Genomic DNA, 1,108,934 nt, shown 5'->3' with positions numbered 1-1,108,934 from the left:
ATATCTTGGCTATCTCTGCTCTGAAAACCAATGTATACAGAATAGCAAATGACCCAAAGAATGTGATTCACTACTGCACACGTGCAGATAAATCTCTGGAGTACCACATCCCCAGCTCTACTAGCAATTTAAACAAAAGCTGGCTGCCTCCCAAACCCTACAATCTATTCAACATGAGTATCTACTCTGTGTAAGAACAAGTAACAAAACTTTGAGGCAGGGATGCAGGAATAAAACATCATTTCTGTCCTCAGTAAATTTATAATCTTGTTAGGAGAAAAAAAAATAAACACAGGTATAAATTAGTCATACAAAGAAACATGTGTTAAATTACATTTGAGTAATATAGTAGTTATTTTGTGTTACAGGTTTTCAAAAGAGCAGGTGATGCCTTTGAGGACCAGAGAAGAGAGGAAAGACTGTCTAGGAGCTGAGACTGCCTGAGTCATGAGTCATGAGTCAGATTCAGATGAGCAGAAGTTGGAGGAAGTCGTCAGTGAGGACGACTGAGTCCTCACTGGCCACATTACTGGTATCCTCCTCAGAGAAGACATTGGAAAGAGTTTCAGTTGCTAATGATAGTTACATGTCAGGCACTGGGCCAAGAATTTGACATTTCTCAGGGAGTCCTCTCAACAATTTCCAAGATTGTGTTGCAGATAGGCTGGGGTCTCTCCTTCTTGCTTCCTCACAGGACTTTAGTTATGTTTGAGGCAACAATGTGTCCAGTTAAAATACTTGATATCCCAGACTCCTTTGTAGGTAGGGTTGGTCATCCCAGCATGCTGCTGCTGCTAAGTCGCTTCAGTGGTGTCCGACTCTGTGTGACCCCAGAGATGGCAGCCCACCAGGCTCCCCTGTCCCTTGCCATTGCCTTCTCCACATCCCAGCATAGCTGTGGCCAATGAAGGATCAGATAGAATAACTAAGTATGGCTCTCCAGAAAGCTCTTCAAAGCTGACCTCTTGCCATTTTGCCTGAAACTGGAATAGCCCCCTTGTGGTCCTGGATGCTGGGGCAGCAAGACCCTGCATCCTTGATGGGTCCCTTGAACAACTGTACCAATTCCAAATTGCCTACCCCTGAGCTGCTCGTTCCATGAGAAAAATATACTTTTATTTGGTGAAGCCACTGCCATCTGACTTCTGTTATTTGCCACAGAAAGCAATCTTAGCACATACAGAGAGGTGATGTTACTATCCTGTTACAGACTAGGAAATTAACCTCAGAGTGTCACTACTTTTAAGCAGTGAATCCCACAATCAAATCCAGATGGCAGAACAAGGCTGGTTAACTCCAAAACTACTACACAGAATCACATATAAAATAAGTTAAAGAGCGCAACCTTTAGCAACTTTTTAACCTCTCACATAGCCCTTATCACCGTCTACCTTTTATCAGATCCTGGTAAGCATTCTCTCTCTCTACCCCCTACTCCAGCACATCACCATGAGATCTCCTGGAAGGCAGGACCAGGACATGACCATGCTGATGGCACCCCCTCTCTCCTGCTCCCTCAACACTTGGTTCAGGCTAACAAGACACTGCCAAAGGGCTGGCTGGGTTGAGTTTTTTAAAAATCACTCAGAGTAACTGTCTGAGAAAGTCCACTCCTTTGTTTACATACGTGTATGGTCGTGCTGGTGTGTGCTTGAGGAACACATGTCTGAGTGTCTGAGAGGGAGGGCCAGAGGAGGAATTTTTTTATTGCTGTCAAATCCCATTCTCCCCCCTCCTGAATCCTACAGCCCTGCAGTGACAGCACAGATGATTATATTAGCGATAACTAAACTTTTGTGCAGGACCTGAAAATTTAATTTCCTTGTGGGAAGCTATAGAGAACTAAGCTTATTTAGAGCCAAGAACCCATGAACTTTGCAGAAAGAGAAGAGTGAATACCAGATACAGCCACTGGCCTCTAGATTTTCTTGAAAAATTAAAAAGGCACTAGCTCATTTTTAATGCTTCCTTTAGAAATAGTTCTCAATCCTTTTTTCTCTATACTTACCCTATAGCAGAGTGGGTGGGAAGATACAAATAACCTTTGAGAAATGTCTTATTCATTCCAATTTATTCCATGATTGTTACTTTCATTTACCCACTGCTTAAAAAAATATAACTGCATCAATTATCTTTTCGCAAGTTGCTTAAGTGGTCAAGACCCGGATAAAATTTACTGAGTGCTTACCATGTGCCAGGCACATGCTTTTACATGCTTTAACTCATTGAATCCTTGACTGAGGCACAGAGAAGACAAGTAACTTGCCTAATGTTACACAGCTAAGAATTGGCAGAGCTGGAAGTGAAATCAAGCAGTGTAGCTGCAAAGCCCAAGACTGTAAACACATCAGCTTATGACCTGATAAGTCTGGTATCTGAGTGTATCAGTTTTTTAATGCATGGAACAAGCACTACCTCTGATCAATTTGAGGGCAAAAAGGTAGAGGGCAAGGAAAGGGGTACATTCTCCATCATCGGTGGATTTGAGAGGCTGATTCCCAGGGAGAGACTGATGGTCTCAGCCTTGATCATGGTTCACTCCTCCACTAGGGCTGAGGTGACCATCCCTAGTCTGCTTCTGAGGAAATAGAGTGGATACTACCAGACCAAGGTGGTATAGATAAAGGGTGGGAGAAGATGACTCATGTATAAGCTCCCGGGCCTCTCAGGAAGGAACAGGTTCTGCTAAATTTAACGAATTTGGGAGTGAATCTTGACATAAACTTGGTACCATGAAGTTTTCTGGGTTCCCTATCCTCAGGATTCATCCATTCACTTAACTGTACAGATATTTATTCACCAGAAGTTTCCCTTTATGTGCAAGCATTGTGCTGGGAGATTCACTGTTCTCAAAGACATTTATGGCCTTCAAACATATCCACCCCCTCATTTCCCAAGCACTATTCCCCACCATTGCAAAGCAGGCACAGTGGTAGGCACTGGGAATAGAGCAATGAACAAGTCAGACAAAATCCTTACCATATGCTTAATCTCCCAAAGGTGGTGGTTTAGTCGTTAAGCCACATCTGACTCTTTGTGACCCCTTGGACTGTAGCCCACCAGGTTCCTCTGTCCATGGGATTTCCCAGGCAAGAATACTAGAGTGGGTTGCCATTTCCTTCTCCATAAGATCTTCCCAACCCAGAGATCGAACCTGCATCTCCTGCTTGGCAGGCAGAATCTTTACCACTGAGCCACCTTGGAAGGCTTAATCTCCCTATAGAAACAATAAATTAGAAAGAGCATTATGATGAGGACATGCAGTCCTCTGGAGCGGCAAATAGGAGAGGGACCTAGTTTGGGATGTGCTGGATATTTTCCATTTGCCTCTCCCTGATCCACTTCCCATCTATCTCCATCCTTTGTACCCTCAGGAAGCTAACATATATGGACTGTTTCAACAGCATCCCTTGTCTCCTGGCTTCCAGTTAGATTCAGACAATCAAGGCACTGGCAGGAGCCTGGAGAGGAGGAGAGAGTGAGGTCGAGATGTTTACTTTCCCAGCAGCTTCCCTAGTGAGTTGGCTGCCTCCCTGCACCTGAGGCAACAGGTCCTGCCAGGCACCCTCTATGCAATCCCTACAACTCTGACCATTTTCTCGACCCCAAAAGCTGCTCCTACTCCTACTTATTCAAGTATAGCAGAGGTAAGGCCGCCGGCTTTTGCTAGCTCCAGCAATATACTGTTGGGTTCCCTTAACTCTGCCCTCACCTTTGAGAAAGCGCCCTTCCATACACACTGAGGAAACCAGATCTGAAAGAGACACGTGCAGCCCAATGTTCATCGCAGCACTGTTTATAATAGCCAGGACATGGGAGCAACCTAGATGCCCGTCAGCAAACGAATGGATGAGGAAGCTGTGGTACATATACACCATGGAATATTACTCAGCCATTAAAAAGAATTCATTTGAATCAGTTCTAATGAGATGGATGAAACTGGAGCCCATTATACAGAGCGAAGTAAGCCAGAAAGATAAAGACCATTACAGTATACTAACACATATATATGGAATTTAGAAAGATGGTAACGATAACCCTATATGCAAAACAGAAAAAGAGACTCAGATGTATAGAACAGACTTGTGGACTCTGTGGGAGAAGGCGAGGGTGGGATGTTTCGAGAGAACAGCATCAAAACATGTATATTATCTAGGGTGAAACAGATCACCAGCCCAGGTTGGATGCATGAGACAAGTGCTCGGGCCTGGTGCACTGGGAAGACCCAGAGGGATCGGGTGGAGAGGGAGGTGGGAGGGGGGACTGGGATGGGGAATACATGTAAATCCATGGCTAATTCATTTCAATGTATGACAAAAACCACTGCAATGTTGTAAAGTAATTAGCCTCCAACTAATAAAAATAAATGGAAAAAATTAAAAAATTAAATAAATAAATAAAATTGGCATGACACAATAAAAAAAAGAAAGAAAGAAAGCGCCCTTCATTGACCTTGCTTGAGTGAAGGAAATGCTGTTTCCTCAAGGGATCAAGTACGGTTTACTGAGGAACTGACATTTGGGCTGATCATCCCATTTTAAGCAACAACACTAGACAACAATGCATCAGGTGACCTGTATAGAGGTTGGTCCCAAAAGAAACTACCCTGTTGGTCCTGCTAAAGAACATTTATCTTGAGATTTATCGATTCAGTATTTTAAAGGGTGTGTTAAATTTGGGGGCTTTGACAAAGAACTACCCTAACATGCATGTGATAAATCCCTGTACATGTGCATTTTGGGGTGGTCTGCCCAACCTTCACAGCTACTTGTCTGAAGACACCTTTGTACCGGCCAGCCGGCCCCCTGCGACTGCTGACTGAAGCACAGGCAGGTGGACACCTGGCCCAGGCTGGACCAGAGTTTCTCTAGGGTTCAGACTCAAGAATGTTGTTTCTTCTCTGTGGCTGCTTCTGAGAATAACTGGAGGCACCCTTGCAGTCACAGCACACAACACTATAAGCTGTTCATTAAACAACTCTGGAGTGGATATTTACATTTGCAATCCTCCCTTATTTATGTATTTTTAATACAGTATTCAGCAGATGGTGGTAAAGTGTTTCTGTGAAAGGGCAGCTTTTCGAATTGGTACAAAGGCACCATCTGAGCTACAGGCAGGGCTGGGGGTCCATATGTCATATGCCCACCACGGCCACGTGAAAGCCAGTCTCGAGAGAGAGGAGCCCAGTAGACATCCAAGGAGGGCAGGGATGAGAGATAGCTGAAACCATACAGTGACAACAGTGAGCGTGCCTTCTTCCAGCTTCTCACGCTGCCTGGCTCCTGAACCCCATCGTTAGTGACAGGCAGATGTTTCTCCCCATGCCTTGCCTAAACCTCACTCTTATCATAAACTGCTCTAACTTACTTAGGCTAGGTTGAACAAGTTTCTATAATTTGTGCAGTGGGATAACATTTCTAAAATACGCACCAATATGCTTTTTCATTCTGGCATTTCCTTATAGCCCTGTGTCTCTCTTCTTTTTTTATTTAGCCCAGCAGTCTGCATTCCTCCCTTTAAGGAAGTGATGGCATAAAATAAAGTGGAGGAAAAGAAAAAAGAAGTTAATGACTAACTTTGAGCTTCAAAAACCAAGGCACAGGCAAATTAGAAGGGCTTATGCATAGACAATATATTTGAGAGAATATAAGTAAGGGTGAACTTACATCTCCCCAGAATAGAAAGGTGTCCCTAGACTGGGGCCCGAGGTGGGGAGAGAATGGGGGTCAATTAGGGCACAACTTGCAGGATTCAAAGACAAAGCAGAAAAGCATCAAGGGTGGCTCAGCCTCTACTTGAGTCAGCATTGTCCTCCAATACTGCCTAGGAGCTACACAAAGAGCCGTAGACATAACAGAGTCCATTTGCCATGTGCCATATATCACCTGAGCAAAGACACATGATGGAAATGCACTCACAGGAGTTAACATCCCACCACTGACTGCAAAAGGGATGCCCAGTGGGCTCTGGGCTTGGGTTCCATCCACTCTGATGCACCCACCCACTGTGGGGCCCAGAGACGACCACCCAGTGACCATCTGAGCCAGTACCACACATAGTTTTGCTAGATGAGTAGGATCAAGCAGTGTGGCCACTTAGAGAATTTGTAGTTCAGCAAGAAATACATGACAAAAATATCATTTCATCCTTGTGAGCAAGCTAGAAAAATGTGAGTTAGATAGCAGTACATTAAGGGAGCTAGGAAGCCATCTGAACAACCAAAATGCTAGAAGCCTGATTAATTACACCAGTGTCCTCTTAGAACATGGTCTCTTCACATTCAGGGACAGCTGATCAAAGCTAGTCACATCCAGACTCAGCAGGAAAGACTCATGATCACCCATAACACCAGCCACAGGCTTGGACGTGACACATGGCACAAGCTCCCAGCGCTTGCCTTCTCTACATTCTGCCATGCAAGATATCCACGCTACACCTCCTCCCTTCCTACATGTGGACCACCCAGAAGTCAGTCCATCACTTACTTTTTTGGTTGCAAGTAACAGGAAGCCACTCCTACTAACTTGAGAAAAAAAGGAGGATGAATTAGAACCAGCATAGGGGTATTTCCAAGTACCCAGGGAGGAAGAACTCATCTGGGTTCTTCTGCAAGTAGCTGATGTCAACAAAGCAAAATCTTTCATAACAAATTAATGATGCCCTAGTCAGTTTTGTTACATCTCCACCTGCGTCAATCCTAGATGGGTAGGAACTCAGCTTGATGTGAGTACCTGTGGTGAGGACGCTTCAGATCTTACTGCCAACTCAGGATGTCAAAGGTATGCTCTAACTGCAAAAAAAAAAAAAACACACACACACACACAAAAAAAAACAGTGAAATCTTGGACTGCACTAAAAAAAGAGGCGGTGATGGTGCTGCCTTCAATTCAGGCATCATGTAATCAAGGCACAGTGGCCAAGGTGGACTCAAAGTTAGGCTCTCCAGGGAATAGTGGGAGTGCCTGGGATATTGCTGTTTGACCTCCTTTTGGAGGATTGGTAGGAATTTCCAGGACTTGGGCCCACCAGTGTGGAGTCAGGAGTTAGACTACCTGATTTGAAACCCCCCATTCAGCCATTTCCCAGCTTTTCCATACTGTCTAGTAAAGCACTTCTCATGAAGTATCTAAATTAATATTCACCACAGCCCTATAAAGGAGTACCATTTCAATCCCTATTTTATAGATGAGAAAACTGAGGCACAGAAAAGTTAAGTAACTTGCCTAAGGTCACACAGCTAGCAAGTTGAAGAGCTAGGCTTTGAAGGCAAGGATAGCACACTTTCTTTGCTCTGCCCCTAACAAATTATGTGTCCCTGAATTTTGTCCCCTCCCTTCATTGTACCTCAGTTTGCTCAGCTGGAGTATGGAGTAAATAGCCCTTGTCCTACTCCAACCTGGAGGCATATGGTGTAGCTGAAATGAGATTACTAATATGGAAGTGTTGAGGGAAGTGTAAAATGATGCACCAAAGGATGTCTTATTACCTTAGCTTACAGAGGCCTCTCAGGGAAGAGATAAGGGAGAATGCCCCTCCCTCTGCTGCCATATACAGGGCTCTCATCCTGACTGCCCTCATTTGCACAGTCCAAACCTTCTGCTATCAGGCAATCTAATTAGCCTTTATGATTGCTCATAAACTCTCAGTGAGTAGGAACTGACACACTTTTTGCACACACTCAAAGGTCTGGGGGCTGGAATCTCTGGGCTCTATCTCTGCTCCCCACATGCACGTTCCAGGACAGCGGCCACAGGATAACCAGACAGCTTACATATTGGTTCATGGCTCCCTCGGCACGTGTCTCAAGATACACTGAGGGAGCCAGGCAGACACTTTTATAACCTAGTCTCAGAAGTCACCTAGCGTCACTTCCATCCTAGCCTGTTGGCTAAGGTGATTACAAAGGTACCTCCTGGTTCAAGAGGACGGGATCTAAACCCAATGGTCAGTGAAGAAGTGTCACCATGGGATGTAAAAGAGCCTATGGGATGGGATAGATACTGTCATGGCCATCTCTGAGTGGAACCATCTGCCACAGGCACTTACTCTGTTCCAAGCATGGAGCCAAGTGCTTCACAATCATTACGCCTCATTATCACTAAACTCACTCTGAAGTCCCATTCTAGTGGGCATAATGGTCTCATTTTACCAAAAAAAGGCAGACTGAGATACAGAGAGGGTAAACAACTGACCCAAGTCACATGCCAGCCCATGGGGTGAGCTAGAAACAAGCCCCAGATGTGTGTCTGACTGTGAGGCCAGGGAAACAGGGAAGGTGTCCCTTCCATGAAGGAATACACCAGGCATCAGCCAAGTGACAACATGGGAGGCTTCACATCAGCCTGCTGGGGTTCACGTACAGGCCCCTCCACTGCAAACTGCACAGTCTCACCCAAGCTGCTTCCCTCTCTGAGCTTTTGCGTTCATTAGTGAGATGGGCACAACTACCCGTGAGGATGGAGTGAGCCAGCACAGGAAAAATGCTTCACACATCATCTGGACTTGTGAGGACTCTATACATGTCAGCTGGTATTACTTTAAAAGCAGTCCAAGAAAGACATCTTAAAAAAGACGAACCTGCTATGACTACCAAAATTATGTGTCATGCATCCTCAAAGTTCAGCAAACACTTTTCCTTCACTGGTGTCATTTGGCATCATTAGTGATGCTATGTAGACCAGCCACTGGATCTTGCTGGCCTGGGCAGTCATACCCCCATCCTCCTGCCTGATAAAGCAGGTGGTTCTGTCTTGGAGGGCCACTCACAGCCCATCCCAGGAGAGGGCCCTGGGCTGACTCAGCTGGAAGGGCGTCCAGTAACTCATTAAATCTCAAAAGTTGGTTAAACACCCTGCGGGCTTGGGAAGAGAGCTAACACCCAGGAGACCAGAGAATCTCTCCGCACCCCCAGTCTCCAGTGACTCCTCAGACAGAACATGGGCATAATAATTAGCGGGGTTTCCATATCAGCAGAGCATTTGTCATTCTGGGCACACACATCTCCAGCTTTAACAAGAGTTTTCAGCTCACTTCTGAATCTTCAGACTCATGGCCAGTACCCCTCCCTCCTCCATTCCCATGGCTTCAATTACCACCCAAACTAATGAGTCCCAAATCCATGTCTCTATTTAGATTTCTTTCCAGAGCTGAAGATCAGCCTCCACTCATGTCCCACTGGTGCCTCAAACTCAGCATGTCCCCCCACCATCTTGGACCCATCTCCACCCCTTTGCCTGGGCCACACTCTCCTCCAGGACTCTCCCCCAGGACTCCAGGACTTCTCCAGGACTCTTTATAACTCTTGGTTATAAATTCCACAGTGCACCCAGTAGTCCAAACCAGAAATCTAACTCACTCTGTCCAGCACCCTTGCAAATGACCCATCACAAGTCATTGCTTCTGCCCCCTGCATTTCCCCTCTGCCAGGTTCTCTCAGAGAGAACCCCCAGCACCTTCAAACCCATCTCCACCCTCCTTCAAGTCTTTCCCTTCACTGCTTCTATTAGAACTCTGTAAAATATAAACATGAGCATTGTTGCTCTGTGTGAGACTTCAGATGAAATCCACGTTCCTTCACACAGCTCCCAGGCCTTTCTTCATCTAGCCACTGCCCATCTGCTATGGGCTGAATTGGGTACCCTGCAAAATGCACATGTTGGAGCCCAGCCCCTAGTACCTCAGAATGGAACTATGTGGCCAAGAGAAAGCCATTCTCTCATAAATCTGTGTTTCTTGGGCCTCCCTGTGGACTGTGAAAATAGAAGATGCTCGTGGGCCCTAAGTAGAAGGTGACTAATGCTGATTTGGTTCAGGTACCAGAGCCCCATTTAACATGTAACAACATGGTGGGCTTATAGCCACATTTTTTGTTTATAGTCTCACGTTAGGGAAGCTCAAGCCCCAGAATGCCCAGCCACGTTAGCTGCCTGGCCACCTCTCTAGGGCCCAGGACATGTATGCGTTCTGGCCTTGAGCACTGAGATCCACTGATAGAAGTGTTCCCACTCCCCACCCCGGGTTCCTGGGCACCTCCCCTGCACCCGGGCAGCGCAGCTCCGTGTGCTGGGCCCCGTCTGGAACAGACAGTAGCTTTACTGTTAAGTCCTCTCTTTAACTCTGGATGCCAGATAGTGAACTTGCCTGCATTTTACCTAAATGGAGTAAATCTGAATCTGGCATCTCTGAATAATGCCCAGGTTGATTAGAACAAAAAGAATCTGATTCTAGCTCCATCTGGAACTACAAGGAAGATCCATATATAGACAGATTCCACCTCACCAGCCTTCCATGCCCCCTTCCCCGGTTTGCTTTCCGCCATGTCACTTGTCCCTGTCATCTAATTTACTAGGTACTTGCTTTATTTGCTCACCCCTGCCCCCACCATCCTCTCCAGGAGAATGGGGTGAGGGCACCTTGAGGGCAAGAATTTTACCTGTTTTCTTCCCTGCTTCAACACTGCTTGGTACAGAATAGGTACTCAACGCGTACATGTTGGGGCTTCCCAGGTGGCTCAGTGGTAAGAATCCACCTGCCAATCCAGGAGACACAAGAGACACGAGTTCAATCCCTGGGTCAGGAAGATCCCCTCGAGGAGGAAACGGCAACCCACTGCAGTATTCTTACCTAGACAACCCCATGGACAGAGGAGCCTGATGGGCTACAGTCCATGGGGTCACAAAGAGTTAGACAAGACTAAGCGACTAAGCATGCACGTGTACATGCTGAGTGAATGGATGAATAACTGAATGACAGAATGAATGCACACGTGTTCTTCCTCCCTTTGCCAGGAAGACATGGAGGTGAGTCTCCACTCTTCCCACTACTTGGAAACTCCCCTCAGTCCACAGTTGGAATTCCCTCCAGTGCCCCTCACACCTCGCCTCCCTCTAAATGAGATTTCTGTTTGTGTCTTGTCCATCTGTGGATACACCCCTGTCCTACAAATGTCCCTCCAGGGCCAAGGCAGTTTCTGGTCACAGATGTAAAACAAGTTAGGATTCCATGGATCAGAAAACTCACATAAACTGATCCACCAGTGGCCTGGGGTTCCTGGCCCCTGTAGGCTGAGTTCTCAGGGGACAAGAACCTGAGGCTGAGATCTGTGGTGGTGTTGGGGACACTCACAGTCCATGGGCAACTGCTGACTGCGGACAGGCAGAAGGAAGCAGTAGAGGCCCTGAGGGCTGGAGGGTAGGGGGAGCAGAGACAGCACTGGGCCAGGAAGCAGGATCCAGTCTCCCAGGCCAGTTCCACAGTCTCCAGCCCAGCGAGACAGACTCCGTGAACTGCAGAGACATTTCTGGAGCTGTTGTGAGACCAGGACGAGAACCACCAGGAAGGGGAGCAAGAGAGTGGTCGGCGGCACTGGCCACTCTTGAACCTTCCATCCACTTCCTAGCTGTAACACCCGACCTCCACCTGTCTTCATTATCTCAGGGTTGACAGGTGGTTAATGAGTTATTATTATTATTCAATGTAAAAGAATGCAAGATCGTAACTGGATGCCAAGGCAGGGGGAAAGAAAAGCATGTGTGGTGCAAAGGTACAGTCTTATTATAATCCTCCTGCTCCCTAGTATTCTCCCCTATCCTGGCTCCCACACACTTCTAGGTGGGGGCACATGGTATGTGGCTTGGGTGTGTCTGGGCTGCTGAGCCTGGAATCCTCCCTGAAGCCACAATCTCTTAATGACTGAGTTAAGATCCATAGGTGATCTCCACCTTAAAAATGTTCTAAGAGACATGGGGCAGTTCAAATGCCAACTCTACCACTTAGCTGTGTGACCTTTGCCAAGTTAGTCACCTTCTCTGTGCTTCATTTTCCTCCTCCATAATGACAGGTAGCACCAATGTCATATGGTGATGCATTACTGAACATATCCATGTCCCCAGAACAAACCCATGCTTGCAGCCTCTCTGCCTTTGCCTTCACCAGTAAAGTCCTCTTCCTACCTCACCTCTGCCTGCTGGAACCCTCCATAAGGCATCACCTCCACCAAGTTTTTCTGAGTCTGTCTGTTACATGTGCCTCTCCTTCCTTTCAACCTCCCAACATACTACATCTTTCTATGATGTTGGCATAGTAGAGTGCATGAGTGATGCACATATTTTTATTTCCAGTTTCCTTCTCAACAGCAAGCTTTGGAGTCGACCTGAGTTTGACTCCAGCTTTGCCCACTTAATAGCTGTGTGATCTCAGCCCAAGTTCCTTAAACTCTCTGATCCTCCATTTCCCCATCTGTAAAAAGAACATGATAAAACACCTACCCCACAGAGTTTGTAGTGAGAATTAAAGAAGATAATGCATATAAAACATTTAACACAGTGCAGACCATATTATATGTGCCAGGAAATATTCTTATACTTATCATCATTATTAGCACTACGTAGGATTTGATTCTGAAAGGCCACTGTTCTTTCCCTCTCCAATTCAGACCAATGCAAATCTTGGGGTGAGTTAATTGTAACACCAGGGAGGAGCAACTGGTTAATTCCCACTGAAGATCTGGCTGTGCTTTTGACAATAAGACTTTCTGTGCCCCATGCAAAAGGAGGGGAGAGAAGAGCAAAGAGCTGAAGCCAGGGGGAGTTCCCAAGGTGACTTGTGCCTACTTCTTGGTCTTGACCATGCTCCCAAGCAAATGGGAGCATAACGTGAAAGATGGCTCCCACGAGCCCAGGGCTTTGCCTGGGCTGGAAACTTTCCACGTGTTCTTTTTGGACTTCATAACAAACTTGCAATATAATTCCTCTCCCTCTTTAGGAGAAGATTGTCACTCTTCAGGTGACAATTCTGACCTCCAAGAACATAAGTGACTTTCCCGAGGTCACACACAAGCTGTGGCAACATGGCCCAGATCCAAAGCCAGGTCTCTCTTACTCCAGGGCTCATGGAAGGAGGAGCAGGGCAGGTGGAAGAAGGGGAGAGAATGTTCATCCACCAAGAGTACACACCCCCATGATAGGGCAGGAAAAGCAATCTGTAGAAATGTATGGTTTTATTTACGGAAAATTAATTCAGCATACAACTTCATCATAATACCATTTCTCGAAACATTAACTCCCATCAATGTTGTAAAAGTCTGGGAAACTGCAAAATGTATTTTCTTTAAAACTGCTTATTATCTATAAACATCCACTTTTCAGGCCAACCAAGATGTCCCCCCTCCCCTTGATCTGTTGATTTTAAATCTAGAAAGGTCAGGGGTGGCCCACGTGTTCCTGTGGTTTGAAAAAGGTTCTCAGCAGCCTTCAAGCCCAGGGGAAAGCAATACTCACTTTAATTGCTCTGTGAATTAGAGCCTCCCCTTTTGGTTTAAATCCACACCACAATTGTATTTTTAATATTTTCTCCAGTCCTAGAAACAGTAGCAAAGCATCTTCTTTCCTTTCTCTTGACCGACATCGCCCTCTAGTGGTTACAGCTCTGAAGAATGGAGACTAACCCCACCGGAGACACCAGGGTGCTACCCAGACCCCTTCACTCCCTCACCCACCCACCCAGCCAGCTATCCCTATGGCTACTCATTTGGGCATCATTGCTTGAGAACCTACTCTGCACCAGGTGCAAGCAACAAAGATTCTAGCTGCTTAGTGATTTGTTTGCTAATGTGGAACTTGAAGGTCTTGAAGAAACGGGCCAGATCTAGGATCCAGAAACCAGGGTTGCAATGCCAGCTCTGCCCCTTAAAGCCTGACTGACCTTACGGGTGGAGATCAGTTCCCTGCTGGACTTATTTCTTCCCCATGCGGGTAGTAGTACCAACCTGCCCATCCTCAGAACAGCATTACATGCATGCACCTCGTTATCTTTAATTTTCATGACCACCATACCCTCTGCTCCTGCAGCAAACAGGTTTTCACTACAAATGAAAGGCGAGGGAGCTAATGGGTAAGCCCAGACCATAGCTTCAGAAGCCCTGGGTTCAAATCCTAGTTCTGCCAGTTACTTACCTTGTTACTTTAGATAAACTTTTAGATAAGCTTTAGATAAAACCTTTCTCAGTGCCCATTTCTCTTGTCTGTAAAGTGGGCATAAGCATAGGGTTCAAAAAGATAATTTACATTTTTAAACTTTAGCATGAGCAAAATCCCCTGGGAATTTTGTTATCAGAACAACCGTTTCTCAAACTTATTGGCTTCTGGATTTCTGAAAATGGCCCAGGCATTTGCGCAGTAACCAAGCCACCCAGGTGACTCCAGTGTACAACAGTCTTTGACAACATACAGATTACAGCTGGACCCCTGGTTGTCAAGCTTTGCCTCACACTGGAATCTTTAAAAATACCTCCCTGTCTAGATTCTGATAGGATGGATGCAAGGGAGAGCCTGGCACCTAGATCAGTAGGAATTCCTAGAGGGATTCTCATTTGTAGCCAAGGCTGAAAACCACTGTCTGAGCCCCGTGCCTGAAACAGCTGCAGCTGCTATATAGTTGCTAATTCGTGTCCAACTCTTTTGCAACTGCATAGACTGCAGCCCACCAGGCTCCTCTGTCCAAGAGATTTCCAAGGCAAGAATACTGGAATTGGTTGCCATTTCTTTCTCCAGGGGATCTTCCCGACCCACGGATCGAACCTACATCTCCTGCTTGGAAGGCAGATTCTTTACCACTGAGCCACCTGGCTTCCCATCTGTTACAGAGAAAGTCCTAACACACGTTAAAAGAAGCCCTGACACATCCATATCACGACTTAAACACAGCCTTTATTCAACAACAACATATCATGAGCCTCTACCAGGCACCAGGCACTGGCAAAAGAACGGCCATCCAACCAAAACAGAGACAAAACTCTGCCCTCAGGGAGGTCACAATAATGCTGGGGCCGACTTGTCATTCTGTACAGGGCCCCCAAGATTATAGAGCCCACCCAGGGCGTGGAGGTTGCATATCACACAATGCCTTGTGGGTCAAAGTAACTTTTTCTCTTTAAGGTGGAACTATTCAGACATCCCACAGTTGTCTCTCTCGGTAAAGAAGAGATTTCAAGATGCCATTTTACCTTTGTAAAAGTGTCAGCCGCTCAGTCATGTCTGACTCTTTGCAACCCCATGAATTGTAGCTTGCCAGGCTCCTCTGTCCATGGAATTCTCCAGGCAAGGATACTGAAGTGGGTAGCCATTCCCTTCTCCAAGGGATCTTCCCGACCCAGGGATCAAACCTGGGTCTCCTACAATGCAGGCAGATTCTTCACAGTCTGAGCCACCAGGGAAGCCCCAGAGAAGAGATTTCAAGATGCCATTTCACCTTCAAAAACAGGACCATCCAATGGCAAGATATCCATCTGGGGACCTGGGTGGGGGAGACACATTTGGTGCAGTGAGGCCCGCTCTGACTCACCGTGCCCATGTGTGTCTGTTCCCCTTTGAGAAGGGCTGAGAAGGAGATGCATGACTACCGGTTGGAGTGGCCTCTGCCACTGCTGCTCGCAGTCCGGCAGCCAACACCACCTTCCTCCCAGCAGACTCAGCCAGTCAGATGTTTCCAGCTGTCCAGGCAAATGGGAATACTTACTCTTAATTAGGATTTCAGCTTTGCACCTGCTCCCCTTGGCAGAGGCTGAGCCTACTTCAGAGGCCAAGGGTGGAGGGAAAACCCTCTTTCAATCACTGTAGTTAGCCACTCAGCCAACCCCCAGCTGCTCGTTAGCACCCATGAGTGAGGCCAGGGAAGCCCCGTGAAATCTTGTTAAATCACTGAGAGCGTGGGGGAGGGACTGTGGAGAGGCCTCTCTCAGCCTTCCTACTAAAATAACTGCCTCCCTGGCTCTCCTCTCTCTGCCTTATTTTTATTCACAGTGCCTATCATAAGCTGACACTTTATGTTTGTTTATCTCTAGTAGTCTGCCCCTCCCACTAGAATGTAAATTCTGTGTTTATCACCAGTGTTGTCCACAGCACCAAATGGTGTATAACACCTAGAAGTAGATTTGTTGAATAATTGTTGAATGAATGAATGGGTCAATGAATGACTTGTTTTTAGTTGACTCCAGTTAATACCAACCTGGTTGTTATTAAATGCTCCAGCAAGGAGAATAGGAGGCTGGCGGAGAACTGACAACAGCAGGTCTGGGTAAACAAGACAGGAAAGTATGTTTCCCTTGTGAAGAGGGAGGATTCATTCCTTAAGTTTGCAGGGTTTTTTCACTGGAAAGAGGAGGGGGAAGAGATGGGATCACAAACAGGAAGCCCAAGTACAGCCATCAGACATGTCCTGTTGGACGTGCAGCTTTTTTGTTTTGCCGGTTGGTTTTTGCTTTTCTGCAAAGAGCATGTTTCCACATCAAAAACCCAGCCTTCCTGGAAAAGCCTCCTGGCAGCGAAGGAGCCCTATTCCTGCAGGGGAACAGCAGCCTGTTGCTGCGGGGCCACTGCCTCTTTACCCAAGCAGGACTCTCCAGGACCCCCCTCTTGTGGGCTGCCTCCTCCTCACATTCCCTCCTTAGCCCGGGCTCTGCATGACTGGCCTTTCCTGCCTCTGCCCTGCTGCTTTGCTCTTGGTCTGAGCTAGGGACTTCCATGCCCACTCCCAGTGACTGGTCCCAGAACGTACTGGGCAGCGGACTCCACCTGACTCTCTGCCCTCTCGTGGCTGCCAAGCACTCCCGTGGCTGCCAAGCACTGTGCAGTCTCCCAAACCTGTCCACAGAGCCACAATCCTGAGCGGCCAAGGTCACCTGAGGGACACTCAGCATCACTCCTGTGTAACCACAGGGCCAACCAAGGTGGGTTTAGTCTTTCTCCTTCCCTCATGTGGGAATTCGGCCACCAGGATGATTTCATTCAGGTCACCTTCCCCAGCTCAGAAAAATCAGTTCCCTCCTTTTTGCTTAGTCTGGTAGACATGAACCCCTGCCTTCATGATCTCTGGTCCTCCTTGCCCTTTTATCCCCTACTTAAGTATTTCTCATCCAATCTCATTCCTTTTCATTTCTCTCTGCACCCTCAATCATCCAGCTCTGCAAATCAACTCAGCTATCTCTGGCACACAGCCTGTTCCTCCTTGTTATTAACAAGGTTGAGAAGAGTGGATAATAAATGAGACCTTGCTTTCAAAGAGCTTTCACACCACCAACTCAGAGCCTCCCAAGAACCATACAGGTAGATACTGACAAGTTTAACTTTGTCTACCACCAGCAGCTAGATATCAGTGGAGTCAAGTCGGGAAACTATTTTAAGTGCCATTATTTATGTCCTATCAGGAAATTACCATTTTAAAAAATAAGTGAGAGGAAGAGACAGTCCAGATTTTAAAATATGACTTTATTACATGTCAAGGGCAAGATTTATTCCCCCTCCTTAGTATTGTAATTAAAGTAGATGGAATAAGATTTGGTATTATATTTGCCTTTCAAACAACCTTTCAGAAACACCTGCATTGCTCTGCAAAAGGAAAACCATTTGCTTATTTATTCACTGCATTAAACAACCACTCATCCACTCAATCAACAATTGTGTTGTACTCTTACTATGTGCCAGGTCCTGGGCTCGACACAAGACAAACATTGGTGAGCAAAACAGGCTGGCCCTGCCCTCAGCATTTAGAGTCTGGTGGTAAAGTGACGCATTAAACCAAGATCACACCAAGAATGTATAATCAGAAAGAACCACCATATGACTCAGCAATTCCACTACTAGGTATATATTTGAAGAAAATGAAAACACTGATTCAAAAATGTATGTGCACCTCACTGGTCATAGCAGCACTATTTACAATAGCCAAGACATGGAAGCAATCTGTGTCCATCCACAGGTGAATGGATAAAGAAAATGTGGTATATATACATATATATATATGCACATACATACAATAGACTGTTGCTCATCCGTAAAAAAAGAATGAAACTCTACCACTTGGAACAACATGGATGAACCTGGAGAGTTAAATGCTTAGTGAAGTAAATCTAACAAATACAGTATGATATCACTTATGTGTGGAATCTAAAAAACAAAACATGACTATAATAAAACAAAGACAGACTCATAGCTACAGAAAACAAACTGAAGGTTACCAGTGAGGAGGGATTGGGGGGAGGAGCAAGATAGGGGAACGGGATTAAGAGGGCCAAACTACTAGATATAAAATAAGATACAAGAATGCAATGTACAATTTAAAATGGATAACCAACAAGGACAGCACATGGAACTCTGCTCAATATTATGTGGCAGCCAGGATGGGAGAGGAGTTTGGGGGAGAATGGATACATGTATATGTCTGAGTCCATTCAATGTTCACCTGAAACTATCACAACGTTGTTAATAGGCTATACCACAATACAAAATAAAAGCTTTTAAAAAAAGAATGCCATGTACAGCAAAGGGACTATAAGCAATATTTTACAATAACTTTAAATGGAGTATAATCTATAAAAATATCAAATCACTAAGTTGTACACCTGAAACTAATAAGACACCATAAGTCAACTATACTTCTCCAACACTGTTAGTCTGAGCATCCCTTTGCCTCTCCTAGACTATTGTAGTCACTTTCTAATTGGTCTTTGGGCTCTACCCTTGCCCTTCCACACAGCAATCAAGCAGCAAGTGTTCAGTTTGTGCACATAGAGTCTGACCTGGGTGCAGATCTAACTCAACCATGGGACAAGTCACTTAAACTTTGTTTCCCCATATCTCAACCAGGAGTGATAAAACTGATGTCAAGTCTGACTGAGCATTCAGTAGATGGTGTGTGTATCACAATTAGCTTGACTCCTGGTTCAAACGAGTGCTCCATCTCTATTTAGTTGATCAGTCATTTCCGACCCTGGAACCCCAGGCTTCCCTGTCCATCACCAACTCTCAGAGCTTGCTCAAACTTACATCCATAGAGTCAGTGATGCCATCCAACCATCTCATCCTCTGTTGTCCCCTTCTCCTCCTGCCTTCAATCTTTCCCAGCATCAGGGTCTTTTCAAATGAGTCAGTTCTTCACACCAGGTGGCCAAAGTATTGGAGCTTCAGCTTCAGCATCGGTCCTACCAATGAATATTCAGGGCTGATTTCCTTTAGGATGAACTGGTTGGATCTCCTTGCAGTCCAAGGGACTCTCAAGAGTCTTCTCCAAGCCACTGAAGATGCTTCCCCTTCAAAACCATCAATTCTTCGGCACTCAGCTTTCTTTATAGTCCAACTCTCACATCCATACATGACTACTGGAAAAACCATAGCTTTGACTAAATGGAACTTTGTTGGCAAAGTAATGTCCCTGCTTTTTAATATACTGTATAGGTTGATCATACCTTTCTTCCAAGGAGAAAGCGTCTTTTAATTTCATGGCTGCAATCACCATCTGCAGTGATTTTGCAGCCAAAAAAAATAAATTCTGACACTGTTTCCGTTGTTTCCCCATCTATTTGCCATGAAAGGATGGGACCAGATGCCATGACCTTAGTTTTCTGAATGTTGAGTTTTAAGCTAACATTTTAGCTCTCCTCTTTCACTTTCATCAAGAGGCTCTTGAGTTCTTCTTCACTTTCTGCCATAAGGGTGGTGTAAAGAGCAATATTGCATAGGAACACGGAATGTTAGGTCCATGAATCAAGACAAATTGGAAGTGGTCAAACAGGAGATGGCAAGCGTGACCGTTGACATTTTAGGAATCTGGGAACTAAAATGGACTGGAATGGGTGAATTTAACTCAGATGACCATTATATCTACTACTGTGAGCAAGAATCCCTTAGAAGAAATGGAGTAGCCATCATAGTCAACAATAAGTCTGAAATGCAGTACTTGGATGCAATCTCAAAAAGGACAGAATGATCTCCATTCATCTCCAAGGCAAACCATTCAATATCACAGTAATCTAGGTCTATGCCCCAACCAGTAATGCTAAAGAAGTTGAACGGTACTATGAAGACCTACAAGACCTTCTAGAACTAACACCCAAAAAAGATGTCCTTTTCATTATAGGGGACTGGAATGCAAAAGTAGGAAGTCAAGAAACACCTGGAGTAACAGGCAAATTTGGCCTTGGAGTACAGAATGAAGCAGGGCAAAGGCTAATAGAGTTATGCCAAGAGAATGCACTGGTCATAACAAACACCATCTTCCAACAACACAAGAGAAGACTCTACACATGTACATCACCAAGTGGTCAATACAGAAATCAGATTGATTATATTATTTGCAGCCAAAGATGGAGAAGCTCTAGACAGTCAGCAAAAACAAGACCAAGAGCTGACTATGGCTCAGATCATGAACTCCTTACCGCCAAATTCAGACTTAAATTGAAAAAAGCAGGGAAAACCATTAGACCATTCAGGTATGACCTAAATCCAAGGAGCAAGCGTCTTTTAATTTCATGGTTGCAGCCACCATCTGCAGTGATTTTGGAGCCCAAGAAAATAAAGTCTCTCACTGTTTCCATTGTTTCTCCATCTATTTGCCATGAAATGATGGGACCATATGCCATGATCTTAGTCTTCTGAATGTTGAGTTTTAAGCCAACTTTTTCACTGCCCTCTTTCACTTTCATCAAGAGGCACTTTAGTTCTTCTTTGCTTTCTGCCATAAGGGTGGTGTCATCTGCATATCTGAGGTTATTGATATTTCTCCCAGCAATCTTGATTCCAGCTTGTGTTTCACCTAGCCTGGCATTTAGCATAATGTATTCTGCATATAAGTTAAATAAGCAGGGTGATAATATACAACCTTGATGTACTTTCCCAATTTGGAACCAGTCTGTTGTTCCATGTCCAGTTCTAATTCTTGCTTCCTGACGTGCATACAGATTTCTCAGGAGGCAGGTCAGGTGGTCTGGTATTCCCATCTCTTTCAGAATTTCCCATAGTTTATTGTGATCCACACAGTCAAAGGCTTTGGCATAGTCAATAAAGCAGAAATAGATGTTTTTCTGGAGCTCTCTTGCTTTTTTGATGACCCAAGCGATGTTGGCAATTTGATCTCTGGTTCCTCTGCCTTTTCTAAATCCAGTTTGAACATCTGGAAGTTCACATACTGTTAAAGCCTGGCTTGGAGAATTTTGAGCATTACTTTGTTAGTGTGTGAGATGAGTGCAATTGTGCAGTACTTTAAATATTCTTTGGCATTGCCTTTTTTGGGGATTGGAATGAAAGCTGACCTTTTCCATCCTGTGGCCACTGCTGAGTTTTCCAAATTTGCTGTCATATTGAATGCAGCACTTTCACATCATTATCTTTTAGGATTCAAAATAGCTCTACTGGAATTTCCATCACCTCCACTAGCTTTGTTCATAGTGATGTTTCTTAAGGTCCACTTGACTTTTCATTCCAGGATGTCTGGCTCTAGGTGAGTGATCATACCATTGTGGTTATCTGCGTCATGAAGATCTTTTTTGTACAGTTCTTCTGTGGATTCTTGCCACCTCTTCTTAATATCTTCTGCTTCTGTTAGGTACATACCATTTCTGCCCTTTATTGTGCCCATCTTGCATGAAATGTTCTCTTGGTATCTCTAATTTTCTTGAACAGATCTCTAGTCTTTCCCATTCTATTGTTTTCCTCTATTTCTTTGCATTGATGACCAAGGAAGGCTTTCTTTTTTTTTTCAAGGAAGGCTTTCTTATCTCTCCTTGCTATTCTTTGGAACTCTACATTTAAATGGGTATACATTTCTTTTCTCCTTTGCCTTTTGCTTCTCTGCTTTCCTCAGCTAGTTGTAAGGCCTCCTCAGACAACCACTTTGCCTTTTTGCATTTCTTTTTCTTGGAGATGGTCTTGAGCCCTGCTTCCTGTGCAGTGTCACAAACCTCCATTCATAGTTCTTCAGGCAGTCTGTCTATCAGATCTAATCCCTTGAATCTGTTTGTCACTTCCACTGTATAATCATAAGGGATTTGATTTAGGTCATATCTGGATGGTTTAGTGGTTTTCCCTACTTTCTTCAATTTCAGTCTGAATTTGGCAGTAAGGAGTTCATGATCTGAGCCACAGTCAGCTTCCGGTCTTGTTTTTGCTGACTGTCTAGAGCTTCTCCATCTTTGGCTGCAAAGAATATAATCAATCTGATTTCTGTATTGACCATCTGGTGATGTACACATGTGGAGTCTTCTCTTGTGTTGTTGGAAGAGGATGTTTGCTATGACCAGTGCATTCTCTTGGCAAAACTCTGTTAGCCTTTGCCCATAATTGTGAGCTATTGTCACAATGATACTCATATTCCCTCAAGGCCAGCTCTGCAAATTGGGCATCAGTTGTTGCTGATGCTGGTCAGGAAACCAGGCAATGCCTAATTCATTATATGCCAGTCCCTTGTTTCTTCCCCAGCCTATGGTGACCACTGAGCAACAATCCAGCTCCATCATTGATGTCTGTCACCCATCAGGGATGGCACCCATACTGTCACCTTGGAGCAAAATTTTGAAACGTGATGTGAGATAGTGTTTGGACAGCTGTTTTCTACACTCACAATGAAACCACTTCTTGAAACACCTATTCCCCAGACCCAGAGGGGAGCCCTGACTTTTGCAGACTCCAACTCTGAAGCAAGATTTTGCTGTAACATCCTAGAAGCAGTCTTGGCCAAGAGAGAAGGTGGGTGTGGCTGGGGCAGAGCCGTTGCTCATGGTGTTTATGTCCTACTGTGGGATTTCCAAACTATGAAAATGAAACTCATCCCTTTGTAAAAACTAAAACCAAACATCACAGGCTGGGGAACACAGGCCCTCTGGTGAGGGATCCCCAACCAGGCCTCTATACTTACCTTATATCATCTTTTCTCACTCCATCTCCTTCCTGGGAGGCTGAAGGTTCAGACTGCAGAGCCTGAAAGATGTGAGTTCAAGTTTCAGCTCTGCCACTCACTGGCTGTTTGACCTGGGGCAACTCTGAACCCTCTTTGAACCTCGGTTTCTTCATCTATGAAATGAGAAATAATAGTAGGAGCTGTGTTGCAAAAATAATAAACATAATACTGAAAATGGGGAAGCAGCAGAGGACAGCAGTTAGGATGGGCTCTGGAGTTTGAATCCCGCTTCTTCTGCTCACTGACTGACCTTTGAACAAGTTACTTAATCTCTCTGTTTGTCTCACCTGCAAAGGGGGGAATAGTTGTTCTTCCCTCAGTGACACACTGTTGGAACTAAAGGTGTTAACACAGGTAAAGAGTCTTGCACACACAAAAAAAAGAGTCTTGGACAGAGGCTGCCACTTAGAAAGTGCCCGCCCTTGCCTTTATTTCCACCCACTTTCTGTAGCCCTCAGGGAACTGACTAGTGAGGAGCCTGGGTGGAAGGGAGGTCCCAAGATAGGTATAACCCATCATTCCTTCCATAACAAAGAGAATTCATTGCAGTCTTCCTTGTTTTTCAGAATGCTTTACAACCAGTCGTGAACTGACTCCTGAAAGAGAAGCAGCTGGGACCTGCCTAGGACAAGTCTTCCTGCAGAACTGCCAGGGAAGACAGACAGGCAGTCACAATTTCTGAAGGGACAATGAACTAACACAGACATATGGAAGTCTCCCACAATGGTGCCAGAATGTGTGATTCAGGGCCTTTCTGTGAGTTCCTGCTCTCCAGGACTCTTTTGAAGACAAAGTCCAGCAGGACAGAAAGGGATGTCTCATCAGATGGCATGCTGAAGGTGGTTCCCTGCCCAAAATGGTCACTGCCACATTGCAGGCACAAAGGTGAGCCAGTCAATGGGTCGCTGTCATCTGATACAGAAGATGTATGGACAGGACATGGGAGGATGCACAGACAGTACATGCCAGATGGTTTGTGGTACTGTACAAAGATGATAGGTTCTCCAGAACCCTAAGTCCTGGGACACTTGCTCTCTGGGGTTGCTCTGGGGCCTCAGAACAGAAGGGACCTGGGGCAGGATCACTCTTGTTTGGGTTAGGGTGACGCCAGTCCCCTCCTCCCTATGCTGTATGTTATTATCAGTGTCTTATCATTCAGACCTGGGTATAAATATGGCTGAGTAATCCTGAGGGCCAGGAGTATCCTGTGTAAGGTTTAATTTCCCCCATCTGTTGAATGGAGTTGATGGTGGGACGATGTCATAGGATTGTTAGAATTAAATGACTCACTCAATATACGTGCTAAGAACGATGCCAGGCACGCTTTTTTGCATTCAATAATTTGCTTTCAGTAAGTGGTTATTGCCATTGTGGTTGGAAATACTCTGTTTTTATTCTCCAAATTCCAGTGCACATCCAGCCTCTCAATTTCCTGACACAAAGCAGCATCCAACTCTCTACAAGTCTCACAAAAATTGAGGGACTGTCCAGAGAGACAAAGCAAGCTAAAAGTGAGTTCCAAGGAAATAATAACAAATGAAACAACTGACAAAGGATTAATTTCCAAAATATCCAAGCAGCTCATACAACTCAATGTCAGAAAAACAAACAGTCCAATCAAAAAGTGGGAAAAAGACCTAAACAGACATTTCTCCAAAGAAGACATACAGATGGCTAACAAGCACATGAAAAGATGCTCAACATCGCTCATGATTAGAGAAATGAAAATCAAAACCACAATGAGATATCACCTCACACCAGTCAGAACGGTCATCATCAAAAAGTCTACAAACAATAAATGCTGGAGAGAGCGTGGAGAAAAGGGAAAGCTCTTGCACCATTTGTGGGAATGTAAGTTGATACGGCCACTATGAAAAACGGTTTGGAGATTCCTTAAAAAAACTAGGAATAAAACCACTATATGACCCAGCAATCCCACTCCTAGGTATATACCCTGAGGAAACCAAAATTGAAAAAGACACGTGTATCCCATTGTCCACTGCAGCACTATTACAATAGCTAGCAATGGAAGCAACCTAGATGTCCATCAACAGATGAATGGATGAAGAATTTGTGTTACATATACACAATGGAATATTACTCGGCCATAAAAAGGAATACATTTGAGTCAGTTCTGATGAGCTGGATGAACCTAGAACCTACTATAGAGTGAAGTGAGTCAGAAAGAGAAAGATAAATATCATATTCTAATGCACATATACAGTACCTAGAAAAATGGTACTGAAGAATTTATTTACAGGGCAGTGATGGAGAAACAGACATAGAGAATAGACTTACAGACATGGGGAGAGGGGAGGAGAGGGTGATATGTATAGAAAGAATAACATGTAAACGTACATTACCATATGTGAAATAGATAGCCATTGGGAATTTGCTGTATGGCTCAGAAAACTCAAACAGGGGTTCTGTATCAACCTAGAGGGGTGGGATGGGGAGGGAGGTGGGAGCAACGTTCAAAAGGGAGGGGATATATGTATACCTATGGCTGATTCACATTGAGATTTGACAGAAAACAACAAAATTCTGTAAAGCAATTATCCTTCAATAAAAAAATAAGTTTAAAAAAAAGTGCAATGATGTAATTAGCCTCCAACTAATAAAAATAAATGGAAAAATTAAAAAAAATAAAATTAAAAAAAGTGAGGTCCAATCTATGTTTACAGGGAATAGATGAACAGATGCAGGGGAGGATTGGATTTGGTTATTCATGTATTCATTGATTCATTCATTCAATTATCCAACAACTATGTCCTGAGAGACTACTGTATGTCAGGCCCTGTTCTGGCTCCTGGGACCTGAAGAAAGGGTAAGAGGGTAATTTAACTCCCTCAAGTTAGTTCTATCAGTCTGCTGTGGTGCCCCCAAACTCCTCCATATACAGAGTCTGTAAGGCAGTAAAGGAAAGCAGCCTAGAAGCCAGAAGACCTGGTTCTTTCAGCAGTGTTTCTTCTGCCTGCTAGCCGTAGGATCTTGGGCAAAGCCCTTACCTTGTCAATTCCTTTAAATAGAAAATTAAGATGAAGACAATGATTGGCCTCTGGTTTTCTACAGGGCTATTGGAAAAATCAAATAAGTAACACATGAGAACCTGCTTTTCAATATGGGAGCAATTTACATATGTGAGGAACTTATTATTTTTAGATTTGTAATAAAGACCTTCTTGACAAAAGGACCATATTTTGCAGAAACCTAGAGCTCTCGGGGGAAAATCAAGAGGGAAAAATTCAATGTCTGTGCGATTCTCAGTCACCCACCCTGGTCAATGTCACCCTGCCTTTAGGCCTAGGGGACCAAGAGTCCATTGGCCTCTTAAGCTCAGGGGAGCTACCATCGGCCCAGGTGCACCCTCACTCACACTCCCATCCCCTCTGAGCCCCCAGAGGAGGATCTGGCCTGTGGGCCTTTCTCCTGGAGGCACTGGCTCTTCACTAAGAACTAAAACCCCACCTGAGTTGGAATGTATGAAGCACCCAGGTCTAATCTCAGGTTTAATCCAAGGGGTATTAGCTGGCTATGTTTTTTCCTTTTGTTGGGAAGTTTAAATAATGAAACTTGATAAATGAAAAGAACTACAAAATGAAATCAGAAAAAAAAAATACTGTAGTATCTCCTCCCAGGATGTTTCTGTTCTCTCTAGGAAATACCCCAAAATGTAGACTTTTCCTTTCTAACTCTGTATTCATCCTTACACACTGTCATTTCTGCCAAGTTAAGTTAGTCAAGATAGTCACCAAAGTCTGCCTGGGTTTGAAGGGAGAAAATACTGACCCTCCCCCCATCCCAACCCAACTTCAATGGAGATGTGTCACATTACAAAAATATTCCATCAAAGAGCTGCATGTACAGTGGGATATACATCGCTATGGCTATCTGGAAAATTCTACCTGCTGCACTAGCTTTTTAATGAAAGCAGAAAAGCTCTCACTAAAAACTAATGAATCAGGCTGAAAAATAAAATGCAAAGCGATGAATTATTTTTTTTTTCATTTATTTTTATTAGTTGGAGGCTAATTACTTTACAATATTGTAGTGGGTTTTGGCATACGTTGACATGAATCAGCCATGGAGTTACATGTATTCCCCATCCCGATCCCCCCTCCCACCTCCCTCTCCACCCGATTCCTCTGGGTCTTCCCAGTGCACCAGGCCCAAGCACTTGTCTCATGCATCCAACCTGGGCTGGTGATCTGTTTCACTCTAGATAATATACATGTTTCAATGCTGTTCTCTCAAAACATCCCACCCTCGCCTTCTCCCACAGAGTCCAAAAGTCTGTTCTGTACATCTGTGTCTCTTTTTCTGTTTTGCATATAGGGTTATCATTACCATCTTTCTAAATTCCATATATATGTGTTAGTAAAAGCAATGAATTATTACAGGCATTACTATTGCAAGAAAACAGCATGCTTACCAAAGCATCCCCCTGGAACATATTTTGACAATAATGACACCAGTGATGTTTCTCAACCGGTAAAGTGTCTCCGTACCATGACCTCCTTTAATTCAGCAATGCTGCCAAGCAGGGGCATCCACTTTCCAGCGGGGGAAACTGAGGTTCCCAGCAGTAGGTGCCCTGCCCTGTGTCACACACTGGTTACTGACAGTATTAGTTTGAACCCAGGGCTTCTGACTTCAACTGGGGTGTCCTTTCCACATCTGACCAGCAACTAGATTGAGTGATATTTAGCTCCCATTTGAGAGAGCACAAAAGCCCTCTGAAATTTTCAGTCTAGTAATCAAGTTCTAGATGTGACTTTGCCACAGTTTGAATTGGAGCAAATCACTTTTCTCTCTGAGATTCAGTCTCTGCATCTACATATAAAGAGGATTCCACTGGAGGAGTTTAAACTTAAAAAATTTTTTTAAGCAACCACACCCTTTCCCCAAGTGAAACCTTACCAAGATTCCCATTCCATGAAACATCTATTCAAAAACAAAGCTGCTTTACCCAACAGAGCTAAGCATGCAGCCACACTATGCTTCATTCATGAATATACACTCGACACGATTGCATTCATCTGTCCACCACAAAGATCAAACCAGTCAATCCTAAAGGAAATCAACCCTGAATATTCATTGGAAGGACTGATGCTGAAGCTGAAGCTCCACTACTTTGGCCACCTGAAGTGAAGAGCTGGTTCATTGGAAAGACCCTGATGTTGGGAAAGACTGAGGGCAAGAGGAGAAGGGGACAACAGAGGATGAGATGACTGGATGGCATCATCAACTCAATGGACATGAGTCTGAGCAAAGTCTGGGAGACAGTGAAGGACAGGAAAGCCTGGCATGCTGCAGTCCATGGGGTCACAAAGAGCTGGACACAACTGAACAACCAGAGTCCATCACAAGACTTGTGCTGAATGTTCATGGCAGCTATGTTCATAATACCAAAACCTGAAAACAACCCAAAGGTTCATGAAGAATGAAAAAGATCAATAAATTGTGGTGTAGCCACACAACAGAATTCCACCTAGCCATGAAAAAGGACCGGCTACTGCTGCCTGCAAACATATGGATAAATCTCTCAGATATAATTTTGAGGGAAAGAGCCAGACATGAAAGAGTATAAACTTTGTAATTTCATTTGTATAAAGGCTCAAAATGGGCAAAATCAGAATGGTGGTTACCTGTGAGGAGGATGTTGTTGCTCTGACTAGGAAGGACAGCATAAAGCCTATCCAGGGGTACAAAAAGTGTTCTTTACCTTGATCTGAGGAGTGGCTACACAGATGTATACATATTTAAAAACTCATCAAGCTTTATCATTGAAATTCCTATACCTTATGTCATGTAAGTTGTACCTCAAAAAAAAAGGTGAAAAAGTGGAGTTCCTATGGCTGAAGTAAGAAAGAGGGTTTTGAAGATCCATTAGCTAAGGCTAAAGCCCCATTACCCCATTACTTCCATCCACCCACCCCCTGGGGGGCCCTAAGGGACCACAGGGCACAGTGTTAAAGACCACCGGACTCGACCATCTCTAAGGAACGAGCAGATCCAACATATTCACTTTGAGAATTCAGCTTTAGTTACTTTACCTCAACATCACCTTACAGGTAACAGCTGCTTCAAACACCCAACTTTTCATTTGATGTTCTCACCCTTGTTCTCACCACCTTCTTCCCCATCCTGCAATGCCCAAAGTCCATGTGCTGCTCCCAGGACCAAAGCTCCCTGTTCACCCTCCCTAAGCATCACTACTTCCTTCCAACTTCCCAAGAAGGTCCATGCAAGCTTTCCTCCTGGTGGTGAGCATAAGCTCTCAGGTCCATCCACTGAGGCTCAAGTCAGGCTCCTCAACTTGCAGCTGGATATGCTGCTTCTTTGTGCACTGAGGTTGTCAATCATACAGACTTCACTGAATTGTTAGGAAAATGAATGAATGAAGATAATACATGGAGAAGACATAGTACAGTGTCTAATCCATCCTGGGTGCTCAGTAAGTGTTAGCTATTGTTCTGATCATCATCTGTTTTTCAGTTCTGTCTGTGGTTGCTCATGGCCAGAGAATATATAGCTTTTAAAAACCAAAATAATCTTGTAAAATGCTTACCACATGCTTTGTTGAACTTCATCCTCACATCCTAGCCTTCTTCTGAGCAGACTGAGGTTAAGTTTCCAGAGTCACACAGCTGATCAATCAGTGATGGAATCAAGACTCTAGCCCAAACTCTCCTGACCCCAAAGCCCATCACAGTATGAGCTCTTGGCTACTTCTTTAGTGCTCCACATAACAGAATTGACAGAGAAGGTACCCAGTCCTAAGAGAGTGTATACTGGAGCCACCAGTGTGATAGAGTTTGGAATCAAACAAATCCAGATTCTAATCCTGGGTTGTGTGGTTTACTAGTTGTGCAAACTTGCACTAATTATTTAGTTTCTCCCAGCCTCAATGAGCTCATCTGTAAACTGAGACACAATAGTGAAATGCATTAAAGGAGCTTCCTAATTGTAGCCAAAAGGAAAGAAAAGTTAACCCCGGGGATTTCCAGCATCATGGGATGCTGAGGAGTGATTTGGGGAAGGGACCTTATACTTTACCCATGTTTGTTCACTTCAGAACAGAACCCCTTATCCAGGGACAGCCCCCTCTAAGATTAGGGAGTTTTTTAAAGATCAAATGATACTGAAGTACAAAATGTTAAATTTGTCTGTGGTTCTGGTCTCTCTTCCCTTGTTGTCAGTTTTAAAAAACAGTTGCTAAAAACTAACCTCCCTTCTCAGCCTATCTTCCTCTTCTTGTTTCTAACTCAAAGACTATATTAGAATTCAAGGCGGTTTTAGTTTTCAAATAGCCCATCTTTCAAATTCTCTGTTTCTTATCAGTCATGATATTACTTTCTCTCCCTACCTCATTCTGGACAGCTATGCCTTAAGTGAGAAGAATTACGGTTATATCCTAGACCTCGTAAATTTGGACTCCCAGGTTGCTCTGAGAAGCAAGTGGTTGGAACAGTGACTCAAAGTCAGAAGGGAAGGATTTGGCAATAAATGTGGGTTTAAAAGGTCTGATATCCATACACACTCACTTCATAAACTTTCACCACCCCCAAGAGGACATTGGGTCAGTCATGCTCTCTATCTCACCTCCACACACATTACTGAGGCTGCAATTCCTTCTGTTGACAGGCCCCTCTTCTTTCCCCTACAGCATTGCCTCTGATGCCAATAAATCAAGATTGAACCTCTCCAGGCCTGAAAGAACATCATCATGTGAAGTGAGCATATTCAAGCAACTGGGGACAGTCCAGTCTACCTGGAAGGGCAATTTGGCCATCAGAATTGAGTCTTTAAAAAGTTGATACTCAGTGTCTCAAATTACACTCGGTTTATTAAGAAGTCCCAGTTTGCAGGGTATCAAACACAAATTTATCTCCAATTGTGTACTCTCAAATCCTCTTTAACAATGCTTAACATCATTTTGGTCCAATTTTATTTAATTCTAGTTATCATAGATTATTCAGTCCCATTCTGCTTCCACAGAACTCTGTAGAATTGGATGTTTTTGCTGATCACAGAGTTATAACGATCAAATGTCAGTGAGAAGTAAACCTCCCAAAGGATCTAGAAACCTGGAAAAAGAAAACAGGAAGGTTAGAATGGGAGGCTAAGAAGTGACAAGGATTTCCAAAAGGAGTTCAGTTAGTGTTATCATCCTGGTGAGAAGCAGTCCTGACAGCAGAAGGTAGGCAGGCACTGGTTAGGGACACTCTTCCTGACCTGGGGTATGAATCCCAACTATGCCATTTGGATAAGTTAGTTTCCCTTGGACGCAGTTTCCACATTTGGGATGCTGTGGGAATTATAGAGGCATCACAACTGCAGTGTCTGGTACACTGAGGGCTTTCAACACATATTAGCCACCATTACTATTTGTGCCCTAAAATTTCTGAATAATTAATTGTGACTGTGAACTCCTGAATGAATCTGTATATTGCAATTTACACAGATAGAGTGCTTTATGGTCTAAAAGCACATCTTTGCAATACAAACTGAAATGTGTCACCACCTATCTCATGTCAAATTGGAAAATAATACTGCCCAGTGTTAGTGACAGTGTGGGGAAATAGACATGGCTTTGCTGTTGATGGGAATGTAACTGAGAAGAGCTATTTGACAATATGTATCAGCTCCCTTGAACATCCACACTGGGACCAAGCAGGATGAGGAGAAAAGTAATTTGGTGGCAAAGAGTTGAGCAGAGATGGGAGTAGGATGTCTGCTAGAGGCAAAATGCAGATTCTAGGATGAATCCATGGAATTCACAGATCTTTAAAGAGTCCCAGACATTCCAAGGAGGAGATGTAAAATGTGTGGTCCAGCAAATCAAGTCTCACAGGATTGTTGCTTGGATGTTAGGAAAAATGCTAATCTCTTAAGACTGTAAACATACAAAAAATACATCTCTAGCTGCCAATTGCATGTCCCCACCCAGAGATCTCACAGTCATCTTTGCTTCAGCACACCCAGGTTGAACCAACTGACTGACCACACTCCCCACCCAAAACTATTTGTCTTCCAGCAGTCCAGTCTCAACAAGCAACATAAAAGCTACCACAACTTGCTGGTTGTTCCAGCCCCAATCTGAGGGGTCATCCCTGATTTCCATTTTCCCTTCACCAATAAAGCACCTCCCCAAGCCCTTACATCCAATCATTCAACGGATCCTGTTTCTTCTTCTTCCAAAATATATCCCAAATCCAGTGACTTCTCTCAATCTCCTCTGCTACCATTTGATCTAGACCACCATTATTTCCCACCTGGACAAGCCTTGTTGATTATCTTACTTCTACTCTTAATCCCTCTAAGTCATTCTCCAGTCTGAATGTTCTTTTAAAAAGATAAACCAGATTGAGCCACTGAATCAACCAGATGAAAACTCATCAATTTCATGTGTCAATCTCTTCATCTTTGTCTACCATCCATCCCTTCACCCACTACCCTGCAGACACACAGACCTACTTTCTGTTCCGTGAACCCCACACACTCATGACCTTTCCCCTTTGCTCTTCCCTTGGCTTAGAAGACTCCATTGTTAGCTCTTCTCAACCTTCAGATCTTTCCTCAAAGAAGTCTTCCCTTGATAGACCACCCAAAAGAGCCCCTCTAGTCACTATCACAATACCTGTTCAATTTCATTCACAGCAGTAATCTCCAGCTGAAATTCTTTTATTTGTTGACTTGTACACTGCTTGTGTTCCCTACCACCTCATACCTCTAGAATGTGAGCTCCGCGAAGGTAGAAGCCTGCTTATCTCATTCACTGTTTATCCTCAGCATCCAGGGCATGGAACATACTCAATAATTAGTGGGAACAAATTAGTGAATAAATATAAAATCTGGGTCAAAAAAGGTCGTGGTGCCTCCCCCTCCAGGGTCCTCTGGCCATTGATGACTTAAAGGTTGGTGGCAGGAGAAGAGGGCAGAGAAGTGGGAGAAGAACAGGCCACCAGTTCTGATGGAGAGACAAAGATGAATGCTTCTTGTTTAACCAAGGGGGAAGCCACCAGAGAGCTCAAGGTTTGGTCCAGGCTTGCACAGCAAGTTGACGGCAGGAGGAGAAGCTAGTTTCTGCACCCTGGCACTTGTCCAGGTGATTGCTCCAGATGTGTCTTGTCACTATCTCTGCTGGGCTATTTCACAATGGTGTAAAGTGGATGAGAAGTAACTCCATCCCAGAGGAAATTCTCTTGGGACATTTGGTCATGAGGTATGTAGGAAGCTGATTAATGAATAAGCATTCAGATGATGAAATGCTAAAACATCGCTGCCTGGTATGCAGCACAACAGAGATCCCTTAACTTAGTATTGGAGCCACACCACTCTTTAGCCTCTTTCCAGATCTGAAGGCTCTTTTGACCTCAATTTCTGCAAAAATGGGAAATACAGTGAGAAGCAAATAATAATCAGCAAAGTCCCTTTCAGCCCTGATATATCTATATCTATAGATAGAGATAGAGATAGAGATAGAGATAGACAGATAGATATAGATATAGATAGGCTGTGCTGGGCCTTTGTTGCTACATGAGGGCTTTCTCTGGTTACAGAGAGCAGGGGCTACTCTCTAGCTGCAACACATGGGCTTCTCACTGTAGTGGCTTCTCTCGTTGTGCAGCACAGGCTCTAGAGCATGCTGGCTACAGTAGCCTTGGCACGTGGGCTCCATAGCTGTGATGCATGGGCTTAGTTGCTCTGCAGCATGTGAGATCTTCCTGGACCCACATCCCCTGCATTGGCAGGCATATTCTTAACCTCTGGACCACCAGAGAACCCCAAACCCTGATATTTTAGAATGCTTCTCTTAGATATGAGTTCCTTCCCTAAGCCAAATCTATGTACTTATCCTTCCTATCCCCTACTTACATACATGTGCATGCTAAGTCCCTTCAGTCATATCCAACTCTTTGTGATCCGATGGACTGTAACCTGTCAGGCTCTTCTGTCCATGGGATTCTTCTGGTAAGAATACTGGAGTGGGTTGCCATGCCCTCCTCCAGGGGATCTTCCCAACCCAGGGATCAAACCGATGTCTCTTATACCTCCTGCATTGGCAGGTAGGTTCTTTACCACGAGCGCCATCTGGGAAGCCCCACCTACACATAAACCTAAAAATACTTGTTTTTGTTTGCACTGCCCCTCTATTAATAATTCTGTCATGTCCTCTCTGCTCTCTGAAATACTGCGTAAGCCTCAATGATCAATGGAATTTCTATTCCCACTCTTCTTCCTTATTTGTCTCAACTGAAAATATTATCCTTTTACAAACAAGTCGGCATTTATTTGCTAATCCAGGAGTTGGTAAACAGCAGCCTGCAGACCAAATCAAGGTCAAATCTGTTTGTTTTATAAATAAAGTTTTATTGGAACACAGCCATGCAATTCATTTGCATGTTGTTTATGGCTGCTCCTGCTACACTATAAGATTGAGTAGTTGTAACAGAAATAGTTACAACTGGATTTAGAAAAAGCAGAGGAACAAGAGATCATATTGCCAACATTGGTTCGATCATAGAAAAAGCAAGAGAATTCCAGAAAAACATCTACTTCTGCTTTATTAACTATGCTATAGCCTTTGACTGTGTGAATCACAACAAACTGGAAAATTCTTAAAGAGATGGGAATACCAGACCACCTTACCTTTCTCCTGAGAAACCTGTATGCAGGTAAGAAGCAACAGTTAGAAGCAATAGTTAAAACCAGACATGGAACAACAGACTGGTTCCAAATTGGGAAAGGAGTATGTCAAGGCCATGTATTGTTACTTTGCTCATTTAATTTCTATGCAAAGTACATTATGGATGAAGCACAATCTGGAATCAAAATTGCTGGGACAAATATCAATAATCTCAGATATGAAGATGACATCACCCTTATGACAGAAAGTGAGGAGGAACTAAAGAACCTCTTGATGAAAGTGAAAGAGGAGAGTGAAAAAGCTGGCTTAAAACTCAACATTCAACAAACTAAAATTATGACATCCAGTCCCGTCACTTCATGGCAGATAGATGGGGAAACAATGGAAACAGTGACTGACTTTATTTTCTTAGGCTCTAAGATCATTGCAGATGTTAACTGCAGCCAGGAAATTAAAAGACGCTTACTCCTTGGAAGAAAAGCTATGACCAACCTAGACAGCATATTAAAAAGCAGAGACATTACTTTGCCAACAAAGTCCCATCTAGTCAAAGCTACGGTTTTTCCAGTAGTCATGTATGGATGTGAAATTTGGACCATAAAGAAAGCTGAGTGCTGAAGAATTGATTCTTTTGAACTGCAATGTTGGAGAAGACTCTTGAGAGTCCCTTGGACTGCAAGGAGATTAAACCAGTCCATCCTAAAGGTAATCAGTCCTGAATATTCATTGGAAGGACTGATGCTGAAGCTCAAGCTCAAACTCTAACACTTTGGTCACATGATGCAAAGAACTGACTCATTGGAAAAGACCCTGATGCTGGGAAAAATTGAAAGCAGAAGGGGGACAACAGAGGATGAAATGGTTGGATGCCATCACCGACTCGATGGACATAACTTTGAACAAGCTCCAGGAGCTGGTAATGGACAGGGAAGCCTGGCAAGCTTGAGTCCATGGGGTCGCAAAGAGTTGGACATGACTGAGTGACTGAACTGAACGGTACTGGAGTGGGTAGCCTATCCCTTCTCCAGCAGATCTTCCCAACCCAGGAATCGAACTGGGGTCTCCTGCATTGCAGGCAGATTCTTTACCAGGGAAGCCCTGAACTGAACGGAAACAGTATGGCCCACAAAGCCTGAATGTTTGCTTCCTGGCCCTTTACAAAGACAAGTTTGCCAACTCCCGGCTAATCTGTGCTTCTCAAACTTGAGTACACAAAGATCCAGGATGGGCTCTACACATAAAACATCCAACAAAGTCACTGGGTCAGCACAGGGTGTCTTCTTGAAGCACAGATTTTACTGGAAGACTGGGGAGAAAAAATGGGTAGTAGAATGTAAATGTAGACATTAAAGCAAAACATATTTATATTGAGAAGTGGATTCCAGCATATGCATGAAATATTATGTAAAATCCCCAATGTGACCAAAGCTTGGGAAGGGCTGCTTCACATTGTTGCTGCTCCTCCACTGTTACAAATATTTTGCTCTAAAATTTTGGGAAATACCTATCCATGCCATTTAATTTGAAGTGAAAATACATAAATCTTATAGGGTTTTGTATTCTTACCACTCTGACACAGTGCGTGACTATAAGAACTCCAGAAGGTCTAGGGTCATCTATCAAGATAAATTCTAAAAGGTCGTCACCTGTCAGGATGGTTAATGGGTCCTGCCTAATGGCAGAGGAAGGAACCAGAGAACTTAACCAGCAGTGGTCTCTTTCACTGTGGAGGAGCAGGGCAAGGGGCTTATTAGTGCTGTGACTGTCTCTCTGGCAACAAAATGTCTGACAGCATTCTGTTACCTTAACAATACCTGCAACAATACCAATATCAGTGCTTCCCAGGTGGCTCAGTGGTAAAGAATCCTCCCTCCTGCCGATGCAGGTGATACGGGGTTCCATCCCTGGACTGGGAAGATCCCACATGCCAGGAAACAAATAAGCCCATGTGCCACAACTACTGTGCTCTAAAGGCCAGAAGCCACAACTACTGAAGCCTGTGCACCCTAGAGCCAGTGCTCCGCAACAAGAGAAGCCACCACAAGAAGCCTCCACACCACAACTAGAGAGTACCCCTACTTACCACCACCAGAGAAAAGCCCACACAGCAGTGAAGCACAGCCAAAAATAAATAAATAAATAAATAATACCATCACCAACTCAAACCACTAATTAGTTCCTTCCTGAACTGAAGGTAGAACCTATCTTCTAAGTGAGGGAGTGATGACCTGGTTGCTTTTTATTTATATCTGCCTTTTCTTTTCCTATTTATTTATTTTGGAAGAGAAAAAGGGAGAGGAGATACTAGAAAGTTTACTCCATCCCTGGCGGCCAACACCATCACGTTGGCGTTCCCACCAACCATTCCCCTCACCTCAAAGCATCTTCCTCTGACTTCTGAGATCAGAATGACCCCTACTGGATAAAGACACTCTCCATGCTAATATGGGAATTTTTTTTGAAAACAAAAAAAGGGCAGAAGAATGTGTGAGTATACTACATTTTGTGCAGCAGAGGGGAAAATGAGCCTAGTTATCCATTGTTTTCTATAGGTACATAAAGAAACTCTGAAAGTTTACATACAGAAACTAATAACAGTTAGTTGCTGAATGTTGTTGCTTATGTTCCTTTTGTTTTTTGAAGACAGATGTTCCTAGGAAAGGGTAACACATAAAGTTACTAAATTCCTGGTAACAATCGGGAGATGGTTTTGGCTCTGGGTGTTGGGATAGAAAGCAGTCCCAAACTCCTGTTAAGGTGGGAAGATCTAAGGCCAACCCCAATTCTGCTATTGACCTGCCGGATAAATTACTTTCCGTTTCTGCACCTTCAGTTATCTTTCTTGTAATGTGAAAGTTGAGAGCTGGGTAATCCCCAGGAGTGTTTCCAGTTGTAAGATTCTGCAGTTTAAGGCAGCATAACTAATGGAAAGATTAAGGTCATGACCACGTGGATAGACCTCAAAAACATAAACCAAACTGGAAAAGATTAGTTGCAGAATGACATGGACTGTATGACACCACTCTAACTTTCTAATTTAATTTTTTCAAGTAAGTAACATAGTCCATCCACTTTGCTCAAAAATCTTTAAGGAATACTTTTAATATCTTCCTTCCCATCTCCCACCCCTCTTTCCTTCCACATGCAAAACTGTTATTAGTTTTTGTATGTAAACTTTCAGAGTCTCTTTATGCACATTTTATCTCTTTTAAAAGACAATATGAAGCAAGCTGTGCTGTGATTAGTCACTCAGTCGTGTCCCACTCTTTGTGACCCCATGGACTGTATGTAGCCTGCCAGTCTCCTCTGTCCATGGGGATTCTCCAGACAAGAATACTGGAGCGGACTACCATGCCCTCCTCCAGAGGATCTTTCCAACCCAGGGATCGAACCCAGGTCTCCCGCATTGCGGGCAGATTCTTTACCATCTAAGCCACCAGGGAAGCCCAAGAATATTGGACTGGGTAGCCTATCCCTTCTCCAGGGGAACTTCCTGACCCAGGAATTGAACTGGGATCTCCTGCATTGCAGGTAAATTCTTTACCAGCTGGCCACCCGGGAAGCCCATGAAGCAAGCATGGCAAAGAGGAAATAAAAGAGGAAGGAAGGAAAAGAAAAGAAACTTTAAAATCAATGAACCTGAACTTGAATCTCAACCCCGCCATACAAGCTCTCTCTTTCTCAACTTCAACATCTGTATGATACAGATAATGCCTACCTGACAGAGTGAAAATTAATGTAATAACTAAAGATAAACCATGTGAAACCACAATTCGCACATAACTGTGGCTCAACAACCTGAAGGAAGGCATGGCAAGCCACGCCAGTATTCTTGCCTGGAGAATCCCATGGACGGAGGAGCCTGGCAGGTTACAGGCCATAGACTTGCAAAGAGTTGGACACAACTTAAGCAACTTAGCATGTATGGGTGACTCAACAGTCATATTGTAATTCTTAACATTAATTTGGTTATTATTATTCAAATATAAACAATACTTCAAGCCAAAGAAAACTCTAGTAGCTTTTGTCAGCTCCACTACCTTTTTTTCCCTTGGGTTTCCCAAGGAGTCTTCTTGATGACACCACAGCAACAGTTTCAACCCCTGTAACACCTTTACCAAATGTCCTGCTCAGAGTTGCCTCTGTCTGCACGAAGGACTTGTGTGACTGTGTGAAAGAAGCTAGGGTGTGGTCAGGGGCAGAGGGGGTAGTTTCCTCTCTGTCACAACCTCTGTTCCCAAGAGTTCTGACCTCTACTAACACCCAGTGAGACTCTGGCTTCCCACTGTGTAGCAACTAGAAAGTCCAAGTCCGACACATACCTTCTCTGGGAGCAAACCATGGGCAAGGATCTCCACCCCGACTCTGCCCATCCCTCTGCAGGATGACATGTGGGAGAATTACAACCATGCTTTACCTGAAACCTATAACCACTGTGGCCTCAGAAGTGGCCATTTCATCCCTTGGGCCTGAGTCTGTGTTACATCAACAGGCAGCAAAATGCACACACTCCCCAAGACAGCACTGCTTCAGCCTCTTACCACCTCACTCTCCCAAAGAGAACCAGGAAATATTTGCCTTTGCTGTAAATTTCTTTTATCAGAACAGAGGAGATTAGTCTATTTTTGTTTTGTTGGGGGCAAATTATGCTCAGAGATTGAGACTGTCAATATTTAACACAAGTTCACTGCAGGAATTATAATAATTTCACAAGCAAATAGCATAGGATAATGTCTCTCAATAAACTGGTAAAGAAATAACGTAGCTCAGCTGGTAAAAGAATCTGCCTGCAATGTGGGAGACCCTGGTTTGATCCCTGGGTTGGGAAGACCCCCTGGAGGAGGGCATGGCAACCCACTCCAGTATTCTTGCCTGGAGAATTCCCAAGGACAGAGGATCCTGGCAGGCCACATACAGTCCATGGGATCATGAAGAATCAGATACAATTGAGCGACTAAGCACACACAAGCCAATAATGTATTAATCACACTTTTATTCCAGGTAAGATGAGATGAAAGGAATAAAGTCCCAATTTAGTTGAGGTGTGCCTTTCTTCATGAGTTGGTTCCTGGGAAAGTCAGATTAACCAACCGAGAGTCCGACACCCAGCTACCAGCAACTCAAGTCCCCTGTTGCTAGAGCAGGTTGCTAGGGAATCAAGATGCCGATGTTGACAGGCAAGATGATCTCCCACAGGGGAGCTGCACTGCTTTTCCCCTGTCCTTACCCCATTACCCACACAGGACCTAACGCCCCAAGATCTAGCTGCTGCCTAGGTCAGTGAAGGGTTGTCTTGCCCAGACCAAAACTGTCAGATTGTCCTCACAAACTCTGAGTGTTTATAGTCTACATGTCCCCTCACCAAAGATGCTTCTTCATGCAGCTGAGCTGCTGAGGGCTTATGGGCGACCATAGATGTCAAGGGGTGTCTTGATGCAGCTTCTTCATATCAAAATGACTTTCTTATAAAGACAATTTCATTCTTTAACCAAAACAACTTCACACTTAAAAACAATTTCATTTTTGTCATAAGCAAGCGGATTTGATATCATATCAAACCACCACATAACAACTGAGCACATTCCTTCTTACATCTCTGGATTGTTTCCAGAGTTGAATTGGTTTCTATTCTTTTTCATTATTTTGACCCTAAAACATCACAAAACTAGAAAGAGAAGAGAAGAGGAAAAGGAGTATTGCAAAGATACAGAAATAAAAAGGCTCAAAACAGACAGCATCTTAGCAACATAACTTACTGGACTCTTTAGGGAGGAAGATCCAGAAATGAAATCAAGGTCTGTGTCACCAGGTCCCTGATTCATGGTTGAACCCACTGTGGAAGCCAATGAGAGAATGCAGAGCCAATGCTACTAGCTGGATGAGCTGAAGTCATGCCTGCTCTAATAACATCTGGAAGCTTCACCAAGCCAGCAAAGAAAACATCCTTCAAATATTGGTAGCAACGAACCAATAACAACCCATCAATCAACTAATTAAAATCATGGGGAAACATATTATGATTACTCATGGCAGGTGAAGATAACTTTCTCCTTGGCAGAACAGATCAGAACCAGAAAGGAAACTGCAAGACACATAAATTTAACTTTCTGGAACTTCTAAGTATTTCTTTCTTCTTTTAGGGACCTGGATTCCATGAAGCCAAAATTCTCTTCCTGTCGCATCCCTCGCAGGCCTGCCAACACATTTACTGCCAATGCTTCAAGTCTCTTCCCTTTATCCAAAATTCTTTTTCACTGGCCTCATTTCCCATAGCTCTTCACTGAGAGACAACTACCTGCTCTGAGAAGTCAATCCTTCCAAAATGATAATGGTTGCAGTGGTAGACAGAAAAATAACCTTCCAAATATATTCACGACTCAGTCCCCAGAATCTTTCAGACTTTCAAGGGGATTTCATAAATAGCATTAAAGTTAAGGACCCTGAGATGGGAGGAGTATCCTGCATTTTCTGGGTGAACCTAATAATCTAATTACTTGGGTCCTTAAAGTGGGAGGGGCTCCCCTGATGGCTCAGACAGTAAAAATCTGCCTGCAATGCAGAAGACCCAGGTTTGATCCTGGGTCAGGAAGATCCCCTGGAGAAGGGAATGGCAACCCACTCCAGTATTACCTGGAGAATCCCACAGACAGAGGAGCCTGGCGGGCTACAGAGTCTGACACACAAAGAGTCAGACATGACTGAGTGACTAACACTCAGAGGTGGAGAACCTTTCTCTGCTGGGTCAGAGAGATGAGAGGGAAGAAGAAGAGTTGCTAACTTTGAAGACAGAAGAAGTGGACACAAGTCAAGGAAAGTAAGTGGCCTCTAGAAGCTGAGAATGGCCCTCAGCGACAACGAACAAAGAAACAGCATCTCAGTCCTATAACCACAAGGAATTGAATTTTGCAAACAACTTAAGTGTGCAAGGAAACAGATCCTTCCCTAGAACCTCCAGTAATGAACACAGCCCTGCTGATACCTTGATTTTACCCTGCTGAGACACACATCAGAAGTTTTACCTACAAAACTGGAAGATAATAAATCGATGTTTAAACCATTATATTTGTGGAAGTTTGCTATTCTAGCAATAGAAAACTAATACAGATGCTAATATGAGACCCTGTTGGTAAGGCTTTCAGTTAGTTTGCTTGCTGAAGCAACTATTATGGTACCAGATTAAAAAAATCTCACATATATTTTAGAACAGGCAGATTGCTTTACGACTCGTAGCTACATGTGTCATCCACTTTGTTCATTCACCTGTTCCATTACAGAATGCCAACTATGTACCAGGTTCACAGTTCCCTATACATATGGCTCCTTCAAGATTATATCTGCTATACAAGCATTTTTTGTTTGTTTGTTTTTGGCTTATTGCACTTAGCATAATGTCCTTAAGGTTCACTCATATTGTAACAAGTATAAGAATTCCCTGCCTTTCCAAGTTTGAATAATATTCCATTGTATTTATATACCACGTTTTATTTATCCATTCATCCATTTGGGTTGCTTCCATTTCACGGCTATTGTGAATAATGCTGCTATGAACATGGATATAGAAATATCTTTTCAAGACCCCACTTTCACTTCCTTTGGTTATAGACCAAAGGAGCTAGAATTGGAACACAATTAACTCTGACTCTGATGTTTATTTTCTTCCCAGGGTGCCACACAGCCTAGGGTGAAGTTATGACTTTCTGTGCTGTAACTAACCAGATATGTGACGTTTTATGCTCTCAGTCCATTCTACACAGAGCTAGTTTTATTTTATGATTTTTCAGTGATTCAAATACAACCAGATATTCTGCACTTAGAAGAAAACTCAGGCTGGATGCATGAGACAAGTGCTCGGGCCTGGTGCACTGGGAAGACCCAGAGGAATCGGATGGAGAGGGAGGTGGGAGGGGGGATTGGGACGGGGAATACATGTAAATCCATGGCTGATTCATATCAATGTACGACGAAAACCACTAAAATATTGCAAAGTAATTAGCCTCCAACTAATAAAAATAAATGGAAAAAAAAAAACAAAAAAAACCTCTAACTCCTTGGCCCTATATGATCCGGCCCTTATCTTCACTCTAACCTGATTTCCAACCACTTGCTACTCTTTAGCCATGCTGGCTCTGTTTCTGTTCTTCAAACATAAACACTTCCTACCTCAGGGCCTTTGCATTTGCTGCACATTCTCCTTGGGATTTTGTATAACTGGCTCCTTCCTATCATTCAGGTCTCAGCTCTAATGTGACCTCTTCAAAGAGTCCTCCCCTCACCACACTTTACAAAGTAGCACCCCCTAGCACCATCTGGCACATTGTTCTCATTTGCTTTCTTCAAAATGATCTAAAATTTGTTTTGTTGTTGTTGTTTTCTAGTTTATTATCTATCTCCCTCACAAGAATGTATTTTCCATACAGATATCTTATCTGTCTTATTCTTCCAGTATCCCCAGAGCATAAAGCCATACCTGGCATATAATAGATGCTTATCAAATATTTGTTGAATAAAGGAAGTACCAAATACTTGTTGAATAGAGGAACTTCGTTGCAGTACTATTTATCATATCCAAAAAAATGGAAACAGTGACCTGAATCAAACAGATCTGATAATCTATCACCTAGTACAGCTCACTTGGGGCTTCCCTGGTAGCCCATACAGTAAGGAATCTGCATGCAATGCAGGAGACCCAGGTTCAATTCCTGGGTTGGGAAGATCACCTGGAGAAGAAAACAGCAACCCACTCCAGTATTCTTGCCTGGAAAATTCCATGAACAGAGGAGCCTGGAGGGTTACAGTCCATGGGGTCACAAAGAGTCGGACAGGACTGAGCCACTAATGTCATCAGGTCACAGCTCACTTAGAGAATGAAAGGGGTTATTGTTGATAACTACACTACATCTGTAGGCAAAACCAGGACTGCATGCCCAATCTACCTCAATTATTTATTCCAATCCTCTCAATTTGCAGATGAGGACACTTATGAGACCCAGAGAGGGAAAGTGACCCAATGAAGGTTGCACAGCAAATTAGGGGAAGAGGTGGAAAAGTCTCAACTGCTGACACTCAGACTGGGGCCCTTTATTCCTCACCACTTGGTTGCTCTGAGGCTCAGCAAAACATGCCCAAGTCTGTCACTGTGCCCTCACATGACTCTGGGAAAAAAGAGAGCTCATTTTTCTGTCCCAAGAAGCATGTGGTTTGGAGCTCTTTTTTTTCTCTTATTTTTTCTTCCCCCTTTTTGTGGTCATATATGGGCTGGCTAGAGGGGAAGCACTTAGGTATCGTGGGGTTTCACTGCTGTTCCATTACATAAGTGAAAGCCTACCAAGGGGAGAATGAAATGCAAAGCAGGGCCATCTGACCAGCTCCTTGGCTGGTCCCAGGACTGCCTGGGTCACCCCATGGCTTGGTTCCAGGAAATGCTCATTTCAGTACATTCCTCATCCAACTATTTCTGGAGCATCTTCTGGGTTCCAGGCACTGAGCTATCCGTGTGGTATATAAGAATGGATAAGAAAGACATGATCACTGCCCTCATGGAGAGCCCATTATGGAAAAAAATGAGGGTTGGATAATAAACATACATACAGATAAATTAATTATAGACATGGTTAGTTCTCAAAAGGAAATATAGTGCTCTGATGAACAGTAATAATAGTTGACATCTCTTGAAGTCATCTTTGTCTGTACCACTTTGTGAGATAAATATTAATATGATCTTCATCTCATAGATGTGGAAACAGAAACACCGGGTCACACAGCTGGTACATGTCAGAACTGAACTTGAACCCTAGAGACTTGCTTCAGAGCCTGGGTCCTTAACCATGAGCTATCTTGGGCAGCAGTGGCTCAGAGCGGGGTACATGCTTTCAGTAGGTCAGGGAAGGCCTTTCTGAGGAAGTGGCATATAAGCTTAGATGAACTATAGAAAGAACTGGCAGAATAGTGTTCTAGGCAGAAAAAGGAGCACACAGACAAAAGTGGGAAAGAGGCCAGTGTGTTCTATAATCCATCAGAAGGCCTGGGAGACTGGAGTGGAGGTTGGATTCTTATTAAGGTGCCCCACACAAAGAGCCTTTGCAGACATATATTTTCTCATTTGATCAAACAGCCTAGTTAGGCCAGTCAAGCAAGTGTTATCATCTATGTTTTACAGAACACTGTACATCGTTTCTGGGAACTTGGGGCTGGAGATGAGACTGGCCCCAAGACTTTGAACTTGGGTCAAATGCTCTTTCTCCTTGGCCTCCCTGCAGCTGCCCTTTGCTGCCCCATGGTCCCTTAACTACAATGGACCCCTGTGTCTCTAGCACCTCCTCCTCCTTTCAGCTCAGAACTTACCTCTTCAGCTGCCCTAACACCTTAGTTTCCAGGGGAACCTGATAAACCAAACTGTTCTCATCGACTAATGGGGAATGGAGCCCTATAGAAACCTAGAAGGAACTTGCTCTTCTATCTCTGTGCAAACCTACAACAGCCTTCCCTTCTTCCAGTCATAAAATCAGCCTCCAGCTAACTAGCATTCCCTTCTGTGCCAAAATGGCCATCACTGTATGGTTCATGGCCTCTTCCCAGACGAGCCTGGCAGAGTTTGAGCCTTGGGCCTTTGGTTAACAGGTAGCAGTTGACAGATGCCAATAATCCATGCATCATTAATATCAGTTAATTCCTGGTCTGAGAATGTGATTGCATCCACCCTCTGAAACCAGCCCCATCAGACGGGGCTCTGGGCTGTCGTCTCCTCATCGTGGCACACAGGCCCTCCAAGTCCCAGACACCGCCTTCCTCTCCACCTCAGCCTGTCCTCTTTCCTACCTTGACCTTGGGGACCAGACTCACCAGAAGCTTCTCACCATGGGCTCTGAACACACACCATGAGCTTCCATACCTGCATGTGCTCTGCTTATGACACCCTCCCCACCTTCTTCACTGGCCCCCCACTTTAAACCCACGAACACAACCCAGATACCATTGGCCCAGGAGGCCTTCCCTAACTGCACCTCACTGTCTTACGCTTGCCTTCTCCATGCTTCCAATCACAATGAGTAATGTTCTTGAAGTACCTGCAATATACTCAGCACCCACAGCTGAGCAGAAAGTACTGCAAGTAGGTTATAAGCCAAGCAGTCTGAGTTCTGGGTCTGGATCATCACCATCTGCTGTGTTTGCCATTATAACTAACATTTATGGGGCACTTACAGTATACCTCCCATAGCTCTAAGACACTGACATACATACTCATCGAACTTTCATAAGTCCTATAAAATTTATTCACTACCAGATAAGTGTTATTATGTCCATTTTGAAGGTGAGAAAACTAGGGCCCAGAGTGTTTTAATTATTTAGCTAAACCACACATTAAGGAGAATGCATGGACTGTACTATCATGCATTGAAATTGCCCAGATGAGTTGAGGCCACTAGTGATATATCCAGCACGCCTTCTCCTCCTTTTTCATAATATCAAAGAGTGTATTGGCAGAAATAAAAATTGTTCAATTTAAGTTAAAAAAATAAAATAAATAAAACCTCTCCCAGTCACCTCTGCAGATGGTGTAGCCAAAGATACATAAGTCAATACCTTGGTGTATCACTTCTGGGAAACTGATTCAAAGAGGGTATACCCTACTATTACATATCTATTTGCATTTGGCCCTTTCTTCTTCTTCCTGTTTGAGACATGAAGACTGGATCTCCAACAGCCATCTTTTGGCCATGAAGCAATCCTACAGGGAAAAAATAAATCAGAAGAAAAGAAGGAATCTGTGATCCTGGTGCCACCACAAAGCAACCAGACCAGCCTTGGGTTGCCCAGCTCCCAACTTCAAGGAAGTTGGGAAGAAAACATAAGTCTTGTTTAAATCACTGTTGCCTTGATTCTTTGTTACTTGAAGCCAAATGCAATTCCTAACTCACTTATTTTGCTATGTATATGACCAACCATCCCACTGAGCTGTGTGGTCCTCAAGGGTGAATTCAAAGTCCCTTTTGCCTGCACACCATCTGTATTGACTTCAAACAATTCTAACTTTCTCGCCATCTTATTCACCCTCCCTGCAGGCAAAGGATGGGAAGCTGGGAAACAAACATTTCCAATTTCATGGCACAGAATTAAGGGAAGGGTTAAGAAACGTGTGGAGAGAAGTTGGCTCTAATGTGTGAAGTACCAACACTGGGAAGAATTGACCCAGCCTGCTCAGATGTGGGAGGGCAAGGCTGGCTGAGTACCAAGCGCTCCACCTGCTCCTCTGCTTCTAGCAGTGGTGGTGCCATTTCCACACCTGGGAAAGCCAGAGCCAGGAGCCAATTTAAACCTGGAAAGTGAAGTCAGCAGAGTACCTGAACCAGAGCTGGCTGTCAGCCTATGCAAAATAGCCAGCCTCTCCAAGTATTGCAAATTGAGGAATTATCTTACATCTCCACCCTCTGCTCACCACATCTGAAATCCAACCACAAGACAGTTGATGCCAGTGACATATAAGGCTTGCTATGCCATGCCTCTGAGACAATGAGTGCACTGGGTGTTGGGAAAGTCAACCTCTGGGAACCTTGGTTTCCTCATCTGTACAGTGGAAATAATACTGTCTACCTCTGCTTCTATATGGGGAGTTGGTAAGAAGGTCAAAAATAATGATGAACAGGAAAGTCCTTTTGTAGACAGTAAAGCATTATAAAAACCTGAGATAGTGCGTGTATTCATTTTTCTAGGGCTTCTGCTTTCACAATTACGGAAAATTCCTTCTAGGTCCCTCATTCTATATTCATTACACTGTTTTCTACACTCAAGTGTATACAGTATTAAAAAGTTGTTAAGAGATAAATCCTAATTTCATCATAAGAATAATTTTTTTCCTTCACTCTTTTCTTATTTTCATTTTTTTTGTATCTATATGAGAAGATAGATGTTAGCTGAACCTACTATGGTAATCATTTTACAATTATGTAAATTGAACCATCATGCTGGTTACCTTAAACTTACACAAAGATGTATGTCAATTATTTCTCAATAAAACCAGGAGAAAATGACTTTAACATAGTTTCCCCACCCCTGCCATCTCCCACCTCCTGTGGGGCCACCACATAATACAGAAACCAAAGTTTTTAGTCCAGTCATTAGACTCTGGCCATCTTATTGATGCCACAATTGCAGGGAAACAAGTCCAGGTCACATGTTAGTTCCTGCCCAGCCCTAAGCTGGGTGCTGTCCCCAGGGTGTAATTGCAGGGACACTGGGTACGGAAGTGTGAATCCCCATCATTTGTCAATCCCCCAGGTCAAGATCAGAAGGAATGTACTTTAATCCAACTACAGCATTAAGTCATGGGAGGAGTTGCCCATTAGCTAATCTGCCCAGAGTAGAGGTTAGCTTATCTGATTAGCTCACTGCCACTACCATGGGGAATACACGTAAATCCATGGCTGATTCATGTCAATGTATAACAAAAACCACTACAATATTGTAAAGTAATTAGCCTACAACTAATAAAAATAAATGAAAAAAAAAAAATAACAAAGGCCAAAAAAAAGAAAGTAGAGATTGAAGAGAATACAAAAAGGATATGTTAGTTTTGATCAGAGGCAAAAAGTAAATAAATAAATATAAATTGGAACCCAAAAGGACCTAAGAGATTATCTAATTAGGACACCATAAACCCAAAGGCTCTAGCTTTATTCTGTTCGCCAGTGTCATGGGGTGTTTTCCTCACATCTGAAGGCCTTTATAAGTACTTTTCATTTATAGCTCTCCTCTCCCTGTTATCCTTTTCCTGACTGCCTGCCATTGCCATGTTATCTGCTTGGCCCAAAGAGTGGCCCTGCCAGGACTCAGTCAGTTTGATTCAGTTGCTCAGTCATGTTTGACTCTGCGACCCCACGGACTGCAGCACACCAGGCTTCACTGTCCATCACCAGCTCTCAGAGCTTGCTCAAACTCATGTCCATCGAGTCGGTGATGCCATCCAACCATCTCATCCTATGTCATCCCCTTCTCTACCCACCTTCAATCTTTCCCAGCATCAGGGTCTTTTCCAATGAATCAGTTCTTTACATCAGGTGGCCAAAGTATTGGAGTTTCAGCTTCAGCATCAGTCCTTCCAATGAATATTCAGGACTGATTTCCTTTAGGATTGATTGGTTTGATCTCCTTGCAGTCCAAGGGACTCTCAAGAGTCTTCACTAACACCACAGTTCAAAAGCATCCGTTCTTCCGTGCTCAGCTTTCTTTATAGTCCAACTCTCACATTCATACATGACTACTGGAAAAACCATAGCTTTGACTAGACGGACCTTTGTTGGCAAAGTAATGTCTCTGCTTTTTAATATGCTGTCTAGGTTGGTCATAGCTTTTCTTCTAAGAAGCAAGCATCTTAATTTCATGGCTGCAGTCACCATCTGCAGTGATTTTGGAGCCCCAAAAAACAAAGTCTCTCACTGTTTCCATTGTTTCCCCATCTATTTGTCATGAAGTGATGGGACTGAATCCAGCTCTTTGGGCCCTATCCTGAGGCCCTCTGGTTAGAGCTAAGCATCTATAAGGATATAGGCACCTAAAGGAGAAGGGGATAGATAAAGGAGTGAAAGAACTGGACAAACAACATTATCTCTTCAAATCTCAGAAACCTGAATATTTCTTATAAAATGGAGCTAATACTGCCTAATGTAGCTGAAGCTCCAATACTTTGGCCACTTGATACAAAGAACTGACTCATTGGAAAAGACCCTGATGCTGTGAAAGACTGAAGATAGGAGGAGAAGGGGACAACAGAGGATGAGATGGCTGGATGACACCACCGACTCAATGGACATGAGTTTGAGCAAGGTCCGGGAGCTGGTGATGGACAGGGAAGCCTGGCGTGCTGCAGTCCATGGGGTCGCAAAGAGTCAGACACTACTGAGCAACTGAACTGAATACTGCCTATCCTTAAAAGTCTAATCAGAGAAGTCAGGTGAGTTGCCTGGGATACAGCATGTCCTCATTGAATGTTTCTTTCCTTTCCTTCCCAGAAGCCGCAAGATGCTTTCCAACACTCCTGGTGTGTGACTCCACATCACAAGTATGATCAGGGTGCTTCAGAGGGGTGAACGGAGGCAAAAAATCAGGAAGTGATCTGCCCCTTACCACTCAAGCAGCCACTTCCACTACATCTGTCACCCAGTTACCCGGACACATCCTAACAATGGTTGGAGTTATGCTGCCAACTCTACCCAAAATCTGGGTGCTGTATGTTGTCAATACAACTGGTATGGTGTCAATACAACTATATGGTGTCAATACAACTAGTGTCAATACAACTGGAATACAACACTGATTCTACACAAGTAAACCAGCCAAAGGCAGAGACCAGTCACAACAAACAAGTCAAGAGGTTTCTCACTGGTTTCTTTCCCTTGCTTTATTCTTTTGAAGAACAATACATCTCACAGATTCCTGTCTTTTAAGTTGTCCCCTGGGTCAGCTCACTATTGGCACATGGAGCCCAACCTAGCCAGTCATCTCAGCAACCCAGCCAAACCTCAGTCAACAGGGGCAAAATGACTGACATCATGGAAAGCCACGACCTAGGGGCTGGGCACTATTTGGCCTAATGAGTTGGGTGCCCAAAAAGACTGTCCAGCTCCAGTTGGCTGATCCATTGGAGAGATTCCTGTGCCCTGGGCCAGTCTCCTGATCTGCTGGTGAACATTATCCCCACTTTCAATGACTAAGTCAGTCTGATCACAATAGAAACCAAGGGGGTCTGGCCCTGGCTGAAATCTTGGCATTTCTGCCACTAGTAAGCAGTGAACTTACAGCTGAAACCCACCTCTTCTTTCTCTCTCTCCTCCTAGTATTATCTTTCTTTGGATTTTCCATAGAGTTTCATTTCTTAGCAGCTGTTTCCCTGGGTTTTTATCATTTTACACTAATTTCCTCTTTGTCACTAGTCTTAAGTCCTACTCTCCCTCTGCCTCTGCCTCCTCCACATTTCTCTTTCTTCCTCCTTCTCCTCCCTGTCTCCTTTCTGTAAACATTCCTTGAAATGCTTGAGTTCCGATGAGAATTGAAGAAATCTGTCAAAGAGGGTGAACTAGGAGAATTTGCTGGTTAAAAGCAGAAGCCTTGGTGCCAGCTTTGAATTTGAAGCCAAGATTTGCCACTTAGTAATTATGTAAACTTTGGGCACATGATCTAGCCACCCTGAGCCTCAGTTTCCTCAACTTGACAACAGGTGTAACAAGACTCATTTCATGGGATCAAGGGGAACACTGTGTATATATAAACTGTTTTCTCAGCAACATGCCTAGTATATGGTATACTGTAAATAAAATTTAACTTGGCAGGGGGGGAAAATTTAACTTAGGAGGGGATAAAGGTATTAACACAATCTTTGTTCTCTTTCACAAAGTAAATCAGCAAGGTTCCAGCTGGGTTTGTGGAAGGTCTGAGGCTCTAAGACTTGCCAGGGATTGGGAGACATGTGGTCGGTAGCCAAAGGCTGAGTCCCATTACTCTCCCACATGCAAAACAGATCCTATTTTCTCTCTTTTTCATGTTGGGTCTCTGAAAAATATTCTGAAAAAAGGATTCCATAGCCATGAAAAAAATTTTGGAACTGGCTTAAACTGATTTTTCACCTGTCCTTTTCCTGGTATTTTCCCCTTCGTATTCATTCCAAAGAGTAAGTCCCTGACATGCAGAACCTACTAAATCATTGTTCCAGTCCCTGTCATTTCCTTGAGCTTAAACCTTCCTCTCTCCATGAAAAGTTGTAACTGACATTTCTATTTTGCAAAGAAGATGTTGAGGAGTTTAACCCATCGAGCAGACTCTCTTGGGAGTTCATTTTCACAGGCCCGACTATCAGACAGTGAAAGACAGTTATTAGGTGCTCAGTTTCATTTGAAAAGAGTCAATTGCCCATTTTCTTTACCATTTGAGAAATGTGGTTATACTCAGAATTTCACATGAGAGCCTGTGGTTGCGAATTGAATTTGAAAAAGTGATCTCCATCCTAGGCAATGCTGTTTCACTACTCTAAAAAAAATTCTCTTAAAAAAAACAAGCATGACCTTATTGAAAACAGACCAGAAACAAAGGTCATCTTTATGATCTGTAATTCCCTCAATGAATCCCCTGGAGGTAGAGGCCCTGTCACTCCGTGTTCACCAATGTATTCAGGCTTCCACAGCTTCTAGGCTTCTGGCAGGCAAGTTCAGAGGCCTCTTTCTCCCCCCAACCCCCACCCCGACGCCATATCCATTTTGCATCCCCACATTTATTTGCATCCTTGTGTTTTGCAGAGGGAAGTAGGACACTGCAAGTGCCTAGGGAGGAAAGAATCCTATGGGGTTACTCATCCCAGTAGTGAGCCCACATGAAGGTGCATGTGGTTCAGGCAAACCACTGTAGGATTAATGTTCATGAAAGATGATGTGTACAGACAGAACTATTTGAAGATCTAGGAAACCAAGAGGGACATTTGACTGAAAATTCAATGGTAGCAAAGCTCAGGCCAAATCATATATCACTGTAGTCTAAGGGCCTAACACATTGCTGGCATACAACAGACACTCAAGAGAGAGCCACTGAATGATGAATGAATGAATGAAAGAAAAAGGAAAAAGAGCTTAGGAAAAAGTCATTCTCCCTTACCTCCCCCACCCATTCCACAATAGTTCATAGTGGGGCTAATGGCCTTTCTGCTTCCCCTCATGTTACTCTCCAATTTATCCTTCTATGCTGCAGCAAGAGTGAGCCATTTGAAACTTAAATCAAGTCTGCTAGGCCTATGGCAGGTATGGTCCCTGGCTAGCTCAGTGGCCTCATCCACTTTCTTCCTATCCCTTTAATTTCTACTCCAGCCACTCTGACCTACTGTCCATTCCCAGGATAAGCGAAGCTCATTCCTACCTCAGGGCCCTTGCACTTACTGTTTCATTAGCCTAAAACACTATTTCTATAGATTTTTAAATGAAAAAATACTTTCTTATCATTCAAACCTCATGTCAAATGATACCTCCTCAGAGTGTCCTTTCTTGAGCACTCAATCTAAAGTAGCCTCCTGTTCATTCTCTATCATGTCATCATTTTCTTTTTCCTCACAACAGTAAGCACTTGGGAAATTATTTAGCTCATTTCTTTGTTTTCACGATTATTGTCAGTCTTGGGCTCTAGAATGCAAGCTCCTTCAATTGTATTCACTGTCTAATCCTCCAATGCCTGGAACAGAATGGCACATGCAGGCCTCTATAAATATTTTGTGTTGTTTTTTTTTTCCATTTATTTTTATTAGTTGGAGGCTAATTACTTTACAACATTGCAGTGGTTTTTGTCATACATTGAAATGAATTAGCCATGGATTTACATGTATTCCCCATCCCGGTCCCCCCTCCCACCTCCCTCTCCACCCCATCCCTCTGTGTCTTCCCAGTGCACCAGGCCTGAGCAGTTGTCTCATGCATCCAACCTGGGCTGGTGATCTGCTTCACCCTAGATATACATGTTTCGATGCTGTTCTCTTGAAACATCCCACCCTCGCCTTCTCCCACAGAGTCCACAAGTCTGTTCTATCCATCTGAGTCTCTTTTTCTTTTTTTTTGCATATAGGGTTATCGTTACCATCTTTCTAAATTCCATATATATGTGTTAGTATACAAATACTTTGAATGAATTAATAAAAGCAGCCTTGTCATCCTAAGGGCTCTGGGAAACAAGTGAATTCTCCCAGGAGGCTAATGCATCAGAAGCAGAAAATAGATGCCTCAAACAGAAGTGCCAAGAAGGAAGAAATATGAATGATAATAGCTAACATTTGTAGAGTACTTACTATATGCCAGATATTTTTCCAAGCCCTCAATATTTATCATCTATAATTCTCACAGTCATCCTTGGAGGTAGGTCATATTATTCCTATTTTTTAGATAAGTTGATGTTTTTGAACTGTGGTGTTGGAGAAGACTCTTGAGAGTCCCTTGGACTGAAAGGAGAACAAACCAGTCAATCCTAAAGGAAATCAGTCCTGAATATTCATTGGAAGGACTGACGCTGAAGTTCCAGTACTTTGGCTACCTGATACAAAGAACTGACTCCTTGGAAAAGACCCTGATTCTGGTAAAGACTGAAGGCAGGAGGAGAAGGTGATGACAGAAGATGAGATGGTTGGATGGCATCACCAACTTGATGGACATGAGTTTGAGCAAGCTCCAGGAGTTGGTGATGGACAGGGAAGCCTGGCGTGCTGCAGTCCATGGGGTCACAAAGGGTCGCACACAACTGAGCGGCTGAACTGAACTGAAGTGATACAAAGAGAGTAAACAACATATCCTCTAATTAAAGTGGAAAATAGAAAAGCAAAAAAACAAACCAGACTATGAACCACTACACTACAGTGCTTTCTTCACACTGTCTTACTCAAAGCATACATGGGCTAACAGCCACTCCTGGGGAGAGACTATAGGAGGCAGGTAGAAATATGAAGCAAGTCATAACATCACTAAGTATTAGAGGAATGCAATCAATGGTCAGAATGAAATATCACCTCACAATGGTCAGAATGGCCATCGTCAAAAAGTCTACAAATCTGATTATGCTAGAGAGGGTGCAGAGAAAAGCAAATCCTCCTACACTGTTGGTAGGAATGTAAATTGGTATAGCCACTATGGAAAACAGTATGCAGATTCTTCAAAAACCTAAAACTACAGTTACCATATGATCCAGCAATCCTATTCCTGGACATATATCCAGAAAAGATGAAAACTCAAATTCAAAAAGACTCATACACCCCAGTGTTCATTGCAGCATTATTTACAATAGTCAAAACATGGAAGCAACCCAAGTCCATTAAAAGATGAATGGATAAAGAAGATGTGGTATATATATATGTGTGTGTGTATATGTGCGTGTGTGTATATATATATATATATATTACAAATACATGCATGTATATATATATACACACACACACACAATGGAATACTACTCAGCAATAAAAAAGAATGAAACAATGCTATTTGCAGCAACAAGGATGAATCTAGAGATTATCATACTAAGTGAAGTAAATTAGACAAAAAATAACAAATACCAAATGGTATCACTTATATGTGGAATCTAAAAATATGATACAAATTAACTTATCTACAAAACAGAAACAGATTCGTACACATAGAAAACAAACATATGGTTACCAAAGGGGAAAGGTGGGGGAGGGATAAATTTGGAGTTTGGGATTAATAGATATACACTATTACATATAAAATACATAACCAACAAGGACCCACTGCATATAGCATAGGGAACTATACTCAATATCTTATAATAACCTATAGTGGAAGAGAATCTGAAGAAAAAAAAAGAATATAAATGTATAATTGAATGGTCTCAGGTTAATAGAAAATGCCCTGGAGTCTGCCATTTAGCCTTTTGGCCAAAAACATTTCTGGTAAAACTCCATACCCACAGCTGCAGCAGTACCTGATGGCAGTCCCTCTGCCACCATCCAGGTCTGTGTGATCTATAGCCTGAGAGCCTAAAGACATGTTTTGCTGAATCTTTACAGTATAGCCTACATAAACATTCTTTAAAATTATACCTGTGGCCAACCCTTAAAATTAGGATACTGCACATTTAAGTTCAGATTTCTGGCTTCCATCAGAACACAAGAACTTATAATACTCATCTTGGTTTAACACCTAGCACAGTCAGTCAGAACTGAGCCACAGAAGTCCTCCTGGAAAGGAGCATGTGCAACTAGTTCATCATGGTCTCCATCACTCCCTAGTTTGTGTTTAATACTGAGCCTTATACTTCTGTCTGTGTGTATTCACTTACATGGGCTGTTTATGTTTTGAGTGTTAAGTTAATGATCAATGGTGGGCATTTACCACCGTACCCTGCACTGCTGGGACAGCTCTAACTGGCCTCTCAGCCTCCAGTCTTAATCAACCCACAGCCATTATTCCCAGTGCTACCAGATCCCAAATAACGGCCAGGGAAGAGATCAGGCACATAGCCAGGATTCAAACGTGAATTCATCCCTGGCACTACCACCTGCTGTGCTGCTGTCCTCCCCTCCCTACACTTTCCTCATCTTTAAAATGGGAAAATAATAATACTCACTTTGGATGGCCAAAGAACATTTTTTAAATATGAACAAATTCCAAGGCACATATGCCATTCTGGGCATCATATACTATTTATATCTGTCTCGATTGTTCTTTTACCCAGAATCTTCATCATTTGATTGAAAATAATAAGATACACAAAGAAGCAAGGAAAAAATACCCTTCTGCCAAGAGAGAAAATATACAACAGAACTAGACCCACAAAAAACCTAGATTTAGAAGTATCAGACAGGGACATTATAACTACTATAATGAATAAGTTAAAGGACTTAGTATTAAAAAGGTGGACAAAATATATGAATGATGGGGAGTTTCAGCTATTAAAAAAGGGTCAGATGAAAATTCTAAACATGAAAACACAACATCAGAGATAAAGAATTACCCAGACAGACTTGTTCAACAAATGGGACAAGCAGAAGAAAGGATAAGTGAATTTGAAGATAGAAAATTTTTATACAAAAATGAAAAAAGAACAATCAGTGAAAAAAAAACCCAAGAGCTATGAGACAATACCAAATTGCCTGACATAAATGAGACTGAGTGCCAGAAGGAGAAGAGACAGAATAGGGCAGATGAAGTATGTGAACAAATCACAGTCAATGAGAGAAACAGACAAAGCAACAATTATAGTTAGAGATTTCAACTTTTTTCTTGCCAATAATTGGTAGAAAACTTAAAACAATAGCAACTCGACCTAATGCATAGAATACTGCATCTCAGAGAATTAACTTTCTTTTCAAATGTTCATGAAATATCCAAAAGTAGACCATATTCTACGCCACAAAAACTAATCTTAAAAAATTTAACAATAAATCGGGTAGAGAGGGAGGTGGGAGGGGGGATCGGGATGGGGAATACATGTAACTCCATGGCTGATTTATGTCAATTTATGACAAAACCCACTTCAATACTGTAAAGTAATTAGCCTGCAACTAATAAAATAAATGGAAAAAAAACATTAAAAAAATTTAACAATAAAGAAAGATATATTTTCTGATGACAATGATGTTCAATTATAAATCATCAATAGAATGACACTGAGAAAATTCTCAAATATGTGGGTAATAAATAGAACACTTCTAAATAATCTACAGGTCAAAGAAATAACAAGGAGGATTAGAACATAGTTTTTAACTAAATTGAAATGATAGGAAGTCTTAAAAATTTGTAGGATTCAGAGATTTCTCTGGTGGTCCATTTCCCAGTGCAGGAGGTTCAGGTTCAATCCCTGGTCAGGGAACTAGATCCCACATGCCATAGCTAAGAATTCATATGTGACAACTGAAAGATCCCATGTGCCACAACTAAGACCTGGCAGAGCCAAATAAATAATTTTTTAAATGTGTAGGATGCAGTTAAAGCAGAGCTTAAAGAGAAACAAATAGCATTAAGTTTTCATATTAAAAAAGAAGAAAGGTGCTAAAATCAATTACCAAAGTTTCCACTTTACGAAACTAAAAACAAGAGCAAATTAAAACCAAAGCAAGGAAATATAAAGATAAGAGCAGAAAACATTGAAATAGAAAACAAATATAGTAAGCAAAACAGAAATATAGAAAGTTGATGCTTTGGAAAGATCAATAAAATTGATAAACTGATCAAGAAAAAAGGACAGAGACCTAAATTACCAATATTGTGAATGAAAGAAGGACTGTCATAGAAGATCAGATATTAGAAATGATAATGTAATATTATGAACAAGTTCCTGACAATTAATTTGACAACTTAGATGAAATAAACAAATCCCTGACCAAAACTCATTCAAGAAGAGAAAACTTGGGTGGCCTTATATCTACTAAAGAGATTGTATTCATAGTTAAAGTCCTTCCCACAAAATAAAATTTGTTTTACTAGGGAATTCTACCTAAAGAAGACGCAATATCAATTCTACATGAACTCTTTCCAAAAATAAAAGAGGAAAAGAATACTTTCTGGGGACTTCTCTGGTGGTCCAGTGGTTAGGGCTTCAAGTTTCCAGTGTAAGGGACATAGGTTCGATCCCTGGTCAGGGAATTAAGATCCTGCATGCCACATGGCTTGCCCAAAATAAAAATAAAAACACTTTCCAACTTGTTTTACCAGTTTTCCATTATACTGACATTAACCACACAACCCAGTGATTCTATTCCAAGGAATTTACCTGAGAGAAATGAAAACATATGTCCTCCCAAAGATTTATACAGGAATGTTTATTGTATATTTACTGCTAATAGCCCAAAACTGGAAACAACACAAATGTCCATCAATTGGTGAGTGGATAAACAAATTATGGCATATAGTGGAGTACTACTCAATAATAAAAAGGGACAAACTAGTCAGAAACATGGATGAATCTCAAAAGCAATATGCTAAGTGAATAAAAAGACACAAAAGACCACATATTGTATGATTCCATTCAAAAGACAGCCTGCTGCTGCTGCTGCTAAGTCACTTCAGTCATGTCCAACTCTGTTCGACCCCATAGACAGCAGCCCACCAGGTTCCTCTGTCTCTGGGATTCTCCAGGCAAGAATACTGGAGCGGGTTGCCATTTCCTTCTCCAATGCATGCATGCCTGCTAAGTTGCTTCAGTCGTATCTGACTCTGTGCAACCCTATGGACAGCAGCCCACCAGGCTCCTCTGTCCACGGGATTCTCTAGGCAAGAATACTGGAATGGGTTGCCATATCCTTCTCCAAAAGACGGTCTAGAAAAGGCAAAAGTATAGGGACAGGAAACAGGTAAGTGGTTTCTAGGGACTAGGAATGGGGAGAGGGGGTTAATAGCAAAGAGGCATGAAGGAACTTCTGGGGATGATGAAAATGTTCTATATTTTGATTATGATAGCATTTATACATTTATACATTCCTGTATAAATTTATATATTCCTGTTGTTGGAGAAGACTCTTAGGAGTCCCTTGGACAGCAAGAAGATCCAACCAATCCATCCTAAAGGAGATCAGTCCTGAATATTCATTAGAAGGACTGATGCTAAAGATGAAACTTTGGCCACCTGATGCGAAGAATTGACTCATTTGAAAAGATCCTCATGCTGGGAAAGATTGAAGGCAGGAGGAGAAGGGGGCAACAGAGGATGAGATGGTTGGATGGCATCACCAACTCAATGGACATGAGTTTGAGTAAACTCCGGGAGTTGGTGGTGGACAGGGAGGCCTGGCGTGCTGCAGTCCATGGGGTCGCAAAGACTCGGACACAACTGAGTGACTGAACTGACTGATAGCTGATCCACTTTGTTGTACATAAGAAACTAACACAACTTTATAAAGCAATTATATTACAATAAAAAAGTGATTTTATCATACCTAAATTATATCTCAGCAAATTTTAAATCTTTTTAAGAATGTCACCATTGTGGGAGATTGGGTAGAAACTACACAGGATTTTTCTGTAGCATTTCATACAGATGAATGTGAATCTACAATTATATCAAAATTTAAAACTTTTAAATAATAAAAAAAAATTTATTTTAAGACACTTTAAAATCTCTTTAAGAGATAGAGCAGAAAATGTTACTTCTATTTACTAAAAAAAGGAAGAAAAAGGTTTATCCTATAAATCAAAGCTCAGAAATAATGTAGATCACACCCCTAGGTAGAAGTTCAAGGTAATTTACCCAGTGTTGTATTCATGTGAGACAAAGTGATGACTTCTCCTCTGAGTTTGCTCAAGATGCCATCAGAAAGCCACTGCCAATTATGATTCAAAACGGTTCCAAAGTTTAGAAGGAATTCTGCAATCATCTTCAGCAACAAACTTCAGCTTGAGATCTTACCAAAAAGGCTCATAGTGACAGCTGTGCTAAGAATCAAAGTCAAACAGCAACTATTCCAAATCTCCCAGCCGTACTTTCCACTAGTAGAAAAGGACAACCCAGGACAAGTGGCCCTTGCCTAACAAGAGACTGGTGAGCCACAAAAATACTTCCCCAAAAGTCCACGGGGACATAAAGGGCTAGAACTGTCCACAGCAGTTGGTGAAGTTCCTCTTTTAGGCTCCACATCTGCCTGGCAGACTTCCTCCCTTTGATCTGGCAGACCGGGTTCCAATAACCACAGACTGGCATCACTATGGACTAAGCAGGGGCTGAGGCATTCTGGGAGGAAGCGAAGGGGCAAACGGTTAAACAGGGCCTGAACTCTGATCTGAGCAAAAGGCTCTCCATGCATTCATCTAGAAGCTAGAACCTAACTTTCATCAGAAGACTTGAGGTTCATCCTGGATCAGTTATTGTGGGACCTTGTGCAAATTCTGTGACCTCAGTTTTCTCAACACTGGTAGTCATAATACATCATGAGAAAGATATTAAAACATAATGAGGTCATGGTTATTCAAACGGTGGATTTCTCTTTTTCCCTAAGTCAGTGTTTTCCACAGTGTAGCACCAAGAAGGTACATTAAAAATTTTAGGTTAGACTTTTTTAAAACTTATAAACTAATTTAAAGAGCATTAGAAGAACAGAACTAGTTCATCTACCTTGCTAAGATGAAATATAGTTTAAAATGGAATCCAAGTGAAACCTATGTTAAAAATATATTAGGTTAATAATTTTTAAACATACTAAGAAGACATGGCAAAATAATAAAGATGATTAAAATTTGAGATATAATACTGCCAGCTATGAGAACCAGGGCTGTGAATTTCATCACTGGGTCTCCTGGAAGGAGCACTTGAGGCCTTTTACATTATATAACACAATACTCTGTAAGAACCCAGGGACACATTATTTTTGGTCAAAGATCAGATACAGCTGTACTTCTCTTAAGTATTTGGTTTATCTAATGGACACTGCAAACTGTATAATTGATTGTTTCCTTGTTTGCACTGAGAAGAAAGCTTAAAGCATAAACTGAGGACCAATTACCACATGTGTATAAGACTGTGTTATATTCGTTGTTTATGAGCCTCACTACTAAGTTAGTATCATTTTTAAAAATTTCTCTTCTATATTTAACTTGTCTTCTTATATTTTATATCCTTTTAAAACGCCTTAAGTCTTATTTGAAATTAAAAACGAGATAAACTGTTAAATGTTCTAAGTTTTCTTTTCTTTTTTTAAAGACAGCATAGGCAAAATGTGTCAGACTCCAGGGATTGTTCTTTCTGAACCTTTTGGTGTCCCTAGGTTAATACAGGTTCAAGCAGGCTTTGATTAGAGTGAGACAATCAAATCAGCTTCATTTTAAAATTAGTCCTTGTCGAAAGTCATTCTTTTCAGTATTACATCACTGAGGTACAGAGTTTTGACTGATATCATACCTGGGTAACCCCATGGACCTTAAGAAAAATGGGAAGTGGGTGCTGTGGCGGAATTGGGCTTCCTCCTTTTTCCTCAAAAGCCAAACTTGCTGACAAAAAAGAAAAAAAGGAAAAAAAAAAACCAAGTTAAAATGATACCAAAATCTGGCATCAGAGCACTCAGAATACCCGCAACAATGGGAAGCTATTTTATTCACAGTTTATACACTGAGTCTTCTAAACTAGCACACTTTTGCTGACTGTATCTCCCTGCATCTTTTCCAGCGTGAGAAGGGTGGGTATTTGTTTTGTATCTACCACCCATATTTTTCAATATTTTGGTTACATTCAAAAATTCAACTAGAACTAGCTAAGGGTAAAAGATAGATTGGGGTGGGGTGGGGGAGGGAATTATTACAAATTATTCATGTGAAGATTGAACAACCAAATCATTGCATAAAGTAGATCTCAAAGACCTCTGGAATCAGAAACTTAAATGCCACCAAGACCCTCTCTGGGCCTCTCATCTGTTTCATTCTGTAAGGTCAACTTTATTCTTCTTTGAATTATCCAGGAACATGGCTACTCAAAGCTTCAGTATCTCAAATCTCACAATGCACAAACCCACAGAGGAACTCAGACTTACTTTCACTAGTCTCAATCTCAAAAATGCTACAAATGGATCCAACTGGCTAATTCTGGGTCAGCTACCCATTACTGAACTCATCAATGGTAGCTGTAAGTTTAGGTATTAGGACTGGTCTAAATTAGATCAGGTGCTGACCTGCAAGCCATTAAATACTATACATGAGAGAAATCTTTAAGAAGATAAAGCCCTCACTCAAGTCACATTTGTTAAAATTAGAGAAAGATGACAGATGGAGAAGATAGACTGTTATGGGCAGAAAAAAAATTACTATCGAGTGTTTTAGGAAATCAGAATTATTAGACAAACATACAGTTTTCATGTCAAGCAGGATTTCAAGACTCATAACAAGTGCCACCTACCCCAAAAAAACTTTCCTGCTAATTATTGCCAATTATTAAACCCTTCCCTCACTGGCCTACCCATTATGTTTATGCGAACTATAGAAAAGGAAAGTGAAAGTGGTAGTCACTCAGTCATGCCTGACTCTTTGCAACCCCATGGACTGTAACCTGCCAGGCTCCTTTGACCATGGAATTCTACAAGTAAGAACACTGGAATGGGTGGCCATTCCCTTCTCCAGGGCATCTTTCCAACCCAGGGATCAAAGTTGGGTCTCTTGTACTGCAGGCAGATTCTTTACCATCTGAGCCACCAGGGAAACCCAGGTAGCTACCAGGGAAGCTACCAGGGAAGTGAACTATACCTTTCACTAATTATATTTAATTTCTCATTTGAGTATACACTACATTAAATTGTCTTCTAGCATATTATTTCAAATTTTTTCTTCTCTACTTGATTAGAGTAGATCATTACTTGCCTAGTGATAAAAACTGGCCATTTCTTGCTTACGTAGTCACAATGATTGGCATTAATTTATTATTGCTCCCAAGAAAGATACTGCATTTAAACTGGGGTCTGCTACACACAAAGTCTGAACCCAAGGGAGTAATTATAATTTTGGAACATCTTTGGTAGTCTAATCTACAACCCAAATACTGTCAAATCAAACATAACCTCCACCATAGTACTCCAATATTATCATCACTGCTATCATCATCAGCTTGGGTTAAACTCAGAGCAATTATCCATCCGGGGGTACCATCTGGAGCTAGAGAGGGGAGAACAGCATCACATTATGGTTAAGATCGTGGCCAAGCAGACCTGAATTTGGTCTAAGTTCTGCCACTTAGTTGTGTGACTAAAGTCAAATTACTTCATACTTCTGAACATCAGTTCCCTCACTATAAAGTGGGTGCAACAAGAATACCTACTTCAGGGAGCTGTTTTCAGGATTAAATGAAATAAAATGTCTGAAGCCTCTGGTACCTGGGAGTGTACCTCGTACACAGGAAGTGTTACTGAAACACAAGTCCATGTGCCTGACACCATGGCCAGTGAAGCCAAACAATATCAAACTGTCAGTGTGTGGAACAGAGTAAGGTTTATTGAAGGTCATGCAAGGAGATGGTTGCCTCATGCCTTAAAAACCCCAAACTCCCTGAAAACTTTCAGCAAAGCTCTTCTCTAGGAAAGCTGACGAAGGGGCATAGTTAGTTGTTGTAAACTTACTGGTGTCAGATCCTTTGTTCTTGAGGTCAGGTCATGGTCAGGTAACCATGTTCCTGTAAATCACTACCAAATGAATATTATTCTCTGCCCTGACAAGAAAGGGTGAGGTCCTGGGTACAACTTTCACCCTCTGAGGTCCAGGTCTTGGCTGAGAGGAGGCACAGCTCAGTTGGCGGCTCCCTCAGGGCCAGGTCCCCAGACACTGCCCGGCTGTCATCACTGAGGGAGCCAGCACCTGGGACCCAACTGGCCCTCACATGTCTAAGGCCATCTGTATGGCGGAGGCAGGTCCCACAAACTGTGCCCCAGGCAGACGGCTATTGCTCTTAGTTCGCAGAGACAGGGACTGGGGAGAGGTTCACCACCTCCTCAAGTGTTGGGCTTGGCCAGTGGGTGACCTTGGCAAGGTCTCTGGAGGCCTGCAAGACACAGTCCCCAGCCTGTTCTCTGGAACCCCCAGCTCACCCACTGATCCAAGGCTGGGTGAAGCCTGGTGAAGCCTGGATCTGCCTCTTACCTCACTCTCTGGCTGACAACCACCACTCCTCTGACCGCTGGCTGAATGGGCCACTAACGGTCGCTTACTGATAGTTGGCTGCTTGTGGGAGGGGCCGACTGCACCGCCAACCAATGGCTGAGCAGCACCACTAACGGTCACTCATTGACAGTTGGAAGCTTGGGGGAGGGGCCCACTGTGGCATTAACCAACGGCTGAACAGGACCGATACCGGTCCCAGGTAACCGTTCCTTGCCTGCCCGACAGGGTAGGGGGCAATGGCACAGCAACTAAGTGCACAGTGCTAAGGGCTGCACTCCACCGAACTCTATTACGTAAGTGCTCAAAAAATGAGAGCATTTTATTAAAGTTGTAATTCAAATAATGTGTCCCATTCCCCCATAAACATATACATTCATCAAGATACATGACACACATGCACACAAAAGATATGTGACACAACTTTTAGTTGGAGAATACAATAATTATGTCTAAACTCTATGTGGAAGGGGCTAAAAAAATCACAATAGTATATTCAAGTGAGAGCATGCTAAGTTGCTTCAGCTGTGTCTGACTCTGCAAACCAATGGACCACAGCTCACCAGGCTCCTCTGTCCATGGGATTTTCCAGGCAAGAATACTGGAGTGGGTTGCCATGCCCTCCTCCTGGGGATCTTCCTGACCCAGAGATCAAACCCGCATCTCTTACATCTTCTGCATTGGCAGGCAGGTTCTTTACCAGTTGCACTACCTGGGAAGCCCTGGAGACCTTATACAAAAGACTTAAACTCTCTGTGCCTCAATTTCCTCATTCATGATGAGGCAGTTATAATAGAATTGACCTCATAGGGCTGTGGCAAGGATTAAATGAGATAACGGCTTTAGAGACTTAGGCATATGAACCTGAGCTCTTACTATAAATGTTAGGTCTTATTATCAAGGAATACCCTGGGTATTACTGAATAGTCATCATCTCAAAAACCTCTAACAGAAACTTTCAAAATACTTTACTATCATAAACTTATTTTTAGAACTAAAAGGGATCTTAGAAACTACCACATCTAAGAACTGCCAACTGTCATCTTGCAGAATTATTGTTTAGACCACACTATGATTTTTAGAAATTGAATCTGAATATCTTTATTGTGAGACTGTGCTCTCCACTTGACCACAGGCTTGCCCACTTCCAATTCCCTTGGCAGAGCCTCACATTTGGGTTACCTCTTTGATGTGGAAGGCATTTGGGTTTGGACTTCATCTGAAACTGGTCCAAGCCCTTCATTTTCCTGCTGAAGAAACAGGGGCCCATGGAAGCAGACACTCAACTGGTAGGTGCAGAATGAGGACTATGATTCAGTCTGCAGCCAGCCAGGCCAGCACTTCCTCCATGCACACCAGCATCTAGAAAATCCTGGCTGAGAGGGTGGGAACACAAGATGTTCAGCTACTGTTAGAACATGTAACCCTTGGAGGCCTTGGTAGGACTTTGAGTTGCTCTTTATTTTACCATATCAATCATTACTGGAGGCTATGATAACTTTAATGAAGACCAGTGGGTCACCCTGGCAGGGAGAGAAAGAAGCTAATACCTGGAAATCAGTATTTCCAAAGAACCTGGTCTAAGATGCCCCAAGGCTTCCCTGGTGTCTCAGCGGTAAATAATCTGCCTGCCAGTGCAGGAAATGTGGGTTCTATCCCTAGGTCTGGAAGATTCCCTAGAGAAGGAAATGACAACCCACTCCAGTGTTCTTGCCTGGAAAATCCCATGGACAGAGACTGGTGGACTATAGCTCATGGGGTCGAAGAGAGTCAGACACAACTTCGTGCCTAAACAAGATACCGCAAATCCAGTCCTGAGTAAATCTGCCAGCTAGCCCTCCCTGCAACCTTATTTCCTTCCTCACATTTGTTCAGCAAACCAAACTTAACAAAGCTCAATCATTTGATTCCCAGCATAAACCCACTAAGAAGAAGGTGACATGGGGTAATTATTTCCATTTTATTTTTGAGGAGACTGGACCAACAAGAGGTCAGAAATTAAAGTTTGCTCAATGCACATTTTGCTTTTGCCATATTTAAATGCTACCTGCACTATTTGTTTTTTTTTTATGGGTGCTTACCAATTTTCTTAAGTCAATTGATATTTAGAAGAAACTTTACTTCACTACCTGAAACAGAAAACCAGCATCCCTTGCCATAAATAGATTAATAAATACAATGTAAAATTCTAATTAGAAACGGCTTCTTGGAGAGCTTTTAAAAGTCCCAATGTTCAGGCCATACCCCAGACCTATTAAAAGAGAATTCCAGCAGGGGAAGCGGGGAGGAGGAGACCAGAAAAAAGTAATTTTTAAAGCTCTCTTCAGGAAATAGTAGTGTGAGCCAAGGATGAGATCCTCTAGAATTGATATGCCTGCCTTGTAAAACCTCTGCACCTGAGGTCCATTCTCTGTTGAAAAGAGAAATCAACAAGTAGTGGAGGGACTTCCCTGGTGGTCCAGGGGCAAAGACCCTAAAGTCCCAATGCAAGGGCCCAGGTTCAACCCCAGGTCAGGGAACTAGATCCCACATGCCACAAAGAAGATCCTACAAGCTGCAGTGAAGATTAAAGATCCTGAGTTCACAACCAAGACCCCGTGCAGTCAAACAAATAAGTAAATAAAGGTATTTTTTTTTAAAAAAGGAAAAACAACAAGTGTGGAGAAATATTAAAGACACACTAGCCCCAAACTGAGACCTCCTCTTTAACTGCAAAGAAAAACTTTGCAATAGAAAAAAGTTCTCATTTGAGATCTGTAACTGTTTAATAGGTTGTTCCCTTATAGTCTAAAATCACCTCACCTTGCACTTGCCCTTTGGAAAACACGGGACCAGAAGACCCTAGGTGGCCTGGTTTCTATTTCTGTGCCCTTTCCACTCCCACTTCCCAGCCAAAGACTCCACCAAGGTGATTCTGGAGAACCCCTACTCACCTCTGTGTGTTCGTCAGGAGGGACTCCAAACGCCTGCATCACACTTTCAGGCCTATCTTTCTATTTCAAAATGAAAGGCCCATTTTTCAATTTCAAAAAATCCAGCTGTTCACATCAGAAAACCTTAAGGCAAAACCACATCTCTGTCTTCTTTCATTTCCTCTCAAGAAGCCCCTCTTTTTCACCCAGGAATATCTGGCCCTAGAGATGGTTAAAGTCAGTGATGCCCTTTTGGATCTTAGAAGGAAGTATCAGCAGAAAAGAGAGAACCAGGAGAGATGGTGCAGAAAGTCACGTTACTGGCAGAGGGGTTTCTGCTATTCAGTTTCTCTCTCCCCTCACCTCTGAGTACACACAAGCACACAGTGACAGCCCATCCCGATCTAAGGACAAGTCTAGAATAAAAGCTGGATTTCTGAGTGGAGACTCCTGACTGCCAAGACATCATTCCCTCTCTGGCCTGGACTGGGTCCCTCTAGAGCTGGATCTCTGCACAGACTCAGGTTTGCAGACCTTCCCCCTGGAAAACAGTATGGCCTCAAATGTAGGCAGCTTGGCTCACTAAACAGAAAGTTGAGCAAAGCTCTGATCTCACTTCCTGTATTTATAACCTCAAATGCTGACACTGGCTACCACCAGAAATCCAGGCCATTTTACTGCCTTGTCAGCTGAACCCTTATCTCCTGCTTCCCTTCTACTTTATTGACTATGCCAAAGCCTTTGATTGTGTAGACACAACAAACTGTGGAAAATTCTTAAAGAGATGAGCATACCAGACCACCTTACCTGCCTCCTGAGAAATCTGTATGCAGGTCAAGAAGCAATAGTTAGAACTGGACATGGAAAAACAGACTGGTTCCAATTCGGGAAAGGAGTACGTCAAGGCTATATATTGTCACCCTGCTTATTTAACTTATATACAGAGTACTTCATATGAAATGCTGGGCTGAATGAAGCACAAGCTGGAATCAAGATTGTTGGGACAATATCAGTAACCTCAGATATGCAAATGAGGTGTCATCTGCCACCCTTACGGCAGAAAGTGAAGAGGAACTAAAGAGCCTCTTGATTAAAGTGAAAGAGGAGAGTGAAAGCCTGGCCTAAAACTTAACATTCAAGAAACTAAGATCATGGCATCTCGTCCATGGCAAATAGATGGAGAAACAATGGAAACAGTGACAGACTTTATTTTCTCGGGCTCCAAGATCACTACAGGTGGTGACTGCAGCCATGAAATTAAAAGACGCTTGCTCCTTGGAAGAAAAGCTCTGACCAAACTTGACAGCATATTAATAAGCAGAGACATTACTTTGCCAACAAAGGTCCATCTAGTCAAAGTTATGGTTTTTCCAGTAGTCAGTATGAATGTGAGAGCTGGACCATAAAGAAGGCTGAGCGCCTTCTTATGCTTTTGAACTGTGGTGTTGGAGAAGACTCTTGAGAGTCCCTTGGATGGCAAGGAGATCCAACCAGTTCATCCTAAAGGTAATCAGTCCTGAATATTCATTGGAAGGACTAATGCTTAAGCTGAAACTCCAATACTTTGGCCACCTGATGTGAAGAACTGACTCATTGGAAAAGAGTCATTGGAAAAGAACTGACTTGCTGGGAAAGATTGAAGGCCAGAGGAGAAGGGGACCACAGAGGATGAGATGATTGGATGGCATCACTGACTCGATGGACGTGAGTTTGAGAAAGCTCCCGGAGTTGGTGATAGACAGGGAACCCTGGCGTGCTGAAGTCCATGCGGTCGCAAAGAGCTGGAAACAACTGAGTGACTGAACTGAACTGAACTGAATTGAACTGAACTGGTCCTAATTGGGCTTTGCTCAACGTGCTCAACAGTTCTTATCAATTATTTGTACATCTGCCTGCTGTTATCTTTCTAGCTACATTTTTCCACTTTTTCTTTTGTGAACACTAGACTCCAGGGTAGAAGAAACTGGTGTCTTCTGGACACTCAGCCCCTGCATTGTCCTAGCTCAATCCCCCCTCCCTGACTGTCATTCTCTTCCTTGTAACAGTTCAGCCGCCCCTTCAAATCTGCTGTGACAACGCCTCCTTCACGTATTCTACCTTCAACCTCCCAAGTAGGCATGGTCTCTACATGGCCTTACCTTCCCCTAGCAGTTCTTTTGAACTTTGAGCCCTTCTCTCATCCTGTCTTGTTTAATAGCCATCTGAGCACTTGGTTTATTTCTGCTAGACTGTAAACTTCTTATGAAAAGGAATTTGCTCTCAATCAAACAATACACTAGGCATTCAATAAAAGTGTGATGGATGAAGGAATGGCTAAATAAATAAAACGTGTTTGTTTCGATGCTTCCTTGGAGAGGATCCCTGGCTTCCTGGGTGTGTTTTGTATCTGCATTGCACTGAAAGCACTTTTGTCCTGAGCATTTTGAAGGGGAGATAACTGTTCATTCATCATATTTATCTAGTCCTGGATGACAGGAGTCTCCAAAAAAAAAATCTGTGCACAATATTTCCTTCAATTTTCACAACAGCCCTTTGTGGCAGGTACTAGAAAAACCATTTCCATTTTAACTTAAGGAAAGTACAGCACAGAAAGACTAAGTATCTGTTCCAGTGCCATATAAACAATAAGTGGTAGAGTCAGTGTTTAAGCATCTGGGCTCATAGAGACCATTACATTTAACTATGCGCCATATTCCATCTCAAAAGATAGCAGGAGCTTACTCTAATGTAATATGTAGTGAAGTATGGATGTATCCTTTCATCCATATATGAAAGGATATAGCACTGTTTTCCATCCCCACTCTCAGTGCCCAATAAAGCCATGCTTTTTCTGCATAAATTAATCACTGGAACCACTCTCCATATGCAAACCATGACAAGTCACTAGATCCAGGAGGGAACTCAAATGACTACACCTTGCGAGAAGAACATGGACCCTTCAATATGACAATTACAAGTGCAAATTTTCCAAGGCAAGGATTTTGCCTGGGTAAGTATTTCTCTCTGATCATCTACCAGATAGGAGATAACCTAAGATAGCTTCTTCATCCAGAGTAGATTTTTCTCATGTCTGAAGTGTGGACCAATGAGGACACATTTCGCCTCCGAGTGATACTGTGGATTGTCTGGCTGTTTTCCTGGGTACAGCCATCACAAGGATGATGTAAGGTTATCTCCCTGTTGCCACAGGAACTGGTTTCATCAATGTCTCAACCTGCCTGGAAAATTTGCATACATGATGTCATGCAGAAAGAGAAAGTTAAACTGCCTTAAAGTCAACAGGTTCTACTGGCTACTGTTGATTGAAACAAGACAGTACTCATATTGCATCAACGTTATGGGGGCATTCCCAAAGCAGAGCTGCTCTTCTGCTCACTAATCCTCACACTTTCTCTCAGTCACCAGAATGGCATCCAACTAAAGAAACAGATGAGAGCGACCAGAGGAGTGTGTTGCTGGAGCCGGGTGTTGAATTCCTTTTCTGCACGTTCCATAACTGCCTTCTGGCGGGATGGTCCTGTTTAGAAGGGACTATGCTTAGCCAGCTTAACTGCAGGTTCTGACAACAACCAACCCTTCGGAATCTTGGCATCCATTGCTTCATCAGGGACCCCCAAATCACTACTACACATCGCATACTCACTTATACTCAGCACATGCTTTCATGCGATTGCTGAAGTTCTATATGCACTTCTCACCTTTTCTCTCTTCTCCTTTATCCAAAGTAGCCAGACTGGGTTAGCATTCTGGGGCCACCCCTATTCTTTTATGTGCAAATAGGACACAATTTCCAGAAGAGTGGTGATTTTCCTTCCTAGAATCCTCACGCATCATGTTACTATGTGCTCAAATATGGCTTTGAGAAAGGATTTAGTGACAAAGGAATAGCTTTATTCCATAGTCTGAAAGTAATATGTCTATTTCTGTGGTCCCCCAACTGTATACCAAGTCACCCCAGGACACCGTATAAATTTACAGAAGTGCTGGAAGAGACTTGAAATTCCCCAAGGGAAATGGGACATACTGAGCTCTGCTTCCCTAACTCAGGGTTATTCAGTGTCAACATGAGATCAGGCTGCATTCCTTTCAATGATGGCGTATCTTCGCAAAGTCATGTTTTCTGCAATAACTGTGATTAAAAGCAAGTCCCAAAAGGAAATCTGTGGAACAGGAAATGAAGGTGGCAATGTCCAATCTGATTCCAAAGTCTGAGTAGTTGTGCAGTACCCAACAGGCACACGCATCCCATTAGTAACTGGGTGATTTAAGAATGCAATAAAAATACTATCTTTTTCTTTCAATGTGTGGGTATCATCTTCTTTTAAATGACTGTTAAAAAGTTGCTAGGACACAAAGATATTACAGAACTTCCCAGGTGGCACCAGTGGCAAAGAACCCACCTGCCAACGCAGGAGACATGAAACGCAGTTTTGCCCCTGAAGAAGGAAATGGTAACCCACTCCGATATTCTCGCTTGGATATTACATTGTTTGGAACTAACTATTTAACAAATGGAAATATTATGTATTTCTTTTGGTCTAAGGGCACCATAAAAAAAAAAAAATCACTGGGGTACTGAAGGTTCCATGAATCTCTGGTCCAGTCAGTGATGCTTTGCAGTTCCCAGAGACCTCATTTGTACTTGATCATGGTTTGGATGTTGGGGCTGCTTCAGCTCAGTGAATTTTCCACCTTTTGGTGCTCAAGGTACACAAGGTCTTTCTGATACAGCATCTAGCCCAGGGCAGTGTCTCAGCCTCACCAGGGCACCTCTCCTGTCTGTCCTCCATGCTCAGTTCACACTGCCCTCCTCCCAGTTCCAAGCCCTTTCCCATGATGGGAATTTTGTACTGACTCTTATCCTGCTTTACTCTCAGGTCCCATCTTAACAGCCACCTTATTAGAAAAGCCTCCCCTGGGGACTTCCCTGGTGGTCCAGTGGCTAGGACTCATGCGCCCAATGCAAGCTGCCCAGGTTCGATCCCTGATCAGGGAACTAAGATCCTGCATGCTGCAACAAAGACCCAGTGCAACCAAATAAATATTTAAAAAAATAAGACTTTCTCAACTTAAAAAAAAAGACCTTCCCTGACCTATTATAGCAAGGTCTCCCCATTATCCTGTCTCACACACAGCTCATTTTCTTCACAGGATTCTGTCCTCTGTACATACATGTTCACCTTCATCAGGACAGTGTGCTTGTCTATCTGCTAACAGCTTTGTCCACTGAACTTAGCACAGTGACTTAGCATATAATTGTCATTCAATAAATCACTGTGAAATAAACAAATGCCAGGACTGTGACTATGGCCTTATCAAGTCCAAAGCATTCAGAGGTTTTTCTGGCAAATAGTCTTTCAAATAAAAATGAGGGCCAATTATATCACCAGCCCTAGGCAGAGGTGGTCCAGGGTCAGGTTTAAGGTCACAAATCCCAGCTCTGCTACCTCTATGCTGGCAGACACTGGGCAAGTTGCTCATTCTGTCTCTCTACCTACAGCCACTTTGCCTGTATAAAGGCTGTTAGCAGGACTAACTGCAAAGCTCTTAATTGGTGTCTGGCAAGTAGCTACTGTTCAAGTTCCCTGCCATTATGAGGACAGCATTCAAGGATTTCCCCACCAAGGCCCACATATTCTTAGGGGAAGTTTCTGCCTCCCAAACTGATGGGTTCAAATGACTCTTGCTCATTTTAGAATACACAGTTCACTGCAAAAAGTGATACCTGACCAATTAAATCCCAGACCCATTGGTGTTCCTGGCTCAACTCACAATTGGAACCAAAATGAATTTGTATGGAACTTTGATTATCCAGTTGGATGACAGAAATGGAAAGTCTCAGCTGGGTTATTGCTAATTTGTCTAGACTTGGCCTGCACTGTGGCCCCATGTATTGAGTAGTGTTGGCTTTTATTTTTAAAATTAATTTTTATTGGAGTATAGTTTCTTTACAATGTTGCGTTAGTTTCTACTATACAGCAAAGTGAATCAGCTATACGTATACATATAGCCACTCTTTATTGGATTTCCTTTCCATTTAGGTTACCTAAGAGTACTGAGTAGACTTCCCTCTTGCAGTACTACCGAATACAGTAGGTTGTCACTGAGTGTGTTTGCGTGATCCTCCCAACCCTTTGCTTGCTCCCTCTTAACCAGCTCTCTTCATGTTCTTAAAAGTAAGCCCAGTGCACCCCAGTATCTGCCCAGTAGTACCTGGGGAGCCCGCATTCCCAGAGCCGATGTGCCACGTGGCTCCCCTCCATGCAGGGAGAGGAAGGATAGCGCTGTCTGCATCCACTCACATCACACCAATTTACTGTGGACCCTTCTTTCTGGGCCTTCTGTCCCAGCCTCTCCCCACGGGATCCTCGTATCTGGATGCATCATTCTCAGAAACCACTGGAATCATATCATGATCCTCCTCAAAAGCTATCCACACCTCCTATTTCACGTGTACCCACCTCTCAGAAAACCATTTATCCCTTTAGCCTTCTCTGTATGTATGACTGAGGTGAGGATGGGCTTCCCAGGAGGTGCTTGTGGTAAAGAATTCACCTGCCAATGCAGGAGATGTAAGAGAAGAGGGTTCGATCCCTGGATAGGAAGGATCTCCTGGAGGAGGGTATAGCAATACACTCCAGTATTCTTGCTTGGAGAATCCCATGGACAGAGAAGCCTGGCAGGTTACCATACACAGAGTCGCAAAGCATCAAACATGACTGCAGTGACTTAGCACACACAAGGAGAGGATGATGTCTTTCCTGCTAATCTGAGTTGCCCTCACTGTATACACTTAGTGGAGGCCTTACATGATGATACCAATAAACTCAAACATGTGATATGTTTCCATCCCAGTTTCTCCATTTACTAGCTACATTTTCTAGGGCAAGTAAACTACATCTACGAGCCTCCGTTTCCTCATCTGTAAAGAGGGCAGGATGGTACCTACCTCATAGTTTTGTTGATAAGAAAACACATGTGGAACACCGAGGCCAGTACTCAGTAGACAGGAGCATGCTCAAAAAGTTAGCTATTATTGTTTCTCTTAAAAACTCCTCATTCTCAAGGTCTCAGCTTAGACATTACCTCTCCTGGGAAGCCTTTTCTGACCACCACTTCAAAAATGTGTGTGCCTCTAAAGCACCTGTCCCTGATCACCATAGTAAGATGTGTCACACTGCTGTGTCCCTGCCTCTCGATTTTTTAGCTGCCCCCTACGGTCCTATGAAACATCACTGGTGAGGATAGTGTTCCTCCTACACTAACATAGCACCTGGCACAAAGTAGGTGCCCAGTAAAAGTGTGGCCAAATAAAAAGTAATGAATTAAATAAATAAACAAAGACAAAATAATTGTTAAACCTGTGCTATGTCATCTAACCTAACAATCTCTCCATTGTAAGACCAGATGCTTGTTTGGCAACCAACCACATCCCTCTTTCATAGTGTTTAATTGTAATAAGAATTATCATCAACTGATCCCTTTTCCATGCAAAATGTAATTTGATCCTGATAATTCCTCTGAGGTAGGTACTGTGAGCAGTGCCACCTTCCTCAGAGGAGGACACCCAGGCTCAGAGAATTGAAGGAATTTGCCCAAAATCATCCAGCTAGTGGAACGTAGCTGAAGCCAAAATCCAAGACTGTTCAACTGCAGGATCTGTTTGTTGTTCTGCTTCTTGCTATACTTGAAGATGCTGCTCTTCCTTTTTGCTAAATTTCTCTGGCATCCCAAATCCTACAGAGTGGTGTTTCATCACCACTGATGCTTACACCATAAACATGATAATGCCTCAGGCATAAATTCATTTGGTTACTAATCACCCACTCTGTGCCTTGCCACATTTTTTTCTTAGCATCATTTAACTTTCATGCCTTATCAAGTCTCCCCAGAGTAAGCACAACCTGTTGATGGCAGTGCCCAAGTCTGACAGTTTTAGCCGCCAAAGCCTACAGGAATATCTTCACCTGGTAAAAACATAAGTAAAATTAAGTTCCATATATTTGGTGGTTACATATTCAAATACAATGACTAAAAGATTATCACCAAATGTGAACAGTAAGTTTAGGACAGCCTGACTTGGCTATGGTAAAAAACAATTTCACAATGGGGAGTCCAGGAGCTACTTCAAGAAGGCAAACACATTTAATAACCTTAATACTGTTTGATTTTAAGCCAGAATCATGAGTTATTTTTTAAAGCACCATCAAACATAAAGATAGATAAACAGACAGGAGTTTTTAAACCCCCAAATTGGAATGAAAATGACAGGGCAAGAGACTAGGGTCAATAGTTATCTTCCTGAGCAGACTTCCAGAGCGAGATATAATAAAAGCCCAGAAGAACACAAACTCCTATGAACAAAGAAATGAATGTAGCCTCAAATGTGAGTTCCAAATCATCAGTTACAATGGAAGATGCACCAAATCACAGACGCTGTTTTTTGTCTAAATAAGTTACTTCTTATTTAGAGGATTCTATGTGTGCCAGGATGAGTAGCAGCAATATTCTTTACTAAATGGTAGTTTAACAATTCATCCTGCAAATGCAGGGTGGCCAGTTGATAGGCAATAATCATCTTTTTGGTTTGAGTTAATGTAGAAAGGGACCATCAGACAGCAGATGGTAGGACTTCGCCCCAGATGCCTCCCCTCTCACCTGTGTCCCACTTTGCCTTGTTCTGTCTCTGCTAGTTGCAAAACCAGACCAACTGCTTCCACACCTTTCCAACATAAGCATTTAAACACCTCGGCAAGTCCACAGTCCAGGACACACCCACTTCCTTCCGGCTGTCCACACACACCCATTCCTTTCACTGAGATTAACATAAAATTGCATTTAGAGGGGAAGAGAAAAATATTTCCATATGCAAATTGAAAAATCCATTTCCGACTGGAATATCTGACTTACTCTGCAGTCAGTCCAGTAGAGCAGGTCAAAGATGCCCACTTGGTTGATGAACTTCAGAAGTAACTACATCCAATACCTGCTGCCTACATAGCAGAGGCCCAGGAGAGAAGGATGACATAGAAATATAATCAGAGCCATGGCTGAAGGGGAGGAGGCTGGTGAAGACATCTTAGTTTCTGTAAAAATGAAGCTGACTTTAGGGATCTTTTACAAAGTACTAAGACAAAAAATAGGCATCTGAAGGACACTTGAAGTAATTGAATGAGATCATTTCAGACAGTCTTCTGCCTCAAGGAAACATCATAGCTAAGGCAGACGCCTCTCCATCACTATCCATAAAATACAGCACTTCACAGCGACTTGGCAACTTTCATCCCCGGAGAAGTTTATAATCCAAGAACATATTCAGTTATATCTGACATATAGATCATGTTCAAACACAGGACTGTCTGGTTACAGAACGCAAATTCCTAACCACTAAACATTCTGCCCTTTTTGTATATTTCATTTATCCCTTTTTCAATGACATTTTCTGATTAGGAAAGCAATACAAGTTCATTTTAGACATACTGAAATATTTAGGAAATCACAAAAAAGACAAGAATAATCTACTATTGTACCACTCTGATACACACTGTTAAATTTTTGTCTATAGAATTCCAGCGACTTCCCTGGCGATCCAATGTTTAAGACTTTGCTTTCCAATGCAGGGGGTGTGGGTTCCATCCCGGGTTGGATCCCACATGCCTAGTAGACAAAAAGTCAAAACATAAAACAGAAGCAATATTGTAACAAATTCAATAAAGACTTTAAAAATGATCCTCTTAAAAAAAAAAAACTTCCAATATTTTTTTCTGCAAGACCACAGTTCTGAAAGGGCAGGTGGAAATTACTGCCAATGCCTTTAAACTACAAGTGTTCCTTCAAAAGCAGCTGACCAGTCTGGGGAAGAAGCCTTGGTCCTCACGAGCCACAAAACTGCCATATTGCTTCACTCTGTCGGCAGTACTAACCAATCAGGCTCATCTAAAAGGTACATCCTTGGGGACCTGCCGTTTCCATCTGGTTGGAGTATCCACTCCTATGGGATCCTGATCCTCTAGTAGTTCAGGGACAAACCTAACTTGGCTAACACTTTCATTGTAAAGATAGGTGGAGGCTGCTGGACACAAAACAGACTATCACAAGGAAAGAGCAATTTGCAGAAAAGTATGTACACTATGATTCCATTCTGATTGATAGATATAAATACATAGAAAAGGGCCAAGAGTAGTCTCTGGAGCAACACACATCATAATGTCGGCACTGGTGACCTCTGGGAGCCACATGAATCAGCACCTCAACTTTTTATTCTATCTTTATTTTTATGGTTTGAAGTTTTTACAATAGCATGCATACATGCATTGCTTGGGTAATTTTTTTTTAATATTTCAATTTCACAGAGTACACATGGCTTCCTCTTTATTTGAAACTTGTATTAGAAATTCAGAGTGTTCTTCTAGAAAAAAAAAAAGTTTGTGGTCAAAAATTCTTCAAGTTATTTTCAGTTTCTAGGGGAATCCTCTCTATCTTACAGTTCAGCATGCCTGCTGTCTGTCAGCAGAACTGCCTTTTCCCAGAGGAAACGCCACAGGGACATCACGAGCTCTGGTTCAGTTTGCCGGGGGCTAGGCTCGGTCTGAAAGGTGAAGTGGACAGGGTGATAAACCTCTTCTTTGAAATCAGAACATGGGCTGACATCACCAGATGCTGGCCGGCCTTGTGGGGTGTCCAGAGATGAGTAAGGAGTGGATGTTATCTCCAGGAGGTAGAGCACAGGGGATGGGTAGCATGTATCAAAGTGTGGGCAACAGTCCCCACGTCAGAAACACCTGCAAACTGGCTAAAAAGGAAATTCCTGAGCCCCACTTCAGATCTTGTGAGTCACAAGCTCTGAGGCTTGGGCCCAAAAACCTGAATTTTTTTTCTTATCTGTGGATAAAGTATGAGAACTACTTTCCTCAGTGGGTGAAGCGGCCTCATCAAAATAGGTAGTCAGTCCTCTGGGCAGAGGTCGGACAAGTACAGGTTCTTCTTTCTCATCTTGGCTACCTGAATGGTCAGAGCCAAATTAATGGCCCAGCTGCAGTCACGTGGTTTCACGGCATGAGGACAACGAGGAGTCCTCTTCTTGGTTCCTCACATTAATTCTCCGACTTCTTTCATTCCTCTTGCCATCTTCAATGTCCCCATTTGAGCTAACAAGTCTTCCTGGGATAAGCAGGACAAAATGAAGAAATGAGTAAAAGCAGCCATTTATTAAGCACTTAGCTGGATACTGTACTAAATGCATTACATCATATCTCATTTAATCTTCACAACAAACCTCAAACCAGGTACTATTGTTAATCCCATTTCATAGATGTGGGAACTGAGGCTTAGAGACGTTAATAATTTTCAGAGCAGGTGCTTGAATCCAGGTCTCTACTTTCAGAGCCTATGTTCTTAAACACATACTATCTGCCCTTGGCATAGGTGAACAGTAGTGGCCCCACACTTTCCATATAAGACTTGCCTTGACGCTGCAATCTGAGTGGAAAAGGGGATGGTGATGGAAAAGGCTTACCTTGAAGCTTTTATTTTTTGCATAACAAGCACACTATTTTTAAAGATTTTATGCTTCAGATCGATTTTTAAAAATTTTGAAGAAGATTCTATGAACATTTTTAAATGTTTTGTCTTATTTTATGTATGTATATATTTACAGAGGGTCACAAAAGGTCTCATCTGTTTTGGTGCAGTCATGTAAATGAATTAGTAAAACTCATGTCAAATTCATTTTCAATTTTCTGTTCAGTAGCCAGTGATGACTTACTGGGGGAAATGAATGTCTTTCTACAGGAAAGGACTCCTCGACTTGGTACATATTTTAATACATATTTAATGCATGTGTATATTATATAAAAACAACAAAAAAGTCAAACTGTGAAAAGGCCCCATCACTGCCTAGCTATACTCAAGGGATGCCCACTGTAAAAAGCGCATGCGCACACACGCTCACACACACACACACACACACACACACACACACACACTCACACAATCAAATCACCAACATACAATACAACCTACTTTGCTCACATAACCATATATCTCAAACATACGACGTTTTCCTTTGTTGTTTAACCTGAGAGCTCCGTTCACCTTCAAGCCTGGAGGGCAGAGAAGCCCAGAGATGCCCCTCTGCGTTGGAGGTACCATCTCCGCCCAAGGCAGAGAACAAGGCCGGATAACCAGTGGGACTGCCTGCTAAACGCCCCCGCCCCCCCGCGGCCGGGACAGCGGCGGGAGGGAGGAAGTGCGGCTGGGAAGCTCCGCCGCTCTCGCCCGGGTTCCCCGTTTTCCCTGACTGAGACTGCGAGGAAACTTAGTGCGGAAATCTGCACCCACCTTAAACCCGGCCGGCCCCAGGAACTTCCCTCGAGGCTGGGACCTGAGGATTGGATGGAGAAGTCACTACAGCGTGCGCGGACCCGGGACGCCGCGCGGGGACCGTTTCGCAGCAGCGCCCTCTGTCGGCGGTATACGTATTTGAGCACGGCCTGAACTTGCTCCCTGTAGTACTTGGTGTAGGTGTTTTTAATGTTTCTGTTCGTGTGCAGATGGGGGTCGGGGTGTCTAAAACCGATGTACACCTTTGCACCTCTCTTAGTTAAGCTCTGCTGGAAATCTCCAGATAGTTATGCTAACTCTGTGCATCTGTGTAGAGCTCCTAGGGTCATAGATTTGTGTAAAAATGAGTGTGAAGTCTGGGTGCCCAAAGGAGTGTACCTTGAGTGTGGCATTAGATGCCTGTGGATATTTCACTTTCTGCTCACATCCTTCTATCAGTAAGTACCTATGAGCATAGACAATATTCCTACATATTTTGAGTGTTGTTAGTAATACACATGTTTATCATCTTCCCAGGGCTGTGTCTTTATGAATGTGCACAGTGTGTTGGAGGGTGGGGAGGGACAGAGGGGTAGTAAGAGTACGTTTCTGAAATCCACACATTAAAGGCATAATATGGGGAAGGGCGTTCAGGACATACTAAACCTTTGCCCTCATCTCATCCTCTTTGGCTTCAGGAGGACCGTAGATTTTTGCTTTCCAACCCTCTAGCATACAATTGCTGGATCCTGACCTGAACTTATCCTCCTGCTCGACGTCTCCTTGTTCTTCCTTCTTCTCTTGTCTGCGGAGTCCAGGGAGGTTGCCTCTTACTGTCTCTTACTGTCTCTGATCTCTTCGGCCATGATGTCAACTCAAAGTAGTGAGCATCCCATCTCCTTCCTTTTTCTCCACCCAAAAGTCATTTCCTCTTAGTTCACTACCTGGGATTTTGATGCCTGTGTTCTCTCAGTGTTATTGATACACATAGAGAGAGAGAAAAAAGGAACTACTTGAAATTCCCCAGAAGGTTGTGAGAGTTGTTTTCAGTGTTGCAATTTGGAACAAGTCAGTTTCTAGTTTAAGTTTCCATCAGAAAGCTTGTTAGGAGTAGGGTATATAAGCTCCAATAGTAGCAACAGGAGCAGCAGCAGAAGAAACAACTGTTTCAGACCCAGCGGACTCTGCAGCCTGAACAGAAGCAAGGTAAGCATTTCCCTAGCCCCTGCCGCCCCTTCCACAGCCCCACAAGCTGTCCAGGGGGATAAAGTGTTCATTTTAAAAGTCAACTAATAATAATTATTTACTAAGGTCTGTGAAGGAATGCATATTTTTTAGAAAGGTTGTCTTGTTTTAAAGTAGTATGTGTATAAAAATGTTTTCTTCAATATTAACATTCATCAGTTAAAGGATTGTATAGAATTAAAGTGAGTGGTGCTTTCCTTGTTATTGTAAACTTACTAAAAGCCTTTCATTCAATAAGTAATAATAAATTCAATAAATAATTGAATTCATGCTTATACCTCATAACTGTATATTGTTAGCATAGTTAGTCCCATATTTGTGGTGGGCTTGTGATAATCAACTAGATTAATAGTTGAGTTAACTAGATCTTTTGGATTAACTAATCACTTAAACAATGGAAAGCAACTCCAATGTTTAAAATTACTTTGTGAAGTTTTAAAATCTGTAAGAAGAGGGAAAAATGATCATCTTTACTATACTGGTGTCTGATAGTTGCCCAGGTAAATCATGAGCAATAATTTTCAGGTTAAAAAAATAATCATTAGTTTAAAATATCATTTTTAAAAAGAGATTACTAAGCCTGAGCTGATGGCCCACTTTTTTTTTCAAATGAAGTATTTCAAGGTATTAGAAAGAATTTGGGCAGCCTCTGAGACTTCATTTTATTGGAGTCTGAAATGTTATGGTTTCTGTCCATTCATTCATTCTTCTAATAATGAAATCCCTCTAAGATAGAGCCTCTCTGCTAGACTCTGGGGACAAAGTATAGAATAAGACAGACATGGTTGCTTCCATCAGAGAGCTCAGTGTGGTGGGGAAGACAAACATGAAAGAAGTAGCAATATGACTGCAATTGTCTTAAGTAAGTGCTGTCCAAGGAGGACTGGAGCTCTGAGAGGAGACAGCCGGGAGTCCTGCCTTCATCAGGGCGCCGTGCTGAATACTTTATGTGAATTATTTCATTAGCATTTCATCACAACAGGGTGGCCATTTTACAGATTAGGAGTGTGAGGCTCAAAGAGAGCAAATGACTTGACCAGAGTCACACACCTAACAAGTGGTGGAGCTGGGATGCCAACACAGAGCTGCCTATCTCAAGAACTAGGACCATTTGCATTAGCTACACATGCCTTCTGTGACGATGTCTTTTTATCTTTAAATGATAATTCTCTTTTCTGATTAAAAAGTAATGAACAAAATAAAACTTGAAAGAGAGATGCTCAGCCAAATGTCACTGGCATGCCCATGTTAACACCAGAGTTAGGGAGCCTTAACACACCACAGGATCTGGGGATCCTACATCCCTCATATGAAGGTTTCAAGGGTTTAGAAAACCTGTGAAATTACATTTTCAAACATTTAATCCTTAAAACTCTCAAATTGAGCATGCTGAGAAAATGTGGTCTGTGGGGATACAACCCAACAACCGTTTGAGATGGGTATTACATTCATTTTACAGCTGAGGAAAATGAGGCTTAGAGAGTAATTTGGCCCATGGCATATGACTAGTGAGTGGTGGAACCAGAATTCAAGCCCATGGTATCAGGTGATCTAGAGAACAACCGGGTAACTGCAAGCAGCCTCTTTGTGGTTTCCCCTGGGTTTGATTAAGAGAGTAGCCCGGCACCATCTCCACCTTCCGCCACTGTCCAGTGATTTAAAATGTAGATGATACAAAAATGGGCATTGCTTCTTAGAACCATCACCAAGTCTCTCTTGACCATGAAGTACGGTTCACCTGATATTCTCAGATGCATCTGAGGCCCAGAGAGGAAGTGCTGGGCACCTAGCTAAAGGGAAAATCCCAATGTTAAAAGAGCATAAAGGACTCACCAGAAGGTGCCAGGAATCTCTGTTTTTTCATTCCCAGAGTGCTGACATCTGGGTTTTATAGGCCTGTATAATTGCAGTGCCTCTATGGGCATTTCCCTACAGCCAGGCATGACTTTTTTTCACTTTTATTTTATTCTATTATTGGAGGATAGTTGCTTTACACTGGTGTGTCAGTTTCTGCTGTATAGCAAAGTGAATCAGCCATATGTATACATATATCCCTTCTTTTTTGGATTTCCTTCCCTTTTAGGTCACCACAGAGCCCAAGCAGAGTTCCCTGTGCTGTACAATAGATTTTCATTAGTTATCTATTTTATACACAGTAGTATATATATATACAGGCAGAACTTCTTAATTTGTCCATCATGGACAACAGAGAAATTAAACTCTTACTTTATTTCTTCCTCTGGGTACAAGCTAATATGTTTGAGTGGCTTCTATAATATGTCATCTCATTGCATTCTCTCAACAATGCTTTGAAATGGGTATTATACCCATTTTATAGATGAGGAGACTGAGGCTCAGAGAGTAATTTGGCCAATATAAAACAAGTAGTGAGTGCTCAAGCCAGAGTTCAAGTCCATGCTGCTGAACTGCATGCCTACAAATGTCATAACTGGTCCTCTGTGGCAACTAGAACTTCACTAGAGTCACAACTTGAACTAAACTGATAAGTGTGCCCCTGAAAGTTCCATGCTGCAGTGACAAGAGTGCTGATGGTGCTTGGGAAAGGCTGACTTCTAGTCCTGACTCTGCCACTCATAACCTTTATAATATAAGGGAATAAAGTAGGTGGCAAAGTGCCCCTAGAATTAGCACCATTCTGACAGCCATGATTTGTCAATATTTAGTCACCCTGACCAAGGCGTGCTCATTTTTAAGGTATTTTGCCAAAAACTTTTTGACTCTGGTCTTCGTATAGCCCAGTGGTTTTTGAAACTATATTCCTACAGAACATTGGAGAGCCAAGATGGATAGAGGTGTGTCAGATTGAAAATAAATAATAATCTCCATCTAATTTTCAGTCTGAAAACTTTCATAAACCCTGGATATCTTGACTGAGTTTCACTGTAACATGGTGAATTCACTATAATATGGCTGATTTAGCACAAAAGTGTGCATTTAATTACTCTGTGGTGAATATTCAGTATTTTATGGTCTTCTCCCAAGGAACATCTTGATTTTCAGGGGCTGTGGACCCTGGACATGGATTAAATCAATGGACCTTGAAGAGTAGTCCTCAGACCAGCAATATCAGCCTCCCCTGGAAGCTTATAGGAATGCAGATTCCCACACCCAGACTGCTGAATCAGTTATTTTAGGGTCAGGGTAGGGGATGCGGTCACCAGTCTGTGCTTTAGCAAGGATTCCAGGTTATTCTGACATACACTCAAGTTTGAGAACCACTGGTTACTTTACATGGGAGGAAATAATCTTTGTGTTTGGAACAATTACAGCCTAAACAGGAGAGAAAGGAAACTTCTTTAACAAGGGCTGAACTCATTGCCAGAACTTGAAAGATCACTTCAAATATGACCCCCCTACCCCACAATGTAAATCCTATAGTCCTGAGTGTCACTGCACATACTGCCCTGTGCTACAATAATACAGGATATGTAGCTTATTTCCCCAACCAGAGGATAGGGATTTAACAAAGTGACTTAATAAATACTTGTTGGATGAAAGTATTTGCTCCTGGATGTCAGGATCCAGATGAAAATCCTTTTCCGTTTCAGCTGTTCTAGCTCAGTACCATCTACATAGGGAGTAAGTAATGACTGAATGTCAATCCAGACAAGTCACTCTCCTTCTCTGAGCCTTAGGTTTCTCATCTTAAAAATAAGAGGATTGTATCAGATGGCTGGCCTTAGGTCTCTTTCAGCTCCAGATCAACTGTGGTTCTCTGTTTGGAGATGTTCTTACCCAGAGACTAGCAGAGGGCTCCTGGAATTCATTGCAAATTAACCTGAAAGCACAGAGAAGGAAGCGGAAGATAAAGATTAAAGACAAATGGAATACATAGAATGTGAATATGGTTTCCAAATGTGACTGTGTAACTGCTGACATTTTCTCTTCTCCTATCCCTCCTCTTCTTTTCTCTTTTCTTCCTTCTCCTCCTCTGTTTCTGCCCCTCATGCAGATGCACCCTCAGCAGTTGGTCGTTTCCTGGTTTTCCCTGCTTTTGCTGGCATCTCCCATTGTGGCCATATGGGAACTGGAGAAAAATGGTAACCAGCCTTTCCTGATTCTCTTCAAAGGTCCCAGGGCCTAAGCCAGGACTGTCAGGCAGTCCTGTTGAGAAATTAGACTGAAATGGGCAGGCACTGGGGCTTCATTCTGGGATAACAGTGGCCCTCTGTCCTTGTTCCACCTTTGAGGATATCTGTATTGTATGGCTTGAGGGTATCTATATTGTTTGGCTCTCACATTAAATGTCAGAGAAGGAGCTTTTGGTGGACTATGGTAGGAAAAGAGATACAGACTTTACCAGTATTACTAAAAATCAGCTGTATCATATGATAAAGATTCCAACGTGAGGGATTTGAAAAGTATAAGAACTGTCTTCCACTCCACCCTGCAATATCAGACCCTCAGTTAGCACTGAGATGACTTACCTCTGACCAAGCACTTTGGGGAAATCATGGGATTTTAGACCTACATTGACTTCCATTCAGGGCTGATTTCTGCCGCTTATTAGTTATGTGGCCTTGAGCTGGGTCACCTCCAAGCCTGAGTTCCCTCAAGTAAACTGAAGACTATGAAGTTATATCTGCTACAAAGATTATTGAGTATACTAGTGAATACAGAAGACAACTCAACAGATGATGAAGTGACAGTGAACATTAGCTAGTATTATTGTTTTGGTTGTTTAAAATAATGTGTCTGGTGATTCAAGGCCATTTATTTAATATCCCAGTGATCAATAAAAATTATTAGTAGAATAATAGTTACTTATTATTAGAATAAGGGATTTCCTCTATCCTTCTACTATTTCACACACAACAAATATGTATTAACAGATTGTTAGCTGTTCCTGAAAAGCCCTCAGATATTTCTCCTTGATGTCAATGTAATAACATAGACAATTACTGTCTTTAATTGTATAATAATAATGTTTATTGAGAACAGCATCTCATTTAATTCTCACAACAACCATAAGAGATAGGAAGTGTTTATACCCCATTTTACAGATGTTAAAAGTAGAGGCTGTAGAGATTAAGTAACTTGCCAAATTTCACCCGGTAAGGGTGGAACAGGAACTTGACCCCAATTCTGTCTCACTTCATTGCTTATGCACTGAAGTATTTGAAGAAGGCTTTACCAGAAGGACATGAAGCAATTGTTTCCTCTGTCCTCAGACAGCTGAGCAAGAGGAAATAGGCATGCACTTAAAATGAAGACATTGCAGCTGATCATGAGAAATCATCTTTCAGTAGTGAGAATACACTACAATGGATCCCTGAAAGAAACCTGGGGCTCTTCCGCCGTTCTTCAGAATTTATGGAAGACAAGGATCCAACCATCCCTACTTTGCCTCAGGAGAGTCTGAGAGTTTTAGACCCTCCCCTGAATAAAGAGAAAGGTCTGAGCCAGATGATTGTTCCAAACCCTTCCAGCTCTGGGAGTCTGAGCAAGCTCAGGAGCTATGGCCCTTTTGCATAGCCTGCCCTTAGTTACCTCTGATTTGGTAAACCACAGAAATTCCACAAAGTCAAAGTGAGAAACAGTGAGAGGGCATGCGACTCTGGCAATGAGACGAGATGCTGCCGGGCGCTAGGTTCTAGACACATCTCCTCATGCAGCTGTTTCCGCTGCCCTTGGACAGGTGTCTTCGGCTTCTGAGTCTTACTTGTGAAATAGCCCTGCTGGTCGGTCACCAGTGTGACAGAGAAAGTCAAAAGTGCCGTGTGGTTTTATATTGGCACAGCTGACCATTTTCAGAGCTGGGCCCCAGGTACTTTTTACACTGGGTCTGTGTTACCCATTCAGTAATTGATGTCAAGTGGGAACTTTATATTCCAAAACGATTCACATTGGGATGCCCATCACAAGAGCCAGCAGTGACAGAGCATTTAAGGGCACTGTGTCAAGCTCTTAGATGAATTAGCTCTTATAGTCCACATCTCCACCTTCTGGAACAAGTTCTAATAGGTTGCTTATTTTAAAGATGATGACACTCGAAGTTTAGAGTAATTGAATTTGACCAAGGCCACAGGCCAGTGTAAAAGATAGAGCTGAGTCCTCACCCAGACCTGTGTTGACTCCAATATCCAGGCTTTTAACTACCATGGCTCTCTAGAGTGGGTTTCAGAATCATCTGCAGAGATTACAAACAGGTCACTGGACCCAGCTCGAAGTTCTTGATTCAGTAACTAAGAATTTGTAGTTTTAACAGAGTCCAATGTGCTGCTGCTGCTGATAGTAGTTGGATGATCATGCATTGAGAACCACTACATTAAATAATTCTATTTAATTAATAATTGATGCATGAATGAATGAAGGTTTGATATGAAATACTCTTCAAAATACAATATTAGGCCATTCCTCAAGTGCCAGTTTAGATGCTGGTATTAAAGCTTCAGTGCAAAGGCCTGAGACATAACTCTTGTGGTTCTAACTTGATGTGACATTGCTTAACCTCTTGGTCTCAGTACCCTTCTCTATAAAATGGGAAGACTAAGATCTACTGAACTGCCTTATAAGAGTGTAAAGTAGCTTTCAAAAACAAAGAGAGAATGAAAATCTCCATTGGTGAGTTTCATGCAATAGGAAATAAATCCTTCAATCCCCATGGAAAATTGGAAAGCAGTTTCTGGCACAGTTGTCTAAACTTTGGTCTGTGAATAACAATAACAGCTAATTCTGAGTGACAGATTCTGTACTGTTTTGCATGCTTTTTTCATTTAATCCTCACAGCCAAACCTACAAGGCAGATACTATTATTATTATTGTCATTTTACAGACAAGGAAACTGAGGCACATGGTGATTAAGTATCTTTCTCAAAATTCCCCAGCCAGCTAGTGGAGACAGGATCTCAGTCCTCATCAGTCCTTTTCAGCACTTATTCTCTATGAACGTGAATTGTGCTAGAAGTTTCCTATGTCCACCAAGACTTTGAGAAAGAATATTGTGCTGTTTGCATTTTTTTGGTGTATCAAGGTCTTCCTCATCTGCCAGCTAATCAGAAGTTAACTATTAATGGCAGCCTAACAATCAGTCAGTGGCAGCTATTACATTCAGCTTCTCTCTTTCACAATTTTGAACCCAAGTGAAGCCTGATAACCTGAGGTCATCTTCAGCAAGCATTTGCTGTTATTAGCAAGGTTGTGCTTCAGCCATTCAGATGCCCAAGTGATACAGAATACACAGTCCAGTTCTCCAATCCCTGTGCTCTCCAGTTTATGTTGTAGAATTGGATTGGTATCCTGATGCTCCTGGAGAAATGGTGGTCCTCACGTGTGACACTCCTGAAGAAGACGGTATCACCTGGACCTCAGACCAGAGCAGTGAGGTCTTGGGCTCTGGCAAAACCTTGACTGTCCAAGTCAAAGAGTTTGGAGATGCTGGGCAGTACACCTGTCACAAAGGAGGCGAGATTCTGAGTCGTTCACTCCTCCTGCTGCACAAAAAGGAAGATGGAATTTGGTCCACTGATATTTTAAAGGATCAGAAAGGTAATCCCATCCCCTTGGATGGTGTCAGTTTTCTCTTTGGCTCCATAAGAGATAAAAAAAATTTAGAATTTAAAAGGCAAGACATGCTTAATATGGTTAATTAAGTCATACCAAGTCCCTTACTGAAACCACCCAAAACCTAAATTTTCCTTTGCTTTGTTTTTCCTTTGCTGGACACTTTGGATTGTTGACCATCAAAATCTCCTGTTGAGAGAGTTTCAGAGGGAATCTAGATGCTTTTCCTGAGGTTCTTTTCAAATAGCAGTAATGTGATTGGACGACTAACGGAAGTTAACATGCAGTGTGTGTAACTCAACTCTGGGCTGATAGCCTTGAAAGGAATTAATACCTCCCTCTGATATATTAGGTGTGTAGTATAATCTATAGGATCAACATCCTCCTGGGACCTTTGCAGTCCTCACTGAACTGCCTGCCAGGGAACAGCAGTATTTTTCAAGGACATAAATGGAAAATCTTCACTCTTATACCATATGTGGTCTGTAATTTATGGCAATAAAAATCTGTGCAATTTTAAAAGAAAGAAAATCCCTAAATATTGAATTTTTGTTCTTTTCAAATACAGAACCCAAAGCTAAGAGATTTTTAAAATGTGAGGCAAAGGATTATTCTGGACACTTCACCTGCTGGTGGCTGACAGCAATCAGTACTGATTTGAAATTCAGTGTCAAAAGCAGCAGAGGGTAAGTGAAATCGCTGGGGTTTCTCAACACTTCTCTTGAACTTTCTCATTAAGAAAATAAGGGTAACCTAGCAATTGCCTATTGGTTAATGAGAAGGGAGAAAATAAGATCAATCCTATGTTTTTAACCACCCCCCTCCACATATACACACCCTTCCCTAAATTGGGGAAAGAACATGAAGCTTTACACTAACTGTCTGAATAAATGTAAGCATTAGAACAGGATATTATTGGGGCTTGGAATAGCCTCTGCTATGTATGAACCCACACAACCAAATTGCCTGGCAATGCTTCATTAAGGCTCATAGCACCACAGGGAGAGAATAAAAGGAGAAATCAAAGCTATGAAGGACTTGCCAAAATTGCACCTTGAGTCAAAAATAGAAACAAGAGCCCTAGGGCATGGATCTTGTAAGCCCTGAGACCAACTCCAAAAACTCTGTGAAGCTTCTAGAAATTTCCCCAGGGCCACTTCAACTCCTTTTTCTTCTGCTGACACTACTAATCTGAAGGTCACTGTCCAATGCACTTGGACTTACCCCAAGAAACCAATTCCCTTGGTACGGAACCTACGTTAGCCCTCTATGTGACTTCCTTCCCTCTCATCTAAGTTCCCAAACAATGTAGGCTAACAGAACAAACCCTAAGTGATCACCCTGGCCTGGCCACTATTTAACTGAGTAAACCATTGGAGTCTTACTATTCCATCTTTAAAATGAAAGTGCTTATTAAAGAAATGCTCATACAAGTTCACAGAGACATAGATGCAAGGGTTCATCATGATGTTCTTGGTAATCTGCAGGGAAAGGTTAAACAGTGAGGTACATTATACCCCCTCTTATTGTGCAGTCTTCAAAATGAATAATAACCTAATCCATGTGGTGTGTCATGGGGTACTCCATATGTTCAGAAGGGGGAAAGATGGTTGCAGAATTATATATATACATACATATATATGTAAATATGGGTGTCCCTGGTGGCTCAGTGGTAAAGAATCTGCCTCCCAAACAGGAGATGCGCGTTTGATCCCTGGGTCAGGAAGATTCCCTAGAGAAGGAAATGGCAACCCACTCAAGCATTCTGGCCTGGAAAATTCCATGAACAGAGGAGCCTGGCAGGCTACAGTCCATGGGGTCACGAAAGAGTTGAGCACAACTTAGCAACTAAACAACAACATATATAATATAATAATAGGTTAGAATTTTAAAACTTATAAAATACATATTTTATATGTATATATAATTTGATCCTTTTTCATAAAAATAAAACCGATGTATGTGTATATAGACAAATACGTGTATGTGTGCTAAGTCACTTCAGTAGTGTCCAACTCTTTGCAACCCCATGAACTGTAGCCCACCAGTATCCTCTATCCATGTGATTCTCCAGGCAAGAATACTGGAGTGGGTTGCCATGCCTTTCTCCAGGGGATCTTCCCAACCCAGGGATTGAACCTGCATCTCTTACATCTCCTGCATTGGCAGACAGGTTCCTTACCACTAGCACCACCTGGAAAGTCCTTATGTATGCATACACGTGGATAAATGATTGCTTTGAATACTCATAGAATAATGTCTGGAGGGATACAAGAAGCCAGGAAAAGTATTTGTATTTATATCTAGGGCATGAGATTATGGCTAAAAGGGGGAATAGAGTTAAAAGAGGCATACACATTTCATTTATTTTAATCTTCTTAATAATAGGTATGTGTTGATTTTTGTTCAGGAAAATGAATTAAAATGTTTAATAAGGAGATTTAACCAGGAGCGTTGGATCCAAAAATTTTCAGATTCATTTAGTCCAGAGGCATATAAGTGCAGAGTTGTTTCTAATCATTTGTACTACTTTTCAAAGCAACACTTGGTCTCATGGGGAGAGTAGTTGCTATCCCCTTGAGAGAAGTCAAACCAATTGGAGAAATTGCCTCCTTGGACAGATGTCTGGCTACAATGGCTAGCGACTCGCCTACAGTCGTGTGACACAGGATAACTTGTCTTTGATTTCAGCTCCTCTGACCCCCGAGGGGTGACGTGCGGAGCAGTGTCGCTCTCAACAGAGAAGGTCATTGTGGACCACAGGGAGTATAAGAAGTACACAGTGGAGTGTCAAGAGGGCAGCGCCTGCCCGGCCGCCGAGGAGAGCCTGCCCATTGAAGTCGTGGTGGAAGCTGTGCACAAGCTCAAGTATGAAAACTACACCAGCAGCTTCTTCATCAGGGACATCAGTGAGTCTGCCTGATTGTGTGTGTTGCTTAATCAGGATGATGCCATTCATCACATGTTCACAGTACCCCATGCAGTGGGGCGAGGGTTTATACATGCATTATCTCTTACTCTTCACCTCCACCCCAAAATAATTACAATGTAGATACAATTACTGCTTTTAAGGAAGAGGAAATTGAGTCCTGGCTAGGTTAAACATCTTGCCCCAGATCTCACAGCTAGCAATTCAGACCTAGACTGCCTCAGAAAAAGAGCAGGCTCCTGGTTACTCTTCTGTTCTGCTACGCAAGCACCTTCCATGATGAATCCAAGCGCAGTCCCTCAAGCATAATATTCATATGCAGAACCAGAGCTTCCCCTCCTAATGGCAATAATTCCCAACAACATGTGGGAATGTAGCATTTGAAAGAGACTTTTTTATAAATTGGCAGACGGAGATTTTGCCATTTGTCATATCTTTCACCGTTTATCCAGTGAACATGCATCGTGACATAAACTGTGATAGAATCAGAGAACCTACTTTAGCATTTGTGGAGGGACTGCCTTTGGCGGGAAGGAGAGGGTGGGGTCTTGTTCATGTGAGGTGGCCGGGGAAGGTCTCTGTGAGGAGGTGGCGTTATCTGAGTCCTAAAGGAAACAAGATGTCATTGTGTTAAGAAAGAGGAAAGAGTATTTGTGGAACATCTAGGAGCCTTTTGTCTTTGTGTGGAGAGGTGCTGGGTCCAGATAGTTCAAGCCCATTCTATGGACTCTGTCTCCCTACACCCTTCTAGAAGAAGGCATATTATCTGAGGACAGAGTGTTTCTGACTTTCTGAGTCTTTCTGTGCCTTCTGCGCACAGTCCGGTGGCTGGCGCATAACGAGGGCTTTTTATTGAATGAATGTGTGACTGAGCATAGAGACAAACTGGCTTCACTGCCACAGGACGAGTCAGTGTCAGACTCCATGGGAAGGCGAAAGAGAAAGTACTAAGTGGGGATCTGTCATCTGGTCCCCAGCAAGAGGCTCTGCCCTTTCTGAGTTTGCTGCCGAGAGGAATGATTGCAGAGAGGGTGGTCTGGTCCTTCACTGCCAGCCCAGATGTAAGTCTTGTTGTCTCTGAGATCTCTCCTCTGAGCGCCACACAGAGGTTGTTCCACCCCCCAGGCCTGTATGACTGCACAGTGATGAGACGGATTCTGAGTCTCTCTTAGGTTCAGCCAAAGCAGCGGTTGGTGAGGACTGCCTCCCACAGGCATCAGCATGAGCATCACCTGCGGGGGTGACTCATGTCCCTCAACCAGGAGATCACAGAAGTTCAGTAACTATTATATGGACCGAGGCTCAGAGCTGGTCAACAGCAAAAGTGGGATCAGAAGCCAAAACTACCTTACCCCAAAGCCCCATTAGGAAAATAACTGTTTCTCTGTCTTCTGCAGTCAAACCAGACCCACCCAAGAACCTGCAACTGAGACCATTAAAGAATTCTCGGCAGGTGGAAGTCAGCTGGGAGTACCCTGACACGTGGAGCACCCCACATTCCTACTTCTCCCTGACGTTTTGTGTTCAGGTCCAGGGAAAGAACAAGAGAGAAAAGGTAAGATGTGATTCAGGTGCCATCTGTTCTGTAGTCAGGTTTACGTAGGCCCACATCGAGGAGAAGATTAATAATGCTAGTAACAGCTAATGTTTAGTTGGTACTTTCTTTTTTTTTTTTCATTTATTTTTATTAGTTGGAGGCTAATTACTTTACAGTATTGTAGTGGTTTTTGTCATACATTGACATGAATCAACCATGTAGTTGGTACTTTCTATGTGCCTGAAACTCTGCTCAGGGTTTTCTCTGCATATCTCACTTAATTCTCACAGTAACCCTGGAAAGGCAGGCAGTGTTACGTGTAACACTAGTCTTCACTAGTGAAGACTTTGAAGCTCAGAGAGGTGGAGTGACATGCCCAAGGTCACCCAATTAGGAAGTGGCAGAACCTGGACACAAACTCAGTCTCCAGGACACAAAAGCCATGCACTTAAGACCCTACTGCCATCAGTATGGTTGATCATTAATTTTTGCTCTCAGAATTGGCCTCAATATAGAAAATCTGGGCTCTAGGAGCCTAAAATAATTGTTTCTAATGAATGACTATAATGGATGATAGAACATTCATGCTATGTTTCATCTAAAGTGTTAGATAATTCCCAGCTTGTGAAATTATCTTATTGAACAGAATGTTGTCTCAGACCTTGGCTTTCAAACTTCCTTGCTTGAGCATCATAATCTCAAGTTCCTAGCGTCCTTGGACGCCAGCTGTAGAAATCACTAGATAAAGGCCTTATTCAGCATAGTGTTTATATGTGATAGAAATTTGATGATTCAGGAACTCCCTGAGAATTTTTTTCTGGAAACGAAGGGCTATTCAGGAGTAGATTTTACCTAGATCTTATTTAAAATCTTGCTATGTGCTTCTCAATATATTATTAATATATAGTATTAATAGGTAGTAGTATTTACAGAGAATTTTCTACATGATTAAATACTTTGCTACTTTAACTTTTATAAAATTCTATAATGGAGTGATTATTATGATTATCTCTCTTTCATAAATAAGGAACTGAGACACAGAGAGACTAAGACATTTTCCTGTGACCATATAGCTAATAAACAGTAATGCCTGAGTTTGAACAAAGATATTTCTGATAAAAGGATCAGACTACAGAATTTCAGAATATCCAAGGGACAGCTAGAGGAAATCTGTCTCAGCCTGCCACTGGCCTAGTACTAGAGTGAGTGCACATGGGGCCTTCAAGCAAGGCAACTGTGCTGAAAAAATGAAGCCTAGACCAATTTCTTCCTCCAGGCTTTGCGCTTAGAAAATAGAAAAATCGTGTCTATGCTGAGAGCTTCTCTCAGTAGGTGGCGCAAGTTCTACATACGCCCTGTGAATTCCGAGCATAGCGCCCTGAGACTAAGGTGTGGATGTTTTGGGAGACTGTATTTGCCAAAATATGCCCAGCCCACTTTGTGACTGCGTTGTCAAAAAGTTCCCTGTCCTTTGCAGAAACTCTTCATGGACCAAACCTCAGCCAAAGTCACGTGCCACAAGGATGCCAGCATCCGCGTGCAAGCCCGGGACCGCTACTACAGCTCATTCTGGAGTGAATGGGCATCTGTGTCCTGCAGCTAGGTGAGCAAGCCAGCAAGCCCAGCCCACACTTGTGCACTCGATGTACCCACGGTCAGGACAGTGGCGGGGATGGTGTGGGGCAGGAGGGGGGGACGGTGCCCAAAATGCAGTCGCCAGAGATAGAAACATACGTTTGTTCATTGATGGGTGTTTATTTGATGCCCATGGCATTCCAAGCACAATGCTGGGCACAGGGACACTACAGTAAAGAAAGCAGGCACAGGTCCCGCCCTTCCCGAAGGGAAGGCACAGAGAGAGAAGTAGCCGAAAGTCAGAGCACAGGTGGCCTGCAAGCTGTTCCCAGGAATTACAATCTTATCTGGAGACCCCTGGGGCCACTGAAGGGCTTTAAGCAAGGAAATGACATGATCAGATAGATGGTCTTTTAAGAAAACTCCCAAGAGAACCTCTGGCAAGTATAGTACCAGCAAAATCTTAGGCCACATAAGGAAGGGGAGCACCCTTCTGACATGGAATCCCCAAAACCCAACTGCCCAAATAATGTGTTGTGTGAAATAGGGTTTGCTGCTGAATTTCGAATCCACATAGATGCTCGGCGTTCTTTTCCAGGTTCTAACCTCAGGATGAAACCTTGGAGGAAAAGTGGAAGACATTATGCTAAATTTTTAAAAGACATGTCGAACAGACCTCCCTGAAGATATTTTCTACCAATTTGCTTTTTATTTTTAGGATTATAAAGATATCTTTGCTGTATTTTTATATTTAAGTGCTAAATGCTCACTGAAACAATCAGCTAATTTATTTATAGTGTTTCCAGCTAGCAGGTCACAACTGACTTTTATGTTATTTAAATATTTAAGTAATTTATGTATTTATTAATTTATTACTGTTATTTAACATTTGTGTGCCAAGATATGTTTCATACACTCATGACCTGATGTAAGGAATGGGCCTTATTATGCAAAATGTGAATTTATGTGTTATTTATACTGACAACTTTTCAATTGAGGCTGCAAGTGCGTCAGTTTTATGACAACCAGTAAGAACACAATGTTCTGATGCCAGCAGTATAATATATTTGTGATGGATGGGAACGCAAGAGATAGTTAAACAGAGACATGAACACCCAAACTGAGAAGGTCCTAGACAGCAGATATTAGTTCTCATGTCCATGAAGACTTCCTTGAAGTGGTGGTGATAACTCAGGGCTTTTTGCACCTCTAAGCAAGTTTAGTCTTTGGATGCCTGAACTTAGAATTTAAAAAGATGATTGAAATCGAAATTCAGCTTCAGCCTTTCTGGCAGCCCCCACCCCCTTCTATCTGTAAGACATAGGAGAGTGATATGGAGAAATTGTTAGTGTCTGGAAAATACAAAGAACTTATAATTCAAGAGAGAAGACAAGTGTAGTTATGGCTAAGGACATAAAATTGTCAGAATTGCCAGTTGTCTCTTAATAGCCACACAAAGAAGCAGACAGATGCAGAGAAAACAGCCAACAATCTCTTATTTGTCAGCATGAGGGACTATGACAAGCGGATATAACCAGAAAGTGCCAAGCCATTAAAATGCTACTTTTAAGTAATGAATGTGCTTTCTGTAAAATGACTTCGTTTGTTTTCTGTTCACTTATTTATTTTTATATTCTGATGTGAACTAATAAAAATATAATTCTTCTTTGCAATAATATTTTGGACTTTCTCAGTTGACTGGGTATGCCATTCCCACGTTGATCAGGGCTGCATTATTTTTCCCCTGTCGTTAAAAATCACCCCACTTTGGAGCAATTTCATTTCTGGTTTTGCAGAATGGACCCTTTCCCCTTATAGGAAAGTCAGTGTCTTGCTGAGCTCAGGAAGTGTCCCTGTGGTCTGACCACGGGGGACTCTGTGAGGGCACTCAACTGCATCATGCCCCTTCAGGGATGGGATATTCTTGCTTCACCTTCTAACCTGGAATTGATCCTACTGGTTTCCAAAGCATCATGAAAAAAATTTCCCAACTGGTAGAGCCACAGGCAGCCCATCCCATAAGTCCAGCTTCGATGTTTATTGAGGGTTTATAGTGTGTCTGGCCAGCTGCCTGGGCCCTGGGGTTGAGCAGTTCCAAAAATCCTTGTGTTGCTGCCCCCAAACAGTGCCCACTCCTGGCAAAGCTTGTAAGACTAAGATGAAAAGTTAACCTCAACACCACTAAGTGCTATATGTTCACTGTATATGACGCCCTGGGGTGAGAATGAAGATGAATCGGTATAATCTGGAGTCACCCAAGAAGGCTTGATAGAAAAGGGGATGTGCTTACTCTGGACTCAAAGAATGGCCAGGGCCTGCCAGTTCCTATTTGGTGCCTCTTGTTTAGAAAGAACAAGTGGTGGAGTAAAAGAGAATGGTGTCCATTCTCTATCTTCAAAAGCCACATGTACACATCTGGCTCCCTTGCAATGGCAAGGTAATTATAATAGGGGTGTTTATTTACATTCCTTATTTTAAGTGTCCCCTGAACCCCCAACTTCACTACTGTCCTGGTCTGGACAGATGTTGTGAAGTTTCTGTCATCCTAATCCAACATTTGAAACATATCATCTTGTGTGATAAGCCCACTCTTGACAGCACATGATTGGTTAATAATAACTATATGTATCCTCTTGAGTACCTTTCATCTAGAGATACCAAAACACTTACTGGGCACTTAATGAACAACACTAACCAAGAAAAATATAATTACACCTCATCAGCACAGAGACATGGGGACCTTTCCCAAAACTTCCGGCCAGCCTGAGGCCACTGCTCAACTGTCCCGGCTCCACCAGTGCCCAGTGCTTTCCTAACGCAACCTCTTAGCAGTTGATTAATTTCAGTTACATATAAGCTATGGAGAGTTTTCCTCTTTGAAAGATACTCTCCAGGACAGTCCTTTTTATTGGGAAAATAGCCACTACAAATTCATCAAATGTCCCAGCAAAAGAGCTCAGGATGGGGAAGCCAGAGCCTGGGTCCTGGGCCTGCCAGCCCTGCTGTGTGACCAAGTGACCTTCGGCAGAGCACCAGACACAATCAGTTCTCACTCCCAGAGGCCTTCTCCCCTCATGCACCCCCTCAGCTCAAAGGTTGGGAAGCTAAGTAATCACTTTTCCAGTTGCCCCTGCTTCTGAGCAAGGCCATGAGACCCAGTTCTGGCCCATGAAGTAGAAGAAAACCCTTCTGGGGGTTTACCTGATTTAAAAAACCAGAGCTATGGCTAATATCTCCCTTCCCCTCCTTCTTCCTCTCTTGAGCAGATGAAATTTAAGACGTTTCAGAGGATACCTTGAACTCAGGATAGAAACCATCATGCTAAGACAGTAAAGAGAAAAACTCTGAGACCCTAGCTTCATCAAGGAGCTGAACCAACCCAGACGTACTGTTGTGTTAGAAAAGCAGACCCATATGTGTGGTTTTTTAATTCTGGTAAAATACATACAACATAAAATTTACCATTTTAACCATTTTTAGGTGCAGAGTTCAATAATATTAACTACAGTCACGCTGTCTTGCAACCATCACCACCATTCAGCTCCAGAACTCACTCTTCTTCCGAGGCTCTGTACCCATTAAACAGCTCTGTTTTTAAAATAGAAAATGAATAAACTGAAAATTAAATAAAGACATCCTCCTAAACATTCAGATCCCCATCTACCGGAGGCTGTTGGCCAAGTCAGATAAAGGAGCCAGGTCAGCACAGGAAGGAACTGGCATCAGAAAATCTGGTTCTACTCCTTACAGTTGGCACAACCCTGGGGAGGCCCTGGAAGACTTGATCCTAGTGATGCCAGGTGGGGTCCTGGTAATACCCTACCTAACCTGGTAGGGTTGCCATGGTCAAGAACCCTGCTTCAAGGGCAGCCTGAGTGTCAGCAGGATTCACATGGTGGGGTACAAGAGGAGGAGATGAGGGGTTACCTCTTGAGGGTTAAGAGGACTATAAAATGAGGTCATCAGTTTACTGTGATCAGTACAGTACCTGGTCTACCATAAGCACCCAGAAAATGGAAGTTATTTCCACTGACTAGCTCTGTGATCTTGAGCAAGTTACTGAAGCACCTCAAGCCTCAGTAAAATGAGATAATAACAGTTACTATCTCACAGGGAAGTTGTGAGGATTAAATGGAGTAACACCCAGAAAATGCTTAGAAAAATACCTGATCCATAGAAGTACTCAATAAAAGCTTATTGTTAATATTCTTACCATATTACTTATCACCTGAAAGAAGCATAATTTATCACCCGTGCTTTTGGGAGGTGGTGAGATTTTGGGAGGAGTCATTGTTAGGAGGCCCTGATGTCTCTAAGAACTAGGTTGGGATGAAGAAAGTATTACTCAGCCAGTGGGGAAGAAAGAAGCAGTTCACCCCCTTGAGACTGAAAACAGTCTTCTGTGTAGAATCCCTTTCTTATAAATAAGGTTGCAAAAACATCCCCATGGGGGATACCAAGATGCAATGAAAGCAGTTGCTGCCCTCAGGGATTGTAGTCTAGTGAGAGAGAAATGGGCCAAATACAGCGACTATATTAAAATACAGGCTAGCTAGCACAAGAGCACATGCACCCTAAAAATTTCTTTTTATAAAGGTTTACAGCTTCTAGGAAGAGCCTGTCATTCCTTTTCACCTTCCTGGATGCAATAATTTGGCGTAAACCTACCAATTCACCTTACCTATAAATCAGACTGTAATCATTTCTTTCCATTTCATTTCAGTACAGCCCATCTTCCAGGACAGAACCTGTGAGCAAAATGTATTTGGACAAGACTTTCTCCAGAGGGTCATATTATACCAAGGAAATGAATTCCCTCTCTCAAGCTCATAAAATGCAAAAATAAAATCAGCTTTCGGGCTGAAGGCGGAAGAGACCAGGCATGCATACTGAAAAGCCTCCTTCTGTGGGAAGCAGAATTGATTCACATTTTCCTTCATGCAGGCCTGGGTGCCAGGACAATGGTTGTGCCCAGGCTCTCACCAGGGGGATGCCCATGTGTGATGGGCTGCAAGGCTCAGCAGCTGCTCACTAGTCTCCCGTTTCCTTTTATATAACTTTTTAAAATTGGAGTTTAGTTGCTTTACAACATCGGGTTCGTTTCCGCTGGACAGCAAAGTAAGTCAGCTATACATATACATACACACATATACTCCCTCTTTGTCACCGCAGAGCATTGAATAGAGTTGCCTGTGCTATACAGTAGGTTCTCATTAGTTACCCATTTTATCCATAGTAGTGTATACATGTCATTCCCAAGCTTGCAATTCATCCCACCCCTTCTGAACGTCAAGTTTCCTCACCTATAACTAGAGGTTCTCACACGGTGCCCTGCAGAGTTTAGGGGTGTTGAGGTGACACGCTGCGCTATCAGTGGTGAGTAGGGAGGTGAGACTGCGTGGGTGGGAAGCTTCAGCCAGAAGTTCTGCTTTTGTCTACTTTACATGTAGGACTTTATAAAAAATTAATTTTTTAATTTTACAGGAAATCTACTAATATATCCTTCTTGTAAGGAATTAGAATACTGAAGACACAATTAAGGCCCCTTTGGTACCCATTCTCCCCCGTCCCTGTATATGTTGGAAATTCATTTAAGATTTCCTTTTGACCATAGAGATCCTGGCTCAAACAAGCTAGGGGACCATTGGTCTGATTAGCCTCCGAGGACCTCAAAAACACAAAAAAGAGGGATTTCAGAGAAAGCGGCAAGCCACCACTGGTTCCACAAGGTTGAATGGAAACCCACACAATGGCTTACTGAAATGGAGCATTGCTCTGGGTGCTGTAATTTGGGGGTGGTGTCACTGCTGTGAGCTGGCAATGTACCCAGAAGACAGCTCATGGGCAGGAGGACATACATTTGCAAATTAGAATGGGAAGGCTTGTGTACATGTCCCGAACCCGCCCTCATTGCCATAGGGAAGATGAGGTGGCATTAGTGTTGCTTCTTTTTGGCCTGACTTTAGAAAAACAGCATACCTAACACTTGTTGTGTACTTGCTGAGTGTTGGGTGCTCTGAGCCTGGTCTTGGGCAACCCTCATAATAACCCTGGGAGGTGATGGCCCTGCCAGCATGCTTGTTTACAGGTGAGGACGCTGAGGCCAAAAGAGATTAAGGAAATGCCTAGAAGCACATCGCTGGTAAGCAAGGTGTGGTGAGCCCTGGGTCAGATGTGCACACCCCATTGGTAAGCCTCCCACACACTCCCTGCCACCACTTTAACTCCCTCCCACCTGTATGAATGTTGGCTGGTGGGTGTGGGGAGGATAAAGCTGGCTGGACACTGTAGTTTGTCTAAGATTTGTCCCCCAACTTTTCTACTCCCTCAAATTCCAGGACCACAGGGAGAATGCTCACTTCCCTAGAGCCCCCCTTGCTCAAGTTAGCAAGCATTCAGGGAAGATGCCAGGTAGACTGGGATAGAGGGCAGGGGAGAGTCAGTTTGTGCTCCTTATGAAAGGGGATAGGAGTCTCAAGCTAGGCATATACCCAGAGAAAACCATAAGTCAAGATACCTGCACCCCAGTGTTCATTGCAACACTACTTAACAATAGTCAAGACATGGAAGCAGCCTAATTGTCCATCAACAGAGGACTGGATAGAGAAGATGTGGCACATGTATACAATGGAATATTACTCATCCCTAAAAAAGAATGAAATCGTGCCCCTTGCAGAGAAGTGGATGGACCTAGAGACTATCACACAGAGCAAAGTAAGAGAAAAACAAGTACTGTATACTAACACAGATATGTGGAATCTAGAAAAATGATACAGATGAACTCCCTCCTCCACTAGTTCGAGTGTGCTAGCTTTTGTCCTCACATGTGTCCCTCATGATGGTTGCTGCAGACCCCAACATCATGTCCTCACACTGCCATGCCCAAAGATCAGAAAGGCAGTTCTTCTCTAAATTTTTGTTTTTTTTTTTAATCAGAGAAGACAGTCTTTCCCAGAGTCCTCCAGCAGAAACACCCATACCCTACCTACTTGAGAGGCTGGGGAAGCAAAAATCTAGCATTTTCACCCTCCAAAGTAGGAGTCAGTCTCTGACAGCAGGCAAGTACTATAGCTGAGAATGGGAAATGATTATTGGTGAAGCAACCAGCATTGCCTGCCACTGGAGCACAAGGGAGGAACACAGACCCTAGATTTGAAGGGCAGCTGTGATAGGCAAAATAACCTGCCCTCCCTGCCCCAAATATGTCCACATTATATTCCTCAGAACCTGTGACTGTGATGAGATTATCCCAAACTCTCCAGGTGGAACAAGTGTAATCACACGAGCCCTTAAAAGTCAAAGAGTTGGAGAAATGTCTATTTAGATCTCCCACACATTTTTTGGATTGTATTATTTGTTATTTTGATATTGAATTGTATGAGCTGTCTGTGTATTTTGGAGATTAATTCCTGGTCAGTTCCTTCATTTGCAAATGTTTTCTCTCATTCCGAGGGCTGTCTTTTTATCTTGTTTATGTTTTCCTTTGCTGTGCAGAAGCTTTGAAGTTTAATTAGGTCCCAATTGTTTATTTTTGTGTTTATTTTCATTATTCTAGCAGATGTGTCCAGATGAAACTATTTGCAGGGTAGGAACGGAGACACAGATGTAGAAAAAAGATATATGGACAGAGGCGGGGAAGGGGAGCGTGGGACACACTGGGAGATTGGGACCGACGTATATACAGTACCCTGTGTGAAATAGGGAGCTGGTGGGAACCTGCTTTAGAGCACAAGGAGCTCAGCTCAGCGCTCTGTGATAACCTAGAGGGGTGTGCTGGCGGGAGGAGGTGGCAGGGGTTCCGAGATGGAGGGGATATGTGCATACACATGACCGATTCACTTCCGTCGTATAGCAGAAACTAACGCAACACGGTAAAGCAATTATACTCCAACCTTTAAAAAAGTCAAAAGACGGCAGTGGAAGGAGATGTTGAAGACTTCTGAAGCATGAGAAGGGTTTGCCCTGCCATCACTGGCTCAAATATAGAGGGGCCACAGTTCAGGAAATGGGGATTTCACTTCCACAACCACAAGGAACTAAATTCCACCAAAATCCTGAATGAGTTTGGAAGCATACTGCTCCTCAGAACTTGCACAAAGGAATGTAGCCCTGACTTGTGAGACACTAAGCAGAGAACCCAGCCAAGACCGCCTAGACCTATGACTTCCGAAATCTGTAAGATAATAAATGGGTATTACTGCAAGCAGCTAAATATAGGCAATTTGTTGCAGAAGCAATAGAAACTAATACAAGATCCCAAATGAGAATGCACACTTGCTGTCACTTTATGAATTAAGAATTGCCAGGTGAAAGGGCTAACATGAGCACAAGTCTAGAAGAGGGAAAGACATGTTTGGAAACCGGCAGAAAACTCATTTCAACTGAAGCATAGGAGCTTCAGTTGCACAGAATCATGGAAGCACAGGGGCTAAGAGGAGAAGGGGAGGAGAAGGATGAAAAATAAAGATAGGCAGATATGTAGGAACTAAACCAGGTAGGCCCTCAAATATCAAGAGTGGGCTGCATGATGATGACAACAGAAAGTCACTGAAGGGTTTTAAGCAGACAAGTGATGAGGTCCGATTTCTGTATTTACCAGTTCATTCAAGTTGCTACAGGGAGAACAGATTGGGAGATGGCATGAGAGAAGGCAAGTGAACCAGGTAAATGTCACAGCTGTCATCTGGGTGAGAGAGTATGACAATTTGGACTGGGAAATGAGAAGAGAGGACCACTCTGAAAAAAATGATGGAGAGAACTGACAGGGCTTATTGCTCGGAGAGGTGAGAAGCAAAGAACAGAAGGATGAAAGGATGAAGCCATTCGTTCATCCACTCATCAGGTCATTATTTGCACTTTTCACAGTGAATGGTCCAAGACTGAGCTAGAGACAGAATGTTGGCTCAGCATAAACAATCCTTCTTTACATGGAACTGAGAGGTTTCTGATTTGATCAATTGGGTCACTGTTGATACCATTCGCTGAGAAGGGAGGAGAAGGATTGAGTTGAGAAGGAACCAAGAGGAGGGAATAAAAATGATGAGCTCCACTTTATATCTGAGAACATATATAAGGGACAAGTAATTGGAGCATCCAATAAACTTTGGATATATGGATCTGGGGACTTCCCAGTTGGCTCAGTGGTAAAGAATCTGCCCGCCAGTGAAGGAGACATGGATTCGATCCCTGGTCTGAGAAGACCTGCTGGAGAAGAAAATGGCAACCTACTGCAGTATTCTTGCCTGTAGAACCCCATAGACAAAGTAGGCTGGTGGGCTATAGTCTATGGCGTCACAAAGTATCAAACACGACTTAGCTACTGAACATGTGAGTCCGGAACCTGTAAGTGAAATTTGGGCTGGAGATAGGGAGCTGGGGTTCACCAGCATATACAAGAAAATTACCTTCAGTTGCTCAAAAGACAATGCCTATGAGGAGAAGGGTTAAGAATTAGGAAATGGGGATTTGTTTCCAAAAGCTATCGTCTCCACCTTTTTTTTTTTGCCTTGGGACCAACCCTGAATGAGAGACTAACTGAAACCTGGGACTATCTTCTTCATCAATTTATACTGACTAAGCCTGGCAACAAAAACCCCAGGGGTGCTCAATAAAGTTTAACTGAATGAAGGAATGACTCAAGAAGGCAAACAAATGAAACCCAGTGGACTATTCTCTCTCAGGTCCTTTGCTCTAAAATAGACAAAACATTTGCTCTCCATTTTTTAAAGTAGCTCCATTGCCTTAGAATGCAGTCTCTCATGTATTTGAATAACTGAAGTTAATTCCAAATATTCCCTTAAATTAGTTGCTCACTTTTAAAATGAAATATCTCCTTGAAGACTAACACTTCTTTCTTGGGAGACTAAGACACAGGAAATACAGTGTTTCCAAGGAGGCAGCTATTTGATTTCACCAGGCCGGGGTGGTTGTGGGGGAATGGGCAGTAAGGAAACAGGATGGGGCATCCAGCTGTGCACTTGACTATTCCTCACCCTTGGAATTTATATATAATATATAGAGAGAAATTGGACTTCCCTGGTGGCTCAGTGGTAAATAATCTGCTTGCAGGGCAAGAGATGTGGCAGCAGCCGCAGGTTCAATTCCTGGGTCAGGAAGATCTTGTGGAGAAGGAAACGGCACCCCACTCCAGTATTCTTGCCTAGAAAATCCCAACAACAGAGGGGCCTGGTGGGCTACAGTCCATGGGGTTGCAAAGAGTTGGACACAACTGAGCAACTAAACAACAAATAGAGAGAAATTGATCAAAGGTAACCATTTCACATCCTGTAAGAAATATTTGGCATTGACATCCAGAAGGGTGTATAGTGGAGGAATACGGTGGTATCAGAATATAGAGGTTTTAACCCACCCAGCATATATTAGCTGTGTAAGCCAGGGCAAGCTACTTATCTACTCTGTTCACCAATTCTCTCAGCTATAAACTAGAAGCAATAATAACACCCCCTGCAAAGTGATGGGGTGAAGATAAAATGAGATAATGCATACGAAGAGCTCAATGTTCTAGTGTATGGGTTTGTTGGGACAGATGTAACAAAGTACCACAATCCAAGTGGCTACAACAACAGAAACTTACTGTCTCACCATTCTAGAGGCTGGAAGTCCAAGCAGGAAGCTGTCGGCAGGGTTGATTTCTTCTGGGGGCTGCCAGGGAGGATCTGCTCCATTTCTCTCCCCTGGCTTCTGCTGCGTTGCTGGAAATCTCTGGAGTTCCCTGACTTCTGCTACCTCACCCCCATCTCTGCCTTCATCATCACATGGGGTTGTTCTCCCTGTGTGCCGTGTCCAATTCTCCCTTTTTGTAAGGACAAGCTGGATTAGGGGGATACCCAACTCCAGAATGGTGTCATCTTGACTTAACTACACCTGCAGGGACCCTGTTTCTAAAAAAGGTGACATTCCTGAGGGTATTAGAACTTTAACATGTAAATCGGGGTGGGGGGCAAATCTAACCAATAACAGCTAGTATTATTACTGTTAACTTTAATACTATGCTCAGTTCAGTTACCAAATAAATATACCTATCTTTCAAGTTTTTATTCTGAATTCATTTCAGACAGAAAAGAACTTTAAAAATAGTATGTTGCCTTATAACTATTACCCAGCTTCTCCTAATGTTAACATCATCCATAATCTTAGAACAAGTACCTGAATCAGGAAATTAATGCTGATATAGTACTATTAACTAATCCATAGACCTATTAAAATTTTTCTAATTGTCCCACTAGTGTCTTTTCTCTGTCCAAGAATCTAATCCAGGATCCAATACTGCATGTAATTTCATATCCCCATAATCCAATCTAAACTCTTTGGTCTTCCCTATTTCAAATCCTGAAAGATGATGCTGTGAAAGTGCTGCACTCAATATGCCAGCAAATTTGGAAAACTCAGCAGTGGCTACAGGACTGGAAAAGGTCAGTTTTCATTCCAATCCCAAAGAAAGACAATGCCAAAGAATGCTCAAACTACCACACAATTGCACTCATCTTACACACTAGTAAAGTAATGCTCAAAATTCTCCAAGCCAGACTTCAGCAATACGTGAACCGAGAACTTCCAGATGTTCAAGCTGGTTTTAGAAAAGGCAGAGGAACCAGAGATCAAATTGCCAACATCCACTGGACCATCAAAAAGGCAAGAGAGTTCCAGAAAAACATCTATTTCTGCTTTATTGACTATGCCAAAACCTTTGATTGTGTGGATCACAATAAACTGTGGAAAGTTCTGAAAGACATGGGAATACCAGACCACCTGACCTGACTCTTGAGAAACCTATATGCAGGTCAGGAAGCAACAGTTAGAACTGGACATGGAACAACAGACTGGTTCCAAATAGGAAAAGGAGTACATCAAGGCTGTATATTGTCACCTTGCTTATTTAACTTATATGCAGAGTACATCATGAGAAAAGCTGGGCTAGAAGAAGCACAAGCTGGAATCAAGATTGCCAGGAGAAAGATCAATAACCTCAGATATGTAGATGACATCACCCTTATGGCAGAAAGTGAAGAGGAACTAAAATGCCTCTTAATGATAGTGAAAGAGGAAAGTGAAAAAGTTGGCTTAAAGCTCAACATTCAGAAAACTGAGATCATGGCATCCGGTCCCATCACTTCATGGGAAATAGATGGGGAAACAGTGGAAATAGTACCACACTTTATTTTTGGGGGGGGGGGGCTCCAAAATCATTGCAGATGGTGATTGCAGCCATGAAATTAAAAGACACTTACTCCTTGGAAGGAAAGTTATGACTAACCTAGACAGCATATTAAAAAGCAGAGACATTACTTTGCCAGCAAATGTCCGTCTAGTCAAGGCTATGGTTTTTCCAGTGGTCATGTATGGATGTGAGAGTTGGACTGTGAAGAAGGCTGAGCACCGAAGAATTGATGCTTTTGAACTGTGGTGTTGGAGAAGACTCTTGAGAGTCCCTTGGACTGCAAGGAGATCCAACCAGTCCATCCTAAAGGAGATCAGTCCTGGGTGTTCATTGTAAGGACTGATGCTGAAGCTGAAACTCCAGTACTTTGGCTGCCTGATGCGAAGAGCCGACTCATTGGAAAAGACCCTGATGCTGGGAGGGATTGGGGGCAGGAGGAGAAGGGGACGACAGAGGATGAGATGGCTGGATGGCATCACCTACTCGATGGGCATGAGTTTGAGTAAACTCCGGGAGTTGGTGATGGACAGGGAGGCCTGGTATACTGCGATTCATGGGGTCGCAAAGAGTTGGACACGACTGAGCGACTGAACTGAACTGAACTGAATGGAATCGTTTGCTATTGCTACAATTTGAAGAGCAGTGACCAGTTATTTTGTAAAACGTCTCTCAATTGGGGTTTACCTGATATTTCCTTGTGACTAAATGTGGATTCTGCATTTTTGCCAAGGATCCCACACGATCGATATTGTGCCTGCTCAGTGATCTTGTCAGGTGGTTCATCATCACTCAGAGTTGATGCACTAGAGCCTTAGGATGCTCAATATTAGTGTCAGTGGTGTCCGCCAGGCTTCTCCACTGCGGAGGTTCTATTGTTCTCTTGAGAATTAATATAGCTATCTTGTGGAGAAATATTGGGAGGCTATGTTAATATCCTCTTTGTCATCATACTTTCACCCACTAATTTTAGAATATAGTGATGATACTTGCCTGCAGCAATAGTTTTGCTAATAGTGATTATCTATTTCCACCATTCTTTCTACATTTATTGATTATAATTCTACCATAAAGGAGGCTTTCCCTTCTTCCTATATTCTTTTTAATAAAACATTCCTACGTTTGAGGTTATCAGAGGCCACCAAGTTAGTTTCTTAGGGTTCCTTAGTATCTTATTCTTGGGTCTGCTCATTACTGAGGTATTCGCTTATATGCTAGAACAAAGAAAAAAAAATCTTCTTTGTTTTACATTTAAACCTCATGGTTTCAGTTCCCATTAATAGAATCTTTGAGGGAAGACTATGCTAAATGCTCTTCAGGGTGAAGAGGATGTTTAAATTATTCAAGAGAACGGCTTTTAAACAATTTGGATGTACCCATTTCCACATAAAAATTAATGCTAACTAGATATAATTTTCGTCTACTCATTAAAAGAAATCCAGAAGCATTCCAGAAATCCTTAGTTAGCCTAGTGTTATTCTAGGTACTTGAAAACAAAATCACTTTTCTTAAAAAAAGAAAAATCATGACTTTGCCTTTTATGAAAACATTTATAAGCACTAACAGTGAAGCTACTGGCTCCTCTTTCCAAGCACCCACTTCTTTTGCTTTTCCTAACCTACCAGGCATTCATTCAACAATCACTTACTGAGAACTTACTGTATGCCAACCTCTCCTCTAAGTGCTGAGACCAAAGACCTGCCCTGAATACCTGCCCTGTGGAGCTTCCAGTTTCACGAGGAGATAAACTACAAACAAACTAACAAATCCCATAAGTGGTAGCTGCTTTGAAGAAAAATGATGTGAGCTCAAGTAAGGGAACAGAGAATAGGGCAAGAAATCCTCTATTCAGGAAGGGTCAACCAATGGGATGGCCCCTCAGGCAAGGTAAGACGTGACAGAGACTGAAAAGAAGTGAGGGAGAAGCCCAGGGACGGGGGTGGGGGGCAGAGAGGATTCCAGCAAGTGCCCAGGTTTCAGCTCTGTCTTAGGAGCAGTGATTGGGCTGCGTTTGCCAGCAGGAGTGGCTGTTGTGTGTCCTTCTCAAACTGGTCCATTTATGCTCTATTAATAGACAGCCTTCGCCTGTTAAGTCTTCAGCTTTTTGTGCCTTCCAATTTCCCTCCCCTCCCCTGCTTAATTTTTTTAATATACAGTTTTGAAAATTTTTCCTCAACTGGAAGAATACTTCATGTAACTAGATAGATAACTAAGACAGATAAATAGGGTTTTGGTTTATTTTGGCTTCACTGTGTATCAGGCAGACAAATTTGCATTTAGTAACAAAACTTCACTGGATAAGAGAAACACTGAGTACTGACCCCCAAAAGACTAATACACAGAAATAACGAATTTGTGAGTTTACACTCAGCCCTAGATCCACAAAAAGAGAACCATTTCACTTTAAATAATGAAAAAGTTATTTAAATATATAGAAACAAACTCTCATATGAGGCTTCACTTTTCTAACTTCATAAACTGAAGCTACCAAAACTTAAATATCAAAATTTTTTAATAGCTATAATGAGTATAATCCACACAACTGTGCAACTGACTACTTAAAGCATAAATTCAATGGCTGTAGCATATTCACAGAGTTGTGCATCTATTACCATAATCAATTTTAGAATATTTTCAATACTCCATAAAGAAACCCAGCACCCCTTAGCTAGCAGCCCCAATCCCACCATCTCGCTCCTCCCCCTGGCAGTCCCAGGCAACCACTAATCTACTTTCTGCCTCTGTGGGTTTGTTTATTCCATTTCACATAAATTAAATTATATGATACACAGTTTTCCAATTTCCTTCTTTTCCTGAGCATGTTGTCAAACTTCAAACATGTTATAGCATGCATCAGTACTTCATTCTTTTTATCACATTGTGTTGATATGCCACATTTTATTTACATATTCATCAGTTGATGGACAGTTGGGCTGTTTCCACTTTGAGGCTATTTATGAATAATACTGCTTTGAATATTCATGTACCTAATTTTAAACTTAAGTAATTCTGCTTTAGGGCTCAGATGCATCCAAGGAAAGTGGATGCAAGGAAACTTTATCAGTGATTGCCACTCATAAATCATGTTTTCCCAAGGAAAACATTCCCTAACAGCCTGATTTGAAAACATTAAGTCTCTCTGAAAAAACTGTTTGATCCTTTCACACAAATATATTTATTGTATGGCTACCTGATGCAACATACTGTTTATGCTGGATTGATAAATTTGAACTATTAAACAATGTTTTTTCCCTGTATTTCTTTGCACCTCTTATTCTGCCCCCGCTTTGGGCCATTCACTAAGAAATGTGTGGGGAACGGATACCTCAGAGAAGAGCAAAGTAATCAGCTTTGCGCTTTTGAATCTCAAAAGCCAGGCAATAAATTTGGGAACACAGGTGATGAATTAGATCAAAGCTTCCTCCCACAAAGATTAGGTTCTTCTGGAATTGAGGGAGTGTAGTAGGAAAATGACCCGCTCTAGTGTTCTTGCCTGGAGAATCCCAGGCACGGGGGAGCCTGGTGAGCTGCCGTCTATGGGGTCGCACAGAGTCGGACACGACTGAAGTGACTTAGCAGCAGCAGCAGTAGGAAAATGAGCCCAGGAGGGGGACAAGGAGAATTCCATGAAGGTTCATGAGATCAGAGTGCAAAGCAAATGTAGGCCTCTCTTCTCAGCTGGTGTCCACGAGGGCTACCATGATCTCAGAGAAGAAATGACTGCGTGGTGCGCCTTAGGCAGAGAGAACCTAGACAGCGCCCCAGAGTGCTCCCCGGCTCAGCTTCCTCTTCGGTGAAGGGAGAAGGCTGACCTGATGAAGGCTCCCGAGTAGCTCTGAGGTACCACAGGGTTTTGGCTCCACAGAGTGACTCAAGGCTGAGGGAAGCACAGGAATTCTGTACATTCAGCAGAAGTTCAGACATAACAAGGAGCATCCCTGGATCTGACGTGGAATGGGGGTTAAATGTGCCAACGACCCATGTGGACCAGTGACCAAGGTCCAGAGCAGATTTTGGAGACTTTAGCAAATACAAGTGTGGCTAATTGACAGCCTACAGTAGAGCTCTCCCCATCTCAATCCCATGCCCCAGGAATGTTGTCAAAATTCTCATTACCTGGATTATAAGATTTTATCCCCTTTCTGGAGATGGCTTATCTGTTTTCACTGGCCCCCACACCCCAAATTTGCTACCTTCCCGTCTTTGAGTCTAACCTCACCTTGAAAGGGGAAGGAAGGGAGCAAGGCACAATCATTAAAAGAATGACAGAGCCAGGATACAACAAAAACTGGTCAGAACCAACTAGGCCCAATGGGGCAAAAGATTTGACTTCTAGCAGATTCTTCCCCAATATAGCCTGAAAGATAGCTTGTTGCAGCCTCGTGAGACCCTCAACAGAGGATCCAACTGAGCAGTACCCAGACTCCTAACATCATGAGGGACTAAACAGGTGTTGTCTTAAGCCAGTAAGTTTGCAGTAACTTGTTATGTAGCAATAGGAAACAGAGAGGTTATGTTTCTTGCCTTAGACCCTCATATAAGTTGTAGGACTGGAGATCCAACCTGGGTCTGTTGACTCCCATGTTATTCAGGGCCACCTGTTGCATCTATGTGGTACTTTCAAAACTGTTTCAGATCTAAGCCTGCACTCCAACACGGCACTCAGTTAAATTCCTCTAATTACTCAAACCAAAGGACCTTCCCTGATTTGGGTCACCCACAGGACCTCGCTTCCTTCTCAAGTAGGCTGCAGCTTCCTGATGGAGTAATGATAATACGGGCCCATCTTGGGCGCTAGCATTTGAGAAGGATTGATGGTCAGTGGTCCTAGCAAGACTTCCTATAGGCAGGGGCGCCCATGCACATTCCCTGTGCCCCACAGTGGGGCTGGATGTGAGGATGCTTAGTTAGTTGCTCAGTAAACTGGATGGTGGCAGGCAAATGGCAGCACTTTGTTTTTGATGATTTGCTGCTCAGGGGCATCTACATGATACCTATCAGGGTCCTCTTAATCAAAAGAATCATCTAGGCTTGAGCTCCCAGAATTCCCCAAGAATATCAGTTTATGAGAAATGATTATGGAGTTTAGATATGGTGCTATGCACTTTTATTATTATTTGGTAAAGACATTTGTAAAGTATATGAATCAATTTACTACTAAAGAAGGTACTAAGAAATAGATGATAATCTCTCTTGTCCCTCATGAGACATGAATGTATAACAGAGAAGCCAGCCAACATTACATCAGTAACTAGAACTTACAAATTTCATCTTTACAATAAGCTTTCATGAAAATATTTTCCTTATTTCAATATATACTCCTCAAAGGTAGATGGAAAAAATCAACATGCAGGGATGCAAAAAGGGAAATACATATATTATAGTCCTGAGTCTCATTATGGTTGGAAGCAATTAAAGCAAATGTTTCAAATAATGACATTACATAAGTGTATATTTTATGGCTTGTTTATATATTCATTAGTTAACTCACATTTGTCTTGTATCCACCTAGTTCAGAGGCCTACTATGTACCTGGAAAGAATTCAAAAGGAAAAGAAATACAGTTTCTTACAGGGACTTTCCAGCTATCAGTCCAGTTCAGTTCAGTCGCTCAGTCATGTCCGACTCTTTGCAACCCCATGAACCTCAGCATGCCAGGCCTCCCTGTCCATCACCAACTCCCAGAGTTTACCCAAACTCATGTCCATTGAGTCCGTGATGCCATCCAACCATCTCATCCTCTGTCGTTCCCTTCTCCTCCTGCCTTCAATCTTTCCCAACATCAGGGTCTTTTCAAATGAGTCAGCTCTTCGCATCAGGTGGCCAAAATATTGGAGTTTCAGCTTCAACATCATTCCAACTATATGGATCTGAAAATAACCATATGGGCTAATTCAAGCACGCAGAGCCCCTAGGACATATTTTGACATTCTTGTACATGAATTCCACCAGCACACATGAACATTGACAAAAACCTGGAAGTATATAACAGTGTTAATCGTGGCTACCTTGAGGTGGTGAGATTTTATGCAATCTTTAAAAATTATATGTATTTCTTAAATAAAATAGCCCTTGAAATGAAAATAATCATGCATTGCTATTAAAGAGCTTTTAAACCACTAGGTAGGAAATTCCCTGCTGGTCTAGTGGTTAGGGCTTGGCACTTTCACTGCAGTGACCTGGGTTCAATCCCTGGTCAGGGAACTAAGGTTCTGCAAGCCTCATGGCCTAAAAAAAAAAAAAATTAACAACTAGGTCTAATGTTAACTAAACAAACCCACCAAATGATGCACATCTATTCCTCCTGAGCAGAGAGCCATTTAAGTAAAAATAAAGAATATTAACAGTCCCACATTCTTTTTTTTTTTTTTTTAATGTCTTGGGAATTCCCTGGCAGTCCAGTGGTTAGGACTCTGTACTCTCACTGCCGAGGGTAAATACAAAACAAAACAAACAAGAACATCTTCTTAAAGTTGAGTGATATATACAATAGTGTTTAAGTGTTCCTTCATCCTCCCCCACTAGTAGAGGGGAGTAAGTTCAGGCTTATTTTTTGTTTTTGATTTAACTAAAATTTCAAAAACTTCACAGCCGTGCCTGTTCTTAAAGATCTGATTGTAATGCAGTACATTTGAATCCATTTGCAGATGAGACTCCGGAAGGCTATAAGAGGGGGTTTCAAGAATTTGGAGTTGAAGAAACACATGGCAGAATTTAGCCACAGGCTTATGGCACACACTGTAACCCCATTAGATGGTGGGGAAGAAGTGACAGTATATTGAGCATAAGTGCAAAATACTCTGTAAATGGCATTCTTGGCTGTTCATGTATGAAATGGTTAGAAGGGAATGTTCTCGCTGCAACTCCACAGAAAAAGAGGAGGCAGCCTTTGATCCATCTTCCTGAGTACTCTCTTGCCACAGGCCAAGCATGCTCATGCAGGACACTCCATCCTAGGTCTAATTCTGGACAGCACTGAGGCCTTTTTCACTGTGGGTAGTGGGTAAAGTGAGAAAGGCTCTTTATAGGTTGACTTTAATATGTTGAGTTCTCTATTCTTCAAATGAAATTTCTTACCAAGTGGTAAAGCCCAGAAGGCTGAGTTTGCTATAGGTTATCTTATGTTGAATCTGCATAACCACCTGTGAAGTAGGTTATTTTTATACCAACTTTACAGATTAGGCTCAGGGACTGTGGCTGAGAGGCCATAAAATAACTCAATGATTCCCCACCCCCAGCCCCACCCCCTCCCAGTGTTCACACATTTGTTTAATCTCCTGAGTGTGGGAGGGATCTGTTGCTTGACTAACAGAGCGGGGCAAGAGTGATGGGCTGTCACTGCCATGATAACTCCATATCACAGAGACAAGGCTGTTTTAGCAGGTGTAGTCAGAGACTCTCCCTGCAGGTTTGATGAAAGAAGCATCCTCGTCAAAACTGCGAGGAGACGCACAGTCCGTGTGCTGTATGTTCACACGGATCACGTCTAATATCGTCTCCATCACTGGAGACCTTGCTCCTGGCACAGAGCCTAGCATAGAGCACAGGCTCAACAGGTAGTTGGCAAGTGATGCAATGAAAGAGTGAAAAAATGCCAATTTTCCTTTGGTCACTTTGAAAATCTCTCACTTGGGTAACATCACTAGCCTGCTAACTGATACTATCCTTTTACCCTGTTCCCCCTCTATAATCCATTCTCCACACAAGAGCCATGATAATCTTTTAAACAAATCAGATTCTAAAATTAGATCATGGTGATGGTTGTACAACTCTATAAATATGCTAGAAAACATTGAATTGCTCATTGAATTCAAATGGGTGAATCTTAAGAGTATGTAAATATCTCAATAAAGTTGTTTAAAAATTGTCATTCCCTTGCTGTATGACTCAGGCAACTCAAATCGGGGCTGGGTAACAACCTAGAAGGGTGGGATGGGGAGGGAAGTGGGAGGAAGGTTCCAGTGGGAGGGGACATGGGTAAGCCTACGACTGACTCAAGATGATGTTTGGTAAAAATGAACACAATACTGTAAAGCAATCACCCTTCAATTAAAAATAAATAAATTTTAAAAAATTGTCATTTCCTTAAAATCTTTCCCTTATTCCCATTTCACTATGAATTGTCACTGGGAATTCACCAGGTTGCTTATAGTGACCTACACAATCCAACCTATCCCATGGGCTCTGCCTCCCTCTCCATCCTCAGCTCTCCTCAGCCACCACTTGCCTCCCACTAGTCCCCGAACCTGCCCAACTAACTCCTGCTGTAAGGTCTCTCGCTTGCTCCTAGCTTTGCCCACAGTACTCTTCTTTGTGATATTCTGAGTAATGCCTCTTATCATTCAGGTGATCCCACATTAGCCCCTACTCTGTCACTACTCTACAGCACCTCCACCCCACACACTTCTTATCACATTACTATATTTTTACAGCACTTCTTACTCTTTGAGAAATAAAAAAAGTTTTAAATTGTTTTCCTTACTGGAATATAAACTTTGGGAGCAGAGAATCTTGTTGTTTACCTTTGAAAAACACATCTGAAACACACAATAGGTACTAACAAATCCATGTTAAATGTTATTTTCTGGTCCCTGCACAGTTTATTCTGCCAAAACTGTTGAAAAAACATGTACCTTAGTATCCTTGTGTAAGGAAAAAAAAAAGGTTTTAAAAAATTCAGTGCTTTGGAATGATATCTTATTTTTTACATGGCATGGCAAAATTAGCACGCTTCTATCTGGGAACAGCTGGATTCAGTGAAAAGATAAAATAATGTTAATATTCCACTATACAAGATGTATTATAACACTGTGAAAGTTTCAAACATATCCAGCAGACCATCCATTCACACCATTATTAAGTGACATTTGCAGACTAAAAGCACTTCAATATCTACAAAAACATCTGGATCATAAGAAGAGTTTCCTCATTCTACTTTCCTTGATTATTTAGAACTCTCAGAAAGCCAAGGTAATATTGTAAAAAATAAACTTGAGCAAAGTTTCCCTTTTAATAAAACTACATTCTTGTTAATTATAATTTCAAGAATGAGATAGTTCAGTCACAGCCACATGTTCTGAACTACTTTTAATAATATCTAATTCACACAAGCCTTTGCTACTTGAAAGTACTTACACATTGTCTCATTTGACCTTTGCAACAGCCTATGGGGTCACATCATTAAAACTTTTGTGAAGAAGGGAAAGCTCAAGGAATTAGAGACACTTGCCCAAGATATAGTAAGGAAAGATTCTTTTCTGACATATCCCTTGCCCTTTCTTCTTAAGGTTTGGGAAACCATCACTGTTCTCCTTACAAACTATGCAACAAGAAGTGATAGCTATCAAAAGTGCTCCAGGAAATCAAGAACTGGAAATAGTAAATAACACTGCTATGAATATTGGGCTGCATGTACCTTTTCAAAGGAATCTAAGTATCCATCAACAGATGAATGGATAAAGACTATACAATGAATGATGAATGAATATACAATGGAATACTACTCTGTCACTAAAAAAGGAAATTTTTCCATTTGCAACAAAACAGATGGGCTTGGAGGGCACTATGCTAAATGCAATATGCCAGACAAAGACAATACTTTATGATACCACTTACATGTGTAATCTAAAAAATACAACAAACTAATGAATAAAACAAAAACAAACAAAAAAATTCAGATTCACAGATATAGAGAACAAACTAGTAGTTAATAGCAGAGAGAATGGGTGGGGGGGGTCAACATAAGTGCAGGGGAGACAGAGGTACAAACAATTAGGTATAAAATAAGCTCTTATACAAGGGTATATTGTACAACATGGGGAAGACAGCCAATATTTTATAACTATAAATGGAGTATAACCCTTAAAAATTGTGAATCACTTTATTATATACCTGTAACTCATAAAATACTGTACAGCAACTATACTGCAATTTAAAAAACTCTCAAAGGCATCATAATGAGTAAAGGAAAAACAAGACCTGTGAACACAATCGAGAGAATTGCATTCAGTCAAAAATTGCTATTTTAATAACCTATGTGTTCATCAGTTTGGTCTTTAGCATCACAGATTAGACACATACACAATCTAATTTGTTTCTTGTGGCTATATTGACTTATAAAATATTGCTAGTTTTGGTATTTTTAAAGACTGCTTTCCCACAGTTCATACAAACTGTAAGTTCAACTTTTAAAGCTTTTCAAAAGGAAATCAGTGCTTTAAGAAGTAACACTGTGTATCAGGAAATATCCTTAAACTAGCATTTAAGAAGTACTTACTTACATCCAGTTTTGGGAATTCCCTCTTGGTCCAGTGGTTAGGACTCCATGATGTTACTGCCAAGGGTGTGAGTTCAATTCCTGCTTGGGGAACTAATATCCCACAGGCCATGTGGCATGGCCAAAACTCACCAAAAAAAAAGAAACATCCAGTTTTAAAAGATCACTAGAGTGGGAGGTTTTAAAGATCTTATGTTCTACATGGAACCTCACTGACCTTAAGTAATTGACATCCTTTTGTAAACCTACAGGATACCTGATACTGATTTCTGTTCCAATTCTTAAAATGCATTAGTTTCTCAGTCTTTAATAAATCTACCCAACTAATCATCAAGGATTTCTCCTTAAGTGCTGTATACTTAGCATTCCCACAAGACCCACACAGCTTTTTCCAAAATTAAGTATAAAAACTAATATATCCTTACATAAATACCTAAGACGCTTACTCCTTGTAAGGAAAGTTATGACCAACCTAGACAACATATTAAAAAGCAGAGACATTACTTTGGCAGCTATGGTTTTTCCAGTAGTTACGTATGGATGTGAGAGTTGGACTATAAAGAAAGCTGAGCCCTAAAGAATTGATGCTTTTGAACTGTGGTATTGGAGGACTCTTGAGAGTCCCTTGAACTGCAAGGAGATCCAACAGTCCATCCTGAAGGAATCAGTCCTGGGTGAAGCCAAAACTCCAATATTTTGGCCACCTGATGCGAAGAGCTGACTCATTTGAAAAGACCCTGATACTGGGAAAGATTGAGGCAGAAGGAGAAGGGGACGATAGAGGATGAGATGGTTGGATGGCATCACCGACTCAATGACATGAGGTTGGGTAAACTCCAGGAGTTGGTGATGGACAGGGAGGCCTGGTGTACTGCGGTTCACGGGGTGGCAGAGTTGGACACGACTGAGCGGCTGAACTAAACTGAAGCATTTAATCTCTAGAGACGCCACTTGGGCTGCTACTCCAGCTAAAAACATTAATAAATTTTGATGTACCACTACTTTAGGGGAAATTAACAATCTGTCCCTCTGAGAGAGTTCTGTTGATTATTTGGGATGAGAAAAATCCTCAACCAGTTCATTTACTTTTTAGGTTTTACTACTATTCTTGGCAATTGTCACTTAAAAACCAAGCCACACCCTAAATGATCTGCCTTTTCCCATGTTGTTGTTTTGCATATTCTTCTTTCCCAGTCCCTATTCCCGTACAGCTTCACCTCCTCCCCACAAGACAACCATCTTCCTTTCTATGAATGAAGAACAAGATGCGGTTCCTTAGTATTATGACTTGCTTATCTATTGTCTTTATACAACTGAGTAACTTCTACAGATATCATTAACCCAATAACTTGATTTTCATAAAGGGCCTGAGGGGCCACCAGGTCTCAAACAGCCCTATAAACCAAATTTAATGATGTTCTGCAGTTTTTAGATTAAATATACTTTGTTAGGCACTAATGTCTGAAAGTTTGGAACATTTGCATATATAAAACTAATTTGCTATTTCACTAGAATATGCATGTGAATTAAGTCATCTCTTGGTTCTGTTGTGTACACCACATACACAGATATATATAGATACATCTGTTCAATAAATCATGAGATGCTGAAGACAAACTAAAATTCTCACACTATGAATGCAGTAACCACACAAGCACATGTGATTCCAATAAGCTGACAATGACAAGGTTCACTAGGGACTGCTTAATTTAGCATATCCACTAATAAACTTTGGTTTAGGGCACCACCTAATGGCAGAAAAAAAATTTTCTTGAATCCTATTCTGCTTTGCTTCCTGAAGATTGTTAAGTTTTTTATTTTAGTTTACAGTGATTTAGAAAATGTTTGCTCTTTATCAACCTGTAAGAAGTTTTCAACTTTCTTAAAAAATCAAGCCCTTTCTACCCCCAACTTAGAATAAGAAGCTGCTTTTCATAGTGGGGAAATGTGCCAAGGAAATACTGTAAAGGCTCTGTTCTATCTTTAAATATTTAAATTTAGCCTCATAGTTAAAATGCTCTCACTGAATCATTTTAATTAAGGGTTCTCAAACGCTTCTACACTCTATACCTTTATAATAACCACACAAAACAGTTTATCTTTCTGAAAACAAGGTGCCTATTAGAAATAAGTAAGCTAACATATCTAATTAGTTGCTAAAATCAACTCCAAATGCATGAATAGTGATATAGACACTTGTAAAACTATACACATTTAATTTTTTTCAATAAGTGCCTACCTGAACCTAGTGTGTGTTTCATGATTCAACAAAGAGGCAAAATTATCTGGGATAACATAGAACAGATAACCAATGTCTTAAGAAAAGAGATTTATTATTTACACCACTGAAATAGTCCCCCATAAGAACAATATATACCATGTTTATTTGAAAGAATCAGATTCCTTTCAAGTAGAACTGTATAAAGCAATACTGTCAACACAAAACAGTGGTCACATTACATCTGCAGGCACAAGCATTGCAAATAAATTTTTTTTCATCTTATGGCTAGGTATTTTCACTGAAACACAGTGTCTGCACTTCTACAAGACAGAGCTGGAACAGAACAAAAACTTTTGTTCATGCTTTTCAGGGCTGAACCAGTGATATGTCCCATTTGAAAATGTACTGCTTTTAACTGCTTTTAAGACAATGGTTTGAGGCAGGAGTGCTTCTACTTGGCCACCACAAAGAAACACACTCTAGTTCTGTACTTTCATTCCTCAGTCTTATGTTTACTATTTGTCATATTATGACATATGTGTATCACAGCAGACGCTTTCCAGTTTTACTCAAAGAACACTGACACACATACAGACCAAACTGAGACAGGTCAGAATTTAGAAATGTAAGTAGTGGAGTAAGAAGAGAAACTGTTTATGACAAAGGAATAAAAAAAAATCTTGGTGATTTTAAGCAAAACAAATTAGGTTCCTTACTAAAAACATTTCTTTTTTTGGTTTTAAAGAGAAAAACGGTAGTTTCAAGATGGGTTTGGGCTTAGACAACACATTGAGACAAAAATACAACACATACTTGTTTCCAAAGTCACAAAATGACATTGTTAAGTATACATTTCTGCCACTTTGTGTGTGTGTGGGGGGGGGGGGGGGGGGGGGAGGGGGGGGGGGGGGGGGGCAAAAAACTCTATGCTGGAGAAAATATTTTTTAAGAGTTATAGTATATTCATATGGAGGGGAGCTTTTTTCTTCTTTTTTTGGCATATTGCTATGATCTTCAAAAAATATAAAATTAAATTTACAAAAAAACTGGAAGACCAAGTATAAGCAGTCGGTATATGCTGCAGTGTCCAGCACTATCATAATGATCTTTAGCATAAAAGCGAGAAGTTGTTCCTGGATATCAAGTATCTTCAATAACTGCCAGTACAGTTTGTAACTACTGTCCTTGCTTCTTTGAGAGATACCTGCAAGAAATCAAAATAAAGATGTCTAAGCTGTATTATACTGAATTCAAGTTAACAATCTAACACTCCTCCCCAAAGAAAGTTGATTATTTTAATAACAAACCTTTTCAAGATAAGTAATAACTGTTAATAATCCCTAACATGCATTGATTATGTACCAAGTACTGTTCTAAATACATGCACTAATTCATTTAGTCTTCACAATGTTCTATGAGGAGTTTTCAGTGAGAATTTATTTCTATTTTACAGTCACAAGAGGTTAAGCAATTTGTCCAAGTTCATACAGCAAGAAAGTGGTGGAGCTCAGATTGAAAACAAGACTCTGGAGGCTGCACACTGTCACTACATACTGTCTTACTTTCAAATGTGAAACCAATGTATTAGCTAATATTATAAATTTCCCCCAAAACTCGAAGTCCATTTAATGATCTTCGTACATGAAGGTAGTGAGCCAAAGCTGCTAAAGAACTCTGATCAAGAGTGTAAAGATGTTAATTCACTAAACAGACAAATTTTTTTTCATATTATTTTATAGGAATTTGCAAACAAACTAAAATTTTTACATCTCTATTTCTCCCATTTATGAATTACTATACTCAGAGCTATGGGGGTGGAGAAAGAGTTCTTAAAATCAGGAGATCTAGATAAGTCTTGATGGTAAAACTTGCTCATACTGGCATCTATTATTCCTATGACTTAGTTATTATACCATTTACAGGAACTGGGTATAAAAATGACAGTCCTAATATTATGAGACTCTAGTAAGAAGCATATTACAAGTTTATGTAAGTATATAAGTATATCTAAGTACAAAAGTGTACCAGTGATCTGAAAGGCCAAAAGTGTGATTCAGCCAGAGTGTTGTATCACATGAAGTTTCTTTTGTTGCTGTTTATCAGTGAAATCCAATCTTTAAAGATCTACTTTGAAAAGAATACCTGCAGTACATAATCCTGTCCACTCCTCCAGAGGTTTTTCCTGCAGAATCTTGATGTTTACATGCAATCTATGTGTAGATTTGTATTTAAATTTGTGCTCAGAAAAAAAGACTAGAAGACAAGACACCAAGCTGGTATCTTTCATAATCACAACTGTTTGCCTAAAGGAATTAATTTTCTAATTTTTCTGCTACATACAGAGGTTACTTGTAATTTTTAACAGAAAACATTTTAACCTATTTTATTTTATCCTGACATTATTTTACAGTATGAGAACAGCGATGACATTCTCATATGATTCATAAAAGAGTGACCCACTTAATGTTACAAAATAATTAACAGGTGTCATTAAAAACATGTACTAGCCTCTCAGATCCTCTCTACTCAAGAAGTATTAAAGGTCTTAAGAGATGTGGGTTTATGAACAAGTTAGAGGTTAAGACGAAAGGGAAAAACACCTCCAGGGGAGATGTCACTAGATTACAGAACAGCTTTAGAATTTATCCATTTTAAATAAAAAATAAGAGTTATGTGTATACCAGAGTTACCAGACAATTTTTTCATTCATTAACGTACAGATGAAATAAATGAATAAGCAAATGACACTTACCTTTCCCAATATTTGTGATTCAGGTCCAAAAAATCATCTAGTTTTGCTATTTCCTTGAGGTACTGGGTTAATTTTAAAAGTTCTTTGTCTTTATCTCGATTTAGGTGTGCTTTCATAAAAGGTCTTATCTATTAGAAAATAGACATTATCCAACAATTCACATTGCAGTAAGAAAAATAGTACAAACTTGGATATTTAAGTTACAGTCAATGAAATTAATATCACCAAGGATGTTAATACTAAGAATTACTTTTATATTATCTCACTGACAGTCATGGTGTGTTTATAATAGAAGACCCCTTCCCTTCCACCTAACTTGCCTTCTATTAGCCTTTGAGTCTGAACTTGACAACACCAGCTATCTTACAGCTCTTCAACCCTACATGGCTTCTCTACTTTGCAGAACTACTTAAGACCTTCCCCCTTCTATCTAGTTGCTTCTTACTAATTAAATAATCTCATTCATGTTACTTAATTCATTAAAAAGGTACACAATACAAGCTTGATTTATAGTAGAGTGAGATAAACATTTTTAAACCATAAATTTATTATTACAAATAATTTCAAAGATCAAAAATTGATAAAAAATTCTCGGATAATAAAATGCAATATTACATAAGCATTTAACCCCAGAAGTCCTCCACAGAGTTGTTATTTAAAAAAAAAGAAAGAAAAGAGAAAACATTTAAATAAATTTAAAAAATCAACTTTGTATTATAATACTAGAGAATAAAACATCATTATCACATATTAGTATGGAAGAACTAATGATGAAAAATAAATGTCTGATTATTTTCACATCAGTATTTTTCTATGAAATTTTTATATAACTAAGATATTATGCATTGGTATAACCTGTTTCCACTCACATTGTATCATAAGTATTTTTCTTTATTATTAAAGTTTCCATTAAAATATTTTTAATTATATGAGTTTTCCCATAAAAAGTGGTCATAGTTTCTGAATTAAGTTCAGTATATTTTATTATGATAAAAAGTTCATTTCAAAAGCATGAAAGTCAAGATGATGGACAGGGTTGAAGACTATAATTAGTAAGGAATTTTATATCTTGACTTGAATGGTAGTTATACAAGTTCCCTGTAAAACAATGTTAAACTATACATTTTATGTACTTTTATGTTACAGTTCCAATAAGGAGTTTTACTTTTTTAAAGAACCTGCTCATCTATATATCACTCAAGATAGCATTTCATAAACCTTAGATGAAATAATGTCTAGGATTTGCTGTAAAATATCAAAGAGAGGAAAACAGTTAAGGTATAGAGCAAACATTCATGAATTAACAAGTTGTTTAAACAGGATGATGCATACATGGAGGCTAATTTATACAATTCCAAGCAGTTCTATTGTATGCTTGAACTTTTTCACTATAAAAAAATATTAAAAAAACAAAACATACTCCTGTAAGAACTGAATAAATCATTTTAGTAAAGTATTAATGTATCCTTATTGTGACTGAGAGAAAATGCAAACTGGTCAATTTTACACAGGGACATTTAAAAACATGACATTTGATCATTGTTACATATTGAGAACAATGAGGCCACGGGACTCGTTACCGTGTCAGTCAAGAGTAGAGGTTTAACAAGAATTTTTATATACTTCTGTGTCACTGGAAAAACACAACAACAGCTTGAAACCAACAGAAGAAAATATTCCCATACATCCCAGGTTCTAATTGCATCAAAAGAGCTTAGGGCCAAGGACCTCCACAGCTGTGAGTCAGCGGGTAGCGGACTGGCTCCAGTCAGCGCTGTCAGTCTGCACAGATGCAAGCTCTTGCAGGAGACCCTGCTTCCAAACAGGGAGAGCTGCCTCACAGCAGCCGCAGTGGCTGCAGGAGATCAAGGAGACTCTGCAGGGGCCCGCCTAAGCTCTGCAGCTAGGTATGAACAGGCATGGTAATCAGAATGTGGTGACATGAGTTTTTGCACAATCCTGGGCAATACTGTAATATTTTAAAGTATTCCCTCATGTAACTGAAGATTGTAAAAGCAACATATTAACTTCTAAACTATTAATATACAATGTACCAAAGTGATTTCCAGTAGATTTAGACTGAAAGTACAGAGTCAGTGCCTAGTAAATAAGATTTTCAACCCAAAGCCCTGCTAAGCTACTTTCACTTTCTAAACAATTGGTCTTAAGCCCGATTTACAGAACTAAAATAACCCAAAGATTCTAGATCTAAAAGTTAAACCAGTTAAGCGGAAAAAATTGACCTAATTGACTTCAACTGTTTCGGTATAATCACTGTTCCATTCTCAAGAATAATCAAGGTGATCAACATATATTACCCCTATTGCTGCATAACCAAAAAAACATTTTTAGGAACTTAAGAATATTTAGATGATCTGCATTCTCTTATATTTCCACTTCCTTATATAGATAATAAAAGTGAAGTTCAGAGTAACTACTGTTTGTGCATGACCAAAACTCAAGTTCCTTATAATTTTAGTACTAGATTTAGAACTGACAAAGCCTCTTATGTTGTATTTCAAACCTTAAGATTAACAAGCTTTTATTATGAGAAGTTAACTACTTCAAAAATAAGCAATCTTTAAGATATCTGTGAAATCATTGAGATTTCTGCCAGAAGTATTATGAAACAGTGGTAACAAACACAGAGTTTAAGAGTACTTCTCAATTTCAAAACCACTTCTGTGTCAATGTGGGCAGAACATTAATTACTACCTTCTTAAAAGGGGTTTTCAAAAGGAGGCATGAGAGAGATTACCTGTAGAATGCTTAAAAATACCTCTCCTGAATTAGAATTTTTGGAGGTGGAAACTAACATATTTTTAGGAACTCCTTCAGTGATTCCACTGAGTACTCTGGTTTAAAAAAAAAATCTTGCTCTAAAGTACTAGACATTTGTATCATCATCTTGCTATATCAGAGATGCTGCTGCTGCTAAGTCACTTCAGTTGTGTCCGACTCTGTGCGACCCCATAGACGGCAGCCCACCAGGCTCCGCTGTCCCTGGGATTCTCCAGGCAAGAACACTGGAGTGGGTTGCCATTTCCTTCTCCAATGCATGAAAGTGAAAAGTGCAAGTGAAGTCGCTCAGTCGTGTCCGACTCTTAGCGACCCCATGGACTACAGCCCACCAGGCTCCTCCGTCCTCCGGCGAGAGTACCGGAGTGGAGTGCGATTGCCTTCTCCAATCCAGAGATGAGGAGGGCCCAAATGCTGGCTGGGAAAATGTTTCTTCTAAAAACACAAATGAAAGTAATATATATATATATATATATTTTTTTAATTTAAGCTCTTCTCAAAAGTCATTCCCTGTCTTACTTATATGCAGAATCTAAAAAAAACAAAAACAAAACACACACACACAAAACCAAGCTCATACACAACAGAGAACAGAAAGAAGAGATTGGTGGTTGCCAGAAATGGGTAGGTGGGAGAAATGAAGAAAGTCAAAAGGTACAAACCTCTAGGTATAAAATAAGTCATGGGGATATAAGGTAGAGCATAATAACTATAGTTAATAATACCGTATTGCATATTTGAAAGCTGCTAAGAGAGTAGATCTTAAATGCTCTCATGACAAGAAAAAAACTAACTGTATGGTGACAGATGTAACTAGACTTACTGTGATCATTCCACAATATATACAAATATCAAATCATAAATTATACTGTATACCTGAAACTAATATTATACCTCAACCAAAAAGAAATTTTAATCATTCCCTGAATACCATGACTTTACCTCCTTTCCAGTACAGATACCATTGGTTTCATAAAAGATTCAGCTTAGATCAACTGAATCTTTGCTCAAGACTGAAGAATGTACTTTTGTGTCTTATACGTGGTAAACCACACAGGGGAAAAGCACTTCTCCTAAAGCCTCAAACAGAAATCATTTTTAAAGGGGAACATAACCACCAATCTACCCCTAGTACTTTTCTTCCAAGTCAACAGTCTTTATATTCGTGACAATTCACTACCTAGATTAAAATTTCCCTCAACTATCCTCCTTGTACACCAAAGGCCACATCAACAGTCTGCAAGGATAGCTTCAAAAATGTATCTACTTCAAGTTTTTCTCTTGTCTTTTAAATTCATCAAGAATTCAGCTTGTGGAAAAGTTTAGGACTGAGATTAAAAAATATCTTAGTGTCAGGATTTACACTTCAAATGGAGATTTCATTTGCATTAGTACCACAATATAGAGCTATCTTTTCCATTTTCATATTGTACTGACACATAGGCAGCCACAGGTACCAAAAATCTTAAGTTTCAATTTCTCTCTTACCAATTTTACACTGCTCAGACAGTAAAGAATCTGCCTGCAATGAGGGAGACCTGGTTCAATCCCTGGGTTGGAAAGATCCCCTGGAGGAGGGCATGGCAACCCACTCCAGTATTCTTTCCTGGAGAATCATCATGGACAGAGGAGCCTGGGAGGTTACAGTCCATAGGATCACATAGAGTAAGACATGACTTAAAGACTTAACAACAACAACAATCCCTAATCCTTAATCCAACAATGTCTGATACTTTCACTTTTGAAGCTCAAAGTCAATGTCAGTAAGTTCATGTTGTTTCTCAGAGATAACTGAAAACAAAACATCTAGATGAGTTGGTTAACTAAGGAGGTACCGTGCGAAAGAGAAAACGTTCAATTTTATATGAATTTTTCTAAACATATAAGCTTTTCTTGCCAGCACACTACATTACCTGAAAAAATCTTTGAAATTCAATAGTGCTTTAAAATTCTACTGCATATACCAGCATATATGAGAATAGCAAGTAAATTATGTCTTACCTTTAGTCCATTCTGTGGGTTCATTAGAAAATTTCTTCCTATGTCATCAAACATGATGGTGTTTTTCTTGCTGTAAAACTCCGAAAACTTTCCCCATATAACACCAAGAGGCTTTACCTTAGAATAAAAGCTTAGATTTAACTCAAATTTCATAAGTACTTCATCCTTTCTTAGAAGCAAAAATACTGCAAAATGCCTACATAACTATGCCAGGGTGTTCCTTTACCACAAGACAGTGATGGCTGGCTCTGTGAACAGACCAGAACTGAGAGGAAACACACTTCACGGGATAATGTATCTCCCAGTGTGAACTTCTGAAAGGTCTGTTCATGTCTAATGGAACTAAGCCCATTATAACACTTCCAATAATTTTAACACGAAGGTTTGGGATTAAAATAAGAGTATTTAATTTAAAAAGTAAGAATCTAGTAATTGTTTAGATATCTGCTGAGCAATCATATGTCCCCAGAACCTGAGGTTTCACTTAGAGTCTATTTTCAAAGCTAGCAAACCTTAACAACAATGTATCTGGCTCTTTTACTACAATATTCAAATATTTTGTAAAGCAAAAATTGGCTTTTTCTCTTTAGTTCAGTAGTACAGGTGCACGATTTCTAGAGCATTTGACTGCTTAACTTCAAAAATACCATAATTTGTAAATTCTTGCTTGTATTTCTGAATTCTTAAAATAAGCCTTCAAAAAGATAACTCCTCAGATATTCGTATCTGTTGATTATAAATTCTCTGTAAGACCACATGGGAAGTAACAGTGATTGCCTATAAGAAGGAGAGTTAAGTGGCTTGAAGGTTCAAGATGGAGGAAGACTTTTCACTACATACTTTATTTGTGAATCATGTGAACATATTTTATACATTCAAAAAAAATTTTTAATACACTAACTTTCAGAAGAAAAAGTACTTTTTGCTGAATGCAGGAGTCTCATTTGTGATATGAGACTACATGCTATTCATAATAACTATATGAAATTAAATGGTAGTAAATAAATGGTGATGAGACTTGTCATTTAAAAATGTTTTCTTTTTTCCCTTCTATAATTTATTTTAATATGGAGAAAGTCTCTTTTCCTATCTTAGTGTTCTTGCTACTATAAAAAATGTTATTGAAGTATTTTAATTTCACTAAAATTTTATTTGCTGTATGTGTTTGCACTATCTGTTTACTACTGAAACAAATCCCCCAAATACTTGAAGACAAATATATTGGAACTGAAACAATAAATCAGATTTTTGGTTTTCTTAGCCAACATAAAAGTCTCAAGAAATAAGGCAAGAGCTTTATGATAGCCAGGGTTAGAAATCTTACATCCTCTTAAATAGAGCTGTCATTTTGTAATTAGGTCAAGCACCATATGTTCCCCAAAACATGCGCTACTTTGTTCTCAATTAGAGAAGTAACATTGCTGACTATAGGGAAAAAAATTGTGAAAACACAAAAAGGGACAAAGGAAAAATTTTAAATATCTATAATCCAGTTAGTACCAAAGATCACAACTAGATATTCTGGTATATTTACCTCCAGTCTTTCTGATAAACAGCGGCAGCCTCAAAGAGTTCACAGATCTTTTGTTAAGTTAAGGGAAACCCTGAACCAAACAAAGGTTAAAAAAACTATTTTCTAACAGTTTGCAAATACTGCTAAAATACTTCTTTCACTTTAATAATGTATCATGAAAAAATTTTAAAGCACTAAATACTACATCAAAGTTAGCTGCATTCCATTAAACGTGCGAACAAAAATTTATACAATCAACTCTCTACTATGGTGGGGATTTGTTTATTGAGAATTTCCTTTTATTCCTTTTTCATTATTAGAAACATTCCTATGTTTAACATTTGCTACACTTCTTTTCCCTGTTTAGATTTTGTAAATGTACCACTTCAGCGGATAATAAATTACATTTTCTCCTGATGTATATTTAATTTCCTTTACTGAAAAATCCCCATGCACATAATATGACTTATGATGGACAATTTTAATACTGTCTCTTCTAAATTTTCCTAGTTTGCTAAGTTCTCCCCAATTCCTATTAGTCTGTGTTTCCAAAAGGCATGGACCATGTGTTCTCATTTCTTTATTCCCAACAGTGCCCATTGCAGGGCTTTGCAGATACTAGGAGTTCATAATATAACTAGTTACTTGATGAGTAAACAAAGTGAAGAATCCTAATCTTTTAGGGCACAAATATTTTTTGATGGTTCTTCTTATTTTCTTTAGGCCTTCACATATGTCACCCCAGACATGCATCATGATGTATCTGCTTTTATTTATCAGTTTCATACAGGCCAAGACAAGTATGCTCTTGCCTGTTTCTACTATCCTCCCTGAAGATATCCAGTATTTTTTTCTCATCTACTCTGTCTTTAGCAACACTGTGCTGCTATCATCATGGGACAATTAACCATGACTTTTCCTGACAGCCCTTCCATAAGCTTCTTAATTTTGTCACTAAAATTCAAATCTATTAACCTGAAATACAGCTTCCTCTGTCAAAACTCAATTGATACTCTATTATCCACTCGGATGTCTAACCTCTTTGTATAGTTTATTCCATCAATATAAATGCAAATAGTATATCAGAAAACAAGCAAGTTTTTAAATAAAAGAAAAATGACTTCTTACATCTATTAATCCTCTCCTTGGAGTATGCACTGTTATCATAGCAGCACTGTCCAACATGAAGGTAATCTTGTAATTTGCATTTGTACTCACTCCCAGCTCCTATAAATATAAATGTTCACATAGTTAAAATATAATAATGTGGACAATCCCAGGCTTTATGAATAGTCCAGCATAATTTCCCATTACACCATCTTTCTAATCCCCTGGCTACTATATCTTGAACAACAACTGGCAAGCATTTAAGTTTCACTAAGCAGATTCAGTAAATGGTAGTCCAAAGAACCCCAGTCTATTTAGCTTCCAAATGAGGGGCCCTTTTCAATATACTACCAGAAACAGGTTACTTCCTAATTCACTATTTTAGAAGAGCATCACTCCTTTAAGCATCACACACCAGACAAAAGGAGGAAAATAAAGTGTTAGCATAAAATGAGGGCAAGAGGAACAGGAGCTTTGCTGTACTTTATCTTGAAAAAGACATAGGTAATCAAAGCAAATCACCACTAAGCAGACTTGAAAAACACCTCTAACTCCTGATACTGACATTTGTTTTGCTACTAAATGTCCTCCAATGACAATGAAATTAATTTAATTCAGGACTTTCTAAGAAGACAAATGCAGTTTCAAAATGTTCTTAAATGGATTGTTTTCTAACACTTACTTTCATTTTAGCTTCAATCCACTTCATATTTGTTGCAGCTAAAACATGAGGAATGATAACACAATATATATGAAAAGTTTGAATTTAATTTAAAAAAATCTTTCTTCTGTATAAATTAGTTTCTAAGCAATACTAAAAGTTCAAATACATCACAAATAATCCCTAGCAAAATTTATGGTTAATTTTCTTTTAATTATTTATAAAAATAAACTTATTTTACTGTGTCTTCAAGACAACAATTTTTAACTCTTCTCTAAAAGATACTGGTCACCAATGCTCAAAGGAACTCTGAACCTAGGAAATTCATAACTCAAGACCTAATCACCCTTTTAAAAACAGCCCTGCTACTATTCTCCATCAGTTCTAAACTTGAATTTAGGGTGCCTGGATCTCCATTTTCTTCTATGTTCCCCCTGCCAGGTAACACACAGGTGGTGGGGGTGGGGGGGGAGTTGTGTGGGCATGGGCATATGTATGTATGTCAATATAAGCAGATGAATATGTATGTATGTCAATATAAGCTAATGAAAATTAGAATTTTTCCAGGCCCAGCAAACTTAGTGATCACTGAGTCCAGCAGCTTTTAACAAGTCTGAGACAACTAAATTAATAAACTGCATCTATGTCATGTACCTGCTCACTGTCAGTTCCCAACCACTTCTGAGATCATTGACATTAAAATTTAACCTTCAGCTTCATGTGCATTACTCATCTCAAGTTACTGGACTAAACTACATAGGTATTACAAAGCAAAACGTTTCAAAAGGGAAAAAGGAGTTCAATTATTTAAAGTGTGTATACACACGCATGTATGTTATTTTTTAAAGGCAAATGAGGTACCTAAGTTCTCAGAATAAAAATCTTTAGCACACATAAAAGAACCAAAATCACCTTACATGCAAAATTGGTCAGCTGAATTATAATTTTAGAGAATGATGTGTCTACAATGACAACAAATCATGTGATAGGGAAAAATAATTTTTTAATTCAGTATATATTTTGAATCTGTAATTCCCAGATGAAAAACAGAAAGATTCTCAGCTAATAAAAAGGATTTCTAACTATTAAGCAATTATTACACGTCAGACACATTACTAGTTCCTATATTGATATTTTATTCTTATAACTACCCTGTAATATAGGTTTCCTTATCTTCATTTCTCAGATAAGGAAGCTAAGGCTCAGAGTGATGAACTGATCTGCCCAGTATCAATAAGGTCAGAGCCAGAACTAAAACCTTAGTCTACTTAGCTACAAAATGAGATGCTACTACTATGAAATTTATGAAAATAACCTATTTTAAATATATGATTGTAAAACGTTCTCAAAATCCCTAAGTCTACTCTAATAACATTTAGAGGATAAACGTTTTTCTCAAATGTCATCTCAGAAATCAGAACTGCTGAACACAAAACTGTTTTTCAGGAAGCTTTCTCCTCTGTATCTTAAAAATCAGAAAATTATATATTTAACTATGTATTTAGTTATAATGGACATGCACTCATATTAATATTAAACTATTGAAATACTCTGATTTAAGAGAAAATACAAAGGAAATTTACAGACTGCAGAAGTATGTAGCCTCTATAATCAGTAACCTAGTACAGTTAAATGTACCATCTTTAGCTGATGGGAGTTTATTTAATTCACAATTAGGATAGCTCTTTTCTGCTTATGACATTGCCAAAACTTAAAATGTTTGTGGGAAGGTGACATGTAAATCAATACACCACTCCCCTTTCCTTTTCAGAAAATCATGCCACAAAAAAACAATGTCACCTGAACTAAACAGTGTGCTTAGTAATGCAATAAATTTACTTTTCTGGAGCAAACTCACTCTTATCATAGACCTATAAGTTCCTGGAATGGCAGACCACAACTTGAGTCACACTGCTTTAACCCACTTATTAATTTTCCCTAAGTAAATTCACATTGCCTTAATTTCTGAACTATATCACTGTAAATTTGTTTTAATACATATGTTTCTCCAATGTTCTAAGACTAGAATAATGAAGAGAGGAGAAAGCAACAGTATACTAAAACATCAAAGATTCTACAGTAAATATCAGAAAGAAAAGATCCTTATCAAGGTGGGGTCTTGTGAAAACAGGCCATTTTATTTCACACTATATACTACTCTCTTCCTATATTTAAGTATTTCAGTGGTATTGGCAAATACATGTATAAGTTTATACTGTGATGAATGAAAATATCAAACATGCTTCATCAGAAATTTGCAAAATAAAATTTAAGTCAAGTTTTATAAAGCAAAGTAATATAAGCAACAACCTTATTTTCATGAAAATCTAAAGAAGAAATACAGCTTACACCAAATAACAATGTCATAATCCTCATATGCAGATGTCAGGAATTCATGAAGATATGGCCGCATTAATTCTACCCCAGTCTCTGCACAAGACCTATGGTCTAAAAAAAATCAGTTAGAGATGATGATTAGTTTATTATCATGGACAAGTATCTAATATTGATTAAACTTCTGAAATATAACAGAAACACTCAAAATACTAACTACTTCAGACTAACTTCTATCAGCTGACAGAGGGACATCTTCAAAGCACACAATTCAGTATTCTTGCAATCCAATTTTAACTGATCTATTCTGTCCAATTTGCAAAGAGCCAATACCCAGAATTCAGGCTTATATAATAAACAGTAAGTTTTCTTCTCATCTATTCTCTAAAACATAGATCTTATTTTAGGATATGAAAAACAGACTAGGGCCAGATATACTCACTTTTTAGCCATTCACCTTCCAAATATAATAACATTTCACCAAAATGACAGATTCAATTAATTTACTAATCAAATTTTAAAATAAATGTACACTAACTTATGACATGTACTTGAAGGTTAGGATTAGAGGTAAATATGCTCATTTTAATGTCAGGAGTTAACTAATTATTTCTGGCAATATTAAAGGATGAAATGAACATCTTTTTTTGTTGACATGAAATACCAAATGTCAAATTCTTAAATTCAAGAATCTGTCTTGAACATAATAGAAAACCAGGAATAAACTATCAAAAATGATTTTTAAATAATCCCTATGTTAATAAATAGGGAATGGCTTGATTATCACATATTCATAAACTAGTAAATCACCAGACCAAAAAATAATATATTTAACTCACAATGAATACAAAATGACTGAAATGTTGAACATATCATTAAGTAAACATGAAAAGGATATACATATAAACATCCAGGAAATTAACAGATAAAAAAAGATATTTGGATCCTGGGATTACATATGACTTCTTTTTTTGCTTACAATAAACGATTTACTTTTAAAATAAAATAATGCTTTCAAGTAATTCATAGTGCAAGGAAAAAAACAAATAAAAGGGGAAAATGCTGTTACTGGTAACAGACGATGAAACACAGTTTCAGCTGACTTACCAAATAAAGTATAATCAACATCTAGTACCAAAAGTTTTTTCCCTTCCCTGGGAGGATTCAAAATTTCCACTTTGTACTCTTTTACTCTGCGGGAAATTTTCAGTAGGTTTTCCTCCCTAACGAAAAATAAAATCAGATGAAAGATTCACTTTTTCTTGTATTACAACCAATTCCCTTTGATGATGAAAAGCACTCACCTATTTTCTACTTCAACTACTTCATCTTCAATATCAAAGTCGTTAACAACATCATCATTGTCAGGAGGTGGACCTAAGACATCTTCCTATTAAGACGAAAAATGGTTTTGCTTTACCATATTATCTTTGACATAACAAATAGATGCATAGCATAAAAAATTAAGAGGTACAAATTCAGTCCAAGAGTCTTGCAAGCACACGCTATGGGAAGACTTTCACATTTTATGTATGTTCACTGGGCAGATTTACCACGTTAAATTTGACCATTATCACTACTACTATACTAAAAGCTGCCTGTGTACACTGACAAGTTCCCCAGTGTTTGCTTTCTGCTAAGTTAATACCACATTCATTGTGCACTTTTTACTTTCTATTGACTATTAAACTGACAATTTTACCACAATTAAAACTATGATGTAACAATGTGACATAAAACATAACATCTTCAAAGGGAGAGGTTCCTCGGTGGCTCAGTGGTAAAGAATGGTAAAGAATCCACCTGTAATGAAGGAGACATGGGTTTGATCCCTGAGCTGGGAAGATCCCCTGGAGGAGGAGCTGGCAACCCACTCCGGTATTCTTGCCAGAAAAATCCCATGGACAGAGGAGTCTGCAGGGCTATAGTCATAGGGTCGCAAAGAGTCGGACATGACTGAGCGACTAAGCATGCACACATCTTCAATGGGACAAATGTAACAAAAGTAAACATTTACCAAGCTCTCCTCACGAGTTCCCATCATCATGATTTTAGTATTTGGTTTCAGTTTGAGAGCTCCAAGCTTAACATCATTTTCTGCAGGTTTGCCTACAATACAAGCAAATGACTGTTTTCTCACTAAAGTTCAGGTGCTGGTTTCACTATCCCATTATACAAAACCCTAACATTAAAAGATCCCGCAGCAGGTTCTTTTCCCTTAAATTAATAAACTATTACTGCTGAATTAGTAGTTTCTAACACACTATGAAGAGCAATTAACACAAGGTTGGGTTTTTTCCCCCAACTCCATCTTAGAGGAATATCTTTAATTCAACTAACTAACTAAATTCATGTTTTATTCTTATTCTGTTGTTCAAGATGAAGATAAGTGTTTTCCAGAAAGTCCTAAAAATTGAGTGTCTGGGATAACTGTAGATTTACTGCTGCTACTCAGAACTCATTCTTCAATGATAAAACAAACACAAACACCTTAAAAGTGCCTTTTAACTTTTGATAATTTCTAAATTGTTATTACTTTCAAAAGAGAAAAGGTAATTTGGAGAGAGTAAAAGGCCCAAGTTGTAATGAAAAGACTGTACCAGAAGACAGATATTACAAATTACACTCTTTACCTGGGACTTCCATGTCCAAGGTTTAACAAGCAAACATCAACTGTCAGAGGAAATCAAAAGTAATCTTAATAGTGGTGTTATTTCCAAGTATCCTTAAATATTCTTACTTGTATCACTAAAATAGTTCCAGGGATAGCCCTATCAAAGAAACCTCCAGGGGGAAAGACTTATTAAGGTGAACTATAATAGCTAATATAAAGTTTTATAAATATATCAATGCAATAAATTTGAAGAAGGGAGAAAATTACCTTTAACTTTCAGCCCAAGTAACTTCTGGCGTTCTGGTAGCACTCCTGTAAGGGTCTTGAGAAACTGTTTGAGATCCAGCACAGTATCATCTTCCGAAAGTGTGGTCACTGAATATTCCTGTCCACCCCATTTTACAATGATAGGAAGAGCCATCCTTGAAACATATGATAAGGCAGTGTTCGTTCTGAAAAAGATACCTAGAAAGAAAGCCATATACATGTTGAAACAGACATACCAAAGATGTCACGGTCATACAGCTGAAACTAACACAACATTGCAAAGCAACTGTATTCATAAAACATTTTTAAAAAGATGTGTCGAAACTCTAAGTTTTATAACTGCATCCTTTGAGTCCTGTTTTAAAACTTGATGGTAGAGAAACAGGATTTTCTACTTATAGAAATGTTATCAGAACACCAAAAGTTATTAGGAGTCAAAGTTAAAATTCCTTCTCCACTTTTAGCTTAGTTACAACCCTCTAATATTCTATCAGATTATTCCTGTTCAATTGGAAAGCTGCAATACTGAGCTACATATTTCTCCCTCTCTGATCAGGTTTATGCTATAGGCAAGTTCCTCCATGATGGACCATCCATGTTCATTTACCATTTGCAAGGTAGGACAGTGAGTTGTTAAGAGCACAAACTCTTGAGTCAGATTACCTGGGTTTGGGGTTCAGGAATCCCACTTATTAGCTATTTAACCTTAGAAAGTTAATTGACTCTTAGTGCCTAGGTTTCCTCATCAGTAAAATAGGGATGCTAATACTACCTACTTCTTAAGGTTCATGAGGAGTAAGTTAATTTTTGTAAGTCACATACTACCTGGCACACAGGTAGCACTATACAAGTAAGTATTGGTTAAATAGTTTCAAAAACTAGAACAGAAGTGTTTTAGGCACAGCATTAAATAAATGGTAACTGGCCATTATTTATTTCAGATTTAATACACAGGGCTTCCCTAATAGCTCATTTGGTAAAGAATCCGCCTGCAATGCAGGAGACCCCAGTTCAATTCCTGGGTTGGGAAGATCTACTGGAGAAGGGATAGGCTACCCACTCCAGTATTCTTGGGCTTCCCTTGTGGCTCAGCTGGTAAAGAAACTGCCTGCAATACAGGAGACCTGGATTCAATCCCTGGGTTGGGAAGATCCCTGGAGAAAGGAAAGGCTACCCACTCCAGTATTCTGGCCTGAAGAATTCCATGTACTGTATAGTCGGACACAACTGAGCGATTTTCACTTTCACTTTTTCACAGGGGATGAGATGGTTGGATGGCATCACCTACTGGATGGATATGAGTTTGAGCAAGCTCTGGGAGCTGGTGATGGACAGGGAAGCCTAGCATGCTGCAGTTCATGGGGTCACAAAGAGTCGGATACAACTGAGTGATTGAACTGAACTGAATACACAGAACAGTTTTTACACAATCTCATTTAACAAGGCTGTTTGGTAAGAACTGTCTCTTTTTCACTGTGAAGGAAACAGGAGTTTAGAAGTGAAGTGAAAGTCACTCAGTCATGTCTGACTCTTTGCAACCCCATGGACTATACAGTCCATGGAATTCTCTAGGAGTTCAGAGAGGTTATGTAATTGGCTCATGGTCAAACAGCTGATAACTGAACAGGTCTTCTGACTAAATCTCAAGTTTCTTCCCCTTGTGTCTCTCTTGAATTGAACCTAAGGTACCAAAGATCAGTAAATACAAAACCCACAGGCACAGATAAATTCACAAAGATTATACAGCAGCTGCCACTCATCAATGATAGCAGGTAGGTCTTCCCCACCATAAAGCTTTCTACCAGTTTTCATGTTTGTTCCCCCAACAAGTCAGAGAACTAGACTGTTTTCATCTAAAAGTAGTGATATTTCCAAATGCTGTCATAATATATTTAACACAACATTTGACTGCACTCTTCAAGTATTACAACCAACAACAAGAAATAAGGCAAATTCTGAATCTTAACATGCCAGTGTAATTTGGAAACTCAAGATGTCTTCAGCATGCCCATTAGAAAAGAGCACCATAAATTCACTTACATTCATTCTATCTTTATAACCTGCTCTACTAAAACTTTAAAGAAGATACGCTACTTTAGAGCAATGTATTTTATTTGGTGAGAACGTGCTCTAACAAATGCTATACTCCTCAAAACAAAAAGCCAAATAGGCCTTTCGTGTCACACTGAAATACCATTTAAATATTATTTTTCTTTGAGAAGTGGAAATAAAAAATGAAAGCTTACAAGAGCTAGGAATGCAAACAGCGCTAACACAGCACATTGTATTGGGCAGGGCATAACATCTGAAGTGAGATCACCTACACTCTAGGTTCAGTTCAGTCGCTCAGTCATGTCCGACTCTTTGCAACCCCAGGCCGCAGCACGCCAGGCCTCCCTGTCCATCACCAGCTCCCGGAGTCCACATTGTGCCTCTAGATAAGTGTTCTCAAAGTGTGGTCCCCAGACCATTCAACAGTACTGGCCCCACTTGGTAACTTGTTAGAAATGTAACTGGGCCTGGAGAGAAAAGACCTAGCAATTTGTGTTTTAACAATCCCTGTTCCCACTGCCCCCCCACCCCCATCTTTGAGGAATGCTTAAGTTAGAGAGGCTCTTCAATTTTCTTAGCCTTAAAGTAAAGCAGTATACAGATGTTACATATCACCCCTGCCACAAGTGGATTTCCAAACTGACAACTGCTCTAAAGGACTAGGCACAACAAAACAAATAACCATAAAAAAGTTCAATGCAAAAGCCCTTAAACCTGTTTTTCAAAGTTATACTAAACTTTACTCCTTGAATATTTAGATCATTCACATGAATGGAGCAATGCAATGCAAATACACGAGTCATTTTCTGTTTTCACACTTGGCCTTTTCTTACACAGTTCTAATGTTTTGTGTCATTCCAGACCTTTTCAGATTTATAAAGTGAAAAACGATTTTAGGGGTAGGGATGGCGATCAAACCCAAACAAGTTAGCAAGGAACATACTCTTTATGGTGGTGAAACTACGGTCAGAAAAGGCTGTCTGGATAAATTCTTCCACCTAAGGTACAGCGGTGACTTGTCTAGCCAAGGTAGTAATGTTTACCATGACAACAGCGTTAAGCTGTGCAATAACTGCCGTGACAGCATTTATAAGCAATACAAATTGTGGTGAAGACAGAAAAATTATAACATGTTCGACAACTTTATTGAATAACCTCATTTAATCTTCACAATCCTAAACTGACTACTATCTTCACTATACAGACTAGAAATTTGAAAAAGAAGAAAAACAAGCTGCTCCAGACCACACAACTAAAAAGTAGGAAAGGCGGTCAATTTGAAAGGACCATCAGCCTAAGTTAACACCTTAGGAATTGAGGGGAATTAACTTTTCAACCTGCCTAGTAAACGGTAACTACTGAAGTAATGTCAACTCATTCTCTGGAGAGCACGGCTGCAGCAAATGCGAGCGAGTGCAGAGGAGAGCGCTGTGGGCTTCCAAGAGGCAGCTATGGGACAGCACAGAAGGCAGGCAGAAACACCAAAACCCAAAAGAGCCGGGATATACGTTCAACAGGGAGGGGGAAGAAATGGACAAGCCCCAGAAGAGGGAGGAATGAGACGGGAGGACGCAAAACCCACAGAGGCGCGGGAAGCCCTCCACCCAGGCGAGGAGGCTGGATGCGAGGGTGGCGGCCCCTGTGATAAGCGGGCCGGGGCCGGGGCCTGAGGCCCGGGCAGCGCACGGACCAGGGTAGCCGCGGGCGGGACACCCTAATGCAGCCCCAGGTGGTCTGCCAGGCTACAGTGAAGGTCGCGCAGCGAGGACAGCAAAGCTGCGGTCCTCCAGCCCAACGGTGTTTCCGCGGGCAGTGGGCAGGGATGCCCAGCGTCCCCTCACCTGGAACACAGCGGAACCGACAACAGCGGATGCAGGAACCGACCGCAGAGGAACCCAAGGCGACCGGAAGTGAGAGGTGGGGTCCGGAACCGGCCAACGAACCGGAAGTTGGGGTTTGAAACGGAAGCGCGCCAGAGACAGGACAATCTCTTCCTTTGTTTCTCTTCAGGGTAGTGATACTACATGGTCGCCGCCAGGAACTGTCTCACCGCGACGAGGGAAGCAGGCCTTTCTGAGAATGGGACCGCTATACACACGCCTGCGACCCCTGGCTGGCTGCGGGCCCTCGCCAGTTCTGCGCATGCGTCCGCTGGAAGGCTCTTGAGTTGGGCGGGAGCTGCGGGAGTATGACGTCTGTGGTATTATTTCGACAAAGTCGATGCTGGTTCGGCGGCAGTGCGCTGGCCTACTCAGGCGAACGGAGATCCTCGTGGGAGACGGGCCTACGACTCGTGTGGCTTTGTCATGTTCCGAATGAGGCCGAGAGGTGATGTTTGAAGACTGAGGACTTGAGAACTCTACCTGTCACCAGGGGCCACCAACACTAGGAATTTCAGGAGTTTAGAATTCTACCCGTTTTACCCAATCCCAGAATAAACAGGATCGTCAGGAAAGGGGAAACCCAAGTCTCAGAGAACCATGCAAGGAGATGTCATTATAAGAACTGCCATCGAGATTACTGTAGTCTTGTATCGAATTATGTCTACCTGCCCATTGCCACCTCTATTACGTCTTCCCTCATTATGCTAAGAAAGCCAGTTACAAACCCTAACAAAAGAATTAAAGACTTTAATGAAAATTTGGAGCACCCGCTATCTGGTACAGTGAACTCCCAACATACATCCCTTTTATGTTAAGCAGGAAAATAATGATAATTGCCCACTAGATTGTTGTCTGGGGCGGCAAATACATTCGGCTTTGAAAAGGAAGGGGAAAGGTGAAAATAATATTGGCCTCTAAGTATGCACTAGTCAGGGCTTCCCTTGTGGCTCGGCTGATTAAAAGAATCTGCCCGCAATGCGGGAGACCTGGGTTCCATCCCTGGGTTGAAAAGATTACCCTGGAGAAGGGAAAGATTACTCACTCCAGTAGTCTGGCCTGGAGAATCCCATGGGACTATACAGTTGTAAAGAGTCGGACAAGACTGAGCGACTTGCACTCACGTAAACTAGTCAAATGACTTGTATTTTTCTTTCTTCTTGATAGCATGTAACTGATCCATGTTTCCCTTTTGGCTGTTGGAAAGGGGGCAAAGAGCCCGGTTTTGTGTCTTAACAATTTTTAGTTAAGACACACAAACTCTGTTTTCCTTCCCTTTTTGGTAATTCTTATTGCACTAGTAATGATGAGTATTTACTCTTTTTTTTAAAATGAAATGTATTTTCAATAAGAAGTATTCCCTCTATTTTTCAAAAAATAGGAAAGGGGAAACCCAAAATTATAAGAATTTGTACAAAAGTCAGGTATTAACAATGTAGCTAAAGAGATGGTCAAAAGACAAAGGACTAGGCAATGAATTACAATTTCTTTCACCCCAGTGTTTTTTGCTTTATTCAGGTCTAAACAGCTTCTTGGCGACTTCATATTTTTGCCATTGCGGTTAGAGAAGATTGTTTCTGTTAACATCAGTTAAAAACATTTATAAGGTTCACTATTTCTAAGCAACAAAATTTGCAAGGAGGTTCTTTTTAATCACGGAATAGCCATTGTACAAAGGGTCTGATAAGTCTCTTATTACTAAATATAAATAATAATTACAAATTATCTAACCAAGTATTGAACAGTAGTATTTCTCAGAGAATAATGGTTGTGGAGTATTTTACAAGTGGTTCATGTAACAGATGATTTTTAATTATGCCCATACCTCAGTTCCTCCAGGTCTGTTTATGTGTAGCTAAACATTAATTAAATCAAAAATAATGTTTTCTTAACACTTGAGGTTGATTGAAAAATATCGTTTGAGTAAAAGAACTGGACTCGGTAACTAGGAAAGAATATAATAAAAGGGACCTAAAAAAGGACTCACAGCAACTCACAGTTGCCAATAAGAAGAGAAAAATTAAATGTCAGCCTGCTGCTGCTCACTAGAGTCGCTCTTCTATATGTGGAGGATGATACACTCATGCCTCACTCATCCCTGCAGCCACTGAAGGTGCCTGGGAATTCCCCCATACGGTTTGATAAGATTATCAGGTCTAAGAGACTAAAAAGAAATGTGGAACAGTTTCACAAAATCTGATATCACAGTGAAGATTTCACAGTGAAGATAAACTGATATCACAGTGACCATGCTGGGATTGGAGGACAAAAGGGCATTCCTGACCCCCAGCTGGAAAGCTGTCACCCTGTTTGCATCTCCATCTTTCTCTTCACTTCCTTCCGTTTCTCAGGCCATTTTCTTCCTCTCTTTCCAGTTGAAAAACATCCTCTTTCTAATTTCTTTAAAAATATAGAGCACTGTAGCAATTTGTTTTTCTCTTTGAATGTTTGTATACTTGTTTTCCCCCTGACTTCAGTCAGTTTGCTGAAAACAGTTAGAATCTGCCTCATAGAACTGACTCTGCAGGTCCTTAACTCACCCTGGCAAGGGTACTCTATTGCTTATCTCTACTCATCTTGCTTTCCCAAATGACTACTTAAAATCTCAACTCTCTTCCAACCTCAGATCTTCTGATTTATATCCTTACTTTTGGTAGATGACATTATCTTGTATTTTTCAAGGAAATAAGCAGTCTCAAAGAGGAATTGCCTGAACTTCAGACCTCTAAATCTACAAACAAATTATAGCTGCCCTTGTCCTCACTTCCTATGCTTGTTTCAATGTGGCATTTTCCTTTTACCTGAAACCAACTCATATTTGTGCTGTGGCTCCTTCTGTTTCAGGAAGCTTTCATAGAAAATTAGTTATCCCTCTCTCTTGCTGTTGTATTTTTAACCTCTTTTCTCTCTGCAGGCTCATTTCTACTAATGATAACCATGCATGGTATCTTGCCATAACTACTATCCTCTCTTCACAGTTGGGCATTTCAAAGCATTGTTTGCATTTGTCTAAACTTGACATTATAATTGTGTATTTCTTTCCGTTTGTTTGGTGACAGTGTTTACTATCCTGTAAACTTTGTGAGGAAATGGATGTCTGCTCTATTTGCTACTATATTCTCAGAGCCTCGCATGATGGTGGCTAAAGCAGGTACTCAAATAAATACTTGAAAATGAATGACTAATAAATGAAAAGAATGTCAAGTAATGAGACAGATATATATAAATACATATATATTGTATACATATTTTACATACAGTAGTACACATTGGTGATTATAGTTATTATAATTTGTAAATGACTTTGGATGCACAGGAAAGTTCTGAAATACACACTAAATGTTAACCATTCATGGCACCATAGGATACCCTCAGTATTTGTTAAGTGAATGAAAGAAATCACGTGATAGCATCATAGAGCAAGTGAGTTTCACCTTATTTGTATTTTTCTGTATTTGAATTTTTTTATAATAATTTTACATTCTTTTTCTCTCTTATTAAAAACAGTACAGGGGCTTCCCTGGCAGTCCAGTGGTTAAAACTACGCACTTCTACTGCGGGGAGCACAGGTTCAATCCCTGTTAGGGGAACTAAGATCCCACGTGCCTTGTGGCATGTTCCAAAACAAAACAACAGCAAAAATAATACAGGTGTGTTCTTACCACTATTTTTATGCCTATCTTTGAAAATATTTTCTGTGCTTTAGGTGAGGGTATACAGTTTATACATGATATTTTAAAATAATTGTAGATTTATAGGAGGTTTCAAAAAGAGATCATGTGTACCCTTTACCCGGTTTTTTTTCTAATGATCACATCTTAGGTTATTATAGTATAATATCAAAACCAGGACATTGACATTGCTACAATGCGTGTGCATGTAATTCTATGCCATTTTAACATATAGATTCAAAAGCCACTACTGCAGTCGATACAGAACTCTTCCATCACCACAAAGATACCCCGTGTGTTGCATCCTTATACTCACAGAAACCCCCATTTCTTTCACCATTTCTAACCCTCAATCACTAATGTTTTTCTGTCTCTAATTTTCTCATTTCCAGATGTTATGTAAGTGGAGTTATGCAAGTATATGCCTTTTGAGATTGGCCTTTTTCACTCAGAATAAGGCCTGTGAGATCTTCTCAAGCAGTTGTGTGTATCTGTAGTCCATTTCCTTTTTTGACTGAGGACTTCCTGGTATGGATTTAACACAGTTTGTCTAATCATTCACCTATTGGACATTGTGGTTCTTTCCACCTTTTGGCTTTTACAAATGAAATAGACCACTTGTATGTAATACAATTATTGATATTTTGAAGCTTCAGTCTACTACTTTATTGTTTCCTGGTTTGGGTGGTTTTTCTATGTTGTCTGTCTTTCTGTTGGTTACTCGAGCATGATTTAAGAACTCCATTTTGATTTATCTGTATTATTTTAAAGTGTATCTCTTTATATAAATTTTTATAGTGATTGCTCTAAGTATTATATATACATAACTTATCAGTCTATCCAATTCAGTTCGGTCGCTCAGTCGTATCGCACTCTTTGCGACCCTATGGACTGCAACACGCCAGGCTTCCCTGTCCATCACCAACTCCCGGACCTTGCTCAAATTCATGCCCATTAAGTCAGTGATGCCATCCAACCATCTGATCCTCTTTCGTCCCCTTTTCCTCCTGCCTTCAATCTTTCCCAGCATCAGGATCTTTTCCAAATCTTTTCCTGTTTGCATCAGGTGGCCAAAGTATTGGAGTTTCAGCTTCAGCATCAGTCCTTCCAATGAATATTCAGGACTGATTTCCTTTAGGATGGACTGGTTGGATCTCCTTGCTGTCCAAGTGACTCCCAAGAGTCTTCCCCAGCACCACAGTTCAAAAGCATCAGTTCTTCAGCACTCAGCTTTCTTTATGGTCCAACTCTCACATCCATACATGGCTACTGGAAAAACCATAGTCGACTAGATGGACCCTTGTTGGAGAAGTAATGTCTCTGCTTTTTAATATGCTTTCTAGGTTGGTCATAGCTTTTCTTCCAAGGAGCAGGTGTCTTTTAATTTCATGGCTGCAGTCACCATCTGCATTGATTTTGGAGCCCCCAAAAATAAAGTCTCTCACTGTTTCCATTATTTCCCCATCTATTTGCCATGGAGTGATGGGACTGGATGCCATGATCTCCATTTTTTGAATGTTGAGCTTGAAACCAGCTTTTTCACTTTTATATACATAACTTATCTTTATAAGTTTATTAGTATAAGTTATGTATAAGTTTATATACATAACTTACATGCATTAATTTATCTCTCCTCTTTCACTTTTATCAAGAGGCTCTTTAGTTCCTCTTCACTTTCTGCCCTAAGGGTGGTATCATCTGCATATCTGAGGTTTTTGATATTTCTCCTGGCAATCTTAATTCCAGCTTGTGCTTCATCCAGCCTGGCATTTTGCATGATGTGCTCTGCATATAAGTTAAATAAGCAGGGTGACAATATACAGCCTTGACGTACTCCTTTCCCAATTTGGAACTGGTTGTTCCATGTCTGGTTCTAACTGTTGCTTCTTGACCTGCCTTACAGATTTCTCAGGAGGCAGGTAAGGTGGCCTGATATTCCCATCTCTTGAAGAATTTTCCACAGTTTGTTGTGATCTACATAGTGAAAGGCTTTGGCGTAGTCAATGAGTCAGATGTTTTTCTGGAACTCTCTTGGTTTTTCTATGATCCAGTGGATGTTGACAATTTGATATGCTTCCTCTGGCTTTTCTAAATCCAGCTTGAACATCTGCAAGTTCGCGGTTCACGTACTGTTGAAGCCTGGCTTGGAGAATTTTGGGCATTGCTTTGCTAGCATGTGAGATGAGTGCAATTGTGTGGTAGTTTGAACATTCTTTGGCATTGCCATTCTTGGGGATTGGAATGAAAACTGACCTTTTCCAGCCCTGTGGCCACTGCTGAGTTTTCCAAATTTGCTGGCATATTGAGTGCAGCACTTTCACAGCATCATCTTTTAGGGTTTGAAATAGCTCAACTGGAATTTCATCACCTCCTCTAGCTTTATTCATAGCGATGCTTCCTAAGGCCACTTGACTTTGCATTCCAGGATGTCTGGCTTTAGGTGAGTGATCACACCATCATGGTTATCTGGGTTGTGAAGATCTTTTTTGTATAGTTCTTCTGTGTATTCGTGCCACCTCTTCTTAATATCAGTTATTTGGTGATAGTATTTTACTAGTTCCAGTGAAGTATAAAACCTTAACTTTTACTCTCTCTAGTTCATATGTGTTTTAATTATTTCCTCTACTTACATTGAGAGCCATATCAAGCAGTGTTATAATTTCTGTTTCAATCATCAAATATAAATCAGAAATTTCAAGCAGAAGGAAGGTCTGTTGTCATTACCCATGTGTTTATTCTTTGCATTGTTTTTCCTTCCTGGTGTTCCAAGATTCCTTTTTGTTTAAAGAACTTGTTGTTCTAAGTTGTTCTCTTAGGATAGGTCTGCTGGGAACAGATTCTTTTAGGCTTCCTTCATTTGAGAATGTTTTGACTTATCCTTTGTTACTAAAGCATATTTTCACTGGTTATAGAATCTGAATTGACAGTTCTTTTCTTTGGGCACTTTAAAAATGTGTGACTTTCTTCTGCCCTCCATAGTTTCAGAGGAGAAATCTGTCATTTGAATTGTTTTTCCTGCTATTTATAAGCTGTTGTTTCTTGATGACTATGCTGTGTCTTGGTGGAGATTAATTTAGGTATATTCTGTTTGAAATTCACTCAGCCTTTTTATTCTATAGGTCTATTTTTTTTAAAGTTTGGAATATTTTCTGACATTATTTCCTCATATACTTTCCCTGGTTGTGGTAGACGTCCAGCTTCCTCATTATGCTCCTTTGACACCCCAGATAGGCAGGAAAGGGCACCCCATTTCTCTTGTACAGGAGTGAGGGTGAGGGTTCTTTACCAGCCTCTACTGATACCACCTGAGTTGGGAGGCAGAAGGGTGCTTCATCATTACTCCACGCAGCCTTCCCTGGAAGAAAGTCAGAGTTCTGGCTTCCTGCTCAGTCTTCTCTTACACCATCCTGGAAGAGGGTTGGAGTACCTCTTTATAACCTGGCATGGGTGAAGGCCTAGACTTCCTACTGGGCTATTGCTGACAGAGGTGATAGAACCACCACTTTCCCTGTGATGTTTGGCTGGAGTGTGTCAATTTGTCATCAGTCTCCAAGAACACTGCTTTGTTCAGTGATTCACCAGGAGGACTCACAGACTCAGTTTGTTGTATTCACCGTTGAGATTTACAGCAGCAGGTTACAAAGCAAAATCAGCAAAGGGAAAACCTTCATGGAATGAAGTTCAGAGGAAATGAGGCACAACATTCTAAGAGTTCTGTCTCAGTGGAATGGCACAGGCTGTGCACAGTTTTTCAGTCATGAATTGTGACAACAGGATGATGTGTTTTTGTCCTGGGAAACTAGAAACTCAGTACCCAAGGTTTTTTTGAGGGCTGGCCATGTAGTTACTCACTTCCTAATACCAATTTCAGACTCCCAGAAGGAACACAGGGGAGCGTAATAAACCACATGGTTTCCATGAACAATCTAGGCACAATGAGACACTCTACTCATTTAGGGAAGGTTTAATATCTGTGTAGGGAACTATCAGTGCAGTTCCCAAATGTCAGCCCAGGGCCAACCTTGCAAATAGGACTTTCTGCAGACAACAGGCTCAGGCTTTCAGTGTTGACTCTTCTGCACAGGTGGTTATTAACTAAATGTTTTCTCCCTTGCTAGGCTGTGGCTTTCCTGGTTCTTTGTCTAAAGAACACAGGCTTTTTTGTCTGAGACCACTGGCATTTCTGGGTTGCCTGTATCTCTAGCACTCCATCTGAGAAATATGAAGTAGAAAGAAAACTCATAGAACTCACTGCCTTGTCTTTCCAGGTATCTAGCCAATCTGCCTTCGCTCCACCTTTCAGTTTTCTTATATTTGTTTTATACTGTTCAGGGTTTTTAGCTGTACTTGGCAGAAGGAACGGGGAGAAATGCAACTACTCTCATCTCGAAGTAGTAAGTCTCCATTACTTCTATAATTAAGAAAAAGTGATTTAAAAATTTTTTCATTTCGAAAACAAGTTATATATGTATACAAAATACACATGTATGTATACATGCATATATATATATTAAAAATAGGTTTAATTTTTTAAGTTGAATTAAGAACACTTAACATGGGGATGTATCCTCTTAGAAAAATTCTAGGTCCACAGTACAGTATCCTTGCAGGCAATTACCCATGCAGAGTGTTAACTGTAAAACCTTTGCTTCTGGTTTATAACCAAAGTCACGTGCATAGGAGACCATGTCATCTCAGTCACAGGAGAAATAATTATAAATGTCCCTAACCAAAAAATTCTAGACTAATGAACTATTTCTGAGATGAAAAATTTTGTAAGATATATTGCTACCTAATTAACATTCAATTTGAAGTCTTAAACAAGAACATCAAATTGTTAATCTGTTGCAGTATTTCAAGTTTTGAGGGCAGTTTGATTTGTTTTTTATATCCACAGTGACTCATAAGTAGATAAATTAATATTTCTGAAACTTGCAGTAAGTATTAATGAAATGTCTAGACTGTTCCAATCTAAACATTTACAATCAAGCTTTGATTACCAGTAAGTTGTAATGAATAGGTTACCATTGTTTTTATCATTATACTTCTAATTGTCAGGAAACATTTCTTTAACAATGTATTTGTGCCCAAACAGCATTAGTCAGGGTTCTGGAAGCAAGCTTAAAATTATCCTCCTGACTTTGAGGTAATCAATTTCTACTACTTCAATCCCTGTTTATAAAAATGAGCTAATTGAATAACCAAAATATGATTTTAAATTCTATATTTTTAATCTTTAGGTTTTAATTCAGTAGTTCTCAAACAGCCGCCCTATGTGTGTCATGTGGACCTATGTGTGTCATGATTTCCATCATCTTTAACTTTCAAAATTAGAATTATAAGGATCACCTACTGCATTATCATAAAGCTAAATGGAAAAATCATGTTCTTTTTTATTGATAGCTTTTATTACTTCTCTCATGTCTATGTTTATCTTTCCTGGAATTTCCAGAACTTCATTATTCATATTGAAGTAAACATCATGGAGTATTTACATTTAGTATTTAAAATCTCATTGATGACATGAAAGTGGAACATTTTTTTCTTAATGCTATATAAATATTACCTCAAGTGATTTGTTTTGAAATATTATTTATGGTTTTACCTAATAGAAGCCTAGTCAGGCTAGCCTGTGCTAAAAAAGTGGGGACTGGTGTGGGGAAGAAGCAAAATATTACAAGGGCGTATTACCTGACAGAGGGTATTAATTGAATGTTGCTGAACCAGGTACCAAGGCAAGTTTAAGATCTTATGCAATAAATTCATGGGCCTTTATCCTTAGAGTGCTACTATTATATAATTTTCAGTTTCTATATCACTTAGCTGCAAATTCCAAAATCCTGGGTTCGGATCTTGATGGCATAACTTAGGTCACATATCTATCTCTGGACCAGTCACCTCCTTCAGGGTCATCAATTTCTGCCTAAGCCTGCCCCTGGTTACTGGGGCGGGTTCTTAAGGAAGCTAGCCTCCCTGTAGGTCAAACAGCCACTCCTGGAGTATCTTCTACACTGATTGTTAAGGCTGTCAATTCACTTCCTGACAGGTCTCAATATTATTCTTTTTCTCTTCTTCACATTCTGGTTAATTCAGTATTCACTTATCTACTCTATTCTTCAGTAATAGTCACATTTTATCAGCAAGCAAATCATTCATTTCCATCCTATCAGCTCTTTGAATTTACACTAATTTTATTTTCTTTGCATATTTACATTTTTTAGCACCATAAAATTCACCATTTAAAATTAAACAATTCAGTGGATTTTAGTATATTCACAACCATCACCACTATCTAATCTGAAAAATTTCCATCACCCTGAGAAGTAATCTAACATTTGTTGGGTTGTTCTATTTCCCCCTGCCTCTAGCCCTTTACAGCCACTAATTTGGTTTCTGTCTCAATGGGTTTGCCTGTGATGGACATTTAATATAAATGGAATTATGCACTGTATGGGCATTTATGTCTGGCTTCTTTCACTTAACAGTGTTTTAAAGGTTTATCCATATACTCATGTATATTAGTATTTTGTTCCTTTTCATGATTCCATTGTGTGGCTATGTCACTTTTTGTTTTTTCATCAATTGATGGACATTTGTGTTGTTTCCATGTATTGACCACTTAGATAATGCTGCTATAGACATTTGTGTACAAGTTGTTGTGTGGACATACTTATTTTCAATTCACTGGGGTAGATGCCCAGAAATGGAATTTTCTGGGTCATATGGTAACTCTTATGTTTAACTTTTTGAGGACCTGCCAAACAGGATTTACACAAATTTTAAATTCTACCACCTGCAAATGTATTTTATGCTATCACTGTTACTAACATAGAAAAAAATATTAAACAGTTCCAAATTAGTTCATAGCTCTCAAATATGGATATATTTTAAATTAACATGAATCTCTCCATTATTTTTTTTCTTAAAATTGCCCCTCAGAATTTGATTTCATGTGAATAGCTCCAGTTCTGAAGTGAGTCACATTACTATTCTCTTTTTGGTGTAGTGAATCTATAACTCTTCTTTCTCTTCATTACTTTCCCATAATAATATTCCTAATTAGCAATAACAGTGATAACAGCTATTATTTACTCATGTAAGCACCTTAGGTATATTATTTCATTTAATCCTCATAACTTTACGGTTGTCAGATTGGGTTTTTTTGTCCCAAAACAACAAAGAGCAGAATGTGTATTCTGCATCTTGCTCATTGTTTGAGAAAATCACTGGCAGCAGTCTGTTTAAAACCACAATTCATTACTTGATGTTCTACATTTAACCTCAGTTTAACTCAATTTTTGCGTCATCAGCAAGGCTGGAGAATGAAACCTTGGTACTCTAATAAACGTCTCAGACGTATCATTAGCATTGCTTTTCAGTCATATTGATTTTTATTTCTAATCAATGGTCAGCACATCTGACATCTGGTACTATTCCTTCCAGATGTCTTCTGTATCCACTGACTTGAACATGATGCTTTCATGACCATGAGAAAATCTTCAAATATTGCTTAATTAGGTGCCTGCTTTGCTCTTTGTTTTTGTTTGCTTTAATAAGCTGCTCCAATGATCCTTCCACTTCTCAGTTATATCCCATTTCCGAGTCTGTTCTCTGAAGTGCTCACTCTTTGATCATTCTGCTGGTTCCCTTAGTTACTCATCACTGGCACATGCCCATATCAATATGTCTAAGAAATGCCTAAAAAAAAAAAAAGAAAAGAAATGCCTTTAACCCAGGTTAAGTATTATCATTACCCCTGTTGTGCAGATAAGGAAACTGAGACATAATGATGACACACCAAGGGATTAGTAGAAGATTTGCACACAAGCAGTTTGACTCTAGAGCAGCATTATCTAATAGAAACATACATATTTTGAGCCACATATGTATAATTTTTAATTTTCCAGTAGTCACATAGAACCAGTAAAAATACGAAATATCCATTTTAATAGGATTTTTATTCAACCCAGGGTATCCAAAATATTATCATCTCAAATGTAATTAATATAAAAAATTAATGAGATATTTCTTTTCTTCATACCAAGTCTTCATACCATACATGCTTTTCTTCACACCAAGTCTTTGAAATTCATTGTGTCTTTTATACTCAGGGCACATCTCAGTTCACATTAACCACATTCAAGTGCACAGTAGCCACATGTAGCTCATGGCTACTGAACTGGACAGCAGAGCTTTGGCGTAACCTTTTATTCTGCCTCCCCCCAGTATTCTTCTATACTGTTATATCTTCATTATGAATTTTTAAAGTTTCTTTGTATTTCGTCAAATTTTATCATATAGGAATTGAAATAATCCATAACTTGGGCATGGAAATTTTTTTAATCACACCATTCAGAAGGAAAATTTTAAGTACCCCTTCCAAACACTTAGAATGCTATTATTGCATTTATAATTCATTTGTGGGGGAAAATGTAGTTTTTGGTATTTTTTTAGTCTTTAAAACATCATAAAAAATTAATTAGTATCTATGGATTCAAATTTAGTATCTGTGGCTTCCCTGCTGGCTCAATGGTAAAGAATCCGCCTGCAGTGCAGGAGCCACAGGAGACATAGGTTCGATCCTTGGGTCAGAAAGGTTCCCTGGAGGAGGAAATGGCAACCCACTCCAGTAATCTTGCCTGTAAAATTCCATGGACAGAGCAGTTTGGCAAGCTGTGGTCCATGGGGTCGCAAAGAGTTGGACGTGACTGAAGCAACTGAGCGTGCATGGGTTCAGACTGGAGTTTAACTCAACATCTGTTGGACACCTGCAGTGACACAAACTACCAGTTGGCAGAAGGAAGACAAAGATTCCTTTGAAGGAGGAATGCATATGGGAGAGATAGAAAAGAACCTGAGTGTAAGCACATCTGTTGCCTGCTTCTCCCAAGTCTCCTGCAGAGGGAAATTCCAATCTTAATTGTCTGTGCACGGTAAGTCTTTAAAGTACATTGCAGGCAGACATTTTCCCCTTCATTTTAAAGGTATACTGTGTCTTTAATCAGAACGTAAAAGAAAACCCAAATCCCCAAGAATCTATATAGCATAACTGACATAAGAAAATTAAGAATGTAGTTGTTTCCTAGATTGCCTCTTGTAAGTCATACAGAAGAGGAAATTATTTTAACACAGCTTGTTTTTAGCCAGAATTTGTTTTGATAAGTGTATTAGTTTTTCACTAGAGTAAATTCAGCCACTGGTATGGAAAACTAGAGTTTGAATTTCAAATGTCTCTATGTGTTGTAATTGCTTATGTATAACTCAGTTGTATACATAAGCAATTACAACTACAGTTCATGTTATCAGGGACTTTAATAAACACATACAATGGAAATATCTTCATGCTGTCTAGAGATAGAAAAAAATGACATTCACTTATACATAAATTATAAACACTAATTTTAAAATTATAGTTCTGTTGAACTTCCATTTGAGCAATTGTGTTATCACATAACTATAGCAGAAAAACTAAAGAGAACACTGAAGAATACTTTAGGGGACAAAATTATTGTGTTTTCCAGTATCAATAGAAAAGACTTGTTAAAGAGCAGCATCAAAAAATAGCATACTTTATGAAGAAATTGAAAAAAAAGGAAGCAATTTACTAATAAAACTCCCATTCATATATATTTCTAAAACATCCTGAGAATTATATAATGCTTCCACCTGAACACTTCTATATCACTTAACTAATAGCAATGAAACTAAAAGAGAAAATAGTCAAATTATTAATATACTAGGTTGAGAGCAAATCACTGTAAACACAAGAACCAGTGGCCAATGATAAACGCATGGAAATATCCAGCTCTTTACTTGGGGCTAAAAGAGATACTCTGAGGAGAGAGCTAAGCATTAGGAACAAGTTTGACATTACAAGAGAGACTTGATCTTTGAAAAAATGCATCAGAACATATTCAGTTGCAAGTAGCTGCAACCAAAACAGCCTTAAAATATACATTGGCTAATGCATAATTCAAGGCGGCAATAAAAGATGGTTTGGATCAAGATGCCAATCCTTAGGAAAGCATACCATGCTTTCATGGGAAGCTAAAGAATGAAAAGAAAGAATAAATGAACTGAATAAACAGGAAAAGTTAGAGAAGATGAGAGAATGGGCTGCTGTTATTGAAAAGGAAAACGTGGACAGGCTATTGGGACAGGCTATTGGGACTGAATATACTGAATGCTTCAGACAATGAGATTTCATAGTATATTGACAATTTTTTTATTGAGGTGAAGTTCAAATAACAAAATTCATTGTAAATATAATTCAGTGTCTTTTATACTAATTCTTAAGGTATTATTTTATAACTGTAGATTATTTAAATATGAAAATAAAGTGTTTGCTTTTTAAATTTTACAAATTAAAATTTGTAATTTATAAATTAAAAGCTAATTGATTCCATTTCATTCTTTTTGTAGGTAGGATAATTACAGTATTTTTGTTGTTGGCAAGTTCACTAAAATAATCCAGAAACACAGAATTTTACCTTCTAAAATATTGCTATTAATACATTAAAGAAGATTGAAAGCCTCCAAATTCTATCTGAATGAGACTAAGCTTGTAAAAGTATTGATCTTTCTTTTAGGGGTGAAAATTTCCAATGATCAATCCTTTGTTTTTATTTGCATGAAGTTGTATTCTTAATTATTAAAAAATCTATGACTGCAGTTACTGTTGTATCTCATAGCGATTGATGGGGATCTGTGCTCCCGTATGAGAAGCATTGTTGCAGTTAACTTCATTCTTCAGCAAGCCACTAGGCGCCCTTACCTCAGGTAGGCTTTTGTGAATTCACTTAACTCAGGTCCTTGATTATAAATTCCAGAGAAGCACAGTCCTTTCCTTCAGAGTCTCACTATAGTTTGTAATCACCTGCCTATTTCCAACCAGAGGTAGCCATCATCCTGAATTTTGTTAAGAACCCCTGCTTTACTTTAGAACTCACCGTATTTTTGTGTACTTCTGATACAGACGTAATCAGGAAAGGACCGGGAAGGGATCTAAGCACTAAACATTCTCAACATCCTTTAAATATTGGGGTTCCTAGGATTCTGCCCTTGGTCCTCTTTCTATCTCATGTTTCTGGGTGACTTTAGTGGGTGATTTCATCCATCTTCATGAGTTTCAACTTCCATTTTAGCAGTGATGATTCACAAATTTATGTCTTTCCTAAACTCCAGACCCACACATATAGCTACTGACTAGACATTTCCACTTGTTGGTTCCATGATGCTTCAGACTCAGTTTCTCTAAAGCGTAACCACCAAGCAAGCTCCCTCTCATGGTATAGTTTTCCTGTATTTTACTCAGTTGCTCATGGTCAATATTCAGAAATCACCCAACACTACCCCTTTCTTCTGATCCCTTTCCTGATTATAATCGGTCACCCCAAATCCTGGCAATGCTACCTCATTTACATCTCTCAAAGATGCACTCTAAAAATTTATTAAACATATATTAAAAGTATTAAAGATATGGTGTGGGTTGAATTGTGTCCTCTTAAATTTGTATGTTGGTTTTCACATCTGTTATCTAAATGTCACCTTATTAGGAAACAGAGCCATTATAGATGAGGTCGTACTGGAGTAGGGTGGCAATATGACTTGTGACCTTATAAAAGAGAAATTTGGACATGAACAGGCATGCAGGGAGAGTGCCACTTGGAGATTAATGCCAAGATTGGGGTGATGGAGGAGAAGCCAAGGAACACCAACGATTGTCAGCAAACTAGCAGAAGCTAGGAGAGAGGCATGGAATAGGTTCTCCCCATGGTCCCCAGAAGAAATCAAGCCTGCAGACACCTTCATCTTGGACTTCAGGCCTCCAGAACTGTGAGACAGTACATTTCTCTTATTTAAACCATTCATGTTGTGATACTTTGTTTCAGCAACCCTAGAAAATGAATGTAGTATGTGTACCTTTGACCAGAATTTTCACATCTGGTAGTTGATCGTATACAAGTTATTTCACAAGTGAACAAAGGAAAACAATAATGTTTATAACTGGGTAACAGGGGAAACTGAAGAAGGAACTGGCAACCCACTCCAGTACTCTTGCCTGGAGAGTTCCATGGATGGAGGAGCCTGGTAGGCTACAGTCCATGGCATCGCAAAGAGTCGGACACGACTGAGCGACTTCACTTTCTTTCTTTCTATAGTTTCTTTTGGAGAAGGAAATGGCAACCCACTCCAGTGTTCTTTCCTGGAGAATCCCATGGATGGAGGGGCCTGTTGTGCTGTGGTCTATGGGGTTTCAAAGAGTCAGACACGACTAAGCAACTAACACACACACACACACACACACACACACACAACAAGGGAAACAACCTAAGTGTCTTATAATGGAAATAACATTCATAAATTATAGCATATACAAACAGTGGAATATCATGTAGCTCCTAAAAATGCTGATGTGCATATAAAGCCTAAGAGAGAAAGACATTCATAATATAGTTAAGGTACTTGAATGGTGAGGGGCTCCAAAACTGTATATAATTTTATGAGGCCATTTTTTGTCATTTATATGTTGTGTGTTAAAATGGGGAAAAGTCTGAAAGTATATGAACATGTTTACAGGAGTGGAATTTCAGGTAATTCACATCTTCCTCTTTTTGCTTATTCATATTTTTTTGAGATGTGGTTAAGAAAGTATTTTTATTTGTTAATATGTGTATATTTGGCTGCACTGGGTCTTTGGCCCTGGGGTCTTTGTGGCCGCATGTGGGATCTTTAGTTGTGCCACATGAATCCTTAGTGCAGCTTTTGTGATCTAGTTCCCTGAGCAGAGATCAAACCCGGGCCTCCTGCGCTGGCAGCAGAGTCTTAGCTATTGAACCACCACAGAGGCTCCAAGAAATTAACCTTTAGTTTTCTATTTCCCAACTACCCTCTCATAAAGAGGTTGCTCTCTTTGCCTGCGTAGATTCAACAGTCCTTCTCTACCTTGGGAGGGAGGAAGAAAGAAAAAGGAGGAGGAGATAAAGAAGGAAAGGGAAGTTAAACAGATCTATTAAAGAACTAAGTTAGAAAGATTAGGGAATTTAGAAAGCGAAGCATCAGTGCAAACTGTAGGGAAAAAGTTTTGGGTAGGTAGACTTATAAACGAGAGGATCCAAAGTACTCTGGGGTGTGAGGAGAATGTAGAAGAGAGAAGAGGGCAGAGGAAGTGTGTTCCTGGGGGGTTAGAAATGGATCCTCTGAAAGTTTTTGAGCAGTGCAACTTAAAGCTCAGAATTTTGTTTGCATTCTTTTTAGCTGTTTGCATTGTACTTCTTTAAATGAAATATAGAGAAAAGACCCAGTGAGTCTCAGATTTACAAAATTTATGTTGTTATTTTTCTATAATAATAAACATACAAACTCCAGTTTACAGAGTGAAGTATGTAAGAAATGTGACTTTGTTTTTCTATACCTGAAACTTATTTTTTATTTTTTGTTATTATTCTACCTGGTGACAAAAGCTTAGATAATGTGAGTTTTTCTGAGGTTTAAGTGGAGGCAAGGATCGGGAGCACAGTCTTAAGTAATGTTGAGTCACATGTGAGGCACATCTGGGCCTCAGCCCTTGGAATAATAGTGTCTTTGAGATGTGCCTCATCTCACCTGGTCTTTGGTCATTTTCCAGGACCCTGTCTTTACTGGTCTGGTGAGTCTCTTCGCTGGGCACATGCTGTTTTTAAGTCAAGGGGACCTCTCACTGGGTCCTTGAACCAAACTGGGCCATGTCCACTTTCCTCTCTTATACACTGGGCTGCGGGTAAACGCTGAGATCTTGTCACCTCCCTGGCTCAGTGTGGGACTTGGGGAGCAAAACCACAGGTCCACTTAAGCCATACTATGAGAGTCTGTAATTCCCAAGTCCTTCGGGGTTTTGCTGTTGAATTCCAACAGTCTAGCTATCTCATCTCCCTAACACAGGTACAATGAGTTTGACTTCTTTCCTTAAGGACACTTGCTAATATTTAACTCTTTGGAATTATCTCAAAATCTCTTTCTCCCCTTGGTCCTGGAAAGTCTTGCCACAATTTTGTGCCATCCAGATTCTTCTTAGGCCTCTGAGTATCCCTTCACCGTCTCTTTCTTGAACTGTTGTTCCATCTTTTGCCTATGAAATTGTCAGCTTCCCAGTGTTCCATCTTCAGCCCACTGTCTTTCTCAGTTTTCCCAGGTTAACTCTTCTACTCCCAAAGATTCGACTACTATCTCTAAGCAACTGACTTCCAAATCTTCAGTTCCAGTCCAAAATCAATGTCCAGTTGCTATATATCTTCTCTAGATCTCTCACAAGCTAATAATAACTTAAAGAAAGAAAGTGAAGTTGCTCAGTCATGTCCAACTCTTTGTGACCCCATGGACTTTAGCCTACCATGATCCTGTGTCCATGGGATTTTCCAGGCAAGAGTACTGGAGTAGGTTGCCATCTCCTTCTCCAGAGAATCTTCCCAACCCAGGGATCGAACCTGGGTCTCCCACATTGTAGGCAGACGCTTTACCATCTGAGCCACCAGGGAAGTGGTAATAACAACTTAGCTAGTCCCAAACTCTGTGTATATCTTCTGGAAGCCTTTCTCCTGCATTTTTGTTTCTCTGTCCCTCTCTCATTCATTTGGTAGACATGATTATAAACTGCTGAAGTTATCAAGGAAAAGTGCTTAATGCTCTGAGAATGTTTACTGGATGGGATGGCGAGTGAAGATATAACAAAAGATCCTCTCACTGAGCTATTTTTGCCACCAGCATCTCGGTATCTGCACAGGTCAGGAAGATGACTATGTCACTTCCTGGCCCCAGATTTTCAGGAAAAACATGCAGAATGCATTCAGTGGGGGTGCCCACCTTGACAGAGGGGAGTGTTTTATTACTGTTTAGAATTGTTGGCAATTTAGTCATTATTGCTTTCAAATACCCCACAGAAAGTACACTCCCTTTTTGCCTGCATCTGGGGCAAAACACTCCAGTTGCCCTCTCCTTAGTATTCCATTGAACATTTGGAGGTCTCCAACTTCCTCGCCTTATTCCCATCTATAATACCTTTCAGGTAAGGACCTGAAGCTGAGTTAGGAGCTACCTTGGTGGTCCAATGGTTAAGACTGTGCACTCCCAGTGCTGGGGACACAGGTTCCATCCCTGATGGAGAGTCCCTGCGTGGTGCAAGGTGCAGCTAAATAAAAAATAAAGCTGAATCACTGTGCCACTTCTCACTTATGTGTCTTTTGTCATGCTCTCCCTTCTGGCTGAAATTCCCTCACTCCATGCACACACTTCATCTGGTTTCCCCCTATCCATTAAGCTTCAGATTAATATCATTCCCCCAGTAGCTGCCTCTGTTCCTCCAATACTGAGTTGTGTGCCCTCCTTGAATTTCCATAGCATCTTCTAAATACTACTGAATTTCTGCATTGTCCAGTTTGACCCCTAATCTGTTTTTGACTTTATCTGCCCCATCTGGTCTTCCCCAGTGGCTCAGAGGTAAAGAATCCACCTTCATTGCAAGAGACACCATAGACGTGGGTTTGATCTCTGGGTTGAGAAGGTTCCCCGGAAGAGGAAATGGTAACCAGCTTCAGTATTCTTGCCAGAGGAGCCTGGCGAGCTATAATTTGTGAGCTTGCAAAGAGTTGGACGTGACTGAGCACACACGTTACCCCAGTGACTCTGCCCAAATTATCCATTTTATCTCCAGAATCTAGGGGACTACTTGTCACATAGAATGCCTTCAACAAAGGTTTGCTGAAAGAGTGAAAAATAATGAAATCATTATTTTATTATTTTCTTTTTTTCCCAGTTCTTTTGAGATATAGTTGACCCATGTACTGTGTAAGTTTAAGGTGTACAGCATGATGATTTGACTTAAATAATCATGAAATGATGACCACAACAAGTTCAGTGAGCATCCATCATCTCACATAGATGCAAAAGAAAAGAAGAAAAATTCATTGTGATGAAAACTCTTAGAATTTATTCTCTTAGCAACTTTAATGTGATGAGCAGTGCTCATCATATTAATCACCTTGTACATTATATCCCTAGTACTTAGCTCATAACTGGAAGTTTGTACCTTTTGACCACCTTCATCCAGTATCCCTTTTCTCCCTGCCTCTTGTAATTGCAAACTTGATCTCTTTTTCTGTGAGTTTCTTTATGTTTAAAGTATACTTGATCTACCGCACTATGTTAGTTTCTGATGTACAACATAGTAATTCAACATTTCTGTACATTACAAAATGATAACCCTGATAAGTCTAGTTACCACCTGTCACCATACAAAGATAATACATTATTATTGACTATATTCCCCATGCTAACATTTCATCCCAATGACTCATTTATTTTATAACTGTAAATTTGTCTCTTAATTTCACTCACCTATTTCACTAACCCCCCTCACACCCATCTCCTCTGGCTACTACCTGTGTGTTCTCTGTATCTATGACTCTGTTTTGTTTTGTTATGTCTGTTCATTGTCTTCTAGATTCCATATGGAAGTGAAATATTATATTTGTCTTTTTCTGTCTTATTTTACTTAGGATAATACCCTATGAGATTTATCCATGTTTTTCCAAATGGCCAAGTTTTGTTTACTTTTATAGCTAAGTAATATTCCATTATATATATATGTACATACATATATATATATAAAATAGATAAAGGAAATGTGCTATATATCCATTCATCTACTGGTGGACACTTAGTTTACTTTCATATCTTTGCTGTTGTGAATAATGGTGCAATGAACACAGGGATGCATATCTTTTAGAATTAGTATTTTTGTTTTCTCTGGATAAATACCCAGCAGTCGAATTGATGGATTGTATGGTGCTTCCATTTTTAATTTTTTGAGGAACCTCCAAGTATTTTCTATACTGACTGTGTCAACTTGTATCCCACGAACAGTGTACAAGGATTCCCTTTTCTCCTCATCCTAGCCAACACTTGTCTGTTGTCTTTTTGATAATAGCCATTCTGACAGATGTGAGGTAATATTTCATCATGATTTTGATTTGCATTTTTCTGATGATTAAGTGATGTCGAGCATTTGGTGGTCACCTGTGTGTCTTCTTTGGAAAAAATGTCCGTTCAGGTCCTCTGCCCATTTTTTAATTGAGCTTTTCGGTTGTTTTAGTATGTTGTATGAGTTCTTTATACATTAACCCCTTATCAGATATATCATTTGCAAATACCTACTCCCATACAGTAGACTGCCTTTTCAGTTTTTTCTTTTTTGTGTGTGTTTTTTTTTTAATATTAATTTTTATTTATTTGTTTGGCTGCAGTGGGTCTTAATTGTAGCATGCAGGACCTTCAATCTTCATTGCAGCCTGTGGGATTTTTTAGTTGCAGCATGCAAATTTAGTTGTGACATGTGGGATCTAGTTCCCTGACCAGGAGTTGAACCAGGGTCTCTTGCATTTAGAGTGTGAGTCTTAGCCAGTGGATGCTCAGGGAAGTCCCTGCCTTTTCTTTTTGTGGATAGCTCCCCTCACTGTGTAAAATCTTTCTAATGTGATGTAGTGTCATATGTTTATTGTTTTTTTCACCCTTGTCTGAGGAGACATCTAAAAAAGTATAGCTGAGGCTGCTGTCAAAGAATGTATTGCCTATATTTTCTTTTAGTTTTATGGCTTCAGGTTTTACATCTAAGTCTTCAATCCATTTTGAGTTTGTTTTTTAATTTTTTATATATTTATGCTTTTATATAATTATCTTTTTAATATTGATTAAGTATTAAGACATTTAGTACTTCTGAAATGCTAACTGTATGAGCTTATAATAAAGGATATTCAGTATTATTCTTGGGACATAAGTTTTCAACCCTACAGACTACTTATTTTCATGTAAAAGAAATGTTTGGAGCAGTTCCTCAGTATCTCCTTCTACTTTCTTTCCTGATGCCCTTTAGAAACCCTTCTGTGAACTTACCACACGTCTGTTGAGAGCCAGGGTTGGTCTCCACCCAGGCTGCCTTGATTCTGCAATGTTCACAAAGCAGAAGATGTTTTTTAGTTTCAAAGAGTGTCCTTCAGATCTCTGCAGAGCTTTTGTTTTGGCAAGACAGTTACACTCAGTGACTGAGAGTTTGGGATTCAATAATAATTCCATTTATTTAATTCCACCAATAAATAGTGATAGAATTCAGAGCTACAGTAATGTGGAATTTTAAAAATGTACTTGAAATCCTTGACAACTGAAGCAGGAACGTTTAAAATACATATGACAGGGAACCAAATTGTGAAATGTTCTCTCTGTTATCTTCTCCAAAGAGATGTGCTCCGGAGATGATTCCTTATTCCCGCAGAGAAAATACAATCTGCTCCTCTCTTCCCATTGCTGCCATTTATAAACCATCAGGTCCTACAGAGTTTTTTCTTCCCTGTCTGTCTCATAACTATCTCTTTCATTTTAACTATAGCAGCCTAGTGAATGTTCCATAACTTCATACCATATAATTTGCAGTGATTCTTTAAATAGTATTCTAGAGTTGAAATGTCAAAAAGGGCCAGTACTCTGGTAAATGTATCACAACCAACTCTCTGGAGAAAGAAGCTTTCTTTGTAGCACTTGCCAGTTTTCATGGTTTAAATACTCCTACCAAGGCAGATTTCAGACCATTAACTTGGTGTCACGGAATGATGAATTAGGGAGAGGTGCACACAATCAGCTTTTATGAGCCTGAGCGTGGTGCTGCAGGTTAGCTCTAGCTCGCTGCTGGCTGAAAGACTGATTTTGCTCGAGCACCATTTAAATCAAGCTGCTCTCAGATTTAGGAATCTACCTGAGACTCTGCTGCTTATCATGGAAACAGCAAGCATGATCTGTCCACAAATATTATGCTAAGCCACTTGATTGAAGACTGGATTAGCCGTTTAAATGATCTCCCTGCTTCCACTCTGGCTATAATTCTTCTCCATGCAGCACCCAGAATCTTCTTTTAAAAATCTACTTTGGGGACTTCCCGGATGGTCCAGTGGCTAGGGCTTCTCATTCCCAATGCAAGGGGCCCTGGTTTGATCCCTGATCAGGGAACTAGATCTTGCATGACCTGCCACAGCCAAATAAATAAATATTTTAAAAAATCCTTAATTTGATCGTGTCACCTGCAGGGAGGCAATGTTATGCCACACTAGGAACTTTGTCAGCAGTGTCTCATGGAGCAATGCAGTGCCCATACTCAGGACTTATGATCTTTCTTTAAATTCCTCAGTGGTTTTCTGTAACACTTGAGAACTTGTGTCATATTTGTATTTCTATAATAGGTGACATAATATGACCTCTGGGGGTTGTATGATCAGACCCAAGCTTCCTCTCCATCCAACCCTATCTGTGCTACTCTCCCTTGATTCCTTTTGTTCCAGGTATACACTGGACTCCTTCAGTTCCTCTACCGTATCAGCTCTTTCCAGGATCTTACCTGGAACTCCTCTTCTCTCCCTTGTTCTTCCCTTGGTAATTCCTTTTTCTGAACTCTCTGCTCACCAGACACTTTCTTAGAAAAACTTTCTTAAACCCCTAATCGAAATTAAGTCCCTTCGGTTAGTCTCTTTCATGGCATCATATTCTTTGCCTTCAAGGTACTACAGTGGGTACTGTCAATAGGAGTTTTTGGTGGTAGTTTTATGTCTGGAAAAGTTTAGCAATGATTAGTTTGGTTTTAAAATTTAGTACTCCGCCAAAGGTTATAATATCAAGAATCTATTCATTCTTAAGTCTGTTGACTTAAAAAAAATGCACAACCTAAAAGCTGAGAGTTATGTTTTATTTGGGGACCTTCCTGAGAACTACAGCCTGGGTTGACAGCCTCTCAGGTAATTCTGAGGAACTATTCAGAAGACATAAGCGAGGAGCCAGGGTATATAGGAGTTTTGACTGGAAAAAAAAGAAATAGTTGTCAAACATCAAAAAATTGCTGCTAATCTTAAAAAACCTCTAGACATTTAAAAAGTTAGTGATGTATGGGAAGATGCAAGAGTCTGAGCTCAGTGAAATCATTCCTTAGATACTTAGATATGCATTTTAACTATCTCGGGCTGGTATCCTGTTTATTCCATTCTGAATTCCCCTCAGGGCATATCAGAGGCAACTACAGTGACTGATGGCTTGATGAGTTTTCCAAAGCTCAGCATGGTGCAAGAGCTGCAGTATGGATTGCCCCCGCCCTAATTATAAAAATTAGGATTATAAAAATATAACTCACCTTAATTAATTAACTACAAACATTTGTAGCTTACTGAAATGGCAGACAATATTTTTTATCCACAAGCCTCTGAATCCAAAATAAAAATTACATTGTTCTCTTTAAAGAGATAACACATTTCACTTAAGGAAACCTTCCTCATTTCATTTAAGGAAAGCTTCATTAATGCATGAGACTATTTACAACCTTAATTTTAATTTCTCAAACATTTAAAATTGCACTTATAAATCTAATGTAATTGTCTTTAAGTCATTCAATTGTCTAACAAAAATAATTTAAGTAACTGTAATATATTAAACACATAAGTATGGTGAATATTAGATTCTCTTAAATATGTCAATAATATCTTTAACTTCAGTAAAATATTCTTATTAATTGGACTTAAAATCAGAAATCAAGTGATTGCTCAATTTATAGTATAAATTGAAATCACAAGGCAATTCTGTTTGATTCTCCAAAACAAGCACTCCAAACAGCAAGCATACCTCTATTATTCCTCTACTTAAAGATCCGCTGGAGAAGGAAATGGCAACCCATTCCAATATTCTTGCCTGAAAAATCCCATGGACAGGGGAGTCTGGCAGGCTACCAGTCCATAGGGTCTCAAGAGTTGGGCACGACTTAGCGACTAACCCACCACCACAAATATATCAATATTATAAGTTTGAATTAGTTATCATCATTTACTCTATTATCTGTAATCTCAATTGTAAATCTTCTTGGAGTTAAAATGGACAGATGAAGCAGACAGTGATACTAAACCAAACAACTTGGGGTTATCTCTCAGGCAGGATGGCAATGAGGATACACATTGACACATAATTTGGCTGACCCTTAGTATTTTGTGTTTTCTCAACACACTAAGGCCTGTTTATTCATTATAACAGGAATTCCATAGCCAGAAAGGGTCCCATATTTACTTCCCTAATTCTACTCAAATTCACATCTATGATCCCTTACCTAGGTTGTTTACCTTTATAACTGGCTTTATTTAATCTCTTAAATTATTTTCTAAGTTAAATTATTTCTAAGTTAGCTTATTCTTCCAAGCTGGTCCAGCTCATCTCATATTGATATTTAAATAGCATACAGTTGAATTTTCACATATCTCTTAGTTTCTATAGCCCTGTTTAATGACAGAGATGGATCTGAAGCTACAAACTCAGTTCTGCAAAAACTGTTACTTTTAAAAAATATAACTCACATTAATTAATAATTTGAGCCTCCATTCAACCAGAAATTAAAAACGATATTAGAATTGGTACTTGCTCTTTTTTCTTCCTGGGGTCGCAGGATACTTGGTACCATGCCATTAGGGGAAAGAGGGAGTATGGTTCTTGATTGTCATTCGTTCAAGCTGATGTCTGCTGTGAAGTCCCTTTGTCCCCTCAGTTTCCCAGTGACAGCCTACACTGGCCTCCTCTGTCACATTCTGGCTCTCGTCTGTAGGACCCTCCAGGTACAGGTCTGCCTTCCTGCTTTCATTTATCTCTTAGGCCGGGGGCAATCCATACTGCTGCTCTTGCACCATGCTGAGCTTTGGAAAATGCTATGTGCTTTATAATACAAAATATATATATATTTGGTTTTTGTTCCTGGTTCCTGGCACAGAATTCCTAAAACCCTGGGAATTTCCGATAGGAATGCCTTTTAAAAAAAACCAAAACATTATTTATTTGTACTTACTGGCTGCCCCTGGTCTTGGTTGCTGCTCTCTGGTCTTCTCTAATTGCGGCTGGGGGAAGGAGGGGGTGCTATTCTTTGTTGCAGTGTGAGAACTTCTCATTGTGGTGGCTTCTCTTGTTGTGGAGCATGAACTGTAGAGCATGGGCTCCAGTAACTGTGGAGCTCCAGCTTCTTGTCTCACAGCGTATGGGATCCTCCCAGGTTTGAACTGTGTCCCCTGCATTGGCAGGCAGACTCCCAATCACTGGACCACCAGGGGAGTCTAATAATGTCTTTTGTTATTCATTACAAGCCCCTTTTATTCAAACCTGAATTTATGCTAATGAGGTGGTTCTTCAGTTCTCAGACAGCTTCAGGACGGGGGCTGGTCACTAGAGGTACCAACCAGAATTGCTTAGTTGCTCAGTCATGTCTGACTCTTGCGACCCCATAGACTGGAGCCTGCCAGGCTTCTCTGTCCATGGGATTCTCTAGGCAAGAATACTGGAATGGGTTGCCCTTTGCTTCTCTGGGGAATCTTCCCAACCCAGGGATCTAACTCAGTTCTCCTGCATTGCAGTCAGACTCTTTACCGACTGAGCTGTGAGGGAAGCCCAGCAACATGATTAGAAGGTTGGAACTTCCAGCCACACCTCCACCTTGGGAAGGGGAGAGGGGCTGTAGATTGAGTTCATTCACCAATGGCCAGTGATTTTACCAATCACGGCTATTGATAAAGCTTTAATAAAATCTTCAGAACAGTGAAGTTTGAGGCTCTTCCAGGTTGGTGAGCAAATACATCAATCTGCTAGGAGGATGGTGTACCCATGGACGATATGGAAACTATCTATGCTCCTTACCCACTTGCCTTGTGTATCTCTTTAATTTGGCTATTTCAGAGTTGTATCGTCATAATAAAACTGTAATGCTAGATTTAGCACTTTACTGAGTTCCATGAGTTGTTCTTGTGAGTTATTGAACCTAAGGGAGGGCGAATTGTGGGAACTCCCAAATGTGTAGTCAGCGAGGCAGATGCGAGCAGCTTGGGGATCCTGCTTGTGACTGACATGCGAAGTAGAGGCATTTTTGTGGGACTGAGCCACAAACTCTCCTGTGTGTTGGCACTACTTCCATGTAATAGGATCAGAATTGATTGAATTGTTGAACACCCTGTTGGTATCTGAGAATTAGAGAATTGGTTGTTGTTGGAAAATGATAGACTTGCCGTCAGCAAAACAATACCAAGCTTTTTTGGAATTTTACTCCTCTGTACCCTTGGATCACTTTACACTTTCTTTACCAAAGAGAAGCACTGGTGACTCTGTGAGGCTTCAAAAGTCAAATGCCTAGACCTATCACAAATCCATTTTTACTCTGAGGCTGGTCAGCTTGCTGGGCTGCATGTGAGAAGTGAGCTTCATTCTCTGCTTTCATGCACCACAGGCCTACCTTGGATGTCTGGAGCATGGCCTGGCAGTGAAAGAGGATAGAGGCTCCTTTGCCCAGAGATTGAGCAGCACCTAAGCTCTAATTACCTCCCTTCCAACACTCCTCTTCTCCAACCTGGAAATGTGCTAGTCTCTGGGCCAGGAAGATTTGCTCTGACTCATCGGGTATTTTCCAAAAGTACTCTTCATGCCAGAGTTACATTCTGTACCTCCTGAAGACTGGGATTTTAAAGTCAAGAGCTGGGGCAAGATTCCTATTAGTTATTTATTGGGTTCTGCTGTGTTGTACTTTTCTGAGTCATTACATACAGAATACTAAGCTGAGTGAATGAGTAACGGCCAGAGAGGGACTGCAAATACTGGAAGCAGAAACCACATCAATTCATGTTATGAGAATATTAACCCAGTACACACTTTGGTTGGAGAAGGAAATGGCAACCCACTCCAGTATTCTTGCCTGAAGAATCCCATGGACAAAGGAGCCTGGTGGGATATAGTCCATGGGGTTGCAAAGAGTCGGACACGACTGAGCGACTAACACACACACACACTTTGGTAGTTTGCTTGGCAATTGCAGATGTTTATGGAATATTTTTATTTGATGTCCTTCTTCCACTAGACTGTAAACACCAGGGGGGCAGAGATTATACCTCTCTTGCTCATATTGTATAAAAAGCACCTAGATTGTACTTAGCACCTAGTAGAAACTTGATAAATATCTGTTGACGGTATAAATGAATTTAAACTTCTTAAGTTGACATTCAATATGTTTAACCAAATAATGATGACTCCCTGCTCTGATAAACTAATTTTACTCTGGTATTGACCGAGTTTCCACATCACCTGAATTAGTATAGTTACTGGCCTCTGTCCCTTATTCAAGACTGGATCACTTTGTTGAATATATTCTTTGCTAAGTGTCTTTTCTCCTCTCTAATAATTTATCATCTTCTCTACTTTCAGACTGTGTCTTAAAACTGACCTCCGAACAGCCTTCCATGATTGACTTTACTTGTGTGTTCACTCATTTTCATTCATTCATCTAATAAAAATATATATAGAACAATTGCTATGTATTGGATACTCTAGGCATATAACAGAAGTTATATAGGAAATAACAGAAGTCTCTGCTCAAATAAATGAATACATAAATAAGGTGTTTTCAAACAGTGACAAATGCTATTAAAACACAAACAGGGCAGTGTGGTAGAAAGTAGTTGGGGAACAACATTAAGTAAGGGTTCAGAAAAGGACTCTGAGCTGAGACGGGCATAATAAGAAGATGTGAGGGTGGAGCATTTATGACAGCATTTCTAGCTTGAAGATGAACAGGTACAAAGGACAGTACAGGCCCAAGGTTAGGGTATTCTGGGAAGAGCAGAAGTGAGGGCATGTCCAGAGCTATGTGAGCAAAAAAGAGAGTGGTTGGAGTGAAGGCAGAGAGGTAAGCAGAGCCAGATCAAGCAGGGACTTGTAGACTAAGAACGGGAGTATGCATTTTATTCTGAATGTAAGCAGGTACTCTGAAGGCTTTGAAACTGGGTGTGTCATTCTGATTAATGTTTCAAAAAACTCATTTAACTGTTGGGTTACAAAAGAGAAAGCAGAAAGACCAGGTGGAAGGTAGTTGCAGTAACTTGAGAGATGATTATAATTCAATGTGAACTAGGATGGTAGTGAAAATGGAGAGAAATGGGCAGATTGGAGATTTATTGATTTATTAATTGGTTCACTGATGAATTTGTTGGGGGTGGGAATGGAAGCAAGGATGGATGAAGGAAGAGCAGAATCAAATTTTATTTCTACACATTTTAGTTTGAGCAACTGGGTGTTGGTGGTACCATATACAATACTAAGGTGTGGAAACAGGGAAGGAAAGATTAAGGTGGTAGTTTAAGATTAAGGGGCATTCTGTTTAGTCTGTGTCCAAATGTTTACTGACATCTAGTTGTAGATGTGAAGTATGTAGCTGAATATGTGACCCTGGAGCCCTGTAAAAAGCCAGAGTATAGAGTGGTCAAGAGAGTAGGCTTTGGACCCAGTTTACCCAGTTTCAAATCCTGGCTCCTCTTCGCTATGAGAGATTGAACAATTCACTTAACTTCTTTTTGCTTCAGTTTCTTCATCTGTAAATTAGGGATATTAACAGTGCTCAGCCTGTAAGCTTGTTGTAAGAATTAGATGAGTTAATACATATAAAGCAGTCTCTATGTGGCCTGGCACATTGTAAGTATTCACTGAGTGTTAATTACCATTATCAGTGTGTGGCTAGGATTTGAGTGTAGGTGAGGACTGGAGCATAAATTTTGGGAGTCATCAGTGAAATTTCAAAAGCATGATATTATGAGATGGTATTCCCTCAGGAGATAGTGGGTTTAGAGAAGGCCTGAGGACCCTGAGCCAAACCTTGGGTGGTTGCGACATTAGAGGGAAGGCAGGGAAAACAAAGGAGCTACCAAAGAAGAGAGAGAAGGAGCCAGCCAGGAAGCAGGAAGAAAGCCACAACAGACACTGTACTGTGTTGAATAATGTATTTCCCACTCCTTGCCCCCTACCCCCTGCATTCATGTCTACCTGGAATCTCAGATGTGATTATACTTGGAAATAAGATTTTTGCACATATAATTCGTTAAATTCAGATGACATCATTACTGGGTTTTGGTGTACCCTGGGTCTAAAGACTGATATTCTCTATGGATGCCATGTGATGATGGATGAATCATCTATAAACCAGGGGACACCAAGGATTTCTGGGAACTGCCAGAAGCTAGAAAGAAGCAGGGTATGAGGCTTCCCTAGAGCCTTCAGAGGGAGCGTAGCCCTGTTAGTACCTTGATTTTGGACTCTTAGCCTCCTAAACTGTTAGAAATAAATTTTTGTTGTTTCAGTTCAGTCGCTCAGTTATGTCTGACTCTTTGCGACTCCATGGACCACACCACGCCAGGCCTGCCTGTCCACACCAACTCCCGGAATCCACCCAAACCCATGTCCATTGAGTTGGTGATGCCATCCAACCATCTCATCTTCTGTCATCCCCTTCTCTTCTGGCCCTCAATCTTTCCCAGCATCAGGGTCTTTTCCAATGCATAAGCTCTTTGCATCAGGTGGCCAAGGTATTGGAGTTTCAGCTTCAACATCAGTCCTTCCAATGAATATTCAGGACTGATTTCCTTTAGGATGGACTGGTTGGATCTCCTTGCAGTCCAGGGGACTCTCAAAAGTCTTCTCCAACACCACAGTTCAAAAGCATCAATTCTTCTGCACTCAGCTTTCTTTATAGTTCAACTCTCACATCCATACATGACCAGTGGAAAAATCATAGCCTTGACTAGATGGACCTTTGTTGACAAAGTAATGTCTCTGCTTTTTAATATGCTGTCTCGGTTGGTCATAACTTTCCTTCCAAGGAGTAGGCATCTTTTAGTTTCATGGCTTCAATCACCATCTGCAGTGATTTTGGAGCCCCCCCAAAATAAAGTCTGATATTGTTTCCAGTTTCCCCATCTATTTCCCATGAAGTGATGGGACCGGATGCCATGATCTTAGTTTTCTGAATATTGAGCTTTGAGATAACTTTTTCACTCTCCTTTTTCACTTTCATCAAGAGGCTCTTTAGTTCTTCTTCACTTTTTGCCATAAGGGTGGTGTCATCTGCATATCTGAGGTTATTGATATTTCTCCCAGCAATCTTGATTCCAGCTTGTGATTCTTCCAGCCAAATGTTTCTCATGATGTACTCTGCATATAAGTTAAACAAGCAAGGTGACAATATACAGCCTTGACATACTCCTTTTCCTATTTGGAACCAGTCTGTTGTTCCATGTCCAGTTCTAACTGTTGCTTCCTGACCTACATACAGATTTCTCAAGAGGCAGGTCAGGTGGTCTGATATTCCCATCTCTTTCAGAATTTTCCACAGTTTATTGTGATCCATACAGTCAAAGGCTTTGGCACAGTCAACAAAGCAGAGATAGATGTTTTTCTGGAACTCTCTTGATTTTTCGATGATCCAGTGGATGTTGGCAATTTGATCTCTGGTTCTCTGCCTTTTCTAAAACCAGCTTGAACATCTGGAAGTTCCTGGTTCACGTATTGCTGAAGCCTGGCTTGGAGAATTTTAAGCATCACTTTACTAGCGTGTGAGATGAGTGCAATTGAGTGGTAGTTTGAGCATTCTTTGGCATTACCTTTCTTTGGGATTGGAATGAAAACTGACCTTTTCCAGTCCTGTGGCCACTTCTGAGTTTTCCAAATTTGCTGGCATACTAAGCGCAGCACTTTCATAGCATCATATTTTAGGATTTGAAATAGCTCAACTGGAATTCCATCACCTCCACTAGCTTTGTTCATAGAGATGCTTCCTAAGGCCCACTTGACTTCACATTCCAGGTTGTTGTTTAAGCCAACCAATTTGTGGTAATTTGTTACAATAGGCCTAAGAATTCAATGCAGAAAACAAGAAATGGAAGTGTTTTATGAAGGAGGTTTAATGGACCCATGGTATGCTGGCTGAGAAGGAGACTAAGGTGAGGACTGGCAAGGGACCATTGGATATGACAGTGAGGAAGACTTTGATGACCTTTCTGGGAACAGTTTCAGCTGAATATTCACGATGGATTTCTTATTAGAGTGTATCAGGGGAGAATGGGAAGGAAGGAAGTGGAGGCAGTGGCTATAGACAACTCTTAAGAACATGTTCAGAATGTGGATGATGGTTGTGGGTACGAAGTCAGGGGAAGATTTTTTTTTAAACGATTACCATCCTGAGTATGTTTATATGCTAGTGACAGTCATCCAGTAGGGAGAAAAGTTGATGGTACAAGGGAGAAAGGGAATTACTACAGATTCAGGTCTTTGAGAAAGCCAGAGAGGTTGAAATTCAGATCACCCAGTGGAGGATCTGGTCTTTGATAGAAGAAGGGAACTTTCTCCTACTGTACAAGAAGGAAGCCCCAGAATATTATTCTAAATTCTAGTAGATTCCTGGTAGAAGGATGAGGAACTTGACAGACTGCTTCTATTTTCTCAGCTACTCACTCAGCTAAAAGTGAGTGGAGGAGAGAGAGGATGGGTGGTATAGAAGGTTGGAGTAGAAAGTAGAGTGAACCACTCTTGGGAATGGACAAGAAACTCATCAGGACAATGCAGTGGGTTTGTGGAGCAGTGCTGAGGGCTAAGCTCTGAAATTTGTGATCAGTTGTGTGGTTTATCCAGCCATATCAGCCTTGCAGGTGCAGGGCAGATAGAGGGGAAAGAAAGTTAAGGACATTTACAAGCAAGACATTTAAATGGTAGACTATAGAATCTGTGGGCTTCCCAGGTGGCTCAGTGGTAAAGAATCTGCTGGCAAGCAGGAGACATGGGTTTGGTCCATCGGTCAGGAAGATTCCCTAGAAAAGGAAATGGCAACCCATTCTAGCATTCTTGGCTGGGAAATCCCATGGACAGAGAAGCCTGGCAGGCTATAGTCTATGAGATTGCAAAAGAATTGTACACGACTTAGAGACTACACAACAACAATAGAATCTATGGTGGGTAAAGAGAGATGTAAAGACCTAAGAGGGATATGTAAAGAATTGGTAGGTGAGTTGGAAGCTTGGTGCTGAGAAGAACATGAGTGTGGGCACTATAAAAAACAGAATCAGCATGTTTGTAGGAGAGACCAAAGAGAAAGATGCTTAAAGTAGAACTTTTAGAAGTTGATGTTAAAAGACAGTTTGAGAGGTAACTATGGACATAGGTGGGTTGGAGGAAAAGATTGTTTAAGTGAGAGGGTTGAACTAGGGGATTGGGGAGGGAAGAATGGGAAACAATTGCTTAATTGGTACAGGATTTCCTTTGGGGTGATGAAAATGTTCTGGAACTAGGGAGAGATTAGTTGTACAACATGGTGAATGTACTACATGTTACTGAATTTTTCACTTTAAGGTAATTGATTTTACTGTATGTAAATTTCACCTCAATAATAATAAAGAATAAAAAACACATGGATTTTCTATGTGGTTGCTGAAGTCACCAAGAATGAAGACACAAGCAGAGACAGAGAACCCAGTGAGCCAGGCAGAAGATTATCATTGAGCTGGGGAGAGTGACTAAGCATGAGGTCACACCATGCATACTGTTGCAGCAGTGTGTCATCCTGTAAATTTGTTTATGGCTTGCTCCATGTTCACTCAACCAGATTTTAAAAGACAACTATATACAGTATGCTAAACAGAAGGGAATGAAGGTGAGAGGGTAAAAGAAAAAGAAACACTGACTCATACCATGAAAGCATTTATAATTAGCAAAGGAGAAGATACACACAAAGCAACTTTAAAACAAGGCAGTATAAGTAGTCTATCCATCTAACATCAGTAAGAGGTTTGAAGGCAGGAATTATCTGTTTCATTTATATCATATTTAACATCTTCAGAAACTATGTGCTCTGATTCATTTAGCATCTAACATCTATCTAGCATCTAACAAATGCTAAGAATGTGCTTTATAAATATTGACTGACATTTAGTCTCTTTAGTATCCTTGAATAGTGAAGTTATAAGCATGGTAAGCCAAAGTAAAAACAGCAATAATAACAATAGGTAATGTTGCTTTTCTTGTGCCCAGAATTGTTCAAAGCAATATATGTATATGTGTGTGTATGTGTGTAAAATGTAATTTATGGTAAGGTGTTATTACATGGGAAATTAGGCACAGGAAGGTTGAGAAACTTGCTCAAACCCACACAGCTAGGAAGTAGCAGGACCAGATTGTGAACCCAGACAGAGTAACTCCTGGTTCCACTCTTTTAGCTACCATCTCCCTCTTTAAGAAAAGGAATTTTTCCACACTGTACTCTGAAGTCTGTGTCGCAAAGCAAACTTTCTCATTTTGTGCAGTCTTGTACAGACATCAAAGCATGCTCACAGGAAATATTTCTGAAGAATTACTCTCCTTCTTGTTTGTATAGGTAGTTCAGGGAAAAATAATGACAATGTATTCATTACCAAAGGGAGACCAGTGGAGTTTGAGTTCTAGACTCTGAGAGGTGGCTCTTGGTACAAACTCATTACCTCTCTGGAATGGTCAGTCTGACAGAGGGCAGAGTACAGTAGTCAGGGACACAATGCAACCAACCCAGATGTGTCTGCATTTAATCTGAGCTCTGCTCTTGACTAGTTAGTTGTGTGACTTCTGGTAAGTTACTTAACCTCTCTCTACCTCAGTTTCCTCATTTTAAAGATGGAGATAATTATTCTACCTACTTCCTAGGTTTTTTGTGAGATTAAGTGTGATGATTCATGTAAACCACCTCATACAGAACCTAGAGCAGAGTGAAGGCCCAATACAAACTACTCTCCTGCACACACTCTTCAGTGCTGCTCCATTTCTTGTTAAAGTCTGAACTCCTTAGCATGGTCTGGAAGGTCTTTCCTTAACTCCTGAACTGACTCCAGCTTACCTCATCACTATCCACTTTCCCTCTGTAAATCTGTGTGTATGTGCGTGTGCATGTGTGTGTGTGTGTGTGTGTGTGTGTGTGGCTCAGTCATGTCCAATTTTTTGCGACCCCATGGACTGTAGCTGCTCAGGCTCCTCTGGAGTGGGTTGCCATTCCCTTCTCCAGGGGACTGTAAACCTGAGATCCTATCATAATTGTATGCTTGTCATTCTTGCATGTACTTCATACTCTGGGGGTACCTAGCAATATTCCTAATGAAGTCAAAACACAATCCAATTCTGTCACCCACTAGCCCTTAGCATTTTTATTCAGAACAGGTAATTTTGCCCTGCCCTCCAATGTAAGCATGGGCAGATCCCAAGACTTCTTAATTAGTGTGGAGTGCTACTCATTTTATAAGTGACAAATAACAGTCTTGGTTTGTAGTTAGAATGTGTCCAGTTAAGGAATTAGTTGAACGCCTTCATCTCTGTTCAAAAAGTGAGAGTTCCTCCATGTGTGAAGGCCTGTGGTCACCTTCTGTCCTCTCCTCACTCACTTCCTTCCTCCCTGTGCAGGAGCAGTTGCATCAGACTCCACCTGGGTGGAAGCCTCCTGAAGCAGGACAGGTCAGGGAGAGGCTATTCTTACTTGTTAACATGTCTTCAGTTTCTCTGGATCTGGCAGGTGGCTCAACCTGAATCTTTCTTTTCTAGTGCCTCATGCACATCCTTTTTGTAAATTATAATTTATTCTTTGCTTTTTAAATAGCAGCTTATTAAAAAGGATATTTTCAGGGGTCCTCAACCTCTGGGATCTAACGACTGATGATCTGAGGTGGAGCTGATGTGATAATAATAGGAATAGAGTACCCAATAAATGTAATGCACTTGAATTGTTCCAAAACCATCTCTCTACCCCAAGTCCGTGGAACAGTTGTCTTCCACAAATTTTTCTGTCTTCCACAACCAAAAAGGTAGGTGACCACTGGATATATAGCAGAAAGTAATATAATTGATAGAAGAGGACCCACAATATCTAATTACTCTAATTGCTCTGAAAACTACTCCATACAGTGACTAGAATAGGGCCCTCATTGGATAGTGCTCCTTACACTATCCTTCCTATATCCTTTCTATAGCTCCTTCCACAAGCTCCTTCCACACTGGTGACTAGTTATTTTGTAGAATCTGAACAATCAGCACCCTACTACTACTACTACTTCAAGTAGTGGAAGTTAGCTGGCTTTTTTGTTTTGTTTTTTAATTGAAGTATAGTTGATTTACAATGTGTTAATTTCAGGTGAACTCTGCCAAGTCGCTCAGTCATGTCCAAATCTTTGCAACCCCATGGACTGTAGCCCACCAGGCTCCTCTGTCCATGGCATTCTCCAGGCAAGAATGCTAGAGTGGGTTGCCATTTCCTACTCCAGAGGATCTTCCCTACCCAGGGATCAAACCCAGGTCTCCCGCATTGCAGGCAGATTCTTTACCAACTGAGCCACCAGGGAAGCCAAATAATACAGCAAAGTGACTCAATTATACACACACACACACACACACACACACACACATATTCAATTCTTTTCACTCAGCAGTGGCCAAAGGACTGGAAAAGGTCAGTTTTCATTCCAATCCCAAAGAAGGGCAATGCCAAAGAATGTTCAAACTACCGCACAGTTGCACTCATCTCATACGCTGGCAAAGTAAATCTCAAAATTCTCCAAGCCAGGCTTCAACAGTACATGAACCATGAACTGCCAGATGTTCAAGCTAGATATAAAAAAGCCAGAAGAACCAGAGATCCAATTGCCAATATCTGCTGGATCATACAAAAAACAAGAGAATTCCAAAAATACATATACTTCTGCTTTATTGATTATGCCTAATCTTTGACTGTGTGGATCACAGCAAACTGGAAAATTCTTCAAGAGATGGGAATATCAGACCACCTGACCTGCCTCCTGAGAAATCTGTATGCAGGTCAAGAGGCAGCAGTTAGAACCAGACATGGAAACAACAACTGGTTCCAAATTGGGAAAGGAGTATGTCAAAGCTTTATTTTGTCACTGTGCTTATTTAACTTACATGCAGAGTACATCATGCAAAATGCAGGGCTGGATGAAGCACAAGCTGGAATCAAGATTGCCAGAAGAAATATCAATACCCTCAGATATGCAGATGACACCACCCTTACGGCAGAAAGAGAAGAGGAACTGAAGAGCTCTTGAGGAAAGAAAAGAGGAGAGTGAAAAAGCTGGCTTAAAACTCAACATTCAGAAAACAAAGATCATGGCATCCGGTTCCATTACTTCATGGCAAATAGATGGGGAAACAATGGAAACAGTGACAGACTTTATTTTCTTGGGCTCCAAAATGACTGCAGATGGTGACTGCAGCCTTGAAATTAAAACACACTTGCTCCTTTGAAGAAAAGCTATGACCAACCTAGACAGCAAAAGCAGAGATAAAACTTTCCTAACAAAGGTCCGTCTAGTCAAAGCTATGGTTTTTCCAGGCATCATGTATGGATGTGAGAGTTGGATTACAAAGAAAGCTGAGTGTGGAAGAATTGATGCTTTTGATCTGTGATGTTGGAGAAGACTTGAGAGTCCCTTGGACTGCAAGGAGATCCAACCAGTCCATCCTAAAGGAAATCAGTCCTGAATATTCACTGGAAGGACTAATGCTGAAGCTGAAACTGCAATACTTTGGCCACTTGATGTGAAGAACTGACTTCTTGGAAAAGATCCTGATGTTGGGAAAGATTGAAGACAAGAGGAGAAGGGGGTGACCGAGGATGAGATGGCTGGATGACATCACTGACTCAATGGACATGAATTTGAGCAAGCTCTGAAAGTTGGTGATGGACAGGGGGGCCTGGCGTGCTGCAGTCCATGGGGTCACAAAGAGTCGGACACGACTGAGTGACTGAACTGAACTGAGTGTGGATGTGTTCTAGTTTATCCCTCCCCTGCCTTCCCCTTTGGTAACCATAAGTTTTCTATGTCTATGGGTCTATTTCCCTAAAAAGCTAGCTGACTTTTTATTACTGGTCAACTATGGTAAGACGCTGGTGGACCTCCATGTGTTGTTTGAGAATTCTTAATTCTAGTATCAATGACCCGGGTGGGTATATCTCTGTTCTAGGTGATCACATGTGACCCTTTGAATTGGATTTTTACCTCCAGCTTCTCACTACTGGGTCCTTCTTTCCTTGTGATTAGTCCTATGGTATAGGACCCTGGACAAGCAGAACCAGCCCTGTTTCTCATGTGGCATACATCAGGTCCCTGGGAAATACACACACTGACAAACTCTGGCAATGCTCATGCATCCCAAAGCAGCCACTTTTCTTCTGTCACCATGGGTAGCTTTCACTTTCACAGGGGGGCACCAGGCAGCAGCCGTATGCAGGGAATACATTTTAGCCTCTGTGAATGGTCCCTTGAAAGATCACGTCATCCCTAGACTAGAACAGGAAGTATTATCTCCCCCTCCCCCGCCAGAAGCCTGGTTCCCTCGGAAGTACTGACAGCAACAGCTCCCTCCAAAGAAACCTTTCCAAAATTCTATTCCCGCTCACCCTTTTACACCATTTGATAACCTTATCTAGCTAAAGGGGCCCACAAATCTTGGAACTAGTTTGCTCACATTCCTTTTATAAATTATGGCCACTGGGGAGCTTGCCTCATACTTTTACTGGTCTCTGAATCTGATTCTTTGGCACTTCATTTGACACTGAGATTCCATCTTACCATCTGAAATGTGTGTGTCACATGTGTTCTCTCTTCCCCTCTATTTGCTTTCTCTTGACTCACCTAACTGACCCTTGTCTATTTTCAACACTTAGAATGTCTCTCCCTTCCTCCCACCCCATAACCCCACAAAATGGGTTGATCTCTTCTGTTTGTATTTCCATGGTAACCTTTGCCCACCTTTATCATAAACAGTCCAGTTCATTCTGTATTAAAACTATTTCTATGTTTGTCCCTAGCCTCATGAGACTGGAAGACAAGAGATTCTTGAAGTTTACTGTTATATCCTCAAAGGCTAACAAAATACAATTTAAATTCCCTTTAGCAATAGCATAAAAATCCTCAAATATCTTAGGAATTTATGTAATAAAAAAGATATGCAAGACTACTATGTCAAAAACTAAAAATCTCACTGGAGTCTTGGAAAACTCAACAAGCCAAAATTCCAAATCTGATTCCATAATCGATAAGAAAGTGCAAAGAGCCAGGATCCTCTTGAAGAAAACAAAACAAAAGAGAGAAAACCAGGAGGGGAGACTTGCTCTACCATATGTTAAGACTTCTTATTTAGTCAGAGTAACTGAAGTTGTTGTTATTGGCACAAATAAAGACAAACACATCAGTGGTTTGAAATAGAAAGTTCAGGAACAGATCTCCTCAGACACATTGATTTATGACAGTGAAGGCAGCACAGAGCAGTAGGGAAAAACAGGCTGCAAACAACCATTAAACATAAAAATATGAAATTTAAATTAAGAAATAATGTTCATAAAAAAAAAAGACTATTTAGAGAATGAAAAGGGAAGCTGTAGAACAAAAGACTTTGGCAGCATATATAATTTAAGAGGGGTTTGCATTCAGGATATGTTGGATTGGCCAAACAGGTCATTCAGGTGTTTTGGAAACAGGCGTTATGAAAAACCCAGATGACCTTTTTTGGCCAGCCCGATACTAAGGATTACAAAACAAAAAGCAAAAGGTAAATAAGACAAGAGAAAATTGGGTAACAGGCTAGAGCGATTCACAGAAGAGGAAGTACAAAAGGCCACCAAACATGAAGACGTATTTGACCTTGTCAGCAATTACGGAAATGTCAAGTTAAAAACTCCACTAGAATGGCTAAAATTAAAAGGACTGACAATCTTAATTGCAGGCCAGAATATAGAGCAGTAAGAACTCATAGATTGCTAATGGGTGTATAAATTGGTATAAACATCTTGGAAGACATTTTGGAGTTATCTGAGAAAGGTGAATATAGGTAGACCCTTAGGCCAGCAGTTCTCTTCAAGAGAAATATGTGCACATGTACACCAAGAGACACGTGCAGAAGTGTTGATACTAGCATTCATAGTAGCCTCAAACTGGAATTTAGTTTGAACCAAAATTGGAACCAAAACTGGAGTTTGTTCATGAACCCAAAGGTTCATAAATAGACTGAATAAAGATTGAATTCTAGACTGCAGTGAAAATGAACTGCAGTTTCACACAAGAATATAATTTAATCTCAAACACAATATTAAGCAGAAAAAGCTCATCACAAAAGGATAGTTACCATATGATTTCATTTATATAAAATTATATAAAATTCAACAGGCGAAAGAAAATATAGTATTTAGGGATTCATACTTCAGTGGTCAAACAAAAAGTCACTATATTAAATCAGAAAAATGGTTACCACTGTGGTTAATGAGACAGTTGTGAATAGGAAAGAGTATGTGGGAAACTTCTGAGAGTATTATCAAACTTCTATTTCTGGATAGTAGTTAAATCAGGGGTCCCTAACCTCTAGAATCTAATACCTAATGATCTGAGGTAGAGCTAATATAATGATAATAGAATAGATAGAAATAAATGCAATGTGCTTGAATCATTGCAAAACCATCTCCCCACCCTGCCTGCCCTGGTCCATGGAAAAATTGTCTTCCATAAAACCTGTCCCTGGTGCCAAAAAGGGTGAGGACTGCTGAGTTAAATGGTTGTGTTTTATAATAACTTGTTCAGTTGAACAGTTATGTTTCTTTGTGCTTATCATTATAATTTTTTTTGTAATTACTTCCTCATCTTCATAACAGCATATTTTACTGACTAGCAAATTGAAAGGATTGAAGGCCTTGGGACTCTCTTAACTGCTGATGACAGAAAACACAACCCCAACTGGCTTAAGCACAAAAGATGATTTTATTGCCTAATGTAATTAGATAGAGTATGGACATGCTGGCTTCAGATGAGGCCTAGGTTGGGGCTCATACATGGTGACCAGCCCTGGTTTCTTTTTACATCTCAGGTTCTTTTACTTCCTTTGGCAAATTTTCAAATTGGCTCTTCCCTTTTGGATCTAGGATGGCCTCCTGTAGTCCATGAAATTACAGGAAATAATTAATATATATGACAATCAATAACCATTTGTTGGGATGGCCAAAAAGTTTGTCTGGGTTTTTCTGTAAGATGGTATGGAATAGCTCAAATGAACTTTTTGGCTGATCCAGTATTTAGTTGGATATCATCATGCTTGAAAAGCAACACAGTTTTATTTTACTAACCATCTCAGACTTACTTAGAATCAAGACAAAGAAAGTGACTGGGCAGGACAGAGGGACACCAGTGGACCTTAAATCTGAAGACAACAAAACATTTTTTTCCTTTGCTGATGTGAGAAATTCAAAATAGTCACAGGCACTCAGACTGATTAAAAACAAAGCTGGCTTGTAAGACATGACAGTAACATAATGAGTGAAACTTGATTGTATCTTGGTTAGAAAAAATTTGTCTGTAAAAGATATTTTAAGGAGAATTGGGAAAAATGGAGTATTGGCTGGACGATAAAAAGATTTAGGGAATTACACTTTGTTTTCTTCAGTGTAGTAATAGCATTTGGTAATACTGGAAAAAGCTCTTATTTTTAGAAGAGGCAGGCTAGAGCATTTAGGGGTGCAACATGTTGATGTCTGCAACTTACTCTCAAATAGCTCAACAAAAGACACACACATATAGATAAAGCAAATATTCAAAACTTTAACAAATGTTGACTGTTGACTGAATCTAGATGGTGAGGATATGAGTGATGATTCTAATGTTCTTTTAATTCTTGTATATATTTGAAGCTCTTCAAAATAAAAAGTTGGTGAAATAAACAATTGGGGGGGGGGGAGTTTAAAAATGCTGACCAAGCAAAAAGCTGACATATTTCTATGTTTTTTCTTCCTGCAGCCTAGGCATTACTTGCACAAGAGGCAGAAAAGGATAAATTTATTTTGGTATTCAAGCAGTATACAAGATCTATTGCTTTTCCAATTATCCATGAAAACATTTATTTAGCATCAACTATGTGTATGCATCTCATTGTTAATAGGGAGTTATAATTTTATCTCTGTCTGACTTTATTACAGATTAACTGTTGCCAACCAAATACCAAAGATGGGAGGAAGGAAACTAATAACATTTACTAAGGGCTTACTTTGAAACATAAATATTAGCCTACATCATTTATTTATTTTTTGTTATAATCCTGTGAAGTAAATATTGTCATTATCCCTGTTTACAGATGGTAGATGGAGTCATTTGTATACTTGGCACAAATAGGATCCCACATCTAACAAGTGGGGGACATCTGAACCTAAGAGTAAATCTCTTATCATACATTGCTGGTGGGAATATAAAATGGAGCAGCCACTTTGGAAAACAGTCTAGCAGTTTCTCAAAAAATTAAATATTGAGTTACCATGTGCATGCATGCTAAGTCACTTCAGTTGTCGCTTCATAGATCCTATGAACTGTAGCCTTCCAGGCCCCTCTGTCCATGGAATTCTCTAGGCAAGAATACTGGAGTGGGTTGCCATACCCTCCTCCAGGGGATCTTCCCCACTCAGGGATCAAACCTGCATCTCCTGTGGCTCCTGCACTGCAGGTGGATTCTTTACTGCTGGGCCACTGGAAAAGGTGATGCATAACTGGCTACCAGTTATCTGCCGATTCGAAACAAAGGACTATTTCTATGTGATCATTCAGTTCAGTTCAGTTTGGTCACTCAGTCCTGTCTGACTCTCTGCGACCCCATGGACTGCAGCAAGCCAGGCCTCCCTGTCCATCACCAACTCTTGGAGTTTACTCAAACCCATGCCTATTGAGTTGGTGATGCCATTCAACCATCTCATCCTCTGTCATCCCCTTCTCCCGCCTTCAATCTTTCCCAGCATCAGGGTCTTTCAAATGAGTCAGCTCTTTGAATCAAGTGGCCAAAGTACTGGAGTTTCAGCTTCCGCATTAGTCCTTCTAATGAATATTCAGGACTGATTTCCTTTAGGATGGACTGGTTGGATCTCCTTGCAGTCCAAGGGACTCTCAAGAGTCTTCTCCAACACCACAGTTCAAAAGCATCAATTCTGCAGTCAGCTTTTTTATAGTCCAACTCTCACATCCATACATGACTCCTGGAAAAACCATAGCTTTGACTAGACACACCTTTGTTGACAAAGTAATGTCTCTGCTTTTCAATATGCTGTCTAGGTTCGTCATAACGTTTCTTCCAAGGAGTAAGCGTCTTTTAATTTCAAGGCTGCACTCACCATCTGCAGTGATTTTGGAGCCCCCCAAAATAAAGTCTGACACTGTTTTCACTGTTTCTCCATCTATTTGCCATGAAGTGATGGGACCGGATACCATGATCTTAGTTTTCTGAATGTTGAGTTTTAAGCCAGCTTTTTCACTGTCCTCTTTCATTTTCATCAAGAGGCTCTTTAGTTCTTCTTCACTTTCTGCCATAAGGGTGGTTTCATCTGCATATCTGAGGTTATTGATATTTCTCCCAGCAATCTTGATTCTAGTTTGTGCTTCATCCAGCCTAGTGTTTCTCATGATGTACTCTGCATAGAAGTTAAATAAGCAGGGTGACAATATACAGCCTTGACATACTCTTTTTCCTATTTGGAACCAGTCTGTTGTTCCATGTCCAGTTCTAACTGTTGCTTCCTGACCTGCATACAGGTTTCTCAAGAGGCAGGTCAGGTGGTCTGGTATTCCCATTTCTTTCAGAATTTTCCACAGTTTATTGTGATCCACACAGTCAAAGGCTTTGGCATAGTCAAAGCAGAGATAGATGTTTTTCTGGAACTCTCTTGCTTTTTTGATGATCCAGCGGATGTTGGCAATTTGATCTCTGATTCCTCTGCCTTTTCTAAAACCAGCTTGAACATCTGGAAGTTCCTGGTTCACGTATTGCTGAAGCCTGGCTTGGAGAATTTTAAGCATCACTTTACTAGCGTGTGAGATAAGTGCAATTGTGTGGTAGTTTGAGCATTCTTTGGGATTGCCTTTCTTTGGGATTGGAATGAAAACTGACCTTTTCCAGTCCTGTGGCCACTGCTGAGTTTTCCAAATTTGCTGGCATACTGAGTGCAGCATTTTCACAGCATCATCTTTTGGTATCATTAGCAAGAGTTAATGCTATAAGGAACTCAGAAACTAGCCTTTTGGAATGGCAGGAACTGTAACGAACATACACTCTTGCAAACTCTGAGCTGACTTCTTCCTCAGTGTTGAATACGGTTAGTGGACAGTAAGATAACCTTAGGGCTTCCCTGATGGCTCAGTAGATAAAGAATCCTCTTGAAATGCAGGGGTCTGCCTGCAAGGCAGGAGACCCAGGTTTGATCCCTGGGTGGGGAACATCCCCTGGAGAAGGAAATGACAACACACTTCAGGATTCTTGCTTGGTAAATCCCATGGACAGAGGAGCCTGGTGGGTTACAATCCATGCAGTCCCAAAAGAGTCAGACAGGACTGAGTCACTAAACTGCTACCAAGATAACCTTTAGAATCCTGAACTGCCTGCCATTCCAAAAACATAAACACTCCACTTATTTCCTTCTAGCACATTAAGTTAATTCCTTTTATGACCAAGATATGGCATTTGGGTATATCCTTAAGCTTGGTTCCAGGTACTTACCATGTTTTTCTCCTGACCTTCCCTGATTTGTGTGCTTTGGGGTGTCTCCACTCTGGAAAGTACTTGCTCTTTTTTATTTGAGATTGTAAAAACAGGAAAAAAAAGTCACATGAGATTGCCTCATTTATTTGAGCAGTCCTCTCTAATACCCCACCCCCTACCCCCTGCTTTTTATCCCACTGCTTTTCTTTTTTTTTTTGCTTTTCTTTTTTTGCTTGCTTTTCTCTTTAGTGTGATTTAGTTACCTGTTTCTGGCTCTTTAGAGCTTTTTCAAAACTGGATTAGCAGCAGTGTAATAGCAGTAACCCTTTAATTACGGGAGTAATTTTCTTTGCTTGTTTTGAACCCCAGCATTTATAGGCAGCTGCTATAAAAACCAAATGTGACTTTTTTCCTGCTTTTACAAGTTCGGGGAACTTACAGCAAAGCTTATAGGACTTTGAACCCAATTTTTACCTTTAAAAAAGGAAAGGTCAGAGCTGAGGTAGACTTTGCTTCCATTTAAACAAAACACAGAAATCCAGGATCAGTGCTAAAGTAATCCTTTCAAGATTCTATCATTCACCTGGGAAGAATAAATAAATCCAGTTAGAATCTGTTTATGTAGTTTTGACTTCATGGTAATCTAGTTTCTGGCCTTACATTTTCTTGACTGAGTCAGTAGTAAAATTGTGAAAACAGGAAGGAAATCAAAGGAAAGGCCTTGCTGTCCTGGGCAGTTTCCTATTCCAATCATTTGTCATGTGGCCTCTGTAATTCTCTGTGTGTGTAATTTCTCATTTACCAGTATTGAGAGACTCATAAAACTGCCTCTTTGCCATGTAGCAGGCTTAATGATTATTTGTAAGTAGTTTAAGGCACAAGGATGAACGGTGGCCAATCCCCAGAAATTGTAAAAACTTAAATTTCTTTAGGGATATCAAACTGGTGGAAGGGAAGTTACTCTGAATTTGATTGATTGATGCCTCCAGAAATTACATTTTCTAAATGCAGAGCTTGTGATTACAGTTTAAGCTAGATACAGAAGTGGGCTTTCCAGGTGGTGCTAGTGGTAAAGAACCCACCTGCCAATGCAGGAAACATGAGAGATGCGACTTCAATCCCTGGGTCAGGAAGATAGCCTGGAGGAGGGCATGGCAACCCACTCCAGTATTCTTGCCTGGAGAATCCCATGGACAGAGAAGCCTGGTAGGCCATACAGTCCACAGGGTCACAAAGAGTCAGAGGGGACTGAAGTGACTTAGCATGCAAAGGTGTCTCAGAATTGGGGTTTTACCATTTAGCATACTAATGCCAAAGGCTTGAATTTCCAAGGAGGGCCTCCAACACAAATCTAGGTGGAAGGACCTTAATTTCTTTTCTAACAGGCAGATGTTGAGACTTTACAATTTTAAGATGATTCAATTTAGTGGCAACATTTTATCCACTACTGAGTGTGTGATCTTCTGTGTGTGTAGGCATTGCCAACCTCAAAGTGACTGTCTAGGAACTAACCAAAGACAAAGGAAGGAACAATGTAGGGCTTTGTTTTTTTTTTTTGGAAGGGGCTGAGGGTGAGGGAATTTGTTGAGGGTCACTGAGGCGAGGAAGTAGATAAAGCCCAGAAGACCAGCAACATTCTTGATTCATTCTTGGTACAAACAGTGTGTTTCAGGTTTTTTACTGTGGGTAAATGGGGAACAGTTCCTGCCCCACAAGGTATGTTGACATTTGTCAGTTCTAGTGATTTGGACAGAATAAATGGATTTCCTAATCTTGGGAAGTGTGATGGTATATTAATCTGTTTGTAACCTTAGACTAAAAGACAGGACACACACATACCATTTAATTACATACTACAGTAAAATTCCTTGAACAAGTTCTTTAAACCAAAGAGTTGGAATTCTTAAAGATACTCAATGCATGGTTCCAATTCACTTATTCATATATCCACTCACTTATTCAACAAGTTTTATTGGACGCCTGTTCTGTGCTAGGCAGTACTGAGCAATCTCAGTACATCACACCAACATCTCTTACGCCAAGGAGCTGACAATCTAGACCAGTCAGTAGGGAGTTAAAAAAAAAAATCTGGCCTCTTTGCTACTGCGGTTGCATCGGGTTAAGGATCAGTCTCTCCAATTCGCCCACGTGGTCCTGGCAGGTAAGTGTGGGTGTGAGCGCGTGTGGCTGTGGCTCCTGGTGTTTGGGGAGTGTGAGAGCGCACGTGTGTCAGAATGGTGCGTGTCACAGTGCGCGTGCAGCTGTCGGCGTGGCACGCGTCTCCATAGCGGAGGGAGCCTGGCAGTGTAGGCTGCGGGAGGCGTGTGTCTCCCACCCGTGTACCGGAGGCGGCGCGGGAACCACCCGGCGGCGCGATTGTGAGTGAGCGCGAGGGCGCGCACACGCGCGCCCGTACGGGGGAGGGGCGCGCCGCGCTGGCAGCGCCGCGCGCAGGCGCAGAGCACTGAAGCCGGGCTGCTGCCGCCGCAGAGCGCCGGGGGCGGGAGGAGTGAACGAAGAAGGCCATGGCTGCCGCCGGCTGCTAAAGAGCTCGGCCCGCGAGCGCCTGCCGCCGCGGACGATGGTGACCGCACGGGTCGGGCTGCTGCCGCCTCCGCTGCCGCCGCCTCCCCAGACGCAGCATCCAAGGCCCGGCGCGGAGAAGCCGCCGCTGTGAGCCGCGCCGTCCCGGCCCCTGCTGCCGCCGCCCGAGAAGAGCGGGAGGGCAGGCGAGTGAGAGAGCCGGGGAGTTGCGGAGCCCTTCTGTCCACCGGCGGCGCCTCCCCGTGGGGAGGGAGGCCGCAGCCTGAGGTGAACGAGCCGTCCGTCCGGGTCGGCCCCTTCTCCCGGCGCCCTCGCCCCCATCCTGCATCCTCTCTTCTCCACCTCCCCCGTCCCTCCTCACTCCCTCCTCCATCCCGTCGCCAGCTCGGTCCTCCTCTCCCCCTTCGCCCCTTTCCCCGTTCGCCTTCTTCCTCTCTCCCATCCTCGTCCCCACTTCACCCGCAGCGCCCCCTCCTTCCCAGCCGCCAGCCCCTCCCTCGGCCCTCCTGGCCCCCGCTTCTGCTCTCTCCGGCTCTGTCCTCCCCTTCCGGGGCCCCGGTCAGAGCGCCCTTTCCCAGCTCCGGGGCCTTCCCCGGCTCCTCTCCAACCTCCACCCTCCTGGAGAGAGCCCTCGTCTCCCCAGCATTCCTAAGATGCCCTTGCTCTGAGCGCTGCCCCATCGCCTCCCAGGACCCCATTTAGGGCCTTTTCCAAGCCCCTCTGAGCTGCCCCTTTTCCAGCTGCTCCTTTCCAGCTCTTTTCCTCCAGTTCCCACTTCCAACTTTCGGTCTTTTGCGTCTTTGTCCACTTGGCTCACGAGGTTCCCTCCATCTCTTATTTCACCCTACTCTTCTTTGCTTTACGCAGCCCCAAACTCAGCTGCCCCACCTTTCATTCGGTTTGAGGTGGTTTTGGGGTGCAGAAAGGCCTGCCAAGTCATTCTTCAAATGGGGACCCATTTGCACTATATCATGTCTGTCAGCCCTTTTTTACAGTATGAGCGGTCCTCATCCTTTCCTTTTTGTTCCCTTCGCTGCTACTCTCGTTCGCCAGGCCTTCTGCAACCCTCTCCACTTGCTTTTCTCAACCAAGGATCCCAAGACCCTTGCCCGCCCTTTGGGAATAGATCCCCTTTCTGTTCAGGGATGAAGAACTTCGCCCGCGTCTTCCTTCAGAATCTTTTTGGTGCGTGGCGCGGCGGAGCCAGCATCCTTGGCCAGAGGGGAGGGGAGCTCCCTGGCAAGGGCCTCTTTACTGGCAGAGTTTTTGTGGACGTAATCCCCTAGCCCCGCGGCGGCAGCGGCCTCGGTGCCGCTGCTGCGCTGCTGGCTTTGCAGCGAGCTGGGCTGGGGTTACTATAGTTCAAACGCGGCTGAGATCAGCAGGCGTGGGGGGCGGGGGAGGCGGTGCGGGGAGAGAGGAAGGGGGCTCTGCTGTGAGAAGGCATCAAAGATTAATGGATGGCTTTGCATCGCAGTCTGCAGTAAACAGGAAACTAGTTTGAAAGGAAACGAGAGGGACTGTGTCTTTTTATTTTTTAAAATACGGACTGTGCAGTTCTGGTGAATCTTGAATCTTGCCCAAAGGATGAGCTGTTGGTGCTGCAGTCGTGACCCAGGCTGAGCGCCCAATGGCAGAGATAGCAGTTTTTTATTTCCTCTGTCTGCCTGCTTAAGTTGAAAGATGGCCCTTGTATGCAGAGTGATTTCCCAGAGTGGATGTTTGCTGATTTGGGGATGACCAGAAACCACAGAATCGCTAGTACTTTACTTGGAAATCAGGTACATACACAGTTAGCTAGCAATGACTGGGAGTGGGAAGGATCAGCTATATTTAAAACGTGTTGCCAATGCTTATGTAAGAAGTGCGTTCTTCTCCCCGGTATCTGAGTTTTTGGCTGAGTTTACTTATGATTTTAGGCTTTAGCTCTGCTCTCTAGCATTTTCAGAACTTACCATCCTAACATCCGGACAGCCAGAAAATGTCTTTCTTATTAAGATTGGCTTTAGCTGATGGTAGAATCCCGCCCCCCCCCCCCCCCCCCCAATTGGACTGGACAGAGAAAGGAGACTAATGGTGAATGATAGTTTTTTGTTTTTCTCCTTATGCTGAGGAGGAAAGGTGTAAAAACTTTCTGAGTTATCTAATATTGTACTGAATAATTTAAAATCGGGTTATAAGGCGTTCTTATTTTTGTTTTTTCTAGGAGATGTGAATTCTGTTCCCTTTTTGGGTAAGAACATTTTCATTTCTTATTTTTTAGCATAATTCTTCAGCTGATGAGAAGAGCTCTGACGTTAAAAACTTATATTTCTCATATTGTTGATGATTTGTTTGATTTCTTCATATTCAAAGCTAAAATGTATTTTCTGAAAGTGTAGAATGAGGTCCCCAGTGTATCCTAAACCACAAAAGTGAACGATGAATTGTGTAGCGTTATGCTGGTACAGGACATTCTTGTGTTCCTAGGTAGCAGTTTGCTGCTTCCAAGCCTAGGAATGTAATTTAATGAAATCCTGTGGTCCTGTTTTTGGTTAGCTTTTGTTGAGCTTTTCTTTTTCTGTTACTGGAAAGGGATGGATTTTTTTTTTTTAAAGCTGTTTTACTGTGTAAAGCATCTTTGAGCCACATTTAGTTTTCATTACTTTCAGAGACAATTTGTTGGAGTGTTACTTTCTCAGTTCTTTCCACATTTCAAGGAGGAAATTTAAAAATGCACAGAAGGCAAAATGTACATAACTGAACAAGGCAGGGAGTATCTTATATATTTGGCTTTAGAGAGTGTCAAGCCTTTGAATTTTCTTTGCCTTCAGCTCTTCTGTTTATTTTTGACGGTTAGTTGATCTTGTTTGGTTTTAGGAGAATTTTGAGCTTCCTCTGACTTAGAATATGCTCCCTAGCTCTGTTTAACAAGTCTTAGAAAAAGATAAATTAGGCTTGAACCAAACATCTTAGAGAAGGCTCCATTTTTACTTACTTCATGTTTTTAATTTAGTCTTTTGGCAGATGTGAGTGATTTGGCACATGTGAGCAATTTCAGGTTTCAACAAATAAAATATATTTCAACATTTTGTTTAGCTGTTAGTTTAGTGTGTGGAGCTCGAATGTAGTGTATGGTATTTATTTGTAATGGTCACACCCTGTCATGTGGCATTTCTATGAAGAATGGTCCACAATGGTTCCCCCCACCCCACCTTTTTCTTTCCATAGCTCTTGTGGGTTGCATTTTAGATTCAGCTTTCTATGTATTAAATTTGTTTCCTCCACGTCCCTATACATGCCCAGCTTGCCAATGACTTACTGAAATGTCCCTCACATACAGAAATAAATGAAACATTTCGTAAGCAATGTATTTGTTGTTAAAGAGGATATTTTGTTCCATCCAGGCAGTAGAGTTTAGGTGTCTGTCTTGGATGTTCTTCTGTTAACAGTAGGTTTAGGGACCCAAGATTTTCTTTTTATTCTTGTTCCGTTTGTGTTCTGTTCTTGTCCTATTTGTGTTCTGTTCTTGTCTGTTTGTGAAGTAGTGGTAATATAAGGGGAAGCATATATCATTCTGCTAATGGCCTTCTTTTGTAATAGAAATATGGTCCTTTGTAAGAATTAGGGAGTTTTTTTTCCCCTTAGCATTTCAGATCTTGATTTCTAATGCAGGATTGGTATTTTGTTTAGTTTTTTTTTCTTTACCCCTTTAAGAACTATGATAAATAGTGAAACTGGGCACTTTTAAAAACAAGAAAACATTAAAAACATACGAAGGCCCTAAGTCAGATGAATATGGACCACAAATATTAACTCATTAATTGTCCCCTTTTTTGTTACTTACAAAAGCAGTATTGATTCATACTGGAATATAAAATATGGAAAGATAGTTACTTTTCCATTAATGAATAAAGCCTGTCAGTGATATTTTATTTTGGTACATGGTAATTTTCACACGTGACTGGTGGTTTGTGAGAAAAAAAAAATGTTATCATTTATGTACTTTGAAATGAACTCCCAAGAGTGCACTGAGTTATCAGGTTGACCACCAGAGTAAGTAGTTACTTCCTGTGTATTTCCTTAAGTTATCTAGATAGCTTAGGCACATTATATTACACTTTTCCTAATAATATATGGGTATAGTGAAACATTTGTCAAACAGAAAAAGATAGAGGGGAATAAAAATCACCCCAGGGCCACTGGTGAAAGGATGTTAATGTGAATATTTCGTAGAATTTTTTTTCTTAATAATATCATGAGCTTTGAGAAATTTAGGCTCCTAAATGGTATAATTTGTAATAAATGTTGATCCAAGATTTTATTTTTCAGTGCTTTTTTTTTCTCCTTAGGACACAGCTATTTGGTTCTGATTCTCTGACAATATTCTGTTAAAAAAATTTTTTTTCTTGAAGTTGAGTTGATTTATAATGTGCTAGCTTCAGGTATACGGCACAGTGAATCAGTTATACATGTATGTAAATTCATTCTTTTTTTAGATTTTTTTCCCCGTATAGACTGTTAGAGAATTTTGAGAATATAGAGTTCCCTGTGCTGTGCAGTAAGTCCACATTAGTTATCTGTTTTATATGTAGCAATGTGTCGGTCCCAATCTCCCAGTTTATCCCTCCCCTCCATTTCTTATGGACGAAAATTACTAAAGCAGTCTTGTTTATTTAAAGTAATCAGAATTACAGTATTTATTTATAAAAATGTTAATTTTGCATTATTGGTAGAACATACATAACATTTGAGTAGTGGGAATGATATATAATAAAGCAGTTTAGTGATGGAAAAACTTATATTAATGGTGTGCTAAACTGAGCAGCATTTTCCCCCCAACTATCTGAGCTAGGAAGCTATGAAAATTAGAGGGTGAAATGGAAATACTGACAAATATTTAACCATAGCATAGCAATCTGTCACTATAATTTTCTTTGGAAATAAATGTTTTCATTTGTCCTGTAATGTCTGAAATTACTGCCAAAGCTAGAAGTGTATTTTGCTTTCTCAGCAAAGTTCTTAAAAGGATATTGTCAGAGCCAACAATCTAGAATTATCGTTACTCCTAAAATTATCCTTTACCACTTCTATCTTCTGTAATTCCTTGGATTAATTTGCAGCTCTATCATATAAAGCAGTATTACACTAAGTTGTCCTTTATATAGTAGATTGTCTGGCAGATCTTTCGTTTCCTTCCTTCCTGTTTGTTTTTTTTTAAGCCCCCCATTCACCACTGCTCATGAGCTGAGCAAAGACAGAGGCTGCAGACTCACAATGCCTGACTTCTTCCATGTGCCAGCATGTCTGTGTGTCACAGGGAAGAATTTGATGAGCTTTTTCCTACTTTGAAAGCAGATGGTGGGAATTTCAGACTAAGAGGTTTTTTTTTTTCCTTTCCTTCAAGATGTATGTACTTATTTATTTATTGGGCTCTGGTGGGTCTTTGTTGCTGTGTGCAGGATTTCTCTCGTTGCAGTGCATAGGCTTCTCTTGTTGCAGAGCACAGGCTCTAGAGCGCGTGGGCTTAGTTCCTGGACCAGGGATCGAACTGGTGTCCCCTGCATTGCAAGCTGGACTCTTAACCACTGGACCACCAGGGAAGCCCTGGAAGTTTAATGATACAAGGAGATAGTATTGCAAATCATGTTGCCTTTGCCTATATCTTGAGTTCTCTGCATTGTATCTGTATCATGTAAATTGAGTACTTCAGTTTTGAATTTAAGTAATAAGAAACAGGATAGATGGTTAGATGCTATATACTCAATGTGCAATTATTAAACTTTTATTAAATAGCTTGTGCTTTTTCATGTAATAACTTTAAAATTTGCTGTCTTTTAAAAAAGCTGCATAAATCTCAAGGAATTTTATAGGAGTGAATTTTCCTTCTCAAGATAATTGGACAAAGGCTACAGTATAGACTGTTTTGTTAAGTGCCTAGATTTGGAGTTAGAAGCTTTTTAAAAAACAAATTTTGAGGCCTGAACATTTCCTCAGAGCCTTAAAGTTGAGCAGACCCAAGAGAGTCCATGTGAAAACATAATAGAAAGCTTATTTCCTAAATATCTGGAAGTAGTAGATGTGTCTAAGGAGCTTTTTACATTATAACATAGTTTTTGTAGTATGTGATCCATTAGACTCATAAAAGGATATCTAAAAGCTGTTTGAGGTGACTCACTCTTTTATATTATATCTCCTGAATTTTAGGTCTGCTCCAAGAAAAAACATGGCTGCCAAGGAGAAACTGGAGGCAGTGCTGAACGTGGCCCTGCGGGTGCCGAGCATCATGCTGCTGGATGTCCTCTACCGGTGGGATGTCAGCTCCTTCTTCCAGCAGATTCAAAGAAGTAGCCTCAATAACAACCCTCTTTTCCAGTACAAGTATTTGGCTCTCAATATGCATTACGTAGGTAAGTGTCTCCATCCTGTTTCCTAAGCTTTTAGTGAGTGTTCTGATTTATGTCTTTGTATACTCTTTCATTTGGGTAAAATCATGTCCTTTTACATTGAAGTGACAAGGATATAGTCGTTGATAAATGTTTATGAATCATGTTTATAGTCTTATTTGTTTCACAATTGCATATGAATTATTAGGGGTAGAGGAAAATAGAGTTGGATTTATTTTGCTGTGAAATAAATTTTGATGAAGCTGGAAAGCAGAAGAAAACATTTTTTTTTTTTTTTAAATTTATTTTTTGCTTCTGGTTGATTAGATGTAATTGACATGTGTAAAAGAAAACATGTATTAGATTTTAATAGAGTTAAATAATGGGAAATAACCTTTCCAGACATTTGCTGTGCTGTGCTCATTCATGTCCAACTCATTTGGTGACCCCGTGGACTATAGCCTGCCACGCTTCTCTGTCCATGGAATTTTCCAGGCAGGAATATTGGACTGGGTTGCCATGTCCTACTCCAGGGGATGTTCCTGACTCAGGGATCAAGCCTGTGTCTCTTGCGTCTCCTGCATTGGCAGTGGATTCTTTACCACTGCGCCACCTGGGAAGCCCTCTCCAGACATTTGGCCTGTTAAAACTTGTCATTAATTTGGGTAGTAAGTTTGGTAGTAATTCAGAATGTAAGCTTTTTTTTTTTTTTTTTTTAGATTATTTATTTATTTATTTTTGGTTACTCTGGGTCTTCATTGCTGCATTCAGACTTTCTCTAGTTGCACGGAGCAGTGGCTTCTCTTGTTGCGGGCCGCAGGCTGTAGGTGCATAGGCTTCAGTAGTTGTGGCTTATAGGCTTTAGAGCTTGGGCTCAGTAGTCGTGGCTCATGAGCTTAGTTGCTCCTTGGTATGTGGAATATTCCCAGACCAGGGATCAAACCTGTGTCTCCTGGTTTGGCAGGTAAATTCTTATCCATTGTAGTACCAGGGAAGTCCAGAAAGTAAGCAATATTCTTTATTCTTCCAAAACATTAATATCATTTGAAGGTAAAGTATTCATTTCAGTTAAATGAAATGTGGAAAATTATATCATAATACTTTTTTAAAAGTGCTTGAAATATATAATTGATATGATTTTTTTTGAATCAGTGGTAGAAGTAGTGTGAAGAGGTTTAAGAAATTAAAGTCAAGATATATAGGCAGGGGACTTCCCTGGAGGTCCAGTTTTTAAGATACTGAGCTTCCACTGCAGAGGGCATGGGTTTGATCCCTGGTCAGGGAAAATCCCACATGCTATGGAGTATGGCCAAAAATAAAAAATTAGGAAGCAGATAAAGTCCATCTAGAATAAAAGTCATGATTCTTAATTTTTAGGTTAATTTTTGTTTTATATGTAATAATAGCGATAGTGTATTTTCCTTAACATCGGTAACTCAAGATGCAGCTTGAATGATGTGCTGCAGTGGTTTTATTAATATTTTTGTCATTAGAATTGCCTATCAACAGGTATATCCTTTTTAAAATTTGAAGGGTATCTTTTATAAAATGGTTAAGAGTTGTCCTGTCTCTGAGATTTATTTTTTATCTATTAAAGAACTTTCTAGGTTTCAAAGCTTAGCCCTGAGAACCCCTTATAGCTCTGAGAGATTACCAAGTTAGTCATTGTGGGAAGGAGTCTGGTACAGTAGGAAAGACTGCACTGGAGATAGAACATCTGAGCACTCTCAGTTTTGCTCTGAGTACTCTCAACTCTCTCAGTTGGCACTGCCTTGGAAAGCCTCTGAAATGAGAAGGTTCTTTTATGCTGCAAAATACTAGTTCTCAGCCCTTTGTTAAAGGTTCGTATATTAGTCAGTTTATGGAAAATAATTCCAGTCTGTTGTAGAAGAACAATTGGGTACTTGGGTTTAGATATTTTTTCGCTTAATCCAGCAAAAGTAGTTCGTTCTGTGGTCTTAAAAATGTACTTATCACATACATTATTTTTTAATATATTGAAGTATTTATTATAAAAACAGCTACCTAATAACAGACACATTCATTTTAGAAGTTGTATGGGTCCTCGTATAGTTGCAGTTCATACTCTTTGGCTTTGGGAACTCAACTGAGCCTTCTTAAATACACTTATTATGTGCTATGGTAGGGTAAGCTCAGTGATTGCACAAGTAGATATTTTCAGCTTGAACAGATTTTTGGTTACAGTAACCTCTGTGTCAGAGCATTATGTAGTGTTTATGTAATGTCCCAATTTACAGAATTTCACTCAAATGGATTTTAGAAATTGTAATTTATGTTCAGAAACCAAAAAGCATAAAAAGTATATAGTGAAAAGTGCCTTCCTCCTGTCTCTGTTCCTCATCTACTGAGTTCTCACTTTGAGTCCCAACGAGTAGCTGTTTTTATTTTCTTGTGCATAATTCTGGAGATATTTTATGCATGTGTAAGTAAATATAAAGATAAATTGATATATAAATGATAAAAATATAAATATCTTTCCTCTTTTTTAGTACAGATGATAACATAGTACATTACTCTTTTGAACCTTTTGTTTGTTTTAACTTAATGATGTATCATAGAGCCATGTTATTTTAGATATTCACTGTTTTTTCATGCTGACACATTCCGATCTGCCAGATCTTAAGATTCTGATGAACTGTTGAGGCCTGACTTTGTTCCCCAGCCCTCCAGTTCTGTTTCATAGGGGCATAGTACTCTTGTATGACTGTACCATAATTTATTGCATGAATTACTTCAGTGGAGGACATTTTGGATAGCTTCGGTCTTCTACTGTTTCATTCAGTGTTGACTAAATAGTTTTGTATAGCTATCATTTCAACAGGTGCAGAAATAGCCATGGGATGAGCTATTAGAAGTGATTCTGCTGGGTTAAGGAGTATATATACATTGGGACTATTGATTGATACTGCTCTGTATAGAGACTATTTTTTTACCTACATTTGTTGACGGTTCCTAAAATCCTACATCCTTATCAAAACAGTATTATCAAACTTTAATATTCGGCTGTTCAGTGGGCTTCTCTGATGGCTCAGCAGGTAAAGAGTCCTCCTGCAATGCAGGAGACACAGGAGACATCCCTGAGTTGGGAAGAGATCCCGTGGGTGAGGAAAATGGCAACCCACCCCAGTATTCTTGCTTGAAAAGTCCCATGGACAGAGGAGCCTGGCGGGCTACAATCCAAAGGGTTGCAGAGTCGGACATGACTGAACTAGTATATATGATATGGCATGTAGGTGAAAAATGGTTATTTTTAAATTAGTTTTAATTTGTGTTTCTCTTATGAATGAGATTGAATTTATTCATGTGTTTAAAAAATTTGTAATTTCCTCCTTTGAGAGTTGTCGGTACCTGTCCCTTGCTCACTTTTCTATGGGACTGTTAGCCTGTCCTTACTAGTTGGTGGGGTTTGATATATGTTAGGGAAATAAGCCCTGTGTGATGAGTTGGAATTTTTTCCAATTTCAGTTCTCTTGATTTTGCTAAAGATATTCTTGACATGCAAGATTTGTTTTTAATGTAATTTATCATTTTTTCTTTCATATAGCTTTAGGATTTTTAATCAATTAAAAAAGCCTCTGTTCTTAAGTGTATAAAGATGTATGTCATGTTTTATTGCATTCTTTTTCTTGTTTGATTTTTGCATTTAAATCTTTGCTGCATTTAGAATTTATCTGCATTTACAGGGTGTCTTATTCCATTTCTGAACTTTTTTCCTGTTCATTTCTTATTATTGAGGGTTTAGATTTTATTTTACTGTCTGACAGAGTTAGTCTCGTTTTCTTTATTTCCCTCTCTGAGTTTTTTTTGGTTGTTGTTGTTAGTTTTCTATATGAACTTCACAATTATTTAATCTTCCAAACACAGCCCTGTTGACCTGTTTGCTGAGATTGCTTATTAAAAGTTAAGTTAGCATGAAGAGAGAGCTTAAGGGTGCTAACTCTTCTTTAGGAAAGAAAACAAGAGACTTAGTATGTTCACGATTTCTTTTGCATTCTGTTGGAGTGTTTTAAAGTTTTCTTTATATAGACCTTAGACTTTTATGTTTCAGTTCATTCCTAAGTTTTTTGGGTTTTTTTTACTATTGTGAGTTTTTTTCCTCCTTATATCCTGTAATTGTTATTAAGAGCTTAAAAATCAAGGTGGGGAGTGTTAATAATTGTGTTAATGGAGTATAATTGTATCTTTGAAATTAGAAGCTTTCCAGTGTGGGTCCTGTCTGAGGACAGCAGAGAGAGTAACTATCCAGATGTTAATTATAGAACTGCTTGCAGGGTGTAGGATATATAAAGGAGAATAGAAATAATATTGAAAAGGAAGAATAGGGCCATTTGTGAAAAGCCCTGAATGCAAATGTTAGATATTGTGCTTAACTTAATAGATAGTGGTGGGTCAGTAAGGGATTTAGAGCAGGTGAGCTGCATCTTAAGATTGGTTAGGCAGTGTTGAATAGGATAGGATAGTGGATTGGGGAGGGGAGAAACTGGAGGATAGGAGGCCATTTAGGATTTTTGGCAACTGGTAATGAGATCCAGAGCTAGCATGGTAGCAGTTGCAAAGAAAAGAGTGGATATGAGAATAGTTCTGTTGTAACTACGATCACTAAAATCATTAATGACCTGAAAGGTAAAACTCAAACTTCATTTGTATCCCTGTTTTGCATACCTTTCCATGTTTGTGAAACTCTTAACCACGATCTCCTTCTTAAAAATCTTTCTGAATTCTTCTAGATTTTTAATCATTCCTTCTGAGTCTTTTGCTGTATCTTTGGAACCCTTCTTTAGTGTTGATATTCCTAGGATTTGTGTTTAATTTTCATATTTTGCTGTTGGGGTGGTTTCACATAGTTTTGGCTACAAATCTTTTTTTTTTTTAATTATTTATTTATTTATTTATTTTGCTACAAACCTCTATCTCCAGTTTTCACTGCTTTTGACCACTGTAGTCTCCATTATTGTTCCTCCTCTTTGATCGCATGGTATCCAGTTCATAGCTCCACCGTGGTACTCACTGCATTCTGAGGGTCCATAAGCCTAGCTATCTCCCCAACTAGATAGTTAGCTCCCTTAAGGTAGGAATGGTGTCGTCTCTTATCTCAGTATTACCAGTACCTAACTAGTGCCTGGTGATGAATAAATGATTTCTAACTATCATTAGCTCTCTCAGCCTAAATATTTCACAAGCACCTCAACTTATCACTTACCTCATCACCTGTACTTAACCTCAAGCCGCCTTATGTATTTCCTGTCTTAGTAGCAAAGCCGTCTTCTCAGTTACCCATGATGGAAACATCAGAACCATTTTCACTTCCTTTTTCTCAACCATTCACCAGTAGATCACCATTAAGACCTATTTAAGTATACATCTCATAAGTGACCCTGCCAACTTCATATCCAAAGCTACTGTTTTATTCCATGTCCTCATTCTTTTTTCTCCACTACTAAAATAACCCTTTAAATAGCAGAAATTCTTGTATTTCATTAGGAAGGTTCACTAATGTTATTTTAAGCAGATCATTATTTTTAAATGCTGCTAGTCTTGCTTTTTTAAATTACAAATTACTGTTGAGTTAGTTTTATCATGGGGGTGGCAGAGGATGAGATGGTTGGATGGCATCACTGACTCAATGGACACGAGTTTGAGCAAACTCCTAGAGATAGTGAAGGACAGGGAAGCCTGGTGTACTGCAGTTCATAGGATTGCAAAGAGACACAACTTAGCAACTGAACAACAACAAAGCTTCATCATTATCAATTTAGTTTGTTTTGGTTGGTTCAGTTAATCCTATAGTCTGAATAATGATGCATATTTGCATCAACAGTAGTTTTGTGTTTTTCAAATAATTAGATGATGTATACAGTTGACCCTTGAACTCTGTAGGAACCACAGGTTCGGAAGGCTGACTGTAAAGTTATACTCAGGTTTTATACCATGAGGAGGGATTGGTGCTCCTGATCCCTGCATTGTTTGAGGATCAACTGTTTATTGTAGTTCAGATGATTTAGTCATAGAGCTCTTAATACATCAGCTAAGTATTCATAATCTCTCAGAAATCTTCTTGTGCATTATATTTTATCAGTTATTTTTTCACTGGAATGTGAAAATGGGGATATAGGTGAACCATAGGGTTTTTGTTACTGTTTTGTTTTTTGTTTTCTTACCTCACCTATGTTTTTCATTTTCTTACCTCACCTATATGGTATTAAAAGGGTCTGAGAACATAAGCCCAGGCTAAACTCCTAAACTGTTGTTCAGTCACCCAGTCATGTCCGACTCTGTGCGACCCCATGGACTGCAGCACACCAGGCCTCCCTGTCCCTCACCATCTCCTGGAGTTTGCCCAAGTTCACGTTCATTGCATCGTGATGCTGTCCAGCGATCTCATCCTAAGTTAGTTAGCGTTAGTCACTCGGTCCTGTCCCACTCTTTGTGGCCCCATGGGGTGTAGCCTGCCAGGTTCCTCTATCCATGGAATTCTACAGGCAAGAATACTGGAGTGGGTAGTCATGCCCTTCTCCAGGGGAATCTTCCCGACCCAGAAACCGAACCCGGGTCTCCTGCACTGTAGGTGGTTTCATTGCTGTCTGAGCCACCAGCTCTACCAGCAGCATCTCCCAGTACCTTCCTAATACTCTATCTACTTACACCAAAATCTAGTCTGGTCTACAGTTTCCTGTGTCCTGAAAATTTCCTTTGTACTTTGGTTTTCAGACCTGCTGTTGCTGTTCTCTTAGAGTGTTTCCCCTTCCTCTTAGCCTGGTAAAGATTCATTTACCCTTTGAGGTCCAGGTCAAACAATCACCTAACCATAGCCCTTTTAAGTTTTGTTTATGAAACTACCAAGGATCTATCACACTTTTATCCTTGTTTGTTTTTTCACGAGACTGTGATTTCTTTTTCTTCTTGAATTTTCCATGCCTACGAGTGCATCTGGATCATACTTGACACATACTAATGTTGATTGATTGAATGACTGAATAATTGAAAGAATGAAATGAATATGTTCAGTCTAGAGAATTTGGCAGCTGATTTTATGAGATACACAGGAGAAGGGAAAGATAAGAATATCTGGAAAGGAAAATGATAGTTTATTAAATGTCAGAAAATCTAAGGAAATGTTTCATGCAATAAGTAGACTGATTAGACAATCCTTCAGCCACAAACAGTAAAAATGCTCGCTAAATACAATAAACATCCTTTTAAATACTTGTTAAGTCCTATGAGAAAGAGATTAACAAAATTAATTGGAGGAAATTATTTTACAAAATGAAAAGCAAATAGAAATATGTATCTCTTGTCTTCCCTTGGATGGTTCTTGAAGTTAGGATGTGTGGAAAATGTGTAGTGCCTAGCACAGCTCCTGTTTCTTAAACTTTAAGCATGATCGATTCAGCATGAGGGACACATTAGGTGCTAAGAAGGGATGTCTGTGCCCTAATGAAGACTCATTCATAAGAGGATAGTAAGCCAGGGCCAGATTTTTGCAAGATGTTTAATGTTACACTGAGAGGTTAAAGTGTTATTCACTCCATTGTGTCTAACTCTTTGTGATCCTATGGACTATAGTTCATCAGGCTCCTCTGTCCATGGAATTCTCCAGGCAAGAATACTGGAGTGGGTAGCTAGTCCCTTCTCCAGGGGATCTTCCTGACCCAGGGATTGAACCTGGTCTCCTGCATTGCAGGCAGATTCTTTAAAACATTTGAAAGTTTTAGAGCAGGAGTTGTCTAAATGAAAGCGATGGTTTTGGGAATATTACCCTGGTAACAAAGCATAGGATGGTTGAGAAGCACAAGAGACTGAAAGATAAATAGCAGTCAGCATATATTATTGTATTACAGAAAGGGTTAGGTAGGGGCATATGGACTAGAAAGGAAGGGTAACATATGAGAGACTTAGTGGGACTGGGTGATCACAGGTGACTCAAGTTTGATGGAGGGGGAGGTGAGTCAGCCTGTTGAGGGAGGAGGATGGGAACTCAGTTTGTACTTCTCTATGGGAACATTTAAGTGGACTTCATCTCAGACATCATGAGCTATAATTGTCTACTTAGAATAGGCAATGATTAAGGTTTTTATGCTTATGTAGTAGGTTCTCAGAACTACTGTTGTATCATCTAGAATGGTATATTTGAAGCAGGAAAATAGATTCTTTGAGTTAGATACTTCCATAAAGAGTAGAAGTTATTCAGAAACTAAATTTCCTATGTTCACTTGAGAAGGGTGAAAAGAAAATAGAGGGGAGAATTATTTAGAGGGTAAATGGAAATCCATGTCACAGAGCTAAAGAATAATAGATTTGAGGGTAGTTGTTGCTTCAGGTGCTGGGGCAAGGATTTAAATAGGAGTCTTAGATTTGACTTAAATTTGAGTCTTCGATTTGACTCCTATTTAGTAGGTAATTGTTGACTTCCAGGTTTCTTTAGAGAAAGCAAACAGGGGTTTGTAGAGGATCTAAGATTGTAAAGGGTAAAGAGGGAATAATAGACAGTTAGAAATTAGAGGCTTCGGTACAGATAGTTTATAACATTTGTCATTGGAATGAAAGAAAGGTAATAGGAAAAGGAGAAATGAGTGTGGTGAGGAGTTTTTCTTTATGACTAGGGAAAAGAGCCCTGCACATTCTTTGAGAGATGAGGATGGTGTCAGAGGAATGATTGAAGACAGAAGATAGAGGGTCTTTCGGAGTTGGAGAAGTAAGGTCTGAGTCACACCGGAGGTGCCGTGGCAGAGGGCCAGGAAGACCCCCCGTTCCTCCTCCGGACTCGAGAATGAGACAGTTGGTGTAGAGGAAACATGGAGACAAGGAAAGGTAGTTGATGAGGGGAATCTTATTGCACTTTTGTGTGATATATTCAATTTTAAAGTAGAAAAACCTACAAAGGAAGTGAAAAATGCTTTATATTTTCCATAGAAAAATCCATAGTGGGTTTACTATGCTAAGCTTGCTTTGGTAGTGAAGTAAAAAACCTCAAAGTTGTTGAAACCTAATTGGAAAGTAATTTACTTCAAGCTCTTTTTATTAGTGTAATTAACTGGAAGACTAAATTAGAATCAAATTTTATTTATATCTCTCTTCACTTCTACTACAGGTTATATCTTGAGTGTTGTGCTACTAACCTTACCCAGGCAGCATCTGGTTCAGCTTTATCTATATTTTTTGACGGCCCTGCTCCTCTATGCTGGACATCAAATCTCCAGGTAAGAAAGTTGACCCATTTTTGAAATGTATGCCTGAATTTAAAGTTTTCCTTTACCAGTAAAATACTTTTCATGAACACTGTTAGGAAGCTGAGGCTTTGATAGGTATCCCAAACATTTTTTTTTTAATTGATACTTGTTTTCTAAATAAATATCTTACAGGATTAGTAGCTGAGGTTGTGTCTTAAATTTTATTTCTGCTTTTACAAATGGTCTTACTGTGGACCATAAGGGTATGTTTACAAAAATAACCATGAGCTTTTCTGTATAACCTGAGAAAGAAATTTCCAAAGACAGGCTGCAGGCACTATAGCAATTATGGATTTCATTGCTTTCATTATTTTAGGAAGTTACTTTATGATGCCTGAGAATCAGTGTAAGGTGCGACCTTGTATATAGTTGATGATTGATATAAATTATTTCATGAGGTTAATTGTATAGGTCAGAACATCTGTTTGTCTTGGTGTGCTTATCCTAAATTTGAAGACTGGTCTGCCAAAAGAATATGAGCTTCCAATCTTGAAACAATAAATTACAAGTGTACCAAAAGCCCATACCGTAAATGTAGTGGGGTATAATAAATTTTGTGGGTGTGGGTATAATATTTCTTTTGTTTTGATTGAAATGTATAACTGTAACAAAATGTACTCCCAGTTATTAGAGGAGTGGCACTTACTTTACGTATATAACAGGATGTAATTTTTCTAGAGGTTCGAAACCTAGATTTTGGTGTAGGCTTGAAATTTAATCTTAGAAATAGCATTTTTATATTACTGGAATTGATTGGTTGACTTTTTAAAAACGTTTTCCCCCCATGATTATAAAATTATACTCATCGCTGTAGGCAGTTTATACAGAAAATTTAAAGGTGGTAGCAATCACCTAAAATTATACCACCATGTGACAAACCTGTTAGAATTCTGTTATTTCCTTCCAGTTTCTTAATAACTTCCAGTTTTCACCACTTCAGCGGATACAAAAGAGTGAAAATTACTAACAGTCACTGACTCTTGGTCCGTTTTGTTGAAGCAGGACCTCCATCTTCTTTATTTCATTACATCTCGAAGGCCCCAAAGTATTTCCCAGAAGCTCAGTCTTCTTACCTCCTTCCCCTATTCCTATCTGGTTGACTCCCTGCTCAAAATGGTACTTGGAGCTGGGAAGGTCTGCTGCTATCCTTGCCCAGGGAATGTCCTTGGATGTCAGAATTTCAAAATATGGAGCTGCAAGAGTGGTGCTGCATTTCTGTAATTGCCTCAGTGTTTCAGATCCAACTCTTCACTCTAAAGTGGAGACTGACTTTTCTGATTTTGTATCACACAAATATTGTCCCTGTGCACTTAGCCTCCTTCACAGGAACAACTTAAGCCTTTTCCCTTAGCATCTTTCTCCACTGAACCTAGACTAGGAGTCCAAGAGCCAGTATTAACTCACACAAGAGGGTCCTTCCCATTGCAGGACCACCAGCCCCAAACCCTGACAGAATTTATTCCTATGGTCTTACCTAGACACTTCTGAATCTCAGCTCAAGCTTAAGGTGAAGACACTTCCCTATCTTCATTTATACATTTTTAAAGAAAAATGATATGTATGGGGTATAATGCAGTAGTTGGAGTGTAGGCTCCTGAGTCACCACTTTAGTGTGTAAATAAGTTCCTGGGCACCTACAAATGCCATTGGGAAAAGTGGATGGGAATTAGATAGATTCAAATCCTGTGTTTCTTATTTACTGCTCTGAAACCTTAGTGTCATTTATCAGAAAGATACGTCTCAGTTTCTTCACCTGTAAAATGCTAATAGTATTTTAAGGAGCCTGTTATAAGGATTTATTATGATTAAGCATGTTAAACTTTTAGCACAATTTCTGACATGTCATAAGGGCTCAGTAGATTTTAACTTATTCTATTATGTCTCGTTTTTATTATGCAGCAATGTTTTGTGAGCATTTTCCTGTGTTGTTAATCTTTATTTTTAAAAAATTTTTTTATTTTTCCTGTGTTGTTAACCTTTAAAAAATGCTTTTTTCATGGCAGAGTATTCCATGTTATAGCTGTGTTAATGATAGCTTTTTTAGAGTTGATAGGATTTTGATGATTAAAGAAATCTCAAAGTTGAAGGCAGAGCTATTAAAATTATTTTTATTTCTTACTATAATTCTGGGTGAAAAAGCAATGAACCTGCTCTTTTCCTCTATAGTTTTTTGGTTTCTGTGTGGTTCAGTGATGGCCAAAACCATGTAGCTGTATTATCATCCAGGCTTTTCTAGAGAGGTCAAAATTTGATCATGTAGGAATAAAGGGGACCCTGCAGTGTCAGACATAAAGAAAAGCCTTTTTCTAACCATTTTTCTTTAGCAATTTTGACTTACACTTTTAGTTTATGGGAATATTTTTACCAGTATTTAAAGTTTATTTTCATTATCAGAAAGTTTGTATCTATTTTAAACAGTAAAAATAATTGTGACAAAATTTTATAGTGTACAAAAACATTTCTTATTTTTTATGTTATTTTGATCCTTACTATAATCCTTTGAGATTTATAGGTGAAAGAACTGAAACGTGCAAACAGCTAGGAGCGGATGATGATCCCAGACTTTAACTTGTATCCAAGTTTTCTGATTTTTAGTTCAATTTTCGGCAGAGAGCATGGCTAATGGAAAGAAAATTAGTTTTAGAATTAGTAGGGTATGAAATAGTTTCCCTACTTAGGAAATATGTAACTATATGAAAGTATAAAGTAAGATAGTGCTTATCTGATGGAGTTGGTTTTGATATTAAACTAACAAATTTCAAGTTGTGGCATATTTTAGTGTTTCTCTTTTTAGTGTAATTTACACTATATGGTGCTATCTCAAAAAGGTTGGCAAAGATGTGTTAATTCTTGAATCATTAATAGAATGTCAATGTTTAATAAATATTCAGTCTTGGCCAATCTCATAAAATCTTAAGGTTGAATTTTTTAGTTTTAAAAAGCTTAATAGTTCATATTTCATGTGGCAGCTTCATCAACAAGTATCTTTAAAGAAAACGACTTTATTAAGATATAATTCACATACCTATTTAAAGTATACAGCTCAGTGGTTTTGAATACATTCACAGAACTGTGTAAAGCATCACCACAATTGGTTTTAGAACTTTTTCCTGACTCCAGAAAGAAGCTCTGTACCCATCAGCAGTCACTCCCAATTTCCTACCAGCCCTTCTCCGCAGCCATAGGCACGGCAATCTGTTTTCTGTCTTTACTGGTTGGCTCATTCTGGGCATTTCATGTACATTGAATTGTATAGTATGTGGTCCTTTATGCCTAACTTCTTTCACTTAGCATGTTTTCAAGGCTCATCCATGCTGTAGCGTGTATCAGGACTTCATTTTTCTGTCCAAATCATATTTTGTTGTATGACGTTTTGTTTATCCATTCATCCACTGATGGACATTTGAGTTGTTTCTGCCTCGTTGCCTATTCGAATAACACTGTGAACATTCATGGTTTTGTGTGGACATACTTATAGGAGGGAGCGCTGCTTATACATTGGATTGGGATTGCTGCATCATATAATATGTTTAAACTTTTGAGGAACTACTAGACTGCTTTCTAAAGCGGCTGCACTATTATATTTCTACCAGCAGGGTGTGAGGGTTCCAGTTTCTCCACATACTTGCTAATACTTGTTGATCTCTGTCATTTTCAGTATAGACATCACAGTAAGTGTGGAGTGGGGTTTCATTGTGGTTTTGATTTGCATTTCACTGATGGCTAATGATGTTGGGCATGTTTCATATGTTCATTAACCCTTTGTGAATTTTCCTTGGAGAGATGTTTATTCAGGTTCTTTACCCATTATTTAATTGGTTGTCTTTTAAAAAAGAGTTGTAGGAATTCTTTATGTATTCTAGATAGAAGTCCCTTATCACTTACATGATTTACAGATATTTTCCATATCACTCTAGTCTAGATATATCAAAGCAGAGTATGGTATGGTCCTGAAAAGGAAAGTCAATACTTGGATATTTTAAATAATTCATTTGATACTTCAAAAATTGGCTATAGAAAAAGACATTTGCAAATATTAATTCCTTAAACAGAAAATTTCATACTCTTGAAAAGCTGGGTCTCTCTTTTCTTTAATTCATGTACAGGCATACCTTGTTTTGTTAGGCTTCCCTTTGTTGTGATTTGCAGATACTGCATTTTTTACAAATTGAAGGTTTGTGGCACCCTTGTATCAACCAAATCCATCCTGTCATGTTTCTAACAGGGCTTGCTCACTTCCTGTCCTGGTCACGTTTTGGAAATTCTTGCAATATTTCAAACTTTTTTCATTATTATTGTATTTGTTATGGTAATCTGCAGTGATCTTTGATGTTACTATTGTCATTGTTTTGGGGGCATCACAAACTGCACCTATATAACATGGCAAACTTAATAAAGGCTGTGTGTGTACTAACTGCTCCACTGACTGGCTGTCCCACATCTCTCTCCTGCTCCTTGGATCTCCCTATTCCCTGAGACACACTAATATTGAAATTAGACCAATTAATAACTGTACAATGGCCTCTTTAAGTGTTCAAGTGAAGGGTCATGTCTCTCGTTTTGAATCAAAAGCTAGAAATGATTTAACTTAATGAAGAAGGCATGTTGAAAGCTGAGATTGGCTGAGTCTTAGGCCACTCGTGCCAAATACTTAGCCCAGTTGTGAATATGATGGATAAGTTCTTGCAGGAAGTTAAAGTCTACTTCAGTGAACACAAGAATGATAAAGCTGAACAGCTTTATTGCTAATGTGGAGAAAGTTTTAGTGATCTGGATAGAAGATCAAACCAGCTACAACATTCCCTTAAACCAGGGCCAGAGCAAGGCCCTAATTCTTTTTAATTCCATGAAGGCTGAGAGAGGTGAGGAAGCTGCCTAAGAGACGTTTGAAGCTAGCAGAGGTTGTTTCATGAGCTTTAAGGAGAGAAGCCGTCTTCATCACAAAAAAGTATAAGGTACAGCAGAGCATGATGATGTAGAACCTGCAGCAAGTTATCTAGATGATCTCGCTAAGATCATTAATGAAGGTGGCTACACTAAAGATCTGATGCTTTTGAACTGTGGTGTTGGAGAAGACTTGAGAGTCCTTTGGACAGCAGGGAGATCCAATCAGTCCATCCTAAAGGAAATCATTCCTGAATATTCATTGGAAGGACTGATGCTAAAGCTGAAACTCCAATACTTTAGCCACCTGATGGGAGGAAATTACTCATTTGAAAAGACCCCAATGCTGGGAGGAGAAGGGGACAACAGAGGATGAGATGGTTGGACGGCATCACCGACTCAATGGACGTGAGCTTGAGTAAGCTCCAGGAGTTGGTAATGGACAGGGAAGCCTGATGTGCTGCAGTCCTTGGGGTCACAAAGAGTCGGACATGACTAGCCACTGAACTGAACACTAAAGAACAGATTTTCACTATAGACAAAACAGTGTTCTGTTAGCAGAAGATGGACTTAGCACCTAGAGAGGAGAAGTCAGTGCCGGGCTTCAAAGGACAGGCTGATTCTGTTTAGGGCTAATGCACCTGGTGACTTGTTGAAGCCAATGCTCTAACCATTATGAAAATCCTAAGACCTTAAGAATTATGCTAAGATCTACCCTACCTGTGTGCTTTAAATGGAACAAGAAAACCTGGATGACACCATAACTGTTTACAACGTGGTTTGTTGAATATTTTAAGCTCACTGTTGAGACCTACTTCTCAGGAAAAATGATTTCTTTCAAAATATCACTGCTCACTGACAGTGCATTTGGTTGCCCAAGAGCTCTGTCAGATGTATAACAAATATGAATGTTTTCATGCCTGCTGATATAATATAATTTCTGCAACCCATAGATCAAGGAGTAATTTTGATTTTGATTTTCAAGTCTTATCATTTAAAAAATATATCTCATAAGGCTATAGCTGCTGTAGATAGTGAGTCCTCTGATGGATCTGGGCAAAGTCAATTGAAAACCTTTTGGAAAGGATTCACCATTCTAGATACCATTAAGAACATCTGTGATTCATGGGAAGAAGTCAAAATAGCAATACTGACAAGAGCTTGGAGGATGATTCTAACCCTCATGGATGAGTTTGAGGGGTTCAAGTCTTCTGTGGAGGGAGTCACTGCAAATGTGGTGGAAACAGCAAGAGAACTAGAAGTGGAGCCTGAAGATGTGACTGAATTGCTGCAATATCACAACAGAAACTTTCTAACAGATGAGAAGCTGCTTCCTGTGGATGAGCAAAGAAAGTGGTTTTTTTGAGATAGAATCTACTGTTGGTGAAGATGCTGTGAAAAGTGTTGAAATGACAACAAAGGATTTAGAATATTATATCTTACATAAACTTATAAAGCTCTGACAGAGTTTGAAAGAATTGACTGTAATTTTGAAAGAAGTTCTACTATCAGTAAAATGCTTTCAAACAGCATTGCATGCTGTGGAGAAACCCTTCGGGAAAGGAAGACTCACTCAGTGTGGCACACTTCTTTGTCATCTTAAGACATTGCCAGTCACCCCAGCCTTGGGCAGCCACCAGTGTGACCAGTTAGCAGCTGTCAACATTGACTCACAACCCTCTATCGGCAAAAAGATTTCTTTTCTGGCCATGCACTGTGTCATGTTGAATCCTGATTCTCTGCCAGGGATCCAGCCCATGCACCCTGCTGTGGAAGTGCAGAGTCTTAACTACTGGACTGCCAGGGAAGTCCCAGCAAAAAGATTATGCCTTTTTGAAGGCTCATATGATGGTAAGCATTTTTTAAATTAAAATATGCACATACATTTTAGACATAAGGCTGTTGCACTCTTAGACTACAGTGTAGTGTAACATAACTTTTATATGCACCAAGAAACCCCAAAATTCATGTGATTCACTTTGTTGCAGTATCCACTTTATTGTGGTGGCCTGGAACTGAATGCACAGTATCTACAAGGTATACCTTTAATTCACACAATGAAGCTGATTCTTCTTAAGTGTTTAGTCTGTGTCTATAAAATGCTTATAACCTGTATAATACTGATTATATGGGGAATCTAAAAAATTGTACGAATAAACTTATTTGCAAAGGAAATACAGTCACAGATGTAGAAAACCAACGTGATTACCAAGGGGGGAAGGTGTGTGTGGGATAGAATTGGGAGATTGGGACTCACATCTGTACACTACCTTATATAAAATGGATAATTTGTGGAAACCTACTGAACAGCCCAGGGAATGCTACTCAGAGCTCTGTGGTTACCTAAATGGGACGGGACTCTGAGAGTGTGTATGTGTATACATGTATAACTCATTCACTTTGCTGTAGAGCAGAAACTAACATAACATTGTAAAATAACTACAGTCTAATAAAAATTAATAAAAGACAAAATGGATGTAACTTTCACTTCACAAAAATTAAACTTTAGAAAATCCCATGGGCTCAGTTAGTGTAAAATTTAATATTACTATTCAAATTGAACTCATTAGAATTTGATAAATGTCAGGTTCTTTAATTCTTAAAATTCTAAGCTATGCTTTTCATTTTGAGTGGTCTAAGGCAGGGGTCCCCAACTTCCGGGCTATGGACCAGTACCTCCTGTCAGATCCGCAGCAGTGTTAGATTAGAAATACAGTGCACAGTAGGTGTAATGTGCTTGAATCATCCTGAAATCATCACCCTAATCCTGGTCCGTGGAAAAATTGTCTGCCATGAAATCAGTCCCTGGTGTCAAAAAGGTTGGGGACCGCTGTTCTAAGGAGTACGTTTCCAAGTACCAGTCCTACTTTAAAATTGAGATTCTCCAGCACTACTGTGGAAAAAAGAGAAACTTTCCAAACTGATATGACGATTCCTGTGAGGATGTTTTGATGGTTAACCTCCACAGTTAAGTGTTTTTCTCTAAAACTGTTAAACTTCATTATTTTTAAATTCCTTGTTTTATTGTTAGGTTTATGAACCAGTGCATCAGTTTTGTATGTGTGTGGCTTTAAGAGCCTCTTGGATTCAAACAATAAAAGTTTACTCTCTTTCATCCTTGTCTTCAGTGGGTAACTGATTTCAAATGTAAGACTTTCCCAGAAGTTACTTATATGTCTCATACAGATAACTGGCCCTCCATTTTAGGAAATCCTGTGTCATTCAAAGCTTCAGATGAGGGTTTCTTTGTATTGGAACTGTTAGCATGTTGGGCTGGGTTATTTGTTGTGAGGCAGTCGTGTGCATTACAGGATGTTATCAATACTGTGTCTCTACTCACAGATTGCAGAGCACCCCTTCCCCACAATTGTAAAACCAGAAACTATCCATAATTGCCAAATGTTTTGACCTGGGGAATAAAATTTTTCCAGCTGACAACTACTGCTGTTAGATAACGGAACTAAAAAGTGAAGTTTTTCACTATATATTTAACTTTTAATTTTGAAAGGAATGAAATTGACCCATTTCAATGTGTGATATGTTTTCTTCTTTTGGACATTATCAGACCCAGGCACTAAATATTTAGCATGTAGTCAGAAGCTGAAGAAAAAAAGCAGGGTGGCCTTGTAGCAGACAAGATTGAAATACTAAAGCCCTGGGGAAATGAGCTCTTAAATTGCCACTCAGTACTTAGGGTGTGATAGGTACTCAGAGTTTGAACATTTCAGGGTAATTCCTTGGCCATCTAGTGATTAAGTGAGCAGTGTGTTTTGTTTGCACACATTGCAAAAGGTAACTTGGAGGGCTCACCATTTTGTTCTTGTACAAATAGATTAGGTTTCTTTGGAATTAATATAGTTTGGAAGCTGTAAGTGGCCAGAATGTACAGATTGTTCTCAGTTGTCCAGCGACCCAGCCAGGTTGCTTAAGAGACTTAGAAAGAAAGGTCTTTGATCTGCTGATGAAGTGATAGGCTCCTAGGTTTTGTTGTTATTATTTGTTTTTTATAACAAATAATTTTTTATGCTTCTGTTTATAGCAGAAACTTTTCCAGTTGTAAGCCATCCTTGGGGCTTTTGATATACATCTTACACATTCCTTATTCCCCAAAGCAGTTGTAACCATAAGAAAGAAGGCTACCATGGAGAATGTAGAGAAGTGAGTTTTCAAACTCTTCAGTTTATTGGTGCTCTGTGTTAATTGTCAGCATTGCATAAGTTGTATAAGTGAAAAAAGTGGTTTAAGAAGGGGAAGATACTATTCAGTTACAAGTAGAAAATAGTACTTCTTGCTTCTGACCAACTTAATTTTTTTAATGTTTAAATTGGAAAATTCTAATTCTACTTTTGAACTTCTCTTTTGATTCAGTCTTAAATTTTTAGGTATAAAATTCTGTTAAAAATCTGAATTGCATGACTCTTGCCTCAGACTAAATTTTGGCCTAAAATGATTCATGGAATTTTGGATAATTCCTTCTCTGAATCCTTCTTCTTTAGGCTTACCGTTGTGTTTTTTAATGTTGTAAGTGACCCACTCTGTTAAGACTTGGTAATAACCAAGAGTTTTCATTGCCAGCATGAGATGTCCTGAAGTTGTATATAACTTAGATGTAGAGATCTTTATTAATGTTTTTTTTTTAATTTTTGTTTTATTTCTTCTTCCAGTTTTTCTGTAATAATAGTTTGGGAGACAGTGCCCAGATTCTTCTCTCAGAAGAGACAGCTCAGTAGTGGCTGCTTGGCAAGACCAGTTTAGTCCCCACCAAAGTCACAGCCCTGGCTCTGGCAAGCCAAGTTCAGCTGGCCCCAAGAGGGACTATGGGCTTTCTGGTCCTGGCTGTCTTTGTTGAAGCGGGGTTTATTGATGAGTCAGCCAAACAGAGATTCTGAAGGCTGTCTTAGAGAGGTGGGCTGAGCAAAGGAGAGAGGGTCTAAGGTGCCCACGGAAGATGTTAATTTCTGGGGTAGGACGATTGCTCTCCTGACAGGTCCAGCAGTCCTTGAGGGAGATTGAAGCATTGAGAGAGCTATTCAAGAGGGTAAAGTGGGAGAGCTAGTAGGGAGGAAACTGCTTAACGTCAGGGCGTTGTCACTGTGGCCTAAAAGTGGTGATCGTTCTGAGATACAGACATCCCTCGTAGTGCTTCTGTGGTAGCTCAGCGGTAGGGAACTCGCCTGCCAACACAGGAGACAGATTCGATCCCTGGGTTGGGAAGATCCCCTGAAGAAGGATGTGGCAACCCACCTCAGTATTGTTGCCTGGGAAATCCCGTGGACAGAGGAGCCTGGTGGCCTCCAGTCCATGGGGTCACAAAAGAGTCAGACACAGTTTAGTGACTGAGCGCAAGCATGAGACGTTCCCTAGGGCCCTGTAATCTCAACAGATCACAGAGTAGTGCAACATGGAAAAAGAGAAAGAACCAAAAAGAAAATCATGAAAAGAATTAGAAACTTGAGAGGAGACTTAAAAAACCCCAAATCAACCAAAGGAATATCGAGTAGGTTAAAAGAAAAGGAAACTGTTGCATTGAACCTGTTTAATAACCTTATGAAATAGAATGAGAGATGAAAAGCAAGCTAAATAGAAAGTATAAATCTAGAAGTGAAGATAATAAAAGATAATTTTGAAATAAACAGGGCTATGAATATAAAAATTAAATTTAAAAAAACCATGACAGCATTCTATATTTTTTCTTCCAGCATTTGTCACAATTGTAATTAAATAATTGTTAGGATAAATGTTTAATGTATATCTTCTTCCCTGGCTTGTGAGCTTCATCCTCACAACAACTGTGTTTTTCTTGTCTACTGCAGCATTTTCAAGGCCTACCAGTGTGCTAACAACACAGGTATACAGCAAATTCCTTTTGAGTTAAAATAAAAAAGTGTAAAAAATGTTAATTTGCCTTAGAAGTTTTGTTATGTGAAATTAGAATTTTGGATAAGGGACTAAGGAAAAACAAAGAGGCTTTTAAAAAGAGGATAAACTGAAGTAGGCTTGGAAATGATATAAAAAACAATTAGCAAATGTCTCAGCAGTAGGAAATTCTTGATAATGTTGAGTTTGCTGAGTTTTATTATGAAACACCAATAATATGATGACAGAAGCAAACGTGGGAGAAAACATGATAGGGAATCCAACTCTGCCGTCTCCTTCCCTTGCCCTCGCCCTCGCCAGGAGAGAGCTCCTGGGACTGAGGTCCTCTTGGGGGATCTTGTGGTTTTTCTCCTGCTTGAAGTTGCTGCTCCCACAGGCTCCCCTTTTTTGTAGAGGTGAAATTCATGTAACAGATTTAACCTTTTAAAGTGAACAGTTTTGTGGCATGTAGTGTGATCCTAATGTTGTGCAACTGTCACCATGATCTAATTTCAAAACAGTTCGTCCCCCTAGAATAAAACCTGCAACTCTTGAGTACTGTTTTCAATTCACCCTCCCCGCTTCCCCTCCATCAGACACCAGTCTACTTTCTCTATGGATTGTCACTGGTTCTTTTTTTAAACTGGATCTATTTGAGAGAGAGATGCTTTGGCCAAAAAGAAATTACTTGACTTTAAAGGCCCAGATCCTACTGGGACTCAAAAGTTGTGTGCCTCGTGCTAAGTCACTTCAGTCGTGTCTGACTCTTTGCGGCCCTATGGACTGTAGCCCACCGGTCTCCTCTGTCCATGGTGTTCTCCAGGCAAGAATACTGGAGTGGGTTGCCATGCCTTCCTCCAGGGGATCTTCCTGACCCAGAGATCGAACCCATGTCTGTTATATCTCCTTTTATGGTAGGCACATTCTTTACTACTGGCGCCACCATTGGGACTCAAAGTTAGATCTCTTTTAAATATAAATTTATTTCTTTTAATAGCATTTTCAAAGACTTCCTAAATGTAAATGGTACTTATATGTGTATTTTATTTAAAACCTATGAATTAACTTATCATTCTTTAGCTTTCTATCCTAAAACTATATTAAAAATACTAATTACATTGATCTCATGATCAGATATTTATATGTAATTTGCACGTGTAGCGTTTGTGTCTCTCTACATTAAAACAGGGCTTCAACCACTGACCTTCTGGAGTGGGCAGTTCTTTGTTGTGGGGGCTGTCTTGTGTGCTGTGGGATGTTTTGGAGGCATCTTGACTTAGGGCCCTGGAGCACTCCTTCTCCCTTGGAAGCTGTGACAACTAAAAATGTTTTCAGACATTGCAGAATATCCCCTCAGAGGCAAACTCACACCTGGTTGACAACCGCTGCGTGAGAAGCATGCCTCTTAAGGATTTGGTTTTCTCTATCAGTAGAAAGACTGTTAATACATTATTTGTTAGAAATAATCCTCAAAGAGAGAAAGAGGAGAATTGCTAAATTACCCAAGAAGCCTAGTCATTCATTGATTTTTATAATTGTTCCCAAAACTGCTTTAAAATTTTTATTTTAGTTTTTAGTTTTGATTTTTGGCAGTACTCACTTGCTGATTATGTAAGGATCATTTCTTGGTTAGCTGTGTTATGCTAAAGGAATTCCGCTTGATTGCCTAATAGGAAGTAATTTCATGGAAAAAGTAAATACAGCCATATGAGTTTTTCAGAAATACTTGAAGTATTTAACCTGTTTTAAAGTACAGTGAATAAAGTATTCAGCAATTGAAGGAAAGGAGAATTTTGTAACACAAATTTTCCTACTTTGATGTCAGAAGAATTTAAGACAACTATGTTCTATTACTGCTGAACTTAACTGATAATAAATTCTTCCTTTCTGCCTCTACCCTAAAAGTTCTGTTTTCTCAGAGTGTGAAGTCTCTTTGACCACTAATTAAATCTTGTTATTTCTCAGTGATCAATGTTAAATGAACTATGTTTTATAAGAAATAATTTGATTTGATTTAATGTTTATCTCAAAATAAATTTGTAGCCTACTTAAATATTATAATTCTAATTATAAATTTCCTGTAAACTTGAAAATGACATCTTTTAAGGATTGTCGTGCTACAAGCCAGTTTTCTAACTAGTTTGTGTATTTACCTATAACTAATTAAGTATAACTGGAGAAAAAACTTTGGGGAAAATAAGATGGGAGGGATAATGGAAGCTAATGAAAAAAGGGGAAATTAATGTAATAGTGTTATGTGTTATCAGTTAAGTAGTAGGGTTGAGGGGTGGCATCTCAATTGGCTTTTTCCTGGGCATAAATTATTTAATGAGACCATGGGAAGAAAGAGAATCCAGCAAAGTGAAGTTTTGGCTGCTTCTCTGCAAGTAAAATTCAGTTTCAGTGAATTCTATTTTCATCACATGGACGAAGGAGATGAAGGTCATCCCTCTATAATTTTTTGTACCTAAAATTTTCCTTCGTATAGATGTGAAGTGTTATTAACATATTTTTTATAGAAATACTGTGCTTTAGCTGCTGTTCTCTCTTGTATGTGCTTAGAATGTATCTAATACATTCTTACCATTTTACTTATTTAGGGACTATGTTAGGAGTGAACTGGAGTCCGCCTATGAAGGACCAATGTATTTAGAACCTCTCTCCATGAATCGATTTACCACAGCCTTAATAGGTAAGTATTATAAAAGAATCAAAAGTGTAGGTAGGAGCCAACCAAGTATTAATTACTATCTTATAAAATTAGTTCATACTTAATACAAAAAAGTTAGAAAACTTGAAAGTTATTCTTGATGACTCTTTCAAAACACAGTTATTGTTAAATGTTACCATTTTCTTATTAGTCTTTTTCTCTCTAAATAAGGTATTTCTAATTTTACATGTTTATAATTATATATAGCTGTAGTTACTTGTATTTTTTTAAGGATAATTTAAGTGTTTGGGAAGGTTAGTTTTTAAATAAAGCTAATAATTAATTTCTAAGATTAAAATAAAATATGTAATGTCTTAATATTGGTTACTGTTGTTGAAAGCCATTATCCTCTAGTCTATAATAAATTACCAGAAACATCAAGAACTTGAGATGTGATTGAAACATTCAGATAGCAGAATGTTTATAATAGAATGATTGTGTAGGACCCCAGAACAACATAGATGCAGCCCAAAGTGAAGTACCAGATCTTACCATTCCAAAATTGCAAAAAGAAAGTGAGAGGAATCTTGTATGTGTTTGTTAAACTCACCCATGTAGAAAGTGTTAAGAGGTTTAATGTTGGAATTTGTAGGAGAATTTCTTTAGATAGCTATTTTCTCTGAAATACCTTCCCAGCCCTTCTCATGTAGACAATTCAGTGGCAGACCATTTGGAGACTCACAGTTTTTTTGTGTGTGTCTTAGGAGGGATCCTGCAGATTGGTGTCTTAGCTGGGTGTGCAAAATCTAAAGCTGCACCATCCAAAACAAGCCACAAGTGCCTTATGAGCCCTTAAAATGTGACTAGTCCAAATCAAACTTAGTACAAAAAGGATGCAAAATGTCTTGTTCATTTTTTGGTATAGATTGAATGTCTATATGATAATATTTAGGATCGTTGTTATTGTTCAGTCACTAAGTCGTGTCAGACTCTTTTGCAACCCCGTGGACTGTAGCCCACCAGGCTCCTCTGTCCATGGAATTCTCCAGGCAAGAATACTGGAGTGGGTTGCCACTTCTTCTCCTGGGGATTTTCCCAACCCAGGGATCGAACCTGAGTCTCCTGCATTGCAGGTTGATTCTTCACCACTGAGCCACCAGGGAAGCCCTAATATTTGTGATGCATTAGGTTAAATAAAATATATTGTTAATCAGTTTTACCTGTTTTTAAATTCATAAAATGATGCTGCTGCTGCTGCTTAGTCGCTTCAGTCATGTCTGACTCTGTGCAACCCCATAGATGGCAGCCCACCAGGCTCCCCCATCCCTGGGAGTCTCCAGGCAAGAACACTGGAGTGGGTTGCCATTTCCTTCTCCAATAAAATGATGCTACCAGAATATTAAACATTACATATATGGCTCATATTATAATTCTAATCTGGTATAAAGGCCACTAGTGGGCTGGCTGGCTATTGAGTTTCTGACTGTGGAGTGAAAATGTCTTATGGGATTCTCCTGTATCATCTAATCTCTGCAGGCAAAGAATGTTAGTTTCCTGTGGACTAGATGAGGGTCCCAAGAGTCAATGGAGTTTTCTTAGGTCCTTCCAAGAGGGCCCTTAAAAAGATGAGAAGACTTCAACAGGCATTGTACTTCCAGATTCCTGGGAGCTAAGGAAAGAACCAAAAGCAGCCAGAGGAGGGTATATAACAAGCATGAAAGGTCATGCAGATTAGAAAATCCATGATAATGGGAACAATCAGGAAAACACTTAAAAATGTCCATGAGGAAGGAGATCCATTTTAAATATCTCAACTGCAGAGAGTACCAGTACCATAGCATTGTAAGAAAATAGTCCAGAAAGAATGTTCTACTTCTCTCCCTCTCCTTGCCTGCCTGCCTCAACTGTGGGCAAGTCAGGAAGAATGCCGCTGTGCTGGCAGAGAAAGAGGAAGAAGCTTGCCATAAGCTCTCTCCTCCCTCTCACAATTGCTGGTTTTCTGTGACCCCAAAGGAGGCCTCTTGCCCACAGTAGTAGATGTAATGGTCATCTGAATTTAAATTCACCCATTCCCATTCTTTTTAGTTCACTGATTCCTAAAATATTGATTTTCACTTTTTACATCACCTGCTTGACCAGGTCTAATTTTACCTTGATTCACGGACCAAATAGTCCAGGTTCCTATCCAGTATTCTTTACAGCATCAGACTTGACTTTCACAACCAGACATACTCACAACTTAGCATCATTTCTGCTTTGGCCCAGCCTCTTCATTCTTTCTGGAGCTATTTCTCTGCTCTTCTGCAGTAGCATATTGGACACTTACAGACCTAAGGGACTCATCTTCCAGTTATATCTTTTTGCCTTTTCATATTCTTGGGTTCTTGAGGCAAGAATACTGAAGTGGTTTGCCATTCCCTTCTCCAGTAGACCATGTTTTGTCAGAGCTTTCCATCATGACTCTTTTTCTTGGGTGGCCCTGCATGGTGGGCTCATAGCTTCATTGAGTTACATAGGTCTGGTTCCATCATTTCATGGCAAATAGAAGGGGAAAAAGTGGAAGCAGTGGTAGATTTCATTTTCTTGGGCTCCAAAATTACTGTGGTAATTTTGAAGTCACCAGACTTCAGCCATGAAATTAAAAGATACTTTCCTCTTGGAAAAAAGCTGTGACAAACCTAGATAGCCTATTAAAAAGCAGAGACATCACTTTGCCGACAGAGGTCCGTCTAGTCAAAGCTATAGTTTTTCCAGTAGTCATGTATGGATTTGAGAGTTGAACCATAAAGAAGGCTGAGCACCAAAGAATTGATGCTTTGGAACTGTGATGCTTGGAGAAGACACTCGAGAGTCGCTTGGACAGCAAAGAGATCAAAGCAATCCTGAACGAAATCAACCCTGAATATTCACTGGAAGGACTGATGCTGAAGCTGAAGCTCCAATACTTTGGCCACATGATGTGAAGAGCAGACTCATTGGAAAAGACCCTGATGCTGGGAAGAATTGAGGACGAGGAGAAGGGGGCGACAGAGAATGAGATGGTTGGATGGCATCATCAACACAATGGACATGAGTTTGAGCAAATTCCTGGAGATAGTAAAGCTCAGGGAAGCCAGGCGTGCTGCAGTCCACGGGGTCACAGAGTCGGACACCCTGAGCAACTGAACGACAATAGGATCCTCAGCTGGAGTCAAGGCAATCCTTCAACTCTAAAGCAGAGCTTTGTTTGAGTCGACTGAGATTAGATTAGATCAGATTGTGCAAACTGTACTAGTTTAGAAAAGTTATGAAACTTGCCTTATAGGGGCAGGAGAACACTCAGCTTCAACGAGTGGCTTTTTAGGAGAGTAGAACACAAAAACAATGTTGCTTTATGACCATATCCCATGGCTGTATTCAATAGTGGTAACATCCAAATATTACCACATATTCAATAGTGGTAATATTTGCATCAAGTATGAAAATATTTGCCTGATTCGAAAACTCGAAGTGTTTTCTTTGATTCTGTGATGGTTTTGATTTAGTGTAAATCTGTATATTTCCCTAAATTTTTCCCATCAGTGCTTATGATAGCGTGTTCACCCAGCCAAGATTCAATTAACTGGAAATCCATAAATTATTAAGTAGCATTTTTTTCTTTAGACTTTGATTTTAAAGTAGCTTTCTATTCCTTTTCTTCCATTTCACTGATAAACTTTTAATGAAAAACTAAGTAATATGACTATGCCATTCTTTCTTAGGGTTATGAACTTCTTGGAGATAGTTCTTAAGGAATCCTGAAATCCAGAGTACATTGTGATTTTGTTTTATTCAGAATTGTCAGTTGGAATAGGCATATCAAGTTGAACAACTTCTGGAGCTATCGGAAAGATTTCCACTAACAGTATGACTCCTTTCTTCTTTCACCTAAGTAAGAGAAGTGGTCTTCCCTTCAAGAGAATCATAGCATATGAGTCATACTCTTCTGTCAAAGAGGATAAATGAAGCCTCTAACTTCAGAGCTGAGAACTGAATGTGCTGGCCTAGACTTGTGGCAACTTTCAGAGCTTAGAGGAAGTTTGCATCATGCGGAACAAGGAACTTTAAATATCATAGCTATGAGTACAGTGAAAGTAAGATGCCAAAATGAAAATTCATAAGTATTCCTAGTATTAAAGCACTTTCTCTTAAGTATTTTTTCAGAGTTTCAGCTAATTTTTTAATCAAAGAAAATACTTACTTTTAAAAGTCAAGAAATAAACACAATTTTAAAAACTTATTGGGGATGATGCCACAATATTATGATGAAAATCTCCTCTTTCCTGTACTCCTCTCCTGTCCAGCTTCTCTCCATTCAACTCACTGTAATTTCTTCCCTGCTGTTTTCTCTTTTGTCCCTTTCTGGAAATCCTTTTAATTGGATAAGCTTTCTTCCACATCGAACCCCTAACTTTCTTACTGTTCTATTTTCCTTTTTCTCTCTCTGTTTTTTGTTTTACTTTCTGAGATTTCCCAACTTTTTTTGTCATTTTTTAAAAAAAAATATTCTGGAGTTTGTTTTCTTTCTATTGTGACAGTCTTCTTAATTTCTTAGATTATTTACTTTGAAGCTCTCTTTTGTTCCTTGCATTCTTTCCATTTTGTCTGAGATTCTTTTTGTCTTTGTTTTGGTCTTTGCCTTATATGGGACAGCAGTAGTTCTTAAGCCTGAATTAGAATCACCTGGTTATTACCTAAATATCCTTCTATTGTCATTTGTATTAAAGTGAATTATTAAGTTGCCAGTTGTAATCTCTTTAAGGCATACCAACTGGTGTTTTTCACAGTTGGTGTTCAGGTGGGACTGACCCTTATTGGGGGGACCCGGTAAGTGTGCATATTTGTAGTCTTTTCCCTGGACTTGGGTCAGTTTCCCGAAGAAGAATCTGTCTCCTGTAGGGGGGACTGTGGCCAGGGACAAGAGCTGAATGGCAGCAAGTGTGGCAGCAGTGTTTGGAGACCTAGAGAGCTGTCATCTTTGTGGGTGCAGACTTTTAATCTGTTTTCATTTGGGTGCTGCACCTCAGCTCGGCTCTGGGTGGCACAGTGTCCAGGAGCCTGTTCAGCCTTTTCAAAGAGCAAACTTCAGTCTTCCCGGGGTGGGGAAGGACTAGTGGCCTAATCGCTGTTTTCTATCCCTTAAAATTGTGTTGACTTATTAAGTGGCCTCTCTTCTCAGTTTTTTTTCATTTTTATGGGTTTTTCTTTTTTCATACCTTTATGAATGTTTTTCTTGTGATTTGAGTATCAGTTCTTTAAAGACTAAAATTAATACTTTGTGGGAGAAAAATACCACATATGTTACATACAGTATAGTAGATTGTTAAGAAATTTTCAGCTTTATATAAAAATGGTTGCCAATTTTGTATTCTTCTAACAATAATATGAATAGAACACAAATTAAAATACAAAAATGTTGATTTGAAATCAGCATATTCCAGTAAAAAATTTAAAAATGGAATAAAGGATTAGTAAGGACTTCACTGGTGGTCCAGTAGTTAAGATTCTGTGCTTCCAGTGCAGGGGGTGTGGGTTCAGTCCCTGCTCAGGGAAGTACCACATGCTCTGCAGTGCGCCCCCCCCCCCCAAAAAAAAGCATGAATAAGATGGTAAAAAACATATATTTTGTTTTGCTTTTCATTGGCAAGAAGGAAGAGAATTTGACTAATTCTTAATTTGGAAGAAAACGTGTTCAAGAGTTTCTGAGAAATTCTGAGAGGAGTAATGAGAGGAGACTTGTCCAGTCAATGAAATGGAATAGTGTGTACTGTAATCAGAGAAGATCACTGAAAAAAAAAAAAAAAAAAAAAAGCAAGTTCCAACACAGACACAAATACACTGATGATTTTGCAGTATACCAAAATGGCATTTCAAATTAATGAGAAAAGAATTGGTTGATTCCAGTAGCTAGTTTTGAGACCGCTAACTACACATCTGAAAAAGCAAACTTAAGCTTTGCTTTTTATCTTATTGTAAAACAATTGCCAAATATGTTAATTTTTTAATTAAAGAAAAAAGAAAAAATAGGTGGTTACTTGTATAACCTTGAGTATGGGGGAGCCATGTAATTAACCATGGCACCAAAAGTAGAAACTGTTAAAAAGGTGGATAGATTTGACTCTTTATAATAAAAACTTCTATATTATAAGAGAAAAAAGTTACTAATATATTCCAATGACAGATAGGGAAAATACAATTATATGATAAAGGAGGTTAATATTTTGTTTAAACAATAGAAGTCTACATATCCTAGTAGAATAAGCAAAGAATGTGAACAAACATTTTGTCAAAAATTGCAATTGCTTTATATACTTACTGGTAATGTTTAGTGCTACTGGTGATGGACAGAAGAGAAATTTAAAAAAATATTAGGAAATATTTCTGCCCTTCCTTTTCTTAAATTATTTTCACTGTTGGCAGATAGGTGGAAAAAGGGGCGCCCTGTACACTGGGTGTTTTGTTTCTGTAGAGCAGTTGACATATATTTCAAAAGCTTTAAACAAATGTTTCCTCTGACTCAGTAATCCCGCTTATAGGAATTTAGACTAGAAAACATTAGGAAATGTCCTCCAAGTAGTTTATACAAGGATGTCATAAATATACAAGCTTATTCATAACAAAGCATTTTATAATTGTCAAATATTTGAAAGTAGTCAAGTGCTAATATTGTCATATGTGTTCAGTTTTTTTAACTAAAAAAAAAAGCCCATATATATTTATATATACACACACACATACATATATTTATTAGTTAGGTATATGCATAATATATTTTAAATGAAAAAAGCTGATTATATGTACATTATAATCTTCTTTATATAAAACATTTGTGTATAATCATGCATAGAATAAACTGAAAAGGTAATAAATAATATGGATAACTCTTTTTGAGCACTGCCTAGGTTTCAGATAAAATACTACAGCTTTGCATGCAGTGTTTTATGTAATAAACCCAAGACCTGAACAGTCCTAACTTAGGTGACAGGATTGTAGGAGATGGATTGTTTTTTTCCTTTTTACTTCTCTGTACTTCCTAACTTTCTATAATCATACACAGTCCTCTGTAAGAATTTGTTGTTTAAACTTTTTGAGTTTCAATTTTTCACTATTGAGCCATACGGGAAGGCTTGCATGGTCCTATAAGAGCAGTTAAAGATTGAAAACCTCAGAATAAGTCTTGTCACAGCATGATTTCAGACAAGTTATTGTATCTCTTGGGTTTTATACTTTCACCTCTAGACTAGAACAGTTAAATATTGAGGGCCTTTATAAAAGGGGCTAAATGTATTTAGTTGTAACTGAATTATTGTAATATTGAATTAGAAATTTTAAAAAATTTCCATGTTATATATGCCATCTGGAGTGAGATACAGACCAGTGGATATTTGTGCTGCTTTTCTCAGATCAGCCCTAGGGAACTGGTGCTCAAAATTCACAGGATATGTGAACATTTAATTATGGTCAAGTGACATTAAAATTTGATTTAAAATATTATCTAAGAGATCCTAATTAGACTCCTTCAAAAGCTGTGTCATCATCATTATCGACAGTGTTTTTATTTTGTGGATACCAAATCTAAAATGCCTTCTACCCCCCTCATTTTAGGTCAGCTGGTGGTGTGTACGTTATGCTCCTGTGTCATGAAAACGAAGCAGATTTGGCTCTTTTCAGCTCACATGCTTCCTCTGCTAGCACGCCTCTGCCTTGTTCCTCTGGAGACAATTGTTATCATCAACAAATTTGCTATGATTTTTACTGGTTTGGAAGTTCTCTACTTTCTTGGGTCTAACCTTCTAGTACCTTATAACCTTGCCAAGTCTGCATACAGAGAGTTGGTTCAGGTAAGACTGTAGATAAAATTCTACATAAATATTAAGTATATTAAAGATTTAGTTCACTTGTATTTCACAGTCATGGTTGTGGTAACATTATGTTTGACACTTGGAAAATAGTAACTGTTTTCAACACAATTAGGAGCATCTGAGATTCTTAAGTTCTGTTGAGAAGGAGTAAAGTGAAGTAAGTTCATCTGGATGTAGTCAGTCTGAGTTTTCACTCTGCTGCTGCTGTTTACTAGCTGTGTAACCTAGGGTTAATCACTTACGTTCACTTATCTGAAAGATAGAACTAAAATAACTGTTGGAGCTAGCATGTAGGGTAGCCATTAGATTTGAATGAGTTCAGTGCCAGGCAGATGACGTTTGGTGGTAACTACTATGACAAAGACAGGAGTGATATAGAATTGAATATGTAGAGGTCAGTTCATGTTTTTTTTTCCTGATATAGTCCTGCTGTGACTAATGTATTTTCCTTACATTTATTTATTTAAACCAAGACATTAAGTAGTTCTGGGCCGTGATATGACAGATTTCATTTAGATGTGGTGCTTGGACTGATTTTGCCAACATAATGTGCTTCTGTCTCTCTGACTTTTTTCAGTCTTTGCTCTCAAACGGATTGTTTCCAGTCACAAACAGTTGGTATTCAGGAAAGAAATAGTTGTATTTAATTTAATCAGTAAGTTTCAGTATATAGAATAGCTCTTAAAATTGACATTGGTATGAAGAGAGTATTAAAATATTCTCTTCTGCCTCTTTACTGTGTACATGACCTTGAGATACGGGAAGCTTTCAGACTAACCATACTGATACTGCTAAGTGAGTCCTTTCCTTATTGTTGTGGCCCCAAAGGCAGATTTCCCAGGAAAATTCTGTAAGCTCTTGACGTTAGCCTGATTCTCCTGATATCTTCATCTTCCATAACGATCAACTTGAGCAACGTTTCCTGAAAGTAGATCTTCCAAAGAAGATAAAATCTTTTTTTTTTTTTTCCACAGTCTCATTAAAGAGGTCCTTCATGGGGAAGGTTTGTTGTATTCAGAGTGAGGATGACATATTTATGTATTTTTTATTTGAATTCGATCTTGTGGTGCTACCCTAGTTTGTAAGGAGCAGTAGATATTCAGTAAATATTGCTTGGATACTCAATTGTTTATTTAATTACCCTAAGGACAAAGCCTCTGTTTTAAGTGTCATGTTTACCTTCTTGTTTGTCGTAAGGTTCATGTATCACTAAGTGTCATAGTTGGAAATAAAATACAGGTTATGAAATTCATGACCTAGAAAGAATTGGATAGGCAAGAAATAGAAACTGTCAGATAATTTAGTGGTCTTTTCCTTGAATGGAAAGGAGGAAAAGTACCATGCCTCTCAGTAATCAGTTTGCTGCAAATAAATAATTTTGCAGCAAGCTAGACACTTTGTTTTCTCTCATTATCTTCCAAGTGAGGAAAAATAGGGGTTACTCTTGATTCAGTTTTAGAAAAAGCATTTGATTTACAGATGGAAAAGTTGAGAATAATCTGCAAGTCAGTATATTTTCATTTAAGGTCTTTACAGTTATGGAAACATTCTGGAATCACATTGAGCCTTCTAGCAAGACTGTTGGCTGCTTAGGTTAGAGTTTGTAATCTACCTGGCAGAACTCTGTTGTGTTACCAGGATCTGGTCCCTGTCTTGATCACTCCAGAAACTTGGTAACCATCTGTACTCTTAGGCTGAATCAGGTTATGAGAATTCCTTCTTATCAATCTCATATGAAATTGTTTTATATACTAGACAGCTAATTTATTAACTTATAGTAACTTAGTAAACTTTTTTTAGGTATAGCTTTTTTCCTGGTGTTAATGCACTTGGCAAACGAAATCATTTGAGAAATGTTCCTTAATAAATGCACAGTAGGAGCAAGGGGAATTAATTTATCTGGGGGAAAAGACTTTCTAAACTGTCTTCGCTGCAGAAGAGAGTTAACTTCTCCAGTGATTATTCTATCTTCCGTCAAACTACTTCTCATCCATGACATTCCTGAATAAACTCTGGAAGATTCTTGTCTTTCCCTTCTTCCCAGCCCCTCAAGCAGTATTGCATTGTTCACACTATGCGGTGTTCTATGTTCCATCGCTTAATCGCGTCTAGTTCTTTGCGCCCCATGAACTGTATGTAGCCCGCCAGGCTCCTCTGTTCATGGAATCTTCCAAGCAGGAATACTGGACTGGGTTGCCATTTCCTATTCCAGGGGATCTCCCCGACCCAGGGATGGAACCCAAGTCTCTGCTGTCTCCTGTATTGGCAGGCAGATTGTTTAGCACTGTGCTACCTGGGAAGCCCATTGTTTACACTAGTTCTGCTAATTTTGATTCGACATAAGTTTGCCAAACTTCTTCAAACTGCCTGTGATGTAGTTTCCCTCCAAATGTGACTCTATCTTGACATTATTCCTGAACTGTCAGGGCAGTGTGCTGTTGCCCTTTGATGAGTGTGTGTCAACTGCTAATAATAATGTAAAATTAGTCGATTAAAAAAGACTCGCTATTTTCTAATTGTATGCATAGAGCTGACTTTGGAGGAATTTATCTGAATATGTAAGAAAAGAAAAGCAATTCAGTTTTTAAGTACTGCAGGTTAAACACTTTTGTGTTTAAATGTGTTTATTGAAGTGATAAAAGATGTTTTCCTGTCTTATTTTCTTACTCAGGTAGTGGAGGTGTATGGCCTTCTAGCCTTGGGAATGTCCCTGTGGAATCAGCTGGTAGTCCCTGTATTGTTCATGGTTTTCTGGCTCGTCTTATTTGCTCTTCAGATCTACTCCTACTTCAGTACTCGAGATCAGCCTGCCTCACGAGAGAGGCTTCTTTTCCTTTTCCTGACAAGGTAATTAATTAGAGCGTATGACACTATATATAGCCTTAGGAAGAGAAAACTTTGATCCAGGAATAGTTAAGTGTTGCAAATTAACTTTTGTCAGTCTTTTTATAGTGTTTCATGTGTAATTAAAATGGGATTTTCACTCAGCAGATGCCTAGGTCTCGCAGTGCAAGGACGTGATAATACAATAATGTTGGTTTATTTGGCCACACTGTGGACCATAGTACAGCAAATGATTTGTGGAAAGGGATGTCACAAACTGTAAAAATGTTTTTTCGACTTCATGTTAAACTATTGGAAAAGAAATGCGTTCTAAAAATAGCTATTACTTTTATTGAGTATTTAATATGTAAATGGACATACCAGACCACGTTACCTGCCTCCTGAAAAACCTGTGTGGAGGACAAGAAGCTACAGTTAGAACTGGACATGTAACAACGGACTGGTTCCAAATTGGGAAAGGAGTATGTCAAGGCTGTATGTTGGTTCACCCTGCTTATTTAACTTATATGCAGAGCATATCATACGAAATGCTGGGCTGAATGACTCAAAGGCTGGAATCCAGATTGCTGGGAGAGATATCAACAACCTCAGATATGCAGATAATACCACTTTAATGGTGGAAAGTGAAAAGGAACTAAAGAACCTCTCAATGAAGGTGAAAGAAGAGAATGAAAGAGCTGACTTAGAACTCAACATTCAAAAAACAAAGATCATGGCTTTGGGGTCTCATCACTTCAATGCAAATAGATGGGGAAAACATGGAAACAGTGTCCGATTTCATTTTCTTGGGCTCCAGAATCAATGCAGATCCATGATATTAAAAGATCCTTGCTCCTTAGAAGAATAGCTGTGACAAACCTACACAGTGTTTTAAAAAGCAGAAACATCGCTTTGCTGACAAAGGTCCATTTAGTCAAAGCTATGGTTTTTCCAGTAGTCATGTATGGATGTGAGAGTTGGACCATAAAGAAGGCTGAGCACCAAAGAATTGATGCTTTTGAACTGTGGTGCTGGAGAAGACTCTTGACAGTCCCTTGGACATTGAGGAGATCAAACCAGTCAATCCTGAATATTCATTGGAAGGACTGATGCTGAAGCTGAAACCCGAATACTTTGGTCACCTGATGCAAAGAGCTGACTCATTGGAAAAGACCCTGATGCTGAGAAAGATTGAAGGCAGGGGCATAAGGGGACGACAGGATGAGATGGTTCGATGGCATCCCCAACTCGATGGACATGAATTTGAGCAAGCTCTGCGAGCTGATGATGGACAGGGAAGCCAGGTGTGCTGCAATTCATGGGGTCGCAAAGAATCAGACATGACTTAGTGACTGAACAACAACAGTATGTGCCAGCCACACTATTAAGCAGTTACTCACACTCACTTTTATAGCAACCCTCCAAGAAAGGTGCTTTTATTCTCATTACCATTTTAGAGCTGAGGAAACTGTACCAAGAATAACTTGCCCCAGGTGACAGTGCCAGAAGAAGGGGTTTTGACATTCAAACCCCATCTGAGTCCAAATCCTATGACTGTGTATACACTTTCACTATACCCTTTTTTTTTTTTTTTGAGCCATACTGCTCAGCTTGTGGGATCTTGGTTCCCCAACCAGGAAGTGAACCTGCACCCTGGGCAGGGAAAACACAGAATTCTAACTACTGGACCGCCAAGGAATTCCCTGCCCCGTTATTTTTGATGTTTTCCTTCATTGTTGAGATAGAGTCAAATAATGATAAAATGAGTATATCATAGTACTTTGCTGTTTAATTGAAAGGAATTCTAACACTTGGTTGTTTTTTTTTTTAACACTTGGTTTTTAAGGTAAATTATTTTTTAAAAATCTTCAGTCTTTAGAGTCCATTTTCCACCTGTCTGTGAGCTTATCTAGACGTTTGTCCTTTTCCTTTTCTGAATTTTCCACCTCAAGCCCTCAGAATCTGGCAGATGTGTCTACATCTTCGTTCCCTGACTCTTTAAAAGGAAACACTTTAAAAGGCAAGAAAGAAACTCCTCCTGGGAAGTAAATATAGGCGAATATAAGTTTTGAATTTTAGTTAATAGAGCCACTAGTTAGTTTCCCAGCCATCCAAAATGATGGTGTACCGTGCACTAAGTGGTTTCTGGGAGGAGAAGCTTAGGACAGATTGATTCTCTTTAAGGAGCAGGTTACTTGTTAAGATTGAAAACATTACGAAGTTAAATGTGTAGATGACATGGGGTGATACCTATTTTGACAAATAAAATAACTTATTGGTATTGAGTCAGATTTTGTGCTGAGACTTTTAATTAGAAAGTAGCTTCTATATAACACGGTATAAATTGATATCAAATATGTTTTAATGGCCAGCATGTTATTAAGTTGCACTGTTACTTGTTTTTAAGTATTAGGGAAATTTTATGCAGAGTTTTAAAATGATCCAGAAAGTAACTGAATTTAAAGGGAAAGAGAGATATATAGTTTTGTGGTTAGGATAACCTAAATGTGGGCTGCGATTGGTCTTGTTTTAAACCAGATTATTATCCATTGTGAAGCACGATCAAATGAAGCATAGTATAGTTTAAGAGGCTTAGCAAATCTAAAAGCTGTGAATGCGTTCGAGCTTATGGAGTAAGAAAATAATGCTGAGATTTTAGGTGAGGCTTAGACATCTTGCCAAATAATTTTCTTCTCTATTCCTTTTCCATACATAGGATAGATTTCTGCTTCTCAGTATAAGAATGTTTTAGTTTGTAATAGAGAAGTTCCCATGTGGTTCTTTAATGTGTATCTCTGTAAGCCTGTCTTCGTACTTGATGGTCTTGTGTGCCAGTTTGTGTGTGTGTGTTCCCTTGTCAAAGGACAAGTTAACTTACAAAAAGGATCTCAAGTTTACCACAATACCCTGACTAAAACAAACCAAGAAAACATAGCAAACAAACTGAAAAGCAAAAAGAAGGGATTTTTTGCAGCCAGGAAATAGAAACTAAAATCAATAAAATGTCTCATTGACGAGAGAAGGGAAGAAAAATTTTATAAATTTCCTGACCTCTTTCACTTCCCCAAAGCTAGGTTGAAACCTTTTGTGTTCTTTAGTATACTGTTTTGAAAAATGGCACCACACTCTTTTTTAAAGTAAGACTGAAAGAATGTGCTCCTCTTGAAAATGTAATTAAATTGTACTGTTTGGGTGTAAAAGATTTCTTTAAATATAGATGGACACAAGAAAAAATAAACTGTATGAACATAACAGTAAAATTTTCAGACTTTTCCAATGGGAATGAAGTAAAATTTTTAGTGTTATTTTTAGTCATGATCCTCATATTTTTAAATTACTGGGCAATTTGTTGAAATATGTTACATAATGATTTTTCTGAGAAAACTATCAAACATTGCAGAAATTAGATTTATAAGAATGCCATAAAATTGTTTATTCTTTAGCTGTGAGCTATCATGATCAGCTCCTAATGGAAAAACCAAAAAAATTTGTTTTTCTGCATCATAATGCACACTGATCTACATGAAATTAGATGTTTTCACATAAAAAGTAACTTTAAAAGCAGTTGTGTAAATGTAGCAGAGGCAAGGAGCTGTATAGTGAAGGGCAGATACTGATTTGCCTGAATGAATTCCTCATCAGTGCAAATGAAATTCATCACTGAAATTTTAAAACTTGAGATACTGTGCTTTGAACCTTTTTTATTAGTTGCTTTGTAAATGCTAAATCCAAATTAATGGTACATTAATTTGTTACATATATTTGCAAAATACTTGTTAAATTATTTTCTAATGTGTTCAATGAAAGTATTGAACGTATTTCTATAAAACATGAAAGTATTTTCAAGGTTTAGTGTAAGTCCAGTTCTCCTTATTAAAAATTGACATTAAAATTATTTTTAATTGGTCTTAGGCTGTCTTCTTGGACATAACTTTTGAAGTAACCCAGAAAAAGAATGCATTTACCTAAACATGAGTTCAGGTGTAAAGCGCCAGTACTGTGGAAGCCACTGTTGGAGTGGGGTTGGCAGCCGCAGTGTGGACAGGCCTGTAACAGGATGATCCAAGAGGGCGTTTCGATGAGTAACCACATGAGCAGTACCGCCTGATCAGCTTGAACAGCCAAAGCTTTTCAGAAGGAAAAGTGGGCAACCGTACGCGTTTCCTTTGAATATTATCAGTATGTTAGTTATCTATTTCTTAAGCTTTCAACAAGGTTTAGGCCCTTCAAGTTTTACTACCTTTGGAGGAGATGATAGATAAATAAAAATAAAAGACTGTTTCAGATTTGGTGCTATGTACTAAATATTTGCCAAAGAGAAAATGAGGTTAGGATAATAATGAGAATGGATTTAAATTATTTTAACAGAGTGGTTAGGTGATCTCATCTCAGATTTTGGGTGTTTTCATTGAGGGTCAGATCAAACGTTGTGGTTATTTAAAGGCCTAAGATGTTTAAACTTTAGGGAAACAATTTTTATCTGTCAATATCCCCCCCCCCCCCCCTTTTTTTTTCTAGTATTGCTGAATGCTGCAGCACTCCTTACTCACTTTTGGGTTTGGTCTTCACGGTTTCTTTTGTTGCCTTGGGTGTTCTGACACTCTGCAAGTTTTACTTGCAGGGTTACCGAGCTTTCATGAATGATCCTGCCATGAATCGGTAAGTTCTTTGCTCTGAACAGCTCTAGAAATTTAAATCTTATCTAACTTAAAGAAATAATGATGAATTTCTTTGTTGATAAATTTTAGAGGAAATGGAATTTTGAGGACTTTTTTGGGGGGAAAATGGTTGTTATATTTGGGTTAACATGCTATAAAAAAAAACCCTAAATTTCTGTGTATAAAAATTGTATTTTTATTGTATGTACATAACATGTATATTAGATACTTTCCTTTCTTAGATTTATTTAAGAGATTTTTGGTAGCTTTTTCCCATTCTGAATTTGTGTCACTGCTAAAATCAGGTTTCTATATTGGATAGTCCCTTAAAGATTTTTTTTTTATGTTTGAACATAATTTTTATATCAATTGAAGTTTCAAAAGACACATTAATGAGGATGCAGAATAGTTATTCCATTTGTTATTAAATCACTGAGATCAGGTAATAGGAAACTATCTTTAGAATTTGTCACGACTCCTGTTATCTTAATTAATATAGAGGTTTCCTGATTTTATTTATTTAAGTTTACATAACCTCTTGAAGTATTTAAATCTTTATGGTGTATTTCAGAAGTAGTGGATGCTGAGTACCTTGTAAATTGAGAGGATATTTTTATTTTGTTGTATATTAGTTTTTTGATGACAGAAAAGAAAAAAACCCATGCTCCGTAATTTTCCTGCCAGTCCCAGCTAATAGCTTTATAATGGAAAGAGGGGCTGGGAACAAGAAAGAAAAATAATTCTTGTTTAAGTTCACAGAATTCATACCATTCAAAGAGCACTAAAGGGAAAGTGACAACTTTCTCCTCCTACTTCTCATTTCCTCTCCACAAAGATAAGAGCTATAAGTGGTTATTTTAAAAATTTTTTATAGGGAAAAGTATATATATATTTTTTTTCTTTTCCACATACTATACACATTGTTCTATACTTTAGTTTGTCACTCAGTATGGGTTAGATAGGTTTTCTATATTTTGTTTTTATGTCAATACATTCAGATACATCTCATTCTTTTTGATGAATGCATATTATTACAAAAATAATGTATCTCTCTTTTTTTTGCTATTTAAATAATGCTACTATCAGTATCTTTGTTCATGTCTCTTTCTTAAAACCCTTACATAGGAAAATTTTAAACCAAAAAAGTTGAGAAAATAGTAAAGTGAACCCTCATGTAGGTACCTAGCACCCATCTCCAGTGATGTGGCCAGGGTCATGTGCTGTGTATCCCATCCATTTCACCTGTTTTTTCCCATAACCTAACTGCATTTGTTTGGAGCAAATTCCAAATACAGTATTATTTTACCTCTGAATCTTTTAGAAAAAAAATGTAACTACAATAGAACATTTATTTCTAATAGAAGAATTCCTTGACATCAAATACCCAGTTGGTGTTTGTATTTCCTTGAATTATCTGCCTGAATTTAAAAAAACATATTGTTTGCTCAACTCAGGATCCAAATAAGGCCCATATTGCAAAGGTTGGGTGTGCCTCTCAAGTTTCTTTCAATATTTAGGTCCCTGTTATCTCTATATTTTTTCCCTTTAATTTTATTTGTTGAAGACATCAGATTGTTTGTCCTACTTAATTTTTCAGTCTGGATTTTACTGATCATATCCCCATAACACATAACATGTTCCATTATTCACTTTTTCATATCTGTATATCCTAAAAATCTTTATATATCTTAATTTTTGTACTACATCCATAGGGTAAATTACTAGTAAGATTACTGAATTGAAGGGTATGTACATTTTAAGTTTATTAGCAGATTCTTCTCCAGAAATGTTTTACCTATTTACATCTCCACATTAGTCTGCTCATTTTTTTTTACATAGCTTGTCAGTACTTTGATATTAAACTTTGAAATATTTGCTAATTTGTGAATTTGAAAACTGTACCTGTCCTCTGCTCATTTCTCATTTATTTGCCAGATCCTTTAGAATTCAAGTCATTAGGATAAAAATGTCCTAGGACTTTGTATATATATTCCATAAGGAAATTGAATTTCAAAAAAAAGTATTTGTATTTATGTCTCTGGTTCTTATGGACTTCTTGAAGAGACATTTCCTACCCAAAAATTATAGACATTCACCTAATGGTTCTATATTTTATAATCAGGAGATAGTTCACAATATGCGTGCTAAGTTGCTTCAGTCGTGTCCGACTGTTTGTGATCCTCTGGGCTATAGCTGGCCAGAGTCTTTGGAGTGGACTGTCACTTCCTCCTCCAGGTGATCTTCCTGACCCAGGGATGGAACCTGTGTCTCTTAACGTCTTCTGCATTGGCAGGAACCGTTAGCACCACCTGGGAAGCCCAGTTCATAATATAAGTGTATATAATTCAGTGGCTAGGGGTACAGTGGCTAAGAATGGTAGGGGTATCTGGCTCATTAGCAAAGCCTGGTTAGAGCACTTTTACTTATCTTAGACATTGCTTTAGTTCTCCTCACTGTATGCTGAAATTATAGCTATTATGTTTTGCATATATAATGCTACATTATGATTGTATATTACTACATTGACATTAATATTCTGATCAGGTGTTTTGTCTAAGAATAGAGCAGAAATATGTAACAATAGTCTAAGCCTTTGGATGATTTTCTCTCAAAATTAAATGTGATTCTGATTACTGTTTGTTTTTCTGAACGCTTTTCCAGGGGCATGACAGAAGGAGTTACGCTGTTAATCCTGGCGGTGCAGACTGGTCTGATAGAACTGCAAGTTGTTCACCGGGCATTCCTGCTCAGTATTATCCTTTTCATTGTTGTAGCTTCTATTCTCCAGTCTATGTTAGAGATTGCAGATCCTATTGTTTTGGCACTGGGAGCATCTAGAGACAAGTAAGAAACTTCCTAAAAGACATTTTTGTTGTATTCTTTACATGAGTTCATTGCCTGAAGATTTAGATATTGTTTAGATACAGAAGATAATATGAATAATTGGTATTAGCTTATTAACAACTTTACATTTTTAGTTTTTATATGTGTTTGACTTTTCTGTTGTTTTTCCTTCAACATCACATTAAAGGCCAAGTAATTTACAAATCAGCTTTTCTTCTTCAGAGAAATGTAATACTTTTTTATATATATCCAGTTTTGAAATAAAGAATATAGAGCATAAAATTTAGTCCAGTAAATGTAACCAATAATATACAGTTTTATTCTGTGTAGTACTAAAGGAGAGGAAACATTGAGAAACTACAAACGAAGAAGAGAAAAATAAAGGTTGTCAGGCATTAATGAAATTTCTACAGTCTTACCTGATGGCTTGTTTGCAGCTAACTGAGGTTATAATGGGGATTCTTGATACCTTTGGGACCAACTGGATTCAAATTCATTCATCTCATATTAAAAATATTTTCTTAATGAATAAAAGCCAATTATGATTTGGCTCTTTAAGATACCATTTTGGCTTATGGTAATTTATATAAGGACATACTATAAGGAATTGCTTAAGTTCAGTGCCACTATTTTTTTCCAGCATCCTTCTGTACATTCTGATTATTGATTATTGAAATATCTGATTTAATTTCTTCTTTGGTGGTACATTTATGAGTAAGGGAGCAGGTAGCCTTGGGGGAGATAGAATTTTGACAGAAGAGTTTGAAAACACTCCAGATTAGCATTTTAATTATGGTTAATTCATATCCCATATTGTCAAACATTCTGAAAACTTTCTCAAGTGGTAAAATTGCTGAAAGAGTCAATTTAATTTAAATAAACTCTTGGATATGTTTCAGATAATTTTAATCATTATAGTTATTTGAGATTTGGTTTTGAGGTTTAGAATTTCTCAATAGAAGCTTTTAAGATGTTGAATTCAATGGTGAACTCAGTTAAATAGTCATTTAAATTGTTTTGACCAAAGTTCAATTACTCTTTTGTCATCTCTGGCAGTATCCTTTAGTATTATTAATTGTGCTACTTAGAAGACTAATACAATACTATAGAAAGTTTGGGAAAGGAAAAAAGATCATAATTTCAGTGCTATAAGGATCAGTAAATCCAGTTCTGGGTCTTTCCAGGGTGCTGAACTAGTGTCGTTACTGGCTTCTTCCTCCGAGATCAAATGCAGAGGAAATTTAGAGGGAAAGGAGCAAGACTGAGAAGCCCTGTGTGTGGGTGTGGAGTGGTAATTTTGGATGGGTGTCACTGTGACTCTTGCATATAGCAGCATTATTAGTCTGAGGCAAGTGAGGCTCCTGGCTGTGAGAGGATGAGATGGGAATGAACAGTTGGGTTCTCTTCTTCTTTCCCACGACTTAAATGGCAGTACTTGTTTCTTTTTTTTTTTAAACAAATGAAATGGAAAAGTTGTGAGAAAAATATAACTTACCAGAGCTGATTCAAGAATTGAAAAGCTTGCCTAGTTCTGTAACTGTTACAGAAATGGAAACAAAAGGTAAACATCCTGACCCAGGTGGCTTTACAGGCGAGGCAAATGCTACCAGAAATCCAAGGAGCAGATATCCATGCTTTAAACAGACTTCCAAATCATAGAAAGAACCTTCCACCCAGCCCTTCCCCTTCTTTGAAGCCAGTATAAATCCATATTGAAATCAAAACAGACAACTCAAGAAAGGTAAAGTTTATTTCACTCAAAATAGGAGATACTATGAAGTTTTTATAATAATTGACTCGGGTACAGACAACTTGACCGATGGAATGGAGCCCCCAAGCAAGTACATATATGTTTGGACCTTTGGTGCATGACAGAGGGGCATGTCAGGTGATTAGGGCAGGTGGTCATGTAATGTAGCTGGAAAAAAATGATTTCTATTTGGAAAAGGATGGAATTGGATTCCTATCTCATAGCCGTAAACAAAAGAATCAGCTACAAAATTTTAAAGGCTTAAATGTCAAAATAAAAAATTAAATCTGCATAGAGTAGTATATTTTAGACCTTCAAGGAGAAAAAAAATTTGTTAAACTGATGGAGCTGGTTGTGAAAAGACCGACTAAAATGACTATGATTATGAAAGAAAAGTGATAAATCTAATTCTTAAAATTAATAACATTTTGTAAACCTAAAGGTAACTTAAATTAAACTTGATAGTTACAAACTGGGAGAAGATATTTATAGTATTCACACTTGCCCAAGAATTAGTATCTAGAATATATAAACAGCTCAGATCAGTGAGTGAAGTGGCTAAAATACACCATCAGGCTTTTAGTGAAAGAGCAAACAATGAATATGAAGAGAGGTTCAGTGTCTTTAGTGGTCAAAGAAATGTGAATCAAGACCTCTCAGAGTTACTGTTTTGAACCCATGGAAGTGGCAATGAATAAATAATAGAAAGGAAAAAAGAAAGGGAGAGGGACTTCCCGGTGGTCCAGTGTTTAAGACCCTGCGCTACCAATGCACGAAGCATGGGTTCAATCCCTGGTCAGGGAACTAGATCCCATATGCTGCAACTAAGACACAGAGCAGCCAATAAATGAATAAACCGTTAAAAAATTAAAAAGAAGAGGGGGGAGAGAGAGAGAAGGTCAGCTGATACCTAAGCTAGAAGAAAACGTAGGTCCCAGGATATGCTAGATTTCTGGTGGGAATGTAAATCAGTGTAATCACTTTGGAAAACTAGCATTTTCTCCTATGTACATACTCAAGACATTCTTGCACATGTTCAGGAGGGACATGCAGAAAAATGTTCATAGCACAATTTCACAATAGCAGAAACCTGGGAGCAAATCATACACTAATCAGACAGGAAAGGGGGTGAATCAATGTGATAATAGCTACAGTGGAATATTAAAAGCATTAGTGACACATTAAACATTATGAATGATTCATAGCAGTATATAAATAAGTCAAGAAAGATGACAATATAGAATGTCATTTTTATGTTAGAAACAGAATTTTAAAAGACACTCTTTAGGGATACATGTGGATGAAGCGGCACATGTGAAGGAAGCAATCAAGTGAGTGAAGAGCACAGGGTTCATGAAATGGTTTCATTGGGTGAAGGGAGGCAGGTCCTAGAATAGTCCAGCTGCCTCATGCGTAGAGTAGATTATGGCCCAGGCCCTCTCTTTTTTACAGAGAGATGAGTTCATGAATGCTTGTTACAGTTTCAGTTCAGTTCAGTTGCTTAGTTGTGTCCGACTTCTTGCGACCTCGTGGACTGCAGCATGCCAGGCTTCCCTGTCCATCACCAACTCCCAGAGCTTGCTAAAACTCATATCCGTTGAGTCAGTAATGCCATCTAACCATCTCATCCTCTGTCGTCCCCTTCTCCTCCTGCCCTCAATCTTTCCCAGAATCAGGGTCTTTTCCAGTGAGTCAGTTCTTCACATCAGGTGGCTGAAGTATTGGAGTTTCAGCTTCAGCATCAGTTCTTCAGGTGTAAATACTTAAGCTGTAAATACTTAGGGTATAAATGCCTTTTGAAGTTTAGGTATTTAAAATTGCTGGTTGGATTATTATTAAAACAAATGAAAAGAGGGAGTTGCACAGACCAATAAAGATAGTGCATTCTGAATCGAAGATTATGATTAATTCAGTTAACTGCACTGGGGATTAAAAAAGGGAAATGAAGAATGTCCTAATTCTGAAGAACAATTAAAAGGTAATACTGAAACACTGCTTGTCTCTGTTACAAAGCAGGTAATTATTAAGGGGACATCCTCACATGTCTTTGGCATTGGTTGGACTAGAGGTAATTTCCAGTGTTTAACTTAAAAAGGTGCCTCAGATAGTTTTAGCTGTAGATATAATTGTTACTTTTATCTGTAAATTTGATTACAGTTTTTATCATGGAATTTTACAAGTATAGTCTGTTGTATTCAAATTATATAGCAAATTTTTAAATGATCAACATTTAAATGAAATGGATTGAGGTGAATTAAAAAAATTATTTTTTACCGTGTAAGTACTTAGCCTGTTAATGGAACAAATTTCCAGTATCACTTTATTCTATACTTTTTATTTTTAACTTTAAATTAGATTTTTGTTTAATTGTAACTGAAATAAGGATATATATGTATATAATGTTTGAGTGTATCTAAAACAAATTATAGGTTAAATTATAGGTTAAAACTATTGGCATAATTTTGTATTTTTCTATGTACATGTATAAATATATGCAAATATATACCTACATTGCTTCCCTGGTGGCTCAGACGGTAAAGCGTCTGCCTGCAATGCGGGAGACCCGGGTTCTATCCCTGGGTTGGGAAGATCCCCTGGAGAAGGAAATTGTAACCCACTCCAGTACTCTTGCCTGGAAAATCCCATGGATGGAGGAGCCTGGTAGGCTACAGTCCATGGGGTTGCAAAGATTCGGACACAGCTGAGCAACTTCACATCATATACCTACATGATGTAAGTGGATCATAGCTAGCTTGATTTTAAAAAATATGCTTAAAGTTTTCAGGCAAATTGCCCTATTATAGCTATTGTTACAATAGCTATTGTTAAAATAATTCCTTTCTGCTTTTTTTTTTTTTTTAAATAAAAGTTTGGAATCTTAAAGCAGAGCTACAGTGGCAGTTTAAGTTTGTCCCTTAACGTCTCATAAGAAAAATGTTTGACAGGAAAAGCCGTAAAACACTTTCCAAAGTACCTAGCTTTAATTTTTACCACAATGATAATTTACTTTCTTCTAATTAGAATTGCTGATTGTGGACAGTCACACACACAACAGCATTTACCTTTGTGTGGTTTCTTTTCCTCCCCCGCCCCATGTTATAATAAAGGTAGGGAGGATGATTTATGCTACTTCTCTGTCTCCCTTGCAGTAGTTCCAGTGGATTTGAGAACATATCACAGAAAGTGAAAGTGAAGTCGCTCAGTCGTGTCTGACTCTTTGCGGCCCTGTGGACTGTAGCCTATCAGGCTCCTCCGTCCATGGGATTCTCCAGGCAAGAATACTGGAGTGGGTTGCCATTTCCTTCTCCAGGGGATCTTCCCGACCCAGGGGTCGAACCTGGGTCTCCCGCATTGCAGACAGACGCTTTAACCTCTGAGCCACCAGGGAAGCCCATATCACAGATGCTGATATTTAATTAAAACAGCATAATTTTGTTGTAGCCATGAACTTTAAATTATTTTGGTTGAAATTCATGTTTTCTTATAATGTTTTTAAATAATCTGGGTTTGTTTTATAGGAAATCATTAAATGATTTAAGTCTCAGTGTTCAGTTTACATAGATTATAATTGAGTTTTGTTTTTAAGAGAGGGGACAGCTGTCTGGGGCTCATGCTGATTTCTAGATTTGTGATCCTTATGTTACACAATTACTCCAACTTTGGCTTTTATTTGCCCAGTAAATGGAATTATCTAGCATCTTTTTAAATCCCTTGTTGGAGTAATAAGTCATTCCATCATCAGATAGCTTATAAATTGAATATATTGGGTTGGCCAGAAAGTTTATGTTCAGATTTTTCCATAATGGCATGGAAAAACTGGGCTGAACTTTCTGGCCAACCCAATATAAAGTAAGCAGTAAATTTGTAGGAGGTGAAAATCATACCTTTCTTTTCTTTTTTTTTGCATAAATAGAGTTTTTCAAAGTTCTGCTTAAGGTAATTGTTGTGGGAGGGTTGTGTCATTTTTCTTTTAGAAATTAATATGCAATCTGTATTAAATTTGGAATATATTTGAGGAATTATCTATTAGAATATTACAGTGTATGAAGATGTAAACAAAAGAAAAGATTATGTTCCTTTTTTTGTGGTAATCAGGGGGCTCCTACTGTGTATTCCACTATTGATAGTAAGGAGGGTTCAAATGGAACCAAAAGCTGAAATCGTGTGTTAAAAGCATAACATTATATGTGTAACTATTCTTGCGTGTAATAGTTATGGTTAGCTTTTGTCCTGGTTACATCATAGTGCTTTGCACTTGAGTGGATAGATGGGTAGGTAAGAAAAGTTAGTAATAGATGGAAAGTAATTTCAGAAATTTCAAGCAGAAATAATTTTCAAGTTTTATTTGGCACTTACTTCAAACATGCCTTTGTGCTCAGGAGCTGGAGTTATCATATTTTTCAAGCAGTTTAAATTTGGACAGTAAGACTTTTTTTTTTTAATGTGCATACATATATAAAAATATATTTACTTAAATAATATAAAGTAAAAATATAAAGGTATTTAGATGTATATGATATATATAAAATGTATTATATATAAATATATTTTGAAAGAAACTGCTTCAGTTCATTGTATGATTCTTTGGTACAGGTGTTAAGAATTCTTAGAGGGTAGGTAATTCCTGGGGAAAAATTACATTACCTGTATAAATACATTTGTTTAGCTTGAACTAGTTTAAAGGGTTTAGAAAACAAGATGGGATGGAGGCATTTCTGGTGGGATATTTGAGACTGCTTGTGTTTTTCTGGGAAGACAATTAGCCATCGTTGCTTATAGTGAAGGACAGATGTTGGTGAGTTTGAGCCAAAAAATTGGGAGTGGAGGCCCTCAGATGCTTGGAGTTTAGAAAGTTTAGGAAGTTTAGAGACAGTATTGACCGTATTATGCTAGTTGAGCTTTAGGATGATTAATCTTTTTAGGAATAGGGGCAGGAAGGGAGGATGATCCGCTAGTAGGTCTTAGATTTCCATGGTTCCTAGTTTTTCCTCATCTTCAGCACACATGAGGGGTAATATGCCTGCTCATTGAGGGCCATTCCTTTCAGTAACACTGCACTTACGGTCACACAGATGGCCGCAGAGATTTTCATCAAGGGTGTTGCAGGTGAGGAGAGAATGTCCTGACTTAACAAAGCAAATTACTGTCAAACTTGTTAAGGTTTAATGCTGTGAAAGCCTGAAATTGCTAGGAGTGAGAATGAGACTGAAAGCAAACTATCGAGGGAAAAAAAAAAAAGAATTGGTAATACTTGGCAATTGACTGAGTGCCCCAAGTTAAGGGAAAAGAAATCAGTCATGTTCTTTGAAGTACGACGCCTTGGACATGACTTGCACTGAAATCTAGCCCTGTGGCTGGCATGGAGAAAGGTGTGTGGTAAAATGTTGTGAAATTGAAGCATGGCACAAGACCTGTGGGTTGTCCTGCTAGGTGACAGACACGTTAAAAGAATACTTTTCTTTCCTTAGGAGTTTATGGAAACACTTCCGTGCGGTGAGCCTTTGTTTATTTTTACTGGTATTCCCTGCTTATATGGCTTACATGATTTGCCAGTTTTTCCACATGGATTTTTGGCTTCTTATCATTATTTCTAGCAGCATTCTCACCTCTCTTCAGGTAAGTCCATGATTAATGAACTTTGTATAATAAATAACTTTCTTATTTTTCCTTCTGGAAAAGGAATTGCAAACTTTTTCAAGATTAACAATTATAAGTGGCCTTTTTAGGTGATTCCTTCCCATGCTCTTTACTAGAGGTTATTGAAGTACTAGGCCAATCTGCGTCACTGTAATGACATAGACATTATGTCGCATGACATAATGTCATGAAAACCTTAAATAGATAAGTGACTATAAAATATTAGAAGATTTTAGTGCTTGTTTGGAACACACTTTTAAGTAAATGCCTATTTGAAAATATCCATTATTTCATAATATATATAAATATATGATATCTGTGTATGTTACACAGATATGATATACATAGATATGATATACACAGACATGTACTTTACACACACATATATACACACAAACTATTACCATGGAATGGAGAAGCTTATTGTAACTTGCAGGTGGAACTTGGTTGCCTAATCAGTAACAAATAATGCAGCACAGATGATACAGATTTATTCATTGCTCCTGGTAGAAGTAAAGGTTCTTCGAAAGTTGAGGAACAGGCGTGAATAATGGGATTAGGAAAATTCAGATAGAATTTTGAGGGCTTGGGGAGCAGGGGAAAGGATAAGTCAGAGAATACTGATTACTAATTAGAATCATCTTTAAGAAAGTTAACTCAGGGTCCTTTTCAGTATCAAAGATCTGCATTACTGAGATCACCCACATTTTAATTACACCACTGTCTCCTCTGCACATCAAATCTAACATCCTAAAGGTATTACTAATATGTTATTGTTTAAAGTCTGTGAAAAACTTTTTGTAGTGATTATATATGCATACCTTTTTTTTTTTTTCAGGTTCTGGGAACACTTTTTATTTATGTCTTATTTATGGTCGAGGAATTCAGAAAAGAGCCAGTAGAAAACATGGACGATGTCATCTACTACGTGAATGGCACTTACCGCCTGCTGGAGTTTCTCGTGGCCCTGTGCGTGGTGGCCTATGGTGTCTCAGAGACCATCTTTGGAGAATGGACAGTGATGGGCTCAATGATCATCTTCATCCATTCCTACTATAATGTGTGGCTTCGGGCCCAGCTGGGGTGGAAGAGCTTCCTGCTCCGCAGGGACGCTGTGAATAAGATTAAATCATTACCCATCGCTACGAAGGAGCAGCTGGAGAAGCACAATGATATCTGTGCCATCTGTTATCAGGTAACTCTTGCAGTAAGAAGCCATTTGGGTGGGCCATACCATGTACCCTATGGGACTTTAACCACATTATCCAAATTCAAGTTACATTTCCTGGGTGAAAAATAGTGGGCCTCAGAAATTATTAAAGATCTGATAAAATATTTCCAGTTTATTTCTAAAGTAAGTTTTAAATTTGGTCCCTCAAGTTCTAATGTACTGTTATTTTCAACATTATTGCTCACCCATAAATAAAGGAAAAACAGGTTAGGTGTATTTTATATTTACTCCTGAATATATATAAATATATATAGTATCTACACACGCACACATATATATGTACTGTCAAATATATACTATCAATCAGGAGTCAGCAACTTCTGAAAAGTGGTGTGCCAAGATTCTGACTCTTTCCCTTCTGGTATTTCCAGGGTGGGGAATAAATGTTCATTCATACAATTAGTGTAGGTGGAGAGAGTAGTGCTTCTCTGTAGTTGAGGGGTGTCTGAGATGAGTGCAGGCTCTGTGTGGAAGCACAGAGGGGGCAGGAGATGCAGTAGAGGCAGCCAGTCGGTGTACATTACAGGTGGCCTCCCCGACATCTTTGGCACAAGAACCCTCCATAGAGGATGGACTGTCTTCTATCAAGAATTGAAAGATAGTATTTAAATCAGCTTGGGGACAACGACAATAACATACAACAGGCCTAGACTTGAGTCGGCAGTCACCTGTGCAGGAGGGTGATGGCAGCTTCTCAAGTTAAACTGTATGTAGGAAATATGGGCAGAAATCCCGGGTGACAACACAAGCTATTTCTCTGTAGTCAGTCTGAAAAAAGAGTGCCGGCGATGGAAGGAAACTGTAGATGGTATCAGGGGCTTCCCTCAAGGCTCAGATGGTGAGTAACCCGCCTGCAGTGCAGGGGACCTGGGCTCGATCCCTGGGTTGAGAAGATCCCCTGGAGGAGGGCATGGCAGCCCACTCCAGTATTCTTGCCTGGAGAATCCCATGGACAGAGGAGCCTGCTGGGCTACAGTAAATGGGGTCGCAAAGAGGTGGACACGACTGAGCAACTAACGGTGTCAGTGAGTGTACAGGGGAGGACTTGCTCCAGGCTGCTTTATAGTGTAGATGTTATGTGCCTGTGTGTTAAGACTGTCAGGAAGAGGAATTTTTCCCAATAGTAAAATTCAGCTGTCACTTTTTGTTACTAGAGCATACTTGGGGTACTAGCAGAATATTTTCCAGGTTGGTTTTGCATTTGAGGGGATTGAGGAGCAGTGTAGATTCCCCCCCAGATTAAGTGGCCATTGTCTTTGTTCTGGCTTCTTTGTGCTCTAAGCTTTGTAGGACGCAGGATGAAGCATGGCAGAGACAGATTTGGGGCACACCGGCTTCAGCAGCCGATGTCCTAAGTTTACTGTCTCTGGGACTCAAGAGTCCTCTTTTTGTGTTTCCCGTTGTCACATCACTTTTTTTGAGGTGCCTGGACTACCTGCTGACACCACACAGAAAACAAAACTCGAATCGCTTACCTTCCCAGCTGGCTGCTCTTCCTTGGATGGCTTTCTGCTTAAAAGTCCGCTCCCAGGTGTTACTGGTTCTTGGCAAGGAATTTCTGCGATAGCCACAACTCCCATGTTTGGGGACTTTAGACAAAATTAATGGTCAATTCACCAAATGTGTGTCGTTATAATTTAAACTAAATATCCTCAGCCTTCCCTCCCCAGATATATCTTACACAGGGACTATTAGTGCAAAGTATACCACTGCTTATTCCAGTGGTTATTGAACTTAAATGTACATTAAAGTCCCACGGGTGGCCTGCTGTACCTATGGATTTGTGAATGCCATCTTCAGATAGCCAGATCAGAAGGTCTGTGATGGCCCCAGAATGTGCATGGTTAGCAAGCACTCCGGTGATTCTGATGCATGCTGAGAAACACTGGCTTGTATTGTGAAGACTGGGATGTACATCGTCCCTGACGAAGTTGCCACTTCCTTGCCAATACCCTGGTGTTATGTGACTGATTTTGTCTCCTTGCCAATAATCTCATCATGGAATAATCTTTTGAGCTGTGTAGAAGCGAAAAATGGAGAAAGTTCCATGTTCATCAGATTTCCTGAAGTTCTAATTATACTCATGGAGACCCAGTAATCATACTGCTACAGTTTTATACCTTTGTGTTCACAAAAAGACAGAACCCAGTTACATAGGTCGTTTCTTCCTCATGTTTGGTTTTTACTTCCTTTTAGAAATTGCTTAGCCAGTGCTTCTTGTATTGTTTGTATAAAGGGGTCTCTGATGGCAAGAGGATTATTACAAACATACACAGTGAGCTTTATTGTAAGATCTGTGTTACAGATTTTCTGTGGAGAATTTGTAGGAAAGAAAAGTTGGAACTAGAACGCATGTGTAGCGGCAAAGATTTTAGACAATAGACATTCATGACGTGTCTCTTCCCCTGCCTTTTAGGACATGAAATCCGCTGTGATCACACCGTGCAGTCATTTCTTCCACGCAGGCTGCCTCAAAAAGTGGCTGTATGTCCAGGAGACCTGCCCGCTCTGCCACAGCCAGCTCAAGAATGCCTCACAGCTGCCTGGCTTGGGCACCGAGCCGGCCCCACAGCCTCCCGCCGGAGCCGAGCAGCACGCGCTCCAGGGAGGCCCTGAAGCCCCGGGCCAGGAGCGGCCTCGGGGGCCTGGGGCACAAGAAGGTTCTAGGGATAAGGACGAGGGTGTTGCCAGAAGATCAGATAGCCAGGAAGGGACTTGTGAGCCCAAGGAAAATCCTCCTGGTGCAAAAGATGAAGCTCTTCCTGTTGAGGTCCGCCTAGAAGAGAAGCAGCAGGAGTAGCACTTCACCCCTGGAGATGAAGTAACTCACAGTAGAATCCGTGCTCAGATTTGAAGAGCGAATGTATGAGGTGATTAGGCAGGAGACTTGACATTCCAAGGATCTAATCCAGGAAGTGCTCTCAGTGGAGACCACCTGCTTTCATCCCCTTGACACTGGGGGAGAAAGTTTGCAGTGTATGCTAATCAAAATGTATATATCCTATGCTGGTGTTTGGTAGAGGTTTGCCAAGAAGATTCAACCTCAGGAACTTCAGGAACAGCCCCTGATTTGTAAGGGATAAATGAGATTTGAGCATCTGAAAGGGGCTGAAGGAAGGAGGATGACAAGCATGAGGATGGCACAGGAGGCAGCAGGCAGAGGTGGAACTGATCCTTCACTTTCTACGGAACAGGACCGTTCTTGTTACAGAGTATGAGTGGTGACCAGCCCTTTTTTCCCGCCCCCTTTCCCCTCAGTTAATTGGAACTCAGTCAGGTGATTATCTGTACAGCACTGAAATGAAATCAAAGATGTAAAAGCATTGATTGTATTCAAAGATTGAAGCACGCTCATACTTCGTATGTGCTTTGGGGGAGGGGGTGGGTGGGCGCGTGGGCCTTGCGGGTGCATTCATGTAATCCAAGACTCTTGAACTTTATGATGGAGTCTTCAATATTTTGATGTATATGAAACTTTTGTTAATACACTGTATACTGTGTTGGCTGTGTGAAGTAAACTAAAACTCTAATGAACACTTTGGAGTCCACGTTAATGTAGGAGACCAAAGTGGGAAGGGCTTTAGGGCACTGAGAAAGGCCCTGAGTGTACTTTCCAATCCTGTGTAATGTTTAATTCTTGGCAACTGAATCAAAGCAGTGTTAAATTATGGCAATATTTGCACTTTGGGAATGAGTACATAACGTATGATCACACTCTGCAAATGCCACTTTTAAATCTGTTAATAGACTTTGCACCTTTTCTTTGACAAGGTTGTGTCATATTTAAATTTTTACATTCATCATGGCTACAGGTAGAACTAGGGAGGGGGGAATGTAATTTTTTATGGGAATTTTGATATGAAAAGAAACTAGTCATTTATTTATACAATAGGCTTGGCTCAAAAAGTGTTTTTCAACTTGGTATTCCTAATGTGGGATGTGACTTTATTTTATTTTTAGTAGCAGATTTGGATGTAGACTGACATAGCTGAATGTCTTAATAAATTTAAATTTGAAGATAACAGTGTTTTATTCCTGTGGTGATTTTTGTCGTAAAGTGTCTTGCTGAAATTCTTTTCTTAGGAGGTTTTGCTTATCCAACTGGGCTTCTGATCTCTTGATCCCTGTCAGAAAATGCCGGCAGATGGCAAAACTTTTTGACTGAAAAGGATCAGTTCTTTGCAATCTTCTACACTGCTGGCTGGATGAGTTACAAGCAGGAATCAAGACAGGCGGGAGAAACATAACAACCTCAGATATGCAGATGATTCCACTCTCATGGCAGAAAGCGAAGAGGAACTAAAGAGCCTCTTGATGACAGTGAAGGAGTAGAGTGAAAGAGCTGGCTTAAGACTAAATATTAAAAAAATTAAGATCCTGGCATCCACCTCCATCTTGCATGGCAAATAGAAGGGGAAAAGATGGAGGTAGTGATAGCATTTCCTCTTCTTGGGCACCAAAGTCACTGCAGATGGTTACTGCAGCCATGAAATCAGAAGTTGATTGCTTCTTGGCAGGAAAGCAATGACAAACCAGACTGTTGAAAAGCAGAGACATTACTCTGCTGACGAAGGTCTGTATAGTCAAGGCTACAGTCTTCCCACTGGTCAGGTATGGTTGTGAGAACTGGACTGTAAAGAAGGCAGAAAGCCAGAGAATTGATGCCTTCAAATTGGTGCTGGAGAAGACTCCTGAAGTCCTTGGACAGCAAGGAGATCAAACAAATCAATCTTCAGTTCAGTCGCTCAGTTGTGTCCGACTCTGTGACTCCATGGATTGCAGCACACCAGGCTTCCCTGTCCATCACCAACTCCTGGAGCTTGCTCAAACTCATGTCCATCGATTCGGTGATGCTCTCCAACCATCTCATGCTCTGTCACCCACTTCTCCTGCCTTCAATCTTTCCCAGCATCAGGGGTCTTATCCAATGAGTCAGTTCTTCGCATCAGGTGGCCAAAGTATTGGAGCTTTAGCATCAGTCCTTCCAATGAATATTCAGGACTGATTTCCTTTAGGATTGATTGGTTTGATCTTGCAGTTCAAGGGCCTCTCAAGAGTCTTCTCTAACACCACAGTTCAAAAGCATCCATTCTTCCGTGCTCAGCTTTCTTTATAGTCCTATTCTCACATCCATACATGACTACTGGAAAAACCATAGCTTTGACTAGACAGACCTTTGTTGGTGAAGTAATGTCTGTTTTTTAAAATGCTGTCTAGGTTGGTCATAGCTTTTCTTCCAAGGAGCAAGTGTCTTAATTTCATGGCTGCAGTCACCAGCTGCAGTGATTTTGGAGCCCCCCAAAAATAAAATCTCCCAAATCAATCTTAAGGGAGATCAACCCTGAATATTCACTGGAAGGACTGATGATGAAGCTCTAGTATTTTGGTCATCTGATTCGAAATAGATGACTCACTGGAAAAGTCCCTGATGCTGGGAAAGATTGAGGGCAGGAGAAGAGGGCGTCAGAGGATGAGATGGCTGGATGGGCATCACTGATGCAATGAACATGAACTTGGGCAAACTCTAGGAGATGGTGAGGGACAGGGAGGCCTGGCATGTTGCAGTCCATGGGGTTGCAAAGAGACAAGACTGGGCAACTGAACACCACCACCACCACCAGTGGTAGCAAATCTAGCTCTGCATCAGAAATATCTAGGAAGCTTTTTTTTTTTTTTTTTTTTAATCTATGGAGCTTTTAAAAACATTCTGAACCCTACTTCCCAGGTGGTACTAGTGGTAAAGAAGCTGCCTGTCAGTGTAGGAGATGCCAGAGACAAGGGTTTGATCCCTGGGTTGGGAATATTCCCTGGAAGAGGACATGACAACCCACTCCAGTATTCTTGCCTGGGGAACCCCATGGACAGAAGAGTCTGGTGGGCTACGGTCCATAGGGTCGCAGAGTCGGACATGACTGAAGTGACTTAGCATGCATTCACAAACTCCACTTCAGGCTTACTGAGTCAACAATCTTTGGGGTACCCGAGAACATGCAATTTCATAACTTCCTTCGTAATTCTATCCAACTAGCCCAACACCAGAATGGTTTTACATTTAGAAAGGAAGTGGCTAGACCAGAAGCAATTTCTCTCCAGGAAGTTTCACTGTCCTGGCGATCCTGGTGAGGCAGAAAACAGAGCAGATGGCTCCCTCTGGTGGTGTAGTGAGGCTGTTGAACGTAGAGGCGATCTCGAATTTAAAACCGATTTAAACAGATTCAAATCGGTTTAAACCGATTTAAATCGAATTAAACCGATTCAGACGTTAAGCTTCCTGGTGCCTTGTTTGAAGGAATAAGAATGAATGTGAAACTAAAATTATTTATGGCACAGTGAACTCGGCCATCCTTTGGCATCCAAGTTTGCTCTCATGTAGACATAAAAGTTCTCAGATGTCTTTATGAAAATGGGGACTTCTTTGTCATCAGTTTCACAGTACACTTTTTAACTTCCTAAGAGCACAGAGACCCCAGCTCTACTTACCAAGTCACATGAGCCACTCAGTTCAGCAGCCTGGTGGACAAATAACACAAATAACAATACCAACAGATAATACCAACAAATATCAGTGCGTATCCTTTGGTTTCAGTTAGGAGAGCAAGACTACGTTGCAGTAACCCCTCAAGACATCAGTGCTTCAGAACAAAGGTTTAGGACAAACACCGCGGAAGTGTGTGGTGTGCAGAGGTGAAGCTGCTGTGTTTGCGCAGGCGCTCGGGTATCGAGGCTGAAAGAACCATCACCGTCTCGAACCTGCCTGATGGTGACGGCAAAGCAGAAGGTTCTGGAAGGCTGTCCGTCCTCCTCCCGGCAGTGGACCCAGGTCTTTTCTGCTTACCACCCCATGGCCACGGCTGTGGTCCCATCCACACAAGAGACTGTGGAAGTTCAATCTTCCTCCTGGGCCTGGAAAGAGAAGGCATCAGTTGTGCCGATGACTGCCACACCTTGGTTGAAGCAACACTTAATTTCTTATTTACACATTATGTAAACTTTGGGAATACACCTGTGAATGGTTCAACGTATACCCATTGAGAACCTCTCTGACTTAATTTGTTCCTTGTTTTAATATGCTGGGACAGTGGCACTGTGTGATGCCATCCGTATTTCAAATTTCTATTTTCCGGTCATTTTTAAAATGTGTCTTCAGCACACAGCCAGACATTTGACTTAGGAGGAAGATATATAGTTTAACCACCTAGATTATACTACTCAGGAGAAAACCAGAAAATTAGATTCAATTTCCCTTCTATGATCCTTGATCAAATTAAGTGAGAAAATGGATCTTGTCTGCTTGATTGCCATTGTTTTTTAGATAATGCATATGTCTTTCCACTCATCTGTTTTCTCTTAATAATGTTATCACCATATGAACTTTGACATCAAAATTAGTCCTACACAACTGAAACTGTCATTCTAGTTAGCAACATGTATTTCCACTTTGTGTTGCTTTGCGCTTTCTTCATGTACAACTGTTGTCCTAGTGATCTAAATCTTGCTATTTGCACAGTGCGTCTCTAGAGGCCTGGTTTTCCAACTGAACATGAGCGTCCCTGAAATCACTCATTAAGTCTTCTGTGTTTTCTCTTAAGAACATGCCCTGTTTTCATGAGCCTTTTACGTTGGAAACACTGCTTTCCCAGAAGGTTTTGACATATGTCAAATTGTGAATAGAAACGGTTAATGCAGAAGGAAAAAATTTTCAGTTTCCAGGTTTAATTGGAAGAGCTTTTCTCTTTGCCTGTGGTAAAGGGACAAGAACCTTACAGAGATTTAAGTATTACTACAGAGATTTAAGTATTACTAAATCATGGGCCGGGCTAGGGAGGTGGGGGGGGGGGGGGAATGTTAAAGAAAAAGTTTTACATTCTAGTTGCTGCTTCTCTGGCTTTCATAAAAAAAGAATTTTTCAAGTTTTAGAGTCCTGGCAAGTTGAAAACAGGAATTAATTATAAGGTTTTGATTTTTTTTTTTAATGCTGCATGATTAAAAAAAACCTATTTCTTCATTTTTTCAACACTATTTGGAAAGTAAAGAATTTAAAAAGAACAAAAATCACCCATAATCTCACTTTTGGAATTAGTCTCTTCAAAGTTGCCTTTACATTCAGTGATAGCAAAACTAGGGGCATTGACAAACACTGCCTACCCAAGAGTCTCTTTCACTTCTCTTTTTGAAGTCCACTGCCTATCATTCAAGTTTCTGAAATTACAATACATTCCAAACAATTTTGTAATTTATCAGTTAAGGCACACCTGTTTCTCCCACCTCTGAAGTAGGTAATACCCCCTTTAAAAATAGGCTTGTATTTGTAGGTAGTACTTACTTAGAAAATAATAAAAAATACTAAGAGTAGTTTATAGAACTAGTGACTGTGGCCACTCAGAGAACTACTTTCTTTCCTTCAGTGGACTGGGCATTTGATTGCAGTATGGTTGAGAATAAAAGGTAGGATGTTTCCAGTGAAGACAAAAAACCTGCAGTTAACCACACTCCTGGTGTCCTGTTTCTCTTCCCTGTTCTTACTGACACTAAACTTAGTGCTCCTCTCTTAATCTATTTTTTATAAATGTTAGCTAATTGACCCTTAATTTTTATTTCTAAATAGATATAATCAACTCCTTGCATTGCTACTGTGTTATACATTCTAAGGTAAGAGAATGGCCTCTGACTTGCAGGAAATAATCAACTCCTTGAATGTAGATGAAATTCTGAGTCAGTTCTAGATGGAATATTCTATTATTTTCCAAGTGACAACTTGCCATACTGAAGTCATCTCTCCAGTTGGCATTAAACCTACTAATTTCCTTTGATGATCCTTTATCTGCCCTCCTGAATTCAGGGAAGTAGGCAGCAGAAGTGAGGAGAGGAGCCTAGAGAAAAGGCAGACGCTCTGGGCTTTAATTTTTACTCCATTTCAAGCTGTGTGATCATTGGCCAGTCTTTGTTTTTTTCTGGTTTTCAACCTCATCTGAAAGAATCATCATTCTGCTCTTAAAATTTTGCCCATCTGTATTTTTAATCTTTACCACTGATGGAGTGGTGAGCTTCATGTATTTTTTTTTTAATTCGATGTGCCAAATATTAAACTTTAAGGTTTGGTTGGCCACTGTATTCTCAGTGCCTGGCACAGGGCTAGAGCCTCGCCACACCTCCTGAGTCAACAAAGGAACTTAGTATGCAGCACCCGTATAAGCCCTGCAGCTAAAAAATGGCAGAGAATTCTGCTCTAGAGGCAGAGAGCATTACATTATGTGTCTGCCAGAAGTAATTTCTGCCAGATAATAATTTTTGATTAACTGAATTCTAGATCTAGAACTCAGAACTTGTAAGACAGAACTTCAGATATTCAGGTGAAATCTTTGCTGATGAATTTTGCTTTCTCTGTTGTTGTTGGGCCACAATGGTGCATTTTTAGATGATGTTTTAAAAAAGCATTTGAATTATTTGCCAATCATTTAAAAATGATAAGACTATACATACAAACTCAATTTCTAGCTTCTTTTGGAAAATCAGAAGAACTGGCCACCTGGGGTTACACATTCCCACCTGGCGGCAGTTGTCAGAAGTTGAGGTGGGACGAGTGGGCTTTCCAATCCACCCTAGATACTCTCTCCACCACCACCTGCTCTAGAAAATTAGATTGTAATAATCAAAACCCTCTGTTCACATGAGAGATGCTGTGATGAGTGGGCAAGTTTGGCTTCTTCTTTAAGAAAACCACACAGTGCAAATATTCTGCGTTTGTCAAAGAATCGGGATAAATCTGGAGTTTATTTGTGACAGTGTAGAATCTACATTTTCATTTTCCTTTAATTACATTAGTCAATAAGAAAAGTGTTTCAATGGAATGTATTTTGAGTTTGGATCTACACCTGAATTTTGCATTGTTGATACCACCAAATTTTTATAGTGTCTCCCCATTTTTGTCAGGCATTAGAAGCAGGTGGAAAGCTTATGAAAAATGTAAGTGCCTGGGCCCACCCCATACCTTCTGATTGGGTAGGTTTGGGATGGAGTCTGAGTAGTTACCTTTTTACAAATTTTACAGATAATTCTGATCCCATTGGAAGATGAGAACTGTTGATCTGGAGCAAATACTCCTGCTCTTTTGGTGAGTGTGTGTGCGGGGGGGAGGGGGTCCCTTGCTTTTGGAACCACTGCTTTTACAGAAGATTCTTAGAGAAGAAACAGACATGAAGACGTTTGTCTCTTAGGAACACTTGCGGTTAAGGCTCACAGCTATATAACAGCCTATAGGGCTTCTGCAGTGAAGCAATAAAGTCTGGTGGGCAAGTCAGCACAGGTGCACGCGTGAGAGCTAGGCTACCAACCACTTTGGTTGACTAACCACCCAGAAATGTCTGGAACTATTTATATTTAAGGTAAAACATCATCAGTTTCTTTCCCACAAGCATACAGAATTAAAGAACCATAGAATTTTTGGAGGTAAACCAACCTTCAGAGATTTCGATCATTTGTCCTATTTTATAAGAGAGAAAACTAACCACCTGTCTAAGCCCACGCAGTTGATGGCAAAGCCGGAAATAGTGTTTGGATCTCTTGAATTCCAGTCTGGGGCTCTCTCCATTATACCTGCTCACCTCAAAACAATATCCAAATATCCGTATCTGTTATGGTGCATTCATAAGAGTTGTTTCATTACATTTGAAGGTATTATATGTAAACTTTGATGAAAAGATGAAAGAGTGAGAACTTCAGGGGTATGATAAAATTTAAAACAGTCAATGTGACATCAAAATGTTGGTGAATTGTTTTAAAAGGGAAAAGAATGAATAAATAAAAGTTGGGGTGCAGGATAAATCTTTTTTAAATCAAGAACTGCTTTTTAAAGGTTTTTAAAGTTTATTTCTGGCTGCTGTGTGTCTTTGTGCAGGCCTCCTCTAGTTGCCACAAGCAGGGGTTCCTCTCTAGTTGCCGTGTGCGGGCTTCTCACTGGAGTGGTTTCTCTCGTAGAGTAGGGGCTCTAGGGCGTGTGGGCTTAGCAGCTGTAACTCCTGGGCTCTGGAGTGCAGATTCAGTATCTGTGGCACATGGGCTTAGCTGCCCAGGGGCGTGTGGGACCAGGGATCGACCAGGATTGAACCCATGTCCCCTGTATTGGCAGGCAGATTCTTAACCACTGGACCACCATGGAATCCCAGAATAAATCCTAATACATGGCAAGCCACAGTTCATCAAGACATGAAAGTTGGAAGCTGCTGGCTATAGAATGTCCTTGTACCAGTTATTTGGGAAATGCTGTCCATGTAGTTAGAACCACAAATCATGCAGACCCTGTGATCACACTGCTTATAAGAACAAATGGGAAATATTTGAGACTGGGAGTCAAGTCTGGGTTTATATTTGAAATAAAACTGCTTCCTTCCCAAGATAAGTATTACATCGCTCAGAGAGACAACACATGAAGGATAGATAGGTGTAAACGTTATAAATTCCTGTCTTCTCTCTAGTTGTTTAATAAATCTTTTCCAAAGCCTTCCCTAAATTACCCTGAAACTCCTCCCTAAATGAAGCACAGTGTTTTATGTTTGTAAAAACCAAATGTTTTGCACTTCTCAAATATAAGTGAGGGGAAGGAAGCCACTTAACTGAGTTACCTTGTATCATAAGAACATTTAAAACTTTCAATCTGTATCTCATACTACAGCCAGCCTTTACCTGGTAGGCTCTTAGGGGTTTAGGTTTTGTCATTTCTTTCTCATTTAAGAAAAAAAAAAAGCAAATAATAGCTCAAAGAGATGATATATAAGAAATGCATTTGTGTCTAGGGTGGGAAGCAACAGCCAAAGGACACTTGGTTATTTGGCAAGAAGATATTTGTATATAAAAAGACAGAAAGCAGTGTTATTTGGGGATTACCCAGTGGTTCACACAGATGGTAAAGTTAAGAGTCCTTTTACTGAAATATGGAACAGACACTTCCTGGGCCACAAAGTTTGAAAACACAAGATAACATTTTGTTTTGTTAGATGCACACATTTTACATTATACTCTGAAGACAGAGGTGGGGGGTGTTCGGGGGTTCAGGTGCTGCATGATGTCTAAAGACATCACGTCTTTAGAATCCAATGTGGAGGCACAATTGATAAAACGCCATGGATATCATAGGAGGTGGACTTTGACAGTCCCCTGCTAACCGTGTCCAGCATGGTGGTAAGGGGATCCGTGTGTGCACAATCACTTCACTGAGCCACCCAATCCTTTTAGTGGCTACTGCCCTGTAGTTATTTATTTAAATTTATTTTTAATTGCAGGATAAGGCTTTATATGCTGTGTTGGTTTCTGCTGCACAACAATGTGAGTCAGCTCTAAGTATACATACACCCCTCCCACTCCCCTGCTATCCCACCCCTCTGGGGCATCACAGAGCTCCGAGGCTCCCTGTGTTATACACAGCTTCCCGCCTACCTTGGATTTAAAGAGACTTAGATAGGTTCTGAGAATCAAGAAACTGAATCCCCTCTCTTTCCCCTTAAACTTTGTCACCCAAGTCCTTATGAATACCTGCTTTCTATTTAACTGAGCTCCTGGTCCATGTTTTCTAAACCTCTGACACGTTTATCCCTAAGTAGCACTACATCCTTTTTTCTCATATTCTCCAAATAAATAATGGCTAACTCTTGCCCTCTGTAAGATTCACTTTTAATCCCTTTCCATGAAACAAACTCCTTAACTCCTTACACCCATCTGTTGAGGTAGGTACTATCATCCCCATTTTCCAGATGATGAAACTGAGGCACAGAGGAGTCCAGTTATCTGCTCAGAGTTCAAAGTGCTAAGTATTTGAACACAGGCAGCTGGCTTCAGAATCTGCTTAACTATTACATTATGGTGCATGCCTTTACACAGACACATGCTTTTAGAAATTTTTATTCTTATCCTTAAAATCAGTGGAGGTGATAAGGAAGACATCTCAAGGCTTACTTCCTGGATGCTTCTCTGTGTTGGGGGCTTTGGAGGTTTCATTTGTTCAGAAGCTTACAGATGATCTCCATCAAACAACACCTGTGTTCTTTATTATGGACAACTCATATTTCCTCAGTTCTGTGTAAGGTGCTGTAGAAACACAGTCCCAAATATTATACCATCTTACCACACAGCTAATAAGTTCTAGAACTGCAGTTCTAACCCATGGCTGTTTAGTTACAAAGCCCAAAATTAATCTTTTATTTTTATTTTTATACAATGTTCACATCAACTTCCCCCCAAACCCAGTAAGTCACTCGCTATGATTGTATCCTCACCAGTATTCATTTTCTGTTCCTTTTAAGATGGGGATATTTATATTTCAGAGCAATTTTTTTCATAGCCAACTTCTTCTATTCCAAATTAAGAGTAATCACAGCTGGCTGGTTGGATAAAGTCTGCATAAAAATCTTTTTTTACATGATGATATTAAGTGTATGAGCTTTTATAAAATATGTGTGTTTTTTGAGGGATTCTTCAGACATCTGGAGAATTTAAACTAGTAATTTATAATAGATTTCCTTGACTGGCAAGATAATTCCCTAATGGAAAAAGCAGGCATTTATCTCAAACTGTAAGCAGCAGTGGAAAGAACACTGAGACTTGGAAATTTTCAAGCCTGTAGTGCAAATTGGTGTTTACCTTGCTCTCTTTTTTTGTTCATTTGTTAATAAACAAGACATGAAAATTCCTTAAGGGCTTTCTTGGTGACTCAGTGGTAAAAAATCCACCTGCCAATGCAGGAGACATGGGTTTGATCCCTGGGTGGGGAAGATCCCACCTGCTGAGGGGTGACTAAGCCCATGTGCCATCACTACTGAGCCTTTGCCCTAGACCCCAGGAACCGCAGCTGCGGTTCCACCCATGGAAATTACCAAGGCCTGCATGCCCACGGATAGTATCTCCACAACAAGAGAAGCCACCTCAATGAGAAGCCTGCATATTGCAACAAAGTTCCTGCTTGCCACATCTAGAGAAAAAGCCTTCACAGCAATGAGGACCCAAGCATAGCCAAAAACAAATAATTTAAAAAACTTCCTTAAAGCCTTATTTTACCCTTTTTATCATTACTATTTTGACAAAAATTTTATACTTACAGAAAAGTTGCTAGCATAGTACAAAGAATCTCTGTGTACCCTTCAATGAGATTCACCAATTGTTCACACTTTGCCGCATTTGTTTATCATTTTCTATCTCAATGCACATGTAATATTATGACTTTTTGAACCACTTAAAAATAAGCTGCAGATATAATGCTGACTTAGCCCTAAATATTTTAAAGTATATTTCCTAAGACAAGGATGTTTTCTCACATAATCACAGTAAAATGATCAAGATAGAATTTAACACACTTATAGTATCATTATTTAATCCATACTAAGTGATTTACAAGATTATTCAAATTTGATCAATTATCCCCAAAAGTCTTTTATAGCTAAACTGCATCTGGAATTGGACTTTGCATTGACCCATCATAGCTCTTCAGTCTCCTTAATTTACAGCAGTTTCTTATACTTTTTTGACTTTCATGACGTTTGTATTGTTGAAGAGAAATAAATAACAATAGCAATAGATTATAGATTATGTCTAGTAAACACTATGATTTATAATAGAGACATGAATATATAGCCTACAACATAGCTAACATATATAATATGTGTACCATTCATGCAATACATGGGCTTCTCAGGTGGCACTAGCAGTAAAGAACCCGCCTGCCAATGCAGGAGACACGAGAGACATGGGTTTGATCCCTGGGTCAGGCAGATCCCTTGGAGGAGGGCATGGCAACCCACTCCAGTATTCTTTCCTGGAGAATCCCATGGACAGAGGAACCTGGCAGGCTACAGACCATAGTTTTACAAAGAGTTAGGCACGACCACAGCGACTTAGCACATATAATGCATAAATGAATGTACTCATGAATTCTTTCATAATCTATAATCTATTGGGAATAGGTCTTCACATGAGAGGCAACAATACAGGCAAAACCCCAGAGGCAAGAGAAAGCATAGTTAGTTGAGAACCTAATGAAGTTTTTTGTGTTTGCACTGTCCAATATGGTAGCCATATTGGATATCTATACATATAACCTATTGTATAGATGATAGATGATGTAAGAACTCATGAGTCCATACTAAGAAATAAATATAAACATAAATAAATAAGCAAATAGGAAAATAACATCTTTCAGTAAAATAATAACTAAAACAAATGTAAGAAGGAATAACAGAATTATGAAATTACCATTTTGCAACCCTTATGAGTAGTAACAGATTCAGTCAAGAATCACCAATGAATACTAAAACTAGTGGATTAAAGTTTGAGAAGGAAAAAGACATTTATATAGCCTCAAAATATCACTTCATAACTCATTTATGAATTAGAAAGGGACAGACAGTGACTTTCCAGTGGGTAAACCAAGTCGTCAAAGTTTATATTCACCAGTGATGGAACAAACCATCTTCATATGCTTCTCAGTATGATGCATTAAGGAAGGCACAACTTTATGTACACGATATTCCCGTTAAAAATTAATTCTACTTATGAGAAAGCAGACAAATCCCAAAGGAGGAATGTTCTACAAAACAATATTTGCTTTTTAATGACAAGCTTGCTTAAACCGAGAATTGCAAGGAAAGTTGCATTATCAATGAGCACCACTAGATGTCACTGTGGTTCTTCAAGTTACACAAGTTTTATCCATCTTAATAAAGAATCTATCCTTTGTCGCCTGCTTCAGTATTCTGACATCCTTGTGGACTAGATACATTTAGCCAATTCCACACATATAGCTTTGGAGAGGCCTACAAGTTAAATAACAGTATAGCACTGGAGGAGGAGGTAGCAAGCTTAGATTAAAGATCGTCTTTGCTGTTACAGGCTGTACCGTCCATTCTCCGGCTATTCCTGCCCTGTCTTTGGGGCTTTTACAAGGAGAGGGGATTCAGATTGTCTGCTCTTAGCCTCCTCTAGCTCTGACAGTCTTATGATTTTACATTGATATTTTCTTAACTAAAATCACTTCAGTGCCTCTTACAAGGTTTTTGCCTAACCCACACTGGACCCACACTGGTTTTCTTTCCTTCACCTTGTATTCTCATCTGTCTGATGTTTGTCTTTAAGTTGACTCTGTTTGTATAAATGTAAGTAAAGAAAAAAAATTACAGGCCAATCACAAATGGAAACCAGTTCACTTGCCATAAATAGAGGGTAACAACAAAAATAAATACACTAAAAATAACATAATGTAATTAAATTTGAGCTGGATGCTGTCATCAACCAAAGGCTCAGAGTCTGTGGCCTGTTCTGTTTTTCCTTTTCAAAGGAAGGTTTGAAGGTGTTAAAGATGAAGACAGACTGCCCAGAGATGTTCCTTGTGATATAAGTGAAAAAACAGAAACTTAGAAGACCTTTCTCTCTGCACAGTTTAGTATTATTTAATTCTGTATCCACAAAACTAACCACAAAGCTTCACATATATAAAATCAGTTCCATGCTCTCATAAGCTTTTCTAAGTCATATTATTTTCTCTATTCCTCCTTTCTTCCTTCCTTCTTCCGCTTCTTTCTTAATTTTTGTTTCTTCAATATTTCTAATAGATCAGAAAGTATCATTAGAAATCATACATTATTGTTTTCTTCAGTCCATATTTAAGGTTTCATTTTATTTTGATATCCCTTTCAGTTTAGTATTGGTTTAGCTTCGCTTCCGTGTTTATTTAAATTTTCTTTTATATTCAGTCTTCTTCCATTTAAAACACTCACTCCCCTTTTAACATAGGAGATGATATATACCCTTCTGCTGTCAATGTCGAAGCAATTATATGCCACCAAATGGCTTGTGATTTGGCATCTTCTCCTGATAAAGGCTTATGATAGATAGGATGTGGCAGAGGTCAGGAATTCTGCTGAGTACAACCTGAGGGTATGCTTCAAATTGCTTGAGCTTTATCCAAATCCCCTAGGACACAATCAGAAAACTGGTCCCCTTCAATTTTGGTGTGGAGCTTTTTTTTCTTCATTCTTCACAGAGATTCAGAGTGAAGATGTCTTAGGCTGAGCCACATAATTGCACCCCTTACTCCCTAACGTTAGTGTAGCCGTTCCTGCTTTGTATAATCTGTTATAATTACTGATTTTTCTGGCCACAATTAGCATAGTGGTTTTTTGTAGGAGCAGAGACAATTTCTTAGCTACCCAATGTTACTAAATAATTTAAAAGGGGGAAGACAAAGAACTTCTATCAGATGTGTTTTATTTTCTTAAACCTGTGTCGCCATTAAGGAAAACCATGACAAGATAAAGAAATCAGGAGATTCAAAAAGATCAACACACCAGTTATTTGCCACAGTATAAAAGTTATTTCTTTTTCTCATTCTCTTTTCTTGGTGAGATGGGTTTAATTTGCCATTAGAAGCCCCAAATCTGAGAATTCAGTTTCCATGTTCACCAAAACAGAATGCTTTTTCTCTTGCATGAGACACTGTTCCTATCTGTAAAAAAAAAAAAAAAAAAAAAACAACACTAGATAGAGATCTTTTCAGAAGAAATTTTCATAAAAGGTTGATTTTGAGTCAATAGAAACTTTTTTCTCTACCAAATTCTGTAAAACTATATTCTTACCCACCCCAATTCAGAATGCGAAACCCCTGTTTTTCTTTTTTCAGTATTCATCACTGTAACTCTGCTGAGATTCAAACCCAGGTGAGCAGATATCAAAGAGTTCATGAGATATACAAAGCATGATTTCTTCTGGTGAGAGACCTACTTGAGACTTGCTAAGGAATTATTCAGGTTTCCTCTAACCTCATTTGTTTCTGATACTGATGAACGCTTGTGATTCCATTATCCTCTTGATGTTTACAGATTCCTGCCCCCAGCTCCCTCCTCCAGCATTCACTCAATTGTTTTATTCTGTGTTGACATCAGTCTTAATGGATGATGGTATTCTGGCAGAATCTCCTTCCAAGGTTTTCAAGATCACTAGTAAGTGTACTTTGAGCCCATTTCTGGAACTATATCCCCAGTGTGTCCTTAGAGCTACAAATTATACTTTGGTTCATTGTTTTAAAGTGTCTAGAGCCAGCATGTCTGTTTGAGATACTGAGCTAAGTATTGTCTTCCCAGCACATCTATAACTATTGATTCCTATGAGAGAGGCCTAATTATATCTGTGCTTATCTTCGGACCACAGCATCGAAAGAGGCTTTAAAGATCTATTTATCCCATCTGGTGCCCAGGTCCTCACTGTATCAGCCTTCTGTAGCTGGAGTAGTAGAAACCGGTTTTGGGCAAGTTATGTATGTGTCAGTCCAGATCTCCCAATTTATCCCCCTCCATTCCCCTAGTAATCATAAGTTTACTTCCTACATCAATGACTCTACTTCTGTAAATAAGTTCATTTGTACCTCCCCTTTTTTAGATTTCACATTTAAGTGATAACACATGATATCTGTCTTTCTGTGACTTACTTTATTCAGTATGACAATCTCTCGGTCCATCCATGTTGCTGCAAATGGCGTTATTTTATTCTTTTTATGGCTGAGTAATATTACACTGTGTACATGTACCACATCTTCTTTATCCATTTCTCGTTGATGGACATTTAGGTTGCTTCCATATCCTGGCTATTGTAAATAGTGTGTAATGAATATTGGGGTGTATATGTATTTTGAATTATATTTTCTCCAGGTATGTGCCCAGGAGAGGGATTGCTGGGTCATATGGTAGTTCTATTTTTAGTTTTTAAGAAATGTCCATTCTGTTCTCCATAGTGGCTGTACTAACACTTTCCCTTTCATACATTATGACCAAGTGGGATTTATAACTGAAGTGTTGGGGTGATTTAACATGCACTTCTGTAGGGTATATACCTAGCAGTGGAATTTCTGGATTACAGAGTAAAAGATTTTGTAGATAATGCCAGACTGCTTTCCAAGGTGGTTGTAATCATTAGCAGTATATGAAAGCTCCTATGTATATTAAGCAGCACTCAGTATGATCAGACTTTTAAATTTCTGCCTATTTGATGGGTATAGTGATATCTTATTTGGGTTTTATTTTGTATTTGCCTAAATCCTAATAAAGGTGAGTACTTTCTTGTCTATGTATTGGTCATTTGAATATCTTCTCTGTATGTGTGTGAAATGCAGTTAAAGTTTATAAATACTAGTAATAGGTAACAATCTATTGAATGTTGGCTATGTTCTAGGCACTGTAAAATTGCTTGATATAGATTCATTTTATCATCACTATAACCCTGGGAGGTAGGTGCTATTAATTATCTGTATCAAATGCTTTCTCTGATATTTGATGAGAATATGATTTTTTTAATCTATTAATGAGGTGAATTATATTACTTTGTTTTTATTATGCTACATGTGTGAGTACTTAGTCACTCAGTCATGTCCAACTCTTTGTGACCCCATGGACTCTAACCTGCCAGGCTTCTCCATCCATGGGATTCTCCAGGCAAGAATATTGGAGTGGGTTGCCATGCCCTCCTCCAAGGGATCTTCCCAACCCAGGGATGGAACTCAGGTCTCCTGCGTTGCAGACAGATTCTTTACATTCTGAGTCACCAGAGAAGCCCCTTAATATGCTGCATCAACATTAAAATCTTTGTATATATTGTCAATTCAATTTATTAATATTTTTTTAAAATAAAAAAGTCTGTGTTCACTAATAAGATTAGCCTGCAATGGTCCTGTCCTTATTAGGTTTTGGTGTCAATATTATTTTTAATTTTTTATTATTTATTATTTTTAATTTTGAGTATTCATTATCCAGTTCACTTCTTCTACTAGTTTGGAAGTAACACCCTAGTTCTACAATGTTTGTTCTTACATTGTTTCTGGGTTGAATTGTATCCCTGCCCCAAATCTAAAGGATTTATTGAAGTCATAGCTATTGATGCTTATGAATGTGACCTAGTTTGGAAATAGGGTATTAAAGATGTAATCAAATTAAGGTGAGGTCATCAGGGTGGCCCCTACTCCAATATGCTGCTGCTGCTAAGTTGCTTCAGCCGTGTCCAACTCGGTGCGACCCCACAGACAGCAGCCCACCAGGCTCCGCTGTCCCACTCCAATATGACGGGTGTTATAAAAAGAGATGACAGGGACTGCCCTGGCTGTCCAGTGGTTAACACTCTGCCTTGCCAATGCAGGGGGTGCAGGTTTGATTCCTGGTCAGGGAACTAAGATCCCACATACCTCGTGGTGAAGCCAAAAGATAAAAAACAAACCAATAAAAAAGATGACAAGGACACAGAGGAGGAAGATGGCTCTGTGAAGCCTGGGCTAGGAAAGGATGGATTCTTCCCTAGAGTCTTCAGAGAGATACTGGGCCTTCCAGCACCTTAATTTTGGATTTCTACCCTTCAGCGCAACTTTGCAGATGGTGCTAGTGGTGAAGAACTCGCTTGCTAATGCAGGAGATGTAAGAGATGTGGGTTCAATCCCTGGGTCAGGAAGACCCCCTGGAGGAGGGCATGGCAACCCACTGCAGTATTCTTGCTGGGAAATCCCATGGACAGAGGAGCCTGGAGGGCGACAGTCCGCGGGGTCACAGAGTCAGACCCGACTGGAGAGACTTAGCACAGCACGCACGCTTCAGAACTGTGGGGATAAATCTCTATTGTTCTAAGTCACTCAGTTTGTGGTGTTTTGTTATGTAAGTCCTACAAACCTAATACACCTCAAAAATACAAACTGCATAATTATCCTACCCAGGTCTAGAAGTCATCAGAAACATTACCTTTTCTTGGACAGATAATGAACATAAAAAACTACCAATAAGGACCTTTTTATTATTTCATTTCCCCAACTCCAAGCCTTAGGCTTTTGTTGTCTAATACTTTGCCAATCTCTTTTTACCCCCACTAGAAATTTTCATTACCGTTTTACACAGCTGGTACTTATTTAACCACATTCTTTACTTTGTTGGTTTCACAAACTTTCTTGCATCTTGGATCAATTTTTTTTTTTTTAAATATATCACTGTCTTTCTGCCTGAAGCATATCAAGAGAGCTCCTATAGTGAGACTCTGATGGTGAAAAATTCAAGTTTAAATTGTCTTTCACGCGGTGTATTAGTAGAATTTTATGGTGGCAGTTATTTCCTTTTGATACTTTGCTGATGCCAGTCCATTGTTTTTTAAAAAATAATTAAAAATTTAACTGATGTGTAGCTGATTTGTTGTTGTTGAGTTGCCAAGTTGTATCCCGCTTTTCAAGACGACATGGACTGCAGCAGGCCAGGCCTCCCTGTCCCTCACTATCTCCAAGAGTTTGCCCCAGTTCATGTCCATTGAACTGGCTGATTTACAATGTACTACTTTAGTTATATATTGCCCCCAGCTCCAGCTAGTGACTGTTCTAACCCTTAAGCCAAAACGGTTCCACCTGCTAGCTTACGAAAGGGAAGCGCGTCCTGGCGATCGTTAATCTGAGGGGCTACAACGGATGTAACCCAGCTGCGGGTTTCTTTGGTAACTGATGAACCAGCCTGACGTCACTTCCCCCTGCAAATGGCAGCCTCTTTCTGTCCTGCGTAGCGAAGCTTGTCCCTATGTTCTGCCTGCTGTCTGCCATTATGCGATGCGGTGTGGCTCCACGACCCTTTTGCTTTGGATGCGTAAGCTCCCCTATCTCAGTGGTCCCCAACTTTTTTGGCACCTGGGACTGATTTCCTGGAACACAGTTTTCCCATGGACCGGGGTGGGAGGGCAGGGATGGTGGAGAGGAGTCGGGGGGATGGGGAGCGGCAGATCACTGCTTACCTCCTGCTGTTCGGCCTGGTTCCTGAGTCCTCGGCTTGGGATTTGGGGACCCCTGCCCTATTTAGTAAATCATTTATGCCCCTCTCGTGGTCTCCTGGCTCTTTCTTCCATCTCAGACCTGGGCAAGTACGCGCCTTGCTGCCGCTTGCAGCCCAGCAACCACGTAGTGACTCAGTACTTTTATAGATCATACTCCATTTAAAGTCATTACAAAATAGTGGCTGTATTTCCTGTGCTGTGAAATATATCCTTGTTGTTTACTTTATATATAGTAACTTGTCTTAATCCTCAACCCCTATCTCTCCCCTCACCCCTTCCCTCTTCCCACTGGTACCCACTAGTTTGTTCTCTGTATCTGTCAGTATGCTTCTGTTTTGTTATATACATTGGTTTGTTTTATTTTTTAGGTTCCACATGTTGGCAAGGATGTGGAGCAGAAGGAACCCTGTTGGTGGGATTCTAAATTCTGAAGTTACTATGGGAAATAGTATGGAGGTTCCTCAGAAAACTCAAAATCGAACTACCATGTGACCCAGCAATTCCACTGCTGGGTATATATCCAAAGCAGATGAAAACACTAATTCAAAAAGATACATGCATCCCAAACTTCAGCATTGTTTACATTAGTCAAGATATGAAAGCAAGATATGAAAGTGTCCATCAGCAGATGAATGGATCAAGAAGATGTGGTATGTATATATACAGTGGAATATTACTTAGCTCGAAAAAATGAAAATTTAGCATTTGCAGCAACACAGATGGACCTAGAGAGAATTATGCTTAGTGAAGTAAGTAAAAGGAAAACAGAAAAATGCCTTCCTTCATTACTACTGAGACAGCAGTTGACTGTTGGTTAGAGGTCAGTCTAACTGTCAGTCTTTGAAGGTCTTTTTTACTCTTAGAATTTTTCTCTACATCTTTGTTATTTTTTGTAATTTTACTGTCATGAATCTAGTTGCAAATTTTTGTTTTTTTTTATTTATTTCTTCGATTTTATTTGACATACAGCATAACAACGTGACATTCATGTATGATGCAAAATGATTACCATCATGTTTAGTCCATCACTTCAAACAGTGACAAGTTTTTCACCTTGTGATAACTTTTAGGATCTACTTTGTTAGCAATCTATTTTTATTTATTAGCATAGGGTTTCTTGGATCTCTTTGACCCATAGATGAATGCATTTCTTCAGTTCTGAAAAATTCTCAGCCGTTTTCTTTCCAGCCATTTCTTCTGCCTTATCCTCTCTTTCTAGGACTCAATCAGATGCATGTTAGCTCTCTTACTATGTGTCTTACTCTCTTTAAAATTTTTTTCTACTCCATGTTTCGTGCTTGATAGTTTATTCTAATTTATTTTTAGCATACATTTATATCTTATAATTTACATGTAAAACTAGGTAGTTTTATAACTAAAATATATCTAATTAATGAGTTCATTAATTCTCCCTATATTTTATCCAAATCTGCTGTTAAACTCATTCACTGATTTTTTTTTTTAATCTTCTCTCTAAACTTGCCTCTCTTGCTCTGCCCTCAGCTCTAGTATTCTGAGTGCTGGCTCAAATGCAAGCTCAGGGATTGACAGAGTCTAACTGAGAGTCAGTTGGTTAGAAAACAGGACCCATAAACCTAGGCTCATCCTTTCTGAAGAGAAGTATAATTGAGCTCTATAGTGTGCAGGAGGGTTGGTGGGGGAGGACAGAGCTGAGTGAAGGAAGGAAAAGGCTGTACACTGGTGCCATTGACATCAAGGTGAGTGGGTGTTGCGCTGTAGCTGCCACAGAGCAGCGTTCGGCCGAGGGTTACATTAATAAAGATACTGTCCCTGGAATGGGGAGCTTCTCTACACCAGTCATTCAGCTAATCTTTGTTGTGTGTCGGATGTTTTATACAGTATTTTTGCATCTAGGAAACCTCAGTGAACTAGAAACAAACAGTGCTGGCTTCATATGGTCTATTGGTAAGGGGCAGAGTGTATACTATGAGCAGAGTAAATGAAGGAAAGTTGGTAAATGCTTTAAAGAAGGTGATTCTGAGTCTAAGTGTGTGGGAAGAGGGAAGAGGGCTGTTGTGATCAGTGTGGGATTCACTGAGAAGGGGACCTTTGAGAATACATCGAAGGACCTGAATCATCCAAGAGGGATGTCTGGGGGATGTTCTTTCCAGACAGGTAGGATCTTCAGCGCAAGTGTATTTGCACTAGAGGAATGTGCCTGTGTCCATTCCCTGCATTTTTAACACTGGGTATTTTAATATTTGTTTACAACAGCTCTATTCATTTCTTTTTCCAGTTTACTATGACAAATTTGATAGTTCCCTATAACATAATCTGTTTCCTATCATATGCCTGTTTTCTGCAGATATTTTCAAGTTTGTCATTTATTTCTTTAAGCCTGGTGACGAAGGTGGTGTTTTAGCCCGTTTGAGGAGAGTGCATGTCTGAGGAGAGTGGAGCTGTGTTTCTGCTTTTCTGCTTCCTTTTGTTTCTTCTAGGTCTCACCGGGGACTGGTGCTTCTTTCTGTGCCTGCTGGCCTCCTTTGCCTTTGTAGACTTGCTGGTAGGGGAAGCAGAGCCTGGCACAGGTGCTCCTGCCCCCGGGAGAAGCTTGGGGTTCATTCCATCAGACTTCGGTCACTCCCACTTGGGTGTCACCTTAAACCATTTTCACAGTTTGAGATTGCTTAGCCAGCTTCCCAGGTGTCTCAGTGGTAAAGAATACGTCTGCCACTTCAGGAGACATGGGTATGATTCCTGGATCAGGAAGATCCCCTGGAGAAGGAAATGGCAAGCCACTCCAGTGTTCTTGCCTGGATAATCCCATGGACAGGGGAGCCTGGAAGGCTACAGTCCACAGAGTTGTAAAGAGTCAGATGTGACTGAGCAACAAACAGCCAGCTCAGGTTGTGAGTTACTGGATGTCAGTCTTCCTGAGGCAGAGTCTGGGTCCCAAAGGCCCCCAGTTTAGGGGAAAGAGAGAGAGGTTTCCACTAACTTTGCTCTGACATTGAAAATGCAGCTTTTTATCTTTCTTTTTTTTAATAAAAGCTTTTTGAAACCCCAACTTAAAGTGAGCACCTCGCCTGGGCTTTGTGCGCTGACCTTTGCGGCCCCTCTCCTCACGTAGCCCGTGAGCAGAAGCCTGAGTCAACAGTAACCGGAAATGCTTGCAGGCATAAGCGCTTCCAAAATTCTACTTATCTCTCTGCTTTCTCCAAAAATTGGCCTGGGGACTCCTGACTGCCATTTGGGCTCCTCAGGTCTTTTCAGGAGACGTTGGCAGTTTTGAAACCAATGTGTGCAGGGTGTGTGTGTGCAGCGGGGAGTGATCTGAATGATGTAGCTGCTTTGAGTGGAAACTGGAAGCTCAGTGATGTTGTTTGTAGTCTCTCATATCCTTAAACGTGTCCAAGTTGGCATGGGGTCCCCAGAACATAGAGGAATTTGGGTGCTTAAATGCTTGGAAGTGCTATACACATGGCCGTGGACCAGCACAAGGGAAAATGCACTTTGTTTAAACTTCTTACCTAATTCCATCTGTTCAAGAATATGGTTCAAATCTTTACTAGACAACTGCTTGCATGTCTCAAGGGTCTATGACTTCCACAAGTCTTAATACAAGAAGCTGAGTGTATATGGTCTTTTTAAGTGTTAACATAGTTACTGAAGAGAAAATAGATGCATCTGTGCAAATGATCAGGCTTAAGAATAGAAGCCTTTAAAGACACACAATTGAGAAATCAACGGTTGCTCTTATTTATTAGGAATACAAGCCATTTTACATTTTAAAAATATCAGTTTTCTCATACATACTTACATGCAAACTTAATGAAATAGAATATTTTCATTAAAATGTTTAAAAATAGCCCTGTTATTGAAATTTGGACTGTTGTGAAGACTAAAAAAAATATAGCTCAAATTATAAAGCATTTGTTTTGAGGACATAAGTGTACTCATTGTCCTGTGCTTATCATATTGTAAAGTTTAAAATCCTTGTGAAAATTGCCAGTGTCAGCTTTCCTACTGATGTGGCACACAGATTTCAAAATCCAGTCTTTATTCTGTTTTATAGTACGTTTTGAAGGACAAAGTCCATCACAGAAAAAAATTTTTTCTTTTTCTTATACAACACATGTGTTCATGCCATTCAGTTTTAGACTATAAACAGTGAGTTGATTGGGCTTCCCAGATGGTACAGTGTTAAAGAATCTGTTTGCCAATGCAGGAGGCACAAGGGAAATGGGTTTGATCCCTGGGTTGGGAAAAGCCCTTGGAGTAGAAAATGGCAAGCTGCTCCAGTATTCTTGCCTGAAAAGTTTCATGAACTGAGGAGCCTGGGGGGGGTTGCAAAGAGTCAGATAAGACTGAGCACAACAGCAGGGTGAGTTGATTGTTTTCCATTTTTTAAAAAGTGAGATAATAATGGCCTTATGTACATATCATAGAAAAGTTATTTCCTTTCCCTGCGGGTTCCAGCAGTGATGATGAAGTCAGAGCTGGGCCCTGAATGCAGGTTGTGGGGTCTTGCCAGGGCCCAAGGCCATGGTGTGAAATGTCTGGGGCTTCCTTTCTTGTGCAAGAAGCCAGGTGGACTCAGCCCTTTCTGACTCCAGGTCCTCTAGATGACCTACCTCAAGTTCCAGATGACCCTTGAGTCGCTGACGCAGATCATGATGGGTGATCTTCCACACTGATTTTTGCACATTTACTCAGAAATTGAAATCTAGAGGGGAACGCATAGAGGCAGAGTGAGGGAGGGGCAGTGTGGCCGAGGGTGGGGGCCTGGGATTGAACATTGTTTCACTGCTTAACACAAATGCTGTCTCAGTTTTCTGCCTCAGTTTCCTCACTTGTCGGGGAAGAATAAGGACTATTTTCACCTCATGGATTGACTCTGAGGAAAAAATGAGATCATTAAGTGGAAGGAATTAAGTCATTGGAATATATAAAAAGTGCTCAATAAATGTTTGATATTAATATTCAGACACGAGATATGTTTTGCACAGATTTGGTTAACTCACCTGGGGAGACTAATATTCTTGAGAGAGAGTTTTGAATGTAGTTCAGAAATAATTAAATGCCTTCCTTGATTGAAATAGAAGGGCAATTAAGACGATGAAGCATTTTTCTCTGTGTTATCTAGGACATATTTTTCTCATTTTCCTCTTGTTATGGGAAAATTTGAAACTCACACAAAGTGGTGACAGATTACTCATCCTAAGGTTAATTGTTCCCCAACAAATACATTTCAAGTAGGGAAGGTGGGTGAGTTTCCACAGGTTTCAGAATCCAGTTTTGGGCAGCACCAAGTCTGAGACTCGCATAGCTATGGGTTTCTGGTGTGGCCAGCATAGGATTTTGAAAAGGTTTTTTTAAACTCCTGAGGTCTCAGGCTCCCCGACTATAATGAGGGGTAAAAGTACGACACTGCAGTGATGGTATAGGCATGGTGATAGGCTATCAATGTGCTATTACATTGTAGCTGAGCTACAACTCAAAGCTGACTTTGCAGTGTGTTCCAGGGGCTTATTTATTATAAGAGGGAGCAAATTGTTCACATAAAATGAACCAATCCAGCAAGTTCTGTTTACTTCTTGCAAGCAAACTGTCTCCCAAATGTTGTCTCTGGTTACCTGGGATGGGGTACAAACAACCCAGATATGTGTCTAGGAATAGGGTGATGGGATGGAGAGAGGGGACAGAGATGGGTTAGAAAATCAGAGCTGTTGCACTCATTAATCCCCATGCACATGATTTTTATTTAATGGTGTTTTATTTGTTTTACTAACATGTGGAAGTCTTTGTGACAGATGAATAACCCACAGTCCCTGTTTTCAAAGGAATGTAGGGCAGAAGAGGAATTTATGTGGTTGGGTATGATATCTGTTGGTTTAAAACACCAGGAGCAGGACTTCCCCAACAGTTGAGTGGTTAAGACTCCACCTTCTGCTGCAGGGGACATGAGTTCAATCCCTGGTCAGGGAACTAAGGAACCGCATGCCATGAGATGTGGCCAAAAATTAAAAAAACCAAAACCTAAGGATCTTCCAGGATGAATCAGAAACTGGCCACTGTACACGGAGGGCAAGGAGAGACTGAATAAAGAGGCAGACCACTCCAGAGTGGCAGGTGGCAGGTTTGATAAGTAGGAGAACTTAATGTGAGTCTTGTCTAGGGTGGCCACAGATGAGCAGATCTCTGCACCTGCCTGTTGAAATCTTAAAAGTTTGGGTGGAAACCTTAATGGGATTCAGTCACCTATCCCATCCAGGTGGTCTCCACAACACACTGCTGACTCAAGGCCATGTCCTTGAAGACAGTTCCCGCTGTGGGAATGGAGGGCAAATGTTTCAAGCACCGGCGAGTGGGTGAGGAGCCTCTGATTGCCCTGGTTCATCTTGAGGGTCAGCAAGTGGTCACATCCTCTGCATGACCTCCTCTAAAAATGTCAGAGTAGGCTAACACCGACACAACCCTAAAATCCCTTATGAGTTGACATAAGAGAAGGTTATTCTTGCTTGTACTAAAGTGTATTTCCTCAGGCAGTTTTAGGAACCCAGATTCCTTTCATCCTAGAGCAGGGGTCAGCAAGCTTGGCTCATGGGTGAAATACTGTTTCTGTCATATTTTTTTGTAAATAAAGTTTTATTGGAACACAGTCACATCCATTTGTGTGTATTTGAGCTTTTTAGCTGTTCTCATGCTGCAACGACAGTGAGTACCTGTGACAGAGGGAGCAGAGCCCGTGAACCTGAAAATGTGAACTCTCAACACGCCACAGAGAAAGTCTGTTAAGCCTTGCCTTAGAGCTTTGGAATCTTGTCTCAGATTCTCTGATTCAGCTTACAAAAGAGGGAAGAGGAGTGGAAGGTTCTGTGGGAGGTGTTGATAAGCTGTATCTGGAAAGGGCTTCCATCAATCCACCTGCATTCATTGGCCAGCGCTCAGTCAGAGACAGTACCCAGCTGCTTGGGCAGGAGAGACATGCAGTCTTAGAAATGGCCCAGGGGGAAACCTGTAGCAGTTCTACACAGACTCATGCTGTGTGAGACTCTCCCATTTACTCTCTTTCCTTTTTTCCTCAAAACAGTTGTTTAATAAGTACAGTATTCCTTTGTGGATGAGGTACCTGAGGTTCAGAGAGGTTAAGCAACTTGCTTCAAGGTCACCCAGTATCAAGATAGTGGGAGTGGGGATTTGAGAGTCAGGATATCTTGCTCTGAAACTTGCACTATTCTCTCTGAAAAATGCTTTTTAAAAATCATGGTAAAATATACATAACATGTACCACTTCAGCTATTTTTCAGTGTACTGTTCAGTGGTATATAAGATATTTTGGAGAATGAAGAGTTCCTTAGACTTAGATAGGAATTTAAAAGCTCAGGGCTTTCATTTCAATGGTAACATTAAAAAGTCAAGCACAGTCAGGCTTATCTGGGTAATTTCTATAAAACTGAGTACTGACATAAAATTTCCAGTCTCACATTTTAGTTTATGTTTATTGGGTGCCAACAGTGATGCTTTATTGTCATAAGCTGGTAAGAAAGGGACAGAAGTGGATTTGATACTGAAATAACTCCTTTAAGCTTTTCCTATACCACATGAATTAAGGAATGCTTGATGGTGGTTCTGAAAAAGAGAAAAATGGTAGAAGAATTGAGGCATTACACAAGACATAATTATACAGACATACCAGCCTAAAAGAACCTACTTTATTGAACTCAGAAGCATCTTGACATTTGTGTGGGAATTTAATTCCCACAAAATGGTGTTTCCAGACTTTTTTTTTTTTATTGTTTCTATATAAATCTTTGCTTTAGTGATGCTTTTTTTTCATACTTTTTGTAATTTGGTTTCATAGTTGTTTGTGCCATGTGCATAAAGAATTTATCCCTAGTTTAATGCTTGTGCATATTTAAAATAGTAAAATTAATTTAAATAAAAACATGAGGGATCCAGGAGTCTATTTTCTTTTTAAAGATATGTGTACAGTCATCCCTCAGTATCCAAGGGGGATTGGTTTCATGACCCACAGATAACAAAATCCAAGGATGCTCGAGTCCCTTATAAAAGGTGGGATAGTCCATTTGGCCATCCTATCCACAGGTTCCACATTAAGGAAATTCAACCAACCTTGGATCCAGAATGTGGGGATACAGAGGGATAACTGTATGTGACTCAAGTTTACAAGAGGCCACCCCACAGAGATAGTTATTTGTTTTTTTTTCGCAAAAGGCTTATATTTGAATTAGAAAACTGAACCAGTCAGGACAGACTAAGCTAAGCTGCAATAACCAACAAACCCCAAATCCCCAGTGGCTTAAACCACATACTTACATTAAATCTGTTGGGTTTTGGCAAAGACCTCTGCTTACTGTGTTCATGACTGCAGGATACCAACTGATGGATCTATCCTTGGTAATGCCTCTGGTTGAGGGGAGCAACTACTGAGGGTCCTCTCACTTCTAAGTAAATGCTCTGGCTTAAGTAGGTCAGATGACCACACTTTACAAGGAGAGGTGTAAAGTGTAAAATTTTGGGGGGTGCCCAGAGGAAAGAGAAGCCAGGAATTAGCTGACAGCAATAATGTGTGTAACAGAAAGCATCCTCCATCTTTCTGTAAAGGAGTGCCCTGTGGCCTGGTTTCAACACTTTCTGTTCCCTGGTAGAGTTGTGGACAGTTTTCTTAATTTCATGGGCAGCTGTGGCTCTTGGGTTACAGCCAAAGTTGACTTCTTACTAGCCTCGGGGCAAGGGCAGATCTCAACCTCACCTCCTCCCTTGTGAAATGGGAGAGAAATGTCACTTGCATAGTTTGTTGAGAGGAGTCAAGGTAATAATTCATGTGAAGCCTCGTCAATTGTAAGCTATTATCCAAAGGAAGTAATAGTATTGCTTCTGGAAATCACTCATGCCACACTGAGGGTGAACAGATAGTAATGATTTCACCCTACAGCACTTGTTACACTGTCAATATTTTCTCACAAAATTTCATGGAAATTAATAGGAAATTTCCTTAGGTGATCTGTGCATAGTTCTCCAATAATAATTCTGAAAGAATAGTTCTCCAATAATAAAAACCAAAGTTTTCTTCCTGGCTAGAAAATTACAGAGTGTTTTACATAACTCCCAAATCTATATGGTCCAATTTTCTAGCAGATTCCTACATTAAAAAAATGTGAAGTTAAACAGAAGAAGCACTATCTATCTGGTTTAAGAAGCAGTAGCTTTAAACTGGGGATCAGTATGAGAAAAATCACAAATGTCTCACAAGATAGCGCTGAAGATAGAAACACAGGAAGATTCTTGTACTACTGTAGCATCAATTCTTGAAATTCAAATCAGTCAAGTATCTTGGAGTTCTAGTTTAATAGAACTGGATGGCATCCTAAAGATGGTCTTGTTTTCCAGATGAAGATAGTAAGATCTGGAAATTTTAATTGAGTTGCTCTAGATCATGTTCCTTAAACACAAGTTGATAAGTCAAGTATTTTTGCCATTTCCTCAACCTGAAATTATAGAGATGAACACAATGGAGGAAGAAATGTTTCTGTGTTCCTCATATAACTGCTAATAAAGACTCTTCTAATCAGAACCTATAAAATTCCCTTCATTGTATATCTGCAATTAAATATTGCATTATAGAAGAAAAATCTACTGAAAATCCTTATAAAGGTCCAACAATGATTTTGAGATTCCTTTTCTGCATATCTAAAATTCAGTTGTTTTCCTCATTTCTGAGTTTCCCAAATGATGTTTTGATCCACAGGAAATGTATAAATTGAGTAAGAAAATAAGATTCTGATTTCTGGTTGAATAATTTCATTACCTGGTTATTCTATTAGATGTGAAAGTCTACTTTTTATCCTAGGAGAAGAATTTTCATATTGTCCACAAAAAGAAAAACATAAGGTTACCTTCCTAGGCATACTAGTTAGGAGAGGCTCAATTATGCAGCAGTGAAAAATCCCTGGGACTTACAGTGACAAAAGATTATTTCCTATTCATGTTAGAAGTCCACTGTGGATTGGAGGGCTCTTCACTCCACATTATCTTTGCAAAGAGTGGCAGGCGGAGCGAAACTCCATCTGGGGGTGGCCAGCAGCTGTGACAAGGGAAAGAGGGTTTGGTGAATTGCACACTGGGGCTTAAAGCTTGTGTCTATAAATAACACATACTACTTCTGCTAATTCCTCATTTGTCAAAGCAAATTACAAGGTCCCATCTAAATGCAGAAGGATCAGAATACTTTAATCTTACCATGCACCTGGAAGAAGAAAAATCATAATTTTGGTGAGCATCTGTAATGACTAACATAATAGGAATAAAAAAAAGAAGAAAATGAAACAGGTCCCCTACCCAGCCCAGCTATCAAAAAGCCAGTGTCTTACATCATCAGTTGGAGTAATAAATTATCTCTCAGCTGCACAAGAAAAACTCTTAACATATTAATTTGTGGCAGGTAAAATTTCCTGAACCCATCTTCATTACTCTTGCATAGAATGGGAAACAGGTACAAATTGAACTAAACTAAATGTGGGGCTGGGATGAGGTTTCTAGAAATGCCTGCTCAATGGGGAGACACATCCATGCCTTGTGTGGATTTTATTAGACTCATTTCTTTAAGGAGAAATTGCTTCTTTATGATATGATTATACCAGTCAGTAGAGTCTTTCTAAAATATTATGACAGTAGGAAAGTTAGAGCCTGGTCAGACAGTAAAGTTCATATTCACTTAAATTGCTAATAAGAGTAATTGTTTAACAGGTCCCTCTACAAATAGATTTTGAACCTTTAAAACAGCCTTTCTGGGAAATGTTGGAAGGTCTGGAATATGTTTAAAGGCTCTCATTTGTTTGTTTAATTTGGGTACAACTATTTGCTTACATATTTTTAAACTTTTAGTGTATTACTAGCAACAAAGTGTTTCAAGTGGGGGAAAAAAAAAAACTAGCTCAGAATGTCCCCTAAATTAAAAAATAAGAGTTTTGTACTTCCCAGAATAATAAGCACTTTTATAGTCTTTCTTTAAATCCTTCTTGGTAAAAATCTACAAAGCGAAAGGAAAGGGTAAGAGTCAAAGGCTGCTGATTTACTGTTTAATTATATCTTTCCCCCCTGCCCCTTAAATTTTCTAATAGAGCACGGTTAACATTAACACCCCAACCACAATAAACCAAACATATTTTATTACATATTTTATGTTCAAGATGGAAATGAAGATATAATAGTGAGATAATTTTATACAGAGGTACCATGAATTCTCTGTGACTAGGGGCAAATCAGTTTTGTGTTTCATGTTTAGTTTTCTAAACTATCATTACTAATTACATTAATAGCAATTTTTTATTGGGTAATGACTACAGTACAAGGGAGTGTATTAAATACTTTACATTTTTCCCTCACTTATTCCTCACAGCAAACCTGCTTTTACAAATGAGGAAATTGAAGATGAAATGACTTGACCAAGGTCGCCTAAATAGTTAGGAGTGGGAATCCTCTTTGGGGATAAATCATTGTGGTAATATTTCAACCAAAGTGTTTGATAATTGCAGTGTTTTTCTAATCCAACTCTCTGGGAAAGGAAAGAATTTAAATTGGCAGTGGTTCCTTTATTCATAAATATATGAATGCTCACTCTGTGCCTAGCCCTGTTTTAAAGCCTGTGGATATAGAACTGAATAAATATGCAAGGCACAGAGGTTAAGAAAAGTGGGTTCTGGCCTTAGACCAAAAAACTTGGGTTAGGCTCTGCAATGCAACCGTGGACAGGAACTCTAGCTTCATCTGCAAACTGGGAAATTATGTTAATGCTTATTTAATGGCTTTCATGGGTAAATTAAATGAGATAATGAAAGTCAAGTGTTTAGAACAGTATACTGCATAAGATGCTCCATGATATGTGCTCAGTTCAGTTCAGTCTCTCAGTCGTGTCCGACTCTTTGCGACCCCATGAACCGCAGCACGCCAGGCCTCCCTATCCATCACCAACACCCAGAGTCCACCCAAACTCATGTCCATTGAGTCCATAATGCCATCCAACCATCTCATCCTCTGTTGTCCCCTTCTCCTCCTGCCCTGGGTCTTTCCCAGCATCAGGGTCTTTTCCAATGAGTCACCTCTTCACATCAGGTGGCCAAAGTAATGGAGTTTCAGCTTCAACATCAGTCCTTCCAATGAACACCCAGAATTGATCTCCTTTAGGATGGAACGGTTGGATCTCCTTGCAGTCCAAGGGACTCTCAAGAGTGTTTTCCAACACCACAGTTCAAAAGCATCCATTCTTAAGGGCTCAGCTTTCTTTATAGTCCAACTCTCACATCCATACATGACCACTGGAAAAACCATAGCCTTGACTAGACGGACCTTTGTTGGCAAAGTAATGTCTCTGCTCAGCATGTACTAATTTTTAGTATTGTTATTTTTGTTATCGTCGTTGCTATAAGCAACAATAGACATTGTGGGGAGCTCCCTGATTAGGAAGGAGGGGGAGATATTTAAAGGGTATTTCCTGTCCAGTGTGGTATGAGCATTAGGCGAGTCAGGGAACGGTGTGAGTGACTGCCTATAGAATAGGTTTGGAAAGCTTTCCGGAAGAGGTTAATTTGAGCCGGTGATTGCGAGGGGAGAGGAGCTTCTCCAGGTGGAGAAGGGTGTAGGCATTCTGCTCCTGCATAAAGATGCTGCGGCAAAGGTATGTTTGGGAAACCTCTAGGCTCTGGCGAAGTGTAACGTTCTAGTGAGGGAAAGAAGAATGAAAAGCAAATGGAAAACCAGTAGTGGTAACTTGGGAGGTCTGGACCGGAAAAAGTTCTGCCTTGGGTGGCAGTGGTGGGAAGGATGCTGGGGTGATCACGAGGTGGCGCTGTGGCTCCACGTAAAGGGAAGATTCAGGCGCCGGCTTGTCACCGCGCACCCACGGCAGCCTCGGAGAGGCGGGGCAGAGCTCTCTATGGATCTGGCGCCGTCTACATACAGCCACCAGATAATGATGTTGATGAAGATAATAAATACTTAACGCAGATAGCCTGAAGCAGTCTCCTTTAGGACACACGGAGTCAATAATCAGAAACTGTCCGCAGAGGGTCAATTAAGAATGCAGAACTATCCAGCAGGGATCACTGGGCAATCCGGGTAAATCGTGGGCCCCGGCGGGAACCTGCCCCACCCTCTCTGCAGGCTAACCTGTAGCTTTTGGGCGGGTCCTATACCCCATGGGCTGCTCCCTGCTACCTGCAGGCTAAAGGAGCAACAGTTTTCCTTGTCGTAGGATGCTGCCTGCAGCTTTCGTTTGACTGGACCTGAGATTTTTTTGTGACTACTTTGCTGGGTTTCACATGCACACGTGGCACACGAATAACACATGAGCTCAGGCTCAGACACATGTAGGATGCTTTTGCGCACACACATTTCTTCACATGCACACTCACAATCGAGACACATCTACACGTGACACACACTATAGACATGCCCTTGTGTACTCACGGTTGTGTGCAACAATCCTCAAGCACATGGACACGCATGTACCCAAGTGCACGATGTCACTCACTGCCACACACTCCTATTGCACAGGCCCACAATATGCAACCACTCTGCACAAACACATTTGCACACTCACAATCACACACATCCAACAAAGACCTCCAAGCGCGGAACGGCGCGTAAAAAACATCTAGTGAATTGCACCTTAAGGAAAACACCCGAAACCTTTTTGTGACTCGGGAATCTACAGCTAGTCTGCTAAAAACTCCTCTTCCCTTCTCCTACTTTCCTCTAAGCAAACAGGCCTCCTACTCCTTCCCTTCCACTCCAAATCCTCGGAAGACTCAGTTTCTTTCTTTTTGGATTTGCACTGCTGAAGGGATGCTAATTTGTAAACAGCCCGGCAGGCAGCCTCATTCTGCCACCCTGGAATCTCCTTCCGAGCGGGGAGCAAGGGCCATTCATACTCCAGAATCAACCAGCCTTATCAGACTCCAATCCTGCGGGCTGGAGGGCTGTGCGGAAGGGTCAGGGGAGGGGTACGGTCGCGCCCTGGGACAGCCTTGGACTGGGACCTTTCTGGCAGTGCCGCCAACTGTATTCTCTCTGCACAGAATAATGAGCTTTTAGCTGCAGTCATTCCAAGGCTATATGGCCTTCCTCCATTAAAGCACATCCGCAGATGTCCAGATTTCTGCCCTCTGAAGGGAGTCCCAGGCATCCCCACACAATCTTGCATTTAGTTTATTTCAATTAGGCAACTTTGCATGCGCCTGGAGCTCTAAAAGTTCAGCTAAAGCTGGGGAGAAGCGGATGACTGGAGATCTCATAGCAAACGTGGCACAGTCAGGGCTGGAGCCGGCAGGACCCTAGCGCGCCCTGTCACTGGCCACCCAGAGATGCTTGGACCTCGACCGCGGGAATGTGCGTACAGTTTTAGCGCTTTTCAGAACCATTTATTCTCCTCTCTACTCTCTGCTATCTGCCCTTAGGGTACATCTTGCGCCCACGCTCCTTGGCCGTCTGGGATACCTACTGGCCTGAGAGCTAAAGGGATCTTTGAACCATGGAGGGCAAGAACCAAGGCAAACGCTGGAGATGAATGAGGACGCTGGGTGAGTGGTTCGGATCCAATTTTCAGGGTACTGGCTCTGGAGAAATTTCCACTCAGCGGCTTTATCGGCAGTGCAGCCCTGGACAAGTTGTTTCATTTAAATCACAGAGCATCAGTTTTCTCACCTGTAAAAGAGAGGTGATTTTACCCACCTTCTTTGTTGGTTGTGGGAATTCAGTGAGTTTGTACCTATCAAACCTTCAACAAATGAGATCTCTTCTTACCTGGGGGTGCCCCAAGGGACCCAAGAGAGTCAGCAGGCTCGCCTGGGAAAGGTTTATCAGGACCCCTTGCCTCAAGCCCCCCTCCTAGGACGACTAAGCCTCCCAAGCCAGAGCCTCAACGGCGTTATTTGCCTGGTTTCTACCTCCTAGCTCTGTGGGTGACTTTGTCCCTCTGTAGGCCTCAGTTTCCCTGTCTGTACTATGGGGCGAAGCATGCTCCCAGGGTCTGGAAGTGTCAGCCGGAGTGAGTGAACAAACCGGGCTTTCTCTGCAGCCCTAGGGGTAGGAAGCAGTGTTCACGGTCCGCGGAAATGGTCCCTTCTCTTTGCCGCTTGCCAGAGCACTGAGAGCAAGGACGAAGGACAGACGGATTTCCACGAAACCACTGCCTCCTACGCCAGTGCATTCCCCAAGGGCAGCAGGTAGAGGTCTTTAGGAGGGCAGAGTCAGGCTTTTGCCGAAGACAACACCCTGCAGGCTTCTGGGTGCGGCTCTGGGGCCGCAGTGGAGTCGCGCTCCGCTCAGGTCCTCACTTTCCCAGGGTCCCGGACTCCTACTTACTCCCAACCCTCTCCTCTTTCGGCGGAGCCTTGGCCTCTGCACGCCCCTGCCAAAGACTCCTGGCTGAGGGTGGACCGCCTTTGGGGCCGGCTGCATGCCGCAGTACTTGGTACCTTTGACCTTCATTGCCCCATCTCTCCCTGCATTTAAAGAGGCATCTCTCCCCCCCACCGTCCCCGTTCACTCTGCGTGGGATCAGGCTAGCAGCAAAAGGCAGGGGGCATTACCCTGACAGGCAGGCTTCCTGGGTGTGCACCTTCACAAGGGACTGAAAGGAGGGAATTTTCAAATGACAGGTCCCAAGTCTGGCCTCCTGGGGGCGGATGAGCAGAGAAATTTCCCTCTTTCCCAGTGATGTCCCCCAAGTCCTAGTTTAGCTGTGTTTATTTTATCTCTGCCCTTTTGGGGAGCGGGTGTGTTTCTATTTGCACTCCCCAGAAGTTACTGCAACACTGATGCTCTTTTGGAAATGGAATTGATCTGTGCTGGAAGTGTCTGGGGAAGCCAAGAGCAAGAAGGTATCAAAGTTTGGGGTGGGGAGGGGAGCTTGCTCACTGGGTCTGAGTTGCCCCCAGCCCAGGGAGAGCCTGGGTACTGAGCAGCCTTGTTTACTGTTTGGAGCAACTGAGAGGGAGGATGTAGACCTCTGTCACCCAACCATCCCTTGGAAGAAACTCTGAGGGATTCATCAGAGGAAATATCAAACCTTGCCAACTGCTCCTTCCACATTAAAAGTCAGTCTGCTGTATATCTTCCTCATGTACATTTTCTTCACTTCTCACTTTCTTTGTCCCTAATTCTGTTGGTCTGGTCATGGCCTGGAAAACTGCATTTCTAAAAAAATTTCTCTTTCCCCCTTTTGATTAAGCTGATAAGCTGGGTTTGGGGGTTGGCCTTTTAAATTACCCTAAAGTCATACAACAAATATTCTATAAAGCCTGGCAATGCTATATACACAAATTTGTCTCTTCTCTCAACTGGAGATGTGACTACAATGTAAAAAGGATGAAGATGGCCTCAGTACATATAGTTACCCCTATACACACACGTTTTGCTTTTTGGAGGTGGTGCAAACCTTATGTGAGGGAAGACTAAAAAGCGTTTAAGACATTTTTCAAAGTTTAAACTTGCCAGTGGCTAGTGCAGTATTCACCAGAGGAAATCTACAAAAAGCTACCAGTCTGCTGGCCTGGGTGTCATTCCCAGTTTTCTATCACCCTCTTTGTCTCTTTTCCACCTTCTCTTTAGCTTCCTTCCTACGTAAACATTTATTACTGAGAAAGCACAAGCACACTCAGAAGGAAAGCTCCAGATACACTCTGCTTGATTCAAGTAAAACACACTCACCATCCCAGGTGAAATCTCTGCTACCTCTGTACAAATGGACTTGGTCATATAAACTTTCCTGTCTCCTTTTATTAGTATTCTTTTCCTCGCAAGGCCTGGTAGATGTGGAGGTTGTCTTCCTCTTATGTAGATCCTGGAGATTCTTGGCTCTCAGGCAGGAACTGGGTTGCCTGAATTTCTCTGGGCCAATTTCTCTTTTGGATGAGATAGCTTCAGGCCCCTTCACAAACACATCATTTGCAGAGTGTGTCTAGATTTGCTTGACCCCTCCTAGAAATCCATCTGTTGTGTTACTCTCACTGATCCTCGTCCTCAGAGTGGCTGTGTCTCTCCTTTCTCTGTCACCTTTGGCAGTGATCTGATCCCTTGTTGTGTGTTCCTCATTACTGGGGTTTGTACCTCGCCAGACTCCACTTGGAGTCCTGAATACCGTTTATTGGAGTGTAAAATAGAGATTCAGGAAGTTAAACAGGGGGAGGTCTCTGTCTTTTGCCAGTGCTATCTGGGACTCTTGGATAGGAGGGTGGCCTCTGCATCCTGGTCCCCCTTCTTTGAAGGATCCCTTCAGAGAATCAGGGGAGGAAAGAAGGCAGAGGGGGCAGAGAAGTCCAGGAAGGGGGAGGGGGTTGGCTCTGGACACCCTTTGGGCCTAAACTTGGAGTTTTGAGAAGTTTTTAGCAGTCCAAGTTTAAGTTGTGCAGTTAAATACTGTAGAGATGGATGTCCAGCCTTCCATTTTGCCTCTTCACAGATCTATAATCCTTCCAGTGTTTCCAATAACATACCCCTCATGAACATCTACTGTATGACAGGAACTCTGGTAGAAGGTGTGGGGATCCTGCTGGGTCAAATGGATCTCTTCAAGAGCATCTTAGAGGAAGTGGCATTAGTTATGGTACCAGGGAGAAAGGTCAGCACATGAAATGGTCCAAATTAAGTGGTATGAGACTGGGCAGGCTTTGTGCACAAGAGATAAAGCAGTGTTGAAGACAGTGGCCATGTATCCTCAGGCCTGAAATAGTCTTTCAACTAGTTTGGAAGTGGCTCTTGCTTTTATGCTCTGTTAAGAGCACAAAGCATAACTTCTGCCTGTGTCCGTTCCATTCAACATGGGCATGTGTATTTTTCCATCACTGACCCGATGAGCTTCCTAAATCAAAGGGCCAAGAAAGGCAAGCAGAAAGAGGACCTGGATTTCTGGCAGAGAATTTCCCCGAAGGAGCCTTTAGCAGATTTGGCTGCAGTCAGGGAGTTCCTTTGAGAGCAATGAAACAGAAGTTCACCATGTGCTTATTAGAGGTTACAACCTGCTAAAAAATGATGGGGCACATTACCCAGAAACATCTAGCTATTTCCTTTGCCAGCCACAACCATATATGTTGAAAGATCTGAGGTAGGGGAGCATTTCTTCTTCCTTTCCTTCTTCCCTCTTTCCCTCCCTTCATTCCCTCCTTCCCCAGATCTTTCTTTCTGGACAGGTCGCAGAGCGAGAAGTTGGGGGAGGGTTTGTTCAAGCCCCCAATTTTAACAGAAAGAACAAGGAAGAGAGAAACCCTACCCCAAGTAACTCATCAGAGACGTTGTTTTTGCTTCAGTACTTAAACTTAGGAAAAAATCTATTTGGGGGGCGGATATGAGAGGGTGGGGATTGAATGCCAGCAAAATTTAAAACGCAGCGTGGCACATCTACAGTGAGAGCATTCGTTCCACCGTTTACCTATCCCGCAGAATACTCCAAAGAAGTGAGCGTGTGAGGCCAGTGCCTAACGCCGGCCGTCTCCAGGCAAGCGGTCCAGCGAGAAGTGTAGGGGCAGAGCCCGGTCCACCTCTCCCTGGGGACCCACAGCGCTTCCCTTGCCCCGGCCCAGGGTCCACCCCTCCCACCCCACCCTCCCAACGTGGAGGCAGTGCCCTCCGCGAGTTCCCAGCGCCGACCTCGCGCACCCATTTTTCCAACCCACCACCCCCTCCTCAAAGCGAAGAGGTGGGCACCTGGGATGCGCGTCCTGCTTTCTCTGCCCGAGCTCTCCCGTCTCCTTCACTTTTGCCCCCGACGTCCCAGAACAGCGGAGCAGGACACGACCCTGGGAGGGCGCAGCCTGTGCGCCTCGAACGCGCTCAGAGCGCGGCGAGGATGCTAAGCGGACTGTAATGGCCAGGATGCAGACCCCAGCTCAAATCCCTGAGAAGAATATCCTCCTCCCCTTCCTTCTGTTTCCCTTCTGCCCGGCACTTCCCAGCTCAGTCCCGCTCCTCTCCAGCTCGGACGCGGGTACTCAGCGATCCTTCACTCGCCACTTTGCAAAGAACTTTGGCCGGCTACCCTGCGCCACCCGGTGAGGGATGTTAATGAGGGAGCGTGGCCCTGCGCTGAGAGCCCGGAGGCTCCGGCGCCGCGATTGGCTACGGCGAGGCGGAAGGATGACGTTATGCAAATGAGGGGGCGGGCCCGTGTGGCGCGGGCCCCGCCTCCTCCCTTTGGGGTTAGTGTGCTTGTGTTTAGCTCTGGGGAGAGTCAAACTGGATTCCATAGGGAAAGCCTGCAAATCACTTCTATTTTAGCAAGGAGAAAACAGAATCTCTATCTAGCAGGGTCCACCTCTCTCTCTCTCCCTCTCCTCTCCTCTCCTTTCCTCTTTCTGTCTTTCCCTCCCCCTCCCCCTTCCCCCCACCCTACTCTCCGTCTCTGGTGTATCTGTCTACGGCAACCAGCGTCCTCCTCATCTATACACGCTGAAAGGAAAGAAACATCTTTGGTTGGGAGAGAAGGAGGAAAAAAAAAAAGAGAGAGAGAGGAAAAACTTGCCTGGTTGTGGAAAATGACACTTGAAGTAGCAAAGCCGGCAGCGCGAGTTGAGTCTATTGTTTCTTAAATTGCCATCAGGGTTTTTTTTTTTTTTTTCTTCCTGCTTCTTCAAGTGAACGGTACCTCTACAAAAGGAAACTCCAGCCCCTCCTGTCCTTCACCGGCCTGTGATCATTACAAAAAAAAAAAAAAAGAAAAAAAAAAAAAAAAGAAAAAAAAAGCACCCAAACCAAAAATTAACCAACCAAACAACCCCCAACAGCCAAGCACACATCTCTATTTTTTTTTATTTTGGTCTTTTTGTTGGATTTTCCCTTCCTTTTCTCTCTCTCTTTCTCTTTTTTTCCGGGTTATCGCTCAATTTTGAGCGAAGGTTTACATTTTTAAAAAATTTGCTTTCCAGCCCGCCTTGATCTAGCTCGAGTTCATCGACTCAAAAAAAAAAAAATCTCTGGCTGGCGTTTTCTTTGCCTTTTTTTTTTTTTTTTTTTTCAAATTTTCAAGGGGGAGGAGATTTTCCACAAGAAAAGGTTGTTTTCATGTTTGGGATTCAGGAAAGCATCCAACGGAGTGGAAGCAGCATGAAGGAAGAGCCGCTGGGCAGCGGCATGAACGCGGTGCGGACGTGGATGCAGGGCGCCGGGGTGCTGGACGCCAACACGGCGGCGCAGAGGTGGGTACCGCTGGGGGACCGCGGCCCGGGAGGCAAGCCGCGAGCAGCAGAGCCGGGCGGCGGTAGCGGCAGCAGCCGCCGCGGGGTCGAGCCGCGCTCTTGCGTCTGCAGCTGGGCTCTGCTCGCCTCCGGGGCTCCGCGCTCCCCGGCCGCCAGGTCTTGGTTGCCTGCGGCCGGAGAGCCAGGAGCTGCCGGCGAGGAGCCCACGATTTACCGGCACTTTCCCCTGCCTGGTCTGTGACTGTTTTCATTTTGTTTTAAGCCAGAAGAGGCTCTCACCAGCGTGATGTTGGATATCTGTGTTTTTCTGTGATTGCTGTTTCTTTTCTGGCCGGCTGTCTTTTCTTTCTTTCATTTTTCCCCTGCTTTTCTTTTATTTGCCTGTTTTCATTTCTTTCCTTCTTCTTTCCTTTCTCTTCGTTCTTCCTTTCCTTCCTCCTTTTTCTTTTGCTCTTTTCTCCCACTTGAAAACTTTCTTTCCTTCTCCTTCCTTTCCTGCCTCCCTCTCTTCCTCCCTTTCTTCTTTCTTCCTCCTTTCTTTTCTTCACTTCCTTTCTTCCTCCCTTTCTTCTCCTTCCTTCTTTTCCTTGTTTCCTGCTTCTTTCTTCACTTTCTCCCTCTTTCCTCTTTTTCCCTTCTTTTAACTCCCTTTCTCTTTACATTTCCCCCTAGAATCATCTTATTTCTCCTCTCTGATTCTCCTTTCCTCTCTGTAGCTTTCAATTTTTCTTGGTCCACCCGGAAGACCAACTCCTAACTTTAATTCTGACATCTTCTGAAAGTCTTCCCTACAGTCTGTAACTATGGCCCCTTCTAAGCCCCTCTGCCACTCTCAGCTCCTGGGATGCTATGTTGTATGGCCTGGAGGCACTGCTTAGGAGACCGACTTGGGGGAACTTTCCCGGGCACCTTCTGTACCCTTTCTGGGGACTCCTGGTCCCAACTGAGAAATAGTCTCCCCTTTTTTTTCAGGCCACCATTTGGGCTTGGGAGAGTGGGAGATATGGTGGCCCAAGACTATCCCGCCCAGAGAGAGCGGAAGGGGAAGAAGGAAGATGACTAATTACATCATCCTCATCTTCTCCGGGCTGGGGACAAGTGTCCACAACACTGTTCCCGTCCCCAGTGATAATAAGGATGGCGGTGGTTGGTAGTGAGAGTGAGTTGGGTAACCGGGCTAGAAGCGAAAGTGTGTGTACGCCTGTGTGTGGCGCGTGCGTGTGTGTGTGCGCGCGCGAGCCCTTGTGTCCGGGCAGGTCGAGCTGTCAGTGGCCTCACCGAGCCCCTGGCGCCTGGGCTCCAACCCCCGGGAGGGCGCGCTCAGCCGTCAGCCCTTGTTCATAGGATTTCTGGAAAGCGTGTGAGGATTTCTGCGAAACAGTAAAACTTTGTCAGGACAGGTCTTAAAAAAAAAAAATCAATTCCCTTTCCCACAGCGACCACCCCTGACAGCCCTGAGTCCCACCTGCAGGTCCTTTTCCTCCGCAAGCTTTCCTTGGTGCGGGGGTGGGGGGGCATGCAGCTTCCCTATGCCGGGCATCCGCGGCTGTCCCGGGGGCACAGAAGGTTTCCCGGAGGATGGCTGCTGCAGCGAGGAGCTGAGAATGTTCCCCCCTCCATTCTCACCTGCCCACGGGAGACTCGAGGGGGTGGCGGGAACCAACTCCCCAGCCCACCCTCTAAGTTGTCAACGACCGTCTTCATGCCGCGATCCGGGTTCACCCCAGCCACCGCTACTTTATCCTGCCTATGCAGCGGAGTCAAGTCGGAATAAATGCCTACAGCGTTTTATCTCGTGCGCAAAACCCAAACAAAACTTTCCCACCTCTCCGTCAAATTCGGGGGGCGCGCCGGTTCTCGGCGGGGAGGACGGGACAGTCGCGGGCACTCTGGTCCCATCGCCTGGTGGGCCCGAGGCGCCTGAGGGGGCGTGTAGGAAGCCCACTGGGCGTTTTAGGGGCAGACAAGGTGGTGGTTTGAGCGTTCGCGCGTGTGTAAGGGGTGACAAGGGGTCGAGGGTTGTTGTCCCGCTTAGCCGTCTAACTCTGCGTCTTTGGCCGCAGCGGGGTGGGTCTGGCCCGGGCTCACTTTGAGAAGCAGCCGCCTTCCAATCTGCGGAAATCCAACTTCTTCCACTTCGTCCTGGCCCTCTACGACAGACAGGGCCAGCCCGTGGAGATCGAGAGGACAGCCTTTGTGGGGTTCGTGGAGAAGGAAAAAGTAAGTGGGCGCAGCGCCGCTGCCCCTCGCCCCCTGGCCGGGAAGCAGGCCCAGGCGCTTTGGGAGGTGCGCTCCTCCGCGAGTGCAGAGCATCCGTAACACATCCCTGCGCGGGGTCCCCAAGCCACTTCCCGTTCTGGGCGAACCTGGGCTCCCGGTTCAGGAGGTTCTGCTCCAGAAAAGTTCGCACCGACTCCCCGGAACTGGAGAGAGGCGAGCCCGGCTTCGCACTCCAGGGTCAAGGGCTCCGGGGTGAACCCGCCCTCGACCGCGCGACGACGCGCAGCTCCTGCCTCTGCTTGTCCGCAGGCCCTAGCCACGGGATCGCCTGTGCGCGCCCCCACGAAATTTTCTAGAAAGTTAGAGGGAGCAGTAAGGGTCGGGAGGGCGGCGGAGGGATCATAGTTGGCCGCAATTTCTGCTCCTCCCGGGCCTGTCCGGCTCCCCGGCCGGCGGTCCCTGCTTGGGGAAAGATGCCTCGAAGTCGGTCCACTAGCTCACGCCGACCTCTCCTGCATCTCTTATGTCTTTGCGTTCTGCTGCAACCCAGGAAGCCAACAGCGAAAAGACCAATAACGGGATTCACTACCGGCTCCAGCTCCTCTACAGCAACGGTGAGGCTCCTGTCAGGTCCACGCCGGTACCCGGGGCTGCGGGTGCGGGTAGGGGGCGTGGGGGAGCTCCAGCTGGGCGAGAACCCTGAGCAAAGCACAGCTGTTAGGCATTCTGGGGTAAAGTGGCCCGGTTTTGCTTGAAGAGGTCTCACCTGAGGAGGGCTCTGAGTGGCCCGAGGGCGGCCGCATCAGCGTACCTGGGCCCAGGTGTGGTGCCTTAACCCGCGCTGGGCGGCTTTGTTTTACTTCCCCCGAGTTCTAAGGCCGGGCTTCTCCGCTTAGCGTAGACTTCATCCTCAAGGTCCCTGGAGTTCAGGGGGCTCGAGCGGTCAGGGCCTTGGTGGCTGCAGGGGAGCGCGCAGAGGGGCTCCAGCCTTCGGAAGGGAGAGTACCCGGGTTGGGGGTCCATTTTATTCCCGTCAGCCAGCGCTTGGCGGCTGCCTTCCAAAAGCGCTAGGGCTAGGCCAGTGGCCCTTATCTGCGCCCTGGGGAGAGGGGGTCCCGGCTGTGCTTCTCTGGGACGGTCGGAGTTCCGTCAGTCTTGGAGCTCCATTGTTTGTTTGTTTTGTTCAGATCCTCTCTCACTTAATTGTCTTTCGTTCCCCTATCCCCCGCCCCCTCCCCCAGGAATAAGGACCGAGCAGGATTTCTACGTTCGCCTCATTGACTCCATGACAAAACAAGTAAGTTTCTTAATTTCGCGCCGCGGGGGTGACTCCACGGCCGCGAAATTTGGGAGTCAAGAAGCTGGCGACTGCTAAGCGGGAGGGCTGGGAGTCGAACTCTCAATGCCTGGGCAGACCGCTCTCAGCGCAGCCTCCCAAATGCCCATGAGCACGTTGGCTCGCCGCGTGGGGAAGGTAGTTCGACGGCTCCTTCTTTACAAGGGAAATTCAGACCTTGTGAATTAAGACTATGGGGGTGCTGAGTGGGGGAGAATACGGGCTGAACTTCCTTTGACCCGGCCAGAGAGCCCCAGGGGGCGCAGAAGGTGCCTAGGGACCCTGGTGCAGATCGGGCTGAACTTGTGAAACTCAAACCAATCAGGACCTCCCCTGGGAGGTGGAGGGCAGAGGGAACGGGTGAGGGGCAAAGGCAGCCTCTCCAGGAATGGGGAGGTGGACCGAGAGCGTAGATGAGCTATTCTACGCATTAAAAAAAGAGAGATGGCGATGGTGGTAGCATTGAAAGAGGGAGCGACAATTGTTAGAGGGTATTTTGCAAAAATCCTCCTGCTCTTGCCTCCAAGTTTGGCAAGAAGCCAGGCAGCATGAGTGAGCTTGTGGTCTTAAAGGTACATAGACGGCGTTTTCTTAAGCTACCCAACACGCGGGTGCCAAGCAGTATATATTAAGGTTGAATTATGGTTTAAAAGATACAATTATGAGCCGAGTCAGAAAAGAGGTCTGACGTTTTTACGAGGGGCAGAAACTTTTTTTTTTTAATTTTAAGAAAAAGTTTAGCAATTAAATATCTGGTTAGGTAGCTGGAGGATTTAGTAACAAAAAAGAAGACAGTTTTATTGGGTGCGGGAAAGAAATCAGAACAAAGAGAAAGTTACCCATTGTGTACTAACCACCAATTTAGTGAGAGGGTTAAAGCTCATTTGCTTGATTGTGATTTTAAAATATTCCCTTTAAAAAGGGGGACATAGTTTTCATAGATACTAGATTGGAAAGTTTCAATTTAGGGTATACATGCATATTTAAACATTGTTTTTAGATACCCATGGCTTAAATATGTTGTATAAAATGCGCGCAGCTGTTGGAAGTTTTAAAATCTATACTCAGCAAGGACCAATTAAATAACAGCTAATTGTAATTATTACCTTCATATTTCATTGTGAGTCAAGTAAAAAACATGAGAGGATGAAATGTATCTTTTAAAATGAAGAATACATATCTCTTGAAATCTGTTTCAAATTATTAGCCTGAATATTTGACTTTCTTGAAGATCTGTTTTCTTAGTTGATCGTTCAGAGTAAATGCACATTTATACTTTTATTAATATCATTGTTTTATTATTATTATACTGGCTTTGATCATTATATAGGCTAATTCCCTTTCATTTGGACACACTGTATTTTTTTTTAAAATGTTTTTCCTGCCAAATAAAAAGCCACAAAAACTTGATTTCAGGAACTTAAAAAAATGATATCAAATCAAGAATGTCTTAAGTGGAGTTTTGTGTAAAAAATTGTGTTTGATACCTTGGATATCTTTTTTTCTTCCATTTCCATCAGAGGAAAGAAAAGATGGGAGGGGAAGAGGGAAAGTATGAATTCTAATGCATATTCCGAACTATGTACTTATTAGAGTTTAATTTTTAAAAGATAAAAACATCCCCACAAACCAGTATATAAGACCTGTCTGCTTGTGAAATATTGGCCACTTATATATTAAATTATAGGCAACTCTATGAAGTGAATAGTTGTAAGGAACATAAAATTAGGACATGCTTGAAGTGATACCTTTTCTCAACATTTTATTTTAGGCCCTGTAAAAGAAAAAAAAAAAGAAAAAGTGCCACAAGAATTGATTTTCCTATTATGAAATGAGCTGACTTTACACACTGTTCTATGGTGGAAAAATAATCTTGATTTTTATAAAGCAGTACATCTAATATCATTTTACTAACAGGGTCATAGAGCTTAAGAAAAATTACAGTGTAAGGCATTCTTTGACTGCCTGGTTTCATAAATTCTATCAGTTGTGAGGGTGGAGGTGGGACCAGAATCAAATAAAGTGTAGTAGGAGCAGATATAAGAAAGTCATTTGCCATACTATGACATCTCACTGAAAGTTAAAATTGTAAATGTAGGCAATTACGTATTTTGGTGGGGAGTGACCTGATAAACAAATTTAGTAATTATCTGAATTTAGTCTAAAAATATCAAGAAAAAAGGTTTTTCCAGGCATACCTGTTTGCTTTCATAATAGTTGTCTAATTCCTTCTCTGTAGCTTTTACTTTGAAAGGCAATCTCTGCCCGTTATCCGGTTGCTTGTTCCTTGATTATGTGCTGTGAGAATTTGGGAAGTAGGTTAGCTTCTTGTGTACACAGCTAATACAATAGTCTTCAAAAAGCAGATCAGCATGAAGAGCCTGACTCTCCTTAGCTCTGATGTAATTATTTTGTTCTAGCTTTGATAAGTAAAACTGTGGATTCTCATCTAGCTTTGAAATTATTCTATGATCATTAAAATGCCAAGTCTAACTTTTAAATTTCTTAAGTTTTTGATTTTAGTTAAGTATGCAATGACCCCTTCAATCAGAAGCTTGATATAGGTGACTGATTAAATACTTACTTTTTTTCCCCTGTGAAATTCTTACAGATAGACTCACAATTTTGATATTTAGAATCTTGTTGCAGAATGGAATAATTTCAGTGATGTGATGAGTTCTAATAACATCATAAATTTCAGAGGGAATATCTCGGTATAGTTCAAGTGTCTTAGCTGCTAATTTATCATAACATTTTTCATATCAGATGCAGCTTTATGTATGTAATGTCATATCTTTGACTCACAAGTTGGGGTTAAAACTCAAAGGGAATCTTTGGCAAGCAAAATTCAAAACTAGCTGTGCACTTGATATTTTAGTAGAGTGTTCCTGATCTTGGGTGGAGTTAGTAGCACTGAGATCAAACAGAAATGTACTCAATCAACCAAGATGTATTGGTATGACATAGTATTTCACACCTTTTCAAAGTGTCTCATTACACTATTTTGGGTAATGACTTTTAATTTTGGACTCTACCAGGAAAGGGGAAGCTTTATTAGAAGTGAACGTGTAAGGATCTGAGCCTCTCATCCCTGTACATTTTTTTTATAGAAAAAAAGGATATAATGATATTTAAAATACTTATCCGCAACTAGAAAATAAGCTTGCTTTTGGGAAGAGTTTTTCAAAACCAAGTTTAGCTGGACTAAAAATAGGTTGTTTTTGTGTCATTGCTGTTTTTGGTATTCCATTAGAGAGCATGCAGAAAGCTCTGTAGGATCCAGAAGTTTATGGCTGTTGCATCTAACAGCAGTATCTACTGTGGAAACTCAAATGAACTCAGTGAGAGAGGTCTGAGGTTTGATATGCCTCTGTTCAGATTTTCCTGTAGTATTTGAAATATTATTATGTTCTGTGATTGCTTTAGTGAGTTGTTGTTAAATTATTTTTTTAAAAAACCTTTAATTTTTCTTCCCTCCTACCATCTTGCTTTGAAAAAAGTGACATTTTTATAGTTCAAAGAAAGTACTAAATTCCATAAAGTTATCAAAAACAAACACTCCCTGCCCCCAAACCAAAGCTCTTTTTTTGGAAAGGGAATACTAATAGTCACATAATCCTGGTGTGTATGGATTTGAAGGTAGGCAGTATGGTGAGGGGACCCCTTAAAAGCCCCAGAGCAGTGAGGAGTCTAAGATACAATAATCAGAACTGCTGTCATAGTTCTCTTTCCAGCTAATCTTTACATATTTATTTTGATGTTCCCGGTACTTTAAGTTATTGATGCAAGTGCATTTTTTCCTATTGATTGTTTCATTATATCCTGCCACAGCCACGTAGAATTGATTAACAGCTCTTTCTGTTTGTGGTTCTTCATTGGTAGATAAACACATTTTTAGTGTATCAATAATTTCCCAAGGAATTCAACAAGGCCAGCAGAGAGATTCTTTCATTTATTTGAGGAAACAAACAAACAGAAAAGGACAGGGCAAGTTTATAGTTAGGAGCCATATTTCAGCAGCTTTCTCTTTTGGTAACATGTCAAAAATGCAGGTGATTTAAATTTCCTTGCACATAGAGGAATGAAGAAGTTTGGAATTTTTATGCATGATCAGGACCTGTGTTTGGGAAAATGTAAACTCATCACAGTGGAAAATGTGTTGTTTGGAGTCTGGGGGTGAAAACAAAGCTGATGGTTTTGGAGAGATTGCTGGAGCCAGATGGCCTAGTACTTTCCCAGTCTGGCGGTCCAACTGCTCCCTCCTGGATAATATACAGCCATTTGTTCGGGGATATTTACGCTAGAGCTGTTTCCATGTGAATGTTTGAACAGCATTAAAAACGAACGTATTAGTAGCGATGCGTTTATTGAACTTGTATGACTGCATGGACAGTCTGTTCTCATGTCTTATATTGCTGAGAGGGATGGAGAAGTATTTGGATGTTGGTGAATTGTTTATATAGTTGTCGAGCAAGAATGATTTGGTCTTAGTTATTAAAATGTGTAAGCATTTGGAAACTAATGGAAGGAATGGTAGCACCTACCTGGAAGCTCCGTTGTGAAAATGAATTCATACATGAAAAGTGCTTAGAACAGTGACCGGCATATATTAAGTGCTTAATAAATTCTCTGCTTTTATTATTTTATTATTACTATTATTACCCCATTGAGTTAACAAAGCCAGTTGTATCTGCTAATATAGATGTAAATGTAGTTATCATATGAGTGAAATATCTTTTATTACTGCTAGAAAAAGAAATATCATATGATATTGTTATAATGATTCAGTTTTTATCTTGGTGTTTGAATAATATGAGAGATTTTATTTCTCTGAGGCACAAAAGATGCATTCTGAAGCTAACTGCTTTTGGTACACATTCTCTTTTTATTCAGGGTGTGATGTAACTGAACAGCTTACTGAATATGATATCATTCCTTTGCAACTTTCCTAATTCAGTTCTGCAAACAGGCCTGCTTAGCGGCTGAGCTTAAGTTACATTTTTGTATTAATTTGTTCACCAGTAGCAAAACTGCTAATTGAAGCAAAATAATTTAAAAAATTTATTCCACTATTAATTTTGGATTGCTGTTTGACACAATTGTTTATGAAATGTCAAATTTGTAGTGTTTTCTTTGGCATAGGTTAATTTTTAACTGAGACTCCCTCACCTACTAGAAGTTTCTCGAACCACATTAGCTAATACTTTTTTTTTTAATGACAAGTACTAGAACTTGGTGGTCGAATGTAATGATTAATGTTACTGTATGTTGATAGTGTAGGTGTTTATATTATTTTTTGATTAATTTCAGTTCTTGGCATTTTGCTGCCAAAGGCATGTTGACTGTGTTTAGAGAACACTTTACTCCTGGTTGAGCGAGGTACTTTGTGCGTTTGTGAATGTATTTTTAAGGTGAGAAATTAAGTTTGGCTTTTTATTTTCAGTTTGGAAAAAAAAATAAGAGTGACATATTTTCAAGGTTGTTGTTTTGATTTAAATAGAAAATTAGGAGTTTTTGTTAGTTATAAGTAACTTCTCTGGGCTTTCCTTGTAGCTCAGTCGATAAAGAATCCCCTGCAATGCAGGAATCTGCTTGCAATGCAGAAGATCCCAGTTCGATTCCTGGATCTGGAAGATCCTCTAGAGATGAAGATGACAACCCACTCCAATATTCTTGCCTGGAAAATCCCATGGACAGAGGAGCCTAGCGGGCTACTGTTCATGGGATCGCAAGAGTTGGACATGACTTAGCGACTAAACCACAGTCTGTCTTCCTTTCTTCCTTCCTTCTATTCTTTCTTTCCTTTCATTCTCTCTTTCTCAGTTGATGATGACAAGTCTCTGATGGTTTGTTTGTAAACCAGAAGACTCCTACTGAAAACACTACTGAAAACATTTTGTTCCTAAAATCCTTTCAGATTTTGATGAATCAAAGTCAAAAGTGTTCTCTTTGCCCATTTTGTTTTGGCATGGGACACAAAGAGTTAAAACTATTAGAAAAGTAAACAAAGAAAATCATGCTTAGTTCTCTGTATTTCCTTTGGCATCCCATTGATGTGCGATCCCAGTGTAAGTTCACCATGTATTTTTTGTTTTACTGCGTGGTCTTTATCTGTAGTAGGTTTCAGTTAACTTTTAAGACCCAGTGGTATTTTAGAAATGCAAAGATGAACTGTACTTCACAAGATGCCTTCTAAAACAGTAGCAACCACGGCAGAGTTTCTCAATTGACTGATTTTATTTCTTTTTAAAGATGGTGTAGGTTAATGTATAATAGGGCATTTGAAACTGCTGGCATTTCATCCTCTTACAGTAAACCTTCTGACAGTGTTGCTGTGTAAGGATGTAAAAGTTCTTGTTTTTCCTTCATTTTTGTTAACTATAAAAAATTATTTCTGAAAAAACCTTCAATATGAAAATCAATGGGGTATTTAAAATAATTGTGATAATTTCATTATGCTCATTAGAAGAGAACATTAAGAAAAGGGAGGATAGTATATTCAGAAGAATAAATTTCCAAATTTGTCAAGTTTTGACAACTTTTTTTTTTATCAGTTTCACTAGCTTTTTAAAGCTGAGACAAATTTTGTGCTGTTTATTCTTTTCCTTTTCTTCCTGTAGAAGCATTCCTGCCACCTTAAGGGTTATATTTGCATTGGAAGGATTAACGTAAACATCTTTTCTACCTGATACTGTATTTTTTTTGGTTTGTTTTTTTTGGTTGCTTCACCATTTATTCATTTATTTAAATAATATATTTTATATGTTTTCTCTCTCCCTCTTGCCCACCTCTGTAACAGGCCTCCCATTCTTACCCCTGATGAACGCATTGATTTATTTAAACCACTGTTGTCTTTGTCGGTCTCACAGCAGACTACCTTCTTCCCAGTGAGCAGACGCATGATTTACTATGGAGGATGAAAATAAGCCTTTTTCTTGGTGTTCCATTGTCTAGGTCCTAAACCAGCTGTCTATTAAAATGGTTTCACTTAAAGTGGTCAATGCTGTTTATAAGCTTTTGTGATCTCCCAGCTGATCCAAGCCTCAAGGAGCTTTACTCACACCCTACAGAGGCACATATTTAAATTACGAAGAAAAGCAGAAACTTTTCCCTAAGTTGTACTAGAGGATCCCTTTCATTTTAGGCTTGAAGTCTGGGTTTGCTGAACTGTGAACCAGTCTTGACGTGTGTACTAAATGTAGATGGTAGAGACTTGATGTGTGTGAAAGCCGGAGAGAACTTGTTGGCATTTTTTAGAGAGTCTGTCTTGTTGACAGTCTACATCAGAGACATTTATCAAAATAGATTTATCCTGTTTTCCTATGTTGGATCTCATCAGAATGTTGATTTCTCAGACCATATTTTTATAAGATGGTATGGTGTGTGTGTGTGTTAAGTTTTCGCAGTAAAGACAACAAAACAAAAAAGCAGCCGAGGTTGGAGGTGGAGAGATGCCTTTAATGGAGTTCTACTGTGTAGCTAGCTAGTGCTATGACACTGAGGTTCTAGATTACTTTATTTCCAGGATTTTAGTCCTACTCTTTAAAAGGAGAGGAAAAAGACTCTGTTTCACTTGCTTTTATTTCAGAAGTCAGAGAAGCAGCAAGCGCTTGTTTATCTGTGTTTATATGCTGAAAAGTTTTGTTGTGTTGAGGCCCCAAGGAAAGGGACAGCAGAAGTTTCCTGCTTCCATTTGTCCCCAGAGTTTAAGTATTTCTGAGCAAATCCAAACTCATGCTTTCATTTTTTCTGTGCTTGATGTAGAGGAGGTCTCTGCTGCCAAAAGTGAAGTGGCAGGTTGACATTTGGTAGAGATGTATTACGGAGGCCCTGGGCCTGCAGCAAATGATATTCAGTCACCAAAGATAAAAAGATGGAATTCCTGGGAGACCGTGGATCATCTACTGTTTTGGGGGAGTCACCAACATATTTTCACTGCAGCCTATGTTTAATGGAGTGTCATCATATGTCCACTGATTTCAGAGGAACCAGTAGTCTCAGTAAAAATAATACTGGTATTATCTAGAAAGAATCAAAATGAGAAGGTCTGATGTAATTGATGTTCCTTCCTCCTAAAAAAGCCAAATTATTATTTTTTAAACAGGAGGGAAAATCCCATTAATACTTGTGAATTTTGTTTTCCAAGTTACTTGTATTAGTTTAGTGTGACAGAAAACTAAAGTTGAAACAGAGGTTATCAGGGGTGTTAAGAGAACATACAAAACATGGAGTGATAATAGGATTTTGCAGAAGTGCGTAATTAAAAGTTTTTAGCACCACATATGCGATCTAACCAGAAGATAGTTATGAATTACGTAAAGTGAAGTAGTGACTTACACAGATCTGGCTGTGCTCTCTGATGGGTGGCAAGCACTCCCTTAAGCAAATGGTCAGTTTACTGCCATTGGTGGAACTCGTTGAGAGAGTGATGTGATACACTGAGGAGAACTCGGCGTCATGTCTGTGGTATTCCAGCCCGGAGTTGCAAAACTAGTCCGAGGAAGCATTAGACAAATCCACACTGAGGATGGTACTACGAAATAACTGGCCTCTATTCTTCAACAGTGTCAGTGTCATGAAATAACACTCAGGAATATTTCTTATTGAAGGTGATATGACAGTTGGATGCGGTGATTGTTAGGGTGTGTGTTTGTTTTGCTGTAAATGACATCATTGCCCAACTGGTGAATCTCAGGTGTTTACATTATCATGTTGTACTAATGTTCATTTTCTGATTCAGATAATTGTGCTGTGGTTATGTAGGAGAATTTCTTGTCTTAAAGAAGTGCATCTTGAAATATTTAGGGCATGTCTGCAGTTAACAAGTGGTTCAGGAAAAGAAAATAGAGAAAGATAAATAAATTTAGTTTACTAAAATGTAAACATTGGAAGCATCTGGGTAAAATAAAGTATCTGGGTAAAGTATCTTGGAAATCTTTATATATTCTTGCGACTTTTCTGTATGTCTAAAATTATGGCAAAATAAAACATTAAAAATAGAGGGTTATAGCAGGCCAGCCATAAAAAAAAGGCTTTTGATGGGTCAGTGGTACAGAACGGTTTTTTCCTTATTCAGGTTCTTTTTGTCATTTTTTAATTTGTTGCTGTTTTTGTTTTGTTATGGAGTTACATAAAATCAGAGCCTGTTCTGAGGGTTTGCACACACAATTTCATAAGCTGTCCCCCATCATTTATGGTTTTGAAAGTCCCAGGATCATAAAGAGAGCACATTTCAGCCAAATACAAGTTAGATACTATAGTTTCTGCGTGCCCTTAAAAAAAAAGATAATAATAATCTCTGGTTAATTTAGGTAGTTTCATTACCAAGAAACTGAGAGTTATCTGAATGTGTGAAAGTAATTTTATTAACAATTTGAAGCTGTGTTATATTAGTATTATGCAGTGATACATTGTTAAGTTAGTTAAAATGTATACCCATGTAGAGAACTGTCCTCTACCCATAGCTGTGAATTTTTCTTTGGCCCGGGTATTAACAGGTAGATCTTGCAGAAGCAGAGGTCTCAGGAAAACTTCTGGTGACCTTAAGGAAAATGTTTGTACACATATAAGTAAAAGCAGACAAAAACATCTCGGATGGTGAGGTGGTTTGGGATTCCAAATTTTCAGAGTCAAATGTAGTTCTTCTTGGTTGAGGGAGATAACTATGGTGTAAATTCCCCTCATCCTTCCCCCAGCATATGCAGGCAGATTCTACTGTTTGGGTGGGTATATGCCCTGGAGAACACATGTTTTCATGTAGGCAGGAAGGGTTTCCCTTGATTGATGAATCATCTCAAAGAAGACAGTGAGTGGACTTATTAACCATACCCTCACTTGTTTTCTACTGCTTACCTCTAGAACACTACAATTTGGAGCTGAAAGTAGTAAGATGAGGTGACAAATAACAATTATTTAAAAATCAAATCCATATGTTTTTGTATATTTTAAATCACTAGTATCTCAATCTCCTAAACCCTTCTGGATTTTCCCTTCCCCCTTGATTAGATTTATTTTTATTCTGAATTAGAGAGTTGTGGTTGTCTTGACAACAGAAGCCCATCTCATACAAGTATCCAGAGATGTGCGTTATAACAAGGTGGTTGATGGGACAAAGAGGAATGTATCCTCTTCCACTCCATGTGGATTGATCCTCATCAACTGTCTTGAAAGGGTCAGCCCGGTGAGGGCTTTGGCTCTGAAAGTTAATTGGCCTTGCTTGGGGCAGTGGTGAATGGTCAAGAATCGGCTGTGATAGTTTTTTTCTCTGCTATTTAATTCCATTCTTAACTCAAATCCTTCCTTTGTTTACAGGCCATAGTATATGAAGGCCAAGATAAGAACCCAGAAATGTGCCGAGTGTTGCTCACACACGAGATCATGTGCAGGTAAGGAATACCATGTTCTCTCTTTAACTGTCAAAGAGAAGATGAATTTGTATCTCAGATTTGTACCTCTGAATTCTAGGTGAGTTCAGGCCTATTTTGGTGTATACGTTTCTGTCCTGTTAAACAAAACTAAAAACTGTTAGATGTATTAGGCAGTAAAGTGTCAGACATCACAGTGGTTCTCAATTATTTATTAGATTTCATCCTAAAAGTTATGTTTCCATTTTGATATCACACTGGTAATGGGCACAAAACAGTGCCCTTCCCCTTTTCCTGTCAATCGAATGAAATACAATATAACCCTTTTAGTGTTAATATATGCGCTCAACTGCATTGCTAGTAAAATGAGTAAGAGTTCTATTGATGTCAGCAGAAGTCTCTGTTTGGATAAGACTTGAAAGTTATAGTTCCTCTTTTTAGTTTTTCGACTTAAGAATACGACCATCCACATAGGCATCATTCCTCCTTGAACTGATTGTGGTTCCCTGCCCCTATCCCTACCTTGCATCTGATCTCTTAATCTTCCTTACCTTTTATACAACTGTGACAGTGTAGATAATGTTTCTTAAATGTAGTGTGGTTTTGGAAAGATAGCAATGATGAGTCCCTGAAAGGTGTGAACATTCATGTTGTCCACAAATGAGTATCTTTATTTTTGTCTGAAGCTGCATGTGAAACCAGACCACATTCACTTCTCTGGCCTCAGCCAACCCTTCATATGGGAGAGAATAAACCAGAAAACAGCCTTTTAACTTGCAGTTTAGGTTCTTATTCTTTGTCAGATAACACTGGCACTTTGCTTCCGATATTTTCTGAATAATTGGATAAAGCATGACGATGACACTCTGCATCAGAGAAGGGCTACTAATTGCTTTGTTAGCCATGCGGGTTCTCCTGGCACAAAGCGTGCTTGACTCCTGACTATTTCTGACCAATTCATGTAGGGATTTCAGCTGCTACTTCGGCATGGGTGGGCTTTATTTGCTGCTCAGGGACTTGTGGGGAAAGCAGTCTGAAAACTCTACAGGTGGAAATAAAATAGAAAAGAGATGAACATGTTTCCTTACTGAAGTCTCAAATATTAACTTCTACATATATAATTATGTATGTAAATCAAAATTTCTTGTTCTCCTTTTTAAAAACATACCTCTAATATATTATTCTAAAATATACAGGAGTTTCACAAGTTTTCACTTTAGTGATTTGTAAAATTTATTAATTATTCTCCAAACAGGTTACTTTTCTCTAAAGCTGCAACAAAATCCCAAAATACAGTCAAGGATTTCTTAGAAGATATTTTTAGGCAAAATTAGTGTTATACTGCATACAGCAGTTGCACAATTAGAGCTGAGCTGCACTTTTCAGAATAAATGAGTAAAATCATTTTGAAGAACATTAAAAAATGACCTCCTTCATATTACTGCTTTTCCAACCATATCTCTGTTTTACCTTCCCACAATTAGTGTTTTGTTAGAATGAGTTTTCTGTATTCTATTCCATATAAGTCTAGCAAACTGGAGACAGACAGGAAGATGGATCTCAAGCAATAGGCCGACTAATATCTGTAAATCATAGATTTGCATCTCATATCTGTACATGTTTGGACTATGCTAGAAATAATTCTATTCTTAAAATACTTGAAGATACATTATGCCTTTCACACACAAGCCTACCCTCTATTAATGCAGTTTATATTTTTTCTTGTTCTTAAAATTCATTGGCCCAAAGTATTTTATTATGCTGGTTGGGTTGCTTTACTGCTGATGTTCTTTCTATTTTTCAGAAACATAAAAATAGCAAAAAATAAAATCCTCAAGCCACTGAAGGCAAATGATGTTTGTATTGTGTGGCTAGAAGGGAAAAGTCATATTCAAAATGTCATTCTGGTAATGTTACAGATGAAGGTTTTCCTGACTCCTATAGATGTGGAAGGGGTACTGTTTGTTTACCAGGCTGCCATGACCCTATTACATAAGCCTGTCATCTATTGTGTGGCTAACAGTCTTTTAAATTGCAAATCTGATGCTCTTTAGGGGGCTTCAGAAAAAATTCTCACTTTCCACACCATCCTATTTCTCTTGATTTCTTGCCTGTTGTAAGTGGAAGTTGGGATGTGCTGAATTTGCACCAGGGGTGCAAATGCAGGCTCAATTATAAGCATAAAATTAGAGTCTGTTCACCATTAATCAGCCTGGCTAATTGCTATGCACCACCATTAACCATATGGTGTGAAAGACAGCTTGCTTTCCCTAAGATGAAATTTCTTCATTGCAGACATGAAATAGTGAGGGCCTTGGATTTTAAAATAGCTTGTTTTAGATATTTAATTTCTAAACAACTTTCTGCAGTGCTTTCTATCAAGGCTAACGGCACAATAAAACTTTGCATTTATGTCACAAAAGAGGTATATTTATAGTACATTGAAGCTATGGTAAAGGAGACAGAATTTAGAGCGACAGGAAAGGGCTTGGGATGATTCTGTTTTGTTGTCAGCAGAGAAAAAAAAAAGCATCAGGGAATTATGTATAAGGTGGTTGCAAATATAAAATATCAGTTTTGTTCTGTTGAGAGGGTAATCCATTGCATGAGCTATGTAAAGGACTTGCTGCCGTGGGATTATAATTACTGTCTCTCTTTGAGACAAAACCCCTTTGACTTGATGGCATAGAACTCTTTCCATGGAATTCTGGGAAAGGTTCTGCATTTTGGGTAACTGGAATCTATCATATCAGTCATCTTTACATTTTGTTAATACTTGGGGATGAAGCTCTTCAAAATGTAAAAGCAGGATTCATTCCACAAAGAATTTTATTTTTTGCACCTCCACATCCTGTTTTTAAAGTGTGAAGGGAAAATAGAAACTCTCCTTGGAAGGTGAGTCTAGTTCCCGGTCCCCGCCAGGCAGGTAGAAGCAGATTTTCTTCCTTTCCAGGACACAGGACAATAGCAGGGGATGAGTACTGTCTTTAGAAAAGCCTTCTTTCTCCACTCAGTGCCTTATGCCTTGTGGACCATGAGCTCTCGGGGTTAGCCTAGGCCCTTGATATGCCTTGTTCTTCCCTCCTTTTGGGCTGGCTTTTCCTCATTTTGTTCTTCAGATTCCCACTGAAGCATGGTTCCTTTAGAGAAGCGTCCCTGGTTGTTGGCCTGAGTGAGGCCCCCTTGTTCTGCGCTCCTATTACATCCTGTGCTTTTCCTTCGGTGCACTGTAACTGTACACTCGGCACATTGTAACTGTATGTCTAGGGCAGGTCTTTCTTTGCTGGACTAAGAACTCCTTGAAGATGAAGAAGTTGTCCAGTTTCCTCTCTGCTTTATTTTCTTATATGTGAAATGAGGAGAAATGTGTGAAACCATGACTTCTATCATAGGGTCGTTATTAAGATTGAATCCTATAACCCCTGTAAATGTGTATCTTGGTACCTGACACATAGTAAGTACTGAATGTTGATTGTTGTTATCAATAGTCACAGCGGAGTATCGGCATCGATACTAATAGAAGCAGCGAAGGTCGTGGGAGCAGTAGTAGCAACACCTGCAGTGTCTAGCTGAGTACCTGGCACATAGTTGCTCAGAGGGAAAGATGGTAAGAGACTGCTGAAAGGAAGGGAAATGTCTACCAAGATGTTAACATGCTTGGTTCATTCTAGGTATGCTGGTTAAGGATATTTTCATTCATTCTTCTCCTCTTTGTAAAAACACAGTGGAATGAAGAGCCAGAAAGGACTGGCCCCTGCGGTAGGAGAGCTGACAGGTTAGCCTGGGAAATGAGACCTGAAGCTGGTAACTAGACAGCACTGTAGAAAGAGTGGACTGGGATGAGTCATGAGGTCAAAGACCATGGCTGCTCAGAGAAGGAAGGATGTGTTTGCAGGGATTGGGAGGAAGGTGAGACAGGACAGGGATTTTAGAGGGTGTGTGAAGGAGTGTTTTTGTCCATTTGTTGGTGGTCCAGGTGGGATTTCTGTGGGGCGAGGTCTGCAGATGGTGAGCCTGTGGTCTGGATCTGGGCAGTCAGGGTGAAGGATAATCAATTTCTGAAGTCTTTTCACAAAGGTGCGAGGTGAAGCTGTGGGCTTACGCGGGATCCGGCATTAGAAAGAGGAGAGGCCGTGAATACATTCTTGGGGAACAATGTCACTCTTAGTGCATTCGAGAATTAGGAAGAAGAACCTTGAGCATACAGGAGATAGAAATGAAAGGAGGGTATTTCAGAGGCAGGGAGCCATCCACATAATAAGTGGAGGGAGATCCACATGGACCTGAAGATGAGAAGAGTACCAGAAAGTCTCTAGTGAACTTCAAGAGAGGACATTCAAGTAGGTGCTAACCTGAAAGCCAGGTTTTATGGGATGCAGGTGATAAGAAGTGAAGGAGACTCTGTCAAGGAGATAGTTGGGCAGTGAAGAAATCAACTCAACAAAAGAAGGAGCAAGTCTGTTTTCTTAAGAATGGGAAAAGTTGAATATGTTGGTTAACTGAGGGGAAGAATGAACTTATTACTGTTAATCAAATTGTTCAGATAACCATATGGCTCGTTCTCCAGCCATTTTGGCTAAATGGGTAAGATAGTCCTGCTTTCTGTTGTAAAGCTTAGAGTTGGAGTTGATGCTTTCTTCCAGTTAAGAGAGCCTCTACTTCTGGGAAGAAGTTCCATGTCCCTGAGGTGAAGATGGAAGCGTCTCTTGCTCTGATTTATGAAGCCATGCGTCAGTGAGCTAGAGAGGCACTGCCTCTGCCATGCTGCTCAGAAAGAGACTCACAAGCTCGCCTTTCCCTGGACAAGCTTGTCTGAGGGATACACAGTCTTGCTGGGGAAAGGGCTACTGTCTTGAGTCCACAGTGTATGTAGGACCCCAGGTGCGGCAGGGTCCCCCTTCCTGTGATTGGGCCACACTAGTCTCCTGCCACTTGGGGTACACGTTGAGAAGGGCTGTGAAGTAGTGGGAATCCTGCTTTGTGACAAGGCAAATGAGGAAACTCCAAGCCCCCTGATAGATGGCTGCTTTAGGGAGCAAATGCCAGGTCTGTGCCTGGTGCAGTGCCTGACACGCATAGTAAGAATATCAAGAACAGCATTTGAGGGGATCGAGATCCATCAGTCACACCATCATGAGGATGGAGTTAGCACGGCGATTCTTCTGTTAACGTGGCAGCTTTTCCCGTGGAGTGCTTTTGTGTCTGTTCCACGTACTGTATTGTTTCAGCCCCAAACCTCTTTTGCCTTAAACACAAGTCAATCTGTTCTCCCTCCATCCTGCCCTTCTTGGTTAATGCCTGCCTTGTGTATGGTAAAGGTTGGTACCCACCTTCCTTGGTCCTTCTGGGTTCAGTAGAGGGAACTGGGTGGGAGGGGGCAGTTCAGCTTGGAGAAGAGAGGAAAGGAGAGATAGGCCATCATGGGGAAGGAAGGAAGGACAGGTCTTTGTTCTGCTTGGCTTTGCATTAGAAGTAGGGAGATCCAGGAGGTTAGATGCTGGCTCAGCCCAAAGGAAGACCTTCCTTTCCCAATTTGCAGTTAATTTTTAGTTTTTTGATAGGGAAATAATATTGCAGTCAAAAGACTGCAGAAGTACAGAAGTGGAATATGTACACTCTATTTTCCACTTACTCTACTCCCTGTAGGCTGTTTCTTTGTAATTTGTATTCATTCATTCAAAAAATACTTCCAGAGAGCCTACTGTGTGCTGTGCTCTGTTCTGGTTGCTGGGGACATAGAGATGAACAGAACAGTCTAAGCCCTTTGTACTCAATAAAGAAGAAGAGTAAATTTAAAGAAGAAAAATAAAGACAGTAAAGAAGAAAAATAAAAATAAAATGAGTGCCTGGAAGAAAAGTGAAGCAGGATGAGGGGCTGGAGAGCTCCAGGGGTGGGAAGGGAAGGGCCTTCACAGGCTGTCCCTTTGTGCAGACATTTGAGGGACCTGAGGGTGACTGGTGACAATTTGTTTCTTCCTCTCCTCCCTCCTTCTCTCCTACTGGTTTTTTCCTCCCGTAAGTTGGACCATACCCATACCATACATATGGGGCTTCCCAGGTGGCGCTAGTGGTAAAGAATCCACCTGCCAGTTCAGGAGATGCAAGAGATGTGAGTTTGATCCCTGGGTTGGGAAGATCCCCTGGAGTAGGAAATGGCAACTCGCTCCATTAGGACAGAGAAGCCTGGCAGGCTACAGTCTATGGGATCTCAGAGTTCCGGCTGAGTGACCTAACACACACACACACACACACACAGACACACACCCTGTCACACACACACACACACACACACACCCTGGAGTAGGAAATGGCAACTCGCTCCATTAGGACAGAGAAGCCTGGCAGGCTACAGTCTATGGGATCTCAGAGTTCTGGCTGAGTGACCTAACACACACACACACACACACACACACACACACCCCATACATGCTGTTCTGCAGTTTGGCTTTCTCAGGTCATAATATGATGTAGACTTTTTTCTGTCATGATGTGGACAAGCCCACCATCATTCTTTCTGATGCTGCACACAGTTCCATATTTACATATATATGTATACACACGTATATGCACGTATATGTGTATGTGCATTTATTTTTAAAGTGGGCTTAAACCATAGACACTACTTTGTTACTGCCCCAGATGCAGCACAGAGCCCAGGAATCCCATTTCGAGGATGATGACTACGCAGTGCAGTGATACGACCTGAGAGGCAGGAGACCTGTTGGGCTATTTTTCATACTTTGTGTAAAGTTTTCTTTATAAATGATGTTAAGTGCTCTCCAGCCCTTTAGTCCATTTTTCTTGTTTTATTCCTCTTCTATTCATCCTTCTACACCTCTGTTCTTCACATCTGCTTTCTGCCCTGGGTCCCTTGGGGCATAGCAGAGAGGGTGGTTCTCACTTAGGCTGTGCTTCGATTCAGCTGGCTTCACTCAAGGGCACTTATATTTTAAGGGGATGAAGACAGTGCTTAACGCACAGGGCAGATCTCAGGCCTAGTGCAGCCTTGCCTGGGGAAGTGATCTGGGGGGTGGGGTGGGGTGGGGGTGAACCTTCCTTCCTTTGGCAGCATCTGCTCAGAGGGGCAGCATGGCTTCCTTTATCTGCTACCTTCCTATTGGATTGTATTTCCCCTAGTATATTACATTCATTCCTGAAGTCATCCAGTCAACCAACCCACCAACCATTATTTGATCTTCTCTATTCTGTCCCAGGCCGCAGCTACCTGCTAGGTAAATAAGATTGACAGTGTGTTCCTTTATGAAACATATGGGTTGGTGGGGGAGGGGTGAGAGGAGAAAGATAGTAACAAAAAATACACAAGTATATACATAAGCATATAATTTGCTTTGTGTTTAGTGCGCTGAAAGGAAAAACTTGGAGCAGCCTATCAAGTATTAAGGTCAGCTTCTCTGAGGAAGGAGTCTAGAGGCCTAGACCCAAAGAGGAGGTTGCTGTTGTTTAGTCGCTCAGTTGTGTCTGACTCTTTAGTGACCACACAGACTGTGGCCTGCCAGGCTCCTCTGATCAGGTGATTTCCCAGACAAGAATACTGGAGTGGGTTGACATTTCCTTCTGTAGGGATCAAATCCAGGTCTCCTGCATTGCAGGCAGATTCTTTACCCCTGAGCCATCTGGGATGCCCCACTGAGTGGGTAGAGGCTGGCTAGCTAGGGAGGGCTTGGAGGAGGAGCAGTCCAGGCCCGGAGGCCTGCCTGCACCTGGGCCTGGGGTCAGACTGAGTGTGGAGACTGAAATTGACTAGTGAGGCTGCAGTGTGGCACCTTGGGGGAGAGTGACAAGAGATGGGGAGGTGTTCTGGCTCCATGTGATGCCATAGATTTATTCTCAGTGCGGTGGGAAGCCCTTAAAAGGTCTAGGGCAGTGGAGTGACAGTTCCATTGACATTTTGAAAAGATCACTCTGGCTGTTGGTGGTGGGTGAAGAGTGGAGGGGAGGCCACTGCGGAGTCCAAGCGAGAAATGAAAGTGACTTGGTTGAGGGTGGTACAGTGAGGAGGGAGAGGGTCAGATCATCTTGAGATGTAGATTCTAGTCTGAAACTATCATCAGGCAAGTTGGAAGGGTCCCTGGACGCATTTATTCCAGTTAGGATGATGGTGAGCGTTTTGATCTCTGGAGATTTGCCCAATCACTGTTCTGAAAAAGAGAAGAAAAAAAGCAAGGAGAAATAGGCCTTCCCATGCGTTGCTTTTCTCCCTGGGTAAAGACTTGGGCTCTGTCGATGGGCTTTTTTTGGAGACCTGTGCCCTCACACTTAGAGGTGGGTACTGCAATCGCTCCGTTTTATAGATGAGGAAACTAAGACTCCAGAAGGTGAAGTCCCTTGCTTCAGTGCCACAAGCAGCTCTGAGCCCAGAGTCAGTGTTCCTAACCACTGCACTCTCCTGGCAAGCCCTTGGAATGTAGGTGCAGGGAGGTGAAGTTCAGAGATAGTCAAGTTTAGTTTTAAAATTATCATTACTTTTTTGGCATTCATGTCAACTACTGGATTTCTCAGTCCCTTTTTTCTACATTTGTCTCTTAGGTGTTGGGATCCTTTGGGCTTTCTTTCCCTCAAAGTCCTAGTATAGCTGAACTTAGACCTGGAGGAAATTGTTTCCTCTGAACCAGAAAGGGAACAGCTCTAAGTTGAGTGGTATGGTTTTTGGCTGGGGCTCTGACAAAGGAGAGAGAATTCTTGCTGTTGTTTTCTGAAAATATGAGAGACAAATAAAATGAGCATCAAATTTGGAAGCTGATTCTCTTTTCAGAGATGGATTAATGGCCAGGAGAGAGACTTCCCAACTTTGGTGAAAGACCCCCTGTGCGGGCATATATTTCTGGGTCCTGAAAATAAAGTTCAGTGTTTGTTTCTTTCCAAAGCTCTCCAAATTTAGGCTCTATGATTCACTAGGTCGAATGAGTGTGTGTGTATATGTGTACTTGTGTAAGAGGGAAAAAAATGCATGCTTTATTTGTGATGCAGGTCATGTATAACCCTTGCATAACTCCCTCACCTCCATGATTGATCAAATATATGCTTTTATAGTGTGCCCTGAGGTAAAGACTGGCCAGTGGACACATTTCTTATTTGCAGACAAGTCTCAGATGGATAGTCTTGCATTGACCATGGGTAATTTTTGAAAACTCTTACTTTTTCACTTTTTAGAAGCATCTCAGTTTAAGAAAACACTGGCAACTTTAAGGTCACACATGGGGTGGGATTCTGATAGTAGATGCTTTTCGTGCCCATGTCTGCCTCTTCTCTGACCTGGTAAGGAGTGTTCACTGTCAGCCTTTGCCAGCCTTTGGATCCACATCCATACTGCTTCCAGAAAACTTACACAGTGACCAGTGGAGGGCACAAAAGCCAGAGGACATGTGGATCTCTGTTGTGTTTTATCTTTCCTCTTTGTGTTAATTATTATGTTGTACTTTCATTCTTACATTCTGAACATGGTTCCAAAGCAGACTGTTACAGTTTTAAGATTTCAGGAAGGCTGTGATTGAAGGAAATGTCTCCTATAAAAGAGAAAGGAGAAGAAAAAGGAATCCATTGAATACAAAACGACTGGAGGGGGAGAATCACTCATACCTCATTATTGACGTGTTCCACGCAGTTAGTGTGATCTTGAGGGAAGAGTGTTTGAGCCACCCACAACCCTGAATATTCTCATTGGGTAGATGTAATAATAACGCGTCTCACAGTGAAGTCTTCCAGTTCTGCGGGCAGTGATGGGGAGACCCCATCTTAGGGCTGTCAGTCCTCGCTCGGAGAGCCCCTCTCCCTCCCTCCTTTGTGCAGGGAGAGGTTAAACCTGGCATTAACCCATAGGTGACCCAAACAGAATATTCTGTCCCAGGGATCCGTTGATTGCCAGGTATGGCTTTGTGGTAATTCTAGCATTTGCAACCCAGCAATTTGAACCTTCTGTCTGCCTAAATGATGATTTTACATTTGCAATGGTTGTACTAAATCCTCTCGCTTTTGCTCCGCAGCCGCTGTTGTGACAAGAAAAGCTGTGGCAACCGAAATGAGACTCCCTCAGATCCAGTGATAATTGACAGGTAGGGACCACTCTACTTTCACCCGGTTCTTTCTCCTCATTATAATGAAACACCTGCCTCGTGTGGCTCTCGGGTGAGGGTTAGGAAGGCGTGTGGCCGAAATTTGCCTGTTGGTCATGACTTCATCTGCTGCGCCGAGCTATTGCGATTCCTGGGAAAGCCATATGGAATGTTCTTTGGAGGCCCGCTTTCTCGGATTGCTCCAGTTTTGTGTCTGATTCATGCTCCTAAAGGAATGTTCTTCTTTCTTGACTTTCTGTGGCTCAATCCTCATGCTGTGCCAGGAAGCTTCAGAAATAAAATAATAATATTTTGTGATTTATGAAATGTGGTTGGGTGCTTATAAATATTTAACTTTTATTTGAAAAATGTTTGAATCATTATCACTTTTAGCTACAGTAGTTCTGTTGGACGTAATCCATCTACATTTTAAGGTTTTATTTATGCATAAAAGCAGTTTTAAAGAGATCTGTGAACCAAGATTTTCTGTAGTAATTTCCCGGGTTTGATTGTAGCTCAGACTGCATTGTAAGTTGATTAATTTATCCTGCTTGTCTTAATTATTGTGTTTTTAAGCAGATCCATATTACTAATCTGACACGACCAAGTAAATCACTGTAGAACAATAAATCTGTTTTAGTTGTTCGGCGCAATTTCGAGTCACTGTGTGCACAGATTATGCAAAGTCGCATTCCAAATATTCGTTTTACATTTTAATTATTGAAATTCATTGTATGGAAACATGTATGATAAACCATTTGTTACATAGCATTACTCATTGGGAGTTAAATGGCCTGGAAGGTTTATAGATACTGTCAGTTGTCAGCTAGGAAAAGAGCTAGCACCCTCTACTAGCTGGAAGAGTCTTGCAAGTAAGACTGACGGATCTGTCATTGAGGAGATCAACAGCTGAATAAAAGCCCTTTTTGGAGTTTGGTAATACTGATTTTTGATGCCCCACCCCCACCCCCCACCGCCTGCTGGTGCACATCTGTCTTCCCAATTCTTTACTTTTGGGGGGGCTTTATCATTTTTCAGTTAACTGAAAAAGTATTCTTCATTGTGGTTTATGACAAAACATCAGTTGTTGATTTTGACTTATGTGATTCTTTAGGCTTAAACCCAATTTTGATTGCCCAGAAGTTTTATAAAGCTTGCATTTGAGTCAGATATTTTAACTATCTTTCACTAATATTCACCAGAAACATATCTTTGCTGGATAACTTGATAACTTTGCTTAATGTTTGATTCAAAGCTGAAAACATCCACCTTTAGAGTGTAATGAGGTTGTATGCTGCCTATAGAATTAATATAGCATGTTTATCTACAGAAGCAGACATGCCATTATGCAGTTTCTTTTTTTCTGCAATGGCAGATAAATCTTCAGATAAAGAAGATTTAAAAAAATAACCTTTATGCTGTTTGTTTCATCTAAATACCTCGCTTCAAAATACCATTTGTTATTTTAAGCAGATTTTACTCATTAGGAAGAAAATGTTCTGATCAAAAGACCAGTCCAAATATTTGCCCCAAACTTTGAAACTATCAGCATTTGGTTCTGCCGCACAGTTTCTTTTGGTTTAGATGATGACAAGAACCTTACTTTGCCATCCGCAATGAAAATGCTTTTTTTTTTTTTTTTTTCTTCTGAATGGGTTAAGCTTTTAAGTTCTTCGTTTGGTTTTAAGCCGTGACTCTGATATAGAAGGTTGATATGACTGTGGTTTGAATAACATTTGATTTTGACCTGTTTCTGTGGGTTGCGATGGCATAAGAAACTTGACTCAGCAGCGCTGTAATTAGCCCGGCCCGTGTTTTTGAAACAGGATTGTGTTACCTGGATTGCATTAGTGTGGCTTCTATTGTTGCCGCCTTGCATCTATCCCAGTAGGGTACTTAAAACCTTTTCTTGGCTAGGGTAGTTCAAACAATTTAGGTAAAATAAGTATGCACTTTATACTGTTGGTGGCTTTAGAGATATTACTCATGACATTTATCCTTTTCATTATTTTTTTCCTTTTTGGTTTGACAAAGTAGAAAATGCTGTTAGCCAATCTTGGTCTCTTAAGAGAGGAGTACTTGGAAAAGCAGCTGAAACCCTGGTTATCTGCACGAGTCCCAACATAGGTTTATTTGCTGGCTGTTGCCACTGTCTCCCATGAACTGTCTTTTCAAGCAGTGATGCCAGCTGATATGCAAAACCCCATTCAGCTATTTTTATTTGCATCTGAGTTTTCAGAATTTATTTGTCCTTCAGTCTGCCAAAGGTTTTAAAAGCTCCAGTCCTGTCTGTGCTGATATGTGAAACTTCCATTTTTAACAAGAGAATAACAACAGGAAAAGAACTTACACAAGGAAGGGCGAAATAGAAAAGATTTTTCAATTCCATAAAATTGCTGCAAAGGAAAAAAAAAATGATGGCAACTGTGTTTGAATTTCATAGTTTCCAATTTGATTCTATATTACCGATTGCATAATATCTGCGTTACGTGCTTAGGGTTTGATTTGCTTTCAGATTTATGGATGTGAATCCCTGCATATTTTGTAAAAATAGGTTATGGGGCCTGCATTCAGTAGCAGGAGTAACTGTTTTTACAAGATGCATCCAATTTACAATTATAGGACTGAAGCTACAGTCAATCCTTGTGTTAGGATTTAGCATAGTTTTAACACGCAGTCACCTTTTGGGCACCAATAATTTTTAGCTCCCTTTGCTTGTCCTTCAGATTTTGGAAGAACAGTGCTATTTTTATCAGTCAAAAGACTTTTAGTAGTGGTTATTCAGGAAAACTATTTATAGGATTGATAGAAGAGGCTTTATGGTCATACGGCAGTGGTGCAGGATAAGCTATTTCTGTGTTAAATTTTGGCAGTATTATTTGCTGCCAGTGGTTTGCTGCAAGTGGTCAGCTTGGCATAGTCTATCAAAAAAGTGGAATTAACAAAATCAGCAGTTAAATACTGTGATTTAGAAAATGTATTTCTACTTCATTTATGGTAGCTTTCTACATAGTCAGAAAAATATGACCCCAACACTTTTTATAATTATGACAATTGTCAAGTCACTTCAAAAACTTCTGGAAGGGAATTTTTGTAAATGGATGATGTGTGCATCTTGAGTTGACTGCCTGGTTGTGTTTCTATTTAATGCCAAATTGTTTGATTGAGAATTATAAAAACCAGGCTGTGTGCAAGGATCTAGATATTTGGAATATGTAGACATGGGAAAAGTCAAATGTGTTATGTTTAATAGTTGATGACCAGAAACTAATAACAGCAAATTTCATTATCGTTGAGGTAAAGGGCTATGTGTGGTAATTATTGTTAAAGTAAAAAAGCAAAAAATGACTTGCAATTATTGGATTAAGGTGGAGATTGATTTAACATATTCACATAGTAACTCATATTTGAATTTAAAAGGTTTGCAATAAAGTTCATGTTTAGAAATTGAATAAATTGTAGTTTTATTACCACATTGGATATCCTTGTGTCCTAACCTTTTTCCTTGGAGTTATCTTAGTTCAATAAATAAAACCTCATTAGACTATTCCCATTTCAACGAGTTTATTAAATTTTGCAGGAGTAATTAGCATAAGCTGTGCTAATTTTTCTGGAAGACTAATGAGGGAGGTTCTTAATTAGGTTTACTTTGTAAGAATCAGAAAAGATGATAATGACAAAAGTCACCTAGGGTACTGTGAATTGGGAACCCAGTTTTTCTGAATTCATATAAAAATCTCCCATTTTCTATGTGGAAACTTCTTTATAAATGCTTGAACTGAATATATTAAGTGTGCAGACTACACTCTTATTCCTTATCTTGTTAGTTAGGATTACCATTTATTCTAGATTTGCTTCACAAAACTCTTTATTTTTCTACCCTGGCTCACTAAACTTTCTTTGAGCAATGACATGGATGAATACAGATGGTCTTACAAAAACATTTCTTTCTCTGAATTATGCTATAGGATTCCTTTCACACAGAGCTTTAAAGTTTCCAGCCAGATTTGTGCTGCTAACTTCTAGTAGGGCGGGAAAGGGGGATGGCTCAAAATTTGTTTGGTTTTTCAATTTAAGATCAGTGTGATTGATGAAATAGTTGGACTGCTAAATAAAGGGAGAAAAGAAGAGCCCAATTCTTCATTTCCTTGCACTGTGGATTTTGAGAATTGACAAGTGGACTTTTTTCTTTTAATAGATAGAAATAATAAAGGATGAAATTCCTCCTCAAATTACATTCTTGGTCTTGTGTGAATTTAGACATAGCCCTTTTGGGATGTAATGTGGCTCAAGTGATCCACAAGTTTGAGTTCTTCATAACCAGTACTAAAAACGTGGAGTTTTAAAGCCTGTCAAATAATATACCTCTAAAAATTTTAGGCTTGTTTATTGCTGCTTAATAGATTGGTCTTTATTTTCTATTTATAAGAATCTCTGTATGTACTTTGGAGCTGTAAGCCCTGACATGCAACATTTAAAAACAGCATACCAATTTTGTAACATGAAGAATTTAGCCTGTTTGGAACTAGTTCTTCAGGCCACACTTACCCAAGGGTCTCCTAAAAAGAAAAAATAGTGTGTACTTGTTTCATTCCAGAATTTTCTAAAGATCTTTCACATCTAGTTCACTTTCACTTTGGTAACACTAAATGGATTTGCTTTATGATTGTTGTCTGAAATAGAATGTTCAGAATGAAAGTATTGGAATGGCCATTTTACCTGCTGATTCACATTAGGGTTGTTCAGAAAAACATTTTTGTTTGATTCATTCTTCATCTAAGGTTTGAATGCTGTGATAAGACTTTTCAGAAAAGTGCAGTGTTGCCTAAACACCAAGCCAATTTCTTGATTAAACTGATCCTGATATATATATATATATATATATATATATATATATATCACACATATGCATTAATCTGTATAACAGAAAAACTATGGTAAAACTTTACAATTAGGATGTAATTTTTTTTTTTTAACCATTGAGCAGGGTGGGCTATATTCTAATTCCTATATCTGCAATCCTAAGATTGTGAAGGCATCATGGTCTCTTGACAACAAATGATTTTTTTGTCTTTTATCATGAGACTTAAATCCAAAAATTCACTAAAAATTTTTTCTTTTATCTTCTGTGAAGAGAAAGTCCTCAATTAACATGAACATAAGCATACTTTTATTAAAGTTGCAGATGAGGCTTTTAGTCAGAGTTTCATGGCTTTATTTCATTGACCTTTCAACTTATTATTTTGGTGTTCATCCAGTTTTCGAAAGGACCAATCACTAAACATAATCACTCTCTAAGGTACACAAATAGCTATCTAGGGCTTGAAGACCCAGAGGTATAAATGCAATTCCCAGAGTTCTGATATGCCTTTTATATCACCTGATTTCCTAACTTTGAATGCCCCATTAAAATAAAAAGAGTAGGAATTCATTCTTTAAAATTGCTGCAGGCAGGATAATTGCTGTCCTCTTGGTTGGTTTGAGAGATTTGCGTTTTTTCCAAAAGTGAAAAGCCAGCGCTGACACTGAGCGTGAATTTATGGTTGTTTATTAATCCTACCATATTTAAACATTTGTTTTCTCAGTGGGAATTCATATGTGATTATTAGCGATGAGACTTATGTGAGAGACTATCATTCTAAATTTTATCACATATCAGATACCATTCTGAATAGGAGATGAGCCCGTGCATTTGTATGCAGTTTCCTACCATGATAAGAAAATAACGAATACAATCAGCTAATAGCAGTCTATATTCCATTTGCTATCAGCTATTCCCAAATATACAGCCAGGATACATTCAAATGGATTTCAAGTATGCTGACAGTATATCATCATGCAGAGTCCTTTTACACAGTATGATACTACTGCAGACACTGTATAATGAACAACTGTAGCTTTCCTGTAAAGGAAATAATGGCTGCAACTTCCAAGAAATGTGTTTAATGGAGCTTTGGAGAATCAGTACGTATGTGTTACCGACCTGGGTGTCAGTCCATGGTGTGGGGTTTTAATCCCGTGTCGTCATAACTTTGTAACAGTTCTGGAAAAATACAGAAAAGCTGAACAAAGTCCCTTGTGTGTCATCTAACAACTTTGCACAGTCATTTTGTGATGAGAATATATCACTATATTAAATATGCTTTTGCTTTTCTAAAATAAATTGCTTAGAATGGGGGAAAAAACCCAAACCCTCCCGAAGTGCAACTCAGTTCTCCAGTGATAAATTTCCCTTGCTTTTCCTTACCACTCACACCTGACCAGACTCTAATAAAAATTGACAGATTTAAAAAACACCATTTAGAAGCTTGTGCATGTAGTGAGATTTTGGTCATTTTACTTTGCATTAGGTATTATTTGAAAAAGACCATCTTTTTCCTTCTCTCTCACCTACTGTCTCATCCCTCCCTTTACAAACTCTGTGATTGTACACCACCCATGAGAATATAAAAGTGACCTAAATATTCCAATTGCAATCAGTGAAAAATGATGAACATTACAGGGTTGTCTTTGATTGCGTGTTGCCTTTAAAGGTATGGGCAGATGGAGATAAATCTCCCTCTCAAACTCTCTCTCCAGTTACAAGCCTTTGTCCAAAGGTAAATGAAGGTTTTAACATTACAGTACTTATTGTAATATAATTTTAATTGCCTTAGCTCTGCTAATGTGTGAAGCTGAGTGTGTGTATATATGTGTGTGTGTGTGTGTGTGTTTCATGAGGAGGGGAATCAAGCCAAAAAAAAAAAACGACCCTGCATATTTTTCATGGGGGGACAGGGGGTCACATGTGGTAAATGATGCAAACTTAATGAAACCAGTTCTGGGGAAGAAAATGCCATTGGCGTTTCATCCATGTAATGTATATTCCCACTTCCAGTGGGAATAGAATGGTCTTTGGTGCGCTCTGGGGATTTTTATTTTTGAAGGTGAAGTGCTTGGTTCCAGTTCCAAACTTGCCTCTAAACCCTACTTGGAAAGATGTAACTAGACAAGCTGGCAAATTATATAGCTTGATCCCACACAATAACCTCCAAAATGGCCCTCGGTAACTATACCATCCCGCTAACTGTTGGAGGCACAATAGTTTTGTAATATAATATAAAGTAATAGTGTTAGCCAACACATCTTTAATAAGATATTGTTCGAGCCTTTGCCATATGCTCCAGAGCAGCCTCTCACTCGGTGGGCCTTTTGATTCCTCTCAATAAGATTATTTCAAATACTCTAATCCTGAATCATTGACATGAATACAAAAGCCTAGTGACATCTAATAGATGCCTCTTAGCTTTGCTTTTCCTCTTGTTCCTTTCCTTTTTCTTCTCTTTTTACCTGACAAAAAGCTTACAGGCACTTGGGCTCTGTCTCTCAGTAGCAGCGTGGGGGGCTCCTCATGAAATATAAAGGAGGAAAAAGGACTGACAGAGGCCCGATAAGCTACAGAGTGAAGGGCCATAGATTAAAAGTAAATGCCAGTAAATCCTACCCTGTACACTTACTTGTCCTTTTATTGTTTTCTTTAACACTTTCCCTTCCAGGAGAGGGGGAAAAACAGAAAATAATTAAATTGCAGGTGTGTGAATTTTAAATCTGGATGTGGTCACTATACGTACTGTATAGGGTTTTGGTAAGACTCTCAAATTTTGGTTCATGTCAAGGCTTTTAAAAAAAAATGCCCCTTTAACATCAATCTCAAAAATCTTTCAAGAACTTTTTTTTTTCTTTTGCTTGTTGACCGGATATTGATACTATTTATGTCTGTGTGGAGGTAGATGACTAAGTCGGAGGAGCCCTTCTGTGGGGCATAAACACTGGTGACATGGTGTTTCCAGGTTGAAAGAACTTTTTCTTTTTTTTTTTAATCAATGAATAGCAAATGATCAAAGTGAAAGATTAAGCTGTCTTGTTCTGTGATGGTAGCTGCTGCTTTTTCGTGTGATCCTGCTCTCTACTTGTGCCCTGAGTGTGGCCTGCACGGGATGGTGTCACTTCTTGCTCTGGTGAGGCCTAGGAGGCAGGATGCAGGTGGACAACTTTGCCAATGGTCAGATGTTGTCACCCTCCACCTTCCAAAAGCAGCCATGGTTTGACTAAAGCTTTTTTTTTTTTTTTTGAAACTCTTATCTATAGAGATATAATGGTAATCTATAGAGATATAATTCTACTTACAATTTATTTATTATTGTTCAATAGAACAATAACTTCCCCCTATTTTGAATATGTTCCCCATTCATTAGTATTCTGATCCATTAGTAATATCTTAAAGCATCACTTTAAAAGATTTCATTTAATTGGCTGCATTGGATCTTAGCTGGGACATGTAGGATTTATTTTGCTGACCAGGGATCAAAACTGGCCCACCTGCATTGGGAGCACAGAGCTTTAGCCACTGGATCACCAGAGGAGTCCCAGAGCATCATTTTTGACCATCTTGGATGCACTATTGGTTAAATTCTTTCACAAAGTGGAGAGTTAAACAACCCAGAACCTGTGTCAGGTTTGGTTCCTTTCACATATGCGCACGCGCGCGCACACACACACACAAACTTTTACAAAGACAAAAATTAAAAATGAGAAGTCTCTTTTTTATTTATTAGAAAGTTCTTTAGAAAAGAGAGTTGGTTAAATTATCTTTGAAGCTATCCAGTTTAGTCACTCAGTCATGTCCAACTCTTTGCGACCCAGTGGACTGTAGCACACCAGGCCTCCCTGTCCATCACCAACTCCCAGAGCTTACTCAAACTCATGTCCATCGAGTTGGTGATGCCATCCAACCATCTCATTCTCTGTTGTCCCCTTCTCTTCCCACCTTCAATCTCTCCCAGAATCAGGGTCTTTTCCAATGATTCAGTTCTTCGCATCATGTGGCCAAAGTATTGGAGTTTCAGCTTCAGCATCAGTCCTTCCAATGAACACCCAGGACTGATCTCCTCTAGGATGGACTGGTTGGATCTCCTTGCAGTCCACGGGACTCTCAAGAGTCCTCTACAGCGCCACAGTTCAAAAGCATCAGTTCTTTGGCGCTCAGCTTTCTTTATAGTCCAGCTCTTACATCCATACATGACTACTGAAAAAGCCATATCTTTGACTAGACAGGCCTTTGTTGGCAAAGTAATGTCTCTGCTTTTTAATATACTGTCTAGGTTGGTCATAGTTTTTCTTCCAAGGAACTAGCATCTTTTAATTTCATGACTGCAGTCACCATCTGCAGTGATTTTGGAGCCCCGCAAAATAAAGTGTCACTGTTTCCCCATCTACTTGCCATGAAGTGATGAGACTAGATGCCATGATCTTAGTTTTCTGAATGTTAAGTTTTGTTTTTTTTTTAATTTTTATTTGTTTATTTGATGGCCCCAGGTCTTAGTTTAGGCACACGGGATCTTTTTTTTTTTCATTTATTTTTATTAGTTGGAGGCTAATTACTTTACAACATTGTAGTGGTTTTTGTCATACATTGACATGAATCAGCCATGGATTTACATGTATTCCCCATCCCGATCGGGATGAATGTTAAGTTTTAAGCCAACTCTTTCACTCTCCTCTTTCAGTTTCATTAAGAGGCTCTTTAGTTCTTCGTTTTCTGCCATAAGGGTGGTGTCATCTGTGTATCTGAGGTTATTGATATTTCTCCTGGCAATCTTGATTCCAGCTTGTGCTTCATCCAGCCTCGCATTTTGCATGATGTACTCTGCATATAAGGTAAATAAGCAGGGTGAAAATATCCAGCCTTGATGTACTCCTTCCCAAATATGGAACCAGTCTGTTCTTCCATGTCCAGTTCTAACTGTTACCTCTTGACCTGCATACACATTTCTCAGGAGGCAGGTCAGGTGGTCTGGTATTCCCATCTCTTGAAGAATTTTCCACAGTTTGTTGTGATCTACACAGTCAGAGGCTTTGGCATAGTCAATAAAACAGAAGTAGATGTTTTTTTCTGGAACTCTCTTGCTTTTTTGATGATCCAATGGATGTTGGCAATTTGGTCTCTGTTTTCTGCCTTTTCTAAATCCAGCTTTAACATCTGGAAGTTCATGGTTCACATACTGTTAAAGCCTGACTTGGAGAATTTTAAGCATTACTTTGCTAGCATGTGAGATGAGTGCAATTGTGTGGTAGTTTGAACATTCTTTGGGATTGGGGTGAAAACTGACCTTTTCCAGTCCTGTGGCCACTGCCGAGTTTTCCCAAATTTGCTGGCATATTGAGTGCAGCACTTTAACAGCATTATCTTTTAGGATTTGAAATAGCTCAAATGGAATTCTATGGAATTGAAGCTATTACAATGTCAAAAACCCATATTTTGCTACACAGTCTTTTTTTCTTAAAGCCAGATTTTAGTCTTAGATTAATGGTGTACATCTCAAAATGTCTTTCAAAAAATTGTGTTCTTCTTTCTGTGGGTACAGGAGTGGGAATGTCCTTTTCTGGCCATCTTCATGTTTTCTTGAAAACTAGATCTGAATCCTGGCCTATGAGCACCTTAAAATAAACAATGTCTCTGATCATTATGAGTTTAATAGTAAGTTCCAGCTGAATAGGACTTGCAAAGGTATTGGAGACCTTTAAGGTGTAGCATTTCAGAGCATTCTCTTCAAACAAATGTGAGGGCAGAAATTAGCTCAGTTTATAGATCTGTGAACCGAGGCATACCCCTCAGGGACTTGATTTGTGGCAGAGCAAGTGATTGAAACTTCGTGTCCCAGCTCTCAGTCTCATCTTTTCCCGTCTCAGTTGTTCAGTTGAAAAAGTGAAAGACTGTTTTCCGTATTTTGTGCAGCCTCTTTTTCTTGATATGCGCAGTTCATTTTTTCTATGAATTAATCGAAAGCTTTTTATCTAAACAGTTTCCTTGGTAGATTTGGCACTTAACTTCTGAGATTAAAAATAATAGTAATAACATAAATCAGAAAGCAACAAAATTCTGTAAAGCAATTATCCTTCAATAAAAAAATTAATTAATTAAAAAATAGGAATAGTGTAAATTGTTCTGCTCACTGCTAGTGCAGTATTTGAGTTCTTGTGTCCTCATTTAATTTGATAACTAAACCATTGTGTGTTTCACTAGGGGATAAAACAGACCATAATCCAAAGAGAAATCTGGAAGAAGGCAGAGTACAATGGAAAAGGTCTACAATTTGGAGTTCATTGGCAGAAAATCAAATCCCTCCACCATTACTCCCCTGTATTTGCATCTCATAGGGTTTAGTTTTTTCATCTTTGAAATGGGAAAATCATCTCAAGCTTGGGAAAATCATCTCAAGCTTGAAAAATTTTGTGGTTTAAAATACCTAGCACAGAGTTTGACACATATTAGGTGCTTGAAATCAGGCAGCTCTTGCAATCTGCACATAATATTCCATGTGGATTGTTATTCTTAATGGATGGTTACCATGGAGCTTTTTTATAAGCAAAATTACCTTATTGAAGTTCATCATGTTGGTTAAGTCCGCTTGTTGAAGAGTTGCTCATTTTTTTTTCTTTCCTTGAATGTTTATTGAACATCTACTATATGCCACACATTGTTTTCAGGGTTGGGATATAACAGTGAATAAGACACATATGGTTCCCGCCTTCCTGGAATTTTTAGTACCTCAGAGTTGGAAAAAAAATTGGAATAGTAAGTGTAGAGAGAAATTATATATATATATATATATATATGTATTGAATAGGAGAATATTGTTTCAGATGGATAGAGATCATGATGCAGAGGAAAAATGCGCCTGGGAAGAAAGTTGCTTGTCAGCTCTTACTCAGTGGTATTGAACTTGGGCAAACTCCGTGGTTTTGTTGTACTCCTCTAAGGCAGTCTACACATTGGTTAAGATCAGATCTGCCTGGGATCAAATCTGAGCTCTGCCAGTGTTAACTTTGGGGTGCAGGCAGATCGTCTCACTTCTCCAAGCTCCACTTTCTTCATCTGTGAGACTGGGGGAGGAGCAGTAGTTCCTACTTTTTAGGGTTGGGGTGAGGAATAAGCGGGCTTCCCTGGTGGCTCAGATGGTAGAGAATCTGCCTGCAATGCGGGAGACCCAGGTTAGATTCCTGGGGAAGCTCCCCTGCAGAAGGGAATGGCAACCCATTCCAGTAGATAATGCCTGGAGAGAACTTAGCACAATGCCTGGCACATAAATCACAGTCGATAGAAGGTGGCTTTTTAAAAAAGCGCTGGAATGAAAAGCTCTCAAAGACACTTTCCAGCTCTGAAATTCTAATTTTAGTTCCCTCTTGTATTGCTGAGGCAGATAAACTCTTCAGGAAGCAGGCTGTAAGCCCCAGATGGCAGTGGTATGCGTGTATTGGTTGCTGCTATTGCTCCAGCACTCAGCACGGTTGCCTCACTGCTGTGTAGTAGGTGCTCAGAGTATGTTTTTGTGAAATGAAAGAAAGAAAGGGGTAGAAGTGGAGTTGAATCTGGTGTTCTAATCTCTCTGCCTAAAGATAGGCTTGTTATAACTACACAATAAAGTGAAAATGCACTGCCATTAAAGAATGATGAGAAACAGAAAACGTAAGATAAAATATTAAATTTGTTACACTTAAAAATGTTAATCTTCACACGATTACCATGCAAATCCCCTCATTGCCTAACTGTTTAATTGATCAAGTAAATCACAGAGCAGACAAGTAAGTGAAAAACCCTGCTGTTGACATTCACGCAAAGCACATTTCAAGAATATATTCTGTTAACTAGTATGTCTATTACACATGATAATGTGAATTTAATACACACATACACATACAGTATTCTTTGCAAGCAAGTAGATTTCAGAGAGTTCAGGGGAAAGCTCTGTTTTTGTATGACAACTTGGTAGTCTCCCATTATTGTATCAAATGTGAAATCAATGTTAGGGTACCATATGTCTCAGCAGTGCCTTTGTTTTATATGTTTGAAGATTTGAGAATTCACTGCTTTTTTCTTTCAGGCAGGTGTAATATTGACATGCTACTCTGGAGATTGTAGGGTTAATGAATCCCCCCCTCCCTTCAACCCCCCTGCCCCCTACCCCAATCCCATCTTGTGCCTGGTTGACTCTGAAAGAAGGGGCTTGAAGTTGCCCACAGGGCATCCCTTTTCCCAGCCTTCTCCAAGGCCACCTGGGCAGACGGGAGCTTGCCTCCTATCCTTAGGACACAAAATTCAATCAGTCGCCGTGTCTGCCGGTCTCCCTGACCTGCGTTTGAGCTGGAAAGAGGGAGGAGAAGCAGAGGCCGTTCATCTTTGATAGGCTGCATCTCTGTTGTGGCTTTGGGGGCGCCTGCATGTTCTTGAGGAAGGAAGTTCTCCCTTATTTTCAAGATAAGGTGTCATTCTTGAGAGCAATGTGCTGAACTAATCAGGTTAATTGGGAGGCCCCGGATTGTCTTCATTGAGCCCTTCTCTTCTTCCTGTTAAAGGCAGACAGTGCAGACAGATAGATTACACATATTTCAGTTTTCCACAAGCCCATGAAATCTGTAGGCGTTCGGGGAATGTAGCTTCAGCTGAATGTCACTGAGGATATTGGAGCATGGGTTCTTATTTGAGCAGCATACTGTTAAAACACAAAACATAAGCTCTGCTTGTGATTGAGAGAAGTGTGCCTTCAAAGATCTGATGTCGTCGTCTTGTTTTTCCCTTAATGCTAAAATAATCTTAGTGTTTCAGATCAACTGGGATGACTTAGTTGCAGAATCCAGATGGATTCCTCTCCGGCTGTTTTATTTAAGGTTGAAACTTAAAAAAAAAACAACAACAAAAAACACCTCATCGTGATGTGTCATCATTGACAAGGAGTTTCTAGGGCTGTGTTTAGATTCTCTGGCATCCAGGCCGAACACTGGGGGCTGTGGCCCTGACTCGTGGCATCTCGGCCTCCCCTTGAGCTTCGGGGTGGAGAGAAAGGAGAACTGCTTCTACCAAAATCTGTGAAAGGTGGGGATTCCTCCTCCTCCTTCATTCCAGATGATTTGTCATAGTTTAATTTTAAACACTATCATTGACTCTTCTTTCAATCCCACCTCTTTTCCTCCCTCCCCCCCCCCCCGCTTTTTTTCTTGGAAGTTCCAGGAATGACTTTAATTATCTCCACAATCAAATTCTCATTCCTGCCTCTGTGAAAGTGTGTAGTCATAGATGGCAGGGATTATTTTCTTTAGCACTTGGGGATAGAGAAACCGGTTGTTTCAAAATGAGAACCAGCTGCTTCCACAGAGCCCTATTTAATGGGGAGCCACTTTGTACACAAACCTTCACTCAGGTCAGTCATTACGCCAAGCCCCGAATCAGCAGTGTTTGGTCTATCACCCTTTATTAAATGTCGACCAAGGAGCGATTTAGCCAATAAGATAATAATAATAATAATTAAAAAAACACACCCCCAGTCTTTAATTTTGCTTCTGCCGAATGAACACTTGGATTTAGAAGGAGCACATTTCAAACTTCCTCCCGTGGTAATTACACTGTGGACTAGTTTACCATTCCTCATAGATGCCTGGTGTGTGTGTGCGTGTGTGTTTGCGTGTGTGTAGCTTTAACCCTCTCTGAAACTGGAGAATAAAGTTAAGCTCCTCTTTCAACATAATGTTTCATCTGACAAGCATAGTAGATAGATGAAAGGTAGATAGCCAAGGTGTGGGTCCCATTAATAGAACCCATTGGAGGGCAGAGATAACTGCTATTATCAAACATCTTTTATGCCATCCTGTAAAATAACAATGAGGGTGATACACCATGTAAGTTGTGGTGTCTTTCTAGCTTATAGAAATTGGTTTGTTGTCATACTGTGTTAATCTCTAGCAGTACCAAATTCAATTTGAAATAAGGAAAGTACTTTCACTAGTTAACTGTACAAAATACTTTTGAAGCATACAAAGAAGGGGGAAAGAAAGAATAAAAGACACATAAAACCACAGTAAATAGTCACTTATGGGAATGATTTGTTTTTGAACCTGGGTTACATTTTTATCAGATAACCTAATTTTGGGACTGCAACATTTATTAAATCATGGTTTGAAGGATTTTTAAAAAAGCAGCTTCATAACGATTTTAAAAAATGTAGTTTAACCAAATTTTGTCTTATAAAAGTGAGAGATTCCATGCATTATTAATAAAAATGTATGATTGCTTTAAAAAATTATGACATGCTTTTTTACAGTGACATCAACACAATGAAATAACATGAAGAAAGGGTAAAAATTTAGAAATTTATTCTCACAGGGAGTTTGATTAATAAGCTGAGCACTGATATATATGTTTTTACTTATTTTATTTTTAGGATTTCCATATTGGAATATGGTTTGTTGGAAATCTTGCCTAACACTTTTTAAAATTTGTTTGTTTACCAGCTACTTTGATTATGTAGCTTTAGTTTGAACTGTAATTCTATTGTATATTTTCTGCATCTGTATTTTTAAAAAATTCTGTGGGTTTTTTAATATAAAAAAAAATAACTGTTATATTTCCAGTCACTCAAATTTGAACTGAATTTTACTTCCTGTTTCAAAGGTCAAGGCAGGCTGACCTCAACAGCAGTGTGGAGGCTGCTGAATTATTCATATCATTGACTTTGTGTCAGCTTCCACATTTGTGGAGAGGGATGTTTTATTCATTTATCTCATTTAGGGTTCTTCTCTGCACCTGTTTCTACCATTAAGTACCCTGTAATTTGCATTTGATGCTAATTTAGTTTCATATCAGTCTGGTCCCCCCTTGTTAATTTAATTTTCTAAGACCCTTTTCATTACAGTAGAACTGTTTTCCTCTTTAAAGCAAACATCTATACAAGTAATTGTATAAACTGCCTTTTAAATAATATCTTTTAGAAGATTCCATCGTTTAATTCCTTAATTCCTATAATTAGCCACAGTTTGATTAATGTTTCAAAGGGTTAAATTAAAATGCAGAATTACTCAAATGCATACTTGAATAATTTCTTATATAGGGCAGTGTTAGTGTTTCGGTACTCTTCCTGATAATTCTCAGAATAGTATGTCTTAACAGCAGTAATTTTCTTTATTTAGAGTGCTGTTTAGTTTACTGATAGTTGTTTCTTTCAAATCATGGTGCTCTCAACATTTCTTGTGAAATATTAGTTTTTTTCTCTCATCAAAGTGGTGATCGACAGTGGCTTAAAAATGTTCCTGCACCGTTAATAATGACATACCACAAATAATCAGAGCAGAATTAGGTCCGATTCCTTGACGTGTCATGTTTGGTATACTGATTTTCAGGAAACTGTGTTACATTACATGTCTGTTTCTCATCTCCCCAAGTCTTTTTATTTCTGTCTGCTGCTCAGAGTAGATTGCCTGGGAATGTCTCAGTTTCCCAGACAGGGTGGTTTTAGCAAGCTTTTGTTTGTATCTATAAGCACCCACTGGGCTTCCTTTGCCACCCAGATATTGTAGAAATTAGGAGTAAGTTGTTTGAGGGGGCCTGACTGAAATGGCTACTGTGGTTAGCGTGGCCATGTTCCTGGGTGTCCACTTGGTATTTAGAGGTCATATTAGCCAGGCATGCAGTCCCCCAATTTGGGAAGAAAAAGTGCTACCTCAGTACTTTCCCTGTAACTGTTTGGAAGGTCCTTGATATAAACATGTCAGTGTTTCTTCTAGGCTCTCTTGGAGGTGGGAATTTAAAACAGGGATATAAATTACAAGGGCTTCCCTGGTGGCTCAGTGGTAAAGAATCCACCTGCCAATGCAGAAGACTCTGGTTCGATCCCTGGGTTGGGAAGATCCTCTGAAGAAGGAAATGGCAACTCACTCCAGTATTCTTGCCTGGGAAATCCCTTGGACAGAGGAGCCTGGTGGGCTACAGTCCATGGGGTTACAGAAGAGTCAGACACGACTTAGCAACTAAACAACCACAGTTAGTTATGAATTCAAATTCTAAGGTACACAGAAATGGTGGAGCAGGAAAATTTGGTAAGGGCTGACTGTTACTAAGAAATTAGTCCAAGCTCTACAGCGGCCCTTCTTTCCCTGGGTTGGATTGGTTTCATCTCTCGCTCGTATTCTCTAGGGATACCAAATGGTGTAGCTGGTTTGGGTTTCCAGAAGGATTTCAGGTCTGTTGAAACTGGAGTTTAAAGGTGGCTTCCCTTGTTCTCTCAGTTATAAATGATTCCAGGGACTCCCACAAACAATTTTGTAATTGTGGAAAAGTGAAAGGGAATCTTGGTTTTATAGCAGACAGCTTCATCTGTCTGGCTTCAAGATAGGGCTGTGGGTAGATTGTTGCCCAGGGGTTGTCTTCAGCTGGTGACATGTTGGGTATCACTGTGAACTTTTTGCATCCTCTGGTGTATTAAGCTTGCATTATACTTCTGCTGATGGGCCTAAAATAACATGAAAATATCCAGCAATGAAATATAGGATCTTTATTCATTAACAAAGCATGTAGTTAACTGATTCCCTCCCCTATCCTTCATCCCTGACCCCATTTAGATATCATTTGTAGTTTGGGCAAGTCTGTGAGCTCCACCAGAAATGTCTTCTTGAGCTTTGATTAAACAGCCAAGTTTAAAAACAACAAGGAATATTTGCAGAGCTCTTAAGATGGCAGGCACGGTTTTCTCACCCAACTTTGACTGATGCTGGGAATTCTACTGTTAGAGCCTCATCCTTTCAGCTAAGAGTTTTTGGTTTTTACTAAGACATACATAACTTTAGGAAAGCTAACACTTTAATTCTATCCCTCATTTACCTCTCTGAAGGAATGAAATAAAAAATTTACATGGGTTTGGCTCCTCTCAGTTTACATTCATACTCCTTGGCCAAAATCATTTCAGTTCCCATGGCAACCCTGTGAGATAAGCAGGGGGTTTTGTGCCCATTTCCTGGAGATGAAGAATGAGTAGTTTAGCTTCATGAAGCTAGCCAGTAAGTTAGCCAGGTCTCGAGGGCAGGTTTTCTGAGGAATCCAGGTTATTGTAGGAAGAGATGAGGTTTCTCTTTGAACTGAATGAACTCTGAGATTCCAGTCCAGTCCTTTCGTTCTACAAATGAGAAGGCTGAAGCCAAGAGAAGCTCAGTGACATTGCCCAAAGAGCTAATTAGCCCAGCGCCACGACCATAAGCCAAATCCCTGGCTCTGATTCCAGTGGCTTTTCTCTGCCACCCTGGGCCATCTGGGTCCTGCTCTGCTCTCCATCTCACTTTGTGGGAGACCAGCCTCAGGGAAGTGTATAACTTGTATTTTCTGGATTTGGGTCCAAGGAAACCTGTGAGCTCAGTATCTCCAACAAGACCCAGCGTGGTGTATCACACATACAAGGAGCACGTGTTAAATTGTTTCTAAGAAATTATAACAGTCCTGGGGAGGAGGAAGCCCAGACTACTCCCATCATATTCTATTTATTTTTTTAAAGCTCACATATTTCATTCACTTACAACTGTGCTTGTTTATGCTGTGTCATAACACTATGCAAAAACAGCAATTTCTCTTTCTATTTGTCAGAGATTTCATCAATAGTCATCTTTCAGCAGGAATTTTAGGAAAATTCTTTCCATAGATGTCTCATCATTGGCAGGGGTCTCTCTTTCTCTGGAAGGTACCGACAAACGTAGAGTCTGACAATTTTCAAAGTAAGTTCTAACTTAAAAGTTATCTTATATTTAAACCTAAAGAAATTTAATAAACTGTTCTTTCCGGAAATTAATAATAAAGGAAATGAGGCAATATTGTAGAATATAATTCTGAAGAAATCATAGTGAAAGGGTAAAAAAAGTCCGTTGAACTTCCCCCTACTCAAAGCTGCCTTTGTGGACAGTGTTTCCTGAGCAGGTTTGTCACACCCTTTGAACTGCCAAGGAGGGGCAGAAATCTGGAGTGTGGTGCTAAGAGACATAAGTAGTCCCTGGCATAATCTCAAGCTGAATGGCAGGAGAGTAATTCCAAAAGGCAAAGGGGGATTCCCCTGGTGGGCTGGGAGTGGGGTGGGTTATGGATAGCTTTGGTACTCCTTCAGGATATGGCGGAAGGTGGAGACAGCAAACAGCTCAGCCTAAGCAGTTTAAAAAGCTGAATTTGCTTGTTCTCCCAAATATTTGGATGTTGGAACTCAGAATAGTTCTGCTAAACCTATAAAAAATAATTTCATTATGGGATATATCCTTGTTTTCATTCATGGAGGTGATGAGGACAGACATCCATTGATTTCATTGACCTCAAATAGGAAAAATGAACCAGCATGTTAATTTATTCACTAAATGTTCATGAAGCACCTACTGTATGACATAAATTGTAACCCCCATCCCTGACTGGGGACGGCCCTGGAAGTACTATGTGGCACTTCTAGGTCGCTCACTTATTAAGGACATTGAATTCAGTGTGGAAACTCTTTTCCAAAATCACCACCATTTCCACTGAATCATTTATCTTTCTCCTGACATCACCTGGTCCCCTGGTCCACGCCCAGTGTAACATTTGAAGTAATTCATTACACATCAGACTCGGTGTAGGTTAATGCCCTACTGTGCTAATTTTTGATCTTCAAGATACCCAAAATCAAACATCCTTCTGTTAGGAGCCAGCATGGTTTGGTTCTATTACAGGCCTGATAAGTTAACTCACTCATGCTGAAGTCAGATTTTTCATTTATAATGAAAATGAGAAGCAACCTGGTATAGAATGCTGAACCAGGACACAGGAGACCTGGTTTTTAATACTGCCTCTGCCATTATTTAGATATGTGAGCCTCAGCAAGTCTCTCAGCTTCTTTGGGTTTCAGTTTTCTCATTTATAAAATGAGAGAATTGGACACTTAGGATCTTTAAGATTCCTTCTCTTTCAACAGTTCTAATCCTCTATACTCCTATAAATCTGGTCATGTCTTCTATGTAACACTGAACAGTAGCCTTATTATTAAACATTTGCTTGGGCAGCACGTACTGTACTACAAATAGTGGCCTCACAGTTAGAATTAAACAACCAGCAATATTCTCAGCCAACTTTTATTCCTTCTTTATTACCTTGGTCCAGGTATCAGCTAAGTGATAAGAAGGTAAGGCAGTAAGCACAGCCCACATCTATTCCTGAGATTTATATTAAGGCAGGTGGCTTTGGGGTGAGGTCTTTAGATGATGTACCTTACAAGGCTAATTGAGTTGGTATATTTAAATTTATTGGTAGCATAACTTGGGCAAGATGGGGAAGGGATCTATAAAACAAAAATTGTAGGCTTGTAAAATGTGAGGCACGTGGACAAACATATTCATTTACATGAGATGGTTACCCCAAAAAGGCCATCAGTAGAAGCTACTTGTATGACATCCCAGAACTGTGTCTAATCAGATTCTGGTTTACATTCAGCTTCCAGGTGAAGCCAACTAAATGTTGGTATATATGTATAAAGCTATATAATGAATTGCACACAGCGCATGCAGTAATCGTTAGTTGTCAGCATATCTGTATTTTTGGGAGGATAATGTCCTATAAGGCCAAATAACTCTGAGTATCTTTAGAATGAAGTTATGAAATCATATGCTCAGTCAGTATCCTATGCATGTGTGTGAGAATACAGTGGATATACCTTAAACTTAAAGAAATTAGAATCTACAAAATCTCAAAAACTGCCTTTTTTGGTCACTATGTGCAGATATTAGAGACTGAGAAACAAACTTTGTCCAGGATAGGAACAAGATTATATGTATCTCTATCTATTTTTAAAATTAAAATTTTTGAATCCTTTCATAGAAACATTATAATAGTTTGATGGATCCTCAAAGAAACAAACTTATGAGTCCCATGGATAATGACTTTCTGAGAATTCCAGGTAGGCCCTCTCAGGCTTTCCTGTTTTGTGTTTGCTTACTTTCATTTCTTATTTTATGTGTAATAAATGTTTACTTTAAGCAGGATCAGTTGTTAAACCAACTACAGAGCTGAAGTATAGAACACTAATTCTATAGTAATGCCCTATAAAAACCAAAAGAAATAAGACTATTAAAAGAAATCCATATGTCTCTGGAATTTTTATTTAAGTTTATATTAGCGATAATGACCTTGGTTCCAGGGAATTCAGTAACAATTAATGACCAGCAAGGGGTCACTGGCCCCGTGGTGCTTTGGGCCAGCAATCCCTTCCAGCATGGACAAGAACTGGTCATTTAACCCAAGGAAGTGCCCTGAGGCAAGGTCCTTATCCTTTGCCATCTAATTATAATTTAACCTCAGCTTTTAAAGTGCCCTGAGGAGCAAAGATACAATGGGTCCATGCTTTCAGTCTTTTAAAGAGTTTATTTTTGCCATGCAATTCATAATTGAATATCATTGAAAAGAGTTGTCAAAAAAAGTTGATAATTATGTCCCTTTCATTCTGGGGTGTGTGTACTCATTTTCTATATCAATATCTGCTGGTTTTAAATGGTGTAGAAAGCATCTGGGTATATTTTTATATTGTGTGTGTGTGTGTGTGTGTGTGAGGGGGAGAGAGAGAGAGCTGTTAAAACACTCAATGAAAGTATAAACAGAATAAAATAAAATTTAGATTATAGGAGCCTTCAGTCAAATAAGTTTTATTTGCCACTTGGCAAGGATGTCATTCTGCAATATGTAAAATACAAAACAAGAGGTAAAGTAAAATGGCATGGTGACCGGCATTGGCTTTTACAAGTCCTATGTGTTATTGTTGTCATTACTAAAATTACTGTTGATGATGGTGATGATAATAGCTAACACTTATTAAGCCACATATTTGCTAAGGAGTCTTTCATTTAATCCTTACAGTAACTTTATGTTGGGACTATCCTTATTTCCCCCCATTTTATAGATGAGGAAACTAGGGCTCTGAGAGGTTAAATAACTTACCCAAGGTCACCACAGCTATTAAATGCTGGAGCTGTGACGCCAGCCCTGCTGTGTCAGACCCCAAAGATCAGGGTCTTAATCATGACACCGTTCTGCCTCTATTTAAAAACTAACATTTCCATTTTCTGAGCACAGCCTTTAATATATTCATTTAGGGAAATTTCCATTCTTTGCTGGCATAATCACTATTCCTTTTGTTGGTCATTGCTCCCCTGGGCTTCCCTCAAACATGGTCAGAGGTGCCCTGGACTTTTTAAAGATGGAAGAAAGGCCACATGGCCTTGCATAATTTGACCGAGACAGCTGTGCAGTTGGTTGTCTCATTTAAATTACAACCACAAAAAAAGATGTGCCAAGCTTCATTGACACAAGGCTAAGGGCAGGAACACGAGACGGTTTCTTGAACCTGCCCTGGGTTACTGCCAAAGGTAAGCAGCCACGCTCAGCAGGGTCTCACGGACCACTGAAGAAGCAGTAAGCTTCACTAAAACAATTATCCATCCCTGGGCCTCTTCTAAAGGTCTGATGCTCCAAATTCTCAGGGTAAAGGACCAGTCCGGCTCTTAATTCTAGCTTGGAATGGCTGACCTAGGCAGGATCTTGTAGACAATTCATCTGAATGTTGGGGAGAAAAACAAACATAGGAGATTTAAAAGGTTGATATTGCAAAGGATCATCCCGACAGTCTGTGGCTCAGATTTAGAGAAACCCCAAGCTGATTTGATGAAGGCAGAACGTTCTAACCACAGAGCACTGAGGTATTCATGAGACCTGACAAGCCTACTCTTAATACAGAATCTGGTGCAAAGTTTCATGTGTATATTTTTGCTGTGGATTTTTTTTCCTGTATCTTTTGGAATTAACTCTGATAGTCCAAAGGGTGGCTTTCATGTGCACTATTTCCCTCTTTGCTTTGAGATAGTTTGGAAACTTCTCCAGTGTTGCATGAAGCAATAAACCTGTGTCTGCCAGATACACGATTTCTTCTTTTATTGGTGTAATTTTTACAAAATACATTTTTTCCCCTGTTAGATATTTTTAAACATCAGTTTCTTTGTTTTCTTTCTCACCTTTCCAAAACTTCATTCATGGAAGATGCTTCCCAAATCAGAGTGGCTTTTATTAAAATTATGTCTTTTGGAAACAAACATGTTAAGTCTTCCAGGAAAAGTTCATGATAGTGATATAGTTTTTTTTCCTTTTGCATGTGAGGGTGTTATGAGAGAGTGTGTGTGTGTGCGCGCGCCCTGTGGGTTTGTGTAAGCATATGTGCATAGTATGGCTTTTCTACTGCAGCTTTTAATGACAAAGGCATTTTGAGACTAGTGGGTTTTTAACTAATTATGATAAAAGGGAGGTGGTCGAGATGACCTTTTCCCCCCCTTATCCAGAAAAAAATTCTTGCTACAACAGGATGAGCGAGGACAAGCAGCATGTGTTCTGCGGGTGCGGGCACCTCTGCGAATGGAGATGGGCTCCAGGGAGGCCCGGAGCGGGAGCGCGCGGAGCCGTCTCCCCCCGCCCGCGCTCTCAGTGCTGGCTTTGTGGGGACTCATGAATTACTTCTTACAGTCGGGGCTCCTTGCTATAAATCCAGCCTGGTGCCGAGAGCGCTGTGGGCAGCGGAGCGCAGAGCAGAGGCCGCGGTGTTTGTGTTGTTGTTAGCGACACGTAGCGAGTTCCTCCGAAACGGAAAGGCCCCGGCTCCAGTTTGTCGCCAGTGAAAGCCGAAACATGAGTCGCACATGTGCAGCGGGAGCCCGAATCAGGGGGAGCCGGCCTGCGCCACCGCCCGCCGCCCACCGGGGTATTTGCTGGGGGGAGAAGGGGAGGGCAGGGTGGGAGCAAAGCAAATAGCTCAGAGGAACCGGGCAAGGATGCGCTGACACTTAACTGTTATTTGCGGCCCCCCCACCCGCCATTACTCGTCTGAATACTTGAGAGAATTAAAAAAAAAAAAAGTCTTTGTGATGGAGCTCTAAACTGGCTTGCTTTCTCAGGATATCCTGTGTCCCTCTTGGAGTGGGTTTTTCGTGGCTTATTTGGTTAGGAGATGTATTCTATCCCTTTAAGAGGTAAAAACATGAAAAAATGTAAATGTAGGGACTTTAACACTTCCCCCCTTCCTAACATTCATATAATTGCTGTTAAGCCACATTGAAAACCCTGGGGCCTGGTGTGCACCAGGGTAAAGTTACATTTCACAAGCAGAAAATTGACTCACCACTTAGGAAAATTGGCTACCAATTATGTGTCAAAGGCTCTAAAGTCAGACCTGAGGTTTTCTTTTTTGCCAGAAAGTGGAATTAAAAAGGGCACAGGCGGACAGCTTTGTCCCCTTTCCCCCCCACCTCCCAGAGTGACTTGCTTCTTGCAGCTGAGTTTCTGAGTTTCCTCCTGAGATTTCTGGCCAGAGAGGAGAGACAGGCTAGCAGGAGGAACAGAGGCAGAAGGAGAGGAGTCCAGCAACCTTTAGAAGTTCATTCATGCACAAGGATTTACAAAATCTTGTAAATTTTGTAAATTTACATGATTTACATGTAAATCTGCTCCATGGCACATGGGGAGAAAGTTGATTTTGCCCCAGAACAGTTGACCCAGGGTCTGAGAGCTGGGAACCAGGATTCTGGGGCCAAGGGATGCTGGGGAAAGGAGATGTCCATGGAAACGCGTACAGAGCCCATTCCAGAAGCTCGCTGATTCCCCCCATTGGAGGAGGAGTCATCCGGCCAGGAAGGATCTGGATCCACAGTCCTGGGGGATGTGAGGGGTGGAAAGCTGGATAGAAAACAAAAGCGAGAGAATCAGGAATACAGAGAGCACCAGTGGAAGAAGCGGGGTGGGAGAGAGACATACTGAGAACCAGAGAGAGGGGGAAGGATATATGGAGGAGAGAAAGGAGTAAATGGAGACAGGAGGGTGAGAGGGAGAAAGCAGGTGACCTGCTCATCATCTTTAGTCTCCCCACCCTTCCTCAGCTACTGTCTTTCCGTTTCTCCACCTTACGACTTTCTTGTCACACGCCTCGTCTTCTTTCAAGGCCAGCCTTCTGTTCCTGTTGGAGTGGCTTATCCCAAGTTTTATTTCTAATGCTCTGAAATCAAGCCTTATTTAGTGCTTCATTTTCTGCCTCTAGAGGGAGAGAAAGAGAAAGCGTTAGAACTTGCCAAACTGAGTGAATCTGCTGTGGTGCGTTGGAGAGAGTTCGTTTTCGAGGACAACCGGGATGCAAATTCATACTGGAGATTATCCCAAGATAAGCACCCCTCCTGACGACAGGATGTGATATGTAATAATTTTAGTGAGAAAAACCATCCTTGTTTTGCCTTCTGGGAAATCATATGCTAGCTGTTTCTGTTTGATTCTAGCTTTGGAAAATTTCCAGACTTCTCAAGAACCATCCATCTTAAATCCTCAGTGATTTTGACAGAAAAGACTGTTTTGTCTGAAGGACAGCGATTCTAAGGCTGAGTCTCACTCAAAATATCTAATTTCAATTTAGTACTGCCTTCTTCGCTGGAACAAAGAGGGAAAGAATTTATACTTTGCAGAATATTTTGCTCACTTCAGAATCTTTACTAGGTTAAAAAATATGTGCGTATGTGAATTTTCCTTATGTAGCAGTTCAGAATGCATAAAAGTTTGTTTTTCTAATTAAGATTCAAAGATTTTGAATGTTTATTTTCCCTCTGTGTTCTTACATATTTAAGAGAGCTTTTCTAGTTTTAAGAATCTCGCAGGCTCCCTCAAGTGATGCTTAATTAGAGAAGCCTCTCTCCACTAAGTATTTTCTTAAATGTATAATTGATTGTGCAAGGAAGGAAGAGCTGCAGGAGTGGAAATCATACATCATTTCATTATTAATGGCAATTTCTAAATAAAATGCAGACTTTGTCATGCTAATGGATAGCTGAGTATGTTGCAATCAGAAGCTTTTTTTTTTTTTCCTTTACTGTTCTGGGATGATTTTAGGAAGTTTAAGTGACATTTAATATATTGACAAATATGTTCTAGTACACTGGGCCAAGGTTCAATAAAAGAGCCAGATCAAACCGAAAAAAGCAAGGGAATGTTGTGACAAAGCCAATGATTTGGGAAGTCACATACATTACTTCCCTTTTCTGTAGTGAAGAAGCTGTGTTTTTTACCTGGACTTAATTTGCAAGACACGCATTTAGCACTTACCATGTGCTGTTTTCACTGCAATGATCCACAGATGTCCTCTCTATGAAACTACAGAACTGGAAGAGTTTCTGAATGGCCCTCACCCTGTTTCCAGTGTGGAATTCATTAGCCAGAGTGAAAGTTGGAGTATCCCATGGACATTGACATGGCTGCTTTTGATTAGAGGCTATCTTAGTTTGAGCTTCTCCTGAAAGTAAACCTTCCACAAGGATTTGGATGCAGGTAGTTTATGTGGGCATGATCCTAGGAAGCAGGATGTGAGAAAAGGGAGAACAGGCAAAGAAGAAAACTAAGATAATGGTGCATTTTCAAAGTCAATGCATAGGCAATAGGTGTTTGATCTTGTTGGGATCTTCTAAGAGGCAAAGTAAAATATGCCTCCAAGAATTATGTTTCCAAAAGACTAAAGACTGGGACATTTGTTTTCTGGCTTCTGGCTCGCATTGGTTGAGGGTTGTCCCTGGGTGCACTGACACCTTGAAACTCGTAGGCTATGTTTGCCTTCAGCCCAGGCAACTCCTGCAGAGTGGTCATGTCATGGAAGGAAGCCTTCTTGTGATGGCATGAAGTCAGGATGAGCTGCATGACTGAAGTCAGAATGGACCACAGAGATGGGAGGCAGGTATCAGAGGCATCTGTTACAGAGGCTAAGTATGAAAGCCTATGAGGAGGGAAGCTTCTGGTACCTAGTAGTCCATCCTTTGTTCTTTATTGAGCACCTGCTGTGTGCCTGGGCATCGTCGGCACTCAGTGATTCTTTGTTGAATCCATCAATGAGTGCACAAATTCATATTCAATAAATGTTTGATGAGAACTTATTGTATGTCTGAAGGCCAGTCTGTCTTCTTCCTCTAAGTATATTCATGTTGTCAGACCAGGTGCTGTGATTTTGCTTTGAAAAATATGATACCAGATTATGGAAATGTGGTTCCTATCTCTTGACAGGTCCAGGAGATAGAAAGATGAATGAGACATGATCTGAGCTACATGTCTCAAGCCTGAAATGTAGACAGTCCTGGGGTGGGTGCCTCTGTTAGATGTTGAGCATTTGCTTCTCACCAAGAAGCAAAGTTTAAAAAGCAGGTTTTGGTGGGGGATTTAGGGGAAAGAAATACAGATAGGGTTCTATGAGTTTTCTAAAATTTTGTCTAGGGAGTACTCCTGAGGGAGGGAAACAGCATGGCAACTGATGTGAAAGAAGGTTGGGAAGAAGTTTGGGGTTACTGTGCGAAGGCTCCTAAAAGCTGTGGTAAGGATTTTTCTAGTGTAGGGAGCCATTTTTATATAAAGAGGTGGTATAAAATCCATGTTGAATACTCAGTGTCCAAACATGAACTTCCAACTCTGGTTCCTACCACATTATCTTCTTCCCATTATGAACAGCATCCATTGCTCCACACAGGAGCCAGAGTAATTTTGTCAGAGTTGACATCTCTTAGTGCCCTTCCTGAGGTTTCTTATTATTGTTAGGATAAAGGCCGGATTCCTTATATTCTGTGCCCACTGCTTGTGTCAGGGACACTCCCTCCCGTTCGATAAGTTCAGTTCATCCGTTAGATTTTAGCTGCATTTCCTCCAGTTCTCAGAGACACTTTTATTGACATCTCCAGGGGTCAGTTCCCAGCGTAGAATGCTGTAAGCTCCATGAGGCCAGGGGCTGTTTCAGTCCCACTTGGTACAATGCCTGACAATTGGTAGGTGTCACATCCTACTTCTGTTGTAGAAGCATGTTTTAATTAGTAGGATTCTTGTCATCATGGACGACTTGGCACAGTGAAATGTATAGCTGAGTTCCACACTGCAGCTAACGGGTTCAATGCAACGAGATTATTGAGGGCCTCTTTTGTGGGAGGTCCTCTGGCTCTTATGCTGGTGAAACAGAAGCTTTTCTTGCTGTCGTGTGGCTCTACCCTTGAAAGCTGTAGACGTTCACAAACAGAGTGCTAACCAGTAAGATGTTTTAGATGGTATCAGGGAGCACCTGTATCAGGAACTGATCAATTCGCTATGGGGTCAGGGAAAGCTCCAAATAAGTGGTATTTGAGTTGAACTTGGAGAGATAAGCAGAGCTGTAGAAAGTGGAATCCAGAGGCAAGGACACAAAACTAGATAGTTACAGTGATAGTAAGGCCCAAAGGTGATGAAGTTTTGGTGGTGGGAATAGAAGGAAGTGGGTGGTGAACGAAGGATCAGATTGACTGTGAGGGGCAAAGGAGAAAAGAACTAAGGTGAACTGCCTGGATCACTTTCTCACTCATCCCTTTCTGTGGTGGAAGACGGAAGAATTGAAATGATCTAAATGTGGTTTCTTAGTGTTCATGTTATCTTGACTAACCTTGATAGGACTTTTATGACAACTTTATCTCAAGCTGTAGCAGTTTCAATAGAAATTGGATTGTACGATACACAATTTGATTTCACCAAACAGCTTTGCACTTGTATCCTATTTCATTGTCCCTGAGTTTCATTACTGTCATTGTCTGCAACTTAATTCCATTTCTGTTTGGAGCACTCATTAAGTACCTTAAAATTATGCATGTAGTAAAGTCACAGGATAACCTATGCAAATAAGAAGCACCTCTCATCCTAGTCTGAAGTAAACACTGTTGGTTTGTTAAGTAAATTTGGGAGTTTCAGATCATTTCTTTACACTTCCAGTTCAGCTGGGACTCTTGTTTTTTCTTCCTTTAAATTAAAGGAGAAAAAGAAGATAAATATATGCATTTTGAGTCAGAAGGGGAGGGGTGTGTAGAGGAGGGAGATGGGAGGGAGGGGATTGTATGCAGCTTCTTTTTTAGGATTTTGGCACAAAAGAGTAATTCCCATCAACTCAGCTTGGCTAAGAGAAGCCTTTGGATAAGAATTTTTGAGATCTTTGACTCTTTTCCACATAAAAAAATCTTAAAAAATAATAAAAAGAAGAAATTACAAGTGATCTGATCTTGAAGGCTAAATGTCTAACCTTTGATGTTGGTTTTTCAGAAGTTAAATAATAAACCACAGTTTCTTTTTTTGTTGTTTCATTTCTTCCTTTTTTTTTTTTTAAAGAGTACTACTTTATAAAGCTTATCTTTATAATAAAAAGAATGAAAACATAAATAAAAGACAGTCAAGTACTTATAAGTAATTCAGAGGATTAAATGTATTTCGGAAGGTTCTAACTTATTTGGTATTTTCACCTTATTTGGAGTCTGTTTTTAGCTCTGGTTATAGTGAGGATATTTTTTATTTCTGTGGTTTTGTTTATAAAAATTAACTAATTTCCTTATGATTGTGGCAGAACTTACTTTAGAAATTTGCAAATGCAAGTGAATGAGAAGAAAAAGAGAAGGTATAGATAAGATAAAGAAATATATAGATTTAAAAGCTTATTAAGTATAGTTTATTTGCAGTGTATTAATTTTTGTTGTACAACAGGGTGATTCAGTTATATATGTGTGTGCGTATATATATATATATTCTTTTTCATATTCTTTTCCATTTGGTTTGTTACAGGGTACTGAACATATTCCCTGTGTTATGCTTTTTGTGTAGGGCCTTTTTGTTTGTTTATTCTGTGTAATAGTTTGCATCTGCTGCCCCCAAGCCCCCAGTGTATGCCCCTCCCACCCAGCCTCCTGCTTGGCAGCCACAGGTCTGTTCTTTCTATTTGTCCGTGAGTCTGTTTCATCAGTAAGTTCATTTCCATCATATTTTAGATGCCTTATATAAGTGATGTATAGGCATTTGTCTTGCTGACTTACTTCACTTAGTATGGTACTCTCTAGGTTCATCCGTGTAGCTGCATGTGACATCATTTCTTTCTTTTATGGCTGAGTATTGTTCCATTGTATACATGTACCACATCTTCTTTATCCATTCATCTGCCAGTGGGTATTTAGGTTGCTTCCATGTCTTGGCTGTTGTCAGTAGTGCTGCTGTGAACATTAGGGTTCATGTCTTTTCAAATGATAGTTTCTCTGGATATATACCCAGGAGTAGGATTGCTGGATTATATGGCAACTCTATTTTTAGTTTTTTGAGGAACATCCATACTGTTTTCCATAGTGGCTGCACCAATTTACATTCCCATCAACAGTATAGGAGGGTTCTCCAGAAAAAGCAATATTTTAATAATTACTGTGCTCTTTTTATTAACTGCTTAGTTAACAGCAAGTTTCCTTGAATAAATGACAAAAAGTGAGTAACTATATGTATGACTTGTAGATTAAAAACCTGAGGGACTCATTCTCTAGAATAACATAGTTTTGCTTTAAATTTTATGTTATTTACATGAATACTCTCCATGACAGTGTATATGTTCTATGTATTTTCTCCCACTTGAATTGTGAAAGGGTGTTAGTTGCTCGGTCATGTCCGACTCTTTGCTACCACATGGACTGTAGCCCGCCAGGCTCCTCTGTCCACGGGATTTCCCAGGCAAGGGTACTGGAGTGGGTTGTCATTTCCTTCTCTGAGGAATCTTCCCAACTCAGTGATCAAATCCCATTTCCTGTATTGGCAGGTGGATTCTTTACTGCTGAGCCGCTAGGGAAGCCCTGTTTCATTACATCAGAATTTAAATATCTAGACAGCAGTGTCTGGTGGATTAAAACAACAACAATAACAGCAACCACAATATCTTGATTAACTTACAGCTCTTTAAGGGTCCCAATATAGTAATTTCTTAGCCGTTTAGGAAATTGGAGGTTGGAACCAAATATTCTCCTCTAAGAAGATCATCACTTTCCACTTAGGATGAATTAAATTTCTCTGAAAGAAACATGAATGAGTATTCTGTATAATTAAACAGTCTGGTTAATAGATGATGTCATCATATGGTAAATACAGAATGTCTCTTTCAGATATGATAGCACAGATATGATCAATATAGTTTTATTCAACAAGTAAGTATTTGTATAAAGCCCCTGGGAGAATTGTATAGCATGGTTTCAACTTTCAGAGAACATCTCACCTAATGTCATTTTTCTATGATCCGAAGGATACCTTGGTGACTTGCTGTGAATTAGGGTCATAATTATGACCATCATTTGTCATTGTACTGTGACTACACAAGTGCTGGTTAATAGAGGATTTGGAATGATAGAATGCAGGGTAAATCATTTCACCTTTTCCTGGAGCAGTGTCTTGGTGAGCCAAAGCAGAAGCAGAGAATGGAACTGATATCATTTCCATCTGCAAGCCCTCATGATGTACAAAGTGCCCTGAGACATTTATGGTTTTGTTGCTACCATCAAGACCTTTGGCAAAGTTCTAAAGTTATTTTAGTCTCTCCTTTCTTTCCTTCTTTTTTTGTTAGCTATTTCCAGCTGTTTATTTTTTATCTTGCTTTGAGGTGTTTAAATGAAAGAGATAATTTGAATTAAATCGTGGTTATCGGATCTGGCTAGAACAATAAGACAGTGATAGCAATTTGGGTTCTCCTGGCTGTGTATTTTGTCCAATTCCTCACAGCAAAGGTAAAGTTTGAAGCAGTGTTTCATTCATTCATTCAGTGAACATCTACTATGTGGCAACCAAAGACTATTATAGACATTGCATAGACTTTACAGTCTCGTGGGGAAGACAGTCATTCAAAGAATCACATAAACAAAGGTAAGATTACAGTTATGTTTGTCATGAAGACAGGTGCAGGAGGATAATATAAATGCATACAAATGTCAGGCATGGCATGTGAAAGTGTTAGTTGCTTAGTTGTATCTGAATCTTTGCCACCCCCTGGACGGTAGCCCACCCAGCTCCTCTGTCCATGGAATTTTCCAGGCAAGAATGCTGGCGTGCGAAGCCATTCCCTTCTCCAGGGGATCTTCCCGACCCTGGGATCGAACCTGGGTGTCCTGCATTGCAGGGAGATTCTTTACCGTCTGAGCCACCAGGAAAGTTCAGAGAGGAGGAGATCAGACATACGTGGAGCAGATCCAACAAACTGAAGGAGTCAGGGGATGTGGCTCCAAGGACGTGATGATCAGATGGAGAGCAAATCTCTGTGTCTGCCTGCTCCTTTTTGTCAGAATTCCATGTGGCACAGTAGAAATAGCGTGGATGTTGAGATCAGATGAACAAAGGCCTCAAATGTTTTTACTAACGAGCCACATGTCTTTGGATAAGTAACCTCAATCTTCTTGAAATGGAAGCATTTTAATCTGCAAAACAGGGGAAACACATCTCACCTGCTGGATTGTTTTGTCTTGTAGAGACGCTGTAGAAATAATAGTTTCCTTAAATGCCTGATTCCATTAAATAGTAGGTGCTTACTAATATCATTTCATCTGTGACACAATATGAGTGATATAAATCAGGCCTTTTCCAGAGAGATATTTTTTAAAAAATTAATAGTTGCTTTACAATGTCATGTTAGTTTCTGCTATACAGAAAAGTGAATCAGCCGTAGAATACATATATCCCTTTCCTTTTGGGTTTCCTTCTGATTCAGGTCACCACAGCACATTAACGTAGAGTTCCCCGTGCTGTATTTATGTTCCAGAGAGATCTTTCCAACAGGGCCTTTCCTGACCACCTAACTCAAAGCAAATTCTTACCATGATGTCTTGTTTAACTTTTTTTGTACTGTTAATATTTGATAAATAAAAAATAATATATACAACACTTATGTTGTGAAGCATAACAATCAAAATGTGAGAACACTCTGCTGAACTTAGTAACAGTCTTTTTGAAATTTAAGATATTAATACATGTGAGATCTATGATATAATTCTGTTTAGAAGATGGATTTTATTTTTTAAGGAAGGCCAAAAAGATGATAATTATTTGAAGCTTCAGTACTGCTTCTGTTGCTTGGGGACCAAAAAATAAACACATACAAAGACATACATACACACAAAGAAAATATTTTTTTTCCTTTGGGAAAACAATAGTATGCCTAAGCTGGTTTGGAGGAAGTTGATTTTTTTTTTCCCAACCAGAATGATATTTGGGATAACATTTGAATTGGTTGATCATGGTTTTAGGTAAATAAACTCTGAAATAGGGTCAATTTTAGATGTATAAAAGAGGAAGGACCTTGGGCTGGGATGCAGGTCAGCGTTGAACCCCTGGTTCTGGCTTCACCTTTAACTTTGGCTGTGCACCTGGGACTTGTTTGTTTTGCTTTTCCAGGCTTCAGTTTCCTCATCTCTAAATCCAGTGGATGAAGTGACCTCCAGAGTTTTAACAGTCCCTCAGCCCCTGCCTCCTGTGATTGGTGTTCTTTCTCAGATCTTTCTCTGCTCGGTGAGCAGAGGGTACAGGCAATGGCCAGTGAGTGAGAGAGGCTGCAGGTGTGTGTTCTTCAATGCCAGCGTGCCATCTCTGATGGACTGGCGCCGGCAGCAAGCTTCTTTGCATGGGAAAAAGTTCCCTTCCAATTACACGGCAGTTTTGTGGTGGCTGAGGGCTATAATGGGAATGCTTTGCAGCCAAAGCACTCTCATTCATAAATTCCACTGTGCCACTCTCTAATTTTTTCTCTTTTGGATAGATCAGTATTTTGTGGTTCTCTCTGCCACAGCCATGCAAGCAAATGTGAGTAGTTAAATATTGTCATGGCATTTAAGTCTCTGCAACAGATGGACATGACAGTGTCGATCATAGCAATATTTGGTGCAGTAAATAAAAGTGGACTGACCCAATGTCTTTTAGAGGGCTGACTTTACAATGAGGTATGGGAAGAAGCTGAAAATGGGAGCTGGTGTGTCTGGTTTATTTCTTTGGAAATAGATATTTTATTTTGGTAAAGGCCCTCTGTTCATCATACACAGCTAGATACATTTGCTGAATGTCAACCCCTTTGTGCAGGTGTGAATATCTATTGTAAATTATGGAAATTTAGGCTGCCTATTTTTTTTTTTTAATATTTGCTACATCTGTTTTTGCAGCTTGCATTATTCCTGGGTTCCCTTCTTGAAAGTGACTAAAATGCAGAAAGCAAATAAAAGAAAATATTGTTCAAGAATAGAAATATATAAAATAATCACACAGAATCCATATGCAACACAGACTATTTTAGTATTTATTTTTTAAGCACCAGAAATGTATTTCCTTAAAATCAGAGGATCAGCTCATTTGGTGGTGATGTAAAAGATTTATGCTTCATGAAAAATCCATTCCTTTGAGAATCTATACCCTGTGTTTGGGTGTGTGTGTGTGTGTGTATATATATAAAGTTAACATTTGCCTCTGCCGTGCAGTGTTTGCTATGTTTTCATTGCAGTGAGGAATAAACTTAAGTATAATTGCAGAATGACTGTTAGTTTATTAAAGCACCGAGGATCGGCCAGGCTCAGTTCGGGTGACCACGGATGTGTGTGAGGATGGGTACCACACTGTAGTAGTGAACTTGTAGATCATAACTCAGCCAGGAGCTTGCCTCTGTATTTCCGTTTGAAAAAGATGACTGTTCCTCTGTAGATATGTAGCACAGAATCTGTTTCTAAACAGCTCCAATAAAATCTGTTTATTGGTGTCTCTTGTCTACATACAGCCACCTGTCTAAAAGCATAAATTCACATGTATAGAGTGGTCTATTCTCTCCTGCATAAGTATATGTCACCCCCCATTGGCATCAATGAAAGCTGTGTGCTTACCAGCAGGAGAATAGATTCATATGCCGTGAACAGGTATGGAATTCTGATTTATGGCCTGTGTTGCCTTTAATGGATATACCTGCAACAGCCACAGAGCTAAAAACTGTAAGGTGTTAAAATAAAACATTTTATAGCACAATATATTGCCTGCTTGTTAGTTAAAAGCACTACCAGGGAGCGCATTTTAGCTAAATTTGGTGGTATTAAAAATACATGTGGAGTATCTGCCTTCTCTTCTCTACTCTTTCTCTGTATTTCTCTGAACACGCTTTCCCTGTTCAGGAACTCAATGCCTGTGACCTTTAGGGCACCGAGGGTGGACATTCTATGTGGCATGAGACAAAACTGAAAATGAAAGATTAAAGTAATTCTGAAAGATTTCAAGATAGGTTGCCGTCAACTCAAACGCAGAAGAAAAAGGAAAAGAAACTAGCCTCTTGAGTCCCCTGTGCTCTAGATCATAGATAGCCATTTTGGTGGCATCCTCAGTGGATGTAAAGTAGCTCATGCTTTCAGACCCTTCATGCCGGGGCTCAAAAGCCTTTGCAGAATCATTTATTAAATATTTAAGCATTCCTCTTTCTGCTTCTCAGCTGCTCAGAGAACCGGAGAGGAGCATTTCCCTAGCCAATGAAGTATCAGTGTGTAGTTGTGGTTCCTTTGGTTTATAGGTAAGGGTCAGCATTGTTTTGGTGGTTGTTCCTGCAGCCAGCACCCCACAATCATAGCTGAGGACTCCCATGGTCAAGGAGACAAATGCCAATGAAAGCACCTGGGTCTCGGCCCTTCTGTGCAGCCTTTAATTGATGTGGCTTTTAAAAGAAATCCACGACACTCTAGAGAATCGTTAATATTCTGTTTGAACAGAAAACAATTTCAGGCAAAAAATTTAGGATTACCTCAAGCAAAGCTTTTGTTTTGTCATCATTTAGAGGTACTCCAGGAAATACTTTAAACTTCACTATGTACATCAAGAACCAGTGGGCCCCATTATTAGGAATGCTGGATTGTATGCATTCAATATTTTATGTTTTACATGTTTTATTCCCCGCCCAGTTCTTGCTTTTAGGTGAGCATGAATCAAATCCAAAGGGACATTTTTAGCTATTTCAAGAGCTTTTGCAAAGGAATAATAGTATGAGTTGGTTTTAAGTTTCATGGTAAAACCGCTTTTAATATTTAAATGGTTTTTTTCTGAAGTGGGGGAACTTCAGTAAGAAAGTTACTTAATAGCTAAGTTACTTTAGCTTTCTTAAAATCTGGAACAGTGCTAAAATAAAGTATAATATAATACTTAAAATAAATGTACCTAAGACCTGTGAAAATTCTACTTCACAGCATTTGTAGGGAAATGTAATACATGCAAAAGTATACAGTAGTTTATATAGTAGTTTTATTTCAACTAGTACAATATAACAACCTGACATGCTGTGAAAAATAAATAACTTTCTGAAAATGCATTTTCCAAGTATGAAAGTAATATTGAAGAATGACTGAGGTAATCACTTTTGTATAGATTCTGAAAGTGGAAGAGAGGGAAAGAATAATTTATGATTTAATGCATAGAGTTATACAGAGGTGTGAAAGATTTTCTTTTCTGTGGGACCAGGAAGAGTGTGCTGTGCCATTTTGCAGAAAGACTCATTGAACACGGCTGACACATGAGCAAGTGCTAGCAGGAGTCTGGGCCAACTCATTTATACCCCACACTCTTCTTTGTTTTGGTTTTGGGGTTAACAGATTGAGTAAATACATTTCTTTTTATTCTTTCATAGGGAAAAAAAGACTCTTTTGACTGTTAAATTCTAATTTTCCAAAGGAAGTAAACATTCCATCTCAGGCTTCTCACACATTCTGATAAATAAACCACTTTAAATCACATAATGTGTATGCAAAGGAAGTAGCTCTTTATTTTCTGGATGGAGAACCAGAGAAGAGTAGACTTGCCCAAGGTCTTGTAGTCAGCGAGCATGTGGGTCAGAATCTGCTCAGGCCCATTCACCCTCTTGGCCAGAGTCACTGTGAAGTGGCTGAGACTTTGATAGGCCGTTAGGTGCCCAGGCCCTTGACTGAGGGGCATGTTGACAGTGCTAGCTGGTAGTGTTGCTAATATCAGGCAACCTAAAACAAACTGAATATCACTGGGTTGTGAGCATCCTGAGGAGTGACCTGAGGTAGAGTCTTAGTCTCCCTCCTTTCGTCTCTATCAGCTCCCTTCAGACCGCCTCAAATAAAGATACATTCATTCCAAGTAAAAATTGTTTGCTTGCTGTGGAACTTAGCTTCTGGACAAGTTTTTGAGCTCTCTTCACCCCATGTCCCCCAACATAATAACATAATCTTGACTTAAATTCCTCTTCTTTTGTAGTCTAGAGACACTGCTGCTTTAGATTTTTGACCCTGAGTCTTGATATCTCTCTTTGGTATGATTAACTGGGTCCATCTTGATCGGAGAATATAAACATAAAAAGTTATTTTCGTTGGCCCCAAAAGTGTGGAATATCTGGGCTGTTACATAAGTATTCAGTAGAGAAGGTGGGGGTGGGGGAGTGAGTAGGTTTCCTTCTAGTGCTTCCCATGCTTTTTGACTTTTTGGCATGAGGTTTGTAGGTCAAAGGAAGAGGAAGGTGAGTCTGCCTTTCTATGTGCCAAAAGGGATGGTGGTGGTGAGCGTGGGTCAAGGGAGAATGGACTACTCAGGTAGGAAAAGATCACAAATCCCTAGGGCACCAAGGAACAAAGAAAGATGGGGGACAAAATAAAAATCAAGTTACTCTTCCTTCACAGTTTCCCCAAGAATTGTGATAAGTGCTTCAAAAATATAGTCTTGGCAGACAGCATCTCCTGTTACTCTGGCATTGCCCATGAATTTGGTTGAGGGTATTTGCATAGAAATAGTTCTTGGAAATGAACATGGGCCCTGGTCCTATTTTGCTGGAAGATTTAAGGGTATCTGATGTGGCCAGTGAGAAGGTAACAGTGAGGAAACTTGGGGAATACAAGAGGTGAGTCTATCTTCCTTTCTTTGAGAAGCAAAGGATTCAGAAGTGCTGGCCTATCCCTGATGAGATGATGAAGCAATTGAAGCACAATTCTGGAATCCTTTTCTTCTGATCTTTCACCCACTTTCTTCAGTCTCTTTTCCTGCGTCATAAACTCCTTCCCTCATTCTGCATACATGATGCTGGTGCTCCCCAAGGCCCAAGTTTCTTCTGAGCGGACTCTAAATAGAGTGAAGTAGTTTTAAGTTCTTCACCACTGAGTGGGGGGAGGAGAATGAGAACTTCTATTTAGATCTCTGGTGCAATCAACCCAAGAACTGAATCTTCAATAATAAAACTTAAGGTCCTCTAAATCTGAGAGACATTTTAAGGAATGGGTGGTTTATCACAGTACTTTTGTGTATACCTGAAACTGGGAAGATCAATAACCTGGAAGGTAAATTCTGATTCACTTCCTACTTATGCATATAAAGTATTTGGGGATTTGGTTAAATAGTGCAGCAAACATTATTCATTACATGCAAGACTATTGTGGTCATTCTTATGAATAGATAAAGTTGAAGCTTAGAGAAACTAGGTGACTTGTACAGTCTACAGTTAATTAGTAGAAAAACTGTGATTAAAATCCAAGTAGTTTAATTTCAGCATCTATATACTAAACTACTATTCTATACAGCATCCTGCAAATATGATCTAAGACCTTTTGATTCAGAGCATCACATTTCTGCTGATAATTTAACCTTTGGCATTGTTTAATATCCAGAACTGCCAACTGAATTTTCTGACTTGGAACTCTTGTCTTCTTCCTGGCATTTACTTTTTGTTTATTTTGGTGGTTTTTACTGATGCTCCATACAGCAGAAGTAAAGCTGAGAAAGTTTTGATGGTTTGGGAATTTTTTCTTTTGCGTAAGCTTTCAGTTGTGGATAGTTGATAACCCTTTGCATATATTGCCCTCTTGATGAAATAGTGCTGTAAACTCAGCTGGCTCGGTTCCTCCGCCTCTACTTCTGTCTCTCTTTGATGGCTTGGCCAGTAATATAATTAAGTGCCCCAAATAGAGAATACCTAAGCCTTCCAGTTTGTTTTTGATTTTCTAGTAGGACAGACCCTCAAGCCTTGATGTTCTTTTATATTTGTTTTCCAAAGAGCTCCATGTTGAGCCAGGTCTTTGTTTATTAGGGGAAAAAATGGGGAAAAGGTACCATCCTGAGTGGATTAGGTAGGTAGGAACCACAGGGTGGGAGGACTCCATGTTTTGCTCTTGGCTTTTGTTACCTGGAGCTTCATCATGAGTCTCAGGGTGGATTGAAATCCGATACTGAGGCCAAAAGTGAAAGGAAAACCAGGACAAAGAAATCTGCAGGACATGGGGCGGGGCTTGCTTAGCAAGAGCAATGGAAAACAATGACAATGAAGTAGCTTGTAGCTTGCTGCCTAATATGTGTAAAGCATTGATACAGGCAAGATGGAGTTAATTCAATAAAATAAATATAAAATACTCTCTCCTCTGTCAGGCTGCGCTGGAAGCGGGTCAGAGGTCACTGAGCCGCTTCACTGGAGCACTAATCGATTTGCTGTCAAGGTGGCCTGCTGGGGTTTCAAGCCGGAGAGGAATTGAGAGGCGCTCTGGCCCAATTTCCATAATTGCTCACTGCCTTTAGTGTACAACCTTTTATGAAACACAAAAAATATATCATGGAATTGTATTGATTAGCCATTGGGCTGAATAATTCACTTAGTATTTATTACCTGATCCCAAGAGGTTAAATAAATCCACTATCTAACTTGGGTTTGTGAGAAATATTACTTATTCATTGAAATGTGGGCTGATTATTGCACAATAGGCCTGTATCTTTGTTTCTTGATTTTGCAATCAAGGTTAACCCTTCTTCCATTCAGGGGGCCAGTAATGCTCGGAATGAAAAAAGCATTGTTTGAGTGCTCCCCAAAATAAGCCTAATAAGATCACTGCTAAATATAATTTTGAAACAGTTTTCTGATCTTGAATTTGAGTCAAGTCTCAAAACAGCCCCAAACTTTATGCATGATGAGTAAATATAGACATAAACCTGGTTTTCATTTCCAACACTACATTTCATAATAACAGGCTTATTAATGATGATGACACGCAAGCCCATTTTTATTACATCGTTTTTGGAAGATTATCCTGTTATACTAAGCACTCATAAATTAATTGTTCCAGGAAACAGAGGGGTGTTGGGAGTGGGTGGGTAGGAAGACTGTTTCAGTCTTAAAGATGAATCAACCATGGACAGATGAGTGATAGTCATTGCAAAAAAAGATGATTTCAAGTAACTTGAAAATATGATGGAATTTAATCTGTAGGGCATTTTATGAATTTGTAAACTTTGAGGTTATCATTAATTATTTACAGGCATTTGCATATTTCTTTGACTAGAGAGTCAGTCTGTTTTGATGTGCTATATATCCCAGTCACAGCTACATGACATCCAAATCTCATTAGGTTCTCAGTTGCCACAAGCTCTCGCTGTCAAGATTCAACTGTTCCTTGCCACAGCTCTCCCTCCAAAAAGACATTTTTAACTTTTGTGTAAGGTCTTTTCTTCAGTTTCCTGTCTGCATCCTCCAGCATCTCAAAGCATTGTTTTTGAAGTTTAATGGAACTTATTGTAGGTCAAGGAAAGGAAGCCACATGAAGCATTTTTTTCTCTCTCTCCCTTCAGTTGAAAGGGAAAGGAAAAAAAAAATCATTTGAGCTCAGTGCTAACTTTATGTTTGTTGATCGTTTAGCATTTTTGTATCCAGGATCTAACCTTCCGATTGATGGTAGGAAAAGCGCGGACTCTGGTGTTACACTGAGTCTGCCTTTCCTGTGCTGTGGAGTGGAAGGAAGAGCCCGCTGCAGAGCAGGGCCAGTGTGCGCAGGGTCCTGAAGTGTGTTCAGGTGCGCCCCATTTCCCGTCTCCCATGTGGCTGCCCATGTGAACTTGGGCATTGCATTTAATTTTTGTGTTCTGTGTTAAAATGATTTGTTGATTGCCACTTTGGGAATTTTCACCTTCCAGTTTGGGTGTTTGGGCTCTATATTTAGTTTGGGGGTGGGGCGGATGTGGGAGGGTGGGGAAGGTAGGGAAGGGAAAGAGCGAGAGAACCGAATATTGGATTTTTTTTTTTAAGTGACATTTTAAGGCTTGCTTTCCTACCCCTCCCTTCTGTCCATGTGGAGCTCAGTTAAGTGGAGAACATAGTTAACAAAATGACTTGAGAGCTCTTGATAGCCTCTTGAGATAATTTGGTTGTAAGCACTGAGCAAAATGCATTTTCTGGCTATGTTCATTTCAAGTGCTAATCGTGAATGCTAAATTTTTTAAGGAAGCCAATGTCGTAATACTGTTTATAGCAATTCTGAAATAAATATTAGTGAGATGCTTTAAAGAACAGGATGCTATAAGAGAGAGGCAGACAATTTTCCTTTCTATAGAATTCTTCTGTTATTTACCATGCGCTCTGCCATAAGGCATAGGCATTGTCTGTATTCAATAATAATAACATATAGGTGAGAGGTCTGTGGAAGAGCTTAGAAATAGCACTCTGTTTTACATGTACTTTACACAATAACCCAAGGAAACTAGTTAAGAGCTGATCAAGGAACCATTGGTATGTTTTGATTTCTAAATTTAGCTGTTTTTAGTGGATGAGGGGAATTTATTCCTTCAAAATAAATAGAAAGAGGCTGGATTTTAGAATCAGATGGTCTTGGATTTGAATCCTGGCTACTACATGTACCTGGATGAGCTAATTATTTTGTTTCTAGAGTTAGTACGGAGTGGGTAATAGTGCATACAATCACAGGGTTGTGAATTGAGGACTGAGGATTAAAGGAGATGATTTTGGCATGTAATGTACAACTGAGTGGTAGTTGTACTATTATTATTCTTTAGAAAATTAAGCAGGGATATTTGTTACTGGTCTTGGTAGAGATTCTAAATCTCGAAGAATTACATATTCTAGAGCATCCCCGAATGTATTCACTAGGTAACCTAAAAGGAAAATGCAGTTTGACCTTTGGGGAAAAAAAATTCTTTTTTTTTTTTTTTAACCATTAAAATTCCTTCAAAGTGGAGAGGAGTATGGCAGATTTTCAACTGCACCCACAAATATGGTGGCTTTGTTTTTTATTTTAACTAAAAGTGGCTAAGATTTCCCAACTGTTCTATTTTTACAAATTTTAAAAGTTTCATCGCTGGGTCAGATTTAGGGCCTGTGTGGGAAACGACAGTCTCTGCCAGCAGCACTGCAAGATTCCTGCTGTGTTGTGGTTTCCATGTATTTTTACATTCCATGCATTGCTGAACTGTGCATAGAAGGGAGCTCTAAATCACTGGTTCCTTATGCGAATTTGTAGCCTTTTGATTTGAGCTTCGGAGTTAATACATTATTTTAAAACTGGAGGTTGTGCATGAAATAACTGTGCCCCAGATCACGCCTCCTCCCCTTCTCCCGGCTCCACCCTTCACTTCCCCAGTTGAGGTCGAAGGTAAACTTTATATAGCACAGGAAACATTTGGGGCTGCTAATAAACACATGTTACAAATGATGAGGCTTTACTTGTTGGATGCACGCATGCGTGCTTGGGCTCTGAAGGACGCCTGGGTGCAGTAGGGAAGGCCAGGAAGGAGTGACTGCTGCCCTCCACAGTACAGGTTTCTTAAGGACACATGCTGTGTCGTCGTGGATTCTAGGCATGTTGTTGGAGAGTTTAGCATGCCCAGAGCCCAGGCCCTACTCTCTACACACCCCACATGTCCCATCACCTTGCACACTGCAGCCACGTTAGTTCCCAGCCAGTCCAGTCCAGGCCTGATTATGCCACTTCTACTCACAGACATTTCCTGGAACCCTCTTCCTCCTACATCAAATCTAAATTCTGTGACCTGAGGGCTCAAACCAGCTTTTCACTGCGTATTCCTCTACTGTCCTCCAGATGCCTTACACTTCTGTAGCCCACATTTCTTCATTTTTCCCAGAGTTAGCGCTTGCCCATCTCCCAGTCCTGACTTCCCTTCTTCCTTCTTCTTGCTGCCTGTCCTACCTGACCCTTCAGCCCTCCAGAAGGAATCTTTCCTGCCTTTTTCTCTCTCTCTCTCTTTTTTTTTTTTTTGCCTTCATCTAGATTTATTTTATGTCTTTGGTTAAATATTGAAAACCAACTAATAGGCTATTCTTTTTACCAGTGGCATTCTTTAAATTCCAGACAAATATTTAATGTCAATTGTTAATATTAGTTCTAGTCATTAACTATATTAAATTTTGTTGAAAATAAAATACAATTTTTATACCACTAAACGCAATGGTTATTGTAGGTAACTAATGAAGTTACTATTTACAGAGACTTTGCCCAGAAAACCTCCATTGCCCATTAGGGGAGACCTACTGATGGAGACCTCTGTCTCTCTCTCTCCATCATTTAAAAAAGCCAATTTAAAAAACTTTACAATTAAATCTTTGAAGTGTTGTCCCTTTGATGGACACTTTTAGTCCTAAAAAACAAATTGGTGGTGGTGGTTTAGTTGCTGTATCTGACTCTTGGGACCCTATGGACTGTAGACCACCAGGCTCTTCTGTCCATGGGATTTTCCAGGCAAGAATACTGGAGTGGGTTGCCATTTCCTTCTCCAACCATTTTTAATTCGTGTGTATTTTTAGAAAGTTATGATGGCGTAACTACAATCTTGTATTCTTTGTTTTAAACTCCAGTTTATATATGTGTGTAAAAATGATTATGATTTTTATAAAAATAGAAAATTGTCTATCCCATATTTTAAGGGATAATAAGTTATTTTCCTTTTTTGATAATTGAGGTTTTTTTCATTTTTTGTTACTGTAAATAATACTGGTGACCATATTTATGTTTATAGTTATTTTTATAATTTGGTATTTCCTTAAGATAGCAGTTATTTAAAAAAAATTTTAAATTTCCTTTTTAAGTAAACTTTGTTACATGTTGAGGAATCTGAATGTATAAAACAGAACTCTTCTGGTTGTCATGGGGTAAGGTATCCTCAACCGTACCTGTTCTTTCCCTTTCAAAATCGCCAGAGACCTTGAGGTACCTCTGCCAAAACCTGGGGCTTTGCGGGGAATAATTGAAATTCTTGTGTGTGATAAATCTTAGAAGAAGAATGATTTCTACAGACCTTATAAACATTTTCATGTCTCTCAATGCATAATGTCAGATTGTCTCCCAATGATTTGAATTTCCAGTGCTCAGCTCTATTGATTATTTGTGAGAGAGCCATTTCTCTACATCTTTGTGGATACTGTATATTACCATTAAATTTACTTTTTTACCTAACTTAGTTGATGAAAACTGAACATAATATGGATGTATACTTCTCTTGTTACCAGTGTGGAACATTTTTTCACATGTGCATTTATACTTTGCAAGTTTTTTTGTGTGACTTCTTTACTTCCTTTTCATTGAGGATTTCTTAATTGGAATCTTAGTATTTTGATTATCAATTGGTTTAAATCTTTCTATGATAAAGATAATAGCTGTCTAGAAATAATGTTATATGCATATTTTAGGTTATGAAACAATTGATTGATTCTTCCATTTTGTTTGCAAAATAAGTACTTAAGATTTCATTCTTGGAAAACACTGGCTGAGCCCTTTGAGGTAAAGGAGACTTTCTATTTTACGTAGCAACTGGCGTTGAGTCTTTCATGTATCAGAGGTTCTGAAAAGGCTAGTTGGATGGATAAAGTTACTATCACAGCTGCTTGCTATTTTCCATCCTTCATCCTCACTAAGATCCTACTTGTACTGCCATCTCCAACCCTGCCCCTGTCCCCCTTGCCCTGGGCCGCTTCCACCACACTCTGGCCTCACTGGCTGCCTTCTGACATGCCAAACCTGTTCACACCTCGAGAACTTGCTGTACTTTCTTTCTGGAACTTTTCCTGCGGAACATTCGTGACTGCCTCTTTCTGGCTTCTCAGCTCAAATGTCACCTTCTCAGAGAAATCTTTCTTGTTCACTTTTTTTCCCAACTTCCCTTCTGTCTTTCCATTCAGCCATCCAGCCACCCATCCATCCAGTTCTTCATTCATCCTTTAACAGATGTTCATTGCATTCACGTTATGGTGCTTGGTGCAGGGAATACGGTAAACAAAACAGATGACTTCTCTGCTCTCATTGGAATATCTTGTTTTCTCGTTAATTATATAATCCCTTCACTTCTTGCTACAGAATGATAATTCCATGTGAAAAAGTACTTTATTCTTCTTGCTCACGATTGGATCCTAGCCCTATATATGATAAATAAACATTTGCTGAATAAATAAATGTTTCACCCTCCATGCCCCCAACATGGTACCATTTCAGTTGCTTGGAATGTTGTTGGCATCTTTTCAGAAGCTTAGAGTTTCTTAGCCTAGCAGTCCATTTTAATTGGTTTCTCTGTTTCTACCTTGTCACCACATTCCTGGAAAGAATGAAATTAAGGGGTGTCCTCCCTTTCCCCCACCCCAAGTCTTCCTGTTCCCATCCTGCCACCCACTAGGTTTGGCCCAGAGGATGTTTTCTTCCTTTAGTGCCTGAGCACAGCTCCCATTAGTGTTAATGAGGGTGATGCTCTCTCATCTAGAGCCTGCTGGGATTTTTCAAGCACTAGCCACACACTTAAAATAGAGACACTTCAGAAAGTAGGAAGCAGTTGCACAGAGCCCCAACTTCAACCTGCTTTTAATAATAGAAACCCTTATTTGCCAAGTCCATGTCAGTTTTTCCCTTCCAAGCTTTATTTGGAAAAGGAATGGGCTGAAGTTCATTCTTCCAAGAGAGAGGAAAGGAAAGGTCCCTGTGAGCTGGGGAACCCTGGGCATGATATGCCAGGGTTGAATTTGTACAAGTAAGGTGCTGCAGAGATCTGTGAAAGGCTCAGAGCAGGTACACCTGCTGAACAGCTGTCACCTGAGGGTGGAACCGGAATCAGAATGTCCTTACTTTAATTCAGTGTTTATCAATTGCCAGCTACATGCCAGGCATGGTGCTGAGTGGTGGGAAAATGACTGTGATTAAGACATGGACTAGACCCTCACAGGGCTCACACATTTTGGGACAGTGCTGTCTGATAGTCACCTGTGTGCGATTCACCTTGGTCAAATGAAGACTCCCAAGCCTCTGCCATAGAATCAGAATTTCTGGGAACATACAACTGAGAATTCACATTTTCAACACACTCCCCTTAGATTCTTTTGCATACCAAGACCTGGAAAACCCTGGTCTGGTACTACAGCGGAGAATGACAATGAATGAATGTTAAGTGTTGAGTGTTAAGTCAGGGGAGGGTCTGTCAGGGCAGCCTAACCTGATGTGGGAATGAGCAAGTGGTCTGGAAGGCTTCCTCAAAAAGTGATATTTCAGTGGTGACTTGGAGTAGTGGGTTACTACTCCAAGGAGGAGTCGGGTTAACTGGGAGGAAATGGGGGCTAGAACTAGTTTAAGATAGACCACAGGTTAGAGGAGAGGGGCTTCCCGGGTGGCTCAGTGGAAAAGACTCTGTCATTAGTGCAGGAGACACAGTTTATCCCTGGGTCAGGAAGATCCTCTGGAGTAGGAAATAGCAACCCACTGCAGTATTCTTGCCTGGGAAATCCAATGGACAGAGAAGCCTGGCAGGCTACAGTCCATGGGGTCACAAAGAGCTGGGCATGATTTATCAACTAAACAACAATAAATAGATTGGAAGAGGACTTTAGTACCTCTCTGAGAAGTATTCAGGTCATCAGAGTGAGTGGACATAATATCCATGTGTTTACCAAGAAAAAATAAGGAAGGGGAGTAGTATGCAAGTAGGAATTTCTTACTCATGAAAAAATCAGGCCACATAGACAGTGGCACTGCCCCCCCTGATAGTTTCGGCATATCCCCTATTATCTAATGGAGGGACAGATGCATCCAGGGTAGTCATGAAAATTGCTCTAATGGTACAGTTAGATGCCTGAGGCCAAAAAAAACCAACTGGGTGGAGTTAATGGAAATTAGGCAGGGCCCAAACCAAAGGCAATAGACCTGTCTTTTTTTCTCTTCATTCTTCTTTTTGTTGAATCCCTCTCCCCACCTGCCTCAACCTCCTCTAGAGTGGGAACTAGTGTGTGCTGTACACAGATACCTATTTCCCCCCCTTAGCTTAGAGGCACAGGGAGGGTGTGGAAGATTAAGGCAGATAAAGGAAAGTTTGATGGACAGAAAAAGAAGAAGATGGCACCGACCCTATGCTTGTCTATCATGTCATTTTCTTCACAGATAGAAATTCTTAAAAATATTTGCTGGTCTGGTGACATCAGTGTCAACATCTAGAGTTGCATTTAGCTTTGGGAAAGACAGGTTTGAGAATATGGTTGACTCCTAAGGTTTGTCGTTCTCACTTGTACAGTGCTTCGAGAACTGTGAGTCAGCTTCCAGGTTTTTTCTGTGCTGGGAAACAAAAGCCTGGAGCCTCCTTGGGGAGGCAAGAGCAATGGTGGCCAGCCTGGAAGTGCACGTCGATGGAGCACGTGGGCCATGGACTCTCTTGGCTGTTGGCATAGGTTTTGTTGTCTTTGCCCCGATCGATGGTGTTAACTCTTAGGTTTGTTGTTTTGTAAGCACTGTCTGTCTTCCCTCTATATCCTCTTCTTTCTCCTGGGGCCTCAAATGTTCTTACACTGTTCTGGCCATTTAAGAGTAGGAAGTTCGTGATTTAGGGTTATTTTTATTCATCCTAGAATTTTTCTTCTTTAAGTCTCAATCATAAGAAAACTAGTTTTCATTAACACAAGAGCCTGCTCACCAAAATACTTACTAAATCTGGCTGTAGAATTTGACTTCATGACCTTTTAGGGTGGTGAATGTCAAAGACTGAGCCCAGGGCAGTGTAAAATAATAAACAACTGGGCTGTAAGATCCAGCTTGACGGGCATCATCTGAAATCACCTCCCTGAATTTATTAGAGTTAATCAATCCAGGCTGAAAAACGGAGCTAGGAAATCTCACCCACCATGCTCTATTTCATTCACACTTACATCAGGTAATAGATGTTTCTGAGTTTGTTTCACTGGTGGATTTTGTCGAGGCAATCAAAGGTGTCTCCAAATGGACATTCCTTGAATGTAACTTGAAAAGTGATAAAATGCCCAAGAAGAAAATCACCAAGTTGTTTCACTTGAATTGCTCAAGCCTTTTTTCCCAAAGGTAAAACTTATTCCTCTTCTTCCGAGGCAGTGACTAAAGTTAGCAGGAATCACATCTCATTTCAAACATCCAGACAGACCTGTAGAGATACATTAAGAAGACGACCCGTTGAAAGAGAACTACCTATAGAAAAATCTTTCAGGGTTCAGGCTAGGGCAGCTGCTGGTGACCTCAGAGATTGGAAATAAAAAGGCTGCTATTAGTTCCATGTCGGTTCTCAGAGTGGATGTTGCAGAGTGATGGAGGGTGTTAAGCTGTCAAATACTAGCAAGGGTTAATAAGGTTAAGGAAGAAATAAAAACTGGTCAACAATAAAGCCATGTGGATAAATCAGGTCCAATAAATAAAGCATGTCACATCATGTATACACTGTGTGGGAAAAAACAAAAATCATAAGTCACATACTTGGGCAGTAGATGTGGAATTCTGTGCTGAGACATCCCAGATTGTTTCCTGGGCATCTTGCATGCTCACTTGGAGACCTCAATAGCCCCCTTTCCTCTCTGGAAATCACTTAATCGCTTCCCTTGTGACAGAATTCTCTAACATCAATCAGAGAGTGTAAAATGTAAGAAGGACAGATTCAGTGTAGCTTAGCACCTGATGTCAAGGAAAGGCCATTATAAACCACCACACCAAGGAGGTGGTTCACTTCAGTCACCTTTGACCTCAGCCCTGAAAAGAGAGGTCAGAGAGATGCCTTCTGTGTGGGCTGGGTTTGCCCAGCTGACTGGGGGAAATATAGTGGCTCAAGGATTTGGCCATATCTTCTGTATACTTCCAATAAGTTGTACTAAGTCTTGAGGACAGTGTAACTGAATTACCTTCACACCCATAGCCGCTTTTTATTGAACACATCAAGGCCTTGGAAACAGATATCTCAGAGGCAAGATGGCTCATTTTACCTGTGTTGGTAAATGTTAGGTTCTGGCCCAGTTTTAAATGGTTGATAACTGGGTGTTCTAGCTGACTCCGTTGTTTCCCTTTTATCACTTCCATACCCATGAGCAATGGACAATATTTCTGACTAGTAGTCAGTCTCAGAGATGATTCTGTAAACTATGAGTACAAAGAATCATATGATGCATTTATTTTTTAAAGCACAACCCTACTTACACATCTAAGTGAATAATTGCCCTTTGGGGAAGCCATGGGCTTATTTCATCTCTTTTAAACCATATTTGCTCCTCAACCTGAAGCATTTTACTTTGAATATCCTTGAGAGAGTGATAAGTCTTCATTTTGGATGGCTGTATTTGGAAAGAGCCAAATGTTGAAAGTCAGCTTGGATAGGTGTTCATTAGATTATGAAGCATGAGTACTGGTTTCTTTTGTTGTTGTTGTTGGTTTTGTGTGCATTAGGACCGTGAAGGCATTTCCAAAAGAGAAATTAAAAAAAAAAAGTGAAAGGCCATAAAATTGAAAAAAATATAAAATACGAAGCTACTCCAAGGTTTCTTGGTTAAGCCTCAGCCTTACGCTTTTACAGTCCTGGGTTGTCAACTGAAGGTAAAGTTTGTGAAGGCAAGGTTTTCTTTTCATGCAGCAGTTGGAAGTCTATGAAAAGTGACTTTAGTGGCTTCTCTCTTGGATCTGTTGAGCCTTTGGAACTGTAGACATTGGCTGAGGAGTATGTTGGTTTCTGGGACCTCAGCGTCAATAGTGGCCCCAGTCATGGAGATTTTGTCTGAATATTGTTGGCTTCCCCATCCTAGGAAATACAGTTCTTGCCTTCAGCCACTGTTTTCACCAGCAGTTCATCTTCCCTTGCTTGAGTAATCCCAGTAGTAATCTAAAGATAGAATGCTGCTGTAAATTGTCAAGAAAACATGCATGTTTTCCATGTGCTCATCTCTCCTCTTTCTATTACCCACTCTTTCTCCCCTCTTTCCCACTCTTTAGCCTTGGAAAGTTTTACCCTGATTGTTTTTACATGGGTTAATTTTCTATCATCTGTCCTACTTCATGCTATTTCATGGTAAGCACTACTTTTGTGTTTTTTTAGAATGCTTCTGACTTTCTCTATAAATTTGAACAGAGGGCTAGAATTTTGTTTTTGTGAGTAAAAGGCAAAGTAAAGTAAAAACTAACAAACATAATACTTTCCTATATCACCATCTTCATGTTCCGTATGATAATGTTTGGAACTTTATGACTATAATATGATAGAGGAAGGACTTGTCTGTTCCAGAGACTTAACTCCTTAAGACTGTGTTCTCAGGATCCAGAACATAGCTTCTTGAATATCACTCTGAGGTTGAAGGACAATGGGAAGACTGATTAAAAAAAAAAGAAAGAGTAACTCGGGCATCACATAGACTAGGTTTGAATTTCAGCATTTTCCTTACCAATCCAAAGGCTTTACTTGGTTCAGTCAGCATTTCCTTATCTATGCAAAAGGCATAATTCTTGTTCCTAGGGTTTTCTCATACTGTGTCTATCTTATCACATGATAAAATGATCACTCAGTGATCTCTTAATTCTCTTCTTTTGCTTAAAGTTATTCACATAAAATGAATTGCACAAACTTAGTATAATTTTTTTTTTTTTGGAGTGAGAAAATTCTGGCATAGATGTAGAAAATAAATTAATATTTGCTTAAGCGTTCTCTTTTCTACAAATGAAACATAGCTTTTTATTACTGCAAATAGCCCCAAGCTTTCACAATTCCCAAAGCGAGAAATAAGTCCAGGAACTTGGCTATATTGAAGGAAGAGATGAGAAGGCAAGGGCCAAATTCCCGGTCATTTGGAAGCACAAGCATTTCATTTCACAATTTCTTTTCATATTTTATTTAGTGAATTACAAAATATTTTTTAAAGTCACATGCTAAAACAAAGAAACCTTTGAATACAAGTGTTCTTGCATGTTCTCTTCATTTTAATCTCTGTCCCTCTGTTCAACTCCATCTCCTTTAACACCACTGAGGTAAGGAATCACTTTGAGAAAGTGAGGTTGTGTTGCCTAAGCAGCCTGTCACTTTATCCTTTGTGGCCAGTCTTCAGAAAACAGAATAAGACTGCCTTCAGTATCTTCCCTCCTCCATTATGTACAAACTGCAAGGCAGAAAGCCTTTCTGCCTGTCCCCTGATTCCTCAGCCCATCCCTAATTAGTATTTTTATGGTTAATTCCTACCATATATCTTTAAGAGTTTCACATGAGTCGGCTCCCTACAAGTTTTATTGCATTCAAAATAGAGGCAAGCTGGCAGTGTGTGATGGTGGGAATATATACAGTCACCAAGAGGGGTTGGCTGTTGCTTGTAATTGATTGCTCACTGAAGCCTGCCCGCGCACTTTACCCTGAGGCCCCACTTTCCTCCATATGCCTAGTGTCAGAACTTGGAAGCCAGCTGGTCATTCGGCGCACTTCCTGTGGGAAGCGGCAGACACAGGCGGCCGGGTAGCCGTCAGCCTCCCGGAGCACGTCTCCTCTGTGTTTTGATAATAGTTCTGTAAGCTTTAATTATGCTGTGTGACAACACATTCATGAACTATCAAAATAAATCCTTTGAGGAGATGGCTGCTAACAAGTTTTGAAGCAACAGTGCTCGTTGCAGAGAAGTAAGGAGCGAGGCAATCAGATATTTTTCAGGATCCCCCTTGACGTGGAAACCAGCTGAAATATTCTCTTGCCTCTTTTATCGTGCTGACAAATGTCCCTTTGAAAGCTGTGCCCTTAAGAAGTTAACTGAAGACACTTACTGCAACACTCGAGTGTATCCCACACAAGGGCTTTACAATTAGTGGTGGTAATGCGCGCATAAAAGCTATGCCCCAGTATCGGTGTAGAATCTGAAGGAGCACTGCAGGGTCCATTAAGGCCATTTACAGTTGAGACGGAGACTAATGGTATTAAATTATTACAGCTATTGCTAAAGGGGCATTCTAAGTGAATCCCTTCCAGCTGGGTTGGTTGTATATGCTTTTTGTCAACAGCACAGTCTTTTAAGGATATCCTTATTGTTCACCATCATTTAGATGTGATGCTGTGTGCTTTATTGGAGGTATAAATAACACCCAACATAAAGACTGGGAATTAGTGTCTGATTAACTTTGGCTTTAGAGTAAAGTGGAGCTGGGTATTTCCTGGGCAAAGCCCTGTTGTCTTTATACACATATAGATGGCGTGTGGGCTCTCAGACAGAATCTTCTGTGTTCATGAACTGAGTGTGACAACATCCTTCTGATGGCTGCGTCTTCGCAGGTAGACTTGTAAGTTAGAGTTACTTGTCTTTTTTCTACATGATGGTTCTGTTTGGAACTCAACACATTTTAGGGAATTTGATAGTCATAAAAGAATTCTGTTTGGACTCCAAGTTACTAAGAAATAAGAGCAATTTATAATATTCAGCACACATTAATCCCGCCCATGAGTGTGATTGCCCTCTATTGGGATGAGAAATTGTATGAATTTCCTTCAAGATTTTTTCCTTCAACTATTAACATATTTTAGCTCCCCCAGCACCCAGTCATACAAGGGGAAATGATGTTAGGGAATAGTTGGTTGCTAGTCTTTGGTTTCAATTTATTGAAGCAAGGAAGTTGCAAAGAGAAATTTGGGGATTGATTCAAAGTTGCAGCTGAGCTTAAGGGATGAACATGGCATGAATGAATAACACCAGAGGCACAGAAGGGCAAAGACTAAAGTGTACAGAGGTGCCCGTCTTCACAGAGAGGAGGCAAAGGTCATTCTCCAAGGGATCTTCCCAACCCAGGGATCGAACCAGGTCTCCCGCATTGCAGGCAGATTCTTTACCAGCTGAACCACAAGGGAAGCCCAAAGGTCATTACAAATAAGATCAAATTGGTTGCCATAGTAAGTATATTCATATGTAACACAGTTGTGCCTTGGTATCTGTGGGAGGTTGGTTCCAGACCACCCACCCTATACTAGAATCTGAGTATGCTCAAGTCCCTTGTATATTTGTATATATTTTATGCACATACTCCTAAGGAGTGGTAAGTAAAGTGAAAGTCTCTCAGTTGTGTCCAACTCTTAGCAACCCCATGGACTATACAGTCCATGGAATTCTCTAGGCCAGAATACTGGAGTGGGTAGCCTTTCCCGTCTCCATGAGGGTTCACGTTGCAGGCAGATTCTTTACCAGCAGAGCCACAAGGGAAGCACAGGAACACTGAAGTGGGTCGCCTATCCCGTGTCCAGCAGATCTTCCTGACCCGGGAATCAAACTGGAGTCTCCTGTATTGCAGGCAGATTCTTTACCAACTGAGCTATCAGGGAAGCTGGGTATACTTTAAATCGTTTCTAGGTTACTTATAATATCTAGTACAATGTAAATGCTATGTGAATAATTATAAATATAGTGTAAATGCCATTATGAAAATGGTTGCCTATGTGTGCTGAGAATTCTAAGTTTTGTTTTTTGGAATTATTTTGGAATTTTTTTTCCTGAATATTTTTAATCCATGATTGATTGAATCTCTGGTTGGGCTCTGAGGACACACATGGATACAATATTTGTCTACCCTTGGGGAACTAGTGCAGTAATTCTTAACCTATGCATCTTCCACTGAAATAAAAATGTTTGTAAGGAATTCAAGGAACTCATGATCCCTTTGAGGCCCATCAGTTGATTCCTTGATCCAAGGTTGAGAACTGCTGCCTCAAGTTGTGGATTGTGGGTCGTAAGTTTGAGGCGGGGCTGGTTTTGGGGGTGCTTGGGACTTAAAATCCTGGCAGAGGACTTGGACGTGGAAGGCAACATGGAACCACTAAAGCAACCTCCAGAGAAGGTTAGAAAAGGGCTGTTATCCATCCATCTTGTTTTTAGGTGGGGAAACAGAGTCAGAGGCAGAGTTTGCTGCCCTGGATCACCCCAGCCCCTCCTAGGGGCTCTTTATCAACCTTGGCTGAATGGACACTGCCTTTCTGGCTCAGGCACCTTGGGAACCATCAGGGTGGCGGCAAACGATTTAAGATGAAAAACTGACCCTAGGTTAACATCTCCTTAGCTGAGATAAACTGAGAATGATCAGAGATAGTAAGAGAAAAGGAGAATTTAGCAGGAACCTAAGAACAAAGGCTGGAGCCACTGGCATGAAGGAAATTCGACCAAATATAGTTTTCATACACATGGCTGTCGGCATATGAGACACTTTCAGTGAGAAAGCTCTTCTTGAACTTTGCAACAAAGCAGAGAATCTTTGCAATCTTTGAAACCTTTCACTTTGGAAATATCCACAAAACAAATGCGAAAAACAAACATTAATGAGGCAGATATAAAACACTTAGGAGAAAAAATAATTTAGCATTTTTATAGTTGCTATAGAAACACCTCAGCCCTCACTCTTGCTAATTAGTGGGATTTTGCACATTTTATATTTGGAAATGCAAATCAGTTTTCATAAATTATTACTTTATTTTTTTCATTTATATTTACAGTACTGTTATGCAGACACACATAGAAAAGTCTAGGATATTATTTAGTTATCTAACATGATGTATATAATTACATGAGCCTGACATTTATATCCACAAGACATTTCTTAGTTTAAATATCTCTTGTTAAATGTTGTGGGAAATTATACAGAGATTTGTAATTTTTACAGAAGAAAATGAGAAAATGTAAATGGTGTGGTGTTTGACTAAAGTGTTTTCTCATGGTGTCTTGAGAGAGAAGGGGGTGTCTCCTCCCCAGTGGATTCTAAATAATAAACATTGAAAAACTTTTCTCTAGTCGTGGGAATTACGGTTGGTTTGGGTGTCTTCTGAACTTTTGGTACTAAACACTTGCCATCTGTAAACACTTACTGGACTCTCACTGATTGGAGAAGATACTGAATGTTTGGATAAACGGGAATATAGGCCAGGTCCAAAATCTGGAGTGGCTTGTAGGCTTGTGGAGAGGTAGTGAGTGAACGCTCAGTCTGTGTGGATTATAGCTACGTACTGTGTTTTCAGTCTCGAGTCAGAAGACAGGAGGAGAAAAGCCATAGACTTGATTTTTTTATTGCAAAGGAGGATTCTTCGACTGACCTGGGTTCAACTCTTAGTCCTGCTGCTTACTATCTGCAAGATTTGGGGCAAGTTATTTGATTATTCCAAACCTGTTCCTAGAAAACAAGGAGAAAAACAGTGCTTTCTACCTCATCGAGCTTTGGGGAAGATTATAATAGAATATTTATAAAGTGTTTGCGCCAAGCCCATGATAAGTGCTTTAGCCAGTAGTATCTGTTATAAAATTATTATCACAATCGTTTTTCCTTGTATATGTATTTGTCCATTTTGTTCAACTGTGTGTGGCTGAACAAAAATTGGAAATGCTGAAAGAAAAAGAACAGGGTAAATGATATTCTCCATTCCGTTCACTGTGCACCTGCTGCTGATGGAGCTCTGGATGTAAATTTGCTGATAATCAGGTCTTCATATGTATGGATAGTAATGTATAAGACTGTAAATGCATGTATAACACCCTCCATGTGTAATTTGTGACTTCCAAGACTTATTTTGACTTGATGTAATTATTATCTTCTACACTGACTTAAGAATCTAACTTCCCTTCACAGTTCAAGTCCCTGTATTATAATTGAGTTGTTAGTGTTGTTATTGGCCTGAGGTGAAGGAGTCGGGAGGGTAGCTGATAGGATGACTTGACCTCCAGTTGAGACCTTGAAACAAATCTAAATATCCTTGGAGGATTTTTGATAAGGAGAGAAAACAGGTAGCAGGGAGAAGAGGTAGGGGACTCTTCAGTGTCCATCAAGTGTGAGGGAGAGAGAAAAAAGGGGGAGAGGCTGAGGTGAGAAGTACAGGGAGGGGCCATGGCCTCTTGCCAGGAGGTTTTGACAGGAATAGTGAAGAGAGGAAACAGAGAGGAGACCCAATGGATGATTAGCCACATGTGGGGAAAAAGGAACACAGGGAGAATAATGTTTCTCTCTGCTAGTATTTTTAGAGAACAAGGTCCTCTTAGTGATATATTTGAATCACATTAGGTGTTCTCATGCGTCTTAGCCTTTTCAGTCTTATGTCCTCAGTTATTTGAAAAACAGAGTAAACAGGATCCCTTCCTTCCCTGGGCTGATTTCCTCTTCTCCTAAATCAATAAGCAAGGATTTGTTTCTTCTTTGCGTATATGACCCCATTTAAATTCAGGGTTCATGGTAACATAAATGGCAAGTGGGAGGAAAACAAATAAAGTGCAGATACATAAAGGCGTTTCTTTTTCAAAATTTGCCACATTAAACAAGCCAGTAGTTTTGATGTTATCTCCATCGGTTGTGGCTGCACGCTCTAGTGTGCCTGCGGGGGTGCGACCAGGCAGGAAATGCAGGGAGCTGAGGCAGTGGGGAGCACTGGTGACTGGGGCAGCTGGGAGCTCGTGCTCCTGTCACCGGGGAATGCTGCAGCCGCCTCTCAGCTCCGTCGGCTTCTTGCTGTTGGACCATCAGAACCCAGGCTTACCGGGCAGGACCTCTCAACAGGAGCCAGAATCTGGAGTTTTAATGTGAAATTTGGCTGTTAAATGATGGCAACTAATTAAAAAGTTAAATCTCTACCAAAGCCAAAATGAAATTATTCTATGGGTGGCCCATTTGTCACCTTTCTTTTAGAGCTGCACTCTCCAGGATGGCAGCCACTAGCTTAGATAGTGACTTTTGAGCACTTGTGGCTAGTTCCAGCTGAGACATGCAGTAGGTATAAAATATGCAGAGGATTTCAAAGATTGCAAAATGTTAGTATTTAAAAACATATATATATTTAAATGTTAGTATTTAAAAATATTGATTCCATGTTGAGATGGTAATGTTTTAGTCTTTGCGTGCGCACATACACAGATACAAATCTCTTTGAGTCATGTCTGACTCTTTGCAACTCCATGGACTGTAGCTCACCAGGCTCCTCTGTCCATGGAATTCTCCAGGCAAGTATAGTGGAGTGGGTTGCCATTCCCTTCTCCAGGGGATCTTCCTGACCCAGGGATTGAACCTGGGTCTCCTGCGTTGCAGGTGGATTCTTTACTGTCTGAGCCACTGGGGGAGCCCCAGTGTTTGTAGATCGTTAGATTAAATAAAACATTTATTAAAATTAATTCACCTGGTTATTTTCACTTTTTAAAATCTAAATGGCATGTGGTGTGCACTAGTGGACAGTTTGCTCTAGAGAATTTGAGCTGGGTTCCCTCCCTCTAAGGTAGTCTCTAAGTGTGTTTGTGGTTTGCTATGGGTAAAAAGATCCACAAATTTATCTACTTGTACCATCCTTTCTTCCTTCTTAGATCAACCTAAAGGTCAAGAAAGGGCTGCCTTTTTGGTAAGTTCCCCAGCCAGGTCAGGTCAGTTTTGATCCAAGGATAGAGCTAAAAATGGGTCTCATGCCTTAGCTTGTTTTGGTTGGCTGGCAGGTGTGCAGCCAGCAGTCTCTGCCTGAGCCCCAGAAGTGGTGGCACTGACATCTGGTGTCCCAGTCATGGGCCAAGAGCCCTTGGTACTTGTGCTCTTCAGAAGCAATGGTGAACTCTTGAGAAGCACATTTCTTTGTTTTGCCTTAGTGTTGCTTAAAAGCTCATTTTTGTTGAAAAAAAGACCAAACACTTTTGCAATTTTCCCAGAGTGATGACAGACTGTCAGCGTCATCATGGGAGTCACGTGATGCTCACATTTTAACCAATTCAAATCATTTGGTAACTAGCCAAGGGTAGTGGCTGGTCAGTGGGGCCACAGCTAGAAATGCCAGCTTGGAAAGAGGGAAAGCTGCTGGTCAGTTCTCCTCTCTGGTTTTCCAGAGATTTGTGTGTTTGTGGATTGAATCAAGCAAGCACTAGATTCCAATCCGGGCAATACTGATACACTTGCTAGGTGCTAGGTTCTGGACAGAATGTCTTCACAGACGTTATCTCATCTAATTCTCACCTCATGACACACATCTCGCAGCCTCTATTGAGCTTTTATGTGCTCGATATCAGAAAGAAGGAACATGCCCTCCATCCCTAAACTTGTGGGGGCTTTAATAATTTTCTGAAAGTCAGGTTAGTTTGAATACCCAGATATGAGCATAGAAACTTTTCCTTAATCCAGCTCAGTGGTTCTCAAATTTTAGTGGGTTGTAACCACAAATCCATGTATGTGATAATTTATGAATGATTTCAGTGATTTTCAAGAGTAATTTTGACTACGTGTGATTTCTTCTCTGTGAAGTTAGCATAACTTCTATGATAACTTTAGGACTTGATTTCTTGCCTGAGATGTACTTTCTCTAAATGTGTAAGAGTTCTTAAGTGCGTGATTCCTGGTGGCTGGACACAAAGATAAGGGGTAAGTAGCCTTTGTCTCCGGGGCTTAGAGAATAATGTGTTCTTTTAAACTGTTGCTGTTTTTTTTTTTTTTTTTTAAGTATTCATTTATTTATCGGCTGTGCTGGGTCTTAGTAGTGGCACATGGGGATCTAGTTCCCTGACCGGGGATTGAACCCCGGGCCCCCTGCATTGGAAGCACGGAATCTCAGCCACTGAACCGCCAGGGAAGTCCTTAATGTGTTCTTAATGTGAGGGTTGGTGGGATAGGGAAAGAACCCATGGAAAATTAGGCAGTCTCAGTGCTCCTGAAGCTGGGGAAAGGAGGACTGGTCAGTCTATCAGAGACATTCTTTGGAAGTGGAGATGGCAGCAAGAGGCAGTCTGCAAGAGGAACTGGCAGGGTCCTACAGCAGCCTAGGTTCAGGAACCCACAGACATTACGGCTCCCTCCAGCGCTTTGGCTTCACTTAAGCCAAATTCGTGTTATTTCTAGAAGGATCTTTGAGATCAGCTCCAAGATGAGCCCCTGCAACTTCCGGTGGTGTCAGTTAGGAGGCCTACAACTTAAAGTATAGCCACCTGGATGTTGGAACTTCAGGGGTGATTGGTAGAGAAGTTGGTAAAAGTCATCAGCTTTGAGTTTATCGTGAGTTCTGTTGTACCAGGAATATAGTGTCAGTAAGCTAACATCCCTTGAGGGCTTATCATATGCCAGAGACTGTGCTTAGCATTACAGTTACAGCATATCTCATCTAATTCACATAATCTTCTGAGGTAGGTATTACCCACCCTGCTTTATAGATGGGGAAATTGAGAGAGGTTGAATAATTTGCTCCAAGTATCACACTTTTCTCTACATGACTGCATCAGCCATGGTTAGATTTAGCTGCAAGTAAGGGAAACTGCCTAGATCCTCCCCATCCCAATCCCCCAATAAAAGAACAGTGATCCAAATCAGAAGTGTATTAGGCATACACAAGACAGAGTGTTACAGCTTTAGTTTAGACCAGATCTTGACAGGTTATGCAGGAGCTAGGGGTGCGTTGGGTGCTGAGCTAAACTCCTTCCCTCTTGTTGAGTTTTCTGGGTCCAGTCCACAGAGGTGTGGTGGTCTGACCCCCTGCCTCCTTGGCCCCACATTCTCATCCCTCCACCTGCACTCAAGTCCCTGTTGTCTCAGGGCCCTTCTGCAGCTTGATCTCTATGCTTGGAGGGCCTACCTGTCCTCTCTGCCTATCTACCTGCTCCACATCCTTCACACCCCACTTCCAGGAAGGCCTCTCCAAGTTCTCAGATTGGGCAGGCTTGTTGGTATTTACTCTTATAACACTGGGCTGCTTGTTTTCAGCATGCCCATCTTGGGCTGTAACGTTCCGCTTCTTAGGTGACATTGACTTGTGCCCACCCCTTCCTCTTGTCTGTAAGTTCAGTGAAGGCAGGGGCAAGGTCTCCTTTGGCTCAGCACTATGACTCCTGTTCGTGGCCTGGTGCTCAACAAATATTTGCAGAAGAAATGAATTTGAAAGTCATTATCTATGAAATTTGAAAGAAATTATCTATGGGTCATTCTCTGGCAACTTTTAAGACATCTCTGTAATCAACATATTTTTTTTTAAGCTTGAGATATGCTTGATGAGCATCACGGATTCTAGCTAACACAGAAGTTTAATATTCTTCGTAGCAGACTAGCCTCACTGCAGCCTAGCCTGGCCGGGTCAGAGCGAGGCTAAGTCAGGCGGCTTCCGGATGACAAAGCAAGAGAGGCAAAGAATCGGATCCCTAAGGTTATGCAGTCCACATTAAAGAGCAAGATTTATTTTCATTATATTTTTTCTTAACTGAGGGCATCTTATCTAATTAGACAGGCGTCTTTGGAACCAAATTGTGCTCTTTGTGACATTTGGAATTAATATGAGGAAATACTCTTTGTATTGCCTGGTGTTGAAAATGTCAGTAAACAAACTCAGCAGTCAGAGAAGGGGAGGGGGTGCCGGTAACAAAAGACATTGTTTCTTGGCGCAGGAGGTAAACAAGAGAGTTTAGAACAAAGGTTTTCTCAAAATAGGTTTTTTAGAAAACTCTGGAGCCAGGCTCTTGAACCCCACCCGCTTCTATTCTGCTGAAGCGGGGATGCTGATGATAATACTTGTTATTTCAACCAGCCCCCAAAAGTTACCAACACAAACATACTCTTAATGTCTGGGCCGACAGCAGGGCTGGGAAGGTCCTTATAGGATCGCAAAACAACTCGGGCAGTTGAGCGCTTCCGGCAGCCAGCTAACAAAAATATACTCTCAGGATGCAGCTCAGGGAGGCGTGGGACCCGCACAGCAGTGAGCCTGAAAGCCAGCCTTTCCGTTTTTTATAGAGCTTCACCCTTCACATCTGGTGGAGCTGTGACAATCAGCGTTAGACCATTTTAGAAATCAGATACCCTGGGTACCAGGAAGTTGATTTGCCTTGCACTTCCTTAAGAAAACACGCATTAATATTTAAGCTGGGTTTTCATAAAAGAAGGACTGTGTGTGAGATGCGAAATAAAGTCAGGGGGCTGGAAAAACTCCCTCAGATACAGTGACCCTGATGCAATTCAAATCATCCTCCAGATTTGAAAAGGAAAAGGAGAGAGGTTCACCCACCCCAAGCCCTTGTGGCACTTGGCATACTGTTGTGTGGCATGTGTCTATAATTGGGGAAGAACAGGATTTGATGTTGTAACTTTCTGCTCTGTAAACAGAAGTTGGAGATCCATGAAGGTTATCTTCCTAAGTGATCCCGAGATATGGAGTTAGTGATTTTCCTCTCAGTGTTGTTTCTTGGCAGCTTTTTTCAATTAGAGATAGAGAGCCATGTGGTGCACATCATCCCATTCCAGGGCTCACGGCAGCTCTAATGCTGTGGTCCAGCCTTACTCATTTTCCTGCCCTCCTTGGGGTCTGCTTTCTGCAGAGATGACTTGGAGATTGTGTCACCTAATTTGGGCATGACAGTCCTCCCAATGCCATCTTGAACGTAGAGTGTGATTTTGCTATGTCTCTGAAAGAGTTGTGGAGACAAACACTGCTCTTACAGGGTGAAAAGAGTTTCTGAAAGATCGGTGTAAATGGTTTACTTTAAAAATAAACAGTTTAAATCACTTTGATCTTCGCTGTCCAAAAGATGCAAACTAGTCGTGCTTCTGGGCAGTATTTTCTGAGGTTTTAAACCTAGCATAGACTATTTCCTCTTTGCTTGCAAGAAGATAAATAATTTTTGAAACAATAGAACACACGAAGAAACTGTTTTGCAAGTAATAGGTAGGATATTGAAGGTGTTGTTAAGAGCAGAAGTTGGTTTTGCATTTGCAAAAAGAGATTTGGTATCTTCTCTTGGTAAGGTTATTTGTTTAGATTTGAATCCTGCAAACTGCATTTCCATTCTGTGTTTCTCTATACCCACCGACTCATATCCATTTCATCTGCAAGGATATTATGACATTCTGGGGTCAGATACCTTATTGAAAATCTGATCTCTCTTTAGTTGTTTCTGTTGCATGTCTTCAGTCATTTCAATAATTAAACTTTACTCTTTTTTTTTTTTTACACTTCACTGTTTGGACCATATACTTGCCTGCTCACCAGGCATCATCATTTAAATGTAATTCCAGCATTGATAAATATCTGCATGTATCTGTATTTAGCATTTTGGTACAATGGTTAGTATTTTGAAGATTGCCTGAATTTTAGTTTTTGATGAAGTAACACATAGTTGCAATGGGAGTAAGTTCTGATGTACTTAAAAAACCCAACCACAGGTTTTTTGACAATAAAGAAATGATTTTGAGGTTTCCCACATGTTTCTTTTGCATGGAAAAAAAGTGTTAGCTGTACTAATATCTCATACTATTTCATTCTTAAATGATTTTTTGGCCAGTTTTATATGTACTGTGTAAAATGTTTCTCTCATGAATAATATGAAGCTATCCTCAATAGATTAGCCATCTTTTTCATATTTGCACTATGAATTTTGTTACTCTAAAGATTAGGGAGGCAAGCGATGATTTTCAAAGAAGATTTTTAAGACTAGGATAGATGTTTTCGACTGGCTTCCAAGTGGCATTTCTTAAACAGGGCTTCTTTTTTAAAAGTATAGTCATGAGGTTTGGGGAAAGGTGCTGTGCAAGGAAATTTGGGTGATTCTATGTGGGTCTGTTTCCACTGTGAAGCAATTAGTTGAAAGCATGTGCACAGCCATAACCACATTGTGGACAGAAGGTAATCCATGTTAGGATATTTGAGTTCTAATCTGAGATCTTCCACTAACAAGCCATGTGATCCTAGGCAAGATGCTTAACTTTTCTGTGTGGCTGTTTCTTCATGCATAAATTGAAGAGGGTTTGATTTGACAGAAAATTGAAAATATCTAGAGAATAAAGAAAGGCAAAGCTGCTGTGCTTGAGGAGATTGAGCCTGGGGTAGCATCACTGGCTTGAGTCTCCCCTCTCAGCCATGCAATGGTCCTGAGACCCCTGGAGCATCCTGGAACCCAGTTTGGAAGTCACCTTCTACTGCTGGGATTTTACATTCCTTTTGTCTAAAAGAGATCATGTTAACTAGAGTTGAAACTGATAAAAGTCTTTTTGACATCTTCCATGTGTCCTTTTGCTGATATTACATGTTGTAGAAAACTTGGAATATATAGGAAAGTTTAAGAAGGAAACCAAAGCAATTCATTTGTGCCACTACCCACAGATAGGCATTTGTAATGCACTTCCTTTTTTTCTTTTCTTTTTAATTTTCTTTCTTGTCTGTCTCTCTGTTTCTTAACTAGAATAAAGTATATATATATATAATAAAATATTTAGTACATTTATGTTATAAAATATGTATCCTTTTGAAAAAGAATTCTAGTGATTATCATGTGTCATAAAGTGGGGAACATGATGAACTGCAAACAAATTAAGCCTGACCCTCTGTATATACTGCTTTGACCCCTGTAACTTCTATTCATATGATGTCATGAGAATTTTTCTGTGTCATCTAGGCATATTTGGAAAATGTTGCAGTTGTGATTTACTATTTCATTAACCATCCCCTCATTATTGGATATTTAGGTTATTTCCAGTTTTTCATGGCCATAAATGTCACTGTGATGAATACCTTTGATCACCACTGATTTCAGTCTTAGAATAGGTTCTCAGACAAAAGAATTTCTGGGTCAAAACTTTAGCTTCTTATATGTCTGACAATATTATCTTATTTTAGTTTTCATTAGTCCTCCTTGTTTTAGTAGAAATAATCCCTTTATTATTACATGTGAAAATCTGATGAATGGTATTTGAAATAGTATACTGAAAAGTCATGAACATGAAGCAGTTTTTAGATTACAGAATAAAATATGTCTCCTGTGTCATCATTAAATGGATTGTTGTCCTCATTGTACATTGTAGGAGAGACTTGCTTTCCTGTTTGCAAAAAGTGACCTGTAAAATCAGATCTATCTGATTGCTGAGGTTTTTTTTCCTTAACATCTTATGATACTTACCATTGGCTTAAACAAACAGAACTTAGGTTGTTTCCAATTCCCTCATTTCTAAACTCCTATTTTTGAAAAAAAAAATTGGAACTGTGCATTTTAGGGGGGAGCATAAATGCATATTTAAGGTATGAATGCTTCTTTCAGAGATTGATCTGCCTCTTGGCTGGCAAACCTCTCAGGTGCACATAAGGGCCCTGGCTATTTGGTCATTTGTGGAGGAATATATTTTAAAAATACTTTCTTGACCTTCTTCTAACTTGGAGACAAGCACATTCCTCACTTTTTCCCAACCAAAGCGAACAAAATTTTCATGTGCACAGAGTGTGTTTTCAGTGGCTTAAACCCAAAGCTATGTTGTTCTAGAGGTCTTAGGACTGCTTATGTAGTGCACAATAAGCTTTGTAGCACAATTTAAATGTTGATTTTAACATATAAACAGTCATCCAAAAGCATTTCAGAAAAGCTCTTTTTAGGAATTGGCTTAAAAGTATATTGGATAATGATTTTCGAAGCATGTTTATTTTTTTGGTGTCTTTATTTAGGCATATAAAGTTTTTCCTTTTCCTTGGACTCCATAAAGAAGTTCTGGGTCCGCTTTCTCTTGCTTTCTCTATGCTCCCTCTCTTCCTTTTCCAGCTGTTCTTTTATTCATCTGAGACATTAGACATTCTTTATTTTGCCGACAATGACTTATTTATACCTAATTGCTTGGGTTCTGGGATTGTTAGGAAACTGTACTGACAATGATAATTTTCAGTTGTCTCACAGTGAGGGCACATGAATTAACACGGATCCCAATCAAAACATGGCAAGCGAGAAACAAAGCCCCCACCAATGGTATGTTTCTGACACTGCCTTTGTTAAGTGTTGCATTAATAGGAAGGTGACATTCTTTTGAGAAGTAAAGCATATGTAAATAGGAAGAGTTTTTAAAAATAGAATTCTGCAAGTCAGGCTCATTTTTATGGCTTTATAAGGCAGAGAACAAATTAAACAGAAACCTTCTGTTAAATAGAGAATAGAAATTGGAGTTGTTTTCTTGCTTCGTTTAGGAGCCAAACTTTCTTACGGGTGAGGCATAGCTGGGTGTATTTGGGTATAAGTTTGACAAATCAGTTCTTGTTTGAAGTCCTCACCAGTGAGAACCCAAGATGGGCCTTTTTGGGCATGTGATTGTTTGAGTTTGTGAAATTGCAAACCTAACTTCTGGGCAGCATTAAAAGTGGTATTAGTTGAAATGGAGTCCCTCGTTGCTTTGTGATTTGATGATTATGGCTCTTGATGTATTTCTCTCTCTAAGAGGGGAATAAAAGTGCTGTACCCACTAATGACTGAATTGGTTAGTTCCACTTATATGCCCCATACAGCCTCTTTGCCATTCAGCCTTTTCCAAGTTAATCTATTGTAAAATTAGATTGTAAAAATGGACACAGTTGCCGCCACCCTGGGACAATGGTGAAGGACTCACGATGTCAACCCCACTGAACTCCCCAGTGGAAATCATTATGCAATTCATTCGTGGTGTCAGCCAGCTCCCCAAAGAGCCTGGCTTCCTTTTCAGCTTCAGTTATCTCTTGGAAGTGTGACCCTTCTGGTGTGACTGCCCCAGGAATGCACACTGTATTCTCTTGATGCAGAAGCTCCCTCTCTTAAGGTCTGCATCTTAAGTGCCAGAGATGCAAAAGCAACTCTCTCTGCAGTGTTAATTCAGTTCTCCTTTATACCATCATGCATGGACTGAGTAATGCATCCAGTGGAGAAGAGAGGAAGAGAAGGAAAGGAGGTGTGGGTTCCAGTAAAATTTAAATAGCCGCTGCACTTGCAATCTTAAGCCGTGAATGCTATCGATGACATAGGACAAGTCAGTCAGATGAACTGATTTTTCATGGTATTGGGAATTATAATTCAGGGATTCTTATCCTATAGGCAGTTCAAGACTAGATTTTGAGGGGAGGCAGTGAAACTTTTAAAGTGTATGAAACACTTCTTATGAGTAATAGACATTTTCCTAGGGTTAGGCTTTTATCAAAATCTCACAAAGGTCCACGCCCATAAAAGGTTAAGGAACTAGTGCCTTCCATCTTCATAATTTTTTAATGTTTTATTTTAAAAGTTGATGTTCTATTTCCTTTTATACAGAAGAGACAAAAGCGGACACAACTCTGATATTTCCTTGATCTTTAATTTCTTCTCTCTTGTGGATGCCCAATAATAAATGTACAGGAAAGAAATATAAAACCCTACCCAAACTCAGTTAATAGCTCCGAGAAATGCACATTCAGAGTGCTTTAAAATCAGGTTACAAATATAATTTTCAATTTACTGAGGAGAAAATAGGAAGGAAGAATCCTTTGAAATACAGAATAAATTCATTGTATGTACATTATCGGTGTTGATTCATTATATTCCTCGTTGGCCCACAACTCAGCACGTCTTTAAGAAGCAAAACATATACACATGGTCCCTGTTGATAATATTTGGGGGAAGGCACACACATTGTGAACTACTGTCAGTTGGGTTCTTGAAGTCAAAGAGGCAGTAGATGAAGTATTGTTCTCTGGCATCATAAAATTTTAATGATGAGCCTTGTGATCAGAGACACTTAAAAGATTTCAGATATTTACTGCTCTTGTGGATTATTTCCTCCTTGGTGGAGTATTCTGAATGGGTGTCAAGGCCTCGCCCTGACAGATCCCAGAAAATACATCCATTTAAATTTTCTGTGAAGCCCAGGAGCCCGTGTATTACAGTCTCTGGGTCCCTGTGACCTGTAAATCCTGGAGTTTGTTGGGAGGCACTTTTCTCTCTCTCAAATTCCCTGTTTCCCAGAACTGATTTTTATTTTTCTGTGATATGGTAGAAGTGTTGTGGTGACAGCTGAAGAAGTATGAGTGGGTATATTGCTGACTGGCTACTTACTGAAAGAGTTTCACGTTATGTTAAGCCTGGCTGTTGATGGTAAGCAGCTTTGCCACTTTCACCTCAAACTTCTCAGGACTTCTAACCTCCCCTCCTTCTGAACAATCCAGAATCAACTGAAGTTATTGAGATAATATGAAAGTGCATCTGGAAAATTGCAAAACTTGGTAGCTAATAGGAAACATGATATTTATTATATTCCCTTGTGGCTTAGACAGTAAAGAATCCACCTGTAATGCAGGAGACCCAGGTTCAATCCCTGGATTGGGAAGATCTCCTGGAGAAGGAAATGGAAACCCGCTCCAATATTCTTGCCTGGGGAATCCCATGGACAGAGGAGCCTGTTGGGCTACAATCCATGGTGTCCCAAAGAATTGGACACAACTGAGCGACTTTCATTTTAACTTTTCAAGGTGTGCCCTTAGTCACTCAGTTGTGCCTGACTTTTGGTGACCCAGATGGGCTGTAGCCTGCCAGGTTCCTCCGTCCATGGGATTTTTCAGTCAAGAATGTTGGAGCGGGTTGCCGTTTCCTCCTCCAGGGACTCTTCCCGACCCAGGAATTGAACTCAGATCTCCTACATTGTAGGTATATTCTTTACTGGCTGAGCCATTGGGGAAACCCATATAACAAGGTAATCAGTTGCAAAATGAAATACGGCAACAACTACTGCCTTTGCACTAAGTGACTTTGATAGACTTCAGTGATTTATTTATCTGTTTTTATTTTGTCACGTTGTAGCAAAAAAATAATGGACCTGAATTCCAGTCCCAGTTATTCCAGTCATGGTTGTTGAATCTTAAGGCAGTGTTTTAGCCCCTCTGGACTTTTCTTTTCCTCATCTGTAAAATGAGCATAATATTATCATTTGTTGTGTCAACTTAATGTGGTTAGGGTGAGGAGGAAATGAGAAATTAAATGGCTACCACTTTATAAAGCATTTTAAAGTCAAGTGTAGATCATTCTTTTTTTGATAGAAACGTCCAACGTATCAGAGTTAATCAGAAGCCCCGGATCACTTAGTGGCTCACAGTTCTGGCTCTGGAGTCAGACAGGGCTGGGTGAGCATCCTGGCTTGTCCCACTTACTCATATGTGGCCTTGAATAAGCTTCTTGTGTCTTTTGTGCCTCTCATCATTAAAGTGGGAATAATGGTAGTTGAGATCTGACAGGGCTGGAATGTGGATAGAAGGGAGGTAACTGTGTCTAGTCCTGAGCCTGGCATGTGGTGAGTGCTTAATAACCATGAGCCCTCATTAGGGTTTGAATCCCTTTACTGACATCATTAAAAATGAGAACTTGCTGAAAACTGAGTCCTGCATATGTGTGTGAGAATGCACAATACATAGGCAAGCTGTAATCTTAAGAAATCACCCAGGGTCTGCTGGTTAGTCCTGAAAAGTCACCTTCTATTATGATCAGAGTGGGTCTCTAAGTGGTGGCAGAGGGCCAGCTTTTTTACAGTTCTCAGTTCCCTGTGCCCTCCAGTGGTACTCAAAATACTCCACAAATTGACTTAAGAAATTTAGCACATCTTCAGAATAAATTATTATTGTCATTAGCACATTACCACCCAAGAAAATTTGTACAGGAGCAGAATGCTCAGAGTGAAATGCTGTTGTGTTCCTCTGCTTGTGAGCATCACATGCACAAGGATGTTTTCGTTTCAGTTGTTGCTTGTTGTACACCAAACCTAAAAGCAAGACACACCTGATGGTGTTTGTTGACCTTGCGCCCAGCAGAGACCCAGTTAGGACTGTTCAGACGAGCAGAAAGATGAGGGTGCCCGTGCCAAGAAGAGTCAGAGGCAGTGCCTCCTGATAGGAGGGTAAAGGTGACCAAGAGAGAACTGCCTTACCTTTCTTCAACTTCTACATGTAAATGTGTCTGCTTTCTATTGAAAGCATTCCTAACCTGCATTATGAGTACAGAAATTGAAAGGAAAATCTATTTTGGTAATTTCCATGAGATTTCCTTTTGATGTGGGCTGACGTTAATCAACTTTCCTATCCAGCTGTAAATTAGTCCCCTAACTATCCATCCAGTTCACTGCTTTCTTTCCTGATGACTCTTGTTACGTGCAGTTCAGCGCCTGACAAATCACTTTTACTTTACAGGTTTCCAAAGGTGATAATTTCTTGAATTTTACATGACTGTATACTAAAGATGAAGTACTGCTTTAAAGGAAGTATAGTTTTAGCCTCCCAAATTGTTTCATCCTTTTGAATAGCATTCCTTCCTCCTTTTATATATATATTATATAATATAATTATATATAATAATAATCCTTCTTCCTTTTATATGTATATGTATTATATATAAGCAGTATATATATTATAAGCAATTTGAGAATCTAAAACTATACTTCCTTTAAAGCAATACTTCATCTTTAGTATACAGTTATGTGTGTGTATATATGTGTGTGTATGTATGTGTATATAAAGTATTTGTATAAATATATGTGAAATGTAAATTATTTCATTCTAGAACCCAAACTAAAATTTCTTCCATTAAAGGTTATGTTCATTATTTACTTTGTAACAAATGCCCTATGGATCCTTAAGCCTAAGCATGGAAAATAGGAAATAATTCACTCTGGCCTGAAAAGGGTGGGGATTTCTTTGTTTCTTTTTATATTTATTCAGGAAGAGCTGACAATCGTTCCACATTAATGAACTACACCATCAATCACGGTGTTGACAATGAGCGGAAAAGCGAGGTATATGTCAGGCTGACGGCATATTGCCTTTTTCAGCAAGGGCATGGCTGTTTATAGCACTTTCGTTGGCTATTCCTTTTGCACTGGCACAGGAATAAAAAGAAGAATTAGAAGGGCAGCCAGTGGAAAGAGCTTTATGTTTTCAAATTATGGAAAAAAGTAATAGGGGAAAATTGAGAAATGATTATTTTTGTAGTTTTGTGTACCTATCCCACAGGACTTAAATGAGAAAAAAGGAGTTTCTTTATCTTTTATTTCATTCTGTAGAGCTAGTTGTCTTTTCCTAAGATCATGGCAAAAAGTTTCAAAGATGATAAATGTCAACTGCATTTGAACCCTGAAACTATCACAAAATTGAATTGCTAGTAATAGGTTTACTTGACTTTGAGCATCCATCTTGGGTTAAACACACATGTGCACACACATATACACAAGAGCTGGTGATTGACAGTGGAAATGACTTCGTTTGTCTCAGGAAGTGATAGAATTTTCTCCTCTGCCTGTCTGCTACTCTGCTAGCACTAGCTGGTAAGAAGAGAGCTGAGCCCTGGTGGAATCACTCTGCCAGGCAATATTGTGGTAAATTGTTGTCTTATAATCTATGAAGGGAGGCCAGCCTCATCTCTCTTTTGTGGGGCAATTTCTCCTCTCTCTCAAAGTCTGAGCAGCTTTCACCAGTGTCAGTAAGTTAGACAAAAAGGGCAAGATAAAGATGATTTTGGCAGCTAGTAGTTACTAAGAATGCACAGTGTGTTAAGGATAATGTATCCATGACTTCATGGGATTCTCATAACAGCCCTTGTGAGGGGAGGAGCAGTGTTATTGTTACAGATAAGGAAACTGGGGTTCAGAGAGATTAAATAACTTGTGCAAGGGGATAGGCAGTCAGTGCATGGCTGCACTGTAATGTGTGGGCCTCTGTTAACTGCAGAGTCTGGTTTCTTCAAAGCTATACCAGTGCTCACTAAAGTGTAAAGCCTAAGGACCCACACTCTTAAAAACTGCTGAGACTCCAGAGAACTTTTGTTTATGTGGCTTATATCAATCCATATTTATAATTTATGTATTATAAATGAAAATGAGAACTTGAAAAAGTGTTTATTATTCATTTAAAAATAACAGTAGCAAACCTATGTTTGTTAATAACATAATGCATTTTAACATAAGTTATTACATTTTAATGTAAGTAATATATTGTAAAACGGGAAAAACCTATTTTCTGAAACAAAAATTTTTAGTGAGAAGACTGGCATTGTTTTTAATTTTTACAAATATTTTAAAGAAATTTTTGGCTTAATAGAAAACAAGATATTCATTATGTTACATGTTATTTTGGTTAAACTATATGAAGAAAATTCAGCTTCGTCAATTCATGTAGTTGGAAAAAAGAGGACTATTTTAAAAGTTTAAATAATTGTGAATATTCTTCTTTGATATTATACCAAAATTCAACAAGTGGTAGTTTCTTTAGAGTTAGTTGTAATATTCAATCTTAAACCATATCAATGAATTTTTTATATTCTTTGAAGTATGAACTTTACATTATATGTGTGAATTCACGCATTAAATTATGAACTTATATATCTTTCACCTTGAATGGATCTTTTATCCACTATTATTTTGTAACATCATGCATTGATTATTTGGAAAATATTGGTCCCCTGAATTATGTTCACTGAGCTAAATAACATTTTATTATACAGTGTTAAAAATTCATATTCATATTCTTTAATATCAGAGTCAGTCTCAACAGAGAAATTATTAGGAAGCTTTCAAGTTTATAGTTGGGGATACAAGTTTCCTCAAAATACTAACTTTCACTTGAAAGCTTCAATTTTATCGTTGGCAACACGTGAGTGTCGATTGTTTCCATGAAGTGACAGTTCCACTTTGCTCATTTTTGAGAAGACGCTTGCCAAGTACCCAAGTCTGAATAAAGATTGTTTGTAAATTGTACTCACAATTAAAAATGGTGTTCTGCAAAAATCAGCTCATAGTTCAGACAGTTGCACAAGTATTTTACCTGAACATTATACTTCAGCATGCAGCGGAAAGTTTTATTTGTATTTCCCATTTCACCTCAGAGAAAATTAGGAAGATATAAGAAGAGTTGAGATTTAATACAGTTTAATATTCTAATAAAGTTCAATAAAATTAATTTTGCTTCTTCAAGGACACTTTAAGTGAGATGGTTTGTTTATGTGTGTGTGTGTGTGTGTCCACATGTGTGTGTTGACTGCAAGTTCATGATGGTAAAGGCTATGACTGTTGAGTGCAGTTTGGTGGCACTGACTTGATTCTCACTAAGGCATCGTCATTGCTTTACCCATCATTGCTTTGGCAATTCTGTACAAATATCAGCGCTATCAGTATTGTTAGGAAAATAGTTTTGACTTTGTTCACCTTCTAAAAGAGACTCAGAGACTTTCAGGGTTCCTTGGGACCACCTTTGAGAATAGCTGCTCAACTCACTAATGTCTCTTAAAAATGCTAGTGATATAAGAACAACTTCCCATAGCATAGAAAACAATAGGACAGCAAAACAGAAAATAATTGGATATTATTATTCTACAGTAAAATTTTAATGCATAATTTCATATATATATGTTTCTATAAAGGCAAATAAAAAGTTGGTAGGGGTTTATTTGTTGTTATATCTTTGTGCTTCACTTCAAATAAGAAAGAAAAAATACTACAGATCAGTGGAGAGCATATTTTTGCAGTTAGCCACTGCTAAGCTTACCATGTCAATATTGGAACATACTGATTCTCTGTTTATAATTCTGAAGACTAGCTATTTGGAATAGACTTAAAATATTTGTGTATAGTTGTAGCATTTTAAGAGGCAAAAAACCACCAATTTCTCACAAATGCTTGGAAAATATTCTTTTCTGTAACTGAAAACATCTCATGTTCCCTCTTAGCCAAGAGAGGAAGTTTGAAGACTGATCCTTTGACTAAATGTAAGGGGTTTTCTAAAAAACTAAGCTTAGCAACTAATTTTGAGAGACTCGTGAAGACGAGTCTTGACTTTGTGGAAGTGAAGAAAATTTGAAATTTTTTGGAAACTGATCATAACTACTACTATTTTGTACGGTTGTCAATCCATTGTTTGGAATGACTGTTGACTGTATCTTCTATTTGGGGGCGTTATACAAACTCAGAAGCTCTCTATGTCTCAGGCTGCAACATAGATAAATCTCAGAGTTGAGTCTTTGGGTAAGAGCTGTCAATATGGGTCTTTCACTCTGTTTCTTTTTTTCTGTGAGAATTTTTTTTTCTTTCAAAGAGAAAATGAAACAGAAAAACTCTTGTGTGTGCTTGAGGTTCATTCACTGCAATCTGAGAAGCGTGGTATTTGGGCTGAACCTTTGAAGCTTCCGTGACAGAGAAATGCTTAGGGTGTAGGTGCTGAATTTTTCAGGTTGTGGATATTTTACAGTAGTAGGTGAGAAGCATGCATAATATACTTTGCAGTCTGGCACAGTTTGGGAATTGAAGGTCTCTTTGTTCAGGTTAACAGCATTTCTCAAAGTGTGGTAAGTTACAGTCTAGGTACCAGTACTGGCCCATAAGATAATTTTAGGAAACCTACAGACATTTTTCATTTAATCATTTGGCACCTACTTTTATGATTATCTTCAATTTACTGGTTTTCTATGTATAGTTTCCTTTGAAAATAATTTTACTTAAATGAAAGAGTGGATCATATCATTTTAAAGTCAAATTATTAAGTAAATAATAACAGTGGTGGGTGGATTGGCAAAAGATATACAAATGGTTGAAGTTTGAGAAAGCTGAGATAGTTCAGATATTTTTGTTTGCATTTACTTACTCAACACTATTTATTGAATGCCTGCCTATTCTAGGTACAGTGAACTCAGCAGTCATTAAAATAAAGTCCTTGCGCTTGTGGAACTCATATCCTGGAAGGGGAAGATAAATAAATATCTAATATAATGTTAGGTAGTTAATCTTATAAAGAAAAGTAAAATAGGGTAAGGGGCTGAAGCTTGATAAGGGTGCTATTTTAGAGAAAGCCGAAAGCCTTGTTGAGAAGGTTGCATTTGAGATGAGACCACCGTGAGTTGAGTTTAATTCACTTTAGCAAGTATGTATTGGATGTTTGGCTCTGTAATACAAATATAAATAACCCTGGTCTGAAGAAGATTAGAATGTGGGGTGCAGAGCTAATAATAGAGCTAATATTTAACAAATGGATTGCAGCATAGCACTATAAAGCAGATACTTTAGGAGCACAGAAGAGGGGAATGGCTCTCCCCAAGCAATGGAAAATGAGGTCCCAGACTGTATCCTATAGGAGGTAGTTGCCCTGGGGTGAATCTTTCAGAATGAAGAGGAGTTAGCAAGAGAAGGCGATGCTGGGAGGGCGGGGCTGTTTTCTGTGGAGGGCACAGCATATGGAAAGGTGAAAAACATTTCTAGTAGGTGGAGTCTGGATTTGGGGAGGTTGAGAATTAGAGTGTGCACAATTCTAGGATGTACATTTGCAATTTTTAGAAAATTAGAAACTCTAAAATATTTAGTATGAAACTGCAGAGAATGCCCAGTGTTTCCATTTATTCAGAATGTGGTTGAATGTGTCATGCTGAGACCGAGAGTTAAGAGAGCCCTCTGCTCTTCAGAGGGCCCCACCTTGACCCCCAGCCATAATCCTCCTTATGGATGAGAAGTCTGTGGGGCTGTTGGGAACCTGTCTGCCCTCTTAATCATACTCAGAGGTCTCGGCACCTGGGAATGTGAGCCCCCAAAGCCCCTGAGCCCAATTCCAGAGGGCCTCCTGGGTCTCTCACCAGGTCTACCCTCCCAGGGTGTGTATATCCTAGTCGTGAGCGGGGGTGGGGTCGGGTAGAGGGCTGCTTGGAGAAGATGGGGAAGGGATTGGATGTGAGGACTGGAGTGTTCCTTTGGGAGCATGAAGCCTCTTGAGATGTGTATCTGAGCCAAAGGTGGACGGAGAAGAGGACTGATAAGACGAGTCTGGTCTTTCTGTGCCACCAAGCTCTTGAGTGGAACTGTGAAGAGGACAAGCATTCTAAAGTCAAACCTGGCCTTGCACATCATTATGAAGGAATATTCACTGAGGGAGGAGATGTAACATGTTTCACTTGAAGTTTGTTTTACAGCTTTGAAACAGTTAGACATGTAGTTAGATATGTGGTCTGTGAGCCTCTTTTTTATTAGGGATGGGTCTGAGTATTGTAATTCTTTACATTTGTTACCTTTAAGCCAGAACTGCATTTATGATGGATAAAGATGTCTAGTCTCTGTAAGACTACCTAGATAGACTTTTACTAAATAATGCAGTTTTTTTAGAAATTAAAATTTGCCTTACTTTCCACCATTTTTCCGTGACTTTGACCTCCGCACTCCTTCATAAATTCACATCCACAGTTGAATTAAATAGCTAAAAATAAGCTCATACTTAGAAATTGCTTTAATAAAGTAGATTTGGAGAAAGTAAGAGAAACCAGACCCGTTCCCTTTTTTGAGTAAAAGACAGGAATCAAACTTTCCACTTCCAATTTCTAAACTATAATCTTTGTGATTAACATATAGAATGAAAGTTAATTAAAATGTTTCATAAAAATTAGGAAAAACTATATCTAAACCATCACTAATTTACCAAGAAACTATATTAAGAAATTATATGCTTGCAAGTTTTTTTTAAATAAAATCCTTTCTTGATTTGATTAAAAATACTAAGTACTTCCAGAAAAATTCCTTTCTAGATAAAAAGATCCAAGAAATCAGCATGATCATCAGATTTATCCAATAAAAGAAAGGGCGTAGGAAAGAGTGAATTCCAGATAAGTCCTGTGTAGTGCTCCTGGAAGCCATGAGGTCACCAGTAAATTAAAGTTGGATTTGGGGCCCAGAATCTGTTTGAGCCATTTGTATTCTCGAAGGCTGGAGGCCAGACTGCCAGAAGCAGGGCTGAGATCCTCAGGGAGGCTGAGTCCTCTTTGTTGCAGAACTTGACCCATCATTGCACCCCTGAAATCAGTAGGTTTGAGCTGACATGTTCTGGGAGTCTCTGTGCATCATGCGATAAAATTGCATTGCGTGTCTCTGACCAGAGATGAGGTCATTTTTGTTAGCTCATAGTTTCAGGCCGGGACCACCCTACCCATAGGTGGAGGAGGACAGAAAGTCTGTGGGCTGTGATGTGAAGCAGGAGGGAAGTTAGATGCTATCATTCAGCTACACTGTGCCAGACAGGGTGCTGGATCCCTTTGTCAACTTTTCAGTTAATCCTCACAACAGCCCTGCAGGAAAGACAGAGAGTTGAGTAAATCTGAGCTCCCAGAGCTTCACACATGGCCAATCCTCAAGTCATAGTGCTGTCCACGCGATGCCTGTTCCAGGCTCTTCGGCACCATGCTAAGGGATGTTAAAAGCATCCTCTGCCTTGGGATGTGGTTCTGCCTCCTAGACTTGCAGACACAGAGGGAGTTGGAGACTGTACAGTCACAGAATTGTTCTGATGCTTGTATGCCTCATTCCCAGCAAGGCCAAGTGAAACCTATCCAGAGTCCTCCCATCACTGATCCACCACTCTGCCTCAAAACTCCCTCTCCAATGACTATGTCACATTGAATCTTAGTCTTATCAAATACAATATGACCACAGGAAGATGCCAATAATAATGAGGTTTAGATTACTGTACACTGTTTGTATGTAAGTATCCAAGGAAGATAGGGTATTGGGGAGAAGTAAAAGAGGGAAAATCTGATTGCTGGGGAAGGCCCTGGCATGTCCTTACTCTAATTTTACACCATTTTCTTCCATTCCCTTACTTCTCCCATCAAGGAGAGGTATTACAAGACTTTTTCCCCAAAGCTTGGCCAGGATGTTGGGCGAGAGGTGGCTAAAGGACAATGTAGAGGGAAAGCTAGAACATACTCACTTTTCTCAGTCCATTGTTATTCACCCATGAGAAAGCTGTGTCCACTCCGAGTGTATTTCTGGAGACCAGAGTGAGCCTCTCATGTAGTTGATACATGTTTGAAAACTTAAATCCAGAATGCATTTTCAAAAATCAAAATATGCTAGAAAAGCTCACTTTCTTGTTAAAGATCTTTATATAATGAGAAAGAAAACCAGCCCTACATTTTCTGCATTGTTAGTTTGAATGTTCAAAAAATCACAATGAACTGGCAAATTTAATCTTTAGTAATCTTTAGTGCTGTCCGGAGTGAAGAATTCTAACCTAATGAAAAAAGGCATTCGTGAATTTTCTGCTTTACTAGTGTGAGCAAAACTATGGCTTCTTCTTCTGTGTTTTTTTTTTTTTTTTTTGCCTTATTGGGTCTCTTAATGTAATGGTACATTTGAGGTAGAAATGAGTTTCTGATAAAATAATCATTCAAATGATGAAATGGAAAATGGTAATGCAAGATCAGTCATTCTTGTTATGAGGCATCAAACTGATATGACATAAATGTTAAAGTCAGACACAATTTTAGACTTAGAGTTCCAGGAAACATAGTACTTTATTCAGAAGGAGTTCAAGTGATGTTTTCAGAGTTGTCACTGGCAGAGTAGACCCTGACATCTGGGGACACGCTCCACTCCACAGTTTGTGTTAACTCTTTTGCCTGTGGTTGTATTAGCACAGCCCCCTGTTGTAAGGCACATTCACATTTTTTTCTGGCGGACTTTGTAAGTTGAAAGGTCCTTTGTCTCTAAGGGCAAGAGTTCAAAGAGGCTAACGCTGACTGACTTGCTGGATTTGGGTGAAGCTGCTCTACAACAATAACCAAGCCATAGCGGGAATCAGATTGTTCATTGTACCTATAGAAAATTGTTTTGCTTTGGTCTGTTCCTATATTTAGAATTTCCCATTTGTCTCTCTTTGAGAAGAATCTCACGGTCATTTAATTTGGTGGCCCCAAGAGATGAGAGCTGTCCCTCATGTTGTGCCCCCTCTGAGGGACACCCACATGCAGGCCGGAGAGATTCATCCCACCATCCCACCATCCCACCAGGGGCTTGAGGGACTTTCCTCATGCTTGCTCTCTGCCCCTTCTTCTGGGAATTGGGGGAGCCAGCATTAGAGTGAGAGACGAGAACCTAAGTAATTCACCCCACCTTCCCATCTTCCTGTCTTTCTTGACAGCACACTGGAATCATTTGTCTCCAGTGATGAAAGTGAAGGAGAAGTTTCAGAGGCCAATCTTTCATGTGTCTGCCCATTGACCTAGGTCAGCCTATTTCCTTGACTGTCCCTTTTCTCCCCATTGGGCTGGAAGTTGAGATTTTTCTGTCTCTTTTGTTAAGTCCCCTACTTCTGGCCTCATTCTAAGTTTGTTGTTTGGTTTTATTTTTGCTGGTTTGTGATTGTGGTTCTCAACTTAGGCTTCATAGAGTGAGAGGCTACAGAGAGTGAGGCAGGGAGAGTTACTTTCTCTCATTTTAAATTCAGAGAAATCCTTTCAGGCTCATAGAGTAAGTATTATTAGTCCCATTTTACAGATAAAAAAGGCTGGGAATGATTTGAAGACCTTATCCAAGGCCATTCAGCCAGTTGGTGTCTGCTTCCAGATATTTTTTCTACTGGTTTCCTCACCTTCCATGGTACTTGCCATTATTACTATTATTTATGTGAGTAGAATTTTAATTTCTGCTTTCAGTCAGAAATACTGAGACTTTAAGAAATCTTTTTTTTTTGTTTTGTTTTGTTTCTCCCCTTGATAATCCATCGATTCAAGAGCAGATCAAGCCAGATACCAAACTCAGACCTCCTTGTAGGGCATGCTCAATTCCTAACAAGTCTAAAGGAAATGCTCTTAATATACCCCTTAGTGGAGATAAATCCTATAAAATTACATTTCAACAGTGAAATAGACAAGAACAGTAATTTTGGTGTGAAATGTGCAAACTCTTATTTACAGAACATCTCATGATGCTGTTCCCAGATGTCTTTTTAAAGAAAAAATTTTAGTTACATGCAAAGGAACTTAAAACCAGAAATATAATTGGTAAGAAATGTAAATCTGTCCAAAAAAAACAATTACAACAACTTGATGAGATATATATTTTCTCAGCATCAGCATAAAAGAAAGAACATTCTGATCCAGAAATGGTATGTAAGTAAATAAACTTTAATTGGTTTGACAATGCCCCTTTTCCTGGCAGTGCCAAGAATCCTAGCATTATAATTACACAGTTCTGGGCAGACATGTGGTTTCCATTAAGAAAGACTTGTGATTGACTGAGTTCATGAGGCATGTCAGAAAAAACACATCAATGTCTTTATAAGAAGGGAAGAGAAATAGATCTAAATGTATTTATAACTTCACAAGATACACATTCATAAATTGTTCCGAAAGGGCATACATTTCTTTAATTCTGATGACAAAAAAATCATTAAGCAAAGCCATTGGGAACGTTTGGGCTCTCCTTCTATATGAACTCAGCCATTACTTGCATTTAGGCAAAAGGGGCACCTTTTTGCCCTTACAAGGATTTATTTAAGGGTTCTGCGAGGAAAACGTTGAGGAAAGCCTTAGCTGAACAAGCTTTGGCTTTATGGGTCCTCGCCATCCCCCGCTCCTTCAAATGGTCTTACCATTAACAAAAAGATTTTTCAGATCCATTCTCTCTTAGCCCCATGTGAGAAGCTGGGGAAAGGCTTGTATTCTTCCTCAATCCAACCCCCACCCCAACTTTTTAAAAGAAGAGGAAACTGAGACTTGGGAAGTTAGTAAATTGCTCAAAGTCTCAGAGCTAGTAAATGCCTTTAATTTGAAAAGTGTTGCAAAAACATTGGAAGGGGTAGATTGGGTAAGAGGCAAGGGGCATTTTTAGCTCTTGCATTGTACAAATGCCAAAAACTCCACAGGTAACACAGATAAAATTTATGAAACAGTTTAAATTTTATAGGTTGGAGGATAAAACTAGCTAGGTGAAAGAAGGGTGAATTTCTTGCAAGAACATTTGAAACCAAAACCCACTGACTTGCCTGAATCACCTAAAATGACTAAAATATTGCATAGTTTATTTTCTGCTTTTGCATAAATACTTTTAAGATGACAAACATTTTTAGGCTTGCCAAATACTGTCATCTTTTGGCAATGTTAACATCTCAGGCCTGATCTGTTTTCTTGACAGCAGAACAATTGTCTGTGTGTGTGTGTGACTTTTCTTGAAAACATTTTTGTCAAGAAGTAGTGGCAAAACATGTGGTAGTGTTTTGAAACAGACTATCTCTACAAAGGCGTCTCTTACATAAAATATGAGATTTTTCAACTTAAAAAATAAACCAGTGTCTTTTTCAATGGAATGTCTCAAACTGTTTTTATGAGCAATGCGGATATTTTTAAGCTACCATCTGGTATGCTAGAGTGGATATGCAAAATATTATAGTTTAAAATTAATGAAACAATGCCTGTGATGTAAGCAATAAAAAATAACAATGAATAACAGCTACTATTTATCAAGTGCTTACTATGAGTCAGGCACTATGTTTTGTGACACATATTTATTTGATTCTTTCATTTGTATTAGGTGATAGATATTATTTACCCTATCTTGCCTGGAGAATCCCATGGACAAAGGAGCCTGGTAGGCCACAGTCCACAGGGTTGCAAAGAGTCAGACATGACTGAAATGACTTAGCACAACACGGATGGAGAAATTAAGGCTTAGTAATATATTGCTCAAAGTTGCATAGACAGTAAATAGTAGGATTGAGATTTCCTGGTTCTCTCTTCTGCCTCTGACATTATTTCTTTGTTGCTCTTTCCATGATGACAGGGACATATGCATATAGCAGGTCCTATGGCTAAGGTTTGGTGTTGGGATCCATTAAGGGAGTTCTCACACAGGTAATTGGCTCTTGTTATCACTTGGGTCACTAGTGCTCAGGAAAATAGAATGTGATAAGTTTCGTTGAGATTAACCTCTCTCTAAAGTTGAATTATCTCTGACATAGAGGATACAAAGCTTTGAAGGACCGCTTGAAGAAAGAGTGTAATTCTGTTATTAGCCTAAGCTTTTATAATTCTTACCAAAAAAGTGAAAGAACATTCCCATCTGCCCATGCTAAGCATAATTCCCCTTAGAGGAACTACAGGGAGTGACAGACAAGGACGCCAAGGCACAGGAAGGCTCAGGCCACACGGCTAGCTCTTGTTTGCATTGCGGCCAGCAAACTGGAAGCCCAGTTCTGGGTGGAATCACATTGCCTCTCAAATCCAAGCCCGGTGCTTATTTTCTGGGCTTGAACTAGTGACATTTCAGTGAGAAGCAGTCTTCATGTGGCTCCCTTTTGGTTTCATCACCTAGCTTAGGCCTGCTTCATTACACTTCTAATTTGTCTCTCTGCCTAAAAGTTGCCTCCTCTGTCTGTTCCTCCACACTGTAGCTGGGAAGCCCTCTGTGTGTGTACTTCTGATTATGCCTCTTTCCAAGGAAGGGGCTTTATCTGGTTTCACAGAACCATGACTGCTGAATGTTGGTTAATGGACTTCCTGATGTGAACCCAGGGCCTGGTTTACCTGGGATGTCCTCCAGCGTGCTCCAGCAGGAGAGCACCACTGAGGTGTCATGGTAGTGTTTTTCTGACTCTGTACTTTATACCTTTGATTACACCTCCCCCCACCACTGCCACAGCCCCAGACGCCGCTCCTGTGTTTAGAATCCTTCCCATCCTTTGTCAGGAGGTTCATGTTTTGCTTCCTTCTTAAAGGTTCCTCATCTACTTCTTTTTTCTTTTTAAGATTTTGTTTGTTTGTTTTTGCTGTGGACCGTTTTTTTTTTTTTTTTTAAGTCTTTATTAAATCTGCTACAACATTGCCTCTCTTCTACATTTTGGCTCCTCAGCCACAGAACATGTGTAATTCTCAGCTCCCTGACCAGGGATTGAACTCTCCTCCTGAAGGCCAGTCACCGGGCTGCTGAGAAAGTCCCCCTTATCAACTTCTAAGTCACCTCGCCAGCAGCCCCTCTGCCATCTGCTGTCTTTTTCTGTTAGGATATCTGATGTCACTCATCACTTTCCACTTTGCTTTTTAGTTGTATTTTTCCTGTTAAGTCTTCCTGCTAAGACCATAAGCTTCTCATGGGCTTTGCACAGAAATAATATACCTTATAGCACTCAGCATGGCAGTGCAGGTAGTCTACAGGTGTTGTCTTGAATGAAGGAAGTAGTGAGCGATAGCACGTCTTGGATGCTTTCATAATCAGCATGTCTGGAATGAGCTAGTAAGTGCATGAATGAGTGGCTGTGATGGGCACTTGACCTCTCACAGGCCCTGCCAGCGTCTCAAGTGGAAGTTTTGAAGTAGTTCTGCTGTCCTCTGAATTTGGTGCTCAGGGCCACTCTGCTCTCATGGTCATAAGCTTGGTTTGGAGTTGTATACAGAGAGGATGGCTTTAGTGAGTGGGGCTATCCTCGCACTGTACTTCAAGTTCCTGTCTGCCCCCTGCCCAGAGATACCTGCATTTGGTTTTAATTGGTGGTGGCTTACCGTGATGGCCATGACTAAGCACTTTGAGGGTTTCCAGGAGCCTCATGGCCACGTGTATACATCATTTGACATGAAGAAGTTTGTGTCTGCTCTCCACGCCCTTAAGAAATTGCCCGTCATTTGGCATCAGAGGGGTGATCTCCCATCCCAGTGGCCTACTTTCAGGTTCAATTTAGCATTTTATTAAAAACCAAGAAGCCCCACTTTCTGACCCAGGGATTGAAGAGGAGGCTTTGCAGAAAGCCCTCCTTTCCTAGGCTGTCCTTTCCTGTTTCTTGATGGATAGGGAGTTGCAGACTACCTCTGTCCAGATGCTATGATCCTGGAGACTTGTGGCTCGATTAGTTGTTGGGGTGGGTGGGCAGATTACTGGGTCTTGGAGGGTCAGGAAGTCAGTAGTCTCCTAGGCAAGCAATGCTTGCATCACCATCAGGACAGTTCAGCAGTGTTTCTCCTGGGCCGAGGAGAGGGCTTCAGCCTGTGGTGGCCTAGACCAGTGGCTGCCACAGGGTTTTCTCCCATTTCTCTGGGTCACTTCATTGGCTCTGTTTTGCCTAATTCTGAGCCAGAATGAGAGAAATCTTTAGAGCAGGTATCTCTCCCCTGCATCAGCCAGGGACAACATAACTGGCTGTGTCCTTCTCTATATTTATATTATTGATAAGTTCTAGGAGGCATACTCAGGAGAACAATGGGATCTATTTAAAGTCTCTTGGAATCGCATCAGCTGGTATAATAGCAACCCTGTCCACTCAACTGCTCACTTCTAAGGCACATGATCCTTTGGTTACAAGCTATCGAAGGTGTAAGTGAAGCAGTAAGGGTTTATTGGTGTCATAACTTGTAAGCTTAAAAGTCAGAAGAAGAGTTCAGTAATTGGGTGCTGAGAAGATGAGTATGTAAGGCAGCCCTGGGGATTCGGGTCAGTAGTGGTCTCTCAGGATGCTGCTGGCCAAAGGCCTGGGCCCTCCCATTTCTTCCCCTGTGTCCTATTCTTTTCAAGATTCAGCATCTCAGGAAAGAAAAGTGGATTGGCCTGACTTGGCTGTCAGTTCCTCTGAGATCACAAAGAATGGACCAGGGACAGTTCACCAAAGGGAAAGTACAATTACAAAGAGATGATGGAGGGATTGGGCAGGAAAAATAACAGACATCTGCCAGAATGGGTCAGGTCCACTACAGGGGGGCTCACAGCTTCTTCCATCTTCCTGGTCAGATAATGTCTTCCATCTTTCTGATTCCTTCATTTAAACAGTCAACCAATCAACAGCCAGTCCACTACTATGAGTACCCACTGAGGTCCATCTAGTCAAAGCTATGGTTTTTCCAGTAGTCATATATGGATGTAAGAGTTGGACTATAAGGAAAGCTGAGTGCTCAAGAATTGATGCTTTTGAACTGTGGTGTTGGAGAACACTCTTGAGAGTCCCTTAGACTGCAAGGAGATCCAGCCAGTCCATCCTAAAGAAAACGTCTTGAACATTCATTGGAAGGACTGATGCTGAAGCGTAAACTCCATTACTTTGGCCATCTGATGTGAAGAACTGACTCATTTGAAAAGACCCTGATGCTGGGAAAGATTGAAGGCGGGAGGAGAAGGGGACAACAGAGGATGAGATGGTTGGATGGCATCACCGACTCGATGGAGATGAGTCCGGGTAAACTCCGGGAGTTGGTGATGGACAGGGAGGCCTGGCATGCTGCAGTCCATGGGGTTGCAAACAGTTGGACATGACTGAGCAACTGAACTGATGGGACAGATTATGTGCTCCATGCTGGAAATACCATACTTCGTAACTCAGTTGTCCAGATTGTGCAGTGTGCTCCAGAGGCAGGAGTTGGGGAGAATGATGTCCTTTCTTCATAGTGCTGCTCCAGTTTACCCACAGGACACCGCTCCTAATTCTAGTAAGTTTGTGACATGCACAGCAGAAACCCTAGGTCCTTTTCTGTCCTCCAGGAAGCTCTTCATATGTCCCTATTCCAGTTTCTTCTCATGTTAGTCATTTCTTCTATTCATATTTTCTCTAAGTATTTATCTATACAATTTTCAGTGTGTTAATTCCAATTCATTTACTTTTCTTCAGAAGTTCTTATTTTTTTTACTCTGGACAGTTAGTTGTGTTATAACTCCCCTTAATTTTTCAGGCACCCAAAGACACACATAATACTTCTACTTTTTGGGGTTTCCCCTGCCTAGCTCCTTCTTGAATGTCTAGTAATTGAGGAAAGCTCAGGGAAAGATTAAAGGCAGGAGGAGAAGAGGGCAACAGAGAATAAGATGGTTGGATGGCATCACCGAATTGACAGACATGAGTTTGAGCAAGCTCTGGGAGTTGGTGAGAGACAGGGAACGCTGGTGTGCTGCAGTCCATGGAGTCGCAGAGTTGGACACAGCTGAGCAACGGAACTAAACAGGTTTATTGTGGAGCCTGTGTCTAGCTGTGTGACTGTGGGAGTTTAGTGAACTTCTCTTTGCCTTCTTCGTTCTCTCATATGCTGAATGAAGTCATCCTTGTCTCACCTACCCCATCAGGTTCTTGGAAGGATGAAATGAAATAATGGATGTTAAAAGGCTTTAAAAAGCTAAAAGTGTTCTTAAAGCCTTAGGGAGTATTAGGATTCCTTAGCTTTAGGGTAGAAGGTTGGATATAAGCAGTGATGACTTACAGTAAAGAAAACAAAAATAATAATAGTAGCCCAAATTTATCCAATGTTTGTTGTCCTTCAGGCACTATGCTAAGCCTGTACCTGGATTATCTCATGTAATGCCCACCCAGCAGCCTCTATGAGGACTACTAATGCTATCTCCATTTTATAGAAGAAATGGAGGCTCAGAAAATGGAAGCAGTTTGCCCAGAGACACATAGTTGGGGTACATCAGAAGCCTGGATTTTACTAAAAATCTGTCTGCTTTATTTCCCCAACTAGACCAGCATTTCTGCTGATATTTCTTGAGACGTCTTAGTTCTAGGATGGGACTCCTCGTTAATGCAAGGTTACTAATGTGGGCACTGGGATCAGCTAGCCTCAGCTTTCAGTGTATCTAACACTCCGAACGTGTGTGATCTGTGTTATTTGATCACTGTGAGCCTCAGCCTCCTTATCGTGAAATGGTGATGATAGCTGTGCTTTACTCATAGGGGTGTTTAGTAGAAGTACACATGAAAAGCTATAAAAGTAGTCATATTAATCATTAATTGGATGTTGAATGATTGAATTGCTAAGCTGGGGTCCAGACAAGAGTCTTAAAAGTCTGGCAAATTCAGTGAAGTGAGGGACATTAAATTCTGAGGAATTTATTCTCTCCTTTCCCCAACTTCCTGGCTTAAGAGTATGGCTCCATGAGTGAATTCAGCCCATAGATAAATTTGGTTTGGTCTGCAGAATATTTCAAAAAATTTTGAATTAGAAGCTAGTATCATAAAGTCAGAAGATTTCACATTCATATCTGTGTATTTGACTTTTCTTATAAAAACAGAGAATATATAACCAGGGGTTCATATGCCTGCCTGGAAATCCTAGCTTTGTTGATTACAGCTGATTATTATACAATGGGGTGGAGGGTACTCTTCTTGTGTATTCCCGTAGTGCTTGGGGTTGAACACCCTGCCTGAGAATCATCTTGGGAAGCCTACAGGAGGAGACAGAAGTGACTCTTTTAATGAAAGAGAAAGAAAAAAAGTCTAGTCCTGAAATCATATCTGTTCCTAGTATTCTTCAGAATTTGTCATCGGCGTTCTCTTGCACCTGTCACACCATGAAGTGGAAAACAGTCCCCTGACTGCAGACCAAGGAAGGGAAGATGAAAGGGAAGGCCAGAGAGAGGTTCCTTAATTAAGCTGGGGAAGGAGACAGTGGCTGGGAGAGACATCACAGTTTGCGGCTCAGCATTTATCACGCTGTTGCCCCCTGACCTGAGGACTGTGCTGGATGGAAGTGCCAGGCTGCTCGGAATGGCTTTGCTGATATGCCATTCCTGGGGTAAGTGGTTATTGATGAAGGGGCTTAAGTGGCAATAGGAGAAGGCTGGCCCAGGGCTGATGCTCCAGGCTTCAGCAGGATCCATGTTTCCCCAGGGCATTTGCTCCATAAGCCTGCCTGTGCTTGGCCTCGGGAGCTGAACTTCTGGGTTCCTTGGCCTCCAGATTAAGGAGTTGTACCTTCCTCCTGCTCTTTTTCTCCCAAACACTAGACTGGGAGTTAGAAATCTGCACTGTCTGTCCTGGATTCCCGAGTTTAACTCTGATGCCTCTCTTTTAACGGCTTTATTACTGATCTGAGGAACAGGAAAACAGCTCATCAGTAGCTTCTGTGGATAATGGTGGTTTGGGAAGTGTCATGTCAGCAAGCATATTTGGATACTTTGAAAGACAGGGAGGGGAGGTTTGAACAGAAAAAAAGGAGAAAGCAGATGCTTACATTTCTTGAACCCTTTAGTGGCTTCTGAGGATTCAGAAGATTTTAGAAATCATCTGCCTCAGTGTTTCTCAGCCCCGGCCCGACATTAGAACTTCCTGAGAATCTTTAGAACAAATACTGATGTCTAGTCTCTGTCTCCAGACCTTCTAAATTAATGCATCTGGGGTAGAGCCCAGGAACAGCGTTTCCTAAAGGATCCCTAGGTGATAGTAGTGGACAGTCAGGTTAAAAACATTGATCTAATGTTTTATTTTTTGGTCAAGGTAAGCGATGTTCGATGACTTCCAGATGGTTGCAGAGCTGGTTAGCGGAAGAACTACCATGAAAAACACAGGTTGTTAGTATCTCAGCTCTGGGTGGTTTCTCATGCCAGGGTTTCCTTGCAAGAATCATTCTCAGACATCTTCCATGACTTTTACCATATCTTTGTACCACCTGTGCTATTTAAAGCAAGAAACTTATTTACACCAACTCACTCTTTTAAACTTCAATTTATTTGAAAAGGAGACTTTATGTGCTGCAGTAAGTGCTAGTTCAGCCTCACCTACAGTAAATGAAAGGTGACCACAGAATACGCGCAAAGGGAAGAAAGCAGCATTGTGATCTTGTAGCTGGGTGCTGCTGCCTGCCAGTGGCTCTGTCAGATGTGGAGGTTGGCAAGCATTAGGTGTTCAAGAAATTCCAGCACCCAACGAAGACTCTCTCATTGAGTGTAAAATAAAGAGAAAACTGAAAAGGGACAGACTTTCTCATTATGTGATTCAGTGTTATTTAATGCCCGTGTTCTTGTATCACTAAAATCACCCCGAATGCATTATGAGTACCTCTTTCTTTGCCTTAAAATGGTGATGGTGGTACCTGTAAGAAAAATGCTCTAAAAAAGATCAAGTACCCACAAAATAGGGAAATGAAGTTTAAACTCAGGTCATCAGACAAGAGACTTGAGAAGCTTAGAGAATAGAATTTAGAAAGCTGGAGTAAATCTTGGACAGAATCTTAGAAATCAGTGTTCAAACCAGGTGAGCACATAAACATTTATGACTTTGGCTACTGTGGCTATGTTATTATTAGCATATTTGCAGGCCGTGGTCTCCTCTAAAGGTAGAGTTCAGAGGGCCTCCAGGCCCTAAAGGGTTTCTTCAGATATTTTTTTCCTTTTGTGATTCCAAGTTTGACTTTGACATTTATGAGATTCCTGGGAAATCAGCTGCTAAGTAAAGTGCCCAATTATCATAACAGCAACTATCAGTTTACTTCTGTCTTTTGCTACTGAATTTCCACTCAAAGAAACACTTTGATTTTTCTTTACTGATCACACACACACAAAGTTGTAAGATGAGGTTCTGCCCAAATAAAGTACTGAAATGCCCTCAGGTATTAAAATGGCCACGGCCCACCACGGGCTTGGAACCTGCTTGTTCTGGGTTTTGGTTGAGTATATTATCTCTGGTTTGGTCATCAGCTTCCCTCTTCCATGCTTCCGCCCATGTGGTAGCATTCACTTTCCAAACTGAAATATTTGCTTCTTATGCTCTTTGATTTCCTAAATACATTAGAGCCGATAGGGAGCCTTAGTCATTCGGTCAATACACTTTGATACATTTACCTAAATGGCATGTTCCTCCCTGTGTTGTTGCATCCACGCAATAATTAAATGTACCTTCAAACAGTATTGAAGGTAGGTAGTCTTTGAGCTTATTGCTTAATTAGTTCAGGTTTGTCCTATCGTTTCCCATCACTGTGCAATCAATACTACTCTAGAGAACATTCCACCAACATCGGAAAGATGCCTCCCGCATCCACGAGTGGTTGCAGCGGAGTTCAGATCGTGTTGTAAATTAGTTGTATCGGAAATATCAAGTCAGTCATACTTTCAGAGGGCTTGCTGAGTGAATGTACCTCTTCAAAACAACTTATATGAACAAAAAACCCCTACCTGATTCCTTGGGGCCCATTGTTCCTTTCTTCTTTCATGTTTTCAGGTTACTAAGAATTTCAACCAAATGAAAGATATGATTTTATTTTTAAAGGTTTGTTGCCAAAGGGGAACCCGTGTGTTATTTTACCCCCATCTGAGCCGTCACAGTAATTTGATTGAAATGAAAAGCTGGTATTTTCCTGACAAGAGCTCTGTCATGGGGCTTGGGGAGTCTGGGGCTTCCATGATGTCTATTTCGGGCCTCTTAGCTGAAGTGTGGGTGACAGGTCCTGTGAAGGCTTAGTCTCACAAGGCGACAAAACAGTATTTCTGAGCATTTTTGTGTGTGTGTATGTTGAATTTCCTTCTGGTGTAATTCTGGTTAAACCAAGAACTTCATACATAGGATGCTGAGCAGAAGTTTGCCCCTATTTAGACCATAATAGCGACCTTTCCCCTTAAATACCAGCTATATTATATGCTCCAAATCAAGGGAGCACAGCTATTTTATTAACCTGCTTTTATCTAGGGAGGAGTTTTCAAAAAGAGCTAGCTGGATTTGTTATAGAAAAATCCAAGTATGATAAAAGTAATTAGGCTGTGAATGCCTTGTTAATATGGGTCTTTTTGTTTGGTTATTAATTCATTTATTCAGCAAATATTTATCGAGTATCTGCAGTGTGTTAGGCTGTGTGCTAGGAAGTGGAGACACAGTAGTGAACAAGGCAGACAGAGTTATGGCCCTCAGGTAGCTTAATCCGGTTGCTCTTTGCATCCTCTTTGCCTAACTCAGTGTCTGACGCACAAGAAAGAGTCCCTCAATAAATGATGATTAGCTTAAGTAGGAAGTGAGCCCAAGTGCATCCTCTCCAGCTGGGTTTTTAAACTTTGGTCAGTCTGCATCTTTGATTGAGCCTTACTGTGCAAATAATACTGTTGCTCACAACTATAGTGGCTAATATTTATTTAATAAATGTCAGATGATTTGCATTCATTAGTTTCTTGTCTCAAGGCACTTTATCTGTTTGACCTAGGATCTCAGAAGACATTTATAGACATGTTCTAAAACCTATCGAGTCTTTACTGTAGAGTTTCAATTAGTTCGTGCTTTGTGCTAGGCTGCTAGTAGCTTATTTTCAATCCTCTTCCCCAAGTCATACATTGACAATTAAATCCCACATGCGTAGCTCATGTTAGGTGCTTAGTAGGTGCTCGGATTCTGCTTAAAGGAGTTGAATGCAGTTTAAAATTATGCAGTCAGGAGCCTTGCTGAGATAAATCTTCAGTGAGGTAGCTCAGATCTTTACAATAATGACTTGAAGTTGTTATTCAGTCCTGTTTTGCTGTAAACATGTAATGAACTTTCTTGTTTTATTTATTTTTTTTTTTGAAAGGTTCTGGCAACACCATTTTGTTGAAAACATATTAAAAGAAAGCAATAGCAGTTTTTCTAAGTCCCTCAGTGCAGGTCTGCAAAGTAATCTTAGCTTCTTGCACTATTTTTCTGGGAGTTTAGGGATTACATCATAGGTACAGCAACAACATAAAAACCTTTAAAAATAGAGAACTCAGAGTTCTTGAACATTTGCAAAGTATTTTAAAATTAATTTTTAATGAGTTTTAATATTTTAATATTGTACTGGATTTTAAGTAAGAAAGTTGTTCTTTTATTAGATGGTGGTGTACAATATTATTTCATGAGATAACATTTAATTAAAATACACTAATTTATGTGTTTGTTTATTAGCTTTATCCCTAAAGCAGGGAGAACCTCTGCGTGATTTTATGAAAAATGTAAATGAGGATTTTGGAATCACTAATAAAGTTAAATTAGCATAGGTAAAATGTATGCTTTCACTTTCATAACTTTATAAAATAGATCTTTAAGAAGTTGATTTGACATATAATGAAGATCACTTTTCGGTGAAAAGATTAAACTCCCATGAAAACAACCTTCTATTTTTCTAATTTCCTTTTGGCTTTATTAGGTTTTACCTGATTTGTTCTTGTCTCAAAACATTTTCCCTTTTTCCTGTAATTGCAGGAGTCATTTTGATGCAAGGATATTGTAGTAAGATTTTTTTTTTTTAACATTTGGAAATAGTTAGCTACCCTTACTCAATATGGTCCATTTTGAGTATCAATGTAACAAATGAGAAACACCTTATTGAACAGTGTATATTTTTTTTTTGCTGATTTTGCTTACCTCTAACTTAGATTTTATGCTCCTCGAGCTTGGGGACTGGTTTTTGTGAACTTTTACTATGGTTTTGACATCCTTCAAATTTTAGAAATAAGCAATTTTGTTCTAGGTGTAACTTTATTATAATGAAAATTATTAGCTTATGTTTCCTTTTTTTAAAAAATGTTTAAATCCCTTGATCTAGACAAGGAGAAAAAATAAGATGAAATGGTGTAGCCCAGTTTTTCTGTTTTATTTAAATGTTCTGGGTATCAGTACACAAATACCTATTGTTTTTACTGTCCTGGGTGCCATGGATATACTTTCAGTGGCATCATGTTTTCAGTAGAAAAGAGAACAGATTCAAAATACGTTAGAAGGGGACAGCTCTGAGATATTTTCTCTCGTTCTTCCTTTGTTAGTTATTTATATTCACACTTCTTCACTTCACTTCATTCCTTAGTAAATAGCTTGCAGGGGGGTTGATGTTTGTTAATGAACTGTCAATAAACACATGTTCTCCCCGACTTCTTAAAAAAAAGACTATCTTGGGGGTGAGTGTGTGGGTTTCCAGTTCTTGTTCACGCTGTGGAGACAGAGAAGGAATCTTGGCTGAGGACCTGGCCTCAGAGCTGGGCACGGTTTGGCGTCACGTGGTGGGAGCACAGCCTTTGTGCAGGAGGAGAGCGGCAGATTTTGATAGAGAGTGTGCTAGCAGTTATAGGAAGAAGTCAGGAAGTGTTTGGAAACAGGGCTGCTAGTGTTCCCAACAAAGCTGGAGAAGTCTCGGCCAAAGAACAAAAGGCAAACACACACTCAGGGTGAGGACTTGCATCTCTGTTGACATTCGAGTGAGTCAGAGGCTGACCCATGTTTGGAGAGAGAAGACAAATAATAACATCTTTGTCCAGGGAAATGGGTTCCAGTCATTTTCTCTTCTTTCTCCTGTTCTTATGCTCTCTTTGGCTTCTCTTGGCTCTCAAGAGCTGAAATCTTCGCTGAAGTGTCTAATGAAGTCCTTATGACTATAAAATACCAACAGAGAGGAACCTCAGTCATTTGAAAAAATAACACTTTCTGGTCCACCGTGGTTCTCCACCTCAATGACTTGTGGGCAGAGGGAAAGAATGATGCTGCAGCCAGAGGCTGGACACGGCGGAGAGGCCAGAGTGCACCCTTTCGTTGAGACACTACAAATTAAACGAAAGAAACTTAGAATAGCCTTTAAGGAAAATTATTTATAATTTTATTAGTATTATTACTACCGTCTATTCTAATTGGAAATAAATTGTCCCAAGAGCAACAATTCTGGAAATTTGTGCTTTGGGGAAAAAAATGTTGAATTTCCCAGTATTCTTGTCTGGTGTTTTTTTTTTTTCCTTAAAAATTTCATGCATTGTTAGGGAAGAAAAGTGTAGTCTAACTCACAGATGCATCCTTATTCTCATGTATATTTGATACCGGCCCCAGTCTAATCTGATAAAGTGCACTTTGCCTGTGGTGTCTTACAATAAGCTGGCTGCATTAGTGCCGGGAAAAATCAATACCGATTTATAATTTACCATCGAAAAAACCTATCACTTTTTATGACCCTCCATCCTGGCTCATTAATATTACATTAAAACACACACACCCACTGCAACAGGGGGAAATTGTAGCTTGTCAGGTTTACAGCCATAAAAAAACCTTTAATTGGGCTTAGTTTGGGAATTCAGGCACAGATTTTGTTTATTTGTCTTCTTTTTAATATATGATATTTACCTTGGTAGATTTTAAGATGATGCACAATATACCTGTTTTTCTGGACAGAAAGAAGAAAAAATATGTCACAGAAATTCTGGAAGACACTTGCACATAAATCCCATAATACACATTTTAATTGTACCTGATAGTATCCTTCCCTCTTTTTCTGCAGTCTCCAGATCCTTTTCATTTGCTCTGTGTGTGTGTATGTGTGTGTGTGTGTGTGTGTGTGAGTATGGAATTTCTTTCCCCGTGTGGCCGCATTTCACCTGATGGTATTTCTCTTATCTTTTGGCCTGTCATTGTTGATATTTATTTTTCCCTTCCTCAGATCGTAAAGAAGCTAAATGCCATCTTTTGCATTGTCTGTCTCCCAAAGAAAGGATGCATATTTGGTATTTCTTCTGCACTGAATGGACACGATTACACTGACCCTGCTCAGAAAGTGAGCGCTTCTTGCAGTGCTTGTTCTAGTTCCCCAACAGAGAACTATAGTGTGTGTGTGTGTGTGTGTGCATATGTCTGTCCTCCATTCCTACACCTTAAAGAAACCCCCAAAGAAAAATTAAACAATACTCTTCCCTTAACCAAGTTTATTAAGCAGCTTTGCCCTCATGTGTTTTTAGACTTAAAAGTCTTATATCTAAATTCTTTCCAGATAATGTCAAAAAAAAAAATGATGTCACTGTTTATGTTGGCAGCCACAAGGGGCTCTATTTATTTCATACTATTCAAATAGTTTCCAGGGAATTTTTCCTGTTAATATCATGAAGAGTCAGCCTTACCACAGGGCTTTGCTCCCTCTCCCTCACTGCCTGAAAGGTTAAGGTCTTTTCCGCCCCCTCCCCCCAAAAGGTAAAATGAAGTGTGAAACAGAGCCAAATAAATAAATAAGGGGAAGGGGAAATTCAGTGTGTTCTCAAGTGTGCAGTAGATCCACACCATGCAGCAAATACGTGTCGTGATTGGGTTTTTAAAAGACGTCCGCCTTGCCCCTGACTGACAGGGCCTATTGATTTTTTAGGTTTCTGCCGTCATCGGTTTCCAGCCTCACAGCGGCCGCGTGTCGGGGGTCAGGGCGCACCGGGGCGCAGTGAGCCAGCCCTCGCCACTTCCCAAAGTGAAGGGCCGCTGAAAGAAAATCAATCATGTCATAAGTGAGAAGCATCAAAAATTTTCCCCCTCTATGGCCAAGACCCATCAGCCTGTCTCCACTCAGTAGCTAAGGTTAGGCATCTGTCAAGTCAGACTAGGTGAAAAGTATGAGAAATGCCAGTTAACCCGTGGGTAGACAGTGGAGGTGCGAGACTGCCTCTTCCCTTTGTCTGGTCATCCTTGGCTGACAAGGTTGGCATTCTCACTTAATTCCGGAGCTGGGCATCACCTGTTTTTCATCCCCTTTGCCCCCCTCTCTCTCCTTCCAGCTCCCTCTTCCCCACAGTGGGGTGGATTGAAGCCTGCTGCTCTGTTTGCTTGAGAATTGGGGAGAAGTCCTCATAGATGCTTTCCCTCAGCGGCCCATGGGGAGGGCAGCATTCTGGCGGTTTTTTTTTTTTTTTTTTTTTTTACCAAGTCACAGAGTGTATTTCCCTAAATGAAGCGGATTTTCTCCACCTGATTTCTATCTAGCTCTGGAAATGCACATTACATGGATAAGTTTAATTGTAAAATTAATTGTGCACATCACATGGTAGAAATTTTTATTTGACCAGTGTGCTGATGTGTCTGCACTGATAGGGTATTAAAATTTCCTCCTGCTCAACTAATTGGGAGAAAATATATGTTCCCTTCTAAGAGACATGATCAGGAATATGCTGTTCATTTTAAAACACCTTTTCGTATGTCTTACATTCCAAATCTACATAACTCAATCATACAGTTTGGAGAAAGAAACTATATTAAGTGTCTAGCTTGGAGAAACCCTTTTCCATGTCCCTTCTAATTCTGCATTTGGTAATTGGCAGTAATGATAGGTACCTTTCAATACATAAATTATAGATGATGTATTCTGTGGGAAAAGGTTTTGATTCTCAGATATCAGATTGCACTTATTTTGATCAATCATGTTAGAATGGATAGTTTTGTTTGCTTGTCTGCTTGGCTGGACAGGAAGGGTGGGTGGGAGGACCTGCTGCTGTCAAGGTGGCCTCACTTTGTGCTTTCCATTCTCACAGCTCTCCTCTATTCAGGCTTGTCTCTGTTGGTTGACATTGATTCCACGATAGTCACTGTCAATTTGAGGCCATTTTCAAAGCTCCCGAGAAGAGCTGCTTTCTGGAAAATCTGCCAGATGAGTTCGTTTGGATAGAGGGGCAGATTCTAAGATCTCTTCCTCAGCTTGGGATGAGTACCCGAGGAGCACTAGAGGATCCTGAAAATGGATTGAGCGAAGAGCTGGTTGTACTTTTCCATTCTTAAATTGACATTCGCTGCCTGAACCAAGATGTATACTCACTAATAAATATTTTAGCTCTCTATGCTTCAGTGATTATGCTGGCCATTCCATACAGATAAAAAGACAAAATATTTCTTTAATCAGTACTGTGATGTGAGACCGTTAAGGTATTAGTGCTTGAAACTATTAGAATCGTGAAGATATTGACTGGCTTGCTTTTGGCATGGCAATTATAATTACACTTTTAGGTTACATTTTATGGGTTTATACTTGTTATTCTAACATAAAAGAAATTTGCTGTCCAGAATTTTAACAGAGGGGAGAATGATCTAGCTTGAAATCGTCAGCTGTCCAGGCATTGGGGGCTGCTAATATATGATCTAATTGTGATCAATACTTTTCTAGTTTCTGTAATGACAAGGCCTTTGCAATAAAAACACTACCATCTTTTTGAAATCCGCAGAATGATAAATGACCCAGGCCAATGTAGGGGGGAAGTGTAGTGTATTTTACATTCCTAGTGATTTATTATGGGTTTGTGAACATAGCTGGTGTGAAATCAAGCTCAGGGAAAGAAGGAAAAGTCACCAACAAAGCAGTGCCTTCTGCCTAAAACGCTAAGTTTAAGTCCCATCACCATTGACGAGAGCTGATACTCTCATCACAGGGCTTGGGAACCCTTGAGTATTTAGATCTATTTGTTATGTTACAGGAAAGGGAATGAAGCCAACACAATGAACCAGTACTTTGCTGTGTATGAATGGCTAGATCGGCATAACTCATATGTTACATAAAAAGGACCAATTTGATTCTGTCTTGACAATAAAGGAAAGCTTGGCTTTGAAGGTACTCTTGGCTGGGGCTGTTTGCTGTTGGAGACGGTATATTTAGCAGACTCTGGGGCAGGTTGGTTATTTCAGGTGTAAGAAGGAAATCTGCTCATTTCATTAACTATTAGGGACTAAACTTCCTTTGGGGTAAAGTCGAGTCCAGTCATCCATGACCTCGTTTCGCCTGTGTGGGGGTGCACTGCTGTCCTGATCAAACCCAGCTGGTCCTTCAGACCCGATAGGTAAGGTTTTTGAGGAAGCCCAGTAGAGATTTGTGAAAGCTATAGTGTAAAAAAGTGAAAAATGTGTCAACTCGAGCCCCCTGTCAGCCTTCACCACAATTGTTTATATCCAATAGTGTTTCTCATGTGGTTCTGGTTAAGGTTCCTGTCTTTCCAGTTTTGGCTTCTGTTTATAGGTTACCTGTGATATTTTGCTTCAGGCCAGCACTTAGTATATGGTATCACCAGTCTTCCTTCCTTTTCTTTCTTGCTCTTTCTCTCCCTCTTTCTTTCATGCCAGCCCCAAACTCTTTTTTTTTCTTACAAAAACCAAAAATCTTTTGCTAAAAAGAGTTGACAAAAAATATGAAGGCACAATATGACATTCATAACTTTGGGGCCCCTCAACTCTTTTTTTTTTTTCTTACATAAGCAAAAGCTCTTCTTTTAAAAAGGAGTTGACAAAAAAATATGAAGACACTATATAACATCATAACTTCGGGATCGATTCAATGTATTTTCTGGTATTCACCAGACAAACCCTGCATCTCCTGAGAAAGTTTCCAGTGGAGTATTGAAGTGAATGCATTTTCCCCCTGTTAACCAGAAAGTATCCCATTTCCTGCGTTAGTAAATACAACACGTAGTCAGTACTAAGTATAAGTACAAGGGCTAAGGGTTCTTAATCAAATATGGTTTCCTTGATTGGAATTGTGGAAGGAGATACAGAAGATATAGAAGACTAAGTTTTTAATCATCTCTTTTCTCCTGTATCAGGCTTGAGATGAAAGGAGTAAAGAATGTTTTCTCCTCAGATATCCAATTCATCCTATCAGATTTCCAACAGTGACTTTCTCCACCAAGGTCTTAATGCAGTACTATTAGAATGTCTCATCAGTGACCAGCACTGATAGGATCTTGGAACATTAGACAGTACCCATTAGTCAAGATCCCTGGGCTAACATCTTTAGGATGGCATTTTCTTCCAAGTGTGCCATTAGTTAGTATAATGGACTGGTGTCTTACAGGCTTTGGGGCGGGACAGAGTTGCATCTAAGACCCTTTGTCAGAAGAATGGTCTTTGTTTTTCCTCTAACCTGGAAACAGTTCCCAGCAACATTTTTAGCCCTTGAGAGACAATAAATGTTAATGGCTTAGTAAAGTCTTTATGATCTCCCAGGTCAGAAATCTTTTTTTCCCCCTTAAAGTCTCAAATATGAATTTATAAAATACTCTTCAGAACCATTTTAGTCCTTTGGGTAAACAATTTTCATTTTAAAACATTTTTATAATACACACATTTTAAAAAGTGTTCTAAATATGTATTTTTACAATTGATTATGACAGCTCCTTAAAGAGCCATTATTGTCTATCAGGGAGATAATGTGTGTGTGTATTTAAGAAATTGTCTCCAAAAATAAAACCCCTCATCTCGAAGCTGTGTATATTTCCAATGAGAATTTTTTCCTTACCAATAAACTTTAAAAAATTATGTAAAACAATTGAAATTTAGACAGATTGTTAAAGTGAAACAGTTCAGAATTGAGGATTTTCGAAATGCCTCTCAAATGGCAATTGAGAAATGCCAGGCTGTGAAAGGTCAGAACTGTTGGCTACCCTTACTTGAGACTGTGAACATAGGTTACCAAAATTGGGTGATTTGCCAGACTTTCTTCCTCAAGTCTGCATGCTCTTGAAAGTTGAGACAAGGCATTGATTTTGTTGGAGGTCTCTGAATCACAGCTTGTCATCTAATCACAGAGGACTTGAAATCAGTCAGAATAGAGTATGTACTTGTTTGTTTCTTCAAACTTTTATTGAATATGTCACTCTACTAGGAATTAGAGATATAAAGAGAATAAGCTGCACTTATGAACTTGGGGAGCGTGTAGACCTATAGACATATTCAGAATGGTAAATTGGATAATGGAGGCATGAATGAATGGGAACACCAGCAAAGTGCATTAGAAATAAGAAGGAGGTTGCAGTTTATATCTGGGAGTCTTCGGTGTTTTTCAGGGTACAAAGTGGGGCATATAGTGCTGGATCAGATGGGGTGAGATGACAAGAATCAAAAGGTGGCATTGTTATTAAAAACAATAACAGTGACCACAGTTACTACTCCTATTTTTGTGAAGCTCTTAGCTAAGAATAGTATATAAATTAATCTTTACTTCAGAGGAAATTTTTAGTTCATTCAACCAACAAATAGAATTGCATCTCTTCTGTGTGCTAGTAACTTCAAGTATAGTGATAATAGATAGAGTCTTGTTCTTGTGGGATTGAGCGGGGGGTGAGGCTCAGACCTTAATTTTAAAAATCACACATAAATGAGAAATCTATAATGGGATACCTTCATAAAAGAGAGGGCACTCAGGAATTCCCTGGTGGCCCAGTGGTTAGGACTTGGTGCTTTTATTGCTGTGGCTAGGATTCAAGCCCTGGTTGGGGAACTAAGATGATGCAAGTCGCATGGGTTCCGTGAACACTACATGTTTGATTGAGTGGCTGGGTCAGCTTAGTGGAGATAGAAGAGTGTGTGTGGTGGTGACAAGGTAAAAGAGGCCAGGGAGATGCTTGAGAAGGTGGTGAAGGGAGAGTGAGGGTGAAGGAGGTGGGATTGGAGAGGCAGGGTGCAGCAGAGCGTTCTAGAGATGGGACGTGGGTGGGAAGAGGGAAAGAAATGAATGGTAGAAAGCTAGGGTAGCCATAACATCCTTTCTCTCTTCCTTTCTTGTCCTTCTTCATTCTTTTGTTCTTTCAACACTTATTTATTGAGAGCCCCCTAACATCCTGGCACTGGGGCTTCAGCATGAATGAAAGTGTGAAAAAAAATCCCTGCCCTCTTGGAGCTTACATTTTAGCTAGCGGGAGACTGACAGACAGACAAAATACATTGGACGTCAGTGTTAAATTTTGCTGAGGAAAATCATTCAGGAAATGGGGGAAGGGAGTGTCTGGGGTAGGGTTAGAATTGTTATTGAAATACACTGGCCAGAAGAAGCCCCACATATACGTTGGTAATTGAACAAAGACCTAAGGGGTAGAGAGTGTGAGCCTGGCCAGGGGAAGGGAAGGCAGGGGAGAAGCAAGCCATGTTGAGGCAAGGCCCTGAGAGAAGAGTGTGCCTAACAGACTTGGGAAGGAGTCAGGAGATCAGCGTAGCTGGAACAGCATGAGCAAGGGGGAGGGTAGCAGGTGATGCTGCCAAAAGCATAATGGGACCTCTCAGGGGCCCCGTGGTCCAGATGAAGCTCTTGGCCCTTTACTCTGTGAGGTGGGAAGCCATTGGAGGTAGAGGACAGAGAGAAGGTTTTCGGATGGTGAGGGAGATGTCTACCCAGTCTTTAATAAGAAAGTAAATCCTAAAAGGAAGCATTTCCAGCAACAGGTATTGAGTATTCGAGGTTTCCTAGTGTTTCCTGAGTGTAACTCTAAATTAAAAAACCACTGCAACTTAGGATTCTTTTTTTTTTTTTTTAGAATGGCTTCTGTGTTAGGTCCACTAACAGGAATTTTAAGCTGACCTTGATGCATAAAAATATATTTTGGAACATAACCTTGACCCCATTAAAGATCTGCCTTGATAACCTCATTGCTAACATTCTGCCTAAACTATCCAGTGATGTGACAGTTGTGTACCCAAATATGCAGTGTGTGCACGATCTGGGTGAGGTTATGTGAAATAAACTCAGCTGAGGCCTGAGTGACAAGGAATCCAGCTGGGAGGGTGAAAGAGAGGGGAGGGAGAAAGCACAGCTGGGAATGTAGATGGAGGTGAGCAGGCGAGACAGTGGCCTGTCCTGATAAGCACCTTTCCACAAAGGTCATCAGTCAGTCATGGAGACTCAACCCTGACACCTTGACTTTTGTGTGCACTGAAATTTCATTCTCTAGACAAGCCAGTGGGAGCTCTGAAAGGAAGGTTAAAAATGACTGTGTCAATTAGCAAGATGATCAAGAGAAAGAAATACATAGGTTATCTGTATCCAAATACTTCTTTACTTGTGTATAAGGGTCCCTATTCTGTTTCCCCTTTTAAGCTATATTCCTTTGATGTTCATCTTTGCTATTCCTCTTTGAGCAGTAGGAAGGAATTCCAGAGTTACAGACTCGAGGTTCTAGGCACTTCTCCAAGGTGGAGGAGAGAGAGCACCTCCAGGGCCTTGGATCTTGAAGGCAGTACTGAGTAGATGTTGGGTCCCTCGACTTGAGAGTCTACTACAAAAATCCTTTGATATTTCTCTCTCTCTCTGGCTTTAATACCATTTGAGATGTCTCTGCTTGTGGTCTTTTGTCATCTTCTTTGGCATTTTTTCGAGAAAACAAAAAGGCTTATGAGGCTTGCAGCAAACTCTCCTGGGTCTCCAATGAATATTCCTCAGCACAATCAGCCAGCTTCCTTATGCCTTGACCTGAAGTGGGAAGTGTGTGGCAACTCACACAGAAGCCAAGAAGACCCTAAGAAGGGACCCATTGAGAGCCAGTACTGTTGGGTCCTGGGCGTGATGCTGGAGAGTGATTCCATCGATGTTTGCTTGTTTAAGACCATGTTTCCTTTTCTTACAGGTTCAACTACCAGATCTAGTTGACTTTTTACCTGTTGCTTTTTTGACTACAGAGAATGGGAAGTCACAGGCCTCCTGGAGAGGCTATTTTCCAGGAGCAATGGGAATAAGAACAAATATCACTCTCTCAGTGATTTTTATCATCAAAGCACTTTCTAAATACGAACTAATTCTTTGTGTGTGAATCAGATTATGTATTGTTAGGCCCACTTTATAGATGGGCGTGCCCAGATTTTGTTATTCCGAAGATAGATATTGAATACACCGATAAGTGTACTTAGCCTTATAGTCAGTTGAAGATGAAAAGATCTATTAGGTCCCAGGACTGCCCCTCCCTTTCCACCTCCACACAACCAGAGCAGGAGGCTCCCTGCCATCTCCTTTTAGTGCTTCGGCCAGGCTTGGTTTAAATGTCCCAGGGGAGCCTCCCTATAAGTCTAACGTTAGGGAAAGAACCTCCTTCTCAAAACTGCTTTTGTGTTCTCAGTGTTGGCCCCCCCCGCCCCGCCCCCGAAAGGCTCCTGGAAAGTGAGAGGAATATGATTGGAAGTCTTTTTTCCTCTTCTTTTAGGAGAACTGCAAATTCGAAGAGTCACATGAGTATCTTTTCCTTTCAGAGTAGATTTTTATATGCCTTTCTAGGTTTGCTAACAGACTTACAGGATTTTGAGTTACAGTTGGGACATGAGCTCATGAAATTAGTATTAACTGCTTTAACCCGTGGGTGCTCGTGTTTATGGAATAAGCAAGTCATAATCGCTGACCACAGCCATTAAACTCTGATGTGAGTCAACTTCAAGTACAAAGACTTTCTATAAGCCAACCCTCTTGAAGCAGAAATGATCACAATTTAATATAACGAGAATAATTAATAAGGAGTGTGCCAGTGACCTTGAATATTAATATTGTTTCCTTTTCCTGTAAACAAACTGGGCTATTTTATTATTATTTTAGTGTGTAATTTGGCATAAACACTCCTTTTCACATAATTTCCCCAGGTGACTTTTGTCTCCTTGGCAATTTCCGGCTTTAATAAAGAAAACCTAATTAAGAAAGAGCTGTTGATTGGTTTGCTAGTGTAATTAACACAGGTGATGCTAATGAGTTTCTATGAAACTGGTGGCTTATGGGAAAAATAAACAGGCCGCTGTTGCATATGGTCCAACTGATATCTGCACTCTGGAAGAAGTGATGATTTCCCAGTCTCCTGTGAGTGGTTTGTAGGCATGGAAGAGGCAGATAAAATACTTCATAAGATTCATTAGTGGAACTAGACCAAATTGGGAGCAAAAGTCTCAGTGTTAGGCAATATTAAAAAAAATCTGATCTCCGGCTGTACTTGTTAGGGCTGTCATTGTTCATGTGACTGTAAGGGGCAGATTTCTTTCGTTTCAGGTGTTTTTCTGCCTTTTATTGTAGGCATTTGAAGTTGACAAAGCCCCCAGAAGAATTTCTAGAGCCATTTTAATGTTCATCTGCTCCTCCCTGACTTTGCCCGTTAACCCTTGAGAATGAGTTGACCAGAAGAGCACATAGATTTCTTGCAGAAATTAAGACTCCTGAGAGTCTCCTTTCTTGGCCTATAACTGCTTCCTGAGGAACTCTTGATATTTATATTTTCAGTGGCTTCCATGCCAGTCTGGTCTACCCACAATTACTTAGAAGAAGCTGATTTTCTCTTTTTTTTCCTTCTTTGTTAGGTTCAGAAGGGGGACTGTGGTTCCAATTTCATTTAACAACAACTTTATAAGCTGAAAAAGATTCATGGCTTCAGTGCAGATTTTCTCACTGTAAATTTTACTCAGCGTACCTGGAAGTTATTTTTGTTAATTTATGAATACATTGCTCAATTTCAAAACACATTTTTGATGTCATTGACATAAAAGACTGGTATATTATAAGACTTTGATGTTTATATAGTTTTTCTGGATCTCTTCCCTTTTTCATCGGTATGTTCTTCTTTAAATCAGTTTTTGAAACATGTGTTTTCCCTTAATTTTCATCTCATTTTTATCTTCAGCTAGTTGATTTTTTTTTCCTGCCTCCAAGAAGGCCTGTTCTACTTGTCTCTCGTCTATTGCTATGTGACAGAAAAGCCAGAGACATTCTGTGTCTAGCAGTGCACCTCCAGGGACATCTTTTGAACTCTCATAATTTGTATTTATTGCCACCCACTTTGTAAGTTCACAGTTTAATTTGCCAGCAGTGGCAGTGTTAGGCCGACACAGTAAAACAAGATAACGTTAAAATGTCAGAATGAGAGGGGGCATGAATGATGCATTACCCCTACTAGGCCTTGCACTTGTCATTCCTTTCCACCGAAGTGATGTTAACTACCTTTGGAGAGCATTATCTGACTGGTATTACTCAGAAATACGATCATTAGTTCACTGTTCTGATTAGGAAGCCGCTATGCTTGATTAACTCTTCTTGGACTAGGATCTCAGTGGAAGCATTAAATGAATTGCACTGACTTAGACTTCTAGAACTAATTTATAATTATTTTTTTGCAATTATTGGTAGTTGTTGACATGTGTTTTTCCATGATGTGGTACTTAGTGGGGAGGAGTTAAACCTACTGGAGAACAGACAAGCATGTTGGAGTTGCACTTAAAGTCCATGTTTCAGGGAGGATCTCCTAAAGTTTTAAATATTTTCTCTCAAGGACAGATGCTAAGCCATTGTTCTTAAAAGAGTGTCCCTGTATGATTTGTTCACAAGCCTTTTCAAATTCCTGAGTTTTGGAAAATGACCTTTTGGAGTTTTCTCAGAATCATTGTCTTAGGAATAAACTAGGTGAATTCATGTTTATTCATGGTGGTGACTTCATGTGCAAGAAGCATGGTTATCATGTGTCTTGAGGAAGCTTCCTAAGTGATACATCTCAGGTACTGGGACAGGAAACACCTCTTCCCTTTCTCATTCCCCCAAACCATTGTACATCTTTCTTTCCCTATCTGATGTACTCCTCCCCACCCCCGCAATTTTGCTGCTGAAATTCTAGCATATTGATATTTTGACTTCTGACCAAATACGGATCTCTCTTTGATCTTCTAAACACATACTTGACACTTACACTTTAGTTTAAGAATCTTTTCTGAGCAGATTTTGATAGGAAAAGTATCAAAAGGCTAGGAGGTAGATATGGGTTTGATCCTGAAGAAGAAATTTGTCCTAGAACAAGGATTTTGATGGTAGTGGGGACTTAATTTGTGTCTCAATAGATAAGGGCTCCATTTTACAATTAGGGACATATTTATTATGGTCCACGATTCAAGAAAGTTGTACGTTTATTCAGCCTTTTGAAATAAGATTGTTTTTCATTCTTGTATTTTCCAGTGGAATTAGAGCCATATTTACCAGCCCAAGAGGGATCTGTGTATCTCTTGCACTTTTGTGTACACAGCGCCTTCTTCTTCTAAGGGATCTATGTACATTTGTTAATTCAATGGGTGGTGCTGTCACTAAAAAGCAGTCCTCCCCAGCCCTCTTCAAGCACTGCTCTCTAAATGTCTTATTTCCTGAAAGAGCTTTTTATCTGTGTAGATCCAGAAACTTGGGTTGTTATTGCAGATGCTGCTGATAAACTTGGGGTTACTCTGAGCATATCAACAGCACCGTCCCATTATGTTCCTTTATCATATACTTGACATCTGCCCTAAGTTACTATCCTTCACTATCTGCTCAAGTCAGCCTGTGTTCTCTTTGGAGAATTCCTGGCAGCTAATCCTTGCTGTAGGTATAAAGGAATTGGCTTTTGGTTATTTGTATAAAAATGTAACTATGACTTGCTCGTCCAAGAAGATCATTTGGACCTTGTTTTCAAGGCCAAACAGATGCCTGTCTTTGAGGGAACAAGTTTCAGTGAGATGGGGGAAGCTGGTTATCAATATAAGAATTCAAAGGAAGACTTGGTTTCAGGGTAATGATGATAAAACCCTAAGAAGTACAGAAAAGAGAATGTGTTTGGTTTGCATTTCTTGGGTTTATTAATTGCCTTCTAAGAGTATACTTTTCGTCAGGGTGAATTTGAGTTTATTGATATTTTTCTCTGTGAGCCTGTTTCTCTGTTTTGCCCTGTATTTCCCAAAGAACTGATGCTGTTTGAGATTTGGCTATAATGCTGCTTTTGTAAGGAGGAAAAATGATGGCAGAGAAAAATAAGTAGTTTTCTATAAGCTTATGTGAAAGGCAGTCATCAAATTGGAAAGATTCACCCTGCCCCACCAATACCTCTCTGAAGGAACCTTTTGATCAATATGGATTAATTTTGGCCAAAAGTAATTTTATTTTAAAACTGCTCTCCTCTGGAAGTTCACTCCCTATACCTTTTCTTTGAAGAAGGAAATGGCAACCCACTCCAGAAAATCCCATGGATGGAGGAGCCTGGTAGGCTACAGCCCATGGGGTTGCAAAGAGTCGGATACGACTGAGCGACTTCACTCGCTCACCCTTTCTTAGAAGGGGAGGTTGGGAATAGAGTTCTAAAAAAGAAGCTGTTCTACCAAGAAAATATGAAAAAATTTCCCCATATCAGTGTTGAATGTAGAAGCATGTAACTTAGGGAATCAACAAATGTGACCTCCTCTAGAAATAATTGTTGTAACTGAATTATGATTGCTTTCTTAAATCTGCCCTTCTGCATGATTCAAGGTTTCCTGTGTCCTGCATTGTCCCAGATAGAGAACAAAATGAAACTCTCACCAATTTTGTCTACCTTTTTTGCTCTAAGCCAAGGCTTTGCAGCACCATTAGGATGTAGATTATCATATTTAAAACCTGTGATGACACCGTTGTACCCATCTGAATGATTAATCTGCTCATTAAAAGAGTGCCGATGGGCTAGTCTAATTGGAACATGGATCTTCTTAAAGGACGTTACAGGGTCGGGAATAGGAAATATTACTCATAACATAAAGTAGGGATTAATTATGCTACTAAATACTACTGTGTGAAATTTACATATGGGTCTGGTTGGAGACAAGGATTAGAAAAAGTCGAGTATCCCATTTTATAACTTTTATGTCAACTTTAAGACAGGTGGTGTGTTCTTACTTTAATCCCAAATCTTAAATCAACATTTGCAAAAGCTGTTATAAACTCAAATGCCACAGAAGGTTTAGAGGTTGGAATAAACACAGAATTTGCATCTGTGAATAACTGATTTAATCACATGGATTTTTAAAACAATTACAAAGATCCAAAGCTGCAGAGCAGTCTTTACTCTCTGTTAGACCCTAACTTCTGGATGATATTAATCTTCCTAAGGAGAATGAGGGGTGAACTGAAATCTTTAAGAAAATATACAGATCCACTGAGCACAAGTATACAAGTTTAAAAAAAAAATAACCTTTCTTTAAACAAATAATATGTATAAAAGACATAAGAGGATTTCTGTTGTTGCAAAGGGGACTGGAGATTCGAAGCTCCACCTCAGAGCTTCTCTGTCATAGGGATCTTGTGGCTATGAAGTTAAAACACCTTATAAGATGGAGATTATCCTAGAATCCTTGAGTTGAAGAGAATCTTGAAGGTCTTTCATCCTATCTTCCTTATTTTAAGTCAAAGAAGCACAAAGCTTACACAACTAGTGACAAAGTTTCCAACTCGTAGTCCAGTGCTATTTTTGGTAAACAACGTGGCATCTCTAGTCGGGTTACCAAATATCCTGACAGATTGAATTATTTGTTTGACGTGTCATGTCTTAAGATATCTCTGTTTACTGAAGTTAGTCTGTTTGACAAATGGGAAATATATTCTTACCCATCTTGAGGATTTGTTGCATTTCTACTACTTGAAAATTCATGTTCCTTTTTACTTGTAGGCAGATATCATGTCATATGTGTAGTAAAAATGGGAAGCTGCTGCTCCAGAGTAAATGCTCTACTACTCTGGCTGGGCTAGCTGAAAAAGAAGTTGACAGTCAGGACACTTGGTTATCTCTGAGTCCCCACCTGTTTGAAGGACTGAAAGGATTACATATCAGTTTTTAGGGTGCTGCCAAGCTTAGAGAACTTCCTTGGGCATTGGCGATCATGTGCTATTGATATTTCTGAGATGGGGAAGACTTAGGCTGGGATTGCTGAGCTTAAAGGTACCCTCATAGGTTAGCAGTTCCAGCACTTACATGCCTCTGGACCCTCTCATTATCTCTCACATTTGTTTTCCCTTCTCCATCCTGTTGCACTTGTCTGGCCAATTGGCTTCACCATCATCTCTCACTACCAGATCACTACAGAGCTTCCTAGTTCCTTCTCAGTCTCCAGGCTTGACTCTACTCCATCTAGTGTCTACACAGCAACTATAAGGACCCTTCTGACATCACTCTCTTGTTTAAAGCTGATGATCATTTGGATGCCCTGACTCCTCATTGTCCCAGAGGGAGAAGTCCAGGCTTCTTAGCCCTGCACACAGCATCATTTCTCAGTGCTCTTCTCCTCATGCTCCTTGTACTGACACAAACTCGCCATACACCCTGAGGTGGCTTTTGTCTTGTCATCTATTTTTTCCAATAGCTGGTTTGTCCTTCTTAGCTTTATCCTTGGCTCAGCGTTTATCTGGCTGTCTTTGACTTAACCTGAGGACTAAATTCAGCATTAGCTTCTCAATGAGGTCTTCTCGGACCTGCTGATTTAGAGCAGTGAGCACCCTGCCCTCTCTTCCGGCGATTTTTCACTGTGCAGTGCTGCCTGGCCACACCCCTTCCCACACCAGTGAGCCCCGTGAAGGCAGGGAGCAGGTAGTGTTGTTTATTGCATTCCTATTTCTAAGTGCTGTGTGTGTTTCTGGGGAGGAAATCAATAAACGTGGAAGGAAAGAAACAAACTCAGATGAGACTTTTCAGTCTTGTAAGCTGTGCAGAGGGAAATGTCTTAAGGTTCTCTCGTTACCTATTCCATCATATACTGTCTTTCATTAATAGCCGGAGAGTGCCTTTTTACCTTTTTACATCAGGCTTTAATGTATTGGTTCAATGGCTTTTTAAAACAATATTTATTTATCTATTTTTGGATGCACTGCATCTTTGTGGCTGTGTATGGGCTTTTGCTAGTTGCAGTGAGTGAGGGCAACTCTTGGTTGGGGTTCCTGGACCCCTTGTTGCCGTGGCTTCTTTTGTTGCAAAGCACGGACTCTAGGGTGCGCAGCTTTGGGAGTTGCGGCTCCTGAGCTCCGTAGTTGCAGAGCACCGGCTCTAAAGCTCAAGCTCAGTAGCTGCGGCACACAAGCTTAGTTGCCTCATGGCATGTGGGATCTTCCTGGATCAGGGATTGAACCTGTGTCCCTGCCTTTACAGGTGAAATCTTGACCACTGGACCACCAGGGAAATCCCAATGGCTTTTTTTTTTTTTTTAATAACAAAAAGTTACCTGGATACAGTAGAAATCAGTTGACTACCACCTTTAAAAACACTGGTTCTCTGGGGTTATTTTATGGTGATTTTACCTCTTTGTAGTATGTTTGGCATGTAGGCAGAAGCCTGTAATCAAAAAAGAGGTTGAAGAGATATTTTCAGTTGGAGAGAAAAGCCTTTGTCATGGATTTTGGAGTATTCTTTAAGCTGGAGTTGTGGCTTGTCTTGGAGGTCAGTTCTAAAGATACTCTTGCTGTAATCTGATGTAAGAGATGAAAATTTCAAAGAAGCCCATATTGTCGTTCTGTGAAAGTTAACAGCAAAGTATCATTGCAGCTCTGTTAGAAAATGTTTGTTTTCTGTGGTCAACCTCTGAACATTTTTAAGACTCAAAAGTGGTGTGCATAGAATCTTTCTTTACAAATTGAAATCTGGTGGAATACCATAATTGTCCAGTGGTGGAGCAGACATTTGAGTATAATATTCTTCAGCGAATATCATTCATTCCTGGATCTCCACAGTCTGCAAGTGAAAATACAAACTCTAGGCCACCAAGAAGTTAGAGAGACACATTATTATAGTCAAACTTTGTTGGCCAAAATGCCAGGAAAATGGTGCAGTCTGTGAATTTTTTTTCCAACCTCTCTGATAGAAAATTATTTCTTTGTCTTCCTTAGTAAATAATGGTCTGGCTGTGGAGATGTAATGGAGGAAGTTGGGCTGGATATGTACTGACTTTTGGTGTCCTTGACTTGTTTTCTTAAGTCAAAGAATTGTGGGCCTTTTGAGTCTGCAGGGAACTTACCCACACCTGTTAAAACCTCAGCCTTAAAGAAGTAGAAACTGAGGTCGCAGAGATGAACCAACTGGCCCAAAGTTCCAGAGCTAGGTGGGATTTATACCTGGTCCTTAGGCTTCTAATTCATTGTTCTTTACCCTTCAGTGTGAGTCCCTCCATGGGCTTTTAAAAAAGTGCTTGCTTACCCCCACCCCTCGCCCCCAACTATAAGCTCAGTAGGGAAAACAATGCTAGTTAGAGTGAATAGGATGTGGTAAGTTGTAGTCTGGTAAAACAACACTTTACTATAGTGACACTGGTTTATAGCACTGAGGTCTTCATGGTCCTATAGTCGTAACAAAACATTTTCCCAGGGAGTGTGCAGAGTCAAAAGTTGCAGACTGGCAGCTATAAAAGTACTTCGCTTGGGAAGCATTTTGTCTGGGCGGTGCAGTGCTGTTTTCTTTTAGATGGGGTGTACGGTCTGTGGGGTTCCCTCCTAGCTCAGTCAGTAAAGAATCTGCCTGCAGTGCAGGAGACCAGGGTTCAATTCCTGGGTGGGAAAGATCCCCTGGAGAAGAAAATGGCAACCCACTCTAGTCATCTTAATCCCTCATCCCAAAGGTTTTTGAACCAGGAGCTCTGAGTTTAGTGTGATCATTTGTTCTGTTTGAGGCTTAGAGGAAGGTAAGCTGGAGGTGCCCATTTTATTTTCAACACATCCCAGAAGGAGGTTACGTGCATGGGATGGGCTGGTTGTTGACAGTGTTGTTTACATATTTGGGAACATACCGCCCCTCAAGCTGCTGCTGGCTTTATCAATCACTTAAACCACGTCCTGTGCCACCACCACCATTAGTTCAAATCTGTCACAACCGGCAACCTTCAGCGCTTGTATGAAAGGATGGTTAGTTGATCGGCAGATCGACATAGGTGCAAGGCATAAGCAAATAAGATTAGTACATTTGTGTCAAAGTGTATGCAAAAGTCTTCCAGCTATCAAGACTTTCCTGTATTGCCTGGAAAGAGGTTTTCTAGAATTTGGGGGTTTTCATTTTTCTCTCTTTTTAAAATGTCTTTTCTTTCTCTATCTCTCAGAAACTTAAAAAATAATTATTTTTAAAATAGAAATGACTTCCACACTTGGGAGTTGTATAAGTTGGTAGACGGTTAGCTTGCCATTTATTGTTTTAAAAATGATTTTAAATTAAATTTTATTTTAAGTTACAAGAATAACTTTTTTTTTGTAAAAATTGAGAGAATACAGACAAGTAAATGAAAATTACTTTTTTTCCCCAAAGACTTGAAAAATGTTAATAGTTCCTTCAGTTTTTTCAGAATATTTTCTATGTATTTGTAAAATTGTACTCTTTTGTATTTTGCTTTTTTCATTAATGCATTGTGTCATTGTGATTATTTTAATGTATCTCATAATTTAAAAAAATAATTGCACAACATTACCTCTTATGGATATAACTTATTTAACTATCCCCCTTTTGTGGAATGTTTAGATTGCTTTCAGTTTTTTGAGCTTACTGTAAAAATGGGATAACCTTGGGTATAAATCTTCAGGTTGCAATCCAAGTAAGTTAGATTCCTTGAAGTGTAATCTTTGAATGAAAGGTTATGAATATTTTTAAGCCTTCTGGTATATGTTACTAAATTCTCCTCCAGAAAGACTATACCTATTTATACTCCCACCATGATTTTAAGAGGTTTCACTTTACTGGCATCCTCAACAGACTTCCCTTACTTAAAAGCCTCTGCCAGCTTCGTAAGCTGAAATATATTATTTACTCCTATTTTAATTGGCATCTTGTACTTATTCCTGAGGTTGAATAGTTTTCTTTGTGCTTTTTTGTCATTTAGGTATTTTACTTTTTGTGAATTGACCATTTTCTTTTTCTTTTCTCTCTCATGGATTTTTACTTAGGTTTAAAAAGCAATAAACATTTATTGTTCATAGGAATTTAAGACCAGTTATAGTTATCTGAAGGCTTGACTGGGGCTAGAGGAACTGCTTCCAGGATGATTCACTCACAGGGGTGTTGGCAGGGGGCCTCAGTTTCTCACTGCTTGAGTGTCCTCATGCCTTGGTGACCAGCATCCCCAGATTGGGTGCCTTAAGAAAGAACAAACAGGAAACGTTAATGCCTTTGATGACCTTGTCTTAGAAGTCATGCATTGCCATATTTTCTGTGTGTTAAAAACAAATCCTTGAGTTCAGCTCACATTTGGGGAGAGCTGAAGTGTTAGTTTTAGTTGCTCGGTTATGCCAACTCTTTGTGACCCCATGGATTGTAGCCCATGTCCTACAGGCTCCTGTGTCCATGGGATTCTCCAGGCAAGAGTACTGGAGTAGGTTGCCATTTCCTTCTCCAGGGGATCTTCCCCACCCAGGGATTGAACCTGAGTCTCCTGCATTGGCAGATGGATTCTTTACCACTGAGACACCTTCAGTTCAGTTACTCAGTTGTGTCTGACTCTTTGTGACCCCATGGACTGCAGCGTGCCCGGCTTCCCTATACATCACTAACTCCCGGACCTTGCTCAAATTCATGTCCATCGAGTTGGTGATGCCATCCAACCATCTTGACCTCTGTCATCCCCTTCTCCTCCTGCCTTCAGTCTTTTCCAGCATCAGGGTCTTTTCCAATGAGTCAGTTCTTCACATCAGGTGGCCAAAGTATTGGAGTTTCAGCTTCAACATTGGCATCAGTTCTTTAGCACTCAGCTTTCTTTATGGTCCAATTCTTACATCCATACATGACTACTGGAAAAACCATAGTTTTTACTATATGGACCTTTGTTGGCAAAGTAATTTCTCTACTTTTTAATATGCTGTCTAGGTTGGTCATAGCTTTTAGTCCAAGGAGCAAGTGTCTTTTACTTTCATGGCTGCAGTCACCATCTGCAGTGATTTTGGAACCCAAGTCATTCAGTGTTTCCATTGTTTCCTCATCTATTTGCCATGAAGTGATAGGACCGGATACCATGATCCTAGTTTTTTGAATGTTGACTTTTAAGCCAACTTTTTCACTCTCCTCTTTCACTTTCATCGAAGGCTCTTTAGTTCCTCTTTGCTTTCTTTCATAACTGTGGTGTCATCTGCATATCTGAGGTTATTGATATTTCTCCCGGCAGTCTTGATTCCAGCTTTTGTGATTCATCCAGCTTGGTATTTTGCATGATGTACTCTGCATTTAAGTTAAATAGGCAGGGTGACAATAATACAGCCTTGACATACTCCTTTCCCATTTTGGAACCAGTTCGTTGTTCCATGTCAGTTCTAACTATTGCTTCTTGACCTGCATACAGATTTCTCAGGAGGCAGGTCAGGTGGTCTGGTATTCCCATCTCTTCCAAGAATTTTCCACAGTTTGTTGTGATCCACAGAGTCAAAGGCTTTGGCATAGTCAATAAAGCAGCAGCAGATGTTTTTCTGGAAGTCTCTTGTCTTTTCTATGATCCAACGGATGTTGTCAATTTGATCTCTGGTTCCTCTGCCTTCTCTAAATTCAGCTTGAACATCTGGAAGTTCTTGATTCATATACTGTCGAAACCTTGCTTGGAGGATTTTGAACATTACTTTGCTAGTGTGTGAGGTGAGTGCCAATGTGTGATAGTTTGAACATTCTTTGGTGTTGCCTTTTTGTGGAAATGGAAACAGACTCTTGGAGGGCACAAACAAAACCTTCTGCACACCAGAAGCCAGGAGAAAGGAGCAGTGTTCCCACAAGAGACTGAGCTAGACTTGCCTGTAAGTGTCCAGGAGTCTCTGGCAGAAGCATGGATCAACAGTGGCCTGCTGCAGGGTCTGGGGCACTGAATACACCAGTGGGTGCACAAGTCCTTTTGAAGTAGGTAGCCATCACAGTGATTACCCTTACCAGAGTTTGGCTTCAGGCCAAACAGCAGGGAGGGAACACAGCCTTACCCATCAACAGAAAATTGGATTAAAGATTTACTGAGCTTGGCCCTTCCAGCAGAACAAGACCCAGTTTCCTCTAGAGTCAGTCTCTCCCATCAGGAATCTTCCATAAGCCTCTTATCCTTATACATCAGAGGGCAGACAGAATGAAAACTACATTCACAGAAAACTAACCAAATTGATCACATGGACCACACCCTAGTCTAACTCAATAAAACTATGAGCCATGCCGTGTAGGGCCACTCAAGACGGATGGGTCATGGTGGGGAGTTCTGACAAAACGTGGCCCACTGGAGATGGGAATGGCAAATCACTTCAGTATTCTTGCCTTGAGAACCCCATGAGCAGTATGAAAAGGCAAAAAGATGGGACACTGAAAGATGAACTCCCCAGGTTGGTAGGTGCCCAATATGCTACTGGAGATCAGTGGAGAAATAACTCCAGAAAGAATGGAGTGTTTGAGCCAAAGCGAAAACAGTGCCCAGTTGTGGATGTGACTGGTGATGGAAGTAATGTCTGATGCTATAAAGATCAGTATTGCATAGGAACCTGGAATGTTAGGTCCATGAATGAAGGCAAATTGAAAGTGGTGAAACAGGAGATGGCAAGGGTGACCATTGACACTTTAGGAATCAGTGAACTAAAATGGACCGGAATGGGTGAATTTAATTTCATATGACCATTATATCTACTACTGTGGCAAGAATCCCTTAGAAGAAATGGAGTAGCCGTCATAGTCAACAAGAGTCTGAAATGCGGTACTTCGGTGCAGTCTCAAAAATGACAGAATGATCTCTACTCGTTTTCAAGGCAAACCATTCAATATCACACTAATCCAGTCTAGCCTCAACCACTAATGCCGAAGAAGCTGAAGTTCAATGGTTCTATGAAGACCTACAAGACCTTCTAGAACTAACACCAAAAAAAGATATTCTTTTCATCACAGAGGACTGGAATGCGGAAGTAGGAAGTCAGATACCTGGAGTAACAGGCAAATTTGGCCTTGGAGTACAAAATGAAGCAGGCCAAAGGCTAACAGCGTTTTGCCAAGAGAGTGCACTGGTCATAGCAGACACCCTCTTCCAACAACACAAGAGATGACTCTATACATGGACATCACCAGATCGTCAATACTGAAATCAGATTGATTATATTCTTTGCAGCTGAAGATGGCAAAGCTCTATACAGTCAGCAAAAACAAGACTGGGAGCTGACTGTGGCTCAGATCATGAACTGCTTATTGCCAAATTCAGACTTAACTTGAAGAAAGCAGGGAAAACCACTAGACCATTCAGGTATGACCTAAATCAAATCCCTTATGAATATACAGTGGAAGTGACAGATAGATTCAAGGGATTAGATCTAATAGAGAGTGCCTGCAGAACTATGGATGGAAGTTCGTTACATTGTACAGGAGCCACCTTATCAAACTCTTAAAATTGTTCCATGCTGGTTTGTCAATAGCTGCTGCTCCAGCCTTCCATCTCTCCCTTCCCCTTTAGTTACAACCCTTTTTTTTTATCAATGTAAAGGGTCTCCCCTGGCACCCTGAAGAGGGCATGTGTAATGCCTGCCAGTCTGAGCTTCTGGTGCCAGTATAGGTGTTAGTCCTGCTGTTTTGAATATCAGCCCTCAGTAAGGACATATAGGCACGTGGCTTCTTACTCTGTTCCATTGATTGGTCTGTTTGATTTGATTTCCTTAACGTGCAATTTTAGTTTTTATGAAGTTAATATGTTTTAATATTATAATATCCTTCCATTTTCATAGCTATTTCTTTTTATTTATTCTTACATATAAGCTACAGAATCCTTTTTAGGTTAAAATAATTCCCTTGGTATATTGAGCAAAATTTTATTGAAATCTGGGGAAGTCGATATCTATATATAATGAGTCTTCTGACCTTGCATGAATATATATTCAAATATATTCATTTCTTTATTCAAGTCTTTAATATCCCTATGTAGAGTTTTTCTTTATATTTTTGGTTGGGCTTATTCCCATTTAATGTTTTTTCTTGCTTTTGGGAATAGCATTTCCTGAATATAGGCAATTTAAAGTTATTTATTGTTCATAAATATATATATATATATATATGTGCTAATTGTTCTGGGGTTCTTTAAGATAGCAACTTTCCAGATTTCAGGAAGTGAAACTTTGCTCAAGTCCTTTAAATGCCTCCTCCTCCCCGTAGGATTCCAAATTACCTTTATATGACTCACACCAATTCTGGTCACTGAAATTGTATAAATAACCAGTTCAGAATGACTTTCAGGACAGCTTGCATGATGTGAGAAGCACACAGGCCAGATTTCTGTTGATATCCAATATACCAGCCTTTGAATTTCCCATTTCTGAATGTTTCCACTTGAAATTATGGCTGCTTTAACATCTGAATGGCACATGGCATTGAATCTGGGGAATGTTGGTCAGTTTTGAATGGTATGGTTTGAAAACAGCATTTCTGGTTTTATATGATTCTCTCATCTGGATCTGAAGTGTGTTCCAGGGAATACCAGACCTTTACCCCCCAGTGGTATAAAAATGATTGGGTGACTGTTAGCAAAGCAGTAATACTAGTGGGATGTGTATATTAACCTGTCTGTGGGGGGACGATGCTGAGAGCAACAGGCCTATAATTTAGGTAATAGCGTTAGTCTATGAAAAACATGCTGCTTTTGCCTTGATGCTAATCAGGAAACCATCAGACAGTGTTCCCTCACTGAGCAAGGGCAGGACTTAAAGGAAGTCGGCTGTCATGTTTTTGAAGAAGAAAAAAATGAGAGGTGAACTGAACCTCTGTGATAGGAGCGTCACTCTAAAGCCGCTTCCTGAATTTAAAGGTGTGGTAGTCCAATCAGTAGCACAAATTGGAGACATCTGATTTGCATGGATTAACAGGAGTGGGTCACAACCTTCTGACAGGTCAATGGCACCACTGGGGATTTGAAGAAAACTTTGATTCTTCCTCTTTCCCCCTCTACCATGAAGCAATCATGCTGTTCTATTGTAAAAGAGGATCCCTGACTTATAAAGCCAAGCTTGTCATTTAAATTCACCCAAGTTAGGACACCACGGAGCTCTGTCAGATGTCAGTCTCAATACAGCAGGAGAATGTTTTTCAACAGCTTTCTAACCCCTTTGCCGGGAAACACAGAGGCCTGGATAAAGGGGGAGGGGCCGCTGACTGGGGCTTGGAGGGTTTTTACAAAGGCAAGATTGGAATTTTTCATTTAAGGCAGGTTTTCTTTTTCTTTGCTGCTTCTTCTTATTTTTCCCTTTTTTCTTTAAGCCTTGTGTAAAAGATATTTCCACAAAAGGGGAGTAAAAAAAAAAAAATCAGATTGCCTGTAAAGACTCCTTCGTTCCAGGGTCTCCTTGAAGGCATTTAAGCCTGGGAGTGATGGTGGTATTTTTCTGCATCAGAGGTGATGGCTGTTTGCCAGTCACTTCCCTTGAAAGATATTGTTTGGCTTTAAGGTAACTATGAAATGTTTGGCAGAGAAGCCATCCATGGCAGAATATGGACAAAGAGAAACTGAGATTTCTGATTAAGCCTTCTAGGTCTCTGGTTGCCCCAATTCGATGAAAGTAAGAGACACATGCCTTCAAAGCAGGGCTCAACCTGCTCTGAAGCACCTTGGGTCAGGGGACTTCTAAGTGGTAGTTGCAGAATCAGGACCATTTTTTTTCCTTAACCTCATTTAATCAAATGCTCAGGAGATGGGTTCCAGGAATCTAAAATGCTCATTCAACACTTACTATTTTCTATGTTTATTAAATTTGTTTACTCAGCATGCCCTATGGGTCAGATGCTGTGCCAGGCCATTAGGACCCAACTTGCTACAAGATGGACTTAGCTCTTGCCCTCTTGGGACTTCCTCTTTAGATGTGCCTTATCAGTATGCTTTTTTATGTGTCCTGATCTTTGCAGTTTGAATTTCTGGTCCTTGATAGAAAGGATCAATATTTCATGCTTTCTTGTATCCACAACTGTGCTTAGCTTTGCAGTATCTTACAGATGGGTTTGGTAAATACTTTTCTTCGTGTTTAATTGGCTCTTTGTGTAGAGTTTAAACTTTTGAAGCCTCAGTTTTCTCATCTGTAAAACAGGATAATAATACCTATCCTATAGGGTGCTCCTGAAGAGTCAATGATGTGGGGCATATAAAGCACTCAGCAGAGAACATGGCAGGGGCACTCAGGGAGTAAATGGTAGCTATTGGTATTTTCACTAGTGTAGAAGCTGTGGCGGTATTAGAGGGAATGGCAGTGGTAGTGCATGTCTAGCACTTAGAACCTCTGTTCTTGTTAATTCCATTTGAATCTTTCTTTAAGATTTTGCACTTCTGTTTTTTGGTAAGTATTATTAGTTTCAGAGTCAGTGATTATTTGGATGCTTGGAAATAGCTTGGAAGACACTAAAGTCATGATCTGAAGCACGTTTTTAATGGTTGTTGTAGACAGAATGACTGGAAGGTGTGTGTGTGTGTGTGTGTGTGTGTGTGTGTATTTTAAGAGAAGTCCTGCAATTAAGCTTTCAGTTAAATTTCCAGTTTTAGGTTCTAGTAGCCAAATACCTCTTGAACTTTCTCATTTCTTCTCTTCCTTTTCATGGCCACAGTTGTCCCTTCAGAGATGTAGCTGTCGGTCTCCTCTGGTGAAATGTTCAGAGACCATTAGGTTGCATCTCAGTGAAAGGAAGCTGCAGCGTAGGCTTTAACCTGTGAAGACCTTGGACATACTACTGACATGTCCCTGCAAAGTACAGTTTTCTGAAATAATAGTATTGTGGATTGGAGTGTGTGTATACTACAGTTCCAGTTGGGTTCAAATCTTGGCTTTGTCATTCATTATCTTGATGACTGGGGGCATGCTTCTAAATCTTAAAAACACATAAACATAAGTCCACCTGTATTTATATTTTTACTAACTGAATGCAGTGTGTGGCACATTCAAGCCTGTGAGAAATCAATGTTTTTGACATGAATGAAGAACGACAGTTACTCTTCCTTTCCTAATGTCATTGCCCAACATGTTTTTGCAAGTCCTCTTCCTCTGAGTTGCTTGTTGAACCTGCCGCACCCTCTTAGGACTGGCCTCAGCAGTAGTGCTCCTCCACTCTTTGAGGGTTGATCTGACTTTTGGAGATAGCTAGCAGTAATTTGGTGCCAAGGTTGGTATAAGACATCAGCCTACTAAAGGCCATTTTGGATCAGAAATGCTGTGTGCCTTTAAGGGAGTTACAGCAAAATGAACTCAGGACTCTGAGCTGGACATGCTCTCTGGCCCAGTCTCCTCAAGAAATTGATAGGGATGGGGTCGAGTTTACCTTGATGTGAAGTTCAAGTTTGTTTGAAAAGCAGCCACACTTAAGAGTCTCACTGGCCTCTATACTTTGGAAAGAGAGGGATGAGATATGGCTCTTGGTGAGATGAAAAGTGGAAGGCTAGGATCTCAGGCTGTTGAGTTAGTCCTGGGTTTGAATCTAGCCTCTGTCCCCTACTGACTATTAGACCTAAGACTTCTTACTTAGATCATCTACTCTGTGGTTACTTCTTTGTAAATTGCCTCTCCTCTGCCAAGAAGTGCAGGAAAAAAAAATGTGCTTGGCACCTAATGCTGCATTTAAGATTCAGGATAATTGCCCCTTTTTACATTATTTTAATTTCTTTGTCACATGTATATAAGGCTCTCAGATTTCTTGGATCCTCAAGTCTCAGCAAATAAATTCACATGAAGCATGACTGCTTTCGTTCCTTACTGTTTTTATCTTTCCCTCGAGTGTGTGTACTTAAAAGATGGTGTCTAGAAAGGGCAGTGCCCTGTCAAGAGGAGTATTTTCTAATTTTACATCTCTGGCATAGTGAAGCTGGCATTTGTGGTCAGAGAGGCCCCAGGACCACACCACCTACCACACTGCCACCAGCTTCCACGAGGTTGACAGAAAAGTTTAGCTTCCTGGAACCTGTCCCCCACTGCCCACCCCTGCTTAGGTTCTGTCGTGTACAGAGCCATTATTAAGTAGGGGCGCCCTAAGAACATTTCGTTGTAAATGGATGACACATTTGTTCTCATGGCATGACTTTCAAAAGCAAATTAATTATAAACTGGTTGCGATTTAATTCAGTTTGTCTGGATTATGTGTTTGCAAAGCCTATGAGTACATTTGGCACCATGGCTGGCCCATTTGGATTTTAATGTCTTTGACAAGCCACAGCTTCCTTGGCCTGGGTAAATTGCCTGCTGCCATACTGTCATTTAACTCGATTGTGCCACAGTGACTCTTTAGCTTCCGGGAGGGTCTGCAGCTTGTAATCCCCATCCCCACCCCTATTAGCCACGTATTGATCTGAACATCTACCGAGAAGCTCTAAACTGCAGGCTGTGTGAGGACACCCTGAGAAAATGATGGTTAATCGTGTAGAAAAGTTGAACTGTTTTGCCTCAGTACAATAATACATAGGCACATAAGACTTTCAGTTCCTCAAACCCAAGAAGTGGTTTAACAATGTTGTGTGAAGTTTAACATCCTGCTATACATATACATGTAAAAGGCAGGATGGGAAAAAATACAGTAAAATCCCCCCTCCCCCTTTTGTGCAGAACACTGTGCATATTTTTTCCCTAATTATGGAAAGTGCATTTTTCTTTTCTTTTTTTTTTTTTTAAACCCATGATTTTAGCATGCTTATGAAACTCAGTTGTAGAACCGGGTTGAAAATCCGGCAAGACCATGGGCTACAGTCTCCTTTGACTTTTGGGCTTCTCAATACTTCTGACCCTCTGCTAGTGGCTCATCCACTCCCCCACCACCTTGGAGCTTCCCAGTCCATCATTGTCACTGCTGCTGGAGTGGTAGCCGACTATATTAAGGAAAAAGAAGGAAATCCTTGGGTGGCATCTCATCTTCCTAAACTAGGATTAGACCTTTCTTCCCAAATCATCATCTTCCTCTTCTAAAGCAGCCTGTAGAATTGACAGTTTTCTGAGTTCTAGAGATAGGAACATGAACACAGCCTTCCTGAGATCTGAACTTGTGACTCAAGGCGCTGACATTTGTGCAAGAGGCCTGAGCCCTTCAGACCAGGCAGGTCAAAGCCCCCAGTCTCTGTGTTTCTGCTGCCTTTTTCCGAGCAGGATGATCTCTGGCATTTATTTATCTGTGAGGCTTGCAAAATCACAGTCTGTCATAATGGTAAATAAAACGTGTTGGAGTTCATATGAAGAAGAAAGGAGCAATTACAACTGCTTAAAACAGTCTTAAAATATACTTAAGCAGAGGTTTGCCACATAAACACACAATTAAAGCAGGAATTTGTGATGGATGCAAGGATATGACGGTCCTAGACGTACTGTTTACTGGTGTAGTTAGCAGATGGATAAGTCAACTGATCCCAGATGTGCAACTTATAAATATAAACTCATGTCTCACTAGTGATGTATGTCTGCAAGTAGCGATGTATTACTTTCTCTTTAACTCTTGACTGTTTTCTGGGGGTGATTCTGTAATATCCACTAGCTTAAAAAAATAAAACAAGGATTTTTAGTGGGTTTCCTCTTTTGGAAGTGGTAACTAAATATGTCAAAAATGGTAATTTTGTGCAGGAGTTCTTCTAAAGGACAGGTTTTAAACAGTTTTACTCTTTTTCTATTAGGTTTAGTTAGCTAAGCCTTCTATCCCTAGCTATAGTTTTCAGATATTTGCAGCTAATTAATTCTTAGGAAATCTAATCTGGATTGAATTAATTTTCCCTTTTAGGGCACATGAAACAACTTTTAGATAAGAAAAAAAGGAAAACAGCTTTTGTTGCACATAATTCTTGCAACTCATGAAGAGTAATATTGCTGTTCCTTTCAAATAATGCAATAACAGAACACCGAAGGAAAGCATTGCATCGTATTCTTATATTTGCTGTTTAAATAATTTAGCTGCAAAAATCTGAAGGCTGCTTTAGCTATAATTAATTATTCATTAATGACATGCTAATTGCACAATACCTTTGAATATTTAACAAAATGCAAAAGCATGGCTCTGAAGTTATGTTTTTAGTGCAAGGGGGAAAAAAATCCTTTAGTCCATCACTGCGTTGGGAGGACAAAAAAAAAGTCCTTTTTCAGATGTGAGGTAAGGTAGTAGTAGTGGCCTACTTTCCATTCTCCCTCTCAGTCCCCCTTTGTGCCGGGGAATATAATGTCCTTATCTAGACTTAACAATTGACAGGGTGGTAAATCCCTTGACTTTTGTCCAAATGATTTCTCTACAAAAATGGGTTAATTATCGCCTTTCCCTGGCTTTTTGACTAACAAAAGGCCCTGGATCTCTTTTTTCCTTTCTTTCCTATTTACTGTAAGGAGCCCTTTGAAATGTGATAGTTTAATCGGCAACACCTTCTACAGGGGCAGCACTGAGAAGCTGGCCTGGCTCTTGCCTGGAGCTCAGGTTGCTGTGTGAACATTACCGTGGTTAGGAGATGTGACCTTTATTATGGCAAAGCCATCCTGGACTTTGAGGATGAAAAACTCCTGAGTGCTTGGTAGTCGACTCCGTTTGTTTCTGCTAATAAAAGCTGGCGGGTTTTTTAACAGTGTCTTTTAGTGGGTGGGATGACTAAAGGGCAGCCGTGTTGAACTGGCTGAGTTGTGTTTCATTAATTCCCGGGCAGGAACAGGAGTTGGCATCTTTCTGCACCCTGTCTCCATTTCCTGGCTTCAAAGCTTCTCATTGTCTCTGACCTGTAAGTCAAGGATAGTCTTCGTTGGGGATAAGCAGGGAACAGGGACTGGCTTTTCTCTTTTTATTTGTCATTATCACCATCTTGGTCCCAATCAGAGAATCCCCAGCCCCTAATTTAGTACAAGGCAGTGAACTGTGTGGCAGCTTGTCCTTGTGGTTGAGAATATATTTCATGCACTAGGGCCTACTTACTCAGTGATATTTTGCATTTGATTCCCATTACTATTAATGGCATTTATGAACACACATTGGCGGGAAGAAAACCCCATTGAATCTGTGCATTACCAGAGAAATGGGGAATTAGCATACTCCTGTGTCTGGTCCTTGATGGATTTTACTCTTCTGAGGAAATACTTAGCAGTTAAATAAGAAGTCACCATTGCAAACGTGCACCTGCTAGGAAGAAAAAAGAATGAAGAAGAGAAAGAAGAGCAGTCACTCAAGTTGATGCCAGATTCCCTCTTCTGCTTTGCATTCCCTCATTTGGGAAGTGTTACATCTGCTAGGAGCCATTGTTCAATATAGCAGTATATAATAGAGTTCCTGTTTAGGAAACACATGGCATCGCAGACACACCCAGACAAAAATGTGTCTTGGTCAAAAGTGTTTGTAGTCTAGTTGGGAAGTCACAGATTACTAAGTGAAAAGTGAAATAATGCAAAAAAGGTATATGAGTCAACACCACATGCATCAAAGAGTCCAGGGATTGCAAAATGGTAAGTATGTATTGAGTCCAGTCCACAGTCAGATGTGTTTTGTTTGACTTCTAGGGGGATTCAAGTTGGAGTGATGGTGGGTTAGAGTGTTTGGGTGGCTGACTTTTGGAGAAACTCAATCAGATTAAACCTACACACTCCTACAGTATCCAGCCACAATGAGACCGCAGATGGCTCACACCACTCATTTATAGCCCTTTCCTTTCTCAGATTCAAAGGTGTCACACCCGAAGGGTATTTGCCAGGTCACTGAGGAAATGCCTCCATTGCTTGCTGCATGGTCCTTGAATCAATGCCTTTTTTACCAACATCTGAATTTCTTAAGATATCTTGTATTTCTTTTTAGATCCCAAAATAGCTTTCATTGAGCATCTCTTTTTTTGCAAAACACTGGACTGGGTGCTTCTCACATGGATCAGCTCTTGTTTGGTTCCATTAAAAACTGGACTACAGCAGATATTAGTGGAGGTTACTGGACCACCATGGTAGAACATTTGCCTGGACTAAAGTTCTGTTGGGAGATGGCAGTGTGAGGAACAGGTTATCATTCTTCGCTGGCTACTGACTCTGGACCTTTTGTCTGCCCTGAGTACCTTAAGTTTGTTCACTAAGGATTAATGAATGAGATTGTTACATAAAACCTTGCTTCTTCCCAAGTCCTGACATGAAATACATCCAAGGGGAGTAGGTGGGAGTGCCAGGAGAAGCCAATTTCATGAGTGTTAATTAGAGACTTTGCGGCCAGGAAATAGAAAAGCATCGATAATCCATTTCTTCTTAGTCCACTGCCTCTGTGAAAGTTAGCCCCAAACCTTTCCTTTACCTTAGTAGTATTAGGGAAACAGCTGTGACCAGGCACCACCATACACCTCTGGGAATTGCTTAAAAGTGATATGACATTGATATGTCAAGTGAAAAATACTGCTGTGGGGAGTATGACTTAGAAGCCATACTGAACACACGAGCCCTTCTTCCTCAAGGTTTGTATTGAGCTGGGGAAGGGTTACCAGAAGAGAACTTGTTCTTAGTGTGAGTGAGAGGATGAGTGTGCAACATGTGGCAACTAACGCATGGGAGTTCCTGGTTAAATATGTGTCGGGTGTACTTGAATATGACCATGTGTTCAGTTGGGAGGCTCATTCAGTGAACATTTACTGAACACACACAACGGAGAAAGCCTGCATTTGTTGCATATGCAGTCATCTGAAGCAGTCTTGGATTGGCCAGCTGTGTCCAGATTGTGCAAGGGTCACCTTTTTTGTCTTCTACAAAATTATCTAGTTGAAGTGGCCTCTTTTGGGAAAAGCTTGAATATCATTTCTCTCATGATCTGTGCTCTTACTGATGAAAATGTTTTAAAAGAGCAAGACGAATGATAGATGGGCACACGATCACAGTATAGGAACTATGGTAATATAAACATTAACTCTGCTCAAATGCTTTTGTAGTTTAATAAGAGTGATTATGGATAAGGATATTAACATATTCATCCATATGCTGAGAAATTGGGTAGGATTAGGAGAGGAGGAAACAGTATAAGAGAGGAGATGTAACGTATACAAAGTTGAAATCACAAGTGTCTGATATAAAAAAAAGGAGGAGCCTTGAAATCCATTGGCATTTCCAGAAAATATTCCATGACCTACTCCTGCTGCAAATGTGCCTTTTACCATTGCAGGGTGATGAAATGCCACGATCCAGCTCCAGAGTACAATTAGGGGCTTGTGTGATATGGCGAGCAGCCATTCCTTACTTGAGAGTTTTCATTGTATAATTAAAATAAACTGCAGGGCAGGAGGCAGGAAATGAAGTGAGGTAGGAAGGTCCAGCTAAAGCATATTCAGACATGACATTTTCTGATGTCGATAACCATCAGGAGCTTGGCTTCTCTGTCCAGGAAGACAGGAATGTCACATGTCAGTCAAAGGCACAGCCGCCAAGCAGGGTTTGAGACAGAAGGGAGCCACATAGGGTCCATTTGGCTCTGGCAGAACTCGGACTGGCCTCATCTCAGGCTTTAATTGTGCTTTCTTTGTGTCAAGGGTGTCCACATCTGGATTTCTGATAGGTAGTGACAAATACAGAGAGATAGCAGGTAGTGAAAATTTTACCCTTCCCTTTCAAGCTGGGATTCTAGGCCATTCTTAATCCCAATAGAATAGATAAAAATAATGCACCTGAGAAGCAATCTCAGAAAGACTTATATTTTTAAGAGCCATTTTAAGCAGTTTTGGCCCTTATTCAGTGTACTTGTGTAATGACCATGCTCTAATGGCATAATTCTTTTTTTTTTTTTTTTAAAGTATGGCAGTGTATATTCTTCCATGGGGGGCTTTGTTGCTCTATTTGTGTCTTGTAGTAAATCAGTGTCCTATTCTTTGGCTGAGCAGAAGCTTCCATTGGTCTGCCCTCAGGCTTCTCCTGCCATCTGAGACACCAAGAATATGTATAAGAGGAGCCCAGATCATCCTGAGCAAAGAAGGAAGTGAGGGCTCCACCCTCGGAGAATGTTGGGGAGGTTTTGACACCACCCTCCATCCCCTGTCTTGTCCCCATTGCAGGACAACCTAGAACGTCTGTTCCTCATAGCAGTCTGTCACTTTTGGCTCCTGAATAGTTCTCAGGAAGTACACCCACCCTCTAGGAATGAAGGGTTTATTTCTTTTGTAGATCATTAGAAGTTCTTCAGTATATGCTAACATTCTTCATGTTGCAACTTAAGAGAAAAATATGGAGAGGATTAGTGTTTTACAGGCTAAGGTTGGATTTTAACGGGGTAAGGATGCTTAACTCTTTAGTGAGGGACTGCTATGAAATAAGCTGCTCCAAATTGCTACTGTTCACCCCTCATTTCTACCTACAAGGGAAATGATTTTCATTCCAAGTCTATTTCAGGTGTAGCTTTGCTCTGACATGATTACTCATCCTTTACAATTTCTGTTGGCTGCAATCCTTCTGCTTACCTTCCAAACTCTAAAGTTATTGGTTGCCACGACATAGATTGGAAAGGACCTTAGAAGCTGATGAATTTAAAATACACTTGTCTCTTCTCCTTACACAATTCCATTGCTGATGGCTGCCTGGAGTGCTTTTTTGAGAAGTACAGTAAGGAAACAGTGCTATGATAAAGCAGTGACATCTTTCCATATATAAGGATACAGCAGAGTGGAGGTGACTGTCAGGTATTTTTCTTTATCACTGATTTTGCCTAATCTTCTTTTCTATAGATCACGAGAGACGTTTTGAAGTGATTTGATAGGTCATGACTTATAGCAGTTGTGCTGTGTAGAATATTCCACTGCTCCCTCTACCTCATCCCAGGCTCTCTTTTGTCTTCCATTTCTACTTTCTATTTCAACTGAGATTTCAGGGATGGTTCAAAATTTCCCAGGCATACAGGCTACTGCTTAGAACAGGCATAAGCATGCTGTTAGTAACGTCTACTCAGCTTCTGATTCTAGAAGCCACATTACTTCTGAAAGTTACATAGGAGGTTTTATATTCAGACTCAGTAAAGGACCGGTACTGTTTAGAAGCCTTTTCATATGGATGGATCTGATCAGGGTGCCACTGATAACACATAGCACAACTGGAATTCATGACTTAGTTTTGAATTGAATTGTATTATGGCTGTCTGTGTGCTAGGTCGTAGACTCCAGAGGAGCAGGTTTGGTGTCTCTCTTTATTTCAGTGTCCCCAGAACCCAGCACAGTGTCTTAAACATAGTGGGTGCCCAATAGATAGATACATGTGAAATGCATTGAGTGAAGGGCCATCCGGACACTTCTGGGCTTGGGAGGCCAGCCCTGAAGGATCCCTAAAGACTGTCTAGTTAGAATGATGACTGGCCTGTGTGTCATTCTAGCCACTCTTTGCATTAGTGTCATAAGACAGGAGATTCAGTTTGTTCAGATGACTGCCCTCGATTCATCTCTGACTCACCATGAGTCATTCTAGTCAGTCACCTAGAACAGTCTTTTCTTCCTCCTTCCTCCCCTCCTTCCCTCCCTCTTTCCTTCCTTCCTCCCTCACCCCTTCTGTCTCTCCACCTCTCTTTTTTCCTCTTCCCTCCCCTCCTTTCCTGTTCCTCCTCTTCCTTCTTCAAAAATATCCTGGTGAAGGCCCTTTTCTTGTCTTTGCCTTTTCTACCATTCTCACCCAGAGATATATGGGGTTAAGCTTGGATCATTGCAGAGACTTTTCTTGATGGCCACTGCACTCAGCGTTTCTCCCTTGTAGTGTATTGAACCTCATGGTTCCGTGCTCCCTTAAAGGCCTCCTTATCATACCACTCCTCCTTCAAAACCTTCCCTGGTTCCCTATTTCCTTGCATGTGAAATTAAACCCCTGTTTGAAATTCATGATAACTGGTAATCTTCCCCCATTTACCCAATCGTAGGGTCCACTGAAGCTTAATAACCATTCTCATTTACTGAGGCTGGTCACTGAGATAAGTGCCTTTCCCCTGTGGAGTTCTAGGTTTTGCTATTATCCTCCATTCATAAATGAAGTGACTGAGGTTTAAAGACTTTAACTGTAGGTGATTCTGTTTCACTGGTCATTTCCCAAGGTTTCCACAACCACTCAGTTGTAGAGCCAGGATGTGAATGCAGGTGGTCTGATTCCAGAGCTAGGGCCCTTGGCATCTAGTTCATGATTTTATGCTTGCTGTACATTGTAAATTACCAGATTGGGGTTTCACAAATACAGTGACATGTGCTAAATCTGGTGATAGCTAAGGACACTGCTTCACGATGTTAAGAAGGCATTTTATGTAGTACAGTATATCTGTTTTATTTTAGAAGAGCAGAGTTTCTCCGTGCAATCCTTTAAATGATCTATGTGTTAATATCTGAATTTTTACCCACTTTTTTCTTTCTTGTCAATATTGGTAGTAAAAGCATATTCCATATTTATAAAGTGCATCTTTTTTCTGATAGCCACATTCTTTTTTTACTTTAGAAAGTACTAGAGAAAATATCAGCTGGAAACTATTTGCAAATATACCAAGGCTCTCAGACTCTTGGGGGTGTCCTTGGATACTTTAGAGGAGAAACTGGGTTTTAATAATTTAGTGGAAACCCCTGATGATGTATGTGGGTGTGTGTGTGTGTATTTCTGTCCACATAGTGTGTATTTGTGTGTGTCAGCAGGAAGAAGAGGAAGAGAACAGAGAAAGACAGATGAACAATACTAAGCATTGACTATAGGTGATTGGCTATTCCAAGACAAAGCAACCAATGAAACAAATTCCTGCCTTAAGAAGTCATTTTCTAGAAGAGGTTCACTGCATTTGGACACATTCCTGATACAATCTGTCTAGTCTTGACTGCATGGATCCAACCTCTTACAAATGTGTGTGTCTGGAGTGAGGATCTTGTTCACTCACAGCAAACCTGAGGATTTGGCGCTTGAATGGCTCACAAAAAGCCCCACGTGCCATATGCTCATCTGTTCATTTGCTGTTCACCCCAATACAGGTGGTTATCAGCAGCAACAGAGGATTGTTTTCACTTTTGTCTTTTCCTGAGGCTAAGAGCTTCACCCTAATGATCTTCAAGGTGGTTGACATTTTCAATTAAACTCTGCTCAGTCAGATAGACATAATTTCTCACAAGAAACTGTCAGGAGCTGTCTCCTTCCCAAATGTTACACAGATAATGATTATAATAATAATTGGTTTCAATTCATCCACAGGCCATTCTTTGATCTGGAGTGGTTTTATACCAGGGATAGTCCACAGGGTAGAACCTTTGATTCGGGATTCACTTTCTGTTAAAGCCCATCCCTTTATTTGACCAATGGGAGGCAGAAGACTAGTTTTGCACAGGAGAGCCCATTCCATCTCCTGCCCTTATAAAAGGCTGGGAAGAGGGTGCCTTGTTAATAAACAGCCTATCCTATTTGTCTCCCTGAGGATATTCCAATAAATACAGCAACCAAATAGTTTAGCAAAATAGTTGAGATCTTGGGCTCTGGAGTTAGACAAACCATGGTTCAAATCTCAGCTTCACCACTTGCCAGCTATCTGTCTAACCTTTTGTTTCCTGGTCTCTCACCTTGGGCTGATAAAACTAATTGTGCTTAAATGGCCTGAATCTGGTAGTTTCGCAAATGGCCATGGATGCTTCTGTACGTATTACTCCTCCCGAGACTCACCCTCATCCGATGTGGGACCTCTCATTCTTGGCACATCCTACCCTTTTGGTTTCAGAAGGTGTGTAGGGTGAGTAAACATCCTGGGCACAGTCTTCAAGTCATCATCTCCTCTCGCAGGTGGAGCAGTGTGCAGGTGCCATTGCTGTACCACGGGTTAGCTAGTTGCTTTGTGGTTCTCTCACCAGCAAAAGCTGCCACTGACAGTCCCACTAAATAGAGAGGTCTTCCCAGGGAGCACTGGGACAAGGTTTGGTGTGCAGCTGCCCACCAGGTAAATGAAACAGGAGGGCTGAGTTGAAAGGGGCCTAACAAAACCCCTGGGCAAAGTTCTTAGTGAGGAGAGCCGTAAGAGGGCATGCAAATGTATTGCCTGAGATGATTTCAAAATTCTGAAGTAGAATATTTGGACTCCATAATCCAGGACTTTTGTTAGCTGGGTTCCTGTATTTCTGTATGGGATCCTGGGGTCCATAAATCTAAGAAGGATGGATTTCCATGATGGCAGTTGGGCAGACAATTTCTGAGGCAAGGGGCCATTTCATATCCTCTCATCTCCCCTTGGGAAGGCAGACATGGTTGTCCCTCCAAGAATATTGACTACTCACTGGTTGGTTATTTGAAAAGTGGCAGACTTTAGGTTTCCTTACAAATTATGTTTCAGATGTCCACTTCTGCCAACTCATACCACAGAACAAAGTCTGATTGTGTCACTCCCTCGCGTTCGTAATAGTCTAAACTTGATATTCAAGAGACTTTGTGACCAAGATAGCTTCCTTAGAGTTGAATTTCACTTTAATTCTATCTTGAGCCAATGGTGCTAGAGATTTTCAGCTTCTGCGCCTTTGCTTATTCAGGTCTCTCTGTCTGGCATACCTGCGTTCTGAGTGTCTTCTCCACATCTCATATTCTACCAGCCTGTTTTAGAAAGTCTTCCCAATTCCATTTCACCAACCTAGCTGAAAATGTGTGTCCTGCCTCTGAATTTCCATAGCACTATGTATGACAGTCACTTTTGGCTCTGAACCTTGTTGGCGTGTTATTTATATGTGTATCTTCTCTTCCTGCCTGGTTTGTAAATTCTGGGGGATGAGTTTCTATTCGTCTTTGCATTTTCCAGAAGACCCAGCCCTTGTCCTATGCATGTTAAACACTCAGGTATGCACGGAATCTATGAAGAGCATGAAGTACCCATGGACCCCTTTTAATATGATGTTTCTTGAATCATTCACCTTGTGTGCCAAGTCTCAAAGTTATAGCAAGTCTCAAAGTTACAGCAGAGAGTGAGTTGGCTGCAGCCCCTATCCTCTTGTGGACTGGTGACCAAGTAAGACAAATTAGCACATGTTGTATTAAGTGATTGCACAGAGCTAAGTGTGCAAGGCTCAGATGCTGATTGGAGGGGCCCTAGTCTACCCTTTGCCAGATCAGGAAAGACATTTATAGATAACTGATGAGAACCTACTGAATAGCTCAGGAAACTACTCAGTACTCTGTGGTGACCTGAAGGGGAAAGAAAGTGAAAGTCGCTCAGTTGGGTTCAACTCTTTTATGATGCTATGGACTGTAGTCTGCCAGGCTCCTCTGCCCATGGAATTTTCCAGGCAAGAATACTGGGGTGGATTGCCATTTCCTCCTCCAGGGGATCTTCCCAACCCAAGGACTGAACCTACATCTCTTATGTATACTGCATTGTAGGCTGATTCTTTACCATCTGAGCCACCAGGGAAGTTCAGCCTAAATGGGAAGGAAGTCCAAAAAAGAGGGGCTGTATGTATGTATAGCTGGTTCACTGTATTGTACAGTGGAAACTAATATGACACGGTAAAGCAACTATACTCCAAAAAAAAATTTTTTTTGAAAGTCAACAGTTAAGGCGAGGTCCTCAAGGAAGAGGACCAGTGGAATGTTCTGGACTGAATTTCCTTCTCTCCAGTTGATGTGTTGAAACCCTACCTGCCAGTATGATGGTATTAGGAAGTGAGACCTTTGGGAGGCAACTGGGTTTAGGTGAGGTCCTAAGGGTAGGGCTCATAAAACAGGGGTGAGAGACTAGAGTGTGCATCGTCTCCTATGTGAGGATAACCAGGACAGAAGTCAGCCAGTCTGTAAACCCGGAACCCTACTATGCCAACCCTCATCCGGGACTTCCCAGCCTCCAGAATTCTGAGGAGTACCTTTCTGTTGTGGAAACCAGCTTGAAGTGTGGTATTGTGTTATGGCAGCCTGAGCACATGAATGTAATCATGAAGGTGGGGAGAGCATGAGAGTGTTTGGGACAGGAGGAGGAGCAGAGGCACGTCCTGGGGTGGAGGGAAACACAGGTTGTTTGAGAAACCCTAAATGGGGTGTGATGCTGGGGCTGAGGGCCCTGGAAAGTGAGTTTGTGGAGATCTTTGTGGGCACTACAATCCATGTGAGCAATATTGGACTCTCTTCTGAAAGCTAAAGAGGGCCATTTGATTGATGAAGAGAATATATTAAACTATCTCAGTTTTATTTTGGCGACTCAGAATCCCATAGTGGAGATAAAGAGTATCTTCTGAATTGAAAGGGTCTCTTACAAAACAAAACAAAAATATGCCAGTTCCAGGAGCCAAGACTAAGGCACTTGAGCCAGAGCTAAAATTCCTCCTTCAAAGCCACGTTTTGCCTTCAAGTGGGAACACGCCGGGTCCACAGCAAGATATTATCCTCCCTACGCTCGCTGGCAGCAAGGAGCCATGGAGGGTCTCTTGAAGTGAATGGGACTGTTTCTTGAGTGGTGTATTGAACAAGCACAATGGCCGCAGTGGGGGGGGGGTGTTGGGGGGCAGCGCTTTCGGCGTTCGCCAGTGGGTGCCTGATGAAATGCATCTCGACGTGTCATTGAAGTGTGGAGCCTGCGGCCCCGTGAGGTCACCTGTCCCACCCCCCGTGCAGGCAGATTGTTCCTCACTCTCTGTCTCTGCTTTTTGTCCAGCGGCTTTATGCACCTCAAGCGATGGGGCTTCCACGGCCTCCCTTGGGAAGCCGGTCCGCACTCGGATTGAGCGTGTTCCTAAGAAGGTTGCCCTGATCTGCAGCCCAAGGTTTCCTTCCTGTAATTACATCCCATCCCTCTCTGCTCTACCCCTCCGCGTGACCCTGAGCAATTCTTTCCCTTCATCGGTGTGCCTACACCCTTGCTCGGGGAGAGTATTTGATCCTCGGTCCTTTTTGTCATCCCTGAGCTTTGCTTATTCCTGGCTGGTGCTGCGGGAAAACCCTTACAAGTAGCTCCTGCAGCTGCTCTCTTTAATCCTTGTGGCTTCCCTTCTTTGATTTCTGTCCAATTTGCCTATTTCTTTAAGGGAACCAAAGGGCCCAGAATGAATCCTAGGCCTCCTAACCATAGTATGTATTAGTCTTTTATATGGCAGACTTTCTCAATGATGCTAAACTGGGCTGAGTGGAAAATAAATCATTTAGAAAGATAGAGCTGTTGTGACCCTCCTATGATAGGACTCTGGGCACTTGAGAGTGAGAAAAAATGAGTTTGACTCTAGGGATCACCACCGCCCCCCCTCCCCCCGCCCACACCCCCCCCCATACCCTGGCAAACCTTAGTCCTCTGATAGCATGTGCCCACACTTAATTGTACTGTTGAGTGCAGTGTGTGTGCGTGCTCAGTCGCTTCAGTTGTGTCCGACTCTTTGCTACCCCATGGACCCCCCCACCAGGCTCCTCTGTCCATGGAATTCTTCAGGCAAGAATACTGGAGCGGGTTGCCATTCCCTACTCCAGGGGGTCTTCCCTACTCAGGATGGAAGCCGTATCTCTTGCTCCCCCACATCGGCAGGCGGAGTCTTTCCCACTGTGCCACCTGGGAAGCCCACTGAGGGTAGAGGTAGCGTGGATTTAGACAGGGAGGGATGAGAATGACCCTCCCTGACAAGTTTCAGTAAATCCAGCCTACTCCCTAAGGCCAAGTTTTTGGGTTTGCTCTTCCACCATGCCCTCTTTGATCATCCTGACCCCACTTTGGTATGACCAAAAAGACTGTGAATTTTCCTGGCACTTTTGTAGCACTTGCTTTTGTGGCACTTTCTGTTCTCTATTTTATTCATATATCCATTCAGCAAGCATTTATCTAGCACCTTCTCTCTTCTTGCTGTTATGGTGCATGCTGGGGGAAATGGAAGACCAACAAGATTAAAACCCCAGGATAGAATTCTTGCCCTCAAGGAGCTTCCCATGCAGAGGAGGAAGCCTGTGCACAGCCACACACAGAGGCTGGGGAGAGGTGGGCTGGGAGGGTCGTGGCCTGGGAGGGACATGGAAAAGATTGTGGACTGTGAGTTATGCATGTGAGAAGGATCACTGTCGACACATCTGGGTGCCCTTCTTGATGCCTAGAATGTTCCTTCAACGTAGTCGGTGCCCAGGTATACTCATGTGGAGGCATGCCAGGCAGTGTGCTAAGCACTTTTTATGTGTATCTCATGAACTCATGAACAACTTTAAGAGCTTTTATTATTTCCACTTACCAAGGAGAAAACCAAGTCTCAATGATATAGAACAACTCTTCTGATGTCACACAGGTGGTAAGTGGTGGGGCTGAGGTTGTATTAAGATGCTTTATCTTCAATGTTCCTTCTCCTTCTGCTGTCCTGTATATACTGATTAGCCATTCATGCTTGGCTGAAATAGGAAACTGAGTCAGGAAGATGTTCACAAGGAAGGGAATTGAAGACCATTTTCCTTTTATAACTGATATCATCTTCCCTGTGCTGGTACTGACACACAGCGAGAATGGGATCAGCAAGACATTTTGTACAGTCAGACACCCTGGGAGCACACATGGATATTTATCTATCACTGGTGATGTCAAGCAGACGATGGAAAACCAAGCTTCTCTTTTTTTTTATTTGTCTTTTTTAAGAATCTAGTAGCATCATGTACATTGAGCCTGTCCATCTGCTAGACCAGATTCTACTGGACGGCAAAGGAAAGTGGCTATCCAGTGGAAAGATAGCTGAATAAAAATGGAACATGAATCCTCTGCATATTTGGAAAACCTCTGGGTATTTGACAGATTTCTGTTATCCTGTTGATATTGTCTTGTGTACCCAGCACTTAGTAGGTGTTCATTACATGTTTGTTTAAATGAGAACATAGCCACCACTTCTGGTGTATTTTATACTTTCAGGAGTGAGAGTTATTCTGTTGTCAAAATGTGCTCCAACCCAGAAATGGCTAACTATAGTGATGGGATTACATGGTCATTTTTAACAGGGTTGCTAAAGGGAAGAAAATTAGTTACTTTGCTTTTCTGTATATGCTGCTGCCTTATTAAAGGACTTCTAGGGGGAGGAATCTAGTTTTCCTTCTGCTTCCTTTTATTTTTCGTCTAACTGAGTGTGTGTGTGTGCGTGCACGCACACAGTGAGAGCCTGCACGGTGAACAGTGGATGTTCTCCCAGCTCGCCTGTCCTGGCTTCGTGAATGCTAATCTGGGAGTGGACAACAGCACCCGTGCCCGTGGCTCCTGGGGGGCTCAGTGGGCAAGCGGGGTGGCCATGCTGCAGCAGGCCCATTGGTGTCACGCCTCTGAAATGTTCCTCAGCTTCTTGGAGCCCATGGACTCTGCTCTCTGAGTTCACCTTAACTGTGCCTTTGGAATATAGCCTCTGACCAGCTTCTGTCTCTAAGATACCCCTGGCAAATCCCCTGTTCTCATCTTCTCTTGGGCAGAGGAATAGGCCTCAATGAGGGTCATGGAGCTGGATGAGGGACATGTGCCCACTCAGGCACGTTCCTTGAGGTCAGGCAAAAACTGACTGGGCCCATCATTTCTCAGGATGAACACTAGTGTCAAGGCATTTTTTCTTTTTTAATTTAAAAATATATTAAATAGACTTCAACCCTCACACGTTAAAAATATATAGTGTATCCATTAGCAGCTCAATCTGGAGCCAGCCTTCTGGGGTTTCACCTGAGTTCTGTCACTTTCTTGATGACTCTTGGCCAAATGAACCTCTATGAGTCTGTTTCCTCTTCTGTAAAATGGGGATAACAGTAGGCTTGTGGATACGGTCATAGACATAAAGCCTTTAGCTCAGGACCAGGCTGTAAATGTTACTTCTGCTTCTTTAGTAATGGCACTTAGTGGGTACTGTGTGCAGGCGCTGTGCTAAACACTTCATATGTGTTAGGGCCTTTGAGTTTTACAACAGCCCACTAAGGATGCTGGGGCTTTGAGAGATTAAATAACCTTCAGGGATTTGAATTCAAGTTTGATGCGAGAATCCGCACTCTTGCCGAGTGTTTGCCACTGCCCATTGCAAAGCCTGAGAGCTGACATTTGAAGGCTTTATTTGAACTGTGGAAGACCGCTGAACTTGAGAGTTGGGAAAAGGGGAAGGAAAAGGGAAGTCCCCGATCTTTCACCCCGGAAGCTTCCACTTGCCTCTATCTTTGAAGTAACCTGCCCTCCTAACTCAACAGAGTAGCATGGGATCCAGCCTTGCAGGTAACTTTAAAAAGTCAATCCAGTCTGGCAATAATGAGGTTGCTTCTTTGTGTGTGTGAGTGAGTGAGTGTGAGAAAGAGAGTGTATGTGCGTGTATGTGTAGTGCACGATATGGCTCTGTATTGCAGAAGGTGAATGAAGGAAAGAAGGAGCCAGTGTGCCTGTAAGTGATACGTGGCTATAAAATGTGAGTCACTTTCCAGGAGCATTCAGGAGAGTCTGTGTCATCACCCCTGCTTGGTAATCATACGGCACTGGCACTCATACACATAGTACACATGTGTTCTTGTTTACCTGTGTGTGGGGGACACAGGGCTGATGTCCTGTGACTCCATGGTCTGTTTTCATCTGTATTTTAGATGCTGAACAAGGGTGAGTTTTGCTTTTCTGTGGTCCAATAAAGAGCAAAACATAAAAAGAGTCATTAAAATGTTGATATTACTACTGATCGTCATACTGTGTGTAAAGTAGTGGAGATGCTTGTTAAAAGGTGTGTGCTTCAAATATATTCACTCAGGTTCTTTCCTTTTGGGGTATGAGCAGATCCCATTTATTTGTTTTTGTGTGTTTACTTCAAAGTGAACTAAAAATGCCCCCAAAAGATATTGAGCACCTACTATTTCTCCAGCCCTGTATTAATTTACTTAACTTTTCAGCACCTGTTGAGAAAGCCATGCACATGTAAGAATCCCATTGGCTCAGAGAGGTTGTGTCACTTTCCAAAAGTGACGGGTAAGAAATAGGACAGAGATGCAAATCTGAGACTCCTTATTCTTAGCTCTTTCCGAACTTCTTCATAGCTCTGAAAAGGTTAAAACAACAGCAGATAATTTATGAAGCCTTTGATGAAGAGTTGAAATTTATTTTTGTCACTCTCCAGTTGGGCAAAATCCATGATTTTCTGACCATCCCCAAAGCCTACGTATATCCAGTTGTGTTATGAATCTGATTGGGAAATGTTCAGCAAAACAATATATTGATCTTCTCATCTCCAGCTGACAGGGTAGCTTGTTGTGCACTCCTTTTCCCTGTCTTCATTTTTGTTGTAATTATGTTATCCTTCAGAAGGATGATGGTTGCTTAGTGTTGTAAATTTTCTCCTGGTAGCTGGATTCTCCCCCTCCTTTCTCTAGTGGAAAACATTTTAAACATCCCTTTAGGAAACAATCTCAATGAAAAGATTTAATTAGACATCAAAACATTTTCCCTTCTGTGCCTTGCATTTTATCTTTCAAAATTTAAATAATACTCAGTATGTATATATCGGCAGTTTCTCACTGATTAAGAAAAGTAACAATGACAGCACAGCCAAAAAAATCCGAGCCTTGATTGCACATGTTCTTAGCCCAGTGCAAACTTCTGCAACTTGAGAGTGGTGTCAGAAGTTCTGAGGAATCACAGACAAGAGTGTCCATCACAGGTAATAATCTATAATGTAAAAGAATCTGGAATAGCGTGGGAACACACACGCACATCTGAATTACTTTGCTGTACACTTGAAACTAACACAACATTGTAAATTAACTACACCTCAGTTGAAAAGGGAAAAAAGAATAATATCCATCACTGTAAAAGGAATAAAGGCAACCTTTAAGGAAAATATTCACTTATGAGGATCCCAGATAGTGCTATCAAACAATTTAGGGCTTCAGATGTACTCTTGCCTCATACAAGTCTGTAGGAAACTGTACAAATGGAGATGACTACTCTGGTTATAAAATGCGAAGGCATCTTTTAAAGGCGTGTTCTGGGAGTGCTAAACTGAGAGTCTCATAACAGTAGTCCCAGCATTTCAGTATTCTCTGAGCTTCATGGGGCTGAACAGTTATGTAGTTAATAGAGAAAAAAATATTTAGGCTAATTATGTTTTAAATTATATAATACTATATTTTATAATTTATATAATAAACTTTATAAAATTCCTAATACCTTGGGTGCATTCTGAAAAAGATTATTGAATACTACTTTTAATATTTTTAAATGACTAATTTTTACAAAGTGGAAAAACAAATATTCAAATTACTTTTCATTCTGTTTTTCAGAGATAACCATTGTTTGTATTTTGGTATTTGTTTTCTATTCATTTTTTAATGCCGACTTGAATAGATGTATTGAAATCTCTAAATATGGGCATATACCATATATAGTACCTGACCTCGTAAGCCCTCTTCCTTGTGGTTATTATATTTATTAAGATGTGTTCCTTGAACATGTTTTTTAATGACTGTACAATATTACATCATGTGATAGAGCATCATTTATTTAACCAAGCTGCCAATGTTAGACATTTAAGATTTTAAATTTTCATTATTGTAAATCATGCTTTGATAAGCATCTATGATTTCCTTATGATAGATTCCTAGAAGTGCAATTATAGGATCAAAGGATGTGAATGTTTTTAAACTCTAGATGCAATACCAGAGTGCTTTCTAGAGAGGCAGTGCCAGCTGATATGGCCCCCACCCCTCATGGAAGAAAGTGCTCAGCCGCCACACCCTCACTGGCACTGAACGCTCACATTCATTTACATCTTTGCTGTTCTTTTGAGGAGCATTTGGGTAAGAGCTGAAGTTAAGGTGGAGAAACCACAAAGAGAAGCAGAGACTTATCCCGGACAATAAACCCTAATTGGTAAAGGCATCCTTCCCTTAATTCACAGATGAGGATGGATCTCCTCTTCTATGAGGCTGCTCCCCATTTCAGAGTCTCCTGGAGTGTTAGGTGCCCCTCAGCCTCTCCCTGTATGTTCTCATGTTTCATTAATGCACATTAGATAGGGATTTAGAGCTTTTACCACCTTGTTAATACTTCTGAGCCATTCTAATGTTTTTCCTATGCTCAACCCTCCAATAAAAAAACTGCTGACCTCCTGTGCTTTTATGTAATACCAGAGCATTTTGAGCTTCCTCTGCAGCTAACTGGTTGAAAAATGGCAAATTAAGTCAAAGTTTGGTTTGCTTCACAATAGTGAATCTTTAATTTTCCTGAGATGTTTCAGGGAATTGGTTAATAATTTTGGTGAAGACAGTCTGTGAAACATGCCATGAGGTCACCTAATCCAGCCTTCTGCCCTGGAATAAAATCAGCCCAACCCAGGGCTACAGTGAGGAAGGAAAAGCAAGTTTAATTTCTCAGTTACAATAGTTAAATAAGTATCTTGAAAAAGCCCACTTAACTTCTCTTTGTCCTGATCAGTGGCTGGGCAGTCAGTTTAAAAAAAAAAGGGCAGAGTCTGTTTAGTTTGCTGTGAATTAGTAGCATTGTTAAAGTACTGTTGCTGCTGTAAATTAGAATGGCTTTCCTTTGGCATTAAAAGCAGATACACCTTGGACATAGGAAACTTTGTGTGGGAGAAAATCACTGTTGTCTAAATCTAGGTAAGACATGAGACTTGCTATTTGGGTGAAGGATTTGCCATTAGTGCCAGTCTCATTAAAAGAGAAACGGAAACCTTGTAGAACTTTTAACTCTGTGCAAGGTACGAAAGTGGGCTGCTATTGATTAACCTGAGAAAATCAAGAGCGACTATTTGGAATGGCAGAGGTGTTAGAAATTGGTGAGCTGTCAGTTCTTTCTCCGACCTGGGCTGAGTTACTCTGCTCAGTATCCCCTGTCTGTAGAATGGAATACTTTTATTGCTTCCCCCTGTAGACCTCTCAGATATGTGAAAAGTCATTTTCAGTCCTTAGGAAGCGTGGAAATTCACAATATGATAATTAATTTCTCAAAGTGGGTCATACAACCAAATTATACTTGGGAGGCCGAAACCATTTTAGAGGAAGAAGTATCCAAAATGTCCTCATTCTTTTTCAAATCCAATGCTGAATGACACAGTGGTGCAGCCTCTAGTGTGGGTGGTGGGGCTGGGCAGGCAGCTAGCCACGTGGCGGGCAGGCGGCTCTGAGTTGGCGCAGCAACAGTAGCAGCTACACAATGGCCAGACTCAGGAGAACATCTCTTCACCCCTCATCAGTCCCTTTGATTCCAGCTTTCCTTGATTAGTTATTTGCATGCTCATTTTTGTGCTGTTTCTCCCTGACAGGGTCTGTTAATTACTAAATGGGGGAGATTTTTAAAAAGAAAACAAATTAGAGTGAGTCTTGCTTGCTGAAATTTTGTTTTAGGTCCAGTAATTTGAATTGGCAGCAAAAGAGGAAAAACATGCAACAGATACACCTGACTAACTTGTATTTCATATTTCTAACACTCAAAAGTACAATGCTTATGGTAATGAATTTTATCTATTACGAGGGAAAACAATCACCTTTGATGACATTATAGAATAAACACATTTAACAGCATGCTGAATTGCTGAAGTATCATTTTCAACGACCTCATTAGTGTCACTTAATTAAAACTTCCTGCTCTTGACTTTGATGCTGGTACAGGCAAAAACACAGAGGGAATTGAACAAACAACAAAAAAAAAAGGGGGGGGTGCATTTTCTAGTGATAAATCGCAGAGGTTGCTAATGAAACAAAATTATGTACCTTTTCCCTGCAACTCCGATAAAATAATATGAAACACACAGCAACTTTGCATCAAACAAATTAATCAGCTGTCAGCAGATTTGCCTTATAATAATCTCTTGCACTTATTGATCATTTAAAAAAAAAAAGGGAGCACCTTTTTTTTCCTCTGTACACAAGCATTAGGTTGGTGATAATTAAAGCTTCAGCTTCAGAAATGCCATAATAACCGTTAATTAGCAGGATGCTATTTTCAACATAATTTGCTAATTAGGTGGTGAGCTGGTATAGTGTATATACCTAATTATGAAGGGTCTTGTGCTGTAGACACATGTGACTGGAGTGTAAATGACACCATTATAGGGGCTCTAGCAAATTTTTTGAAAATGTGGTTTGTTCAGAAGTGCTTATTTCTTTAGAGACTTCTTAGTACAGGGAATATGACTTTTGACTGTTTTGCTTGAGATTTAGAAGAAGAAACATTATATAGAAATATGCCATCTCTTTTATCCAGACAGTGGACAGACAGGATTACTAATTCTTAAAGGGGTTTGTTGCCCAATGTCTAATGCAAGGGCTGATAATTTAGGCTCTGAAGTGCTTTTTCAACCAGTGGAGAATTATTCTGTGTTTGTCTGCCGCACACAATTCATCTGTGCACCAAGTTGCTGTAAATCCTTTAATACCATATGCCTACGGTGCCTTGATTTTTCTGCCACACGCTGATAAACCTGTACACTGTGTCTCTCAGCTTATTGGTCTCCTCTCGCCCCTATGTTTCCCTCTATGTCATAAAGAAAACCTAGACTTTTCAAAAAATGTTTATTTCTGCCTGGATTTTCTCCAGCCCATTCCCTGTGTTGGATTTAAAAAAAAAAGAAAAAAAAGTTTTTTTTAAAGAGAGAAATGATAAAGTTGAAAAATAAGGATAAGTGCTCATGCAAAAGTCTCAAATTATATGCATAGTAGTTATATTTATGAGTTGAAATTTGGCTTTTCAGCAGAGCATTAGCAGGGTGAGATCATTTGCAGATATATAAACTGGCTTCCTGGATCATAATAGTCGATTTCTTTTAAATGTTTTACCTTGTTTCAAATAAAACTATATTTCTTTATTCCCTTTAAACGAAATGAAAACTTAATTCAATAATAAATGAGCTTCAGAGCAGCACAAGAGTCACTTAACTTAAATCTTTTTGTAGAGGTTCCCACTTAAGCAGCTTGAAAGACAGTAAATCACGCAGGAGAACGGACATCCCGATTTCATTGCCGTGCTGTAGAGAGCTGAATTAATGGCCTTCTCTTTAGAATGTATGGATGCGCTTTCCAGCTGCTGAGCCTGACAGTGTTATAGCTCAATTAATGTGATTTTGATGTAATTGCAGATAGGAAACGTCGTGCTGAAAAATTATCTTTTTCCCTAAGAATTACATTTTATCATCCAGATGTAAGGAGGGAGGGCTTCAAGGCTGCATGTGATAAGTAACAGGGCCTCTATTTTTATTTTTAAATAATATATCTCTGAAGGAAGGAGGGAAAAATGTCAACAGAGTTATTTGTTGAACACTCACTGTGTGTCCTGCAGTGTGCCAAGGACTTGACTCCAGCATGTCATTTAATCTTCACAAGCCTGCAAAGCAGGCCCTATTGTCATCCCCATTTTACAGATGAGAACAGTGAGTCAAAGAGAGATCAAGCTAATAAGGAGCAGACCTGGGATTTGAACCCCTGCATGTCAACATCCTGAGATTATAATTAGCTACCATCTGAGTTGTCTCTGTAAATTTTCATCTGAAACCTCTGGCAGAGCATGGTGGGAGTCTGTGAGTGTTGAAATGCTTAGACCGACTTCCCAGAATATCACAATGTAGTGTGTGAGAAATAGGTTTTAGTCGGGCTGCCTGGATATGAAGCCAAGATATGCAATTTTCTAGTTGTATCTGACTGTAGGCAAGCTATTCAGATCCTCTGAGCCTGAGTTCCCACAACTGTAACAAAAAGATAATAATGGAAACCCTCTCATATAATTTGTCAGAAGAATTAAATGAGAGACTGTATGCAAAGTGCTCAGAACAGTGCCTGGAACATAGTAAGTGATCAGTAAGTGATAGCCGTGCTTACTGTTAGCTCAGTGCAAGCCAGCAGGGTCATCCGTCTCGTCCAGTGCAATTTGCCCGCCTCATCTTATCTGTTGGGTGCAGGCTGCCTCTGGGAACTTGGCCGCTGCCAGTGCTTTCTGGGAAGAACTCAGAGTGGCATTTAGCATAAATGGGCTGTGCCTGGTGTTGAGGTAAGAAGGCATTGCTTTCCTGTTCTGAAGCCATTTTAACTCCTGTGTTATTAGAATGGATAGTGATGGTTAACTCAGAAAATGATCAGCTGGTTACCAGTTGCCATAACAGTGTTACTGCTCAGCCCAAGCTCAGCTCACATCCATGAAGAAAGCACTGCTTCAAGGCATCATTTCCTACTCTAGGAGACAGAAAGAAGACCGAGATGATGGATTTGTGAACTAAAACCCATTCAGGAAAGCTGTTGAGTTCACTATAGGAAATCCAGTTAAGAAAAGAGCACAGAGAAAGACAGTGATGATGGTGACTTCATCGATGGTAACTGACATGCAATGAGTACTTACGATTTGCCAGACACGGTAAAATTATCCGATTCACTCCTCCCAATATCTCTACAGATAAGAACTAGTGGATCCCTAGTTATATAGTTGAGGAGGATAAGAGATCAAAGAAGTAACTTGCCCAAGGTAATATAGCTGTAAATCTTTGTCTGCATCCTTTCATCTCAGTCACTGACCTCTACTGCATAGATGGCGAGAAGCCTTCTGACCTTAAACCCGAGGTGTGGTTGGAAGGAGACATCAACAGACCTGGATTACTTTTACTTCTCTTTGTTTCTTACATCAACAAAAAAGTGTTGTTGTTCCACTGGTTCATCACTTTGTAAATAATAATGTCCTCTATTTGTGGTTATATTGATTGAGTTGCAGTTAATAAATTTAAAGTCTCTGTGGATGAATTTGTTGAACAAATCTGTTATATACAAATTATATACAATAAATCCTGGGTGTTTTCATTGCTATGGGTCAATAATTTAACTGTGATAGCTATTTCTAATAATACACAGGATTAGGACATTTCCACATATTATAATAATACTAATTTGTATGGTGATGTCATTATTTCTTATTACTACCTTCAGAGTTAGTATATAAAGGTTAATATTAAATTTCAACACTGCACAGATACATTTATGTAACAAAAAGCACCACCATTTCCTTATAGGTGGACCTGAATAAAAAAGAACTAGAGTCTTTGGTATAATTGTCTAAATACAGACAGTGTGCGTAGGTAGGCTCCATTATTTTTGCTGAAAGATGGTTTTGGAAAGGATTTTTTTTTATTGTTAGAAAAGTAACTCATATATTATAGGCACATTTTAATGGTGAAAGTTTAAATGCAATGGGTCAAATAAATACTATTTGCTTTCATGATTTTACTTTCTAGTAAACCTTCAAGTTTGAGGTTTATTGAATGAAATTTCTTTTGTACCATTTGAATCCACTTTCCTATTTCTCTATCCCACCAAACTTAGATCCTGAATGGGTCAGTACTGGGTACTACATCTTGGACTGTATCCACTCACATGTATTAACATATTGATTCTCTTCTATGAACATCAACATCTCTTTTGCAAACAATGGGATAATTAAATTAGAAGTAATTGTATTACAAGTAATACCCTCTGATATCCACCCACCATACCGTCATCAAATAACAATAGTTTAAAGTAGAAGTTTATTTTTTTCTCCTGTCTAAGAAGTCTAGAGATAGTTTAGGGGTAGATGGTGCTCTGTGCTGTTGGATACCCAGCTTCTGATTTGTTGCTCTGCTGTGCAGAGCTTCAATTCTCAAGGTCACCTAATGGTCAAAGATGGCTGCTAGAGCTCCAGCCTTTGCCTGTACATCACTGCCAGAGAAGGGGAAGAGGAAGAATGGTACCTTCTCCCATTGGTCAGAATTAGTCATATGGCTACTCAGGGGGTCAGCAAAAGTAGGACAGTTCTTTGATCGACCTAAAATTAGGGGTCCTATTATTAATAGGCTCTCCTTCTCTTTCAAAAGTCATAAAGCCTTTGGGAACCTGATGAAAACTGAATCCTTTCACCTGAACAATACACATAATTGGATTTTACAAGTAATTTGAGAGAGTTCAAGGATATCTTAAAGCCCAGATGCCCATGAACCCCAGTTAAGTACCCCTTGTTTTAAAACACTTATTCTTTCATTCATTTATTCAATTATGCATCATGTATTAGAAAATATTTATTGTGTACTCACTATATGTTTGCTTTATTCCTGACAACAGAGAGTTGAACAGATCAGAAGTCCCCTCTTCTGATAGCTCTTGCATTCCAGGGGAACCTAGATATTGAACAAGATAAAAGTGACATGTACTTTAAGGAAAACAAAACATATTGATGTAATAGAGAGTTGAGTAGTGGCCTAGGGTGGCAGTTACTTTGGATTGAGGCAAAAGCATCTTTTCTGAAAATATGACCTTTGAACTGAATGAAATCTGACAGAGAGAGGGAGCTGGCCTTGTGGTGATCTATTGAATGAGAAGAGTATTTTAAGCAGTGAGAACAGCATGTGCAAAGGTCCTGAGGTGGGAAGGGGTTTAGTATATTTCAGGAATAGAAAGAAAGCTAGAAAGGAATAGAAAGAAAGCATGAAAGGCACAAGATGGGCTTGGAGTAGTAGGCACAGACTAGGCAATGGTGAGGGCTTTGGATTTCACACTAAAAAGCAGTGGAAACCATTTGGAAGGGAGGGGAGGACGGTAGTGTATGTGTGATTAAAAGTTGGTCATTTTTTAATAGATCATTCTGGTGTTATAAGGATAGTGGCAAATGAAACAGACCATAGCACTGGCTCATTCTGCTGTAGCTGATGTAAGGAAAGAGGAATTTACCCTTAGCTTCTCTTGTCTGTGTTGAATGAATGAAGGAGATTTTCTGCCCAGTGGCATCCAGAGATTTCTGATGTGGCTTCAGCAGAACCTAAAAGGCTTGCATATTTAGGGGTATGATGCAAACCACATTAAAAACAACCTTTCTCTTTGCAGCACCCCTGTGTGAGGGAGGGAGTGAGCTCACAGTGAAAAGGCAAGAAAACTGCAGACAAAATGAAGCTATGGTTCATCAAATAAGCTGTCTTTTCTACCAGTTGTTTGTTCACCCATCATGTGGTACAGCAGATGTTAATAGGCTACCAGGGACCAGGGTGAACTCAGTAGGGGGATGTTAGAGGATAAAAAGTTGGATAACTAAGAACATATGATTTTATCTTATAATTCTCATAGGGGACAGTGTTTTTGTGAATGACACATCTGGGCTGTAGGGAAAGTCTCCAGTGTTTAAAACAACAAGTGATTAAAACAGCACAAATCTGTGTGAACTTAGTTTCAAGCATGATGATTAAATCAATGCTAAAGCCAAAAGGGCTAAAAGAAAGAGGTGAGGCTGATAAACCATGCCCAGATTTGGCTTTGAGCTCAGAGTCTGTGGCTTTTGGATATTCCTTCACTTTCCAGAAGCTGAGGCTTCTGGTTTATCGCCAGTTCATGGTTCAAGAAGTGTGTGTTTAACTCCTGCAGCTCAATTCCAGAAAAGTAAACGACCCAATAAAAAAAATGGGCCAAAGATCTAAACAGACATTTCTCCAAAGAAGACATACAGATGGCTAACAAACACATAAAAAGATGCTCAACATCACTCATTATCAGAGAAATGCAAGTCAAAACTACAATAAGGTACCATCTCATGCCAGTCAGAATGGCTGCTATCCAAAAATCTACAAACAATAAATGCTGGAGAGGGTGTGGAGAAAAGGGAACCCTCTTACACTGTTGGTGGGAATGCAAACTAGTACAGTCACTATGGAGAACTGTGTGGAGATTCCTTAAAAAACTGGAACTAGAACTGCCATATGACCCAGCAATCCCACTGCTGGGCATACACACCGAGGAAACCAGAACTGAAAGAGACACATGTACCCCAATGTTCATCGCAGCACTGTTTATAATAGCCAGGACATGGAAGCAACCTAGATGTCCATCAACAGACGAATGGATAAGAAAGCTGTGGTAGATATACACAATGGAATATTACTCAGCCATTAAAAAGAATATATTTGAATCAGTTCTAATGAGGTAGATGAAACTAGAGCCTATTATACAGAGTGAAGTAAGCCAGAAAGAAAAACACTAATACAGTATACTAATGCATATATATGGAATTTAGAAAGATGGTAATGATAACCCTATATGTGAGACAGTAAAAGAGACACAAATGTTTAGAAGAGTCTTTTGGACTCTGTGGGAGAAGGTGAGGGTGGGATGATCTGAGAGAATAGCATTGAAACATGTATATTATCATATGTGAAACAGATCACCAGTTCAGGTTTGATGCATGAGACGATGCTCAGGGCTGGTGCACTGGGATGGCCCAGAGGGATGGGATGGGGAGGGCGATGGGGAGGGGGGCTCAGGATGGGGAACACATGTACACCCATGGCTGACTCATGTCAATGTATGGCAAAACCACTACAATATTGTAAAGTAATTAGCCTCCAATTAAAATTTTTAAAAAAAGATTCAGAATCATGGGGATGTGAATCTGAAAGGGACCAGTCCTTGGGTTTAAACATGGGGAACTTTTGAAGCCCCAAAAAGGTGTGACTTATGTACTGTTTGTTCATTTAATGCTATTTCCTCTAGAGCTGACTTAAAGGAGCTAGTAGTATATCCCTTTAGTATAATGTGGCTATTTCAAATCCTTCCCTGCTCCCCAAACACTTTTATTTCTTGTCCAAGATTGCAGCTCAGCAGAGCTACACAGTTTAATCAAAACGAAATTTCCTGTTTTGAAATCAAATTGGCTGAGTGATCTGAGATCTACCCTCCAAAGCAAGGGAAATTTCCTTAAAATATTTTGAAAGCTGCAGTATTTTCTCTCAGGAGTAACTGAAAGATAGATTCATTTTCTACATTAAATATAGGCTGAAAATGTAATCTATGATTTTATGAAAAAAGGAAAGAGGCGAGAAGATTTTTATGAATAAGGTAGGGTTGGATATTTGTTTAGAGTGTGAAGGTTTACAGGTACCTGTTAAAATCTTAAAATAAATTTCCTACTGTTGAGAGGGTAATACAGTGCTTATTACCTGTATCTGGAGAATTTTAGAGCTATAGGAAAAAACTGACAAAAAGAACCCTCTAAATCTGAGCAGCTTAGCTCTGGTTTGATGGAGCGGCTCCTAACCCTCTTCCTGGGTCCCTCGAGTCTGTTGAAAGGCCTGGGGGCTCCATGGAGAGGCTTTCTGTTTTCAAATCACCCCTCCCCCAATATACAACCTAGTTTAATTGTAGGCTCAGCCATTCACTTGGGCTGCAATTAGCCACTTAGTCCTTACTTTGCAAATAGAAGTGGCCACTTGAATCTTAAAAAAAAAAGTCCACTGTGAATTCAGTTATTTGTGTGTTCAATTTCATCTAGACAGAGAGTAGTTAGGGAAAAAAGTGAAATAAAATAAGTGATAGTCCTTGAAATAAAATTCCTCCGAAATCTGGCTCAGAGTTTCTCACTCCTGAAGTGACAATAACAGATACAGTTCTCTTTTTTTCGGAAAATGTATATGGACTGTAACACACACAAATATCTCATTAACTGAAGACTTTATTTTTCTCCCAGTGTCCTCAATGTGTGTCCACCTGCTGGTTTTCAGCGTTTCATAACTTTCTATAAATCTACTTTTCCAATTCCCTTGATCTACTGTATATAATTTAATTGGCTACTGTACCTTTCTGTGTAAAATGAATGTACTAACTTCTAGAGTAATTCTCTTTGTTATCCTCAAAATGCTGGAGAACCGGAAGATCTATTTTGAATGTCTGTCCCTCATTGACTTCATCTTAAAGCAAAGTGGAAGAGCTATTGTTTTCCTACATCCCTTTGATGTGGTTGGTTATTGTCATGTTGGGTCCAAGAGACCTACCTGGGAGATGACTGATGCCGGCATTCTGCCCCCAGTTTTCCTTAGAAGTTGCACAATAGCATCGAAAGGATACTGGATTGCAAGTTGCATTTGGTGTGTGGGGTGGTGGGGGAATTCCAGGCAAAGGAAGATTGTGACCTTTGTTACTGCACAGTGTCAAGGACAGATGGGAAGAAGGTATGAATCAATATATGTCAACTGCACAGATGGTATAGCCATACAGTGTCCACATCCTGATTTTCTATCCCCTGAAACTGAAATTAATAATGCCTTCATTATAGGCAGTAGCTGCCAAGCAGCTGAGGGGACCCAGTGCAACTCAGGGCACTGCTCTGAGTTAAGTGTTTGAAACAAGAGTCTCTCTGTCTCTCTCTCTCTCTCAAGGTTAGCTACACTCTGGATCATAAAGGGCAGAAAGAATCATCTTTTGATGCTGAGTTATAGATTAAACAAACCAAAGACAGGGAGACTGTGGTTGCTTCCTGCTTTGCAATATTTTTATGCCAGTGCATCTTTTCCCAGGTCCTGGCTGTGCCATAGTGAGAGGGCTAACTTTAATATGCCAGTTATTGAGCCTGGGATGCTGGAGATCTCAGACCAAGGTTGGAAGTGTAGTATAAAATAAAAATAAGCAACCACAAACCACCAAAACAAGTATTGGCACATCTCTACAAGCTCTGGCTAGTAATGATGAATTCAGTATTCATCACATGGACTAATTAATGCACGCTAGCACATCCCAGTGCAATTTGCAAGTCACAGATTGCATTAGGTGATACAAATGACTCATTTGTGAACCTGAAGGATGACCTTTGGCAGGACTATCTGCTGACCTCAAAAATATTAAAGAAAGGTTATTTCACCTTGCCATTGTCTCCAAATGCCAAAATAGCCCAATTAAAAACCTTGACTTGGAACCATAGAAGCAGATGCAAGTCCTAAAGGGCATTAATTATTTTCAGTGTCAGCTGGTTGTATAACTGAGGCCAAATGAGAGTTTGGAAACCTATTAAGGCACTGTATTACATGCACTGGGTCTAAGATTTGAATTCAGAATAAGGCTTGATTTTATCTATTTAGGCAAGCTGTACAGAATTTGTGCTGGCTGTCCTGTTAAGAATTAAGGGCTAACGGAGGTGAGATGAAGCTCATCACCCTCATTTGGGGTTCTCCCTTCTGCAGTCATCCATTTGTTTTCCCAAGTCTGTTTGCAGAAGCATCATTAGTTACCATATTGTGAGGTCAAAAGCATAAACATGTGTTCAGTATTAGTTTGTTTCCAAGCAGACTTATCTCTCCCTCTACAAGCTTAAACAGTACAATGATTCTGCAGTGTCCCTCCTTTCCCCAAATGTGGTGACAGATGAAGATATGTACCCAAGCTTGGTTCCCATATGGCTAATTTCTACATTTGTTTTAACAACACACAGATTTTTAGGCAAATTAAAACGCAAGAGCCTCGGTATTCATGCCATTCTCTCCAGTTCTGTCATTTCTTTTCTCCAGGTGGGTGTGAGTGTATCAAACCAGTGGAATAGTCTGCATTCAAAGGAGAAAGGGGCAAGTCCATGAGATGGAATTGGCTCGCAGGGGTTCCACTGGCTTCGGGGAAGAGTTTGTTGGCTCATTGTGGCTTTCATGTCACCAACTTTCATACTGAACATTGACTGTGGGGCACACACATTGTTCACCATGTGTCCAGGTGGCATAAAATGCAAGCCTTTGAAAGCACAGAATAACACATTCCTTTTAGCTTGTTCATAGTTGAAGTTTAAGATTCTGGTTTACCTTCATCTCCAGTTGAAAGGATTGGAAAAGGAAGATTTCATTCATAGGAAAAGATAGAAGAATGTGGTTGAAGCCCAGGGGATGGGGAGTCAGACTTGGGTTAAGATCCCAGTTTTGGTTAGGCATTATATAAACTTGAGCTTGTAATTAAATACTTGGTTTTGGTGTCCTCATCTGTGACTTCAGAATCAAATGAAGTCATATATTGATATATATGGTATGAGAGGTGCTAGGAAAATGTGGCTGTCATTATTTTCATCATGGGGCATTTAGGAGAATGTTTCCTAAAATGTCCATTTTTTCCTCTAGATTTTCTTTCTGCACTTTTGTGGGACTGTGTGCAAAGCATATGGCAGAAAACACAACTTAGGTGTCAAATACCTCTGCAATTGGGAACTTGCTCAATCTTGATAAATTTCTTATGCCTGTGTATCAGTTGATATAATATCTATCACAGTGTGGTTTTGAGAGGATTAAATTGGATGATGGATTCATGTGTGGTGCTTAGCATTTGGTAGGTGTTTGTTATGTGAATGAAACCCTATTACCCTTGCTTCTGGAACATTCCTGTTCTTTGTCTCCCCATATGCTACTAATGAGGTGTCCCTGGTGGCTCAGATGGAAAAGAATCCACCTGCAATGTGGGAGACCCAGGTTTGATCCCTGGGTTGAGAAGATCCCCTGGAGGAGGGAATGGCAACCTAGTCCAGTATTCTTGCCTGGAGAATTCCATGAACAGAGGCTACAGTCCATGGGGTCACAAAGAGTTGGACAAGATTGAGTGAAGAACAGTTTGACTTTCATGCTACTAATGAACCTTCGGTTGAGAGAAGATGTAGTTCTGTTTCAAGTCTTCTTCCCAGGCCAGATCACTGGTGCTTTATTCTGAAACTGAGCACTGTTGTTGGAATACGTCTTCTGGGATTGCTTCTTACTCTCAAGGTTAAGCTAGACTTGCTTCCCCGTTTGGCGTCTTTGTTTCTCCATCATTTGCCAGCACATTGTTTGGCAAGTCCCTACAGATCCAGGTAAGACAGGCACTGAGATTGTTCTCACTGGCCCCTCAGGTGTGGTTGATCTTACCTGTGAGATAACCCCCTCAGGGATCCCCCCTCTGGCTACTTAGACCACATGTTGCCCAAGTAACATGACTACCATTTTCCCCTACAAGGTTGTTATTATTCTAAACTGCCACTAAAAAAGTTCTGATTTTATTATGAGATTCTCATAAATGCCAGCAGTTAATGAAAGCGGGTTTATTTCTTGCTCTATGGGAGGTGACCACCCATGTCAGCCTTGGAGGGTATCTGCACATCCTTGCAGGCCCAACAAGTGGTAAACAGATGGAGTCTGAATGCAGAGCTGCATTACCATGAAAAAAATTCTGTTCTTTCACCAAATGGATTTTTAACATCCTTTTGCAGAGAGTTCTAGGCCATGGTATATTGGGAACGTTGGCTTCATTGATAATGAATGCATGAGCTGGAAAGCCCACACAGACTCCATCAGTAGCTTGTTTCTATATACAAGCCCACTCTGAACTTAAATTTGGAGAAAGCATGTATTTTCAAATACATGTGCTAACTTTGTACCAGAGTGAAACTTGCTCTTGAACTGTACCTTATCTTTATTTTGGTATGCATGGCTCACCCAGCACACAGGATGCTCCCCTGGGTATCTGCTGATGAAGTTATAACCTCATGGTTACGCCATTCTCTTCAGAAAGAAACTCAGTTTAAAGGATGGGTTAAGTGTTGGGGTGAGGATGCATGGGTGAGAGATTGGGTTTAGTTACATAAGTACTAAGATAACTTTATCATAAGGTGGCTTAACCATAAAGGCAATCTTCCACCGAGGGATCAGAAAACTACTAAATCTCAGTTTCTCATTCTTTCTCCCTTGGTCACAATTTCTTTTTCTCTTACTCATGTTTGTTTCTTTGAGTCTCTGTCTCTTGGCCCTGCTGGTAATCCATCATTCCATCCTGTTGGTTCTTAGATCTTAGCTTAGGCTGTATGATTAGCTAGGAAGCTACTTGAACATGCACATTTTGGGATGTTTGCTTTCAGGAATTTTATTTCTATAAATAGAGTGGGTGGGGTCCAGGAATCACCTGGTATTATTAACAGAGTACCCCACCCACCCCAGGAGATTATAGTGTTATTAGTCCTTGAGCTATATTTTAGGAGCAGCTGATGGAGACCGATTTGCTCCCCCATGAGCAAGGCTGAATGGTACAATAAGTCTGAATCCAAGAGTTTCCAATAGTTTAAAGATGTTTGATCACTGCATCAGTGGAATACTTTTAAAAATCTTATGTGAGATTTTTTTTCTTCAAATGAAATCAGATACGGATCCCCCAGATTAAAGCTAACCCAAGAGGAGGCGCCCTGGCTGAGGACGGGGACCGGAGAGCACTGCTGCTGGCTCGCTGTCCCATCGTCTTCAGGTGCCCCTGGGCAGCCCTGCAGCCTTCTTGTGGTTCACTCGCCTCTGTCTTCCCAAGTGAACCACAGGAGGGCCTGAGTCCCTGGTTAGAGCACCTCCCTAGGACATCGAGTCCAGCTCCAGCCTCATTTCTGCTTTGCTGCATGGCCTGCACCTCTGAGCTAGGGGAAGAAAGGGGTTTGAGTTAGATGGGTTTTCTGGAAGTTCCCATGATTCACAGAACACCCTTTGTATGAGAAGCACCTGGCGTAGGATTTGCTCCATGTTTGTCTTTATCATGTAAAACAGCATCTTCACTACTTGTCATCTACATATTCACTTAGGTTTAGAGCTCAGCAGTGCTATTTGTGAATCGAAAAGTTTTATGTCTGCTTATGATTTTTCTTTGTTGGCTCCAGGAGTTGGTGTTGGACAGGGGAGTCTGGCGTGCTGCAGTTTATGGGGTCGCAAAGAGTCGGACATGACTGAGCGACTGAACTGAACTGAATACACTAAAAAATAACTGTATAACCACTAGAAAAAAAAAGTGTTACACCTAAAACTGGTGGTCGCATACAGCCCTTGACAAATACTGAATGGAAGATCTCTGAAAGAGCTCCCTGCTCTAATATTGAGAGAGGCTAGTATCCAGATAGGCCTGTCTTGTTATTACCTTGGGGATTTGCAGATGGGGTTAAGTTATAGAGAAAAACAAAGAATTCCTCTGGGTGCCAGAGGCGTATAAAAGACTAGTGGGGATGGAGAGGGAAAAAACTGCTTGTGCTGCTGGGAAGAATGATGGCGCTTGAGGCTTGGAGTCTATGTACAAAGGATTTAAATGGCTCAAAGAGAGTTTTTAATATTAACTTTGTGGAGACATAGGGCCACCAGCTGCTTAATTTTATTTAGGTCTAATAGGGAGCTTAATAACCGAGAACATCGTTGGTTTCTTGTTTGTTTCTTTTATAGAGTGTCAAAGAGCTAACAGCTTTTATTACAGATCTCCCAAGGCCCAAGTTGGCTACCTAGGACAGTGGCAACACAGGGCTCTAAGGCAGAGTCCAGGGAATGAGCCTTACCTGGTACCTGGCCATGCTTGGAAAATTGAGCTCTTAATATATGGATTCCAAAAGACACTGGGTGGGAGGCAGAGCCACTAAAGGGTTGCTTTTAGCGCACACTGTAGCTCAAAACCAGTGGTTATGACCCCGTTGTTCCCCGCCTCTGGAGGCAGGGACAGTGACTCCAAGTGTATACCCACTGAGCTGGTTTGGAAATGGCATGACAACTTAGCAGTCATGGCGGTCCGGAGCAGGACAAATGACAATGTAATTGTAAGGTGACGGGAACTACAGCGTAAGTAAATATGCCCAGCATCCAAGCACACTGTTGCAAAATGGAAATCGGCCTGGAATACCTGTTAGGTTAACAGCTTAGGCTCCAGGGATAGGCAGACCCAGAGTTCAAATCCTGACTCTGCCAAGGTTGTGCTTCCTTCCTTGGGCAAGGTACCTAATCTTTCTGAGCATTGGTTTATTCACCTGTCCAATGGATATAATATGTACTTCCAGGGTCACCTTAAGTGTTTAAAGACTTAAACAACTTTGTACAATGTCTGGCATTTCGAATATATAAAAAAAAATTATTTGTGCTTTGGGAACAAAGCACCACCATCATCATTATGTGATGGATTTAATGTATTTCTTAAATTTTTATTTATGTATTTATTGGCTCCACTAGGTCTTTGTTGTTGTGTGGGCTTTTCTCAAGTTTCGGTGAGTGGGAGCTACCCTCCAGTGGTGGTGTGCAGGCTTCTCCTTGTGGTGGCTTCACTTGTTGCAGAGCGTGGGCTCTAGGGTGGGGGGCTTCAGTAGTTGCTGTTCCTGGGCTCTCAAGCACAGGCTCAATAGTTGTGGCATACAGACTTAGTTGCTCCATAGAATGTGGGATCTTCCTGGACCAGGGATCAAACCTGTGTCTCCTGCATTGGCAGGCAGATTCTTTACCACTGAGCCACAAGGGAAGCCCCTATTTTATCCAGTTTTATATCAAATTTTTATATCAAATGACTAGTATTGTTATGACTAATATTATGACTTGTATTATTCTTGGAAAATTATTCCTTGATGATCTTGAGTTACCATGACACGGTTATCACCACATGAATTCTGAGATTTCAGAGATGAGAGCTTTTGGGTAGATTAGCGCCCATCCTTGGAATTAGGGACTTGCCTGCTGATGCGGCAGTAAAGAATCTGCCTGCAATGCAGGAGCCAAGGGAGATGCGAGTTTGATCCCTGGGTTGGGAAGATCTCCTAGAGGAGGGCATGGCAACTCACTCCTGTATTCTTGCCCGGAGAATCCCATGGACAGAGGAGCCTGGTGGGCTACAGTCCACAGGGTCGCAAAGAGTCAGACACGACTAAAGCGACTTAGCATGCATCCCTGGAATTAGGGTACTTAATCAATGGGTGTAGGAGAGCTAGACAGAAGTAAAGAACTGTGACTTGCCTCTATTCTGCCAACTTCAACTAAATTTGGAGTTTCGTTTGTCAGCAGGGAGGTAGCTGGTAGTTGTCAGGGGCTACAGGTGGGGAAGGCATGAAAAAGCAAGGGTCTTGACAGGAGGCTGTGAAGCAAGAAAGTCAGACTCTTGCTCTTCAGAGACTCCTAGGAAAAAGTTCTTAAATACACCTTTTCACCTGCCAGTAAGAGTGAAAGCCCCCAAATGCAGACCCAATCTTGATACATTTTGGTGTTGAGTTTTGGAATCAATTTCTGGAAAAGATGAAGTAAGTTTGTTTTATTTTCTTGTTTTTACTTGCTCTATGTTCATGTTACTAACAGCATCAGTAAGAAGGCCAGCATTCTCTTGCAACTTTAATCCTCTTCCTGCCTCCTTCCCTCCTCAACAACAGTGTGATGAGCATCTATTTCTTTAGGGTCATTCTGTGCCCTTGTTGTCTGTGCCATAACTAAGAGTTGCCAGTGTGTCTCCAAGGAGTCCCCATCCCCCAGTTGCTTTATATAAATGCCCAATTAATATCAGTTAAATAGTTCTTATTCCTGGTCTATCTGAAGGAAGAAACAATGAAGGGAAATGGAGACGGCCCCACTGCTATGGCTGTGTCCTTCATCTGTGATGCATTACCATAAACTTCATTCCACATGTTTTTGCATTGTCTTCTCTTACATTTACCCTCTGACTATTGTTTCCTTTTGTTCTAGCAACAGCTGGAAACGGTAAATGTGTGTTTTGAGCCAATGTTTTCCTTTGCCTTGGCATTTCCAAACATGTATTTTCCTACGGGCCAGAAATACCAGCAAAGATGCATTCTGAAAGATCTCCATCTCATGCTGCCCATTCGCCTCTGAAGCTGTCCCTTTAAATGAGGCCCCCAGAGTTCACTTTCTGAAGTTCATTAGCTTGTGTTATCAATAATTTAGGATAATACTCCGGTGGAGCCTGAGTGCCTGGCCCGCCCCGTTTTCACTGTCAGTTTTCTCATACCCTAGCAGTCCAGTGAACTTGATAAGTGTCCCATCATCCTGTTAATCAAATTACTTATGAACTAAAATTGACAGTTTTCATTAATTATAAAGGATTATTCTAATTGCAATTCAAATTTATTCATTTAGAACAGACGGCATTCAGTAATATTTCAGGAAATTTGCATATTAAATGGAGAGGGTCGTCCATTAAGTATGGTAATGTATGCATATTTCCTTATTTTTAACTTCTAGGCCATATGCACTGCTGCTACTTCAGCAGGTGAAAAACCAGAACGTGCTTAATTTGTTCAACAAACACAGGGGCCAGAGCACATCCTTTGGCACTCCGCGCTGGCATCCTTCTACCTTTACTCCTTCTGTTCTTCCTTCTCCACCTCCCACGTCCCTGCTCACAGCCAAAACCACCGTTGATCTTTCGAAGAAACTTTTTTTGATAAACCTGGGCATTCCTCCCCCCCACCCCCCTGCCACCCTCCCCTTTTCTTTTTCTTAAATGTAGGCACAGCTGGTAAGGGTTGATTGAAATGTTTTGCCATAGAAGCTGTGTTCATTAATTTCTTCAAGATGCTGAAGTAGGCATTAAGGTTGCCGGCTGGAGTCCTTCCCTGTGACATGTGGAGCAGCAAGGGGCCTAATAGTCAGCCTTGTAACATCAACTGGTTACCCCCCTCGTGCGGCATGAACCTTTCCCCTCCAGTGAAAAATGAACCTGTCTGAGACAAAAGCACAAACCACGCATGCAATGAGACAGTGCCATTATTCACACCCATATAGGCTGTTTTCAGAGATCATTAAAAATCATATCTCCATGATATTAATAAGCACCTTCCCTGATCCAGGTCTCGGGTAACAGGAAGGTATATTTAGAGCCGCCCCCGCCACCTACCTAATCTGAAATCATGAATCTGGGAGGGAAAAAAAAATGCATGTAAGATAAAGGCTAACAAGCTGGTGTGCTAGGAGCCACTTGGCTTTTTAAGCAGCTGGTGTGTCCCAGCATTCTCTGTACCAGTCCTAGTGGGGAAGGAAAGGGTGTGGGCCCCCAGCCGCATTGAGTTGTGGCTGGTGAGTTTTGCCTCCATTCCTTAGGAATTATTGATATCTGGTCTTAATGATTTGAATAAAGCATCTGCCAGCCCATTCATCTCCAAAAACTCCCATTGAATAACTGGTTGCTCATTTAGCCTGGTTTCAAGTAGACTTGTTTTTCATTTTCTGCAGTTAAACTAAAAGCTTTGTTGTTTCACATACAGATATTTTATTTGCTGAGCATATTTATTTCAGTCTGTTTGTATAGCACTAGTGCTTTCGTGGCCATATGTTATTGATTGAAAAGCCTCCACAAACTCGAATTCTGAATAGGCGCTGTGTCCTTGGGAGGTGTCCGAGAGGCGGAGATGGAGGGCTTGCCCACTGCCTTGCCAAACCCATCCTGAGCTCCCTTTCCACCACTCTGTCTTCTCAGGCAATGCATAAACCAGAACTGGTGTAGGGTCCGAGTCTCACTCTTCAGATATTTACACAACCTCTCCCCAAATCTCAGTGGGAGCACACAGAACCATGTTTCCCCTTGTTGGGGTATAGCCACTCCTGCTAGAATTACTAGGAGTGATGCTGAGAGCAGAGACCACCAAGGGCTATTTGAGAAAACACTGATGGAAAATTCTCAGAAATCATTCAAGCCCAATGGCGTGTGTTGAGTCAAGGGAAATTTCCCCCCTGTGTCACATCTTTTCCTCCACTTAGTTCAGCTTTAGAACCATGAAAGCTCCGATCTTAATCCTTTTTCTGATGAGAGTTAATTTTCAATGCAAGTTTTAAAAAATTTAATTGTCACTGATTACTGACATGCAATAGTAAAATAATATTAAAGAATGCCACAAATGATTAAAGTAAAACTTAACAACGTATGCATTAAAAAATCCTATAACTCTACTTTTGTTATGGGAAATATTAAGTTGCATAATGTGACCCAGTGGTACAGGATAATTGCTTAAGAATTTGTATTATACAGATATTTTGTATATTATATCCTCATGTGCGGTATTTCTGGTGATTAATTCCTCAGCCGAGGGAGGCTCTATTGAATGGATGTTGATTGTATCAGAATGTGGACTGAAAGTGGTGCCAGGGATGGAGAATGGTACAAGTATGCCAAGCATCCTTTGAAAATATTGGAGAGAAAGTCTCAGGAATTGCTGTGCAGTTAGCGCCCCTACTATCTGCAGGGATAACTACTAAGTCACCTACAGAGCTGGAGAAGGAAATGGCAACCCACTTCCACTTGCCTGGAAGATCCCATGGACAGAGGAGTCTGGAGGGCTATAGACCATGGGGTTGCAAAGAGTCAGACTTGATCTAGTGACTGAGTGCAGCACAGGCCTACAGAGTACTATGTTTAATTTGGTGGAGGCTGATGGAAGGGAGGATACGAATACATCTGTATATACATCTGTATATACATGATACAGAGCTGATGGGGCAGAATTAAGCAAAGTGAAGGGACTAGCCTCTCTGAGCTCCGTTTTTTGTATTTGTAAAATGCAGCTAACATTTATTTGCTCTGTCTTTACTGTGGGCCTGTTGTAAAAATCTGCAGAGATCTGTTTCCTGAACTCTCCAGTTCATCTGTATCACCTGAGAGTAGTTTAAAATGCACATTTCCAGGCCCTTCTACCAAGAGATTTCAATTCTTTAAGTCTAGGATGGGGCTTGGAAACCTGTATACTTAAATATTTTCTGGTAATATTTTATGATCCAGCCAATTTGGAAGGCATATACTCTATATTAAATGCTCTATAAAATATAGTACTCTTAAGGAGACAAGACTTGCAAAGTAATTAAGTAGTTCAAGACTGTACCTTTACATAGCATGAAATTTTAATGGGAAAAACACTGAAGATTATAAGAATTCCAAGCATTAACTACATTCTGGAATTTGAATCCTGGCCAGGTAAGTCACTGGGATCTGTTGATGAAAACAGTGGCTGCCTGAAGTTTGCAGTGTTTGTGCACAAATGAGATCTCTATGTATCTGTTGAGAAGGATCTTCGAGGAAGAGCACTTATTCCCCTCCCCCACCAATAACAGCCCAGACAGCCCGGACCAGTGAGGTGAGCCCTCAGTCAACAACAGGTGCTTTTGAGCCAAATATCTATGTCATTCTGTGAATGTTCTTTATAGTCAAATAGACTCTGGAGGTGAAACTGTCATTACCCACTAAAGAAATGCACATGGAGAAATGGGAGAGAGAGCCATTTCCTGTCTGTGAAAGCATATGGAAATGGTGATAGTGTTCAGGTACGGCTGTATTTATTAGCCATTATTGACACAGAACCACTTTGTACCATGTCAGAGTAGACTAAATTGGATAACAATGGGATGACAGCATCATCTAATCTAATATCAGTGCTGCCTAATAGTTACGTTTTAGCTGCCAAGTTGGGCACGTGGACTGGGCGCTGAGATTCTGAGCTCCCGGTTGTCCCAGCTGAGTACAGCACGAATAGTTGGTATCCTGTCCTACTCGAGGCACCTGAAGGCTTGGGCAAGATGCAATGGGCCGGGTGATGTAATTTGCTCATCTTCTATGCTGTCACAGGTGGAGATGCCCTGTTCTTTAAACTGTAGTAGTTATGGATTGTAGATTGGTTTTAGAAGAGATGGGAAACTAAAAAAAAGATGGATCTTCTTTTTCTCCTTCCACCCCAGGGATTATGGCAATTTAATAAAATCCCTATCTTCATCAAGCTCTTTCTGTTCATCATCTTGTTGTAACTAGTGGACTGCCACGCTGGTTAGAGACAGAATTAAATGGTTGTGTCCCTTACCTCTGTGAGCTGACAGCTTTAGTCAGTCATACTGAGTTAGGCATGAAACACGCAAAGATAAATGAGCAAGATTGAACACTAAAAGAGTAAATTAAACAAGGTCCAGGCATTTTGTATAAAATGAATGTTGCATTTATTTTTAGTATTCAATACTTTAATGAAAGGGAGGAGATTTGTGGAGGTTCCCTGCTTCAGATGGGTGACTCATTGAGGAAAGTTTGCTGGGACTTGCTGCAATTTCAGGATGTGCTTTTAATGACAGAAGATAGAAGGGAGCCTGCAATACTTAGAAGAAGGAAATTCTCTCTGCTGGGCTGTGAGCACCTGCTCCAGCGTCTCCAGAAGCAGAAGCTAATTGGAAATAGAATTTTGTAGATTACATAAGGACAGCAGTGCTTTCTTCTGGGGCGGCAACTTGGACTTGACAGTTTCTTAGTGAATCATTGCAGCAAGCTTCAGCCAACCCTTTGTCTGAGGGGCATTCCAGTACTTTTCAAGATCCTGCACAAATTATTGGGGTGTGCATCTAGAGAAGAGGGGTTCACAGTCTCCAGGCCATTCCATAAACCATAAGGGCCATTTGTTGTGAGAAATATTTAAACATTGGAAAAAAGATTACCAGGCATTTCGGAGATGAGTCTGAGGGCATGCGTCAATTAATTTTTCTTTGAGCAAAGGAGATCACATCTAAATAAAAAATATGGTTTAAAAAGTCATCTTTGCTGCAGATAATTTTAAACATACTGTTTCTGTAGTATAGGATCTACTCTTACCAAGGGCTTCCCTGGTGGCTCAGTGGTAAAGAATCCACTTGCCAATGCAGGAGACACAGGTTGGATCCCTGGGTCAGGAAGATTCCCCTGGAGAGGGAAACGGCAACCTACTCCAGTATTCTTGCCTGGGACTATGGACAGAGGAGCTTGGCGGGCTACAGTCCATGGGGTTGCAGATTCAGACATGACTCAGCGACTAAACAGCAGCAGAACAACATTCTCACCAAAGTAATCAAAGCTCACAGGTCTCCTTGAAACATTTTCCAAGCAAGAGGTATGTTTAGGATTTAATAGTGCCCCACCTCCCTCCACATACCTCTGCTCATTCAGTTTCATGAATTTCTAAGTACTATTAATGGAAATGAAATGTATCTTTTTCTAAGAGAACTATTGGTTGGTTGGAAGATAGGAAGATAGATTGACCTGTGAAAGTCATTTTTATTAAAATGTCATTACACTAGATGCCAGAATAGTTCTTTCCATCTTTGGAAGGACCACTGCTTGGTGGGTGGCCTGATTCTGCTTGGAGTGGTGAATATTTATTTCCATTTTACAGATTAGGACGCTGAGACCAAAGAAGTACAAATTGTTTCTGGATAGTGTTAAGAGTCAGTAATAAAATGTCAGACTTATTCACATTAGGATGGTAATGCCTCTTCACTTCAAACATATGCAACTGGGAAACCAGGAAATACACATCTGATTATATTAGAAACCCTCCAAATTTGCTCTGCTGGTTCAAGCTCTGGTCTTTTCCTCTGCTCCTTAACCTGACAGTAACTGTTAAACCCCTGCTAATGACTAGTGTCACTCGTCCTAAAGAAGAAGGTATCAGAAAAGGGGTGAATTCTTTCTGACCCTACTGGTGATCAGAGTGTGCCCTGAAGGATGAGTTTGGATAACTCTTAATTTAGTATGCATAACTTCAATGGTCCTAATGATCATAAAATTATCTAGCCCTCTTTAATATGCATCCAGGATTCTTGGTGCTCTAGTAAGCTAGGGTATTTCTTCCCATAAGCCCTGTTAGGCATTTCTTTCTGAAAACACAAAACCAAAAAATTTAAAAAGTACAGCCCTAACCTAACCATATTTTGAGATTCCATCAGAGAGGAAATTCAAATATTCGATGCAGTTTAATGACAGGTCCATACATTTCCCATCTCATATTTCCGTTGTTCTTTTTTGCTGCTGCCTTTAAGTTTCATTTTCCCATGTGCCACAATATTAATGTTTTTCCCTGCTGGCTCCCCAGCCCGGGGGTCACAGCTCGTGTTTCACAACACGAGACACCCAACCATAAATCTCCTTTAAATAATACAGACGGCAGGAGGGTCACTGTCGGGAGAGCCAGTCAGTCTGAACAAAGTGGCATTGATGCATGGCAAGCTGAACAGCTTGACCACAGCCCCGCTGGACAGGTAGAGTGTGGAGCAGCCTTTAGTTAAGGGGAGGGAGGCGTGCGCTCTGCACGCTGCCAAGGAGCCAACTGGTTCTGGTTCTCAGTAGGAGTTGGCTGCCAGTCATGGAGGCTTCCTGACAATGATCACACCACTTCTTCCTGGCTTCGGCGGGAACACCTGATTAGCATAATTTGTGTTTGGAGGTGCAACCACATCTCTTTGGGTGTAAATCTGCATTTCTTGAGGCCTCTTAGACATATTTAAAATGAAGTTGGGAGCTGCCAAGGTGGAAGTAACAGTGCACACCTGATTGGAATACACACTGTGCTTGTAGGCAAGCTCTTTTCCCATTGCAGGACTCAGCATGGTTAATTTAAGGGGACCAGAAATGGCTGGGTGAAACTAGAACCTCAGAGCTGGGACTGAGTCAATGGAAGCCTCAAGTTCCAGAGGAGTTCGGTAAGATAGAGAAAGGAGGAGCTGAGGATTTAGCTAGGGATTTGTTTTGTAGACAAAAGTTGCAATGTATGGCCACACAGACCAAGGTATCATATTAAGGTAATATATCTGTGACTGTGCCTTTTGTGAGCAAAGATAATATATGTGCAAATCTGTATAGAGGCACACAGAAGGAATATGGATGTGTACAAAGATGATTCATTTGTGCATAAAGATGTATAGTGCATGTGTGTGCATATGTCATGTGGCAGTATTTTGGGAATAACTGTCAAGCATATAAGATAATATGTGTTAAAAGTAAAGATGGGGCTAGTGAGAGGACCTGTAAAGTTCCCCTGACATGATTTTTCAGAATTCATGTGTTGCTCGTCAGTTTCCAGATTCCAGCTCATTAATTTTCATCTGCCAAAACTTTGTGGTGGGTGTTGGGGGAAAGATTAGCATCTCATTTTGTTAATTTTTTTTGGACTCCTTGTTCTGCAACTATTTAGTCACACTTTTGAAAAAAGTCAGTGTGGCTTCTAATTCCTTAATTACTTAACTCATTACAGTGGTATGGTATGGGATTCCCATTGATGTCATTTCTAGAATCTACTGCCTACCTGATTAGTGCACTGAGAACAAGAGTGTACATCAACCCAGGGGATGATTATCCTGGTTTTGGTTGGTTACACCTCTGAGCATTTGTTATTTTTATATTGTTGACATTAATTGCTACTGTGATAATTGGTCAAAAAATACATTTTGGGTGTTGGTAGTGGTGGAGGAGGAGAACTAATTCTGTTCTCACTCATTTAAAATGACAAATGATATCAATTACTCAGCAATTCATCTAATGGAGCCAGGACACCCAGGAAAATGGAAAGATCTTGGTCACATTAACACGAACTCTTGCTTATGTTCAGAAAATTTTGTGTTTTCAGTATTTTCAGTTCTACACAAGACATCTCAGTTTTGAGTGTAAATATATTACAAAATGACTCTAAATGTCAATTGACCATATAATAATAGTCTAAAATACATAAGCATTTTCTAATATTTGTAAGCTGTGTACATAGTTTCAGCCTCATCTTTTAAGCTTCATTAATAATGTATATTTGCAATTCTTTGAAAAAGTTACATTTTTTATTTCTGATTATGTTGATTTGGAAGACTTTTTAGACTTGAGAGAAGCGTATTGACAGCATCCTGCCCTGCACAGTGCCTCCCTCTTGGTCTCATTTACCTTACTCTATATCTGTCTGAATCCCCTTTAGCCTGCTGGCTGAAGGCATGGCTCATGACTGTCTAGTTTACTGTTGTACCTCTGATTTCTAGACACAGTTGCTTTTCAGGCGACCAACTGCCTTCATTGCCTGGGGCTTTCCTGATACTCTCACCAAGAGTCCCAATTTCAGGGAGTCCCCAAGTCTTAGGCAATCTTGGCCCTTAGGTGCTCCTCAGTATCTGATAAAATGATATATCTGTAGGTATAAATCACTTTCCAGAGGTAACAGAGTTATGTGAGAGAAAAGTGCACTCAGCTCATGTTTAAAATTAGTCAGCATCATATATTTATCTGTCATTTCCCCTGCTCATGGATAAGGGATGGGAGGGCAGAACTGTGTCTCTTCTGTTTCTTTGAATTTCCCATGGTGCTCTGGAAACACATTCAAGTTATAGCTAAACAAAATGTGATCCAGTAGCAAAGTGTTCTGCAGTGTTAACTCAGACTGTATTCCTTCCTGGCTCTCAGGTTGAACAAGCTACTTGCTCTACCATCTTTCACCATTCTCCCCACTTGTAAAAAAGGGCTGGGTTATACAGTACCTTCCTCCCAAAGCTGGAGCCAGGATTCACGGAGGTACAGGACAGGGCACCGCGTCTGCTCTGCGCCTCCTCCCCGCATCCCTCTCCTCCTCCTTCAACACAGTCCTGCGTGTATTCAGGTAGGTGATGGAGTCTTTTGGTGGCACATCTTGTTAGACTGAATTTGGAGTTATTTCTGCATAGAATGGTTTTTCTGGAAGAAGAATGCAGGATTGGTTTCTAAAATGCCACATAGCCTGAGTCTGTGTCACTTCTTCCCACTTGCTAGGGTTGAAAGCCAGGCAGCCAGGCAAGCGAACTGTTACAGGCAGGACAGGGTGACCATGAAACAACACCTGGACTGGCCAAGGTGGAAGCCTTGGGTGGAACCATATTCTCCCTTCTCTCCTGTCTCCTCACTGAATCACCTACACGTGATGGCAAAGCTGGGACCTGGCCATGTTGGTGGCAGTTTCTGTGCCACTGTCCTTAAAGAGACTGAAAGTAGACTTGAGTGAAATGAAAAAGTGAATTGAGAGCGGTTTACAGTAGCTCCTGTTAATGGAGGTGCGTGTTTCATGGAGGTAACCTCATAAACATGCCTGCTTTAGTTCTCTGCTCTCACCTGTGTACTCTTTTCCTGTGCTGTCCACCAAGTGGGGAACGGCCAAAGGTCTCCTTACAGGTTTCTTCTTCTCTTAGTTTTTCTGGTGGCAGCCAGTAGAACAGAGAGGAAGTGTCACTGGAACACCTTTAGAGCTTGAGTCATGAAATCCCTTTGCCCCAGCCCTGGCGAAGCAACGCATATTTCAGTAATGAGCAAGAAAAATTGTTTTATGATAGCTTAATAAAAGCAGAAGAAGAATGTTGCCCTCGTGCAAAGGAAGTGAATTACATACTTCATGAACCAAATTAGTATCACAACATTTGGCTTTGTTCAAAAGGTGGTACGCATTTACGGGCCCATTTTTCAGCAAGACAAATATGACACACGCCAAGATTTCCCTGAAGTAAATATTGTCAATAATAAAAGGCTTTGCCAAGTAAAGCTGAAAAATGACTTCATCCTCACCTAGTTATACCACCATGCCAGGATGCCACTGTCCAAACTCTCCAACAAACTGCTCGTTTAATCAACTCATCTCATGATTAAGAGAGTGCAAGGCCCTTTAATTTTCCAATAATAGTCAATATTCCTCAATTCTGGCTTAAATAAAATATTCACATAGGAGCTAGGGCGTTTTATGGCATAAGCGAATTTGATTATCAAGTAGCAAAATATATTTTGAGGGCAGTTTGGAGTCACACGGCAGAAATGTTTATGTGAATAGGTGCAAATTGGGAGATTTTTACAGAAAGTAAAAGCTATCACTCTAGGATAAGTCTGTGATCCTCATTTAGTTTCAGCTTATGCTGTTTTGACTCCAGTTAAAATTTTCTGCTCACAAAAGGGGCAGAATCTCCATGCAGATTTGCCTGTGAGAAGCAGGGATGATAAAGAGGATGCACGGAAGTGCTATGATTAAGATGAGAATTCACAGTGCTGGCAAGTGCAAGTCATCTGTCTGGCTCTAGGCTGTGTTTTAACAGTTCCTGTAGCTTGGCCCTTTATTGTCTTAGTGTCGGAGAACCTGCAAATGAAATTGCTCCCTGAGCCAGGCAGTAATATAAATAAATGAGTAGTGAGGCTTGAAAAAGGCGTTAGGGAGTGGTGGGGACTGGGGTCAACTGGTGAGCATGTGTACTCTCTAAAAGTGGAGTCTCTGCTGAGGTCCAGCAGATTGTTGCCATGTAGGAATGTGGACCTAGTATCACTGTGGAATGTCTCATGTTCCAAGAAATTTGGGAAATCTGTTCAGTCTCCCAATTTTCAAACATTGGTCATAAAAAAAGTAAAACCAGAAAAGTTCTGTATCCTAAAGAAGATGAAGGCCATGGGTTCAGAGTCTGTGACTTCTGCTTCTTTGCAGCTCAGTGCATGAAGCAGGAAAAAAAAATGCCGTGTGGTACACAGCATTTAGAGCTGAGGCAGAGATGAGGAGGCCGTGCTGTGTGCCAGGCTGTGTCCTCAGCAGTGTGAGCTTTACCTTGCTGGCTCTTCCTATCCTTCTCAAGTAAGCGCTATGAGTAGGTACTGCCATGTCTTCTATTTTACAGCTATGGAAACTGGAGCCCCAAGAGACAGGGGTGGGATTTGAACTCAGATCAGCTCTGTGAGCTCCTGCCAACCACACTGCAGTTCCCTCACCTTGACTTGGTCGTGTGGTCCCACAGGAAGGAAAATGGGATGGGGACTGGGGACTTGGGTTTTGGTGTCTCGGCGGCACCCTTCCTGTGAGAGTGAGACCTTCTCTGACATTCTGAGCTTGCACACCTCACCTTACTAAGTGGAGGTAATACCACCTGCCCCATCCACCTCACAGGGTGTGGGAAGGATTTCACCAGGATTAAGTGCAAAAGAGCATGGAAAATTATGAAGTACTCTGTCAACACGAGCAGAGGGAATGGTGCTCATAATTAGAGGATGCAGAGAGGTGAGATTGTAAAGCTGCTGATTGTCTTTGGATCAAATACAATTAAAAAACAATCCCTTCTTGACTCTTCAACTCAATCAAGTGTCTATTTGTAGAAGTGGCTTAAAACTGAACTCACTTTGAAAATTAATCAGCCACTGCTAATGGCTGGGAAGTGAGCAGACTGCATTTATTTTAAGTGAAAAAGAGCAAGAGAGAAAGAGATCCACCAGCCAAACAGGAGTTAACAACCCAAGCCCTGCCCATTGTCTGCCAGGCTCGTGACAGGGAGGACAGAGCGTGAAGGCCTCCTGCTGCCAGGGCCTTCACACCCCCCAATCAAGGGACTCCCCTTCAGAGAAGCCAGGGAGAGAGGCCATCTCTGGCCTGACTTACAACTGTTAATTGATGCCGGCTGGTCGGGAAAATTCATCATGACCCAGACACACAATGACCATTTAAAGAGGAAAACAGAAAAGAGACATACGTTCAGGAAAGGTGGAGGGAAAATACCCCAAAGATGATGCAGAAAGCTGTTTATGCATGTAGGCAGTGAGTAATCTTCTTATTTATAAATGAATGAGCTAGCCTGGGGAAGGGGAGCTTTGCAGATTATAATCACAGTCCCCTGTGACAAGCTTTCTCACTGGAGGGACTCTTTCCTCACGGCAGTCAAGGCCATGCAGTGTTCTCCACTTTACCTCAGGGTCTCAGCCTAATGGTTGTGCTGATTTGTCCCCTGAACGTTCCTTAACTGAAGGTCCCGGCTCTGTGAATATATAAGATGTTCAGGAAGATTTCTTCTGTGCATCCTGAGTGTTCATATTTTTCCTCTCTTTTCTCTTTCACTCCAGCCTGGCAGAATTTGCCACTTCCTCTCCCATAGAACCTCTTCCATCTCTGGGATTTGGGTCAGAATACTCCTTTCCCATTTGGAACACTTGCCTGGTCTTTCTCATGAACAACTGTGTCTTTTGGGACCAGGCTGAAATCTGCTCTGTTTCTATAAGTAGCCTTTTTGGCCTCACCCTAGTCTGATCACTCCATTTCTCGAGTATGTTAGGATTTGGACACAGAGTCCCATCAATACCTTTGCCCTGTGATTGATTTGTTGTTCTTTTAGAGGTGAATTTTTGACTACGTCATGTGATTGTCTCTAAATTATGAGAGTCCTTCGTGTTAGCTCCCTAAGAATTTATTCTCCTTTCCTATAGCAAAAAAAAAAAAAAAAAAAAAAAAAGGCTTAAAACTTAAAATATTAAAAAAAAAACAACTAAGATTGTGGCATCTGGCTCCATTACTTCATGGCAAATAGAGGGGGGGAAAGGTGGAAGTAGTGACACATTTCCTCTTCTTGGGCTCTAAAATCACTGTGGATTGTGACTGCAGCCGTGAAATCAGAAGACATTTGCTTCTTGGCAGGAAAACTATGACAAACCTAGACAGTATTTTGAAAAGCAGAGATATTACTCTGCCAACAAAGGACAATATAATCAAGGCTATGGTCTTCCCAGTGGTCACATATGGTTGTGAGAGCTGGATGCTAAAGAAGGCAGAGTGCCGGAGAATTGATGCCTTTGAACTGTGGTACTAGAGAAGACTCCTGAGAGTCCTTTGGACAGCAAGGACATCAAACCAGTTGATCTTAAGGGAAATCAGCCCTGAATACTTGTTGGAAGAACTGATGCTGAAGTTGAAACTCCAGTATTTTGGTCATCCGATGCCAACAGCTGACTCATTGGAAAAGTCCCTGATGCTGGGAAAGATTGAGGGCAAAAGGAGAAGAGGGTGTCAGAGGATGAGATGGCTGGATGGCATCACCGATGCAATGGACATGAACTTGGGCAAACTTTGGGAGATGGTGAGGGACAGAGAAGCCTGGTGTTTTGCTGTCCATGGGTCACAGAGAGTCAGGCATGATTGGGTGACTGAACAACATAGCAAAACAAACTTACATAGATAAATACTCCTTTTATTACCAGTCAGTGGAGGGCAGTACTTGATAGGGGTAAGAGCATGTAATTTAGACAGAAAACTCAGTTTTGAGTTACCTCTTTTCTATTTAATGTTGATATAAACCTGAGAAGTAACTACTGTCTTTAAACCTCCATTTTCATATCTCTGAAAAGGGAGTTAAGAAAATACCTGTGTCATATGCCTAGTATGGTAAAGTATCCAACATATATACTGGTAAGCTTTTAATAAACATTAGCTAATTTTATTATTATAATCGTAAGTTCTTGTTGACTGAATTTATCACCTAACACTTCTCTTGGCACACAGTTGGTAGATGTGCTCAGTTCTAGATGTTGAATGAATGAATAGAAGGCGGCATGAAGAGTGGATTCATTACTTTACTTGAGCTGAAAGACTGATATATCCACCCATGTACTGTTGACTGCCTATTGAGTGGTAGCTGGGGGTATAGCTGTGAGTAAGGCAAACGATATCCATGCTCTCATGGGCTTAAATCCTAGTAGGGGCAGACAGATAATAAGCAAATTGAGTGAATAATCAAGGCGATTTTTCATGCAGTAAGTTTTAGTGGTCCTAGGTGAACTTGAGAAATATTAGAGGAAACTAGTTGACGGTAGCCATCCCAGCGGAGGCCAGAGAGGGGGTTTAAATGTGGGTTCAGTGAGGTATCTGTGAGAGAGAAATTATTCTGTGTTACTCCCAAGAGCAAGAAGCAGATCCAAATGGCGAAAGTGAAAAAGAAGTTGTTTGGCTCTGATTAACTGAGATAGTTCTGGTTCAGTAGTCTAGGAGCGGCACGAGCTGCGTAGAGGGCAGTGAGAATGTCATTGGAACAGGAGGACACCCAGGAGCTAAGGGACATTCTAGCAACATTTGTAGGCTTGTTTTGGATAACCTTTAAGGTTCTTTTCCAGTGTAAGTAATTCTAGGATTTTCCATCAGTTTACAGATGAGGATATCTCTCAATTTCTTTTTTATAAACTCTAATGGCATCTTGGGGTGGTGTTGTGTTAGAAGGAAAAGAAAACAGGCTTTGGGATCAGGCAGACGGTGGTTCAAATCCCAGCTCTTCTACTCTACTTACTATCTGTAGGACCTTACTTAACTTCTCTCAACTTTCCTCCTCCACAGAATGGGTAGATTCATAAGAATGATTATGAGGATTCAATTAAGGCATGTGAAGTACCTTGCATACCACTTGCCGTCTAATAAATGGCAGTTGCTGTTACAATTGATATTTCTGTGGTGGTTGTGATTCTCACCAACACTCGGCAGCAGTCACCTTAGTCCTGCTGAGACAGTGGCTGGGGAATTAGTCAAGGGAGTAGGGAGCAGAACAGGCGGTAGCTGTCATGTTGAAAAAAACTAAGGGTTGTATACAGGGTACCAGTTCCCAAGCCCAGGGCTCATGTTATCACTAAATCAGAGCTGCCCAGAGAGCACTCTCATCGCAGGTGACAGACAGTTCTTTTCTCAATTTTTCCTCTTAAGTGTTAAGTAAATTTTTTATTTGAGTAGGAAAGAAAATATTGGGGTAGAAAGTGATAGGAGGAGTAAGGGCATAGTATGATTTGTTTCTTCAGCCCCCTCTCCCCAACAGCCCAGCTCAGCACCCAGTTCTCCAGGGAGACAGCCCTGATACTATTTTCTTGTATGCCTTTGGATCCAGGCATCTTTGAGCAAAATGTAAACCAGTGGGCAAAACATAAAATCCACTTCTCAGGTAAGAACCTGCCAGTTCTTCTGGTCCAAAATGGCTTTGTGTAAAAACACCCTGCTGAGGAAGGAGGATGCTCACAAACAGAAGATGCACGAGACACATCTGGAGGGAACCCAAGCTGGGAACCTGAGGGCCTGACCATCTGCCAGAGGGCCAGATGCTGCTGCTGGAAGCCTCCTGCCTCCCGGCTTGTCATCTGGGTCCGATGATGCCATCCAAAAGAAGGACCACAGAGTGGGAGGGCAATGAGCAATCCATCTTCTCCCACCCACAGTTTTGTATTGTGTGACATAGCCCTGGGGGCATGGGGAAGGGGATGAAAATATCTGCCCACAAAACCACACCTTCCCCATGGAAAAGGCGGTCCTAAAACACATGGCTCTGACCACCCAGAATGTATAGGAAATTATTCCATTACATTTCTTTCTTATTCTTTAAACAGGATGGACAGAGAGGTATAGCTGTGTAGTTGTCAGTGAGAACTGCCATCTTCTGTAACTTGCATCTGTATGGGGAGTGTCTAACGATGGCATCGGTTGTTACATTATAGGATTTCCTGTATTGCAAGTGTTCTTCCTATTAACAGCTTTGGTGTCTGATTTTGGCCAAAACAGATCATTGGGATTCAGAGGGACATCCTCTTCTTTTTACGTTGCAGAAGCAATCAAGAGTCTGTGCATACGGCCCTCATAAAAGGAGAATGATAAAAATCACACACACACAAAAAGGACTATTAAGCTGCGGATGAGATTACTGCTTCGTGTGATTCCCACCACTCGGGAATGTCTTTCTGCCTCATAATTGTTCACTGATAGATAGACTTACACAGCAGCACAGTAAACATAGTGGGATTCTCTCTTGCCCTGTCGTATATGTTTTATGTCAAATCTGTAGGCATCTACGATAGTTTTAGCAATGGTACCTTTTAAGTGCCAGGAACGTGTTGTGTTTTATAATTTTTATACTAGTGCATGTGCTTTAACTTGTAAAGACTTACAGTATTTTCTGTCCTGTAACAGAAAAGAAAATTTATTTTCTGGGTGTGTTCAAGGCAGAAGTTGTTTTTATTTTAAAGAGGCACCTGTTGGAATAATTAACATGTAATCTTTAATCTCATGTAATAATCCTGATACAGGACTGTAGAACTCAAGAATTTATAAGTCATCTATATACAACAATGTCTGGAGAATTTTAGTGTCTAAAACCGTAGGCTGCTGGTTGTTCTGCATTCACGAGGAGAATCGGGCATCTTGTGTTGAAACGTCACAGTTCATTGTGAGCAGTTTGGGGTATCGCTGTGGAGAGGGACTGTTATAAGCTTCATCTCAAGGGTTTTCTGCTCCCCAGGCTGGTCAGATGACCCATTCAGACAGTCTCTCACTGCCTTGCAAACGTGGTCCCTTCCTCAGGCCTCACTGTCTTTGTGCGTAGCAACTTCTGCTGATTATTAAATGTAATCTGCTGCTTAACATGGGTATTCAGCCTCACTGAATGCAGTGCGACTGGTGGAAAGTCTGAGGTTTTGAAAATAACAGAAGCGGGGAAATTGGAAAAGTGATGTCAATTTATATTTACAGCTGTCTTCTATCCTTTTAAAGCTGATGAATATCCCAGTTACAAAAACCTCTGGTATTGGATTGTTTGAAAAAAATGAAAGCTACATTATGAAAATTAAAGGGAATATCTTGCTCTAAGCCTGGGAAAGTGCTTCAAGGCTCTGTGGTAGAAAGAACTTCTGATTCTGGTTGGTGATTCACCTCATGTGCTTTAAGGCCTTGGGCACATTTGACTACAATGAGTAATTTCTGAGAAAGTATAGTGAGGAGAAGGAACTTCTTTGCCAGTGTCAGAAATTCTTAAGCCTGATGTCAAATGTTTAGTAATGACGTGGAACAGTTGCCAATGAAATACTGATGAAAGAACACCTTGAAATACCAAAAAAAAACCAAGGGCCATCAGACTCAGGCTGGAGGTCACTGGTGTTTAGCAGGTGATCACATACTTTCTATAATAATAACACCAAATAATCCTGTTTTAATGTTTTGAAGACCAAGGGTTAACTTAAAAGTCATGGTCCTTAAATAGCAAGAGATTAGAGTCTTCTGGGGAACTGGACTCTGGCAAAACATTTCCTTTTACAGAGTTTCAGAATTGACAATGAGCTTTCAATGGCAAATAGCAGTGGGCAGTATTTGTTGATCACTCTAGACACCTTGCCTATTGACTTTTGTATATCGTCTCATTTCTTCCTCCCTGCAGTGGGTGGAGGTACTATTAATATCCCCATTTTCCATTGCTGACACTCACACCACTCTTCGCTGGTTGAGATGAGACATTTTTCTACTTTCCCAAGCTCATGATCTTGATCTTGCAAGAGGAAGGTGAAAGTGACTTGGCCAAAACAGCCCTGGAGAGAGTGGCAGAACCTGAATGTGAAGCTGAGCCTTGTGGCTCCAGGCCAGTGCTCCCTCCACCACTGCATGGTGGCTCCCGTGAAGTCGTGTTGCATGTGCTTAGTATTGTCAGCTTGGGAAGTTCATTTCTTAATCTCATGTGTCTAAGCTGTTCTCTTGAATTCAGTGAGAATAAGAACAATTTTAGTTGTCTTACAGAAGTACGAAATGACTAGTAAGTGGATCCTTCCTAAATACAAACCAACTGCTCAAAATGTCTCTTGAGTTAAATGTGTCTTGGGCTGAAGTCAGGGGACACAAATTCTAGCCCAGCCTCCATGTTGCCTGACTGTGTGACCTAGGGCACATTTGTAACTTTTTAGTTGAGCCACCTGGTTAGGCTGGGTAGAGGGGAAGATATCCAGGTTTCTCCTGATTCCTCGAGGAGAGAAATGAGATATCAAAAGTGGAAAGCCTTTGGGTTTTTGCTACAGAAGTTTTAAAAAAGCTTATTAGAGTCATTTTGGCTATAGTTTTGCTGGAGTCATGAATGAAGGTGGCAAGATGATGGAAAACAAAGCAGCCATCTGTGTAAATATATCCTATGTGTGTAAATGTATACAATACATATGTACAATATTAGAAAAGCAGGAACTTTGAAATCATACAGTTGAGTGCCAGCTTCTGCCACTTAGCTGTGTGGTCTTGAGCAAATTACTCAAGCTTCTGAAGTTTTGATTTCTTTGTCAGGAAATTGTGGGTAATAACACTCCTTTTAAACAAGAATTGAATGAGAGAATTAGGGAGAACAATCAGCACATGGGACATTATGAGTCATCACAAATGGTAGCTATGACTGTTATTGTTGAATGAAGTATTTCTTGGATATTTAGTCCTTCAGAGATGTATATGAAGATGAGATACAATTGAGTGTGGGGCACAGCTGCTGCCCTCTGAATACTTGCTATCTAATCTGTAATAGATGAAGAAACAAACCAAACCCACTTGCCATCAGTGTAGCAAATAATATTGTACAGAAGATAAGCGAATGATATAATCTTCCACATAGGATCATACCATAGTCCGCAAAAGCTCTTTATCCTCTAGTGATAAGGAACATTTTATTTTGATTGCAAGTAATTCGAAACTTGCCTTTTGTGAAGGGTAAGCAATTCATATTAATTTTTTATTCTTTTATTGTCTTTGTGTCTAAAGGAACTTTCCTTGTTCAGCTTGCCCTTAATTTTTCTTTCATTATGTAGAATAACTTGGAATTTCTCTCTTCTTTCCTATCTTCTTTGAATCTCTTCCTCTTCCTCCTTTACTCTCTCTTATTTCATTGCATCAAGAACACATTTCAGGAAAAGAAGTGCTTGTATGTGTCCATGGTTCCAAAAGTATAATGTGGCTGATCTTGGGAGTTTTATTTTTAGAACTTGGAAGTTGCCTGTCAACAGCTGGTTGGGGAACTCAAACTTCAGTTATGCTTACAAACTGGGAGAGGTTTACACCTGCCTCGAGGGATCCAGGTTACAGGTTGGGTAGTTCAGGCTGTAACAGACTTTGGGTCCTCCTTTGGCTTGGTCAGTCCTCCCTATTTGAATTGCTTATTTGTGGTCCCAGGAGGTATCTTATTTATCTCATCTAATGGTGGTCCACAACTAGAATGATCACATTCCTGACCTGGGCACCTGACTTCCCTTTTTAAGCCTCAGGCTCTCCATCTGCAGACTGGGTGTAACACTTGTGAATAGTTGAGTGTTAAATGAGATAATGTGTGTTAAATGCTTTGGATCCATAGTAAACACTCAGTGAATGTTAATTGAAGTATTATATCATCATCATTATTGTAAAACACCTCAAAAATATTACTTTTTACTGTTTCTGTATTCTTTCCAAATGCTGTACAGAATATTTTGCTCAGAGTAAATGCTCAGTGAATAATGTTGATAATCAGCATTTCTTTCTGACATCTGACTTATTATTGATGTTCGGAGTCCTATAAATGACAAAGATAATCCATGTTCTTGAATTGGCAAATGAGGAAATTTGAACAAGATTTCTACAGACAGAAACAGGTTCTATTACTTGTTATGATTTTGTTTGTTACTTTTGTTGTTCATACTCGTACATGTCACTGATGAAGTGTTACATAATATACAGTATGTATGGTATATGTGCTGCGTTGCCTTTCTAAAATCTAAATTATGGATTGTGAAACCTATGCAGCTCCTTTAAAGGGGTTCAGATGGGCCATTGTGGATGGAGAGACGTGGAGGAATTTGTACGCTATAATGCCGTTTCCCTTAGTCCATCTAGTTGTTGCAGAAGCCCATTAAACTAGGTAGGGTAGGTACGGGCTCTGTTTTACACACGCGGCTGCTGCTGCTAAGTTGCTTCAGTCGTGTCCGACTCTGTGCGACCCCATAGACGGCAGCCCACCAGGCTCCCCCGTCCCTGGGATTCTCCAGGCAAGAACACTGGAGTGGGGTGCCATTGCCTTCTCCAATGCATGAAAGTGAAAAGTGAAAGTGAAGTCGCTCAGTCGTGTCCGACCCTCAGCGACCCCATAGATGGCAGCCCACCAGGCTCCCCCGTCCCTGGGGTTCTCCAGGCAAGAACACTGGAGTGGGGTGCCATTGCCTTCTCAGGTTTTACACATGAGGGAATGAAAATTTAGGGAAGTTACATGACCTGCCTCTCTGACATGGTAAATGGCTGAGTTCTCATGTTTTCTCTGCCACATTCTCTGCTCTTCTCTGTGAAGCTGAAAGAACAACTAATCCTGCTAGTAAGACCATGGAGGAGGTGATATCAGGTTTGAGCTTTAAAGGATGGAATGCTCTCTGGAACCACAAATACCTGGACAGCTGGAAGGGGAGGGGTTGATGATTCTTGCTTAGGGAATCTTCTTCATGTTACAGAGAATAATCTGCCTTTTGACTCAACCCAGGATGGTTTTAAGAGGTATGAACAAAAAAGAGGAGAAAAATAAATCTGAAAGGGATAAAGATGTATTTATGTGTTAAGAGAATTTTACTTTTTTAATCTCTCTGCTCTCGGCCCTATATTTTCTCTTATTTGTGAACATAGATAAATTTCAAAAACCAAAGGAAAAAATCCTCGATACCCTTTCCTCTAACCCAAGCTTGGAAAAAGAACAGAAATTAGATTTGATTTGATTGAGACCATACCTATTCCCCCAGCATTATATCTTTTGCATCAGAATTGCATGGGGAAGTTTAACAGTTGTTTCATTATACAATAAAAACTCTGCAGACCCTGTCACTTTCACTTAGAAGTTGAAAGTGGCATTTTAGACAGCAGGTTAATTTTTTAGTAGTGACTTTATTCCTTGGGTCGTTTGCAGGACTTTTCATATTTTGACCAGAACTGCATAAGATACATGTTAAATGAAGTTTCTCAGTCGTTCCCCCTTTTAAGAATGACATAAGCTTCGATTATTTTAAATGTTTTTAACAGAGCTCTTTGAAACACACCGCATCTCTGCCACAGTTCTCAGATAATATTGTCCTACACCTGGAACACAAGCCCCATTTTAGAACAGTAATTTGGTCCCTCAAGGGCCCTTCGGGCTCTGTCCTGCCGCCTGCCCTGCCTGACTGTCTGAGTAAAGCCTGAGACAAATGGGGCTGGATTTATGCAGAGTAATTTAAAGCCTTCTGCCTACTCTTGCCTTTCTTTAAAGAATAAACTTGGAAATTTGTTTTAAGTCTGAAGCATTCTTTGGGCACCTGATTTTGTGATTTTTATTTTCTCGCTTCCCCTTCATAGAACCTTTATTAGAATGCTGACAAACCTTGGCCTCAGCAAAGGATTAAGTGAGCAGATTCTTCAAGTAATAAATCTAAAGACATATTAAAAGCAAGGAACAGGGATTTCCCCAGTGTTTTGGGGGGATTTATAAGTGCCAAAGGCTAAACAACTTACAAGAGAAGTAAGATTGCTCCTTTTCCCAACCTGGGCATGTTCTAATATTGTGACACAGGGTAGAATTAAGCTGGCTTACTAAGTAGAAACATGTAACATAATTGAAAATGCACAATACAGAGAGGAATTCTCAATACAGTGATGTCCTGTTGGAAAGATTACACTGATTTATAAGGAAGGCCTAACTCCTAATCCCTGCCATGCAAGACCACTGAGTAGTCTTTTATAACCAGGGAAAGAGAAAAAAAGCTTAATAATATATATTCCCAAAATTGAATATAAATTTGGAATTGGTGGTTGAGCAGGCCATTCATTTTTTCTAAAACAATGTAGCAATGAAAACATTTTTATTATGTTTTGACATGTGGATTTTCAAAGAAGTTCAGGCATTCTCTATTTCAGAAATGATGGGTATAGCCAAATCATGGAAGAGTAATGAAAATGAATGGTGTGTGGGAGAGAAGAATAAATATTGTGGGACATAAACTGTTTAGGAAAGATCAGCAAAGAAGAAAAGTGTCAGACTGGTGAAAATAAAACCTAAGGAATAACCTTACATATAAAGTAAGGGTTAGAAACAATTGAGGTAAGAGAAGACCTTGGAATGCATGCTGAGGGAGCAAAATCATTATGGCTTGAAATCAAGGATAATAAAGAACAGAAATTGCGTGCCCCATTTATTTTTTTATCTTTTTCTTTTTGTGAAGCATGATATCAGGAAAAGTCATATCATAAGCTCTGATCAATATGGGGAATTTTGAGAGCTTGTTTATGCCCCAGAGAAACAGATTCCAACCTTGGCCAAGTTCTGAGAGGTTTGTTGACCCTCCCATCCTACCTTTTTTCCTTCTTAACTATGAAATGAGAAAATAGTACATATCCCTCATACTGAATAGGATGGTATACAGGTGGAAGAAGGATATATTGTTGAACAGAATATTAAATGTATCAGGAAGAACTGTACGTGTTTGTGTGTGTGGGAATAAAATGAGGGGGAGAGATCTTTGGAAGATAATTTTCCCTGGTATGCTGCACATTCACAGTAATTGTGAATAAAATCAGTAAAGGTTGTGTTGACATATATACACAAGAGGGAGCTTTTGATTGAATAGTCACCAGTTGACAAAAATACACAAATGAATAAATGAGCATATTTAAATATAAATAAAAATAAAGTAGATACTGCCCTTTGCTTCATTTGTTTTTCAGTGAGATGAGAAGAATGAAAAATAATATCCCCCCAAATATTCCTAGTCCATAAAAATTGGAAACCTATAGAGTAACAGACAGTTGAATATTTAAGACATTTCCAAGGAGAATTGACTGAGCCAAGAATAGCAAATTACTGTATAAAAGCAAATGTACAGTGTGTACAAGCAAACACAGAAACACACATATGCAAATACACATATATACATGTGTGTTCATACATGGACACACATAGATAAACACATGTATATGCAAACATAAAGGCACAATTGCACTGACCCTAAGAAGGAAACCACCCAGAGAAAAAGATAGCCCAAAGATGAGACTGGGGAAAGTGGTGGCTCTGACAGTGGCAAGGCTTTCTCACTGAGTCTACTTCAATTCCAAATTAAAAGTAACAAAGGAGAGCTGCTGGAGAGATTTATTTTTTGCTTGCAGAGAATGAGCATTAGGGGGGAAATACACACGTATGTATCAAAAGAAAGGAAGAGGATTTTGCTACTACAGGAGAAAGATGAGCTCCTTCCCACAGTTACAGGGAGGTAATTCCTATTGAAATCAATTTTCATCGCACTCAGTTTTCTACCTTCAGAAGCTGGCAAAAGAATCTTAAAAGCCAAAATAAAGCAGTGGCAAGAGGGAAACAAGGGGTTTAAAAAATGCTCCTTCATTCCCCCCATATCAGAAACCATTCTTGTCCTCAAACAAAGACAAGCGCAAACCCAAAACTGTGTGTGAACAGTGGGAAATGATGAGGGTTAATGTCCCCTGACTTTAGAGTAGTTTGTGATTCTGTAGTGGAAAAGAGACTATAATGTACTAGTTCGTTTTGTGGATTAGCTTCCTGAATGGACAGAAAATCTGTCTCGTACTCCAAAGTCGAGGTATTTTCTTTGTCTTTAGCATTTCAGTCAGGGGAAGGAAAGCGAGTAGCAGCCCTTTGAATGCTCATAATGAGAGAGACACTAGGCCAGGATGCAGAGAAAGAGTAGTGACACTAAGTGTCAGGAAATCATGTCTTGAGGACTTGGCTAAAAGGAGGGCAGAGCTCACACCATCAAAGCTTGTAAAGTTTTATTTAAAAATGTTAAATAGAAAACCTACACCTTCAAGAGTGATCCATTCCTGAGTCAAGAGAAAATAGCATAATCTCATGCTATTTTATAAAACTGGAGTATAAAACCCTTAATCTATTTGACACCAGGCTCAACAGCAGGGTGGGTGGTAGGGGCAGGAGGAGGGACTAAAAACAAAGGCAGCAGACAAAATGAAAAGTATAAATAGAAGTATTGAATAGACAGTAACCTGGAGGAAATTGCTATTAATATAATGCTGCTTTCAGTTCTGGTCTCTATTTGTAACAATGGGAAAGAAGTGACTGAGGTATGTAAGATAATGCTATAGAAGTCCCAAGCTTAGACAGGAAAAGGCCTGTGTCTCTATTTTATATAAATTTTTATCTTGTATTGGAGCATAGTTGATTAACAATGTTGTGTTAGTTTCAGGTATACAGCAAAGTGATTCAGTTATACATGTGTCTGTTCTTCTCCAAATTCTTTCTCATTTAAGTTGTTGCATAGTGTTGAGCAGAATTCTCTGTGTTATATAGCAGGTCCTTGTTGGTTGTCCATTTAAAATACAGCAGCGTGTACTTGTCCATCCCAAACTCCCTAACTGTCCTTCTCTCCCAGCCTTCACCCCCGGTAACCATGAATTAGTTCTGTAGGTCTGTGAGTTTGTTTCTGTTTCATTAAAAAGTTTGTTTGTATCATTTTTGTAGATTCCACATGTGAATGATATCATATGATATTTCTCTTTCTCTCTCTGGCTTCATTGAGTATGGACATAGAGTATGAACAATCTCTAGGGCCATCTGTTTTGCTGCAAATGGCATGATTCATTCTTTTTAATGGCTGAGTAATATACCATTATATACATGTACCACATCTTCTTTATCCATTCCTCTGTCAACAGACATTTAGGTTGCCTCTGTGTCCTGCCTATTATAAACAGTCTGCAGTTAACACTGTGGTGCATTTATCTTTTCAGACCATGATTTTCTCCAGATACATGCTCAAGAGGGGCATTGAAAGCTTGTTAGGTAGCTCTGTTTTCCTATGTTTTTAGAAAAGAAGAATAAAAATAAGGGCTTGTTGGGAAGTTTGCATGGTTCTGAAAGGCAGAAAGAAGAGGCTGGTGACTGTTTCGGTGTCACATACAGGATAAGGGCTTTTAAATGAGTGCGCAAATGGAGACAATCTTTGACTTTCTTTGTAGAAAAAGCATAATTTTAAAAAGAGTAAAGGCCTTGTGGCCTGAACAACAGGGATTAAACAACTCAAAAATTATATAAATACATCATTTAGGGAAAAATCTAATATTGCTTGATCCCATATAATATTCCTTGTGTGAAAGTTTTTGCTTTGTAGTGTTCTTTTGCATCTAGCATATGTATTTCCATTCTGCTCATTCTCATAACAATCTGGGGGGTTAGAAGTATGAAAATTATTGTATCCAATTAATAGGAGAAGAACAGTAGGAAAAGTGAGTAGAGAAGACCAAGATTTTTGGCTGTGCTGTTAGCTCATTCTGTGTCTTTTCATAAATTCCCTTTATCTGTAGGCACTTTGAATCTGCAAAATGGGAGTGTTTGACAAGTAATTAATGAGGCTTTCAGTTCTAAACTCTAGGAATCTTTGGTTGCCTATTCTCCCTAATGAATTAGAGATAGCAGACGTTAAAATTTTATTTTCTTGGCTCAGCATCATAATTGCCTTAGATGCATTTATTCTAAAGCTTTCTACTCATCTTTGCCAACAGTTTTGAGGATTAGTTCCCCAGTTCCAGTGTACAACATTAGGCAATAGCACGACTACTAAGACTTGAACAAATTCACTTACAAATTTTAACCTTAAGAAATCAAAGTAGAATGATCATGTGAATACCTTCAACTGTTTCAACTGAAAATCTAAGCTTAAATATTATCTTTATTAATATTTTTCAGAGTCCTTTTAGCCATTTTCTGCTTGTAGAATCTCCCCTCTACCCATGTATTGATCTGGTTACTAGTGGTTCATTCAGCAAATATTTATTGAATGGCTTCCATGGGCAGCCAGGCATATTGTATTAAGTGTTTGAATTAGCATTGCAAGATGCTAACCAGCTTCTAAAAGATGAGGTTCAAGGTCCTGGGAAATCAGGGTAGGCTTTGATAGTAATGTGATCAGATCTTGCTCAGTGAGATACACTTGGAACAAAGCTCTAACATAGTCGTTGGGAATTTGATGACTTGTGACATTGGTGAGATGAGAGTAACAATGGAAGAGAATTACTCAACATGTTGGTTGGGAGAAGTAGAAGAAAGAAAATTTTACTCATGTTGGTTAGAAGAAGAGCACATCTAACAGGAGGAAAATCTGGTGTGAAGGCGGAGAGGAAGGAGGAGGAAGAGAATCTTAGGTCCACAGGTAGAAGTGGTGGTGAGTATTCCTGGATGGGTGAGAAGAGTTTGATAATGGGAGACGTGAGGGAGAACTGGCGTCAACTCACTGAACAACCTTAGCTCGTGGGCTGTGAACGCTCTCTGAAGTTATGCGGCTTCATGACTCCAGACATGGGGCACGGTTTTGCCCCTTAGGAATGTACAGAGCTTTTTCTGAGAACAAATTGTCCCACTTATGTTTCCTTTGCCATGATTACATGTGAGCCATAGTCAATACTATGGTATTTCGATTTCAACTCGGACATCGATGCCACACTCTACATACACAACATGCACACATATGCTGAAGAAAGGAAAAAGAGTGAATTTTAAGAGCCTCTTTTATTTCTTCAACAAGAGAGAAAAATGGGAAAACAAAACTCCGAAGCAGTAATTGTCAATATGTGTTGTCTTTTGTGGCTCTCTTTTGGATCAAATAAATAATTTGTATGGTTTTAAGGACAGAAGGATGTGACTTCTGCTGAGCCCTCACTGACCAGAACCCTTCCATGCAGTCTGATTTAGACATTTAAGTGGAGGAGTCATTCTTTCTTCCTTTCCCCCTAGAAATAGAGAACCTGGTAGTAAGGTTCAATCATTTGAATTCATACTGAGGCAAAACAGAAATAATTATTCACTTTGAACCTTGGAAATTCATTAACACACTTGTTAGAGCTCAAGGTTAGACTGTTCTTCCCCTTTGAATCATAAATTTGAAAAGTTTTAGATATATTATTTCGTTAACTAGATCTTGCACAGAAGTGAATCCCACTAGGTGATATAAAATGGAGTGAAAATCACTTCTAGACTGCTAGGTCAGAGCTAACGTCAAGGGAGGAGTGTAAAAGGCACTTCTGACCACAGAAGAGCTGGTTGGGATGCTGGTAGACTCTGACCATGAAGGTGATTATTCAAAGTGGTAATTTCCCCGTAAGCTTTCTTCAGAGTTGTCTCGAAAAATTTATAAGGATAGTGATCTAAGTTATGACATATGAAAATTAGGTTAAAACCACTTCCGATCAACAGGACATTCCAGAGATGAGCCTGAGCATAAAGCTCACTGATTCTACAACATTACAGGTATACTTTAATAGGTACAATGGTTGGTTCTGAAGGAACTATGTATAACTTGAAACCTATTTTTTTTTAATCTAGGGAAATTAAACCCTGGTAAATTTTGATTTGTACATAATTGATGAAGGCCATACTTTGGCTTGACAATTATCACTTAGTAGAAATCCATGTATCTACTAATTTTGTTGATCATAGTGTTCATATCAAAATGGGAACCTGTGGTCTTATAAATCCAAAAAAAGGTGGTTAGAACAGAAGACATTCACTTGATTAGTCATTGAAAAAATGTTTATTAAGTACCAGCTTGTTTTTGCCTGCCAGTATACCAGAAAGAGGCTGACTATTTGAAATTGAGATCTTTGAAAAATCTAGGTTTCTATATTGATGGTGTCTCCTTCTGAAATGTAAAGTCTTCTTTTGTAAAAAGAGTATTCCATCCTCTCTATGTTTTGGAATTCAAACAAATGTTCATTTTCCCAAAGTGGAAATTTAATCCCCTATTTAATCTATTAATTACATCTATTATATCTATAGATTATTTAATCTATTACATCTATTTAATCCCCTAGTGGTTAAGCAGTGCTACCTTATAAAGATGTTGGGTGAGGGTTAAATCTTTTTTATTATGAAAGAGAAACATCATTTACTTGAATTCAGTTTCATATAGATAGATAGATATAGGCTCTGAGATTGGAGTTCCCCATGGCAAACACCCTCCTTTATCCCCAAATCTGAACAGAAATGCTTGATTCTGGGGAATGTGTTTGTGAATCATTTGGACTTGAAAGGTCCAATGCAAAGCAAATGCCCATCCATCTAACTTGGAATGTTATACTTCAGAAATAGCATGGAATTTGTCAGTTATTGATGAGTATTGCTGGAAGACACAGAGTGTCTGGCTTCAGACCAGCACTTGATTTGCCAATGCAATGCACGTCTGTTGGGTTTCTGAAATGTATAGTTTAGTTACTGGCCCCTACTGCTTTTCCAGTGCTACACGCTGGTGACAGAAATACCTCAAATTGTGGCTTTTCTTCTAAGAGGCTGCATAGATAAGAGCTCTATTCTTGCAGACAGTCTGAAGGGTGGGCTTGATGGGTTCCATTTAAGGATTAGGACGAGAGAGTTGGACACAGGTAGCAGCACACTTTTCCATTCATACTGAGCATTGCAGCCAGGCCAACTTCCCAGGTCTGTTTCCTTTCTTCCCTCCTGCCTTAGAACAACCTCCTTCAAACTGGGCATGGCGTGGGGGCTGGGGAGTCACGGGGAGGGCACAGGTGGAGAAGTACATCAGTAGGTACTTTGCATGGTAGACCCCCTAGATTCAATCACACATGTGCTGACATTTGACTATGCTAGGGAGAGAGAAATAAAAAAAGATATAGAACCTCGTGGCAGCAGAGAATAATGATTAAGAACGTGGACTCTGGAGCGCGGCACACCTGGGTTTGCGTCCCAGCGCTGCCACTCAGCAGTGAGGCATGTAAGGGACTTGCCCAGACTCCGCAGACCTTGTTTCCTTGTCTGTAGAGGGGCCAGTGTATGGCCGCAGAGGAGGTAGAAGGATTTTACCAGCAGATGTGGGCAGAATGCTATCTGAGTGTCCGGCCGCTAACAGGTGCTCAATAAACCTCCGCTAGCATGTTGATAGTAAATACTGTGTGTCGGTTCTGCTCTTCCAACCCTCTCTGGAGTCTGGGTGTGATTAGCTGATCTTCTCCCCTCACACAGCCAAGAGGAGCACTCCCCACCAGCTTGACCAGCCCCATATGTGGAGGTCACTTCATTTACTGAAGGACTCGGTTGACTCATGGTAATTGAAATGAATGAGACTTGATTCGGAATCACTGCGACTACTCTAGTCCATGAACCAGATGCTTCTGAAAATACTAGAGCAGTGACTTAAGCTTTCAGGGGAGAAAACTTGAACGAATAACACTGTTGTACCAGAAACGTTAAAAGGTGCAGGGCATGTGTGTACCTGCATGGCAGATTTGTCCTAGGTGACGGAGGAATATGTGCCTGCGTGTGTAGGAATATGTGTGTGTGCACGTGCGTGCAAATATGTGTGTGTGCGTGCGTGCGGAGGAATATGTGCGTGTGCGCACGGAGGAGTATGTGTGTGTGCGCGCGGAGGAATATGTGTGTGTGTGCGCGGAGGAATATGTGTGTGCGCGTGCGTGCGGAGGAATATGTGTGTGTGCGCGCGGAGGAATATGTGTGTGCGCGCATGCGTGTGGAGGAATATGTGTGTGTGCGTGCGGAGGAATATGTGCGTCTGGAGGGATATGTGCGTGTGCGTGCAGAGGAATATGTGAGTGTGCGCGCGGAGGAATATGTGTGTGCGCGCGGAGGAATATGTGTGTGCGCGCGGAGGAATATGTGTGTACTGGAGCACGCAGCCTCCAGGAAGACCCCGCCTCTCCCAGCCAGTGCTGAGCTCATCACGCGCCGCCTAACTTCTCACCGTACTGAGATGAACTGGCTGCTTTCTGCCTTGATAATTCACTGTGTGTGGCTTTTCTGCTGGACTGTGGGCTTCTCCAAGACAGGGCCCACGTCTTTATTGCAGTGTCCTCTCTTTTTTCCTTAAATAGTGCCACACGGGTGACCAGGTTTTAGAGGTAGGCAGAGCTCAGCCTCTGCAACTTATCGGCTGTGTTACTTGAGCAAACATTACCCGTTCAGGCCTTATCATCCTCATTTGTAAAATGGGGCTAATTACTTTTGTGGGATTGTTGTGAGGAAGGATGCAGTAATTTTTTAAAATACTGGACACAGTTCCTAGTACTGATTCAGGGCTACCATTTATAGAGTACATATCCCTCAGCCAAACGCAGAATCTTTTCTATAGGAGGGCTCAGTAGGGCTTGCTGAATATTTTTTTAACTATCCACATAGCTTGGACATGTTTCTCGACACTGATGTGTGTGTTATAAAAGTGAAGGGAGGATATTGCTGTTGTTGTTCAGTCACTAAGTCATTTCCAAGTCTTTATGACCCCGTGGATGGCAGCACACTGGGCTCCCCTGTCATTCACTACTCCCAGAGTCTGCTCAGATTCGTGTCCGTTCTGTCGATGATGCTGTCTAACCACCTCATCCGCTGCGGCCCCTTCTCCTTTTGCCTTCAGTCTTTCCCAGCATGAGGGTCTTTTCCAACGAGTCGGCATCAGGAGGCCAAAAAAATGGAGCTTAAGCATCAGTCTTCGCAGTGAACATTCAGGGTTGATTTGTGTATGCATGTGAAGGGAGGATATATACACGTATGTATATGTTTACACATACCTACACACATATGTTCCTACCGTAAATGAGTGTCCCTCTATTTTGTTATGGCCTCCCTTTACTTCTTCCAAAATTACATTTTTTGAAGAAAAATTGATAGGATCAATGTGAGTGGTTGCACACATTTTTTATGAGCTTGCCGATTGTCTTCTTCTCCATCAAGAGATGATAAAACAAAAAGAATGAAGGAGAAAACAGAAGAGATTGAAGAATGGAAACAGAGTCATTTTGCCCACTCCTTTTTTTTCAAGGCCTGTGTCTTTACCCACAGAGAAGTACATTTCTTAACACCATAATACAGATTCATACATGGATGACAAGGCTATGTGATATCTTGTGGTGTATATGTAGTGCTGAGTACTCCATGATGTGTGACATGACCGTGTGTGTTGCTCCATGAATATCTCTGTGTTAGTGAAACCTCCTGTTGGAAAAGATATGTCAAAAGACCACTATCTTTGTAGTCCAAAATCAGTTTCATCTCTGTGAATTATTGAGTTGCTTGCCATCATTTTTTTGTCCTTTTTTTATGATAAAGATTCATTGTGATAAGGTTGGATAAGAATTTTTTTTTGTTGAAGAAACTTGGTATATTTTTGTTTTGTATATTGACACAAAATCTAAAATCAGGGGTGTCCACCTTTCTCCACATCTCTCTTCCCAGCTTGAGCATTTAAATGTTCCAATACTTGGATTTAGCTCTTTACTGGTTGAGCACCAAGTTTCTAGCACCTGGCAGCCCAGAAGATGTGGCAGACTCTGGGGACTCCAACTCATTTTGAGGAGAAAACACTCATTTTTCCTGTGACAATGAGGATGACATTCTCACGCTTGCATTCAGTACCATCTTGCAGCTTTTATACCAAACGGAGAGACGTTACTAAATGAACATTTCTTGCTCTTGTGTAAATAGATAGATTAATGGTGTTAAGTGAAAGCCAAGGCTGCCTGAAATGTTAACTTCCTTATGGGGTTTTGAGTTTCTCTTATTTTTGATAAATGGACCAATCTGGCAATAAAATCCTTGCACAGTAGGTTAATAATGTCATAGCTGAACTGTGAAATAGTAATGTGTGTACCATCTCTCAGCAAACAATAATCCTTGAAGCCTGATAAATCTATTTCCAACCCAGTTGCTGTTCATTGTTACCCACGAGTCCTTCTTTGCAAATACAAAGCAGTTTTGTCATATGCATTTTTAAGCAGAGGCAACTGGGAAGGCAGAGGCACATAGGCCTATACAGGCAGTGGGGACAGATTCGTTATCAGCTTTCCTGAGGCCCTGCTGCCCTCAGTGTCTAGAGACCTTCCTTAGGCTTCCCGCATTGCTGGTACAGGGGCCCTGGAACCTTCCAATCCTTCCAGTGCCCAGAGCCCTGCCATGCCACTGGAGGCAGAGGATTGGGACCTAGGAAGCAAAAAACCCCCAGGCCCTTCAGTTTTCATTGATCAGTTAGTAGCAGGCAAGGTTTGGTTCTCTTTACTCCAAATCCCTGATGACATGGAAGGCGATGGAGAGACTTCTCTGCACTGACTTCCTGTAGAGCTGGGAATACAGAATCTGGCAAATGTCTGAAAGCTTTAGACAGCCCTCAGCACACGCAGACTGTGTGCGGAATGCTCCAGCGCCGCAGATTCTAAACAAAAGGCAGCCAAATGCTCTCTTAGTCCTCAAATGAGGGGGACCTGTGCCCCCCTCCCCAATCTTTGGCCAGTAGGGGGCAACTCCAAGGTATGATTTATACTGCGCTGATAAAAAAGAAAACTGTATCAAAATCGTGGCCGATTTTGAGGGAATTATTTGAGCATCAGAATCTAAGTAGCTTGGGGCAGTGCACATAAACTTGACAAACAGGCTACTTTAGTCCTGTCTGACTGTATCAGCATAATAGTGCCATGAAGCTTTTATTCATTCAAAGAAAGCTTGAGTTTGATTGGCAGGGCAGGCTGCCTGCATGCAAGTGGCTCTTTTCCCCAACACTTCACTGCTATCAATTACCGTTTTGAATACGAAGTGTTTCTAATGTAAAATAATGCCAACCTCTGCCTCTGTCCTCAGGCCAGAAAGCTTCTTTGTGTTATTTATTCCCCAGTCTGTGACTGCTCCCTTCCTCTCTCTGCTGTTCCCCCCCACCCCTTTCCTTTCAGTATCTAAACGATACAGCATTGCCAGCAGAAGTGATGTTCATGCAGAAAACATTCCTGTTCTTTATTTTAATCAATAACCTCCTGGGTGAATGACATGTCCACCTTTAGTGATTTAAAATGAGAAGACCTGGGGATGTCCGTGCTTGTGAATCACCCCAGGTTCCAGGAACAAAGGAGGCATTTTTGATTTTTGTAATTTCCCCTTCGTACTACAAACAACTGGGCTCTGAAGTTGATTTCATTTAGCAGTCAACTTCTGTCTAGAAAAATGTGCGCAACTGAACCGAATGCCGTTCTTATTTAAATCGGCAGTGATTTGCTTTAGCTGCCATCTGTTGGCCAGTTAGCTATTTTAATTTGATGCTGGGGACATTACCTGACTTTGTATATTGCATTTTGATCTGCATCATGTTTGAGAAATGTCTGAAAATGACTCTAAGGGAGAGTACTTTGAAGGATTCTGTTGAACAAATATGTACATATGTTAATACAGTGCTGGGCATACAAGTGTGGCAATATACAAGTGTGTATATATACATACAGTACATCTTTTGTCTTACCTAATCATCTTTATGGTCAGATTGATAATAAATCCTTCAAGCTTTTCTTTCCTCTGCATTTCCATCTAGCTCTCCTCATTTAAAAATCATTAACTTTGCGCTTTCACTGTATCCTTACCCATTTTTCTAAAGCTGCTGTTTCACTTGTGTGAAACCCTTTTGAGCAAGGTTTGGATGATGGGGGACAGCATGATGTAGCATGTCAGTAGCCCCAAGGTACATCAGACCCTCCCTCCTTTCCTTTCTCAGATCCCCCAGAGCTTGGCAGTGTTTATCAAGAGCCCTCTAAAAGAGGCAGCTGGGCAGTTTGAAAAAGGTTCAGGGTAAGGAGTCAGTAGGCATGGATTCTTGCTGGTGACTGAGCTTCCTGACAGTAGTGGATTGTGTGATTTGAACATTGGTCATTGAACCTGTCCGCACCCCCATATCTTCGTGTGTGTGTGAAATGAGGTGATCAGACTGTGGAATCTCCAACTGCCCTTCCTGCCCTAATGTTCCAGGAAGCCTGGTTCAGAAGAGAGAGAGAGGAAAGAGAGGAGAAGGCGTGCGGCCCAGTCTTTGCCCTCAAGTGTTTCACAATCTTATTGAGACCTTAGGAATTATTCACATTCACAACTCATTGTAGAAACACTGGGGTTGATCAAGTGCTGGATTGTCTGCCTCTCTGTATTTTTTTTTTCTCTTCATTAATAAAGTCAAACTTCCTGCAACTTTTGAACATGATTCTATTTTTCTCAGCCTTGCCTTTCATGTGGTGTGCTTTTCTACGTAAGTTTCTTCCCGTTGAGTCTCTGTAATATTTGCTCTGTGACTTTCTTTTCTCCCATTCATTAACACTCAGGTAGAAGTACCAAAGGGTGTTTCCACTTGAACTTGCCTCTCTCAGGGATAGCTTCTTTTCCAAACCCAACTTGATGCATGCCACTCTCCCTTGGGTGTGTGTGCTTACAAATGCTATGGAAGACTGAACATTGAAGACTGATGGGGTGCCTCCAGTTTATATGTTCACCATTATGACCATTGATATTGTTTAAGTGCCAGGTTTCATAACTGTACAGATCAACCATCCTAGTCAGACATTTACACATAAAACATTCTGGCAATAGAAGGGACATAGCTGATCATAACGAGGCAGAATGGATGATAGGAATCCGAACAGAGTGAATCATGGACTATAGACAAGACAGAAAACAATGCGAATTTTAATTTCAGATTTGGAATGATGGTAATCTATGTTTTTCTTCCATTTATTGAATTTTTGGAGGATAGGAAGGAAATTTAAGCTGGCTAATAATAGAAATGGATGCTCTTGAGCAAATTATTTACCTTTTCTGAGCTTTAATTTCCTCATTGAAAAATGAAGGCAATAATAGTATACACCTACATTATGGCGTAGTTTTGGGGATGAGATGAGATAATGAGTTGAGATGAGGTAAAGCATATGTAGCTGTACATATGCTCACAGTAAGGATGCAGTAAATATTTTCTCTTGTTGCTATTGTCATGTGGAAGTCATAACACCAGAAACTAGTGTCTTAATTGGAGATATTCTCTTAGAGAATTGGGCACCAGCTAAGGCTCAGGAGGCTCTGTAGTCAGAGATCACTGCCATCTATCCAATAAACCTTGCTCTCTTGTCCTTCTGTCTCCCCATGTCAGTTGCTCATGCACAGGTTTTTTTGTTTTTTTTTTTTTGCTGATAGTTGTACATACAGATCTGTCCCCACACGATAACAGGTCAATATTCTCCTGCTTTTAGTTGGAAAATAAATCAAAATACTCTTTGATTTATTACTAGTGAAAATGCTTTTTGGATTTTGCATCTGAGTATTCAATTTGTTAGTATTTTCTGGGTTATTTTCTGCTTGCAAATTTATTTAAACTTCTTCCAGGAGCAGCAGCAAGCTCCCTCTGGAAGGGAGAGCCTGACAGAGTTGCACTTGGTTTTGGTTCCATACAGCAACCACGTGGGGTCATGTTCTTTTCCATCGTGACTCAGGGGTTGGCATTTGAGTTCTATTTCTTGCTAGTTTCACTGGCATCAAAAGTTATTATTTCCAGAGCAAGATACGACAAACGGAAATAACTTCTTTCCTAATTATTCTGATGAGGCTTCCTGAACATTATTGGAAAGGGGATCCATGCAAAGAGTGCATTGTCACCAAACTTTGTACTTCCAGCCGAGAATTAGGTCTAAGAAGGGCTTCAAAATTAAATATCAGTTAAAAGGGGTGTGTGTGCACATGGGTTTGTAGTATTCAATTATCATTATAACAGGGTCACCCAAATGTCCCTTTAAAGAAGAACAGCCTAATTGGAATGAAATAATTTAGCCTCTATTTCTTACAAAGCTATAATAATATTTTTCAATAGTCAGCTGAATGCCTCCTAAGTTGCCTGGGTGACTAAAGGGCTTAAAAAGTTCTTCCATGGAGATAAATAAGCTGTCAATTCATGATGAAGAAAATCAAACTCATGGTGTTGATCTTGGCAGAGGTGCCTGTACAAGTATGAAAGACATTTTTGCCGAGATGCAGCACAGCCCATGTGTTAGCAGTTAGCACTGCAGTGCCACACTGCGCCTCCGCTAGCCTTTTCAAAAGATAAACACGGTTGTCAAAATAAGGAAAAGAAAAGATTAACCCATTCAGGTGCATGTAAATAATAATGACACCCCAGCTGCCGAGAGGCCATAGGGAGAAAAGAGGCAAGGGTCCAGAGAGTGTCGTTCAGTCAGTACTTGGGTTTCCTTTTCAGAACATCTTTGCAGGCTTGGATTGGAAAATATAGGATGGAGGCTCTGAAGTGAAATCTGGGTGCAGGGGAAAAGGAGACAGCAGAGGGGGAGGTTTAAAGGAAGTACATGCCAAAAGGCAATAGTTTACTTAATTCCTTAACACTCTTACAACATAACGGGGTATTTCTCCGAACAGTGATCTAGAGCCAAGCATATTTTGGAGCGAGCACCTAAAAGAAAATAGCAAGCAGAATAATTCTTTTTATACTTGATTAGTGCACTAGTGTATACGTGTGTTACACTCTTGATACTAAAATCCAGAACCGGGCATGAGCAGGGAGAGAGGGAGAATTATGCTATTTTTATCTTCTTTGTGTTAATAAAACCCAAAGAGGGCTATTAAAACCCAACACTACCCTGCCCATCGACTGCTGTGGTGGGCGGTGTCTCATTTTGTAGCTTTGGGCTTTATATATTCTCAGGGTATTTTTATGCCTCAAGTCCAACATGAGGGGCACACCCAGAGGAGCAGTGGCTCATAACTTGAAAACTCAATAACAGGGGAATGCCAAACATTTTGTGGAAAGGTATTGTTTTTCTTGATGTTCTTGTGGTGCAGGTTGTAGGAACTGCCTCTTTTTCTTTGCCCTGAGAGTTCCTGCAAAGTAGCAGATAAAGTAAAATAGAAGGAATTGTATCTCACAGCTAGGAAGTCTCCGGTAAAAATAAGCAGTTCTATGTTCTAAAGATTTTTGTAGCTGAAGCTTAATGAGAGAATGGGGATGTAGTATGCTGAAGAGTATGTTCCATGGGAAGGGTCATGGGATTGGGGGTAGAAGATACTCTTAATCTCGTGAAGCCTGTTTCCTTCTTTTTAAATGGGGACAGTAATGCCACCTACCCTTTGTTTTGAGAGGCTAAAGGAGATAGTGCCTGCCTTATTATGAGCTCTCTGTAAATATCTGAAGTTGTTAGTGATTCTTATTGTTGCTAATATTATTCCATCTTATATTATTGTTGGTCCTTCTGTCTCAACTAGTTGTGTGATATTGAAGATCCTCTAGCACATTTCTTATCCACTCAACTTTTCTCATCTGCAAATGAAGGAGTTGGATCAGATGCTCTCTGATGTTCTTTCTATAGAAAGGTCCTAGAGTTCTCAAAGTCTATTCTTTTTGTTGTAATCGGGTGAAAAAGGTCCATGTTCATACCAGAAGTATTCATAAATCTAGAGATCTTGTGGGAAGGAACTGGGAAAAGCCTGAGAAGTTTTAGGTTGTGATTAAGAAAGTGGATTATGTAAAACTGACTTGAGGAAGGCACTAGTATTTCTCTAACCACATGGATATTATCTGGGCATGTGTAAATAAGAGATGGGTGGAAAAGATGAGCACTAATCTCTGCAACATTCAAATGAATATTAACTCTTATTCAAAGAGTAAAAATATGTTGCAAAGAGAAATCAGAACATGAATGCTTATGATTTCATTTTTTTTTTTTTAGCTGTGTACATCCTCTGGTTACAGAAGCAGCACAGGACTTGTGGTTTTGCTCATTTCCTAGTAAAGTGTGACATCTGGGCTTCTTCTTTAAATATAGTACTTTGTTTGCTCAGGCTTATGGCTCGGTAATATTTGTTTTGTCTTATAAATGGAATGAAAGCAGGGATTATAGGTAGTCCTCAAGGAATAATTAGAAATAAAAGCTTATTTATACCAGGGAAGTTTTTGAGTAGGCTGTGTTCTTGCTTGAGTCACAAAGAAGTGATGCTGGTTTCAGTTTCAGTTTTGATGTCTTGGAATTCTGTACTTTTTGTTGAGTCCATTTGGAGAGGTTAAAAAAAAAAATCACTCAGAATTCCCTGCACAAGTTCAGTTTAAAAATGGCTTGTCCTTCCTCTATTTCAAGCTCTTCTGCCCTATTGACAAGTCTGTTCCTTCATTCTTCTGTGTTTGGATTTTAAGAAATAAATTTGAGAAAGGAAAAATATATAACTATGGGCACTGTTTCTGTAAAATAAAGGTGTGCCAGGGATCAAAGAGAAGCCTTTTCTTGGAATACAGTTTGGCCAAAACTGCCTTGTGTGTGTGTGTGTTCATCTCTCCATGATTCATTCTGAGGGCTGTTTTAGCCTTCATAAAATATTCATGCTAGTTGTGCATGGTTCTATAATTGCCATCTCAGGCCTTGAATTATTTATAGGTTGTACTGTTCACATAGTCTCATTTACTGATAGAGAAGATAACACCATACGAGAGGATCCCAAACACTCTGAGGCCTGTTACTTTGCATTAAGTAGTGGAATTATATTACTGTAGGTGTAAAACGCTGGCCTTTTTTTCCTCCTCTCCCTTTAATATATCATTTTTGTATTTATAATATGCTAATTGTCAGGATGCTGTTAAGCCTCATAATTCCTGCCGAGTTTTGCAGAAATCAAGATGTGGCTGAAATGATTTAGCTCTTGATCCCAGAATGATTGTTCTAAAAAAACCTGTCTTTACACGCAGCATAATTTATTGAAATGATGTATGACTCTACATGCATACCTGAGCCCTTTTGTTTTGTACTATTGATCAGTTTGTATGTTTCCGTGTTAACCAACACGTGGTTGGTTTGGGTAGACATTTACAAGGAGGCTTTCAAGCTTGCTCTCCCTAATTAAATACCCAGTCTCAATTCGGTTGTATAACAGTTTCTCTGCACCTATTTATTTTACCTTCCTAATGCTCGTTTCCCTTTCCTGCCAACTTGATCTCTATTCCACATACATCATACTGTTTTGAAATTTATTCTAGGATGGGAAGACACAGTGGTCATTTCTCTCTCTCTCTTTCTTTGAGTTGTTTAGTTTCAAAAGTACATGCTAATGTTAATCAGTATCAAAAGCCAGATTCACCACAGACAGAGCCTACTTTTTTTCTAGTATTTCAGTATCATTTTCCATGTGTAAAGAGAAAAATAGATAGAAAAATTCATGGCAGCTCATAACCTACTGCTGATATATTTTTGTTCTCTCCTGCACCAGGGGAAACTCATGAATTTTCCGCTGGTTTAGGAACTTCCAACTCTATACAAATCATTTAGCAAACCTTCCTCCATCTCCTCTCCCACAACTGATCAATCTTTTCCCTCTAGCCTTCTTTCCATCACACAGGTTGCCCTCCCTTATGTGTGCTATGCATTTTCCCACACCTGTATCAGCCAACTCACTATTTCTCAAGTATACCTGCATGCTGCTGCTGGTTCAGGGGCTCATTTTAAGTTGGCAGCCAGATGATTTTTAAGTGGTACCCAAATGTAGCTTTAAATAACACTAAATCAGGTAAGGAGGAAATAATTCCATGTAAAATTGCCTTTAGTCCTTCTAACTAGGCCAAGTTTTCAGTTTTGTGCTAATCTGTCTTTAACACTTCTCTCACACTTGCTTCATCTCCCTTTTTAATAAACACGCTTTGGCAGGAAACAGTATCTAGCCAAAGTTTAGCTAATTTTTTTGACTTTGTTTTCATCGACTTTTATTTGTATTACTTCCTTTTATCTAAGACAAATGGCACTTGTTTTCATTCGTAATGGTAATGAAAAGTGTCATTGAAAAATAAATTGGTGAATCAATATCCGTAAAATATTAAATACAATTATAGGTAATATGTAAAAATGGCAAAAAAATATAAAAGTGCTTTTATGAATAGTTGAAGGTGGGAGGACACTATGATCATGCCAGTGCAGTGATGAACATTACAGAGAGCTGGGGATTTAGTAGAGCTAAAGATAAAGTTGAGTAATGGACAAAAAGAGAAATTGATATGACAGTGGGATGAAGGCATATATTTTTGTGCAATTTAGCTATCTTTGTTTTTAGACAGTGAAAGTTCTACTAAATAAGTAGGGTTGTATTCAGTTTTCTTTTCTTTCTTACTGAGGTTCCACTCATATTAATGAAATTATTTTTCTAAAAGTTCAGGAGTCCCTTCCCCCCATAGTAAGACAGTGCCAGGGGTGAAATTGACTGTCATTAATGAGTGAAGGCTTTGAGGGCTCAGAGAGGTTGTTGTAAACCACAGAGGAGCTTATAGATTAACGTTCACAAGAATGTAGGAAATCAGTGTTATTCTCTATAGAAGAGTCCTTGGACAAGCTACATTTCTCAATAAAGCCAGAATATTGGCTTGTTTTGTTGTCTGAAGAGAATGTGCTCTGGAAGACTTCTAGCCTGTGCCCAGGGATGTTGCCTGGCGTGTCTGATAGCTTAGCACGTATCCATTGTGTTTGAATTAGTGCTAGATAGCAGGGCTCTGATTAACTAATATTTCCTCAAAATTTACACACAGAAAAGTGAAGTATGATTGAAGATGAAATTAGATTACTGTTTCATCTACTGTGTGTATCCTGTGGAGTAAATGCCTGTGTCTGTACACTGGGGGGTGGCTGAGGAATAAATTATATAGTTCTTTAGAAGCTCATGACAATTCACTTGACAAGACTGAATTGTATGCTAAGCAGGTTTTAAAATTAAAATTCAGATGTGAATGTCTTCTTATTTCTTTCCATTCTACCATGTGAATCAGGAACCACCTTAACCTTTCCATTTGGTTAGACAGTGGCATCTTGTCTTAAGTCTTGGGATGAGTGTCCATCCTGGCTGCTGTTTAGTGTCTGTTTTGGCAGCAGAGCTGAGTGGGGAAGCATTTTTAAAATTTTCTCAGCCAAGGTTCTGTGTTTTGGAAAGCCACAGCTGCAATTCCACTGAGTACCTCTGCACCTGCTCTGGTGATTCTCTGTCTTCTAGGCTTTTATCTCATTGGTTCTGACTGTCCCAAGCTCAGGTCTTGTGACTCCTTGAGTTCAGTTATAAAAGGATGAATTTGGTGCATTGCCATGGAATAATGTCTGAGGAAGTTTGTGGCCCCAACTCTACCATTAATGAATACCCCTGCCTCCTTCCCCCACCTCTAGTGTACAGACATTCAGTAAGTCCACCAAGCAATCTGTTTAAAGACGTGATTGTATTCGAGGTTCTCCACTCTAATACTTCATGGTTCCATCATTTACCATTCACATCTATGGTGATGGAATTCAGATCCTTGCCCCCCTTAGAAAATCAGAACATCATTTACCATGACTTAAACAAGACTACTTGTTGAGCACTTAATTTCTCTCTTCACAGACATGTGATCATATGTAAGAAGGACTCTGGCTATTTCTCCCCTATTCTGATTGTTCTGGATATTACTATTGTTATGTAACTATTTCTATTAGCAACAGTTGTGTTAATGCAGTTGAATGGCCTTTTTCCAAGACGAAATATATCTAAAACATTATTTAATAAAAATTAATAAGGTTATGAAGAATTGTAGAACTTGTTTTTTCGAAGTCTCTGATATTTGATTCTTTCTGTAGCCATCTGCATGTCAGAGGTTAAAACTCCCCAAGCTTCTGCTGGTCTTAGATTCCTGTGACTTGAAGTGAAATTAATAACCAGGTCGATGAGTCCCTCACTTCCCTGGTATTTCTTCCAAGTGGTGTCTGGTCTTGTCTTGAACATGTGCAGTGATGGGGAACCCATCATTTCATAAAACAGCTCATCTTACCTTAGTGTCTTCTTCTCTTGAGCAGAAATCTGCTTGATGAAATGTTCAATCTTTGGTCCTTGTTCTGTCTTAGAGACTTTTAAAGAATAGATCTGCTGCTTCAGCCACAACACAAATAGTTCACATATTTAGAAACAGCTCTCTTGTCTCATCAAGGCTCCTCTCTTTCAGACTAAGTGAACTGTCAGATATTCTCCCTGTGACATTGAGTTGAATCCTCTGACCTCTTGACCACTCTATGCTAAATATACACGAGGGCAAAGAGCTAGAACATTAGGTCAATCAGATGTCAATTTAGATTCCAAATAAGCCACTTACCTTGCTGTGGGGCCATGGCTCTGTGGTTAAGACTCAGATTTCTCATAATTAAAATGGTGATAATATTTGAAAACATCTACTATCATTCAGGATCTATAGCAGGTATTAAATGAAACTTTATTATTTCTCATTGTTAACTTTTTTCTTTGTTGATATCTTACATTACGACACCCAGAAATGACGTGGGACTCCAGGTGTACTGAGTACTTTGGAGAATTGAGCAGAATCTTCATATCACTTCATTTCTAAACATCATATTTCTAGTAAGATGGCCAAATGTGACTTCATCTTTAATTGTAGTGTAGAACATGTACATTTCTGTTTTGGGCCCTCTATATCCAGCCCTTGCCAAGGTGCTTTGGCAAAAAAAACTTTGTGTTGGCACCAGGTAGACTGCTTGTTGATAGACAGTAGCAACTTTGGAGCATGAAATTCTGCTTTTCATGAGTATTTGGATTTTGTGGAATTAGAATTTTGTGTTCTCTCGATTTTCTTAGCTTTCTTCAACAGCCTCTCTACCTAGTTTCCCCAAAAAGAGAGTAGGAATAAATATCACCCTCAGACATGGTTCTTTCAAATTCAAAAGACAGGCAAGATAGGTTTCCCCTAGATCAGCAGAGAATAGACCCTCCACCTATCTTCATGAAAGAATAAAGATAATCTTTCCAAATTTGCAAGATGGAGAACTGACTTTCTCATGCATGAGTCCAGATCACTGGCCTGGATGAAAAGGCAGGATAGTGAAGTTAAAAGGGAATGGGGAAATTTTGGAGTTAGGTGGGTCTCCAAAGATGAAAGCAAAACAAACAAAAATTAGGGGGAGGAGAGAGTATGAAAAGTGCCTATGAGGACCTGTAGCAAAGTTGAAACAAAAAGGACACCATCCACCACCAATATGGAAAAACAAATGCTTGGGAGAAGAGGAAGCTTGAGGGTCTTGTTGATTTCCTGTGCAAAGTAATGCTGAAAGGGGGTTACTCCCTCCTCTTCCCCCACAAACTGAACACCAGTGCTCTCCTCCACAATGGGCTGGACTCAGAACTGTGGATTTTTCTCTAAGGGGATCCTATCCCTTGGGTCCCCTGATAAGCAACAGCATATTGTTATGCAAATTGTCCCTATTCCCTGTGGGATTTTGCTGTGCCTTGTGAAGACCTCTGCTGGGAAAAGCGCTTTTCAGCTGTCTTCTCTTGGGTTGATATCTTTATAGAGCTGCCAGAGCAGATAGCGCTCTGCATTTCTTTCCACACAGTGCCTAAAACTCTAGTGTCTTCCATTTCTGCCTCAGATTTACACACACACACACACACACACACACACAAGTGCTTTTCCTTCTGACACACACCCTAGAAGACACTAGCTCTGGAAAAAGGCAAAGTTGAATGCCCCACTCTTCAGACTTCCCAAGAAAGAGCACACATTATTATTCTTTTCTTTACCCCACTGTCTTTGCGGAGGGAACATAAAACCTCTTTCAGTCACCCTAAGTTGGTTTTCTTTTTTTTTCATATTCTTTTCCATTATTTTTATTTTCCATTATGTTTCCTGTGCCATACAATAGGACCTTGTTGTTTATCCATCCTATATATAATAGTTTGCATCTGCTAATCCCAAACTCCCAGCTCATTTCTCTTTCCCCCCTGCTCCTTGGCAAACACAAGTCTTTTCTTTATGAGTCTGTTTCTTAGATAGGTTCATTTTTTAGATTCCACGCATAAGCGATATCATGTGGTATTTGTCTTCCTCCTTCTGATTTACTTTGCTTAGTATGATAATCTCTAGGCCCATCTATGTTGTTTAGTCACGAAATTGTATCTGACTCTTTTCGTGACCCTATGGACTGTAGCCTGCCAGGCTTCTCTGTCCATGGGATTTCCCAGGCAGGAATACTGGAGTGGGTTGCCATTTTCTTCTCCAGGGGATCTTCCTGACCCTGGGATCGGACCCACACCTCCTGAATTGGCAGGTGAGTCCTTTACCACTGAGTCATCAGGGAAGCCTCCCTCTATGCTGCTGCTGCTGCTGCTGCTAAGTCGCTTCAGTCGTGTCCGACTCTGTGTGACCCCATAGACAGCAGCCCACCAGGCTCCCCCATCCCTGGGATTCTCCAGGCGAGAACACTGGAGTGGGTTGCCTTCTCCAATGCATAAAAGTGAAAAGTGAAAAGTGAAAGTGAAGTCGCTCAGTTGAGTCCGACTCCTTGGTGACCCCATGGACTGTAGCCTACCAGGCTCCTCCGTCCATGGGATTTTTCCAGACAAGAGTAATGGAGTGGGGTGCCATTGCCTTCTCCCGTAAGTTGGTTTTCTGAAATCCTTTTGAAACTTTTCAGGAGTAGGTTACAAGTGAGTGATTTCAACATCACTCATGTTGCAAATGTCTCGAGTTTTGGTTATGCCATCCCCACCCCTTGCCCCAACAAGGTACTGCCCTGACTTGTCTGCTGTGCATTTTTACTGTCTTGACTGCCCAAAAGTTGTGCAAGCATTGGGAGATTGGGGCACCAAGTCATCACCCAACTTACTGAGCACTAGTCCTTCCAGTTGGCTGTGTTGTATATGACCCCAGACTGTAGTTTTTCTTGAGCACCAGACATTGCCCAATTTAAAAATAACAAAAAAGCAATGCACTTGCATCACTGTTGGTTGCTCCCCACTCTTTTAGGGTATGTGAAATGAACTAGACAATCGCAGACCTCAGGAAAACAAATTGGTTAATGTGGTCCCCAGCAGACAAAGTGCAACTCTCTTCCAGTGAACATGTAATGAAGACAAGCTTGCAGTGCTTTTCTTAGTTTCCTTTAAATTTCTGAGTGACTTATTAAGAAAAAACATCATGTTTAGCTCTCTTATGTTACCTGGATATAGATTAGAACAACTAACCTCTCAGCCACACACAAAATTAAAGTCTTTATAAACTTTTGAGTTTATAAAATATGCATCTTTTTATAGATATTTAAATTAAAGCTGTTGTTTGTTACTATTAATTTAATGGTAGAATAGGGGATATGGCAAGACATTTAAAGAAGTCATTCTTGTTGTTTGTTTCTTGAACAACTATACTGTAATTGTTTGCCGCTGTAATTGAGTTGAATCCTTGAGGCAAAACCACATAGAGAATTCCCAGATACAAATGTACAGATGTAAATGTATCTGTAAAAATTTTTAAAAAGTTTTTGTAGACTTTATATAGTCAGATGTAATGGTATCTTCTAAATCTTGTAAGGAAGTAGAAAAAAACCCAGTGAAAATGGGTTCTGAGAGCTAATGGTTTGGAAAGATGTCAAAGAGGAAGCATGAAAGGACCCTGTAAGATCCATTCCAAACTATTTGAGTACATAATTTTTCAAATTTTGTTAATTTTAATGTCTATTATAACAGTTTCTGAGGTTTAGATAGGATGTCATGGAGAAAGAAAAAAATGATAAATATTTAACCAGATGGAAGTTTTAGTGCTCTCCAAAAAATAGAGTGTTACGTTTTCCCAAAATTAGGGCAGGTGGAGAGAGATGTTGTCTACACCTAGAACTCCGTCCCCAAATCTGTAGTCTTAACTGTAAACTGACTCCCATGGAAACCCATGCTCTTCTTTGCCCAGGATTTTTGTCATTGTATATAGTCCTTAACCCACATATATGAGGATCTGGACTCTTCCCTCAGTGCCAGAGTTACTTTGGATGTGGGCAAAGTAGTGAAAAAGGGACACCAGTTAAAGAAAAATCTCTCTTTTTGAATCTTGAATTAGATGACACTATGAAGGTCGAGTTACACCCAAATTGTATACTAGTGATTTTGTGAAATATGAAGTCGTAGCTTAGAAGGAGATTATAAATTATTCAGGTCTGTTTAGAAGCAAATAAGTACCTTCCTCCACCCCAACACCAAAAAGCCATCAATTTTTCTATAAACATGCAGACCCTTCCTCTAACTGCTCGCATTTTGGGCATCACACCAACGCTCTCCTTTTCATCAGCACCACTGGGGTTCCGTTATTAGGATGTCCAGTTGTCCTGAAACCTGGCCAGGAGTGAAGACGAGAACTTAAAACAGATTTGAAATCAACATTAACCACATTGATGGGACTGTCCTGGTTCCCAGTGGTGCATGTTTAGCCTTTTGGAGAAGAAAGAACAGGGGTTATTACACAGCTCCTTGGCACAAATTACACATCATATTTATCCCACATTTGTGCTTATGTGTGTGTTAGTGTGCTTTGTTAGTTTGTGTAGGTATATCTGTGTGTGCTTAGGGGTATGTAATATGTGGCTATATATATGTATTACTGGAGTCCCCAGTGTATAGTTTATAGTTTGGAAAGAAATCATCTTCCATCATTCGTCACTGCCTAGCTGTTGTAGACTGGCCCAGAACATCATTTGTTAACTGCGACAAAGCCGCACTCATAAATGCCGACATGTTACATTAATTTATAGGCACTGAGTGACTTATTAAAAGTGACGTGTGAAATATAACAGGGCCCGGTATGGATGATTAGGTTTCGGGCTTTGAATTGTTGACAAGGCAGGGGTAATGAATTGCGGGACACCAGCTCCCGAGTCTCCCCCTCATTAGTCAGTATTAGCTGCATTAATAGTAATAATTGGATATATTCATCATTTAAAATGTTTTAATAAATGTTTGGACAGTACCCTATCGGAGCTGTCAAATATTAAGCTGGAAGGGTTGTGACAAGAGAAAAATGATGATGTTCCTGAGGTGAGAGAGAGGCAGCCTTGGAGGATGCCCGCCTTGACTCTACTCCCTATGGAACTCTGAGTTCAGATAAGCTAGGGATACATGCCCTGGAAGGGCAGAAGCCTCTGCCTCACAGGACATGTCTGCTCAGAGGCTTTGAAGGAGGACAGAGGACCTGGCCATTCTGTGAATGGTTTGCTTAGGATGGTTCTCTGGGAGGAGATTAGCTAAGAGTCCCATTGTTGATCCAGGGTGGCTGTGTGGCTCTAGGCCAGTCTCTTCACCTCTCTGAGCCTTTGCTTCTGTGCCTGTGATATGTTTCATTTGGTTTGAGCCAGTGTGATCCTGTATGTCTCTGTAGACCTTTAGTTGACTTCTCCCTTCCTTCCTACTTACTGGTATTTATTGAGGACTGGTGTGTGGGCCCTGATAAAGACTGAAAATATGAATGAGACTCTTCTCTAGTCCCAAAGGGGTGATCACCAAACATTGTTCAGTACCTGCAGCATGATCTGAGTCATAGGGACAGGTTAAATTTCCTAGGGTAACTGGGACCTTGAAGTATCCCAGTTTACTGGGTTAGGTTATCTCTTTATGGATCTTCCTGTTCCTGTGACCAGATTAGGGCTATTGTATTATATGCAAAAGACTTAGGGAGAGAAGGTTCAGTCTACATTTACATGGCTCCTAACCCCCACCCCATTCCTTAGACCCTTAATGCAAATTCAAGCAAACAAATCAAAACAAAAGCAACTGTATATTTAACTGGCATTTAGAACAGATACAGATTTTCAACCAAGATGGAGGATGACTGAAGTCTAATAATAATAATAGCAACAACTAGTAATAGTAGTAAACATCAAGCATTTTCTACATGCCTTTCACAGCCCTTAGGACTTTATTTATATATTTGCTTATTTAGTCCTCACAGTATTAAACCCCATTTCATACATAAGAAGGCAGAGACTTTTAGAGAGGTTAACTGATTTGCTCAAGGTCACACAGCTGATAAGTGGTAGAGCCCAGAATGGAACCTAGTTTATCTGACTTCATATCTTGGTGAACCTGCCTACTGCCCCTAACATTTTGGGGGCCTGCTCAGTTCTGACAACATAATTGAAGAGGGATTTTGTCTAATGAGAGAGTATTCATAAAAGGATGAACAGGATGGTGAAGCATCTAGACTCTCATCCTAAGTTGATGGGAAAATAAGTTTGCTTATCCTGGAGAAGAGTGTGGGATAGATGGAGTGGCAAGGTGAAGTTATATAAGGGCAATCTTGAGGAAAGAGGTGAATGTTGTTCTCTGAGCCAAATCTAAGTTGGACATTTCTTTAGGTGAATGACAGGAGAATTCTGCCCTTGAGAAGAGAGAGCCTCCAAGAGTGGTCCAGCCTGGATGGGAAGGGCTGCCTCCCCATGGCGGGATGCTTTGTGTCATGGTTTGAAAGATCCTGCTTCCTCTGGGACATTTTGCATCACTTTCCACCTCGGTCACTATTCTTCAGTGACCTTTGCACTTGTCGGAGTGCTCTTCACCTAGAATTTGGCATGAGTGGCTCATTCTTGTCCTTCGGGTCTCTGCCAAAATACTGTCTCGCAGATCTTCCCTGACCACCATTTTTATTGTTAATTTATTTATACCATAGCCTTCAATTTTTAATTAAATTTTTATTGGAATATAGTTGTTTTACAATGTTGTGTTAGTTTTAGGTCCACAGCAAAATGAATGAGTTATACATATACATATATCCACTCTTTCTAAGCTTCTTTTCCCATATAGGTCATTACAGTGTATTGGGTAGAGTTCCCTGTGCTCCACAGAGGTCCTTATTAATTATCTGTTTTTAAAAAATTTGCCCACCTTCTTTAAATTTACCCCCTTTCTAACAGCAATCACTTCTCATCTTTCTCTTCCAATAGCTGTAATCAGTAACTGGTATTATCTTGTTCAGTTGTGGGTTTTTAAAATAGCTTGCTTTCTGTCTTTCTTCCACACTAGAATATTGAGTCCATGAGGGGAGGGAGCCTTTCTGTCTCTGCACTTTGTCTCCAGCTCCCAGGATAGACATAGAGCTGCCAGAGCATCTTTTGGCCAGGACATTGGAGAAGGGGTTACTTCTTTGGGCAGGAAGCTATGCTAGATAACTCCTATATTTCTTGTTCATTCTTGCAGGCTAAGAGCATCTCAGTGTTGCAGTAGTTCCCCTTGTTTCTTTGCCTTATCAGACAAGAGAGTGTTTGAGATTTTATAAGACCTCAGTATCAGCTCTTGGTTGGTTTACAACCAGTACTCTCTTCATATATAAGATAACCCCCAAGTTAATGGGTTTGATTTGCTCCCTCAGTAACTTTGTGGGAATTCTCTACATTCACTGCCTGTCAACTTTGGGTAAATGTGTTACCAGTGTGAGATTTTTGGCATCACTTATGTAAAGTATGTTTAGAATGCACTAAAGAAAATAAATTTGGATTACATCAATGATACTTTATAGAATTGTGTTAATTATAGATGATAGTCCCCAATTCATGAGTATTAAGATTATTGCCACATTGTGTAAAACTGGGGATGTTTTCCTTAGCACAATTTGATTTTTCAAACATTCCAGCATATGACTCTTTATAATAAACCATGATGTGCTATATGCACAGGTCACCTGTAGACTGCTTTGGTGTCCTCAGTTCATTAATTTTGGTCCATCACCGACTTGATGGACATGAGTTTGAGCAAGCTTCAGAAGTTGGTGATGGAGAGAGAAGCCTGGTGTGCTGCAGTCCATGGGGTCACAGAGTCAGACATGACTGAGCGACTGAACTGAACTGATCTCAGATACACGAGATATCTCCAGAAATCAATGGCAGGATCTTGGAGAAATTAACTTTTTTGATAATGTTAGTCTAACGAATGACTACTGTTCCTGATGGGATGGTCTTGTTAAAGTTTCCAGGTATGATTTTAAGAAAATTATAACCATGTTGTAGGTTGCTTGCTTTAAATTTTCCCTACAGGCTAAACTCAAAATAGGATGCTATTCTATAAATATTGCAACTTCTTAGAGAGGCTATGACTCCATTCAGTTTTTAAGTAGAGGTCTGTTAACATGGTCTTTCACTCTCCTCTTGGACATGGCATCTTGACAGGAGCGTGAACCTGGTGGAAACTCTGGCTGTGTCTGGTAGGTGAAATGCTTTGCTCTAGTTGAATCCTTTTGTCAGTGAGACCAGCATGAGTACTGGTGGCAGAGAGTAGACTTCTCTTTGACCACCTGATTTGTGGTTAATTATAATTCCAGATGGTGACTTTGTTGTCCTGGGTATCTACATGCTCTGTGACTGTAGGTGAAACAGGTTGAACCTATGGCTATGCAATGCAGGCACTGTATTTAGTTAGTTAGTTATAAACATGAATGCCTAGAGACCCCTGTACCATTTGGCACAGCAAAGGCCACTTCTTAGAGTTCCTCCAGTCTGGTTTGCCTGAATCTTGATTTACCTTGATTCCTGTCCACATTGTCAAATGAAACTTCTTTACACTTACTTTTGAAAAACATGCCACTTTGACTTGGCAGTTCTTGTCCTAGGAAACTACAAGGAAATATTCAAATATGTGGGTAAAATTTTATGAACAAGAATGTTCACCAAAATATTATTTTTAATAGCAAAAATTGAAAGTAATCAACTAACAGGAGATTTGTTGAATGCTATATATGATGAACGATTATAGAGTGAAAAAAATCACATTTTGAAAATTACTTGACTTGAAAAAATGATATAAAATCTGCATATCATTATAAACTTTGTATATACCTGAAAACATTGGGAGAAGGTGAGATAGAGGTGGTTTTAATTCATTACTTTTGAGTATTTAAACTTTTTTTTCTTAATAACTCAATTTTTAGAATCAGGAAAAAGCTAGATATTATTTTAAAATATATTAAAGTGGAATTTTTCAGAGGAATCTACATTTCAGATGCCATATAACCAAAAGGAAAAAGAAAATAGTGTGATGCGTGATGGCAAGACAGTGGGAATTGCTAAGGTCAGAGTAAAACGGCTTTGGCGCTAGCATCTTGTTAAGCACCAGGACAGCATTTATTTAAGGCAGCATTTGACTAAGCTAATTCCGGACATTTCTCTCCACTCCTGTGCATTTGGGTTTTAAGTTGCAGAGGAGATTTCTGACTCAGGCCAATTGAGGGAGTATACATAAACATGGGGTTTATTTTGTCAAGGATGTTTTTGAGAGACTCAATTCTTTACTGATCTTTTTTGTTCTTTGTGGCCATTTATTTACTTTTGAAAATACCCCTGCAGATCCTCACTTGAGTGAAAAGAAGATCTGTTCTCACGGCAGGGCTCAGTTGCTGATCAACAAGGCTCCAAGAACTGAGTTTAAATTCGGTTACTGCTGTTTTTAACATTCCAGCAGGTTGGCTTGCTTTCTATAAATGAATGATGTCGCTTCACATATTTTCAGAAAATCCCTCCCGTGTTTCATATTCTGTGCTTACCATGTCAAAGAAGGCATTAATAATGTGTCTCCATCCTCCAGTTTCTTTTTTTCTTATTTTTTTGGCTTGCCTTTAACCGAGGCTCACAATGATGATGGTTCTTACCCGTTACCTTGAATCCTCTAGCAAACACAATAGACAAGTGCTTACAAAAGGTCTGAATAGATTCTACTCATCCCTTTAGTGAGTGCATGAGAGGAGAGGAGATTTACAGTTAAGGTCCTAAATCAGAGCTGGCTGTTAAAGTTTTTGTTGAGGATTTAGGGATGCTAAAGCTAAAACTGAGTGTCATCTCGGAGGTTAATCCACCTGGCTCTGAAATGTGTGTCCTGCTGTCTGTGATGCTGACACAGTGGAACAGCTGGGGGCGAGAGGCCCCGAGTTTGTCTCTGTGCGGGGCATTAGGGGTGGATATGATGGGGGCAGCACCAGGGTTCTGAAGCCAACGTGTTGGTTCCCTGAGTTGGAAGATGCTCCATGGGCTAGAGCTGAAGTGGAGCATGGGCAAGTGACTCTGAGCAGTAAGAAATGTCACTTGTCTATCTAGCAAACCATTAAGTAATAGCCCTTTTAAAGTTCAAGGTGACTACATGGACTGAGGAAAGTATGGCAGCAGGGGAGTTAAGAGGCAGAGAGGGCTTCCTTGTCCTTCTAAAAGTGAAAAAGTGAGCACTGAAGAATTGATGCTTTTGAACTGTGGTGTTGGAGAAGACTCTTGAGAGTCCCTTAGACTGCGAGGAATCAAACCAGTTAATCCTAAAGGAAATCAGCCCTGAATCTTAATTGGAAGGACTGATGCTGAAGCTGAAGCTCTAATACCTTGGCCACCTGATGTGAAGAGCTGACTATTGGAAAAGACCCTGATGCTGGGAAAGATTGAAGGCAGGAGGAGAAGGGGATGACAGATGACAAGATGGTTGGATGGCATCACGGACTCGATGGACATGGGTTTGAGCAAGCTCTGGAAGTTGGTGATGGACAGGCAAGCCTGGCACGCTACAGCCTATGGGGTCACAAAGAGTTGGACACGACTGAGTGACTGAACAACAAGAAAAGTGAAGAAAGCACACAGTCGCACCAAAGAGGACCATGCCAAAACGGTATCCAAGTTCATTGCTGACAGAAACCAGGAGAGGTGGCTCCCTTCCACATAATGGTACCTTGTCTCCAGACTCTGAATGGGGCCACTTTTATACCCCCAATCCTCATTCCTCTACCTAAGAGCCAGGGTGAGTAGGCAGGCAGTAGGCATGCAGGGCAGAAGCACCCCTTGTGAGTGCTCAGTCGCTTCAGATGTGTCTGACTCTTCTCTACCCCATGGACTGTAGCCCACCAGGCTCCTCTGTTCATGGAATTCTCCAGGCAAGAACACTGGAGTTGGTAGCCATGCTCTCCTCCAGGGGATCTTCCCGACCCTGGGATTGAACTCACGTCTGCCTCTGCCTCCTGCGTTGCAAGAGGATTCTTTACCCATTGAGCCAACTGGGAAGCCCCACAAGCATCCTGAATACCTCCCAAATAATGATAAGCTGGATACAAATTGTGTAGTGAGCAAGAACATGATTTTTTACCTTAGTCAGACCTGGATTTGAATGCAGGCTCTCTCACTTAATATATTTGTGACCTCATAAAAATGGACTATTAATACTATCTACTTTAATAGTTGCTACCTTAAGGTTATTGTGGGAATTAAATGAGATGGTATTAGTAACATGCTCAGCAAATTACCTTGCAGTTAGTAGGTGTTCAAATAATAGTAACTCTAGTAAGAACCTAGATAACAGTAATCATGATATAATCATTGTAATAACAGAAGTAGAAGTATTATTACCAGTACTGTAGTGGTTTATCAATACTTATTAATATTTTGCTGGAGACCCTAAATATTTGATCAGTGTCCATTCACTCACTATACAATGAATGTTTGTGATGCACAAACAAAATTCTACTGAGAACTGTGGAAGATGAACGATTAAATAAAATATAATCTCTCCACTTTAGTTCAGTTCAGTCACTCAGTTGTGTCTGACTTTTTGTGACCCTACGGACTGCAACACACCAGGCTTCCCTGTCCATCACCAACTCCCGGAGCTTGCTCAAACTCATGTCCATTGAGTCGGTGATGCCATCCAACTATCTTGTCCTCTGTCATCCCCTTCTCTTCCTGCCTTCAGTCTTGCCCAGCATCAGAGTCTTTTCCAATGAGTCAGTTCTTCACATCAGGTGCCAAAGTATTGGAGTTTCAGCTTCAGCATCAGTCCTTCCAATGAATATTCAGAACTGATTTCCTTCAGGATTGACTGGTTTGATTCCTTGCAGTCCAGGCGACTCTCAAAAGTCTTCTTCAACACCATAGTTCAAAAGCATCAATTCTTCCGTGCTCAGCTTTCTTTATAGTCCAACTCTCACATCCATACATGACTAGTGGAAAAACTACAGCTTTGACTAGACGGACCTTTGTCAGCAAAGTAATGTCTCTGCTTTTTAATATGCTGTCTAGGTTGGTTGTAGCTTTTCTTCCAAGAAGCAAGCGTCTTTTAATTTCATGGCTGCAATCACCATCTGCAGTGATTTTGGAGCCCAAGATAAGAAATTCTCTCTGTTTCCCCATCATTTGCCATGAAGTGATGGGAACAGATGCCATGATCTTGGTTTTTTGAATGTTGAGTTTTAAGCCAATGTTTTCACTCTGCTCTTTCACTTTCATCAAGAGGCTCTTTAGTTCTTCTTTGCTTTCTGCCATAAGGGTGGTGTCATTTGCTTATCTGAGGTTATTGATATTTCTCCTGGAAGTCTTGATTCCAGCTTGTGCGTCATCCAGCCCAGCGTTTCTCATGATGTACTCTGCATATAAGTTAAATAAGCAGTGTGACCATACACAGCCTTGACATACTCACGTCCCGATTTGGAACCAGTCAGTTCTCACTGTTGCTTCTTTACCTGCATACAGATTTCTCAGGAGGCAGGTAAGGTGGATGCTTATAATCTAGTTGGGTAGATAAAAAATGTAAATGTAGATAAGCTAAGGGACTAGTCTGATAAAAACAAAGGCTGTGGTAACTTAGTGCTCTTTGGGCCAATGTGATCCAAGGAGGTTTTAGCATTAAAGGATGAATTTGATTTCCTTTCAGTAGGCAGAATTCCATGCAATGGGAATAGTATGTGCAGAGGTTTTGAGGTGAGAAATAGCAAACTTGCAGAGAATGATGAGACACTTGACCAAAGGTTAAATGAAGGGCAGCTTTGGGGGAAAAAATGAATTTGTTTCAGACAGGCATGGCCCCAAGTGTGATCATTGAAATTAGGCAATGTATCAATGCACATAGCTCTCCTGGATGTTCTCAGCCAAGTGAACCAATCAGATTCATGTTTAGACAACCTAAATATAAAATGACTTGGAAGAGCCCTAAGAAAGACACTCACAGATGTTGGATGCCTTAGGTATATGGAGAAGTGAGACATTAACTCCAAATTGGGAGAATCTGGCAGTCTTACTGGAAAGGAAGGAATCTGGACAAGACTGGAAGGTTGGTGGGACCTGGAGAGAAAAGCATTACAGATCAGAGAAACAATTGAACTAAAGCTTGGAGGTTGAAGAGGAATCTTTTATTTCCCAGTGAACGTAGCCATATCTTGTTTGTGGGCTCACAAGTTTATTCTACTTTGGGATAAAGACCACTATAGTTTCCTTCATGCCACTTGGCTAATATGGAGGACAGATAAAAAGACCTCTCATTTGCAATCTCTTCACACTCCAGCCAATATGAGTCTCTCGTAGGGAAGATAAATTGGGGCTGATTCTTCCCTTGTTAGACAAACATGGGGAAAGATAATTGCTGTGGAGCCTCTTACATCGCCGATGTGTCCCAGGCAGGAGTCTGCCTGCATCCTCTATGCCTGAACCCCACAGTCCACAGAACCAGGATGAGTGTCCGTTTTATCCGTTGTCTCCCATCACTCACCTCACCCCTGACCTCATCAGGAAGTGATTACCTTCCACTAGAAGTGAACCAACACCAAAAGATCTGTTCAAGGGAAAGATCCTCTCCTTCCCTCTGAGCCCCTACCTTCCAGACCAGGCTGTGGACTGTCTCAATATGAAATACAGAGGCATACTTTTTTTATCTGTGTTGTGGAAAAAGGGGAGCAGGTGTTGATACTCTACTAAATGCTTGTCTCTTAAACCTTGATTTCTCTATGACTTGCTATGTAAAAGAACATAATCAGTATAGAGAAAGGGCAAGCTCAGTGTATTCCAGATTTGTTATGATGACGAGTTTGTTATCTAATGGTGGCTTGATGTGGAGTGTGTGTGTTCCTCCCATCCTCTTCACTCTAATGAGCCAACAGGTCTTATTGAAGGCAGCATGTGTCAGATGGGTCTGCTGTTCTCTTTAAAGAATTGTGGTGCCTCCACTTCTGAATTTCTTAGGCACCTGAACTAATGCTAGTTTACCACTAGAAAGCACTGAGTATAATGCAAGTGTCATATTACAATTAACAGTAATTCTGGTGGTTGTCATCACTTACCTTGAACAGAGGATCTCCACACAAGTATGACACTGTTACGGCTGCTAATTCAAAGGCATTGTGTGAACTATGACAGACCCTGGTGCACCTTTTATGCTTATTCAAATGAATAAAGTCTAGCAGTCTAAATGGAGTGGAGAGAGATAAGTTTTAACACATTTCTGTAGATGAGCCCAGGAAGGGTCAACTTGGAAAAAAAAGTTGTGTTAAGGAAAGTAATTAAACAGAGCCAGAGAGATTGAATATTAGTGCTTTTGCAGAGTAAATGAGGATAAATTCTGTTAATTATGTGACTTTTCCCAGTACTAATGTGATAATAAAGGACTCTAATTCTGGAGCGGCTTGTCACAATCCCAGCTAAAGCAGTGACCCTTCTACTAGGTGAGACTGAGCAGTAACTTATAAAGCTTTCTAACAAAAAGCAAGAAATCAGAGTTAAATAGATTTTTTTTTCCCCCTCAACTCTTCTGTGTTTAATATAAAAAAACTGCTACCCAACACCGACTCGAGACTGCTGCTGAATGGACTGTCCTACTCGAGGCACAAAGCCCTTGTGCTTGCTTTTATGTTTAGTTCCTAAGGGAAGAAATGTGAGCAATTTAGAGTATAAATAGCCCAGTGCCGGATTCTAGCTCAACGATTAACAGCACCAAAAAGATTATACTTAGGATGTTGGTGGTGAAATTTTGGTCTTAAGGACTTGAATCTTATAAAAATTGATGTCATGGTGAATGAGTGGGAACTTGTGTTAGGGCAGCAGAGAAATGAAGCTTGATTGTTTGCAACATGATAATTATGGTGGGAGCACAGAGGAGAGAGTTTGTGGATACTGGTTTGGGAAGGTTAGGATAATGTCCAGATCCGTGTGATGTTTGGACTTGGTTTTGACTGATGATTAGTTGTTCAGGTGAGAAGGAATGGGAGAGGGAAAGACAAAGTGGGATAGGAGGAGTCATAGTACTTGCGGGGTTGCAGAGTGGGCAAAGCAGAGAGTGGTAGATGGAAGGAGAAGCAGTCCGCGTAAGCTTGAAGGTAGAAAATGGGAGGAATAAGGTGACAGTGGTAAGTTTGGTCCAGATCACGAAGGAGAGGGGTGCTTCAACAGCAGAAAGGAGGCTTAAATTTGTTTGTTTGTTTGTAATAGGCATTTGCACAGGTTTTAGCACACAGTGGATTGTGAGCAATATTGCGTGCACGTTGACTGATGCATTCCCCCAGGAGCACAGAGAACCTAGGTTCCTGGAGAGCTCTGTTCCAGCTCTTAGAGCACAGGCTGCCTCATGAGCCCCCATGTTCTAGTCTTCTCTGTACTTGTCCTCTGTGCTTGTCTGTTGGTAGAAAAGTTAATCTGTCATTCAACTGTTTTCTTCCCTGGAGAGATGGGGCAAGGGCAGAGGGTGAATGGAGGAGTGTCAGGCTGCTGTGAGGATTAAAATATTGTGTGCACTCCCCTATGTTCATCACAGCACTTTTTATAGTAGCCAAGACATGGAAACAACCGAATGTCCATCGACAGATGAGTGGATAAAGAAATTGTGGTCCATATATACAACGGAATACTATGCAGCCATAAAAGGATGAAATCATGGCATTTGCAGCAACATGGATGGACCTAGAAATTGTCATATGAAGTGAGATAAGTTGGAAAGAGAAGGAAAAGTACCATATGATATCACTTGTATGTGGAACCTAAAATATGACACAAATGAACTCTTCTGCAAAACAGAAACAGACTCATAGATGTAGAGAACAAACTTGTGACTGCTAAGCAGGGTGGATTGTGGAGGAGGGAAAAATTGGAAGTTTGAGATTAATGGATTCAAACTGTTATATATAGGATGGATAAACAATAAGGTCCTACCATATATCAAGGGAATTATATTCAATATCCTGTAATAAACCATAGTAGAAAAGAATATGAAAAAGAATATATGTGTGTGTGTATAACTGAATCACTTTGCTATACAGCAGAAGTTAACACATTGTAAATTCAACTATACTTCAGTAAAATTTAAAATTAGATAAATAATGTATGCACTAAAGCACAGTATCTGGCACATAGGAACTGCTCAATAAAAATCAACTGTCTTTTAACTCATTACTATTTTTATGAAACCTAACACTTTGGAAAGTATTCAGTTATGCTACTTCGAAGCAGTCTTTGCCTTAAAAACATCAACTATGTTCAGAAAGAAATTGGTATTCTGTGTCTTCCTGGCTAAGAGTCGTTGCACTAGAGAGTGCGTACACTCTTGATCCTATAGTTCAAGGAAGAATACATGAAATCCTATATTTTCCCAGACTGTTCCCTTTAAGAATAACTTATCATCATCATCTTTGTAAGAAAAGAGCCTTCTTTTTTTTAAAAAAGAAAAAGGAAAAATAAGACTCCGAACTCTCTATGAGTTGAGGGGAATGTTCTAGAAGTGAACTGTTTGGTTGGGAGAGAACACATTCTGGGGTTCAAGCACTGCTCTGTCTCCACAGCTCCTAGCCTGAGCTGGGGGGATTCTGTTGGCTTTCAATCAGGGACCTCTTTGTTCCACATTGTAGCCCTTGCACCCCAGAGAAGGAGAGATGAGAACTCCGGGGGAAGAGTTAAGAAACCCAACTCTAGCCTTTCACACCCACTGACAACTTCTCTGCTTAACTCTGAAGATGCTGTGCTTTGCTTAGTAAAGAAAACTATTCATTTATCACCACTGTACTTATTTCTACCATATTCTGTGGTTCGTCCCATCAGAATTAATAATCTGGCTTTGGGTCAACTGGAAAAGGCATTTAAGATCAAGTGTGTACATTTGGGCTGGGGTAGGGAGGGTCCCCCATCATGGTCTCATTTCAGCAGATGGCCCTTAAATATCTCTGGGGCAGGATTCACTTTCATCTGTTGTCTTTCATGGGATTCTATCTGGAAGTGATGAGAAAATCCTTTTGTTTAATCACTATTATATATTTTAAAAATTTGTATTTTATTTTGGAGCACAGTGGACTAACAATGTTATGTTAGTTTCAAATGTACATCAGAGTGAGTTGGTTATACATATACATGTATCTATTTTTTTTTTAATTCTTTCCCCATTTAGATTATTACAGGAGCAGAGTTTCCTGTGCTATACAATAGGTTCTTGTTAGCTATGTTTTACATATATCAGTATGTACATATCAAACCCAAACTTCCAATCTGTCCCTACTGAAAGTTAGGAAAATCAGAAAATTGGAACTCCCTTAGGCATATTTTGACTTGTTCATTCATTCAGCAAATATTTTACTGCCAGATGTTGAGCCTTATTCTGGACTCTGGGTGAAAAAAGACAGTGACAGGGACTGAAGGGGACTGCTGAGGTAGGAGGCAGGAAAGGCCTCCCTGGGGAGGTGATGTCTAAGGGAGAACTAAAGGATGAGAAAGAACTGGGTCAGATCATTCCAGGGCCCAGAGTGAGAGAGTTTGGCTTGTTTGTGGAGGTAAAAGGAACCCTCCAAGGCTGGAGTCAGAACAGAGGCTGCCAGTAAGCAACTGGGTGACTTTGGCCATACCACTTGATCTCTTTGAGCCTCAGTAGATCAATCCATCAAATGAGAACAATTATACCTATCACTAACACATCCTTCAAGAGTTTTTTTGCAGAGCAATTAGAAAAGAAATGATTTTTCAAGTGAAACATAGTATAGTATTTTTAGTGTTGATTTAGCAAAGAATTATTGCTAATAGAACTTAGCACAAGTTTGAATACCTGTTTTCCATTCAAGGGGATTTAGTCCCAGAAATAACAGAAACCCACTCTTATCACACAGTTTCACTTTTAACTTGGTCCAAGGGTGGGCAGGGAGCCTTGCTCTATAGTCTTACTCTCTGTTGTGGACTATAACTGGCCTCATGTCCTGGTTCTGCTACTTACTGTCTTGGTAAAAGAGACCTTGGGCTCTTTTACCATTGTCTCTGGCCTCAGTATATTCATCTGTGAAATGGGGCTATCATTGGGACCTATCAGGGAGTGTCATGTTGGGATTCATTGGAATGATCCCTATAAATGCCCAATGCCTGGGATCCACTGAGTGAAATGGGAGCTTGAGGTGAAAACATGAATGACTCCCATGTCAGTGAGGCCTGGCCAGATTCATGTGTCCTCCCATTAAATGTGAGAGGAGAGAAAGCTTGTTTGTACTGGGTTGGAGGTGTCCTCTTCCATAGACATTGTTGCAAATTGCTGACTTTCCAGGCCACAGATTGTTCAGAAGCTGGGAGGAAGGCATTGAGTCAGGTGTTTTGTTTCCAGCATGGTTAATTGGTTGTAAAATGCTACTAAAACTTACTGCTTCTGATTGAATTAAGTGCCCTGGGAAATCCAGCTGTGGACAGGTGGGCGTGGATGATTTTCCCTCTGTCTGTACTCACGTCCATGGACAGCCTCATGCTGATAAAAATGCTTCTGGATGCAGATGCTTTTCCTGACTTTTCCCTTCACCCAACTTGTCAGCTGCCAAAAGCCTGGAAGAAAATCAAGCTTGAGTACATCTGAATTTCAAGTGACAAGGATTCTCAAAAATGACAAAACAAAACATGCCATTGCCTCAAATGCAGAAGCTGCTTTTTAAAATTATGATTGGACATCCTGGAGCCTAGAGCCAGACATCCTGGAATGTGAAGTCAAGTGGGCCTTAGGAAGCATCACAATGAACAAAGCTAGTGGAGGTGATGGAATTCCAGTTGAGCTATTTCAAATCCTAAAAGATGATGCTATGAAAGTGCTGCACTCAATATGCCAGCAAATTTGAAAAACTCAGCAGTGGCCATAGGACTGGAAAAGGTCAGTTTTTATTCCAATCCCAAAGAAAGGCAATGCCAAAGAATGCTCAAACTACTGCACAATTGCACTCGTCTCACACGCTAGTAAAGTAATGCTCAGAATTCTCCAAGCCAGGCTTCAGCAATACATGAACTGTGAACTTCCAGATGTTCAAGCTGGTTTTAGAAAAGGCAGAGGAATCAGAGATCAAGTTGCCAACATACGCTGGATCATTGAAAAAGCAAGGGAGTTCCAGAAAAACATATCCTTCTGCTTTATTGACTATGCCAAAGCCTTGGACTATGTGGATCACAATAAACTGTGGAAAATTCTGAAAGAGATGAGAATACCAGACCACCTGAGCTGCCCCCTGAGAAATCTGTATACAGGTAAAGAAGCAGCAGTTAGAACTGGACATGGAACAACAGACTGGTTCCAAATCGGGAAAGGAGTATGTCAAGGCTGTATATTGCCATTCTGCTTATTTAACTTCTATGCAGAGTACATCATGAGAAACGCTGGGCTGGATGAAGCCCAAGCTGGAATCAAGATTGCCGGGAGAAGTATCAATAACCTCAGATATGCAGATGATACCACCCTTGTGGCAGAAAGCAAAGAAGAACTAAAGAGCCTCTTGATGAAAGTGAAAGAGGAGAGTGAAAAAGTTGGCTTAAAGCTGAACATTCAGAAAACTAAGATCATGCATCCGGTCCCATCACTTCATGGCAAATAGATGGAGAAACAGTGGAAACAGTGGCTGACTTTATTTTTTGGGGCTCCAAAATCACTGCAGATGATGATTGCAGTCATGAAACCAAAAGACTCTTACTCCTTTGAAGAAAAGTTATGGCCAACCTAGACAGCATATTAAAAAGCAGAGACATTACTTTGCCAACAAAGGTCCATCTTGTCAAGGCTATGTTTTTTCCGGTAGTCATGTATGGATGTGAGTTGGACTATAAAGAAAGCTGAGCGTCGCAGAATTGATGCTTTTGAATTGTGGTGTTGGAGAAGACTCTTGAGAGTCTCTTGGACTGCAAGGAGATCCAACCAGTCCATCCTAAAGGAGATCAGTTCTAAGTGTTCATTGGAAGGGCTGATGTTGAAGCTGAAACTCCAGTATTTTGGCCACCTGATGCAAAGAGCTGACTCATTTGAATAGACCCTGATACTGGGCAAGATTGAAGGCAGGAGGAGAAGGGGACGACAGAGGATGAGATGGTTGGATGGCATCACTGACTCAGTGAACATGAGTTTGGGTAAACTCTGGGAGTTGGTGATGGACAGGGAGGCCTGATGTGCTGTGGTCCATGGGGTTGCAGAGTCGGACATAACTGAGTGAGTGAACTAAACTGAACTGAACTTGTCAGCTGCCAAAAGTCTGGAAGAAAATAAAACTTTAGTACACCTGGATTTCAAGTGAAAAGGATTCTCAAAAATGACGAAACAAAACATGCCATTATCTCAAATGCAGAAGCTGCTTTTTAAAATTGAGTAGACCCATTGGCGATGGACAGGGATGCCTGGTGTGCTTCAGTCCGTGGAGATGCAAAGAGTTGGACACGACTCAGCAACTAAACTGAACTGAGAGTTCTATTTAGTGGAGCCAAAGGGTTCCTTTTTAAAAATTATTATTTTTTAATTAAAAATGGGCCAAAAGAAGCCCTGCCCTAGCCTCACAGATGGATGACTTGCTGTTAGTTTGGTTATTATTTTAGAGAAAGAAATGTGAACTGGGACTCCACTCACAGACCTGTTAAATTTGGACCTTATATTGTCTGGAAGATGGGCAAACTTCACACTAAATATGTATTTCCAGCTTCTGTTAAAATGGGAAACTCTGGCAGCACTCTCCCCAGGTTCCCCATTGAGTTAGTTAGCTGGAGAAGTGTCAGGATGCCCTGTGTGGACCAAGACATCCTCTTTTCACTTCCTACAGTTCCTGGTTCTGTCTTGGATGTTACATGCAGCCTGGTTCACTCATTGTTGTTACCTGCACGGAGAGACCAATTATTGTTGTTGTTCAGTCACTAAGTCATGTCCAGTTCTTTGCCACCCCTTGGACTGCAACACACTCACCTTCTGTGTCCATCAGCAGCTCCCAGAGTTTGCTCAAACTCACGTCCATTGAGTTGGTGATGCCATCCAACCATCTCATCCTCTGTCATCCTCTTCTTTTCCTGCCCTCAGTCTTTGCCAGCAACAGGGTCATCTCTTCATTTCAGGTGGCCAAAGTATTGGAACTTTAGCTTCAGCATCAGTCCTTCCAGTGAATATTCAGGGTTGATTTCCTTTAGGATAGTCTGATTTGATCTCCTTGCTGTCCAGTGGACTATTTATCTGTCAATCTATCTGTCTTATTTGGACAGTGAGTTGAGAGGAGGTCATAGGACATTGAAATTGTACAGCCTGATTACCAGGGCCCAGTAGAACAGAATATTCTCTTTTACTTATGCTTTTTGGGGACCCTCCCTTCTGGTACCTTCTCAGCTTCACCCTTCTGCTGACATCTCTATCTTTACCTGCCTGCCTCCTTTCCTGAAGATAGCTTCTCTATCTTCTATCCTCCCCACCTAGTAGAGTCTCCTTGTCCTGTGATCCCTGTTAGGTGGGATACTAGTGGATTATATTCTATCATGGATTCATCTTGGAGAATAAAGTTTTCTGACACACACAGTCTCACGTTTTCCAGGTTCAACTCCAAGTAGATTGGAGCCCAGTTCTGTTTTGAGTGGCTCTAACGGAAGTCCTGCCACAGGCTTGGATTGGGCCCTATTGGCTAGACTTGGGTCACACACCTGTCTCTATAGCAGTCATAGAGTTTGAGTGGTGGGTGTCGTGACGAGTCAGGTCTGGATCACAGGCAGTAATCTCGTTCAAGTGCGGAATGACTTCATACTGCTAAGATACAAGGACTCCTGGGTGAGAACAAGGAAGTTCTTCAAAAGAAGGATGGAGGGTGGTTATCAAAATGGGTAGAAGAGGATTCTGGGCAGTCAGTTCACTGATTCTTTCCACAGTCTTGTGAAAACTCTGGACACATTCTACAGAAAATAAAGTGTGGGTAAAACTTTGGATACAACATTGAGGTATTCAAGAACCTGACATAGACCATCCATTGACTTCAGGTTAAGAATATCTGAACTTAGATAATTTCTAAATTCTTGTTCCATTTTATTAGATGATTGACCAGTTTTTGTGATAAAAGCTTCTTTGGAGCTCTGTTTGGAGTGTTTTTGTTTTAAACTGAAGATGTTTAAGAGTGACATGTTGAGAAGGGAGGGCAAGGCAGTGTGACCTGTGAGCTGCAAAGCGCCCTCAGAAAGTCTCAATTATGTCATTGTTTGTCTCCAATATTGCTTTAGTTTCATTTTCCATCAGCATCCTTATGATATCATGAGAAATAGTGCTTAATAACATGTCAGACTCTATTTTGCATTATGATTTTAAAATGATAAATTTCTTCTTATATTTTTATGAACTAGAACACACAGACTTATTGGATAGCCCATAATATAAACTGGAATAATTTGGAGCTCATGAGATTATTGTCAGTGCTCTGTGGGCATGACTCCTCACTGGTCATTTTTATTTGGAGATTGATCCCGAGCTTTAAATCCAAATTAAGGAGTCACTTGTTTTTGTCTGAACTTCACTTGTGTGGCGTGTTGGCATGCAGTGATTTTTTTCGATGAAAGCCATTGCTCAAATTAAATTCATTATCCCCACTGGTATGTGAGCGTGGATGATGGGAGGCAACAAAGAGTGATGCTGAGACTGGGATGGGGAAGGATGTATCCTGAAAAGTGAACGAACAGACAAACGGAGTGAGGTTTTTTTAAGGGGTGTTGATTTAAATAGGTTTCAAAATAATTTTAATTCTGGTAAGATTTCTTGCTTTTCTTTTGGGAAAGGACTTCTTCAGCTGATGCCTTTATCTTTTCTTTCCTTTTTGGTAGAAAAATGAGCTTGTTTCTTTTCCTTGAAGCAAAAATTCATCCAGTATCAGCTTTCTATGGTAACTAGGCACTTCTTTCTTTCTCTGTGGCTTATGTTGGTCAAGAGGTGGGATGGGTGAGTGAATTTGAGTTTTCTTTTTACTCCGAGGTGATTTGACATAAGTTTTTGTGCTAAGTTTCAATGACGCATGATGAGACGTCCATTCCTTCCGTGCAATTCACTCTTCTTGGTATGTAAATCTATCATTGCATGTATCACATGGTATTGACTTGACTTTTGACTTTAAAAATTAAATTAAGTATCAAGTCTCAAGATTCAGTGTATACCTGAATTATTTGAGTACTTTACCCCCTAACCTACTCTCACAAGAGCGAGTTTCCCAGGCAGTTCTGACACAGGTGGCCTGAGAACTGCATTTTGATAAGCTTCTGTAAGGGTGGGGGTGAAGTTGTCTGTGCTTGTGCTTGGCACATAGTAGGTGCTTAGGAAACACTTCCTGAATGAAGGAGGTACTGACTGAATTAATGGGATGATGTAGAAATAGCCTGAAGCAAGGAATTGCAAATCACCAAAAACTTTAACCACTGAGTTTCAACAATGTCATAAGAAGGGTCTGTAAGATTTTGGAGAAAGGAGATCCATTTCATACTATTAATTACATGACCTTTTATCCCTTTGGGTTATGCTTAGGTGCTTCAAGAACACTGGCAAGTTTAGCTTAAAGATAATATTTGAAATGTTGATGTTGAGGAATTTTAAAGTAGGAGATTGAGGACACCAGTGGTGTGGAATCTGCCCAGTTGATATTCTTTTATGAATTATGCATATGGGAAACTAAGATCGACATCTTACTGAGTGTGAGATGAATAGCTCTTAAGTGTTCTCATTTGAATTAACTGGCAAATCTTAGAGAATAAAGACTTTCGGAAAGACATTCATCATTTTTAGTTCCTAATTTATCCATTGCAAAATGGAGGGAGCCTTCCCTAGGTTCCATGCTGAATGATACTCACTTCAATTTTTAAAAAAGTTTTCGCTTGTCTTATCTTAAAGTAGTGCCTATTCAGAGAAAATTAAGAAAGTAGAGAAAAGAATGGAAAGGAGAAAGAAATCATCTTTGTGCTATAATACAAAGTTAACTGCTATTAATGTTACCAGTCAATCACATAAGATGTTTACTTACTGTTTTACAAATATAGCTGTCCCCGGTGCTGAGGGAGATAGGCCCTCTGAAGGTGTCTGTAGTGCTATGGAGGGGGCAGTTACTCAAGTAACTGGAGTATAAGACATGAAGACCAGATGTGACCAGAGCTGTACCAGGATGGAGGAGGAAGTGATTAATTCTAGCTGAGGTTCTTGGGCAGGTTTCATGGGCTCAGTGCATTTAAACTCCACTTGGAAGATAAGTAGGATTTTAGGAAGTAAATTAATGACACTGAATGTTTATACTTCATAAACTTTTGAAAAAAATAATGAGTTGCATGTTCAAAAAAACCCATGTGTTTCAGTTACTGTGGAACTGAACTTCTTCATATTTCTCTGATATTTATCACCTCCACAGGGGAAATTAATATCGAAACTCTTTTGAGTCCTTAGAGGAAAAGTGAAATCATAACATCAGATTCTAAATGAATCTGCTTCAAAATTTTATACACATGAGTATTAAACAGAGGGGTAGTAAAAGCCTTTCATTTTTAACCTGTGGCTTTCTGTTGGCAAGGAAGACATTCAAAGATAGTGACTTGTGGGACTGGTAACCACAGATAGTATAAGTAAATCCTTAAGGTTATGTTCATTGACTCCTCCCAGGAGACCCAGGTTACACTGGTTTTGCTTTGGCTACCATTCTCTGAACTTGGTTTGGCTCTATTACAAGACTCGCTGGTCTTTCATTATGGTTAAAATGTATTAATGTATTTGAAATAGGCAAGGTTTTTCATAAGTAAAATTGAAACACATTAACAGTTATGATTGGGATTATTCTAGTGACAATACCAGAAATCTGTATGCTGACTTCAGCTCTAATCTTGAATGAATTTGATAATGCTGATAAGAGTATAGCTAGATATGGTCAATGATCTGTATGCCCATACCTATCATATATATATATATAATGTACGAAGGAATGTAGTTTCAAGGATGTGGGTTTTGGAGCCAAACTGCCTACATTCAAATTCCAGCTCTACCACTTACTAGACAGGTAGTCTTAGGCAAATTGTATAACCCCTCTGTACTGTTATCCATAAAATGAGACTATAGAGGTAGTACTTCATGGGGTTGTTATGAAAAGTAAATGAATTAATACACGTGAAGCACTCAGAACAGTGTCTTGCATGTGGTGTACTTGAGTGTCTGCTGTAGTATCTGCTAAGTTTAGGTGTTGGGGTTCCTCCTATCTCACCTTGTATGTCTGGCTTTGTGGGATGGGTCATGGTCGTTGAAGCCAAGTGGCACTTGCATCTTTTCCAGCCTGGGGCAGGATTTGCCCCAGTGACTCAGAATCCCAAGACCTGACGCCTGTATCAGATCCTACCCTGGGTCTGTAGGAACTCTGTGCTGCATGATTCCTTGCAGATCGTGACCCTTGTAAGGGAAGCAGTTTCAGACAAATTTATTCTCAGTCTGTGCCCAGCTCTGAGAAGGAAAAACACTTGGAATTTGTTTTGTTTCTTAATTTTCATTGATGTCTAATGAATTTACAACATTGTGTTAGTTTCTGTTGTACAGCAGAGTGAATCAGTTATATATGTACATATATCCACTCTTTTTTCAGTTTTTTTTCCCATATAGGTCATTCCAGAGTACTAAATAAGGTTCTCTGTACTATACAGTAGGTTCTCATTAGTTATCTATTTTATATATATAGTGTGTGTATATATATATACACACACTATTTTATATGTTATATTTGTCAATCCCAGTCTCCCAATTTATCCTTCCCCCCCCTTTCCCCCTTGGTAACCATAGTTTGTTTTCTACATCTGTGCCTCTATTTCTGTTTTGTAAATAAGCTCATGTGTACCCCTTTTTAAAATTCCACATATAAGTGACATCATCTGATAATTGTCTTTCTCTGTCTGACTTCACTCAGTATGACGATCTCTAGGTCCATCTATGTCACTGCAAATGGCGTTATCTTATTCTTTGTAAGGGCTGAGTAATATTCCATTGTATATATGTACCACATCTTCTCTATCCATTTCCTCCATCAATGGACAACACTTGGGTTTATTATCTGCTCATTCCTGCTGCAAAGAAAACTACTAGGGTGACTCAAAATGTCTGCCCATGGCCAGGGTTTATACCTTAATACACTTAAGCAAGAAATACTTGACATTTGAGTAAGCTTTGTAGAAGAGTATCCCTGAAGATGGACGCCTCTTTTGCAACACCTAATTCAGTTTTTTGGGGGTTTAATTAAATTCTCGCTTAATTTCCAGTGTAACCTTGCATCAGTTAGTGTAAGCTACAGCCCGCTTGCCCTGGCATCCCTTCTGTGCGTCATTTCTAAAGAATTGCAGTTTATTCTTTCCCTATTGGCCACTGGTTCTTTGGCCTTCCCTCTCCCCTTTTACTATCCTGGTGCTTTTCCCCACCTTTCAGATTTGACTTCTAGCATCAGGAGACCTATTTGTTGTGGGTGCTTTTATTGAAAATTATTTTTAAATTCTCTAGTCTGCTGCCATGCTACCCCAACACATTTTTTTTTTTTTTCGGGGTTGGGGAGTAAATCCTTGCCACTGATTATGTCCTTCCATCACAGCCTAGCTCTGAACTCTGAGGTCATGGATGCTTTTCAAGTTGACCATGTTCATCCTTTAGGCTGAGAACACTTTCCAGACATGCCTAAGATCTGAAGGACCTTGGCTAGGGGAGAAGGTAAACTCCTTGAAGTCAGTGGCCAATAATAGGGGCAGCCACATGCTCTCCCCCTGGAGTCCCCAAGATAGAGCCACAGCTTGGTATCATTCCACCTCCCACCTCAGGCAGGGAGGAAAGAGTGTACTTCAGTCTGCGTGGAATCCTCTCCGTGACCCTGTTTCTCCCCTTCTGGTCTTTCCCCCTGTTTCTCCCCTTCTGGTCTTTCCAGTCTCTCAGACAGAACTGCAGGGGTTTGAGTCAAGGCGGGTCCTCTCTCAGCGGCGCGTTATCAGAGAAGGGGAGGAGGTCAGCCGGGCAGTCAGAAACCTTTGCCCTCACACAGGCGCAGCCTCCCCAGCCCGCCCTGGTGGCACCCTGGGGTTTTGGCAGACTTGGCGGGTATCGTATTTTCACATGGATGAACTGTACTCTACAACTTCTTCTGTGTACTAGGAACCCAAAAGTGTTGACATTGAAAATAAAGTTTTCTCTTTCTAGCTGTTTCAGTCCCTTGTTTTCAAGGGTGATCTGTTTTTCATGGCAGGGGCTATGGACTCGTGTTTACCTCTTCACGGAGGGCTCCCATGGAGTAGCAGTGGTATTTCTGAGACAGTGCCTGGCATCTCGGGCATCTGGGTGGGGATAGGTGCTTTCTGGTTAAATATTTTTAATTTGAGAGAACCCTTGTACTCCAGGAAAGTCTTCTGGGTTACATCTGGGCAGTAGATTTAGTCTCAGAGGCAGATGGTTCTGCACTTCGGTGTCAGAGCCCAGAGGATGGCGCTGTTTGTGGCAAGGATTCCTCCAAGATGGCCTTTGAATCATGGGGCTTTTGCCTCTCTCCCCTCCAGTGAGTGTATGCAGGAGCAGCTTGAATTTCACACAGAAGGGCCCCGCAGTTGTTTCCACACAGCTGTTTCCCTCAGTGGGCCAGAGTGAGTCTCCGTGTCTTGAGTATCTTTGAGAAGGATCGTCTGCCACGTAACCATCTGCAGGGAGAAGTCAGAGGAACTTTCAGGGAGCCTGAAGACTGCAAATGGGGCTTTTATGTTTTGGTTTAGGGGTGCCTGGATGCGTTTCTTTTCCAGCCTGGACATTATGAGAACAGCTGAAAACATCCAAGCGTGATTTTCCAGAATTTGGGTGGGGGCGGTGAAAACTCAACCTGCTCAGCCCAGGTCTGTCGCAGTGCTTTGCATAATAATTAATGATGCACAAGCCGTTGCCTCGTGGATGGTTTTGCTGTGTGCCCTTCAGTTGTGACTAGCTGGAATCCTGTCATTTAAGCTGCTACCTTTCCTCACCTTCATGTCTTGGCCTTTGGAAAGAGCTACTTTAGTCATTATTACCTTTTGGTTTTTTCTTTCTTTCCCTTTTACGTAGGTCATTCAATGAAACCTATAGTTCTTGTCAGTTACATAGATCTTTGCTTCCTTTCTTAACCTTAACATTCAAAGAGAGAATACTTTCTGTACCTGAAAAATCTCAGTATCTTTGAGCATTAGAGCAGCTGATGATAGAATTATTTATTCTTCTATGACAGGTACTGTTTTAACAGTCTACATATATCACTCATTGAATTCTCAATAACCCTCTGAAGTAGGATTTTGTTGCCCCTATTTTACAGATGAGGCACAGAGAGTTTAAATAACTTTTCTAAAGTAGCACAATTAATTAAAGAGTAAAGGTAGGATTATGATGAAAGTCACACCATGTGGCTGGAAGGGATGGTACTGTTTCTTTCATGTTTTATTGAGGCCACTGAGGCTCAGGGAATTGTAGAAATTTACCTAGGCTTATCTTATCTTTAACCCAAGCACCTGTCCAGAGCACTCTACTGCTGTCTTCATCATAGAATGGTCCTATTTCTGCCCTTGGGAGGTCTGGGATTCTGTTTAGCTGTATAAATATTTACCAAAAAAACTGTTGGTTCTGAGTCCTGTGCCATGTAGTGGGTATACAGAGAAGATTTTTTATTTTACATTCTTTTATGGATGGGGCCTATCCTGTTGACTAATAACTTTCCTTTTGGGGGTGCCTAGTGGTACCTTTGGAGAAGGAAATGGCAACCCACTCTAGTGTTCTTGCCTGGAGAATCCCAGGGACAGAGGAGCCTGTTGGGCTGCCGTCTATGGGGCTGCACAGAGTCGGACACGACTGACGTGACTTAGCAGCAGCAGCAGTGGTACCTTTGGTATTTAGCACTGTGTTCGTCACATGGAAGCTACTCCTTATACTGAGTATCTATTGGTTGGTAAAATGTGATACCAGGAAATCATTGAATAGGCAGTTCTACAAATGTGTGTGATCGGTTCAGTAATGTTCGGTGAGGGGTAATGTCGTACATTAGCCTCGTTGGTGAACCTAAGCACAACTTCTGTTAGAGTGTCACTTTCCTAATGGAGGGGTGTGTGTGTGTGTACTCAGTTGCTTGCTCATGTCCACCTCTTTGCAACCCCATGGACTGTAGCCTGCCAGGCTCCTCTGTCCATGGGATTCTCCAGGCAAGAGTACTGGAGCGAGTTGCTGTTTCCTCCTCCAGGGAATCTTCCCAACCCAGGGATCAAGCCCATGTCTTCTGCAAGTCTCCTGCATTGCAGGCGGATTCTTTACCACTAAGCCACCAGAGAAGCCCTTCATAATGGAAGTAGGAAACTGCAAAATGCAGTAGCTCCGGCGTTGAGCTCTTATTGGGTTGGCTTTTGAAAAACTAACACTACATTGGAAAAATCATGCAGTTAGAAGTTGAGACATGTGGGTTAATAGTTTTAGCTCTCAGAACGACTGTAACTCTGTGAGTATTGTCATGTTCCTGACCTCTCAATTTTCCCACGCACATGGTGGAGAAGGCAGACCCAGTGTTGGTTTAGGTCACTTATAAAGTCCTGTAATCCACAGAGATAACTCATACGTTAGCGAGTCCTTTGGGCCAATATATAGGATATTAGTTTAGATTTGTCTTTCAGTAAATATCTTAATTTTATTGAATCTTAGTTGTTTTATTATTTTATTTTATTTTTTTGCCTTTCACATGGGTTAAACATTCCTGACCTGCCTAAGTGTAGGACGTCTGTGAGGGTTCAGTGAGATTCTGAGGATAGAAGTGTTTTGAATAATGTAACACTGTATGAATACAAGATATTATTTGTATTGAAAGTTAATGGAAAGGTGTCAGGTTTCTTGCCACTCCTTCCCCCATCCCCCCCCCCAAAAAAAAAAGCCTGGAGTTGGGTCCTTCTTGGGCTGTTTCCTGTAGTTTATGGACTTCTGGAACGCTAAGGGGTCAATGGGGGCTTTGTCTTGCCTTGGGTCAGTTTCCCACGGTTGGGATAAGGCTGCACACTCTTTCTGCCTGACAACAACTTTATCAAACACACCCGCCACACAAACTGTGGTAATTTGGTAGACAAAAGTGTGGTTTTGAGTTACGCTAACCTCCGCTTTATTCAAAGCACCCCCCCACCCCTTGGAATCTGATATCTTCTCTGCAGACCAGCAGACGTGCACGTGTCCCCAGCTTTACAGATGCCTTCAAAACAGCCTGATAACGCCCCCCCACCCCCCGCAAAAAAAATTTTGTGTGCCACATCTAACTCCATCTCTCGGTGGGGATATTTTTAATTCCTGCTTCTAACTCCTTGCAGTTCCTTCAAGGAAGTGTGATCTGAAAGGGTCAGACATTTGGCATCTACTTGGGGGAAAGCTTTGAAAGAATTCCTGATGCTCCCCCTGGGGTAGGGCTAGCTTTCTCCAACAGAACTAGCCCTTTGGAGTGTCTTTGCCACATAAGGGCTTGTGTGAGGCCTCAGGCACTAGTTGACGCTGTCTCTTCCCCACAACAGATGGTCAAGACTTCAGTTTCAGCTAGGGATCCGCTGTCGAGAGGGCGGGCAGAAGATGCTGCCAGCGTGCCAAGTGACAGGGCAGCTTAGGGTAACTGGGATCTGGTTTGTGCCCAGCATAGCTTTTGTGCTAACAATGGGCTGGTGACAGGCGCCTTGCCCGGCTCATCGCCTAGGCAGAAGATCCCCTGCTCCCTTGATTCTGTTTCCCTGGCAGAGCTAATGTCCTGTTTGCCTGCCTTTCAAAATCCATTTTGGCACCAGATGGACCCCCTCATGGTGGCTAGCAGTTGTCTGACTTGAAGATGTCAGAGGGTGTGCTGACAGCTCCTTCCAACACAACCTGAATCTGGCTGTCGGGTCTGGCTCAAATGGCTTTAAACATACACAGGTGGTGAATATTATCTATCAGTCCTGGAGAACCAGGTGTGGGAGTCGGGTGCCCACTGGACCGAGAATGGCAGCGACGTCTCCCTCCACAATGTTCAGGTTGCCGCTGTGGAAACAATTGTACTAATAATTACTCTTATTTGTGCAGTGGCCATTGTGGCACAGTTGCTGTCAATGGTACAATTAGTATTAATATCAACAATGCACTACTTCTGTGATTATTAAAACTACTGTAGCACAATGGTTAAAAGCACAGACTGTGCAAATTTGAGTTGATCCATGTTTAATAACTTGGGCAACTTATTTATATTCTCTGAACCTCAGTTTCCTCATCAATAAAATGGGATTAATAGTAGAGGTTATTTAGGAGGCTTGAATGGGAAAATATATTTGAAGTTCTCAGCTTTCTGAACACAAAGTAAACACCTAATACATGAGAGATATTATTATTATGACAGCCACCATCACTGTGTGTGCCGTGTTCCAGACACTGTGTATCATTGCAGTTAATTTTCATAGTTACCTTCTATGGTGGGGACTGGCATTATACCCAAATTCTAGGTAAGAAGTGTGGTGCAGAGAAGTTCAGCTTTTTATCAAAAGTCACACAGCAGTATCTGTCAGAGCGTGATAGGAATCTCATTCAGAATATTTTTAAGGGTCGTGGCTTTTCTATCATCCCAAGCCGACTCTTACTGTCAGTTTAGTGATAATCAGCCCCGTCCTGGGGTTTGTGTGGCTTTTAAATATTCTCTTCCAACCAGCTGTCCTTGAAAGAAGCAGCCAATTTTCGCACTTTGGGTGTCTTTGGATGTAAGCTTGAGCCCGGTCAAGATGGCAGACTCACTATCCCTGACCTCCACCACATCAAACAGTTGCCAACAGTCAGGTGCGATCGCTAGGGCCCCCAGCACTTTCTATCTGAGGGTTCAGAGGGAGGGGACAGTGCCGAGGCACTTACGATTGTGACTACTCCCTCCAACCCCTCCCCTGTCCCCCAGACTCCCCTGCTGAACGTGGTCAGGAGTCTGCACGGGCCAACAGGCCAGTGTTGCTCTTTGAGCTGGATTTTATTTTACCCAGCTGGGCTCAGTGTGCCGTGAGTCATTTATCTTGTTCAGAAAGGTTGATAAACTTTTGCCTTTCTGAAGAGAACCTGGAAGTAGGGATGAAGGATTGTTCAGAAGACAGATATTATTGATGGACAGTTGAATGTTGCATGATGTCGAAAGAGCTGTTTCAGGAAGATGTTTACATTTTAAAGTGTGATTTTGGGGGTTGACAAAGTCATTGTCTCTCTTCAAAGAGTTACTCCCATGCCCTACTTCCCTCTTGGCAGAGTCTAAGGGACTGGGGAAGAGAGAGATTCTGTTGGGACATCGCTTAGTCTGGTTTTCAGAAATGGGCTGAATTTGGTGCTTCCTTGTGCTGTGCTCTCATTATTGAGGTGCTATTTGGTTGATAGACTTTATACTCAGAGCTAAGTCCAGACATCCCAGCTTGATGGTTCCTCACAAATTATGTGTATTGAAGTAGGAATTTTACTGCATTGTAGACTTGAAATGAGGAAAAGGTGATGACAGGAAAATTCCTATGAGAATTTAACTGAGCAACATTTTAATGCATTGTAATATTTTGGGGAAGTGGGCCTGAAACCCACATCCCTAAAAGTAAAAATAATGAAGAACTTTCAGCAGCTTTTAAAATGCTTCTTTCCCCAAACATATTAATAGGTGGATGAAGAGGTTTAATTGCAAGTAACTAACAAGAATGCCCTAATTGGACACTTTTGATCATGCTGCCTTTCCATGATGAATTTCAGCAACTCCCACCTAAGAAATATAGAAATAACTCTCTTGATTTACGGAAAGGTAGAGGTAACTCATCTAATTTATCACCCAGTGCAGGACACTTTTAAAAGTTAGGATGGGTACTGTTCATCTTGTTATTGTTGCTCAGTAGCTCAGACTCTTGTGCGACGCCATGAACTGCAGCACTCCAGACTTCCCTGTCCTTCACTCCCAGAGTTTGCTCAGACTCATGTGCAGTGAGTCAGTGATGCCATCCAGCCATCTCATCCTCTGTCGTCCCCTTCTCCTCCTGCCTTCAATCTTCCCCAGCATCAGGGTCTTTTCCAGTGAGTTGGCTCTTCACATCAGGTGGCCAAAGTATTTGAGCTTCAGCTTCAGCATCTGTCCTTCCAATGAGTATTCAGGGTTGATTTCCTTTAAGATTGACTGGTTTGAACTATTCACACTTACAGTAATATAGCTGGTGTAAACTAGTATAGTTCCGGGCAAATTGAGACCTTTGGTCACCCTAGCCAGTAAAACCCATGGATCTCATTATAGAATCAATTCAGAGATCAAGGTGCCTGTGAAGCGGGACAGTCCTTCTTCCATCACAAATAGCTTTTGTCTATAGCTGGCGTGTAAGGAAAACATATGGGATATGTTCAAGAAATCAATGGACTTTAGTCAGTATGTGAATCTTCTCATAAGCACTCCTAGTCAGAATATTTTACTTGGGCTTCCCTGGTGGCTCAAAGGGTAAAGAGTCTGCCTGTAATGTACGAGACGTAGGTTTGATCCCTGGGTCAGGAAGATCCCCTGGAGACGGATATGGTAACCCACTCCAGTATTCTTGCCTGGAGAATCCCCATGGACAGAGGAGCCTGGTGGGCTACAGTCCATGGGGTCACAAAGAGTAGGACACGACCAAGCAACTTCACTTTCACTTTCATGTTCAAGAAATCAATAGTCAGTATGTGAATCTTCTCATAAGCACGTCTAATCAGAATGTTTTACTTGGAGATGCTCAGATAAAAAGTGTTTACCATGTCCTTATATTCATCCAGCATGTATTTTGCTGGTTTATCATCTGTGAATTTATAGGGCTTAAATTACATGTTGTTGTTGGGGACCATGAGTAATTCTCAGGCAATTATCTCCAACTGGAACCTGCCTTAAATTATAGGGAAGACTTACCCTCTCTTTGAGTGAAAATACTTCCTTGGGGGCTTAATTCTTCTGTGAGATCTGTTGGCATCATGGAGAGCATTCTCTTCATATAGAATGTCTAACTTGGGTGTGAAACAAAGACTAAAGCTTTCCACAAAATACTGGCTCTAACGTCATTCTGAATGTTTCAGAAAATGTATTCAGAGAATAGAATGCACAACCCAGAAGTTACTTTATTCCCCCCGCTTCTGTGGAGGACTGAAATGCTAACCATGGTAATTTGTTTCTTCACAGGTTCTTCTTGAAATTTTTCCTCAAATGTAACCAAAATTGCCTAAAGAATGCGGGAAACCCACGTGACATGCGGAGATTCCAGGTGGGTCTGTCTTGTCCTTCTTATACCTGAATAATGACATGAGTATCAGGAGAGGGTAAAAGTAGTCTTAGGTGGAGAAGATCCAGAGTATCATTATATCATTGTTTTCCCAGAGGCGACAAGCAGGTGAGTTTGGGTCCCTAGGTGTCTTTTCTCTAGAAGTTGTTGTTTTAATTAGAGAAGGATCAGGACTGGGCCAGCTGCGTTCAGTGGTTGAGGCAGTGGCACCCTTTGAGCCTCGTCTGGCTTCCCGAATGGACTCATAGGCTTAAACCAGGGGTCCCCAACCTCCAGGATCTAATGCCGGATGATCTGAGTGGAGCTGATACAATAATAATAGAAATAAAGTGCACAATAAATGTAATGTGTTTGAATCATCCTGAAACCACCCTCCGCTCACCCTGTCCATGGAAAATTTGTCTTCCATGAAGCTGGCACCTGGTGCCAAAAATGTTGGGGACCACTAGCTTAAACCACTGCAGGTTAAGTGAAGCACATAGAGATGATGAAATCTTTGCCTGAAGTTCTACAGGTAGAAAACTGGTCAATAGGAGCTTTGTGCTGTTTTGGAATTACATCACTTTCCTCCTTCCTTTCACTTGTTTTCCTTTTCCAATCTTGGAGATTATCAGTAATTATCTTGTTAAAAGTGGATCTCTGAAGAAGCAGGGTGTAGGGCAATGTGGGTTACATTCCGTCTGTTTGAGAAATGTCCTTGTACAGCCCATGTAAATGTTTTCAAGCATCAGTCAGATCTGCCACCATTTAAAGCTTTAGTGGTATGTTAACCTCATATAATTATACATTTGCTAAAGGAAAAATATGTGAAAATACATTTGTTAACTTCCAAAACACAGAATGGTGGTTGGGCTTTAGGAAAGGTTGCTAAATTCTAGGTACGTGCTTCTCAAACTCTAAAGTGCCGAGAATCCTCTGGGGATCTTGTTAAACTGCTAATTGAGGTCTGTGGTGGGCCTGAAATTCTACCTTTCTAACAAGCTCCCAAGTGATGGGCAAAGCCATGGACCACACTTGGACTAGCAAGGTTCTAGACCCTTATGTTGCTCTCCATCTAATTTTATGACTAACTCATTTGGTCAGTGTTAGTTTCATCACCAGCGTAATGATGCGTCCATCTATGGATGCCCATGTGGTTTGTCAGTGAAAATATCTTGGCGTTTAAGATGTGTTCTTAGGTGGAGTTAGTCTGCTTTAAGTGTAGATTGAAATATAGGATCTCTGAGGATCTGGACAAATTTTCTCTGCACATTCTCTGATGGGAGAAAGGGAAGTGATGATTCTGGGCATTAATTTTTGGATGTCAAGATCTCTTAGTCTCCAAGGTGATTATTTTTTTTAATAGGTGAGACTTAATAGTCTCATGAAAGAACAAATTCAGTAGAAAAAAGACCCTTGCTCCTGAGATTCTGAAGCAGTTCTGGAAATCATTTGGCCTTGACACCTTTTGTCCTGACAGATGAATGGGAGAGCCCCTGGATGCCTAGTTTCCTGGAAAATGTCTGTCCTGGGGAGCTTCTGACCAAGTGGGCAGACTTGGGTGCTCTCATTCCTACCTAGGACATTTTTGTGTTGAGTTGGAGTATCTTTGCTGGTGCAGCATGTGATGGTGTTAAATATGTGCTGCTAAGTGTCTTAAAATGTGAGAATGAGTTTCATATAAACTGTGTTGTCACTTACCTTGGCCTTGAAATGGGCCATGTATCTCCTTTGACCAAGCTTGGGTTAGGAAAAAGACATGTCCACACGAACCAATTCATGACATATAATAAATGTGTCTAGACATGTGTGATGCTTTATGAATACTAGGTCGACTTGGCTGTGCTTCACAGGGCGGCAGAGTTAGAGATAGTCTTCAGTGATGTTGGGAATCTAAAAGAGAGTGTGTGTGTAAGATTTCAGGGGCCTTATTTTCCCTCACAGGACCTGCTAGTGAAATGTCTGAAAGCTTTGAATTATAGGAATGTAGCTCTTGGATGAGATGAGAACCAACTCAGTCTGTTATTTTTGAGAGTGTCTAGAAAGCTTTATTTTTGCAGACAAAGTAGTTATTCTTTGTTGGGTAGAAGGGCTACTGAGACAAGGAGGCATGAGTTAGATTTCCACAAAACCTCAATTTCCTCTACTGTAAAATGGAGTAAAAATGATGATTCTTCTTAGTTCACAAAGGACAGTACTTTGAAAGCATAACCAATTTGCAAAAGATAAAATATAAATGTACCATTTTGAAGAAAATATTTGCTGTAAACTAAAGCTGGGCCAATAGTTGAGCACAGAGTTTCTCAGCCTGGGCAGAAATGACACTTGAGACTGAATAAGCCTTTGTTGGGAGGGAGGTGGATTTGTTCGGTGCTTCAAAGGATATTTAGCCAGAATCACTGGCCTTTACCCACCAGATACCAGTAGAGAAACCATCCTCCACCCCTCGCAGTCATGAGAGACACCAGAATGTCTCCAGACATTGACAAATGTCCTCTATGGAAAGGGGATGCAGAATTGTCCCTGGTTGGGAATCACTGGTTTAGTCCTATACCTGATGACCTCTGACATATTCTCCTGCTGACAGTGCTACTGTCCCAAAGAGTGCACCCTTTGATTACACTTGAAAGTTTCCCAACACAAGGTCCAGCCTTGACAATGCTCTTTCTCAGTATTCTCCAACTGATCCTAAAGTAGGTGGACCTTTCCCAGTAGGGGCTGCTACCTTGACCACTACAGAGTCAGTCTTGTGGCAAAGCAGAGCTCTATCAGCAATGATGAAGTCCTTATTGGAGCTCAAATTTAATCCAGTTTATTCCTATCACCTCCTCACTGGGAGAGGAAAGAGGGAGTCTGTGGCAGAATGAGCACTGGCATTTTGTTTTGTATTTGTGTACATTTGCGTATTTCATAATCATCACTTTTACACAGTTAGCACATGGTCTTATATGTGGTTGGATATATCTAGCAACTGCAACTCAATCAGCCCTAAAGACCATTGTCAGCCTCATTTTTTGTGTGGGCCTCTGCCTCAAGCTTGCTTTTCTTCCTGTGTTCCTTGTCTTGGTTCATTTCTAACTGTATTAAGTGCTAGGGAGATGACCATTTATATTTGGGTCTGCATTCATATTTATATGTATAAATATATGAGTCCATATATGCATCTTGATATACATCTATGGACATTGTCTGTAATGATGATCATGATGAAGCTAACAGTTATGGTGTACTTATTATGTGAGCAGTTTTGTGCTAAGTATTTTATATGAGTTACCATGTTTATCTTCACAACACATCCAAATAGGAATGAGGGTCATGCAAATAGGAAGTACTTCCACTTTACAAATGAGGTATGTGAAGTTTAGGAAAGTTAAGCAGTTTGCCTAAAGTCACACATCTGCTAAGTCCTGAGGCAGTGATTCAACCCAGCCGATCTGACCCAGATGTTCTCTAATGTGGTGCAACAGTAAAGAACTTGTCCACAGCCTTTAGGCAGATATGTAGTGAGGCAGTAAGGAGGTCTCTCTACATCTGAGAGCCCAGTGGGTACCTGTGAATAGTATTAGAATCCCAGGGAAGTCAAGGAACAGTGTTCAAAAGGGTGTTTGCCCTGAATAGAACTTAAGGAGGCCAGCTGCCTGAAGAACACTGGGATTCCAATATATCTAGTCAAGCAGAATGTGGAGTTGTGCAGAAGGGGAGGAACTTGAGCACTGTTTCTGATTATAGCCACGGTACTGGTCAGTGTTTACTCATGAACTTTAGAGAAAGAGGCTGTTGCTCCAAAGACTGCCTGAGCTTCACCTAATTGGTAGAGGTTTTGCCCAGTTCTCCAGGGCAAGAAAGACCCTTCAACAAATGAAGCCTGAATCCAGGCACCCCTGACAGCTCAGAGCACTCATTTGGAAATCATATTGACGTTCCCAGCTCTTAGGACTAAACCAAAAGGGGGAAGATGAGTCTTCTGTGCAGCTGTGCTGGTTGGCAGAGATGAGTCCTAGAAGCACTGGTGGAAGGTTTCCCATGAGCAAACATATGATTTTCCTCATTGTCCTCATAGTACGCTAATTGGAAAGCTGGTTTCAAATATTTTGATGTCAGTGTTGCCTCTGAGGGGAGTGAGAGAGATGTTGGCATGAGAAGACTCCCTTCTCCTCTTTACATCTCAGTGTGGCTTTCCCAGTGACACTGAAATCCCAAGGCCCAGAGACGTCTGAGTGAAGGCACGCCCTCCTGCCTGTCCAGTGGGCCTCCCCTTACCTGTTAGGGATGCGACTTTCTCTCTTGTCCCACTCCCCAGGCCAGCTGATCTGCATGCAGCCAGGCCAGAGTGCATCTCCTCTGAACAGCAAGCAGAAGCCTATGTAGGTGACTGAGGAGGACATAGGAAAGGTTGTTGATCTCTTGACATGTAAAGACATTCTGTCAAGCAAACTCAGCCTCACAGCAGCTGAGCTTCTGGTGTGTAAACAGAGGCTGCTTAATTACACAGGTCATGTCAATTAGCGTGACCTTAGCGTTTTTGAGAAATTCATCACTTTCTGCAGAGCTCGGCTGTATTCATAGTTTCAGGCAGTATGGAATAAGCCTTGTAGAGAATTTGGTACAGTCTTTTTATTTTTAAGCTTATAATTGATGTTTTCTTTTGAAATCCCCAGGCTGTGGTTAGGGTAACAAACTTGCTTAAATACAACAGTGGATACAGGCTTCATTCAGTTCTGTGGGTGTGGGGACGATGGGAGAAAGAGCAGGAGGGAAGGCGGTGGATAGAGACAGCTCTCTCTCCTGACGGGGAGAATTTCCCTGTGACTAAATGAGCCTGTTTCTTCATCTTGACACTAAAAAGATGCTAATGTCAAAGGACTGTGTTAAAACCATGTCACGGGTCTGGTTTTTAACTGACGGGAGCTAGACAATTCAAGCTTAAGATTTAAATCCTTATCAATAGCTTCCCTTGTTGGGGCTGGCAGAACGGGGAGGGGAGGGGAGGAACAAGAGCTGGGTACAAGCTGTCATCACAGTAGATACCGTAATACCTGGAAAACTGGGAAGTAAATTTCCAGATTCATCTTATTGCTTTAACAAAGTTTTCCGTAGGCTGTAAATCTGTATCTGTGTATAAATGTTCGATCTGTAACTACATGTGAACATAAATGTAAGATATGCTTGTTTATGCATGCATGCCTGCACTCAGTAGTATTTATTGACCTGGTAGGTGGTGAGTATATTGTGATAGGAACAGGAAAGATGGAGTGTTTGCTCTAATGAATCTTAAATTCTAGTTGGGATCTATTAGTTAGGATAATACTAGCTGCTGTAACAAATAGACCAAAGAAGATTTAATGGCTCACATTCAACAGGAGGTTGTTTATTCCTAACATAATGGTACAAAAGTGTTCTTGGTGGGTGAGTAGCTCTTGAATGTGAAGTAGTCTCCACCACCCCCTAGAACCTTATTGTCTCCATACATCCAGTTGAAGGGTAAAGAGTGCATGGAGGGGCTTGTGGGCTTAAAAACCTTGTCTTAGAAATGATTCTTGTCAAATCTGCCCACATTCTACTGGCTAGAAGTCTGTCACGCAGCCATGTATGACCACAGAGAGGCCTTGGAAATGTCTAGTTGTACTGTCCAAGAAGAAAAGATGGGGAACAGTGACCTTCAGTTGCTACACTGTGTATAAATAGATAATTTCACATCATTAAAAATTTCAATTATTGCTTTAAGGAAATGAAGCAGGGTGTTATGAGAGAGAACACCAGTGTGGAATGGGAGATGGGAACATACTTTAAAAGCAGGTGACCAAGGAAAACTTTCAAGGAGGGGACTCTCAAGCTCAGAGCTAATGGATAAGAATAAGTCATTCTGAGAAAAGCCAGAAGAATTTTCTGAACAGAGAGAACAGCAAGCCCAAAATTCATGTTTGTCTCTTGTTTTTCTGAGACGAACAATTTTCTTTTGCTTACTCATCATTTGGAATGGGGGTTGGGTAAGAAAGATGAGGCGAGACTACCAAGTTTTTCTTCCCCAAATTCCCACCAAAAATGTGTGGTCTTTCAAAAGTGATGACGTAGCCAGTGACATTAAAAGGTAACTCTCTGCCCTCCCCCCTTCTTTGGTGAAATCTATAAATTTTGGAGAATCCTTCTTATTTATTCAGAAGCCCACAGGGTATGATTAGAGGATTCTTAAAATATATGCCCATTCTCTGCAGTTTTGGTCTGCTTTTAAAGGCACTTAAAGAAAGAAGGAAACGTTCTCAACCCTTTTATTTCTCTCTCACCATTCCCCACCCCCGTCTTTTACTGTTTTGACAAACAGCACATCTTGCAATTAAATTCTTTACCAACAGAATGCTAGGGGCCTGAGCCGCAATCACTCTCTTCCTACAGAATAATTTCAAGATGCACCATGCTGATTAATTATACTGAAAGCAGCTCTAATGATAGTTTCAGAATACAGGATTAATTCACATAACATGGTAAATACAAATGGTGGATTTTCAACCTGATATATTAAACCATTACGGCTTATTGGGCAAATATGTATCTTGGCATGAGCCTTATGCTGGGCCTTGGCAGAAAATATGCATCACTGAAAAGGAATCCTTATGAACAGGATTTGATGAGTGGTAGCTCTGCACTTAGAGGAAATAAATTCCTACATTAAGTACAGTTGCTATTGAAAAAAATGTAAAATATATTAAAGGATAGACATAGAAGTGTTTGGTTTGATCAGTGTTGCCCAGTGGATACTGGATCTGAGGATGCGTGGTGCTTACTGAGACTTGCCAACCCAGAGATATTCTTATATTCTTCCACTTTCGAGGTGGTAACTTACAGAGCTCTTACTGTGTGTGAGACCTTGTTCTAAGTGTTTTACGTGTATAATTTTATTTGTTTTTCTACCCTCTTTCCCTTGTTTACTTTGCTCCAAATGAGCACATTGACCTTCCTTCTCTTCCATCATTTTTCTTCACCAAATATAGTAAACTCATTCCTTCCTCAGGATTTTTGCACTTGCTATCCCATGCCCCTGGAAATTCTTCCACCACATCATTGAATGGCTGGTTACTTCTTATTAGTCAGATTTCAGCTAAAATGTCACCTCCTTAGAGAGGCCTTCCTAATCATCCACTCAAAAGTAGTTCCCGCCTGGGCTTCACCCCCTTCCTCATTTTATTTTCTTCTTGGAACTTTTTACCTTCTGAAATTTGCTTTCATTGTTTATCTATTTATTGTCTAAAAATTCTTTTTTTATTTTGTACAGAGACTAAGCTCTTGATGGGCACATACTTTGTCATTGCTGCTTCTCCAGTACATAAAATAATGCCTGACAACTATTCCCGTGATTCAATTACTTATTTAAGGTTACAAGCTAGTGAGTGATGGAGTCGGGGTTCACACTCAGCACCGTCTGACCCCGGAATCCTAACTGACGACTATATGCTATTTTCTTGCTTCCAGTTTCTGTGTCCATGTACCATGGACTCATAGGCAGAAAGCACACATGGCAGTTATGTATACTTGGGCTCACTGTTACTTAAAGTGGCCGGTGGGAACACATAAATGGAGCACCAGTTAAATGCCAACAACAACATTAAAAGGCATCAAAAGTATCCTGATCCACAGAGAGAGAAACTAGGTTCAGATCAATGATGAGTTTTTATGTCTACAATGTGTCACAGTTCAGGAGACAGAAGTTGAGTCTAGTTTCTAATGGTTCAAATTAGTTTAGCACAGGAATCCAAGGATTTAGAAGTGTCCGTTCTTGTCTTACTGTTAAAAGAAGAGATCTTTTTTGTCTTGAGGCTCAAAGGCTGCATTTAATTCAGCTACTCAATCCCTCACTCCTGCAGTTCCACTCTGTTACATCCTGTAGGTTCATGCGTCCTCCATAATTTGTAATGAGTTATTTGGGACCTTTCAACCAGATAGAAACTTGCAATCAAGCTGGTTTCAGAGAATATCTCTTTGTATATCAGCCAAGGAGATTTTAAAGGACAAAGTTAATGAAGACCCAACTGCTGCAGACCATTTTTATGTAGATAATACCTAAAGTGTACAGTCAGACAGCGATGTGTACTGGAAGAGACAGTTAGGGGAAAGAGGACCTCAGCCAGGAGCATGGATTGAGAGGCCAGAAGTGGACCTAGAGTCCGAAGTTTCCCTTCAACTTTGCCTCTGCTCTTAATTCATCCTGTGGCCTTGAAGTTTTTAAGCCTCTTGGGTCTCAGTTTTCCAAGCTGTAAAAGGAGGAATTGGATACATTCGCAGTATCATAACTACTGAGGTCTCCTTTTGTCATTTTCTCTTATGAACCTCTTGTGGTGACATATCTTCCAACTTAATTGCATTTATTGAATAAGAATCACACTCTCTATTTTAAAATTAGTCAAAGCCATGGAAACTGCCAATTTCGAGCTTCTCATGTGCATGAGATAACTGTTTCCACATGGAACTGATATGATCCCGTATCAACAAAGGAAAGATTGCATGTTATAGTATGCGTCCTTACTGTGGATGAATTTGGGTGCCCTTTCTGCTACCTTAGAAAGCTCATAGTTGGGAACCACTAGATTGGCTGATCTCTTGGGTCTCTTGGGACTCATTGGAGGACCCTGTAAAGAGCAGTTCAGTTGATAGGTTGGGTGTAGAATGTGGGCTGTGTGAAGCAGAGGGTGAAGTTTGACCCAGTAGACTATTTTGTAGGGCAGTTTTAGGCTTACAGAAAAATGAATGGAAGATGCAGAGAGTTCACATATACTTCCTTAATACTCCTTACCCAGTTTCCCTTATTAACATCTTGCATTAGTGTGATACATGTGTTACAGTTGATGTATCAATATTGATATACTATTATTAATTTCCACAGTTTACACTAGGACTCACTGTGTTATACGTTCTGTGGGTTTATACAGATTCATTATATGTGTCTACCATTACAGTGCCATTTAGAATGGTTTCATCTCCACCCTCCCCCACTGGTTCCTCTGTGCTTTGCCTATTCATCTCTTCTTCCCTCTTCTCAAACTCCTGGCAACCACTGGTCTTTCCACTATCTCCATAGTTAACCCTTTTCCAAAACATTGTATAGTTGGAATGATGAAGTATATAGTCTTTACAGGTTTGCTTTTTTCATTTAGCAATCTGCATTTAAGTTTCCTTCATGGCTTTTTGTGCCTTGATAGCGTATTTCGTTTTATTGCTGCATCATCCTCCATTTTGTGGATTACCAGTTTGTTTATTCATCCATCTGTTGGACATTCTGGTTGGTGATGCCTTTTATTTAGTCCAATTTTTTTTATTACTATGATGGTTAAATCACATGCAGTTGTACAAAATTATTCAGAGGGATCCTGTGTATCCTCTACTCAGTTTCCCCTAATAGTGATATTTTGCAAAATTGACCAGTATTAGATTGTTCTATTGTTCTATTGCTCAGATGGTAAAGAATCCACTTGCAATGCAGGAGACCCAGGTTCAATCTCTGGGTCAGGAAGACTTCCTGGAGAAGGGAATGGCAACCCACTCCAGTATTCTTGCCTGGAGAATTTCATGGACAGAGGAGCCTGGAGGGCTACAGTCCATAGGGTTGCAAAGAGTCGGACATGACATACAGTATTCATACAGGATATAAACATTGATACAATCCACTCATCTTATTCATATGTCTCTAGTTTTACTTGTATTCATCCATGTGTATATTTTAGTGCTATACTATTTTGTCATGTGTAGGTCTGTGTATCTATCACCCCACAGTCAAGACATTAGACATTTTCATCACTGCAAAGATGTTGGCCTCATGTAGCCTCCACTTCCATCTTCCCTCTGCCCCTAATCTCTGCCAACCACTTCTCTGTTCTTCATTTCTAAATTGTTGTTATGTCAAGAAGTAGTAAATAGAATCATGCAGTGTACTAGTTTGCTACGACTGCTGTAACAAAATACCACAGGCCCAGAATGTATTTTCCCAAATCCTGGGGGCTGGAAGTTCTAGATCAAGGTGCTGGCAGGCTTGGTTTCATCGGCTTGCAGATGGCCACATTCTCACTATGTCCTCACATGGTGTTTTTTCTTTGCCTGAAGACCCTTGTGTATCCAAATTTCCTTTCCTTGTAAGGGTATCAGTAAGATTAAATTAAGACCAACCTTAGCAGCCTCATTTTAAACTTAATTACCTCTTCAAAGTTTCCATCCGCAAATACAGTTGTATTCTGAAATTCCAAGGTTAGCACTTCAACATGTGAATTTTGAGGGGGACACAATTCAGGTCATAATATGCAGTATGTAACCTTTTGATAGTGGCGCTTTTCACCTGACATAATTCTCTGGAGATTCATTCAGATGTATCAATAGTTTATTCCTTTTGATTACTGAGTGCTATTCTATGGAATGCCTCTTAATGCCTTTTAATTTTATGTACTTCAGGCCAGTGCATTTCATACCTTTATTAAGGGCTCTGAATTAATGCAAACATAGAATAAGCTAAACCCAGAGGTAAGGAAGCTGTGAAATAGACCAACTTTAGCACTAATTTCCTTACATTGAGTTATCATATATAAGCCTTAAAAACCAAGATCTATAATTTTTAAATTGTTATTCAAAATTATGTTGCTGAAGATGTTATATTTTAGAGAGAGGTACTTCTTACCAAGATATTCTAAATTTAAACACGGAAAATATTTTTATGACTTAATCATCCCCCTAGAAATGTTTAAAGATATAGATTTCAACTCTTGGTGGCCTATGTCCTAACCCTTCTTCCACATGAGCTACTGCTTTTGTTAATGTGATCTGCCACTCATCACTGAATTTAGCTGTCTGTGTCTTTTTGAAAATCCGCTCATAAGACAGATTATACTTCATCAATTTGAGAGAACATAGTTGAGACATACAGGGTCTCCTGCTTGATTGGAAGGGAAGAGGGACAGCCTAAAGAATGATAGCAAGGAAATAATAGCCAATAACAAAATTCTTAGAGAATCCCTCATTAAAAGGACATATTAGGAAAAATACACTGCATTGATAAAATGCAGAAAAATTTGCAGGCTATTTTCAGTGCAATAAGGTTTCATTTCATTTCAAGTTTAGAATGTATAAGGCTAATAGGCAGACGGTTTATAAAAAGCAAAAGTACATAAACCATTGAAATTTGCAATTCACAAGAGGCCTAAATTACATAATTAAATGTTGTGAACATGAAGGTCTTTAAATTTGTAAGATTTCATTGTTAAACTAATAAAGGGTGAATGCTTAGTTTCTGTATCCTTGTATTTAAATTAACAATTTATTCTGGGTCCTCTTTATGGCAAATAAGATGCTTCAGATTATCAGCCCAACACAGGTTCTTGAACTTGTTGATGAAATCACCAACAAAGCAACAGCTCTGCTAGCACTGCTAACATTTGCTCTATGAGAACTGGAAACCATACTAACCACTTTAAATAATGTAAGCCTCACGGTAACCTTATGAGTTAGGTACTATTAACATTTCCATTTGAGAGTCAGGGACACAGGGGCTTAGAGAGGTTGAGTTACTTGGCCAAAGTCACATCAGCTAGGAAAGCTTGAGAGTCAAAAGTCATAAGTTTTGTTTTGAATTTTAGTTCTAAATAGATTGGGGAGATAGTAAAAATAATAATGTTTAGGTCTATTTAGATCTAGGATATAACATAGCAAATTGTGAACCACTGTAATCAGCCAAGAAATTGAAAACTTCATTGCAAAATCTTCAAAGTCTGTGTATAATTGTGGCCTTTTTATTCCCTCACACTGAATATTGTCACCTGGAGAATTGGACACAAACAGAAAATACCGTGGAACACACTGAGTATTCATCAGCGTGTCTCTGGATTGCTATACTAAAAAGCCATGCTCCTTCTCCAGATAGAGTTTTACTTCCCCCAAAATACAAAGATAATACATATATAACCCTAAACATGCCTAAGCTTAATACTTATTTCAGGAGAAATAAATTGGGCATCCTCACAAATAAATTGGAACAATTTATTTCAAAATCATTCTATGGCAGCCCTGTCCAATAGAACTTTCTTCAGTGAAGACAGTGTTCTGTAACTGCCTTGTCCAATATAGTAGCCTCCAGCCACATGTGGCTACTGACCACTTGAAATATGACTATGGAAACTCAGGAACAATGGAATTTTACATTTTATTTAGTTAGTTTAAATTTAAATAGCCATAAACTTAAATAGCCAAATGTGTGGTTATTGTATTAGTATAATTCTAGACTACATTAATTATAACAGATATCATAAAATTCTAAATATACCTGTTCCTCATTTTATCCTGGGTCAGTGGAGTGAGGAATAAGGTAGAAAAGGGAAGGGATGGTCAAGTCCAAATGTAAAATCATTTTCCATGTTTATCTGTCCCAAATTCAAGCTGAGTTTTGTTGACAAAATTTGGGAAGGTTGAAGATTTGGCAGGCTTGCCTGTCCCCTTGCCTGCATGAACGTGTCAGCACCTCATTAATCTTGTGTTTAAACTGTGAAGGCCCTTTTCCCTCCCAGTATAGGCTTATTTTTAAAGGATTTTTTAGTGCTCCCTTTGCATCTCAGCATTATATATATATACTATATATATATTTATAAATATATATGTATTTACAAGTTGCTCTGTGGATTAATTGCAGCATTTATTTTATTTAACTATATATCATTTCAAATTGGAATGAGAGAAATTATTTTGGGGTAAGGAAGTTAAAATGTACAGTGTTATGAGTTTTTGAGGAACATGTAAGGTGTTTATTTTCTAGAAATTTAAAGGCATGAGAATTCTCGGTATCAACTTTCTCCAATTATAATTGGTCTTTCAATGAAATTATCCTATCACATGTGTGGCCTTGGTAATCCCTGTCTTACCAAGAAAAGAAAGACATCTGGGGTGTAGTTTTCTTTCCTAACCGTTTTCAGTTTTTGTTCAATGTAGGAATTAGATGACAGTGTCTTTAAATGATACTGAATATTTTAAGCCTGTAGCAGTCTGACTTACAGGTGCATGTTGGATTGTCATTGCTCTTTTTTTTTAAAGACAGACGTCTAGAATAACCACTTTCTGTATTTCCTGACACTGGAAACAGATACCGTTTGTCATTCCTTTTATAGTTTCTTCAGCTAACGACTCCAGTGACCACTCAGTTGTGGTCTTGTAGTAAATCAAAATTTCTTTGAAAGACCCAGCTCCGTTACATAATTGTAAATGTCCCACGAAGTCATCTCCTGAACTAAAAAGAAAAGTGAATTTCTGTTTCTTTAAATAATATAGACTCTGCCACCACTCATAGTACTTTTCGAAAATAAAAGAACAGAGAACTTTCTTCTCCTCTCCCTCTTAGTCTTTCTCCTTCTCTTCCTTCTGAATTACCCTATAATTGATGAGGCACACACAGAGCCTCAAGCCGTCACATCTGGTTGGTCAATCATGAAGAAAGAGAAAAGCCACTTTGCACACTGCTGCTTAGAACTGACTGTGTCCTTCCATGAATGACTTGCCCTGGCTGGAATTTTGGATTTCACAATGACTAAGGAGAACACCCTGAGTCCCTGGATGGACTCTCTTAATTGTTTACTTTGCATTTTAGCAAAATAGAAGTGAAAAATAAAATCAGGTGAGTGTCCGAGTCCTGCTTGGGGTTGGATCTTGATGAGGACTCTGAGGGAGAATGGAGGGGACCCCACAGGAGCCCCCCACCCCCAGCAGTCATCTCTGGCAGACCCCAGAGTGGGACCCCATTTCCTGGGTCTGAGAAAGTCTAGACCCTCTTGGTGTGGGGGAAAAGAGCCTCGAGTCTGCAGAAGGGAGGGCCCAGAAAGAAAACAGAAAAATTGTGTTGCCATCTTGGAGGCAAAGGGGCAGAGAATCTGCTGTGTTTGACCAGGATGCTTTGAGGTCAAAGAGGTGGAGACAGTGAAACTTTTAAGTGTGGCATCCATTGGTGGGGGTCCACAGGGTTGGGAGTGGGGTTGCTTTTCCAGGCAGGGCTTACAGTGCACAGGCCCAGCATTTTCCCCTCTGCCCAACTCAGGTGATGAAATCGGAGCATTCATTGCCCAAGACTCTAGAAGGCAGGGTCCCCTTTCCCCAACTTGGAGAAAAGGCTTCTCAGAAGCTGGGGCCTCAGTATGTGCCAATCCTTGTAAAGCGTTTCACCTCTTCAGGGGCTAATGCCTCTCAAAACCAAGAACAATTAAAGCGCGAGTCTTCCCAAGCAGCTGGGGAATTGAGCAAAAATAAATCAGAAATCCTCAGCCTTGGCTCTGGAGGTTCGCCTCATTATGAGAGCAGATCTATTAGCCCTCTTGCCATTGTCTTTCATTTCTCAAGTGAGGTGATTCTAATTAAATTAATCTGCATGTCAATCTATCGGTGATCAATCAAAGAGCCTGAGGTCCCCCCTATGCTGCAGGGTGCTTGCGGCTGACAGGGGCTGATAATGGAGGAAGAAATAAACTGTCGAGCAAAGTTAATTAGTCAACATAATAGGTGGATTAAACGGGAGCCGGCTGATTGCTGTTTCCCATGTCAAAGCATGAGGCGGGCGCTGAAGCTGCAATTACAGACAATTATTATATTTGGTTGTAAGAGGTCGCATGAATAAACATATCTCTGTGGGTTTCAGTTTTAATCCTCTTCCCCATTTAATATAAGGAGAAGTGTAGGTCATTTCTTCTCATTGTTTTAGTCAAAGTTCTCTGAGAAAACACCTTTGCCTGGCAAAGGTCCCTTCTGGCAAACTCCAGTCAGTTTATGGGACCGCCAGGGTATCTGACTGACTGTACCTTGGGCCAGGGCTTCTTCTTTTTGGCCTTGAAACACAGCTCTAAGACTCTTAATTAGCAAGGATTTTTGGGTAGTGGTGGTGACGGTGGTGAGGGGGGGCTTTGGTCTGATGTCTGCTTAACTAAATGAATGTGGGTAGAAAAAAGTACAAGAAACCCCAAAAAGACACCCAGGAGAGAAAACTGCATCCCAGCTCTCACTGAAACCTCTCTTTTTCATTTCTCTCTCCTCTTAACCCTGACACAGTGGTGGGGGGGAAATATTTTAAAGATTCAAAAGATTTTTATTTGCATGATCAACTGTGATATCTGCTTCAGTGTCTAAACTGAAGGGTAATTTAGGTGAAACACAACCACCCTTGTGTAAAAAAAAATATGCTAATAAAGATCCTCTTGTTAAAATTATGGTTAACAGTGTACCTTCTGCTGTATAACTATAAACTGTGCAATTTTACTTAAAACTGCATCAAAAGCGTTCCATGCCAGAGACCCACTCATCAATAGCTCCTCTTGTTAGACTTGTACTGCATAAGCACCAGTTATTATGTGAAATAGCTATGCAATTTTCTGCAGCTCCCAGCTGTTATTTATTTAACTTGAGTTTATTACCCTCCGTGCTTTTATATTAAAATGTTCATTCATTTCTCTCTTCTGTCTCCAGGTCGTGGTGTCTACGACAGTCAATGTGGATGGCCATGTCCTGGCAGTCTCTGATAATATGTTTGTCCATAATAACTCAAAGCATGGGCGGAGGGCTCGGAGGCTTGACCCCTCGGAAGGTACGCCCTCTTATCTGGAACATGGTAGGCGAATCATTTTCATTGGTTGTCATTGCTACTTTAACTGTGCATTTATTTGGCTTCTTTCTTCCAACTCCACCATCTTTCCTACCCCTTTTCAAATTTCAAATGTCCTGTTGAACAGTATTGATGCTGAATATTTCAATACAGGAAGATATCTTGGAGGCCCAGACTTTCTTGTTACACAGGTCCCTACCCTGGAAATGGCTGACATTTCCTTCCTTATGGTGGAAAGACAGAGGGAGATTGGACCACTGCTTTATTTTAAACTGCCACTTGATTTTAAAAATAATGAAAGGCCAAAGCAGGGCAACAAAAATCCTGATTTTGAGTATTTTGAGTTTGTGGTTGACCTGGTTGTATAATGAACTTCACTTTCTTTACAGTCCTACTGGTATGTGTCTGTGACCATACATTTAACTTCATTTGGAGATAAGTTTCCAAAGTCTTGGTTGGATGTGTTTCTTTTTACATATAAATTTCAAACTAAATGTCCCTTCCGTGCCCTGTGCGTGCCTTACCCCTCATCACCACATGATGCAGCCTGCTTTATGTAGGCAGATTTTGGTGGGAAGACATCATACTTGTCTTCGTTTTATGGCTAGTTAGTTGTACCTTTGAGAGGACTAGAGGAAACCAGACAAAAATTTGAACCAAAGAAAGTGAATGCCACTCAAAGGAACAATAGGCTGGACTGAGCATATGTCCAAATGTTTCTGTGCTACTTGTATATATATGTCTATATATATATATAGTGTATCCATCTGTCCATCATCCATCCATTCATCAACCCATCTATCCATCCATCATCATCCATCCTCTATCTATCCAGTCCATTCATCCTTTACTTATCCATCCATTTTTCATCCATCCATCATCAATCCATCCATCCACCCAAAAAACTGTGACTGAATTTCAACTGGATACCAGTCACTGTGTTAGGTTTTCGCCAATCTCCTCAAATTAAACTCTTCACTTGTTTTCCCCATTTCACTTTCAGTTTGCTAGGTCATCAGAATTCTTTTGAAAACACTACCACACAAAGTACCACCTGATTGCCTGATTTTTTGATGGACCATGAACTGTCCATGATACAGTTCATAGGGTAGAAAACTCCTTTCTCTGCTGGCATCTCAATTTAATAAACAGACTACTGTCATCATTTTTGCCTGATTTTTTTGTTTGTGCCTAAGGAATACACAATCAGTACTTTTTATTAATTAGCCAGATGGAACACTCTTAGAAGGGATTCTATACCACATCCAGTTTTACAGTCTTTTTAAAGTAAACCATCATCTTTCAAAAGCTGCTTCTTTATGGTTTCATTAGTGCTGAGATGGATGGATATTACTTTTTGCAGGAGGCCATTTGAAACACCTGCTCATGATTACATTCCTAGCTCCATTTCTGTACTTAACGTTATTCGGATCCTCACTTTATAGTAATATTGCCATTTTTATACCCTTGGAGTCACTTCAGACATTGTATGATTAGAGAGATTGAGGTGAAAGGAAGAAGAAAAAAATAGGTAAATACTCAGTGGACACAATTTGGACAACACTGGCTTAAAAGCCAAAATCTTGTTTCCACCTCTGACCGTTAGTTACTGTCCTGTCTGGGAACTGACTTGACTGTCAGTTTGGTATCTGACAGTCATGGGTTCATAGTTCTAAAATGTGCTCCATTTGCAGACCACACCTAGGTTCCCTTTCCTGCCCTTGGGAAGCTGGTGGGAGAGCACATGTCACCTTGCAAATCATCCCTCCACCAAAAACCCCCAACACAAACCAGCGAAAAACAAACTCACTAGCCAGGATACCTCTAGGGCTTGGAGGTCAGGAACATTGTGTTACATCATGGCATGGGAGAGAAAGAGCCTTGACAACTAAACCAGTTCTGAGCTTCACTTCTAGCCTTTGTGTGACCTTGGACAAGTCAGCTTACCTTTGAGGATACTTAGTTTACTTCTCGGCAAAGTGAAGGTGATGATCTTTGGGAGGTAAAAAAAAAAAAAAAAATGTGTGCCTTGGGTGGGGGCAGGTCACATACATAGGGGAAGTTGGCTGGGTGGAGAATGAAGAAGAAGGGCAAGTTCATGCTCTGCTGACCCAAGCCCCGGGCAGTTGTCATCAAGGGCAGGGAGAGCCCAGGTGGGCCAGATGTTCCAGTCTGACCAGAAGTAAAACTCTCTCAATTTATAATTGTTGGTAACAAATTACAGGTGTTTTAGCCCCTGAAGGGAGGACAGGGGAAGAAAGCCACTTAGGTAGAAGGCAGCCAGAGGCTCACAGTTTGAGATTTCTGGATCAAAATATCTGTAAGCTGCCTTCCAGCTCAAACATTCTCCCTTCTAGGTGGACATATTAATATTTCAGTTGGGCTAGTGTTTGTATTCTGAGTTTTAAAGACAACATTTTATTCCTCTGCTGCAGGTGACCAGTCCACAAATGACCATATTCTTCTTAGCGTATTACTCAAGAAATAATGACATTTCACTGTTTATTCATGGTTAACGATCACTGCGACCTGAGTGTGTCCTTTCTCCTTCAGCTAGGGGGCCTCCCTCTCACCAAAACCTGACTTCATTTCTACCCAGAAGAATAAAAAGGCAGACACCTTGAGGTTCTCAGTAATGACAGTAACGTGGAAATCTGCTTCTCTGCAGAATGAATCAACCAACCACACATAACCACCCACTCATTTAGACACTTCAAGCTGACACATAAATATCTACTCAGCAGAGAGTGACTATGGGCTTCTTCATGATGCTGTGTGGGAGTGGACTTTGATGCTAATTCACGTTGACTTGAGGATATAGTAATACTTTATCTTGCTATTAAACAATCCTATTTGAAACTGACTCACAGAGCCATACCCCGTGTCAGCCCCTCCTTCTCACACCCCCACCTCACAGAGCTGCCCCACAGTGAGACTGCATGCGCTCTTTTTACCACCTAGGTGACTTGCAGGAGCCTTGTTTTCCCTCATTCTGGGCTCCCTACCATCTCATTTACAGGTAGCCTGAATTATTTCGAGCTATTCTGCACATCTCTTTTTATAGCCTGCTTGTCAGGTGGTTGGAAGAAAGTTCTCTTTCGTGGCTCACCTTTCTGCATATGAGAGAAATAGAGACCACACTTTACATTCATGCCATCTTCCCTGTGTGACCCACAGACTCACAAACCTCCGTGCTCAAATAACTGTCCCTGTATTTCAAGTAAGAGAGCTGACAAAGGCAAATTTATTTCAGACTCCTGTGTGGTCCAGAGAGGGTGAATCCTGGCATGCTGTAGCTCATGGTAATTGCGCTCCCTCCTATTTTTTTCCTTCATTCATAAATACTGAGATTTTCTTTGGCTGGATATTTATGAGAGAATTTAGGCCAGTGAGGTTTTCTCTTTAAGCAGTAGTGTTAGGGAAGATGTATAGTTGTGGAGAGAGGCAGCCTCAGAACCTAACTGCTCTCAGGATTCTGGTTTTTGAAAAAGCGTAGACTTGAGGTCAAAGGCCCTGAGCTGACGGCAGGGAGGGTAACGCACAGCCCTGGCTTCTGTGCCCTTCTTATCTCCCCATCACTTGGGCAAATTCCTGGGGACTGTGTGTCAGGGATCTTCTAAGGGCTTGCGGGGTGTATTATCATTGTTCTTCTGAGATTTCAGGTTGTGTTTATTTGAATGTAAGGCCACACGTGGCATCAGTTTCTCTCTCTTTTTCCCCCTGTTGCCAAAAGCAGTGCCCTCACAAAGCTGTAGTGTGGGGACCCTGCCAGCTTGCATGTGCTAACACTTTATTATCTAATGATCTAATATGCAACAAGGCAAAGTGCCGGTGCTCATCATTCTGACATAGAATGCCGGGAGAAGTGACTAAATTACTTTATGTACCATTAGCGCTAGCAGCCATGGTGAACTCACCGGCAGCATTTATGCAAATGGCTATGAATACACTACTGGCTTTGTCAGGGAGCCGGCTGACAAGCACTTTAAATGCTCATTTTTTTAAAGGGGACATTTTTTTTTCCTTTTTGGCGTGCATGTGTTTTTTCTCCCTCCCTCTGCTCTCTCCCCTTTCTGTATTATTGGGTAACTTGCCTCCTCCAGGGTCCTTGGGGAAATCTGAGGGGGTTAAGAGCTCATCTGTCATCCTTCCTGGAAGTGCAGTTAAGGCTTTGGTGAGATGTTCTTGAGATTAAGAGTTTTTTTTTAAAAATTGTTATAAATTTGTACAAACCTTGATATTTACTTTAAAAATCAGTAGGACTATATTAATCAAGAGCTTTTGGAAGATGAACATCTTACTGTTCTTGAGTTCTGACCTGAGGGCTTAATTTTTTGGCTCAAACACAAATGTTTAATGACACTTCTGGCTTTTTAAAATGGAAAGCGATTGAAAGTTAGTTTTGTGGGCATCGGATACAAAAGAATTCAATCTCCCTTCACAGTAATTACAAAGATTGAAATGTGAAGTATAATGATGCCAGGTTCCAAAAATAAAACAGAAGTGGGATTTGGTCAAACTAAAAATCCTTTGTAGAATAAAGATTGAGTGGTGTTAGACTCCCTGGGCCATCTCCTTGCTGTAAGTAAAGTGGTGGAGAAAGAGAATCCGATTTTCCCAGCTACCAGTCAGTTCTGACTTTTCCATTGTAGTGGCCCCTTCCAGCTGCCCTTGACAATATGGTGTTATTCTTGCTTTTTAGCATTTGACCTTCTTTAATCCTTTTGCTCCAGACAGAAGTGGTTTTTTGCTTCTGTCGGTTGCCCCTGGGTATCCAGCCCCATTGACTTGCAGCTGCACTTAACTGTGTTGTTTTCTGGATGTGTGGAGAAAGATGGTCCAGGCTTGGGAGATTACTCCAAATTGAGAGACAGTATGGAGTTTCCAAAGACACAAAGGGCCCTCTTACCCCCTCTGTGTAATGAGGCCCTCAGAAGTGGCTAGTAAGTGTCTGTGGACCTAGAGGGAGGAGGATGTGCTGTCTGACTGGAGAGCTGGATTCTAGTCCTATTGCTGCCATTAACTAGCTGTGTGACCCTGGGAAAAGGCCCCTTTGCTTCTCTGACCTCAGTTGTGTATGTTTTCTCAGGGCTGGCTGGGGCCATCTCTAGACCTTTCCACATGTACTATTTTCTTTTCTTTTTTAATTGAAGAAAAGTTGCTTTACAATGTTGTGTTGATTTTTGCTGTACAACAACTCAAATCAGTCATAATTATGTGTATATATGTCCTCACCCTCCTGAAACTCCCTCCCCGCCCCCATCTCACCCTTCTTGGTCATCACAGAGCGCCAGGCTTGTCTCCCTGTGTTATATAGCAATTTCTCACTAGTTACTTATTTTACACATGATGGTGTATATATGTCAATGCTACTTTTTCAATTCATCCCACCCTCTCCTTCCCCTGCAGTGTCCACAAGTCCATTTTCTACATCCGTGTCTCCATTTCTTCCCAGTAAATAGGCTCATCAGTACCATTTTTCTAGGTTTCATGTGCATCACATGCACTATTTTCTGATGCTCTGGACTGAAGCCATTGACACGTACCTTCACTCAGCTGGTACCTCCTGAGGTGCCTGTGGAGAAACAGAGAACTCCAATGACTTTTCTAGCATTGCCCTTTCTTAGTTGTCAGTGAGGTTGACCTCAGATCATTCCTTCCTCCATTCCTTCATACTAAGCCTCCACCACATGCCAGACAGGGAGCTAGCTGCAGGAACACAGGCAGATAGAGTTGCTGTCTTCATAGAATGTATGATGTAAATAGAGAAGGAAGGTGCTCAACACAGTTTACTGTAACCGTGCATCGTTACATTAGACTTGTGCACCAAAGGGGAGCCATGAAAGCAGAGAGGAGGAGTGAAGTGTCAAGAAAGCCTTCTTTGAGGAAATCTCACTTATGCCAGAACCATGAGATGAGTAAGCTTTCATCTGACAGGGGGCGGAAGCAAATATCCAGGCAGATGGAAGAGCATGTGCAAAGGCTGTTTTGCCTAATTGAGTCCAAGGAACCAGGAGCAGCCTGCAATGGCTCCTGTTGCTCTGGCCACAGGAAGTGGCAGGAGATGAGTTTGGGGAAGCTGCTGAGGGTCAGGTCCTGCAGGCCTTTGTGGATGCCCAGGCCATGGTCAGTGACAGTTGTGAGATGATATGGGAGAGCCAGGCAGGGCTTTTAAGAGCTCAGTGTCAATTACGCAGACTCCTAGTATGTCGTAAAAGCCTGGGGCAAGATTGCTCTGAGTGACTTAAAACCTTGCCCTTCCCTCCTAGCTTTGGAAGCTCATTAGGTAGTTGACTGTACCTTGGAGCTGTACCCCTCATTACTTCTCATCCTGTTAATAGTGCATGTCTTCAAAATTAGGAAGCAAGTCCCAAATTTGGAGAGTTCTTTCTCCAGATGGTTTTGGCTTATCGAATTTCTTTTTTCGTAAATAGCTTAGCAAGAATTTACTTTCTGAACTTGTAGAGACTTGCCTTTCTAAGGCCTTTAGAATGAAGGGCTGCCATGCTTTTGGATATATGAAATGTATATTATCTAACCCCAACCAAAGAAAACTAGATTGAAAAATAAACAGAGAAGCATACTGTCCCAAGTCTCTTGCTCCCCTCCCTCCATGGTCAGTGACTAGACACACACCTCATCCTGAGTGAAGAGTCACTGAAGTATAGACGGTCATCTAATACAGCCCTTCATATTCCAAAGAAGAAAACTGAGACCTGTAGAGGGCATTAACCAGCCTACGCTCACATGACTAGTTTCTATCAAAATCCATTTAAAGCTGCACTTGCCCGTGGTATGCTGACCAATAAGTATGGATTTCAGGGGTTGCTCTGATGTCAGAGGATGTAGGGTCCACCCCAATGCCTTTCTAGTTCTGGCTGGCTTAGACTTGCAGGAATCTCTGGGATTCCAAGGTCGCGAGAAGAACATCTATGAAATCTCACCAACTTCCTGACAGAAACGCAATGCACCTTCAGAACACAAGGGCAGAGGATGAATGACTCAGAGCTTTACACTCGGACAGTGGCCCTTTATGGGACTAGTTGTGGTGCAGAACTCCAGCCAGGCCCATTTTAGTGAAGGGTCTAGTTTAGCAGAAAAATATGGGCATCATCTCTTGTTACCGAGGGTGGCATGTCACGTATCAATTGTTTTTTTCCTGCTTGAAAAGCAAGACAGATGCAAGAACAGAACGTTAGGGTTAAGAATATCCAGATGAGTTGTAGAGGACAGAGACCCCAGATTTTTAAGCATCACATCAGGTCTTTTTCTTTGAGCAGCACAGAAGGTGTCTTTTTGTCTTCCCTTGCAATAGAAAGGACCCGGCAAGAAGTCAAGATAATGAACAGGGATGTAAGTGAAGACTGATTTTCAAAGTCTCCCTTGAGTAATCCATAAAGCAAGTAACCCCAGAAATCCTAACACTGGAGACTTGGGAGCCAGCAAGTGCTCAGCGTCAGGCAGATTAAAGAGTTCATAAGCCACAGGGCACTGCTAAGCAGGTGATCTACTTTGTCTTTATTTGAATATGACACCACTAGCCAGCATTGCTGACACAGGAGAAATAGTGCTCAGACTTTGCCATCCTGCTTAATAGGGACCAGGCAAAGTGATAGTATGTATTCTTTTTCTTCTTAATTATTGCTCTTGTTATTTTTGGACTATTATCAGCTAACATTTATGGAGCATTTGCTAATCATTTTACTTATATCATCTCATCAAATCCTTCAACAAGCCTGATAAGCTGTAACACTCAGTTTACAGATGGGAAAACTGGGGTTCAGAGAGGTCACTAACTTACCCAAGGCCACAGTCAGAGTTGAAACTGGGACTCAAGCCTGGTCTACATAATCACAGAGCTCTGCATATCCGTGGGGCTAACAATCATGACACAAATACTCACTGAGCCCTTACTATACTGGGCACATAATACTATGGGCAACCCATTGTAAAGATGAGGAAAGTGAGACTAAAGAGAGGTTAAATAACTTGCCCAGAGTTACACAGCAAGGATGTCCTAAATCTGGGATTCAAACCCAGAAAGCTTGACTTCAGAGTTGATACTTTGTTTTATTTCCTTCTTTTTAAAAAACTCATTTATTTGGCTGTGCTGGGTCTTGGTTGTGGCATGCAAACTCTTAGTCCAGACACGTGGGATCTAGTTCCCTGACCAGGGGTTGAACCTGCGCCCCTGCATTGGGAGTCCAGAGTCGCCACTGGACTACCAGGGAAGTCTTAGTGTCTATCCTTTCAATTACGTCCTCTATACATCATGCTAATATTCTTTCTGTTTTTTGTCCTACTGTTCTTATTTTTTTCTCAATACAAGTAAGGCAGTTATACTTGCTTGTTGTACTTTCAAATAGACCTTTGAAAAGTTAATCCAGACATATCTTTTCTTATTTTTAATGGGCATATTACATATGTTTACCTTAGAGTTTATTTTCCTTCAATAGCCTATTTTTCTCATGGCTATAGTCAAATCAAGAAAACACTTCTTTTCTTTGCTGACATACAAGTTTTTCATGGGGCTGGTAAGATAGGAGAGAGAGGCTGGTAATATTTTATTTATTTGCAAGGATGGTCTAACTCATCTCTGTAGAACTCATTTGCTGACCATATGGACTCCCTGGCATGTATACAAGGTAGAAAAAAAGGAGACCATGAGAAAAGTGTGAAATTTTGAGTTATAAGACTGGTAGGATACTAAGAATCTCCTTGTTGGGATACTGCAGAGTTACTGAACCTCACCCCACAAGGAACAGTTTTCTTATATAAATGTCTTGACAAACCTGTCAACTGTGGGAAACTTCCCACAGTTGATTTGGTGTTTTGTGTGACCTAGTAAATGAGTGAACCACACCTAGCTTATTTTAATAAGCACATAGTGTCAGGGGAGAGGATGGGAGGAGGGGGCAGAATGGTGCTTTCAGCCGATAACTTGGACTGAAACGGCAGAACATTTTAAGCCTATTTTTAAAAAAAATTCGGTTACAAAAGCATCATAATTCCAATTGTGTTTATCTGCATAATTGATTGTCTCAAACCAAGGGCCTCTTCCTAATTACTTTCTGCTTACTTGAGGATATCAGAGGATTCACGTAATATAAATATGCAAATAAGAACTTCTGTGTACTGGTCATAAATCTTATTAAGATAAGATATTAGGGGCACTGATCAGGATGGGTTTGAAACATCTTTTTGTCTGAACCTTTTCATTCATACATGTAGAAATAAATGAGAACAGAGTACTATGTGACTTCCACTATGTACTTTGATTTTGGGGTCTCAGTTTCCTCATCTGTTAGTTGGGGACAGGGGGCTTGCTGAGCCCTTTAAGCCCTGGTGATTTGTCATTTGAACCCAGCTGATCTATTGAGCTGTGATACACTCACTGCTTTGGTGAGTGGCCACCAAAATACCAAGGTGAAGGTCATTCCACAGAAAAGGCCTGACACCTCTTCCCTTCACCTCGGGCTTTTCTGCAGGAGGTTGGCAGCGGGTCCCAGGACTCCTGAAAAAGCCACAGTGTGCCGTACGCAGACACTTGTGCCTTAGGTAGCTCTCACGTGGCGTTCTCTCTGAATTCCTTCAGCTGAGATGGTGTAACATTGACTTCACTGGATGGTTAGTGGTGAGATTTTGGACTAGTTTCCCATGCAGTATGTGTATCATTTAAGGTGGTGGGGGAAAATATTAAAAAAAAAAAAGTTAAAAAATAGTAATGTCTATTTAGATATTATGTATAAAATAGATAACTAATGAGAACCTACTTTATTGCATAGGGAACTTTACTCAGTGTGCTGTGGTGACCACATTGAAAGGAAATCTAAAAATGAGGGGAGATAAATGTATGTACATATATAGCTGATTCACTTTGCTGTGCAGAAGAAACTAACACAACGTTGTAAAGCAACTATACCCCAACAAAAATTTAAAAAAAAAAAACTCTCAAAAAAAAGTTATGTCTATCTTAATGCATAAGGGGAAAAAAACAGAAAACAAACAAAAAAACCTCACCATAAACAAAGCATTCCCAAGTTGTGACCTACAGGTGCTGTTGCTTAGGGCAAGACTAAATTTAAAGAAAAAAGTAAGTCAATGTAAACAAAAATAGCAGCTATAATCTTAATTAAGTCATAAAGTAAGTGATAGGAGACGGAGCAAAATCAGGACTGAAGTTTGGGAAACACTGTTTTGGAGGTCTTAAGGGGTTGAGAGAAGTAATAATTCTTTCATGTTACCAGGAAACAGCATAGGACCCTGGGAAACACTTTGTTTTTTTAATGTGTCGTATATTGTTTTTTTAATAGAAAACCTTTTTAGTTCATTTTACCATGAGAATAGACTTAATGTCCTCATAGGGTTTTGAAAATCAAAATGTCTCCCAAGCTGTTAACTCTGTTTGTATTTTTAAACAAGTGGTGTCTGCATGTCAGAGAGCAAGAAATTAGTGCGGAAAGGAGGATTTGAGTCCAGGGAGAGCATCGGCCAGGGTCCGCCCAGGCAGCACATTATGATAATATATACGGAACCAGCTGGACACTGAGCAAAGCTGACATTGTGTTGTCAGGGGCAGAATCGCCCATCAGTTTCGAAGATGGGATTTGAGTTCAAATGACAGAAAGAGCAGCAACTGTGCTGAAAGTGATGCAGGGGGGAGGGGTGGGGCAGGCAGGAACCAGCCAGGCCTGAAGACAGGAAGTGCTGGTACCTCCGGAAGGGGGTGGCTCTGTTTTCTCATCTGGCTGCTCCCCTTCCTTCTAACCTTAACATCTGTCAGCAAGATCCACCTGGGCCCTTGCGCGATTAGAGCCCAGGGCAGGAGGAGCTTAATGGTGCTAATTTTAACCCCCGTGAGAATGGCATGCCTGCTGCTCCAAGGGGGACCGATCAGCTTAGGAAACCTGATTCCACAGAGCCTCAGCTTAATTCAGTGAGGAAGCCCAGTGTGGGCGTCATGGCGGTTAATAACCATTGGAAAATGTCGCAACTCTTTTTCAGCTACTCTGTTTAGCACCTTAATATCTTAACTGATGATGATTCTTTAGTATGTTTGCTTATTCCATCAGGTATCTATCTACTTACATTTATTTATTGACTGCCTGCTCTATTAGACCATAGAGGTGCAGAGGTGAACAAGGCAGGCACCGTTGTTGACATTGTGAGGTATATGGTCATGTAAGTGTGTCCGTTTATGTGTCTCTATAAAGCAAATAATTGCACATGAAATTACTTAAATCGAAATGATGGTCAGCAATATGAGGAGGAACACAGACTGCTAAGGGAGCTTTAAACAAGAGAACACAGCCAAATCTGAAGAATCAGCGACACTTAAAAATAAGGAGTAGCATTTGTCAAGCAAGGAGGAAAGAGCAGTTTAGGCAGAAGAGAAAGCGTGTCCAGTTTCACATGGGAACAAAATATTAGAAGCTTGGGGGGAGTTAATCAGAAAAGTGCCTTAGGTCTGAGATCCATTTTTGAGAAAATAAGTTTGGAAATTTTCCATAGATTGCTTTCTTTTTGACCTGGAGAAGTGGGTCCAGTATATTTTTGTGATCACAGGCTAATGGAATTCTTTGCCCAGTAAAATGCTAGCTTTCAGGCCAATGTTTCGAATGATGGTGGTTTTGCTATTTTGATAGCAGCCTTTGAGCATTTACTACCTATCAGGTTTAATACTGAGCACATTATATCATCTCTTTTAATGCTCTTAACCACCATAGGAGGGCACTACTATTATTCTCTCCACTTAGTAAATGAGGAATGCTGAAGCCATCTTTCAAAAATTTGTTTGCAGCCAAAAAGAAAAAAAGAGTGGGTGTTTTGTGCCCGCAGCACTTGGACCTCCAAGCAGCTGACGCAGGTGGCCATCACTACTGTTCTTTCCCTCTCTTTAGTCATTGCTGATTCTCTTGCATTGGACTTCAGAGGTGGAGAGAAATTCTCCTGCCATTTGATCATGTAATATAATTCCTGCTTCAATTGAAGCAAATTGACGACGTTACTCAAAGGCAAATTGAAAAGCCAGATCTGTGCTAAATCCCCAGGGTACGTTAGTTGGCATGTGCAGTGATATATGGGAAGGTGCTTTTCTGGGTTAAGATAAAAAATCTTGGTATCACGTCACGCTATCGGGCACCCCATCTCAACCTCTGTGTGCCAGCCCTGCAACTTGAAATACTCAGTGGACAAAAATGAAACTTTATAGAAATTAGGTGATCATCATCCTTATCAGATGAATATGATGCCATCTTGAGTCTAGTGTCCTCAGAAAATAAGAGATTTATCTGGAGAGGAGCATGAAAAGTGTAAGGCATGGATTGTAGGACTTTCCTGCCAGCCTGCCTTGGGCAAGTTGGCTGGGAGATGACCTAGTAATTAAAATCCTGCTTAAACGTATGCTGCTGGTCAGTCATAACGGAGGCACCGACATGGGAAACCAGACAGTAACCAGAGAAGGAAAAGAAAAGTGAAACACAAAAGTAACACCGTCGAGCCCACAGGCCGCAGAAATAGAACTGAATTGGCCGAATACTTACCTGACCACTAAGCATGAAAGCGGAACCCAAGTATTAATATATTTTTATCCCAATCTGTGAATTTAATATTTTATGTGTGAACATATGCTCCTGGGTGGCTGGTTTATTTTATTGACAGTTGCAATCAGCAGGACACCTATTGCTCAAACCCACATTCTTCCCCACATAGTTCTGGGGGCGATGTGTAGCCAGAGAATATGGGGAACAGAGACAGTGTCAGGCTTGTGGCTTCTTCTCAACACATCAGTTTCTTTCATCCAACTGGGGCAGAGCAATATACAAATGTCAAAAGGCCTAGAAATAGCAGTAGACTCTGGCTGTTACTGAGAAGGATGATTAAAATTAATGCGGTTAGTACAAATTGAGAACTTTTTTTCATTCTTTATGATTCTTTGGCTACTTCTCTTTTGAGCACAGAAGGCAGGGCACGTACTGAACACCTACCAGGCTGGAGGCAGATGCTTTAGGCTATGTTGTGTGTGGGGCTGTGGGTGAGGGAATGTGCCCCAGCATTTCTTTTGTCATTTCTTAGTAGAGCGGGAAAGCAGAGTTTGGGTTATTCTTTGTTAAAATCTCCTGGCTGAATCACCAAACCAGCTGTGTTCTTCCAGTAACAATTTTGTGCAACAGATCTATAAAGTCAAACCTCAGATTCCTGTACCTTTCAACTTTGGCAAGATCCTAGAAACTCTCCTTGGTTTGGTTAGCTAATGCCTGTGGAATCCAATCCTTGTTGCTCCAAAAAAAAGTTGGAGAAAATGTTATTAAGGTACCGTTTTAGGGTAACCTATTTAATCTGTAAACTTTTATCATTTTCTTTGTGTGTGCAAAATTCTATAATGAACACCATTGAAATGGATAATGTCCAGGTTGAAAATGAAAGTTGAGGGGAACTGTGCTACACTTTAAAAATACAAGCTCTTGTGGTGCCATCACTTATATGCGATGTTTGGACTCTGTATTTAGCAGCCCAACTTATAACAATAGAAAATCTTCTCAGTCTCGAAGTCTGGCAGTCTTTCCAGTGTTCCTATGTTTAAGTTGGCACCTGTGGTATTATATTAGGATGCCATTTTTTGAACTTGGAAACAGAAGAAGGTAAAGAGAAAATTTACTATAATTCATATGTGGAGCTCAGTCTTAAGGGGAAAATAACTTTACTTGGAAATAGAGTAGTAATATTATGTAAAGTTAATAAATACCCACCCTCTGTCTTGGGAATAAGGAATTTCACAACTAAGATTTTATGGGACTTAGGCTATGTTTACATGATTGAAGTGAGTATTTTAGCCAAACTGAGCAGAAATTTCAGATATACCCGAAACTGAAGGATGATTTGGGTATTTTAAATATCTGTCTTTATCGACCAATGTGGGTTCTCAAAGTCTCAAGTTCAAATGAGTTCCCAAACTTCAGTTACCTCATTTGTAAAGTGGAATTTAAAATAACATCTCCTTGCCCACCACTTGGGATTGATATTAAGAATAATTGAGATAATATATGGGCTACCCCTTGAAAATATAACACTACTAGTTAATTGTCAAGTATTGGTTAAGTACAGAGTACTGACCCATCCAGTTTATGAATGAATGAGGTCCCTGCCTTCAATGGATGTGTTGATAGTTGGGTTGATTTGCATACATATATACATGCCTGGTTGTACACACACCTCCCTATGTATATAGAGATGAAAGTTCAAGAAAAATGTGCAGTAAGTGACAAATGAATGGGAAAGACATGAAGGAGTTCACTGAAGGGTACGTGTTTGTAGAGTGGGATAGAAACAACTTCCTACAAAAGACCAGTCTTTTGGCAAAATACTGTTTGGGTGGAAGTGAGTGGTGTAACCTCCTAGTAAAGAAATGGTGGAAAGGAGCAAAGCATTTTTGGAGACAGTAAATTTGGAGAGCCTGCCGTCATCATCTCTTTTTTTCTTCTTCCTGCCTTCCTCATCCCTTCATTCTGTTTCACTGTGCTGAGCTCTGTACACTTTAACTCATTTAAACCTCACAAGGTGCGTGCTCCTGGATTATCTGCAAGTAGAGTGGTAGGTTTAAGAAAAGTAAGTTGCCCAGGCTGGTAAGTGAAGAAGTTGGCGTGTGAGCTGAGGCATCCTGAATTCCAGAGCCAGTGATCCACACGCTGCTGAGCACGCCCTCCAGTTTGGGCAAAGTGGGGGATGAGGTTGGGAGGGGAGAATCATCTAGGCTCATGAGGGTGGACTTGATCTGTAGGGACCCCAGTCTCTAAGGGGAAGCACAGAAAGGCTCTGAGTAGGGCAGTGTCATTTTGAAAGTGGGCATCAGAAGAAGGTTAATTTGGGATTTGGTATGCAGACAGGACTTAGCACCTGATTAATTATCTGGTAGTAGAAATGAATCACAAGCAGGCTAGTGTGTTTGCTCTTTGCAGCCCAGATAGAACAACCCAGACCCCAAAGAGTAATTTTTGAGGAGGCTGTGTCAGTCCAACATGGAGTTCAAATGGAAGTGGAGTTCCCACTCTCCTTTGCTCCTCTGTCTGTGTAAGTCTGATGATACACATCCCAGTGCTTGTGACGTCATGGATCATCACCACGGAAACATCTGTGCTATAACAAACACTGGAGTGCAGCATCCCTGAATGTGTCAGGGAGGAGAGGAAACTGGCTCAAAATGATAAGGTTCTCAATAATAAAAGTTCACTGAAATATGTTAGCAGTAGTAGCCTTGGTCATGGAGAGAAAGGTAAACAGTACTATTCTGAAAAGCACAAAGCAAGAGTCGTGCAGTGCTAAAGGTTGGACAAGGTTGATTTTGAGATGGTGTTCACATTCAAAACATGGTTTCCTTAAAAAGTCGATGCTGTCTTGCATGATGATGGTAGAAATCCTGCAGGAGCACGGAGCTTGTTTCCCAAACTGCTTATAGAAAATCTTTTGCAGAGCAGAGCAGGGATGGTTGGCGACTTCTGTGTTGTTCTGGGAGAGAGCTTGAACAAACAGAGACAGAACTGACAGTGGTTGTGGCTGGTGTTTATTGTTTGATGAATCGGTGGCAGTGTTAGACATGCAGTTTCAGAAATTAATGACTAAAAGATGATTGGCCCTCCAAGGATTCATAGAGGTTGCACACCGACAGATCAGATCATGGTTGAATCCAGCTTGAAGTCATATTTAGATTTGGTTTGCATGGTGCTTTAAGAAATTATGTATATGTTGTCTTACAATTAAAAATGGAGATGTTTTACATGACAATCTGGATGTGCCCATTCTCTTAATATTCAGAAGAGGTGGTCGTGCGAGGAGTGTTGCCACACTCTCACACGGCAACGATTAGGTTCAGCTGAGAAGTTGTGTCCCTTTTCCATAAGGGAGGCTCTGTAGTTGCCCACACTCCCCACCTCTCCCATTGTGTTGCCCCTAGCCCATTTTATATATTTCCTTTCCTGTCTGGCCCTGTGAACATTTGCTTTTGTGATCACTGTTGGAAGGATTAGGGATTAATTGTTCCTAGCACAATTCCTGGCATACGGAGGACACCCCATAAATGGTTAGCTCTGATTATTCCCTGTCAATGACTGGCTCATTACTTAAACTTGAACTGTGGATTAGCACAGTCCCATAGAACTTCCTGTGATGGTGGAAATGTTCTATTTCTGTACTGTCCTCTGTAATAATCACTGGTCACATGGAATTGTTGGCCAGTGTGGCTGGTATGACAGAGAAAATAATTTTTAATTTTCATTAATTAAAAATTAAATTTCAGTAGCCACTTAATGACCAGTGGCTACCATACAGATTTAAGTAACAGGATCGAACATCTGGTGCAGTGTCCTTGTTTAGGATAAAGTGTAGAGAATAGACACTGGGGCTGTATATGTGTGTGTGTGTGTTTATTTTATAAGAGATTACTTATAGTGGATTTCATCAGTTAGGACCACCTATTGGGATCACCCCTTATCACCTGACTGGAATTATTGTCAATTTAAGGAACCCAACACATACGTTCTATGAGATGTTTTATGTATGTTTATGTCAATAAGTGTTAGTCTACTTAAGCTTGAATGGGAAGTTTTGCTGCTTTCTGCCCCCTGAATGTTCAGTTAAGGGTATTGTGTAAATATAATAACTAGACATATGTGTGGAAAAGCCTAAATTTTTGATGAGCTGCTTGCTGTTGCCATTTGTGATGGCATAGAGCCAGAAACTAGGGTTACCAAGGGGACTGTGGACAACCACTGGAGCCCTGCTAGACTGCTAGAGGCATCCTATCTTCTTAGGCCTGGGGTTCCACAGGCTGCTGGCTTTTGTGTTCCATCACAAGCGTAAATACATCATATCTAATGACCACATGGCCATAAACCAGACACAAAGTAGGATTCCAAAAGATCCTTCTTTCATGCAACTTATTCATTTGCATCTTGGTTTGCTTCACTGAGCCCAGCAGTCATAGGCCTCCCCTGTCCTTTGTTACAGGGTTGGAAACCCCCAAACCACCCACAGAGCTCTGGCCCATTGGCAACTTACTGGTCACTGTCTTGCAACTTGCCCAGAACCAACTTTTCCAGCTGAGAAATGAGTAACTTCACTGCTTTAACTGCTTCTAGGGATAGAGGCACAGGAGGGCAAAACAAACCAACCTGTTGCACTGAAGATGAAGCTGAGTTATAACCTCCACCCCAAGAAAGCCTCCATAAAAACATAGAAAACCTAATGAACATGATAGAGACAGCTGTTATAGATAATTTTATCAAATATCGACTAATACTTGAAAGGGAGAAAAAGAACAAAACATACACGAATATAGTCTCCTTGGATCATTTATCCAGTCGGAATCATATGCCATCTCTTCTTATAGTCGGATCTAGAGAGAGGACACAGGTCTTCCTTTTCTATCTTTATGTGCAAATGTCAATGTAAACCCCTATTAGAATAGTGAATGGAGTGAGTCCTAGAATTCAGTGGGAGGAGAAAAGCCCTCTAACAAAGAACATGGATTCTCCATACTTTTAAATTCCTTCTTAGGAAAATTCTTTACAAAAATGTTTACTAGAAAAAGACCAAGCTGATATCAACTGAAATTAACTAGTGAAATGTTAAATTATCTGCACGCATCTCTGCTTTGAATGCTGAATTTAGTCTGACTTCCAGACACAAGGAGGATAAAAATTCATATTCAGATAAGGAAAGGCAAACCTTGGAGAACAGATGGAGCAGAGTTCAGTATAAAGGTTTAATCCTATCAGGCTGATTCCTGTATGACCATCTGGGTAATCCGGGACACACATTCAAGGCCTGTTAAAAATACGGCTCTAGCCAAGATTAGCGTCACAGATTTTCCACTAGACTTGCTCATATTTGACTTTATGATTTTCCAGACCCAGAGAGATTGCTTGCAAATAAAGACTTGAGGATTCCATGAAGAAGCAGTGACATTTTTTTTTTAACCCAAAAATTGTTTCCTCTTTTCACAGTATTGGGTGTCCATTTTTGGAAAATTATTTTCATTTCCCTTTCCTCCAAGACTTTCATATCTAGAACTTCTTATAGTAGGATAATAAGGAGAATTAGGCTAAAAATAATTTTGTGCATGAAAGTTCTCCTTGTCAGTAAGAAAAGAGTTATTTACTTACTGTATAATCAGAGGCAAGTGAATTTACTATTGTTGCAACAAATATCACAATTGGATCCATGAATTATTTATTTTGAGGGTTCTCTCACCCTCCATGATTATTTTTCTCTGTTGCAAAGGGGTTGCTGACAATCATAGAACAACAACAACAAAAAGAAAAACTGATGGCATTATTTGCTACGAGCTCCTCTAGGGTTAATATTTTGTACATTTTAATTTTGGATTTGGCAGATCAATTTTAATTTTGGATTTGGCAGATCAAATTTGAGGTGGGAAGCAATATATTCTTATCTCTTTGAGTTATAAAATTCTGAGCTTCCGAAGTGTTTTTAACAAACAATTTTTGCATATTATGAAACAATGCTGTGTTGTGTGTCATTAAATCAAAAAGCCTTCAGCAAGTCTTTCAAGGGCAATTTAGAAGTTACAGGTACATCAAAATGTCAAGATTTTTCACTGCTCAATTTTTAAATAACCCTGTGTAGTGAACCTGCACAGAGCTCTGGATCACAAATAGACAAACTCAGAAATCCAAAAGTGCTTGTCCTGGAATGTTCAGACTACAGTTGTTCCACCAGGATTTCTGTCCTTCCCTTGCTCAGGTCTGTGCCCACTGATTGTTGAGCCATTTTTTAAAGTCAGAATAGGATAAGTAATCTGCAAAACAAACAGGAAGTAGATATAATTTGGGCTTGCTTTGTATTTAGCATATGGCATAGTTTGGAACTTAGCTCTTCCACTAAGTTTAGATACCCCTAAAGGTGACCCCCCAGGTTAGGGCTGTGCCTTGATACAGGTGGATATTGGATCTACCTTTCCATCTAGTGACTGTGAATCTTTCCTTTACTTGTTTTCTGAGAGAGCCATTAATGTTGTCAAAGCAAAGGGCTTTCTTGCCGAAAGAAGTCACTTTGGAATAAAGAATGAAAAGCACTTGAAGTACTTGATCTCCTCATTTAATATTTAATAGATTTAATTGCATCTGGTGTTGAAAAATATCTATACCATAGGTTACATTTCTCTTCAAAATGACAAACATACCGTCACACACAAGTACACATGGTGGAAGGTGGGAGAGACAGAAGGAGGGAGGCTCTTTTGTATATATAGTATATGATTCTTTGCCAAGTAATATCTAGATATGCTAGTGGATAGGGCAGTAAATGCAGGCCAATAAGAAAACCAAATAAAACCCCCTAATAAACAATAAAATGCTCAAATGCATAAAGCAATTGCTAAAGAAAATAAAAGGAGGCAGAAATAAATTTGGTTACTCAAGTTAATAAGTGTTACAAAGAATCTTCCATCTTGAGTGAGAGAACTGTCAAATGTGTCTATCTATTTACTAGTTGACTAGGAGTCTGTGGTGAGGTGATGAAAGTGAAGTTTGTACCCTCTGGTGCTAGGGTTCAGGTCAGGCATTGTAACTGCTACTGGTGTCTAAGGCTTCCACTTGGAGAGGGGGTGAACCTCGAATCGATTCGCTTCCTGAACGTGGTAAAAATTCGCAGGGCCAGGCTTTCCATTCAGGCCAAACCCTCCACTTGCCTTCCTCCCTCGCTCACATCTACTGGTCGTCAGGACCAAAGAATGCAGGTGCTGCTGCTGCTGAGCTGTGAGCCATCAGGAAAGTCACCATTTCACCTAAAACAAAAAGGAAAATCCAGCAAAACAATAGTCCAATTAAACAGGAAGGGCAGATGATCTGTTCACTGAGTCCAAGCGGCGGTACCTTGTGTCCCCATCTCTGGAACAGTCTTGCGCCCAAGCATAACCTCACCAAAATCAAGTAAATACAAGAGAGAAAAAGGCCTGAGATTTTATGAGGTCACAAGTGTCCCGCAGAAATGAGCTGAGCTCATGGGTTTCGCAACATTTTCTGCCAAGTCTCAAGAATTTGGGATAATAACATTAAAGTTAATTCCTCATTTCTGAAAAGATTGCCATTAATATTCATTCCAGGCAAATGAGAACCATAGGAATAAACATTCTAGTTTGTAAGTACTGATGCCAAATCCACCTCCTCAGTAAGTTAGCAAGTCACTGGGTTGAAAGTTCCTAGGAAAGTTTTATTATACGTTATATGATCTGTGATGGTGAGACTATGATGTATTCTAGTAAATAAACTCTGGTTAGTGGGGAACTGATGATGACAGTAACTAATATATTAGCAACTAGAATCCTATGTGCCTGGAACATAGTAAAACAGCAAAACCCAAGCAGGCACTTGCTGCATTTTGCCAGGAATCTGTGAGGTGGTACCACTGCTGCTTAGAATGGATGACTTAGAGAGCGTAAGTGACTGCTTCAAGGTCACACTGAGTGGTAAATGTGGAATTTGAACAGCTGGAGCTCTGGCCCATTTTCAGATGCTATAATACCCTGAATGTTAAAATCAACTTAACGTAATTGCATCTTTCTGTCTTTACTCAGAGGCCATTAAGGGCTAGTGCCAGCATCTTCACCTGCATTGTAAGCATCGGTATCTGCTCTGTAGAAATGTTCATCAGTAGTAGGGAGTTCTAGATAACAGAATAGAATGCTGGAAAAAGAGGGCTTCCATTTTTTAATATACCGTACACAAAGGAAATGGAAAATAGCCTTCATTGGAATTTTATTTTGAGATTTAAATGAGTTTAGAACTTTTCTGGATTTGCACTTTTTACCAACTGAGCATTTGCCTGTGGTATTTAAATACAGGGATGGAGGAAAGAACTAAACAACACATCTCTAATGAGACTTCATTATAATGGGACATCAACTGTCGCAAAAGCCTCATTTTAGGGAGAAGCGATGGTAAATGCTGCACCCAGGTCATCTATTTGGCTACCCCAAACAAGAGAGGTATTGATCACAGTACAAAGAGATTTCAGAGGCAAAAGTAAGAGCAGCCCCAGGCCCCTGTTGATAGCTGCACACACCACTAATTCACCTCAATGGGCAGGCACCTCTGAGCTCAATTAACCCTTATTCCCAAGGCCACCCATAAACCCTGAGGTAAACATGGTTCTTCTGGCCCTGCCTTTCTATCAGTGAAATAGATCATTTCTATTGGAGGCTGAGGGGCGATCCAGCTTATAAATTTACCTGCTAATAAAGAGCCTGATACTTCTAGTGTGGGTGAGCAGGCATTAGAATCTTGTAATACTGATTCTGTAAATCAGAAAATTTGAAACTGCTGAGGCCATCCATGATTTCTTCTGCCTTCTGTGGCTATTGAAAGGAAATATAAATACTCTGCAAGTAGAGCAGGTGAGCGCAAATGTCCCCTGGTGCAATTGTCTGCACACAGAACATTAGTTGTTAAATATGTACTGGAGCCTGAATGATTTCTTCCTTTCGTGGTTTTTTTTTTTCCCCCTTCTTCTCATTCTTCCCTCTCTTTTCCTTCTCACCACAACCATTGTTCAGAAGCAAATTGGAAATCTGGTAATTAGGCCCTGACTCACGGTGTAGTATTAGAGTCCCGAGCCAAAGTTCAACACCCTGAAATGAAATTTAAACCAATTAATCTGTTAGATTTTTATCGCTTGTCCGTGTTTTCTCAGCAATTCCCCCAGCACGTGGCCTTTGATCAACTCTCATACAAACGCTAAAATGTGTGCCTGCTGCTAGTAAGATGGGAATGACATTAACATGGTACTCATAAAACAATCAGAGCAGAGAAGCCCTCAAACAGGCAGGGCATAGTAATATTTAATAAAAGCGCACACATAATCTTCAGAATTAGCATTTTGTGCCTTGCAGTACCTTTGGGAGAAGAGCTTTTATTTGTGGAGTGATCATTATTATAACAAAGAAGAGCTACCTAATAATTTCCACTTTAACTCTGCAATGTGCCACGAGCGTTTCAGAGCCATTATGCTAAACTGTGGTAGTGTAATCATGTTATTGTCATAGTTTGAAGGAAGGAAAATCTCCTTTACTTGGGTGGCTGTTGGGGGTGGGAGGAGAGGTTTGGGGGAAAAAAAAAACCAACCCAGACTTATATTTTTAATGAGATTTAGAACCAGGAATTGGCTTACTGTTCTTGTGGATACCCAGAGTGTGAAAATTTATTGGTGAGGAAGGAAGAGTCTTTTATTAATTAAATCAAGATTTGGTCAATAAAAGTGGTTTTGTATTCAAATCCACCCCTCTCCTCTATTCCATAATATTTCCTATGAGATAGAATTGTGTTGATTATTATACTCCTGGGTTGAGTTGAACTCTTTCATGAGACTTTCACCTTCAGGTTTCCCTGACTACATCCACTGGGATTATTATGAACTGTCATCTTTCTGTATCTCTCTGGATATCCTGAGTGAAAGAAAAACAAGTCCATGGCTGCTGCAGATGTCTTCTGAGCTTTCTCAAAGTGAAGAAGGGGTGGGGGAAGGCTCAGGGTCTGTTAGTCAGTACATCTGGGCTTTAAAAAAATTAGTATCAGTTTGTTATAAAGCATACAGCTTTTATCTTTCACAGAATTAAATGCTCTGGTGTTACTTTTTTTAAAAATTAAAACATACTACCTTAGTAGGTGCTCACTGAAAAAGTCAAACCAAACAGCTATCTATAGAGTAAAATTTAATAGAGTCTCTCTTCTCTAGTCACCTTCCTTTTTCATATAGACCCACTGGGGATAGTTGGACATCCTTCCAGGCTTTGTCTATCACACCTGTTCACACATAACTGCACACACTCATGCCTATAAGCATATATATATATCATTTTATAATTAACAGAATCACACTATTCATTAGGCTACAAATTGCTTTTTGTTTTTTTTTTTTTTTTACTTACTAACATATTTTGACATCTTTCCATGTCAGTTTATAGAAATTTTTTCAACTGTTCTAATGACCTTTGACATATTGTATATATGGATATATCATGATTTATTTAATCACTCCCTTATTAGGGGGGGACACTTAGACTTAAGCTTTTCACAGTTAATACTGCAGTGAACATTTGGGTACCTATAGTTTTAGGCACAATTGAAAGTATTTCCTGGGCTGCTTTTAGTCTGGCAAGTTTGTGACTAGGGTAAAAATGTAAGATGGCAGCCTATGAGTTAAATTTAAATCCATAAACATTTTGTTTGGCCTACACATTAAGAAAATGAATTAGTTGCCAGCATTTAGAGACTGGGAAATTTCACATAAAAATCTGGGCTTCTGGTTCCTTTTGAAAGATCAGAAGACCAGCTCTCCCAGGAACTGCATCTGTGTGGGGATACCAATGGCTGGAGCCTCCCCAATTCAGTGTCACCAGCCAGCCATCTCATGCTTGCTCTGAGACCCTGGGCTGCTGTGTTCATTTGTGTTTCTTGCCTTGGCTGGTGTGGATCTGTGAGTTCTTCACAGCTGCTCTTGAGCCTGATCTGTTTAGCTAGTCACAGTGGCTTCTACCTTGCATTGTTGACATTTTCGGATTCTTTGTTTGGGGGACTGTCTCATGTCTTACTGAATACTTAGCATTCTTGACTCCAGGTTACTAAATACCAGTAACATCCCTTCCTCAGCCGTCTCTCTCAGTGGGTCAGCCCAGGATTCCTTTTACGGATTCTCTAATCTTCCCAGTAGGGGAGTAGAGAAGCTTCCCAAACAACTCCTCTTAAGATGGCTATGACATAGGTGCACAGGAGACATGTATACCTGGAGAACTTTGAGGTTTCAGCTTATAAAGAGAGGCCCGATTGACTTGTTCTGAGGTTAGTACCTCATCCCTCAACAGGGATAGTGGGTTGTATTGAGCACAAGGGTCAGATGGACCCAGGGGTGCCTCTCTTTTCCTTTAGTACTTCCTCCAAGCCTTTTTTTCCCTCCCAAAAAACTAAGAAGATGGTTTCATATATTGTTTCTCCACCAGTTTTTCTCTACTAACTTGATTCTCATTTATCTCCAACTAGTTGACCTGTAACTTTGTTTCTGAATGGTTGGAAAACATTGTTAGATTCCTTAGGAAATGTTTGAACATATATGCACTCCATCTATACATATATGTACTTACATCACATAGACATATACATATATGTACTTATATCTATACATAAATATATAGGTGAAGTCGCTCAGTCATGTCTGACTCTTTGCGACCCCATGGACTGTAGCCTACCAGGCTCCTCCATCCATGTGATCTTCCAGGCAAGAGTACTGGAGTGGGTTGCCATACATATATGTAATTACATGCCTTCTGTATCCTACAATATCAAATGGAAAAAAGAAAGCTGGTGCAAGTCTAAAATCTACAGTTCTTGGCCATATGCTATTATAACTTCTTTGCCTGTAAGAGAGACTCTCAAAGATACACTAACATGCCCAGATGCCACCCTTGTGCAATGATGAGAAAGCCTGGAGGTGCCCATACTTAACTAAAAGAACATGTTTATGTGAATAAAATAAAATTTAAAAACTCAAAAGAAATCCTTAAACTCATACAGGTAATAAGCACCAAGATTATTTTTTGGTTAATGAGGGCAATCAGAGTCAGAGTTTAATGATACCATTGGATTCCACACTTTGCCATCAGAGAGACTCTTTCAGGACCAGTTCAGTAAAATCAATGTTCTATTCTTCTCAGAAGTATCTAAGGATATAGTAATACCTTTTCTATTCCACTCTAGCAACTATATACTTATAATGAGTTAGAAATTAAGAATTAAGATTTTGACATTAACTAGAATGTGTCCAAACTGTTTATATTTTAAGAATTTTATATAGTTGTTGAATGTAGTTTATGTCTCTTATAAATTGCTTGGGATCATACATCATGTTCTACCATTGGTTTGGGAGTACTCAATCATGCATTTAAACATGGTTACTTTTAAAGAAAAATTTTATGAAAAAGTCGTATGCCTGTGGAACATTGATCCACAACCTTTATGAGTGTTAAAAATTGAACAAGAATTTTCAAGCCATGAATCATTTACATTTCTTTGATTAATTATTTTGTTTTTGGGAGAAAGTGGAGGAGAGAAAAGGCATCTGGACTGCCCAGTGTTAGTTGTAAATGTACTGCTATGAGTTCAGCCAACATGAAATGTTTAGTTTGGATATTTCCAAATTTTTCTGTGCAATTTTTATAAGATTAATTTGACTCAAAATCAAACCCATTCTACTTGTTTGTATGGTGGCACGTGAGCCATGGTCCCTTAGGGCTGGGCTTCATATTTTCTTTTCTTCTTGCAAAAGTTGAAGCATGACATTTTGCCAAATTTGACAAAGTCCAGTAATTTTTTGCCAGTTTTTTTCCCGTTAAAATTAACTGGTGCTCTCATTGGTTTCAATAATTGGAAAGTCAGTCTGGAGTACTTAATACACTTTTTATTAAAGAAGAGGGTCTCATTTTCTCTCCTTACACAGTATCTCCTTTGCTTTAGAATTTTGCTTTGTTCTTGCTCATAAAAGTGATCATGAAATAGCAGCATGGCATTGTGGAGCTAACAATTCTCAGTGGCACGAAAGTACTCCCTGAGAGATTTCTTTTATGCCCAGTAATTCTGTTGAAAGCATGCCATGCTCATCGGGCAAACCACCTCCAGTCTGGAATCACAGTATTTGCAAATTATTTCCCATCTCCCAAGGGCCATTTATAATGGAAAGAAAGGAGATAGGAAGTTTTGAAAAAGCCAGTTCTTGGGTTTTATGCCTGGGAATGACAACCAAGCAAAGGTCATGGGACTTTCTGTGGTTCAGCCCTGACTCAGCCATTTGGTTACATAATTCACCCTGAATGACCTGCATACTTTGCATCTATAAAATGGGATCCATGACATTTATTGCAAAAGATATAATGGTTTTTATTCAGGAGTATTGCTCCACTAGTGGTACAGGCAGAAGGCATGGAACAAGAATGGTGTTCTCTTCCCGTCTCCTCTCTTTCTTCCCTTCCCATTGGACATGACTGTTATCTAAAAATCTATGAGTTTTCTTTTCAGGAGATATATTTAATTATTAAGCAATTCTCTAAGGTTTCTGGTATATTCCAAAATGTCACCCATGAAAAAAAATCTTTAACATTTCATAAAAAAATTTTGCTTCTATGTTTTATTTCATAAGATTTCAGGTTTGAAAAAGATTTGGGTGAAAATATCTGTATCTTAATAGAAACAAAAAAAAATGCTTTTAAAAACTGAAATTGCACCATGAAGTTTCAGGTGCTAACGTGACTAGGAATTGGCTGAGATCTTGAGGGACTTTCTGTTCATGAAAAGATAAAAGACTTTTTTTTTTTCTTTTTCTCAAGTCTCCCATCATTAAAGTTTGGTTCTAACAGCAGACTCCTTCTCTTTTTCATGTGTGTTGAAAAGCAGCTACTCCCTGTATCAAAGCCATCAGCCCGAGTGAAGGATGGACGACAGGAGGTGCGACTGTGATCATCATAGGGGACAATTTCTTTGATGGGTTACAGGTCATATTCGGTACCATGCTGGTCTGGAGTGAGGTAGGTGTTGTCTGAGCATTAATATCTAATAGCTTGGTCTAGTTGAGGATACTGTCTACACTTGAATTTCTAATAGAGTGTATAGAATTTTGTGGTGCCAGTCTGGGTGGGCCAGCTCCAGTCTGCAGAACTCTGGAAACTAGGAAAGATGGGTTGGGTTTACCAGGAGACATCACTTTCTGTTGGAATGACTTCCACCCACTGGTCCGTCAGCCCCAGGAGAGTTTCGTCATTTGTCTACATGGGCAGGCCATGGTGTGGAGGTCCTATTGTGTGTTGGGAATTGGAAAGGAGGTACACATTCACAAATATATATATAGGCAAACCCCTGTAACAAGATAGTAATTTGTGAACACTTGCAGATGGAGTCTACAACTATACATCCATCTTTAATGATCACCGTCCATGGGACAGTAACAATCTGGGTGTAGGTGGTTCTTGACTTACTCAGTGACTCCTCGTCAAAGAGTGAGTGGTTTGCCAGGGGAACCTAGACTAACTCAGGGCTCTTTCATGCCCTAGGAATTTAAAACCTCCCAAGCATCTCAATATGGATCTTCAACCATATGAAAATGACTATGCTCCGATTTTGCAGTACTTTCCAAGCATTGTGATCATTATTTTAATTTGCCAGTTGACTTGCCTGGCAGTAATCAATGTTATCTCAAATTACAAAACATGAGTATCACCATTCTGTAGAAGGCATGGCAGACTTGCCTTTGCTTTCTAAATACTGAAACTTGATTTCTTAGCCAGCATGCCCAGATCCTGTTTTCTTTTATCTCTCCAAAGTTTAGAATAAAAATAGTGCTAGGGCTGCAAGATACTGTTGAGCTCACTTATATCTTACACACTTTACAAGTGGTCAAAGGATGACGAAACTTTGTTGAGACTTACTATACACTAGGCACTGTGCTGAGCCCTTGACATAGATCATCTTAATCTTCCCTTTACACCACAAAGTAAATACTCTTAGTATGTATCTTTTCTTGATAAGGATACTGAGGCTTAGAATGTATATATATATATATATACATATATATATATACACACACACACATAAATATATATAAATATAGTGAGAGAGTCTAAGCATATATATATGCTTCCCTGGTGGCTCAATGGCAAAGAATCTGCCTACAAATGGAGAAAACTTGCAAGAGATGTGAGTTTGATCCCTGGGTTGGTCAGGAAGATCCCCTAGAGGAGGAAATGGCAGCTCATTCCAGTATATTCTTGCCTGGGAAATCCCATGGACAGAGGAGCCTGGCAAGTTACAGTCCATGGGGTCGTAAAAGAGTTAGACACAACTTAGTGACTAAACAGCAACATATATGTTGCACACATACATATATATTATACATATTATACATATATGTATAATATGTAATAATATAATTGTATTTTATTTAATATGATAATTATATATATTTAACTACATAAGCCAAAAGCAGCCATCCAGAGCCCATGGAGTGTTAGTGATAGGTATGTAGCCATACAAAGGACTCAGTAGCAGAACTGGACAGAAAACGCAGGTTTTCTGTCTCCATTCCTGGTTGTTCTCCCATGACACCATTGTTTAGCTCATCCAGATATTTGTATTGTGTTTTCTCTTTAGAGGGGCCCCAGAGATAAGCAAAAAGTTAAGACTGTGCTGGCTGAGTACGTTTATCTTTCCAAAGCAGAGCTTGCCCTTCTTTTAAGCCTTCTGTATACGTATCTCACTGCCAAGAACCCACTCTGGCAAGCCCCTTGCCATCCCACGCTGCCACTGCATCTGTATTTCCCACATGGGTGACAAGCAGCAAGCCTGGCTCAGAGAATCAAGGCTCCCTGAGAGTGGAATCGGGGATGAACTTCCCAATCCACCAAACGGATTGTTGTCAAGTTGGAACATGCCACACGTGAAGGTGAAGTGCACTCCCCTGGCCGCTGCACCCCTTCTTTGTTGGAAACCTCGGGTTGTAAAATTAGAAGCTCCATGTACTTGGTGTATGTTGCTTGCAAGTTGGTGCCTTCATTGCTGCTGGGGGCAGGGCTGCTCACAAGGACGACCTTTCCCGGGTCTCGTAGGCTGTGTCTTCATCCCTTCCTCTCTCTCATTCTGTTGCTTGTCCTGGACCTTGTGAGAGGGGAAGAGTAAACAGAACATGAACTTTTTTATCCAGATCACAGTAGCCACAGTGAAGCTTGAGAGGTGGGGCTCAAATCAGTAGTATTTTTGACCCTGAGAGTAAGTGAGATTAATGTGATGCTTCTTTTACAAACTTGTGCCTGTCTGAGGCCAGGCGTACCATGTTGGATGTGGTGCACATCAGGAAATTATTCATTTGTTCCTCCACCTTGTCCAGGTCCCCCAGTTTCCTCTTGGTTCCCCTACTTTCTTGTCTTCTTTTGGAAACAGAAAAGGGAGGTTAAATTCTAACTCAGGTTTATCTAAATTGCTTTAAAAGAAAGAAAGTGAAAGTCGCTCAGTTGTGTCCCACTCTTTGCGATCCCATGGACTACAGTCCATGGAATTCTCTAGGCCAGAAGTGGAGTGGGTAGTCTTTCCCTCCTCCAGGGGATCTTCCCAACCCAGGGACCAAACCCAGGTCTCCCACATTGCGGGCGGATTCTTTTTCAACTGAGCCACAGGGAAGCCCAAAATTGCTTTAAAGAATCTGTTTCCATAAACAAAATCAATGCACATCATGAAAAGGAACATCCATTGAGGTGATACCTTTGTCCTCCTCCTCCTCCCTCCTTGCCTTGCTTATACCAGAAGCCCCTTGCAGTGGATCTGGGGGGTCCAGTTGGGAGGTGAGAGTGGGGGGTACATTCACTTTCTTTGCCCACCTCCTTCTCCCAAGCTGCTCTTATTTGTGGCTCTATCATAAATCAGCTCTAACCCTTTCCTGGTGAAAGCCCACTATGTAGTGTCCCAATATCTTTAGCAGATGTGCGGTGCTCAGTTGCATCCAGCTCTTCACATTACCAGGCTTCTCTGTCCATGGAATTCTCCAGACAAGAATACTGGAGTGGACTGCCATTTTATTCTCCAGGGGATCTTCCCAACCCAGGGATCAACCTGCATCTCTTGTACCTCCTGGATTGCAGGCGGATTCTTTACCACTGTGCCACCTGGGAAGCCAGGTCTTAGCAGATAAATGCCCTGCAGCATGAGCAGTTGAGTGTCTGGGTGGAGGACTTTAATTTGGGCTATTATCATCATGATGGTCCTGACATTTAGAAAAATGAGTCTTGCAGAGGTGAACTTTTTATAAATATGCTAAACTATTTATAAAATGTAGATTTTCATACAGGCTATTTGACAAATATAATGCTCTCCCTTTTTTAGTGCAGGGAGAGAATCTGGTACTGTTCCAAGACCCTCAATCTACCGTATACTGATGAGAAATTGAGAAATGGCTCACACGTACTGAGGGCTTTCATGTATAAGCTCTTCATGAATATTATCTTATTCAACCCTTTTTATAGCCTTATGTTAGAGACATATAAGTAAACCGAGTGTCAGAGAGGTTCAGAAACTTACCCACCATCAAACAGACAGATAGTGCTAGAGATGGGATTTGAACCACAATGTATGTTTCTACAAAGGAAATACAAGCCCAAGTTAATGAGAGAGCATGTGGTGGAATTTTGAGAGCAAAGGACAGAAAGAGGAGAAAAAAGACATGCACAGTAATCCAAGTGGTACAGTAGGAGGAGTAGTAACAGCAACAGTAGTAGTAATTGTGGCTGTTTTTTGATCAGTATTAAAGTATGTGCCTTTTATTTTGGAGAAGGAAATGGCAACCCACTCCAGTACACTTGCCTGGAAAATCCCATGGATGGAGAAGCCTGGTAGGCAACAGTCTATGGGGTTGCAAAGAGTCGGATACGACTGAGCAACTTCACTTTCACTTTCAAAAGTATGTGCCTTTTATTTTGGTAGGGACAAAAAACTGGGGGCCATGTCTCCAGGCTTCTGCTGAGTAGAATCAAAGCTTGATAACTGTGAATATTAAGAGAAGATATCTATGAAAGTAGAATAGGACTAGTATTAGCTAACATTCATTGAGCACTTAGTCCCTGCCGGGTACTATGCTAAGTGTTTGCTAAGGCTCTTTGTGAACATGGTGACAGCTCACGTGTGCAGCATGTTCTCATTTTACTGATGGGGAAATTGAACTTGGGGAAATGAAATAAGCTGTCCAGTTATCAAGTGCTGGAGATGGGATGTGAATCCATACAGTCCAACTCCTGAGCTCACTTTAACTGTCCACGATTTGTTCAGTCACTAAGTTGTGTCCAGCTGTTTGCGACCCCATGAACTACAGCACACTAGGCTTCCCTGTCCTTCACTATATCCCAGAGTTTGCTCAAACTCATGTCCATTGAGTCAGTGATGCCATTCAACCATCTCATACTCTGTTGCCTCCTTCTCTTGCCCTCAGTTTTCCCAGAATCAGGATCTTTTCCAGTGAGTTGGTTCTTTGCATCGAGTGGCCAAAGTATTGGAGCTTCAGCATCAGTCCTTCCAATGAATATTCAGGGTTGATTTCCTTTAGAATTGACTGGTTTGATCTCCTTGATATCCAAGGGACTCTCAAGAGTCTTCTCCAGCACTACAGTTCGAAAGCATCAATTCTTCAAGGATCCTCAGCCTTCTTTATGGTCCAACTCTCATGATTTAGCCTATGCCAAAATGTTTACCCTAGGGGTTTTTTTTTTGTTTTTTTTTTTTTTTTTTACCATATTAGACCAGGGTGGACTTGCCATTGATGCCTTATGCTGGACAGTATCTTAACAGTCACTATCACCTCCCAAGGTAAGCTAGCCATGTCATGTAGAGGATCAGAAGTAAGAGCAATCCTTTTGTTTTCTAGTTGTATAAATTTGTGAGTGGAGCCATTGACATATAGGAAGAGTTTACCTTTAGAAGAGTATGTGCTTTGTGTTAGAGGCAGAAGACAACCTCCTGCTTATTCCATATAAGTGAGTAAGTTACTTATATATTTAAGACAGTTAACCTGTCTGGGCCTCTTCTCTAGGACCCTGATCTGTCCAAAGTCTTTGTCCCTGGTCACATTGTCTCTTGAGGTTATGCCACCTCTGAAATCTAGTACTTTTAATTTTAAGTAGACTTTTCTCTCTTCTCCATTTCCTCACTCTGTAGCCCAGAGCACTCAGGAAGCAGGCTGGTGGGCCAGGACAAGGAGATAACATTTTAGATTAGCAGCTGATGTTATAATTTGTAGACTATTTTTAGCTAAAGAATTTAAAAAAGAGCCAGAGAAAATAGGACTGGCTTAATTTACCCTCATCGGTGCCCATTCCCTTCCAGCCCAATCTTTTGCAAATGAGTAATTCAGTTTAGCTCACTGATTGCCCCCTGAGGGTTGGAAGAAGAAAGGTGGCAGCCTACTGCTCCCAACTCAGGGCTGCCTTCTGCGAACTCCTGAGTTTGGGGTGAACTACATGGCATTCTTGTGAATGTGGTCCGCCATCTTTGTTGCTCTTCCTTATTGCTTCTGGCCCTTTCTCTTCTCTCTCTTTTTACAAAGCAAATTATTTTACTGATACTTTGGTACTCCTTAACACGTTTTACCCCAGAAGACTAAAAAAAACTTCTTTGTAGTATTTTACATATAAAACCAGAAAAACCAACAGGTTGATCTGTGCTAAGATGGGTTCAGTTTTTTCTTGAATACAGATGTATTTTGTTGTTTTGCCTTTCTATCACCCTGTGATTAGGAGGAGGGAGGGGCTCCTGCTACTGGTTTGTAGAGCTAATTGTTCAATTTTTCATATCTTTCTAACTTCTAAACAATGAGTACTGGTTGGCTTGCCTGCTGGTATCTAACACTGGGGTGGGTACTGTGGATAATTAATGTTAGGCTTTGTGGGACCTGATATTTTATTTAGAAAGACAGCTTGCTCTCATGTAGCAAGTTAGAGACTTCCATGTTTATGCAATGCAGAGTTAAATTTGTGGTTTAAAATTCTAGGCAAGGTTCTAGAAGGCAGAGGGAATAGTATAGTTAGAAGTAGACTGCTTGAATAACCAGTCAGGTTTCTAGTCCATCCAGGTGGTCTCTGTGGTGGACTCTGAGGCTCTCAGAGTCCTTTTAATTAGTCATTGACAAATCAGAGAGAATTTATACAGCTTAAGGTAGTTATTTGGTGTTCAGTTGCAAAGTTGTGTCCAACTCTTTGTGACCCCATGGACTTGGAATTCTCCCGGCCAGAATATTGGAGTGCGTAGCCTTTCTCTTCTCCTGGAAATCTTCGCAATCCAGGGATCGAACCCAGGTCTCCTGCATTTCAGGTGGATTCTTTACCAGTTGAGCCACAAGGGAAGCCCAAGAATACTGGAGTGGGTATCCTATCTCTTCTTTAGTGGATCTTCCCAACCCAGGAATCAAACTGGGGTCTCCTGCATTGCAGAAGGATTCCTTACCAACTGAGCTATCCAGGAAGCCCAAATTTGAGAAATGTGGAGTCTGATAAATTCAGCTGGTCTTCTTTTAGAGCTTTTGAGGTACTCACGTGCATTTGACTATTTAAAACATAGTATGCTGCATGTACCAAACTTTGAGTTCAGTTCAGTTCAGTTGCTCGGTTGTGTCTGACTCTTTGTGACCCCATGGATGACCCTGGCGTGCTGCCAGGCTTCCCTGTCCATCACCACCTCCCGGAGTCCACCCAAATTCATGTCCATTGAGTCAGTGATGCCATCCAACTATCTCATCCTCTGTCATCCACTTCTCCTCCTGCCTTCAATCTTTCCCAGCATCAGGGTCTTTTCCAATGAGTCAGCTCTTCGCGTCAGGTGGCCAAAGTATTGGAGTTTCAGCTTCAACATCAGTCTTTCCAATGAACACTCAGGAGTGATCTCCTTTTGGATGGACTGGTTGGCTCTCCTTACAGTCCAAGGGACTCTCAAGAGTCTTCTCCAACACCACAGTTCAAAAGCTTCAATTCTTTGACTTTCTTTATAGTCCAACTCTCACATCCATACATGACCACTGGAAAAACCATAGCCTTGACTAGACGGATCTTTGTTGGCAAAGTAATGTCTCTCCTTTTTAATATTCAGTCTAGGTTGGTCATAACTTTCCTTCCAAGGAGTAAGTGTCTTTTAATTTCGTGACTGCAGTCACCATCTGCAGTGATTTTGGAGCCCAAAAAAATAAAGTCAGCCACTGTTTCCACTGTTTTCCATCTATTTCCCATGAAGTGATGGGACCAGATGCCATGATCTTAGTTTTCTGAATGTTGATTTTAAGCCAACTTTTCCACTCTCCTCTTTCACTTTCATCAAAAGGTTTCTTCTTCACTTTCTGCCATAAGGGTGGTGTCATCTGCATATCTGAGGTTATTGATATTTCTCCCAGCAATCTTGATTCCAGATGGTGCTTCACCCAGCCCAGCGTTTCTCATGATGTACTCTGCATATAAGTTAAATAAGCAGGGTGACAATATACAGCCTTGACATACTCTTTTTTCCTATTTGGATCAAATCTGTTTTTCGATGTCCAGTTCTAACTGCTGCTTCTTTACCTGCATACAGATGTCTCAGGAGGCAGGTCAGGTGGTCTGGTATTCCCATCTCTTTCAGAATTTTCCACAGTTTATTGTGATCCGCATAGTCCAAGGCTTTGGCATAGTCAATAAAGCAGAAATAGATGTTTTTCTGGAACTCTCTTGCTTTTTCAGTGATCCAGTGGATGTTGGCAATTTGATCTCCGGTTCCTCTGCCTTTTCTAAAACCAGCTTGAACATTTGGAAGTTCATGGTTCACGTACTGCTGAAGCCTGGCTTGGAGAATTCTGAGCATTACTTTACTAACATGTGAGATGAGTGCAATTGTGCAGTAGTTTGAGCCTTCTTTGGCATTGCCTTTCTTTGGGATTGAAATGAAAACTGACCTTTTCCAGTCCTGTGACCACTGCTGAGTTTTCCAAATTTGCTGGCATATTGAGTGCAGCACTTTAATAGCATCATCTTTCAGGATTTGAAATAGCTCAACTGGAATTCCATCACCTCCACTAGCTTTGTTCGTAGTGTTGCTTCCTGAGGCCCACTTGACTTCACATTCCAGGATGTCTGGCTCTAGGTGAGTGATCACACCATTGTGATTATCTAGGTCGTGAAGATCTTTTTTGTACAGTTCTGTGTATTCTTGCCATCTGTTCTTAATATCTTCTGCTTCTGTTAGGTCCATACCATTTCTGTCCTTTATTGAGCCCATCTTTGCCTGAAATGTTCCCTCGGTATCTCTAATTTTCTTGAAGTGATCTCTAGTCTTTCCCATTCTGTTGTTTTCCTCTGTTTCTTTGCACTGATCACTGAGAAAGGCTTTCTTATCTCTCCTTGCTATTCTCTGGAGCTCTGCATTCAAATGGGTATATCTTTCCTTCTCTCCTTTGCTTTTTGCTTCTCTTCTTTTCACAGCTATTTTCAATGCCTCCTCAGACAGCCATTTTGTTTTTTTTGCATTTCTTTTTCTTGGGGATGGTCTTGATCCCTGTCTCCTCTGCAATGTCATGAACCTCCGTCCATAGTTCATCAGGCTCTCTGTCTATCAGATCTGGTCCCTTAAATCTATTTCTCACTTCCACTGTATAATCATAAGGAATTTGATTTAGGTCATACCTGAATGGTCTAGTGGTTTTCCCTACTTTCTTCAGTGTAAGTCTGGGTTTGGCAATAAGGAGTTCATGATCTGAGCCACAGTCAGCTCCTGGTCTTATTTTTTTCTGACTGTATAGACTTTCTCCATCTTTCGCTGCAAAGAATATAATCAATCTGATTTCTGTGTTGGCCATCTGGCGATGTCCATGTGTAGAGTCTTCTCTTGTGTTGTTGGAAGACGGTGTTTGCTATGACCAGTGCATTCTCTTGGCAAAACTCTATTAACCTTTGTCCTGCTTCATTCTGTACTCCAAGGCCAAATTTGCCTGTTACTCCAGGTGTTTCTTGTGACCACAGAACCCTTTTCTCCCCCCAGGAATCACCTTATAGGAAAATATGTTAACAGTGGCTGAAGTCCATGTGGATTTCATATTAATGAAGTAAAGTCATGCAACCCAGTCATGAAGTGATTGGGCTGGAGTAGATATATGAAAATATGAAATATTTGCAGAGTATTATTCAGATTAGACTAACAATGTTTGGAGCCATTCTTGTTTAATGCTGCAAGGCTCTGAACAGAAATTCACTCATATTTTGCAGCTGGTTTTAGTCCATGTACACTTGGCATTAGATGCCATGTGATTTTGTAGGACAGCTATATTTAAAGATTGCCAGGACTGTTTATCTCAGATGGGAGAAGTCAGAGTTACATCACTCTATGAACTGATTAGCCTCATCCAAGGGCCATACATTTTCTTTTTCATCCAGATGGATGTTTTCTTCAACTGCATTCCCAGAGACAGGGAAAAGGCAAAAGATGCCACTACAGGAGAGACCTCTGGATGATTCTGGTTAGGTAAATGGCAGCTTGTGGGGCGGAGAAGAAATTTTGCTGTTTGAATCCAAAAGTTTGAAAATAAGATTTTAAATAACAGCTTTTATTTTCTGTCTTCCTTCCTTTCCATACCTGCTTTCTTTTAAGTTTTTTATTATTTATTTTGTAATTGGAGTATAATTGCTTTGCAGTGCTGTGTTAGTTTCTCCTGTACAGCGACATGAATCAGCTATAAGTATCCATACATCCGCTCCCTCTGAGCCTCCCTCCCACCTCCACCCTCCTATTCCGCCTCTCTAAGTCATCACAGAGCACCCAGCTGAGCTTCCTGTGCTACGCAGAAGCTTCCCACTAGCTATCTGTTTTACATATAGTAGTGTATATATCTACTTTCCATTCTCATTTGTGCACATAGCTCAGAGGGAGGGTTGTAAATAAAAATAAATGGTATTTTCTCCTCTATGACATCAAAGAACAAATAACTACAACTCATACTTGTTCCCACTGGAAGTTTCTGAGGCCTTATATCTGGCCTTGATTTTTACTGAACCACATGCAGAGTCACAAAATTTTGAGGACTTTGAGGAGTCTTTCCAGTTCTTAGATGCAGCTCTTTTATTTTGAAAGTGAGGCAAAAGAGGTTCTGGAGCTTGCTGGTACAGTGACTTGCCCTGGGAATACTTTAGCTACTTGGTGCCGGGGTTTTAGCCCAGTTCTCCAGACTCCAGCCACACTCCCCATTCAATTTTCTTTTCTACCAAGGCTTCTCATGACATTTCCCTAGTTTTTTTTTTTTTTTTAGTATTCGTGCATGTGCTAAGTTGGTTCAGTCACATCTGACTCTTCGTGACCTAATGGACTGTAGCTCACCAGGCTCCTCTGTCCATGGGATTCTTCAGGCAAGAATACTGGAGTGGGTTGCCATGCCCTTCTCCAGGGGCTCTTCTGAACCCAGCGATTGAACCTGTGTCTCTTGCATCTCCTGCATTGGCAGGCGGGTTCTTTACCACTAGCGCCACCAGACTTCCTGTTATTTACCAAACCATCCCAAGTTTTATGCATGATGGCATTGCCATTCCAATGACTATTATATATAACACATTTATATGAGATACAATTCCACTAAAATCAAAAAGAAAATTAAGAAAGGTGGAGAAAGACGTTGTCTCAAATATCATCTTTCAAAAATTTATAATATAAATAGGGTACAGTGTAAACAGCTGTGTCATTTACTTTAAATATATTGAAGCTTACAGGTATAAGTTTAATTTAAAGTTTGTTAAATGTACAGGCTTTAAATAATTCCTAGTTGCCCACTTTTTCCTAAATATATAAGTTTCCAACTCTATATTCCACATATACTTATTGATCATTAGGAGGCAGATGTTTAATGCCAAGTTTTACACTTCATTCATTAAGAATAAAAAGAGCACTGTGAATCACTTATATCAAACTTTGAGTATGACTCTGATGAATACCTTTCAAGTTCAACTTATAGGGAATGATTTCTAAATGAGTCAGCATATTTAAAACAATGTAAAAATAGTCTAATAGTCTTTTTAATATAATCACATAGTTACAAACATGCTCACCTTATTCTTTAAAATGCTTTAGTCTGTATGGTTATTGCTAATGACTAGGGCATTTTAAATCTATCATCTGTGTTGATAATTATGAGATAGTTAAAAACTCCTTTAGGTTGACATTTTCAGTTATTTGTTTACAGTGCATTCAAAACGTACACATAGGTAACTTAAAAATGGAAAAACCCAAAGTGTGATGCATTTCTAATTTTAACAAGAATTAAGGACAGAATTCACACCTGGCTGTAGTCTTGTGACTTTAGTGAAGGAAATCGATATTTATATAGCGTTGTGCTCAGTGCTTACTGCTGGAATGGCTCCCTGATGATCTGAGCTGAAATCATCCCCCCCGATGCAGCCTTACTGGTTTCCTATCTCCTAAAGCCATGATGCCGTCGTTTGGGATTCAAGCACAGCCATGTAACGCTTTGACCTTTCTTCTCTGCATCCTAACCCGCCATTCATTTTAACTTCTGCTCCAATCACAATGAGTTGTTTGCAGCTCTTTATGCCTGCATTAATTTTCCTGCTCTGTGCTCTTGTTTATCCCATTCCTCCTTCCACGATGCCTTTCCCTGTTTTCTGTGCCCAGATACTTCTGCCCTTTAAGATCCCCCCAAACCACTTTTTTTTTTGTCCGTGAAGTTTTCCCTCACAACTCTAGGTATAAAGTATTTTCTCTTCTTTCAAAATTCCTAATGCACTTATCTGTACCATCTTATGTTCCTTATCACTTCCTGCCTTAATTATTCTGATTTAAGAGGCTGCTCTCTGCCTTGAAGGCAGGATCCATGCTGAATTCAGCTTAGTCCCCTACAGTGTCTAGCACAGAGCCTTACATGTTAGAGGCATTAATTTATACCAAATAGTGTTGAATGACACTACTTTCTTTTGGTGATTCATTCATTCAAGCAAACAAATGCTATTTTTTAGAAACTGTTATATTCAGTGCTGCATCATAGTGTCAGAACCAGGTAGACTGCAGTTTAGGTTTTGTTAATACAGGTAGAAATAGGTAGCTTATATTTAGGTATATTTATTGTGCAATAAGGATGCACATAAATACCTTAGTGTAAATCTGTTGGTTATGGTGAGGATTAAGTAGTAATAAAACTAACACTTTTTAAGTGATGGATAATGTGAGGCCTTCACCTAAACTCATTATAGGTGTTAAGTCAATTAACCCCATAATAAATGTAGGAGACTTGCAGGAGATGCTGGTTCGATCCCTAGGTTGGGAAGATCCCCTGGAGAAGAAAATGGCAACCCACTTCAGTATTGTTGCCTGGGGAAACCGTGGGCAGGGGAAACCATGGGGCCACAAAAGAGACATGACTAAGTGACTAAACAACAGCAACACTAGTTAGATAGCTAGCCCCTCCCCCTTCCCAGACAGTGAAGCTGAATCCAGAGAGCTTGAGTGACTTTCAGAAGATCCCACAACTGGTTTGCAAAACCTGGTCTTGAACCAAAATCCATTTGGCTCTAGCATTATCTTTTAACCATCTAAAAAGAATGTAGTGTAACCCCATTGACCCAGGGAAGATTGTTGTAGTCATTGCAACTCTCCAAAATTCAGCATGAAACCGGAAGTGAGCAAAAAACAACAAGAAAAAAAGATAAACAAAATAACAGACTTTGAGGTAACCAGAACATGAATTTTAAACAAACTATGTTATGTGTTTTCCCAGGACATAGCAAATTAGAAGGGGCAAAGTATAGGCGGTTGTTAGAAGAAGGCTCGTTGACAGCAGAAGTGACAGCTTAATGTCAAGGGCAGGAAAGGAAAACCTAAAAAGCAGATGCAGAACTATATTACTGTGCTGCACATTAATGACTGTTCATAATGACAGTGACCCTGAGTAATCAAGAAAGAGAAGGCAATTATATTCAGTATCTTCTGTCTGAAACAGCAAGATGTGTATAACATGTCCTCGAAAGATTTCAGTGAAAGCACAGTGTTTAAGGGGGTTGGCTTCGGTTTTCTGCAGAGCTCACTTCCTGGAGGCACGTGTTAAATTGGGAATTACTGAATATATGTGCAAGGATCACTGTAAATGGGATGCAGACAGGAACTATACCACCCAAGCACATTAGAATGAGTCAGTCTTTAGTGTCTTACAGCTTTGATATCCTTTTCTTAGAACTCCACAAGAACCTGAAAGACTTTCTGGTGAAAGGTGAATTCACAGCTTGCTACTCTACCTTTTGGTTCTTGTGTTTTTCATTCCTAATTCCTAAATCTTTGCAGGCAAGATTGTGCCTGCAAATGGCCAACTTTGATGACAAACACTCAACCCCTTCCAAAGATGTATCTGGCCTTTCTTTTATATTTTAATTTGCAAACAAAGAAAGCAGCAACCCAGGACCCTCAGCCAAGCCCAACTAGGGAATGATGTTCCTTCTTGACTGAATGTAGAAAAACAAGCCTGGAGAAAGAGCCCATTGTACACTTTGAAACCACAGGGCTGGTGTTGCTGGTGTCCAGTCCGCTCTGTCTGGAATACTCTGGACCTCAGAAACTCGCCAGCGCTTTTCCAGCTCCCAGATGGTCAGGACAGGATCCAGTCTTTAATGGGGCCCAATTGGCACAAGATTTACATCCTGGGAAGAGAGCTGGAGAAAGTTTATTTAAAAAATAAATTACCGAAAAATAAATAAATCAATCAACCCACAAAAACCAAAGGTAGTTCAAGTATAATGTATTTATTTTAGCCTTTTTCTCCTCGATCTGTTATTTTGAAAGATGATCTTATTGCTGTTTTGTTTTGTACAATTAACTGCATTGATTTAGGGACCTGGTTAATTTCTTGGTCAGAAGAATTGAGCAGTATATTTTTGTGAATGTTTAATGAGGCTGCCAGGAAGTCTGTGGGAGCAAAGTTAACATTTTTTTTTTCTTCAGTAGAAAAAGTTTTTTTGAATGGAGTAGTATTGATGATATCTTTTTGGCAGATGCATAAGGGATGTTATTGAATCTTTACCCTAATTATTAGTGGCAGTTAATAGTGTCATGGTATTTACTCATTCAATCTTCAGCAAGTATTTATTGAATGTCTGCTAGTTTCCCAGACACTCTTAAAACTGGAAACAGAGTAGTGAAAACAAGAAGGACCAAGTTCGTATCCTATGGGGCTTGTAGTCTCATTGGGAGATACAGACAGTCAATTAGAAAATAGATCTCTATCTCTTCTCTATGTATCTATGTCTATGTAGATACCGATATGAGAGAAATTTTAGACAGTGTTAGGAGATACTGCTGACTGTTCAAAATCTAGATTTTAAATCCCCTATTTAACTCAGTTTCTGAGACTTTAGTTTCCAAAGTCTCCTCTGACATTCATACATAAAGTTTATCTTTGGGAATTCATGTGACCCAACATATTTTGCTAAACATTGGTTTAGTTATTTTCTTGAAGGGACAAAAGGAAACCAGAATGTTTGTGAAACAGTAAATGCTTCCATGGGCTTTCTCTCACGTTCCCTGAGAAATCGTATACTGCCTTTGAGACAGGCAATTCTTGGGAATGAAAAAATCTGTCTTACGAAACCCAAGGAACCCTGATTAGGGAACAAACCAGAATACACTGAGGAACTTGGGAGAAGAACTGGCATCCCTTGATTTATGTTGTATCCACTTCGGGGAAATAGAGATAAAATATGTAGGTTCAGCCAGCACAGTCCCCAAGCATACATGCTGATCATATTTCAATTTTCTTTAAGAATTCCAGAAAACAATGTTTTTTTTAAACACCATGTTTAACTACAGAAAAATGAACACCCCAGAGTGGAAGGACAATAAGTTTGCTTGTATGGTCACCAACACTATGGTGTCTCTTTAAAAATCCTTAGTCGATTTGGTTTGGAAGCTTTAATTATGTTTTTATGTTATAGTTTCCTTATTTAAGTGTCTGTTTTATGTCCATCACTCAATACCCCCTGCCTGTCTCAAAAGAGATAGATATTATTACCCTAACTGAGGAGGAGGGAGAATGCTGTGAGAATTATTAATATATAAATTAAAAAATTAAACTGGAAAGTGCTTTAGGGTCCCTGCAGAAGCTCTACCCAACACAAAGCATATTTAACATTATTATCAGTACTCCAACAGAACAGAGCACATGCAGGACAAGATGGTAAACTGAGGCACAGTGCATGACAGTGGATGAATGGGCCAGTGTCCCTCAGAACCCAGACTCTAGGACGGGTGATACCTAAAAACTGCTCTATCAGTGCCTACTTTAGGCTTTTTCTAGTCATCACTGTTAATTGTTTTTCTAGAGAAGAAACCTTTCCTTCCTTTTACCCCTTCTCTTTAAGGCTTTGCTTGTTTTGAAGGGTTTTTTTTTCTTCCTTTTAACTTTTTAGTGTTGAAAATGATTAAGGCTAAAATATTAAGTCCAAAGCATAATAAGGAAAAATCACTGGTGTGCTTTCTAGTAATTCCAGTTATTTTTTTGTCTTGTGGCTTGGAACTTCAAATTGCATTTATTTCTTATAGTTCCATTGGTTGAAAAACATGGATGAAGGCTTATCTTGGAATTGCTTTTTTGTTTTGGTGGGAAATAATTCCCAGCCAGCTTCTCACCAGTGAGAAAGGGTATTTTGAGGACCTACTATGTTCCCAGAACTTTATTTAGGTGTAGGAGAGACTGGGGACCCATTTCATCCTGTCAACAGTGGAGGTAGGATGAAAAGTACAAGTACGAGGAATTATAGAAAAACAATAAATAGCAGTAGGGAGGGACAGTTGTACAGTGGTGGTCACCAGACAGGCAGACTTGATGCTTCATATCAGTTCCTTGATCATTTTTCTTAACTTTGCTGAAATTCATTTTTCATACGTATGAACCAGCTAATACCCATGCTTGCCCTTAATACGACAGAGCAAAAATCACTGAAAGAGCTTCTCACATAGTTAGCTTCTCAGATAGCTTGGCACATAGTTAGAAGACAATGAAAAGTCATTGCTGCTAAAGTCCCCATCAAGGTCATTATCACCATCCATTTAATGTGAGCTAGAGGGATAAGGGGCTTCCCAGGTGCCACTAATGGTAAAGAACCTGCCTGCCAGTTCAGGAGACATAATGAGACACGGTTTAATCCCTAGGTCGGTAAGATTCCCTTGGAGAAGGGCCTGGCAATCCACTCCAGTATTCTTGCCTGAAGAATCCCATGGACAGAAGAGCCTGGCGGGCTACCGCCCATGGGGTTGTGCAGAGTCAGACACGACTGAAGCGACTTAGCAAGCACGCACTTAGCACACGGAGGAGTACAGATAGTAAGTGCTACCGGCTCTCAGAGAAGAAAGTGATTCCCAAGACTTGCCCCTTTCCCCCAGAATTCTCCAACATGTCCCCATTAATATTCTAAAATACTGGGTACTCTCATTCACCCACCAAAAAAGTGGTCATACTTTTGAGACTTATGTAAAAACTGCATGGAGGATTATCCTCTCCCATGTCCCTCGTCTAGACTCCCAGACTTTGCAGACTGCCTCTTGGGGGTTTTGCTTCCACCTCTGTGCATTGCCATGATGCTCTGTGCATCCACGGACAGAGGCGTTCCTCTCTTCTGTTTCCCACTTTGATCAAGGACAGGCCCCACCCACCACCTCCATGTCTGTGTCTTGTCTCTCATGGCCACAGAAGCTTCACTTTGTACCCAGAAGCATGCCTCACCTGGTGACCACTCAGGACTCTTCTGCTCCTGTGCTCTGATATGAAGAGAAAATGCTCATATAGGTAGCTCAGAGAGAGTATAACTACTGTTTCCTGGTAGGTCCTTGGTGTGCCAGCAGCCTCTACTGGGGCTTTGCAGAAACTATGTGTGTTATTTTCATTGTAATATCACACTTAAAAATGATTTCTTCTAATTCTGATATTAATGCATCCTTGTGGTTGAGAATTCAGGGAAGTATGCAGAAGAAAATATAGTAAACTACAACTTTACCATCTTGTAACTTTTCTTGACCCTGATGATTTTCCTTTTAGCCTTTCTTCCATGCAAATATATATCTAATTCTCATTTAAGTCACATGCAATACATACTGCACAAACTGCTAGGATTCTACTTTTGATTTTAGTAAGATTTTTCTCATAATTAATACCTATAAATATGTGAATTTATTTACTCCAAAATTGTTTATATGGCCATTATTTCCTGTGCAAGCACCTGTATACTCACACACAAATACACATGTGCACACACATATGAGGAAGAATGGGGAGAGAGAAGTTGTATCTCATTAGCATCATCAGTCTAGAGATAAATGCTGCTATTGGAGAGATGATCTTTTGTGGCTCACTTTTTTGTATTGCTTAAATATTTTTCTTTCTTTCACCTTATCTGTTCTCACTGGTGTGAGTCACAGACCTTTAGACATCTTTTTTACCTCTTAAATGATATCTGAGCAGTGGTCTCATGCAGGGATCTGAGTCCTGGGCCAGCTAGATAATTTTAAGAGCAACTTAGGGGACGAGGGTTAAATATTATCAGGTTAGGAATGGTGGGCTCTTATGAATAGTTGTGGTTCAGCCACTCAGTCGTGTTTGCAACCCCACTGACTACAGCACAGGCTTCCCTGTCCTTCACCATCTCCTGGAGCTTGCTCACTCATGTCCATTGAGTTGGTGATGCCATCCAACCATCTCATCCTCTGTCATCCCCTTCTTGTGCCTTCCCTCTTTCCCAGCATCAGGGTCTTTTCGAATGAGTCAGCTCTTCACATCAGGTGGCCAAAGTATTGGAGCTTCAGCATCAGTCCTTCTGATGAATATTCAGGACTGATTTCCTTTAAGATTGACTGGTTTGATCTCTTTGCTGTCCAAGGGACTCTGAAGAGTCTTCTCCAACACCATAGCTCAAAAGCATCAGTTCTTTGGTATTCAGCCTTCTTTATTAAGGTCCAATTCTTACATACATGCATGACTACTAGAAAAACCATAGCTTTGACTATCCGGACCTTTGCCAGCAAAGTATTGTCTCTGCTTTTTAATATGCTGTCTAGGTTTGTCATAGCTTTTCTTCCAAGGAGAAAAGATAGGAGATCCTATATTATGGATAGGGTGGACTCTTATTACTTAGCTTAATGCAGTCAAACATCTAGTAGAATTCTGGCCTAATTTATACAAGAATTTATGTCAGAAATATTTTGGAAATATCCTGTATATGAGGCATTAAGTTAAATACTTTAGAGGGTATGGACATGAATTACACCCTGTTGCTGACCTCAAGGATTGTCTGAGAAAAAGATGTGTAAGAAAATCTTTATAGCACAAGGTAAAATAGGATGCTAAGTTCTCGAGTATGCATTCCATAATTATATAAATTTTTACAAAGGTGTGAGTAACTGTGACTCTTAGGATCAGGTGAAACTTACTGGAAGAGAGAACATCTCTTCAGGATATTAAGGAACAAGAGAAATAGCAGTAGGGGAATGTTTAGGCAAGGAATGGCATGAATAAGGCAAAGATGTTAGGCTATTTTCATATATCCACATGGCCTTCTCTCCAGAGTATGGAAGGGCAGAGTGGGAAGGATGACTCACAAGGGCAGTCAGCTCTCAAACCTTGGAGCACCTGGCTACCATGCTAAGGAGTCTGGACTACATACCATACATGAAGGAGCAGGTGACAGTTTGAGTCAGGGCATGGCATAGTGAGGTTGGTTTGAAGAGGACTATTCTGGTTGAGAAAGTAGAAGTAGAGAAAGGCCATGTTAGAAGGCATTTATAATATTGCAATCGTCTGAGTAAGAAATGGTGACAGCCTGAACCAGGATAAAGGAGAAAGGCAGGGAGCCAGTGAAATTCAGTAGAAGGTAGGGTCAACATGACTAAAAGAAAATTTGAAGGGAGAATAAAAGATAATCCCAAGGTTTCTCTTTTGGGTAATTCAAAGGGTAGTGTTCTCTTAGCTGAGAGAGGGAACACAGGATCAGGAAGTACAGTTATACGTAGTAAGATGATAAATGATCTTGCATCCTGTTGAGATTGAAGTGGCAGTAAGATACATACAGGGAAATTCTGTTACTCTGTTGCTGATAAAAATGTGGTGTTTGGCCAAAGAGATCAAAGCCACAGGCGTAGACTTGGAAGTCAGTTTAGCTAACATGGTTGAGCCAGTGAGTGAACTCAAGAATTGTTAGGCAAATGAAAGAGAAAATCTAGAACAAGACTTGTGAAATGTCTACAATTAACAAGTTGGCAGAAGGAAATAGTTGGCACAGGAAGAGATCAGGAATCAATGAATGAGAGAGGAACTCTGGAAAACACTTATTTACAGGCACAAGAGGTTGATTTTTTTCCTGCTCTTTCCAAATAATATTAGTTAACTTGCCTGACTCTCAATTTTTGCTCATCTGTAATACATATCCCATAAGGATGGGCTTTAAAAAGATAGTGAATGTGAAAGTGCTTTGGTAAACCATTAGACACTCTCTGAGGCTTAGGTTTTATAATTAGTGTCATAGAAGTGAAGAAAGTGTAGACTTCCAAGAAGGAAGAAAGTAATATCAGATGCTACAGGGTTTCAGAGGTATGTTTATTTTTAACTCAAATTGTTCGTTTTGTGCTTTAAGGAAGTTAAGCCAAGAGAGTGAATCTGTTCTCGAATCACTTAGAACAGAATTTACCAAAGCGTGGGGCATGTACCCCTTGTTGTACAGGAGACCATTTTGGATTTGACACAGACATTAAATAGAACTGAATCATCGTGAGAAAGTGATTCCCCTTTTATTTCTCCTTTAATCCTTCTGATTTATGTTAAGGGAGAAAGTCTCAGTTGGAGCAAACAAGTCTGTATTCTAACACTAGCTCAACTCCCTTTTCAATAAACCCATTCAAGTTGTCAAGGTTATCTAACTAGAATATTAACTTTAAGATTACCACAACCAGTTGCAATAGTAATATAGTGTCCTTTTAAAATAAGTTATTTGAAACAAGTTCACAAAGACTTGGACACAGCTGCGCACTGAACAACAACAAAGCAGAAAGTTAACCAATTAAGGATTTTAAGTACATAATTACATGGGTATGGGTTGTTTATAGATATGGTGAAACTTAGGAAGTGGTATTCCAGGGATGAAAGTTTGAAAAATTTAGACTTATACTAGAGCTCTTCTTCCTTCTGTAACTTAGAGGGGCTGCCTTTAGTTCAGCCCGATTAGAACAATGTGAGAAATTTATCCTGAGATGGGGAAGGGGTTTGGGGTGGGTTTTGGGTACTAGACTTCCAAATCTAGACCCTTTCTTTTTCCTAAGATGTTGGGTCAACTTTTGAAGCCCCTAGACTTTTTTGGACTTTTGTGTCTTTAGCTATTAAAATGAGATTATTAGTTTTAAGTGATTACTAGCATTCCTTCCTGCAATAAATTTGTAACTCTTTGAGTGATTAATAAATAAACCTCTCCTCTTGTGAATAAATAAACCTCTCCTCTTGTAAATAAATAAACCTCTCCTCTATCTAATTGATAGTGGTTAGATACAATTTTTTCCTTCTGAATGCCATCAATATCATGTGTCAGTGTGAGAGCCTGTTCCCAGAATAACATCTACAGCAAGGAAAACATCAAGTTCATTCTCTAATGATGGTTCATATTCTACCTTATTTTCAAAGGACAGTTATTTCAAGAGTGAATCTCTGCTTTAGTTAGAGTGATTGATTAAAATGGAAAATGAAATTGTAAACAAAAATGTTTCAATTTCCTTTATGCCAACTCCCTACTCTCTTAAGTAGTTTCTTTGCAGTCATATCTAATCAATTTGTAAATTTTATAACTTTTCTAAATCAATTTTGTTACATAGTGTATCAACTCATAGGTCCTTATACTTAAAAAGATGTCTCCATATTCTATTTACTGATATCTTTCCATCTTTTAAAATGTATTTCCCCTGAGAAAAGGGAGGGTGGATGAAATATTCTCTGTCTGAAAGTTCTCCTAAATTTTATTGTGACTTAATGTTACTTTACAGTCCAAGTAACTTTTAGAATAGAAGCATGCAACTTATTTGGAATATAACTATATGGCAACTTCCACCATCAAAGGCACAACCAGGGACCAGATATAAAATGAAAAATGAATAGCATGTGAATTTAAAAACAACACATATACATGTAGTGTTGGATCTGAAAAATTTGAGTTTGATGCTAGCTTTAAAAAGTTTAAAGATATAAATATGAACAATTTCTTCTTTATGATTAGATAGGAAGAATTACTCCCTGCCATTTTTTGAACTGTATCAGGGTCACTTTTGCTCTTACTTACTCTTATGAGGGTGATTTTGTGCAAGCAATTTAACAATTTATGATTCTGTTTTCATATCTGAAAAAAGTAGTTAAGAATACATACTACTGAGCTGACCAAATTAGTGCTTTCAAGTAAAACCTTCGATGACATGGTGGGTAACCTCCTACCCTAGTACTCAACTAGTGTTAATCCCAACATTGCAAGAACACTGTCCGATCAGTTGAAATTAAACACACACTTGATTTTGGAAGATCATCTTTTACTGCTTTTCAGAGCTTCCTTCCTTCTCTTATTCTCTATACAATAGTAAACTAGACTTCCTGTTTTCGATCCTTAAAGATTAGAAGAGAAGTACAGAAGGTGCAAAGGACACTAGGAGGAAAAAAGACAAAAAAATGAACAAAGTAGAAATAATTTAAAACTCATAAGCATCCAGAGCCATTTACTGCAGGGGAAAATAGCCCCTCATACCTCATGGTCACTTAGGCCTTTTCTATATTCTAGAAGATACATCGATCTAAGATAAATAGAACTAAGATATAACAAGGGGTATTTCAAATGAAAATCTTGATTTATTAGGGCTAAATTAAATTATATATACTTTGCTTGTTTTAGGAAACATATAATTCATTTTGGAAGAATTTCAGTATGAAAAGGTCAAAATCTTTTAAATAAATATTTTTTGTGCTTTTACGGGTAAACCCTTAGCCATCCAAAAAAACGCAGCCATTGAGAGCTCAGTCTCCAGTGGTTCCACATAAGTATGGTATTCTGAAGAATCTTTTGTGTATTTCCAGCAAATAAGGGTGCACACATTCTATGGGAGAGGGTAGGCATTTCTAATTACTAAGTTAAAGTGATTTCTGCGCAGATGACCTTTATGTTTCAATAAAGAGCATTTGATAGAAATCACTTGTGGATTTTAGCAGGAGCAGCTTTCTTCCATTCTTTTGCCAGGACTTTGTGCTGGGACTGTTTACCTAGGTAGGACTCAGGGGCTGCCATTTGTGCTGTCACCTTGATTCTCATGGAGTCACAGATTCTCGTCTGTGATTCTCTGAACAAAATATTTAAAGTTGCACATTGACACAAAAGCCCTTTCTAAGTTATAAGAACAGCACAAACGTGAGTCAGTACAAATGATCACCCACTACATACTGACCCAGTACTGCTGCCCTGAGCTAAACGACTCTGAAAGCAGTCAAGGAATGGGCAGTTGCACATGCCAGAGAGAGAGCACATAGAGTCCAGCACCATCAGAGGTCAGCTACCAGGGCTGGAGTTTTCAAAGAAGCAGATAATGCCAGTTTTATGGCCATTAATAACATTTTAGTTATATAAACAATGATAAGAGTACTAAAACACAAATTCTGCTTTGCAGTGTGCTCTGATTGCCAACAGGGTTCAGAAATGAACTTTCTCCTTGCACACGTAACATTGCATAATGGAACACTGATCATCCTCCGGCCCCTCCCCAGCTTCCAGCTCCCTTTTATGGACAGCCCTTAGTCTTGCCAGACCCCTCAGCTGTCCAGGGAGAGAGCTTCTTGGGTTTCCCCTTTAAAGCTCTTTGATAGTTCCTCTGGTAGTTAATGTACCAAATGGTCTTCAGGGCATTTCCTACATGGCTCTGCAGCTCATCAGAGCACCTTGACCATGGATTTCCTACCTCAGTGTTTTGCACATGTTGAAGGGCTCAGTTCAAACACCAGGCCCACTAGCTTCTGCAGAGGTGTGGCAGAGCTCAGTGCTGATTTGGGTGTCTGCCTCAAAACAGAGATTTTTCCAAAGGATATCCTGTAGTAGATAAATCATTTCATTAGACCAGGTTCACTTTTTAAACCAGGAAGCAGAGTGCCTGCCATGTAGGAAAACTCAGATAAAGTTGTTATGACTGTTCTCAGAGCACTTGTAAATATTGTTGTCAGTGCCTTTTATACAGGTTCCATCATGATTGTATTTAAACATGGACAGGTTAATTATGTGTTTGAAGGCTATGTTTATTGAGAACCGATAAAAAAGATGTGAAATGAGTCCTTTACGTATTGCAATGACAATGTTTTTTTTCCCCCAAATGTCTCCCACTAGTTGATTACTCCTCATGCCATCCGTGTGCAGACTCCTCCTCGGCATATCCCTGGTGTTGTAGAGGTCACCTTGTCCTACAAATCCAAACAGTTCTGCAAAGGGACACCTGGCAGATTCATTTACACAGGTAAGAACTACTGCAGATGGTGGACAGAGCGGTCTTGACCCTGTGGGTCTTTGACTCAATCTTGTATGTATAAGTGTTATTTTATTCTAAAATCTATTTCTTCTTAAGACCCATTTTGTCTGTTTCACCTCATTTATGATGAAATGAGTTGCTACTACTACTACTATTATTATTACCATTATTATTAGATAAGATTTCATCTAGGTGTCCTTGTTGAATGACAGGATCTGTTGAAATTGTGGGTTAGATACCTAAGGCAGTGGCATGAGCAAGGAGGAGTGCTAGACAGTCCTAAGAGTCTCGGGACGGTAAGCCATCATGTGCGGGTTTGCTTGCTTTATGGAGTAGGAATGTGCTTGACTGCACAATACAACTTTCTTCTAGCCTGGGCATGGCCATTTAAAGACTTTTGGTGATTTTCATATTTAATTCTGGGTTGGTGCTTTCTTTCCCTTTAAACTTCATTTTGTTCCCCATGACTGCCTCCTGCCACCCCAAACACATGGACCTGCCTTGGCACATGGATCTATCTTGCATTAAGAAGGTAGGGTTCTAGGGTGAAGGTGAATTTCCTCACATCACCTGGAGAGAATCAGGCAGGTTCTCTGTGGAAACACATCAAGTGCATAGTCTTAAGTGCCTAGTGTGTAGTCAAGAGATCCTCAGAGTGTTACCTGTAAACCAAACACCCAGGGATCTTTGTTGCAATCCAGATTCTGATTCAGTAGCTCTGGGTGGGATCTGAAACTGCATTTCTAACAAGCTCACAAGGAGAGGCTGATGATCCTGGTCCAAGGACCACACTGGCTTTGGGGGCAGTCTAGGTCCTCTGCTATGTAGCAGTCATTGCTGGGTTGGCGCCTCCAGAAATTGGCCCCATGTTTCCTTCTTTAATCAATAAAGGACCACAAAGCCAGATTAAGTACAGAGTGTAAGTTGCTTTCACACAAAGAGACTCCAAAGCATGAAGGGACAACTGTGTCAACACATCCTAATTGTAACCATACAATTAAATGGACAAATTTTATTTTACTGTGACATTTTATCTCAAAGCATCTTTCCTGTTGCATTTTAATAGGAGGAAAAAAAACCGACCATGCTTATCAGTGACTCGCTCTCCCCCCTCAATCCTCTCTCTCAAAATTATAAAAACAGCTAATGCATCCTGACCCTTGGAAATGCCTCCCAGTCCTTTAAACAAAATGCAGGTTTGGTGCCTGCCTGACGATTAGTTTTAGTTAATTGAAAATTATAGGATTGACCCAAGAGGAAAATTTTATTTGCACTCCAATCACTTTTACAAATTAAGGAAAATTACCACAATTTTGTTTAGCTAAGGTTTCACACTGAGTTCAAGAAATTAGCTCAGCTATCCCAACAAAGTCAGCACTTTGTTAGCAAGCACTTGAAAAAATAATAGTCTATCTGGAGTTTTGTGGTGTATACAAACGAAGCATAGAGAAAGCTATGATGCTTTATAGAAGTAGGCCAAGTGTTTTTAATTAGGCTCATTGGTTCAGCGTAAGTTTTGAAGAACAATCAAACTAGCAGATTAGCTGTTTCTTTTAAAGCTAGGATTTCTTGCCATTCATTTTTCCCATGAGAACTTCCACATAGCGCTTTTCTTTTTTTTTTTTTTACAAGCCTCATTATGGGCCTGCAGGAAAAGGACCAATTGAAACTTCTGATACTGTAACATTCCCCACCATCATTCCGATGGATGGGAGTTTTTCACAATGTTCTTCACTGAACTCGGTGTTCTGGAACATATTACAAAACCACAGAGGCCAAATGTTTTCTCTGAGGAGTTTGGACTCTGTTTTTGGTCGAAAACATTTAGGCCTCGCTGGCTGCTTATTTACTCTGCCATTAAGAACAAGAAAAGGAGAAGAAGAAGAAGAAGAAAACGCTCGTGTGGTGGGAGGAACGAGAGGCAATCAAGCGTGATTCCGCTTTGGTGACAGCGTCTCTGCCCATTAATGGTTCCATTCTGTGGTCAGGTCTCATTTAGAAGAAATTATTTTTAATCAGTGCTCAACAAAATATCCCCTTGAGCCACCTGGCCATAAAAGTTAAAAAAAAAATCATCCTTATTAAATTACTTAAGTTCTCAAAAGAAAATAGCTAGGGGACCCATCATTATTGGGATTTTTTTTTTTTAACCATTAAAAAAATTGCCATCAATTTTAGAAATCACATCTTGGAAAACCTGTATCAGACGGGGGAATTAAGATCAAAGATAAAAGTGGCCGATCTGCAAGTCTCACGAAGTAGTTAAGGATAAGAGAGAGAAGTCCTGGGTGTGCTTGCACATGTGTAAGTGTGCGGGAAATTTAAAGTATGAAAAAAATGCTTTTGCTGATCCTGCCTCAACCTGTGGACCATAGATAGGAAGAATTAGTTTTTAAGTATTCTAAGAGAGAGACTCACCTCTCTCTGCTTCGGAAAAATAAAATTTTCGAAGAAACCGGTACAAAAACTTCCCCATTGATATAGCTGGCTGTTCACAGTCACTGTGACTACATCACTTCTAACAAGAGAGTCTCTGTTAATTGGTGAACCACACCGAAGACTCTTGATCATTATCGTTAAATGCCCCTGCCAAGGGTCACACATTCATGGCTGGTGCTGCCAGACCTTGGTGGTTTGCTCAGTTTACCTCTCTGCTTGTCACCACTCTCTAGCAAAGGCATCGAGATGGGTCATAAATTCTCTCTGTTCTTTGTATCTGAACAACCACTCAGCTCATTGGAAACCTGCAGCCCTCCTCTTCCATAGAAGCTCACACTTCATTTTCTTTAACATCTATGGCATTTCAAGATGCGAGGCTTGGTTTTCTGGGTAGGGTGAGCCAACACTGTTTCTAGGAGAATATCACTTGGAATTTTTCCTTTAAAAAAAAAAAATGTCCTGGGACTGAAAAACAACATCCCAAACGTACTGCTTTTGAGTGCGTGTGAGAGGATTTGCGCGTGCGTATGTGCAAGGCTCTGAAAATCCATAATCAATGAAAAAGAAAAACCCCACACACAACCGAGACAGGAACAGCCTGGCCTAATCTATGCAAATAAAAGCAGACTTCTGGGGGTGGGAGGAAAGAATTTGACTAAACACAGATTGCCTGCAAGCTGGCTCCACTTGTAGGGCCAGGAGTGCAGCTCTCCATCTTTGGTGCTTCAGACCAGGGACACGTGCAGATTCTCAGCTGCCAGCTGTGCCCTCTCTGGTGTCTGCTCCATTAGAGTGAGGGAGCAAAGTGAATCCCAACCTGATTGGAACAAAAGAGCTCGATGTCACGTCCCTGATCTGATTTATTGTGGCCAGTTATTCTCATGTAAATGCACAGCAAGGCTGACTTTAAATTTTAAATCATGTTTTCTCATAGGAGGAAACAAAATCCCTTTCTGAGGACAGGACTTTTTTCAAAGTCCTCCCTAATCCTGTGTCTGGTCCGTCAGTCCAGTGGGAAGTCAATCCCCATAAACCTCCACTGCCTTGGAGGGGGACTCCCCGGTATCTTTGTTCTTCTCAGTAGCTTCTTTGCTGTTCCATCTTTAAGTGACTTGTAGAATTCTCTCCTGCTAAGTTGAAGTAACCTTGGGTGTTGATAAAAGACTCTCAGGAGGTTTTAGCTGCTTCTTCAAAGCTCTTTGAGTTGATTTTTCTTCATAAAAGATGCCCAAATCCAAATGTACTTTTAAACTTCCTTCCAGTTCTTTCTCTATTGGAGTGGGTGGTGTCTTTGGGGAAAAATATGACTGGAGCAATGGGCCACCAGGATGCTAGACCAGCTTAGGTGTGTACCAAGAACCATTTACTGCCTGTTGCCCAAAAGCTGGTGAAAGCCCCAAGGGTGCTCATCTAACAGCTCAGATTTGGTTTGGTTGGGTCACATCTCTAATCCTTTCTGCTGCTGAGTTCTCCTGTTCTTTACATTTTCCACCAAGCTTCCTGCTCCTGTGGAAGGACTAAACAGAGTTCTTGTTAGTCTCAGACTTTACTTTGAAGTAAATATTCTTCCTGGAAATGCTTCCTGTTTGTACCATATGCCCAGAATTACTTTGCATGTAGAAGGGGTCGTGTTGCCTGAGTATATTCCATGAAACTTGATGACATGTACCATATCTTTCCAGTTTTCTTTTTTTCCTCTCCCCATTCCTCTGTATTCTCTCTCTACCCCCACTCTTCTTCTTTTTTCCCTTCTTGCTCTTTTCATTCCTCCCCTGTAGTCTTTCTCACTTCCAAGGAGATGATGCAGCATAGTGATTAAGTCCTTGGGTTTAAGAGTTGATGGGTACAGATTGAAATCTCAGCTCTGCCTCTTACCAGAGAGATTATTTTGGGTATGTAGTGTGATGGCTCTAAACCACAGTTACCTCATGTTTACATTATTACAAGGAAAAATAACTTGCTGGGGTTGTTCTTAGTAGCAGGGAAATGTGTATAAAGCACTTAGGGTGAGCTAGCAGGAGCACTTAGCCAGATATTAGTAGTTTCCATTAATAAGTGATGATCATTATTATTCATTCATTCATTGCTGTCCCCAATATGGTGTAAATATTTTACATGTTGTTTATCTTCTCCATCATGTTCTAGAGGTCTATGAAATGTCCTTTGGAATTTTAGTAATAAACCTATAGTCATCAGTAAATTAGAGAAATAAGTGATACTAATCAACTGCAAATAAAGACAGCACAGTATAAATATGGTATCAAGAAAAAGATTTATGAATGTGATTCATATTATTTTGATTATTCATACTATTTTGATTAAACAAGTATTTTCTTAGAAATGGCCTCAAATAATAAACATTTAATAAAGCATCCCAGATTTATTAAGTTCTCAGGTGTTGATTTTTCAGGAACAGCACACTTGTTCTCTTATTTCCATCCCTAACTTCAACCCCTCTTCTGGAGGCCATGGTAACATGGGTACCATCTATCACCAGCCCCCTTCAAGGGTATTAGGTTATAATCAGCTTTAACTCCCCTTTCAAGAGGTTTCGGGCAGAAAGCTCTGTTTTTAGTTCTTGGAAATCTGCACAAATGAAGGCTGCCATCCTGGGGATAAACAAAGTTATCAGGCTTAGGGAGAAAGTAGAGTTTCCACCAAGTGAATCTCCTGTTTTTCTGCCTCTTCTTACACTAATTCATTGCCAGATTAAACTTCCAGAAAATCAGTTTCGTATCATTTCTGTGCAGAGAAACTTTTCTTATTTGCTCCCTATATGTAAGATATAGCCCAAACCCCTGGGCTTGCCGTTCACATTTCACTGTGCCCTGGGTCCAGCTCTTTCTGGGCTCCTCTAGTCCCAGTCTCCCCACTATGCCTCAAGCTTACTTCATGGTTAGCAACTTTGAATATGGTGATTTTCCTAGATCCAGTTCAAACTTGATTCCCCTCTGAAGTGTCCTCTGGCCACTGTAGCAAGTGGCCAGAGCATGAGGTCAGGGAGGTCTGTGTTCTAGTCCCAGCCCTGCTAACTGGCAGTGAGACATGGGACAAGTTGCTGAGGTGCTCCAGACCTCAGTGTTTTTATTGTAAGTGAGCGGGTTGACTAGGGGACTTTGATGCTTCCTATAGTTTATCTTGATCAGCTGGGAGAGTCGCTGTCCTTGGAGCTCTTTTGCTGCATGTGCTTACATGCTTACATGGCTCGTTCATCGTTCACTTCCTTATACCTTCACTCTCTTCTTCTGTTCTCATATAGACGCATCTCCAGAGGTCCACAGGCAGCGAGCCTTCCCTGAAATTATCTTGTTTTGCCCACTATAAGCACCTTGACTCAGTATCTTACTTACGATAGGTGTTCTCTAGTAATTGAGTGACATATTGCACAGAATCAATGGGTCCTCATTGATTTTTGTGCTCTGGATGGCAGGGAATGTAAATAAGAGCTGTTAATTAAGAATCTATCTCCTTTAATGTGAACTTACATGTAGAGAGCATAGTAGTTGGATTTTTTGTTAAAGAAAAAAAAAGTGGGGTTGGATCTATATTACATAGTACTAACTTTTTGTCTGTAAAATGAGATATTTTAACAGTAACTGCATCTAAGAAGTCAATAGGTAATGTATGTGATGCTTTCCTGGTACAGTATGAGTGCTCCCTAAAAGCAAACACAAAAGGAGAAAAGCAGATAATGAGTATGTTTCTCTTCAAACTATAAAGAACTGGTTGTGAGAGCACATTTTATTTAGTATTACATATATGCCAGCTTTCATCTGACTAAGGAAATAGTTTCTTTCTAGGTATTAGAGTCAGAATCAAAAAATCTGGGTTGTCTGATTTTATGACTTTCTTTTGTTAATCCATTCACTCATCTCACAAGTATTTGTGGATTGTCTGTTCTATTCTAGGCAGTGTTCTAAAACTGTGTTGAGTAAAACCATGTTCTCATGGATCTTGTAGTTTAAGAGGGAACATGGATATTCACAAGTTTACAATTTCAAACCTACTGAGTGTCCAGAAAAACAAGTACAGAGTTTCAGGCAAGAATATAACAAAGGATCCTCAGTCAGTCAGTTAGAGATATTTTCTGTCAGATAAACTTGCATGAATTGAGATTTAAAGGGTGATTAAGAGTTAACCTGGCAGTTCATGAAGGATTGGGTTGGGTGCGTTTGGCGAAAGAAACTGAGTGTTCCAGAAGAGAGGAACAAGTAAGAGGGCTCTGAGTGAGAGGAAATGTGACATCTTGGAAGGCTGTAAAAATTCCACCGAGGCTGAAAAATCAAGAGAGAGGAAAAGAATGGCAAGAGAAAAGACTGGAGCAGTGGGCGGAGACAAGCCTATGAAGCCTTGTAGCCCTGGGGAGGAATTTAGTTGTCTGTCATCCCAAGAGCAATGGGCAGTCCTTAAAGTGGATAGGTGGACATAACCAGACTTTTATTTTGAAAGAAAACAGAAGCAGAAAAACTCTGGCTGGCTGGAGCATAGGAAACCAGAATGGATGCTGTAAGTAAGACCTGTAAGGAGGCCTTTGCGGTAGTCTGGGAAAGGCATTTGATGAATTTAATTTGGGTAGTAATGGGTAGAGGTGGAATATAGTGAGAGGATTCAAAAGATATTTAAGAGGAAAAGTGGACAGGACCTGGGGATGGGTTGGATATGGAGGTGAAGGGGATGAAGGGCACAGGCCGATTTTTGGATTCCTCTCAGTGAATAGATAGTGGGGTTATTCCTCCTCTGGGCGCCCCAAGGGTCTTGTGGGTATCAGTAAAAGAATGGGCATGAAAATGCTTTATAAAGGGCAGTATTCTGCACATGTGTTAATTGTTATAAAGATGGGTCTAAGAAAATTCAGTAAGAATGGGGGAAAGGAAGGCAAGAATGTGTTTTCTTTTATATCAGATTGTTTTCACTTAGGACTCAGCTGAAGGAGAGCTGTGTAATGAACACTTGACGAGCAGTTTTGCCTTAGCTGTGTCCTAATTGGAAAAGACCCAAGAAGAAAGAAAAATTAACAGGCTGCTCCTGTCCACATGTCTCAAATATTACTCCAAATGAGCCATTTACACACAAAGAAAAGAATTCAAGGCAGAGAGAATGTTTATTCGTTTTTGCTTTTGTGATCCAAAGGCTAAGCTCCAAGCCTCTTCTCCTCTGCCAAAGGGAATTTTTTCACAAAATACGATCGCTCCTGATCTGCCATACATTGATGTGATTGGTGGTCCTCAACCCAGTGGCATCTGTAAACTTAAACACCGTTGGTGCCATACAGGGACAAGAGCAACAAGAATCACTGAAAATACCCATTGTACTTCTGTGACATCTGTAAAATGAAAGCCGTTTCTGCAAAGAATAAAGCTAGTCTGAAGGAAGCATATTATTTTGCATATTTTATGTACATAGTTTCCAAGAAATACGACCTTTATTTCCTATTTGGAGTGGAGTGTAATCAGGACTTGAGTAGCTAGTGTAACAGGATCATTAAAAGGGATATTTTCACTGACATTAGAGGTCTAAATGGCCACTAGGCCTTATATACAACCTTGGCTTTTTCCTGTCTACCCAGAGTTAATAAGTGATAAGGCCAGGAGAGAGATAAATCACAGAAATCCCTGTCCAAAGAAAACATATTGACTACAGCCAAGCAAATAACAGACCATAACCAACGGCCCCATTCATCATTCATGTAATAGGGATATAAAGTAGTTCCTACCAATGAAACCGTATAGAAGGAAAAGGCAGATAAGCTTCCCCAATCTAAGGCATGTGATTTGGTTATTAAGGGACATGAACTATTTGTCACATGGCTTTAATCTTTAAGATGTGTTGCCATTTCTAAACTATAAATTTCTAGTCAGGGATTAGAAAGCTATTAACAATAAAGGTAGGGACTGAGCTTTATATGCATTCATGCCAACGTAATGCAATACTATAAAGCCTTGAACCTCTAATCTATTTAGTATGATTGAACATGATTTGGTTTTCAAAGCCAATAAACTATTTGGAAGTTTTCAAGGCTGTTGTTTTTTGTTTTTTAACCCAGCATCATGATAAATTAACCCTTCAGTACTTAAACTGTGTACCTTGAAACTTTCTCTGATATCCTGAGGGCAGTGGGTGGGAGGGAAATGAAAATGAAGTTCTTTCTTTTTATCCTTTCCTAACATTTATTCTAAATGTTTGATGGCAAAGTATTTTCTGTTTCATGTGTCCACCGTTATAATGGTATGGATGTTTGTCTTTCTGTCCATTAACTAGTGGTATGGCACCCACTGGAGCATTAAAATTTTTCTTTCTTTATTGCAAAGTTGCCCATGCTGATTTCAGACAATTCAGTAAGCACCAATAGAAAATAATTAAAACAGTATTAAAAGTATCAACATTTATCCCGGTTCTTTATACATAAATAACACATGTTAGCTGTCAATATTATTTTTTAATGGGATATGTCTTGTCTTTTTCCTATGCAGATATCTGAATCATTACCAAAACAGGTTGATTCTTTACATAACACTCATTTGGTCTTTCACTTAACTACATATCATAAACTTCAGAGCTTTATAAATTTAAAATAATTTTTAATCTCTCATGATCATTTCACACTTTAAAATCTTATCGCGAGTTGTATCTTCACCTTCTTGTTGAAGCATAGGTACATTGAATCTGGATTCTCATCTCCTTTTGTTCCTGAAAAGCCTATAGCACAAGGTCATTGGTCTTATACCCATGTTGTTCTTGGCATCCTTATTGGTTGGGGTTTATCAGCTACCCCAGCTGACTGTGCATAAGTAGCTCTGAAGGCCTCAAGTGTCAGAGGACCCAAGTCTCAGAGGTTTGGACTAGCACCCTCTCCCCCATAGCTGTTTGTTCTCAACCTGAACCACCAATGAAGTCCAGTCTGTAAAATTTCCCCCACTATGTGAAGCGGCACTGTGCTTCCCACAGGTAAAAACGAGAACTCATCTGAAACACTTAACATCTCTGAATTCCAAAATTATAACAATAGGTGGGGCAATGCAGCTCCCTCTCCGACCTTCTTCCCCAGGATAGCAGTGTTACCTACTAGAGTTTTGAACTCCTGTTTTCTTTCCTCTCTCTACTACGTGGGCTTCCAACAGCCTTTCTGGACTTCTCTACTGTTGTTCTCTCCTATTTCACACTTTTTTTTTTTATTGTTACTATATCCTCTCTGTTCATCTTCTTCCTGATTGCATTACTGCAAATGCAATGTAAAAAATGTAAAACATTTTTTCCTCTGAGAATCTGTGTAAGGCCACCTCTCTTTAGATAAAAACACTTAGAAAGGTGAAGTGCCTTCCCCTAGGTGATGTAGTTAGTAAATGGAGGAGCTGGATTTGGACCCCAGTCAAAGGATACCAGAGCCTGGGAAGCAGTAAATCCCCTGTGGTGTTACTTTCACTTACTCCGTTTTTGAATTATGTGATTTCAAAAAGATTAGATTGTTGGCAGTGGGAGAGTAGGGGTATTTCTAGGAGGTCTAGGAGGAACTAGAGCCTTGTGTATTTTAAACATCATGTCATGAGGAACATCATGCATATTCATATAGGAGGGAAAATTTTAAAAACACAAAAAGCATGAAGAGATCCATTAACCCATCCCTCTGTTATTGTTTTTTAGTCTTCTAAGATTATTTTGGGAACTCTTATGTATTTCTGTCAGAGTTAATCACAGTATGTTTATATAGTTTTGTTATCCTCCTTTATAATTTGAATTGGAGAGTAAACATGTCCTCTATTAGCTTAATCTCTTCCTAAATGCATCTTAGTGGGTATGTAATAGTCTATTTGTGGCCACATCATAATTTACCTAATTGTTCCCCTCTTGTTGGATAGTCACATCTTTTCTTTCAGGGAACTTTTAGCACCGTATTTGTGGGAACAAGAGGATGATTTTGAATATAAGGTGTTCTGTCATTTTCCTAAAAAGTTTTTTATATTTTAGGACCAAGTAAGCCAAACATATGTATTTATAGATGCCAGTGAGTCTATTTATAGTATTTTGCACATTAATTTAGTTAAGTATACATATTTAAAATCCCATACATAATTGACAACATTTACAAATATAACTTTTTCCACCTTTAGGGTTTATACTTCTATTCAAACTCATTACAGTCATCTTTAACATCAGTTTGTTTTATTATTAGCAAAATCAGAGCCATTTTTAGTCCCACTATATTCTCTTCTATTTCAGTTGTTTGAGGTCTTCTGTTTCAGTCTGGACATGGTGCTTTCTCTGGAAATTTTATCAAAGCCATAACTAACCATTTTCTATATTTAAGTCTCCAAACATAACCACTTCAGCAATGTTCTTAAAACTGGTCTTTGAAAGTCTTGTTTTGAGGAACATTTATAATGGTGAGAGACCATTGCTATCTGAGAAAATTGCTGCATTTATGTAAGTTTTCTAATCTTCCTCGTTTCTCCTGTTCTCTTCAGGTGACCTCGTAGGCATTACCAAACCATCATGGATTATAGTTGCTTCCTGCCCCAAATAGTATTTAGTTTTAAAAATAACATAATTGGAAGCCACTTTGTCTTAAGAGAGTCTTTAAAATTATTCAAGTATATAACAAGGGAGCTTTTTAAAAGAAGAGTATTTTGTCCATTTATGTCAGCATACTGATCCATCTTTTCTATTGGTGGGTCATTCGGCATATGTGATCCTTGGTGTGAACTGAATACAATGAGGGGCTTCCCTGGTGGCTGAGATGGTAAAGAATCCATCTGTAGTGAGGGAGACCTGGGTTTGATCCCTGGGTTGGGAAGATCCCCTGGGGAAGAGAATGGCAACTCACTCTAGTATTCTTGCCTGGAGAATGTGATTCTTGGAGTGAACTGAATACTATACCACATAGCATTTTTGATTTGAGTAGACTGGATCTTAAATGGATGTTATATTATTCAGGGCACTTAAAGTACAAATCATACCATTAATGTCAGATTGGTGAATTTCTGCTAAACCTCTCAACGGTGAGGGAGTAAACAGAAGCTGAGACTCCCTATATCATGGGCAGGAATAACATCAAAAGAGCAGACTTGCCCTTGAACCCATGGCTCTTTGGCCTCCTGATGTAGTTGTTCATCTTTTTCCTGTTAGTATCAACTGTAACTCCCTTCTGTGTATCACAGGGGGATGCCTGACTGGCTGGACAGTGCCACCTGGGATCAGCCTCGGTGGTTAGAGTCAGGAGGTCTCAACTGCCACGGCCCAGCTGGTAAAGAACCCACCTGCAATGTGGGAGACCTGGGTCTGATACCTGGGTTGAGAAGATCCCCTGGAGAAGGAAAAGGCTGCCCACTCCAGTATTCTGGCCTAGAGAATTCCATGGACTATATAATTCAGTTCAGTTCAGTTGCTCAGTAGTTTCCGACTCTTTGTGACCCCATGAATCGCAGCATGCGGGTCGCAAAGAGTCAGATATGACTGAGCGAATTTCACTTTCACTTTAGTGCCAAGAATATATTTGCATTAAATATCTGCACAGAATAAGGTCCTTCCAGCCATGCTACAGATACACAGTTTCCTTTTGGTGTTAACTGACTTGTTAAATATTTGCTGAGACCAAGCTGATTATTTGAGTTTATTGGGAGGTTTGGGTGGAGGAAAGCATCCCTAAAAAATCTGTTCTGAGAAGGTTGTATATCTTGTTCTTCTCCAGTCTGTTTAAGACTAGAAAATGGAGCATGTGCACCGATTAGCTCAGACGATGTAGGAGGATCATCTAAAGACTAGGCGATTTTGCTTAATAAAATTATTGGCATCAAAGATAAAAAATTTTTGTGACTTGTCAGAAAGTTATATGTTAGGGACCAAAGAACAAGCTTGACTATTGGGCCTCTGTGTCTCATCTTTGTCTTTCTTTTTTAGATTAATTTTTATTGGAGTATAGTTGTTTTGCAGTGTTGTGTTAGTTTCTACTGTATAGAAAAGTGAATCAGCTGTATGTATACATATGTGTGTGTGTGTTAGTTGCTCAGTCATGTCTGGCTCTTTGCGACACCATGGACTATAGCCCAGCAGGCTCCTCTGTCCATGGACTTCTCAGGACAGAAATAATGGAGTGGGTTGCCATGCCCTCCTCCAGGGGATCTTCAACCTGGGTTTCCTGCATTGTAGGCAGATTCTTTACCAACTGAGCCACCAGGGAAGCCCGTATGTATACATATATTCCCACTTCTTTAGATTCCCTTCTTATTTAGGTCATCAGAGAACTTTGAGTTGAGTTCTCTGTGCTATGCAGTAGGTTCTTATCTATTTTATACATAGTTTCATTAGCACATATATTGTTAATCCCAATCTCCCAATTTCTCCCCCTCTTCCTCCCCTGGTGTTCATACATTTGTTCCCTATGTCTTTGTCATATTTTTGTTTTGCAAATAGGATCATCTATACCACTTTTCTGGATTCCACACATATATGTGTTAGTACACAAGATTTGTTTTTCTCTTTCTGACTGACTGTGTGTGACAGTCTTTAGGTCCATCCATGGTTCTACAAATGGCCCAATTTTGTTCCTTTTTATCTTATGTCTATGTAATTAAGTAAATTTACCTAAGTGCAGTCTGTATGGTTGACCAAGCCTTTCCCGTTTAATTCTCTTTTGCAAGGTAGAAAGGGCAAATATTTTTAGCCCCATTATCAGGTATGAAAACTGTGGTTTAGAGAGAAGTACAGTGATTCATTTAAAGTCATCTAGGTTACCTAGTGATGGTTCTGGTACTGGATCTTTTTCACCCTAAGTAACTGGTTAGACACTTTGGTATTTCATATTTTTACATCTAAAAATGGACTTTAAATATTTTTACTTTATTTTTTAGTTTTCTGCGGATAGGATTCAGCAATTAGATGGAGGCCTCTAGAGTCTTAGGCTGCCTCTCCAGTATTGCACATTTATTATACATAGCAGTTTTATTTTATTCATAGCACTTACCACCAGTTGATATGATCTGAATTATTTCTTATTATTGATACAGTCTTAGATTGTTTTTTCATCTTTAAAATGGGGAATGATACTATCCCATATGGTTGCTGTAAGGATCCAGTTAGATAATGCATGTGACACCCTTAGCACAGTACTTGCATCCAGTTAGTGCTCACTTAGCAGTGGATCTTATCAGAACAGGATTTGAGAAAAGCAGACTCGTAAGTCTGAATTTTAGACCCAGAAAGGCCCTCGGAGATATCCTGAACCAACCTGCCCATTTCGTAGAAGAGGTAACTGAGGCTTCTGTAGGAAGAGCTTTTCCCAAACTGATCTGATGTATAATTGATTTGCATACAGAACTGGAACAAATCATACATAAATGGACTTAACTAGTTATTTTGTGAATGGACTTCCATATTTATGAATATGTAAAGACATCACATTTTTGCATGGATATAAAAATCGTTCAACCAACATCACCATAGTATTTAGCAGGCTCTTTCTGAATTCTTTAAGGTCATCAGTCTCTGATCTTTCAAGGAAAGGGTGAGATAGTGTAGGATGTTTGATTCCTGGGCTTCCAATATGTGATCTTTTTTTAAAAATGTGTCAGACACCACCATGCTGGTTTGTTTACATTCTTGACTTTTTGTTGACAAGAGATGAAGGAACTTTCCTTCGTCTCTGAGTAAATCAAACTCTGAATGGAAAGTCAAGTGCCATTTTACCCTTGTTGAAGTGGAACTTTGTGATCTAAGGGCATTTTCTTTATCCTGTCTTTTGGTGAGAGCCCAGTTTAAGATCAAGACTTACATTGGTCACCAGAAAGTGTCAGGAAACTTCATTAGACAGGAGGGTCATTGTCCCAAGGTCCAGATGAGGGAGGGGCGAGGCAGCGTCCACCTGAATATGCTGTCCCCACCACACCCTTGCGTGTAGTGCCTGTGGAAACTAGGGAGCATGTTCCCTCAGCCTGAAGACACCTATGGGCCCTCCACTTTGCCTTTAAATCTCAGTTTCCTGAAAGTCCTTGAGGAGATGTGTCACGCTTTGCTGCATTCAGTGATCTTACACTTAGTGGCTTTAGACGCAAAATCATCATCTTCATCATCATCAGGGGCAGTAAGAGGGAAATACTTGTAAGATGATGGTAACCAAGATGCAAATCTGCTTGGGAAGAGATCTATGCTATGTGCCTGGCACAGTGAGGTGTTTCAGTTGCTATTTGCTGCCTGATTGGCTGCCAGTGAATGAATGTATGGATTCTTGTGGGTATGTTCTGCAGTTATCAGAGAAGAACATACCGCTGCCTCAGTGGCATATCATAGTCCATTAACAAATCCAGATTGTATAAGGAGGTTCAGCTCGAAACCTCGCTTGGGTCTTATGTTAGAATTGAAATAAAGCTTTTTATCAGACCATCCTTAAAAGGTACTCAGTTGTTGGTGAAAAGTAAAAAAGACCTAGTTGTTCACTGATACTAAATGTAATGAGTAGAATCAAAAATAAAATATATTAATTCCATTTCCTCAGTTCAGTTCAAGTCGCATCTGACTCTTTGTGACCCCATGGACTGTGGCACACCAGGCTTCCCTGTCCATCACCAACTCCCAGAGCTTGCTCACACTCATGTCCATCAAGTCAGTGATGCCATCCAACCATCTCATCCTTTGTCATCCCTTTCTCCTCCTGCCTTCGATCTTTCCCAGCATCAGGGTCTTTTCCAATGAGTCAGTTCTTTGCATCAGGTGGCCAAAGTATTGGAGTTTCAGCTTTAGCATTAGTCCCTCAAATGAATATTCAGGGCTGATTTCCTTTAGAATTGACTAGTTTGATCTCCTTGCAGTCCAAAGGACATGCAAGAGTCTTCTCCAACACCACAGTTCAAAGTATCAATTCTTCAGCACTCAGCTTTCTTTATAGTCCATCTCTCACATCCACACATGACTACTGGAAAAAACACAGCTTTGACTAGACAGACCTTTGTTGGCAAAGTAATGTCTCTGCTTTTTAATATGCTGTCTAGGTTTGTCATAGCTTTTCTACCAAGGAGCAAGTGTCTTTTAATTTCTTCACTGGATAAGGGAATGGCAAACCACTTCAGTATTCTTGCCATGAGAATCCCATGAACAGTATGAAAAGGCAAAAAGATTCCACTTCTAACTGCAGCTTATTAAGGGTGGCTCATTTACAACAGACCCAATTTAATCTGCTAATATAAGTATTCAATTAAAATTGTTCCCACTGCTTTCTTCTCCTCAGAATTCTTTTTCGTACACTTATATATGATGCATTCATGATGTGAATCCTTCTAAGGGTCCAGGTTGTAATGGAAAAGTGGTTTCAGGATTTGATAATTGCCCAAATTAAATAATATATATGTAAATGGAGATTTGAATGTAACTTGTGCACTGCAATGCTATGAGGAATTAGGTCTCTTTATCCTGGTACCTTTCAGCCAATCAAAATACAGTGCTTCACCTTTTATTCTATACCACTTAGAATAGTTTATTGCATTATTAAGTACATATTACAAGAAGCACATTGTTGTTTAAGACTCATTGATTTAAGTAGAACTATTCTTATAAAGTTCCATAGGTTTTTACATAAAAAGAGAAGAGGCCATATAAAATTATAAAACCTTAATGTAATATAACAGCCTGTAATATAACATAATTTCCTCCCATTTTCTAAAGAAGCCACCAAAATTTTTTAATGAGTTTATTAAAAGTGCTGTTTGTGAATTCTGGAATGTCATGTCTAATTAGACTTAATGGATTTAAGTATTTCTTTAATGAAATCTGTAGCTCAACTCACCAGGGCTATATTGTCCTTCTGCCCTTGATTTTACTTTATTTTTATTTTGGGTGGCATTAAAAAGAAATGAAAGACTATGATTCTGCTTCATCCTCAGATGGATACAGTGAAAAATACAGTGCTTATTATGAAGTTAATGTGAATGACCATGTAATTACCACTGGCTGCACAGTAATGATTATTTAGTTACCACTGAGCATCTCTGCCAAATAACACACATTATTTCATAGGAAGCATAGAATTAACTCAAGTCATCCCGGAACTCACAGAGGGAGTGTATTCCCGGTCTCTCTCTTAAGTGTGGGCACTGCTAATGTGAACATCTAAATAATCAAGCTTGGACAAAACTGACAGCAGAACAGGGTATGAGTTTACATGATTTGATTTGCTGATGTTTCAAACACTTAGCAGGAGACAGCTATAGAAGCCAATTAGCTCTCTCCAAGGTGCATAGACTTATCTCCTTTGTGAGAAACAATTTAAGGGAATTGCATTGGCCCTTAAACTGGAGGAGAGAAGCAGCATTAGGAATGAAATTTCAGATGCAAAGTGCTGATCAATCGCACCTCCTTCTGTGTTTTTCAGCTTTGCAGTTGTTTGGGCTGCTGCTATTTTAAAGGATTTGCACTTTTATTTTGCAAGTACAGGGTCATGTTAAACTTTTCTCTGTGAAAACGTTCCTTCAGCTATTGATTATGATGTGCCTTTAAACAAGGCACTCTTTCTAAAAGAGTAAAACAAAAACAAAAACAAAAACATGTCAGTACATTCCGTCCCTTTCAAATACTGCATCTTATTTAGTGTACCGGAATTCCCAGTTTAAAGTAATCACAAAATTTATGGAGAAACGGATAAAAAAGGTTGTAAAATATTGATTTGGGGAAAATAATAACACAACTCATCTATAATAAGAAGAAAAATGAAGCAATAATTCAGGGTGTATCGAGCGGTTTGCTGCTGGGTGTATTGATCCAGTCCTTACGGTATAAGATCGCACCTGAGATTGCTCTGAAAGAAAGAACAGCATTCCTCAGCTCATTATTTCTCAGATACTATCGCCTTGTTACACGGGCCCTGCAGAGTTGGGATTGTGGCAGCTGGGACAGTGGGACCCGCAATAGTAATAATAAATAAATAAATAGCTCAGAAATCTATATTGCCTTAAAGCCACTGTGCCTGGTCTTAATAACACATTGGCTCTTATTTTATAAGTTCTTCGTTGCCTTACAATAGCAAATGACAATCCCAGTGCCGTGTGGTTCATTTAGGGACCAGAGAGATCTTCGTCTTCTATTATGGGCTCTTGTATTTGGAGGGAATTCTTGTCTTGTCTGAAGACATTTGCATCTGTTGTATCTCTTCATAAGTTACTAAGTTGAATGTGATACATTTATGCCACTTTGTTTTGACATGACATCCTTTTATATTTTAAGACAGTTTTTGGACAAGGCTGTAGTAGTATTGTTTCTGAGCAAAATCTTTAAGATGGCTTGAAACTTTGACATTTATATGCATCAATCATGAGTCTATAAATTTATCTCTAATGTTTACGATGTTAACACATGAACTTGACAATATGCCATCATCATAGTAACTCCTAAAACGGTAGAATGTATTTCATTGCTGAAGAAGTCTAAGTTCTTTCTAAAGCTTAAGATTATTCTATCAGTAGTGAATATTTTGTTATAATTTTGTTTCTTTTTTGAAAGAGAAGATGTAATAATATTAACATTCTAATTTAACAAAAAGGTTTTTGATACCAATTACCTTCTAGGCTCTGTGACCCAGAAAAATGAGGTTCTTGCCTCCAAGATACTTATATTCTAGTAAGAGAAGGAAGGCAATACAGAAGTTAGCAAGTAAATAATGTAATTTTCAGACTGGTAAAAGTGTTATGAAAGAAATAAGAACTCCAGTGTTCACTGAAGCACTGTTTGCAATAGTCAGGACATGGAAGTAACCTAGATGTCTATTGAAAGATGAAAGGATGAAGTTGTGGTACATTTAAACAATGAAATATTAGTCATAAAAAGGAATGAATGTGAGTCAGTTGAAGTGAGGTGGATGAACCTAGAGCTTGTTATACAGAGTGAAATAAGTCAGAAAGAGAAAAGCAGATATCATATATTAACACATGGATATGGTACTGATGACCCTGTTTGTAGAGCAGGAACAGAGAAGCAGATGTGGAAAATCGACTTGTGGACATAGCAGGTGAAGCAGATGGGGGACGGATTCAAAGAGTAACATTGATATTTATATATATAACCATATATAAAATAGATAGCTAGTGGGAAGCTGCTAGATAACACAGGGAGCTCAGCCCAGTGCTCTGTGATGACCTAGAATGGTGGGATTGGCAGGAGGGATGAGAAGGTCATTCAAGAGAGAAGAGATATTTGTATGGTGGGGGTGGTGGTTTAGTTGCTAAGTCGTGTCCGACTCTTGTGACCCCATGGACTGTAGCCCACCAGGCTCCTCTGTCCATGGGATTTTCCAGGCAAGAATACTGGAGTGGATTGCTGTTTCCTTCTTCAAGGGATCTTCCTGACCCAGGAATCAAACCCGGGTCTCCTGCATTGCAGGCAGATTCTTTACCAACTGAGCTATGAGGGAAGCCCAATTATATGTATACTTATGGCTGATTCACATCGTTGTAGGGCAGAAACCAGCATAACATTGTAAAGCAATTATCCTCCAATTAAAAATGAATTTAAAAAAATAAGTGTGATCGGGTAGAGAGCATAAAGGTGGGAGGAGGGCTTCTTTAAATAGCAAATAGTTCAGTAGAGTTAGAACAGTATATAAATGGATATCACTTCAAGCCTGCAGAGCATCACCCAGACACACTTTTCTTCCTCAGCATCTGTGGATTTCCCCCAGTGCTAAAGCCTTGCTATCATTTGCCCAGAAGCTTCACTTTCACCGCCCCATCCCCCAGTCACTCTGTGATCATCATCTAGAAATATGAGCCATACCGGCTGACTGTGTTCTCAGCAGATCAAGCTTCCAGAAATTTCAATAAGCATTGATCCATGTCATTGCACCAGATCCTTGAAATTGTTGTTTCTATAATACTTGTCTCTCCATATCTGGCTCTAAAAGAAAAAAAAAAATTCTGTGGAACAAGAGGCTGATGCCCATGTCAATAAAGGTGGATGGAGAGGGAAGGATGAAGAAACAGAAAGAATAAAATATCCAACCCTCAAGACTAACTCCTAAAATAGCTTTCAATAAACTACAAAGCATACCCCTCCTTCTTCATCCACAAAGTAAGATTGAAAGTCATCGCTGAGTCTTAAACTGTGAATATTGAAATTGCGAGATGTATGGTACATTTAGTGGAGGCATTGGTGAAGTGCAGAAGTCATTTTAACTTTGTCTTTTAATTTTAAAGATTTATTGGCTGCAAGGAAGGAGAATATTTATAAGTGTTCTTAGGTATTCACAAAACATGTAGTTGCCAAACAGTGCAATGAATGGAAAGAAATCATCATTACGAAGCTGGGTGATTCAGGAAATGTAATGATAAATATGGGAGTGACAACATATTATCTCAGCCCCTTCCAGCTCCACATTTTTGAGTCATGATTATCGCGTGTGTCACTGCAGGGAGTATGCTAAGTCAGTTTGGAGCTAAAGGAATTTTAGTTTTAAAAGAATAATAAGTTAATGTTTGGGAAGTACAAATACAATAAATGATGTCAAGTCATCTTAGCTTGAATAAATATATATTGTAAAATTGCTTCTACTCTTTAATTTCTTATAATGAAAGGAAAATGGCAAGCAACAAGGAAGCAATTAATTGCAACAATGATTACTTAGCTTTTGTAGTGCCTGAATTAAAAAGAATGCTGATTATTTTTCTAATAGATCATATATTTTTAAAATTATTAATGCTTTTAAATGGCAGGTGCATTTGAATTAGTTTAAAACACTATTTGTTTGCTTGTTGGCAAGCAGATTGTCAAAATGAACGTTACTTGTTTAGTGTTGTTGTCCCATATTCATGGAGATAAGTGTCATATCATAGCTCAACTATTATAATCCTTCTCTGCTGTGTGCTTTTAATTTGAGACACGTTGCTTTTGAAAAACTTCTGGCTGTCACTGTGACTTTCTCGTGTGTACTAGTTCTTCTCTTGTCAACATAGAGCCTTGAATACAGTGGTTCCCAGTGGTTGTTGAATGAAAGAGTGGGTAAAAGCCCTGCTCTCTAGCTTTTGATAGGTTACTTCACTACTTAAAATTTTATTTTCTTATCTTGAATAATGAGGGAAATAAACATATAGTCTTCACTAGTTTGTTATAATGATTAAAACAGATAATATGAGTAAGGCACTTAGCAGATTATAAATGGTGCATATTAAGGACTCAAGAAATGGGAATTGTTACAATTGATGACCTTAAGTAGTTCTCAATCTGTGAATTGATTATCTGACAATCTATTTCTGTTGGGTTCACCAGAGCATTTGCTGTGCCTAATACTATGTCTGCCCCAGAGCAGACGCTCAAAAAATGTTTGTTGACTGAATGAATCCCCCAATTGTCTTCAGCAAATAACAACAACTATTGCTGCTAACACTTAAAAGGTACTAACTACACTCTACTCACTATTTCAAGTATATGACATATTTTTAGACATCTGTTCTTAAAAAAAGAACAACCTAACGCTGTGAGAGAAGTACTATTATTATCCCCAAATTACATGTGAAGAACCTGAGTCAAAGAAGAGTTAGAATTTGCTCCAAGTCATGCAACAAGAAGGTGGCAAAACCAGGATTTGGCTACAGGCAGATGGCCTTAGGATCCTGAGCATGTGGCATTATCATTAGTATTTAGCCACCAAGCTAGTTGAAATGTGGCACTGTGCCTTGATTGTTCATTCATCCATTCCGTAGATATTTATTAATCATCATCCATAGTGTACTTACTGGAGATACCATGTATCAGATGCGCATAGGCTCTGCCCTCATGGAGATTATAGTCTAAAAGGTCTGATTTTCTCAGATTTCAATTCATCCCATATTTTCCTCAGTGACTATTAGAATGAAGGACACTTTGATGTCTTACTTGATGCAGTAGAAGGAAGGCTATACATGTACAGAAATGAGAGTACAAGGGTTAGCCTAAAAGGGAGACAGTTAGGGTGGCCCTGTGATGATGATTGTGGGTTACCCAGCACACAGACCTCCTTCTCTCTAGAGAATATAGGATGCATGCCTTGTGAAGCTCTAGGTGCTGCTGAGGTTTTTCAATCCTGTGAGCAGGTGTGTGGCTTTGCCATCTGTACCACGCCAACCTCTGGGTCAGAGCTGAGCAAATCATTGCTCCAGACTAACCAGAAGATAAGCCTCTGGCTCAGCCCATGGAGGAGGGGGATGGGGTATCTGGGAAGAGCTCACTTTATTTTCTTTTCTGAGCATCTGGGTCAGAAATCATCATTTTTACAGAAAAGTCCCACCAACTGTTTTGTTTTTATGTCCAAAACCTCATCATCAAGGCCACAGGAATTAGTGGCCAATAAATGCCCACATTTTGAGTCTGTGGCAGAATTTGCTAAGAATTTGAGTGTTCAAACAATGTCACATGCATAAATTTCACTCCCCTCTGCTTATTTTCTTATTTGTATTTGACTCCTTCATGACGTAGTTCATTCGTCCCTCATTTTCTTTATTTACCAAATATTTATTGGGGAATGAAAAACTATATTGCTGGAAGGATAGAGTTTGCATTTTGATCACTTTAAGCGTAATGCCTGGTGGGGCGTAAAAAGTTTAGTAATAACTGTTGAATGGACAGATTGATGGATGCGTGAATAAAAAGAAAATTAGAAAACCATAATTTTTATACTTAGAGATTATTTTTAATTAGGAATGGGTTCAATCAAAATATTCAAATTAACTCTTGAAAAACAAATGTCATTCAATTTAAAAAAAAAAAAAGGTGCAAATAAAAGTAAAACCAAATCAAATTTGTCCCAGTAGAGTTGAGTGATTTTTACAAAACAAATCCATTGATTTAGATCTCCCAGTTTTGTCTGCCTCTGCCTGGGGTCACGAGTCAAGATGACTGATTATCCTGGGAAAGGCTCTGTAGCCTATCTCATAAACAGAAAAAAAAAAAACCAACAACAAAAAAAAACCTATCTCACACTTGGTCAGAAGGCAGCCCAAATGCTTGTCTCCAGAGGCTGGGAAAGTTTAGCTGTGGTTGAGATTAGGCTGAAGGGTGAGAGTCTGCTGGAATGAGAGCTTGGATCTGAGAGGCTCAGCCATGACCTGATGGTGTGAACCCACCTCCAGGGCATAGCACGCTCATTAAGTTGGGACTCTGGGCCAACTCCAAAACTCCCTAAATTTGGCTCCTAAGTTCTCTAAGCCATTAAAGTGCCACCAACGTTTTCTCCAGGTTAGAAGTTTCAGGGAAAAACCTTTTAAAAAAAAATCTGCTTTTACACTTTGCTTTTTTCAATAGAAAAGCCACCAGCTGTCTTGATTTACATTCTTTCAGGGGATCTTTCCCCAAACTATGGTTTGAATATATGGGTACTTATGTTCACATCTACTGGTTTACCTGTCCTAGACCCCTCGTCCATCTTCACAGGGTCTGCTGACATCCCTCCACACCAGCCAACTTCCTGGAAGTCCCTTTCCTGCTCCCTGCTTCTCTTAATAATGCATGTTCTCAGCTCATAAGGGTTTACTTACCTTGGGCCAGGCATTGTACTAGGTCCTTTGTAAGCCTCAGACTTAATTCTGTGAGTATTCCAGGTCCATCAAATACCTCAAAATGCCCTCTCAATACCTGTCCTTTCTCTCACCTTTAGGTTTTCGGTAAACTAATCCCAAGAAGGGTTTAGGAGTTTAAAAAGTAAAATGAACTTCCTAAAACAGAGGCAAATCTGTTGTCCACTTGAGTTTCATTCTCTGCCTCTCATTGAGTGCCAGCTGTGTGCAAAGTATGGTGCAAAGGCTCGGGGATACAAATATGACTCCTGTGCCCAGCAGAAATAAATTGAGGGCTGGTGGTGTTGCCATGTGATGCTAATCAGATAGATAAAACACTCTGATAGAAAACTGGATAAATGGCCTTGGAGTGGGAGGGCAGCCCAGCCTGGGGGTCCGGGGAACTCTGCCCTAGGGAAAGGTTTTGCCTGGGGCTCTGAGGGTGTAGGACTTCTTTCAGTTCTAGTCTCCTGCTTTCTCCCCTTGTTATGGAGCGCTAGCATCTCAAAAATGGGCAGTCTTTATATGTGAAAACTATATAAGAAGCTATGAGAGAAATTCTGCCCCACTCAGCTCCCTCTCTTCATTTTTAGCTCTTAGAACATGTTCTACACTATTCCAGAATTTATATACAAATGCTTTCCTAAGCTCATCATTTGCATTGCTACTACCTGCCCTCATGTTCCATGCCACGCCCCTGCTAAGGTATTTGAGGGCATTTAGTGTACTTTTATTCATCTTATTAAGGAAAATCCTGAACATTCACTTGCATTCAGTTTTGAGTAAGAACAATTACTTGCATTGAAGTGACTAGAGTTTCCTATCTTTATCCAGTATCATCCAGACACTTTTTCTTAGAAATAAGAGCCAATTATTTGGGAATCCTTGTCATGTAAAAAGGATGATGTTTTTGATCTGATGTCATAGATGTGGAAACAAGGCTGAAGTAGGAGGCGTAGGTGAGGGAGTTCTTATGGAAAAGTATTTGGAAGAATGAATGGAAGAGTGCATCAGCCTGGGTTTGTGAGTAATCCTTCTCATTTGCTTCTCTCTCAAGATGCCCTTCTGTGGATTCCCTCTGGCTCAGTTATTGCGGTTTTTGAGCATTTTGCTGTGAAATCCTTCCATTTTGCTATATCAGCATTTTAATCAGACTTTATCATCTGTGGAACACTGGGGACCAAGGTACATGGCCTGAGGGTTACATAACTTGACTTTTTACAGGTAGGGAAGAACCTCTTTACCAACATGTAGATTTATTGACTTCTTGGGGGGTAACAATTCAGCATTTATATTTTGAAAGAGTAAATCATTTCTTATTTGTGATGCCTTCAAAGGACATTTTGTATGGTGAACTTCTGCTCGAGCTTTGTGCAGTAATATGTAAAATATGCAGTTGACCAGAAGTTTGCAGTTTTGACTAATAGGATTATTAGTCAATGAGTAATACTTCAAGTTTGCCAAGTCCCAGTTTATAGCTGGACCTTCATAAGTCAGAACTTGGTGTTCCAACGATCAGAGGCCCTCTCCACTTGGAACTTTAACCTCAGATAGAAACATTTCAGCAAGAACGACATTTTGGCTCAGAAAGAAAACTGAGGGGTACAAGGTAACACCAAGTACTAAAGGTTGATCGGCCTTGTTTCCAGGATACAAGCAAAGCACAGGTGATCTTTGGTTGTCACAGTGTGAAAGTAAATGTTTTGGAAGTTGAAATTGGGGGAAGCCATGGTAGTGCTATTACATAATATGGGTCCTGGGGCAATTTGACCAATGGAGATTGACAGCTGTGATGAAATCGTTTATTATCTGAATAATTTATTTTGCCTCACACTTAGATATAGTCTACTTTGTTGATAAGATGAAAGCAATGGTTAGTTTAAGGAATATATTCAACCCAATGTTTGGCACAAAGGAGAGAAAAACAGCTGGTTGATTGATTTCATTATTTGCCATCAGGCTGGTAGTTTTGTTGTAGACACACACCATGGATTTCCTCTCTTTGATATGCCAGTTGTTGTCTACTACCTTGAATAACCTTCCCTGGAGAAGGAAATAGTAACCCATTCCAGTCCTTTTGTCTGGAGAATCCCATGGACAGAGGAGCCTGGTAGGCTACAGTCCACGGGGTCGCAGAGAGTCAGACATGACTGAGCGACTTCACTTCTTCACCTTGAATAGAGAAAATATTTTGGTCTAACTGTATAGGTTATAGCCAGAGCAGAGCAACTTGCTGTAATTTCTTTTCACTAAAAATCTCTTTCCTGTCTTTTGTTCTGTTTCTAGGTGTGCATTTCAATGCTTTCTATATTAATTGTTTCGAATAGTTCTGTAGTTGGTGGCACTTTTGGAGAGAATAAGATGGGGACGTGCACAGGCTTTTCTTATTAAGAGATTTCCTGTTATACAATGCATCGAGGTTGTCGACTTCTACCCTGTTTCCTTTCATTCTTTTTTCCTTTCAGCTTGTTTCACCAGAGATAGAAAGACTATCTCAGTCATATTATCCTGTTGGATTGCTTAAATCATGTTTAGATAAAAAAAAATTACGTTTTTATTACTATAGTTCATTATTTCCATTTAGCAAGGCCTCTTTTCTAAATTTTGTGCTTTATTATTCTTGTGGTGTTGAGCGAGAGAAAACAAACTCTAGTTCATAATTCACTTTAAAGAACATACCCTTTCTTTCTATTTTCTTGTTAAAACCAAATTGTGTGCAATTTGTAGAAGATTGGAACCACATTTTCACTTAACTTTCCAAAATTAAAATTTATGGGGAAAAAGAAGCAATAAAGCAGTTACAATCTGGTCATCTATAATTATCTGTGTGGTTTGAGCAGTTCCACATTTGAAAAAAGTGACACTGAGAACTTATCAAGAGTTTACAACCATGGGACCTTTCACTTCTCCTTTGCTGCTTTGGAGCCAAGACCTCCACAAAATGCTCAAAGTTACACTATGAATTTAGAAATTAGATGCGTGAAGAGTAACTTTGAAATGCATACAAAATGATGGACAGTGTCTAAAAATGTTTTCCTCTCTCACTCAATAAAGAAATTTATTACAGTAAAATTGACCATTCTATACTGTTATTTCAAGTGTTGTTTCTGATTTCAGTTGAATTGGATTTCTCTTGTCATGCACTACCTGGCAGGAAAAAACCCAGAGAACCAGTGAGACATTCTATTTCTGTTTATTGGTGCTGCCATGGCTGTCTTGGTATCTCTCCACTTTCATTGCTTCCTCCATCCTTACGGATGCCCCGGGGAAAGGATCCTGGTAGGCCTTAGAGCACTAAGCACTCAACAACAACTTTTCCAGAATGAATAGTTTTTTTCATTGCCCTTCTTTTTTGATAACACCGTCTCATTGTCTTCATATTATAACAGTAGAAATAAATCTTAGATCCTAAGAACCTTACACTTCAACTCTAGTTCTTGTTATTTCCCTTTGTGGAAATATGCCCGCATTTGGACAACTTGATGCAAATGGGGTGAAATAATTAATTCATTGACTTTTCCCCTCTGCACACCATTTACTTTACACCCAGTTTAGTTCTGAGTCTTCTGTTAGAGTCTAGGTGTTAGTCACTCAGTCGTGTCTGACTCTTTGCAACCCCATGGACAGCAGTCTATCAGCTTCCTCTGTCCATGGAATTTTCCAGGCAAGAATACTGGAGTGGGTTGCCATTTCCTTCTCCAAGAGTCTAACTATAGATTCACAGAGTCTTCCCAGGTGGCGCTAGTGATAAAGAGCCTACCTGCCAGTGCAGGAGACACTTTGAGACATGGATTCAATCCTTGGGTTGGGAAGATCCCTTGGAGGAGGACGTGGCAACCCTCTCCAGTATTCTTACCTGGAGAATCCTGTGGACAGAGGAGCCTGGTGGATTGCAGTCCATGGGATTCACAAAGAGTAGGACATGACTGAAGTGACTTAGCACGCACTCACAGAGTCACAAACCAAGCATTGTAAACAGTACTAGTGCATAGTAAGTATTCCATTGGACCTTAGGATCATCACCAACATTCTAGAAATGGATGATGGACAGATCTCTGGCAAGTAAGGGAAAGCCATCAAAAACTACTATACTCCTGAGTACTCACTTAAATTTGACAGAACATTATACTCCCATCCCAGATGAGCTTATCAAAACACAAAAACTCAAATGTTTTACATGTATTTTGTTCATTTCTTTATTTGTAAATTTATTCTGATTGGTACAAGTCAGTTTTTTTTTTTTAAATTTGATAATTTAAGTGTTTATGTGTCACACTTTTCTAAGCATTTTAAAGATACTAGTGCTATACAGTTCACGGAATTCTCCAGGCCAGAATACTGGAGTGGGTAGCCTTTCCCTTCTCCAGGAGATCTTCCCAACCCAAGGATCAAATGCAGGTCTCTCGCATTGAGGGCAGATTCTTTACCAGCTGAGCCACCAGGGAAACCCCAAACAGTATCGTCCATGGGGTTGCCATGACTGAGCCACTTTCATATAATGCTGTAACATCCTATCATCTCTGTGAGGTCAATACTTTATATAGAGCATCTTTATATACTTTATATAGAGCACGGAGGCATGGAGTGACTAAGTCATTTTGCAGAGTTACTCAAATGTAAGTGGAGGAGGCTTAGTCAGACCCAGGCAGTCTGGCTCCAGAATCCATTCTCTTAACTGCTCCGCTGTGCTGTCTCTCAGAAGAACTTCAGTGTCTATGTAATTATATCCCTTCTTTAAAAATGTGATGATCACTACATGTTCGATACTTGGATCTGGTAGGACTCTGTAGAAGACTCACCCATAGATGGGCAGGTTTTTCAAAGAGGAGCCAGAACAGAAGCCCCTGGCATGCAAGGGCTCCCAGATAGTCTTGAGCCAGGAATAAACATAACATGGGTCAGACCTTCCATCCAATGTCAGTTGTCTATCCATTCATCTATCTGTCATGTATTTAGTGATTATATATTTAGGTAATTATAGTGATTACATTATCATATGCACTATGTAGAAATAATGTATGCTAATTTTAGAAAATTTAGAGAAGAACAGGATAGAGTAATAGAAATGAACACCATCCGGTACCCATCACCCAGAGATAACCACTGCTTACATTTTTGTATATTGCTTTCATATTTTTCTATGTGTAACAAATATATATAAACATTTTTTCATATTTGTGGTTATACTGTGTTTGTGTATACACACACACACACATTTTTATATCCTATTTTTTTTTTTCACAGAATACCAAGCATTTTCCCACGCATTAAAACTTCTTTATAAACATAGTGTTAAAAGACTGCATAATCTCCCACAGTGTGGATATACTAAATTTATTTATTCATTCCTCTGTCACTGGGTATTTAAGTTGTTTTATATATACTTTAAAAATGATACACTCCTTGTTCTCTTTTCTATCTTTGATGCTTTAAAAACCATTGTCATTTCTGGCAATTAAATTTTCTAACCCCTTTTACATGTCTAAAAACATTGTCTAAATGGTCTCTTTTTGTAGATAGGAGATTTGAAAAAATATTTGAAATGATTTTGTTTTTATTATTTTAGCATTTGCACTATATAATATTGCTATAAAATATAAACTAGTGGAACTAAAATATGTCTAAGTGTACAAATGAACTTGTGATTAGCCTAGGAAACTATATCTAGCCATAAAGTTAGCATATTAAAGCTCTTGCATATATTAATCAGACATACATTTTAATGTATAAGTGTTTAATCTATCAGTGTCCTTTCTCTTTTTTATCACTCAGTTGCAAACTGTATTCATTTGGGATAATTACCTTTGGTACTAAATGTATATTATCTGCTCAGTTAAGAAAGAGATTGGAGGGAATTCAGAAATCAATAGTAATAAAGTAAACAGAGAGAATGGAATCTGTTTCCTCTCTTAGAATTTATTTGGATCCACTCTACTGAAGGCAGGGACCCTGTCTAATGGACTTTGAACAGAGGACTACAAATAAAGCCCACTGGGACCTGAAATCCTTTAAGAATTGATCTAATATTTCAGTAAATATCCTATTGTTTGAGTATCATGGTGTCAGTTTTTAATGATTGCAAGAAAGCTTTGACTTCTGTTGTTTACAGCATTTATTTTAGTTTCTCTTTCAATGTTTATATATCGCCAACTGGGTGTGCATCCTGTGTGCCCACCCTCCCTCTGGCCTTCATAAAACTATTTTTGACAGAGGATTGATGTTGGATTCACTGTGTTATGCTAACCACAATCTTACTGTCCAAAGGGAAATAAAATCCAGTGCCCCATATTGCAGACTATAAAATTGGTTCTCTATAAAGTTTCCATGTTGGTATCATCATGAGGACAGATAATTGAATACCCAGATTGGGAAAAGTCAATGGCATGTTGCCTTAAGCACAAATGTGGGAGAGTTAGTTTACCTTGCCCAGACCTCTAAATATTCTGGCAAGCAAACAAAACTCAGGGAATTGGCATGCCCAGCCTTCGTTGTTGACATCCTAAATCCCAAAGCCAAGAAAATATTCCTGCCACGTAAAGGAAACTCATAACTGTTGTTATTCAGTGTGTGTTTATCTCCCTCATGTAACACTGTTATTTTGTTTTCTCCAAATCGTAAACTTTCTGGGAGCTTATGGGCTTATGTCACAACTAATGGCATTACTAGCAGGTGTATTGGAACTCTACTTTCACATCAGTTCCTACCGAGTGTGGATTTCATTGTAGGCTGGTTGGTACCTTCAATTGCAAAGCCCAAGGCAAGGCTGTGGCAGGTCAGGCGTCTCCTTTCTATTATTCACAGAATTATATTCATGGTTGATTTTAGAACCTTGGCGAAGGGAAGCACAGATTCTGAGTTTATTTCAAAAGCAAGATCAGCCTGTCTAAAAAAGATGGTATTGCATATTTTGGGAAATGGATCTTCCTGATGGTTTCTGAAAATTGCATGATATTTAAAAAAAAAAAAGTTGATAGAGCCTAAATAGTTCCCCACCCAGTAAGAAATATGCTTATATCTCTTACAAAGTCTAATTATAAATGTCTTCATCATCAGAGACATAATCTCACATTCTTCTGCCTTCAAGTGGCTCAGTAAGAGATCCAGCTGGCATAATTCTTGCTCCAGAGTTGAGCCGCGGCTGTCACAGAAGGGCAGTTAATCCAGGATCTCTTCCTGTGCTCCGCAGAGCAACCTAACAGGAGTCTTCTGGGGACACACCTCAAAACCTTACTTAGATCTTCCTGCTCCAGAGAGAGAAAGAAAAGTGGGACTTTGAGACAGGCTGGATATTTTTAGAGAGAAATGTGCAATTAGTTTTTCTTTCCCACTTGCTTTTGTCACTAATACCATCTTGGTATTATGTCCATGAAACATTTGTAAGCCTCATCTTCCCTTGGTAGGCACATTTGAAGCCTGCTTAACAGGCATTGTGAGGGCACAATGGCATTATTTGTGAATCCCTGACAGTTGACACAGACTGGTAACGGGAGGATGTCAGTTTTGCAAAGGCAGCGTTATCCGTGGTTCCTCCTGCTCAGCCCTGGAACGCGCCTTTGCTGGTGAAGAGTGAGCCCTCCTCTCTGCTGTCCCCTCCGTGTTCCTGTTGAATCTCACGTCCCTCTCAGCACAGCCCTGGGAGCGCCAGCCTTTCAACAAGCCAGAAGGAAGCTGCTCTTTGAGAATGGGGCATTAATGGGTTGTGAATCCGAAGATAGTTAACTGATTTGTGCATTCAATTAAGATGAGTTTCTCAGTGAAAGACTCCCTAGGAGGAGAAGTTTCATTCTCATTTCTGGAGTATGAGCAGTTAATGAAGAAAGCATATCAGAATTCTCCCCGTGTTACCCAGAGCTACCTAAAGACTCCATACAATTTTCAAGTTCCTTGATTAAGGAGAACTTGCCAGGTGAGATTAAACAAGCTGGGAGGTGATAATGGAGAAGTGTGTGTCATTTCGCATCCTTCTTATGGGTGATATCACCACCATACACCTCATAGAAAATGGTTTGGGGCTCAGGTGTGATCCATTTTGGAAAGTTTCCCTTTTTAAACTTATGTCCTCTTGGAGTGTATGTAGCATATATGGGTACACATTTATCTTTTCAAATCAAAGCCAGATAATTTTGCCAGATACAATCTTTTACTGTTTGTTTTCACCCATGTTTCCATCAAGGGGAGGATAGCGTCATCCCTTCCAGTGTATCAGCTAAGTGCTTCCATGGGGCAGTCCAGTGTGGAGGGTGGATAAGAGCGTGGGCATTGGACACTGCCTAAGTTTGGATCCAGGTTCTGCTCTTATTGCCGTAAAACTTGGGCAGGATCCATCACATCTTTGTTGTCCTCAGGGTCTTCCTTCATCTGTGAAAACAGTGACAGTCCCAGGACAGACTTCATAAGGATGGCTAAGAATTAATGAGGTATAACATAGTGCTGAGCACAGCTCTGGTACATTCTAAGCATGCATCATTTCTTGTGGGCTACAATTATTGTCACATTTCTTTTGCAAGAATTTAGGTCAAGTCAGAGCACATTGTTTTTTGTCCCAGGAGCCTTCGCAAAATGGACTTTAAGAGAGATTGGCAATGGTTTTGTTAAAATGTGGACACCTCGTAGACATCCTCCATGATATTTTCAAGATCCTGAAAGCCTTTGCTGGCCTTCCTTGCAGTCAATGGCCGTTTTATAAAATGGCAGCACCATTCGGCTTTGAAATGGTCAGCACTTATAGTAGGTGGATCTTTTAATGAGGATGGTCTAAAGAGCAGTTTCTGTCTATTTTCCATGGATATAATCCAGTCATATTTCTTTTCGTTGCCTACTCACCCTTTACCTCCTCAGTTTCCTCATCTGTGAAACAGGAACCTTTGGGGCCACTGAAGAAAAAAAAAAAAACGTAAGTTAACAAATTTTAAATGCCCAGTACCACGTCTCACTTCTCAGTAAATGATCCTTTTTGTTTTAAATCAGGCTTTTTGTGGAAAACTGATGTGGGACCTAGTGTGAATTGGGTTCCAACATTTGAGTTTTTCTTTCTGATTCGACTGTTAACTAGCTGTGGGATCTTGCACTGATCAGTTAGGATCTCTCAGCTTGGTTGTGTTTGCTGTAAAAGGAAGGATCTTTGCAGCAATAAAGTTCTGAAGCTGATTGAATGGATGTGCTTTTGCCCTCTGCCTGACCGCATGAAGATCAAGTTGTTAATTCCAGACTTAGAAAGGAGACTTAGAAGAATGTATTCTTCCCTAAAAGTTGTTTGAGTAGCCTTTGAAAAATGCAATCCAGTATGTTTGATTTTGTTCTTAAAGGGTCACAGTACCTATTGTCCCAATATAATCATAAAAATTTTCCATCTGGGACTAGGTCAGCAGTTTATCAGGCCTAGTCTCTGTCCCTGCAGAAATGCCCCTGCCCTCTGAAAAACCCAGCAACAATATCTGACACAGTGGCCTCAGGCAAAGTGAATTCCACAGATGGTGTTAAATATGTATTTTCATTTCCTCTAAATGCACCAACCTGCATGGGGACAGGTAGATTGTAGAGGGAGAATATGGAAGGAAGGTCAGTTCTTTTTCGTTTTCTCATTTATTATTCATTTTAAACCACTCCATCGCACCCATCAATTTAGACAGAGCTGGAAGATTCGGTTTGGAGAATTTCAGTCTCTATTTCCAGTTTGAAGGAAGAGAAGGATCCAGGGGAGTTGAAGCAAGAACAATGACCTCCTGAAACACACGATGGCATTTCTGAAGGCTATCAAGTCTGGTGTGTGCCATGTCCACTTGGAAAAATAGTTAGAAGTGGTTTGTGTGGCCACTGGGCCTCCTTTGGAGATGTTTCTAAACACATGATTTAGTATCTGAATTTAATCTTTCATCCTCTCCACTCAGTGCTAGCTAGTTTGCCCTGCAGAAAGTTTGTACCCATTTCTAAACAACCATCAGCATACAACAGTACTTGCATTTCCAAGCGTTGCTGTCATTGAGAGTGTAACCTACAGAAGTCACTTTCATTAGTAAAAGTGAGTCTGTTGTTGCTTTTCCAGTGAGCTAACTCTGGCTTTAGCATCCTGTCAGAGTGTCAGTTCATAATGCATGAACCTTAGGAGAACCATTTGCAACTCCTCGAAGGGCTAAGCAAAGATATTAACTGTTTTCCCAAAAGCTGGAACTAATCAAAGGCAACAAGTAATATTTTTACGCATGGACTATGCCACGTCATCCTTAAACGTTCTGTCATAACTGTGGCTAAGGTTCTCCCCACCCCCTACACTCACATCCCCACCTGTGGTATTTCATGTGGATGGAGGAAGCCTCTCAAGCATTTCAGGTGAGATATGTAAGATCACATCCTGAAAGCAGAGGCTGGTGTGTCTTCTGTTCACACTGGTGGGTTACCAGTGTTTGCTCATAGAGTGACACCAACAGTCAGAAGTTCCTTCCCCCCCTGGACGTGTGTGGCCCATGTTCCAACTAGACCCCCTACTTTCTTCTTCTACATTTAGAGAACAAATTGTACCCTCATGGTACAATAGCTTTCCCATGAAATTTCTGAATCTGTGTTTTTTTTGTTTTTGCTTTTTAAGGGCCTAAATTCAAATGGGAATCTGAAAGCCTGTGGGTCAGTAATTTAGCAATTGGTCTGTTCTCTTTAGCTCTTGAGAGTTGACATAGCATTCCTGGAGTACATTCATTAAAGTGCTTTTAAACAGAGACTTGATAAAGCTATGTGACACAAATACTCTTTTGTGCACCTGGCTTAGGTGGGTGAGTCCAAGACTTTTTCTCACTGAAGGTCAGAACCAGTGTCAAATTTACAGCAAACCCACTTATGATGCTTGCTGCTCCCTTTGGTTTTTATCGTCACAGTAGGTTTAACCTGACCAAGAAGTAATTACACCATTATTTTTTATGTGGTGCTTTATTACTTGCTTTTCAAAATTGGTTTCCAGCATCTCCTGAGCTAATAACAACAAATGTGTGATTGTAACGTTCACTCCATCAGGGGATGTGGGGTTATTGCGGAAGTGGCCACATACCCATTACCCACACAATAACTGTTACTCCAAAACAAGTGAACTGCTTAACTAAACATCTATTGATTGTAAGTCATCAGGGACCAATATTAAGACCACCGACATCCAAAGAAGATTAAATTCTGGTTACATATATAAACGTATTTTTGTCAATATTTTGTGGCAAGGAGACCCAGTCCTTATGGTTCACAAGTCCAGATGTAGAGTAGGTTACATGCAGTAGAGCCTAACTGAGGTGCTGTGAGGGATTAACTGGGTTCTGTCCACTTCTGAGAAGACAGGCATCAAGACTGGGAGCAGAAAAACTCAAGAGCTATGGAAAATCCCATCATCCTCACCCTTCCAACTATACCTTCCAATTTCCAAGAGAAATGGCCAGACCTAGAGGTGAGCTTGACATCATAGATTTTGTCTCAGGGCACCTGGAGTTCTCCACTTTCCTTTAGGACTGAGGTGACTCCAATCAGGGCTGAATGTCCTCTTCTCTCTTCCGCCTCTTGGGATTAGCTAAACTTCAGCTGGGCGAATAGCTTTGCCTTCATCCCTTACCAATTTGATGTGCTTGGATCTTTGTCTTTGGGGGTTATTGAGTGAGACACAAGAAAGCCAGAACCTCTGGGTTAAAGTAGTCATGAGTCTTCATCTTGGAGTGGTCTCTTTTGATAGCTCCTCCCCAGCCCTCTCCTGGTCAAGCACCCAGCTATACTAGATGGTGTGGACAATTTTAAGCTCCTCATTAGACTTTAGGGACATTATTCTTTCTTGATATTTCTTTCTTTGTTTTGTATCTACCTTTTTTTTTTTTTTTGTCTCTGAATCTTTCTCAAACTATTCCTTAACTGCTGGCATTCCCCATAGCACTGTGTTTTCTTTATTCTCGTCTCACATCCATGGTTTCAGCTATTACCTATATCTCAGTGTTACTGATAATGTGTTAATTTTTTAAGTCCATCCTTGATCTTTTTCCTGAATTTCAGTTCTTTATTTCCAGCTGTCTACTAAACATTTTCACATGGATATCTTATTGGTACCCCAAATTCAGCATTTCTGAAGTTGAACTCATGATTTTTCCTTCTGTGGATAGTTTTCTTCTTCCATTCTCTATCCTGCTAAATGGCCACTCTATTCACCTAGTCAGATACATTAGAAGTGTCAGAATCATCCTCCATTTTTTATAATCCCTCACATCTACCATGTTACTGAAGTCATGAAACTTATATTCTATAACATCTCTGAAGTCTACCCTTTTCTCCAGGACCGCCTCATTATTAGTTGGTCTTTTATTTTCCATTTGGATTATTGTGATAGTTCTGAGTTTAAAATCCATCTTTTATTGGACTCCTATGGTTGTGTCTTTGAAATATAGATCTGATGGTGTCTCTTCTGTGATATGGAACATCTTTAAGAGCCCATTGTTACTCACCAGGTAGATTTCTTAGCAAGGCGCTACAGGCCAATACTGTTAGTCATGGTTACCCTTCAACAGCCTACTCCCAATATATGAACTATGGTTTCCCCAAGCTGGAATATCTAATCGTATCTGAACACATCATATCCTTTTATATCTCTTTGCCTTTGATCTTTCTGTTTCTTTTGTCTCAAATTCTTTTCCCACCCTTTTCAGTAGTAAAATCCTACTTGTCCTTATACATCCAACTCAGATATGACCTCTTGGGTTTATGTTTCCTTGACTCAAATAATTATTTTTCCCTTCTCCTGCGCAGTATAGGATTACTGCATTAGTAATGCTACAGTTTTGTATCTTTTTGAGTGACTGATTATAGTCCTGTCTTCCCTGGGTTATACACTCTTCTCAGGCACATCACAGTGCCTGGGAGAGTTTTCAGATGGAACCATCTCCTCGCTGGACATCGCATGGAAAACTGGGCCTGTGTTGTACTTCTCTCTCTCTCTCTCTTTTTCATTTTCTTTAGCACCTGGTTGTATATAGCAAGTACTCAATCTTATTGAATTAATTAAGCATTGTAAAACAACTCATCTCTGGGATAAAAATCCCAGTTGAATTCGGTGTCTCCCACCTATATTTTGTTTCCATTTTATCACAAAATTTATATGGTTTTAAAATAATTTTGTCCTATTCCAGATAGAGCCCTGTTTCAGAGCAACATTTGAGAGTCAGAAGTGGTGGAATTCTTTGAACTGTAATTTTCTATTAGTGTGAGTAGGGGAGGCAAGGCTGAATCTCAAGAACAAGTGAAGAATACATGATGTTCCCTTATAATTCTTTATCCTCATAGTTTAATTATCACATTGTTATACAATTCCATTTCTGTCTTTATGTCCCTCTAGCCTCTGGAGTTTCTTGAGGGTGCAGAATACATAAATATATCTAGTTATTCCTGTATTCCCCACATCTGCCCCTATTTCAAGATCATGTCAGGTATTCTGTTATTAGTAGTAACAACTGCCTATTGAGGATTTTTTGTATGCAAAGCATTTTACAAATAGTATTATATCACATCTTCACAATATGTACTAGGAGACTTAAGGAATGTGACTTTTCCAGAAGGCGCATACCTGGTCAGTCACATAGCCCAGATGATAATCTAGCTCTGTTTTACTCTAAAGGATTGGAACAGAGGCAGGAAGTGTGCTGTTAAAGAAATGCAAGTCAAATGAGGCTAGAGTAGGACATAAATTGGGACAAAAGTAAGAATTAGAACAGACTGTACATAGAGGGGTATATTGGGAGCAAGAAAAGCATTAGAGGATGTACATAGAGGGGTATATTGGGAGCAAGAAAAGCATTAGAGGAGTATTGCAGGTCTAGAATTGCTAGAGGCCTGTCCTGGAGACCTCTTGGTTGTCTTAGCTAGGCTATTCTATCAAAGAGGTTAAGAGCAGACCTTGGGAGGCAGACTAACTGCTCTTGAATCTCTAGCCTTTCACTCATTGGCTCTGTGTATTGTGACAAAATGTTTAATTCCTCTATGCCTCAGTATTGTTCCTGTATAATAAGAGTAACAATTATACTTCTCTTTAAGGTTTTGGTAAAGAGCAGATAGGTTAATCTATGTATAGTGCTTGGCACATAGTCAGTCCTTAGGAAATGTTAGCTGGTGCTGTTATTATATTAATCATTAGAACAAAAGACACAATGAATGCCATGGATCCTTGTAGGCATCTTAGCATTTAATTGATTCTGTGCTTCTAAGTAGTCCGTGTTTCCTTAAACGTATGCGCCAGGTGTCCCTACAGACGTCCAGGGTGACATGGGCTGTTTAAATTAAAGGGAAACAAGTGGTACTTTGTCAGCTATCAGACAAGCTGCTAGTTCCAGGTGGTTCAGAGCTCAATATTAGATTGCACTGCTTTCCTTTTGATGGAATCATAACTTTGCGAGGCTGAGTTTTCAGCAGTTGCTGTGAAAACCAGCTTGGAATAGAAAAGTGGGTGTCAATGTCCGATCTTATTTGAAACTTTGAGAAGTTGTGCTGCGCTCAGTAGGAGAACACACGCCACGAGTAAGTTCCTGTGATTGTTTTAGGATGAATTAAAAGTATTATTATATTATTTTTAATTTCCATTTCTGTTGTATTTTTTTCCCAAAAAAACTAAGCTATTAGGATATAAATGTTAAGATGTGAGGATATAAATACTAATCTATTTGGACCTAAGTAGTTAATTAAACAGAATTGTCAGGCATTTCTTTCGGCTTGAAGGCTTTGTGAGAAGATTATTGAGATGGCTAATAATAATTGTGAAGGGAGAAAGTTCAAGAAACTCTAGCACAGAAAATGAATAGAGATATAATACGTTCGGGATGTGTGTTGAGGCTGAAAAGGTGAAATTCCAGCCTCAAACACTCAGGCAGAGCAGACTTTCTGGCTAAATCAAAGGTTAATGAAAGGCAGTAATAATATCACTAGGTTGGGTCAACACTGAGGAAGGCTGACTTCATTTATTTTATATCACATGCTGTTAAGTTTGGAGTCCAGGCTGACAGAAACCTCTCGGCTTATCTGCAAGGCCGTTATTAACATTCCACATGGCATGCTTGTTACATGTTCTCTTTGAGGCCATTAGAATATAACCAAATAAGTACTTAATCCTCAAATATCTGTTGGTCACAAGTGCTCTCTTGTCTTCTTAGTAGAATTAATAGGCTCTTTGCAATCACACTTTGGTCGCTTTTCTTGGGATCTTTTTCTACCCTCCCAGCCTGTCTGCAGAACTCTGCTGTGACTTCGTCACCCAGTTCTTCTGAAGCCTGACCACTGGCTTAGAGGAAGCAAGTGTGACAGTGGCGGTAGTTTTTGAGCTGTGATATCAACAGTCCCGAGTGGGACCGCGGCCCCAGACTCCACACTCCGTTCGTGAGGCACAGGGCGGGCTTCTGAGCTTTGGCGCCTGGCTCGGCGCTCTTCCCTGCTGAGAACTATAAGACGCTGGTAGCTTGTTCTAGGAGAGTAATAAGTATTGTTGTTTAACAGTTGCGTTGTTGAAATTCAGCTCCACTATGTCTGACAGTATTTATCTAAAATACTTTCCCTGGTGTGCGTTCAAGTTCCAGTAAACCGTGTCTTATTGTGCGACCTTTTCATTTTCCAGTGAAAAGGGATCAGCTCGTCAGATAAAAGCTACAAGCCAGTGTACAGGAAAAATGCGTGCTCAGAAAATCCGAGCATGATTGAAAACAAGATGTGTTAAATCAATGCGGTTTATCGCCTGCCTATTCCCGGCAATTGCTGTTCTAAGCTCATTCTGAACACACACTGGATGATAAAAGTATAGTGTCAAGCACTCGCTTGGGTGGGAACACAAGAAAACATGTTTATCAGACAGGGTGGGTGATTTTACCCCCTTGATAACAGTTATTGTCAAAACTCTTTGGGAAGAAATCTGAAGAACAATTATAGAAGGAATATTACTCTTGTTATATCAGAAGATATGCCAATAGGGAAGAGAATGATGGATTTACCTTTAAACATTAAGGAAGAAAGACAGAATGTGTTGGCCTCCAGTTCTTAAAACACCAGCATCCATTGCACACTGACAATGGACCTCTTTGCATTCAATTGAGCAAATGTGGCTTTGAAACCTAATCATAAGTGATTAATTACAAAATGAAACTCCAAAATGGAAGAGATTGAAAGGCAAAAAAAAAAAAAAAAATCCTGGAGATCTTTAAGTTTCTGTTTGCTTGAGGGATTTAATTTTAGTTTTAAACTTGCATCATATTTGGAAAACTAAGGATCCTGGAAGGCCAAACTGTTAAGAGCACATCATATGTAATAACCGGGGCAACCTCATCAACTTCATCACAATTAGACAGCAGTACAATTTTCCCTAATGATTGTACATTCACCTACTTCCCATTTTAGATAAGAGTATAACCCTCCAGGGCAAGAAAGGGGTATGTTTTAAGAAATGCTCCACTTTCGCCTCTCATCAAAGATCTTCTAGAAAATACCAATTGATTGTGGTAGGAAATAAGTCAGTTTAATGGATCTCAACAGCATTATGTATGTTTTTCTCAAAAGACAAATCAACTTTTGATAGCACAGCTCAGACCTATAAGAACTCGATGAGACAGAAAGCAGTTTCTTGATCACTTGGGAGGCAAGTTTTAAATGCCAGGAGAGGGCTTCTTCAGTAGGTTTGTGCTTGTTGACAAAGTGAGCTTTAAGAAATCAGGCCAAGTACATGTTCACCTGTAAAAGTCAGGAGTCCGGCACAAGGATTCCTCCTAGTGCTGCGTTTCCATTGCACAGATATTTAGTTTCCAAAAAAGGTTCCATTTAATTGATTTGGTAGCTGGACTTGTCAGTGTGCTGCTAACTGAGATTTATCTATGTTAAAACAGTCGTCGTGGCCTAGGAAGCAGAGCACTGAGGCTTTTGTTCTGATTCCGGCAGCCAACTCTTCCTGTGCCTCAGTTTCTCACCTTCAAGTTGGGAGTAATAAATTTTAACATTTATGTCAAGGGCATATTAAAGGAATCAATGAGATAAGGTCTATAAAGTGCTAGGATATTACTGAGAAAAGGGCCTTATATGACCTCGGGGTGTGTTTGAAATGATACTTCTCCAAGGAATCATTGTGATCTTTAATACCTATTAAAAATGTTCAGAGGTCCTTATAACTTAGAGAATAATTGACTTCAGGAATGAACTAATCTTAAAAATTAGTTTTCTTTTGCAGATGCCTTCAAAAGTAACCCATCAATATGTAAATTGGTATACATTTTATGAAGGAGTATTAGGAAATATATGAATCAAAAGTCTTGAAATGTATATATTCTTTTATCCAACAATTTCTCCTGAATATTGTTCATTACAACACTTAAGCAATGAAAATTTGGGGAAAAAAATGCATCCCCACTATCGGGGGGTTTATTGCATAAGCTTTATGGATATCCATATAATATAATGTGCTACAACCATTAAAAAGAATGGGATGGATATGAATATGTGTATAATCTATACTTATATAAACCAATATTGTAAGAATGCCTGAAAGCCTACACACTAATAAATAGCAACCCACTTCAGTATTCTTGCCTAAAGAATTCCATGGACAGGGGAGCCTGGCAGGCTGCAGTCCATGGGTTTGCAAAGAGTCGGACATGACTGAGCGACTCTCACTCACTCACTGAAGAGTATATCTGTTATGGGGCTTTTCCCCACTGTTTTGCATTTCTTTTGTATTTTTTATATGATAAGAATATTCTTATCCTTTATTCATATTCCTTTTAAGAAAGCAGTAAAGCTTTTTCCACGTTGGAAAACAACTTCCTGCTCTTGATTGCTCTCACTTCAGGAGGAGTTATCAATTTCCAAATATACGCAGTCCTTTTAAAAGCATTCCAAGTGACAGTCCTCAGGGTCCTCCATCTCTCTCTCCCAGAGCCCGTGCATTTCTTCATGCTGGGCTCCGATCCACTTTGCGGCTCCCATCCTCTCTCCAGTCTTTACCTCGCAGGCTCTGGCTCCCGTCTCTAAAGAGAATGCAGCCACACAAGCCAGCCGTTCCTCTGATGGGACCTGCAGTTGAGAGAGGTGTTACTGCCTTTGCTTTACTTTTGGGTCTCAATGTTGTTGCTCCACATCAAGAGGTTGAAGACGACAAATAAGAACTCAGAGCATGTTCAGAGCCAGTTTGGACACTTTTCTTTGGCTCCTCTGTTGGCAAATTCTGCCCATGTTGGCTTCATCCTGACACCCTTCTGGCTCAGTGACGGCTTTCTGCGGTTCAGTGAGCCTCTTCCTAAAGCTCCTCTGAGCTTCCCTGGCTCCTGGGGCAGGGCGCCAGGCTGTGAAAGCATTTCACACTGAAAGCCGAAAGCCCGGGCTCTGCTTGCAAGGGGTCTGGTGTTAGGTTTCTTAGGGAGTGTATCCCTTCCGGGAAGAGGCAACCCGGAATACCTGTGTGCCCTACATATCTAGGCAAGGGATGAACCATCCACGCGGCTGGAAATGCAACACATTTCTTCACTAAGCGTATTTCTGGCTCTTGTTTAGGTTTCTGGTCTATTTTGAGGTTTATATCTTTTCAAGTCAGTCTTAAAGATAGGTTCGTGAAGATAACTTGCTGTTTTATTGTTCGCCTCTGGTTGTTAATTTAGTGACTGAGGGAAAAATAGGGTCATTATGGAACAAAAAGACTCTGCCTAACACATATGCAATAACTCTTATGCCCAGGACGGATCTGCCTCGAAGGGAAATGCTCTGCTGCTCTTTAGTTCCAGTATAGAGTAGTCACCAGGGAAGCGTGGAGACCCGGGCGCTGGTTTGGTCACTGCGTCTGCTATGAGGCCTTATTCATTACTTGGCATTGAGTCTAGATATTTGTTTGGACATTAAATGGCAATAGGATATAAATATTACCTTTCTAATATCTGCATTTCTTTTTATTTCCAGTCAAAATGACATCATGTCACACAACCATTAAAAAAAGGAAATTAAAACCCCAGAAAATATGTTAAAGCACTGCAGTGAGTCGCTGAGCCACAAAAGCAAGGGGACTCTGAGTGCTCATGTTGGAATGGCACCCAAAGCGCTGTTCCCCTGATGCTGGGGAACACAACTCTCTTGCCTTTTATTCCCATTGTTTCCAGGAGTACCTATTCCAGAAGTTAAGGAGGACCAAGGAGCATTTTCTCTAAAAGGCAGCTCGGCAAAGAGAAAACTCAGTTCTCATAGCTGAGAATGCATTTGTCTTGATTACACAATTTTAATTTGCAAATAAATCCTGAAAAAGAGATTTTTCTTTATTTGATGTGCTTTTGAAGTGGATTAAAAAAATGACAACTAAAGGCATGAAAAGGCCACAATCCACATATATATTTGGTTAGGATTGACTCATTACCAGATGTTTTGATTGAGTTTTGTAATCTTGTCATTGTGAGTAGTATATTAAATCTGGTTGTATTATTCTAAATTTTCTTTGCATGTAGCCACATGGACATTTGAACCCTGTAAATAGCTTCGTATAACCAGAGCTTTCTGTCTTGACCAGAACCTCGGTTGAAGTCCCAAGGGGAAGGGCTCTGTGTAGACTGGTTCTGCATGGAAAGTTGCTGGTTTCCTTTAGGAGAGTTAGAGATTGTGAGTTTGGGAGGGAACCCAGAGCCTATGTATAAGCTGACCCTACATAAGGCCACATGAAGTGCTTTCATGTTTTCTAAACTATTAACTCTTCCTTTTTGAAAAATAATGACTCCAGTGTTACTGAGCCTCCATTCGTGGATCCTATGCTTCCTCCCAAAACCATTCCACGGTATCCTGTCATAGCTGAGAGAGGACCCTGCTGAAGTGTTAGCTGATACATCTGCCCTGCAAGCTTGCTCTGTTGTGTAGAGTCATTTAATCTCAACTTTTGTGCATTGATAGGGAAGTTTCAGACTTCCTGTAGTGTATGTATATACACAAGTCCATGAGGTCTTACTAAGCTTTCTCGGCTAATATGTATCTACCTCTAAGAGTGATCAGGGCAGGAAATCTTGAATGCAAATGTTTGTGGCTCCCCAGTAGTCCAACCTGTCTTTCAGTCCACATGGCCCTGTGGAGTGGAGTGTGATCCTAGTGTCAGAGAGAGGAGCAGAGGGGTGACCCACCATCTGATCATCAGGGAGGCAAGAGGATGCGTTGCTGAGCAGGAAGAAAGCCTGGCCAGGGGAGCTGGAGCTGGGTTACAACCCTACAGTCATAGTTCATCTCTCTTTAGGGTCAGATTATGTACACCTCTCAGACAGTTTAATTTTATTTATTTTTAATTGAAGGATAGTTGCTTTATAGTGTTGTATCAGTTTCTGTCATATATTAACATAAATCAGTCATAGGTACACACATGTCCTCACCCTCTTAAAACTTCCTCCCTCCTTCCATCCCATCCACCCCTCTAGGTTGTCCCAGAGCCCTGGGTTGAGCTCCCTTGCATCATACAGCAAATTCTCACTGGCTATCTATTTTACATACAGTAATATATGTTTCAATGCTACTCGCTCAGTTCGTCCCACCCTTTCCTTCCTCCTGCTGTGTCTACAAGCCTGTTCCCTACATCTGTGTGTCTGCTGCTGCCCTACAAATAGGTTCATCATTACCATTTTTCTAGAGTCTGTATATATGTGTTTTTACAGATACTTGTTTTTCTGACTGACTTTACTCTCTAACAGGCTCTAGGTTCATCCACCTCACTTAGAACTGACTCAGATTTGTTCCTTTTTATGGCTGAGTAATACTCCATTGTATATATCTATCACAACTTTCTTTATCCATTCGTCTGTCAATGGACATCTAGGTTTCTTCCATGTTCTGGCTATTGTAAACAGCACTGCAGTGAACATTGGGGTACGTGTGTCTTTTATTTTTAAGGGCTACAGTTCAGTTCAGTCGTTCAGTTGTGTTCAACTCTTTGTGACCTCATGGACTGCAGCATGCCAGGCTTCCCTGTCCATCACCAACTCCTAGGGCTTGCTCAAACTTATGTCCATCAAGTCGGTGATGCTACTGACTTCATTTAAGGGCTTATGTGACATAAAAGAGTTAATTCCTATCATTATCATCTGAACACATGCTACTAAGTTGCTTCAGTCGTGTCCGACTCTGTATGACCCCATAGACGGCAGCGCACCAGGCTCCACCGCCCCTGGGATTCTCCAGGCAAAAACACTGGAGTGAGTTGCCATTTCCTTCTCCAATGTATGAAAGTGAAAACTGAAAGTGAAGTCGCTCAGTCGTGTCCGACTCTTAGCGACCCCATAGACTGCAGCCTACCAGGCTCCTCCATCCATGGGATTTTCCAGGCAAGAGTACTGCAGTGGGTTGCTCTGAACACATGGGAGGTACTAAAAATGATTATAGAATCAATGGACAATTATCTTGTGGAATTTTTTCCTTTTAATTTTCTTTTCCCCTGTTCCATGTGGCATCTTAGTTCCCTGACCAGGTATTTAATGCATGCCCTGGGAGCACTGAGTCTTAACCGCTGAACCACCAGGGTAGTCTTATCTTACGGAATTTTTAAAGTACCCTCATTGGTCCCATTTTATTAGGTGGACTAGGTGTTTGGGAATGGGGTGATGTGAGGGGCTCTCATCATTGCAATCCTTTTGCAGTTGACAATTTGTTTTTTCTTTTTACAACCTAAGATACTTTGTGACTAATCATGTCTGATTAAGTTTTATTCTTTCTCTACCAAATTCTCAGACTTGTCCCAGATTTTGAGGGGAAAAAACTGACTAGTTACATTTCTTCTGCCCCCACCCCAGCCCCGTGCTTGAATACAATGAAGTCACTTTGTTGAAGGATTAACTTTATATTACATTCTTGCAGAGTAGATGTATGTCCCTAAGGTACGGCTACCCCCACTGATGAAAATAAATATACCATTCTTTATGATTCCTCCCCGTTACCCTCTCTGTTGATTTTCAGAGAGTTTATGAATAGTCACATATTTATACAACTGGCCTAAAGTATACTACTTATTTTTCTTATGGTCTGTAATAACCTAGGCAAGGTTATTAAAGGGTATACAGACCCCTTTTAAGGCAAAGTTTCTTATGTCATTACTTTATACAAGCAGGTCAGATTCCATCTTGGGAACAATCTCTTGCTCTTAACCTTTTTCTCTGATTATAAAAGTAATATATGTTCATTGTGGAAAATGTATACAATGCACAGCACAAAGAGCAGGAAGAAAAGCACTTTAAGACTCGCTTCTTAGAACTACTGTTAGGCAGTTTATACACAGAAACCTTTTCTTTTTTCTCTGTATATATTCATTAAAAAAAAAAAAAAAAGTAGCCATATGGCAAAATGCTTCTGTGATCTGCTTCTTGGCATAGCAATATATTTTATGCCACTAAATATTTTTTCCTATTTTTTTCCCCAAAGCATTACTTTTGAAGACTCCATCATATTCCTATGGGTGTGCCACAATGGGTTTAGCCATCCCCCTCCCTAGACTGTTAATCAGTTTTCAGAGTTTTATTTTTTATAAGTAACAATCTTTATCAGATGGCCCTTCTCACTCAGTAATTGGTTTAATACTTTCCTTTAGTCATTGCAGTCAGAGAAGTCATCAGGCAACTTTGAATTGAGACAATGAGCTTTGCTTACATATCTTTAGTGTTATCTTTGTTTACAGCACTGGACAATGCCATTGAAATATTCAGTACCTAAATTGAGGACAGGTTAATAAAAAAACATGAGTGTAGAGCAAATCATAAAGGCATAGGAAATAAATTAAAAGCCTTTGTCCCTCTACCTAAAATATTTCCCCTCACATAGCATACTTCCATAGACTAGATGCTTATTTTTCTTTGAATAATGAGTTTAATATATCTAATTCAATTACTGTTTGTGGCAGCCGCATGACTTCTCCTCGGCTCTTTAGCTATTAGTTCCATATGATATTTGAATCAGTTCTTTTAATTGTGGATACTAAATGTCAGTCATTCTGCTGTGAGTTGGTCCTGTAGTCAGAGAAATACATCCTCCCCCCAATACATCAGACAGTCATTCAGTTAACCATGAGTTTTTTGACACAGTAGGAATTAATTCATTATGCAAACAACTGAAGGGGTAGGTCGACAAGTCAAGTTTTATTGGTGGCTTACACTGAAAAATAAAACCAAGTATTAGACTTTTCAGCATGCTGAACTATATCTTTAGGTATTAAAATGATACGTTTAATTGCCTTAGGCAGTCTTTATGGTTAAACATCTTTGCTGGCAATTAGCATTATGGGTGGGAGATAGTTATGATATACAACTTAACCTAGGTGCTCATTCCTGTTGCTCTTGTGCATTTCTTGATTAAATACTGGGGATTTTATGAGTCACAGCTTCCCCACATAAAGAATTCTATGGCTTTTTCTCTACAAGTCTGATTTGAAAAAAGAATTCTTCTCAAGGGTTTAGAAAGTAATTCATAAAATGGGAGGAATAATAAATATTATGCCTTAACTCATATACTAGTATAGAGAGGTTTGGTTCACCTGGGTGTAATTTTAGTTAATTTCCACAAGAGACAGATTGAAAGTTTACCATTTGGAAGTGGTAGTAGGGAGGAGGAGAACGTGGGAGAAATGGCTAAATCTCATATTTGCAAAAATGATTACATTATCTTAAATGAAAATGCTGCTCTATTAACAACTTCAACAAGCACTGCATTTGGGTAAAAGAAATCTTCTTAATAAAAAGTTACCTGAAGTTCACTCCAACTTAAATACACAAGTGAGGAAAAAGTACTTACTCTGATTTATATGTCTTTTGGAGGTGTAATTATTGGCTTTTTACTCACCTATGTAAAACAATGTACTTTTGTAAATGGATTTCTGGCCACTTTATGCAGCCTTTTTTCCCTTCATTTTTTTTTTTCTTACATAAAAAAGTAAGCACTGTCAATCAAGGAATTTTAAGGTTTATTTCCTCTTTAGAAATGATTGATAGCCTTTTAGATTTACAAGTTGACAAGTTAAAGGGTTCTATTGGTATAATTATGTACTAAATTCACAGTCTTTCAATTTAAATGTCCTTTTAAAACCACAAGATTATCATACCTGTATTTTGAAAAGTGGGCCAGTCAGTTTGGGTTGGTATACAAATTGCTTCCATTAGCCTTGGGACCTATTTGAATTTAATACAGTTTTTTGAAGTCAGCTGTAGTATGAATCTTAGTTTTAAAATTTAGGTTAATGGAAATGCATTTTAAGTAAAGCATGTGGCACCTTGTTTTCTAAATGTATAGCAAAATGTCAGAACTACAAAGACTGTCTTTTTATTCAGTAAGGGAGAAACTATGTGTTTGAATACTTTGGTTACACTAAAAATAAAAGAACAAACCCCCACACCTACCCATTACTTAGAGGAGATAAGGGGTGAGGTAGAGGATGGAGCTGCCATCTTTTTCTGGCCAGGCAAGGAAGGCTGGAGATATTTCATATCTTGGGGAGGAACTTTGAAAATGATCTACCAGAGTCCACTTTGTGGCAAGTTGAATTTAAGGATGCTTTGAAGAAAGTGTCGTCAATTAGGGTACAGAAAGGCCCACTATTTCCAAATATTATCCTCTTCTTTTACTCTCTTTAAAAATTCATCTCGGAGACCCAGCTGTTCTAAGATAGTTGCTCCATAGGGGTTAGCCTTTTCCTGAAATAATATTGATGTTGGTGCATCAGTCTGTCATCTTGGATGTGAGGGTGTCATATCAAGGGCATTTTCAATACCTGTCTCTTTTTGGAGTCTTCCAAGGGTAGCATAGGCTTTGCGTGCTGAGAAGAGCCAGTCTCCTGTGTCTGTTGCCACACTCTTGCTTAATTGCCACTGCTGGCATTGAGATCCTCTGTCAGCTGAGGGCCACTCAATATTTTGTAGCTGAGCAGATACTTTTCCTGTTTATGACTGTAAACACCCTTGGACAAGCCTTCTAGTGTTTTAACTCTACCTTCAACAATGTAAGAAATACAGAATTTGGCCAGAAGAGCAGAGTTCAGGACCTGCTTCTCATGTTCTTTAGAGTGAGTCAGTCCCCACCATGGTAAAAAGCAGGAATAGATGGTGGAAGTGTTCAACAAAAGGGATCATCTGTCCATCATTTTATGCTCTAATTCAAAAGTATCAATGAAACCTTGGACTTCCCAGTTATTTCCACACCGTAAGTGCTACAAATCATATGCTGCTTTATTTCCTGAAATTGTTCTAATTGTATGACTTTTTCATTGCAGCGCTCAACGAACCCACCATTGATTATGGTTTCCAGAGGTTACAGAAGGTTATTCCCCGGCACCCTGGCGACCCTGAGCGTTTGCCAAAGGTAGGATACCTTCTCTTTGGTTTGTAGTCTCTGGAGATGTGGGCTTGGATGATTGGCAGAAAACTTTGCTACTGATAAAATTTCATAGAGAAGCAACTCAGTATTTCTGTGCCTTGTGTATTTAGTACAATAAGGTAAGCAGTAATCAGAGTAATAAGCACTCATGTGCCAGGTAACATGGTACTTATTTGTACTTGGGTCATTGTACATATGTGCTAAGTTGCTTCAGTCATGTCTGACTCTTTGCAAACCCAAGAATGATAGCCCACCAGGCTCCTCTGTCCATGGATATTCTCCAAACAAGGATACTGGAGTGGGTTGCCAGGCCCTCCTCTAGGAGATCTTCCCAACACAGGGATCAAACCTGCGTCTCTTAGGTCTCCTACATTGTCAGGTGGGTTCTTTACCATGAGCGCCACCTGAGAAGCCCAGTGTGTCATTTCTTCCTCTCAAAAACCCTTGGAGATTGGTACCATTACCACCTCTATTTTAGAGAAGAAAGTAACTAAAGAGAGGTTAAGGTTAAATCAATTGCCCAAGGTCACACAACATGTAAACTGCTGAACTGAAGTTCAGATCTACAAAGCCTGGCTCCAGAGTCCAGATTATTAATCATTCTATCATATCATTTCTCAAAAAGAAACAGAATATTGCTTTCTTCCCTTATGACAATCATTACTTATTCCTGGTGAGGGGACAGCTAGAGCTCAAAGGAAAACATATTGGCAGATCTTGCATTTGAGTCACTGAGACATGAGCCTCTTCCCTCCAGAAACATCCCACCTAAGACACAATTGGGAGAAGTTAAACAGACATTCCAGTCAGAGCAATATATGGCATACAGTGATCTGTCATTAATTGCCAGTGCAGAAAAAAGGAAATGCACGTCTGCTGGTTTCTCTTCTGTACTGTTGTCAGTGTTGAGATATTCCCATCTCTGTACCCAAGGAAGTCAGGCCATGTGTAGGAGATATTGCCATATACAACACCATGCATAACAGAAAACAATAGTCACATTTAACAAAAGGACAACCAATGCTGTGTGAGGATCAGAGGAGAGAATGCTAAATGCTAAAGAATGTCAAAGGGCAGCACGATGCACAGTGGAATTTCATTGACTACACAAGCGATAGTAAGTCTAGAGATATGTCATCTCCAGGTCTGTTTCCCCTCATAAAGCACTTATAAAAATGAAACTGGCATCCTTCCTAGCTCAGCAAACTTCTTTAGGTGATCAGTTCATCGTCACGTCTTACCTGTGGGGTCTGCTACATGGCGGGGGGGGGCAGGCAGGGCCACCTGTCAGAATGGACCTTGTCCAGGAGAAAGCTACCCCACCCCCTGAAACTGATGCACAGATATGAGGGGCTGGCAGGGTGGTGAGGGACCCTACCTGCCGGAAGACAGGAAGAACTGTGACAAGCCAAGTCTGTCCTCTCCTAAGCCTGGGAGGAACTACAGAGCCTTCAGTCTCAGCCCTGAGTTCCCATTGCAATTTCACCTCCACTGGGTGCTATTCACCTTAGAAAAACTTCCTGCAAGCATTTCACTTGAAGAAGAAACCCTGTGATGTGTCAGTCTGTTCAGATCCTTGTCTTTGTAAGGGGCCTCCACCTTACACCTCCTTCCCTTTCACCCTGACTTATTCTCGGTGAGCAATTAGAGAATCTAAGAGTAATAGAAATTCAGAAAACTAAGATCATGGCATCTAGTCCCATCACTTCATGGGAAATAGATGGGGAAACAGTGGAAACAGTGTCAGACTTTATTTTTGGGGGCTCCAAAATCACTGCAGATGGTGATTGCAGCCATGAAATTAAAAGATGCTAGCTCCTTGGAAGGAAAGTTATAACCAACTTAGCATATTAAAAAGCAGAGACATTACTTTGTCAACAAAGTTCCGTCTAGTCAAGGTTATGGTTTTTCCAGTGGTCATGTATGGATGTGAGAGTTGGACTGTGAAGAAAGCTGAGCGCCAAAGAATTGATGCTTTGAACTGTGGTGTTGGAGGAGACCCTTGAGAGTCCCTTGGACTGCAAGGAGATCCAACCAGTCCATCCTAAAGGAGATCAGTCCTGGGTGTTCATTGGAAGGACTGATGCTGAAGCTGAAACTCCAATACTTTGGCCACCTCATGTAAAGAGTTGACTCATTGGAAAAGACCCTGATGCTGGGAGGGATTGGGGGCAGGAGGAGAAGGGGACGACAGAGGATGAGATGGCTGGATGGCATCACTGACTCGATGGACATGAGTTTGAGTAAATTCCAGGAGTTGGTGATGGACAGGGAGGCCTGGCGTGCTGCGATTCATGGGGTCGCAAAGAGTCGGACACGACTGAGCGACTGAACTGAACTGAAGAGTAATAGTGACCGATCCTCTGCTTCTGCAGCATAGGTGTGCCATGGAGAGAATTGTCTTTAGTTTCCTTTGTCTGGCAAGAACCTAGCTCCCATGCATTTCCTATGGGAAAATAATTGATAATTTCATAGCATAAGGATGTAAATAATGTGTGTCCACCCAGTGGTCAGTACCTAAGGTTTGTTTCTGAGTGATAGAAAGATGTCATGAGTGCATAGCAGATTCTTCCCATTGTTTCCATTTGGGAACCATTTTCACTTTCATTCGGCATCTCTCGAGTCTGCTGAAGGGACTGGAGAGTCAGATGGGGCGAGGTGGAACTCAGAACCATGGCACCTCTAGCTCTGTCATCTGGGTCAAGATTCCTTTTTGCCCCAAAATTCTTTACCACTCTGTGTCTCAATTTCCCTCTCTGTCAAATGGAGATAGTAATATTTCCTTCTTTGGGGGGGTTGCCTTATCACTTATTTATCACTCAACAAAAAGGTAGCTATGATTATTTGCCAGCTGTGAGAATGAGACTCTGACTTTGGAGAGCTCTCCTAACCAATCTCTGCCACTCAGGAAATCCCAATCTGGGTCAACAGTGGACTGTATGCTTTATCTTCTGTGCCTCAGTTTCTTCATCTATAAAATGGGGGTAAAATAAACATGCAGACTTTACTGGGATCACATCAGGATAAAAAGAAGTAATCCTGTGTGTTACACAGTATAGTTTCTGGCCCACCACTGCCACTCTATAAATATTTACTGAAAAAAACAGGAGACAAATTTGGTTTAATGGTTGAGGTCTCTAGCTCCAAGCAGTTTATTCATAAAGAAAGGAGAGAAACAGGAATATATGGTTGAGTTTTGTGTATTTGCTTTTAAAAACATCTTCACGGTTGTACATCACGTTCAGAAACATTGAACAAATAGCCCAGGCACGTGTCACCATGTCCCTGGTGGCCCGATGGTGAAATTCCCAGCCCTGCTTTCCTGGGTTTGGGAAGAGTAATCAAGGACACAATGGGTTTGTGTGTTAAGGAAACACTCCATAGCCTGCATCCAGCCTCTGCGCCGTGCGAGGGCTTTGGCCGGAGCCCACCCCAGGAAGCTCTCTCTGTGACTCAGATCAGAGTGGTGTCCTCTTGGCTCTGAATGTGAAGGTGGAGTGAGAGTTCAAGAGCAGGGTCAGGAAGTGGCGGATGGAGCCAGCACGAGGTATTCCTGTGGACCTGGGAGATTTATAGTCCCGCTGTCCATTGTTTGAGGGATGAAAACGGGCTCCGCCTTTCTTAGAATCGTGGTCAGTGTTTGTCAAACAGGAGTGTTTCAGTGCGCCGTGGACCACACACCTTAAAAAACAAACTCCGCTTTATTAAACCCATGTGTTTGTGAATAGACAAAGCTAAATTCATACAACCACCCACATATTCTGTCAAATGAAACTGCTCCAAAGACCAAGCAGACAGCTTTCCATAATAATATGCCTTTGTATACTGGCTTGAGCTTTTTCAAAGAACTTGTACATGCTTTGTTTTATGGGAGCCCCTCTGGTGAGAGAAGTCGGGAAAGCAGACCTCATTCCCATTTACCAAATGAGAAAATGGGAGCAAGTGGGAATCCTTCTCTGTAGATGATTTTTGTCCCTGAAAGCTACCATCACGGATAGTTGCCATACACACCAATTTAAAATACTGTCACTAAAAAAAAAACACGAAATCAAATAGTGTCATCATGCAAAGCCCAGGTGTGCACGTGGAGAAGGGCAGGCTGAGGGTTTCCAGCTGCAGCATTCTCTTCTGTCATACAGATGTGCCTTCCTCTCTGGATCCTGGCAGGAGGGAGAGGAATTTTGACCAACTTTGGGGTGAAAGTTGACTTCTGTCATGTGGAGGTGAGAGGGATGGCGACTGTGGTCACTCAGAAGCGCTGAGATGCTGAAATGCAGGAGGCCATCCAGCAGTGTTGAGCAGGGAGCTAGCTGTCTCTGTTTTGAAGGCCAGAGGTGTCTCTGTCCCTTCAGCTTGCCAGCTGTCTTCCTGAGTGATCCGTGAGCATTAGGACAGAGGCGTCGCGCTTGGCCGGCATTTGCGTGTTTGCGGTGAGTCCCAGGAAATAGGTAACATGTACATCGTGCCCGCAATGTGCCTGACATGGCTTTATCAAGGTTTCTGAAAAGCACAGGGGTCGGGAGGGAGGTTCCCAGGTTAGGTGGACGTGGATTTTGAAAACCACACGTGCTGTCTGTGCACGGACTCACTCTTCACAGACTCAGATTCCTCCTTTGTAAAGCAGCTGCCCCACAGTGCGGCTGTTGGGTGTTAATGAGATAATTTATGCAACGGGGTCTCTCGGGCGGATAGCAAGACTTCAGTATATGGGGACTATTATTCCTGGCAAGATGGGTACACGCCACATCACAAGGTCAGAGTTTCCAGAGGGCTGGCGGTGTGCCACTCACAGCAAGCACATGGGAAAATTAGGGTTTGCACGCAGGGCCTCGGGCCTCGCTGCATCAAGTTCCCATTTCCCTCCAATTCTGGAAACCCAAGTAATTCTGCCTTGAGGCCACAGGCTTCTCTCTCCTGTCCCTCACCTAACCTCAGCCCCGTCCTACTTAAACATGCACCAGCTTTCTTTCTCTTCCCCGCCCAGAGGGGTTGGCATGGGGACCTCCACAGGGCAAATGTGTCTCTTCTCCAAGAGCCAGTCCCTCTTTTAGAGAAAATAAAGCAGTTTGAGAAAAGTAACAAAGGCGGCATTTGTGTATTTTGCTTTATGGAGCTGAAAATATCTGGTAAATTGATCCAGTGGGAGTAATAAATACACATTACTTTATCTTGTTCTTCATGTCCTATACCCTTGAGCCTTGATAGAACAACACCACTTAATAGACTTAAAAAAGAGTAATTACACTCATTGGTTGTGTGATTTTTCAGCCCTCCCAGCCCTGCCTGACCTTCTAATTTAGCTCACCGTGTCTAACTAATGCATTTATATTCATCTTTTATGAAGCATGTATAGTACAGAATTGACTTTAGAGCCTTTCTCAAGCTGTCCTCCCCACTTTCCAATCTGGTGAGCAATGAGGAGAGTGGGGTATTTCCATACCTCTGTACCTATAGATAACACATACAAACGGTGCACAGCATTTTTTTGTTGTTATCCTTTATGAAACATAATAAAAAGTATTTATTACATTTTTTACTTTAAAGCTTTTATACATTCTAGCATTATTTACAGCTAAACACACAGGCAAAAGATGCTAGTGTTTTTAAAATGATTACTGTTAATGTTTCTGCTTGTCAGAAGTGCTTAAATTTTCCTGCACTTTGTCTAAAAACTTAGTACTGTTGCCTTTTAAGCACAACACATTTAAAAGATCTTGCAAGTCAGATTTGCAAACACTGCTGACAGTTTGTGATGAATGATATTGCAAAATTTGCAAGATGTTTGTCATTTCACGCAGCCGACATATTAAGGAACAGATTAAGAAACACGAAACCCCTACGGAACACAACTATCCCAAATGCAAACCCAAACAAACCTCAACCAAACCTTGAACCCAGAGAGCACACACACCAGAATCTCTCACCCGGGTTTTCTCTCCCTACTTCCCACTCAGCCAGTGGAACCCAATTGTTCTCGCTGCATTTTCTCTCACCATATGGTCTCCTCATTACCATACACTAAGAGTCCATATGGGAAACTTGTGAAATGAACTGTATTCATTTTAACTGCCAGATGAGCAGCCTTTTGCTTTGCAAGCTTAGCTTAAGTCATCTGCTGTCTTCATGTTGTTATGGCAACAGGGCACCAATAAAAAATTCTAATCTACTGTAAGTGATCACAGTATTTTAAGTGCTTGCCTATAACTGCCCTCAAAGGGGAGGAAGGAGGAGGGGATTATCTTTGTCCAAGGAGCAAGGTTTGTTCTTCATTCCAGCAGGTGTCAGTAAAGGTGCTGGTGAGATGGAGAGTGAGGTGCTGGGTTGACTGTGGAGTAGGTGCAGTAGATACCAGTGGTAAGGAAGGTGGGCGGCTGAGGTATGGATGGTACTGAGGATGGACTGTGGACCCTTTGGGTGGGTACAGAAGAAACACTGAATGTTAGAAACTGTAGTTCTCCCAGAAGAAATAAGACTCTGCTGGCATGGTGCAGCCCGCCATGAATAAAACTCAAGGTTCTGAACCACAACATAGGCAGCAGATCCTTGGTGTAGCTTCTCGTTCACTGGTGTGCAAAAAAATAACAATCCCAACCTCTTCTTCCTGTACGCGGGAATTAGTCATTTCCAACACCATGCTAATTAAGAGTACCTTAAAGTAATGGAAGTAGGCAGCAACATCCTTAAATATAAATCATTTTCACCTCCGCAGGCCACATGATATGTTTCATCTCTGTCGCTCTATCTGTATTGAAAGTGAATGTTTATAGTCTCAGTTCATCAGTTCGCATTAGCCTCATGCTGAATATTTAAACACAGAACAATCTGAACACACCATGAAGGAAGACAGTGACTGCACTTTCATTTGGAACAGCAAGGGCTCATCTAATAATAATTTAGTAAATCAGCCATTTAGTGGCTCAGTTGTGCACTGCATTGTGCCAAATATTATTCAGTTCCACTGTACACTTGCAGAATGGAAATTCAGACGCTAGTCACAGGCACTGGTTTTGTTCAATGGAGAGACGAGACCCAAAATCACCCGCCCTAAAGATCGATCGTGTTTAGTGATTTATCATAAATACAGAGCTGGGGCAAAATAAAACTGGAGTCGGCTATATACCATGTATTCTAATTATGTTTTTTATTGTTTTAGTCTTTATGCAAAGACTATCCGTAATTCAAAACCTGCAGTTGCATCAGTGAAAATACAAATAAGAAATCTTTACATAACCACATTGCCTGTTAGCAGAAAAGGGGATGGCTGAGGGTTTCAGAAGAGGAGAAATAAAAACCCTATGTCTTTATCTTCCACACTGTGACACTGACCCTACTCTCTAATCCTAATCATTTATTTGTTTTGTTTTTAATTTTAAGAAACTCTATTAACATTATATCTGGGGACCAAAATGACTCAAACCAAAAAAAGTACAGTAACAAAAGCAAATCATATGGTATATTCACGTCTTAGGAAAAGCATGCTTGGGTTTGATTCCGAAAACCATTTTGTCTCTGCCTTTTCTTGTCAAAAACACAAACTGGAATGTAGTTCTTTTTGCCCCCTCTCTACTCTGTCTCTGCCAGAAAACTCTCTCAAGCAAATTCCATTTCCCCATTTTGATAATGTGCCCAGTTTAGGGGCTTGGTGTCCCCTCCTACTTACGCTTCTTTTATTGGGGGAGTTTAACCTAGTTTTGCGTGCCCTTGAAATTGTGTACACAAGAGTGTGTGTGAGATGAGCATGCACACAGCTGCATGCACACATTATTTTTCTGGGGAGGGAGGTTGTAGCTTCATTAAAAAGGCCATGACTCCCACAGAAGTTTTAATTCTCATTGTGTTACTTTATTTATGTTACTTTAACTAACCAACTCTGCAGTAAGTTATTCTGTCACTGTTGAATCATGCCCAATTTAGAGATGAGGAAACTGAGGCTCAGGACAGGTCATGCAGCTGTCAATAGAGATTTTCCACTTCCAGATTTCCTACCATTAGTCTGTTCAGAGTCTTTCACAGGGTTTTGCAGGCACATAACCCACATTGGCTCTAAGAATGCACACAATTTGCCCAAATTCTCTGGAAAATAAGTAAGGGCACTGCTATCACTGCCTGCTGCTCCATAAGCCTCACTGGCCGTCTGCTGAGCTTGAAGCTGCTCTGAGTCCACCCATGGAACAGAGGAAACTGAGGGCTGCATTTCCGATGCTGAAAGTGGCCCAGCAGGTTTTGAGCCAGTGCTTTTGGATTCCAGAGCCTGAATCTCTAAAGCACTGCCTCCTAGAATTAAGAAATGGGAATTGTAAGAAAAAGGGCAGTTTTATAAACCAGATTTTTAGAATTCTGCAAGTTCAGCTAGGGGGAGGAGGAAGGTGGTAGCAGGGACTGAGGGTAGCTCACAGATGGCTGAGTCAGGGGAAAGAGGCAGCAGGAATTAAAAATACACATACAGTACCAGAAGATAATTCTCTTTCTCTTTAGCCCCCGAGTCATTGCGGTAGGGACTTGTAATAACAGTTACTCCAATAGCTGTATTCTTGAGCCTACTTCAAGTCCTTTTTTAGCATGGAGCTCTTGATGCGTGGGTGTGTGTGTGTGGGGGGGGTAACTTTAACCTTCATATCACACCCTGTGTACAGGGGCTTTGAATATAATTACTCATTAGTTCAAGGAGAAGTCACAGGAGAAGGCACAAGGGGCTCATTTCTACCTCCTAACCACCCAACACCGTCCTCTTAAAGACCAAAGAATCAGACACTAGGAGGTCTCCGGCCATGCTTGCTATTTTCAGCCTCGAGTAACACTTCAATTCAACACTGGAGTAATAAGAACCAACAGAACCCCAGCAGTCTTGAGGCAGTGAATTTTAATTGCAGTTACAGTCAGGACCATCTGTAAAGCTTTGGGAATCATCATTTACGGATACCGTTTGTCTGGAGGTACATGCGATCACCAGTGATGTTCAACAATTTAGGAAGCCAAAACCAACTCTATTTTTGCCTACCTTAGATACTGTTAAAGTCCAGCGTAATTCCAGCCTGCATGTATCACTTACTCAAGTTTAACTACACGTACTTGTTCAAAAATATAAATATACACATACATTTGTATACACACATGCACAGACACACACCGGCATACATAAAATAAATCTCCTTGTTTACTCAGTGGTCCTTACTTTCAAACTAGATATTTATTCTCTCTCACCCTAGGGAAAGGGAAGCCACAGCCAAAAGACAAAGAGAAACACAAGTAGTTAATTTCTGGCTTTTGTGTTTCTAAGAGCCCAGGCCTTGGCAACTTAAAAGAGTTTCAAGGGTAATTTTGACTCTAGGCAGTTTTTGTTTCATGTGCTGACTTTACAACCTAGCCCTGAAAAAGGCACCTCTGTCCACAGCCTTCTCTTTAAGCTGAGACTTTCATCCTGATCAGAAAGTCGATTTCCAAGGCCACTCAGCAGGACCTAACCCAGAGCGTTGGTCTTAAACCAGTACAATGAATCGGAATAAGAAGAGCCAGCCAGAGGTTACCAAGTTCAGCTCTGTACCTCCAAGCAGGTCATATCCACAAGGGTGCAGACACCATTTTTCACTGTATTTGTGGCGGGAAGCACCCCAGGCTCCCATTCACCAATTACCATGACACCATTTAGAAGAGAATGCCACGAGACCAAAAAGAGGGGGGGAAGCCATTGTCATCACTCTTCTCAGGAATACCTGGTTTCACAATTTATACTTAACTGCTGACACTTGAAAAGTCGAACATTTTGGTAAAATGAATCAAGCTGTAATGTTTCTTTTATGAGATCCCCTTGCAGGAAAGGGAGGTTTGGCACCTCGTGGAGACCAAGCTTAGTTATCCATCATAGTAAAGTCAGCTGTCCTAGCCGGCTTCTCAGAGGTCACGCGATCGAACCAGCAGCTCTTACAACTATATTATTGCTTACGGAACAGTAATTGAGGCACGAGATAAAAATTACCTGGTCTAATAGGCAGCGAACAATTTTCACTCAATAAAATTATAAGCCAAATCATTCATTTCATAACACTCTGGCTAATTTATTTGTTGACCTTTTAATATCCATAGCTCTTCAGTGGTATTAACTGCAACTCAGACAAAATCTCTTGTTCATTTCACTTTCATTGATTTTTTTTTTCCATTGAGGCAATAACAGCTGCCTGAAAACAGCCTTTTTCTTTCCACTGTAAAAGTCAATCATGTAAGTTAGTATGTCTTACGTTGATATAGCTGAGTTAGCTTACAACCTACCTTAATTTCATGTGATTCAGAAGTCCTCGATACCGTGCTTCTAACAAATGCAAAGCTTTCTGGTGCACCTTCAGCCACGTGGCAGGATACCTAACATACGTTTGAGAAGTAAGAGGAGTAGCATCTAATCTGAACATAAAATCGACCTTAAAATTAGAGGAGGTTTGGAAGCCCCCTCCCCTTCAAACCTCGGCAGTGCCTTTAGAATACTTTTGAAGCCTCTTGTGCGAATGGCAGTAGACCCTTTCAAAATACTTAAATCCTTTGTTTTGAAATTTTCTGCAGATTTTGATTATGGCTTAAATTTTACTTTTCTTTAAAGGCTATGGGCAATGAGTGTGTGCTGGAATGCTCCGTAAGCTTCAGCTGGGGCTTCTTGTATAATAAAATGCTCTGAAGTCTTTAGAATGCAGGGTTGTAAAATATAATTGTTACACATTTGGCATTTTATGCCTCCCTAGAAATAACCACTTGCTACCTACATCTCATCTATGTTCCTCCTTTCCATTTCAGTTTAGTCTAAAGTGGTCCTTAGCCATAATGAGAATGCCCCTTTCAACAGAAACATGTTTAATTATATCCATGCTAAATGTAAGCGACACTTCTCAGTCATAGGGCTTCTGAGTAAAGAGTGTTTAAAGTGTGACACCAAAGGCTTCTAATGATCTGCGGTAAGCTCCATTTTGAGAAGTTCATAATACCAGAAAAAATGAAAAATTTAAGGAATGTCTCAGAGGATTGGAAACTAAACAGTGCTCAAGTATTATTTTGGTTTGTTTTATTCTTTCCCTCACTGCCCTCATTATATGATTTTTTTTTTTTAGGATGCAGAGTCTACCATTGTGGAATTTTCCATTTGGCTGAATAAACATAAAGGAAGTTGGGATAGAAAACTACCCTTCACAGAAATACCTTTCAGTATAACTAGTATTTATTGTGCTGTACATCCAGCTCTGTGGGAAATGGGCTGCCAGAAACTTCCAATCAGTGTTTCAGCTTTTAGACTTTCCAATCGGTAGTGTCACCCACGCTTTCAGAAGCAAGTGGGGAGACAGCTGGAACTTAAAGGCTAATAAGCTGAGTTACACTGTTTAAAATTTGAACCCAGTGTAAACTCCAGAGTGAGGAGGTGCATGGAGTCAGTGCTGATTTCAGTGATAAGTGCTTATCGACTTTAAATCAGGAGTGATTTTGCCATTCCACTCCATATTTTGCTGATATTTGGACCCACTGTATCTTGAATTCCCTGATAAGGAAAGTAGATTGGTGATAAATGGGTGTCAGGGAAAAGTGCAGTGACAGGAAAGTATTGTACTTCTTTTGTAGGAATCACCCAAGTCAACTTGACTTTGATAATTGATGCTTACTGTTTAGCTTCTGTTTTCTACATCCCTCAAAACATTATTTTCTACTTGAGGGAGCATAAAGCCAAGCACAGATTGTCTTCTGAAATTACTGAAGCATCCCTGGTCTTTAATTTTATGAGGGAGTTTCCAGAGTCTCAAAATCTGATTCTGATATTTGAAATTAATGTTGTGTTGGTAAATGGGTACCCATCTGGCTTTATGAGTTGGTCTGTATGTGTTCTGAATGGAAGGGAGTTCAGGCCATCTCCCCTGCTCATCTGGGTTTGAATTACTCAAAACATTGAACTGGATTTATAAATGGGCTCAGTATCGGATGGTTAGACATCCTTTGCACTCTCCCTAGGAGGCTGGGTGGGCACAGTGAGTATGGACTTATTATTAAGAGCAACACATTTGGGATCAGATGCCGACGATTCACATGGAGGGTGAATAATCCTCAGAGATTTTACTGTCATAAAACAGAAGGAAAGATGAGTTAGCCATGTCTGTATATCAGATATGATATGCCTTGTTCCTGAGAGTAGCAAAAACCTAAGTATTTCTAAGAGTATAGGAGTACAGTTAATAAAAGGCTAATGTACATCAAGACCAGCCTCATGTTGATAGCAGCCTATAACTTGAGATAATGTCTGTACCCAAGATGATTCATTATATTAATCACAAAATTAAAGTGTAAGTATAAGGCAGCAGGAGTGAAAGAGCAAATTCACTTAAAAAATGGTATAAAAAAACCCCAGACTTGACCTTTGGGAATTTATATATTGGATTAAAAAGTCTAGAGCCAAATGGGGCACCAAATTCAAGTCTTCTGCTTTTATAAACTATGCCAAATATATAACTTGGTCATTTCCTCAAATAAATTAAGCACATACTTTTAAAAATCAGTACCTATTTTAGAATAAACTCTTCAATAAGAATTTATCAAGGGCTGTGGCTTGCTGAGGGCTTCCCTGGTGGCTCAGAGGTTAAAGCGTCTGCCTGCAGTGTGGGAGACCTAGGTTTGATCCCCTGGGTCGGAAAGATCCCCTGGAGAAGGAAATGGCAACCCACTCCAGTATTCTTGCCTGGAGAATCCCATAGACGGAGGAGCCTGGTGGGCTACAGTCCATGGGCTCGCAAAGAGTCGGACACGACACACAGTGCTAGGGGCTTAGAGAAGGAGATTAAGACATAGCTATGACCTCAGAGTATCTACAGTCTAGTTGTTGGAGGTTGAAGACTCGCACACTTAAGAGCAGAACAAAATGGCCCTACAGAATCTACTTCTGTGTGTCTCTGGGTAGGGCAGTCAGCACTCTTTCAGAGGAATGAGAGAGGTTAGAAGGTGGAGTCTCAGTGAAGGTGGAATTCGTTCTGATAGGATAGTGTAAGTATGAAGAGTTCAGGCTCTGATGTGTGACAGGACTGAGATTGAATCCCTGCTCAGACATTCATTAGCTGTGTGACCTCAGGGCAGATTAGTAGACCTCTCTGAGTCTCAGTCTCCTTATCTGCCAAATGGTGATACAGAGTCTCACCATGAGGACTGAGTGAGTTAAAGTCTCCCTTTCCAAACACAGCAGCTCTCTGTTCCATTACTCTCCCACCACCACCAGTACCACATTCATTACCAGACTCTACAGGATGGGGAGGCACTGCAAATGGACACCGACTGAAGCCCGTGTTCAGGTGAAGTAAGAGCAAAGGAGTGATGTTTTGGAGATAGGAAGGGGCCCAGCATGTTCCTTCTAGACTGAGGAGGCCTAGCTAGCCCAGAATAGACAGCGGTTCTTCAGATGTATAGGGAGAGAAGGTTGAATAAAGAGGGGTGGAGACCTTTGCAACCTCCTAGTAATCCTGTACCTTAATTCTGGGAAGATAGGGTGCCTTGAAAGGTGCTGGAGAGGAATGTTGGTGTGCAACTACTTAGGCAACGGGAAGTTTAAAAATTATTTGCTAACTGACTGGGTTGCGACATGGGAAGTAAAGCCGCATCTTCTCACTGTATTTGTAGCCCATTTTTATCATTAAGGTTTCAAAACGTAGCAAAACTTATGACAGTTATACTTGACTGTTCCTTGAATCTCTCCAGTGTTTCTACTAACTCTAAACAGATTTAGTATATATAGCTTATCCATTTTTTCTCTCCAGAATCCCATTCACATAATCATCAATCAATGGTCATAGCAAGGCAGGTAAAAACAAGTTTTGATTGTGAAAGGAAATAGGTCAGTAAAAAGTTGTTGTTGTTTTTAAAGAGTAAACATTTTCTATGTCTTTAAGAGAGAATAAGTCCAAACTATGAAAAGAAAAATAGTCTGACTCAGGATATAGGTTGGAGAATAAGCATTACCTCTATAAGGAGACGCTGGGGCTTTTCAATATTTTGGGTACTAGTATTTGTCTTCTTAATTGCTCAATGGGATATGTTATTTTTTTAATCCAAGGATAGGATTAATTATCTTGGAAATGTCTAATCTCTACCCTCATGTTTTAAACTGCAAGCAGGGAGTCATTTTAAACATTAAGAAGAGAAGAGAAAATCTCTCCTGACAAATAAATGCTTTGAAAAATTAGATATTAGTACTAGTCAAATGCTCTTTCTTTTCAGAAATATTAAAATTGCATATTAGAATCGAAGGATCCTTATACGATGTCACAAAAAATAAGACTTAAGGAACAATTTCAGAGACAAAAGATTATGTGAAACATCCAGCTCTTCCCCTTATGGGAAATTTCTCTCTTTTTTTTTTTTAACATCACAGGCTCAATCATTTCCTAATGTGAAATTACAGATTTTTCAAATTACCATATAAAACTGCAAAAAAATTACACTTGTGACCACCAAAGAGATAGCATATACTATCAATTTGATTTTAAAAGGCATACATCTTTTATACTACCTGTCATTTTTATAATGCCTTTTACAAATTTAATCAATACATTTTAACATTCTATATACTTTAAGTGCAATATACAATAAATATTCAAGTTTCATCTTAAACATGCTTTAGCCTTTAAATTGTTAAAACTGCAGTGCCCTTTCAATCTACTTACATAATGTCATAAAATATACATTTCAAGGTAAATGAAGTCAGCTACTTCAATTTAGTCCCTCAAACTGGTAGTAAATGAGAGGTTAACACTATGGTGCCAAACCCATTATTGAGTAAATTTAGCACCTTGGACAGCTCTGTAAAATCTTTATTGCTTTCCTGACCTGCTCGTCATGTTCTGTCTGTGTGTTCAGTGGTTCTCAGCTCTGATTGAAAGGCAATATATTAGATCCCCAACACAAACACGCTTGGGGGCTAGTTCACTGGGAGCCTAATGACATGGAGGTGAGAGCAATTTTCTGGTCACCGAAATCCAAGCACCTTGCAGGTTCGCTGCACTAACTCCGAGAGGACCCAGACATTTCCTTTCTCCTTCCGATTTGCAGAAATGACTAATAGAAGCTGAATCACACTGGCCAAGCTGAGCCAAAAGCCATCTCCCCCTTAAGCTCCAAAGTTGAAACCACGATGAAGGATACTTTAAAATAGGCAAGATACCATTTAAGAGAGTCGCTTTCAGGACATGACATTGGGATCACTGTCCTCAAGACTGCTGGTCTGAAGCAGTGCTGGGCTGCTGACTGAACTACAGCAATGTGCCTAGTGGAAAGCGTGTCCTGGCTCCATGGACTGAAGGAGGAGGCAACTCTAGGAAGTGAGGTTCACATGTTTCACTTTCAGGGGATTGAATGCTGATGAGAGCTCTGGGCATTGAGTAAGGAGAAAAAGAAACAAGTGAATTATGTCATCAAAACCTGTTACCACTAAAAATATATCAGTTTAAAGTATATAGCCTACCCTGATAATTGGGATTTTTCAGGTACAAGAACTTTAAAGATACTGGAGTTTATTGGAACTTGCCTCCTCCCTGGTCCTGTGAAATTAATTAAAATAAGCACTGCTTTAAATCCTCAATGATACTGTTCCAAGATTGAAGTTCACAAATGCAGGTTCTAACTGCACCTCATCTTGCTTTTGACAAACAGGAGTCTTGTATTTTTTTCCCTAAAATGAGAAGAAAGAAAAATACCTTCTTTGCCAAGCCCAAACACTGACATAAATATTCATTTGAAGAAATAAATGAATATAGACCCAGGGAAGTCAACTTTTAGTATATAAACTAACTTGATCCTGTTTTGTTTTAATCTTTTCTAAGAGCCAGATAAAGCCATGAGGTTTTAATGAAAGCAGTACGGGCTGAATTTGATCTGGGGATAGGGTTTACTGTGCCCACACCATAGTAAATTATTAACTGCTATGGTCAGACAGCACTGCAAACAAAAATGTGGTAGGTTATCTTGTAGCTTGCATTAAAAAATAAAGAAATTATTTCAGATGGATTGATTCAAACCCCATTGATTATATAATGTTTTCCACTCCTTATCTGAAAAATAACAGAACTGTTTTGTAAATGGGGTATAGCAGCAGCTTAAGGCATGCATAAATGTTTATTGAGAACTGAAAACCCCTCTATCTCATTTTTGAATTTAGGACATTATATATGTCATAAGTAGTTACTGCAGTATGACAACTATTTTATCTTATATTATAGAGAATTTAAAATTGAAAAATGCTAATATGTATCTAAAAGCTTGTCATTTCAAGAGTTGTTCAAGAATTTTTGAAGAGGCTATGGTGACAGCAAAATGAATGTAATTATATCCCTATTTTGTGATCAGTGTCTGCAGTATGTGAAAATTGAACAGCACTGCTTCTCCATGCAGAAATCTATTGTGTAAAATGTTTAAAGTTAAACTTCTTTTTGAAACTTTACCCACAGCAAAAAAAAAAAAATAATAATGTAAACATATCTTCTTGCAAATCACCTCTGATAATCATACCATGCCTTCATGTTTGGTTCTCTGATAAACCTCCATTTTATATGTATCAAGCTTAGCTTAGCTTTTCACATTGCAGTATAAATGAATCTTTAGAAAATTGGGGCTGAATAAAGGAACAATTTCTTGTGGTTAGAATGAAAAAAATTACCACCACACATATTTTTGTAGAGTGCCCTGTATTACTAGAAACACGCATGCTAGCTAAATATGGAAGTCCACCTAAATGAAAGGAGACATTTTTTCTTCAACTGGAGTGAACAGCAGAGCATAACACCTAGGAGGAGGATGAATGAGCAATTGGGGAAAATGACAAACAATTCTGAAATAGCAAAGAATTGCTATAAAAGAAGCAGACTCTGCCAGTCATGAAAATTGGTGCAGAGGGAGCTTCTGGGGGCAGGAGAATTCTTTTGTAAGAACCTCTGACAAAACAGCACATCACCCCCTGATCTCATGACTCTGCCACACAAGGGAGATATACAAGAGGAGTCTGATGCCACATGCTTCTTACTAGCTGAAGACTGATTGGAAATCTCTTGAAAATGACCTGTCTGATAAGGTCATGGTTCCTGGAATAAGCAATTAAGTGCAAAATAAACACATCTTAGGGATTCATAACATGCACCAACTGACATCGATTGTAGTAATCTAGTAAATGACCTTGCAATTGTATTCAGCAATAAACATATGAGTGCTTTATCGTGCTTATGGCAGACTATTGAGTGATGTATTTTATCTTGCAGTACCAATGATGCTCACCTTTTGACTTGATTAAGTGTGTATATGAACAGGGATAAATTGGTGATTTAACACCACTCTGGGGTTCCCCAAACCCACTGCTTTTAAAGCAGTGTGTTGGCAAAGGATGGTGAGAGGGAAAATAGAACATGACCATGTGAAGAGATAATGACATCCTGCCTTCACTCAGAGGACTGTATCTGCTTTTCTCCTTGACAGGAAGTGATACTCAAAAGGGCTGCAGATCTGGTAGAAGCACTCTATGGGATGCCACACAACAACCAGGTGAGCGTGCTGGGTCTCGAACCTTCCACATTCAGCTGAAGCTCTGAGTCCTTGTTAGAATGAAAAAGCATGAAAATTATAAAAGCTCTTTCATAAGTTCAGAGTATAAGTCATTCAGGCCTAACATGTTGCAAAGCCATTCAGTTCTTCTTTCTTCTTTTGTAAATCTTTTATTGCCTTTTCTAGGGAATAATTTTTCTTATGAGAAAAGGTACTTCATTTAAAAGGAATCTCCTGTGGGAATATACTTCATCATTGAAGAAGAGAGTTACTGGTGCTCAATTTTATTCCTCTCAGGTTTTCGAGAAAATTTAGGAGGAAACGAGGGGCTTAATTTCTTCTCCTGAAAAATGTAACAAGGCCTGAACATTGTCTGCTTGTTTCATAAAGTAACTCCATGTTTCTGATTCAACTTGCTCAGGAAACTACAAGTCTGAGATAATCCTTCCTTTCTTGTGTCACTTGAATCGGTCAGTGTCCAAGGGACACAGCCCTAATACTTAAGGACATAGGTTGTCATGTAAACCTTCCCTTAACTTCATCCAGGGAGATGAGATTCAGGGCACATGTGTGTGTGTGAGAGAGTGACCCCAGAGTTTTCTGTGTTACTGGTGAGGAAGGGAAGCTGCAGGTTGCTGTCCCCATATGGAGGATTGCCTGAGTTAATGGGCTGTCAAAGTCACACAGAGTTATGCAGCCCAGCTCTGTTCTTGAGGAGGTTGCTGCTGCTGCTAAGTCGCTTCAGTTGTGTCCAACTCTGTGCGACTCCATAGACGGCAGCCCACCAGGCTCCCCCGTCCCTGGGATTCTCCAGGCAAGAACACTGGAGTGGGTTGCCATTTCCTTCTCCAATGCATGAAAGTGAAGTCACTCAGTTGTGTCCAACTCAGCGACCCCATGGACTGCAGCCCACCAGGCTCCTCCGTCCATGGGATTTTCCAGGCAAGAGTACTGGAGTGGGGCGCCATTGCCTTCTCCACCTTAAGGAGGTAAGTGTCCTTAAATGAGGTCTTCACCTCTCTCAGCCTCAGTTGGCCCATCTGAGGTATGGGCTTGATGATGATGAGACTGAACACACAGGTTTGCTGAAAAGGTTGCAGAAGTTAGTGCAATTAATCATGGAAAGCCCTGAGTACAGCCTACAGTAAACACTTGGGATGTGGTACTCCCAGGAGTGTGACTGGGGCAGTTAAATGGGATGTTCCTGTTCCTTTTCAGGAGATTATTCTGAAGAGAGCGGCTGACATCGCAGAGGCTCTGTACAGTGTCCCTCGCAACCACAGCCAGCTACCGGCCCTCACGAACACCTCGGTTCATGCAGGAATGATGGGCGTGAATTCCTTCAGTGGACAACTGGCCGTGAATGTCTCCGAGGCATCGCAGGCCACCAATCAGGGTCAGGAGCCCGCCCTTGTCCCCACCCCAACTCCCGCTGATTTCCTTGCCCCTTCCCAACCTCAAGCTACCCCTCCCCATTTATTTGACACAAAAGTGTTCATTTTTTAAAATTCTTTTTTCCCTCCCATAAAAAGGGAGATTCCTAGGTCTGTGTGTATTAGGTATTATTGTAGACTTCTGGTTCTAGCCATCATGTTTGGTAATCTGGTGTGGGGGCGCTAGAAAGGATCCATGCATTTAGCCATCTCTGCATTTGACTTTTCACTGTAAACCATGAATGACAGGTCCCAAAGAGGGTTGGAATTAAAGTTCTGGAGGGGCCAGAGCCTATCACCCTCACACAGGGAGTAGGAACCTGTTACCTCCAGGGTACATCTTTCGGATTGGGATTTATTTCTGTTCCAAAATGATAATTTATAGGTCCTGCGTTGCCACTTCTCACGGGCCCGCCAAGTATTTATGATCTCCTGAGAAATGTGTCTTTCGCTCGCTTCCCATTTTAATCACAGAGCTAGCACCATCAACCCACCCATGAATCACTCTGCCCCTTCCCTTCAGGATGTGGTGAGGGGGAAAGAGACAGAGACCTCCTTTCCCCCAGCCTCCCAGGCCCACCACCCACATGAATGCCACCCTCATCCTTGCTTTCTCCCCTGCCCCTCAGGTTTCACCCGCAACTCAAGCAGTGTGTCACCACACGGGTATGTGCCGAGCACCACCCCCCAGCAGACCAACTATAACTCGGTCACCACGAGTATGAATGGATACGGCACCGCTGCCATGTCCAATTTGGGCGGCTCCCCTACCTTCCTCAACGGCTCAGCTGCCAACTCACCCTACGCCAGTAAGTAAGGACGTGTGTCCTGTGTTTCTGCACGTTTTCTGCTCCAAAACCTGGGCAGTGTGCTGTGTTGCCTCATTGTGCAGGTCTGCCTGCTCTGAGGACCCCGCCCTGCCAGGCGTGGACCCAGGTGATGGGACCCAAGGCAGCACTGTCCCAGCAGGAATCTCTACCCTCCTTGCTCATCATTCTCCCCTGTCTCTCTAGCAGAGCTTGCCTGCAACCAAAGTAGCAACGTGAGGTCATTGTGAGATCCCAAGCTTCCTTCCAGTCAGATGGAGCTGGGTCTGACTCTTCTACCAGTCACTAACTGGTGGCCCTGAGCAGGTTCATCTCCTCTCTAAACCTCAGTTTTCTCATCTGTAAAATGGGGAAGGAAGCCACTCTCCCTCCCACACAGTTGTGAGACTTGGATAAGAGAATGCATGTAATAAGCTTGTCCTAAAGCTCAGCCCATGGGAGATGCAGTCAGTAAATTTCGGTAATAATCATAATGATAGAATGATAATGTTAAGTGGTGCTAGTAGTTTAGCATGGTAATGAGTATCTAAACCTTAAAATCTTTTATTTTTAAAGATATTTATTTAAAAAAAATATTTATTTAATTGGCTGCACTGGGTGTTAGTTGTGGCATGTAGGATCTAGTTCCCTGACCAGAGATGGAACATGGGCCCCCTGCATTGGGAGCATACAGTCTTAGCCACTAGGCCACCAGGGAAGTCCCTCTCCTTTATTCTTTTAATGTTTGGATTTTTTTCCCCTTGTGTTTAATATGTACAAAGAAAAACAAACATTCAAACCAAAAAACACACTTTATTTTTCCCAAAAATTTGGCATGATGAAAAAACATATACAAGAAATTGTTCTTTTGTGCCTTGTCCCTGTCTTAAAGAAGCTGAGGTTAAAGGATTTTTTTTTGGGGGGGGGGGGTGCAGTGTTTCAATTGCATATAAAGAACCTCAGGGAACTGGCATCTTTACATACAAAATGTCATGAGCTGTGTCTTCACAGTCTCTCAATTGCCCTCTGAGGATTTTTACATAGAAAACCAAGTTCATCTTGGACAGTGTGGGTGGCTCTTCTGGTGTATAATAATTCTAAGCTCTGAGAATTTTGTGAGCTGATAGAAACTGTGTTGTTAAATGAAGGAATGGTATGATTTTTTAAAAAATGAGAGACTCAGCTAAAAATACTGAAAATGATGCTTTCTCTGACAGTGGAAATGCAGAGTGTGCTAGGCTGTTGAAAGAGGAAAGATCATTCTTGGCCTTTGCAAGAAGTTAACTTCTGAAAGCAATACTTAGTGCCATTTACCTTTCGGCTGAATTTGTAGGCTCAGTGTGAGCTAAACCTCTGTATTTCTTTATAGCTACTCGATCTGTTTGGAATCAGCAGCTTGTTGTACATTTAAAATTCTCTCTAATAATCTGCATATATTACATCTGTCTGCTGAAGCATCAATGTTTGGGGCCAGTTTCACATTAGATTTTGATTCATAAAAAGATTGTTTCTCACAAATCTGTCATTTCAGTGTTCTCGTTTCTACTCAATCAGAAAAGGTTTCAATCATGACCTGAAAATTAAAAGGTGGCATTCTTAATTAAATCAATAACCTAATTGCTATATGGTAGCAATTCAATTTAGGGTCTTGGATTGCTCTGTCTTCCTAAGCCTGTGCAGACACCCAGCGACCTGAGCCTGAGATTGCATCTGTCAGACTGTGAAACTTCCAACATTTAATTTCCATTAATTGATTTTCTCAGTGCTCACAAATATAGTATTAAATTCTCAAATAGGCTCTCAGATGGGACGGTTTTATCTGCATAAATGCAAATAAAACAATAAACAAAAAGCCCAGCTGATTTGAATTTTTGCCTCCACAATATTTAATTATTCATAAACCACTCATGTTGAAAAATTCCAAACAGAATAAAAAATAAAATAAGACGTTTCCACTGGTGAACACCCTTTCTGGTGTGGTGGCTGCTAACTAATAATGTTATAACAAATGGAACTGCTTGACTATATTTCACCCCTTCCTCTGTTAAGGCCCCCCTCAAACTCCCCACCTCTAAATACACATAATGATCGCATTTGCCAACGAGATTAATTGCCTTCCTCAGTGAACCAGCAGGATTTCAAGTCTACGAATATTTAAAAATCAAACCTCCAGTGCAGGAGTTTTGCAATTTAAATGGGTGTTATTATTGAGCGCATTTTCACATTTACAAATCCTAAGAGATGTATAAAAATGCTGGTCTCATTAAAAGAAAAAGTACAGTTTAGAAAATGTTTGTGAAAATCCTGAGGATGGCAGCTCCCTGTTCTGCTCCATAAAACATCCAGTGCGTTTGGGTTGTGTAGTGCTGAGGGCTGATTAGAAGAGGTCATTTCCCCCTGATGGCAACTGCTGTCTGTGACTGACTTGATAAGCTCTTCCCTAAGTTTCCAAAGCCAGGAGGTTGAGGGGGAGGCCACTTACTCAGGGACTTGGACTGTGGTGTGCTCCTGGGAAGGGGCCTGTCCCCTGGTGATCCGTGTGCTTTGCAGGGCAGCCTCGTAGACAGAGCCTTGCACTGGGGTGTGGTTCCAGGGCTCACCTTTCAGTTCACTCACTGGGGCCAGTCCCTGGACTATTTTCTGAGTCTCAACTCGCTCGGTTTGCTCAGGTTTAAAAAGGTTTAAAAAGGTCCCAACTGAAGCTTGCTTGGCTACTGACATAGATGGAAAAGATGTCAAGATTCCTGCAGGTGACAAAGCAATATAGAATGTTTATTACATACTGTGGAAAATAATACAGTGAGGAGGAAGTACCTAGAATTTGAATTAAGTGCCTGAAAATCATCGACAGAACTCATACTTTTCCCTGGGGTACAGAGGAGATGGAAGGTGGGTGTGTGATGGCCCTAAGTCCTGAGTGTAGAGGACTTTCGTGTGTACAATATCTATTTCCTAAAGTGACCTGAGATGACTAGCAACTAGTGAAAGATGAAAGGCCAGGTGGAGAGGACCTGCATCACTCACACTCTTTCATATCCCCCAAGCAGCTAGGTTCTCTCTCTCTCTGAGTCACCAGAGATCTCCTGTCATTGATAATCCACGTCCCCACCACTCCCAGACTGTGAGTATTTACATAAAGCTCCGATCCCGCTGCTTATTAGCTCACACACATGCATCTCTGTACAGTTCTGCACGAGGTAGAGAGGATTTGGAACTTTGACTTGTAGTCCCTCATCAGTCACTCAGAAAGCACGTGGTGGATTATTTATCCATCTGGCCTCCTACCTACCTCTATCTGTGTTGTGGAACATGGAGATATATCCTTCAAGAGGGCTTCCCAGGTGGCTCAGGGGTGAAGACTCCACCTGCCAATGCAGGAGACTCAAGATTCCAGTTCAGTCCCTGCCACAGGAGGATCCCCTGGAGGAGGAAATGGCCTGTTCTTGCCTGGGAAACCCCCATGGGCAGAGGAGCCTGGTAGGCGACAGTCCACGGGGTCCTGAAGAGTCAGACATGACTGACCCGCATACACGTACACCTCGGGGAGCTGTAGTAGCTTCATGGGGAGAGAACGGACACACCCCGCCATCCATTCATCAGTGCCTTAAACTAGAGCCCTGGCATTGCCTTCAACTCACTCCTCTTCCTCATACCTCTCCTTCCACTAGTGACCACACCCTCCCAGTCAGGCCACCTCCTGCCTCTTGTATCCCCAGACCCTTTGCTAGAACCTCAGGCAGTATAGGCCTACCTGAAATACTTCCTTTGACACCTCCTCCACGAAACCTTGTTTGGTTTCCCTTCCCCGACTCCCCAGAGTGGGCCATACTTACTGTTGAAGCTATTATGTGACACTGTTCCTTTTGTAAGAACACTCTTGCCTCCTGGCCTGAGATGCTCTGGCATACTGCCTGGCACATAGTCGGCCTACAATAAACACACCAAAGATCACCAACGAAAGGAAACACGTGCCAGGTACCAAATGATGAAAGCTGACAAGACCCTGAGAGTTCAGGGAAGGCTCCTGCTAGAAGGGTGGCCTGAGCGGGGTGGGTGTCAGGGTGGGAGCTGAGAGGCTGTGTGTCAGGATACCGGGAGAGGCGCTGATTTTTCTTTTCCTCTTGCCCCTTAGTTGTGCCATCCAGCCCCACCATGGCCTCCTCCACAAGCCTCCCCTCCAATTGCAGCAGCTCCTCTGGCATCTTCTCCTTCTCACCAGCCAACATGGTCTCAGCCGTGAAACAGAAGAGTGCTTTTGCACCTGTCGTCAGACCCCAGACCTCCCCACCTCCCACCTGCACCAGCACCAACGGGAACAGTCTGCAAGGTAAGCCCCAGGCCCCAGCCGGGGCCAACCAGATGCGCCCTGACTCACCTTCCCAGGGCCTGCAGCAGACGCGCTGCTGCCCAGGGCTCGACCTTGGGCTTGCCTGCCCCTGTCTGCCCTCAGCTCTTCTGTTCCTGTGTGTTCGCCCTTGTCGGACCTGGCCCCAGGCCCCCCATATCCCTCCTCTGCTGGAGTCGCTTGAGCAGTTCTTCCAACTCCAGCAGTTCTGCTCAGGCCCTAGATTTCCTTGAAAAATACCGTCGCCACTTACTAATGTCATTTCTCTTTCCTCTCTCATTCCCTGTGGTCGCCATAATCAGATCAGTCTTTTGTGGACTCTAGCAAGTTCTCCACTGCAGGGTCTCTCCCAGGACTGGCCTTCTCCTGAAGTAGGTTTCCTTCCTGTTGCCTATGTCAGCATGAACATGTATGGGGCTGATCTTGGGGAGGGGGTGTGACAGCCCAGTCAGGGCCCTGAGGTTACATCTTAGACCAAACACTCAAAGCTTACTACTGCTGGGAACCAGAAAGCCCAAAGTGCCACTGGAGGACCCTGGTTCATATTAAAATTGTTTGATTTCCTCCCCATCATGGAATCTGGAAAATAAGAGTCACCAAGATTTTAGGGGACCTTTCTATTCATTGAGAGAAAAGGAACCTTTTAAAACGGGTCTACCGTTTCTTACCTTCTCCTTAAGTGCTGGCACTGAATTGGGGTATTGGGCTGCACGGCCTCTTTCCTTTCCCACAGTGGGACTGTGGGATCGGTACTCAGATTTTATAGACGAGAAAGCAAAAGACTAGTGAGGTTAGGGAATGGCTTGACTTGAAGACAATGGTATGTGGCAGAGGTCGGCTTCAAACTCAAGCTCAAAAGTTCTATCTCCTGCTCTATCTTCCAAGCACTGTAGTACTCAGAGTGGATAAACAGGATGCATCCAGGATTCCTAAGGCAGCTGGCAGGGAAGTAAGATCAATAAAATCATCAGTTGCCATTCTTTGAGCACTGACCAGTGCTAAGCACTGTGCCTGCTTTATCTTATTTGATCCTCTCAACTTCCTGATGAAACACAAGGACCGTTATGGTCTCCATTGTAGAGAGGGTAAAATTCAGGCATCAGGAGAGTAAACACCTGCCAAGAGTCATAGGCAGAAACAGAGGGGATGAAAATAAACCCTGAGGATCTGTGCCCCAACCCAGCGCCCCACAGGACCTTCCTTTCAGTGGCCGGCTTGCCCATCGTCACTGACAGCTCAGCCATGGAGGTTGAGAGCGGTCAAGCAGGCAGTCTTGTTTCTTATTGCCTATTTATTTATACGTCTGTACACGTACTTTGTACTGATGTAAACTTACATCCATTCTCTCGAAGACTCCATAAGGGCAGTACTATTCCTATTATATAGATGGGGAAACGAAGGCCCAGTTTGCTCAGGGTCACGTATCTGGTAATGATGGAGCCAAAACCGAACCTGCTGTGTGACTCCTGAACCTGAGCTCCTCTTGCCTGTGCCTTTCTGACTCCAGAAGCGCTCTGCCGAGCACTGCTCAGAGACCTGCTGGCCAGTCTGCCCTGCACAGGCAAGGGGAGTGCCCGTGCCCACCCCTGAAACAGGCCCCAGCAAAGCCGTCTTCTTAGAGGGAGGAGGAAGCTACTCAGACTCTGGAATGACATTTCAGGCAATATTGTTCCTGATAGGAAATGCCCACCCCCTAAAGGGGAGCCACCCATTCATGCAAGTATCTTTTTCAGCTAAAAATAATGCTCTGTCACCCTGACTACACCTCCAGCTGGCAAACTGAGGATGTAATGCCTAAGTGAACATAACTTATAATGGGTTTAAATAAGGATAAAAACATATGGAAAGAAGAAATCTACCATTCCTGAGCTGCCAGTCACAGCCCTTGTTAATCATAGACTTGACGTCAGGAAGTAGGTGTAATGGGGTTTGTAATCAGCCATGGAGGGGGTGGCATGTGAGAAGAAAAGGCCCATGGCTCTTGGAGGGTCAGTGACTGAAGTGGGCAGCCCTTTGGTGAGGCCAAAGGTTTTTTCGTGCTGTGTGGATCAAGGAGGGAACAGGTAGGGTCTGAAAGGAGGAACTCAGCCCGAATTTTAGAACCTCCTGGATTAAGGGAACTTCTGGTGGTGTAAGGTATGTGTATGTGTGTGTGTATACTTAAGTAATGATGAGATGGCATCAAGACAGGGCCACATAGAAAGTGTGTGCATTTGTCACCCCTGGAGCGTTTCTAACCCAGCCTGCACAGATCCCAAAAGTGCAGAGCCTGCCTCCCGCTTCTGACCTGCAGCCGTCCCCACCTCTCCCCCTCTGCCTAGCGCACAGCGGGAGGCTCTGGGGCCTACAGCTCCGGCTTGCTTGTGCTCAACTTGCTGCTGTGGATGACACTGCCCTTCCCTTCTGGTCGAGTGTGGGTCCTGGTGGTTTTTGTGTTACGAATTCTGTCATGCACTAAAGGTCCTTAGTTTCTGGGTGATGGCAGCCGAGGAGATGTGAGGAGAGAAATTAAAGTCGCAGTAACTGACACCAACTTCCAGGAAGCTCTCCTCTTCCCCGCCCACTCTGCTCCCACCATCCGCTCAGCAGGCAGGGCCCACCCGGCCCGGGCTGCACGTCTGGCCTCTGCATGCTTTCCCTGCAGATGTGGGTGCGGTGCACCACTGTTTTCAGGGGTCTCTTGCCGGGGACCTTGGCTTCTGAGAAAAGTAATATTCTGACAGTGGGCTCCTAGACCCAAAACCTAAGAATTACCTCATCTTCAGCTTTCTAAATTCCACTTCTATTAAAAATTTTAAAAAGACATAGGTAGGCTAGAGAATTGAGGAGGAGAATCTCTGAATGTGATGTTCTCCTCCTCCTGTCATTGTTACAGTAACAGCTGTTTCATTTGGACCCACCTTGTTCAGAATTGTGATCATTAAGACAGGGCAAGTGACGGAGGAAGAGTTGGTTAAGCAAATTGACCATATAAGCAAGATTAGAGGTGACACAGTTAGGCTGTTTAAGTGTTTTAAAGGTCTATTTACCTCCAGCTACCACTCTGCTAATTGTCCATCATTCTTTTTTTTTTTTTTTTAACCAACTACTTAGAGATCCGCTTCCTTAGCAGCCCTTTCTCAGCCTCCTCTGGTGACAGCACACATTTATTCCTCAACAGATACACATTGTGGTCTCACATGATGGTGATGACAATGGTCAGAGCCACTAATGTGGGAGGTCTTCTTCCCAGCCTGTCTTCTTCACTGTCTTGTGTGTTCCTCCCAACCAGCCCGAGATACAGGCTGTTTACTGTCCCCATTATACAGATGCAGAAACTGAGACAGAGCTGAGAAGGCTCATCCAGAGTTATAGGACTAGCACATCAGGGGAGACTGGGGTTAAGTCCCAGCCCGACTGACTATTATGTAAGTATGAAAGTGTTAGTTGCTCTGTCGTGTCTGACTCTCTGTGACCCCATGGACTGTAGCCCGCCAGGCTCCTCTGTCCATGGGATTCTCCTGGCAAGAACAGTAGAGTGGTTTGCCATGCTCTCCTCCAGGGTGTCTTATCAACCCAGGGATTGAACTTGTGTCTCCTGCGACTTCTGCATTACAGGTGCATTCTTTACCATCTGAGCCACCAGGAAAGCCCCAATATAAGCCCCTATGTTAAACTAAATGGTCATATTCAAGCCACTGGGCAACCAGCTGTGGAAGTTCAGACGAGGGAAAAATTAGGGAGAATTCAGACCAGCCTCGTGGAGAAGGTTGACTTTGAACTGGACCTTGGATGAGGGGCAAGTAGGATTCAGGCCCAGGGAGATGAGGTGAGGGGGGAGGCATTTTAAGCAGAAGGTTTAAGGATAACCTGAGCCGGAGTCCTGCGTGGTAGCCGCCAAGCCATGTACCCTCCTAGAGCACAGGTACCAAGAGGCAGGGAGAGAGGGTAACAAGGAAGTCCTTACCTGGGAGTCAGCAGCGCCATTCTTGTATTTTAGAATTGGCAGTTTCTCCTGTGATTCCAGTTGGTTTTCTCTCCCAGGTAGGTAAAACCTTGGACAATCTACCATTTGCCTGAGACACCTGTAGGACAAACTCTTATCTATCTCAGTATTTCTGGAGTCTCATAAGATGTTCTGTTTTAAAAAAAAGAAAGAAATGGTTATGGTCAAACAGACCTCGAAAATCGTGCTTACTATCTTGGAGTCACAATGCATGCAAGTTTAACTAAAGGCTCTAAGACACCCCACAGCTAAACAGAAGAGAGTCTCCCTCTTAGTTCACTGCTTATTGGCCCATTAGAACCAAAGAACATCCTACGAAAAACTATGTAAAATTTAGACGTATTTTGGATTTAAAGATAACAACACAGAGAAATCTCCTTCCATTCTTATCAAGATGTCATTGGCCAGTCCTGATCTTAGACTCCTTAAGTGTGTCTGTTTTCAGAGGCCAACACTTGAGTTACCTCATATGCTCAGTTATAGTCCTGGAGACACACTTTTGCTTCTCCTAAAGCTGGGCCCATGAAGCATGGATTCTAATTTTGGGCCCCAAAGGATTTCATTAAAAGATTGGCAGCCCCCAGAATGCTGTCACCATGTCATTGGACCTGCCCCCAAGGTAGAGATTTTAAACCCTATGTTCCGGAGAGTCTCCGCAGTGAAAAATTAAAAGGTCAGAGTCATTTCACAGAAATCGTACCCACATAGTGCTTCTTTTCTCCCCTTTCCCCACCTCCCTGGAGCATAGGCTGGCCGGCCCCACCCAGCTCTCCACAGTCTGGTAGCACATCTCCTGGAATTGTCTTCTGCTTGATGCACATGTTGAGTTTGTGCAAGCTCATCCCCTCATCCTGTTCCCGATTAGCTCCTCATCCTTACACATGTGGTGGTTCGAGGAAGATCACATTCCACCCTATCCAGATTTCTCCCAGCTCAGCAAAACTTTCCATTTTGTCTTTGTTCTTATCCAATCAAAAAAATGCATTGCCTCTGAAGCCAGTAGTCTTCTGAGCTTCTGTCAGGGAACGTGATCACCCAGCTGCCAGGGGGGATGGCAGAGCCACTTCGGTCTTGTGATGCCCTGGCACACATTACTCTGTGAGAGTGTCGGGGTGTCGTGTCCTCATGGAAATCTTCATGGGCCCCACTTGGGCAAGTCTGTGTGCCAGCAGCATTTCTGGAACATTCTAAGCCTCAAACACCCATCCATCTCACCCACATAAGTAATCTTGAGGATTACGGCACAGACACAAGAAAAACAGCTTCTAATATCCCGGGAGCTTCCCCGCAGTCATGCAATGAGGTTTCTTTATTAAAAGGCCTCTTTAGAGTGCCTAAACCCAGAGGCCACAAACAGGACTCCTTGCCCAAAATTTACTCATCAATAAGGGTTCTGCATCTGGAGTTTAGAAAGTGATAGAAGAGATTTAGGGAGCAGTAACCCCCCTGATGTTATGTGCAAAATTCTGGGTGTAAGCATCTCCGAGCCTTCTTGGACAGAGGTTCCCTGGCTTCCGTTAGACCCTCAGAGGAATCTGAAGGCCAATGAAGGAGAGGGAAGAAAGTGGGAACAGACCACAGTCACCCCTAGATACCCCCAGACGGTTTATTTGGCTTTGATTTTAACTTTTTGCTAACACATATAATAAACTGGGCTATTTTATGTTTTAGAGACTCCACCTCTCCACCTTCTCTGGAAGTAGTTCGGAACATGTGGCTATGTGTAGGCTTTCTCACATGGCAGCAGTGAGTGCCACTCACGCTACAGAAGGCCTAACTCTGGCTGAGCCACCTCAGTTCCCACAGTGGGAACCTGGCTCACTCAGGATGCCAGCCTGGGCTCTTGATGTGCTGGAGTTTTTAACCCCTGTGTCCCAGATTAAGAAACACTGTTAGCTCTGGACTGGCAGCATGTTAGTTAGCTTTGCTTTATAGCTTTTAATGTGGTCATAATAGAAGCTTCATCTTACTGATTTAACACATGATTCAGGTACCAGAACACTGAGTAAGCTTTTTTTTTTTTTTTTAATTCTGGTCATCTAGAATTTTTTAAAAGTCCTGATGTTTTTAGGGCCCCATTCATACATTTTGACTGGGTCCAGCCACCCAAATTAGCAGGAATCTGTCCATTTTCCCTTTTGCTTTGTATCATATGGAAAATGCCTGGTGATCAGGCTCTGCTCTAGGAGACTGCTGGGCACACAGGCTAGATTTTGGCAGAAGGCATAAGGAGACACTTCTTTTGCCAGAGGCCTTAGCACTCCCTTGGGAAGGTCTGCCTTTTAGTAAAGGTGCACAGACCTACCTCCAGCCTGGAAGAAAAGATCCTCAGGGAAGCAGCACCATGCTGAGCTCTCCCTCTGCAAAGACCCTCTTTCCCAGTCCATCCTCCTTGCCTTTGGAGCTACAGCATCTTGAATTCTCAAGGTTTGGATTGAAATACCCAGCTTCCTGTGTCAGTCGAAATCTAGGGCTCACTTGCATCTTAGGGGCGCACTGCATTTCCAATGGATCCCAAATTGTTGGGAGTTTAAATTGGCCTGCATTTGGCAAGAGACACTTCCTGTTTCTAAGAAAAATGGCTTATGAGGACTTACAAAAAAGACTCTAGGAGCTTTTGGACTGCAGAATGCCTCTTGCAAAACAACATTTGGATGATTTACGTGTAAATGAATCAGAAACATGTGGATTAAATTTCCTTGTGAATACAGATGGGTTTAAAAATTAACGGAAAAAGTGTTTGGCAAAATGCTTTTTTAAAAATTGAATCGAAAATGTCAGGGGGTGGGGGAGGGGAAGCAGAGGCTTGCGGGGGCCCACAGCTCTCAGAGCCTCACCTGGCCTTCCCATGTCTACTGAAGGCTTTGGGGCTCACTTTTAAAAAGCCCATTAATGGAGATATGAGAGCTGGGAAATTTAGAGGGTCACTTCCTAGATGCAGTCACCACTGACAAGGACATTAATTTAAATTTAGAATTGCCAACAAAAAGAAAGCAATGACTTCCTTTCTCTGCCTGACAGGATGCTAAGCCATCACTGAGAGCCAAAGATGGCTGCCTCTTGCTTCTAATGTAAGCACTGCTCTCATCTCCACATACTTTAAAGTTGCCATCCTGAACTCTGCACTTGTCCCTTTATTCCTTATACCCATCAAGTGAAGTGTTCCATGTTGGCCAATACCTAGTTGATACGAGGAAACGCAGCCCAGAAAAGTTCAGCAGTTTGCACTAGGTCACGCAGCTCATTTAGCAGCAGAAGTTAATAGGAGCCCAACTCTATTAGGTCTTCACCAGGAGCTTATCAGGACTAAGCACTTCATATTGGTCACTGCATTTAAATCTCCCACAACTCTAACAGTATCACGGCCCTAGCAAATATACCCCATTCCTAGCCGAGAAGGCAGAGAGGTTCATGGAGACAAGTAAATAACTCTGGGTGGAAAAGGAAAATCCCATGGACAGTGGAACCCAGTGGGCTACAGTCCATGGGGTCGCAAAGCATCTGACACAACTGAGCATGCACACAAGCAAGCAAGCAAGCACCTCTGGGGGACTTACTCAGCAAACAGGAAAGAGGTGGAAAGTGGGCCTGTGGGATCCCATGCGCTTTCACTACAACTGTGTGAGGCCTCCTAACAATGCTTTGCAAGATTTTTGATTCTCCCACACAGCTTTCCCTTTGCCTAGGATCTCCTTCAGCTTTCCTAGGCTAAGGTTTTCTAGAGACATGGTCAGAGCATCGCAGAAACCTTGACTGCTGCAGAGACACAGGAGACACCCCCACCCTCGCCCCCAGGGAATGACGGCATCCGGAGCTGGCTGCTGCTCAGCGCGGGCCTGAGGACTGGGGTGGAGGCGCTCAAATCGACGCTCCGGTCCTCAGTGCTCAGCTCCCATGCTAATACAGGACACAGGCAGAGCCACGGTTTTTTGTAGCAATTGCTGGCTGTTATGGTGGACCAGTTTTTCAGTTTATATTTTGGAAGTGAAAGCAAGGGGAAAAAAGAGTGACAAATTGAAAATTCCCACTCTTTTGCAAGTGATGGGGCTCTAACTTTCCCAGCAGTATTCAAACTCTGACTTGCCAGTTATGTCTTAAAATTGAAATCAGATTTGGAGGGACGTTTAGAATCGTCTGTTAAAGACACATACATTCACTGATAACACTACATTCTTAATAAAGTACGTGTATATTTTCTAATTAAAAATTCCTTCCAGGGAAGATGAGAAAGCTCATTTGTGGCTAATGTTCAACGAACATAGTGGTGTGTGGGTGTTTTTTTTCCCCCCATCTTTTTTCTCGGTAGGAAGTTTGGACACAAAAGCCACTGACTCTTATCTTCTTTTTCCACAGCAATATCTGGCATGATTGTTCCTCCCATGTGAAAGAATTGCCTTGAAGAATTTTATTAATGAAGAGGTTGGATTCTGCTACAGAGAGTAATCTGATACAAGTCCCAGAGTGGAACTTTTAACTCAGGCCTTTTTAAGAGGAATCACAATAACTGCAGATTTTTAAACAAACAATATCGCCGACCTTGCAAATACTGAAATTGGAAGGGATCTGCTAACGCAGGGTGTTGGTTACAGTTGTACCTCCCGCATCCTTGGGGGGATATATTTATTCTGTGTTGATAAAAGCAAATCCACTTTTTCTTTCTCTTTCTCTTTTTTTTTAGCTTAAGTCTGCAATCACTTGTCTTTTATAAACCGTAAAGCTGTATACAAGGGACACTATAAATAAGACTCCATGTTTTAATTTATGATGTTTTTAAAGCTGTGTAAAAGGAGAATGAAGTGGTGATATTTACAAAAAAGTTTAAAAAAAAAAAGGAAAAAAAAAAAAAAGCTTGTATGGGACAGAATAGGAATGCCAGTTAGATTTTTTAGGAAACTAAGGGTCGGCTTCTGCGCCTTAAAGCATATCAAGTGGTAGTTACTCGGACAGTGCATTTCCAGTATCTAACTTAACATGCCACCCCTTAGCAGTGCAAGCTTATTTCTCCCTTTCGTATTGTTGTCTTAAGTAACTGTGTAAATAAATGCAGCCTGGAAAGTTAACCAGTGATGTAAGTGATCACATTTTCCCCTTCTACTCGAAAATCCAGTGCCTCTAGACAGATGTTAAAACTGCATATTTAAACCTGATAGCACTCTCTCTTTTGCTTACATCAACTTCTTCTGAAGCCGATGGCCTCGCGAGAGCTTGGAGGCACACATACTGTGTGAGAATCTCCTTTGAGACTGCATGGAACAGGGTCAGGCACAGAATTCCAAATTATTCCCTCCAGTTAGTTATCAAGCCAAAATCCCAGTAACACGCCGCCATTTACAAGGTTAAAGTTTACTCATCCTAAATGCTGACTTCATCCCAATCCTCCAACACAGCAGGTCTTTCAGATTTCCCATTTGAGATAGCGCCTCTGTCTGTCGACCCTTACTATTTGTAACATAGTAGATTGAAACAACGGGTTAAGTGCTTTGGAATCAAGAATAAAAGGAAACTGGGAGAAAGGAGAAGAAGGTTGAGACCTCAAAACACAGTTTTCTGTTCGATGGGAATTTTTGCTCTCATTATCTGGGAAGTGTTCTTACAATAGAAGTTAATGGCGAAGATGCAGCAAAGCTCCGAGGATGCATTTGCCTGATATTTTTTTCTTTGCTGTTGTGTTTTTGTATGTAGTTATAAATACTGTAGATTTTTTGTGATTTTTTGCCAAAGTTGTTGTTCTATTTATACATTTTAATGTCTTAAGACGGTTTTTCAATATCATAAAAAAAGATTTTACTGCATATTTTGCAAAGGAAAAAAAAGCTCACTACCTTTAGCTTGCACATACTTGCAAAATTAATTAAAAGGCTTTTTGTTTTAAAGGGGATTTTGTAAGATATCCATATAAATAATGTATTTATCTTTGGAATTTGTACATTGCTTTCCCCTTCCTCCTTTTCCTCTGACTCCCAGTTTATTTTATTGTGTATGTTTGCTATGTGAAAAGTGCGTATTTGTTTGGTCACCTATAGTTAGCTGTTTCAATGTGATTTTTAAACATTTCATTTATAGTTATTTTTAGTATTGTTTTAAACCATGCTTCATTTTTTTTTTAATTTTCACCCAAAAGCCATTGTCTATTTTTGTATTATTTGTAAGTTAAGAAGTTTTTTCCAATTTATGGCAAAAAATAGTAGCATATTATTCTTGTAGCATTTAGTTCCGTAGATTAAAAAAAAAAATGTATCCTTTGCTTTGGAAGCTTACAGAAGAAAACCCTAATGCTGTTTTACTCTATTAATATGCATGGAACCTCTCCCTTTGGAGTGATGCATTTTGTGCATTAAATTCCAGGGAGAAACTTCATAGAAATCAATGAACATACTTTCTTTCCTAAGTCTGCTTGTATATTTCCTCTGTCTTTCACATAAATATAAACCAGCAGATTGGATGCCTTAACAATGCAAATCATATTCATTTCACTTGTACATTGTAACTGTGCACCGAACTGTCAGTCATCACTCACATTCTAAGAAAAAAGAAAAAGAAAAAAAAAGAAAAAAAAAAACAAAGAAATCGAAAAGCACAAAAGAACTGTTTTGTTACCTTAAGATAATGTAACTTTTTCTAGTAGAGCAAGAAAATTTACAACAATGCTGCAACTGTGCATGCCCCCATAAGGATTTTGCAATGGTTTTCACTAGACTGTCAGAGTGCGATTTTTATGGGTTGGGGTGGGTGGGGGAGGGGTGTTGCGGGAGGGAAGGGAGGGGAAGAAAGCTGATTTTTCTTGGTGAGAAATAATAATGATAAATAATAATAATAAAACTGGAAAATGTAAGCAAAGTGGACACATTGCTTCTCGGTACTCAGAAAGGTTGTCTGAATTCGTGTGGTAAGCGCTGGCCTGAAGATGTGTACAATTTAAAGCCATATTTTGTCTGGTGAGCCCCTTAACTGTTTGTGAAGGACCCCGGGTAAGCCGGTGAGGTGTCCGGCTCAGACCCTGGCGACAGACGCCACCCATTGTCAGCCATTGTAGTGGTTAGAACTTTTCTTGAAAGTCCAAAGAGCCTATAAAATGTGTATAATTTGTGTTTTGTTGCCTCTATTTACATTGATTAGATGAAAAGTCATTCTGGCCCTCTGACCCTCTCTCTTCTACATGGAACTTTTTACAAATAAAAGATGTTCCCCTAAATACAGAATATGGCTTTAAGAAGAAAACAAAATAGAGAATTCAACTAAGATTTCAGTTTGGGGGGAAAAATACAGCTTCTGATGACTGGATTGCATAACACACCCTGGCCTCACATTGTACTAGGATGCAGCTTAACGAAGTCATCTCTAAATCTAACCTTTCACCTTCCTATCAGACTTTTGGAATAGGACACACACTGTACAGTTCAATCGTTAGAGAACCTAACTACTGTAGAGATTGTTATAATTTTTTTTTTTTTTTGCAAACATTCAAGCTGTAAAAACTTTTCAACTTTCACAATATTTAATTAAAGTTACTTCTTGTCTGTGATGACAGCTCCTAGTTGTGTATTCATTTCTCTATTTTGGATGAGCCCAAGTCCAACATAATGTAAAAAGGTCTGTGTGTGCAACGGCATGGGTCCAGTGTCATCACCCAGAGGAAAGCAGCAGAGCAGTCCTGGGACACCCACTTCCCCTCTGTCAGTCCATGGGGATTTGCTCATCTGGAATGCAAATTGAACACACAGCGTACTGCTGCCCTCTGCTGGTAGCAGCTGGACGCACAATGCCCATCCTGGTCTGAGCCAAGAGCCCCAACGATTACACGAGGCAAGCAATGAGATCCCCCTGAAGTGACTGAATTACGAATCTAGGATCTGGCCTCGCTGGAAAGTCATCCTCCATGCTCCAAGTCTGAACCAAGCTCTTCACATACTACTGCTAATTAATCCCAGTGAGCTTTCTGGTCAATTATGTGCCCTGGCTCACTGAGGAGGAGGCATGTGTGAACACAGAACTTTCCATGATCTATAGTTTTAAATCCCATGTCGATAAGACATTTTTCCTGTTGGAAAAAAACAAATTTACCTAGGGTCAATCATTCCACAAACACCCACTAGGCACCTACTCCTGTAAAACTGTTTCACTTTAATTTCTATCATCATCATAAGTCTCTCCCATTGCACATTCAATGCTTTCTCTACTTTTACAATTATTGGACATGATAAGCTTAACGATGCTTATAAAATGCCTCAAAAACTCAGCAAATAGGCCATGCACCAACAGAAACTTGATGACCAGAGCTGCTAGGTCATCCTGCAACCACCATCAGGATCATTTGTGGTGGGCATTGCTGATACACTTTTGCTCTGGAATAGAGCCCAATCTGAGGTGATGAAAGAGTGTAATGAATAAGTTAATAAGCAGAGAAGCCACCATCCTCATCTTACAAAGAAATCTATGCTGATTAGTTTGGTCATTCAATATACATTTTTTTGGAATTCTGTATCAGGTACAGAAGATAAAAAAGGGAACAAGAGGCCCCTGCCCTTAGGCCACTCATAATCTCAGACAAGAGGAATCTATACTCAGAGTAGTTTAGAGTGTTAAGGACAATACACTCATAATGCTCCATAGAATAAGACGGACATCCACACCTCTACATGCTGGCTTCTACTTTCCTTAAGGCCTATTTCCTGGAAGCATTCATTTATTCACATAGACCTTGAAGGTTTCATCTGGCACCAAGTGAAACCTGGTGGATTCTATAACAATCACAGCAACACTGAACCCTCATGGATCTTTATAGTTGAGTGAGGCAAGGAGGCATTAAGCAACCATACAAGTCTAACTAACAAACTGATAAGGGCAATGAAAAAGTCTAGAATGCTCTGAAAGTGTATTACAGTGGGATCTGTTTTAACCTGATGGGTTGGGGAAGGTTTCCAGAGAGAGGGACATCTAAGCTGAGATGTGAAGAATGAAGTAAGCAGGTGGGGTGGCACCATAAGCAGAGGAAATGAGAGCAGATTTAAGGATCCGGGCTTTGGGCATAGACAGGGCCCATTCAGGAGAAGGAAATGGCAACTGACTCCAGTTCATGCCTGGGAAATCCCTTGGACAGAGGAGGCTGCTGGGTCACAGAGAGTTGGACACGACTGAGCATGCACATGCAGGCACGGCCCATTGAAGAACAGACAGACTGTCTGTCAAGCATGCAGATGTGCAAGATGTCGCTGAGGAGCCTGGGAAGTTCAGTTCAGAACAGAGACTGAGGACCTACTACCTGTTTGGCACTTCACTGGTTCGCTAGGATGCAGTAGGCAGACAAGTCACAGCTCTAGCCTGTAGGGCCTGAAGCAGCGGCCATAAACTCGATGCTTTGCTTCTGACCACAGAGACCGTGATGGTAAACCATGAAGTGGGTGAGCTGGGGTGGAAAACAGACAAGGAACCCTCGCTTGCTCCAGGCAGTTGTCCCCACATGGGAATGCAGCCCCAGTGATGCCCATCTTTCATTTTTTAAGAATGCCATTGTTGAATTATTTGAATATTACTGAATTATTTTTGTGTGAAATTCTCATTTTTTAAATGCTGCCATCTAATCCAAAAATAGTGCTTTCTAAACACTGCATTGGGGAAAAAAGAAAGTCCATGGGCCTCCAAGAATGTCAGTTTGGGACTTGTGGCCAAAAGACAAGTTACTAAAGGAGATGTTTACCCAGCTTGATTTGAGGGTCCTATTCACATGTCCTAGTACTAGGTTAGGAAGGCTGCATGGAAGGGCCTGCCTGCATGGTGTAAACAGACTCTCCAGGCAAATAAGGGAAAGCAGGGCATGGAGGGCCAAGCTCAATGCCTCTGGAGCTGGCTATATGGAGAAAACAACATTAAATTTATCAAAAGGAATAGGAATGTGGGGAAATGGAATATATAATTGTGAAAAAACTCTCCACATTCTACAGTAGCCATGTTCAATGTTAAATATACAGATCAGTTGTTTTTTTTTTTTTTAAATAAATTTCCTTTTGCCTTGCCAAAACACCCTCATCGAAAAGTTCATTTTTAAAAGATGTCCAGAGAAGTAAACCTTTCCCAGCACACCATGCTCATGGCCATGGCTGCCCTCCCAGGCTCCAAATCACATTCTCAAAACTGTTGCTCCTGGAACGATTCTGCTGCCCTCCAACATCTCAATTTCTTCTTCCTCACTATTACTATCTAATCAGCCTACACATATTATCTCATCTCAGAGAAAAAGAAAATACGATTAGACCTCACTTTGCTCTCAGTCTGTCCATCAGCCTTCTGCTCCATTTTATAGCAAGTCCTCTCTAAGAGGTGTCTGTCTTTTCTTCTTCATTTCTATTCTCTTATCATCTGTCTTACAGTAGATATTTGCTGTAATGATGCACAGTGGGGAGTCTTAAACTTTTCGAACAAGGGATCAAGCATGCATTTTACAAGTATCCTGATAACTACCTAGAGAACAAACTGGAGAGAGGCAGAGGGGAAGGAGAACAATTAGGAGGCAAAAAACGCATAGCTTGGACTAGAAGAATGGGAAGGAGGAAAATAGATAGGATTAGACATATTTAGCATTTGATTGTGGTCAACAATAGTGTATTACAAACTTCAAAGTTGCTAAGTAAGAGACTAGGTCTTAAATTTTCTCACCACAAAATGAAATAATTATGTGATGCCGTGGAGGTGTGTGTTAGTGCTAAGGTGGTAATCACATTGCAATTAACATGTTGTACACCTTAAACTTACACAATGCTAAGTGCCAAGTATACTCCAATTAAAAATATCTAGTGGATAAAACCACTCGGATTTGGTGATGAGGCAATGTTGGGATTGGGGGAGGAGGAGAAGTCAGGATAAAACTCAGTTTTCTGATTGAGACACCCCCTATTAAAGAAGTGGTTGACTTCTCTATTTGGGCTGTTTCCTACTATTAAGCTATGGAGCTTGGTAGTGAAATCCTTTGCTACTGTTCCCTTTGCTTTCCTTCCCTCTTCCAAGTATGATCCTCTTCTCCAGAGGTTTCTATATTTACATTAGGAATGAAATTCAGTTCCCGGAACTGGAAATATTTTGCTACTTTTTTTTTTAACTTAAGTATCAAGCAGTTTTATCTCTTCTCTCTGGAGAGTTATGCTACAGTGGGACTGATTTTTATCTACTTGGCATACTTTTTTCCCACTGATTGTATAATTTCCACGTTCTATATTAAGAAGGAACGTTCTGAGCCCTAGAGTGAACCACAGGCCTGAGAGTTGACTCTGCAGGAAAAATGTTGCACAGGGAATTAGGTTATAAGGAGAATCCAGTACTCCACAAAGAGTCAACAAAATGTCAACAAAAAGGAGGGAGTTCCATTGAAGCTGATTCTTTCAGTAACATAGAACAGGGTCATAAAATGAGGGAGAGCAGGAAAAAATTAATTAGAACCATCAGCCATGCCTTCTCTCACACATTTGTCTATTCAGTATATTTTTACCAAGGACTTTCTCTGTGTCAAGCACTTTGCCAAGGGCTGGGGTTTAACTGTGTCTTAAATAGACCCATTTCCTTCCCCTCATTACCGCCTAAGGAGGACACAGATACGAAGCAAAGAAGCACACAAGAATCATTTCCCACTTGATAAATGCTGCTGTAATCCTAATATAAGAGCTTCCCTGGCAGCTCAGCGGTAAGGAATCCACCTACCAATGCAGGCGATGCAGGAGACACGGGCTTGATCCTTGGGTCTAAAAATCCCCTAGAGAAGCAAATGGCAACTCACTCCAGTATTCTTGCCTGGAAAATTCCATGAACAGAGGAACCTGGTGGGCTACACTCCATGGGGTTGCAAAAGAGCTGGACACGACTTAGTGGCTAAGCAACAACAAACCCTACAAATCTGAAAAAGCCTGTGGCTCTGTCTCTGCACACATGTCGACATCCACACTCAGTTTAAAAAAATTTGATCCCGTATTCAAATACCTTAAAGGCCATTATAAGAACCTAACTGTAAAGTCCACAGCAATACCTGCTAAAATTCTCTTTCTTCTACCATTCTTTTTCCTACTCTCCTTACTCAGGCACTACTTGGCTCAATCCATCTGACAACAGTCTATTCTGAGTTGATGTGATTTTTCTTTTTACCCCACCCCCCACCCCAGTGCATTGTTTTCTCTCACAGCATTGTCTTTCTTCCAGCAAGAAAATCTTTCCTCTTCAGCAGAGCTGGGGAAAGGAAAGACATTGGACTGGCCAAGCATGATTCCCTTTGGCAACTGGGGGAAGGCAAAGTCCATAAACACTTCCTTATTAATAATGTTTGAACATATTATACTGTGAGGGGCAGGAATAGGGAGCCGTGAGCACATAGAGCAAGATTTCTGGGTCCACTCCTATTTGAGAAGCAGTCAGCAGGGCTTCCCTGGTGGCTGAGATGGTGAAGAATCTGCCTACAATGTGGGAGACCCAGATTCGGTCCCTGGGTCAGGAAGATTCCCTGGAGAAGGGAATGGCAACAAACTTCAGTATTACCTGGAGAATCTCATGGCCAGAGGAGCCTGGCATCGCAGTATTACCTGGAGAATCTCATGGCCAGAGGAGCCTGGCATCGCAGTATTACCTGGAGAATCTCATGGCCAGAGGAGCCTGGCATCGCACACTCAGAAATGGCTGAGTGACTAACGTTTCATTTCATTTCAGAAGGGTAGAGCTGGTAGGGGTGGGAGGATGTGCAGACAGCATCCCACACGGAAGCTGCAGGTCACACAGAGTAGACTGCCCGCGCCTCAGTCCACCTCCTCCACCGTCTGCTTTCCAATGCGGTTTCCTTCTGTGTAACACTCCTGATCAGTGTTTGGCTCACTGGTAGCTCTTCAAGCAGAGCAATGACTCTGATGATTCCAGGACTACTGTGGGGAGAACTTCTCCTTCTCCCTACCTTCTGCCTGCACCATGGACTTATTGCGCAGGATTCTAGGGATGTGGTCAACTTTTACTATAATCCTTTAAAAGCAACTGTAACCAGATGAAAGGTCAGGGATCCCCAATATTGCTCTTTATAATTCAAAGGTAAACATTCCTACCCTAAACTTCATGCCCTAGAAACCACCATAACCCAAAGTACTCAAGTGAAAAGGCAAACGCGGAGCTCCCATTTCCGCCCCCACCTCCCCGAGCACAGAATACTGTGGCACAGCCTCATATCCAGGAAAATCAAGGAGATGGCACTATAATGGCACCTGGCATGCCTTTCTTGGAGGCTGCTTTTACATGAGATGATAGTCTATTCACCTTACAGGTAGATGTTTTAAACTCTCACAATGACCATGGAACACCAGTGTCTTCATTCTCAACTAAAACTGAACTGTTCACCAACTTTGTCTGAGGACAGAGGGCCCCCTTTGGATCTTGAGGGCCATTTATTTAAGATATATGGGCACAACAGTTAGTCTGTCTCTGGGATGAACTAATCCAATAATCAGTATAGACTGAAAACAACTTCAAAAAAAGAAATCACTAAAATTTTCTAATCCTCAGCATATCATCTATTAAAAAGAATTGACAATAAGAGTATTATTTTCAAATGTATCTAAGAAGATAATGTTAAGTAAGCCACATCATGAGTTATCATTCAGTGCCTAGAACATATTAGCCAGTCTGTCAGTATAGGGGATTGTGATTCCATTGTATGTATGCATATGTGAATGGACGGATGGATAGGTAGTAGATATAGATGCACAGGTGATAGATGAATATACATAGATATACCGTAATATGTTTTACTGATTTCAAACTGGTAGACATTAGGTTGTTTCCTATCTCTTGATAATATAAACAACATTTTGATGGATATAATTGATTAAAAAAAAGTCTCCTAAGTCCTTCCAACTACTTAAAAGCCAATGGCATAGTGTTCTTGGCATCCAAAGAGTCACCCCCAAGAAAGGATTCCTTTTTTACCACGGAAAAAACTGTCCCAATAGTTTCCACATCAAACCAGAGCATGATCTGTGGCTGATGCTTATCAGAAGTACAGGCAAAACAGTGGATCCCCCAGTCATTATACTTTGGTACCAGAGTAGGTACCAGTGAGCTCCAGACAAGCAAAAAGATCATTCTGAATACTGTCATATGCCAAAGGAAGGGAACTCTAGGCAATAAATTTGCAGGGCAAGGGTTTAGCACCTATGCTGAGGATGAGACAAGACAAAGGTTGACACGGGTAACTTGGGGACACAAGGAAAAGAGCAAAGATATATTCTTTATATGTTGGCATCCATAGATCATTTTGTGATGTGTGATCCTGCTAAGCCCTTTCATAGTTCTAAAAAGATACATGTAACAGGTTTAAGTGAGATGAGATTAGCTGAAATTTAGACATGATTAACACAGTTATGGAATGGACTATTAGAGGCCTATTTGCACTCAGCACAAGAAATCTCTTGAAGTCACTTATTCCTTCTTTGCTTAATTAGTCAAATATATAAGTGCCTCATATAGGCCAGTCATCATTCTAGTTGCTGAATGTAAGAGCAGTTGGACATGGGCAATAATTCAACACAAAAAAGCAAATTAATAAGCAAACATACAATATCATGTTGAGAAGAGCCCTGTGAGGGAAACTGGCAGTATGCTGTCTGCCTGCTTGTCTTACTGGCTGGGCTTGAACACGTGATTTGATGTGGTCTCTGGAACATGAGCTCACACAATATAGGCAGAGGCCACAGATGTGACTGTGAATTCTGACTTGGTTCTTACCCACCACAGATATGCCAGGAAAAGAGCTTCCTCCCAAAATCTGCTAAAACTTAAACTTGGATCCTGACATGTCCATACACAGAACCGACCAGAGCCCACTGACATCTCGGAGTTGAGTTGCACTGACCCTTGGCCTGTAGCCCACTCACCCAGACATGCTGACAATATCAGCTGTTCCTTGGATCTATTGTCCTGCAAATCTGCAAGGGTGAGAATTAAAACTTGCTGTGTTTGTAAACATTTGTGTTTGGAGTGATTTCTTATGTGACATTATTGTGGCAATAGCTGATTGACACTGAAATAGAAGCCTTAGAAGTAGGTGCAGTTATAAGAAAAAACTGAAAACAAATTATTTTAAAACCAGTGGTGGGTGGTAAGGAACCAACTGGAGGTTGGGAGAATCATGACCAGTGGTATGCAACAGAGAAAATATTTAGAAAGAATTTAATAAACCATATGGTAAAAGTAATACCCAAGATAATCTAGACAGGCAGACCGGGAGTAGGCTAAGGAGATTTGGGAATGAAATATTAAAAGCCTGAGCTGGTTGTGGGTAGCTACATTTGGTAAGATGCTACATCAAAGAGATGGACTCAGAAAAAAATGGTCCAGTTCACAAACACAATTGAGAAAGAATACAGAGAACTCAGAAAAGTTGTCTATGTAGGGCTAAGTGATAATTATTGGAGATAATTATGGAAACTGATGCAGTCAAAACTAGGCACCACAGAATAAACCTTAACTATCATGAATCAAACCCAAGAAATGCCAAGCTTTCTTTCTCCATAGCCATCAGTCCATATCTGCACTTTTTTTTTGTCCAGGAAGATCTCTCAGGATTGAATTACCTTATTTCTTCAATGGGCACTATGCTAGGTGCTGGAAAGCCAGACATGATTTTTGCCATCAAGGAGCTTTCCATCTAGTGAGAGAAGAAGACCTTAACAAGATATGTGCTGTGCTGTGCTTAGTAAGATATGTATGTGGTTAAATACAATATACTATGTAGAAGGACAGGGAAGCAGGAGATCATCCATTTAGAAACCAACTTTCTTCAGAACACCAAGGAAAGCCTCCTCTGAAAAAATGGTATTCAAGCTGGCACCTGAATAGTAAATAAGGCAAGAAAGAACATTAAAGAGAGAATGAATATCACTTGCAGAGGACCTGAGAAAGATCAGTGTGGTTGGAGGGAAAGAGAGATGAAAGATGGTCCTATTGTGGGACCCAGACTACACAGAGTCATGTGCAGGTCAGAAAGAGTATGACTTTTGCCTTAAGAGTTTAAAGAAAGTCACAGTAAGATTGACTGAGAAATATATCAAGCAGCTTCCAAGAGACTTAGGTAGACACTGCAAACAAATATTGGGGGGCAGTTGGAAGACAGCTCTCAACCAACTCCCCTCCACTGGTGAGTGCCTCTGGCCTGGAACACAGGAAGAGTTCTATTTGCTGCACCTTGCCCACAATGCTATGTGTCAGCTCATAATCGCTGGTTCACCTTTACCTTTCCATGAAGCCCGTTATATTTTAAACAATACCCATCAGATCTTGTAAGGCTTGATATTTATTTTATTTCAACTATCACTCTTTTTTGTCAAGTGTAGTCTCATGCACAGCAGGTGAACCTTAATGGCTTAAGGAATAAATAGAAAGCTGACGGGCTCCCACCCATTAGCTAATGCATTACTAAGCAAAAGGGACTGCATTCCACCCCAGTGCACTTAGCCCAGGATTGCTAGAAATTTTAAAGACTCCAAGCTCACACTTCATGGGCCCAGGGGAAAGGAGCTCAAACTCGAGTATGGCTCCTTTGATAGACAAGTGAATGAACGTGGCTATCATTATGTAATCACACGACTTAGGAGTTATTTATTATCAACTGCACAACACACTCTAGAAACACATTGGAGACACTTGGTCTGCCAGCTTGGTACATTTGTTGGCTGTAACCTGGCAGACGAAGGATCCTGATGGGAGAATCACTCAGCCCTTTTGCTTGTTCTCACTCCATTGGTGTCCCAGTATTTCATGGGAAAATACGTGAGGAAAAACAGGCTATTCTAAGTATATCTCTTTGAAGTAAGGGTACCTGACATTCGTGTATCTGGAATGCTCCTCACCTATTTAAATCAGCCACCTCGCATGTTGTGTCCAGACCTTCTTTTCAAGGTCTTTAATCAGTTGTTTCAGATATATGTGTCTCATTAGCATCCAAACAATGCAATCACTTTTTTTTTCTTTAATCCCAAATCTCATGATTTTATTGGGCTGCTTAGAGCTTGATTTGTGGGCAGTGGGAATAGCAAGAGAACTGATGCCATGGATCACATTTTCCAGCAGAATGAAGAAACCAGCAAGTGGAGCCCCAGAACCACATGCCGGGGTGGCACTGGAGAGTGCAGAACTCCAGCTCACACATCAGCCAAAGCAAAGACTATATCACTTACATAATCACCCCTGAATACCTTTATTAGGTGGATTACGGGTGGGGAGGAAGAGATTGAAAATTAATTGGATTCTGGACCTGTTAAACCTAAAAATGGGGTTTTAGGAAAAGGGACCAAAAAAAGGTAAGTGAACCACTAAGCTATTTTCTATTAATACTAGTCTCACACTCAGAGAAATCAGTAGCTAATGATAAACCTCAACCTTTGCCCTGATCCAAGGCCAAAGAATCGTAGTCCCTTTGGAGCTGAAGGGATAGCTTTAGAGATTATTTTTCTAATGCCCTTGCAAGACAAAGGGACTTGGGAAAGGGCAGCCTAAAGTCATATAGCAAGGGTGAAGCTAGCACCAGACCCCTCATCTCCACTCTAGTACAAGAGATGTTTTTTTGTGCACCCCTACCTTTCTTGTGCACCTACATTTTTGTGCACCCCTACTTTCTTGGGCAGTGGCAGCAAAGATTCGTCATGTGCATTTTAAAAGCTGAAGCATTGAATAAAAATGTCCTCTTCTCATTGAGATGTTTTCACAAAACAATATCCAAGAAATTATTAATATGTCATTTTAAGAAAGCTCATGTAATTCCTAACTTTTGAAGTCAATTTAATGATGCATTCAGTAATATGGACAGAATTCCCTGGAGGGATGAGGAGACATTAATTTGCAAACAGGCAAATCTAGGCTCCTCCTTCCCAGCACTGGGTCCATCTATGAGGAAACCTGTCCTGGAGGAGTCTGGACACTAGGAAATGCTAGCCGTGATTCAGGCAAGAGATGACGGCCCTTCCTGATTATCTCTGTGCATCTCTTCTTATTCTATTTCCCATTAGCAGCAAGTGTTGTCTGCTTACATCACAAATCAGACCATGCAATATACTCCATCTTAAAACCTTTCAGTAGCACCCATCACACTTGGAAGGAAACACCTGCCTCTTCTCATAGCCACTGAGCTTTACAGGATGGAGCCATGCTTCTCTCTCTGAACGTGCCTTGTACAGGTCTCCCTACGCTAGTTATACTCCATGGACATGCGGTACTTTTTCTCACTATGTGACCTTTGGACTCGCTCTTTCCTCTGTCTACAACGAGTCTTTTCTTTCTCTTTGTATATCTGGTAACTTCTTGTCCTGTAGGTCTTGTTTAACATGTCACTTTCTCAAATGGACTATCCCCGAATATCTCAAATCTCAACCCTTTCCCAGTTGAGATGGCTGACTCCTCAAGCTCTGTGTTTGGTCTTCTACTACTTAGCCCAAGCTCTCATGATTCTATTCATATGTTTACTTGTTTGTGTGTCCCTCCCATTAGAATGTAGGTACTGCAAGGGTAGAAGCCATCTTTATCATGCTCACTATTGCATCCTCAGCGAATATTACAATGCCTGCCTGGTATGACTTGGGAGTTAGGAAGTATTTTAGGGGGGATAAAAAAGAACCTACCCTGGGAACAGGAAAAGACAGATTTTGAATACTATTTTCCATAGAGAAACTGAGGCCCAGTACTTGCCTACGTGGAGCAAGAATTAAAACTTAATTTCCCAGGATTTACTGGTACTGATGATGATTGGCAGGGGTTTCCCAGAGGCTGGGCCTCTAAACAAAGATGCTGGAAAGGGCTCCTGTGGAGTTCATGAAGCAAGACAGATCCCTCCAAAGCTTTTGGGAGGACTTTTGAGGGTCTCTGTCTGGCTCTCTTCCTCCTCCTCCTCTTTTTTTTTTTTTTAAATTTAAAAAACCTCTAGATCTGAGGAGAATTTTTTTCTAAGTCGGCCTCCATTCATTTTAGCCACTTCAGTATCCTTGCCTGGAGAATCGCATGGATGGAGGAGCCTGGCAGGTTATAGTCCATGGGGTCACAACGGGTCAGACACGACTGGAATGACTTAGCACTTAGCATTCATTTTAGAGAGAGAAATTTAATTCTGTAGTCTATCTTCTACACCTCTCCCTATCCAATTTCTTTTAATCTCTACAGTCCACAGACTGATAGCATAAATATAAAGTCAAGATGAGGAAGAAATTTTCATTTCCCTTATATCATGCATGACATTTTTAATATGCCTCTCCCTTCAAATGATGTACACTATATGTTTCCCCTTTTACTTTGGCTTCTAGGGAGCTCAGGAGAAAATGTAAAGTTCAACCACAAAATTTTACAAACATTATCCCCTACTCAATGTACATTCTTGTCATTCCCAATTTGAAATATATGGGGTATAAGTTAAAGAAAACTTAGCTTAGAAAATTGATCTACTATTCCGTTCAATCACTGTTCATCCAGTGAGATGATCAGACAAATTTCTCTCTCGGCCACCTTTTAATTCTGGCTGTAAATTACCACCTTCATTTCATTTCACTTCATTTTCTGAGCAGTTATGCTATAGATATATGCTCATAAGAAGAAATCTGTTCTAGTGGTAATGCATAGAAATAGGAGATGAATAATAACACAAGGAAAGATTCATGTTTACTATGTGCTGGGTGTTGTGCATACATCAGTTCATCTACATCACCTAGTGACACTAATGCAGTCCCCCCAAGGACCTGGAAGCTTAGAGAAGTTCTTAAATTTGCATAAGGTCACTGAGCTCTTAGGTAAGTGCAGAACTGGGTCTGATTCCAAAGCTCATGTTCTTAATCACAGTGCTAATTCAAAGACTATAACCTGCCTTGTAAATGATCTGAAAGACTGTTAAAAGGAACGGCTTAGTACGACGATCCTTGTCACCAGTATTAACTACGGGCACTATTATCTTTGGCTCTTTGTATGATAGAAAAGTTATTTAAACAGTCTCGAAGCAAAGGATGGGTTAATTAAGCTGGTTAATTGGCTGCAATGAATACTAAAAAAAGGGGGATAGCTGGTTTATAGTGGCTGCACATTCTTCTTTTCTTCCACTTTTCCTCTTTTATGTATTATTTCCCCTCAACCATCCAAGTCACAAGTTCCTAAAATGGCTGTGACTGAATGCAAAGCAGAGAAAAAAGATGTTTCTTTCAGGCTTTTGTGTTTTAAAAGCTCTCACAAAGAGGGTTCTAGGCAGTCACAAAATGGCTGGGAAAACCACCACGAGTAAAGCAAGGGGACTCCAGAAGAACTGGACTTCCCCTGAAGACCAGAAAGATCTTCTGGACTTGGGAGGGAGTGGAGGTGATATGTTGAGGCAGAAATGTGGGGGGTCCCAGAGAAGGGCTCCATCTGTGCTTCCTTGGCACGTTCCAAGATACCTAGAGAGAGAATGCCCTGAGGGGAACGAGAGAGAGAGAGAGAGAGAGAGGTTTACACAGTCTGGTGGGAATGTCCATATCCCAGTGAGAAGCCTGATCACCAAACAGCACTCCCACCCTCAAGGGCAGACCAGTGAGTGGCCAGGGCTGAGGGATGAGGCTGAGTAAAACAAGGGATGCCTCAGCAGCAACCAGCCTGGATTACAGGGTTGAGGGCCACACAGGCCACAGCAGCTCAGAAAAGAAGCCGAGAACCACGTCGAGCTGACCTTCCTATGTTCTGGGGCCATGCCAATTGTCTGGATCTAAATTCACCCCTGGGGAGGAAGCTCTGAGGAGACCCCAACATGACAGAGATTAGGCTTCTGCCTCATCAGTAGGATGGTCTGCAAAATGAAAGCTTAAGTTAAGAATGAGGAAAATGTCCTATTTCTTGTATTCTGTGGGTATGGACACTGAGCTGCGTCTGCTCTGCCCATTTCCATGGGGCCTCTGAACATCCACGGCATCAGAGGCTCAGCATCTCAACACAGACTTTGAGCTACAGTATCCGCTAGGTGGGGAAGGAAAAAAATCTAGTGTCCGCCCACATTCTTACAGTTTGCCAGGGGAGCGGTCTCTCTACCAAGACACACAAGAAACTTGAGGCTGCAGACATCAGAGCTCGCTAGCCCATGTAATCAGACAGCAGCCCCGACGGCACAGGCTCCATCAGACGTGTGTGGGTGCATGGCTGCCACCTCCATCAGCAAAGCCTCTCCATCTGATTTAAATTGAGTTTCAAGTTGGTTTTGGAGAAATTTTATATAGTTTACAGGTTTAAAGCCTTTGCTTCATCCCAGAGGACCAGCAGGCAAGGGGAAGGGAGTGAGGAACTGCTAAAATTATTGAGAGGAGAGAAAAGGAAGGCATCCCCAGGAGACGGGGAGGAAGGAGACCGGAGATGCAAAGAGGGCAGATGACAATTGTCAGATAAGTTTCATCACTCGGCTGTGCCTCTACCTGCTCCCAACTTCTTGGAAAAATTGTCCTTTGGGGCCCAAACTTTCCCTGTTTAGTCGCAGCCCAAAGGTGAGTGGGTAGAAAGTTTGAGCAAAATTGTTTCAGGCATCTTGGAGTTATGCATGCAGGCAATGAAATGACATTGTTTCCGCTTTCAAAATAGATAGAAGAGTTTTTGGTCACAGAGAGCTCAGGAATGAGAAGTGAGAAATGGCTGCACCTTCAGACACCGGGAATCCCACATCCCTCGTAAGCAAACAAACCTCAGAGACTTGGGAGAAAATAATCTGAAAAAAGAAGATGCAGGAGTTTGAGGAGGACAGGAGGTAGAGCAGATTCTGTTAGCAGAGTGAAACTTTTTATTTTTTTAACTTAGATTGCAGAATTACTGGGGGGAATGGAAACCACAGGCCAGTTCTTATACTCTGCTTATTCTTACACTCTTCTGTTCAACCACAGAAGACAACAAAATTCCCTTTGGTAGGCCTCTGGTTCTTTATAATTTTCCAGATTAATTGTATGGTTTCAAAAAGGATAAAACTTTGTGCTTTTCCTTCTGGTTTCCTTTCTTTTGCAAATAAATGGCTATTTAAACACAGCATCTTTACACACAAGCAACTAATAAATATCTCTGAATCCAAAAAAATAGCTATTGCAAAAAAGATGCACAAAATGGGTTATGCACATTATGCAGAGGCTGAGAAAATAGTGCAAGGCACATTTTCCACTGATATTTCTTAATTATTAAGTGCCTCATAGATCCAAGTTGGCAATATTTGGTGCAGGTTATATAACTGTGAGGATGTCCCTTCTGGTCTCAATATTCTTTATTGATTTAGCAATGCACAGTCTGGAAAATGGGCTTCCTAGTACCTATTTCCCACTCTGTGCCCAGATGGCACCATCACTAACTTTAAAACATGCCTTAGGTCTTTCATGCTGCCCTGCAGACAAGCTATAAAATGGCAGAGAGGCACACGTGCACACACGAGCAATGCACTTTAAACATCTCAATCTATTACCTGTCTGGGTCTGGCAGGCAGCAAGCATCTCCACTGCTCTGTAGAAGCTTCCTTCCGCCTTCCCACCCTTTGATATGCAATGAGCTGAGGCCAAAGCAGCCACTCTATAATTCAATTGTAGGCATCTTTGGAGATGAGTGCTTTGGCAGAAAGGTGCTGGGGCCCCCAATTGGACTCCATAATGAAGCCCTCAAAGTGGAGAGATTTTGCAGAATTTAATGGGCTTTGGGGGACAATTTTACAGGCTGATTTTCTAGGAGCACAAATATTCAAATTGCTCAGCCCCTATTTGAAGGCACATCTGAAGGTGCACCCTACAACCTGTGTGTAGCAGGCTCTTTTGAATCTTGTCCTTGAAACAAAAAAAAAAGGGAAAAAAGAAAGAAAGAAACGAGGGGCCCCCTGGGACTTTGCCAGCAGAGACTCTGGGTAAGTGCAGAGTGACTGCAAAGCCCTGCCAGGAGGCCTTGGGGCTGGAGGGAAGAAGTGGATGAGAGAGACCCGAGATGAGAAGGGCCTTCAGCAGCCATCAGGGAGGTGGTAGCGGGGGAGAAGAAAGGAAGACATGCACTAAAAACAACAGAAACACAGGTGGAAATGGCCTTGTGGGAAATCAGCCTGTCAACAAACAAAGCTGGAGGCTAGAAACCGCTGCCTCACCAGCCCGGCTCCTGGGCAAGGAGATTGTTCTGTAAATAAATTAGCGATGGCTTTGACTGCTTGGAAATTAATACTGACACCATGAAAGCTGCAAATGACTCCCTTTTATCAGCAGCAGAAGCGCTCTACTTCGAGAAGAGATCTTTTTGCCATTCTGCCTTTTATTTTGCTTTGTTTTCTTGGGGAAAGTAAATTAGAGCCACTTACATCAGCAGCTCAGGTTAAAGAAAGTGGAAGAAGAAAGAGAGAGAGAGAGAAAAAAAAATAGTTTCATTTCATGTACCAGTGGTTTAGAACTTCATTTAGAGCTAATCACACCCCCATCTTCGTCCGAGTCGTTTCTGACAGCGATGCAGCCTACATTGCCAACTGGAAGACATGGCAATCTGAGCTTTGCCTGAAAGGCACCAAAGAACTAGGCAGCAGGTCCCAAGGTTTCTGTCAATGGTCAGGGAAGTTCAGCCTCTGGAAAGAGAAATTAACCTGTGATCAAGTAAGCCAGGAACTAACTGTTAAGAGCTGCCTGGTATGGGCACCTCCAGAGGATCTCAGGTTTGTCCTTCAGCTCTGGTTTTTCCCCTTAGAAGGATGGCTGAATTTCCACCTCAGAAGATGGGAGAGGAAAATCTTCAGGTTTATTCAGTGGAATAACTGTGCTAATGAATATGACACAAAGAAGCGAAGCAAAGGCCTCAAATTAGTCATGTGTATGTTCTGGTAAGAAATTACAATTTCTTTCTTTCATCCTTAGTTTTACCCTATTAACCACTCCCACCCCCAAACAAAACACTGGAGATCTTAAATAATCAGATACTTTTAGGAAAATTAGCACATTACAAATTCTATCATCCTATATCATATTAGTGAAAACTCTCCCTTAACAATTTCCATACATTTATGGTTAACTCAAAACTGATGGAAGTAAAAAGGAATTTGAAGTCTCATAAATTCTAAAAGCATGTTCTGGACTATCAAAGGTGCAATTATTTAATCTGATTTTATAGGAAATCACATGTTGTCTTTTTATGCCTTGGAAAAGCGATGATCCATATATAATGGTTGTGATGACTATATTATAGCCAGAATTCTAGATTAGTGAGCATGACTCCAATGCTACCAGATCAGACTTTAACTGCATATTAATTCTCTAGCTGGTATAGACACAAGTTTACTAGGACTCCTGTTGCTACTTTGTTATAGGTGCAAACTCTGAAATAGACAAGAAACAAATAAAAGTCAAAAGAAAACTCAGCCCTTGGACATCCAGCAAATAAAAAGGATTTTAATGGACACGATGGGGATCCCCTTGACGCATCATTACAAGCTGGCTAGTTGAAGTGAAATAAAGCAGCGCTGACTAGTAGTAGAGGCCCCTCAGACTTTGAGAACTGAGAAGCACTCGGCAGTAACTAGTGCTAGAGGTGACACAGGAAAGAGAGGAAAGAAAGTGGACCTGTGTCAGGGATGTTGGGCACACTAGTGATGAGCACAGTGATGACAAAGGGCCCCCTGCTGCAGCAAGAGACGGGTACAGCCCCTCTCACTTCCCGCTGCGGGACAGCGCTCGTACCAGGAAGGGCCTTGTCTTCATAGAGGGGCACTAGGTTGTGTGTGAACTGGCATTGAAAGCTCTCTGGACAGTTGCTTCATGGAAAATAGACCAATTTGCCAAGTGAGCAATTCTGACTAACCAGTTCGTCAAATTGCAAAGTTTATAGAATTCATACTGCGTGAGCCAGCATCTAAAGGCTTTGAGGATTTGGTTTTTTTCAAAGCTGTAGTTTCAGCAATTAGGAAAGTCGTCAAAGTTTGGTGAAAATTAACATGCAATATAAAGCTACCATTTGGAAATCAAGCCCACACACAAAAAAAGGATGCAAATCAGCGTAGAAATGCATTTAAAAGGCACAGATATCCTTTGTGTCTGAATGGTTGAAATTTTGAAATTTGAATCCCTCACAAAATACACATTTAATCAAGTTAGTTTAACAAATCATTGAGCTGTTGGAAACTCAGTAGACTGGACTCAGAGCTTTAGAAGAGAATCTCATACTTTTATATGAATCTGGGCTTAAATTGTGCACATTGCTCCTGATTTAGAAAATAAAGTTTTCATTCTGAAAATTCAGAGGCTCCGAAGAACAAGACAACATGGGATATACTGAACTTTGGCTGGTCTCTGCCAAATGCCTGTGGCAAAGTGGCCAAGCTGACTCTTCAAGACCTGGTTTAGGGTGTTTGAGAGTTTTTGGTGACTTGATAACTTGTGATGTCAACTATGTAAACTGTGTCCCCTTAGATATGACATCGTGCACAGTAGCAATCTTTACAACTGCACCACAACTGTACCTGGGGGCAGAAGATGGGTGGGGAGATGAGATGCAGGTCTTGGGAGATCAGCTGTAGAGGAAGAGAAGATGATACATCACTGGTCTGAGGTCTAAGGAGGGTACCAACTTGAGAGACAATGGATTACCTATAACACAACAAGTGCTTTCCAAATGACCACTGCTAGCCTATAAGACAGAGTTCACACCTACCTCATCTCATTTCAGTTCTCTCCAGGAATATTGTTGTTCTGATTTCCTAATTCTACTAATATTTCAGAGCCTGCTTTGGCTTCCATTTTTAATGATTTAAGCCTGATACTTCCATCTCACTTTGCTGATAAAGGTACATATAGTCAAAGCTATGGTTTTTCCAGTAGTCATATACAAATGTGAAAACTGGACCACAAAGAAAGCTGAGTGCTGAAGAACTGATGCTTTCAAACTGTGTTGTTGGAGAAGGCCCTTGAGAGTCCCTTGGACAGTAAGGAGAACAAACCAGTCAATCCTAAAGTAAATCAACCCTGAATATTCATTGGAAGGACTGATGCTGAAGCTCCAATACGTTGGCCACTTGATGTGAAGAGCTGACTCACTGGAAAAGATTTTGAAGCTGGGAAAGATTGAAGGCAGGAGGAGAAGAGGGCAACAGAGGATGAGGTGGTTGGATGGCATTACCAACTCAATGGACATGAGTTTGAGCAAGCTCTCGGAGATGGTAAAAGACAGGGAAGCCTGGTGTGCTGCAGTCCATGCAGTCACAAAGAGTCAAGCATGATTTAGCAATGGAACAACAACAACTTCTACCTCAAAATGATCATCTTCCCTTCTAAATTCTTCATATATTTATCACACATAACATATATACTGGCATGATTGCAGTAGATGACTGGCATTAACATAGTTATCATTCTGGCTCAACCATTTGCTAACTTTCCAAAATGGCCAATTCAGAATTACTAGTCATTTGGCTGAGGCAGAGATTTTAAACTGGAGTTCCTCCTGTGCTGGAGCCCTTCTAATCAGTATTTACTCACTTTCCCATAAGTGCAGGAAGTGCACAAGAATAACCTGTTTGGAAACTAATTATGTACCTGACATAATAAAGGCTTCTTTGGGTCTCATCTGGTCTTTGCTAAACATATTTGCACAAGGAACCCCAATCCCTTTTTGGTAACACTTGTTAGTATCCTCTAGAACTAGTGCTCCATGGACTGTGCATTGGAGAACAAAGCTTTGGAAAAGGGAGGAAAGACAGCTAAAGATAGCCAGTGAAGAACTTAATGTACTTAATTACTAATGATAAGTTAATGTGCCAAACAATATATACCTGCATACATTGTTTATATATAGTTGGCTGAGAAGAATTTGCAATACATAGAGTATAACTTACAAATAAATAATTAAGTAGCTTGAAGATAAGAATCAGTTCAGTTCAGTTCAGTCACTCAGTCATGTCCGATTCTTTGCAACCCCATGAACTGCAGCACGCCAGGCCTCCCTGTCCATCACCAACTCCTGGAGTTTACTCAACCCATGTCCATTGAATTGGTGATGCCATCCAACCATCTCATCCTCTGTCATCCCCTTCTCTTCCTGCCCTTAATCTTTCCCAGCATCAGGGTCTTTTCAAATGAGACAGCTCTTCACATCAGGTGGCCAAAGTATTGGAGTTTCAACTTCAACATCAGTCCTTCCAATGAACACCCAGCACTGATCTCCTTTAGGATGGACTGGTTGGATCTCCTTGCAGTCCAAGGAACTGTTAGTCTTCTCCAACACCACAGTTCAAAAACCTCAATTCTTTGGCGCTCAGCTTTCTTTATAGTCCAACTCTCACATCCATACATGACTACTGGAAAAATCATAGCCTTGTCTAGATGGACCTTTGTCTGCAAAGTAATGTCTCTGCTTTTTAATATGCTGTCTAGGTTGGTCACAACTTTCCTTCCAAGGAGTAAGAATAAACTTCCTTATACTTTAAGTGATAGGAAGCAAATGACTTCATAAAAATATTTCAGGGGTATATTTAGGAAAGCACACAGCTAGTCCACTGCTTTCCTCTTCAGTAACATAACCAGGATGACCCCAAATTATCCCCATATGAGGAAGCCACTCATAAAATTAGGCAAATTACTTGGAAAGACAAACATTCTAGGATTTTCTTCAGACCTCAACCTCAGGTGTGTATGTATGTGTGAATGTGTGTGTGTATGTATATGTGTGTGTGTGTGTGTGTGTGTGTGTGTATGCATTTGTGTTTAAAAAGGTGGGTGTTTAATATGTGAGAGAATTAACAAGAGATATGCAGACAAAGTGTAACTATAGTGCCAGAAAAGATCCAAAGCACAAGGTCAATGGCTCCTTTAGAGTTCTTGAATAATTATATTGAGCGAGCAATTTCCAAACAACATTAGAGAAAGAGATAACCTTTCTGGAGCAAATTTCTTCTACACTGGAAAGTCTTTAATGTGATATACTTGGAAATCTGTATTTCCCAGAATCTGGGATAGATTTATCTCTTCACCAAGTGAGGGAAAAGGAAAAACTTTGACTGTGAAAGACAAGGCTTTAGGTGAGTCTAGAGACAAGACAATCAGATTAAATCTATTCCACTGAAACAGAGACACATAATTTCTCTCCAGAGAATACCAAAGATTGACAAAATAAACAAAGAAATAACATGTTTCTTAACTTGTGAAATGTGACAGTCAATGGCATATGGGAAAACAAAATGCAAGGAAACGATGTTATAAGTTTTCCAATGTTAGTAGCTAAGGAGGACTAGAAGGCATGTCTCTACTCTTTAAAAGTAAGTGCTAAAAGAAGTCTCTTTCAAAAGTATCTTTATATGACAGCTCTTCTTATTTTTACCATAGGCAGTACTTTGCAGTTTGGGGACAGAAGAGCAAGATTGCTCAAATCAACTATTCAGAATTTTCTAAGGTATCTGGTTTGCCTGCAAACATCCTCCTCCTGATAACAAAACTGTCAACTGAACCAATATCACTTCCACCTCACACCATGTCATGGGCACACAACACAGACCTGACCTCTGGGTGCACCCCTTTCTTTTCTAGCTATAGTGATTGATTCAGGGATGTGCATGGGATTGATATCTAGTGCATGGGAACTTTGAAGGGCCAATGAGAACCATACATAGGGCATTTGCCAGAACTAATCGGAGAGAGGAGCTCTTGCCTACTGGGGAGATTGCTAACCTAGGAGGCTAAAATCCTAGAGCAACTGATACCACCTTTGCCACCATTTGGTGAAGCCTTGTCTGAAAGAAAAGCCAAAGGCAAAGAAAACAGGGCTAATACCTATGAAGAAATAGATTCTGGGTCTTACATGAATGCATGGGTCTGACCAGGATGAACTTTTCATCTATGCAGATAAATCACCTTCTATACTTACCTAGTTTGAAGTTTTCTTTTTTCTCTTTTCTTTTTCCTTCCCTCACTTCCTTTCCCTCTCCTCCTTATTCCTCCCTTTCCTCTTATTCCTCCTTTCCATTAGCAACTTAACAATAAAGAAGCTGAGCCTAGACCAGTGGTTGATTAATTTGAACAAAGAGCTGTTGAATATGCTTCATGAGCAACAAATAAGAAAGTTATGCACAGAATAATCACAGTCACTTCCAGGATTGCGCTCAAACAACGTACTCCAAGGTCTGATGAATACCTGATGGTCGACATATTCATTATGCTGTGGGGTAATTAGTCATGGGTTCTAAGTAGTTTGTGTAATTTGTTGTAAGTACTTCATATACATTATGAAGAACCTTACATATGGCTGGCATTCCACTTGTGAATGAAATAAACAGGATTTCCTATGTTTGCTTTGACGTGTTCAAATTTACCTATCCTAAGATCCTAGGAATGTTGCTGATAGTTTATTATTTCTCAAGCAGGAAGACAGAGATCAGTAGAAACACAGTTTGATGTATATATTGGAAAGCAAAGAGTTAATATCCTTGAAGCAGATAAAGACAAAAGAGACTAAGGAATTAGTAATCGACCTGGAAGGCTGATACGCAAAATTTTATTTAGGTATGTTACATAAAATATTAAATCTTCAGTGAGAACTACTTCCTTGACTTTTAGGGTCTGCTAAAACCTTATCTTAAAATTTCACTTCTTCAGTCCCTGAAAAAAAAGCAAATTCAATATGCCAGCCCTAGAAAGAACTGTTCGGTAAGTGAAGAGACATGGTTATTTACTGGAAAACAAAAAGTCACATTCCTGTCTTACTTCATATACCAAGATAAACTCTAGACAGATTAAATGTGAAAATAAATACAATAGTTAAGAAAATATTAAATATACAATTTATAGGAAAATCATGATAGACTTGTACCCCGAAAATGGTATAAAGAAACCAATAAACAAGCAACAAACTGAGAAATAATATTTGAGATACAAAATGGACAAAGGGTTGATATTCTAAACATGTATAAGGTACACAAACATGCAGTTCACAAAAGAAGAAATATAAATGGCTGATGCACATATGTGAACAATGTTCAGTTCTGGCAGAAATAAAAATTACAAAAATAATAAATCAAGATATAATTTCTTTGGCCCAGTAAAATGGGAAATATGAACAGAATCATAAACCTCATTCTTGGCAAGGGAATGAGTCCTTCCATAAAATTTGATTGGAGCATAGTTTCAGTATTTTTTGGAGGATGATTTTAAACATGTACTAAAGGCACTTATTAAAGTTCAAAATTGCATTTTTTTCCACCTATAATTCTACTCTTATGTTAAAAAAAAATACAGATGAGTATGATGACTCATCAGTGATTTAACAATTCATCTAAAAGGTCAGGTCTAGAAACAACCATCATGCCCAACAATAGGGGACTGGTTAAGTAAAACTGGATATGTTCCAGCAATAATTTATATATTGACATTGGAAGATGGCTGTAGCATATTATTAAGAAAAAATCAGATTATAAAGTAGGGAATATAGCACAATTCAATTTTTGTAAGAAAAAATATATGTACTTAAATATGCATAAACATTGAACAGAAAAACATAACCTAAACATTAACCATAAACATTTGGGGTTAACGCATTAGTGGGACTATGGACATTCATTCATTTGTCTTTTTCTTCATATTTAAAAATCTTTGAATGGAGTACATATGTATAACATACATACAGAAAAGTACACACATCACATGCATATAGCTTGATGTATTTTCAGGAATTACACAGAATATTTTGGTACTGCCAGAGTTCTTCTTTTTCCCTTTTCCTCAGTAATTCTTCCAATTGTATTATTATGACTTCTAGAAGCATAGAACTGTTTTGCTTGTTTTGAATTTTATGTAAATGACATCATACAGTATAAAATCTTTTGTGTCTAGCTTCTCTTATGCAACATCATGTCTATGATATATCCAATTTATTGTATTTAGCTAGAGTGTGCTCATTCTCATTGTTGTAGAATATTTCAGTGTATGAATACATCATAAATTACTTATGCATTCTACTTTTGATGGGAATTTGTATAGTTCTCTTTTGGGAGTTACTATTAATTGCTGCTACTATGAATATTCAAGAACATGTCTTTGTGTTAATATATGTATTCATTGAATGTATACTTAGGAATGGAATTGCTGCATCATAAAAATTGTGCAATCAACTTTAATAGATACATCCAAATAGTTTTCTAAAGTGGTTGTACCAATTTACTGTCCCACTATCAGTATTTGAGACATAGATTCTATTGTTTACTCTGTTATCCAATTCTTCAGACAGTTAGGATGAATTTCTTTTACACAAATGTCCCTTGGGAAAAGGTTTTTTACATGGCAAGCAGCAAGTCAGGTTAAAAACAGACAACCTCCCAAGTGAAGTCTTCAAGGAAACACCATGTATAACAAAGAAGAGAATAAGGTTTGAAGGAATTCCAATGCCACATTTCCCCCTTAAGTTTCTGCCTGGCTGATGGCTTTCACCATTCTAGTGGGCTGTGGATTTTCAAGGTGGGTGGGATGGACTGTCCTTTCTAAGGTATAATTACAATTCTTCAATAAATGCTCCTTGGATTGTTGCAAGCCTTTGACTAATTTCCAAGCTCCAAAAAAAAAAAAAAAAAAAAAATTGATTCTGACTAGTTTTTGCCCATTTTCTCTTTGCTTTTGTGAAGGAGATAATTTTTGGAAACCCAAGACTGACTTATTATTCCATTGTTGCTGATGTCACCTCAATATGTCTTTTGAGAACTTAATCTTCACCCCAATTCTATGAGACAGATATAATGGTCGGACCATTTTACAGGTTATGAAACGAAGACTGAAGGAGATCAGGTGATATCCTCAGGGACATAGTCAGCGTCACTGGGGTTCAAACACTGGTTTGCTTGAACTTCCCTGCTTGAATCTTAGCACCACACTTACTACAGAAAAGAAAGCAAAGGTGGCAGCGAACAAGACCCTCCAGGTTTGGCCGTCTTCCTCTCAGACCCATTTCAGCGAGTGCCGTGGTGTTTGGAGCATCCCTGGCATTATTTTCCTTAGCCTAGGGATCCAAAGATTCTGCATACAGAAGTAACATGCTCTGAGGTCCTGGAACACTGGTGTTATATAAGAAGCAGCACACCAGAAAACAGTATCTCACAGCACTCTCGGAAAAATGCCAAACTGGCCTAAACCATCAATGTCGCTCCTGAGGGAGCTTCCTTCACAAGCAGGAAGGGCCCCTTGCTGTGTGGGCTCATTCCACGAGTCAAGCTTTTCAGCTTATATGGCCATCAGATCAGAGTTTGTGCCATTTGTCCTCTCTCAACTCCATGATTAAACGCAAACAACAGCCGGGACAACACCAGCTTGAGGAAGAATGTTCTTCTCCGTATGCTCAACCTTCAGAAGGACTGTTGTGTTACGTCTGTCACCAGAGGCTATGGAAGCAGGGAGCTCCATTTTTCAAGTCAGTGATGGAAACAGGACTCACACGCCGTCCCAGATTCACTCATATGAAAACAATAACACATTCTGTGACTTGGAGGTCTGGAGGTTTATGTTGGCACCAACTGGAATGCTAATGTGCAAAGAATCTGGTCTCTCCTCTGAAACACTAACAAACACCAGTCATTTCCTACTGATTGGTTTCAACCTAACAAGCATTTTGGTGAGCCCAAAAGAATATTTCATTTTAGAGTATTTAGATTATGTTGATTACTCATTTATGAGCCGTAAGTTGGTCAATGAAGAACAGATTGCTTCAACTTGGTATCCCCCACCCACTCACCACCACCACCACCCAGAATTAATACGCGTAAACAGAACAAGTTATCACTGGAAAAAGAGTCTAGAGTTTTCTTAAATTCTTCATGAACTTTGGGGTCTCAGGGACCCCTTTGAGCACATGATAGAAGCTGTGGGCATCTTCTCCTATGAAATGGCCCTGCTTACAGATTTCCACATTCATCTTGGGGCTCAGAGACTCTCCAAAAGCTCATTAATCATTGGGAAGCCTCATTCCGTGGTGGATCTTTGTCCAGGGCCACTAATGCCTTGGTCACAGTGGTTTCAGAGTGCTTATCACAGAACAGCTTTGGATTCTCCATCTGCCAAGTTAGAATTCTGCTTTGACACTAGAATTTGGCATATACAGATGAATGTTGACCATCATTTCTGGAGGACTGTTACCAATTATGTGAGCAGGTTCTGACAGAGAGTATAAGTGCCATGGGAAAAACTGTGGCCTCAGGAATGTCATGGAATGGCACTGGTTACTTAGAAATGTATGTGATTGCTACTTCTCAAAGAGGCTTTTTTTTTTTTTTTACAATAGATAGCTCTTTTTTTTTTTTTTTTTTAATAATAGCTCTTCATTTCCTATTAGCATGTATGGGAGATACTAGTGAAGGTATTAAGAAACAGGAAAACAGAAAATAAGCAACTTTAAGGTCACTTAAAATATGAGTAAGTGAAGAAAAATTATAACTAGGTCTCTGTTTTAGTTTTCACTCTTCTGCACTGCTGAGTCTGGAAATATGACCACTTACAAACACAATTACCTTCTTTGTATTTAACTAACTTCAATCCGATAGGCACTATGGAGTAGCAGGGAAGGGGTAGGCCATGTGCTGGGTACTGGGCTCAAGTTGGATGAGATTTTGAGGAGCTTAGGTCTCATGGGGAGCACAAACATGCAACAGATAACCTCCTATATACACCGAGGTTGGTCTAGGTAATATTGGTGCCTAAGAGGGTTTTGACAGCACAAAGATAATGGTCTGTCTGGACAGAGAGAAGCTGACATGAAAGAACAGACTCTTGAAAGAAGAACAGAGGGCAAGCATTTCAAGGGAAGACGATAGTATTCTAAAAGACGTGAAGAAACCGTCTCCAACAGTCTAATTTTTTTTGCCTCCCTCCTTATACCTCCTCCTCCCTCCACTGAGCACTCACAAGGGGGTTGACAAACTCATCCTCCAAATATGTGTGTGTTTGGGGAATCAGAAGGTATCTGAGTCCTTGCCCAACGTATGATGGTACAGAATAATTTTTCCAAGGAATTTTTATACCCAATATTTCTACTACTTCTATTACATGCCCATAAATTTTTGGTGCACAGTGAGCTGTGCAGTTTGACTTGAGTGTGATGTGTAACTGGGGACATGGAAAGAATGGAACTGAAGAAGTAGGCAGGGTGGCTGGTCTTGTCTACTTTTCTAGGGCTAAAAGTGGACCTTTGTCCATGAAGTCCCAGGATGCTGTGTGAACGTGGTTAGGCCATGTCTTAGACGGTAGAGTAGGCTGTAATAGGGAGGACAGATTTAGGGCAGAAGTAGAAAAGCCGGGAGGGAGCCTGTTGTACCTGTCAGGTTAAGAGGTGGTGAAGGTCTACCCTGGGGAAATGGTGTTCAGGGCAGAGAGAAAGCGACCAGCTCAAGGAAAACTTCAGAAGAAGAATTGCTAGGACGAATGATTAATCAGAGGCCTGAGTGAGGAGGGTGGTGCAGAAGGATGGACAATGTGGTACATAAACTAAGAGACTGGGGCAAGGAGCATAGGGTAGAGTAAGAAGCAGCCATATTGAGTTTGAGGTGTAAATGGAGACACTTTGTCGGTATCTGAGACTGGAGCTAAGGATGGTGGTTAAAACTACGGGAGTGAGAGGTCACCCAGCGGAAACTTGGGGTCATAAACTCTCTGAAGGACATGAAGAAAAAATTTACTTTCTTGCCACAGAAGTGCCCCTGAGCACACAGACAGTGTGACTTTACTATTGCTTCAGGGGGTCACGGAGCTCAAGTTCAAATCTATGATGAGTGAGAGGAGCATTCTAGGGTGGGACCGGAGGAGTGTTGGGTTCAAGTGTCTGGCTCATGTGTCAGGAAAGCACCAACTTCTCCCAAAGGCCCTGGCAAGGCCACTGGAGCAAGAAATGGGGGAGAAGAAATGCAGGAGGCTTGGTAATGGCTTGTGTACCCTCAGTTTTGGGGCTGACTGCAGCTCTGGAGCATAGAGAATTGCTGACCTGAAAAGCTGCCTCTCTTTTCTTCTCCCACAACAGTCTAATTTTTCTGCTTTCCTCCTCACACCTCTGCCTCTCTCAACGTAGCACTCAGAATGGCGATAACAAACTCACCCTCCAAATATGTGTGTGTTTGGGGGGGATCAGAAGGTGTCTGAGTTCTTGCCCAATGTATGATTGTACAGAATAATTTTTCCAAGGAATTTTTATATCCAATATTTCTACTGCTTCTATTACATGCCCATAAATTTTCGGTCTTACAATTTATGGGAGGATCTCAGTCAGGGAAGAGGTAATGGATATGTCTAAGATCACAAAATAAGTCAAGGAGGGAGATCGCATCATTGGCAGGCCCATTTTCTAGTTATAAGACTGTTACTTTAATCTAAAGATCCATGGAAACATGTCAGAAGAGAACCAAAAATAAAGCATAATTTTCTTATTCTCATTAAAATTTTCTTTAAGTAACAAACAAGTGCAACATTAGAATAACAACCTGTCACTTCCAGGTGAAAAAGTAAAAGAAAGATCAAGAAATAAATGTTCCTGGGAGTTTACTGTTAACCAAGTTTAGTTTTTACTTATTTTGTTATTTTTGTTGGCCTCTCTATGTATTGTTTTAAGAAGGCACAAACATTTGAAATGCATATTAAGGTTCCTAAAAAATTCTATAGGGTTAAGGGAGAGACTAAATTTATTGAACATCTACTACACACCAAGGATACTTCTATACATACATGATTTAATTTAACATTCACAGCAAGTTTTGAAATGACATTGTCCATATTTCATCAACGATAAAAGATAAGAGCAGTGAGTTACGATCTCACCCAAGGTCACATGGCTTACATATGTCATAGTGAAAACCTGTATCTCTCTAGTTTCAGAACAAGCGTTTTCCCCACTGCTCCATCCATCCTGTTCACTTTGTACATGGCAGAAAGCTCAGGAAGCTCAGTGTGGACCATCACCAAGCTAGGGTAAGTGTTGGCATTGTCCCCTTGCACGTCACACATGGCGACTGCAGCCCTCTTCTTCACTACAGGCACAGTTCTCTCTTCCTTCCTCTCCTTACACTTCTCCTTCACTCCATATTATTATCTTATCTCTGTTTTGCTTCTTGAATCTTTTAAAAGAATTCAGAGCTAAAGATTCAATCCTACACAGACTCAGTCATTTACACCCAAATCTTTGTAACCTCCATGGTATTAAGGGAATTGAGTATAGGTATTCAGAGGGACGGTCCTGGAGAGTCATTTCTCTTGTTCAAATGCCATCTCTGAACTGGCTCTGTGGCCCCATACCAAGCCTGCAACCTCAGCCTGCTTTCTCTGTCTGTCTGTCTCTGTCTCAACCACATGAGGACTTAATGGGGAAGCAATCATCTGGAAGAAAGGAAGACAGCCCTCACCAGAACCCGACCATGTTGACATCCTTATCTCAGACTTCCAGCCTCCAGATCTGTGGGAAAATAAATTTATGGGCTGTTTTATGGCATCCTGAGATAAGACACACATTTTGGAGACTGTCATTGTAGACTGGATAGTCTGAGAGGGGCTCTCTAAAGAGCAGACATTTGAGGTAAGACCTGAATGTTGATAAAAGTGAAGACCCGGAGTAAAGGAGTAAATTTGTGAGTAAGAGGAGTGCCTAAGGAAGAATGGGTCTTTGTAAAATTATGACACAGGCAAAACTGGAGATCAGTTCTCCTCTCCTCACCCCCTTTCCACAGAGTCTGCCAGTAGGGCCTCATGCTCAGGAATCAGTGCCCCAACTGGTACTTTCAGTCCCTATGGAAACATCCACGGTCCCACCCATCCCAGAAAGGTTGTGGGGCTTGTTATTTTCCTGTTTTTCTTTCTTCATCAAAACATGCCTTTCCTTCTCCAGTCACTCACACGCACTAACATTAGTAAGGGACATAAATTACTCCCCCAGAGGCCATCTGCGTTTCACAGGGACCTACTACAGGCAACGTGATTATAGACAAATGGCAGAGATGAGGGGACCAGGCGTCATGCGGGCCCGTGAGGATGTATTTTAGGGCAGACATGTTTCACCATACCTGCACTACCCAGCATAAGACAGTTCAATCTACCTTTTCAGGACTGGCTGAAATTACTGACTGCCTAGAATATACCAAACTGACACCTAAGGATAAAGACCTCTATTTCAATTCCAAACACAACTGAAAACAGAGCTAGGTTGCAACTTAGGGCAAACATTGACAATGGCTCCGATAGATTGTATCCCAGGACATTTATATAGGCTCTAGATTAATTCCATGTGAAAGGATTTAGGATGAGTACCTGAGTTTTAAATGTTGAATCACAAAGGAGTTTCAGAAACCCCCTTAAGCAGCTAAAATCTAGCCCCCAAATTGCAAGAAATTTGGCCAAGAAAGATATTAAATAGAGTGGTGTCACTAGTCAGAGTTGATGAAATGCAAGCACAGAGACGGTACCTATCAAAAAGGATATTAGAATAAATGAATATTAAAATATTTAAATCTATAATAATGTGTTCAAAACACAGTTCTGAAGAACATTATCATTGGAAGTGAGAAACCAGTGCTAAGTCACTTACAATCTTTTCTAGGCAACCTTATTCCCCTATTTCAACTCATTAGGATAATATTAGTTTCAAGTATAATGGAGCAATTTTAACTGTACTGTACACAAATTACCCTGGTTCTTGCTCTGACAAGGTTTAGCAAAAATCCCTCTTGGCAGACCTTTAGCAATTGCTAAAATGCTAGAAAAACAAAAAGGAATGAGGCATTGAGAAATGTAAAAATATATGGTTAGGATAGCCAGCAGATTATATTTATCTAGAGAGGAGAGAAGAAGGCTTCTAAGTTCTCTAGTTTAGTGGCTACCTTTTTAAGAGTAAAAAAAGAAAGAAGGAAAAAAAAAGAGATTTCGCCATTTCTGAAATGCTCTGGACACCATGATACTTTATAAAGTACAATGTCATGTCACAGCATTAATCTATATATCGTTGATTTTTTACTGTTAATCATCTGAAGGATAGACTTTAAATACTAACCTGAACATATACACACACACACAGATGCTTCTTTAAAGTTCTAAAGGTCAAGTTAATTTCTGCCAAAGAGCATAGAGAAAATACATCTTTTTAATGCTCAATGACCATTATCCAGTTTTCCTTCTTAGAACAATAGAGAGGGTAGCAGCTACCTTGACAGTTTTTATGAGGATTAAATAAGGTAGTGACTGTGAAGCACATAATATATGCCTGCCACCCAGTAAGGACTTAGTCGAAGACAGCTGTCATTATTACTATTATGAGTGCTATTAGCCACATGGTAAATAAAATGACACATATATGAATGAGAATTCAGGATCCCAAAGCACTTTCATATACATTATTACATGTGAACCTCAAAACCATCTGGTGAGATAGGCAGACAAAATCCTGCCCTCTTGCAAATGAAGTTAAGACTTGGAATAAACTACTGACTCAAGGTCATGTAACTGGAATACAACTTAGATCTCATATACCTGAGTAACCCACAAAACCTGTCCTTGTTATTCTTAACTCTTAATACACTAGACTTGCATCTATCCATTCACTCATTCAACAAATATTTATCAAGGGTCTACTTTGTATGAGGTATTGTTTCCAATGCAGAGGTCACAGGAGGGAACAAGACAGACAAGGTGCTTGTGGTCATGACCTTAGCTTCCCATGTTTAGGGCTGACAGAGTTGAGATAGAGAATAATTAACATATGTAATAAGTTACCTAGTATTATGGCCTAAACTGTGTTTTCCTCTTTGCCCCAAATTTGTATATTAAAACACTAACCCCTCATATTGGAGAAGGAAATGGCAACCCACTCCAGTATTTTTGCCTACAGAATCCCGTGGACAGAGGAGCCTGGTGGGCTGCTGTCCGTAGGATCGAACAAGAGCTGGACATGACTGAAGCGACTTAGCATGCATGCATGCATGGGAGAAGGAAATGGCAACCCACTCCAGTGTTCCTGCCTGGAGAACCCCAGGGACAGCGGAGCCTGGTGGGCTGCTGTCTATGGGGCTGCACAGAGTTCGACACGACTGAAGCAACTTAGCATGCATGCATGGGAGAAGGAGATGGCAACCCACTCCAGTGTTCTTGCCTGGAGAATCCCAGGGACAGCGGAGCCTGGTGGGCTGCCGTCTATGGGGTCGCACAGAGTCAGACACGACTGAAGTGACTTAGCAGCAGCAACAGCAACCCCTCACATATTCTGAGGAAAGTGAGTGTTTTGAGAGATAAGCCTTTAAAGAAGTGCTTGAGTTAAAATGGGGTTGCTGGGATGGGCCTTCATCCAATCCGTCTGGCATCCTTATAAGAAGAGGAACTTTGCATACAAGGAGAGACACCAGCTATGTGAGTACAGAGAAAGAACCCTGCAAGGACACAGCCAGAAGGTGGCCATTTGCAAATCCAGGAGCGAGGTCTCAAAAGAAACCAAACCTGCTGACACCTTGATCCTGAATATCTAGCCTTCAGAACTGTGAGAAAATAAATGTTTATTGTTTAAGCCACTGTGTCTGTAGTGTTTTGTTGCAGCAGCCCTGGCAAACTAATATATCTAATAAGAGAAGTTGATAAGTACTCCACAAAAACAGAAGAGAATGCTAAGGGTGACCAGGAGCTTTGGAAGAGCACATTGCAATATTTAATAGGATCTTTGATAGGGAAGAGGATCTAAGCAAAGGCTTGCCAAAGGGCATTAGCTCTGGAGATATTTGGGAGAAGGGTTTTCCAGGTAGAGGGGACAGTTGGTACAAAGGCCCTAGAATGGGAGTGTACCAGCTAGGTTAAGGAACAATTGTTGAGAATAATGTGACTGGAGAAAAAAGAACAGGGGGAGCAATAGGTGAGGTCAGAGAGGCAGAGGGGGAACAGGTCAGGCAAGACCTTATAAATAATTTCAAGAACTTTGATTTCTGACCTGCATGAAATGGAGTCGCTAGGTTCTGCACAGAGTGATATTACCCTATATGTTTTAAAAGAATCAATTTGCTTTCTGTGTTAAGAATAGACTTAGGCTATACTCAGTGTTTTGTAGTGACCTATAAGAAAAAGAATCCGAAAAAGAGAAAATACATATATGTATATATGTGTGTGTACACAGTTTTATACACACACACACCTGAATAATTGTGCTATATACCTGAAACTAGCACATTGTAAATCAGCTATATGTCAATAAATGAATGAATAAAACTGCTAAGCAATTTTTAAAAAGAATAGACTTAGACAAAACGTGGTCCACTGGAGAAGGGAATGGCAAACCACTTCAGTATTCTTGCCATGAGAACCCTATGAACAGTATGAAAAGGCAAAAAGATAGGACACTGAAAGATAAACTGCGCAGGTCAGTAGGTGGCCAATATGCTACTGGAGATCAGTGGAGAAATAACTTCAGAAAGAACGAAGAGATGGAGGCAAAGCAAAAACAACACCCAGTTGTGGATGGGACTGGTGATGGAAGTAAGTTTGATTCTGTAAAGAGCAATACTGTGTAGGAACCTGGAATATTAGGTCCATGAATTAAGCAAATTGGAAGTGGTCAAATAGGAGAAGGCAAGATTGAACATTGACATTTTAGGAATCAGTGAACTAAAATGGACTGGAATGGGTGAATTTAACTCAGATGACTATTATATCTACTACTGTGGGCAAGAATTCCTTAGAAGAAATGGAGTAGCCATCATAGTCAACAAAAGATTTTGAAATGCAGTACTTGGATGCAATCTCAAAAATGACAGAATAATCTCTGTTCATTTCCAAGGAACACCATTCAATATCATAGTAATCCAAGACCCCGACCAGTTGAAGAAGCTGAAGTTGAACAGCTCTATGAAGACCTACAAGACCTTCTAGAACTAACACCTGAAAAACATGTTCTTTTCACTATAGGGGACTGGAATGCAAAAGTAGGAAATCAAGAAATACCTGGAGTAACAGACAAATCTAGCCTTGGAGTATACAGAATGAAGCAGGGCAAAGGCTAATAGAGTTTTGCCAAGAGATGGCACTGGTCATAGCAAACATCCTCTTCCAACAACACAAGAGAAGACTCTACACATGGACATCACCAGATGGTCAATAGCGAAATCAGACTGATTATATTCTTTGTAGCCAAAGATGGAGAAGCTCTATACAATCAGCAAAAACAAGACCAAGAGCTGACTGTGGCTCAGATCATGAACTCCTTATTACCAAATTCAGACTTAAATTGAAGAAAGCAGGGAAAACCAAGGGACCATTCAGGTATGACCTGAATCAAATCCCTTATGATTATACAGTGGAAGTGACAAATAGATTCAAGGGATTAGATCAGATAGACAGAGTGCCTGATGAACTATGGATGGAGTTTCATGACATTGTACAGGAGTCAGAGATCAAGATCATCCCCAAGAAAAAGAAATGCAAAAAGGCAAAACGGTTATCTGAGGAGGCCTTACAAATAGCTATGAAAAGAAGAGAAGTGAAAGGCTAAGGAGAAAAGGAAAGATATACCCATTTGAATGCAGTGTTCCAAAGACTAGCAAGGTGAGATAATAAAGCCTTCCTTGGTGATCAATGCAAAGAAATAGAGGAAAACAATAGAATGGGAAAGACTAGAGATCTCATCAAGAAAGTTAGAGATACCAAGAGAACTTTCCATGCAAAGATGGGCACAATAAAGGGCAGAAATGACCTAACAGAAGCAGAAGATATTAAGAAGAAGTGGCATATTATTCAGCCATTAAAAAGAATACATTTGAATTGGTTCTAATGAGGTGGATGAAACTGGAGCCTATTATACAGAGTGAAGTAAGTCAGAAAGAAAAACATCAATGCAGTATACTAATGCATATACATGGAATTTAGAAAGATGGTAATGATGACACAAATATATGGAATTTAGAAAGATGATAATGATGACCCTATATGTGGGACAGCAAAAGAGACACAGATGTATAGAACAGTCTTTTGGACTCTGTGGGAGAAGGCGAGGGTGGGATGATATGAGAGAATAGCATTGAAACATGTATATTATCATATGTGAAACAGATCGCCAGTCCAGGTTCGATGCATGAGATGATGCTCAGGGCTGGTGCACTGGGATGACCCTGAGGGATGGGGAGGGAGGTGGGAGGGGGATTCAGGATGGGGAACACATGTACACCCATGGCTGATTCATGTCAATATATGACAAAAATCACGACAATATTGTAAAGTAATTAGCTTCCAATTAAAATAAATAATTTAAAACAAAAGAATTATCCAGCTCCAGATGTCAGTACTGCCAAGATAAGGAAACCCTGGGCCAATGCACTGAGAATCACAATCCTACAAGAAAAAGACTAAACTGTATCCAAAGTTTTACTATGAAATCAGCATAACTACAATTATATTCAATTCTTGTAGGAGACAGCAAACAGATAATCAGAAGAGCCTCAGAAATATAAATGGAAAGGAATTAGTCACATTTGTGTGTTAGAATCATTTATACAAACATCACTTTTCAATGGCAGTAAGCTGACTATAAACATATTTTCGTATAGACTAAAAAAAAAAAAAAAAAGAAGTGGCAAGAAAACACAGAAGAACAATGCAAAATGATCTTCATGACCCAGATAATCACGATGGTGTGATTACTCACTTAGAGTCAGACATCATGGAGTGGGAAGTCAAGTGGGCCTTAGGAAGCATCACTACGAACAAAGCTTGTGCCGGTGATGGAATTCCAGTTGAGCTATTTCAAATCCTAAAAGATGATGCCGTGAAAGTGCTGCACTCAATATGCCAGCAAATTTGGAAAACTCAGTAGTGGCCTCAGGACTGGAAAAGGTCAGTTTTCATTCCAATGCCAAAGAAAGGCAATGCCAAAGAATGCTCAAACTTCTGCACAATTGCACTCATCTCACACGCTAGCAAAGTATTGCTCAAAATTCTCCAAGCCAGGCTTCAACAATACATTAACCATGAACTTCCAGATGTTCAAGCTGGATTTAGAAAAGGCAGAGGAACCAGAGATCAAATTACCAACATCTGTTGGATCATCACAAAAGCGAGAGAGTTCCAGAAAAACATCTCCTCCTACTTTATTGACTATGCCAAAGCCTTTGACTGTGTGGATCACAATAAACTGTGGAAAATTCTGAAAGAGATGGGAATACCAGACCACCTGACCTGCCTCCTGAGAAATCTGTATACAGGTCAAGAAGTAACAGTTAGAACTGGACATGAAACAACAGACTGCTTCTAAATCGGGAAAGGAGTATGTCAAGGCTGTATATTGTCATCCTGCTTATTTAACTTATAAGCAGAATACATCATGAGAAATGCAGGACTGGATGAAGCACAAGCTGGAATCAAGAATACTGGGGAAAATATCAATAACTTCAGATATGCAGATGACACCACCCTTATGGCAGAAAGTGTGGAAGAACTAAAGAGCCTCTTGATGAAAATGAAAGAGGGAATTAAAAAAGTTGGCTTAAAATGCAACATTCAGAAAACTAAGATCATGGCATCTGGTCCCATCATTCATGGCAAATAGATGGGGAAACAATGGAAACAGTGACAGACTTTTTTTTTTTTTGGTTCCAGAATCACTGCAGATGGTGATTGCAGCCATGAAATTAAAAGACACTTGCTCCTTGGAAGAAAAGTTATGGCCACCCTAGACAGCATATTAAAAAGCAGAGCAAGGCCAGCAAAGGTCCATCTAGTCAGAGCTATGGTTTTTTCAGTAGTCATGTATGGATGTGAGATTTGGACTATAAAGAAAGCTGAGAATTGATGCTTTTGAGCTGTGGTGTTAGAGAAGACTCTCGAGAGTCCCTTGGACAGCAAGGAGATCCAACCACTCCATCCTAAAGGAGATCAGCCCTGGGTGTTCACTGGAAGGACTGATGCTGAAGCTGAAACTCTAATACTTTGGCCACCTCATGCGAAGAGTTGACTCATTGGAAAATACCCTAATGCCGGGAAAGATTGAAGGCAGGAGAAGGGGACGACAGAGGATGAGATGGTTGGATGGCATCACTGACTCAATGGATATGAGTTTGAGTAAATTCTGGGAGCTGGTGATAGACAGGGAGGCCCGGCGTGCTGTAGTCCATGGGTTGCAGAGTCAGACATGACTGAGCAATTGAACTGAACTGAACTGATTGCAGTAATTCACCATTAGGAAATTATAATAAGTTCAAACTATAGCAGTAGGCATAACAGTGGTAAAAATAGTCAAGTTCTGAATCCACTGAGAAGGTGAAGCCAACAGTATTTCTTGAGAGATTGGACATGAGACAGGAGAGAAAGAGGTGAGTCAAGGATAACCCCAAGTTTCGTTGCCTGAGCAAAAGAAATGATGTTTATATCCCTTCTGATATGGGAAGGCTTTAAGGAGAAGTGACAGGAAGAGAAAGAACAGTCATTGAATTTTTGATGTACTGAGTTTGACATATCAAACATCCAAATGGAGAGATTAAATTAGCAGTCTAACACTGGAGTTGAAGTTTGGAATAGAGCACTGTGCTAGGGATAGAAGAGCATGAGTGCAGTTAGAGAGAAAACAAAAACCACTGCTAAGACCCAGGGAACCTTAGAAGGAAGAAATTAGGGAGAAGAGGAAGAACTGACACAGGAGACTAGAAGGAGAAACGTGTCTTGCGTTGTCCTAGATACGAGGTGGAGAGAATGTTTTGGAGAGGAAAGGTTGATCAACTGTGTCAAATGCTGCCATTAAGTCAAGTAAGACGAGTTCTAAGACGTGACCATTGGATTTAGCATGAAAGTCACTGGTGACCTGAAGAAAGATATGTCTGTGAGCACAGGGGAGAGAGCTGGGCTGGAGTGGATTTATGGGGATGAGAGGAGAGGAACTGGAGACAATGAATATGAGTAACTTCTTCCAGGAACTTTATTGCAAAGGGAAGCAACAAAATGAGGCAGTACGGTTGAGGGAAAGTGGGACTCAAAAGGAGATTTGACATTTTCTTGAAGAACTTTTCTTTTAAGAGAAAATAGGAGAGATAACAAAATGTTTGTATTCCTATAAGAATGATGCAGTAAAGAGGGAAAAGCTGATGAAAAGGACAAAGAGGAGAGACTAGCTGGGGTGATACCCTTGGGGAGGCCACGAGGATAGCATGTAGTACATCAAACTGGCTTTCAGTAGAAAGGTGCATAGTAGTTCATGCTCTTGTATAGCTGAGTATATGTGGGAGTGGAGGCTCCTGATGGCTTTTGTTTTTCTCAGTGAAGGAAAAAGCAGTCATCACTGGAGAGTGAGGATGGGGAAGAAATGCTGAAGATTTGAGGTTAAAGAAGATGTGACAGAATGACATATCTGTTTGCATAACAAAGTACCACAAACTGGGCACCTTAAACAACCATAATTTATTGCCTCGGTTCTGGAGGCTAGAAGTCCAAGATCAAGGTGTCAGCAGGTTTGTTTCTAAGGGATGTGAGGGAAAATCTATTTCATGCTTCTCTCCTTACTTTCTGACAATCTCTGGTGTTCCTTGACTTGCAGAAGTATCTTCCTGATCTCTAAACTTCATCTTCACCTGAAGTTCTTCCTGTGTATATGTCTGTGTCTGCATTTTATTTTTTACATAAGGATATCTGTCATGTAGGATTAGGGCACACCCTCATGACCTGATTGCAGTTTATTAATGACATCTGCAATTATATTGTGAGATAAGGTTACATTCTTAGAAACTGGGCATTGGGACTTTACCATATGAATTAGGGTGGGGGGGGGTGACACAATTCAATCCCACTGGGAGCAGGCCGGGCTAGGAGTCTACCAGGCTTGCCTGGCAGCAGAAGGAGCTGCATAACATTTGTGGTCACAGCTCCAAAGTGAGTCCATTCAGAATGGGGAGACCCTTTCTCCACCAACATTCAGCCACATGGGTAAAAGTACAAAGTAGAAAGAGAGTGAGATTTAATCAAGGTGCTGGCTTTACCTGATGATAAGTTCAGCAAGGGGTTCAAGGATGTATGCTAGTCAGTAGCTGTTATGATTTACTATGCAGCTAAAGCTGGAGTGGGAAGGAAGAGAGGACTTGATGGTGGTAAGTGACAGAGAAAAAGTGTTGGCATCAATGGATCTGGTGAGTACATGAAGTCGCAGCACTTGAAGAAGTAAACTGGAAAATCATAAAGTGGTAAGAAGAGAGTAAAGCACGTGTAATTGAAATATGACTGTGTTTGGTTACTGCTAATTACACAGTCTCAGTTATATCAAGGGAGTTAGTGGCTGAGGTGGGGGAATGGACAGGATTGTTGGAGGAATGGAGGCTCTAGCATTGAGCATCCAGTATCTTGGAAGCTTCATCTACGTGTATGTTGAAATTATGAGGTTTCTGTTCCCTCATTCATTCCCTCATCCATTCCCTCATCCATCCACACATTCATTCATTTCTTCATTCAAACATTTATGTGCTGGCCATAAGGGAGAAAGCAGTTCTCTGGAGAGCAAGGCTCATGAAACTCAACAAGAGAAACTGTCTAGCCCAGCTCTCCCTTTCTGAGCTTAGAAGATGGTCTTAGACTGGCCTATGTTGAGTGATTATGGGAGCAGAAAGAGGGGAAAAAAAAACACTTTGTTGAAGTTAACTTTGAAATTCCAATGATGCCCAAATAAACAATTAACACAGGGGAAAATAAAAATCTTATGGTCTAAACATCCTTCACTGCTTGTTTTAAAAATTATTATTATTATTTGGTCTCCTCAGTAAACTTATATTCATTGTGTTGATATGTGTGTTTCCTGGGGATTCTACACACTCCAAAATCTGAAGAGTAAGCAAAAATAGTGCTTCTGCTTAAACCCTTCACAGTTTATAGCCACATTTACATAACATTAAATAAGTCAACAAAGGCATCATTAGCTCCCATTAAAATATGAGCAAAGAAATTTAAACGAACAAGACAGGCTAATTGGTAAGTAATGTTGTGTATCAAAAATTATGACTGTAAGGTACCCCAGTTAATGAGAAGCCCTACAATCATGTTTACTACATATTTAAAAATTAAATGAAGGTGAATAAAAGTTAACAGAAAAGATTTTCCTCTTCATGGATGCTATTGTGTCTGTTTTTCAAAGTTAAAAGTAATAAGGATTATTTTACCCAGCTACAACAAAAGATCTCCTTGTAACTGATGTGATTTTTAGCTTTTCTTTGTTCTACTTGGGCCACAAACAGGGAAGTCATAACTCTAGTTCGATCCCTGAGTCAGGAAGATCCCCTGGAGGAGGAAATGGCCACTCACTCCAATATGTTTGCCTGGAAAATCCATGGACAGAAGAGCCTGGTGGGCTACAGTCTATGGGATTGCAGGGTTAGACCGACTGAATGACTGAGCACACACAAGTATGCACAGAGTCCCGGTAAATGGCAAAGGCAGATCTAGTCTGCCTGGTTATTGGACAAACTCCCCCTTTTCCCTTTCTCTGTGGGGGCCTTGGCCCAATTCTAGGCAAGGGGTGTCCTGCAAGTCAGCCACAAGAGGAAAGCAATGTGGTCACCACTGCAGGCCAGAGTGACAGGGGTTCCTAATGTTGTCACCTAAAAGGATCACTTGGGATGAAACTAAAAAATGCTGATGCCTGCGTTCCATTCCAGACCAATTAAATCAGGGTGTCAGGAAGGTGAACCCAGGCATCTGAAATTTAGAAAAAGGTTGGAAACCACTCTCTTACCCCTCTCATTACTCAAACAACAGCTCTCACATACTGAGTGACCTTTATATACGAGGCTCTCTAATAGGAACGTGTGTGTGTGTACTCAGTCGTTTCAGTCGTATCTGACTCTTTGCAACCCCATGGACGGCAGCCCGCCAGGCTCCTCTGTCCATGGGACTTTCCAGGCCAGCATACTAGAGTGGGTTGCCATTCCCTCCTCCTGGGGATCTTCCTGACCCAGGGATTGAACCCAAGTCTCCTGTGTCTCCTGCATTGCAGGTAGATTATTGCTGAGCCACCAGGGAAGCCCCAATAAGAACTTTAGCAGGTTATTTACTTTTTTCTTTCCTTCAACATTATGGCAATTTTCATACAGCAAAGTTGAAATAATTTTAGTGAACATCTATTTAAAGATCATCTGGATTGTACCATTAATGTTTCATTATTTGGGGTTTTTAATCATATATCTGTCCCTCTAGCTGTCCATCAATTCATCTGTTTTTAAAAACATATTTCAAAGTAGATTACAGACATCTGTACAACTTCCCTTAAATACTTCACAGGTATATAATTAATTAAAGTATATTTATTTGCTTTTTCTTTTAATGTAAACTTTCCAAAAAACAAAATGCTCAAATCTTAAATGAATATTCACTGACTTTATACATATGCATGTACCTGTGTGACCCACTGCTGTCAAGATATCGAATATTAGGTTATTTTATACTTGATTTGATGTAATTTAAGCCTTTGCTATTTAAAGAGGTCGCACAGAAAGGGCAGTACTTTATCCCAAAGAAAAACCACCTAATGGAATTTCAGACACTGAGACGCTGAGTAGAAAACTATTTGGGAAGAAAGTAAACAAAAGAAATATGTTTCTGGCATCCTCAAGTGATTCAGACATGGATATGTCAAACCTGGATCACACTAAGTGATGTAGGCACCTTGTGAATGGCGTGTCTGGTGTGGAAGTCATCTTGCAACAAACACAGAGGTCTATGGATTGTGTGCGTGTGTATGGAGAGAAGATGTGTTTTCGACACTTTGTTTAGCTCAAGACACTAATATTGTTTTGAAAATAAATGGCTTTCTTTATATATGTCTTCTCCTGGCTGGCACAAGTCTATAGTAACAGATAAGAGAGCCGGTCCTTCCAAATGACCTGAGAGAAGCCACATCACTGGCTTCATCAATTGTCCTACCCCCTCCCTCCACTCTAAATCCAGAGCCTGCCCAGGTCCTCAGAGACTCCATACTTGGCATTGCCTGTGGGGAGAGGTTTCTAGAAAGCAGAATATTACAGGAATCAAGCCCTTTAGATGCTAATGGCAAGAGGAAATGTTTGTGCTTCTAAACTCTGAAAATCGGAGTCAATTTGGTAAACCATCAAGAGTTTTCAGCAACATATCCAACTTTCAGTAAAAAAACACGTCCTATATGACCGTGCTGGGATTCTCCACTTCTTCCCTTCCAACTGGAAAGCTGTGCTCCCGGCACAGGGGAGCCAAACATAGATACTTTCAAATGATGACTTTTCATTTTGTGGACTCTGAGTTACAAATCCTCTGCCTAGAAATTTGAATTTGATCTTTTTCCTCTGCTGGAAAAGTCTTCACCCTACATCTAACACATCCCTCTTCCTTCCTTTAAATTGCTTCAGAAATCCCAAATCCTTCTAAAGGATTTTGGTTCATTCACTGGATCTTTCAGTGATATCGATGACAGTGATTGACAACCTACCCGGCTGTACAAGGGGCCAGGGGCTGGGAAGGCAGCAGCAGGCAGAACAATCACTGTGTTTGTTCTTACCAAGTTTTGACTCACAAGGAAAGGGGATATTAGATAGTCAAGTAAACTGTTACTTTCTTGCAACTGATAATGTTTTAAACATGTAACAGAAGGGCCTGACCTGGTCTCTGAGGCCTGGTGGGGTTGGGCATAAGGGTTTCCTGAGTTGCAGCTCAGATAAGACATCAAGGATGAACTGAACAGAGAGCAGCAGTGAGAGCGTTTACGGGGGAGCACACCGGCCTGCAAAGCTGCCGAGGCAGCGAAGAACAAAGCAACTGCCACGAACTGAAAACAAGGAGGTAGGTCATTGTGGCTGGAGTAGAATGAACCATAGAGACAGAAGATGGAAGGTAGGAAGACACATGTGCAAGGCTGGTGGCCGTAACATGGATCCTGCATTTTATTCTCATAACAGTGGGAAGATGTTTTGATAAGAACAGAAGTGAAGATATAGTAAAGACAGTCTTATAGGCAAGTAGCTGACATGATCCCATATACATTAAAAAAAAAATTACTCTGGCTGTGTGTGGAAGTCAGATTGGAGAGGACTAATGTTGATATCCAGATTGACTATTTTGCAAATGCAGTTATCCATGAATGCAGATTATGACCTGGACTTGGGTGAAGGGGTTGCTTAGAGATGGGGTGGAGGGTCTGAGGTTAACAGCAGCTCATCGGCCCCTGCAGACTCTAGCTTACCATGCCCACGTGACTGCAAGGATTCCAGTCCACTGACTCATAAGGCAGATACAGGCCTTACCAATAAATAAATACAAATTGGCATGCCTGGGAATTGTATATAGCCTGAAAGACCAAGAGAAAAGATCCTTTTACATTAGCCAGCTGCACGTTGGAATAATACACAGACCTCTGTGAATCATTTCATGGTTTATTAAACAAAATTCTGTTTGCAATTGGCAAGTTAGGAAAATAAATGTCCACGTTTGTTTCCACTTTCTATTTTCTTGTTTTTTTCAGAGACTTGCAGCCCAAATCTTAGGGCTGTCGTTGGAGACCCAGGAAACAGACCTGAATCCTCAATTCTGAATGTCCCAGTGAAACACAGATCATCACTAATCCCTGTGAGAACAAAGAGGATTTATTGATGTTGTTCTGTCATCAGGGCTAGCTTCTTATTGTGCATTACTACTCCAGACCCCTTGGACCATCTCCTCTTCCCAACCAAGAAAATGCTGTGAAGCATCCATAGGCAGAGGAGCTTTGCCTTTTTTGAGAAGTGATACTCTATAATCTCAATCAAGATTTGTTTGTAGGGAGGTGGTGAGGATTTAGTTGGCTTAGTCTTATTTGGGTGCCTGGTTTCTAAAGAAGACAAAAAACCCTGCATGTGCACCAAAATTACTCAGAGCACCTCTCAAAACAGGGAGTACTGGTCTCCCAGAATTTCTGAGTCAGGTCTGGGGTGGAGTCTGAAATCTGCATTTCAAATGTGTTTCTGGATGCTGCTGCAGCTGTTAGGCTGGGACCACACTTTGAGAACCACTAGTCTATACGACACAGCCCCACAGATCAACTGTACTCAGTGGACACATCAACTATTAAAGGCCTTCTGTGCTTGGCCCTGGACCTGCCTCCAGGTCTTTGACCATCCAGTTTCTCTGGCTGGGAAATTTTCTGGAGCTATCCTTACTTCTAAGGCTGAGTTAATCTGAGCTCCTGGGACCTCACTGGTGCTTTCTCAACATGAGTTTATTTATCACTTTGCCCTCCCTTGGTGGCAGGAACAGTCTCATTCTTCTTTGTTCAGTACTTGACACATAGTTGGGGGGCTTCCCTGGTGGCTCAGAGGTTAAAGCATCTGCCTTTAATGAGGGAGACCCGGGTTCGATCCCTGAGTTGGGAAGATCCCCTGGAGAAGGAAATGGCAACCCACTCCAGTACTCTTGCCTGGAGAATCCCATGGAGGGAGGAGACTAGTAGGCTACAGTCCATGGGGTCACAAAGAGTTGGACACGACTGAGCAACTTCACTTCACTTCACTTGGCACGTAGTAAAGGTTGATTTAAGCAAAATCATCAACTTTTGGTAAATGAATGGATGAGTGGTTCAGAATGGATCTTTGACCCAGGACATCTTGGCAGCATCTAGAATATTTACCTGGGACGGAATCATATTTCTATTGACTTCATCATTTAATACCCATATTTAGGGCCTCTAATACATGCTCTGTTTTATCTAGGTAAGGCATTATCTCTGCGGGCAAGGATTTTAAAATCCAATTATAGCAAAGGAAACAGTCAAATATAAAATTACAAAACAAGGATAACCTTTACTGTTGATTGGCATATGTAAAATGATTGGCATATGTAAAATCATGAAGCACTTTAGGCATCAGGAAGAAAAGGTCATTTTTGCTGTGTGCAGGTAAGTCTTTGATCTGATATGTTTACAAAATCTGTGGACTCTGTTATTCATTTACCAAAATTCTTATTAAAAGACTATAATGTGTTAGGCCAAAACCAGAAGAATATTTTTCAGCATTGTAAGAAGAATTAGGGTTAATTTAGTGTAACTCATTTCCAGATACAAAAATCCCCTCAGAGCTTACCCATCTCAGGTGACTGTCCAATAACTACTAGAATACTTCTAGTAACAAAGTCTCACTACCTCATGTGGCAGCCAATCCTTGAATTACTGCTGACTGTTAACCTTTCTCAGATTGATATGAAATCCCTTTCCCTGAACTTTCTACTACTGGTCTTTTGGCCTCCTGGAGTAATAAGGGATATTTAATTTCTCTTCCTCCAACAACCCATTAGATAAGTAGATGATGGAGATGAAGTTAGCATGGCATAGGAATTGGTGGACTAGCTTTGAATTTCAGTTCCCAATTTTACTAGTTATGTGACTTTGGGAAAGTTCTTAACCTCCTTGAAACACAATTTCCTTATCTGATAAAAATGGCTTGAAATGTTTTTTGTTTTGAAGGTTAAAAAAATTTCCTACTTGCAATGGATTGAGAACAGAGTCTGGCATATAATTAATGATCAACAATGTTGTTACTGTTACTCTTATTCTTTGCAAAGAGTGATCTTGCCCTCAATTTTAGACAAAATATCAGACAACCATGCTATGGCCCAGCACTGGCTGCTCTCTTCTTCTTGGTCTTTTCCAGAACTCAACGTGTTAGATCTCTTTCACAGTCAGGGGACCACTGTGAAATGAGCTGCAAACCCAGCAGAACCAGTTGAGAAAAATACAGCTTTATTTATTCATTGCTGCAATAGCTCAACTCTCTCTGACTTTCTCCTGAAGCCTCTTGAGTTAGGCAAAGAAAACACTCTTGGGTAGAGTATAATAAAACCCTGAAGCCACAAGGAGGACCAAGCCTGTTGCATTTCAAACACCAATAAGATGGGAAAGTTAATATCAAAAGAATGCGGCACATTGGATGTTACCTTCTCTCGTTATCCAGTCATTCCTGGATCTACATTACCATGCTTCTTACTACTAGTGAGTAGCTTGTAATAATAAGTGTACATACTGCTCAGCACTGCCATTAGCACGGACCGTTCAGTGAATCAAGAGCAGAACAGCCGGCAATCACTGAGCACTAACCCTGTGCCAGGCTCGCTGGTTCATGCTGCAAGATCATCCTCTCACTGTGAATGCTTGTGCTAATACAGTGACTGAAAGTGAAAGTGAAGTCGCTCAGTCGTGTCCGACTCTTTGCAACTCCGTGGACTGTAGTCTACCACGCTCCTCCCTCCATGGGATTCTCCAGGCAAGAATACTGGAGTGGGTTGCCATTTCCTTCTCCAGGGGATCTTCCTGACCCAGGGATCGAACCCAGGTCTCCCACATTGCAGGCAGACACTTTAACCTCTGAGCCACCAGGGAAGCCCCTGTGCTATCTCCCCTTCTCAGATTCAGTTCAGTCTCTCAGCGTTGTCTGACTCTTTGGAACCCATGGAATGCAGCACTCCAGGCCTTCCTGTCCATCACCAACTCCAGGAGTTTATTCAAACTCATGCTTATTGAGTCAATGATGCCATCCAACCATCTCATCCTCTGTTGTCCCATTCTCCTCCTGCCTTCAGTCTTTCCCAGCATCAGGGTCTTTTCAAATGAATTAGCTCTTCACATCAGCTGGCCAAAGTATTGGAGTTTCAGCTTCAACATCAGTCCTTCCAATGAACACCCAGGACTGATTTCCTTTAGGATGGACTGGTTGGATCTCTGCAGTCCAAGGAACTCTCAAGAGTCTTGTCCAACACCACAGTTCAAAAGCATCAATTCTTCAGTGCTCAGCTTTCTTTATAGTCCAACTCTCATATCCATACATGACTACTGGAAAAACCATAGCCTTGACTAGACGGGCCTTTGTTGGCAAAGGAACCAGAGATCAAATTGCCAACATCCCCTGGATCATTGAAAAAGCAAGAGAGTTCCAGAAAAGCAACTATTTCTGCTTTATGGACTATGCCAAAGCCTTTGACTGTGTGGATCACAATAAACTGTGGAAAATTCTGAAAGAGATGGGAACACCAGACCACCTGACCTGCCTCTTCTCAGACTAGGAAGCTGAAATTCTGACTGGTGATGGTTAAATTATAGGCTTTTGATCTCGTTTGAAGCCATAATTCTGTCTTGGAGCTGTTTCTACCTGGTTCCCATTTTTTTCTGACTAGATGTCCAGGAATCATGCCTTCTCCAAACACCAATATCACTGTCCTCACCACGATGAAGGAAGGGCTAGAGGGAAGCCAGGGGCTCTGGCAGGGACCTGCGGGATGTGGGCCTTCCTGTGGGCGAGGACACAAGTACCACCCCCTGAGCCACATACGAGGCTCACAGACAATTCTTAAGGAAAGACTTCGCTCCCCTGGAATAGAAGGATGCCAAAGTAGTAAACACAAGCCCTTAGTCACAGAAAGTGTATACTTCACAAAGCATTCCCATGAATGGTAAATTATCAAATGCTCACAATGTGAGGAGGGTATAGTTCTCATCACTGTTTTATAAGTGGACCTAAGGGTGTGAGAACAGGTTCCTCAGACACAATGAGGCTGGGGCAGGACCTGTGCACTGGAATCTCTATATGATTTTTTCCTTTGGTATCTCACTTTTTTAGCTTTTAATTTTAAATGGAAATATATGTACACTTGAACATGCTAGGAAAAAGAGGGAAACTATGAGTAAGCAAAGAGAAAAAAAATGTAACCCCCCCTCCCCAAATCTCCCATTTTAAGACAAACTCTGTTAACATTTTGGTCTACTAACATCCAAACATTTTTGTTTTCAAAATAGATACATTTTTCATTGTTTTAAAAGAAAGAGATATCATGCACGTTAGTTAATGGCCCATTTTTATTTCCCTCACTAAATGCTATGTATGTGTATGCTTGTCAGCATTTATGAGGTTGTACATATATCACAATTCATGGTCCATCCTACCCCACTCTTTAGTCTCCTAAAGTTAAACCAGCAAACCCTATTCTTCCACTTCATGCTCTATGGCCAAGGCCATTCAAGGAGTGATAGGCCAAAGAAAACACAACAAAATGAAAAGTAAAACTTTTCCTTCCCAATCATTTTAGTAGGAAACTTACATACCTGCCAGGCCCCTGCCCTAAATCCCAGTCCAACATAGCCAGCCTAGAGTGTAGGGTAGCTCCAAGCTGGAATGCACCATGAATTTAGAGAAGCATCTTAAACTCCATCCAAGCCCAGAAATAACAAAGGGTTTCCTATTGCCTTCTTTGGGACAGGGTTTTGTGTTTGGTAAGAGAAAGAAAGGGCTCATGTTGCTGTATTCCAACCACTCTGATAAGGGCAAGGTCTGCAGTCTCAGCTAATGCTCCTAAACCTTTGTAGCGGGCAAGGAGAGAATCCCACCTGCCGACCCGGACTCTCCCCAGAAGAGAAAATGCTCCCGGCCATTGATGAAAGACCTTTCCCAAGCTCTCCCCTTACCAGGTATTGTCCCAGTTATAACCAGATAACTCTCTGTGTGTACATCCAGGCCCTGTGAGCTGCCCCAGGATAACATTTGTCATTAGAATAGAAACTATCTGCTTTGGAGGTTTGTTATTCTCTGCCAGATCAGATGAAGTTTTCTCTTTAAAGAAGACAAAAAAAGAAAGAAAGAAAGAACAGAAGAAAAGAGGCTGGAGAGAAGAGATCAGTGAGGTTAAATATGTATGGAGAATGTTTCAAATGACGAAGCCATGGATACTTGCTTAGTGCTATATTGGGCTTCCATTTCTAGGCATCGTATTCATTAATTCCCATCCTCCTTTGCATGTGTGAGAGAGAATTTCTAAGTAAAGTACCCTTCCATGCTTTGAATCCGCGCCAACAATCAAAGGTTTACAACAGGACTGCTGAGAGCAAGAGAAGGGCCGGTGGAATCCTAACAGCTCTGGGAGCTCACTCATTCCTTCCTCTCCTTGGAGCCCTATTAAAAGTACAGTTTGCAAAAGCAAATGATTTTGATTCCCTTTTCCACAACTGCTATTTTGGCTCCTTTGCTTCTTCAAACTATATTTCCTGTGCTAATTATTACATTTCCTTTATTTCTAATGTCAGCTGATTTTCCAAGAAAAAAAAAGAAATCCTACCACACAGCTGAAGGAGCAATTTGTTACGTTAAGCAGATACTTATTTGCATAATTGTGGCTCCCATTTCTGTGTTAGCACAACAGCAAAACCAACAGTCTTCAATCCAGAAGGACATAGTATGTAAGGCCTTCTGTCTTACTGGAGAGCCGTCTGTGGGGTCAATAGCAATCTCTTCCATCCAAGGCCAAGGTACACTTGCCAGTTAGAAATTTTCCCTACTACACCACCCACTGCCCCGACCTCATTCTTTCAGGGAAAATTTTTGACATGTTTTAAAGATTAAATTCTATCCTGAGATTGCATGTAATTTAGTATTAGGTTAAAAACAAACTGGAAACCACAATGTGAGAACATTGTGTTTTTTTGGAAAATGGGTCTCCAAAAATAGCCTCAATTAATTCTAAGAAAGACCAACTCTCTCTCCTAATCATTCCTGAAACAAAGCAGGTAAATCCAAAGAATTCTGTCTGTTTGTAATGTTACTGCCTGAGACTTGCTACCATACAGATTTATGAAGGAGGTGAGTCTCTGATAAGTCTCTTGAAATGGGAGTTGACAATAAGACAGTCTAAAAGTATGCATGTTAATTTATACAAAGTTGAATAACCTTTGTACCTAAAGTGTATAAAGCATTTATTATGTTAACTCAATGTGCTGCCACAGATAATACAAAAAGGGGTGATCTTTTTTTTTTTACAGAAAAGAATATTCATAATCATTTCATCTTAATAAGCACATGAAAAATAACACCATTTAAACTGAGAACCAATCTTTTCTCAATTGGAGAGTCTACAAAATTTTGATCTAGGTACCTAGTCATTTAGGGGAAAATATCTGATATCAGAGGTGACCCTGAGATTGGGTCTTTCAAGATTCAAGCACACAACTGTGTAATCTGAAGAGCTTGGTTGTTTACAACAGTGAGTCAGATATGGGGAAATACCAACCCTGGCACTTAGAGCTGTGTGATGCTGGGTATGTAACCTGACCTCTGGGAGCATCATTTTCCACACCTGCAAAAAAGAGATCAGGAAATGCCCATCACCTGGAGTTGCTGTGCCTTTTAAAGAGATAAGATACATGTGACATGCTTAGCAAGGTTCCCAGCACATGTCAACCAACAACCAGCAGTATTCACTATTAATGTGTGAGCTAAAGTTGTTAAAACAAAACATCTTACTTCTCAGCTCAGTATTTGGGAAAGCCACATCATACATGAGCAGTCCAGGTAGTGAGTGGGAGAAGGAAGGTGCTAGGTAAGGTGGGGGAGGGGTTGGTGAGGCAGAAATCCATTTTAATTGCAATTTGAAACTAGAATCTTGACCTCCCAGAGTGGCAGTATGATCTTCTGTCATCAGAGCCTCCATTAGTCAGAAGTGGGGACTTAAAAGTAAGGAAGTTTCTTTCAAATTATTCACTAGCATACCACAGGGATCTTTTTCTCCTTCTCTAGAATCTTCTGCTAAGGTTACGGAGTTTATGGTTCCCATAATGCACATGTACAGTATTTCATTTAATTTGCTATTAACACTTACAGTTTCACTTACTTCAACACAGCTGGATAAAAAGAACTGAAATCAACCATCTATGGTAGAATTGGAATGCAGCTATTAGCAGTTTCATTTGCAAACCCACCGTACTCTCCCCTTTCTTGTGTCATGGCACAAATTCCATTCAATACACAATTATTAAACACAGATTTCTGCCAAGCACAGTCACTATGCTTTCCCCAGCAAACACAATTCTTACACTGGTTCTGCTGCACCTCGGTGTCACCCAAGGATGGAAGAACTTTTTGTAAAGATAAACCAAGTAAACAATGAAAAAAAAAAATCCCCACCCCTGTATGTAAAAATTTAAAATCTATACAAGAAGGACCTGTATGAGTTATAGTTGTGGAAAGACACTTACCTAACTAGCTTAAATAAAGGGCAGTGACCTATAGACACCTACCTAACTAGCTTAAACAAAGGAGTGTGACCTATTTCTGGGTCTCAGATGGACTAGAAATGGAAAACCATCCATTTTCAAGCCATTTATGTTACCATGTTTCTCTTTCAGGGAAAACATCATCTTATATCTTTTTCTCTGTGCAATGGATCAAACTTCCCACTTCTTTGGGCAGATTGACCTCTGTTAATCCTCTAGCTTGCAACAGGCTGAAAAAGCCTCCCCTCTCCCATTTCCCATCTGAATGTGATCTTTCAGTTTAGGAACCTGCCATTGTCTGATCTCAGGCGCTGGGTCTCTTAGTTCAGTTTTTCAAAAGAAAGAGAGAATTGGATTAGTCATCACCTAATCCATGGACTGGCTCCCCCGGGTCATGAGTTTACCCCTGATCTAACCAGCTGTCATGGGGGAGAGGTTACATGGTACAAGCCTGCTGGCCTAGACTCAGCACTCACAAACATGTTATCAACAAGCCACTGAATCAAATTCCTCATTTCCTCTCTCAACAGAAAGAGTAATTCACCGGTAGTGAGAGCTCGAGATGTAACTCTTCAAACTACTTTCAAAATTAAAACCCAAATAGCTTGATGCTTCTTCACAAGACTGTGTTTCAAATGCACTTAAAATTCTACCATTTCCCCCCCCACTTCTGATTCTTTCTAAAATAAATTCCTCTAAATGGGTATCTTCTATTGATTTCTTTAGGCTGCTCACTTGTGTCAGAGGTCAGAATGTAATGACATCAGTATTCATATGGAAAAAAATTGTTTTTCTTCCATGTGACTGGAAATTCTCATCTGAATCTAGTTTTCTTTTATACACACCAAAATTTTGGACAAGTTAATGAACATACAGTTTATATAATCACTAAGTCACTTATGCCGGAAAAAAATTGCCAACACATACAATATCCCATTGTTCAGCATTATTTCTGAAAATCATACCAGGAACAATATTTTTAGGACTCTCTCTTTGAGATGGAGCCAAAAACCTCTTATGTATCTTTCAGTGTATAGCTAACTGCTGAGGGTTCTATCAGGCTCATTGTTAATTTGGACAAAGCATTTCACTTCCATAACTCTCCTTCCCTGTTCAGAAGGGAAAAAACTGGGGGTGAGGGGTGGGGTGGGATGGGGTGGGACACAAGGCTCATTTTGAAATGTATGAGAGTTGGATACTCCCAAAATTCCAGCAGGATTACACACACACACAAATCTCATCTGGTAAATATTACGTTCTGTTTTTGTCTTTGCTTTAGTTTTTACACAACTTGACAGTTTGTGGTACTGTGCCACATTTCAGAGCTAAGGTTTACAAACATCTGGCTCATGGGCAGCATTCCATTCCCCATGGCCCCCAGTGTCTCCAGGATAAGTGTTTGCAAAATACCAACTGAGGTGGAAAACAAGAGTTTTCCTAGAGAACAATGAGGGTAAGCAAGGCATGTTGCTTCATAGGTTTCCTCTGAAAGAGACTTTGGGCCTTTTGAAAAGTTAACTCACTTGCTGCCACCAAGATGAACTTTGGAGAGTTAGGAATTCTTGGTCCCTCTGCTGAATGGTCAGTTAAATTGATCTGTTTAAACCCCTGGAGATTAAAAAAGCTTACATAATGAAGTATAATAACAATGAAGTAACACAAACCCTTCAGTCATTTTAATGGTGTCTTTTAAATCTTCCTTCACCCTGGATTCTGTCCATCTAGGAATAAGAAAATATCTTCTTTTTCTGGTATATTTCATGGAGGATGAGGTAAAAAGACCATATATATTAGGTAAAGCACATGGAATAATGCCTGTTACTCTGTAAGAGCTACTTAAGCTTTTTCTTTCAACAATGATATTATTTCTATGTGGAGCATCAGTGTATACAGGAAAACTACTTTTAAATAGTCAGATTTTTTATGTCTAACTGTAACAGATGATATGCCATATCTTTGTCTGTCTTTATCTTCTCTTGTTCAAATGCTGTAAAAATGATATTAGTATATTGTCCAAAGCAGGAACTTCTCCTGTTACTGTAATGTTTTTAATGAAAATGTCAGAACTGAAGACTATTGTTTGGAATGCTTCCTAACAACTCTAGTTCCTCAGAAACAAACACCAAATGTTCTATATCATATAAGATACCTGAAAAGGATTGATATTGTTCCCGGAGGGGATTACCTCATCAAATCTCCAGAACTTGTGGCATTATTAACCTGCTGGGGGGAGATCCATAGATGCTCAGGAGGGTCCATTTTGTCCCTGCAAACTGTGTACAAACTCATGTGTATGCACAGGCATGCATTTTCCTAGGTGGTGGTTTAGTCATTGAGTTGTGTCCGACTCTTTGCAACCCCATGGACAGAAGTCTACCAGGTTCCCCTGTCCATGGGATTTCCCAGGCAAGAAGTAGGCTGGAGTGGGCTGCCATTTCCTTCTCCAGGGGATCTTCCTGAGCCAGGGATAGAACCATGTCCCTGCACTGGAGGCAGATTCTTCACCACTGAGCCATCAGGTGAAGGTCAAGGTGTATTCCTTCTCCTTCTCTTATCTGTTCTATGGCAGAGGTGCTATCATCTTGACCCCAATTGCCCACTGGCAGACTTCTTTGGGATTCTGACTCATGTCCTGCTGTCACAGTATCTTATAGGTTTCTGAGAGGCTTATGTTTGCTTCCAGAAGATGGTTAATAACTAGTTATATCAGGGGGTGGAGATAGCCAGGATGAAGAAGAGTTCTATGCAGAATTATGAAGGAAGCCAAGTCTCTCCCCTCTGTGCTGTGTTGTGCTCAGTCGCTCAGTTGTGTCCAACTCTTTGCAACCCCAAGGATTATGGCCCACCAGGCTCCTCTGTCCATGGGGATTCTCCAGGTAAGAAGACTGGAGTGGGTTGCCGTGCCCTCCTCCAGGGGATCTTCCCAACCCAGGGGTTGAACCCAGGTCTCCTGCATTGCAAGCAGATTCTTTACCATCTGAGGCACTAGGGAAGCCTACATAGATGGTATAATTTAAAAGAATGTAAATGTACATTTTTCCTATGTCCATGCTGGTTTATCCTCCCTCAGATACCAAGCACACATACAATCTTTCCCCACTTTCTATGGAAACTTGATTTTGATTCTTAATTCATTGTTTAAAATGTGCACAACAAAAAACATTCACAAAAGATTTCTTTTTGGATACTGAAGTCTCATCTAATGGGAAAAACTGGGAACTAGACCCTTAGGCTCCATTAGCAGGTGAATGCTCTGGGCTTATGTAGTTTCTGTTTACAACTATGCTGTCCCAGAGTCACTAGAGAGATGTGAAATGGTCTTCCTTGAGGCAAACATGAGAGGTAATTCCACTGGAATCCTAGAGCCTTTGGTTAACTCATCCAAAAATAACCCTTGAGCATCAACTCTATGTAACATGGTACTGGTGGCCATGGTGGGGAGAAGGCAGTTCTGGCCAGCAAGAATTCAGCACCCATGACAGAACAACATCAGTAGGCATCCCCACACCATGGGAAAGGAATACGTGGTTATTCTTCATTTACTGTGCCAAGCAAGTGCCAGACATGCTGATGGGATCAAGCCTGGGCTTCATATCAGGCAGAACAGGAGTCAATTCTCACTCTACCACTGGAAGAAAGAAGAGCCTTGGGCATGTTACATAACAGCCCAAATCCTTGAGTTTTCATTTACAAAACAGACATGATTGTGTTAATAGTACTTTTCTCATAGGATCATGTGCATGCTCAGTTGAATCCAATTCTTTCAGACCCCATGGTTTTCCAGACAGGAATACTGGAGTGGGTTACCATGCCCTCCTCCAGTGGTTCTTCCCCCTCCAGGGATAGAACCTGTGTCTCTTGCATCTCCTCCTGCATTACAGACAGATCTTTACCACTGAGCCACCGGGGAAGTCAGGGATCATGGTCAGGACTAAATAGGAAAACAAACACATCAAGAACATGGTATGGCCTCTGGAAAATGACAGGAACTGAATAAATTTTAGGTGTAACTGATTCTGTCACTGAATCTTCCTAATTTAAGATGGAAGGTAGAAGCCTTCCCATTTTACAGACGGAGAGACTGATTTTAAGAAAGAAAAAAAAAGATTGTAGCCACGTGGACTTTTAACAGCAGAACTGGCCTCTTGTACAAGAAATTTCTGAAATATAGTAAGCATATCACTGATCTAATGGGGGGGTTAATATGAATGGTAAATGAAAAAAATGATTATGCATTTATACTAATGCATGTAGAAAATATAAATACTACTGATCTCATATCACATATGTTTAGAATAAAACTAAACATAAAAAATTAAATTGATTTAAAATCACTAATAATACAGATGAGACAGAGAAATGGCTAAAATTATGAATGTGATTTACAGAAGCAGAGGAGAAGAGAATTGTCTTCTCATTAATGTAAATGAAAAATATCATGAAAGAGGTACAAGGTTGAGATTTAGACATAAGGGCTGGAATATATTTTTTTAATTCATCCTAGAATTTCAGTGTAACTTGCCAACACATCCTCACCACAGCTGTTAGAGATCTGATTATGGCATGTGCCTGTGACTCAAGGAGTTAGTTCCTTCCAGAGGATGTTGGCACTCCACATCACCCAACTAATATCCCTGTGAAGAGAGCACTGCTAATGATTCTGATGACAAGAAAAGGCTGAATCTAGGAGGGCCTGTGTGGGACACAGGTAGAGACCCTATGGAAATGAAAGAAATGTGCACCCCATTTTAATCACAATGCTCCCTTTAGCACATCCATCAAATCCCCTTAAAGTAGCACTTGGTACCAATTTCAAGGCTATGAAATATTATTGGAGGATGATGAAGTTTCCCACCCATTTTACTGTTGCTTTCTTACAAAATAACTTTTTCCTCCTTCTTCCAGTATTTTATCATGCAGTGTCAAGCTTTGGGGCTGGAGAAACAGAAAAGTAGGACAGTTGTTGATTTCTCCTCTCTACTTGTCTTGCTTTCTCACTTTCCATAAAGGAGTTATTTACACCTTCAAGAGTGGAATGAGGGGGAAAGTCCTTGTAGAAAAGCCCCATTAAGCCAATGAAGATTGGGGAAACAATGCCACAAATATGGAGGTCTCATGTAGTAAAAGGACACTGCCTTTGAGGACCAGATGGCAGTAGGTTCAAGTCTTATCTATATGCCCAGGCTGAGTCACTCTGAACAAGTCATTTAAGGTTTCTGAGCTTAAATTTCTATGACTATCATCAAAAAAGTCCACAAACAACAAATGTTGGCGAGGGTGTGGAGAGAAAGGAACTCTCTTACACTGTTGCTGGCAATGTAAATTGGTTGGTTCAGCCACTATGGAGAACAATATGGAGGTTCCCTAAAAAAACTAAAAATAGAGCTACCATATGACCCTGTAGTGACCCTCCTGGGCATATATCCGGAGAAAAACATGATCTGAAAGGATACATGCACCCCAATGTTCACTGCAGTACTGTTTACAACAGCCAAGACATGGAAGCAACCTAAACGTCCACTGACAGAGGAATGGGTAAAGAAGAAGTGGTACATATTTACAATCGAATTACTACTCAGTCATCAAAAAGAATGAAATAATGCCATTTGCAGCAACATGGATGGACCTAGAAATTGTCATACCGAGTGAAGTAAGTCAGAGAAGCAGAAGCATCATATGACATCCCTTATATGTGGAATTTAAAAATATATGCTACAAATGAACTTATTTATAAAACAGAAAGAGACTCACAGACTTAGAGAACAAACTTATGGTGCCAAGAGGAAGGATGGGGGAAGGGCTAATTGTGGAGTTTGGAGTGGACATGTATACATGGTTATATTTAAAATGAATAATCAACAAGGACCTACTGTATAACACATGGAACTCGGCTCAATGTTATGTGGCAGCTTGGATGGGAGGAGAGTTTGGGTGAGAATGGATACATGTATATGCATGACTTAATCTCTTTGCTGTCCACCTGAAACTATCACAACATTGTTAATTGGCTATACCCCAATACAAAACAAAAAGTTTGTTTTAAAAAAATAAGGATACTGGACTTCCCTGGTTGATCCAGTGGTTAAGAATCTGCCTCCACTGCAGGGGACATGGGTTCAATCCCTGGTCTGGGAAGATTCCACATGCCTTGGGGCAACTAAACCCACGTACCACAGCTACTGAAGCCTGAGCACTCTAGAACCTGGGCTTCACAGTAACAGAAGCCACACAAGGAGAAGCCCACACATTGCAACTAGAGTAGCTCCCACTCGCCACAACTAGAGAAAGCCTATACACAGCAATGAAGACCCCACACAACCAATCAATAAATAAAATTACAAAAATAAGGATAGCAGTAAAAACCCCAATGTTGTCATGAAGATTAAATAAGCACCTGGCAAGTAAAGAAACTAGCATATAGTGCTCAATAAGATGTAGGTTGTTTGTTCTTTCTCCCTCTTGTCATGTCAGCATCTTGTACCGTAAGAACTGTTATCCTATGTTCATTTCTTGGTAGTAAATGGAGATGTTCTAATCTAATTCCAAATGTTTTTTTCCTGCATCAGGCACTCTGGCTAAAGACCCATTTTCCAAACCTCTGTCTCTGAAAATTTCATATCTAAAAACTGTCAACACAGGCTTGTGAAATGTTAGCCAAAATCTGCTTTCGTGCAAGAGCAAAATCTTGCCATATCCAGAGAGATGAGCTTTTCCATTGGAGGTGCCAAGGGCTGTACACCTCCCATAAAGCTCATCCATTCTTAGAAAAGTCATGATTAACATACTTTGTTGGAGCACTGTTATTTTCATTGCATGACAATAGAATGTATAACTTCTTTCAGCATTCTTTCCCTTCTCTTCCCCTGAACATGTATATGTATCTTTTTATTTTCTTTAACATCTCAGCACCACCAGAAGGTTCCATGCATCTAAGAAAATAATTTCTGAACATTTGTATAGAATGTTGGTGGCCTGTTCATCCCATTGGTAATATATTTTAGATTCTAGTAGAGGGCTTACCAAATAAACTACTTCATCACTGTGGACAATGACAGAGCTAGTATTCCAAGGGTAGAAAATATCAGCAACATGAGACAGATCTAGTCTATATGTATTGCCATCTCTTCCTGCACCATCGTAATCCAAGCTACCTTCATCTTTTGCCTTGATCATTAAAATGGTCACTTGAGCAGTCTCATCATATCTATTTTTGGCATCTCTCTAATCCATTTTCTAAGATGTAACTAGGATACTAGTTTCAAACACAAATCAAACACCAAGCCTCCACCAGTTTAAAACTCATTCAGTGAATTTCTACTTCCAAATGGATAAGTCTAAAATCTTTAACATAGCTTGAAGACCCTTTATAGATCTCCTGTTTCACTCCTTCCTGGCCTACCACTCACTGCCTCCACTTGTTCAACTTTGGTTCATGCTTATAGATTACACAGAATATTACATAGTGCGCAGATTTACTGTTTGTAGGTTAGGTAAAAGATAGACATGATACTCAAGTTCAGGAAGATTCCTTTGTGATTATGCCCTCACATTTCTTTTCTGTAAATGCTTATCCTACCTTGTAATTATTGTATATAACCATTAGCATCATTGTGCTACTAATTTCTCTTGCTGAACTCTAAGAAAGAACGTTAACAAATTTGTTGATCATTTTAGCTCCAAGAGCCTTGTTCAGGACCAGGGACATAGTAGTGAGACTAACTAACAACAGCTATCATTATCCAGTTCGAAACACTTTAGATGTTAACTCAATTTTCACAACAGCCCATGAAGTAGGTATTATTATTCTCCTTTGACTAATGGAGAAACTGAGGTACAGAGAGGTTAAAAGTGCTGCCCAAGGTTATAGAGCTATTATAATAAGTGGAACACTCTGGGTCTTGAACCCACCTTATGTGGTATCAAAGTCCACAACCTTAGTCATTACACAAGCTCCTTCTAAAGTAGTAGCAGGTACTCAAGTCATAGTAGCTATTCAATAAATATTTGTTAATTCAATAATGAGTGGATTGTTGCTTAAATAACCCCCAAGGAAGCCCAAGGCCCTCTAATCTGTTGAAGATTGGAGAGGAAGTCATTGAAATGGTATAGATTTGCATCATCTGGCAAATCAATGCAGTAGTGAATACCAAAGAAGCAGCCCTCATGAGCTGTGCTCGTTATATTGGAAGCTGCTGTGTCCTTCTTGCTGTTAGGAAATGCTGGCAGGCAACATCTCTGCTCCTGACTAAGCAAGAGAAAGTTTAAATATAGATGAGGGCTCTAAAAATGCTGCTGTTGAGTCTGTAACTGGTGACGGTAGACATTTTTTTTTGGTAGGTAAGCACATTACAAAGCCTTTTGAAGTCGAGCCTGAATCATGGCTACCCTTGAGTGTTTATCCCCAAGAGTTTTTAATGTGATGCTGGGGACCACTGTCATTTACTGAAGGATTTGTCTATTTGCTGTGAATGTCAAGAGACTGAGAACTTGTCTATTTACCATGAATGTCAAGAGACTGACATTCATAAAGATGAACAAATACCTTTTACCTACAGAGGTAGTGCCTTCGAGGAGGTCACCTGGGGCTGATGGCAAGTGAACAGCATAGAAGAAATTCTAGGGGGATTCTTTTGTCCTCAAAGAACAAGGAAAATGGCAAAATAAGGATTTTGCTGACCTCTTAAAAGGATTTAACATTTGGAGAGTTACTTGCTCAACACTTGGTCAACAATATGGGCAGGGGACATTTACACAGACCAGAGCAGGGCATGGGTCGGCAGGCGTGATAAACAAGGAGGAGAAGATGGGGGCCCTGTCCTTGGAGAGCTGATACTTTAGTTAGGAAGGTCAAACACTCAAATAATGTCACAGCAGTGCTTCCAAAACAACTAACGCACTAGGGCAAATGACGTGTGCAAACTGAACAGGGCAATGTAGAAAGGACAGCAGGCGTTCAAACATTCACTGGCCACTGTGTGCGCTATGTTAGAGATGAGACAGAAACACAAATAAGATGTTTCTATTCCTGAAAGAACCAGGATGTGGAGATAAACAAATAATCCCAGATGTGATAAATGCTAAAACAGAGATACTGAGAACTTTAGAAGTCTAGAGAAGAGTGACTAACTTAGACTAAGAGGGTTCAGAAAAGGCTTCCCAGAACTAAGCCTTGGAGGGTAAGAAAGGCATCATTCATGCTGGTGGGAAGAGATACAAAGTGAAGAAGTAGTATTTTAGGTCACATGGAAAACCAATGGTGATTCCAGGATTTGAACCCTGGTCTATCTAGCTCCAAATCCTATATACTTGCTACTACACTAAACCATCTTCAAAGCCATTAGATATTTACTTAATTTTTGCTGTGTTCAGACACTATGCCATAAGTTTTGATTCCTACTCCTTAAATCTACTAATTTTGATCCTTAATTATGCAAGAACTTAAATGATTGAACAAATACGATATCTTCAAGTGGTTCTGTTTATTGCTAACTCTTAGTCTGGTGTAAGGTAAGCATTCAATAAATACTGTATTTGATGAGTATGTTTAATGAACAAATAAATGAATGTATACCTCCATACATAGACGATGAGGATGTAGAGGGAGATGGACTAAAGGATAAAGGGCATGGAAGAGTCAGTCTGGAATAGAGTTTCGAGGGGAAGGAGGACCATGAAAGAGCAAAGAGAAATCAAGAAGGGCAAATACAGCCACCAGGAGGAAAGAATGGCTAGGTTAGGCACAGTACTCATAACCTCAGTCAGTGACAGCCACAGCATCAGTGCCACTGCCAGGCCTAATATGATTTACTAAACAGATTTCCTATTATGACTTTTTGTACGTAGGGTTAACGCTTACTACAAACCTGCAAGTCAAGGGATATTATTTTTATCGCATATTGATAATGTAGAGTAAGAAGTATTTCTAAGTTCAGTTCAGTTGCTCAGTCATGTGTAACTCTTTACGACCCCATGGACTGCAGCACACCAGGCCACCCTGTCCATCACCAACCTTGAGAACCCCATGAACAGTATGAAAAGGCTAAAAGATAGGTCATTGAAAGATTTCTAAGTTGGCATAGCCAAAATTAAGAACTTCCCATGTGGTGCGATGGTAGAGAATTCGCCTGCCAATGCAGGAGATGCAAGAGACGTGGGTTCGATTCCTGGGTTGAGAAGCTCCCCTGGAGTAGGAAATGGCGAGCCACTCCAGTATTCTTGCCTAGAAAATACCATGGACAGAGGAGCCTGGCAGGCTACAGTCCATGGGGTCAGAAAAGTATCAGACACGACTGACTGAGCACAGCAGCACAGCACATACCAAAAACTGGAGTCAGAATTAAAATCCAGGCCCCTTGACCTAAAGAGCCCATGTTTTTTTCAACATTTTCCCCTCCAAGGAACTACTAACTATAAGTATCAGCCACATGCTGTCCACTCAATCCCGAAAGTGAAAGTGAGTCACACAGTCATATCTGACTCTTTGCGAGCCCATGAACTGTAGCCAGCCTGGCTCCTTTGTCCATGGAATTCTCCAGGCAAGAATACTGGAGTGGGTTGCCATTCCCTTCTCCAGGAGATCTTCCCGACCCAGGGATCAAACCTGGGTCTCCTGCACTGCAAGCAGATCCTTTACCAACCGAGCCACTGGGGAAGCCCTAAGTTTATGATACAAGTGTTGCCGTTGGCCTAGAAACTATTTATTCTTTCGTGCATTCCAATCTAGATATGAAACACATTCATCTGTCCATTTGTCTGGAGATTTAATGTATTGAGTCTTGATTGCAGCATTTCAAGTAGCTAAAATTCTATACTTCACTTACTCCTAATTATTTGTTGACCACCTATTGTGTGCCAGGTCATTTTTGAGGTGCCAGAGTTACTAGTTAACCAAGTATGTGACTTCAGAAAATTTACATACTAGAGGAGGCTGGCCAGAGAAACAAACATGTAACATATATGGGAATTTTTAATTACGCTGAACCTGTGAAGGGAATGAGAGCAAGTCCTGGGAGAGCGTGTGACTGCTGGGAGGGAGAGAATACTAAAGAGAAGACTATCTCCCCTGAGCAGTGGCCTGAGCAGTGGGATTAGACAGGGCTGAGCATATTTGGGGGAACCGTGTTCCTTGAGAAGATAAGTAAGTACAAGGGCCCTGATATGGGAATAAGCACAATGAATTTAATAAACAGAAAAACCCTAGTGTGTATGACTTGATCTTAGAATGCAGATGAGATGAGTAGGAGGAGGAATTGAGAGCTGTAGGCAAGTAGTCAGGGGACACATCAAATACGATCTTGTAGATCATGGTAAGAATTCAATTTTGGTTGAAATAAGAATCCATTAGAGAGTTCTGTGACTCTAGAAAACAGTCTCCTAACCTCTTGATAGAATATAGATTTTAGAGGACAAGATAGAAGCAGGGAGACCAGGAAAGGGCTGCTTGCTCTGTCTGGGTATAAGGTCATGGTGGCATCGACTAAGATGAGAGAAACAGCGTGGGCAGTGATAGAAATCTGGGATATATTTCAGAGGTAGAGTTGATGGGACTTGATGATGGAATGAATGTGGCATCAAAAAAAGAGGATTCTCATTTAACTCCTAGGTTTTTGACCCAAACAGCTACATGAATTAGGTGTCATTTCCTGAGATATGAGGGAGATAGGATAGGAATAGTTTTGAGGGGAAATTAAGATCTGTTTAATTCATATTATGTATGAGGTGTTGTGTCTTAGATACATAAGTAGAAATGTTACATAAGCAGTAGGATTCAAGAATGTGGGGTACTAAAGGGAAGACAGGGCTGGAGATAATAATAAAGACATCATCACAATACCGAGATTTAAAGCCTTAGGTCCAGAAAAGAGCCCCAGTGGAGTTTGTGAATAAAAAGAAGAGAAAGTCTGAAGACTGAACCTTGGGATGCACCATCATGTGGAGGCCAACTGAGAAGGAAGAACAAGCAGAGGTAAAAGGAAAATGAATGAAGTATGGATCATTTGAGCTGAGGGAAGAAAGAGTTTCAAGAAGAAAGCAATGGTTAATTGGTATGAAATACAACTGAGGGGCCAAATAACACGAGAAAAGAGAATCTATCACCATATGTAGCATCAAGGTAAGTGTGGGTTTGTACATCACATCCTGCACAAGGATTGCGGCTGTGGGGGTGAGTGGGGGCACCAGCACCCCATGACTCCTTCCCACTTCAGGTACTTTACACCTGCTGTTTCCTCTACCTGGAACACTCTCCTATCATTTTCCTCTTCTTTATAGCCCTTTCCTCTAAACCTAATTAATTTCTTCTCATTCCTTGAAGCCTTAGCTAAACAACTTTGCTTCCTCCTGGAAGCCCAAGCTTCTGTACGTATTTCTCATTAGTAACAGCAGAAATAGAATTAAACCATTTACTGGGTAAGTAATCTTCATGACTTGTCTTCCCTGCTACTGTGTAAGCTCTGGGTAGGTGGGACCATGTCTGGCTTGTTTACCTCTTGATCTTCAGGGTCCAGCATGGTACTTGACACACAAGAGACTCAATATCTCTTCACTGAAGTTTCATTGAACACAGTTCCCCCAGATGTGCTCCACTGAAGGAAGGAAGAAAGAAGAGAAGAAAGGAAGGGAGAAGAGAAGAAAGGAAAGAAGAGAAGAAAGAAAGGCAAGCATGCATGAATGAATTATGAGGCCTATTCAAGCCTTCCTTGTTCCCTTCAGAACTCGATTGCTGGCCTAGAGCCCTGCCTCTCATACTCCTCAGCACCAGTAAGAATGATGTGGATATTGGCAACTTCTGACTCACAGTCCTGACCCTCCATCTCCCTCACTTGTATCTTTGCCTCCGGTCCCCAGGTCTATCACCTCTTTGGTAAGGCAATGGTTCCAGATTGCAGTACTTGGGACTCCTACTCCTATGTCTTTTTATCATCTGTGATAGTGTTAAGATCCAGCACTTACATTTTCATGTTGCCTGGCAATGCTGCTATGTCCGTAACGAGAACATACTGCTCACCCAGAATAAGTTATGAATCCTATTAATAGCTAGTGAATCCAAGGGGAGAGAAGTGGCAATTGGTCTCATGAGGCAGTGGATCTCAGTCTTTTTTATCTCTTACTATGCCCATGATGTTCACACTCATCACATTTTCCCAGGGGTTAGCCATATTTTGACCCCCCCAAATCTCTCCGCCCCCACAAAACAAGAGTGTGAGGCAATAAAAAGTATTTAAATAGACAAAATTCGAGAGTTAGATCAGTAAAAGTCATAAATACAGTAGGTTGAGGGTTAGTGAATTCTTGGTGTAAACTAGAAACAACTCCACACTTCTCTCCTATTCAAGAAAATATAGTATTACACCTGAAGGGCAGTGATAGAGCTATCATAATAGCTTGGAACTGGTTGTAATCAACATAAGAATGTCTATAATACACAACACAAAAGTCTTGTTTTTTGTCACAATAGAAACAAACAAGTCTTATTTTCCTTAATCTGAAGATTTCTATTTTGATTAACTATCTTCTTATATATTTCATGAACTTTAATTTTTAATGATATCAGAAGCTACAGTAGTAAGTACTGTTGAGACTGAATCTGACTTTAATATTCAAATAAATGAAAACAAGGACTCCTGTGATGGTGGATTGTATGTGTCAGTTCAACTAGGCCATGGGGTACCTAGACATTTCGTCCAACATTATGCTGAGTGTGTCTGTGAGGTGTTTTGGAAGAGATTAACATTTGAATCCATAGACAAAACAGATTAGCCCCTCTAATGTGGAAAGGTTTCATCTAACCAAGGGAATACCTGAATGGAAAAACAAAGTTGAGTAAGAGAAATGTTTTTCTGACTGTTTGAGCTCAACATTGATCTTCTCTTGCACTTGGACTAGAACTTAAACCAATTGGCTCTCCTAGTTCTCAGGCCTTTGGACCCAGATTGGAACTACACTGTGGGTTTTCCTGGGTCTCTGGCTTGCCAACTGCAGATCTTGGGACTTCTCAGGCTCCATAACTCTTATAACAAATTTTAACTAATAAGTATATACCCTATTTTGTTGTTTGTTGTTGTTGTTCAGTTGCTAAGCCATGTCTGACTCTTCTGCAACCCCATGGACTGTAGCCTGCCAAGTTCCCCTGTCCCTAGAATCTTAGGCAAGAATACTGGAATGGGTTGCCATTTCCTCTCCAGAGATCTTCCTGACCCAGGGATTGAACCCACATCTCCTGCATTGCCAGATGGATTTTTACTACTGAACCACCAGGAAAGCCCCATATATACTACTGACATATTAATAAATACTAATAAATATTCTATTGACTCTGTTTCTCTAAATAATCATAACATAACTCCTTATATCCTTGAGTTGCACCATAGTAATTCCAAAGATTTTCAGTAAGATTTATCCTGGTGTTTAGTGGTGAAAGAAAACAAAAAGTTGGTGATCTGTGTAACACATGGGGAAAGCAAAGAGCAGCTTTTCCTTTCATCCTCTAAGCAGTGTTTTTCAACGTGTGGTCCTGATCAGCAGCAACAGCATCTCTTTGAAACATAGTAGAAACATGAGTTATTATGATCCACTCCAGATACTGAATCAGAAACTCTGGGGTGGGATCCAGTAATTTGTGTTTCACCAAAGCCTTCAGGTGATTTTGATGTGTCTTAACAATTTGAGGACTACTCATCTAGAATCTCAACATGATTATTCACTAAGGAGAAAATAGATTTAAAATATGGAACCAAATTTTAAAAAAGCAGGATTCATGATCCTCAGTGCACCAAGACACTAAAGAAAATGTAGACATAATAGTAAAAACAGCAGTCAAAAATCAACTGGTGGCAGCAAGAACAATCAAGTTGCAAAACTTTCCTTCTAAAGCCAAGGATGCAATTTCTTCAAGTAAGACTGAAGCAAATTAAAAGTCAAACTACAAAATATGAAATATAATAAAGGAAAATTGGCTTCTACACATAGTGTAATGAAATCTATTCAAAACATAGTTTTGAAAATTGGCAGCTGGCACTGAAGTCATCAGAAGATGCCTGCTGTAAGATTCCCACCAATGTCCTAGTTCAAAATTATATATAATATACTCATATAAACTTGTTACTGAGAAGCATGAGAACATTAAGTAGAGAATACTTTTTAAACTTCCCCCAAGAAGACCGGGCAGCTCAAAGGAGCTGAGATGGTTCCCAGAGAGATTAGGACTTAGGGAGGGCCTTCATCCTAACCCCCTCTCCATCCCTCCCCACATGGCAGCACAGGCTGAAGACAGAGCCCTGAACCCAGCTAAAGCCCTCAGAATAAGCAGGATGCTTGACACCTGGTCCTAGAGAACACAAAGTGAAATGGAAGAAATCAGGCCAACATCTTTGAAACCTCCCAAGGGTAATCTACCTGAACTCATTGGGTCACTAAGGCAACAAGTAATAAGAACTCCTGTCCCATCAAGAAGGGCAAAAAGTGAATTCATTGTGAGATATAAAGGTGTCTAAGAGAAATCAAGGGCAGGAATTGCTTGGACCTCAGGATATAGCACTAGAAAGAAACTCTCTCCATCTCTCCCTTTCTCTCAGCTTTGTCTCTTGTTTTGTTCTTCACTATCTCTGCATCTCTGATACACGTGGCTGAATTTGGCCACCCCCAATTTAAGTCTACATGTTGACTTCTAGCCACACAGATAAGCTGACTTTATTTTCTCTTGGATCTAGTTATAGATCATCAACAAAGAGAACAGTATGTCTTACTTGTGTCATGGCTAGCTTTGGCCCAATTTGCCAGTGAGGGTATAGTCACTCATTACGGGAATGGTTGCTGGGGTCCATGACTAGTGAAGAAAGAAAGAAACGGGCAGTTTCCAGAATAACATAGGCATAGATGTCTCTGTGGTTAGAAAGATCCCTCCAGATGACTTCTGCCCTACCAGAGAAGTGTGTCACCAAAGACAAACCAATTAACTCTCTTTATATGAATACCTCTCAGTGAAAGGGTGGTTAATGGAGCCAGTCTGGAAAGGCTGCCTGCAGGAGGTGTTTGTAGCATCTCTTACAGTTCTAGTTTTCAATATAATGATATATTAGAATGAACTGAGAAGCAAATAAGAGGTCACTCACCAAAGTTTGCAACTTTTGACTTAATTACCAAACTGTCATCATCAAGCACAATCTAGATGGTAAAATTTTGTAGAAAATCTTTGGAAAGTATCATAATGCAACTCAAGAAACAATGCATCTTTGTTTTCATTTATTTGAGTATTAAAGTCAGAGCTACATGATATGTTCCAACAGATATATTTTTACTATAGTATTTGACATCCTTAAAAAATGTAACAACATTGCTGATGAAAGAGATTTTCTTACTGAGAAAAAATAAGATTTTTTTCCTGTCATGATAAAGCCAAAATTTTTGATAGATTGGTGGGATTCAATGCAAAGAAGATTGAGAGTCACTGAGATGTATTACATTGGATAGATAACCAAGATTTACTTGGATTTCTGCACTATTATCAGAAAGAGGGAAAATTATGAATGTAGTTTTCTTGAAGCAACAAGTATTTATATAAAAATTAAGATTCTTCCATATCTCATTAAGTCATAAGTCATTTCTACTATTTGCTGTTGAAAAAAAATGTATTTTAAATTGTGTGTATAGAATCCACTGACCTTTAAAATCTCACAAAGCTCTTAGAAATAAATCTCTTTCATAATATATTTTCTTAATCCTGTACATGACCTGAGTAATTCTAGATTTTTCTCTCTTGTGATTCTTTTAACTTTTTTGTTCTATGATTTATGAATATATCTATATAAAAGGGATTTAAATTGTTTCACTGTACAACATAACCAATCATTCCCACAAACTATCTTATAAAATATTACCTTGAACCAAGATTAGGAACTAATCCCTCCTTTCAAAGTTCAGATTCAAAGGAAGAAATCAATTGGCCTGTGAACACATAGAGGTACTTCCATCCCTCAACATAGCCTGCTTTGACTCTATAATAGACTCTGAGATTTCTGAATACAAATCAAGCTGGTAAAAAAATTTTCTGAGTTATACAGCAAATTAAACCATTCTAAGTCAATAGAATTTTAGGCTCAAGTACTTTGTTAGATTTTAATTGAGTCAAAATCAGAGCTTTAAGGGAATGCAAGCAATACAGTTCTGGTAAGTTACAATTTGGAGACTCTATAAGACTTGATAAGAACATAGAACAGAGAACTGAGGCACTTGTCTACTCAACTATTTTAAAAAACCCTAGGGTTCATTCTATTGTGCGTTTGCTCACCAAATATGAATTGAGCATATGCTATACATGTAACACTATTCTAGCCAGTGGAACTCAGCTTGTCAGCTGAGAATAAACACGTATACATTTCCTAACTTAAAATCGAGAATAATCCCAACTGGGTAAAACTGCCCCTTAGGCCAGGGAAGGTTATGTCATAAACCAAAACAAAGATATGTCTTTAGAAGAACATCATTATTATCAAAAATTCTTTGAACTTGTAGGAGCCCATAAATGAAGTGTTTAACACTTAGGTACTGGTTTATTTTAGATCATGAGCTTGATGTGATGGCCTTTTTTTTTTTTTTTTTTGAGGAATATTGGATCCCAGGTATTGGGATCAAATCCATAGAGCTAAGAGGAGTGAACTTCCTTCTTTCTCTCTCTCTTCCTGATTGAAGGACTTTAAATGAACGTGGTAGGTTGGGGAGGTGGGATCACAGGGGCTCTGAAAACTCAGCAACAGTATCCAATGTTTTTCTTGTTTGTTTGTCCGAAACTGTGACTTGAATTACCATGGTTTGGGAATTGAAATCCTGACACGAACAATTAAATTCTGTATTTATATTTCTAGCAATTTCATCTTGTCATTTGTGGTTTTCTTCAAATTACAAAACAATTAAATGAAGAATTTGGCAAAGAAATTGAACCAGATGCAAGTTTTTTGTCCTCCCTCCTCCCCTATTCCTTTTTAATGGCAGGAAAAAGAATGTAATTTAAGTCGTCCCAGCTCTTCAGCTGTGGAACAGCTGAACAGGCATCTTGAAGGAGAAAGTGTCTCTTTCACTAAAGAGTGTGATGTAGTGTTTTATCTGCAATGTTGAAGAGGAAAGCCCTTGAAGTACAGAATTCCCTGAGAAATGAAACACACACATACTCCAACCACAGCATTTATTATCCTGACGTTGCGATTTAGTAAACAAAAGACACAAAAAGTGTCATTCTGGTCTACCTTTTGGTTAACAATATGAGGGTTACTATATGAGGGGGTCCCTTAAAAACATAATAAAGCAGAGCACTTATTCTTAAACATAAATTAAGATCTAATGTCTAAACTTGCCTAATATACTTCAAATGACATCGTATCTGTTTAGAGGAATACTCAGAATTTTAATTCTTTTCTCCAGATGGATGGTGCATAAGAGCAAATGCATTTTATACACCACTCATCTTCGCTATATACATTTCATCAGAGAAGTAGAGAACTTATTTTTTGATGAATGTTTCATTGCAAGGATCTCTTAAAGATCCTTCTGTTTGCAGCACTAGCAAGGAATCTGATAAATCGGTTCAGGATACTCTTGAACATCTCCAATCAGGTAACTGAGTGCAGACAATTTGGAAGACAATATATATCAACAAATCCAGAAAGTTTGGCTGCACACTTCTCAGTTAAACCCAAAGTGGCCCGTTATATTTTGTTCTGAAAGAGGCAATGATTTCCTATGCTGAGCTGCACAGAGAAAGAATTTTCCTATTTACCTGACCCTTAACTTACTATCAGGCAAAAAGGCTGTTAGGTGAAGGAAATGCTGTAAGTGGCTCCATTTTTTTTTTTTTTTTTGGCCACCATCACCTTCAAACATCCCCAAATATACACACTGACTGAAAACAAAGAAAAGTAACTTTCTGAATTTTGCTTCTCCTGAGGAGGAGGAAGGCAAAGTGGGGAAAGCAGACTTTTGAATTAGACAAAGGTGGAGCTTCTTATACTGGTAGTGAAACTTACTAGCCATGAGATCTAGGGCAAGTTACTTTCTCTGTTTTAAATGGTTCTCTCACCTTAGAAAAATGGATAAATACTATCACTGACATCATGAAGTTATTGTGAGGTAAGTATGGAAAATTCTTATGAAGCAGTTCTCAGCAGAGGGCAAGCACTGCCTGAATGCTCTGTACCATCACTGAAATCAGAATTCAACCTCAGCTGAAGTCCCACCACTTCCCATGACTACTTAGTGTTTGTTCCCTCTCTGTGCTCATAAGATTTAATGTCAATACTTATGCCTGGCACTTATTTCCTGGAATTTGAATTACTTTTCATATTTATACTTTGTTTATCTTTTGCAGCCTAAATGAGCCTTATTTTTTAAAAACATAACTTTTTCTGTACTACAAAACAATAAAATTTCCAGATGACAAATTTAGCTAATTCTGATAAGAAAAGTAAATAAAAACCATCATCATCTCATGCCTAGATGATAAAATTTGGATACATATTCTTCCAGTTGTTTTTTTTTTGCTTTGTATACATATCTGGTTATTACAGTCAAAACATGTTTTTTTCACCTGTTTTCTCTCAACAATGATTGAGAACATTTTACATGTTATTAAAATACTTATTGTTTCTAATAACTAGTAGTTTATGGCTATATGAGCTTAAGATAATTTAATTAAATAGTCCCCATATTGTTAATGTTTAGGCTATTTCCAAGTTGTTTTAATAAATCTAAATTTCTAATGCAAGACCTTTAAGAGGAGGGAATTTTTTTATTTGTCTATAGTCATGGATCAATACAGTAAATATTTGTGGATTAGTGACAGGTGTGTTTGAGATTCAGAAGTATGGATGAGACTGGACCTTAGAGACTGGGTTGTACCACAGGCTCAGACTGGAGGGCAGACACGGTAGTCCCATCTTTATCTATTCTAGAGGGCCATATATTTGTTTTAAAAACTACCTCTGTACTTCTCTTTCCACCTGCCTCTTCCTTGTAGATCTACTCAAAGCCTTCCTTATCTCAATAGACTTCCAAAATACACGGTATCTTACCTTGCAGCCAAACTTTGTCTGTGTGTATACGTTTTTACCTTTCTGTTGAAGTAAGACATACACAGGGAAAATGCACATATACGTGCAGTTCAATGAACTGAACACACTAATGTAACCAGCACTCAGATCAAGAAACAGAGTATTTCCAGAACCCTGAGACATGCTTAATTATGCACCTTCTAATCACTGCCTTTGAATTGTGGTGTTGCAGGAGACTCTTGAGAGTCCCCTGGACAGCAAAGAGATCAAACTTGTCAATCCTAAAGGAAATCAACCCTGATCCTTATTGGAAGGACTAATGCTGAAGCTCCAATACTTTGGTCAACTGATACGAAGAGCTGACTCACTGTAAATAGACCCTGATGCTGGAAAAAATTGAGGGCAAGAGGAGAAGAGGGCAGCAGAAGATGAGATGCCCGGATGGCATCACCAGCTCAATGGACATGAGTTTGAGCAAACTCCAGGAAAAGGTGAAAGACAGGGAAGCCTGGAGTGCTGCAGTCCCCAGGGTCACAGAGCTGGATACAACTTAGCAATTGAACGACAACAATCACTGCTCCCAGGGGTAAATAACCACTGCTGAACTTCTCACAGAATGGACTAGTTTGTCTGATTTTGTACTGTTTATAAGTACAACCATACAGTTCATATTCTGTTTGGCTTGGCCTCTTTTCTCAATATTGTGCTTGTGAGATTTACCAGGTTGCTGTGTGTACTTGTGGATTGTTCATAATTATGGTCAGTAGACTGCTGTGTGACTTGAAAATATTTTTTCAACTTTTATCTTTTTCTGCAGTAGAGACTTTCTTTGACATGAAACCTCATGTGGGCTTCCATCATGAGTGTGCTCAGTCGCTCAGTTGTGTCTGCCTTTTTGCAACCCTATGAATTGTAGCCCACCAGGCTTCACTGTCCATGGGATTTTGGACAAGAGTAATGAAGTGGGTTGCCATTTACTCCTCCAGGGGATCTTCCTGACCCAGGGATTGAACCCTTATGTTCTGCATTGGCAGGTGAATCCTTTACCACCACCCTAGCCAGGAAGCTCAGGATTCCATCGTACAAAACACCAAATAGGAGAGAAACTGTGCTGGTAGGAGCAGGGATGGAAAGCCTGGATCACCATCTATTACCTCCCCTTCACCCACTCTCTGTCTCCAAACACATTTAGTGCTTTTTATTTCTACTCTATAATTTTCTCTACTTCACCAAAGAAAGTTTTCTAAACATACATATGTATATGTGTACATGTGTACATCTAGGTCATCCTTATCCCATGAATGTACCATTCATTTAAATGCTAAGATGTATACATCTCTCAAAATGATATATTTCTCTCTTAAGCCAGTAGAGTCAGACAGTTATGACAGAACCCCATCCAGGTCTGGGATTAGAAAATGTCAAGGTGAAATGTTTACAGAGAGGAGACATCAGCTAAAATATCAGTGTGGCAGTTCTGAGCTTTTATGGGCCAACATAAGATGCCTCCTAAAAAGGGGGGAGGGAAATAGTATCCAAGGGCAACCATGGTTGACATCACCATTTCACCAGCTGTCTGCCATTATTGGAGTCACAGGAACAGATCTGTCCTATAGAAAGAGAGTTCTTTCACTGGGATGTGAGGGAAATAACCATAGTGCAGTGACTGTCATCCTTTACGACCAAGTCAGCAATTGCAATGGTCAAACTAGATATGTTTTTCTTGGCATGGCCAAGCTAAACTTTTGTCATTCACTAAGCAGACATCCACCAAATTAGAAACACTGGGACAGGCAATTTCTCTGATGTTTTGGTTTCAACAGTACTGATCTGTAATTATTTCTCCAAACAAAAAGAAAGTGTTTGACAGAGACATTTAAAGACTTAAAACAACTTTCTTATAGGAAACACATGCTTCTTCTCCAAATTAAAACACACCATTATGCTAATAGAGGGACACTCAGCAAGTGGAATTTGCTAGGGATTTGTTGCAAGAAGGGGGAGTTCCGTGGGGACGATGAGAAGGTAAGAGACAACTGACTTTTGTTAGCTGTCCTGAACAGATGCCAGAAGAGTGAAGTCCAACAACCGTGTCCTTAAAATGACCCTCTTATACACACTGGGCAAGTATCTTTTCGCTTTTCATGGGACTGTACAAAGTTGAGCTTCAGAAAACACATGGAGAATGAACTTCTGGTTTGCATTACTGCCTTCTCACCTAGTCTCTATATTGGATTATATGGCTCTTTAGGTTTGAAGACAAATAGGTCTGTACACAGGTATGGGGGGTCTTTTGTAACTTCTATGGTACAAACTGATGTGAGAACATAAATTCAGCTCTTTGTCAGAAGACACTTCATCTTCTGTCTCATTTTCCCTCCATTTTCAAAACCCACTACAATCTCCGCAATTATCAGAAAGAGGTGATACATTAACACACTTAGTACTTGGAGACACTTGAATTTGGAAATGAGGGATTTATAAAGCACAGTAATAGTCAGGAGGAAACTTCTGCAATTAAGTACTTTTGATAATTAGTGGCACAAACACTGATGAAAACAATGAATTTCAAGATGTTCCAGTAAACCTCTAAACTACTCTACACTTAAGGGGTGGTTTCATTTGTATGATGATGAGTAGCCAGGAAAGCAATGAGAAAAGTGCAGGGAGGAGTGTTGCAGAAGTCATGTTTTCTAGATTCAGCTTTAATAAAATTAAGAAGAATACTGCCAATATTTTTTTCTCTATTTGTCATTAACTCATATATTTCCTATCATCATCCTTAGTTTTAGGACGCTCCCTCCATATTTATCTGAGTTTATCCAAGAGCCTTTTGGCCCCAGTGTTGGTCATGGCAAAACCCCACAAAATCATCAGGGACCCAGAACTTGTTTTTGGTTTGTTTGGTTTTGCTTGTTTTCAAGGTGTGTTTTGCTTTGTTTTTGTTTGTTAAAAAGAATATACCCTGCCCAGTCCATCCCCCCAACCCCGCCCAATAGCTTTCAGTTTGTTTACAAAAAATGTTCAGGTTCCATAAGTATCACCCCCACATTATTCACACTTGCACTTAGCACGTTACAGCCCTACATCAAAATGTAAATGGTATCAGGAAGGGACATCACTTTAACCTCTCACCAATTATCAATGCTTCAGTATGAATCAAGATATCTGACTATTTCTAGAAAAATTAATCATGCCCTCCTTAGTTGTCATATAGCCCAGTTTTCCCAAGCACTTTCCAATTTCATGTAATTACTCCTTTCAAAAGGATGACTCAGACTTTTACCTACTTATCATTTTATTTGTGTATACTCATAATATTTTACATAAATTGAAATGCCAACTGAAAAAAAAATTTTGTGTCAAAGCAGGTGACTTGCATTTCCATTCTGAAAAAACAGTATAGGCTTGGGGAGTTTGCATGTCACCACCTTAAGCAGTCATTGGCATGTGTCACAGTGGTTTGCACACATGGCCCAACTTACTCCCCCGATGATGTCTCCTCAAAGGCAAAGTCTACTGCTGGTGCTCAATAAGTGTTTCCCCATGATTGGTGGAGATCGGGATTCTAGGTGGGTCACTAAATTTTGATTTAAGAAATAAATGAACTCAACATGTGCACTAGTCTGGGTAAACGTGATCTGACATGGAGAATTACTGGAGAAAAAGTGGTCCCAATCAACAAATGACAACACGAGAGTTTTAAAACAGAAATTCTCAACTAGGAATGATTCGGCTCCCCATGAAATCTTTATTTTTTTCAGTTTTATTTACTTATTTATTTTACTTTACAATATTGTATTGCTTTTGCCATACATTGACATGAATCCGCCATGGGTGTACATGTGCTCCTCATCCTGAACCTGCCTCCTACCTCCCTCCCTGTCCCATCCCTCTGGATCATCCCAGTGCACCAGCCCCTAGCACCCTGTATCATGCACCAAACCTGGACTGGCGATTTGTTTCACATATGATAATTTACATGTTTCAATGCCATTCTCCCATATCATCCTGCCCTCGTCTTCTCCCACAGAGTCCAAAAGACTGTTCTATACATCTGTGTCTCTTTGGCTATCTCACATACAGGGTTATCATTACCATCTTTCTAAATTCCATATATATGCATAGTATACTATATTGGTGTTTTTCTTTCTGGTTTACTTCACTCAGTATAATAGGTTCCAGTTTCATCCATCTCATTAGAACTGACTCAAATGTATTCTTTTTAATGACTGAGTAATATTCCATTGTGTATATGTACCACAACTTTCTTATCCATTCATCTGCTGATGGACATCTAGGTTGCTTCCATGTCTTGGCTATTATAAACAGTGCTCTGATGAACATTGGGGTACACTTGTCTCTTTCAATTCTGGTTTCCTTGGTGTGTATGCCCAGCAGTGGGATTGCTGGGTCATAGAGCAATTTGACAATGTCTGGAGACATCTTGTGGTTGTTGTGACTAAGGGGGATGCTAGTGGCATCTAGTGGGTGAGCCCATGAATGCTGCTAAACATCCTATGATGTACAGAACAGTAGGTCAGAATCACCTGGCCCCAAATGTCAATAGTATGGAGGTTGAGAGAAACTTCTCTAGGGCATTAGGTCAGTGGATTTAGGTGGAAGAGTTGGGAGGTGGGACTTAAACCCTCCCCCAGAAAATGTATAGGTTATTTCCTTTAACACAGGCAACAATTCCATGGGGGCAGAAATTATTATTATCATATTTTACAGATGGAGAAACTGAAGTAAAGTAACTTATTCAAGGTCATATAACTAGTAAGTGATAGAATTGGCATTTTAACCCAGGGTCTCTTAATCTCTTAACCATTCCCACAAACTTTGTCTTTACTGGGGTTACATATGAGATCCTTATTTCTGATTAATAAAATTAAAGACACCATGCAAAATGTAATAGCATGTTAACAGTAAAATGAAGTAAGAGGAAAAAAATCACGATGACAGGAAAAGAAATAAAAATAACACACTAGAAGTGAAAAACACTTTTTGGTGCACAATGACTAAAGTTGGCTTTTAAAGTCAGTTTTGACTTTCCAAGTGGACAAAGAGAACTCGGAACTTCGATGAGTTACACAATGCACATTTTTCATAAGACAAAAAGCCAAGCAGTCTTACAAAACTAAACATACTCTTACCAGAGGTTCTAGCAATTTCACTCCTTGGTATTTACCCCCCAAAAGTTGAAAACTTATATCCACACACACACATCTGCACACAGATATTTATAGCAGATTTATCCATAATTGCCAAAACTTAGAAGTAACCAAGGCGTCCTTCAGTAGGTGAATGGATAAATAAGCTGTGGTAAATTCAGCACTAAAAAGGTAAGAATTATCAAGACATGAAAAGACAAAGAAGAGATTTAAATGCATATCACTAAGTGAAATAAGCCAATCTGAAGAGGTTGTATGATCCCAATAACATGACATTCTGAAAAACAAAACAAAACTACAGAGACCATGAAAAAAATAAGAGGTTCTCAGGGGTTGGGAGGTGGGGAGGAAAGGGATGAATAGGTGGAATAAAGATGCTTAGGGTAGTGAAACTACTCTGTATGATACCATAAAGGTGAATATATGCCATTTTATATTTTTCTAAACCCAAAGAATGTACAATGCTGAAAGTGAACCCCAGTGGTAAACTATGGATCCTGGATGATAACAACATCAATGTAGCATCATCATTGTAACAAACGTACCTCTCAGGTGGCGGATGTTGATAATGAGGGAAGCAATGCATGTACACGGGGAGGAAGTATGTGGGAACTCTCTGTACCTTCTTCTCAATTTTCCTGTGAACCTAAAGCTTCCTTAAAAAGCAAGTGTATTTAAAAATAAAAACGAAACAGCCCCATAAAAAAAAAAAAAAAACCCACCAAAAAACCCAAAACAAAAGCCCACTAGTTACTCAGGAGGAATCAAAGTATCCTAGTTCAGAGCACTGAGAAATCTCTCTCAGAGTCTTCCTAAATAGGTCATTACTTTTATACTGAAGAATATCTTGTTAATAAATACAATAGCAAATTTTGTTTGGCCATTTTTTCAGCATCCCTCAGAATCCAAAACAATTCACTCAAAGTGAGAGATTATATGTGGAACGAAAAGGGCCAAAGGTACAAACCTCTTACGTCTGAATGAGATTAGGTACCCAGACCAGAAGGATGGGTGGGCTGCAACTCCATGTGTTGCTCCTTTTGGGATCCTCACTTTACTTTTTCAGAACCCAGTTTCCACATATGTAAAATGGGAATATTAATAGTATGTACCTTGTCATTGTTGTTTAGTTGCTAAGTCATACCTGACACTTTTGCGAACCCCATGGACTGTAGTCCACCAGGCCCCTATGTCCATGGGATTTTCCAGGCAAGAACACTGGAGTGGGTTGCCATTTCCTTCTCCAGAGGGTCTTGTGGACACAGGGATAACCTACATCTCCTGCATTGGCAGGCAGCAGATTCTTCACCACTGAGCCACCCAGGAAGCCCTATGTATCTTGTTAGGCAATGTTTTATCATTTTTTAGTCCATTCAGCAAATACTAATTGAATGCTTAATTAACTTTGCCACTGTCTGGAGCCTAGACCCCGGTGACAGAGATGAACAGGACAGTTCTCATCCCTGCTGTCACAGAGTTACAAGCTTAATGGCAGAGATTCACCAACACATACAACATAAAGGGCTTCCCAGGTGGCACTAGTGGTAAAGAACCACCCCCACCCCCACCCCCAGCCAATGCAGGAGAAGCCGTAAGAGAGGCAGTTTCGATCCCTGGGTTGGGAAGATCCCCTGGAAGAGAGCATGGCAGCCCACTCCAGTGTTTTTTCCTGGAGAATCCCATGGACCGAGAAGCCTGGTGAGCTACAGTCCACAGGATCACAAAGAACGGGACATGACTAAAATGACTTAGCACGTGCGCGCACGCGTGCACACACACACACACACACACACACACCATAAAATCATACACCCAACAAAAGCTTACTGAGCATCTAGAATGGGCTGGGCACTGGATCGCAATGGATATATCCATCATTTTGTTGTTACTTTATAAGTGATCACTGCAAACAATTTTTTTCTTTTTTTGTATTCTTGCACTGAGGGAAGCTGAGTCAAATAGCTAAGTGACAAAGTGGAGCAGATCTGAATGAGAAGAAATTGTAGGGCTGCTGCTACTCTTGTAAAGGTCTTGCACCTTTACTCAAGGAGGCCACATCCATACTGCAATCTAAGTGAGCAAGGCTGTCCTGAAGGTGTGCATGCCCAACCTGCACTACTGGACTCTCTGGCCCTGGAGTCCAGCTATCTGCCCATCTAACTCTAGGCTACAAAAATCATCCAGGTTGGTCTTGAGAAACCAATAGCAAGCTTCTGCAATATAGGATCAGATAAACACGCACTTCACAAAATCATCGCATTCCTTTGAATGTGCAGTGTCGGGTCTATCAGTTCCATGAATCCAATTTGCTCGGTCAATATTACTAATATCCTCTGATGTTCAGCTCTGGCAGGAGGTACTCTTTCCTTCCTGATCACTGGGATATAATAGAGATTCATTTCCTTTCTGAAAGGAAGCTCTACCAAGAGAAAAGGGAAAGAGAATGTGTTTTGTCACCTCAGGTCTAAGACCATTGTATTTCTCTTCTAGCAATCATCTTTAGACATTACAACGGTATGTGCAGGGCACCGCTTAGCATTTGTTTTAATCGGTGTGCTTTGTCAGTTCCACGCCAGATTGGATTCATTCTTCTCCAGAAATCTCAACAAATTGAGTTTGATTTTTCCTATGAAATGCCATTTGGCTGCACAAACATGCTTGACCCTACTGAAGGGCACAGACAAGAACACCAGCCTCTCAGTGATACAAACCCAGCCAGGATGAGAAACATCAGAAATCTTCAAACTCCCTACGCTTTTCCCCTCAAAGAGTTCAAAAGGTCTAATTCTTTCCCACTTAGCTCTTGTCCATTCCCAGATCTGAGCTGGGAAAGGAGAATGCAAGAGTTTATTTTAAATTATAGTTGGCTTTAAAAACTCACTGTGCTTTCAGTTCTGAGAATGAACAAAAGAGAACTGTAGTTATCTGAAAAGACAGAGAAAAGGCTATGCTCACTAAATCATGCCATAATCTGCAATTGTTTTGTTATTATTACTAATAACTCTACCTAGTGTACTGTTAGACAAGATATATTATCTAGAAAGCTTATTTCACCCAGAGGAATTTCTGCTCTAAAACAACAAATATTGATGTGGACTTAATTGATGTTCAAATGAAGTTCATTCTCCCAGAGATAAGATGTTTAAAGATATAAAACTAACCTATTAGCATTGATGCAGTTGATAATATGCTAAAAGACTCACTAATTTTATTGATAACACATATTTTCAAAACTAAACCTAAGGCTGGAATTTTTTTTTGACCAAAGACTAATAAATAAAATGATGTTTCTAATTCTTATAATAAGCTTAAACTTTAGAGATTTATTTTGCACCCGTAAAACAAGTGTTCTTAATACTTTCAAGAAGCAAAGTTTCTGATAAAGGGAGGTAAGACTTTGATAAAAACCCTTAAAAATGGGAAGGCCAATAATTGCAATAATTAAATTGATTATTCTTTTTGTGCCATGATGAACAAGTGCTAGTTGTAACATCAATTATGACAATGATATGACAGTTACTGTCTAAGATATGAGATTATCTAGATTATGTCTTGTGTTTTTCTTTAAAGAGGTATAAAATGAATATGACAAGAACCTATTAATTACTATTCACTTAATCAAGAAAAGATTCATGAAGAAGGAAAGTAGGCTTTTAGGCCATGTCCATTTGTATCCACCTCCTTTAAAAACTAATACAAAAGGAATTACATTTAGTGTTTTGTTTGTGTTGCCTAGTCTATTGTTCTATCACATTATGTAATGGGAATTAAGAGCTTTCTCTTGAGCAATACCTTCCAGAATGAGACCAACAAAGAATGCCCTTTGAAAAAGAGATGTGCTGCTTCATCCTTTTACATTATTTTTCTTTCAACAGTGGCATTGAACTACAGTCTAGCGATAATTTTCCCCACATTTTAATAAGAGCATATTTTTAATTGTATAAAAAACTTCAGAGTAGTACCTGAAAATAGAATATCCCTAAAATGCTAGGGTCTATTTCATATCAAATGACAGTTGTTTATTTATGGCATCAATTTATTTTTCACTTTGCAATTACGTAAAAATAGCTATAACGTGGCAAGAGAGATGATGTGATTGATCCACATGCTGAATTATTCATTTGATTTCAGTTGTTGACTTCACATCAGACAACTCCCTATGTAAAGGGCATAAATCATGATGAATCTTTTTTGCCATAACCACTCAAAGAATCTATCTAATGCTTTTTGTATCCATTTATGCATATAGTCAGGAATTCCTAGTATTCCCTTAACTAGGTCCCAAGTGGTACCATACATAAAATGCTGAAGGGTGGGGCTCCAGCAAGTGGTCTCCAGGAAGAGGGATTCTCCTTGGAGAAAGGTCAGTTAGTGGGTTGACCACACAAGGAATTTTCTAGATTCACTATGTAATCATATTCATAGCACGAAAATCTCAGCAAGGTAAAAAATGCCCCTGGTGCAGGATGGTTATTTCAAACAGTTGGAATACAAATCCTAACTGCTGTGGTTGCTTAAATGGTCTCCACCATGGACTAGACTGAACCCCTTGCCTTCACACTGTGTGAGTTTAAAGGATACTTGATTATGGAAGCCTTCTCTCATTATCTAGGGTAAGTTAGGGACCTTGGTGTGTGATCTCATAGCATATGTATTTCCCTTTATGGCATGTGCCCATGATACTTAGTTAAGTTACTGGCTTAAGCTCATTTGTTCCCCAGACTAAATACCTCCATACCTCTAGTTTGCCGTCTCCTCACCTAATCACTGGCACATAAAAGACACTGTATAAAAACCATTCTCACCACTCAGCAATACCTATAGCTCTCTTGGACATAAGAAATGTCCTCTTTGATGAAAAGGCATATCTTAACGTTTAAACAAATATAAAACATCAAAGAAAATACCATTATCTCATATCATTTTATGATTCTCATAGCCTACTGGTTTGACAAAAATACTGGTAGTAGTGGTTTAGTTGCTGTTGTGTCTGACTCTTTGTGACCCCATGGACTGTAGCCCACCAGGCTCTTCTCTCCATGGAATTTCCCAGGCAAGAATACTGGAATGGGTTGCCATTTCCTTCTCCAGTGGATCTTCCCCACCCAAGGGTCAAACCTACATCTCCTGCATTACAGGTGGTGTCCTGTATTGCAGGTGGATTCTTTACCACTGAGCCACTAGGGGATCCTCTATCATTTTCTAATCCTCATATCCTATTGGTTTGGCAAAAATACTAAATTAATGTAAATGATCTCACCCAGGATAGAAACCACCATTTCCTAAAGAATCTTTCCGTTAGAATACTATTCTTCCATCTTTGTCCCAGGAAGCTGAATTTGCAATATAGTAAGATCTACTTTTACAGTAAGACCACATTTATGGATGTAAGAGTTGGACTATAAAGAAAGCTGAGTGCCGAAGAATTGATGTTTTCGAACTGTGGTGTTGGAGAAGACTCTTAAGAGTCCCTTGGACAGCAAGGAGATCCAACTAGTCCATCCTAAAGGAAATCAGTCCTGAATATTCATTGGAAGGACTGATGCTGAAGCTGAAACTCCAATACTTTGACCACCTGATGCGAAGAGCTGACTCATTTGCAAAGACCCTGATGCTGAGAAAGATTGAAGGCAGGAAGAGAAGGGGATGACAGAGGATGAGATGGTTGGATGGCATCACAGACTCAATGGACATGTGTTTGAGTAAACTCCGGGAGTTGGTGATGGACAGGAAGGCCTGGTGTGCTGCAGTCCATGGGGTCACAAAGAGTTGGACACAAGTGAGTGACTGAACTGAACTGAAGATCTACTAGCTTAATATAAATAATAAAGATGCATTTTCATGGTCTAAAAATTCCCAATCTATACCCAAAATGTTGAGAATGGCTTTAGGGGTAAAAAGATCACAGGTAACTTAAAAATGTTTCCTAGATGAATTTAGGAATAGGAATTTTTTACTTTTGGGAGTACATGGGGGAAATTAACTACTAAAAGATCTATTTCCAGACAAAGGAACTACTATATTAGCAAAGTGAGCAATATTTATGCTCTGGACTTGGTAACATGATATAATCATATCTATTCAATAAAGTAAATCTAAGTCTATGAGCTTCTTCTAAGTGCTGACAGCAACAGTGGCTGTTACCAAGTCACAGATTTAGATGTAGATAAATGTCTATCATTTATTTGAATAGTGAATTTTAATATTTTGGTTTATCTACTGCCTTCCTTATACCACTATGGATCTAGCACAAAGCAGGGACTCAATGAACATTTGCTGACATACTACATCAGTGAATAAATTTCTTCACCAGAAAAGCCTGAGTTCTGAGAGGTTAAATTACTCAGAGAGACACTGTAACTCAAAGTACACTGTTGGATATGCCCTTGGCCATCCTGCCTTTGTGCCCAAGCGTGTCCATGTCCTTACTGAAACTCCTGATTTTCTGTGGTGTGTTGGAGACATCTAGCATCAGAGCATTGCTGTCGGATACAGCAAACTCTTACTCCCTCAGCTTGTCTCACCTTCATTCCTGGCCAAGCACTGGGCTCCAGACACTAGGCAAAGGGAAGGGGAATCTTGCCAAGTGCTGAGGAAAGCCTGCTTTGCCTGGCTGCCAATGCCTGGGATTTGGCATGCTAAGGCATCTGTTGTGGTTGTGGATTTGAGTTGAGTGATTCCTGCTGAAAACACTGTGAATAATTCTAACAATGTCACTGCATGCTGTTGCCCTGCTCTTTCTCCTCTCTGGGTCATGTTTCTAGCCACAGATGATTAGCAATAAACACTAATCAGTAAACTGGTCAGAAAAACAATGCCAAAGCCAAGGTCTGCCAAAAGTGCGCTCAGAGGATCCTGGGTTCTGATTTTGTTTTTAAGTGGGTTTGGGGGAAGGGGGCGGAGGATTGAAAAAGAAAAGCAGCAGCAGGGAACTGATCCTCTGGCAGATTAAGCATCATCAATCTTTCTTGTTTTCTGAAGCTAGAAAATAAAGTCTTAGAAAGTTTGTACCACATTATTTCTTCCACATGTAGGTATGTGATAGAGCCTGGATCTCTACAAAGGCTCAAATTAGAGTCTTGTTTCCTCATGCTTGGTAGTTTCCCGTGTCTGTTTGTTGAAATATATATGTGTGTGTGTGTGTATGTGTATATATATCTGTGTGTGTCTATATATATATTTATATATGTATTATGTATTTTAAAGACATTGCCAGTCTAAAAATACACCTGCACCTAATGGATAACTTTCTCAGACACATGCCCCATTTCTCCTAGATGTCAGGAGCAGAAATTGCTTTTTGGGTTAACATTACCAGTGAGAAGGACTATAGTGTTTATGCTTAGCCTTATCTAAATGTCATCTTATAAAAGGAGCATTAAAATGAGTAAGTTTAGCTCTTTATCTTTTAAACTTAGAGTAGTCAAAAAAGACTATTTCTCAATGCCCCTGGCTCTCTTACCCCACAACCTTTGTTCACAAAACCCATTACATATGTACTTGATCTGTGATTTGGCCATATTTCATCTTAAACACCCAGCCCTCCAACATCCAAATTTACATTTCTTCTCCTTCCAGGAGAAGCATCATCATCATCAACATCTTCATCATCAATGTCATCATTCTCTTTAACACAGAAGTCTTACTATATGCAAGGCACTACACTAAATCATTTGCACACATCATTTAGCCCTCACGAAAGCTCTGTGAAGTAGATGCTAGCATTGCTTCTATTTTACAGGTGAGGAAATCAAGGCTCAGAGAGGTTATATAGCTGGCTCAATACCACACAGCTTATAGCAAGCAGAGCTAAATTCTATGCAGGCATCTGATCCAGAGCTCATGTCCATTAACACTAAGACAGAATTGGAAGCTTAAGAAAACATACCATCTCAAAGGAAAAGAGAATTTAAAGTATATGTGTTTTTGAGATTCTTAACCTAAGTTGTGTATCAAACTCATGTGGGAACTTTTTCAAGCACTGGTGCTCCGGTCTCTCTTGAATCAGAATCTCAGGTGCTGGGCCATCAGTACTAGTAACTTAGGAAAGATCTGCAGATGACTTTAACAGAAGATGGGAGTGAGATTCGGTTCCCAAATTTCACCAAAGATAGTGTCATCCGAATTGTTTTTCAAACTATAATAGCTTTTTTTCTGAGATGCAATTATCATATAGGTCATCCATTAAAAGTACTCAATTTGATGGTTTCCAGAATATCCAGAGTTGTGAAACTGTTACCCAAATCAATAAGAACATTTTCATAACTCCCGAAGAAATCATGTATTTGCAAGCAGTCACTCTCCATCACCCTACAATATTTCCTAGCCCAAGGCAAGCACTCATCTCCTTTCTGTCTCTACAGATTGGCCAAATATTTTTGCCATTTCATATAAGTAGAATTGCATTATCCCATTAGTCCTGGTAACAGTCTTATTAGGAAGATAAATCAGTATATTTCTTAATCCTTTTTCTGCCACTTACTATGTGACTGGGGGCTTATTATTTCATTTTCCTATGCCCCTGTTTCCTCATCTGTAAATGGATGTAATAAGAGGACCTACTTCAAAGATTGTTGTCTGGATTTAATGAATTAATTTATGAACATCTGTGGGGACAGATAATTGACATATTAAGTGCTCTATTGTTATTTTAGGATGGATAGGTAGAGCGCAGTTAAGTAAAACAGTATAAAAATGTATAACCCAAAACAAGAAGGAAAATAGCACTGTGAATGAATGAGAGAGACCTGAAATAAAGAGCCCCGTGTAAGTGGAAAAATGATTCCCCCCAGAGCCATCTGACTGCATCTGACCACGACAGTACAGGAGTCTTAAAACCAGAGGGTTCTGGGAGAGAAGTTCTTCACACTTTGTGAACATTGAAGCCATCTGGTGAGCTTTCAAGAGGATAAAAGGATACCTGGCTTCTAGCCTCAGGAATTCTGATTTGATTGGTCAGCCTGGGGCTTGAGCATCAATATCTGTTAAATGCATCTTAGGTGATTCCAAGATGCAACAGATTTGAGGTCTATTACAATAAGGAGAATGGATCTAAACTCTGTCTGGAGTCAACAATGACCGTCGATAACCTGGTTAGCAACCTAATGTGGAGTTGAGAAAAAATCACAGTGCTATGCTTCAGATTGATAGCTTCTCTCATGAAAAAGAATAAAACACAAAAACATAAATGTGCAACCCCTTCCCCCCAGAAGGAACACTTGTGTTCAATATCCCCAGTCTCCTTGAGCATCATGGCAGCCAAGAATAGTGATGAGGACAAGGGCTTTCTTAATTTCATTGCTAAATTGTAAAACAAATGAGCCGCCTCTAAGTGCTTAAATTTTTGTAAAGAAATGTGTTCATGCAATGGGTCTTTTCCCTTTCTCCTAATCTCTGTATTTAAATAGAGGGGTATTAGGTAGTTTTCCTAATCTTTCCTTCAAAATAACTAGGGATAAAAATGCACTTCAGGGTTTGAATTTCATCTTTAAGTGGCTATGAGGGTAGTAGATCTTCAGAAATCAGTAGGAAACTTAAGGAGAGCCAACTATAATTATAACAAAACAAAGTGAATGTGGTGATGGCTTTGTTGTTGAAGTCATTCTCCAAAAGACATAGTTCTCAATCTGAACAATAATACAATTTGACAGTCACTAAAGAAGCATACCACAAAAACTCATGCAGAACAATAAATCGCATTAACTATTAGTGGGGCCTGGAAAGTTGGGTTAGCCTTTAAGTAGCAGGTGTGTTTCACCCACAAGCAAAGACAGGAAGTGAGCAGAGTGTGCGGATGTGACTGTGATTGGGAAGGCCATCAGCAGAGGGGAAGGAACTGAAAATGATCAAATCCCCATTCATATATATATATATATATATATATATCTGTTCCTGGAAAGAAAAAAAAAAATTTTTTTTCCATGGAAATTAACAATTGCCCATCTGTAACCATAAGCCTTGGTTCTGGAACTAACTGGTGAGGCAATGACAGAGCACAGCGCAGATTTTCTCAATGTGTCAGAAACTGCTACTTATGGCACATGAAAAAATTTTTAGGGGATTCATGGATGGATTCCTAAATTTTGAATAGTTTTGTGTTTACTGAAATGGGCTTTAGAATAATATACACTTAGTAACACTGAGAAGTATTATCACCTAGAATGAGATTAGAGGAGATAGTGGATACTTAAGTAAAGTCAATAGGTATATTACCATAAAATTGTGAAGGATGACAGCAGTTCCGGAAACACCAGGACAAGAGTGGAAAGGATAGGAGAGTTAAGTTGCTGCTCAATCTTTTACTAGCTAAATGACTTTGGATGAGTTATTTAATCTGTCTGAGCTTTGGTTTCTTCATGTGTAGCATAAGATGTTCTGTTAAACTCCTGGAAGCCAGAAAGGATTAAAAATTCTGATCTTACAAAGGAGCTGCAAAGATGCTTTCACAGGACCAAATATCCAACACCAGATTGTTATCTATAAAGCACTGAGGAGACCTAATGTTATAAGTGAAAACACATTCACAAAATTTAGTTGGTCAGTTTGTGGTCACTTCATTAAGAAGCCAGAAGAATTTAATTTCGACTCATTACTAGTGGGAAGATATGTATTCCTTGGACTTTTATATTGTGTTCCCTATACTTTATCATGAGGTAATCCTCATGGTGGGGGGCCATGGTCACAGATAAATATATATTAGCCTGGGGCAGATTCTTCCCTAAAGCGTTTTAGATCAGCACAGCAGTTAAGGACATGGCCTATGAAAACAGATTTGACTTTGGATCTCTGTTTTTCAATTAGTAATTATAATACTGTAGGGATATGAAATAATTGAAACTGAATTAATGTTAGGATAGCCTGAATTTTCCCACCTATAAAATGTAGATGCAACACATATCCCATGGTACATTCCCTTTCTAAATTATGAATTAATACCACGTTTGTTTTTGCTCATCATGCTAAGACCACAGCAGATGAACAATTAAATGAGTGAATAAGAGGCTGTGGGGGATAATATTAGGTAGTGCCTGATATAGAGCTCTCAACACATGGCAATAGTAGTGAGAGTTCATATTTATCATGGATATCTGTTTTGGTAACTCCTAACCCATGGACTTCTGGAGAGAAGCACAAATGCCAGGAATAGGTCATCACTTTGTCACATCCCCACCCTAATTACAGTGATTGGTTTGGAGATGGGCCAATGACCCAATCACAGCAGTGAGACATTGGCAAAGAGTCCTGGAAAGAGATCATCAATTTTTCCATCTAAGAAATGAATCGGAGCAAAAGTAGGATCTCTGACCACTGCAGCCATTCTGTGAGTATGTGGAATCTAACATAAGTGCCAGTATTGAGAGACAGGTGACTGGGCAAGGGGGAGAAACAGGCTCATGGTGACATCATTTGAACCATGCAAGAAAGCAATAGGAGAGTCAAGTCTACTTTGGTCTAGTTGATTACTTAAACTTTATTGAAAGCTATTTGTTTTACAGCTTACAGCAATTTGAGTTATGTCAGCTGCTACAAAAGAATCTGCATATAGCAACATTATCGCCATCATCATAAATAACAAAAATTAGGATCAAGTATCCGCAATTCAACAAATTAACATTTTTAGTTTTGCTTGGCCAAAATTTGAGAGATGGCTTAGCTTCAAGTTTCTTGCACTTAAGACAGAACACAGCCAGATCCTTCTTGAGTGGCTCATATTGGTCCTTTCCTAATGTCCTGAGAGGTGGGGATCTGACTAACACAAATGTTTAGAAAGGGAAGTGTGCAGACACTATGCTTTTCTTTTAAATCCTGTAAAACATCCTGCCTCCCTGGTAGACAAACAGTTTGGCCATCCTTTTCCCTGCAGTGACTGCTTTCAACACATCACTATAATTCTCTCCTTCCCAACTGATCTGTGTGAGACCACCTCCTCAAATCATAGACAACTTATTTTTCAAAGTAACATCTGGGCCCACAATTAAATTCATTCACCCATCAGAAGTTGCCCATTACTGGACACTGGACACATGGTGTCATTTGAGAGTTAATCAACCACCACCTTGGAGATGAAGCTTGAGGCATTAAGAGGAAAGATAACTCCAAGTTTTCCTTTCCTTCACAGGAGGGGTTTGTGTTCAGATAATGTTCTATGATCTAGGAACTTGAGAACTAATTTCATGATTTCTGTTTGCATCCCCCAAAGAATACAAGAAACTTGTTTTTAAAACTCATTTGCAATAATTATATCATACAACCAACAGGGATAGGTGCTTGGATATCAACAAATATCCAAGGAGTGTTTTTTTTTTTTTTTTTTTTTTTTGAGAATTCACCAATATATAGGCCACACAGAAAAGGGGAATGAAGATTCAAAGTGGAATGAAACATGGTATCTGCCTTCAAGAAGCTTACAGTCTAGGAGAATAAAACTCAGTGCTGGGAAGTCCACTTGAATCACAGGGTGGGGTGCACACCTACTCCTGATCAAACTTTAAAGAGTGGCTCTGCAAAAGTTAAGTTCATGACTTCTGAAATCCAAGTATGAGTTTGAGATCCAGCTTTTCCATTTGATAAGGGAAATACATTTAATTCATTCTTCAATCTCAGTTTTCTCATATATAGGATGGGTTAGCAGAAAGTACCAAATACAAGTGGCTCCTCTCCAAAGATTGAAATAGCTTACACATGGAAAGCACTTACACATGAGAGCACTTACTCTCATGCTTGGCCTAAAATGAACACTCAATTTACTTTAGTTCTTATGATTTTTTTAAAGAATATTCAGCATTACTACAGTAAATCATTTGATGGTTTACTGTATATAGGCACATATTTACCCCATTTAATCTTCACAACAACTCTCTGAGCTAGATCTTATTATTTTTCTAATTTTCACACTAGAAGTCTAAGATTTCCTCAAAGTTAAATACTTCTGTCGAAGTCTGCTAAACTGGTAGATTGCGGAGTTAGAATATCCGAGATCTAGGTCTTGTTTGCTATAACTCATTGGAGCTACAGGGATGGAATCCAAATATCTAACATAAAGTTGTCCAGTATTTTAAAATCACTTTCAACATGAGATATTCAACTATCATTTTCATAGGCATAAGTAGGGACAATGGTTGAACCCTACTTTAGAAGGTATATTAAAATAGACATGAGAGTGACTTATGGCTCAGGAGGGCTTTAATTCTAGTTTAGTTTAAAGACAAAACTACCCACCAGTGTTGTACATGGTACTTAGCAACCTATGACTTTGTGGCACAATATACAAACATGTGCTATGACCCATGATTGAGAACTGCTGGTCCACACTGAAGAATGAAGGTTATCACAGGAGAGTCAAGCCACCTCTTTCAAGTCTTCTATCCTATCATCTCCACCCAGCTGTCTCCTGAAGAGGTCACACCCCTTGGTGAGTAGACTTAATCTTCATAACTGGAAGTGGAATGGGATTGGTATACCAAATTGTCTCTGAGGATGTGGCTTCAATGAGTGAGCAAGAAAAGAGATGGACACTTAAAAGAGGTGGATAAGTGTTCCTGAAGTGACACACACTAGCAGAAAAAAAAAAAATCTCATCCAGAATATGGGAAGATTTTAGCCTTAGTCGATCCTCCATGGACCCAAGTAGTCATGGCTCCCTGACTTCTCTCCAGGGAAATCTATCTTTGGAGAATAACAATTCTATTAGAATAAAGCATATTTGGGAAGGGAGAGGAAATACAAGTTGAACAACATGTACTCCAACTAGCCTATTATTTATTTTATGGCTACACTTCAGTGGGACAAAAATGAGCAACCCAGGACTGTTAAGTCCTCATCTCATTTTTCAATTCCCTCCTTTCCATTCTATTTTTCATTACTCTCAGGGTTTTGCTATTTTAACAGTTTAATATTTGACCATTTACATTGGGAAGACTGATGTTAGCTCAGCATAATGCTTTTATAATTTCAGTTACAAGGTGATATGGTGATTGAAAGTCAGACACGTTTCAGTTTCCTAAGACTGTGATCTCCCTCCAAAATTTTTGTTAATATAATGTCAGAAGAAAATGATGCATACAGATTCCCCCTAGAAATTATCCTTCTGTAGGTGATCAGCTCAAGCATTCAGGAGCTGGTCAGTGACCAAAACATCATACACAAGAACCAATAACATGCAAGATGAAAAGACGTACATTTTAAATTTAAAAAATGAAGGAAACTATTTTCCCATGTCCTGGATAAAACTTTGATATTAATTCTATGCAAACTCTGTAATATCCATTCAACCAACATTTGTCTATTGACTATTCATAGCATGATGCCAGGCACTCGGGAAGAATTCAAAAGAAATGGAAAGCATAGTTCATTTCCTCAAAGAACATTTACTCTAATTGGAGAGAAGAGACATGGAGACAGCACTCATTAGGCAGGTAAGTTTCAAAGTAAGCTGCTTATACTTAAGTAGCAATCAGGTAATAGAGAAAAGGGAAAAGGGAGCTATCTATGTGGGCTACAATGAGGAAGAAAGTGCCTACTGGAAGGAAAAATGCCGGGTTTTGAAAGAATGGGTAATCACCAAACAAGGCTTTGGGTTAAGAATAAACATGAATAAACAGTCTCATATTATCAAGTAATACAATCTTCTCTGATCTGTCCGACAGTTGCTTAGGTATAGAGGGGGGCAGAAAAGGACCATTTTGCTCATTTTAAAGAAATGCCTGAGAAATCAAGTGATTTCCTCACAGTTCCATACCAAATTAGATGCATTCCCTGAGCCCAACTGCCTTGTGAGTGCCTCTTAAGCCACCAGTTTAGATAAATCAAAGGAAACTGGCCTCTTTCTACTCCTCTGGACAGGACACATGCTGAGAGCCAGTAAATGCCAGAGATTGAAGGCAGCGTGTTCAATAAAAAATAATGGTTCATTTTTATGAGCACTTCTCATTATCATTATCTTAAAAAATGAGAAAATGAGACTCAAGGGGAGACTGAGTCTATTGTCTGTGGGTTATCCAGCCCTAACATCTAGGTTCCTCATCACTCTCCATCAGGTTCTCCAAGTGGAGCCTTGAAATGCCAGCCTCACCTCAGGATGCAAGGTCCCAGTCACATTCCAGAAATTCTAGGGCTGGAGTCTAGCAATCTGTTTTCAAAAGCTTCCCAGGTACTTCAGAGGCAGACTTAAGTTGGAGTCTGTTTATACCATTTCTCTGACTACTGAGTCTAGGGTTGAGTATAGGTAAGGGGAGCAAGGAAGCAAGTCTTTTAAGCTAAGCATCCCTAGGAGGGCCAGAACTTTTGAATTCCTCTGAACAGCTGATAAGTCTACCCTTTCCAACCAGTCTATAAATGGAACTGCTATTTATAAATGAAGGCAGAGGCTGGACACAGGGATCAACGCCTGTGACAATGTACTCCAGGGTAACAGACACCAGACAGAGAGTACAAGCCTAGCTATGCTAATCAACCAGCACTGTGACCTTTGCTGAGTCCTTTAACCTCTTTAGGGCCTAATTTCCTTATCTGCTCCAGAGGGCCACTGAGTTACGTGACTGGCATTGTCTTTTCCTGCTTTTAAACTCCTAAGGCCTTCAATGCAGGGTCAGGGCAGAATTTGGTGATATATTCAGTGGCAGGCTAAGAAGCTGGGAAGAGAAGATGATCCAGAGGCTTAAAAGATTCAGGATGGTTTATTATTAAAGGAGGTGTGGGCTGAAGCTAGAAAGGGTCCAGACTGGAGGAGAGGGGCAGAGAGAGAAAACAGTACATTCCAGATGTGGGGGCCAAAGATCAGGGACAGAGGTGAGGTAAACCAGATGTGCCTGTGAGACCAACCTAAGTAGATGAGTGAGTACCAGGAGACAAGCGAGCAAAACTCTCAGTTTTCACCTTGACAGAGTAGTAGAGCCATCAAAAGCACTGATTACTGTTTCTCCTTTACTAGTATAGTGATTTTCAATTTGGGACAATTTTGTCCCTCAAGAGACATTTGGCCATGTCTGGAGATGTTTCTGTTGGTCACAACTGGGTATGTGTGTGTTGGGGAGGTGCTACTGGCATCTAGGAGATAGAAAACAGGGATGGTGGGATGATGCTAAGCATCCTACAATGTACAGGACACCCACCAACCACCCCACAACAAAGAATTAAATGGCCCCAAATGTCAATAGTGCCCTGGCTAAAAATCCCTGACCCAATGGATGAGCCCAAGCTCGATATCTAATACCTAGTTTATAAGCAGCAGATTATGTTTACCATGCCACATAAGGTTCTAAGCCTCCATGACCCTTTGTGCTCACATTGTTTTCAAAATAGACATTATTTTTTAGAGCAGTTTTAGTCTCACAGCAAACTGAATGGAAACCACAGAGATTTCCCATATACCCCCTACCATCGCAAACCTACAGCCTCCTTCCCTATCTGTGCTTACTTTTACTTGCTGTTTTGTTTTGTTTTGTTTTGTTTTCATCTGTAAGAAAACTAAGGCTTGCAGAGGCTCCAACAGGAGGCCAGCAAAGTGTGGCTCTGGAATCTGGACTAGGGTCAACAGAATGTGAAAGCCAATGCTTTAGTACATCACCTGTTAGCTGGTAAAGAATCCGCCTGCATTGCGGGAGACCTGGGTTTGATCCCTGGGTTGGGAAGATCCCCTAGAGAAGGGAAAGGCTACCCACTCCGGTATTCTGGCCTGGAGAATTCCATGGACTGTACGGTCCATGTGTCGCAAAGTGTCAGACATGACTGAACGACTTTCACTTTCACTAGTTATTTCCACAGCCCTGCTGTCTTCGCTACAGAGTTAACCTGTCAGATCTGTGGGGAGTCTGCTTCTGAGGACCCAGGAGCCTTTTATTCAGAACCCTTCCACTACTCAGATCCTCACTATTATTGCATAGGATGAATCAAGAAGCAGCCAAGGCAAATGGAAGCAAACAGACTTTAGAATGACAACTGCTTGATGACAGTCTACATGAAATGATTGTTCTACAGGCATTTAAACACCTTTGCAGCCTTTCCTTATTCCTTCCAGAGGAGTCCTGGGTATCAGCTGATAGAAGATGTGAACCATGAAAAATGCTGGGTTCCAGTTAAAGTAATTCCATTAGGGGCAGAAAAGGCTTGCTAAACACAAGGAAGGGAAATCATTTGCAGCATACCAACAGCTGGGCCCAAATGACATCACTCGCCAAAATCAAAGGAAATGAGCTAATCAGATATGCACAAAAGCCCTTTTTGTTTGCTTGCTTAGAAAGTTACAATTTGCTCTCAAGCTAGAGGTGAAAAAAAATGATCTCTTTGAAAAATTTTGGCCCTGATATTTTGCTTCTTTAAATTGTTTTCAGTGATTGGAGCAGACATGAAAATGAAATGCTTGAAATGTTCTCAGGTCACTGCATACTAGGAGGAATTACCACAGGAATGTTATTTTCACAGGTTCCTGCCAGACGTCTGATGGTCCTCACCCCAAAGAAGCTATCCATTGGTCTTTGTACACTACATCCCTTCACATTTTGAACTTCCCTTTCTGTTTCATGGCAAGTTCATCCAATCTTGAGGTTGAGTAAATGCATATTAAACTTGCGTAGAATTCTGTCAGTAAAATAGAATTAAATGGTATTAAATAAAAGAAGCCAAAGGCAAGGAATTCTAAGCTTCCCACCTGGTAAGGACCAAGAGAGAGGAGCCAGTCATTCCCCAAGAATAAATGCAGGAGATGGTGCCAAGCAGGCCTTGGGTTTTGGGGACACTAGTACAAGCAAGCAAGAGACGAAAGGAATGGAAGATACTAGGCTCTAGCAAAATCCATCTGCTGCTTCTCCTGGCCTCTTATCACAGAGCTGAGCTGGTAAAACACAACAGAATTTTATTGTCACATGCAGTGACCCAGCTCAGTCCTCACTTAGGAGTTCTCTGAAGGAAGGAGGCTTCCCAGAAGGAAGGCTCTCAGGGCTGATGCTTTGAGGTGATAAGGTGTGGGGAAGGAGTCATTGTTTGAGGTTATGGGATGGGTGGGGTCCGGTTAATTGTGAGGCGCCCTCTTCCCTTGCAGTCATCCTGAGGCACACTGGGTTGGCCAGGCTTATGGACAGTCCGCTACCAAGCAGGATAAGCAACCTTCCCCCCGTTTGTGGGACCTGAGTGGACCTGGGAAAATGTCAGGGCCCCAGAGGCAGAAGTCTTTCCTGTACTCTCTCACCCAAGGCCTCTAAGCTAATCCTAGGGAAAGGGAGATTTACGGCCTCTGGTTAAAAAAAAAGAAAAACTCACAGTTCCTTTAAGAATTTTTTTTTTTTAAAGAAAAAATAAAAGTTTCTCCATAAAATGAGTTTCTGGAAGTTCTATGAAATGTCTTTTTTGTATGACTGAACAACAGAAAACCTTATTAAAAGGTAGGCAAAGAGCATGGAATACACATTTTTTTGAAGAAAATATAGAAATGGTCAATAAGCACTTGAAAAGAAAGTGAAAGTGAAGTGGCTCAGTCATGTGCGACTCTTTGCAACCCCATGGACTGGCCTACCAGGCTCCTGCGTCCATGGGATCTTCCAGGCAAGAGTACTGGAGTGGGCTGCCATTTCCTTCTCCAACATGAAAAGATGTTCTCAGTTAATAATTGTTTGGGAAATGCAAATGAAAACCACAGTGAGATAGCACTTCACCCATTAAGATGGCTACCATAGAACCAATAGAAAATAACAAGTGTAGGTGAGAATGTAGAGAAATTAGAATCCTTGTCCTTTGTTGGTAAGAATGTAAAATGGTGCAGCTACCATGTTTTCCATGGTGCAATAGTTCCTCAAAAAATTAAAAGTAGAATTATCATATGATCCAACAATTCTATTCCCGGGTATATATCCAAAATAACTAAAAACAAGGTCTCAGAGAGATATTTGTACACTCATGTTCATAGTAGCATTATTCATAACAGTTAAATGTGGAAGCAACAGACTATGTGTCTATTGCTTGATAAATGGATAAACAAAATGTGATATAAGTAAACAATGGGATCTTTTTTCTTTAAAAGGAAATCCCGACACATGCTATAGCATGGATGAACCTTGAGGAGGACATTATGCCAAGTGAAATAAGCCAGTCACAAAAAGACACATACTGTATGATACCACTTATCCGCAGTATCTAGAGTAGTCAAATTCATAGAGACAGAAAGTAGGATGGTGGTTGCCTGGGGTTGAAGGCAGAGACAGAAATGAGTTATTATTCAATGACTACAGAGTTTTTATTTTGCCAAATGAAAAGAGTTCTATAGATGTGTTGTGGTAATGATTGTCTAACAATATGAATGCACTAAATATCACTGAATGGTATCCTGAGCAATGGCTAAGATGGTGACTTTATATAATATGTATTTTAGCACAACTGAAACAAAAAAAGTCATTCTCATGAGGTATGGCTATGGAGGTGGCAGCCATCCATGTGATCTGAAAAAGTTTGTTAATAATAACACTATTATAATCTATTGAGTATTGACTATATGTCAGGAATTGTACAGAAATCTCATTTAACCCTCACTCCAACTCTGCAAAATGGGTTTTATTGTTCCTTTGTTTCAGATGAAGGAACTGAGGTTCAGACACGGTGCATGTCTTTTCCATGATCACACAGACACTAAGTGGCAGGGGGTTTGAACCAAGAACTGTATGGCTCTGAAGCTCACATATCTGACCACACACTGCCTCATGTAGATTTCATTCATTAAGTCTTCTAAAGTATGCATTAGCATCCTCCTACTTTTAATAAATGAGGAAACTGAGGCTCAGAGATGTTATCTGGAGGACAGCTTCAGAAAGGGGCAGGGCCAGGATGCAAAGTCAGGTTTGTCTAATTCTAAAATCCCATTCTTGGTCAACAGTATAACACTCAACTTATTTTATTAACTTTAAAATCAAATCTGTATCTTTCCCAATGACGTCTGTGAGATACGTTGACTGCAGTGACTTCTATCTTGACTTTTATCTTCTTGACATTTGAAGGCATAGAAAATAACATTCATTAAACTCTGAATGTGTGCCAGTATACCACATTTCTAAGTAATTGACATGGATTCACTAATTTAACCCTCACAACCACTCCAGGAGGTAGATTCCATTATTGTCCCCATTTTAAAGGTGGGGAAACTGAGGCACAGAGAGATGAAGTGAACTTGCCTTGGACTTAAAGCTAATGATTGGCAGGGTGATGATTGCAAGTCAGGCAGGTGGGCTCCAGAGAGGTCATGCTCTATAACCACTCAGTAACACTATGGAATTAGAATTAACCATGAGGATTTAGTGGAAAACCTAAACTGGAAAACTTTGATGAAATAAAATACTTAGTGATGGAATGGGATGATACTCAAGAGGGTTTGTTTTCTAGAAACAGAAAAGTCTATCTGCTATTTATTAACTTGGATTGTCCTCAGACAGTTCACCTGAACTTACCTATATTTCTTTTAAAAAATTGTTAAATACTCAGGCTGCTATGTTCAAGGACTCTAGAAGGTACCTGCATCTTTACAGCAAAAGTTGAAGATTGATAAAAGATGCTACTCTATGTGGCCCAGCAATGTTCTCTTTAGAGTTCAGCACATTCTGACTAAAGATGAGGCTTCTCACAATTTTTTTTGATGAAAAATTATGGTATAGATACAACATCTCACTGGGCCAGGCTCTGAACTGGTACCTCCCAGAGCTGGTATAATTTCAAAAGCCTCAAAGCTTTGGGCCACTGAACTGGTTCTTACCTGGCTGGTCTAAAGTCTGAAGGGGAGGCAGGGTCTTCAGAGCCCATTAGGTTCAGGAGACAGCTTCTGGTTTAATGCATTCAATTCTCTATGGTATTAATCTTATATATCAATACTATCTCGAATATTGTATCAATTATCTATAGGATATAGTATTCTTTACAGTATCTTTAATGCAAGCTATAGTTGGAGGCTAGTTGCTATAGTTGCAAAAGAAAGAACCAAAGAAAAGTCTATACACAGATGTTTGGGTGTCAGACATTCCACCTTTAAGCTAACCGTCAAATCCCTGACTACAATGGAAGGTGAATGAAGAGTTCTGGTGTTATTGACTACCTGAGGGGACAATTTTGTTCCATTCTGTTTTAATAGTCAACAAGTTAAGCCTTAGTATACAGTAATGAATTGTCTGTGCGTGTGAGTTATACCACATAAGTATGTGTGTGTATGTGTGTGCTGGTGCTTATATCTGTGCATGTATGTAGTTTGGAAGAAAAAAATATGCTTAGGTTGTAAAGTGAGTTCCTAAGTCATTGGTTTGGTTCCCACTCTGCTTGGATGAATCCACTGAGGCCCTCAGGCAAGGGGTCCAGTGAAAGGCAAACATACAGTCCAAAAACAAAAATTAACTGACACGTAATATGAATGCTTCATTTGCATGTATCAGAGTGAAGGTTCTACTTGATATTCAACTGCCATAGAGTAGTGGTAGGAGTGGACGCTGGACCCAGAATGCCTGGGTATAAATCCTATTTATGCCACTTACTAGCAGGGTACCTTTAAACAAACTACTTAATGTGGGTAAAATAAATATTTAGGATAAATTAGATAAATAAATTAACGGGGTTTGGAGGACTGAAATGAAGGGAAATACAAGAAAGGTGCTTAGAACCGCTCCTAGAACATGGTAAGTGATTGATAAACCTTAAACTTGAGAATTTTAAAATTTTCTCCCCTGATTCTCTGTGAGCTGCCCAACACATCTTCTAAACCTTACCCAAAATTCTTCTTCTAAGTCCTATGATTCTCCCCCTCTTACTGCTCCTGTATCTTCAGAAGCTAAAAGAACCATAGTTAAGAAGAAAACCCTGGAAGAATCTGAATGGATAAAGCCAGAAATATGGGATTAAGTGGGAAGATGCCTAGGAAAACCTACAATTTCTTTTCATACACACATAAAGCATTGCTATCACCTCATTACCTTTGCAGAGAAGGCAATGGCAACCCACTCCAGTACTCTCACCTGGAAACTCCCATGGATGGAGGAGCCTGGTAGACTGCAGTCCGTGGGGTCTCTAAGAGTCAGACACAACTGAATGACTTCACTTTCACTTTTCACTTTCATGCATTGGAGAAGGAAATGGCAACCCACTCCAGTGTTCTTGCCTGAAGAATCCCAGGGACGGGGAGCCTGGTGGGCTGCCGTCTATGGGGTCGCACAGAGTCAGACACGACTGAAGCGACTTAGCAGCAGCAGCATTATCTTCGGGTGTTAGTCGCTCAGCCATGTCCTACTCTTTGCAACCCCATGGACTATGGCCTGCCAGGCTCCTCAGTCCATGGGATTTTCCAGGCAAGATTTCTGTAGTGGATTGCCACTTCCTTCTCCAGAGGATCTTCCTGACCCAGGGATTGAATCCAGGTCTCCACATTGCAAGCAGTCTCCTTATTGCTTGAGCCACCATTATCTTTACCATTGTTAAAAGGAAACTCCAAAGATCAATTAACAACTGGAGCCTTGTAATCAAAGACCTCTGGGTTTGAATCTTTGCTTTGCTGAGACCAGAGCAAGGATGTGAAGTGGACAGAATCTCAGTCTCCTTTTATGTCAAGTATAAATGGTGATACTGACCTTACTGGGTTCTGATGAGGTTTCAAGTCATTAATACTATAATGTGCTGGCATGTACTCAGTGCCCAGTAATCAGGAGTCATTGTTGCCATGTTTTTCTAGTTTTACAAAAACAGGAGGCAGGATGGGAAGAGAACATTAAAGCAAAGACTGTCAGAAAACAGGAAACCTATTTTCAGCTTTGCCCCTAATACAACAGCTCCAAGAGCGTCAACCTTAAGCTTACTGGCTCTTGTTATCTTATCCAGCGTCAAGAAATTCTGCCTCCTTGTAAAGAATCCGCCCTTTTTCTAGAAACTGCCTAAGAAAGAGGGGAAAACAAAGCTGAGTTTCCCAGGTTGCCACTCTGAGCGTAATAAAATCTACTTACAGAGCCTACGAGCAGAGGACAGGGAATCGGGGGAGGGGCTCAGGCATTTAGAGGAGGGGGTTCGGGTCCCCAAGCCCCAGCAGCAGGCTGTCTTCCAGGTCTAATTGCAGCACATTCCTAAGATCTGTCGTCATTCGCCGAGCCGTGATGCGAATGTCTCGGTGTTGTGGGAGGAGAGGAGTTAGAGTATCTATGAAAGACACACAAAAACATATGCTGACCCCTTCAAACCTATGACCATATTCTAAGTGGAGCCAAACTAAATGAAATCAAGGTCTCTGTCCAGCATTTGAGAGCCAGTGAAAATAGGAATTCAGTGTTTCTCTAAATTCACAGAGTATATTACCTTAGTCATAAAATTGGGGACTTTCAAATCTAATTTGTTCAGCGCTAGTGCTGTTGAAGGCTGGGCAGGGTTCCAAAGGAAATCACCTCCACGCAAACAGAGATTAGCAGCTCTCCACTGGAGACATATGGGAATGATTCCCTATAATCTCCAGTAATTGTGCCTGTATTACATTCAAATCCTGTTTTCAATTTTCTTAAACTTCTAGACTGATTGTGTTATTAAATCATGCTGGCTGATGTGTTTAATAAGGACCTATTAAATGTTTATAAAATTAGGGAAATAAATATGGGCTTTTAGTCAGATTGCCCAATGGATCTGGTAACCTATTGTTAAAATAACAGCACTGCTGTTAAATCTGGGTTCCTTGACTACATCCACTGGTGCTCACTTTAAAAGTTCATGCAGAACTCTTTATTCTAACACTCCATTTGCTAAAGAATTTGGCTCCCCACTTCCCACTCCATGAAGAAAAGAAATACACTGAAAGAAGACCCACAGGAAGATGTAACATCTTGGCTGACAAGAAATTTTATCCTGCTTCCAATGAAGCTGAGACAACACCAACTTCCAGATTAGACCCAGAGACAGCAGCTTTGCTGTTGTGTTATTGCTGAACTATTCACCTGGCTTAATTTCCAACTGGCAATTGCATGAAAGTTCTCCAAGGTCTTCAGTAGGAAGAGATGATCAGGCTTTAGAGGGGAAAGGAATACTTGGCTGGGATTTTTCCAGCAGGAAGAGAGAATAAAATCTATTCTTTAAACAAGAGGGGCTCACTTAGGAATGATTTCTCTGTTTAATCTTGGTGATTATGGATGATTTGAGAAATACAGTTCTCTGTGACATGGCTCGGACTAGTTCAGTTGCTTTTGCTTCCTTAACATTTGAAAGCAAAAGCTAGTGATCTTTGCAGAAGAGATCCAGGCATGGATGGCTAAAGACATCTTAAACCAGAAGGTTCATAGGGCCCAGGAGTCTGTGTTGTCAGGGGGGAGGGATTTGCATCCAGCCCCATATTCAGCTATGATTTAACCTGGGAAAGGTGCTTTCTTATCTCTGAGATGGAGATGTTAACAATATCCACCTCCATGGTTGTTCTGAGGATTAAATAGGATTATGATGCATCTCAGCCATGGTGTCTGGCACGTGCTAAGGGCCCCATACTGGTTTCTAAAAAAAGAAAAAGAGAGAGAGAGAAAGGAAGATGTAGAAATCAAGGTCCAAACCTATGATCTCTTTAACAGGGCTAACAATAGCTACAATAAGCATGTTAAAAATAAGTACTAACACAACATTAGCTGTCTGAGCATGCTCCTAAGTGTGGCATTAAATGCAGGACTACATGATTCTTGTCCAAAGCAATTCCCTAACACAGACACAAAACCATAACTTCAGTCATCCCTGCCAAAACACTCTCGGCCACCTGGCCCTAAACCACAGTTTCCTATACCCTCAACCACAGCTCAAGTAATTCTGTTATCTGCAGGGCAAATGCAAACCCTACTTTCTTGGACGAGTTAACCTTTGAGTTTCCCCTAAGGAAGGGGAGGGCAATTAAACAATCTTTCTGGCACTTAAAAAAAACCCCTACAACAACAAACCACATCATTATCTTGGTATAAACACACCCCCTTAAGATATTTCTAACAAGTGTGTATCAGCTCCCTCCACTCACCCACTACTGCCACCCCCATCCCAGAATATTGTAAAGTGATGTGGGAGCTGGCCTGGTTTACATTAGGGGCTCTGAAAGGTTGAAGGAGAATTGGATAGAAGGTTAATATTTGGCAGAACCTTGTAAATGACCTGATTGTTATTTTATATTGCCTACAGTCTCCAAATCACTGCTGCTTGCCAGAAAGGCCCCAGTGTGGCCAGGTAGTTACACATAGCAGTGTCACAAGCCAACTCCATGGAAGGACATACTTACTCTGCGTGTGTTTGTGTGTGTGTGTTTTCTCTGAGAGTGGGCACAGGCATCCGATGTCTGCTTATGCCCAACCAAAATAGAGCAGAAACCCAGCACGGCAATTATTTTTACGGATTTTTTTTTTTTCTGCCCTCAGGGGACCTTCTCCCAGTTTAATTGTCTAAGAGGATTGTTTCCTTGTGGGATTTTATTTCAAAACGTTCCTGTTAAAATTTCTTTCTGAGAGGGAAGGAAAGAGAAGATGGAATTTAAAAAAAAACTCCTTAAACATACAAACCCACAATCACATAAAAATTCTCCAAACTGCATATCCTGAAATTAATAGAGGTGTTTTGTGATGCATAGATTTTTAAATTATTTGTCTAAAGATATGTTTAGAATTGATTATATTAAAGGTGTATAAATCTTGGTTTCCCTGCCCCCACTGCTATGCCTTGGAAATGAATTCAAGCAAACCAACTGAATTTTAAGTTAAGACAAACAGGGGGAGAGATCATTTGTCTCCAGTTATACATGAAATAGCTTCTAATAGCGGATGCTGAGTTCATGAAGTATATGTTCGACCCCCTTTGATATAAATTCCATCATCAGCTCACACAAAAAAATTGTATTTATGCATAAGACAGTGCTCTCTAACATGAACTCCTATAAATTACGAGAACAGAAAATCCAAATTTATAAGATGCCATTTCTGGATTTATTTTTAATGCTCTCTCCCACATATTACCAAACAAATGCCACATTAGCAGAACATGAAAGCTTTTTACTGGCATAAGCTATGGCCGTGAAATTCACAGCACAGGCTGGGCAGGCGGTTAGGTGCAGATGAAGAAGCAAAGAAAAAGTGTGAGAGGGACCAGGGTTTTGAAATGCTTGGGAGGTCCCAGAGCCTGGTGTTTCCTTTAGTGTAGACAAGCTGGTCATTTACTATTGAAAGAAGGCATGTTTCTTGATCCATTAATGATAGCAAACACAGGTGATTATTTTTATTTCCTAAGAAATATGAATTTGTGTTTCCCTATCCAAACCCCACATGGTAGGATCAGACCCAGTTCTCTTCTGTATCTTCTACTAATTCATTCATTTATTCATCAAGTATTTATTGATTGCTTTACATGTGTCAGCCAATGAATGTGGAACTGAGGTCACAGAGTCTAATAAGAAAAACATGATAGTATCGTAGTAAGAACACACGCTCTGCAACCAGTGTGCCTGAGTTATACACAAAGAAATAATAATAGTAATAATATTAGCTAACATTTATTGAATGCTTACTTGGTCCCAGGTAATAAATTTTTACATGTTAACTCATTTAATCTTCTCAGATTCCTATGAGGCTAGACACTATTATTTGCTTATTCTAACAATGAAAAAAGTTAAAAGTAAGTTCTCATAGTATGAAGCAGAACTAGTATTTTAATCCATGGCTTCAAGTCAGAAGATTTAATCACCATATCTTGAAAGGAGTTGATGCTCCTAAATAAATCAACATCAATATTCCAGCTCCATCCTTCATTGACTTTGGACAAGTTAGTTAACCACTTAATATCTCTGTCTTCCCATCTATAAAATGGAGATAATTATAGTGCCTGCTTCGTATTGTCAAGGTGAAGAATAAAGGAAAAGTTCTACCTGAGCAGCACTTAGAAGAGTCCCTAGCACAAGAATGTGCTCAGTGTTCATTCTTAGTATTTCTTTATTATTATCATCATTGCTTGATAAGTCTCTTTCATTACATACAATGGATGCATTAAGACATTAGGATTTAATTCTCTTTTAGAATCTGATTGAGGAAGGGCCAGGTTCAAACACATTTATCAACCAGCAGAGATACCAAGAAGGTCTTACGTCATAAAGGTGACCAGACTGGTCTAAACCAAACCACAGTCTAGTAAACAGTCTACTAAAAATTACTGCCACCATTTTGTAGCTCACAGAGTTTGGAGGTTATGGATGTATGGGGTTCAGTGGAGAGCTCTCTGAGGCTTCGCTCTTCAATCTAAGTCCCCATGAAGAGCACAATTCTCCCTCCCCTCCTCCCATTATTCTCTCTTCAGGAAAGGATTAAGGCAGTGTCTCTGAGCAGGTAAGAATTTTGACTCTTTCCTCTTTAAAAAAAAAAGGTCATGAGGACAAGCTGCTGAAGTATTTCAAATCCCAAGAATATTCAAATGACAACTACTCACTGAGAGCTCATTCTGTCCAAGTTCGAGTCTCAACCCCTTTCGATCTGTCTTATTCTTCAGTCTCAGGCAAAGTTCCTGATGGAAAGCAACAGAAACTGAATGGGGATGACTTATGCAGAAAAATAACTCATCAAAAGGATACAGGGGAAAGCACCAGTGGGAACTGAGCACAGAAACTAGGAACCTGGAAGATGGCCCTGCCTGTCACAAAATGCTGCAAGCAGGATAGTGTGTCCTCCAATGCTGAGCACTCAGCTCTGGAACTTGTATCTCTGGACCACACTGTCTTGTGGATCGTCCTTCCCCTGCTTTCCTGGAAACTACATCTTACTGTGCCCCTATAACTGCCAAGAAACTTTCTATTGGCCCTGCTTCTTTGCAGCTCTATCTTCAGATACAAAACTAGTAGATACACAGGACTGGCTGAGCCTAGGTGCATATCCTCTCTAATAGGGAAGTCTTGAAAGCAAGTTTTTGGCATTTTCAGATACTGCGGAGGGACAGATGCTCTGTCTGTCTCCATATTTCATAAAGTAGGGGATTCCAAATTAAAGAGAAAAGGTTCAGCCGGTACTAGCCAAAAATAATGACAGAAGTCCAGTACATCTTTCCAGTTTGAATACTGATTTTCTGCCCTACTCAGGGACATGTACAGTATCTGGAAACACTTCCAGTCATCACAACTGGGAGAATTGCTGCCAGCATCTAGTAGGTGGAGGGCAGAGGTACTGCTCAGTTCCCTACAGTGCAAAAATAGTAGTCCACAGTACAGGATTAAATGGCCCCAAATGTTAATAGTTCCAAGAGGGAGAGAACCTGTGTCAGGCTGAAAGCTACAGGTAAACGGGGACCCTCTCTGGATTTTCTCAGTTTTGTCCTGACGGCCATCAAATGAAGGGCTCGATGTGTTGACCAGATAAACAAAAGTAAGGCTACATTAATAGATGTCATTGATTGTCCACCAGTCTCAACAGCAAGAGGACCGACAGATTGTTCTTTCTTTTTGCTTCTGACTTCTTCCTGGCCATTGTGGTTTCTAACACATAACTGTCCACAAAACAGAAACCTAATACCTACTTGTGAAATGAATAAACTTGGAGTAAAATCCAGAGTCTAATCAATGTCTACAAAGCCCTCAATGATCTGGGCTTCCTTTAACTTTGCAACCTCCTCTTCAACTATTTTCCCCATGGCTCACCCTGCTCGCACCACACTGGCTTGCTTCTTATTCCTCCTCATTCCTCTGCAAGGAATAGTCTCTGTCCTCTTCATTCCCAACGTAGCTCAGTCTCTCAGCTATTGCAAGTCTTTGATGAAATGATTTCTCTCCAGGTATGCTTACCTTGAACACCCTAAGAAGACACACCTGCCACTCCAACTTCTGCATTCTTGATAACTTTATACTGCTCCTTGTTTTTAAACAGCTTTCAAGTGGAGGTGATGGAATTCCAGTTGAGCTATTTCAAATCCCAAAAGATGATGCTATAAAAGTACTGCACTCAGTATGCCAGAAAATTTGGAAAACTCAGCAGTGGCCACAGGACTGGAAAAGGCCAGTTTTCATTCCAATTCAAAAAGGCAATGCCAAAGAATGCTCAAACTACCACACAATTGCATTCATCTCACACGCTAGTAAAGTAATGCTCAAAATTCTCCAAGCCAGGCTTCAATAGTGCTTTAACCGAGAACTTCCAGATGTTCAAGCTGGATTTAGAAAAGGCAGAGGAACCAGAGATTAAATTGCCAACCTCCGTTGGATCATTGAAAAAGTGAGAGAGTTCAAGAAAAACATCTACTTCTGCTTTATTGACTATGTCAAAGCCTTTGACTGTGTGGATCACCACAAACTGTTGAAAATTGTTAATGAGATGGGAATACCAGACCACCTGACCTGCCTCCTGAGAAATCTGTATGCAGGTCAAGAAGCAACAGTTAGACTGGACATGGAACAACAGACTGCTTCCAAATTGGGAAAGGAGTATGTCAAGGCTGTGTGTTGTCACCTTGCTTATTTAACTTGTATGCAGAATACATCATGAGAAATGCTGGACTGGATGAAGCACAGACTGGAATCAAGACACTTGCTCCTTGGAAGAAAAGTTATGACCAACCTAGACAGCATATTAAAAAGCAGAGACATTACTTTGCCAACAAAGGCCCATCTAGTCAAAGCTATGGGTTTTCCAGTAGTCATGTATGGATGGGAGAGCTGGGCCATAAAGAAAGCTGAGCGCTGAAGAATTGATGCTTTTGAACTATGGTATTGGAAAAGACTCTTGAGAGTCCCTTGGACAGCAAGGATATCCAACCAGTCCACCCTAAAGGAAGTCAGTCCTGAATATTCATTGAAAGGACTGATGGTGCAGCTGAAACTCCAATACTTTGGCCACCTGAAGCAAAGAGTTGACTCATTGGAAAAGACCCTGATGCTGGGAAAGATTGAAGGTGGGAGGAGAAGGGGACGACAGAGGATGAGATGGTTGGATGGCATCACTGATTAAATGGATGGACAGGGAGGCCTGGAGTGCTGCAGTCCATGGGGTCGCAAAGAGTTGGACATGACTGAGCAACTGAGCTGAACTGATATATAAAATATCAATATGTAAGGGATAATCTGTATGACTTATACACAAAGAACTATACACGAGTAATATGTACAACTTGACTTTGGACGTAGGCAAAAACTTCTGACACCTCCTCCACAATCAAGGTAATAGTCAGGTCCATCATTTCCAATAGTTTCCCTGTATCCCTTTGGTTTTTGTTTGTTGGCTTTTTTGTTTTGCTTTTTCTGGTAAGAACACATAACATGAGACCCACCCTTTTAAAGATTTTGAAGGGAACAACATTGTATTATTAACTGTGGGTACCATGTTGTACTTCGGATCTCTAGAGCTTAGTCATCTTGCATAACTGAAACTTCACACCCATTAAACAACCACACAGCTCTTTTATTCCCCCCAGAACTAAGCACTTTCTAACATACTCCAGAATTTACTAACATGCTATAATTATGGTTTACCATCTGTCCCCCACCCCCGCCACCCAGAGTGGTGTTTTCAGTTTATCTTGTTTATGATGTGTCCCAGTGCCTAGAATGGTATCTGGCACATAGTAGGTGCTCACTAACTGTTGGTTGAATAAACAACTAAAGCAACTCCAAGACATGGGACAGACTGAAAAATACAAATATTGTCCTCAAAAGATACATTAACGTTGACAGAATGACAGATCCATAGTGATACAGCAGATATACAGGACTGCTGTGTGTTTGGCAATGTTTGGAGCTGATGCTGGAAATAAAGCACTGGCCTTGCCAGATGCAGCCTCCTGAGGCTCCTAGGTAACAGATAGGGGCCCAGGGGTGTTCCCAAAATAGCCTCTGCCTCTCACTAGTCTGTGAGGAAAATATTAGTATCCAAATTTTAGAAACAAGGAACTAGGGCTCAGGGAGAGTGTGTCGCTTTCTCAAGGGCAACAGAATTGGAAAACAACAAAGCCGGCATCATGATCTGGTATCCAAACCTTATGACACTGAACCCTACCTAGAAGGTCTGTGAACTTGGTGGGGCAGCTCTCTCAATTATGGATCTGTGGAGCCTGTACCAAGTAGCTATGTGGAGGTTGAGAATTTCCAGATGAACTGGCAAAGAAGGAAGCAAAGTCAGAGTGTCATCACACAAGGGACCTCACCAAACCACCATTTAATTTCATGGCTGCCTAACAATATTCACTTATATAACAATGTACTATGTAGGTATAACAATTTCATATTAACAATCTGATTAGCACCTTTAAAATGCAATGCATTGTTTAGACCAGAAGATTTGTCCCTATTTTACGGATAAGGAAACAGAGGCATGGGATGATGTAGTGACCTGTACCAACATGGGCAGGAGTGGAATTCAGTTCTTTCTGTTATTCTGTGTTGCTGCTCAATATAAACAGCCATTCTCCAAAGCAAAGAATGCACATAGGTATGTATATGTGTGCATAAATATGTGCATGTGTATAAATCTAAGTGTGTGTTTGTGTGTATATGTGTGTGTGTGTGTGCACACACAAGTCCTGGATGTTAATCTCAAGAGCAATACCTGTTGCTTATCCAAACCTTTAGGCTCTCTGTTTGCTTCAGACACATCTGGAATTCAAGAAGTGAGATGAGGGTGCTGGGCAACACCCTGAATGAGATATGAGTCAAGACATTTGGTCTCTAGAAGACCTTCTCACCTTCCTCACTTACCAAAAAAAGAGCTTGGTCATATGATCTCAAAATTAGAGTGATTCCCTGTTGCTAATGTGGCCTCTGAGTTTCTGCCCATGGTGTTCCCCTCACAGTTTATTTGTTCTCTCATTTTTGTCCAGTTAATTCCTATTCATGCTTCACGTACGTCCTAGCTTGAACCTTACTTCCTCAGGAGGGTTATACTTGCTCATAAGTCCTACACTTTTCCTTAATGGAATTTATTTTAGCACAGCAGTGTGAAATCATCCTTTCACTTGTCTATGGTTTGATCAAAGCTAGGATATGGCTTTCAAGAACACACAAGTCTTGTGAGTTTTCCTTGCTGCTCTATGCCCAGGGTTGAGCGCTGAAACGTGGTAGGTGCTCCATCACCCTGTGCTGATTGAATGGACTGGGACTTGAGTTCAGTTTGCACTAGTAGGAATTTGTGTGGGGTAGCGCCTGCTAAAGATCAGTAAATCAGCAGCTGCTCTCTCTTTACAGCACCATTTTAAGATTAACCATATTTAGGACATTTTGACTATTTCAATTCTAGTAGTAGATTGAAAAAAAAATTGTATCAGTAAGCTTTTGGTGAATCTGTGACAAAAATGTCAAACCACTAAGATTTCTTTATTCTACTGCAGCCTTGCTTTTTTTCCCATACCTGAGCTATATAAGATGTGGCCAAAGGCTCTTGGGGTGATTTTAAAAATAATGAATGCTTAAAGAAATTGAGCGAAACTTCACTTGGTAAGATTTCTGAGGAGTGTCTGTTTGCAAAGTCACTTTAGCTAACCTCACAGGAAGCTTCATCTCATGACCTTATGATTCCACTCTGTTTTAAAATCAAAGTATTCTGCCCAGTTTGATCACTTTCTTTCTCCGTTACACTTAATGCCAAGTAACTTTAGGTCCATTTCGAAAGTTAAATCTGTGCACCAGGGATGAAGGACTGACCACCATCAAAGCTAATCAAAATACTCTCAGGACTTGGGTATTCTTCTAACGGCAGCCTCCTGGGATAATTATACAGTCTCTCTGGGTGACCACTTTGAACATGAAGAGTGTTTATGTGGTTTGTTTTATAAGATAGCAAAATTACTTGATATAGTCACAACTCAAAATTTCTTAAAGTTAGATGATTAAGATAAAAGCAGTTTTTACAGGGCTATATTCATAGTATTTGATTTAGACTTCTTGATACTATTCATGGGAGATGAAGCAGTAAATAATGCCATTTATTGGTATGTTCCTTAAGCCCATAAGGCTGTAATGTCAGAAGGATTGAGATCATGTCTCTCCTATGACCACTGTAGCCCCAACCACAAGCGCAGTGCCTAGAGGCACTACAAGATGGTACTGACACATTCTCATTTGCTTACTCTGCATTGTTCTGGTATAATTTTTAATAGCATCCTCTTTTACTCTTGAAAATGTCCTGACCTGGGAAATAAATTATATAGCAATAAATGTTTTTTTGACTGTATCATGGGTGAAAGAATGGATGACTAACCAAACAAATGAGTCACACATCTCTAATCTATCTAAGACGTGTGATGAACAGATTAGCTGGCTTTCTGAAGACAAAACCAAAAAAAAGCTCTGATTTGTAGCACTTGCTGATTTCTACAGTGTAAATTTTCCCACTATGGCTGATTCTAAGGTACCAATGTTCCATCACTGAAGGTGGGTTGGGAAGAGTGGTATGAGCTGGTATGAGCTACCTAGACCACTGTTTCAGTAGTTACATCTATGCGAGACACCAAATTAAAAATGAGCATGGGGTTTGTTCCAGGAAGATAGTAAAAAAGTTTAACAACAGATAGGACATGGGTACCAGTCCATCAGACTGGATGCTGGTCTAACTGCAGATGTGAACTGTAAATGACAAGTACAAGGAAGCCGAGTACCCCGGCTCCAGCCCCGTGGGGACTGAGTCCACCACTTCGACCTCATCTGTCCTGCTCTCTTCCCAAACTTACTGACTTAGTTCGTCAAAGGCAGGGCAAGGACAATAGCAATATTACTTCCAGATCCTGTAGTAATCTTTTGGTGTTTCCTGGAATTCTGAATAGGAGCAGAATCATCCTCCCCTGTGTGTGAGGTGTACTCTCCAAAGCTGCCAGTGGATCACAGAGCATCACAGATCCATGCTGGGAACTCCTGCTGGCCTGCCCTACTGGAGAACATCCCACAGTTTCTCTGTTACCTTGATGTAGAATTGAACTGTGGAAGAGTTAGACAACATAAGCTAAAAGTATTCTCAACTTGCCTTTGATTTAGGTAGGGAAAAGAAATTTTTTTTTTAAGATAAAATAAAACATACTCCCAGACCATCAAGACCACAGTTCTTAGAAGATGTGGGCAAACTTTCAGCTTTGTCAAGAAATAGATAAGTGCTCTAGTCGACAAACTGTTAAAGGAAAATGAGGACATATCAAAACTCATTCCACGACATCTGTCTTAGTCCTTCTGGGCTGCTATAACAGAATGCTGCAGATTGAGTGGCTTATAAAAAATGGAAATTTATTTCTCATAGTTCTGGAGGCACTGGCAGAATTAGTGTCTGGTGAGGACCAGACTCCTGGTTCATAGACAGCTGTCTTCTTGCTGTGTCCTCATAAGGGGCAAGAGAGCTCTCCAGGGTATCTTTTATAAGAGCATTAATCCTATTCATGAGGCATCTACCTTTATGACCTAATCACCTCCCAAACACCTTACCTCTAAATATTGTCACATTGGGGAATAAGTTTCAACAAATGAATTTGGAGGAGAGGGGAACAAATGCTCAATCTAAAGCATCATCCTCAGGGGCAGTTGTAGGAAGCTGGGTGGGGCCACTGCTTTGATGCTGGAATGCATCTCACTTTCTCTGCAGAGAACAAAGATGAAGAGGTAACATTTCTGAAGGTGTTCACACTCCTTAGGTAACTGACTCCTGGATGTCACTGTATTCCTAATATGGGAAGGACTTGCTTAGTAGATAAGAGGATGGAGATAAAGGTGTTGCCAGTTTGGAGAGCCTCTATATAAAACTGGAACTGACTGTCATCTACATTGCAGGTTTTGAAAGCATTAAGAACTCCCACATCACACACAAGGGCTGGCTTCATGGATAGGCAATCAACACAGTTATATATAGTGTCCCATACTTATAAGAGTCACGCTTAGTATGCTCTGCTGTTGCCATCTTGAAATTCTCAAAAACTTCTGAACAAGAGACCCAGAATGTTCATTTTGCTCCAAGAGCTGAAAGTTGGTTTGTATCTTTCAAAAGGGTCATTAAAGGAATTAAGGTTGGAATTTTTCAAATTATCTGTCCCGTAAGCTTAGAGTTGCCATCAATGTGAATCATGAATCACCAAGAGATGAAGGGGAGGCCAACAGAAGTATGTATTACATTAATCAGGAAGGATCATAGATTTCTTCACCTGTTAGCAAGGATATATCTTATCTGAAAAATTACTCCATTGTAACCAATCACAAGATATAACTGGAAGGAAGCAACTGTGAGACACAGAAAAAGTGGGGTAGTACAGATAGGGCAACTAGAATAAAAAGCCATTTGCAGAGGGAAGCCCAAAATATAAAATAGAGAGGCAAAGACCAATTTCCTAAATTTGCAACTGTTTCTTCCATACTACTACCCATAATCCCCTAAATTTGCTTCCTTCTTTTTCTTCTTTCTTCCTCATCCCTCTATTCTTTCTTAGAATCATCAATAAACCTTTATAGTAGACAATGGGAAATATAATGAGAGAGATAATGGTGAAGTGCTTTGAGAGTTCAGAAGAGGGGAACATCAGTCCTAGCTGGTGGGAAGACGCATTTGGAGGAGTCGGCATTGTAGCTGGTCCTTGGGAGCTGGGAGTGACTTGGATGTGAGGTGATAGAAAGGTTTTCTAAGGAGAGAGGACAGTGGGAACAAAGGCATGAAATGAGAAAGCCTGGGGGTGATTATAAAGAACAGTGCATTGCTTTGTTCGGCTGGAGCACAAGGTTCATGACTAGGAACAGTGGGAGGTAGGGCTTTCATTTTTCCCTCTATTGATTCTTTTCCTAAATATTTCAGGTGAACAGAAGCCACAGTTTAGAGAAGGAGATGCTTAGCCAAGTAACTGGTCCTTAGCGACCAGTCTCATCTCTACGTTGTACTATGACATACTGTAAATTCCCAATTTAGAAAATGTATCCATCAGGACAGGCTCAGTTAAATTGTAGCAATAAACAAAGCCCACATTTCAGTGGCTTAAACATGTTAGCACAAGTTTCTTTCTTGTTCATGCTCAGCTGGAGACTCTGCTCTGCTCCATGGCATCTTCAGGCAGTGATTGAGGCTGAAGAAGAGCCTCCTGCCTGGAGCTTTGCTGGTTGTTATGGGAGGAACCAGGAAGAGCAAGCCATATACTGGCTCTCAAGAGCTTTTGCCCCACGGGGGGCCTTGTCACCTCTGTTTGCTTTTCATTGGCCAATGCAAGTCTCTGACCACACCCACTTTCAAAGAGCCAGAGAAGATGCCCTCCTATCTTGTATCTAGCAGAAGAAATACTGGAAATATTTGATGGATGGCACCAGTAAATACCAGAGAATCTCCAGGAGATTGATTCCAAAATACCCAAACACCTGTCCATGTATGAAATAATTGGATGAGTAGTTTTTTGCAGTTTCAGATTTTGATGATCTAGCAATTTAAACTGGTAGATTCATTTATAAACCTGAATATAAATTTTCAAACAAATTGTTTTATTAATGATTTTTTTTTCAAATTCAAGTTAGTAGTAGTGTTAGTTGCTCAGTCGTGTCTGACTCTTTGCAATCCCACGGACTGTAGCCTGCCAGGCTCCTCTGTCCATGGGAATCTCCAGGCAAGAATACTGGAGTGGATTGCTCTTCCCTTCTCCAGAGGATCTCCCTGACTCAGGGGTTGAACCTGGTTCTCTTGCATAGCAGGCAGATTCTTTACCATTTGAGCTACAAGGAAGACCTTAAATTCAAGTTACCCAGGAAACATAAACATTTGTGTCATCCCAGCCCTCCTTTATTCCTCACCATTTTACAAAGATGTCAACCCCTGAACCTCAAATGCTCAAATATTACTTATGTTTTAACCTGGAGTTTTCTCTTTTGGGGATAAAAGGTGTGTCACCACTTTGTTCTCCTTTCCCCAATACAGATATCACTAATCAATCATGGTCTTCTATTCCCACTGAATCCAATTTGAATTCTTCTCAATAGAGTGTTTCAACTAGCTGCTGCCGATTGATCACAATTTTAGATGAGATAAAACCAATTTATCATCTAAGAGGAAAAGAATGCTACCTAAAACCTAGACTAATTTCTAAAAAATCAATAGCATATTAATAGGAAGGACTTTATTTTTTTCACATATTCATTGATTTGTTGATTCTTTCATTTATTCAATAAGGATTTATTCAGAACCCATCTGTGTCAGGCACTGTTCTAGGCACTGGGGATGCTGATGGGCATGACAAGCATAATTGCTTTCCCTGTGAAACTAATGTTCTAATATTGTTAATATGTCAATGAACTTGTGTGTCCAAGTTTGAGAGCAAGAGACAGAAATAACCTGTGCTGCAAGGCACAGCTGAGAAATGTGAATTTGCAGTAAACAAAGGAGGAGCTGAGAACCTGAGCAGTCTAGGAGGTAAAGTCAGACAGGAAAAAAAGATATATGCTTCCAGTAACAGTAACAAGAGCTATCTTCACCCTGGAGCACCAGTCAACTGATTGCTACTTACTTATATATTTGCTCAGACTTGATTGGCTATCCTTTCTAGATGTAATTTTTTACAGATACATTCATTTTCTTATTCATTTTATTTAGTTGAATGATTTATTGAGCATTTTTACTGTATGTAAGATAATGGATGATTGCATAGAGGTTTAAAAACAAGATAAAAAATCCTACCTTCAAGGAGTGTCCAGGCTGGGGTTTGTGGAACTGGGCAGGGACAGGGAAGACCAAATGAGAAGCAAATAATTACAAGACAAAACAATACTAGAGGTGATGGTGCCACAGAAGAAGGAGTGTTCTTTGTTAGTAGCACAGGGAAGGCTTTGAAAAGGGCTGGAGAAAAGTGGAATTTTCCATTAGGAAGAGGAGGACAAAGACTTTTGGGGCAGAGAGAGGGGTGCAGCAGGGCAGAAGGTGACAGATGGGAGTGAGCATGGGGAATTGACAGGACAGAAGATGAGATTGTTGGATGACATCACCAACTCAATGGACAAGGGTTTGGGTGGACTCTGGGAGTTGGTGATGGACAGGGAGGCCTGGTGTGCTGTGTTTCATGGGGTCACAAAGAATCGGACACGACTGAGTGACTGAACTGAACTGAACTGAACTAGCTTTGGAATGTTGAGTACGAGAATGTTGAGTTTGGGGAAGATGAGGCTGGGAATATTTATAAAGATTTAAGCCAAGGGAATAAATGAAATTCTCAGATGGAGTTTCAGAGCTGAGCAGGAGGAGCTTGTGAGATTCTCCTGATGCCACTGAAGCCAGGATGTCCACTTAGGATGCCACCCACTCCATCTGCACGGGGAAGTGCCCTGATGCTAACGGTGTATTTGTCTTCTTTGCTCTGCCCTTGGATTCAGGTTTTTCTCCTCACTCTATAGCCCTTTGTCTGAAATGCAAAATAACATGACCTTTCTAAGAGGACAGTATGCTCTTTCGGAAAAAAAAGAAAAAAACATGACTTCATTTAAAGATACTCTCTCAGTTGGTGGTATGAAAATTTTCATTTTTTAAAGCCCAAGGCAACAGACCTCCCCAGCACCAGAACACTTGTATTCTCAAGGTCACTTATGATTAGAAGCCTAGAGTCATGTAAGTATGTGGAACTTCACCTTTTCATCACTGTGAGGAGTTGGGCTTGAACTTGAGCCATGTTATCTTCAAGTCTTTTAAAGTGTCTTTGTGCAGTGGACTAAAGGTTGGATGTGTATGCTACTCTTTGTTTGTAAATTACCTGAGGCCACAATGGGAGTTCATTATAGAGATGCTATTTGTATCCTGTGCTTACTTCATTTCCCACTCTCTTTAGGGTCTGACTTTCTTTGTTTGCATGCTCACACAGGTGGTGAAGCAATGCTATGTGCTCACTAGAACATTTCCTTTTCCTTGATGTGCAGAGGGACTCCAATTCCCTGTTTCTTGCTGAGTTATGTTTGGACCATCTCAATTAATTCAGTGGAATGCAAATGGAGACAATGTAAGTCTTGACCCTTAAAATATCCCTTGTGACCCTCCACCTCTCTCTTCTCCTGCCACTGTAACCTGAAGGCTGCTCACATGGCATTCCTGCATCATGAACAAGAAATATACTCTTACAGTATTAAGCCACTGAGATTTGGGGTTTATCTGTTGTGAGAGATAGCACTAATTTCCCTAGTACTGCCTGGGGGAAAACCTGATTTTCCTCGCTAGTAGGGTTCTATTTTCTCTGTTCAAGAGATCAGCCCTGGACCTAAATAGAGCTTCTCCAAGGAAGACAGACAGATGACCAAGAGGCACATGAAAAGATGCATAACATCACTAATTATTAGAGAAATGCAAATCAAAACTACAGTGAGTTACCATTGAGGTATTCACAGTACCAGTACAGTACTCACACCAGACAGAATGGTTATCGTTAAACAATCTGTGATGAACAAATGCTGAGAGAGGTGTGGAGTAAAAGGAGCCCTCTTATACTGTTGGTAGTGCAGCCACTACGGAAAACAGCATGGAGGTTCCTCAAAAAACTGAAAATTGAGTTGATATGATCCAGCAACTCCACTCCTGGGCATATACCCAGACAAAACAATAATTTGAAAAGATACATGTACCTCTATGTTCATAGCAGCACTGTTTGCAATAACCATGACATAGAAACCACCTAAACATCCATCGACAGATGAAAGGACAAAAAAGATATGGCGTGTGTTTATGTGTGTGTACATACACATACACCATACATATATTACATAATGGAATATCACTCAGTTATTAAAAAGAATAAAATAATGCCACTTGCAGCAACATGGATGAACTAGAGATTATCTGACTAAGCAAAGTAAGTCAGAAAGAGAAAGACAAATACCATATCACTTATATGTGGAATCTAAAACATGACACAAACAAACATATCTATGAAACAGAAACAGACCCACAGACATAGAGAACAGACTTGTGGGTGTCAAGGGGGATGGGTTGGGGAGAGAAGTTTTGGGAGTCTGGGGTTAGCAGATGCAAATGATTATGTCTAGAATGGATACACAACAAGGTCCTACTGTATAGCACTGGGAAGTATATTCAATATCCTGTGAAAAACCATAATGGAAATAATATGAAAAAGAATATATGTATAACTGAGTCATTTTGCTGACAGCATAAATTAATACAAAATTATAAATCAACTATGTTTCAGTAAAATTTAAAAGAGAGAGAGACTGGTTCCATTGGGATCTTAATCTAAGCTCTATATTCTTAGGGGAGGAAGTCTGATTGGTCTTCCATTAGCTGAAGCCAGGGCACAGAGCCCACGGCAGAAATACAGTTTCTCCCACAGGAAGCATGTGGATTGAGGGCGTGAGAAAGTCAGTTCTTAGAAGACAAAGATACATTCCACATAGGTGGGCCTGACAAACAATTCAATAGACATCTAGAATTTTCTCAATATACTTCCCAGAGCATTAGGAGAGAGACCTACACTGAGCACCTTTAGAAGGTTCTAAGCTCCACTCTGCCAGTATTGGCCTCTTGGACATAAACAGAGTTCAAAAAGACCACTCCTTTCTGAAGGTCCTCCATCCCATCCCAGGATCTGTGCTGTGGTTGCCAAGAAAGCTTGAAGCTCTGAAAGGCCATACTGGGAATCCAACCATGAAGCTGCAAGTCATTTTCCATATACCACTGAACAGATGTCAGATGTTAACGAATCCTCAGTACCACCCAGGAGCTGGATTCTGTGGACAGAATTGAAAAGTTTCCAAGTCTGTGACCCAGGTGGCCACACCCTCTGTTCCTCAGAGAGGAGGTTTCCAAGGGAAGACAAGGACTGGCCACCAGAGCATTGTTGATCACTCAAGTAGATGCAGCTCCTGCCCAATCCCCCAGTGCTTTTCTTTAAAGGTCCCCCTGCCCATGGGGCTCTGAGGCTTTGTAAAGGCAAATGAGCACCCTCCACTGTTAGCTATCTATAGAGGCAGGCAGGCCTGATCTGCAAGCAGCTCATTTAACATGTAACAGTGCAAGAACCCTCCAAACCTTTTTGAACCCTCTGTCCTTAAATGCCAGCCACAGGGAGGGTGGTGGGAGTGGGTGGTAACTTAAAGATATTTCTTATGCAAGAGGGAGGAAGAGGTAGCTGGCAATTCTAGCAAAGCTCCTTAATCTATGAACATTCCAGGAAGGGAGTGGCAGAAGATCTTGGAATATGAAACTTTGCTTGAGGGAGTGAAGAGACTCTGCTGGGAGGATAAGGATAGATGACAGGATAGCATAGTCTGGTGGGAATCCTGTGGGAAACGGATGGTTGACAATAGTCCTGTTATTTCCTACCTCCTAAATACAGCTTGAATCCACTCAGCCGCCATCTCTGCTGCCAAATCTTTCAGGACTCCCCGGCTACTGCCTCTACCTCCTAACTCATCTCCCTACTTTCTTATCCACTTCAATCCATCCACACCGGTAGCCCAAATTAATCTATTTAAAATTGGAGCATGAGCTTCCTGGTCTAAAATTGTCCAAAGACTTAGAAGAAAGCCAGTTCCTTACTGTGGTCATTATTGGGCTGACCCTGGCTTGCCTTCCTCATCTTATTCCACCCTCTCTCACGGACTGCCTGGCAACCTCACCGGTCTCCCTCAGTTTCCTGAAGTCACTCAACACTCATTTCTGCCAGGCTGCAGAGCAGGCTGTACTTGGTCTTGCAGTGGGGTCTCTTTCTTCACTCCTCTCCTCCCCAGCTTCAACATCACCTCCTCAGAGAGGTCCTCCCTGACTATTTAAGCAGAAGTTCCCTTCTCACATTTGTCACTGCATTCTACTTGTCTCCTTGGGAACATGTATCATATATATAGCACAAATTCATGCAGTTTTTTCCTTTTTATAATCTGTATCTCCTGCTAGACTATAAACACCACAAGGGCCAGGGCCACGGCTATTTCCTCTGCCAAAGAATGCAACATAGTTGTTGGTGCTCAAAAATATTTATTGATAAAATGACAGGCTTAGCCTTGGAGCCAGTGTTTGCAACCACAGGGACTGGATTAAGGTAGACTTGAATTTGGCTCCCAGCTTTGTCCCTTGCAGCAATGAAGCCTTAGATCCATGGCCTCCTCCCCAAGCCTCCATTTCCTTCTGTGTTATGGAGATAAGAATAACCTCCCTCTTAAACTTGTTGAGAGGGTGACATGGTGCTCAAGTGGCACAGGCACATAGCAAGTGCTCAAAAAATGTTGGCTATTATTATTATCACTATTAATATTCACAGCATTATTATAGTTATTATTGTTATTTAGCTCACTTAGGCACGACCTCAAAGCCTGACTGCATAAGAGTAAACAAGCCATTCTCATGGTATGTGTGTGCATTTTTTTATTGTCATGGTGGTACATAACCCCAGCCTTCTGTTCTGTTCCTTTTATACCAGACAGCATTTTACCACAAAGAGCGGCTGCTGTTTCTCTAACGGCAGTCACACACTTAATGCTTCAATTTCCACATTTTATTTTATATGTAATTTAAAGCCCGTGGTGCCTTAATTGTAAAATAGGCCTTATTAAAATAATAGCTTGGAAACCAGTGGGGCTCCCTGTGCCGAGCAATGAGGGTTTTTAGCTTAACGGCTGTTTACTGGGATTTAAAAAGAGACACAACCCAAATAAAGCTGTAAAGACATTTCCAGCGTGAGTGATGGGCTGAGGACCAGCTGATAATTAAGCTTCCCCCCACCCCCGCACGGTGGTTTTTTCCTTTTGGTGCTGTGCAGAGCTTTCCTGAGAAATCTGAAGCACACCCTTTGCTGCTTTTATGATTGATGAGGCAGTGAGGATACTTCAGTACGAGTAAGCAACGTGGTGCTTTGATTAATGATGCTGGTGGGACTCCCAGAAGACCGGAGAGAAGAACACTGTTATCAGGAAACAACTGAGGCTGCTGAGAGGGACAGCAGCTCCCAGGCTTGTGAAGACCTCAGCCATCCGTGGGTGGGGGGGTAGAGTCTTTAATGCCGCCCAAATCCAACCTCTCTTCCAGAGCACCAGGAGCTAGCCACAGAGGACACCGAACGGCAGCATTTTCCACGGAAACCAGAAATCTGGCACTGAGCACAGTGAGGTTTCCTGGAAATCTCAGAGGATGAAACACACATGAGCTGTAAGAGGCTCAGGCTCTATCACATCACGATGGGTTTTTATTCAGTGTGAGCTTTCTCAGACAGCAACAGTCAGATGAAGAGATTTTACGGTTTAAGAAAAATAACAGTTTCTATCCACCAAACAATGACTTTATGTGCATTTACACTGAATCCTCACAATAACCCTGAAGTGAGTGTTACCATTATTCTTCTTACTTTATGACTAAGGAAACCCAGATCCAGAAAGGCTGTGCAGTACAGGTTCGCAGAACTCGTGAGCTGACCCTCTGTCTCAGGTCCAAGATGGTGCCACGTCTAAGCCTCAGCTCTTGGCCTCTTCCCAACTGAAGGCTTCTAAGAGGAGAGTCTGGAGGTTCATGGGAAAATCTCCAACCAGGTTTCAGAACACCTGGGTTTTAGTCCTTCTTTGCTGCTCGCTGTGTGACCGTGGGTAAGATGTTTACTTCTCTGTGTCCTAGTGTCCTTGAGTAGGAAATTGAATATATCCTCTCTACCTCACAAAGCTTCTGTGAGGATCAAACAAATTAACGTTTACAAATGCTGTTTGCAAGGTAAAAACCCCAGTGTGTTCTTCATTATAGCAAACCTGTCAAGTGAACCCACATAGAAAAGCATTTATAAAACAAATCAACACTGAAACACTAAAAGAGCCAAGCAATTTGAGATTCCTGCTTCTAGAGGAACCCAATATAACTTCTAACTCTTAGATGTATGACTTTGGGTAGATCATATGATCTCTCTGAACCTCAATTCTCTGCCCTGTAAAATCAAATACTAGCCATCTCTCAGTATTGCTGTGAGAATTCCATGATATTTGCCCACAGAGCAGCCTAAATCCTGGCTGGCACATGTGCCCCCTGGATGTGAGCTACTGTTATTATCTCTTTCATTTTTCCTTCAAGCCACAGTCCCCTTGCCTCATTACCTACTCGGGCAGGGCTGTGCCTGACTTTCTGGCTGTCTCTCTGAACCTTTGTGCCATTATAGACTGAAGAAGGAAATATGAGTCAAAGAGTGCCCTGAGGCTCCAACACTGTGGTTTTGAAAGTCAATACGCCTGTCAATAGCAGGACTCCTGGTGTCTCCAGGGACCACCCATGGCGGTATTGCTGAGTTTTGTAACTTCTCAGGCACAGAGAAGCTTCCTGGTCGTGGGAAGTGCTGCCCAGAGCAAGGGCTGTTCATTGTCAGGCCAGAGTATCTGCAGCCTCCCCTGTGAACAAGGATTTGAGTACAAGGCAAGCCAGCCAGCCTGTGCCCACTTTCACACCCATAGGGTGGTGGGAAACATCACCCACACTGTCTGTGTCTGCACAGCCCTTCACACTTTACAAAGTAAGTTCACATCCTGTCTGCTGGACAATGAGTGGAAAAACTAGGGTAAGACACACAGTGGTCACTCTTGATCATCCTGGAACAAAACTGCAAAGCAGGGCACAAAAGACAGTGGCAAATTTCAGTGTGTGAAACCAGACAGACAGGGGTCTGAATCATGGTTCTGCCATTTCTGAGTTCCATGGTCTTGGGCAAGTTCCTCAGCTTCTCAACTATCTTTTCCTTCTCTTAGAAAGTGGCTTAAGCATAGCAGATCATTAGGCAGCTCTGGCATCAGAATGCCTGGGTTTACTTTCAGGGTCTGATACATCCTAACTGCCTTCTTAGATAATTACTGACTTCACCACCTATAGAATGAGAATGAGAGGGCTGCCATGAGGATGAAATGAAATTTAAAATATACATAGAGTCCTTAACATAGCAGCAAGCACTAAATAAATACGGGCTGTTGTGTTTGTCAGGATGCATCAAGCTCTGCTCCAGCAAAAATAAACCTTGACACCTCAGTGGATTCACATGATAAAAGTTTATTTCTTACTCATATGAACGGAGGGATTTCTTCTCTATCAGGAAACTCAGGGATCTAGGATTCTTTCCTCTTTGACACTGCCCCATCACCCTATGGCTTTCAAGTTTACCAAGGCTGAGAAAAAGGAGGTGAAGGAGGCTCCGTGGTGCCCATTTTCCTCTGTGCAGATGCAGACGTTTGCCACAGCATTCCCCACTCACAGTCCTACAGCCTAAGCTGCTTCTATCTCCCTAGTCTCACTGCACAGAAATGGTTGTTACTAAAAATTAGGCTAAGTACCTATGTCTCAGTGTTGTTAAAGATCAAATGAGGATGTGTATGCAATGGATTAGCATGATACCTTGCACATAGTTAGTGCCTGTTGTGTGCTCTGATAGTTGTAACTTTTGACTCAGTGTCTATGTGACTTGATTCAGGACAATTCTGATTCAGATCAAACCCACTGATCACTCCCAAATATAATCCATGGTAGGTCCCAGGAATTCTTAGTAGCCATGTTTGCCTCTTATCTTTATTAATGTGTTCCTCTCTTTCTACATCCCTCTTCCCTTTCCCAGTGCTCCCAGGGTGCCTAGCACCCCCAGGTAAATTCCAAGGCACTGATGCTTCTTCCTTGCATTCTGCCATGTAACAGCTTCAGTGTTACATGATGATTTTTGATGTTCAAAGTGCTCTCACATGTCTCTAGTGACACTGTACTGGTTCATTCAGGGAGCTCTGACTGAGCGAGTAGCCCCCACCTGCCTGGAACTGGAGCCAACACATGATCACAATAACCCTGGGAGGTCACTCTGCATTCTCAGGCTTTTTGTTTTTCACATGAGCAAACTGAAGCTCAGAGAGGTTAGAGGACTGCCTCAAGCCACACAGCCTGTCTGAGATGAGGGCAGACGCAGGTCAGGACTCCCTAAAAGAACCCTTTCTGCTCTCCTTGGCCTCTGCACTTGACTTCTGTCTATTCTTATAAGTGGTTACACACATTATGGGCCTTTCCTAAGTCTTATTTATGCTGCTTTCCATAGTGATTTAAATTTGATAAATTCATTAATTGAAAATAGCCTCTTGTAGAAAAGAATGGCTTAACATGTATTCCTGTCTGGAATACTCTCTGGCTGAAGTTGCACCATCTTAGCCCAGAGTCTGTTAACCACTAATCGTGGATATCAAGTACTCGCCCAGCCAGTGAAGATGCCATGTGCAGTCAGGGTAAACAATGGGGGTGTCCCCGAGACACAGTGCATAGTAACAGATGTCCACACAAATGAAAAGGCTGATTTTTCCAGCTTCAGCGGCAACATCCAAAAAGTGAGGACTCAAATGAACACTGAACTCAAGGGACTGATGCTCTAAATGTGGATTCAAGACCAACACATACAAAGAAGGAGGCACCACACAGACTGCCTCACACAATTTTTTTTTAAGGCTTTGCAGCTCCCATTCACTGCATGCAGATTCCTGAGTCAGGTATGTTAGAAATATTATTTTAAAATCCTTACAACCAACCAACATGTGGTGTCAGGATTATGTATCCATATTCTTCTTCACAGATGAGAATGCTGAGCTTCAGAGGGGTTAAAGTGACTGGCCCAAGCCACATAGCAAATGTCAGAGTTGGAACTTAACCTCCAAATTCATCACTTTCCATACTACCATCCAACAGCAGGATCCCACAGAGGGGACTGGCCTTGGAGACAGTAAGAGGTGGGTTAACTTTTTCAAAGAGGTTTTCAGGGTCCTGGCATATCAATATACCATCTGAGAGGTTGATGGAGAAATACATGAAGGGGAGGCCAGCCCAGCAGGATTCTGCTTCCATGAGAGAAATTTCATTTTTTGTATTTTCCACACTGGGTTTTCTCGTAAACATTTTCTTTTCGAAAAATACATTCTATTGCACAAGATAGAGAGAAAGAAAGTAAAAATGAAAATAAAAAAGGAGAACTAAGAACTAGTTTTAGTACCCTGGTCTCAATTTTGGGAACTAGACTTTAAAGCTCAAGAGGTTAACAGATTTGCCTAATGATCAGACAAAGAATTATAGGTAACAGATTGTGATTTAGAGGTTTGGCAACCTTTTCCTGTAAAGGGCAAGACGGTAAAGACTTGAAACTTCTCTGGCCACACAGTCTCTGTCACTACTCAATTCTGCTGCTGTAGTAAGAAAACAGACCAGATACATACATGAATAAATGTGTCTGTCTTCCAATAAACTTTAATTCACTGAACAGGCTAAGGGCTGGGTTTGGCCCTTGGGCTGTAGCTTATACGCTTCTGATTTAGAACCAAGGATTAGTGATTATTTATCTGGCACTTTTTTTCTATAAAAATAAAGCTTCCTCTCTAAGGACAGATGAATTGTACAGCCCTTCTTTATGTTGGGGAAAAATGGAGGCTCAAAGTTGGCAAGTGCATGAGGGTTTTCTAAAACAAAGCCTGGATAAAAAATAAGGTAGCTATTAGACATGTTAGCATGGTTGTGTGGGTAGTGGTGGGCAGAGCTCCCAGGATGGAGAATAAAAGAGAATCACGAATAAGTGATTTAAAGAAAGGGTCCTGCTCAGATGATGATGTTAATGTGCCACGAACTGACATGTGTGACTAACTCGACTGAGTTTAAAATAAGGTTTAAAATAAATTTAAAATTTATAAATTTTATAATTAGAACCTTTAAATTTATAAATTTAACCTTTAAATTTAAAGGTTTAAAATAAATCAATCTATTTTGAAACTGGATAGAAGTGATGCTTGAGCAATATTGTGAATGTACTAAGTGCCACTAGATTATATACTTTAAAGTGATTAATTTTATGTTATGTGAATTTCACCTCATTAAAAATTTTTAAAAATAAATAAACAATTAAAGAAAAAAACTCAAAAATGAAGTGGTGTGGTTCTATGTAGGTGATCTTTGATCTTGCTTCATGTCCCAGAACTGCTAAAGGTTTCCTTGGATAAAGGGGGAAATCATCTGCTATGTCAGACGGCAGTGTGGTGTGATTTTTTCCTGTTTTATTGTCACATGGGTCTGTTTTTGATCCCTAGATTCTCTGGGGTTCAGTTTTCTCATCAGTAATATACTGATCATCATGTGTATCATTTAAGATTTATGGGGTCGTTAAATGAGATTCTGGTATAAATACTTACATCTAAGAAGTGTTTAATAAAAGTAGCTTTCGATGTCTTTATTTCTGGAAAGTCCATGGCTTTTATTCCTTAACTCATTCATTCCCTTATTCATCATTTACTGAGCTCTTTGTGTGTTCCAGGAAGTATAACTATACTCATTTATACTGCTATGTTAAAAAAACAAAACAAAACAAAAAACTATCCTCAAGATTTAGTAGCTTAAAGCAACAAGTATTATCTCATAATTCCTGTAGGTTATGAATTTAAGGAATTTGCTGCATGGTATTGGCTCAAGATCCCTGATGAGGTTGCTTTTAAGACAGGGACTAGGGCTTCAGTCACCTAAAGGCTTGACTGGGTCTGGTGGACCGGATTCCAAGATAGTTTGCTGACGAAGCTGTTGGCAAGAGGCTTTGGTCCCTTGCTAAGTGGGCCTCTATATAGTGCTGCCATGAGACAAGAGAATAGAATAGGACTAAGAAAGAAAAGACATTATGTTATATGAGACATGTAACTAGAGCACATGATGCAGGAGGGAGGGGCAGGGACAGGAAACCATTTGCGAGGAAGGTACACTTTTGTTGAGGTTTGAATAATGAGTAGTAGTTAATGATAGGTCAAAACATGATGGTTGCCTCAAAATGCTAAATAACAGAAGTTACCATATGGTCCAGGAATTCCATTCCTAGGTATATACCCAAGAGAAAGGAAACATATATCCATGCAAAAACTTGTGAGTGAATGTTGACACAACATTATTCGTAATCATTAAAAAGTGGAAACAACTCGAATGTTCATCAGCTAAAAAATGGAGAAACAAACTGTGGTATATTCATATAATGGAATACCATATAATAATAAGAATGAACAAAGTACTGATATCAGGTACAATGTAGATAAACCTTGAAAACATTATGAAAAGTAAAATAAGTCAGACACAGGGACTTCCCTGGTGGTCCAGTGGCTGGGACTCTGTGCTCCCAATGCAGGGGGCCTGGGTTTGATCCCTGTTCAGGAAACTGGATCCCACATGCTGCAACTAAAGACTTTGCATGCTACAACTAAAAAGGGAATCCTCATGCCACAACTAAAAAAAAAAAAAAAAAAAAATCCTACATGCTGCAACTAAAACCTGGTGCAGCCAAATAAATAAATAAATATATTTTTTAAAAGAGGTCAGACACAAAACACAACATACTGTATAATTCCATTTGTGTGAAATGTCTACCATAAGAGATAGAATAGAGACACAAAGGAGATTAGTGATTGCTTTAGGCTGGAGGTGGGAAGGTGAAATGGGAAGTAACTGTTAATGGGCAGAAGGTTTCTTTTGGGGGTGATTTTAAAGTATATCATGGTTTAACATCATACTCAATAGTGAAAAGCTAAAACAATTTTCTCTAAGATCAGGAACAAGACAAGGCTGTTCACTCTCACCACTTTTATTTAACATAGTTTGGAAGTCCTAGCTATGACAATTAGAGAAGAAAAAGAAATAAAACGAATACAAATTGGAAAACACTGTCATTGTTTGCAGATGGCATGATACAATACCTAGAAAATCCTAAAGATGCTACCAGAAAACTACTAGAAATCATCAATAAATTTAGTAAAGTTGCAGGATACAAAGTTAATGCACAGAAATCTATTGCATTTCTATACACTAATGACAAAATATCAGAAAGAGAAATTAAAGAAACAGTTTCATTTATCATCATTTCAAAAAGAATAAAATACCTAGAAATAAACCTACCTAAAAAAAAAAAATAAAAATAAACCTACCTAAAGAGACAAAAGACCTGTACCCTGACAACTACAAGATACTGATAAAAGAAACAGAAGATGACACAGATGGAAAGATATGTCATGTTCTTGGATTGGAAGAATCAATCCTGTCAAGATAACTATCCTCCAAAGCAATCTACAGATTCATTGCAATCCCTGTCAAATTACCAAGGAAATCTTTCACAAAATTGGAACAAAAATTTCTTAAATTTGTATGAAAACACAAAAGACCCCAAATAGACAAAGAAATTCAGAGAAAGAAAAAGAGAGGTGGAGGAATCAGACTCCCTGGCCTCAGACTATATTACAAAGCTATAGTCATCAAAACAGTACATTACTAGAACAATAATAGAAATGTGCATCAATAGAACTAGATAGAAAGACCAGGAATAAACCCATGAACCTATTTTTAATTAATATACAACAAAGGAGGTAAGAATACATAATGGAGAAAAGACAGTGTCTTCAATAAGTGGTGCAGGGGAAACTGGATAGCTCCATATAAAAGAATGAATTAGAACATTCTTTAACACCATATACAAAAATAAACTCAAAATAGATTAAAGGCCTAAATGTAAGACAATACTATAAAACTCTTAGATGAAAACATAGGCGGAATACTCTTTTTACATAAATCATAGCAATATCTTTTTGGATCCACCTCCTAGGTTAATGAAAATAGAACAAAAACAAATAATAGGACCTAATCAAACTTAAAAGATTTCACACTGCAAAGGAAACCACAAGTAAAATGAAAAGACAACCAACAGAATGGGAGAAAATATTTGCAAATGAAGCAATCAACAAGGGTTTAATCTCCAAATTATACAAACAGCTCATGGAACTCAACATAAAAAAAAAAAAAAAACCCAATTAAAAAAAATGGGTAGAAGATCTAAACAGACAGTTCTCCAAAGAAGACATATAGATGGCTCAAAATACACAAAAAGACACACAACAGCATTAATTATTAGAGAAATGCAAATAAAAATTACAATGAAATATCACCTCACACTTGTCAGAATGGCCATCATCAAAAAGTCTACAAACAAAAAATGCTGGCGAGGATGTGGAGAAAAGAGAACCATCCTACACTTGGTAGGAATGTAAAATGGTACAGTCACTATGAAAAGCAGTATGGAGCTTCCTCAAAAAACTAAAAATCAAGTTGTGATATGATCCAGCAATCCCACTCCTGGGCATATATCCAAAGAAAATCATGGTTGGAAAAGATGTGCCCTGCAGTGCTACTTACAAAGCCAAGACATGGACTCAACCTGAATGTCCATTGACAGAGGAATGGATGAAGAAGAAATGGCACATAGGTAAAATGGAATATTACTCAGCCATAAGCAAGAATGAAATACTGCCATTTGCAGCAACATGGATGGACCTAGAGATTATCATGCAAAGTAAAGTAAGTCAGAGGAAGACAAGTATCATACAGTATTGCTTATATGAGGAACCAAAAAAATGATACAAATGAACTTATTTACAAAACAGAAGCAGACCCTCAGAAAACAAACTTACGGTTACCTAAGGGGAAAGGCAGAGGCAGGGAGGGATAGATTGGGAGTTTGGGATTGATATATACACACTTCTATATATGATAACAACAGCAAATATATAAAATAGATAATAAACAAGGACCTACTGTATAGCACAGGGAACTCTACTCAATTTTCTGTAATAATCTAAATGGGAAAAGAATTTTCAAAAAAGTAGATATATATTTAACTGAATCACTTTGCTGTACACCTGAAACTCATACAACATTGTAAATCAACTATACTTCCATATAAGATAAAGATTAAATTAAAAATAAAGAAATTGTGGTGATGCTTGCACAACTTAGTGACTATACTAGCAACCATTGAATTGTACACTTTAAGTGGGTGAACTGTATGGTATGTATGTTATTTCTCAATAATGATGCTCAGTAGGAAAAAGATGGTTGGAAGAACCCTGCACAGAGGGAGTATTTAAAAGTAGAAGAGAATGTGGTACAGGTGAGAAACTCTATGGGTCTGGAGTGGGGAGATAAAAGGGAGAAGGAATATCAGATGTGGTAGGGACTACATCCCACAGGATTTGGTGACCAAAAAAGATGTTGGTTTTTATCGTTAGGGCAGTGGGAAGCCATTGAAGGATTTTAAACAGGGAGTCACTTGATCCTATTGAAGTTTTTCAAATTTTGTATAGTAAATGCTCAATAAATTAAAGCTAATATTTATAACATGAATAGGTTAAGAAGGCAGGCCAAGTATGGAAAACCTTAGCTTTAATCATTTTCCTGAGAAATGCAGGCCCCAAAGCTTTAGGATCATGTTTGGACCTTTTGTCCTCATGAGTGGCTAGCTTGGTTCTGTGTGCCTCTTGCGTCCTAAATGCTCAACAAGGGGCAAGCTGAATGTGGTCACCCTCAGGCGCTGAACCCAGGCTCCCATGTTGCAGAGTCCTTGGGATCCAGGCCTCCAACGGAACTCTTTATCCTTCTCCAGATGGCAGGGTGAAAGAAAGAACTGGTAAAATGTTCATTCCACCTCATTTAATGTGGTTTAATGCGGTTTACATAGGTGTGGTGCAGTTGAGGCCTCGACAGGAAAAGCTGATTTCAAGTTCTGGCACAATGATTAGCTGATTCACAAAAGATGTGAGTCTCCATTTCTTCCCTGCACATCTGTCCTGTCTGCTTTTAATTTGGAAGAACCAGTTTTAATTTAGCGGCAGGACTGTAAACTCCATTTCTGTGAACACAGAATGACATACTTTGTGGAACGGGGGCCTCTGGCCAAGATCTGACTCTTAAGTAATTGATGGCTAGTGACTAGCTGAGAAACACTCCAATGCGTACACTTTCCATGGCAAAACCCCTGTCATATCAGCTGGATTGCAAGCGAGGCTCCTGGGCCGCTGCCCATCTAAACAAAGGCCATGTCTTTAAGCACAGCCTCCAGAGCCCAAAGGGAGCCTTCAGCTCCATCCTAAATATGGAAGTTCTTTCCAGTCCAGAGCTTCCCTCTGCCTTTTGCACTGCATTTGAGGCTGTGACCCAATGCACAGGTTTCTTCATCTTGGGATATCAATCCTGTCAGGAAGGAGGCTTCAGCATTAGGGGTTGTTTTGTTCTGGTAGAAAGGACACTCTTTTCATCACATTTGAAAACCAATTTTTAAAAATCTCACTCATATCCAATATTTTGTGTGCATAAGAGAGAAAAAACAGGCCTACAGTTACATCACTCCTGTGGTTTAAGAAATCGTACTGTTTTCAGGACTGGAATTTTTGGAGAGGGGGTAGGGGCAGAGCAAGAAGGACAGAGAAATAAGAAAAACAAATTATCCCCGTAGTAAGAAGAAATGGATAAGCAAAGAGAATAAAATGGACAAAACTTCCATGAGTTTGGAATCTTCTAGATGCAGAGATGGCTGTTACGTCTTTCTTAATTAATGTCATTTAAAGCCATCTGTCTTAGATCACCATTGAATATCACCTATCATGGTGCCTGCTGTAAAGTAGTTTTGAATATATATATATAATTATATAATTATTAGTGTTCATCACATGGACACGACTAAGCAACTTCACTTTCACTCATTGGAGAAGGAAATGGCAACCCACTTCAGTGTTCTTGCCTGGAGAATCCCAGAGACAGGGGAGCCTGGTGGGCTGACGTCTATGGGGTCACACAGAGTCGGACACGACTGAAGCGACTTAGCAGCAGCATCATATGTACAGCAGTGCTGTAGGTCACAAGGCATGGAAAGTGTAGCTGGTGAACTTCTGGACTGTCCAGTATAGAACAATATGGGACAGAGGCATCAGAGTTAATTTATCCTGGTCTGGTTTTAAGTCCTAGTTCTGCCACTTATGACTTGTGTGGTAGTGGGGGAAGTAAGTTGCCTAATTCTCAGTTTCCTCAGAGTGACATGTGGATAATAGAATCCATCCCATTTGGTTGTTGGTAGGATTAATTGAGGTAAAGGGTAGGTGGTGCTTAGAAAAGTGCCTGGAACACAGGAAATGCTCAGTAATGGCAGCTGTTATCACAGAGTTTGGAAACGGCACATGGCGGCCTAATGCAATAATCCTTGCCATGACTCTCCCCAAAATGTCCTTGAGTTGCCACCTTTGTTTTACAACCAGTTGGTTGCCAGTTTCTTTCCCAAGCCATACTGAGGCCAACATTGCACACTCCTGTTGGTTTTACTTAAGTGTGAAGAGTTCCATTGTCCTGAAACTAATGAGGGTTTTGGGAAAATCATTTCTCCATGGAGGACAGTGGCACTGAACTCCAGTACAAACAAGAGAACATCCCAGATGGTTTGCAAAGTACTCTAGCTTTTGCCAAACATGTTTTCATCTAATTTTAAATTCCCTATGTATTTTAAGTGAAATGTAATACACATGTTCTGGGTCAAGTAACTATTGGGGAAGGAAATGGGGAAGGAATATGGGAGAATCCCAACACCAGCAATTAGAGAGATGGCAACATTTTAGGGTTGTGAGTGCATGTGCACTAAGTGGGCTCTGGGCAAGGAGGAGAGAGGAACGTGCTCTCTGGACTCTCCTCTGCCCCAACACTCACTCACTCGCCTATTCCATGTTTATTGGGCCCTAGCCAGCCCCACACTGTAGTGAGCCCTGTGGGCCACGTGACCTGTCCTGAACGAGTTAGATTAGGGGTTAGCAAACTTTCTTTGCAAAGGCCCAGATAATAAATGCTTTTGGCTTTGTGGGATGTGTGGCCTTTCTCATAATTAGTCAACTGTGCTGTTGTAGTGTGAAACTACCCATAGACCAGTGGTCCCCAACCTTTTTTGGCACCAGAGACCAGTTTTGTGGAAGACAATTTTTTGGCAGCCCAAGGTGGGAGGGGGGTGTGTAGGGAAATGGTTTCAAGATGATTCTTATAAGGAGTTTGCAACCTAGATCCTCAAATGCACAGTTCATAGTAGGGTTCTTGCTCCTATGAGAACATAATGCTGCTGCTGCTATGACAGGAGGCTGAGCTCGGGAAGTAATGTGAGTGATGGATAGTGGCTGTAAATACAGATGAAACTTCATTTGCTCACCTGCCACTCAGGTTCTGCTGTGCAGACCAGTTCCTAACAAGTCATGGACCAGTACCCGTCTGTGGCCCATGGGTTGGGGACCCCTGCCATAGACAATGTGCAAACAAAAGGGCAGGGGTGTGTCCAATGAGTGCTCAGTCACTTCAGTCATGTCTTACTGTTTGTGACCCCATGGACTGTAGCCCACCAGGCTCGCCTGTCCATGGGATTCTCGGCAAGAATCCTGGAGTGGATTGCCATCCCCTTCTCCAAGGGATCTTCCTGACCAGGGATCGAACCTGTGTCTCCTGCATTGCAAGCTGATTCTTTACCCACTGAGCCTCCTGGGAAGTGTCTGTGTGTGTGTGTGTAAAACACTGGGGCCAAATTTGACCTATGGGCCCAAGATAGTTTGTTGAACCCTGTATTAGATTCATGGAAGGACAAATCATTAGCAAGAAAACTCAGGGAGTAGGTAACTCAGCATTGATCAACACAGAGGCTGGCCTAAATAAACAGGAATTCAGTGGCAGGACAGCAAGGGGCCTACAAGTGTACCTTTCAAGAAGAAGTAGATTTAAATTCCAGTCCTGTCATTTATTAGCTGTGTGACATAAGACAAGCTACTGCATCTCTTTAAGCCTTGGCTTGCTCATCTGCAAAGTGGATATAATAACATTATTAGTGGCATGTAGTATTATAACAACATTTTGAATAAACATGAGTCATTAGTCTTATTTAATCTCAGAATTAAAATAAGCACTGTGTATAAAGATTTTGTGAACTGTCTGGCATCTAGTAGAAAGCCAGTATTCAGAGTGGGTAAAGCACACCTTTTGGAGTTAGCAGTCCTGGATTGGACAGTCATCTAGACCAGCAAATTTTTCTATAAAGGGCTGATAGCAAATATTTTATGCTTCATAGGACAGATTGTTTTTGTTTTTAATTTTACCATGCTTTAAAAGCATAAAAATCATTCTAGCATTTTTAGCTCATAAGCTGTGTAAAACCAGGGTGTGGGCCTTGACCAGAGCTGCACAATAGAAACAGAGCAAGCTACATTTGCGAGGCATGGAAGTAATTCAAAATTTTCTAGCAGTCACATTAGAAAAAGTAAAAAAAAAAAAAAAAAAGTAAAGTTAATTTTGGGCTTCCTAGATGGCTCAGTGGGTAAAGTATCCCACTGCAATGCAGGAGATGCAAGAGACACAGATTTGATCCCTGAGAAGATAACCTAGAGGAGGGCATGGCAATCCACTCCAGTATTCTTGCCTGGAGAATCCCATGGGCTACAGTCCATGGGTCGCAAAGAGTCAGACATGACTGAAGCAGCTGAGTACACACAAAGTTAGTTTTAAGAATATATTTTAGCTAATATATTTAAAATATTATCATCTCAATAAGTAATTACTAATAAGACATTTTGCTTTCATACTTTTTCCTTTTTTGTATTGTCTTCAAAATTCTGTGTATTTTACATTCACAGCATAAATGTCCTCAAGTGCTCAACAACCACATGTGGCCAGTAGCTACTATGTTGCCCAGGGCAGCCCTGGACCTTACTAATTCTCCCTAAAATGACAATAACAATAGGACTTAGCTTTTAGGGCCATGGGACGATTTAATGCTCTCAGATGGTAAAGAATCTGCCTGCAATGCAGCAGACCCAGGTTCAACTTCTGGGTCAGGAAGATCCCCTGGAGGAGGGCAGACATGGCAACCCACTCCAGTATTCTTGCCTGGAGAATTCCATGGACAGAGGAGCCTGGTGGGCTACAGCAGAGTCCATGGGGTCACAAAGAGTCAGACATGACTGAGTAACTAATGCTTTTACAATGAGATAATACATGGAAGGTGCTCCCTGGAACCAAGTGATCTTTAAATCTTGGCTGATCTTTGCTAACAAGAATCACTGTGCATTATAAGAATGGTAATGATTATTTGAGGATAAGTCTGTACTTTCCTTCTGGGAAAAAAACAAAAAACTCCATCCTGGTGATCAGAGAGGCCTTTCACAGGACTCCCAACTTCCTCTATCATTTTTTCCAGGGGTCCCAAAAGATTCTGCCTAGTTCTTTGAAATTACTTGTGTCCCAAGACCCAAGATACAGGTATGAGCCTTGGCAACCAGACATAGTTTAAGGAAGGAGCCACAACCCACAGCCCCTCTGGGACACTATGAATGTCAGTATCACCCACTCTTTCTGAATGCATGCTCCTAGGTCAGTGTTTCAGAGAGCTTCTTTGGTCCATGTAACATGTGGGGTGGTGGTGGTGGTGATGGCATGTGTGTATGCGTGTATTTCCCCTCTACCCTGTAACATTTCTAATTCTAATTCTCTTTTCCCCATGTAGATGCCCTGCCAGCATTCCCTACAGCTTGGCAGGAACAGCAGGCACGTAGGTTTGCAGACAGGTTTTTTTGACCAAGGGATTTGGTCAACACAGCAAAAGTTCTTTTTGCTTGAGGTTGAGAATACAACTTCCTTGAGGAGGGATTTTTAATATTGAACAACACCAGTTCAGAGTGCAAATGACATCACCCACTCAGGAAACCCAATCTTTCCCCAAAAGTCGCTCACTTAGCATTTTAAACAGTCTTTTGGAGCTTAATCCTTGCTCTGCCACTTAGCAGCTGTGTGACCTTGGGCCAACTACTTAACCTCTCTAAGTCTCAATTACTTTATCTTTAAATGTGAATAACAGCAGACTTTTGAACACTCAGTTAGTTGGCATAAGTTAGTTGGCATATAATTAGCTTTGTATTTAGCATACAGAAGACACAATAAAATGGTAATGAATTATTGTTCTCTTTTTCCAGAGTGAGGGGGGCAGGGTGGGGAACACTACTTAGACCAAATCCCTTTCCTTTCTTTCCAATGCTATGCCTAGGGTTTCCTCTTGCACCCAGCAAGATTCAAGATGCTGCCCTGTGCACACAGGCTCACTGGCCCAGGGCCATCCTGTAAGGTGAGTACACATCCTGTAAATTGAATACACATAGCCCAAGGGGCTTGGCTGGGAATTGTGAAGAAAACCAAATTACCCTTCTTACCACAATACTTACTCTCATAACAATACAGTCCACCCCCCACTCCTACCCCCCAGCTAAGCCAGCAAGTCTCAGACAGTAGCATTCATATGTTGAGATACTGTATTTTGCTACTCCTGCCAGAAAATGCCTTAACATTTCTGCAGGTGTAAAAGTATCGATCTCCAGGACACAAGATGATTTCTAAATCTTTGAGACCCACTGGATCACGGTTAAGTTATGTACACTGAATCACTTGGGGAAAGGAAGGTACAAACTGACTGTGTCTTTAATACATTTGATTTAATCTTGATGCAAGGAGTTGCAGCTAATTTCTATGAATGCATATTTTACCACAGCAATCCCAGGAAAGACTTTTCTGCTACTCCATCAAAAAGAGGAGCACTTTGTTATAGTTATTATTATTTTCATTACTATTAAAAATGAGACTAAAAACTTAGTATTAATGAACTGATATATTAACTTCCATGCTATATTGACTTTTATAAAGACAAGCCCCTGTATCTCTGAGTCAAAATAAAGTCAAACTTTGAATTAATAAACACTTTGAAAAGAATTTCAAGAATACTATACTAACTCCTATCTGCCTCTAAAATTCCCACTCTAAGAGTGAGTAAATTTCTCTTGTGTCAAAAGACCAGATAATAAATATTTTAGGTTTTGCAGGGTATCTGGTCTCTGACATGATTCTTCAGTTTTGTTATTGTGGCACCAAAGCTTTTTTACCAGCTAAGCCACCAGGGAAACCCAAGAATACTGGAGTTGGTAGTCTATCCCTTCTCCAGCGGATCTTCCTGACCGAGGAATTGAACTGAAGTCTTCTGCATTGTAGGTGGATTGCTTACTAACTGAGCTATCAGGGAAGCTCCAAAGTTGTCTTAGATGATATGCAAACCAATTATTATGGCTGCGTTCCAATAAAATTTTATTTATAAAAACCTCAGGCAGGTTGGATCTGGCTTGTGGGGCCATTTGATTGTCAAACAAAGAAAGTATAAAATCTCCACAAAATTCTCAACAAATTTATTTCTATTGTTTCTGCATTACGTAAACTCATGATAATAATAATGTGGGAAGAACATGGAGGTGGATGTTAAAGATTAAATAACCTTCCTGTGAATGAGCCACTGTTTCACTTATTTTAGGGAACACAAATATAAATGGTTCCAGATCCTAAGAATGGGATAAATAAGGAAAGCATGTGATTGAACTGAAAAAAAAGATAGAAAACTGGTTTTAGTGTATGTATTCATTCATTACAAATTTATTATAAACCTATGGCATGCCAGACATAAAAAATTAAACATTAAGTCATCAATGACCAGGCTATGGGAGAGGTTTGTGTTTTTATTTTCTTTGGTTCTGTTTTTGTTTTCAGACATTCTCAGTACTCCTAAAACTTTTTCAGACTATGAAAAATTTCCTGTCCTGTTTAGGCAAAAACCATAGTAGCAATTCTAATCCTGGCTTTCCATAATGAGAGTCCTGAAATATACATGGGAATAATTAAAACCAAAAAAATATATTAAAAATAATGAAAAGCCTATTAGTGTTATAACTGGGCACTGTCACCAGATGACATAATTGGCGCTCGCCTCCAAGCTTCATCTGAATCCAGCATTCTAAAGCCCTTTCGTAACAGCCAAGAACATCTGCTCTAAAGAGGAGCTCTACACCCAGCAAGAAGAATACTACAGAAGGGTGTGTTTTCCTTAAAGTGCAATAATATGTTATTAAAGTGTCAAATACCTACATTTGAAACAATAATTGTATAAACACAGGCTAGAAGTCTGTAGGAAAAAATATATGTGAATTACACACACACACACACACACACACACACACACACAAAGCCCATAGGAGATGTAGTATTGAATATTGGGATGAGACACTCAGTTACTTTTCCTGGGTTGGAGTTGAGCACATCTGAAAGGAATGAAGATGATCCTAGTGGTGTTTTTATTACTATTTCTTCTGCTTCAAGACTACCTCACTTCAAACAAGATTTATTAACAAAGGAAATCATTACTTTGGGATTTTACTTTGCACAACGTTCTATGGAAAAAAATAGGCTCCCAAACTGAACTGCATGTCAGCATGCAATTTCCCCACTTTTTCTAAATTGAGCCCATCTATAAATTTTTAGAAACTGTATTTTTAAAACCCACCAACAAATTTTCCATGCCACAGAATGCCCTTCTTGTTCTGACACAACTGAAGATTTTTCTACTTCCTTTTCAATTGAGAAAGAAAGAAATAGAAAATAGAAAAATGGTGAGACAACCCTCTGATCACAGAAGATTCGCTTACCCACAGTTTCTCTAAAATTGTAATTGTTTGTGGATTCACATGGTCTCTAGAGGATGGAACAAGATGTATTTCATCAAAATGTTGAAGCCCATCCTGAATGAGGTTGATGTACTGTATACATGTGTATATACACACTGTATATGTGTCCGAACATGCCAACTCAGTCACTGTGTGCCGGGACCCCCTTCCAAAGTTAATGAGACAAACTTGACTCTTGAGGAGGGAGCTGTCTCTTTAGCACAGTCAACACCACCTATTTTTAATGCTGAAAAGTTTAGAAGATTTCAGTTGGATTCAGTGCCTAAATTCTCTCAATGGATGGCTTTATCAGTGGAAGTTAAAATGGCATCTGGAAGTTCCAATTTTCTCCCTTCCCTGGCCTTAAGGGTTGCTTTGTAAGGCTTCTTCAAGAATGGTGAGGGATGAACCAAAGGTACATGAGAAAAGTACAACGTATTAAAAGCAGAGACATCACTTTACCAACAAAGGTCTGTCTAGTCAAAGCTATGGTTTTTCCAGCAGTCATGTATAGATGTGAGAGGTGGACCATAAAGAAGGCTGAGCACCAAAGAACTGATGCTTTCAAACAGTGTTGCTGAAGATGTCGCTTAAGAGTCCCTTGGACTGCAAAGAGATCCAACCAGTCAATCCTAAAGGAAATCAACCCTGAATATTCATTGGAAGGACTGATGCAGAAGCTAAAGCTCTAACACTTTGGCCACGTGATGCAAATAGCCAACTCATTGGAAAAAACTCTGATGATGGGAAAGATTGAGGGTAGGAAGCGAAGGGGGTGATAGAGGATGAGATGGTTGGATGGCATGACTGACTCACGGGATATGAATTTGAGCAAACTCCAGGAGATAGCAGAGGGCCAGGGGGCCCGGAAATCCATGGGGTCACAAGGAGTCAGACATGACTTAGTGACTGAACAATAACAACAATCTCAACGACAAACACACATGGTCTTAGCCTATGTTTTACGATGACAAGTATATATATTCCCAAACTTCAAACATATTCATCTCACTTTCACAATTTCTGTCAAATTCACATATCACTATTATTTACTAATATTTTTCTTTAAAATGGCTCTTTTTCTCCCTACTTAGATAAAATTGCATAGAAACAAAACTTTATATTACTGCTATTAATGGAAAAACATTATCATTTGCCATTAAAGAATTTATGACAAAAATACACGAGCAAGAAAAACTGAACCGCGTTATTAAAATCCAGCTAAGTTATGTGCCTGGCTCCATGCCTGAGAGGTGCTCTCCCTTTAAGGAAAGGGAGATTAGCAAGTGTTAAAGATGTGCTGGAGACATGCTAGCACCAAAACAAAGTTTGCTCTTTGTAGGAATCAGAAATGGTGACTGAGAAGTGAAAAAGGATTAACTTTCTCACTATGTAGTTCAACACAATTTAATGTTCATCCCCCAAAGTGAAAACCTGAACACTGGGGTATATCTCTCATCTCATCAGCAATGCATCCCACAATTTAGGGAACCCTGTTTGCATTCTCATGCCTTTTAATACCTTTTCAGACTTCAGAAAGGGCTTCCGTATACAATATTCTATTTGGTTCTCATGATAACTCCGGTGATGGAGAGGGGCATAATTATTATTAATACTTTCATTTACTGGAAATGAAAACAAAATGTCTTCATTTTGTTTACTTAAACAAAAATGTTTAACAAAAAATGTTTACTTAAAACAAAATGTTTTAAGCTCACATAGCAAGTCTGTAGCAAAGCTCTTTCTAGAATTTGGGTTTTTGAAAAACAGTTTGAAGTTTATAATAAAATCCCATTATATCTCCTTGTATAATATACTCCGAGGCATCTATCAAGTTTTCATTTTTAAAAAAAATCACCTTTCCTTTCAGACAAGATATCTCAAAACTATGTTCATTTGTTTATGACTCAACACTCAGTCTTCCGTGTTTGTCAATGCAAAGATTGTGATGACCCACCATACACTTTTCACACTAGAATTTTGTATAGAAATGTAAATAGAAAATAAGTAAATAAAAACATGAAGTTTTCAAGGACCACTTTTATAAATAGTGGTATTTCTCATCTGTGTATCACAGAAAAACTAGCTATTCCCACCAAGAAAAGCTGAAACCTATGGGTCTTTGGTATATATTACAGGACAATCATCTGGTTGCAGAGTAGGATTTTATGAAATTCCCTGAGGTCTCTAAGCTTTGATTCACATTGTGACTCCACTGTAATAACAATTCAACCACTTGGAGCTTAGTTGGTTTTATTTACTGGAATGAGTGCTGAACAAACTGATCGATCACCAATCCAATTTGGTTATCTTAGATTACTGAAATAATTCTGCCAAGCAAAATAGCCAATCCTAGTTATGATGACGGTAGAATTGGAGTGCCTACAGAGCAGAGGAGATGAACCGTTAACTTGATCAGCTGTATAAACAAAGTTTCTGACCAGTGGAAAATGTTAGCCAATATCCAAGGCAAGGAAAGAGCTTTAGATGAAAAATCAGAGAGGCTGCTAATGGAATATAGCATGTCCCCAGACCCAGAGGGGAAAAGAGATGGTTCCTTCTCACAGTTAGTTTAAGAATCAGCAAAAAGGCTTTAAGTTTGATGTGGCATCAGGCTGAAATACAACAGAGGGCATGCATCAGTGAGGTATTTTCTCATCTGCTTCTCCTGCTCCTAAAACTGTGTTCATTCTGAGTCATCATGTTAGAAAGATGTGTTGTTCATTGTTGGACCCATATCAGATTTAGCAAGGAAAGTACAGAATGTAATAAACATGTAATAAACATCTTCTGAATCATGTTATTTTAGAGATGTCCAAAAATTGTGAGGACTGGAATTGTTCTAACACAGTTATTCACATTATATACACCAATCTAATGCAACTGGAAAATTCTACAATTCTTAATGATTCTACAGAAGGCTATGTACAATTTCAGAATAAATTCTATTGTTATGAAAATTCCAGGCTCATTTGATGATACACATGTAGTTTATATGGGGATTACCATATGTATGTTACTTCCAGGTTACTTACAGACAAGACTGTGAGCTCTTTAAGAGTAGGGGTCAGGTCTCCCTCTCCTTTTTGTCAGCAGAATATCACCATCATGTGACAGTCATTAATGAATTTGTATTTAATGAATGATATGGTGGATTGTGTATTGACTGACAAGTCTTTCCTTAGCCCTCTTGTCCAAAGCACCAGATTAAAAGAGGAATTTGATGTAAAAGAACAGCTTCAGTAGGTGTGAAGATTAGCCTGACAAGGAAGTTACTACAATCAGTCACTTCCAAATGTAGCCCATGAATTAACCCTGAGCTCAAATTGCTGAGTCTTGGCCAACCTTGAATTATTTAAATTAGAAAAAAATTCCGTAGCTAAATTTTAAGGAACTCCTACTGTTTATTCCTAGTAGCTTTAATACGTAGTGAAATAACTAAAAGTACTTTTAAAATTTAAAAAAAAAATTTAAATATTTTTTAAATTAAAAATATTTTGATCATCAACAGTGTACTTCACATGTATGGCAGCTATTCCCCAAATCTCTCTCTCCTTTCTTTTCTTCTCCTAGGCATTTTTGCACATACACAGTTCTTCTATCTCCTATCCATTCTTGCTCTTTATAATTTAAATTCACTTTTTCTTTAATTTTATTAACTAGATTCTCAACAATAATACCAAAAAGATTCTGGAATCTAACTTAGCAAGAAACAATCCTCTCCTGCTCAAAAAAGTGGGGAAGGAGGTAAAATTGTGTATTTTCATGCATAAATATTTTTTTTTTGTCCTTGTAACACAAATAAATATGCTTAATTGCATTCTGGGGATTTTTAGACCCAAAATAACATTCAGAGTCACACAGACTGAAATTTCATGAGATCCTGGTTTTAACAAGTCATGACAAACACAAATGTGTACATTGCTAAGCCATTAAGTCACAACTTCCTGTTTTGATATAGGAAATATAGGACGTAACAAAGATGGTAGGACCAGAAGCAGAAAAAAGGCTTAGAGAATGTCCATGGAAATGGGCTGCTGACTCTGTACCATATAACCCTTTCCTGAGTCACCCCAAAAGAGCTTACATGAAGCTAGAGTTAGAAATGCTTTTGGTGTGTGCTTTCTCATCCTACTGATCTCATTCTATGTTTGAACTTTAAGCACATTAACTCTGGCTCATTCCCTAGCACTGAAAAAAAAAAAAAAGAACAGAAATTAGTAGAGTTATTGCTATAAAAGATTTAAACATCATTACTCTACATTTTCATCTTTTAGCTTGAAGTTGCCATTTGCTATACAATCTTAGAGACTGATGAAACGTAGCATACTACAACATTATTTTGGCTTCCCTTGACTCTCATTTTCTTTTGACAATGAATCTGGGTACAACTGAAGCCTGCTGTGAATTCCGCTTGGTGTTAATTCTGACTGGGTGGGGAATGATGATGCCAAGCTATAAAGAATCAGTTTCTTTAAGAACAATGGTTCTTAGCCAGGGTTTTTTTCCCCCACCATCCCCACCCAGGGAACATTTGGCACTGTCTGGAGACACTGTTGGTTGTCACAACTGGGAAGCAATGCTACCAGCCTCTAGTGTGTAGATACCAAGGATGCTGCTAAATATCCTACAATGCAGAGGACTACCCCCACAACAAAGAATGATTCCACCCAAAATGTCAATAGTGACAATATGTTGAGAAATCCTGCTCTAAAAATATTTGAGGACTTCCCTGGTGGTACAGTGGATAAGAATCTGTCAGCCAATGCAGAGGACATGAGTTCGATCCCTGGTCCAGGAAGACTCCAAATGCCATGAGCAACTAAACCTACCCACCGCAACTACTGAGCCCATATGCTGTATACTGAAGCCTGTGTACCTAGAGCCTGTGTCTGCAACAAGAGAAGCCACTACAAAGAAGAGCAGCCGTGGCTCGATGCAACTAAAGTAAGCAGGTGCACAGAGATGAAGACCCAGTGGAGCCAGATAAAATAAACATTTTAAAAAATATTTGACTCATGGCATGTGCATATATTCTTGGCTATGGGTGCAGCCATGCATGTGTCACAGTAGGAAGAGATCGTATTTTCAGCTAGTATAGAGGGGCTACCTTTAATAAGCAGATTCTTCTTAAAGTATACAAATCAAGGTTTCTCTCATCTGCTATTAGTGTTTGAAATTTCCACTCTTGTCACTCCTTTCCTTTATGAAACAACTTATAAAATTCTAGTAGGTCATTCATTTGTTTATATATAACACATTTAATAAATACCTATTATGCACTGGTTAGTGCTATTCCAGAGGGGTCAACAGTCTTAATGTGAATGCATATGCTTAATTAACCATTGTTAAATCAACTGTGAAATTAAAAGATGCTTGCTCCTTGGAAGAAAAGCTATGACAAACCTAGACAGCATATTAAAAAGCAGAGACATCACCTCATTGACAAAGATCCATATAGTCAAAGCTATGGTTTTTCCAGTAGTCATGCATGGATGTGAAAGTTGGACCAAAAAGAAAGTTGAGCCTGAAGAATTGATGCTTTTGAACTATGGTGCTGGAGAAGAGTTTCGAGAGTCCCTTGGACAGCAAGGAGGTCAAACCAGTCGATCGAAAGGAAATCAACCCTGAATAGTCACTGGAAGGACTGATGCTGCAGCTGAAGCTCCAATACTTTGCCCACCTGATGTGAAGAGCCGACTCATTGGAAAAGACCCTGGTGCTGGGAAAGACTGAAGACAGGAGGAGAAGGGGATGACAGAGGATGAGATGGTTGGATGTTTCAATGGACCTGAGTTTGAGCAAACTCCAGGAGATAGTGAAGGACAGGGAAGCCTGGTGTGCTACAGTCCATGGGGTCATAAAAAGTCAGACAGGACTTAGCAGCTGCACAACAACAACAAATTAACTGTCTCTGGAGTTAAACTTATAGCATCCAATGTAGAGTGGCCCATATGAGAAGCAGCTTGATACCAAGTGCATGGATGTAACAGGAACTATTGGACCTTTAGGTCAGTATACCTTTAGGCTTGGGTGAGAAGAATCCTATCCTAGCCCTGAGCTTCATAAAGTGCCCTTAGACCAGACCTGATCCACAGGGTCACAGGAATGTGCCATCTGGAGCCTATGCTGTGCCTGCTTGTAGACTATACTCTGTAAACCAAGGACCTTGGAATTTTCTGCCCAAATGACTCAGCCCACTTTCAGAACCTCAATAGTCTTGTTGTAGTCTCAGTCCTGCAGGAACACATGCACAGGCATAGACATCACAGAAGGCCAAAGGAGAAGGGGGCAACAGGGGATGAGATGGTTGGATGGCATCACCAATTCAATGGGCATGAACCTGAGCAAGCTCCAGGAGATGGTGAGGGACAGAGAGACTTGGCATGCTACAGTTCCTGGGGCTGCAAAGAGCTGGGCATGACTTGGCGAATGAACTACAGCAATAACAAAGGCATCACTAGGCCTGAGACGGGGCAGTTGTTGAGGTAATGAGCTAAACCCAGGGCATTGACAGTACACATGAGGATCTTCCTGGTGTGGGATAGTGCTGGGCATGTGATGAGAAGGGAGAGTGATTGCAAACCTGGCACCACGGATCAAGTCGTCTTACTTTACCGTATTCTGGTGCTAATTCCAAGGAGACCGAGAATTCTAAAGTTAGAAGATAGCTTTATAGGATATTACAAAGATGTATGTGTCAAATTGGAAGGAAAAGACATTTTATTAATGGTTAAGTGGACTTATTTCTTAACACGGAGTACATGGTTCTCCATTTTCATGCTTCCCCCAGTTAAAGGATTGACTTGATTTGAGGGGAACAAAAGCACTGTTTGGTTTCTTGGTCTAGAATACCTCAGGATTCAAGGCATATCTCTCCCAGGTGGAATCGCACAGGCTGCTCTCCAAGAAGACTGCCAAGCTTTTGAAGACTTTATTTTATGTAGCCTCAGTGATAAGTCAGCACCTCTCAAACTTATTGGCATTTTTGGTAGGATAGAGGCAACAGAGAAACAGAAATTTACTTTCATAATTAGTTGGCTGAGTCAGAACAGAAGGAAAGGATCAGACAGCAGGTAAAACGTTTATATGTGACAAAGGAATTGGGTGAAGAGAGAAGCCCAGAGAAAAGACGCTATTTAGGGAAGGGAGTGCTTCAAGCATCTAGTGTGACACCTAATGAAAAGGGACTGGAAGGAGTGGGAGGGCCTGATAGGAGGGATGGGCACCAGTAGAAAATAAAAATAAAAATAAAAAAAACAAAGAGAAAAGCCAAACTACCTTCTTCCCCTCCTATTCTGTTCATTGTCTCAGAAGGCTGTAAAAAGAGAACACAACTTCTGGTTCCATTTAGCATCAATTGTGACATTGGACAGGCCCCTTGACTTGGAGTCTGAGGAATGGGGTTCTCCTCCTTGACCCAATTCTATCCTGAGGTCCTGAAAAGGGAAAAGAACCTCAGAGGGTGCTAGACTTGCATCAGATAACGGCAAATCTCCCTGGGACATCTCTCATTTCTTTCCTCTTGGGAGGAGATGCTGGCTTAGAGACAGGAAGAATGTTCCAAAGGGTGGTTCCCACAGATGCTGGGCTGTGTCTCAGATGGAAGATTCAGACCAGAGAGCCAGGAAGGGAGAGGTGAGAGTGGGGGCCTCTGTTTAAAATGAACAAAGGCCCAGCTTTCAGATATTTGGAGATCTCTTCCCCAGGAACGAGCCAACATCCAGTCCCTGGCAATTTTTGGAGCCGCCTCTGAACCACAGACACTCATGGAGTCACACGCTTGAGGCTCCCAGCTAAGTTCTGGGAGCCACATCCACATCCACAGCCCAGCCAAAGGCGAAACTTGGCTGCCCCGTGATTAACTGCCTTTGTTTCCTCACAAAGGGAGTGGATGCACTGACTATCAGGGCAGTAGGAGGCGGGGAGTGGCGTTGACAGGGAGGTTCCCCTTCCTCCTTCAAGTCCAGGGTATGCCTGGAAAAGGGCTTCTGTGCTTAGCTCCTCAAAAAGGTATCTTTCCAAGAAAAAAATTATGCAGCTCAAAAACTTAGTCATTAATGTAATGGTCTGAATCTACAATGAGAAAAAGATTGAAGCTGACATGATTTTTATCTTTGATATTATAGCTTCTCAAGTTGAAAAGTAATTACGTATGTTAATATTACATCCATTTTATAATTCAGAGAATTTTTTATGGCTCTTTCTTAATTAATCTTCCTTTTCCCCCCCTCTCTGTTCACAGTGTAGGCATACAGCTCTGTATTTGATCAGGGGTGAGCTGAAAAGAATGCAGTTAGGAATCAGAATGATCTGGGTCTGAATTCAGATTCATACTTGACTTTAGACATTTTAAAAAAAGGTCACTAACACCTGTTGAAAATGTGATATTGTATCAAGCACTATGATAAGGTTCCATGGGCATTATTCCATTGAAACCTCACCAAACTTTACAGGATGTGAACTATTCTTATGTCCATTTCAGAGATAAAGAAACTGAAGCTCTCAATATACATGCTGGGCTCCCAGCCATGGCCACTTGTACACAGCAGAGTAGCTTCTGAGGATACCATTCTCTTTCACCTGTGTATGTTGGGAGCTTGTGGTGAAGACGGAAGTGGGGTACATGAAAGGGGGTGGAAGTAATAAGTTTTACTGCCTTACAAATCATACTACCTTCTCTATCACCCACCTTAGGTCTTGATAGGCTAGAGCTACTGCATATCACATGCTTCTTCCCTACCTATAACCCCCCAAGGACCAAATAACTGAAAGCATCAGAAAAGCAATAACAACTCTCTCTCTGCCCTTCCCTCTTCAGCTGAATCCAGCAGATTCAGAGTGCTGAAGAGAATTACAAAAACAAGAAAGTCACAGCCATTGCCCTTCAGCTCAAAATGCAGACACACTGGAGAGACACCATGTGCAAATCACAAAGAGGAAGGCCACTGTTCTCTGTTTTGACTCCCCAGCAAACCTGGGACACTCTGAGATGCAGATTGTTGAATTGTTGCATTCCTGGAGAATCTTTGAGGGCCTGTCCTTTGATATTTGATAATAAACAGAGTTATAAAGATAAAATAAGTTTATAGATATAAGCTTACATTGCAGGGTTGCTGTGGTGTGCTCACTCAGTCATGTCTGACTCTTTGCCACCCCATGGACTGTAGCCCACCAGGCTCCTCTGTCCATGGGGATTCTCCATGTAAGAATACTGGAGTGGATTGTTATGCCTTCTTCCAGGGGATCTTTCCAACCCAGGGATCAAATCCAGGTCTCCTGCATTGCAGATGGATTCTTTACTGACGGAGCCACCAGGCAAGCTGTGACTAGGCTTTTTTTTTTTTTTTTAAGTTTGGTGTGGCAACTGTTTTTGAGACTTGTGATGCCAATTCACTATAAAAGACAGGTATATGTTTAGTACCCGACCTCACATTGAATTTGACTTGCTTTCCGGGGTTTACTATGTTTTTGCCTTCATGCATATTAGGAATTGGTCACCTTGCTTATTTTTATATGCAGAGTTCATCATGAGCAATGCTGGGCTGGATGAAAGAACAAGGTGGAATCAAGATTGCTGGGAGAAATATCAACAATCTCAGATATGCAGATGACACCACACTTATGGTAGAAAGCGAAGAAGAACTAAAGAGCCTCTTGATGAAAGTGAAAGAGGAGAGTGAAAAAGCTGGCTTAAAGCTCAACATTCAGAAAACTAAGATCATGGCATCTGGTCCCATCACTTCATAGGAAATAGATGGGGAAACAGTAAAAACAGAGACAGACTTTATTTTGGGGGCTCCAAAATCACTGCAGATGGTGATTGCAGCCATGAAATGAAAAGACGCTTGTTCCTTGGAAGGAAAGTTATGACCAACCTAGACAGCATATTAAAAAGCAGAGACATTACTTTGCAGACAAAGGTCCGTCTAGTCAAGGCTATGGTTTTTCCAGTAGTCATGTATGGATGTGAGAGTTGGACTATTAAGAAAGCTTGAGTGCTGAAGAACTGATGCTTTTGAACTGTGGTGTTGGAGAAGACTCTTGAGAGTCCCTTGGGCAGCAAGAAGATCCAACCAGTCCATCCTAAAGGAAATCAGTCCTGAATATTCATTGGCAGGACTACTGTTGATGTTGAAACTCCAATACTTTGGCCACCTGAAGCAAAGAACTGACTCATTGGGAAAGACCCTGATGCTGGGAAAGATTGAAGGCAGGAGAAGGGGATGACAGAGGATGAGATGGTTGGATGGCATTATCAATTCAATGGACATGAGTTTGAGTAAACTCTGGGAGTTGGTGATGGACAGGAAGGCTGGGAGTGCTGCAGTCCGTGAGGTCACAAAGAGTCGGACATGACTGAGAGACTGAACTAAACAGAACTGAACTAAAAAGCGAAGGCCACTGACCTTTTTTATTTCCTAGCACCAGACTAGATACATCTGCAAGGAAAGAACAGCCATCGTGTTGACCTTTATAGTTGTGAGTATGCTTTTACGTATATTACCTCACTTTGTCATAATGATCCTATGAAACTGGCATTATTTTACAGGGTTGAGAAGGTATTTAATATCATCACCATTATCCTTATCATTATTACTGTATTTTGAAGCTGAAGAAGATCTGGATAAATGAAGAAGACCTCAGGGAGATAGAGCAGAGAAAATAAAGACTTATAAGCATTTATTATAAGACACCTATAGTAATTGACTAATTCAATTACTTAATTTACCATTTTATCCAACAAATATTTATTGAGCTTCTACTATACTCCAGACACTGTGCAAAGCACTGAATGAGGAGATAAAACAATTTACAATCCTACTAAAAGAGCTTAATAATCTTGGGAAGACAGACATTAAATTAATTCAATTAACAAATTAATATGTGATTACAAACTGTGGTTGATAAGTACTGTAAAGGGGAATAATTTGGTTTATGACAAACATAGCAAAGGAGCAAACTTATAATGGATAAGTCTTCATATAGGTCAAGGCTAGAATGCTTAGGAGTTAAAACCTGAAAATCAAGCAGGAGTGTGAGATAATGAACTGGGGAAAGTGTGTCCTAGGCTTAAGGAACAGCCTGTGCTAAATTGCCAGGTCAGGAAGGCGTAATCCCTGGAAGGTGGGAAAGGGGGAGATGAGTCTCTGCTGGACTCTCAGCAGGCCTGCCATTTTACCCCCAGGAGAAGTCTTTCATATTCTTAGAGGGCCAGACAGAACACAAACTCGCTAAAACAGCTGCTGACTGCTCTGCTGCATTTGAATGTATAATTGCAAACTACAAAAAGCCCTGTGCACAGGGAGTTTCCATCAGATTTCTGCTAACCCGCTCCTACTTCTCACTAACTTGGCTTGGCATGGAATGTTCATCTACATTTGGTTCAGTTCAGTTCATTTCAGTCGCTCAGTCGTGTCCAACTCTTTGTGACCCCATGAACCGCAGCACGCCAGGCCTCCCTGTCCATCACCAACTCCCGGGGTCCATCCAAACCCATGTCCATTGAGTCAATGATGCTATCCAACCATCTCCTCTGTCGTCCCCTTCTCCTCCTGCCCTCAATCTTTCCCAGCATCAGGGTCTTTTCCAATGAATCAGTTCTTTGCTTCAGATGGCCAAAGTATTGGAGTTTCAGCTTTAACATCAGTCCCTCCAATGAAAACCCAGGACTGATCTCCTTTAGGACGGACTGGTTGGATTTCCTTGCAGTCCAAGGGACTCTCAAGAGTCTTCTCCAACACCACAGTTCAAAAGCATCAATTCTTCGGCACTCAGCTTTCTTAATAGTCCAACTCTCACATCCATACATGACCACTGGAAAAACCATAGCCTTGACTAGACGGACCTTTGTCTGCAAAGTAATGTCTCTGCTTTTTAATATGCTGTCTAGGTTGGTCATAACTTTCCTTCCAAGGAGCAAGCGTCTTTTCATTTCATGGCTGCAATCACCATCTGCAGTGATTCTGGAGCCCAGAAAAATAAAGCCTGTCACTGTTTCCCGATCTGTTTGCCATGAACTGATGGGGCTGGATGCCATGATCTTAGTTTTCTGAGTGTTGAGCTTTAAGCCAACTTTTTCACTCTCCTCTTTCACTTTCATCAAGAGGCTCTTTAGTTCTTTGCTTTCTACCATAAGTGCGGTGTCATCTGCATATCTGAGGTTATTGACATTTCTCCCAGCAATCTTGATTCCAGCTTGTGCTTCATCCAGCCCAGTGTTTCTCATGATGTACTCTGCATATAAGGTAAATAAACAGGGTGACAATATACAGCCTTGACATACTCCTTTTCCTATTTGGAATCAGTCTGTTGTTCCATGTCCAGTTTTAACTGTTGCTTCTGACCTGCATACAGGTTTCTCAAGAGGCAGGCCAGGTGGTCTGGTATTCCCATCTCTTTCTGAAGTTTCCACAGTTTATTGTGATCCACACAGTCAAAGGCTTTGACACAGTCAATAAAGCAGAAATAGATGTTTTTCTGGAACTCTCTTGCTTTTTCGATGATCCAGCAGATGTTGGATCTCTGGTTCCTCTGCCTTTTCTAAAACCAGCTTGAATATCTGGAAGTTCACGATTCATGTATTGCTGAAGCCTGGCTTGGAGAATTTTGAGTATTATTTTACTAGTGTGTGAGATGAGTGCAATTGTGCAGTAGTTCTACATTTGGTATTGATCTTTAATTGCCAGCGCTGACCAGTACTGCTACCCTTGCCCTCTTATTGTGCCTGGTGAACAGGAAGCAGACTTGTCTGTGGATAAGGGAGCCAAAAAGTTAAAAGAAATGTTTTGATAGATTCTCAACTGTCCATACAAAGACACAAGTCACTTTCCAAATGATCCATTTGTACATTTTCTTTACAATTTGGAGATAATCTCTCTTCCTCATTCTCTCTCTGTCACTTTTTCAGAAAACACTTTAAAGGATTATAAAACAAATCCTTACAATCGATGGGTAGAAGGTCAGAAGCTTGAGTGACAGGATGGACTTGTAACAAGTTAGCAGAATTGTAAAGAGTGGCTGCTTTGCTTTATAAAAAAAAATAGATTTTTAAAAAAACTTTGAGATATAATTGACATGTATGGAAGGGGTGGCTATTTTATTTTGCAAGAGGGGGTGTGAAGAGGCTTGATGGGGAGGTCTCCATGGTATGGGGAAGTTTTTAGGACCCCAAAAAGCAGCAATATTACAACTTTGAACTTTGGACCACTTAAACACATCTTTATTTTCTCTCTTTTTTTTAATCACATAAATAATGTGTGGATACATTCTTATTTTAAAAGATTTGGATTATCTAGGAGTAACTGGAGTAAAATGTGAAATTATCTCTTTTCCTGCTCCATCTCCATCATTCCCACTCCTTTGTTACAGTGGGAATGCCTTTTTATGTATTTTCATATCTATATATGTACATGTATACCATGAATAAAAATCTACCTTTCTCACTTGTTATATCTGAGTTTATCTCCAAGTATATGGAGAATGCATCACAGTTGTGATGGCAGCATGGAATAGAGGTGGATACAAGTGCTGAATAGAGTCCTGGGACTGGGTCAGGGCAGAGACAATAGTAGAGCCAGAGAGAGTGGAAAGGGCTTGGCTAGTAAGTGACAATGATTCATATTCCTTATATTTTTCTATCTTTATTAGACCTAGTATTTATCAGAAGAATAATAGCTTCATTTTAGTCAGTGAGCCAAGACAAAATGCTAAGAGCTTTGCATATTATATTAACTATTCTTTAAACCTTTACAACCACTCTAAAAGGCAGGTGCTGTTATTACTCCCATTTTATAGATGGTGAAACTGAAGCTCATTTTAGGAATTAATCAACTTGCTGGAAGTCACACAGCAAGGAAGTGATGAAGACATGAATCTCAGGTAAGTCTTCCTAACTCCTTATGTCCATGCTCTTAACCACAGTAATTTACCCCTTTACTATAATTGTATCCAGGCCATTGGGACTTTTTCAGAAAGTGGCTTTTGTTTTAGCCTCCAGAGACTACTTTAGTTGGTGAAGCTACCAACCTCACTGGTCGATTCCCTTGCCAGGATGGCCCACACTCATTTGCATTCTGCAGACACGAGCATCCCCACAGCTGTCCTTATGGACCCCCATCCCTGGTGACTCTGCAGGGAGATGCCCAGCCAGCTAGTGAACACCAGGCAGGTGGCCTCATTGCTGGGAAATGTTATCTGAGAAGCGGTGGTGGTGGTCAGCATGTGGATGAGGCAGTAACACATCCGACAGACACAGTTATTGGAAACTACACTCGTTAGTATACTGTAATTGGTTCCTGCAGGGCATTTGAGGTTAGTGACACAGAGGAGAAGAAAGAGGAGGGGCAGACGGAGCGTGCACTGTACGGATTTTGTTCTCTTTTTTTCCTTTTCTCCTACCAGCCTGGCTCACAGTGGGGCTGAGGAAGGTGGCCTAGATGTAAGGCAGAGTGGGTGTCCCCTGATCCGCACTCACCATGCCCTCCCTGCTCAGCTTCCCTGTTAGAGCTCTCTCTTTCCTCCACCCTTTATCAGGAGCCCATGGGCTCATTCCACCTTTTTTTGTCAGAGATGAAAGCTACTGATTAGTTGATTCAAAGAAAATTGTTGGAACCTGATGTGAACCCCTCCCAGAATGAATGTGGCAAATAGGACTCTTTAAAGAACCTAAGGCAAAGGTCAATGCTTAGTCCATAGTCTTATGACCTGAATGGGTGACCTTCAAGGATCAGTGAAATTCCAAGACACCAGGTAACACAAAACACTTTGTTACCCACGTGTAAAGTTGGACATGGCAATCAAGGTGTGAGGGTGCTCCCAGTCTTTAGCGTGAAGAAAGGAATATAAGTCCCTAGCCCATGGGGTTGAATTCTCTTTCTGAACAGTCTTTACCATTAGGAACTTAACACAAAATATGACGTCATGATACCAAATTCAGCATTCCCAGTATGCCGTACCCTGCCTTTCTGAAAAACTTGATAGAGGGGATTAAAAATTTCTTCCTCAGAGTCAGGAAACTTCTGGGGACCTGGATATGTTCTACATTTTGATCTGGGTGTGATTCCATGGTTTTAAGCACAGTGAAATGTATTTCAGTTCAGCTCAGTCACTCATTTGTGTCCGATTCTATGAGACCCCATGGACTGTAGCACGCCAGGCTTCCCTGTCCATCACCAACTCCCAGAGTTTACACAAACTTATGTCCATTGAGTCAGGTGATGCCATCCAACCATCTCGTCCTCTACAGTCCCCTTCTCCTCCTGCCTTCAATCCTTCCCAGCATCAGGGTCTTTTCCTGATGAGTCAGTTCTTTGCATCTGGTGGCCAAAGTATTGGAATTTCAGCTTCAGCATCAGTCCTTCCAATGAATATTCAGGGTTGATTTCCTTTAGGATGGACTGCTTGGATCTCCTTGCTGTCCAAGGGACTCTCAAGAGTCTTCTCCAACACCACAGTTCAAAAGCATCAATTCTTCGGCACTCAGCTTTCTTTACAGCCCGACTCTCACATCCATACATGACCACTGGAAAAACCATAGCTTTGACTAAACGGACCTTTGTCTGCAAAGTAATGTCTCTGCTTTTTAATATGCTGTCTAGGTTGGTCATAACTTTACTTCCAAGGAGCAAGCGTCTTTTCATTTCATGGCTGCAGTCACCATCTGCAGTGATTTTGGAGCCCAAAGAAATAAAGTCTGTCACTGTTTCCCCATCTATTTCCTATGAAGTGATGGGACCAGATGTCATGATCTTAGTTTTCTGAGTGTTGAGCTTTAAGCCAGCTTTTTCACTCTCCTCTTTCACTTTCATCAAGAGGCTCTTTAGTTCTTCTCTTTCTACCATAAATGTGGTGTCATCTGCATATCTGAGGTTACTGATATTTCTCCTGGAAATCTTGATTCCAGCTTGTACTTCATCCAGCCCAGCATTTCTCATGATGCACTCTGCATATAAGTTAAATAAGCAGGGTGACAGTATACAGCCTTGACATGTTCCTTTCCCTATTTGGAACCAGTCTGTTGTTCCATGTATTTAGCCAAGCATGACATATGTTGTGCTTCATGAATATCTCAGTTTCAGAAAGTAAAAAAATATTTTGTTGATTGTCAAAAACATTGGTCTTCAAAATTTTATCTTAGGTCATTATTTTCCTAGAGCTCTCTCTACTCTGATGATGGCCTACTTCTAACTAGCCAAATCCTGTACTTTATTATGGGCTGAAAGTCACTCAGTCGAATCTAACTCTTTGTGACCCCGTGGACTTCTCCAGACCAGAATATTAGAGTAAGTAGCTGTTCCCTTCTCCAGGGGATCTTCCCAATCCAGGGATTGAACCCAAGTGTCCCACATTGAAGGTGGATTCTTTACCAACTGAACCACCAGGGAAGCCCAAGAATACTCGAGTGGGTAGTCTACCCCTTCTGTAGAGGATCTTCCTGACTCAGGAATTGAACTGGGGTCTTCTGCATTGCAGGCAGATTCTTTACCAGCTGAGCTACCAGGGAAGCCCCTTCTTAAGGGCTAGGTGAAGAAAAACTTAAAAAACAAACAAACAAAAAAAGCCTACCTTGACTCTTCAAACTAGAGAGGTAATTTTTGAACCCCTTACAGGACCTGCTGTTAGAAACAGAGGCAGGTTCAGAGTCATGGGATTTGAGGCACAAAGAATACATGAAATCCTTTATAAAATAATAATAGAATATAAATAATAAATAAATATAAATATAAATAAATATAAAAATAAATATAAATAGAATATAAAATAATAAAAGAATACAACATTCTGAATACAAAGTTAAGTTATAAAAAGGAGACTGGAGATTTTAGGCCTTTTTCTATCCTGTGACCTCTTTAAGCAATTGATTAGCTCTGTTCATATAAAACTGCTACCTGTTAGTAACTCAACTTCTCCTCTACATCAAGAACTCTCATCAGCTCTCAAACCATCCCCAGAAACTATACAGGTTAGGCAAGAGAGAGGAGCTCACTGAAGATCAAACTTCATTGCCTTTGAATAAATCTGTTTCTGTTTCTGAACTGAAATAGATGTGAGCATTTCAGTTTAGCCTAGTGTATGTTGAGGCTCCTCTGTTTCATTCATATATGGCAGTTACCGAGGTGGACTATGATATCCCGCAGTGCAAAAGCATGGTTTCACACTGCTTTCCTGACTCTTAGAGGGTACACATCAGTGCTTTTATAGGACAAGTTCTTCATGCTATTGAAATCAACATTTTGGGGGGAGGAAAGGGAGTCCCAAACACAGGTAGTATTGATAATGGGCAATGATAAGTCATTAGTTGGATTAAGTAGATTTTTCCCATGCTCCCACTATCCAGGCCCTGAATATTCATCCAGCTCTACACTGAGCCAAACATTCTTTAAAAAAGGGGTGTGACTGAAAATTAACCTCAGGCCATATGGAAAGTTAGGGATGGTCTGGCTTGGCTTGAGCAGGTCAAGTCTTTCCCCTAGACTTCCTTCTCTTCTGCATGACATGAAGGATTCCAGAAAAAATAAAGAAAGAAGAAATAAGAGAGAGAGAAGAAGAGAAAGAGAGAAGACGAGGAAGCAAGGAAAGGCCTTATAAAAACAAAAAAGTAGGAGATTAATGGAAAAAGAATACTTAATAAAGCTCTCTTGGGCTCACACTCTGTTTTTTTTTTTTTTTTTTAGGCTGCTGTATTAAATTAAAGTCATACATAGGTTTCAAAGGAAATCACATTTCTGCAGTCTGGTGAGCCCACCTGACAATGCACACTAACAGAATTGTAAATGGAAAGGGTAATGCTTGTCAGTGCCTGACAGTTCTAAATGGCCTTTTAGTTCAGTACGCAGAGCTGTCATAAAAAAACATAAAAATGCATATGCAGACAGCTGAAACTGCTATGCACATCATTATCTGCAAATGGTATAAGTATCCTGAACAAAAGGCCTTCCAGTTTAAGGACATGCATAAGACATTTCTCTGCCTCCAGCTTTAAAACAAAGTGCTGTCAAGAAAACAAGATTCCCGGTGCCAGAACTGAGGTTTTTCTGTCAATCAGCGAGGTGCTACATTTGTACATATTTTTCTGACCCTGCATATGAGAAGAGCATTCTTAACAGATGTGTATTTAACTTGTGGCAGCTACATCTGTTTCTTGTGCATTTTCCTTCTTATTTCTTTATCATTGTTCTAACAGACTGCGGCCGAAGGGCATTCTATTGTGTTCTTATTCATCCTACTCTATCTCTGCATTTTCCTCCCACTTCCTCTATTTCTTCTTTTCTTTAAAATCTTTCTTTCCTTTTATTTTTATTTTTTTTCCTTTAGGAAGGTCAAAGGTGCTCCAGTTTGTGCCTATGGTGATCAAATTGTTGGAGATGTTTGTTTTTCCTTCTCTGAGTAGTGATGCATCTGCCCTTTAAGACTGAAAATTGCTTGAGAACAAAAGCAATTTGTACAACATAATTGTCCTGCAACCTAGCTGTGTGTCAGAATCACGTGAAGAAATTTGCAAAATTCCCATTTCCTGGAATCCCCCAAAATGATCCTCTGAATCGGTCTATAGAGTTGGGGCCAGGGCATTCGTATGTTCGGCAAACACCCTGGTGGTTACCAAGGTTTTTTTTCTCAAGTTTTTAAAATTTGATCTTTTTTGGCTGCACTGTGTAGCTTGTGGGATTTTAGTTCCCTGACCAAGGATCAAACCTGGGCCCTCAACAGTGAGAATGCAAAGTCCTAACCACTGGATCACCAGGAATCCCCACTTAATTTTTACTTAATTTTTCATTCATTCAAGCATTCATCAGACCAACATCTATTGGGTATCTACCCTGTGTCAGTCACTGTTTTAAGCACGTGATATAGACACGAACAAAAAGACAAATCCCCCAGCCTCAAACAGCTTGCATTCTATTCAGTGAATCAGGCCTGTAAGTATATAAACAAGTACGTAAATACACTAGGTACAGAGAGTGATAAACATTTGAAAAACATATTATCATAGGGCAATGGCGCAGAGAGTAGTATGACCAGAGCAAACAGTTCCTGTGCAGAGGCCAGGAAAGTCCGTTCTAAGCAATCAAAGGCCTGAATAATGAGAAGTCAGTCGTAGGAATAGCTAAGGAAGAATATTACCTCATTTTTGTCTTTTAAAAGAATGGAAATTATTAGCATGAACTGAAGAATGACGAAATAGATGCTTCAAGAGATCAGTAAGTTACCCCAAATCACATAGTTAGGAAATAGCCAAAGTGAGATTCATACTCAAGTAAGGTACAGGTGAATCAACTCCAAGCCTCACTCTTTATTTCCACACCTATCCAAATCCTGCCCAAACTGTGAGGTCAATCTGAAGTATCACCTTTCATTCCATCACCTAAGGTGCATCCATCAATGCATCTATCCAGTGTCTATCCATCCAATATCTATGAGGGATGTATTCCAGTACAGGTCTGTAGGACATTCTATGACAATTTCTCTAATAAAGCTCAACTTTAACTCCATTATTTTTGAATTATTGGACATGGACCACAAAAATGGATATCTAATCAAGTTGCATAGGTAGAAAGATCTAAATAAGGCTAAGCTTCTTAGGGCAGGCACCGTATTTTAAAACTGTACTGTTTCTGGCACATTTAGGACATTCTTCATTCCTTTTCATTAGTTTCTGAGTTTTGAGTTGAAGTCTTATAACCTCCAGGTGAATTTCAAAGAGAGATAATTACCTTTAATAATGATTTTCCTCCAAAGACCAATGACTACCTTGTTGCTGGAGGTAAACTGGAGCATAGGACTAGGAAGAAAATCAGACAACTGGCTGAAAATGTGGGCCCTGGACTCAGAGATCTACTAGCTGTGATAGTGGACAAACTATGAAGCCTTGGTTAGTCAACTTAAAAATTGACAATAATAATAAGACTTACTTGAGATTTATTGTGAGGATTAAACAAGATAAAGTATGCTGCTGCTGCTGAGTCGCTTCAGTCATATCCGACTCTGTGCAACCCCACAGATGGGAGCCCACCAAGCTCCCCCATCCCTGGGATTCTCCAGGCAAGAACACTAGAGTGGGTTGCCATTTCCTTCTCCAGTGCATGAAAGTGAAAAGTGAAAATGAAGTTGCTCAGTCGTGTCCGACTCAGCGACCCCATGTACTGCAGCCTACCAGGTTCCTCCGTGTATGGGATTTTCCAGGCAAGAATACCGGAGTGGGATGCCATTGCCTTCTCTGAAGATAAAGTATATATGATACTTAATAAGATATAGCATACAGTAGGCACTTAATAAATGCTATCAGTTGTTATGATGATGATTATTACCTTCCATTTCGCTATGAGAGTAAGGCACTGCTATGGGGCAAGCTGGAGCAGTCACCAGAGCTCTGACCATCCCGGTTTCCTCTCACCATGAGAGACATAGAAAGTACAAACCCTCTCACAGCCAGAATGCTCAGTTACCCTCTGGAGCCCTTTCTAAGGAAGGCATCATTTTTCATACTATGTTTTCCGACTGTATTTTCTTCTAAGGAAACTTAGTTCTTCTAGCTCTTATAAAAAATAATGCTCTCCTGCTCTATCTCTTGGGGTTTCATTTTTGCTAAGAGCAATTGCCTTTTATTGAATGTGCAATTCTGTTGCTACGGAAAATATATTGTGATTAATGAGGCCCTGGGACCAAGGTTACTTGGGACAGGCTTGGACTGGTTACCCTCATGTCCTTACTTTGCACAGTGCCGAAGTTGGCTGTAGTAGGAACTGCATTGTCAATCCTATTAAGTAACTTTAGGATGAGATGTGGTTAATAGAAGGAATGACTTTGCTCTGTAGAATTGTAAAATGATTTAGAAATGAAGTAACCTAAGAGGTCTCATGTGATGGAATATATAACATACATAATTTTTAATTGCAGAAAGGAAAGAAAAATTAACAAGATAAATAGGAATTTATAAAATTTACCATATAGGTGGGATAGGTTCCTATGAAAATTTTCATAATTTTAACTGTGTGAAAAAATGCTTGAATTACATATAATTTAAAGTATATACATATGTGTATACATATATTACATATACTAATATAATTTAAGCATATATATTATATAGAGAATCAAAAAGGGGCATCAGAAGTCATCAGTATAATCTCTGAGGGGAGAAATCCACCCCTCAATGGTATTTCCACAGTTGGTCTGAATTAACTGCCTCATATGATGGGAGACTCACTATCTTCAGAGGCAGCTCTACTGAAAAAGTTCTGCACTTTAACCTGACATCTAAACCTGCCTCTTGGTAACTTTCACTCTGGCCTTTTAGAACATGAAGAACAAGACTCTCCCCCCCCCTTTTTTTTTTCCATAAAATGTTCTAGTTGAAAAGAGACTTAGTGATCCCACTACTGAGGCTTCTCATTTTGCAGTTAACAAAACGGAGTGCTTCTTTTCCTATAAGCCTTCCCCTCCAAGTATGTGAAGAACTATTGTTTTCCTTACTGCACAAGCTGAGCTTGAAGTGGTTATGAATTCCAAATACTTGGTTGTCAGTTACAGTCCCAAGCTGGGACTCAGAAGAAAGGTTTGGTACAGAGCAACAGAATCCATAGTCATTGGTATGTTTCTTGGTAGCTAAACTCATGGAAATTATGGAGACTTTCCAAGAAGAAAAGATGAGAAAACCAGGGGGCAGGATGAAATCCTGAGGTTCTTCCCTTTTTATGTCACCATGCAAGTTTGTTACCTGTTATAATAGCATAGATTAGATGGAAGTAACTGAGACCCTTCCCCTATGGGCCAAGGCTGTTTGTTCTGTGTGACATTCAAAGATAATTGTTAAATACAAGAAAATCTTGATAAATAATGTAAGATTCATCCTGTGAGTTTCTTTAAAGGGGGTAACATAGAAAATGTTTCTCAAAGTTCTGTGTAATCTTTTCCTTTCTGAAAACTCTGACTCAAGATAGCTGCTAAAATCTCTCCTCCTTTCAAACTTCTTACTCTTTCTCTCCTTACAATTCTTTTTACCACTCCTCTGCTTTCTTTCCAAGTATCTTTCCTCTTTTCCCAAAGTCATGCTGCTGCTCTTAAACTGAAAGCCTCTGCTGAGCTTTCTGCTTCAACTCATACTGGGCTTGCTAAGGGTGGCGGGATGGTTTGAAGGCTCCGTAATACCCATTTTCCTTTACCACACATGGGGAAGAGCATGGATGGTGCCAGCTCCTTCACCTGCCCCCAGACATGTTTTTCATTTGTTTTCTTATTTAAAGTTCTTGTGAATAATTTCTGATAAGTCGATTTTCTGTGACACTGTAAACAACAGTCCCCTAAAGGTTTCTGCTAATCTGAAAATTTTATAAGCACATATTATTAATATAAACAGTCGCTAATGATTTCACTGGGACTGAGTCAAAGGTAGAATCAAGTGGCATGCCGAGAGAGACCTTCTCTAGGTTGAGCAAGATCACTTTTAACTTGAGTCGTATTGGAGTGACTACACTAAGAGACCATATATCACTAAACTTCACAACTGGTGTAGGTGTAGGGAGTTGTCTGAAGCTCAACATGATATGGAATTTATTTCCATGGCTGCTAATTCATTTAAGACCATTTACTATCCAACAAGTTTCAAATTTATCAGAATTAATATTTGGTATACAGCCCACTAATTTTTCCAAAAAGAAATTCTGGCAAAAACTTTACTAAAATTCAGTTCATCTTGATTTATGTCCCATTATCTCTCAGTGTGGTCACACTTCTTCTTCTTTTTTTTTAAGAAAATAGGCTATTTTTGCCTGCTTCATTCTTTGGGAACCTATGTTTGTCTTCACAATTCACCACATTCTTTGCTCAGGTTCCAAAACTTCTCTAGTCAACAGCCTGTCCTAAAATTTTGGTCAAGTGTAGTTAAAATTAAGTTCCTGTCTATAGTTCCCAGAATTTGCTGTTTTAAAAAAAATCATTAAAATGTTTATTTGCCTCTAGCATTCTGGCATGGACTCATTCCTGAAACAGTCTCAAAGATTACAAACAGCTTTGCTTAACAACATAATACGGGATCCATGTCCACACCCACACCCATGTTGTTAGCCTTCCCCTCCTTCCTTCCCTAGCAGTCAGGGGAGAAATAAATTTCTCTTTCTACACAGAACACTGTAGTTCATCTGTAATTCTCCCTTTCACCTGCTGAAATGAAGCAGTTCCCTTCTTCATCCTCTTCATGCCCCAAATGTAAGCCTGAAGACAGGTCCTCTTGTTTATGGAAGAGTCAGCTACCAGAGAGACTTCACCATAAGGCCAACCCCCAACCAGTTTTGAAAGAGGAAGTGTGAGATGCAGAGACGAGGATTTCTGTATAAAGTCCTGAGTTCTGGTCTCAGCTGTGCTATTAATGTTGTACTCTGACCCTTAGGCAGTTATTGAACCATTTTCTGCTGCTGTTAATCTAAAAACTACAGCTAATACCACTTTCCCCAGTGAATTCCAGGGTGGTTGAGAGAATCAAGAGAAGACAGTGCTAAGAAAAAAATATAAAGTGATAAAGTAAGTCCTTGACGTATAAGGTTAGAATAATTCAACCTCAGAGTTGAGGCCTTTGGTCGAGGTTGTGTCCACTGGCCTCCCTCGTTCTGTCTCGACCGCGGTGTTGCCTTCATTTGTCTCTCCCAGCCATTACCAACCTCGGTCTGTTTCCATCCTCTCAGTCCCAAACTTCCCAATTACCGGTCCTCATCCTGACACACTGCCTTGCACACTCTCAGTAAATGATTACTCACTAATTGGGAAAACTATCCAAACTTGTGAGGGAATGGGTCATAACGTGTTCCCTCTCCAGGCAACAAACAGCAATCCCTGGACCACCATGGAAGTTATGTTTCTGAAAATTACCAGGGTTGACAAAATCATGCTTAACAAAGTCAAGGTCATCTAACAAAGAGGAAATTGGAGGGAAGGGGCATTACAAATAAATGCTTTCATATCTATTTTTAAAACACAAAAAGAAAATGATTCTAGAAGGCATCTATTTCCAGATTACACTCATCCATGTTTAAAACTTGCTTCCAATATCTCAAGTGTCTATGAAATATTGCTGTCAACTTCTAAGGCAGATTCTTTCTCTAGTTTTCTGTTAAGCAAAACCTTGATGTTCTAAAATTATGTTCACAAATTGAAAGCTTGTCTGTTGAATCTGGCCCAAGATACATTTTTTTTCCTCATGCAGTATTTAAACATTTTTTAATTTGAATGCCTTTAGAGAGGTCATGTTCTTTCCTAATTGCCATAGTCTATATCACTCTCTACTGTTTACCGCTGGTGATATTTGTATATTAGCATAAAGAACACAAAGAAATTATAAGAAATTCTAGGTGCTAGTTCAACAAAAACACAAATTAGAAGTAAAATAATGTTGTTTCAGCTCTCCCATGTGTTAGCATTATGATCTTGTTCTCATTCCTTCTAAGTCTCAGTTTCTTCTTCTCTATAATAAGGGATCAATATCTTCTCTCCAGAATTGATGTGAAGGTCACATAAAATAATGTTCATGAATGCAATTCATACACTGTGAAGTATACAATAAATACAGAGTATTTTTAAGTAACAGCTCCCATCTAGTACAAGACAACTCTCCCCCTACCTACACTTATTCGAATATCCTGCACCCTATCACCATCTGCCAACCAAACTTTGTTAAGAAATACAGGAGCAGAAGACAAAGGGTTATTTACCTTGATAGTTAATGCCCTATATGGATTCTGTTTATATAGGACTGTCTACAATTTTTCAGGCTAAAAATTACTCTGCACAGTTGCTTAATGGCCCTTTTATCTTCTCTTTAATCACATCTAGGACTTCTCACCATTCTCCCATTAGAGTTCCCATTTGTCTGTTTGATCATTTTCCTGATCCTTATTTGTATGCAGAGCAGTACATGACACTTGCTATATTTCTAGGCTAACTGATAGCAATTGGGGCCAAATGTACCAAGCAGCCAAGCAAACAGTAGAAAAATCATATTTTCCTAACTACATAAAGCATACATGCTTATACAAGTTTGAGCATGTAGATAGACACAGAACAATAGTAAATATGGCATATTCACTGTTATGTTGGAGGTACCTTCATTAAAGCAGTGGCTCTAAACCTGGCTTAAGAAGCTTAATAAAATATATACAGATACTTGGACTTTAATGCCAGAGATTCTTGTGTAATTTGCCAGGGTAATGTCTAGCCATCAGTTTGTTTCACCAAGCTCCTCTCCCTCAAGTCAATCTAGTGAGTAGCCAGTACTGAAAACAACAGAAATAAATCATGGAACTAGTCTTATCTTATGTGTATCTGAGTCTTGCTGTGTCACTCAGTGAATATTCTTCTTTTTTATGATAAAGATATTTCCCCTCAGAATTACAAATATTAATAATCTTCTCCCTCTACAAATTCAGCTCCCAGGAATCGCTTTTAGAGAAACACAACTCTAATGTGTAAAGACAGAGATTCAAGTTGGCACAGTATCCACTGAGTAACAGTGGGGAGCAACTCAAATGTTCATCCACAGAGGATCAATCAAAACATTAATAACAATAAGGCACAGCCAATACGATGAAACGCCACACAATCCTTACAAAGAATGGCCTATGTATGGAAGTTCACTATGACAGGACTGTACCCAGAATACAATTTTAAATGAACAAAAGCAAGATGTAGGATACTATATATACAAGATATTTTTTTGTATCAACCTCTCACCCTCAAGTGAGATGACTAACACAAATTATAGAATCTCAATCAATGGTTCTCCAATTAGTAGGAAAAAGTTCTACACAAACATCAAGCTATTTAAGGAGTTAAAACTTAGATGAGATGGGGAAAGGAAGACTTCTACTTTTCACTTTACATTTCTCTTTATTAAATGTTTATAAATAGAATAGATTATGTATATAAGTTTTAAAAGAGAGGAAAACTACTCCCTCCCCTCATACATACTTCTTTCCAACTCAAACGTTAATCTGGCTCTTTTAAAAAAGAAAATGATGGACACTAAACTGGCTGGGTTTCTCTGCAGATCAAAAACACCCTGCATCTTTTCCATTCAGCATTCCATTAAAGTGTAGTAGAGCCAAGTCCTGTGTGTGGGAAAATGTGTCTTTATGTGTGTGGATCCCGTTGTAGTTACAACGGCCCCTCCCTTTGGTAACAATTTAACACCCACATGCATCCTCAGGAAGGTCAAAAGGGAAAGGCAAGAATAAAAAAACATGTTTAAGAAATGTTAACTAGCTCCCACTTCCAAAATTCTTTTCCCTCACATTAAAAAACGACATCATGCATGTTTCCATGAGTGTCTGATGGCTTTAATAAAATGAGTAGTGATATCGTCCATAGAAGTGGGAAGCTGGCAGCATGCTTTCCGTCGGAAATGAGGCACTATGCTGGGAATAACATTGGATTTTACAACATAAATTTAAAAGTCATCATGCTTAATTCTGTATCCTTTCCTAATTCCTACAGGAGCCTGTGGCCATTTTGAAATGTTAGAGTCCGAGGAAAATAAAAGTCATGGTATTTCCATATTTATGGAAAACCAGCACCTTTCAGATGATTTAAAAAAAAAAAAAAATCAAAATTCCACTCACTAAAGAGAGGTAGTTTCTTGTAATTTTATATTTGAAACTTAAACTTGCATCTCCAGTAGATTTAAGTGGCAAATCACAAATTCTAATCCCCAGAATGTTTTAATGTGTTTCAAGTGAAAGAAACAAGCCTGGGGGACTCATAATGATATTTGGGAGGCACTTCTGAATGTGCTGGGGTATCACGCAATTGTAAAAAAAAAAAAAAAAGTTTAACTTTGGAATCCTTAGACAATGTACATTTTAATACTAGTTTTACCCTCAAGTCTTCATGTATGCTCAAATGTGTTATTAAAACTTTGTGTCATAGTCTTATGACACATGGAAGTTGGCCAGTGTTACAGATCAGGGCTTCCTCTTTCCCTTCAGAGCTGCTTTATCAGCACACAGGGTTGAGCCCACACAGAGGACTAGTATGAGAGTCCAGATAAAAAGCGAATGCTTGGAAGCACTGGGAGAAAATGTAAATGTTTGGCTTAAATCCCATGTGGGCAAAGACCACGTGTGTTTTCTTGAAGAATTTATGCCATGACAGTGGGCAGCACAGAAGCTGGCATAGAGTAAGTACTGGGCAGGTATCTGCTGAACGGATGCACTACTGGTGGGTGGACAGGATTCTCTGCAGCAGCATCAGGTCAGACCAGACCAGTCTCCCACAGCAAGCCTTCTGAGCTTCACATTTCTCTATAGTCACCCAGGAAGCAGGCTGGCACTCTCTGTAAAGCCCTGATTTGTAACACTGGCTGATTTCCATGGTATAATACTCCCACTATAGATAATTTCAAGCTACCGGTGGTTTGATAGGAGGCTCGAGACATTCCTAAATACTTCATCATTGGTTTTTATAAGCTGTTAAGAGCCAGTTCTAGCACACTATTGGGGACCAATGGGTTTCTGTGTCCTATTTAGCCCAAGAAATGGCAACATTTGTTAGATTCTTGATGAGCATCCACCAAATTCCGCTTAATTCCAGTCTAGATTCTTCTTCAAGAAACTACAAAGAACTTCCAGGATATTCTCCAAAATCCACAGGGCAATAGCCAGGGTGATTCCAACTGGCCCCTCATCCTGGAAACAAAAATGCCCAACTAGGCTAAGGAGTGTTCTTTGGAATGCTGAAATACCATCTTACAAAACAAAAACAAACAAAAAATCTGCACATTACCCTTTCAACCTTATGGTGTGATTTCTAAGTTAAAACAACAAACACAAGTGGCTAGAAAATAATTAATGTCTGAGTAGGAAAGAAAAAAACAAATGAGGTCAAAAGAGAGAGGGAACCTGTCTGTAAGTCCTTCACTTTGTAAACAAGTCTCACCACACTGAAGACATTCTAGTTTAAGGGAACAAACTTTCCATACTAGTGTTGGGTGGGGCCTAAAGGTCCTTACCCAAATGGAAAGCTATTTGCTATTTCACAAAGTACTCCAGATAAAAGTGCATGCTCCATTAAACTTTACTTAACACCAAGTGCAATTGATAAATATTTGTGGAGAAGCTACATAGGCAAGACCATGCCCTTGAGAGGTATGAAATACATTCTCTATCCTCCAGGAATTTGTAGTTTGGTTAGATTGAGTTTATGTATACTTGCAAAAGGATGGCTTGAGGGTGCAAAATTAGGCGTTCCCCAGATGAGTGGTTTTCATGGGAAAGGTCAATGAATTCTAAACCACTCCAGACTGCTTTCCAGTCTCTGGTTTACTATCCAGTCTACCTACACCCTACCTAATCCCTTTCTTACCCTTTCCACTACAGTCATAATAAAATTGTCTCAGTTCCTCAAGCAAGGCATGCTCTCCTGCCTCTCTATGGGCCTTCACATTTTCTGTTCCTTTTTCCTGAAAAAGGCCCAACCACCACATTCCTTCCTTCCCAAATCCCCCTGAACATATCTCTCCTGGAGGCAGACTTTAGATCTCAGCCTAGCACTGCTTTGTTTCTTCCAAAATGCCTTCTCTGATCAGACAATCTGTGTTTCATGTTCCTCCTTTGGACTGAAAAGTTCTGTGTGAATTCTACCATTCCCAGCTATGTATCACACCTAATTCTAATTTCCTATTTACTTGCTTGTCCTCTGTGAGAGCTCATTTGTAGCAGCATACTCTGTAATAAATATTTTACATGCATTGTTTCATTTGAGGCAACCCTTTATTATATACTATTTTGCAGAGGAAGAAACGGGCTCAGAGAAGTTCAATAATTTGGACCTAGAGTCTGTCATACAGAGTGAAGTAAGTCAGAAAGAGAAAAACACATATCATATATTAACACTTGTATGTGGAATCTATAAATAGAAAAATAGTAGATGAACTTAGTTCCAGGGCAGGAACAGAGACACAGATAGTAGAGAACAGACATGTGGACATGGGGTGGGGAGATGGGAGAAGGGAGGGTGGGTTGAACTGGGAGATTAGGTTTGGTATAAATACACTATCCTGTGTATAGTACATAGCTAGTGGGAAGCTGCTGATCTCAGTTCAGGCTCAAGGAGCTCAGCTCAGTGCTCTGTGATGACCTAGATGGGTGCAATGCGCGGGTGGGGTGGGAGGGACGTCCAAGAGGGAGGGGATATATGTATACACAAAGAGTTGGACACAGAATAGCACATGGCTGATTCTCTGTACAGCATAAACTAACACAACATTGTAAAGCAATTAAACACCAATTTTTAAAAAGTGTTGAATAATTAGTTTGTGGTAACAGTCCTAGGGAGCTTCTCTGGTGATACTAGTGGTAAAGAACCTGCCTATAAACGTAGGAGACATAAGAGATGTGAATTTGATCCCTGGGTTGGGAAGATACCCTGAAGGAGGGCATGGCAACCCACTCCAGTATTCTTACTTGGAGAATCCCATGAACAAAGGAGCCTGGGGTGGGGGCGGGCTGCAGTCCAGTCCACTGGGTTGCAGAGTTGGACATGATTCTTAGCACACACTCAGGCATAACAGTTCTAGTGTAAGATCTCTGATTTGCAGAACAAGCAGAAGAGATATTGCATAGCCTACAGAAGCTCCAAGAGTGCCAGAGAACTGGGCTTGGGTGCTACTAGCCAAGTATATGGACTCATTCAGGAGAAAGGCTGACTTATACCACTGACTCCATTGGCCATCAATCAGCATGTCTGACTCTAGGGATTGGACACTGGAAATGGGACTGCAGTTGTATGGGCTGGACAGAGGCCTCCTTCAAATGAAGATCTGCTCTTGCTGGCCATAGCCACCACCTCCCATTGCTCAGAATGGAGTCTGGACAATGCTGTTGTTAGCTTCCCAGTCTCTATAATTATAAAGAATGTCAAACTAGGGACTTCCCTGGTGGTCCAGTGGTTAAGAATCTACCTGTCGATGCAGGGTACACAGGTTTGACCCCTGTTTCAGGAAGATCCCATATGCTGTGGAGCAGCTAAAGCCTGTGTGCCAATACTAAGCCTGTGGCTCTAGCACCCATGAGCCACAACTACTGAAGCCCGTGTGTCCTAGAGCCCATGCTCTGCAATAAGAGAAGCCACTGCAATGAGAAGCCTGCACACCACAACTAGAGAGTAGCCCCTGCTCACAACTTCTAGAGAAAGCCTGTGCACAGCAAAGATCAATGCAGCCAAAAAATGTCAAGGTAGCAGAGTAATAAAATGAGCGCCGGGTACACGGTCTTACAGTAATAGCTGTTTGCTTCACCTGGAGCATTCAAAGAGCTGCACTTAAACTCTAACTCCAAAGTCCATGAAGTGAATTGCTACCCTACTTCACACTGGTAGATATCTGTGTGGAATGCTGTGTCTCCCAGTCTATTTAGGCCCACAAATGTTGGTTTGTATGATTCTTCCAGGCTTATTAGCAGAGGAACACCTAAGCTGTAGATCTTTGGACTTCTCATAACCTTCTTTTGTCTCTCCTGGGGATGAACACAAAACCTCTACTGAGTAATACAAGGTCAGGAGGAATGAGCCATCACCCTAGGCTCAGGTAGCCAGAAACGGACAACAGGGCATGATCTAGAAAAATGATTAGAATGAAAATGAACAAAGGTCAGCGACAGTGGCTACCATTCATTGGTTAGGGATCTGAGAAACATTAACTCTGATTCTCTCAGCAACCCTGCAAGGGAAACAGTATCACCCCCACTTTATAGGTAAAGGAGATAACTGATCAAGATCACACAATCAGTGAGTTCCAGAGGCACAACTGGAAGGTAGTTTTCTCTGCTTCCAAGATATGTGTCTTTCTATGTGCTGATAATAACAAGCAGCCCAGATTCTAGAATCAGAATCAAGAATGCAAATCCTAACTCATAAACTGTGTGACCTTGGTTAATTCACTTAAGATTGGAGCCTCGGTTGCCTCATCCATAAAATGGTGATATTTACATTCAGCTGATGGAATTATTGAGACAATCAAAACAGATCATCTTATGTGAAGGGTCTGGGCTATGATCAGCACTAAATAAGATACTAGCTGCCAGTACTACTATTGTTGCTATGCTATTATTATTATTATTACCCCGTGCTGTTGCCTCCTTGGGAAAAAAGAAATAAAACAAAACACAATATCCTAGGAGGGCAAATATTATGTTGAATAAAACTGCTAGAGATGTACATGTGCATGACACATTCTTGGGGCCATGAGATCCTCCCCTCTTTCTGGACTGGAGAGTTCCTGCAAGGGAGTAGTGGGTGATAAGGCTGCAGACGGATGCCGAGCTGCATTGCGCTGAAAGCTTTGAATTCCCTGGGAGATGGGCTCAACTGGGCCCTGGCAGAGACCTGCCTTGGGGGGTGGTAGTCACAGAACTATTCCCAGCCGCTGTGCTTCACATCTTCGCCCCAACACAAAAGGGAAGGATGAGTGACACCTCAAACAACTTTGGAGAGTCTAACAACAATTTTCAACTTCAAACAGGCCACACATAAAAGTTGAAGACTTTTGCTACAAACCCAACCACTGGGAAATCACTGCCTGGCTGACATTAATTCCCCTGTCACTGTGAAGCTGTTACTGAAAATGCAACTTTTTTTTTTTTTTAATTCTAAATCCTTTAACGTTTCAATCTAGGGCATGGGTAATGTGGAACAAATCCAGGTCAGGTCCTGCTTTTATCCACAAACTCAGTATCACTGTTAACTCCACAAGGAATTAAGGCCCAGAGGTGAGGGCAGGGAGAGAGGAAGGGCAATAGAAAATTATTTAGCTTTGACTAGAATTTGCTCTGTGTTAGCATCAATATTCAGCGGTTCACTATTATTCTCATTGGTATTGGGTTTTTAAAATTTTAATCCCACATTTCATAGCATTTTGGACCCTATAAAGCTGATTAATATATGTTTTTTTTTTTTAATTTGCTTTGGGAAGGTTAAACAAGTTCAGTTTCAGAATGATAAGGTTAGGAGTAGAAGGAACCTTCAAGATCATCCCAGGTTTGCTTTAGGATGAGCCATCTCAGGAGAAAAGTGTTGACCATGCCTCACTGACAGGCAATGCCAGAATGTGGAATAGCTTCCAGATCACCAGCCTTCTAGATTACAGAATTAAAACCATTCACTAAGTATCAGTTATTGCAATGATACATGACACAGGGGATTGGGATGAAGGTGAAACCCTGATTTTAAAGGAGATTTCAGTCTAGTGGGAAAATAATCAACTACTTGGGTAATTACAGCATGAAAGAGCAGGTGAGGTACGGTTCAGCACAGAGTGAGATAGAAATATCCATGCTCAGGGTTTCAAACTGGCACAAAAATTTTCAGGGAACATGTAGTTTTAGTGTTTTAGATAAATATAGCATAGGTTCATTTAAAACAAAATTCACATAAGGTAGAAAGTATAAGAAAAGGGAATTTACTCAGCTGTCATTATTCAGATAAAACAATGCTAAAATCTTATTCAAGATCCTTCCAGATATCTCTCTGTAGCCACCTGATTTTACATAGCTGTGAAATATGGGTACAGCTGTGGATACATATATTCATATATGCAATCATACTATACATGTTGATATATAAACTCATTCTTTATTTTGAAATGATGACACGGACAAATGTTCATATTGTTAAAGAGTTAGCACATCATTTTTGGAGGCTGATTATCAGTTCATCCTACGAATGTACCATATTTAACCAGTACCCTTTTGATGGTCGTCTAGGTGCTTTGTACTTTTTTACCGTTATAAATGATAATGTGATGTGGATATTTACATGTGCACCTTGCATACTTAGGTGAATGCCTCCTTAGGATAAACTCCTAGAAATAGGATTGCTCTGGATGATACACACTGCTGATACAATACCAATTATTGAATTGCCTGAAGGGTTAGTTTTTAAATTTTAAGTCCTAGACACCTAGTTGTGATGCCTTTTTGACTCACTGTTAGCACCCCTGATTCTGCAAAGAAGACTAGGGTAGGGAGAATGTGGAACAGAAAGCATATCATTATCTTGGGTAAGCTACATATTGTTGAAAAGTTTGGTATCAATCTGTCTACTTTCTACATGAAGATCTGGAAGCTGAAAAGCTAGGTAAATTTCTCAAAGATAGAGGTCCAGCATTGAAACTGGGGCATTCATACGGCCACAAAATGTCCTGAGCACCTGAAGGATGAGTGATAAAAGTGGAGAGAAGAGGATAAACATCTGCTATGAATGTTTACTCTCGACTCCACCATCCCTTTGTTTATTCCTACTACCATCCATCAGAAATCAGTCCTCAGGGTGAGGACTGTGCCAGCACCTACTTGGGGCTCCTAAGCTTGACTCTTGTCTTCCCCATGGGGCTGACTTTTTCATGAACTTAGGTCTGAGAAACAAGTGAGTTTCCTACTTCACCAAGATCTTAAAATAAGAAAGATCAGCCAGAAGCTATGCGGGGAAGCTAGCCAAAGAGTATGTTTGCTGGAAATAAAACTAGTAGGCCCTCCACGGCCAAGGGGAATAGACTCGGGGGCATTTCTTCACCATCTGTTTCAGGCCCCAATGTGCCTTGATAGATGGTTTTTGCTTATTACCCATTACTCACCTCATCTCTCTCCCTGGACTCTGTTCCTTGAAATATGGTTCTTTCATTTGAATAGCAATGACTAAATGCATTGGAACTTACTTAAATACATTCTGAGAGCATTAAATTGGGAACACACAATTCAGCAATGTACCAATTGCCAAACTCTAGTAAAAGCTGAAGTGATTAAAACAATTTAATGCATGAAACACGCATTCAGGAAGGCAAAGAGTAAGTTTTTCCAGTGCACCGTCAGCATGGTGGTTGATATTTCAGAAGTGGGTGGAGGCCATTGCCAAGAGAAAGTGAAATAATTGATGAAGACCCAAAGGAAAAGCCCTTGATCTTGAAGTTATTACTTCATTTCATGAAATACCTTAAAAGTCAATGACAGACTATAAAGTCAGAAAGTCAATTGTTTTTTTTTCTTTTACCCCTTTGGATACAATTCCAATATGTGCATATAAACATGTCAGACAATCCTCCAGCAGAGAAAAACAACAACAACACACACACACAAAACTATAGCTTGGGGTCTGGGTCATGTTTTCAAATAGCCTTATTATTCCTGTTATGAAGTGGACACTCAGGTATTTGGCCCAGGACTTTTATCCACACCCAAGTGACTGAGTGATTTATAACTTGCTGTCTACATTCTCATAGCTGTTTGATCAATTTTAAAGCCTCAAACTAGGCTTGATGTTTACTTCATCAGGAAAAGAAATGCATACACACACACACACACACACATACACACACACACACATACACACCCATTCATCAGATTCATGTGATACATGAACTACCATCTCAAAATGCCTTTGCCCTGGAGCCAGATTCTACAGATAGCTCTCTCCCTTCCTTCTTTTTTTCCACCTTTCCTTCTTCCCTCCCTTTTTCCTTACTCCCTTTCCTTCTTTCTTCTTTGCTTCCTTCCTTGTTTTTCTTCTGTTCTTTCTTACTTTTTCCTTTCCCTGACCTTCTCTTTCACTTCTTCTCTCTTCCTTTGATATCCACAATCAGAGAAATAAATGACTGACTTCATCTTGTCTTATTCTAAATGATTTCATCCTCTTTTGTTTTGTAAATAGTGAGAACATCTTGGAGAAAATGTTTCTTGTTCAATAGTACTAATCCTGATCCTTCCTACTTCTTGTTAAGCTCCACTCCCCCGCCCCAAAAAAAGCTCCTTAACAACTGAAACCAGGGTGTATCAAGAAACACAGAAATGAAATTAAAATCTTGTGCACTTTTCCCCAAATGAAAAAAGCCCATCTGTTTGTTTATAAATATTTATTAAGTTCCTGTGATGGTAGGCCTTGTAACTCATGCTGGTATTATATCAATGGACAGGAGAGACTCCAGACTTCACTGAGCTTAGAGTTCAGTTGATCAATACTTACCTTGAGAATCAATGGTGTGGGTAAGGTCTGTTACCACCCCAGTCATTTATTTCTCTATGTATGTCACCATGGAGACTAGGGGAATTAACACCATCTTTAGCTCAAGAGGTAGATCTTGATTTGGTCTAAATCAATTAATAAAATCACATTCCTATGGCTGCAGTTATCATTATCACAGATGGGCACATTAACTGTGTCATTCCAAACAGACTGAAGACTCTTAGTGATTGAGGAAGGAAAACTAATTCCTCTCTGTCTCTTCACTGCCTCTGCCCTATTCCTATTAGACATGAGTGAGGAAGAAACCAGCCATCCTATAGCCATTAAATGGCAGATTTATGGGGAATATGGAAAGCAAAATGGAGAACAGAAGAAATCAGGTCTTTGGTAATATGAGTAACATACTAGATCAAACCCCACCTGCAGCTCCTTGACTTTCAACTATTCTTTTCACCTGTATACCAGTTATAATTGGATTTTCTATCACTTGAGAGATAAAAGAATACCAATACGTACAGTGATGTCTTATTTCTTCAATAACTTTGAGAAATAAAATACTCTACTCATGGACTCGTTCCACCTATTTGAAACTTGACATTATACATCAAACCATTTTGATTTAAGCTACTTTTCATGGGAATTATTACAAATGATTTGCTTTAGTACCCTAAGGATTATACCAAATAGAGAATTGCTAGTGCTCCTATAATACTAAATAGCTCCTCCGTGTTCCCATAGTACTCTGCACCTTCACAAACTATTGATATGGATTAGATTGTGGTCCATATGCTAAATTTTTCTGAATACTGTCCTTTAAAAAAAGCTACTTCCTATAATTTTGCCATTAACAACCCTAGCTTCCAGCTTCTGTTCTGTGTGAAGATCACCAAGCCAGTTTCAAATAGCTTTTCCTTCCCTGTAATTTATTGCTTATAAATCTGTTTTAAGCTAGGAAACCAAGTAACTAAACCTGCTAGAATTGTGGCTAAAATAAGAGTGAATGGACACTAAATAAAAGCCCTGAGGGCTGCGGTGAGCAATCTCCTATGAATCACAGGCTCCTAATCCTGTTGCTGGAACTTTAAGTTTCCATAGGAAAATGTCAGAAGCCCCTTAGAGGGCATAAGAAGTCATACAGCTATGGAGTCTTGGGACTCCCAAATTCTGCTTCAATCAGTATATAAATCTCCATTTTTATGTATTATAAAATAGATAAACAGGGTTCTAGAAAAAACTTCATTTGAAAAAAAGGATTCAATTGTTTAGGAACAAAGATGAAAATTGCTCCTCTCTACCAGTTACCTATGACAGATCACCATTCTATCATTCTACTTGTTCTTTTCAGGTAAAACATTTTCCATGGTAGAGAAATTCTTATATGTGGAAACTCACCTGTACAGTTCCAACAAGGGCAAGTGATATACCCCATCTGTGCCTTGAAGACCCCCAGTGGCTTAATTTAGCTTTACAAATGTGGTTTATTCAAATCTCACTTCAACAAAATTCACCTTTGCAAGATCAACCTATCTACCTACCTATGGAATAAAGTCTGTCATCTTCCATTACATTTAAGATGTCATCAGTTGTAAAATGTGCCATTATTGTAGGCAACACCAAGAAAGAAAGAAAGAATTACAATTAAACCATAAACTACAGATGCCTTTTGAGGAATACCTCACATGCAACAGTTTGGTGGAGACTTTGGCTCATTTCTATCTTGGTTTATGCCCCAGAATTTCTCTGACATTGCAGTGTGACATACCTGCAGTTTTGATCCTTTCACATTTGCAGCAGAAGATGTGCAGAATTTATGCCCCATGGGGCAACTTTTTATCAACAGTAGACAGGGTCCTCAGGCAGATGATACTGAGCAACACTTTACAAAGGTCTCCACAGAAAGTCTAGGATGATTTAAAAGTCACCTATAACCCTGACCATTCAATAACACTACCTTGCATTAACATCCTTTCCTTCCCTGTTCACTCACCCACTGCTGACCTGGGAGACTGATTCCCAAATAAACTACCTGCCTCAGGTGCTACAAATAGTAATTCTCAGGCATGTACTGTGACTAGGAAAACATTTCAATTTCTGAGATGTTAAGTTGTGAAAATATTTGCATCTTAGAATCATGAAATAGAGTAATTTATTATAGAAGAAACTGATATAAAAACAAGTACTTCACTCCTAAATGAGTAAATAAGCACTGTGATTTTCTTTGTAAATGGTTCTATTTCAGTGTCACAACTTTGCCTCTCTCTCTACAGCCCAGGACCACATTCCCTGCTTTGCCTCTGTAAATTACTCAGTCGTCAAGGAGAGACTGGATTATGTTCACTTCACTTTACAGAAAGGAAGGAAAGTCCATTAGAGACTTTTAAGATCTTTCTTTAAATCCGCCCCTAATTGGCTTAATAAACAGTACCTGCATCCACCCAGGTGTTCATAGAAACTGGAAATCACTATGATTTCTCTTTCCAAGTCATGATACTCAGTTTATTAGTAAGTTATGTTGAGCCTGCCTCCTTAAAATGTCTCATATCTGTACACTTCACCCTATCTTGGCTGCATCCACCTATTCCACCTATTCCATACCATCATTTTCTTTTTACCTAAAAATTCACCACATCTAAACTGGCCCCTACTTCTACTTTACAGTTCCTCAACCCATTTCCTGTATTACTCCTTCCTCCCTCCTTCCGTCCTCCATTCTTTTATCAAACAATTATTGTCTATGTGCCATGCTCTGTGCTTTTCTTTGTTATTATTTTCATGATGCATCTTTTCATCCTTTTATTTTCAACCTAACTGATTTTATATTTAACTTATGTCTCTTATAAATGGCACATAGACAAGTCTTTAAAAATTCAATTTTTAAAAGAATTTACCTTGTTTGTAATTTTGACACTCACTTTTAGTTTTCTATTTTTCACATATTTTAGTTTCTTTATTCCTGCTTTCCTTCCTTCTTTTGCATTTCTCAAGTATGATTATACTCATTTTTTCTCTATTAGCTTTTTAGTTCTATATTCTTGCATTTTGTTTTTAGTAATTATCCTAAAGATTTCAATATGCAACCATGAATTTAACAGTCTGTGTTTAGTACTTTTTCCACTTCCTGAATAACAACAACAACAGTAAAAAACATTAGCTTCATTTCTTTCTTGCCCTCGCATCCTCTTTGCTACTTTTGACATGCCCTTTTACTTCTATGATGTTATGAACTCCTTAACAGTTTTATTGTTGTTTTAAACAGTATTTGTTTATATTTACTCATCTATCATTTATGGTGCTCTTCATTTCTTCCGACTTCCACTAGGGAAAACTTTTCTCCACCCTGAAGAATTTCCTACAGTAGTTCTTGGAATGCCTACTTGTTTGCAATTAACAATCTCCTACTTTGTCTAAAAAGTTCTCTCCTTATCACTCATTATAGGAGAGTATTTTTACTGGTTATAGAAATACTGATTGGAAGTTTTTCTCTCTCACCACTTTATCAATGTAATTCCATTATCTTTTGACTCCAATAACATCTAGTAGAAAGTTATAGCTTCTTCTTTGAAAGTAATGTACCTTTTTCATCTGGCTGTTTTATTTTTTCCTTTATCTTTTAACTTCTGATAGATTAAATAAGATTTGCCTATGTAGTTTGTTCTGCTTTTATCTTCTTAAAGTGCATCAAGCTTTTTGAATCTGTAAGTTAATAGTTTTCATCAATTTTCAAAATTCTTGACTATTTTATGCTTAAATATTTGTTTCTGCCTTGTTTTCTCTCCTGGAATACTAACTGCATGTAATCTTTTCATTGTTTTGCATATGATTCTTGTACTTTCCATTCTTTTTTTCTCTTTACATTTCAATTTGGATACTATCCATTAATCGGTTTTTGCATTTACCAGTTTCATATTCTGCTATGTCCAGACTCCAGTTTGAATATTGTGTTTGTACTTCTAGACTACTTAATTCTTTTAATATAATTCTTGATTGAAATTCTAAAATTTTTCTTTTTTTTCATCTATCAATTTTCCTTAGAACATTTATCATAGTCATTTTAAACTTCTTGTCTGTAATTTCCAATATCTTATCTGCAGGTCTGTTTCTATTAGCTAGGTTTTTTTTCTTCTTGATTATTGCACAAATTTTCCTGCCTCTTTTGTGTCTTGTCATTTTTATTCTATGCTGAACACTGAGATAAAAGAACCATAGAATCATCATATTTTACTTTTTACCAATAGGGGTTCCCCTTTCCTCCTTAGACAGTGAGGAGCTGATCAGTATAATCCTATCATGGGTTGACTGGATTATGACTGAGTTGCACTTTTAGTAAGGTTTGGGGCTTCCCTGGTGCTTCGGTGGTAAAGAAACCAACTGTAGGAGAAACAGGAGACAGGTTCAATCCCTGAGTTGGGAAGATCTCCTGGAGAAGGAAATGGCAATTCACTCCAGTATTCTTGCCTGGGAAATCTCATGGAAAAGCCTGGCGGGCTGCAGTCCATGGTATCACAAAAGAGTTGGACATAACTTAGCAACTAAACAACAGCAACTATTGCATCTTTGGTTCCTCTGGCATGGCCCTTCCAGGTTTTTGTTTGGGAAACTTGATGAATCTACTCAACTATGAAAGTGTAAAACTTTGAAGTTAATTCTTTGGCTCCATATCTTATAGAAGTTACATATTTGGTAAATGTCTTGAGGAAAGAGAAAAATTGTGTATTTTTTTTTTTGCAGTCAGTCCCCCATTCCCTATAGTGGGATGTTTCCTCCTAAACACCTCGGGTAACCAGTTCAATCTGGTTTTTCTAGAATTCTCCTAGTCTTAAACCTAAAAGTCCACTTTCTGGGAATCCCCTGATGCACAGATGGATTAAGACAATTGCTCACACTACAAGCACTGCAAGAGTATGAGAGTTTTCACTTCTTTCTCCCCAGCCCCTCAAGTCTCACATATACTCTTAGAACTCAGCATGTTTCCCTGTGTTTGGGGCTTCAATATGTTGAAATGAATGAAGTGGCTGAAAATGAAATATTGAAAGATGTGTAGATACAACATGGTATTTAAAAGGTATAAAGAAATGTGAAGTAGTAGATTTGTATCACATTTAAGTAAACATAAGCATTAACCCAGCAATGGAATGAAATCACAAATAATTTACAAATAAGTTTATCATGTCTGATCTTGACTGCCAAAACCTCTCATGACTTCTCTTTCCTCCATAAAATCCCTCCATATGATTTAAGTCCAATCCTTAGGCCAATATTATAATTTTCAAATGCCTCCAGTTAAGAAAATTGCCAAGGACCACTGGGTTTCCTATCAAGGAATCTTTATTCTCTGGGGTTTAGCAAGTCCTTGTTGTTCCCATAGCTGTTTTTTGCTTTGACAAGTTGATTTTTGTAATTTATTCTTTTTTCCTGGTTATTTCAATGGCATTTTTAACCTGCCATATTCCTATTACAGTCAACTTTGAGGCAGGAGTCCATAGATTATATCTCTTAATATGTAAACTTGTTAGGTAAGTGCTGATATTATCTCTATAAAGGGATCAGGGAAGAGAAATGAATCGAATCATGTAGCTCATAAGAATCTAGCTGGAATCTAAGACTGTCAAGCTCCAGAGCTTTTATCCCATAAACTATAATAATATCCTTCTAAAAACTAGGACGCTAAAAGTTTAGAAAAACTTAATTGATTTGCCCAAGGGAAAGATAGAAACAGCCAAGATTAAACCTTAGAGCTCCTGACTCTTGATCCAGAGATCCTTTCAGACCCACATAAGAGGATATCCAGCATCATATACATATGAAGAAACTTGTATAGTAATTATTATTATATAAGGGAAAAGTACATGCAACATTTTTCATACATCATTAATTACCACACTGTACATGGAGAATTTCAGTCATTTATACTATGCATACATTGTCATATTTTATCCAAGGGCTGATACCACATAAATACAACTTCAAAAAAATTCTTGTTTTTTTAAATCAATAAATAAAATATAGTCTCCAAATACTAGCTGCAATGCCTTCTTTTTTTTTAAAGTGGGATTGCTTTTCCTAATAAAAAAATCATAAGGGAGGTGGAACTCTTTTAAAGTGGTTACCAAGAACACTGATTAGAAATGGTGGGATGTGAGGGAGGAGCCTACGGGTTCTTTAGAGCCTTATTTTTTTTTTTCAGTTAGGCTGATCTGGTTTCTTACCTGGGAGTTTTCTTCTCCCTCAAAAAGAGGAAATACCACAAAGGAATTGAGGAAATGACTCCCTTTTTGTGGAGATAGAGCAAGATGATGCCAAAATGATAGAATTTGAGTAAGAACAAAAAATGAACACCTGCTTCTAAATATCTCCCCTGTGGGCCTGTTCTGTTCTTAAGTGCCCACTGTTAAGGCTTCTTCTATGGATGAAGTCCTGTGTTGGTAAAGGTGCTATTAAAATGGAAATGTCTCCTAGGATTAAAGGTAGAAGTGGGTCCATGGCTAAGATTTTATTGTATAGCAGAGGTCAAGTTGCAGGTAGGGATTCTAGTAAAATCCTGGTGAATCAAGGAATGGGTAACTCTGGGGTCCCAAAGACCAGACATGACTGATTCTCCCCAAATCCTTCCCCTCATCTATTGCCCTAGTGTCATCCTACAAAGGAAAGTTTAGCTTTGGGCTCCTCCTCTTTACGACTTATGGCACACCGCAGCCCTTCTACCCAGAATTTGCAGGAATAGCTCATGTTAATTATTTAGACTGATCACAAATGTGTACTATGTTAGGAACTAGGAGCTCAAGATGAATAAGGCTATCTGGTTGGGGATTCAAATTCACATTTTGCCATTTATTCATTTCTTCAACAAATATTTATGGAGTACCAACTACTTGATAGGAACTGGGACTACAGTAATGAAGGTCACAGACATGAGTAATCTCCAGAAATTTCTATACCTAGGAATGGAGGAGAATACATGTTGGCCATGTAAACAAACAAAGAAAATACACACATTTACTATGAATTTAATCTGTCATTGATTTTTTTCTGAATTCAATGATAACAAAAACCTCAGAGAGAAGTATTCAGAGTACAACCAAAACCTCAGCATAGAAGTCAACAGAAAATTGCACGCATATGGCTATCTGCATCCATCCTAACTAATGTGTTGCAGTGTCCCTGTTTCTCCAAGTAAGCCCCAAATACCTCAGGAGCTGTATTCAAGCAGCAGAAATCTGGCTGTGTATTGCCAGGTCAGTGTCATTCAATCTCGGACTTAATGGAGTTGGGAGAGTGAAAGACAGAGGTGCAATATGGAGGAAGAAGCAAGCTGCAGGGGTTGCAGAGAAGAAAGGTGATGCAAACAATTGAGGCAGAAGAGTGTGCAGTACTTGATAAATGGTTAGGAATTCAGAAGCCTCAGTGACCTTTGAGAAACTTCACCAAAATTCGAATCTTCAGAGATAGGCAATATACAAGACATCTGTGAAGGTCAAGACACTCTCCAGGCTCATAACAGAAGGGACCCTTCTCCCTGCTGGTTCCTAGCCTGACACTGCTCATGAGGAACTAACCAACAGCCGTAAAAGATCACCTCCAACATGTCCTTTCTGCACGACCAGGACTGCTGGGAGGTGGTGAACTTCATTTTCTTAGCTTTTTGTGGCTTCTGAGTGTGGATTTCCATTTGTGTCAAGCCAATGAATGGTAAATATCAAGTCCTTGACTTTCTCAGACCTGTGGGACTGGTGTAGAAAAAAATAAAAGGGTTCTCAACAGTTTTATGCTCCTTTCTTAAGCTGACCTCTCCTCTCTGTTTAGAGTTCTATTGCCTGGTGTACAGAGAAGTAATAAAACACGGCCGAGCACAGTACAAGGTTAAGATGTCATATATCCACATTGGGGAGTATTATGAAATGGCTCCATGAGACTCAGAAGCAGCGTTAAACCTGAGTCCCTGACTCTTCTTCTTCTGTTTAAATCACTGCCCTAGCATTTTGTAAATTGATGCCATCTGCCTTAGGAATATAACATATTACAGTCTCCAGCCTCAAACCTTTTTAATTGAAGTTCCAGCTAAACAACTTAATGCATGACCTTGGAAAAATCACTTCACCCTTAGGAAGCCTCAGTTTCTTCATCTGCAAAATGGAAACCAATAAAAATGCCTTTCTCATAGGGTTGCTTTAAGGATTAAATAGGGATGAACTTTAAACTCTTAGCACAGTTCCCAGCAAATAGTCAACATTAAGGCATGTTTGGTAATGTGTTTATATATGTGCATACATATACACATAGCTATGTCCTGTGAGGGAGAAGCTCAAGAAGTTTGGTCAAGAGCTTGAGTAACATACACACACATCTGTATGAATATAGGTATATGTGTGTACAAATACCAGCCTGCCCTGAGGTGAAGTGAATCACTAGCATCTGGGTAAAGGGATGCCAGCTGAATGAGGAAGCAACAAATCTATGAATTTTTCTTTGCACCTCTGTGAATCTTTTGCTTACCAGATTATAACTTATTTTACCTATTTTATATAATTTGCCTCTACCTTGAAATATATTGGAAAAGACCCTGATGGTAGGAAAGATTGAAGGCAGGAGGAGAAGGGGACAACAGAGGATGTTGTTGGTTGGATGGCATCACCGACTCTATGGACATGAGTTTGAGTGAGCTCCGAGAGTTGGTGATGGACAGGGAAGCCTGGCGTGCTACAGTCCATCGGGTCGCAGAGAGTCGGATGTGACTAGGGACTGGACTGAACTGAACTGAAATACATTTCTCTCTTCTAGAACACATTGCAGTGTTTCCTTTAAAGACACCACACACTCTTTCCTACTGATTCCTTGCAAGCCCTCCCCATACCTGGCACAGGATCACATACACTGCTCCCAGTAGCAACCCTCCCACAAGTCCAGTGGGGTCTTATGTCTGCCCAATCCCCAGCAAAACGAACGCCAGTGGGCTCTCAGCCTTGCCCCAGCGCTGTTCTCTTCCTTCATGCTCTCTGCTCTGTGCTTCCTCCCTTGGTGTTCTTCCCACAGCGTCCCACGCACCACCCCATGTGCACATCTGTCATCAACTTCTTTGGTCTCACAATTGTTCTGTCTTTTCTCAGTAAACTTGTGGTTCATTATAAAATTAGCATTCCCTAAACCCACAAGCATGCATTTCCATGTGAACACCCACATACCCATACACACAAAGAACTTTGCTTTACATTGGAGAGAGAATGACTAGGTACAGTATACATATAACAAGCAAAGAATCACAAATTACAAACTTTTTTTTTTATTCTGAGCTGTGGGATCACCACATAGATGAAGCCAAATCAGAAAGTAGTTGACTTTATTGTTTCTTTTGCTCACAGACCCCTTTGAGAATATTATGAAAGTTATGAACTTTAGCCTTCAGGAAATGCACATGTGCATGATATTTTGCACATAACTTCAGAGGAGCAGGTAGAGTTTAGGTCCTTTATGTCTTTAAATCCCCAAGTTAAGAGTCTCTGCTACAGAGATGCATTAAGTACTAAAGTAAGTAAATAAATATAAACAAATAAACACAGTACACATCCTATTTGTGCCAAGAACCTCACAGGCAATGTCTCTGCTTTTCTCAATACCCCTGCAAGTTAGATAATACTGTTCCCATTTTGTAAATAAAAAACAAGGGCTCAAAGAAATTAAACAATTTATCTCAAAGCCATTCATCCAGTAAATAACAGAGCTGGGGTTTGGTCTAAGGCACAGCCCTCCCCCCTAGTCCACCCTGACCTCTGGTCTTTGCATCTCAACTGGTCTCCAGGTTGGTACCACCAACTGTCTAAGCCCACTATTTACTGAGGTCCCTGAGCATTTAGAGAACTGATTCACATTACCAGCCTTGGTTTAACGCCAGGAGGATGACTTGAATTAGCTGCAGATGGTTCTGTGGTAGCTGAGGTCATCAGCTCTGATACTGATGATCAGATTACCCAGATCAGAGTTGTATGTCACCTCCAGAGCATTCTAAACAATGCAGTTCCCCTGCACCAAACCTTCCAAATAATTTACACAAAAATAGCCCTACATCTTGGTTTGAGTTTTCCATAGACTTGTCTCAGTAGAGTTAGAAGGCTTTGATGCAGTGTATGATTTTCAATTCCTATTGTCTTTTTAAAAAAGAGCACGCATTAGTGTAGCCTAACACACCTTTGAAGCTGTCGTCATGTCAACATTCTGACATGTAATGACCACAGCGTTTGTCTTCCAATTCTAACTATTTCTCCTGCAGGAAGGAAATTTACACAGTGGGAAAATATGTTGCCCTTTGCTTTGTTTCCTTTCCTTCTGTGGAGAGTTATTCACGGTGTCTTGAATACAATAAGAAATAGCACACACCACTATCAGGATGTTCTCAGAAACATTATTTCAAGCTTTTGTTCTCATAGCTGGATTCCATTGTAATTCTCACATAGTGGGAGTAAACTATTAATAGGATTCCAACATTTTTTTTTTTTTCTAGTAGACCCTGGAGAAGTCTCCTTTGCCATGTGAGTGAAGGGCAGATTGGATCTTGACATGACACATCGACTTAGTTTCCAAAACAGTAACTTCACTAAATAAATCATTTCAGCGCTTGATTGTTATTTATTCATGCAAATCTGGTTTTCATTTGTTGGACCCAGACAGGAGGAAAGCTAATAATCTCATCAAAAGCTGAATATTTTCCATTTTGGAAATGGCACAAAGTTTATAATCACATGACTTAAACTCTGCCATGGGCGGGTAAACCAAACACCTCCTTAATATGTCTGACAGACACACAGCACTGACCTAGGAGGACCCTGGGGAGCTTGCAAGCAAGAGTCTCAGCTCAGGCGAATGACTGTTGGCCTTCTTCCTAGCATCACGCTATCTGTTTCTAGTAGTGATATACTGAGCGGGAAAAAAGGGGAAAGGTGAGAACAAAAACAGACAGTTTGAAATCTTGGGCCATTAATCAGTAGTATGAACTTCAAGAATAAATTAAGGAACTGAACTTATAAACCAGGTTCCTAAGAAGTCTGATTATACCTGGAGGAGATTCCAACTTGATAAGCAGGGATATAAGGACTCTGAGAAGATACATCTACCTCTAGTAGTCCCCACACTAGTACGAAAAGTCCACCCATAATTCCTGATTTTAAGTACCATCCTCTCTCTTTTAATTCTCTTCTATTGTGTAATAAAACAGCAAGTTCCACACATCTTTGGTGGCAGAATGGATTCTCTGATCTCTTCCTTCCTTCAGGTCCTCTTTATCTCATTTTTGGTGGGAGGGATTTTTTTTTTTTCCTAATATAATCAGTTGTGCTACAAAGGAGTAAGAGAGAAGCTCATGAGTTTATTGGTGTATGGTTATTAATCTGGTATGCTGCGGATCTGGAGCAAACTTGCCTTATTGGCTAGAGAAGAAAGATATGGATGAAATGGGACTGTCTCTATGACAAGGGGCACGTGGACATGGCTGGGAACCTGAGAGAGTATAAAAAGGATAGAAAGCGTGAGGGAGGTCCAGAAGGAACATTCAGGGCCCCAGGAAGGGCAACTTGAGGAAGGATGAAAGATACCTTCGAACCCTTACCTGGATTCTGGGTATATCTATCATCAGCATAGTCTATCCTTCCATGAAGGAAGAACCCATCCATCTTTCATGTCTTCCAGCTGCCACGGGGCATGCCAGCAGTATTACTTCTTGCATTACATGACTTCTCTTCCCAGACAGCTCTCACCTCAAGGCTGAAGCTCAGAAAAGAGAAAAGAGGGAAGACAGGGTTCTAGGGTTGGGTGTAAAGGAAGCTAACATTCTTTGTCTATACCAAACTTCCACCCAGGGCTGACCTCATTTGGGAATTTCAGTGAAGATCCTCCTTTTGTAGAAAAGGAGGCTTCATCTTCCTGGAGAAATCCTTGGTGGTCTATTCCAGGCTTTAGGGTCAAGCTTCCACATTTGGAAAATACATCAGATGTCAGACTATGTAACTGTAGCCTGCAAGTGTCCACAACACTTCTAGATTTGTGAGAAGATGCTTATGTGGCCCTAGAATGGAGAGCTTTTGGGTTTTACAGGCAACTGAAGAAGGCAGGGTAGCTTTGGTGTCAAGACCAGAGATGAAAATGCTTGGGTGCCCTCTTTGGCAGTGACATTTGGGATTTCAGAGTAATGTCCTCTCATCTTTCTTGCATTTGTGTGGTCTTTTTCTGCTTGATTTTATACTGCTACTTTCAATTTAATTTGTTCCAGTTCTAAGAGGATTACGCTTTTAGTACCATCCTTGTGATGATTAATGTGTACTAATTGTTTTACCTTTGAATCGAGACTCTTTGGAACTGTCGAGGCAAAATCTCCCTCTTGTAGGAGGCACGGCTGATGAGCAGGAATCCCAGGGGGACCTCTACTCTGCTTCAGGTTGATGTAAGGAAAGAGATTAAAGAAAGTGTGGAAAGTAGCTTCCTTTTTGATTGTGCCCCAATGGAAATCATGTTGTCCCACACATTGTATTAACTATTCTGGTGGCTGAAAAAATAGAATCAGTCTGAGCAGTTAAAGAGGCCCTAATGAGAACATTTACTGCTATGCAGCTTGCTTTTGTCATATTACAGGAAGCTAGGCTGTGATTTCTCATCTCTGTGGCCTGGCTTAGCCAAGAGACCGGTGGCCTAACAAGCAATATAAATCAAATGTGCCTCTGCCCACTGCTTCTCAATGGATTTGGGCCACGAAGGCATGAGAAGTAGACCACACAGATGACGATAGGGGAAGAGTAACACAGCCTGGTATGTCCTGGCTGGGAATAAACCCAGAGATCTCTTTCTTCAGAGCTTCTGTTCCAGTCTCACGTTCCTTTAGATGGCAAACAGCCTTCTGAATTTTCAGAAGTTATATTTTAATTCACTTCAAAGATCTATAAGTTTCATTCCATGAACATTGCTTTAAATTGCCCTCAATGTTCACATAAATTGCTACCATTGAAGAAAAGGAGGAAGAAAGGGAGAAAAAGAGAGAGAAGGGAAGAAAAGCAAAGATGAGCAATTTTGCAATTTTGTAAGGTTCTTTTTTAATAGTACAACTACAATTTTAGTTGTCACTCAGATTGAGTGACATATTCTAGCCAGTTGCTTCTAAGGCTGGCGGTAGTTATGTTCGGAATACCTGGGGAACTTTATGAAAAGCATCAATAAAAGTCCCTGGGCCCAAACCCACTCCACATTCCTTATCTATACCTGACTCCCAATATAGGCATTGTACAGGATCCAGAAAGTTTAACTTTTTAAAGGGTTCTACATAATTTCTAATAGCCAGGTAAGAGCAGCAGTGCATAACCAGTGAAGAGGTTGAAGTATCTTTAAATACAAATAGCTCCACGGGTGGGTTCTGAGACCGGCTGCCAAGTACCTTTGTTGGGCTTGGGAGAACACAGGAAAAAGCAGAAGCAAAAGTTTACAAGGTCTTCCCATGTGCCTTTCTTCACAATCAAGGAAAAATATTTCTAAAAGTTTCCCAGGGAAATCTTCAACAGTGGAAGAAGCAAAGAATATTTAAAATATACATGTGGTTCTCTTAATTTAGATGTTTTCATTACAGGAAAAAATATCATTCACAAGAGAAAGCTAGACACATAGCTTATTGATTTGCTAGGAAAACTTAGGGGCCTGTGAACTTAGTACAGCAACTAATGCACAGAAGCATATTTTGATAGTAGGCCAGAAACTAGAGTGACCAAATTATCCCAGTTTTCCTGGGACTTCTGTTTTAAAATTGAAAACTAGGTCTGTCCTGTTGTAAAACTGGAAGTCCTGCATCCCAGGAAAACCCTCAGTCCCCGATAAATCAGGACTTTTGGTCACGTTATAGGACACCATCTAGAGCAACATGATAAAAGATGGATCATTTCTGTTGACCCAACCAGTTCATTCATTGCAATCAGTTGAACTTTTGCCTAGATTTGCTGGCTGTTGCTTTGTTGTTGCTGGTTGATAAGTGTGGAACCAATGGTCAAACACCTTGGGACAAACTCAGTGAAGTGTTGGAAGCCAGTGTTCTGATGTTGCTTCCTTTTGTTGTATGATCATCATCCCCGGGTTTAAATTCCATCCTCTGGCATACTATTGGTATCAACATGGAAGCACTGACATTAAAATTGTATAATACACATGGAATCACACTATAATTTATTTTTTTATTTTTATTAGTTGGAGGCTAATTGCTTTACAATATTGTAGTGGGTTTTGTCATACATTGACATGAATCAGCCATGGATTTACATGTGTTCCCCATCCCGATCCCCTCTCCCACCTCCCTCTCCGCCTGATCCCTCTGGGTCTTCCCAGTACACCAGGTCCGAGCACTTGTCTCATGCATCCAACCTGGGCTGGTGATCTGTTTCACCCTAGATAATATACATGTTTCGATGCTGTTCTCTTGAAACATCCCACCCTTGCCTTCTCCTACAGAGTCCAAAAGTCTGTTCTATATATCTGTGTTTCTTTTTCTGTTTTGCATATAGGGTTATCGTTACCATCTTTCTAAATTCCATATATATGTGTTAGCATACTGTAATGGTCTTTATCTTTCTGGCTTACTTCACTCTGTATAATGGGCTCCAGTTTCATCCATCTCATTAGAACTGATTCAAATGAATTCTTTTTAATGGCTGAGTAATATTCCATGGTGTATATGTACCATAGCTTCCTTATCCATTCGTCTGCTGATGGGCATCTAGGTTGCTTCCATGTCCTGGCTATGATAAACAGTGCTGCGATGAACATTGGGGTGCACGTGTCTCTTTCAGATCTGGTTTCCTCAGTGTGTATGCCCAGAAGTGGGATTGCTGGGTCATATGGCAGTTCTATTTCCAGTTTTTTAAGAAATCTCCACACTGTTTTCCATAGCGGCTGTACTAGTTTGCATTCCCACCAACAGTGTAAGAGGGTTTCCTTTGCTCCACACCCTCTCCAGCATTTATTGCTTGTAGACTTTTGGATAGCAGCCATCCTGACTGGCGTGTAATGGTACCTCATTGTGGTTTTGATTTGCATTTCTCTGATAATGAGTGATATTGAGCATCTTTTCATGTGTTTGTTAGCCATCTGTATGTCTTCCTTGGAGAAATGTCTGTTTAGTTCTTTGGCCCATTTTTTGATTGAGTCATTTATTTTTCTGGAGTTGAGCTGGAGGAGTTGCTTGTATATTTTTGAGATTAATCCTTCGTCTGTTGCTTCATTTGCTATTATTTTCTCCCAATCTGAGGGCTGTCTTTTCACCTTGCTTATAGTTTCCTTTGTTGTGCAAAAGCTTTTAAGTTTCATTAGGTCCCATTTGTTTATTTTTGCTTTTGTTTCTAATATTCTGGGATGTGGGTCATAGAGGATCCTGCTGTGATTTATGTCGGAGAGTGTTTTGCCTATGTTCTCCTCTAGGAGTTTTATAGTTTCTGGTCTTACATTTAGATCTTTAGTCCATTTTGAGTTTATTTTTGTGTATGGTGTTAGAAAGTGTTCTAGTTTCATTCTTTTACAAGCGGTTGACCAGTTTTCCCAACACCACTTGTTAAAGAGGTTGTCTTTTTTCCATTGTATATCCTTGCCTCCTTTGTCGAAGATAAGGTGACCATAGGTTCGTGGATTTATCTCTGGGCTTTCTATTCTGTTCCATTGATCTATATTTCTGTCTTTGTGCCAATACCATACTGTCTTGATAACTGTGGCTTTGTAGTATAGTCTGAAATCAGGCAGGTTGATTCCTCCAGTTCCATTCTTCTTTCTCAAGATTACTTTGGCTATTCAAGGTTTTTTGTTTTTCCATACAAATTGGGAATCACACTATAATTTTTAAAGCTCCACACAAATTATTAAATGTATACAGATCATAAAGCCAGAACCACAGTAGAATTATTTCACTGGGATAAACTACAGGAATGAATGAAGCACCACTTTGGCATTAAGCGGATCAAGATTGCCAGCCCGAATCTTAAACATATAGCTAGGTTTCCTTAAGCACATTCCTAGCGCTGACATCCTCTTTGGTTCACAGAATCCTAATTTGATCACGTGGCTCTGGATCCAGTCTGAGGTGACAAATCATAATTGGGCTAAGCCAACCTGGGATTCCTATTAACATTTCCTAGAGACTGGTATAGGTATGAATTATGGGACCCACAGCCAAACAAATATCAGAGAAGACTGCTGCTTGGGGAAAGTTTATCCTGCTTAGTAAAAGAGATAGTAGCACATGTGGAAAGCTCTGTTTGCCTCTCCTCCTTCCTTCCTGCTTTGGGACATTGCTATGTGAGAATGCAATGATGACTGTAGCCACCATCTTGAATCAGAGAGAGAGAGAGAAATGCCAAGGATCACAAAGTGAGAGGTGGAAAAAATCTGGGTCCTTGATAACATGGTTAAGCTGTCAAACCCACCAACCTCTACATTAACTGTTAGGTGAAATAATAAACATCTTATGGGACTTCCCCAGTGGTCCAGCAGCTAAGACTCTTCGCTCCCAGGCAGGGGAATAAGGTTCAGTCCCTGGCCTGGCACCTAGATCTCACATGCCACAACTAAGATTCTCATGCCATAACTAAAGTTCCCATATGCTACAGCTAAGACCTGGCACAGCCAAATGAATAAATATCAAATAAACAAACATCTTACTTCTTCATGTTTTTGGCCACACCATATGTGAGATCCTAGTTCTCCAACCAGGGACTGAACCCACACCCCCCTGCAGTGAAAGTGAGAAGTATTAACCACTGGGCTGCCAGGGAAGTCCCTAAACATCTTACTTCTTAAAGGATAGCTACTCAAAGTGTCATCCATAGAATGGTGTCATTCCATGGATTATTCATTACTGACCCATGTTAAGTACAGAAACTGAGAGTGTTTATGAACTTTTACCACAGTTTGATGGAGTAATTTTATGTCCATTGAATCCAATAACAAATTTTAAAAAATATTTCCTTTTTAAACTTCATTCTCTGTTAATTCATTTTATTGTATTTTACAAAAATATTAATTATGATATACCAGAACTTAAAGGAAAAGTTGGCTGGTAATTTGTCACAGATAGTTTGAGAAGCATTGCTTTAAGCCAGGTTTCAATAAAATATGACCTGCAGACCAAATCTAGCCCAATGATTGTTTTCATACATAATTTTTATTGGAACACAGCCATATGTTTTGTTTACATTTTATCTGTGAATATCTTCATGGTACAATGGCAGAGTTAGCGGATCCTGGCAGAAACCTCATGGTCCATAGAGTTCAACATATTTACTTTCTGGCTCTTTACAGAAGAGTGTTTTATCCTTTAATTTTCAACTGCATATTCTAGTGTTAGCTGAATTCTAACTTACACAGTTAATTACTTTTTCTAGGTTTCAGTGTGCTTACCTATAAAGTGGGATAAAAAAATTCACACTGGCCTGTTGAGAGTTCTGCATGAGACAATACATATAAGGCTCTCAGGAAAGCGTGTGCCTTATAACATATACATATAGGAAGTCATATAGTATATACATAACATGTAAAAGTTCCCTCAACTCGTTTCCTTTCCTTGCCTTTTTATTAAGTAGCTACTGTGTCAAAGGCCAACGGTTTCTATTTACAAACCACAGGATGCAGTAGCTAATTGATGCTGCATTATTGCTCTCCACTGTCAGGAAAGCTTCATCATCAGTTGGGAAGCTTAACCCAGTGGTTGAGAACAATACATGGACAATAACCAGTGACTATATTTTTAGGGATAAACTACAAGCCTTTTTAGTAATGCCAGGTTCAAAGTTCTGAGGACGTGATACAATTAAAAAAAAAAAAACAACCTTCTAAGCAGAGAGGAAAATGGGTTGAGAGCTCCATTTTTACTTTTTAATATTTAATGGGGCTGACTCCCTGTGTTCTCATGTGCTGCATTTCAAGGCTACGCATTCTTGAACTCTTACTGGTAACGGGAAACTAATGTGATTTTTTTTTTTTTTTTAAGGAAAGCTAACAATGATTTCTGAAGTGTGTGTTTGTTATCAGATTTAGGGCACTTGTCACATTTTGGCCTGAAGGCAAGCCAGGGGAGGGTTTGAAAAAAAAAAAAAATCCAAGAAACGTCTTCATTGCTCTTTCTCTCTTCTAATTAAAATGCAGTTCGTCTTACAAATTCCAGAGCATTTTGGATTTGTGGTTGCAAGCATGAGGTCATTTTTCCTGCCTATATGACCACAGTGAATTTTTAAAGTCTTTAGTGTTTGGTAACAACAGACAAATAACTGTGGAAACCTGAGAGTGGGGCTCAAGTTCTTTCCAGAATGTTCCCATTATTCCTCAGCGTGGGGTAAAAACGAGTCCACCTCGCTGGGCTAGGGCCAGGGTCCCTGGACGCCCTGCACTGCGATGCCAAAGTTTGAGCCTCCACCCCAAAGAGGTGAGCCAACCAGGCAACGCAGAGGTGAAGAGCATGGCTCTGGGGCTTGAGTCTGTATTCTTGTTCTGTCAACCTTGCCAGGGATATAGAGCAAGCGAGTGATTTAACCTCTGAATTTCTCTTTCCTTATCCATAAAAACAGCAACCTTAGAGGGTGGCTGTGAAAATCAGATAAAAAAATACATATAGAATGCTTAACACAGTCCCTGGGATGTAGAAAACTGTAGTGAACATATTTGGCTCTCCTTTTATTTATTTCTAGCTATTTATCCTTCCTACAAAACTCAGCCTATGAAACTCAGGGGAAGCTCATATTACCCCCAAAGTTCAGAGCTACTTCTACTGTAGTTTGACTAACAGACCTTTGTAATGGGACATCAGCGACTGGATCAAATATCCAGACTTCTGAAAAGCAACCAATCAGTGCATGTTCTTATTCTCAGGGAAAGCACATGACTTGTATTGGTCCAATAAAAGTGAGTAGTTGGAAGAGGTATTTTCCCCTCCTCTGCTGGATATCAGCAAGAAAGCACATAATTTCAGCTATTACTGTCAGTCATCTTGTGACCATGAGGGAAGCCAGTGTGAGATGCAGAATGGGTCAGAACCAAGAGAATGGGTCAGAACCAAGGGGTCCTAGTTGCATCACTCTTGGAATTCCCCCTTTATTTGGGTGTTCTGTATTATGAAATAACATTTCTTATCATTTATACTGGTTTGAATTAGGTTTTGGTTACACAGAGTAAAATCATCTAACTGATAAGATCTCAGTAAACATTGGTGGTTATCTCAGACTGTACCCAGTAAACTAAACTGTTGTGGATCCCAAGAAACTTGGGAACGAGGTTAGGGAAAAAATACAATTTCATTGCATGTATTTATTGGACAGTTAATTTGAGCTTGGCATCTTAGATGCAAGCATTATCTCTTTGAATCCTAATAACTCTGTGTAGGTCTGTCTGGATTCATAATCTGTGCTTCTGCCACAACACCTTCTATGTTTCTCCTACCTTCTATGCTGCCTCCCTCTGTCAGATCTTTGCTGCAGAATCACCCTCTTCTCCAAAGCTGCATTTGGATGGTGAAGGAGACGCTGCAGGGGGTCCTTGCCAATACCAGGCAAGTACTGAACACCTCATCAGGCATAGGGTACTACAGAGGAGCCCTTGCTTTCAAACAAAAAATACAAACCCTTAGATGTTCATAAAGTTATCCACCAACTCAGATATATTTGGAAATGTATTCAAATTCTGCCCTCCCCAATCTCTACATTAAAAAATATTAAATGAAGAACTAACAATGATTAATGAGAGAGTCCTTTAATTATCCACTCCAAGTGTGATGCTTATTTGTGGGCACAAAGAGGAGCAGGGTAGAGAGAGTGACTGCCGGTGCATGAGAAGTCACTACCAAGGGAAGAGAAATCAGAACAGAAGCTGGACTGTGTCCTGACTGGTGTCCTGGCACGTGCATGGCCCTGACAAGGAAGCAGCCCTGGTGTCCCTTAGCTGTGCACACTTCAGCTCACGCCATCCTTTGGACCAGTGGTTCTCAAATTCTTGCAGCTACCAGAATCATCAGGAAGGTTTATTAAAACATGGATTGTTGAGCCCCAACTTCAAAGTTTCTGTACCATAGGCAGGAGATGGGGCCAGAGAATCAGCTTCTTTAACCAGTTCCCAGATAATACAGCCGCTGCTGGTCCTGGAGTTGCACTTTGAGAACTCTGTGTGCATACGTGCGTGCTAAGTCATTTTAGTTGTGTCTGACACTTTGCAACCCTATGGACTGTTGCCGGCCAGGCTCCTCTGTCCGTGGAATTCTCCAGGCAAGAATACTGGAGTGGATTTCTGTGCCCTCCTCCAGGGGATCTTCCCAACCCAGGAACTGAAATTGTGTCTCCTGTGGCTCCTGCACAGATGGAATTCTAAAAAATGATGCTGTAAAAGTGTTGCATTCAATATGCCAGCAAATTTGTAAAACTCAGCAGTGGCCACAGGACTAGAAAAGGTCAGTTTTCATTCCAATCCCAAAGAAAGGTAATGGCAAAAAATGTTCAAACTACCACACAATTGCACTCTTCTCACATGTTAGCAAAGTAATGCTCAAAATTCTCCAAGCCAGGCTTCAACAGTACATGAAATGTGAACTTCCAGATGTGCAAGCTGGCTTTAGAAAAGGCAGAGGAACCAGAGATCAAATTGCCAACACCCTCTGGATCGTCGAAAAAGCAAGAGAATTCCAGAAAAACATCTATTTCTGCTTTATTGATTACGCCAAAGTCTTTGACTGTGTGGATCACAACAAACTGTGGAAGATTCTTCAAGAGGTGGGAATACCAGACCATGTTACCTGTCTCCTAAGAAATCTGTATGCAGGTCAAGAAGGAACCATTAGAACTGTACATAGAACAATGGACTGGTTCCAAATTGGGAAAGGAGTATGCCAATTCTGTATATTGTCACCCTAATTATTTAACTTATATGCAGAGTACATCATGAGAAATGCCAGTCTGGATGAAGCAGAAGCTGGAATCAAGATTTCCAGGAGAAATATCAACAACCTCAGATATGCAGATGATACCACTCTTATGGCAGAAAGTGAAGAGGAACTAAAGAACCTCTTGATGAAAGTGAAAGAAGAAAGTGAAAAAGCTGGCTTAAAACTCAACATTAAAAAAACTAAGATCATGGCATCTGGTCCCATCACTTCATGGCAAATAGATGGGGAAACAGTGGAAACAGTGACAGACTTTAATTTCTTGGGCTCCAAAATCACTGCAGATGGTGACTGCAGCCATGAAATTAAAAGACACTTGCTCCTTGGAAGAAAAGCTATGACCAACCTAGATAGCATATTAAAAAGCAGAGACATTACTTTACCAACAAAGGTCCATCTAGTCAAATATTTTTTCAGTAGTCACGTGTGGATGTGAGAGTTGAACTATAAAGAAAGCTGAGTGCTGAAGAATTGGTGCTTTTGAACTGTGGTGTTGGAGAAGACCCTTGAGAGTCCCTTGAACTGCAAGGAGATCCAACCAGTCCATCCTAAAGGAGATCAGTCCTGAATATTCATTGGAAGGACTGATGCTGAAGCTGAAACTCCAATACTTTGGCCACTTGATGTGAAGAACTAACTCACTGGAAAATATCCTGATGCTGGGAAAGACTGAAGGTGGGAAGAGAAGAGGACAACAGAGATGAGATGGTTGGATGGAATCACTGACTCAATAGACATGAATCTGAGCAAGCTCCAGGAGTTGGTGATGGACAGGGAGGCCTGGAGTGCTACAGTTCATGGGGTTGCAAAGAGTCAGACAGGACTGAGCGACTGAACTGAACTGAGTCACTAGTTACATTGTGTTTATGGAAACTAATACCTGGTCAGACTCCTCTGCAATGACCTTTTGCTTCAAAGAGTCTAGAACTCCCACTTCATTCTCAGCAGCCAACTGCCTACAGATTCCAACACTGGATCTTTCTCTTCATTCACCTAGTGCCTCAGGCTCTGGCTGAGCAATAGCCTAACAGGCCATTTCCTCTGGAATCTAGATCTTAGTTGGCTCTCACAGGTCCTCTCTGGACAGGCATGGTGTCCTTGATTCCCAGTCCATGCTGTCAACAGCTTGACTCTGCTAATGCCAGTTACAAGCTGGCACCTATATTTAAAATGATAACACTAGCATCAACAACCGTGACAGCTTCTGTCTATTGAATACTGGTTGAATAATGATAGCAGTCTTTCTGTGGCTACTGTCAGGCTCTGTTAGGTCTTTATGAGTAGTCACCTACCATACCATCCAGCCCAGACTGTGTGATACCAATCCTGTCCTGCCCTGCCGCATGACAAGGTCCACTCCTGTCTGGTCAGCTTAGTCTCAAGGTCCACTTGGGCCAAGTCCTGCTCCAGATAAAGCATCTCTGAGACTTTTTCTATAAGAATGTTGGTCTCTAAGAAAAATGACCTTATTATCCTCTTGCATTGTTGGTGGGAATAAAATAGCCACTTTGGAGAACAGTATGGAGATTCCTTAAAAAACTAGAAATAAAGCCACCATATGACCCAACAATACCACTACTAGGCATATACACTAAGGAAAACAAAATTGAAAAGGACACATGTACCCCTATGTTCATTGCAGCTCTATTTACAATAGTTAGGATATGGAAGCAACCTAGATGTCCATTGACAGATGAATGGATAAAGAAGCTGTGGTATGATGGAATATTACTCTGCCATAAAAAGGTATGCATTTGAGTCAGTCCTAGTGAGATGGATGAACCTGGTGCCTATTATACAGAGTGAAGTAAGTCAGAAAGAGAAAAAGAAAGTCATACACTAATGCATATATATATGGAGTTTAGAAAGAAGGTACTGATGAACCTATCTGCAGAGCAGTAATGGAGACACATAGAGAACAGACTTACGGACATAGCTGGCAGAGAGGGGAAGGAAAAGGTGAGGTGTATGGAGAGAGTAACATGGAAACATACATTACCATATGCAAAATAGATAGTCGATGGGAATTTTCTGCGTGACTCAGGGGACTAAACCAGGGCGCAATAACAACCTAGAGAGACGGGATGGGGAGGGAGGTGGAAGGGATGTTCAAGCGGGAGGGTACATAGGTAAACCTACAATTGATGCATGTTGATGTTTCATAGAAACCAACACAATACTGTAAAGCAATTATACTTCAACTTAAAATAAAGAAAAAGAAAAAAAGAAAAATGTATTTGAGCTGAAACATTGGTCTTTTCTAGCCTTTGTACTCAAACTAAAATATTGACTCTTCCTGGGTTTTGAGCCTGTCAGCTTTCAGACTGGAACTTACACCATGGGATCTTCTGGTTATCAGGCCTTCAGGCAGGGACTGGAACCACACATTGGCCCTCCTGCATCTCCACCTTTCCAACTGCAGATCTTAGGACTTCTCAGTCCCCAGGGTGACATGAGTCAATTCCTCATTTTATATATACACATATTCTGATTCTTTGGTGAACTTTGACTAGGCCCTTCTGTCACAAATAACCCACACTTGGGAAACACTGGTAACAGAAATGCATTGAGCTTTCTACCAACCCACCATGAATGGGAAAGACTTTGAATTGCGTTTCTTTTTTTTTTTTTCTTTTGCCCTTAGTGGGAACAAACTGGAAGGAGCAAGTGTTTATTAGATATCTATTTTTTGTTTTGTTTTGAGAAGCTAATGAACAAAATATACTTTTGAGAGGCAGTTGTTTCTCTATTAGACGGCGTCTTTGAGAACAAGATCTAGCTTTGTCCGCAGCAGGGGCTCTCCCTCACTTATCTCCTGTCTGCTCCGTGTAGCTCCCCACACTCCTGCCATACTGACTTGCCTTCTCCAGGCTCCTCAACACGTCCCACCCCTACGGCCTGTGGGTATTCGCACACACTGGTCTCTCTGTGAAATGCCTTCTCTGCTCTCACCTTTTGCCTTTTCTGTTGACTAAGTCAGCCATTGGCTTCAATGTTGCTTTACTCGTTTATAAGGATAAGCCTTGCTGTCCTCTAGACCAGATAAGCATCCCCACTTATGACACCCCATCATTCTGATCTGATTCATTCTTCACAACTGAAATCAGATAACCTTTTAAGCATCGATTTGCTTAATATCTGTCTCCTCTGCTGAATCTTAAATTTGTGAAGGCAGGGAACTTGCCTCATGGTTGGTTCTCAATGAGTACTTTTTTGTCAGTGACTGAATCCTGACCCATCACAGAGTATTGCGTAGGCACCAGGGACTTACAAGACACATAGGTGGCTAAACGAAAAGCACAGAACTATTTTTACTCTTAGGTATTGAAGTCAGGTACCTCTGGCTACCAGCCATAAGAAGTGCCAAAAGTATCTGTGCCTCCTGTGAGTCAAATGACCCAAACGTGCAAACCTGGTCCTCCAGATTTGCTGCTTATAAGGACAAGAGACTGGGAACATTGGTTGAAACCAGATGTTCTGTGGGCTGGAGCTCACTGTCCTAATACTGCAGATTCTCATAACTAGAACTATGTGTGTTTGAGATGCTGGGACATAAGATCCAACCCAGAAAATATTTTGAAATAATGTTGTTCAATTACTTAATCGTTATGTTATTGAATAGAACACTCTATTATATACACTATTATAAAAACATTATGCCTGGGTCTCGAGTTCTGGAATATCCAATTACAATAACTTTTTTCCACATTTGTATTCTCTTTATTTTATTTAATTGCCTTAACATTTTCAGCAGATTTATTGTATATGACAGTGAGCAACCTGAGCCTGTATAAGAGCGAGCCATGCTATTTCCTGCTCCCCACCCACCGTTTCCGTCATGTCACTCTGTCCTGCCTTTGAAAATCCTCATGAACCTAGCTGCTGCTCCCTGTGTAAACTGTGGACTGTCAGGAAGGTCCTGGCTTAGGGGGAAAAAAAAATCCCTACTGCTGGATCCCATCTCTCCATCTCTGAACTGACTTGAGATTTGGCTAATGTCAGTTTGTCATCTCAACCTAAATCAATCTATAACATGTGGAATATACAAATGATCTCCGCTTCCAAAGTGTTCCATCAAGGAATAATAAGTGGAAAGTCACCAGCTAGAAGAACCTGTGTTTGTGTGTGCGTGTGTAACACGCACTGCTTTAGCCTGTATGTGTTTGTGTGTTAAGTTGCTAAGTCATGTCCAACTCTTTTGCAATCCCATGGGCTGTAGTCCACCAGGCTCCTCTGTCCATGGAATTCTCCACACAAGCATACTGGACCGGGTAGCCATTTAATTCTGCAGGGGATCTTCCTGACCCCCAGACTGAACTCAAATCTCCTGCATTCCAGGTGGATTCTTTACCACTGAGTCATCAGTTTATTTGCTCCATTTTTGTCATTCAACTGGTATAATGCAGCCCTACAAAATAAAGAGCTTTGATAAACGAGACTTTATGAGTCACCTGCAGGTCCCCACATCCTATTGTGGACAGCCTGCCCAAGGTAGGAACCGCAGAACTGAAGACATGACCATATCAAACACATAAGTGGTGGGAACAAAGTGGCAAAGAGATGTGGGTAAGATTTCTGGTGCCCTGTGAGTGTATCATATGGCTTCCAGAGCCCCAGACATTTCTCCTTCCTCATTCATTTTGACTGGCCTCACGCTCAGGAGATCTGAAGATGCTGTTAGTGACTCTTCCCATTTATTGAGTATGGGATGTGAGAGTTGGACTATAGAGAAAGCTGAGTGCTGAAGAATTGAAGCTTTTGAACTGTGTTGTTGGAGAAGACTCTTGAGGGCTTGGACTGCAAGGAGATCCAACCAGTCCATACTAAAGGAGGTCAGTCTTGAATATTCATTGGAAGGACTGATGCTGAAGCTGAAACTCCGATACTTTGGCCACCTGATGCGAAGAGCTGACTCACTGGAAAAGACCCTGATGCTGGGAAAGACTGAGAGGGCAGGAGGAGAAGGGGACGACAGAGGATGAGATGGTTGGATGGCATCACTGACTCAATGGACATGGGTTTGGGTGGACTCCGGCAGTTGGTGATGAACAGGGAGGCCTGGTGTGCTGCTGTTCATGGGGCCACAAAGAGTCGGACACGACTGAGCGACTGAACTGAACTGATACAACAAATAATAAGCCCAGTGCTTATGTGCGTTATTTCATTGAACCCTCCTAATAACCATTTGAGGTAGGCATTATTGCTCTTTTCATTTTACAGAACCTGAGACCCAAAATGACAAATTAGCAATTTCAGAATTGAAAGCAAAGTCTTCTTTGCTTTTACCCACTTACCCATTGTGTCACCAAACATTTTGTCACCTCTAGCCTCACAGTTTGTGCAATGACTCTGAGTTTGGTCTACCCCTCTACAACTAGGTGCCAAGTGATTTTCTTAGAAACGTGTAGATGTCCCCAGATGTACTGATAAGAAATTATTGTGATAGAAGAACTTACTGTGTTTCTTTGTGGGAAAAAAAACAATGGAGTCATCCAATGCTGAATGGAAAAATTTGTATGAAAAGGCAAGAACATCTCAAGTTGCATCTTTTCAAGGGAGAAGAGACATTAAGAGGATTGCAGGCAGGAACTGCTGCTAGAGGCTAACTGGCAGTCTTTCTGGAAGGATGCTGGAGTGTCATCTTATTTCCAGGGATATCGATTTTAATACTAATGAAGAATTTAACTGGACCTTGAGGAGTTTACAAAAGTTTCTCTCTCTGGTTGAAAAGCCAAGGACTTGGCCTTCAAGAAGAACCTGGGACATACAGGATGGTGTGTAGCAAGCCCCTGCTCTGCTAGCCTGTCACCACAGTGCTTCTCAGCATCTTTTCTCTCTCCACTCTTGCACGTGAAAGCCCTGTCCTGCTACAAAGAAATGCATTTACAGCTGAAATTACCAAAGTGGCCCATTATGCTTATCGAGACAGCAAAAGAAAAGAAAGGCTTCAGTTTGTTCCAGGTGTCTGAGAACAGCTCTCCTGCAAACGGATGGGTGCTGAGCCATATCTTTTTTCTCCCTCTTCTTAAAAATTAAGTTCACTGTAGGAATAGCCTTTATGACGTGATTTCATTAAAAAAAAAAAAAAAAAAAGTGGTGCTTGGCAGGACAAAAGGTCAGAACATTCCAGAACACTGAGATTTCCACATAGCTGCATTTTGAGGTTGCATTTCAAAGCTCCCGCCACATGTGTTCCTCTCTCCCAGCAAAGGGTATGAAGGGGATCAATAATCCTGAGGGAAGGCTTTTCAGAGATGAATTCACACCAAACAGAAATGGGGTTGGGAAAAAAAGAAAGAGGAAGTTGCATTTCACAGACAATGGCTAATGGTTGTGACTCATTCAGTTTTGGGAAGGTAAGAGCTCCACAGAGTGTGTGAGCTGCACCATGCTTCTTGTTTTAATTAGTGGCACCACAGGGAGAAGATGGGCTTATAATTGAGTAGTTTGCTGATCGGTCAACTTCAACCTGTAATCAGACATGCTGAGACGTGGACATTAGGAGCTTCGACTAGCTGGAAGTCTGCCCCATTAGCATGGCTGGTATCAAATCAAGTAGCTATCTTCCCTCTAGACTCTTTCAGAAAGAGGACGCCATACAAAACTATTTTCCAGACTCCCCCTCCCTCTCCATCTACCTGCCTTTCTGTTGCAATTTTCCCCAGCAAGTCTAAGCTCAGACTTACTAATGTAAGTTGATTGATAGGCACTTCCACTGTTCAACTTTCCCTTCAAGTCCTACTGCTGGACATTTGCTGTTGGACTCTCCCGTTCCCCAAGCCAAAGCCATGATCATCATCATATCTGATCTCCTTCCTTCCATACATGCACTTTAATTTTTCTTTTGAGAAATTCTCTCTCACTCCATGAATCTTGATGAGATGCTAAGTTAAGGAGTCTCTACCATCTCCCTCCTTTCCCTCTGACATTCATCTTCCGAATAGAAAACTGGGTTCATGATCCAAATTAAGCCATTTGGACTTTCCCCCCCAACACTTTGAATCTTGAGAAAAATGACAAGAAAGAAAATAGTTGAATCTAAATATTCTAGTAATGAACTGGGATCAAACTGTTCATTTTTTGTTCTTGCTACAGAGATCCCTAAGCTGTCAGATTCTTATCTGATTCCTACCCTGATTCTCAATACTTTCTCCAAATCCACAAGCCCTTCACTCTCCTACGTTGCATTCCTTTCTGCCTAAATTAAGCAAAGTCTGTCAGTAATTGTCTGTAATTAATTAACCTCAAGTGAGAAGGTATCCAAGAGAAAGTACCCAAATTTATAGCTTGGTGTTCATTCTCTTCCTTCCTTTTCCTGCTCCCAGTAGGAAAATGGGCAGAAGAAAAGCAAATCATACTTGCGGTAGATGAGAGGATAAATAAATAGATGAGAAAAAAACTGAAGCATTATTACTAATGAGTCTGGGTTTGAGTCTGGCGTGAGCGTCTTCATCCCAGATGTTCTCATGGGATCCACTTGGAAGCTGCATTCCCATGGGATTCTCGCTGAAGTTTGGAACTTGAGAGTGATTTGTCTGGCTCCTCTTCCTGCTCAAATTTTCTGTCAGGGGGCCCCACACTCACTCACGCCCTCAACCGCTTGGGATTGACGGCTGATACATGCATAAACGTCACACAGCATCTAGTGCAGGAGAGAGAAATGCTACCTACCCTCTGTTCCCCGGCCGTGCTGGGGGCATGGTTTGTATTAGCTTGCCTTAAAGAAGGCAGGTCTTGGCAGCCTTAAGATGGGTGTGTTGCCCATGTGTGTGTACTTTGTTGCCGAGTTACCCCAGGAACAACACACCCTCGCTGCCTATCTCCTACCCAGTGTGTCCTCGGGGCCTTTGTCGGGGCAGAAATAGGTCTCTCTCCCCGCACCCCCCCCAGCCCCCACCAATGGACACTCTAATCTTTTTCACCTAAGTGTACAAATCAGGCCTTAGTCCTCAGTACTAGTCTAGCATGTTTAAAGGTTAAGCAGCCAAAGAAGCCATAACCCCCATCCTGTAGATTCCAAACTGCATGTTCAGAATTCTGAGGAGCTGAAGCATTGCCCTAGCTGACTAGGATTTATACCTCTCACCAGTTATGGACATAAAAGTGTGGAAAACATACATAAAGAGGGAGTTCACCAAAGCTAGACAGGGGCTGGGGGAAGGAAATCCACAAAATCAGGTCAGCTTCACCTGGACCAGCTTGGCCAATGCACTCTCATAACCACATCAATTCAAGGGCTTTCATGGGTTTGATTTTCTTTCAGCCCAATCCACTAAGGAGTTGCTCATGAGTTCTGTGGATTTTCTGCACAATTACAGATTATTGCCATGGCAACAACAGAATCATGTGACAACTTTGCTACCTCAGAGACCAGGAACAGCCACTTACAGGCACCACACATCATCTCATAATGGGACTCTGCGCTGTTGGCCTCACATTGTTTTAAGGCTAATCACTGCTTTTTCACAGATGGAGTTTTTCCCCCACCCACTCTATTTTCATGATCTTTTAAAACAGTTTGGATTTGCTCTAAAGCAGTTCCACATTTGCCTGTGTTTATTCGGTCATAAAAAAGGTATTATTTGGGGGGTTGGCGGAAGGAAAAAAGTGGGGTAAAACTTGATGAGTGGAGGCAGATGGGAGGCAAGAGGCAAAGGAGGAACGATTTTGCGAGCAGATGGTTTTCTCGCCACTATGTCACTGGGCTGAAACCCATGACGGTGCTGAGATTCTGGGTTGGCTGTGCAGAAGGCCACCCTGGGAAGAAATAAAACTTGCTTTCTTTCAAATGAACTCAAACCCTCCTGTCCACTTTGCAGCCACAATGAGAAACGGGACCACTGACAATTAAGCTCGAGATGTGATTGAGAAGGGGGACCAGGTAATATATTCTCTCTGGCAAAACGATCAATTTATTTTTCAGAAACTTGTGCACACAGCCAAACCCCAGGTTCTTTCTGCCAAACATTCCCCCCTTAATTTTTTAACCTCTGGGCATTTCAAGGAAAATTGAATCCACATGTTTTCAGATTTATTTGCAAATGCAGTTTGCTCAGAGCTGTTTGATGACCAGTATGCCCTTTGAGTGTTTTTATGAGCTTAAACTTATTTTCCCCCAAGCTTCTTGCTTCTGAACCAGGATAGAGTTTGTGGCAGAATTCAGAAATAATCATTTTTCTAAAGTCTTTGCCAGGGTCTCGTGTCTCTCTCTGGACCCTGGTAAAGCTAAGAAAAGTTTTCCACAGCGTGTACAAGAATAATCGAGCATAACTTACTGTTTTTACAACTGAAAAGCAGATCTGATATGAACACGATCCAATTCCCAGATCACACTGCTTCCCCATCTTTCTTTATTACTGATGACATCTGTATGAAAGCAGATGCTTTCTTTCCCAGGGACATGTCTCCACCTGTGACATAATTCCCTGATTGGAATTATGCTTCAGAAGCAAGGCTGAAGTTTAGATTCAGTCATTCCCTCAGAGCGAATTGCAGAAAATAACCTTTGTTTACTATAGTGAATCATATTTGCAAAGTAGATGAGGCCCTTTTTACTGTGGACCCCTGGAATTTGGTTATTTTTTCTTAACTCAGCCATGTGACCCAAAGCAAAATTTCAACTTGCAAGAAGGTGGGTTTTATGTGTACAAGTTCTAGATATGGTGAAAGAATACTTAATAACAAGGGTGAAGAGTAATTTTAAAAGATTGACAGAGCAGAAAAAAAATGTCTGTAAGCCTGAGATTTTTCTGAGTTAGCTCTCAAGTTTCCTTCAAAGATGTTCTGATGGATTCCACCTACATTCCAGGACACTTTTGTTAATGAGGAATTAGTCTAAGGAGTCCTTTGAATAAACATTTGTGAGCAAATAGCATTCTTCCAGGAAGCTCAGTTAATATAATGTCTATTTTTTTCTTCCCTCTTTACTTCCCTTCAGCAGACTTATGATCCCAGAGAAAGTCGCATTAAATTCACATGCCCTATTTTTAACTTTCATCTGGACTTCCTTTCTTTTTTTTTTTCCCCTTTAAGCATGAGAATCAAGCAAATAACGACCCTTTGTATTGTGTCCAATGGAAGGTCACAAGCTCAGGGAATTTACTTAAGTTCCCGGGAGAAGTCAGGCCATAAAAAAATTCGTATGCGTGGCCTTCATATTGTGCCATTTTGGCTGACAGTTATGCTAAATATTTTCACTCCCATCCTATAGAGAAAAGCAACGGATGTATGGATACAATCATTTCAGTTTTTGTAGAGAAATTGGCTGCTAATTCAGGGCTTCACTTCGTCCTTGGCCCACCCAAATCAAAAAGGTTAAGTGAAGGGCAGACTGCTGCCACTGCTGTGGTCAGCAGGACCCAAGAAGAGAGCACCAACAGACACGTTATCAGATTGCTCTTTAACAGCTTTTATACAACTGCGTTTCTCCCCTAGGACACATTCCTTAGAGTTTACTGAAGAGACATGGAGAAGAAAGTGAGGAAATGGTAAGTTTACTGTCAGTTACGGCAGAGAACTCAAACGCCAGTATATACAGGGCAGGTGATCTGAATGAGGGAGGCCTATGGGAATGTACTGACCTGAGGACACCACCTGTCCTGTCTTATATGGACAGTTGCTGCTCAACTAAAGTTGACTTTTGCCATATGGGATGGCAGGCCAAGGGTAGACAGATGTTTTTTTTTCCTTTCCTTTTCAATGAGAAGCCATAAATTTATATTTTTAGATGAAATCTCCAAATTTTAAAATAATGGGGATGTCTTCAAACTGGTAAGACTGGAATGCTGAACTAAAGACACTAGATATGTGTGTGTGGGTGCCAAACAAGCTGACTGGAGCAGTCAACACTGTTGATTTCCTGCTTTTTTAAGACTCCTAGTCTTAGTGCTCAATTGTGATATAAAGTTGTAATCAGAAGAAGCTGTGGTTTTGTTCAAGGTGTGGGGGAAGAATGGGAAAGGTTAGAGAGAAGGGGCAGGATGTAACAAGCATCCTTCTCCTGACCTCCATCCTAACTCAGACAATTCACCCGTATATTCAATCCTTAATATTTACTGAGCACCCCCATGTCTCAGCGCCATACTGAAAACCAGATAGGTGGTGGGGGACAAGTCAGTCATTGCTGCCGTCTTTACAAGGCAATGTCTGGGAGACATAGACACCAATCACATACCCACACAAAGATTAACTTCCCATGCCATATGTCCTCCAAAGGAGAGGTGGGATAATATATATTTAGAGGATATGATCTGGTCAGGCTGGTGGATAAGGGGAATAAGGTTGACTACAATGGCCGTAAGTAGGAGTTACCCAGGCCCATGGAGAGAGAACAAGATGTAAGGCAAAAGGAAGACCCCTTGCAAAGACCCTGTGGAAGAAGGAAATAGGAAAAATGCAAGATACTGAAAGGCTAGTCTGGCTGGAATGCAGGAAGCATGAAGAATGCAGCAGAAGTGGGCAGGGGCCAGGCCTAGCAGAACTTTCTAGGTGGTATTAGGAGCTGTGACTGATCTTAGACCCAGGCAAGTGTGATTGAGTGATTTCAAACAGAGGAACACAGAATCTGGTACATATTTTTAAAATATCGTTCTGGCTACAGGGTGAAGAATGGTTTGGGGAAAGTTTAAGCAGGGAGATAATTTAGGAAGCAATTGCCTCAGTTCAGGGAAGATGATGGCATTTAGATTAGGGTGGTATGTGGAGTCACGGAGAGAAATGGATGGATCTGAGAGAGAGTAGATAGATACGAGAGGACTTGGTACATGTGATGCTTAATTTTGTGTGTCCGCTTTGCTACACTTTATAGCCCAGTGACATCACCAAGCATTAACTGAGGTGGTGCTGTGAAGGTATTTCGTAGACGAGGTTAACCTTTAAAGACTAGCCTCCATAATTCAGATGGGTCTCATCCAATCATTATGAGGCTTTAAGATAAAAAAATTCAGATTTCCCAGAATAGAAAAATTGTGCCTTAAGACTGTCCTATCCACTCCTGTCTGAGTTTCTAGCTGTTGGTTTAGGAGATGCTGTCTTTTATGGACAGTCACTTGAGATTCTGATTGGTGGAGCCCATCACTGGCCACAGCAGAGCCGAGTTTTCCCAGGTCCTAGAGTGAGGGAGTCCTCAGCCTGGATGAGGCTGAGGTCCTGGGTGAGAAAGGCTGAGGATGCTGGTACTCACCACCAAGCAAACTGGCCCAGAAGAGAGTCCAGAGGAAGAGCAATAAATCGGTGACCTCCAGTTTCCATTACTGTGAGCCCTTTAACCCCTGGAGCTGAACAAAAAAGTAAATAAAGTCCCAGAATAGAACTGGCTTTAGAAATAAAAAAGGAAAAGCTTTCTTTTTTTCTTCTGCCTTCCCTTCTCCCCACCCCCTTCCTTTCTGTGGCTCAGGTTCTGATCCTGGCCTCCTTGGGAGAGAAGCAAGTCTGCTGTCTGCATGAGCTAGCGATGTTGGGAAAGATCTTGTTATTGGTGTGGAATCTCAATCCTTCTGCGCTCCTGCTAAGCAGCCTTGTCAACATGGTCACTTGGTGACTCTCTTGCTTGATCACTGTACCCTGATAATGCAGCAGGTTATGAGAGGAGGCAGCAGTGGGAAAATAAAGGCAGGTGAGACCAGTGTTGAAGCCAGTTCCCTCAGGTGAGAGAGACCAGGAACTGGTACATACAGATTGGTCTGTGTTTGCTAGATTTCCCCCACCCCACTTTTGGATCAATAAATAGACCTGAGAGGCAGAGGACCTCATCCAGAATCTGAGTCCCCCTAAGACCCATCACAGAGATGGGAACTCATGTTCAGTCCCTGAATACGGTATGCAGGGTATCATGCAAGGCAACTAAATTCAGGGTCTCAGTTTCTCCCTCTGATCCCCCATCCCCTGAAAAAACAAAACAAAAAAACAGGAATAATAATTTTCATATATTGATACCACAGGAGGCAACAGAATTATAATGTATGAAGTGACTTCAGACATTCAGCTAAATTGTATGAACTCCCAGGTGATGGAATCCTCTCTCTTCACCTCTGACTATTGTTCAGCCGGGTGCTCCTTTTTAACATGCTTAATGGTACAAGGTAGAGGGAAGGAATTTTGTGAGGCTGCCAGGGTTAATACCATGACAGGCGGCCTGGACCTAAGTTTTGGCTTCCCCCGAAATGATAAGATTCCCTACCCCCATCAGGTAACCTGGAGCCAGCCAATATGCGCCCAGTAAGAAACAAAGGGAGAGCTGAAAAGCCCGCGAACGCCCAGGTTTGAAAAAAGCCCGTGAAAGTTTGTACCAATAAAATTGCTTTGCAAACATGTAACCAACCCACTTAAGCCAGCTACTAACCGCTTATGCATACCTTATAAATTTGGATAACAGCCTCTGTTCAAGTCTTTTCTGACCTTGTGCCACTGTGTTGGTTGCAGCAGAAAGCCCTGACTCGAGTCAGTAATAAACTTCCCTTTTTGTAAATTGCATTGTCTTGGAAGCTCTCTCTTCCCGCTCAGGGATTCGGACATCGGGCAGAACAAATTTAACCGAACTCTCATTCATTCTACTGTCGCACAGCTTGGGGTTTTGCAAATTTATTTCCTCCACAGAGCCAAAAGCTCTCTTCGGTAAACTCCACTGAAGAAGGGAGGAGGCAATGTTAGTAGAACTTAGATCCAGCACAGTTTATTACAAGAGCTGCCGATTTTCTGGACATTCTTTGTTATCAAAAGTCCTGCCTTCTAATACAACTTGCCAAAAAATAATCCATCAGGTATATCCAGAGAAAGAGAGAGATGTACATACATATGCTACAGACACAAACATAAAATATCTCAGGAGCAAAGTGAAAGCATAAAGTCAGCTAGCAGAAATGGCCCAACTTAAACAGGGCATTAAGGAGTATTAACAGACTAGTTCTAGAAATGATCAGAAATTCCCAGCTGAATCAAAGATTGATATCAAAGACTCAGAGATACCTCAAGGCCAGCCTCTCCGGAGAGGATTGGAGCTGATTGGAACTCAAGCTCTATCTTTTCCCTGTGCATTTCAGAGAACACTTTAAATCTCCAAAGATTGAACTATAAAGAGAAATTAGTTTATTAATAATTCACAGCCTTCAAGGAAAAAAAAAATGTCAAAAGCATATGTTCAGGAACAAAGCTGATTTTATTTTTCTTGTTTAGAATAGAGTGACTTGTAGAGAAGTTGTAGTGCCAGGCTCAAAAATTGAATTTGGTCGTTTTTTTCCCCTTGTCTTCATGTTTTTAAAGAAATGTTTCCAATAAAATATACGTGAGCATTTAGTCTGATTTCCCTCTGCATACTTCAAGTTTTTCAAATCCTAGGAGGTTTGTGGGTAGTGTCAAAAGCAGAATACTTTATTCAGAACTTGAATAGTTTGAGATATTTTCATGGTGAAGTTATTAGCCTAGCATACTTAATTGGAATTTGTGAATTCAGGGCAACATCCTCAAGAATCAGTGTGAATAAAAATAAGGTTAATAAAAATCCAGATTTAAAATGACTCAACTAAATCACTAAATGATCAAGTCACTCTTTGAGAGAAACCTCTTCTTAATACGAGGAGAGGTATGCATTTTCCCAGGAACCTACTAGAATGAGATGTCCTGAAGGACAAGAGTTCTACCCCCTTTTTCTTGTGATCTCAGGGCTAACTCATGAGCCAATGACTGAAGTGCTTCAGTTTCCCCAATGGGGCTGAAAATAGGCTTGCATAAAGACACACATGGGAACAAGAAGAAGCACATGTGACCTCTTCCTGGACAGCTTAGCACTCCTGCATAGACTGGCCTTGACCTTCCTCAAAAGAAAAGCTCTGTGCTGGTGGAGGGGCATCTGTTTACTACATCCCACCCACTTATGACTCCTCCAGGACATTTTTCCTACAATTAACTTCCTCTCAATTTTGCAAAGTTTCTCCATCCTGTGGATTGCTGCCATCAGCTCTGAAACCCTCATTCCTTAACAAAATCTTTGACCTCAATACTCCTATACCTTTAACCAATTCTGTTTGGCATCTGTGTAAAACAAAATCCAGTTTTAAAAATCATCTTACATTGCTATTTTATTTCCTAACATCTCATTTCTTCTTGAATCTATTCTATTCAAGTTTCTGACTTTACTACTCTACAGAAACAAATAATTTGTTATTATCTGAGATTATATATTTATGCTTTGATTTGTTAATTATCTATCTTATTAATAAGTAGTCTCCATAAAAAGGACTTAGCTTTATTTTATCCTTAGCACAGGGCTGATACATAGTAGTTCTCAAAAAAATATAGTTTGTATGAAAGTGAAAGTGTTAGTCACTCAGTAGTGTCTGAATTTTTGAGACTCCATGGACTGTAACTCACCAGGCTCCTCTCTCCATGGGATTCTCCAGCCAATAAGACTGGAGTGGGTTGCCATTCCCTTCTCCAGGGGATTTCCCTGACTCAGGGATCGAATCCGCATTTTCTGTATCTCCTGCATTGGCAGGCAGAGTTTACCCAGTCAATACTCAAGCACAGTCCAAGCTATAGTCTCTTTGATGGTTAAACAGTAATATTGACACATAAAATTACTGCTAGAGAAATCTCTTTACTTAACAGTCACTCTTTGAGAAGTAACTGCTGGAGAAAACTTCCTCTTCAAAAATTCAGGCTCAAAAATCTCATCATGGAGGATACTATAGGTCCCTAGTAGGCAGTAAAAAAAAAAAAAATTGATAACCTTACAGCATATGACAATTATTTGCTATGTAGCTACAGCATTTTTTGCTAAGTAGTATAATTTCGTGCAGAGAGAATGTATTCTTGACCTTAGCTGCATTGCCTCAAATACATGACTAAATGAAGGAACATGCATGTGCACTCAATAACGTTTGACTCTTTGTGACCCTATGGACTGTAACCCACCAGGCTCCTCTGTCCACGGGATTCTCCAGGCAAGAATACTGCAGTGAGTTGCCATTTCCTCCTCCAGAGGATCTGCCTGACCCAAGGATTGAACCTGCATCTCCTGTGTCTCCCTGGACTTTGTACTTCAGGGTGGTGGCAATACAGTTGCCTGTTCTCAGCATGGAAACACTTCTTAGGATCATCAGATTATTTTTTACTCTTTGGTGACAACAGTTTTCTGAATCTAATTTTAATTCCCTATCTTTTTGCTTTAAGTCAGGGATGACAAATAAAATATATCTCACTTGCCAAATCCAATTGAGTCACTCATCAAATATTTAATTCAACAAATATTTATTGCATACCTACAGGTTAAAGACACTGTTCTAGATGTAAGGAAGAAAACAGTGAACAAAGCAAATGAAAGTTCTGTCCCAATGGAGTTTACATTCTAGTGGTTGGTGGTTGCTGGATTAGCAGTCACAGATTCTGTGACCTATTAGTGATGTCTGCCATGGGTGCAGAGAGGGCTGTGGCAATACTAATGCTAGCCCAGGATTTTCCATTCTTGTTTTAGATTTTGTTCATAATATTGACTTAGCATTCCAGCTCAAGCCATAGACCTCTAGAAATGACTTTAACCTCCACTACAGACTCTGCCATACTCCAGGCTACAAACATAAAAGTGACCATTAGTTAGAGGAAACTTTAAGGATACCATGTCAGTGGCTTATCATCAAATCAGTATTTACTGCTAAGTTCAGGTTGACATTTTATTTATTTACTTAAGTAAGCTGTTTTCTTACTTAATTCTTTGTGATTAGATTATGACCTCATATATCAAGGCTTTCTTTTTACCCACCTCTTAATTCCCATTTTCGCTCCCTTGTTTATCCTCTTATTCATTTATTCATGCAAGCAATACTTACTCAGCAGGTACTATATGTCAGGTACTATTCTTGGTACACAGAAAGCAGTGCCAAACAGAACAGAAATACTACCAGTTCTCAAAGGAATTTATATTATAGAAGTAAGATAGAAATACACAGGCAAGTGTATAAGATAATTTCAAATAACTTATATAACTACAGTGTGTGGGTGCTAATTCACTTCAGTCATGTTCAACTCTTTGAAACCCCATGGACTGTATAGCTGCTAGCTCCTCTGTCAATGGGATTCTTCACTCAAGAATACTGGAGTGGGTTGCCATCCCCTTCTCCAGGGTATCTTCCCAAGCCAGGGATCAAACCTGGGTCTCCTACATTGCAGGCAGATTCTTTACCATCTGAGCCATCAGGGAAGCCCAATAGGGTAATTTAGGTAGACTGATTAGGGGAGCATGATCTTAGGAGATAATACCAAATATGAAAACTGCAGGAAAAAAAAAGAAGTCATATCAGAAAAACAAACAACCCAATCAAAAAGTGGGAAAAAGACCTAAACATTTCTCCAAAGAAGACATACAGATGGCTAACAAACACATGAAAAGATGCTCAATACTGCTCATTATTAGAGAAATGCAAATCAAAATGACAATGAGATATCACCTCACACTGGTCAGAATGGCCCTCATCAAAAAGTCTACAAACAATAAATGCTGGAAAGGGTGTGAAGAAAAGGGAACACTCTTGCACTGTTGGTGGGAATGTAGATTGATACCTTATGGAAGACAGTATGGAGATTCCTTAAAAAAGTAGGAATAAAACCACCATATGACCCAGCAATCCCATTCCTAGGCATATACCCTGAGGAAAGCAAAATTGAAAGAGACACATATATCCTATTGTTCATTGAAGCATGATTTACAATAGCTAGAACATGGAAGTGACCTTGATGTCCATCAACAGATGAATGGATGAAGAACTTGTGGTACATATACACAATGGAATAACACTTAGCCATAAAAAGGAATGTATCTGAGTCAGTTCTAATGAGGTATATGAACCTAGAACCTATTATACAGAGTGAAGTGAGTCAGAAAGAGAAAGATAAATACCATATTCTAACACACATATACAGAATCTAGAAAAATGGTACTAAAGAATTTACTTACAGGGCAACAATGGAGAAACAGACATAGAGAATAGACTTATGGACTTGAGGAGAGGGGAGGAGAGGGTGAGATGTATGGAAAGAGTAAGCGGAAACTTACATTACCATGTGTAAAATAGATAGCCAACAGGAATTTGCTGTATGGCTCAGGAAACTCAAACAGGGGTGCTGTATCAACCTACAGGGGTGGGATGGGGAGGGAGATGGGAGGGAGTTTCAAAAGGGAGGGGATATATGTATACCTATGGCTGAATCATGTAAAGGTTTGACAGAAAACAGCAAAATTCTAAGCAATCATCCTTCAATAAAAAAATTTTTTTTTTTTTTTGAAAAGTCGAACACAGGAAGCTGGGACACCTGGAACTGTAAGTCCAAATGTCTGGAGGCAGAAACTACCTTGGCCTGTTCTCAAATCATTATTGACTGGAGTACAATGAATGAGGACAGAGTAGTGAGAGATGGTATGAAAAGGCTGCAAGAACAGATTAGGAAAATTTCTAGAAATGGTAAGAATAGAGTTTGCCTACCTGCCTGAAATTTTTGTTTATTTCCTACTCAGACTTTCCACTTACCACCATCAGCTAGCTCCCAATGTATTAATATCTATCCAGTGGCACCTGAGATCAGACATGTCCCATGACAGTAGCTCAGTACTGAGACATCTCATTGTATCCTGTCACATCCTTATGAGTCTGGTAAGGAGCCTGGGCTGTGTACACTCTGGTCTAACCCAGGTCCAACTAAATTCTGGCACAGATTCCATTGCTCAACGGTGCATTTGCTACCTCACCTTTATCAGGTTTCCAGATTTCAACAGATTAAAACCATCAGCTAGAAGGAAAAGGGATGCTTAAGGAGGATTTGTTTCTGACAATCACCTGAAGCACTCTGTGACAAGGCAGCCTCAGTTATAAAGTGGTCCCAAAGCACAGGCCCCAGGGGCAGTGCTACAGCAAGGCACTAATTACTCTTTCTGAGAAATTGCCTTGTTTCAAAGACTTAGAGCCCAGGGGCATTGACTATCAAAACTCAGCTTAAAGAGGCTTCTTAACAGGGACAGCTTATTCAGCCACTCAAGAGGCCTGTGTGAAGATCCTCGCCCCCAAATTATCCGCACCGCCTGTCATTTGGTCTGATAGTCTATTGTTATAGAGTCAGTCTTTTGCTTCTTAAAGATTTTTCAGTTTAGCAAATAGAAACATTATCAAAAAGAGTCAACACTTTAAGCCATTATTAATTTTGCCTCAGTTCCTCTCTTGCTCCATATTTTCTTGTGAAGCCACCTACTTCAAGTCTTTCATTCTTGCTCTCACTTGAATTCCTGATAGCCTATTTCTCTAGTCCTTTTTAACTTAGGGTTTTGTGAGTACACAGTGCTCTGTGTTTAAATGCTATTCCCTAAGTGCTGGTGGGAAGACCTAAACTATGAATTCCATTCTTTAACTCTTTGATGATATCTAGCTGAATCAAAACTGGCAGAGGTTAATTTCAATATCAACGTCCCATGGCAAAATGGAAGCAAAACCAAGAGGCAAAGGAAGGAATTTTCAGTGAGTACCAAGGATTGTTAAACAAAGCTACTCTTTCTCTAATACCATGGATGGGTTAGAATCATAAATAGCAAGCTAGATACAGATACTTTATATCTCATATATAGTAACTCAAATGGTTTCTTTCAACACTGATTTCAGAGCAGAAGATTTAAAAATCTGGGCCCATTTAGCATCATAACAGACTAGATCTTTAGAAGAGGGTCTTTTGTGCTGGTATCCATTGGGGGAGTGATCTGGGAAGAGTGCATCCTGAGAATACGGGTTCCACAGGGCTCCAAAGAAGCTGTAACACTAGAGAGAGAACAATGTAAGTATATTAACAGAGATGGGAAGAATGTCAAGTTCCATCCCTTGGGGTAGTTGACTCAAAAGAGTAGCTCTTCAAACAATGGAATGATACATAATGCCGACATGAAAACTGATCCTAGGGTTTTTTTAATTAAAAAAATAGAAAAAGCATGGTGATAAAAGAAGATATGAGGAAAACATGCACAACAGAAATCTGTGCAGATGATGACAAGGTTATGAAGGCCTCCTCAGTAGCTAAAAGGTCAGATATTTATGATTTTTTTTTACATATTAAAAATTGATAGCAGCATGACCTCATTGAAGAGCTAATATTAGTAGAAAAGTATAGGTCAGTGTCAAAAACAATGCCTGATTCTCAGCAGAAGGTACCTGGTTTAGTCAACTTTTGTCAACTTCAACAATGCACAAGCACAAGCAGGAGAGAGGCTGTCATTCCAAATTAACACAACCTCAGCTTTGTCCAGGCTTAGTGTCAAGAAATTATGACACATCCTTGAAGAAATAGCCATTAGACACCAATGTCCAATTCGCACCTGTCTCACATACAACCCAATCTGATCACTTATTGATGTCACCAATTCAGTTTTGGTCACATTTTTCATATTATTTCTTTTTTCCATGTAATCCCAGAATGACCATCTTTGCAAGGAAGCCAGAGAGATGACACACTACCTCATTTCCCTACTAAATGGCATAATGTTAGCCGGAGGGAAAGAAAACACACCAAAAGCAGGTGTTCTCTGGTGATCAAAAAACATGGTCACAGCCAAAAACCAAGACATAGAGTAGTCAAAAGGCAACTCCAGGATAAGCATGGATCTGTGCTGATTTCCAAAGAGCTTTGCTCACTGAAAGCCCATGTTAGCGGGAAAGTGAGTATTCAGCAGTGGGACTTAGAGGGCACATGGCAGATGTCACTCCCCCATAAGATGACTATTTATTTCCCTTATAAATAAGCTAAGGCAGAAATGGTCCCAGGACTGCCAGTATGAACATGAAGCACTGAAATGACACTTGTCTTCTGACAAGCTCCTCTTTTTCTATATTTTTTTAATCTCTTAAGCAAACAGAGGCTGGATTTATTCCCAAAGTTCAGTGTAATTTTCAAGGTTTATAGGCAGTCCATGGTTCCTGAGGAACAGAGCATAAAAATCTGGTGGAGTGAACCAAACTAATAAAATTGAGAACGCAAAATATGCCCCCCCTCCTTTACACTGTTTCTAGCAACTGGAGGTTTTCCAGGTCCATTAACACAAGAGTGTTATCATTTTTTACCAGAGGTCAGTGTTAAAAGTTCCCTTGCTGCTCCAGACCTACAGTCAGAAATTTGAAAGATGGGGAGATTTGGCTTGGCTCATCCTATTTAATTTGCACTATGCCTCGATCTGTCAGGTTCTAAAGAAAGATACAGCCCAGGAGATTTGGGAACTTCCTAATGTGACTCAAGTTGGCAGCCCACACACTTGGCTTCCACTGATACAGCTTCAGTTTCTGACCCCCAGGAGGCCAAACCAGCAAGAAGGAAATGTGTATAGTAAATGTTGAGACCTAAGTCTTTAATGAAAGTACCCTCCTTTCACTAGGCTAGTTCCTGTCTCAAAGTCCACCCTTTAGAGTCAATGCCTCCCTATGGCATGGAATTGAAGAGAAATATAAAAAACTCATGTCAACCCAAATGCCCAACAGGAGAATTGTATAAAACAATGTGGATGCTGTACAAATGAGTGTTGGAAGTGCCTAAAAATCAGATTTTTGGATATTATTTAATTAATCACATGGGAAAATGTTTAAAACACTAAATTAGGAGGATCAATACTGTAATTTATAGCATAGCCACAAAAGAAAACTGTAAAGTGGTTATGTGTATATGGCAAGATTTAATTTTAAAATTAATTTTCTAATTTTTTTAACATGAAATAGGATGATAATTATTAACATGTGTGTGGCAGGGGGAACTCCATCCCTTGATCCCTCCTTGCTCTCTGGAAAAAACCTGCAGCTGTTTAGAGAGATTCTCTTTAAATGATGTCCTCAGAGCCATAGCAAATGAATTCCCCTCCTGTGGCAGGAGAAGCAAAGGGACTGGGAAGGCAGTGGGTGGAGCCACCATCACTCGGATGGATGGCAGTGTTCTTTCGTGGAGGGGGCAGAGAGAGACAGAAAAGGAGGAAGAGGGAAGAAAGAGAAAAGGAACAGGGAGGAAAAGAAGGACAAGAGATAGGGGGAGAGAAACGGGGAGAGGGGAAGGGAAAGAGAGAAATAGAGACATTTTCTGGTTTTAGAGAAGAAATACTAATTCATTTCAATGTATGACAAAAACCACTGCAATGATGTAAAGTAATTAGCCTCCAACTAATAAAAATAAATGGAAAAAAAATTTAAAAAATTTAAAAAAAAGAAATACAAATAAGAGGTTTAAGTAAAAGCTCACATGTTGTAAAGTCTTCAGTGTCTTTCCATTTTTGATAGAAATGTGGGTGAAGAAGGTTGTTTCCTGCTGGACCACCCATGCTTCTTTAAATATGACCCTGCTCTATAGGAGGGGATATCACAACTTCATAAGAATTACATATGTCTTCAAAATTTTCATAATACCTAGGTTTTGCTCTTATACTCAAGAAAACAAATCAATCAGTCAATAAAATTGACTCTTTCTAGTAATTTATGTGGCTACTGAACAATGAGTACTCTCCTTGGTTATGACAAGTCACAACGTGTATTCACCCTTAAGCCACAAGATAAAAGAGAGTTATCTTTTGAATCGATTAATTAACTCAAATACTTAATTGAGCATCACCTCTGTGCTAGACACAGTGGAGTATACTTAAGATACAGTACTGAGCATACCACTTCATCCCCTGCACGAAAAGAAAGAGGCTAAAAGAGCATCCTGAGGATTAGCTGGGCAGTGCTCCAAACCAGCCCTGGATAACGCAAATCCTCTCCCGAACACTCCTTGAAAAGTAAGAGCCAAAGCCAAGGTATAAAGTCCATTCTTAATTAAGAGTCATTAGGAATCGATTTTAGTCTAGAGCGAAGGGTGGTGGAAAAAAAAAACGATAAGTTCAGGGCAGTCCTCCTGAGGAGGACAAAGTTCTTGTTATTCTGGTTATTATTATTATAATGCAGTGTCAGAAAGTGAAGGCTTTGTGAGGTGACTGGAGGTGAGGAAAGAATCCTACCCTTCAAGGCTGTGTAATTTGGAGGCAGTTCAAATCCTCTCACCCTTTCTTTTAATGCATTTTGTTACAGAGGAGCAGTTGCCCAGAGTTTGTCAGTAACAGCTCAGCATATGCAGAAAATCAATCCCAAACAAAGTTCAAAGAAATCCTTTCAAAGCTCTGTTCGAGGTGACAAATGGTTGCTAATGAGCAATGGAGGCCTTCTCCTCATTTGACTGACAGGTGAAAGGATAGCTGACTGGTGAAGGACCACCTGCTCGCTCCTGGCCCAATTAAGACCTCCAACTGTTTGCAGTAACATGAGATTCACATTAATTGATTCTCCTTCTTAATCTGCTCCAGAAAGAATTCAATGCAGGAGGAAACTCTTGAGGAAAGATCATAAAATAAACTGACGTGGATTGTTTTAACATTTCAATCACCTTAAGCTGCCAAAAGACTCCTCCTCCTCTGTCATCAACCACAGTCCTCCCTAGTAATCTTTGAACTGTGCCCTCTACCATCTACCTACCTACCTTTTAGAGAGAGACATGCCAGAGTTTGATTCAATTCCTGCCAGCGTCGTCTATCTTAAATGGATAGGGATCAGCTAGAGCATTGATCTGATTGGGACTTGTAGCTCCTACCCAAGTTCCTTCCCTGACATAAAATCATGGCCATTCAAGGTCTGAATTTCTCATACATTCTTCCACTAGATTTGAGTTGACCTCCCTAACTTGCATGAGAACCTTTCCTTGTGTTTTGTGTTCATAGAACTCCACATCTGGGTCTGGATGGAATTTGCTATCATTTTCGAAATTGTATTTGAAAGTGAAACTGGCTTTGGAGCTCCATATTTTTCTCCCTTACACTGAACTTCTTGACTATGGAAATAACTGCTTATAGCCACTGAAAGGTACATGCAAGGATATTCACAATAGCTTCATTTATGATGGCCACAAAATGTAAATATCCCTAATATCTATCAACAATAGAATGGGTAAATAAGTTGTGGCATGGTCACATAATGGAATATTATACAACAATGCAAGAAGAGTGAACCTCTAGTTTCTTCCAAAACCACAGAAGATTCTCAAGGGTATAGTGTTGAATGAAAGCATCCAGATAAGAGAGAAATTATCTGGGAGAATCTACTGGGAGGAAGAATGAGGAAACCATACTAAGAGGCTGGGGATTTTTTATATTTTGATCTGCATCTGGATACTAGAGGGTAAACATATATAAAACTTCATTGAGCTGTAGCTAAGATTTGTATGTTTTACTACCTGGACCTTAAGAAATGCAACAATCAATCAAATTTTGCTGTTTATTTGGGACTGGAAGGCGATGGGGAATTCACTAAAACAAACAGCCCTGTTTGAGGACAACTTGCTTTAACTGGCACATGTAGCAGGGATCTGGAGTACAGTGTTAGTAATGGTAAGAATGACAATAGACCATGTGTTTCCTGTACCCCAGTGCTCACTGCAGCACTATTCACAATAGCTAGGACATGGGAGCAACTTAGATGTCCATCAACAGATGAATGGAGAAAGCAGCAGTGGTACATATATGCAATGGAATATTACTCAGTCATAAAAAGGAATTCATTTGAGTCAGCTCTAATGAGGTGGATGATCCCAGAGCCTATTATACAGAGTGAAGTAAGTCAGAAAGAGAAAAACCAACATCATGCATGGAATCTAGAAAGATGGTACTGATGAACCTATTTCCAAGCAGCAGTGGAGATGTAGAGATAGAGAACAGACTTACGGACACAGGAGGAAGGAAGGAAGGAAAGGGTAGGATGTATGGAGAGAGTAACACAGAAATATACATTACCATATGTAAAATAGATAGCTAGTGGGAATTTGCAGTATGATTCAGGGAACTCAAACCAGGACTCTGTTAACACCTAGAGAGGTGGGATGGGGTTGGAGGTGGGAGGCAGAGGGAGAGGACATATGTGTACCTATGACTGATTCATGTTGATGTTTGGCAGAAACCAATGCAATATTGTAAAGCAATTATCCTTCAATTAAAAATATATTTTAAAAAAATAATTTAAAAACGTGTTTTAATAGTCTTTACAGTATAAGAGTAACGGTCAACACCAGGTAAATATTATTCATTTATATGCATATTATACCTGACCTGCCTCTTGAGAAACCTATATGCAGGTCAGGAAGCAACAGTTAGAACTGGACATGGACCAAAAGACAGGTTCCAAATAGGAAAAGGAGTACGTCAAGGCTGTATGTTGTCACCCAGCTTATTTAACTTATATGCAGAGTACATTATGAGAAATGCTGGGCTGGAAGAAGCACAAGCTAGAATCAAGATTGCCGGGAGAAGTATCAATAAGCTCAGATATGCAGATGACACCACCCTTAAGGCAGGAAGTGAAGAGGAACTAAAAAGCCTCTTGATGAAAGTGAAAGAGGAGAGTGAAAAAGTTGGCTTAAAGCTCAACATTCAGAAAACTATCATGGCATCTGGTCCAATCACTTCATGGGAAATAGATGCGGAAACATTGGAAAGAGTGGCTGACTTTATTTTTCTGGGCTCCAAAATCACTGCAGATGGTGATTGCAGCCATGAAATTAAAAGACGCTTACTCCTTGGAAGGAAAGTTATGACCGACCTAGATAGCATATTAAAAAGCAGAGACATTACTTTGCCAACAAAGGTCTGTCTAGTCAAGGCTATGGTTTTTCCAGTGGTCATGTATGGATGTGAGAGTTGGACTGTGAAGAAAGCTGAATGCCGAAAAACTGATGCTTTTGAACTGTGGTGTTGAAGAAGACTCTTGAGAGTCCCTTGGACTGCAAGGAGATCCAACCAGTCCATCCTAAAGGAGATCAGTCCTGGGTGTTCATTGGAAGGACTGATGCTGAAGCTGAAACTCCAATACTTTGGCCACCTCATGCAAAGAGTTGACTCATTGGAAAAGACCCTGATGCTGGGAGGGATTGGGGGCAGGAGGAGAAGGGGACGACAGAGGATGAGATGGCTGGATGGCATCACTGACTCGATGGACATGAGTTTGAGTAAACTCCGGGGGTTTGTGATGGACAGGGAGGCCTGGCGTGCTGCGATTCATGGGGTCACAAAGAGTTGGATAGGACTGAGTGACTGAACTAACTATACACACATACAAGTATACAGCTTCAGGAAAACTAAAAGGCTTGTGGTAGGCTCAGTAATGGTTCCCCCAAAGTTATCTACTTCCTAATCTCTGGAACCCGTGTTACTTTATCTAGCAAATCACATTTAGATGTGATTAAGGATCATGATAGTCCTGGGTGTTCATTGGAAGGACTGATGCTGAAGCTGAAACTCCAATACTTTGGCCACCTTATGCGAAGAGTTGACTTGTTGGAAAAGACCCTGATGCTGGGAGGGATTGGGGGCAGGAGGAGGAGGGGACGACAGAGGATGAGATGGCTGGATGGCATCACTGACTCAATGGGCATGAGTTTGAGCAAACTCCGGGGGTTTGTGATGGACAGGGAGGCCTAGCGTGCTGCGATTCATGGGGTTGCACAGAGTCGGACACGACTGAGCGGCTGAACTGAACTGAACTGAAGGATCATGAGTGAGGGGATTACCCTGGATTATTTAGGTGAGCCCAAGGTAATCACAAGAGTTTATGAGAAGAATGCAGAGGGAGATCTGACTACAAGAGAGGAGAAAACAATGTGACCAGCAGAGCAGAGACTGGGATGATGCAGCCAGGAGTCCAGGAATACCAATAGCCTCTAGAAGAGGCAAGGAACAGACTCAATCCTGGAGGCCCCAGACAACGGGTACAATTGACACCTTGCTTTACCCATATTCTTTTTTTTTTCACTGCTTCCTTTTAGAACTATAAACAAATAAACTTGTGTTGTTTTTAAGCCACCAAGTTTATGGTAATTTGTTATAGCTACAATAGGAAACTAATACGGGTTTCAAGATCACAGTGCTTGTATCACTACTTGCCCTTCAATCCCCTAATGCCAAATTCTAACTCCTTCCATCACTTCTATCACACCAGGCACTTCACACAGAGCAAGCCAAAATTCAAAGGCCCAGAATTATAGCAACTGGGCATAGATGGGTCTGTCAGGGAGGCACAGTGGACTCCTCCCAAGATATCCTCAGGGTCCCTTTGGGCATAACCAGGGTTTTCCAGGTAAGAGTTGGTAAAACATTCTTTCTACTAAAACCCAGCTTTCAAGCAGTGAAAGAAACCACCAAAAGAGCTGCCAGAATACTTTGAGAGTCATTCCTAGATGGGCCTGGAAGCCTCCTGGGCAGGAAAGCCACATATTTTTAATGAGTTATGTCTATGGCATACAACTCAAACCCCAGAGTAAATTTTCCAACTGTGGCTTGAGCTATCTGGTTTGGCCACCTATGAAGATTCAATTTTCCGGTGGATTGTTGAGTCTCCCAGCCACTTAGTGGTAATTGGAATATTTTATTCATTCATTCACTCACTCATTCAGTACTTCCTGAGCTGTTACTCTGTGCCAGGTAAATAGGAAGTAGAGGGGAACTAGAAAAACTGAGTTCCTGCTCTCAGAAACTGCTTGTACTATGTTCAGAGTTTTCTAGAGATTTGTGGCTGAAGGGGTGAAAAAAGAAGGATCACCAATTTGGGAGGCATTGCTCCTCCAAAGTACACATTTCTCACTAATATTGGATAATAGTACAAAGTCTGAGTATTGATGGTAATAGCTCAGTCTTCTGCTCTGTTTGGTGGTTTAGATGCTAAGTTGTGTCTAACTCTTAAGATCCCATGGACTGTAGCCCATTAGGCTCCTCTGTCCATGGGATTTTCTAGGCAAGAGTACTGGAGTGGGTTGCCATTTCCTTCTCCAGGGGATCTTCCTGGCCCAGGGATCGAACCTGGCTCTCCTGCACTGCAGGCAGACTCTTTACCGACTGAGCTACCAGGGAAGCCCAACTAGTAATTATAAAAGATTAAATGTGCAATCACATATAATGAAGAGGGAGGGAGGGAAGGAGAGAGGGAGGACAGGAAGAATAAAGGGAAGATGTGGGGGGATAAACTTTCCATTGGTCCACCACCGCCAACACTACTGTCACACGGATCTTCTATTTTCACACTGTTCTCCTAGCAATCTGTGATCTCCTTGAGATTGTGGGTCACATTTTATTCAATTCTGTAACCACCACAGCCAGCACAAAACAATTAATAAAAATAATTTTGGATCAATGAACAATTCATAGAACACTTTGAGACAATTTCAAAACTGAGCAGCTCCTCAATCTGCTTGGCCTTCTTAGGCCCTCTTAGTCCAGGTCAGCACCTCCACCTCCCACTTTACCTTGTACTGCATCACCCTGGGATTAGATAACAAGTGAATATTTGTTATTCAGATCAGCAGATAAGTGTGTCCTGTGGTCAAAGCAGGTAGGGTGTAAAATTTAAATAACCATGACTGAGGGTAAGATCACCCCAGGTAAGTGCAGCATCACTTGGCCATTTTAACTTGCCAGCATAAATATTTATGGAGGAGAGGATCAGATTAAAAAAAACAAGAACAAAAAACTAGAAGGTAGTGACAAAATCTGTTTCTTGCTAGTTTCAGAAGAGAGACAAGCAGTCCCAGATCTCCGAGTCCCTGCATCATTTAAAAGAATTAATCATTTCACACCAGACGGAGACCAACAGTAAAGTTCGTTGAGGGAAGTTTGGAAACCTGAGGAAAACAAGGTTTTCCAGCTGCCACTGTGCTTCTGAGCTTCTCAGAGGAGCGCTCGGCTCCAATGATCTGTTTCTCATCTACTCGTGTGTGATTTTTCAGGCTCTTCACTGTGAACTGGGGACTGACTGGGAGGTGCGACTTTCCCGTGTTTCTCCTCTCAAGAGAAATTGGAAATATGTCCTTTCTCTAAGCTGCCTGAAACATTTTCTAGACAGAAGATTAACTGTGTCGCTGCTGCACTGCTTGTTCCACGGATGAGCAGCACACTCCTCCTGCCTGCCTGAGCTCTTCCGTTATCCATCAGTGAAGGATTCTGGTGGGGCCGGTGCTCAGGGATGGGACTGGCAGGCTGACATCTGCCTTAGTTGGCTCCCAAAAGCTCTATTCCTGACCAGTACCCTCCCAGAGCCAAGGAGTCAGGGCCAGGCCCTGAAGCAACCCAAGTAATGTAAATAGGTGTTTGGCCTTCAGGTAGTGTGGGAATCATTCCTGCAGGTTTGCATTTTCCATCATTAAAAACTTCACAAGAATATCGGCCAAAATGTAAAACAAAGCCACAACTGTTTCTCTAGCCCAAAGACAAGAATGGTCACCTGCATATGCCTGAAAGAGGAGCCAGGATTGCCCTGAGCAAGCTCAGAGAAGCATAATATTTTCTTTGCAGTCACCATACTGGCTCCAACAGCTTCCTTTCATTCCCATGGCTTTCAACTTCTATCAGAGTCAAAGCCAGTCATGACAGTCAACTTTGGCTGATCCTTCTACTTTGAACACACCTCCTCTGGTACCTATAGATTCAGTCCCTTACTCTTCAGGTCTCTGCTCAAATTCCCCTTTATCTGCAGCCTCTCTGGTTATCCTAACATAGCAGCCCTCTCATTTTCTGGTTCTCTTATCCAGCTTCCTTTTCCTTCACAGCACTTAGCACCACCTGACATATATTTATTTATTTACTGTCTGTTTTCTCCTCCTAGAATATAATCTCCTGGAATGTAGGGACTTAGGTTTCTTTAGGTCACTCTTCCATGTATTCCAGCAGGTAGAACAGTCCTTGATGTATGGCTGATGTTCAATATATTTTGTTGAATGAATGAACATGTGGCTCTGCCAGACCAAGTTTCTTCCTTTTACAAGGAACTTGTGTTGAGTGTCAGAAAGTCCTATACATACTCATATCAAAAAGACAGAAATGCTGTTATACACAGTGAAGTCAGAAAAATATTGTATACTAACACATATATATGGAATCTAGAAAAATGATACTGACGATCCTATCTGCAGGGCAGGAATAGAGACACAGACATAGAGGATGAACTTGTGAACACAGTGAGGAAAGGAGAGGGTGGGACAAATAGAAAGAGTATTACTGACATATACACACTACCACGTGTAAAATAGATTTAGTAGGAAGTTGCTATATAACACAGGGAGCTCGGCCTGGTGCTCTGTGATGACCTAGAGGGGTAGGGTGGGAGTGGGAGGGAAACTCAGGAGGGAGGGGATATATGTATACTTATAGCTGATCCATGTTGTTATATGGCAGAAACCAACAACATTATAAAGCAATTATCCTCCAAATAAAAATAAAACTAAAAAATAAAAAAGATGGAAATGGCCCTGAAATGCACTTAGCTTCTTAATAACCCATTTTAAACCTAGCACCCACAAACTTAACTCATGTTAGTCTTTTACACAATCATTCCTTGACATTTAAATGTTGGCTGGAATATAGGCTTGGTCCCAGTATGGGAACAATGATGAACAGAGCAGACACCCTCCCTGCCTTCAGGGGGCTGAGAGCCTGACAAGAAAGACAGAAACTGAAACAATAGCAAGTAGCCCTCCTGAGGGTTACATGGGAAAATACAGGGAGCCATGGGAATACAGTGCCTGAGGCCTAACCTTCTCTGACGCCTATCCTCTTTTAAGAAATTATAAAATAACCATCTTTTCTAAGAACTAAAAAGCAATCAAGCAGTTTTCTGGGAATAGAGCATATGCATAGTAGTAATAGTAGTGTTAGTCGCTCAGTCACGTCCGACTCTTTGCAGCCCTTTGGACTGTGGCTCGCCAGGCTCCTCTGTCCATGGGATTTTCCAGGCAAGAATACTGGAGTGGGTTACCAATCCCTTCTCCAGGGAATCTTCCCAACCCAGGTCTCCTGCATTGTAGGCAGATTCTTTATAGTCTGAGCCACCAGGGAAGCCAGTATACATAATGTCCCAACTCAAATAAAACCATAATGCTTTATGATAACCTTGAGAAGTGTGTCAGGATTAATAGCAGGCCAGTTTGAGGAAAGAAAGACGAAAATGTTACTTCTTGCACTACTATCATGTACTAAACATGAACTTTAGCACATGCTAATCTGCTTTTCTCTCTTCTTTATCTTAACCTCATTCTCCATGTCTTATCTTTACATCTATAAGCTCGTTTGTTCAAAGCTACAGAGCTGGTGAGTGGCTACCCTGAGAGTCAAAGCCGGTCATCAATGGCTCTCGAGGGCAGGTCTTTCTAAAGTCCTCCAATTCCTTTCCCCAGTCAAGCTGGGACTGCAAGGAGGTCACAAGAGTGTTCATGGAGGTATTTGTCTCTGGCCCTCGCTGGGAAGTAGGGCTGAATATCAGACTATCCAGGACACTTTGTGGTGTTTCTTCCGATGACTAGGGGAGGAGAATGAGAAATCACAATTGACTCTTGGAGACTCCATCACTGGCTTTCTGGGTGACCTGGGCAAATCATTTAATGTCACACACTTTCCTTTCTTCACTGGTAAGATGAGGCAAAAATAATACTCAGCAACACCACACAGGGACAAAGATTCATATAAAAGTCAAGCTCCTAAAATAAAGCAACACAGGCACGAACACAGGATTTTTTATTACTACAGGCAGAAGTTCATGGAGGGAAATGAAAAAGGGGAGGGCCTTCAAATTTTCTGTGACAGGATTCAGCTCCCCTCTATCACCACTGCCAGGCAAAATCTTGTACTTTATCCACTTTCCCCCAAAAGTGAATAATCAGAGGGCTCCACCTGCAGTGACTCTTTCATTCCATCTTTGCATTTGCCATGTAAAGAGTTCACCATGGGAAAACGGAAACTAATATAGATAACAGTGTCAATAATAATAAACCATATATTTTATAAAGCATTATGCAGGTTACAAATACTGTCATAAACACTGCTGTTTTGAACCTCACAATAACACTCGGTTATGGATAATTGGAATCCCCATTTTACAGATGAGAAGCTAAGGCTCAGAGAACTAGTGGCAGAGATAAGACTCAAAACTAGTTATTCTGACTCTTCATTCAGTGAACTTTTTATATAATGGACTAGTCAGTGATGACGAGCCACCACCACTTGTTAAACATATTAGCCCCCAAATAGTCCAAGTTGTGAAATGGTCACTTTGAGAACAAAATCTTTCCTCCACACTGCTCTTACTCAGTTGGTTTTTCACTTCCAAAGATTACATGAATTCTTTTATTTTCATAAAACTTCAGAATGCAAATGCCAGCGCATTCACTTGAGCTTCCCTCCTTGTCAGTTGGGCCTGGAATTGAAAGTCATGTTCTCAGTACTATTTTCCAGAAATGAAGTTAACAGAATCTGACTGTCAGAGCCTTGGCTCTCTTTTCATTACTTTTGGATGAAAGAAAAACATTTGAATGGGGGTAATGGAAGGGGCTGGCATAAGCTTGGGAACTGAAATTCAGGAAACGACAGACTAGCCATTTGTAGATACCTGTAGTCAGTGCATTCAAAAATCACACTGAGGATCTCTATGGATTATAGATCCAGAAATTAAACCCTGAACCCACTTTCTGCATGGGTACTCCACTGAAGTCCCTTCTAAACAGATCATCCCACTTTATTAGAATAACATATGTGCAGTTGCAACAATTTTGGTATTCACAGGGCACATTTACTTTTATCTGTAAGGGAGGATTTTCAGGAGGTTGTGGGAAGCAATCAGAAGTAACTCTACTCTGTTTAGCCTTAACAAGTATCATTCTTGCAGGCATATGATTTCTTTTAGAACCCCAAGCACATCAGCTCTCCATAAGCCATCACTCTGCTACTCAGAGCTCCCAAAGCCGATACTTTAAATGTGCAATGACTAATGATAATCTATGATAACCTGAGACTCCCCCCAAATTGTCTACTCTGGAATCATCAAAGAAGAATCCAACTATTGTCATTCCTGTAGAAAGATTTATTGTGTCCCTCCTTTGCACTGTCCATCTACTGGTAATGAGCATGTTAACTTTCTACTTATTCCTTGGAGGCTAGCTTCCTGGGTGTGCAACTTGTGCAAGTAACACTGGGCCCCATGTTAGAAGGCCCCTGCCTTTGTTTAATGCTCTGCTGTGACTGTCTTGAAATCCTTAACAAGTTTTGAACAAAGGGCTCTGTGTGTTCATTTGCACTGGGCCCTGAATATCACGAAGCTGGTCCTGATCCCAAGAGTGTAAGCTCCAAAGTAAGCTAACATTCTTGTCTGTGTTGTTCATAGATAGCATCTAGAATGGTGCTTGGCACAGTTCTGAATAAACATTTGTTGAATGAATGAATGAACACCAAGATACTCAATTAATGAGCATCTTCCAGGCCAAGCCAGGGAACAGAAATACTCTTTAATACTTTTGTACCCTGAGTTCTGAGTCCAAACATTCCAAAATTAGGTTATAGGCCTAAATAATTGTTTAAGGAAGGAGAGCTGGCAGGAAAGCGACAAAGAGGAGGCCCAAAGAGAGATACAGCCAAACCTACTGAGAGATACTGCCCAAAGACACAGAGAAGGGGCCTGGTGTGCTCCTGGGCCGGGGAGCAGGGGAGCAGGCAAGCCCCACCTCCCAAGTCACTAGGGGGAATTTTTCTTAATGTAAACCAGACTGCAGGCAGAGTTGTTTGACTTGCAACCTCAGGCCTACTCCATGTCTCTAGGGTCTTGTAGGAGGAGAGCAGCCCATTTGAGGCCCAGACACACCCCAGGCCTGTCAATGGATTTCCTCGGCTGCTAATCCTAGTCTTTGAGCTCCAACAGTTTTGGGGTTGTGGATGCAGAAACCACCCTCATGAGTTGTGCAGGCCCTATTAGTGAAGATCAAGAGAAAGGAGAAATACTAGGACCTAAGTAAGTCCATTCCACCCAGCGCTGCCAGAGAATGGATAGGCAATTGTCAGTACTGTCCACACAGAGAACACAGGACTGCACTTGTCCAGTCCAGTAGAGAGTTAAATGTGCGTGATGCCATTTTTCATAGACTTAAGTGATTAAATTCAGTCTTTGTGGGTTCAATTGTCATGTCAATACAACTTCATTAATTTTCTGACAACATCAAAGTAACAGGTCTCTCTTTACGAAGCCTTTCATGATTAATCCTAGAGGAAGGGAAATGCTAAGAAACAATCCATTTAGACAATGGGTTGTTCTCTTGAGCCTCTATTTATTACCCTCATTATTTATTTAAAAAATAAGTTATGGGCAGAAAATCAAGTTATCTGATGTCTTTGGGTAAAGTGAAAAACTTGGGTCATAAGGAAAGACAAATAAGAAAAGTGTAGCCAGCAAATAGTAGTTCTCTGGATCACTTGGAGAAAAGGCACAAAATGAGAAAGAGGAGGAAAAAATTCTGCACAATGTCCAAATTTCAGGCCCTGCCAAAGTTTGCAAAATATCATTTCATTTAGAAATGCTATGATTTAATAGCAAAGGAGGACGTTTTGTTGGAACGCCTAGCGTAACAAACACTTTTCTCTCCACTTAACAGCACTCCCCTGGCTTCATCTTGTGGAGAAAATAATAATTTGGATGTTTTGAATTATAGCAGTAATACTAAAGGCACTCCAGGCCCACCCAAATTCCCAGTGTTGAACGTGGTGTCAGGGCTCAGTAAGAATTCAGTGAGATTACAGCAGGCGACTGTTGGCTTTAGGATATGGCTCTGGGTTCACTGCAGTCGGGAACAAGTCATTTCTGTAGGACTGCACCCCTGCTGGGAGTCCTTTTGCCAGGGCAAGGCCAAGAGAGGGCTCCCTCAGCTGAGAAGTCCCAGGGCTTTGGACCATGAGCAAGACCCAGAGGGAAGAACGTGAGTCTGAGCATCTGGAGGCCTTGGATCTGCTCCTAGCTTTGCCACTAATGAGCCCAGTGACCTTGGGTAACGCTCCCTTCCTCTCTGGGCCTTCTTCCTTCATCAGTACAATCTTTGACTTCGAGAATTACAAAGACCCTTAGAGATCATTCAGGTTTATAGTCCCCAAACTGTGTTCATTCACGTTCTTCCTGCCTGATTTGTGCCTTTTCCATGTACCCCTTTTATTGTTATGCACTTTCACATATCTAATTTTAAATGAAACCAGTGTCAGTTACAATATACAAAAGGTAACAGTCAACTGCAACTTAGTATGTGCCAGGCTTTGTTCTGAATGCTTTACATATAATATTTCATATTATTGTTACAACTCTATGACTTCGTGGCTATTACCATGCTGTTTCCCTCATTTTAAAGATGAGACAACTGAGGCAGAGAGGGAGAAACGTGAGACTTGTACTCTCTTTGTTAAAGGCTATGTGAGTATGCCAACCAGCACAAATCTGAGACTTTCTCCTTGACATGCTCAGAAGGATTAAAAAAGAATCTCAAAAGGAATGAAACTTTCAGTATTCAGCCTTATCTGATGCTATGAGTTTGTGCCACACACTTAAAATCACCCTGTATGTCGTAAGCAATAGATATCCCATAGTTCTGGTAATCACTCAGTCGTGTCTGACTCTTTGTGACCCCATGAACTATAGCCCACCAGGCTCCTCTCTGTCTATGCAATTCTCTAGGCAAGAATATTGGAGTGGGTAGCCATTCCCTTCTTCAGAGAATCTTCCTGTCCATGGGATTGAACCCAGGTCTCCTGCATTGCAGGTGAATTCTTTACTGTCTGAGCCCCCAGGGACATGGCTCAGCGACTGAACAACAATTGTGGTAGAGAAAGATCTGGTCATAGAATAATTTGAGAAGTGAAAGTCCATCCCACAGCCACACTTTAGTGGGACTCTGTGGTATTGGTCCCATTACCTCCTCCACTTGTATTGTCCTTTTCCCTCTTGTCTCCTGAATAATTCCTACTGGTACTTCAAGGAGCACCTCCCTGACCACCTCTTAAGGCCCCTGAGGTCAGGAGGTCAGCCCCTCCTTGGTGTCTCCATTGTATCCTACACACATCTCAGTTACAAGGTAGCGATTACTCTCCCTTTTGACCCAACTGGTTCTTTGACATAGACAGCAAAGTTTGCTCTAAGCAAGCCCATAAATCTATAAAAATTCCAACCTTAACATGAAATGAGTTGAAAAATGATTCTGCAAGAATGCATTACCTGAGCATAAAACGCTGAACACAAATCTACATTCTGAAAGTGCTTTAAGGAAACCGTCTCATCAAGGGTTAGACTGGATGAGGCTTCTTGAAACAAAATCCAGTGAGCTTGGATAAGCCCTGCTCTCTTTTCCCGGTTACTCTCCTTTGAATAAACATAGGTGCTCTTTGCTGCCACAGTTAGGGTCATCTGTCTCAAAAACCCTCGGTTTCAAAAGGTACTAATGCCTCTGAAAGCACTTGAAGGTTCAGGGACAAACAGCTTGGTCCCACTGTTACTTTTCCTTGGCTACTGACTCTGCTTCCATCTCCTCCCCTCCTTCTTCCTCATGAGCTCTTGCTCTCTCACTTCAACCAGAGCTCCCTGAATTCCCTTAGACCTTGACCATCACTAACTATTGAAAGGCTATGTCCTTTGCAACCACTGGTTAACCCCAAACACAAATATTGGTTGTTTCCAAGGGGGTAGTATTCAGGGTGGGGTTTCCCAGGTGGCTCAGTGGTAAAGAATCCACCTGCCAATGCAGGAGACACAGGTTTGATCTCTGGGTGGGGAAGATCCCCTCAGAGAAGGAAATGGCAATGTACTGTGGTATTTTTGCCTGGGAAATCCCATGGACAGAGGAACCTGGCAGGCAACAGTCCATGGGCTTTTAAAAGAGTCAGACATGACTATTTAACACCTAAACATCAACAATATTTAGGGTAAAAGGGTCAGGAAAGCAGAGCTCACAAGTTAAGTCACCATAGGTCCAGGATCACCTGCAATTTGTTTACATATCTTTTTCCTGACTAGATTAGAAGCTCTTTGAAAGCAAGGACTCTTGTCATATTATTTTGTATATCCCAAAGTGCTTCAAACATTATAGGCAAACAGATTGACTGAGTTATTGAATTCATGAATTATACACCTAGTTCATGCAGGCCAAAATTTTACCAACAATGGAACCCATGACCAAGTAGCCTCTAACTGAATACTGTAGAACAGAGCGGGAGTGGGAAGGGAGGGAGGGGGAGAAAGAGAGAGGTTTAATGAGGTTTCCTCAATTCATTTTGGATTAGTCTAGACCTTAGAATACCCTTCTAATGGCAGAAAGAAAAGAGGAACTGGAGAGTGAAAGAGGAGAGTGAAAAAGCTGGCTTAAAAGTAAACATTCAAAAAACAAAGATCATGGCATCCAGTCCCATCACTTCATGGCAAATAGATGAGGAAACAATGGAAACAGTGACAGACTTTATTTTCTTGGGCTCCAAAATCACTGCAGCTGGTGACTGCAGCCCTGTAATTAAACGACACTTGCTCCTTGCAAGAAAAGCTATGACAAACCTAGACAGTGTATTAAAAAGCAGAGACATCATTTTGCCAACAAGGGTCTACACAGTCAAAGCTATGGTTTTTCCAGTAGTCATGTATGAATGTGAGAGTTGCACCATCAAGAAGGTTGAGTGCAGAAAAATTGATGCTTTTGAACTGCGGTGTTGGAGAACACACTTGAGAGTCCCTTGGGCAGTAAGGAGATCAAATCAATGAACCCTAAAGGAAATCAACCCTGAATATTCATTGGAAGGACTGATGCTGAAGCTGAAACTCCAATACTTTGGCCACCTGATGCAGAGTCGACTCATTGGAAAAGACCCTGATGCTGTGAAAGATTGAGAGCAGGAGGAGAAGGGAGTGACAGAGAATGAGACGGTTGGATGGCATCATCGACACAATGAACGTGAGTTTGAGCAGACCCCAGGAGGTAATGAAGGAAAGGGAAGCCTGGCGTGCTGCAGTCCATGGGGTCGCAAAGAGTCAGACAGGATTTAGCGACTGAACAACAGGCCCTTTAGAAAGTCTTTCTTTATGTTGAATTGAAATCTTTCTCCCTGTGATTTTCACTAGCCATTCTTGTGAATATCACTCAGTTGTGTCTGACTCTTTGTGAATTCCATGGACTGTATAGAACATGGGTCAGTTCAGTTCAGTCGCTCAGTCGTGTCCAACTCTTTGCGACCCCATGAATCGTAGCATGCCAGGCCTCCCTGACCGAACATGGATAGGACATGTATATTCTCCAGGTCAGAATACTGGAGTGGGTAGCCTTTCCATTCTCCAGGGGAGCTTCCCAATCCAGAGATCAAACACAGGTCTCCCGCATTGCAGGCAGATTCTTTACCAGCTGAGCCACAAGGGAAGCCCAGCAATACTGGAGTAGCCATTCCCAGTCCCATCCATCAAATACATAGCACAAGTTGAGATCTCTTCAACAGAAGAGCTTCTGTATGTTAGGAGACAGTGATCATTTTTAACCCTTGTATCCTTCAAACAGCATCACTCATGCCTTCAAATCAGAATTTCCAGATTTCTTGCCATCCTCGTAGAAGTCAGGCTAATCCAGGTTCTGGACATAGACTACCTACTTTCCAATCCAGGCTCCACAGCTTACTTTTGGTATGCTTTCTGAGCTTCAGTGTCCCCATCTGTAGAATGGAAGTGACTATTGTAATAGTACCTGATGTGTTTATTGTGGGAACTAAACCAGATAATACACACAACATGCATAAAGTAGTGATAAGCATTTAACAAGTACTCAAAAATGCTAGCTATTAATATTCCATGGCAGCAGACCAGAAGAACCAGCCCCAGGGGAGCCCATAGCTCCCTCAGAATAGAATCATTTCTGTTAATAAAGCCTCATAGGGTTCAGTTCAGAGCTGCCACATCTCTTGATAGCTCATCTTGGACTTGTGGTCAATCAAAATCCCAAGATCATTTTCTTTTTTTACTTAAACTGCTGTCAAACCTGCTCTCCCACATCTTACCCTTTAAAAACCATTTTTTCTGAAACTAAAAGAAGGACTATATATTTACCCTTATTAAATTTTCTGCAAATCAGTTTGGCTTATCATTCTAACATGTCAAGATAAGTTTAAGTCTTAGTTCTGTCATCTGACCTATTAGTCACCCTTCCCAGCACTGTGTCATCTCCAGATGTCATATAATTATCTATTTTTCTCCTCACCAAGTTGACGGTTAAAATTCTGAACAATCTCAAGGCAAAGGACAGAGCCCTGTGGTACTGTTGACATCCTTTGGGCAGGAGACCAACATTCTCATTTTATGGATGAGAAAAGTAAGATTCAGAAGCTCATCATCATACAATATAGCGTATTGACTGTTTTCCGAAGTGTGTAACTTCAAACAATTCCCTGAAAGGTTTTTCCATAACAACAGGTTTCCATGGCCAAATAAATGTAAAATCATGCACACTGTTTCCTCTTGGAGATCTGTAGTGTTCAATAGCACACTACAGATTTTATGAAATGCAACAGTCAGGAATCCCATTAAGTTTGTTTAGCCCAGAATTTCCCAAACGAATTTGACCACAAAACCCTATTTTCATGTAATGACTCTGAACATCCCAAAGAACTAGTGCCCCAGGGTCAGGTATGAGAAGATGTACATGGAACACGGGATCAGTGTCTCTCACCTGTCAGGAGTGTAATGTCCTGAGATCCCTGAGTTCAGAGTTTTGTGAATTCCAAACAAAAAATAAGAGGGGAAAGAGCTTTGGAAAAGAAGAGGTTGCAAAACTGGAATGTAGGAAGACAAAGAGGGCAGGAATCAAGATCAGGGAAGCCCTCCAGGCTAACAGGAATATTTATTTAATTCACTACTTATTTTCAGCACTTTGAATAGTGTGTAGCTAATAGTTGGTGTTCAAGCAATATGAAATTATCATTCAGTTCAAGCCCGGGGGCCTAAATGAATTACAGCCTCCCAAAGGGCATGAATGGCCTCCATGCTTCCAAAGCTTTGGTAAAAAGAGGAACCCAGAGCCAAACGTTCCTAGAAGACCCCTACTCCCTGCCTCCTGCTCTTACCTCTCACAGCCTTCCATCACACTCTGCCTCGAAACCATCAATACTAGTTTCATTATGCCTTTATCATGTCAGTCATCCCAAGTAACCAGGGAGTCCCGGGGGGCTCAATCACCAGGTTTTCAAAAATGTTCCCCTGATTTAAAGTTACAGTTTCTCTGTCTGGCACCCGCTCACTTCCCCTGATTTTTCTTCCATACCATTTACCACCATCTGACATAACATATATTTTGTGTTTGTTTGTTTATTGTCTGTATCCCTCTACTAGAAAATAAGTTCCATGCTGGCAGGAGTATTTATTTTATTCACTGCTTTATTTTCAGAACTTTGAATAGTGTGTAGATGATAGACAGTGTTCAAGCAACATGAAAGTATCATTCGGTTCAAGCCAGGAGGCCTAAATGAATTATAGTCTCTCAAAGGGCATGGATCACATCTTGAGTTTGCTTTGACTTATATATGATATGATACCATCTGCTGAGTAGGTCTTTATTACACTAGAAATGAATATTATTACTCAGATAGATATCAGTATACAAGGAGAGGCTATTAGACTCAGAAACCACATTCCCCCTCCTCTGGTGACCTCATCCTCCAGGCCCTGCATAGGCATGACTCATAAATCCACAATACCACCCTGACCCTCCTCCATGCCACAGTCCACCTTTCCTGTGGCTTGCTGGACATTTCTACCATGCTAAGCAGCTCAAACTCTGTAGGCCCAGAGTCAGAAATAGTATCTCCTTCCTGCAAAAAATGAGTAAAGAAATAAAAACAAAAACCAACCTTCGCCAACTCTATTACCTTGGCATCAACTTATGTCGGTGGCACAAAAATAATAATAATTATGAAAATTTTAAAAATCCATGATTTTTTTCCTGACTTTTCCTTCTTCCTTACAATCTCTATATCTGAAATGTCCCTGCCGGCTCTTCCTTCTGTCCCATTCCCATCCTAGTATTGGGTTCTTATTATCTTTGCCCTAGCGATTGAAATATTCCCTTCCCAAACTCTCTGACCTCTAATTTCCTATGTCTTTCATGCCTGTTAGTGGATTATGAAAGCATATAGTATATCATGACCAGCATCTTAAGAATAGAATAGGAAAAGATCGACCATACTGTACATAACATAAAAATTGCAAAAGTTTTGTTAAATGTGTATTTGTATGCTCTGAACCATTATATAAATACATTTCTTATAATAGTTTGAAAGTGATTGCTCTAATCTAATGTATTCCAAGCGATTCAATTACGTCTCCCTCTATCTAAACTTTTCAGTGACTGCATAGTACCCTTCAAATTCAGTCCAAATCTACCCACCATTCAATGATGGTTCAAACTCAGGCTCTCATCTCCCTTGGTAACTTATTTTTCAGAACTCCTAATTCAGACCCTGAATGCTCATCATGGTAGACCACTCATTATTTCTCAAACATACCCTGAGGTTTCTACTGCCTCTTCAACAACATTTTTTATATGCTGTTCTTTCCTCTAGAGCAGTGATTCTCAACCAGAGAAGGGGGGCAATTTTTCTCCCTGGCAATGACTGAAGACATGTTTGGTTTTCACAACTGGAAAGGAGTGGAAATGCTATTGACATCTAGTGGGTAGAGCCCTGAGATGCTGCTCAACATCCTACCACGCAGAGAAGAGGCCTCCTAACAAAGAATGGCCCTTCCCAAATGTCAGCAACGCTGAGGTTGAGAAAGCCTGGTCTAGAAGAGCAGATTGCAAATGGTCACTCAAAGGGCTTGGAGAACTCAAGTTTTCAGTGAGGCTGAGCTACTGGTGGGGGACTGCAACATCACTGTCTAGACTAAGGTGACCTCTGATTTCACCAGGGCTTACTGTCACCTAACAAAGGGTTTCAAGGCTTAGATCAAATGCCATCTCCTTGATAGAGACTTTCCTGAAATCAGCTCGCTATGAGACTTCTCCAACAATTGGAATTTCCCTCAGTCTCTCTCTTCCACTTACCACGATTCTCACTTGGGGCTTTCTTTCCCTCATGCTTCACCCAACCCCACAGAGCAGGTTCTTCTCAGGCTGAGACTTAACACTTGCTTTGCCCTCTGGAGAAGCCAGAGCACTTTGAGCAGTCTCTCTGCCCGAACAAATTCCATCATCCAAACACAACCATGGCATGCATCTCCCCAGCTGGCTCTGGGCAAGTCTCTTTCTGCCTGTTTCCCCTTCACAGTGGGGACTATCAAAGTGTTAAGGAAAGGATAGGAGCATGAAAGGATATATAGCCTTTTTCAGGCACCTGGGTGGGAAACTGAGTAACCGAGGGACAAAATGAGTGAAGTGACAAAACAACAATAAAAAAGGTGTGTGGGGGGGTGGGGGGGGTCACCTATAAAGGAAGTGAGTGCACTGTGACCTAAATTTTTGTTCTTCACTATTTTGCCCAGAAACAGCACAGTCTACCACCTTCATGCTGTGCAGTGAAAAAGGACATGAAGAACAAAAAGACATATAAACCCCAGCTGTTCTCTTAGCATACCTTAGAGACTTATGTGCACCAGGCATGAAATAACTGCATTCTGAATATGGCCCCATAACTAGTCAATTTCTTGTATTGTTACAGCTCTACTGTATGTTATTTTCATTAGGAGCCCCCATGTCTGAATTTTTTAAAATGTAACTTGCTTTAATCATATCATTAAAACACATGATGTTTAAACATTTTCCACTCTCCAAAAGAAGTATCCTTACCAGAGTTATTTCAAATCCCTTCTTAGCCAGGAAAAGACTGGCCACACTCTAAATTAAGTGTCATAAACAAGAATTTAATTTAAACCTAATAAGACAGTTATTATATGTTAAATACCATATGGTTATTAAAAACATATTTATTGAGGTTTAACAAGTATGTCAAGACAGTACTCCATAAACAGCAGGATTTGTTAACAGGATACAGTTATAGATTCTTACATCAGGCAATGTATCTTGTGAATAGATACACTTTATATTAGACCATTAAAAATAATAATAAAGAATCTCCAAGGGCCTCTATCTGGGAGGGCAAGAGGGACAGTGAATTTGTGTACTGCCTGCTCACCCCTGGAGACCTGGGATCAGTTCCTGTGTGAGATGGGCATGAAAAATGAGCTTGGGGGTCTTCCCCTCATCCTCATTTGTGCTCTGTGCAAAGCCAACTGTACCATTTGGCATGATTGATGAGGGCCATTTAGGGGAGCTTGCTGGGGTGGGGGAAGAGAAGAGCTTGGAGGAGTCACTTGGAATAAGTCAAAGGGAAAGGACTCCTGGAGGAATTGGGCCAGATTTCTGATGCTAACAAATTCTCATTATGCTTAAAAGCTTTAAAAGTGTGTGTGTGCCCATGTGTAACATTCATGCAATCACACACCCGAACATCCTACCCTCAGTACAGAGAGTAGATAATCATGCAAAAGAGTGTTTGAAAACATTGCTTGTCTATTTCACGGACCAAGTCCAGTGTCCTCTGAACTGGCCGCGTTGCTGAAAAGAAAACTGGGCTGAAAGGAATGAGCCCTCTCGCCTTCCCGCCAGCTGCCCGCCTGCTGAAGCGGCAGAGCTCCGCAACGCCTGTGTTTACGCCCTGTGTGCCGACGCCATGGCAATGCCCCCGCCACGATGGATGGCGTCTGTTCTGCAGGATGACTTCACAAGAGGGTCAGGCCAGGGGACTTCAGATGGGCCATGAGTAAGAACCGGCAAACACTCATATCCTCAACAGTTAGCAAACATGTCAAAGGAAATTATTCATAAATATTTGAAGAGCTACGAGGTTTGGGTTTTGAGTGAGCAGCTGTTGGTCTCCAGGTTTTCCTCAGTGCATGATCCCTCTTTTTAGAGTCAATGTTCTGCCCTGACTGAGATTTCCAATGCCAAGCCCCAGGCTTCCCTCAACTGCTTTGCATACAAAAGGTTCCTGGATTCGTCAGTGCAGTTATGTAGCTATGCTGCAATCAGCCAGGTCTCTAGGTGGTGACCTAGAAAATATACTTGTGTGGAATATTTTCAACTGTCTTTAGAACCATCCTTCTACCCTTATCTAAGACTGCGTGTGTGTGTGTGTGTGTGTGTGTGTGCGCGCGCGCGCGCGCGCATGTGTAGGGGTGGGAGGGAAGAGAATATATATAATCATCACGTCAGCACAACGACTGGCCCAACTGCATGGGGATAATTATGTTTTACAGTTTTGCTAAACACAAGAAAGTATTTTCTCAGGCCATTTAATTGAAACAACATCACGGGTTATACCTTCATTGTAATAAAACTCCACTGTGTGTCCAAGTGCCAGGGGATTTATTAACTTGCTCCGAGCTCTGAGAATCAGCAGGCAGGGTCAGACACAGCTAGTGATGATGACATCATCGGCTTTGGCAGCTCTTTTCAACTGGTGTTGAGTGAGGTAATGTCCCCAAAATTAAAACTGACAGCAAGATTAATGATGATAGATTCACTGACTTTTTTTCATGATTTAAATTGGTGTTCTGTTTCTTCCATTCTGGACAGCCAAGAGAGCTTCGTGCCATTAGCTTGGCATATCAGCAAAGCCAGATAACAGGAGCCCCTTCTTGCTGTCGCCTAGGGACAGACTGGGACTTCAGGGCTAGAGGTTATTTACAGATGGGGCCAAAGGGTGACACACCCTCACATCTTTCTAAGAGGTTAGGACACTGAGATATACTGCCTTTATCAGACCAGCAAACATAGGCATCCGATTGGTTACTTTGGGGCTAGAAAGGGTATGTGCTCTGTCGGGGGTTGCTGTGTGCAGGGAATACCTCATCGAATCCTGCTCAACTGAGTCAGGGTTTGTAACCCCTCAAACTGGAGCTGGGTTGATCTTGTTCTTTGTACTTCCCATAACAAAAAGGTCTGCTGAGGATGTTAAGAGCATGAAGAAAATTCTGAGGCAGAAGACTGGAAAATGTTTGAGAAGCATGGAAAAGATCCATTTCATCAACCATCTTAGAGACTTTAATCCTACAAACAGCTATCATCTTAATTAATTATCCTAGCCTCACTCTACTGTAAACTTAAGGGCAGAGATTAACTGTTTTCATCTTTGTAATTTCAACAACAATCACAGCAACATATACCAGGCACTAAAAAATATTTATTGAATGTGTGTGACTTAAGAAGACCTTAATGACCTCTGCTAAGAAACTGAGTCTCCTAACTGGGTTTATGGAACATACTTTCAAATAATGAAAACATGCTTATTTTGAAAACATGGTCAAGTTTACCATAGTCACTAGTCCATATGGATATCACTCACTAGTCTGAAGTGATATGGTTTATTGTGTTAAAAAATAATTTTAAAAAAGTTTAAAGCCAAAATGCTATATGATGATATAAGACATAGTTGGACTGCAGAAAGGCAAAATTGGAGAAAGTTCTCAGTGTAAATCTCATTTGTGAGCGTGGTATTTGCTTCAAAAGTTAAAATCTTTCTGTTGGTTCAGTGGTTATCTCACAATGAGGCTTAGAGTTGGCCCTGTTGGAAGTGGGAGTGGCATTTGGGAAGGCAATATCCTTCTGTCTTCAAAGAGGGGACACAGGGTCCACTTGGCAGTGGAGGAGGATGTGGGAAGCCACTGGGGCTCTTTTTGGGAAGTCCTATATCTAAGTAGAACACTCACGGTCTCCAAAGTCAGGGGACATCACCTGTCCCTGCCTGCCCCTAACCAGCTGAGACATTCAGCAGGTCCCTTCCCCTGGACGGCGGGGGCAGGGGGGCTCCCTTCCCCCACTGGTAAGGTGCATGAGTGCATGATTGGAGTCGATAAGCACTGAGGCCCTTTGCAGCATATGCCTTCTCTGATGCTAGGGATTTAACTGCTCTTAAGAGGGGCACACCCAGACAGATCAAGGGGACTAGACCAATTCCTTACTCCAGCTGTTCAAACAAAGTCAGGATTTTCCCTCCTGCCCCCAAAGTTTATGGTACTGGTGGGGGGTAAGGGGAGAGGTTTCCCTGCCCTCTGTTCTTTTGGTAACTTGGTCTCAAACATTTTGTTTCTAAGCAGGTTCTAACACTTTCCCAAAGCCATCAAAGCTCTTCACCCTCATTTCCTTTGCCATATTCCTTCATCAGTTCTTCACCTCTTCTCCCAAACACTCTGTTCTCTTCACAAAGAATACCAAATAATGTCTGGATGGCATGGAGGGTCTGTTACGTTTCATTAATGAGGAGTAGAGGACATGAGACCCTACTAATGTCCCTTTTAGCTCCACCACTGGCACTTCTTTTTGGAAAAAAATGACTATATTGACTTTTTTTGAAGTGTTTATCCAACTCACAATGGTTCCCTTGATTGGGTGCTGTCCCTAGATCCACAGGTCAGGCTGGGGCCCCAGCAGCTACATCCATACCAGGTGATGCCTACCCTTGTGGACATGGCTGACCAGAACACAGAGGACACCTGAACCATACAGGAAAGTTGGAAAATCTCTGTTGTGAGGGGGTTGGGGTCCTCCACACTCTGTAATGTGATGCTTGATCCTTTACACCAGAGATGTTTAACCTGGCTGCCCCTTTAGAATTTCTAAACACAAAAGCCTGAACTGCAACAATCCTGATCCAGTTAGTCTAGTGGGAACAAAGAGGCACTGAGATATTTTTTGGAAGCTCTGTAAGTGATGCCGATATGCATTACTAGGGTGGGGAGCCACCTCCCTAAATTGAAGCTCTAGACTGTTAGTTTGAATTCTTCCACGGTGGTGATATAAGGCTGAATGCTAAAGGGCGGTGGTGGAACCAGAGCCGAGCTTCTGTCTCTCTTCTAGCAGGTCCCTAGAGTTCCAGAGAGTGCTGGTTATCACTACGTGCCCTGTAGGAGACCAAAGGGCCCAGGGTAAGTCACACCATGAGATGCTGCCTCTGCCCCGGCTCTGTTCAGCCATGTTCTCTCCACTGAGTCCTACATCCCTGAGCAAAACCAGAAGGTGATCTCTCTTCACAGTTCATAACCCTACCAGCACTGCATTCATTAGTTAAAAACTGATGAGGGATTTCTATTTTATGTCCAGTGATACAGGACACAGGATGACCCTGAACACAGGTATGAACAAGGAGAAGGTGGCAGTATGTCTCTATATGACTCTTGAAACCATGATTTTAGTTGGCATATCATGAAGCCAACTCCCTGTTCTGGTCTGGGAATAAAGACTCAGCTTGCCCCCAGCAAATCGAGGGTGACAAACGATCCAGGTTTTTCTGAGGCTCTCCTGTCATTAGCATAAAACCCCCTATCATAGAAAACCCCTCAGTTCTGGGAAAACCATCAGCTCTTATGCTCAGGATTGCTTAAGACTGAACAAAGATGACTCTTTCCGAAGTTAGAAATATTTCTCCAGTGTACGTGACTACCCGTCTCCGTCAGTGCTCAGCATGCTTGTCATGACCCCTGCTCCTAAACCTCTGAGAAAGGATTAACATTGGGGGTGGAGTAATAAGCCTATCCTGAAGCAGAACATTTTACACACAAAGCTTCCCATGGAGTTAAGACAATAGAATTTATTCCTGAAACAACCCAGTCTGACTCAAGCCATGCAGAGTTTCCCTCCAGGTTGCTTGGAGGTAGTATCTAGAGAGATTCTGGTTCATGTCTTCCAACAACTAGGGTGTAACATGCATGCTTGGGAGCCCCTGAGAAGGTAACTGTTGAAAACAGGCACCCAGTCTGCAGTGAAAGAAGGATAAAAAGGCACCCAGGTAGAAGCAAAGAGGAGAGAAATTGATTGTAAACTGGAGCCTATGGATGGCAGAGGGGTGTTTGAGTTGAGCTCAAATTGGTCATCCTGAGCCAATACCCAGGGCCTGGGGAAATGTGAGGCACCGCTGGCAGGCCTGAATCACAAGCTAGGCTGCTCCAAGAGGAAGAGCCAAGGCAACTCTGAAGCCCAGGGATGAGGTAGGAAGAGGTGACTTCCCAGAGAGCCTTAATAAATGGTTACCATATGCCAAGTGGATAGATAGTATGGATCAAAAATAGCAATAAGTGGCCCCTCCTCTCCTTGAAATACTCCCACCACCCCCCCCCCCATTTTTGTCCTAAGCTGAAGAAGACTACGTTTGTTACAACCAAAAATAATTCTAACAATTATAATAACACAGCCCACCATCACAACACTGTTTCAGAAATCTCCTCTCTCCCTAGTTTTACATGGTCCTATCACAGGAGCAGATGTGAGGCCCACACCCATATTAATATTTTGTCCAGACAGAGGACAAAGCCCCAAGTAGTTGCAAAATGTTTTGATATTTATTTGAACTTCTAAATATGGCCAAAATGAGAATATTATGAAAAGACTTTTCCAAAGTCACTGTTGCTTAAGTAGAAAGACCCCATGTTTGTCCAGAATATTGATAAGCCTTCTCTAGTACCAACCAAAGCCTAAAAGTCTGAGGCCTTCTGAGAAGAACTACTTAATTAGTAACACTGATTATAATTCAAAGCATTAGCAACATGGAAAAATGAATCTCTTTGATATCGTAAACCTGAAAGGTTGTGTTTGTTTTGTTTGCCTTCGTAAATGAACCAAGTCTATCTGTTTTCACTGAGTTTTATCTGTGAAAAACCAATGAGTACTCATACATCAATCCATAAGAATAAGAAAGCATCAAAGAGGAGCAGAAATTAGGTCCTTGTTCCCTCTGTCAGTTGTGTGTCCCTTGATATTATGACCCATCATTCTCTACAGAAATCTGGACTTTGAATCTCACACACCGACTCTAAAGACAGTTTCCAGAATGATCTTCCTACTGAAACTTCTGTCCTCAGCATGTCTCCTCTCTAGCAGCACACAGTTACCTATCCTGAAACCTGTTCTGTGGTTCCCCACTACCCACCCTCCACTTTTTTTTCACACTATACTTTTTTTTGGTATGTCATTCTCCACCTTTGTTAATAACATCCATCATCCATGGCTCAACTCAAACACCCCTCTGCCATCCATAGGCTCCAGTTTACAATCAATTCACCCTTCCACTTGGAAGTCTTTAATGGTTTCCCAGTGCAGTGAGGGCAGAGTTTTCAGATTCTTTGGTTAAACCTCTAAAGCCCTAAATGATCTTTCATGCTGTCTCCGCATCTCATTTCAAGCCATATGCTCCAGCCACTCTGGAGCCTCTTCACTTTCTAGGATTTCCCTAGCTGCTTTCTAGTCACAAATTCTTCTCCATCTTCTTGGAATGTTCTTCACTTGCTTGTTCTCAAAGTTGTCTCCTCAGTTGTTAGTTCTCAACTGAAATGTTACTTCTTCAGAGAGACTTCCCTGCCTACCTAGGGCTGTCTGTCTATCCTGCCCTCGTATTGTTTCTGTCTACTATATTGGTATGTTTCCTGTATTCACAGGACTTTTCTGATATTGTTTCTGACATTTCTAATATCATATGTATATATATAAAAGGCCTATGAAGACAAGAAACACACATACCTCACTATAGGATGGTCATAAAAATGCTCAATCAACCACGGCTATCATTATTACTTTACTGAGAAACAGACAACCCACCTCAGACATCCAGGAGCTGGCCTTGCTCTATCAGCCAGGCCGTGATGTTCTTCTGTGTAACATAAACCATCTCACAGAGCATCAGCATCAGACATATCACTCTGTGGCCCTGATGGATCAAGACAAAAATTAGGCCACTCCATAATTATTTCTGAATATAGAAAAAATCATAAGCAGCATCCAAAGCAGAAAAATAACCAAACTTCCATCATTCCTGGCTGACATGCTTGACTGTTGCTTCTTAACCAATTATAGCCTCAGTATTGTCTGATCCCTAGTTCTACAAAAGATTCATTTAGCTACTCAACCTCTATCCAGTCTCTCCTTCTAAATAAGACTTCTTTAGATACTCAGTCACAGCATTATCCCTGCTTTCTTACAGCTTCCATCCAGAGCAAAGCTGTGCTTTCTTAAACCTGCTCCCAAATCTCCTAACACAAGTCCAATTCCTACAAATTCTTTCTAATGCTGTCTGACTGAGATGACCCACTGTTCCTCATGGTGTGTGTTCTCCCTCATTGCAATGAGTAATAAACCCAACTTGACCAACTACAAGTGTGTTCTTGGTGGTCTTTGGCTGAAGGGCAATGAGAATAGTAACAATTATAACAGCAACCATTTATTGATCATTTACCAAACACCGGGGCCTCTTTCAACCAATTTACATGTGTTAACTTACTCAATTCCTAAACCAAAGTTGAGACACAGGCATGATTATCAGCACTGTAGTATTTGAAGGAGGCTAGCTTTGGAGAGGTTAAAAAATTGCTGAAGTCAGATAGCTAATGAGTAATGGAGCTGTTATATAAGCCAAAGCAGTCTGACCCTGACCCACCACTTCTTACTAAGTCCTCCTTGGGAATCTATCACTGTGCCTTGAAAAGACACAGAACTTCAAGTTTATGAAGATTAGGAAGTCATTACATTATGAAGGAGAACTCAGCATGTCAGAGAGTTCCTTCAATAGGTTTCCTCAACAATGTACTAAATGGTACTGTGAGGGTTTCCCAGGTAGCTCAATGATAAAGAATCTGCCTGCCAATACAGGAGATACATGAGATGTGGGTTCAACCCCTGGGTCAGGAAGACCCCCTAGAGAAGGGAATGGCAACCCAATCCAGTATTCTTGCCTTGGAAATCCTGTGGGATCACAAAGAGTTGGACACGACTGCATTCACACACACACACACACACACACACACACACACACAGAATGGCACTCTTTGGGCTGGAAAGAAGAGTAAGTCATAGTCCCTGACCTCGGGGAACTTGCAGGCTAATTGAGGAGACAAGACTTAAACACACAAAAATTTAAGTAACAATTCAAGCTGCAGTATGAGAGACACATTAAGACAGAAGAATGCATGATTCAGTGTTAAATGAGGTGTGCAGATGGTACTGGAGAGAGCTCACCGTGGGCTGCAGGCTCAACCCACATACTCCAATTCAACTCAAACCACAGGCAGGAAATCAGCTAGGGAGCTGCTGTGTTAGTAAGAGAAAAAAAGAATAAAGCTTTAATAGAAAGCACTATTAAATTATACCTGCAGGATATACAGCTGAATGATTTTTAAATTTTAATTTTTGGCAATTCATTGTTTAGAAATTATAAAGCAGCCTATGAAAGGAAGCCTTCTGGTTATTTCCAATGGACTCCATATCAGAAGTGCTCTGGAAGAGTACAATATAAAGTTCACTTCTATTTGGGAGAAGTAAGTGCAGACCTGACCCTATCTGGCCTCTCTGCTATGAGTTACACTTGGGTTTGTATCCTTGCACTGTGGTATCATAGAAAAATGTTAATGACATTTCCAGATACAATATTCTGAAAAGATTCTCAGCCACCAAGAATCACACTAAGATTGGGGTTGTTTCTGTAAGGGATAACCAAGCTCTTGTAGTGGAATCTTCTAGTACTTTTAGACCTAGAAGAAGGAGATATCAAGTATTTCTCTTGAGTAACTGTGTCTGAGCAAGGACTTTGATATAAATGTGGGCAATGGCATTGGGCATAGCTCAGTTGGTAAAGAATCCACCTGCAATGCAGGAGACCCTGGTTTGATCCCTGGGTCGGGAAGATCCACTGGAGAAGGGATAGGCTACCCACTTCAGGATTCTTGGGTTTCTCTTGTGGCTCAGCTGGTAAAGAATCTGCCTGCAATGTGGGTTATCTGGGTTCAATCCCTGGGTTGAGAAGATCCTGTGGAGAAGGAAAAGGCTACCCACTCCACTATTCTGGCCTAGAGAATTCCATGGACTGTATAGACTATGGTGTCACAAAGAGTCAGACACGACTGAGCGACTTTCACTCACTTAATGACATTGGGCAAGTTATGTCATCTCTTATCTGCAAGAGGGATCTAATAGCAGGGCCCAGTTTATGGGGCGACTATGGGCTTACACATCATAATGCTATCAAAGGGATTAAGATGTACAACATACACAGTGCATTCTTCAAACATGTTAGTAACCAATATCGTTGTCACTATTCTCTACACTAATGCTTTCATAAGTATCGGAAAGGTACAAAAGGAGCATGAGATACAATCTTCCTTGATACTCCTAGAAACGGAATTGAGGATTTACCCTTCTTGATTTGGGCAAGTCAGTCAATTACAATGTATTATTTAGCCACCATCCTATCTTGCATGGGCTTCCCAGGTGGTACAGTGGTAAAGAATCCACCTGCTGATGCAGGAGATGCAGATTCAATCCCTAGGTCAGGAAGATCCCCTGGAGTAGGAAATGGCAACCCCCTCCAGTATTCTTGCCTGGAAAATTCCATGGAGAGAGGAGCCTGGTGGGCTACAGTCTTTGGGGTTGCAAAGTCAGACATGACTGAGCACACACACACACTATCTTGCATAGGCTAAGGATCTTCTTTACAGAAGCAGTGAGATAATAAGAGCTCCTACTGCTTAGGATGGTTGTGCAGAGTATAAGAAGTAACATATACAGAACCCTGAGAACAGTGTCTGGGACTCACTAGCTTACAATAAACACTATTGTTTATTATCATCATCATCATTATGATCATCACCATCTTCATCATTAGGAATAGTCTAGACTTTCCCTTAATCTCAAAGGATTCAAGATCAAAGATCTCCAACATATGCCAGGCAGCCAAACTTTCTAGGCCCTTATTTTAGAACAAGTTGCCCTTGCTCTGTTAGTAAAACATTTTTTGACCCTATTCAAAGTGCTAGGGAATATTACACATTGTGGGAATAGTACATATTACCAGTTATTCCCGAATCATAGCAAATGGCCTACATTTGCAGGTTTGCTGGCTGAGGTCAAGAGATTAGTCTTTAGGAAGAAGGAGAGGGATGGAGAAGAAGAAAAATAGGAGGAGAAGGGGAAAGAGGAAGGGAAAGAAAGAAGGAAGAGACAGAGGGAGAGAAAGATGAGGAGAATATGGTAAGCAACCAGTGCCTGTTAGGACTGAAATCAAAGTTCTGGCTGAGTGATTCAGGTAAATTACTGAACCTCACTTTTCACACCCAGAAGCAGTACTAGTGCCTGTTTCCTAAGGATCATATAGGCATCAAAAGAGAGAATACATGTATTAACATAGTGCTTAGCACATATTATATGCTCTGAAAATATACCTGTATTATCCTTATATACATAACATGTATGAAGCACAAGTTGGAATCAGGATTGCCCAGAAAAATATCAATAACCTCAGATATGCAAATAACACCTTATGGCAGAAAGCAAAGAGGAACTAAAGAAGCTCTTGATGAAAGTGAAAGAGGAGAGTGAAAAAACTAACTTAAAACTTAACATCCAAAAAACTTAGATCTTAGCTTCCAGTCTCATCACTTCATGGCAAATAGATGGGGAAACAATGGAAACAATGACAGACTTCATTTTCTTGGGCTCCAAAATCGCTGCAGAGGGTGACTGCAGCCATGAAATTAAAAGACACTTGTTCCTTGCAAGAAAAGCTATGACCAACCTAGAAAGCATATTAAAAAACAGAGATGTTACTTTGCCGACAAAGGTCTATCTAGTCAAAGCTGTGGTTTTTCTAGTACTCATATGGATGTGAGAGTTGGACCATAAAGAAAGCTGAGCCCCAAATAATTGATGCTTTTGAACTGTGGTGTTGGAGAAGACTCTTGAGAGTCCCTTGGACTGCAAGGAGATCAAATCAGTCAATCCTAAACGAAGTCAACCCTGAATATTCATTGGAAGGACTAATGCTGAAACTGAAGCTCCAATACTTTGGCCACCTGATGCAAAGAACTGACTCATTAGAAAAGACCCTGATGCTGGGAAAGATTAAAGAGGGGAGGAGAAGGGGATGACAGAGGATGAGATGGTTGGATGGCACCACCGACTCGATAGATATGAGTCTGAACAAGCTCCAGGAGGTGATGATGGACAAGGAAGTCTGGCGTACTGCATCCATGGGGTAGCAAAGAGTTGGGCATGACTTGAGTGACTGAACTGAACTGAACGTAACATAACTGACTAGAGACCCCAACAGGACAGCATGACACCAGCTAAGTGGTTTCACATTATTCTTTTGCTTTCTTTTTCTAAAAATTTAACCTTGAGTTCAGACTGCAGGGGAGAGCACAGCTGTGTTCTGTTTTCAGGTTTGAGTGTGAAGACCACACAAGCACAGTGGAAATGTCTTTGGACAGAGTCAAGAGACTCAGATTTTCGTGCTGGCACCAACTGTGTTCACCTCCAGAGCTGGGTCCTAGTCTCTGTAACTGTGAAATAGGTGTGGGAAATGAAGACTGGACTAGATCATATGTAAAGTTTCCTCCAGCTATAATTCTCTAGGACTCTAATCCCTTAAACCAGTACTGCACAAAGAGTAGCTCAGATGGATTAGAATTAATGAGTTTCTAGAGAAAAATGTGTGTTTCTAAATTTCTACCTGGGTTTATAGGAATCAGAATCCTGGAAGCTGAAGCAGAGAATGAAAGCCAGGAACTATATATATGTGTATATATTGTTGATCCTTGAGAAACACAGGGTTTAGGAGAATCCACCCCCTCGCAGTAGAAAGTCCAAAATCCATGTATAATTTTACAGTGAGCCCTCTGTATCCATGTTTCCAGATCTGCAGATCCAACCAACCACAGACTGTGCATTACTGTATTATATATTCAATATTTACTGAAAAAAATACACAGATTTTTTTTTTCTTTTTAAATAAGTGGACTGAGGTGGTTTAAACTCACGTTGTTCAAGGGTCAGTTCTGTGCTTGGGAGTATGTGTGTGTGGTGGGAATAAGAAAAAGGAAATCATAAATGGGAAGGAAGCCCACATCTGCTCAGGTAGATCACTGTAAATCGAACAACATGTAGAACATGTTGGGCACTTAACCCATTAAGATTACTGAAGATGCTAAGATGAAATATTTATAGGTACTTTTTTAAACATAGTCTATAAAATAGGAGGTTGACTCAAATATAAATTACCTACCATATCATTCTTTAACCTCTAAATCTTTCTCTAATGGCTTGAAAGGCAGCTTATTAAAGCAAAGTGAGTGTTTAAGTACCACATATATACTGGTTAGTTTATAAACATCTAGAGATGCAGAAGTTACTAAAAGTGACAGATTGGCTAATAAGAGAGCAAACAAAAATTTTTAAGGAATTTTTAGTCTGGAGAGAAAAGGCTTAAATCTCCTGAGAGGTGTGATTTTTCTCTCCTCATCTTAGTTCTGCCTTCTGGGCTGGTTCCATTCTTTGGATGAATCTTCCCATGAGGTAATAAGATGGCAGCCTGATGCCCCAAGGAAGCATGATGATCTGTAGTAACCCTAAAGGAAAGACCAAGTGCCTCTCTCTAGGCTCTTCCAGGAACTTGGTTAAAGCTCTCATTGGACTAGCTGAAGTCACATGAATGACCCAGAGCCAATAACTGTGGCCTGAGGATGGGCATTTGCTGATTGGAGCTTATGTCACATGCTCATGCCTGGATCTGGGGAGCAGAATTTACTACCCTCAGAATGCATAGACTGAGAATGGAACAGCTTTGATTTCCCCAAGCAAAATTAGGGTGATATTACTAGAAAATGGAACTTAACGTTGATAAGGCAAAACAACAGATGTCCCTTGCAAAATCTTCAGAGTAGCAAGTATTTTTTAAGGCGCAAATATACATTTTAAAACTACATGACATATTTTGCCTTGCCTAGTATATTTCATTTCCTGTGTGTGTGCATGTTTTCTTTTTGCTATATGTATGATCCTGTATATAGTTATCACACACATAACATCTTAATGGTCATGGAATTAGATGATAAATAGTGGTGGAAAAATGAGCAAAGTTTTGATCATTGTTTAATTGGCTAAAAAAACAGCTCCACCTAAGATTCTGCTTACTGCCAACAGTGACAAAGGAGTTGGAGACACTGCAAATGTGTTTCTGAGAACTTTCTGCAGCAGTTTCAAAAGTGAGACTAAAAACTCATGGAATGTAATCACCAGGAAAGCATTTTCTATGACTCTTTAGGGTCCCTCTAAGGGATATCTTTGGATTTTCTCACCTCTGAATTCTTATTACCTAATAGAATGGTTTATACACAGTGGGTACTCAATAAGTATTTATTGAATGAATATTTAGATGAATGAATCAATGAATAGTTTCAATTTTAGAACTGGATTTTAGTCAGAAACATTTTCTAAGTTACTTAATATGTGGAACTATTTTATGGACCAGGATGGTCATTTTAAAAACATATATATATATATATAGAAAGTTGCATTAATTTTGCCCCTTTTCATCATTTATAAAGGAACAAGCCAAATTTTGGTATCTAGCAAAAGAAATTGAGCAGGAAATGGTAGAATATGTTTATTTACAAACTGAATTTTATATGATTTCTAGATGTTAAAAAGTCTGGCACTATCCAACACTGCCCACAATGTAAGAGGGCGAAGATAATGAAAAGCGAAATGAGAGGGTAAGGGTACTTTGGGTTTAATGAGCTATTCATTGCATAAAAAACTAATTCAAAATCTGTCTAGCAAGTAAAATCTCTCAAGCCAGATATGCAGAAACACAGCACTGAACTGAGAGAATTTCAGAAAAATTTTTAGTTTTTATGTATTTCAAGAGCTGTATCTTATTCTTCAGAATTCTAGAAGGAAGAAACTGAACTCGATAAAATATCAAACACCTTTTCTCACCAAGGTGTCTCTAATTACACCAAAGCTTGAAAGGAGGTATCATGAGGTGTATAAACTCTTCTCAAAATTAATAACATTTGCTTTTATTTTAAAAAGGAAGCCTAGGCCAGGAGCCACTAAGCTATGAAATCAAATTAAGAATGACAGGCGTTCCAGTTACTTATTGATGCATAACAACTATTCCAAAACTGAGTGGCATAAAGCAACTACTATCTTCTTATGCTCACAAATATTGTGTATCAGGAATTCAGACAAGACACAGTAAGGATGTTTCATCTCTGCCTCTTGATGTCTGGGGTCTCAGCTGGGATCATTCACATAGCTAGGGGTAACAAGAAGAGCTGTGGTCTAGAATTGTCTGGAGTCTTCCTCTCATATGTCAAAACCTAGGCTGGCATGATTTGACAGCTGATCTCAGTCAAGACTGTTGACCAGAGACAACGCATGGATCTCTATGTGCTTTGGGCTTCCTTATAGCATGGTAGCCTCAAGGTAGTCAGACTTCTTACTTAAGGGATGAGAGTTCTAAGGCTGAGTGTTCTGGTGAGCATAATGGAGGCTAGGCTACATGAGTTTTTATGACTCATCCTCAGAAATCACACTGCATCGCTTCTGTTGTACTCTGCTGATCAGGTCATAAGCTCACCCAGATGCAAAAGTTAACAGAGTCCCTCTTGATGGGAGGAACATAAAAGAATTTACAGCCATGCTTTGGAATCTCCACAACACAGACTAAGAGTAGACATGTGTGGCATGCTGGGTCTCAAGTTTCTTTAGGATTTTCAAGAAGAAAGTTTGAATAAATATTTGGACAGAGATATAAAACCTAGAATTTAGGAGATATAGGTTTCAGTTTGAAAATGTCAGAGGGACATGTAGAGAGGTTGAGATTGACTGTGAAACAGTTGAAGAGGCAGCGGTATGCTATTCATCTAATGGGCTTAGTGGGAAGGGATGGGAAAGAAAAGAGAAGAGAGATGTTTGGCCAGGCATAAAGCATGGAGCAAGAGTACATAGGAGGACAGATAACAAAGGAGTTGGTCACACGTAGAGGTGGTCAAAGATTCCAAGGGATATTAGGACATGTTGGGTCTAGCTAGCTGCAAGTTTTCCAAGGTAAGGAGGTACCACATCTTTTAATGGCCAGTGGCAGTTAGCAAGGGATGGAAGTTGGGGGAGAGGGGTTGGGAGAGTATAGGAAACACTATTTCTATGGGCTATTCTCAACCTGCATAAATGACTCAACAGTGGGTGCAAAAGACCTTTTTGATCCTTGACTGGTTGTCTCTTATATATGCATTCCTCCCTTCCCTATTCCAGCAGCTCCAGTATCCCAGAGGAACCAATACCACCTTGACCTCCAGTATTACAGGTGTGATGAAGGTTACGCCAATCAGAGTATTCCTGCTGCCTGACTACAGGGATTAGCTCAGATGTAAACATATAATCTAAGCTGGTCTAAACATGGCAGTTCTCTAGATTTTGCTGAGAATATTGGGACGAAAATACAGTCATTACTACAGCATGTGACTAGGAAAATAGGCACGCCAGAAGCTACTGCAAGCCATCTTTTTAATATGAAGTTTTAGAATAAAACTTGTCACAGTGGAAGGCAGACCAGAAAGAGAAAAATAGGGACTCTGTTGACGTGTTTGAGCTGTTGGATCAACTGTCATCTGAAGTAAGTTTTTACATGGATTTTTTTTTATACATAAACCTGAATACTATACAAGTTAAACTTAGTAAATATTTTACTATTTTTGACAAAAAATTATTTGAAATACAATACAGAGAGACTTCTGGTAGTACTAAACTGATTGTACACATGTGGAAGAGAGATTATGGGCTAAAGGTCTTGTGTATGAGGAATCCTGAGAGTGGGTGATTAGACACTTTCTGTTGGTTTGCTTAGACTACTATCTCATAGTCCAAGTAGAAGTTTTAGGATATTATTTGTGTGACCATAACTGGGGTTGCAAAGAGTTAAATACAACTTAGCGACTGAACAACAATTAGGTATGAAATAGCTTTGTCAGTTTGGATGATACTTTCAAAACAGTTCTTATGAGAGAGAGCAATAAGTCCTTAAAGTCAGTGATTTGGTGAATTCAACCTTCATCACTTGTCGCCATCATGAACGATGCTTTCTCCTTGAAGTCATATTCTAAACAAAGCTGATTATCAAGCCACTGACATTTTTGAGCTCATTCCTTTGACATTTATAAACTTGCTTTTTGACATTTCTGAACCAATTGTTTACAAATGTGTTAATTAATTAGTTAACAGGAATCTACTGTTCAATGAAATAAAAACTTCAACATAAAGGCTGACATTATTATCCATAACCTATTTCCTCCATAAAGTAGAAGGTGTACTCAAGAATACCAGTTAGTACTAACAAACTATTTAGTGGGCCAGCAAACATTCTTTTCAGGAAAGAGGGCAGAATATGCACTAGTTCTAACTTTCACAAGCTATTCTACTGGACCAGGGGTCAACAGATTTGGTCTGTGACCTCTTTTTGTAAATAAAATTTTATTAATACATAGCTGTGTTCATTCATTTACATATGTTTATGGCTTCTTTCATGTAACCACAGCAGAGCTGAGTAGTTATGAAAGAGTAAATGGCCTGCAAAGTCTAAGACATTTACTATCTGTCTTTCCACAGAAAAAACCTTGTGGATCCCTAAGACTAAATTATGAGTGCCTTGAAGGTAAAATTCAATGATTTTCATCTTTATATAACAATCCCTACTATTCATTGGATGCTTGTTATGTGTAAATCACTGTTACTGTGCTCATCATTTTAAATCCTGAACAACTCTATGAGGTTATATGTTCTATTTTGGTTCTATAGAACTCAGAGAGGTGAACAATTTTCTTGGGGACACATAGCCAGTAAGTCCCAGACATATGAGTTAAACCAAGATCTGTCTATTTGACCCAAAATTCATGCTCTTAACCATCACATATCCTATACTGCCTTTCCACCTGTCTATCAGGTCCAGTTTCATAAAAGTTACTCAATACTTGATGTTGAATTGAAATGGAATCAGAATTACTTTTTTTTAAAAGATACCTCTTACTTTATTTGAACCTTGATAGATCACCTAATAGCATCCACCAGGGTTGCTCTACTAAATGAATTGACCTGAATGGCCTGAAGAAAATTGACAGGAAGGAAGAATTTAATTTTCCCTTTTTCACATAGACTTTTTCTTCAGTTTTGGTTTTCAACAGGAAGAACTAACAAATCAATGAACTTGACAAGAAAGAAGAAACAAACTGAATTGTTGTTACTTGGATGATGTGCTTGATTTATGAAAGAGAGGGTAGAAAGGCCCACCATCGCTTCAAATGGGATAACTTGCAGTTTTCTTGCTGCCCTTGTATTGGGCTTATCTGAACCACCATTGCTCAAGATTCTATACAGGTGAAGACCCTGTTATGTTTCTAATGACTGATCAACAACTGCAATGCTTTTCATCTATTCTTAGCCAGTATATGGACCGCTATATCATAACTGCAATTATTTCTCTCTCTTTCCACTTTTCTCATTCTGGACCTTTTCAAATGTGAGCTTTAGAGATAAAACTATTGCCTCCACCACAGACAACATATAGAGGGTTTTCCTCTATATTGCAAGGGTTGGAAAGATAGACGGTTGCCCAATAATGATGGGGAAGATGCTGCCTCATATAATCAATAGATGATTTTTGCTATGTATTCTCTGTGTGGATTTTATCTTGCTTATTATTATAGAATATTATTGTTCTTTAGGAAAGTATAAAGCTCTGGGCTGAAGGCCTCAAAATCACTAACGAAATTTTCAGTGGAAACCACTATTCCATATGCACCACAGTCCCATTTCCAGTATGATATTTTCTGTTATTAAGGATGCAGTGGTATTGTCAGAGATGCCTCAGAGAGTTGGGGTGCTGCTGGAAGAAAGTTCTGGGAAGCCAATGAGAAAGACAGCTGCAGAGGTTTCATGTCTCTGGGTGTTTTGGTGTCACTGTCAATCTCTGCCTAGTCCAAGCTAACATGTTTGTTCTTTATACTTATTTTGGTCCAAAGGCAGATGTTAGCACTAGTGGTTGCAAAGTTTTCAGTTCCCCAAGCAAAGCTTATTTCAGAGATTCATCTTAGAAACAATTTTCTTCAGCTGTCATTGTTCTCTCTTGGACAATTTCAAATAAACATAGTTGAGCTTTTATCATCAATTTTTGGGAAATAAAAACATTTTTCTACTAGGCAAAAGTTCCAGAAATTACAGTTTAGTTATCACATTACTAAAATTTCCCATCTTCTTTAGGTCTTTTCCAATAAGTTCAGCCAGCATCAATCTCTTCTCTCCCAAGATGACCTAGACCATTTAATTCTAACATCTTTACTTCCCAAACTATTGTTCTTGGAACACCAGCATCAGAAGTACTTGGGGGAGTATGATGCAGTAATGATGGCTAGGCTGTATCTTAGTTGTCCTGCATCAGAATATCCGGGGTAGGGTTCAGGTATTTCTAACAAGTTCCCAGGTGATTCTTCTACTCACTAAAGATGAAGAATGATGGTTGTACTGCATCTCTTTAGACAATGGTGATTCCCAGATTAGTCCCTTACATGTCTTATAGGCAGAAATGGTGTAATGAAGCTGTGTCCAACATAAGAGCAACTGGCAAAAGGGAAGAAGGACGAAATCAAGATTTACACCATGGTACAATGTTGTGCCCACCAGAGAAAGAGGTGTTTTTGTTCCTAATTTGCACAAATGTCCCCTGTGCTCACTGGCTGCCCACAAGGCTACATATGCTGGGAAGGGGCATCTTTTTCTAATTCACACAAGGGCATTGTGTGGGCTGGCAGTGCCCTACTTGTAGGTCTTTATACAAGGCCCATGAGACGAGCATCATGGGGTAAACTCCTTGTCCCCCCTCCCATGGTACATCACATCCCATTAAAATTCAGTATTTATATCAACAGAATGAAAATGAAAATGCTAATGATATATTAATACTAGAGGAAAGAAAGACAGTTTTATCACTCAAATAACAATAGTCTCCTTCATTCCTTTCCTCCCCTGAATTCAGCAAAATCAGCAAAATTTTCCATTGCAGACCACAAATTGAACATACAGTCTGTGTGGGGGGCAAAATGAAACTCTTCTCTTCCTTCCTAGTGGAAATAAAACTCTTTGGCAGTAATTCTTGGATTGTTTTCTTTGGAAATTGCATTCATGTGATTTTTCAAGATGTTTCCCGGGCTTTGTTGAAATTTGATCCATTTAACAAGAAACACATAACTCAATTCATGTTAAAATTCTCAGGGTTACTTAAGAATAATTATGAGTTGTCCATGTGTGCTAGAAAAATAGTCCAGACTTCCTTAAGAATGGGAAGATTATTTGTCTCTCTGGGGTAACGTTTCTCCCGGTTAAGCATGCCCAATGCAAGAGTTTGCTCAAGAGGTGGCCCCAAATTCTTCACTGAAAAGCAGCAGACAGGCTCCACTAGTTTTACCTCAAAGCCATCCTCATAAGTGATTTATCACGTATGAACCAAGACTCTCTATGAACTTCTACAGAAGTGACAACAACTTCTCCTACACCTAAAGAGAAAGAGACTTGGACCAAACTTAGATGTAATGGTTGGATTTGGTTTAAAACACGCATTTCCTGAGCTTCCTTTGTGGGGTAACCTTTCCTTCACTTGTTCCCTTCTCTCTGCTAAAGCCCCTAAGCCACGGCTAAATCAAACAAAGCCCCACAAATCTCCCTTGCACTCATGCAACTCCACTAACACAGAAATGGATTTTCCTGAGATTTCACAGATTCCTGGGTGGCAAAGGCAAAGCAAATGGAGGAATGGGATCCCAGTCCAGAGATCTGCCTGCCTGTCCTTTTGCTCATGTTCAAAGAGAGGGCTGATCCCTACTCATCCCTTTCTTAGCTGAGCCTCTTCTGGTTGGTTGAAGGCAAAAGAAACCCATTGACTATAAAGGTGCAGGAGTGTCTCCCAGAAGCTGGAATCCTCAGAGAGAACTGGGGCTGGCACTTAGAGTTTACGAGGACGCAGTGGTGTCTCCCCACCTCCTGTCTCCCTTGTTTCTCCCATCCAGTGAATTCTGTCCCTCCACCTGGAATCTCCACAGTGAGTACAGCTTTCTTCAGTTTAAATTTCCTCTGTTTAAGAGACCAACCCTGACTTGCTTTTCTTCATCCCAGTTCCAAATTCTGGAGGATGGGAAACCAACTGGCTCATTTTGGATCTAGTAACTTTCCTAGTCCAGTTGTTTATGGCAAGGAACAGAGTCTGGCTGAACCAACATGGGTTCAAAAACGTCATCCCTCTGTGTGCTTCTGGATTGTGAGGAGGAATATCCCAGAGAAAGCAAACCACAAAAAAAGCTACAAGGGATCCTCTAGGATCTTTTCACCTGTGATCCTACAAACAGAAGAGAGCTTTATCCCAACTACCTCTTCACAGCAGAATCTGACCGACAAGATTACTGACCAACAATAATCCTTCATCCCTGCCTAAATTTTCCCAGGGATGACTATTAAAATTTATTTCTTAGGCTATAGGAGAAATTTTACCAGCAATGCCCACACATAGATACTAGTTCTAACTCTTTAAGCAGCATACTCACTGTGGAGACTCCAAGTAGAGGGCCGGTGCACAGAATGGAGAAACAAGGGAGACAGATGGTGGGCAGATACCACTGTGTAGACTCTAAGTACCAGCTCTAGCTCTTTCTGAGAATTTCAGCTTCTGGGAGACTCTCCTGTAAAGATGCATGTATCTTTAACTTTCCCATGAAATATGTACATATACATTGGTTTTCTTTTGAATTAAAGAGCTTGAATAAAGGTCAGGAAGAAGGAGGATGGTGTAAGAAAAACAGCTTCGACTCTGACATGGATACACTGCTAATTTTCAATTTACCACAGACTAGCTGTGCAACCTGAAACAGTGATTCAAAGTCTATTTCCTCAACTGTAAAGTGGCCATAGTATCATGGAAATTTATTATAAAGTGTGTACAGCATTCAGCTGAATGCCTGGCAGAGACTTGAAGTTTAATTTGTCTTTGTTGTTATTTTATTTTAGTATTAATTAATTATACATATACCATGAAATCATACATTTTCTGAGCCTTGTATCATTCTGAAACTACTATTTCTCCATTTAAGCAGATAGATTTTCCTCAAGAGGTCTTGTGCATGACAATGAGTAAAAGTAAGAGTGACAGTCCCAGAAAAAGTGTTCTTTTCTACAGTCTGGAACTTGTTTCTGGTGACGGGGCTGGAGAAACATTTGAAGACGGGCTGACAAAGGATGGTTGCTATTCTATTTGTTATTTAAGCGTGAAGCTAAAGGCTTCTTGCTCAAGCTGTAGAAATGGGGAGTGAGTGGAGAGATCTCTGCATGTGTAGTTTACAGAGCTGAAATACAGAAGTTGACAGTTTTATGACTTTCATAATCTTTTAAGTAAGTGGTGTAGCCAGAGTCGAGGAGTTCTGAGTCCATTGCCACCTCCTGGGTTTAGTGTAAGGTGTGGAGAGAGAGGGGAAAGGAGCTGAAGCGATTGAAACTACCTGAGGGTGCGTTTGCTATACCCTTACCCTGAAGAACTGAGAACAGCCACAGGGGTCAGGCTACCTAATGCACGGGAACAGCAGTACTCTTCAGACCACGGGTAACTTCAAAGCAAGGGATACCGAGGAAGTAGTGAGGTAACACCTAGCTAGAAGAACTATTACTTCATTTCCTCCTTCCTGCAAATGATCTGCCTTGTATTCTGAGCAGCAGAGAAAAATAAAATTGAATGGGCATCTTGAGGCAGAACTTCTTCCATAGTCTTAATTCAGAGGGTTTGGGAACCAAGCCTGGGCCATGTGTACGACATTGATGGCCTCCATAATACTTGCTGGTTAGTCAGCACTTGCCAGACCTATCCTGAAATCCTGCCGATGCCTAGTGAGATGATATAAAAAAGATGGAAGAGAGGATTATGAAGGATGCCACATGTTTAGGATGACCATTTACTGAATACCTCTATGAACATCTCTGTGAAGCACCATCTCTAATGTAACAAACATTTACCAAGCACCTACTATCTGCTCTGTATGTGGCACAAGTGCCCTTATGCAGGAGAGTAGAAGGTTCCCAAGGATACCAAGAGTGTGAAATGTACCCAGATTTTACCTGGGATCGGGAAGACTGGGCAAATGTTCTCAGAAATGGGGACTTGCAAGGTGTACCTTAAACTATGGTTCATGTATCTAAGAATAAATAGTTGTATGACAGATATCCAGGGTGTAATGCTGAGTGAATTACATATAATATATATACATATATGTATCTATGTACACACACACACACACACACACACACACTATTTATATATTTTGGAGAAGGAAATGATAACCCACTCCAGTATTCTTGCCTGGGAAATCCCATGGCCAGAGGAGCCTGGTGGGCTACAGTCCATGGGGTCGCAAAAGTGGGACACGACTGAGCAACTAAAGCACCACCTATTTTTGTAGATGACTACAATAAAACAAATATAAATACAAATTTAATACAGATACTGTTTAACCCTTTCCACTTTGTCTTCCATTTATGCCTACTACATTTATCTGCATTTTGCTATATAATTAGAAAAAAAACAAGAGGAAATATATTAACAAGTTGATAAGGGTAGTAAATTATGATAATTTTTTTTTACCTCTTTCTATCCTGTTATAATCTTCAAAATATCCAACTAAATATAACAAACTTTTATGTAGTTTTTAAAAATAGACTCTTACCTACATGGGTGGGCAATTAAATTTAGAGAAGAGTGCCAAGATAATTAAATGGGGAAAAGATAATCTTTTCAGCAAATGGTGCTGGGAAAACTGGATAGTCATATGCAAAAGAATGAAGTTGGACCCTGCCTTCACACTGTATACAAAAATTCACTCCAAATGGATCAAAGACCTAAACATAAGATTCAAAAGTATAAAACTCTTAAAAGAAAGTATGAAGGGAAATCTTTATGACATTGGATTTGTTAATAATTATTTGGATATGAAATCAAAAACACAAAGAAAAGAAAAAAGATAAATCAGACTTCATCAAAATTAAAAATATACATCAGAGGACACTATCATGACAGTTAAAGGCAATCCTTAGAACAGGAGAGAATATTTGCAAATCATGTATCTGATAACATATAACTGTAAAGTCCAGAATATAAAACGAGCTCCTACAACTCAACAACAACAACAAAATCAGCAACCGAATCCAAAACAAAGAGAATATGGCATGTACATACAACAGACCATTATTCAGCCATTAAAATGAATGAAAGTCTGATACATGCTACAGAATATGTGAACTTTGAAAACACTCTGCTAAATAAAACGAGCCAGATACAGAGGACAGCTATCATATGGTTCCACTTATATGAGGTACCAAATAAGCAAACTCATAAAGAGAGAAGATATAATAGAAGCTACCAGGGACTGAGGGAAGGGGAAGTGGGAGTTGTTGTTTCATAGAAACAGAGTTTATATTTGGGATAGGCTTCCCTGGTGAAAAGATCCCCTGGAGAAGGGAATGGGTACCCACTCCAGTATTCTTGCCTCAGGAATTCCATGGACAGAGGAGCCTGGTGGGCTACAGTCCATGGTGTCACAAAGAGTCAGACACAACTGAGTGACTAACACTTTTTTTTTTTACTTATATTTGGGATAATATGAAAGGATAATATTTGGGGAATATGGAAATAGACAGTGGTGAGGGCTACCAAAAAAAAAAAAAAAAGAGAGATTCTTCCAGAGGAAGGGAAGGGCACTCCAAGCATAGGAAAAGGAGTATGCAAACATATGGAGGTATGGATTCCCTCATGTTTGGGGAGTCCAGTGAGGCTGCATTATCAGTTGTATAGGGTAGAAAAGCTGAGGTCTAATCTTGATTGGGAAGGGCCTTGAGCATCAGTCAAAGAGAACAACCAACTTGAAAACATAACAGGGCTCCTTTTTTTTTTTTTCATAACAGGGCTTCTAAGCCCATGTTTACATGACATGCTGTATTAGGGTCCTCCAGAAAAACAAAACCAATAAGGTGTTTATGTGTGTATATACATACATACATACATATATATATATGATATATGTGTCTGTGTGCATGCACACACGTGTGTGTGTGTGTGTGTATATATATATATATATATATATATATATATATATATAGAGAGAGAGAGAGAGAGAGAGAGATTTATTATAAAGGAACCGGCTCACATAATTATGGGGAAGGCAAGTCCTACATCTGGAGGATTGGTCAGTGAGCTGGAGAAAGGCCATGTGATTAGAAAGAGAGGAACCTGAATATTTGTGAATAGCCCTAAATACTGTCATTAAAAGTTTCAATTCCAGAAAAATAAATGACCCAATCAAAAAATGGGCCAAAGAACTCAACAGACATTTCTCCAAGGAAGACATACAGATGGCTAACAAACACATGAATAGATGCTCAACATCACTCATTATCAGAGAAATGCAAATCAAAACCACAATGAGGTACCATTATACGCCAGTCAGGATGGCTGCTATCCAAAAGTCTACAAGCAATAAATGCTGGAGAGGGTGTGGAGAAAAGGGAACCCTCTTACACTGTTGGTGGGAATGCAAATTAGTACAGCCACTATGGAAAACAGTGTGGAGATTTCTTAAAAAGCTGGAAATAGAACTGCCGTATGACCCAGCAATCCCACTTCTGGGCATACACACCAAGGAAACCAGATCTGAAAGAGACACATGCACCCCAATGTTCATCGCAGCACTGTTTATAATAGCCAGGACATGGAAGCAACCCAGATGCCCATCAGCAGACGAATGGATGAGGAAGCTGTGGTACATATACACCATGGAATATTACTCAGCCATTAAAAAGAATTCATTTGAATCAGTTCTAATGAGATGGATGAAACTGGAGCCCATTATACAGAGCGAAGTAAGCCAGAAAGATAAAGACCATTACAGTATACTAACACATATATATGGACTTTAGAAAGATGGTAACGATAACCCTATATGCAAAACAGAAAAAGAGACTCAGATGTATGGAACAGACTTGTGGACTCTGGGAGAAGGGGAGGGTGGGATGTTTCAGGAGAACAGCATTGAAACATGTATATTATCTAGGGTGAAACAGATCACCAGCCTTGGTTGGGTGCATGAGACAAGTGCTTGGACCTGGTGCACTGGGAAGACCCAGAGGGATAGGGTGGAGAGGGAGGTGGGAGGGGGGACTGGGATGGGGAGTACATGTAAATCCATGGCTAATTCATATCAATGTATAACAAAAACTACTGTAATGATGTAAAGTAATTAGCCTCCAACTAATAAAAATTAAAAAAAAAAAAATTAATAAAAAAAAAAAAAGTTCTGTGCCCAATTTCACTGTAGATGTGGGGTTTTCCCCAACCACCAAGAAATTCTCCAATGTCAGCTGGGTCCTGCAATTCAACTCAGAACTGAACACTATCTACCCAGAACTAGCATCAGATCCCACAGGTTAAGGTCTCAGTCCCACAAGATTGAGTTATAAGTTCAAGCTTATACTTGCACTCCTGATCGACTGACTATAAATCAGATACTCCACATTCCTCCCTCTCTGCCTGGTTTGATTAATTTTCTAGAGTGACTCACAGAATTCAGGAAATCCATTTACTCAGTGTATCATGAAAGGATATAACTCAGTAACATCGCTATGGAAGAGGTGCATGGAACAAGGTATGGGGAAAGAGCAAAGAGCTTCTATAACCTCTCCAGGCATGCTATTCTCTCAGCATCTCCATGTGTTCATCAACCTAGAAGCTCTCCAAACCCAGTCCTTTTGGGTTTTTATGATGGTTTTATTACATAGGCATGATCGATTAAATCACTGGCATTGGCCATTGGCCATTGGCCAATTCATTCTTCCAGCCCCTCTCCCCTCCCTACAACTTAGGGAGGTGAGACTGAAAGTTCCAACCCTCTAATCACATGGTTGCTTCTCCTGGCAACCAGGCCCCACCCTTGGTTGCTTTCCAAAAGTCACCTGACTAACAAAAGACACCTTTGTGGCTAGAAATTCCCAGGGTTTTAGGAGGTCTGTGCCAGAAATGGGAATGAAGACCAAATATGTATTTCTTCCTATAAATCACGTCACAGACACCTATGTTAATAAATCTATTATACACCAAGGAAAGATCTCCACAAATAGAACAGCTGATTATAAGTGGGGGAAAACGTCAGAACCACATAGTTTAATAAAAACTTGACCAATGAGTATAGTAGGAGCCTGGAAATTCAAACCTAATTAAGAGGAATGCTGTGAGATTTGTCTTAAGGCTGGGTTTGCTTAGCAAGTTGCTGTTTTTACTCAGAATACATGTTTATTTGAAGTGACTTGGGGTAGAGGGACTGCTGATGAATATCAAAGGGAGATAAAAACTACTCCAAGATCCCTTCTTTCATTCTTACCTGCCTGTGATCACTGAAGGGAATCAAGTGAATGTTAATGCTCTGCCTCTTCAGACCAGAAGATATAAGCCAGTTAGCCTACTGGGGTGGCCAGCCACCCTAGTTTGCCTGGGACTGTGTGATTTTCCAAGATGGCTTCTGATACTAAAAACATGGGTGGTCCTAGGCAAATGGAGATGGTTGGCAACCAACATACAGCCTTCAGACATATTTTATTTTGTCATTAGATACTTCATTTCTTTTAAAAGTTGAGTCAGTTAGGATCACTTAAAAATGAAGTCTCCTAAAAACATTCAGGTTTATGTTTGTTTTTTAAAATATTTCAGAAGATCTGGCCACTCTGGGACCTGTATTCTCTCAGGGGAGAAATTAATCAGGGCCAAGTGCTGGCAGCTGCCCCTTTAAGACAAAGCATGTGCTCTCCCTGTCTTCGCAGTCCCATCCAGATGCTTTTATTCATTTTTATTACCTGTCCAGACTTTGAGGCATGAGGCTGCACATTAGAAATACCTGAGTGGCCTATACCATTCCAATACTTTGGCTGCATCCCAGGCCATCTACATAAGAATCTCTGAGGGTGGCATCTATCTATCTATATCTCTATATAAAATACAAAAAGCAGAAAGTTCACATTTTATCTGAACTGTACAATTAAGTGACATTAGGTACACTCACTATTGTATGGGCTTCCCTGGTGGCTCAGATAGTAAAGAATCTGCCTGCAATGCAGGAGACCTGGGTTCAACCCCTGGGTCAGGAAGATCCCCTGGAGAAGGGAATGGCTACCCACTCCAGTATTATTCTTGCCTGGAGAATCCCATGGACAGAGGAGCCTGGCAGGCTATAATAGTTCATGGGGTTAAAAAGAGTCGGACACAACTGAGTGACTAACACACACTACTGTACAACTATCATCAACATCCATCTGCAGAACTTTTTTTTTTTTTATCATTCCAAAAGTAAACTCTGTACCCATTAAGCAATAACTCTCCATTTGTCTCTCCCCACAGCGTTCTGGTAACCACTGTTTCTTCTACTTTCTGTCTCCATGAAGTTGCCTATTCATGGTAGCTCATATAAGTGAAATCATACATTTATCCTTTTGTGTCTGGCTTATTTCAGTTAGCACAGTGTTCAACAGTGTTCAAGGCTCACCCATGTTGTAGCTTGTGTCTGAATCGCCTTCCTTTTTAAAGTTAAACAATATCCCATTGTATGTATAGATGACATTTTATCTACCCATCCATCCATTGATGGGCATTCATTTCCACATTTGGGCTCTTGTGAATAATGCTCAAGTATTTGTTTGAGTCTCTGCTTTCAATTCGTTTGGGTGAGTGGATTGCTGGATCATATGGATATTTTATGTTAAATGGTGTCTATATTTTTAAAGTCCCTCAGGTGATTCCAGTGTATAAACAAGGTTGTGAATTTCTACATTATAGTTTGTAACGTCTGAAGAATCTGTAACTTTTAATTCCAAAGGTGGGGCCATAGGGGTTTGGGGCAGGGGTGGCAAAGGAGCAAGTGGACAACTGACTTGATTAGGCACAAAAAGGGAGCTTAAAATTTTTTTAAGAGTACAGAATAAGTCTCTCTACTTTTCCCTCAAGCCTCTGAAAACAATTCTCTGCAACCCTTTATTGAACATTTCTATCAGCCTTCCAGGAGAGCAATTGTCAAAGAACATTTTAAATTTCATTATGTATACAGCTCTAAAATATTAACTCAATCTGTAGAATTTTATAAAAATGTACTGGATTGGAAAATGACACAGAAATAATATCCACTGGTTTTCTTTTATAATATCATCCAACTAAAGTGACACAATTTGTAGTAGCATAGTTATTAAAATGTAGCCTCTTGCTGGTATGAGTGTCACTTACATTTAAAAGCAAAGTAATTTTACATGATTTGCTCTCTTATTTTTTGTCCTGGTGATACTAGGAGATCTGTGGACTCAGTGACTTCATCATATGGTCTTCTTCCTTCTAACCATACCACTTTAAATAAAGACTGGAAGCTTTTAGAATCCTGTTTCCCAGGGGAATTTATGAAATGTCAAAATGGTCACATCAGCCACTTGGATTAGCCTGGGAATGAAGACTTAATTTGGTCATGGGAATAAAAGAGGGATATTTCCTTGAAGTTCTTTCACCCTCCTGGTCTTTCTCCTCTGAAAACATTCCATTATGCTGTATCATTTTCCAAATAGGAACATGCACAACTGAACTCAATTTATCAAAGATATCATTTAGGGTTCTTCATGTTTCAAGTGGTAGGAAATCCAACTTACATACTTAAACACTGAAGGGAGGTTATGAGTTTGTGTAATCTAACAGTTGATGGGTGGGCTTCAGATGAAGCTTGATCCAGATGTTCAAGCAGTGTCACCAAGTTTTCAATTCCCCTTGTCTCTCTGTTCTATAATCCACTGTATTTGGTTCCATTCTCAGACAGCTGCCTGACAAGTCTGGACTCTCCATATATGCTAGCAAAAGACCTACCATAGGTCTCAGTCCTCCAACCTTAAACCACACTGCCCTGTGGGAGTCATGAGGATCTCTTCGGCTGGCTAATGAGGCTAGCAGAGGCAACAAGTCCATACACATAACATGGTTGACAACAGAAAGGAGATGTTCTCCATAGGCCATTCAACATTCTATTTACAGGAAAAGGGAAGAACCCATTCTGAGCAGCAAACAGCACATGCCTACTATAGCAGGAATGTTCTGACAAATGTAGAGTATAACTCTTACTTCTCTTGCTCTAGAGCAGAGTTATCCAGTAGAACCTTCTGTGAAGAAGGAAACGTTCTATTCAATGCTAATATGACAGTCACCTAACCACATGTTAACTACTGAACACTTGAACAGTGGCTGATGTGACTGAGGCACTGGGTTTTTTATATTATTTAAACTTAAACAGCCACAAGTAGCCAAGGGCTGCCATATTGTTCACTGCAGTCCTAAAACCTTAATTTCCATTAAAACAACTGAAGATCACATTTGTTTTTTTGGCAGGCACATAATATTATTTATAGTACATAATGGAGCTTATTATCAACAAAATTCCAGAACTTTTTTTCCTGTTTATGGGACTACTGAGTCATGTCTTTGTCATTCTGTAAATCTGTAATTAATTATTTAGGGCAAAGTGCAAGAGTTTATATTTGCTCCAGATCAAATGATCACAGTATCATCATCCATAAAGAAATTTTTTATCCTGAATTTTTAATCCATTATATTACTTAGCCTACCAACCTTAAGCTGGCCTCTGTCATGAAGGGGATCTAACCTACACACAGGTGTGTGTGTGTATGTGTGTGTGCGCATGCACACATGTGTATTTTAAAACTGGAGATTAGCAATGGATTTTAAGAATCTATGACACTTCTTCAATGACATGCAGATTTTTGTGTGCTTATATTCTTTTTTCTATTTTTTCTTTTTTTGGGAAAGAGCCCAATACCTTCATTATATTTCCACATCTTAAAACTTGATAATCATTTGCCTCTTTGCACAAATTATTAAACCAAGGCAGAAAGTTGTGGCCTACTGTTAAAAATGGCCCTCCAGTTTAACAACAGTGTTTGCCCCAAGCTCTGTCTCTGGCTAACTTTTAGAGTTTTACCTACCCTGCCATGTGCCATAATCATTGCCAACCATAAGGAAAAGCCCCAAAAATCACAAACTAAGTTCTCATTTCCTTCAAGTCTTCCAACTTTCAATTACTCTCTAGAGCCCTTAAGTAGATGTTTTTGTATTTTTTCCACATTTCATAGTTTATGTGTAAGAGTGTTATTCTTAAATATTATTATATGTATTTTTCATTATCTTACCTTATTCATTCCTACATACATAGCATTTATTTGACCAGACCTACCTAAATGAACATTTAGAACTTTACCTTTCATTTTTTGCCAGTGCAATCATTATTGCTTTAAACTTACTATTCTAATTTGTGCCTTTCTGAGCACAGGCCCTCTTCCAACAACACAAGAGAAGTCTCTACACATGGACATCACCAGATGGTCAATATTGAAATCAGATTGATTATATTCTTTGCAGGCAAAGATGGAGAAGCTCTAGACAGTTAGCAAGACGACAGGGAGCTGACTGTGGCTCAGATCAACTCCTTATTGCCAAATTCAGACTTAAGTTGAAGAAAGTAGGGAAAACCACTAGACCATTCAGGTATGACCTACATCAAATCACTTAGGATTATACAGGGGAAGTGACAAATAGATTCAAGGGATTAGATCTGACAGAGTGCCTGAAGAACTATGCATGGAGGTTCGTGACATTGTACAGGAGGCAGGAATCAAGACCATCCCTAAGAAAAAGAAATGCAAAAAGGTTGTCTGAGGAGGTCTTACAAATAGCTGTGAAAAGAAGAAAAGTGAAAGGCAAAGGAGGAAAGGACAGATATACCCATTTGAATACAGAGTTCCAAAAAATAGCAAGGAGAGATAAGAAAGCCTTCCTGTGATCAATGCAAAGAAATAGAGGAAAACAATAGAATGGGAAAGACTAGAGATCTCTTCAAGAAAATTAGAGATACCAAGGGGACATTTCATGCAAAGAAGGGCTCAATAAAGGGACAGAAATGGTATGGACCTAACAGAAACAGAAGATATTAAGAAGAGGTGGCAAGAATACACAGAAGAACTGTACAAAAAAGATCTTCATGACCCAGATAATCACGATGGTGTGATCACTCGCCTAGAGTCACACACCCTGGAGTGCAAAGTCGAGTGGGCCTTAGGAAGCATCACTACGAACAAAGCTAGTGGAGGAGATGGAATTCCAGTTTGAGCTATTTCAAATTCTAAAAGAACTGATGCTGAAACTGAAACTCCAATACTTTGGCCACCTGATGCAAAGAGCTGACTCATTTGAAAAGACCCTGATGCTAGGAAAGATTGAGGGTGGAAGGAGAAGGGGATGACAGAGGATGAGATGGCTTGATGGCATCACTGATTCAATGGACATGAGTTTGAGTAAACTCTGGGAGTTGTTTGATTGACAGGGAGGCCTGGCATGCTGTAGTCCACTGGGTGGCAAAGAGTTGGACATGACTGAGCAACTGAACTGAACTGAGCACATGTCCAGGGAGATAATGAATAGTGGAGGTGTGGGTTATAGAATGTGTACATTAAGATTATAATATATGGTAGCTGAAAGTCTGGAAACATATACTATTTTATCTTTAATTATATCATTGTATCAATAAACTATTTTGTATATATCAATGTATATAATAAATGTCTAAAATTTAGGACATGAATCAAACATACTAAAATGTTTTCAGACAGGGCAGCCACCTCCAGACACTGCTTAAATGTCTATTATTGTTTAATACTTTATATATAAATAACCAAATCTTTAGAAGATTTGAAGAAAAGGCAATGCTAGCTATCTGTTGTAGGTTAAAGATGGCCACCCAAAACCACAGGGCCAAGAAACTAGAGGCAGATGGAATATACCAAGTGCACTTGGTTATGTTGATATTCTCACTGTCATCTTAAAACAGGGCTCAGAACAGGAGCAAGAAAATTTGCATAAATTAACACTACAAGGACAGGGTGATGAAAAGGAGCCTGATCATAACCATCCATCCCACATTGTATGCCAGCCCTGCTCTAAACAAACAGCAGACTTTTCAAAGAGCAAACATTAAGGATTATCAAACCTTTGTTTCTTAATCTCCATTTTGATTCAAAAATCATAGGAGGTTATGATCTTATGATCTAACTTTATGATTTCTTTTTTTCCATGCAGCTGAAATGAGCAATCTGACATTTATTAACTGTGAAAGGTAGGGTTTTTCTATATGGCATTAATATTCTTTCTCATGATGGTGTTTTACTTTACAAATGGCAAACAGATCACGATGTGACCCGTGTAGAAATATTTTCAAAGGAGGTTTGATAATTCTGAAAAATTCTCCTTATGGTGTAACAGGTTGAAATCCCACTACCTTGCCTGATACACTTTTTGCTGGCATCACTCAGTGGATTTGTAAGACAAAGTTAAGTGAACATGGAAAAAGACCTGGTGCTTCCATATCATATTCACCAAAGTAGCTTTTTCTAATGAATTCTAAGAACACAAAGATCCACTGCTATCAGGCTTTCCCAATTTTTGTTTCAATCAAGTGTTCACTTATGAAATACTAAACATCCATGTTGTGCTAAGTGTCAATCTAAACCCTGTGGGGGGACTCCCCTGGTGGTCCAGTCACTCAGATTCCATGTTCCCAATGCGAGGGCCCTGGTCAGGCAACTAGATCCCTCATGCTAGATTCCTGTTGCAACTAAGACCTGGCTCAGCTAAATAAATAGATAGATAGGTAAGTATTTGAAAAATAAAATGATAAAAAATAAACCTCTGAAACACAAACATGAAATATCCTACACCGCCCTACATTAGTGTCCCACTTAGTTTCTTGCCCAGGGTTCAGAAACTAGACTCTTTAAGTCAAATTAACAGTACTGTCATTAAAAAATTACAGTTTCTACCCTTATGGAGTTTACAGTCTAGTATAGAACATAAATGTTAAGCAAAAAATGACAAGTGTGTGAGTTCACGGTAAACTGAAAGTTCTAACCTTGCTTTATAACTTACAATTAGCTGAATTGTTATTTCTCCCTCTCCACCAGATAGCTGACCTCCAATATAAAGGAACTCCTTGCTTTTCAATTCCTCCATTCATCGCATTCTATCTTATTTCATTCTCCCTTCCATGAATATTTATCTATATATATATTTATCCCACATGTGCAGCACTGGGTCAGAGCAGGAAATGTCAATGTAGATAAGATACTTATATCGTGAGAGAGGAACTATGTTCATGGGTGCCCACCTCATAGCATCTGATGGTCCAAAGACAGGCTTTCCCCTCACAGCTCTAACATGGTGATCATGCACTTGCCGTCTCTCTTCACAGTCCTAAGAATGCCCAGGGCCATAAATCAGAAGGCTGCCCATGCTAAACAATTTACTTGGGGATGAAAGTGAAAGTCACTCAGTCATGTCTGACTCTTTGCAACCCCATGGACTGTAGCCTGCCAGGTTCCTCTGTCCATGGACTTCTCCAGGCCAGAATACTGGAATGGGTAGCCATTCCTTTCTCCAGGGGATCTTCCCAACATAAGGATCGAACCCAGGTCTCCCGAATCGCAGGCAGACGTTTTACCAGTTGAGCCATCAGGGAATAGCTGGACAGTATTTCCCAGGGAAGGAAGGAAGGCTAAATGGCTAAAGGTTACTGAAGCTCTTCATACATTGCTTAGGACTAGAATTCAGAGTCAATCACCTGGGGTGGTTTCCACTCCATCCTTCATCCAAGAACCACAGAGATGAAGTAAATTAGCCACAGGAATAGGGATTTCTTCCAGGCTGCAGATACTACAATCCTTCTCTGAATATAAGAGCTGGCTTAAAAAGGGAGCATTCACTATTGAAGGGATAACCATGAAGAGGTCTTGTGGTTATAATAGTTTTATGATTACTTTGGATCTCTGTAAAGACTCCTATGTTAGAGTAACTGATTCCCCACTGGAGAGATCACACAAACATTCTTTAACATTAGCCTGTGGCTTTGTTAGGCAGAATTAAAAGAGCTCTGTGTCCATTCCAGTCCCCAGTCATACCCCAAATCTGTCATTCATATGACTGTGGATTCTTTCAGAATTAGGCTCTGGGTCTTCTGTATTTTTAAAAAATTACATATGCAAAAATAGTCTAGGAGAAGTCTACACTACATGCTGAAAATAAGGTATTTAAGTCAGATTTCTATCCTCTAAAAACCTATAGATGAGGAGGTGATATTTGTTCATTAAAATGCATATATATATACATACATATATGAAAAAGCAAAGAAACAAGTTGGAAAATATTTACCTTTTTCTTCTATTAATATCAGGACCTATTGTCTAAGCACCTCTCTCTCAGGAGAAGTCGATTCTATGTGTTGAAAATAAAAGATGCTTAAGTCAGATCACTTAAGTCATATCACTTAAGTCATATTAGTCCTGAATATTCATTGGGAGGACTGATGCTGAAGCTGAAACTCCAATACTTTGGCCACCTGATGTGAAGAACTGACTCACTAGGAAAGACCTTGATGCTGGGAAAGATTGAAGGTGGAAGAAGGAGCTGACAGAAGATAAGATGGTTGGATGGCATCACTGGCTTGAAGGACATGAGTTTGAGTAAGCTCCGGGAGCTGGTGATGGACAGGGAAGCCTAAGCATGCTGCAGCCCATGGGGTCACAAAGAGTCAGACACGACTGAGCAACTGAACTGAACTGAAATGAAATTCAGATCACAGTCTTCCAAAAGCCTTTAGATGAAGAAATATATTTAAGAACAGAAATTAAAAGACACATGCTCCTTGGGAGAAAAGCTGTGACAAACCTAGACCATGTATTAAAAAGCAGAGACATTACTTTGCTGACAAAGGTCCATCTAGTTAAAGCTGTGGTTTTTCCAGTAGTCATGTATGGATGTGAGAGCTGGACCATAAAGAATGCTGAGTACCAAAGAATTGATGCTTTTGAACTGTGGTGTTGGAGAAGACTCTTGAGAGTCCCTTGGACTGCAAGGAGATCAAACCGGTCAATCCTAAAGGAAATCAACCCTGAATATTCAGTGGAAGGACTTATGTGGAAGCTCCAATACTTTGGCCACCTGATGCAACGAACCGACACATTTGAAAAGACTCTGCTGCTGGGAAATATAGAAGGCAGGAGGAGAAGGGGATGACAGAGGATTAGATGGTTGGATGGCATTGCCGACTTGATGGACATGAATTTGAGCAAGCTCTGGGAATTGGTGATGGACAGGGAAGCCTGGTGTGTTGTGGTGGGGTCGCCAAGAGTCAGACATAACTGAGCAATTGAACAGCAACAACAACATAGCTGCTTTATTTTAGTACTAGAATGAAAACACCAGATTTCCATCTGTAGGAAAATGGGAAGAGTGTGATATAAAAGGAGTGCTCCTTGGCAATTTAAAAGAATGAACTACTGTTACACATAGCCACATGGAAAAATCTCCAAAATATTTTTTCTGAAAAGAATTCAGATACAAAAGAATATATATTGATTGATTCCATTTAAATGAAGTCCTAGGGCAGGCAAAGTCAATCTATGATTATAACTCAGTAAAGGATGCACTTCTGGGATGATAGGATGGTAGGAGGGTTTAACTTGGATAAAACACAGTGTGGCTTTCTGGAATGATTGAAATATTCCATGCCCTGATAGGGGTATGGTTTACGTTGATGAATTCACATGTTAAAACTAATCAAATTATACACCTCAGTGTATACTTCATTTCACTGTATGACTGCTATACCTCAATAAACATGTTTATATGAGAGGGAGAAACATAAAATAAATAAAATATTTTAAAAATAAAAATACAGATGCCCAATGTCATTTTTGCATAAAAACCACAAAACATGCTTATTTCTACTGATACAAATATATGTTTATGTATATCATTTAAAGCAGTATTTTGACATTAAAAGAATCTGAATTAGTAGCTGTTCCTGGTTCAACACTAATAACAACAGTAGCATTATATTATTTAAATTTCATGACAACCTTTATAAAATACATAATTGTACTTGCCCAGTTTAATGCATAACGCCACTGCATATTTAAAAGTAGCATGACTTGCCCAGGAACATATCACTGTGGAGAAGTAAAGCTTGAACTTGAATCCATGTGCATACTACCTCAGAATTTGAACCTTTAACTACTGTATTACACTTCTCTGCACAGAGAGGTCACAGGTACTCTCTAGGCATCCTTGGGTCTGTCTAGGACCTCAGACAATCCAGGCACTATCCATGTCCTCCAACCCCACTTTTTTCTAGGGTTTCCAGAAGCTATCCTATCACCTTGTATCTGGTTCTAACCTTCTTACCTTCCCAGGTGGCTCAATGATAAAGAATCTGCCTGCCAGTGCAGGAGATGAGGGTTCAGTCCCTGGGTTGGGAAGATCCCTTGGAGGAGGAAATGGCAAACCACTCCAAGATTCTTGCCTGGGCAATCCCATGGACAGAGGAGCCTGGTGGCCTATAGTCCATGGGAGTCACAAAAGAGTCAGATACAACTAAGTGACTGAGAGTGTGTGGGTGTGCACTCATGCACGTGCGCGCGCGCGCGCGCACACACACACACACACACACACACACACAGCCGTCCTACCTATCTCCTTCAGCTGGATGCCTCAGATAGAATGACTGCTTGGCCTCTGCCTTTGGCTTTATGTTTAGCTATTGTCTTCTAGCTCCAGCTTCGCTAAACATTCTGCAGCTCTCAGGCTCATCCTTCTCCACCAAGGCAAAACACCCTGGCTCTCAGGACACTTACCTAAGTCTAGAACCCAGGACCCAGATTTTCCAGAAGCGGACTCTGGGTAATTTCTCTCACCTTGTAAATGAAGCATAGTGCAGGGTGGAAATACTGAACAAGTCTCCTTGCTGAATTTGTCTTTGGAGATTAGACATTTACTTCCTTTCTACCAAGAAGCTCTTAAGTTATTTTTTAAGCAATAGGATGAAGATAACTTTACTATTCACCAGCACAAAATTCAGGTATGCTGGCTTTTAGAAAAAGCAGTCTTTATCAGTGTTTTAGATGTCTGACTCGCAGACTCTGAAAATTCGACCACTTTATGTATTCTAAAATTCAAAACTGATTTCAAAAGCTAAGGCTAGATCTGGCAAGAAAGCAAGAGAAATAAGTAATAGGTTAGAATGTAAAACAAACAACCTTTCAGCAAGCTATGCCTTTTAACCCCAGGAAATACTCTGGTGCCTTGAAGAACACAGGTCAATGTATCGGTCTTCCTCTTTATTAAATTATTAGTATTAAAAAATAACTCTGAGCAAGCAACAAAACACAGCACAGTGCTTTCTACAAATAAAATTTAATTTGCTATCTCAAGAGCTGCTGGCTTTTATCGCTGAAGATTGGAGCATGGTATTTTCAGGGAGAAAGTTTTTTTTTTTTTTTTATCTGGTTTGGAGAAAACATGGCCAACATTAGTTCCAAATATTTTATTTCAAACATAAAGTACAGAACCAATACTAATAAACAACAGGCTCTTATGCCAACATCGGTGCATGTTTTTGTTATTGCATTATATTCCATGAGAGTTATTGTGCATAATTAAATAGAAAAAAAACCCTTGAACTTGGAATTATAAAACCGTCACCACAAACCAACAATTCCACTTGATGTGTATTAAGTCATTAAATTTATTATAAAAATAGAGAAGGAGGGGAAAAATCTTTTCCTTGTAAATCATTAAAAATGCATGAGGGTTGAAAGCGTAGCAAACAGCCCATACGCTTGCTTAGCAAACTACTGCAGAAGAAGGCACCGCAATTCAGAACAGAAAATGAGGTTTTCTTGAAATCAGAATGGCCTGTTATCAAAATGACAACCACAAGGGCTATCGGGAAGAAAAGGCTTATAAATTCTAAGAACATAAACGTTGGTCCCAGTGTCCTGGATAAACAACGTTTGGGGTACGGAAGGCTGGCCATGGTCTAAGGAGTCCTACAATTGAACAGTTCATGAGAATGGGATCTGTGAAAGGCAAGGTCCAGGAAACACACACAGAGTTAGCACCTGGCTTCCAGACAAGGGTTGGTCCAGTGTGCACTGCAGCCACACCAGTAGCTGAGACAATGGTTTTGAGGCCAGTTACTTCAGCAACAGAAATTATGTCAGTCCGTTTGGAAGATTACTACAACCTGTGTCACAATCTACAAGGCTTCCCAGGTGGCGTGGTAGGTAAAGAACCTGCCTGCCAATGCAGGAGATGCAAGAGACATGGGTTCAATCCCTGGTTTGGGAAGATCCCCTGGAGAAGGAATTGGCAACCCACTCCAGTATTCTTGCCTGGATAATCCCATGGACAAAGGAGCCTGGCAGGCTACAGTCCACGGGGTCGCAAAGAGTGGGACATGACTGCAGCAACTGAGCACATGTCACAATCCAGTCTGTGTCAGCACCCCAAGTTTTCTCTGAAAAGCTTTTTCTTAATGTGTTATAACCGGGAAGTATTAATGAAATGGGCAGGAGCAGAGAGAAAGGGATTAAAGTTGCCAGGGACAGATACCCAGTGAAGCTGGCTGAGATAAAAATGCATCATTAATAAAGAGAAAGTCAAAGGCATTCAAAGATTGGATACTGAGTTAGTCAGACCACTTAGGAACCTGCATTGAAAGTGAGGTATGGAGGCTCCTTCGTCTGCCTCATGGAGTCACACTGAATCTTTTGGGAGAAGGGGCTATATGGAAATAGAGTACATTTCTAATTTTTCTGGTACTAGCTGGACATTGGATCTGTTTTTCTTAATGCACGCCAGCTCTTTTTCACTGACAACTTTGCTGCCTCTTACTAATTTAGAGTTTGTGGTGTCTGATGCCATGACCCAGTGCTGACCCCAACTTTGCAAGACATCCCATCTAACTGACTGCATCTTCCTTTTCCGGTACACCTTTTATTTTTAAATTAAGGGAACTTATTGGCTTATTCAGGTCAGATTTATTCCTGGTCCAGTCAGTAGTAATCAGAAGAATCGGTAAGTTTCCCAATCACCAGGGTGAGAACAAAATCTCTCAGAAGGAAATGAGGACACAGTGAACAAAATAACTAGACCATCAACAATCACACAACTATATGCCTAGCTCTTGAGTAGTCAGGAATTGAACTCACAGAAACTATATGCTATCTCAGGATAATATGTGTATCTTCTCAATGATTTCTCCACTTCTCCAATTCTAAAATGAATATATTGTTTACATTTTAATAATGTAGTTTTAATTACTTTAAAATACTCTTAATTTTAATACTTTTCAAACTGGGATGTAGACTGCAATCAACCTATATATTTAATACAGTGTTTTCCCCCTTCATATAATAGCTATTAAACTGATGATGTGCCATAAGTTCAAATTTCTCCAAAAATTGAGGAAATATGGAAAGCTTGATTCTACTGGCTCAGTTTCATCAAAAGCTAAAAATCAAATCACTTTGTATAAAATTGCTATTAAGCACCATCTTCTTAATTGCTGTGTTTTTGTCTCACTTTCGTTTGAAAATGACAATTTCATCATTTCAACAGGTAATTCCCCAATCCCATCAAGTTACCTTGTCCTCTGATGTTGTGCCTAAATCATCTCTCCCTGGATTAACTCATTATTCCTATTAAAGCCTTTGATATATGTCAGAGACATGCCCTTATTTGTGACAGAGCTATAAAAGTGTGTTGCTTTAATTTCTTCAATAAATCAGTTTCTCTATTCCATTCCCTTAATTATGTGCTATTTTTCTCTGGAATGGCTCCAATGTCTAGGATTTTTTTTTTTCACCTAGAAATGTTTCCAAAATTTAAATAACGGACACCAGTATAGCCTGACCACCCTGCCCTTCCTCTTTTGTGATGTTGCCTTACAGGCAGCTCTGACTGATGCCTTCCCCCTTACCAGATGATTCAACAAAGAACTCAACTACATTTATCCACCATGCTTACTCATAGGGCATTTGCCCAGCTGTCAAGACTGGCCACTGGGGATTATTTTCACACTCAGAACTAATCTTTCCCTTTCTTTTCCAATGGAATTTTCTCTTACTATTTTCAAATTCTGAAGCTATTTATTGAGCCTGGTAGTTAGCAACAGATGCCACAAACTGGCCTCATCAGCAAGTGGGATGATATGATAGAAAGACCATTCTCCCTCAATATAGTTTTAGCTCTGGTTGTGACATTGACAGAACATGTGGTTCCGGGAAAGGAGTTAACATCTCTGACCCAGTAAATGGCTAAGAAGATGAGCAGAAGAAGGTGGTTGCTAAGATTCCTTCATTTCTAACATTCTACAGTATCATTTCTCAATAGTTTGGTTAATATTTTTCAGAGTTATCATAGTCTTAAAATCATACTAAGTCCTAGGCCCATACCAATAACACCTCACCAACTTTGCATTCATTAAAAATAGTCTCTGTCAGGAAGATGCCATTCAGGCTCTTTCAAAATCCACCCCCCCACACACACCAGATGCACACGCACACATACATTTTAATTTGTGAGTGAACCTTTATGGAATCCTATTCTACAGGAATTCAGTCAGTTCTTAATCTTTTTTTTCCTGATGAATACACACACAAAAAGAAATGATGTCCTCGTCCTTCACTCTGGTAAGATTGCACACTGCCTTCTCCTCCGATAACCTGAAGAAACAATGATTTATCTGGAATGACTTCTGCTATTTTCCAATAATCTGATTATAAAGCTGGTTAATATAGCATAAACTTGCCTAATAGACCATGGTCTGCCCCTCAAACTCCTTTTTGTGTTTTTGTTAGGACATCCTTTCCTTAGGTCCCATCCCCTTAATATCTATTAATACCAGTCATACCTAAGCTGAATTTTCACCATTATGTGAACTCTGATTTTGAAATTTAGAACCCTATTGTCTGGCTTTTGGGTTCATTTCACATCACAATTTCACTTGCTAAATGAAGAAATCACTGCCAAAATTAAGTAGACAGGATACCAACTCTAATCTTCTAGTAGGCAACCCTTCACGATCTGCTGATTCTACAGTGCATGTTATACTCAAATTACTGCAGAAATCCCTAATTGGCCTTCTGTCAATAGTTATTTTTTCAATGTCTTCATTACTTTATAATTGACAAAATTAATTTTCTTCATTTTTCTCATTAAATATAGGTTTAGAAGTAATCTCAATTGTGTAGCTTTTCTAAATAGCGTTCTTCCTCCAGGCCTGCCCTCATTCTTAAATAGGCATTTTTTTTCTACCCTCAGTGTCTGTTTGTCTGTGCGGATCGATCTATCTAATCTATCAATCTATTTAAGTCTAATGGATTTTGAAAAGTCACCAGTAGCTCAATGCCTAGATTTACAACCTTAGGTGTGAATAACATTCCCCTCAGTAGCATCTCCCTGTTTCCGAGAACACTATGCATTGAATGACTTGCCTGGGTTAGCAGGAACCCCAACCCCACCATTTCCTGATCATTCTACAATGAAATCATGTAGAATGACTCTTGCTCAATGGAGCCAAAACTCTGATGTGTCTTCTTGAACCTAGAGAACGCCCCCACTGCTGCAGAGTGCTGGTTGTTCCAGAATGAACTATGCTCCGTGGGGCTTCAGGTACTCCATCCTTGCCAATGCAAATCCCTACTGAATATCCTAGAGGCTTTCAATGCTATGCTTGGTTTGGCCCAAGGCGAAACTGCTCTGTTCTCTGGAATTTATATCTGTGCATGTGTACATGTGTGTTTGTGTGTGTGTTTTATTTCACTGATAAAGCTGCTTCCCAAGTCTCAACACGGCACCCAGAAGATCCAAATTAGGGCGTGTTCCAGAGTCCTCTGTCTCTTTCATGATTGTAACAAGGAGCTAACATCTTAGATCCACATATTTCAACCCTCAGAGTAATTTATTTCAGAAGTTTTGAGCCCTCTCCTCCAAATGAGCTGGTCAAAGCCACTCAGGCTACTCCAACAGATCCTAACAGCTCAGAATTTTAAGAAAAAAGGAGAAGACGCTCAGTCCTGACTCTCTCGGTTGGTACCCGGGCTTCTATGCAATTCTACCCCCTCCTCCTTTTCCCTGTGCAGCTGGAGTTTCCTTAGCCAGATACCTCGATGCACCCTCCGAATGACTGCTACAGACATTAAAGTATTTTGCTAGTGTCTTCTTTCAACATTTCTCTCCAAGGCTCTATCCACACCTGGTTGACCACTTTAACTGTCTGCTTGGCTGGCCAACTTGGCCCAAAAACCACAGTGATGGTGTGGGTGTTTTTATTGAATAAACTGCTTTTACTGTTTTTACTGGCTTGACCAGTCAAGCAGATGAAAAGAAGTTACATGTGCTTTTAAAAAATTAAACCATTTTTGGCACTTTGATCAGTAGTTTGATGAAATCTAACTGATTGTTACTTGACTTTTACACAGGTTAAAGCTTAAAATTTCTTTCACTTATGGGCTTCCTCTCCTTACTAGCCAAAATCCACAGGACTAGTCTAGCCAGTATTGATTCTCCTTTGTCAGTTTTCTCATGTGTTACTTAGGCATGAAATCTGATGTTCCCTACTCCTGGCTTAAGATCAAGACTTTGAATATATTAATAGTTGGACCCAGGGGTCCTTATCCTGGATTTGCCCTTCACTAGCTACATGATCTTAGGCAAATTACTTCACCTTCTTTGTGCCTTAATCCTCAACTGTGAAGTGGGCATATTAAGAGGATCTGCTTGATAGAACTGTTGTGAGGAATCAAGTAGATAATGTATGAAATATCACAATAAATGACAATAGCAACTAACTTTATAGAACATTTTCTATGCATCAAGCCTTGTGCTAAGAGCCTCTAAGATGATCACATTCATAGTTATCTATTATTTGTCCAAGTTATTTAAATTTCACAAATATCGGGTCATTAGTCTATAATGAGAGCTTTTGTGAATACAAGGATTAGTGAGATACCACTTGGTAATCAATTAGTTTATATTCTTAAAAAAAAAACAAAGGACAAAGACACAAAAAAGCATGGTAAGTGGTGATTTCAAGGGAGAGCTACGAAGTATTAGGAGGTCATTTAACATAGAAAGATTACCTCTCTTGGAGCACAGGTGTTATCAAGAGGCCTTCTTGAAGGAGGAGGTATTTAATGACGGGTTTGTTTAAACAGGCAATAGTATAACTAAGAAGAAGTGAGCAATAATGACAGCACTAGCACTTGTAGATTGTGTCCTGCATGCCAGACGTTGTGATAAGCAGATGACTTGCAGTCTTGTTTAATCAACCCCATCAATTAGGTATTATCATATACCAATTCCATTTCATTCACAAGGTTGAGGGAAGTTAAATAACTTTCCCAAGGACACTTATCTTTTAACACAGAAATTTCCAGAGCAATTTTCCCAGACATCTTAGGTTGTGCTGAAAGAGACTCTTGCATAATTCCAAACCCAGCCAAACTCCCTTAACAATGTTATTTCATACCATATGCATTGAGGTTGGCCTGAGTCAGCCATTTTTTTCACTTGTGATTTTTCTCCTCCACCCCCCCACCTCCTCCTTTTCCAGTCAATATTCATTTTAAATGCAAGAAGCCAACCTCCTTTTTAGCTGACAAGGCTGGTTGGTCACACATCTTCAGCTACATAACTGACAAATGCCCATTTAAGTGTGGGGATGACTCTAAACATTCAAGAAAGATATATTCAAGAGAGAAAAGGCAGGGGAAGCCAACAATTCGCTGTGCAAAGGATGTGGTGACCATTAGAGGCCCAGTGATCCCCAAACACTATTCTGAAAAAGCCTCTTGATTAGGAAAGGTGAAAATGGCAGCCTTCAAGCATTCCAACTCCAGCCCCTGTGTTCTCTTCCCTGGTGGTTTCCTAGAGTGAAAAGAACCTGCTTACCCAGAGCAATGAAAGCCCTTCCTCCAGATACATTTCATTCAACCCTAGTCCTATTGCTCCTTATCCCCCCTTGGGGATTCAGTAACGCCCTCTTTCTGGGAAACATGCATGCTTGGTGCTATTTCAACCCTGGCTGCACATTCAAATTATCTAGGAACTTTGAAAAATGCCAATATGTTAGCCCCACTCAAAACTAGTTAAATTAGTGTCCCTGGAGATGGGTCCTGGGCACTACATACTTCAGGCAGTGTGGCAGTCAGCAGTTTTGCAGAATTGCCCTCAGATGTGTCTGATATTTTTCTTTTGGTTTGACTGCCCTTGGGTTTGAGGAGGAAGACCATATAGGCAAAGTGCCCTTTTTATCAAAGAATAGAGCCATTCTTATCACAACTTTGGGCTTTGCTTTTGCAAATAACTATGCTAAACAGCAGCTCAAGAGTCAGATGTTCTGTCCTCACATAGACCCACCACCTACACCCATATGATCTATGGCAAATCTATTTCTCTAAGTATTAGATGCTTCATTTGTAAACTAGAGTAACAATCAACCTGACTTAACACATTTATAACATTTAGAGTGATGTCAAGCACATGGTAAGAAATGATAATCATTATTTATCACTGTTATTTATGATCTTGGGCAAATTTCTCCCATGTTTCCTTAAACATGTAATAGTTGAACTAGATGAAGCATAAGGTGCCTTTAAGTTATATATTCTTGGACTCTGGACAGACTTATTCAGATTGTTTGCAAATGAAAAAAAAAAGTGGATGCATCAATGTATGCTAATTTACAAATTCTCATTCTAATTATCTAATTACTCTTTGTAACTGAAAGCTGTATTAGCAATTCAGCCAATATTAATTAAATTCCTCTACATCTCAAAATCAGCTACAATGTATAGGAAAACACTGAACATAGAATTAGGAGATATGAGTTAAATTAAGGATGGGAATTGATATTATTAATGAATAAGTTAGGACAGGGTTGTGTTTCAGTACTAAAGATGTGTTTACCTTGACCCATCCAGGCACCCTTGAGTGGATGCTATCAGGACCACCATGGTGAATGGAGGGCTGGGTTAGGAGTATGGCCTGGGATGGTAGAGATGATCAGGGTGTGGCAGAGCAGAATGGAAAAAAGAATCACCTTGAGGAGCACTTGGCAATCACCATCCAGCAGGTGGAAATTGGCTAGCATGGCCCCAGGGTTCTCCCTACAGTGAAGCCAGCAGTTCAACTGCAGGATTAATTTAAGACTCCTCATTTGTAAAATGAGGATAGTAATACCCAGTTCTTGGATTACTAAACAATTTTAATGGGACTATCTATTTTTGGAAAAGCTTTGTAAACATGGGGAAAAAAGATATTCAGATGTATCATTATTTGTGAATATCTAGGGTGGAAAATAGTGAGCAGTGAATGGATGGCGTTATCATATTTGTACAAGAAAACATATTCTTCCTATTTACAAAGCTCAGTGATGTTGGCTCAATGGACAGGTGTGGCAGAGACAAGCCTTGTAAGTTTCTCCTCTTGTAAATCTTGAGAGACTAGGGTAAACTGTGGACTAACCCAGTCAAACAAAAGATACATAGGATGCATGAAAGTGCTGGGGCGGTGCACTGGGAAGACCCAGAGGGATGGGGTGGGGAGGCAGGCGGGAGGGGGGATAGGGATGGGAAATACATGTAAATCCATGGCTGATTCATGTCAATGTATGGCAAAAACCACTACAATATTGTAAAGTAATTAGCCTCCAACTAATAAAAATAAATGGAAAACAAACAAAAATAATATAAAATTTCATTATAGTGAAAAAAGAAAAAAAGATACATAGGAGTTTAGATTCAGCAAAGTTGGGAACTAATGGCAACTTTGCTGCTCTCAGATAAGAGCCTCTGTTAATTAACATTTTAAATTTTAATGTGTCAATAATTTAGGAGCCCAGTTTGCTTGGGTTGTGGGGCTTTTTTCTTCCTCTTATGAAGAATAATTTTGCAAGGGTAAAATCAAGGAGTAGGACATTCCTGCAGAATTCATTAGGAAGGTGAGGAAAGGTTAGCCTGTCTAAAGATGTCCATTCTTTTGTTGAACCAGAAACGATTAGTTCCTGATTTTTAATACTAGTCTTATGGGATTTAGAGTGATGAATCTTATCCCAATATTTGAAACATGTGGCTTGAAATTGGGACTATCTCAGAAAATAGAGGTAGAATGCAAAAAAAAAAAGAGAGAGATTTTACTGTTCAATTATTGCCCAGGTTAGAGCATTTAGATTGTGTCTAAAACGAATCAATGCAATTATTTAGAAGGTGTAAATGTCAATACGCTCTTTGTTTCACGTAGAGCAGAGGTTGGCTAACTACAACCCATGAGCCAAATCCAGCTCCTGCCCGTCTTTGTAAATAAAACTTTTATTGGAACAGAGCCATGTTTATTTGTTTACTTGTCTAGGACTGCTTTTGCACTACAACAACAAAGCTAAGTAACTGTGACACAGACTCCATGGCTCTCAACCTCTGAAATACTTATTCGCTAAACTTCTATCAAAAACGTTTGTCAAGACCTGATATAATCTTAGTTGTTTTATAGTCAGTTTTATGTTTTTGTTTTAGTATCTATTAGAAAAAGATAAAACTGTCAGATCTATGTTTTTGAATTTTTTTTGTTGAGGATAAATTAAAGTATATAAGGAAGACTTTGAGTTAATTTTAAAAAATACTAAAATACAAAAAGAAAATGGTGGCATGTGAAATTCTGATATTTGAGAAATACAGTCTCACTGGGAACCAAAATTTTGATTTTTACATTTCTCTGTTTCTGAGAAATCCTGGCCTAAGAGAGATTTTTAACAAGCATACTCTTATTGTCTATTTGAGTCTTAAGATAGTTTGGGCCAAAAATTAAAAAGGTAACAATAATGATTTTTCACTTACATACATCAAGATTGACATAGATGAAAATATATTTGCAATCACAAAGTCATCAGCAAACTAATTGTTTTGGGGGGTGTGGGAAGTAGAAAGAGCTTTTGAGATAAAATTCTAGTCTTAGCTCATCAGAAAATCTGTCTTAGCTTACTGGAAATTTCCATAAGGCCTGATAATAGAGAGTCCTTCAGCTTGGTCATGTGACAACATGCACAAGAACTCAAACTGATTTGGTCCTATCTCCTGTGGTCAAGTACATAGAATTAAAAGAAAATTATGTACTGTACAGTCCCCATAATGTACTGCCTCAAGCTTACTCTAGATGGACAGCTCTCTAACTGCATACCTCCATGGTATGCAGACTTGAAATTTTTTTCCCCCAGTGACCAAATAGCCTTACGGGAGAAAACTCATTTAAACGGATTTGGACCTCCTCAAATTTACTGCAAGATTTTTCAAGATCTTCAGGTCTTGATGAACGATGGACAATGCAACTTTGCCTAAACTTACCTCACTATAGAACTCTTCTCTCATAGAGTATTTTGGGAAATGCCACTTCTAAGGATCTAGAGGAAAGTGGGCATAATCAGCTGGGCATCAATATGATTTTAAGTCTAGAATTTATTTTGGCATTTTTGGGGGAATTTCTTCCCTTTTGGAAGTATCATCAACATAATGGGAAACAAATTTCATGATAGTAGTGTGCAGAGAATACTTGAGAACTCTGAAGCCAGTTTGTAATAAAACTTTTAGGAGACTAACTAAAAATAAATACTAAGATCCTTTAAAATGTGCATTATCTTTTAGTAACCTATTCTTCTTTTACAAATGTGTCTTTTGGAAAAATCAGAGATGTTCATAAAGGAATACCTGTAGAGTTATTTATAATACAAAAAAATTGGAAACAATTAGAATGTTCAATAAAGAAGACTGTTGAAAGGTTTAAATATATTAGAATATTAAGTAGACAAAAGAAATCATATTACTAAAGAGTACTTATTGACACAGGAAATTGTGCATGATACATAATTAAAAGGAAACACACTATTAAAATGTATTCATAGTATCTTACTTTTATAAAACTATAAGTGAATAAACATGAAGAATACTAAAAAGACCTACAGAAAATATAGAGTGGGGTTATTTAGGCTGTTGGAATTATGCATAAAGTTTCTCTTCTTTTGCTAACACATTTGCCAACTTTCCTACATTTAGCTTATAATTAGGAAAAAAAAGTTAGACTCAATTACAGTAGAAAAACCTACAGAAAATAAATTTCTCCTTCATATCACTTTTTCCTAAAGAACCTATAACATGACGTATTTTGCAAATGCAGTAAGCTATCTATTGCTAGGACCAGAAAGAATTTTCTCCCTGATGCATGTAGGCAAAGGATGATACCAGAACCCTCAAGGCTTCATGACTAAAAATCACTGTTCTCATTTTGTTCTCTTCAGAAATATGTCAACCTGAGGAATGGTGGTGCTAACATCCCAAGACATGACCTCTGGTTTGTAATTCAGGTGGATAATTTCCCTGAACACATTAAGGCCTGACTCGGCTTGTCCTGTGTATCTACTGCACCTATTTATAGCCCAGATCTCCACCGTCTTGTCATTCCCTTCTCCTGTCCCTATTACCCCCAACACGGCAGCACCAGAAGTGTTGGAGTCAGGGCTGCTGAAGAGGAATTGTCTTAGGCTGGAGACTCTTCCAGACAGGATCAGGCTTGGCATCATTGGTTCTGTGAGTTAGCGCTTTCTTTACCTTTTTCAGCAGAATTATGAAAACATGCACAAGTCTCTGTCCACTACATTTTTAAAAATTCCTCCAACATTATACATTATTTAAATCTATGTCTCTGCTGCGTGGCTCTGGCCTGACGTACTCTGCCATGAAGTCACCTTGGTTAAGAAGTGTCCCCCTTTCTGGACCTCAATTCCCTTGCCCATTTAATAAGATGTCTGGATTTACTCAACAAACATTTATTGAGTTCCTGCTCTGGGGTCAAAGGTGCATAAGACAGATATAGCTCTTGTCTTAATAGAGCTTACAATTTAGTGGAATGGGCAGATTTTATGTATATACACTTTTTAAAGCAAAGATGATGCTGCAGAAGACAGTGTATGAAGATTTTACTGGATCGATAGATAGCCCATCTAAACCAGACTCAGGAAGTCATGAAGGATCTAGTGACATCCAAGAAACAACTTGCAGAAGACATACTGAAATACAAGTAAGAGTTGGTGAAAGAGCAGCAATGGAAGAAAGCAGTAGCTTACTAAAATTCCAGAAACAAAAGGACAAGTAATGAATTCAAGAGATCAAAAGAAATTCGTATAACCAAAAGAGAAGGTGTGATAAGGGAATGGAACAAATGTGAACAAGCCGCATTCCAGAGTTTAGACCAGCACCATCCAAGATACACAATGTGAGCTATGTATGTGATTTTCAACCTTCTAGTAGCCATATTTTAAAACGTAAAAAAGAAACATCTGAAGTTAAATGTAATAACCTGTGTTAGTTAATCCAGTATAATTAAAATATTATTTCAACATGTAATCCATAGAAAATTATTAATAAGATACTTTATGTCCTTTTTTTCCCCTAAATCTTTGTAATCTGATGTTCACAGTTACCACTTTCTCAACTCAGACTCCTCATATTTTAACTACTGAACAATCACATGTGGCTAGTGGCTACCACACTGGTCAGCATAAATTTAGATTGTATCTTTAGGAAAATGCAAAGCCATCAAAGGTGCTTCATGGATAATGAATTTGATGGGAAAAGGTAGGAAGCAGGGAAACTAGAAAGATTTTTGTAGAATCTATAGCAAAGAGTAAAGTGGGGGGGCAGGGATAAACAGATCTCATTAGCATTAAGAGACACTCTGGAGAAACTTTACCATTTTGATATGCACGTAAGCCCCTGGAAAACCCAGACCCAAGAGCTACTTCATAAAGCATAATGATGCACTTAATTTTTCCCTCTCTGACCTCTTTAAGCTGAAAGGCACAGACCTATATAGGAAGTCACAAAGGCCGTATGGTTTCCTAGGAGCCACACGGCAAATGGTTTGGGCGAATGGTTGATGGTGCTGTTTTGACCCTTTCTCCTCTGTACAGAGTAAGAAAGAAGAATCATCCAGAAAGTCTGAGAGTGTTTGTTGCTTTTTTTTCCCCCCTCCACCGCTGACACATTGAATCTATGAAGAAAGGAGGGGAGGAGGAGGCAGATGGAGAAAAGTGCTTCTCAGGGGTGATTACAGCCAGAGAGGGGCTTGAAGAGACATCCCTGGGCCCCATATTTCTTTTGCCACCAGTGACTTTCAAATCAAATGAGCCCAATCTGCAGATCAAAATGAGATTTTTCTTATTGACTTCCCTGAAAGCTTAGCCGGCTCTCCACAAATCGAGTCATGTGTATCCTGCATCATCATCAACCACAGCCGACTGCAGGGATGTCGAAACTGGGCCGATGCTGGCAAATATGTCACTGATGCATGAGGCCAGGGAAAATCCAGCTCTTATTGGCCTGGCAGTGCTGACCTGGTTTGTCCATAAATGAAGAGCAAATGCAATTTGCAAAACACATAGAACTGATAAGGGGCTACAACAAGGCGGGGCTGGAGTCACTTTGCTAAGAGCAGGCATGCTTGAAGGGGAGACAAAGCAGATTTCAACCTTTAAATTGGACAGACAGTATTTCTTAAAGTCTGTTCTGTGCACCCCTTTTCCTCATCAACATCTGAAGAGTGTTAAAAATCTGCATACCTGAGTCTAACCCCAGGCCTGCTGAAATGGAGAAGTGCCTGGGATGGGGCCTAGGAAATAGTCACGTTTAAGAAAACCCATATGATTCTTGTGCATATTAAGGTTTAATAATTTGAGGAAGAAAAGTAGAACAAGAGGATTTCCATTCATTTATTGGGGGAAACTGAGCCTGGAATCAGTCTACCTAGCTTATCATCCAGACTTGGCTTCTGGCTAACTGGCTGACTCAGAGTGAGGGGGAAATGGGGGGGATGTGAAATCAGAAGTGGGTGTAGGCCTACTTCCTTCATATAAGAGCTGTATGATGATGCTTTATAACCAAGTCTCACTGTCACCACAAGAAAATGCAGGGTGAAGTCAGGTGACCTTGAAAAATCAGATTCTGGCATAACAGCTCCAACATTCTAGTTCATGAATGACATTCTATTTCTAGCCCAAGTTCCTTCTTCTGTAAAATGGGAAGGTTATCTTCCACTTGAGCTATGTTATTTTCAGAATCCAGTGAAACACCACTTTTTTTTCAGTTGTTCAAAAGGTGGACACAAACAGAAAGTGGTGGTATTAATCCAATACAGACTTATCTCTACTTAGCACATTATTTGTTGTAAGACTAAATCTACACTGATAAAATACCCTTAAACGCATAGTGTTTTTTGTTTGTTTTAACAAAGCACACTACAATATAAAAGGATATATATTTTTTCCTTTTACTATAGATTAAACTCATATGAAATGGCCTAGATTAACCTCTGCTGACCCTCTCTGTAACACACTAATTTTGTAAGGGAAAAGGAGATTCACCTTAAGATACTCCAGGTTATCCACATATTAACAAAAAAAGCCCTCAATAATGGCCATGCCTTAACTTAGCTTTCAAATCTATCAATAATTCAACCACTATCTCCTTCCATGTAGCCAACAGTAGCAAAATTTGACTATTTGATAAGATGTCTTGTGTTTTTCTAGTTAGAAAATCTGTGCTTATTTCATGCCAAATCCTTGGACTAGAACGTTTCTCTGCTTATCAAATATCCTCCTATCAACACGGAAACATACATTACCATATGTAAAATAGATAGCCAATGGGAATTCACTGTATTACTCAGGAAACTCAAACCAGGGCTTGGTAACAACCTAGAGGGAGGGATGGAGAGGAAGGTGGGAGGGATGTTCAAGTAGGAGGGGACATGGGTAAACCTATCTCTGATTCATGTTGATCTTTGGTAGAAACCAACATAGTACTATAAAGCAATTATCATTCAATCAAAAATAAATAAAAAGTATCTTCCTATAAAACTTCTATCTATAAAAATATCATAGTTGTATACAAACATTTCATTTCAAAAATGTTGAATTTGATGCTGTATATGAAAGCAAAACAATCACAGAAACAAGAAGATAGTTCATGACCTAATTATCCAACACTAGGGGAGCAATTAAATAAATATAGTCATACAATAGAATCCAGGTTTCCCCTGCTTTTCAAAAGTTTGCTTTACATCACTTCTCTTTTTAGAAAAACCAACATTACCTGTTTTTGCTCACTGAAAGAAATCCAAAGATTATGTCCACTTTTATGAAAAAAGACACAACGTGAAAACAGCATTCAGCGCTGCTTTGCAGTGAGCCATTATAGAGGTAACTCATACCCGAAGAAGTGAGAACAGTGCCCACAAAATCCTTCCCTGGGAGCCACACTCAGAACCTCAGCCTCAAGCCACCATAGCTTTAAACTGTGTGACCATCTGTGCTTTATATTAATTTTGTGCATCCATTAGCAAGATGTGTCCTAGAGTACTTTCTTTTTCACTTTACACTATTTTGTCTTATGGGATGGTCACAGGAATGCTCTACTTTTAGAGAGTGAGGAGCACTTGTACTCTACTTTGGATTGTATGCTGTTGCAAAAGAATATTTACCAGCCTGTGAAGGTGGTCATGATACACCATTAATTGACAGAGAAAAGCAAGCATCATTTGAAAAACCATCTGTAGATACCATATAGAATGCAGATAAGAGAAGCACATGCTGGGTCACTTAGGTGTTAGTTTTGCATCATGACAGAAGGTCCCACAAAGAAGAAAGGAAAAGTCTCAGGACCAGTGCAACAAGGACGCACAGAGAACTGAACTTTCTGCTCAAAAATGTAATACCACTCGAGGTGAGGGAGTCAGATATTCCAGTGACTGACATTCACACAAGGCAGCTTCTCAGCCTCTGCTGCTCTCTTAGCTTCATTCAACTGTCGTCTGTGTGTCTCAAATCCAAAACATGTGCAAGAGGGACTGATCGAGTATTTAGTCATCACCCAATACCGAACCCCCACACAGGACAGAGCTCTCAGGCCAGGCCATTTCATGGCCAGTGGTCTGCTCAACCAATAGACAAGAGGCCTCTGGCCCAGATTCAGTTACTCACGTGATCACATGACACCAACTTGGAAATGTACAGGTCACAAACTGCTAGGGTTGCTCCTCTCCAACCTCGTACTCAAAGATTCACGTCTCCTCTCTAACGTGTTCATCAAATAACATGCGCTGTTATGCCTGTATAGTGGGGGAGAAACAAATCAGGATTGGATTTGGCTCCCTGTGGAAAAAAAAAAAAAATGATAATGATTTAAACACCCGAGGGTTTATTTCTCAAGTGGAAGACATCTGGAGGTGGCCAGTCCAGGCCTGGTATGGCAACTCTTCACAAAGTTATTAGGATCAGGAGCATCCTAACTCCCTGCCCCTCAGCCTAACACACAGTAGGGTACTCCTCACACGTTGCTTCATATTATCTTTATAGTGTGCATATGCAATGGATGCTATTTTAACCTCCTAAAATGCAAAAATGAAAGTGCTCAGGGATTTTAGGAGATAGTTATACTCAGTCAAACAGTTCAGTTGCTCAGTCATGTCCAACTCTTTGTGACCCCATGGACTGCAGCACGCCAGGCTTCCCTGTCCATCACCAATTCCCGGAGCTTACTCAAACTCATGTCCTTTGCATCAGTGATGGCATCCAATCATCTCATGCTCTGTCATCCCCTTCTCCTTCTGCCTTCAATATTTCCCAGAATCAGGGTCTTTTTCAATGAGTCAGTTCTTCGCATCAGGTGGCCAAAGCATTGGAGTTTCAGCTTCAGCATCCATCCTTCCAATGAATCTTTAGGACTGACCTCCTTTAGTATTGACTGGTTGGATCTCCTTGAAGTCCAAGGGACTCTCAAGAGTCTTCTCCAACACCACAGTTCAAAAGCATCAGTTCTTTGGCACTCAGCTTTCTTTATAGTCCAACTCTCACATCCATACATGACTACTGGAAAAACCATAGCTTTGACTAAATGGACCTTTGTGGGCAAAGTAATGTCTCTGCTTTTTAATATGAGTCTAGGTTGGCCATAGCTTTTCTTCCAAGGAGCAAGCATCTTTTAATTTCAAGGTGGCAGTCTCCATCTGCAGTGATTTTGGAGCACAAAAACATAAAGCCTCTTACTGTTTCCACTGTTTCCCCATCTATTTGCCATGAAGTGATGGGGCTGGATGCTATGATTTTAGTTTTCTGAATGTTAAGTTTTAAGCCAGCTTTTTCACTCTCCTCTTTCACTTTCATCAAGAGGCTCTTTAGTTCTTCTTTGCTTTCTGCCATAAGGGTGGTGTCATCTGCATGTCTGAGGTTATTTATATTTCTCCTGGCAATCTTGATTCCATCTTGTGCTTCATCCTGCCCAGCGCTTCACATGATGTACTCTGCATAGAAGTTAAATAAGCAGGGTGACAATATACAGCCTTGACATACTCCTTTCCCAATTTGGAACCAGTCTGTTGTTCCATGTCCAGTTCTAACTGTTGCTTCTTGACCTGCACACAGATTTCTCAGGAGGCAGGTCAGGTGGCCTGATATTCCCATCTCTTTAAGAATTTTCCACAGTTTGTTGTGATCTACACAAAGACTTTGGCATAGTCAATAAAGAAAGAATACACAGAAGAACTATACAGAAAAGATCCTCATGACCCAGATAACCATGATGGTATGACCACTCACCTAGAGTCAGATATCCTGGAATGTGAAGTCAAGTGGGCCTTAGGAAGCATTGCTATGAACAAAGCTAGTGGAGGTGATGGAATTCCAGTTGAGCTATTTCAAATCCTAAAAGATGATGTTGCCATATTTGCTCAATATGCCAGAAAATCTGGAAAACTCAGCAGTGGTCACAGGACTGGAAAAGGTCAGTTTTCATTCCAATCCCAAAGAAAGACAATGCCAAAGAACGTTCAAACTACTGCACAATTGCACTCATCTCACATGCTAGTCAAGTAATGCTCAAAAGTCTCCAAGCCAGGCTTCAACAGTACATGAACTATGAACTTTCCGATGTTCAAGCTGGATTTAGTTACACTAATGGTGCCATTTAATGGTCTGCCTCTATGCATATCCTGTGTCCAGTGATTTTGTGGGTCTTCTCAAAGGGTAGAGTCTACTTTACCATCCCTTGGGTCTAGGCTAGTCTTGTGACTTGTTTTGGTCCAAATAGCTATGTAGAAGTGATGGCGCTCCAGTTCTGAACTTATGCTTAATGAGAGCTTGCCTGCTTCAATTGTCTTTCTCTTAAAACCTTTCTCATGTGCAGTAGCCTGGACAAGCTGGTTGGAACATGGGAAACACATGGAGCAAATTTGACTCATGCTAGCCAAGTAGCCAACACCCAGCAGATCCACCAGCTAAACAGAGATTATCTAAGTGAGCCCAGCCCTGATCAGCCAATTTCTGGATTCTTGAGCAAAAATAAATGTTCAGTATCCTTTTTATTGCATGCCACTGAAGAACCATAGCTGTCTGTTTAGCAACATTATTGTGGCATTACATAATTGTGAGATAAGTCAGTTAGTAACTTTCCAAAGTCACCCAAATAGTAACTGGTAGAGCCAAGATGTGAACTTAGGATGTCTACTTTCAGATTCTGACATGCCCAGGGAAGGCTTTGGAAAGAACAAATTATTTGGGAAATATCTGAAGTTTCTCAAAATCTCCGGTCTCTTAAGTCAGAGGTCCTGTGTTCAGTCCTGGGGTTTTATTAACTACTTCAGGTCTTTGGATGTTGGTTTCCTTATCTTTAAAATGAACATAATAAATACCTCTGTTAGCAGGATTCCTGGTAGGATCCGAAGGGATACCTATGTAAAGCATTTCACAAATGACTGTGTAGATAGCAGATGCAGACATCACATCTCCACCCTGCCAACAGCTTAACAGACAGAGGCTACTCTGCTTGAAAGGGCTTTGCTAGGAGGTCCTCTGCACTTCTCCTCTCAAGGAACAATTATGGATTGAGTGCACCTGTGGAGGCCAGGATAGTGAACTGTTTGTCTTTATAGCATCCGCCTCCCGTAACAGGAAAGCTTTAGCTGAGTTCTAAATGAAAGAAAAAGGTGGGGAAAAAAAAACCCTAAAGCTGCTATCAAATTCACGGAGGCCCTTAATGGTGATTTAATGCTGGGAGATCTAGCTTGCCACAAGATTGTGACAGAACTGTATATTTTTTCTGTCAGGTTTAGGTGAGTGGTAGTGTGGCTGCATTTAAAGGCGGTAGGGAGAGGGTGGTGGGAGGACTATTAATCATGTGCTGGACTATAAGCAGAATTAAAGGGACAGGGAGACTAGAGATGGCTGGAGAGTGACCTTTGGGGCAGGGTGTTACTAAGGACGCACAAAAAGGAGGGTCAGGTTACACCCTACCTGTTCTTTCTCCTCTCATTTTTATAACTAAATTCCTCCTCCCTGTAGTTCCCAAACCCACTCTAGGAAAGCCTTCATAGAGATCACTTAGCTTCCCTGGTGGTTCCAGACATGGTCTCAGCATACAAAAGATCAGGATTCAAAAGCATCACATAATGCTTCAGAGTCTATGGATAACTCTGGCTTTCATCTTTTACACATTTAAACACTTTTTAAAATGCACTCACATTTAATGTTTAACCCCAGACACTACCTAGCTGTATACATGCACCTGTATGCATTCATACATTTGCTCATCAAATATTATTTGCTCCTCTCCGTTATGTACTAACCATCAAGCACTGCCCTAGGCTCAAAGGAAGCAGAGATGAATGAAATATGGTCCCTGCCCTCAAGGACAGCTTTAAATCATTCCTTATCATGACTTCTAGACAGAAAAACAAACTTTTTTCCACAGTAAGCTACCCCTGATTGTTCTTAACAGGTCTTCTACCGATGAATATTTTGCTTATTTCTAATTTTTGCTATTCAGGAGTCACTGTAAAATGTGTGGGCATGACTATTGAATAACTTCACACAGGAACACTGGCAAGTGCAGTTATGCTATAAATTTTTATTTCTATTGCCAAAAAGGCTGCACCAATTTATATTCCAAATAATAATATGAGTACTTATTTCCCCAGTATTAACAAGCTTCATATATTAGCAAATCTGTTAAGTAAAAAATGAAATTTCATTTTTGAAAATTTCTGTTTCTTTAATTGTGAATAATGTTGAGCATTTTGTTGAATGATAAAGACATTTTTTTTCTTTAAACTTGTTAACATTCTCAGCTCATTTTTCTTTTGGTTGTTGGTTTTGTTTCTTTATTTACAGACATAGAAAAATTAAGGAAATTAGTTATAGTATAGTGGTTTTTTCATGTGCAATTTTACACTTTCAATGTAGTCAAATTTGCCAGTCTTTTTGGTGTGGTTTTTGGTATTCATTCCTTCTTTAGAAATATCTTTTGTATGTCAAGATTATAAAGAGCATGCTGCTGTATTTTCTTTTAGTGATTTGTATAGTTTTTTTTTTTACAATTAATCCATTAATGCATATAGAACTATGTTAGCTTTTCATTGCTGCATCACAAATTACCATAGCCTTATCAGCTTAAGACAATACACACTATGTCGCAGTTTCCATGGATCAGGAATTTGGCATTGATTAACTGGATCCTCTACTTAGAGTTTCACAGCCTATGCTCACGGTCTTGGCCAGAACTATGTTCTCATCAGAAGCTCAACTGGGGAAGGATCTACTGCCAAACTCTTTCAGATTGCTGTTCAAATTCATTTCTTGATACTATGTGATTCATGGCATCCTGCTTCATCAGAGAGAGAGACTCTAGCATGATGGGCACTACATTATTATGTAATCACAGATGTGATCACATAAACCTATCACCTTTGTCACATTCCAATATTTAGAAGAAAGTCACTGATCCTTCTCATACTCAAAGGGATTACACAAAGGTGAGAATACCAGGAGCTAGAGATCCTGAAAACACTCTAAAGTCTGTCTCCTACAAAACTGTTTTGGTAAAAGGAGTTAGGAATATAACTGTCTTTAGAGGGTCAGCCAGAAGTCTCAATGTCACTTACAAAATCATCTAACTTTCCTCTAACTTATCAGAGATTCTATTTTTTTTAAATTTTCCTCAGACAGTATAGTTTAAATAATCCAAAGTAGTTCATTTCTCCTTCTTTCTTCATTGCAAATACAGCATCCATGGTATTGGAAATGTACTTTATCAATTCCACAATCCACTTAGTGGGCATAAAAAGAATACTTTTCAAGCTTTTTCCCCACAGCCAATCACCATTGTCAGTTTTTGTTTTATTCTTTCAGACATATGTATGTCTATGTTTTTATTCTTATATACCTGTATCTATCCAGCTAAATATAAAGGTTGAGGGAAATAAAAAGAAGAAAGTCTAATCATTATGTCACTCTTTTCCACGGAAGAGGTGCATATTCACAGCAGAGACCAGACAACTTCAGGTCAATGCAAGTGTGTGCTAGGAAATACTACATTAGTTAAGCTGACAGCTGACACTAGTCTTGCTCCAAAATGAGCCAAACTCAAGACCAAGACAAGGAAGTGGGCAGCAACAGGTAAAGCAGGAACATTTCTGAAGATAGAGTGCATCCCAAAGAAGATAATATAGTTAAGAAAGGATTGCAAGTCCCCAAGTCCCATGCACCTGAATGGCCACAGTATCTGTCTGAGCTTTTGTGAGTAGGACTCTGTTTAGCTTGATAAAAAAAAAATTATAATCTCTGACTACATTCTGTTTCATAAAAGAGTCTGCAAATGTCCACTGAAGCTGATATCATTGTCTCTCAGCAGCAATTGGTATGAAGAATGAAGCACATACTAGCCATGACCCTTACATTAGTTCAGTTCAATTCAGTTCAATCAGTCACTCAGTCATGTCTGACTCATTGCAACACCATGAACCGCAACATGCCAGGCCTCCCTGTCCATCACCAAATCCCAGAGTTTACACAAATTCATGTCCGTTGAGTCGGTGATGTCATCCAACTATCTCATCCTCTGTCATCCCCTTCTCCTCCTGCCCTCAATATTTCCCAGAATCAGGATCTTTTCAAATGAGTCAGCTCTTCGCATCAGATGGCCAAAGTATTGGAGTTTCAGTTTCAACATCAGTCCTTCCAATGAACACCCAGGACTGATTGCCTTTAGGATGGACTGGTTGGATCTCCTTGCAGTCCAAGGGACTCTCAAGAGTCTTCTCCAACACCAAAGTTCAAAAGCATCAATTCTTTGGCACTTAGCTTTCTTTATAGTCCAACTCTCACATCCATACATGACTACTGGAAAAATCACAGCCTTTACTAGATGGACCTTTGTTGACCAAGTAATGTCTCTGCTTTTTAATATGCTGTCTAGATTGGTCATAATTTTCCTTTCAAGGAGTAAGCGTCTTTTAATTTCATGGCTGCAATCACCATCTGCAATGATTTTAGAGCCCCCCCCCCCCCAAAAAAATAAAGTCAGCTACTGTTTCTACTGTTTCCCCATCTATTTGCCATAAAATGACAGGACCAGATGCCATGATCTTAATTTTCTGAATGTTGAGATTTAAGCCAACTTTTTCACTCTCTTCTGAATGGCAAACCACTTCAGTATTCTTGCCTTGAGTACTCCATGAACAATATGAAAAGGCAAAAAGATAGGACACTGAAAGGTGAACTCCCCAGGTCGGTAGGTGCCCAATGTGATACTGGAGATCAGTGGAGAAATAACTCCAGAAAGAATAAAGGGATGGAGCCAAAGCAAAAACAACACCCAGTTGTGGAAGTGACTGGTGATAGAAGCAAGGTCCGATGCTATAAAGAGCAATACTGCATAGGAACCTGGGATGTTAGTTCCATGAATCAAAGCAAACTGTAAGTGGTCAAACAGAAGATGGCAAGAGTGAACATCAACATTCTAGGAATCAGCAAACTAAAATAGACTGGAATAGGTGAATTTAACTCAAATGACCATTATAACGACTACTGTGGGCAGGAATCCCTTAGAAGAAATGGAGCAGCCATCATAGTCAACAAGAGAGTCTGAAATGCAGTACTTGGATGCAATCTCTGAAATGACAGAATGATCTCTGTTCATTTCCAAGGCAAACCATTCAATATCATGGTAATCCAAGTCTATGCTCTGACCAGTAATGTTGAAGAACCTGAAGTTGAACGGTTCTATGAAGACATACAAGACCTTTTAGAACTAACACCCAAAAAAGATGTCCTTTTCGTTATAGGGGACTGGAATGCAAAACTAGGAAGTCAAGAAACATCTGGAGTAACAGGCAAATTTGGCCTTGGAGTACACAATGAAGCAGGGCAAAGGCTAATAGTTTTGCCAAGAGAATGCACTGGTCATAGCAAACACCCTCTTCCAACAGCACAAGAGAAGACTCTACACATGGACATCACCAGATGGCCAACACCAAAATCAGATTGATTATATTCTTTGTAGCCAAAGATGGAGAACCTCTATACAGTCAGCAAAAACAAGACCGGGAGCTGACTGTGGCTCAGATCAACTCCTTATTGCCAAATTCAGACTTAAATTGAAGAAAGTGGGGAAAACCACTACACATTCAGGTACTACCTAAATCAAATCCCTTATGATTATACATTTAAAGTGAGAAATAGATTTAAGGGACTATATCTGATAGAGTGCCTGATGAACTATGGACAGAGGTTCATAACACTGTACATGAGGCAGGGATCAAGACCATCCCCAGGAAAAGGAAAGGCAAAAAAGCAAAATGGCTGTCTGAGGAGGCCTTACAAATAGCTGTGAAAAGAAGAGTAGTGAAAAGCAAAGAAGAAAAGGACAGATATTCCCATTTGAATGCAGAGTTCCAAAGAATAGCAAGGAGAGATAAGAAAGCCTTCCTCAGTGATCAATGCAAAGAACTAGAGGAAAACAATAGAATGGGAAAGACTAGAGATCTCAAGAAAATTAGAGATACAAAGGGAACATTTCAGGCAAAGAAGGGCTCAATAAAGGACAGAAATGGTAGGGACCTAACAGAAGCAGAAGATATTAAGAAGAGGTGGCAAGAATACACAGAAGAACTGTACAAAAAAGAACTTCACGACCCAGATAATCATGATGATGTGATGATGGCTCACCTAGAGCCAGACATCCTGGAATGTGAAGTTAAGTGGGCCTTAGAAAGCATCACTATGAACAAAGCTAGTGGAGGTGATGGAATTCCAGTTGAGCTATTTCAAATCCTAAAAGATGTTGCAGTGAACGTGCTGCACTCAATATGCCAGCAAATTTGGAAAACTCAGCAGTGGCCACAGGACTGGAAAAGGTCAGTTTTCATTCCAATCCCAAAGAAAGGCAATGCCAAAGAATGTTCAAACTACTGTACAATTGCACTCATCTCACGCGCCTGTAAAGTAATGCTCAAAATTCTCCAAGCCAAGACCAAAAGAAAGTGGGAGTTGCAATACTCATATCAGATAAAATAGACTTTAAAACAAAGGCTGTGAAAAGAGACAAAGAAGGACACTATGTAATGATTAAAGGATCAATCTAAGAAGAAGATATAACAATTATAAATATATATGCACCCAACATAGGAGCACCACAATATGTACAGCAAATGCTAACAAGTATGAAAGGGGAAATTAACAGTAACACAATAACAGTGGGAGACTTTAATACCCCACTCACAACTATGGCTAGATCAACTAAACAGAAAATTAACAAGGAAGCACAAACTTTAAACAACACAATGGACTGCTAGACCTAATTGATATCTATAGGTCATTTCACCCCAAAACAATCAATTTCACCTTTTTCTCAAGTGCACCTTCTCCAGAATAGATCACATCCTGGGCCATAAATCTAGCCTTGGGAAATTCAAAAAAATTGAAATCATTCCAATCATCTTTTCTGACCACAGTGCAGTAAGATTAGATCTCAATTACAGGAAAAAAAAACTATTAAAAATTCAAACATATGGAAGCTAAATAACATGCTTCTGAATAACCAATAAATCATAGAAGAAATAAAAAAAGAAATCAAAATATGCATAGAAATGAATGAAAATGAAAACAAAACAACCCAAAACCTATGGGACACTGTAAAAGCAGTGATAAGGGGAAGGTTCATAGCATTACAGGCTTACCTCAAGAAACAAGAAAAAAGTCAAATAAATAACCTAACTCTACACCTAAAGCAACTAGAGAAGGAAGAAATGAAGAACCCCAGGGTTAGTATAAGGAAAGAACTCTTAAAAATTAGGGCAGAAATAAACGCAAAAGAAATTAAAGAGACCATAGCAAAAATCAACAAAGCTAAAAGCTGGATTTTTGAAAAAATAAACAAAATTGACAAACTGTTAGCAAGATTCATTAAGAAACAAAGGGAGAAGAACCAAATTAACAAAATTAAAAATGAAAATGGAGAGATCACAACAGACAACTCTGAAATACAAAGGATCATAAGAGACTACTACCAGCAGCCCTATGCCAATAAAATGGACAACTTGGAAGAAATGGAAAAGTTCTTAGAAAAGTATAACTTTCCAAAACTGAACCAGAAAGAAATAGAAGATCTTAACAGGCCTATCACAAACAAGGAAATCAAAACTGTAATCAGAAATCTTCCAGCAAACAAAAGCCCAGGACCAGATGGCTTCACAGCTGAATTCTACCAAAAATTTAGAGAAGAGCTAACACCTATCTTACTCAAACTATTCCAGAAGATTGCAGAGGAAGGTAAACTTCCAAACTCATTCTATGAGGCCACCATCACCCTAATTCCAAAACCAGACAAAGATGCCACAAAAAAAGAAAACTACAGGCCAATATCACTGATGAACATAGATGCAAAAATCCTTAACAAAATTCTAGCAAACAGAATCCAACAACATATTAAAAAAATCATACATCATGACCAAGTGGGCTTTATCCCAGGAATGCAAGGATTCTTTAATATCTGCAAATCAATCAATGTAATACACCACATTAACAAATTAAAAGATAAAAACCATATGATTATCTCAATAGATGCAGGAAAAGCCTTTGACAAAATTCAACATCCATTTATGATTAAAACTCTCCAGAAAGCAGGGATAGAAGGAATATACCTCAACATAATAAAAGCTATATATGACAAACCCACAGCAACCATTACCCTCAATGGTGAAAAATTGAAAGCAATTCCCCTAAAATCAGGAACAAGACAAGGGTGCCCACTCTCACCACTACTATTCAACATAGTTTTGGAAGTTTTGGCCACAGCAATCAGAGCAGAAAAAGAAGTAAAAGGAATCCAGATAGGAAAAGAAGAAGTAAAACTTTCACTGTTTGCAGATGACATGATCCTCTACATAGAAAACCCTAAAGACTCTACCAGAAAATTACTAGAGCTAGTCAATGAATATAGTAAAGTTGCAGGATATAAAATTAACAAACAGAAATCCCTTGCATTCCTGTACACTAACAATGAGAAAACAGAAAGAGAAATTAAGGAAACAATACCATTCACCACTGCAACAAAAAGAATAAAATACTTCAGAGTATATCTACCTAAAGAAACAAAAGACCTATACATAGAAAACTATAAAACACTGATGAAAGAAATCAAAGAGGACACAAACAGATGGAGAAACATAGCATGCTCATGGATTGGAAGAATCAATATTGTCAAAATGGCTATTCTACCCAAAGCAATCTATAGATTCAATGCAATCCCTATCAAGCTACCAACGGTATTTTTCACAGAACTAGAACAAATAATTTCACAATTTGTATGGAAATACAAAAAACCTCGAATAGCCAAAGTAATCTTGAGAAAGAAGAACGGAACTGGAGGAATCAACCTGCCTGACTTCAGACTATATTACAAAGCCACAGTCATCAAGACAGTATGGTACTGGCACAAAGACGGAAATATAGATTAATGGAACAGAATAGAAAGCCCAGAGATAAATCCACCCACCTATGGACACCTTATCTTCGACAAAGGAGGCAAGGATATACAATGGAAAAAAGACAACCTCTTTAACAAGTGGTGCAGGGAAAACTGGTCAACCACTTGTAAAAGAATGAAACTAGAACACTTTCTAACACCATACACAAAAAAAACCTCAAAATGGACTAAAGATCTAAATGTAAGACCAGAAACTATAAAACTCCTAGAGGAAAACATAGGCAAAACACTCTCCAACATAAATCACATCAGGATCCTCTATGACCCACCTCCCAGAGTACTGGAAATAAAAGCAAAAATAAACAAATGGCACCTAATTAAACTTAAAAGCTTTTGCACAACAAAGGAAACTATAAGCAAGGTGAAAAGACAGCCCTGAGAATGGGAGAAAATAATAGCAAACAAAGCAACAGACGAAGGATTAATCTCAAAAATATACAAGCAACTCCTGCTGCTCAATTCTAGAAAAATAAATGACCCAATCAAAAAATGGGCCAAATAATTAAACAGACATTTCTCCAAAGAAGACATACAGATGGCTAACAAACACATGAAAAGATGCTCAACATCACTCATTATCTGAGAAATGCAAATCGAAACCACAATGAGGTACCATTACATGCCAGTCAGGATGGCTGCTATTCAAAAGTCTACAAGCAATAAATGCTGGAGAGGGTGTGGAGAAAAGGGAACCCTCTTACACTGTTGGTGGGAATGCAAACTAGTACAGCCACTATGGAGAACAGTGTGGAGACTCCTTAAAGAACTGGAAATAGAACTGCCATATGACCCAGCAATCCCACTTCTGGGCATACACACTGAGGAAACCAGATCTGAAAGAGACATGTGCACCCCTATGTTCATCACAGCACTGTTTATAATAGCCAGGACATGGAAGCAACCTAGATGTCCATCAGCAGACAAATGGATAAGGAAGCTATGGTACATATACACCATGGAATATTACTCAGCCATTAAAAAGAATTCATTTGAATCAGTTCTAATGAGATGGATGAAACTGTGGCCCATTATACAGAGTGAAGTAAGCCAGAAAGATAAAGACCAATACAGTGTACTAATGCATATACATGGAATTTAAAAAGATGGTAACGATAATCCTATATGCAAAACAGAAAAAGAGACACAGATGTACAGAACAGACTTTTGGACTCTGTGGGAGAAGGTGAGGGTGGGATGTTTTGAGAGAACAGCATCAAAACATGTGTACTATCAAGGGTGAAACAGATCACCAGCCCAGGCTGGATGCATGAGACAAGTACTCAGGGCTGGTGCACTGGGAAGGCCCAGAGGGATCGGGTGGGGAGGGAGGTGGGAGGGGGTATTGGGATGGGGAAAACATGTAAAACCATGGCTGATTCGTGTCAATGTATGGCAAAAACCACTACAATACTGTAAAGTAATTAGCCTCCAACTAATAAAAATAAATGGGAAAAAAAAAGAAAAACATTAAAAAAAAAGTTTCTCCAAGCCAGGCTTCAGCAATACGTGAACCGTGAACTTCCAGATGTTCAAGCTGGTTTTAGAAAAGGCAGAGGAACCAGAGATCAAATTGCCAACATCTGCTGGATCATTGAAACAGGAAGAGAGTTCCAGAAAAACATCTACTTCCACTTTACTGACTATGCCAAAGCCTTTGACTGTGTGGACCACAATAGACTGTGGATTTCTGAGAGAGATCAGGATACCAGACCACCTGACCTTCCTCTTGAGAAATCTGTGTGCAGGTCAGGAAGCAACATTTAGAAGTGGACATGGAACAATAGAGTGTTTCCAAATAGGAAAAAGAGTATGTCAAGGCTGTATATTGTCACCCTGCTTATTTAACTTATATGCAGAGTACATCATGAGAAACTCTGGGCTGGAGGAAGCAAAAACTGGAATCAGGATTGCCAGAAGAAATATCAATAACCTCAGATATGTAGATGACACCACTCTTATGGCAGAAAGCGAAGAGGAACTAAAGAGCCTCTTGATGAAAGTGAAAGAGGATAGTGAAAAAGTTGGCTTAAAACTCAACATTTAGAAAACTAAGATCGTGGCATCTGGTCCCATCACTTCATGGGAAATAGATGGGGAAACAGTGGAAACAGTGGCTGACCCTTACGTACACATTCTTATCAAGATTCTTTGCCATGACAGGTTATTACAAGATAATAAGTATAGTTCCCTGTGCCATATAGTAGGTCCTTGTTGTTTACCTATTTTTATACAGTGGTGTGTATCTTAATCCCAAATCCCTAATTTATCTCCACTGCATTCTCCCCCGTTACCTGCTTTGCTAATCATAATTTGTTTTTTACATCTATAAACTTCCTTCTGCTTTGCAAATAAGTTCATTTGTTAGCCATGACTTTTCTTGAAAAACATGAACATAATCTCTATTATTATAACAATCCATTCTTACTTTGCTACTACCTTTTTGGAAGACATTATGTCTTATTTTTTCAATTACATTTATATTGAATGAGGAATATATATATATATGTGTGTGTGTATATATATATATATATATATATATATATATATATATATGATAAAGAAAAATTCCAATGTTTCAAAAAGGAAAAGTAAGTCTACCTATATCCCTATCTTTTTGTCCCTCAGGCTCTCTTTCCTTCCCAGAGATAGAGATATGTAAATATAGGTAGGTGTTACATAGAGAGGTGATAAATAGATTGCACTTTGCAAGAGTGGCATGTTATACACAATTTTCTGCACTTTGCTTTTTTCACTTAATTACATATATCACAGCATGGGTTCTATATTAGTGCTATAGAACTGCCTCATTTTAAATAGCTACATGGTATTCTTTGGATGTAATATAATTCATGGAACCATCCTCTATCGATGGATATTCAGTTTATTGCCCATCTTCCACTTTTTAGAATAATGGTCTAATTAATGACTTCATATCTCACAATATAATTTTAATTTATAATATTTTAAAGATAAATACAAATTATTCCTAACATAATTCACCTTATTTCTATCATTGATCTCCATTTATCAAGAAACAGTATTATATTCAAACTGAGGTCCAAAGCAGAGGTCCAAACTGATAGCCACCAGCTAAAACTAACACAGAGACATGTACTTAATTCATGCCATTATGTTTCAAAATGGAACAAATTGTCAGCATTAAAATTGTAAGGATTTTGATGTGATTTCTCTAAATCACATCAAAATCAAGATGTGGGATGTCTCTTAAGTAAGTAGTTAGCAATGCTGGGTTCACATTCTTGCCCAACAGTACTCAGCTGGTTCTAAGTAAAGCTGTTCAATTCAGATGTGGCACAGATCAGATGTGGCACAGACTTTCTCAGTCCACTGCATGACCAAGATGGGAATCAAGACTGTTATTTATCATCACACATTCCCTAATTTCACCCCACCCTATAGTAGAGTTGAGAAAAAAAAAGGGAAATGATTTTGTATTCAAAGGTCTCAGAAGAGTAGGAAAACAAAAAAATACCCCCAAACCCACCACCACTCCCTATTGCCTTACACCCAGACCCTTCCTGCTTCCTCATTCATTTACATAAGTATCCTAGCCTCTGAAAGTATCTGACTCTTCAATCCCATGTTTGAAAGAACCAGATCCTCCCCTGGGTCAAAGATATTTTCAGAAACAGTTCAATAGAGGTCTATTATCTCTTTCTTCTGTTTATTTAAGCCCTCCTTCCATTTGTCAACTTCTTTGATAGGTGTGTCCTGCAAAGGATTATTTATTCTTTAATATACAATTTCTTTAAAAAACAAAGGAAACAAACAATAACAAAAAGAACCCCTAAGTGTGTCCAATGGACTTAAAGCTAAAGTGGCCCATCCGTTGATTCTAAAGAAAAGCAGCTGGCAAAACTAATCAATGTTGGACATTTGCATTTTTTCTCCCCTTTTTTACAGTCTCCCCTGGTGCTGTGAGATTGGTTTTCTGTGTTGGAAGGAGAGCATGGAGAGCAGCTGCTGCCTCCTGGTCTGGTGCAGAGTATACAGGAGTGCGTGGCACAGAATTCATCTACCAAATATCCCAACAGGTTTAACCAGTTCTGGAGGGAGGAAGTCACAGCTCTTACTTTTGAAAGTTCTTTGTATTGAGTATAAAAAAGTCTGTATTTCTGGGAATAATATGTCTCTCTGCAAATTGATTCTCTCTATCTGCTCTAGGCAGCAAGATGCTGCTGCTTAAACTTGATAATCTCCTGCTGCTGAGATGGTGACAAGAAAAAAAATTAAATACAAGTATGAGCTTGGCAAAAATAAACATATGCAAGCTCTGGAAACTAGGCAGTAGTATAACTCTCACCGCAAGTTTCTCAGTGCTTCTTATCTGTGAGGTACTATGCCCAGTGCTATACACACATTATCTCAATTAATTTTCTCAATACTGAAAGATACATGCTATTGTTAACCCTGCTTTATAGATGGAAAAATTGAAGACTAGAGAAGCATAGTGGTTTTTACAAGGGATCTAGCCTTATAAATGACAGAGCTGACATTCATCTAGGTTTCTGATTCTTGGAAACTTAAAGAAATTCCTGGAAAGTTTCCTTCACAGAACAAGCATTCTACAAAGAGGTTCATGTTGGATTTTCAGTGAGAACCACTGAGTGTATTCCCTTTGGAATCCATAATGCTGCTGCTGATAATCATTCAGGGAGGAACATTTTCATCCTGTTCTTTATGTCTTTGTTTTTCTTTCATATCTTCTGCACAAGAAGCAATCTAGTGTTAGCCCCTTTCTTCTTAAACAATTCACAATTGAAATAGCTATTCATGACCTCAATTCTATTCTGAAAGATTATTCATTTCATTGGCCACTTTTCTTCCTGACATTCCTAATCTCTGTTTGATGTCCTAAAAAGTTAAGTCACTATTCACTAGCTTTCACTGCCGGTAACATGTAATTCACAGCAACTACTTGGTCATAGAGCCAGACCCAAACCAACTCATCTGTTCTATAATCCATGAAGTTTCAGGCCTCATACACCATCTTCCTCTAAAAACATTATTTTTAAAATACTTTTCAATTTGCATACAGTAAAATACACCCTCTGTGGTGTACTGTTTTATGAGTTTAACAAATGCTTGCAGTCGTATAAGCACTACTACAATCGAGATACAGAACATTTCCACCCCATGCAAATAAATCCCCTCATGCTATTCCCTTGTTGTCACCTGCTCCTAACTCTTGCCAACTGCTACCCATTCTCTACCCATATTACTTTGGTTTTCTCCACAATGTCATATAAAATACAATCATACAACATATATCTCTCATTCTGGCTTGTTTCATTCAGCATAATCCATTCATATTTTGGGAGGAGAAGGGCAAAATGGGTGAAGGGGGCCAACTGCATGGCTATGGATGGTAACTAGACTTGTGGTGGTGATCACTTAGTAATGTATGAATGTCAAATTATAATGTTGTACACCTGAAACTAATGTAATAAAAAATAAATTTACCCACGTTTTTTTAATATCAGTAGCCCATTCTTTTTTATTGATGAGTAATATTCCATTGCATGGATGTTCCATGGATTGTCAATCCAATTACCAATTGAGGGATATTTGAATTGCTTCCAGTTTTTGATAACTACAAATAGCTGCTATAAATATTTGTATATACAGTTTTTGTGAACATAGATTTTTATTTCATGCAAGTCCTAAGGAACAGAATAGCTTGTTCATATTCTAAGTTTACATTTGACTTTATGTGGAACTGCCTATTTTCCAAAGTGACTCTAACATTCTGCACTTCTGTCAACAGCATGGGAAAGTTCCCGTTATTCCATCCTTGTCAGCACTTAATATTGTCAGGGTGCTTTGCTTTAGCAATTAATATCTCATGATGGTTTTATGCAATTCTCTAATGACTAATGTTGAGATCTTCTCATATGCTTATTTATCACAGTATATCTTTGGTGAAGTGTTTCTCAAATCTTTTGTACATTTAAAAAATTGGATTGTACATTCATAATTTAGAGATTAAATCATTTACGTTGATTATCCTTTAAAATGCAAATATCTGGTTTAAAAAGTAGAAAAAACCTCTATTAAAACAGAGTTCAGAGGCCATAAGGGGGACACTCTCATGCCCTACAATGATAGCTGAGCCCAACAAGAAGAAAGACTTCCTCTTATTGCCTGTCAAGAGCTCACCCAATTTAAAGACTGTCACAACTCAGCCAAAGAAAAAGTCACCATATTTCAAACTCTCAATTCTTTAATTAACTATTTGTTTGCAATGGTCTTCCCAAGTTCCTTTTCCCCCTCTTTGAAAGAATTTTCCTCTCTTTGCTTGTCTTGCATGTGGCTTGCCATGGTTGCAGACCCAAAAAATGCAGTACTTTGTTACTTATAAATAAACTCACTTTTGCTGAAGAGAGAACTGAAAGTCTATTTGTTTCAAGTCAACATTTTGATGGCTCATCCTGGGATCCAGAGAAGGACTCCTACTGACTCTGAAGATGGTGAGCAAACAGGTGCAGTAGCCATACTGAGTCCATTGCTGCTCACTGATTCCCACTGATCAGAATTTGAGGATAAGTCTTTCTCCTAGATTCTAGCTTCTCTCTTTGCATTTTAAACCTCTTGAGATTTTCTTTAGGATCTGTTTTAAGGCTTTGTCCTTTCTGTTTAAGGCTTTGTTACATATGTGAGTATTCATTTGACACATTTTAAAAATAAGGTCATTCTTTCTAGAACTGGCTAGGATTTACTCCATTCCTTTTGAAAAAGGGGTTGGCCATTTGGCACTAGAGTATTAAACTTTCAGCCTGACTCCTTCAGGACTGGGTCTTTCTCATGGAACTGTGCTTTAAACCTTTGGCTTGACTCCTTCACAGTTACTGTACACTTGAAGCTGTGCTGAGAAGCCTTTGATCTGGCTCCTCTGCAACTAGACAGCTCCCTTAGAAATGACTGGTATTAGATCTGCAGGTTACGTGAATCGTGAACTTCCAGATGTTCAAGCTGGTTTTAGAAAAGGCAGAGGAACCACAGATCAAATTGTCAACATCCATTAGGTCATCAAAAAAGCAAGGGAGTTCCAGAAAAACATCTATTTCTGCTCTATTGACTATACCAGAGACTTTGACTGTGTGGATCACAATAAACTGTGGAAAATTCTTAAAGAGATGGGAATACCAGACCACCTGACTTGCCTCCTGAGAAACCTGTATGCAGGTCAGGAAGGAACAGTTAGAACTGGACATGGAACAACAGACTGGTCCCAAATAGGGAAGGGAGTACATCAAGGTTGTATATTGTCACCCTGCTTATTTAACTTATATACAGAGTACATATCATGAGAAATGCTGGGTTGGATGAAGCACAAGCTTGAATCAAGATTGCCAGGAGAAATATCAATAACCTCAGATATGCAGATGACACCACCCTTAGGGCAGAAAGTGAAGAACTAAAGAGCCTCTTGATGAAAGAGGAGAGTGAAAAAGTTGGCTTAAAGCTCAATGTTTAGAAAACAAAGATCATGGCATCCAGCTGGTCCCATCACATCATGGAAAATAGATGGAGAAACAGTGGAAACAGTGGCAGACTTTGTGTTTGGGGGCTCCAAAATCACTGCAGATGGTGATTGCAGGCATGAAATTAAAAGACACTTACTCCTTGGGAGAAAAGTTATGAACGACCTAGACAGCATATTAAAAAGCAGAGAAATTACTTTGCCAACAAAGGTCTGTCTAGTCAAGGCTATGGTTTTCACAGTAGTGTTGTGTGGATGTGAGAGTTAGACTATAAAGAAAGCTGAGCATCGAAGAATTGATACTTTGAACTATGGTGTGGGAGAAGATTCTTTAGAGGCCCTTGGACTGCAAGGAGTTCCAACCAGTCCATCCTAAGGAAATCAGTCCTTAATATTCGTTGGAAGGATTGATGTTGAATCTGAAACTCCAATACTTTGGCCACCTGATGTGAAGAGCTAACTCATTTGAAAAGACCCCGATGCGGGAGGAGAAAGGGACGACAGAGGATGAGATGGTTGGATGGCATCACTGACTTAATGCACATGAGTTTGGGTAAACTCCTGGAGTTGGTGATGGTCAGGGAGGCCTGGCGTGCTGCAGTCCATGGGGTCACAAAAAGTCGGACACGACTGAGTGACTGAACTGAACTAAGACCTGCAGGTTGTTTGAGCTATTTAGGCTGTTTAAAAATTATCTCCTTCTTAGCAAGTCAGACAGAGAAGGAGAAATATTTTATGGCATCTGTATGTGTGAAACCTAAAACAAAGTGATACAAATGAACTTACTTACAAAACTGAAAGAGAGTCACAGACTTAGAAAATGGACTTATGGTTGCTGGGGGAAAGGACAGTTAGGGAATTTGGGAAGGTTACAAAGACACATTTAAAATGGATAACCAACAAGAACCTACTGTACAGCACAGGGAACTCTACTCAAGGTTATGTACCAGCCTGAATGGGAGGGGAGTTTGAGGGAGAACGGATACATGTATACATATGCCTGAGTCCCTTTGCTGTTCACCTGAAACTCCACAACATTGTTAATCGCCTATACCCCAATATAAAATAAAAAGCTTGAAGTTGGAAAAAATTATTCCCTTCTGGAGAAAAACCTGAGAAATTGGATACTAGTTATCTAAATGAGCTTCCCTAGTAGCTCAGATGGTAGAACATCTGCTTGCAATGCATGATACCCAGGTTTGATCCCTGGGTCAGGAAGATACCCTGGAGAAGGAAATGGCAACCCACTCCAATGTTCTTGCCTAGAGAATCCCATGGATAGAGGAGCCTGGTGGGCTACAGTTCATTGGGTCGCAAACAGTTGGACATGACTGAGCGACTAACACACACAGTTAACACTCCCTGTTCATAAGGGCTTCAGCTGATTTTATATTTAAAAGATCATGATCCTTCCTCACATGCGTTTCTAGCTAAATGGACCAACCTAACCAAGGGTGATTAAGAATATAAATGGTTATTGTGGGAATCTTTTGAAATCCCCCAACTTACTCTTCTTGAAATGAAACTGGACAACTATACCTCTAAACTTTCCACAACTGAATAGAATGACTACTTTGATTGATATTTTGAGACTTCCCAATGTTATAAGGAGCCTAAAATTGCCACTCTGCAAAATAAGATTTTAATATTAACTAAGGCAAACAACTATGGTGTTGGAGAAGACTCTTGAGAGTCCCTTGGACTGCAAGGAGATCCAACCAATCCATCCTAAAGGAGATCAGTCCTGGGTGTTTATTGGAAGGACTGATGCTGAAGCAGAAACTCCAGTACTTTGGCCACCTGATGTGAAGAGTTGACTCATTTGAAAAGACCCTGATGCTGGGAGGGATTGGGAGCAGGGGGAGAAGGGGACGACAGAGGATGAGAAGGTTGGATCGCATCACTGACTCGATGGACATGAGTTTGAGTAAACTCTGGGAGTTGGTGATGGACAGGGAGGCTTGGCGTGCTGCAATTCATGGGGTCGCAAAGAGTTGGATATGACTGAGCGGCTGAACTGAACTGAAGGCAAACAAACATTTAAAGGAAGATAAAAAGGCTTCTGAAGCCTCATGCTCTTCCTCCTCAGCTTCTTTGTCTTAGGCTCACCTCTTGTGCCATCTTTTCTTCATTTCTACACCACCCATGCCTTCTTTATACCCTCAGTTCCCTCATACTAATTCTCTCATCAAACTTTCCTTTTTCTCTAAAACTTTCCACATGCTTTTTCCCCTGAACCTATTATAACCTGGCCCTTTAAAAATAGGCTTATGAGGATTCAGAGGCTAAACTTTTAATTTCTCATATTCCCTGGACTAAAGCTGAAATCAGTATGCTAGCAAGTTTGGAAAACTTGTGGCCACAGGACTGGAAAAGGTCAGTTTTCATTTAAATCCCAAAGAAGGGTAATGGCAAAGAAAGTTCAAACTACCACACAATTGCACTCATTTCACATGTTAGCAAGGTAATTCTCAAAATCCTCTAAGCTAGGCTTCAAAAGTGTGTGAACCGAGAACTTCTAGATGTGCAAGCTGGATTTAGAAAAGGCAGAGGAACCAGAGATCAAATTGCCAATATCCACTGGATCACAGAAAAAGCAAGAGAATTCCAGAAAAAATATCTACTTCTGCTTCATTGACTATTCTAAAGCCTTTGACTGTGGGGATCACAACAAACTGGAAAATTCTTCAAGAGATGGGAATACCACACCATATTACCTGCCTCCTGAAAAACATATACGCAGGTCAACAAGAAACAGAACCAGACGTGGAAAAATGGACTGGTTCCAAATTGGGAAAGGAATATGTCAAGGCTGTATATCATCAACCTGCTTATTTAACTTACATGCAGAGTACATCAAGCGAAATGCTGGACTGGGTGAAGCACAAGCTGGAATCAAGATTACTGGGAGAAATATCAATAACCTCAGATATGCAGATGACACTGCCCTTATGGCAGAAAGCAAAGAAGAAACTCTTGATGAAAGTGAAAGAGGAGAGTGGAAAAGCTGGCTTAAAACTCAACATTCAAAAAACTAAGATCACGGCATCTGGTCCCATCACTTCATGGCAAATAGATGGGGAAACAATGGAAACAGTGACATGTTTTCTTTTCTTGGGCTCCAAAATCACTGTGGAGAGTGACTGCAGCCATGAAATTAAATGACACTTGCTCCTTGGAAGAAAAGCTATGACAAACCTAGACAGTGTATTAAAAAGCAGAGACATTACGTTGCCAACAGAGGTCCATATAATCAGAGCTATGTTTTTCCCAGTAGTCATGTACGGATGTGAGTGTTGGGCCACATAGAAGGCTGAGCAGCAAAGAATTGATGCTTTCAAATTGTGGTGCTGGAAAAAAGTCTTGAGAGTCTCTTGGACTGCAAGGAGGTCCAACCAGTCAATCCTAAAGGAAATCAACCCTGAATACTCATTGAAAAGACTGATGCTGAAGATGAAGCTCCAATAATTTGGCCATCTGATGTGAAGAGCTGACTCATTTGAAAAGACCCTGATGCTGGGAAAGATTGAGGGCAGGAGGAGAAGGCAACAACAGAGGATGAGGTGGTTGGATGGTATCACCGACTCAATGGACATGAGTGTGAGCAAACTCTAGGAGACGGTGAAGGACAGTGAAGCCTGGAATGCTGCAGTCCATGGCATTGCAAAGAATCGGACATGATTGAGTGACTGAACAATGATGCCAAAAGCTGAACTGGCAGCCATACTCAAAGATTTTCTGAGAGTAATCAAGGATCCTGACAGGTCTCCAAACTGTTTCTCTGACTTATATCAGCTAGTTGGTTAAGGCCAGACCCAGCACAGAGGAACACTACTAATTGGGAAAATCTTGAAAGGTCTGTAGGATTACAACCAGGAGACGAGCCCACTAACTTACCGCATAGCCTAGGGCATCACCAGGCAACTTCATTAGGCAATTCCTATGACTTTTCTGAAACCTATTGATTGGAACAAAATTCAGGCTTACACACAAAAATCTGATAAACTTGTTCATAGCTACTACACCTACTTCATATTATTAAAAAAAAAAAAATTCTGGTCTTATCTCATATGTTCATCCTACCCAAGTGGTTTTTAACTCTGTGTTAATAATGAGCTGAACTGGAACCTCTCCCTTCAAGTAAAGAGGACCAGAGTGGAATTGGAAACTATCTTTACCCCAGATGTAGTTAATCTGGCAAACCAGCTCTCTTGCACTAGAGTCACTTAAAAGATTACTAAAATTCTTAATCTTTAACTCCAGCCAGTAAAGGCTTGTAAATGAAACCAAAAACTTCTTAGTTTCTGTTGTTAATGAAAAGAGCCAGGACATCTGAAAATAGTATTACAAATTTAAGCATTTCAGACACCTACAGACCTTCTAACCAGCCTTTCCAATGTCCTCCCAATTCTTAAGTGACAGGGCTCCAAGGAACTCCAAAGAACTCCAAGGGACTCTTCCCACTGCTTTCTCTTCGCCAGCTTGAGAAACATTTCTCCAGTTTGGGGATGAATCTCTTCCAGGTCTGACACTGGCGCCACACTCTTGGTGCTCAACCCCACTACTATTAGGCAGTCCCTGCCTTGGAGTACCACATTCAGCTAGCGGGGCTCTCCAATAAACCTGAAAAGATTCCTGTCTCTTACCTATTCGTTTTTGTTTAGACCCTCTGAAAGATCCACACCCTTTTCTTTTTAGTTCCATAACCCTCATCCATTTATTAGGCTGAGACTTCTTAGAGAAGTACCATGCTGGAACATTTTTCTCCCCAAAGGGAGAATCATTCTAGAATTTGAGAATAGTCATCAAAGCAGTCAAGCAGGTGAATTATATGAGCTTTTGAAATCTTATTTGCTTCATTTCTGATGATACTAGAGATGATTCTGGAAGCATTGATCATTTATCCCTATTCAATCAGCTACAACCCTCCTTATGTGCAAAATCTTCAACTGATATTGGCAAAATTCATAGCATACCTCCTATCAAGATTCAAATAGATCCCTCAAAACATCTCCCCAGAATTAATCAATGCTCTATGAATAAAGAAGACCTTTAGGACACCAAACTCAAAATAAGATGTTACAAGGCACAAGGCCTCACTATCCCTTGTACTAGCCCCTACAACACATTGGTTTTACCTGTGCAAAAACCTACAGGCCAAGAGTGGATATTTGCCCAACCTGGACACAATAAACAACATTGTTATCACCTGACACACTGTTGTTGTTTCCAACTCTCATACTTTACAAATATTTATTCCCACTAGAAGCAAATTCTTTACTGCAATTGATTTATGCAGTACATTCTTTAGTATTCTAGATGATGAAGCAAGACAATAACTTTTCACCTTTACTTAGGAAAAAAAAAACCAATTCAGCGAACAATAATACCTTGGGATTTTACTGAGAGTCCTTCTTATTTCTCAGAAATCCTTAAGTCTGATCTGGATGATATAAGGTTCCCTAGAGGTTCTACTTTGTTGCAGTATATGGATGATTTGCTTCTTTGCTCTCCTCCTCAAGCCCTCAGGAAGACAGCATCCACTTGCTAAAACTTTTAGCCTTAAAGGGACATAAGGTCACCAAGAAAAATTATGGCTTGCCCAAATCCACATTCAATATTTAGGACATCTGATATAAGAACAAGGACCACACCTAGATTCAGATAGGCTTCATGGTACCCTATGTTTCTCCAAACCCAAAATTAAGTGCCACTGTGAGGCTTTCTTTGGTTCGTTGTTAATTGCCAAAATTGAATTCCAAATTTCTCACAGCCAGAATTCCATGTTTTCATAAAGAACAACAATCTTGACCCAATTTTATTGTAAGGATCATAGCCATCACGACATAGCCTTTAAGGCCTTAAGAAACAGTTTGATGAACCTGACCTTGGGCATCCCAATTAGCAGATTCTTTTTTTTCCTTCCCATTTTGTACATGAAAAGGAAGAAAATGCTCTTGGGATACTCACCCAAAAACATGGGTACCACCACTGACCAGTATTATGGCCAGTCACTGCATCCTGTGGCATAGGGATACCTCCCCTTGCTTTAGAGCCATTGGTACCAGTGTCCTTTTGGTTAAGACCATCACAGGAAATTTGCTATGGGATCTGCTTCAACCATTTGTGTACTTCATGCAGTAGAAGCCCTCCGAAATTTTCATCATGCTCAACGTATCTCAGTTAACAGCCTCACCTCCTAAGAAGTCCTTTCATTAACTGCTCCTCACCTAACTCATGTACATTGTAATAACCTTAACCCTGCTACTCTTCTCCCCTCAGTCACTGACAAATTCCCTCTATATGTGCATACATGCTCAGTCATGTCTGACTCTTTTCAACGCTATGGACTGTAGAAGCCCATAATGTTGATGGACCACTTCCTAACTCCTAACAATGATCTTCAGGAAATTCCTTTGGGTAATGCTGATTTCTCATGGTTCACTGATGGTTCTTACTTAAAGGAGGACAATGACAAATATTGTGCTGGGTATGCTATTGGAACTCCTTTTGATGCTGTTGAGGAAGCACCTTTATCTATGGCTAGTTTGACCCAAAAAGTTGAATTCTCTGCTCTTACCCAGGCTCACACTTGAGCGAAGGGCAAAACTGCTAATATTTATACTGAAAGTAGATATGCTCTCTATCTCATGATTTTGGAATGTTGTGGAAGGAACATGGCTTCCTCACTTTCAACAAAAAAATTAAAATGGCTCTTATATTCAGGAATTATTGGATGAAATACTTTTACCTGCCACTCTGGCTATTATTAAGATTCTGGGGTGTTCTAAACTTGACTCACTGTGCCATCAAACTCTAAGGAATAGAGTCTTGGATTCACATGACACATCTAATGAGAGCACCAAGCCTCAATTGGCCCTGCACACATCTATTGATCTGAAAGCAAATATATTTCACAAAATTGAAGTAGACAACAACTAATGAGACAGCTTTTCCAAGATATCCAGACCTGTTTGATGTCTGTTGCTAAACTTTTGATGATGACATAATGCTTCAGATGATCTGCAATGTCTATCATCTTGATAACATATGGGCTTTAAATAAGAAGTGCCTGAGAGTTCTCGCTCCTACCTTGTTACTCAAATGTGACATCAACAGTTTTCCAATCTGTGTACTTTGCCTCTGATATGGAATACTACACTTAAGAAAGGTCCTTCCTGGCACTGAGGGACAAAGTGCCACTGAAACATGAAAATCTGACTCTTGATCAGTGATGCTATCAGAGAAAGAGCTTATCAAAAGGTGGAAATGTAAGAAACTTCAGTTAAAGTAGATTTGGGAGGCCAGAATGGGGAGGTCTCATGCCCTACATGACAGTAAAGCCAAATGGAAAGAAGAAAAACTTTTTCTTGCCTGGCAAGAGTTCAGCCAATGAGAAACTGTCACAACTCAGCTAGTGAAAAGCCACTATTCTTTGTTTACTATGGCCCTCTCGGCTTCCTTTTCTCCTCTTTGAAAAAGTTCTCCTCTCCTTACCATGCAGGCACTTACACATGGCTCACCATGGTTGCATATCCCAAACGGCCAATCTTTGTTGATCTAAAACACATCCACTTTTGCTAAAGAAATAATCGGCAGTCTATTTATTTGGGGGCTTCCTGGCTTCCCATCTTCCCAGATGGTAAAGAATCTGCAGTCTTTACCATCTTGCAATGGAGGAGACCTGAGTTCTATCCCTGGATCTATTTACTTTAGGAAAACACCAGAAAATCAATACATTAAGCTTCCATAGATCATGGATATCTCATTATAAATTTGCTTTACCCATTCACTGAAAAGATATAAGCACCTACTAAGCACCTATTTAAAGCTCTTTGTACTAAGGACTGAATACAAAAATAAGCAAACAGTTTATAAAGAGATTTGTTTAATAAGATTGCTATCCTTACAGCTAAATGAAAACAACATTGAGGAAAAAGAGAATGCAGCTGGTGCAGGTAACATACTACAAAAAAAACTCTATTCTAGAATTACTATGTTAATCTCTACTCAGTTGTTGTTCAGTTGCCCAGTTGTGTCTGACTCTTTGTGACCCCATGAACTACTTGGTACTATATGCTAACTCTGACCCCAGTCATCTGGTCAGTCTCAGAAATGTGAGCTCTCTCCTCACAACACTGATCTTTCCTTTCCAGCACTGATCAGCTTCAGCAAGGAAAAAAATAGTGTGTCCTTTGTTGTTGTTGCTCAGTTGCTCAGTCATGTCTGACTCTTTGCAACCCCATGGACTGCAGCATATCAGGCTTCACTACCCTTCACCATCTCTCAGAGCTTGCTCAAACTCATGTCCATTGAGTCTGTGATGCCATCCAACCATCTCATCCTCTGTCATCCCCTTTTCCTCTTGCTATCAATCTTCCCTAACATCAGGGTCTTTTCTAATCAGTCAGCTCTTCACATCAGGTGGCCAAAGTATTGGAGTTTCAGCTTCAACATCAGTCCTTCCAATGAATATTCAGGACTGGTTTCCTTTAGGATTGACTGATTTGATCTCCTTACAGTCCAAGGGACTTTCAAGAGTCTTCTCCAACACCACAGTTCAAAAGCATCAATTCGTTGGCACTCAGCCTTCTTTATGGTCCAACTCTCACAATCATATGACTGCTGGAAAAGCCATAGCTTTGACTAGATGGACCTTTGTTGGCAAAGTAATGTCTCTGCTTTTTAATATGCTGTCTAGCTTGGTTATAGCTTTTCTTCCAAGGAGCAAGTGTCTTTTAATTTCATGACTGCAGTCACCATCTGCAGTGATTTTGGAGCCCCCTAAAATAAAGTCTGTCACTGTTTCTGTTGTTTCTCCATCTATTTGCCATGGAAATGATGGAACTTGATGCCACTGTCTTCATTTTCTGAATCTTGAGTTTTAAGCTAGCTTTTTCACTTTCCTCTTTCACTTTCATCAAGAGGCTCTTTAGTTCCTCTTCACTTTCTGCCATAAGGGTGTATATCTGAGGTTATTGATATTTCTCATGGCAATCTTAATTCTAGCTTGCAGTTCATTCCAGCCCAGCATTTTGCATGATGTACTCTGCATGTAAGTTAAATCAGCAGGGTGACAATATACAGCTTTGACATGATCCTTTCCCAATTTGAACCAGTCTGTTGTTCCAGGTCAGGTTCTAACTGTTGCTTTTGACCTGCTTTTTGCTTTTTGACACAGGTTACTCAGGAGGTAGGTAAGGTGGTCTGATATTCCCATCTCTTGAATTTTCTTTAAGAATTCCTTAAGTTTTCCTTAGTGAGCAGAAACATGGCAATAGTCCTAAATGATTTTTAACAGGTTAGCAATCGTGCTACCCTCTCTCCAGATTCCAAGAACGCTTCTGTCTATAGTTTTGTTATTGATACTGTTTCTACACTGAAAGATTTCTGAGCCCTAGGAAGCTCTTCAAGGAGTTAAGAATTCTTAATTCATACACATTGCTTTATAAAGGTTTAATGGTGATAAATTTTTTTTAGAAGAAAGGAGTCAGAGGCAACTTTTTGAAACATTTAACCTAATTCCAGTTTTACTTAATCTCTACTATATAATTTTACTATTTTCCAGAATAAGAATCTATACAACCTGGGCTATATGCAAAAAGTTGCTGCTTACAACAGGAGATAGCTTCCCATAATAAACACATAAATAGTTACAGTAAAAGATGGAATTTGATAAGTGTTTTGTTAGATATATGAGCAAACATAAATTCCAGGAAGGGGGAAATAATATCTTCCTAGGCATTTGGCCTTGATTGATGAATATTGTTTTGAAAAATAGAGATACGGCGATTCAAAAAAGGCATTCCAGATAAAAGTGAACCATACAAAAAAGCAAGGGACCCACAACTAAATCATATTTAATAGTGAAAGACAATGTTTTCCCTGAAAGGACAGAAACAAGATAAGGATGTCTGCTCTTTATACAACATTATACTGGGGGTTCAGACCATAGGATTTGGACAAGAAAAAGAAATAAAAGTCACACATAATCAAAAACAACAAGTAAAACTATCTCTGGTTACATAAGATATAGTCTTGAGTATAGAAAACCCTAAGGAGTCCACTAGAAATACTATTAGAACTAATAAATGAGTTCAGCAAGGTTGTAGGATACTAGGTCAGTATACAAAACTCAACTGTATTTTTACATACTAGCAATGAACAAGCCATAAACAAAATTAATAAGATAATTCCACTTACACAGTAGCAAAAAGAATGAATTATTTATAAATAAATTCAACCAATGAAGTTGTAAGACTCAGACACTGAAAAATGCAAACTATTGTTGAAAGAAATTAAAGAAGACCTAAATAAATGGAGAGATAATCATGCTTATAAATTGGAAGATAATACTCCTCAAATTGACCTACAGATTCAATACAAGCAGTATCAACATCCCAGCTGACTTTTTGAAGAAACTGACAAAACTGATTGATCCTAAAATTCTTGTGGAAATGTCAGAATACCAGAATACTCAAAAGAAATACCTTCAAAAAGAACAATGTTGGAGGACTCATACTTTTAAGTTTGAAAACTTACTGCAGAATTATAGTAATAAATACAGTGTGATACTGGTAAAAGGATAGATATACAGGTTAACATAATAGAATTGAGAGTCTAAAAAATAAACCTTCACATTTATAGTCAACTGATTTTTGATAAGAGTGTCCAAACAATTTAATGAGGAAAGAAATAAACCAGTTGGGCAGATCCTCACAGTGTTAAATATAGAATTATTACATAACTCAGCATTTCAGTCCTAGCCATATTCCCAAAACAATTAAAAATAAATGTCAACCAAAAACATATAATACATGAATATTCATAACAGCATTATACAAATAGCCAGAAAAGTAGAATCACTGAATGATGAGTGAATAAACAAAAGGTGGTATATCCACACAATGAAATATTATTTTGCCTAGAAAAGAAATAAAGTACTGATGCATGCTACAACAATATGAATCTTCAAAACATGCTAAGTGACAGAGGCAGAAATAATAGTCATATTATATGACTCTGTTTATATAAATAAGGAATCTATCAAATAAGGAATAAGGAAATCTATCAAACACAGAGCAGATTAGTGGTTGCCAGGAGCCAAAGGGAAGAGGAAATAGGGAGTTACTAGGTTCCTTTTTGAGGTGATAAAGTGTTCTAAAATTAGATAGTGATGATAGTTGTAAAACTGTATGAATGTACTGAAAACCGCTGCAGTACATGTTTTAACAGGGTGATACTGCGGTACGTGTGTATCTCAATAAAACCTATTTTAAAAGGATAATAGTTTGGTATGTATGTATCTCAATAAGATATTTTAGTATGTGTGTATCTCGATGAGACTTTATTTTTAAAAAGGTCAGGTTGGGGGGAGATTGGGAGGTTAAAAGTCTCTTCTGATGGAAGAGATAACTTCCCAGCTTGGGCAAGGTGTGACATAGGTTGGGAAGCCATGACAGATCTTGAATGACCATGTAAAGAGAAATGAACAGACACATGAACAGATCTCCACTGAAGATTTATTTTATAAGTTGGAAGACTTAGTTTACAATGTGGCAATGTGTTAAAAGGTCACTAAATGCATTATCTCATTTTAGTATTTTATATTAAGATCTATCATTCTCACTGTATCTCTGGGATACAGTGAGGACATCACCTCACTTTCCCATCCTCAGACAAGACTTATATAAAATCCCACTACAGAGTGAAATACTTCAGCCAAACTATCTATACTCACAAACCACCATCCTTCTTGAGGTGTTTTTTTAAATTTATATATTTATTTTACTTTACAATATTGTATTGGTTTTGCCATACATTGACTTGAATCCTCCATGGGTGTACATGTGTTCCCCATCCTGAACCCCCCTCCTGCCTCCTTCCCCATCCCATCCCTCTGGGTCATCCCAGTGCACCAGCCCTGAGGACCCTATCTCATGCATCAAACCTGGACTGGTGAATCGTTTCACATATGATAATTTACATGTTTCAATGTCATTCTCCCATATCATCCCACCTCTCCCACAGAGTCCAAAAGACTGCTCAATATATCTGTGTCTCTTTTGCTGTCCCGCATACAGGGTTATCATTACCATTTTTCTAAATTCCATATATATGCATTAGCATACTGTATTGGTGTTTATCTTTCTGGCTTACTTCACTCTGTATAATGGGCTACAGTTTCGTCTACCTTATTAGAACTGATTCAAATGTATTCTTTTTAATGGCTGAGTAATATTCCATGGTATATATGTACCACAGCTTCCTTATCCATTCGTCTGCTGATGGACATCTAGGTTGCTTCCATATCCTGGCTATTATAAACATGCTGCGATGAACATTGGGGTACACTTGTCTCTTTCAATTCTGGTTTCCTCAGTGCGTATGCCCAGCAGTGGGATTGCTGGGTCATATGGCAGTTCTAGTTCCAGTTTTTTAAGGAATCTCCACACTGTTCTCCATAGTGGCTGTACTAGTTTGCATTCCCACCAACAGTGTAAGAGGGTTCCCTTTTCTCCACACCCTCTCCAGCAATTATTGCTTGTAGACTTTTGGATAGCAGCCATTCTGACTGGCGTGAAGTGGTACCTCATTGTGGTTTTGATTTGAATTTCTCTGATAATGAGTGATGTTGAGCATCTTTTCATGTGTTTGTTAGCCATCTGTATGTCTTCTTTGGAGAAATGTCTGTTTAGTTCTTTGGCCCATTTTTTGATTGGGTCATTTATTTTTCTGGAATTGAGCAGCAGGAGTTGCTTGTATATTTTTGAGATTAATCCTTTGTCTGTTGCTTCATTTGCTATTATTTTCTCCCATTCTCAGGGCTGTCTTTTCACATTGCTTATAGTGTCCTTTGTTGTGCAGAAGCCTTTAATTTTAATTAGGTGCCATTTGTTTATTTTTGCTTTTATTTCCAGTACTCTGGGAGATGAGTCATAGAGGATCCTGCTGTGGTTTATGTCAGAGAGTGTTTTGCCTATGTTTTCCTCTAGGAGTTTTATAGTTTCTGGTCTTACATTTAGATCTTTAGTCCATTTTGAGGGTTTTTTTGTGTATGGTGTCAGAAAGTGTTCTAGTTTCATTCTTTTACAAGTGGTTGACCAGTTTTCCCTGCACCACTTGTTAAAGAGATTGTCTTTTATCCATTGTATATTTTTGCCTCCTTTGTCAAAGACAAGGTGTCCATAGGTGGGTGGATTTATCTCTGGGCTTTCCATTTTGTTCCATTGACCTGTATTTCTGTCTTTCTGCCGGTTCTATATTGTCTTGATGACTGTAACTTTGTAGTATCGCCTGAAGTCAGGCAGGACGATTCCTCCAGTTCCAGTCTTCTTTCTCAAGATTGCTTTGGCTCTTCGAGGTTTTTTGTATTTCCATACAGATTGTGAAAGACAAGGGTGCCCAGTGTCACCACTACTATTCAACATAATTTTGGAAGTTTTGGCCAGAGCAATCAGAGCAGCAAAAGAAATAAAAGGAATCCAGATTGGAAAAGAAGAAGTAAAACTCTCACTGTTTGCAGATGACGTGATCCTCTACATAGAAAACCTTAAAGACTCCACCAGAAAATTACTAGAGCTAATCAATGAATATAGTAGAGTTGCAGGATATAAAATTAACACACAGAAATCCCTTGCATTCCTATACACTAACAATGAGAAAACAGAAAGAGAAATTAAGGAAACAATTCCATTCACCATTGCAATGAAAAAAATAAAATACTTAGGAATATATCTACCTAAAGAAACAAAAGACCTATATATAGAAAACTATAAAACACTGGTGAAAGAAATCAAAGAGGACACAAATAGATGGAGGAAATATACTGTGTTCATGGATTGGAAGTATCAATATAGTGAAAATGAGTATACTATGCAAAGCAATCTATAGATTCAATGCAATCCCCATCAAGCTACCAACAGTATTTTTCAGACATCTGGAACAAATAATTTCACAATTTGAGGTTGTTTTTTAAATTACATCACCCTTTGGCTTCCCTGATGGCTCAAAGAGTAGAGAACTTGCCTGCAATGCAAGAGTCCCAGGTTCAAGCCCTGGGTCAGCAAGATGCCCTGGAGGAGGAAATGGCAACCCACTCCAGTACTCTCGTCAGGAGAATTCCATGGGCAGAGGAGCCTGGCAGGCTACAGTCCATGGGATCGCAAAGAATCAGGCATGACTAAGTGACTTTTACTTTTTTTTTTTTCCAGCTTTGATATTATTAGAAACAGACACACTTTAAAAAGAAGTTTGCCTTCTAAGTGATTCCCTGGGTGAAAGGACCAGACTTCACATTGTACCAAGAGACAACTGAGAGGGAAAACCTGATGAAATATGAGTACACAGTCATGATATATCAAAGTATTCAAGAAATGCATGAGATAGAGCCCAGATAAAAAATTTAAGTAAATATTGAAGGTATATATTAAAAATTATGACTTAGATGTAAATACAACACCACACAAAAGTCCAAAAAAGGACAATGGTTTATAAAAACTATGGTATATCATGTGGATTCTATTAATAAGATATTAAAAAATCATACTTACTTCATATTTAATAGTACAGATAAATGACAGTAATTCAGTTATAACTAAGCTTTAAAAGTTCAATTATTATTATAATGTGTCCCAAGTGTATGTATATGTACATTTTCATCTTGTATAATATTTATATACATATCTGTATATAGACACATAGTTTTCTTGACATGAAATACAGACACACATATATAAATATGTTTTACTCTATTGTGCATAAAATTTTATACATTTGTATTTATATAGTATGATACATAAAATAACAATTTTGTATGTATCAGTAAAATGTTAATAAGGATGAGATTATGGGTCATTTTCACTCCTTTTATTTTCAGCCCTGGGGAGCTAGCATGATGGATAGGCCAACAACTTGGAAATTAGGCCAGTAAAACAGCCCTTTGATGTAGCCACTTTGAGAAATATTTTGGATGTTTCTCAAAAAGTTAAGCATAAATCTACCATATGACTGAGCAATTCCACTCATTGATATCTGCCCAAGAGAAATGAAAACATATGACCACACAAAGAGTTGCACATGAACTGTTCACAGCAGCATTATTCATAATAGCTAAAAAATGGAAACAATTCAAATGTTCATCAGATGAACAGATAAATAAAACTTATCCATACAATGAAACATTATTCACTAATAAAAAGGAATGCATAATGATACACATGACAATATGGATCAATTTCCAAAACATTATGCTAATTGAAAGAAGCCAGACACAAAGACCCCATACTGTAGGATTTCATTTCTATGAAATCCAGGTAACAGAGATTAACTGTTAATGGGCATGATGGATCTTACTGGGGTGATGAAAGCATTAGGAGGGTGGCTGCACAACCTGGTAAACTTCATAAAAACCACTGAATTGTACATTTTCAAAGAGTGTAATTTTGTCTTTAAAATTTTGTGATCTGAAAAATATACTTCCATAAAATTTTTTAAATTTGCCCTTTAAGACTTGAGCTTACACAAGACTTGGCAGACACAAGCAGAAATATGCAAACTTTAGAGGATAGAATGACTCCCAGACCAAAAAGACTTGACTATAGCCTAACTGATGGTAGAAAGAAGTCTACAGAACCAATGTGTTATCAGAATTGAGAGTAGTCAGTCGTAAGATAAAGGAGAGAGATGACTTGGCTTAATGCACTGGTGTATTAGGGTTTCCCTTACTCCTGTAATGAGGGAGGTAGGGGAAGAGGAAAACAGTTGTTATGAAAAGGTAACTCAGCTGAGAGTTAGCTGAATGATTCCCATGCACTGACTTGAGGTTCTCCAGTCCAAGGAAACAGTAATTGGTTCGCTTCCCATGCAGTTCTACTGTAGAATGGGGATGTACTGATAGGTCAATGTAAGTCTCCCTAGACTTGTTCTTTGTAAATTAATGAGATTAATAGTCTCAGTACCACAGCTGTTTCTGTGAATTTAGTAATGTTGATTCAACCCTGTAAAAGACAGGCTTCTGAGCCTGTGAAATAGAGAGCCTTAGTGTGGAGGGTGATGAGTTCTTTGGACCAGATGTTCCCAAGGAGGACTCATCTGAGTGACTGGAGGTCTCCCCAGTTGGCACTGTGTTTCTTTATGTGTAGTTGGCACAGCACAGAGCAATACAGAGCACATTGGATAAGAAAGAGACTCTGGAGTTAGACCACCTGGGTTCAAAGTCTACACTAGTGCTCACTAGCTATGTGACTTTAGACAAGCTATGTAACCTCTCTGTTTCAGTTTTCTCATCTGCAAAACACAAGTGATAATAGTAACTTTCTCACATGGTTGTCAAAAGGATTAAATGAGATCATATATGAGAAGCACTTAGTATAGAGCTTATCATCAATAACACTTCAATGTTATTACTTCTCAATTGACATTCTTTTCATACTTCTTTAGCTGATTTTCTTATAATGAGTATATATCATTTCAATTCATAATCCAAAAACAATGTTATTCAAAAATTTTGAAATAAATATGACTTCTGTTCAAGGAAAGGAAGAAGAGTAAAGAAAAGAGATGGAGAAAGAAAGAGGAAAAGGAAGGAAGGATCCAAAAATGCAAATAAAGGACACTTCAGAAGGATAGAATATTGAAATCCCAGCCATTAGTCAGACCACAAAATATCTGGTGACTATATCCCTATATGCTCTACCAAAATTTTCCTCATGGAGTTCTTTTGCCACCATTTATTTCACACCTCATTTTAGTGGGCAAATGGGTGGACTTACCCTGCACACAGCAGGGACAGCCATGGGAGGAAGTGGGAAGGAACAAGCCAGTGGCAAAGGTGAGGAGGGAATGAGGGTGAAAGGCAGCAAAAATCCCTTCCCCTTATGCCTCCCCATTCTCTCAGCATTGGAATCTAAGTCTGTTGTTTTAGACAAAGCTCACACACAACTTAAACCAAAGAGGCAGGTCCTTTCACCAATCCCAGTCAACCCTTAGACTTGTATAGAGAGCTTCCAAACCCCTTGTTGTTTAGCTGCTAAGTCATGTCTGACTTGTTTGTGATTCCATGAACTATAGCCCTCCAGACTCCTCTGTTCATGGAATTTCCCAGGCAAGAACCCTGGAGTGGGCTGCCATTTCCTACTCCAGGAATCTTCCCGATCCCAGGATCAAACCCACATCTCCAGCATCAGCAAGCAGATTCTTTATCACTGAGCCTCCAGACAAGTCCTCCAAACCACTACCTGTGGTCCAAACTCCTACCCATGGTTTAATTACTTTTCTGAAAAAAAGTGGCTGGTTGATATGACAGCCACAACATTAGATTCCATTAATTAATACTGAGACATCAGTATCCATGTTGTTTCTCGATTACACAATTAAGATGCAGTCACCCTTATTGCCAGCATCAGTTTGGTCCTAGAGCCCAGAAAGGGTGGTTGCAGTGGAAGAAGGATCAAAGGCGGGTGGGGGTAGCATCTGCACTTACACTGAGATAATGAGCTTGGAGGAATTCACACTCCAAAGAGCACTCCCCAGAGAGGGGCCTCAGAGACCTAGATGAAAGGGTTTAAATGAGGCTGGGTGAGCCGTTTTCATTCTGCTGATGGCCTGGAAGGAAACTATCACCTTGATGAACACAGAGCTTCCCTCGGGTTCCAAGACATACTCTTTGCACTGGCTTTCTAAGCCTCCTTCCTCACTTCCCTTCTCATTGTTCTCTCTCTCTCTTCCCCTAACTACAGTCATCTTCAATTTCATGTTAATTCAGAGGAGTCAAAGGGGAACAAAAAGCAATCTTTGCTTCTTCCACTCAAGTAAAAAGCCTAAAGGGATCACATTCCCAGCGAGGCAAATGCTTGAGAGCCTGGAGACAAACTGAAATGTTCTCAGGAACACTCAGAGGTTAGGTCCTGGAGATAAAGCAATGTGATTAAATCTTGATAGATTTTTGTTTTAAGAGTAAAAGGGAAGGGGGAGGGGTAGCTCTTGTTTGCCTGGATACAGAGAGTGCCGTTGGCAGTCCCTGCTTAATCAGGATCTTGAGGAGCCTCTTTTCCCTTCCAGGACTGAGACACCAAGGAAGAGCATATCTGAGGCCACCTCTGGCCCATTTCCCCCATGTTTGCTCCATTCTTGCCACTTCACTGGACCTTGCCCTGAGAAATAGCTGTTTCATTATTTCAGCAACGTTATGAAAATTATTTGTGTCTTCAATTTGAAGATTATAAAAATAAAACCCCAGACCCACCCAGTCCCAGAAGGCAACAGGCAAAGTGGATCATTGTCAAATGCCTTCCATACCTTTATGGGGAACTATTATCCCCTTATTAAGAAATTAATCATCTTTTCCACTTTAAGGATGGAGAAACCGTGACCCAAAAAGTGAAGTAATTTTCCCAAGGTCATTCCCCAAATGGATTACAGTTCCTTCTAACAGACACACAGTGTTCAGAATCAGGAGGGAATGGAATGGGGTGGGACAAAACGAGAGCATGCTTGCTGGGGCTGGGGCTGGGCCTGGAGACTCCAGGTTTTGAGGCTGGTCATGTTAAGATAGGGAAGATTTTTGTGACTTTTTATTTTATATTGCAAAAGGTTGGCAAGAAGGTGACTACTTAGAACTAAAAAGTAAAGAGGTACACACACAGAAATGAAATAGTGGAGGTCATGATGGCATGATTTCAGATTCAGATGTACTCTGGCTGCAAAAAATAAAGAAAAAAGAAAAGCTCGATTAGGAGCTTTTTAAAAGGTTTGTAATTAATGCTGAAAAAGGGGTCAAAATATTCAGTTATATTCCCTGGTCTGACTTATCACTGATTTGCAGAACATTCTTGATCATTTCCCTTATCCTTTCTGGTCCACATTTCCTCCATTTGTTCCAAGGTGCTCAGTTATCCCTGCTCTACTGTCAAGTTTGGTAAAAGAAAAGAACCACATGGCAAGACTAGCAGAAAACTCCACATAAACCTCCAGCGGTCCCAGATATGCTGCAGCAGTTGGATTTATGGTACTACTTAGAGAATAACGGTGAATGTTAGTAAGTTTCTAATATGTCCTAGGCACTAGACTATGTACTTTGCAAACTACCCCCATTCAAGCTTCAAATTCTGTATGAAGTATGTACTAGCATTTTCTAGATTAAAAAGATAAGGAAACTAAAACTCAGAAATGTTAAAATATTTGCCTGAGGGTTACATAACTAGTAGGTGACAGAGTCAGGATTCAAAGCCAAATTTGTCTACTTCTGGAGTTTAAGAACTCACTCTAGGCAATGAATCCTACGTGGCATGAACATTCCAGTATAATTCAGACACTCTGTAGTAGACCTCTGTTGAACACAACATGAAAAACACCACATTCGAACACCTTTATGAAAAATGGATACAAATCCTAGTCTTGAAAAGCCCCAAAAGTATGGTTTTAGTGCCTTCCTCTCAGATTAGAGCCTGCAGGCAAAGAGGGCAGGTGGAGGGCCTTGTTGAAGAAAGCAATGCTTGGGGCAGACACAGCCCTGAACCTGTCCTACTGCTCCACAAATCAGCGATGGCTCCCTCTGCTCGAGTTCATTCCAAACAAATCCATTAAAAGCACCATCTCAATGAATATTTTATATAGTTATGACATAGTGAGTCGCATTTAGGAGGGGCTTTTTCTAAAGGATGAGACAATGAACTACTAAAATAGCCAACTAATCATCAAGGCCAATAGAAATCTGGCCAGGGGACATGGTAATTTTACACAAAGGAAAAAAAAAAATGAAAGTTCTACACTCCCTTCTTCCTGATTTAAGAAACCTCTTTTTTTTTTTTTTAAACTCTACCTACATGTTCAAATACCACCATCCACCAGCAAAAGCCACTTGTTTGGCTAATTAGTTTTTCCTTGTCCTCTTCATAGTTTCTAAAGAACATCAATGTACATATTTGCTTGTGTGTTTTTCTTAAATTAGGTCTATTTCTGAACCCTTAGCAAACACATGTGCACGTGCACACACACACACACACACACAAATAAAGAAGTCTTAACCTACTTTCTCTAAAAATAGAAAGTGAAGAGAATCCTAAGAGACAGATTCAGTGTCAGCCCACATCCTATGCCACTTTTCCCAGTCTTTCATCTCTCCCAGGAAAACAGGGCACAGCTCAAGGGCTTGGGAGGAAAACAGGGCTGAGCCTATATCACAGAGTGCAAACCAGTGGCCTGTGTATAAAATACAACTTGCAGATGTGTTCTGTTTGCTCCGTCATGGTTGACTTACCTGTTGTTTAAGAAGTTTGAAATCGCTGTTAACATTTAAAAATCTAGAGATTTTCACAGATATTTCTGGGTTTCCAACTACTCTTGAACAATTAGGAGATCTGGCATGAGGAGACCAACATTCCTACACAGTGACAGCCAGCTGGAGTTGACTTATAGCTGATAGATGGGCCAGCCTCCCCAGTTCCCAGACTCTATCATATTCCCTTAACAGGATGGCAGAATTGGTTGCCGTTTGTTATTAACCTTAAGGGGCTGCTTTCTTTACAGTTGTAAGGAAAGCACAGGCACAAAGACTAGTGGAACACAATAGAGTCCAGACATAAACCCACACATATGTGTCAACTCCATGAGAAGTATGCCAAGAACATGCAATGGAGAAAGTACAGTTTTTTCAATAAACAGCATTGGGAAAGCTGGATATCCACATGAATCATGAAACTAGACTGCTGTCTTACACTACTGAAAAAAATTAACTCAAAATGGATCAAAGACTTCCATGTAAGATCCAAAACCATAAAAGTCTGAGAAAACATAAGGAAAAAGATCCTTAACATTGGTCTTGTCAATGATTTCTTGCCTAAGACACAATACCAAAGGTAACAAAAAAGAACAGAAACAAGTAAGACCACATTAAACTAACGGTATTCTGCATAGCATGTTTTGGCAGGCAGATTCTTTACCACTGTCCCACCTGGGAAGCCCAAAGGAAACTGTTAATAAAGTGAAAAGGTAGCCTATGAAATGGGAGAAAATATCCATGTATGTGATAAGGGATTAATATCCAAAACATATAAATAACTCATACAACTCAAGAGCAAAAAAAGGAAATAGTCCAATTTTTAAATGGGCAGAAAACCTGAAAAGACATTTTACCAAAGACGACATACAAATGGTCAATAGGTATATATTGATACAAAGGTGCTTGACATCACTAACCATCAGGAAAATGCAAATAAAAACCAAAATGAGATTATCATCTCACACCTGTCAGAATGCCTATCATCAAAAAGGCAAGACATAAGAAATGTTGACAAGAATATGGAGAAAAGGGAATCTTTCAGTGGGGTGGTAAAATGGAATAGCCATTGTAAAAAAGAGGATGGAAGTTGCTAAAAAAAAAAAAAAAATTACTACCATATGATCCAGCAATTCCATTTCTGGGTGTACATCTGAAGGAACTGAAATCAGTATCTCAAAGAGATACATACACATCTATGTTCATTACAGCATTATTTATAATATAATAGACAAGCTTTGGAAATAACCTGTGTCAACAGAGAAAAGGATAAAACGATGTGGTAGAGATATATAACAGAATATTATAAAGCCGTGAGGAAGAAGAAAATCCTGCCATTTCCAACAATATGGATGGATGAGAGTATAATGCTAAGTGAGATGTCAGAAAGACAAATATTGCATGATATCATTTATATTTGCAACTTAAAAAAATAAAAAAAGCTGAACTAGTAAAAATGGAGAGTTGTATAGTGGTTACCGGGGTTTCCTTGGTGGCTCAGATGGTAAAGAACCTGCCTGCAATGCAGAGACCAGAGTTTGATCCCTGGGTTGGGAAGATCTCCTGGGGAAAGGAATGGACACCCATTCCAGTATTCTTGCCTGAAGAATTCTGTGGACAGAGGAGCCTGGTAGGCTATAGTCTGTGGGGTCACAGAGTCAGAAACAACTGAGAGACTACACTTTTACTTTTCATAGTGGTTACCAGGAGCTAGGTGGTAGGGGAGTGGGAGATGGTGTTTAAGGGTACAAACTTGAAACTAGCAGATAATTTTGGGAGAGCTAATGCACAGCATAGTAAGTATAGTCAACAATACTGTATTATAAACTTCAGAATTGCTAAGAAACTAAGTCTTAATTGTTGTTATAAGAAAAAAAGGGACAGTTACGTGATGAGACAGAAGTGTCAGCTAAAGCTAACATTATTATAATCATGTTGCAATACACAGATGTATCAAACCAAAATGCTGTTCACCTTATACTTAATGTTATACACCAATTGTATCTCAATTTTTATTAATTAATGAAAGCAAACTATTTTTGTACTTTCATGTCTATCCAAAATGGGAAAATGAGCAGACTGGGACAGCCATGTATTGGAAGAAAACTGGGAGAAAACCTAAAGCCTAATTCTGTGTAGCACTGAAAACTACACAGTTGTGTTTGATATGCAAACAAAAACCAGGCTGGTTTAACTCCAGGGTCTCATTGGCCCCTGCGGGCATTTGAAATTGACATTCTTGCTGAAAGTCACTGAAGATCTTTGGAAATAAGTCTTTTCTACCATAGTTTTCATTTCCATAATTCTGCGTTCCTTTCTTAGTACTTGGCACAGTGACAAACACAGAAGCAGTGCCAAAAAATTAACTGTATTATGAAGTAAACTTACATTTTGCCTTGTTTCTCCTATTTATTTTCTGTGTACTAACTACCCCACACTACCATCCTCCCTTTCTGCTGGTCAAGAATCCTTTCAGAGCCTTTTTTAACTCAAAAGCTTTATTTCACAACCAATCAGAGTGAAAAGGACCTGGTAAAGGGATCACATGAAGACTGATTTGATACAGTATTCACTTGGAGACAAGTCAAAATTAGATTTTAATTCCAGCTTTACCACTTACTATCTTAGCTTGACTTTCCCAACAGCAGAGCCTGTGATGAAGATGTGGCATGTATAGGTGGTTTACTGGGAGAATGTGATTCCCTAAATAAGGGGCAGGGAGGTGAATAGGAAAGGAGGAAACACCAGTACAAGAAAGTGATAACTGCTACAGGTGACTGTGTACTTCACACAAGGCCTTCAGAGGAGTCTTACAGAATGTGTGTCAGAACTGTCAGCCAGGGACAAAAGCCTTTATCCATCAGCTCCTGCCCCCATAGGCAGAGGGCTGCCCCATGATGTATTAATATCTTTGTGCAGCCAAAGGAAGCCAGAGCATATGAGGTGGAGTGGTAGCCTTGGCTGGAAACAGTGGCAAGGCCAAGATGACGAGAGGTACTATACAAAAGGTGTCCTATACAATATCTTTGGTCAATCAAATACTTCATTTCTGGAAACCTCAGTTTCCTTTATTATAAATGGGCCAACATTGGTGCTTTCTTTTTGGATGGTAAGGAGAATATAATGAAATAATCCATGTGAAGCTCATAGACAAATGCCCAGCACACAGTACATGCTAATGAATGACTGTTTCAAATACACGCTCTTGCCTCCAGGACTAGACCTTATGGAGGACCTTTATCTGACAGCTCGACAGCAATAATCAATGAATTATTAAATCAATGAAAGTAAACAATGATATTTACAATCTCTGCATTCACTTACAATAGATTCCAAACTGGCTGCTGTTAGGCCAATTTTGCCCCTTAGACATGTATTCTTCCCCTACACCCATATATATCTATATACATACATTCATATATATGCATATACATATATTCATATATTATATATATAACTGAAATCAGTTACAAATATTGAAAATTATTTTTAAAAAATCATAAAATTGAGAACTCCAGCTTTGCCCTTGAAAAAAGGAAAGACTTAACTCCACTAAGTTGGCATTCCCACTGTCTGAACTGAGTAGTGGTGACCCTCTCATATGGCACATGTTTCTCCAATTTGCCACTATCCCTTTCGAGTCCATTTTACTCTTTCACAACCTGCTGCTGGACATTTGCATTTGAAACCTTTGGACAGATACTTAACCTAGAAAGACAGGGTCCCTGGAAACCCTGCCAGGACCTAAAAAGGAAGAATGCTAGAAAGGACAATGTCCTTATTTTTCAGTGACAGCTGAAGAGCCACCTCTGAGGCCCATGGAACTCAATGTCCTTGTGATGAGAGCTAAGTGAATCCTGCTGAGGTGAGAGTGTGTGGTTCCAGCGAGTCTGGCTATTACCAACCTGAGACTGAGGTCACCCCAGCTGCTCTCAGTGCCTGCAACCCTGCTTATTTCATTCTGGTTCATACCAGAGATTTATTTTTATGAACAGTGAACATTTTTTGTAACATTCCCTCATTTAACCTTCATTATCAAAGTCTCTGCCCAAAGCCCATATAAGTACCATTATTGCCCATATAACATTTTCCAACATAAACCATTTAAGGCATTTTTTTCCCATTTTTATTTATTTCTCTTCTGTTACATTTCATTTGAAATGTGCATGGGGGAGAATGTGTCTTGTTTTTATGTTGTCTCATACAGACCATAAGCCCTAATGGTGGGGGCTGCCTATTTTGAAGGTTAATAAGCAATGGAGACATTCATCACATGGAACAAGCAACCAGGATATGCTGGCCTCCTAAAAAAAAAAAGTACTAGAAAGGAATTCTTTGTGACTGGGGAAACTGAAAGGAAAATAACCCAGCTTCTTTGTCTCTTGAGAAAGCCAAGAGAAGAAACACAGTGGCTAAAAAAAAAAAAAAAAAAAGGAAAGCAAGAAAATGAAAAACCTAGTGTTATAATGTGTGTGAAAGTCACTCATTCGTGTCCAACTCTTTGGGACCCTGTGGACTATACAGCCCATGGAATTCTCCAGACCAGAATACTGGAGCAGGCAGTCTTCTCCAGTGGATCTTCCCAACCCAGGGATCAAACCCAGGTCTCTCCCACATTGCAGGCACACTCTTTACCAGATGAGTCACTAGGGAAGTGTTATCATATTGCTCCTTAAATTATTCATTCACATGCAAATTCTCCATGGACAGTGACAGCACCTGTATCTCTGAATCTCTAGTACCTGAACAGGGTCTGCTGCTAATTGGGTACAATAATTTAAAGTTTGTATTTAACTCGAAGAAACCTAAGAACTCTAAGAGACTCATTTTGACTTAAGCAAAAATGGTAATGTGTTGACTTACATAGTTGAAAAGTTCAAGATCTTTTAAGCACATCTGTATGCAAGGACTAAGACAGTGTCTTTAGGATTCAATCTCTCTCTACGCTCTCTCCCCCTGCACCATTCATTCTAACTTTTATTCTATTGATTTTACTTTGAGCAGGCTCTCTTCTTTGGGTAGAAAGAAGCCCACTAGCAAGCTCTAGGCTCACATTCCTATAAGCTCAGTAACTCTAGTAATAATGAGAGAATGAATAAAAGAAGGAAATAAAGAGATAGAGAGAGAAAGGGAGGGAGTAAGGGAGAAAGGAAAGTAAGAAGAGAGAAAGAATAGGCTTCTCAGTTTCAGCAGTTCCGAAAGTTTGGATCTCTGAACAAATCACTATGGTCAGAGGGAGGGACTATATGAATTGGAAGGCACACCCTAGCTATGGGGACTGGAACTGTCTAGGGTGGAATGCATGCTGGGTGGTCATAAGCAGTAGAGGTCCATCACAGAAGGTATGGATGATGCTGTTGCATGCAGAGAAACATAGGAGTCAAGAGCCCTGGGCACTTCTTTCCAGCTTTGGAGTAACCAATGAAAAAGTCTTGGAAATTCAATTTAATTCACTGCCACAAAGACGTACCACATCTTACAACATGCTAGGACTGCACTAAAGCCTGAGCAAGCAACGATGCAAAGCCACTGACAAAAATCAACAAATCTATCAGCTGGTAGGGGTCACAGCAATAAAAGCAACTCACTAGGAATCCTTCTTCTAGGAAAACACGGTAAAAGTATGTGCAAGGTGCAGAGGTATCTTTGAATTCCCGCAGGAGTAGAACCTGAGGTTAGGATTTGTGCACAAATGGCAGATATTTGGAAGGTAATCTAGGGAACCCAGGTAATATGGAAGTTAAGTCAGGGAAGGAAAGGATGCCAATATAGGGGAAACTATAACACTATATATATTATAAGTGATAACTATCCAGGTTACCAATGTTGGTAACTCTGGGAGCTAGTGCAGAACATGTGCCTCAGAGTTCCTTAAACAGGCAAAGGTGAGAACTGATGGGGATGAAACTGGGATACTTATATATGATAAGTATATCATATATACTTTCTATCACTGACAAAAGGATGCTGGAGTATGGGGCAGTAATTCCCCAGGCATCTCTGGCCTGCCATATGTGTGGGCAGAGTCGCCTCCAAAAGGCCAGGGAAAGCCCTTAGGCAAAGATATGCAGATGTGGGTCTAGCAGTCAGGAAAAGTGCACTGGAAGGCAGAGCCCGAGGGCTATGGGCAGGACAGTTGCAATATCTGATCTTCAAATAGAAATCATTTTGCTGCTCTGCCTGAAAATATAGAAATTGGACCTAAAATTTCCTGAATGCCTCAACAGCTCTAAAATCCTAAAATGCAAGATATAGTCTAATAATCATATTTTATAAATCCATGTTGGTTTGTCTGAGGCTGATTTTAAAGCAATCTAAAAATGCATGGGAAATGGGTGGGAGGTAGGGGCAGCTGGAAGAATGGTAAGATTTTGTGGTCAAAAAGTCCACGACTTTACACAAAAATGTATTCATCAAAACAGCCGGGTTTGCTTAGAAAGGATCTTGCTTACATTTAACCATATGATTTCAGCCCTTGCACTTGAAAAGTAGGATCATAGGCTCATACCATCAAAAGAGGACATTCAAGAATGTCAATTGGCAACCTACTCCAGTATTCTTGCCTGGAAAATCCCATGTACTGAGGAGCCTGGCAGGCTACAGTCCTCTGGGATCACAGAGAGTCAAACATGACTGAGCAACTAACACTTTCACTTTCAAGGATGTAGATTCAAAGAGATGATAGATGAGGTCATGGTGTAGTAATAAGTCCTTAGTTCTTTGGACTGCTAACCAGGTGCTCTCCTGTCTATATGACCAGAGACAGAAACCAAGAGGTGAACATAGTAGCAAACCAAGATTTATAGAGGAAGTTGATTTTTTTCCCCCTGTATCCAGAGGCTTAGTCCTACACCACCTTCACTTTCCAGAGCTTCCTCCCAACCCAGGGAAGTTGACTATACTTGCTTCTATTATTTTTAGCATTTGTGACCTTTGGAAGTATTTTGGAGGCTGTTAAATAGACAGGGCTACCAAATATTTTTGCTACAGGCCCATAGCTCTATGACTTCCCATTCCAACAAAACCCTGTTTCCCAGAAATCTGCCTGTAAAACCCCAATCCGCTGTGAATTCCCCACACTAGGCCCTATACTGGAGTGTGTGGGTTCCCAGGGACAGGTTTATCTTCTTCTCATTTCTTAAGATGTGTTCTGGTAAATTAGATCTCATCTCTATTTTTTTTTCTTCCTTTTCTTTTTCCATTCCATAGAACACCACTATTGTTACTTCTAAATGAAGCTTAAGAATTGCATTTGATTGCAAAGGATGGAACATTTAAAGTGGTAAGGCTGGGGATGGAAAAAATGAAAATCATATAATCCAATAATGAACCACGACAATAGAGGGGAAACTCTTCCTGGAAGCACTGTTGACGATGAACATCTCCAAATTCCTATGTGCTCAACTCATTAGCAGAACCACATTTCTTTCTTGGTCAAGCACAGACTCAAACTCTATGTAATTAAAGACCTCAGTGTGCACATAATACCGGATGACATGCAGTTGTTTTCCTCCATCCACTTGGTAATTTTCCTAGAAAAGGACTTAATTTAGCAGAGTTAGGGAGTGATTTGAGCATTGCTGAGCACTCTATGTTTTACTGAGAATGGAGAAATAATACCCTTTTCATGGACAAATTTGACCCTGGAGCAAACATCTAACATCTATGGGCTTCTCTTAAGTCCTAACACTTACCTCTAGGAGCAGAACTGCCTCCAGAATGGAAGAATTATTAGTGTACCTCAATGGCTCAGGAAAATTTGAGTGGAAATGCTTTTTCTTGAATTAGGATTTAATATTGATAGATGATAATAAAAGATATTTTTTGTTGAGAAGCTGTTATATGTTAGACATGAGTCCATGTGCTTTACATATATTAATTCTTTAAAACTTAAAGACTCGTTGGGAAAATGCCATTAGTGTTCCTATTTTCCAGATGAAGAAAGTGACCATATTTTCCTCTTTTCTTATATCCCAAAGAAGAAATGTTAAAAACAACAACTCTAAATACTTCTTCCACTACTATTGCTGCTATGATGAATGTTAATAATGCACCAATTCCTACTTAACTAACTACTAAGCATTACTGAACACCCCAAGCTTAAAATATTACTAGATATTACTGGTATAAATAAGAGAAACAAGATATTACATTCAGATATATCCAAACAGTATAAGGCCATAGCACAGTACCTTGGGAACAAGTGTATGCAGCGAACTTCCTTAAGCAAAATATAATTGCTGCTCGATGCTCTACTAGAAGAAAAAAAAAAACCAGAATAAAAACTGTGGTATTCTCAGCTAAATTCTTACCCAATTTTGACATATATTTAAGACTAAAATGAATAAATAAAACTCTTACGGAATCTCAGAACAAAAGTGGTGTACTTGTATCAAGCATCTTTTTTTAATGAAGTTTAAGAAAGAGATGCTTTTTTTTTTAAGAAGCAATAATAAAAACTGAACTTATGTTGTTTTCTTATTTCTTTTAATTAGAAATTAGTACTGATCTGGGAATACTGCAAATAAAGCACATATGATGAACACACACACACAGAAATCATTTTCCAGAACTTAAAGATATATTGATAATTCCCTGATTTGTATTTTAGATACTGTCACTACTTAAATTATATAAAATATTAAAAATTCTTCATGTAAAAGTGATCATTTCCTTGACATGTAAAGATATTTTCTACAAACCTATACAAATAATGTTAAAAAATAACACAATAACAATAAGGCAATGACAGAATGATCTCTGTTCATTATCAAGGCAAACCATTCAATATCATGGTAATCCAAGTCTATGCCCCAACCAGTAACACTGAAGAAGCTGAAGTTGAACAGTTCTATGAAGACCTACAAGAACTTCTAGAACTAACACCCAAAAAAGATGTCCTTTTCATTATAGCTGACTGGAATGCAAAAGTAGGAAGTTAAGAAACACCTGGAGTAACAGGCAAATTTGGCCTTGGAGTACAGAATGAAGCAGAGCAAAGGCTAATAGAGTTCTGCCAAGAGAATGCACTGGTCATAGCAAACACCATCTTCCAACAACACAAGAGAAGACTCTACACATGGACATCACCAAATGGTCGGCACTGAAATCAGACTGAACATATTCTTTGCACGCAAAGATGGAGAAGCTCTATACAGTCAGCAAAAACAAGACTGGGAGCTAACTGTGGCTTGGATCATGAACTCCTTATTGCCAAATTCAGACTGAAATTGAAGAAACTGGAGAAAACCAATAGACCATTCAGGTATGACCTAAATCATCCCCTTATGACTATACAGTGGAAGTGAGAAATAGATTTAAGGAACTATATCTGATAGACAGAGTGCCTGAGGAACTATGGATGGAGGTTCATGACATTGTACAGGAGACAGGAATCAAGACCATCCCCAAGAAAAAGAAATGCAAAAAAGCAAAATGGCTGTCTGAGGAGGCCTTACAAATAGCTGTGAAAAGAAGGGAAGTGAAAAGCAAAGGAGAAAAGGAAAGATATACCCATTTGAATGCAGAGTTCCAGAGAATAACAAGGAGAAATAAGAAAGCCTCCCTCAGTGATTAATGCAAAGAAGTAGAGGAAAACAATAGAATGGGAAAGACTAGAGATCTCTTCAAGAAAATTACAGTTACCAAGGGAATATTTCATGCAAAGATGGGCTCAATAAAGGACAGAAATGGTAGGGACCTAACGGAAGCAGAAGAAATTAAGAAGAGGTGGCAAGAATACACAGAAGAACTGTACAAAAAGATCTTCATGACCCAGATAATCACGATAATGTGATCACTCACCTAGAGCCAGACATTCTGGAATGTGAAGTCAAGTGGGCCTTAGGAAGCATCACTACGAACAAAGCTAATGGAGGAGATGGAATTCCAGTTGAGCTATTTCAGATCCTGAAAGATGATTCTGTGAAAGCGCTGCACTCAATATGCCAGCAAATTTGGAAAACTCAGCAGTGGCCACGGGACTGGAAAAGGTCAGTTTTCATTCCAATCCCTAAGAAAGGCAATGCCAAAGGATGCTCAAACTACTGCACAATTGCACTCATCTCACACACTAGTAAAGTAATGCTTAAAATTCTCCAAGCCAGGCTTCAGCAATACATGAACCGTGAACTTCCAGATGTTCAAGCTGGTTTTAGAAAAGGCAGAGGAACCACAGATCAAATTGCCAACATCCACTGGATCATGGAAAAAGAGAGTTCCAGAAAAACATCTATTTCTGCTTTATTTACTATGCCAAAGCCTTTGACTGTGTGGATCACAATAAACTGTGGAAAATTCTGAAAGAGATGGGAATATCAGACCACCTGACCTGCCTCTTGAGAAACCTGTATGCAGGTCAGGAAGCAACAGTTAGAACTGGACATGGAACAACAGACTGGTTCCAAATAGGAAAAGGAGTACATCAAGGCTGTATGCTGTCACCTTGCTTATTTAACTTATATGCAGAGTACATCATGAGAAATGCTGGGCTGGAAGAAACACAAGCTGGAAGATATGCAGATATGCAGATGACACCACCCTTATGGCAGAAAATGAAGAAGAACTAAAGAGCCTCTTTTTTTTTTTCCATTTATTTTTATTAGTTGGAGGCTAATTACTTTACAACATTGCAGTGGTTTTTGTCACACATTGAAATGAATTAGCCATGGATTTACATGTATTCCCCATCCTGGTCCCCCCTCCCACCTCCCTCTCCACCCCATCCCTCTGGGTCTTCCCAGTGCACCAGGCCCAAGCACTTGTCTCATGCATCCAACCTGGGCTGGTGATCTGTTTCACCCTAGATATACATGTTTCGATGCTGTTCTCTTGAAACATCCCACCCTTGCCTTCTCCCACAGAGTCCAAAAGTCTGTTCTATACATCTGAGTCTCTTTTTCTGTTTTGCATATAGGGTTATCGTTACCATCTTTCTAAATTCCATATATATGTGTTAGTATACTGTAATGGTCTTTATCTTTCTGGCTTACTTAGCTCTGTATAATGGGCTCCAGTTTCATCCATCTCATTAAAACTGATTCAAATGAATTCTTTTTAATGGCTGAGTAATATTCCATGGTGTATATGTACCACAGCTTCCTCACCCATTCGTCTGCTGATGGGCATCTAGGTTGCTTCCATGTCCTAGCTATTATAAACAGTGCTGCGATGAACATTGGGGTGCACGTGTCTCTTTCAGATCTAGTTTCCTCAGTGTGTATGCCTAGAAGTGGTATTGCTGGGTCATATGGCAGTTCTATTTCCAGCTTTTTAAGGAATCTCCACACTGTTTTCCATAGTGGCTGTACTAATTTGCATTCCCACCAACAGTGTAAGAGGGATTCCTTTTCTCCACACCCTCTCCAGCATTTATTGCTTGTAGACTTTTGAATAGCAGCCATCCTGACTGGTGTGTAATGGCACCTCATTGTGGTTTTGATTTGCATTTCTCTGATAATGAGTGATGTTGAGCATCTTTTCATGTGTTTTTTGCCATCCGTATGTCTTCCTTGGAGAAATGTCTGTTTAGTTCTTTGGCCCATTTTTTGATTGGGTCATTTATTCTTCTGGAATTGAGCTGCAGGAGCTGCTTGTATATTTTTGAGATTAATCCTTTGTCTGTTGCTTCATTTGCTATTATTTTCTCCCAGTCTGAGGGCTGTCTTTTCACCTTGCTTATAGTTTCCTTTGCTGTGCAAAAGCTTTTAAGTTTCATTAGGTCCCGTTTGTTTATTTTTGCTTTTGTTTCTAAAATTCTGGGATGTGGGTCATAGAGGACCCTGCTGTGATTTATGTCGGAGAGTGTTTCGCCTATGTTCTCCTCTAGGAGTTTTATAGTTTCTGGTCTTACATTTAGATCTTTAATCCATTTTGAGTTTATTTTTGTGTATGGTATTAGAAAGTGTTCTAGTTTCATTCTTTTCCAGGTGGTTGACCAGTTTTCCCAGCACCACTCGTTAAAGAGGTTGTCTTTTTTCCATTGTATATCCTTGCTTCCTTTGTCGAAGATAAGGTGACCATAGGTTTGTGGATTTATCTCTGGGCTTTCTATTCTGTTCCATTGATCTATATTTCTGTCTTTGTGCCAGTACCATACTGTCTTGATGACTGTGGCTTTGCAGACTATACTAAAGAGCCTCTTGATGAAAGTGAAAGAGAAGAGTGAAAAAGTTGGCTTAAAGCTCAACATTCAGAAAACTAACATCATGGCATCCAGTCCCATCACTTCATGGCAAATGGATGGGGAAACAGTATCAGACTTTATTTTTCTGGGCTCCAAAATCACTGCTGATGGTGACTGCAGCCATGAAATTAAAAGATGCTTACGTCTTGGAAGGAAAGTTATGACCAACCTAGACAGCATATTAAAAAGCAGAGACATTACTTTGCCAACAAAGTTCCATCTAGTCAAGGCTATGGCTTTTCCAGTGGTCATGTATGGATGTGAGAGTTGGACTATAAAGAAAGCTGAGCACCGAAGAATTGATGCTTTTGAACTGTGGTGTTGGAGAAGACTCTTGAGAGTCCCTTGGACTGCAAGGAGATCCAACCAGTGCATCCTAAAGGAGATCACTCCTGGATGTTCATTGGAAGGACTGATGTTGAAGCTGAAACTCCAATACTTTGGCCACCTGATGCAAAGAGTTGACTCATTTGAAAAGACCCTGATGCTGGGAAAGATTGAGGGCAGGAGGAGAAGGGGATGACAGAGGATAAGAAAGTTGGATGGCATCACCGACTCAATGGACATAGGTTTGCATGGACTCCAGGAGTTGGTGATGGACAGGGAGGCCTGGCGTGCTGCAGTTCATGGGGTCGCAAAGAGTCGGACACAACTGAGTGACTGAACTGAACTGAATTTAAGTAGGACATATACAATCCAATAGAAAATGGGCAGAAATTTCACAATTAAAAAAAATACTTTTGCTTATTAATATATGACAAAATGTGCAACTTCAGTTAAATCAAGCAATAAGACACCATTTTGGACCATCCAGTTAAAGTTTGAAAGACAATATCATGGAAGAAGTATTTTATTGGAACATATGTTTATTGTGTGTGTTAATCACTCAGTCATGTCTGACTCTGTGACTCCATAGACTGTAGCCCAGCAGGCTCCTCTGTCTATTGAATTCTCTGGGCAAGTTGCCATACTTGAGTGGGTGCCATGCCCTTCTCCAGGGGACCTTCCTGACCCAGGAATTGAACCTGGGTCTCCCACATTGCAGGCAGATTCTTTACCCTCTGAGCCACCTGTGATTATTCTCACATTGGCCTCTTCTTATTTTCCCTCCAGCAACGATGTTGGCTATGTCTGCACAGAATCCCTAATCCAAGTAGTTGAATAAAGGTATTTCAGAGATTGTGATGTACCATCAGAGAGGAAATGTCTTATACACCTAAATGCCCATGAATAGAAAGGTACAATAAGCAGTGTTATCATGGCACTTATCATTAAGCTCATAGTTTTAAATGCAATATTTCCATAGTAATCTACAGTCTTTGAAAAGAATTGCTGAGATGATATTAGCAAAGCTATCCTCTGCTTCTAAACATCAGTTAAGAGGGGAACAAAAAGAGTAGGGGTAGGCCATTTAATGAGTTGACTTTCAATTTGGATAAATTTTGAATTTATCCAACAAATAAGTGTGTGATCTTAACTCTGAAATTTTTACCAATATTACCTCTTTTAACTTGAATGTAAATTTTTAAATACAAATAATAATGCTCTTTAGTGACCCTTTACATAACTTATCACATTTAATCTCATAATGACTTAGTGATATTATTATCCAAAATGTGCAGATGAAGAAGCTAATGTTTAAAGCTTGAACAGTCTGTCCAAAATGGCATGGCAGAGCTTTGATTCAAATCCAGTTATTCTCTTTCTGAAATCCAGATTCTTGAACACTTATTTCATTTATAAACTCTTGCTGTGTCCAGAAAATAATTCTATTGGCCCTCATGCTGTGAGGATTCATTTCTACAGAGATAAATTCCCTTTCTTAGACTCTACTGCTCCTCTGGGTGAGACTGGTATTCACTGACATTTAGAGAGGGCAAAGAGCATCTTCTCTGAGTTTTCCTCACCTCCAGTTTCTCCACATGCTTCTCCTGGTTGGACATTCTTTAAAATGCTTTCATCTCTGCTTCAAGAATGCTAACCAGCCCCAATCATCAAGCAGAATTCCCTGTTATCCAGAATGACTACATCAAGTCTAGTGGTACCACCATAGGTTTGGCCAAGACCACAAGGAAGAAGCCAAAGGTCTGCCATCTGTCATGAACTCTTCACAGACACCTCCTACATGGCCTGCTGCTGCTGCTGCCAAGTCGCTTCAGTCGTGTCCAACTCTGGGCGACCCCATAGATGGCAGCCCACAAGGCTCTGCCATCCCTGGGCCTAAGAATATACAATAAAACTGGTAGGGAAACATTTCAGAGAGATATTTCAGCTCCATCCAGACTGAGGTTACTAATAACTGGAGTTTGCTCAGGAAGAAGCAAATCAGATCCTCTGCCACTAGAGGTGTGCAAGTGCAAGATGAATAAATTTGACAGAAATGTAGGATCTCAAAAGTCAGTTGAAGGGTTAGACCAGGTATAGAAGTTTTCAACTTTACTTTCTGATTCACAGCTGTGGTCACCACAGGTAATTTGTTACCACAAATATACAGCAATATTTGCAATTAATTTTTTAAAAATATATAAATTAAATGAGTTCATTGATTACAACAAAACCTATTGGACAAGTATAGAATAGCTAGAGCTTCCCTGGTGGCTCAGACTGTAAAGAATCCACCTGCAAAGCAAGAGAGCCAGGTTCAATCCCTGGGTCAGGAAGATCCCCTGGAGAAGGAAATGGTAACTCACACCAATATTCTTACCTAAAGAATAACTAAGAGAACTGAAAGAAGATAATTGCACATACCCACAAAGCAAATTATCTTTGTAGTGAGTAAACTTGACTGACCTATGTCAATGGGAGATTCTTATCCTTGTCTACATTATTCATCCTTTTGTTGCAAAAGAATGAAAGTTGATAACTACTGAATGCTTGGTCTTTATGATTTTCTCCAAGCCTGAAACATGACGATTCTAAAGAATGGAGAAACAAGAGCACAGAGCAGAAGCGTTCCAGCCTCAGATCCCAACTGTGTTGTTTGAGGGCCCAATTAACTGGTTCCGATGCTAAGGCTAAGTGTCTGTGCCTTAGGGCACTCAGTTCAGTTCAGATCAGTCTCTCAATTGTGTCCAACTCTTTGTGACCCCATGATCCGCAACAAGCCAGGCCTCCCTGTTCATCACCAACTCCCAGAGTCCACCCAAACCCATGTCCATTGAGTCGGTGATGCGATCCAACCATCTCATCCTCTGTCATCCCCTTCTCCTCCTGCCCTCAATCTTTCCCAGCATCAGGGTCTTTTCCAATGAGTTAGCTCTTCATTACGGCACTAGAATAGTACAATTACACCTTGGATCCCTTTTAGAGTATTGCAAGGGATAAAACAATAGAGTTATTTCACATTTAGAAGAAGTCAGGCCACCTGTGTGAGACTCAAGGTGAGAAATCCAGAGAAAGTGAGACAGTATGTGAGCTTTAGCACTGATAGAGGGGGTAGGACTAAGGATCTATCAGAGGAAAGTATCTTAACCAAGCTTGAGGTATGTGTATATGTGTGGGGTGGGGAGGGATGGGAGATGTAGATGAATTTCAAAAATGAAATGAAAGGCAGTGGACCCAGGATCCTAGACTCAGGGGCACATGGATTTACCATGGCATCTGGAGCCTGCAGCACAGGTGCAGACATTAGTGGTACCAGTGTCTGAGGTGTGAGCATATGCAGATCACCCATGGAACTGGGATCTGGGTTTCAGGTGTTCATCGAGATGACTTAGAGAGTAGTGCAGGATACAGCAATGGTACATGCCCAGAGAATGGCAGGTCAAAGTCCAGACTCAGGTCCCAGGGGCAGGGTGTTGCATAGCAACACTACCGCCCTGATGAAGGCATGTTCCAGATCTGAAACTCAGGACCTTCAGTGCAGATACAGAGTTCCAACTGCATAGCCCTAGTGATGGAAGGTCAAAGCATGACTTGGGATCCAGGAAGTAGGGCACAGCCTAGTGGCAGCTCCAGCTCACTAAGCAAGGCACTGTGGTGCCAGTCAAGGAGAGCAAGAAGCAGCAACTCAGGCTTCTAAGGTTTCACCACAGCAACAGCTCCAGCCCCAGGGAGGAAATGCAGTGGCAGAGACTCTAGGGATCTCCATCAGTTGAGTTCAGCATCAGTGAAGACTTCAGCAATCCTCAGTAGCAAAGGCTGTAAATGTCCATGAAGGTGACAAGGATTTCTACAGGTCTTTCATTTCCCCATAGGATAAAATCCCTCTGAGGGGATCCCCTTTTGTCACTGAACTGCTCTAGACTGTTGGTTGGGATGTAACTGGTAAAATGTTTCCTATTCTTCTCTATGCTGCAATCCTCTGCTATCATACTCCCCAGGGTTACTGCTCTTTTTCATTGTAGTTCTGAGATCTTCCAAAGCTATTTCAGTCTGCAGTTATCTGCTGTTTCAGCTGTTTCCATGGAAGAGACAAGTGTTTGAACTTCCTAATCTGTCATCTTGCTGATGTTTCACCTTGTGAAATTTCAAATATATACAATTCTGATTGTCAATTATACCACAAAAAATAAGAAGAATAAGTGCATTGTTTGACAGAAAAGGTGGCTCAGGTGGTAAAGATTATGCCTGCAATACAAGAGACACAAGTTCAACCCCTGGGTCGGGAAGATCCCCTGGAGAAGGGAATAGCTACCCACTCCAGTATTCTTGCCTGAAGAATTCCATAGAGAGAGGGGCCTGATGAGTTACAGTCCATGGAGTCATCAAGAGTCAGACACGACTGAGCAACTAACACTTAGACAGAAAAAGTATGATATTAGACTGAAACTTGGATCTAAACAAAGAGATGATGACTGCTACAGTGGAACAAATGAAGGTAAAATTGAATTCATTTTTATTATTTTTATTAATAATTGCTCTAAAAGATCATTTTTCAAGTAAAAATAGGACTACATTGTGCATTTATAGTATATGTCAATCACAAATGATTGAATGAATATATTGTTATAACTTCCTTGTAGAATGCATGAAATGATGTTTTATTTGAAGCTAGACTCTAAGGAAAGATGTATATTTTAAACTATCAGGTAGCCACTAACATTATTTTAAAAAGTTAGTATAACAAATGAATCAACATAGGAGGTAAAATGAAATCACTAAAAGATGCTTAATTAACAATGCAAAAGGTGTTAAAAAGGGAGGGGAAAAAACAAAGACTGAAGGAAAGAATAGAAAACAGCTAGCAATGATAGATTTTAACCCAGTCACATAAATGATAACATTAAATGTCCATAGTCTAAACACAGCAATTAAAAGATAGAGATTGCCATATTGGATTTTAAAAAGTAAGACCCAAATCATTATTTCTACAAAAAAAAAAAAAAACCTACTTTGAACATAAAGGCCTAAATGGATTAAAAATAAAAGATGGAAAAAAAGAGTACCACACAAATACTACAGAAAAAGAAGCTAAAGTAGCTATATTAATAAATTAATCTAAGGAATAAAGTGGAATTCTAAACAAGAACAGAAGACTTAACTGACATTTATATAGAACACTTAATCCAAAAGAAACAAAATATAATTTTTTTCAGTTGCACCTGAACACTCACTAACATAGACCATATCTGGAACTATAAAAGAAACCTTAACAAATTAAAAAATAGAAATAATACTATTTATGTTCTCAGATAACAAAACTAAACTAAAAATCAATTAATAAAAAAAAAGAGAGAGAAAGAATATCTGGAAAATGCTCCAATTTTTGGAAATTAGAAAATACACTTTTAAATAACCCATAGATCAAAGTGGAAGTCTCAAACTTTTAAAATATTTTGAACTATATAAAACTACAAAATATGAGCAACTAAAGCAGTATTTAAAGGGCAATTAATAGCATTCAATGCTTATATAAGAAAAGATCTCAAATTATTAATCTCAGTCTCCACTTTAAGAAGCTAGAAAAAGAGTAAACTATATTCAAAGTGAACCAAAGAAGGAAATAAAAATCAGAACAAAACTTATTGAAATTGAAAACAGAAAAATGATAGAGAATATCAATGGAATAAAACATTGTTTATTTGAAAAGATTTTAAAAAATCATAAATCTCTAACCTTATTAACCAAAAGAAAATCCCAAATTATCGACATCAGTAACAAAAGAGGGATTATCACAGTGTAACTTACCAACATTACAAAATTAACAAGAGAATACTGCAAAAGAAACCAAAAAAACTTCCACACCCATAAATTTCAAACTGATCAATTCCTTAAAGTCATAAATTATCAAAATTAAGCCAGAAAGAAACAGATAACCTGAAAATCCTGTGCCTATTAAAGAAAACAAGCTTATAGTCTAAAAACTTTCAAAAAACAACTCTTGGCTAAAATTACTGCACTGGCAACTTACCAAACACTTATTTAAAAATAATATAAATTGTGAAATTATTAGAAAAAGAAAATATTGTTAACTGATGTCAATTTTTTCCAATTTGATCGATAGATTTACTGCAATCCCTATCAAAATCCAAGCAGACTTTTAGGAATTATCTAATCCTAAATTTTTAGATAATTTTAGATAATCCCTAAATTATTTTAGATAATTCCTGAATTATCTAATCAGCTAAAAATGATAGCTGATTCTACAATTCTAAATTCTAAAATGTGTGTAAGAAGTAAAAAAACTAGACACAAAATATTTTTGAAGAAGAATGACGTTCGAGAACTCATATTACCCATTTTTAAGACATAAAGGTTCTATAAATCAAGACCATGTAGTATTAGTGAAATGACAGATCAATAGATAGATCAAAGAACAAACGAGAGAGTCCAGGGATAAACACATACATGTAGGATAAAGTGATTATTGACAAAGTCGTAAAGGCACTTAAACAGAGTAAGGATAGTAGTTTCAACAATAGTGCTTAAATAAATGTATATCCATATGCCAAAAGTGCTTTGACCTATTCCTCACACCTTACACAAAAATTAACTAAAGTGGATCATGTCCACAAAAACAGCTATAAAACTCTTTTTAGAAAACATAGAAGAAAATACAGGTGACCTTTGGTTAGGCAAAAGTTTTCAGATATGGCAACAAAAGCATGTTCCATAAAAGAGAAAAATAAGTTGGACTGAATTAAAATTAAAAACTTTTGCTTTGTGACAGAAACTATCAAAAAGTGAAAAGACAAGCCACAGATTAGGCTTGTCTGAAAATCAGGTTACAGACAAAGGACATGTACTAGGATATGCAAAGAACTTTTAAAACTCAATAAAAAGCAAACAAGCTAACTTAAAATATGAGCAATAGATATGAGCAGACACTTCAACAAAGGAGATCTATAGATGATACACATGTTAAAAGATGCCCAACATTACTAATCATAAAGGAGGTGCAACTTAAAGCCCACAATGAGATATCACTATGTATCTATCAGAATGGCTAAAGCTAAAAAATAGTAACAACTACAAGAAATGCAACACCAAGTTCAGGCAATGATATATAGCAACTAGAACTCTCATATATTGCTGATGGGAATGTAAAACAAGAGTCATTCTGGAAACAGTGTGAAGGTTTCTCGTAAAGTTAAATAAAACTACCATACTTTATGCAAATGTAAAAATAATAAACAAACCAGAACGTGGTGGAAAAGAAGGAACACAATCAGTGGCAAACAAATTTAACTGAACTATAAATGAATCACGTAACCACAGTGAAGATGTTGGAGAAGAATGTATGTAGCCTACATAATTTCTGAAAACAACATTTTCAGAGGATACTATTGGGCCAAGAACAGAAAGAACTATACACAAATATTACATTCTAGCTGGAAAATTTGTTTTGTATGGGAATATGGGATAGGAATCTGAAAAACTACTAATATATTTGAGTAAACTGTTGCACAAATAAGTATATTGTGTTCCTAATAAGGGTCAAGTTTTTTACTATCAGAGAAAGTATCTAAAAATAAGGAAGAAGGAAGACTATGGTGCTGGACTGAAGTGAGAAGTATCAACATGAAATAGATATAGATCAATAGATAGAGATGTGTGTGCATGAATTAGTTTAGTACACATAAGTATATTTCCTAAATCTAGCCACTGAGAGGACCTAGAAACAGTAAGACTTTAGTAACACTAACCACAGTTAACAATTAGACCTTCTTCTCTTAATTCAGTTCAATCACTCAGTCATATCCGACTCTTTACGACCCCATGAATCGCAACATGCCAGGCCTCCCTGTCCATCACCAACTCCCAGAGCCTACCAAACTCATGTCCATTGAGTCAGTGATGCCATCCAACCATCTCATCCTCTGTCGTCCCCTTCTCCTCCTGCCCTCAATCTTTCCCAGCATCAGGGTCTTTTCAAATGAGTCAACTCTTTGCATCAGGTGGCCAAAGTATTGGAGTTTCAGCTTCAACATCAGTCCTTCCAATGAACACCCAGGACTGATCTCCTTTAGGATGCACTGGTTGGATCTCCTTGCAGTCCAAGGGACTCTCAAGAGTCTTCTCCAACACCACAGTTCAAAAGCATCAATTCTTCGGTGCTCAGCTTTCTTTATAGTCCAACTCTCACATCCATACATGACCACTGGAAAAGACATAGCCTTGACTAGATGGAACTTTGTTGGCAAAGTAATGTCTCTGCTTTTTAATATGCTGTCTAGGTTGGTCATAACTTTCCTTCCAAGATGTAAGCGTCTTTTAATTTCATGGCTGCAATCACCATCTGCAGTGATTTTGGAGCCCAGAAAAATAAAGTCTGATACTGTTTCCCCATCCATTTGCCATGAAGTGATGGGACTGGATGCCATGATGTTAGTTTTCTGAATGTTGAGCTTTAAGCCAACTTTTTGACTCTCCTCTTTCACTTTCATCAAGAGGTTCTTTAGATCTTCATTTTCTGCCATAAGGGTGGTGTCATCCGCACATCTGAGGTTAATGATATTTCTCCCAGCAATCTTGATTCCAGCTTGTGCTTCATCCACATATAAGTTAAATAAGCAGGGTGACAATATACAGTCTTGACATATTCCTTTTCCTAAGTCTGTTGTTCCATGTCCAGTTCTAACTGTTGCTTCCTGACCTGCATACAGGTTTCTCAAGAGGCAGGTCAGGTGGTCTGGTATTCCTATCTCTTTCAGAATTTTAATTACTTTCTCCAATAAAAGGAACTAGCTTCTGGACAACTGGTAGTTTTCCAGGCTGGGGCACTGAGCATATGTACTATGAGTCTGGAGTATCTTGTAGTGCTAGAAAGTAAGAAAATCTTTTAAAAAAAAGGACAGAAAAACGACAGCATATGGAAATGACAGGCAGCCAATATGGAAATGCTGCCAATGGCCCAAATTTGGGAAAATCGAGCCATAATATTGAATTATAATCCAAAGAGCAAAAAAGTCAACAAGTTAATACTGAATAAGTGAAGTGACAATTCCTCCTTACAGAAGAATTCCAAGAAAGCACATAAAAAGAATCAAAGAAACAGAGTATCAGTATTAGACTATCATGTGATAGTAAGAATTGCTGCAGGTGAAGTCCACTAAAGGATGCTTAAATTGGTGAGAGAAAGTTTATGCAGAAACAGAGTACATATACAATCCCAAATTATCTTCTCAAAAATAATTAGTAATTTCAAAAAGGAAAATGGTAACTTCTCATGGATAGTCTAGGAGGCGAGCCAGGTGCTGGATGTTAGACAAGTGGTCAAGATTAAGTAGCATTTGTCAACCCCATGTACCCCTTAACATGTGGCTGGAGAAGGGCACACCACCTCTATTGCATTCTTCCCAACAATATATAACTGTAGCATAACCAAGAGAAAACAACAGACACACTTAAATTGCACAACATTCTACAAAATAATTAGCAAGTACTCTTCAAATGTGTCAAGATCATGAAAGACTAGGAAAGACAGAGGAACTGTCACAGATTAGAAATGACTAAGGAAGCACAAAATGCAAACATGAAACTAAACATAATCCTGGGACAGAAATGGAACATTAGTGGAAAAACAAGTGAAATCCAAGTAAGTTATTTAGTTTAATAACATTGTACCAAAATTAATTTGTTAGTTACATAAGCTGTTAGCATAAGTGTATACTGTGTGAAGGCTATAGGTACTATTTTTTTTTTTTTTTGCAGCTCTTCTGCAAGTCTAAAATCATTTCAAAATACAAATGATTTTTCAAAAGTAAACAACAGCTTATATAGTTACCCCACTGATTTATTACATCTAAAAGCTAAGTCCTTGTTCTCTGCTTTTAGGTAACCAGTGTAGTATCCTCCTTTCTAAGAGCCTGTCATTTAAAGAAGAAAAATAAACAGTTGCCTCTTATAACAATTATGTCCTATTCATTCTCTCTCTCTCTCTCTTGCTTGTCAGAATTTTACCCTTGTTCATGAATCCACTGGCATTTCATAAGGATAAAAAAAAAACCAAGGGAGAAGGAAATCATTAAGATGGTGAGAATAATAAAGAGTATTTTCTTGGCTGGAAAAATTCCAAGCTGGGCAGAGCCCTATTTTTAATATTTGTTTGTTTTTGTTCATTTGTGTGTATACGTATGAATGTATGGTAACCTGGGCCTGTGGGGACCCATGAATCTCTGATTAAATATTGCTTGTTTTCTGTGCTTTTGGACCCGCTCAGATATCTGTGATTGATGCACGGCTACACTTGGACCTTTTTCAAATTCCAATTCATTTTAACAGCTTCCTTGTGCCAAGGGAGGAAGATGTGAGGGAATAATGGAGATAACCTCACACAGTTTCCTCAATGGGTTTCAAGAACAGCCCCAGCCAGAGCTTCCAAATGGAGAAGGCAGGCCAAGGCATGTGGAGCTCCATGGAATCAAGTGATTTGGGAGCTGTAGGGGCCTGTATCAGGTCACCTTCCTTCCTAAAGGGCTTGCCTTACTCTATAAAGTGCTCTCCTTGAACAATATCTCAGCATCAACATCCCATCAATTAAATTTAGAGAAAGAGTGTATCAGGAGGTAAAAGGAAAGGTGCTTTTTATCATCAGGCAGTCTTACAAAATGGAACTTGGCAGTGACCTGGGAGGACACAAGTCTGACACTGTTTCCTTGGCTACAGAAGGGGAGAGATGCCTGCCCTGCTCTACCTCTTAGACTTATTTTGAGGATGAAATGGAATAACTAAAATGAAAATGGCAGGAAAAAATTACATACCAGTGTTTTCGTGGACATGTTAAGATTTTTCTATTTTCCAATCTCATTGCCCTCAGAATAAAAAAGTACTCTCTGAAGGTGTTTTAACAAAACCCTTCATACCCAATGCCAACCCATCTCTTATCTCTGGACACCCTTCTCTTCACATCCCTTACCCAGGCACACTGGATGGCATTCTACTCGCTTTCACAAATTCTTGCCTCTGCACAGGCTCTTCCTTTTTGGAATAGTTTTCTCTGTTCTTATCCATTCCTGACCCCCTTCATCTGAGTGATTCCTGCTTATCTCTCGTTTCAACTTAAATACTTCTTCCAGAAAGTCATTGGCCAAACTCCAGTCTCCTCTCAAACACCCAAACCTTAGCCCAATTAATCTGTCTAATATGTACAGCCCCCTACTAGGTCTTAAATTTCCAGAATGGAAGAATCTGTCTTTTTAACCATCATGTATATCCCTGGCTCCCAACAGGGTCTTCCAAACAGTGGCTTCTCAATGCTTGTTGAATGAATAAGTAACTGACAGATGAATAGATGCATGCTTTCAATACAAGTGTCTTGCTATGAGCCCCATTTGGGGGACTGAGAAGTGAGGAAAGTATTTCAAAGAATAGACTGATGGAACAATTAGTGAATATGCAAGAGAAAACTGTTCGTTGCATTAGTTATTTTAAACAGGGAAGACTCAGACTTAAATCCTGGATGGCAGCTGCTGCTGTTTATTATTGTTATTGTCATTATTATCATTGCAATATAATCTCAAGGCAGCTTACATTTATGCATCCTACCTGAATGTGCAGCAGTTCGCTAAACGCTAAGTACTAGCACTGCTTATCTCCCCACAGACTTTATAAAATAAATACTGATTTTGTCCCTGTCCAAAGTCACACCTGAACTAAAGAGCAGAGTCACAACTAATACCTAAGGCCTCAGGCTTCTGGAACCTAAATTGTTAGAAACTGTATTCTGCTTCTTCACCAAATCCCACTCCTGCCTACCCTGCTGGACAGCTAAACTCCAAGGTCTTCCAGCTCCCCGCAGTGCAGTAAAACTTGTTTAAATTCAATCCTGGCTGAATTCTCAAGCTTTTCTCTATTATCATCTAACTCACTAATAAGGCTACCCTATCAAATAAATATTTCTGATCACAGTTTCTCTCCAACCAAAGCCAGGGCAACTATTCCTCCCATGTATCCCTATCTGAACTCCTGAGTTTATGCTTTAATATAATTATGTAGCTCCCACTCCCCCACAGATCCTCTTTTTTCTTCATTTGCTTCCAATAAAGAGACATTATTTGGTTGGGAGCTTTCCAGTAACATGAATCTTTTGAAACTAGTCCCTGCATTTGGAAAATTGAAAGACGCTTTGGTGTTTGTTTAGCAAGAAAGTCAGTCTGTGAAACTGCATTGCTATTATTTTTAATTCTGTCAAGCCATATTAAGCAGATTTAATTTCTAAAGATCTATTTTCTCACCACCACCACCCTTTGTAAATGGACAAGTCAGTTTGAAGAGGTTCAGAGTGGGGGTATTAGACAGTCCTCAAAGTCTGAGACTATGCTTTATATTTCTCTCAATCTGTAAGTCTCCACAAATAGGAGCAAACCCTTAAACAGTAGTGTTAAAAATGATTAGGCATGATGGGAAAAAGAAAAAGATGTTTTTCCTGACTATATTTACACAGGGTGGATTTGATAACTGTGTTGCTTTTGCTATTGATAATATGTCTTCAGTTAACATAAGGAGTGGAGGATAGTTTTATTACTTTAAGGTGTCTGGGGTCTTTTTGTGTATCTCTAACACTGTCATTTGCCCTTAGTAGGTACACAGTAATTGTTTGCATATTTGACTTCTTGGGTAGGATGGATTATAATAGGAGGAAAAAGTCAAACCAAAGCTCTTTCCTTAAACCATATAGATCATCCTGTCCTCTAGCTAGCAATGGAGAACTCGAAATAATGTTGGATAGTTTCTCAGCTACAGGCCTTAGGTTAATTTTTTCTGTATCTTAGAATCCCCTCTTATGACCTAGAATCTACTTATGTGAGTGGGCGAAGCATATACTCTTGGGTCCTTGGACTGTTACTATTGTTTATTATACTTTTAATTAATTAACTGTGTTTATACTAAAGAACTCATTCTACAAGCACGTTGTTTTTAATGATAAAAATTCACTTGAGGTGGGTAAATTTCTGGATCTTTTTGTTCTGCCCCCTCACTCAATTATCCTTTACTCCTGTAATAATCATCATGTGTCTCAGTGTTTGATGTGGCATTTTACTTTATGGTTTTTTTTCTATACAGAAGTAAATTCTCTTATTTAAATAAATAAGTCATATCTTCCTTTTCTTTATTCAAAGATAAAGAACACAAGTGAGCATGTGAGCAAAGAGCTCTTGCATATTAAGATCCTATGGTAGGCTAAATAAAACAAAAAATAATGGACCAGAACACATAATGGAAAATACAATTTAAGAAATAATTTATTTTTGAAAAGATGACTTGAATTTGCCCACTGAAAGAGGACACCATGTTCCAAGAAAAAAATTTATATAGGAAGGTAAATAGTCATTGTATCTGGGAAAGTCTTCAATTTTAAAGACAAAGAATCCTCTGGAATCAATGAAAAAGCTTAAGTCACTCATAAGATGAAGGAAAATGATCCCAGATTTTTCCATTTTCAATATTCAGCAGCAGGAGACATTGAGAAATACCAGCAAAATATAATTGTATGTTTATATGTATAAAATGTAAACCTTACCTCAAAAGGAATTGTAAAAAATATATTAAGCTCTAGTTACTAATATGCATGCTGAAGTATTTGAGGGACAAGCTATCTGATGTCTACTAATTTTTAATGGATCAAAAAGTGAGATGGGTTGAAGAATGGATTGAGTGATAGATGGATAGGTATGTGATAAAGCAAATACAGCAAAATATTATTTGCTTTATCCTACATGTTATAATGCAATCTACTAGTAATTTTCTTGCCCAAATTGCCTTTAATTTTGGAGATTCTGGAGCTTCTTCAAGTTGTCTTCAGAGTTCTTTTGAACACATTGCTGTCATTTAAAAAATATTTCCTTACTTCTGCAGCTAGGATATTTTCCAGGTTCATCTTATTAGTTTCTCTGCTACTTCCCTGGAATCCATAGTTTTTTTTAAAGGAACCCTGATTCCTGCTATTGGAAAATGACCTATAGAAACCATAATCCGAGTGCCAGGTGTGTTCATCGCTACTGGATTGTCTAGCCCCTCTCTGTGGACACAGCTAGGAAGCATACACATGCATATTAACTCCTGCATACACACACATCTATATTTATTTCTATATCTATTTGTATTCATTAAAAACTAAGAGTTCATTTTGCTATCTCTTATTCTAATCTAATATCACAGAGCCCATTCTAGTCCTCTTCTTTCCTTTATCTGTAACTTGTTTCTCTGAAAGTAAGAACCTTGCTTTTATTATCTATAATAGACATGTTGATTTGTTTAATTCTAGTATATACATGGTTTCAGCATTGTTCACCATAGCCCCATAAACTCAAATTCAGTAGCTAGGGCAATTTTTGTGTATAACTGTTTTTGTCTTTACCCTTATGGTGTACAGTCAAAATGCTGTTTCAAGGTTTGCTTAGGTTAGTTTTTTCTCCTCTATCCCCTTCAGTGTAGTTACTCTATTCACCTGTAGTTGGGTTCATTCATGATTTTTATATTCGATTTTGGATTGCACTCATATCCTGGTATTAACTGATATCCTGATATTGTTTTCCAGTATGTGAACTTTGTCATGGTTCCAAGTGTGAGCTCTATACAAACACACAGATATGGAGTAGTGTGCCTCCCATTCACTCCTCCCACTCTGTTCCCATCACTTCCTTATTTCCATTCCATTACCACCCTGCAACTAACCAGTCTCATCAGTTTCTACCTTATGCTTCCTGCCTTTCTTTTACTCAAATGAATATATATGTATGTACATTTTGCATACCCTTTTTTTCTTACTTGAAGAGTATAAATATATGTTTGAACTTTGAAAAGCTGGTTATTTTAAAAAGTAAAAGATAAATGACCTAATCTAATCAAGAAAAAAGAAACATAAGTATTTTTTACAAATAAAGCTATGAAAGGCACAGGGATTTCCAGGTGGCACTAGTGGTAAAGAGCTCACCAATGCTTGTATTTTACCAAATATTTTACCAAAACCACTGGTTGTATTTTACCAAACAGCCTCTAGAAGGAACAGTAAATATAATAAATAGTCTGATTTCCAAAGAAGACATAGCAAACATAGTTTGACTATACCCATTTCCCTCTCTCCTCCATATCTACATATCCAAATGATTTCATAGGGAAATTTTTCCAACCTCATAAAGCAAATTAATTCCAATAGTACCTAAAATGAAACAATAACCTGGCAAAGATTGAGTGTGTGCACTTATAGACATGCACACACCTACACAAATAAGAAAACTATAGACCAATCTTGCTTATGAATATTGAAGCAAGATTTTAAAATAAATATCAAACATAACCCAACAGCACATTAAAAAATTATGCATCTGACAAAGTGGGGTTTATTCTAAGAATAAATGGAATTTACAGTATTAAGAAATCTGTTAATATGATCTATCATATTATGTAGATCTAAGCACAAAAAGGTGATGCTAATCTCCATAGATATTAAAATTTTCATTATTGTTAAAAAAAAAACTCTTAACAAGATAGGAATAAACTATATTTTATATCAAGCCAATGGTTACTGGAAAACACTAGACCTCTTTTTGCCCAACAAGGGTTCTATTGGCATAACAGTTATTCCTTATTAATTTGAAGTGTAGTGTAATCTCAATAAAAATACAAGATTTTGTGGGGATAGTCTGGAATTAGACATTCATATTTGATCTTCCTATATATACAAAATAAATGACAGTCAGGAAAACTTTAAAGGTGGACATAGGGAGGAATCTTTCAAGAGCACTGAGAGAAATCTATCCTTGTCAAATATTAAAATATAAACACTCAATATTTATGACAGCATAATGTTATTTAAGTGTTGGAAGGAGAAAACCACCAACTTAGAATTCTGTGTCCAGCAAAATCATCCTTCAATAGTGAAGAAATAAAAACTTTATCAAACAAAATTGAGAGAATTTGTCATCATTACACATGCTTTGCAAGAAACGTTAAAAGAAGTTCTTCAAAAAGAAAAGCACAATATGAAACACTGACCTACATAAAGAAAGGAGGATTAGAGAAGAAATGAAGTAAAATCTTACTTTTCTTATTCATCTAACAGGTAGTAGTTTGTTCAAAATTATAATGCTAATAATATGTTAGAAGATTGCAGTTTATAGATAAATCAGTGACAATATAAAGAGGAGGAAGTGGAAGTACTGTGTTACAAGGTAAACCACATTACCAATGAAGCAATATAGTTAATTCTTACACATGTAATGTGTATATATATATATATATATATATATAAATGGTATACATTTCCATGGTATAGTGTCCATATATGAGTGAACTTAGGTAAATTATATATTTCAAACTCTAGAGAAACCACTAAAAGAACTTAAAAAGCAAATATGATGTATATACTAAGAGAAGAAAATGGGAACATAGAAAATGCTCACTGAAAACCATTGGAGGCAGAAAAGTGAAAGACAAAAAAGATACAAAGACCAAGAGCAATGAGTACAAACCAGTTACACATATAATAGATATTAAACCTACTACTTCAATAACCATTTTAAGTGTGAGTGGTCTAAACACACTAAATAAAAGACAGAGACTGTTGGAGTAGATTAAAACAAAGCAAGACCTAATTATCTAATTTTTTTGGATATCTAAAAGATATCTACTTAAAACATAAGGACATAGACTAATAAGAGTAAAGAGCTAGAGAAAGACAAACCATGATAACAAATCAAAGGAAAGCTGGAGTAGCTATACTAATTTCAAACTAAGTGGACTTCAGAGCAAGGAATATTATCAGAGACAAAAGGGGTATCAAATAATGATAAAGGGGTCAATACCCCAAAAGGATATAATAATCCTTAATGTGTATGTGCCTAACAACAGAGTGTCAAATGTGTAAAGTGAAAACTGATAGAACTGCAAAGAGAAACAGACATATCCACTATTGTATTTAGAAACTTCAACACTCCTTTCAGTAACTGACAGATCCAGCAGGCAGAATATCTATGAGTATACAGTTGAACTGAACAGGACCATCAATCAAGTGGATCTAATTGACATTTATAGAATACTTCACCCAACAACAGCAGAATACACATTCTACTCAAGCTCACATGCAACATTCACTAAGGCAGACCACATTATGGGTCATAAAACACACCTTAACAAATTTAAAAGAATATAAATCAAACAAAGTACACTCTCAGACCACAATGGAATTAAATTAGAAATCAATAACAGAAAGATACTGGAAAAGATATTTGAAAATTAAACAGCACACTTCTAAGTAACACGTGGATCAAAGAGGAAGTATCAAAGAAATTTTAAAGTATTTGGAATTAAATGAAAACGAAAATACAACTTATCAAAATTTGTGGATGTAGTGAAAGCAATGTTTAGAGGGAAATGTATTACATGAACGCATATGTTAGAAAGGAAAAGATCTACAATCAACCATCTAAGCTTCCATCTTAGGAAACTACAAAAAGAGAAGCAAATTAAATTCAAAGAAAACAGAAAATCAGAGCAGAAATTGATAAAATAGAAAACAATAAAATAAGAACAATTTAAATCAATAAGATTCAAACAATTCTAGCCAGGCAAACAAAGCAAAAAGGAAAACAAAAATTACTAATATTAGAAATGAAAACTGGACCATCACTATTGATGGAAATTAAACCAACGATAATGGAGAATTTTGTAATTCTGTGCTGACAAATTTGATAACTTTAGATGAAATGGACCAATTACTTGAAAGTCAGATTCTATAAAAACTCATAAAAGATGAGATGGGTAATCTGAAGTGTCTATGTATATAAATAAATTGAATCAACAGTAATAACCTTCCAAAATAGAAATCAGAATTAGGCAATTCACAGTAAAAACACTCTGCAAACCAGGAATAGAGTGAAATTTCTTCAACTTAAGTAGAAGACATCTACAAAAAATCTACAGTTAACATCATACATAATGTGAGTTTCTAGATACCTTTCCCTTAAATGGGAACAAGGCAATAACGTCCCCTCTCACTACTGCTTTTCAACATGATACTAGAAGTCCTAGCCAATGCAGTATGACAAGAAAAGGAAACAAATGGTTCACAGATTGGGAAGGAAGAAATAAAATTGTCTTTGTTCACAGATGACATGATTGTTTACATAGAAAATTTCAAAGAATCAACAGAAAAACTCCAGGAACTAGTAAGTGATTACAACAAGGTTGCAGGACACAAAGTTAATATACAAAAGTCAATTACTTTCTCAAATACCAGCAATGAACAATAGTAATTTAAAATTTAAAATACAGCACCATTTACATTAGCCCTCCATTAAAATTATTTAGGTATAAATATAACAAAATATGTATATGAACTATCTAAGGAAAATTCCAAAACTCTAATGAAACACATAAAATATCTAAATAAATGGAGAAATAGTACATGCTCATGTATAGAAAGACTGAACATTGTTAAGATGTCAATTCTTCTTATATTTATCTAAAGATTTAATGAAATTCCAGTAAAATCCAAGCACATTACTTTGTGGCTATCAACAAAGTGATTTCTAAAGTTTATGTAAAAAGGTAAAAAGACCCAGAATAGCCAACCCAACATTAAAGAAAAGGAAACTGAGAGGATTGATACTACTCAAATTTAAGACTTAAATACAAAGCTACAGTGTAGGATTGGCAAAAGTATAGAATTATAGATCATAGGACAGAATAAAGAGCCAAAAAATAACCTCACACAAGTATAGTCAATTGATCTTTGACAAAGAAGCAAAGGTAGTTTAATAATTAAATGATATTTTTTTCTACAAATGATGTTGAAATAACATCATGATTTGAAATAGTCATCCAAATACAAAGAAATGAACCTAAACTCATACCTTACAGCTTTCACAAGAATTTACACAAAATGGACCATAAATCTAAATGTAAACTTCTAGATGAAAATATAGGAGAAAATCTAGGTGACATTGGGTTTGGTGAGGATTTTTTAGATACAACATCAAAAGCACAATTCATGAAAGGAAATAAATGATGCTATACTTTAAGTTTAAAACTTCTGCTCTGCAAAAGACATTTATTAAAATGAAAAGGCAAGTCACAGACTGAGAAAAAAATACTTGCAAAGCATACCTGATAAGGGAATTATATCCAAAATACACAGAACTCTTACACCTCAACAATAACAAAACATCCAAATTTAAAAACAAGTGAAAGATCTGAAGAGACACCTAACCAAAGCAGTTATAGAGATGGCAAATAAGCATACGAAAAGATGTTCAACATTACATGTCATTAGGGAACTGCAATTAAAACAACGAGAGACCACTACACATCTATTAGAATGGCTAATATTCAAAACTAACACTACCAAATGCTGACAAGGAATTCCCGTTCACTGCTAATGGGGGTGCAAAATGTTACAGCCACTTTGTAAAACAGTTTCGCAACTTCTTATAAATCTAAACCAGTCACACCATATGATTCAGCAATTGTACTCCTTGGTATGAAATTCAGTCCACACAAACACTTGCACAAAAATGCTAATAGTAGTTTTATTCACAGTTGCCAAAACTTGGAAACAACCAAGATGTCCTTCAATGAATGAATAAACGGTGGTGCACCTATAGGAATTATTCAGCAACTTTTTAAAAAAGCTATCAATCATGAAAAAAATTTGGAAGAATGCAATATGCGTTACATAAAGAAGCCAGTCTGCAAAGGCTATCCACTGTATGAGTCCAACTATACAACATTCTGAAAAAGGCAAAACCATAGAGACAGTAAAATGATCAGTAATTGCCAGGGAGGGAGAGACACCTAGGTGAACACAGGGGATTTTTAGGACACAGACTATTCTGCATGATACTGAAGGATGAATATATGACATTTTTCAAAACTCAGATATATAAGACACAAAAAGTGAACCCTAATGTAACATGGACTTTTGTTAATAATAATGTATCAGTATTGGTTCATCAGTTGTAACAAATTTATCATACTGATGCAAGATTTGACAACATGGAAAACTGGTGGGAAGGTGCAGGGTGGTATATAGAAACTCTCTGTACCTCAGCAGTTTCTACTCAAATTTTCTGTAAACCTAAAATTGTTCTAAAAACATATTTTTTTTTAAAGTAATGGGTAAGCTTTCTGTGTATTTATATGGAAAAGCCTATCAGATATATGGATAAGAGAAAACAGCAAGAGCACGAGAGTACACAAAATATATTGCTTCTATGTAAAAATGGGGGAAGAAATAAGAAAACATACTCATATTTGCTTGTTTATACATTAAAAGATTTGGAGGAAAACCTAAGAAAGTAATGGCAGTGGTTACCTGTGGGGCTCTAAGTTGAACTGGCTGGATGAGGGATTATAACAGGAGAGTAAATATGTGGATCTGCCATGTGACTGCAGCACTAGTTTATTTTTTAAATTTATATTTAAAAACAAGAAAACCTCTGAAGGTTTATTCAAGCTCAAGAGGAAATCTGAACTTGACCATCCTAGAAGTAATATTTTCATCTAATTTTCTGAATAATCACTCTGGAATTTACAAAAACTCTCTCCTGTGTGTACACTGTTTTTAAAGAAACTAGATATTCATCACAGAATTATTTGTAGTGGCCAAAATTTGAGAAGCATCTAAAAATGGATCAACAAGAGGAACTGCTTAAGAAAATTGTAATATAGATATACTAGGAATTGCAAAGCATCAGTTAGAAAGAATAAAGTAGACTTGTATGCATTGATGTGGAAAATATCCATGATGTATTGTTAAGGCAAAAAACAAAGTTGCAGAAAAATGTAGACAGAAAATTTTAAAGTATAATATAATTTTGTTTTAAATGCAATAAAGAAAGATCTGGAAGGATATGCAACAATCAGAAAACAGTGCTTACCTCAAGGGAAGTATGTGGGATTTTAAGGGCAGGAAGGGAGAACTTTGCTTTTTACTCTTTCTACTTCCTATTGTTGGATATTTTTCTTCTGCAACTATGATGTATTGCTTTTTATACATGAATAAAAATATAAAGTTAAAAAAAACAAACAGTGGAGTGTTCATGTCCAGAAGTAGCAGCCATCTCAAGGGGCTGTTTGCCATTACCTCCATTCATCTTTTTTTCATCCCAGGAAGGACTAAAGGAACCTCAGTGTTCTCCATAGCATTGTTAACCGGGGCACTGAATCTAACATGCCATTCCCTGTAACTGGATCCTTCCAGTAAAGCTGCCTCAATAAAATGTCCCAAGTGCCGCAGCCAAGTGTTTAGGAGGCACATAGGACCCTGGTGGCAGCTTTGGGGGTGGGGATGGGGGCCTGAGCCTGGGGCCTGGGTCTAAAATGCTGGAGGAGGCATGCATTAATGTCCCAGCCAGCTTAACTAGCAACAGAGGAGCACGTCTGCATTTTCCATGCAGGCTTCCCAAGACTTGTTTGCAAGGCTTGGGATCTCTGGTGAGCTGTTTTTTGAGGCTTCAGTTACAGCACAATTGCAAAAGTATTAACGCAATGAGACTTTTGTATAACTACATTAGGAAAGGGGAAAATTAACTCAGTGGTTTCTCCAGCAGGCATTCACAACTGCTAATAACAAATATCTCAAGAAGGAAGTAATTGTTGATAATTATCCCCTAAGTCCCCACCTCATGCAATACTTAAAATGATAGGCAGAGAAAGGCCTACAACTTCCTGTTTGCTTGGTCTGGAAGCACAATGCATGCTCCATTCAGATGGTCTTTCCGTTTATTGTTCCATCTCTCAGGGGCTCTAACTTCCCTTATGATCTAGGAAACAAGCTCTCTCTACCTTGGTCATTTTTGTTTTAAGTTTTCAAAGCCCAAGAGCTGAATCCAGATGTAGCCTTTTAAGTCACGCCAGCTTGGAGTCACAGATTATTTATGCTTAATGCTGTCTGTCTCACTTCCCCTGTTCACACAAAGGGAGGGAATGGAGGCCTTCAAAGCTGAAATTACACGTAGGTGTCAGGCACAGAGTTGAGACTGAGCTCAGGTCTCTGGAATTTTATTCCAGATTTTTGGAGTCATGTGCTTTTTTATTCATATCTTCATTCAACTCTTCATTCAACAAACAGTTATGGAACATCTATTTTATACAAAAGAAAGATAGCATTATAATTTAAAATGCTAACTTTGTAACCACATTGAGTGGTTTTCATCTTAGCTTTACTACTTTTTAGCTATGTGGCCTTTATGAAGTCGTATAGCCTCCCTGTAGCTCTGCTTCCCTATATTTAAATGGGAATAATGGTAGAACCTACCTCATAAGGTTGTTAAAAGGACAAAAGGATTTACTATACATGAGGAGCTAAAACAGTCCATGGTATAGAAATGGTAGCTACTATTGTTATTCTCTTATTTTCATTCTTATCATTATGTACCAAGCGTTGTCTGTGGACATGGAACAGAATCCATACAATCCCCAATGTTGAAAAAAACAATCGGGGGCCTAGTTTCACAAAATTTACAGATTAGTAGGGGCTTAAACATTAATCAAATTTGAAGAATCACAAAAACAAATGTGAGACTGCCACTATGATTGGTGTGTGATGCCTTGATGGGGGCAGGTTGGGGGTGAGGGGGATGGACATTGAGGAAGAAGAGGGAGCCGGATCTGGGATTAATTTAGGATGACCAGACAAGGCCTATCTGATGAAATGACAGAGTTTTGAAGTGCAAAGGAAAAACTAACTAGTAAAATGGGAAAGGAAGGGTCTTTAGAGTGAAGAAAAGAATGTACAAATGCCCTGTGGTAGCTGGAGTAATCTGCCTACATGGAACTACAAAAATGTGTGTGTGGTTGGGGTATAGATATCAAAGGCAAGGGAAAATGAGGTTGAATCCTGGTAAAGAACATATCCCTGGGGTCTTGCAAGCACTTTATGGGCTCAGCATTATCCTAGTTGCACAAGAAGTCACTGAAGAGTTTAAAGTAGGGGAGTGCCACAGTCAGATTTCCACTTTGAAAAAACTCACTCTGGCTATTCAATGAAGAATGGATTGAAGGAATGATCCTTCCTGAGTATCCAATATTTCTCCTTGATGACAGTCACTTTGTCACAAATAAATACAAGGCATGCATCCCAGAAAAGAAGTCAATGATTTTCACAAGAGCTAAAACCAGAGAGAGGTGTAGAGAGGTCGGGTATAGAGAATGGGGCAGGGGGATGCCAAATTAGTCTGCTTGCTCATTTAGAGAACTGCACACTCAGTCTTCCTTCTCTAAGCGGTCACTGTATCAAATAGCATAAGGAGTGCTTTGTTGACAGTATGGAAACTGGTTTTGCACATCCACAGCTAAAGGGGATCTTGTTAGAAGATAAACAAGTATCTCAGGATCAAAAGGAAAAGTTGAAAATCCTTAAAATTAACATGGTCCAGGCAACACAAAGCATCTTGGTAGAAGAGCCAATGGAGAAGAAATCTCCACCTCTCCCTCTTCAAAAAGAAATTGGAATCAATGCTTAACACCAAAAAAAAAAAAAAAAAAGACACTATAGTACTGGTTCATGAAAGCATCTTCATGGAAGTATCTTCATCTTCCCACAGCTAATTATGCCTTCTTTCCTCCAAGCTTTCCACCATTTATCCCCTCAAAGCTGTTTTCATCACCTCTTTAGATTCCATGCTATCTGATCCATCTTCCTAACTGGCACCATGTAGGAATACTTCCATACTTCACCTCCAGCCATGGGTTCCCACTTTCTCTCCAAATCCCCATTATGTTGCCACTTACTGAGGGTAAGCACCCTTCTCTATCTTGGATTTTTAAAGACAGTAGTCCACCTACTGGTTACATTCAGGGATATGTGGTGGGGTAAGAGGAAGAACATTGGGTTTGCATATAGAGAACTAGATTCTGGCTTGGGCTCACTATGTAATCTTAAATAAATCACTTTCTTTCTGCAAGCCTCAGTGCTCTTATCCATGAAATGGGGAAAGCAACAGCAGGTAGCTCACAGATTATGGGACAATCAAAAGTAGTAATGAATGTAAAAATACTTTTAAACCAGTGGTTCTTAACCTTGTTTGGACTTTAAAATCTCCTATTGTTTCTTTCTTAAAAGACAGATGTGTTTCCCAACCTGCTGAATCACTGTATTCAAGGATGAGTCCCAGGTAGCTATATTCCCAAGAAGTTTCAAATGTGACTCAAATGTGCAGCCAGAGTTGAAAATCACTGCGTATACTTTAGATATACACACCCCTGTTCAGCAACAGTGATACTTCTGCAGTCTGGCTACATCCTCTACCCCTTCTTCCTGCATTTATTTCTGTGTGTGTGTGTGTGAGAGAGGGAGAGAGAGAGAGAGAGCTCAGTTGCTTCATTTATGTCTGACTCTGCGACCCCATGTACTACAACCCATCAGACTCCTCTGTCCATGGGATTTTCCCAGCGAGAATACTGGAGGGGGTTGTCATGCCCTCCTCCAGGGGATCTTCCCAACTGAGGGATCGAACCCACTTCTTCTGTGTCTCCTGCACTGCAGGCCCATTCTTTACTGCTGAGCCACTGGGAAAGCCTGCTTTTATTCCTAGGCCTCTCCAAACCACCCTCTACTGAGACTGCTTCAATCAATGTCAATCAGACACATCGCTTTTGCTCAAACGCTTTCAAGTGCTTCTTGCTGCTGTTGAGTATGAATGAAGGTCCTTCATGATCCGCTCTGCTGATCTGTTCAGTTACCATGGTGTCCTTCGTACCTACTGTCCAGGATGTTTGCTCAAAAATCTTTGGCTGGGCTTTTTCTTAACATCTGGGCCACAGGGAGACCTTCAAGGCCACTCAATCTCAATTACTCTCTCTCCACGGGTCACCTTCTATTGCAGCACTTGATTTGTGTTCTTCAAGTCACCTATCACTCTCTGAAATTATTCATTTATTTGTTGTCTTAATTTATCCATCTCCCCTGGCTAGACTGTAAGTTCTGTGAGAAGGATATTGCGAGTCTAGTCAACTGCTTTATCCCCAGGGGTAAAAGATTGCCTGGTACTGATTAGGTGCTTAGTAAATTAATTCAGTAAATGAATAAATAAATGTACATTCATCATCTAAGACAAAGGGGACTCTCATTTTTTCCATCTCCCCAATACTTTAGCCAACCTGTGAAATGAACAGAGTTTTTGCTCTGATTCACCTTCCAATTGCTGAATTGCAATTCCCCAGATTCACAGCCAAGTAGTATCAGGTGACCATAGACTCAAAAAGGTATCATAAATTGCTTAATACGTTTTCTTCTGGGGTTTAGGCAATGAACTTGATATTTACTGTTTGGCAAAGCCTTTCTGTTTTTCTTTGTTGGTAGGTGTAAGTTGATTTTTGCAGCCAAAAACACCTCTTTTTGGCTGGCCTCCCCATTTTTTCCCCCTTTTTACTAGCATACCCTGGAGTAGTATAACCAAGCAGAGGTGAGTTATGTGCAGGGAAATGGGCCTTAATGAATAGAAAATCCATGGAATTCATTTGATGTTAGCACATTAACACTCTCTTTGCCAAGTCTTCCAAATTTCAGCTTTCTCCCACAGAAAAATAAAAATAGTGGAGGAAGGGTATCTCTCTCAAAGACCATGACCTTGGAATAACATAAGCCATTCTATACCTTTTTTTAATGAAACGTGCTCAAAAGCAGTCAACCATCGTCAACAAACCCCAGATCCAAATGTCAACAGGCCCCACTGGTATAGTATATTGGTCAGGAGCTTGGGTCATGACGTCAGTCATACTTGGTGTTATAGCTTACTGGCTGTAAGTCTGGGGCAAGAACTTAGACTTTCTAAGTCTCAGGTTCCTTATCTATAAAATAAGGACAATAATAGCACCAACATCATACTGTTAACAATTATTAGGATGAAATGAGAAAGCTCTACCTCAGATGCCTACCCAGCACAGAGTGACGGTTTATGCATGTTCCGCAAAACATAGTTAGCTGAATAAACAGCATTCCACCCTCACCACTTTGTAGTCTCTATTTGCCACAAAGCCCTTCCATGCTATGTTCACCTTCAAGAACGGTAAATAATGGGATTCATTTGAACAGAAAGGCAGATATGGTTTTGCTCCAGCTTTCCTGAGCCTATTCTCCTGAAAAACAACATTTTTGTACTGGAAAGGTCCTAATATACTGTAGATAACTGTAGTTTCTCTCTCAAATAGAGATAATAATATAACCTGTAGGCTGAATGTCCAAATCTTGAGAGTCTGATCCTTTGCCAGGTCCTAAACATAACACATTAAATAAGACATAAAGCTTGCTTCCACGGGTCTCACAGGCTCACTTCAAGTCTCAACTCTGCCACTTACTAGTGAAAACATTGGCAAGTTACTCACCTTGCCAAGACTCAGCCTTCTCCTTTACACAATGCAGCAAGTGACATCTGGCATTTCATCTCTGTGCTGAAATATGATAAAGCTTCTTTAATGGCCGGAAACCAACTCTAGCTAACTCAAATGGAAAGGTACTTTTAAAATGTTGTCAGGTGACTCAGAGTATTAGCCCCCAAACTCAAAAACCAGAAACACAAGCCATATCCAAGAGACACACAGCTGCTCACAAAAGAAAGACCGGGGAGAACAACCCACTGCTAGATAACCTGTGCCATCAGCACTGAGAGCCGCAGCCACTGCCTCAAGGTGCCACCACCATGACTAACCCCCTCCAAGTTTACATCACAACGCACAGCCCAAGCAGCCGGGTAAGAACATCCAGTTGGCTGAGCCAGGGGTTGGTGAGAGGAGAATCTGGATTCTATCAGCTCCCAACATGGCAGTGGAAGGCAGAGCACAACCTTCCTCTGTGAGTTATACATAAGGGATTCCCACATGAAAGGGGTGTCTGGTGCTGAGCGTTTCCCCAAATGGCAAATAGCCCCCTGAAATCTATGGAAGTACTGTGCACACAGTTGACGGTTGTATCTTGCTGAACCACGCTGATTGGACAAAGTTCAACTGCCTTTGAGTGGGTTTGATTAAGACTGCAGATCTAAGGAGCATATTCATTGTGTCTTAAAAGAAAGAAGGGTGAATTATCCATTTGTGAAAGAGATTTACTGTAAGAGCCTATGGGCATTTCCAAGAAAAATTCCAATGGTTTCATACTATTAGGACAAGGCACTTGTGTAACTTCCACAGGGGGAAATGGCTTATTGATTTATTCATTAATATCAACCCATCATCTTGTTACTATTGATCGGCACTGGATGGCAAACAGCACGTTATCAGGGAGCTGGTTCCTCCAAGATCAGCTTCAACTTGCATATCCCTACCCAGCACCAGGTACTTTCTGAAGGGCCTAGAAAATTCTCTAGCCAATGATTTCTTGCCTTAATTCCTCCTGTGTCTCAGGAAAAAAATAATTGAACTACATGTATGAATTAAGGGAGAAAGGTATCTAAAACATTACTGGGAACTGTCTTAAAGGCTGTCTTCAGTCAATGTATATACTTATCATGCAATGCTGGAAAATCTTGGAGGGGAGGACAGGAGAGGGGAGAGACAATAGTGAACTTTGGAGCCTGGAGTCTTTCTTGGAGTCTCTCACCATCTTGGCACTCCGCCAACAGCATGCTTTCCTTCCAGGATCTCAATCCTCCCACCTACCCCTGTATCCTTTATAATAAGCAGCCTAGAGTGCTGTCATTTAATACACATACACAGGGCTCCCCAGAGCTTGGAAAGTCGTGCAACTGTCTCCTTGATAGGCATCTAAGAAACAAATGAGGAGAAAGGATGTCTAAAGGCTCCATTAACATTGTTAGGTTAGAAACGTTGACAATAAGTCGATTCTTTTTGACATGACTGTCCTGGTAATGAAGGGACATTTCTACATGCCTCTTCCTAATGTAAGATAAGATATGGATGGCCTCTGATTTCTTTGACACATGTCCAGTATATCAAAGGGGTGAGAACTGGTATAAGAAAATAGGCTGTTTCAGTGACACATTAATAGGAGCCCTGGTTGGGAGATTAATGATAATGCTACCTTGCACTTGAGTGTTCTGGCAGCTCACCTGTGAACGAAAGCTGGAATTCCTACAAGAGGGGCTAGAAAACCCAGGAGCTTCCACCTAACATCTAGATGGAGTTCCCTCGTTTGCCCATAATCCTAGAAAACCACGAGGAGGAGAGAATTGTTCATGCTCTAGAATGTCACTTGTCATCTACCTCTGGCTGGGCTATGGGTCAGAGTAATTGGATGGGCCTGTTAAAAAAAGTGGATCTGCTAGGATTGGTAGCAACTAGAATCAGGCTGCTAGAGCAGGGAAAGCTGACTCATTGGAAGGCAATAAAACAGAAAATCAAGAGTGGTTGGTTGAAAGAGCAGTTCTTTTAGCATCTATTCTCTTTACCCAGACACTAGGGCCTGTCCCCACAAGGGTCACATTTGATTAAAAATAAAACCAAGCCTCTGGGTTTCCAGCCTTCCTTGCCTTGTCCTGATTTTCTCTTTTTCTATAGCACTTACAACCATCTAACATACAATATAATTTATTACGTTATGTTGGGTTTAGCTAACTGTTATATCATGGATATTTGTTTTGTGTATCTCAGGTAACTAGAATAGTGCTGGCGCATAACAGGCACTTAACAAATACTTGTTGAATAAACAACTGATTGAAGAAAATTGTGAAAATTCAAGTATTGGATTGGCCATAAAGTTCATTTGCCCAAATAAACTTTTTCGCCAGCCCAATACTTCCATCTTTAAAAAATCCTTTAGCCCAGATACCTCAGTTTTACAGCATGAGACTGTTTTAAAAAAAAAACTCTATAAAATAAGTCAGTTCAACTTTGACAATTCCACCATGCTATATGAATGAAAGAATGTATTGTTATCATTAAATAAATAATCATCAAAAGTTCAAAGAAAAAACCAAGTACTTTGGGAAAGGTAACTTTCTAAAGAGTGCTACTAAAAGTAAAAGATTGATGGATTCGCCCTCAGAAAAGTTGCTTATTCATTCTTTTGTGTTTATTCCCTGCTTGACAATATTACTATTGTAGTACTAGTGAAAAAAAATAACAACCACTGTTAATTAAGTCCTGACAGTTTCCCATGCCTGAGGCAAAACTATTTAGATGCATTATCTCATTCAGTTCCCTCAGTGACATATTTGAATACCTGCCATAAATTACCATTCCTGTTTACCAGTAAGGAAACTGAGCCACACAGAGACTGAGTAACTCCCTCAAAAATCAACACTGGGCATTAAATCCAATTTTTTCTGATTCTGGGCTGTAACTTTAAGTACTTATATCATAATGTCTTTTTCTTTCTTTCTTTTCTTTTTTTTTTTTAACTGCTTATTTGCTCCTCTTTTTTCCCTACCCCACACTGGTAAAAGGAAAAATTAAGGAAGGTGAAGAAGTTCCTTTTCTAGGAATGAGGAAAACAGAGGACCCAAATGTACATTTTGAGCCAATCTTGCCTTTATTCCAAGAACACATAACATGAAAGGTACAGTTAGGGGATTTGTATGAACTCAAATATAGTTATTTGATTCTTTCTTAAGTTTAATCTCAAAGGGTTAAGAGAAGGCTTCTTATAGAATATCACATCCCACCTGTGACCTGTGTACTTGAGTCACCTCCCTGCTCACAGTGGCTCTTGATTCAGACAGTTACAGCCCCACCTCAAGCCTCACAGGGCAGATGGTGCCAAATGGTTAACTTTTAACAAGCTCTGTCATTGAACCACAGAGATGTTGCCAAACTATCCTCCTCTTGGAGCCCGAGAGTTACTCAAAAATATTTCAGGTACCCCCAGAGATGGAGTAGACATCATCCAGGCCAGCTCTGCCTGTATCTATTTCACACCATAAATTTCTGAACCAAATTTATTTTTAATTAGCAAAAACATAGAGGAAGTACAAAATCACAAGATGGAAAAAGGCACAGTTTACTAGGAAGAGCCCTCAGCTGCCAGCTGAGGAAATTGCATCCTGGTTCTCCCCTTGACATTGCCAGGAGCAAATCATTTCGTTTTCTAGGACAATTTTCTTGTCTGCAAAATGAGGTGATTTTGTATTAAAAGTGAAAGTTGCTCAGTCGTGTCTGACTCTTTGAGACCCCATGGACTACACAGTCCATGGAATTCTCCAGGCCAGAATACTGGAGTGGGTAGCCTTTCCCTTCTCAAGGGGATCTTCCCAACCCCTCTATCCCCCCGCCCAGGGATCCAACCCAGGTCTCCCACATCATGGGCAGATTCTTTACCAGCTGAGCCACAAGGGAAGCCCAGACTATACAGGAACTCTATATAATTCTGGCAACTTCTCTATAAATCTAAAACTATTAAAAATTCTAAATTTTTTAAGTTGTAAAAATGGAATTTCTAAAGTCTATCTCAACTCTTAAAAAAGGTACTTGACATTATCCTTTTAAAAAAGCTACCTTATTAATTATCATTTATTGACTTTCAACTATACCTGGAAGTTCAGAGAAAAATGATAATTTCTGAAACTGTTTCAGATATTGGGTTATCTTATATAATTAAGTTCCTCTGGATTCTACAGTGGGCATCTTTCATTGTGCAAACTCGGATTTCTTCACTCACCATTACTTCCATGATCCTCATTTTCCACCACTGGTCTTTGAGCTATCTTCTCAATTACAATTCCTCTGCTACTATGAACAAAATAAGTGCATTTTATATATACCTACTATAGTTGTTCACAATATGAGCCACAATTATATATAGATAGGTGATTTAGATATACACAGTCATGGATATCAACATAGATAGTAGACATAGAGATAGATATATGTATATGAATAAATATGTTTACTTTTACTGTCCTAATGTTGTATCCCCTTAAAGTTCTACTGGTACCAAAATGAAGAAGTGAATTAATTGGAGACTTGACCAATTATCAAAAATAACAAACTTGTAAAACATGTCAAACTTTTCCTTTGGGCTTTGCCACCATCTTCTTTGTTATTTCCAAATCTCTCACTAATGTATGACAGTATCTTGCTGGTTCCTAATTCTCCATTTTAGAAGTTTATATAAAAAATAGTGTCATTAATAAACAACGTTAATATCTTTTGTGATTTTGAGAGCATAGGATGAAAGGGGGAGTGCATTGGCCCTAGTACATCATTTCATTGAATGAAATGTGCAAATATTTGCTTCTCAGCAAAGCTTCCTACTCCCCTTCCAAAATTCCTTAATCATAGTTAATGACAATGCACAGACTTCTAAAATCCCTCCAAAACAATCAATTCTGTGGGGCTTAGGCCAATCTATAAGTTGGGTGTTTGGAACCAAATTGCACAGCTATCACTGACTAGAGAGGCCCTAATGAAATCGTAGCTACTTGACCTGCTTACATGAAAGGCCTTTAGGAAAAAAAATCTATTAATCAATTTGTTTCTTGAGACAACTTAGCAACAGGGATCCCAGTGGTGGGTTGGGTGCTTTTGCTAAGAAGCAAGTGGGACTGAATAGTTAGTTGCATCAACTTAATTTAATTTTTAGGTGATTGATCTTCATTAAGAAGATTCAATGAAACCTCCCTACCTGTATCTGAAAAAGATCCAGATATCATATATCATATCATGGGGGCATATTATATTTCATAATTGTCTCAGGAGAATATCTCCAGAAGCCCATTACAATATGGAAAATTTTGTGAAATTTTGTTTGGCATCCAGAACTCTCCATTGTTAGGAAAGCAAGACAGAATGATTTCTAAGCAGCATACTTCCAAGATCAACCCATAAGCAAGCACTATGCTAAGTGCTGGGGATACTTTGTTAAGTAAAAGAGCCTTGTGGAGCCTACACTGTACTGGAAAAGATGGATAACAGATAAATAAGCACAGAATTACCTTACATGATTGTCATACCTACTTGTGTCATACCAAAAGAGGGCAGAGAGTAACACAGTAATAAGAGTGAGTCAGCTTAGATATGAAGTGCATATGTGCTAAGTCGTTTCAGTCACGTCCAACTTTGTGATCCTGTGGACTGTAGCCCCCCCAGCCTCCTCCGTCCATGGGATTCTCCAGGCAAGAAAACTGGAGTGGGTTGCCGTGCCCTCCTCCAGGGGAGCTTCCTGACCCTGGGATCAGGAACAAACCCGTGTCTCTTAACTCTCCTGCGTTGGCAGGTGGGTTCTTTACCACTAGCACCACCTGGGAAGCCATTAGATATCATAGGGAACAATAAAAGCTAATATTTATTGAGTGCTACTGTAAATACTTCCCATATATTTTCTAACTTAAACCTCCTAACAATCTAATGAGATAGGTATCATAAAAACCCACATTGTTTAAATGGGGAAACATTAACAGAGTAAGGAATCTAAGATCACATTGTTGTTGTTCAGTTGTTCAGTCGTGTCTGACTCTTCGTGACCCCATGGACTGCAGCCCACCAGGCTTCTCCTGTCCTCCACCATCTCCTTCACCATCAAATAGCTAGCAATTAGCTGGTTCAGATTTTGATCCTGGCAGGACTGCTGCAGAGTCCACTCAGCCACCACAACATCCTGCCTCTCTGGAGAAATGCTATTTATGCTGATGCCTGAGAGCTTGCAACGAGGCACTCATATGAGGGACCTGGGCAGAGCACTCACTGAAACTGGAACAGTGTGACTGAAGATCAGAGACAACAAAGCAGTTGACATTCAAGACGGCGGGCAGAGCTGCAGAATAACACGTGCAGAGTGGGTTGCCATGCCCACTCCAGCATAGCGAGAGATGGATTTTATGCTCTGTATGAGTACTATAAAGACATTTAAAATATTTTACAACCACATACATCAGCCTCAAACAAGAGATTCTGAAACATCTTAATTGAAATTTGTCATAAATGGACTCACTGAAACACAGGTAAGATAATACTGGACTCCAAATTTTATCAGTCCATCGAGAGCTTCTCTCTCTGTTAAAGGGCAGAACGAGCCTTTTAACTATTGTATTTGATTTTGTAAGCCTGATTAATATCTATCCATGACATTGAACTAGAACTTCTTGAGGGCAAGTTACCATCAATTATCTCTGTGGCCTCAGTCATAAGCATAGCATAGGAGAAAAAGGAGATGCTCAATAAAGGAGAATAAATGACTAGCGAATGAATGAATGATGGAGATTTATACATAGCAAAGAGTCAGCAAATGTTTAAGAAGATTAGGGAAGGGATTGTTTCCTGTGCAATAATGGGGCCAGGGGGTGGGGGATAAGGGCAGAGTCATCAGCCAGAGTGGAGTCACGTGTGAAATCATTCAAAAGTTCAATCTCCACACCTAACTTGGGGCTGCAAGCATCAGGGCAAAGTTTCCTGATGTTCTCAGTTTCCCTCTGCCCAGAGAGAACTGTGTTTATAAACCTATTCAGTTGCTGGGAGTTCCAATGGGAGATGACTTCAGAAGTGTGATATTTAAGAGCAGGAGGAAGGAACGGCCCCATAAGGATGCTGGGCCTCTATTTATTTCGCTCCGTATGCCAGGCTCCGAGCCTTCTCGGCTGATTCCCATTTGTCTTTCTCCTGTGGAATATTTCAGATTTACAGTGCCATCTGTTGAGGAGCACAGGCCCAGGATGTCACGGCTCAGCCTGCAGCCCTTCTGCCGCCCAAGGCGGGGAGGCGGCCCCGGAGCACAGCGCCTGGTGCCAGGCTCGTGACTTCCCTGCTCGTGCCAGGCTGAGTGATAGATTAGGGCCCCAACCGGGCCCCCTCCTCTTATTTCTGCATCTGGATTGGTGGTGTAGGGGAGATTTCTGGGTCTCTTAATTCTGTGCCTTACACACGTGCGTGTGCATCCTCACTCTCTTTCTCCCTCATTGTTGAAACCTGTCTCCTGGCTTGGATCTGGACTCCCTGGGCCTTTCCTCTTCCGCACTGTATATTAACTCCTCTCTATTTTGGCATTTTCGGAAACTGCTTTTGCCAGGGCTGTAGGGGGTGGCTGCTGAACTCTGCGACTCTGCCTAAGGAATAGACTGTCACAAAATTACTAGGTATCATTCAGACCTTAAAGGGCACAAAGCTTCAACCATTCAGATGCTGTTTCAGAAGATATGGGGATCTAAGCATTTGTCCCATTTCACCCAGGAAAGCTTCTTTATTCCAAAGCAAAATTATCTGTCTGTCCGGAATTGACACATAAAAATGCACCCTGGTTCCTTTTGCACAGCAGGTGCCAGTGCAATCAGCAGGCCATGTGCGTGCCCTGGAATTTGCAATCGGGCCATCCTCCAGCATCCCATACTGGAGCAGTAGCAGCAATAGCGGAAGTGCAGGATTGATGGGCAAGAGCCTGCTCTGTCATTCAACTTGCATCACCTCCTGCCTGAACAGCACATTCATCTTTCCAGAGAGCTTTCCTGTGCCCAAGTTTCTTCTAATCGGATCCCATAGTAATCCTGGGAAACACACAGAGTGGGTATCATCACTCCCATTCTCATTTGGCTGATGAGATTCAAGGAGGACATGTGATCTGCCCAAGGTCATGAATTTTTGTTTGTTTTTTTGTTTTTAAAGGCACATTTTCCAACTCATAATCCAATGTTCTTTCCTCATTATCAGATTTTCACTTACATTTCCATTTTTCTTAACTATAAAATTATCATGCATATACAGGTACTGTCCCTTAACAGCCAAGTGCTTAATTTTCAGTTTGCCTTTGGAGGTCTCAGAGCCTTGTTTTAGTACTCTTAGCAATTAACATCTAGCCAGGTTAGAATCATGTGAGCATAGGCTAGCCCAGTTTGCCTTAACCTGTCTATGCAAAAGGTGGGTGCTCAATAGCAACAGTAATAATAGCAGCAGTGAATATTTAGTGATTGCTAATTCACCACGTGCCAAGCACTCTTCTGCTTTTCGTGTACTTAAATCTCACAGTGACTCTACATGGTGGGTAGTACTGTCTTCACTATTTTACAGAGAACAGAACTGAGGCAAGAAGTCAGGTAGCCTGCATAAGATCAGTTTGTCGCTGAAGCAAGATTTAAACTGTTAACTGCAGAGACCATGCTCCTAATTGCTTTTACTACAAAGGGAAATTAAGGAAGCAGATATTCAGACGACAAAAGAAAAAAATGTCAAGAATTCTTATATCATAGTCTTCTGTCCATGAACTAAGTACAAGATTCTTCTCTATTCTTTAAAATAGGCCCTGGGGAATTAGATCTGATTTCACTTAAATCAGAGAGTATTATTAAAGAAATTCCATGCTGAAACCAGTAAGAAATATTTGGTTTTGGATTTTTTTTTTTTTTTGCCTTATGAGACTAGTATTTCTGAATTACTGTCTCACTTACTCTCTACTCAGACTGTCACAGTGCTTGTCATCCACGATTATATACTGTATAGCAGCCATGTAATAATAGACCTCATCACACAGCCTATATACAGAGTACCTCAGCCCTCTCTTCATCTGCATGTTCAAGATTATGACTTTATTTTTCAGCACAAACAAAATATCATGTGCTAAAAAGAAAAAAAAAGCCATGTGACGTGATCAACAGCCACTGGACCAGAGATATAATTTGGATAACTTATAAATCATCTCAAGCAATATCTGTCACAAAGGTATGAATTTTTACATTGCATTTCCTCTGAAAATATAATAGTATTTTTGCTTTTTTATCATGATAAATGTTATTACAATGATTTGTTAGATGGAATGTCCTCCTCCTCGTTATAATATTGTTCTTGTGGAAACACATGATCCCCTACGGGGCAGCCTGCCCTATGTTGTAATATCCAGACAAACACTGCACTGAAAATATGGGACCCTTACAAAAAGTATTTGCAATAAAAGCAGGAATTCTTTTGGGGAAAAAGAAAAGGCAATGGGCCAGAAAAGGCAAATATGGTAATACTCATTGCTCACTTCCTTAAAAATGAATAAAACCTTTAACAAAGTTAGAGATTTAGTGGCAGCAGAGATTCTCTCTTCTCTTTCTTGGCCCAACAGATCCAACTACATGAAAGCCCAACTCTGACACAGGCAGCTATAACTGAGAACACCAGAGCCACAGTGTAAGGAAGGGGCTAAGTGAGCAACCAAATTGGCTCAACAAAAAAGCATTCAAAATTTCTAACAAGTCACAGAAAAATGCAAACAAACTAAACATTATCAACAGGTTCTCTCCAGATATATACTTTACATGTTTTTACTAAGATGTGAATTATTATCCTTTTTTGTCCTTTATTGAGTAATGAGACATAATCCAAGCAAACTGCTATAAGAATATTGGGGGAAACCACTGAAAAGGTTTGCAGTGTTATGTTCAGATCTTTGCAAAAATCTGTTTCTTTTTCAGATTTGCCTTTCTTCAATGTGAAAAAGCTAAAGGCAGAGAAGAGTAAGGCAGCTTATGTGAGCTTGTTTGATTTTTAACCTATTCAACTTTCTATATTAAATCTATTTGGGGAAAGCAATGATTCTTATGTAGATGCCCTACTGGGGTATTTATAGTGATTCTAAGATAAGGAAGATAAAACATCCTTCTAAAATGAATAAAGAAAGAAAATAGTACTAACCTGTTCTTAGGAGCCAGAATTCCAGACATAGCATAGATTTGTGGCCAGACCCATAAGACTCAACTTTCCAATTATCAAGGAAAAGAGAATTGGAAAGACATCATTAAGCAAGGTGACTCAAAACCCAATTTTGATAATGTAAGGATAAAGGCAGTATCAAGCTGTGGATTAAATGCCCTTTAACATATATCCTAAGCTTAGGAAAACTAGAAAAAGTATATGGGGGGCGGGGGTGGGGAGAATGTATCTTCTTAACATTTCTTTAATCCCAAATGTTTGAGTAAAATGAGTCTTAGATATTTAAAAAGCAAAACACATAGCCAAAATTTTTCCAACAAATTTTCTTCCTGCAAATACCTGAAGCTAAGAAGAGAAGCCTGAGAAGAAAAAATAGAAATGGAAAAGAGAAAAGGAAAGAAGAGAGGGAAAGTGGGGAGGGAGAGAGGCAGGAAAAGAGAAGGAAGAAACCTCAGAGTCCCACTAAAATCCTACCTGGGATTGTGAGAGCAAAGGAATCTTGACACAGCATATTGCTTTTCTCTGTTATCACCACAGATCTGTATTTCAAGCTAGGAACCAGCATATTGTTTCCATTGAGTAGGATTACCAAAATTTGTTTCCAGGAAAACTTTAAAACTAGCCCCAAGTTTAAGTCCCCATCGGATAGGTCATAAAAAGCAGCAATCAATTCCAAAGTTTGATGGCTGTTCATGGTGTCATTTGCCGCTTCACATCTGCTTAACTCGGAAGTGACATTCCCAACTGACTGTATTTTCGGCAAGTTCCCCATGAAATTACTTCAATTTTATGTACAGATCACTGTGTACATTTCATGTAGAGATGAAATAGATACTTTCAAGCAGTTTCCAATCTGATATTTTCCCAAATGCAGAAAAAAAGAAAGAAATTGGGGAGGAGGGAGGAAGAGAGAAATGATTAAACATCATGTTTTTGAAGAAAATGTCAAAAAGTAGAAAGGATTATTTTTAAGCTGTAAAAGTTCTGGACAGATTCTCTTTACAGATGAGTATAGCATAAGGTATTATTGTTCTTTTTACAGAAACTGGCTCATTTTACTCTCTCCTATAGATGTTTTGGCTGTTATGTTCCAGAAGGTCTCAGTTCCACAGCTTCCTTGGCCAGCCAGGGCAGATGCTATAATTAATTCTCTGTTGCTTTTCTGCAGACAAAGGTAGGACTCTCAGCCTTTCACCAACAGATGGGAGGCTCATATTCACTCCTGGGTACAATCATCCTGCCCAACCGTGAACTGATTTTTACCCCACTCCAGAGTCGAGGCTGGGGGGTGGAAATTCTAGGTCAGAGGTAAAAGCAAATGTTTCTGGAGACACAGGAGAAGGGCAGGGGAGTTTAATCTCAGTCGTCCTGATTTAGAGTCCTGGGGTAAATGCCGCTGTAACAAGGCTCCAAACCAACAACAGGATGACATAAGCTCTTCCATTTCTAACCCAGTTACCCACCAGAACCCAAAGCATCTTGAAGCTCATGATGTATAAATTTAATTTCTCTTTTATGGCTGGAGCAGTATTTTCCATGATTTATAAATCATTTGGTCGGTGATTTCTTTGAAATCTTTGCCTCATTTATGCTCTTGACCTCTTGACCTCCTGATACATTTATTTATGCCAGAGATCTCTCTGCAGTGGTGCAGTTTAATGTCATTTGCCCGAGACTGGGTGGCTGAGAGGCAAAGAAACAAAGACAAACGTTTAAGGAGGTTTGTGACGCAAAACTGTGTGTTTAAAAAGAAAGATAAACAAAGGAAAATGTGAACACTTAAAACATATTATTCCTGCACTATTGATTTATTGCAGGAACCCTCTATTTATTGAATGCTTTATGGGTATCTGATTATATGGCAGTTGATGGGGCAATGAGAGAATACTGATCCTCACAGGAAAAAATATTTGCTGTAAATGTCATGACATGCCTTGTCTATAATATGATTCTTTCCAGATGGTTATTTTTCAAGTTTCAGAAATGGAAAAATATGCCTTAAGACAAGTATACATAAAAATGATGTCTTTCTCCTTTGTCTCTTTTTGATTTTCATTTATTAATACTCTGCTGTTTACCATGAAGCAGTGTGAGGAAGAAATCTGGTCAGAATGACATCTGATTAATTGGGCAGGGCACTTCCTACATAGTTCTTTGCTGATAACCCAGCTGTCCAAGAACCATTTCATTATAAGAGATGCAGAGGCAGGCGACAGTCACAAAACCACTGGGAAGCTGGGTCTGTTCTAACAGATTGGCACAATTTGTATCACTGATGCTCAGAACCTACAGGGCTTGCATAGCCCAAAGCCAAGGACAGGGTTTGTCTCTTGGGACAGCCTCTATTTCTCTATGCCACTTACTCACTATTGAAATGTTGTGAAGAAAACGGCTCCTCTTTAATTTCCTGATGCAGAATTAATTATTATGGTTTATATATACATATGTGTGTGTGTGTGTGTGTGTATGTATAGTGAGACTCACTTGCTAGCACACATACAAACACATAAATATTGTCTTAAAGGTATATTCAAGAGGTGAAATATAATATTGTTAGCTGTTACAGCTAAAGTTAACGATGCACTAACATTGAGTAACTGATTTTCTATGCTTTAGAAGGCTGTTTTACTTAACTCCTCTTGCTGCTCTGTTTTAGCAAGAAAGTATGTAATTTGCACATGCAAATTACATAAATTCAACTACTGTGTGCTAGTTCAGTGGAAAAAAATAGTGAGAGGAAGAGAAAGAACAGTGTAAACAGTGTGTGTGATTTTGCCTTCATTCACTCAAGACACACATATCACAGGGAGTGTGAATCAGGCAACCTGAATTGGTGGTTTTGTTTCCTTCTTGCTTCTCACATCATGAGCCTCTTGAGGCACTGGGCCTGATTCAAGGATAAAGCTGACTACATTGTTTATTTTATTTTATTTTTTTCACCATACATGCTGATGCTACATAGAATGGGGTTAATTGCAGCCCATGTCACAGCCAGGAATCCTATGTGAACAAGCAGAGTGAAAAGTACAAAGAAACATCAAATAACAAATCAAAGAGAAGAATGTCCAAAGGCAAAAAACAGAGGTACAAAATAAGAATCAAGCTTAGTTCAAGCAACCAAACACAAAGGTCAAAGTCAGTAAAAGGTGACAAAATGCTAGCACCAGTTATTTCAGGGATGGCTATTCACTTCTTAATACATTTCTTCATTTTACAACTTGTCTGCAAGAAGCATAGGTCAGTTTCATGATGAGAAGGAAACAAACTATTGAGACACTAATGAAAATGAAAGTGCCTACAAAAGAGAAAGAGAGATAGCATAATGCAGCCTAGATCTGGAGAGTCCAAGGACTGGGAGGTCACCAGAACAGGCACTGGGAAGCTCAAGTTCATCTTCTCCTGCTTCTCGGTGTGATCCTGGCTCAGGACACAGGGTCCAGAGTCAGAGAGGCCTGAGGCCAAATTTTGACTCAGCCACCATTAGCTTGTGATCTTGAACAAGTTGTTGGGTATCTCTGAGAAATGGTATGCTGGTAAACATTGCCCAGCCAGTTCTGGCTAGAAGGAATGTGATTTGCAGCCTCTGCCAATTTCTACAAATGCAAACACTCCCAATGGTTTCAATTTCAAGTTCAGTCTGTGGTCAACCAGATCACAAAATTCCTAACAATTTAACAAAGGGTTCTCACACACTGGTATAACAAGACAGCTCAGCGCACCATGGTCTCTGAGCCTTAGTTTCCTCCTCTACAGAATGGGGATGTTAACAATACCTGAGTCCCCCTGCCCCCTCCAAAAAACCCAAGTCCGTATTCATAGGTATATTGTGACAGTTGAAGGATCAATGCATGTAAAATGCTCAACAGAGTGTCAGGCTCAAGAGGAACATTTAAATGTACATTTAAAAACACCACAGACACAAGTATTTGCTCATATATGCATAAATTATCTCTGGAAAAGTTACTCAGGTAATTGGTAAATAATCATCTCTGAAGAGCAACAGGAAGGAACATTTCAATGTTTACTACATTTTTTTAAAATTTTGGTACCTTTTAATTTAGATACATGAACATGTCTTTCGTACACTAAAAAATAAGTAGGACTTAAATCATTTTACAAGAATAAGAAATTAGGTGATTTTAGCTCTCAGGACTGGCTACTTTCACCAACCAACATGCTCTCCTGATGAAACCAGCAAAACTGCACAAATGGACTCAGTGTAAATTAAAACACAAGAAACTCCACCTGGGACATGAAAAAACAATCAATTATAGGTTTATGTGAAAGATATCGCTGCAGATGACACACCTCCAATTTTTACATTGGATGTTAGTTGATGGAGTTAATGTCAGATATTAACCCCTTGCTGAAGAAGGATTTGGTTTGTCGATGATGGTCACAATAATCATATCACTATGTAGTCTTGATTTATTACAGAAAATATTATAACTATAGAAATTAAATAATGGAAATAATTCTCTAGAATTTCCTCTTTTCTCTTTTTTTTTTCTCCCATTTACCATCCTTTCTTTTCTGTTGTTTACCAAATGTGTTTGCCTGCCCAGGTCTCCAAGCCTCACCAACTTGACTGCTAGATCTTAGGGGATACTGTCCTCGCAAAATTCCATCCCATTTTCCATCTAGGAGAATAGGGCATGGACAGAGGCTGGAAAGGGGAAGTGGCGGTTACATTACTTTTGCTGCAGCCTGCCTCTGCTGCAGTTCTAAGGACCAAAGTCTGGGGTCCATCCCCCAGGCCTCAGAGGGAGAGCAAATTGAACCTCCTCTTGTCTGGAACCCCCAAAGTGAAAGAAGATTTTCTGTTGATTCTCCACAGCAGTAGTGAGACGAGTCTCCAACTTCTAATAAGACTTTACTTACAGTTCAAGAAGAACAGAAGGAAACTTTTGAGTCGGCCAAAAAATTTCTTTGGGTTTTTCCATAATATGTTATGGAATCTTAAGGCAATACCAATCTTAAGGAAAGGCAATACCATTCCTTCCCAGAGCAAGCTCTACCCTCACTCACAAGAATGTGGCCCCACTCTTTGGTCCCAGCATAAACTTAGTATAAGAAAATAATAATCCAGAATCAGGGCACTTCTCAAAATCCGGATGACCAGATCTAATAGATCATTGAAAGCCCAGTCCAACCCCAAACCCTAGGTCAGCCTGATACTCCCCACATGAGATAAAAACTGTGTCTGCTTATCCTTCTGGAAATCACTTCCCTGGAAGACAAAAGCTCAAATAATAATCTACAGACCACCCCAGATGCAGGTGACCATAGTTAGGGCACAGTTCAGTCTCAGCCCACACAGATAAAAGGAACACAGGATGATGTGTTCGTACGCAGGCAACAAAAGAACACGACCACGCAGAGCATTTGGTTTCTCAGTCAAAGGTGTCTCGATGAGTTCACAAGCCTCCCAAATAATAGCCAGCTTCTTGCTTTACATTTCAGTAACATAAAGACAATTCAGTCATTTTCCTAGAACAAAGAACTAGTCTGACCCAGAGAAGTTCAGAAGGCTGATTTTCTTATGAGACAGAAAATCTTTGCAGCTCTTAAAAGACAGGATTTTTTTCAGCTTCTCCTCGTAAATGTTTCAAAATCTTCAGACACATTTTCAGTTAGGTCATCTTGTTACACTCATATAATTTTGACATGGCTATGATCATGTTGTGGATAAAATATTGTATTTGACCTTTCTTTACTTAACATGATGCATGTGAATTTTCATCTCATCTATGTTGTTTAGAATTAGATTGTTGAGTGTTGTAATAAGAGTGATATCCAACCAGGAGAAAACAGGCTCTCCAAGTGGAAAAGGTGGGAAGCCAGTGCAAACTTAGACAAACTCTGTAAGTGTATCATTTATTTCCAGAGCTAGTCTCCTCCCTTCTGAAACTCCCTGTTAACAGGAACCTTTATCTCTAGCACTTGGCGCAATGCCCAGAGAGAGCAGGTACTCAGTAAGTCTGTTGGATAAATAAACAATTGAATAAATAAGTGGACGAATGCTGTTTTCCTCTGCAAGGACCTATCCAACTTGTCTCCACTGCAGTATCTCATGCCCTGGACCCACCAAAACATTCCTTTTTATCAATATAGCCCCATTCGGTACCCCCTGCAATTTTAAGTTATTGCCCAATAAAAGCAAAACTTAAAACTTCCTCATCTCAGGAAATACACTGGATCCCAAAGAAGGCCCTTCACAAAATAGGCCAATGCCTGTTAAAGAACCAATGGCTTATGTGACTTGAGAAATCAGGGCTAGCCGTATATTACAAAGTTGTTCCAGATCTGTGCTTTCTGTTTTCTGTACTTTATGCTCTTGTTCAATATTCCTCTGGTTTCTCAGGAAAGATGTTCTCCCAAAGTAGAGAGGGGGATAAAAAGCCTCACCAGAAGCCTCAAAAGAATGTGCCTTAAAAATGCAGTGTTTAAAAAAAAATACAGTGTTTTACTATATTTAAAAATGATAACAAACAAGGACCTCCTGTATAGCACAGGGAACTCTGCTCACAGTGATATGGCAGACTGGATGGGACAGGAATTTGGGGGAGAATGGATATACATATATGGATGGCTGAATTCCTTTGCTGTCTACCTGAAACTATCACAACATTGTTAATTGGCTATACTCCAATATAAAATAAAGAAGTTTCTCCAAAATTGCAGTGATTAAAGGCATAAACTCTGATGCCCAAAAGACCTTGATTCAACTGCTAGAGAGTGAGTCTCACAGTCCTCATCTGTGAAATAGAAGCAAATAAGATAATATGTGCAAAGTGCAAGTACTGCCTGACATGCAATAAGAACCCAATTCATGTTAGCTTTTATTTTTTAATAATAACATAAGCCAAGCAGCAAATTCGAGACAATGTTTTCAGTATTAGAGTAAAGTAGTGGGGAAGCTTTTTAGGGAACAGACACAGCATTTGCTACAGTTCAAACTGCAGAATTTATATCACCAATATTAACTATACACATCCTACCAACATTCTTCCCCTCCCCCATCCCTGCAATGTCTATGACAGACATCACTAATCAAACCCAGATTTGGCCTCAGTCATCTCAAAGCTGACTCTATTGATCAGTATTGTCACAGGAAAGAAAATCTATTTGCCACTCCATACTTGGTTGGCTCCCTCCTTCGCTTGTGCTAACATCAGTCCAAAGAAGAACACTCATTAATTAAACGGTTGCATGAAAATTTTTTTAAAGTAAGGCATCAGGCTAAACTACTCAGTTGTAAGCCTCTACTTAATCTTAGGGTATAAAGTCACTGAGTGCCAATGCAGAACTAACAAACTCATGTTTTTATCCTCAATGAAGAGCTTTAATCCCCTACACTGAAGAGAATCCTCAATGAATAATGGTGGATTCCACACTGTTTCAAACCCTGAAACTGAAAAGTATAAATTTATCTCTGTTAACACGTAATTCCCTTTGTTTTCCTTTCTCTTCACTGTTTCTCTAGACTTTCTCTTTGATTGTCATTAGCTAACTTCCCAAATGAAGTCTAAGTTTCAGGAATTGTGTACATCTTCTAATGTTGGACAAAGCCCATTTGAGAACAAGCTGACACTTTATTAGACTCTTCACTGTCCCAATATGAGGAGTAAGTGAAATAATATGCCAATTGTTCTTTAACAATAACAGCAGCAAACTAGCTCAAATTACAGAAGAATAAGTGTTTCAAGGGACTCTTTTATTGATGTAACTCTTTTGAGGTCATAACTCAAGGTCTTTTCCTCAGGTTATAAAGGAACCATTTAGATGAGCTTGTGTTTTCTTTCTCAATTTTATGCCAAATAAATATCTGACCCTAAGGAAAGACAGCAAAGGACAAGATGATAAACACAGTTTTCAGAATTCTCTTTAAGAACTTCCATCTTACTTCTGGATCCCAGCATGCCAAGGCATGTGTTGGTACATCACAGCTGTGTTTACACAAGGAAAGTGAACTGGGAAGTTATACATCCAGCTAGTGAAACTGATCCAAACTGGCTAATTGGGGTCCCTAACTTATCTTTCTTCACTAATGTTTATTTTGGGGGAGTCTGAAAACCCCTGAAAACTGCTGTAATTATATTATCCCTATAAACATAGCCGAGGTGACCTGTTACAGCCATGCTTTAAGACTAATCAGTTTATTTCATACCGTCAGCAAGGATTATGAGAGAATCCTGATTAATCAAATCTGGAGTGGGAATTTCTAATTTCATTTGAGCAAATAAATCAAATTCAAACCAGTGGTTCAGATAAGGGGCTTCAGAGTGAGTGAGACCAGAATTCAAATCCTGTGGGATTGTAGACAATTTACTCTGGCACTCTAATCCCCAGTTCTTCATATGTATGATATGGATGTTAGAACTCTACCTTGTAGGATGGCTGTGAAAATTAAATGAGATAATGCATCAATCATTTAGTGCCTGATATGATACTGAATCAATAACAGTGAGAATTGGTGACTGCGTTTTTATTTTCTCTCTTATCACCTCAGTTTCTTTTATTAGGTAAGAAGATACTCACGCAAAGTTCAAACTAGCTATAACAGACATCTGGGCAGAGTTCAAGTCTTGGGACAGTGTAGTTCCTTATACGGAGCTTTTGGTATTTTCTTTTTTCAACAAAAAATTTAAAATGCTTCAACACTTCCAGACTATGTTTCAGTGTACCTGCTGCATCCTGCCATCACTTGTGAACCATGGAACATGCATTCCGAATACAAAACCGGGAAGAACTATACTGGCTTTGATGAATGCAGTCCTGTGCTTTACCAACCCCATGTAACAGGCCAACAAATGATGCTCCTTCTCCCCTTCTGTGCTTTGTATAGCCCCAGGAGGATTGTACCATCGTCAGCGGAAAATCCCCAGAGTGGCTGGCTGGGAAGCAAGGAGAATGGCTCAGCAAGGAATAGCAAGAATATTGATTGGAGGGCCACCTCTCTAATTAAGGGAACACTAGGCTTGTGATTCTGAGGAGCTTACAGTACCGATTTCCCAAATCAACCTGACATACTCGCTTTTCTAGCTGATGTCCCCTGAGCTTCTAACCAAGCTTTCTAGTCAGTGTCAGAGAAACAAGCCCTGCAATGGCACCAGGGCAGTTTTGCATTTCATTTCCAAGGGTGGACAGCACATACTGAGGCCAAATGCTTCAAATTAATGTTCCTGAGACCCAGGCAGCACCAGCGAGAGTGAGGGGAGAACACCAAGTTCTACCTGTGATGGGTCTCTACTTTGCCAAGTGTCCTACTCAACCAAGACCGCCACCTTCTGAACTGAAAGAAAGATGGGATGATTACAATCTAAGTCACAGGGCAAGCAAGATGGTTAGGGGTTCACAGCATAGTCTCTGAAGTCCAAGGGTGGCATGTACACTGCTAACAAGTTCCTTAAACTCTCTCCTGCCCACTGTCCTCATATGCTAAGTAAGGATATAGTAATAGTATCTGCTTCAAATGGGGTTATTGAGACCTGAATGATGTAATTCATTAAAATGTTTATATGACTGCCTAGTGAACACTGAGTGTTTAAAATATGTTAGCTGATAACTAACTCATCATTCGGCAAGAGGTTAAGTTCTCTATTGAGAGGAATCATGAGCTTAGTCTAGCTAAAATGGAGAGAATTTAAATTGCTGAAGAAGTAGCAGTGAGGTTTACTTGCCCTGCAATTATATAATATCATGGCCAGGTGGTGGGCTTCCCTGGCGGCTCACTGGTAAAGAATTAGTGTGCCAATGCAGGAGACATGGATTCAAGCCTTGGGTCAGGAGATCTCCTGGAGAAGCAAATGGCAACCTACTTCAGTCTGCTGCCTGGGAAATCCCACAGACAGAAGAGCCTGGCAGGCTACAGTCCCTGGGATCACAAAAGACTCAGACACAATTTAGCAACTAGACCGCAACAATGGCCAGGAGTATGAAAATACAGACTACAGCCATTCTTTCAAGTAAGAGCTCAGGGGTAATATGTGAGCAAGTAATAATGTTAGGTGGAAATCAAAGCAACACTCTTAGCTCAGGTGTTGGTTCTAAACCTCAGTGCAAAGAGTTTTAGTGGACTGGACAGAACCATATGGAATACTGTTTTTGCCTAGGTAAACAATCAATTGATCACACCTGCCAGCTCCAAAATGAATAAACCCAAACATCCACAGACCACAGAAGAGCATGCTGCAGCACTCAGCATCAAACTGCCCCGGCTGTGGTCCATGCAGTAGCTGTAGACCTAACTGCCACTTGAGAAGAGAAAGAGCAAAGAGATAGCTCAGCTTGCTCCTGAGGTAAGGATCCTGGCCATGCCACTACTTAGGCTGCATGGAAGGAAGAAACAGAAAAGAAGAAAGGTAAATGGGAGAGACAGAGAGAGGCAAATACAGACACCAACCATATTACGATGTACTTATGATCCCAGGAAAGAGAATTATCCGAAAATCTAGAGACAGAGAATTCCTCCACTACTGCGTGACCTTGCCTACATCAGCACATACATAATGACTCGATCATACACTAACACTTTCGGTCCAATCATTGTGCTTCAGTGCTTGACCTTCACCAAGCCTTATCAGAGGGAAGATAAAAAAATGGGACCGAACATATTCAGTGTCAGGGAGATTGAACATAGAATTCACTGGAATAGGAGCAAAAGAAAAAAACAATCAGTGTGATTTCACCTCTTTTGGTAAACATTTGCTTCTTACTCTTTCAAGCTACATACACAAAATCAGAGTTTCTCAATGTTGGCACTATTGATATTTTGTACTAGATATTTTGTGCTGGGTTCTTTGTTGTGTGGGGCTGTCCTGTCCATTGTAAGATGTTTAGCAACATCCCTGATCTCTGCTGACATGCCAGTGGAACCCCTACACCTTGCCCCAGTTGTGACAACCAAGATGTCTCCAGACAGTGTCGAATGTTTCCTCAGTGGCAAAATCACCAACAGGTTGAGAATCACTGCACTAGATTATACTGTTATGAAAACCACCAAATCACAACCAGTGATCTTTATTTCTTGCTTCCACTACAAGTCCGTCATAGTTAGGCTGAGGACTCAGCTCCAGTATCAGACTGATTGAGGAGCCACCATCTGAAGCGTTGCTGTTAAGCGTGACACAAAAACAGACTTTTGTCAGCCATATACTGACAACCATAACTTCCATCCAAAGATGATGCAGACTTCCTTCCACTCACAGTTCACCAGCCAAAGCAAATGCCATGACCATACATAACTGTAAGGATCAAAGAAATGCCATTCCATTTGCCTGTATGTAGAAATATTTTGTGAACAGATTAATGACAACCCCTGTTAGCATTTGAAAAAGTTCAAAGTTTCCTCCTTAATTTTTTTATCTTTACTAGTTTCTTGCTTTTTATTTTTATTGGTATTGCTTTTCTAACTTAGGATGTTTGCTTACTAATTTAGCCTTTCTTCTTTTCTATTATACAGCTTTGAATTTTCCTCTAGCACTTCCTTTCTTATATCCCACAAATTTTAATATGTCATGTTTTATTTATTCTCCAGATTCAAGAATTTCTTAATTTCCACTATAATTTGCTTTGGATGCATGAGTTATTTAGAATTATTATTTCTTTCAGTTTCTCTAAAAATAAGGTACTTTGTAGGGGATTAAGCTTATAATCTCTTACTATGGGAAGAGAATAATGTGTATATGAATCAGTATTCATATGATGCTGATTTTTTTATGCTGATTTTTTTAATTTGTTCAGAGTTGCTTTATAGCCAAGTAAAGAGTCAATTTTCCTAACTGTTATATAATCCTTAAAACTGAGGGTCTTCTCACTGTTAGGTGATTGTATTACATATGATACGTAGATCAATGTTGTTTTACCTAAATATTCCTTATTCTTACTAATATTTTATCTATTTGAGCAGTCAGTTTTTGAGAAAGAGAGGTTATGTTGAAGTTTACAATGTTCATTTGTCAGTTTCTCTTTGCAATTCTTGCAGTTTTTACTTTATATAATTTGAAGGTGTACACAAATTTTAAAATATTACCTATCTCTGAGGAGTTGAAATATTTTCATCCAAATGGGAACCCTCTTTATCTTCAGTCATGCTTTTGCCTTAAAACTCTACTTTGCTTGTTATTAATTATCACAGCTACACAATCTTTCTTTTGGTTGCCTGGTATGTCTTTTTCTATTCTTTTATTTTCAACTTTTCTATGCCCTAGTTATTTTCTTTCTTATTTTGCTTCCCTCAGAAGAGTTTAAGTTTTTCAATTAAAGTATAATTGACTTACAATGTTATGCTAGCTTCTGGCATACTGCAAAATAATTCAGATTATATATATATATATGTGTGTGTGTGTGTGTGTGTGTATTCTTAGAAATATATACATTTTTTCCTATTATTTTCCATTATGGTTTACTACAGGATACTGAATATATAGGGCCTTGTTTTTTATCTATTCTATGCATACTAGTTTGCATTTGCTAATCCCAAACTCCCAATCCATCCCTTCCCCCACACTCCCCCACACCACATTGACCACCACAGATCTGTTCTTTATGTTTGTGTGTCCTCATAATTTTAGACCAGTCTCTTAAACAACATAAAACTGGGTTTTGCTGTCTTTTTAGTGCTATTTTTCTTCCAGCAAATCCTAAAACATTTATCTTTTAAATATATCAGTTTTCCTATTTATAATTAAACTACAATTAAATTTAGATTTATTTCTACCATCTTACTTTGTACTATCTATTTGTCCTATTTGCATTTGTGTGGGTTTCCTTTCTTGCTTTCTTTTGAAGTGTGCATTTATTTCATTGTTTTTTTCCTAAGATTATTTCCCTCTCTTCTGAAGTCTATCCTTTAGAAGTGATTTTGTTAAGAATTGTTGGTAGCTAATGAACACTGTTTTTATTCATCTGCAAGTTTCCTTTTTTCAACTAGTTTTGAAAGATGCATTAATTGGATATATAATTCTAGGTTGTCTGATTTCTTCCTCTGATTTTTGAAGGAATCATTCTGATTGCATTGCTGCTACTGAAATTCAGTTCTCTTTGTTTAATTATCTTCTGCTTGCAATTAAATGTATAGGTAACCTGGGGGAAGGATATTTTTGTTTTGAAAATTTCTTCAGTTTGCTATTTATGAGGCTTTGCTCATAAATTTGTTTTGTTCATAAATTTGTTTGATGATTTTAATCTGAGAATTCATGTCTTTCATTAACTCTAGAAATTGATCAGTCATTATCTCCTCAAACATTACCTCCTCTTCTGTTCTCTTCCACAACTGTTTAGACAGTTCAGAGTCCTTTACTGTATCCTCCAGGCCTCCCTGATAGCTCATTTGGTAAAGAATCCACCTGCAATGCAGGAAACCCCAGTTTGACTCCTGGGTTGGGAAGATCTGCTGAAGAAGGGATAGGCTACCCACTCCAGTATTCTTGGGCTTCTCTTGTGGCTCAGCTGGTAAAGAATCCACCTGCAATGAGGGAGACCTGTGTTTGATCCCTGTGTTGGGAAGATCCCCTGGAGAAGGGAAAGGCTACCCATACCAGTATTCTGGCCTCAAGAATTCCATGGACTGTATAGAACATGGTGTTGCAAAGGGTCGGACACGACTGAGCAACTTTCACTTCACTTCACTCTCTATCTTCTATAGCTCCTAACATTTTCTATTTCTTTGTTTCTCTCTGTTGCAATCTGTAATTTCCTCTGATTTATCTTCCAATCTAGTAATTTCCTTTTTAATTGTATGTAATCTGCAATATGTCCACTGACTCGATGGACATGAGCTTGAGTAAGCTCTGGGAGTTGGTGATGGACAGGCAAGCCTGGCATGCTGCAGTCCTTGGGGTCTCAAGAGTTGGACATGACTGAGCAACTGAACTAAACTGAGCCTGCAATATAATCCATCTATTTTATTTCCATAACACTATTTTTTAAATTTTATATGCTATCTTTTTAAAAGCTGCCCAAGAGTTTTATTGATTCTCATTTATTATTCTCAGCATAATTCTCTCATGGAAGGTCAGTATAAAGAGCACCCACAAGGAAAAAAATCTCATAACAATAGCAATCAAGACTTGGTGATGCTACTAACATAAATAACTTCAATGCAAATTTCTCCCTTAGTTCAAATTTAGAGAATAAAAGAGGTTGTCTCTTATAATGCTATCTTTTATTGGATAACAAGAGTATGCAGATATTTTCCTTTTGCCCTAAAAGCTCAAAAACTTGGAACTTATATTTATGCCCAACTGCAACAGATTTCCTCAGCCTAACTTTTTTGATTCAATCATTCCTCTTTCCATCTTTCCTTAAAAAAACAAAAAGCTAGTATCCATGTACTCATTTCATTTTAATACATATTCTCTATTATAAGCATACTCAGATCCTTGGGCTAGTATGTGAGGTATAATCATAATAACAAATGTCCTGAGGCTTTAGTCTCATCATTGGTCAAATGATATTTACAGTTTTAAAATTTGTAATAGTGTGGCATAAAGAAAAATGGAACTTCCAGCAAAATATAGCTGAAAACTCATGGTAATTCCTCCAAATGAAGTCTTTCAATCCAGAGAATATCTTAATATACCAATATAATTTAAGTTTATTTGGAGAAATCATTAAATAATAAAATAATCATTAAAATAATATTGTTAAATAGTGATAGCTAACTGATACAATTATAATCACTATTATTTCATTTCATTTGAGTCTCTTGTCAACTCTGAGATAAGCAGGATGGATAATATCCCTCATTTATCAGGGAAGAAAATAGGCCATATTACTTCTCTATCACAATGGACTTTCAAATGTGACATGTGAAATGATTAATATGGATGTGAAAACATTACACATGTTGTATTTATCTTTATTTTTGCCTAAAAAAGGAAATAAGTGGAACCTTACCAATATACAGCAAGAAAGTAATATATATAATTTATAACAATTGTGCACAAAGAGATGCACACTCAAAAATATTTTATTGATAGTGATGTGACATTAAAAAATTTAATGACATTAAGTTTATAAGCAATTGCTCTAAGCAATATAGTAGAAGGTACTAGTTTAGAATACAGATCTATGAATATGTATCCCTACCTGGACTACAGGACATCCAAACCCAAAGAAAAGGAAGAATTGGAGAAGTTTTAAATGAACAGGAGATTTACTACAACAAATAATAGAAGTTCCAAAGATGAACTGCCTTCCTTTGAGAAATTAAGCATGATAGTTAAAAGTTCAAATTATATAGTTTTCTAAACTAGAAATAAAATATCTCTGTGTGGAAGGAATGTATTTTTTTAAAAGGAGAATAGATTAATTTAAATTATACCCTAGTGGACATTTCATAATTAGGTTTATATATGATTGCATCTGGAAAACATCATTCTTCTCAATAGGAAAATTATGCAATATGTATTATATTCTAGAAGTATCACATAAAATTACTTTAATTCTCTCATCAGCATGTAGGTCCCAATTTGCTATAAGAATAATTGTGAAACAATCCTATCATATATGCTTTGTGGAATTAAAAAAAAAAAAAAGCTTGAGTCTCAAAATTCCACATATAACCAATATGTATAAAAAAGTATTTTTGGAATTCATCAATAAGAACTTTAACTGGGTTTAATGTTGACAATAGAAATACATTGGAATCCAGTTCTGTGATCAGCTGACCAGGCATTCTTACATGGCTGTGTTTATCAGGAATTACGAAAATTATGTGGGTTAATACATACCAAACTTCCAGAAAAGTGTCCATCCCTTTTGTCTTTGCACATGCACATACCAGTATCTCCAGGTAGGAGGCACTGTCATTGTCAGCCCGGGTGCCTCAGAACGGATGATCATCTAAGTCAATCTTCCTAGAATCTCTAATTTTACAGCTGAAGAAACAAGCTTAGAGGAAATAATGAGCACTTACAGGCCTTTGCTCTTTCCATATATTAGGCTGCCTTCAACCATCATTCCAGGACAATGCAATTTTCTCTGAGCTAACGTGGTTCTTAGAAGGAACTTCCCAGACACTTTGGGGTCCTCGCCCTTCTTCTAGACTCTAAGCTGAACTGCTCAGTTTATAACCAAAGGGGTCACAAGCCTGAAGCCCAAAGATGAAACTCCTGGTTGAGGTCCCCTTGCTCGCACATACACAAACCCACATGGTTTTACAAAAGCCCTTTAAAACTTTGCTTTGCAACCTTTTCACCTTCAATAAGTATAACACATACACATCATTTATACACATTGTGAAAGGCAGGCAAAATAAACCCTCTTTCAGAGTTCAGCTCAGCCTGGGCTTTCCTTTAGTACAACAGCTCTCAACTAGGGTGATTTTCCTCCAAGGAGACATTGGCAGTATCTTGAGACATTTTTGATTGTTACAAATGGCAAGGAGAGGGTGTGCTACCGGCTTTTGTGGGTAGAGGTTAAGGGTGCTGCTAATATCTTATGTACAAGACAGCCTCCTACAACAAAGAATTATCTGACCCAAAATGCCAATACTGTCATAGTTAAGAAACCCTTCTCTAGTAACTGGAAAACTAAGGTGCCTCCTATAATAGCACAGACATTTCCTGGCTGACCTGAGGCAAGCTTCTTTGACTCTAGCAGCCTCTTTTGGATTTGTCAATAAAATGAGGGCAATAATAGAACATTAACTGGATACAACAAGACAATCTATGTTAAACTTTCAATATGGTGCCTGTTTTGCAATCAGCAATTGATTAATTCATTCAGTAAACATTTATCGAGCCCAAGATGCTATGGACATAGAGGTATGTGAAAACACTTGCTATTTCTGTGCCCAGAGAGCTACAATCTAGAGAGGAGATATTAATCAGAGTCACATGAACAATAAAAATTAGCTATTGTTATTATTATTAATAAGAGAATTCTCTGGATTTCCCCATGCTTCTACTTCTAAGCCTTGCTGTGATTTTCCCATTACAACCCAAGAAGGGCTAATACCAAAGGTAAGTGGGCTAAAACTCTTCCATGCCCACACAGGGACGGAAGAGCAGGAAAGCTCTTTGCTCATCTGTCAGCTCATCGACCTCTGAGAGAAGCTGCCCTCAAGTTCTAATTGCCTGCTGCAAACTCCACAGTGTCTGGGGAGGGGGGCACGTGATCCATGGACAGCCCTGCCACCACGCTGCGTTGCTATAGTAAGGATGCCCTTTATTGATCAGACTAGCCTGGAGTCATGTAACTCCCTAGGCTGCCACTGGGCTCCCCAAGGGGCAGTTGGCAGCAGCAGCATCTCTCTGGACCAAGAGTGACCTCCAGCTCTGCCCTCTCTCCCACTCTGGACAGATGAAGGCTGCCCACAAAACACCTAATGCTTCTTTGTAGTGTCTTGTCATTCACACACTAATTTGAAGTCACAGATCAAAACTGGATAGACACACCAGGGAAAAGAGATTTGAAGATTCCCTGCCTTCCCTAAAGCAACACTACAGCCCTGCATCAGCAGCCAGCAAACCCATTGTTTTCCCCAGAGAATCTCTCTCCTATCCTTTAATTTTCACCACTTTCTAGAGTCCTTCCATCTTGCCAACATTTTTATTATAGGAAGTTTGACACTGAATCTTAGCGAAGTGCAATATGTCTGCTACCGATTAGAAAGCCAGTGTCCTGAGAGGTTAACAGACACATTCAAAGGTCATAATACTGGTTAATAAGGCACAAAAAAGAGAGAGATCCAGGTTTTTGCTTCTTTCTAGCATCCTCAGAGAATGAGGCAGCCAAAGGTGTTCCCACATAGGCTTTCTTTATTTTTTAGCTTTCTAAAAGACAAGGTTGTTTCTTCATATATCTGCTTAGAAATATAGGTGAGAAGCCACTGTTTCTAAAAAATAAGATATTAAAATTTTCTTGCATCCTCCAGAACTCCAAATGTCACTGAATATTCACATTTATCTACTGAACACCCATCCCCATCGCCTCCCTACCACCATTCACACGTGTCAGTGATCTGTGAGCTCACTATGGGTCCTTGTTGGCAAGAAAGTTCAAGTAGAGTAGTCACATGACTAAATGAAACTCATACATTAAATTAGCAGCAAGGCCAGAATTTAGGGTTCTAATTAATGGCAAAATCATTTAAACCAAAGAAGGAAAATACACAGGAATGATCTTTCAGCTCTTTATTTTTGTGATGCCAATGCCAGGCAACACTAATCAATCACAGCACTCTTTTTATTGGAAACTTGGATTCAGTCTCAGAATTCTTAAGATGATAATCCAAACATCTATTACTCATCAAGTTCAACATGTGCTGATTCGGAAAGGCCTCTTTCTGAATACAGGATACAGTTCAGAGGGGATTTAGAGACGAAGACAGACATGTAAAGATTCAAGGGAAGAGCATTCTAGGCGGAAGGAGCAACATACGAAAAGTGCCAGATATGAAATGATAGTGACATATCCAAGGAACTGGACGAGATAATTATGGTTGCACTGCAGTGAGCAAAGAGGAGGAGGAGATAAAGATGGGTTAGGTGGGAGTTCAGGGGATTGTCCCCAAAGCACAATGGCCTCCTAACTAACACCTGAGTGTTAATTAATTAAGTGTGACTTAATTTGATAGGTAAGGTTAATACCAAGAAGACAAAAGGAGTTTCTGCACAGCAAAGGAAACCATAAACAAAATGAAAAGACACCCACATAATGGGAGAAAACATTTGCAAATGAAGCAACCAACAAGGGATTCATTCTCCAAAATACACAAACAAGTCATGCAGTTCTATGTCAAAAAAAAAAAAAGAACAATCCAATCAAAAAATGGGCAGAAGATCTAAATGAACATTCTCCAAAGAATACACACAGATGGTCAAAAAGCACATGAAAAGATGCTCAACATCGCTAATTATCAGAGAAATGCCAGCCAGAACGGCTATCATCAAAATATCTACAAATAATAAGTACTGCAGAGGGTATGGAGAAAAGGAAACCCTCCTACACTATGGTGGGAAGGTAAACCGGTATAGCCAGTATGGAGAACAGTATGGAAGTTCCTTTAAAAACTAAAAATAGACATACCATACGCTGCAGCCATTCCACTCCTGGGCATATATCCACAGAAAAGCATAATCAGAAGGGATACATGCATCCCAGTGTTCATTGCACCACTATTTACAATAGCTAGGACACAGCAGTGACCTAAATGTCCATCAACAGGGGAAAGGATGAAGAAAATGTGATAGATACAATGAAATATTACTCAAGCCATAAAAAAGAATGGAAAGTCATTTGAAGTAACATGAATGGACCTAATGATTATCACACTAAGTGAAGTAAGCCAGAGTAAGACAAATATCACTCATAGGTGGAATCTAATTTTTTAAAAAATGAAACAAATGAACTTATTTACAAGATTGAAACAGACTTACAGACATGGAAAACGAACTTATGGTTACCAAAGGGGAAACATGGGGGAAGAGATAAATCAGGAGCTTGGAATGAACATACACACACCACTATATATAAGATAGATAACCAACAAGGACCTGCAGTATAGTACAGGGAACTCTATTCAATATTTTGGGATAACCTATATAAGAAAAGATATCTAAAAAAGAATGAATATATGTATATGTATAACTGAATAACTGTGCCATACATCTGAAACACAAAATTGTAAATCAACTACACTTTAACAAGCTTAAATAAAGAAACATTGGTATAAGGGGAAAAAAGACAAAGAAGACAACCCCCAAGGAATAGTTTTGTGTAGAGGACTTAAAAATGAAAAAATAAACAGAAACACTGGGTATCTTGGTAGAAAGGAAGAAATCACTGTCAGTTCAGCTCTGTGAGGGTACTGACTACACGAGTCTGAATTCAATGAGAAGCAGGACCACTAGGAGGCAGATGTATGTGTATATGTGCGTATTATAGGATTGTTACAGGGATCTGACTTTGCACAACTGTGGGAACTAGTAAAGCAGTATCTTTAAAGCTGCTGTCTTTGCATCTTATGCTGGTTCTTAGAGCCTGCAGGGCAGGCAGCAAAAAAAGGAAAGTGGATGAAAAGTGACGAACAGCAAAGACAAGCTGGAGGCCACTGTATGAACTGGAGTTTCCATCAACTGGAGCCTCTGTCAGTTCTCATTACCTCTGACCCAATGGTGCGGATTTCCTGCGGAAGTCAGAGCCTTTCACCGTGGAGCTGAGCATGCACATTGCCCAGGAGTCAGAGAGAAGCTGAAGGAGGGTTCTGAGGAAGGAAAAATAGTTGCAGAGCTGCCTGGCTGCAGCCACATGCCAAGGAGGTGAGCCTTCAGATAAGGCACACTGTGTGTCAACTACAAAATGACTCCTACTTCCCTTTCAGCCTCCAGATTTCACACATAGACTCTCTCTGCAGCCCACCCTCACTGGAAATACACCAGGAAGGGGGCTTCAGCCTAGATGTTATATTACATCACCATCTATCAACCAGAGGGTAGACTTGTAAGGCCAGTTTTTGCCTACTTACCAGCACCCCTTCACTCTGCTCCCCTCTCCAACCCCACAAGGCCATGGTCATCTCTAGGCACACAGGATAGGACTAAAAACTGGCCTGTTTCTCCCTCTCCCCCTCTCTCACTTGAGCCAGGACACACACACAGGCTGTCAGATATCTGAGGGCTAGAGTAGGGTGCAGAGGACTTGCAGACGTAGCGGAAGGCGGAGGCTGAGGACAGGTGAACGGGTCTGCAAGCAGAGAGAGCTGGAGAAGAGCGACAAGCAAGGACGAGAGAGACTCTGTGACGCCTGAGAAACAGAAAGGGCCCTCAGTTCCTGTCCTTCTCTGAGGGGCCTAACTGTGCTTTGCTTCCTGTGTCAACATGTGACGGCCAACTGCAATGATAAAAACTCCACTCAAACCTTTACTTCCGCAAACTGGGCCTTGTTTCTGGTTTCTGGAGCCAATCCATCCCTCAGTCAGACAGTGGGGGTTGAAGACGATCTGTGCCTGCTTCCCAGTTCTCCCCGGTTACTACATTGCACGACCCAGATGGCACAATTTAGAGGTGCTTTGATTCACACCCACAAAGACATGCCACAAAGTCATAGTGACTTGGAGGAAATGGCAAAACTAGGGGGAACTGAAAGAGTCATGGAAACCTCTCCCACCGTGCTGAGTGCTGGGCACGTCACGTCATGTCAGCGGAGGCCTCATAAGGTAGCGGAGAGGTGCGATTTCAACTACTGCATCTCCTAAAATGTGCACTTGAGAGATGGCGCTCTTCCCAGAGCTGTCAATCTTCCGGCATTCATGATCCTGAAAACTGATTTAATAGAACATTTTAAAGTAACTTTTTCAAAACTCTATGCCAAAAAGAAAAAGGAAAGTGCTAATTGCACTTTAGAGCTTCAGGGGCTTTTCAGTCCAGGATCTCAAAGTACTTGATGAACGCTCATTTCACACAACCTTGCCTCACCTCTTAGTGGGAACAGATCAGTACTGTTGAGCTCATCGTACCATATGGAGAAACCAAGGCCTCTCTCAAGAAAGATGAGAATGTCACTGCTTCCAATTTTCCACCTTAAGAAGAATTAAGGAGTAGTGTGGCTCATTCAGACCAAGGCTTGGTAAATGCCTCAGCCTGAGACATCATATCAGGCATGTTTCTGTTGCAAAAACTCGATTTAAGGTGTAAGTTTCACTGGCCAGTATGCTTCACCACAAGGTAAGAGAGGCAAGCAACTGATAGCTCCCATCCTTGAAATTCTACAAACAAAAATGGAATGAAAGTACATTCATCAAAGCTTCATTTTTCTAAAAGTCTCAAGGAAGAGTTTTGACTGAGTGGTTTGGATCCGCATACCCACACCTAGACCAACTGCTGAGGACCACAGAGATGGATATTGCAAATCATATGGTTCACGTTGTGGCCAGTGGGAACAGGGAATACTACACAAAAAGGAGAATTAACCAAGACATAACCAGCAGGAGAATTGCAACCACTTTAAATTGTTTCTTCAAGAAATCTACCTCAGCAAAACACACGCCTCTGATCCTCTCCCTGCCTCAAGCACTCTACCCGGGTCTCTCATGTCTCCTGCATTGGCAGTGCGTGCTTTACTGTCTGAGCCAGTGGAGATGCCCAAATATGAAGACGACCTGCAGCTAGTTTTTGTGTATGTACACATTTGATTCCTCAGGGTAAATTCTTACAAGTGGCACACCTGAGTCAAATGGTACTCATATTTTTTTGAAGATATTAATCCTTTTCATTGACCTGCTTTTCAGAAAGGGGGTACAAATTTATATGCCCATATAATATGTAAACACATTATCACTATTCTCTTATCTGCTTCTTAAGGAAATGGTAAATATGCAGTAAAATGGCCCAAAGGAACCGGTGAAACAGAAAAGAAGAAAAGGACCCAAATATATTACTGCTTAGACGATTAGAATCTGAACAACTACGAGCTGTTTATACTGACAACGTATGAATGAAATCAGGCAAACTGAAAAAGAATGCTGGATCTTGTCTCTGAGCAAGCGCTGTGACCTTCCAGAATCAGGCAGCAATGTCAACAAGAAGTCTTCTTCATGCCAGGCAACTGAGCACTTAGAAGTAGCTGGCCGGGTGTAGCTTCCTTCCCCAGCCTTCACCCATGGGAAAGCCAGATGAACACCCAGCAGTTTGCCATGGGATTACACATCTCAAGGATCATGGCTCTTAAAGCCATGGAGGCATACCTGTCACAGGCAGACACTCTGGCCCATAATTGCCCCAACACACTGTGGGCTAATTGCCATTGCTGAAAATAATCTCTGAAGATTATAGCCGGCATCATAAATAACTGGGACTTCTGCACCAACGCATTATGACAAGGTCTAAGTCCCTTTTATCTTTTACTAGAGTGGAGCTTGCGCATTCGTGTTACTAATGAATCTTTTTCGTTTGTGCAAGTGATGTTTTCATTTGACAATGACATGAACATAAAGTGGAGGTTAATTTACTCCATTGCAAGAGGTTCATTATTTAACCTGACGTTGAGGACAAAACAATGTAGCTTAATAGATGACAAATAGAAATTAGTTGTGATGAATTTTGCCATTTAATTCTAGCAGGCTCACTGAATGTTTGCCAGAAACATGGCAAGAAAGCCATCGCTACCCTCTCTGTGGATGGGATTTGCTCATTCTGCTATTTCCAAGGTATCACCCAAGGATTGTGAAACTCTCATTGAGAAGTTACATTGGGAAATGAGCAATTTCCAGTTGTACAAAAGACTTGAGACTAATGGTGATACACTGACACTGGGTCAGATTTTTCTTTTTATTGGATCACTTTCCTTTATCACTGGATAAACAATTAACTTACACAGTTAGACACTAGAAGTTGTATTGAATTTTGATAGCTGTTATCATTAGCATGTAAAACCTACACTTGTGCCTTTTTATTCTTCCATGTGGAGATAGCTGAGTAATAAAGGAAAGAGCTGTAATTCTAGAATTAAATAGACCTTATGCTGGAATCCCAGACCAGTCAGTTACTAAGTAGGTACTTTAGGTTAGTTATTCAATTTCTCCTATCCTCAATTTCCTCATTCATAGAATGGGAATATTATTAATATTTACCTCATACTATAGATGGGCATCTAAAAAGGGAGTGATACATATAACTTAGAATTTTTATAAAGTCAACTTCCTTGAAAAATGGTTAGCAATTCAGTCATAATTCTGATGCTTTTCCCCTCCATCAAGACATGCAATCTGTAAGAAAAGCAGGATGTGTCATTTACACCTTCATCCCATCAGTAGACTCCTTCTCCCAAAGGTATTTGCATTCAGTCAGTTCAGCTCAGTCACTCAGTCATGTCTGACTCTTTGTGACCCCATGGACCGCGGCATGCCAGGCTTCCCTTTCCATCACTAACTTCCAGAGCTTACTCAAACTCATGTCCCTCAAGTTGCCATCCAACCATCTCATCCTCTGTCATCCCCTTCTCCTCCTGCCCTCAATATTTCCCAGAATCAGGGTATTTTCAAATGAGTCAGTTCTTCACATCAGATGGCCAAAGTACTGGAGTTTCAGCTTCAGCATCAGTCCTTCCAATGAGTATTCAGGACTGATTTCCTTTAGGATGGACTGGTTGGATCTCCTTGCAGTGCAAGGGACTCTCAAGAGTCTTCTCCAACACCATAGTTCAAAGCATCAATTCTTCAGTGCTTGGCTTTCTTTATAGTCCAACTCTCACATCCACACACGACTACTGGAAAAACCATAGCTTTGATTAGACAGAACTTTGTTGGCAAAGTAATGTCTCTGCTTTTTAATATGCTATCTAGGTTGGTCATAACCTTTCTTCCAAGGAGCAAGTGTCTTAATTTCATGGCTGCAGTCACCGTATGCAGTGATTTTGGAGCCCCCCAAAATAAAGTCTCTCACTGTTCCATTGTTTCCCATCTATTTGCCATGAAATGATGGGACTGGATGCCATGATCTTAGTTTTCTGAATGTTGAGTTTTAAGCCAACTTTTTCACTCTTCTCTTTCACTTTCATCAAGAGGCTCTTTAGTACTTCTTTGTTTTCTGCCATAAGTGTGGGGTCAGCTGCATATCTGAGGTTATTGATATTTCTCCTGGAAACCTTGATTCCAAGTTGTGCTTCATCCAGCCTGGCATTTCTCATAATGTACTCTGCACATAAGTTAAATAAGCAGGGTGACAGTATACAACCTTGATGTACTGCTTTCCCAATTTGGAACCAGTCTGTTGTTCCATGTCCAGTTCTAACTGTTGCTTCTTGACCTACATACAGATTTCTCAGGAGGCAGGTCAGGTGGTCTGGTATTCCCATCTCTTTCAGAATTTTCCACAGTTTGTTGTGATCCACACAGTCAAAGGCATTGGCATAGTCAATAAAGCAGAAGTAGATGTTTTTCTGGAACTCTCTTGTTTTTTGATGATCCAAGGGATGTTGGCAATTTGATCTCTGGTTCCTCTGCCTTTTCTAAATGCAGCTGAACATCTGGAAGTTCACGGTTCACATACTGTTGAAGCCTGGCTTGGAGAATTTTGAGCATTATTTTGCTAGCGTGTGAGATGAGTGCAATTGTGCACTCATTCTTTGGCATTGCCTTTCTTTGGGATTGGAATGAAAACTGACCTTTTCCAGTCCTGTGGCCACTGCTGAGTTTTCCGAATTTGCTGGCATATTGAGTGTAGCACTTTCACAGCATCATCTTTGCATTAGACCATGCCTTTTCACTGAGGAAAGATTTTGTCCCCAATTTAGGTCCAACTGAGAATATAATGAGAGAAAAGAAAGAAGGCCATTTGAGGAAAGATGTGCAAAGCCTTGCAAAGGCTCTGTGTTAGTGAGAAGTGTGGAAAGTACAAGAGCCTGAAAGAAATCCAGCTTGTCTACAGCATAGAAATTCAGAAGATTATGGTAAGATAATAGGCAGAGTCAAGTTTTTGCAGACTCAGAAGGCCACAGTGAAGAGTTTTGTCTTTATCTGAAGAGTAATGAGGGAAGGCAAAGTGTCCCAACCAGGACCATAATACATTTAGATTTTATTTCAAAGAGATAACTCTGAAAGTAGTATGGAAATGAGATTTGGAAGTGGGCAAGATTAGCTACAGCCTGACCAGGCTGGAAGCTACTGCAGTGGCTCAGATCAAGAAAGCAGTAGCTTAGATGAGGCAGAGCTAGATAAGAAAGTATAGAAAGGTTTGGTAAATATCTAGGAGGTGAAATTCATTAGACTTGGTAATAGATTCGATATGGATATGGGGATAAAGAAGAAGGAGGTATCAATGAACTGCATGAATCATCAGGCCCAGTATCCTTGTTTAGAAATTAGGCTCAGAAAAGTAAATTAATTTTCTAGAAATCAACACACATCTATTAATTACTGAGCTCATAACATGTGTATATATATATATATATATATATATACAGTGTGCCTGCATGCATGCACATGATGTGTGTATGAGAGAGAAAGGATATTTTTCTATATACTGTGTGTTCACATACAATAGTTTTATATTCCTAAATAAAAGTTAGAACCCTTGTGCCCATCTCCCACCTCTATTAAGTGTATCCCTTTGACATATTACTCATTCTCTGTGCTTATTTTTCTAAACTGGAGTGTATATGCAACCCTCTATATACTTCTTTTTTTATCTCTCCACTGTGTGGCCACCTCATTTTTATTGTTATTCTGGCTTCTATTCAATGTATTAGTTTGTGGCTTATGTGAGCATATTTTAATAATTTTGAAGGAATCTTTTCATCATTGAAGTTTGCCTAAAGAAGGCCTGAAATAATCAGTATTTCAGATTTTTACTGCTCTCCGCCCCCCTCCCCCACCATGCACACACACTCATATATGTTTTGCTATTTTAAAGAAAGAGATTTAACAGCCATAAGGCACTTTTAAAAATAACATTCACATCTGGGCTGACCACCTGTATGCCAAAATTTAGCTTGATGTTAATTAAAACAGGCATGTTATAAACCTCAGGAAATGGCAGCTGACCCCTAACTATGAATGTAATGCTATAATAATACGTAGTAAAAATAAGACATTTTGAGGCTGTTGCCCAAACCACTCATGCATTAAAATTCTCACCACCGTATACCCTTGTGTGAGGACGGGTAAATCAACTACAGAAGTGGTCCAACCAAAAAGTAATAATGATAACAATTCAAGGGGTAAGAGCTATTCATTCATTCAACAGATGGCTTTAAATGCCTGTCCTGGACAGCCATTCCACCTTCTGAGAAAGATTCTGCATGGAGTTTGGAAGAACAATGAGATTTACTATGCCAGATATTATGATAGTATCAATGTGGCTGACATTTATTGAATATTTTACCATGAGTCTGGCACTGTACTAAGTACTTAACATAGATGATTTCATTTAATCCTCCTAACAACCTTACAAGTCAAGTACTATGATTATCCCCATTTTACAGATGAGGAAACAAAAGCTTAAGTGATTTAGTTAACCTCTCTAGGCGGTACAGTGGCGGTACTGGGATTGGAATGCAGCCACCTGACCCCATGGACCAGCTGTCTCATAATGGCTCCACAGAGCCGCAGAAACTTGCCTTCACTCCTACTTGGACCATATTCCATCTGCAAACTTATCCCATTCTTTTTAGATCCAGCCACAAGTGACCTGCATTTTCCACCACCTCTTTTCTTGACCCTTTCTTTGTCACTTTCTCCCATGTGACCCCAGAGCCCTCCCGTTTCCTTTTCACTTTCCCATCAGCTCTCCTCATTTGAAACTACTTCTCTTAACTGGCTCTGACACCCGGGCATTTGGCAACTCAGCTTTTGCTCTGCTTTTCATTTGCTCCAGCTATTTATCACTGCATCTGGATTCTGAAATGGTCCTCTACTGCTCACACCTTCAAGTGTTGCTTCTTCAAGCAGGGTATTAGAAACTTGCATTTTAGGAAGGACATGTATACACCAAATGCAACTAGATGGTGTGTATTCATACTGCAACTGAATTAGAATACACAGACATGAGCATTGCTTTCAAAAATAGAAATTCTCAAAAAAAAAATAGAAATTCTCTACTGTACAAACTACACTTTCCTGAGTACCCACTGGCACAGTGGTGAAGAGCACCTGAAGCTGTGAGTCCCAATTCATATCTGAAATGTTCATATTCACTTCCAAAGGTGTACTTGGAAAAAAAGTTTTTAAAACCTCTGAAATTCAACTGCACTGCAGTTCCTGAAGCTATAACAATGGCTCTACAAGATGTGCAAGAGTCAACAAATCCATTGGTATGCAGAATGCAACAAGATTCAACCTAACTCTGATCCACAGGACCTGAAAGGCTTTAGGCATCCTGGTCAGGACACCAGCTCTGAATCAGAAAGATCAAGGTTTTATTCCCACCTCTCTGCTTATTAGCTAAGTGACTCTGGACAAGTCTTTAACTTTGCTAAGCCTTGGTAAATCACCTTTAAAACATAAACGGACCTTATAGGACCTTCCACATAGAATTCTGATGAGAATCAAATGAGATAATACATTCCAAGTGCCCAATCTCTTATGTACTCAGTAAACGATACCTGTTAATACCAATTCTTTTGTAGTTGTTTTAATACTAGCAGTAGTGGTTGTTGCAAGAACATATCCAGGTTCTGTGCTACAAAAATTCTGACTACTCCTTCCCTCTTCAGCAGTATCTTCAGCCAAATTTCTTATGTTTACCCCAAAACACCTTTCTATATATTCTTCTCTTTCCCTGGAAAAGGCCCTATAAATTGGCCTGATAAAATCCAGCTCTCAAATCAAATACTAGCACTTCTGTGAAGTTCACTCTTACTCTCCAAAATAGCCTTAAACATTCCTTATCCCATTTTTAATAGAAGTATCTCCCTATTAGACTGAGCTGGTAGAGAAAAAGGACTATGTTTTATTTTGGTGTTATATTCCCAACAAATGGTATAGAGGGTGGTAAATTGTAGAGGCCTATGTAGGAAGCTTTGACTCCAAGGACCAGAAAACCTCATCTCAAACTGACCTAGCATTAAGCAAGTGTGTTATCCAATACAACATGAAGTACAAAGACAGGATGATATTGAGGGCTCATTCAATGATTCAATATTCGCACCCCTCATCCACTCATACTATTGCCCTAATCTCAGACTTCCAGCCTCCAGAAGCACTTGAGAAGTAAATTTTTGTTGTTTATAAGCTAAAAAAAAAAACCAAACCAAAACCCTTTCTCTTCCCATCTCTCTGCTGCCATCTCAGTGAGGCAAGTGTTACCTTCAAGCGAGAGTCCTCATGAGCATTAGACAGATGCCATCGCTCCTCATCCAGGGGCAACAATGACAAAAGAAGAAAGGAATTATACTGTCCTGTGCCTTTTTTAGAAGAGCCAGAAACCTTTCCCAGAAGCCCTTGGCATACTTCTGATATTCCATTTCCCAGGATTAGGTTTTATGTTCATTCCCAAACCATTCATCTACAGGGGAAATGAGATTACCATGATTACTGCTGGACAGGAAATCAGCAAACTTTTTCTGTAAAAAGCCAGATTGTAAATATCTTAGATTTGGCAAATCTTATAATGTCTGTTGCAACTCCTCAAGGTGCTTCTGTAACACAAAGGCACCCATAAACAATGCGTACATGAATGAGCACAGTTATTTTCCAATAAAACTATTTACAGACACTAAAATTCAAATTCCATATAATATTTGCATGTCAGAAAATATTCTTCTTCTGAATGTTTTCCAATCCTTTAAAAAAATGTAGAAATGATTCTTTGTTCTAAGGCCACAGGAAAACAGGTAGTACGTCAGGTTTGGCTCAAGGGTTATAGTTTACAAACCCTTGGCTTACATTACTTGGAGTCAATTGTACATTTAAGTCCTATTTACCACAATTTCAAAGTGCATCATCATTATTTTTTAAATTAATAAATAATCACAGGGAACACAATTCTTGCCTGAGTGAAGTTCAGAGAATATACATGTATATGGTTTCCTGAAAGATGTGTTTAAAATTACTGCTTTTCCTACTAATGGTGGAGACACTAGGACTAAACAAACAAAAGAATTGTATTTTGTGACAGCTTAGATATTAAACTGTGAAAAATGGAAGTAAATAGTATTTGGTGTTACGATATGTGGGAAATACAGATTTTAAAAACTCATGAATATAAAGTCATAAAAGGTTTGCTTTGATGGTAAGTAGGTGAAAGAGATTACTTAATGCATGTTTTCTATGTTAACATCTGACTTCACAATTTTCCCAACACAATGTTGTATGTATTCTGATGCAGGCAAAGAGATAATTATAGAATAACTGCTTGCACTCAGTGTAAATTAATCAAACGTAAATTAAATAAACTGTAAATAGAAGATACTCCTTAGCTGATATGGCAAGTGAATCACCTCCATTATAGACTCATTTTTGCAAAATTACATCTAATCATAGTATTTTAAGATAGTGTTTGGTGAAACATCTCTAAATCTGTCAACAAAAGCAGCAATTACTTTTTTGCAGCTGAATACCTTTGCCAACAAACACCCATCTGTCTGGAAAGATTTATGTATGTTTCTGCCTAAAGGCAGGGCTAAAATCTCAATGACCTCTGGAGGTTTCTTTCACCTTTGTGCTCTGAGAGTCAATAAAAATTCATTTTAGAGTAATTTTACTGTGAACCTTGGGAAAAAACTACAAACCTAAAGATGTAATCAAGTCTGTTCTAAGAATCCCCAAAAATAAATATTTTTCTGCGTCATTATAGAGCTTATTTTGCTCAATCAACATTTTAATCTTCCCTGTCAGTTGCTGCTTTAGTAGAGTCCCAACTCCTTCATACAGCTCATAAGACCCAGTGTGGCCTCAGTTGCAGCCAGCACCACTGCTCTTTACGCTCCACTGTACTGGTTCTCTATGTCCATCAAGCACTTGCTTTCAGACCCTGCCCCATGCATTTCCTCCTGTCCGGGCCACTCTTTCCCTCTCCCCATCTCACTTCCCTCCTGACATGGTTGGCTTATCCACTTCCTTCATGCCTTGTCTCAGTTTCTGCTCCATCATAAAAACTACTGGCCATGACTTTAATTTAGGGCATTTTTCTGCCCCTTTTGCTAGCTGCCTTGGGCTTTCCAAGTTTCCCAGTTCAAACTCCTAAGGGTGAGATTCAGATTTATTCAGCTCACTTCTCACCCTAAGCTGTGTTCAGTTCAGTTCAGTAGCTCAGTCGTGTCTGACTCTTTGCGACTCCATGGACTGCAGCACACCAGGCTTCCCTGTCCATCACCATCTCCCGGAGCTTGCTCAAACTCATGTCCATCGAGTCGGTGATGCCATCCAACCATCTCATCCTCTGTCATCCCCTTCTCCTCCTGCCTTCAATCTTGCTCAGCATCAGGGTCTTTTCCAATGAGTCGGCTCTTTCCATCAGGTGGCCAAAGTATTGGGGCTTCAGCTTCAGTATTAGTCCCTCCAATGAATATTCAGGACTGATTTCCTTTAGAATTAACTGGTTTGATCTTGCAGTCCAAGGGACTCTCAAGAGTCTTCTCCAACACTCCACAGTTCAAAAGCATCAATTCTTCAGCGCTCTGTTTTCTTTATGGTCCAACTCTCACATCCATACATGACTACTGGAAAAACCATAGCTTTGACTATACGAACCTTTGTCAGCAAAGTAATGTCTCTGAGTTTTAGTATGCTGTCTAGGTTTGTCATAACTTTTCTTCCAAGGAACAAGTGTCTTTTAATTTTATGGCTGTGTAAAGTGAAAGCTTATTAATTGGTCACCCTTGAGTCAGAGAGTCATCCCTAATCTAACTATTTGTGACCAGCTGCTGGGAGGTACAAAGAATAAGGGTGTTTCCCTTAGCAAGTACTGTGGGTAGGAAAGTACCTGCTGAATTTTTTAGTACAAGGAGTTTCCCAGAACATTGGAGTTAGGAATAAAATAAGTAAATAGAATGCCTACCCTCTATTTTGGGCTTCCCCACTGGTACTAGTGGTAAAGAACCTACTGGCCAATGCAGGAGACATAAGAGACAGGTTCAATCCCTGAGTCAGGAAGATCCCCTGGAGAAGGGCACAGCAACCCATACCAGTACTCTTGATTGAAGAATCCCATGGACAGAGGAGCATGGTGGGCTACAGGTCACAGGGTCACATAGAGTCAGACATGACTAAAGTGACTTAGCATACACACACACCATTTGGAAAGTACCCAGGCAGAAAGTTCTTCTGGAAGGAAGAAGGGTTGGAGATACTATGACTAAACCCTAGGTTACTGACCTAGGTGTAAAAGGAGATTTAGCACATTACATAGTGGAATGTCTCTCATATAGCTCTCAATCCAACTTCCTTTATAGGAACTTTTTCCAAGACCCTGGAGATAAGAGCTAAACAAATAAGTTGAATATCAGAAGAAAAGTTAGACAAACTAAGCTATGCTGTTTGGAATCCTTATTCAACGAATGAGATGTTGGCAGGGAAAGAGGAGGAACGGATGGCCTGGCCATGTACGATGGCTGGTGAAAGGTCAAGACAGCCAGGATGGCCATGATCGTCCTTCCTCCACTAACAAAGAGTAGAAGCAAAAGCCCAGGATGATAAGCCAAGAGTTCCTGGTTACATCATGGCATTCCTTAAAGGGCATCAACTGATGCCCTTTGATTTCTATAAGATTTTATTTCCATCCAGGCACACAAAGAATAGAATAATGCCTAATGGTATAGCTATCACTGTTCTTTCCCTGGAAAGAGAACATGCATCTTTAGTAAATCTTGGAGCAGATTTGCGTCTCTCTTCTGAGAAGTTGTCCAATGAGCACGGAGAGTTTGTCTTCCAAACATGGACTCTGCCCAACTACCAACGAAGGATGTCTCCAAGCACTCAACTGATTTTATTGTGCATCTACTCTGTGCTTAGAATTGGGTCAGATCTGAGAATGACATTGATGGAGACACAGAACACATCAGAGCAATTAAAGAGCAGAGAACAGTGTGTGGCCAGGTAGCACACAGGAGAGTACAAATGACAGACCATGTAAGGCAAGGCTAAATGAACTAGAATCATGATCAGGAGGTCAGTGGTAAAGAGGATTAAATCTGAGCTAGCCTTTAGGAGCCAGCCATAAAGGCCATTAAAAATTCTCCAAAGGAATTCCCTGTCCCCCAACCTCAAAAATAAGCTAAATAATAATAATATATAAATAATTCAATTTTTAAAATAAACATATGACACACCTGTTACTTTTAAAAGGTGGGGGAGAGGTGTTAGCAAATCAAACCATTAGGTGTCACAAATCCAAGAAGGTTGGAAATCACCACATTCAAGTCCCCCTTGGATTTGGAGGATTTATGCTTCTTAAGGGCATCCAGACATTAGCAGTTCAAACCCCCACACTGTATCCTGGCTTCATTTAAAGGACCCAAAGGTCAGACCAAAACACAACAGGGCTTTATATGCCAATTTTTCTTGACTCTCTGTGGGTCAGGGGAAGTTAAGCTCATGTAATTAGGGGATAAAGACGGAGGCTGTGAGGGGGGGATGGAAACATGATGAAAGTTCCAGAGTTTAAAGTCTCAGTAGGAAGCCAGAGGAAAAGTCTGATAAAGTCATGTCTTTACGAAACATGTGTTTTCCATGGTAGAGTAAACGTATTTTCCATTTCACTCAGGGAATCTCTCTGCAGCTTGGCACTCCACCTACCTCCGGGACAAGGACAATTCAAATTCATCATGATAGGGGCCTTCCCAGGTAGCACAGGGGTAAAGAACTTGCCTGCAAAGCAGGAGACATGGGCTTGATCCCTGGGTTGGGAAGATCCTCTGCAGTAGGAAATGGCAAATCCATCATGATGATTGTGACGCTGTTGTTATCCTGAGTTGCCTTCTTACTCAAATACAACCAGTTACCTTCATTCTAATATCAGCACTAAACCCATTTCATTGCACTAACTTTTATTTCATAATTGATAATACAAGTGACTTTTTATGATAATTCTCTTAAAAATAATTACATGTATGATTATATAATATGCTTGAATTGTCCATAAATGATTGATATCATTTGGTATCTTTGGTATCAAAGAACAAGGACGTTCCTATAGATGACATGGCCAGAGTCAGAAGTGTAGTGTCAGCATGTAATCATGAAAAGAGATCAGGAAGCAAAGTCCAGCGATAGCAAAAACAAAGCAGTGAAAATTAAGAACAGCCTTACTGAGAAAAATAAATGGAGAGAAGCCCTGAAATCCTCAGAACAAATAAACAGAAAAGAATCTCAGACTGTCCCAGTGACAAACATTAATACTTATATCAATGTTGGATCCCAGAATCAGTCCCCGAGATTCCAGCTGTGCTACTAGCAAACTAATGAAGCCCTTGATTCCTTCAGACTGGAAACCAGGGTTATGGACCTGGTGAGCTTCTTCTGAAAATTAAGTATTACACGATGACCATTTATAGTACATACTTACATAACTCACCAGGAACTATTATCACTAGTACTCTTACAACATGTGATGGTCAGTTTGTCAATTAGGAATTTTTGCTATATATCATTAAAATGGGGAGTGATTTCTATGTCCTTGAGTTTTTTCAGTCTTTATTCATGATCATAACCCATCCATCCTTCCATCCATTCAAACAACCTTCCTTCCTTCCTCTTTCCTCCTTCATGCTTACCTCCCGTCTTCCCTCCCTCTTTCCAAGAAACATGTACTGAGCATCAGTTAGATGAGAGACACAGTTCTGAGCTTTGAGGAGACAGTGGTGTACAAGAAACACAAGGGCCTGTAGTTCATATTAATAGTCTAAAGGCAGAAAGCAAATAAGAATCAAGTAAAAAAATACACAAAGAAAATTTCAGATAAAGCCTGGAGCTGAGCGGGGGGGAAAAGTAACGGGAGAGAGTGTGGTTGCTTTAGAGAAGGTGGTGGGGACGACCCCTGTCTGAGAGAAGTGACATTTGAATGTTGACAAAGATTAGCTATAACTCAGGGTTTCTCAGCCTCAGCATTGGTGACAGTTTGGACTAGATCATTCTTTGTTGTGAGGGATTATCCTGTGCATTGTAAAATGTTCATCAGTACCCCTGGGGTCTGTCCACTAGATACCAGTAGCAACCCTATATCCAAGTCAGAACTATAAAATACATCTCCAGGCACTGCCAAATTTCCCCTAGGAAACAAAATAACCCCTACCTCTGTTCAAGAACCAATGAACTTTGTGAAGATCTGGGTCAAAATTATTCCATAGAGAAGGACTGGCACAGACAAACCCTCTGATGAAAATGAGCTTGATGTGCTGAAGTGAGAAGCAAGCAAGCCACTGCAGACAGAATGCGGCGAGCGCAGCGAGATGAGACTGGGAGGGCACTAGTTACAGGAAGGGCTCAAACGCCACTGTAGGGGCTATACTGTCACGAAAACACATTCTCGATGTGGAAGTTGCTAGTCCAATGGAATGAAGAATAAACATATCAACTGAATATAGAATTGTCTATGCTTTGGTATCCTTGAGCTAGCGTTCTATAGTTTGAGGATTCATGCTGCATCTAAATGACCATACCTATAGCAACACTAGAGAAGAATCACCTAGGTACCTATTTTACCTCCATTCTAGTAATTATCTCCTCAGTAGGTTATTGTATTTCACTCATCCCTCTTCATAAAAATGTTCCATTTCATCTTCAAAAGAGTTTGCATTGAACATCATCAATACTACCTGAAGAAGTACTTAATTTATCATCCTCTGTGACTTTGAATGGGACCAGAATTGTCAATAATATAATAAGTCTTAGGTCACACTTGATTTGCATTCAGTTTACATGTTATTTTATCAGAGGTTAAAAAAATAATTAGGCCTCGAATTACCAGCATAGGAATATCTTCTGATATAGGAAAAAATATATTTTCTCTTTTTTCTCAAAAATGAAAATGAAAGTCGTTCAGTTGTTTCCAACTCTTTGTGACCCATGGACTATACAGTCCAAGGAATTCTCCAGGCAAGAATATGGGAGTGAATAGCCTTTCCCTTCTCCAGGGGATCTTCCCAACCCAGGGATCGAACCCAGGTCTCCTGCATTGCAAGTGGATTCTGTACCAGCTGAGCCACATGGGAAGCCCAAAATAGAGTAAAATTAATTATTCCTCCAAATAGAATAAAATTATAAATAAATGAATTATAAATATAAATAAATTATAAATAATATAGATTCCATAAAATAGAATAAAATTAATTATTCCCCCAAATAGAATAAAATTAATAAGGCTAGCCCCTCTTGAAAAACAAAATAGACACAATTTAACACAGTAAATAAGATAGACATTCTCAGCTGGGTCATATCTGGAGAAAGTAGTGCTGAAAGCTGTAAATGATTCTTCAACACCTTCCAAACTTAAACGAACACAAAAGTTCCCTTCAAAATTACACGAGCATGATTAATTGAGCTGCAAGCTAAGAAAGTGACTATATGTCAGACATAACAATAAAAAATAGAGTTTGGAGCCATTTGTAAGTGGTGTGGTAGATATAAACCTTGGGTCAAGTAACAGAAAAAAAGGCAAGATTTTGCAAATAAGTAACACTGACAAAGGTAACGGGAGTGCAAAACACCTGTATCCTCCTTTCCGCTCAATACTCAGAGAAGTTACGAGCTCAAATGAGGCGAGTTTGGGGTGAGGAAATGCAGTTTCTAACTTAACACCACTAAATAAGGGTCTGACTTTGGCAAATCTCCATGTCCTGCCTCTGTTCTTCTCACTTGTCAAATGGGTGTAAGAGTAGCAGGTGTGTTAACTCACAGAATGGGTCAAGTAACCTAACATTACAAATGTGCAAGAAATTACATATAAAGTATCAAACTTTAAAAATATGTAGAGTGTGGTCAGCAAATCACTGTGAGGCCTGGGGTTTTATCCTATGAGTGGTCTTTTTCGACTGAAAAGAAGAAATTTCAGTAAAAAATTCCTTTTCAAATCATCACATAATCCATAGATTCAGATGATCTGGAGAAAATTCTCTGTTCATTTCCCTCATGTAGAAACTGAGATACCAGAATGAGATACAACAGAAAGGTAACTTCTCTAGGCCTGTCCTCAATAGTCAATTTCACCGATCCCCAAGCACCTGCTTCCCATGGAGGATTAGATTCATTCAACAAGTCGTTATGGAACACTCACTCTGTGCAGGAACAGGGCTAGGCCCTGGGATATGGAGAATCAAACTAGGTGTTTGTCCTCAAAGAGTTCACTCTACAGTTGACAAAAGGAAGAAGGAGACTCTACCATTTGTTGAACACAGCACTAGCCAGGTACTTTCTCTGTGATTTTACACATTTCATGACCATTTTGCAGGTGACAAAATGAAAAATGGCATTTAAAAAAATTCCTCCTGAAATCACAAAGCTGCTAATTAGAGCACAGCATGCCAGCCCATTCTTTTACTCATGCACTTTAATTCCTCATGGATCACCTACTATGTGCCTGGCACAATGCCAGAAACTGGGGACACAGCAGAGAATGAGATACACAAAATTCTCTCTTCTCGTGGTGTTTACTTAATTGTGAGGGAAGACAAGAGAGCAATAGACACAGGTCTGCCTGAACCGTAATCTAAGATCCGTCTACAGGCTGTCGTCACTTTGTGGGGGGTGGGGAAGGAAAACCCCTATACACAAATAATAAAACCAAACTGAATATCCCTAAACCAGAAATCTAGAAAGAATAAAGCCAGACGAGAGAGGTTGCCAGACTTAGAATGTCCTCTTCCAAAATCGAAATTGAATATGTTTGCATTTTGGTTGAGCGCCTGTCAGCTCAAAGGCAGGCTGCTGACAGACCACCAACAGCAGCACAAGGACAATCCCCGTCAGGCCACAGACATGGAAACCAGCTCCCCACCAGAAGGGCCTGAGGTTTACAGGAATTAAAAGGCCTGGGTGCCTGGCTCCAGGACATGGTGAGACAAGACGAAAGCATACGTCTGCCCGCCTGGCAGCGGCTCTCCCTGGCCTGGAGAGAAGGTGTCTACGCCAGCCAAGGGAAGCTGGCAGCAGCCGTGGCCTCGGATAGAGAGAAGCTGCCGCCAGCCAGCACCAGCACGGGGCTTCCCTACAGGCGGCTCTTGCTGAAACAAAGAGGGGCGAAGGGAAGAGCATGGATGTCCAGCCTCCAGGCTCAAATCTAAATTCGAGAGCAGTGCTTTGCTAATGGGATGCCGGATCTGCTCCAAAACCTTCACACCATCAGGGATGCAATCTGAGTAATTTCCTGGTGACTCTTCTCTGTATAATGGATTTGAGTTATAACGGAATGTATGCCCTCAGGACCAAATTACCCAGATAATTGAAGATACAATAAGATGGAGGGGGGAGAAGTGAAAGGAGAGAGAAAGCCTCTATTATAGGGATTTCTCCTCCACTCTGTGGAACTCTGAGTTTGAACATTTGAATTCACTACAGCGCTTAATTTTTAAATTCATTTTACAGCCACAAACTGCCCTGATTTGCCCAAGAATTCCATTGCTTTCTGGAGTACAGTGAAGCTGCATCTAATTTAACAGAGGCTTGCCAGTTTGGGAGACTAAACCCACCCACTCTCCCCTGCCCCAGGCCTCCGACATGTGACTCCACTTCCTGGTTTAAACTTAGCAATCACAAATCAGTCTGCAACACTGCATTACAGTTAGAAAGGCTTTATATTAAAACAGGGTCAACGAAAGCCTATAAGCTGTCAGGGTCATTCTGGGAATGCCAACTCATCCCCCAGTCATACTAAGGTTTTGATGGCGATTTTAAAGATAGGTTGGTTTGAATTTCTCAGAGCTGCACACCTACTCTGTTCCTCTTCACAGTGGTTCTCATACTTGAAGTTACACAAAAATTACTTGCAGGATTTTAGGCACAAAACTAGTAACACTATTCCATATGGGTGCATTAAGGGACTTTCAAAGTCAATTTTGTCACCTCTGTGCTGACTTGACACCCCAAGCCCAGGGAAACTGTGTCCCCAAGGAAACTGCTTGTTAGGCCTACCTTTGGGATTAATAACAAGGCAAGTGCAAAATCTTGCTCCATTCCTCACTCAAAAGAAGACATTCATGAAATGTCAGTGTCTAAAATATTCCATAAAATACTTTATCCATGTGCTCTCTCTCATCCAGGTTCTCTGCCCTGCCCTAGGAGGTGAGAAAGGGACACAAAGAAACTACTTTGGGAAATTTTCCCAGGATTTATTTGAGATTTACTCAGAGATTTAAGTATCTTCATTATAGATTTGTTATTCATCTGAGCACACTTTCCTGTATTTAAGAGTCTCATTTTGTCAATATTCACAGAACTGGATGGACAAATGAAAGTCAAAGCCTCTAAAATATGGTTGGAGTCTTGAAGTCCCAGAGTCAGGGCTAGAACACATGGTGGCAAACATTAGTGAATTTGCTAAATTATGCTTAGAATTCGCAAGGCACCCAACACTGGCCAGCTCAAATAAAGTCCTCCATGAAATACCAAAGGGCTTGGTGGATGAGGGTCAGAGGGTGGTGAGTAGTCTGTGAACAGGTGTTAAACCATTTATTCAAGCACTCCTACAAATGGCCTAAAAGATTTTCCCAGCATCCTCCTGCTCCCGATGAGTCACTGTGGGAATAGCAGTGAGGTTTGGAGTTGAGTTATAACCATTCAGTGAAGCATTTCCCTTCAGACTGTAAAGGAAAGGAGCTATGTTAGTAAATTTATTGACTATTTCATTAGATCAATATGGAATATGATTTAAAGGGCTCTGCCCAGGCTCTTTAAATCTATTTAATCAAACCAATTAATGAAAAAAAGTAAGAAGTTGAAGCATATCCTGTAAGGTGAATCATAAATATATTCCCTTACTTGGGCTTTTGATCTCACCCAGGTAATTAACAGCTTTAGTTAAGTTCAGTCATTCCTTCATGCCTGGCTATGGTCATAAAAATCCCCAGGCAATGTGTAGCTCTTGGATTTATTATGTTTTTCTTACTGCAGAAACGTCTCTCACATTCCGCTTTCTCCCCGCCCCCCACCCCTTGAGAAAGTTTATGTAGCCATTGCTTTTGCAGCTGTCATGAAGCCTACACTGGCTGGTGAGCTTTGTCCTGCTCAAGAGGCTGGATACTCTCAGCTGTCAGTACCCAATTTGGGAGCCTCTTCACGCTCATCTAATTGTTGGTGGGAGACACTAACATCCCAAAAGCCTGACTTCTAAGGTTCTCTGCTTCCACTGTATTTTTTTTTTTTTTTTTTTCCATGAATGAAATGGCCTCTCTTTTACACAGAATATGGCTTTTCTTATGGAAATGGCCTGGTATCCCTCCTTATAACCACTGAAAATCAACCATTCTAATCATCAAAAACAACTCCATTAATCATCCTTCCCTCTCATTAATTCTTCTTTAAGTCCTTCTATCAGTTCCTCAGATCCCTAGCTATGAAGCTTTTAGATGCCTGGGCAAACCAACACATTACCCAGAAGTGGACAATGAAATTAGGTGTCCTAGTTAGTGCCAGCCTGGCCTCTGAAGCTGAGTTTATAGCTTCGCTATGCTTTACAGGCAGAGGAACCTGTGTTTAGAAGGGTAGCAAATGTTTCCCTCAAAGCTCTTCTCTATCTGCATTTGAGGAGAAGCTTGGTACAACTACCCAGGTAACTGCTCCAGGGTCCTTCCACAGCTGAGTGCAAGTTCTGAGAAAATGGTCTGGTTAGCTATAAAATTCAAGCTGTGTAGTCAAAAGATGACCTTATTAAATATTCTTTGTAGAAAAAGAGAGATGGAACTCTTGATGACTGGTTTTCCGTGGGCAATCAACTTGTGTACCCATGCACCAAAATCTATAGTATATATAGAAAGTCACTCAGTTTTGTCCAACTCTTCATGACCCCATAGACTATGCAGACCATGGAATTCTCCAGGCCAAAATATTGGAGTGGGCAGCCGTTACCTGCTCCAAGGGATCTTCCCAATCCAGGGACTCCACCCAGGTCTCCGGCATGGCAGGCAGATTTTTTAGTAGCTGAGCTACAAAGTTGGGAAGGCTCAAAAAATTTTATTGAGGGGCTGAAACCAGGGAAATTGTTTTCCTCATTTAAGAACAATAGCAGCCCATTTTACTTTTCTCTCCTCTATTTACTTTGATCCAGTTAAGTAAGTATATACTGAATACCTGCCATCCTATGTGTTGTCAGAAAAACACAAAAGAAATACATAACACACAGTGAACCCAAGGATCTTTTCATCTTTGCAGAAGATGAAAGTAGGCTGAGGTTAAATGCTCTCTTTCACCATCTTTTCCCTTGATTAGCCTAACAAATACTTGTTCACACAAACTCTGGGCCATAATTCATTCAACATTTATTGAGCATTTACTCTATACTATACACCAAGCTATAAATAGTATGTGCGTGACAAAAAGAGAAGTGAGCAATTACTTACCTCTATAGGTTTACTGTAGAATAAAGGAGATATAAGATACTTACAAATAATTCCATGGCTCTTCTTACTATGGCATTTACATGAATAAAACCCAGAAGAGTTTAATTCAAATCTTCACCATCATTTTAATACAGTCTAAGCTACTAATTCTACTGTACACTGAAACCCCAATTTGTTGAAAATACATAAAGGTTCATTTTATTTAAGCAAACATCTGCTTTAGACAATACTTAATAAACTGGTATTTCAAAACTTGCAATAATTCAAATTACTGTTAGCAGGATGTTTAGCAGAAGGTACACTTGGATAACTAACTAGAAATAATGTGATTTCAAGGTTTCTAAAACACCTGAGGGGACTTGAAAACTGTTTTGAGTTGATTAACCATTGCAATCATGTTACATCACTGCCTTAAACAGCAAATTTCTTCAAGAAACTCGTCCTTCCTAGATTAAATTTACAAAGAAATCACCCCTTCAATGCTTTATTTAACTAGAGGCCAAGCTAAAGTTTATTAATCCCTAATACTGACTTGCAGAAATAATATTCACTATTATATCTAAAACTTTTGAGCCCTTGCAGAAAGTCTCAGATATTGGGCTAAGTGCTATAAAAACATCATATCACTGACCGTCACAACAACCCTGTTAGATAAGCTGTCTTATTAGTTCTATCTACAGATGAAAACATTGAAACCAAAGGTCCCACAGCTTGTGAAGACTGAATTCAAAGTTCATACTTTTGAAAGTTGCTCTGTCGTGTCTGACTCTTTGCAACCCCATGTTCTATCTAGTCCATGGAATTCTCCAGGCCAGAATACTGGAATGGGTAGCCTTTCCCTTCTCTGGGGATCTTCCCAAACCAGGGATCGAACCCAGGTCTCCAGCATTGCAGGCAGATTCTTTACCAGCTGAGCCACCAGGGAAGCCCAAGAATACTGGAGCGGGTAGCCTATCCCTTTTCCAGTGGATCTTCCCAACCCAGGAATCAAACTGGGGTCTCCTGCATTGTGGGCAGATTCTTTACCAACTGAGCTATCAGGGAATTTTAAATGAATCCAAAAATCAATGAAGTTATGTCACACCTATGCCGTTCAGGGTTAAAATAAGTAAGTAGGTTGGCACACAAGTCCCAAAAATATCCACCAGCACAGAGGGAACAAATGTGATTTTTTTCCCTACCAATTTCCTTTCAACCTGATTTCTAGTGGGACCGTTTTTGCTCTCAGACTCCTGTTCTTTTGCCTGCCCTCCAATCAAAGATGCTCAAGTGGCCAGATCCACTTAAAATATAGAAAATGTTCCTCTTGCTTCAGGTGCTTGTCTGTATGAGACATCTCTGAGATGCTTCACAAAGAGGGAGCTCAGAGAATGGTGCATAATTCCCATCACTAAAATTAAATTATTAATTTTTTTATCAATTAATTGGATGAGGATTGGTGGAAAAGACAGGCCCCAGCTCAGCAGAGCTCTACTGGGTGCCAGATGAAACAAGAAATCTGCCCGGGTGAGATGGGTCGAGGGGAAGAGAAGCCACAATAGTAATAAAAGTGAGAATCCCCTGGCTTCAGGAGAGGGAGAGCAAACCAGCTCCCAGGAGGAGAGATGCAGAACCACTCAGATTTCTCCAGGGGGGACTTGATGAAATCAGCCCTCCAGGTCTTGTAAAAAGAGACTCTACCACTTGCCCAGGAGTTGCTTTTCTTAATTCTCTTGCATACTGAGGAAGATCAAATCCCAGAGAAGAGAGGCTTCAAGCTTCCTTTTAACAGATGGAATGTATTCTTATTCAGAGTACTGTTCTTTAAAAAAATGAAAATAGCTAGTATTTTCTAGGTATATAAATAAATCACATTCATTATAAAAAATAAACTAGAACTATTTAGAATATTTTTCAAAATTTTTTTCTATTTACATGAAATTTCACTACCAAGATAGCAACATTTAACAATTTAGGGAGCATCATTCCATACACTTCTTTTTGCTGATAGGGAGGTAGGAAAGAGCTATAAACAACCAGTTATTAGTTTATTAAACAGATATTTACCAAATACCCACTCTGTGCTCGGGATCATAACTTCATGTGCTCTTTTTAAACCTTTTTTATTATTCAGTAATATGATGAGAACTTATTTTTTATGTCAATAGAGATCTGTGTCATCATTTTGAATCATTTCATCATGTTTCACCAAAATTCCAGGGATGGGTCTTTAAGGTTTTCCAACTTCTTACTATCAAAAACAATAATGCAAAAGAATTCTTTCCATGTTTCTTTGATTATGTCTTTCAGATAAAATTCACTGAAAATTCAAACAATTTATATTCATATAATTATTCACTACTCAAGTTGCTGTCATATTTACAACATGGCAATAAAGAGACTGGTTTCTGTAAAACTCACATCAGAATTGGTCTCACTATTTCACAGTTACATCACATACTTCTGGCTTTCTCTAATAAATCTGAGAGAGCAAGGTTTTGACAGATGAGGAAACTGTCAAATATATGTGTGTGTCAACAGGAGGGTGAGAGACACCTAAAGATAATTCTCTGAAACCAGAAACCAAGTATCTCAACACCTGAGTGAAGTACAGCACATGTATATCCAATATACCAAAGAAGGCTCTAGTAGCCTCACAGACCCTTCCAGATAAAGGCTCCCTGAGGGTGGACATTACCCTGTCTTACTCATCAGTGTACTTCTAGTAGCTAGCTTGCAGCTTGAGATACGGCAGGTACTCAAACAGTTCTGGATTTAATGAACAAACCACAAAACAGGTGTTCCAGGACCACTGCAAACCATAGTCAACTTCCTTACCCTCATGCCTACTTGGTGATAGAAACTGTGAAATAAAGCAAGGGAGTCCATAGCCAGTAAATTACATATAGCTTTTATCTTACAACGAATTTCTTGTTCTGAAGGAGCTGTGAATAAGTCTCCTCCAAAGCAGTGCCAGATCCTTGAACTGAAGGACTTAAGCCAAGGGAGGCTGATCAAACAGTAAACAGAAAAGAGAATTCTCTCAATGAGTGTTTTATTTTGCCCTTCCTGAAAATTTCCTCCCAGCTTCTATCAGCAAATTCCATTCATCTCCTCCATTTCTGCCCCTCCTTCTCAACCCATAATATTACCTCACTGTCTACTGCTTTGTTAGAAATCTGTCTCGCGTACTAATTTATATATACACACACTGTATATGTAAAGGAGCATTACCAAGTGGGTGGTTCTTGAAAATCAGCCATTCATCATGCATATTGATCACCAAGGTAGTAGGGTATGAATCAGAGAGCAGCAATCATTAAATCAAAGATTTATACCAGTAAAAGAGCACCAAAGCAATTCATCAATTCCATACAACCCTCAGTGATTAATTAGGTTGCAACCTGACAGCCTGGAAGCTGGTTCACAATTAACGCTATTACAGTTAGAGGTTGGTTGTTTTTTTATTTATTTTTTCCCCTTCCTTTAAGGAATAAAAAAGGGAAGGCATTAGTCTTTTGGGCTTATGGCATTCTGTACTTTTGCTTCATAGCTTTTACCACAGTTGGTAAATAGTTATCAATAGGATTACATGTTTAAATTCTCTTTTAGTCTCTTAGATCCCCAAAACTTAAGAGCCTGTGGCACATAGTAGGTGCTTCATCAGTATATGTTGAACAAATGAATTTTTAAGTAGGCATTTATGATTCTTTGAGTACAGATGTAGCATCATTTATAATGGAGCTTCTTATGTTCCCCCTGGGTCCTATCCTTTAAAAAGTTAGACTGAATATTTTTAGACTGGAGAACACTCTGGGAAGTTGTTTGACAGCATTGACTAAAGACAAAACATGCATTCCTATGACCCAGAAATTCTAATCCTGGGTATGATGTTCAAAAGATATGTACAGGAATGTTCACAGAAGCATTGTAATTAACAGCCTAAACTAGAAACAGTCGACTATTCATCAACAGAAAATGAATAAATAAGTCACGGTCTGGTCATACAGTGAAAAACGAAACAATAGTGAGGATGACCAAGCTACAGCCTCACTCAACAACATGGATAAATTTCACACCTCTATGTTGATAGAATGAAACCAGACACAAGGAACTATATGCTGCATGATTCTATTTATACTAAGTTCAAAAATAGGCAAAACTGATTTGTGGCATCAGAAGTTAGGACGGTGATTGTCTTTGAAGGCTTAGTATGTGGGAAAAGGCATGAAGGAGGCCTCTGAGTGCTGGTTACACAGTAAGTTCACTTTGTGAAAATTCATAACCTTTTCTGTTGCCTCATTGGGGGTTAATAAATAGAGCTATATGGTTTACTGTCCTTTCCTATAACAGATGATAGCTCAACTAAAATTAATTTTTAAAAAACAGGTTAATTTTTTCTCTGTGTGATGGAAAAGTGATAAACATCTTCATGAATAACCCAGGCCCAGATCCAAATTTCAGAGAGTATCTCTTGGTGGGATTCCAAAGGAGGAGGTGTTGTTTCGAATACAGGATTAAAACTACACGTCCTTCAGGATCCCTTCCAGTCCTAAAGTTCTACGATAAGTAACCTTTTGAAAACTGATGGCGAATTCAATGCCCATGGATTTCTTGTGCTAACCTCGGACATTCTCAGAAGAGGGAAATGAGACAGTTAGAGGAGACTCTTTCTGACTTACATTCAGTAGTCTGCATCATCTTTTATAATTTACTCCTGCAACCCTTGAAAAGCAAGTAGGGGCCTCCTGTAAGTCAAGGGGCGTTAGAAGAAATGGATATGGTAAAGAAATGCTGTGGGTTTTGGAAATTCAGAGATTTCTGACAATTCCTAGAATAAGACCAGAAAACTAAACTCTAAATTTATTTAAAGCCCTCCATTTTTTGAAGGCCTCCTATATACCAGGCACTGGGTTTGTGTACTTTTACATATTGTTTCATTTAATACTCAAAAAAACCTCTTTGAGACCAACACAGATTCCCTTCTACTATGGACTGGGCGAGTCATTTTCACTGTCTGAAACTCGGATTCTAATCTATACAATTGGAAATAAAATACAATGCCCATATAGGAGTGGTTATGAGAACAAGTTCTGGAAAAAGTTTAGCAGGGTAGAAAACCAAACTGAGCAACTTGCTAGCTGCAAGTTGCAAACTGAGCAACTTAATAAAATATTTAACTGTTCTCTGCTTCAGGTTTCTCATCTAGAAAATGAGATTGCTAATAGTATCTACCTCACATGATTATTATGAGAAGTACATGACATTTAGAACCAACCATGCATAGCACAGAGTAAGTCATCAATGGCAGGTATTTATTAATATTTATTTTATTATATACACATATATACTCTACATGAGTGCTGTACAACCACCAAATATTACATATTCAATTAGCCTAATTTTTAGTAAAACAAATTAACAGTAATACTTCTCTACTAGTTTAGGATCTGTTGGGGATATTTTAGTCTAGATCCCTGAAATACAGAAGAAATAATTATCAGACTCCAAATTTTTGAAAGTAAGATCACATTGGTCTTGCTCACGTTTGTATCCCTGAGGCCAACCACTATGCCTGGCACATCGTAAGCACCCCAAAAATATTTGATAAATGGTTTATTAAATACTTTCATAGCATACCTACTTCATCTCCCCACTTTGTACTCATTCAGAAGACAGCCAGTTGTTTTAAGTAATTTTCTGTTACTAATAATAACCACAGATATGCTCTAATTTTTTTAAAAAGGAACAATTTTATAAGATAAATGTCTTTTCAAAAGAACTTACTATGTATTTTCAGTATATCAAAATCTGACTTACCCCTGCCTGTTTTTTAAAAATTTGCTCATCATCAAGTTAGATACAATAAGAGACTTTCATCCTTAGTACATAAACCTCAAATTCATTCATCTGTTCATTCATTTATTCACCAAGTGTACATTAAGCACCTTGTATCTGTCTTTAGTGATCTCAGTTGCAAATTGTAGAAAACTCAAACAGCTTTAATAGTAAGGGAACTTATGGCACATAACAGAAGTCCACAGGAAGCTGTCCAGGTTTCTTATTTGGTTTGATTCGGCGGCTCATTATGTCATTAAGGACCCAGATACTTGCAAATGCCCACCTTGTCATCCTTGATGCTGGCTTCACTCAAACTGGTAGTCTGACAACTACAATTGTTGTAGGGTGTGGCCAACCCTATTGGTTATCTATCCAACAGTCTTACTCCCACTTCTTTCTCTCCAAGAGAAGCCAAGTTTTATTCAAGTATCAAATAGTATATTTCATCTTCCTAAGTGTAGATGTTAATTATCTAAGCCAATTATGGTATTTCTTTCATCTACCCACAACTGTTTGAAGCACATACATGCAACAATTCTTGGCAACATAAGAGGAAGTCAGCTTTGGCCCTTCTAGGAATGTTTTCCACACAAGTCAGGAACTTGCCACCTTTCCTGCCTCTGGACACTCTTGCCTCTGCTGTGTGAGGATTCTTGGAGCTGCTACTATCTCGTCAGCACAAAGAAAGCTACCAACACACAATAGAGAATGATGCAAGGAACCTTGCACCCCTGGGATTAACCAACCCTGGAACCACCCTACCTCTGAAACTCTTACGTGAATGGTTATAAAATATTCTTTAAGCTGATTTTAGTTGGATCTTTGAGAAAGTTATAAAACACTGTAAGATATGCACAGTTATCACAACACAAACATAGCTACTTCCAAAGGAAAGAAAAAGATAATGTCTTTCTGAGAATTTCCCTTAAAATAGAAGAAAACTGACGCAGATGCCTAACTTCTCTTCTTTCCCTGACATCCTCTCAATTCTAAGTAGCCAGTATCAGATCATATGCCCACTGTTGAACCAATCCCAGGATAGAAAAATTGGATTGCTAAACCTAATCAGGCCCACCCTTGGATCTGGAATTGGGATCAGCTGTGTTTAACTGGCTACATGGGGCAGGGTGACTCCATGAATAGAATTGAGTTCTGTCAGGAAGAAGAGGTCGCTATTAGATATTGATCTGCAGTATCCTGCTTACTACCATATGCATGACATGTACTAGACTTGGGACTCCCCAATAATCGGAAATGTTTAACACAGCTGTACTTCAATCATCAAAGTCTGCATCCTTCTTGAGACCCCTGTGTTTGGAATCTCAGAATCTTTTAAATCTC

At 40.3% G+C, this 1,108,934-nt stretch overlaps 4 protein-coding genes and 8 long non-coding RNA genes across 28 annotated transcripts; 5 read left to right on the top strand and 7 right to left on the bottom strand.

Annotated features, from left to right (window-relative positions):
• Window positions 1-30,553: 30,553 nt before the first annotated feature.
• On the bottom strand, window positions 30,554-63,560 carry LOC110143649 (uncharacterized). Of its 3 annotated transcripts, XR_011486958.1 has the most exons (5): window positions 63,445-63,560; window positions 60,731-60,819; window positions 45,956-46,100; window positions 32,456-43,231; window positions 30,554-30,812 (listed from the first exon to the last, which is right to left on the bottom strand). It is a non-coding gene; the product is annotated as an uncharacterized lncRNA (long non-coding RNA). The 3 variants fall into 3 exon arrangements; XR_002315637.2 differs by lacking the exon at window positions 32,456-43,231 and having other exon boundaries at window positions 63,445-63,554; XR_011486957.1 differs by lacking the exons at window positions 32,456-43,231; window positions 45,956-46,100 and having other exon boundaries at window positions 63,445-63,554.
• Window positions 63,561-75,652: 12,092 nt separating this feature from the next.
• LOC139034450 (uncharacterized) lies at window positions 75,653-78,822 on the bottom strand. Its single transcript, XR_011486956.1, has 2 exons — window positions 78,714-78,822; window positions 75,653-77,534 (listed from the first exon to the last, which is right to left on the bottom strand). It is a non-coding gene; the product is annotated as an uncharacterized lncRNA (long non-coding RNA).
• A 68-nt stretch (window positions 78,823-78,890) lies between these two features.
• Window positions 78,891-95,181, top strand: IL12B (interleukin 12B). Of its 2 annotated transcripts, XM_020903309.2 has the most exons (8): window positions 78,891-79,901; window positions 83,914-84,001; window positions 87,174-87,449; window positions 88,033-88,150; window positions 90,156-90,373; window positions 91,791-91,948; window positions 93,408-93,533; window positions 94,104-95,181. In XM_020903309.2, exons 2-7 carry the CDS (start codon window positions 83,914-83,916, stop codon window positions 93,531-93,533), a joined length of 984 nt encoding a protein of 327 aa, XP_020758968.2. In that variant the 5' UTR covers window positions 78,891-79,901; the 3' UTR covers window positions 94,104-95,181. The 2 variants fall into 2 exon arrangements, with proteins under 2 accessions (XP_020758968.2, XP_020758967.2); XM_020903308.2 differs by lacking the exon at window positions 78,891-79,901 and having other exon boundaries at window positions 83,559-84,001.
• Window positions 95,182-118,980: 23,799 nt separating this feature from the next.
• Window positions 118,981-138,385, bottom strand: UBLCP1 (ubiquitin like domain containing CTD phosphatase 1). Its single transcript, XM_020903307.2, has 11 exons — window positions 138,119-138,385; window positions 134,226-134,423; window positions 133,362-133,453; window positions 132,649-132,734; window positions 132,452-132,567; window positions 131,360-131,458; window positions 129,032-129,069; window positions 128,371-128,469; window positions 125,730-125,846; window positions 120,930-121,057; window positions 118,981-119,381 (listed from the first exon to the last, which is right to left on the bottom strand). The coding sequence occupies exons 2-11, from the start codon at window positions 134,377-134,379 to the stop codon at window positions 119,354-119,356; spliced, it is 957 nt and encodes a 318-aa protein (XP_020758966.1). The 5' UTR covers window positions 134,380-134,423; window positions 138,119-138,385; the 3' UTR covers window positions 118,981-119,353.
• A 217-nt stretch (window positions 138,386-138,602) lies between these two features.
• Window positions 138,603-152,511, top strand: LOC139034449 (uncharacterized). Its single transcript, XR_011486955.1, has 3 exons — window positions 138,603-146,222; window positions 150,603-150,761; window positions 152,251-152,511. It is a non-coding gene; the product is annotated as an uncharacterized lncRNA (long non-coding RNA).
• On the bottom strand, window positions 149,191-182,386 carry LOC110143646 (uncharacterized). Its single transcript, XR_002315636.2, has 2 exons — window positions 182,254-182,386; window positions 149,191-149,526 (listed from the first exon to the last, which is right to left on the bottom strand). It is a non-coding gene; the product is annotated as an uncharacterized lncRNA (long non-coding RNA).
• A 2,321-nt stretch (window positions 182,387-184,707) lies between these two features.
• On the top strand, window positions 184,708-244,627 carry RNF145 (ring finger protein 145). 6 transcript variants are annotated; one of them, XM_070465723.1, is made up of 12 exons: window positions 184,708-184,964; window positions 186,986-187,012; window positions 190,966-191,168; window positions 200,254-200,362; window positions 213,733-213,824; window positions 221,406-221,641; window positions 224,334-224,509; window positions 229,004-229,144; window positions 231,805-231,987; window positions 239,206-239,353; window positions 240,213-240,569; window positions 243,022-244,627. In XM_070465723.1, exons 3-12 carry the CDS (start codon window positions 190,985-190,987, stop codon window positions 243,403-243,405), a joined length of 2,010 nt encoding a protein of 669 aa, XP_070321824.1. In that variant the 5' UTR covers window positions 184,708-184,964; window positions 186,986-187,012; window positions 190,966-190,984; the 3' UTR covers window positions 243,406-244,627. The 6 variants fall into 6 exon arrangements, with proteins under 6 accessions (XP_070321824.1, XP_070321823.1, XP_020758963.1 ...); XM_020903304.2 differs by having other exon boundaries at window positions 184,958-185,046; XM_070465721.1 differs by lacking the exon at window positions 184,708-184,964 and adding an exon at window positions 186,510-186,560.
• Window positions 244,628-257,102: 12,475 nt separating this feature from the next.
• LOC110143642 (uncharacterized) lies at window positions 257,103-262,841 on the bottom strand. Its single transcript, XR_002315634.2, has 3 exons — window positions 262,715-262,841; window positions 262,377-262,611; window positions 257,103-258,087 (listed from the first exon to the last, which is right to left on the bottom strand). It is a non-coding gene; the product is annotated as an uncharacterized lncRNA (long non-coding RNA).
• EBF1 (EBF transcription factor 1) lies at window positions 262,129-684,704 on the top strand. Of its 9 annotated transcripts, XM_020903301.2 has the most exons (20): window positions 262,129-262,231; window positions 262,784-263,065; window positions 276,854-276,976; window positions 282,468-282,586; window positions 284,650-284,806; window positions 285,357-285,420; window positions 286,048-286,103; window positions 296,454-296,527; window positions 306,508-306,576; window positions 536,016-536,097; window positions 551,554-551,695; window positions 578,134-578,267; window positions 601,644-601,770; window positions 649,936-650,024; window positions 667,503-667,568; window positions 668,787-668,964; window positions 669,631-669,810; window positions 673,940-674,134; window positions 674,455-674,523; window positions 682,491-684,704. In XM_020903301.2, exons 4-19 carry the CDS (start codon window positions 282,495-282,497, stop codon window positions 674,520-674,522), a joined length of 1,773 nt encoding a protein of 590 aa, XP_020758960.1. In that variant the 5' UTR covers window positions 262,129-262,231; window positions 262,784-263,065; window positions 276,854-276,976; window positions 282,468-282,494; the 3' UTR covers window position 674,523; window positions 682,491-684,704. The 9 variants fall into 9 exon arrangements, with proteins under 9 accessions (XP_020758960.1, XP_020758957.1, XP_020758956.1 ...); XM_020903298.2 differs by lacking the exons at window positions 262,129-262,231; window positions 262,784-263,065; window positions 276,854-276,976 and having other exon boundaries at window positions 281,616-282,586; window positions 551,554-551,671; window positions 578,137-578,267; XM_020903297.2 differs by lacking the exons at window positions 262,129-262,231; window positions 262,784-263,065; window positions 276,854-276,976 and having other exon boundaries at window positions 281,616-282,586; window positions 551,554-551,671.
• LOC139034447 (uncharacterized) lies at window positions 269,860-281,447 on the bottom strand. The gene is made up of 3 exons (XR_011486953.1): window positions 281,100-281,447; window positions 272,361-272,484; window positions 269,860-270,008 (listed from the first exon to the last, which is right to left on the bottom strand). It is a non-coding gene; the product is annotated as an uncharacterized lncRNA (long non-coding RNA).
• Window positions 676,995-1,020,028, bottom strand: LOC139034448 (uncharacterized). Its single transcript, XR_011486954.1, has 3 exons — window positions 1,019,965-1,020,028; window positions 973,160-973,287; window positions 676,995-678,269 (listed from the first exon to the last, which is right to left on the bottom strand). It is a non-coding gene; the product is annotated as an uncharacterized lncRNA (long non-coding RNA).
• On the top strand, window positions 885,820-890,998 carry LOC110138084 (uncharacterized). The gene is made up of 4 exons (XR_011484995.1): window positions 885,820-885,990; window positions 886,235-886,296; window positions 887,850-887,902; window positions 889,810-890,998. It is a non-coding gene; the product is annotated as an uncharacterized lncRNA (long non-coding RNA).
• Window positions 1,020,029-1,108,934: the final 88,906 nt, after the last annotated feature.

Source organism: Odocoileus virginianus, chromosome 3 (assembly GCF_023699985.2).
Source record: "Odocoileus virginianus isolate 20LAN1187 ecotype Illinois chromosome 3, Ovbor_1.2, whole genome shotgun sequence".
Taxonomy (NCBI): domain Eukaryota; kingdom Metazoa; phylum Chordata; class Mammalia; order Artiodactyla; family Cervidae; genus Odocoileus; species Odocoileus virginianus.
Note: the sequence above shows the minus strand (reverse complement) of the source record. Positions and strands in the feature narration are given on the sequence as shown.

Bases quoted from the DNA above. Each gene is read 5' to 3' on its own strand.
- IL12B (XM_020903308.2), top strand. From the start codon at position 83,806: ATGGTTTCCAAATGTGACTGTGTAACTGCTGACATTTTCTCTTCTCCT. The intron at 87,450-88,032 runs GTAATCCCATCC...TTTCAAATACAG, and splicing joins TATTTTAAAGGATCAGAAAG to AACCCAAAGCTAAGAGATTT. The intron at 91,949-93,407 runs GTAAGATGTGAT...TGTCCTTTGCAG, and splicing joins GAAAGAACAAGAGAGAAAAG to AAACTCTTCATGGACCAAAC.
- UBLCP1 (XM_020903307.2), bottom strand. From the start codon at position 134,379: ATGGCTCTTCCTATCATTGTAAAATGGGGTGGACAGGAATATTCAGTG. The intron at 132,568-132,648 runs GTGAGTGCTTTT...ATTTTTCGTTAG, and splicing joins GTAGTTGAAGTAGAAAATAG to GGAGGAAAACCTACTGAAAA. The intron at 131,459-132,451 runs GTAAGTCAGCTG...GATTTTTTTTAG, and splicing joins TGTTGATTATACTTTATTTG to ACCATAGGTCTTGTGCAGAG.
- RNF145 (XM_070465724.1), top strand. From the start codon at position 186,474: ATGCAGAGTGATTTCCCAGAGTGGATGTTTGCTGATTTGGGGATGACC. The intron at 224,510-229,003 runs GTAATTAATTAG...TTTTTTTTCTAG, and splicing joins CTTTTCCTTTTCCTGACAAG to TATTGCTGAATGCTGCAGCA. The intron at 229,145-231,804 runs GTAAGTTCTTTG...ACGCTTTTCCAG, and splicing joins AATGATCCTGCCATGAATCG to GGGCATGACAGAAGGAGTTA.
- EBF1 (XM_020903295.2), top strand. From the start codon at position 282,453: ATGTTTGGGATTCAGGAAAGCATCCAACGGAGTGGAAGCAGCATGAAG. The intron at 650,025-667,502 runs GTAGGATACCTT...TCTCCTTGACAG, and splicing joins ACCCTGAGCGTTTGCCAAAG to GAAGTGATACTCAAAAGGGC. The intron at 674,135-674,454 runs GTAAGCCCCAGG...CGCCATAATCAG, and splicing joins CAACGGGAACAGTCTGCAAG to ATCAGTCTTTTGTGGACTCT.